This window comes from Scyliorhinus torazame, chromosome 13, assembly GCF_047496885.1.
Source record: "Scyliorhinus torazame isolate Kashiwa2021f chromosome 13, sScyTor2.1, whole genome shotgun sequence".
Classification (NCBI taxonomy): Eukaryota; Metazoa; Chordata; class Chondrichthyes; order Carcharhiniformes; family Scyliorhinidae; genus Scyliorhinus; species Scyliorhinus torazame.
This window is the reverse complement of record NC_092719.1, coordinates 131,625,767-132,680,764: the sequence shown is the minus strand read 5'-3', so window position 1 is coordinate 132,680,764 and position 1,054,998 is coordinate 131,625,767. Positions and strand designations below refer to the sequence as shown.

The 1,054,998-nt window shown below is 46.7% G+C and overlaps 3 protein-coding genes and 1 long non-coding RNA gene across 4 annotated transcripts; 3 read left to right on the top strand and 1 right to left on the bottom strand.

Annotated features, from left to right (window-relative positions):
• Positions 1-144,595: 144,595 nt before the first annotated feature.
• Positions 144,596-168,146, bottom strand: borcs6 (BLOC-1 related complex subunit 6). Its single transcript, XM_072472166.1, has 4 exons — positions 167,671-168,146; positions 160,557-160,711; positions 154,418-154,501; positions 144,596-146,903 (listed from the first exon to the last, which is right to left on the bottom strand). Exons 1-4 carry the CDS (start codon positions 168,056-168,058, stop codon positions 146,778-146,780), a joined length of 753 nt encoding a protein of 250 aa, XP_072328267.1. The 5' UTR covers positions 168,059-168,146; the 3' UTR covers positions 144,596-146,777.
• Positions 168,147-234,305: 66,159 nt separating this feature from the next.
• Positions 234,306-237,592, top strand: LOC140387723 (uncharacterized). The gene is made up of 2 exons (XR_011933977.1): positions 234,306-234,446; positions 236,789-237,592. It is a non-coding gene; the product is annotated as an uncharacterized lncRNA (long non-coding RNA).
• Positions 237,593-255,644: 18,052 nt separating this feature from the next.
• Positions 255,645-1,022,157, top strand: bsnb (bassoon (presynaptic cytomatrix protein) b). Its single transcript, XM_072472164.1, has 14 exons — positions 255,645-255,838; positions 303,852-304,251; positions 335,995-336,924; positions 674,123-674,647; positions 712,418-719,692; positions 781,174-783,319; positions 783,736-784,667; positions 802,484-802,562; positions 806,584-806,682; positions 821,460-821,515; positions 829,401-829,507; positions 863,473-863,570; positions 941,962-942,102; positions 1,016,819-1,022,157. Exons 1-10 carry the CDS (start codon positions 255,702-255,704, stop codon positions 821,498-821,500), a joined length of 12,564 nt encoding a protein of 4,187 aa, XP_072328265.1. The 5' UTR covers positions 255,645-255,701; the 3' UTR covers positions 821,501-821,515; positions 829,401-829,507; positions 863,473-863,570; positions 941,962-942,102; positions 1,016,819-1,022,157.
• Positions 595,247-595,576, top strand: LOC140388283 (large ribosomal subunit protein P1-like). Its single transcript, XM_072472165.1, has one exon. It carries the CDS (start codon positions 595,247-595,249, stop codon positions 595,574-595,576), a length of 330 nt encoding a protein of 109 aa, XP_072328266.1.
• Positions 1,022,158-1,054,998: the final 32,841 nt, after the last annotated feature.

Here is a 1,054,998-nt window from a genome sequence, read left to right as displayed (position 1 = left end):
AGATCCCAATATCAAACACACTGGACAAACAGATCCCCATATCAAACACAGTGGACAAACAGATCCCCATATCAAACACAGTGGACAAACAGATCCCTATATCAAAGACAGTGGACAAACAGATCCTCATATAAAACACAGTGGACAAACAGATCCCGATATAAACACAGTGGACAAACAGATCCCAATATCAAACACACTGGACAAACAAATCCCAATAACAAACTCACTGCACACCCATATCAAAAATAGTGGACAAACAGATCCCTATATCAAACACACTGGACAAACAGATCTCAATATCTAACACTGGACAAACAGATCCCAATATCAAACACACTGGGCAAACAGATCCCAATATCAAACACAGTGGACAAACAGATCCCTATATAAACACAGTGGACAAACATATCCCTATATCAAGCACACTGGACAAACAGATCTCAATATCTAACACTGGACAAACAGATCCCAATATCAAACACACTGGGCAAACAGATCCCAATATCAAACACACGGGGCAACTGATCCCAACATCAAGCACATTGGTCAAACATATCCCAATGTCAAATGCACTGGACAAATAGACCCCAATAGCAAACACACTGGACAGAGAGATCCCGATATCAAACACATTGGACATCAGATCCCAATATCAAACACTTCTAACAAACAGATCCCAATATCAAATACCCAAGACAACAGATCCAATGTCAAAACACACTGGACAAATAGAACCCTATATCAAAAACACTGGACAAACAGGTCCCAATATCAAACACACTGGACAAACAGATCCCTATATCAAACACACTGGACAAACAGATCCCTCTATCAAACACTATGGACAACAAAACCCCAATATTCTCCCCGTGTCAGCGTGGGTTTCTTCCTGATGCTACAGTTTCCTCCCACAATCCAAAGAAGTGCAGGTAACCTTAGGGTTACAGGGCAGTGGATTGGGCTGAAGTAGGGTGGTCCTTCGAAGGGTTGGCGCAGACCCAATGAGCCAAATGGCCTTTTTCTGCACTGCAGGGATTCGGTGAATCTATGACACTGGAAAAACAGATCCCAGTATAAAACACACTGGACAAATAGATCCCAGAATCAAATGCCTTACACAAAGAGGGTGTCTACATCATACAATAAGGACAAAGATGACATCCGCCATTTACCCACCCCTCTCCCCTCACAGTAAAATACAACCCACTATCTCCCAACATGTGCTCATCTGCATAGAAGGTAAAATCTCCAATTAAAACCACTCTGCCTTTACAATATGCTTGTCTAATCCCTGCATATATACAATCTATAACTTCACAGCTGTTACTAGGGGCCTAAATACAGTTCCCGCTACAACAATAAATCCTTTTCTATTTGTCAATTCTACATATAATATCCCACTACCTGTTTACCTCTCATTACAGACTTCAATGATATATGAGAATACAATGCTTCATCACTAAGTCTACTCATCCTCTCAACCATAGACAACAGATACCAATATCAAACACACTGGACAACAGAACCCAATATCAAACACTATGGACAACATAACCCAATATCAAACACACTGGGCAACATATCCCAATATCAAACACACTGGACAAACAGATCTCAACATCAAACACACTGGACAACAGATCCCTATATCAAACACACTGGACAAACACATCCCAATATCAAATGCCTGGGACAAGCACTTTGGACAAAGACACGGCGGCACTGTGGCACAGTGGTTAGCACTGCTGCTTCACAGCGCCAGGGACCCGGGTTCGATTCCGACCTCGGGCAACCATCTGAAGTTTGCATATTCTCCCCGTGTCAGCATGGGTTTCTTCCTGGTGCTCCAGTTTCCTCCCACAATCCAAAGATGTGCAGGTTAGGCGGATTAGCGAAGCTAAATTGCACCTTAGGATTACAGGGCAGGTGATTGGGCCGAAGTAGGGTGGTCTTTCGAAGGTTTGGTGCAGACTCAATGAGCCGAATGGCCTTTTTCTACACTGCAGGGATTCTATGAACCTATGGCACTGGTAAAACAGATCCCAGTATAAAACACACTGGACAAATAGATCCCAGGATCAAATGCCTTACACAAAGAGGGTGTCTACATCAAACAATAAGGACAAAGATGACATCCACCATCTGCCCACCCCTCTCCCCTCCCAGTAAAATATAGCCCACTATCTCCCAACATGTGCTCATCTGCATAGAAGGTAAAATCTCCAATTAAAACCACTCTGCCTTTACAATATGCTTGTCTAATCCCTGCATATGTACAATCTATGACTTCACAGCTGTTACCAGGGCGTAACTACAGTTCCCGTTACAATCATAAATCTTTTTCTATTTGCTAATTCTACATATAATATCCCACTACCTGTTTACCTCTCATTACATACTTCAATGATATAAGAGAATACAATGCTTCATCACTAAGGCTACTCATCCTCTCAACCATGGACAACAGATCCCAATATTAAACACAGTGGACAACAGAACCCAATAACAAACACTATGGACAACATATCCCAATATCAAACACACTGGACAAACAGATCTCAACATCAAACACACTGGACAAACAGATCTCAACACCAAACACACTGGACAAACAGATCCCAATATCAAACACACTGGACAAACAGATCCCAATATCAAACACTACGGGCAAACAGATCCCAATATCAAATTCACTGGACAAACGGATAACAATATCAAACACACTGCGCAACAGATCCCAATATCAAAAACACTGGACAAACAGATCGTAATATCAAATACATTGGGCAAACAGGTCCCAATATCAAATACACTGGGCAAACAGATCCCAATATCAAATACACTGGACAAACAAATCCCAATATCAAATACACTGGGCAAACAGATCCCAATATCAAATACACTAGACAAACAGATCCCAATATCAAACCCACTGGGCAACAGATTCCAATATCAAAAGCACTGGACAAACAAATCCCAATATCAAATATACTGGGCAAACACATCCCAATATCAAATACACTAGGCAAACAGACCCCAACATCAAACACGCTGGGCAAACAGATCCCAATATCAAAAACAATGGACAAACAGATCCCAATATAAAACATCTGTGACAAACAGATCCCAATATCAATCACGGTGGACAAACGGATCCCAATATCAAACACACTGGGCAAACAGACCCCATTCAAACACATTGGACAAACAGATCCAAATATCAAACACAGTGGACAAACAGATCCCAATATCAAACACATTGGTCAAACAGATCCCAATATCAAACACACTGGACAAACAGATCCCAAAATCAAAAACACTGGACAAACAGATCCCAATATCAAATACACTAGACAAACAGATCCCAATATCAAAAACAATGGACAAACAGATCCCAATATCAAACACATTGGCAAACAGATCCCAATATCAAACACACTGGGCAACAGATCCCAAAATCAAAAACACTGGACAAACTGATCCCAATATCAAAAACACTGGACAAACAGATCCCAATATCAAAAACACTGGACAAACAGATCCCAATATCAAAAACACTGGACAAACAGATCCCAATATCAAACACACTGGTCAAACAGATCCCAATATCAAACACACTGGACAAACAGATCCCAATATCAAAAACACTGGACAAACAGATCCCAAAATCAAAAACACTGGACAAACAGATCCCAATATCAAAAACACTGGTCAAACAGATCCCAATATCAAACACACTGGGCAACAGATCCCAAAATCAAATAAACTGGACAAACAGTCCCAATATCAAACACACTGGACAAACAGATCCCAATATCAAAAACACTGGACAAACAGATCCCAATATCAAAAACACTGGACAAACAGATCCCAATATCAAACACACTGGTCAAACAGATCCCAATATCAAACACACTGGGCAAACAGATCCCAAAATCAAATAAACTGGACAAACAGTCCCAATATCAAACATACTGGACAAACAGATCCCTATATCAAATGCACTGGACAAACAGATCCCAATATCAAACACACTGGGCAAACAGATCCCAAAATCAAATAAACTGGACAAACAGTCCCAATATCAAACACACTGGACAAACAGATCCCAATATCAAACACACTGGACAAACAGATCCCTATATCAAAAACACTGGACAAACAGATCCCAATATCAAACACACTGGTCAAACAGATCCCAATATCAAACACACTGGTCAAACAGATCCCAATATCAAACACACTGGGCAAACAGATCCCAAAATCAAATAAACTGGACAAACAGTCCCAATATCAAACACACTGGACAAACAGATCCCTATATCAAATGCACTGGACAAACAGATCCCAATATCAAACACACTGGGCAAACAGATCCCAAAATCAAATAAACTGGACAAACAGTCCCAATATCAAACACACTCTACAAACAGATCCCAATATCAAACACACTGGACAAACAGATCCCTATATCAAATGCACTGGACAAACAGATCCCAATATCAAACACGCTGGACAAACAGATCCCAATATCAAACACACTCTACAAACAGATCCCAATATCAAACACGCTGTACAAACAGATCCCTATATCAAACACACTCTACAAACAGATCCCAATATCAAACACACTGGACAAACAGATCCCTATATCAAATGCACTGGACAAACAAATCCCAATATCAAACACACTGGACAAACAGATCCCAATATCAATCACGGTGGACAAACGGATCCCGATATCAAACACACTGGGCAAACAGACCCCATTCTCAAACACACTGGACAAACAGATCCAAATATCAAACACATTAGACAAACAGATCCCAATTTCAAACACAGTGGACAAACAGATCCCAATATCAAACACACTGGGCAACAGATCCCAAAATCAAAAACACTGGTCAAACAGATCCCAATATCAAATATACTGGACAAACGGATCCCAATATCAAACACACTGGGCAAACAGACCCCAACATCAAACACACTGGACAAACGGATCCCAACATCAAACACACTGGGCAAACAGACCCCAACATCAAACACACTGGGCAAACAGACCCCAACATCAAACACACTGGGCAAACAGATCCCAATATCAAAAACAATGGACAAACAGATCCCAATATCAAAAACACTGGACAAACAGATCCCAAGATCAAAAACACTGGACAAACAGATCCCAATATCAAATAACACTGGGAAACAGATCCCAATATCAAAAACATTGGACAAACAGATCCCTATATCAAACACGCTCGACAAACAGATGGCAACATCAAACGCACTGGTCAAACAGATCCCAATATCAAACACACTGGGCAAACAGATCCCAAAATCAAATAAACTGGACAAACAGTTTACAGCTCGGGCAGCACGGTAGCTCGGGCAGACAAACAGCTCGGGCAGCACGGTAGCATAGTGGTTAGCACAATTGCTTCACAGCTCCAGGGTCCCAGGTTCGATTCCCGGCTTGGGTCACTGTCTGTGCGGAGTCTGCACGTTCTCCCCGTGTGTGCGTGGGTTTCCTCCGGGTGCTCCGGTTTCCTCCCACAGTCCAAAGATGTGCAGGTTAGGTGGATTGGCCATTCTAAATTTCCCTTAGTATCCAAATTGCCCTTAGTGTTGGGTGGGGTTACTGGGTTATGGGGATAGGGTAGGGGTGTGGGGTTGGGTAGGGTGCTCTTTCCAAGAGCCGGTGCAGACTCGATGGGCCAAATGGCCTCCTTCTGCACTGTAAATTCTATGATTCTATGAACAGTCCCAATATCAAACACACTCTACAAACAGATCCCAATATCAAACACACTGGACAAATAGATCCCTATATCAAATGTACTGGACAAACAGATCCCAATACCAAACACACTGGAGAAACAGATCCCTACATCAAACACAGTGGACAAACAGATCCCAATATCAAACACACTGGAGAAACAGATCCCAATATCAAACACACTGGACAAACAGATCCCAATATCAAACACAGTGGACAAACAGATCCCAATATCAAACACACTGGACAAACAGATCCCAATATCAAACACACTGGACAAACAGATCCCAATATCAAACACAGTGGACAAGCAGATCCCTACATCAAACACAGTGGACAAAGAGATCCCTATATCAAACACACTGGACAAACAGATCCCTATATCAAACACACTGGATAAACAGATCCCTATATCAAACACAGTGGACAAACAGATCCTTATATCAAACACACTGGACAAACAGATCCCTATATCAAACACACTGGACAAACAGATCCCTATATCAAACACATGACAGACAGATTCCAATATCAAATGCCTGGGCCAAACACTTTGGACAAACACACGGCAGCACTGTGGCACAGTGGTTAGCACTGCTGCTTCACAGCGCCAGGGACCCGGGTTCAATTCTGACCTTGGGCAACTGTCTGTCTGAAGTTTGTACATTCTCCCTATGTCTGCATGGGTTTCTTCCTGGTGCTCCAGTTTCCTCCCACGATCCAAAGATGTGCAGGTTAGGTGAATTAGCTAAGCTAAATTGCACCTTAGGGTTACAGGGCAGGTGATTGGGCCGAAGTAGGGTGGACTTTCGAAGGTTTGGTGCAGACTCAATGAGCCGAATGGCCTTTTTCTGCACTGCAGGGATTCTATGAATCTATGACACTGGAAAAACAGATCCCAGTATAAAACACACTGGACAAATAGATCCCAGAATCAAATGCCTTACACAAAGAGGGTGTCTCCAGCAAACAATAAGGATAAAGATGACATCCGCCTTCTGCCCACCCCTCTCCCCTCCCAGTAAAATACAGCCCACTATCTCCCAACATGTACTCATGTGCTCATCTGCATAGAAGGTAAAATCTCCAATTAAAACCACTCTGCCTTTACAATATGTTTGTCTAATCCCTGCATATATACAATCTAGGACTTCACAGCTGTTACCAGGGCCTAAATACAGTTCCCGCTACAATCATAAATCCTTTTCTCTTTGTTAATTCTACATATAATGTCCCACTACCTGTTTACCTCTCATTACGTGAGGGGCTGGTTTAGCACACTGGGCTAAATCTCTGGCTTTTAAAGCAGACCAAGCAGGCCAGCAGCACGGTTCACTCCCCGAACAGGCGCCGGAATGTGGCGACTAGGGGCTTTTCACAGTAACTTCATTGAAGCCTACTTGTGACAATAAGTGATTTTCATTTTTCATTTCATTTTCATTATGTACTTCAATGATATAAGAGAATACAATGCTTAATCACTAAGGCTACTCATCCTTTCAACCATTTTCTCTGTGATTCCTGTAGGCCTTATAACCTGGCAAACATGTCTCAATAGTAGCTACCAGGATAGATCCTTCAAATTGAGTTTGTCCCTGCAATGTATTGTTTTTTGTCCATGCACCATATGCACTTGTGAAATGAATGCTCATTTGAGCTCTATGAAGAATTCTGCTTTGGACACCATGAAGTAGGCTTCTGGTCTGGTGTACGTTATCAGCAAATCTTTGGTAACAGCTCAGAACTATGTACATATTTACAGTAGAAGTTACATGTATGAAGCTGACCATCAGTGGTTAGGCAAGAGGCACCTTAGGCTGGGCATGTTGACCTCGCTCCTGGTGTCCCTTCTTCTCAAGGATCAGACAGGGCCCTTGGGGACCTACCTGGAAGAGGGCCATCAGCTGCAACACCGCGATGCTATCCACCCCGGTGAATCCGAGAGTATCCAGGTAATTCCAATCCCCACCGCCTGTGACCCCACCACCTGAAACTCCACAGGCTGAGGAGGGTGTGCCTGCTTCACAGCAGGAGAGCCAAAGCAAGTCGGACAGTCTCGGCCTCAGCCTTACAGATGACACCCACCAAAGTCATCACAGGCAACAGGGCATCACAGTCAGCAAGATTCTGCTTCGGGTGTTGGGGATGAACGTAGGCATAGTGATGCCGTTAGAAAAATTGGGAAATGTTGATCTCACTATCGCGGCATCGGTGTTCCCTCATGGTATGTAATACATCATTGTCAATACATTTGCTGCTCATGACAATGGTCTTATCATTTGAATATACCATGCAAATGACTGTATGTGCCTTCTTATTGAGATGGTGACTCAAGCTCCCATTCCGTGAATGGCTGCCTTTGTGAGTCTCAAAATCATGTGATATTCATCAGGCTCATGTTCCTTCCTCCTGTGGAATGTCAGAGTGATGTGTCCAACTCTTATCTCAAGGCATCTGCACTTTGAGTATGGAACTTGTATTCCTCACAAGACACCATGGAGTTAGGCATGTTCATGTGCCTTGGAGGATTACCAGTGATGGTGTGTCTTTGACAATGAACTGTCGGAATTGTTTATAGGGCAGCACGGTCACACAGTGGTTAGCATTGTTGCTTCACAGAACAAGGAACGCAGGTTTGATTCCCAGCTTGGGTCACTGTCAGTGCGGAGTTTGCACATTCTCCCCGTGCCTGCGTAGCTTTCTTCCGGTTGCTCCAGTTTCCTCCCACAAGTCCCAAAAGACATGCTGTTAGGTGAATTGGACATTCTGAATTCTCCCTCAGTGTACCCGAACAGGCGCCGGAGTGTGGCGACTCGGGGATTTTCACAGTAACTTCATTGCATTGTTAATGTAAGCCTACTTGTGGTGAACGGTTACTGCCTTATCATCATGTAAGGTGATGTCCCCTTTAAGACCAGGCTTGGAACCCTGGGGACTCCGCCTCTGGCTCCGCCCATCTGGGAGCCATACATAAAGGCCTGCCTCATGGTCTGTGTAGCAGTCAGCTCTCGTCCAAATCTGTAGCATAGTTATTAGCCTAATAAAGCTTTCTTTACAGTTTAATCTCTAAGCATCATTATTGAGGGTACCTCACTACTTGTGACAGATAACTTCCCCTCAGCTATCTAGGTGGGGCAGCTCCTTATTATAAAGATTATTATTATTATACTGCCAACGTTACCCTTGCCTGAACCTTAATCTTATTGAATGGCAGAGCAGATGCTGTGCTGCTGTTTTCGTACTTTCCTGTTAATTCATTTTCATAACACATGCTTATAAGGGTTCAAAGAACAAATAATTCTTCTATTTATACTTCACTCTAATATATCAAAACCTAGATCTGTGCACGTCTTATAACTATAAACAATGCTTGTTTGCTTCAGTTATCGTAACCTGTTGGGAGATGGGGCTTGCAATTGGCAAATGTTGTATACCTTGAATTGTTATGCATGGGGGTGAGAGTGAATGCTAAACATTGATATATCAAGAAGAATGAGAGGCAACCTTATTGAGACCATAGAACCATAGAATCCCTACAGTGCAGAAGGAAAGCATTCGGCCCATCGAGTCTGCACTGACCCTCTGAAAGAGCATCCAACCCAGTCCCACTCCCCCCTCCCCCCTATCCCCGTAACTCCACCCTACCTACAAATCTTTGGACACATAAGTGGCAATTTAGCACAGCAAATTCACCTTATCTGCACACCTTTGGACTGTGGGAGGAAACCGTATCACCCAGAGGAAACCCACGCAGACACCAGGAGAAGGTGCAAACTCCACACAGACAGCCACCCAAGGCTGGAACCGAACCCGGGTCCCCGGCGCCGCGAAGGAGCAGCGCCAATCACTGTGCCACCGTGCCATCCCTGATCTTGGGTTTGATTTTGTGCTTTGCATGTTTGCCTGCCGTGCAAGTTATACTGGCCTTTTTTATGTGACCTGATGTAGCTTTGTTGTTGCAGTCAGTAGTCAGCAGACCCATATGGAGAATTGAATTGGACTGAAAGCAGACATATAGGATTCTCAGGTGCATTGACAAGGTAGATGAGTGAGCTTGACAGTGCGCTTTGCATGAGCAGTGGGGGAGTCCACATCCAGAGTGAGGCAGAGACAGAGTGAGTCTTAAACTTGGGAATTTGAAACAGAGTAGGAATTGAATTAGTCAGTCCTTCCTTCTTTCATTTTTTAAGTTTAATAGTACCGTTAAAAGGTTAATAAGGGGCCACCCCACCTAAATAGCTGAGGGGAAGTTATTAGTCCAGCACCGGAAACCTGATGAAGAGTTAAGAGGTGTTGATTACTTGCTTTTGAAGCTTAACTGGGGTGTCAGTCATCTGAGTCATCTCAGGGAGAGAGCTGGTTGGTGAGTAATTGGTAAGGTCAGTAAGTCTTTACAACTTTTATCACTTACAGTTGGAAAATACTTTTTGTGGTTTATAATCTGTAAGGACTATAATTGGCAGTAACAAGGAAAAGGAAAGAAGGGACATAGAGGATTGTATTTAATCTAATATCAATCATCTTCCAAATGTTTAATTTCAATGGGTAAGTCATAGCAGGAGAACACAAAGCCTGGGTGTGGCTCTCTTGCTCCATGTGGGAGGCTAGGAACATTCCCAGTGCCCGGAACCAGCATGCGTGCAGGAAGTGACTCCAGCTACAGCTCCTGGAAGCTCAGGTTTCAGAGCTGGACTGACTGAGGACGCCGGAGCATCCATGAGGTGTAGAATATCATGGTTAGCACATATAGAGAGGTGGTCGCACAACAGGCTCAGATTCCACAGGCAGGAAGACAATAGGTGATCACCAGGAAGAGCAAGAGAGCTAGGCAGGCAGTGCAGGAATCTCCTGTGGCCATTCCCTTGCAAAGCAGATATACTGCTTTGGATATTGTTGAGGGGAATGACCTCTCAGGGGAAAGCAGCAACAGCCAGAATTTGTTGCACCATGGTTAGTTTTGTTTTAGAGGGAGGAGTAAAAAGTGTGGGAATGCAATAGTTGTAGGGAATTCAATTGTAAGGGGAATAGATAGGCATTTCTGTGGCCGCAAACAAGTCTCCTGGATGGTATGTTGCATCCAATGTGCGAGGGTCAAGCATGTCTCGGAGTGTTTGGAGGACATTCTGGAGAGGGGGGGGGGGGGTAAACAGCCAGTTATCATGGTACATGTCGATACCAACAACATAGATTTAAAAAAGTGATGAGGTCCTAAAAGCAGAATATAGGGAGTTAGGAAGAAGGTTGAGAAGACAACCTCAAAGGTAGTGATCTCAGGATTACACAGTGAAAAATATTGGGAGTGAGATAAGTAATATAAAAAAGACACGCTTAAAGGCTTTATGCCTTAATGTGCGGATCAATCGCAATAAAGCTGGAAAAATTATGGACTGAGGAGAGCTAGAAGGGGGCATGAAAAAGCCCTGGCGGGAAGGATTAGGGAAAACCCCAAGGCGTTCCACACTTATGTGAGAAATAAGACGATGATCAGAGTGAGAGTTGGGCCGATCAGGGATAGTGGAAGGAACTTGTGCCTAGAGTCTGAGGAGATGGGGGAGGCCCTAAATGAATATTTTGCTTCAGTATTCACTAGAGAGAGGGACCTAGTTGCTCATGAGAGCAGTGTGAACCAGGTTAATAGACTCAAACAGGTTAATATTAAGAAGGGGGATGTGCTGGAAATTTTGAAAAGCATCAGGATAGATAAGTCCCCTGGGCCTGACGGGATATACCCAAGGTTGCTACGGGAAGCGAGGGAGGAGATTGCTGCGCCGTTGGAGATGATCTTTGCGTCCTCACTCTCCACTGGAGTAGTACCGGATGATTGGATGGAGGCGAATGTTGTTCCCCTGTTCAAGAAAGGGAATAGGGAAATCCCTCGGAATTACAGACCCATCAGTCTTACGCCTGTGGTGAGCAAAATATTAGAAAGGATTCTGAGGGATAGCGTTTATGATTATTTAGAAAAACATAGTTTGATTAAAGATAGTCAGCATGGCTTTGTGAGGGGCAGGTCAAGCCTCACAAGCCTCATTGAATTCTTTGAGGATGTGACTAGACACATTGATGAAGGTCAGAGAGTGGATGTGGTGTATATCGATTTCAGTAAGGCATTTGATAAGGTTCCCCATGGTAGGCTCATTCAGAAAGTTAGGGGGCATGGGATACAGGGAAATTTGGCTGTCTGGATACAGAATTGGCTGGCCAAAAGAAGACAGCGAGTGGTAGTGGATGGAAAGTATTCCACCTGGAGGTCGGTGACCAGTGGTGTCCCGCAAGGATCTGTTCCGGGACCTCTGCTGTTTGTGGTTTTTATAAATGACTTGGATGAGGAAGTGGAAGGGTGGGTTAGTAAGTTTGCCGATGACACAAAGGTTGGGGGAGTTGTAGGTAGTGTTGAGGGTTGTTGCAGGTTACAGCAGGACATTGACAGGATGCAGAGCTGGGCTGAGAAGTGGCAGATGGAGTTCAACCTTGATAAATGTGAAGTGATTCATTTTGGAAGGTCGAATTTGAATGCTGAATACAAGGTTAAAGGCAGGATTCTTGGAAGTGTGGAGGAACAGAGGGATCTTGAGGTCCACGTACATAAATCCCTCAAAGTTGCCACCCAGGTTGATAGGGTTGTTAAGAAGGCGTATGTTGTGTTGACTTTCATTAACATGGGGATTGAGTTTAAGAGCCGCGAGGTTTTGCTGCAGCTTTATAAAACCCTAGTTAGACCACACTTGGAATATTGTGTTCAGTTCTGGTCGCGTCATTATAGGAAGGATTTGGATGCTTTGGAGAGGGTACAGAGGAGATTTACCAGGATGCTGCCTGGACTGGAGGGCATGTCTTATGAAGAAAGGTTGAGGGAGCTAGGGCTTTTCTCACTGGAGCAAAGAAGGCAGAGAGGTGACTTGATAGAGGTGTACAAGGTGATGAGAGGCATGGATAGAGTGGATAGCCAGTGACTTTTCCCCAGGGTGGAAATGGCTGTCACGAGGGGACATAATTTTAAGGTGATTGGAGGAAGGTATAGGAGAGATGTCAGAGGTAAGTTCTTTACACAGAGAGCGGTGGGTGTGTGGAATGCACTGTCAGCAGAGGTGGTGGAGTCAGAGTCATTAGGGACATTTAAGCAACACTTAGACAGGCACATGGACAGCAGTAAATTGAAGGGGTGTAGATTAGTTGATCTTAGATTAGGATAAATGGTCGGCACAACATCGTGGACTGAAGGGCCTGTACTGTGCTGTACTGTTCTATGTTCTATGTTCTAAAGCAGATGAACTAATCGCTCAAATAGACGTAAATGGGTATGATATAATTGGGATTACGGAGACATAGCTGCAGGATGACCAGGGATGGGAACTGAATGCCCAGGGGTATTCAGTATTTAGGAAGGACAAACAAAAAGGAAAAGGCGGTGGAGTGGCAATGCTTGTTAAAGAGGAAATTCACACAATAGTGAGGAAGCATATTAGCTCTGATAATGTGGAATCTGTCTGGGTAGAGCTGAGAAACACCATGGGGCGAAAAACATTAGTGGCCGTTGAATATAGACCCCCAAATAGCAGTGGTGATGTTGGTAATGGAATTAAACAGGAAATTAGAGACGCTTGCGATAAAGGAAAATCTGTAATTATGGATGATTTTTATCTGCATATACATTGGGCAAATCAAATTAGCCATACTACCATAGAGGAAGAATTCTTGGAGTGTATACGGGATGGTTTTCTGGACCAATACATTGAGGAACCAACTAGAGAGCAGGCCATTTTAGACTGGGTACTGTGTAATGAAAACAGATTCATTGTCAGTCTAGTTATGCGAGACCCCTTGGGGATGACCGACTATAATATGTTAGAATTTTTCAGCAAGGTGGAGAACAAAGTAATTGATTCAGGCACAAGGGTCCTGAATCTTAATAACGGAATCTTATGAGGTGCAAGTTAGCTATGATACATTGGGAAACGTTACTAAAAGGGAAGACAGTGGATAGGCAATGCCAAACATTCAAGGAGCGCATGGGCGAACTACAATAATTGTTTACTCCTGTCTGTCGCAAAACATAAAATGGAAAAGGTGGCCAATCCCTGGCTTACAAGGGAAATTAAAGATAGCATCCAATCCAAGGAATAAGCAAACAAATTGGCCAATAAAAACAACAGGTCTGAGGATTGGGAGCAGTTTAGAATTCAGCAAATAATGACCAATGGATTGATTAAGAAAGGGAAAACAGAGTACGAGAGTAAGCTTGTAGGGTATATAAAAACTGACTGCAAAAGTTTTTATGGGTACGTGAAGAGAAAATGATTGGTGAAGACGAATGTAGGTCCCTTACAGTCAGAAATATGGGAATGTATAATAGGGGACAAAGAAATGGCTGAGCAACTGAATACTCTGAAAAATCCCCAGAGTCTGATCTACATCCCAGAGTATTTAAGGAAGTGACTCTAGAAACAGTGGATGCATTGGTGGTCATCTTCCAGGATTCTATAGATTCTGGAACAGTTCCTGCAGATTGGAGGGTAGCTAATGTAACTCCATTATTTAAAAATTGAGGTAGAGAGAAAATAGAGAATTATAGACCAGTAAGCCTGACGCCAGTAGTGGGGAAAATTCTGGAATCCATGATCAAAGATTTTCTCGCAAACCACTTAGAAAACTGTGGCACGATCGGACGGAGTCAGCATGGATTTAGGAAGAGAAAATCATGCTTGACAAACCTACTGGGATTCTTCAAGGATAGAGTTGATGAGGGGGAGCCAGTGGATGTGGTATATTTGGACTTACCGAAGGCTTTTGACAAGTCCCGCATAAGAGATTAGTGTGTAAAATTAAAGCGCATGGGGTAATGTATTAAGGTGGATAGAAAACTGGTTGGCAGACAAGAAACAAAGAGTAGGAATTAATGGTTATTTTTAACATTGGCAGGTAGTGACTAGTGGAGTACCGCAGGGATCAGTGCTAGGACCCCAGCTATTCACAATGTATATTAATGATTTAGATGAGGTGACAAAATGTAATATCTCCAAATTTGTAGATGATACCAAGTTGTGTGGGAGGGTGAGCTGTGGGCAGGATGCAGAGATCCTTCAGTGTGATTTGTAAAGTTGAGTGAGGTTATCCACTTTAATAGCAAAAACGAGTTGGCAGACTATTATTTGAATGATCATAAATTAGGAGACGGGAATGTGCAATGAGACCTGGGTGTCCTCGTACACCAGCCACTGAAGGTAAACATGCAGCTACAGCAGACTGTAAAGAAGGCAAATGGTATTTTGGCCTTCATAGCGAGAGGATTCGAGAACAGGAGCAGGGAAATATTGCTACAGGGCCTTTGTGAAGTCACACCTGGAATATTGTGTGCAGTTTTGGTCTCCTTATTTGAGGAAGGATGTCCTTGCTCTAGAGGGAGTGCAGCAAAGATTTACCGGACTGATTCCTGGATGGCTGGACTGATGTATGAGGAGAGATTGAATTGGTAGGATTGTATTTACTGGAGTTCAGGAGAATGAGGGGGGATCTCATAGAAATCTATAGAATTCTAACAGGACTCGACTGGGTAAGTTCAGGAAGGATGTTCCCGATAGTGGGTGGGTCGAGAACCAGGTGTTACAGTCTGAGGCTGCAGGGTAGACCATTTAGGACAGAGTTGAGGAGACATTTCTTCATCCAGAGAGTGATCAGCCTGTGGAATTCGTTACCACAGGAAGTAGTTGAGGCCAAAACATTGCATGTTTTGAAGAAGCTGTTAGAAATATCACTTGGGGCAAAGGGGATCAAAAGATATGGGGGGAAAACAATTAGGATATTGAGTTGGATGATCATAATGAATGGCAGAGCAGACGCAAAGGGCCAAAAGGCTCCTCCTGCACCTATTTTCTATGTTTCTATGCTGACATGTTTCTATGTTTCCCATTGTAGGAGAGTCGAGGATCAGAGGGCATAATCTCAAAGTAAGGGGTCACCCATTTAAGACAGAGATAAGGAGGAATTTCTTCTGTCAGAGGGTAGTGAATCTGTGGAATTCTTCACTGCAGAGAGCAGTAAAGGTTGGTTCCTAAGTATGTTGACGGCTGAGATAGGCGGACTTCAAGTGGCGGTCATGGAATGAGTGGACGTATATTAGGTGGCCCCTGCCCACGGTTGGAATTTTCTGGTCCTTTTTGCCCGTTTTGTAGGGTGTTATGTGAGTGGAAAACAAAGGAACATTGAGAGCTAGTGAGTCCCCTTCGGTAGGGAATGGCTAAGACCTACCAAATAAGGAGTGCAACAATATAAAGGGCAACAGTCAAACCAGGATACTCTCGAGGTGCAACAGAGGAAAAGATGGCGGAGAGCCCGCTGGTGTCATTGCTCACATAATGGTCAATGGAGCAACTCGTTTTTGATGGCTAAATTCCAGCAACAGAGGAAGGCAGCCTCAGAAGACTTGGCTAGGGTTCGCAGAGTCAATCCGGGCTGCCCTAGAGAAAGTGGAGCAGAGGCTGGAGACGCAGAGTGTATCGCTCCAGGAGTATGGACTCGGTGGCCAATCACGAGGACCGTTTACCCTCATTGGAGGCTGAAATGCTGTTGCTGGTGGAGAGCCAGAAGAATTTGGTTTCCTTATCCTACACACAATATTCCAGGACGATGTGGTGAATCGCACAAGAAGACAGAATCTCAGGATCGTGGGGCTACCGGAAGGGATCGAGGGGACACAGGCCACAAAGTATGTGTCTAGGATGTTTGAGAAGCTGGCGGGGGAGGGGGTCTTTGATTGACCTCCTGAAGTGGGTCAGGCGTACAGGTTGCTGAGGAGCAAGCTGAAAGCGGGAAAGTTGCCAAGGGTGATCATTGTGCAGCTACACCGGTACCTGGACAAGGAGAAAATGCTACGTTAGACAAAGGAGACGAGAGAATGTACCTGGGAATGGCATGCACTGCGCATCTATCAGGACTTGGGAGTGGTCCTGGCCAAGCGGCAGGCCAGGTTCAATAGGGTCAAGGTGGCCCTATTCAGAAATAAATTGCATTCGGGGTGCTGTATCCTTCCCGTTTGTGGGTCACGTGTGAAGGACAGGAACACTACTTTGATATGCCGGAGGAGATGAATAAGTTCCTGAGAGACCATGGACTGGGGAACATATGAGAACATTGGACTCAGGTGGATTCACCTGTGAAACAGAATTGAGGTGCTGTACTCTGGGAGGGAGGGGAACTGTTTATGGTTGTGTGGGGTTATGATATTTGGCTTTGTTTATAGTACCTACTGGGTTTAGTTAAATATCTGCGTAAAGGCAGAATTGTTGTTCTCAGCGTTGGAAACATGTTTGATGTATATTAGCATGTGGGGATTTTGGTGGGCAGCCTGGTTGGGGGTGGGGGGGGGGGGGGGGGGAGGAGGAGATGTGGGAATGAAGGAGTTTGGAAGGGCACAGAGGTTCGGTGGGGCAGAGCGGGTCGGAAGGATGTTTGGGAGGGAAGAAGCTATTGACTCGGGTGGGGAATCACCCTGCTAGCAGGCACTTTAGTTAACAGAAGTGAATTGGGGGGGGACAGTGATGGAGGGAGGGGGGAGAGGGGTGGGAAAAAAATGTCTCAGATAGGCAGATTTTTCATCAGTAAGGGAATCAAGTGGTATGGAGATAAGTTGGAAAATGGAGTTGAGGATGATCATATCAAATCAGTCATATCTCATTCAATGCAGAGCAGACCCGATGGGCCGAATGGCCTACTTCTGCTCCTACATCTTATGGCCTCAAATGCCCTTCAGAGAAAAGCATTAACGGGGGGAAAGGAAGAGATTTGGTCATTCTGATGCTTACATCTCTGAAGGTTTATGAGTAGTACTATGAAATGCGGTTCAAATAGGGTGTGATGATGCATTTATAAGACACTTGAGTATGAGACAAGTTAAGAACTTGGCTGGGTCCAGTTTCATGCTTCTCACATCATGGGTGTTATTGAGGCTTTGGAAAAGTTGCCGAGTTGGGGCTCTGTAAATTTAAGGGATAATCTGTTTGAGGTTTATAAGATAATGATGGAAGCAAATTGTTTTACAATTGACAGTTAATGAATTATGGAGGACAAGGAGTCACAATTTGAAGTTGTGTCGGGTTTGATTTTGGTTAGATAATAGCTTGTGTGTTATAAAGGACAGTGGACCTCCGGAACAGGTCACCATCTCGTGAGGTGGACACTGGTTCACTGAAACATGTGGTTCTGTCTCTGATTAAAGGGGACATTAACTCATTCAACAGATTAGTACTTCAAGGAATTCAAGTCGAGGGTGATCTTCTAGACTAATTTTTGATTGCCTGGATGGGTTGAAGAAGAATTTCCCAGATATTCTCCCTCCAAAATCGGCTTGGGTTTTGACCTGTCTTTAGGGATTAGAGGTCTCTCGTGTGTGGGGTGAGTATTTTCAGTCACTAAGTACCACTGTTGTGTGGGACCAGAGGATGTTTGCCTCTCTGTTATTGTTTGTACATGTAGGTACCTCACATTATATAATCATCAATTGCTCATTTGTGGTAGGTACAATTAATTTTGGTATCACTTTAAACTCTGTTGATTTATAGTGTTACATGCAACAGACTCTGAGCAACATCACATTATTGTGCATTGATCCAAATGTCCACCTGGAAAAAGAAAAACTGAGTTTAACATTTCATCTAAAAGACTGTGCAGCACACATTCCATCTAAAAGACTGTGCAGCATTTGGTATAACACTGAAGCGACAGCCTAGCTTGGGTCCCTGGATTTGGGTTTAAATTCAATATTGCCTATGCTGAACCTTTGCCTATCTCTCCAATGCATTATGGGCAGGAGCGAGACAAACAAACTGCACCGATTTCAATTTAATACCAGTCCGGAAACAGAAGGTGGTTTAAATTAGTTTTTAACAATAGGCAGTGGCGTGCTTTCCCAATCCCTTCGTTTTTGTGAACCAATTTGCTAATAATCCACAGCAAACTTGAGTTAAGATCATTTCAGTAGGTTAGTTTATTTTCCACGTTCAAAACCTGGGGAAGGAGTGTTAGCAACATCCCTCTCCACACTTACAAACAGTCGCTAAACAGGAAGACAGAGATAAGAAGTTTTACAATCCAAGAAACCGCAGAAATAAATTTTAGTTCATTTGAGTTCCAGAGTCCAAAGGGAATCCTTTCGCTTTGGCGTCCAAGTTCAGTTGGCTGAAGACTGGAGATTAAGTATTTGCTTTTCGGTTGGTTCTGGTACTGCAAGATGAAGCAGATACGGAGAGACTGAGTCAGTTCTGTAAGTAATTATGTAAAACCTTCCAGTAGAGACAGGCTTGATGAGCAGGTGGTTGTTCTGCCTGGAGGAGCCTACTTCTTGGCTCACCAGTTGCATGTTAAAACGGCAGATTGAACATTTCTCAGTTCTAAAAGGCATATCCCCGTGTCTGCATGGGTTTCCTCCGGGCACTCCGGTTTCCTCTCACAAGTGCCGAAAGACGTGCTTGTTAGGTGAATTGGCCATTCTGAATTCTCCCTCAGTGTACCCGAACAGGTGCCGGAGTGTGGCGACTAGGGGATTTTCACAATAACTTCATTGCAGTGTTAATATACGCCTACTTGTGACACTAATAAAGATTATTATAGAAATTTCAATATGGTCACTTGAGTCATGTGACCTTGCTTTGGCACAATGACTTCAAAAGTGATGTTTATCTTGCGTCTAGAATTGGCTTTGAGCCATTATGAGTATGGATGTGCGGGTCTCTGGTCTTCTGTGATTACAAAGGGTTTGCACAATGAGGTGTAAGATTACAGTAGCTGAGAAAATAGTTATTTTGTTCTTGAAATACCTAATGGCCGTTCTCAGACAAAGAGCCAACCCTATAATCAGGTGATTTGTAGCAGCCATCTTTTCTTTGTTCAGCAGAAAAGTCCATTCAAAAAAAAATCAGAAAGGATGTAGTTTTTAAACATAGTGTTTAATGCCGTATGAACTCAATAATTGCATTAATGATACCGTGACAGTATGTGCCCAAAATGCAATATTTCCTGGAAGATAAAAATGAGAAAATTTGCGTTTGTGTTTTTAATTAATGTTTACAATCTTTGAATAAGCCAAACAATCCTGTTAATGCCAAACTGTGCACTGATTTTCATTAATTCAGCTGAGTTCTGAAAGGAATTTTGAGAGTTTAAGCACAAATCAACTAAGAGGTTCAGATTTTGATATTTGCACAAATGTCCAAACAAATTTACTGGATAAAATCAGTTTAATCCTGATTGAAATTGGCAGATACATGCTGCAAGATTAAGATCACTCGCAATTAAAAATTGGCCAAGCATCTTTCATGCAGCATCTTTGCAGCCAGCAGATAGCCTGGGCAGAATTCAGGCCAAGTCCCAGGAGCATAAGGTCAGTGCCTAGCCTATTGCAACACATAGTTACATTTAGAAGCAAACACTATAAAAAGACTGATACCTCCAGAGTAATTTCAAAACATTAATCCAATCTCAGGGTTGAAATGGCAGTGCTGAATCATTTGAGCGTCACTCGACATTGTTTAAATCTCTCAATGAGATTGCAGTCTTCTGAGCATTCCTACTTTTCCATTACTCTCTATTTAATTATACATGCACCTCCTGAGGTGCATTGCAAATGAATATTGACTCACCTCTTTCTAAATGACTAAATACTATGTTTTTATAGCTGGAATGAATGATATCTAATATATATATAAACATTGAACTCAATATTACATTATAAATTATAAACATCTTAAAAAGCACTTAATATAGTTCACTGTCAGTTTTCTATTACTAAGAAAACAAGATGAGGACTTAAGGCGTATGGTTCATCAAGGCAGAAAAGGGTAAAATTAAAAACGGAGTAAATTAGGCAGTAGTTACTGCTGAGTGTGGATCTTAAATAAATAATTTAGACAATAGGCATGTAGTTGGTAAATGATTTTCAATATAAATACTGTGAGGTGGACACATTTTAGTAGGTGGAATAATGAAGTCACATATGTTTTGAAAAATAATTTCCTAAATGAGGTAGAGAAACAAAGGGAACGAGGAGCCCAGATACAGAAATTATGACTAAAGGTAAATCCCAGGTTAATTAGGCCACCAAAACATTGATATTCATTTCTAGAGAAAAATCCCTGAAAAGTAGATAAATTACGTTAAACATATGTAGAACCTTGGTTAGGTCATCCTTGAGGACTATAAAAAGTTCTGTTCTCCATTTTATAAAAAATATATATACGACGCGGTTCTACCGAATGGGAACAAAGTCCACTAGCAAGCACGTTTAGCCGCCTGTTTGCCGGCGCTCGCAGTGCAGAGAAACACATGGCTATACAACATGACTCGTGCTGCATAAAGGTCCTGAACAGGCCAGACGTAGCCCTGTTTTCCACAGTGAGTGTACCGATCTCCGAGGCCCCAAAACAATCCCTGACCTCCCCACCAGTTTTAATGCACTATAGAAGGGTCCCGCACCCACCCCACCCCCCCAACCCATGCCGGGCACCCCAAGCCCAATCGTGCAATGCATAAAATGCCAGCTTGGCACCTTAATAGTGCTAACCTGGCAGTGCCCATGCCAACTGGCAGTGCCCCCTGAGCACCAGATGGCCCAGGTGGCACCAGCAGTGCCAGGCACCACCCTGCCCAAAGGGCATGCAGCTGGGAGCCTCCAATCCCTTGGGAGACCACAGCGAGTGCCATTCCATCTGGTCCCCATTTGTGGAGACCAGTGCTGAACGGCTCTCGCCCGAGGACTCCGAGGCGAAGAGGATGAACCCTAAAGCCTCCAATACCTTGGGAATGTGCACATTAGAGTGAGCAGGATGCGGGATTTACATCGTAACATCTCCCGAGATCCAACATGTGGCGAGCCGGATAGATCCCAGGAGTGGGGTCTCCCTGCTTTCTTTGCCCACGCTGCTTTTCTGGCGCAGCATGGCTGTTGGATCGTGCCCGTAAGCTTTGGAGAAGGTGGAGAAAAAGATTTACAAGGCTCATATCAGAGGCGGGATTCACCGAAGAAATGACGATTGGTCATTTTGGGTGAGTTTGGTGGGGTATTTCCCGCCAGCTTTTTGGGTGAGAAACAGACAGACATTTGCCCAAGCTTGGACATTCTATTGAGGCTTGGGGAGCTTCTCCCTGGTCTAGCACCCACTTTGAAAGGTTTTCAGCAGTGGTGTGTTGAATTCACCAGCGAAACCGGCTCCTCAGAATTCAGGGCACCATTTTGAAAGGGTTCCCCAATCTCCAAGTGAACTTGAGAGACCCCACATCTCCCACTGATGGGCAATGACACCCCCACAAACATAGAGATTATCATCCCCCCCCCCCACCCAAGTGAGGACACCCTGCGATGGCATCACTGAGGGCCACCCCTTTCAGGCCCCTCCATCTCCCTTTTCAGGACCCTCTCCCTTTCAGGAACCCTCATTCACCCCCGCCCCCAATTTATGAGACCCCTTCATAATCCTTCTTTGCCCCCCCCCTCCCCATCCTTCATACCCCTTTCACTCCTCCCCCATTTCATGGGCATGGCCCCCCTCAAACCCTGATATTTGGCAGTGCCAACCAGGCAGCCGGACATTCTGGTACTGCCAGCTTTGCACCCAGGCAGTGCCCCTGGCATCCTGACTGTGCCCTGGCACCCTGGCCATGCAAACTGGCCACCTTGGCAGTGCCAGATTGGTACTGCCATGGAGCCCGAATGCCAGTGGGAATGCCTTGCCCCCGGCCACCTGTTGGGTTCTAATGGCCTCCGAGATCCCCAGAGTCGCCAGCACACCTGGTCTCTGCTTGTGGAGACCAGTACTAATCGGCGCCTAGTTGAGGCCTCGCCAGTGCGACCGGTAACTCCCAGGTCGGCGTAGGGTGCAACGTGGTGATTGAATCACGTGCTACAGATCAGAATGTATACCTATTAGAAAATATTAAACAGACTGGGGCTCTTTTCTCTTGAACGAAAGCAGGCTGAGGATTGACCTGGTAGAGTTCTTTAAAATGTTGAAAGGGTTTGATAAGGTGAAAATAAAGAAGAAACGTTGAACGGGATGGCTATGGTTCCATCGTGGGCGGCGGAGGCCACCACACTTTAGGTTAGCAGTGGGATCCAGAGTGGCATCTTCCTGATAATGGCCAAAACCGGGCTGCTTCTGGGACCGCTGTCCTTATTAAGAATGGTGGCCCACCTCCAAGACCTACTGGCCCATCAACAGCCTCAAGAGCACCACCACGGACAGTGGCTTTGGCTGAGCATGCACCTGCAGAATCCATAGAATCCCTACAGTGCAGAAGGAGACCATTCAACCCACCAAGTCGACACTGAACCTCTGGAAGAGCACCCTACCTGGGTCTACGCCACCACTCTGTACCTGTAACCCCACCTAATCTTCAAATGTTTGAACACTAATGGGCAAAATTAGCATGGCCAATCCATCTAAACTGCACATCTTTCAACTGTGGGAGGAAACCGGAGCTCCTAGAGGAAACCCTCGGAGACACGGGGAGAACGTGCAAATTCCACACAAATAGTCATCCAAGGCCAGAATTGACCCCATGTCCCTGGCGCTGTGAGGCAGCATTGGTGTGCCAAGTAGAGACGAGGCTTTGTACCCTTGCAGACAATTAAGTGGGGAAACCAGGATCAGACTGGCTGGCCCTGGTTATTGAGAGGGCATGAGAATCGCCATGGGGCCAGCCATTAACACCATGAGTGCCGGAATTCTCCATTTGGGAGACTAAGAGCGTGAATCTCTGTCCCGCCACACCCTTTTTCTGGTGCAGCGTACCCCTCCCGGCAGCGGGATCCTCCGTCCTGGCAGCCGGCCAATGGGGTTTCCCATTGTTGGCATCCCCACACTGTCGGGAAATCCGGGGGAGCGAGGTCGCTGCCTGCAAAGCAGAGGATCCTGCCGACCGAGAATGCAGCCCTAAGTGTTCCCGTTGGGACTGAATTGTGAGTGAGTCACACTCTAATGTGGACGCTATTTGGTAAGCAATCAGGACATACAAATGAGCCAGCTCTCTGCCGGCGCGAATTGAGAGCAATTCCCGGCCCAGCAATCATTGTAATCGCTGGAACCTGAGTTTGCGCCATACAGCCTGACAGCTGGAGCTATTGTTAAGCACTCCACTTCCCACACTCACTGCAGCCACAAAGATGGCTCAGAGAAACCTTCCCCCTGGGTTCGGGGGTCCAGAGTGGACCCACAGTTCCATGCCAGTGAGGAGAGGAGGGAAACCCTCTTCCCCAATGTGGCCGCAGACTCAAGTCTGCCCTCCTGAACACCACCTGGGGCAGGTGGTGGCAGAGGCAGTCAGCTTTGCCAGCCTCACCTGGAGGTCGTCCTGAGGGGTGGGATCACTAGTGTAGCCTCTGCCCCGAGAGGGGCACAGAACCAGGGATGGTTCTGTAGGCTGAGGTGCAGATGTCCTTTGGTTGGGCCGCGCTCTGCTAATCCCCTGCTGCTTCTGCACTGAGGCACTGCTCCTGAGGATTACTACGCTTGGTGGACCCTTGATTGAGCTTAGCCATGCCCATCCCTTTGATGATTCCTCTGGGATATGAGGGTATCCAGAAGGGTGGCATGGCGGGCTCCCACATCACCAGAGGCTCTCTGAACATTCAAAGGACATAGGCAGCACTCAACAGTGTGAAGGGCCAAGGACTTGAAAGTAGTACCAAAGTGAAGTGTTTAAAAGACACACTGCAGCAATGGCAGTCTGAGCCAAGCCACCCCGATTTCAAGGGGAACAACCCCAAGTCCACGGACTCGGCAACAAATTGTTCCCCGCTGTTGTCCCCGGCCTGGGCAGACCCCCAGCAAGCCCAACAATTTATGAGACTTTTTGAGGGTTTATTTAGCCTCCTGTTCCCCCGCCACAGTATTGACACACAGGTCACGCTTTGTTTTTTAAATTATTTTTTTCCAATTCAGGGGCAATTTAGTGTGACCAATCCACCTACTCTGCACAGCTTTGGATTGTGGGTGTGAAACCCACACAGGCACAGGGAGCATGTGCTCCACACAGACAGTGATCCAGGGCCTTAATTGGACCTGGGTTCTCAGTGCCATAGGCAACAGTGCTAACCACTGCCCCACCGTGCAGCCCGCACAGAACACACTTGTAAATACTTGCATTAGTTCGTGCCCACAAGACTTCTGCCTAAGAAATGCGGCGAATCGCAGAGAGGTGGAGCATGGAGTCTCCAAGCCGTCAATGATATTCAAATCCAAGCAAATTTTGGTTTTACGTGGATTTGCTGGCATGAGGTACAAATCTCGATATCGTCGCCAGCGAGGGACTGGAACATGCCATCAGAATTGGCGGCAGGCGGACACTTTGATTTTTGGATTATCCCTTATTCTCTGCCCGATCATGATTCACGTTTCCGAGTCACGAACCGGAGAATCCAGCCCGGGGTTTCTCCATGGGTTATGGAGTGTCCAAAAGGGAAGCACCCTCCCCCAACCTGGTGCCAGGTTTCATAAGACGGTGTGCCCACAAGGTAGCAAGCCCTCCCTCCCTCCCCCACTCTCAGAAGAGAGAAGAGGCTCTTAATTGGCCACTTAAATGTTTCAATTGGGCTCCCAGAGGGCAGTCTGACTGCCAATTTTCCAGCCGCTTGTAAAATGGCATGGCAGTGGGAAGATGTTGGACACGTCACCCAACGTCTTCTCATGCTATTTTTCTCGTCGTCCTGCCTCCCAACCATCCCCAAAATTCACCCTGATCTTTCTGCTTGAGGGGGAGATCAGAAGGTTAAACACTGTGGGTGAAGAAAAGTTCTTTGTGAGATGGACACTTTTTCTATCCTTCTTTAAAGAAAGTTTTGTCGTCTAAGGGGAGAGAGGAGGGTTTAGGAATAGGGGAGAGAAATAAGGGGTTACTTTGGGGAGGGAAAAAAAGGGGGAGGAAATATTTTCAAACTTTATGTAACCTATTGCAAATTAATTAGTTTGCGAATGTAACTTTGTGTTTGAAATAATATTTTTATTTTTTAAAAGAGGTTATGAATAAAAGGTCACTAATAAATTTAAGAGGCACTTGCAGAGGAATATCTTTATCCAGAGAATGGTTAGAATGAGGAACTTGGAGTAGTCAAGGTGAACAGTGTTGATGCAATTAAGGGAAACTAGATAAGTACATGAGTGAGAGAAGAAAATAAAGATTTGTTAATAGTGTCACACGGAGAGGAGTAGGAGGAAGCTCATGTGGCACATATGCAGCACATAGCCCAGTTGTGCTGAATGACCAATTTCCGTGCTGTACATTCTTTGAAATTCTCGGACGTTCCAAAGGCTCTGTCACATCTGTACAGCCCGAGTATGCATAAATCTGAAAACCAAACAGATCTAAAATCTCCACTCTTTTTGAACCTCATTAACATTTAGCGTGGGAAATCTGAGACAAGAGCCGGCGTGACTCGAGCCAACACAAAACTTGCCAACTGCTTCTGGCCTTTAGCATGGGATGTCCAGGTGTGTGTCTGCACAATTTACCTTGTGAACGCTCTCCTACAAGGAGAACCTCAGGTGGGTCTCGAGTGGGAACTTGCTACAGGTACCCTGTATTTATTATTCATATAACATCACATTTTCTAGCCATGTAATTTACTTTAGCTCGCCTAGGCTTCAGCCATTGTACTGCAAGTAGGCCCAGGCCTATATGCAGTATCCAAAAAATGAAATTATCTGAAGCCCAAAATGCAATTGGTCCCAAGCATTTCGGATAAAGGATACGCAACAAATATTATATTGAATATTAGGTTGTTAGTTTCATTCTAGTCCGTTGATATACTGGTCATATACTATGTATGTCATAACAGGAGGTGATGCAACATCACATGATTTGATAAAGACATCCAGGGACACAGGGATAGTGCAGGAAAATGGCATAGAGATAGAACATCAGCCATAATCTAATTGCATGGCAGAGGGGCCAAATGGTCTACTCCTGCTCCTATTTCCTATATTCCTTGTAGAGCCCAGTGGAAAATGTAAGTAAGGGCAGTAAGATGTCTTCTAATAAAACTCCTGTGTCATATACCTTTTAAGTATTTTGTATTAGTAAAAAAAAATCAAGAATTTTGTCTGGTGGTTTTGTGTGAAAAATGGTGATGGAAAAGTCTGTACCATTACCTGAAAGCTTTGAGAAGGTTGCAAGCCTTAACCAAACACAAATCATGGTTGAAATAGAATCAGCGATTTTCCAGATATCACACCCCCTCAGGACTCACTGTGTACAGGTCAGCAACCTACCATAAGCAGTGGGGTGACTGAGCAGATGACCTCACCGTACAGGGCTTTCTCCTCATTGTCGTGTTGGGTGCTCTGCTACACAGACGAACCAACACGGTTGCAGATGGTACAACTCTGTTTTATTGCTATTTATAACAACATCTGTAAACTTGTTACTGTGGTTCGTTCATTACCCTTCAACCTGTGGACCCAGCCCTAACACTATCTTGGAGAGGCACTCAGCACACGGTGACTGTCTGAGTGGCTTGCTGTGAGCTCTGTGCCCTGAGCTGTCTCCTGCTGGAATGAGCGGGAACTGTGGTGTTCCCCGTTTTATAGTGCGTGTGCCCTTGCTTGTGATTGGCTGTGATGTTGTGTGTGTGTTGATTGGTCTGTTGATCTGTCCATCAGTGTGTGTGTGTTTGCACCATGATGTTTATCTGAATACCATGACACTCATCACACAGCATATTGATGAGGAGAAAGCCCTGTACGGCAAGGTATTCAATGAACTTAATACATTCTTCAATCTGAGAAAGAATAATATTTTTGAGCGGACTAAATTTTTAAAATATTTGCAATGCCAAGGGCGAAGTGTTGATGCATTGATAAATGACCTGCATAGACGTGCAGAGAACGAGAGCATGGCAGCTTGAAGGATGAGACTGAATTGTCGTGGGAGTGTTGGATGATGCTTTGTCTGACCACTTGCGTTCAAGAGATGAATGCAAGACAATCCAACAAAGGCAATCCAACAGAGCAGACAAGTTGAAGTCAAGAAACAAAATTGATCCATGGGTTCAAAATGACAGGGAGAGCCCTATCTCAAAGGCAGCTGTCTCAGTAAAGTATGTCAGATATAAAAGTGGAAATTGTAAAAAAGCAGCGAAGGCCTATCTAACTGTAATTGGTGTGGCATGGAAAAACACAGGTCTGAATTGTCTTGCCAAAGAGGCTGAATGTCATTTGTGCAGAAAGGTGGGCCACTTCCAGGCTATGTGACATAGCAAGAGTCCTGTACAGAATACACACAAAGGGAAGCCTTTAAAAGGTGGCAAGATCCATGAAGCGGATGATAGAATCACATCATAGAATCATAGAATTTACAGTGCAGAAGGAGGCCATTCGGCCCATCGAGTCTACACTGGCTCTTGGAAAGAGCACCCTACCTAAGCACACATCCTAGCCCCGTAACCCGGCAACCCCACCTAACCTTTTTGGACATTAAGGGCAATTTAGCATGGCCAATCCACCTAACCTGCCCATCTTTGGACTGTAGGGGGAAACTGGAGCACTCGGAGAAAATCCACGCAGACACGGGGAGAATGTGCACACTCCGCACAGACAGTGACCCAAGCTGGGAATCGAACCCAGGTCTTTGTAACTGTGAAGCAACAGTGCTAACCACTGTGCTACCATGCCACCCATGATATCCAGTATATTGAGGTGGCTATCTTTGGACAGGTCCAGGAACCAAGTGGAAGCTACTGGAGTGCTGAAATCCTAATAGAGGGAAACAAGACACACTTCAAGTTAGACAGGTGCAGCAATTTTGGTTCTTTCTGACCCTGAATTATGGTTGGAGAGAAGTTCTCTTCAGTGATCATGCAAAAAACTACATAGGCTGGGATGGATAGAACTCAAGGTCATAGGAGAACCGAAGGCAACCCCATAGCAAGAGAAAGAAATCACAGAAAAACTGCATGTAATTCAGAACCAGAATCACTCACTTTTGAGTAAGAAGACCTGTACTGACTTGCATCTGATTTGCAGAGTAGAGGAACTGGAAAGCTGAAAAGATCTTCCTAAAAATTTCAATTTTCACAACTGTTCACAGAGCTCAGAAAGTTGCAAACAGTGTACCACGTAACACCTCATCCTGAAACAACGGCAGTGCATCTATTTATACCTATAAAAGTTAATCATCCACCTTTGCCAAAGGTAAGAAAGGAAATTTACTCTATGTAGGAGCATGGTGTTACTTCACCTGTGATGGAACCAACAGTCTGGTGCTCAAGGGATGGTCCCAGTGCCAAAACTCAATGGATCTGTAAGAATTTCATAGAACCATAGAATTTAGAGTGCAGAAGGAGGCCATTCGGCCCATCGAGTCTGCACCGGCTTTTGAAAAGAGCACCCTACTTAAGCCCACGCCTCCACCCTATCTCCATAACCCAGTAACCCCACCTATCCTTTTGGACGCAAAGGGGCAATTTAGCATGGCCAATTCACCTAACCTGCACTCTTTGGACTGTGGGAGGAAACCGGAACACCCAGAGGAATCCTATGCAGACACGGGGAGAAAGTGCAAACTCCACACAGACAGTTGCCCTGCCCCTGGGTCCCTGGAGCTGTGAGGCAGCAGTGCTAACCACTGTGCCATCGTGCTGCCCTAATTGTGTAGATCAAACACAGATGAACAAAAAAGTTGAACACAAAGATGTTACCTGTGGGCAAGAGGCTTAGCATAATCGTGAAAGGGATGAACAAAGGCTTACCCTGGCACACATGGCTAACCATGGCCTATACCAAAGGAATTTCTAACCTTCAGAAACCAGCAGAAACCTCATTACCTTTAACAACTGGAGTCAATGGGAACCATGGGGGGAACCCTCTGCTGGCTGGAGTCACACCCAGCACAAAGAAAGGTGGTCGTGGTGATTGGAGATCAATCATCTCAGCTGCAGGACATCACTGTGGGAGTTCCTCAGGGTAGTGTCCTAAGCCCAAACATCTTCAGATGCTTCATCAATGACCTCCATTCCATCATAAGGTCAGAAGTGGCAATGTTTGCGGATGACTGCACAATATTCAGTACCATTTGCGAAACCTCAGATACTGAAGCAATCCATGTCAAAACGCAGCAAGACCTGGACAATATCCAGACCTGGGCTGACAAGTGGCAATTAACATTTGTGCCACACAATTGCCAAGCAATGACCATCTCTCAGAAGAGTGAATCTAACCATCGCCCCTTGACATTCAAATGTATCACCATCGCTGAATCCCCCACGAGCAACATCCTGGAGTTTACCATTGACCAGAAACTGAACTGGAATTGCCATATAAATACTGTGGCTACCAGAGCAGGTCAGAGGCTAGGAATCCTAATGTGTGTAATCCACCTCCTGACCACCCCACCCCCCCCCCCCCAAAAAAAAGCCTGTCCACTATCTGCAAGGCACAAGTTAGGAGTGTAATGGAATATTCTCCACTTGCAGCTCCAACAACATACAAGAAGCCGTCCATCCCTGACCGAACAGTCCGCTTGATTGGTACCTTTTCCATAATCCTCCCTCCCTCCACCACTGATGGCAAGGGGCAGCAGTGTGTACCATATACAAGATGCACTGCAGGAAATCACCAAGGTTCCTCAGGCAGTATCTTCTAAACCCACGACCACGACCATCTAGAAGACCAAGAATTGCAGATAAATGGGAACACTACCACCTGGGAGATGTCCTCCAATCACTCACCACTCTGACTTGGATTTACATCACCGTTCCTTCACTGTCACTAGATCAAAGTCCTGTAATTCCCTCCTTAGCTGCTCTGTGGGTGTACCTACACCACAGTACCTGACTTGCATCTGATTTGCAGAGTAGAGGAACTGGAAAGCTGAAAAGATCTTCCTAAAAATTTCAATTTTCACAACTGTTCACAGAGCTCAGAAAGTTGCAAACAGTGTACCACGTAACACCTCATCCTGAAACAGTGGTTCAAGAAGGCAGCTGACCAACACCTTCTCAAGGGCAAGTAGGAATGGACAATAAATGCTGGTCTAGCCTGCAATGCCCATATCCTGTACGATTTTTTAAAAAGATGCACTAATGCCCCCTGTAACTGCAAATAATTAAATACCAAAGAAATGCACCAACATTCTTTAGATTTCGAAGGCAGAGCTCTGGCCAACGCTGACAGTTTGTCTGAAAGGACAAAGGACCCTGACTCCTCCATCAAATTCTGCAAGATTCAGTCTCGCCCCCACAACCCAAAGATCTGCACTGGCCACGCTAAATTTCTCCTTTAATTTGAAAAAAAAAAGAATTGGGTACTCTCCATTTATAAAAAAAAAACATTGCAAGATTCCAGATCTGGAAAACTACATGCTTTGTCCAAAACCCAGGAGAAGAAATGGAAAATATGTCACATGGCCTCTTCCAAGTTGCTAGAGCCTGTAATATTGCTGTGTGGAACTGAAATCAGGCATTCTATCATTTTACCACCTAATAGGCAGTAGAAAGAACTCTGTACAGATAAATTGCCCATCCCCCATCTACACTGTATGACAGGAACATTGGAACTCTATATCTATATATCTATGCCTATCAGATCCATTCATCGCTACATGCCTTCTTCCATCAGGGAGGCCCTCAAATCTGGGAAGACGGATCACCCTGCAACAGTTTCAGGTTGCTAACCTTTGAAGGAAGCATTGGACTTTTGATTCCAGAAACCCTAACTCTTATTTTTATCATGGCCTTGCCTTGCACCCATTATCCCTTTTTTATTGTGTGAGGGCAAAAGTGGCAGACATTATGACACCCTTCCCACATTTTGTGTGCATATCCAGAAGAATCGTAGAATCCCTATAATGCAGTAGGAGGCCATTTGGCCCATCGAGTCTGCACCGACCCTCTGAAAGAGCCCCACCTTATCTCCATAATCCAGTAACCCCACGTTAATGTTTTGGACACTTAGGGGCAATTTAGCGTGGCTAATGCACCGAACCTGCACATCTTTGGACTGGGAGGAAACCAGAGGAAGAGTTGGGAAAAATACACCATCACTTATAAAGAGGGAAATCAAAAACACTTTTCTATTTATGGACGGGTAATGAGAGGAAAAATCAGGGTTGTTTAAAATTAATCCCCTTTCTGTCGATGACATAAGCACAATGGGATACTTGGTCAAAGTGACAATGGGGTTACTGGTTTAGTAATAAGCTTTAACAGCCTGTACAAACAATGTATTCATTGTACAGGAGAAGAAGATACAGGGGACCTGAAGGCCATACCCAAGGCTGAGGGTTGAGATATTGGGAATATCTGCTGATGGAATAGTATGGTTTGTTCAGGAATTAATGAAAAACTTTACAATGAAAAGTAAAAAGATAAGGAAAATTAATATATGCTGTAAACCCTGTAGTTTTGAGAGTTGCTCCTTGGCTGGCTGAGGTTCTCTATCTCCTTTTCATGTGTTGAAATAAAACCTTTACTTATTTGAAGCTCGCTGACTTGAGCATGGTCATTTTTTACCATAACATCACAAAGCTAGATGCCAGTAGTGAGCTTTGGCAACTATCCCTTGAGAAAGAATCTTAGTTGCTCACTAACTTCATTTCTCCATTCAATAAACCACCCTTTGGCCTCACATCAGTGCCAGAAATCTTCCAGAGTACGATGTCAAGATTTCTAAAAGGACTGGATGGAGCCGTATGCTGTATGGATGATGCCAGAGTGTGGGCTGTGTGGAAAAGAAAATAATTGGGTACTCTAAATTTAACAAAGAAAATGCTCTTTTCAAGGGCTGGTGCCGACTCAATGGGCCGAGTGGCCTCCTTCTGCACTGTTGTATGATTCTATAAAGAAAGAAGCACTAGCTGCCATATTGGCTTGTGAGAATTTCACAGGTTATGTTATTAGTCTCCACTTTAAAATGAAGAAAAGCCACTCTTAAATTCTAAGGAGTTAGCAAAACAATTTTCTGTGAGTACAACAATTCAGTCTGAGGACGGTGAAGTTTGATACAAAGACAGATTATGTTCCAGGAAAGGAGCAGAATAAAGTGGTAGCACAGTGGTTAACACTGTTGCTTCACAGCGCCAGGGTGGCAGGGTCGATCCACAGCTTGGGTCACTGTCTGTGCGGAGTCTGCACGTTCTCCCGGTGTCTGCGTAAGTTTCCTCCGGGTGCTCGGGTTTCCTCCAACAAGTCCCGAAAGACGTGCTGTTAGGTGAATTGGGCATTCTGAATTCTCCCTCAGTGTACCCAAACAGACGCCGGAGTGTTGCGACTAGGGGCCTTTCGCAGTAACCTCATTACAGTGTTCATGTAAGCCTACTTGTGACAATAAAGGTTATTTATTTATTTATATCCCAGTGGCAAGGTCCAAACAAGGTGATGTAGCCCTTGTTTAAGAGGCAGAAAGCTTTGTATGGACAACAACCACAACTCTACCAACAACAACACAGCAATGGATTGAAATCAGAAATGCACAGAAGTTTGATGAAGAATATATTCAGGTCGGAGAGCACTGCATCAAAGGATGGCCAACGTGCATGCCACACAACCCCATTTTTAGTCAGAACTATGAACAGAGATGGCACCTCAGCGTAGTTTATAATTTATTCATATATGACAAGAGAGTTCTGAAACTTTTATTTTTATTTTTAAAAATTTAGAGTATCCAATTCATTTTTTCCAATTAAGGGGCAATTTACCATGGCCAATCCACCTACACAGCACATCTTTTGGGTTGTGGGGGCAAAACACACGCAAACATGGGAGAATGTGCAAACTCCACACGGACAGCGACCCAGAGCCGGGATCGAACCTGGGACCTCGGTGCCGTGAGGCAACCGTGCTAACCACTTGCGCCACCGTACTGCCCAGAGCTCCGAAACTTGACATACTACAATAATTCCATCAGGGACATTTGGGTATCACAAAATTTCATCCAGAGCAAGATATTCCATTTGGTGGCGTCTCTCAAACTCATTTGAAGATATAATATCAAGCTCTATCACTGGTGCTATTTATTGTCAGCAGACAAAAGAACCTTTGATGTCATCTTATTTTCCATCAAGGCCTTGGAATGTCTTATGCTAAACAACTTTGAACACAGATGCAAAATGTTCTCAATCGTAATGGACTACTACTGCAGATAGTTAAAAGTCAAGCAACTGCAGGGTCTCAATACAGAAGCAGTAATTACATCACTGAAGGAAATATTTGAAACACAAGGGATTCTCCGTCCCGCCAGACCCAATTTCAGGAGTAGCCCACACCTGACGGCAGAGGAGCCTCTGACCCGGCAGACGGCAAATGGGGGGCTGGATTCTCCGGTCTCCGATGCCAAAATCAAGTTTGCCGAACGGCCGGGCAATCACATTTCCCAACCGAATCGGGCCGGGCTGCTTTTGCGATGCTCCGCCCCCTCCAAAATGGTGTACTCTACCGCACCATATATCGATGGCCCCCAAAGCTCCACCCCCGATCGGCCAAGTTCCTGACGGCGCTGGACATGTGCGGTCTCATCCGTCGGGAACTCAGCGTGGCGGCTGCAGACTCAGTCCAGCGCCGCCACTGTCAGGGGAGGGCTGATTCGCGGGCAGAGGGGGACATTATTCAGGCCTTGGGGCACTGTGATTGGGCGGTCCGGGGCACACGAACCGGCCAAAGCGGGGGACTATTTCACAGACTGGGTCCACGAGTGGCCTCCTCCATGAAGCACGGCATGGATGCTGCAAACCACCGCCATGCGCATGCGTGGCCACAAACCCGGCAATTCTCCAAGGTGTATCGGCAGGTCGAGCCGGGTACTCTATGCTGCCTTGATGCTAGTCCCCAGCAAAATGGGGAATCGGTGGCCATTTTGTGACAGTTTTCGCCACCGTTCCCACGCTGGCGTGGGGACATAGCCCCAGAATTTTTTTTTTTTAATTTAGAGCACCCAATTCATTTTTTCCAATTAAGGGGCAGTTTAGCATGGTCAATCCACCTATCCTGCACATCTTTGGGTTGTGGGGTCGAAACCCACACAAACACGGGGGGGGGGAATGTGCAAACTCCACACAGACAGTGACCCAGAGCTGGAATCGAACCTGGAAGCTCGGCGCCGTGAGGCAGCAGTTCTACACACTGCGCCACCGTGCAGCCCTCATAGCCCCAGAATTGGAGAATCCAGTCCGGGGTTTCCCATTGTGGGAACCCCCCACTGCGTCGGGAATTCCGCGGGCGTGAGTGTGCTGCCGGCGAAGCGGAGGATCCTGCCGACGGAGAATTCTGCCCAGGCTTTATAATGTCTGACAATGATTGCTTCAAAGAGTTGATGGCACCGTATCAATTTGTCCATACTACCAGCTCACCACGGTACTCTCAAGACAATGGTGAAGCTGAAAGACGAGAGCATATAGTGAAAGAATTGCTGAAGGTGACATCCAACTTGCGTTTCTGAGCTGTTGTTCAACTCCACTCCAAAAGGTTCTAAACTCATGTGAACTCCTCATGGGGAGAGAGACTGAGAATTCAACTCTCTGTTCACATATACACACACACTCATGCCACGAGTACAAGTTGATGACTGGAAATTGAAATGGAAAGAGGACAAACATCACCTAGATGTGGATGTATGACAAACATCACAGGGCACGCAACTTGCATGACCTCCATCCAAGAGAACCTGCTTGGATCTGAGGCCAAGCTTGTTGTGGACAAGTGGTTGAACTCCACAACCACAATCCTATCTCATCCAAACAGTATGCAGTATGTTGAACCAGAAGATGTGCAATGGTTACCACAATGCACCATCCTACCCGATTGACAACTGATAGGTTTGACAGGAACTTTCTAATTTTGTTTACCATACACATGAATCTTTGGATCTTAGACCCCCACGGTGGTCAGAGGCAGAGTAGGATGGCACATTGTCACTCCCCTGGCACCTTGGCAACCTGGCCGAGCCACCTAGGCACCTTGGCAGTGCCAGTCTGACAGTACCAGGGTGCTCATGTGCCAGGGTTGGCACTGCCAGGGGTCGGCCCGCGGGGTGGGGGGGTGCCAAGTAGAGGGGGGATGAGGGGGGTCAAAGAGCGTGGGAGGCCTGAAAGGGGTGTGGGGGGAGGGGGGGAGATCGGGCAGCCTTCCAAAGTGATGTGCTTATCCTCGAGCAGCCTTTCAAGCTCCTGGCCAGAAATCCCACTCAGTACAGCCTCGGTGGAAAGAATCTCCCCGAGGCCAAAAGAAATGGAAAGTGCCGTTGGATGATGGCGTGTTTCTCGCACTCCAGTCTCCGAGAAACAACCCGCTAAACGAACACATCATTCAGCGGACTTTAACTTGAGTTCGCTGAATCATGTTCCCTGTTTCATATACCTCTGCAGACTCATTTAAGTATTAGTCGAACAAATGTCTTCTTCAGATCTGGGTGAGCACGAGGCAGATGCACGCCATTGTAATTGACTGTATGGATGCTTGTTTATACTATTGATCATTTGGCCAGCACTTCCACTAACAGTAATTATCTATTTTTATAAATATATTTATTCAAATTATTTCATAATAATCAACCCAAACCAGAAGACAAAAATGCAAAAAATCACAAGTGAATATAAAATTAAAAAGCACACACATAATTCACTTGAATACTAAAACATAATCCAAACTCCCTAACAACTGATGGTGTCCAACTCTTTCAGAAAGGAAATAAGTGGCTGTCATTTTAGACAGAGCCTCTCCACCAACCTCTGATAGTGAATTTGACTTTCTCAAAAGTGTAGGAATGACATTAAGTAACCCAAACAAGCAGCGGCACTGGGTGGAGTGGGAGATCTCCAAACAAGCAATATTCCCTTCTGGGATATCAGTGAGGCAAAGGCGACAACATCAGCCTCTACCGTATACTGAATCACCGGCAAATCTGACACGCAAGTATGGCCACCAGCTGACACAGGTCTGAATCCACATGGGGTATCACCGACATGGTATTAAAGAATGAAAGTCAGAAGCCTACAAGTTTGCGGCAGGATCAGAATATATGCGTGTGGCTAGCCAGTCCAAGAGAACAGCGATCACACCTGTCCTCTACGTTTGGGGAAAAAAACAACTCATACTTGCCCTTGTCAAGTGCATCCTGTGTAATACTTTAAACTGAATTAGGCTCAGCAGAGCACATGAGGACGTGGAGTTGATTCTGTGAAGGGCCTCGCTCCAAACCTCACCAATAAGAATGGGGCCCAAATCACTTTCCCCATTCACCCTCACAGCACTCAATGGACAAGAATCCGTTGAAAAAATATGGCCATATAAATCCGAAATAGACCCATTGCCAGGGCGAGCCAGGGATACATTGACAGTAATTATCATCTGTGGAATAGAGCTTGATTTCACCACCTGCCACAGAACTGTAAATATGATCATAAGGTGGTATTGTAGACATGTGAGATGTTATGTAAACATTACATGGCACTATTTGAAGAAAACCAAGGAAGTTCTCCTGATGACCTGGCCAATATTTCTCTCTCAATCAGGATCACTAAATTATTGATTTTCCTCGGGCCTTGTCAAGTGCAGGTTTTCTACATTAAAATAGCGATCACACGTCAAGAATATTTAATTGGTTGTAAAGCACTTTTCGATGTCCTGAGATTGCAAAAGGTGTTACATAGATCCAGGTTCCTGTTTTATTTCTTTAGAAAGGGCCTTGAGAAGTATGTCATCCACTTCAGCAGCCATCAAGCTGCAGGTTGAGTGCTTGACTGCACTTTGGTTTACGCCTACACCAGGGTCCGGGTTTCTTTTCATTTCATACATGTTTCAGCGTAGTCCCTTCCTACTTCAGCCTTGACAAACCATACCAAAACGTTGAAATATCTTCAGAGCTTTCATCATGCAATTTTCTTCCTCCTATTGAAAATCCCCATAATTTGTCAGCATCCCCTTAAATTTCATCTGTAGCACAATTTTTCACACCCACCATTCATGTCGACCCCCACCCACACCACCACGCACTTGCCCGAACATCTTAAGGTATAGATAAATGAGAGGTTGAGTGAAGGCAACAAACTTCATTTCGTTTCATGTGATGGCAACACATTTCAGCCTTTAGAATACACTTCATCAATATTTTTAAAAATGAAAATCTGCCCAGTATATATGGGATGGATACTCCGATTCTCAGGCTATGTCCCGATGCTGGCGTGGGAAAGGTGGCGTTTTACGACCGAACATCCAGCGTAACACAGCCACCGATCCTCCGTTTGGCTGGGGGCTAGCAGCAAGGCAGCGTAGAGCACCCAGGTGTAGCTGCCGACACGGCCCGGAGAATTGCCCGGTCCATGAAAGCGGACAGCGGCAGCCTGCAGCGGCCGTGCAGTGCAAAATGCACTGGCCGCTCACGGACCCAGCCTGCAAAATAGTGCCCCCCCCCCCCCCCCATGGTTGGCTCCCGTGCCCCGGACCACCCCCCCAACAGTGCACCCAGCCCCTGACAATGTCTCCCCTGCCTGTGGATCGGCCCTTCCCCGACTGTGGCAGCGCTGGACTGAGTCCGCAGCCGCCACGCCGAGTTCCCCATAGATGATAGCACACGCGACCGATGGTGTCGGGCACTCGGCCGGTCGGGGGCGGAGCATCAGGGGATGGGCCTCAGGCAACGCCCTGAGGCCGTCAGTACGGAGTGCAGCGTACTAGCAGAGTACGCCGCTTTGGAGGGGGGAGAGCGGCACCGCCCCCGATTTGGTCGGAAACAGGTATTCTCCGGCCAATTGCCGAGCGTGATTTTGGTGTCGCCGACCAGAGAATCCCGCCCAATCTGTGCATTATTCTGCATGTAATATCTGTGTACTCTGACCTACCTGTGCCTCTGTACTATCTTCAGACCCAGACTGTATGCTCACCTTTGTGTAACCCACTCCAACTAAACAATTATTCCATAAATGCTATTCATTCAGACATCAGTTACTAAATATATATTGAATCATGTTATACTGTAGGAATAATGGTTAGGCTTTTTAATGAAATAGTTCACAGGTTATACATTTGTCTTGAGTTAATGGAAATGTTCAAAACAAAAACAAAAATTATTGATTTCTTTTTCCTATTTTTTTGTTTCTCTGAAATATTTATGAAAATTGAAATAATGAGAAGAAAAAAGTGTCCTGAAGACCATTTACCACTGTCAGCAATGCCTTTACATTGCACCTTAAAATCCAGCAGCTTGGTTACCTAGCAACCCACTTCTTATTTACATGCAAAGCAAATCCTTCCTCATACAATGAGAGTTCAAATTTTCTGCAAATTAAGTGTCATTCTCACACCCACCCTTTTTTTGCAGAATCATTTATAAATAGAAGTTATTCAAAAAATATATATATTCCCATATTGATGGGGGAAATTTTGTCTTTAGCTTGCGGGAAGCTGAATATATATGTACAATTAAACGATGGGTCCCGCTGGCATTGATAACATTTAAATCAGAAGACACAATCTGTTAAATGTGAGGAAAATCGATAGTGAGTAATTTAAAGCACATCATGTATCATTGTGTATGTATATTACACAGCATGGAGGGAAAACATCGTAATTTACAGGGACAATTTTGTCATACAACTCCATTAATTGATAAGTGTCAACATTAATGTTTCAAGAACATTTCACAATCGTTTGAAAACTGGGGCACTGCAAGAAAAAAAACTGGGTGGTTCAGTGGCAAGATCCTCTCAACCCTGAGGGTACAAATCCAGCCCAGACTAATAGGACAGTGATGTGCTCTGCTGGCTGCAAAGGTCTTATGTGAAATGAGTTAAAGCAATGCATTTCCAAGTGGGCCTGACCCACAGGACAGAATCGCTTGTAATTTGGCAATAATTAGCAATTTCATTCAGGGGCCACGGGCTGTCTGCTGTGGAAAATGAGAAATTTTACACTGATGCAATAATGTAGCTTGAGCTTAATATTGGCATTGTTAAAATGAAAAGGAGTCTATGCCACACAAATGAAACATGTTACCTTCCTGAATATAAGCATGCGCACTGTTGAAAAAGGAACAGGATATTACAGGTGTGTGAAAGAAAGATGGTGCAAGGTCTTAAGAATTGCACAATCAGTGATTTTCTATGTCCAAGCAGATGAATGTTGTATATTCATCTCTCATGGGTGAAAACATTACTTTTCTGTATTAATTAGCAAAATATTGTCAGTATTCTTGTTTAGGTTTTGTTCCCCTCACTGTTATAACCGGCAGCACGGTGGAGCAGTGGGTTAGCCCTGCAGCCTCACGGCGCCGAGGTCCCAGGTTCGATTCCAGCTCTGGGTCACTGTCCGTGTGGAGTTTGCACATTCTCCCTGTGTTTGTGTGCGTTTCGCCCCCACAACCCAAAAGATGTGCAGGCTAGGTGGATTGGCCATGCTAAATTGCCCCTTAATTGGAAAAAATGAATTGGGTACTCTAAATTTATAGGGCAGCACGGTAGCACAGTGGTTAGCACAATTGTTTCACAGCTCCAGGGTCCCAAGTTCGATTCCGGGCTTGGGTCACTGTCTGTGCGGAGCCTGCACGTTCTCCCCGTGTGTGCGTGGGTTTCCTCCGGGTGCTCCGGTTTCCTCCCACAGTCCAAAGATGTGCAGGTTAGGTGGATTGGCCATGCTAAATTGCCCTTAGTGTTGGGTGGGTTACTGGGTTAGGGGGATAGGGTGGAGGTGTGGGCTTGGATAGGGTGCTCTTTCCAAGAGCCGGTGCCGACTCGATGGGCCGAATGACCTCCTTCTGCACTGTAAATTCCATAAATCTTCTTGGATCCAGGTCACGCAATTGGTTTGGTTTGGATACGGCTGACAATCCTTTATAAATTTGAATGGACTATTATTCAAAAACCTAGAAGAGTCAGCACAGTGGCAAGCACTGCTGTCTCACAGCGCCAGGGACCCGGGTTCAATCCTTGCCTTGGGTTACAGTCTGTGTGGAGTTTGCCTGTTTTCCACGTGTCTGCGTGGGTTTCCTCCAGGTGCTCCGGTTTCCTCCCACAGTCCAAATATGTGCAAATTAGTCTCCAAAAAGATGTGGAGGTTAGATTAAGGGGTTAAGGTGGGTGATGCACGATCAATTGCACAAAGACTAAAGTTGGGTACAACTGTGGCTTTATTACAGTTAGATGCGTGGCCTCCTGCTGCAACTGGCGAAATGGCAGGGCGCTGGAGGTCATGAATATTTATACAGTTCTCTGTTGGCGGAGCCAGCCGGCAGGAGCTACCGGCGAACCTGTAGTGCAGGTCCTACCTTACATCTCCTATTACAGTGGTTCATCACATTCACCCCCCGTTAAAAATGAGTACGGCGGGGGTGACGTGAAACTATATACAATTAGTGCAATTATGTACAGTGGTAGGGAAAGAAAAGTCCATGTTGACGGTCCGGAGTCCGTCAAAGGTTCAGCCGGTCCGGTGCTTTGGTGCTTCGTTGGGAGCGGCGTAACGGTGGCGGCGAAGTCGGTGCTGGCGATGGTGAAGGTGGCACCGATGGCGGTGGTGGCGGTGCTGATGCTGCCGAAGTCCTCTTCATCCTCTTGTGCAGAAAAGGGGAGGGGGGGTGGTCTGGTGGGGTCAATATTGGCGGTGCAGTGGGAGGTGGGGGGCGGGGCACATTGGTGGGGGTGTGTGTTGGGGTGGAACCTGACGGTGCCAGGTCCCTGAGTGAGACAGTATCTTGGCGGCCGTCGGGGAACTCAACGTAGGCAGATTGAGGGTTGGCGTGGAGCAGGTGAACCCTGTCCACTAAGGGATCCGCCTTGTGGAGTCGGATGTGCCTACGGACCGGTCCTAGAGCAGCGAGCCAAGTCGGGAGCGACACCCCGGATGTGGACTTCCTGGGGAAGGTAAAAACACGTTTATGGGGTATGTTATTAGTGGCGGTGCACAATAGTGACCGGATGGAGTGTAGAGCGTCAGGGAGGACCTCCTGCCAGCGAGAGGCTGGGAGGTTCCTGGACCGTAGGGCCAGCTGGACGGCCCTCCAAACCCTCCCATTCTCTCGTTCTACTTGCCCGTTTCCCCGGGGGTTGTAGCTGGTCGTCCTGCTGGAGGCTGTACCCCTGCTGAGCAGGAACTGACGCAGCTCATCGCTCATGAATGAGGATCCCCTGTCACTATGGATGTAGGCGGGGAAACCGAACAGAGCGAAGACGGTGCTGAGGGCCTTGATGACCGTGGCAGACATCATATCGGGGCATGGGATGGCGAAGGGGAATCTGGAGTACTCATCGACCACACTGTGAATGTACGTGTTACGGTCGGTGGAGGGGAGCGGCCCTTTGAAACCAACCTGAGGCGTTCAAAGTGGCGGGAAGCCTTCACCAGGCGCACATGGTCTGGCCGGTAGAAGTGCGGCTTGAACTCCGCACAGACCTGGCAGTCCCTGGTGACTGTCCTTACTTCCTCGACGGAGTAGGGCAGATTGCGAGCTTTGACCAGATGGTACAATCGAGTGACCCCCGGGTGACAAAGGCTGTCATGTAGGGCCCGGAGTTGGTCCACTTGTGCGCTGGCACATGTAACTCGGGAGAGGGCGTCTGGGGGCTCGTTGAGTTTATCGGGGCGATACAAGATCTCGTAATTATAGGTGGAGAGCTCGATTCTCCACCGCAAGATTTTATCATTTTTGATCTTGCCTCGCTGTGTGTTCTTGAACATGAAGGCTACCAACCGTTGGTCCGTAAGGAGAGTGAATCTCTTACCGGCCAGGTAATGCCTCCAATGCCGCACAGCTTCAACGATAGCTTGGGCCTTCTTTTCGACGGATGAGTATCGAATTTCAGAGGCATGAAGGGTGCGGGAAAAGAATGCCACGGGGCTGCCTGCCTGGTTTAGAGTGGCGGCAAGGGCGACGTCTGAAGCGTCGCTTTCTACTTGGAAAGGCAGTGACTCGTCCACTGCGCGCATCCCGGCCTTGGCGATGTCTGCTCTGATGCGGGCGCAAGCGTGATGTGCCTCGGCAGCGAGGGGGAATAGGGTGGACTGAATGAGTGGGCGGGCCTTGTCCGCATAGTTTGGGACCCACTGAGCGTAGTAGGAAAAGAACTCCAGGCAGCGTTTGAGGGCCTTGGGTCAGTGGGGGAGGGCCCGACAAGTCCGTTTTGGACTACATAGCCGAGAATGGCTAACCGGATCGTGCTGAACACACACTTCTCTTTGTTATAGGTCAGGTTGAGAAGAGTGGCAGTGCGGAGGAATTTATCGAGGTTGGCATCGTGGTCCTGCTGGTCATGGCCGCAGATGGTGACATTATCTAAGTATGGAAAGGTGGCCCGCAAACAGGACTGGTCGACCATTCGGTCCATCTCTCTTTGGAAGACCGAGACCCCATTTGTGACACCGAAAGGGACCCTAAGGAAGTGGTAGAGGCGACCGTCCGCCTCGAAGGCAGTGTATGGCCGGTCTGACTTCCGGATGGGGAGCCGGTGGTAGGCGGAATTCAGGTCAATTGTTGAGAAGACCCGCAATCTGGTTAACCATGTCAGAGATGCGTGGGAGGGGGTACGCGTCGAGCTGCGTGTACCGATTGATGGTCTGGCTGTAGTCCACGACCATCCTGTGTTTCTCCCCAGTTTTAACCACTACCACTTGAGCTCTCCAGGGGCTGTTGCTGGCCTCGATAATACCCTCCTTAAGCAGCCGCTGGACTTCGGACCTGATGAAAGTCTTGTCCTGGGTGCTGTACCGTCTGCTCCTAGTGGCAATGGGTTTGCAATCCGCAGTTAGATTGGCAAAAAGGGAGGGGGAATCGAACTTGAGGGTCGCGAGGCTGCAAACGGTAAGGGGGGGGTAAGGGCCCGCCGAATTTGAGGGTGAGGCTCTGGAAGTTGTACTGGAAGTCCAGGCCCAACAGGAGCGCAGCGCAGAGATTAGGAAGGACATAGAGGCGGAACTTTACAAATTCTATGCCCTGGACCGTGAGGGTGACTGTACAAAAGCCTCGGATCGGGACGGAGTGGGATCCGGAGGCTAGGGAGATCCTTTGATTGGCAGGGTGGACCGCAAGGGAGCAGCGCCTTCCCGTATCTGGGTGAACAAAGCTTTCGGTGCTCCCAGAGTCCAGCAGGCACGAGGTCGCGTGGCAGTTGATTTTAACCGTCGTCGGCGCGGTGGCCAGGTTGTGTGGGTGAGATTGGTCCAGCGTCATCGAAGCGAGCTGCGGGTAGCCATCGGATGCTTCGGGTGGCGAGTGTGTGCGGTTCCGATGTCGGGATGTCCGGAGGCCCTGTGGGGGACAAGATGGCGGCGCCCATGGTGCGCACATTGCGGGGTCGGGACAAGATGGCGGCGCCCATGGGGCTCAATTGGCCGAAGGAGGACAAGATGGCGGCGCCCATTGGTCGCACATGGACCCGGGAGGAGAAGATGGCGGCTCCCATTGTGCGTCTGGCATGGGGGAGGGGGCAATAGCGGGCGCGATCGCAGCGACTGCGCGGGCCTGGCACACAGCCGCGAAGTGGCCATTTTTACTGCTGGCTTTACAAACTGCAGTGCGGGCCGGGCAGCGTTGGCGGGGGTGCTTCTGCTGAGCGCAGAAGTAGCAGCGGGGACCCCCGGGGTGCGCGGATCGGCGTGCGGCGCAGGCGTATTGGGAAGGCAGGGCTCCAGCTGAGGAGGTCGTTGGCGGGGTCCAGGAGGGGTAGTGTTGCTAACTTTGCCTTAGTTCAATTGCTCTGTTTTATTACCTTTGCTCTTGAGTCACCAGGTATCTTTATGATACCGCCACGAGGTTCAAGTCCGAGTAATGATCAATAACCCAATACACCGATTAGTAAGATTTAAATCAAAGCACATTTATTATACACAGTAATCGCTACTAATGCACAAATTCTACGTTTAAGCTACTTCTACAACTAACAGGCCAATACTTAACTTGGAACTGGCCCACCAGGTCAGGGAAACAAATGGCCTTTCGTTCGGGTTCTGAGCCTGCAGGATTCGAAGTTGGTACAGATTGGTAGCTAGGAGCGCCTATCTTGTAGCGAGCGTTGAATTAAGACTTATGAGTTCGATCTTCACTGGAGTCACTGCACCGGTCACGGTCAATGTTCATTCGTTGTTGCTGGGTGACCCGGGCAGGAAGAAGAGCGTGAAGAGAGCGAAGAGGTGGAGAAGAAGAGAAGAGAGCGATTTGAACTTGGGGCTCAATTCTTATAGTCCCCAGGGGCTTCCCGCCTTTCGGGGCGGACCCTGTACCTGGTCCCAACTGATTGGACTTTGTCCCAATCGTTTGGTTCGATTTTCTACAATGCTGGAGCGGTTCCCTGATCGATGGGTGGTCTTGAGGTGCTCGTTCACCTCCTTTTGTGTAGGCTCCTGCTGGCGCCGAAGAGTCTGGTTTTGCTTTGTGTGTCTAAATGTTGCTTATTGTTCCTGGGGATTGCTCATTAGTATCCAGATGGCTGTTGTTTTGTTATGCTGATGGTTGCTGGTATCGATATTGTCTGGCATTTCCAGAGGTAAATACACAGCCAACCTGCAGCTGCTGGTTTTTTTCTTGTTGGCTGACTTTCCCATCAGCCTTTGCCGTTCACCATTTTGAATCGGGAGTTGGCCATTTTAAGTGGCTACCTACCCTCCTTGTGATCCTAACGCGAAGCGTGAAGGATCACATAACTATGTTGCTTTCCATTCCCTGACCTGGGGGAGGGGGGGGGGGGGAAATCTTCCTTCATGGCCTCTGCACTGACCATAACTATGCAAAAAAATTTTAACTGACAATTCTAAGGGCGCTATGTCAAACAGCGACATGCATTACAAACCAATAGACTGGGAACCTCTAACTATTCTTAAAACACTACACTCACATAAACATTTCATTATCCTAACTTCCTCAACCATACAACAAATCATAGCAGTTTATACACAGTTTTCCTGGCTTGGCAGTCAAGCTCAGGATCGTACAATTTGCTCATGAACATTCTGAACATTTCTTTATTTACAATAAAACGCAAATGGATGCTCTTTATTATAGATCGCGGGGGTCAGGGGTCTGGTCGTATCCGAAAATAGGGGATCTGATCCTGTATACCGGGGTTCAAGCACGGTAGGCTCTCCTTCTCCATTTCCTTAGACGCATAGTCTGCATGATGCAGCAGAATATCACCAATACCAGTAAGGTTTCTATCACATATGACAGAGAGTACCAGGTTATAAACCTGGCACACCAAGGTGGTGTCGCTGGTGACTGGGCTCTGGGTATTGTGGGGAAGTGAAACATTAACGGCTGGGGGGCATGAAGTCATGGGTTCGCATTCACTTGCAACCAAATGTCCATTATTATGGTGATGATCCATGTGGAGGAAGTCCTCATGGCTCTTCTCTTTTCTTTCCTTCTCTTTTCTTCTCCGGTCCTGGAGCTTCTGGTGTTTTCTGTGGAAACAAGCATAGTGTCTGTAACTATCTTTGTTTAACATCTCGTACGATAGTCTGTCTGTCCTTATAGTGCCAATTACTCCCTTGAGAATTGGTCACTAAATGTGACTCCCTCATTTTTTTTTCAAAAACCGAATTTTAGGACAAGACACACTTCCCAATAGTGAACCAGTGCGAGCCGTATCGCAGACTGCGCAATTTACCATCCAAATGTTCCAGGATGTAAATAGCATGTGGGTGGCAATCTAAGGGTTACCTGAAACAGAACAAAACCTTTTGAATTAAAAGTTCCAAAATGAGGTGCGTATGAGCCGCGACGGGTAAGTGTTGGATGGAGTCCCCGGGTAGGACGGCTACCAATGCCGTGTCTCTCCTATCCGAGCGTAGTTGACCATAAAACATAGAACATAAAACATAGAACATAGAACATTACAGCGCAGTACAGGCCCTTCGGCCCTCGATGTTGCGCCGACGTGTGAAAGCACTCTAAAGCCCATCCACACTATTCCCTTATCGTCCATATGTCTATCCAATGACCATTTGAATGCCCTTAGTGTTGGCGAGTCCACTACTGTTGCAGGCAGGGCATTCCACACCCTTACTACTCTCTGAGTAAAGAACCTACCTCTGAATATCTATCTCCCTACCTCTTATATCTATCTCCCCTCAATTTAAAGCTATGTCCCCTCATGCTAGACATCACCATCCGAGGAAAAAGGCTCTCACTGTCCACCCTATCCAATCCTCTGATCATCTTGTATGCCACAATTAAGTCACCTCTTAACCTTCTTCTCTCTAACGAAAACAGCCTCAAGTCCCTCAGCCTTTCCTCATAAGGTCTTCCCTCCATACCAGGCAACATTCTGGTAAATCTCCTCTGCACCCTTTCCAATGCTTCCACATCCTTCCTATAATGCGGCGACCAGAATTGCACGCAATACTCCAAATGCGGCCGCACCAGAGTTTTGTACAGCTGCAACATGACCTCATAGCTCCGAAACTCAATCCCTCTACCAATAAAAGCTAACACACCGTACGCCTTCTTAACAACCCTCTCAACCTGAGTGGCAACTTTCAGGGATCTATGTACATGGACACCGAGATCTCTCTGCTCATCCACACTGCCAAGAATCTTACCATTAGCCCAGTGCTCTGTCTTCCTGTTATTCCTTCCAAAATGAATCACCTCACACTTTTCTGCATTAAACTCCATTTGCCACCTCTCAACCCAGCGCTGCAGCTTAGCTATGTCCCTCTATAACTTGTAACATCCTTCCGCACTGTCCACAACTCCACCGACTTTAGTGTCATCTGCAAATTTACTCACCCATCCTTCTACGCCCTCCTCCAGGCCACTTATAAAAATGACAAACAGCAGTGGCCCCAAAACAGATCCTTGTAACTGGACTCCAGTCTGAACACTTCCCATCAACCACCACCCTTTGTCTTCTTCCAGCTAGCCAATTTCTGATCCAAACTGCTAAATCTCCCTGAATCCCATGCTTCCGTATTTTCTGCAGTAGCCTACCGTGGGGAACCTTACCAAATGCTTTACTGACATTCATATACACCACATCAACTGCTTTGCCCTCATCCACCTGTTTGGTCACCTTCTCAAAGAACTCAATAAGGTTTGTGAAGCATGACCTACCCTTCACAAAACCGTGTTGTCTATCTCTAATCAAATTATTCCTTTCCAGATGATTAAACACCCTATCTCTTATAAACCTTTCCAAGATTTTGCCCACAACAGAAGTAAGGCTCACTGGTCTATAGTTACCGGAGTTGTCTCTACTCCCCTTCTTGAACAAAGGGACAACATTTGCTATCCTCCAGTCTTCTGGCACTATTCCTGTTGACAAAGATGACTTAAAGATCAAAGCCAAAGGCTCAGCAATCTCCTCCCTAGCTTCCCAGAGAATCCTAGGATAAATTCCATCCGGCCCAGGGGACTTATCTATTTTCACCCTTTCCAGAATTGTTAACACCTCCTCCTTATGAACCTCAAGCCCTTCTAGTCTAGTAGCCTGAATCTCAGTATTCTCCTCGACAACATGGTCTTTTTCCTGTGTGAATACTGACGAAAAATATTCATTCAGCACCTCTCCTATCTCCTCGGACTCCAAGCACAACTTCCCACTGCTGTCCTTGACTGGCCCTACTCTTACCCTTGTCATTCTTTTATTCCTGACATATCTGTAGAAAGCTTTAGGGTTATCCTTGATCCTACCTGCCAAAGACTTCTCATGTCCCCTCCTGGCTCTTTTTAGCTCTCTCTTCAGGTCCTTCCTAGCTAACTTGTAACTCTCTCACCTTCATGTCTCATCTTTACATAAGCCTCCTTCTTCCTCTTGACAAGTGTTTCAACTGCCTTAGTAAACCATGGTTCCCTCACTCGACCACTTCCTCCCTGCCTGACAGGTACATACTTATCAAGGACACGCAGTAGCTGTTCCTTGAACAAGCTCCACATTTCCTTTGTGCCCGTCCCCTGCAGTTTTCCTCTCCATCCGATGCATCCTAAGTTTTGCCTCATCGCATCATAATTGCCTTTCCCCCAGATATAATTCTTGCCCTGCGGTATATACCTATCCCTTTCCATCACTAAAGTAAACGTAATCGAATTGTGGTCACTATCACCAAAGTGCTCACCTACCTCCAAATCTAACACCTGTCCTGGTTCATTATCCAGTACCAAATCCAATATGGCCTCGCCTCTCGTTGGCCTATCTACATACTGTGTCAGGAAAAACTACATACTGTGTTAGGTATACAAAATTATGAGGGGCATAGACAGAGTGGATAGTCAGAGGCTTTTCCCCAGGGTAGAGGGGTCAATTACTAGGGGGCATAGGTTTAAGGTGAGAGGGGCAAAGTTTAGAGTAGATGTACGAGGCAAGTTTTTTACGCAGAGGGTAGTGGGTGCCTGGAACTCACTACCGGAGGAGGTAGTGGAGGCAGGGACGATAGGGACATTTAAGGGGCATCTTGACAAATATATGAATAGGATGGGAATAGAAGGATACGGACCCAGGAAGTGTAGAAGATTGTAGTTTAGTCGGGCAGTATGGTCGGCACGGGCTTGGAGGGCCGAAGGGCCTGTTCCTGTGCTGTACATTTCTTTGTTCTTTGTTCTTTGTTCTTTGAAACCCTCCTGCACACATTGGACAAAAACGGACCCATCTAAAGTACTCGAACTATAGCGTTTCCAGTCAATATTTGGAAAGTTAAAGTCCCCCATAACAACTAACCTGTTGCTTTAGCTCCTAACCAGAATCATCTTTGCAATCCTTTCCTCTACATCTCCGGAACATTTCGGAGGCCTATAGAAGACCCCTAACAGGGTGGCCTCTCCTTTCCTGTTTCTAACCTCAGCCCATACTACCTCAGTAGACGAGTCCTCATCAAACGTCCTTTCTGCCACCGTAATACTGTCCTTGACTAACAATGCCATCCCTCCCCCTCTTTTACCACCTTCCCTGAGCTTACTGAAATATCTAACCCCGGCACCTGCAACAACCATTTCTGTCCCTGCTCTATCCATGTCTCCGAAATGGCCACAACATCGAAGTCCCAGGTACCAACCCATGCCGCAAGTTCACCCACCTTATTCCGGATGCTCCTGGCATTGAAGAAGACACACTTTAAACCACCTTCCTGCCTGCCGGTACACTCCTGCAACTGTGAAACCTTACTCATGACCTCACTACTATCAACCTCCTGTATACTGGAGCTACAATTCAGGTTCCCAAGCCCCTGCTCAACTAGTTTAAACCCTCCCGAAGAGCATTAGCAAATTTCTCACCCCAGGATATTGATACCCCTCTGGTCCAGGTGTACACCATCCCGTTTGTAGAGATCCCACCGACCCCAGAATGAGCCCCAATTATCCAGAAATCCGAAAGCCTCCCTCGTGCACCATCCCTGTAGCCACGTGTTCAACTCCTCTCTTTCCCTATTCCTTGTCTCGCTATCACGTGGCACGGGTAACAACCCAGAGATAATAACTCTGTTTGTCCTCGATCTAAGTTTCCACCCTAGCTCCCTAAATTCCTGCCTTACATACCTATCCCTTTTCCTACCTATGTCGTTGGTACCTATGTGGACCATGACTTGGGGCTGCTCCCCCTCCCCCTTAAGGATCCCAAAAACACGATCCGAGACATCACGCACCCTGGCACCTGGGAGGCAACACACCAACCGCGAGTCTCTCTCGTTCCCACAGAATCTCCTATCTATCCCCCTAACTATGGAGTCTCCAATGACTAATGCTCTACTCCTCTCTCCCCTTCCCTTCTGAGCAACAGGGACAGACTCTGTGCCAGAGACCTGCACCCCATGGCTTACCCCTGGTATGTCTTCGTCCCCAACAGTATCCAAAGCGGTATACTTGTTACTAAGGGGAACTACCACAGGGGATCCCTGTACTGACTGTTTCCTCCCAGCCCCTCTCACCGTCACCTATCTACCTTTATTCTTCGGAGTAACTACATCCCTGAAGCTTCTATCTATGACCACCTCTGCCTCCCGAATGATCCGAAGTTCATCCAGCTCCAGCTCCAGTTCCCTAATGCGGTTTCTGAGGAGCTGGAGATGGGTGCACTTCCCACAGATGAAATCAGCAGAGACACTGTCGGCGTCCCTCACCTCAAACATTCTGCAGGAGGAACATTGCACTACCTTCCCTGCCATCACCTCTAGATGAAAAAAAAGAAAAAGAAAGAAAGAGCTTACCTGTTATTCACTCCCCTTCTCAGCAAGCACTCACTCAGCAACCTCAGTGCCCTGCACAATAACACCTGAAGGAGAATAAAAGAAAAACTACTTACCAGTCACCAGCCAATCCCTTCCCTGCAGGCTGTGACGTCACGGTTCAACTTCTACCTGGCCTCGAGCCTTCCTCTTGATCTTTACAGCGGTTGGTTTTTTTTGGTTAGAGGAGGGGTAGGGAGGGAAACACTGAAGAAGTGTTTCGGGTTTAAGTGTCACTTGACAACAGCTCCTCCACAAACCACCTTCAAGTTAGGGTGACCACAACGGAGGTATGCAAATTTCCCTTGCAACAGCCAATCAGAAGCTCTGCTCTACTGCCCTCTGCTGGATGCTTGTCTCCACTTGAACAGCTAGGGTCTCAAGCTCAGGTACACCTTCAAGTTAGGGTGAACACAACGGAGGTATGCAAATTTCCCTTGCAACAGCCAATCAGCAGCTCTGCTCTACTGCCCTCTGCTGGATGCTTGTCGCCACTTGAACAGCTAGGGTCTCAAGCTCAGGTACACCTTCAAGTTAGGGTGACCACAACGGAGGTATGCAAATTTCCCTTGCAACAGCCAATCAGCAGCTCTGCTCTACTGCTCTCTGCTGGATGCTTGTCTCCACTTGAACAGCTAGGGTCTCAAGCTCAGGTACACCTTCAAGCTAGGGTGACCACAACGGAGGTATGCAAATTTCCCTTGCAACAGCCAATCAGCAGCTCTGCTCTACTGCCCTCTGCTGGATGCTTGTCTCCACTTGAACAGCTAGGGTCTCAAGCTCAGGTACACCTTCAAGCTAGGGTGACCACAACGGAGGTATGCAAATTTCCCTTGCAACGGCCAATCAGCAGCTCCGCTCTACTGCCCTCTGCTGGATCCCCCCCCCCCAGAGGGGGGGTTCCCAGGCATGGTGGGTCCCAAGCCGTTTCTCCACTGCCTGAGAAACTGACAAGAACAGGCAAGAAATGTAGTCATCGTGGTGGGGCTGCCGTGGTTGTTCTTTCCTTCGAACCAGAAGGGCAGTTATGAACGAGCGTCTGGTATCTTAACCAGTCTCTGCAGGCAAGCTAGTTCCACTGAACTAGTGTCTGGCAATAGTGAGTCTCTGTTGGCAAGTCCTCAGAGGTTTCGGCAGAAAAGGCGTGGGGCCGTGAAATTTTTTTTTCCTGTCTGACAAACAACATTTGACAAACTTACAAACAACATAAAACATGCGGCATGTTCCATCAGAATACGGGACATTGTAAATCATATTTGGGCTGGGGTGTAACTAGCATATGGAGGGAGAGCAGCGTGACCGAAGAAGAAAGGAAGGAGGAGTGAAACAAAAATGAAGTGGCCTTGCTGAGGTAACGCTGCCATGCGAAGTGGTGGGTAAGCGCTCACAGTTTGCATGGGGCAGCTGGGACCTTGTAGCTGCTGTCAGTGGTGTTCTCCTTCATATTTGGGGGCTAGTCTAGCTGGTGGGGGTCTCCTGCAACCTCGGGCAAAGTGTCCTGACAGCCCACAGTTGTAACATGACCCCTGGGGCACATAAGGTGGAGCAGGCTCTCTGGTGCATTGTTCCCTTGGGTATGGTTCCCTGGGTGGGGGGTCGGGGCTGTTGGTGTCTTTGCTGGTTTGGGGGGCATTTGTGGGCTGATTCCGTTGCTGTTTCATGGGAGCTTGACATTCTCGTGCGTAATGTCCTAATTGTCCACAATTGTAACATTCCGGTGGTTTCTGTGGGGGGCTGTTCCTTCCTTCGTTTACCCATGCGGGGTTCTGGTGCATTTTAACTGGATGCATATCTGCCTGCTCTTCCTGCTGTTCCTCGGGTTTCCTAACTGCGGGTTTGTTTTGTACAGACTGCTCCCAGGTGCGGGACAATCTTTTTAAAACCCATTTCTCATTGTGGGCCTCCTCTGAGGGGTCATAATTCGCACAAGCCGTTTGTCCTGTTTCTGTGGCATGGGAGATAAGGGTGCGGGTCCATTTGGCCATGTTGCCTGGGGACAAATGGGCACGGTCTAAGTCTCCAAAGACTGCTGCAAAGTGGATCCACAGGTGTCCAGCAAACGCTGTGGGGTGCTCGGATTTCTTTTGCCTACATTTGTTGAGGCCATCTACGGAGTCACCCTGGTTATACCCGATTGCATCCAGGAGCGCTTTCCTTTTTTGTGGCTTTCCCTGCGCACATGTTCCCTGAACATATCTCTGCGCTGTTTTGTTCAATTCTTCCCAATCAGGGCCGTCTTCCTGATCTAATTTGTCTCCAAAGGTTTCCTGGAAACCTTTCTGAACTTAAAGCAGCGATTGCAGCTCTGCAACCTGCTTCCGGCACTTTGCGTGGTCTAGTGAGCTTTGTCTTTGTTCTGTGGTGGCAGCATGGAGTGCTCTTAATGCTGCCTTGAGGTCACTACACTGTCTCTGTAATGCTTCTACCTGCTTTTCTGTTTCTTCACGTACCAGGACTGCACGTTGCATGTCCTGATAGGTCTTTTCATATTGAGATTGGAAGCTGCTTAAGTGCGCCAGACAAGACTGGTGTGCCCTTTTGGCATCCCCCACCTCTCCATTTTTTGCTGCCAACTTCCTTCTCAATTCTCAATTCTCCTTTTCTACCTCGCTTACATCGACCTTACTCATTCGATGTATGCCCTCAACTTCTTTCCGGAGCGTCCTGACGACCTCCTCTGTACCTCGTAATTGTGCCAAGCAGGACACGATTGCCATCGGCTTGCGAGCTTTCCCTAAGCACTTTTTGTGGATCTCGCTCCGGTTCTCCCACCAAATATGTCCTATACACCTGGGACCTGATTCCTTGTTGTCACAGAATTCATTCCAAAGGGGCCCTCCTTTATCTTTGAGATATTTCCTGATCTCATCCTCCCAAATGGGACATTGTCCCACTCTACTGCTGCTGGTCGCTGCGACCACAAATTCCTCAGGATTCATTAGGCGCTGCATTGCCTGCATTGCCATCTTTCCTGTCCGAATGCTGCTCTTCAAATTTGGGACAGGGGTATTAATCCGAATGCTGCTCTTCAAATTTGGGACAGGGGTATTAAGGCGGTGCTGTAAATACGGGTATGGCTTTCGCTACTTTCCAAAATGCAAACTTCCGACAGTTTTGTCGTAACAAAAAATCTATCAGTTTTACCTTATCGCCCTGTTAGTTACGCATGCATACACACACTTCCGAATTATGAGTATTGATCAGAACTGCTTGAACACTTGTGGTTTTCTGTTTCCAATTGGATCTCTAATTCAAATTCTGGGTTCTCCAGGAGTGGTTTTCCACTTCTAGATCGGGTCCCGTCAGGATGTCGCCAAATAATGTTGCTAACTTTGCCTTAGTTCAATTGCTATGTTTTAATCACCTTTGCTCCTGAGTCGCCAGGTATCTTTATGATCAATAATCCAATACACCGATTAGTAAGGTTTAAATCAAAGCACATTCATTATTATTTATTCGCTACTCATGCACAAATTCTACATTTAAGCTACTTCTACAACTAACAGGCCTATACTTAACTTGGAACTGGCCCACCAGGTCAGGGAAACAAATGGCCTTTCGTTCGGGTTCTGAGCCTGCAGGATTCGAAGTTGGTAGAGATTGGTAGCTAGGAGCGCCTATCTCGTAGCGAGCGTTGAATTAAGACTTACGAGTTTGATCTTCACTGGAGTCACGGTCACGGACAATGTTGGTTCGTTGTTGCTGGGTGACCCGGGCAGGAAGAAGAGCGTGAAGAGAGCGAAGAGGTGGAGAAGAAGAGAAGAGAGCGATTTGAACTTGGGGCTCAATTCTTATAGTCCCCAGGGGCTTCCTGCCTTTTGGGGCGGACCCTGTACCTGGTCCCAAGGGATTGGACTTTGTCCCAATCGCTTGGTTCGATTTTCTCCAATGCTGGAGTGGTTCCCTGATCGATGGGCAGTCTTGAGGTGCTCATTCACCTCCTTTTGTGTAGGCTTCTGCTGGCGCCGAAGAGTCTGGTTTGGCTTTGTGTGTCTAAATGTTGCTTATTGTTCCCGGGGATTGCTCATTAGTATGCAGATGGCTGTTGTTTTGTTATGCTGATGGTTGCCGGTATCGATATTGTCTGACCTTTCCAGAGGTAAATACACAGCCAACCTGCAGCTGCTGGTTTTTGTCTTGTTGGCTGACTTTTGCATCAGCCTTTGCCGTTCACCATTTTGAATCGGGAGTTGGCCATTTTAAGTGGCTACAGTAGGAAGGAGTAGATGGGTGGGCAGCGCGGCGGGAGGGGTACGATTGCACGCTACGGAATGCGACCGTCATGGAGAGCGCCAAGGTTTTCATCTCTGCCAGTTCAAGCGTGGCCCCTTCCAGTAATCGTTCTCGGATGCGGTCCGACGCAATCCCCGTTACGAAGGCATTGCGCATGAGGAGATTTGCGTGTTCGGTGGCCGTAACGGTCTGACAGTCCCAGTCCCGAACGAGTGGAATTCGGGCCCGTCAGAAGTCTTCGATGGACTCACCAGGTAGTTGCGAGCGGGTGGTGAGTACATGCCTGGCAAAGAGCGTGTTCGTCTTCTGCGCGTAGTGTTCCTTAAGGAGTTCCATTGCTTTTGTGTAATTCGTGGCGTCTTGGATCAACGGGATCACGCTGGAGCTCAGTCTGGAGTACAGGACGTTTACCTTCTGAGCCTCCGTTGGTGCGGGGTCCGCCGCGTTGATGTAGACCTCAAAACATGCTAGCCAGTGAGCAAAGTCTTTCCTGGCGTCGGGCGAGTGCGGATCCAGCTGCAGGCGATCGGGCTTAATTTGGTTATCCATTCTGTGGAAAATCTGACTGTAATAAATTGATGCACGATCAATTGCACAAAGACTAAAGTTGGGTACAACTGTGGCTTTATTACAGTCAGATGCGTGGCCTCCTGCTGCAGCTGGCGAAATGGCAGGGCGCTGGAGGTCATGCATATTTATACAGTTCTCCGTGGGCGGAGCCAGCCGGCAGGAGCTACCGGCGAACCTGTAGTGCAGGTCCTACCTTACATCTCCTATTACAGTGGTTCACCACAGTGGGGGAGTGAGCTTGGGTGAGGCACTCTTTTAATGGGTCGATGCAGACTCAATGGGCTGAATGGCCTCCTTCTGTACTGTAGGGATTCTACGATTCTAGGATTTTTCATCTGGAATACAAAAGTCTCTTCAGAAACTCAATGAATGAATTCAAAAAATCTCTGTGAGAAAGAACAATGTTGAAATCTATGCAGAGATAATGGATAAATTAGGAGAACATGGCATCAGCACAAAGCACCTGGTTAAATTAACATAAGAACAAAAAGAACATAAAAATTAGGAGCCATTCAGCCCACTCCACCATTCAATGAGATAATGGCTCATCTTCTATTTCAACACCATTTTCCTGCACTATCCATGTATCCTGAAAGAATATAAGAAAGGATTTAAGCTAGCCTAAGTGAATAAACACCACTTTCTGTACTTAACATGACACAGGAAGAAACATCGTTGAGTATTCAGCCATAGTGAGATAATAAAGAAAGAGAGATCCTCTGAAGATGCAAGTCCAGTAGTTAAAAATAATTACCAGGCAGTGCTTTCTGTTTCGTTGTCACAAGAGCATTACCAAATTCTTTCCAAGATATCAAACCAAGGATAAGTACCTGCAAAGGTTGTCAAAATATAAGCACATGAAGCAACATGAGCAGAAGCAAACCATTCAGTCCCTCACATTTATTCTGCCATTCAATATGATTGTGGTTGATCGTCTACCTTACCTACCCATCATTCAATAGATCAACACCTTGGGCTGGATTTTATAGCCCCTGTGGGCATATTTGAAGGTGGAGGGAATTCATAAAATAAAGCATGTGCCCTTCCCAACATCTTCCCACTAACCCTGATCTGCATGCTATTGCGAACCAGGAAGCCGAGCAGTAAGGTGAGCGCAGACTTATTTACAGTCACAGAAAGTCTGCCCATGGCAGCAAATTTATTGACAGAGTACAGTCCCATTGGGACAATCAACATCGCGGTCCCTGCCCAGGCCGGCCTTTATACTAAGTTCTTATGAATCCCAGTTGGGCAGGCTTCCGTCCACATGTGAGGAGCCTCATACTTCATGAGTCGCATGGGGAGATCAATCAGGGTATCACTGTGGGCCTTGTTGGGGTTATTACACCTTCCATATTACAATAAGCCACAATTAATGGCCACCTCAGGGCCTCCTTCCAGCTCTACCACTCTTTCATCCATTTCAGAGGACGGTGGGTAGCCCAACAGTTTTCACTGCATGGACTACTGTCGGGGAAGAAGGGGGACCTCCTTTGGGGTGGTTTCCCTTGCCCATCAGAAACCCCCAAGATCATAGGCCCATTAACACTCATCTTTGTCTTCTCAAATCAGCCCTCCATGCCACCCCACCCGTGCCAATCAGATTGTCTGGCAGCTCTCAAGTCTGGCCTTCCTTCCAGATGGAGGCACAAGTCTCACCCTGAAACAAAACAATAAGGTTGCTCCCGACATAAAATGGCTGCAGGACCATTCAGCTTTTGTGTGGGCAGGCTGCCAACAAACCTTTCAGTCAGAGGCACGGGGAAAGCGGAACCCCATAAAATTCAGCCCCTTGATTCATCAAATTAATGCACCATTGAACCCCTCTCATACTTAATTTTGCAAGCAAAGTGAAATGTTAATGATTATTCCTGTTGTGCAAAGCACATTTTTAGTTAAATATTATGTACTATTATAAATAAAAACAGAAAATGCCAGAAAACTCAGCAGATCCGGCAGCATCTGTGGTGAGAGAAACCGAGTTTATGTGTAATGAGGCGGACTTGAGTTGGGAACTTAAGGTGAAGGCAGTGAAGAGCCGTCAGTGGGCAGTGAGCACAATATGTTAGAATTCACACTGCAGTTTGAGAGGGAGTAGCTGGAATCAGACGCAACGGTTTTACAATTGAATAAAGGTAACTATAAAGATATGAGGGAGGAGCTGGCCAGAGTTGATTGGAAGGGGAGCCAATCAGGAAATACAGTTGAACAGCAATGGCAAGAATTTTGGGGGTTATTCAGGAGGCTCAACAGAAATTCATCCCAAAGAGGAGGAAACATGCTCAAGGGAGGTCAAGACAACCATGGCGGACAAGGGAAGCCAAGAACAGCACAAAAGCAAAGGTAAAAGCATACAATGTGGCGAGGATTAGTGGGAAGCCAGAGAATTGGGAAGCCTTTAAAAGCAAGCAGAGGACAACCAAAAAGCAATAAGGAGAGAGAAGATTAAATATGAGTGCAAGCTAGCTAATAATATAAAAGAAGATTGCAAGAGTATTTTTTGATATATAAAAGGTAAGAGAGAGGCAAGAATGGACATTGGACCGCTGGAAAATGAGGCTGGAGAAGTAATGATAGGGAAAAAAGAAATGGCAGAGGAACGGAATATGTACTTTGCATCAGTCTTCACAGTGGAAGATACCCGTGGCATACCAGAACTTTAAGAAAGTCAGGGGGCAGAGGTGAGTGACGTGGCCATCACTAAGGAGAAGGTGCTGGGGAAACTGAAGGTTTGAGGGTGGATAAATCACCCAGGGTTCTGAAGGGGATAGCTGAGGAGATTGTGGACGCATTGGTGGTGATCTTTCAGGACTCACTGGAGGAAGGAGGGTAGCAGAGGATTGGAAAATGGCTAATGTAACACCCCTGTTTAGGAAGGGAGGGAGGCAGAAGACAGGAAATTATAGGCCGGTTAGCCTGACTGCAGATGTTGGTCAGGTTTTAGATCTATTATTAAGGATGAGATTGTGGAATAATAATAATAATTTTTATTAGTGTCACAAGTAGGCTTACATTAACACTGCAACAAAGATACTGTGAAAATCCCCTAGTCGCCACACTCCGGCACCTGTTTGGTGCATCGAGGGAGAATTCAGAATGTCCAATTCACATAACAAGCACATCTTTCGGGACTTGTCGGAGGAAACCTGAGCACCCAGAGGAAACCCACGCAGACACAGGGAGAACATACAGACTCCGCACAGACAGTGACCCAAGCCGGGAATTGAACCCCAGTGCCTAGTGCTGTGAAGCAACAGTGCTACCCACTGTGCTGATGTGCCACCCTATACTGGAGAATAAGCATCCAAAAATATATAATGGGGCGGATGTGACTGACTCATTATGCCTATAACTATTTGCTCCTAAACACTATGGGATCTGCTTCACCAATAACAAAGAGCAGCAAAAGAACATATCAAAAAGAAAATGCTTGAAAAATAAATCATACATGCACACACCAAAACAAGCTTGTCTAATGTGAGGCCCGAGAGCGAAGCCCCTCTGTGCAGCCGCCGGAGCTAGTTTACAAAATGCCAGTCAAACTGGCAAGTATGAATGGAAAAATCTGCATGGAGTTGCTCCTCAATCACAGGTCATTTCTTCCCATGTTCCTCAATGGCCCACTAATGAGCCCATCAGCAGCAAATGTGGGAAAGAAACAATTGGTGATCGAAGGAACACGAAACACCAGCAGTGATGAGCGCGAGGCCTGGGGAGTGAAGGGTTACGGAGCTGAGGAACAGGCCCAACCAGCTGGGGAGCCGAAGACTGGGGCTGGGTAGTCAAGGAGCGGGGCCAGGGAGCCGGGCAGTGGAGCGAGGGAGTCGAGGAGCGCCGAGCCGAGGAAAGGGGTTTGGTTAGCTGAGTCCTAGGAAATGGACGAGTGGGGCTGGGGAGCAAAGGGCCAGGAGCTAGGCCTAAGTGGATGAGTCAGGTCATGGGCCCAGGGAGCAGAGGTGTCGAGGAGCACAGGTGTCTGGGCATCCAGAGCAGGACCCAGGTATGCCAGAGTGGGACCCACCGGCATCCGAGTAAGCGAGTGACTGGAGACTGTGTCAGAGAGTGTGTGAGGGTGTAAAGAGAGAGTGAGTGTGGGGAGGGGAAAGAGAGAGTGAGTGTGGGGAGGGAGAAGAGAGAGTGAGTGTAGGAAGGGGGAAGAGAAAGTGTGAGGAAGCAAGAGAAAGAATATGAGGGGAGGAAAAGAGTGTGAGAGGGAAGAGAATGCGGTCTAATCATGCGTCTTGTCTTGTTTCTTGCAGGACCTGCTGGTGATGGGCCGGATCATCCGGTGACCCCGACCACAGCCAGTGCCACAGCAGGAGCCCCCCAGTGAGCCAAGCAATGATGAGGAGAGCACCCCGGACGACAACCTGGACCAGAGATTCAGGACACCCCAGAGCTCGAGTACGAGGATGACAATGACTTCCCGTCACAGCTGTTTCCAATACCCTTCACCATCTCGGAGACACTCACCTCGGGTGGGCAATTTAGTGAAGAGGCTCCTGGGACACTCTCCTGTGCACCACACAGTTGATCCGGGACATCAGGTGGAAGTAGGGACTCCCGAGGGGGCGGACGGTCAGAGGGGGGGGGCGACCCCAGAAACTAGCCGCCGTCCAGAAGGTTTTGGGCTTCTGAAATGGATAGTCCCATCGATTGTAGAGATGCAGTCACAGAGCCAGGGACTACATGAGGGGTTGTCGGCGAGCACCCAGCACCTGCAGGCATTGGTGGAGGAGTCCAACTGCGTGCAGGAGCAGGGGGTGGTGCCGATCATGCATGCCACCCAGGCCAAAACTGCACGGAGGCATTGGGGGCGAAGGATTTGGCTATGGATCAGCATGTTAAAGGCCTGGGGCTTTCTGACCAGGCGCTGGCCGAGGCCCAGGTCAGGGTGGTCGCCTCACAGGCAGCCATGTGCGAGAGCCACCTGAAAATTGTAGCGGCGTTTCTGAGCGTGGCCCAGTCACATCGGGCCATAGCTGGGAACGTCGGCAGCATTGCCCAGGCACTAGCCGACGTGGCACAGACACTGAGGGAGGTGGCCCAGCCCCTGAGGGAGATGGCACAGCCACTGGCTGATGTGACATAGATCCAGAAGGTGGTGGCAGCGTCAATAGTGATGTGGTGCATTCCCAAACGGCGATGGTACACTCCCTGCGCTCCATAACTGCTATGATTTGGAGATGCCGGCGTTGGACTGGGGTGAGCACAGTAAGAAGTCTTACAACACCAGGTTAAAGTCCAACAGGTTTCTTTCAAATCACTAGCTTTCGGAGCACTGCTCCTTCCTCAGATGAATGAAGAGGTAGGTTCCAGAAACATATATATAGACAAAGCCAAAGATGCAAGATGATATTTTGAATGCGAGCATTTGCAGGTAATTAAGTCTTTACTGATCCAGAGAGAGGGGTAATCCCAGGTTAAAGAGGTGTGAATTGTCTCAAGCCAGGACAGTTGGTGGGATTTTGCAAGCCCAGGCCAGATGGTGGGAGGTGAATGTAATGCGACATGAATCCAACATCCCAGTTGAGGTCGTACTCATGTGTGTGGAACTTGGCAATAAGTTTCTGCTCGGCGATTCTTCGTTGTCGCACGTCCTGAAGGCCGTCTTGGAGAATGCTTACCCGGAGATCAGAGGCTGAATGCCGTTGACTGCTGAAGTGTTCCTCGACTGGAAGGGAATATTCCTGGCGATTGTCACACAATGTCCGTTCATCTGTTGTCACAGCGTCTGCATGGTCTCGCCAATGTACCATGCTTCGGGACATCCTTCCCTGCAGCGTATGAGGTAGACAAAGTTGGCCGAGTCGCATGAGTATGTACCGTGTACCTAGTGGGTGGTGTTCTCACGTGTAATGGTGGTACCCATGTCGATGATCTGGCACGTCTTGCAGAGATTGCCATGGCAGGATTGTGTGGTGTCGTGGTCGCTGTTCTGAAGGCTGGGTAGTTTGCTGCAAACAATGGTTTGTTTGAGGTTACGCAGTTGTTTGAAGGCAAGTAGTGAAGGTGTGGGGGTGGCCTTGACAAGATGTTCGTCTTCATCGATGACATGTTGAAGGCTGCGAAGAAGATGTCATAGCTTCTCCTCTCCGGAGAAGTACTGTACGACGAAGGGTACTCTGTCGGTTGTGTCCCGTGCTTGTCTTCTGAGGAGTGTGGTGTGGTTTTTTGCTGTGACGCGCGGCAACGAAGAATCGCCGAGCAGAAACTTACAGCCAAGTTCCGCACACCTGGTGTTGTAAGACTTCTTATTGTCCATAACTGCTAGATTGAGACCAGAGCGGACTTTCGGGGATGGCAGCGCCAGGTATCGGGGGAGCCTCAGGGGATAGCTCCGCTCGTAGCCCTGTCCCATGGAGTAGCCCAGGGGATCGGGCACCCCGAGGGAGGAGGATGTGATGGGGCCCGCCAGTGACACACGCACGGGAGGTGCTGGAACACTGCAGCACTCGGAGTGCCCCCCTCCTGACCCTGGCGCATCTGGTGGGCAGCGGGCAGAACAGGGCAGCAGAATGCCACCTGGAATACCCGAGCAGCAGTCGGGCCCATTAGGCCCGGTTGCCCCAGAAGACAGCCGCCAACAGGGACCCAGGTTGCAGGACTGGATTCACAACAAGCCGCCTCCATTCCCGATGTACTGTCTGGGGATCCACCTAGACGTAGCATTAGGCCCGTAAGGCCAGAAAGTTAGACACCAGTTAATTTGGCAAGGGTGCAGGGCACAGTTTAGTCATAGGGACGAGGGCATGACTCTGTGTATATGTCACATTAAACACCTGTTAACATTTTCAACCTGGGACTTCCGGTGGTGGCTATGAAAGAGTAAGTCGCACATTTGGTGGCTCCCTCTCTGGTCGGACTTTCGGACCTTTCCCCCGGACTTTTTTCTGGTTTTAAACAGTGAACTCGAATGCTGAGGCAATTGGGCACCGTTTCCACGTATTAGTGCATGGAGCAAGGTATCAGAAGTGCACGAAAAGGCAGAAATAAAAACTTAGCCAAGAGCTGTGCAGAAGCAGCAGCAGGAGACAGCATGGCCGAGGACCGGACCCCTGGGGTGGCGGCGCAGCGACCAACGGAGCAGTTGATGCAGGTCATCCAGGACAGCTTTGCCAAGCAGATGCGGGAATGTTTGGACCCGATTAAAGAATCGATCGAGCGGCTAGAGCACAGATTGGACGCCCAGGATCAGGCGATCTTGAAGGTTGAGAAGGCGCTGGCTGAGCAGGAGGAGCATCAAACAGCGGTGGAGCTGGAGATGGGGATGCTTGGGGACCAGCAGAAAAGGCTTCTGGAGAAGGTGGAGAATCTTAAGAATCGGTCCTGCCAGCAGAACTTAAGAATTGTCGGGCTCCCGGAGGGGGCTGAGGGAGCAGACGCTGGGGCATACATAGCGGATATGTTTGAAAAACCGCTGGAGGAGGGGGCATTCCCCCGACGGTTAGAGGTGGACAGGGCGTACAGAGCGCTTGCAAGGAAGCTGCGAGCGGGGGACCCTCCGAGGGCAATGGTGGTGAGATTTCATAGGTTCCTGGACAAGGAATGTATTCTTCGGTGGGCCAAACGAACGCGGAGTTGTAAGTGGGACAACAGCATCCTGCGGGTGTACCAGGAGGTACACAGATGAGCGTGGAGGTAGCGAGGAAGAGAGCAGGTTTTAACCAAGTCAAGTCTATCTTCTTGTGATGAACGATTACTGCCTTATCATCAAGTAAGGTGATGTCCCCTTGAAGACTGGGCTTGGAACCCTGGGGACTCCGCCTCTGGCTCCGCCCATCTGTGAGATATATATAAAGGGCTGCCTCATGGGCTGTGTAGCAGTCAGCACTTGTCTCAGCTCTAACATAGTTCTTCGTCTAATAAAGCCTTCTTTACAGTTTACTCTCTATGCTTCGTTATTGAGGGTACCTCACTTCTTCAAGAAGCAGGTGATGTTCGGTCTGCTGTATCCGGCTCATCTTTGGGTCACACATGAGGACCAGCATCACTATTTTAAGTCGCCCGAAAATGCGCTGGAATTTGCTAATAGAAAAGGACTGGTGGGGGTCTGAGAACTCTCAAACTTTGAGGCAACTTGTTGGCCTATATTGGGCCCTTTTTCCTTTTTTTTCTGTTTTAAATTGGTTTTGCCTCCTCTTACCATTTTGTTTCTGTTTTTGGATTTCTGTTTAAGAGGCGGAGGGGAGCGAAAGTTGATTTTCCGTTTTGGGGGGGGGGCGGTTTCGGTGGATGTTGGCAATGTCCCTTTTGTTTTTATTGATGTGCACTTTTGTGGCATGGAGACTGGCCTGTTTGAGTTTCGGTGGGTGGAGCTTTAGTTTTTTGTGTTTTCTTGCTGTTGGGTGTTTGGCTGGGGATTGTTAGATAAGGGAATTTGTTTGTATGAGCGGGGGAAGGGGAGCGAGGGAACAATAGGTGGGAGACTTCTTGGCGCCGCGTGCGAGGGCCATCAAGCTAGCTGGGTGAGCTAGCTCACGGAAGCACAGTGGGAGGTGTGCATATGTTTAGTTTACTAGATGGGTTAGGTTTTAGAGTAGTGTTGCTAGGGGCGGGAGGGGGGGATCGGTTCTGCAGACGAGTGAGGGACTTCGGTCGAGGGATAGTGCTGAGGTCAGTATTGGGAGCCGCCATAGGGCGGGCCGGAGGAGGTGCGGCGCAGCGGCTGTAGGCGGGCCCAAGAAAGGGGATGGCTGATCGGCGGACGGGGGGGTGGCACTTTGCCCCCCAACTAGGCTGATCATCTGGAATGTTCGCGGGTTAAATGGGACGGTAAAGAGGGCACGTGTGTTTGCGCACCCGAGGGGACTGAAGGCGGACGTGGTAATGCTGTAGGAGACGCACCTTAGAGTAGTGGACCAGGTTAGATTGAGGAAAGGTTGGGTCAGCCAGGTTTTCCACTCGAGGCTGGATACAAAGACTAGAGGGGTTGCAATCTTGGTTAATAAGCGGGTGACATTTGAGGTGCTTAGTATAGTCTTGGATGTGGGAGGTCGATATATCATGGTCAGTGGTAAGCTGCAGGGGAAGGTAGTGCTGGTTAATGTATATGCGCCAAATTGGGATGACGGGGAATTTATAAAGAGGGCGCTCGGGAAGTTTCCGGACCTGGACTCGCACAAGCTGATCATGGGAGGGGACTTTAGTACAGTTATTGATCCCGGCCTGGATCGGTCATGCTCGAGAACGGGCGGGGGGGGGGGGGGTTTCCATGGAGATTTAGGCAGCCGAGGGTGAAGGAATTTTCTTTTTACTCCCATGTACATAAGGTGTACTCTCGGATCGACTGCTTTGTCTTGGGTAGAGACCTACTGGCAAGGGTGGGAGACATGGGGGTCTCAGCGATCACGATCTTGGACCATGCTCCGCACTGGGTTGACCTGCAGGTTAGTATGGATAGCAAGCAGCGCCCGCAATGGAGGTTGGATGTAGGGCTATTGGCGGACAAAGCGGTGTGCGAGAGGCTGAGGAAGTGTATGTTGAACTACCTGCAGGTGAATGATATGGGGGAGGTCTCAGCAGCGGTGGTCTGGGAAGCGCTGAAGGCAGTGGTGAGAGGAGAGCTGATTTTGATCCGGGGTCACAGGGACAGGATGGATAGGGCAGAGATGGACCAACTGGTAAAAGAGATTCTACAAGTCGACAGGAGGTATGCGGAGGCTCCAGAGGCAGGGCTTTTAAGGGAACGCCGGAGGCTACAGGCGGAATTTGGCTTGTTAACCACATGGAGGGCAGTGGAACAGCTCAGAAAGGTGAGGGGGCGATATACAAACATGGTGAGATGGCCAGCAGGATGCTTGCACAGCAGCTCAGAAAGAGGGAGGCAGCTAGAGAAATAGGGAAAGTTATTGATGGGGATGGGAACTTAGTTGGGGACTCAGCAGGGGTGAGTAAGGCCTTCCGGGGCTTTTACAGCAGGTTGTAAAGGCCGGAACCCCCTGCGGGGCCGGAGGGGTGAGGCACTTCCTGGAGGGGCTGACGTTCCCGAAGGTGGACGGGGAGCTAAACTGGGGGCCCCGATCGGGTTGGAAGAGATAGTGGAGGATGTGGTAGTCACCACTAGTGGTATATTATATGTATTACAGCACTGCCCGTAGATTAGAGGTACAATGGTAATCCCTGCCTGCTGGCTCCGCCCTGCAGTCAGCGTATAAAAATGTGCACTCTCCGGCGCTGAAGCCATTCTGGTTCCAGCTACAGGAGGCACAACATCTTGTTCTATAAAGCCTCGATTGTTCCACCATTCTCGTCTTGTGGTAATTGACGGTCATCAATTTATTGAACAAGATTTTTAAAATGATGGATCTCCGCATCAAGCCTGATCGCCTGCAGCTGAGCCCTCAAGCAGCCAATGCCACGTCCACCTTCGACCACTGGCTAGCCTGCTTCGAAGGCTACCTCAGAGCAGCAGCTGAAGAACCCTCGGACGCGCAGAAGCTCCAAGTCCTCTATTCACGGGTGAGCCCTGACATTTTTCCTCTCATCTGGGATGCGCCCATCTACTCTGAAGCGATGGCGCTCCTGAAGGGACATTACGATCGACTGGTGAACCAAGTGTACGCCAGGCACCTCCTGGCCACGAGACAGCAACTCCCCAGGGATACTCTGGACGATTCCTTGCGTGCCCTGCAGATCCTAGGTAGGAACTGTGACTGCCAGGCAGTTTCGGCAGTCCAGCACACCGAGCTCTTAATTAGAGACGCTTACGTCACGGGCATGAAGTCTGCGTACGTCCGCCAGCGGCTACTGGAAGGGGGTACGCTCGATCTTGCGGGGACTAGGCAGCTCGCTAATTCGTTAGAAGTGGTCTCCCATAACCTTCAGTCCTACGTCCACGCCAACTCTGGGGGGCCCAAATGTTATTTTTGCGGACAAAACGAACACCCCAGGCAGCGACGCCCGGCACGGAGCGTGACCTGCAACAGGTATGGGCCGAAAGGACACTTCGTTTCTGTTTGCCAGGACCGGTCGGTCGCCGCTGTTTCCAGGCCCGGCGTTTCTACACCCCCCACATGCGACCCACGGGCGCCACCATTTTCCCCTCCACAAGCCACGTGCGGCCTGTGGGCACCGCAATCTTCCTCACCGCAAACCACGTGCGGCCCATGGGCGCCGCCATCTTTGATGCCGCCCGCCATGTGCGCCCCGTGGGCGCCACCATCTTCGGCGCCATTTTGGACTGCGCCTCAGGACCCCTGCTCATCTGGCCGTTCATCGCCGACCGCTACCTCCACCACCGCTGACCAGCCCGGGACCCCCCAACATCTTCCGCAGCTTGCCTCCATCACTCTGGATCAGTCCCGGCGCCGCAACTTCGCGACCGCGACGACGACGGTGAAGATCAATGGGCACGAGACGACCTGCCTCTTTGACTCCGGGAGCACAGAGAGCTTCATCCACCCCACTACGATAAGGCGCTGCTCCCTCCCGGTACACCCCGTCACCCAGAAAATCTCCCTGGCCTCCGGATCCCATTCCATTGAAATCCGGGGGTACTGTATCGCAACACTCACCGTCCAAGGCGTAGAGTTCAGAACGTCCGGCTCTACATCCTCCCCCACCTCTGCACTGCCCTGTTCCTCAGCCTGGACTTTCAATGCCACCTTCAAAGCCTTACTTTAAAATTCTGTGGACCCCTACACCCCTCACCGTCTGTGGCCTCACGACCCTTATGGTCAATCCACCCTCCCTGTTTGCGAACCTCACCCCGGACTGCAAACCCGTCGCCACTAGGAGCAGACGATACAGTACCCAGGTTAGGACCTTCATCAGGTCGGAGGTCCAACGGCTTCTGTGGGAGGGGGTCATTGAGGCCAGCAACAGGCCCTGGAGAGCTCAAGTAGTGGTAGTGAAGACTGAGGAGAAGCGCAGGATGGTCATTGACTACAGTCAGACCATCAATCGGTACACGCAGCTCGACGCGTACCCCCTCCCACGCATATCTGACATGGTCAATCAGATTGTGCAGTATCGAGTCTTTTCCACAGTGGACCTGATGTCCACCTACCACCAGCTCACCATCCGCCCGGAGGACCGCCCATACACTGCGTTCAAAGCAGATGGTCGCCTCTATCACTTCCTTAGGGTTCCTTTCGGCATCACTAATGTGCTCTTGGTCTTCCAGCGAGAGATGGACTGAATGGTTGACCGGTACGGACTGCGGGCCACCTTCCCGTACCTAGAAAACGTCACCATCTGCGGCCACGATCAGCAGGACCACGACGCAAACTCCAAACATTCCTCCATACCGCCAACTCCTGATTCTCACATACAATAAGGAGAAATGCGTGTTCCGCACCAACCGCTTAGCCATCCTTGGCTATGAAATGGAAAATGGAGTCCTAGGGCCCGACCCCGACCTCATGCGCCCCCTCATGGAACTCCCTCTCCCCTACTGCCCCAAGGCCCTGAAACGATGCCTGGGGTTTTTCTCGTATTACGCCCAGTGGGTCCCTAATTATGCAGACAAGGCCCGCCCACTCATTCAGTCCACAGTTTTTCCCCTGACGGCTGAGGCCCGCCAGGCCTTCAACTGCATCAAGGCGGACATCGCCAAGGCCACGATGCATGCGGTCAACGAATCCCTCCCCTTTCAGGTGGAGAGCGATGCATCGGACGTGACTCTGGCAGCCACCCTCAACCAGGCGGGCAGATCCGTGGCCTTCTTTTCCCACACCCTCCATGCCTCTGAAATTCAGCACTCCTCTGTCGAAAAGGAGTCCCAAGCCATTGTGGAAGCTGTGCGACATTGGAGGCATTACCTGGCCGGCAGGAGATTCACTCTCCTCGCTGACCAACGGTCGGTTGCCTTTATGTTTAATAATACACAGCGGGGCAAGATCAAAAATGACAAGATCTTGAGGTGGAGGATCGAGCTCTCCACCTATAATTATGAGATCTTGTATCACCCGGGGAAGCTCAACGAGCCCCCTGATGCCCTATCTCGCGGTACATGTGCCAGCGCATAAGGGGACAGAATCCGGGCTCTCCACTATGACCTCTGCCACCCGGGGGTCACCCGGTTCTTCCATTTTATCATGGCCCGCAACCTGCCCTACTCCATTGAGGAGGTCAGGACCGTCACCAAGTCTGGCAGAGTGCAAGCCGCACTTCTACCGGCCAGATAGAACACACCTGGTGAAGGTCTCCCGCCCCTTTGAACGCCTCAGCGTGCACTTCAAAGGGCTCCTCCCCTCCACCGACCGCAACACGTATTTCCTGAATGTGATTGATGAGTACTCCCGGTTCCATTTCGCCATCCCATGCCCTGATATGACTTCTGCCACAGTAATCAAAGCCCTGCACAGCATCTTCACTCTGTTCGGTTTCCCCACCTATATCCACAGTGATCGGGGATCCTCTTTCACGAGCGATGAGCTGCTTCAGTTCCTGCTCAGCAAGGGCATCGCCTCAAGCAGGATGACCAGCTACAACCCCCGGTGAAATGGGCCGGTGGAGAGGGAGAACGGAACGGTCTGGAAGGCCGTCCTGTTGGCCGCGGTCTAAAAATCTCCCAGTCTCCCGCTGGCAGGAGGTCCTCCCTGACGCGCTCCACTCCATCCGGTTGCTCCTCTGCACTGCGACAAATGATACCCCTCATGAGCATGTGTTTGCCTTCCCCAGGAAGTCCATCTCCGGGGTCTCGCTCCCAAGATGGCTGACAGTTCCTGGATCCGTCCTCCTCCGGAAGCATGTGCGGACCCATAAGTCGGACCCCTTGGTCGAAAAAGTCCACCTCCTACATGCAAACCCACAGTACGCCTACGTGGCACACCCCGACGGGCGCCAAGACACAGTCTCCCTCCGGGACCTGGCACCTGCTGGATCCCCACCCACATACCCCGACCTGACACCGCCCACCACCCCCCCCCCCGGTTGCCTCATTCACCCCTGCACCACTCACCCTCCCTCCAGCGAACCTCACCGCAGCCCCCACCCCAGCAGGATCAGTCTTCCCACTGGTTCCACTCAGGGGTGACGAAGACAAGGACAACACGCTCCCGGAGTCGCAGGTCACCAAGTCGGCGCCCACATCACCAGCAGGACTGAGGCGATCGCAGAGGATGGTCAAGGCCCCCTATAGACTTAACTTGTAAGTTTCCACACCCCCACCGGACTCTTTTTTTAACAGGGGGTGAATGTGGTAGTCACCGCTAGTGGTATATTATACGTATTACGGCACTGCCCATATATTAGAGGTACAATGGTAAATCCCTGCCTGCTGGCTCAGCCCTGCAGGTGGCGTATAAAAGTGTGTGCTCTCCGGTGCTGCAGCCATTCTGGTTCCAGCTACAGGAGGCGCCTCGATTGTTCCACCATTCTCGTCTTGTGGTAATTGATGGTGCATCAGAGGGTTTGAAGGCCATGCAGTAGGGTAAGGCCCCGGGACCGGATGGGTACCCAGTTGAATTCTTTAAAAGGTACTCCGGAATATTGGGACCGGTGCTGTTGAAGGTGTTCTACCGCAGACGATGTCACAGGCCACGATTTCGCTTATCCTGAAACGGGACAAGGACCCGGAGCTATGTGGGTCTTACAGGCCGATTTCCCTGTTGAACGTAGACGTCAAACTGCTGGCCACAATTTTGTCCTCCAGGATTGAGGACTGTGTACCAGACATTATTGTGGAGGATCAGATGGGGTTCATTAAGGGCAGGCAGCTGGTGGCCAATGTAAGAAGGCTGTTAAACGTGATCATGATGCCCCTGGAGAGCAGGGAGGTGGAGGTAGTGGTCGCGATGGATGCGGAGAAAGCTTTTGACAGGGTTGAGTGGGATTATCTATGGGAGGTGCTGGAGCGGTTCGGATTTGAGAGGGGCTTTATTGACTGGGTCAGGTTGCTGTACCAGGCTCCTGGGGCAAGTGGACGGACGAACAGGACGACTTCGGACTATTTTAGACTGCATCGGGGGACGAGACAAGGATGCTCCCTCTCCCCACTGCTGTTTGTGCTGGCAATAGAGCCGCTGGCAATTGCTCTGAAGGCCTCAAGGGGCTGGAATGGGTTGGTCATGCGGGGGGGTGGGGGGGGGGGGGGGGTGGAGCACAGAGTCTCGCTGTATCCGGATGACTGCTTTTGTACTTTTCAGATCCAATGGGGGGGGATGGAAGTAATTATGGGAATTTTAGGGGAATTCGGCCGGTTTTTAGGGTATATGCTCAATATGGGGAAGAGCGAGATGTTTGTGGTCCAGGCGAGGGGTCAGGAGAGGCGACTGGGGGAACTGCCGTTCAGAGTGGTAGTGGACAGTTTCAGGTACCTAGGTATCCAAGTGGCACGGGATGACCGGCTACATAATTTGAACTTGGCCCAGTTGGTGGATCAGACGAAGGAGGATTTCAGGAGATGGGATGCGCTCCCGTTGTCTCTGGCGGGCAGAGTTCAAAGGGTAAAAATGATGGTCCTCCCGAGATTCCTATTCGTTTTCCAATGTCTCCCCATCTTCATCCTGTGGTCCTTTTTTAAGCGGGTCAATAAAGATATTGCGGGTGTGGGGGTTGGCAAGTCCCGGCGAGTGAAGGGGGCAATGCTCGAGCGGAGTCGGGGAGATGGTGGGCTGGCGCCGCCGAATTTCAGCAATTATTACAGGGCGGCTAATATAGCCATGGTGAGGAGGTGGCTGGAGGGGGGGGGGCGGCATGGGTGCGTATGGAGGTGGCTTCTTGTAAGGGCACAAGTCTGGGGGCGTTGGTGACGGCGCCTCTGCCATTCCCGCCGGTGCGGTACTCCACCAGCCCCGTGGTGGTAGCAGCCCCGAGAGTCTGGGGGCAATGGAGGAGACATGTGGGAGCGGAGGGGGCATCGGTGTGGTCCCCAATCTGCGATAATCACCAGTTTGCCCCCGGGGAGGATGGACAGGGGGTTCCGAATTTGGCGGCGAGCGGAGATCGAGAGGATGGGGGACTTGTTTATAGAGGGGAGCTTCCCGAGTATGAGGGCGCTGGAGGAGAAGCTTACACTGGTGAGGAGAAATTAATTTCGATATCTACAGGTACGGGACTTTCTGCGGAGGCAGGTACCAACCTTCCCACTCCTGCTGCTAAGGGGGATTCAGGATAGGGTGGTTTCTAGAGGATGAATAGGAGAGGGGAGCGTTTCGGACATATATAAAGAGCTTATGGGATCGGAGGAGACGCAGACCGAGGAGCTGAAGCGAAAGTGGGGGGAGGAGCTGGGGGGAGAGATAGAAGAGGGCCTCTGGGCGGACGCGTTGAGTAGGGTCAATGTGACCACAACATGTGCCAGGCTCAGCCTGGTCAAATTTAAGGTCGTTCACCGGGCTCACATGACAGTGGCCCGAATGAGCAGATTCTTTGGGGTGAAGACCGGTGCGCAAAATGTGCGGGGGGACCAGCGAACCATGTCCACATGTTCTGGGCATGTCCAAAGCTGAGGGGAGTTTGGCAGGGGTTTGCAGATGTCATGTCCAAGGTATTAAATACGAGGGTGGCATTGAGTGCAGAGGTGGCGATTTTCGGGGTGTCGCAGGATCCGGGAATCCAGGAGGAGAAAGAGGCAGACGTTCTGGCCTTTGCTTCCCTGGTACCAGGAGGCAGATATTACTAGCATGGAGGGACTCAAAGCCCCCGAAATCGAAGGCTTGGCTATCGGACATGGCTGGGTTCCTCTGCCTGGAGAAAATTAAGTTTGCCATGAAAGGGTCACTGTTAGGGTTCGCCCGGAGGTGGCAACCATTCGTCGACTTCTTTGCAGAGAACTAATCGTCAGCAGAAGGTGGGTGGGGGGGGGTTAGGCCAGCGTAGATTAGGGGGTAAAGTAATGGTGGGATCTGTGGGAGAGGGAGCTGGTATTTGCACTATGTTAATATTTTCCTTTTTATGTACATTGTTTATCTTGTTGCTGTTACAATGCCAAAGAAATACTTCAATAAAATGTTTATTAAATAAAAACATTTTCAACCTGCCTCGGTGCTTTGTTAGATGGGTGTGAGGGGTGGACTGGTCTGGGCTGGCTAAAGAGGGGATGCGGGGGTGGGGGGATGAGCAGATGTTTTGGGTGAACCTGCAGGCGGTCAAAGCATTGGCCCAAATAGGTGTCATCAGCCACGGCTGCAGTGGATAAACCCTGTCACCCAGGAGTCAACCCCCCCAATTGGGGGGACATCTTGAACGTGTCAGTAATCGTCGAGTGTGCCAGGATGATGGCGTGGTGCACACTGCCCGGGTATTGGATGTAGACGTGCATGATGTGCAGCTGATGGTCACATATCAGCTGCACGTTCATCGAGTGGAACTCCTTTAGGTTTGCGTAGAGCGGCCTGTCATCTGCAGGTGCCTCTTAGGGCGACATGCATCCCACTGATCACCCCCTGGACCCGGGGCATGTTGGCCATGACGGTGAACCCCGCTGCCGAGCATCCTGGTGGGCTCAGTCCACATTGAAATTGGGCCGACTGGGCATGTAGGGCCTCTGTGACGGTTTGGATGGACTTGGACACTGAGGTCTGTGAGATCCCGGACAGGTACCAATCGGCGCCTGGAAAGAACCCATTGCGTAAACATTCAGGGAGACCGTCACCTTGTCAGCCACCAGGAGCGGGTGTCCTCCTCCATACCCCCACAGTGCCGGATGTACCATGATCTGGCAGATATATCACACTGTCTCACTGCTCAGGCGGAGTCTTCGACGGCATGCCCGGTCCAGCAGGTCCTTGAATGACAGGCGCTGCCGGTACACGCGAGGCCTCATGCATCGCCACCTTTGCAGCTCCTCCTCCTCGGCCTGTTGGGCAGCCAGCTCTCCATCCTGGGCGGCTGCCTCTAGTTCCACTGGGGCTGGCTCCACTGCTGCAACTTCTTCCTCCTTGAGCAGCTCCAGCTCATACAGCAGCAGGACATGGGGAAATCCCTGCCTGCTGGCTCCGCCCAGTAGGCGGCGTATAAATGTGTGTGCTCGCCGACGCTGCAGCCATTCTGGTTCCAGCTACAGAAGGCATTTCTGCATTCTTTGGCTCAAAGGCTCAAGAAGGCATTCTTTGCTCAAAAAAGCCTTGATTATTCCACTACTCTCGTCTTTGTAGTAATTGATAGTGCATCACTCCCACAGTCCAAAGATGTGCAGGTTAGGTGGAGTGACCATGCTAAATTGCCCTTAGTGTCCAAAAAAGGTGAGGTGGAGTTACGGGGATCGGGTGGAGGTATGGGCATAAGTGGGTGCTCTTTCCAAGGGCCGGTGCAGACTCGATGTGCCGAATGGTCTCCTTCTGCACTGCAGGTTCTTTGATCCTGGCCGACAAAGCCTTCTGCCAGAAAACATCGCAGGCCAGCGGCGACTACATGAGTAACAATCGGAATGGGGAAGTCTCACCTTCCACGTTCTGGGAGGCACCAAAGGCTGTGATCAGAGGGGAAATTATAGCCTACAAGGTGCGCAGAGACAGGGAAGAGAGGGTGGCCAAGCAGCAGCTGATCGACTCCATCTTGGAGGTCGACAGAAAGTAATCCAAGGCCCCGACCGTAGAGCTGCAGGCGGAGAGCAAAAGGCTACAAATGGACTTTAATCTTCTATCCACCAGCAGTGCACCAATTCCGCCAGACACGGGGGACCTTCTACGAACACGGAGAAAAGGCTGGCCGCCTACTGGCTCACCAGCTGAGAAAGCAGGCAACCATGAGGGAAATAGCGCAGGTAAGGAATGACAGAGACAGACTGGTAGCGGAACTAAAAAAGGTCACTCGAGCATTCGAGACTTCTACCGAGGGCTGTACACCTCTGAGCCCCCCGAAAGAGATGCGGGATGAAACAGTTCCTCGACGGACTGGATGTACTAGTTGTGGGGGAGGACAGGGGGGGGAAGCAACAATAGATCTGGGAGAAATCATGGAGAGCATCAGCTCGCTGGGAAGTCGCCGGGACCCAATGGGCTCCCAGCGGACTTCTATTAAAAAATTGGTGCCGGCTATGGCTCCACATCTAAGGGGTATGTTCCAGATTTGCTAGCAAGGGCACCTTGCCTCCTACACTAGCACAGGCCACGATCTCGTTGATACCCAAGAAAGACAAGGATCCGACAGAATGCACCCCTTTAGACCCATTTCGCTACTAAATGCAGACACAAAGATACTCGCAAAGGTCCTGGCCAAAAGGCTGGAGAACTGCACACCAAAGGTGGTTGCAGAAGACCAGGTGGGCTTTGTCAAGGGTAGGCAACTCATTGCGTACATCAAGCGGCTGATGAATGTAATAATGATCCCACCCCACCCCACTCCGGGGAGAGAAAACCGGAGGTGATCATCTCCCTGGACGCAGAAAAGGCCTTCGACAGAGTGAAATGGAAGTACCTCTTAGAGACACTAAGTACTGGAATGGTTTGGGCTAGGAGCAGGATTCACCACCTGGGTGAAACTCCTGTACAACGCCCCCAAGGTGAGCATTCAAACTAATACCACCAGCTCTGAGTACTTCCAGCTCCACAGAGGCACAAGGCAGGGATGCCCACTGTCCCCACTCCTGTTTGCATTAGCAATTGAACCCTTGGCATTAGCCCTGCGGGACACAAAAAGCTGGAAGGGCATCCAAAGAGGAGACAGAGTGAACAGAGTCTCACTCTATGAGGATGATCTGCTCCTATACATCTCAAAACCACAGGAAGGACTGAAAGCAATTAGGCAGATCCTGAAAGTGTTTGGAACCTTCTCAGGTTACAAGCTCAACCAAGCCAAGAGTGAGGCATTCCCAGTGAACCCAAACGGGGGAGAGACAGAGCTGGAGGGGCTCCCTTTTAAACTAGCCCAAAACAGATTCCGATACCTGTGGATGCAAATAGCCAGAGACTGGACACAGATCCACAAGTGGAATCTGACAAGTCTAGTGGAGGAAGTCTAAAAGGTCCTGCAAAGGTGGGTGATGCGACCATCAATTCACACGAGATGATTAGTAGAAGTGAACAGTGGTTTTAATAAGCTAGATCTGTGCCTGCCTGCGACAGCTCTGTACTGAGTTTCGCCTATAAAATGCAGATCTATATACCACCCCCAAGGGGGCGGAGCCACAGGCGGAGCCCACAAGGGCATCAACATAATACAATACAATACAGTGGTGAATTGTAGCAGCAATACGTTCACCACAGTGGGGCTCACTCCCACTCTCTCTGGCGGGGAGAGTGCAGACGATCAAAGTGAACTTGCCGACGAGATTCCTCTTCCTGTTTATATCCATACCGATCTTCGTCCCCAAGGGGGGAGGGAGGAAAAGAGAAGGGAACTTGAGGGGAACAAAGGGAACAAAGGGGGGGGAAGGGGGAGAGTGGAAGTACAGGGGGACGGGAGGGCACCACCCCAAGTGAACAGGAAGGATACCGGCGGGGGGCAACGGCTGGGGGGAAAGGCGATAGCGCGTCAAGACAGACGGTGATAAAATGTAAATAGATACAAAAGAATCTGATGTACTGTACAATAACGTACACAAAATGCAACTGTATATAAAATCAAAAATGTTGATAAAAATAGTTTTTAAAAAAGAATGGATACTTGGATAAGGTACTGGAGGGTGGAACTGATCCCAAACAAAAGTGAGTGCATTGCTGTGGGGGCGGGGATGAGAAAAACAAAAGGAAAAAATTGATTCAGTGACAATGAAATTTGGAAAATGGTTGAACAAATTCTCTGGCAACCTGGAGTGATTAATATAAAATCTGTTCCCAGGGTGCATCCGCCTCAGCCGCAGGATTTTTTTTCTCATCTTCAATCGACTGCCTGTCTCTCCCTGACTCCTGCAGACTTTGTTGCAGCTCCATTCCTTTCAAACAATACACAAATGCCCATCCCGCATCACAATTATTTCATAATCCTGCACAGATATGTGATGATGTGTGCTAGTCACCACTGTTGTATTATATTGTATATATGGGTATTACGGTAAGGCCCCTGTACTACAGGTACGGGGGTAGATCCCTGCCTGCTGACTCCGCCCAGTAGGTGGAGTATAAATGTGTGTGCTCTCCGAACAGCAGCCATTTTGTAAGCTGCTGTAGGAGGCCACACATCTCTGTGTAATAAAGCCTCGATTACATTCTACTCTCGTCTTGTCGTAATTGATAGTGCATCAATTTATTACACAGAGATTTTTCAGAGATTGACCTCCACATCAAGCCAGATCGCCTGCAGCTGCACCCTCAAGCAGACAACGCCAAAAAGGACTTCCAACATTGGCTAGCTTGCTTTGAAGCATACATCGGGTCTGCGCCAGACTCAATCTCAGAAGCACAGAAGCTCCAGGCTGAGCTCCAACGTTTTGCCCCTCGTCCAGGAATCGCCTACCATGCAGAGACCATGGCGCTACTAAAGGAGAATTACACTCAGCAGACCAACAAGATCTATGCCAGGCACCTCATATCCATGCGGCACCAACTTCCCGGTGAGTCTGTGGAAGATTTCTGGCATGCCCTGCTCGCCCTGGTGAGAGACTGTGACTGCCAATCCGTTTCAGCCACTGAACATTCAAACCTGTTAATGAGAGACGCGTTCGTTATGGGCATAGGGTCTGACTACATCCCTATGTAGCCACTGCCTCTTAGAAGGGGCCATGCTTAACCTCACGGCGACCAAGAAACTAGTGCTCTCGCTCACGGTCACCTCACGCAACGTACAGGCTTATGCCCCTGACTGCACCGCATGGTCCCCCCCCCTGTGCATCGTGGACCCCGCCAGCAGCCACCCCATCGTGGACCCCATCAGCGACCGCTCTCAGCCAACCCCACGCCTGCGCCGCGCGGCAGCCAACCAACCTCGGGGGACCCAAGTGCTACTTCTGCGGTCAGACAAAACATCCTTGGCAGCGCTGCCCGGCGAGGAGCGCGCTCTGCAAGGCCTGTGGCAAGAAGGGACATTTCGCTGCAGGATGCCAGGCCCGCTCAATTGCCGCTATTGTCCCGGCACCCGCCACGTGCGGCCAGTGGGCGCCGCCATCTTCCTCTCCTCAGACCACGTGCGGCCCATGGGCACCACCATCTTGCTCCACTCACAACACGTGTGGCCCGTGGGTGCCGCCATCTTGCTTGCCTCAGAATCAATGGGCACCGCCATCTTGCCTGCCCCAGGACACGTGCGGCCCGAGGGTGCCGCCATCTTGCCTGCCCCAGGTCACGTGCGGCCTCTGGGCACCGCCATCTTACCCGCCTCAGGACCCCCGCCCGTCGGGCACCTCATCAGGCCGCTCATCGCCTGCAACCGGTGACGGTCAGCCACGTCTCGCCTCGGTCACGATCGACCAGTCTCGACAAAGGGGAAGGTGGACGGGCACGAGATATCCTGCCTTCTGGACTCCGGGAGCACTGAGAGCTTCATCCACCCCGATACGGTCAGGCGCTGCTCCCTCGCGATACACCCCGCTAACCAAAGAATCTCCCTGGCCTCCGGATCCCACTCTGTGGTGATCCGGGGGTACTGCATCGCCACCCTCACCAGCCAGGGCGTAGAGTTCAGCGGCTTCCGGCTCTACGTCCTCCCCAACCTCTGTGCTGCCTTGCTACTTGGCCTGGACTTCTAGTGCAACCTCCAGAGCCTAACCCTGAAATTTGGCGGGCCTCTACCACCCCTTACTGTTTGCGGCCTCGCGACCCTTAAGGTCGACCCGCCTTCCCTGTTTGCAAATCTCACCCCGGATTGCAAACTCGTCGCCACCAGGAGCAGGCGGTACAGCGCCCAGGACAGGACCTTCATCAGGTCTGAGGTCCAGCGGCTGCTGCGGGAAGGTATCATCGAGGCCAGCAACAGCCCCTGGAGAGCCCAAGTGGTAGTGGTGAAAACCGAGGAGAAAAACAGGATGGTCGTTGACTAGTCAGATCATCAATCGGTACACGCAGCTCGACGCATACCCCCTCCTACGGATATCTGATATGGTCAATCAGATTGCACAGTACCGGGTCTTCTCGACAGTGGACCTGAAATCTGCCTACCACCAGCTCCCCATCCGTAAGGCGGACCGCCCATACACTGCGTTTGAAGCAGACGGCTGCCTTTACCATTTCCTTAGGGTTCCCAACGGGGTCTCGGTCTTCCAACGGGAGATGGACCGAATGATAGACTGGTACGGGCTCCCGTACCTGGACAACGTCACCATCTGCGGCCATGACCAGCAGGACCACGATGCTAACCTTTCCAAATTTCTCCACACCGCCACACTCCTCAACAAGGAGAAGTGTGTGTTCAGCACGAACCGATTAGCCATCCTCGGCTATGTGGTTCAGAACAGAGTTCTAGGGCCGGACCCCGATCGCATGCCGGGGAACTCCCCCTCCCCCACATGGAACTCACCCACTGCCTCAAGGCCCTCAAACGATGCCTGGGGTTCTTTTCGTATTATGCCCAGTGGGTCCCAAACTATGCGGACAAGGCCCACCCACTCATTCAATCCACCGCTTTCCCACTGACGGCCAAGGCTCACCAGGCCTTCAACTGTATCAAGGCCGACATCGCCAAGGCCGCGATGCACGCGGTTGACAAGACGCTCCCCTTCCAAGTCGAGAGTGGTGCATCAGACATCGCTCTGGCTGCCACCCTCAACCAGGCAGGTAGGCCCGTGGCATTCTTTTCCCGCACCCTCCATGCCTCCGAAATTCAGCACTCCTCTGTCGAAAAGGAGGCCCAAGAGATCGTTGAAGCTGTGCGACATTGGAGGCATTACCTGGCCGGCAGGAGATTCACTCTCCTCACTGACCAACGGTCGGTTGTGATGTGTTAGGCAGGTCGGTTCGGTGTGGACTGTACTTGATGCAGCGATGCGAGAAACAGACCTCTAAGACTGTAGAAGATCCAACACGGTTTTATTGAACGATAGAACTAACATACATATTTAACTGTGGGTCAACACTCTACTGGAGACCTTGTACTAGCCTGACCAGACTTACTAGCTACCGCATGGTGTTTGCACTGTGCTAGCTCGTGGACTCTGACTGTCTCAGTGGCTGGGTCCAGAGAGAGCGGGAAACCTAGTGCCCTCTGGCTTTATAGTGGTGTCCTGTCTGGTTATTGGCTGCACTGTGCTGTGTGCTTACTGGTCATCCTATGTGTCAATCACTGCCTGTCTGCATCTCATTATATACATGAGTGGATATTATGACATCGCCCCCTTTTTAAAAAATAAATACTAAGGTGTGGATGCTTATAAATATATATATATATTTTTTTTTTAATGTATGTGCCTGACGATGTACAGAAAGATGTCTAAACGAACGTATATACATAGGAAGGTTGCGATAGTGCAGATACATGGCAAACAAAACGATATTGACAGAGGTCCAATTGGTGAAGTCATAAAAATGTACAAAAGCTCAGTCTATAGATTTAGTCTTTGTGGTGGGCGATGAATGCTTGTTGATCGCCGCAGAAGCGGATTAGGAGCTGCCTGCGCTTGGAAAGGCGGGATCGCTGGCATCGCGGTGGGCGTGTGGACCGGCAGGATTGCTGGTGGATCGGTGGCCTTGTGGTCGGGTTCGTCCGGAGGAGGCATCATAGGCGGCGGGGCACACCGGTCAGGTAGTGGGCGTGGAACTCTTCGCTGTGCCCGTCTGTTGCACCGTAGCAGGGAGCCATCAGCCATGCGGACAAGAAATGATCTTGGGGCCACTTGTTTGAGCACAACAGCTGACCAGCCGCCCCCAGGCAACTGTACGTGAACATGATCAGTTGGGGCCAGCTTGGGCAGATCCGTGGCATGGGGATCGTACGTGGCTTTCTGTTGGGCCCATGACTGCTGCACTTTCTGTAGGACCGTGAGGTGGTCAAGGTCAGGAACATGGATGGCTGGAACTGTGGTCCTCAGAGTGCGATTCATGAGCATCTGGGCTGGGGACAACCCAGTGGACAGTGGGGTCGCCCTGTATGCCAGCATCGCCAGGTTGAAGTCGGAGTCTGAGTCTGCAGCTTTGCACAGCAGCCGCTTTACAATGTGGACCCCTTTTTCAGCCTTCCTGTTTGACTGCGGGTAGTGGGGACTGGAGGTAACGTGATGGAAGTTGTAGGACTGTGCGAAGTCAGACCATGTCTGGCTGTAAAAGCAAGGACCGTTGTCGCTTATTACCGTGAGCGGTATCCCATGCCTGGCGAACGTTTCTTTGCAGGCTTTGATTACCGCCTTCGACGTGAGGGCGGACAGTTTCACTACTTCTGGGTAACTGGAGAAGCAGTCGACCAGGAGTACGTAGTCACGCCCCTTGGCGTGGAAAAAGTCACCACAGACTTTGGACCACGGAGAGGTCACAATCTCGTGCTGCTGCAACGTTTCTTTGGGTTGAGCTGGCTGAAAGTTCTGACAGGTAGTGCAATTGAGTACTGTGTTGGCAATGTCCTGGCTGATGCCTGGCCAATAGACCGCCTCCCGAGCTCTGCGTCAGCATTTCTCGACCCCAAGGTGACCCACATGGAGTTGGCCCAGCACCATAGCATGCATACTCTGAGGAATTACGATCCTGTCGAGTTTCAAAAGGATTCCCTCCACCACCGTCAGGTCGTCTTTTATGTTATAGAACTGGGGACATTGTCCCTTCTGCCAGCCATTGCTGAGGGGCTGCAGCATGCGCTGCAGCAGAGGATCCTTGGCTGTGTCCTCACGAATTTGGACCACCCATTCGTCGGAGGCCGGAAGGTTCAAGGCACACAACTGCACTTGGGCTTCTATGTGGCAGATTAAGTCACTTTGTTCATGCGGTGTGGTAATGGACCTGGATAGGGCATCTGCAACGATCAGCTCTTTACCTGGCATGTAGACCAGTTCGAAGTCGTAGCGGCGTAGCTTTAGAAGAATACGCTGTCACCGAGGTGTCATGCCGTTTAATTCCTTCTGGATTATGTGGACTAGAGGCCTGTGGTCCATCTCTACCGTGAATTTCGGCAGGCCATAAACATAGTCATGGAACTTGACTATCCCTGTTAGGAGGCCCAGACACTCCTTCTCAATCTGAGCGTACCGTTGCTGAGTGGGCGCCATGGCCCTGAGGCATACGCCACTGAAGCCCAGGACGCAGAGTCATCCCACTGAAGGAGCACCACCCCAATGCCGTCCTGGCTTGCATCAGTTGATATCTTGGTTTCCTTGGTTGGGTTGAAGAACGCTAGAACCGGGGCTGTCATGAATTTTGCTTTCAGCTCGCGTCATTCCTCTTCATGTGTGGGCAGCCACTGGAATTCCTTCGACTTTTTGAAGAGATGGCAGAGGGCCGTGGTGTGGGATACCATATTGGGAATGAATTTCCCGAGGAAGTTGACCATTCCGAGAAAGCGGAGGACCGCCTTTTTGTCCTCAGGGGTCTTCATGGCATTGATCGCCGAGACCTTGTCGGCATCTGGCCGTACGCCCTGCTGCGAGGTGTGGTCACCTAGGAATTTGATCTCCGATTGACCAAATGAGCACTTGGCCCTGTTGAGCTGAAGACCATGTTCATGGATTCTTTGGAATACCTTCTTGAGGCGAGCGATGTGTTCCTGGGGCATTGTAGACCATCGTCAACGTACACTCGCACCCCCTCGATGCCTCCATCATCTGTTCCATGATGTGATTAAATACTTTGGAGGCAGATATGATGCCAAAAGGCATCTGGTTGTAGCAGTAATGACCAAACGGGGTGTTGAACGTGCAGAACTTGCGACTGGACGCGTCCAGTTGTATTTGCCAAAAACCCTTGGAGGCGTCGAGCTTAGTAAAGAATTTGGCATGAGCCATCTCACTGGTCAACTCTTCTCGTTATGGTATCGGGTAATGCTCCCTCATGATGTTTCGGTTTAGATCCTTAGGGTCAATGCAAATGCGAAGCTCCCCTGACGGCGTCTTGATGCAGACAATGGAGCTGACCCAGTCTGTGCGCTCTGTAACCTTTGATATGATGCCCTGGTCTTGGAGGTCCTGTAATTGCTTCTTCAGACGATCCTTGAGGGGCGCCGGCACCCGATGAGGTGCATGAATTACAGGGGTGGCGTTCGGCTTGAGCAGGATTTTGTATCGGTATGGGAGCGTGCCCATTCTGTCGAACACGCTGTGGTACTGCGTAATGATGTCATCTATGTCGGCTTGCAAGTTTCCATTGGGCGAAGCCATCGCCAGTGATGATGACATGGTGTGGACGCGTTAAACAAGGTTCAGGAGCTTGCAGGCACGAGCACCGAGCAGAGATGCTCTGTCAGGCCCGACGATTTCAAACCGCAGCGGCGCCTTGATCGCCTTATTGGATACCCCCAGTTGACACGAGCCACTAGCAGCTATGGCGTTGCCATTGTAGTCAAGGAGCTGGCAGGCCGGTGGAAGAATGCTTGGTTTGGCGCGGATGGTGTCGAGGTTGGATATCGAGATGAGGTTCGGCAATGCGCTGGTGTCCAGTCTGAACCGGATGCGGGCCTTGTTCACTGTGAGGACAGCAGACCACTCGTCATCGGGATCCACACTGAGGATCAGGAGGCGTAGCGTAGGTGTGGTGGAAGGCAGTGCACGTGTAGTTATGATGCCCACCCAGTATGGGGACTTGAGGCACTCAGCATCAGGGTCCGTTGGGCTGTCGGGATCGGAATCTGGCATGCCTTGTTGTATTGAGCGGACACTTCTGCGCCGCAGCTGGGATCGCTGGCTGCTGAGCAGTGGAACAGATCTGCAAAGGGCTGCGTAGTGGCCAAGCTTGCCATACTGTCGACACTGGCGTCCTTTTGCTGGACATTGCCGCTTTAAATGGGCGGGGCCACAATTCGGACATGTCATGACGCCGACGTCAGCGCGTTCTGTGCGCCATTGCACATGTGTAGTGCGGTTGGTCGACGTATGCACCTGCGCAGTCGGGTTGTCGGGCTCGTCGTCCACTCGGTCGTGGCGCGCATGCGCAGGGACCCGGGAAAAGTGCGCAAAACGGCCACTCTCCTCGACGCTCAGGCCCTGCATTCGTGCAATGGCCTGCACCCGTTCCGCCTCGTGGGAGGCTAGCTTTGCAGTTTCTGCCGCCCTGATGTGAGAGTAACGATTCTCAGCATGCTCATGGACAACGCATGTCTCGATAGCGACAGAGAGGGTCAACTGTTTGACTTTCAGGAACTGCTGCCGAAGGGAGTCAGAGTGGACCCCGAAAACGATCTGATCCCGGATCATGGAATCAGCCGTCGGGTCATAGTTACATGACTGCGCTAGGATGCGGAGATGGGTGACGAAGGACTGAAAAGGTTCATCCTTACCCTGAAGCCTCTGCTGGAAAACGTACCGTTCAAAGCTCTCATTCACCTCAATATCACAGTGGCTGTCAAACTTCAGCAGGACTGTTTTGAATTCAGTTTTGTCTTGACCGTCAGCGAGCATGAGGGAGTTGTAGATGTGGATGGCGTGGTCTCCCGCGGTGGAGAGAAATAGCGCGATCTTCCTGGCATCCGATGCTGCTTCGAGGTCGGAGGCCTCGATGTACCAGAGGAACTTTTGCTTGAAGAGCTTCCAATTTGCGCCGAGGTTGCCGGAGATGCGGAGCTGCAGAGGAGGCTGGATGTTTTCCATGTCACCGGATGTCTGCTTGCTGGTCAATGCTGATTCACTCGAGGTAGGTTTGTCAACTTTCAGTATCACTCCGCTTTACCATGATGTGTTAGGCAGGTCGGTTCAGTGTGTACTGCACTTGATGCAGCGATGCGAGAAACAGACCTCTAAGACTGTTTTATTGAATGATAGAACTAACATACATATTTAACTGTGAGTCGACACTATACTGAACTGATTGGAGACCTTGTACTAGCCTGACCAGACTTACTAGCTACCGCATGGTGTTTGCACTGTGCTAGCTCGTGGACTCTGACTGTCTCAGTGGCTGGGTCCAGAGAGAGCGGGAAACCTAGTGCCCTCTGGCTTTATAGTGGTGGTGTCCTGTCTGGTTATTGGCTGCACTGTGCTGTGTGCTTATTGGTCATCCTGTGTGTCAATCACTGCCTGTCTGCATCTGATTGTATACATGCGTGGATATTATGACAGGTTGCCTTCATGTTTAACAACACACAGCGGGATAAGATCAAAAACGATAAAATCTTGAGGTGGAGGATCAAGCTCACCACCTACAATTACGAGATTTTGTATCGCCCCGGTAAGCTCAACGAGCCCCCCAATGCCCTGTCCCGAGGTACATGTGCCAGCGCACAAGTGAACCGACTCCGGACCCTGCACGACGATCTCTGTCACCCGGGAATCACCCGCTTTTACCACCTTATTATGGCCCGCAATCTGCCCTACTCCATCGAGGAAGTCAGGGCTATCACCAGAGACTGCCAGGTCTGCGCGGATTGTGAACCGCACTTCTACCGGCCAGACCGTGTGCGCCTGGTGAAGGCTCCCGCCCCTTTGAACGCCTCAGCATGGACTTCAAAGGGCCCCTCCCCTCCACCGACCGCAACATGTACTTTCTTAATGTAGTCAACGAGTATTCCCTTCACTTTCAAGCGCCCAACATTGTTACCATTCCACTGAGTTACAGCCTTCAGGTGAAAAGAAATCAAAGTTTAAAAAAAGAAAATGTTCACAGATAATTAGGTGTCAATGGGCCACTGTCTATCTAGAACAGGTAGGCAAGCACAAAAAAAGTAGCTCATCCTTAAGTGCAGCTAGTCACAGAGTGTGAACTTGGAAACTTTGTAAAGGGGATATTGTGCACTGATGGAAGAGGGAAACAGATAAGCAATCGGTGAGTATTTTGCTAATTTATCTTTCAAAACCTAGGTAATTTAATAGTAATTATAAGGTTTTATTGGTATTACTTTATTAGCAATAGTTAAACTCATTGGGACGAGTTTGTTCATTTCTTTCTCTTCCTGCACCTTGTATTGCTATTTTCAAAACCCCAATGTTTATTAGGAAACTGGACAAGAAACCCCAACAATTTTGCAATTTGTAAACTGTGAGGAAAGGACACTTCACTCCCCGGAATAATTCCATGGACAAATAGGGATCTTGTATATTAAAACAAACTTTATTCCTTAACACAAGACCAACTGCATTGACATCAAAAAAATAGTTTACAATTAACAATTAAACAATTCTTTACATTAAAAGGAAATATTTTACCTTCTAACTTACACCTTCTCTATCTCCAATTAAGCAAAGCCCAAGTCAAAAGCCACTTGTAAATAAAGTTAGCAAATGCAGAAATACTTGCTGTCCTCTGTGTAGATTTGCTTTCAGCAAAGGAGAGAGACCCTTTCCAGGGACAAGCTGCAAGCCCTTTTGTCTTTGGCAGACTAAATGCTAAATTGCTTGATACATACCTGGCTTCTCCCAACAATTACATCATCTCTACCCCACTAACTGTCTTGTGACCATCTTACTAAGGCCGAACATAACACCTTAATTATGTAAACTCCTGGGAACCTTTCTATAAACAAAAGTCCATTAGCCCTATATAGGTAAACAATTAAATGGTTATAAAAAATGATCATCTCTCTTTACGATATCTAAATTGCATTGTTTGCAGACACACCATCTGCCTGTATGCTTCTTAATCGCATTGTTTGCAGACACACCACCTTCCTATATGTTAAACCAGAATTTATAAAAAATATTACTGCAACATATATATAACACAATACATATAACAATTTCCTAAATGCAACAACCTAGAGATGCAGACGACAGAGATATATATATACGTTTATATAGTTATTTTTCCTGGAACAGGTTGCTAGCCTTTCATCAGAGGCTATAGCTTGAAGAGGTGCCACTACATATCAAGCATAGCTGAACAGGAGTCTCTCCCGTTCTTATCGCCTGCCATCGGCATGTTGGAAGGATTTTTCAGGTTGGTACTCAGCATGTTTGGCCACGTTATGAATGTATCTTCCTTGGCCATCAAGCCCTGGGGTGGGACCTGAACTTGGAGCTTCTGGCTCAGAGATAGGGACACCACCCATTGTGCCACGAGACCTATATTGGGAGGAGTAGGATTTATTATTTATGAATTAAGAAAATAGTAATTAACACAAAATAAAGATGGCAGGATGTGTTGCAACTGCAGAATGTGGGAATTCTTAGACACTAGTGTGGTATAGGGAAAACATGTCTGGAGTAAGTGTAAGCAGTTTGAGGAACTTTGGCTCAGAGTCATTAAGCTGGGGGCTGAGCTGCAATATATATATATATCAGGGAGTGGGAAAGTTACCAAGTCACTTTATTCCAGGACATGGTCACACCCCTTAGGTTAGGGTCTTCTGATTTGGTTAGTGGTCCAGGACAGGAGGGTGCGACTGAGCGAGGCAGGTAAGGAGATCTAAAAGATAGACGTGGAGGAGCCTCAGCCCTTGCAATTATCAACGGGGAGGTTCAAGGTTCTTGCTGCTTGTGGGGACAAAAGCAGGGCTGAACTAACTATGGTACCATGGTATAGGAAGCCATTCAAATGGGTGAGTTAATAGGGATGTAATGGTATTGTTGTTGAACTAGTAATCCAGAGACCCAGGGTAATGGTCAGGGGACATGGGTTTGAATCCACCAGGGCAGATGGTGGAATTTGAATTCCATTAAAAAATCTGGAATTAAATGTCTAATGACGACCATGAAACCATTATCAACTGTGATAAAAACCCATCTTGTTCACTAATGTCTTTTAGGGAAGAAAATCTGTCATCCTTACCTGGCCTGGCCTACATGTGACTCCAGAAGTCACAGCAATGTGGTTGACTCTTAAATGCCCTCAGGGATGGGTAATAAATGCTGCCCAGCCAGCGACGCCCACATCCCATGAACAAATTATTTTAAAAGCAGGGGATGGTATAGACACAGTTCTCTGTAGCTGAATGCGTGAGTCCAGATAGCTGTGTTGCCTACCTCGTGCCAGGGTTCAAGACATCTGCTCAGGAACTTACAGTTTGATGAGGACAATCCAGTTGTCGTGGTCCATGTTGAAACAAACGACATAGAATTGACCCAGAAAGAGGTTCTGCTTCAGGAGTTTGAGCAGCTGAGGGCTAAATTAAAAAGCAGAACCACAAAGCTAATAGTTTAGCTCTGTTGGCTGGGCAGCTGGTTCATAATGCAGAGCAAGGCCAACAGCATGGGTTCAATTCCCGGACCGACAGAGGTTATTCATGAAATCCCCGCCTTCTCAATCTCGCCTGATGCGTGGTGATCCTCAGGTTAAATCATCACCAGTCAGCTTTCCCCCTCAAAAGGGGAGAACAGCCTATGGTCATCTGGGATTCCCAAAACGGGGCTAAGTGTTGATGCCGTCGTGAAAACCGTGGGGTTTCACGACTGCGTCATCGGGCCCCTAGGTGGAGCCATTCAACGGGCCACAAGGGGCTAGCACGGGGGGATCATACAATGCGTAACGGACCGGCCGCCGATTCACCGGTTCCGTCATTGACGTGACGCCGTGGCTCGAATTAATAATCCTCCCCCCCCACAGACAGCGTCGCAGACAAGATGGCGGCGTGCAGAGCTGCGGCGCGATTTAGGGACAGGGATCTAGAGACCCTCCTGGATGCCATGGAGGAGAGGAGACTGGTGTTATACCCCGGCCCGGGCCGCAGGACAGCAGGCGCCATTGTTCGCCGTGCGTGGGCTGAGGTGGCTGACGCCGTCAGTGCCGTCGCGGCGGTGGCCCGGACAGCTGACCAGTGCAGAAAGAAGCTGCACGACCTCCTCAGGGCAGCCAGGGTGAGTACCCAGCACTGTGCCCATGGCACCAACCCCCCTACCTCCATACACATGTGACCCGCTCCACCCCCCCCTAGGGGGACAGTCCCATCCCCACCTTGACCCACATGGCTGCACACACCCATGCCAGCCACAATGGCCGGGTGCCCTGTGCACTAATGCCATCAGAGACCCAACCCCTGGGCGCATGCGTTGGACCGTCTAACACTGTTGATGTTTGTGTTTGCTCCCCCCCCCGCACCCCCAGGAGAAGTCCGCGCATACCCGGCGGGAGCGTGAGAAGATCGGAGATGGACCGGAAGACCTGCGTCCCCTCACCGTGCCCGAGCAGATGGCACTAGACATCATTGGTGGGCCCAAGGAGAGGGAGGTCGCCGATGCGGAGGTCAGATGTGCGCCACCAAGTGAGACCCCCCCCCTACCTGGTTGTGGCTCCTCACGACACATCTGAGCCCACCAATCACTCCCTCACCCCACACACCAACAGCCCTCATCCCACCCCCCCCACACGAACAGCCCTCACCACCTCACGCCTCACCACCTCACGTCTAACCATACATGCTGTCTTGTATCTTGCAGGACCAGCTGGCGATGGGCCAGCCCATCCGGGGCCCCCGCCCCATTGCCAGGTCCGGTGCCCCCCAGAAACCAAAGCACAGATGGCGAGAGCAGACGGAACACCAGCCCTCTGCCCGAGACTACCCAGGTCACCATGACCCAGGCGACAGAAACACAGGGGACAGACACACAGTAGACCACGACCCAGGGGACAGAAACACAGGGGACAGACACACAGCAGACCACGACCCAGGCGACAGAAACACAGGGGACAGACACACAGCAGACCACGACCCAGGGGACAGAAACACAGGGGACAGACACACAGCAGACCACGACCCGGCGACAAAAACACAGGGGACAGACACACAGCAGACCACGACCCAGGGGACAGAAACACAGGGGACAGACACACAGCACACCACGACCCAGGGGACAGAAACACAGGGGACAGACACACAGCAGACCACGACCCGGCGACAGAAACACAGGGGACAGACACACAGCAGACCATGACCCAGGGGACAGAAACACAGGGGACAGACACACAGCAGACCACGACCCAGGGGACAGAAACACAGGGGACAGACACGCAGTAGACCACGACCCAGGGGACAAAAACACAGGGGACAGACACACAGCAGACCACGACCCGGCGACAGAAACACAGGGGACAGACACACAGCAGACCACGACCCAGGAGACAGAAACACAGGGGACAGACACACAGCACACCACGACCCAGGAGACCCCGGACTTCGGGTCCGATGATGACATTGGCTTTCTGCCACAGCTGTCAACTACACCATTCACCATCGCAGAGACTATCACCTCGGTTGGGCAATTTAGTGGAGAGGCTTCTGCGATACTCACAGTGCGCACCACACAGCCACTCCGGTACAGCAGGTGGAGGTAGAAGCAGCCAAGGGGCGGACGGTCGGAGGGCAGCCCGGCCCCAGCAATCAGCTGCCACCCAGAGGGGTCCACACCCTGTGCTCCATGGCCACAAAACATACAGACCCTGGTGGATGCCAGAGCGGGCATCCCGGGACGTCCGAGGAGCAGCCGGCACCATCCAGGATGGGCCACCCCAGGAAGCGAGCGCCAATGCGGACCCTAGTTGTAGGGCAGGAGTTACAGCAGGCCGCCTCCATTCCTGCTGTACTATCTGGGGAACCACCTAGGCATAGTGTTAGATCCCGTAAGGCCAAAAACTTATACACCAGCTAAGTTGGCACGGGTGCAGCTACAGTTTAGTTATATGGGCTAGGGCCTAGACTGTATATGCCTCTTCATATTAAAGACATATTCACACCGCTGAACGACGCGTCTATGCTCTGTCTGATGGGTGTGGGCCGTTCAGTGATGGCCACTGTGGGTGAGGGGTGGTGGATGAGTGAGGCCCAGCAGGTGGGCCGTGCAGCACCCCCCTCCCTCCCCCCCCTCCCCCGAACGTCCCCCATCACTAATGCGTCCCGTGCTTGCTGGCCCTGCCGATGGCATAGTGCGGCCTCATGTGCATGACCGGCCCCCATGGCCCGCCCATTGATACCCGCCCCCTCATCCTCCTCATCTGGAGAGGCCTGCCCTTGCTCTTCATCCTCCTCCAGCACATGGCCCCTCTGCTGGGCAATATTGTGGAAGATGCAGCAGACTACAATGATGCAGCCGACTCTCCTTGACTCGTACTGGAGGGTCCCTCCAGAGCGTTCCAGGCACCTGAAGCACACCTTCAGCACCCCAAAGCACCTCTCCACCACACCCCTGGTCGCACAATGGGCATCATTTTGCAGTTCTCCGCGTCACTCGGTGGCTTTCGTATAGGTGTCATCAGCCACTACCGCAACGGGTAACCCCTGTCACCCAGTAACCAGCCCCGTGGCGGGGGGGGGGGGGGGGGGGGGCACCCCTCGAGCATGCTGGGTATCACAGATTGGACCTACACAAACGAGTCATACACATGTGTAGCGCACATGAGTGCGCGCATACGTTCGGGGTCGGGGCCTATTATCCCATTGCGCACTACGTAGCCCAGAATGGCTAGCCGGTCGGTGCTAAAAACGCACTTGTCCTCGTTGTACGTGAGGTTCAAGGCTTTGGCGGTCTGGAGGAATTTTTGGAGGTTGGCGTCGTGGTCCTGCTGGTCGTGGCCGCAGATGGTTACATTGTCGAGATACGGGAACGTGGCCCGCAACCCATGTTGATCAACCATTTGGTCCATCTCCCGTTGGAAGACCGAGACCCCGTTTGTGACGCCAAAAAGGACCCGGTGCCTCGACGGCTGTGTACTTGCGGTCACTTGGGCGGATGGGGAGCTGATGGTAGGCGGACTTGAGGTCCACGGTGGAGAAGACTTTATATTGGGCAATCCGATTGACCATGTCGGATATGCGGGGGAGAGGGTACGTGTCTAGTTGTGTGTACCTGTTGATGGTCTGGCTATAGTCAATGACCATCCTTTGTGTCTCCCCTGTCTTCACTACTACCACCTGCGCTCTCCAGGGACTATTACTGGCATGGTGTCTCGTGTCCGTTTATCAGCACCGTTGTTGTCGTCGTCTGGAGCATCCGGGGCCGTGCTTGGTCCAGCGTCATTGAGGCCAGACGTGATCGTAGTGCTTGAGCGTCTTCCTCGAACCCCGTGGAGCCGTCGACACTGGGGTCCGTTGTTGCTGTCCAAGATGGCGGCGGGGGTGGACAAAATGGCCGCCCCTATGCGTCGTACAGGGCAGGGGGGTCCCAAGATGGCGGCGCCCCTCCTCCCCTCGTGGTGGCCAGGACCCAAAATGGCGGCGCCTGCGGGTCGCACATGGGGCGCTGGGGGGGTTGGGGAGCGTTTGAAACGCGCAGGACTCCTTGTTCTCCGGGGACAGCGGTGGCCGGGACCCAAAATTGCTGCGCTTGCGGGTTGTACATAGGGCACTGGGGGGGGGTTGGGGAGCGTTAGAAACACGCAGGACTGCTTCTTCTCCAGGGACAGCGGCGACCTCCCGGGACCGGCACACAGCCGCGAAATGCCCCTTTTCCCCGCAGTTTTTGCAAATCGCTGCGCGGGCCGGGCAGCGCTGCCGGGGGTGTTTCGCCTGGCCACAGAAATAGCAGCGAGTTCCCCCGGGACGACTTGGAGTCTGGACCGCGCAAGCCTGTGGGGTGGGGGGGGGGGGGGGTTTGTCGCGACGGGGGTCCACGGAGCCCAAGGGGCTGCCGCGCGGTCGGGGGCGTTTCGCGCGGCTACATCCAGGGAGGCTGCAAGGGCCCGTGCCTCTGAGAGTCCCAGCGACTCTTTTTCCAAAAGTCTTTGCCGGATTTGGGGAGAGTTCATACCTGCGACAAAAGCATCGCGCATCAACATATCCATGTGTTCAATTGCGTTTACCGGCGGGCAGCTGCAGGCCCGTCCCAAAATTAGCAGCGCGGCGTAGAATTCGTCCAGCGATTCTCCGGGACTTTGCCGTCTCATTGCGAGTTGGTAGCGTGCGTAGATCTGGTTCACTGGGCAAATATAGATGCTCTTTAGTGCTGCGAACGCCGTCTGGAAATCCTCTGCGTCTTCGATGAGAGGGAAAATTTCCGGGCTTACCCTCGAGTGCAGGACCTGTAGTTTCTGGTCTTCTGTGACCCGGCCGGGGGCCGTTCTGAGGTAGGCCTCAAAACAAGTCTGCCAGTGTTTGAAAACTGCTGCTGAGTTCACTGCGTTGGGGCTGATCCTCAGGCATTCCGGGATGATCCTGAGCTCCATAGTCCTTTAAGCACGCTTAATAAATTGTAGCGCACAAAGACTCACGAGAGACGAATAGAGATGAAGTCGATGAGGCTTTATTAAGCGTGACTTGTTCCCCGCAGTTCAGTAACAGACTGGCCTGCGGGGGAGAACTCCTGGTTCTTATACTCCGCCTTCAGGGCGGAGCTAGAGGTCAACAGCCAACCAGGACCCGGGATCTGTCAGCCAATGACATCACGGCTTCACAGTCCCACATGACCCCTAATGCATACTACCACATGGGTGAAGATGATAAATGATTTGCAATCTGTGAAGTTGGTCCCACGTGGTCAAACCACCCCTTTTTGGGTGATGAAGATCTTTAGACCATCTGTTTATCTTATCAGGGTCTGCGACCTCATGAATCCAATGTTGGCCATATACAGTTTTAGTGGTTATTACCTTATTTTCTTTTATTTCTTTACTTCCAATTTTAACCCATTTCCTTTGTAAAGGGGCTAATCGAATTACTTTTGTAGTTTGTGTTCTAGGTACGCTTGATTCATCACTGTCTTCATCTGATTCATCTGGCAGGGGGGTGGGCACGGGAGCAATAGGTCAGAAGGTGAGAGCGTTGAGGGAGAACTAGGGAATAGGGACAGTGTGGCTCTGAGGCAGAGCAGACGGGGAGAAGTTGCTGAACACAGCGGGTCTGGTGGCCTGAAGTGCATATGTTTTAATGCAAGGAGCATTACGGGTAAGGCAGATGAACTTAGAGCTTGGATTACTACTTGGAACTATGATGTTGTTGCCATTACAGAGACCTGGTTGAGGGAAGGGCAGGATTGGCAGCTAAACGTTCCAGGATTTAGATGTTTCAGGCGGGATAGAGGGGGATGTAAAAGGGGAGGCGGAGTTGCGTTACTTGTTCAGGAGAGTATCACAGCTATACAGCGAGAGGACACCTCAGAGGGCAGTGAGGCTATATGGGTAGAGATCAGGAACAAGAAGGGTGCAGTCACAATGTTGGGGGTATACTACAGGCCTCCCAACAGCCAGCGGGAGATAGAGGAGCAGATAGGTAGACAGATTTTGGAAAAGAGTAAAAACAACAGGGTTGTGGTGATGGGAGACTTCAACTTCCCCAATATTGACTGGGACTCACTTAGTGCCAGGGGCTTAGACGGGGCAGAGTTTGTAAGGAGCATCCAGGAGGGCTTCTTAAAACAATATGTAAACAGTCCAACTAGGGAAGGGGCGGTACTGGACCTGGTATTGGGGAATGAGCCCGGCCAGGTGGTAGATGTTTCAGTAGGGGAGCATTTCGGTAACAGTGACCACAATTCAGTAAGTTTTAAAGTACTGGTGGACAAGGATAAGAGTGGTCCGAGGATGAATGTGCTAAATTGGGGGAAGGCTAATTATAACAATATTAGGCGGGACCTGAAGAACATAGATTGGGGGCGGATGTTTGAGGGCAAATCAACATCTGACATATGGGAGGCTTTCAAGTGTCAGTTGAAAGGAATACAGGACAGGCATGTTCCTGTGAGGAAGAAAGATAAATACGGCAATTTTCGGGAACCTTGGATGACGAATGATATTGTAGGCCTCGTCAAAAAGAAAAAGGAGGCATTTGTCAGGGCTAAAAGGCTGGGAACAGACGAAGCCTGTGTGGCATATAAGGAAAGTAGGAAGGAACTTAAGCAAGGAGTCAGGAGGGCTAGAAGGGGTCATGAAAAGTCATTGGCAAATAGGGTTAAGGAAAATCCCAAGGCTTTTTACACTTACATAAAAAGCAAGAGGGTAGCCAGGGAAAGGGTTGGCCCACTGAAGGATAGGCAAGGGAATCTATGTGTGGAGCCAGAGGAAATGGGCGAGGTACTAAATGAATACTTTGCATCAGTATTCACCAAAGAGAAGGAATTGGTAAATGTTGAGTCTGGAGAAGGGGGTGTAGATAGCCTGGGTCACATTGTGATCCAAAAAGACGAGGTGTTGGGTGTCTTAAAAAATATTAAGGTAGATAAGTCCCCAGGGCCGGATGGGATCTACCCCAGAATACTGAAGGAGGCTGGAGAGGAAATTGCTGAGGCCTTGACAGAAATCTTTGGATCCTCGCTGTCTTCAGGGGATGTCCCGGAGGACTGGAGAATAGCCAATGTTGTTCCTCTGTTTAAGAAGGGTGGCAGGGATAATCCCGGGAACTACAGGCCGGTGAGCCTTACTTCAGTGGTAGGGAAATTACTGGAGAGAATTCTTCGAGACAGGATCTACTCCCATTTGGAAGCAAATGGACGTATTAGTGAGAGGCAGCACGGTTTTGTGAAGGGGAGGTCGTGTCTCACTAATTTGATAGAGTTTTTCGAGGAGGTCACTAAGATGATTGATGCAGGTAGGGCAGTAGATGTTGTCTATATGGACTTCAGTAAGGCCTTTGACAAGGTCCCTCATGGTAGACTAGTACAAAAGGTGAAGTCACACGGGATCAGGGGTGAACTGGCAAGGTGGATACAGAACTGGCTAGGCCATAGAAGGCAGAGGGTAGCAATGGAGGGATGCTTTTCTAATTGGAGGGCTGTGACCAGTGGTGTTCCACAGGGATCAGTGCTGGGACCTTTGCTCTTTGTAGTATATATAAATGATTTGGAGGAAAATGTAACTGGTCTGATTAGTAAGTTTGCAGACGACACAAAGGTTGGTGGAATTGCGGATAGCGATGAGGACTGTCTGAGGATACAGCAGGATTTAGATTGTCTGGAGACTTGGGCGGAGAGATGGCAGATGGAGTTTAACCTGGACAAATGTGAGGTAATGCATTTTGGAAGGGCTAATGCAGGTAGGGAATATACGGTGAATGGTAGAACCCTCAAGAGTATTGAAAGTCAAAGAGATCTAGGAGTACAGGTCCACAGATCACTGAAAGGGGCTACACAGGTGGAGAAGGTAGTCAAGAAGGCATACGGCATGCTTGCCTTCATTGGCCGGGGCATTGAGTATAAGAATTGGCAAGTCATGTTGCAGCTGTATAGAACCTTAGTTAGGCCACACTTGGAGTATAGTGTTCAATTCTGGTCGCCACACTACCAGAAGGATGTGGAGGCTTTAGAGAGGGTGCAGAAGAGATTTACCAGAATGTTGCCTGGTATGGAGGGCATAAGCTATGAGGAGCGATTGAATAAACTCGGTTTGTTCTCACTGGAACGAAGGAGGTTGAGGGGCGATCTGATAGAGGTATACAAAATTATGAGGGGCATAGACAGAGTGGATAGTCAGAGGCTTTTCCCCAGGGTAGAGGGGTCAATTACTAGGGGGCATAGGTTTAAGGTGAGAGGGGCAAAGTTTAGAGTAGATGTACGAGGCAAGTTTTTTACGCAGAGGGTAGTGGGTGCCTGGAACTCACTACCGGAGGAGGTAGTGGAGGCAGGGACGATAGGGACATTTAAGGGGCATCTTGACAAATATATGAATAGGATGGGAATAGAAGGATACGGACCCAGGAAGTGTAGAAGATTGTAGTTTAGTCGGGCAGTATGGTCGGCACGGGCTTGGAGGGCCGAAGGGCCTGTTCCTGTGCTGTACATTTCTTTGTTCTTTGTTTGTTCTTTGATTCAATTGGTATTTGAATTCTAGGTTTTGATTTATTTCTAACACTTGATCTTGGTTGTGGGATTGGAGTTGGTTGTGAAATTGGAGTTGGTTGTGGAATTGGAGTTAGTTGTGGAATTGGAGTCGAAGGTATATTGTTCAGAGTACTTTCTCTAGCTTCAGAAATGATATTAGGATTTGAACAAGGCTCATTTGTTCTCTGATTCAAATTATGAGCTGCAAGATTGTCTGTTAAGATTTTGCAGTGTCCTTTTAAATTGTTCATTTCACCTTCCAAAACACATCATTCCTTGAGTAACTGACAATTTTGACTTTTGATTTAATCAGTTTCTATTTGTAACTGTTGATATTTGGACGCTGATTCATTGTTTTTAAGTTGTAATTTACCAATTTGAAATGATTGTTGTTGAACTTTAAAAGTTTCATTTTCCAATAATGTTTTAATCTGGTCACATTTTTCAAGTTTAGATTTTGCATCTCGTAATTCTTCAACAACTACTGCTAGTTGGTCTTTAGTGGACTTAAGGTCATGATCGTTTTTAGTTTTTGCGATCTTCTCTTGCTGTCTACAGAGCTGTGCCATTAGTGCAAAAGACCATTTCATATGTTTTCCTCTTGTTAAACGTGTGGTTTTTCCCCATGCCCTCTTGATGTCGTCAAGGGCCACTGTCCTTTAGGGATGTTATATTTTGATTCAATTTTTGTAGATACTTTAGACAATCCAAAATGTCTATAAATCAATGATCTAATATCTCCCAATATATCGTTTGCCCTTTATTTTGCCCCAATATGCCCTTTAGGGCAGCACGGTAGCATGGTGGTTAGCACAATTGCTTCACAGCTCCAGGGTCCCAGGTTCAATTCCCCGCTGGGTCACTGTCTGTGCGGAGTTTGCACGTTCTCCCCGTGTCTGCGTTGGTTTCCTCCGGGTGCTCTGGTTTCCTCCCACAGTCCAAAGATGTGCAGGTTAGGTGGATTGGCCATGCTAAATTGCCCTTAGTGTCCAAAATTGCCCTTAGTGCTGGGTGGAGTTACTGGGTTATGGGGATAGGGTGGAGGTGTGGACTTGGGTAGGGTGCTCTTTCCAAGAGCCGGTGCAGACTCGATGGGCCGAATGGCCTCCTTCTGCACTGTAAATTCTATGTAATCTATGTAATCGTCAACAGAGACTTCCGGTACAGCACAACCTCCCTTAGAAGTTGTGGGAAGTAATTCTCTACCATTTGAATGTTCTGAATCTATTTTAGGATTTTTGGCCACCATAAACTCAGCCTTACACCCAATATTTTGGTCGTCAACTACGTTCTGTGCAATCTGACGATCACACCGCCGCGACTATTTACTATTCAGTCCCATTTTATTTTGTTTCTACGACCGGCACCCGATTGAATAACGCTTTCTGAAAAAGGTCCTTTCTAAGGGGTCGAAGCACTATTTGATGCGGCTTTAAGACGTTTAATGGGTGAAAAAGATATTCTCTTACCCCAGTCTAGCCGCTTTTCTTTGGGACTTCTGTCCTATTGGGCTTCCCCTAACGGTCGATCTTCGGTCTTCCGATTTCCTCCGATTCTCTCCGATCTTCTCCGACTCGTTGTGGTCTTTTCCAATTCTCTCCGATCGCCGATTTTCTCCGATCGTCGACTCAGCGCTCCTCCCTTTTTGCCATACTATGCCAATTGTAGAGATCTACCATGCGGTTCAAGTGTAGTCTCATTTACACTTTAAAACTCGGTAGAAATTTGAGTTACACTTCTCGGATGCAAGTAAGAATCTTTTATTTCCTCTACTAATTACAATTGAGAGAAACTTAAATCTATTCTCAATAAAGCCTTGCCAGCAAAAGACTTAAAGAGAAGTAATTTATAAACCAATTTCAACGTTCAAAGATAATACAGAAATGGTTTTATGCTTAAAGCAAAACAGCTTGCGCGAATTTCAAGAGTTAGAGTGGAAAAGTGAAAATACGAAAATAAAGATAGCAAGTAGTTAAATCAAAGTATAGAGTGATCCTGGATAATGGCTGTCTGAACTCTCACGTTTTAGGAAAATGTTATCAGTCTGAGGCCATCTGTCCATACCTCTATGTCGTCCTAATTAGTTTGGGTGAGTTTCAAATACATTTGATTGGATGGTTAACTGTCAATCCTCAATGTGCAACATTGCAGAAACATATAGCCAAGTTCTTCACACATGAGTGCGGCCTCAACTGGGACCTGGGATTCATGTCGCATTACATTCATCCCCCACCATCTGGCCTACGAAATCCTACCAAGTGTCCTGGCTTGACACAATTCACACCTCTTTAATCTGGGGTTACCCCATCTCTGGATCTGTAAAGATTTAATCACCTGCTAATGCTCACATTCCAAGCATTGTCTGGCATCTTTGAATCTGTCTATATATATGTCACTGGAACATACCTCTTCATTCACCTGAGGAAGGAGCAGTGCTCCGAAAGCTAGTGATATCGAAACAAACGCGTTGGACTTTAACCTGGTGTTGTAAGACTTCTTACTGAGCTCACCCCAGTCCAACTCCGGCATCTCCACATCATGGCTACCATCGACACTGCAAACTGCCGGCTCAAAGTGGAGAGGGTCTCCAGGAAGATCGCGCATATAAACACTGACATTAAGTTTCCACAAGGATGCAAGAAAGCAGACATGATCCCGAAAGGGCTACAGATCACAAACCCACTCAAGTCGACCTACAGCACAGACTACGCTGAGACACTACGCACCTCTCTCACACTCCTCAGCCACCTTGTACGCCAGCTCTACAGCAGACGACGCAACCTGGAAACCAAGATCGAGGCCATATTCTCAACTTGCGCTCAGGATGCAGCAGACCAGTGGCGGAACACCGCCAAACAGATGAGACAACAATACTATGCCACCTATATGCACACCAAGAACAGAAAGCTTGAGAAACTCGGCATCACCACCAGCAGCAACCAAGCCACCCCCGGTACCACAGTAGAAAACAATACAGGGAAATCTATTGTCAACTTGTCGGACTACACCGTTCAACCAGACAAAATAGAAGTCCTCAGGAGAGGGCTCAATTTCTGCACCGCCACCAAAATGGACCCCATGAGTCTCGCGGCATACATGGAGGAATTCATCAGGCGAATGAGGCTCCGGGAATTCTTCCACAGACCCCAAGAGGCCAACAGCAAACCCAAGCAGACTACCAATGTACCGGAACAGCAGACCGAGAGATCTGCGGTGCGGCAACCGAAGAGGAAAGAGTCAAATTGGACCACTCTGGAAGGCCGCTACCTTAGACTCAACATATATGCTCAAGCCGTCAGGAGTCGCGTCAATGCCAGATTCATCAGTCGCATTCACAAGACAGCCCCGAACGTCACCCAAGCACAACGCAATGCCATCTGCGCTCTCAAGACCAACCGCAGCATCGTCATCAAACCAGCAGACAAAGGAGGGGCCACTGTCATACTGAACAGAATGGACTATTGCAAAGAAGTATACCAACAACTCAATAACAAAGAACACTACAGACAGTTACCCGCAGATCCGACCAAGGAACACATCCGCCAACTTAACAGACTGATCAAGACCTTGGATCCAGATCTTCAGAACACCCTACGTGCTCTCATTCCTACGAGCATTGGAGATCTCTACTGCCTCCCGAAAATACACAAGGCCAAAATGCCAGGCCGTCCTATCATTTCAGGCAATGGGACCCTGTGTGAGAACCTCTCTGGCTACATCGAGGGCATGTTGAAACCCATCGTACAAGGTACGCCCACCTTCTGTCGCGACACAACGGACTTCCTACAGAAACTCAGCACCCATGGACCAGTTGAACCAGGAACATTCCTCGTCACAATGGACGTCTCGGCACTCTACACCAGCATCCCCCATGACGACGGCATTGCTGCAACAGCCTCAGTACTCAACACCGACAACTGCCAATCTCCAGACGCAATTCTGCAACTCATCCGCTTCATTCACAATATCTTCGTCTTTGACAACAAGGTCTTCATCCAGACGCACGGAACAGCCATGGGGACCAAATTCGCACCACAATACGCCAACATCTTCATGTACAAGTTTGAATAAGACCAACTCACCGCACAGGATCTTTCGTCGACATTATACACCAGATACATCGATGACATTTTTTTCCTTTGGACCCACGGCAAAGAATCACTGAAACGACTACACAATGACATCAATAAGTTCCATCCAGCCATCAGACTCACCATGGGTTACTCTCCAAAATCAGTTGCATTCTTGGACACACTTCTCTCCATCAAGAATGGTCATCTCAGCACTTCACTTTACCGCAAACCCACGGATAACCTCACGATGCTTCACTTCTCCAGCTTCCACCCTAAACACATTAAAGAAGCCATCCCCTATGGACAAGCTCTTCGAATACACAGGATCTGCTCAGACGAGGAGGAGCATAACAGACATCTACAGACGTTGAAAGATTCCCTCGTACGAACGGGATATGGCGCTCGACTCATCGATCCAACGCGCCACAGCAAAAAAACGCACCGACCTCCTCAGAAGACAAACATTGGACACAACCGACAGAATACCCTTCATCGTCCAGTACTTTCCCGGAGCGGAGAAACTACGACATCTTCTTCATAGCCTTCATCACGTCATCGATGAAGATGAACATCTTGCCAAGGTCATCCCCACACCCCCACTACTTGCCTTCAAACAACCGCGCAACCTCAAACAAACCATTGTTTGCAGCAAACTACCCAGCCTTCAGAACAGTGACCATGACACCACACAACCCTGCCATGGCAATCTCTGCAAGACGTGCCAGATCATCGACATGGATACCACCATTACACGTGAGAACACCACCCACCAGGTACGCGGTACATACTCGTGCGACTCGGCGAAAGTTGTCTACCTCATACGCTGCAGGAAAGGATGTCCCGAAGCGTGGTACATTGGCGAGACCATGCAGATGCTGCGACAACGAATGAACGGACATCGCGCGAAAATCACCAGGCAGGAATGTTCCCTTCCAGTCGGGGAACACTTCAGCAGTCAAGGGCATTCAGCCTCTGATCTCCGGGTAAGCGTTCTCCAAGGTGGCATTCAGGGCGCGCGACAACGCAGAATCGCCGAGCAGAAACCTATAGCCAAGTTCCGCACACATGAGTGCGGCCTCTACCGGGACCTGGGATTCATGTCGCATTACATTCATCCCCCACCATCTGGCCTGCGAAATCCTACCAACTGTCCTGGCTTGACACAATTCACACCTCTTTAACCTGGGGTTACCCCATCTCTGTATCTGTAAAGATTTAATCACCTGCTAATGCTCACATTCCAAGCATTGTCTGGCATCTTTGAATCTGTCTATATATATGTTTCTGGAACATACCTCTTCATTCACCTGAGGAAGGAGCAGCGCTCCGAAAGCTAGTGATATCGAAACAAATGTGTTGGACTTTAACCTGGTGTTGTAAGACTTCTTACTAAGTTTTAAATGTTTCATGTTTGAATATTTGTGTGCTATGGAATGTGATTTTGTGCTGTAATGGAGTCTGGTTCTTACTGGTTTTCTGCTGACTCTCATTTTATCCATATTCTGAACAATGTTGGCTTCATATTGCTATAGTGCTTATTTCGACCTTGATCTGATTACTGGTACAGCATATTTCTTAATATGAAATCTGTTCATTAGAACAATAGTCAGTTCATATTTTCGGTAGAAATGTTGCTTTTATCTTCAACTAGTTTGTAAATGTGTCAAGCTTTGTACCTCTGTTTAAGTTATGTGTTTTGTCATGACCTAAGGTTATGAATACTGAAATTGTTAATTTAAAATGGGTATTAAAGATTGGGCTTTAACATTTACATTAAAATGGCCTTTTACCTATCAGAAATAACTGATTTCCTTCAGTGCTGCTGAGTACAGAAGAGCTGCCACCTTTGATTGGCCAGCAGTTCTTGGCAGACAGGCCTTCTGCCTCTGGGGTCCTTGAACCTGGGGGAAGGCCCACTGCTGGTCTGTCAAGTGCCTGAGTAACAAAAGATATGATGGGACATCCTGAAAAGAGGCAGTAGGGGGTTCTCGCCAGCTTTAGAGCTGACAAACGAGACCCCCTTTGCCTCCACAAGATTCATGTATAGAGGAAAAATAATATAGAATATTTACTTCAATATAAAATCGTGACTACAGAAAGAAAAATAAAGATAGGGAAAAGATAGATGGGACGACAAGAGAGATAAGAGGCAGAAAGATAAAGAAAAAAAACTTGCATTTTAATGAAATATCTAACAATAATTATATTATGAAAAAATAAGACTTTGTATTTGTGAAACCCATTAGATTAATCAAGGAGGTTACTTGGCAGTAATTAAAACTTACTAATTCATTAAAAGTTCATTTACGTTTCAATGCGGTAACCCTAACTTTTTCTGACATGCTTAATGGGAATTTGGTGTAAATGTTGCAACTTGGGATGCACGGTGGCACAGTGGGTAACACTGCTGCCTTAGCACCAGGGATCTGGGTTCAATTCCACCCTTGGGTGACTGTGCAGTTTGCACGTTCTCCCAGTGTCTGTGTGGGTTTCCTCCGGGTGCTCCGGTTTCCTCCCACAGTACGAAGATGTGCAGGTTAGGTAGATTGGCCATGCTAAATTGCCCTTTAGTGTCCAACGGCTGGGTGGGGTTATGGGGATAAGGCAGGGAATGGTCCTATGTAGGATGCTCTTTCAGAGGGTCGGTGCAGACTCTCGGGATTCTGCACTCTAGAGATTCTATGGGCGGGATTCTCTCACCCCGGGCCGTTTCAGAGAATCGGCAATCGCGCCTTTTTTTACGCGATGCCGGTCTGATGCCGTTCCGCCATTCGCTCAACCAGCGAGAACAGCGTCATCATGATCGACGCTGCGCCGCCCGGAGAATCACTGAACTTACCCCCTCGGGCCGGATCTGCGTGCCGGAAGAGCCGAAGTCGGCGCCGTTCTAATCGGCTAATAAAAATTGTCAGCCAGATGCGGGAGAGGAGGTGGCCGGCCGGGGTGTGGTGGTACCCGAGTCTGTCGGGACAGGCACGGCCGGGGCTGGGGGCGAGGAGTGGGGTGCCTCCATGTTCGGGGAGGGTGGGGGTGGTCGTGGAGACAACATGCCAGCCGACCTGGAACGGCCTGCCATGGCAGGGCGGTACCAAATCCACGGCTTCCATTACGGCGCCCAGGCTGATGGACACCGACTCCGGGCGCTGGCTGCCCGCAAGCATCTCGGCCATGCCCATGGATGCCGAAACCCCAGGGGCCGGACCTCCCAGCCAGCCACACTCACCGGCGGGTAGGTCCAGGGCTGCACCCATGGCAGCCCCCCGTGAGGGCATAGCCATCCATCGATGGCGCTATCAGGAGGGACGGGCAATAGTGGGCGGAGCACGGAGGGTGTGGGCAGGGGTCTGGGTGCATGCGTGGCTGTGGCGCAACCAGCCAACCGAGGCAGACAGGTAGCCCATGGCACCTGGCTGTAGAAGGGGCAAAGCGCCATCCCTAAACATGTTGTATACCACCCCCCCCCCCCACCCACCCACTGCAGATCATAATGTTTGGGCACCAACCAGCAATGTTGGCCGCTATGGCGGGAGCCGCTGTCTTGCATGTAGCCCTGTGGCAGCGTCGGCGCAGGTGGCTCAGATCGGCTGTGGCACCGGGACGGCGGGATTCGCTGTCTTGGCCAAGATACCCATGTTACAGGAAGCGATCGATGGGGTGCACGTCGCCATACGGCCACCAGCGGAAAACAGGGACATGTTCATGAACAGTAAGAGGACCCACTCCATGAACATTCAGGTGGTCTGTGACCACCGCATGAAGGTCCTGCGTGTCTGCGGCCAGTACCCGGGCAGTGTGCATGACGCATGTATTCTGGAACAATCGTTCATCCCCACCATGTTCGAGGGACCCCCCCGTCCCCCCCCCCCCGGGGCTGAGGGGCTGGTTGCTGGGCAACAACGGTTACCCGTTGCAGTCGTGGCTGATGACGCCTATACGGAGGCCACAGACAGATGCGGAGAACCGATACAATGAGGCCCAATGCAGCAACCAGGGGTGTGATCGAGAGGTGCTTTGGCCTGTTGAAGATGTGCTTCAGGTGCCTGGATCGCTCTGAAGGGGCCCTCCAGTACCAGTTGGAGAGGGTGGCCGCAATGTTGTGGTCTGCACAATATAGCCCAGCAGAGGGGCAATGTGCTGAAGGAGGAGGAGGAGGCAGAGGGCGAGCTTGAGGAAGCGGACGCCTCTCCAGATGAGGAGGATGGTGACGAGGGGAGCAATAGACATGGCATGGGGGCTGGATATGGACGGGAGGCTGCACGATGCCACCGGCTTGGCCAGCGAACACGCGAGGCGTTGATCGCCGCACGTTTCACCAACTAGTGTGGTAGGGGCTCACTGAGCAGGGGCACTGGCACCACTGTACCGCCCCACCTCACCACCCAGCACCCCCACCTCCCACAACACCCATGAGACGCACCTCCCACAACACCCACCATCCTTAACTCCCACACCACCACATGCACAGCACCCTACCACCACACATCCAACTGCGGCACAACGGGCTGGTCTCACACGATTGCTTGTGGAAGTGGGTGTGATCAATGCCATGGAGGATGATGACAACCCGCTCTGCGATAAGCTGTGAGCTCCAAATCGTTAGCCAATGTCTGACTCATGGTCACAGTAACACCCTCCATCTGGGTGGTCCCTGTATGTTCTGGACACTCCATCACATGGCCATGTTGAGTAGCTGGCGGCGGTGTTCCGTGGACGCCCGGTGGGGGGGGGGGGGGGGGGGGGGGGGGGGTAGCGAGATTTACACTCACCTGGGCTCAACGTTCCAGCGCCCTTCGACCACAGTGGTACTCAGTCCCCTACCCGACCCCGCAGGCACTGGACATAGAACAGAGGCATTTTGCACTGGTGTAACAGTGAGTTTAATTGGAACGGTAACATACAAGTGCCCTAGCCCCTATAACTAAACTGTGCCCTGCACCCATGCCAACTTACTAGGTGTCAAACTTCCTGACTGACGGGCCTTACCACCCGGTGTTTCCCCAGACGGTACAGCAGGAGTGGAGGCGGACTGCTGAGACTTCTGCCCTGTGATCTGCCTCCTCGTTGGCACGCGTTTACTGTATGTACCAGGGATGGAACGGGGGGAGTCCGAGGATCCGCAGTATTCCGGGACCTCCCTTGCAGGAGTCACCGGAACGGGCTCCAGAACCTCCTCCTCCCTCGGGGTGCCCAGTGGCCCTCGGGCCTCTCTATGGGACGGGGGTATGAGTGGAGACAAGCCCCGAGGCACCACCGACACCTGATGCTGCCAGTTCTGGAGGCCCGCTGTGGTATCGACCCGGGTCCGGACGTCAGCTGCAATGGAGCCCAGGGAGTGGCCCATCTCTGACTGGGACTGTGCCATCTCCCTCTGGGCTTGTGCGACGCCATCCAGCACCCGGGCAATGGCGCCCATGCTCTCAGCGATGGCCTGCTGAGACTGTGCCATGGCCTGCTGAGACTGGGCCAGACTGCGGAGAGCGGCTGAGATGTCCAGTTGGCTCTGGCGCATGGCTGCCTGTGAGAGGGCAGCCCTATCCTGGGCCACGGATGACGCGTGCACATGAAGCCCCACGCTTTGTATAATCTGACCCATGGCATAAACCGTTGCACCCATTGCCTCCACCACGGACGCCACCCGTGCAGTGTCGGCCTGGGTGGCAGCCATGACCAGCACCACTCCCTGCTCCTGGACGCAGATGGACTCCTCGACCTGCATCTGCAGCTGCTGGAGGCCGGCCGTCATCCCGTCGTCTAGTCCCTGGGTTTCTAACTGCATCGGGTCTAGGGGTGGGTCTGGAAAGTCCAGGAACCCGGGAACCATATGGGCGGCAGCTGGTTGCTGGAGTTGGGCTGCCCTCCGACCGTCCGGCCCCTCGGTTGCTCCTACCTCCACCTGCTGTACCGGTACGGCTGTGTGGTGCGCACCAGTGAGTGTCCCAGAAGCCTCTTCACTAAAGTGCCCAACCAGGGGACAGTCTCTGCGATGATGGATGGTGTGGGAGCAGCAGTGACGCAAAGTCCATGTCCTCATCGGAGCCAAACTCAGGAGTCTCCTGTGTCAACACTTGGCCCGATGGTTCTTGTCTCGTCCCCATCTGAGGGTCACTGTCCGGTCTGTCCCTCAACTGTGTCCCCGTTCTCTGTGTGTCACTGTCCTGGCTGTCGTGTGGATCTGTGTCCAGCGTCTTTGTGTCCTGGCTGTTGGTGTCCTGGGTGTCCGTCCTCTGTACACCCGTGTCCTGGGTCCTAGTGGCGGAGGAAGGCCTTCCTTGTCGTCTGCGCTCATCGCCGTGGTGTGCATCCCTGGGGGCATCTGGACCTGGCTCTGGTCATGGGCAAGGTACGCCAGACGGCCGGGCCGACTGGTGGCAGGTCCTGGAATACACAAGACAGCATGTATCGTTAGACACGCGGACTGGGGCGAGGGGGTGGAGTGGGGGGGGGGGGGCGGGGGGGGGGGGGGGTAATGGGGTGGAGTGGAGGGGAGTGGTGATGGAGTGGAGAGGGGGTGCAGCCATCTGGGATGGCCACTTCCCGATTACAAAATGGACACTTTGCAAAGATTGCAGGGAAAATGGACAGTACTGAGAAAGCAAGCAGGTGCAGGGTTTGGCTGTTGATTGGAGCCGTAGCTCCCAGATAAGACCGATACTGCAAAACCATTACCATACTAATGAGCCATCCCGGGGACAAAAGGTAACATTTAAGTAAACAATACCAAGACAGACACCCCAGCGCCAGAGGAGAGCAGAAACAAAGCAGGCCAACGGCCACCTAGGACATGCCCAGCAATCAGGGCATCCACCCCTCTATTGAGGAAATGACAGGAACGATTGGGAAATGGCCCAATTAATCGGGGCCAAGTTCAAGGCCCACCCAAACGCGCGCGAAGCCCCTTTTGGGTATAAGAATCCCCTAAGAGAGAATTACTCTCTTGCGGCCCCGGCTCTCACCAAGGAGAGACCTGCCCAACAGCAACATCAGAACAAGTAAGTCCAAGGTCAATGCACGTTACGAGACAGACGCTCCTAGCTGTTATTCCATACCAGTTCGACCCCAGCAGCCTCAGAACCGAACAACGGTCATTGTTACTCTGACTGAGTGGGCACCACGCCCGAAATTAAGTATAGGTTTTAGCAGTAGTGATAGCTTAGTTTGTAGAGTTTTATGCATGAGTTTATTTGACTGTGTGTGTAAATAAATGAGCATTGAGTTTGAACTTACTAACTGGTATATCGAGTCTTTGATCAGTATTCGGTTTTGAACCTTGTGGCGGTATCGAAAGGTACCCGGCGGCTCGAGAGCAAACGTAATTAGAATTAAGGAAGGCGACCATATTGGCCGCAATCTTCAGAGCGAAATTAAGAGAAACACAATTAGCAATATTTACTGGCGACCTCTGACGGGACTCGACCTAGAAGTGGTCTAACCACTCCGAGAGAACCCAAATTGGAATTGGAATCCAATTAGAAACAGAAAAACCACAAGTGTAAGAACAATACTGATCAAAGCTCCGAGATTCGGAAGTGTTTTAATGCATGCATACTAACAGGGATATAAGGTAAACCTGAGAGATTTTGTTGCGTAAAACTGTCGGAGTTTTGTAGGCCGGAGAAATAGCGTAAGCCGTACCCGTGTTTACATCACCACTTTATCACCCCCTGTTCCAAATTCAGTAGAGAACCCAGATAGAGAAAATGGCAATGAAGGCTATGGAACGCCTTATGAACCCCAGGAATTCGAGGTCGCAGCGACCAGTAGAGTAGGACAGTGTCCCGTATGGGAAGAGGAAATCAGAAAGTACATCAAAGGGAAAGGATGGCCCCTTTGGAGTGAATTCTGCGTGAATGATGAAACAGGTCCCGGGAGTATAGGACATACTTGGTGGGAGAACCTGTCAGAGATCCACAAGAAGAGCTTAGGGAAAGCTCGCAAGCCGATGGCAATCGTGTCCTGCTTGGCGCAATTGCGAGGCACAGAGGAGGTCGTTAGGATGCTCCGTAGAGAGATAGAGGAGAGAGACAGAAATAGTGAGGGAGATGTGAGCGAGTTTGAGAAAGAGAATAAAGATTTGAGAGAACAATTAGCAGCGAGGGACAGAGAGAGGGATGATGCCAAGAGGCCACACCAGTCTTTTCTCACCCATTTGAGAGGTTTTCAGACCCAATATGATAAGGCCTACCAGGACACGCAACATGCGGTCTTGGTAAGACAAGAAACCGAGCAGCAGGTGGAGAAATTGCAGAAACAGTGCAATGATTTGAAAGCAGCCCTATGAGCGCTCCACACTTCCACGACAGAACAAAGGCAGAGCTCAGTAGATCACGCAAAGTGCCGGAAGTAAATTGCAGAATTGCAATCTCTGCTTTCTGTCCAGAATGGGTTTCAAAGTACGTTTGGACCCCAATTAGACCAGGAAAACGGCCCCGATTGACAGGAGTTAAATGAGACTGCCCACAGGTACGTACATGGGACATGTACGCAAGGAAAACCCCATAAGAGAAAAGCACCCCAACCCCCGACTGAACAGGCGGAACACCCCCCCATGAACACTGTAACCATACACCGCAGGGCCGCAGCAGAAGGAGACGCAGATTTCCTGTATACAACCCCGTTAACCGTGACCCAATTACGGGACGCGTGTGGAAAAATTACCCCGTTCCTTCCCACATCAGACCCCCACCAGTTTTTCGCTAGAGTTAAACAGCAGGCTACCATATACGGCCTGGGCGAAAAGGAGCAAGTGAAGCTCACAGTTTTAAGCCTCGGCCCTTCAGTCGTGGCAGCCCTTCCCGACCCACAGAATGTAGGAGGAGGCACACTCCAAGAGATGCACACAGAGATCCTAGATGCGCTCGGCTATAACAGAGGAGACCCAGTAGAAGGCCTAAACAAGTGTAGGCAAAAGAAGACAGAGCACCCCACAGCGTTTGCTGGACGTTTGTGGATACATTTCACAGCAGTTTTCGGAGAGTTAGCCCGCGCCCATTTGTCCCCAGATAACATGGCCAAATGGACTTGAATCCTGGTCTCTTACGCAACAGACGTAAATTACGACCCCTCAGACGAGGCCCACAATGAGAAATGGGTTTTGAAGAGATTGTCCCGTGCTTGGGAACAATCAGTCCAAGGCAAAACCACATTTGCAAAACCCAAGGAAGAGCAGGCAGATATGAATCCAGTTAAAGCGCACCAGAACCCTGCATGGGTAAATGAGGGCAGCAACAGCCCACCACAGCCAAAACCCCAGGAATGTTACAACTGTAGACAATTAGGACACTTTGCATGAGAGTGCAACGCGCCCCAAAAGCAGCAGAGAAGCCAACAGACAGGCACCCTAAATAAGAATAGGGCAACGCCAATCCATAGCGTTAGCGCCTGTTCAGAGAACATAGACATGAACGGCACCAACTGACGGTGTTCGGGCTCCCCAACCTGGGTCTGCGACACCCTTTGGGTCAAGTCCGGTTGTCCGGTCGTAGCAGGCAAAGTCCGGTGACACTCCGTAGAATTTCTTTGGGACATAGGAAGGTCCCGCACCACACTCAATTCCTCCACGATGTTTCAGCGAGATACGTGGTCCACACAGACATCATCACCCTCAGCGGCTTTACAGGTCATTTACAACAAGGACACATCAGCCCCTGTAGCGATACAAATAGGGAACATTACAACTAAACACTCCGTAGTTCTGGTCGATCTACCCCAGACAGCTGAACACATCCAAGGAATCGATTTTATGAGCTCCCACAACCTCTCTTTTGATCCAGTTAATAAATGTGTTTGGAGAATGGCAAATGCAGCACGAGCCCCCGCCACGCTCACAGTTGGAGACTATGAAAACAGGATTAGCTCAGTAGGAGACTTCTGGTTCGACCGTCGAGCCATTAGTCAGGACAAACAGGTTAGGGAAGTCCTGCAGCAACACAAAGCAGCATTCGCACAGCACAAGCATGACTGTGGCAAAATAGCTGGCTTGGTAAACATTACAGGTCCCGACCCCAGACCCCAAAAGCAGTATGGTTTTCCCCAAGAGGCAGTGGGAGAAATCTCAAAAGTAATAGAGAGTTTGCTGGATCAAGGCGTACTCAGATCAGTAGCCTCCACAAACAACGCACCAATTTGGCCCGTCAGGAAACCTGATGGATCATGGCGACTGACCATTGATTACCGGGAACTGAACAAAGTAACCCCAGTCGCAGCCCCCACCGTAGCCAGGAGTCCTGAGAGCATGCTCAAACAGGGACTCCAGTCAACATTTTTTTCAGTTTTGGACATTAGCAACGGCTTTTGGTCCATTCCATTGGGTAAAGCGTGCCGGTACAAATTCGCCTTTACATTCCAGGGACAACAATATACGTGGACGTGCCTTCCACAAGGCTTCCACAACTCCCCCTCCATTTTCCACCGACAGCTGGCATGGACTAGCAAAATTTTCCCACCCCGATTGTCTGGTCCAGTATGTAGATGACTTGCTACTACAGACAGACACAAAGGTAGAGCACATTTCGCTTCTCTCCGAACTCCTACCATTCCTAAAAGAATTGGTTGTAAAGTCAACCCCAAGAAGGCACAGATTTTGCAGGAAAAAGTGATTTACTTAGGTACAGTAATCACACTTGGTAAACGCAAGATCGAGCAAAAGAGAATTGACTCGATCATCAAATTACCCCTTCCCCACAATGTCTCAGCCCTCCGGTCATTTTTAGGACTGGTTGGCTACTGCAGAAACCATATCGACGGTTTTGCCACAAAAGCACACCTATCCGACCTTCTCAAGAAAAAGGCACCTTGGGAATGGCTTCCACAGCACACGGATGTCGTGGATGCTTTAAAAAGAGCCCTCAGCACAGCCCCTGCATTACAGATCCCAGATCCACGTTCCCCGTACGCAATCGAAGTTGCAAGCACCGACCGAACCCTTTCGGCCGTACTCCTCCAGGAACGCCATGACCAATTACGCCCCATAGCATACGCCTCACGCGTGTTAGATCCTGTCAAGCAAGGATTTTCTGCCTGCGAATGGTACCTGCTCGCAGTTTTTTGGGCAGTACAGTACTTCACCTACATTACAGGACTCAACCCCATCACCATTCTCAATGAACACACCCCAACACAGCTATTATTAGACGATCGACTTAAAGATGGCACAGTCAGCCAAATCCGCGCAGCCTGTTGGACCCTTCTTTTACAGGGACGGGACATTACAGTTAAAAGAACCAAGACCCACACCTTCCTAACCGATAATTTGCAATATTCAGGAACCCCACAGGAGTGTGAGATCATCACCACAAAACACAACACAGGCCCATTTATACCTAAGACAGCTCCCAGGAAAACAAGTAATACACCCCAGAGAACCCAGCCCACAGACACGTGCGCACCCTTGAAAATTTATGTGGATGGCTCCTCCACAGTTTTGCGTGGAAAGAGAATTACCGGTTGCGGCATTTATGTAGAGGACGCGCAGGGACGCACCCTAGATGCGATTTCATTAACGTTGCCAGGACACTTAGGCTCACAGGCAGCAGAACTGGCAGCAATCGCTTATATTATAGACCACCCCGATTCGTTCCCGACCCCAGCAGACATCTATTCGGACAGTTTGTATGTCTGTAATAGTTTGACAGAATTCCTACCCCTGTGGGAAATTAGAGGATTTGTTTCCGCAGACGGAAAGCCCCTACCCTCAGCCCCATTACTCCGACATACCCTCGAGACAGCCAAAAATAGGAAATATGGCATAATTAAGGTTCGCAGCCATCACCGTTCTTCCCCCCCCCCCCCCCCCCACCCCCCCCCCCCTGGTAAAGTTAAAGCAGACGCCCTAGCGAAGGCAGGTTCCAGGCATGGTTACTTTTGGAACCCCCCCCCCCCCCCCCGAGAGCACCCCAGTACATGCGGTCTCACAGACCAACATTCAGGATCTAGCAAAGGCACAGAAGGAAGCTGAAAAACTCAGGGAAATTTTAAACAGAACCTTCCCAGCCCCGGATGACAAATTTAAAAATGCAATCACCACACACAACGGTGTGATTTTAAAAGAAGGCATTTATGTAGTTCCCAGCCAGGACAGGAACCAGATTATTGGTCAGTTCCATGACAATCATGGACACCAAGGCATTGAACCCACCCGAGCCCACCTCAGACCGCTCTGCTGGTGGCCTGATTTAAAAGCTGATGTTACTCAATTGAAAATTGCTTGATCTGAGCCCAGAACAACCCGGACAGATATGCAAGAAAGGCTCAGCTTAGTCACACCCGCTCCATTAATGGCCCCTGGACGAATTTGCAGATAGACTACATAGGACCCCTACCCCCCTGCAGAAATGGTTCTAAGTATGTGTTGGTGGTCATTGACACCTTCACAAAATGGGTGGAAGCTTTTCCATTGAGAACGAATATGGCCAAGACAACAGCTAAAATACTAACACATCACATCTTTACAAGATGGGGCCGCCCACGCAGTATAGAGTCCGATCAAGGCTCCCATTTTACAGGACGAGTAATGAAAAACGTCCTCTCAATTTTCGGAATCAGGCAAAAATTTCACAGAGCATACCACCCCCAGTCAAGCGGCATTGTAGAGAGGATGAATAGGACTCTAAAGCCACCCTCAGGAAAATGGTACAACAGAACAACAGTACCTGGGATTCAGTTCTCCCATTTGCTTTAACGTTCCTAAGAAACACGGTATCCACGTCCACAGGATACACCCCCCACACTCTCATGACCGGACGCCCCATGAAAGGGACAGAGTATTTATTAGGACTGGATTTGGCCAGCCCCGCAGTCACTGCCGTCACGCATGAAAATGCTGTACAGCAGTTAATTGAGAACATAAAGGCAGTCCAACTCGCAGCAGCTGTGAGACATGGGACCAGGAGGAAACAAAGCAAGGCTTGTTTCGACAAAAAGGTACATGCCACCGAGATTGTCGTAGGGCAGCAAGTGATGCTTTCCCTATCCAACCCCAGTTCATTCCTTTCCCCCAAATTTTCCGGACCGTACTCCATTTCGGACAAAGTAAGCCCTTCGGTATACAAGATCACCTATCCGAATGGCAAGTCTGCGTGGTTCCACATAAACCAGTTTAAGGCTTATGGCTCGCAGAACAACCATTCACACCACATCTTGCTCACAGCAGACGAGCATGCCCCGCCCACAGATGACGTATTCCTACCCTCCCTCAGCCAGTCCAGCCCGTCCTCAGACACAACTTCAACTCCACCCCCAGAGACACAACTCCATCTCTCCCTTCCTTCAGCCAGCAGCGATAGCGACAGTGATAGCAACAGCAACGACGACAGCCACAGCACACCATGTTATGATTATACCCCCTGTAGCCACCTGGTTTGGCCACACCCCGAGTTAAAATGGAGGTCCGCAAAGACTACAGGGAAATTCAGCCAACACAGGCAAAAACTAGCAAGTGCAAATATCCTATGTATTAGAACTTGCAAAAGCCCAGACAGCACTGAAACTCACAACCACCTGCATACTAATGAGCGATCCCCGGGTACAATTGAAACATGTAAGGTGAATAAGGCCAAACCAGACTCCTCGGCCCCAGCAGGAGCCAAGACAAAGGAAGGCCAACGGACACTCAGGGACCACCCAGCGATCAGAGAACAACTCCAGTATTGGAGAAATCGAACCAAGTGATCGGAACGTAGTCCAATCACTTGGAACCAGATACGGGGTCCGCCCCGAACGGAGCGAAACCCCTGGGGACTATAAAGTAGAGCCCCCAAGTTCAAATCGGTCTTCTTGGCAGGGTCACTCAGCAACACGAATCAACCCTTGAGAGTGAACTGCCTAAGCTGCCGCATCAACCAAGTAAGTCTCCAGTCAACGCACACTACGAGATAGGCGCTCCTAGCTACCAGTCCAGACCAGCTTTTGAATCCTGCAGACTCAGATCGAACGAAAGGCCATTTGTTCCCCTGACCTGGTGGGCCAGTTCCGAAGCTAAGTATAGGCCTTTTAGTGATAGAGAATAGTCTAGAAAGTAGAGTTTATGCACGAATAGTGATTTACTGTATATAATAAATGTGTTCTGATTTGAATCTTACTAATTGGTGTGTTGAGTTATTGATCAGTACTTGAACTTGAACCTCGTGGCGGTATCATAAAGATACCTGGCGACTCTAGAGCAATGGTTATAGAAACAGAGCAAATTCAGTAAAAACCCAACAGGCAACGAATTAAGAGCCAACCAAAGTTAGCAACATTTACTGGCGACATCCTGACGGGACCCAATTTAGAAGTGGCCTAACCACTCCGGGAGAACCCAAAATTTGAATTAGAATCCAATTGGGAGCAGAAAACCACAAGTGTTCTAGCAGTTCTGATCAATCCTCATAATTCGGAAGTGTGTCAATACATGCGTATCTAACAGGGCTATAAGGTAAAACTGATAGATTTTTGTTGCGAAAAACTGTCGGGAGTTTGTATTCCGGAAATTAGCGAACACCATACCCGTGATTACAGCACCGCCTGAGTACCCCTCGTTCCAAATTTAAAAAGAGCATTCAGATAGAGAAAATGGCAATGAAGGCAATGGAACGCCTTATGAACCCCCAGGAATTTGAGGTTGCAGCGACCAGCAGCAGGTTAGGACAGTGTCCCGTTTGGGAAGAAGAGATCAGAAAATACCCCTTTGGAGTGAATTCTGTGATAATGAGGAAACAGGACCCGGGAGTATAGGACATACTTGGTGGGAGAACCTGTCAGAGAGCCATAAGAAAAGCTTAGGGAAAGCTCGCAAGCCGATGGCAATTGTGCCCTGTCTGGCACAATTGTGAGGCACAGAGGAGGTCGTTCAGACACTCCGCAAAGAGATAGAAGAGAGACATCGAATGAGCAAGGCCGATGTTAGTGAGATCAAGAGAGAGTATATAGATTTAAGTGGCAGCAAAGGATGGAGATGTGGATGATGCCAAGGGGGCATCAGTCTTGTCTAGCGCATCTGAGCTGCTTCCAAACCCAATATGAGAAGACCTATCAGGACACGCAATGTGCAGTCCTGGTAAGAGAAGAGACAGAGAAATAGGTAGAGGCATTGCAAAGGCAGTGCAGCGATTTAAAAGCAGCATTAAGAGCACTCCATGCTGCCACCACGGAGCACAGACAAAGCTCATTAGATCATGCGAAATGCAGGAAGCAGATTGCGGAACTGCAGTCTTTGCTTTCAGTGCAAAATGGGTTTCAGATCACCTTTGGATCCCAATTAGATGAGGAAGACGGCCCTGATTGGCAAGAATTAAACGAGACCGCGCATAGGTATGTTCAGGGAACATGTGCGCAAGGAAAGCCCCAAAAGAGAAAAGCACCCCAACCCCCCACAGAGCAGATAGACCTGGCACCCATGAGTCCAGTAACCACCAACCGCACAGTCACATCGGAAGGAGACGCAGAATTTCTTTACACCACCCCCTTAACCGTGACCCAATTACGGGACGCTTGCGAAAAGATCACACCGTTCCTCCCCACCTCAGACCCCCACCACTTCTCCTGGCAGGGACACCTCAGCAAGGCCACTTCATTTTTGTTTCACTCCTCCTTCCTCTCTTCTTCGGCCACACTACACTGCCTCCATATGCTAGTTACACCCCAGTTCAAATGTGATTTACGATGTCCTTTCTTATGAAACCTGCAGCATGTTTGTTCAATGTTTGTTCGTTAATGTTACGTTAAGTGTTGTGTGTAAACTCGAAAGCTTTCACGACCCCATGTCACCACTCCTTTAACGCCCCCCGGCTGTTAAAGGTACAAGTTTGTCCCAGGCAATAGTTCAGAGGAACTAGTCTGTCGGCAGACAACAATCATAACTACTCTCCTGATTCGAAGGTAATCACGAGAGGCAGCCCGCATGACGACCACATTCTTACCCGCCGCGGCCCATACGCACCCCATTTTTGGCTCATTATGTTCAAAATTCTTTTGTTTAGTTTTGGCAACTTATGGTTGCTTCCCTCTGCTATTTACATCCTCAAACACTAGGATGGTAAATGACACAGGCTGCAAGACGGCTCGCAGTACGGCAGTATGTTCTTAGATGTCTTGTCCGAATATTCGGTTTTTTTTTTAAATGAGGGAGTCATTCACGGTGACCAATTATAAAGGGAAATTGGCACTAAAAGACAGACATGCTAACATTCAAGATATTACACAAGATAGGAACAGATATTATGCTTGTGTCCATAGAACTCTGGAACCTCAGGAACTCAAGAGGAAGAAAAAGAAGACAGAAAGACGGAAAGATGAAGACAACCTTCATGTTCTACACCTGGATCTTAGCGGGATCCCTTCAGTTGCGCGCGGATGCTACCCCCCTGACCCCTACCACACAGGCCGTGAATGATTCCCACCCCTACCATACACTACACCCTGACATAGTTAACCCCGAGATAGTTACCGACACCCCGACCTGGTGTGACAAGTTTCTAACCTGGTATTCACTATCATACGTAATTGAATCCCTCCTAGTATTGGCAATATTCTGCAGCATCGTGCAGACTATCCGCATGAGGAAATGGTGAAGGAGAGCCTACCGCTCTCGCACCCCGGTATACAGGATGAGATCCCCTATTTTCGGTTTTCACTAGGCCCCCGAACCCCTTGATCTACAATAAAGGACATTTGTTCGGCGTCATTTTGTGAATAAAGACAACTGAGAGAATGTAAACCTCTGTGCTTGACTGCCAAGCCAGACAAACTTGTATTTGTAAATTTAAAGTGTTGTAGATCATTTTTGATTGTTTGAGTGAGGATAGTTTATTGGGATAGTTAGAGGTACCGTTTTTTTAATGTTGTAATGCATGTCCCTGTTGTGACATAGCGCCACTTAGAATTGTTAGTTTTTTAAAAATTCATACATAGTTATGGTCAGTGTAGAGGCCATGGAAGAGTGGTCGCTGGGTCAGGAAGAGAAGACAACGCAGTTATGTGATCCTTCACGCTTCGCGTTAGGGATCACAAGGAGGGCGTGTAGCCACCTGGGTTGGCCACTTCCCGACTTAAAATGGAGATCCGCAAATACGACAGGGAAATTCAGCCAACACAGGCAAAAACTAGCAAGTGCAAATATCCTGTGTATTAGAACTTGCAAAAGCCCAGACAGCACTGAAACTCACAACCATCTGCATACTAATGAGCGATCCCCGGGTACAATTGAAACATGTAAGGTGAATAAGGCCAAACCAGACTCCTCGGCCCCAGCAGGAGCCAAGACAAAGGAAGGCCAACGGACACTCAGGGACCACCCAGCGATCAGAGAACAACTCCAGTATTGGAGAAATCGAACCAAGTGATCGGAACGTAGTCCAATCACTTGGAACCAGATACGGGGTCCGCCCCGAACGGAGCGAAGCCCCTGGGGACTATAAAGTAGAGCCCCCAAGTTCAAATCGGTCTTCTTGGCAGGGTCACTCAGCAACACGAATCAACCCTTGAGAGTGAACTGCCTAAGCTGCCGCATCAACCAAGTAAGTCTCCAGTCAACGCACACTACGAGATAGGCGCTCCTAGCTACCAGTCCAGACCAGCTTTTGAATCCTGCAGACTCAGATCGAACGAAAGGCCATTTGTTCCCCTGACCTGGTGGGCCAGTTCCGAAGCTAAGTATAGGCCTTTTAGTGATAGAGAATAGTCTAGAAAGTAGAGTTTATGCACGAATAGTGATTTACTGTATATAATAAATGTGTTCTGATTTGAATCTTACTAATTGGTGTGTTGAGTTATTGATCAGTACTTGAACTTGAACCTCGTGGCGGTATCATAAAGATACCTGGCGACTCTAGAGCAATGGTTATAGAAACAGAGCAAATTCAGTAAAAACCCAACAGGCAACGAATTAAGAGCCAACCAAAGTTAGCAACATTTACTGGCGACATCCTGACGGGACCCAATTTAGAAGTGGCCTAACCACTCCGGGAGAACCCAAAAAGGCCAACGGACACTCAGGGACCGCCCAGCAATCAGGGAACAACTCAAGTATTGGAGAAATCGATCTAAGTGATCGGAACGTAGTCCAATCACTTGGAACCAGATACGGGGTCCGCCCCAAACGGCGCAAAGCCCCTGGGGACTATAAAGTAGAGCCCCCAAGTTCAAATCGGTCTTCTTGGCAGGGTCACTCAGCAGATCGAACCAACCCTTGAGAATGAACTGCCTAAGTTGCTGCACCAACCAAGTAAGTCTCCAGACAACGCTCGCTACGAGATAGGCGCTCCTAGCTACTAGTCCATACCAGCTTTGAAGCCTGCAGATTCAGAACCCGCACGAAAGGCCATTTGTTCCCCTGACCTGGTGGGCCAGTCCAAAGCTAGGTATAGGTCTTTAGTATAGAGATAGTCTAGAAAGTAGAGTTTTATGCCTGAGTAATGATTTACTGTGTATAATAAATGTGTTTTGATTTGAAACTTACTAACTGGTGTATTGAGTTATTGATCAGTACTTGAACTTGAACCTCGTGGCGGTATCATAAAGATACCGGGCGACTCTAGAGCAAAGGTTATAGAAACAGAGCAAATTAAGTAAAGATACAACGGGCAACATTTAAGAGCCAACCAAAAGTTAGCAACACCCTGCACCAGGCCCCACGCCCAGCGAATCAGAGCATGATTCCAGCAATCCCTTCGAAATCACATACATTAAAGCCCCTGACCCAGACCCACTGCCCGACAATTACGGATTACAACCTAGCAGCTCCAACCTCGACACACTATTGAATCATCGAATCACGCAAGTGATTCCTGGGAGGTAAGTTTATCCTTTAAAAACACTTACCTTCACAGGAACAGGCCAGTCGATTTCAGCGGGAGCGGTGCGCAAGTGATTTCTGGGAGGTAAGTTTATCCTTTAAAAACACTTACCTTCACAGGAACAGGCCAGTCGATTTCAGCGGGAGCAGTGCGCAAGTGATTTCTGGGAGGTAAGTTTATCCTTTAAAAACACTTACCTTCGCAGGAACAGGCCAGTCGATTTCAGCGGGAGCGGTGCGCAAGTGATTTCTGGGAGGTAAGTTTATCCTTTAAAAACACATACCTTCACAGGAACAGGCCAGTCGATTTAAGCGGGAGCGGTGCGCAAGTGATTTCTGGGAGGTAAGTTTATCCTTTAAAAACACTTACCTTCACAGGAACAGGCCAGTCGATTTCAGCGGGAGCGGTGTGCAAGTGATTTCTGAGAGGTAAGCTTATCCTTTTAAGAAAACACTTACCTTCACAGGAACAGGCCAGTCGATTTCAGCGGGAGCGGTGCGCAAGTGATTTCTGGGAGGTAAGTTTATCCTTTTAAAAAAACACTTCTTTTCTGTTTTATTTTTTTCGACCCGCGGACTTCTGGGAAGCCCCCCCCCCCCACCACCACCCCCCCAACCAATAAATTCTGGTGGAGAGGAAACCCGAGACACTACATGTGTAGTGTCTCCCACCCACCCTCCTCCTCTAACCTAATAATAAGACCCATTGGTGTGAGGTAAGTGCCATATTATATTATTATTATATTATATTATTAGCATTGTGCAGGTCAAGGTTCGGAGGTGGAGGAGCAGTCTCTGTCAGGGAGACAACCTGAGAACATCTAAGACACTCAGAAGGTAAGAAAGTAAGTAAGTGATTTTTACTCATTTTTACTTTTATACCTTTTTCAAATTGTGTGTGTCGGGGGGAAACTGAAGTGATATCACAGAAAGGCTGTGGCCTGAGTGGCTGGTTGGGAATCTACACAAATTTAAAAAATTAAGCATTGGTAACTAATTAAACATAATTACTTAATTATAATTTAGAGGGGTATCTAAGCCAGAGATCGGAGAGTACTGTATTTAGCATTCGCATTTCTATTAGAAATCTAGTGCTAGGAAACAGATAGTTAACAGTAACTTTGAAATTTAAAAAAATATATATTTTTTTTAAAAAAAATTTAATTTTAATTTTAATTAATTGACGCAATGTCAGTTAGAGGGGTGCAGTGCTCTGACTGTGAGATGTGGCAGGTCCGGGAGGCTTCCAGCATCCCGGATGGCTTCATCTGCAGAAAGTGCACCCAACTGGAGCTCCTCGCAGACCGCATGGTTCGGCTGGAGCAGCAATTGGATGCACTTAGGAGCATGCAGATGGCGGAAAGCGTCATAGATCGCAGTTATGTAAATGTGGTCACACCCAAGGTGCAGGCAGAGAAATGGGTGACCACCAGAAAGGGCAGGCAGTCAGTGCAGGAATCCCCTGTGGTTGTCCCCCTCTCGAACAGGTATACCCCTTTGGATACTGTCGGGGGGGATAGCCTATCAGGGGAAAACAGCAGCAGCCAGAGCAGTGGCACCACGGCTGGCTCTGATGTTCAGAAGGGAGGGTCAAAGCGCAGAAGAGCAATAGTAATAGGGGACTCTATAATCAGGGGCACAGATAAGCGCTTCTGTGGATGTGAAAGAGATTCCAGGATGGTATGTTGCCTCCCTGGTGCCAGGGTCCAGGATGTCTCCAAACGGGTAGAGGGCATCCTGAAGGGGGAGGGCAAACAGGCAGAGGTCGTTGTACATATTGGTACTAACGACATAGGCAGGAAGGGGCATGAGGTCCTGCAGCAGGAGTTCAGGGAGCTAGGCAGAAAGTTAAAAGACAGGACCTCTAGGGTTGTAATCTCTGGATTACTCCCTGTGCCACATGCCAGTGAGGCTAGAAATAGGAAGATAGAGTAGCTAAACACGTGGCTAAACAGCTGGTGTAGGAGGGAGGGTTTCCGTTATCTGGACCACTGGGAGCTCTTCCGGGGCAGGTGTGACCTATATAAGAAGGACGGGTTGCATCTAAACCGGAGAGGCATAAATATCCTGGCCGCGAGGTTTGCTAGTGTCACACTAAATTCTACATGAATTCTGACTGTGTTCTGTTAGATGTTAGATGGTTTAAACTAGTATGGCAGGGGGGTGGGCACGGGAGCAATAGGTCAGAAGGTGAGAGCATTGAGGGAGAACTAGGGAATAGGGACAGTGGGGCTCTGAGGCAGAGCAGACAGGGAGAGGCTGCTGAACACAGCGGAGCTGGTGGCCTGAAGTGCATATGTTTTAATGCAAGAAGTATTACGGGTAAGGCAGATGAACTTAGAGCTTGGATTAGTACTTGGAACTATGATGTTGTTGCCATTACAGAGACCAGGTTGAAGGAAGGGCAGGATTGGCAGCTAAACGTTCCAGGATTTAGATGTTTCAGGCGGGATAGAGGGGGATGTAAAAGGGGAGGCGGAGTTGCGCTACTGGTTCGGGAGAATATCACAGCTGTACTGCGGGAGGACACCTCAGAGGGCAGTGAGGCTATATGGGTAGAGATCAGGAATAAGAAGGGTGCAGTCACAATGTTGGGGGTTTACTACAGGCCTCCCAACAGACAGCGGGAGATAGAGGAGCAGATAGGTAGACATATTTTGGAAAAGAGTAAAAACAACAGGGTTGTGGTGATGGGAGACTTCAACTTCCCCAATATTGACTGGGACTCACTTAGTGCCAGGGGCTTAAACGGGGCGGAGTTTGTAAGGAGCATCCAGGAGGGCTTCTTAAAACAATATGTAGACAGTCCAACTAGGGAAGGGGCGGTACTGGACCTGGTATTGGGGAATGAGCCCGGCCAGGTGGTAGATGTTTCAGTAGGGGAGCATTTCGGTAACAGTGACCACAATTCAGTAAGTTTTAAAGTACTGGTGGACAAGGATAAGAGTGGTCCTAGGATGAATGTGCTAAATTGGGGGAAGGCTAATTATAAAGATATTAGGCAGGAACTGAAGAACATAGATTGGGGGCGGATGTTTGAGGGCAAATCAACATCTGACATGTGGGAGGCTTTCAAGTGTCAGTTGAAAGGAATTCAGGACCGGCATGTTCCTGTGAGGAAGAAGGATAAATACGGCAATTTTCGGGAACCTTGGATAACGAGAGATATTGTAGGCCTCGCCAAAAAGAAAAAGGAGGCATTTGTCAGGGCTAAAAGGCTGGGAACAGACGAAGCCTGCGTGGAATATAAGGAAAGTAGGAAGGAACTTAAGCAAGGAGTCAGGAGGGCTAGAAGGGGTCACGAAAAGTCATTGGCAAATAGGGTTAAGGAAAATCCCAAGGCTTTTTACATGTACATAAAAAGGGTAGCCAGGGAAAGGGTTGGCCCACTGAAGGATAGGCAAGGGAATCTATGTGTGGAGCCAGAGGAAATGGGCGAGGTACTAAATGAATACTTTGCATCAGTATTCACCAAAGAGAAGAAATTGGTAGATGTTGAGTCTGGAGAAGGGTGTGTAGATAGCCTGGGTCACATTGAGATCCAAAAAGACGAGGTGTTGGGTGTCTTAAAAAATATTAAGGTAGATAAGTCCCCAGGGCCTGATGGGATCTACCCCAGAATACTGAAGGAGGCTGGAGAGGAAATTGCTGAGGCCTTGACAGAAATCTTTCAATCTTCACTGTCTTCAGGGAATGTCCCGGAGGACTGGAGAATAGCCAATGTTGTTCCTCTGTTTAAGAAGGGTAGCAAGGATAATCCAGGGAACTACAGGCCGGTGAGCCTTACTTCAGTGGTAGGGAAATTACTGGAGAGAATTCTTCGAGACAGGATCTACTCCCATTTGGAAGCAAATGGACGTATTAGTGAGAGGCAGCATGGTTTTGTGAAGGGGAGGTCGTGTCTCACTAACTTGATAGAGTTTTTCGAGGAGGTCACTAAGATGATTGATGCAGGTAGGGCAGTGGATATTGTCTATATGGACTTCAGTAAGGCCTTTGACAAGGTCCCTCAAGGTAGACTAGTACAAAAGGTGAAGTCACACGGGATCAGGGGTGAGCTGGTAAGGTGGATACAGAACTGGCTAGTTCATAGAAGGCAGAGAGTAGCAATGGAAGGATGCTTTTCTAATTGGAGGGCTGTGACCAGTGGTGTTCCACAGGGATCAGTGCTGGGACCTTTGCTCTTTGTAGTATATATAAATGATTTGGAGGAAAATGTAACTGGTCTGATTAGTAAGTTTGCAGACGACACAAAGGTTGGTGGAATTGCGGATAGCGATGAGGACTGTCAGAGGATACAGCAGGATTTAGATTGTTTGGAGACTTGGGCGGAGAGATGGCAGATGGAGTTTAATCCGGACAAATGTGAGGTAATGCATTTTGGAAGGTCTAATGCAGGTAGGGAATATACAGTGAATGGTAGAACCCTCAAGAGTATTGAAAGTCAAAGAGGTCTAGGAGTACAGGTCCACAGGTCATTGAAAGGGGCAACACAGGTGGAGAAGGTAGTCAAGAAGGCATACGGCATGCTTGCCTTCATTGGCCGGGGCATTGAGTATAAGAATTGGCAAGTCATGTTGCAGCTGTATAGAACCTTAGTTCGGCCACACTTGGAATATAGTGTTCAATTCTGGTCGCCACACTACCAGAAGGATGTGGAGGCTTTAGAGAGGGTGCAAAAGAGATTTACCAGAATGTTGCCTGGTATGGAGGGCATTAGCTATGAGGAGCGGTTGAATAAACTCGGTTTGTTCTCACTGGAACGAAGGAGGTTGAGGGGAGACCTGATAGAGGTCTACAAAATTATGAGGGGCATAGACAGAGTGGATAGTCAGAGGCTTTTCCCCAGGGTAGAGGGGTCAATTACTAGGGGGCATAGGTTTAAGGTGAGAGGGGCAAGGTTTAGAGTAGATGTACGAGGCAAGTTTTTAACGCAGAGGGTAGTGGGTGCCTGGAACTCGCTACCGGAGGAGTTGGTGGAAGCAGGGACGATAGTGACATTTAAGGGGCATCTTGACAAATACATGAATAGGATGGGAATAGAGGTATAAGGACCCAGGAAGTGTAGAAGATTGTAGTTTAGTCGGGCAGCATGGTTGGCACGGGCTTGGAGGGCCGAAGGGCCTGTTCCTGTGCTGTACATTTCTTTGTTCTTTGTTCTTTGATTCTGGCACCGCGACAATTCGTTCAGGCTCATCCGGAATGATGAGATGGATCCCAATTCACCCCAACCAGCTTTAGCCAAACTACTCCAGTCAAGGGTATGGCAGCGGGGAGAAGATGATGACATAAAGTCTGACTCCCACCAAACGAATCCCTTTGCAACCTTGTTCGCTACTGAGCAATGAAGTGTCCACATGATGAAAAAAAAAAGGAACCAATGGAGAGATACGGTGTCCTTTCTGATGGAACCTGCACCATGTTTGTTCGTTTAATGTACATGTTTGTTGTTTGTAAATTTGAAAGTTTTTCATGGCCCCACGCCACCACCCTTTTGACACCCAATGGCTGTTAATGGAACAAGTTTGTCGACAGACAACCATTCAGAGGAACTAGTTTGTCGACAGACATCACTCATAGCTACTCTCCTGATTCGATCACGAGAGGCAGCCCCCCAACAATGACCACATTCTTACCCGTTCTTGCCGGTCGCTCAGGCAGTGGAGAAACGGCACTGGTCCCCGTCCTGCCTGAGGACCCCCCTCTGGTCAGCTACGCTCGGGTAGAGCACAAACGGCACTGATCACCACCCTACCCGGGGATTCCACCCATTTCTTACCCGCTGTGGCTCTTACGCACCCCATTTTGGCACTTTCAGTTCAAAATTCTTTTGTTTGTTTTTGGCGACCATCAGGTTGCTTCCGTATGCTATTTACATCCTCAAACACTAGGATAGTAGATCGCACAGGCTGCGAGGCAGCTCGCACTATGTCAGTATTTTTCTGAGGAGACCAGAACATAGCAGGCCAACGGCCACCTAGGACACACTCAGCAAACAGGGCACCCACCTCTCTATTGGAGGAAATCGATAGGAACGATTGGGAAACGGCCCAATTAATTGGGGCCAAGTTCATGGCCCGCCCAAACGCGCGCGAAGCCCCTTTTGGGTATAAGAAGAATCCCCCAAGAGAGAATCGCTCTCTTGTGGCTCCGGCTCTTACCAAGGAGAGACCTGCCTAACAGCAACATCACAACAAGTAAGTCCAAGGTCAACGCACGCTACGAGACAGACGCTCCTAGCTGTTATTCCATACCAGTTCGACCCCAGCAGCCTCAGAACCGAACAATGGCCATTGTTCCTCTGACTGAGTGGGTGCCTGAAGCTAAGTATAGGCTTTAGCAGTAGTGATAGTTTAGTTTGTAGAGTTTTATGAATGAGTATATCTGACTGTGTGTGTAAATAAATGAGCATTGAGTTTGAACTTACTAACTGGTGTCTCGAGTCTTTGATCAGTATTCGGTTTTGAACCTTGTGACGGTATCGAAAGGTACCTGGCGACTTTAGAGCAAACGTAATTAGAATTAAGGAAGGCAACCATATTGGCCGCCATCTTCAGAGCCAAATTAAGAGAAACACAATTAGCAACAGGGGGAGGTGTGATGGGGTGGAGTGGGGGTGGGGGAGGGGTGATGGGGTGGAGTGGGGGAGGGGTGAAGGGGTGGAGTGAGGGGAGGGGTGATGGGGTGGAGTGGGGGTGGGGGGGGTGATGGGGTGGAGTGGTAGGGGGGGTGATGGGGTGGAGTAGGGGGAGGGGTGATGGGGTGGAGTGGGGGGAGGGGTGATGTGGTGGAGTGGGGGAGGGGTGATGGGGAGGGATGATGGGGTGGAGTGGGGGTGGGGGGGTGATGGGGTGGAGTGGTAGGGGGGGTGATGGGGTGGAGTAGGGGGAGGGGTGATGGGGTGGAGTGGGGAGGGGTGATGTGGTGGAGTGGGGGAGGGGTGATGGGGAGGGGTGATGCGGTGCAGTGGGGAGGGGTGATGCGGTGGAGTGGGGGGGCGTTGGTGTGAGGGGGTGGAGTCAGGCAGGGGAGTCTCACTTTCTGGTGTGCTTTCGATCTGGCAAGGGGCAACCTCCGGGTCCTCGGCTCTGCCAATGAGGTCCAGTGCTCTCTGCTCGTGGTCTGTGAGGGGCTGCAGTACAGGTGGACCCCCTCCGGTTCTCTCACGCTCCCTATGGTTGTGGGCGGTCTTATCCTGGGGGGGGCAAAAGTATCAGAGTTAGGCGGTCCGCCGCATGCCGCACAGATGTTGGCTAGATGATGTCATGGGAGCACTGGGCACCCGGCCAAAGCAGCTCCCATGGGTGTGTGCAGCCCATGTGTGTCAGGTGTGGGGTTTTGCCCTCCTCCAGGGGAGGAGGGGGTGGGGGGTTACTTTCACATGTGTGGGTGGTAGGGTTTGGGTGGTGCCAGGGGCACGTCTCGGTGTACTCACCCTGGCTGCCCTCATTAGGTCGTGCATCTTTTCCCGGCACTGCTGGCCGGTCCGTGGGCTGAGCCCACCTCCCTCCATGTTTGCCAGACTATACTGCCCGGGTGGCAGTGGCCCCGTCTAGGGCACAGGAACGCCCTCCTCTCCTCGACCGCGTCCAGCAGCGTGTCGAGGTTGTGGTCTCTGAACCTCGGAGCGGCACGGCGGGCGGTGGCCACCTCACAGGTCTCGGGACTGTGCGCCGCTCACGCACCTTAAGTGACGCGGCGCCACGTCATCGAGGCGTCCCACGTATCCGACACCGGTCTGGCGCCACGCCTCCCCGTGTTTCTCGCCGCACCTGTGCTGTCCCAATTTACGGGCCAGAATCCGTCCTCGGAGCGGCCCGTTCACTCCGTCATAAAACGCGACGGCGTTTCCGCCAGAGTCAACACTCTGCCGCGGGATTAGAGAATCCAGCCCTATGATTCATGCTTTCATGTGTTTTGAGTGCAGGGTTTATTGATAATGTACTAATGTAGTAAAGCTTCTGGAAGAGCAAGGTAAATTGGACAATAATGTCTATATTTTCACATTTAATTGTGCATGTAAGGAAACTGGAAATCATAAGCCAATTTACTTCATAATGGTGAGAAATCTAGCGCCTCAATATTATTGGTTAGCACTGTTGCTTCACAATGCCGGGGTCCCAGGTTCGATTCCTGCTTGGGTAATTGCCTGCGGGGTCTGCACGTTCTCCCCGTGTCTGTGTGAGTTTCCTCCGGTTGCTCCGGTTTCCTCCCACACGTCCGGAAAGACGTGCTTGTTAGGTGAATTGAACATTATGAATTCCCCCTCAGTGTACCCGAACAGGCGCTGTGGTGTGGCGACTGTCATGATATTCAAACACACACATCATGATGGACACACTAACAGGCAAATCAGAGTACACAACACCACAACCAATCACAGACAAGAACACCAACCACATAAAAAGCACGAGCACGACACCTGGTGGTCAGTAGGTCTGGGGAGAAGGGAACAAGAAAGAGCTGTTAAAACATCACAAGCAGGGAACCCCCACGTGCAGAGTGCAAAGACCAAACTGTAAATAGTAAGTTTAAATAAAGTAGCGTTGTACCATATGCAACCGTGTTGGCTCATCTGTGTGTCAGAACACCCAACACCACATGGTACAGGAGTGGATCGATACCTGCCTACTAACCTGCCATTCTGGACATGGACCACACCGACGGACCGCAGCCGATGCAAGTCGCGGGGAACCTAGGTACCAACTGGAAGCTCTACAGGCAGCGATTTGACCTGTACATCCGTGCCACCGAAAAACAGAATGTCTCGGATGACACGAAGATTGCAATGCTCCTCTTCTACGCAGGTCCGCACGCCACCGACGTCTTCAACTCACTGGTGTTCGAAGAAGGCGAAAACCAAGCCAAATATGACACGGTCATCCTCAAACTGGACCAGCACTTTCAAGTTGAAGTAAATGAAAGTTTTGAAAGATACCTCTTTCAGCAACGCCTGCAAGGTAAGGAGGAGCTTTTTCAACCCTTTTTGACGCACCTCCGGATTCTAGCGCAGTCCTGCGGTTACGGCACCATCACAGAGTCCATGATCAGGGACCAGATTGTTTTTGGCGTTGCCTCTAGTGGCCTACGCCAGCAGCTTCTTAAAATGAAAAGCCTCACCTTAGCGTCTGCTGTGGAAGCCTGTGTCCTCCACGAAAATGCTACCTGCCGTTTTGCCCGATTTCAGGCGTCCGAGTTGGCACGGAGGGGGTCCCCAGCCGTCGAATCGGCAAGCCAGGCTGCCCACGACGTCGAACGCATCCAGGCCGTCGATTACTTCCCGACCCATGGCCCGGACGACAGCGGCCGCTTCCCGCGCTTTTCGCGGTCTCCCGCGCAGGTGCGCGCCAAAAATAACGGCCACAACAAGGGACGCACTGCGCAGGCGCGCCCACCGCAAGATCGCACTGCGCATGCGCAGTGGCGCAACGAACGCCGTGACGTCATGACGTGCGGCCGTTGTGGAGCTCTACATTTAAAAGGGCAATGTCCTGCAAAAAACCGACAGTGCCACAGATGTGGCAAGATGGGCCACTACGCAGCCCACTGTCGTTCGGCTCAACCCATGGATCCGGCGCATCCTCGACAATCTCGCAGACAAGTCAGGACCGTCCAGCCCACGCATCAAGACTTCCAGTTAAGTGATGCAGATGACCAGGATGCCTTCCGCGTTTCCGTCATTGATGTCAACAAGGTCAATGCCATCAATCCAGCCGATGAGTGGTGTGCCACCCTGACGGTCAACCGATCGCGCGTCGCCTTCCGTCTGGACACCGGCGCATCCGCCAACCTGGTTGCTTACTCTGCAGTCCAGGCCATGAAGGTCAAACCACCCATCACGCCATCCCGGCTCAAGATGGTTGACTATAACGGGAACGTCATCCCGTCCATAGGATCTTGCCAGCTACAGGTGACTCACAAGATGTACACGGCCACACTCCCCTTCGAAGTTGTCGGCTCATCAAAGGACTCGTTACTGGGCGCACAGGCGTGTAAGGTCCTTCACCTGGTACAGCGCATTATGTCTCTCTCTCCAGATGAGATATCCGACTTCCCGGATGCTGAGTTCCACGCAAATCTCCATTCCCTCCTTGCTCACAACCAGGAGGTTTTTGAAGGCATGGGGACATTGCCATACACGTACAAGATTCGACTCAGACCGGACGCCATCCCTGTCGTTCACGCACCTCGCAGGGTTCCTGCGCCACTCAAAGACCGCCTCAAGGCACAACTGCAGATTCTTCAGGACCAAGGGGTCCTATCCAGGGTCACGGAGCCCACGCCATGGGTCAGCTCCATGGTCTGTGTAAAGAAGCCCTCTGGCGAGCTCCGTATATGTATAGATCCTAAAGATCTGAATAACAACATCATGCGGGAACACTATCCCATCCCGAAACGAGAAGACCTCACCAGCGAGATGGCGCGAGCCAAAATATTCACTAAATTGGATGCGTCCAAAGGATTCTGGCAGATCCAACTGGACCCGGCCAGCCGAAGACTATGCACATTCAACACCCCTTTTGGCAGATTCTGCTACAACCGGATGCCATTCGGCATCATTTCGGCATCTGAAGTTTTCCACCGCATTATGGAGCAGATGATGGAAGGCATCGAAGGGGTACGTGTATATGTGGACGATATCATCATTTGGTCCACCACTCCGCAGGAACACATGCATCGTCTACGACGTATCTTTACCCGCATACGACAAAATGGCCTGCGTCTCAACCGTGCGAAGTGTGCCTTCGGCCAGACGGAGCTGAAATTCCTCGGGGACCACATCTCAAGGTCAGGGGTCCGTCCTGATGCAGACAAGGTTAGCGCCATCACAGCCATGCCACGACCGGCTGACAAGAAGGCTGTCTTAAGATTCCTGGGCATGGTCAACTTCCTTGGGAAGTTCATTCCCAACCTGGCTTCTCATACAACAAATATGCGCCATCTCGTAAAAAAATCGACAGAATTTAACTGGCACCAATCGCATCAGCGGGAATGGGAGGAGCTCAAGCACAAACTGGTCACGGCACCAGTGCTGGCCTTCTTTGACACGACTCGCCCTACAAAGATCTCAACAGACGCCAGCCAATCTGGTATTGGAGCGGTACTCCTGCAAAAAGACAGCACGTCGTCATGGGCCCCGGTTGCATATGCCTCACGAGCCATGACCCCTACCGAACAGCGCTACGCGCAAATCGAAAAAGAATGCCTGGGCTTGTTAACTGGACTGGACAAGTTCCACGACTATGTGTATGGCCTGCCACGATTTACGGTCGAAACTGACCACCGCCCCCTGGTCAACATCATTAACAAAGACCTGAACGACATGACTCCTCGCCTCCAGCGCATCTTACTTAAACTCAGGAGGTACGATTTTGAACTGATCTACACTCCGGGGAAGGAGCTCATCGTGGCGGACACTCTTTCCCGAGCAGTGAGCACACCACCAGATGCGGAGGGGTTCGTGCGTCAAATTGAGGCACACGTAACTCTGACAGCAGCAAATCTGCCAGCTGATGATCCTAGTCTGGCCCACATACGCGCAGAGACGGCGACTGACCCCCTTCTGCAGCGAGTGATGCGCCACATGACGGAAGGGTGGCTAAAAGGGCAGTGCCCCCAGTTTTATAATGTGCGAGATGATCTCACCAACATAGACGGGGTCCTTATGAAATCACACAGGATCGTTATTCCGCACAGTGTGCGCCAGATGATTCTTCATCAACTACACGAAGGCCACTTGGGCGTCGAAAAATGCAGATGAAGGGCCCGGGAGGCGGTATATTGGCCGGGTATTAATGAAGACATAGCCAACATGGTGCTCAACTGCACAACCTGTCAGAGGTTTCAGCCGGCGCAACCTCCGGAAACACTTCTACCACACGAGATGGTGACGTCCCCCTGGGCGAAGGTGGGTGTTGACCTATTTCACGCGCTCGGCAGAGATTACATTGTTATTATAGACTACTTCTCAAACTACCCGGAAGTCATGCCTCTCCATGATCTGACGTCGTCCGCAGTCATTGGGGCCTGCAAGGAAACATTTGCTCGCTATGGCATTCCAAGGACTGTCATGTCAGACAATGGACCTTGTTTCGCCAGCCGTGAATGGTCGTCCTTTGCCGCAGCATATGGTTTCACTCATGTGACATCCAGCCCTCTGCATCCACAATCGAACGGGAAGGCTGAAAAGGGTGTCCACATCGCCAAGCGGCTCCTGTGCAAGGCGGCTGCTGCCGGATCGGACTTTAACCTTGCCTTGCTGGCCTATCGATCGGCCCCGCTATCCACGGGTCTCTCGCCAGCGCAGCTACTAATGGGTCGCTCCCTCAGGACGACGGTACCTTCCATCCTGGCACCAACAACAGACCATGAGGCGGTTCTTCGGAACATGCAACTGCAGCGTGATCGCCAGAAAAGTCGGTACGACACACGAGCGACGGACCTGCCCCCCCTGTCCTCCGGAGACAAAGTACGCGTCCATCAACCGTATGGTGGCTGGTCAGCACCGGCCGAAGTCCTCCGACAAGTGGCTCCCCGCTCGTTCCTGGTTCGCATGCCGGATGGTTCCGTGCGTCGCCGCAATCGGCGCGCCCTTCGCCGACTTCCACGCTCACAGCCACACAGCACGCACACGCCAGATCCTCAACAGGCTTCCGAGGATGACTTTGTGGAGCTGCCGCACATCACGCCCTTTCCATCGCCACCCATGGCCATGCCTGCACAGCAGCCGGTGGTTCTTGATCCACCCTTGAGACGGTCAACCCGAACTCGTCGCAAGCCCATTAGACTGGACTTATAATACCGTTCATATGTTTAACAAGTTGCACAATTTTACATGATAACCTGTTGTTGTTTATCGTTCCAGATGTCGTCTGACTGGACAACTGTTCAAGTTTTTTTTTTCGTCTTCTCTCGTTCGCATTTATGTTATGTTATGGTACAACTTGGTTCATGTGACGCACCCAACATCGCCCCATGCACATAGTTCCGTCATATGCACATGCTGCACACGACACACACACACTCTTAGATGCACTCACGACACGATCATATTTATTACCACGTAGGCACATATCTTTGTAAAAAGGGGGGATGTCATGATATTCAAACACACACATCATTATGGACACACTAACAGGCAAATCAGAGTACACAACACCACAACCAATCACAGACAAGAACACCAACCACATAAAAAGCACGAGCACGACACCTGGTGGTCAGTAGGTCTGGGGAGAAGGGAACAAGAAAGAGCTGTTAAAACATCACAAGCAGGGAACCCCCACGTGCAGAGTGCAAAGACCAAACTGTAAATAGTAAGTTTAAATAAAGTAGCGTTGTACCATATGCAACCGTGTTGGCTCATCTGTGTGTCAGAACACCCAACACCACAGCGACAAGGGGATTTTCACAGTAACTTCATTACAGTGTTAATGTAAGCCTACTTGCGGCACTATTAAAGATTATTATATTATTTCTATCGCAAAACATATGAATTAGCTACAGGAGTAGGCCACTCAAGCCATTCAATAAAATCATGGCTGATCTAGTTTTAACCTAAACTTTATATTCTTGCCTACCCCCAACTATCTTTCGCCCCCTTGCTTATGAAGAAGCTATCTACCTCTGCTTCAAAGATATTGAGAGACTCTGCCTCAACTACCTTTTGAGGACGAGAATTCCAAAGTCCCACAACCATTCCAGGTATTAATTTAATAAACCTTCTCTGAACTGTTCCCAATGGACTTGCACCTTTTCTTAAATAAGGAGACCAATACTATACACAGTGCTCCAGATGTGGTCTAACCAATGTTCTGTATAACTGAAGCATAGCCGCCTTATTCTTGTATCAAATTCTCCTTGCAATAAACAATAACATTCTATTAGCTTTCTTAATTACTTGCTGCACGTGCACACTAACACTTTGTGAATCATGTACTTGGACACCTCTCAATATTTAGTACGGATATGTACTACAACAAAATTCCCAGCTGTCGGCAAGAAGGTTACAAGACATCTGCCAAAAAGAGGGCTACACAAAATGTCAGTGCTTAATATCAGTGCTTGGACCTGACTGATGCTGCAACCCAGTGGCTCTGTTAGGAACTGCAGATAGAAAGATCTCGGCTTAGGCAGAGTTTCAATCTCTGATTTATCCACTTTGGTAGAGACCCTCAGTATTCTTCGCGCCAAAGTTCGCGAAAGTAGAGAACTGTTCAATTGACAATTTCCGTTCAGTTAGCAACTTATGTGTATGGGCCTGGTAAACATGGGGAAGCAAACTAAACCAGCGCTCAGGTACACCAATTTATGGGTGGCGCGGTAGCACAGTGGTTCGGCACTGTTGCTTCACAGCGCCAGGGACCCGGGTTCGATTCCCGACTTGGGTCACTGTCTATGTGGAGTCTGCACGTTCCCTCTGTGTCTGCGTGGGTTTCCTCCGGGTGCTCCGCTTTCCTCCCACAAGTCCCGAAAGACGTGCTGTTCAGTGAATTTCCCTCAGTGTACCTGAATAGGTGGCGGAATGTGGCGACGAGGGGATTTTCACTGTAACTTCATTGCATGTTAGCCTACATGTGCCACTAATAAAGATTATTATAGTTGGGCAGAATTTTTCCATTCACAGAAAAGTGTCATATCTGGCAGGTAAAGTCCTCCGGCGGTGTTAGGTTTTTCCGCCATATTTTCAGTCATTTAAAAAAAATTTCACTGGTTTCACGCTGCCTTGATGGCAGGTGGACTTTGATTCCCCCAGAATGCCATCAGCTGAGTGCCTGAATAAGCGGGATACTCCATTTAATGGACGTCGCAGTGCTCCCCAGCTACTTCTTCCATTCCAACCGAAAGAATAGCCGATAGGAAGTCTGCCCCAAATCTTTTGAAGGGCTCCCTCACCAGAATGCTGCATGTGCCCACAGATGGGGAAGGGATACTCGAGCACAGTCACCAACCCTGCATGAGAGGCGGTTACAGTGTTGGTACGCACCAGCTCGCTGCAGAGGAGGACTTGCATCCAGTGCCACCAAGAGGGTAAATAATCTCCTCCGTTCAGGCAGGTTAAAACACTCTTCTCATCTGTGGGATCCACTAGAGTCCACCCCAGGCACAAACAACAATGAATTCTCAGAAGCGGAGATGGAGGTGTCATCACAGCTTTCACCCACATCCTCCACCACTGCAGGGACATACACGTCATTGGGGCTTAGTATTAGAGAGGCCTCGGGGTTACAATCTGGTGAGCACCTCACTCTCTTTCATCACAGCAGGCGGGGCAGGGATGTCGCAGGAAGCCGGCAGTCGGAGGTATGCTAGAGGTCAGGACTCTGCTGAGCCTCAGTCAGTGACATGCCTCTGAACACGGTCATGCCTCAGTTGCAGAAGTTCCAATGGCAAAGTCGTTAACATCAGGAAGGGATGTCAGCTGCACTTCTCGGATTGAAACACCGAATGGAGGAGTCCCAAAACCTTCTGCCCAAGGAGATCATGCCAGGTGAATACTGGGAGGGTGGCAGCCGCGATGAAGATTTTGGTGCAGAACTTCTGTGCACTGTGGCAGAGTGGTCAACATTGTTGCTTTACAGAGCCAGGGACCCGGATACGATTGGGTGGCGTCCCGTCTGTGTGGAGCCCCGTGTCTGCATGAGTTTCCTTCGAATGCTCCAGTTCCTCCCATGATCTAAACTCATGCAGATTAGATGGCCTGGCCATGTTCGATGCACAGGGTTATGGGGGTAGGAGGGGGAATGGGTCTAGGTAGAGTGCTCTTTTGGAAAGTCGGTGCGGACTTGATGGGCTGAATGGCCTCCTTCTGTGTTGTAGGGATTCTATGCATTCGGCCTTGAACTGATGGAGGACACAAACTCATGGTGCAGGCACTTGTAGACATCCATGCATGCCATGGGTGTGGTGCTTCTTGACCTCATCCAACTACCCATGTCCCGAGCATCCATAGGAGGAGGAGCTGATGCATTGGGGATTTCCACCCAAAACACTTTGGGGTGTTCAGCCCATCTGACTCCCCACTTCCCGAAACAGCTCCAGCCCCACAGGCTGAGGGTGGCACCACCACACAGCGCCACTCCAAACGCAGGATGGGGCCCTCCCGGTCTTGTTCCTCCAGAGGACACCCGCTAAGTCACAAAGGGTATAGCAGACAGCAGGCAGCCTCCACCTCTGCTATGGATCGTGGGATAGTCGAAGACATAGTGACAGGGTTAGAAAGGTTAAGAAAGTCCAGTACAGTCTGGGCACAGATGTTAGGCACTTGCAGATAGCGAGCATCTACATAAAAGTTATCAACAACCTGTCAATGAAATAAATCTCACTTTTTGAAACTTCTCTGTTGCTCCCTAATCTCAATTGATTTCTTCATGCGTGCGCTAAGACAACTGTGTCCAGCTTCCACTGAAAGGCTGGATGCCCACATACAGAGCCTCCTGCATTTCCTTTTTACCAGGCAGCCAGCTCATTGGTTAGTGTTCCTCACAGTCAGAGAACACATCAGTCTTGCCAGTATCTCCTTGGTAATGAGGAGCTCCCCCACAATGGTCAGGGCCACCACTCAACCCAGCCATTGGGAATGTCTGATCTCAACACATGGAACCCCCACGGCTAGACCCTTACAGAAAGTGAGCATTCAACAACGAACCTCAGAGGCACAGCTAACAATGAAGGAGCCTAGATCAAGAGAGATAAGAGTGTCCACGCAATATCATCTTAATAGTACCCTGGTCACAGAGCTGCCTTCAACCAAACAGAGGTCAGACATTCGCAGTTTAGAAGAATGAAATGTGAACTCGTTGATGTGGTGATATGCATGTACACATCAATGCATATAGTTGTCTGTCAGTGCACATAGTTATCGGTATGACCTCTGACCAGCAGTTGGCATGAGCGATCTATTGAGTGACTCAGGACACCCACCAGTTGGCAGTATGTCGTACAAGAAGAACTATAATGGTCATCAAATCATGTTAGGAACATGTGAGCGTGCAGTAACTGTCAAGGACAGATCTTGTGTGATCACATTTTCCATAGTGGAGACAGAGGCGAATCACTCATAGGAGTGGAAGCATGTGAAGGGCTTAGGCTCGTTAAGAGGGTGTACACTGCAGAAAACATGGCATCCCACCAACATGCATCCATACAATTTATCATAAAGGACTTTCCGGAGGCATTTCAAGGTTTTGGCACTCTGCCTTTTATATACCCCACCCAGTTGAAGGAGAATGCGAAGCCAGTTGTGCATGCGCTGAGACATATACCAGCTCCGCTGAAGGACAAACTGGAGGCCGAGTTACACAGAATGCCGACTCTCGGAGTCATCAGGTGCATAGAGGAACCTACCGACTGGGTTAACTCTATGGTGTGTGTTAAAAATGGTGTGTGTTAAAAGGAGAATCGTGTGACCTGAGGATATGCATGGACCCAAAGACCTGGGTCGAACAGCAAAAGGGAGCACTACCCAATTCCGAAGAGGAAAGAAATAGCGCGCGAGATGGCTGGAGCGACGTATTTCAGCAAGTTGGATACGTCACTAGACTTCTGGCAGCTGAAGCTGGACAAAGCGAACACAAGGCTGTGCACGTTTAACACACCCTTCGGGCGCCACTGCTTGCTGAGAATGCCATTCTCCATAATTTTGGTGTCTAAAATCCTCCATCGTGCCATGGAGCACATAGTTGAGGGTTACCAGGTGTCGGTGTTTATGTCAATGATGTCATAATCTGGAGATCCACACGAGAGGAGCATGAGAGAAGGCTTCTCAGAATCCTACAACAGGTTAAAAAAATGGCCGCAAGCTTAATAAAACAAAATGTCAAATCGGGGTTGATACCATCTGCTTTTTAGGGGACAGGTTCTAGGCACAGGGTGTGCAGCTGGATAACAAAAAGATAAAGGACATTCTGATGATGCCACATCCCACAGACAAAAAAGCCATTTTACGCAGACTAGAGATGGTCAACTTTGATCAAAACATTTTGACCGATGCATCTCAGGATGGCCTAGGAGCGGTATTACCGCTGCAGGGTGCAGGCAACAGCTGGCTGCCAGTGGCATACACATCTAAAGCGATGCCCAAAACAGAGCGCAGGTATACCAAATTGAAAAAGAATGCCTTGGGTTAGTCACGGGTTTGGAAAAATTCCATGATTGTGTGTATGGGCTTCCAATGTTTCTGGTGGAGGTAGACCACAGACCACTTGTATCCATTGTGCAAAAGAATTTGTGCCAAATGTCCTCGAGAATCCAGCACATGAAGATGAAACTCCAGCGCTACGATTTTTACCTGATGTATACACCAGGCAAGCACCTTACTGTCGCTGACATGCTTTCTCGAGCTACTCATCAAAGAGGTATATCTGGTTGATGAGGATGTCCAACGACATGTCAATCTCGTAACTATTTTATATCACATTCGTCAAGGGTACAAACATACAAAAACATAATGCAAAGAAGTATTTTCAATTATTATATGTCTACGTTCTCTATAATCAAAAACTTTTCTTAAAAGTTACTTTTGGACTTGCCTTTATCATTTTTAATGGGGGAGGGCGGGGGGGGGGTGAGTGTTGCTGCTTGTTGGGTTCAAGTGGGAAGAGTGCTGATGAAATGCTGGATTCTCATGTTGGACACACACGCGCTCGCATACTCCCTCATCCCATGTGCATTCTTATCCCACGTGCAAGCATATGATCTCATATTTGTGGGAAGCAAGGTAGCACAATAGTTAGCAGTGTTGCTTCACAGCACCGGAGACCCGGGTTCAATTCCCGGCTTGGGTCACCCGTGCAGAGGCTGCACGTTCTGCCCATGTCTGCGTGAGTTTCCTCCGGGTGCTCCGGTTTCCTCCCACAAGACGTGTTTGTTAGGTGAATTGGAGATTCTGAATTCTCCCTCAGTGCACCCGAACAGGCGCCGGATGTCTGGCGACTAGGGGATTTTCACAGTAACTTAATTGCGGTGTTAATGTAAGCCTACTTGTGACACTAATAAAGATTATTATCCCACATGCCGCATACACATTCATCTCGTGCGCACTCTCATCTTGTTCTCACACACACACCCACTCATCTCTCTCTTACTTGCTTACTTTCTCTCTCTCACACACGCATACACACACCCTGACCCAGGACCTGAATGCACCTCTCTGCTCCGTTGTCTGCGCACACTCTGATCTATACAATCTGCCTGGCCTCCCGTGGAACCCCTGGGAGGCTTTCAGGAAACCCGAGGGGTTCTGCAGAACCCAGCTTGGGAACCCTCGATTTAAATCCTTATCCATTTGGTCCTTAAAACTGGGTGGGAGCTTCCATCCACATTCTGAATGGTGAAAAATACAGGCTGCCTCATCTCTCTCTCTTTTTCTTACCCAGGTTCTGACACACTGACCTGTCTTAGAGGTTCAGTGATATTTTTGGAACCCTGCAACCTGATCCTACAATGGCCTCCTATGAACAGTGCCCCTCTCAAAGTCCATCGCCATGACAATCCAAATTACATGGACCTTACACCCAGGTAGAAATGCTAATTAGCTATCCTTTCAACCACCGACTCCATTCTATCGTGAAACTACATCGATAGTTTAAATTATGACCATTTAAAAACCCAACATTCCTATGTCACCTCCCGGTGACACTTGGAGACTAATAGTCTATGCACCATCAGTACAACTGCTCTGGTCATTGTTTACAAGTGTGAACATCTTGCACATTCTTCCCAGTAAATCAAGCTAGGCCTCACTGTCCCCATTCAAGCCACCCAAGTTTGTTGTCAGGCAGATGCAGGACAGGTCACATAAACCCTTTCAGTACTCCGTTTTACCCAAATTAAAGGGACACTCCCAAAACGTAATCATAGAATCTACAGTGCTGAAGGAGGCCATTCGGCCCATTGAGTCTGCACCGGCCCTCGGAAAGAGCACCCCATTTAAGCCCACACTTCCAACCTATCCCCAGCAACCCCATCTAACCTTTTTGGACACTAAGGGCAATTTAGCATGGTCAATCCACCTAACCCGCACATCTTTGGACTTGTGGGATGAAACCAGAGCACCCGGAGGAAACCCATGCAGACACGGGGAGAACGTGCAGATTCAGCACAGTGACCCAAGCCGTGATTCGAACCTGGGACTTTGGAGCTGTGAAGCAACTGTGCTAACCACTATGCGACCTTGCATTTCATATTTATAACATTCTCCAACCACCCTGACAAGTAATTGGAACACAGGCTGGTCCTGCCTGGGCCACAGCAACAATACTGTGGACATCTGAACAATGGTGATCACAATCTCAGAAAAGGGCTCGATTAAAAAGATAAAATTAATCAATGATCAACTTCCATGTTGTTGTGCTGTTTATATTAAAGATTGGGTCACTTGGTTGATTGAAAGCAAAAAGCTTGTTTTAGACAATGCAGAAGGATGGTGTCAATCCAATTGTCTGGGAGCCAATCAAAGAGCATATACCATTGACCAATGATGGCCTCATGTCTGTAGCATGTACTGGAATGGGGTGATGTTGAAGGAAATTGGCATGGAACCCTCCTCTGGTGTAGGAGACAATTAGTTGAATCCCTTAAATGGAAGAAAAGTAATCCTTCCTCAGATTGAATAATCATCCAACATCCAGATTTCCTTAAAATAAGTATTGGATATGGATTGTCCCACTTGATTGGTCAATTCCATTATGCAGGTGAAAGTTGATTAAATGACAAAAAAAAAATTTCTGGGTGATTTGACTCAGATTAAATATTTTTGTTTAGTTCTCATTAGGCATGTCTTCCTTAAAATCATAATACAAAAGATTCCTTTAAGGTATATCACGGTTCAGACTCTATTTTTTTATTCTTTCACTGAATGTGGACATTGCTGACTATGCCAGTATTTATTGTCCATCCCCAATTAGAAAGCGGTGGTGAGCAGTCTTCTTGAACCACTGAAGTTCATGTGGTGTGAGTACACATAACAGTGCTGTTAAGAAGGATTTTGACCCAGTGACAGTGAGGAACGGTGATATACTTCCAAATCAGGATGGTGTGTGGCTTGGAAGGGAACTAGCAGGTGGTAGTGTTCCCACACGTCTGCAGTTCTTTCTCCTTCCAGGTTGCGGGTTTGGAAGGTGCTGACAAAGGAGCCTTGGTGAGTTGTTGCAGTGCATCTTCTGGATGGTACACAATGCTTCCACAGTGGTGGATGGGATGTCAATCAAGTGGGATGATTTCTCCTGAATAGTGTCAACCTTCTTGAGTGTTGCTGGAGCTACACTCATCCAGGCAAGGGAAGAGTATTCCATCACACTTCTGAATTGTGTCTTTCAGATGGTGGACAGGCTTTCGGGAGTTAGGAAGTGAGTTATTCAGCATCTGACCTGCTCTTGTAGGCACAGTATTTATATGGCTGGTACAGTTCAGTTTCTGGTCAATGGTAACCCCAGAATGTTGATAGTGGGGGAATTCAGCAATTGCAATGCTATTGAATGTCATGGGTGGTTGGATTCTCACCTGTTGGAGGTGGTCATAGCCTGGCACTTAAGTGGCATGTTACATTCATATCAAACATCAGCCCAAGCCTGAATATTGTCCTGTTCTTGTTGCAAATGGATATGAGCTGCTTCAGTATCTGAGGAATCATGAATGGAGCTGAATATTGTGCAATCATCCTTGCCCTAAAGGGCAGAGTCTTATTGGGTATGTGGGAATGCTGCTTCATTACCATTGCGGGTAAGAATCCGGTCATCAAGTGTGAGGCACTCTTGGGGTTGCTGTCCGTGTCACAGGTCATGCTAATACCACACTCCTGCACCTAGCAATCAACCAAATCATCTTCTATTTTGTTTGGAGATCAAAAAAGGACTGTGTCTACAGAGATATATACAAATCTTTAGACAAATACAGAAAAAAATATAGAAAAAAAACTAACATTACCCTCATCCTCATGAACACTTTTGTGTGCAGCTGCAGCAAGCTGTGCATTGAACCTTGGTGCAGACATCAATTGTCAATCGATGCTGAGGTTTTATCTGTCCCCGGTGTTACAAAGGATTAGTCTGGCCACATTGCTATGGAATGTGCCATTCCATTGGACCATGCCACACCATCTTTTCCTCCTGGATAAGCTTCTAGAGAAAAATGCCTTTGACCACAGGTCCAACAGGCAGTGGTCCACATGTCAAATCTTTGGGGCCACATGAGAAAAGAACATGGATGGCTCCCTGAGCAGACTATTAAGGTAGCACAGTGGTTAGCGTTGCTTCCTCAGTGCTCAGAAAGTGCTAGAGCCAACCCCCCACGCTCCGCGGAGTTCAATTCTGGCCTTGGGTGACTGTGTGGAGTTTGCACTTTCTCCCCATGTCTGCATGGATTTCCTCCCAAAGTCCAAAGATGTGCAGGTTAATGTGAATTGCTATGCTAAATTGCCCCTTAGTGTCCAAAGATGGCAGCTTAGGTGGGTTTATGGGGTTACAGGGATAGGGTGGGGGAGTGGTCCAAGCTAGGGTGCTCTTTCAGAGGGTTGGTGCAGACTAGATTGGCCAAATGACCTCCTCCTGCACTCTAGGGATCCAAGTGCAAAATTAAAAATGCAACGGGAAAAGTAGTAGCCAAAAAGAGAAAAATCGGTTGAGGGAAAAGTGGTAAAAGAGTTGGGATCTGGATTTCTTTTTTACTGAACTCCACAGCAGCGACCATTGTGCTTAATTAAAATGAGGTGATAGCAGGTCCAAAATTATTAAATGCAACATTCCTCACATGACAAACTTTCTGGTAGATCCTGCCCAATGTATGTCAACTTTCAAATCTGAAGGAAGCCATGAAAACAGAGGACAGAGCCAGCCAGAAGTCACATTAATGTAGCTAAGGAAAGCATAAATATATTTGTCTTTGACATTTGAAGTTGCTAGCAGTTCTATTAATATGATTTATACATCTCCTGTAACTGGTTCGGAAATATTTGGTGCATATTAAATGTATTTAATAGAAACATAGAATAAAAATTGCAGCAGGTCATTTAACCCTTCAAGCCCACTCCACCATTCATTATGATCACCCAACCCAATAGCCGAATCCTGCTTTCCCCCTTATCCTTTGATCACCTTCACTCTAAGTGCTATACCTAATTGCTTCTGGAAACTGTACAATAGTTTGGACTCAACTTCCTGTGGTAACGAATTCCACAGGCTCACCTCACTCTCTCTGGGTGAACACATTTCTCGTCTCTGTCCTAAATGGTCTATCCCGTATCCTGATTGTGACCCCTGGTTCTGGACACACCCACCATCGGCAACATCCTTCCTGCATTAATCCTGTCCAGTCCTGTTAGAATTTTATAGGTTTCTATGAGATAAAGAACAAAGATCCCTCCTCATTCTTCTGAACTCCAGTGAATACAATCCTAGCCAATTCAATCTCTCATGTCACTACTGCCACCCCAGAAATTCTGGTAAACCTTCGCTGCACTCCCTCTACAGCTCGAACATCCTTCCTCAGATAAGACCAAAACTACACACATTATTCCAGATGTGGCCTCACCAAGGCCCTGTATAATTGCAGCAAGACAGCTCTGCTCCTGCACTCGAATCCTCTCGCAATGAAGGCCAGCATAGCATTTGTCTTTACCGCCTGCTGCACCTTCGTACTTTTCAGTGACTGGTGTATAAGGACACCCAGGTCTCGTTGCATGTTCCCCTCTCCTAATTTATGGGCATTCAGATAATAGTCTGCCTTTTTTTTGCTACCAAAGTGGATAACCTCGTATTTATCCAAATTATACTGAATCTGCCATTCATTTGCCCACTCACTCAACTTGTCCAAATCATACTGAAGGGTCTCTGCATCCTCCTCACACCTCACCCTCCCACAAAACTTGTCATATGCAAATTTGGAGATATGACATTTTGTTCCCTCATCTAAATCATTATATACTGTGAATAGCTGGGGTCCTACCACCGATCGCTGCAGTACCCCACTAGTCACTGCCTGCCAATGTCAAAAAGACCCATTAATTCCTACTTTGTTTCCTGTCTGCCAACCAGTTTTCTATCCATCTCAATCCACTACCTCCAATTCCATGCACTTTAATTTTACACACTAATCTTTTACATGGACTTTATCAAAAGCCTTCTGAAAGTCCAAATACATAGCATCCACTGGCTCCCCGTCATCAATTCTACTAGTTACATCCTCGAAGAATTCCAGAAGATTTGTCAAGCATGATTTCCCCTTCATAAAGCAATGCTGTTTATTCCTGCCACTGTTTTCTAAGTGCTCTGCTATAAAATCTTTAATAATGGATTCGAGAATTTTCCCCAGTAGACGTCAGGTTTATTGGTCTATAATGCCCTGCTTTCTCTAGACCTCCCTTTTTAAATAATGGAGTTACATTAGCCACCCTCCAATCTGCAGGAGCTATTCCACAGTCTATAGAATCTTGGAAGATGACCACCAATGCATAAACTATTCATGGGGTCAGATAATGCAAATGTTCAATTTCAATCTTGCAGCCCAATGGACCAGACACTAGCCTATGGCCCATCACTGTTTGAAATCAAGCAACTTTCTCGTCCTGTGATACCCATCACGTTCTAACCTCTTTTAATCACTCTCTTCTGACTTTACTATCCTCCTTTCCTCTCTAAATTTCTGCCTCAATGTAACTCTCCATGGCATACAAGGCCACCACACTTTCAATCGTCATTTCACATGGTCTTGCTATTCCATAACCACACTGATGAGCTAATTACAGATCACTTCCTTGCATTGTTCTCCGCCAAAATTATCCTTCCCCCTCCCGTGTCTACCTCTGGAAAGCTCTCTCAAGTCACGTATTACACATTCAAATTCCCAACTATCTAGTTTACTAATTCGCACAATCGCCACTTTTAATACGCTTTCCCTCGTTAAAACTATTACTGTTTCAAATAATCATTCCCCTTGGTAAAGTCCCTCATTTCCACTTCCTTAAGTCCAATTAATACAGATTTGAATGCCTTTAGCAATTTGTCTAAGCATGCATCTTGCTCCAAATCTTGTGCACCCATCGCCTCAGTGCTTGTTGACCTTCACTGGCCCGATTCAACAATTAATTTTAAAATCCTTGTTTTTTCAGATGCTATGTCCTCTAAAGCCTTTGAGATCTCAATGCTCTTCCAATTCCGTATCTAATATTAATTGTGTCACAATTGACAGCCCATCTTTCACCTTCTCAGCCTTAAGGACTGGAATTCTCTTCCCAAATTTCTCTGCCCCCTCCTCCAAGATGCGCCTTACCTCTTTGACCAAGTTTTTCATAATCTATCCTGCTGTTGCCAGTAGTGTGTGCGGTTGATATTGTAGAATATCTTTGGACTATTTACTGCATTGAAGATATAGAAAACTATTGCTACAAGTGTGATATATTCAAGAGATTTAAGAATATGCAACTGAAATGCTCAAAGCAAATGCATTTCCAGTTTGATGATTTGATTCCTATCTAAAATACCTTAACCCGGTCTGCAAGAAGTGTTATGGCTGGTCAAAATGCAAGGTCAGTGTACGTGAATGTCTTCTACTGCACAAAGGTTAAGATGAGAATCAGACGACACATCAAGTAGTTTTATTGTCCTTTGGGGGGGGGGGGGGGGGGAAATAATAGATAATATATTCCCTTGAAGGGAATGGGACTAAAAGGACAATGGACAAAGCTCATTCAACTGAGGTAGGTGATCTGAATTGTTACACATCAATAGGGTTGAACTCCATGATTTTGTCTCAAAGCCAAACTTTTAAAACACATTCTGCTTCTAATTTGAGCTGTTACTTTATAAACAGTAGAAGTCACTAAAATGGCCTGTTTAAAAAACAATGCTCTTGCAATACATCTCAAGTACTAATTTAGCACAACTCTAGAATCCCTTAAGAGCAGAAGGAAACATGGTTACACCAAGTATGCAGCAGTCACAGCACAGATCTGCAAGGAATGAAATGCTGCCTTTGCAAAGCAACATAGTTTTCATGTTTAAAAAGAAAGTCCAAGAGATTTGGAGAGCAAGACCAAGAGATTTGGAGTGTATGGAATGAAGGACATGCTTTGTTTAAAACTATCTTTCAAACCAACCAACTTTCAGAAATTACTTAAACCCAGAAAATTTATAAGGATTTGGCAAAACATTTTAAAATTGGCTCTGATCAGTCTGAAAGCAGAGCAAATATATAAATCACTACTGAGTCATGCATTTGCTCCATGCAGATCCTTAGCTGATATCACTCTTTCTTTCCTGTAGGAAATAAACATTCTCTGCATCTGAATGAGCTTGATGCGTAAATAATATAGCAATCATTACAGTACAAAATATTTTCAGTAGCGGATGCATTTTTGTAGTTTCCTTCTTCTCCTTATACAAATAACAATCATCAAGTTGAAAGAATATGAAAAGATAGACTGCATTTACATTGATAGCTTTCATATCTTCAGGGTGTACCAAAGCAGTGAACAGTCAATAGATTTTCAGTCATTATTATTGAAGGAAACACAACAACTAGTCAAATCAATAACCAGTTCATCTGGTGAAGCTACCAGGAAATAAACTACTCCACACAAGTTGCCACTGGATCATTTACACCCACTAAAGCATGCAGTTTAACATTTCTGATGTTTCCGACAATGCAATACTTCCTCAGTATGGCACTTAAAGTGATGTTCTACATTATGTGCTCTCAATCTGTAACAGGACTTGAACACACAATCGTCAAACACAGGTAGGAGTGCTATTATTGAACCAAGCTGACATGATGCACAGCATCATTCTGGTTCTACACTTCCCACTGTGGTTTATGAACTCATTTTAGACAAGTTGTTTTTAAGAGATGAACATCATGGCTTTTAAATTGTTACCAGATCCCAAGTGAAGCCATATGGCTATTAGGACGGATTGGCACACAAACTGTTTGACAACAAAGCTAAAAGACTTTAGATTTCACCACATTAGCTTTGTGGCCAAATCTAAATCTAGAGCAGAGTTGCTGATGTAGGACAGAATCTAGATACTAATCCCTTTTAATAAACTGCCAGCTCAAAACAAGTTTCATATAATTTCAATTTGAATCACGCATGATTTATCTTGATCCGGTACCAATTAACAACCATCTCTGCATTCAAATATTTTTTGTAATTTCAACGAATAAGACGGTTTCAAAGCAGTTACATGCCCGAGTTAAAATGCTTTCAGTGCAAATTCTCATCAAGTTATTGTTTTGTTATTTTCCCTCCAAATTCCTGTCTTAAGTGCATTTTATCATAAACATTAAATTTTCAAAATGTTGTGCTTCCTGGTCAATAGATAGACAGGTTTATGGTGCTCTCCATCTGCATTGTTATTCATGACCTGTTGCCTCAAAACGTGCTGCACCTTCCAACATTAACTGAGAAAATGTGGGAATGTTAATCCAACTTGCTAATTCAATCATTGCAAAAGCAGCAGACTTTCATCTTGAAGGAGGAATAGGGTAATGAATTATAAACTGTTTACATGTATTTTTCTTCTGGTTGGACACAATGTAAACATCAAAGGTGCTTGTAACCAAATTTGCTAAGCCAACTGCACGGAGTTTTGTTCAAGAACACAACAATTAGGCTTTGAAGGAATTGCAGATGCCATCACCAGTGTCCCAATTGCTGCTAATTGTAGTAATGTTCTTCTGTTGCAGCAGTTATTGACTTTCTACAAGTCAGTAAAAATATCTGAACAAAAAAATCAATTATTAGACCACATTAACAGAGCCAGTTATTTGCAGAGTGTTTCGAACATTTCCAGAGTTCTTTTCACCTCGTGGATCTGTTTAGACAGCACAAGAATTGGCTGCATAGATCTGTCCAGCTCTTCACACCGGGCCATTAGTGTATACATGCCCTGAAAACACAATCAAAGAATGTTAGGCCAATGGTGATGAAAAATAGCGCAATAGCACAGATCGCTTCCAAGATTATGAACGGTCTTACTTAGACAACTTACAAGATACTCGTTTGTGCACTATTTCACATCTCAAAATATATTGGAATTTATTTAAAAGGACAGCATCAATTTAACATAGAAGCTTGCTGCATCGCTTTCTAGTTGGTAGATGCTCGAGCAACAAAATACACCATTAACCTAATGCTACCATAAAGAGTGCTCACTAACCTAATGCAGGAGAATCAGCGAATGGCTACAGCACAAAAAGCGGCCATTCGGCCTGTCGTGCATGTGCTGGCTTCCTGAAGGAGCAATTCACCTCAAACACTTACCCCATTTCTCCCTGTAGCTCAGAATATTCATTAAAAAAAAAAAATCAATAAATTTAGCGTACTCAATTACCTTTTTCCAATTAAGGGACAATTTAGCGTGGCCAATCCACCTACCCTGCACATCGTTGGGTTATGGGGAGAATGTGCAAACTCCACACGGACAGTGACCCAGAGCCAGGATTGAACCTGGGACCTATGAGCCGCAAGGCAGCAGTATTATCCACTGCGCCACAATGCTGCCCAGCTCAGAACATTCATGAATGACAGTTCACACAAAAGGAATCTGACTGACAAAAAGCATTCAAATCAATAGAATGTGGGAAAAAATTATCAGGAAGATTTGGTTAGATTAAATGTGTTTTATACTTGATGGCTGCCACCAGCAGAAGGCACCCAGTCTTCCAATCACTGAATATAGTGTAGCTCCATAATGGAGACAACTCTACTTATAATTTTAAAAAGTTATTCCTTTCTCAGAGTTACAAAGCCAATGCATGAAGTGGACAGGACACACCCTGTTCCATCACCTTGCTTGCGCCAAAAAACAATTAAAATTAAAATTGAATCCAATTCATCGTCCCCACAAGAGACATACTAGATCTAAGCTAACAAGTATAGGCTTCAACACCTGATCTCACACCTGATCCAATGCTTGGTCTTAGCCAAAAACTCTGGACTTATAATTGTGCACAGTAATGAGTATTTCAAAGATCACAACAGTAACTGCTCAAGGTGCAGAAAATGTTGTGCACCTTCCTCGTCACTCTCTTTTAATGTCAGTAGGTATTGACAAAATGCTGGTAAAGTCAGAGGGCATAACATGCATGTCTTTTAGCACTTCATTCTCAACCGTCTGATACTCAATAAATGGTGACTGGGACTTCGATTTAATTTCTTTCATAAAAAATTCTAAATATGTAAATCCAGAGTTAAAGTGCATTTTTGGTATCTTCAAGCATTCACATACAAAGGTACTTTGAAATATCTATTAAAAATAAGTTAAAGGCAATATTTTGTGACATATCTGTGTGAGGAAGATGGAAATGTGATAATTTCAATTATATTGTGTTATTCCCATTTCCACTTCCCAATTACTGTGAAACCTTGCAGCATGATCTTTCATAGAGTAGAAAAATTGTTTCATTTTATCCATAAAACAGCCTTTTTAGAAATGTTAATATCACTAAACCCAGTCCATCTTTTAGAGAACTGTAAAAATTACAATTCTGGAAAGAATCATTTATTAGGACTCTCGTTGTGCTCCAGAGAACAGGCAAATATTTAACCAGTTATTTATACATCTATCCTTTAATAACAACATCCTTCCCCTTTTCACTTCCTCAATTTTACTGATGCCATTATTTCTCAACATTTCTTCCTAATGTTTCCACTTTTAGGCCAAATTTTACTTCTAAAAGAGAACACCAAGATCTTCCACAAGTAGGAAACAGGTAGTAAGAGGTGGGTTGAAGCCTGTTAGGGTGAGATATGCTTAGAGGTGCAGGGCAAGGCTAGAATATTTAATGAGTACTTTGTATTGGTGTTTATTAAGGGCATGCTGCCACTAAAAATTATCAGTCTCCAAAGCAAAAGTGGGGAACAGCTCCAAAATTAAACATAAGAACATAAGAACTAGGAGCAAGAGTAGGCCATCTGGCCCCTCAAGCCTGCTCCACCATTCAATGAGATCATGGCTGATCTTTTGTGGACTCAGCTCCACTTTCCGGCCCGAACACCATAACCCTTAATCCCGTTATTCTTCAAAAAACTATCTTTATCTTCAAAACATTTAATGAAGGAGTCTCTACTGCTTCACTGGGCAAGGAATTCCATAGATTCACAACCCTTTGGGTGAAGAGGTTCCTTCTAAACTCAGTCCTAAATCTACTTCCCCTTATTTTGAGGCTATGCCCCCTAGTTCTGCTTTCACCCGCCAGTGGAAACAGCCTGCCCGCATCTATCCTATCTATTCCCTTCATAATCTTTGTTTCGAGAAGATCCCCCCCTCATCCTTCTAAATTCCAACGAGTACAGTCCCAGTCTACTCAACCTCTCCTCGTAATCCAACCCCTTCAGCTCTGGGATTAACCTAGTGAATCTCCTCTGCACACCCTCCAGCACCAGTACGTCCTTTCTCAGGTAAGGAGACCAAAACTGAACACAATACTCCAGGTGTGGCCTCACTAACACCTTATACAATTGCAGCAGAACCTCCCTAGTCTTAAACTCCATCCCTCTAGCAATGAAGGACAAAATTCCATTTGCCTTCTTAATCACCTGTTGCACCTGAAAACCAACTTTTTGCGACTCATGCACTAGCACACCCAGGTCTCTCTGCACAGCAGCATGTTTTAATATTTTATTTTAATAATAATCCCTGTTGCTGTTATTCCTACCAAAATAGATAACCTCACATTTGTCAACATTGTATTCCATCTGCCAGACCCTAGCCCATTCACTTAGCCTATCCAAATCCCTCTGCAGACTTCCAGTATCCTCTGCACTTTTTGCTTTACCATTTATCTTAGTGTCGTCTGCAAACTTGGACACATTTGCCTTGGTCCCCAACTCCAAATCATCTATGTAAATTGTGAACAATTGTGGGCCCAACACTGATCCCTGAGGGACACCACTAGCTACTGATTGCCAACCAGAGAAACACCCATTAATCCCCACTCTTTGCTTTCTATTAATTAACCAATCCTCTATCCATGCTACTACTTTCCCCTTAATGCCATGTATCTTTATCTTATGCAACAACCTTTTGTGTGGCACCTTTCAAAGGCTTTCTGGAAATCCAGATATACCACATCCATTGGCTCCCCGTTATCTACCGCACTGTTAATGTCCTCAAAAAATTCCACTAAATTAGTTAGGCATGACCTGCCCTTTATGAACCCATGCTGCATCTGTCCAATGGGACAATTTCCATCCAGATGCCTCGCTATTTCTTCCTTGATGATAGATTCCAGCATCTTCCCAACTACCGAAGTTAAGCTCACTCGCCTATAATTACCCGCTTTCTGCCTACCTCCTTTTTTAAACAAACAGTGGTGTCATGTTTGCTAATTTCCAATCCGCCGGGACCACCCCAGAGTCTAGTGAATTTTGGTAAATTATCACTAGTGCATTTGCAATTTCCCTAGCCATCTCTTTTAGCACTCTGGGATGCATTCCATCAGGTCCAGGAGACTTGTCTACCTTTAGCCCCATTAGCTTGCCCATCACTACCTCCTTGGTAGTGGTAACAATCCACTCAAGGTCCTCACCTGTCATAGCCTCATTTCCATCAGTCACTGGCATGTTATTTGTGTCTTCCATTGTGAAGACCGACCCAAAAAACCTGTTCAGTTCCTATGCCATTTCCTCATCTCCCATTATTAAATCTCCCTTCTCATCCTCTAAAGGACCAATATTTACCGTAGCCACTCTTTTTTGTTTTATGTATTTGTAGAAACTTTTACTATCTGTTTTTATATTCTGAGCAAGTTTACTCTCATAATCTATCTTACTCTTCTTTATGGCTTTTTTAGTAGCTTTCTGTTGCCCCCTATAGATTTCCCAGTCCTCTAGCCTCCCACTAATCTTTGCTACTTTGTATGTTTTTTCCTTCAATTTGATACTCTCCCTTATTTCCACGGATATCGACGGTCGATTTTCCCTCTTTTTACCGTCCTTCCTTTTTGTTGGTATAAACCTTTGCTGAGCACTGTGAAAAATCACTTGGAAGGTTCTCCATTGTTCCTCAACTGCTTCACCATAAAGTCCTTGCTCCCAGTCTACCTTAGCTAGTTCTTCTCTCATCCCATTGTAATCTCCTTTGTTTAAGCACAAAACACTAGTGCTTGTTTTACCTTCTCACCCTCCATCTGTATTTTAAATTCCACCATATTGTGATCGCTCCTTCCGAGAGGATCCCTAACTATGAGATCCTGAATCAATCCTGTCTCATTACACAGGACCAGATCTAGGACCGCTTGTTCCCTCGTAGGTTCCATTACATACTGTTCTAGGAAACTATCGCGGATACATTCTATAAACTCCTCCTCAAGGCTGCCTTGACCGATCTAGTTAAACCAATCAACATGTAGATTAAAATCCCCCATGATAACTGCTGTACCATTTCTACATGCATCTGTTATTTCTTTGTTTATTGCCTGCCCCACCATAATGTTACTATTTGGTGGCCTATAGATTACTCCTATCAGTGACTTTTTCGCCTTACTATTCCTGATTTCCACCCAAATGGATTCAACCTTATCCTCCATAGCACCGATGTCATCCCTTACTATTGCCCGGATGTCATCCTTAAATAACAGAGCTACACCACCTCCCTTACCATCCACTCTGGTCTTCCGAAAATTTTGATACCCTCGGATATTTAACTCCCAGTCGTGACCATCCTTTAACCATGTTTCAGTAATGGCCATTAAATCATAGTCATTCACGATGATTTGCGCCATCAACTCATTTACCTTATTCCGAATACTACGAGCATTCAGGTAAAGTACACTTCTGTTGGCTTTTTTACCTCGGTTCTGAATCTTAACACCTCGATCAGTAACCTCTCCTAAGTTATATTTCCTCTTAACCTTTCTCCTAATTTTCCTTGTCGTTGAACCCATATCTTCCTGTAACAACCTGCTGCGTCGCTTACCATTAATGTTTTCACGTTCCGTTTTATTTCTTTTAGTATTCCTGGTCCTATTCACTGAGCTCCCCTCAGTCACTGTACCTTGTACTGTCGCCCTTTTTGATTTTTGACAATGGCTTCTCTGCCTTACACTTTCCCCCTTACTGCCTTTTATTTTTGTCCCTGTTTTACTACCTTCCAACTTCCTGCATCGGTTCCCATCCCCCTGCCACATTAGTTTAAACTCTCCCCAACAGCTCTAGCAAACACCCCCCCCCCTAGGACATCGGTTCCAGTCCTGCCCAGGTGCAGACCGTCCGGTTTGTACTGGTCCCACCTCCCCCAGAACCGGTTCCAATGTCCCAGGAATTTGAATCCCTCCCTCTTGCACCATCTCTTGAGCCACGTATTCACCCTCTCTATCCTGACATTCCTACTCTGACTAGCTCGTGGCACTGGTAGCAATCCTGAAGTTACTACCTTTGAGGTCCTACTTTTTAGTTTAACTCCTAGCTCCCTAAATTCAACTTGTAGGACCTCGTCCCGTTTTTTACCTATATCGTTGGTGCCTATGTGCACCATGACAGCTGGCTGTCCCCCCCCCCCCCCCCCCAGAATGTCCTGCAGCCGCTCCGAGACATCCTTGACCCTTGCACCAGGGAGGCAACATACCATCCTGGAGTCTCGATTGCGTCTGCAGAACCGCCTGTCTATTCCCCTTACAATGCCACATCATCTGAAGTTGCAGCGGACTGGCACACTGTATACTTCTGAGCAGCTACTCCAAAATAAGACACCTACACTCCCACCCCCATTTTGTCTTATAGCCAACTTTCCTTCTTTGTACTTGGCTAAACCAAAAGGACCCAAACAAATCAATGTAATCAAGATTTCAGTGGGCAAGTCCAATATCTGATGCATGATACTTGAACTCTAAATGGTCCCTATGAAACCCCCCCCTCTTCCCTTTCCCCTTATCGCAGAAATGGGGGGTCATTGGCTCCATTCTGAAGCAGAATGTGAAGCTGGGAGTAACAAGAATCCCAAGTTCATAGCAAAATACTCTCCCTATATAAATGTGATGCTAAAAGCATTTTCAAATTGTGTCTAACAATAATTGCCAGAAAAGGCATCCCCCCGGTACAGCACAAAATATCTTTAAAACATAGGGCGGCACGGTGGCGCAATGGTTAGCGATGCTGCCTCACAGCGCCGAGGACCCGGGTTCAATCCCAACCCCGGGTCACTGTCAGTGTGGAGTTTGCACAGTCTCCCAGTGTCTACGTGGGTTTCACCCCCACAACCCAAGATGTGGTCAGGTGGATTGGCCACGCTAAATTGCCACTTAATTGGGAAAAAAAAGTTTTAAAACATATATATCCCATTCTTGATAATTGCTATGTGGAGTATTGCAGTTCTGCAGTATTAAAGGCATTATAACATTTTTCTATACAATGGCAAATGAAGGAAGTTTTTATTCCTTCCATTGATTCGTTGCTGAGGTATGGTTTCAAGAGTGCCAATTGCCCTTTATTACCTCATCCAAATGAGCACCATTTTTTAGAATGGTTGCTTGAACAGGGGCAAGGTGAGGGAGGCTAAGCATATTTCTGTCACTGCACGACATTATAAACATCTAGCAAGGCTTGTTAGGCAATGAAGAACAGGAGCCTTACCAATAACACCCTTGCAGCTACCCAGGTTATCTAACTCAACCAACAACAGAGCGGCACGGTGGCACAGTGGTTATCAACGTCAGGGACGGGTTCAATTCCGACCTTGGGTATCTGTCTGTGTGGAGTTTGTACATTCACCACGTATCTGCGTGGGTTTCCTCCAGCTGCTCTAGTTTCCTCCCACAGTCCAAAGATGTGCAGGTTAGGTGGATTAGCCATGCTAAATTGCCCCTTAGTATCCAAAGAATGAATGGGGTTATGGGGATAGGGTGGGGGAGTGGGCCGAGGTGGGGTGGTCATTCAGAGGGTTGGTGCACACTTGATGGGCCGAATGGCCTCCTTTTGCACTGTAGGAATTCTATAATTCTATGTGGCAGGCCAGACCAATGGTAAAGGAGGAAAATCCTGCACTGATGAAGCAATTTTAAAATGACTTGCACATTTAAAGCTGTATTACCCAAATCAGTTTTAATCCCTGAATTTCTCATGTTACTTGTTCTCATTAAGGAGGTTGCCTACAAATATATTCATGGACTGCCTTTGGCTAGTCAGCCAGAGGGTGTCTGAATTGATACTGATGGGTACAGGTTTTCTGCCCCTGTTCAAATTGGCATTCATTTTAGAAGAAATTGTGCAAACAGCAGAGAAGACCAGGATCTGAAGTTCAAATTTAGGTGTTAATTTACTACTTAGTAATCTAGCATAGAACTACAGGAATGCCCAACAGTAGTAGAAATCCTGTGCTATAAGTATTATACTTATTTGACAGAATATAACTGAAATGAAAATTGAACTAAACTAGGTTTAATTTTTTTGTTTTCGTGTCCTCACCTTTATACTCATATCCACCGACTCTCCAAGACTGTCCACTGAATCTCGATAAGTTTGAATGTAGCCCACACTTAGTGCTGTCATCTGTGTTAAAAAAAATAATAACCTCAAGTTAATGCTAAACATAAAGCTGTGACGTCTTGAATTTAAATATTCCACTAGCAATAGAAAGGGAATGGAGGAGAATATCTGCCACAAATTTCAGAGATATGTAAAAATATTGAGAGATTTTGGAAACTTCAATTATCCTGACATGGACTGGGATAAAAATAGTGCACAGTGTAAGAAGGGTGATGGATTCTTAAAATGTCCACTGGAGAACTTTTAATCAGTATGTTTCTAGTCTTATTATGTAGGAACCTATGCTGGATCTAGTTCTGGAGAATGAGGAAGGACAAGTTCAATGTGGTTCAGTAAGAGACCATCTGTGAAATAATGGTCATAACAAAGTTATGTTTAAAGTCGTTGTAGAAATACCCAACTGAAGGAGAACCACTTTCAGTGTTTTGTGAAGGGATCTAGGTACTGGATAAAGGGAGATTGGCCAGGAAATCAATACATGAGCAATGACAGGAGTCAAGATAGAGATAGTTCCAGTTCAAAGCAAGAATATTCCCAGGAGGATAAAAAGCACAGTTGCAGCTCTCGGAAAGGAAATAAAAGATAAAATAAAACAGAAAAGGGAGGTTTATGACAAGTGTCTGACACAGAATGCAGAAAAAAATCAGGCAGAATACAGAGAGTGTAGGGGGCAATTGGAAGTGCATACAAGGCCAAAGAGGGACTGAATAAAGTTTAGTGCACAATGTAAAGGGTAACTCAGAAATCATTCTTACACATATATAAAACAAAAAGATAGTTAAAGGAATGGTGGGACTGATTAGGGACAAAGACGGAAACATTCTAATGAAGGCAGAGAGGAAATCCTGAGGTATTGAATGAATATTTTGCATTTGTTTTCACCAAAGATGATAAAATGATACCACAGTAGAGAAGGGAGTATTGACATCGGATAGGATAAAAATAGATAGAAAGTGCTGAACAGTTTAATACCACTCAAAGTTAGCAAATCACGATGATTGGAAGCCTCTGCAGGGGCCGTGACCACAATTTTTCAATCCCCCAGATATGGAAGTGGTGTAAGAGAACTGGACGATTGAAAATCTTACATCCATGTTTTAAGAAAGGCGACAGTGGACCTAGTAACTACAGGCCAGTTAATCTAATGTCAGTATTGGAATAACCATTGTGATGAATATAAGAAATGGTCACATTTTATAGTTTATATTTTTTTAGTAATGTTATTGAAGCCTAGGTTAAAATGCTTACAAGACTGTATGTCCACTAGAGCTGTGATTAAAACTGAGGTAATCAGTGATTTTTGCTGAGCTGTGATTAAAACGGAGGTAATCAGTGATTTTTGCAGATGGAGAGCTAATGTAATGTTGTAACAGTTTGAGCCAGGCTAAACAAATCAAAGCACATCCTGTAACAAGAGACAAAAGAATGCGGTGTGCTTAAGAGTGTAGCTGGTGTAGCTTATGGGAGGGGCCAGGTCTATCTAGGATTTGCTTCCAGGGCTCTAAGCTGAGCAGAAGGTTGTCCGCTTGGTCCTAAAAACAGGCTTCTCTCTGCACGGACTCTGCACCAAGATAAGCAAATAAAACCCAGTTGTCAACTTTATATACAAGTGGTATTTGAAATATATGGGTTGCTTAATTGGAATGTAGAGGCAGGTTTCAGGAAGCAAGTTACAATATTGTACCTGTTAACTGTAGTTAATTCTTTGTTGCTAATGCATTTAATTGTGTTCAAATTAAAGTCTGCTTTAATATTAAATACATCTACTGGCCAATGCTATCACTCCTGTGTTGTAGTAACATTTCCTCAGTTTTACCAAATGCAAATAGTTGGGATTCTAATCCGGGCTCTTAACCAAAATTGGGTTTCTGGTCTGGACTCATAACACTACCATTGCCCAGGGCAAAATTAATTCTCACTTGTTAAATGCAAAATATGTCTGACTAACCTGATTGAGTTCTTTGATACATTAACAAATGAGGGTTAATGAATGTAATTGTGCAGAAAATTTAGTACATGTGGACTTCAAAAAGCCAGTATGAAGTACCACATAACAGACTTATTTGGAAAGTAGAAACAGATGAGATTAAAGGAACAGTAGTAACTTCTCCTTGGAATACCGGGTGTAAAGATGAAATTTTAACAGAATTTTTTTAAATCGTAAAGAGTTAGGTAGAATAAATAAAAACAAAATGCTTGTAATGGGTGAAGGGTCAATGACCAAAGAGCACAGATTTAAGGTGACTAGCTAAAGTACCAGAATCATTAGAATTTGAAATGAACTGCCTGATCAGGTATTGAATAATAGTCTTCAAAAGGGAATCAAATAAATATTTGAAGGAGAAAAAAAGTTCAGAGATAGGAGGATGGGGAGTGGACTGATAGATTGGCTCTTCAAAAGATAGCACAGGTCTGATGGACCAAATAGCCTCCTGTGTGTTTAGCTCTGAAAATACCCTCCTTATATTCCCTCAGCCCCTCTACAACACTTCCGCCTTTATGACACGACGGAAAACCAACCTCTGGCCAAACCGTTAGTCGTCTGACCCAATATCTCCTTGTGGCTCAGTGTCATACTTTGGTTTAAAATGCTACTATAAAGTGCTTTGGGACATTTACTATGTTAAAGGTGCAATATAAATACATTGTTGCTGTATAATCCAATGATTCTAAGTAAATGATGACAATAAAAATTTACAGGCCATGTACGAAGAGATCAAGAGAGCTCTTATCCCATCATCACGAAAGGCATTTGATAGTAGCAGAGAGTTGGCAGATGGTGAAAAATGCTGATAGAAGTAAACAGATGCCCCATTGGGCTGAAAATCCTGTAAGCTGTACCCCCGAGATAGATATCTCCCTGTCCACGAGTTAGATGAAGAATCCTTCATCACAAGCTTGAAAAGGCCAGAGACTACTTAGAAAACAGAAAAACACCCAGAATAAATGAAATTCCAGACAAACTCCTCAAGCACTGAGAGTCTCATCTATTGCCACACCTTTCTCATCTTCTCTGCTGTAGAGTAGGCACCGTGCAACAGGAGATGCGTGATGCTCACATCAGAAACAAATGCAACAACTACAGGGGAATCTCACTCCTCAGCCTCATGAGGAAGGCCTTTGCTAGTCATACGTAAAAGACACCATCTACTTGCAGAACGAATGCACCCAAAAGTACAGTGCAGTATTTTTGCTGATAGATCTACTATGGACATGACCTTCTCCATAAGCCAGCTAAAAGAGAAGTGTAGGGAACGGAGCATACAGCCTTATCTTTCTTAGAACTCATTAAAGCATTCAACATCTTCAACAGGGCAAGATTCTGCAAGATTATGGGGAAAATCGGCTGTCCAAAGCTACTCAACCTTATCTACTCTTTATAAGACAATAGGTACTGTACTGTACAGTTTGAGGGCTCCACTTACAACAGTTTCAAAGTGAAGAACTGAATGAAATAGGGCTAAGCCCTAGCCCCCACGCAGTTTGGCATATTCTTCTCCATGCTTCTCTGCAGATATGGAAGAAGTCTACTCCGAGACTAGCCTTACATTCTATGAAGATTAAAACCAAACGCAAAAACACATCAAGGTCTTATCAAGGCCTCTACACTGGTAATGCTTTACTAGTCACCCACACAGAAAATCAGCCACAAAGGCTCATGGACTCGCTCTCCCATACATACAAGTTATAGTCAGGGATAATAAGTGTTAAGGAAACCATGGCCATGGGACAAGGTGTTGCACCTCCACCCCTGATTACACTGAATAACACCCTGCTGGAAACGGTTGGCAAATTCTGCTAAGGTGCCAAGACAGTCTGTTCTTTGATACAGAACTTGATAAATGCGGGGAGAAGCAACTACCACCTTTGTTAACTCACTAAATCTTCATTGAATATTGACCCATAGGACCAAGCTGATGCCTTATGCTGTCAGTCTTCTCAGCACCTTGCTGTATGGAAGCGAAACGGATGGCTTGTCACTCTCAAGAAAAGAAGCACAACAATTTCCAACTTCACTGTCTAGGGCGCATTATGGGTATATCCCAGCAGGACAAAAATCACAAATACTGCAGACTTCTCAAAGGCAGAGCTCCCAGTTTATTAGCACTCATCAGACAAAAACTGTTTGGAAGGGGGTCGGTTTGCTCAGTTGGCTGAACGGCTGATTCATGATGCGGAGTGACGGCAAAAGCGTGGGTTCAATTCCCATACCGGCTGATACTGTTCATGAAAGTCTCGCCTTCTCAACCTGAGGGTCACTACCAATCAACTCTTTCTCAAAGGAAAGGGCAGCCTATGATCCTCTGGGACTGTGGCGACATTTACATTTGTTGGCTCAGGTGCATCGATAGAATGGAAGGCGATTGCATGCCCAAGGACTTTCTGTATGATGAGGTAGCTACAGCCAGACAACCAGTGCAATGCCCAAAGCTCTGCTTCAAGGTTACCTGCAAGCAGGACATGAGGGTCCTGGACATCACTTACTGCACCTGGGAGCCACAGCTGACAAGAGGTAAATGGCAACACCTCCTACAAGATGGCACGCACCACCAGAATGATGACCCCAGTGACTTGGCAGGTGACAAATCAATCCACAACGACACTTAGCAGCTTCATGCGTGGCACTTGCAGCAGAACCGACCTCTCAAGGATTGGCCTCCTGAACCATCAGCAAAGGTGCGACATAAGAAGACATCCCACCTGAAACATGTCGATCATCTTTCATAGATGGAAGGATACCAGATTGGTGAAGTAAATTATAAGTGGACTAGAATATTTGACTCCATATGCAGAAGATGCAAAGCAGCGTTCAATCGTAAGCGACAAAATTATAGCGTTGCTATGTAATATTGCTCAATTTCAAGTAAACGCAGGCATTGTAGCAACCGAGGCAGGGACAATGTCAGCAATGCTACGGAGCTAGGTGATAGCAGAAATACACGACTGGAAGCTCAGCTCAAAGACAACATCTAGGTTGTGAGCAGTCTGGTTTCATCTCAGACAGTTGCCAGGGAACAGGATGGTGCCAGTAGCTAGGGGATGGAGTTTGATGGAGGGAAATGGCTTCAGTTTTCCCAATATTCAATTGGAGGAAATTTCTGTTCCTCAGATAAGCAGTCTAATAATTTAGCAACAGAGTATTTGAGAGAGGTGGTGGTGTGGTAATGCTATGTACATGTGAAAAAACGAATGCTGTGTTTTCAAATGATGTTGCCAAGGGAGAGCAGTAGTTGAAAATTTAGAGGGGGCCAAGAATTGATTCCTGACGGACACCAGCTGTAATGGTGTAAAGCAGGGATGTAAAAACCATTGCAAGTGATACTGGCTAGGATTTGAAAAATAAGAATTGAACGAAGCAACAGCAGTCCCACCCAGCCTGATGACACTGAAGAGGCATTGGAGAAGCCAGCAATTCGGTGCTTTAAGTATGAGATTTTTAAAAAAAGAAACAGGGTTCTTTTCACTGAGACTTGGTACAAAAGCTCAAAATTATAAGGGTTTTGCTGATGTTTTGGAAAAACCAAGATGGCACGGTGGCGCAGTGATTAGCCTCATGGCGCCAAGAACCTGGGTCCAATCCCAGCCCTGGGTCACTGTCCGTGGAGTTTGCACATTTCCCGCCATCCCCCCCCCCCCCCATGTCTGTGTGGATCTCACCCTCACAAACTCAAAAATGTGAAAGGTAGGTAGATTGGCCACACTGAAACTGCCCCTTAATTGGAAGAAGAATTGGGTATTCTAAATTATTATTTTTTAATAATGTTTTGGGAAAACTATTTATATTAGTCACTGAAGCGCATAGATATACCATCTCAAAAAAATGACGACAAGAGAAAGTACTAATTACCTTAGACAGAGCTTTGTCAAGGCATGGAATACCCAAGGAGCAGAATCCAAAACAATGTTTAAAAATTCAAGTAAATAATTGAGTCAAAACAAAAAATGTAAGGATACGGGAAAAACAACAAAGCTGACAAAGTTATAAACATTTTCCAATGGTTTCAACATGATTGGTAACCAACTGTGAGACCTTGATTAGACCCTAATTCATACATACATTCTGAATGGTGGCATTTAGGCTTTTCATCATCTGATCGACTTTCTGTGCCACCTCCTTTGCGTCTTTCTCCAGATCTAGCAGTACCCCAGGATCTATTGGAGGATTGTCTGATTTTAACCTTTCCATACTTCTGCTTTTCACGCTATTTCCAGCTGGGAAATAAAATAAATATTTATTTTAATTGCCCAGTTTGTTAAAGCAACATTAAACAAGTTCATTTGTTTAACAAAATTTGAATAAGACCTGCACTCAGATTCATAAGAGCAGATTTTGTGAGCATTCTCTTTTCTATTACAATAACTTAAAGAGAAAGTAGACCCCAAATATCAGGTATCCTCCCAGTTATATTTCTTTGATGAAATGGAGACCTGTGGACTGGCTTAAATGTATCCCATACATTGTTACATATAACATACAGCTTTCCTTGTATTAAGTAAATATATAGTGTACATCTGGTTTCTGGGGTTTTCCAATGCACATCTGTGACATAAAGATTATCTTTGCAAGAAATTTAAATGATCTTGATCCATCTACATATCTGTACAGAGGTTTTACATTAATTTAATCCATTGGCGAAGAGAGAATGAAAGAAAATTATATTAATTTCACACTCCCTGCCCACAGCTGAGAAATAATTTATCTGTCGCAAATCAGAGGTCAAGTTGTTACCCGTGTTTTGCTTCTCTTCCCCATTCCCATCTATTCTCACTCCCGACAGCTCCTACTAGGCTGATTCGGCTCATATCGATCTACTGCCTGCCACCCTGATCCAACTGTTATCTTTTTTAAAAGTTAGTCCCATCATGGACCTGCATGGGTCCTTGCCATGCCTATCTATAGGAAACCTGGGCATCCTCCCTAAATTATTTTTCCGGTACATTGATGGCTGTATAGTGCCATTTCCTGCTCTTGCCCGGAATTGAAATACTTCAATGTTACTTCCAACTTTCTCTGACTTTCACGTGGTCCTCTTCCCTTCCTTGACTTTTCGTTCCTGTCTCTGGGGATACGCTGTCAACCAAAATTCACTATAAACCCACTGACTCTCAGTTATGTTGGTTACATTTCCTCAAACCCTACAGCCTGGAAGGATTCCATTCCATTCTCCCAGTTTCTCCATCGCATCATTTCTTATAATAATAATCTTTGGTAGGCTGCAATATTCATACCAGGTCTGATTGGTCCTCCTTCGTCATCAACCGAGGATTCTCCTCAGAATGGTTGGCAGAGCCCTCAACCGTTTAATTCATTCCCAGCACCCCCCCCCCCCCCCCCCCCCCCAAGAACCATACTGGTTTTCTTGTCCTCATTTTCCACCCCCTATATTCAATGGATTATCCTCTGCAGTTTCTGCCACCTCCAATATGATGCCACCAACCACTTTTTTCTCTCCCCTTTCAGCAATCAAAAAAGTTCCCTCTACAACACACTGGTCCCCTCTTCTATCATTCACAAAGATACCCACAGCACCTTTCCATGTATGTGCAGATGCAACACTGAACTTTTACCTCTTCTCCGTACAAAGCTCCAAACATTCCTTCAAGGCGAAGTAATTTATGTAAACTTCTTGCACTCATGTTGTATTCACTGTTCATAATGTGGTCTCCTCTACATTGGGGAGACAGACAGGTTTGGGTGACTGCTTTGTGGAACACCCTTCTCAGCACATAAGAATGACCTCAAGCTTCCAGTGACTGGTCATTTAAATTTTCCAGCTTGCTCTCACACTGGCATCTGTCCTCAACCTACTGCGCTGTTCCAGTGAAGCTCAATGTAAGTTTGACTAACAGTACTTCATCTTTCAATAAGGAAGTTTTCTAATTTTTTGACTCAACACAGTTCAAAAATCAGACCGTAATTTCTGGCCTGCATTTTATCTCATTTTTCTTCTCTGACAGCAGCATACCTGCTTAAGGCTCTCCTTTTATTTTCTTCCCTATCACCATTCCCTTTGACCCTCTATGTCTGTCTCTTCCTTCATTCAATTTCTCCTGCGTTCCACCCGATCACAGATCTTTATTTTGTTCTTTTTCCACTCACGCCATACTCAAAGCTATTACAACTCCAGCTTTTCTCAGTTCTACTGAAAGATCACAGACCTAAAACACTGTCTCTACCTCCACAGGTACTTCCAGCTTGAGTGTGTATTTTTAGCAATTTCTGTTTTTTAAAATAAATTTAGAGCACCCAATTCATTTTTTTCCCCAATTATGGGGCAATTTAGCGTGGCCAATCCACCTAGCTTGCACATTTTTTGTGTTGTGGGGGCAAAACCCACGCAAACACAAGGAAGATGTGCAAACTCCACACGGACAGTGACCCAGAGCTGGGATCGAATCTGGGACCTCGGCGCCATGAGGCCGCAGTGCTAACTCACTGCGCCACCATGCTGCCAGCAAACCATATAGTAGGAAGTCTCACAACACCAGGTTAAAGTCCAACAGGTTTACTTAAAATCACAAGCTTTCGTAGCCCTGCTCCTTCATCAGGCAAACCATCTAATAATTTGTGCACCTGCGACGAAAGTCATAGTAGGTCTGTGACGAAAGGAGGATTGTAGGAATATTGGATTCTAAATATTGGGGAAATTTAAGGGTTGAAACTCTGGGGTTAGAATTTGTTTGACTGCAGTGGTCATGTTTTTAAAAAACTGCACGGTGGCACAGTGGTTAGCTCTGCTGCCTCACAACACCAGGAACCTGGGTTCAATTCAGGCCTAGTGTGACGCTTACACTCTCTCCCAGTTTCTGCATGGTTTTCCTCCGGGTGCTCCAGTTTGTCCCACAGTCCAAAGGTATGCAGGCTAGGTGAATTAGCCATGCTGATTGCTCCTTAGTGTCCAAAGATGTGCATGTTAGGTGGGGCTACGAGGATAGGGCGGGGGAAGTGGGCTTCCTTCTGCACTGTTGGAATTCAATTATAATCCTGTTTTGCAGGTCCTGGGAGCTTTTGGCAGCCATAGGTGAAATTGACAGAAGAATGTGTTTTTCAGTCTGGACCAATGAACTGTGGCTTGACTGGGGAAGTCCCTGGTGAGTTAATGCGCTTTCAGTCCCTGGAAAGTTAATTTGTTTTGCAGCTTGGGGAGATGATGCCATTGCTGGGTGAAGCTAAGAGATTCAGAGAGATTTTTTGAGAAAGCTTTTGAAGTGATCTGTTCAGGGTACCACAAAGTCCACAAAGGCAGTTTTCTTTCCCAGTAGGATAGGATAGTTTTAAAATAGAGTAATAATATTCTAAAAGCAGAACAGTGTTGTCTGAAGACAAGGAAGAGGCTGAAACAACCCCACTGAAGCAGCTATTGGAAGACATTCAGGAGGCAGCGCTCCGAAAGCTAGTGACATTGGAACAAACCTGTGGGACTTTAACCTGGTGCTGTAAGACTTCTTACTGTGCTCACCCCAGTCCAACGCCGGCATCGCCACATCAGATGAAGCATACAGGGTGTGGTATTAATGAGGTCAGTCCATAAGAGGGTCATTTAGGAGTAGGGTGACAGTGGGGAAGAAGCTGTTTTTGATTCAAACTAATCTAATTAAACAGTTCGATGCATATTGCAAATAAAGTTCACTGACAGAGTTAAGTTAAAAATTAATCATGGTAGAAGCTCAATAATCCACCACGGTGAATGATACCTCTTCTAAAATAAATAAATCGAATGTCATAATGCATACTAATTATGCTATGTATTTCCAATTCACCTCAACTTTCTTTAAATTTACCTCTATCAGGTCTGTCAGCAAAATCCAGTGGTGATCTGACATCTCATTCACTGGCTCAAAACTCACCAAGTACTTGACAACTACAAGTTACTGAAAGTGCCAAGCAAAATCATTCCCTCAATGCCAATCACCAACTCTCTAACTTAAGTGCTGAACAGTACGAAGTCTTACAACACCAGGTTAAAGTCCAACAGGTTTGTTTCGATGTCACTAGCTTTCAGAGCACTGCTCCTTCCTCAGGTGAATGAAGAGGTCTGTTCCAGAAACACATATATAGACAAATTCAAAGATGCCAAACAATGCTAGGAATGCGAGCATTAGCAGGTGATTAAATCTTTACAGATCCAGAGATGGGGTAACCCCAGGTTAAAGAGGTGCGAATTGTCTCAAGCCAGGACAGTTAGTAGGATTTCGCAGGCCAGATGGTGGGGGATGAATGTAGTGTGACATGAATCCCAGGTCCCGGTTGAGGCCGCACTCATGTGTGCGGAACTTGGCTATAAGTTTCTGCTCGGCGATTCTGCATTGTCGCGGGTCCTGAAGGCCGCCTTGGAGAACGCTTACCCGGAGATCAGAGGCTGAATGCCCTTGACTGCTGAAGTGTTCCCCAACTGGAAGGGAACATTCCTGCCTGGTGATTGTTGCGCGATGTCCATTCATTCGTTGTCGCAGCGTCTGCATGGTCTCGCCAATGTACCACGTTCGGGACATCCTTTCCTGCAGCGTATGAGGTAGACAACGTTGGCCGAGTCGCACGAGTATGTACCGCGTACCTGGTGGGTGGTGTTCTCACGTGTAATAGTGGTATCCATGTCGATGATCTGGCACGTCTTGCAGAGATTGCCCTGACAGGGTTGTGTGGTGTCGTGGTCACTGTTCTGAAGACTGGGTAATTTGCTGCACACAATGGTTCGTTTGAGGTTGCGCGGTTGTTTGAAGGCAAGTAGTGGGGGTGTGGGGATGACCTTGGCAAGATGTTCGTCGTCATCAATGACGTGTTGAAGGCTGTGAAGAAGATGACGTAGTTTCTCCGCTCCGGGGAAGTACTGGACGACGAAGGGTAGTCTGTCGGTTGTGTCCCATGTTTGTCTTCTGAGGAGGTCGGTCCGCTTTTTCGCTGTGGCGCGTTGGAACTGTCGATCGATGAGTCGAGTGCCATATCCCGTTCGTACGAGGGCATCTTTCAACGTCTGTAGATGTCTGTTATGCTCCTCCTCGTCTGAGCAGATCCTGTGTATACGGAGCGCTTGTCCATAGGGGATGGCTTCTTTAATGTGTTTAGGGTGGAAGCTGGAGAAGTGGAGCATCATGAGGTTATCCGTGGGTTTGCGGTAAAGCGAAGTGCTGAGGTGACCGTCCTTGATGGAGACGAGTGTGTCCAAGAATGCAACTGATTTTGGAGAGTAGTCCATGGCGAGTCTGATGGTTGGATGGAACTTATTAATGTCATCGTGTAGTCGTTTCAGTGATTCTTCGCCGTGGGTCCAAAGGAAAAAAATGTCATCGATGTATCTGGTGTATAACATCGGTTGAAGGTCCTGTGCGGTGAGTAGGTCCTGTTCAAACTTGTGCATGAAGATGTTGGCATATTGGGGTGCGAATTTGGTCCCCATGGCTGTTCCGTGCGTCTGGATGAAGAACTTGTTGTCGAAGGTGAAGACGTTGTGATCCAGAATGAAGCGGATGAGTTGCAGAATTGCGTCTGGAGATTGGCAGTTGTCGGTGTTGAGTACTGAGGCTGTTGCAGCAATGCCGTCGTCATGGGGGATGCTGGTGTAGAGTGCCGAGACGTCCATTGTGACGAGGAATGTTCCTGGTTCAACTGGTCCATGGGTGCTGAGTTTCTGTAGGAAGTCCGTCGTGTCGCGACAGAAGCTGGGTGTACCTTGTACGATGGGTACAAGGCGGAAGGTCTCCAAGGCGGCCTTCAGGACCCGCGACAACGCAGAATCGCCGAGCAGAAACTTATAGCCAAGTTCCGCACACATGAGTGCAGCCTCAACCGGGACCTGGGATTCATGTCACACTACATTCATCCCCCACCATCTGGCCTGCGAAATCCTACCAACTGTCCTGGCTTGAGACAATTCACACCTTTTTAACCTGGGGTTACCCCATCTCTGGATGTGTAAAGTTTTAATCACCTGCTAATGCTCGCATTCCTAGCATTGTTTGGCATCTTTGAATTTGCCTATATATGTGTTTCTGGAACAGACCTCTTCATTCACCCGAGGAAGGAGCAGCGCTCCGAAAGCTAGTGACATCGAAACAAACCTGTTGGACTTTAACCTGGTGTTGTAAGATTTCGTACTGTGCTCACCCCAGTCCAACGCCGGCATCTCCACATTAAGTGCTGAAGACATTATACTGTCCATTCAGCGATCCTGAGGAACTTTCAATGTATCATCCGAAAAAGGTACCTCTGACAGTGTGGCACTCGCTCAGCCAGGATGGCTTTCCTGCCCTATTTTTGCCAGATTGCTCCGTAATTGTGCCCACTGTTGCATGCTGATGGCATCCATGCTGTTTTTCACATATTTCAGACCTTTCACTCATGTATGCATGTACCTGCCACCGACAATGGCCCACACTTCGCAACCAATCCCCCCACCACCCCCCCCCCCCCCCCCAAACAGCGAACAGCTCTCCACCGTGCCCCCATCTGCCTGTGAGTTCCCTCTGCCCTGAGATCACCGGCCCGTCATTCCGACAGCAAAAACCCGACAGCACCCCCCCTCAACAACGACCCCCCCACCGCCCCCTCGACAGCCACCGCCCCCCCCCCACAACAGCCACCCCCCCCACCGACAGTCACCAGCCCTTCGACAGCCACTCCCCGCACCACCGCCTCTCCAACTGCGACACCCCCAAACGCACCGCCCCCTCCACCCCTCGGCAGTGATCCCTCTGCTCCGCCCAATAGCCACCACCCTGCTCCCCAATGACAACCACCCCCCGCTCCCCAATGACAGCGGCTCACCCTCTGCCTCCCCAATGACAGCAGCCACCCCCCCTCTGACAGCGACCCACCCCACCCCCTCGGACAGCGACCTCGTCTCCACCTTCCCACTCCAGCAGCGACTCACCCCTCCCTCCGTCTCCCCCCTCTGACAACACCCTCCCTCCGCTCTACTGGACTCTCATGTTTTGTTGGACCATAGAATTCTCCGCGAATTGGTCACCTTGCCCTCACTGCCCTGGCACTGTCGCCCTTGGGAAGTTCTTAATGTTGAGCTAATAACAATGGTGGACAACGAGCAAACTTCATCAGTGCGGGCTGCTTGTCCCGGCTAAGTGGATGAGGCACTAACTTGCTGCACCGGGTACATTGCGCAAAGTCACGGGTTGGATGGACTCGCCGGCCCTCTCTCCCCCCTCCCAGTACTCACACTCCTGGTCCAGGCTTTGCCTCGAACTCATCTTGATCTTATGCTGCAGGTTGTTGGCCACATAGTGGGTGAGGTCCCCGTCGTGGCTGACTGTGCCCTCCAGCTCCAGTGCGCTGGAGATAGTCGCCCTCCGCCCTTCCAGCTTGCCATCCCGGCCTCGGATGCCGCCCAACACCCCGCTGAGGCCGTCCAGGCTTTTGCTGTCCTGCAGACGGCCGCACACCCGCTCCCGGGCCGCCGGGTTGACGGTCGCTTGGTGCTGGTGGCGCACACCAGGCGGCGGCCTTTCAGCGCATTCGGGTGACTCGCTATCGGGAGTCTCCTCGCCGCCGCTCTCCGAGGTGTCAGAAGGCGGGTTGCCCAGCGTCGCTTCCAACTCGGCCTCCATCGGGAGGGGGAGAGACGGCGGCCCGTGACTCACTCAACGCCGCCCCTGGCAACCGAACGGCGGCGGCTGGCGCAGACGCAGGGTCAGCGAGTCCGGCGCAAGCGCAGTGAGCGGTCCGGCCGCCATCTCGGCGCGGATCACGTGCCCAGCACCCCTCCCCAAACAGAAGTGAAACCCCGGCCGCCATTTTGAGTGCGGGCAAAAAAGAAGCGCGGAGCCTGTGTGTGTTTTTTTTATATTCCGCGCTCCTCTCCGATTCTCGAAAGAGGAGGGAAACCTGTCCCCCAGCCCATTCGCAGCGAAGCAGACACTCGGAAAGAAATCGGAGCCCGGCGAGGACACGCGGGCCAAATAGTTTGTCGGGAAAGCGTGGCGTGGGAGGATTAAAAACAAGAGCGCTACCTACCCTCTGCCATGGCAAGAGCCGCCAACTTGGATGTGAGCAGAAACTCCTGGGGCAGCGAATCAAATCGCTGCCTTCACTGTAGTTCCACCCGCTTCTCTGTTCATAGGGTAGGAGGAAGCAAAAGGGGGTTTCCTGTAGTGGCTTAACCACACGCCAGAACTTCTTGCTGTGTGTTTTCAGTTTCTGTTTTCATCCACAGATGAGCCAGCCCTTTGTGTCTCCCCCTTTTGTGGTGTTTGCTGCCCCAGCATCGCAGGGTAAGATGTTTCTCAGTAGCAGTGGACATCCCTGCTCTCATGCAGCCAATTGAGACTATAAGGGCCACTGATTACTTGGTCATTCCATTGTACCTTTTCTATGTTGGATAGCGATGAGGATCTATGTTCTGCGGGTTGAACTTTGAACAACTGGATATTACCGAGACTGGATCCGCTTGGGTTTCAACACTTGCAGCCTCTCTCCAACCCCCCCCCCCCCCCCCTTTCTCCTTCATTACTGGTCCCGATATTTCACGTCGGTATATTTCATTTATTTTTTTGCTGCATATTCTATTTTATCATTTTTAAAGCAGAAAACACAAAGCAAAGAAGGATTGCACGGGGCTTGGGAGTCCTGGAGGGATAGGAACCACACTGGGGTGGTGCGCATCTTTAGGTTTGGTTGTAATGAAGTTTGATCTGCCGAAATGCTGTTTCGGTGGAGGGGACTGAAGGATTTGGACATGCTGAATTTCGGGGAAGTAAACATGAAATAGTGGCTCAAATCTTAACTAGAGTTGGAGCCAACAGACAATTCCAACATATTTACCCGGATAGTTACCCAGTTAATGGGATTAGAACAGGTAGTTACCCAGGTAAGGTGAGACAAAAAAAACTGGTCTAACTCCTGGGTAACTATAATCTTTATTAATAATAATAAATAATAATCACTTATTGTCACAAGTAGGCTTCAATGAAGTTACTGTGAAAAGCCTAGTCGCCACATTCCGGCACCTGTTCAGGGAGGCCGGTTGGGGAATTGTTTAGCCCACTGTGCTAAACCAGCCCCTTTATTAGTGTCACACGTAGGCTTACATTAACACTGCAATGAAGTTAATGTGAAAATCCCCTAGTCGCCACTCGGGTACACCGAGGGAGAATTCAGAATGTCCAATTCACCTAACGAGCATGACTTTCTTGACTTGTGAGAGGAAATGCATGCAGACACGGGGAGAAAGTGTAGACTCCACACAGACAGTGACCCAAGCCGGGAATCGAACCTGGGATCCTGGCGCTGTGAAGCAACAGTGCTAGCTACTGTGCTGCCCATACAACTGACAACAGGGAGCGTAGGAGATTCACCAGGATGTTGCCTGGGCTGGAGTGTTTTAGCCATGAAGAGAAACTGGGGACGTTTTCCTTAGAGCAAAGAAGGCTAAGGGGGACCTGATTGAGGTGTACAAAATTAGGGTATGGTAGATGGGAAGAAAGCTTTCCCCTTAGTTGAGGGGTCAATAGCCAGGGGGACATAGATTTGGAGGGGATTTGAGGAAAAGCTTTACCATCCAGAGAGTGGTGGGAATCTGGAACTCACTGCCTTAAAGGATGATAGATGTTGGAGTACTCAGCATTTAACCAGCATTTAGATGAGTACTTGAAACTCCATAGACTGCAAGACTACTGACCAATTGCTGGTGATCAAGATGATTGATGGCTGGTGCCGACATGATGGGCCAAAGAGCCTCTGTGCTGTAAACTCGATGGACAGAAATCTCAATCCCAGGATGCCGGAAATGCATTCCTCAGTGGAACAGAGAATCCGACGTCGGGGGTAAATTAGGATGGGCGTGCAATGCTCTGACCCCCCCCCCCCGCTGGCAGTGTGAACAAGGTCCACGCTGCAGAAGGCTGTAAATAAATGCAAATGGGTCACTATTTAGCGGGCCTGCCGCCCTGTACACCGGCCTCCTGTGATTCTCCAGTCCCTGCGACCGGGAACCACATAGGACATGCAGTGCAGAAGGAGGCCATTTGGCCCATCGAGTCTGCACCGACCCGACTTTAAGCCCTCAATTCTACCCTATCTCCATAACCCCTCCTAAACTTTTTGGACACTAGGGGCAATTTAGCATGGCCAATCCACCTAACCTGCATGTCTTTGGACTGTGGGAGGAAACCAGAGCACCCGGAGGAAACCCACGCAGACACTGGGAGAACGTGCAGACTCCGCACAGACAGTGACTCAGCGGGGCATCGAACCTGGGACCCTGGCGCTGTGAAGCCACCGTGCTATCCACTGTGCTAACGTGCTGCCCGGGCGCGGATAACTTGTGTTCTCTACCAGTGTGGTCTTGGTGTGGTGGGCCTCACAGTGGGCCAAGGTCTTGTGAGGTCTACCATGCCGGTAGAGACCAAGGCCATCAGAGAGCCCCCCCCCCCCCCCACAGGGACCCCTGTAATAGGGAGACCCCTGCAGGGACCACTAATAGGAGGACCCGCCCGCTGCAACTCCTGCAACAGGGAGAGGGACCCCTGTAATGGGGGGGGCTATTGGGACTCTTGTTATACCTTCTTATAATCGATTGTCCGGTTGATTGCAGATGTCAAAAATACAACTTTATTCCTAATTATTCATTTTAATACACTTGCATAAGAACTGAATCAAAACTTAGAAACAAAATATCAAACAATACATAAAGGGTCAAATACATGGCAAAGAAAGGCATTAAACATAAAAGCATAGAGAAATCACTTCAAACAAACAAATAGATGATTCAGGAAGACAGAAATTCAGGATTGAGACCAACCACAAGTTCTTTTAAGGGAATCCTTATCTACGGTCTAATCCCTCATTTACTCTAGTTGGTTTCCAATTCTCAGCTGAGACCTGATTTGTTCAAATGTATGTCTGTTACTTAGAGGATGATTATTGATCAGATATTGGCCATTACTTATGATTGACTGGTGTTATCAAAGTTAGTTCAGCGTCTATGTTCACAGTCTCATGAAAATAGGTTTCACACACCACTGCTGGCCATAGGCCTTGCTGTAACTAATAAGTTGATACATTCTTACTGCTAAATGCACTGAAATACAATAGTCAATTCATTATATGAAACATTCACTGAATGTCTAAATTTCCACAGTCAAGATACTGGAGTTCAATAGTTGATTAATTACCTGAAACAATGACTACTATCCTCACAGCCAAGACATTTTAAATAATTTCACTCTTTAGCTATGCATTCAATTAGCACCTAAAACCATCAATAATTATTAGTCCCCCCTTTTGATTCTTCTAAACCTAATGGAATGAATCGCAAGTAAAGTAAAGCGAAAATAAAAGCTAAAAGGAACACATTTACACTTGCCTTTGATGGTCCCTTGTTTAGGAATAGCCTTCAACACTGGAATGGGCAATCCTTGAAACAGTTACATTTTATGCTAGCATTAAGAACTGCTCATACCTTGTAGAGGTATTTGTCTAAGTGAATACATGGGCAACATTTTAGGGCTTCTTGACATTCTCTTGCAGATACATTTAGTTGTTAGATTCATAACACACAGTAAAAATGACTACAAAGAACAAGACCAAACCTTGCACCACTGAGGCCCCCAAGGACCCTAGCCACCCAGCAGCCCGACCCCAAAGGGTGCTGGATTCGAGTTGCTTGAGGTTTACAACCTCCTGGATGTGTTTTGCAAAATCAGTGATTTCTTTGCAGCTATCTGGAATGTAAGTACAACATTCAGACCCAATCAGGGCACATGTCCCACCTTACTCGGCGAGAATATAATTAAGAGCCATTCGATTTTGCAAGGCCACAGTACGGATAGCTAGCATTTCAGCGGAAATCTTGAACAGGGCTGCGGAGGTGTCATTAGCTACCTTTTCTATGATGACTGTCATCTTATCAAACTCTCTGGCTATCTTGGCATCCCAATAAAAAGGAATAAAATGAGCAGGAAACCTGTTGCACGTTTACTTCTTACCCTGTTACCTCTAATACAGAAGGGAAATGACGAATAGCAGGTATCACACACCCCAGATACCATGATCCTCACCAAAAACATGGAAGCTAAGGATAGATTCTGGTCACAAACAAAATAAGTACCGTTATAGGAAGTAAAGTGAGCAACATCTGGGTACCAGCGGTCTGAGAAATTCTCACGACCATAAAATTGTATGGACCTGTCAATGGGGAGGAACAAAGAGCAGCCTCTATTAACGTTGGAGTACATTTGTAGGCCCTACTTACATTAAAATGGTGGGTGCTATTACTATATTACATTTCCAGTCTCTTAGGGTGATGACATGTCAAACATACTGATCCCTCCTGAATGAAGGTGGTTGGGTGGTTTATATGGAAAGGATTCTGGTCCCTGTCGTAATTGGGTCGGTACCATCCTGAAAAGGTAGTCAGCGGGTAACCTACAGACCTCCACAACTGAGCCCTCTTTCTCCAGTAGATCCAAGATCTGGTTCCCTACATGTATCGGCTCCCTCACGAGCTAGGGAAGAATGTGCAATGCTTTGAAAAATGTACCATTCTGCTGTCTCAGAAGTACTAAAGGAATAGACAAAGGGAATAACCTCCCCTGAGTGGTTGGGAATCGTGATACATATCCACCATTTGGAAGCATTGAAATCTTTGGCAGACACCTTGGCCATATAAAGAAAAGTGTTATCATTTAACTCATTGTGAGCCTTTGTGGGTCCTCCATAGTCTGTTAAGCTGAAAAGACAACCAAATATCAAAATGGCGGCAAGCATTTTACAGAAATTAGCTTTAATCTTGATGAGCTCATTTAACATGTGAGACATGGATCCAGGACATTTTTCCTTGGACCTTCACAACCGCTTGAGTTGTGAGCAGCACCTGATAGAGTCCCTCCCACTTGGACCCCAGTGGTTCCTTCAGAAAATTCTTTACGTACACTTCAACTCCTGACATGAGGTTGTGCCCGCCTTTGGGAGAGTCACCCCACATTGTTGATACCTGTAAGGAAGCAGAACTGATGGCATTTGTTATATTCTGACAATATTTAAGTCATGCATCACTCATCAAATGACAATCAGCTTTTTGTCAGTTAATAGTCCCTGGCAAACTCAAGCCCGTATTTCTGTTTGGTGTTGCTCTGATACTGCACAGGACTAGTAAGGCTTGAGGCCATGGCGTTCCTTCTTGGTGATACTTTGAAAGTCGCTTCTTCAGGGTCCGGTTCAAGCGTTCCATTTGCCCTGAGGATTGTGGGTGGCAAGAGCAATGTAGCTCCCACTGGATATTCAATAGCTTACAAACTTCTTTGCAAACAGTGCCTGTAAAGTGGATTCCGTTTTTGAGTCTATACTGGTTGATACTCCCCATCTGGGAATTCTGTCTGCATAGAATCTTAGCTGTGTCGCTAGCTGTAGCTCTTCTTGCCAGGACAGCCTCTACCCATCTCGAGAACTTGTCCACTATTACCAGGACGTCAGTGTATGCCTGACATGGTGGAAGGGTAATTAATCAACCGTTATATGCGGAATGGTCCTGCAGGGGCAGGAGCTCTTAATGAGGCATTGATGTTATAGATCCTGAATTGTTCTTACGACAGGTGATGCAAAAGTCTGCCACCATCTTGGCATGTTTCTTCAATCCTCGACCCCACCAGCTCTTCTGGAATCAAGCCAACATCTGTTGAGAGGCCAGGTGCCCCCATGAGTTTATCTGTTGGGCCAAATAGGACATCAGCGACTATAGTGCAACTAATCTATCGGTCTCTGCTTGTCTCCAAATACTATCTTCACAGAATTAGATACCTGCTTCCATCCATGTTCATTTTTCTTCTCGTGAACACTCACTTTGCATTTTACTAGGTCTTGTAGCAGGCTGCGCACTTCCAGTCTGTAGATTTGTTTTGGTTGCTCTGGAGAATTGCATTGTGAGACGGCTTCTTTCGCGGCCTGGTCTGCAAAGGTGTTTTCCTTGTGCTTCTGCGGTGTCCTCTTTAGTGTGGGCCTTACATTTCAGAATGGCCACTTCGTTTGGGAATTTGAAAGCTTCTAGTAGGTCCAGTACATTGTTCCTATTTCGAATCGGTGTTCCTGTAGTGGTGAGGAATCCTCTTCCATAATTGGCCAAAGTCATGAGCTCCAAAACCATACCTTGAGTCTGTATAGATGTTAACTGTTTGTTTTCTTGCCACACAACATGCTTCAGCTAGGGCCCTTAACTCAGCTAGTTGAGCTGATGTCCCTGTAGGTAAATTTCCCTTTGCCATGATGGTGTACAGGGTTGTGACTGCCCATCCTGCTTTCCGAATGTCATTCTCAACAAAAGAGGACCGTTGGAAATGAAGGTTAGGGGCTTCCAAAGCTGTAGTCCATCTGGTCCATCTGGCTGAAGTGACTTGTGTGACTCTATTCATTGAAAGCGCATGAACTGTATGAGGGCATTTAATGGTCAGCTTCTGGTGTAGGAAAATGCTTGCAGTAACCGTTACAGCCTTACATGTGGTCTCCACAGCTCTCAGGCAACTTCCCCATACGAGAGCTACCCGTGTCCAATTTTCCTGAATAGTATCCAATTGGTCTCTGTTGATACCCATGTTCCTGGGCTAGGATTGCTGTCATGTATCCTTCTCTCCAATGGACAAACAAGGTAAATGGTTTCCCGTTATTTGGAATTCCTAGAGCTGATGCTGAGCACAAGGCCTGTTTCAGATTCACAAAGGCTTCTTTCTGTTCTGTTGTAAGGACGACCTCTTTTGATTTCCAATTTTCCTTTAAAAGGTCATTCAATGGTTGTGCTAACTGTGTGTATGAAGTTCTGTTAAAGTTACACAAACCCCCAAAAGATCTCAGTTCTTGCACACTGGTGGGCTCTTTGGCAGCCCGAATTGCCTCTGTTCTATCTTGGGTAAGTTCTCTTTTGCCCTTTGAAATCGTTTGACCTAAGTAGACAACCTCATGTTGAGCAATTTGTGCCTTGGCCATGCTGGCTTTATGTTCTCTCTGGCTGGGATGGTCCATAAGAACATGTAAATCTTTCTCTTGATCCTCTTCTTTAATGGTGGCTAACAGAATGTCATTACATACTGGATAATGGTGGAGGGCAACTCGGGCAGTTCCCTTAAATGGTTTTGTAAGGCCATGTGAAATACCGTAGGGCTATTATGAAAACCCTGTGGTAGTTTTGTCCAGGTGTACTGTAGCTGTTGAATGGTAAAGGCAAACCATGGTTGGACGTCCTGTGCCAGTGGTACTGACGAAAAGGCATTGGCTATGTCTATAACTGAAAACCACTCAAGTTCTGGTGTTAGGGCGTTAAAAATGATGGAAGGGTCAGCCACCAAAGGGGTTTTCTTATCAATACACAGTTTCATCTTCCTGTAGTCAATGGTCAGGCTCAATGTGCCATTTGTGTTTTTCACAGGTGAAACTGGGCTATTCAATGAGCTGTGTGTTTTAATCAATACACCCCTTTCTTCTTGTTGCTTTACTATAGGTAGTATTCCTTCAATGGAGGGCGGGTTGATGGGATATTGTTTGGTGCATGGTGGGGCAATTCCAGTAAATGATGCCGGTTCCATGTGTACTAGGCCACAATCGTTCTTATCTTTGGCCCAAATTGGATATTTGTAGAGCTGATCCTTCCTGAACGCTCTAATTGACCGTTACTTTTCCATTCTCAAAGTTTAAAGAATAATTTAATTGGGATAGAATATCCAGACCCAGAATGGCCTGGTCCACTGGGCATATCCAGACTGGAGAAATCAATTCATGTGGGCCAAATTCTATTAGCTAGGGCTGAGTTCTTTTGATAATCAGTGTATCGCCCCCATACCATGGGCTACCGTTTTTTTTGTGATCCGAAGGAAATGTTTTGCATACACAAGAGGAAAACATGTTAACTCTGCTCCTGTATCAAAAAGACAGTCTACGTCTTTACCGCCCACCCTTAATAATACGTACCATCTATCCCTCCTGTTGTCAATCAAAGCATGAGCAGAGCAGGGACAGGTAGATTGAGGGCGGGCTTTTCTAGTTTTTTGATAACTCCATCAGTGCAGCCTGGCGCTGCGGTGACAATTTCCTGAATGCATCCACTATACCAGGTTCCTCATCAGGCCTGTATGCGGACTCTCTGTATGGTGACGGTAGGTGGGGCAGAGGTGTATACAGCTCTCGGTAATACATTTCTCTGGGCGGTGACAGTGGGCCGGACCTGTACGGGAGCACTGGGGCGAGGCCCGTACGCTTCTCTATATGGCTCTTCGTATGTAGAGTCATATCCCTGATGCCCCTGTGGTTTCGCCCGGCATGGCCTGGCCCAATGCCCGTCCTTTACACAATTGTGGCATTTTCCTTGTACTGGTTTCGGCTTCCGTGGAGCATTTGAATTAGGTAGAGCATTAGTTGTTGACTGAAATGATAATCTTTAGGATGTAACCCGGTCTGGAGAGCACGAATCTTAGCATCCATATCTCGATCAATTTGAATACATCGATCAATTAATATCACGTATGTTGTTGATAATCGGTCTCACTCAGGAAACACCAATTTTAATGCATTAGACAAATCCATTCTCAAACCATCAATAAAGGCAAACTTCAATGGCCGAAGAGTACTTGCGTTCCAAGTCTCCTGCCCCTCTGGAAATTTCATTCCTGAGTGCTCCGTCCATACTTTCCTAAACCTTTCTTCATATTCTGATACTTCCTCTGTCTTCTTCTGAATACAAGCAGTAACCTTTGTCCAATCAGTTTTTGGCGGGCTATATTTTAACAGCCATTGCTTAACTACAGTCCACCCCTCTTCTAGCTGTTGTTCGTCATCCTCTAGTGCTTCCTTAAAATCTCTGGAAAGTTGTCTGCTGTCCCGTCTAGGAATTCTTACCGACAAAACCTGGACTCCGTCCAACGGTTGGAGATTGTAAATATGTTGTAATCACTCAAGCCAATCCTATGTTCCCATTCCCCCTTTCTTGGGGTTAGGTAATTCTTCAGACCATCTATCAATTTTTTCCGGAGCAGCTGGTTCACGGACCAACCATTGGACATTCTTGGTTCTTTCCCTGTCCGAAGAGACTTCTTACTGACTCATCAGTTTTGACTTTAAAGGGGCTAATGGTATGCCATGAGTCCTTCGGGACTTTGTTTTTTTCTGTTGGTGTGTTTCCTCCCCCTGAATAATCTCTTCGCCAGAGTCGCTGCAGGATACTGACTCAGTTACAAAATCGGATTCTGTGACCCCCTTTGGTGATTTCTTTTTCGAATGCTCTTGTTTAATTACTTTTAATTTTGAATTAAATGGAACTACTGCAGAAGGGCTTGTGGTTGCGGCTGGCTGATTTTTCATTCGGATTTTTTCATTCTTATGCCAGGAATGGCCTCTATACCCTCGCAGACTGACAGAGGCAGGGATAGGGCTTCCAGGGTTGGATCTACTGTTTCTAGGACGGGCCTCGGTTGTATGGGTGTCGAGGGCCCATTGAAAAGAATTCCTCCCAGGTCAGGGATTCATCTGGTAACTTCTCTTTAAGTTCCCTATTCTGGGTCAGAAGATCTTGTACTCCCAATTGGAGTCCTGATACATCCCCTTGAAGCTTCATATCTTCCGATGCTAACTCGCTGTTGACTATTTGGAGCTCGTCTTTTTCCAAGTTCAGCTCAGAGACTTCACGTCTGAGTCTCGCAACTTCTTCTAAACTTTCTAGCTTTTCAATTTTGGGTTTCTATCTCTTTAGCTCCTCACAGGCTGCCCGTAATTGCTCCTTCTGTTTTTTATTTCGCAATCATAGTTGGGACTCGCTATAGTCTTGTTTCTCTTTTGGAGCTGGCTCATTACTATCAGGGACCATTTGGTCCATTTTTTTTATCTCTCATATGGGTAGCTTTTCCCCAAACTCTCCTTATATCATCAAGGGATCATTGTCCTTTGGAAGTAATGGACTTTAAAAATTTCTGTTCAATCTCTGTACCGGTTTCGGTCAAATCAAATTGCTTTTCTGTATAACTTCTTATCTGAAACATTTCTTCTGCATAAATATCTGGTGGAGCTCGACCACCCCTAGAGGTCGTAGGCAGATTCTCAAACACCACTTCAACTCTGAAATAGTATTTCTAACCTTGGGCCTCAAGTCGTAGGCTATTCTTTAGTCGGAAGGATCGCAATATATATATATCTATAACGCCATATAATACATAAACACCATTGTCAGACGTCTGTCTGTTACTGAGACTTGGGCCAATTTCAACCCGGACGTGTTCGTAAGGAGTACGTAGGAAGTCACCTGACTCTAAACGGTTTCAGATGTGAGGGTCACTTACCTCGGTTCTGCCGATCCGATGCCTCAGTGTGGTGCTCGGTCTCTCCTGCCTGGTACTACTGGCACTCCTGGCTGGCTCGCCAAATTGTCGGGACTCTTGTTTTACCTTCTAATAAGAATCAATTGTCTGGTTGATTGGGGGTGTCAAAAATACAACTTTATTGCTAATTATTCACTTTAATACATTTGCATAAGAACTGAATAAAAACTTAGAAATAAAATATCAAACAATACATAAACGGGTCAAATACGTGGCAAAGAAAAGTATTAAACATAAAAGCATAGAGAAATCGCTTCAAACAAACAAATAGATGATTCAGGAAGGCAGAAAGTCAGGAATGAGACCTCAACAACGAGGTCTTACTTTTATGGGAATCCTGATTTATGGTCTAATCCCTCATTTACTCTCATTGGTTTCTAATTTTCAGCTGAGACCTTCTGATTTGTTCAAATGTATGTCTGTTACTTAGAGGATGATTTATTAATCAAACCATTACTTAAGATTGACTGGTGTCCATCAGAATTAGTTCAGATTCTATGTACACAGTCTCATGAAAATAGGTTTCTCCCGCCACCGCTGGCAATAGGCCTTGGTGTAACTAATTATGTGATACATTCTTATTGCTAAATGCACTGAAATACAATCATCAATTCATTACATGAAACATTCACTGAAACAATATCTAAATTTCCACAGTCAAGACATTAGAGTGCAATAGTTGATTCATTATCTAAAACAATGACTGTATTCTCACAGTCAAGACATTTTTAATAATCTCCTTCTTAAACTATGCATTCAATTAGCATCTAATACCATGAATAAATAATAAATCAATAATCTGTCAGGGCCCCCCCCACAATGATCCACGTAATAGGGAGATCCCCACAGGAACCCCTGTAATAAGGGGACCCCGTAATAGGGAGACCGCACAAGCCCTCTGTAATAGGGAGCCCCCCCAAAGGGAACCCTGTAATACGGAGACGCCCCACAGGGATCCCTGTAATAGGGAGACCCCCTACAGGGACCTCTGTAATAGGAAGACCCCCAAAAGGACCCCGTTAATAGGGGCACCCCTGAAATAGGCCCCCCACAGGAACCTCTGTAATAGGGAAACCCTCACAGGGGCCCCTGTAATATAGAGATGCCCACAGGGACCCCTGTAATGGGGAGACCTCCCACAAGACTCCTGTAACAGGGAGACCCCCGCAGGACCCCTTTAATAGGGGGAACCCTGTAATAGGGCCACCCCACAGGGACCTCTGTAATAGAGAGAGACCCCCACAGGGACCCCTGTAATAGGGTGGCCCTACAGCAACCCATGTAGTAGGGAGATCCCTGCAGGCACCCCTGTAATAGGGAGACCGCACAAGGACCCCTGTAATAGGGAGCACCCCAAAGGGAACCCTGTAATATGGAGACCCCCCACAGGGATCCCTCTAATAGGGAGACCCCCCCCACAGGGACCCATGTAATAGGGAGACCCCCTACAAGAATCTCTGTAATAGGGAGACCCCAGAGGGACCCTTTAATTGGGGTAACCCTGAAATAGGGCCTTCCCACAGGGACCACTGTAATAGGGAGACCGTCACAGGGGCCCCTGTAATATAGAGATTCCCACAGGAACCCCCGTAATGGGGAGACCCCCCACAGGACTCCTGTAAGGGAGATCCCTGCAAGGACCCCTCTAATAGGGGGACCACTGTTCTAGGGCCACCCCACAGGGACCTCTGTAATAAAGAGAGCCCCCCCACATGGGACCCGGTAATAGGGGCACCTCTGTAATAGGGAGACCGCACAGGGACCCCTGTAATAGGGCGAACCCACCAAAGGGTCCCCTGTAATGAGAAGACCCCGCCCACAGGGACCCCTGTTATAGAGAGGACCCCCACAAAGATCCCTGTAATCAGGAGACCCCCCACAGTGACCCCTGTAATAGGGGAACAACTTGACGGGCTCCCACCACCTGATTACCTCTGGTCTACTTGCCCACCTGCCTCCATACAGCCTCACCCACCTGCCACCCTACCTAATTTCTTTAATGTTACCCACCCAACCCATTTACCTTCCCTACCCATCTTACTCCTTTACACCCTTACTTCCCATAGCTTTCAAAGAAGCTTTGGAACATTTAAACTCATTACTTACAGAATGCGGTGGCTCGTGTTTTTAAAAATGTAGTGTGATTTCTGCACGGATTCTCTCCGCTGCTTCCTCTGAGGATTCCTACACTGAGGCAATTCTGCAGGATCCTCCTTCAGAAAACTGCCCTGAAAAATCAAATGAAGGTAAGTGTGCTCATTTTGTCTGATCAGATTAGAAATAGGGGCCGGGATTCTCCAATAATGGGGCTATGTCCCCGTGCCCGCCTGAATGAAGGAGGAAATAGCGGGGCACCTGGAGGGAAATTGTCCCATTGGGCAGACGCAGCATGGGTTCATAAAGGGTAGGTCGTGTCTGACTAATTTGGTAGAATTTTTTGAGGACGTTACCAGTGCAGTAGATAACGGGGAGCCAATGGATGTGATATATCTGGATTTCCAGAAAGCTTTTGACAAGGTGCCACATAAAAGGTTGCTGCATAAACTAAAGGTGCATGGCATTGAGGGTAAAGTGGTAGCATTGGTAGAGGATTGGTTAACTAACAGAAAGCAGAGAGTGGGGATAAATGGGTGTTTCTCTGGTTGGCAACCTGTAACTAGTGGGGTCCCTCAAGGATCAGTGTTGGGCCCGCAGTTGTTCACAATTTGCAAAGATGATTTGGAGTTGGGGACCAAGTGCAATGTGGCAAAGTTTGCAGACGACACTAAGATGAGTGGTAAAGCAAAAAGTGAAGAGGATACCGGAAGTCTGCAGAAGGATTTGGATAGGTTAGGTGAATGGGTTAGGGTCTGGCAGATGGAATTCAATGTTGCCAAGTGTGAGGCTATCCATTTTGGGAGGAATAACAGCAGAATGGATTATTATTTAAACGGTAAGATGTTAAAACATGCTGCTGTGCAGAGGGACCTGAGTGTGCTGGTGCACGAGTCGCAAAAGGTTGGTGTGCAGGTGCAACAGGTGATTAAGAAGGCTAATCGAGTTTTGTCTTTCATTGCTAGAGGGATGGAGTTCAAGACTAGGGAGGTTATGCTGCAATTGTGTAAGGTGTTGGTGAGGCCACATCTGGAGTATTGTGTTCAGTTTTGGTCTCCTTACCTGAGAAATGACATATTGGCACTGGAGAGAGTGCAGAGGAGATTCACTAGGTTGATCCCAGAGTTGAGGGGATTAGATTATGACGAGAGGTTGAGTAGACTGGGACTGTTCTCATTGGAGTTTAGAAGGATGCGGGGGGATCTTATTGAAACATAAAATTATGAAGGGAATAGATAGGATAGATGCGGGCAGGTTGTTTCCACTGGTCGGGGAAAGCAGAACTAGGGGGCATAGCCTCAAAATAAGGGGAAGTAGATTTAGGACCGAGTTTTAAGAGGAACTTCTTCACCCAAAGGGTTGTGAATCTATGGAATTCCTTGCCCAGTGAAGCAGTTGAGGCTCCTTCTTTAAAGTTTATAAGAAAAAGATAGATACCTTTCTAAAGAATAAAGGGATTCGGGGATATGGTGTACGGGCCGGAGAGTGGAGCTGAGTCCACAAAGATCAGCCATGATCTCATTGAATGGCGGAGCAGGCTTGAGGGGTCAGATGGCCTACTCCTGTTCCTAGTTCTTATGAATACGGGTGTGAATCACTCCAGAGTTTTTTCAAAAAGTCCAGAGTGATTCTCCGATTTTAAGAGGGATAGCAGGGCCCCGGCGTGCGCCACGCAGCTCCTGCTGCCGATACGGGGCCCTGCACTTCCGGCCGTGGGTCTGTGCATGCGTGCAGCGACCGGCCCGGGTCCGCGCATGCGCGCAGCGGCCGCTTCCGCACCGAGCCCGCGTAACATGGTGGAGCCACACAGTGGGCCGGCGCGGCAGAAGATAGGCCCCCTCTCCCAGATCGCGCGCGCACGCTGATCGATAGCACCTGATCATGGGCCTGGCCGTCGTGGAGGTCCCTTCCGGAGTCTGATCCCCTGCCCCCTCCACCAGCCGCGAGTCCGTGCCCCCGCCAGGTGGAAACATGTTGGAACCACGCCAGCGGAACTCGGCCGGTCGACCGAGGAGAATCGCCGCGGGTTCCTCTTTCAACGGCCCCTGACAGGCGCCGCGGCTGGCGGCGATTCTTCCATCCGCGGAGAATCGCGTCCAGGCGTTGGACCCGATTGCGGGTCTTAGGCCCCATTCTCTGCCCCCGCGCTGAGCGCGATTTCAGACCGGGGGCTCGGAGAATCCCGGCTGGTGTTTCTGACCTTGAACATGAGTATTGGGCCATAGTTACAGACTTGGTGTTTGACAGTATTGTGTTATTGGTGACTGGCAACATTAGTGGTAGTACTGTGTAATCAAGGAAAGGAACACTGGAAGAGGATGATGTAATCTAGCAGACTGAGGTACATTGTGAATTGTGGCATAATTAGAAAATCCTAGGTTTGCTTTGGATTTTGTATTGAGTTGAATACAAATGAGATTTTTAAGGTGTTTTGAAGTAAGACCATTGAACATGGCCCTGGTACCTTCAAACAAGGGACAAGGCATTTCCACAGCATGCAATCTTATTGTTAGAAAAATAAAGGTAGTTTTAAGGGATTTATATTTGTATTGGTAAACATTAGACATAAGTGGGTTTAATTTAATGTTACTGTGCCTGGAAGGGTAAAACCTATAGTTAGATTCATGCTCCTCAAAGGTGTTTGTATGTGTGGGGGTTGGTTTCAATTCCAACTGTGATTGCTTAGATAGAGCTACAGCATGAAGAGTAAATAAACCAGCAATGGTTGCTTAGCAACTGTTGCTTTTAAATTTTAGTTTAGCTAATTTGATTGCAGTTGGAGGTAGGTCATGACAGAGAAGGCAGCTCTCTCAACACTGCTCGAGGTTTTAGAATGTTAAAGAGGGAACATATCTCAGGCTTGCTAGAAGAAATGTCATATCACGGAGTGCTAATTAAGAAAATGGATGTTGGGACTTCCAGTAGCGCGATGTGAGGGGAAGATGGCAACGAGGCAGCTGCTGCTGAAAACCAGACTTTTTTACCCTTTTTCCCAGTGCCACAGGTGTTCTCAGGAAAATCCTGAAATTTGGTTCTGTTCTCTCTTATCTGAGATGCCCAAGGGAGACAGCCAAAACAAATTGGTCCGAAAGTCGTCGATTGACTCTGAAGCCTCTCAGAGATCTACCAGAGGAAAGATGGTGGAGTCAGCATCTTCTTTTTTTAAAAAAAATATTTTTTATTAAGGTTTTTTAACAACACAATTTTTCCCCTTACAAACAGTAACCCCCCCCCCCCCCCCCCCCCCCCCCGGTAACAAAATAACGCAAAATCTCCCTGAGAAAGAAATATACATGGCAAGATGGTATATTTACATAGCTTTATACACTGGCTCTTGGTCGCACGTACCGTTTCCCCCCACCCTCCATGCCATCTCCCGCTCGTCCATCCCCTCAAACAATCTCTCGTTTCTGCCCCCCCCCCCCCCCCCCAGGGTTGCTGCTGCTGCTGCTGACCGACCTTCTTCTAACGCTCCGCGAGATATTCTAGGAACGGTTGCCACCGCCTGTAAAACCCGTGTGCAGATCCTCTCAAAGCAAACTTTATTCTCTCCAATTTTATGAACCCCGCCATGTCGTTAATCCAGGCCTCCAGGCTAGGGGGCTTCGCCTCCTTCCACAATAGCAAGACCCTTCGCCGGGCTACTAGGGACGCAAAGGCCAGACTTCCGGCCTCTTTCGCCTCCTGCACTCCCGGCTCATCCACTACTCCAAATATTGCTAATCCCCAGCTTGACTTGACCCGGACTTTCACCACCTGGGATATTACTCCCGCCAAACCTCTCCAGAACCCCTCCAATGCCGGGCATGACCAAAACATATGGACATGGTTCGCCGGGCTCCCTGAACATCTTTCACATCTATCCTCTACCCCAAAGAATCTACTCAGCCTCGCCCTCATCAAATGCGCTCTGTGAACCACCTTAAATTGTATCAGGCTGAGCCTGGCACATGAGGAGGTATTAACCCTACCCAGGGCATCAGCCCATAGCCCTTCCTCAATCTCCCCCAGCTCCTCCTCCCATTTACCTTTCAATTCTTCTACTGGCGCTGCCCCCTCTTCTTTCATCTCTTGGTATATTTCCGACACCTTGCCCTCCCCGACCCATACCCCCGAGATCAGCCTATCTTGAACTTCTTGTGCCGGGAGCAACGGAAATTCCCTCACCTGTCGCCTCACAAAAGCCCTCACCTGCATATATCTAAATGCATTTCCCGGGGGTAACTCAAATTTCTCCTCCAGTGCCCCTAGGCTCGCAAATGTCCCGTCAATGAACAGGTCCCCCATTCTTCTTATCCCCACCCGATGCCAGCCTTGGAACCCCCCGTCCATCTTCCCCGGGACAAACCGGTGGTTACCCCTGATCGGGGACCACACCGATGCTCCCATTGCACCCCTGTGCCTTCTCCACTGGCCCCAGATCCTTAGTGTTGCCGCCACCACCGGGCTTGTGGTGTATTTTGTCGGCGAGAGCGGCAGCGGTGCCGTTACCAATGCCCCCAGGCTCGTTCCTTTACAGGACGCCATCTCCATCCTCTTCCATGCCGCCCCCTCTCCCTCCATGACCCATTTGCGGATCATCGCCACGTTTGCTGCCCAGTAGTAACTCCCTAGGTTTGGCAAAGCCAACCCTCCTCGGTCCCTGTTGCGTTGCAAGAACTCTCTCCTAACCCTCGGGGTCTTATTTGCCCACACATACCCCATAATACTCCTACCTACTCTCTTGAAAAAGCCCTTGGTGATCACGATGGGGATGCATTGAAACACGAACAAAAACCTCGAAGGACCACCATTTTGACCGACTGCACCCTACCCGCCAACGAGAGCGGGAGCATGTCCTATCTTTTAAAATCCTCCTCCATTTGCTCCACCACCCTCGTCAAATTCAGTTTATGTAGGGCCCCCCAACTTCTGGCTGAGTCAGCATCTTCACAAACTCCACTAAAGGCCAAAGCTCTCACCAAGATTTTGGTGAGCGAGCTGGATAAACACCAACAGAACTTGTCGGTGGATCTTGACAGATTAACTAAAGATGAATTGGCCCCCATTTGATTAGTACTTGAAACCATCAGTGATAGAGTATTGCTATATTCATAGTTTATTCATATAAGTGCCAATTGAATGCATGTAGCTGAGAGGTAAAATTATTAAAAGTGTCTTTGACTGTGGAATCCAGTCATTGTTTCGCATAATGAATAAACCATTGTATTCCAGTTTATTCAGCACTAAGAATGTATTGTTCTCGGTCTGATCAACTAATCAGTTACAAGGTCTCTGCCGAGCTGTGTAATCTGGCAAACGCGAGAAACGTATCCAGTGATTTTCCTAAGACATCGTACGCAGACGCCGAGCTAAGTTTGATAGACACCAGTCAATCTTAAGTAATGTCCAATGTTTGATTAACAAATTATCTTCAAAGTAATAGACATTAATTTGAACAAACCAGGAGGCCTCAGCTGAGAATTAGAAGCCAATGAATGTAAATGAGGGGTTAATCCAGATATAAGAATTCCCTTAAAATTAGGACCTTGTGGTCGAGGTCTTTATTCCTGAATTCTTGAATCATCTATCTGTTTGTTTGTGTTAAGTAATTTCTTTTGTGTGCTTTATGCATTTTGTCATGTGCTTGACTTTTTTATGCATTGTTTGATATTTTGTTTCTAAGTTTGTATTCAGTTCTTATTCAAGTGAGCAACAAGCAATAAAGTCGTATTTTTGACACCTCCAACCAGACTATCGGCTCTTATTCGAAGGTAAAATAAGAGCCCCAACAATTTGGCGAGCCAGCCAGGAGTGCTAGAAGGAAGAGATCGAACACCACACCAAGGCATCGGGCAACGGATCGGCATAACCGAGGTAATAGACCATCACGTCTGCGACCGTTTAGAGTTGGTTTTCCTCCTACACTCCGCTTATGAAAATGTCCGGGTTGAAATTGGCCCAAGTCCCAGTAACAGACAGGTGTCTGACGATGATATATATATGTTATATGGAGTTATTGATATATATATATATATATATCGTGATCCTCCCGACTAGGGAATAGTCTACGACTTCAGGCCCGGGGTTAAAAAATATTATTTCGGAGTTGAAATAGCAGCTGGAAATCTGCCCACAACTTCCTGGGGAGGCCAAGCCCCACTGGATATTTCTGCAGAAGAAATGTTCCAGATAACAAAGGCTCATATAGAGCAGCGATTTGACTTGGCTGAAGTCAGTACAAAGATTGAGGAAAGTAGGATACCTCCACAGGACAATTATCCTTGGAAGATATTAAAAGGGTCTGTGGAAAAACAACACATATGAAAGGCCAATTGAAAGTACTGCACAAACATATCCAGACAAAGAATGTCGAAACAGTGGCTTCTGCTACTGCGGAGGGTTGCAGAGAAATACAAGCTTGTATTGTTGAGTCAAGGTCAGGAATATAGACTTGCAGTTTGTCAGTGATCCAATTTGAATTCTTCAAAACATGTTTTAAGTGAAATGTTAAGATTTCTTTCAAATTTGGTAAGTAACTATATTGAAATCAGTTTAAAAGAAAAATATAAAGTATATATGAAAATAAATTGGAGCACAGAAGTTAACTATTTTAGTAGGCAATTGATTGATCTTAAAATTACCCAGAAACATATGTGTCTAAATTACTCGATATAAGGTTGAAGTGTTGATTTAACATTCAATAGAAACAAAAGGACATTGACGCAATTCATTTGCTGTTTTAAGGCACTTGATATGTTTTGCTGCTTGTGTGTGAATGATATACATGTGTGTCTGTTTCAACTGTTGATGTTTTCTGTCGAAATTGTAATCTTTGAGCAAACAGCTAACAAAACCTGGAGTCATGTTTTTTCTGGCCAGAGGCATGATTCCAGGATATTTGAGATCAACATGTGGGAATTTTAATCCGGATACAAATTCACACATGTAAGAGTGAGATCATTTAATAGGATTTCTTGGAATTAGGGATATCTAAAATGATTATAGCCAATGTTGAATTAATCTTGTGTTACAACTTCTCGTCAGGTTCAAAAAATAATTATTCCTAACACAAATGACACAAGAAGAAATACAGAAAGAAATTCTGAGATCGGAATGTAATGTAGCTATTATTAGGTCGAAACAAAGAGAGGTGTTGACGTAATGACACCCAGTTGAAAACTTTTACTCCACCCTTTTTCAAACGAGCAGAGAATTAACACTTGCTTGTTAACAGCTGAAGATGTACTTATATTTTTACAGGAATTGGGAATGACAAATTTTAAGTTTGAATTGTCAGGTAGGTTGCGATTAATTAACCCATTTTGCCCCAAGCAGAATGGATCTTTTGTGTTTTACTTTACAGGTAACTACAAGGGAACAAGAGTTACAGTCGCTTCAAGAATTTATTTATAGATTTTCAATAGTGCATCAATAGTCAGCCCAATTTAAAATCTAGTGGGAGGGGGGGGTGGGGGGCATTCAGTGATAAATTGTAAAAGACAGAATAGATGGAGAAGCGCGAGATCGCATTCACTACTCTTAGACAATTCCGAACAACAGAGCCGGCATTGGGTCTGCCAGATTTTACTTGCCACCTTCCACATATATGGCCATAATAATAGGAATTACTACACTGCCGTACTGACCCAACAATATGATGATGGGAAGTGACCTGTCGCCTGTTACTCCGACAGGCAATCCGCAGTTGCTGTTCGATATAGGAAATCCATATAGAACACCCTTTGGTGCAGATTCTGATCATGGTAAGATTGAAAATGATCTCAAATGCTGGAAGGCTCAAGGCGAGTGTCTATTTCTTAAATGGGTGGGCTGCAGTAGTTAAGGACGAGAGGAACAACCAAGTGGGATATATGAACATTGAGGAAAAGAATATCTATGTGATGTGCAGATTGGAATAGGAAATGAGTAGGGCAGGAGAAGAGCAATTAGAGCATTGTGACCCTGTCTGTCGATGGGATACAGTGGAGTGAATGAAGAGCCAAGAACAGGATGGGCGATAGTTGAATAAGGCGGGATGAAATTAAAAGTGGAATCTATTTCATGGGTAATGAGGGCTATGAGGTGATGGGAGCACAAAGGCAGAGGCTCCAGATGGGGAAGGCGATGTGGAGGGCCAGGGGGCAATATATGAGTATGGGGAGAAGGCAAGCAGGATGTTGGCCCACCAGCTGAGGAAGCAGGAGGCGGTGAGGGACATTGGTAGAGTGAAGGATAACAGGAAGGGTGTTTCTGGACCCGGTGGGGGTGATTGGGATGTTTGAGGCTTTTTATAGGAGGTTGTGTGAGTCGGAGCCCCCGACCAGGGGGGAGGGAATGTGCGGTTCCTGGATGGGTTGGAGTTTCCCAGGGTGGATGAGGAGCTGGTGCAGGGATAGGGAGTCCTCATTGGGTTGAGGGAGTAGATGGAGAGTATGGGGTGATGCAGGCTGGAAGGCCCGGATGAGTTCCCAGTAGAGTTTTATAAAACATTTGCGGGGGACCTGCGGTTGCTGCTGGTGAGGGCATACAAGGAGGATAGGGAGAGGGGGGAGATCCACCCTACACTGTTGCAGGCATCTATCTCCCTAATATCAAAGAAGGCCAAGGATCCAGAGCAGTGTGGATTGTGCCATCTGATATTGTTGTTGAATATAGACGCTAAGTTGTAGGCGAAGGTGTTGGCTTCGCAAATTGAGGATTGTGTCCCGGGAGTGTCAGGCAATGACGAAACGGAGTTTGCGAAAGGGAGACAGTTGTCGGCAAATGTGAGGGGGATGCTTAATGTGATTATGATGCCCCCGGAGGTGGCAGTGGCGATGGATGCGGAGAAGGCCTTCGACCGAGTGGTGTGGGAGTACCTGTGGGAGGTGCTGGGGCTGTTCGGGTTCGGGCAGGGGTTTGTGGATTGGGTCCGGTTGCTGTATAGGGCGCCGGTCGCAAATGTGCGGATGAACCGGATGAGCTCGGGATATTTCGGGCTGCATCATGAGATGAGGCAGGGGTGCCCACTCTCCCCTGGGCTATAGAGCCATTGGCAATGGCTTTTAGAGTGTCAAAATACTGGAGAGGAATTGTGTGTGGGGGGAGGGGCGCAGAGGGGCGGGGGTCAAGCAAAAGGCTTCGCTGTGCATGGACGACCTGTTCTATATTTCGGACCCATTAGGGGCATTATGTGGATTTTAGAGGACTTTGACCGGTTCTCCAGGTACAAATTGAACATGGGAAAGAGCAACGTGTTCCCGATTGAGATCAGAGAGCAAGAGAGGGGGTTGAGGGAGCTGCCGTTTAAGGTAGTGGGGACGAGTATTAGAAAACTGGACAGGTGATGCGGGGTTGGGCGCAGTTGCATTAGTTAAATTTGACTGTGCTGGAGGAGCAGATGAAGGGGGACTTTAAGAGGTGGGATTGGCTGTCATTGTCTTTGGTGAGACAGGTGCAGATCTCCCGCTGATCTCGGAGTTTGTATGGGTGGGGAAAACCCTGCGGTCAAAAGGGCTTTTTTGGAGTGGGGGTGAGGAGGGGATGTGGGGGTGGTTGACATTGCCGAATATAATGAGTTATTGCTGGGTGGCAAACAACGCTATGGTTAGGAAATAGGTAATGAGGGAGGGGTCCGTAAGGTTGCGGATGGAGGCGGCTTCTTATAGGGAAACAAGCTCAAGGGAATTACTAATGGCACCTATGCCGTTCTCGCCAGTCAGGTACTCTGTGAGCCCAGTGGTGGTGTCAGTATTGAGGGTGTGGGGGCAGTGGAGTCAGCATTTGAGACTGGAGGGTCCCTCGGTGTGGGCACCGATCTGTGATAATTATAGGTTTGCACAGGGGGGGCTGGATGCTAGGTTTTGAGGGTGGCTTCAGGCAGGGATTAAGAGATTTGGGGACCTATTCGTAGGGTTTGTGAAACGAGAGGAGGAGGTGTATAAGCTGCCGAGGGAACAGTTTCAGATACCTGCAGGTCCGGGATTTTGTGAGGTGTTATTGAAAATATGGAAAGATGTGTCATTTGAAACATGGAAGTCTGGCAATATCTGGTCTGAGAGAAGCATGAGAGGATACAGGGAAAGATCTCACAAAGGGTTAACAGCAGCTGCCAGGGAAGGATTGTAAAATGCAGATATCCTTGGTCAAGCAGGCTTAGCAAACAAGACAAACAGGATTTTGAATGAAGCCAAAAACAATGGCTCACACCTTCATTTGAAAGTAACTATCTTAGTGAGCAGCTGGAAAAGAATGGATGAAGTTCAGTTGAATTTGGTACAATTCTAAGTGTGAAAATTTGCTAATACCAGGTAAATTAAAGAAAACTGGAGACTATCAGTCTACGAGAAACATAATTCAAAGCCAAAATCAAAGTCAAAATTATGAGTTGAGGACACAATTGGAAAATAAAACTATAGAAATGACAGGAATTAAAAGTAACACCTCTTGAAGTCAAAGCATTTTGAACATCACAAAGGACACAATGTAATCAGATCTATGAGATGAGGTTATGTCAAAATGAATACTTAGTTGGATTAGACTGTTTAGATCAAATATACTTTTTACAATCAAAGTGAAATAAGAGTTACTTTACAATAAAGTCATAAAAACTAGATAACTGTTCGAAAAATATATAAACCCGAAGAAAGGGGATAGCAGGCAGAACCAGTACCAGAACCAGAACTCAGAGGGAGAGAGAGAGAAGCAGAGAAGGAACAAGCAGCTCAGAGTCAGATTACAGTCAGCTCGGCCATGGGAAAGGGACAGGGCATAGCAGCCAAGCTAAAATAGCTAATACATCTAAAGAAGACTAGAATTTAAAGAGTAGGCAGAGTCAGCTCAGAGATAGCCAGCAAAGCCAGCTCTCATAGCTCGGTACATGGGAAAGATAGGTCACAGCAGCCGGGCTCATCAACGAATTCATCTAAAGAAGACCAGACTTTAAAGAAGATTGATTGTCAAGTTGGGCCTGAAGGTCCCTTCAACCAACCAGAAGGATCCAGAAGCAAGATCTTTTTCCTTTCTGGAAAGACAGTAATTGCAGCCCTTAAAAGAAAAAATATAATAATAAAATAACTTAATTTAACCTAAAATACTGGTTATTCCAAAGTCTACTTTACTTACTTAGCAATGCGGGACCCAGGATCGATGCTACTAAGTGGTAAGTAGATGAAATCTTCGGTGAAGGTATGGGTTATACCGGGGGATAACTTGAAAACATAGGTTGACCTGAATAGCACCCACTGAAGCCTGCATCGGAGTCAGGGAGTGAGAATCCCTGCTCACCGTTTAGAATGTCGACCCTTTTTGGTATAGGGGGACTTCTAAGAATAGTGGTGAGTTTTCAAAAACAGAGGAGAGAGATGCCTTCCTTTCCCGGGTAGCCTCCCTTGGGGCTGTAAGATCAGGTGTTGTCGAGGGAGGAGATCAGGGAGGGGAAGGTGTCCAAGGTCTACAAGGAGCTGATGGATTGGGAGTGGGCCCCGGTGGGGGTCATTAAGCGGAAATGGGAGGGGGAGCTGGGAGAGGAAGTGGCATGGGGCTCTGCGGAGAGTGAACACGTCCTCAGGCTTATTCAGTTTAAAGTAGTCCACGTGGCACATATGATGGCTGCGCAGTTGAGTAGGCCCTTTGAGGGAGTAGAGGATTGTTTTGGGCGGTGTGCGGGGAGGCCCCTGAAGTCATGTATACATATTTTGGGTATGTCCGAAGCTAAAGGGGTTCTGGTGGGTGTTTACAGATGTAATGTCCAGGGTGTTGTGTTATGTACTCTGGGATAACACAATATGGTACCAGGCGTGGGGTCTGTCAACGTGCTCGCTGTGGAGGCTTGTATCGCTCTCTCTGTGGAGTCCGGCATCGTTCCCTGTGTGGAGTCATGCAGTGGTCTCGCTGTGGAGCCGATCTGTGCGCTCTCAACGGAGTTGTACAGTGGTCTCGCTGTGGAGTCTTTCTGTGTTCTCTGTGGAGACGTGCAGTGGTCTGGCTGTGGAGTATGTCATCGCTTTCTGTGCGGAGTCGGGGACTCTTCGTGGTACGTGGACCACTCTCTGTCTCTTGGCGTCAGGCCGCAGCAGAATCCTGTACTCATGGGTCGGGATGTCGTCTATGCTGGGCTGAGGATCCTCAAATCCGAAGAACTCACCCATGACTGTGTCGGATGCTTCAATGTACAACACACCTCGTTGCGGTTCGGATTTGGTACTGAGGTCGCCATGTCCAATGATGAAATCATCGTCTGAGTCGTAGTCTTCAAGGACTAAATCATCTCTTAGGGCGGTGCTAACTGCTTGTTGCAGGATTCTGCGGAGGTTACTTTCAGCTACTGGTCGAAGTTCAGGCATTGCGCGTCGTTCCAGGTGAAAGAATTCTGTTTTCTGGCTTTATTTAACATTTTTTTCACTATTTTCGGACTTTTCCTCTTTAAGTGGGCATGGTCCGGGGCCTCTGAAATCATGACGCTTGTGACGTAGAGCGTAGGAATATATTGCGCATGCGCAGATCGCTTTTCCTTTACAGTGCGCTCTTTTCACAACTGCGCATGTGCGGCTCGTTGCGCAAGATGGCTGCCAATCAAAATTGCCGTTTGCTTCTGTTGCAAGCCTACCTTTGCCTTGTGGTGAGTACAGGCGCCGGTTTTACCGATTTCTGTTGTGTTCACCTCGCAGTAGTTTTCAAACTTGTCCAGGACTGTCTGGAAGTCTCTCTTGTCCTGCCCTTTGGAGTACTTGAAGGAGTTGAGGATCTCTGTTTCACTTTCACCCGCAATGGTGAGTAAAAGATCTATCTTCTCAGCATCGGCCATGCCATCAAGATCGGATGTTACCATGTAAATCTCAAATCTCTGCTTGAATGCACGCCAGTTGGCACTGAGATTGCCGTGGTACCTGAGCGGCTGAGGAACCGGAATCTCAATCATCTTGCCTGGGTGCTGTTGCTGGTAGTCACGGATCTTGCTGAGTTGAACTGTATAGATTCAGCAGGCACTACTGGTACCATGTTGTATTATCCCAGAGTACATAACACAACACAGGTGTTGGGGGTAAAGGTGGTCACGAGTCCAGATATATGGGGTGTCGAAAGACCTGGTAGTCCAGGGGATGAGAGAGGCCAATGGTTTCGCCTTTGCCTCCCTGATCGCCCAGAGAGGTATTTTGCTTGGCTGGAGGGACTCTGAATCGCCAAATGTAGGGGTGTGGGTGAGTGACTTAGAGGAATCCTAAGGGTGGAGAAGATCAGGTTTGTCCTGAGGGGGTCGGTTGATGGGTTCGCTCGGAGGCGGAAGCCGCTTTTTGATTTATTTAAGGAGGATTGAGGTGTCAGCAGAAGGGAAAGGGGGCAGAGATAAGTGGGTTAAAATGGAGAAGGCAGGACTGGAGGAAGGGGAATGGCAGGGAGGGAGTGGGTGTTGATTATTTATTTTGTTGTATAATTTTACTTCTGCTTTCGTTTGTTTAGTTTGTTTATTTATACAATATATATTTTTTTAAATATCAGATTTTCCAGACAGTCTGCCCATCCCAGCTGTCGAAGCAGATATGAGCTGTGCGTTACGCACTGACAAGATTTCAAAATGTATTGGACTGGTGCAGGCTGGCAAGGCACCTGGTCCGGATGACTTTCCGATCGGAAGTTCTCAGAACAGCTTACACCTTTGTTATAATAATTATAATAATAATCGCTTATTGTCACGAGTAGGCTTCAGTGAAGTTACTGTGAAAAGCCCCTAGTCAGCAAGCTGCCACAAACACTAATGTGATAATGACTAGATAATCTGTATCTGTGATGTTGATCGAGGGAAAAGTATTAACCAGGACACAGGGATGACTGCTCTTCTTCAAAATAGTACCACAGGGTCTTTTACATCTTTCTGAAACGCAGAGTGGGGCCTCCGTTTAATGTCTCATCTGAAAGGCAACACTCCTAAGAGACAACACCCATTTTCTCAGCCTAGTCTTTAGAGTGGGACTTGAACTCACAACTTTCTGATTCAACGGTGCTAATGCTACAACAGCCAGAGGTGACATAGTACAGCTGAAGTAGTGTGTTCCAGGATTTTGACCCTGTGTCAATGAAGGAATAGTTTATCCCCTTTTGGGGTGCATTCTGACTTGGAGGAGACCTTGAATGTGGTGGAGCTTCCATGATATTGGTAGAGGTCATGGGATTTGGAGGAACTGCCAAAGAAACAATGTGATCTCCCTCTGGAATTCAGCTCGTGTGACTATGTTAGGAACGCAACTGTAATAAGGGCTGGAACAGAGTGGTCCTGGTGGAACCAAACTGAGTCATGATGAACAGGCATAATTTGTGTGCATCCAGTATAATTAGAATGAGGTATTTTGTATCAATTTTGGATAAATTAAAAACATTTGTGGAATTTTGCTTTTGTGTATCAGTTTGTGCTTTGGTGGCTAAAATTGCATCGGTGAGTTAAAAAGGGGTCATATCATGAAGCTGGCATGGGACAGATTTCACGAGGAATGCTTCAGCGTGGAGAATATGAGTCAACATTCTGTAGCTCATCTAGCTGGAAATTCGAATGAACCAGGAAGTGAACCACTGACTCTGGTACTTAGACTGGGTAGCATTACTGTTGTATGAAATTCATTGTTGCAGAGTGCTATTTCAAAATCTTCGAAATTCATTGTTTCAGAGGGCAATTGCAAAATCTTTGTTTCCAACGGGAATGGGGCCATGTTTAGTTTCCTTATCTGTGGATTACATTTTATTTGTGAGGAGAAGAGTTCAGATGTTTGCGTAGTGTGGACAATACAGCGAGGCAGAATAAGGGCACAGAGATTAATGAGTTTTTTAAAAAACTGAGATTGGGTTGAGAGACTTGAACTGTTGATAAATTAGTGAACGACAGATATTACAATTTAGGCCTTGCTGGTAGTGAGCATGAAAGATTGATAGGAGTTCAAATGGGAAAATGGGCAATAATGAAGGATAATGTGTGCAGGCACCAAAAAGAATGTGTCTGTCCTCAAGAGGGATGTTGCAAGTTTTTAGGCATCTAGAATGGTTTCAGGGTATTAAAAAAATGTTTTTCACATGTGGGAAAGATGTTTTTGGATTATGAGAGGAGTATGCATGGCGACGCAGCATATCTGAGTAATGGAAGGGACATCCCTTAAATGTTTATTGTGTGGGAGAGCTAAATCTGTATCAGGTATATAACTATTCTTTCCCACCTTCACTGAATCCACTGACTGGAGACCACAATTGCACTGAGTATCTCCAAATCCTACCATTCATGATTGCATCTGTGCCTAACCTCCACCCCATCAGGCTGCACCCCCTGAAACCCAATATAAGTCCAACTCTTTACTTTCTCCCTGGTACACTTTTCTCACCAATTGGGCATCAGACAGCCTTTTCCCAATAGACTATTCTTAAAATGTTTGGATTACATACACCTCAGGAAAGGAAACTGTAAAAGGAATACGGATATTGGACAATGTACAAAGGAAAGAGACTGGAAACATCAATTAAATGAGTGAATGATTGGATTGGATTGGATTTGTTTATTGTCACGTGTACCAAGGTACAGTGAAAAGTATTTTTCTGCGAGCAGCTCAACAGATCATTAAGTACATGGGAAGAAAAGGGAATGAAAGAAAATACGTGATAGGGCAACACAAGGTATACAATGTAATTATATAAGCACCGACATCGGATGAAGCATACAGGGTGTAGTGTTAATGAGGTCAGTCCCTAAGAGGGTCATTTAGGAGTCTGGTAACAGCAGGAAAGAAGCTGTTTTTGAGTCTGTTCGTGCGTGTTCTCAGGCTTCTGTATCTCCTGCCCGGTGGAAGAAGTTGGAAGAGTGAGTAAGCCGGGTGGGAGGTGTCTTTGATTATGCTGCCCTCTTTCCCCAGGCAGCAGTAGGTGTAAATGGAGTCAATGGATGGGAGGCAGGTTCATGTGATGGACTGGGTGGTGTTCACGACTCTCTGAAGTTTCTTGCGGTCCTGGGCCGAGCAGTTGCCATACCAGGCTGTATGCAGCCAGATAGGATGCTTTCTATGGTGCATCTGTAAAAGTTGGTAAGGGTTAATGTGGACATGCCAAATTTCCTTAGTTTCCTGAGGAAATATAGGCGCTGTTGTGCTTTCTTGGTGGTAGCGCCGACGCGGGAAGACCAGGACAGATTTTTGGAGATGTGCACCCCTAGGAATTTAAAACTGCTAACCATCTTCACCTCGGCCCCGTTGATGCTGACAGGGGTGTGTACAGTACTTTGCTTCCTGAAGTGAATGACCAGCTCTTTAGTTTTGCTGGCATTGAGGGAGAGATTGTTGTCGCTGCACCACTCCACTAGGTTCTCTATCTCCCTCCTGTATTCTGACTCGTCGTTATTCGAGATCCAGCCCACTATGGTCGTATCGTCAGCAAACTTGTAGATGGAGTTGGAACCAAATTTTGCCATGCACTCGTGTGTGTACAGGGAGTAGAGTAGGGGGCTAAGTACGCAGCCTTGCGGGGCCCCGGTATTGAGGACTATTGTGGAGGAGGTGTTGTTGTTCATTCTTACTGATTGTGGTCTGTTAGTCAGAAAATCGAGGATCCAGTTGCAGATTGGGGAGCTAAGTCCTAGGTTTTGGAGCTTTGATATGAGCTTGGCTGGGATTATGGTGTTGAAGGCGGAGCTGTAGTCAATAAATAGGAGTCTGATGTAGGAGTCCTTGTTGTCGAGATGCTCTAGGGATCAGTGTAGGGCCAGGGTAATGGCGTCTGATGTGGACCGGTTGGAGTGGTATGCGAATTGCAGTGGATCAAGGCGTTCTGGGAGTATGGAGGTTATGCGCTTCATGATCAACCTCTCGAAGCACTTCATTACGACTGACGTCAGGGCCACCGGACGGTAGTCATTGAGGCATGTTGCCTGGTTCTTCTTTGGCACCGGTGGTCTTCTTGAAGCAGATGGGGACCTCGCAGTGGAGTAGGGACAGGTTAAGGATGTCCACGAATACCTCTGCCAGCTGGTCCGCACAGGCTCTGAGTGCACAACCAGGGATCCCGTCCTGGCCCGTCGCCTTCCGAGGGTTCACTTTCAGGAAGGCCGACCTGACTTCGGAAGCTGTGATGGTGGGTATGGGTGAGTTATGGGCTGCTGGGGCACTCGACAGCGGATTGTTGGTTACCTGCTCGAACTGAGCATAGAATGCATTGAGGTCATCGGGGAGGGGTGCGCTGCTGCCAGAGATACTGCTTGGCTTCGCTTTGTAGCCCATTACATTGTTTAGTCCTTGCCACAATTGGCGAGAGTTTGTCTGTGATTCTAGCTTGGTTTGATATTCTCTCTTGGCATCTCGGATGGCTTTGCGGAGATGGTACCTGGATTTCTTGTATAGGTCAGGGTCGTATGACTTGAACACCTCAGATCTGTCCTGAATGAATGCAATTAGGAAAAGATTTGCTTGGACATAGCTGTGTATGACAATTGTAGGTCAGCAAAGAGTGGAATAACAGGAAAGATTGATTAAATAATAAACATTTCTTATACTTTGATCACATGCTTATGACATTTTTTTATCCTATTATGTCAGGGCGGCAGAGTGGTTAGCACTGTTGCTTCACAGCGCCAGGGACCCGGGTTTGATTCCCAGCTTGGGTCAATGTCCGTGCGGAGTCTGCACATTCTTAATTTAAGGCTACTTGTGACACTAATAAAGATTATTATTATTATTATGAACTTTCCCCAATTTAATCTTGTGATGGAAGCTTTTATTCAGGTATTCACATTGTCTTGGCTCATTGTCTCCTGATGCTACATTATGAGTCACTTTTCTCAAGTTTTTTTTGTCAGTGGTGGTTTGGCATTGCCTTCTACTCTCGTATAGGGTAGGGAGGCAGCTTCTGCTGGAACAGGAATCAAACACACGCTGTTGGCTTCATTCTGAACCACATGCTAGCCAACTGGGCTAACCATGGGCTAAGAGTATGAATCTATGCAATTGTCCACGCCTGATGGTATGGATGCTCCATCATTGAGTATATTCGAATCTAGGATAGGCAGATTTTTGTTGTCTCTGTGATCAGACGCAGCATACCACTGGAAACGGACAACAAATTCTGCTACCTTAGATCTACGTTGACAGATAAACTGTCTCTTGATGAACTCAGAACACACCTTAGAAAGGCCGCCACCAACTTCTGCCAACTAACAAAACAAGCATAGAGAAACAACAAACAGACCCACAGGACCCAAGGTGCTTGTCTACAGGGCATGTAGCCTCAGCACATTGCGAAGATGAGACAATTTTACAGCTAGGAGAAGCTTGCATGGCTGTGGGGAAAATGGTGGGGTTTTGGAGCCAATTGAATGGCTCTTTCAAAGTGCACAGCTATGATGGGGCTAATGGCCTGCTGTCCTGTACGACTAATTCTAAGTAGATATTCACCTTGAGAACAGATAGAATGATTTGCATTGGTAATTGTTTGCTTCTCCAGGATCGGTTATAAATTCTTCACAGCAGAATTATCCAGGGATCAATATGTTTTCCACTCCCATTTCAAAACAACAAAACTGTTAATTTCTAGGAAGCACATGTGTAGAATTTGTTTGCGGCAGTGGAAGGGTTTGAGGGAAAAAAAGCTTTTTTGACTCCGCTTTCAATTTTCTCCCAGGAAATCAAAATGATGACAAAACCCAAATGAATATTTAAAATTGAAAAACTGAACCATGCCGTATCCCTCTTAGGGTGTGCAATTTCCATTGCTCCCCAAGCTACCAGAATTGCTTAGCCTCGTTTTACTTGACGTACCTGCATTCCTGTGGGAAAATTTGCATGTCTCAACCTGCTTTCAAATCCCATGAATATCACAAGGATCTGAATTTGTAAAGCCTTTTGTGTGTAACATTTTTGTTGAAAATCTATATTCAGAAAACCTGATAGACAAAGACCTTAAAGGGGAGATAATTTTATCAGTTGCTTGGAATTACTGTAAACTGGTTTGAGTTATTTACAAATGGCCATGAGAAAAATGTCAGTTTTTATCCTATACGCTTTAGATGTGCTGTGAATAATGTGAAAGGCCAACCCCCTCCTCTGGATTCCAGAGGTTTGGAGCTGCCTGTGCCAAATAAATTGAGCTCCAAGTGAGGAATAATTTCAGTGGCACAATGCCAAACGAAATCTACTTACTGAGACATACATTCAAATTTTTCCATCACACACTGCTTGGCATCAACCGAATTGTCCATTTGCTACATCCTCTTGGAGTGCAGCTGTAAAAGATTCCATGCAGTTTCCCCCCTTAATGCGACCCACCTTAATTCTATGGAAGCTGCTTTGAACGATAATATGGTGGCACAGATCTCTTCACAGTTCACTTACAGTAGACAGCTTGTTTGGTAAAATAGGATGCAAATTGCATTAAGTATTAAATGCACAAAAATGCCTTCTCCATTGCTCATTCACAAATTAAGGTGCATCTGTTTATAGACCAAAACTGCCCACAACCATAGGAAAGGAACAAAAGACACATGGCTCAGTTGTAATTACTTAGCTGACCACTATGAGAAGATGGTACTTAACTGTATGACCAGGAAGCAATGGTGTGCATTGAAAGGAGCCAGTTTGAGGGGAGGTGGCACCACCCAACAAGTATCCATTTGTTGCATCCTTCCGATTGTCACTGCCTTGCCCAATCACCACAACAGCACCGACAATATTTGAGATTATGTGAAGAGGGTAAGAGATTTAATATCTAGTTGCATAATCTTTGTGTTCGTTTGGGTTGCTGATGGAAAGGTACTTCAGAAAATGTGGTCAGGACGTGGGCATGTCAGTCTGAGCAGATGGAATTTGCGCCATTGTCATGTGAGTTGAAATGTGTGTGCTTTCATTGTTGATCCACGATTGCACAAAACCGAAGTAATTGGCAATCAAGGAGTTTAACTGCACTCAGCCTGCCCAAACATCAGTACAGGCAATTAAATGGCACAATAATTGCACAAATGCAGGACATTATGAAGAGACATAGATTAAGTGAGTGGGCAAAAGGGATAATAATGGAAATTTACATGGAGTAGTAAGGATGCAAGAAAGACAAATTGGAATATCTTGATGGCAGGAGACCAAGAACTGGAGGGGGAAACGGAATTGATTACCCAAATAGGTAGTGAAAGGGGAAGAAAAATGGAAATAATAGAATGTTGACCTTTAATTAAAGAGGCTGGATTACAAAGGAGAGGAAATTATGCTTCAGTTGTATAGAAGCTGATTAAACTTCAGCTAGAATCTTGGGCGGGATTCTCCACTCCCACGCCGAAGTGGCCGCGCCGTCGTGAACGCCGTTGAGGTTCACGACGGCGCGGAACGGCCCCGGTCCCGACCGATTCAGGCCCTGACAATGGGCCAGGATCGGGGCCACGTCATCTACACGCGCCAGGCCTTGTCGCCCGCGTAAAAGCGGTGCCGCATAGATGATGCGGCCGGCGCCGCGTAACGGGCATCATCCGCGAATGCGCGGGTTGGCCGGCGCCAACTCGCGCATGCGTGGTTGCCGTCCTCTCTAAATCCGCCCCGCAAGAAGATGTGGGACGGATCTTGCGGGGCCGTGGAAGGAAGGAGGTCCTCCTTCAGAGAGGATGGCCCGACGATCGGTGGGCACCGATCGCGGGCCACTCCACATTCCAGGTGAAGCCCGGTGCAGGATCCCCCCTCGCCCCCCCCCACAGGCCGCCCCCCCAGCATTCACGCACCGCCCACGACTGCAGCGACCAGGTGTGGACGGCGCAGGGGGGAACCCGCCATTTTGGCCTGGCCGCTCGGCCCATCCGGGCCTCAGAATAGTGGGGGTGCCGGAGAATCGCCATTTTTGGTGTCTCCGGCGATTCCGCGGCCCACGAAATTCGACCGGGCCGTTCCCGCCGCTTGGGAGAATCGCGGGAGGGTGTCGGACCGGCGTCCCCGGAAATTTTGGCGGCCCAGGTGATTCTCCCAACCGGCGTGGGAGTGGAGAATCACGCCCACTGTGTTTTGTTATGGTCACTGGACTTCAAGGAGGGTATATTGGCCTCAGAGGGGGTGTAGATTTACCAGAACAATATCAAACCCTAGAAACATTAAAGTATGAGGACAGATAAACATGGCTTGACAGAATAGATAGGGAGAAACTGTTTCCACTCTTAAAAGGATCTAGAACACGAGGGCACAGGATTAAAGTGATTTGCAATAGAAGCAAATGCAATGCGGGGGGAAAAAGACTTATTCACAAAGCAAGTGGCATATAATACAACATATTCAAACTGTTGGCAGAACAGGTTGCAGGGGCTGAATAGCCTACACCTATTCCTATGTTCTCTTTAATTTGTCAGCACCTTCTTGGGGCATGAAGTCTCTGATCATCTCCTGCCAATGTGACATTAATGGTGACATGAGTCTCAATGTGGCTGTGCAGAGATTATTGATTGACGCCTTGAGCCAGGACAGCAAAGCTTCGCTATGCTCTTTTAAAGCCAACCTTTAAATTTTCAGGGCCCACCAAACAGTTAGAACACATTGACTGCCACAGAATAAATATGACGTTGCTGCTTTCTGGGAAATTATAATTGACATGCATGAATAACTTTCTCGAATAATTAAATACCTGCACGGTTAGCAAGAGAGTGAAAACTCTTTAATCATGAAAACATTTTAGCATTGAGCTGTGATGGCCAACTGGGGTTCCACCAATGACACACTCAAGTTATGGTATCTCTCCCAACTACCCCCAGAAATATTTACCTTTAAGGAGTCCTTTCTCTGAAAATTTATAAATCTGCCGCTGGCAAGAAAGGTGCCTGTGATTTGTTTATCAATTTTAGGAAGTTGCACCTATTTTTCACAGACAAACAGCTCACTGGGGGTGAAGACTTGTCCAAAGTTGAAAAATACAATGTGAGATTTCTTATATAATTCTCTTATACAGCAAGGTTTCCAAACGTTTATAGCGAGGACTACCTTTTCTTGGCAAAAACAGATAGTGGACACAGGAGCAATTCAGAAGTACATCAGTAGGCGAGGTCCAACCTTCTGGCCTTCAAATTTGTAACTATTGCATATTACCCTACTAGATATGTTGACTTAGGAAACATTGGTAAAAATTGGTGGGTTAGGGTATATGCAGCTTCTTCTCTCTGCTTACTCATCACAGGTAATAGGGACATGAATTTCATTTTCTTTCTCAACCTTCTCCCATTGCTCCTCTCCCAAAGGCATTGACTGCTGGTCAACTATTTCAGGGTCACCAGTTTCATAAGTGGTTGTTATTCTTGTACAAGCCTTAGGTGTATCAAGAGTCAATGGCAGGGGGTGAAACAGCTGAGTCTGGCATCGCCCTCACCCAGCATCAACAGAAATAATCTTTTAAACAGGACCTGTTGCTAAACAATCAGGAATGGGAACCCTGGATGATTTTCCTCCAACTAGTTCAGGCTACTGATGTTAAATTAATGTCCATTGCTGCCTTGTTTGAAATAAGCAAACTCCGTATAACCTGAGGATCAAACCTGGGACAATTCTGGTCTGTACATTTCAAATACTCTGAATCAACACAGCCATCAGGTAAGTAAAGCATAAGTTTTCATAGAAAATCTTAAAAGGTTGAATATATTGTATTATATACAAACTGCGATGGACATTTGCAGGAATAGTCCTTTAAGGGGAAGTATTTAATGTTTTCAATGGCTTTTTTCTGTTAATTGCAAAGATCATACTGCTCAATATTTTTCTTTATTGAATAAAATTTGCTAAATCCACTTTTTGAGTTCTATTTGTTGATTGATGAAATTATGCATGGATTATTTTATTATATGGCGTTCATTCATAGTTTGGTAATTGTCTGACAGCACCCTCTTTTGGCTACAGGGAGATATAATTAAAATAGCTACTGTTTGCAGCATGCAACACTGACATAGTCATTGTCTGATTTGATCACAACATCTAACACATTGAAACAAACAAAATTGAGAACTAGAAGTTCTGTGGGAGCCATATCAAGTGAGCAGAATGATATCAAAACTTAGATAACTCCAGTTCCAGTAACAATTTGCCAGGAGGATTGGGAAGCTCAGTGAGGCAAAGGGTCATAATCACAATGGGAGCACAAAATAAAATAGGAAGAACTAGGCATCATTTCTACCCGAGAATTTGTTGTGTATGGGCTCAGGTTGGAGTTGCCATTTTAATGGTAGTAGATTGTTCTGAGTTCAATGTTACAGAGGATAATGAAAATAAGTGGTATTCCAAAACATTGATCAGGAAGAAAGTAAGGAGGGGAAGTAATAATAATAATCTTTATTATTGTCACAAGTAGGCTTACATTAACACTGCAATGAAGTTACTGTGAAAATCCCCTAGTCACCACACTACGGCGTCTGTTCGGGGACACTGAGGGAGAATTCAGAATGCCCAATTCACCTAACATGCCTTTCTTTTGGGACTTGTGCACCCAGAGGAAACCCACACAGACACGGTGAGAACGTGCAGACTCTGCACCGACAGTGACCCAAGCCAGGAATCAAACCTGGGTCCCTGGTGCTGTGAAGCCACAGTGCTAACCACTGTGCTGCTGTGTCACCCATTAACTGAGCTCTGCTGGATTTAGAAACTGCTTCAGCTCCTGGTGATTGGAAAGAAAAATAAATTTGTTCAAATCGGTAACACAAGAGATTGTGAACCTGGGCACTTGGTGAAAAGGATCTGTAAAGAAAGTCTGTAGGCAACTGTTATGTAGGCAATAGCCTTCCATTTACCACTGACTGCAAAATCCTAGCCATACGACACTCGTTTTTATAATTAGAGGCGTAGAATACAAATGGAAAGTGGTATGCCAAATCTGTACAAGTTATTGGTTGCATTACCGTAAGATAGCTCCATCCATGTTCAGGTATCCAAACACAGGGCAGTGCAGATATGATTCTCCTGAGATGAGAGACATTGGTTATGAAGAAAGATCAGATAATTTGCGACTTTATTCATTACAACTAAAAAGGTTAAGAGGATGTTAAATAACAGCATTCCAAATTACAATAGGTTAATAAAGTAGTGGATAAATATTTGAAAATGAAAAATGTGACAGTGGATAGGTCCAGCACAATTATGATAAGTTGCCTGGCCTCTTTATGTGCTATAAAATTCCATGACTCTATCACAATTAAATATTTTGGCATGTTGACATGTTTATTCAGTAAACATTCCAACTGACTGTAAGAGTGTCCAGTCTTTAGAATAAGGAACAACAAGTGCATATGTTATGTATGCTTGAATCACCTTCTGCTATTTTTGCAGCTTTATGATACGAGTAAGGAGAGAAGTGGGTAAGTTACAGGCAATCAATGCCACCTGCTCTTCAAATAGCATTGTTGGATCTTTAATCCTTTTGGGAAAACAGCTGAGGCCCCAGTTTACTATTTCATCGAAAAGGTTGTATCTCTTGACAATGTAGCATTGTCAGTGAAATGTCAGCCTAGATTATATGTGTGGGAATATCAAATGTTATTAGATTGCTTTTGATAGAAACTGAACTAATGTGGAAGGGATTGATTTAAATGGTGACCTCAAAAAAGCCTGTCTCTTTCTGTTGTGTATTCAATATTGCTTAATATAAGCTTTTGAAAGTTTGGGTTTCATTGCAGCATATACAGGACATTGCTTGTGAGAGCAATAATAAGAATTAGATCAGTTTTTTTCAAACCTTTTCTCCCCAAGACCCACTTTTACCAACCGGCCAACCTTCATGACCCACGCCAGCCGACATTGGCAACTGATGCCGGCCAACCTTCGCGCCCCACGCCGACCGACATTTGCGCCCCACACCGGCGACCTTCACAGCACACCATTTTCGCTTTTTTTTTCATAGAATTTACAGTGCAGAAGGAGGCCATTCGGCCCATCAAGTCTGCACCGGCTCTTGGAAAGAGCACCCTACCCAAGGTCCACACCTCCACCCTATCCCCATAACCCAGTAACCCCACCCAACACTAAGGGCAATTTTGGGCACCAAGGGCAATGTTTGGACACTAAGGGCAATTTTTATCATGGCCAATCCATCTAACCTGCACATCTTTGGACTGTGGGAGGAAACCGGAGCACCCGGAGGAAACCCACGCACACACGGGGAGGATGTGCAGACTCCGCACAGACAGTGACCCAAGCCGGAATCGAACCTGGGACCCTGGAGCTGTGAAGCAATTGTGCTATCCACAATGCTACCGTGCTGCCCTTATCTTTAATGCGACATGTGAGCTTGCTTGGACCTCACGATCTCACTCCAATCAGGTTCACAGGAGGAGAGGGCGATGCGCAAATCAGGTTCAGAGTTCAGTCAGTTCCTTTGTGCTGTTCAACCTGCATGTGTAGGTCGTTGTGAAGCGCAATAGCAACAAAATGCTTGTTTTACTCAGCACTGGATACTCCTCAGAGACACTACTCGAGAATGCTGACAGTCTCATGGACTTGTGGCATGTTTTTAATGGGCTGCCACTGGTGATTCGCAGAAGTTCAGTCTCTTCATTTGGAGTCAGCTGTAAGTTAATAATTGATGCTGGGGTCTCAAACTCAAAAGAAGTTTTGACCCACTTCTTCTCTTTCAAAATCTGAAACTTCTCTGGAAAGTAGTGACAAAAACTGTTGATCAGCACAGCCAGATGTGACTGAATAAGGCTTGCCAGTCTATTGACAGTTCTCTCACTAACACTGTTTTATTTGATGGCGGACATATGGGGAACATGTAGTAGTTTTGGCTTTGTACTCGAACTTGCCAAACTTTCAATTACTTTTGGAAAGCATCAATTCTTCACAGTGGTGAAAGCAATCACTATCCTTCGCTTGCAATTTGAGGTTCAATTCATTGAGAATTGAAAAGGTGTCTGCACGGTAATGCATAATTAACATCCAACTCTCATTTGTCGGTCCTTTCCTGCATATAACACACATCAGCTTTGCATCGTGATTTGCATTGGCAAAATTAACAAAGCCATACCTCATTAAATCATTTTTATTCTGCTTTGTACCCGATTTCAGTTTCTTCTTAATGGACTGTTCTGCAGAGGCCCTGGAGCTTTGTCCTGCCCTGGACCCTTCTGAGCAGCTCACACTAGCACTGCTTTGTCCTGCCATGAACTCTCATGAGCAGCTCACGCTAACACAGCTTTGTCCTGCCCTGGACCCTCTTGAGCAGCTCACACTAGCACTGCTTTGTCCTGCCATGAACTCTCCTGAGCAGCTCACACTAGCACTGCTTTGTCCTGCCATGAACTCTCCTGCGCAGCTCACACTAGCACTGCTTTGTCTTGCCATGGATCCTCCTGAGCCGCTCGTGCCAGCAGGTTGAGTTGTGAGATCCTGGCCTGTTTGTGACTCTGGTCCTCTCTTCCTTATAACAAAATGATCCATCTTCAATTCCTCACAGTCTGTTTCCTTGTTTGCTGGCATCTAGAAAATGGAGGAAGCTCTCCATGATTTTGCACCAAAAGCATGCATGTAGTGGGCGCGTGACATCAGAGTACGTGCCGGCACGTGACCTACTCTCTGCCGCTGCTTCCTGTGAGAACACTGCATCGTTCACATTTACAGTACAGCCATGGCCGGAATTCTCAACTTAAAAGCCGGTCGGAGCCTGCATTCTTAAAAAACAGTCACAGCTGTAAGGCGCTGTTCCCGCCATCGTGAACTGCAACCGATCATGCCATGACCCTCCTGACACCCACCCATGGCTTGCAACCCGCAATTTGAAAAAACCCTGAATTAGAGTATGATGTGGAAAGGCATAAGACCTTTATCTCTGCTCACCAACTGACTGATAAATAGCAAAATACCACAAATGCTCTGGAAATTAAACTGTCTGTTTCTGTGCTGATGACACAACATCTGTGAAGAGAGAAACAGTTCACATTTCAGGCTGATGCCCTTTTGTTAGAACTATTAAGAATGTAACAGTTCTTTCAGCAAATACAGAGGTAGGGAAAGGAAATTTGTGGATGAAAGAGCAAAAGGGAAAGTCTGTGATTGAATTCGAAGACGGGTGCTTAAATGATGAAAGGATTGATGGAGCAAGGCAAAACAATCATTTGTATTCATATAGTACCTTTAGTATAGTAAACCATTCCAAGGTGCTTCACAGTAACATTATCAAACAATATTTGACACTGAGATACAGGAGATATCAGAGCAGAGGACCAAAAACTCAATGAATGAGGTATAAAATTGTCTTCAAGGTGGAAAGAGAAGTTGAGAACTTTAGGGCAGAAATTTCACAGCTTAAGGTCTTTGTAGCTGAAGACATTGCTACCAATGATGGAGCAATTAAAATTTGGGGTGGTCGGGAGGTCATGTGATGTGAGCGTAGGAGCAGTTGCGTTTTTGCGAGCTCCGGCTCTATTTATCTTTTAATTTGTCTTTTCATCCTTGTGTACGTTTTTTTTGTCCTTTCTTAGTTTTCATAGTTTTTACTATATCCTGAGAATTGTTGGTCGGTGTTTCTGCATGATGGAGCCGAGTTAGAATGTTTAAATCCTTGCTTGTTCATGAAGGCTGGAGGGAGTTGGGGTGGGGCCCTGCCTTTAGTGGCGCAGTTGCTTTTGAGCGGGCTTCTGCCCTGACAGTGTGGTGTGCATCGACAGATGATGGCTGCCAACGGTGATGCTGGTCAGGCTGAAGGTTCCGGGTGTGAGAAACAGGCTGTCAAGGCTCGATTCCAAGAATTGTGGGGTCTTTTTATGGAGGCGCATGAGGAGGTTCTTTGCAATAGAGAAATTTGATGAAGCACATCTAATTCTGTCTTTGAGGCCCGGCACTGATGTGGCCTTCCGACCATTGGTCCTGTGTTGTCCTGTGTTGGATGTTGGTCATGGTGGGTTGGGGGCTGCCAAACTGGTCGAATCATCCTTCCCTGGCAGGAGCTTAGTTGTTGACCGCTGCATTCTCGTGAGATGGCATGGTGGAAATAATGGCATCTTGTGCTTCGATCGTTGGAATCCTTAAGAGATCTGAAGAGTGCTTATTGATCTGATTCTGCCTCATCCTTGATTTTGGCTTTCTTCGTACAGCAGTGAAGAAGTCTTTATCCTGAAGACTACCTTGCATGCCTGCATTTCGGTTATTATCCTGGACGTTGTTCCCTGTTGATTGCGAGATTGTGCAGAAATAATAATGATATGAAAAACCTTCGATGGGGCATATTGTTGCACGCCACAAAATCAGTTCAGTCACCAGAGTCTTACCGTTAAGAGCCAAATGGCCTGCTTGATCGTGATTCCGGTCACCTGGCAGGCATAGTATCTTTGCTTGGCTGCAGAATTGAAGATTCCTCACCAACATTAGCAGTTGTGCCTTCAGTGATTCCTGAGAACCTACCTCTGAAGATGTACAGTGAGTTCACACAGCTCTGGTAATTGAGTGTTGAAGTGTGTTAATGTGTCATAACTGCTCCCGGGGAACTGAGCACCCACTTGCAGTATCCACTTTCACTGGTCACAAATCAGTTGAATATTGGACTTCAGGTGGCGGCATATAGAAGGGAAGTCACATGTTATGTGGCTCCTGCTTGAGGCGTGTTTTGGGGAGTTTTAAAGTCTGATCCTGGGGGCAATTTGCAAATGATTGGATGTGGGAAGATATAAAGAAGGCAAAGAATGTCAAAAGGTTTAAGGAAAACAGCAATGAAGAAGGGAGGGAGTGAGTGTTCACTGTCGAGTGAGAGAACCAGCCCAGGAGCTAACAAGATGGCGGAGGCTGGGCTGCTGGGTGGAGCCGCACTGCTTATGGCAGAGAAGATGACTGAAGTGATGCCCTTGGGGCTGGAGAAGCAGCTTGCGAAGCATTTGGAGGTGTTGAGGAAGGTGATGGTAGTGGCTTTGAAGGCATTGATGGAGGAGGCAATTTCCCCAATGAGAGTGGCTGTGGTGAAGACATCGGCCGAGGTGAGGGAGCAGGGTGAGAAGATGAAGGAGTGGAGTAGGCCGACGCAGCACAGCGATCAGCTCACCTCGATGGGGGATGAGTTGAGGAGGCCAATAAGGGATTTCGAGCAAACAAAGAACAATACAGCACACGAACAGGCCCTTAGGTCCTCCAAGCCTGCGCCGACCATGGTACCTGCCTAAACTAAAACCATCTACACTTACGGTGTCCATATCCTTCCATTCCCACCCTATTCGTGTATTTGTCTAGATGGCCCTTAAATGCCACTATCGTATCTGCTCCCACTACCTCCCCAGGCAGCGCGTTCCATATATTTACCACCCTCTGTATAAAAAACTTGCCTCGCACATCTGTTCTAAACTTTTCCCACACACTTTAAACCTATGTCCCCCAGTACTTGACTCTCCTACCCTAGGAAAGAGCACCTGACTATCCACTCTGCCCATGCCACTCACAATCTTGTAGACAAAGCAAGAGAACTCGGAGAACCACTTGAAGCGGCAAAATTTGAGGATTGTGGGCCTGCCCAAGGGGGTGGAGGGCTCGAGGCCGACGGAGTACTGCGCCAAGGTGTTGGCGGAACTGATAAGGGAGGAAGAGGAACCCTCTCGGTATGAACTGGACCGAGCCCATCGATTGTTGAGGCCTAAGCAAAGTTAAATGAGCCACCAAGGGCAGTGGTCATCTGCTTCCACAGGTACCACATGAAGGAGAAGGTTTTGAACTGGGCAAAATAGAAGCGGGAGGTGCAGTGGGCTGGTGCTGGTGTTCGCACCTACCAGGACTTGATGGTGGAGCTGGCAAAGAGGCAAGTGGCTTTCGGTCGAGTGAAGACAGCATTATACAACAGTGGGGTGCGGTTCTGAGTGGTGCATCCAACAAAGCTAAGGGTGAACTACAACACCAGAGATTTCTACTTCGAGACAGTGGAGGCGGCGGAGGTGTTTGTGAAGGCAGAAGGCTTGGGACAGAAGCGAAGAATAGAACTGAAGATGGGTTGTGGAGTGCAAAAGGGGAGCTGGGAGAGTGTATACATGTAGTTTTGATCTATATTGTTATGTTTTACTTCAAGCTGTTTTAGAGGTTAAGGGTTTTTTGATTGATATTCTTTGATGCGACGGTTTTATTTTGTTGAGATATTTGGGTTTAATTGTTTTCCTGGGACTGGGCGGGAGGGGAGGGAAAGCCTAGGGTGGGGGCCCCCCGCAAGCTAACGTAAGTCGGCTAGGGAATGGAGGTGTGGTGGGGGGGCTGCGAATATTGGAGCTTGGTGAGCAGGTTTTGATGGGCCTAAGAGGTGTGAAAAGGGAAGGGATTGATACTGGGTGAGGGTTTTTCGAGAGGAAGTGCAGGGATGGATTCTGGGAGGGGGAGGGGGTTAGATGTTAACAATGGATAGGAGTGGGTCAGGTTCATGGGGGGAGGGCCCTGTGTTATGATGATGGTGGATAGGAATGGAGGGTAAGAGACCTCCGGTTACGATAGTTACGTGGAACGTGAGTGGGTTGGGTAGCCCAGTCAAGAGATCAAGGGTGCTGGCGCATCTGAAAGGTTTGAAGGCCGATGTGGCAATGCTGCAGGAGATTCATTTGAGGGTGAAGGTTCAGGTGAGGCTTAAGAAGGGCTGGGTTAACCAGGTGTTTCATTTGATGGCTAGGTTCCAGTGGTAGCGGTCTTGGTTAGCAAGAGAGTACAGTTCCAGATGGAGAAAATGGTTGCAGACCAGAGAGGCAGCTATGTGATAATGACAGGGGCATTGGAGGGGACACTGGTGGCGTTGGTAAGCGTGTATAGTCCCAACTGGAATGATATAGGGTTTGTAAAGAAGGTGTGTGTGGTAGTTCCCAACTTGGACTCACACAAATTGATAGTGGGTGGAGACTGCAACTCGGTGCAGGAGCCAAGATTGGACAGTTCACGACCGCGCTCGCATGTGTTGTCAGGGGAGGCGAAGGCCTTGGCTGGACTCATGGTGGAAATGGGAGGGGTGGACGCTTGGAGGTTCCTGCACCTGGGGGAGCGGGAGTATTCTTTTTTCTTATAGTCCATAAGGTCTCTTTGTGGGGAAGGCGCTGTTGGCTGGGGTCAAGGAGTCGGAATATTTGGCAATTGCGATATCGGATCATGCGCCACATTGGGTGGATATGATGTCAGAGAGGGGGGCAGTGCATAGGCTAGGGTGGAGATTAGATGTGGTGCTGTTGGGGGACTGAGGGTTCTGTGATAAGATTGGGAAAGTAATTGAGGAGTATGTGGGGTTTAATTGTACGGGGGAGGTTTCGCAGGCAGTGGTTTGGGACGCTCTAAAGGTGGTGGTGAGGGGGGAGGTGATCTCGTTTAAGACAAAGGTGGATAAGGAGGAGAGGGTGGAGCGACAAAGGGTAAGAGATGAAATGTTGGAGATAGACAGGTCGTATGCAGAAGACGGGGATCCAACAAAGTTGGAAAAGAGGAATGAGTTGCAGGTGAGCTTTGACCGACTGTCCACAAGGAAGGCAGTGCGACAACTGAGGCAGGCAAGGGGAGCGGCTTACGAATATGGAGAGAAGGCAAGATGCATGTTGGCAGTCCAGCTTTGGAGGGAGGCAGCGGCGAGGGAAATTGTCCAGGTGTGGGATAGGGCAGGGAAGTTGGTGGTGGCTCCGGATCAGATTAATAGGGTGTTTGAGGAGTTCTACGAGAGATTGTATAGGTCGATGCCACCGGGGGAGGATCGGGAAAATTCTTGGATGGTTTGGAATTCCCAAGGTTGGGGGAGGACGATAGGGCCATATTGGAGGAGGCGATAGTGGAGCAGGAGATAAAAGATGCGATTGGGAGGATGCAATCGAGGAAGGTAGCAGGGCCAGATGGGTTCCCAGTGGAGTACTACAAGAAATTTAAGATACGTTAGTGCCACTGATGGTGGGGATGTTTGAGGAGGCGATAGGGAAGAGGGTGTTGCTACAGACTTTGGGGCAGGCATCGATCTCCTTGTTGCTCAAGAAGGCTAAGGATCCGACAGAATGTGGGTCATATAGGCCCAAATCACTTTTGAATGTGGACGAAAAGGTGTTAGCGAAGGTATTGGCAGGTAGATTGGAGGAGTGCCTCCCAAAAGTCCCAGAAGATCAGATGGGGTTTGTGAAGGGGAGGCAGCTCTTTTAGAACATTAGGAGGGTATTGAACGTGGTTATGGCACCGGTGGAGGGGAGGGAGACAGAGGTGGTTGCGGCGTTGGACACTAATAAGGTGTTTGACCGAGTAGAGTGGGGGCATTTGATGGCAGTTCTGGAGCGGGTTGGGATTCGGCCGCGATTTGTAGATTGGGTAAAATTGCTGTATAGGGAGCCGAGGGCGAGTGTCCGCACGAATAACATGGATTTGGATATTTTGCTCTGCGCTGAAAGGGTTGCTCTATGTCCTCCCTGTTCTTCACGCCTGCGATTGAGCCTTTGGCCATCGCATTGAGGAGTTCGGAGCTGTGGAGAGGGATAGTGTGGGGGGGTGGGGGGGAAGAGAGCATAGGGTCTCTTTGTATGCGGACGACTTGCTGTTGTATATATCGGAACCGAGTGCGTTGATGGGTGGTATATTGGAGCTGCTTCAGGTGTTTGGGTCTTTTTCGGGGTATAAGCTAAATTTAGATAAAAGTGAATATTTTGTGATGTCTCGGCCAGGGGTGGAGGCAGGGATGGGGGGGGGGGGCGGCTACCATTCCGTAGGGCGATGACTCACTTTAGATATCTGGGGGTGCAGGTGGCACTGGATTGGGGGTATGTGCTCCGTAGGTACAATGTTACTAGTTTGGTGGGGAGGGTGAAAGCGGATCTGGCAAGATGGGATGGTCTTCCTCTGTCGCTGGCAGATCGGGTACAGGCAATTGTTGCTGCAATTTTTGTTTATTTTTCAGTGCCTGACGATCTTCCTGCCAAAGTCATTTTTCAAGGAGGTTGAAAAGATGGCCAGGATTAGGAAGGCACTGTTGCAAAGAGGACAGCAGTCAGGGGGGTTGGGTCTTCCGAATTTACTGTATTATTACTGGGTGGCAAATGCGGAGAAGGTGAGGAACTGGGTTAGAGGGGGGACTCCCAGTGGGTTAGAATGGAGGAGAGTCTGTGCAGAGGCTCGGGGCTGAGGGCGTTGGCAACAGCACCGCTCCCGAAGTCCCCGGGGAAATACTCTGGGAGTCCGGTGGGACTGGAGTAGCTGGGGGCAAAATATGGGTTGGGGCAGGGGGAGATGATTATGTATATGCAGGTCTGGGATTTCGCTAAGAAGGAGATACAGAGCTTTTCAGTGGCGCGGCCCCCACACTGTTGGAGGAGGTGCTGACGACAGAGTGAGTGGAGAGGAGGGTGTTGTCGGCTATTTATGGGGCGAATCTGGGAGAAAAGAAGGTAAGGTATCGCTGGAGGGGATTAACACAAAGTGGGAGGAAGAGTTGGGGGAGGGCATGGGGGAGGGGTTGTGGTGTGAGGTACTCCAGAAGGTGAATGCTTCAACCTTGTTCACGAGGTTGGAGCTGATACAGCTGAAGGTGGTGTACAGGGTGCACCTCACAAAGACGAGGATGAGCCGACTCTTTGATGGGGTAGAGGATGTTTGTGAATGCTGTGGAGGGGGCGGGCGCAAATCACGTTCACATGTTTTGGGCCTGTCCAAAGCTGTTGGGGTATTGGAGGGAGGTCTTCAGGGTAATCTCGAAGGTGGTGCATATGAAACTTGACCCGGGTCCCCTGGAAGCCGTTTTCGGGGTATCAGATCGGCCGGGCTTGGAAGAGGGTGCGAAGACAGATGTTTTAGCCTTTGCTTCATTGATCAGCCGAAGGCAGGTCCTGTTGGGGTGGAGGCCAGCTTCTTCACCCTGTGCCCTGGTGTTGCTGGAGGATCTGTTGGAGTTGTTGAACACTTGAGAAAGTAAAGTTTGAGTTGAGTGGAAGGATAGAAGTGTTCTACAATTATGGGCTTTGTTTATTATGCACTTTCAAGAATTGAATGACACGGACATGGGGGGGGGGGTTAGGACTGTGTATGTTGTTGGTGACTGTGTATGGGGTGATAGTGGATTCCTGATTCTTTTTCTTTGATGTTTGCATTTAAAATGTTGAGGGTTGTTTGGGGGTTGATGGAAGGAAGAGATTGTTGGCCAGGGGATTGGCATTGTATTTGTTACCATTGATTGTTTGTTGGTGGGCGTAAATTTGGATGAAAATGTGATAAAGGATGAAATTTTTTTTTTAAATGTTAAAAATCAGTTGAATATTGTTTCAATGGAATCCCTTCTGGTTTCTGAATGCCATAAGCTGGCCCATGGGAGTCTTGAATGGCCACATGATTACAATCAATCACATCTTGTACTTAGTGGAAAACCTGCAGTAGCACCAAAGATGATGGACTTCTCTGCTGTCAGAGTCAGTCTGGTAGTGCACAAACTGTCCAACCCTCTTAAACAATGACCTCCTCGCTGAAGTGATGAGCTGCTACCCTGAACATATCGTCAATGGATCCCTGGAAGGAACCCAAAATCCGTAAAAATTCAATGCAACATTTATCTTCAGGGCCACGTGCATTGGGTCTCCACCAGGTTCCACGGGTTGTAGCTCTTTCTGCAGTACGGCCACAGGTTGGTGACAGCCTCCCTTGAGAGTCATAGACTTTGTTGACACTGCCACACGGATATATGGGGTAGTTTGGTCATCCTGAAGATTCTGGGCTGTGGATGGGCTCCTCTTGGCACAGTTTCCAGCTGTCAGTCCACTCTGTGCACTTTTGCGGCTTGTCCAGTGAGAGAATGGCCCCGTTGCCGCTCTTACTGCTCCTGCAATAGTACATCCTGTGCCTGGTCCTCCCTCCGTTCCCCTGTGCCATTCTTCTGTGTGGGGCTCAAGAGGACTGGTTGATGGTCTTGATCTTGGTTTTTCCTTTATTGTGCATTGCCCTTAGAGGTAACTTCCTCAGGTTCCCTGTTGTCACTACTCTTTGATCTAATTTCAAGGATGCTCCGCATGCCCTGCTGAGAGGCCATGACCATAGTCTGCTCTCTCGGCTCATCTGAGCCTGCCACGGGCTTCTGCATCTCTCTGAGAGGTCTCCCACCTCAATCTGACAATGGTCTTTTCTTCCCTCCACTACAAAAATGTGAAGGGTAATAGAAACCAGAACCCTAGGCCTTGCCTGGACGTAGCTAGCTTTAAACTTTTGGGGATCTGAGGGCCTGTGATCCCGTGTGTAGTTCACTTATTTAGAAAACCCTGCATTAAATCGCATTTGGCAGCATTTAAATGATAATTAATTACCTACACAATAAGCACAGTTGGTTTCCTGCTACCTTTGTAGTAGCAACAGTGCCCTGGAGATTTCCTGCTGGCGGTATAATAACCCAACATCACGCTATCGGAGGTCTGCTTCAGCAGGTTGCATTCTGATTCTACGACACACCTGCTACATATTTCATACCCGAGGACCGCATTAAATTTTGTTTAACGAACAGGTACAAAAACATTTTCCTAATTTAATTTCTGAAAGGTATGGCCTTTGACAATGCCCCTTAGTGCTCAAATCCCCAAACAATGGAAATTACAATAATCTTTATTATTGTCACAAGTAGGCTTGCATTAACACTGAAATGAAGTTACTCTGAAAAGCCCCTAGTCGCCACACTCCAGTGCCTGTTCGGGTACACTGAGGGAGAATTCAGAATGTCCAATTCACCTAACAGCATGACTTTTGGGACTTGTGGGAGGAAACCCGAGCACCCGGAGGAAATCATGCGGATACAGGGAGAACTTGCAGATTCCACACAGACAGTGACCCAAGTGGGAATTGAACCTGAGACCCTGGCGCTGTGAAGCAACAGTGTTAACCATTGTGCTATCGTGTTACCTTTTGATCTTTTCCATTTAATAACATGAACATTTTGATCAAATGATTCAACAATCTTCTAAATTCCAGGGAATACAACCTAGCTTGTTTTAATTTCGCCCCATAATTTGGTCCTTGGAGTCCAAGAGACATACTTGTAAATCTATGCTGCATTCCCTTCAAGACCAATATATCCTTCCAAACGTTTGGTTCCCAGAATTGATCACAGTACTCTAAATCTGGTCAACCTAACTTTCTACAACTGAAGCATGACTTCTACTTACCTGTATTCTAGTCCTCCAGATATAAAGGTTAGCATTCCATTAGCCTTTTTGATAATTTTTTTGTACCTGTTCATGAAATTTTTATGGTCTATTTACCCTGACCCTCCAAAGTCACTTTGTACTTCCACTTCACTGTGTCAACTTGCAGAAGCAAATGAATACTCCTAAGCTGCCCCTCACAAGCAGGTCAGCTGAGAGACATAAACCATATGGATGGTTTCTATCATTACTTTGATAAATTGTGGGCAGTTTAACACTCTTTGCATCCTGTCCTACAACAAGCACATGATTTGTGAATAGAGGTGATTTTCTTGCAGGAGACGCATCTCTGGGTGAAGAATCAGATGAGGTCGAGGAAGGGGTGGGTGGGGCAAGTGGGGTTTGGGTTTGACTCGAAGTCGGGGGGGTGCCATATTGTTGAGCAAGAAAACAGGGTTTACGGCGGCTACGGAAGTTCAGGACCCGGAGAGGTGGGGTGGGGAGTGGGGTTGAGGTTTGGGAAAGTGTGTGGGATGCCAGTGGGGACTCTGGTGGTGTTGTTGAATGTGTATGCTCATAAGTGGGACGATGCCAGATTCATGAAGATGCTATTGGGGACGATCCTGGACTTGGACTCTCACAAGCTGAATATGGGAGGGATTTGAATTGTGTATTGGAGTTGAGGGTGGATAGGTCGAGCCCTACGTCAACGGGGAGGTCGAGAATGGCGTAAGAGCTGGGAGGGTTTCTGGAGAGGTTGGGGATGGTGGATTCGTGGAGGTTTGAACACCCGGGAGAGAGGGAGTATTCCTTCTTCTCGCATGTTCCAGGATTGACTTTTGTGTTGATGGGGGTGGAAGGTGTGGAGTACGCAGGAATAGTGACTTTGGACCACGCTCCGCACTTTCCAGATGTGAGATTTCATTCGGGTCATGCGTAGAAGCCGAGGTGGAGGTTGGATTCAAGGCTTATGGCCGACAAGGAGTTCTGTAGGAAGGTAATTAAGAATTATGTTGAGCCCAATCAGAATGAGGGAGATTTCGGCAACTACATTTTGGGAGACCTTGAAGGCGGTAGTTCAGGGGGAAATTATTCCGTTCAAGGCCCATAAGGATAGGATAAGGAGGGAGGAGCATCGGCGAATGTTGGACTAGATAGTTGAGGTGGATAGGAGGTATTGTGTGGTCCCTATGAAGGAGTTATTAGTGGAAAGAAAGACATTGCAGGGACAGTTTGACCAGTTGACAATGAGTAGTGTGGTGGGTAGGCTATGGTGGGCGAGCGGGGTGCAGTATGAATATGGGGAGAAGGCGAGTCGCAGGCTGGCCCACCAGCTGCGGCGGCAGGCAGCGTCGAGGGAAATTCTTCAGGTGAGTGGGGGGGGGGGGGGGGGGGGGACGTGGTGTCAGATCCGGAGAGGATAAATTAGATGTTTAAGACCTATTATGAGGGTCTGTATAGGACCGAGCTGGGCGGGTTGGTGGGGGGGAACGGACGAGACGAGGCTGTTATAGGTTGACTTTTTGATGGACTTTCCAGAGCTGGAGGAGGGGAAGAGGCATGTGTTAGGTAGAGAAGCCATTCGGGCTAGAGGAAATGGTGGCGTGTTGATGCAGTGGGGGGAGGCGCCGGGGCCGGATGGCTTTCCAGCAGAATTTTATAAGCAGTCCGGGACCGAGTTGGTCCCACATCTTTTGGGCATGTCTAGTGAAGCAGTGAAAAAGCAGGAGTTGCCGGCTACATTGGCGCAGGCGTCAATTTCGCAAAAGGGGAAAGATTCATTGGAGTGTGGGTCCTAATAATAATAATAATCTTTATTTGTGTCACAAGTAGGCTTTCATTAACATACAATGGATTTACTGTGAAAATCCCCGAGTCGCTACTCTTCATTCCATCTTCAGATACACTGAGGGAGAATTCAGAATGTCCAATTCACCTAACAAGCACGTCTTTCAGGACTTGTGGGAGGAAACCAGAGCACCCGGAGGAAACCCACGCAGACACGGGGAGAACGTGCAGACTCTGCACAGACAGTGACCCAAGCCAGGAATCAAACCCGAGTCCCTGGTGATGTGAAGCAACTGTGCTAACCACCGTGCTACCGTGCCGCCCATCGCATTGCTAAGCACTGACATGAAAGTCTTGGCAAAGGTACTGGCGAGGAGGTTGGAGGGCTATGTACCAGAGGTGGTTTCGGAGAACCAAACAGGATTTGTGAAGGGGAGGCAGCACTCTAGTAATATTAGGGGGCTGCTGAATGTAATTATTACCCCATAGGGGGGCGAGTGCTGGAGGTGATTGTTGTGTTATTCACCCTGGGGTAACACGGACTGCAACTGGATGCAGTTGTACTGTAAAGTAGACACCAAACTTAGACGTTAGTTCAATACATTTTATTGAACTTCTGGAGCAGTGCACACAGCTTGCTGTGGGTTGACACTCTACTAATCTAAGTGTGCCAACTATAACTAACTAGACCAGACTAGCTCTGAGCCACGTGTAGAAGGTGCTAACTGATATATACACCCTGACTGTCACTACAGTTGTCACCAGTGGAAAGAGGCAGAGTGCTGATACCTTGTGTGTTTTATAGTGGGAAACCCCTCTCTAGTGTTCTGCCTGGTGATTGGTTGTGTGTTGATTGGCTGTACTGGATGTCTGTCACTACCTGTCTGTATCTCTATGGGCATGACTGCATGTCATGACAGTGATAGTGTCCATGGATGCGGAGAAGGCCTTTGATCGGGTAGAGTGGAGGTATCTGTTTGAGATTGTGGGGAGGTTTCGGCCGACTGAAGTTTGTGGCATGGGTCCAGTTGTTGTATGTGTCCCCCCATGGCAAGTGTGCGAACGAATGAGACAAACTCGGGGTATTTTGCGCTGTATAGGTGATGAGGCAGGGGAGTTGCCACTGTTGTTTGCATTGGCGATTGAGCCCATGGCGATGGCACTTTGTGCTTCAGTTTAGTGGCGGGGGTCTGTGAGGGGGACAGGGAGCACAGGTGTCATTTTATGCCAATGACTTCTTATCGTTCGTGTCGGACCTGTTGTAAAGTATGGGCAGAATTATGGGCTTGCTGTAGAGGTTTTCGGAATATAAATTGAACGTAGGGAAAAAATGAAGTGTTTCCAGTGAATGCTCGGGGGATGGGGGGACCTGGGGCTCTGCCATTTGTGGCAAGAGAGCAGTTCTGGTACCTGGGGATCCAAGAGACGCATGAGTGGGCCACAATATATAGGTGGAACCTGACGGGTTGGTGGAGGAGATCAAGGTTGACTGTAAAAAGTGGGGTATGCTGCATGCGACAATGGCAGGGAGGGTGCAGGTCATAAGATGAACATGCTGCCAAGATTTCTGTTTGTGTTTCAGTCCCTCCCAATTTTTCTCCCCAAGACCTTTTTTCTGAGGATGGATGCACTAATTTCAGAATTTGTGTGGACAGGGAAGGTGCCGAGGATGAAGAGGGCTTTGTTACAAAGGCAGAGACAGGAAGGGGGGTGTTGGCGCTCCTGAGCTTGTTGCACTGTTGGGCAGCGAATGTGGAGACGATGGTGGGTGATGAGGGAGTGGACTGGGTCAGGGTTGGAGAAGGAGTCTTGTGAGGGTGTGAGCCTGAGGGCTCTGCCGATGGTTCCATTGACGCTCGCTCTGGTGGCGGGGTTGGGGGTGGGGGGATGGATGGATGGTATATACAGGCGGTGGAGGGAGGAGAGGTTGGGGTGGGCCAGGGACATGTCTTCGGAGGAGAGGTTCGCTGGGCTAGAGGAGCAGCGGGAGAAGTTTGAGCTACCAAGGGGGAGTGGGTTCAGGTACTGGCAGATGCGCGTAACGAGCTGCTTTTGTTCCCTCAGGTACCAGAGTATACGCTTCTGGAAATATTGCTGCTCCCGGATGAGGTGGGAGATGGCAGGATTGGTGATATATATGGGTGGTTGGGAGAGCAGGGCAAGATGGTAGTGAAAAGTATCAGGCGGAAGTGGGAGGAGGAGTTGGGGAGGGAGATAGGATAGGGACTTTGGTGAGAGGAAATGCGGCGAGTGGACTCAACTCCTCTTGTGCAAGAATTACTTTGTTACAATCTAAGGTGGTGCACAGGGTCCACGTAACCCGGGCTCGGATGAGTGGGTTTTTTCCAGGGCTAGCAGACGGGTGTGAGAAACTCGGGAAGGGGCCGGCGAATCATGCTCATATGTTTTGGGGTGTGAGGAGTTGGAGAACTTTTGGGAGGTGCTGGTCTGGACCCTATCAAGGAGTGTAAGGATTGAGGTGAAGCTGCACTCTATGGTGGTGTTCTTTGGGGTGTTGGAGGTGCCGGAGCTGATGGAAGGGAAGGGTGCCGATGTCATGGCCTTCGCCTCTCTGAATGCCCAGCGACGGATACTTTTGAATTAGAGGTCGGCTATGCCACGTGGGGTTGCAGCATGGTTGGGGGATCTGTATGAATTTCTCAGGTTGGGGAAAATCAAATTTGCCTTAAGGGGGTCAGAGGAGGGCTTTGTGGCGGAGGCCATCTTCATGGCTATATTTGAGGAGCTGTTTATCACGGCGGGGGGGGGGGGGGGGGGGGGGTCAGGAGGAGAGGTTTAAAAGGGGAACATTGTACAAACTGTATACTTTAGTTGGATTATAAGCTTGTGTTATTTTGTTGAATATGTTTGGAATAAAATATCTTTTTAAAAATCCACAAAATTCGACAGGACTAGACAGGGTAGATGCAGGAAGGATGTTCCCAATGGCAGGGGAGTACAGTACCAGCTTTCACAGTCTGAGGATACAGAGTAAACCATTTGAGACTGAGATGAGGAGACATCTCTTCACCCAGAGAGTAGTGAGCCTGTGGAATTGGAATTCTCTACTACAGAAAGCAGTTGAGGCCAAAACATTGTATGTTATCAAGAAGCAGTTAGATATAGCTCTGGGGCTAAAGGGTTCAAAGAATATGTAGGGGCCGGGGGGGGGGGGGGGCGGTGTGGAGTGGGAACAGGTTACTGAGTTGCATGATCAGCCATTATCATAATGAATGGTGGAACAGCTCAAAGGACCAATTGGCCTGCTCCTAGTTTTTGTGTTTCGATATGCCTATCAAATAATGGGGACATACAAATGGGTAAGTGTTTTGTTTGAAAGTGATAAATCTCATTCCAAAAAGTTAAACTAAGCATATTTAGTACTAACTTTTGGATTTACCTACAAAATACAGATTTGATATTGTAGATTTTCGATTCCATTAGTTCCAAAACAAAAGCACAATCGTGGTGAATGAGGAATAGTATTCAACTTTAGTGGGATCAGCTATTCATTATACACCTACATAATTTGCCTTTCCATTGAATACAAACCAAATTGGGTGTGGTGTATAATGAGTCCTACCCACTGTTTTGAACCCTCGGCCAAGTTGAACATGAGATATGAATGGTGATCAATTATGCTTGATAATAATGTGCATTTCTGGTGACTGAAACACAGGTGTAAGAACCTCCTGAAGTTGAATTTTACCCTCACCATTTGCTAATTTGGCCCAAATAAGTTATGCACCCAGGGTTGTTGTGTCTTTCGAGGGGCAGGTTGCAAGTTAAGTATATGCTTTTACACTTATTCTTTTGAGCCAGCCTTGTGTTAGAGTTCCAGGAAAGTAACATCTTTTGGGCAAGGACTAATCTCATCCTCTGGGTACTGTGCTCCAGAATGGCAAACAGGGTAATCTCCTGCAGTCCACTTCATCAGTCATGAAACAGGCTCTTAAGTGTTACACCACTCCATGTCTTGGCCTTGATTTCCCAGGTCTTTGTTTACTTTACCAACCACTTGCTCATCTGAACAGCATTTTTAAAGACTAAAATGCATATTAACGACTACCAATATTTTGTCCCCACAAGTACCCACTCACTTATTTTCCCCATAAGTAACCATTTAGTTTTCTTGTTCCTTTAATTTTACTCAGCATTATTGCCATCTCAAACAAACAAACAAAAACACACACACACCCTTATTCTTCACAAGGCTCTGGACTGGAAGTCATGGGGCAGTGTATTCTATAGCAATCCGATTTCTTGATTCAGGTTAGGAATTATATAATCCATAACAGTCATAATTGATTGTAGGGACTGTATATGTTGCCACTGTTCATCCTCTGGGTAATATCCAGGTCACCTCTGTGACATTTTATCCACATGGCCTACAAATATAGAAACTTGGGAAATCCATGCTTTTACCTAATTGAAACCACTCATGTATCCTGCTGACTATTATCCAGTAGATGGCACTATAGCATAGGATACACGTTGTTAGGCAGTCAGACTTAGATATACATTCTGAATGCCGCAACCTCATGTAACTGGTAAAAATGGAATTGATCATTCTATCAGAGCTTATAATCACCATAAAAACAGAACCATAAGTAATTATGTCTTTTCTGCAGGTTGCATTTGACAAATTAGAAATATGTATATATTTTGTAATTTCAGAAGTAGTCGTAAGGGTCCTTCCTGCTTATTCCCTTATTCCCCCCATTCTTTTATTTTTCTGTTCTTATTTTTAATCCATGGATGATTAATGGACATGTATTTTTAAGTCAAGCAGCAGAGAGAATGAGGAATTCAGAAGTTACAGGAGAGAACACACTCTGCTAGTTTGAACAGGAGCTTCAGACTTTTCTGCCCCAGAGAGAGCGATAGAGTGGATTTGGTTTGATCGATTGGCTGAGGGCTAATGAATTGGCCCAAAAGGCTAGGAGCGGCGTCGCGTCATTTACGCGCGCCGGGCCGTGGCGCTGCGTAAAAGCGGCGCCGCGTAAATGACGCAGTTAGCGGCGTGTAAATGACGCGGCTAGCGCCGTGTAAATGAAGCAGCTGGCGCCGCGTAAATGCGTCACCCGCGCATGCGCGGTTGCCGTCCTCCCCAAGGCCATCCCGCAAGAAGGTGTCGGATGGATCTTGCGGGGCGGCGGAGGAAAGGAGGTCCTCCAGAGAGGCCGGCCCGCCGATCGGTGGGCACCGATCGCGGGCCAGACCCCTTTTGAGGCCCACCCCGATGCAGGAACCCCCATTCCCCCCCCCCACAGGCCCCCCCCCCCCCAGCATTCCCGCACTGTTCCCGCCGGCAGCGACCAGGTGTGGACGGCGCCGGCGGGAACTCGTCGTGTTGGACAGACCGCTCGGCCCATCTGGGCCGGAGAATCGCCACTCGCCCGTTGCAAACGGCGAGCGGCGATTCTCCCAGTGGCCAGCCGTGATTCTCGCCGCGCTGGTTGGCGGGGTGGGAGAATCGTGTGCGGGTGCCGGGGCAGCGTGGCGCGACTTGCGCAGCGCCCCAGCGATTCTCCCACCCGGCGTGGGGAGGGAGAATTCCGCCCAAGCACACACACTCCTCCGCATTTTTTCCAGAAAGGCTGGGAGTGCTGTATTTCTGGAATTGCAGAGTACCTGAATGAATGATTCTCCAGAAAAACTATGACAGGCCGCAAAAGGACCTGGATCCTCCCTCTTGTCTCCAGAAAGGCTGTGAGTGATCTATTTCTGAAACAACAGGGGCCTGAATGAATCTACAGTAAAGCCTCAGACTGAAAGTAGAGTTTGAAGAGGAGTATGGTGCTGGGAACAACCATCTGAAACAACAACACTTTTTCCCTATCTTTTTTTTTTACCCCTTTCTTCCCCTCTGTGTTTGACTGTCTTGTGTGTGTGTGTATATGTGGGGGTGGGGGGGCAAGTTAAAGCGGGGAATTAGGAGTTAGATAATAGCCAACCAGTTGTATTTGCTGCATATTACAGTTCTTGTTGTTAATAAAAAATAATTGTGTTTACATTTGTAAACCTGGTAACTAATTATTGGGCAGCCAAGGGCCAAAGACTTTGGGTATTTTTCTAAAACATATTGGTTAATTAACTTGTGTTGTGATTCCAGGTTACGTGGGGCTGGAATTAATGCTCATTAACCCAGGGTGTCATAACATAGTGCAGCAGTGATCTTAGCTTAGGTGAGAAAGTAATATCTGTACTTCCTTAAACTCTCTGCCCTCCTCCCAATCAACACACAGAAAATCACAGCACTGCAACTTTTAACAGGAACATCGTTAAAAAGAAAATCCATTCTTTTTTCAAAACAGCTTCATTTTGCCAGTAGATTTTACAGTTCTGCTTTCAAGATGACTTAATTGTGAACAATATCTTCTTTAAGCTGGGAAACAGTAAACATGGTGAGATCGACATCTGCAGTCTACTGGGTTACACATTTTTAACTGGTTTGTCCAAATTCTGAATTGTTCTAAAACACATGAAATCAGCACATTATACTTAGTAGTGTCTTTCTGTCCCTCCTGATTCCTGAATTTGATATTTTCCATCTGCTAGTCAGAGGCAGTTTAAGAGCAATATTTTATATAATCTACTCTCTTGATTGGCAGCATGCAATTCCTTTGCAATTCACATCACTCACAGAACTCTTATCTTCATTTGTGATCACATTTAGCCTTAAGTCAGGTTTCATTTTAAATTTCCAACAAAATAACACTCCCAGCCCATGAAAATTACAAATGTGGACCACTTTCTGAAATCCAGCTCAAACATGAACAATAAACAACATGGAACTGCACCATGACCTTTTACAGCTTGCATTGTACTGGGACTGGTGCCACTGACCCTGATGGCAGTAAGTATATCTCCAGCAAGGTTGAAAATAGATCCTTTCTTTGCTATTCTTGTAAATTGACATTATTTCCTCATTGTGTTCTGATAGGGGTGTGACATCACAAAGCAGGAGAACAAAGCTCAAGCAGTTTTTCAATGTCATCTGAATACCAAAATACATTACAATTTTCATGCAGACTTCTAAATATTTGATATTCCTCATGAGAGTTATCAAATAAGAACACTGACATTCCAAAGAAATCTGGAAACAATGGTACAGATGTTAAGTTAAAGGCATCGCAAATCTTTTAGGCTACACTTTCAAATGTAACTCGTGAATCACACTACCTGGTATTGTGCACACTCCTCTGATTGAAGGAATTTCATAGAAACATAGAATCATAGAATTTACAATGCAGAAGGAGGTCATTTGGCCCATCACGTCTGCACCGGCCCTTGGAAAGAACACCCTACTTAAGCCCATGCCTCCACCCTACCCCCGTAACCCAGTAACCCCACCTAACCTTTTTTGGACACGAAGGGGCAATTTAGCATGGATAATCAACCTAACCTGCACACCTTTGGACTGTGGGAGGAAACCTGATGAAACCCATACGGACACGGGGAGAAAGTGCAAACTCCACACAGATGGTCACCCGAGGTTGGAATCGAACCCGGTCCCTGGAACTGTGAGGCAGCAATGCTAACCGCTGTGCCACCGTGTTGCTCCACATTTGGCACCACATGGCATAAATTGCAGTAATATGAAGTTGTGTATGTTGTGCAGCACAGGCTAGAATACATTAAAGTTCATCAGATATGAAAGGCTTGAAATTGCACCTACAACTTCAAACAGTTCATTGTCCGCTGAAAATTTTGTTATCTTGAGTGTGCCATTCTTTTGATACATATAGATGGATAATGGTGGGCAATGCAGTAATTTGTTTTAAATATCTTGTTTGGCCAGTATCAGGTGGCCATCAACAAATAACTGACTCATGAGATTGGATCAGGTGTTTTGCACTGACCATGTGACCTAAACTGCAGGCATATCATATTTTCATTCACTGCGTTACAGGGAAATAGACTCCTTATATATTAATGAGTATAGCACATTCTATTTATTTTTGAGTGCTACTGGTTGAAAAGAGTTTTAAAAAGAAATCATTGCAGTCTACTGCTATTTTAAGAATCCTGCTTGATGTTAAATGCGAGTATCCCCCAAAATCCAGAAGGTTATCTTGGACCACTGGTTGTTAGTGGTGCATAATTTCCATTTTGTATACTGAGAGAAAAATATGTGAACCAGGGAAGAATCGTCCAATCTTTGTGTGAACAATTAATAAAGGATATTTATTGACTTAAAAGAAAACAGCACACTACAATAAGGACTATAATACACTACAGCATGTAAATACACCGATGGCTATACACACACAGTATTACAGGAAGTTACCCCTTGTTCCAACTAGCTATGTTCCTTGAACTCTGAGTTGTCACTTTGGTCCCAAGCAACATCCGATATTATATAACTCTTACAAGTTAAATCCAGCAAATAATTACCACGCACAAGTTATGTGGCCATGTTTGGGAAAACCGTCTTCAGTTTCAGCGACGTCAAAATCTACTCAGTTTGGGTTTTTAGCTTAACTGGCTATCTGTTTATCTCTAGTAACGAAGGTTAAAAACCTGTTTTTCTCACTAATATGCTAATTTGCATCTCAACATGCCTTCAGACATCTCCCTCCTTTATTTTATTTTATCCCAATTTATATTTTTAATCTTAATTTTCCTCAATTCTTACCAATACCAGACCACAGTAGGGCAGCACGGTCACACAAGTGGATAGTTCTGTGGCTTCATAGCGCCAGGGTCCCAGGTTCGATTCCCTGCTGGGTCACTGTCTGTGAGGAGCCTGCATGTTCTCCCCGTGTCTGCGTGGGTTTCCTCCGGGTGCTCCGATTTCCTCCCACAGTCCAAAGACGTGCAGGTTAGGTGGATTGGCCATGATAAATTGCCCTTATGTCCAAAACGGTTAGGAAGGATTATTGGGTTACGGGGATAGGGTGGGAGTGAGGGCTTAAGTGGGTCGGTGCAGTCTCGATGGGACGAATAGCCTCCTTCTGCACTGTATGTTCTATGTTCACAGTGTTTATTTTCTGCTGGCCTCATCACAGATACAAAGAACAAAGAAATGTACAGCACAGGAACAGGCCCTTCGGCCCTCCAAGCCCGTGCCGACCATGCTGCCCGACTAAACTACAATCTTCTACACTTCCTGGGTCCGTATCCTTCTATTCCCATCCTATTCATATATTTGTCAAGATGCCCCTTAAATGTCCCTATCGTCCCTGCTTCCACTACCTCCTCCGGTAGCGAGTTCCAGGCACCCACTACCCTCTGTGTAAAAAACTTGCCTCGTACATCTACTCTAAACCTTGCCCCTCTCACCTTAAACCTATGCCCCCTAGTAATTGACCCCTCTACCCTGGGGAAAAGCCTCTGACTATCCACTCTGTCTATGCCCCTCATAATTTTATATACCTCTATCAGGTCTCCCCTCAACCTCCTTCGTTCCAGTGAGAACAAACCGAGTTTATTCAATCGCTCCTCATAGCTAATGCCCTCCATACCAGGCAACATTCTGGTAAATCTCTTCTGCACCCTCTCTAAAGCCTCCACATCCTTCTGGTAGTGTGGCGACCAGAACTGAACACTATACTCCAAGTGTGGCCTAACTAAGGTTCTATAAGATGCAATATTGTTTCAAGAGTCAGAACAGAATACTGATTTTGGGCCCTATGAATATTATTCCCCTTATTCTTTAATCTGGGTACTTCCAGTGCCGGCATGTAAAAGGAGGTCACACATAAGGTAGCTCCTGAGGGAGGCCTTGGTTCTTGGTGGACAAATTCACCTAATTTGAAAGCTTTTTATGTGAGGATGTTAAAAGGCACAAAAAATAAAATTGGAAAGAAAAATATGAGCGTTAGCCCTTCTGAAGAATTGAGCAAGGTGCAGAATTCTGAAGATGAAGGTAAGCTCATTGGGTGAGGCTGCACATATCACAGTGGAAAAGCTGACATAGGTAATTGCTGTTGAATTTGAAAGACAATTTGGCAAGCATTTCGAGAGGCAAGGGAGAAACATGATGGAGACCCTCATAAAATCGGTCGATGACGCATTTGTCCCGCTAAAGGAGGCTTTGGGGAAGACTTCTGCAATCAGTGCAGGAGCAGGATGAAATGTTGAAGGGAGTGGAGGAGACATTGCCACGACATAGTGATCAGCTGACCTCGCTGGATGCAGAGCTGTGATGGGTGGAGGACAGGAACAAGGACCTGAGAGCTAAGGTTGAGGACCTAGAGAATAGGTCGAGGTGGCAGAACCTCAGGATTGTGGGGTTGCCTGAGGCAGTGGAGGGTCAGAGGCCAACTGAACATTTCAAGGCGATGCTCATGAATTTGATGGGGGGTGAGGATCAGATTCTCCCCTCCCCTGCCCATTGAGCTGGATTGGGCCCATCGATCGCCCCAGGAGAAACCACCGGCAAATGAGCACCGCTATCGGACAAAGGAGGGGGTCCTGAAGTGGGCCAAGGAGGTTCGGTGGGACGGCAGCAGTATTCAAATTTACCAAGATGTTGCAGTGGAATTGGCGATGACGTGGGTGGTCTTTAATAAGGCAAAGTCAGTGCTTTTTAAGAGTGGTGTGTGATTTAATGCGGTGTACCTGGCGGCTGAGGGTTACGCATAATGCCAAGGATCATTTCTTTGAGACGGCAGAGGAAACAGAGGCTTACATTAGGCTCAAGGACCTTGGACTGAACTGAGTGGGTTTGCAAGAGACTTTGCTGGTAATTGGGACGGGTTTGTATGGGAACATTTGTTGTAAAGATGTGTGATTTGTCTTATTTTTTCCTGTTCCTCTTCTTCCTTTTTCTTTTATGTACAGAGTTGTTGTTAATTGAAATTGATGTGGTTTGTTTGGACATTTGGTTGTGGTGTTTTTTCTTTTTGGTGGGCATTCGTGGTGAGAGAGAATATTTGGTTGGGGCAGGGAGAGGGTCAGGGGATATATTCAGGGTTGAGGGAGGGGGTGGGGGAATTTTGGCTCTTGGGTGTGTTGGTATGGGTCTTTAGTTTTTTTAATTTTTAGGTTTGTTTTGTGATGTGTGCTCTGGCAGGGGGGCTTACCTTGCCAGCAAGCTGAGGTTGGAAAGTGAACGGGAGCGAGATGGGGGGAGGAGCTGTGGCTTGCTGGAAATGGCTGACTTGAAGGTGGGGGGGGAGTTTAGAGACCCCTGGTTTGCTTGGTTACAAAGAATGTGCAGGGGTTGGGAGGCCCAGTGAAGCGAGTGAGAGATTTGCTCATCAGAAGAGTTTGAGGGTCGATGTGGTGCTTTTACAGGAGACCCACCTGCGGGTGAAGGACCAGATTACGCTCCATAAGGGTTGGGTAAGCCAGGTGTTCCATTTGGGCTTTGACAGCAGGGCCCGGGGGGTCGATACTAATTAATAAAGAATTTGGTTCCAGATGGGGGAGGTGGTAGCGGACCAGAGTGACAGGTGTGTCATCGTTACAGGGACGCTGGAAGGTAAGTTGGTGGTTTTAGCGAGTATGTACGCTCCAAACTGGGATGATGTAGAGTTCATGAAGAGGGTGCTGGCAGCCATAGCAGACGTGGACACAAAGCAGCTTATTTTAGGGCCAATTTGAATTATGTTCTGATCGGTCTAAGCCGAAGCTGTTGGCACCTTCGGGTTTAGCAAAGGTACCGGCGGCGTTCATGAAGGAGAGGGGTGGAGCAGACCCGTGGTGGCACTCTGAGGGAAGGGAATTCTCTTTTTTCTCTTTACACAACTTGTACTCACGCATTGATTTTTTTTGTGTTGGGGAGTTCTCTGCTGCCAGGGATGCGGAAAGCGGAATAGTGATATCAGATCACGCTCTGCACCTGGTGGATGTGGTTTTGGAGTTGGGGCCAGCTCAGCAGCCATCATGGAGTTTAGATGTGGGGCTGTTAGCAAATTTGGGATTTTTTGTGAAGGTGGCCAGAGTGAGTATGTGGAGTTTAACAAGAATAGGGAGGAGTCGCCGTTGGTGTCCTGAAAGTGGCGATGAGAGAAGAGATAATCTTGCATAAGGTGCCAGTGGATAGGGAGGTGAGGAAAGAGCGGCAATGCTGGTGGACCAAAGGTACTTGAGTGACCCCACTCCAGAGCTTCTGGCTAGTAGAGAGGAGTTGCAGAAGCAATTTGATCTATTATCCACTGAGAAGGTGGTGCGCCAGTTGCGGCGTTCGAGGAGGGTAACATACAAATATGGGGAGAAGGGCAGTGCCTGCTAGCTTGTCAGTTGCGGCAGCAGGCGACCTCCCAAGAGATTGTTCAGATTTGAGATTCAGGCAGTGGACTTTTCCGGCGCCGGATAAAGTCACCGGGGCTTTCGAGGTGTTTTACAAGAAACTAAATGTTGGAGCAATAGGGAGAACTTAACGGATTTCCACTTTAGGTATCGAGGGGTGCAAGTAGCTCGGGATTGGGCCCGGACTCGGCAATTGAACTTCATGAGTTTGGTGAGTAGAGCTAAGGTGGACTTACTGTGGTGGGATAGCATCCCTCTGTCCTTGGCGAGAAAAATACAGTTGGTGGAAATGAATGTTTTGCGACGGTTCCTATTTCTGTTCCAGAGTTTCTGATTTTTCTGCCAAAATCCTTTTTTGTGGGTGTGGAGAAATTGATTTTGCCTTTTATTTGGGAGGGTAAAGTGGCTAGGATTTGGATGGCAGTTCTTCAGTGGGACTGGCAGTCAGGGGGCTTGCCATTGCCAAGCTTGATTTATTATTCGGCGGCAAATGCGGAGAAGGTGTTGGGGTGGTGTGGGGATCCAAAGGCTGTATGGGTGCGGATGGAGTCGGGGTCGTGTAAGGGGTCAGGTTTAAGGGCATTAGTGACAGCCTTGCTGCCGTTTTCTCCCTGAGATATTCAGCAAAGCTGGTGGTGGCTTCCACTTTGAAGATATGGAATCAGTTTTGACAACACTTTAAATTGGGGGCCGTATCAAAGTTGTGCCGATCTGTGCGAAGCTGGATGCTAGGTTCAGGGGATGGGAGGTGAAGGGGGTGGAAGGGAGAAGGGATTTGTTTTTCGAGGGGCAATTTGCGAAGATGGAGTTGTTGCCGAAATTTCGGCTTTCACAGTCGGATGTTTTTAGGTACCCGCAGGTTTGCAACTTTGCGAAAAAGGCCTTTCTGACATTCCCTTTGGTGCCACCACCCTCATTGTTGAACACGGTTTTGTCACTGTCGGAGGCGGAGGAGGGGATCATGTCTGGAATTTATGCCGTGATTATGGCGGAGGAAGCAGTGTCTGTGGAGGGGGTAAAGGCTAAATGGGAGAAGGAGCTTGGATTGAAGATTGGAGGGTGCGCTACATTACAAGTCTCTGCGTATGGTGAATGCAACATCATCATGTGCGCGGTTAGGGTTGATACAGTTGAAGTTTGTGCATAGGGCCCATTTGACCACATCCAGGGTGAGCAGGTTATTTGCGGATGTGGAGGATGTGTGTGAGCGATGTGTGAAGGGTCTGGCTAATCATGTGCACAGGTTCCGGTCGTGTCCGAAGCTCACAAGGTTCGGGGTCTCCTTTAGCAGCATGTCGGCTATTTTACCAATGGAACTAAATGCCTCTGGGGCCAAATTTGGGGTGTCAGACCTGCCAGAGCTGCAGACTGGGGTGGGGGAAAATGTCTAGGCCTTTCCCTGGCTGATTGCTCGAAGGTGGGTGCTGCTGGGGTGGAAGTCAGCTCCTTCACCCAGTGCATTAGTGTGGCTGGGGGATCTTATGGAATTATATATCTTGAGAAAGTTAAGTACGCCATGAGTGGGGCAGTTGAGGGGTTCCCCTGGAGTTGACAGCCTTTTATTCTGTACTTTAAAGAGCTGATCACCATTAGTTGTTAGGTGTGGGGTGGAGGAAACAGGGAACTCGGGGATGAGGTTCTGTTGGGGGCCATGCTGCACGAGGGGGGAGTGTGTTTTTTTAATTGTCTTAGGGTTTTATCGCATTTATGTATAATATTTTGGAAAATGTTAATAAAAATATATTTTTTTAAAAGTCCTTTAATCCCTCCGCAAAGTGCTGCCATGTCTCTCTCTTGACGGCATGTGTTTTGGTCAAAGCCAGCCAAAGTGTTTACTTTGGCTTATAAAGAGGTCAGTCATTGCTCTGTACCTAATTCATTTGAGTATGGTATATGTCCATGCTGTGGTCAGGATACCGTGGAAATACATTCATACATTTTATGGAGGAGATAAGCAAGACCAGTTTGGTGTACAGTTGGCTCCAAAATTGTGGTGATACACCACTGTACCTCCCTACCATTGTACATAGTATATAATAGTTGTGCGTAACGTGGCCCTGTAATACTGTGTATTGTACTGTAACTCTGCAGAGGTTCGGTCACTGGTAGGTAACCCGACCTGGCCACGGAGAGCTCCGCCTTAGCCACTCCCCCGGGAGTCAGTATAAGAACCTCTTCTGGGACAGCCCCCATTCTGTCTGGGGTCGTCTGTGTCGGGTAAGCCTCCCTTGTAGTATATTAAAGCCTGAGTTAAAGTCTCACATGTCTTTGTGGTTCTTGACGCTTAGCGCATCAATTTAATATACTACAGTTATAATGGAGGCTGCTCTGAAACCCGTCAAGCTCTCGCTCGACCCCCACGCTCCACGCGCGGACCACCTTTTCAACTGCTGGCTCCGGTGTTTCGAGGCCTACCTGGAAGCATCCTCCGCCTTCGCCAAAACGGACGCCGACCGACTCAATCTCCTGTGCTCACGGCTCGACTACGGGCTTTTCGACCTCATCACGGGAACAACGACCTATGCCGATGCCATCGTGAAGCTCAAAAGCCGGTATGCACGAACTGTTAATTCTATTTACGCCCGCCACCGCCTCGCCTCCCGGCACCAGCAGCCGGGTGAACCCCTATCCGTGTTTGTTCGGGACCTCCGTGCCCTCGCGCTCACCTGCAACGCGGCAGCAGTCTCCGCTGAGCAGAACACTGAGGCCCTGGCGCTTGATGCCTTTGTAGCTGGCATCGCTTCCGTCCCAATTCGCCAACTCCTTCTGGCACAAACTACCCTGACTCTGGACACGGCAGTCACTATGGCAGAGGCCCAACAGGCAGCCTACGACAATAATGCATCCTACACGCCTGCACGAACTTCCTATGCTCCTGTCTACGCTCCCTACGTGGCCGCTACCTCCCAGCAACAACCCCTGCAAGTCACGGCCCACCCAGCCACTCCAGCAGTAAAAATGCCTGGGCCCCAGTGTTATTTTTGTGGCCAGGCAAAACACCCCAGGAAACGCTGCCCTGCTAGAGATGCTACCTGTTCAGCCTGTGGCAAGAAAGGCCACTTTGCAAACGTCTGCCGCTCCACTGCTGCCTCGGGGTCCAACGCCTCGGTCTGCTACTCCGGGGTGCCGCCGTCCTCCGTTCCCGGCTCGCTGTTCAACATGTGCGACGGAAGGGCGCCGCCATCTTTGATCATCCCCGGCCCGGCTCACTTCACTCCCGGTTCGCCGATCGTCACTTCCGGTTCGCCGATCGTCACTTCCGGTTCGCCGATCTTCGCTTCCGGTCCGTCGCCGATCGTCGCTTCCGGGTCCGCCCCGTCGCCGAATTGCGTCACTTCCGGTCCAACGCCGATCGTCACTTCCGGTCCTGCGCACTGGACCGAAATGCTGCAAACAAAGGAGATGCAGCCAGCGACAGCAACCTGGCCTCCAGCAGCAGCCTACGACGCCTGGGCGCTGCCACCTTCTCTCACAGGCTGCTCCTCGGATCCGGCACCCTTCTCCAACAGCTCCACCATCGCATCCATCGTCCTCGACCAGGACCGACCGCATCAGCTCGCCAGATCCACCATGGAGGTTCAGGTAAACTGTTTCACTGTCACCTGCCTCTTCGACAGCGGCAGCACGGAGAGCTTCCTCCACCCGGACACCGTGCGCCACTGCTCCCTCAAGGTACTACCCACGCGCAGGCATATTTTCATGGCCTCCAACTCCCAGTCGGCCGAGGTTTCGGGCTACTGCGTCGTCACCCTCTCAGTGAACGGCGCGGTGTTCCAGAATTTCAAATTCATGGTCCTCCCTCACCTCTGCGCCCCCGCGCTCCTCGGCCTGGACTTCCAATGCCACCTGCGCAGCCTCACCTTGCATTTTAACGGCCCCCTCCCCCCCCTCTCGGTCTCCAACCCCCAGTTCTTCCCTGATTCCTCCCCGGATCCCACCTGTAGTCTCTCCACGCTCAGGATCCCCCCCCCTTCACTGTTTGCTAATCTCACCCCCGACTGCAAGCCCGTGGCTACTAAAAGTCGGCGTTACAGTTTCGGGGACCGCCAATTCATTCGAGCGGAGATTAAGCGCCTTCTCTCGGAAAATATCATTGCTCCCAGCACCAGCCCCTGGCGAGCCCAAGTGGTGGTAGTCAAGTCTGGTGAGAAACACCGCATGGTCATTGACTACAGTCAGACCATCAACCGGTACACGCTGCTTGATGCGTATCCCCTGCCCCGCATATCTGACATGGTCAACCAGATTGCACAGTACCGGGTGTTCTCCACCATAGACTTGAAATCCGCCTACCACCAGCTCCCTATCCGCCCGGAGGACCGTAACTTCACGGCCTTCGAGGCGGACGGCCGCCTCTACCACTTCCTTCGGGTACCCTTTGGCGTCACCAATGGAGTCTCGGTCTTCCAACGGCAGATGGACCGAATGGTGGACCAGAACAGACTGCGGGCTACCTTCCCGTATCTGGACAACGTCACCATCTGCGGCCACAACCAGCAGGACCATGACGTCAACCTCACGAAATTCCTCCAAACTGCCAAACGCCTCAACCTCACGTACAACGAGGCAAAATGTGTTTTCGGCACCACCCGCCTCGCCATACTCGGCTACGTGGTGGAGAACGGTGTCCTCAGCCCCGATCCCGACCGTCTGCGCCCCCTTCTCGAACTCCCTATTCCCACCTGCCCCAAAGAACTGAGGCGATGCCTCGGACTCTTTGCCTACTATGCCCAATGGGTGCCCGAGTACGCTGACAAGGCCCGACCCCTCCTCCATTCCCCCTCATTCCCCCTCCCGCCCGAGGCCTGCCAGGCCTTCCACCTCCTGAAAACTACTATCGCCAGAGCCGCCATGCATGCGGTAGACGAGTCTGCACCATTCCAAGTCGAGAGCGATGCCTCCGACTTTGCCCTGGGTGCCACCCTCAACCAGGCGGGCAGGCCCATCGCCTTCTTTTCCCGCACACTCCAAGGCCCCGAGATCAGCCACTCCTCTGTTGAGAAGGAGGCACAAGCCATAGTGGAAGCCGTCCGGCACTGGAGGCACTACCTGGCCGGAAAACCATTTACCCTCGTTACTGACCAACGATCAGTTGCGTTCATGTTCGACAACAAACAACGAGGTAAAATCAAAAATGATAAGATATTACGGTGGAGGATCGAACTCTCCACCTACAATTATACTATCTTATACCGGCCAGGTAAGCTCAATGATCCTCCTGATGCCCTGTCCCGTAGTACTTGTGCCAACGCACAGGATGACCGGCTGCGGGCACTACATAATGACCTCTGTCACCCGGGCGTCAGGCGGCTCTACCACTACATCAAGGGCCACAACCTACCCTTCTCAGTCGAGGAGGTCAAGGCCATGACTAGGGACTGCCAAGTCTGTGCGGAGTGCAAGCCGCAATTCTACAAACCAGACAAGGCGCACCTAATCAAGGCCACCCGCCCCTTTGAACGTCTCAGCATTGACTTCAAAGGGCCCCTCCCCACCCACAACCGCAACACGTACTTCCTCAACGTCATCGACGAGTACTCGCGGTTCCCCTTCGCCATTCCCTGCCCCGACACGACCTCCGCCACCGTCATCAAAGCGTTGCACGACCTCTTCATGCTGTTCGGTTATCCCAATTACGTTCACAGTGACCGGGGCTCCTCCTTCATGAGCGAGGAGCTGCGTCGGTACCTGCTCGCCAGGGGCGTTGCCTCGAGCAGGACGACCAGCTACAACCCCCGGGGGAACGGACAGGTGGAGAGGGAGAACGCGACTGTTTGGAAGGCCGTGCTGCTAGCCCTCAAGTCCAAAGGCCTACCAGTCTCCCGTTGGCAGGAGGCCCTCCCGTCCGCACTCCACTCCATCCGGTCTCTTTTGTGTACTGCAACGAATGCTACCCCTCATGAGCGGATGTTTCTCTTCTCCAGGAGATCGGCATCCGTGACATCGCTTCCATCCTGGCTCCTGTCCCCGGGAGACGTCCTGCTCCGCAAGCACGTGCGGACCTCTAAGGCGGAGCCCCTGGTGGAGAGAGTCCGTCTCCTCCACGCCAACCCACAGTACGCGTACATAGCGTACCCCGACGGGCGTGAGGAGACCGTCTCCATCAAGGACCTGGCCCCCTCTGGGGCCCCTGCCGCCCTCGCCCCGCAACCTCCACCCCACTCCCTCTCTGCTCCCGTCAATCCCTCGGCCTGTTACTACTCCGTGCCAGCCGCTGTCATCCCGCAGTTTCGCCTCGAGCCAGCCGAAGCGGTGGGGGAAGTCATGCCGCCTCGCGAACCAGCACCACCGACCGCACGGATACCGCCGGACACTACCTCAGCGCCGCAGCTCCGACGTTCAAAGAGATCGACCAAACCCATCGTTCGTCTCGACCTTTGACGACACGGAACCTCCTGATGGACTCTGTTCACTGCTCCAAATTTTCACCCCGGACTTCCTTCTAAACAAGGGGTGAATGTGGTGATACACCACTGTACCTCCCTACCATTGTACATAGTATATAATAGTTGTGCGTAACGTGGCCCTGTAATACTGTGTATTGTACTGTAACTCTGCAGAGGTTCGGTCACTGGTAGGTAACCCGACCTGGCCACGGAGAGCTCCGCCTTAGCCACTCCCCCGGGAGTCAGTATAAGAACCTCTTCTGGGACAGCCCCCATTCTGTCTGGGGTCGTCTGTGTCGGGTAAGCCTCCCTTGTAGTATATTAAAGCCTGAGTTAAAGTCTCACATGTCTTTGTGGTTCTTGACGCTTAGCGCATCAAAAATGAAATGCCTGCTCTGATGATTATACTTGGTAATTGATGCCAAGAGGCCAACAGCACTCCAGGATATTGATGATTGGCAGCCTGAGTAATTTTGGCACTTGACCAGGTGCAGCATTTATTGACAGTTGTCATTCTTCTGACTTGGGACTACATAATCTTGCAAGACACATTTTCTTTATTCATTTAGGGAATGTGAATGAAATCAGCAGTTACAGCATTTATTGCCCATCTCTAATTAGCCATCTCTAATTACCCTTGAGAAGCCACCTTCTCAAACTGCTGTAGTCAGTGTTCTGTGGTTGCTCCGACTGTGCTGTTTGATCAGGAGATAGGATTTTGACACAACAATAAGGAAGGAATGGTGATATATTGCCAAGACAATAGTGTGTGATGTAGTGTATGGGGCCTTGTAGGGGTGGCCCAGTGGCCCAGTTGTTAACACTGCTGCCTCACAGCTCCAAGGACCCAGGTTCAATTCCGGCCTCCGGTGACTTTCTGTGCGGAGTCTGCATGTTCTCCTCGTGTCTGAGTGGGTTTTATCGAGAGTGCTCCAGTTTCCTCCCACAGTCCAAAGATGTGAACGTTAAGTGGATTGGCCATTCTAAATTGCCCCTTATTGTGCAAAGGATTAGGTGGGGTTACTGGGTAATGGGGATAGGGTGGCGGCGTGGGCTTAAGTAGGGTGCTTTTTCCAAGGGTCCAATTGGCTCAATGGCCTCTTTCTGCACTGTTTGGATTCTAAGGTAGTGGTGTTTCCATGAGTCTTCTGCCCTTCTCAGTGATATGTGTTGTGGGCTTGGGTGGTGCTGTCAAAGCTTGACAAGTTGCTGCATTGCATCTTGTAGATTGTCCATACCGCAGCCACAGTGCGCCAGTGGTGAAGTAAATGCTTAAGTTGGTGGATATGGTGACAAGCAAGTGGGCTGTTTTGTCCTGCATGATGTTGAGATCGTCAGACTTTTTGGAGCTGTACTCTTCCGAAGTTTGTTGCTATCTTTACTCACTATAAATATGGCAGTCAATGAGGTTGCCCTTCTTTTATCTAGATATTTATATGATATGCTTTCAGAGTCGCCAGGTATCAAATGATACCGCCACAAGGTTCAACCGGGTATCGATCAAAGAGTCAAACAACCAGTTAGTTATTTCAAGATCAATGATACTTTATTTACACACAAGATTAACTTACACATGCAACATAAACACTATGAGCTAAACTACACCTAACAACCTGTACTTAACTTCTGGCACCCGGTTTAGGTCAGAGGAACAGTGGCCTTTGTTCGAATCTGGATCGACTGGGTCTGGAGAAGTAACTGCTGCTCAGCTGGGCTCATCCGTCTGGTAGTGAGCGTTGAACTTGGACTTGCTTCTGGTCGTGCTGCTGCAGTTGGAGATGGACGTTGCCGGAGCGCCAGGTCCAAAAGAGATGGAACACATGGCAGTGTCTCTCTTTATCTTTGGGGGTTTTGCACTCTTGTGGGCGGTCCTTAGGTTTGGACCCAATTAATTGGGCAGTTCTCGATCACTGCCTTCGATCTGAGCCAATAAAGGGGCGGGTGCCTTGATGGCTGGGCGTGTCCTAAGCGGTCATTGACCTTGCTGGTTATGCTTCCTGAGTAAAGGGAATGCCGCCGATGTATCTGGGATTGTATCGGTTCCTGAGTTTCAGTCCTTTGTCTTATGGAGATGGGCCATTAAAATGCTAATCGGTTGGGGGTTTCGATGCTGTCTGGATTCTCTGCTCACAAATATACATTCAGGCTCTGTGCCTGCCTGAATCTTACATTGTCCATATTTCCCTTTAGGCTTTGTGAACGTCCATGTGTCTTGTTGTAAGTGGCCATCCCAGATGGCTACAGTATTCAATCCTGATTTGTGTCTTGTAGATAGTGGAAAGCTGTGGGGAGTCAAGAGGGGAGTTAGAATAGAACTGGCTTTTTTTCCCGGTGGATAGGCAGTGACAATTATTCCATGTAGTCTGATTAGATAAACCATGCACCTTAGGTATTGAAAGTTAAATTTCTTTCTCAGTACACGTGTAAAGATTCTGATTGTTGGCTTTTGCCATCCTGCATCTATGCAGGTTGCAATGACTAGGTGAGTAGGAATTAACCCAATGGGAAAGAGCGCACATTCTGTATTAGGCAAAAAGAAGTCTGCTTTGCGGATTTCTCTGAGCTGACTTACAGATTTTTAAGAATGATGATACAGCCAGATTTAATTGGTGGTTTGATCGGAAATATCATCGGTCTCTTGTTGTAAGTAGCATGTGTCTGGCATGGGATGACAGAGAATTAGATAAAAGTGTTTTTAAATGTGCAGAAACAAACTTTTTTTTAAGGACAGTATGGTGGTCACTTCTACCAATACTGTCTGGTCAGATGCATCTGTGTCAGGTATATTGGTGAGGACGAGGTCCAGTAGCTTTGTCTCCTGTTGTTGGTTGCCTCACCACCTGTTGCAGACCAGTATAGCTGCTATGTCTTTAGGACTCAAGCAGCTCGCTCAGTTGTGCTGCTACCAAGCCACTTTTTGTGATAGACATTGAGGTCCCCCACCCAGAGTACCTATGCTCTTGCCACTCTCCCTGTTTCTTCCACTTGGTATTCAACATGGAGGAGTACTGATTCATCAGCTGAGGGGGCATGGTAGGTGGTAATCAGCAGGAGGTTTCCTTTCCTATGTTTGATCTGACTCTATGTGACTCCATGGGGTCCCGAATCAATGTTGAGGATTCTATTCCAATTATTATACCCCTATGCCGCAACCTCTAGTGGATCTTTCCAGCTGATGGGACAGGACATATGCAGGGATGGTGATGATGGCGCCTGATACATTGCGTGTAAGGTATGATTCCACGAGTATGACTATGTCAGGCTGTTGTTTGACTCGTCAGGGGGAAAAACTCTTCTAATTTGGGCACAAGCCTCCACATGTTAGTAAGGAGGACTTTACAGGGTCAACCAGACTGAAATTCACAAGGGATGAAGTATACATTTTGCCTGATAACCCTTCTATAAAGCCTCTTGGGATGCTTTTTTAAATTTTAAAGGTGCTATATATAAAGCAAATTGTTGCTGCGTTACATAGGTTTGTAACATAAATGCAAATCAAAAGTATTTTCCATTATTTTAGTTTCAGTTTTCTTTGGATTTCCATCTCCCAGTCACAATAATCATTCTGTGAACTTAGCCAATAAGAGCAGAAATGGGCAGTTTGTGAATATCTTAGACTCACATGATATAAAAACATTCTCTGAATTGCTCTGATTTCAAAAACTACTACAATTGTTGGATATTGAAACATGATTTTAATGGTGGTTTGAAATCTGCCCCTAAACCCTTTTTGACTTGACCCCCATAGAGATCTTAAGCACTTCCTGACAGGCAATTAATGCCACTCTCCAAATCTATTTTTCAAAAAAGCTTTATTCATAAAATTTGCAATAGCGCAACACTTCAAATGTGAAATTACAAAAGCACAATACAAATTAATTTCCCTCGATACAGTACATTGTGCTCATGCTCCTTATTACATTTCTAATTACAAGTATTTATGATTTACATTTGCATTTAACTTAAAACAAACTCTAGTGCATAAGACTCGACATAAGTGCCAACTCCCTACTGTATTATTGCAGAAAGAGCCAGACTGTGGGCTTTCCCCGTTGAGCCTTTGTGGTGACTGCCCAAGCTTTGATGCATCCTTCAACACATAGTCCTGGACCTTGTAGCATGTTGATCTTCAATACTCAATCATGGGCAACTTCCTGCACTGGAGACCAATGAGTTTCAGGTACAGCAAAGAACAGTTTTCACTGAGTTGATGGTTCTCCAGCATCAACTGACATTTTTCTCAGTGTGTGTCATGTAGAAACTGAGTTGTGCATTACAGAGCTGCTCGGGATGAATAAACCTGGATAAAAGATTATTACAGTGCTTTCCAAGATGTTCCAGAAAAAGGTGGATGGTGTTTCCTTCCCCACCCCAAACACCTCAAGAACAGTGTGCAGTGACTCAAGCATGAAGGATCTGACATGGAGATCCATTCTCAGCACCAGTCAAGTTATCCCTTGGTGCATGTTTGACAGTTCTGGTGATGAAGCATTCTGCAAAATGACTCCAATAGTCTGCTTCAGAGAACCATCCATCAGGATCTCCTTTTCCTGTAGGACATAAAGATGTTTGTTGGTACATTGCCTGCATGGCTTGTGGTCAACGGTGTTTTATGCACAACCTTTTCCTGAAGGGCAAGTTACCTGGCACAATCCACCTGAATGGAACATTCCTTGGCATTGTGGCTAGATCTGTCCTTCACAACACTTATATGGATAGAACCTAAGATAGATGGACTTCTGGTGGAGACCATGAGCTGACCGGTCACACACAAGATGGGTCCCACTTAGATACTTGGTTTTTGGCCTTTTTACCCAGTTAAATGGTGTTATGGTGAAAAGTAGAATAAAGCAAGTGAAGTTTGTTGATTTCTCCTCCAATGGTGGATGTCGATGGGTTATAATGCAAGGCTTAAATCGAACAAAGCCCCCACTCAAGATTCAGAGGACCCCCATGGCACAGTAAAGGAAAAGATGGTGGACCTCACGTGTCGTCAACGCCCTCCCAATTGCCAAAGGAGCAGTTAATGGAGTTCATCGTTGGTGAATTCAAGAAGCACAGGCAGGAGATGTGGGAGGACCTGTCTGAGGCGATTAAGTTGGCAGTAATTCATCTTCGCAGGGCGATGGTAAGGGTGGAGCAGCGACTGGGGTCGCAGGGCGTAACGATTTGGTAGGTAGAGAGGGCAGTCTCAGATCACAGCTACCAGATTGCCTCTTTAAAGGAAGAGATATCAATGTTGGCTGAGTCCCATAAAGTTTTGAAGTTCAGAATGGACGACCAGGAGAATCAATCCAGGCGTCAAAGCCTGAGGATTGTTGGACCACCAGATACAAGTGCCACCAAATACATGGCAAAAATGTTTGGGAAACTGGTCAGGAAGGGGTTTTCATGAAACCCTCCATGGTGAATCCAGCCCATCGGTCACTATGTCAGAAACCATGAGCCAGGGATCCGCCACAGGCAGCAATTGTTCGGTTGTATAACCATTTGGAAAAGGGGCGAATCTTGAAGTGGACAAAGACCACGTGGGATTGTAGCTGGGAGGATTATCCTGTATTTATCTACAGGACATTGGGGCTGACTTGGCCAAACATCGAGCGAGCTATAACAAGGTCAAGGCGCTGTTCTTTAGAAATAAAGTTTGATTTGGGATGCTGTACCCGGAGAAACCATGGGTCACGTTCAAGAACAGAGAACACTATTTTAATACGCTGAAGGAGGCGAACGACTTTGTGAGAAAGAACAGTTTGAGGGAGAATTAATGGCGATGATGTACAGTTCTGTGTTATTGTCATTTGAATGTTTGGAGGTTTTACAAGTTCATGTTTTGGTTATTCACCATGGTTATGGTTGAGATTACATTTTTAAAAATATTTTAATTGAACTTTTACCATTTCTTTACAATTCAGAGTATCCAATTATTTATTTTCCAATTAAGGACCAATCCACCTAGCCTGCACATCTTTTGAGTTATGGGGCTAAGACCCATGCAAATTCCACACGGACATTGATTCAGGGCTGGGATCGAACCGGGGTTCTTAGTGCCATGAGGCAGCAGTGCTAACCACTGTGTCACCATGCTGTCCCTGAACTTTTATAATTTTATATCCAAAAATTTACAAAGCAAAGCAAAACTAACACATGTATTAACCCCTGAAAATATTCAAGCAAACAACTGTAACAATACCCCCCTTAATAAAAATACAACCCACAAAACCGCCCCCCCCCCCCACCCCCCTAACAGCTAACAGTGACCAATTCCTTAAAGTGGAGTATGAACCCCCTCATAGTGAACCTAACCTTCTTGAGGTACAGAAACTCCAGCAAGCCACTTCGCCATACTGAGGCCCTAGGTGGCATCGCCTGTCCTCCAACTCCATAGAATCGGCCACTGAGCAATCAACGAGGCGAATGCCAGGGCATCTGCACCTGTGCTTAACTCCGGCTGCTCTGACACCCCAAATATGAAGTTGGGATTACTTTGAGTTCTGCATTTTTCTCTTAACAGGGGTTTGGGGTATTGGGTCCCGTCAAGGAGGGGCATGAGTTCTTCCTGGTTTGCACTAGGTCAGATGGGAGAGTGGGGTTTGGGGTAGTTTGGGTTGTTTAGGTTGGGTGCTTTTGTTGTTTTCCAAGTGGGGGTCACCATGCCAGCAGGGATGCTAATAAATGGGAGCCCTGTGAGGGAGGGGGCTGCAGTGGGTAGCCTGGGAGGGGGAGAGAGGCTGGAGGCAGGTTGAGCTCAGCACCCCCCGCAGGAAGTTAGACACGGTGCTCCTGGCAGATAAGGAATTCTTTGGGAATGCCTCGGCCATAGGGAACTATGTAGAGTACAACCAGAATGGGGAAGTCTCATCCTCCATGTTTTGGGAAGCGTTGAAGGCGCTGATCAGAGGGTAGGTAATTTCATGTTAGGCTCACAGAGTCAAAGTTGGGAGGGTGGACAGACAGAGGTTGGTCACCTCAATTCTGGAGGTGGATAGATAGTACTGCACGGCACCAACAAAAGAGCTGTTAAGGGAGAGAAAGAGGCTGCTGTCGACTGGGAAGGCAGTGATCCAACTGCATCACTCACGGGGAGCATTCTATGAGAATGGGGAGAAGGCCAGCCGTCTATCAGCTCAGCAGCTGAGATGACAGGCAGCTGCACAAGAGATAGCCCAGATTAAGGATGAGGGGGACGGGCTGGTGATGGCTCTGGACAAAATTAATGGCACATATGTAGCATTTTATCAGGGCTGTGTAGGTCTGAGCCTCTGGCAGAGAACTATTTTTAGACAGACTTGACTTCCCTGTGGTCGAGGGGCTGGGGACAGGGGTTGCAGGAGCTGGAGGAGATAATAGAGTGTATCAGTTCCATGCAATCCGGGGAAGCACCGGGACCGTCCGGCTTCCCCGTGGAATTTTATAAGCAATTTGCAATGTCACTGGCCCCACATTTATTGGGGATGCACACGGGGGAATTGCAGGCTACGTTGGTGCAGGCGTCAATCTCCATGACCCTGAAGAAGGACAAGGAACCAATGGAGTGTGGGTCTTATAGGTCTATTTCTTTCCTGAACACTTATGTAAAGATGCTAGCTAAGGTCTTCGCAAAGCGTCTAGAGGGATGTTTGCCGGATGTGGTCACGGAAGGCCAAACTGGCTTTGTTAAGGGACATTGTCAAAGTCAATATTTTCGCTTCTGTGGTAGAAAAATTCAACACTCTCGTTAAGACAGAATAACAAGCTTTATTGTCGAAAACAACTGCTTGCAGTAATGGCTGAAACTTGAAGTAAGAGGGCAGTCAACAAAACTGCTCAGTCTTTCACAAGTTCCGCGCTTTTCGTGGACAATTAGCTCAATATTTATACATTAACTTTATCAAGATTATGTGACAACAGTTTGGTCAGGAGTTTGATTGGAAATACAAATGGAAGCAAAGACCAGACCATGTTTGGTCACATCACTCATACCATTACTTAGTCCTTGGAGGGAACATTGAAAGGTCGGAATAGACTTGTTTCTTCCTAAGCTTATCTTGTTTTAATTCCTACTGCCCTTGGTTATGACGAGTTAGTTTTATCAGGAGTTGCTGAGGTCTGGTGTTTTGGAATGGCTCGACCTTCGCTGATCTTTTCAGACTTCAAGTTATGCAGAGTTGGCCTATGGCCATACTAGTCTGAAAATGGTTAGGGCAGCATTCTTTACCTGGGCTTGGGGAGCTGGAATGAGTAGTTTCAGTCTTTCTGGTATTGTATCAAACCTTTTGACCAGTTTTCCCATTGACCAGTTTTCCCATCATGCCATTACTTAATTCGTACTATATCACATTCCCTCCTTTTGTCATATCATGACAACTAGTTAAATACGTATATCCATGACTCGTTTGAAAATGCATTTACACAAGCAACCAAGCAATCCTATCCCTAGTAGAATTAGGAATAGTAGAATGAAGGCCTTAAAGATCCAATCAAATAATCCGTGACCCAACCATCCTATAGTTTATAGTCATGAAATTCACTGCCAGTCTCTTGAATTTGGGCAGCCTGTTTCTTAATATGGTCGGCCAGGTTAGTGATATTTTCAGAGCCATCTGGAATATAAGTACAGCACTCTTAACCTATGATAGCGCACGTTCCTCCCTGCGAGGCTAACAGATAATCCAAAGCCAGTCAATTTTGTAATGCCACGGTCCAGACAGCTACTAGCTCAGCTGAGACCTCAACCAGTGCCTGTCCAGTTTCCCTGGCTTCTGCTACCGTTACGTTCGCCAGTTGTTCCAATGCTGTGGCCATGTGGATCAGTTCGTCGGATGCCTTGCCCATTCCGTACAAGGGAAAGGCCATCATAAAGAACTGTTCCGTTTTAGGAATAGTCCTTTTTGCTCGTGAGGGGGAGTGCTTAAGGGTGGGTAGGTGCCGCATTTGAGGTACAACATATCCCCAAAAGCAGGATCCTGTCCAATCAATGGGGAGCCATGGATATGCTTTAGTGCCGCATATGAAATAGGTTCCATTATAGGCCGTAAAATCATCAGCTGATGTCATCCAGGGGATTGGGGATGTGTGTCCCCATGAAATGTTAGAGGTCATATTCCATACCTTGGACTAATCACAGTTAAACATGCCCTTGTTGGATATGCCTGGTACCGTGTCCTTGCCAGTCAACTGTAAGGTTGCACCTACTTTGCCCCATTAACTTTCCTTTCCTTGATTTATTAAAACATATGGGGCAGGATTCTCCACTCCCGCGCCGAAGTGCCATGCCGTCGTGAACGGCGTTGAGGTTCACGACGGCGCAAAACGGCCCCTATCCCGACTGATTCAGGGCCCGATAATGGGCTAGGAGCGGGGCCGCGTCATCTACACGTGCCAGGCCTTGTCGCCGCGTAAAGGCGGCGCCGCATACATGATGCGACCGGCGCCGGATAACTGGCGTCACCCGCGTATGCGCGGGTTGGCCGGTGCCAACCCACGCATGCGTGGTTGCCGTCCTCTCTGAGTCCGCCCCGCAAGAAGATGGCGGACGGATCTTGCGGGGCCGCGGAAGGAAGGAGGTCCTCCTTCAGAGAGGATGGCCCAACGATCGGTGGGCACCAGGTGTGGACGGCGCCGGGGGGGGAACCCGCCATTTTGGGCTGGCCACTTGGCCCATCCGGGCCTGAGAATAGCAGGGGTGCCAGAGAATCGCCATTTTGGGTGTCTCGGGCGATTCTCCGGCCTGCGGCCCGCGGATCTCGACGGGACCATTCCCGCCACTTGGGAGAATCGTGGGAGGGCGTCGGACCGGCGTCGCGGGAAATTCTGGCGGCCCAGGCGATTCTCCCAACCGGCGCGGGAGTGGAGAATCTCACCCATGGAACCTTGAACATTATACGAGTGGACAGTGAGGGAGGGTGGAGTCAAGGCATGATTATAGGTAGGTTGATACGAAGCTGAATATTTAGTCATGTCATAGCCAGCAGATCTCCATATTTTCGGAACACATGAAAAATAGTGGGGAATTGCCCCCGGTTTTGTCTAAACTCTGTCCCATAATGTGCCCCTAGCAATCAAAAAAAATCCCTGGTACCAAATCAAATTGCAGGGTCCCTGACCCAAATTTAAACCTGTAAAACAAGCAAGAGGTCCCTGATCCCTAAGGCGACCACAATTGGGGTCGCTGAGTCGGAGTACTCGACTAATAATTTAATAAGTACAATTTAGATTCGAGCACCGTCACCTGTTTAGTTACTTCCGTCAGATATGAGGGGTCGAACCACTAATCCGAGAGAGAGAGAAATGAAATGAAATGAAATGAAAATCGCTTATTGTCACAAGTAGGCTTCAAATGAAGTTACTGTGAAAAGCCCCTAGTCGCCACATTCTGGCGCCTGTTCGGGGAGGCTGGTCCAAGGTTAATCTTACCTTGTGCCGGCGTCTGTCTCTTTCCTCCGGGTCTGGCTCGATCACTTCTTCAGTCCCCCACGGAATTCACTCAGGATATTGGTAACTGCTCGCTTGCGCCAAATGTCAAAGTCAATATTTTTGCTTCTGTGGTAGAAAAATTCAACACATTCGTTAAGACAGAATAACAAGCTTTATTGTCGAAAACAACTGCTTGCAGTAATGGCTGAAACTTTGAAGTAAGAGGGCAGTCATCAAAACTGCCCAGTCTTTCACAAGTTCCGTGCTTTTCGTGGACAATTAGCTCAATATTTATACATTAACTTTATCAATATTATGTGACAACAGTTTGGTCAGGAGTTTGATTGGAAATACAAATGGAAGCAAAGACCAGACCATGTTTGGTCACATCACTCATACCATTACTTAGTCCTTGGAGGGAACATTGAAAGGTCGGAATAGACTTGTTTCTTCCTAAGCTTATCTTGTTTTAATTCCTACGGCCCTTGGTTATGACGAGTTAGTTTTATCAGGAGTTGCTGAGGTCTGGTGTTTTGGAATGGCTCGACCTTCGCTGATCTTTTCAGACTTCAAGTTATGCAGAGTTGGCCTATGGCCATACTAGTCTGAAAATGGTTAGGGCAGCATTCTTTACCTGGGCCTGGGAGCTGGAATGAGTAGTTTCAGTCTTTCTGGTATTGTATCAAACCTTTTGACCAGTCTTCCCATTGACCAGTTTTCCCATCATGCCATTACTTAATTCGTACCATATCACAACATCAGTTGTTGGCCAATATCAGGTGATTCTGGAATGTGGTCATGTTCCCATCTGGGTGGAAATGCCTGAAGAAATCATCTCAATGGATTCAGAAAAGTCTTTCAATTGGGTGGAGTGAAAGTACCTATTTGAGGTTCTCTAATGATTTGGGTTTGATCCAACGTTTATCTCCTGGGTGAGACTGTTGTAAATTGCTCCCATGGAGAGTGTTAGGACTAATGCGGTGAGCTCAGGATATTTCTGGCTGTATAGGGACATGAAGCAGGGATGTCCATTGTCCCCATTGCTATTTGCACTAGCAATTAAACCCTTGGCCATCACACTTGGGGCGTTGAATGAATGGAAAGGTATTACGAGAGGGGTAAGGAGCATAAAGTGTCCCTTTATGCAGACGACCTGCCTGTTGTTGTACATCTCAGACCACTCATTAATGTATGAGAAAGATAATGGGGCTGTTAAGGAGGTTTGGATCCTTCTCAGGGTACAAACTTAACATGACCAAGAGCGAAGCATTTCCGTTAAACTCCCTGGATAGGAGAGCAGATTTGGGAATGCTGCCATTCACGCAGGCCAAGATGTGATTCAGATATCTAGGGAGTCAGATGTCTCACAATTGGGCCTTGCTGCACAAATTGAACATGGCCAGTCTGGTGGAGGGGGTGGTAGGGGACTTGAAGAGTTGGGATGCCCTCACACTTTCCTTGCAGGAAGAGTACAGATGATGAAAATGAACATACATTTTCCCGAGATTCCTATTTGTGTTCCAGTTCCTTCCGATTTTCCACCTCAATTTTTTTTTTGTTCGACTGGACAAGTTGATCTCGGTCTTTGTGTGGGCAGGTAAGGCACCCAGGATCCGGAGAACCTTCCTGCAGTGGATATGGCATTCAGGAGTGCTGGCCTAACCAAATTTAATGTTCTTCTATTGGGTGGTGAATATTGAGAAGATACAATGGTGTTGGGGGTAACAGGGGTCAGAGTGGGGGGCAACTGAAAGAGGTCTCCTGTGTTGGATCATGTTTAAGGGCATTGGTCACTGCACCTCTTCCATTTTCCCCAGCTAAATTCACAAGAAACCCGGTAGTGATGGCATCCCTTAAAATACAAAATCAGTTTAGATGGCATTTTAGATGGGGGCATGTCAGTATTGTCTCCTATTTGCGGAAACCATACGTTTGCACTACCTGGCGTAGACGCAACCTATAAGATTTGGAAGAGGGAGGGTGTTGAGAGGATTAGGGATCTATGGAGGGTAGGTTGACGGCACTGGAGGAGTTGAAGGAAAAATACCAACTCAAAAGGAGGAACAAGTTTAGGTATGTGGAGGTGTGGGACTTTGTTCGTAAAGAACTCTCTTCATTTCCCCAATTGCCGAGCCACATATTGATGGATAGGATGTTATCTTGTGATGAGCTGGGGGAAGGAAGGATCTCAGACATATATGGGTAGTTGCTGGAGATGGGGAAGGCTCCATTAGATGAGATAAAGGGGAAGTGGGAAGAAGAATTGGGCTTGGTGCTGGAGGGAGGGGCCTGGATGAGATATTATATATGATAAACTCTACTTCCTCTTGCGCCAGGCTGAGCCTGATACAATGTAAAGTTATCCATAGGGCGCACATGACTACAGCATGCATAAGTGGGTGCTTCCTGATGTGGAGGATACATGTGAGAGGTGCTTAAGGGGGTCAGCGAACCACTCACATATGTTCTATGTGACTAGTACAAAACGTGAAGTCACACGGGATCAGGAGTGAGCTGGCAAGGTGGATACAGAACTGGCTAGGTCATAGAAGGCAGAGAGTAGCAATGGAAGGTTGCTTTTCTAATTGGAGGGCTGTGACCAGTGGTGTTCCACAGGGATCAGTGCTGGGACCTTTGCTGTTTGTAGTATATATAAATGATTTGGAGGAAAATGTAACTGGTCTGATTAGTAAGTTTGCAGACGATACAAAGGTTGGTGGAATTGCAGATAGCGATGAGGACTGTCAGAGGATACAGCAGGATTTAGATTGTTTGGAGACTTGGGCGGAGAGATGGCAGATGGAGTTTAATCCAGACAAATGTGAGGTAATGCATTTTGGAAAGTCTAATGCAGGTAGGGAATATACAGTGAATGGTAGAACCCTCAAGAGTATTGAAAGTCAGAGAGATCTAGGAGTACAGGTCCACAGGTCACTGAAAGGGGCAACACAGGTGGAGAAGGTAGTCAAGAAGGCATACGGCATGCTTGCCTTCATTGGCCGGGGCATTGAGTATAAGAATTGGCAAGTCATGTTGCAGCTGTATAGAACCTTAGTTAGGCCACACTTGGAGTATAGTGTTCAATTCTGGTTGCCACACTACCAGAAGGATGTGGAGGCTTTAGAGAGGGTGCAGAAGAGATTTACCAGAATGTTGCCTGGTTTGGAGGGCATTAGCTATGAGGAGCGGTTGAATAAACTCAGTTTGTTCTCACTGGAATGAAGGAGGTTGAGGGGCGACCTGAAAGAGGTCTACAAAATTATGAGGGGCATAGACAGAGTGGAGAGTCAGAGCCTTTTCCCCAGGGTAGAGGGGTCAATTACTAGGGGGCATAGGTTTAAGGTGAGGGGGCAAGGTTTAGAGTAGATATACGAGGCAAGTTTTTTACGCAGAGGGTAGTGGGTGCCTGGAACTCGCTACCGGAGGAGGTGGTGGAAGCAGGGACGATAGTGACATTTAAGGGGCATCTTGACAAATACATGAATAGGATGGGAATAGAGGGATACGGACCCAGGAATTGTAGAAGATTGTAGTTTAGTCGGGCAGCATGGTCGGCACGGGCTTGGAGGGCCGAAGGGCCTGTTCCTGTGCTGTACATTTCTTTGTTCTTTGTTCTGGTTCTGCCCAAAACTGGTTGGGTTCTGGGCATCGGTCTTTGAGACTATGTTGGTGATCAAGGCGGTGAGGTTGGAGCCGTGCCCATTGATGGCAACTTTTAGGGTGGCGGATTTTCCAGAGCTTCTAGATGGGAAGGGAGCTGATGGCTTGGCCTTTGATTGCCCACCATCGAATCCTGCTTGGATGGAGGTCAGCGGTGCCAATTAGGGCCTCAGCATGGTTGGGGGATGTGGCAGAATTTCTGTGACTAGAAAAGATCAAATATGCCCTTAGTGGGTTGGAAGAATGGTGATACTCAAGGTGGAAGCTGTTCATTGCTGTCTTTACAGAACCATTTATTGGCAGCAATGGGGCGGGGGGAGGGGGGGGGGATAGAATAGGTTCAGAGGGCTGGGGGTTCTAGGGTTATAATAGTTAGTTTGCAAAACCAAAAAAAAACTTGGTAATATATCTGAGTGTTTTCTGAGATGTTTGTGATTTATTTTGTCTGGTTTGGAATAACATATATTCAAAAAAAGAACCTCAGATAGAACCTTGCTTTTATAACAAGGTCCCATGCACAGCCAGATGCAGCCACACACAAAGGTGGTCTCTGGATGAGGGTGATTCTTTAAACATTTTTCCCACTTTACCTAGAGGATTTAACATTGTACCTTTGCAGACATAAACCATTTTCAATCTCCAGGTAAAGAGGAAGATGGCTCAAGTGATTGTCACACTGCAGGAGCAGGGTCTGAGCCAAACATATGCCACATACAACAACACCAATCGCACCTTGCATGTGATGACCAGATTCTTATCTGTAATGGGGAGGGAACATTGCTCTCACACGTCCATTTACTATTTGATGTAAATATCCAAATTCTACTTATAAGTGCATGAGAGTAGCTTGCAGACAGGTTTCCCTGTCCCTGAGGAATGTCCTGATCTTTGCTTGCTACCACCTCTCCGCAGTGTAATCCAGTTAATGTATCCCGCTCGATCCCCAATAGAGTTAGAAACTCATTGCCACTGTTAAAGTCCATCATTTACTACTTAAAATTTCAAGGGTTCTCAAGTTTTACTGTACTCTTGGTCTTTATTAACATATTAGTTGAGAAAGGAATTTTTGAAACAATTAAGATGAACTAGTATGTTGAGCTTTAAGAGTGAGACACTTCAGATTTTTCCATTTGCTTGTATCACCTCAGATGTAATTTTAAATTCTCATTTTGAGACGAGATATTTCAGCAGAAAATGCTGGGGGAAACTTTGCAGCAGAACTTTATCTAATGCCGGGGAAACTTTACAACTTAGGAGTTGGCCAAATCTTTTCGTTTGGAGCATGGCTGATGATAGACATTGGTTGGAATTGGGGATCGATTTAAAATTTCATCACTCTCAATTATTAATGTTCCATGTGCTGTATTGCCAGACCAGCAAATGCTTCTGATATTTGGGTTATAGGGTCCCTCCAAATCACTAATGTGATACTCAACTTTAGATCCAATGCCACTTTCATTCACTGATTTGTTTTTCTTGCTTTTGTGGTTTACTGTAATCGCAATTAGCTTCTGACTTCATACAATGTAAAATTACTAAAACCAGAGAAGTGAATAAGGGTAGTTAACATTATGCTTACGTTCTCTGTAAGATTTGATTGAATTAATAATCTTCAAAATATTATGATCAATGGAATTGCAAAGTTGTAACACATACTTGCATCGTTAGTATAGTAATATAGGCTGTCGAAACTGCAGTTTGAACATTTGAACAGGCCTGCATTGAACATGCGCAGTGAAGCTTTGAACACCACTCCCACCTATGGGATTGTCTCCAACAGAACCTTGAATTCTGTCCGTTGAAAGGGGAATCCAAATGCAGAAATCACCACTGTTCGTTGAACAATTATTTTTGGATAGCATTTAGGCTGTGGAAACTTCGGGCGTGTTCATTGGCAATTCAGTGCAAAGCATCCAGCTATTTCCGCGTCTCCCCATCCACCGACGTGAATTTTCTTAGTCTTCCATCTTTGTTGTCTATGTTTGAACTATATTCAATAATGTGATTTGCAAAATAAATGATCATGTAAGTTCATGGAGGAATTGAATTATTTACGACACAAAAGACGGCCATTCACCCCCCTGAGTCCATGTCATCTCTCCGCAGAGCAATCCAGCCAATTAATCCCGCTCGATCCCCAACAGTCATAAACTTATTGGCACTGTTAAAGCCCATCATTTACAAATTAAAGTTTCAAGGGTACTCAAGTTTTACTGCACTCCTTGTCCCTATTAACGTAGAGTTGAGGAGTTTTTGAAACAATAAAGATGAACTTGTATTTGGAGCTTCAAGAGTAATTCGCTTCATATTTTTCCATTTGCTTGCACCACCTCATGATGTAATTTTAAAAATGTCCATTGTAAGACAGATATTTCAGCAGAAAATGTTCGGGAAAACTTTGCAGCAGAACTTTACCTTACGCCAGGGAAACTTTGCAATTTAGGAGTTCGCCAAAGCTTTTAGTTTGGAGTATACCTAGTATATTGCCTCTAAAAGCTCTAAACAACTGAATATGCATGATTTGGAAATCCTTGTAATCCTCTGGGACACTAAGTTATGCAATGCATTAGCTGTATCCCAATCAGACTGAGCTTGAAATCGCAAGTTTGTGGTTCAAGTTCCATTTAAATGTTGCTTGGTCAGAGGCAAGGGGCTGAATTTTGCGGTAAAAAGAAACGGTGAGGCGAACAGCTTTTCTATTTACTCATGGAACCAAAAGAGAAAATTCTGGAAAATCTCAGCAGGTCTGCAAGGAGAGAAAAGAGCTAACATTTCGAGTCCAGGTGACCCGTTGTCAGCAACTTCCAGATTTCTGCATGTAACTGCACGTGTGGCCACTAGAAGTTGCTGAATGACTTACACCTAAGTAAATAGAAATGCTGTTAGCCTCGCCGTTACTTTTTACAGCAAAATTCAGCCCCTTGTCTCTGATCAGGCACCATTTAAATTGAACTTCCAGGTTTCTGCATGTAACTGCACGTGTGGTCATTAGATGTTGCTGACACAGATTACCTGCTCCTCCAAATATTTTTTGAAACTGCATCTCGCTGTTCAAATGTAGAGTTATTTTACTTACCTCGTAGATAAGGAGTGAACTTGTTATGAAATGTTAGGGTTTGTCCAGTGTAAGTCTTCAAAGGTGTGATAAATCTCGATTAACTTATATAAATGTGGAGTCTCATTCATTTAGATTTTAATTGTTGTTGGAGATTTTTAAAGACATATTTCGAAACAACATTTTCTTTACCTCTTTTAATCCATTTTTAAATTTGATTCCTGTACCTGACACCGAATTCGATATTCCAATTTACACTTTCTGATTCGGACTCATTAAATATTTAACAATCTGTTTGTCGAAGGAGATACACAGGCGCTTGCCTTCTTCACACACATCTCAAATGCTCTGTAGAGGGCACTATGCTTTTAGGATAGAGGCTATGGGAATGTGCAAGTTGAATTAATGGTTGCTGTCAAGAGTGAAGTCTGGTCTAATGCATATTAAACTGAAGCCCTGTCTGCCACACGTTTCAAAAGCGGTGCGATATCAGAGCATCCAAACACCATCCTAAGAGCAGTGAATTCTTTGATTTCTGTCACATCCAAAACCAGATTAACTGACGATTCATTTCATTTTCTGTGCAGAATGTACAAATTGACTGCCCCAGCTTGCCTAAAAATAATTCTCACACTGCAAAAACGAATGTGATGTGAAAGAGCTTTGAGATATATTGAGAAATGTGATAAGGCACCATGTAATCCCTTCTCAACCATTTGCAAGTGTACCGATCTGTCGAGCTCTTTCCAATCCTTTCTTCCAAGACCATTACCAAGAACCGTGTTATTTGGGAAGAGAAATAGAAACAAATGGATTTGGAATGAATAGATACTGGTGTTGAAAAAAGTGAATAAATTAGGAATAGCACGTTGTAAAAAATGAAATCAGAGCTAGCTCTTGTACAGGCAATCCAGTTTGAAAAATAATAGAGGTTTATCAGTACATGCAGAAATAATCGTATGCTGCATGGCTCACAGTAGTTCCTGAGATGATAGGGCCGTGGAGATATCATGCCAATCAGGGATGGTGAATGCAAGGTGTTCAGGAATTCTTGTTTGACTTTTGGTTGGTGGGAGGCAGGTAGCTATCACAGGAGATTAAATGGATTTGTGCAGCCCATGCTAAATCCATTCATTCACAAGAACAATGTGGGCGAGACGCCGCGCGGGCGGGGGCGCGAGGAGCGGGCGAGGAGCCGCGCAGGCGCAGCACCGCCCACCGACGCACTTGTTCGGGAGGGTGTCGTGCGGCGCAGGCGCAGTGAGGCCTCCGAGAGGAGGAGGAAGGAGGAGATGGTGTTGATGGCGGAGGGGGAGCTTCGCTGAGCGACAGCCTCGGCTCGACATGGGCAACGAGAACAGCCTGGAGCCCGGCGAGCTGGAGCCCATCTCGGCGCCGGCTGCAGCAGCACCAGCGCCGCCGCTGAAAACGGCTGCGGCCCCGAACGGAGCGCCCGGGGGACGGGCAGCGGCAGCCGGCAGGTTAGTGGCGCGGAGCGGGCAGCGGCGGAGCCCGGGCGGGCGGGGAGACCCCGAGAGCGGCCAGCACGCGCAAGCCAGCCCCCGGCGTCACCATGGTGACCTGAGTTGACCGAGCAGGCCCGGGGAGGGGGACAGGAGCAAGGCGCGCGGCCCCGGGGGGTCAGCTTGGCAGCAGCAGGAAGCTGAGTCCAAGAGGGCAGGTTTGCAACTGCACTCACCAAATGCAACCTGATTTTTATATTTATTATTTTTGAAAATATGCTATGGAATAAGCGAAGGGTTGGGGCGCACTCTGATGTTTGCTGCTCCTTAAATCGTGTCACCCACTTGGGATGCAGCGCAGGATAGGTTCTGCCTGGAAAGCAGGCGAGACTTGCACCCAGGTTGATGCCAGCCCCCCCCCTGTCCATAAACCACACGCATCGCTGATCAGAAGGCGTGCAGGAGAGGGCAGCGGGGTTGAGAGGGCAGGAGAAGGGTGACTTCGCAAAGCCAGATGCAGAAATCGAACCGGTGGTTATTGTTATTATTTAGTTTTAAATAAAGACACCAGCCGATTCAGAGAGGGAGGGCATTGCAGCACCGTATGCATGTTGAATGAAATGCAACAGGAAGCTGTCAGCTAGTAGGGAAGCAAGAGGGAACGGGGAGCAGAGGTGCACAAATAACGAGGAAACGGGACGGAGAAGCCGGTCAAGTCGGTAATGAGACGGTGAGCAGCCGGACGTTGCAGCCTCGTGTGGGAAAGATCGGACTTTGTCCTAAGCTGGTCACATTTCAGTGCCCGAGACCTGTTTGTATTGGCAGTCGTCAGCTGAGTCTGGTGGACCAGACCTATCTTAGATTAGAAACTTTTTTAAAATTCAAAGTGACGGGCTGGAGTCAATATTTCAAAACGCTACGTGAGAGATGCTAGTGCTGAACCAGCCAAGCGTGGTTGGAAATCATATATCTTTTGAAGGTTGTTCCGTTTCTTTTGCATATTGATTATGGAGTAATGAAAGCCTCACAGCAAAAGAGTACAAGTCTGAAGAGGGCATAGAGCCAGAAACGTTTCTTGCTGAGCATCAAGAATGCTCGAGTATCGGCTCAGAAGTAGCTGTCCTTTCAGTACCACGGCCCTCGGAGGGAACACTGAAGAGTTAACATTTCGCTGCTCCTTATCGAACTCATTCAAAACCTCCCTGTAGGAAATCCTGCAATTTTTTCAGATTCGCATTTTGTCATTATCACACTCGTTCAACATTTTATTTTTTGATGTCCGACTGAATGACGGGTATTTGTGCTAAAACTTTTTTTTTGGGGGGGGGGGGGGCAAATGGACAGATTAATTTTTGGCAGTTCCTTTCAGACAGAGTAAGGACTGTACTCGGAGGGTAGATTGATTAACAATTGGACAAAGATTATTTTCACTGACAGCTGTTTCTGTGATACATATGTTAGGGGTGTTTAGTTGAAGCACCGGTGATCGGAAATAATTGCCAGCTTCACTGCAGACAGACAACGTTAGAGTGAAGAATGCTTGTGGGTTAAAATATGAAGAAAAGCTTGAGTTTCTTTGCCAACTGCATTCAATAATTAGAATTCCTCTTTCACTGTATCTGTTACCGATTCATATTGTGTTTATGATCACTAATTGAAGCTTTATTTCTTTAATACACCCAGCATCATTATGTTCCAAGGTCTATATGAGCACACGCTGCTTGCTTGGCACAATTTTTGTCAGCACTCTATCCCCAAGTAATGTGTGCCGGTATTAGGAGCTGTCTCTTTCAATACTATTCTATACTAGCACTTCTTTTCCCTGTATGGTGCTGAAGAGCGGCACGCTCCGCTAATGAGAACTGTCTATTCCAGAACCACGTGTGTGTATGTGTGTGTTTTAATCAACCTGGCACCTACATATATGTGGATCTGTTTCAGCAGCACCTCTCCTGCATGAGAATAGATCCACAGAAACGGTACGTTTGAGGGTTTGGTGCTGGTGTGAGGTGGGAGCTTTCAGTTTCTGCCCGAACCAGTCTCGCCTCCCGTGACACTGGGCGCTGTCCATTTCAGCACCATTTCCCTCCAAGCTTCTCCCGTTGTCAGGATTCGCCCGCGTTCTTCATTGCGATTTTAATTTTTTAACAGCTGATATCCAATTTTGACGAACACTAAGTCAAACTTCGGATTTTATTCCTCCACCGGTATCGCTTGAGGAAAAAAATACGGAAGCTAGGACGTTTCTGATGTTTGAGTAGCCAGGACCAGATTCCTTCTTTCCAAATTAATGTGGAATACAGAGCCATATCAGTAATAACAGGTTTAATTCTGTATAACAGCCCAGCACTGATATAGGGCAAGCGCACTGTCCTATTCTACAATGAAATCACCATGTTAAGTTTCTGCTTCAATTATCTTTTTAAATATCTGTACGTTCTCCCCGTGTCTGCGTGGGTTTCCTCAGGGTGTTCCGGCTTCCTCCCACAGTCCAAAGACGTGAAGGTTAGGTGGATTGACCACGCTAAATTGCCCCCAAAAAAGGTTAGGAGGGGTTATTGGGTTACGGGGATAGGGTGGAAGTGAGGGCTTAAAGTCGGTCGGTGCAGAGTCGATGGGCCGAATAACCTCGTCCTGCACTGTATGTTCTATGTTCTATATGTATTTTTAAATGGTCTTGAATGCTTGCATCTGACGGCTACAACATGAACTTGCCAACCTGCGTGTAAAGAACAATATTATTCAAGTATGCTTGAAACAGTATATGATGGCAAATACTTGCAGCTTTTATCAATATTGTTTGTGACTCTTTGGTGTTTACAGCTACTTTTGGTATGTTGGAGGTATTCTCATGATAACTTGAATCACATTGCATCTCGATCCAATACATTTACACATTGCAAATGGTGTAACACTGGATCTGTTGCAGATGTTTCAGCATAATTTATAAAAGTACCCAAGTGTAAGCAAATGATAAGTCTAGCTTTCAAATAATTGAAGAGTTGTACTGGGGACATACCATTTTATCTTAGTTAACTAGATTTTAGTTAGAGAATTTGGTACAATTATTTCAGTAATTTTTTGTTTTAGATTTGTGTCTTTAGAAAGTGGCAAATATTACTTTTTTTCAAGGCATGCTGCCTTTGGAATATTTGCTTGGGATTGTTGTGTAAATGTGCAACTTCAGTGTTTGAGAAGGAGCTGATGAGTGTATGAGCAGGTATGCGCTGAAGAAAGCGAGGAATCTGTCTTTCGTGTACTTTCATAATTGCATTTTTTAAAGGATGGAATCTGGTTCCAATTGAAAGAAAATTCTTGACATGCAGTATTTCTCTCCATTGTGCTGGATAAGGGAAGATAGATTCTGCAGATATTGAAATGTTAGGCACCACATTACCACTTGGCAGCATCTTACTTCACTGTACAATGTCAGAATATAGACTATACATTTTAATATTATATAATTGAGAAATGAAGATATACAATTTAGATACAAAAAGATTTAAAGGATAATTTTACTGAAAATAAATGTAAAACATTAACATTGCTGTATATTTTTCCCAATTTTCTGGTCTTTGCAGGAAGTGTTAACATGTAGTCTTTGGGTGTCAGCTCCAAAGGCACCGATGGCCGTCTGGTAATTCAACCAAGTGACCATTCTTTATTGATATCAGCAGGCTATTCAGTTGAGTACATATCACAGCAGAGTGTTACCCTTTGTCTTCTTGCCCAGGGACAGTTAAATAGTTGTGTTCCATCTCCACATAAGATGACAACATGCACCAAAAAGCAGGCAGTAAACTTGCACGTTTTCTAGTTTATGTCGAAGAATACCATTCCCACTGTCCTTTTACCTTATTAACCTTTTTGGTATAAAACTAAATGCACTTAAAATAACTGTAATTTTTGAATTGAAATAATCTCAATTACACACATTTGGAAAATGATAGTTTCAGATAATTATGCACTTAATATTCTAGTTAGTGCGATGCAAGCATTCGGAGCTGTCGCAATATTTTCAACAGTATTTTTCAAGAAGGTGGTTCACCACTACCGTCTCAAGGGCAATTGAGGATGGGCAAATGCTGGCCTTTCCAAGTGACTTTACCCGCACTGTGAAAGCACTTGGCTGATCAGTGCAGAAAAACATGAGATTCAGCATTGTAATTTGCTCTAATAACTTTACCACATTGCCCAATTTAGCTATATCCTGCCAATGAAAGGATTGGAAGAATAGCAGGATGAGCATGGCACAGTGGGACTTTTGCTGCACAAAGTCTTTTCCGGATTCCATCTTCAAACTTGAACATGACAGTCTATTGGTTGAGTTATTAGTAATGGCATGTTGTTAGTGATAAGCACACTTGGGTTATAGTGCTCGTAGAAATCCAGTGTCCTGGACTAATCATTTGTGTAACATAAATTAAAATCCTGATATTGCAATTTGTGAAATTTAATTCATTCAAAAAAACCTTAAATAAATCTGCAATGAAAAGCTGGCAACTGCAACCTTGAAGTGAAGCTATCTGATTGTGCTAGAAACTAAACCGGTTCACTAATGTTCATCGGGAAACAAAGTTGCCCATGCTTACCTGTGCTGACTGATATGCATCTGCAGTTCCATGCCAATGCAATTTACTTTTTTAATTATTCATTCAAGGGTAGTAGTCTTCGCTGGCTAGGTCAGCATTCATTGCCCATCTCTAATTACCCTTGAGAAGATGGTGATGAGCTGCCTTTAGAACCACTGCAGTCCATGAGGTGTAGATACACCCTCAGTGCTGTTTGGGAACACGTTGCAGGATTTTGACGCAGTGACAGTGAAGGAATGGCAATATATTTCCAGGTCAGGAAATCAAGTCAAGGAGGGAAACTTGGTGGTGGTGTTTCCATGTATTTACTTCCTTTGTAGATGGTGGTGGTCATGGTTTTGGATGGTGCAGTATAAGGAGTCTTGGTGAGTTGTCAGCACAGTTGCGTAGTGGTTAGCACTTCTGCCTCACGGCGCTGAGGTATTGGGTTTGATCACTGTCCATGTGGAGTTTGCACATTCTCCCAATATCTCCTTGGGTCTCACCCCCACAACCAAAGGATGTGCAGCATAGGTGGATTGGTCATGCTAAACTGCACCTTAATTGGAAAAAAAAAATTGGGTTCTTTTTTTAAAAAAAAATTATTAAGGCATTTTTAATTTTTTACCAACAATTTCAAAATCAAACATAACACAGTAAATAACACCCCCCACCCAAGACCCACACGCAGCCAACATGGTTTACACATACAAGTTCCTCAGTCCCCCTCCTCCACTCACTGATCCCTCCTCAACTAACTCTCCCTGCCCCCCTCCCTCCCTAACCCCCCCTTATTGTATCTGCTGACAGCTTAATTTACTCCAAAGAAATCGATAAACAGCTGCCACCTCTGGACAAACCCTAACGTCGAACCTCTCAAGGCAAACTTAATCTTCTCAAGCCTGAGAAACCCGACCATGTCACTAACCCAAACCCCCGATTTCGGGGGCTTCAAGTCCCTCCACGCCTATAAGATCCGTCTCCGGGCTACCAGGGAGGCAAAGGCCAAAACGTCAGCCTCTCTTGCCCCCTGGACTCTTGGGTCTTCCGACACACCAAAATTGCCACCTCTGGACTTGGTGCCACCCTTGTCTTTAATACCGTGGACATGACATCAGCAATTCCTTGCTAGAATCCCCTAAGCTTCGGACATGCCCAAAACATGTGGTCATGATTTGTGGGCCCTCCCGCACATCGCCCACACCTATCCTCCACCCCTTCAAAGAACCTGCTCATACGGGCCACAGTCATATGCGCCCTGTGGACCACCTTGAATTGTATCAGGCTGAGCCTGGCACACGATGAAGGCACGTTAACCCTACTCAGTGCATCCTCCCACACTCCCGCCTCTAATTCCTTGCCCAACTCATTCTCCCATTTATGTTTTACCACCCCTATCTGGTTCCCTCCCACTCCATGAGCTCTTTATAAATTTCTGAGACCTTCCCCTCCCCCACTCCCGTTTTCAAAACTACCTTATCCTGTATCCCGAGGGGCGGAAGAAGCGGGAAGGTCGGAACCTGTCTCCGTACGAAGTCCCTCAACTGCAGATAGCGGAACCCATTCCCACCTGGCAACTCAAACCCCTCCGCCAAGTCCTCCAAGCACTGAAAGCTGCCGTCAATAAACAGGTCCCCGAACTGCTCAATCCCAGCTCGCTGCCACCTCAACCTCCAATCTGGTCCCCCCATCTGCCCCCCCCCCCCCCCCCCCCCCCCCCCCCCCCGGCACAAACTGGTGGTTTCCACGGATTGTGGAGTCCATACCGACGCTCCCTCCACCCCCATATGCTTCCGCCACTGTCCCCACACCCTCAAAGCCGCCACCACCACTGGGCTTGCCGGCGAGAACGGCAGAGGTGCCGTTACTAGTGACCCTAAACTTGTGCTCCTCCATGATGCTGCCTCCATCCACTCCCATACTGACCCCTCCCCCACTACCAACCTCTCGATCATTGCTATATTTGCTGCCGAATAGTAGTTCCTGAAATTCGGTAGGGCTAGCCTCACTCCCCCCCCCCCCCCCCCAATCCCCGTGGCCCTGCTCCAGCAACACTTGCTTTACCCGTGGGGTTTTACCCACCCACACAAACCCAGAGATTACCGCATTCACCCTCTTAAAAAAGGCTTTCGGAATAAAAGTAGGGAGACACTGGAATACAAACAAAAATCTTGGGAGCACCGTCATCTTTACGCCAGTGACAACGGGAGCATATCCCACATGCGAATGTCCTCCTTCATCTGCTCCAATAACCGAGCCAAATTCAGCTTGTGTAGCTGCTCCCACCCCCGCACCACCTGGATTCCCAAATACCGGAAACTCCCTCCCACCACCTTGAACGGCATCCCCTTCAATCAACTCTCCTGCCCCCTCGCCTGGATCACAAAGACCTCACTTTTACCCACATTCAATTTATACCCATAAAACCGGCCAAATTCCCCTAGGATCCTCATCACTCCAATCCCCCCCAGCAGGTCAGAAATATACAAGAGTAGGTCGTCCGCATATAACGAGACCCTGTGCTCCACCCCCCCCCCCCGCACTATTTCCCTGCCAGTCCTTTGACGTTCTTCTAGGCACCATCGAGGGGCTCTATGCTCAAGGCAAACAACAATGGGGAGAGTGGACATCCCTGCCTCGTCCCTCGGTGCAGCCTGAAATAATCCGAGCTCACTTGGTTTGTCTGCATGCTCATCACCGGTGCCTGGTACGGCAGCCGGACCCAGTCTACAAAACCCTGCCCAAACCCACACCGCAACAGGATCTCCCACAGGTACTCCCACTCCACCTGATCAAAGGCCTTCTTTGCATCCATGGTGACCTCCACCTCCCTCCCCTCGGAGGGCACCATAATCACATTTAAAAGCATTCTGATGTTGGCCGTTAATTGCCTCCCTTTTACAAATCCTGTCTGATCTTCGCCTATCACCTTGGCACACAATCCTCTATCCTTGAGGCAAAGATCTTGGCCAGCAATTTGGCGTCCACATTCAGAAGGGAGGTTGGTCTGTATGACCCCCATTGTTCCGGATCTTTCTCCCACTTCAGAATAAAGGAGATCGAGGCCTGTGACAGTATCATTAAATGCTCTTACCAGCAAGCACCCCTGAAAACATTTTGTAAAACTCCACTGGGTACCAGTCCGGCCACAGGGCCTTGCCCGATTGTATAGCCTCCAACCCTTCCACTACTTCAAACAGCCCAATTGGGGCCCCTAGGCTCTCCACCAACTCTTCATCCACCCTTGGAAACTCCAGTCCTTCCAAAAACCACCTCATCCCCTCCACCCCAGCTGGGGGTTCCAACACATACAGCATACTATAAAATTCCCTGAACACCAGCTTAGGAATTGGGAGGCGGCTGGAGAGATATGGAGAGTGAAGGATAGAGGGGGTTTTAGCTGTGGGTTTACTCTGAACAGACTTCTCCCAAACACGGGACAATCTTTTAACCACCCACTTCTCGTTATGGGCCTCTTCTGAGGGATCATAACTAGTACAGGCATTCTGTCCTGCATCTGTGGCATGGGAGATAAGGGTGCGGGTTCATTTGGCCATATTGTCTGGGGACAAATGGGCACGGTCTACGTCTCCGAAAACGGCTGCGAAGTGAATCCACAGGTGTCCTGCAAACGCTGTGGGGTGCTCAGACTTCTTCTGCCCACACTTATTGAGGCCTTCTATGGGGTCACCCCGGTTATACCCGATTGCATCCAGGATCGCGGTATGCATTTCTGCAAGGGTGCCTCCTCCTACATTCTGTGGGTCGGGAAGGGCTGCTGTTACCGATGGATCCAAACTTAGAACCATGAGCTTTACATGCTCTCTCTCATCCAGGCCGTACATGGTCGCCTGATGTTTGACGGTGGCAAAGAAATGGTGGGGGTCTGCGGCGGGGAGGAACGTTGTGATCTTTGCACACTCGTCTCATAATTGGGTATTGTTAGGGGGGTGGAATATAGAAATTCCGCCTCGTCCGATGTGGCTGTGCAGAGGGTTGTTACAGGGTTCATTGGAGCCTGAACTACCTGCTGTGTGGGGGGTTGGGGTACTTTTCTCCTTTGGGGCTTTCCCTACGCACAAGTTCCCTGAACATATCTCTGCGCTGTTTCTTGTAACTCTTCCCAATCGGGGCCATCTTCCTGGTCTAATTTTTCCCCAAAGGTTTCTTGAAATCCTTTCTGGACGGAAAGCAGTGATTGCAGGTCTGCAATCTGCTTGCGGCACTTTGCATGGTCTCTGGTGCTCTGACTTTGTTCTGTGGTGGCAGCGTGGCGCGCTCTCAAGGCTGCCTTGAGATCCCTACATTGTTTCTGTAGCGTCTCCACCTGCTTTTCTGTTTCTTTCCTATCTGCACGCTGCGTGTCCTGATAGGCCTTTTCGTACTGTGATTGGAAACTGCTTAAATGCACCAGACAAGACTGGTGACCCCGTTTGGCGTCAGCCACCTCTTCATCCTTTGCTGCTAATTTCCTCCTTAACTCTAAATTCTCTTTCTCAACCTCGCATACATCGACTTTATTCATCCGATGTATCCCTCTACTTCTTTGCGGAGCATCTTGACGACCTCCTCTGCGCCTCACAATTGTGCCAGACAGGACACGATTGCCATCGGCTTGCGAGCTTTTGCTCAGCTCTTTTTATGTATCTCGCTCAGGTTCTCCCACCAAGTATGCCCTATACGTCCGGGACCTGATTCGTCATTATCACAGAAATCATTCCACATGGGCCATCCTTTGCCCTTGAGATATTTCCGGATTTCCTCTTCCCAAATTGGACACTGTCCCACTCTACTGCTGCTGGTCGCTGCGACCGCAAATTCCTCAGGGTTCATGAGGCGCTGCATTGCCTGAATGGCCATCTTTCCTATCCGCTTGCTTCGTTTAAATTTGGAACAGGGGGCTAAGGCGGTGTCGTAGATGCGGGTGCGGCTTGCGCTAATTTCCGAAAATACAGACTTCCGACAGTTTTGACGCAACGAAAAATCTATCAGTTTTACCTTATAGCCCTGTTAGTTACGTATGCATACACACACTTCCGAATTATGACTATTAATTAGAACTGCTTGAACACTTGTGGTTTTTTGTTCCCAATTGGATTCTAATTCAAAATTTCTTGGGGTCTCCCGGAGTGGTTTTCCACTTCTAGATCGGGTCCCGTCAGGATGTCGCCAAAATGTTGCTCGTTTTAGCCTTAGTTTTATTCGCTCTAATTCTGTCACCTTTGCTCATGATACCGCCACGTGGTTCAAGTGCAAGTAATGATTAATAATGCAACACACCGCTTAGTAAGAGTTAAATCAACGCTCATTTATTATATACAGCAATAAATACTTCTACAATAATCCTACTTCTAGGCTACCACCTACCACTAAAGGCCAATACTTAACTTTGGAAATGGCCCACCAGGTCAGGGAAACGAATGGTCTTTCGAATTGGTTCTGAGCCTGCGGGATTCAAAAGCTGGTACAAGTCGATAGTCAGGAGCGCCTATCTGGTAGCGATCGCTGGAGTCAGACTTACAGTTTTCTTGTCGAAGGGTCTCGAAGGTTGCGAGCAGGAGAGGAAGGGTCGAGTTGAACTTGGCCCCTATTCTTATAGTCCCCAGGGGCTTCCCGCCTCTCGGGGCGGACCTTGTACCTGGTTCCAAGTGATTGTACTTGGTCCCAATCACTTGGTTCGATATGCTCCAATACTGGAGCGATTCCTTGATCGGGGGGTGGTCGTTTACCTATCTTTGTGTCAGCCCCTGCTGGCGCCGAAAGGTCTAGGTCGGCTTTATGTTGCTAATTTGTAGCAATTGTTACCGGGGATGGCTGATTAAAATGCAGATGACTGGGTTGTTGTGATGTTGATGGCTGCAGGTATCGGCCTGGACTGACTTCCCCAGAGACGAATACACTGTTTTACCTGCAGCTGTCTGTTTGAGTCCTGTTGGCTGATTTTCCCATCAGCCTCTTCCGTTCGCCATTTTAAATCGGGGTTTGACCATTCTAATCAGCCATTTTACGTGGCTACAGGTGGTGTTCATGTTGCCGGTATTAGGAGAGATTCCGGACGGGGACTCGCATAGGCGCATGGACTCGGGTTGGGGTTTGGATCGGTCGAGTTTGAGGACAGTGAGGGTGCCAGCCACAGCAAAGGAGCTATAGGGGTCTATGGAGCAGATGGGAGATGTACATTCATGGAGGTATGGATAACCGAGATCAGAGGAGTTTTCTTTTTTTTCCCATGTACACAAAGTGTACTCCTGGATCGACTTTTTTGTTTTCGATAGGGCTTTCCTGGTGGGGATGGTAGACGCAGAATACCCAGCGATTGTTGTGTCGGACCATGCCCCACACTGGGTGGATTTATGGGTGTGCAAGGAACGGGGTCAGCGCCAGCACTGGAGATTGGATATAGGACTGTTAGCAGATGAGGAGGTGTGTGTGCAGGTGAGGGAGGCCATCCAGCACTATGTGGAGATAAATGACATGGGAGGTTTCGGCAACAACGGTATGGGAGGCACTGAAGGCAGTAGTTAGAGTGGAGTTGATTTTGGTACGGGCTCATAGGGAGACGGTGGAGCGGGCAGAGATGGACAGGCTGGTTAGGGAGATTCTTCGGGTAGACAGAAGGTTCCCAGAGGCCCCGGAGGCGGGGCTGTTGAAGGAACGGCAGAAGCTACAGATGGAGTTTGGTCTGCTATCCACAGGGAAGGCGGTGGGGCAGTTGAGAAAGGTGAGAGGGATGGTGTATGAATATGGGGAGAAGGCCAGTAGGATGATAGCACATCAGCTCAGGAAATGGGAGGCTGCTATGGAGATAGGAAGAGTGAAGGATAAAGACGGTACACGATCTTGGACCCAGCAAGGGTGAACGGTGTGTTCGAGGAATTTTATAGTCGGCTGTATGAATCAGAGCCCCCAGCTGGGGTGGAGGGGATGAGCAATTCTTGGAGGGTTTGGAGTTTCCAAAGGTGGAGGAAGGGTTGGTGGAGGGTCTGGGAGCCCCGATCAGACTTGTTGAAATAGTGGAGGGGTTGGAGGCCATGCAGTCAGGCAAGGCCCCGGGGCCGGCCGATACTCAGTGGAATTTTATAACAGGTTTTCTGGGGTGCTGAATCTGTTGCTGGTGAGGGCATTTAACGAGGCTAGGGAGTGGGGTGTTCGTCCCCCAACTATGTCACAGGCTTCGATCTCATTGATTCTGAAGCGGGAGAAGAACAATGTGGGTCGTACAGAGCAATCTCCTTACTCAATGTAAATGACAAATTTGCTGGCCAATATTTTGGCCTCTGGAATAGAAGATTGTGTTCCGGGGTTGATAGGGGACGAAGGTAGTTAACGGCCAATGTTAGAAGGTTACTGAATGTTGTCATGATGCCCTCCGAGGGGAGAGAGGTGGAAGTGGTGGTCATGTAAAGAAGGTCTTTGACCGGCTGGAGTGGAAGTATTTGTGGGAGGTCCTTGGGAGGTTTGGGCAAGGCTTTGTAGACTGCGTCCGGTTGCTGTACCAGGCACGGTGGCGAGTGTGCGGACGAACCGAGTGAGCTCAGACTATTTTAGACTGAGCCGGGGGATGAGGCAGTGATGTCCACTCTCCCCACTGTTATTTGCCTTGGTTATAGAGCCATTGGCGCTGAGAGCGTCAAAGGACTGGAAGGGGTCAGGTGGAGGGTGGAGCATAGGGTCTCATTATATGCGGACGACCTTCTCCCTGTATATTTCTGACCCGTTAGGGGGGATGGGAGAGATAATGCAGATCCTGGGGGAACTTGGCCAGTTCTCGGGGTATAAATTGAACATGGGTAAGAGTGAGGTCTTTGTGATCCAGGCGAGGGGGCTGGAGAGGAGGCTGGGGGAGTTGCCGTTTAAAGTGGTGGGAGGGAGTTTTTGATACTTGGGAATTCAGGTAGCACAGGGATGGAAGCAGCTACATAAATTAAATCTGGCCCGGTTAGTTGAGCAGATGAAGGAGGACTTTCAGAGGTGGGTCATGCTCCCGTTGTCACTGGCGGAAAAGGTACAGACAGTAAAGATGAAGGTGCTCCCGAGATGTTTGTTTGTTTTCCAGTGTCTCCCTATTGTTATCCCAAAAGCCTTTTTTAAGCGGATCAATACGGCGACCTCTGCGTTTGTATGGATGGGTACAACCCTGCGGGTAAGGAAGGTGCTGGGGGGTGGGGGCTGGCCTTACCGAACTTTAGGAATTATTACTGGGTGGCAAATATAGCTATGATTAGGAAGTGGATAGCAGGGGAGGGGTCGGTGTGGGAGAAGGTGGAGGCAGCGTCATGTAGGGCCACAAGCTTAGGAGCACAGGTAACGGTACCTCTGGCGTTCTCGCCGGCTCGGTACTCCACAAGCCCGGTGGTGGTGGCGGCTCTGAGGTTATGGGGGCAGTGGCGGAAGCATATTGAGTGGTGGGCGCGACGGTGTGGGCTACAATTTGTGGCAACCACCGGTTTGTGCCGGGGAGGTTGGATGGGGGATTTCGGAGGTGGCAAAGAGCAGGGTTGAGAAGCTGGGGGATCTGTTTATCGATGGGAGCTTTCTTTGTTTGGAGGATTTGGAGGAGCAGTTTGAACTGCCAGGTGGGAATGGGTTTCACTATCTGCAGGTGAGAGACTCTGTGCGAAGGCAGTCTTCGACCTTTCCGCTTCTACTGCCACAGGGGAAACATGATAAGGTTATTTTCAAAAATGGGCGTGGGGGAAGGGAAGGTCTTGGAAATTTATAAAGAGCTCATGAATAATAATAATAATCATGTATTGTCACAAGTAGGCTTCAATGACGTTAATGTGAAAAGCCCCTAGTCGCCAAATTCCGGCGCCTGTTCGGGGAGGCCAGTACGGGAATTGATTCCGTGCTGCTGGCCTTGTTCTGCATTACAAGCCAGCTGTTTTGCCCACTCTGCTAAACCAGCCCCTAGTGGGAGGGAATGCACATGGGTGAGGTAAAGTACAAGTGGGAAGATGAGCTGCGTAAGGTGCTAGAGGCGGGTTTGTGGGAGGATGCTCTGAGTAGAGTCAACACGTCCTCATCATGTGCCAGGCTCACCTTGATACAATTCAAGGTGGTTCACCAGGCACACATGACGGTGGCCCGGATGAGCAGGTTTTTTGAAGGGATGGAGGACAGGTGTGGGAGGGGTGCGGGAGGGCCTGCAAATCATGTCCACATATTCTGGGCATGTCCAAAGCTTGGAGGGTTCTGGCAAGGATTTGCTGATGTCATGTCCATGATATTAAAGACAAGGGTGGCACTGCGTCCACAGATGTTTAGAGTGTCGGAAGACCCGGGAGTCCAAGGAGTGAGAGAGGCTGATGTTTTGGCCTTTGCCTCCTTGGGAGCCCGGAGATGGATCTTATTGGCATGGAGGGACTCGGAGCCCCCAAAATTGGGGGTATGGGTTAGTGACATGGCTGGGTTTCTCAGGCTTGTGAAAATCAAGTTCACCCTAAGAAGATCAATGTTAGGGTTCGTCCGGAGGTGGCAGCCGTTTAGCGACTTCTTCGGGGAAAACTAAAGCAGATACAATAGGAGGGGGGTGGTGGTGTCCTAGGGAATGTGGGGGGTAGGGGGAGATAGTTTAGTTTAGGTGGGATCAGCGAGAGGAGGAGGTGGGACTGGGTAATTGTGTGTATAAGCCATGTTGGCTGGGTATGGTTGTTAGTTGGGCAGAGGTTTTATTTACTGAGTTATGTTTACATTTGTATTTGTTGTTATAAAATCATAAATGCCTTAATAAAATGTTTTCAAATAAAATGACCCCATCCGGGGAGAGAACACCAGAGGTGATTGTGTCCTTGGACACAGAAAAGACCTTCGACAAAGTCTTCGAGGTACTGGAGCGGTTTGGGCTAGTTTTGTAAGGGCCACGAAGAATCCAGCACGAGTTTTAAGGATGCAAAATAATAACGTTTATTTACTATAACAATATATACATAACAGTAGCAGTAACTTCCCTTGCTACCTTCTCCTTCCTGCTGGCTCCTGAACTGGCCAGCTTATTTATACTAGGAGTTTCTCCGCCCCCCTCATTGGGGAAGTTCATTCTCCCATGGGATTGTGGGATAGTCATTAGTCCCCAGCCAATCGTAAGTAGGCAGGTTATAACATCCCTCCCCCCCCCCAAAGTCCAAGGAATCCACCGAAGACCCTGGCGAAGGAAAGCGTTGAACTCGTTTTGCCGCAGGCCGGACGCCATTTGCACGCGGTGCTGGATCAGGCGGCGCATAACGAGACGGAGACCGGCACTTCCGTGATGAACGGCGCGGTTGTACATCCACGGCCTGTGGACCCGAGGATTCCCCCTCTGATTCATCCTGTGTCTCCATCTCGGAGTCAGAGTCTGCTGCCTCCGTCATGTCAGCGTCTCTATCTCCATTCGGTCCCGTAACGACCTGCGCAGGCTTCGAGTGAGGCACCAGTGGAAGATTTTGAGGACTACCTTCCCTTGTCTCTGGTCTTTGCGGCTGTTGAACTGAGCTCCGGGGGCGGGGAATCTTTTGAGGGGATGATCTTCTGGACCGGACGTGGTCTACATGTTTTCGCTGGAGACGACCCTGGGCTTGCACTTGGTAAGATATAGGGCCCGTTTGGCGAAAGATTACACCAGGAACCCATTGGGCACCACCAGCAAAATTCCGCACGAATACTGGGTCACCGGGCGCAAACTGCCGAATCGGACGATGCTGAGACAATCCCTGTCCCCGCCGTTCTTGTGTGCGGCGTACTTTTGCGCCAATGTCCGGGAAGACCATACTAAGGCGGGTGCGAAGTCTTCGGCCCATTAGGAGTTCTGCGGGAGCTACCCCAGTCACTGCATGGGGGGTGGTCCTGTACGTAAACAAAAAGCGAGCCAGTCTCGTGTCCATTGATCCGGAAGACTGCTTCTTTAGGCCTCTTTTGAATGTTTGCACTGCACGCTCTGCCAACCCATTTGAAGCCGGGTGGTATGGGGCAGTGCGGATATGGCGGATGCCGTTCATCTTTGTAAACCTAGCAAACTCCTCACTCGTGAATGGAGTGCCATTATCCGTGACCAGCACCTCGGGGAGGCCATGCGTACTAAATGATAAACGCATCTTTTCAATTGTTGCGCAGGACGTTGTCCCCTGCATCTTATGCATCTCCAGCCATTTGGACTGGGTGTCAATTAGTAGAAGGAACATGGATCCCTGAAAAGGGCCAGCGAAATCTGCATGTAAGCGTGCCCATTCCCAGTGATGCAGGGGTGTGGCCGGCGGAAGCTTCTGATGCTCCTGGCAAATGGAGCAATTTTGGGCCGCCTTCTCAATGTCGGTGTCGAGGCCTGGCCACCAGACATAACTCCGGGCCAACATTTTCATCTTGGTCACGCCCGGATGCCCATTGTGCAAGTCTGATAATATCAGCTCCTGGCCTTTTTCCGGGACAATCATACGCATCCCCCACAAGAGGATGCCGTCTTCCACGCTGAACTCTGACAGCTTGGAGGAAAATGCCCGCAACTCGCCTGGGAGCTGTCTATGCTGCCCACCATACAGGACTATGTGCCGAACCTTTGACAAGACTGGCTCCGTCTGGGTCCACTCACGGATCTGTGATGCCGTGACAGGCAAGGTGTCCATAAAATTTAGGGTTGCAACCACCTCACCGGTCGTGGGGGTCAACATGGGGCCGGTCGATAAAGGCAATCGGCTCAGTGTGTCGGCACTTGCTATCTGCGTACCTGGTTTGTGCTCCAGAGAATACTCATATGCAGCAAGCAACAAAGCCCAGCGCTGGATCCGTGCGGAAGCAATGGGCGGTATTGGCTTATCCTCTCTGAAGAGTCCCAGCAGGGGCTTATGATCAGTCACGATAGTGAAATGGCGGCCGTACATATACTGGTGGAAGCGTTTCACCGCGAAAACCACTGCCAGGCCCTCCTTCTCGATCTGCGCGTACTTTTTCTCCGCTGCAGTCAATGTGCGGGAGGCGAAAGCTATCGGTCGCTCGGCCCCGTTCTCCATCTTGTGGGACAGGACAGCCCCAATACCATATGGGGATGCATCACATGTGACGAGCAAAGGCTTTCCCGGATCATAGTGGGTTAGTAACCCCGACGACGACAATTGTTGCTTTACCCGCCGGAAAGTGGTTTCTTGCGGCTGACCCCAAACCCAGGTGTGATTTTTCTTTAGCAGCAGGTGCAAGGGGGCCAGCGTAGTTGCCAGATTGGGGAGGAACTTCCCGTAATAGTTTACGAGACCGAGAAAAGAACGAAGATGCGAAGTGTCAGTCGGGGTGGGGGCATGTTGAATTGCACGCACCTTCTCTGCGACGGGGTGCAGACCCTCGCGGTCCACCCGATAACCTAGGTAGACTACTTCTTTTGCCTGAAATACGCACTTTGTGTGACGTAAACGGACTCCAGCCTCCGAAAGGCGTCTAAGGACAGCCTCCAGATTTTCCAAATGCTCTTGCTCCGACATCCCTGTAATCAACACGTCATCTAGGTAGACAGCCACACGTGGTAAACCTCTCAAAACGCCCTCCATAACATGTTGAAAAATTGCGCAGGCAGAGGATACTCCAAAGGGCAACTGTGTATATTCATACAGGCCCCGGTGTGTGTTAATTGTTACATATGGTCGGGAGGCAGGGTCCAGCTCCAACTGCAGGTAGGCGTGACTCATATCTAATTTTGTGAATGAGAGTCCACCTGCAAGTTTCGCGTAGAGATCCTCTATGCGAGGCATTGGGTATCGGTCGAGTCGGGAAACTGTATTCACTGTAAGTTTATAGTCGCCACACAAGCGAACTGTGGCGTCTGGCTTCATTACTGGTACAATTGGTGCTGCCCAGTCAGCAAAACGGACGGGCCTGATAATCTCCAAACGAGTGAGCTCCCCTTCTACCTTCTCGAGCAAAGCGTAAGGCACTGGGAGCGCCCGGAAATAGCGCGGCGTGGCTCCTGGTTCAACTTGGATACGGGCTACGGCCCCTTTTATTTTCCCCAAACCAGGCTGGAATACCTCTGGGTATCGTCCTAGCACCTCAGTCAACCCTCCAGAAACTGTTTGGAGGATGTGCTGCCATTGCAACCGCAAATGGCGCAACCAGTCCCGACCCAACAGGCTGGGCCCATGGCCACGCACTACGATAAGTGGGAAACGCCCCTCCTGGCGTCCATAGACAACAGGGGTCATTGTAGTTCCTGCAATGTCCAGTGGTTCCCCCGTGTAGGTGGCCAACCTGGCCTGTGAGTCAGTTAATGTAAGGGTCTGTATACCCTGCTTGATGCGGTCGAATGTCCTCTGGGCGATCACGGAGACCGCTGCGCCAGTATCCAACTCCATCTCCAGCGGGTGGCCATTGACCCGTACTGTCACCTTAATGGGGGCCACATGGGGAGCTGCCACACAATGCAGCTGCAGGCAGTCGTCCTCCGTCTCCATGTCCTCAGGAGTGGTCGCCGCAGGTTCATCCACATGGAAGGTACGGCCTCTGGGCTGGTCCCAGTTACGGCCCCTGGGCTGGTCCCAGTTTCGGTTGGAACGACGGCGCCTCTGGCGTCCCCAGGACCGCCGTCCGCGACGGGGTCGGCGCCTACAAGTCTGACACGGACATGGCTCCTCATCCATTGGCTCTGGAGAAGGCTCCCTTCGGGGAGGAATGTCCGATGGCCACTGGCGTCGGTCCGGTCGTTGCCTCGCCCAAGGTACCGCAGGAGTGCGGGGGGACGTTGTTGGGCGGAAAGGGTTGCGCCCCAAGGCATGCACTTCCATTCCCTGTAGCTCCTGTACTCCTCGCTCTGCGCTCTCTCGGGACAAGACTATTTATATTGCCTGTTGAAAAGTCAATGTTGGCTCCGCTAACAACTTTCTCTGGGTTGCTGCATTGTTAATACCGCAAACCAAACGGTCGCGTAACATTTCTGACAAGGTCTCACCATAGTCACAGTATTCCGCAATCCCGCGTAGGCTGGATAAAAAATCGGCAAGGGATTCTCCAGGGGTCCTCTCACCAGTATTAAACCGGTAACGCTGGACTGTCGTGGACGGGGTTGGGTTAAAGTGTTGCCCCACTATATTCACAAGTTCGTCAAACGTTTTGGTGTCCGGCGCAGCTGGGTACATAAGGCTCCTAATCACCCCAAACGTATGCGGCCCGCAGGTGGTGAGCAAAATGACCACCTGGCGCTCGTTTTCAGTGATATTGTTTGCCCGGAAACAGTAACACATCCGTTGTGTGTACTGGTTCCAGCTTTCCAGCGCAGCATCAAAAACATCCAAACGTCCGTACAGAGGCATGGTATAATAGAAAACAACTTCCAACCTGTATCCAACAAAAATACAGGGAGGTGGCTTCAGCAGTGTAGACAGCTATTCACTTTTACCTTCGTCGCCAGTTTAGCTGATGTCATGTCCATGATATTAAAGACAAGGGTGGCACTGCGTCCACAGATGTTTAGAGTGTCGGAAGACCCGGGAGTCCAAGGAGTGAGAGAGGCTGATGTTTTGGCCTTTGCCTCCTTGGGAGCCCAGAGACGGATCTTATTGGCATGGAGGGACTCGGAGCCCCCAAAATTGGGGGTATGGGTTAGTGACATGGCTGGGTTTCTCAGGCTTGTGAAAATCAAGTTCACCCTAAGAAGATCAATGTTAGGGTTCGTCCGGAGGTGGCAGCCATTTAGCGACTTCTTCGGGGAAAACTAAAGCAGATACAATAGGAGGGGGGTGGTGGTGTCCGAGGGAATGTGGGGGGTAGGGGGAGATAGTTTAGTTTAGGTGGGATCAGCGAGAGGAGGAGGTGGGACTGGGTAATTGTGTGTATAAGCCATGTTGGCTGGGTATGGTTGTTAGTTGGGCAGGGGTTTTATTTACTGAGTTATGTTTACATTTGTATTTGTTGTTATAAAATCATAAATGCCTTAATAAAATGTTTTCAAATAAAATGACCCCATCCGGGGAGAGAACACCAGAGGTGATTGTGTCCTTGGACACAGAAAAGACCTTCGACAAAGTCTTCGAGGTACTGGAGCGGTTTGGGCTAGTTTTGTAAGGGCCACGAAGAATCCAGCACGAGTTTTAAGGATACAAAATAATAACGTTTATTTACTATAACAATATATACATAACAGTAACAGTAACTTCCCTTGCTACCTTCTCCTTCCTGCTGGTTCCTGAACTGGCCAGCTTATTTATACTAGGAGTTTCTCCGCCCCCCTCATTGGGGAAGTTTATACTCCCATGGGATTGTGGGATAGTCATTAGTCCCCAGCCAATCGTAAGTAGGCAGGTTATAACAGCTAGGGACAGGGTTCACTTCGTGGGTGAAACTCCTGTACAACGCGCAGACCAACACCACCAGTTCTGAATACTTCCAGCTACACAGAGGCACAAAGCAGGGATGCCCACTGTCCCTGCTCTTGTTTGCCCTGGCAATCAAAACCCTGGCGATCGCTCCGCGAGACATGAGGGCATCCAAATAGGGGGCAGAGAGCACAGAATGTCGCTCTATGCGGATGACCTGCTCTTCTACATCTCGGACCCACAGAACAGCCGGCAAGCAATTGTGCGACTTCTGGAAGAGTTCTGAACCTTCTCGGGTTACAAATTCAACCTGGGCAAGAGCGAGGCATTCCCATTGAACCCAAACGTGAGAGGGACAGAGCTGGAGGACTAGCATTGAAACTAGCCCAAAACAAATTACGCTACTTGGGGATCCAGATAGCCCATGACTGGACACGGATCCACAAGTGGACTATGACCAGTCTGGCGGAGGAAGTTAAAAAGGATCTACAGAGATGGGATGCACTCCCACTTTCCTTGGCGGGAAGAGTGCAGACGATCAAAATGTGTGTACTGCCGAGGTTCCTCTTCCTGCGGAGATTCTTGCAGATCATCCCCAAGGCCTATCTCCACAAAGGAGACAGAATGATAATGGTGTTGGTGTGGGGTGGATAAGACCCCAAGGATCCCGAAGGTAACAATGCAAAGGAGGAAAAACATGGGTGGTCTGGCCCTGCCGAATCTAGAGTACTACCACCACTGGGCAGCCACAGCCAAGCGGGTGAGGGGATAAGAACTAGGAGCAGGAGTAGGCCATCTGGCCGTTCGAGCCTTCTCTGCCATTCAATGAGATCATGGCTGATCTTTTGTGGACTCAGCTCCACTTTCCGGCCCGAACACCATAACCCTTTATTCCTTTATTCTTCAAAAAACTATCTTTATCTTAAAAACATTTAATGAAGGAGCCTCTACTGCTTCACTGGGCAAGGAATTCCATAGATTCACAACCCTTTGGGTGAAGAAGTTCCTCCTAAACTCAGTCCTAAATCTACTTCCCCTTATTTTGAGGTTATGCCCCCCTCTTTCTGCTTTTACCCGCCAGTGGAAACGACCTGCCTGCATCTATCCTATCTATTCCCTTCATAATTTTATATGTTTCTGTAAGATCCCCCCTCATCCTTCTGAATTCCAACGAGTACAGTCCCAATCTACTCAACCTCTCCTCGTAACCGAACCCCTTCAGCTCTGGGATTAACCTAGTGAATCTGCTCTGCACACCCTCCAGTGCCAGTACGTCCTTTCTCAAGTAAGGAGACCAAAACTGAACACAATACTCCAGGTGTGGCCTCACTAACACCTTATACAATTGCAGCATAACCTCCCTCGTCTTAAACTCCATCCCTCTAGCAATGAAGGACAAAATTCCATTTGCCTTCTTAGTCACCTGTTGCACCTGTAAACCAGCTTTTTGTGACTCATGCACTAGCACACCCAGGTCTCTCTGCACAGCAGCATGTTTTAATATTTTATCATTTAAATAATAATCCCTTTTGCTGTTATTCCTACCAAAATGGATGACCTCACATTTGTCAACATTGTATTCCATCTACCAGACCCTAGCCCATTCACTTAACCTATCCAAATCCCTCTGCAGACTTCCAGTATCCGCTGCACTTTTTGATTTACCACTCATCTTAGTGTCGTCTGCAAACTTGGACACATTGCCCTTGGTCCCCAACTCCAAATCATCTATGTAAATAGTGAACAATTGTGGGCCCAACACTGATCCCTGAGGGACACCACTAGCTACTGATTGCCAACCAGAGAAATACCCATTAATCCCCACTCTTTGTTTCTATTAATTAACCAATCCTCTATCCATGCTACTACTTTACCCTTAATGCCATGCATCTTTATCTTATGCAGCAACCTTTTGTGTGGCACCTTGTCAAAGGCTTTCTGGAAATCCAGATACACCACATCCATTGGCTCCCCGTTATCTACCGCACTGGTAATGTCATCCAAAAATTCCACTAAATTAGTTAGGCACGACCTGCCCTTTATGAACCCATGCTGCGACTGCCCAATGGGACAATTTCCATTCAGATGCCTCGCTATTTCTTCCTTGATGATAGATTTCAGCATCTTCACTAATATCGAAGTTAAGCTCACTGGCCTATAATTACCTGCTTTCTACCTACATCCTTTTTAAAAAAAGTGGTGTCACGTTTGTTAATTTCCAATCCGCCGGGACCACCCCAGAGTCTAGTGAATTTTGATAAATTATCACTAGTGCATTTGCAATTTCCCTAGCCATCTCTTTTAGCACTCTGGGATGTATTCCATCAGGGCCAGGAGGCTTGTCTACCTTTAGTCCCATTAGCTTGCCCATCAGTACCTCCTTAGTGATAACATAGAACATTACAGCACAGTACAGGCCCTTCGGCCCTCGATGTTGCGCCGACCTGTGAAACCACTCTAAAGCCCATCTACACTATTCCCTTATCGTCCATATGTCTATCCAATGACCATTTGAATGCCCTTAGTGTTGGCGAGTCCACTACTGTTGAAGGCAGGGCATTCCACGCCCTTACTACTCTCTGAGTAAAGAACCTACCTCTGACATCTGTCTTATATCTATCTCCCCTCAATTTAAAGCTATGTCCCCTTGCGAGACATCACCATCCGAGGAAAAAGGCTCTCACTGTCCACCCTATCCAATGCTCTGATCATCTTGTATGCCTCAATTAAGTCTCCTCTTAACCTTCTTCTCTCTAACGAAAACAGCCTCAAGTCCCTCAGCCTTTCCTCATAAGATCTTCCCTCCATACCAGGCAACATTCTGGTAAATCTCCTCTGCACCCTTTCCAATGCTTCCACATCCTTGCTATAATGCGGTGACCAGAAATCCCCACTGCCAAGAATCTTACCATTAGCCCAGTACTCTGTCTTCCTGTTAGTCCTTCCAAAATGAATCACCTCACACTTTTCTGTATTAAACTCCATTTGCCACCTCTCAGCCCAGTGCTGCAGCTTATCTATGTCCCTCTGTAACTTGTAACATCCTTCCGCACTGTGCACAACGCCACCGACTTTAGTGTCACCTGCAAATTTACTCACCCATCCTTCTACGCCCTCCTCCAGGTCATTTATAAAAATGACAAACAGCAGCGGCCCCAAAACAGATCCTTGTGGCAAACCACTAGTAACTGGACTCCAGTCTGAACACTTCCCATCAACCACCACCCTTTGTCTTCTTCCAGCTAGCCAATTTCTGATCCAAACTGCTAAATCTCCCTGAATCCCATGTTTCCGTATTTTCTGCAGTAGCCTACCGTGGGGAGCCTTATCAAATGCTTTACTGAAATCCATATACACCACATCAACTGTTTTACCCTCATCCACCTGTTTGGTCACCTTCTCAAAGACCTCAATAAGGTTTGTGAGGCACAACCTCTCAAGGCCCTCACCTGTCATAGCCTCATTTCTATCAGTCACTGGCATGTTATTTATGTCTTCCACTGTGAAGACCGTCCCAAAAAACCTGTTCAGTTCCTCAGCCATTTCCTCATCTCCCATTATTAAATCTCAATTCTCATCTTCTAAAGGACCAATATTTACCTTAGCCACTCTTTGTTTGTATATTTATAGAAACTTTTACTATCTTTTTATATTCTGAGCAAGTTTACTCTCATAATCTATCTTACTCTTTATCGCTTTTTTAGTAACTTTCTGTTGCTCCCTAAAGATTTCCCAGTCCTCTAGTCTTCCACTAATCTTTGCCACTTTGTATGCTTCTTCCTTCAATTTGATACTCTCCCTTATTTCCTTAGGTATCCACGGTCGATTTTCCCTCTTTCTACCGTCCTTCATTTTGTTGTTATAAATCTTTGCTGAGCACTGTGAAAAATCGCTTGGAAGGTTCTCCACTGCTCCCCAACTGTTTCACCATAAAATCGTTGCTCCCAGTCTACCTTAGCTAGTTCTTCTCTCATCCCATTGTAATCTCCTTTGTTTAAGCACAAAATACCAGTGTTTGATTTTACCTTCTCACCCTCCATCTGTATTTTAAATTCCACCATATTGTGATCACTCCTTCCGAGAGGATCCCTAACTATGAGATCATGAATCAATCCTGTCTCATTACACAGGACCAGATCTAGGACTGCTTGTTCCCTCGTAGGTTCCATTACATACTGTTCTCGGAAACTTTCACGGATACATTCTATAAACTCCTCCTCAAGGCTGCCTTGACTGACCCGGTTAAACCAATTGACATGCAGATTAACATCCCCCATGATAACTGCTGTACCATTTCTACATGCATCCATTATTTCTTTGTTTATTGCCTGCCCCACCATAATGTTACTATTTGGTGGCCTATAGACTACTCCAATCAGTGACTTTTTCGCCTTACTATTCCTGATTTCCACCCAAATGGATTCAACCTTATCCTCCATAGCACCGATGTCATCCCTCACTATTGCCCGGATGTCATCCTTAAATAACAGAGCTACACCAACTCCCTTACCATCCACTCTGTCCTTCCAAATAGTTTGATACCCTTGGATATTTGACTCCCAGCCGTGACCATCCTTTAACCATGTTTCAGTAATAGCCACTAAATCATAGTCATTCACGACGATTTGCGCCATCAATTCATTTACCTTATTCTGAATACTACGAGTATTCAGGTAAAATACACTTATGTTGGCTTTTTTACCTCTGTATTGAATTTTAACATCTTGATTAGTAACCTCTCCTAAGTTATATTTCCTCTTAACTTTTCTCCTAATTTTCCTTGTTGTTGAACCCATAGCTTCATGTAACAACCTGCCGCGTCGCTTACCATTTATGTTTTTACTTTCCATTTTATTCCTTTTAGTATTACTGGACCTGTTCACTGAGCTCCCCTCAGTCACTGTACCTTGTACTGTCGCCCTTTTTGATTTTTGACGATGGCTTCTCTGCCTTACACTTTCCCCCTTACTGCCTTTTGTTTCTGTCCCTGTTTTACTACCTTCCGACTTCCTGCATCGGTTCCCACCCCCCTGCCACATTAGTTTAAACCCTCCCCAACAGCTCTAGCAGACACCCCGCTCTAGGACATTGGTTCCAGTCCTGCCCAGGTGCAGACCGTCCGGTTTGTTTCGGTCCCACCTCCCCCAGAACCGGTTCCAATGCCCCAGGAATTTTAATCCCTCCCTCTTGCACCATCTCTCGAGCCACGCATTCATCCTATCTATCCTGACATTCCTACTCTGACTAGCTCGTGGCACTGGTAGAAATCCTGAGATTACTACCTTTGAGGTCCTACTTTTTAGTTTAACTCCTAACTCCCTGAATTCAGCTTGTAGGACCTCATCCCGTTTTTTACCTATATCATTGGTGCCTATGTGCACCACGACAGCTGGCTGTTCATCCCCCCTCTCCCCCCCCCCCAAATGTCCTGCAGCTGCTCCGAGACACCCTTGACCCTTGCACCAGGGAGGCAACATACCATCCTGGAGTCTCGATTGTGTCCGCAGAACCGCCTGTCTATTCCCCTTGCGATTGAGTCCCCTATCACTACAGCCCTGCCATTCTTCTTCCTGCCCAGCTGCGCACCAGAGCCAGCCACTGTGCCATGAACCTGGCTGCTGCTGGTTTCCCCTGGTGAGCAATCTCCCTCAACAGTATCCAAAGCGGTATATCCATTTTGCAGGGAGATGACTGGAGGGGACACCTGCACTGGATGGATAAGAAGAGAACCAAACATAGAATGGGTGAGGTTGGAGGAGCTCTACTGCAAGGGAATGACCCTCCGAGCACCCTCCCATCAACATTCACATCCAGCTCAGTGGTGGTAGCCACACTGAAAACGTGGAATCAAATGAGGCACCATTTTGGTCTAAGCGAGATGTCCTCCATGGAGATCCCTAACCACTAGCATGTCGAGCATGGCTGGTGGGAATAGACTGCGTTAACCACAAATTCCCACCAGCCATGCTCGACATCACCTTTGAAAAATGGAGACATGACGGGGAGATGCTAGTGGTTAGGGATCTTTACATAGGGAACAGACTCGCGAACTTGGATGAGCTGACGGAAGACCTGGACCTGCCAACGGGATGGAACTCCGGCACCTCCAAATTAAACACTTTCTCTGCAAGGAGACGACAAGATACCCCAGGGTCCTAAAAGACACTCTACTGGAGGAACCAATCAACATGAACAGCAAGGGGAGGGGGGGTGGAGAGACTGTGGGAACATATACGGAGGGTTGCTGGACAGGGCAAGCCTATCACTGGACAAAGCCAGATGGAAATGGGAGGATGAATTGGAGACGAAAAGTGGGTTGGGGACTCGAGCGAAGTACTGAGTCCTCCTCCTGCGCTAGGCTAAGTTTTATGCAGTTTAAAGTGGTGCACAGAGCCCACCGAACTGGAACCCGAATGAGCAGGTTCTTCCCGGAGGTGGAGGACAAATGTTAATGGTGCCACGGAGGCCCGGCCATATGTTCTGGGCATGCCCCAGACTTACCGGGTTCTGGACAGAGGAAAGGGAGCACGGAAGACAAGGGAAGGCACACACAAGAGAAAGGGGCAGAGGGGAGGACGGGAAGGAGAAAATCCGAGGGTAGCACAGTGGTAAGGGGAGTGGGGCGGGCCATGCAGGTTCCACCGCCCCCCCCCCCCCCCCCACCCCCCCCAACAATAAAAACTAAATGCCCCAAGAGGAAGAAGTGGAGTGCAGTACGTGGTGCCCAGGGCAGATGGCAACACCAAGAGGGAAAGTAAACTACCAACGAGGGAAGGGGGGGGGGGCATGTAAAAGGCATTGTAAATAAGAAACAAACTTGTTTGTAAATACTAGATGCACTTGAGCTGTTACTCTGTAAAAACTGGAAAATACCAAGAAAAATATTTTTCAAAGAAATATTTTAAAAACTGTCCACGCTCACGCTTAACAACATGGAAATCATACACTATGTGCAAATCTTTTATTAATATTTAAATTATGAGGGCAAAGCAGAAATAAAGCTAATATGCGGCTTAATTCATGAACTGTGCCTGTGCCATTGTTAAGAAAACGTGATTATTCTAATACTCTCATGCTGGTTCCCATCTTCCACCCTCAGCTCCATCTTAAAATTCTGATTCAGTATCTAACTTGCACTGTCCTTTGCCATTGTACCGTTGTTATTTGACTGACATTGGCTCCAAATTCTGCAACGCCACTCTTAAAAAAAGTTCTGTCTGGTATTCAATTCCCTCCATGACCTTGCCCCCTTCCCTATCTGTAAGCTGCTCTAGCCCTACAACACTCCCAAGATCTCATCACTTCTCTAATTCTGGCCTCTTGCGCAGTGTTGATTTTTAAAATTGATCTGTTATTGGCCATTCTTTCAATTGCCTCGGTCCTATGTTCTGGGATTCCCTCCCTATACCCCTTGCCTCTCTCTCCCCCCTTTTGAGTTACTCCTTAAAATCTACGTTTTTGCTCAAGCTTTTGGCCACAGAGGCTTATAGCTTCTGTGAAATGCCTTTCGTTTTCCTGTAAACTTGCATTATGTATAAATGCAAGTTATTGTTTGTAAAGATCAATGTTTGTGTATATTTATGAAGTGCATAGTGGTTGAGTGGTTTGACTCATAATTGTTTATATTTGAAAGATATACAACTTAAGATAGTTTAATTAGAGGAAAAGTGATCTGTTCCCTGGAGTTAGCTATCTTTATTAATTGTGCTGTCTGTTTTAGGAATACAATCTGGGAAACTGTTCATTCAAAGATACTCTTAACTGACTTTAACCATAACAAGAGGAGCCACCAGATTTGTTTGAAACTCTCAAATAAAGGTTTACTTTAGTAATTTGTGATAAATTGAAACTGCTTTCTGCAGTTCTTGAGTTGAGGAATTCTTATCCCCTCCCCATGAATTTGATCGCAATTCACATTCTCTCTTTCACCTAACTAAGTCTTAATTTTACCTTGGAATAAAATTCTGATATTCTCCATGTCTGATAGAGTAAATGCAGCATCAAATTGAGGCATGCAGGTTTCGATGTTCCCACTGTTTTTGTGCTGAGTGAGCCATTTTTGTCTTAGCAGCGTGATGGCACAATGATTCCTTAGTGTACCCAGTCTGAAGAGAGAAAAATCAGATTAATCACTTTTGCTGTCCAGTGATGCGGAGAAGCTTTTCATGTGAATGTTAGGGTGAGGATGACTTGATATGCCTCTTGGAGTTGAATTGTTTGCCTAAGCTCAGTGTGTAGGCTTGCAAATGAAGTTATGTCCTTTCCTCCCCATATGCTGTGGCATAAAGGCGGCTGGCTTCTTGAGCTACATAGATAAGGTGCTGACATCTGTGGAACTGTACTCTGCTGTGAATTGCTACTTTGAAAAAGGGAAAGTTATTTCCACTGCAGCATTTCACTGTCAAAATGTGACATTTTCTATCTTATTTATCGTACAAAGCGTGCAAACAAAGTGCATATGTCATGTCTATTTTTTTATCCCTCTGAAACCTAAACATTACCTCTTGCTGGTGAAAAGGATGTATCTATTTTGTCACTCCTGTGAAGTGACGGGGAGAATAATTTGGGGCTTTTACAGCTTGAGCTGCCAGAGTCCAATTGAGTATGATGCTGATAGATGGAAAGGTAGTGCGTTGTATTCAAATTGGCAGATATGAATTCTGAAATAATTGAGGCTATCTGAGGATTCTGCTGAATGTACTGTTTTTCCTAAACTAAGTGAATTAACTGCAAAGTTAATAACATTAGCTAGCTTGTGTTTAGATTGTGTAAGTATTTATGGTGAGAAAGTGAGTTTGGACTGAATGTGATTCAACGCTGAGACAAGACTGGGTCGGAATTTCTGAGACCAGGCAAAATAAATCAGAATTAGGGTACCTCTACATTAACTCTAGTGAACCACAGATGTTCGGTGAATATTAATGGCAGGATCTGGAGCTGGCCTCGTGATTTGAATGGAATATGTGCTTTAGAAATCTGTAAAGTATGCAAGAGGAGCCCACCTGCATGAAGTGCTCAATTGTGGGACGTCTGGTGGCGGCCATGAAGTGAGTGGACGTGCACAGTGCATCTCCGGCTCTAAGGCGATGGTTTGAGAATTTTATACCCATTAGTGGGATAGCTCCAGCCGGAACGTGTAGAGGGAGAGGTTCTCCCCAAGATTGGCATGTCTACTGGCTACCAGACCCGGCAAAAAACAGTTAAAGACCTGGCTACGCAACAGTTGCGAAAATGGTGGAGGGGAAGGGTCGTCGCCAGTGGGAAAGCACCAGATGGAGCAGTTGATGGCCGTCATCAAAGAGGAATTTCACCAGCAAAGGAGGGAGATGTATGGTGACTGGCCAAAAGCCATTGAGGGAGCAGTAGCACCTCTCTGAGGATCTATGGACCATGTAGAGAAGTGCCTTGAGGCATAAAGGTGACGATAAGCAAGGTGGAGAAGGTGGTTCTGACCAGAGTGATCAGATCAAGTCCCTGGAGGCAGAGGTGGGGATCCTGGAGGATCAATGCAAGTCACTGCGAGCGAAGGTGGAGGATCAGGAAAAAGGGTTCAGGCGGCAGAACCTGCGGATTGTGGGTCTGCCAGAGCATGTGGAAGGAATGAGCACCATAAAATGTCGAGGATGCTGGCCGGGTTGGTGGAGGAGAGGGTGCAGGACAAGGCCCCAGAGGTGTACTGGGCCCAGGAAGAGGCAGAGAGCGGGGGAGCCGCCATGGGCCGTGATTGTGCGGTTGCAGATGTTAGTGGAAAAGGAGAAGATCCTACAGTGGGATCCTACAAGGAGAAACAAGACTGTGAATGGGAGGGAATCGTGTTCGAATATACCAGGACATTGATGTGGAGAGACCCACTCCCACCCCAGGCGTTTGTGATATTTTTCTTTTCTTCTTGGAGAGAGTGATTTGTGATTTTGGACATTTTTCCTTACGGTAATGGGTGTGGATGATTGGGCCCATTGGGTGGTATTCAGGCTGGTGGGGGGGGGGCATTTGCACAGGGGGGAGGTGGGAGAGTTGGGGAGGTCGGGAGGGGGGAATTTCAGAGGGGGGAACTGGAATGTGGTCATGGGTGGATGGGGTGCCATCTTGGATGGGCCCAATTTAGGGTGGTTTTAAAGCAGGTAGATTTGGTGGGGAATGATGGCGGATGGTAGAGGGGAGTAGAGGTGTAAGTCTCCGGAAAGAGTTGTAATGTGGTGCATCTGAGGGTTAAACAGGCTGATTAAGAGGTCCTGGGTTTTTGCGCACCTGAGGAGTTTGAAGGCGGAGGTGATCTTTTTTCAGGAGATGCACATCCTGGTGAAAGATCAGGTTAGGTTGAGGAAGGGATGGGAGGGACAAGTATTTCACTTGGGGTTTGATTCAAAGTCACGTGCGCTGGCTATTCCTGTGAATAAAAAGACAGGAATTGTAGGGGCCAAGGAAGCGCGGGACCCAAGGGACTAGATATGTGATAGTGAGTGGGGTGTTGGAGGGGATGCCGGTGGTGCTAGCATATGTGCTGAATTGAGACGATGCGGGGTTTGTAAAGCGTTTACTGGGAACGATCCCGGACTTAGACATGCACCAGCTGATTTTGGGGTTGAATTGTAACTGTGGGATGGAACTGAAGGTCGACAGTTCGAGCGCCACATCAATGGGAAGGTTGAGGATGGCGAAGGAGTTATGAGGGATTATGGAGTGTATGGGAATGGTTGGTCCGTGGAAGTTTAGGAACCCCCCGGGGCCGGAGGATGGGGTGGTGTAACTTCTTCTCACACGTGTATGAGGCGTACTTGAGAATTGATTTCTTTGTGATGAGTCGAGCGGTATTAATGGGAGTGGTGGGAGCACAGTCTGTGGGAATCGTGATTTCAGTTCATGCGCCACATTGGATGGCGGTGAGGCTTGGCTTGTGGCAGGTGCAGAGGCCAGGAATGAGGCTGAGTGGCATGGTAGCACGGTGGTTAGCACTGTTGCTTCACCGCACGAAGGATCCGGCTTTGATTCCTGGCTTGGGTCATTGTCTGTGTGGAGTCTGCACATTCTCCTCGAGTCTGCGTGGGCTTCCTCCGGGTGCTCCAGTTTCCACCTATGAATCCTGAAAGATGTGCTTGTTAGGTGAATTGGATATTCTGAATTCACCCTCAGTGTTCTTCCTGTGTCTGCGTGGGTTTCCTTCGGGTGCTCCGGTTTCCTCCCACAAGTCCCGAAAGACATGCTTGTTAGGTGAATTCTCCCTCAGTGTGCCCGACCAGGCGCCGGAGTGTGGCGACTAGGGGATTTTCACAGTAACTTCATTGCAGTGTAATGGAGGCCTACTTGTGAGACTAATAAAGATTATTATTATTAGATTTGGGTCTTTTGGCAGATAAGTGGTTTTGCGAAAAGGTGACTTCGGCAATTGGGATTTACTTTGATCAGAACGGGGAGGTGTTGGCGGCCATGTTCTGGGGGGGGGGGGGGGGGGGTTGAAAGTGGTGGTCCGAGGGGAGATTATCCCGTTCAAGGTGCAAAGGGAAAGGAGGGGGAGGAAGGAGCATGGACAGTTGCTGTGTTAAGTAATGGGTTAAGAGACATTGCAATTAGTTGTCTCATTTATGTTAAGAATTTATTAATTGACACTGATAAGTAAAGGGGCTTCAGGTGGCCTCTGTCAGGTGATGTATAGTTAGAGTTTTGTGCAAAGGCTGTTGGAATGAAATAAATGTGTTTGTGAAAAAGGAACAGAACTTTAGACTCTTCATATCACAGCAACTAAAACGTCTAACAGCTGGACTACATAGTCGAGGTGGCTAGTGGGGCTCCCACTAAAGAGCTGCTGGCGGAGAGGAAGAGGTTGCAGGGGCAGTTTGATTGGTTGACGACGCGAAGGGCAGTGGGGCAGCTACAGAGGGTGAGGGGGGTGCAATATGAATATGGAGAGAAGGCAAACCATATGCTGGCTCACCAGCTGCAGAGGCAAGCTGCTTCTCGTAAATTTCTAAGGTGCGGGCAGAGAAGGGGAGGTAGTGTCAGAGCCAGGGACGATAAACAAAGTGTTCAGGGGTGCGATGAGCAGATGGACAGGGCTGTGCCGGGTCGGGAGGAGGGGGACATGTCGTGGTTTGTGGATGGATTGGAGGAAGAGAGAGGCAGGTGTTGGAGGAGCCATTGGGGCTAAGGGAGGTGATTGACAGCATTAGGGTGATGAAGTCAGGGAAGGCTCCAGAACCGAATGGCTTCCCAACAAACCTTTAAACTCTGTGACAGAGATGGCATCACAGTTGTTGGGGATGTTTAGTGAGGTGTTGAAGAAGGGGGAGTTGCCAGAGATGCTGACATAGGCGTTGATCATGTTAATCCCGAAGAAGGGGAAGGATCCATTGGAGTGTGTGTCGTATAGAACCATTTTGTTGCTGAATACAAACGTGAAAGTGCTGGCTATATAGAGGATATTGTATATATAGATGCAGGGAAGGATTTTGATCGTGTGGAGTAGAGGGATTTATTTGAAATTTTGGGAAGGTTTGGGTTTGGCCTGAAGTTTGTGGCATGGGTGTGTCTGTTGTATGTAGCCCCAGTGGCAAGTGTACGTACGAATGAGATGAGTTCAGAGTTTTGGACTGCATAGGGGAACGAGACGGGTGTCCGTTGTTACCATTATTGTTCGCATTAGCGAATAAGCCTTTGGCGATGGCCCTTAGTGGGTTTGTGGAGTGGCAGGGGATTGTGAGAGCGAGCAGGGAGCACTGGGTGTCGTTGTATGCAGATGGACTGTTGTTGTTTTTATCGGACCCGCTGGAGAGTATGGGTAGAATCATGGGAATATTGGAGAGGTTTGGGGTCTTTTTTGGGTATAAGTTAAAAGGCAGGAAAAGTGAGGTGTTTTCATTGAATGTGGTGGGGTGGGGGGCTAACTTGGTGTTGCCATTCAAGGTAGCTAGGGAAAGGTTCAGGTATGTGGGGATTTAGGTGATGAGGGAATGGACTACGATGCACAGGTGGAATTTGACAGCGATGGTGGAGTATATTGGGGGCGATTTTAGGTGGGATACATATTACACCTGATATTGACCGGGAAGGTGCAGATGGTGAAGATGAATGGGCTGCTTAAATACTTAAATTAGAGACGGGTTCTTAAAAATGTTTTCAAGACTGTTTGTTGCTGCATATGAGAACTGATCCTGAGATATGAAGCAGAATAGTTTTATTGGGGATTAAGGAAATGGCAGGGACATTAAATGAATACTTTCTATCTGTCTTCACTGGAGAAAATGATAGAATCCCTACAGGGCAGATGGAGGCCATTCGGCCCATCAACTCTGCACTGCCCCTTTGTAAGACCACTCTACCTAGTCTGAGTAACCCCACCCAAACATTGGACACTTGGGGGCAATTGATAATGGCCAATCCACCTAACCTGCACATCTTTGTACTGTGGGAGGTAACCAGAGCACCCGGAGGAAACCCACGCAGACATGGGGAGAATGTGCAAACTCCACAAAGTCACCCAAGGTCGGAGTCAAACCCGGGTCCCTGGAGCTGTGAGCCAGCAGTGCTAACCACTGTGCCACCGTGCTATCTGGTTATTAGTCTAGTAAACTTTCTTTTGAACTGCTTCTAACGCATTTACTTTCCAACACAGTGCTCCAGATGTGGTCTCACCAATGCCTTGTACAACTGAAGCATAACCTCTCTACTTTTGTAATCAATTCCTTTCACAGTAAATGATAACATTTTATTAAAAAAATCAGGAATTAATAGGGAACCAAAAGACCATTGAAAATTAGACAGTTAACCCAGTCTTTTGTATCAGGAAATTAATGGTAATGATAATCTCTTTTAGTCACAAGTAGGCTTATATTAACACTGCAATAAAGTTACTGTGAAAATCCCCTCGTCACCACACTACGGCACCTGTTCAGGTAGACTATGGGAGAATTCAGAATGTCTAATTTATGTAACAAACATGACTTTTGGGAGGACACCGGAGCACCCGGAGGAACCCATGCAGACACTGGGAGAACGTGCAGACTGCACAGATATTGATCCAATCCGGGAATCAAACCCGGGTCCCTGGCACTGTGAAGCAACAGTGCTAACTACTGTGTGCCGTATGGCACTGGAGAAATCATTGAATGAGTGGCAACCTTGGACCTGGTGACCTAAAGGTGGTGACAGAGATAGTGGATGCAATTTGATCTATGTTGTTTGGAAGGTAGAAAACATAACACTGCTATTCAAGAAAGGAGGAATGAGTGGTATGTCCCAGGGATGAGTTCTGGGGCCTCAGCTTTTTACAACTTATATAAATGACTCGGAGGATGAAGGGACTGAAGGCATGGTTGTGAAGTTTGCTGACGACACATGATAGGTAAGAAAGTAAATTGTGAAGAGGACATAAGGAGGTTACAAAGGGACTTGGGCAAGTTAATTGAATGGGCAAAGATCTGGCAAAGGACTGTAATGTGGGTAAATGTGAAATGGTCCATTTTGGCATGGAAAAGAAACATATTAACTAAATGGTTAAAGATTGCAGAGTTCTGAGGAGCAGAAGAATTTAGGTGTCCGAGTGCATGAATCACAAAATGCCAGTATACAGGTACAGCAAGTAATTCGGAAAGGTAATAGAATGTTTTCATTTATTGTGAGAGGTATTGGTTACAAAGTAGAAAGGTTATGCTTCAGTTGTACAGGGCACTGGTGAAATCACATCTTGAGTGCTGCATATTTTCTTAGTCTTATTTAAGGAAGGATGTAAATGCTTTTGAAGCAGTTTTGCTGAATAAGAAGTTTAACAGAAATCTGGGGCATCTGATGAAAGCTCATAGATCTGAAACACTATCTCTGTTTCTTTCTCCACAGCTGTTAGCTGAGCTGATGAGTACTTCCAGCGTTCTCTGTTTCATTTCAGATTTCCAGCATCTGTACGCTTTTTCTTTTATATTATGATTCCTGGGATTGGGATAATATATTGGTATGGATTGAAGGTTGGTTAATTGACAGAAAACTGAATAGTGATAAATTGGTCAATTTCAGTTTGGCAGGCTGTGACTAGTAGGATCAATGCTTTGCCCTCAGCTATTTATAATCCATATCAGTAATGTGTTTGAGGGAATCAAACATAATATATTTTTACTGATGCTTCAAAGGTAGGTGGGAATGTAAGTTGTGAGGAAGACTCGAGGAGGCTGCAGAAGGAATTAGGCAGGTTAAATGAGTGGCAAGAATGTGGTAGATGGAATATAGTTTGAAGAAATGTGAAGTTATCTACTTTGTTGGAAGAACAATATATACTTTAAATAGTGGGAAATATGGTATTCAGAAAGGCCTGGGTTTCCTTTTACAAATCACAGAAAGTTAACATGTAATTACGTTTGCGGACGACACAAAGATTGGTGGAATTGCGGATAGCGATGAGGACTGTCAGAGGATGCAGCAGGATTTAGATCGATTGGAGACTTGGGCGGAGAGATGGCAGATGGAGTTCAATCCGGACAAATGTGAGGTAATGCATTTTGGAAGGTCGAATACAGATAGGGCATATACAGTGAATGGTAGAACCCTCAAGAGTATTGACAGTCAGAGAGATCTAGGTGTACAGGTCACTGAAAGAGGGGCCACACAGGTGGAGAAGGTTGTCAAGAAGGCATACGGCATGCTTGCCTTCATTGGCCGTGGCATTGAGTATAAAAATTGGCAAGTCACGTTGCAGCTGTATAGAACCTTAGTTAGGTTACACTTGGAGTATAGTGTTCAATTCTGGTCGCCACACTACCAGAAGGATGTGGAGGCTTTAGAGAGGGTGCAGAAGAGATTTACCAGGATGTTGCCTGGTATGGATGGTATTAGCTATGATGAGAGGTTGAATAAACTTGGTTTGTTCTCACTGGAACGATGGAGATTGAGGGGCGACCTGATAGAGGTCTACAAAATTATGAGGGGCTTGGACAGAATGGATAGTCAGAGGCTTTTACCCAGGTTAGAGGGGTCAATTACTAGGGGGCATAGGTTTAAGGTGCGAGGGGCAAGGTTTAGAGGAGATGTACGAGGCAAGTGTTTTACACAGAGGATAGTGGGTGCCTGGAACTCGCTGCCAGAGGAGGTGGTGTAGGAAGCAGGGATGATAGTAATGTTTGAGGGGCATCTTGAAAAATCCATGAATAGGATGGGAATAGAGGGATATGGACCCCGGAAGTATAGAAGATTTCAGTTTAGACGGGCAACATGGTCGGCACAAGCTTGGAGCGCCGAAGGGCCTGTTCCTGTGCTGTACTTTTCTTTGTTCTTTGTATAGCAGGCAATTGGGAAAGCAAATGCTATGTTATGTGGAAATTAGGAGCAGGAGGAGTCCATTCAACTCTTCAAGCCTGCTCCGTCATTCATTATGATCATGGCTGATCATCCAACTGAATAGCCTAATCCGACTTACTCCCCATATTTTGAACCCAAGTGCTATATCTAATACTTCTTGAAAATATACAATATTTTGACCTCAACTGCTTCCTGTGATAACAAATTCCACAGGCTCAGGTGGCGCAGTGGTTAGCACTGCTGCCTCATGCGCCGAGGAACTGGGTTCGGTCCCGGCCCCGGGTCACTGTCCTTGTGGAGTTTACATATTCTCCCTGTGTCTGCATGGGTCTCACCCCCACAACCCAAAGATGTGCAGGGTAGGTGGATTGGCCATGTTAAATTGCCCCTTAATTGGAAAAATGAAATTTAATAAAATGGCACAGGCTCACCACTCTCAGGGTAAAGAAATTTCTCCTCATCTCAGTCCAAATGGTCTACCCCATATCCTCAGACTATGGTCCCTGGTTCTGGACACACCCACCATCGGGAACATCCTTCTTGCATCAACCCTGTCCAGTCCTGTTACAATGTTGTAGGTTTCTATGATGTCCTCCCCATATTCTTCTGAACTCCAGTAAATACAATCTTAACCAACTCAATCTCTCCTCATACGTCAGTCCCGCCATCTGAGGAATCACTCCTTTTTGGCTTCTGTTAGAATGTGTGGAGTATCAGTAGAGAAGTCACTTGATGCCATATCTGGAGTATTGAGCACTATTCAAGTCTCCTTACCTCACCAACAATATCCTTGCATTAGAGGGAAACAACAAAAGTTCACTGGATTGGACTGATTTCTGGAATGAGGGGATTGTCTTACAAGAAAGATTTGATGAGTGTGCCTATATTCCATCAAGTTTAAAAGAAGGAGAGATGGTTTCATTGGAACCTGTAAAATTCTTCAAGAGCTTGATAAGGTAGGTGTAGGGAGAATATTTCCCTGGGCTACGGTCCAAAATCAGTTGTCAAAGTCTAAAAATAAGGGATTGGCCATTAGGATTGAGCTGAGAATACTGTTCACTCAAAAGGTTGAGAACCGTTGGAACTCTTTGCCGCAGAGAGCTGTGACTGCTCCATCATTAAATATATTCAAGTCAGAAATGAACAGATTCTAGGATAGTAAGGGAATCAAGGTATATGGGGATAGTGCAGAAAGGTGTAGCTGAAGTACAATATCGGCTAATATCTGGGCCAGTGGAGCAGGCTCAGAAGACCGAATAACATACTCTTGCTTCTGTTTTTTATGCTCTTAACGCACAAATGACCTGAGAGTAGAATGCATGGGACTTGGTGATTATTAGCTGGGTTCCTACTGAAAATAAGCAAAAATACAGGTGTCAGGAATTAAGCTGTTTGTTTGGAAATTAGCTAATTTTAAAGACATGTAAAAACTCCTGGTTCTGATTAATTAGTCGGTAAAGATGAGAGGTCAAACACCAGCAAGAGGAGATTATCATTTTGAGATTTTGATGCTTGTTTAAAAACATGCATGCAAGTAGTAAAAGGGGATAAAGGGCAGGGGCTGGGGGTACTTACTGTAATAAAAAGTCATACAATGGATATAATTGAAGCAGGGCTAGAGTAATTTTATATTTTTGAGAATGTCTGTGTAGGTAAGGAGGATGTGATATGTTTTGCCTTTTAGACGGTGCTTGATTATTTACCTAATACTAGTTTTTCATGAATGTACATGGAATTGAATAGAATATAGCTACATAGTTAGCTGGGCAGCTACTGCCAGGAAACAAAGAGTAGCAGAGATTTTGTTTTGGGTGGACGGGATATTGTTCATGCCCTACCCAGGGCTTTCTGCCTTGAGCTCTGATTTTAATTTATGTTTGGACATAGGCATGTGGAATAACAATTATCTTGCTGATCCTAATGTGGGATTCATGACAAACTAAAGAAGACGAGTAAGAGATGTTATTAGTTCAATGTTGGAAAAAATGAAGTATATTTTGGGATAAAGAGAAAAGAAAATTAAGTACACTTTAATGGCAAGATAATTAACAGTGGCACAATAGAGTTATTTTGGGGATGCAGTAGTTTAGATCTTTAAAAGGTTGGCAAAAACTAGAAATTGAAATGCTGTGTTTTAAACATGAAAGGTTGAATATAAAAGCAAGGAAGTAATGTTTAATTTTGTAGAAGACATTGTTTAGAGCTACGAGTGAAGTATTACATGCAATTTTGGGAAAGGTGTTATGGGAAAGGTGTTGGTGTGGAATGGGCACAGCAAATATTAAATCATTGGGATGTAGGTGCTTTTATCACAGGCAGAGACTATAATGCAAAATGGAATTGAAAAGGAAAAGTAAAGAGAATATCTATGAGGAAAGCACAGAGATGAAATTAGAGTATTCAGCTCCAGCTGAAGAACTCTAACTAAAGTAGGCACAGTAACCTCCTTCTGTATTGTGATTTTTATAGTCTATGGGATTATCAAAATATTGTGTCCTTCTGTTTGAAATACATATTTGGTTCAATGTGTTGGATTCATCTATGTTTTAAATAGTCCAATGTTTTGAATGTTATGGATTAAATTATTTATTTTATGGAAAATGGAGGTGAAGGAGATGATAGCCTGCACCTGTCAGTTATGCAGTAGTGTTGACATTTCTGGAGTAGGTTTAAGTAATTGTTTTCTTAGGCGATTGAGGGTTGTACATGGTCCATGCATCTTCAAGAAGTGGTGATGGGGGGAAAGAGATGAGAAAATCTATTCAAAGTGAACACAAATTGAACATAAGCACAGGAATAGGCTATTTAGCATTTCTAGCCTGTTCCACCGTTCAACATGATGATAGTGGGTCTGCAAATTAATTCCATCTACTCGTTTTGTTCCTTGTCTCTTAATATGTATCTTTGGTTATCAGGAGTCCATCAATCTCAGCTTTACAATTCACATTTGATCTACCATCATTTGGCATTTTCAGAAGAGAGTTCCAAACTTCTCCACTTGTTGGATGTATAAGTATTTCCTAATATCACATCTGAAACGTCTGGATCTAATTTTTAGATTATGCCCTCTAGTCCAAGAACCCACCACCAACAGAAATAGTTTGTCTTTTTAAATATGTTTTTGGGATGTGGGTGTCACTGGCATGGCCAGAATTTATTGTCCACCCCTTTTGCCCTTGAGAAGGTGGTCATGAGATGTCTTCTCGAACAGCTGCAGTGTGTTGTAGGCTACACCCACAGTGCTATGGGAGGGAATTTTAGGTGTTTGCCTTGGTGATGGTGAAGGAATGACGTTTGTAGATGGTAGTAGAGGTCATGGATTTGGAGGGTGCTATGAAGGAGTCCTGGTAAATCTACTATGGTGTATTGAGTTGATAGTACACATTGTTGCCAGTGGATGGAGTGAAAGTGGTGCTTTATCCTGAATGGCCTTGAGCGTCTTGAGTATTGTTGGAGCTGCATTAATCCAGTCAGGTGAGGATTATTCCATCATACTTCTGACTTGTGCCTTCATGGATGGGATACAGACTTTGGGAGTCAGGAAGTGAGTCACTTACCACAGAATTTCCAGCCTCTGACCTGCTTGTAGCCATAGTATTTATATGGCTGGTCCAGTTCAGTTTCTGGTCAATGGCAAGCCCCCAGGAATGCTGATGGTAGGAAATTCTGCAAAGACAATGCCATTTGAGTATCAAGGGGAAATGGTTAGATTCTCTCTTGTTGGAGATGGTCATTGCCTGACACCTTTATGGTGCGAATGTTACTGTCACTTCTCAGCTCATGCCTGAAGGCTGTTCAAACATTGTTGTGTATGAACATGGACTGCTTCAGTATCTGTGAAGTCATAAAATAGAATCAAATGTTGTGCAGTAATCAGCAAATATTCCCACTTCTGATCTTACGATGGGGGGAAAGTCATTTATGAAGCAACTGAAGATGGTTGGGCTGAGGACACTACCCTGGGGAACTTCTGCTGTGATGCCCTAGGACGGAAATAATTGACCTCCAACAACTACAGACATCTTGGTTTGTGCTCGGTACGACTCCAATGCAGTCCACGGTGAAGATATGGAATCAGTTGAGCAGGCATTTTAGGGTGGAAGGGATGTCGGTGCTAACGCCGAATCAGTTGAGCAGGCATGTTACGGTGGAAGGGATGTCGGTGCTAACGCCGCTGTGCCAGAATCATGGGTTTGAGCCGGGGCGAATGGATAGTGTATACAGGAGGTGGAGGGAAGTGGGGCTGGTCAAGGTGAGGGATCTATATTTGGAGGAAGGGTTCGCTAGTCTGGAGGAGCTAAAGAAGAGGTTAGAGCTGCCGAGGGGGAGTACATGTTTTGGGGTTGTGAAAAATTGGGCAGATTCTGGGCAGGAGTGTTCACGGTCCTAGCCAGGGTAGTGGAGGAGGAGGTGGCCTTTGGTGCCAACATTTAGGGTTTCAGAGATGCTGGAGCTCATGGAGAGTAGGAAGGCCAATGTTGTGGCCTTCGTCTCTATGATTGCACGGTGGCGAATTTTGCTGGAGTGGCGGTCGGCATCGCCACCGGAGGCTGCTTGGTTGGATGACCTGTACGACTTCCTGCGATTAGAGACGATAAAGTGTGAGTTAAGGGGCTCTTCAGAGGGCTTGTGGAAAGGTGGGGGGCTGTTTGTGACTGTGTTTGAGGGGGCTGTTCGTCACGGGGGGGGGGGGGGGGGGAGGGGAGTTAAAAAGGGGGAAAATCTGTACAGACTGTATAATTGATTGTTGGGAAGTATGTTTCCCGGGTGTTTATTCGTTGTAACCTGTTTTGATACATGTTTGTAATAAAATACATTTTTTGAAAAAAGGTATGACTCCAACCAGTGCAGTGTTTGCCCCTGATTCCCATTGACTTCAGTTTTGCAAGGGCTACTTAATGACATGCTCGGTCAAATGCTGCCTTGAAGTCAGGGGCAGTCACTGTCACCTTGCCTTTTGAATTCAGCTCTTTTGTCTATGCTGGAACCAAGGTTGGGAGGAGGCCAGGAGCTGAGACGTCCTGGTGGAACCCAAATTAAGCATCAGTGAGTAGAACCATGGAAAAGTTATAGCACAGAAGGAGACCATTTCGGCCATCTTGTCCATGCCAGCCTGAGGACATCCAGGTGCCCTTTCCAATCCCATCTTCCTGTACCCAGTCCAGAGCCCTGTAGTTACAGCATTTAAGGTACAGATCCAGGTACTTTTCAAAGGAATTTAGGATCTCTGCCTCTCAGGCAGTGAATTCCAAACTCCCACTACCCTTTACGTAAAAAAGTTCTCCCTCATCTACTTGAACTGCTGTCTTTAGGGCATCTGTATGCCAAGCTTTCTCACTTCAACTACTCATCTTACTATATTCCCATTTATTCTGACCTCTCAAAATGCATGACCTCACACTTCTCGGTGTTAAATTCCATTTGCCATTTTGTTGCCCACTCCGCTAACCCATCTATATCATTTTGGAGATGATAGCTCTCCTCTACACTGTCCACCACTTGACCAATCTTTACATCATCTGAACATTTCCTAATTATGCCCCCCATGTTCATGTCCAAATTATTAACATATAACACAGCAGTAAGGATCCGAACACCAAGCCCTGTGGAACACCACTTGAAACAACTTTCCAATTGCAAGGGCAGCCATCGACCATTACCATTTGTTTTTGTTACCAACTTTTTATCCAGTTTGCCACATTTCTCTGTATCGTATGGGCTTTTACTTTTTTAATCAATCTGCCATGTGAGACTTTGAAAAACGCCTTGCTAAAATCCATGTGCACAACATGCACTGCACAACCTACAACAACCGCTCTTATCACTTCCTCAAAGAATTGAATAACATTTGTGAGACAGGACCTTCTTTTAACAAATCCATGCTGACTATATCCTTGATTACAGTAAGAAGTCTTACAATACCAGGTTAAAGTCCAGCAGGTTTATTTGGAATCACTAGCTTTCGGAGCACAGGTGATGAAGGAGCTGTGCTCCGAAAGCTAGTGATTCCAAAGAAACCTGTTGGACTTTAACCTGGTGTTGTTAGACTTCTTACTGTGCCCATCCCAGACCAATGCCGGCATCCCCACATTATCCCTAATTAGTCCATGTCTTTCTATGTGACAGTTAATTCTATCTCTCGGGATTAATTCTACTAATTTGCCCACCATCAACCTAAAACTAACTGGCCTATAATTGTTTGGCATTTCCCTCAATCTATTTTTAAACAATGGAATCTTGTTTGCATTTCTCCAGTACCTCGCTGTATCTTGTGAGGATTGGAAAATCATCCTCAGAACATCTTGTATCTCCTCCCTGACCTTCTTCAGTAGCCTTGGAAACAATCCATCTTGCCCTGGCGACTTATCAACTTTCAAGGATTCCAACTATTTGAGTACTTCCTCTCTTTTTATGATTGCCGCATTCAATATCTCAGTGTTCCTCCTTGACTACTATATCTGCATTATCCATTTCCTTTGCAAACCGGAAGACAAAATATTCATTTAAAACCCTTCCCACAGCCTCAGCATTTACACACAAGCTCCGTTCTTCATCTCCGATAGGTCCCACATTTTCCTTAACTAACCTTTTACCATGAATATATTGGTAAAACAAAACATCTTTGAGTTTTCCTTAACTTGCTCATCTTTTTTCATGGCCTCTCTTTGATTTCCTTTTTTACTTCGTCCCTGCAGTTCCAATACATGTCTAGGCTATCTTCATTGCTTTGTTCTTTGTGCCTATCGTATGCTTTCATTTTCTGTTTGATCTTCCCCTGTATTCCTCTAGGGGGGTGTAGACTTGGCAGTACCACTCTTATTTTTGGAGGGGACATATCTGCTTTGTACATTTAGAATCTCACTTTTTGGGCTTACAATTGGTTTTCCACTGATTTATCCTCTAGCAGTGCTGGCCAGTCCACCTCAGCCAAGTCCCTTCTAATTTCTGCAAAAGTAGGTTATTCGTGTGTAAGTACTGCTTGTTAACACTGTCAATTACACCTTCCATCTCTTTGATCGAGGGTAGACTGATGGAGCAGTAATTGGCCAGGTAGAATGTGCCCTGCTTTTTGTGGACCGGACATACCTGGGCAATTGTTGGGTAGATGACCGAGTTGTACCTGTACTTGAGCTGCTTGTCTAATTCTGGAGCATGAGTCTTCAGTACAACTGCTGGAATGTTGTAAAGGCCTGCAGCTGTGACAGTATCCATTGCCTTCAGCCATTTCTTGATATCATGTGGAGTGAATTGAATTGTCTGAAGACTGTCATTTGTGATGCTGGGGACCCCCTGAGGAGGGCGAGATGGATCATCCACCTGGCACTTTTGGCTGAAGATTTTTGCAAAAGTCTTGAAGTGCTGGTCTCCCCCATTATTGAGGATGGGGATATTTGTGGAGTTGCCACCTCCAGTTAGTTGTTTATTTGTCTATCATCATCCACATCTGGATGTGGCAGGACTGCAGAGCTTAGATCTAATATGTTGGTTGTGAGGTTGCTCAGCTATCTCCCTTGCATGCGCTTCCACTATTTGGCATACCTGACTAGTCTGTGTTGTCACTTCATTGAATTTTCTTTTGAACTCCTCTCAACCAGGTAAGTGGAGAATATTCCTCACTCCTCACTTGTGAGCTGTAGATGGTGGGCATAATTTGGGGAGTCAGGAGGTGAGTTCTTCTCTGCAGAATTCCAAGCCTCTGACCTGCTCTTGTAGTAGCAACATCCTTGAGATAATTATTGTCCTTATTTTTAGGTATATCTGGTGCTGCTCCTAGCACATTCTCTTGCTCTCTTCATTGAACCATGGTTGAACCCCCACTTTGATGACATTGATATCACAAGGTTACAGATTGTGGTTGAATACAATTTTGCTGCTGATGGCCCACAGTACTTCATGGATACCCAGTTTTGAGTTGCTAGATCTGTTTTAAGGATCCCATTTAGGAGCGTGGTAATGCTAAACAACATGATGGAGGGTATCCTCGATATGAAGATGGAACTTTGTCTCCAGGAGGACCATGTCGTGGTTACTCTTATTGATACTGTCATGCGACAGATAAATTGGTGAGGATGAGGAAGTTTCCTTGTTCTCTGGCGCTGACACAGCCTAGCAGCTCTTTCCCTCAGGACTTGGCCAACTCGGTCATTAGTGGTACAACCAAGCCAGTCTTGGTGATGGACATTGCCCTTGCCTCCTTCAGCGATTCTTCCAATTGGTATTCATCATGGAGGAGTACTGATTCATCAGCTGAAGTGAGAAGGAGTCATCACTGATAACTCCCCTAATTTTTGCACAAGTCCCTGGATGATAGTAAGGACCAGCTTGAGGAACTTCAGCTCAGTCATTGAGCTGGACGCTGAGCTGCGGACACTGCGTCACACCAGGGAGGGAGAGTTGCATGAAGATATTGTTGTCTTGGTCCATGTAGGTACCAACGACATAGATATATTAAAGAAAGAGGTTCTGCATAGAGAGTTTGAAGATCTAAATCAAACAACAGAACCTCCAAAGCTACAATCTTTGGATTATTACCTAAGCCGCACGCAGATTGGCATAGAGAATAAAAACATTATGGAGATGAATATGTGGCTCCAAGACTGGTGTTGGAGAAATGTGTTTCGATCGTGGGGCACTAGCATCAGGACTGGGGAAAGTGGGGGCTGTATTGTTGGGGTAGCCTACATCTGCAAAGTGCTGGGGTCAATGTTCTTGCAAATCACATAACGAGGGAACTAGAGGGGGCTTTAAATTAAATAAAGGAGGAGATGGTTCTGGAGAGAGGATATGTAGGCTTGCAGAGAAAGGATATGATAGCATTGCATGGCAACTATTTTGATAATGTTTAAATTTCCACTTGCTCGTGGTGGTTGGGCAGAGTTCAGCTGGGGCCTTGCCTTCAGTGGCACAGTAGCTTTCGAGCGGGCTCTTGCCCTGATAGTGCGGTGTGCATCAACGGGTGATGGCTGCCAACAAGGATGCTGTTTTGGCAGGAAATCTGAGCTTTGTGGCACAGGTTGCCCAGGCCCAATTCCAAGACTTGCACGATGTTGTTATGGAGGTAATGGAGGTGCATGAGGAGGTTCTTACAATAGAGAGAACATTGTCCCTCGTGGGAGCCTGTCACTGTATGGTTGGGTTCCTGCTGCATGGCCTATCCTCGATCCTGAAGGAGTCAGGAGAGAAAGAGGAGGAACAAGAGAGTAGTGCTGAGCACGGTCCTTGAGATGAGGCGGTAGCGAAGTTCCCAGTGGAGTTAGAGAATTGCGTGCCACGGAATCTTGATCTAGAGGGTGGGCAAATTAAATTTGATGGAGCACATCTAATCCTGTGTTCAAGGCCTGGGGTTGGTATAGACTTCCAACCACTGGTTCTGTGTTGCCCTGTTTTGAATATTGGTTGTGAGGGTTGGAGGTGACCGGGCTGGTCAAAGCCTAGGTTGTTGACTGCCTGGGTTCTCATGAGATGGCATGGTGGAAGTAATGGTGTCTTGTGCTTTAGTCGCTGGAGTTCTTGAGAGATCCTGAACAGTGTTCATTGATCCTGATCCTGCCCTTGACCTTGGCTTTCTTTGTGCGCAGTGAAGAAATCTTTATCCTGAGAATTGCAATGCACTTCTGCATCTCAGTTATTATCTTCGACTCTGCTGATCATGTTGTCTGCTTGCTGATGGCAGTTTTTTTCTCTTTACAGGGAAAGGAATAATGTGGGTGTGATGGCCTGTACCATTGATTGTTCTGATTTAAAATGTTCATACCATGTTTATGAAAATGACATTTGTCATAGTCTCATAGGCTGATCTCACCTTTCAGAAAGAGAGCTGACTGGTGGTGATTTAACCTGAGGGTCACCACACCTCAGGCAAGGGCCAAAATTGAGAAGGCGGGTCCTTCATGAATAACATCAGTCGCTGTTAGTGTCACTCCGTATCACAAACCAGCTAATTGACCCCACATATCACGTTAAGATTAATGTAGAATGCAGGATTTGTGCACAGTCTTTATTCTTTATCCTAAATGTATCTGCGTCTTATGTTGTCTGACAATCTTGTGGGGGGCGGGGGGAGGTGGTGGTGGGGGGTAGAAGAGAGAGAGAAAATTCCCCAATAGGGTTAGTTTGTCCTTACTGTGAGGAAGCAGATTTTTTTTCCCCTTTAAATTGGTTTCAGAGCATCCATACCATTTTCTTTTTAGGCCCAGGCAGACTGCACGTTATCCTGACTCTCCCCTTGGGCCACGTCAATCTTTTCTCCTGGTATGGGTCTCCCTCTCTGGCTGTTTTTGTTGCTGTTGAAGCTTCACTGAGGACCAGGGTGGCCTGAGTATCTATGGGAGAACCTAAGTTTGAGGTCTGAGGCTTGAGATTTCCTTGGACCTGTGGTACCTGATCCTCTCCTTGTTGTCTTGTAGACCTCACCACCTCATCCTAGTTAGATTAAGCTGAAATAAACGTTTAACTTTAAAACTACACCATGTTTTACAGTAGGCTTTGCATCAGAATATTAATTAGCAGTTTTCTGTTTGATAATTATCAAAGTAGAGGAACATGGTTAGTAGTTTAATACAAAGTTGTGGAAAACATGAAGCAATTGTTATAAATTAAGTTATTTCTTGAAATTTGAAGTAGAATTTGAGTGCATTGAAATCAAAATTGTAACTTTTTGTAACTGTGTACGCAACGTAGCCACTTGCTTTGGGCTTTTATTCCTTTCCCTCTCCTGAAAGTCACATATCATGTCGGGTATCAATCAGTAAATAGTGATACCCCTGGCACTGCATCAAAACAACTGTTCTTTACGTGTGAGCTCATTTACCTTTTTCCTTCTCTTTGACTGTGGAAGAATCATAACTTGGATCATTCCTCTCTTTACTGATGCCATTTTTGAGTTGACCATTTACAGATGCATGACGAGATCCAGGAGATTCATAAAATATATTCATTCCTAGTCTGAGCTTTGGTGGATGCTTCCGTCTGACATCACCATTAAAATTCCAGCAGTAGTTACTGGTTAATAATTGCACGAGGGAATACAAACTAATTTTGCCATCTAGTGATATTGCCTTAACTTCACAGCACCCAGACTAAACCCTGAATCTTGGCACGGTTGGTTGCATGTTTACATTCTTGACTGCCTAACATAAGCTCACCGTGTTGATGCTGATATTAGATGGTGTCTAAGAGCAAGGTTTTGCTTTCCCAATGGGAAACCATGTGACTAACCTTCTGCATTTGTTTCAGCTGACCAAGAATGGTATTTCCTGAACAGGGTGTAGCCTACATGTTCAGTTTGTAGAATGATAAAGCACAGAAAGAGGCTATTTAGCCCTTGTGCTTGTGCTATCTCTTTGGAAGATATATCCAACCAGTCCCAGTTCCACAAAAGAAGGAAAAGAAAATTGATAGTGGTTGAGAAGCACTTACTGCAGATAGATCCATGAATGTAAACCTTTGGTGAACTTGTATTTTTAGGTCATTTGAGACCAAATAATGTTTATATCACTTGAGATGGGAACGTTTGTAGAATCATTTCTATGTTGTCAATTTGCTTAATGTAATTTTGGCCTTGAAATAGTGATGCTTATTTCATTCTTTTGATTCTTGTATCATTTCTTCCTTTCTAAATTTCAGTGGTGGAATTAAGTTAATTTTTATTCCACTTGAATGGAAGTTCCTCAAACAATGCACTAGAACGTAATCATCAGACTTGAATTCTTCCACTGAAACTACTTAAGCGCAATTATTTTCTAAAGTATATACATGTAACCTCAATCATGGATAGCCATTTCAAGTTGCAAGGGAAGTGCTCCTTGTCCAAATAAAGAATGATTTCATTTTTTTTTCTTCCTCTTACTGTGGTGGTTGGTTTGCTTCCTGTTTGAATAATGGTGATAATTAGACTGAGACATGTCTTTCATTTTATAGCGCAAGACCACACCAGAGGGATCACCTCGGTCAGCCTGATGCAAAGATTGGAACCCCCCGACAGACTGTTCCCAGCAATGAAAGTGCAAGAAGAATGCAGAATCAAGGTTGCTCTACACAACAAAACTTGCAGCAAGAACAGAGGCGGACTCTCCAAGTTGATACAAGTACAAAAAGAGGAGAAAGGTCCCATTCTGCATCCCCAGATAGAGGCAGTGCTCCAACCTCTCCTTATTCAGTACCACAGATAGCTCCAATGCCGAGCAGTACTCTATGTCCTATTTGTGCAACGACAGAGCTGAACTCCTCTCCGAAACAGCCAAACTTCAACACCTGCACTCAGTGTCGATCAGTAGTGTGCAAGCAGTGTGGATTTAACCCTAATCCTCACATAACAGAGGTGAGTTTTTCTTCTTGACTTTTACAAGAAGATTTAATGTGTCTCTTATGCGATGTTGATAAGATTACTTTTCTTAACTAGAATAGATGTAAAATGAGTCATTCAAACCTGATTCATCGCAAACCATTTTCAGGCACTGATGGTGACCAATGTCCTGTTACTTTTTTCCTACATTTGGACGAAATCATAAGAAAAAACAGCCCATGTGCAAATATTTGAAGAGGAAGAATTCAAAGGAATGCAGTGAAAGCAAAAAAATGGGCTGAAAATGCAGGTTCAAGTTGAATTGCTCACCCAGATGTAAAAGATCCCCATGTTGTCATTTATATGATTCCACACTATATGCATGAAAAATGTTTTTATTGCTTTTGGTAGGAAGCAAAGATCGTTTACTTACCACTGATAACCCTTGGGTCATTGTTGCAATAATTACTTCAGGTTGAAAAGAACTGTCAAGTGAGTAATGTGGAATAAAACAGCAGGATGCTTTGTGTCAGCAAGCTGAGGAAAGACTTATCAATGTGTTCAGGTTTGATTAATTATCTAACTATCTGAAATACCTCAAGCAGAATTGCCCAATGTGATTGCGATATCATGTTTATTTAGGAAAGTCACATTTTACCATATCTCTCAAAAGTTGCTGAATGTATAAATTATGCTTGATCCACAAGTTGGATTGAATTTCAGGTGTGCTGATGGTCTTATTTCGCGATTTGTCTTATTTCCCGATTGTATCATTTCTTCTTTAACACGTAGCAAAAATAAAGTTTGTCGTTCACCAAGATTTCTACCGTCAGTAAAACAAACAAATGTCAAACAGTAATTATCCCATGACTTTTTCCCCTCTTTGAATTTCAACGCTTTGTTGTATGCGAGGCCTTGTAACCTCACAAAATCACTTGAATCTGTGTTTCACCCTCAGTGATCACTGCCAGAAAAGTATGACTGGTTATTTATTTCATTGGTGTCTACAGGAGTTTGGTGCATACAAATTAGCAATCATATTTACCTCCATAACAGTGATTGCACTTTAATGTAGTTCACATTAAGTGCTTTGGTATGTTCTGATGTATAATAAAACACTTTGCAAGTAGAAGTAGTTTTCTTTCTAGACCAGTGGAAAGAAAACCTGCTCTGTCTCCAAGTGTCAGTAGGTCAGATGCAAACAAAATCTCCGAAGTGCAATAGCTCATTTTTGCACTCATTCAATTACTTAGTCCAACTGAGACAAGAACTCTGGGCTATGAACTCATGGCTTTCTGGTTGGAATTTAGTTGTTCAGCTAGTTGACATCGTACATACTGAACCAACGGTCTCAGTCCACATGCCCATCAGCCGAATGGTGGAGAAACCTGTAAAGCCTTAGTCTGAGACAAAATTAAGTCCTGCTTGGAAAAATATGAATAAATAGATGTCAGCACTGATTTGGTAAAAGTAAATCATTGATGAAGTAATGGAGAGGATTGATGAAGGTAATGTGGCTCATGTTGCCTGTATGTAGTCCCGAAATGGTGATTGCTAACAAGTCAAATAGGGGCTGGTTTAGCACAGTTGGCTAAACAGCTGGCTTGTAATGCAGAACAATGCCAGCAGCGCGGGTTCAATTCCCGTACTGGCCTTCCGAACAGGCGCCGGAATGTGGCGACTAGGGGCTTTTCACAGTAAGTTCATTGAAGCCGACTTGCGACAATAGGCGATTATTATTATTATTATTATTATTATTATTATTATTATTAATTACATGTTACTTTTAACAGAATTGAAGCTCATCGGATTAAAGGGGCAGTAGCATGCTGGATACAAAATTGACTTACAGAAAGCGGGGAGTGAATGGTTGTTTTACATACTGGAGGGAAGTGTATAATTCGTACTCAAATCATTGGCTCTTTTGGAATTAGGTATAAAGTGCATCATTTCAGTATTTGCAGATTACACAAAACTAAAATCATGAGACTTCTGGATCACATAAACAGATTGATGAAATAGGCAGACACATTGCAATGCATTTTGGCAGGAAAAATTAGGAAAGGTGATAAGAACTAACTGATATAATTTCAAAGGGTGAAGAGGAGAGAGACGTGGGGTGTGCATACTCAAATCTTTGTAGGTGACAGACCAAGCTGAGAAGGCAGTGGCTGTTTTTAAAACAAAAATCTATATCTTTGGCTTTACAAACAAGGGCACAGTACAAAAGCAAAGGTGTTGAGATAAAGCTTTTATACATAACCTGCCGGGGCCCAGCTGAAATGTTGGGCGGTATTCCCCCCCCCATGCTGGGTGGGAGAATCGCCGGGGCGCCGCGTGAGTCGCGCCACGCTGCCCCGATACCCGCACGTGATTCTTCCACCCCCCCAAAACCAGCACCGCGAGAATCGCACCGGGCCGCTCGGAGAATCGGCGCAAACGACAAGCGCCGATTCTCCGGCCCGGATGGGCTGAACGGCCGGCGAAAGAAATGACAGTCCCTCCGGTGCCGTTCACCCCTTGTCGCTGCCGGCGGGAACTGTGCGGGAATGCTGGGGGGACGGCCGGTGGGTGGGGGAGCTCCTTCACCGGGGGGCCTCCGATGGGGTCTGGCCCGCGATCGGGGCCCACCGATCGGCCGGCCGGCCTCCCCCCCCCCCCCCCCCCCCGGGGGCCTACCTCCTTCCGCGGCCGGCCTCAGAACCCCGGCGCCATGTTGGTGACGGGCCGGCGTGCATAAGAAGTTCCCCGCGCATGCGCAGGATGGCGTGGCCCAACTGCACATGCGCAGGAATGAGCTGCCCCAACTGCACGTGCGTGGGTTGGTGCGGCGCCCATGTGGCACCGTGTAAGGAGGCTGGAGCGCGTGAACCGCTCCAGCGCCGTACTGGCGCCCTATGGGGGCCAGAATAGGTCGTGCCCGGGCCCTGTTCGCGCTGTCGTGAAACGCAACTGCGTTCACGACGGCGCGGGCACTTAGTCCCGGGAGCGGAGAATCCCAACCGTATTGTCCAATTCTGGACACCACACTTCAGAAAGGATATAAGAAAGTATGTCAAGTTCTTGAAGAAAATGCAGAGGAGATTGATTGGAATGCTAAAGGGATGCAGGATTGCAATTAAGTGGAGAGACCAGAGTTGTTTTGAGATTTTTCTTCTTAGCGTAGAGAAGGTAAAGTAACAATTTCAGAGGTATTAAAAATCATCCCTTCCCATCCACAAACATTCACTCTTTCCACCACTGAAGTACAGTAGCCCCACTATGTACCATCTACAAGATGCACTGAAGGAACTCACCAAGGCTCCTCAGACAAACCTTCCAAACCCATGACCACTACCATATAGAAGGACAAGGACAACAAATACATGGGAAAACCACCACCTGGAAGTTCCCCTCCAAGCCACTGCACCATCCTGACTTGAAAACATATTGTCTTCACTGTCGCTGGGTCAATATCCTGGAACTCCTTCCCTAATAGCAGGGTTGGTTGTCATGTACACCACATGGACTGCAGCAGTTCAAGAAGGCAGCTCACCATCACTTCTTAAAGGGCAATTAGGAATGAACATTGAATGCTGGACTAGTCAGCGAAGCCAACGTCCGTTGAATGAATAAAAAAACATTCAAATTCAAGAAGTATTCTGATTGAGCAAATAAAGAGTAACTGCTTTCAGTGACTGATGGATCAGTAGTTAGCAGCTGCAGATTTGAGGTAATTGACCAAAGAATTTGGCAAGTTTTCCTGCAGCAAGTTATGATATGGAATACACCGCCTAAAACGACACATTTTCAAATGATCACTTTCGTAGGAGAATTGGACAAAAATGTAATGAAAAGAATTGCAGAACGATGGGAAAAGAGCAGGGGAGTGAGACTAATTGTATAGCTCTTTCAAAGCACTGGCATGGGCGCAAGGGACCAAAAGGCGCTTCTCTCTGCTGTATTATTTTGTGTAATATCAAATCTTTTCCAACTTTGGTATTCTAACAGCTGAAGTAAACTGAAGATATTATACAAATGGGTTCATTGAACACACACACTGTACAACTATCTGAAAAATTCTGCCCTTTTAAATTGACGATGTTGCATCTTTCAGACTTGCTAGTGAGGGTTTTTTCAGTATCCAGCATCATACATTACACTTTCCCCAAGCTACTCTAGAGACTGAACCATGTTGTCAGTCAGAGGATTAAATTGAACAGCGTGTAGCTCAGGTTATCTGATATCTGCTAAGTGTTAAATGCCTTTGCAGCCTTGTTGTTCTAAATGCTTTTCAAAATAGAAACAAAGGTCTAGCAAACCTTACTGGTGAGAATTTTCCTCCCCAGACCAATTCGGAAGAATCATTTGGAAGGGTTTGGATTTTGCTCCTGGATGGCCATGCAAAAGTATGAAATTATCCATCAAATCTATTGGTTGGACTGTTCCAGTCCTCAAATTTTGACGACACTGATTTTCCAGAGGTAAAGGAATGGGAAAAAAAATTAAAACAGTGAACGAAAATTGTGAACGATTACAGGATATTGTTCCCAGTTTGTCGTAGAATTTTTGCTCTTTGCTTCATATGCTGGTGCAAATGTTTTTTTTTAACCTGTGTTATGACACCATAGGCTAGTGCATGGTCAATTCCAGCCCCACTTGACCCTGTCACAATAAGAAGGGAAATAGGAACCAATATGTACAATGACAAGTCTACTAACTGTGGCTGTGCCCCCCCCCCCCCCCACCCCTTTAGCTGTCCTACGCATGTTACAATCCCCAATATGGCCAGAGCACGTATTTACAAGTTTGGTTTGGGCTTTAGATTGCCCTCAGACCAGTCCCCTGTGGCTTTATCCCTTGTCCCTCACATTCTCTTTGCGTGCCTTCGCCCCCCCACCACACCCTTTTCCACTTTGTCCCGTTGCTTGTCGGTATCCCCCCCCCCCCCCCCCCCCTTTACTCGTTGCTGGCTACAAAAAGGTCTTGAGATAAGTTGGTGAATGGCTTCCATGTCCTGTCGAAACCCGCTTTCGATCCATGGATGACAAATTTTATTTTCTCCAGCCTGAGAAATTCAATCAGGTCAGACAGCCAGTCTGCAGCTTTGGGTGGTGCTGCCAATCCCCAGGCGAGCAGGATACTTCTGGCGATCAGGGAAGCAAAGGCTAGGGTGTTGGCCCCCCTCCCCATTAAGAGTTCTGGCTGATCTAATACCCCAAAGACTGCATTTTTGGGTACGGCTGCACCCTCACTCCCACAACCCTAGACATGCCCTTAAAGAAGGTCATCCAGTGCCCGACAAGTTTCCGGCAAGTCCAGAACATGTGGATGTGGTTGGCGGGGCCTCCCTGGCACCATTCACATTTGTCCTCCACCTCGGGAAAGAACCCACTCTTTCGAGTTCTGGCTAGGTGTGCTCTGTGCACAACCTTTAGCTGCATTAGGTTCGGCCCTGGGTATGTGGATGTGACATTCACCCTATGCAGTGCTTCGATACAGAGGCCTCCCCCCATCTCTGTGCCTAGTTCCTCCTCCCATTTTTTCCTTGTCTCATCCAGTGGGGAGCGTACCTCCTCCAACAGTCGCCTGTACATGTCCTCAAAGTTTCCCGTCCCGAAATCGCCCTTGTCCAGAATTTCTTCTACTAGCTAGTATCCTGGTAGCTGGGGGTACGTCATTGGTCTTTGCGGAGGAAGTGTTTGACCTTAATGTATGTCAGGTCGATTCCTCTTGGTAAATGGAACCTCTCTGTGAGTTCCCCCAGGGTCGCTACTCTATCGTCTGTGTACATGTCCCTAACCATCAGAATCCCCTCGTCCTGTCTCCACTGTTTGAAGGTGGCGTCCATTATTGCGAGAGTGAACCTGTGGTTGTTGCAGATGGGGGCCATTGTGGATATTTTGGTTATGCCTAAGTGTTGCCTCATTTGGTACCATGTCCGGGGCGTGGCTACCACTACTGGGCTCCTCAAGTGTTTGGTCGGGGGGGAGGAGATGGGAGAGTGGATGCACCCCCCCCCCCCCCCCCCCCCCCCCCTAGTTTGTCAACTGTGTTGAAAAAGACCTTGGGGATATAGATTGGCAGGCATCTAAACAGGAAGAGGAACCTGGGAAGCACGTTCATTTTGATCATCTGTATTTTCCCTACAAGGGGGAGTGGGAGTGAGCCCCACCTCTGCAGGTCCTTTATGACTTCCTCCACCAAACTTGTCAGGTTCCATTTGTGGATCCGTGTCTGGTTGTGGGCTATTTGGATCCCAAGACAGTGGAATTTGGACCGGTTTGCTTAAACGGCGTCCCTCCAGCTCTGACCCTCCCCTCTGTGGGTTCACAGGGAAGATCTAGCTCTTGCCCAGGATAAGTTTGTAATCTGAGAAAACTCCGAACTCCAACAGGGGTTTCATTATCCCTTCCATGCTGGTCTGGGGCTTCGAAATGTAGAGGAGCAGGTTATCTGCGTAGAGTGAAAGTCTGTGCTCTCTGTCTCTTCCCCCCCCCCCCCCCCCCCCCCCCCCTCCCTCCTTGGATACCTCTCTATCCCTTCACTGCTCTGAGGGTTTTCATCAGTGGCTTGATTGCCAGACCAAACCACAACGCGGTTGTGCTTCTGTGCTGCCGGAGATATCTAGAATTGTTGGTGTTTGTCTGTAAGCTCGCCATGGGAACACTGTACAGCAGATTCACACAGGAGGTGAACCCTGGCCCAAGATCTTCAGCTTCCATGCTTACTTTTCTGCTTGTTTCCTTTCACCATCAGGTACTGGGCATAGATGAATTAACCATTGGTTCTGAAGAGTTAATAAAAATGAATTTCTGTTGCATTTGGTACAACATCTGACAGTTTACAAAGCCAAGGGGATGTTCTAGCTGTACTACTTTAATATAAAATTCCTTTATTTGATTTCTTTGTTTATTTGTGTTGCATACTTTACTTTGTGCATGTTTCACAATGTACTGAGGGCATATATCTCTGAATTAACTATGGTTACTTTGAGCACAAAATAATATAATCTGTCAGAATGGCTGAGGAAGTACAAGTTCAGTGTTCATATACTGTAGTCTGATGCATTATTTCATCAGCTGTAGTTCAACATGTGAAGAGTTTCAGATGATGACATTAGAAGGAAGTTCAATTCAAAGTTTTCCGGCAAGCACGTTAAATTAACATAGACTCTTGATCAGGAACTGCTTTTTCATTTAAATTGGTTTAAACATTTGCAACTGTTGTGTAGCTCATCCAGTTTATCTTGTTGAAGACTGGCCGTCTCACCACTAACCCCCCTTGTAGATGCCAGAGTCTGCAGTCATTCCGTCTGCTATCTGTGGTAAACCACTGTTCCTATATTAAGGGTTGTACGGTAGAACCTGCACTACAGGTTCACCTGGGCCCCTGCATGCTAGCTCCGCCCAGGAGCCGGGTTATAAATATGCGTAGCCTTCAGCTGGCAGCCATTTCGTCAGCTGCTGTAGGAGGCCACACTTCTGATTCTAATAAAGCCTCAGTTTGAATTCAACTTCGTCTCCAGCCAAATTGATCGTGCCTCAATTTATTAGTATCTGATTCAGAAGATGGACCTCCGGATTAAACCAGATCGACTGCAGCTGGATCAACACGCAAGTGACGCCAGAAAGGACTTTCAGCACTGGCTAGCTTGTTTTGAAGCATATATCAACGCGGCGCCGACCCCTGTTCCAGAGGCTCAGAAGATTCAAATCTTGTACTTCAGACTCAACTCTAAAATCTTCCCGCTGATCCAGGATGTGCCCAATTACGCTGACGCTATGACTCGACTCACAGAGAGCTATGAGCAGAAGATGAACACGCTTTTCGCCAGACACGCGCTCGCAACGCGTACTCAACTACCTGGTGAGTTAATCGAGGACTTCTGGAGGGCCCTGATCCCACTAGTTCGGTACTGTGACTGCCAGGATGTTACAGCTAAGGAGCACTCAGATCTCCTGATGAGGGACGCTTTTGTAACTGGGATTGGGTCCGATGTCATCAGGCAGCGGCTCCTAGAAGGGGCCACGCGCGACCTCACAGAGACTAAAACACGAGCGCTTTCCATGACGGTCGCCCTGCACAATGTACAGTCCTACGCCTCCAACCGCGCGGCCCACTCCTCCTACGCTTCATGGGCCCCACAGGCAGCTGCCCCAGCTGGGGTGCTACCCACCCAGTACGCCTGCGCTACGCGCCAGCCGCTGATCTCCGGGGGGCCCCAATGCTATTTTTGTGGCCAACAAAGACACCCCCGCCAACGCTGCCCAGCCCGCGCTGCCCTTTGTAAGGCCTGCGGGAAGAAGAGCCACTACGCAGCATTGTGCCAGGCCCGCTCAGCGGCAGACCCCACCCCCCCCCCCACCCGGTCACGGACAATGGGCACCGCTAACCTCCCCTCCTCCCCAGGCCATGTGCGAGCAATGGGCGCCGCCATCTTCTCCCCCGCACCAGGCCCGCTCAGCGACAGCGGTCGTGCACCCCCCCCCCCGGGGTCATGGATGTGCATTCCATGGGCGCTGCCATTTTGTGACCCCCAGGACCTCCAGGCGCCGCCATCTTGTCCACCCCGCAGCACACAGAGACCAATGGCGGTTCAGGACCCCGACGCAGCGGCCGCCTCACTACCCGACGATCAACCACGGTTCGCATCCATGGTAATCGACCAGTCCAGACCACACACTCTGACCAACGCATCCACCAGCGTGAAAGTCAAAGGCCACGTGACCTCCTGCCTACTAGACTCTGGGAGCACCGAGAGCTTTGTACATCCAAATACGGTAAGGCGCTGCTCACTTGAGGTACACCCTACCAATCAAAGTATCCCCCTGGCCTCCGGATCCCATCGCGTAGCGATCCTGGGGTACTGCACGGTCACGCTCACAGTCCAAGGTGTAGAGTTCCACGGTTTTCGCCTCTACATGCTCCCTAACCTCTGCGCTGCACTTATCCTTGGCCTGGATTTTCAGTGCAACCTCCAGAGCCTGACTCTTAAATTTGGCAGACCCCTACCACCCCTCACTGTGTGCAGCCTCGCGACCCTAAAGGTTGCTCCTCTTTCCCTCTTTGCCAATCTAACTCCAGATTGCAAACCCGTTGCCACCAGGAGCAGACGGTACAGCACCCAGGATGAAGCCTTCATCAGGTCCGAGGTCCAGCGGTTGCTTCAGGAGGGAGTCATCGAGGCCAGCAACAGCCCCTGGAAAGCTCAAGTGGTAGTGGTTATGTCTGGGGAGAAAAATCGATGGTCGTGGACTACAGCCAGACCATCAACAGGTACACGCAGCCTGACGTGTACCCCCTCCCACGCATATCTGACATGGTTAACCAGATTGCACAGTACTGGGTCATCTCAACGTTGGACCTGAAATCCGCTTACCACCAGCTCCCCATCCGTAAATCAGACCGGCCATACACCGCTTTCGAGGCAGACGGCTGGCTATATCACTTCCTTAGGGTCCCCTACGGCGTCACCAATGGGGTTTCAGTCTTCCAAAGGGAGATGGACCGAATGGTCGACCGGTACGGCTTGCGGGCCACGTTTCCGTACCTAGACAATGTGACCATCTGCGGCCATGATCAGCAGGACCACGACGCCAACCTTGCTAAATTTCTCCGCACCGCCACTCTTCTCAACCTCACGTATAACAAGGAGAAGTGCGTGTTCCGTACAAACCGCTTAGCCATCCTCGGCTACGTGGTCCAGAACGGAGTTCTGGGGCCCAAAGTCGACCGCATGCGCCCCTCATGGAGCTTCCCCTCCCCCAAGGCCCTCAAACGCTGCCTGGGGTTCTTCTTGTATTATGCTCAGTGGGTCCCAAACTATGCGGACAAGGCCCGCCACTCATACAGTCCACTCATTTCCCCCTGACGGCAGAGGCCCAACAGGCCTTCGCCCGGATCAGAGCTGATATTGCCAAGGCCACAATGCACGCTGTAGATGAGACACTGCCCTTCCAAGTAGAAAGCGACGCATCGGATGTCGCCCTTGCCGCCCCCTCAAGCAGGCAGGCCCGTGGCATTCTTTTCCCGCACCCTCCAAGCCTCCGAAATTCGGCACTCATCCGTCGAAAAGGAGGCCCAAGCTATCGTTGAGGCTGTGCGACATTGGAGGCATTACCTGGCTGGCAGGAGATTCACTCTCCTCACTGACCAACGGTCGGTAGCCTTCATGTTCAACAACACGCAGCGGGGCAAGATCAAAAATGACAAAATCTTGTGGTGGAGAATCGAGCTCTCCACCTATAACTACGAGATTAAGTATCGCCCTGGCAAACTCAACGAGCCCCCATTCGGCTTCCCCGCCTACATCCACAGTGACAGGGGATCCTCATTCGTGAGTGATGAGCTACACCTCCAGCAGAACGACGAGCTACAACCCCCAGGGAAACGGACAGGTAGAAAGGGAGAATGGGACGGTATGGAGGGCCGTCCAGCTGGCCCTACGGTCCAGAAATCTCCCGGCCTCCCGCTGGCAAGAGGTCCTCCCTGATGCACTACATTCCATTCGCTCATTACTTTGCACTGCTACTAACAGTACAACGCATGAACGCCTTTTTGCCTTCCCCAGGAAGTCCACATTCGGGGTATCACTCCCAACTTGGCTCACAGCTCCGGGAACCGTGCTTCTCCGTAAACATGTGCGGCTCCACAAGGCGGACCCGTTGGTGTAAAGGGTGCACCTGCTCCACGCAAATCCACAGTACGCCTATGTGGCATTCCCCGATGGCCGCCAGGATACCGTCTCCCTCAGGGACCTGGCACCAGCAGGTTCCGCCCCCACACCACCCCCATCGCCCCCGGCGCCACCCTCCCCTCCCCCACCGCCCCCATCACCCCCCCCCCCTAGGACTGTCCGTCCTCCACCTGCCCACCCCCGTTGTTGAAGAGGATTTTGGAATGCTCCCGGAGTCATCTTCAACCACGACAGCACCAACATCGCCGGCTCCACTTCGTCGATCCCAGAGGACGATCAAGGCGCCAGACTGGCTGAACCTCTAACCGGCCCACCGGATGACCAGAGACATTTTTTTTTCACTGTTCTGTAAATATTAAAGATTGCGAATTGTGAGGCCTTCCGGTGGTGATCGCGAACGGAGCGGCCGCAGCAAAGACGCTCCCGCAAAGCCACAAAATCACGGCTTTTTTGGGGGGGTTTTCCCGGGGTTTAAATTTTTTTTAAAAAAATTCCTTAGGCCCCACCCAGGCACAAAGCTTCGTTCCACGGAGCTGGAGAGGGAGAGGAAAAAAAAAGGAGAGACTGGTCCCGGAGAGCTGCACGTGGAGGAGGAGTGGGGATCGCTCAGAAACGGCCTGAAAGTCGGAGCACGGAGAGGATCACAAGGACAAAATCAGAATTTTAAAATTCAACTTTCCTTGTTCCTCTCCTGCAAATTTTTTTTTTAAAAAGAAAAACTTTTTTCAAGGGGAAAAACAAACTTTCAAACAAAAAAAATCCCTTTTTATAAAGAAAAATCGTTTTTAAAAGGAAGGCACAGACAGAAATATGCCTCCAAATAATAAATTGAGGGGACGGCGAGATGTGAGAAGGAACAGCAGCGAAGGCGAAGTAAAAAAGCAGGAGCTGCGGCCGCGCAGGCAGACGACCCCACGGGGCGAGGCGGAGGTTCAGGCGAATCAGGAAGCGGAAAAGCTGGCGAGCCGAGCAGCAGAGCAGGAACAGGACGTGGCAACCATCCCCCCCCCCCTCCGGCCCCGCACAGGGGGAGGAATGGAGAAGCGTGCTGAAAACGGAAATAAACGCCATAAAGGAGGGGATAAAAACGGAGATAAACACCATGAGGGAGGCACTCAGAACGGAGCTCCACACCATGATGAAGGAGATGCTGGCGGAGACAACAGAAAAAATGCAGTGAACCATCAACGGCCTGGAAAGGAAGGTGGAGGTGCAGGAGAAAATTATTCAGGAGTTGGAGAGTGCCACCTCGGACCAGAGCGACAGGATGGCAGCTCAGGAAACCGAGGTGAAAAGACTGGTAACGACCCAGGGGAGCCTAAGAGGGAAAGTGGAGGACCAGGAAAATAGGTCCAGATGGCAGAATGTTAAAATAGTGGGTCTGCCAGAGGGCATGGAGGGCAGAGATCCAACAGGCTACGTCACCCAAATGCTGGGCAAGCTAGTGGGAAGGGAGAAGTTTCCAAACCCCCCAGAATTCGACAGGGCGCACAGGTCTCTCCGACCCAGGCCCAAAGCCGGGGAGCAGCCCAGAGCGATTATCGTGAAGCTGCATAGGTTCCAAGACAGGGAAAAAAATCCTAAAGTGGGCCCGGCAGACGAAAGCGAGCATGTGGAAAGGGAAGACCATAAGCATGTACCAGGACATTGGGGCGGACCTGGCCAAAAGAAGGGCTGAATTCAACAGGGCTAAATCAGCACTCTACAAATGTAATGTGAAATTTGGGATGTTATTCCCAGCCAAACTCTGGGTAACATTTGAGGGGAAGGAGCTGTTTTTTAACACCCCAGTGGCAGCGGAGGAGTTCGTTAGAGCAAACAAACTGGGGGAGGGACAGCCACAACGGTCATCATGAAAGCGACGGGGATGGAAAAGAAAGGAAGAATCGGAACAAAGAGCAGCGGGCAGACCGCAAACAGAGACAATACGGTCACAAACTGTACACACGTATTTGGTGCACTTTTTAGTTCCTCAGTTTCTCTTTCAATTATTACCAGTACATTTCCTTTGTTTACAATGGCTGTACTTGATTATCTTTCTCTCTCTCATTGTACTGAGCAGCCCTTTTGATTCCTGAACATCTACTTTTGATCTAGCCTACTCATTTAGCAATCCAGCTAATTCTGAGCATCCTCCATCATTACCCACATTTCAAAAGATGTTAACCTCAATTATATTTGAAGTCCAACTCTCACAATATAGAACATACAGTGCAGAAGGAGGCCATTCGGCCCATCGAGTTTGCACCAACCCACTTAAGCCCTCACTTCCACCCAATCCCCGTTACCCAATAACTCCTCCTAACCCTTTTGGACACTTAAGGGCAATTTAGCATGGCCATTCCACTTAACCGGCACGTCTTTGGACTGTGGGAGGAAATGGAGCACCCGGAGGAATCCCACGCAGACACGGGGAGAACGTGCAGACTCTGCACAGTGACCCAACGGGGAATCAAACCTGGGACCCTGGCGCTGTGAAACCACTGTGCTAGCCACTGTGCTACCGTGATGCCCCTTTAGTGCAACATTCCACACAAATGATCGTCTAGATTTTTTTTAAGCCTCATGCAAAAGTTCAAAGTCATTTGACTTCCAGACACTGCTTAAATCACTGGTCGGGCCTCTTGCGATAGCTAGTCTAACCTGAATTTCATTCTTGGATGTGACTGGTGTTTAGCATTGAGCCCAGGTGCACAACATCTATCTTGGTGTTTCCAACCTTCACATTGAATGTATAATTTGTAATATATATTGACTGCAACTTGCCTGTCAATTCCTGTTTAATTGATGTTGATTTTGGTTTGATTGTTCAAGTAAACGTTATGGAAAGTGAAACATTGTCTGTTGGTTTATTCATTTAGATCCACAGGAATCATAACAAATTTACCGTAGAAAGGTTATGGTGCAGAAAGAGGCTATCTAACCCACCATGTCTGCGCCAAAAAAGAGACGAGCCGCTCATGTTAATCTCATTTTCCAGCACCTAGCTTTGCAGGTTACTCCACTTCAGATGCAGATCCAGGTACCTTTTTTAATGAGTTGAGCATTTCAGCCTCAACCACGAACGTACAAAGTGAATTCCAGATGCCCACCACCCTCCAGGTGAAAAGATTTTTCCTCATATTCTGTTTAATCCTTCTACCAATCACTTGAAATCTATGCCCCCTGATAATTGACCGCCTCAGCCAGGGGAAACAAGTCTTTCCCATCTATCCTATTTGGCTCCTCATAATTTTGTACACCTCAATTAGGTCATCCCTTAGCCTCCTCTGTTCGAAGGAAAACAGCCCTAGCCTATCCAATCTCCTCATAGCTGCAGTTTTCAAGCCCTAGTAACATTCTTGTAAATCTGCCCTGAACTCTCCAGAGCAATTAAGTTCTTCCTGTAATGTGGTGACCAGAACTGTGTACACAACTCCAGCTGTGGCCGAACCAGCATTTTATACAGTTCCATCAAAATATCCCTGCTTTGTATTCAATACCTCGCCCAATAAAGGAAAGGTTTCCATATTTTTTCTTTACCACCTTGTCCTGTCACCTTCAAGGACTTGTGGACATGCACTCCAGGGTCTCTCACTTACTCAACCCCTCTTATTATCTTCCTTTTTATTGTGTATCCCCTTACATTGTTTGTGCTCCCGAGGTGCATTACCTTGGAGTGCATCTCATTTTCCAGCATCTTACTGAAATCCATGCAGACAATAACCACTGCACTTCCCTCATCAATTGTCCTCAGTAGTTCCTCAAAAATTCTATTGAATTAGTAAGACCCTATCTTCCCCTAACAAAACCATGCTGATTATCCCTGATCAATCACGCATTTCTAAGTGACAATTTATCCTGTCTGTCAGAATTGTTTTCAGTAAATTTGCCCACCACTAAAGTAAGATTGATAGACTATATTTTCCCCTCACACCGTTTTTAAATAATGGTACAAGTTCACACACCCCTAATCCTCTGGTAACGACCTGTATCTAGTGAGAATTGGAAAATGATCCTCAGATTATCAGCTATTTCCTCCCTGACTTCTTTCATGTGGATAAAACCCATGTAGCCCAGGTAATTAAAAACAAAAATAATTTTTACAAGATGTGGGCTTCACTGGTTAGGCCAGCATTTGTTGACCATCCCTAATTGCCCTTGAGAAGATGGTGCTGCCTTCTTGAACTGCTGCAGTCCATGTGGCGTAGATACACCCACTGTGCCATTAGGGAGAGAATTCCAGGATTTTGATCCAGTGGCAGTGAAGGGATGATGATATCTTTCCAAGTCAGAGTGGTGAGTGCTTCGAAGGGAACTTCCAGGTGGAGGATCAGCTGCACTTGTCCTTCGTAGTGGTCGTGGGTTTGGAAGGTGCTGCTGCAGGAACCCTGGTGAGTTCCTGAAGTGCATTTTGCAGACGGTACACATTGCTGCTACTGTGTGTCGGCGGTGGAGGGAGTGAATGTTGGTGGAAGGGGTGCTTTTTGGGTGTTGTCAGATCTGCACTCATCCAGGCAAGTGAGGAATACTTCACATTACTGACTCATGCCTTGTAGGTGGTGGACAGGCTTTGGGGAGTCAGTAGGTGAGTTACTTGCCTCTAACCTGCTCTTGTAGCCACAGTATTTAAATGGCTTGTCCAGTTCAGTTTCTGGTCAATGGTAACCCCCAGGATGTTGATAGTGGGGGATTCAGTGATGGTAATGCCATTGAATATCAAAGGGTGATGGTTTGATTCTCTCTTATTGGAGATGGTCATTGCCTGACACTTCTGTAGCACCAATGTTACTTGCCACTTGTCTGTCCAGGTCTTGCTGCTTTTGCACGTGGACTGCTTCAGTGTCTGAGGAGTGCTGTTGAACATTGTGCAATCATCAGTGAACATTCATAGAATTCCTACGCGTAGAAGGAGGCCACTCAGCCCTCTGAAAAGGCACCCCACCTAGGGTCAGGCCCCCACACAATCTCCATAACCCACCTAACCTTTTTGACATGAAAGGGCAATTAATGATGGCATATCTTTGGCTTAGGAGGAAACCGGAGCACCTAAAGGAAACCCATGCAGACATGGGGAGAAAATTCAAACTCCAGATAGATAGTCACCCGAGGCCGGAATTGAACCTGGGTCCCTGGCGCTGTGAGGTAACTGTGCTAACCACTATGCCACCGTGATGCCACATCCCCAAATCTGACCTTATTTTAGAAGGAAGGTCTTCGAGGAACCATGTTTGAACCAAGGCTGTAATGAGGTGAGGAGCTGAGTGAATAATAATAATCACTTATTGTCACAAGTAGGCTTCAATGAAGCTCCTGTGAAAAGCCCCTAGTCGCCACATTCCGGCCCCTGTTCGGGGAGGCCGGTACAGGAATTGAGCCTGCGCTGCTGGACTTGTTTTGCATTACAAGCTAGCGGTTTAGCCCACTGTGCTAAACCAGCCCCTAAACCAGTGAGTAGGTTATTGCTAAGTAAGTGCCGCTTGATAGCGCTGTTGATGACCCCTTTTATCAGTTTACTGAAGATTGAGAGAAGACTGATGGGGTGGTAATTGACCAGGTTGGATTTGTCCTGCTTTTTTGTGCACAGGACATACCTGGGCAATTTTCCTGATTGCCGGGGTAGATACCAGTGTTGTAGCTATATTGGAACAACTTGGCGAGGTGCGCAACAAGTTACGGAGCACATGCCTTCAGTACTGTTGCCGGAATATTGTTGGGCCCATAGCCTTTGCAGAACCAACTGCCTTCAGCTGTTTCTTGATATCTTGTTGGGTGAATCGAAATGGCTGAAGACGAGCATTTGTGTTGCTGGGAGCCTTTGGAGGAGACCGAGATGAGTCATGCACTCGGCACTTCTGGCTGAAGATTATTGCAAATGCATCAGCCTTGTTTTTTGCACTGATATGCTGGGCTCCTCCATCATTGAGGATGGGGATATTTGTGGAGTCTCCTCCTTCAGTGAGTTGTTTAATTGTTTATCACCATTCACGACTGCATCTGGCAGGACTGCAGATTTAGATCTGATCCGTTGGTTGAGGGATCGCTTAGTTCTGTCTATCACTTGCTGCTCATGTTGTTTGGCACACAAGTAGTCCTGTGGTGTAGCTTCACCAGAATGACTGGTCATTTTTCGATATGGCTGATGCTGCTCATGCCATACCCTCTAGCACTCTTCCTTGAGTGGGGGTTGATCCCTGGCTTGGTGGTAATGATAGAGTGGGGGATATGCCTGGCCATGGGGTTACAGATTGTGGCTAAGTACAATTCTGCTACTGAAGATGACTTGCAGCGCCTTATGGATGCCTAGTCTTGAGTTGCTGGATCTGTTTTGAATTTATCCCATTTAGCACAATGAAAATGCTAGACAACTCGATGGAGAGTATCCTCAATGTGAAGATGGGACTTTGTCTCCATGGACTGTACAGTGGTCACTCCTACCGATTTGTCATGGACAAATGTTGATGACAATGACGTTTAGTATGTGAAATGAAATGAAAAGTAGGCTTCAATGAAGTTACTGTGAAAAGCCCCTAGTCGCCACATTCTGGCCCCTGTTCGGGGAGGCTGATACGGGAAATGAACCGTGCTGCTGGCCTGCCTTGGTCTGCTTTAAAAGCCAGCTATTTAACCCAGTGTACTAAACCAGCCCCTCTTGTTTTCCATCTTGTTGGTTCCCTCACCACCTGTTGCAGACTCAATCTAGCAGTTATGTACTTTAGGGCGCAGTCAGTAGTGGTGTTACCGATCCACTCTTGATGGACATTGAAGTCCCCCACCAAGAGTACTTTCTATGCCCTTGCCACCTCAGTGCTTCCTCCAAGCCGTATTCAACATGGAGCAGTACTGATTCATCAGTTGATGGTACGTGGTAAGCAGCAGGTTTCCTTGCCCATGTTTGACCTGAGGCCATGAGACTTCACGGGTCCAGGATAATCCAGGACAGAGACAAAGTACTTCTTGAGAACCATACTCACATCTTCTGAAACAACCCACAAGTTACCATGTACATCTCTGATGGGCCCTATCTTTTCCTTTCTTATTCTCTTGCCTTAATGTAAAAAATCTTGGGATTTTCTTGGATTTTACTTGCCAATATCTTTTCAGAATCTCTCTTTGTTTTCCAGGTTTCCGTTTTTACTTTACCTGTGTACTTTCTATAGACCTCTAGGCTTTCTACGGTATTAAGTTTTTTATGACTGTCATAAGCTTTAACATTTTTGCTTTTGACCTAACACTTTTTTTATTAAACTGATATTCTTCATCACCATGTGCCGGTCTATGGACTTGAAAAGCAGTAGTTATCTTCTAATGAGGCTAACTGAGTCTCTTGAATTGTGTGCATGACTGAAGTAAGTTCCATAAGGGAGTAAGCTCTGAGGATACAGTTAATGATGCACAGTGTCCCTTTATAAAGATTAGAAACATTTTACTATTGATGAATTATAATTGTACCTTCAAAAATCATCCTGATTAAACATTACATTTTCTAAATCAGTGTGTGGCTTTTATTTTTCGATGAAAAGGAAAGACTTGGATTCATGTAATACCTCCAGGGTGTAAAATCCAGGGTGCTTTGCAAATAGGTACAAGGAAAAGGGTCTTTGGGACTGGAAGTGGAAAAGCAAACATTTGACTCCAACTCATAAGATTCCAATTGCACAGCAGAGACTTGTGCGTATCAAAATGGATGACACTTCAGGACATTACTAAGGGAATTCTGAGCTGAATTCGTTATGAGTAATTAAAGCTCACTCCACCTGTTCATGGCACTATGCAGAGTAGAGGAATATTCCTGGTTTCCCAATTAGCATGAGTCACTGAGCAAATGCTAACAGACTATCTGGCCATCTATTTATTTTCTTCATGCAGTTTGGCTACAATGTTTCGCTGCATTACACTAGACGTCAACAATAGATGATTGGTTATGAAGAGCATTGGGATATCCTGAGCATGTGCATGGCACTATACCCATTTTTTTTTTCCATTTACCTCTGTAAAAGTAGACATCTAAAGTGTATAAATCTTATTTATACCACTTTAAAATTTGAGAAACCTTGGTGAGGATTTTCTTCCCCTTAATCCCACCCCTCCTCTCCTTCCACTGTTTTCACAGACTGGAACTTGACAATTTGTATTTATTCAAAACATCTCATTGCACAAAGCTTCAAGACTTGTAATTATAGCATTTAATCAGAAAGATTTCCTGCTCTAGGAATATGTAACAAATCCCAATTGTTGGACCTGTATTCTGCCTGCATGGCGGCATCCTTCTCCGAGAACCCTCCCACCGCCCCCCAGCACCGGCTGTGGACGCCACTTCCTGCTGCCTCCAGTGAGGCCGGCCACTCACCTCCTTCCTCCACATCGTCAGCCAGCACGACGGGCTGACAAATGTATTTACCGGGGTGTACGGCGGGAGCGACCTGCCAGCTGGCCTGCCATGGCAGGGCGGTGGCGAAGACACGCATCCAAGTGCAGGTCATGGTGATGGGCTGAGGCCAGTGGCGCCTCAATGAGGAGGGACGGGGTGAAATGGGCGGTGGACGGTTACTGTGGGCAGGGCGAAGGTTGCATGCGTGTCTGCAGCGAAACCAGGCAGCCGGGGCAGCCATGTATCCCATGGGTCCTGGCTGTCAAGTTGTCAAAGCGGCATCATTAAACATGTTGTTGTCTCTCCTCGCCAAACACCCCCCGCACCCTCCTTCGTGTAGTTCGTCATGTTTGCGCACCAGCCAGCTATGTTTGCCGCCATGGCGGGAGCGGCTGCCCTGCAGGTAGCCATTCGGTGCCGCCTAAGCAGGTGGCTCAGAGCAGCTGCTGGAGCGGCAGCTGCAGCAGAGGGACTGGCTGCAGAGTGCCCCGTGCCAGCCGCTCATGCTGCAAGCCCTCCCGCCCGACAGGCGCATGAGGAGCTGGAGGGTGACAATGACCACCACATCGTCAGGCATGGAGAGGACAAGGATTCAGATCCTGATGGGGCGCAGGGGGAGGAGCAGGTGGTGCCGCCAAGGCGCCGGAGGCGCCCCATGTGGCCTCGCGTGTACCGGGATGCATGTCATTCCAGGACCTTCTGGATACGGCATGCAGGAGGAGACTCCGATTGAGTCGGGAGACCGTGGCACATATATGCCATCTCATGGCGCACCTGGCGCCATGTGGAACGGGGGGAGGATATGCTATCCCTGTGACCGTCAAGGTCACGGTTGCCCTCAATTTCTTCGCCATGGGGTCCTTCCAGGCGCCGAGCGGGGACCTGTCTGGAATCGCGCAGGCATCAGTGCACCGGTGCATCCGGGCCGTATGCCATCGCCGACAGATACATACTTTTTCCGGAGGACCGCGCACACCAGGCTGACGGGTACGGGATTTGCCTCCGTGGCTGGGATGCCGATGGTTCAGGGGGTGATTGATGGGGTGCACGTCGACATGTGTCCACCCTTGGATAACAGGGACGTTTTCCTGAACAGGAAGCCGAACTACTCGATGAACATTCAGGTGGTTTGCGACCATCGCATGAAGATAATGCACGTGTGCGCCCAATACCCTGGCAGCGTGCATGATGCTTTCATACTGGCTCATTCTTTCATCCCTGCTATTTTCGAGGGTCACAGCTGAGGGTCTGGTTGCTGGGCGAGAGGGGTTACCTGTTGCGGTCGTGGCTGATGACGCCTATACGGAGGCCACAGACCAACGTGGAGACCTGCTATAATGAGGCCCATGCAGCAACCAGGAGTGTTGTGGAGAGGTGCTTTGGCCTCCTGAAGATGAGATTCCGGTGCCTGCACCGCTCTGGAGGGGCCCTGCAGTACCACCCCGACAGGGTCGGGCGCATAGTTGTGGTCTTCTGTGTGTTGCACAACATTGCCCACCAGAGGGGCGATGTCCTGGAGGAGGATACACAGGGGGAGCCCGATGAGTGTGACGCCTCTGCACATGAGGAGGAGAGGAGGGGGGGGGGCACAGACACGACCTGGGGGCGGAATATGGCCGGGAGGCTGAACGACGACACTGGCTAGGAGAGCGAGCACGCAAGGCTTTGATCGCAGCACGTTTCACTAACTAGGGGGAGGGCATCGCTGAGCAAGGCACTTGCACCACGGATCATGCATAACCGCACCACCCAGCACCCCCCACTTCCCGCACCATCGCACAACCCTACCGCCCACACCACCACTTTCACAGCACCTTACATCTGCGGCACATTGTGACTTTTAACACAGTTGCTTGTGTCAGCGGGTGTGATAAGTGCCATGTTCAGTGATGACAACCACTCTGCGATGAGCTGTGAGCTCCGGATCGCTAGATAATGTCTGACTCATGGCCATATCTGAACCCTCCACCTCGGTGGTCCCTGTATGCATCACGGACAATCCACCACATGGCCTTGTGGGGCAGCTGGCGTTGGTGTGCTGTGGGTGACGGGGTGGGGGGTGGGGGAGAAGAAACATACACCCGGCCTCACCGTTGTACGGAACTTTGACCCCCAGCGTCACTCGGTTCCCCTCGCGACCCCTCAGGCACCGGACATAGCACAGAGGCATCTAGGTTTGGTGTAACAGTGACTTTAACCGTGACATTCACATACAAGTGCCCGAGCCCCTACAACTAAGCTGTGCCCTGCACCCGTGCCAACTTACTGCTTGTCAACTTACTACGTGTCTAACTTCTTGGCCTTACGGGCCTTACCACTATGCCTTGGTGTTTCCCCAGACAGTACAGCAGGAGTGGGGGCAGACTGCTGAGACTCCTGCCCTGCGACGTTGGTCCCCGTCGGCGCTCATTTCCTGGGGCGTCCTGGCTTGGATGGGCCAGGCTGCTCGGCGGGCATGCTGGATGGTGTGGTGCCAGCCTGCTCTGCCCGCTGCCCACCAGATGCACCCGGGACGGAGTGGGTGGAGTCCGAGTGTTCCAGGACCTCCCTTGCTAGAGTAACTGGGACGGGCACTGGAACCACCTCCTCCCTCGGGGAGCCCGGTCGCCCCCGGGCCTCACTATGGGACGGTGGTGCGCGTGGAGACAGGCACCGTTGTTATGGGCCAGGGTTTAGTGAACCCCAAAGTGTATCATGGAGTTCCCCTAACCCACAGCTTTTAATAGATTGTGGTATGGGGAGCACACGGGCCCACTCTACAGGTGTAGTACAGCAGAAATGGAAAAGTATTTTTTTAAAGCAAAACAATGTTTATTCTATGAACTCAAGTAAACCTTTTTAAAACACACAGTGAACGTCTTAGCAACCATTAATTCAAATACAACCCCAAAGAATACAACATTAGGTAATGATTAAGCTGTCCTTTTAACATCCATAAGACTTAAAAAACCTTCAAAACAGAAACACATCAGATTAAGTGGGGGGGGGGGGGGGAGGTGATGCGCTGAGGGGGTGTAGCCAGGCAAGGGAGTCTCACTTGGTCCTGTGCCTCCGATCTGGCATGGCGCTACTTCCCTGGTGGCGGCTCCCCCAGCGAGGTCCAGAGCCCTCTGCTCATGGACGGTGAGGGGATGCAGCACAGGTGATCCCCCTCGGGTTCTTGTATGCCCACGTTGGTTGTGAGCAGTCTTATCCTGCGAGGGAGGCAGGTGGGGGGAAGCATCAGAGTTAGGCGGTCAGCATCAAGACGCGCAGATGTTGGCAACATTATGACTGGGTGGGAGACACTGGGCAGCACGCCATGGCAGCTCTCAAGGGGGGGGTGTTGTCCATGTGGGTTGGGTACAATGTGGTGCCCCCGACCCCCCCCCCCCCCAACGTGGGGGCGGGGGGGCGGGGAGGGTGGCCCGGGTGAACCCTCGGGTTACTTACCCTGGCAGCCCTCGTGAGGTTGTGCAGTATCTTTCGGCACCGGTGCCCATGTCATGGGCACAAGATGGCCCTGCACTCTCCTGCGTCCAGCAGCGTCTCGATCACTGTCCCAGAACCTGGGAGCGGCACGGCGGGGCTCAGCCATCTCGATCCTTCGGGTCCTGTGCGCAAATCACGCACTTTAAATGACACGGCGCGGCGTCAGCCGGGCGTCACGCAATGACACCGCTGCTCTGGCGCCACGCCCACCGCGTTTCTCGCAGCCCCGCTGCTGGCCCCTTTTCGGGGCCTGAATCGATCGTGCCCGTGGCCATTTCACGTCATCGTGAAACGCAACGGCGTTCACGACGGCGCGGATACTCTGCCTCAATATCGGAGAATCCCGTCCAAAGTCTCCAATCTATTGCACTGTTGCTTAACTGTTAAAATAATTTTGATAGCTGCAGCTGCATGTTCCTGCTGAGTCTGTGGCTGGATGAAGGGTGTTGCTAGTTTTTCAGCTTTAACAAGGTGCCTCATCTCAAGGAATCTGGAAGGCATCCACAGGGAAGAGTAGTGCCAACCTGCTGCTCTGGGAGCTTCATCCCAAGACACTCCAAGGATGCTCTGCCTGTGACCCCATTGCCACCAGCAGATCAAGCTGAGGATGATGCACCCCAAGCAGGCCAGGCCCCTCTAGACCGTGGGCCAGCAGAGGGTGCCTGCAATGTCATCACCGACAACAGGGCATAATCGGCTGCTCCACCTGATGGGACTGAACCTAGATATAGCAGTAGGCAACCAAAGTATTGAAGGCACTCAGGTGGCATTAGTGTCCATCCATTGTATATTGTTTTGGCACTTGTAAATATGTGTTCCCTTGCAATGTTTAGAAGCTATTTGGAAGTTTCCTGGATTGAATCTTGCTGCTAATTGTCTCAGTAGTTGTGGTCATTTAATGATGTGGAATTTGGATCCCGAACAGAGTCCAATGATGAACTCCTACTGATTCACTTCTCTCACATTGTCAACAGCATCCTGACCTTCTTGATGCCCTGCTACTGCTTGCTGCTCGCTGTTCAGGCTATTGATCTCCTGGCCATGTGTCCACCTGTGACAGACCCACTTCACAACATCTAGATAAGAGCCAGTAGAAAGGCTAGTTTCCCTGAAGCTTGCATGATCGCGGAGTCAATGAATCTCTGAACGAATTGAAGAAATAAATCGAGTGAACATATTCTTTACAGGTTTGCCTCCAACTCATAAGCCACCAAGCCAGTGCTAAGCCCTGTGCCTATTCAATCTAGAAATGCACTCCACCCTATCCTTCCAGGTGAAGGACATCTTGGAGGACCAGAGATGGGTGTTCCTCCTGTTTATAAATGACTGCACATGGAGACATTGCTCTTTAACAGCATGGTGAGAGTCATGTGTGAGAAGCCTCCCTCTTTGACACTATTCAGCTCGTCTCCACTACCCTTGAGACTCTGTAGAGAGGCCATTGCCTTGACATCATAGAAAGACATGAGCCCTTTTCTCCCATGATCATTCACCCGGGAGGATGGAGGCTTGGAGTCAGGAGTTTGCAGCTGTGTCTCTTGGAGGCATCCTCTCCCTCTCTTTCTTAATCCCTCTCCCTTCATCCCTGACTCCCTTCATCCCTGCCTCTGACAGCAGTAGATAGCAAATTGCACAGAACGAATGATAGCTCAAGACCTTGCTGGGATCTTGATGCTGAGACCCATAAGTCGGGAACAATCATGCTGCTGTGTGGGCTTCACTGTAGAGAGGAGATCCTAACTGAGCATGGTTGTCATCCAGTTGCCTCATGATTATTAGGGTGTTTTAATAATTGGCCAATTGTGCTCAACTTGAACTTCATCCACCCAAACAGACCTTTCTCCCACTTTCAGGTATGGCAGTTTTACTTACATTTAGATTTTATTGTCCAGGCAGATCGTTCCATACATGAAAATCATAGGACATACGATAAGTACACAATTTAAATGCATATACATAGACATCAGGTAAAGCATACAGAGTATAGTGCTACAACAGTAGAGAAGACCCAACAAGAAAGCCTCTTCCTTCAATCCATGTCGCTGCACCTTTCCATTCCATCACTGCCACCTAACCCACCCCACTCAGTTTCACCCCCCCCCCCTTCTCTGGACAACCTCCCATGCCCAACCTCTACTCCATCCTATCTCCCCCAAATGTCCTTCCACCCTTCACCTGCCTCCCCTTTCCAGCCTTCAGGTAACTTGTCTTAATAATAATAATAATAATAATAATCGCTTATTGTCACAAGTAGGCTTCAATGAAGTTACTGTGAAAATCCCCTACAGGCAACCAATACGAGTCAAGAGGCTGAGATTTGTGAGTGGTTTTCTGTTAATCTCAACAGAAAGTAGAAGTTCAAGGAAGGGGCAAACAGTTGAGAGGAACTGTTGATTGGCACAAATGAAACTCCAACTTGTTTTTAGTGATTTGAAACTACAATTCTTAGCTCTTCCAGCTGATCCAACATAAAGCATTTCAAACGGTGTTTTAAGATGAGATTTACTACCACAATCCAGTCTGGTCAAATGACAACTAACTGGAAGAACCAAACCTACTGGGTGGGTTTCTCTGTCCCGCCGCACCAGATTCCTGGTTCAGCATGCCGTCGGGATTCTGTGTTTCGCCGGCTGGTCAATGGGATTTTCCATTGTGGGGCAGCCCCACGCCGCCAGGAAACCCCTGAGCCGCCGGCAAAATGGAGCATCCCGATGGTGGAGAATTCAGCCCACTGAACACAGGCAAATTGCAATATGCAGAGATGAATTAGGAACTGATTCAATATGAACGTAAAGTATTTGAAATGCTATTCTGCAATAAGGGCCAGTGTGAACATGAGATTTGAATTTGACTACTCAGATTTTAGCATTCTGTAATTTATGGGGAACATGTTACCAGTCTACAGATTAAGACTTCTGCTAGGGGATATTGCATGAACAGAATCCACAACACATGTTCTCACCCTCTGTAACACATTCTAACATGTATACTAGTGTCATGTAGAAATCCAGGGAACGCAACATGTGACATTCTTTTTGAGCGAGAGATCATTTCCTGCACAGGCTTTTAGTAAGGTTTTGTTGGGAGTTATTGCAGAATTTTGCCTGTTAGCATCTAATGATAGTAATTTTTGAGTGTATTTTGGTGTATATGCCTATTAAAATATAATCATCGTGGTTCCTTTGCTTTCAGTGTTCTTTGGTTGATTTCTTGTCATAGTAGTAAATAGTTCAACATGTTTCTGAGGTATTTGGATAATATTTTATTGGCTGCAATTTTTACTTTTCTATTTAACTGAAGAAAAGATATCTTGATGCGATTCATTGTAAGGTATTAATTATTTAGTATCATTCACTTAGGACTGATAAGTCAAAAATAGCAGTCCTCCTGATATTATTACTGGGGCTGCTAACCACACTATACGGATTTGGTTGTCCTGGGGATATAATAAAACAAGATATTACTTTACATCTTCTGACATTGTGTCTTCAGGTTACTAAACTTGGCTCTTGGTATGCAATTACAAACCATTGCAATATCCTGTTATAAATGTATGACTTACACTTCTGTAATTTTCTGGCACTTGGTAGCAGTAACTTCCTTCATCACTTCTGTAAGCTTCGTATTTATTGTCTTCAACCTGTTGGTTTCAGAAATTGATGTTGCATCGATATTGATATTGACATTCTCTGCTTATCATTGATTTATGCAAAGTCATCTGTAGAATTTCAACTGTTAAGCTGAAACATGAGGGATCCAGGAACCTCGTCTGAATAGATTATATTATAGATTCAGAACACATCATTCTAGCTGTTAACACGGCAAATGGTCCAATGAAGTGGTTGCTTAGTTATCACAGCATTAGTCACTATTTTAACTCTTAGGTTAGCTGTTGCAGTGTTCTCCAAGATGGGGAAGTGTGGGCTGTGGAAACAAGGCATTATATAAATCAGAGGCATAATCAAAAGTAAATGAAGACCAAGGAATAAGATATTATGAGGAGTGACCAGAAAGGTGTTCAGTGTTGGGAGTTAGGCAAGGTGTTAAAAGGAGGGGAGGGAACTTGAGTGGCTGGGTTCAGGGACCTTGAAGGGTACAAACTTGTTGCTGTATTTGCCTATTCCAAAAGTGTATTTGCTGTAAAATACTTTGTGATAATCTGAGTTTGTGAAACTTGCTATAATAAATGTAAGTTATTTTCTTCTTTTCTTTCAAAAGGGTTCATTTTAGTGATGATAGAATTTCCACTGATATTGCGAACATTTTTTGCCATCCTTGTATGTGCAGAATGTATGCAATAGAATTTAAGTAACTGATTTTGCATCTCCACAGATGAATGTTGACATTCACTGCGTTAGTGAATTATACAAATATTTGGATTTTATGAAGGATTTTAATATGAGGTAGAGCTAAACTGTTAAGCTGACACTCAGTTATTCCTAAATTCTCTGCATAAAGAAGACGATAAAAACAGAACACACAGCAAATCTATCAGCATCAGACGGTGGTGTGGGGATGGGTGTAGCAATTGTTGGTGTTATATATGAAACACTAACATTTTTTTAAAAGATTACTGTTGGTTAAATTCAGTGTTTCAGATATAAACACCTACAGCATCATTGTTTTTTTATTCTGATGGGAATTGGTGCAGAAACCAGCAAAATTGAGGCTGTGGGACCATAAATTTGTATTCCCCCTGAAAGCAAACTCCGCACAAACTCCCTATATGCGGAAAGAGCTTTGGTTTGTGACACCACCTGCACGACCTGTGATGTTGGAGTCATCATTGACAGGCCTAGGAGAAAATTATACTTTACGTCCCACAGTATTTTCATCGGGCAGGGCAGGTTTTGAAAGCCTTTGGAAAACCCACCAGGTAAGACAGTTCGGGAACCTTTGGGGAAGCCTGCTGAGGAGTTGAGAACATGTTGACAGGATATGTTTTGACAACTGCAAATGTAATTATTAGATACTGTCGTATAAATTAGATGTGTTGTACAGCAGTGATTCATCGTATTACATTGACCAGCAGTGTGTCAGTGTTGAGATGCATAGGAGTACTTTTCTCAATTAGAAAATGTACGATTATAATATGCATTCAAAACTGAAGAAGAGAGTAAATTGGAAACCCCCTGTCGTTATCTGAACAATGAGTTAAATTTCCAGAGCGCATTAACTTGAGGGTGGGCGTGGATAGGCTTACTACTTAAACTTAGATATCAGCCACCTGCTCCACTACATTGATTGATAGATCATCTGCTTTTAAATAGAAAAAAAAAAAACCTGCATTTTCAGTTTCAATAGGCTCTATTGGGTGAAGCTTTAAAGGTTTGTTTTGAAGTTGTGTCTGTTATGAATGCTTGGCTGAGTTTCAAGAGCAGTTGAAGGACTTAGCTCAGCGGGATGTTTGTTTACACACTTATTTAAGGAACTGAGTATTGTTTGATTGTCAGTTTTAACCTTTCATTGATTTGGCTTCTGATTAGATGTTTATTTGTTTTAAAATCTTAATGACAATCTAAGGGGATTTAACTTTTTTTCATTGAGACTGGAGTTTTTTTCTGAGCAGTCTGATTGCGTGTTTGGCAGTTTAAAGACTTTGAAAGATGTTTTGGAATTTATTGGATATTTGATTATTTTTTCCCAAATCAATTTCTAGGGCTTCTGATTGCTGTTCCATGGCTCCTGATGTCGAGCCATAGTGGGAATTGAGTGAGTGGCAATAAAGGATACATAGGGGCATAGACTGTTGGTGAGGGACTGTGGCGGATGATTATTAGGGGAAAAAGAAAGAATGATGTTGATAGCTGGCCCAATGTCCTTGGGCGCCAAGGCGGGCCTTTTAAACATTCCGCCTTGGCAGCTGCACTCCTCTGTAACCCTCTGGCTTGACTAGGGATACGGATTACTCAAACCTTGCCTGCCCACATCTACAGGACACAAAAATATGGCAGGTATGGGAGGAGGTGACCGATTCAGGTTGGTGAAGTTGGGAACTACCCCAACTTGCAGTTCCTGAATCCGAAGTGAAAATCCAGCATCCCTCATCTATTTGCAATATTTTGCATTTCAGATTGGCGTCATTCATAATACATTTCCTTCAACAATGTGTTAGTGTTCATTGTTAGTCAAGGGCCTTCCCGGTTACTGGTGAGACACAGCACGATGGTTTTTAATCTTGTAGCAGATCTAATAGTTGTGATTAGCAAGCAAATAAACAGTATTCCCTAAATTACTTGCTGCAGCAATTTAGACAATAATTGTGATAATTTGGGCTGATTGATGTTGGCTATTTTCTGGTTGCTAAAAGGATTCACAATACTTCCTCTGAAACATTAGCTCCTCAGCTTTTTCTATCATGTTTTTTGAACTTGCATTTTTTTCAGAATTTTAAAAAATGTTGCATTTAAAAATGATTAAAGAGACAAGTGTGATTGTGGTGTGAACAGTTGGCTTAAAAATGACTGGGTTGCTGATTTTTAAAGATGCATTATCTTCGAGTTGAATCATAGAATGGCTACAGCAGCGAAGGAGGCAATCCAGCCCTTTGTCTCCATGCTGGCTTTCAGCTGGAGTAACTTGGTCAATCCCATTCTCCTTCCCTTTCCCCATATCTATACTTTTGTTTCCTCTTCAGTTAATTATTTAATTCCCTTTTCAAAGCCATGATTGGATCTACCTCCTCAATACACTGAGGTAGTGCATTCCAGATCCTAACCAGACATTGCATAACAAAGTTTTCTTTCTTGTTTTCTTTGTTTCTTTAAATCTGTGTCCTCTGGTTCTCGGCTCCTCAGCCAATGGGAACAGATTCTCTCAATCTGCTCTGTCCAGATCCATCATGATTTTGCACACCTCTACCAAATCTTCTCTGTTTTCTCTTCTGAAAAAGAACAACACAAGCTTCTTCAGTTTATTCATGCAACTGATGTTCCTCATCCCTGGAATCATTCTCATGATTTTTTGCTGTGCCCTCTGTCATGCTTATGCATTCTTCCTCATGTGTGGTGCCCAGGATAGGACACACACTCCAGTTGAGGCCGAACCAGTGTTTTATAAAGATTCCCCATAACGTTTTTGTTTTTCTACTGTATGCCTTTATTTAGAAAGCCAGGATCCCATATATCTTATTAACTGCATTCTCAACCTGCACTGCCCCCAATACAGATTCCCCCACACTCAGAAAGCTTCACTGCAGTGAAGATTTATTTACAATAATTTTACAGTTTCATAGTCATAAACCTTTAACAAATAGCGTATCACATAGTGTAAAGGTAACCTTTTCATTTTTTTTTACAATTACCCAGGTTGTATTTAGCTAGCTATAAACGAACAACCAAAACAAAAATAGAAATAGGCGATCAGTAGCATTTAAACATCAAGTTTAAAATAAACGCTGTAGTCTTCCAGGTGTGATCTGGTGGCTAAAAATTCTGTTCACTGTTCACTTCCTGATCCCACCATCCAATAACATTTCTTTTTATCTGGAAAATTCTACAAACATTTCATTTGGTCTTTTCCTTAAAGTTTTAATTGATATGATTCGGGAACAAGCTCATAACCATTAGGTTTTAATTGCCACGTAATTTGCGGATTGTTTAACCAAAAGATTGGTTTCTCCCCAAGGTGCTTGACAGAATAAGAATCCATGTGTCCTTTTTCAGATGAGATAAAATATCTCTTAACTCTCTGTCCTCCGTGTATTTAGACATTAAAGCAAAGGTTATTTGCTAAATCAAAGCTCAGAGTGTGACTCGACTCATCCTCTGAACAATTAGCACTTCTTTCACCCTATAATGAAGCTTTTCTTTAGCCACCTCAAACTGTCTGATTTATTTCTCCCTTTGAAACTCTGTCTCTTATCTTTTTGCTTCCTTGCTAATTTCCCTCTCTAATGTTCAAGTTCAAGCCTTTGCATTCTCCTTCCTTTCTACCTCAAGCGATTTTATCTGCAACAGAATTCTGGCCAACTTAACCTGTGTTCTGCCTGGGTCAGGATTTTCTTCTTCCAATCTCACATGCTGTGCTATTACCTGAATTATACAGGAATGCGGAATATTTGGCTAATGGTAAAGTTCTTGGAAGTGTGGATGAGCAGAGGGATCTAGGTGTCCATGTACATAGATCCCTGAAAGTTGCCACCCAGGTTGATAGGGTTGTGAAGAAGGCCTATGGAGTGTTGGCCTTTATTGGTAGAGGGATTGAGTTCCGGAGTCATGAGGTCATGTTGCAGCTGTACAAAACTCTGGTACGGCCGCATTTGGAGTATTGCGTACAGTTCTGGTCACCGCATTATAGGAAGGACGTGGAAGCTTTGGAGCGGGTGCAGAGGAGATTTACCAGGATGTTGCCTGGTATGGAGGGAAAATCTTATGAGGAAAGGCTGATGGACTTGAGGTTGTTTTCGTTAGGGAGAAGAAGGTTAAGAGGAGACTTAATAGAGGCATACAAAATGATCAGGGGGTTAGATAGGGTGGACAGTGAGAGCCTTCTCCCGCGGATGGAAATGGCTAGCACGAGGGGACATAGCTTTAAACTGAGGGGTAATAGATATAGGACAGAGGTCAGAGGTAGGTTCTGTATGCAAAGAGTGGTGAGGCCGTGGAATGCCCTACCTGCAACAGTAGTGAACTCGCCAACATTGATGGCATTAAAAAGTTTATTGGATAAGCATATGGATGATAATGGCATAGTGTAGGTTAGATGGCTTTTATTTTTTGACTTCCCATGTCGGTGCAACATCGTGGGCCGAAGGGCCTGTACTGCGCTGTAGCGTTCTATGTTCTATGTTCTATATCATATTTCTTCAGCCCCGGCTTTTAACTCTAACTTCAACTTTTCTGCTCATGCTATTAACCTAACCTCGGTTAATTATTGCAAATGACTTGGGGGTAAATCTTCCCTCTACAGAAAAGTAATCACAACTGACAAAGGAATCATGCTTCTCAATAAGTGTAGTAAAAGTTGTTGAGATCCAATTATCCCTAACTTTAGTGAATCCCAGCACCTGTGTATATCCATAGATTTGAAATCCTGCAAAGATCCCCCAATTTCATGTTTTCAATTTCAAGAGCTCAAGTATAAGGTGTTTGTTACTTTGCAACTAACTTTTGGAGAGGCAGGTGGGTCCCTGATGTTGACAAGTGGGGAATCCCACATCTTTTGAGGACAAAAAATCAAGGGACACTGAGTATTTTTTATGGGAATCAGTAATCTGATGCGTTATGATCTGAGGTTACAAAAATGTTCTAATGATGTAACAAAACATTTTTTTTTGTAGGTAGAAGAATGGTTGTGTTTAAACTGTCAGATGCAGAGAGCTCTGGGAATGGACATGACTACTGCTCCACGCTCCAAAAGTCAGCAACAACTACACTCCCCATCACACCAGGCCCAAGCAAAACCGCAAGCAGAACCGCAAGCAGAACCGCAAGCAAAACCACAGAAACAGCCTCAAGCAGATCCTGTCCCCCAACAGGGGAGGACTACACCAATAAAAAGGGAACTTCCTAAAGTGCCATCTGGTGCACAAAGTAAACCTGAGACTAAGATGCAACCCAGTGAACGTGCGCAGCAGGGGCCAACAGCGAATAAGTCCCAACCGCAGCCTGTTGTACAACCACAGTTGGTTGCCCAATCTGAGGCAACCAGGCCATTTGGTCAGGGCCAGCAAACCAGGCCAATTGGTCAGGGTCAACAAACCAGGCCTTCCCCTGCAGAACAAAGACGGACAGCGGATGGTTCACCAGCAAGAACACAAGCAGGTCCCTCCAATATACCACAAGATCAAGAGGGCATTACTGGTAAACTCTTTGGGTTTGGAACTTCCCTTTTAAACCAGGCCAGCAGCCTTATTTCCACTCAGCCAGAACAGACATCACAAAGTCAGCAATCACCTGCTAAAGGGTCTTCAGCGAAACAGGCCCCCAAAATAGTTTTCAGTGATCAAAGCACAGAATTGAGCTCAAAACTGCAGAGTTCGACAGTAGGATTGCCAGTTAAAACTGAGGGTGCCTCTGCATTTAAACAAGGAAAACCAGAACCAGTTATTCAACTGAAAGAAGCCATCAAACCCAAAGTATTGTGCCCTCTATGTAAAACAGAACTCAATGTGGGATCAAGTCAGCCTCCCAACTTCAACAACTGCACAGAATGCAAAGTCCAAGTGTGCAACATGTGTGGCTTCAATCCAACGCCACATCTGGTAGAGGTAGGACTGATTCAGTTATAAGTACATTGATAATGTTCAATTTTAAAGATCTCAACTGACGAGAAATGTAATGTTTAAAACTAGAAATGGCTACCAGATAGTTTTAGCTTTTAAACCTTCTAGACGGCTGATTTAAGGAGTTGGTGATGACTTGTTGAAGGTAAACGATTTCAAAAGCTCTGGTGATGAAGACTGCTAAAATTGTGATGATAGATTATAAATGTGTTCTAAAGTTGACCAAAAATGTTTTGTAAAGGATAAGATACAATAACTGGCAACCTAAAGTTATATGACACTTATGCTTTTGATGCATGATGGGGACGTTTGATAACTTGACCTCCTCTAAGCGATCTTGTAATGCAATATATTTATTGGTCAGATGATCTACATGCTGGCAGGGCAACCACATAGCTTTGTACTGACAAATTCTATCAATACATTCCTAAAAAAATTGTACATGTATATTTGTACACAATGTGTATTTGTTAAAAATTACACCTGATTGTGAAAAGAGGAAAGGTTGCCTGGCTACCTATATGTGCATTACATATGTTTGGTTTATATCCTGAAAATATTTGTGGTTGAAGGCTGGCTATTTGTTCAAGGTGGGCGATATGCCTTGTTCAGAATTATAATAAACAGTGAGATATTATTGAAATCATTGATTTATGAACCAAAATTGATTAGAAATTGGAACAGCATGTTTGTTCAAAAGGTAAATACCGAATTGCCACAACAACACATGACGGCACACGATTCCATTGCATAGTGTTTGTATTTTTGGTACAATATGTGCCATTTCAGGCACTGGTGGCATCCAATGCCAGTTTGTCTCACGTGAGTTTGAAAATGGCATCACCAGAGTCAAATCAGGGCTACATTCTAACCACCCTACGGGCTACAAAAACTGCATACTTCCAACATATGCTCCCTATGTTGGAAGTATGCAGTTTTTGTAGCCCGTAGGGTGGTTAGAATGTAGCCCTGATTTGACTCTGGTGATGCCATTTTCAAACTCTGGGCTCTAGCTCATGCCGTCTCTTAGCCTTTCTGCTGCTGAACGCATGTTAAACTGTGTGACAATACCCCATTCATGCTATTTTCAGGTTAGTTGCTCATTGATTTTTATTGCTGAGTTAGTAGAAGCGCTTGGAACTTTATACTGCTGCAGAAAGCTGGAGATGTCTACATGGAGATGTGTGGCACATGGTGAAGAGCATACTTTTCATTTCAAATATTTGGCTCAGACCACATGCTCATCGTAATTGATTATGTGGTTTCTATCCCCTGCCACACGGCAGGAAGGATGAGCAGAGACAGCACGGAGGACAAGTGCTCAATGCAGGAGGAGGAGTGTGAGAGTGAGACCAAATTCACACAGGGTCTTAAGGGAGCAATTATCTGACCTTAACCTAAGCCAGGAGCAGTATGTACAATGCCTCAGTTTCACCAGATGAGATGATTCCTAGGCTGCTGTATGAAGCAAGGGAGGAGATTGCAGGGGCTCAGACGATAGTTTTCAAATTCTGTCTGGCCACAGGAGAGATGCCATAGGACCTGAAGATGGCTAATGCGGTATCATTATTCAAGAAGGGAAGTAGGGAAAAATTAGGTAATACAGGCCAGTGTGTCTAACAGCAGTGGCAGGGAAATTGTTCGAAAAAACTTTTGAGGGACAGAATTAATCAGCACTTGGAGAGGCAAGGATTAATCAAGGATAGTCAGCATGGCTTTGTCAGGGGGAGATCATGCCTGACAAATTTGATTTAATTTTTCGAGGCGGTGACTAGGAGTGTAGACGAGTGCGGTATAATGTAGTCTGCGTGGACTTTAGTAAGGATCCCACTTGGGATACTGATCACGAATTTAAGAGCCCGTGGGACTCCGGGAAATTTGGCAGATTGAATCCAAAATTGGCTTGTGGCAAAGGGCAGAGGGTGATTGCCGAAGGTAGTTTTTGTGACTGGAAGCCTGTGTCCAATGGTGTGCCATAGGTTTCGGTGCTGGGTCCCTTGCTGTTTGTAGACGTGAATCTGGGAGATATGATGTTTGTAAATGGCACATAAATTGGTGGTGTGATACATAGCGAAGAGGAAAGCCTTATATTACAGGGCGATATAGAGGGACTGGTCAGATGTGCAGAGCAGTGGCAAATGGAATTTAAACCTGAAAAGTGTGACGTGATGCATTTTGGAGGACTAACAAGGCAAGGTAATACACAATGAACAGTGGGACGCTGGGAGGTACAAGAACCATAGGGACCTTGAGTGCATGTCCAAAGATCCCTTATAAGGTAGATAAGGTGGTTATGATGGCATACTGAGTACGTGCCTTTGTTAACTGGGACATAAATATAAGTGCAGGGAGGTCAGGAGCAGTGAGTGCATGTGAGGCTCTCTGCAGCGGGGTGCAGGGCTCACTCGTGCCTGTCACTGTCGTCCTGCCTGGTGGACTCCCGGAATCTGTCACATTATAGTTGAATTGAGGGTTCTTTTTTTTTCTGCCTCCATATATAGTTCAGGCATGGCCTATTTCTCTCCCCCCCCCCCCCCCCCCCCCCCCCACACTTCCCTCCTCCCCTTCTGCCCCCTTATGTTCGTACAGAGGCAAGGGTATATGGTCTCTCCAGCGCAAAGTTTAGTGTTTGTATCATTTGTTTTTGTACAACTGTGTTGTTTACCATTTTAGTAATTAGAATATCCTAACCCCGCCCCCAGGTGTTGGTACAGAGGCGAGGGTATCCAGTTTCTCCAATGCACCGTTTGGCCTTGTACAACTGTAATATTTACTGTTTTCAATAAAAATATTTCATGATGGAGCTGTATAAACACTCGTTAGACCACAGCCAGAGTACTTAGCGCAGTTCTGGTCACCAAATTATAGGAGGGATGTGATTGCACTAGAAAGGTTGTAGAGGAGATTTACCAGAATGCTGTCTGGGCAGAGCATTTGAGTTATGAAGAGAAGGTGGTTAGGCTGGGGTTGTTTACCTTAGAGCAGCGAAGGTTGAGGTGAGACCCGATTGTGGTGTACAAAATTATGAGGGACGTGGATAGGGTAGATGGAAAGAAACTTTTCATTTTAATAGAGGGGTCAATAACCAGGAGGCATAGAGATTTAGAGGGGATTTGAGATAAAACTTTTTCAAACAGAGCATGGTGGGAATTTGGAACACACTGCATGAATTGCAACGCGTAGGTCCAATTCCTGTACTGGCTGAAGTTATCCATGAAGGCCTTGCCTTCTCAACCTTGTCCCTTGCCTGGGCAGCAAATGTGGTGATGATCCGCAAGTGGGTTATGGAGGGAGAGGGGGCGGCATGGAAGAGGATGGAGATGGCGTCCTGGAAAGGAACGAGCCTGGGGTATTGGTGACGGCACCGCTGCCGCTCTCGCCGACAAAGTATACCACGAGCCCGGTGGTGGCGGCAATGCTAAGGATCTGGGGCCAGTGGAGTCGGCACCGGTGTGCAATGGGAGCATCTGTGTGGTCCTCGAGGCGACAGGTGAGGGAATTCCCGTTGCTCCCGGCACAAGAAGTTCAAGATAGGGTGATCTCGGGTGTATGGGTCGGGGAGGGCAAGGTGTCGGAAATACACCAGGAGTTGAAAGAAGAGGGGGAAGCGCTGGTAGAAGAGTTGAAGGGTAAATGGGAGGAGGAGCTGGGGGAGGAGATCGAGGAAGGTCTGTGGGCTGATGCCCTAGGTAGGGTTAATTCCTCCTCCTCGTGTGCCAGGCTCAGCCTGATACAATTTAAGGTGGTCCACAGAGTGCACTTGTCGGGGGCGAGGTTGAGTAGGTTCTTTGGGGTAGTGGACAGATGTGGAAGGTGCTCAGGGAGCCCGGCGAACCATGTCCATATGTTTTGGTCATGCCCGGCACTGGAGGGGTTCTGGAGAGGAGTGGCGGGAGCAATATCTCAGGTGGTGAAAGTCCGGGTCAAGCCAAGCTGGGGGCTAGCAATATTTGGAGTAGTGGACGAACCGGGAGTGCAGGAGGCGAAATAGGCCGGCATTTTGGCCTTTGCGTCTCTAGTAGCCCGGCAAAGGATCTTGCTAATGTGGAAGGAAGCGAAGCCCCCCAGCCTGGAGGCCTGGATAAACGATATGGCTGGGTTCATAAAGTTGGAGAGGATTAAATTCGCCTTGAGAGGGTCTCCTTCTACAGGAGGTGGCAACCGTTCCTAGACTATCTCGCGGAGCGTTAAGAGGAAGGTCGGTCAGCAGCAGCAGCCACCTTGTGGGGGGGGGGGGGGATGGAGGGGACGTCCTGGGAGGGGGGGACTGCCTGGGAGGGTGGATGAGCAAGAGATACATGAAGGGTTGGGGACACTGGCACGTACGGGTGAGGGCCAGTGTACAAGGCTGTGTAAATATATCATTTTGCCACGTATATATCTTGCTCTGCGCGATTTCTTGGTTTTTTTTGTTACGGGGGGTGGGGGGGGGGGGGGGGCGGTTATTGTCTGTAAGGGAGAAAAATTGTGTTAAAAAAATTTTCATAAATATATATTTTTTAAAAAACCTTGTCCCTTGCCTGAGGTGTGGTGACCCTCAGGTTAAATCACCACCAGTCAGCTCTCTCTCAAAATGGCAAGAGCAGTCTATGGTCCTCTGGGACTGTGGCGAATTTCATAATAAAGTTCCAAAATGTTTGTTAGCTTTCTTATTCATTTTTACAGGATGTGGCCTTCGCTGGCTAGGCCAGAATTTGTTGCCTGTGGGAAGTTTGTGGTGAGCTGCCTTCTTGAACTGCTGTAGTTCATGTGGTGCAGGTAAATCCACTGTGCTATAGGGAGGGAACGGCGATATATTTCCAAGTCACGATGGTGAGTGACTTGGAGAGACATTTCTATGTAGTGTGGTTCCCATGTAACTGCTGCACTTGTCCTTCTAGATGGTAGTGGTTATGGGTTTGGAAGAAGCCTTGGTGAGTTCCTGCACTCCATCTTGTAGATGGTGCACACTGCTGCTACTGTGCGCAGGTAGTGGAGGGAGTGAGTGTTTGTGGAAGGTGTGCCAATCAGGCAGGTTGCTTTGACTTGGAAGGTGTCAAACTTCTTGAGTTTTGTTGGAGCTGCACTCATCCAGGCAAGTGGGAAGTATTCCATCACACTCCTGACCTGTGACTTGTAGATGGTGAGGAATCATTGAGCTGAGTTACTCGCTGTGGGATTCCTGGCCTCTGACCTGCTCTTGTAGCCACACTATTTATATGACTAGTCCATTTCAGTTTGTGGTCAATGGTAACCCCCAGGAGTTTGATATTTTGGGATTCAATGATGGTAGTGCCATTGAATGTCATGTGGCGATGGGTTGATTCTCTATTATTGGAGATGGTCATTGCCTGGGACCTGTGTGGCACGAATGTTACTTGCCACTTGTCAGTCCAAACTTGGATATTGTCCAGGTCTTATTGCATTTACTTGTAGACTGTTTCAGTGTCTGAGGAGTCGTGAATTGTACTGAACATTGTGCAATCAACACCAAACCCCCACATCTGACTTTGTTGGAAGGAAGGTCAATGAGGAAGTAGTATAAGATGGTTGGGCCTAGGACACTACCCTGAGGAACTCCTGCAGTGATGTCCTGGGACTGAGATGGCAACCTCCAATGACCACAACCATCTTCCTTTGTACCAGGTTTTCTCACAGATCCTTGATGCCATACTCTATCAAATTCTGCCTTGATGTCAAGGGTAGTCACTCTCACCTCACCTCTGGAGTTCAGCTTGTTTGTCTGTGTTTGAACCAAGGCTGTAAATAGGTCAGGAGGTGAGTGACCCTGGTGGAACCTAAACTGAGCAACTGTGAGCTGGTTATTGCTGAGTAAGTGCCACTTGATAGCACTGTTGATGACACCTTCCATGCGGCACGGTTGCACAGTGGTTAGCACTGTTGCTTCACAGCGCCAGGGTTCCAGGTTCAATTGTCGGCTTGGATCACTGTCTGTGCGGAATCTGCACGTTCTTCCTGTGTCTGCGTGGGTTTCCTTCGGGTGCTCAGGTTTCCTCCCACAAGTCCCGAAAGACATGCTTGTTAGGTGAATTCTCCCTCAGTGTGCCCGACCAGGCGCCGGAGTGTGGCGACTAGGGGCTTTTCACAGTAACTTCATTGCAGTGTTAATGTAAAGCCTACTTGTGACAATAAATATTATTATTATTATTACTTTTGTGAGGATGATTGAGCGAAAACTGATTGACTGGGTTGGATTATTCCTGCTTTTTGTGTACAGGATATACCTGAGCAATTTTCCACATTGCCGGGTAGATGCCAGTGCCATAGCCTGCAAGTGCCTACAGGTAATTTATTGATGTGTTCCATGAGATTACAAAATTGTTTATGGCTTAAAAGTATCCCCATCTCAGGTTTTGATGTTTCATGCTTGTATCCTTTTCTGGCTTTTAATGTTTAACTCTTTCATACAATTTTTCTTCATGATTAATCGTGATGTTAATTGTCGTACATTCCAATAGTCCATTTATTATTTCCATTTTAAACTGGGTGCTGTGCTTTGTAAAGTATTTGGCAATTTTTTCTTTGTTCATAAGTAACTATAAGAGTAACACTTTAAAAAATGAACTGATCATCTTTTTTAAAATCAGCATGGGTTTCAAATTTTTTTTGATTTGATTTATTATTGTCACATGTATTAGTATCCAGTGAAAAGTATTGTTTCTTGCATGCTGTACAAACAATAAATACCGTACATAGGGAAGGAAGGAGAGACTGCAGAATATAATGTAACAGTTATAGCAAGGTGTAGAGAAAAATTATTATTAGTTTTAAAACTTTCCAATTAAGCGTGGCCAATACACCTACCCTGCACATTTTTGGGTTGTGGATGTGAGACCCAAGTAGATATGGGGAGAACTTGCAAACTCCACACGGATAGTGACCCGGGGCTAGGATTGAGCCCAGGTCCTCGGCGCCATGAGGCAGCTGCGCTAACCACTGCGCCACCGTGCTACCCTACCATAAGAGTAACACAATTTGCATCAAGACATCTTGTGAACGTTTTGAAGCAGTGGTTGATTTTTCTGCTTTTCCTCCATCCCTGAAATTTTTCATGAAACCTGCTAGTGATCAATTAGCAACTAAATAAATATTCATAGTAGGCATGGAGATGACAAATAATGATAAAATGACCAGCTCAACAGCATCTTACAAAGAAGGGAATTTCACCAATTCCCTTGACAGTACAGTGACTGGGAATGTCTAGAAAATAGGAATATGTACTGTACTGTCAGTTTACAATTTAGCAATTTACAGCTAAAAATGACATTTGAAGTGCTTTAGCTATGACCCTGGAAAGATGATTGATTTTAACGGTTTCAACGCTTTAACTCAGAGTAGCATTTGTGAAGGTCTTGCAACTGGTTGTTTCTCGGTTGCTGTGTGAGCAGGGAGAAAATAACACATTCTCCAAGATGTTCAGTCAGTCGTGTACATCCTGATTCAAGGCCTTCATTTTGTAAAGGCCTCCATTTCCCACTTTTTCACAGTGGCATGCTTGAGATGAGCGAACTCGAGGAGGAACGTTTTTTGACTCGTCCATCAATTTGAAAAGAAAATGCCCAAGAGAAAGTAACATTTAGTTAATGCTCGGACCTTAGTGCCCCAATCGCAAAAATGCAAACTTTATGCTCTCACTTTTGGAAATGAATAATGTCTTCAAACATTCTGGGCTCCCAAAAGGAGGACTAGAGTGTCTTGTATAAAGACCTGGGGCTGGATTCTCCGTACCGACGCGCCAGCCTTCCGGTTCAGCACGCCGGCGGGATGCTCTGTTTAGCTGGCTTGTAAATTGTGGGGCAGCCCCATGCCGGCGGGAAACCCCCGGGCATTTATATTCTATCTGTCATTTTCTTGTCTGCTTGCTCAATCTGTCTTTTTCCCCTTTGCAACCTCCTCATCGCTTACTTTTTCCTCTAACTTTGCATCATTAGGATATATAGGTACATTACTCTCTGTCCCCTCATTAAATCATTGATATAAATTATAAAACATTGAGGTTTAAGCACTGATCCTTATGGTACTCCGCTAGATACAGCCTCACCAATCTAAAATGACCAGTTTGATAGTATTCTATTTTCTGTCCATTAAAATAATCCTCATTCCGTGCTAATCCATGCCTTATTAATGTTGTGAAATCTGTTGTGCAGTGCCTTATGGAATGGTTTTTGAAAATCCAAATGCAATTCTTCCAATTGTTCTCCCTGCCCCCCACCCCACAATCCATTTTGTTAGTTACAACCTCAAAATTGCATATTGTTCAGTGTAATTTTCCTTTCATAAATCTGCATTGATTCTGCCTGATCACATTATAGTTTTCTAAGTGCTCCGTTATCACATCCCGAACAATAGATTCCAGCATTTCCTGCTAGCGAAACAGGTCCTCATCTTGTTTTCTCCTCTTCACTTCTTTTAAAAAAATAAATTTAGAGTACCCAATTATTTTTTTTTCCAATTAAGGGGCAATTTAGCTTGGCCAATCCACCTACCTTGCACATCTTTGGGTTGTGGGGGTGAAACCCACGCGGACATGGGAGAATGTGCAAACTCCACACAGACAGTGACTCAAGGCTGGGATTCAAACCCAGGTCCTCAGCGTCGCAGTCCCAGTGCTAACCACAGTGCCACATGCCGCCCACTCCTCTTCACCTCTTGATTAGTCAGGTTACGTTTGCTGCTTTTGAAAATTCAATTATGGGATGTGGGTGTCGCTGGTTAGGCCAGAATTTATTGCCCATCCCTAGTTGCCCTTCAGAAGGTGGTGGTAAGTTGCCTTCTTGAACGGCTGCAGTCTTGAGATGTATGTACACCCACTGTACTATTAGGGAGGAGTTCCAGGATGTTGCCCCAGTGACGGCGAAGGAGCAGCGATATATTTCCAAGTCAGGGTGGTGAGTGACTTGGAGGGGAGCTTCCAGGTGGTGGCGTTCCCAGGTATTTGCTGTTCTTGGCCTTCTAGATGGTAGCAGTCATGGGTTTGGAAACTGCTGTCTAAGGAACTTAATGAGTTACGGTTGATGGACAGGCTTTGGGGGGTGGCAGGAGATGAGTTACTTGCTGTAGTATTCCTAACCTTTGACTTACCCTGGTAGCCTCAATAATAATATGACTAGTCCAGTTCAGTTTCTGATCAACGGTAACCCCCAGGATATTGATTGTGGGGGATTCAGTGATGGTAATGTCAAGGAATGATGGTTAGATCCTCTCTTGTAGGAGATGATCAATGCCTGGCATTTCTGTGGCAGGAATGTAACTTGCCACTTGTCAGCCCAAGCGTGGATATTGTCCACACCTTGCTGCATTTGGACATGGAACGCTTCATTATTTGAGGAATCGCAAATAGGGCTGAATAGTCACCCGCAAACATCCCCACTTCTGATCTTAGGTTGGAAAGGGCGTCATTGATGCAGCAGCTGAAGATGGTTGTGCCTAGGACACTACCCTGAGGAACTCCTACAGTGATGTCCTGGAGCTGAGATGATTCACATCCAACCACCACAGTCATCTTTCTTTGTGCCAGGTATAACTCCAACCAATGGAGAGTTTTCCTCCTGATTCCCAGTGACTCCAGTTTAGCTAGGGCTCCTTGATGCCATACTCCGTCTTGATGTCAGGGGCAATTACTCTCACCTCACCTCTGGCATTCAGCTCTTTTCTTCATGTTTGAACCAAGGCTGTAATGAAGTCAGGAGCTGAGTGACCCTGGTGGTATCCAAAACTGAACATCCGTGAGCAGGTTATTTCTGAGTAAGTGCCACTTGGGAGCACTGCTGATGACTCCTTCCATCACTTTGCTGATGATAGAGAGGAGACTGATAGGGCAATAATTGGCTGGGTTGGATTTGTCCTGTTTCTTGTGTACAGGACACAGCTGCGCAATTTTCACATTGCCGGGTAGATGCCAGTGTTGTAGTTGTACTAGAACAGCTTGGTTAGGGGTACGACCAGTTCAGAGCACAAGTCTTCAGTACTATTGCTGGGGTATTGTCAGGGCTCATAGCCTTTGCAATATCAAGTGCCTTCAGCCGTTTCTTGATATCACGTGGAGTGAATGGTATTGGCCGAGGACTGATATCTATGATTCTGGGGACCTCTGGAGGAGACCGAAATGGATCATCGATGCGGCGTTTCTGATTGAAGATTCATGCAAATACCTCAGCCTTGTCTTTTGCACATATGTGCTGGGCTTCTCCATCATTGAGGATGTGGAGCCACTGCCTCCAGTGAGATGTTTAATGTCCACCATCATTCACGACGGGAAATGGCAGGCCTACAGAGCTTCGATCTGATGCATTTGTTGTGCAATCGCTTAGCTCTGTCTATTACTTATGCTTATGCTTTTTGTCACACAAGTAGTCCTGTGTTGTAGCTTCACTAGGTTGACACCTCATTTTTTGATATGCCTGATATTGCTCCTGGCATGCTCCCCTGCACTCTTCATTGAACCAAGGTTGATCCACTGGCTTGGTGGTAATGGTGAAGTGGAGGATATGCCGGCCATGAGGTTGCAGATTGTGGTTGAATACAATTCTACTGCTGCTGATGGTCCACGGTGCATCATGAATGCCCTCTCTGTATGACTATGTCAGGCTGTTGCTTAACTAGTCTGTGAGACAGCTCTCCCAACCTTGGCACAAGTCCCCAGATGTTAGTAAGGAGGACTTTGCAGGGTCGACAGGGCTGGGTTTGCCGTTGTCGTTTCCGGTGCCTGGTGGTCTGTCCGGTTTCATCCTTTTTTTGTTTGTTTGTTTTTTTGTTCGGTTAAATGCAACTGAGTGGCTTGCTGGGCATTTAAGAGGCAACCACATTGCTGTGGGTCTGGAGTCACATGCAGGCCAGACCAGGTAAGGATGGCCTAAAGGATATTAGTGAACCAGATGGATGTTTAACGACGATCGACAATGGTTTCATGCTCACCATTTGACTTTTAATTCCAGATATTGTAGTGAGTTTAAATTCCATCACCTGCCATGGTGGGATTCGAACCCGGGTCCACAGATCATTGTCCTGGATCTCTAGATTACTAGTCCAGTGACAATACCACAACGCCACTGCCCCCCTTCTTAATATATGGGGACTCTTCTAGAATCTAGGAAATTTTGGAAGACCAAAATCAAAGCATCCATTATCTCTACTTTTTCTTTTAAAACCGTAGTGTGCAGGCGAACAGATCTAGGGGGCCTGTCAACTTCAGGGCCTATAAATTTCTCCAGCACTGTTTCTTTGCTAATAATAATTTCACAAGATCTTTGGTTCTCCATTGTTTCCAGAATGTTTTTTGTGCCTCCCATTGTGAAGGCAGATACCAAAGTTATTGATTAAATCCTCTACCATTTACTTATACCCCATTTTAAATTTACCTGTCTCTGCCTGAAAGGACCCATGTTAACTTTCAGTAATCTCTTTTTACATACCTGTAGACATTCTGGTGGGGGTGGGAGGAAGGAGGGGGGTAGCTTTGGCTTGGTTAACCCAGGTAACAATTGTAAATTGCTATGGTAATGATTTTCCGCCGACGTTTTAAAGCTATTGACCAATGCCGGTGTGATAATTTAGGTTGTCAACTCTCCAGGACTGTCCTGAGTTCTCGAGGAATGAAAGATTAAAAATTTACAGTAGTGAACTCGCCAACATTGAGGGCATTTAAAAGTTTATTGGATAAACATATGGATGATAATGGCATAGTGTAGGTTAGATGGCTTTTGTTTTTGTGCAACATCGTGGGCCGAAGGGCCTGTACTGCGCTGTATTGTTCTATGTTCTATAATAGTGTTGTTTTAGTTTTCTTTCAATGCTATTATCTATTAGTTATGAAATTGTTTGGAAATGGTGGTGGTGGGGGAGGATCTTGCATTTAAAGGAGAACAAAGGTGCATCTCAGTCTGGAATATTGTAACCATATGGTAAGATACTATTCCTGTCGATCCCTGGGCACAGTGGGCCATTTGACATTTGCTCAAACAATCTGTGTGTGTGTGGCTATTCAAGCCATGTGCACCACTGTTTTCATAGTACCAGCTGGCTATTAAAGCCACACTTCAATGAAACAATTCAATTGAAGTCTGCTGCATCTTTAGATGAGACTGATTTTATCTCAGTAATACAATTAATACTTCCGGTGACGGCGATGTGCTAAGCAGACGCACATCAGGTGGCTCTCCTCCAGAACATAGCCAAATAGGTGAAATTAGCCTGAAAAGTCGGTAGCGCCTCACCCTCAGTTAAGAAAGGGAAGGAACAGAATCAGCAAACCAGCACGGTAGCACAGTGGTTAGCACAGTGCCAGGGTCCCAGGTTTGATTCCTGCTTCGGTCACTGTCTGTGCGCCGTCTGCATGTCCTCCCCGTGTCTGTGTGGGTTTACCCGTGTGCTCCGCTTTCCTCCCACAAGACCCGAAAGACGCACTTGTTAGGTGAATTGGACATTCGGAATTCTCCCTATTGCCTTTCTTTTCTACTTGGTCTTTTCTGTGGCTCTGTTCCAATTATGGCAATCGGTGAGTTTGTTTTTCTTTCTATGTTATCAAGTAGAGTCGCCAGGTATCGAATGATACCACCACAAGTTTCAACCGGCTATCGATCAAAGAGCCAGTTAGTTCAAGGTCGAGGGTAATTTATTTACACACAATTAGTCATGCAACATAAACACGACTAGCTAACTATACCTATCAGCTAAGACAACCTGAACTTAACTTCGGGCACCCGGTTTAGGTCAGAAATCAGTGGCCACTGTCCAATTCTAGATCTCTCGGGTTCGAAGGAGTAACTGCTGCTCAGCTGGGCTCATCCGTCTGGTAGAGGGCGTTGAACTTGGATTCGCTTCTGGTGTTGCTGCACTTGGCGATGGCCGTGACCGGGGTACCAAGGCCAAGAGGGCGCCCAGAGAGAGAGCGAACATATGGCGAACTCTTCTTCTTATACTCGGGGGGGGGGGGGGGGGGGGGGGTTTCGCGCTCTTTTGGGCGGTCCTTCGATTTGGGCCTTACTAATTGGGTGATCCCTGATCACTCTGTTCGATTCCTTAGCCAATAAGTGGGCGGGGATCTGGATGACTGGGCGTGTCCCAAGCGGTCACTGACCCCGTTGTTTGCATTTCCCTTGAACAGGGAGTAGCGCCGAAATGCCTGGGACTGTCCCGGTTGCTTGAGTACCAGTCCTTTGTTTTGGGGAAGGAGGGCCATCAAATGCTAATCAGCCCCATTAAAATGCTAATTGGACAGAGTTTCGATACCGTCTGGATTTCTTGCTTACGAATATGCATTTCAGGCTCTGAGCCTGCCTGAGTCTTGGCTTGTCCATTTTACCCGCCAGGCTTTGCGTGTTTCTCTGTACCTAGTTGGAAGTGGCCATCCCAGATGGCTACACTCCGTCCTCTTGATCCTCAACGCGAAGCATGAAGGATCACAATATTGGGTCTTCTTTGTTCTCTGAAATGCCAGGTACCCTTAACCAAGGACAGGTTCTACTCTACTCTGTCCTATGGGTCAAAAACATTTACCTAATTTTCCCTAAACAACACATGTCTAAGAATTTCTAGGGGGCCATTTAACATTCAATAAAAAGGGGAACCTCTAACTGTCTCTAACTAGACTACACTCATGCTGCTATTTAACAATATAAGAACTTATCTTACAATACAAAACAAATCCGATAGCAGCATCACATTTCTTCCTATCACTGACATTCACATACAGAGAAATAACTTTATTAACAAAACAACAACCGCGGAATTTATTAAAGAGAAAGGTTCAGAAAAAGTGTGGGGTTTGCTGGAGTCCGAGAAAGGGAGTTCTAAATGTGTATACTGGAGGGCGGGAGGCTCTCCTCCTCCATTTTTGCAATCTAATTGTCTGAATGACACTGTACAATATGGCTATCACGAGTAAGGCTTCCACTGTGTAGGACAGTGAATACCACTTGACGAGGTTCTCACACCATGTGGGGGTATCGGTGGCTAGGTGTGTGTGTGGTGCAGTGTCCGGGCAGGGAGTGTTGTGTTGGGTAGTCGTGTTCGGGGCCTGTGTGGTGAGGGGGTAGAGGTGGGTAACGCGCGCAACTGGACTGTTCCAGCGACGATCATGATGCCGATCATCAGGGTCGTCTTCATCTTATTCGGGCTTTCCTTCACCGTCGAGTATCTTCGTATCGGGGCAGCACGGTAGCCTTGTGGATAGCACAATTGCTTCACAGCTCCAGGGTCCCAGGTTCGATTCTGGCTTGGGTCACTGTCTGTGCGGAGTCTGCACATCCTCCCCGTGTGTGCGTGGGTTTCCTCCGGGTGCTCCGGTTTCCTCCCACAGTCCAAAGATGTGCGGGTTAGGTGGATTGGCCATGATAAATTGCCCTTAGTGTCCAAAAAATTGCCCTTAGTGGTGGGTGGGGTTACTGGGTTATGGGTTATGGGGATAGGGTGGCGGTGTTGACCTTGGGTAGGGTGCTCTTTCCAAGAGCCGGTGCAGACACGATGGACCGAATGGCCTCCTTCTGCACTGTAAATTCTATGATAATCTTCCTAGGGGAGCAAGCATAGTATCTGTTATAATCGTGTTGTTTAAAATCTCGTATGTCTGCCTGTTTCTCCTTAACATCAATTTCCCATTATAATCGTCACCATATGTGACTCCCTCATTTTTTTTTTAAACAACCATTTGCGGAGACAAGACATCCGGGAAAATAAAATTCTGTGTCACAGTGTGAGCACTCTCGCAGCCTGTGGTCGATGGGCTGAGTGGGCGGACAATTTCTCTGTCCTCTGCAAACTTGTTTTTCCAACCAAGTGCTTTTGACATGTAAATAGCATGCAACCGAAGTGCAGAATTTGTGGCAAAATGCATTCTTTAAACCACAGGACTAGAAAAAAATGGCAAAAGAGTTTTGAAAACAAGTATCCGAATGGGGTGGTGCGTATGATCCATGGCAGGACAAGAATGGGAGGGATCCCCGGGTAGGGCGGTGACCAGTGCCGTTGCTCCACTACCCGAGCTTGGCTGACCAAATGTATAGGGGGTCCCCAGGCAGGATGGGGATACGTGCCGTTACTCCACTACCTGAGTGACCTTCCAAGAGCGGTAAGAAGTTGTAACTATATGGGCTCCAGACAAACTTGTTTCACTAACTGCCATGTTCTATAGTGTAGATGGGCTTTAGAGTGGTTTCACATCCCTCAGTGTGCCCGAACAGGCACCGGAGTGCGGCGACTATGGGATTTTCACAGTAACTTCATTACAGTGTTAATGTAACCCTACTTGTGACAATAATAAAGATTATTACATGGGAGTTTGAGAGGCCGAAGAGTCTGCGGGAGTGGAGGAAAAGCCACGAACTGCAGGCAGGCGAGTCGGTGGACCCACGAGGCGAGGGTGCCCAGATCACCCCAGATGGTGGGAGACCGACAACCTAAGCATCTGCACCAATGCTTGTTGGAGGGACTGCGTCCCCAACACCCCCCCCCCGGAGATCGACAGAGTGGACAGATCGCTCTGGCTGAAGCCCAAGGTGGGGGAACAACCAAGATGTAGTGATATGCATTAACAAGTGTATGTGTGAATATGTACAGCCTCCGACCAGTAGATGTCAGGCAAGTAGTAGCACGTGACACTATCCTAGGAGGAGTCTTGAGGAGAAACTATCGTGGTCGGTCGTGTTTGTATTAGTTCCAGTTTTATAACATTAGTTTCCTACCCACAGTTTATTATACTATAATAAAATTAACTAGTCTTGAACAAGATGGTATGCCGACTCAGTAATTGTCTCTGTGCAAGAACATAATACAAGGGCAATAGTCACGAAACTGCATCGATATCAGGATCGTGAGACGATCCTGAGGTGGGTGAGACAGACGAAAGCGAGCAGCTGGGAAGGGGGAGATGGGGAGGGATAGTCGGCAGAATGGGGGGGGGGGGTGAAGAAGGAACACAAGGGAAACACAAAGAGAGGAAAGGGAAGGGTCTCGGATTGGTTTCGGCAGGTAAAGGGCAGATTGAGGATACAAGATGGCGCCGCAATCAGCCACTTTGGAGGGTCCCTAAACAAAGGTAAACACTGGAGTGCAGGAGCTCACCCACGTGGCGGATGCACAGTTGGCGGGCATGTTGGGAGTCCCCTGGACAAAGGGAAATCCCAGGTGCAGGGGCCCTGCCTCATGGTGAGAACGGTGATCGTGGCCAGTTTCAACGCCCCCCCCTAACAAAAAGAAACCCCGGAGTGCAGGGGCGCATCCACCAGATAAGTATGGCTGATCCCGCAGGGAGTGGGGGACAGAAATCTCCCACTGGGAATACACCTGGAGTGTCAGGGGACATAATGGCCCAGTGAAAAGATCCACTAAGAAGTTTGAAAGCCGACATAGTCTTCCTGCAAGAAACACACCTGAGGGAGAAAGTCTTCTGACAAGAAACACACCTGAGGGAGAAAGTCTCCCTGCAAGAACCACACCTGTGGAAGAAGGATCGACTGCAGGTAAGGAAAGGCTGGGTGGGACAAACATGCCACTCATGTTACTGAACTAGTGCTAGGGGGGTAGAAATGCTGATTAGTAAGAGAACGGAGTTTACGGCTACAAGGATGGTTTCAGACCCGGGGGGATGGTACTGTTGTGTTGTTCACTCTGGGGTAATACGATTGCACACCATGCAATTAACTGATCAAGTATACACCAAACAAAGGCGTTGGTTCAATATAAGATTTATTGAACTGTTAACAGTTCTCCTATTTGAGTTTGACTCTCTTGCTAATCTAACTATAGTAACTCAACTAACTAACCAGCCTGCTCTAATCCATGCGGTGGGTGTGATGCTTCCCTGGTCTGCTCCTGTCTTTCCGAGTGTTGTCTATGGAAAGAGAAAGAGCATGTGTGCCCTGTCCTTTAATATGGGTAGCCCCCTTGTGGTAGAGTCACCTCTGTGTGTGTGTGTGTGTGTGTGTGTGTGTGTGTGTGTGTGTGTGTGTGTGTCTTGAATGCCCATTGGTCGTGTCCTATCTCACTGACCTATTGGTTGAATGTCTGTGTCTCATGATGTCTCTGGTGCTCCCTCTACTGTTTATCAAGCCTAAGTGTATTTACATTAACCCCTTGTGTATTTACAGTGATGTATATCACCACATCCCCTCTTTTTTCGTGTTACATATTTTCTGTACATGATTAAAGAAAATTGAATAACATAGATAAATGACGATTTGTACAAATCATGTTGACAGTGATTATCATACAATAAGTCCAAATAATATGTACGAGTCCAAAATTCATTAATTATTATGGTTAAGTGGCTTTCTTGTTTGGTTTGTGAGGTGGTGATGTTGATGGTGGCATTGCTTTGTAAACGCCGTCAGTGTCCCTGTGCTGAAGGAACCAAGAAGTGGTCAAATCATTTTGTTGTCTGATGTGTACTCTGTTTTTCTTTCAATGCTTGTGGTGGCGATGTAAGCAATCTGTGTCGTCCTGCCATGGTATGTCATTGTACTGAGCTGAGCAGTAACAGTGTCCCGCATTGGCAGAGTTGTACCATGTTGTACCAGTCGTAGTTCCAGGGCTGATGTTTTTGTCGACGTTGTTGCCTTTGGTACGCTTCCTGTGAATTTCTTTGATGTGGTTTTCATAGGTTGTGGTGGTTGGTTTTGTTGTCGTGTTTGCTGCGCTCAAGGACCACACTCTGTGGATAATACGAGTCCTTCAAACAGAATGGTGTTTTACGGCTTTAAAATATTTTTTTCTTCTTTTGGGACATTTCCCCTTTAAGTGGGCATGATCCGGGGCCTCTGATGTCACGATGCCAGTGACATAGAGCGTAACGATTGCGCATGCGCTGATCGCTGTTCCTTTACTTGGTGCCTTTTTTGCAACTGCGCATGCGCGGCTTCTCACGCATGCGCAAACGGACCTTTCTGTTCTGTGCGCTCTTTGCATAACTGCACATGTGCGGCTCCTTTTCCAAGATGGCTGCAAATCAAAACTGCTTTTTCTTGCATTTGCAGGCCTACCTTCGCCTCGTGGTCTGGATTGACTCGTCTTTCACTGTTTTTTCTTGTGGCTTCCTCGCAGAATTGTTGAAATTTGTCCAGGACTGCCTGGAAGTCGCTGTTGTTTTGCCCCTTCGAGCATGTGAAGGTCTCGAAGATTTCTGCTGTTTTTTAACCCGCGATGGTGAGTAGAAGCTTTATTTTCTCTGCAACCGCCACGCCATCCAGGTCGGACGCTATCTCTGCCTGAACGCACGCCAGTTTTCACTTGAGATTGCCTTGGTACCTGAGCTGCTGTGGAACTGGAATCTCGAACATATTGCCTGGGTGCTGTTGCTGGTTGTCACGGATTTGTTTAGTTGAACTATAGGGATTAACAAGTACTCCTGGTATCATGTTGTGTTGTTCACCCTGGGGTAACACGGATTGTACATTATGCAATTAACTGATCAAGTATACACCAAACAAAGGCGTTGGTTCAATATAAGATTTATTGAACCATTAACAGTTCTCCTACTTGAGTTCGACTCTCTTGCTAATCTAACCATAGTAACTCAACTAACTAACCAATCTGCTCTAATCCATGAGGTGGGTGTGATGCTTCCCTGATCTGCTCCTGTCTCTCTGAGTGTCACCTACGGAAAGAGAAAGAGCATGTGTGCCCTGTCCTTTTATATGGGTAGCCCCCTTGTGGTAGTGTCACCTCTGTGTGTGTCTTGAATGCCCATTGGTCGTGTCCTATCTTACTGACCTGTTGGTTGAATGTCTGTGTGTCATGATGTCTCTGGTGCTCCCTCTAGTGTTTATCTAGTCTAAGTGTATTTACATTATACCCTTGTGCATTTACAGTGATGTATATCACCACAGGTACGTCATGGTCAGTGGCATTCTAGATGAAGCACCAGTAGCCCTGGTAAACATGTACACTCCCAACTGGGAAGACATGGATTTCATAAAGAAGACCACGGCGGAAATCCCCGTGACACACACCGACTGACCATGGCGGACTTTAACTGTGTAAGGACCCGTAGATGCACCGATTGAGCCCCAAAGCGGGTTCCGGCACCTTCCCCACCTACGTGGAGCTGATGCTCTCCATGACCTCTCCCAGCCCTTTTCGTGCGTCCAGCTCCCTCCGTCTGCTGTGCCCCACGATCTGCATGTCCAGTCCATCGAGGAACCATTTCATCCCCGAGTCCCCGTTGGGGGTTCGGATGTGTACAGTCTCTGGTAGAAGTCCTCAAATGCTTGATTGACATTTATTGTTTCAGCTACTAGACCACCTCTGCTGTCCTTTACCCGCACTATCTCCCTCATGGCTGCCTGCTTTATTAGCTGGTGAGCCAACAGGCGGCTAGCCTTCTCTCCATGTTCGTAAAAGGTTCCCCGTGTCTGGCGGAGTTGGTGCACTGCTTTCCTGGTGGATAGCAGGTTAAAGTCCATTTGTAGCTTTTTCCGCCCCACCAGAAGTTCTGCGTTCAGGCCTCGGGAGTATTTTCTGTCGATCTCCCGGATGGAGTCGATCAGTTGCTGCCTGGCCACACACACTTTCCTGTCTCTATGTGCCTTGTAGGCTATAATCTCTCCTCTAATCACCGCTTTAATGCCTCCCAGAACATGGAAGATGAGATTTTAGTTCTGGTTATTAGTAATGTACATGCCTATGGCCTGTGATGTTTTCTGGCAGAAAGGGCTTCCAGTTGCAAAGAGGCACAGAGGCACAAGGCAAGGATGTCTGGTGTTATCGCTCCTGTTCACCCTGGCAATCAAACCCCTGGCGATTGCTCTGTGAGATGCAAAAGGCTGGAAGGGCATCCGAAGAGGAGGCAGAGAGCACAGAGTTTCACTCTGTGTGGATGACCTGCTCTTCTATATCTATACCCGCAGAACGGCCTGAAAGTAATCATGAAGCTCCTGGGAGAGTTTGGAACCTTCTTGGGCTACAAATGCAACCTTGGCAAGAGCAAGGCATTCCCGATGAACCAATGGGGGAGGGACAGAGCTTGGGGGGGTCTACCATTCAAACTAGCCCAAAGTAAATTCCGCTATCTGGGGATTCATGACTGGTCACGGATCCACAATTGGAATCTGACCAGTCTGGCAGAGGAAGCTAAAAAGGACCTACAGAGATGGGATACGCTCCCGCTTTCCCTGGCAGGGAGGGTGCAGACAATAAAGATGAACATACTGCTGAGGTTCCTCTTCCTGTTTAGATCCATTCCAATCTTCATATTCCAAGGGATAGACAAAATGATCATGCCGTTTGTGTGGGGAGGGAAGAACTGAAGAATCCCCAAGACTACACTGCAGAGGAGAAGAAACATGGGCGACCTGGCCCTTCGAACTTGCAATACTACCACCGGGCAGCCTCAGCTGAGAGAGTGAGGGGATGGGTAAGAGAACCAAATACAGAATGGGTGTGGCTGGAGGAGTCCAAGGCTCCAAGGCTGGAGGGAACAAGCCCTCGCTCTGAGCCCTTGCCACGGCAGCACTCCCAACCTCCTGGCAAAATACACATCCAGTACAGTGGTGGTAGCCACGTTGAGAACATGGAGCCAAATGAGACAGCATTTCAGTTTAACCGAGATGTCCTCCATGGGTCCCATCTGCGATAACCACAAATTCCATCCAGCCATGCTAGACGCCACCTTTAAGAAGTGGAGACAGGACGGGGGGACGCTAGCGGTCATGGAGCTTTATATGGGGGACAGACTTGCAACCCTAGACGAGCTAATGGAAAGAATGGAACTACCGAACGGACAGAAGCTCCATCTTCTACAAATCAAAAACATTCTCCGCAAGGAGACGAAGAGGTACCCTCGGGCCCCGAGAGACACGTTGCTGCTGGAGGAACTGCTGGACGCGGACAATACGGAGAAGGGGAACTGTGGGGATATTTACGGACGACTGCTAGAAAGGGCGAGCGAACCATTAGGTAGAGCAAGATGGAAATGGGGGGACGAACTGGGGACGGAAGTAGGGCAGCGACTCTGGAGCGAAGCACAAAGGGCCAACTCCACCTCCTCCTGCGCAAGGCTGAGCCTCCTCAAGTTTAAAGAGGTGCACAGAGCACATCTAACCAGAACCCGAATGAACCGGTTCTTTCCGGAGGTGGAGGATAAATGCGAATGGTGCCAGGGAGGCCTGGCCAACCAGATCCACATGTTCTGGGCTTGCTCCAGACGTTTTTTAAAAATTTGAATATCCAATTTTTTTTTCCAATTAAGGGGCAATTTAGCGTGACCAATTCACCTACCCTGCACATCTTTTTGTGGAGTTGAGACCCTTGCAGATACGGGGAGAAAGTGCAAACTCCACACGGACAGTAACCTGGGACTGGGATCGAACCCAGGTCCTTAGTGCCATGAGGCAGCAGCGCTAACCACTGTGCCACCCTGCCACCCGTGGGTTTGCCCCTGACTTGTCGGATTCTGGACAGCCTTCTTCAGGACGATGTCCAAGATTGTGGGGGTGAGGGTGGAGCCGTGCCCGAGAGTGACTGCCTTCGGGGTTTCGGAGCAGCCAGAACTTCATATGGGGAAGCGGGCCGACGCCCTTGCTTTCACTTCCCTAATTGCCCACTGGAGAATCCTGCTCAGCTGGCAATCAGCAGCACCACTCACATGGAGAAGATCAAATACACCATCAGAGGGTCAGACGAGGGCTTCCACAAAGCATGGGGACTATCCATCAGCCTGTTCCAAGACCTGTTCAAAACCAATAGTGATTCGGAGAGAGGGGGCAGCAACGAGGTTAGACAAGGTCACGTGAAACGGATAAGAACAAGAGGTGGCGGCAAGGAAGGAACCCAGGGAAGTATCAGGAAGGGACATGGATAAAGAGAGAGGAGATTGGAAGTACAGAGAGGCCCCCTCCCCCAGCGAAGCCACAAGCGAACGATAGAACATAACAATACAACACCCAGGGCGAAAGAAGGGGCCAAGATACAGCCTGACTACCAACGGGGGGGGGGGGGGGGGGGGGGGGGGGAGACATGGAGAAGGGAGAGCAAGGAAAGGGGGGCCGATGAAAGGGGGACATGTAAAATGGTATATAGGAAAGGTCTCATTCTCTAAATATTACATCCTCTTTGGTATATGCAATTAATCCCGTTCCATTCCCATTCAATCAAATTTGATTGAATTTGATCGAATTCTTTGAGGAGGTAACTAAGTGTGTAGATGAAGGTAGAGCAGTTGATGTCGTATACATGGATTTTAGTAAGGCGTTTGATAAGGTTCCCCATGGTCAGCTCATGAAGAAAGTAAGGAGGTGTGGGATAGCGGGAAATTTGGCCAATTGGATAAGTAACTGGCTATCACAGAGAAGATAGAGGGTGGTGGTGGTTGGAAAATTTTCAGACTGGAGACCAGTTACCAGCGGTGTACCACAAGGATCAGTGCTGGGTCCTCTGCTATTTGTGATTTTTATCAATGACTTGGGTCAGTAAATTTGCTGATGACACCAAGATTGGTGGAGTGGATGAGGTGGAGGGCTGTTGTAGGCTGCAAAGAGACATTGATAGGATGCAGAGCTGGGCCGAAAAATGGCAGATGGAGTTTAACCCTGATAAGTGCGAGATGATTCATTTTGGTAGAAAACATTTTAATGTGGATTACAGGGTCAACGGCAGGGTTCTGAGGAATGTGGAGGACCAGAGAGATCTTGGGGTTCATGTCCACAGATCTCTGAAGGTTGCCACTCAAGTGGATAAAGCTGTGAAGAAGGCCTATCGTGTGTTAGTGTTTATTAACAGGGGGCTTGAGTTTAAGAGCCGCGGGGTTATGCTGCAACTGTACATGACCCTGGTGAGACCACATTTGGAGTAATGTGTGCAGTTCTAGTCACCTCACCATAGGGAGGATGTGGAAGCATTGGAAAGGGTGCAAAGGAGATTTACCAGGATGCTGCCTGGTTTGCAGGATAGGTCTTATGAGGAAAGATTGAGGGAGCTAGGGCTTTTCTCTTTGGAGTGGAGGAGGATGAGAGGTGACTTAATAGAGGTTTATAAGATGATGAAGGGGATAGGTAGAGTGGACGTTCAGAGACTATTTCCTCGGGTGAATGAAGTTGTTACAAGGGGGCATAATTATAAGGTTCAGGGTGGGAGATATAGGAGGGATGTCCGAGGTACGTTCTTTACTCAGAGAGTGGTTAGGGTGGACTGGACTGCCTGCTGTGATAGTGGAGTCGGACACTTTATCATAGAATTTACAGTGCAGAAGGAGGCCATTCGGCCCATCAAGTCTGCACCGGCTCTTGGAAAGAGCACCCTACCCAAGGTCCACACCTCCACCCTATCCCCATAACCCAGTAACCCCACCCAACACTAAGGGCAATTTTGGACACTAAGGGCAATTTAGCATGGCCAATCCACCTAACCTGCACATCTTTGGACTGTGGGAGGAAACCGGAGCACCCGGAGGAAACCCACGCACACACGGGGAGGATGTGCAGACTCCACACAGACAGTGACCCAAGCCGGACTCGAACCTGGGACCCTGGAGCTGTGAAGCAATTGTGCACATGGAGCACACCAGAATGACAGGGAGTGGGATAGCTTGATCTTGGTTTCAGACAATGCTCGGCACAACATCGAGGGCCGAAGGGCCTGTTCTGTGCTGTACTGTTCTATGTTCTATGCTATTATCAACATGTATTATATAAGTTATGTCCCATTCTACTACCCATTACCGCTTTGCTCCTAAAAGCACCAATGTATTATTATAGTTGTATCTATATAGTGTACCATCTGTCAAAAGTATTTTGCAAATGAATTACCCATGATGTGCAGCCAGGGTAGCCATCCTGGACTAACAAAATTGTACAATCAGCAGTGAGATATATGGCCAGTAAATCTGTTTTTTGGTGTTAGTTGAAAGATGATTCTTGTCTGGGATACCGGAAAACTTCCCTGTTCCTTTTGTGAATAGTGCCATGGCATCTTTGAGGTTCCCTGGAACTGCACAGAATCTTTGCAATGCTGAAGCAGGCCATTCAGACCATCAAGTCTGCACTGGCTCTCTTCACTGAGTCCCATTCCTCTGCCTTATCCCTGTAACCTTGCACATTGTTTCTTTTCAGGTAGTAATCCAATTCCTGTTTGAATACCTCAATTGAGTCTGCCTCCGCTACCCTTTCAGGAAGTTCACTCCAGACTACGACTCCCTCGGAGTAAAAAAAGATTCCTTACATCACTTTTGTTCCTTTTGCCAATTAATTTGAATCTGTGCCCTCTAGTTGGCCTTGATTTAACATCTTATCTGAAGAATGGATTTATTTATTTAGGTTTTCAATAAATTTAGAGTACTCAATTCTTTCATTTCCAATTAAGGGGTAATTTAGCGTGGCCAATTTACCTACCTTTGAAGAATGGATTTATAATGAAGATATGGTAGCACTCCTGTGTCTTAGCATATGGTCATATTTTGTGATTGAGGCTGGATAGTAATGTCATAGTACAGCCTTGCTGTCTTCTAGTGTTCCCCTGTATGTATTTATTGTCAGGACCTCTGCGTATCAATTGGAAGTAGCAGGCCTAACTGAGTTTTTAATATTCTTTCTGAATTGGGGGACCATCAAGAAGTTGCATTATTACTTTAGCATCTAGCCAAGATCAGAAAACTACATAGATAGGGATCATCTCAGTCTATTTGAATGAATATTGAAATATATGGAACATTGTCCAACTAAGCCCCTCTGTTGCCGAAATCTGTGTATGTGTCTTTAAAACCTCCATACCTACATTGTTACTGTCCTTTCTCCACACCAATCCTTCAGTCTTATACACTCCTGTTTGTCCAAGATAGTACAGCATATCACCTGCTTTGCACTAAATCCTGTTCACCATTCATCCTGTTCTTGCTTACCCTGCCAATCCATAACGCCTTGAATTTAACATTGCCATTAAATCTTTCCATGACCGTACTTTGCTGGTTTCTGCAGTCTCCTCCTCAATGCAATGTTTCTCTCACTCTAGCTTTCTATTCTGTTTCTTTCCTTATCCCTGTTAGTGAAGCACCTTGGGGGGATTTCTTTGTTAAAGGTGCTATGTTAATGCAAGTTGTTAGCCCAGAAGGGAGTTTTCCATTCTTAAACTTTCACAAAACGTCTTCACAATTGATCTGTGCACTTCTAATACTAAACATTGCAAAATAGAACTGAATAATTAGGATCATATATAGAGCCAAAAGACGAGCTTGTTTCAAAATTGCCCTGAATCATCTAATCGTTAGGTAAAGATGGTCTCATTAAAATGGATTCTGGGTGAAAGGCTACAGTTCTCAAAGGTTATATCTAACACTAGGGATTTGTGATTGCGGCCCTCATTTTCAAAGTTGGGGAAATGTATTTATATGTATTTTTAAAATATTTTTTTATTCTTCTCCTTTTTCACATTTCCTCCCAAATTTACACCCAACAATAAACAGTAATCAGTAACGAATGTAATGTCAATCCCCATATCAATAACAATGATCCCATCCTCGCACCAAACCCCAGTCATTGGCCCGCATGTTAACATAAACAAATGACGAAACGGTATCCGGGATCACCCATAGACACCATTAACACATACAGTCCCCCTCACCCCAACCCTACCAACCCCCCTAATGTTCGATGTGATCCAATTCTTGAAAGTGCATAATGAATAACGCCCATGAATTGTAGAACCCCTCCATCCATCCCCTCAGTTCAAATTTGACCTTTTCAAGCGTTAAGAATTCCAGCAGGTCCCCCCGCTAAGCCAGGGCACAGGGTGGAGAGGTTGATCTCCACCCTAACAGGATCCGCCTTCGGGCGATCAACGAGGCGAAGGCTACAATATCTGCCTCCGCGCCCGTTTCCAACCCCGGCTGGTCCATCACCCCGAATATGGCCTCCCGAAGGCCCGGATCCAGTTTCACATCCACCACTTCAGAGATTACCCTAAACACCTAGAATCATAGAATCATAGAAGTTTACAGCATGGAAACAGGCCCTTCGGCCCAACCAGTCCATGCCGCCCAGTTTTTACCATTAAGCTAGTCCCAGTTGCCCGCACTTGGCCCATAACCCTCTATACCCATCTTACCCATGTAACTATCTAAATGCTTTTTGAAAGACACAATTGTACCCGCCTCTACTACTACCTCTGGCAGCCCATTCCAGACACTCACTACCCTCTGAGTGAAGAAATTGCCCCTCTGGGCCCTTCTGAATCTCTCCCCTCTCACCTTAAACCTATGCCCTCTAGTTTTAGACTCCCCTACCTTTGGGAAAAGATGTTGACTATCTACCTTATCTATGCCCCTCATTATTTTATAGACCTCTATAAGATCACCCCTAAGCCTCCTACGCTCCAGGGAAAAAAGTCCCAGTCTATCCAGCCTCTCCTTATAACTCAAACCATCAAGTCCCGGCAACATCCTAGTAAATCTTTTCTGCACTCTTTCTAGTTTAATAATATCCTTTCTATAATAGGGTGACCAGAACTGCACACAGTATTCCAAGTGTGGCCGTACCAATGTCTTGTACAACTTCAACAAGACGTCCCAACTCCTGTATTCAATGTTCTGACCAATGAAACCAAGCATGCCGAATGCCTTCTTCACCACCCTGTCCACCTGCGACTCCACCTTCAAGGAGCTATGAACCTGTACTCCTAGATCTCTTTGTTCTATAACTCTCCCCAACGCCATACCATTAACTGAGTAGGTCCTGGCCTGATTCGATCTGCCAAAATGCATCACCTCACATTTATCTAAATTAAACTCCATCTGCCATTCGTCGGCCCACTGGCCTAATTGATCAAGATCCCGTTGCAATCCTAGATAACCTTCTTCACTATCCACTGTGCCACCAATCTTGGTGTCATCTGCAAACTTACTAACCATGCTTCCTAAATTCTCATCCAAATCATTAATATAAATCACAAATAACGCCCATGAATTGCAGTAATCCTTCCAGTAATCCTCCAGCTTTGGACAGGACCAAAACATATGAACGTGGTTTGCGGGGCCTCCTCCGCAACGTTCACACACATCTTCTATCCCCTCAAAGAGCCAGCTCATCCTGAAAATGTATTTATATTGATGAAAATTCTGATAAAGCAAGGAGCTGGAGATGCAAACTCCATTTTAGTGATGACCACAGTGAGTAGAATTGCCAATAGTGCTGTGAATTTGTTTGTGTAAGCGAACAGCCATGGTACAGGATGAAATTCTGCTTGTGAGTTGAGTTTCTACCAGGATTTTAAGATGATGGATTCAGTTATGTTGAAGAAGGGGAGCAATGTCACACAAAATACTTTCACCCAAGTCTTTTTACCTGCAATATTAACTTTGAAAACAGTTTGAAAAAGAAAAAATAGAACTATAATTATCAAACTTCTATGTCTGTCTCTCTGGTGTACATCAATATTTAATGCTGTTATTTTTAAGTCCTGAAGGCATATAATTATGTTTATGTCAGATGTTAGGAATTCAGATACTTGGAGAGTTTGGGGCATCAAGGTTTGTGCAGAACTTTCTGCCGGGAGAGTGATTTAATAAAATCAACCATGTGCACTTATTTGCCTGCCCTCCTTAAAACAAAAGCAATCGAACTACGAGTTTGCAAATCTTGACTCCTTTATGAGATCAATCTCACTCTGAGGCCTTCATCTGGCAAGATATGTAACAGCTTTAGATACAAGACTTCACACTTAGTTGATGTCTAGCACGAGGGACATGGCTTTAAATTGAGGGGAGATAGATATAGGACAGATGTCAGAGGTAGGTTCTTTACTCCGATAGTAAGGGCGTGTAATGCCCTGCCTGCAACAGTAGTGGACTCGCCAACACGAAGGGCATTCAAATGGTCATTGGAAAGACATATGGACGATAAGGAAATAGTGTAGATGGGCTTTAGAGTAGTTTCACAGGTCGGCGCAACATCGAGGGCCGAAGGGCCTGTACTGCGCTGTGATGTTCTATGTTCTGTGACTGCATTAAGACAGGAAATGCTGACCTAAGTACTTTAGACAAATAACGTTTCTGGCTGCTTGGACATTCATTCATTCAATTTTCTTTCCATACCTAGTGGTGCACTAAGGCAGATGTTCATCAGTTTCCATAGCTAGTAATTCCTGGAACAGGTCACAAGTCTGTCACCAGGGACTTAAAGCTGGCCAGCAGTCTGTCCCGATCATATATTTAGTCACTGGAGTGTTTGGAAGGATTTGCAGGTTGACACATTCAACCTGTTTGACCATATTATGAACACCCCTTTCTTGGCCATCAAGTCCTGGGATGGGACTCAAACCCAGAGCCTCTGGCTCAGAGGCTGGGACGCTACCCACTGTGCTGCGTGGAGATACCACATTGTAGAGAGCTGGGGAAGCTGTTCCAAAAAATCTTTAAAACAACCAATAGAATTCTATAAAATGTCAAAACCGTACAAGTTCTTGTCGGACCGATAACTTTGTTCCATGAGGGCATCTATTCCCATTGATAGATAGTCTTGTGTTAAGGTGAAAAAGACAAATAAATCAACATCAGAAGTGTCAAATTAAAATCATAACTATATCAGTGGTTGTCAAGATTGGTGAGGAAAGGCTGAGGGCTCTGTGCCATTGTCGACAGTATGCTTATCACAAGGAAGCATTGTCTGAAAAAATAATTCCATTCTTCACAGATTTTATTTCCATTGAGCTGAATATATAAATAATTGAATGTGTACTTATAATTCTATGAAGTCACTTCGTTGACATATTGAACTAACTGATTTTTGGGTTACAAAATTAAAGAATTGATTATTAAAGTACAAAATCTTTTGGAGAAAAACAAATTATTATTGGCTTACAATGAAGCTAAATAACTGGTCTAATGTCTACCATATGTAAAACTTTGGATGGATTCCAATTGGAATCAACCCAATTCACCGGTAATTTATTTAAACTCGCAGGTCTAGAACAAGGCTTTAAACGCACAAGGTCGGGCAAGATTCTTTAAATAGTAAATTCAAAGAAGCTTTATTTAAAGAATATAAACAAAAATAGAGAATTATAATGCAAGACTAGTTGAATCAAATGTATGAAAATCATATATCCACACATTTAAACCTGTTCATAAGTATAATTTTTGACTTCTTTATGACACTTGTAAACCAATTTCAAGAATATAACACAAAAGAACATAAGCATACTTATCAAATTCAAAAGACCTCTACAACTTTCAATGGGTGATCAGTTCCATGTGTATCTTCTTCCTTCTTTTGAATAGATATCTTCAGTCAGAATACGGTTAGCTAACAGTGTCTGAAGCTGGACTTTTTAACCCCAGAGAAGGTTCAAGAAATCTCTCTCAATGTGTTAGTGGGGTCTTGTCACCCATTGATTGGCTGACATATTCTTTAATTTAGCTTAATTGGCTTTGGCCTCTGTGCGTAATTAATCTTGGTAATAGAACAATGAACTTGTTCAATGTGATCTTTTAATCTTATTTCAGACATTCAATTTTATATTTGGTATAACTTTGGTTTTGATACTTCTAATCTGATTTAAATACATTCTTTTGGAGCCATTTTGTGTCTACATTTTTACTTAAGGTTTATCAGAAGACTTTATATCAAAAATAAAATCTCTTCAGGACCTTATCAAGTATTAACATGTACAAGTTTAAAGACCAATCTTGTGATAAAACTACTAATTAATAGTTATTTAATTATAACTGAGGCTCAAATCTTAGGTTCTGGGCTGGGGTCCAACTATGCATGAGTTGATGGATCAAAGTCTCAGCTGTCAGTGGTCATTATCTGTTGTTTCCATAGCTACGAGCATACCAATAGTACAGATCTGTCCTCTTGTTTAAAACTACTAAAGTAATTCTAGCAAGTTAATCTTAAATGTAAAGACAAAAGTAACATAATTATATATTTATAAAAGGTGAACTAATGATGCCAGTTCTCTCAATAATCGAGAGTTAAATCTTTGATTGTCATTAAAAAGACCACTGCTTGCAATTTGATATTACTAGCACATGTTTCAATACGTGAATACAGAGTTTACATTGTATCACTGTAAGGTGCATGCAGTAATTATGTCGAACTTAACAAGAAGTTTTACAAAATTGCTGTGTCATGCATTTTGTTAAAAATACTTATTTTGAAAGAGATATTAATCTAGTAAAACCTTTTATGAGAATTGATTCATCTAACGGCTTCAATCAAAATTAATTGATGTTCACTAGATTAAAAACCTCATCTGTTGCCGACTTGTATTTTAAAATTTTAAAAATAAATTTAGAGTATCCAATTATATTTTTTCCAATTAAGGGCCAATTTACAGTGGCCAATCTACCTAATCTGCACATCTTTGGGTTGTGGGGGTGAAACCCACGCAGACACGGGGAGAATGTGCAAACTCCATATGGACAGAGGGCCAGGGCCAGGATTCAAACCCGGGTCCTCAGCGCCACAGACAGCAATGCTAACCATTGTGCCACGTGCCGACCTGTTTAATTCATTGTCAGTATTTACTGTCAAGGAATCACATGTTACTTCTAAGATGGCTTATTTTGACCCTGTATATTCAGTAAATTCAGTCGGAGGGTGATTGCCTTTTACTAAAAATCACTATTCAAGCTTACTCACCACATAGTAATAAATTTGAGGAGCAAGGGGTACTTTGGATTCCTGAGTGTCTGAATGGCAACAATAAAATGGAATATTAATTAGGTGAGTTTCTAGATATGTCTTTCAATTATGACAAGCATGTTGGTCTGAAAATATCCAAATCTTTGTCAGAACTGGGACACACCAATCAATAAATTGTGCTTATGATCTACTGCAGCTTATTTATAGAACACAGGAAGGTGCAAGTAAGAGGAGCATAGCTCAAGTAAAAGCAATGATATTGAAAGTTAGAACAACATTGAACATTCAGCAAAGATTCATTTTCTTTGCATTGATGGAAATAACCAAATTAAAGGATATAACTGCTGAATCAGTGAATGGCAAATAATCTCCTGATCAGTCTGGGGTATAAGTCTAGCATTACACTTTGAATCGTAATTTATTAATAGTCCAACCATGGATTACAGCACATCATGATGTATTGTTGGATATGATGAACCTTTTTGCAGAAAAAAAAATTACAATGCATGAAGTCTGAATTGAGACTTTAAAGTTATGTGGAGTACCACATAAGAAAATGAATAAGGTATTCTAAATTGCATTGTCTTTTAATAAGAAGCTTGTACAAGTAGGTGACAAGTGGAGACCCTAGCACTTTTAATCAAGTTTTCTCTACCTCATGAGATGCTTTTCAAATTTTACTTGCTCTTAAAAGAAGGCAATTTAGTGTAACGTTAATAGAAACAGTCAACCAGGAAACCCACCTGCAGGTCTGGCAGCATCTAGGGAGAAAGAAATCGGATTTATATTTCGAGTTGAATATGACTTCTTCAGAACAGAACTGTCTCTCTGTGACAAAACTAATTCCAATACTTCTGGCCTGTACCAAAGGACGGCAAATGATTTTTATATCTCCTGGCAGGCTATGTACTCTACTGCCAGGAATATGAGCAATGATGTACTCCGGATTCAACTGGAAGATTTGCTCAGTGATGCAAGTAATTAGGTCTCTATAATAGTGACCCAGTGTATTTTCTAAGCAGTGCCAAAATAAAAATGCTTTACTGCTTCATTCTTTACAAATTAGATCGTTAAAGTCTTCCTGCAGATGAAGAAATTTGACCAGGAATGCTGGCTGTGCTGAAGCTTTGTACAATCATAGTCTCGACGTATGTGATCCGTGTGGCACACAACTACTATTTCTAGCCATCTGTAACACACGATACAGAAAATACTTCCTCCAACAGTTACCTGGTGCTTGAAGGCAGAAAAAAAATGGAAGTGTGGAATTTAATATGAGTTTGCTCTGGGCGCAAAGAGTAGCAAGGAAAGCACAATGGTTAGCTAATCATAATCTACATGAACAGCTTTCCATAGTTAAACAGGCTAGCATTACAAATGAAGTTGCTGATTTGGACAAGTGCTTAATAATGTAACATTATATCATTGAAATCACCTTAAGCAATTCTTAGCTTTATATTTTATATCTCGAATAGGCTTCAGTCAACATTGAAGAACATGGAGATTTGGCTACAAGAAATGTTTACATTTATATAGCACCTTTCATTGAATAACTGTAAAGGAGCTTCATAGAAATGTTATTATTCTTAATTTACCATAGAGCCATATAAGATATTGGGATGTGACCAAAAGCTTGGTCAAAGCAGTAAGTTTTAAGTTGCATCTTTGAGGAATGCAAGCATAAAGTAAACTAGGAATTGCTGCAGAAATTGTAGCCTTGTGGAAATGTTACCAGGTTATAAATCCACAGGCCTGGACTAATGCTCTGGAGAAACAGGTTCAAATCCTATCATGGCAGATGTTGAAATTTGAATTAATTTAATTAATTAATCTGAAGTGAAAAGCTAATCTTGGTAATGATGATCACGAAACTACTGAATTGTCGTAATCTATTTCACTCGTATCCTTCAGAGGAGAAATTTACAGTCCTTATCAGGTCTCAGCTACATGTGACGCCAGACCCACAGCAAGTTGGTCAACTCTTAACTGCTCTCTGAAATGGTCTAGCAGGCCACTGAGTTACATTAAACCAGTCCAAAGTCTTTAGAAAGTAATGAAACCAGACGGACAGCCTGGCATTGAACAAGGCATCGGAAATAATAGTGGCACAGTCTGCCCAGTTGACCCTGCAAAGTCCTCCTTGCTGACATCTGGGAACTTTTGCCAAGATTAGGAGGGCTGTCCCACAGACTAGTTGAACAACAATGTGACATAGCCATGTTCACTGAATGATACCTGACGGCCAATGTTCCAGACTCCTCCATCACCATCCCTGGCTATGTCATGTCCCACCAGTGGGTCAAATTCATCAAAGATATACTGTCAGGAGGGTGTGGTCCTGGGCGTCCTCAACAGGGGAACATCGGAGCAGGAGTATGCCCATCAAAGCTGCTTCACCATACATTATGATCAGCTGATCAGCCACTTCGATTATTAACCCCCCCCTCCCCCCTCCCCCTCACACACTATCTCCATATCCCTTTTTGCCATTGGTATTTAGAAATCTATCAATTTCTGCTTTAAACATTTGTTATGGTACCGGACAAGACCTCAATTTATATTAGGAAATCGGCCGAGAAGCTCCCAACAATTTTTCAATTTGTGATACTGAGGAAAGAGTACTTTGCCCCAGGAGTGATTTGACTGACAAACAGGAACTGTTTATATTAAAACAAACTTTATCATTAACACAGTATTACCCACATCCAGCAGTGGGTTTGGACAAGCAGCATTCCAAATGAGGGACATTGTAAGAGTTGAGTGAGGTAATAGTGAGGTAGAGCTGGGTGGTGTCAGAGTACCTGTGGAACCATGTTGTATATTTGGGTGATGTTGTAAGGGGCACATGCAGATGAGGAATAGAGGGTAAAGAAAAGCCATTCGAGGCTCTTAAGATAATGGTGCAGGAGCAGGAAGAGAAGTGATTGTCAGGCTATGACTGGATAGGTTGGAATGGAATCAGGTGAGTGTAACTATACTTAGTTGGACAATAGTAGAGGGGCTTTGGAACTGAATGGTGTGGTCAACAGTGTCAAACACTGCATGTAACTCGAGAAGGACAGTAGTTTTTGAAGGTCACAAATGATGCTTTTTAACTTCATAAGACATACTGTAGCAGGATATCCTGCAAGTGTGCCTTGAACTCATTAATCCAGCTGTGTGCTCAGCTTGGATTATAAAATGGTTCCGAAAAGTAACCAAATTCATACGGCAGGTAACTTTTCTAAATTATTGTTGTGTGATCTTTGTACTGTATGCTACTTCATCAGTGGAATGTCTCACAACATATGCTTCCTCCTCCACTGTAATTTAGCTTTTCTCTTTTCACCAGGAGTTGACGATTTTGCATAATTATAAACCTAACACCTTCAGAGAATGATGACTAAAACACATATTGGTGCTAAATCAGCCATTGCATGGAAGCCTATTGCTTCTTGAGTTGTATTAGCCTGATAGCTTGCAATAATACTTGTGCAAACACACCATATTTAATAACATCCTGAATGTCTCGGCGAGGTGCATGTGGAAAGGATGTTTCCTCTTGTGGGTAAGTCCAGAACTAAGTGCCACTGTTTCAAAATGAATGGTCACCCTTGTAAAACAGAGATGAGGAGAAATCTTTTCTCGGAGGGTTGTACGACTTTGGAACTCTGCCTCAGAAGGTGGTGGAAATGGGGTTACTGAATATTTTTGAGGCAGATGAAGATAGATTCTTGTTGGGCAAAGGAATTAAAGGTTATTGGGGGTAGATGGGAATGTAAAACTCAAAACATAAAAAGATCAGCCTTGATCTAAGTGAATGGCGGAGCAGGCTTGAATTGCTGAATGGTCTACTTTAACTCCTGTTTCGTATGTTGATATATTCGTATATTACGAATACTGGAGGAGCGATCTACTGGACGCATCCCACGGAATCGGAGCGGGACGTGGCTGGTAGATTCCGTGGGAGGCCTCCCCTGTAATTTCCAATGGCCATTACGCTTCGCGAGATCTAACCGGATCTCATGCGATGTCGTGATCTGGGTCTACCCCATTGTGGGAGTTTAGGATCCCACTTAGCCGTGCTGTTGCCATATCGAACAGCCACCCCAGCATCTATCAACCTCACCGAGGAGACACCTTTGGAGCAGGGGGCCGTTCAGCACTGGTCCCCACAAACTGGGATTAGGTGGGATGGCACTCGGTGGGGAGGGGGGGGGGGTCTCCCAGCCGATCGGAGCCCCCCCCCCCTTCCAGGTTGTCAGCTTCCAGGCAGGCTGGCACTCTGGCGCTACTGGTGGTGATCTACCCTGTGAGTGGGGGCCCCGAGGGCGTCCGGAGGTGGTGTCGGAGGTTGAGAGATCAGGGCACCATTTAAAAGGGCCATCCAGATCTCTTCATGCACTGAGAAACTCCGCTCGTTAGGACTCTTTAGTGGAGGAAATTATGCTAAAGCGTGGTCTCGGGGGTTGCCTTCTCCACCGGGGCCCCAAATAGCAACAGAGTGCCGTTATAATAATAATAACAATCTTTATTGTCACAAGTAGACTTACATTAACACTGCAATGAAGTTATTATGAAAAGCCCCTCGTCACCACACTCCAGCGCCTATTCGCATACACAGAGGGAGAATTCAGAATGTCCAAATTACCTAACAGCACATCTTTCGGGATTTAGACATAGAATATACAGTGCAGAAGGAGGACATTTGGCCCACCGAGTCCGCACCAGAAAGACCAACCGACCTAAGCCCACACCTCCACCCTATCCCCACAATCCAGTAACACCACCTAGCCTTTTTTTGAACACTACGGGCAATTTAGTATAGCCAATCCACCTAACCTGCACACCTTTGGACTGTGGGAGGAAACCGGAGCACCTGGAGGAAACCCACGCAGATATGGGGAGAATGTGCAGACTCCGCACAGACAGTGTCCCAAGTCGGGAATCGAACCTGGGACCCTGGAGCTGTGAAGCAACTGTGCTAACCACTGTGCTACCGTGTTGCCCACTTGTGGGAAGCAACCGGAGCACCAGAGGAAACCCATGCAGACTCCGCACAGACAGTGACCCAGCCGGGAATCAAACTTGGAACTTGGCGCTGTGAAGCCACAGTGCTGCCCCATTAGATAGCAGGGTTATTTCTGGTGCTACAAGTGCTGGGAATGACCCCACTAATCCCACCCAAAATGCACTGTGATCTTTCTTGGTTAGATCACGCCCTAAATGTTGAATATGGATGAATGTGCTATTTTTTAAAAGAAGAGAATGAAGTGTTCGTGTCAACATTTCCCTTCTGGGGAAGATAAATATTTAAGCAGTGCCAGAGCCATTGGTCAGTTTGCTTGCACCTCATTTCCTTTGTATGTGGGTGGTGTATCTTCATCACAGTTATCTTTTGGTTGTCTGCTGAAATGTTTCCATTTTGATTTGCGTCCTCTTGGCAGTTGACCTATCAGTCTCACAAGGCCTATGGTAAAATCAACTTAACCATATCTGTTTATTCAAGATCAGCAAGCTGGCAGACTCATTTTATACTGGATCTTCACATCTGCTGCTTGTCTCTCTCCCCTACACATGCTCCTCCAACGGCATTACATTCTCTGCTGTGAGATCAAGGTGCTTGATATAGTAGGCATCTGGATTTCACAGTCAGTAGTGAATGAAGGTGTTCACTGTTCATTACACTTTCACCAGAGACTTTCCGTGGGCTTTTGAGCAATAATGTATGGCCGTTGGGCACTTGATCCAGTGCAGCACCCTCTCAGGGCACTCTTAAGATTTTTGAGAACAGGGCAAGGACAGTGTGTCTCTTCTAAGGGGCTGGTTTAGCACACTGGGCTAAATTGCTGGCTTATAAAAGCAGACCAAGGCAGGCCAGCAGCACGGTTCAATTCCCGAACCAGCTTCCCCGAACAGGCGACGGAATGTGGCGACTAGGGGCTTTTCATAGTAACTTCATTTGAAGCCTACTCGTGACAATAAGCGATTTTCATTTCATTTTCTACCAATCAAATTGAAGAATCCTCACTGAGCTGTGCACAGTCTAAACCAGAAGTGTAAATTAGAATATTTTAATTGAATGTGAAATCGCAGAAGGGGCATGAAATAGAGGATGAGAAAGATGGAATTAAGAGCAAGGCAGAATGAAAAAATAATACTTTTGAAAAATCTCCAATATTAAAATATGAAGAAATGATATTCCACAATTGTAAAAGTTCACTTTCAATGTCACTGAGGTGGTTTGACTAGAAATAAATTCTCCTTGATTTGAATGGACAAGCCCTAACATTGTTTGGTGTGTTCAGTTGGTATGTACCACATATTCACATCCTTGCATGTATTTAATTTTGAGTCAACGGTGAGGCATCAGTACAGCACAGCTTGTGGAGGAACAAAGGAGGTCAGACTTCCTGATGTCCATACTTCAAACACTGATAGCCTCACCATTATTATTATTGCAAAAGCGAAATGATTATATCAGTTTGCGAATACCACTGCAGCCATGTTAGCATCCTTGCAGTTCACATCTTACAAAAAAGTGTTGAACACGTGATCTAGACTGGTCCACCAGTGCAATACTAATGGATTGCTGCATTATTGGAGGTCCCATCCTTTAAATAAGACAAGGACCTATCTAGCTGCTTAGCTGTGTGAAAATGAAAGGAAAATTCTTGTGGTGTCCTAGCCAAAGTTCATTCCTTAGGCAAATTTAGTCCTTCAACCATCACCAAATCAGATAAGTTGATAATTTATTTAATTGCTACTTTGGGCCTTGGCAATGTTCAAATTGACTGTCATATTTCCTACATTACAACAGTGACTACATTTCAAAAATATTCATCAGCTGTAAAACATTTTGGGATATTCTAAGATTGTGAACGACACTAACATGCCTTGGATGTTGTATTATTAACATGCTGATGCAGTGCTTTGTGCATACACCCTGACCAAATGTCCTGTCTGGTCTGAGCATATGTTACAGATTAAGCTCTGTACCAAGTTCACAGAGACTGGATTTAAAGACTTTTGCATTTTGGAGACATTAAGTAGATAACAATTCGGTTTTAGTATGCATCAATATTTGAAATTAATTTTAAAACATTTAAAAAAAAAAAAAAGTATTTTATTACAAACATGTATCAAAGCAGGTTACAGCAAGTAAACACCCCGGGAAACATGCTTCCCAACAATCAACTATACAGTCTGGACAGATTTTTCCCTTTTTTACCTTCCACCCCCTCCCCCCACCACCAATCCCCCACCTCCCTGCGACGAACAGCTCCTCAAACACGGTCACAAACATCCCCCACCTTTTCTCAAACTCCCCTGTGTAGTAATCTCTATATGTGCATGTACACAAGGGGTTAATGCATAATCAGTAGCACTACAAGAGGGCCGGACAACAGGAGTATAAAAGGCAACCACATTGACTCTCTCTCTCTCTTGTTGGTGCACTGTGACCAAGGCAATAGCAGACTAGTTCAGCTTGTTAGTGGAGTTACGTATAGGTACCGTAGTTAGATCTTGTTAACCTTATCACTAGTATCAAAGTTAAAGTAAAGAACTCATGCAATTATTATTATAGTTACTCAATAAACCTTTTGTTTCTACTGGACAAGTTTGAGTCTTCTTCATCGAGATTCAGAAGACCTCATCACTGATGAAGGTTTGAGTCGCACATGTTACCTACCACACAGGGAACAAAACTTGGTACCAAGCGTGTTGTCTTTAACAGAACTAGTTAGATTAGGTTAGACAAAAAGAGAAGAAAATTCAGACTGTGGAACACTTTGCAGCAAATGGACCCTCAACGACTAACTATGGGACTCATTGGACCTCTATGGCAGCTGGAAATAACTGGTAATTTAAGTTATGACTGGAAAAGATTTGAACAGATATTCCAAATATTTATCGCAGGTAATGATTTAAGCACGGTCTCTGACACAACAAAAATAGCACTACTAATCTCCATAGGAGGGAATGAAGCTAGAGAAATCTATAATTGCTTTAATTACTTAGAAGGTGAAGACAACACCAAATTGGAAGTAATACTTAAAAAATGTGATGAACACTGTAAGAGTCAGTCTGGTGAGATGCTGGAAAGATTTAACTCATGTCATAAATGCCAGAGAAATGGAGGGCCCATCACGGATTTTATTACAAATCTCAAGTTAATACCACAAGGCTGTGATTATGCTGATTTCAGAGACACTAGGATAATGGATCAATTAATTTATGGACTATCTGTCAAAAATTTGAAGGAAGAACTTTCACAAGGTAAGTATCTAACTCTAGAAACTGCTATTCACAAATGCCTTGCTTGTGAACAAAAACAAAATCAATACTTTGAGTCTTTACAAACACAGAATCATTATCTAGAAAACAAAATAGTTAAAAATGGCGCGAAAACTCACCACGAGGCAGAGGCAGGGTTGAAACAGAAGAAGACCGAAGTTCTGAGCGGCAGCCATCTTGCGCATGTCCAGTCTGGCCAGGCCGCACATGCACACTACCCTAAAAGACGCAAACTGGCGAAACAGTGTTCTGCGCATGCGCGAGAAGCCGTGCATGCGCAGTTGTGAAACGAGCGCACAGTAAAGGAAACTCGGATTCCGCATGCGCAATCGAGCCCTATGCATGACGTCATGAGCGGCATGACGTCAGAGGACCCGGACCATGCCCACTTAAAAGAGAAATGCACGAAAATTTAAAAAAAGAAACTTAAAGCTGCAAAACCAAATTTTCTTACCTCAAAGACAGAACAATGACCGAAGTTACACCAGCAGTTGAAAATAACTTCCACAACACCCTGGAACAAGCAGTCTGCACCACTCAAAGTGAAGAGCACAATGACAAATCCGAAACCCGAGAAGATGATTTGTTCATTGAACATGAAGAGAACGATAACAACTCCGAAACAAAAAGAGATGACTTGTCTACTGAACTATACACACAATACTACTCAAACATGGCTGAGTGATTCGGATATGCTGATCACAACATCAGCAACACTGTTGCAAAGCTCAACTCGACTCCACTCATGGTAGATGATTCCAATACCATGATGCCATGGCAGATCGTCTATACATTGGATGACAACAACCTGTCAAATACCCACGAAGAAGACAACGTCACACAGAGAGCACAGAACGACTCCGTTGAGAGAGCAGAAACCGACTCTGCAGCGAAACACTGCACGATTCCACAGAGAGAGCGATGACAGACTCCACAGAGAGAGCGATGACAGGAGCTTCCGGTGGCGACTATGAGGGAATAGGTCGCACATTTGGTGGCTCCCATTTCGGTCGGACTTTTAGCCCTTTTCCCCCGACTTTTTTGCGCTTTTGAGCGCAGAACTGGAAAGCAATAGTACTCAGGCACTGAACCCATACAGAGTTGTATGGACTTAAGAAGCCGGAGGGACCGTAAACAGCAGAAGAACTGGTCAAACAAGGGCACGGTGGAGGCTGTGAGAGAGACCAATATGGCCGGTGTCCAGAGCAAGGCGCCGACAGCCCAGCCTACAATGGAGCAGTTGCTACAGGCCATGCAGGAGGGCTTTTTAGCTCTGAAGCGCGATAATTTGGAGTGATAATCCAGAAGTCGATGGACTGATTGGAAAAAGGCTGGATGATCAGGCTGAGAAGCTCCAGAAGCTGGAGAAGATGGTGGAGGAGCAAGCAGACTTACAAACGGTGGCGGATGTGGAGATTCGGAGGCTGAGAGATCAGCAAAAAATGCTCCTGGAAAGGCTAGAGGACCTGGACAATAGATCTCGCCGGCAAAATGTAAGAATTGTTGGCCTCCCGGAGGGGGCTGAGAGGCTGGATGCCGCCGCGTATGTGGAGGGTATGTTTCAGAAGCTGCTGGGGAACGAGGTGTTCCCTCGCCTGGCAGTGATGGACAGGGCATACAAAGTGCAGGTGAGGCAGCTGCGTCAAGGGGGTCCCGCACGAGCGATGGTGCTCCGGTTCCACAGGTACCTGGACAAGGAGCGGGTTCTGCAATGGGCCAAGAGCACACAAAGCTGTACCTGGGACAATAGCACCCTGTGTGTTTACCAAGACCTGAGCACTGAGGTGGCCAGGAGGAGGGGAGGCTACAGGCAGGTGAAGGAGATTTTGTACAAGAACAAGGTGAAATTCGGGCTGCTTTTTCTGGCACGACTGTGGGTTACGTATGAGAGCCAGCACCACTATTTCGAGGAGGTGATGGACTTTGTTAAGAAGCAACGGCCGGCTCTGAGCTGAGGACTCTTGGACTCATGGTAGAACTTTTAAGTCTATTTTGTTTCTCTCTCGCTTTGAGAGATGCCTGCATGCTTGGATCCGTTCTTTTAGCTTTTTCAACTATTTAGGTTGATGTATTTTGCTAAGTTACTGGTCAAGAACTTGGCGACTAGAATCGAAGACTGTGTACCAGACGTAATTGCGGAGGACCAAACTGGGTTCGTAAAGGGTAGGCAATTGGCGGCCAATCTCAGAAGGCTGCTTAATGTGATCATCATGCCCCAGGAGAGCAGGGAGGCAGAGATAGTGATAACTATGGATGCGGAAAAGGCTTTCGACCGGGTCGAGTGGGACTATCTGTGGGAGGTGCTGGGAAGGTTTGGGTTCGGGGAGGGGTTCATTGACTGAGTTAGGCTGTTATACCAGGCCCCAGAGGCTAGTGTAAGGACAAACAGGACGACATCAGATTACTTCAGACTACACCGCGGGATAAGACAGGGCTGCCCTCTCTCCCCACTGCTGTTCGCGTTGGCCCTAGAGCCGCTGGCAATTGCTCTGAGAGCTTCAAAGGGCTGGTCCTGGGGGGAGTGGAACATAAAGTCTCGTTATACGCGGATGACCTGTTGTTATACATAGCGGACCCAATGGCGAGGTTGGACGGCATCATGGAAATCCTGAGAGTATTTGGCCGGTTTTCAGGATATAAATTGAACATGGCTAAGAGTGCGTTGTTCGTAATTCAGGCGAGGGGGCAGGAGAGTAGGCTGAAGGGGTTGCCGTTCAGGCTGGTAGGAGAAAGCTAAAGATACTTGGGGATACAGGTGGCACGGGACTGGGGCAGGTTGCATAAACTCAATCTGTCCCAATTGGTGGAACGAGTGAGGGAGGAGGTTCAGATTTGGGATGTGCTCCCGCTGTCACTAGCGGGGAGGGTGCAGACTGTCAAGATGACGATTCTCCCGAGATTCTTGTTAATATTTCAGTGTCTTCCCCGTTTTCACCCCGTGGTCCTTTAAGAGGCTGGGATTTGTCTGGGCGGGGAAGTCCCCGCGGGTGAGGAAGGTGATGCTCGAAAGGAGCAGAGGGGATGGGGGGCTGGCGTTGCCGAACTTTAGCAACTACTACTGGGCGGCCAGCATAGCGATGATAAGGAAATGGATGGTGGGCACTGGGTCGGTTTGGGAGCGGATGGAGGCTGCTTCGTGCGGGGGCACCAGTTTGGCGGCCCTGGTTTGGCGCCTCTGCCACTACCGCCGGCGCGGTACTCCACCAGCCCTATAGTGGTGCCGGCTTTGCGGATCTGGGGCCAGTGGAGGAGGCATATAGGGGAAGTGAGAGCATCGGTGTGGAAGCCAACATGCGGCAATCACTGATTTGCACCAGGAAACATGGACGGTGGGTATCGACTGTGGCAGACGGCGGGGATTGTGAGGGTGGGTGATCTGTTGCTGGAGGGGAGCTTTCCAAGCATGAGGGCGTTGGAGGAGAAGTTCGGGCTGGCGGGTGGGAATGACTTTAGATTCTTACAGGTGCAGGATTTTGTGCGCAGACTGGTGCCGTCCTTCCCACGCCTCCCGCCAAAGGGGAGGCAGGAGAGGGTAGTTTCTAGGGGAGAGGTCGGTGAGGGTAGAGTCTCAGATATTTACAAAGAACTAATGGGAGCAGAGGATACACAGACTGATGACCTGAAGCTTAAGTGGGAATAGGAGCTCGGGGGGGAGATGGAGGACGGTATTTGGGCAGAAGCTCTGGGCAGAGTAAACACGACCGCAACGTGTGCCAGGCTCAGTCTGATCCAGTTTAAGGTCGTGCACCGGGCCCACATGACGGTGGCCTGGATGAGTAAATTCTTCGGGCTGGAGGACAAGTGTGCCAGATGCGCCTGTGGGCCGGCTAATCACATGCACATGTTCTGGTCGTGCCCTAAACTCAGGAAGTGCTGGCAGGGATTCGCGGACATGGGGTGGTAATGAGTCCTGAGGTGGCAATCTTTGGGGTGTCGGAGGGCCCAGGGGTCCAGGAGGAGAAGGAGGCCGATGTCTTGGCCTTTGCTTCCCTGGTAGCCTGGCGGCGAATACTGTTGGCATGGAGGGACTCAAAGCCCCCGAAGACCGAAGCATGGCTATCAGACATGGCGAGCTTTCTCGGTCTAGAAAAGGTTGAGTTCGCCTTGAGATGTTCACTAACTGGGTTCGCCCGGAGGGGGCAGCCATTCATTGACATCTTCACGGAGAATTAATCATCAGCGGTGGGGGTGGGGGGGGGGGGGGTGGGGGTGCTAGGGTAGTATAGAGTAGGGGGTGGTTTAGGCAGGTCCTTGCGCGACTGGAGTCGTGGTTTGCACTATGTGTTATTTGCTTTTCCTTTTGTACGGCACTAGACAATGTCATTGTTTTATATGCCAAAAATACCTCAATAAAATTGTTTATTAAAAAAAAAGAGAGCGATGACAGACTCCACAGAGAGAGCGATGAAAGACTCCACAGAGAGAGCGACGCAAACCTCCACAGACACCTCGGTGACAGACTCAATAATGGAAGCAAGCAAACATTCCATAGCGAACGCCATGCATGAAAAAGACTATGAAGGTCTATCCACCTTATCTGCGCAACCAGCAGCAGACTATGAAAGTTTGCCCAGCTTATTTAACCAACAAGAAGACACTGAATGTCTACCCGCTGTATGTGAGAATAGTGACAATGTGATCACAATCGACATACAGGATGTGCAGGATGACAGCGAGACTGACAGATCTCAGCTTGCCTGTACAGAAGCACTCAACAATCAGAGGACGGCTACTCATGAGTACAGAGTGACCACGTCAATTGAAATCTTGAAGATTTTGACTCCAGAAGAGGAGCACCAAGAAACCAAAGATGATTCAAATGAACCTGAAATGATTCCAAAAGAGGAGCACCAAGAAATCAATGATGCTTCAAGTGAACCAGAAATTACTCTAGAAAAGGTACCAAGGAAGCAAAGAAGAGGAATCAAATCCACCACAAATGACATGCAACATCAGATCATTCTCACAATTCTCAAGAAGAAACGCTCAATGTAACAGATACCACAAAGGACACTGACACCAATAACTGTGACAATGACTCAAATCAGCCACACGGAACACTCATTGAGCGCAACAAGAACGACAAAAGCAACAAGAAGCATCACAGGAACAACAAGCATGACAAGAAAAATGACAAGAACAGCGACGAAAACAACAAAAACAGAAAAAAGCACGACAAAAACAACAAGAACTACAACAACAAGAACGACATTGAAAACAACAAAGACAGAAACGACAGAAACAATAGCAATGAAACAACGACCTGTACAACATCGTACAACTCTGCATGTGAAGGACAATGCCACAGCACACTGCGAAACAATGACAAGACTACAAACATGCCATGGCATGACAAAGAATCTCACGAATTCACATCTGCTCCAGAACAAACAAGCAAACCATCTTTCACGAAAGATGACATACAGAATCAATACCACAAACACAAGGAAAAGTCCAGGTCAGACAACAAAGATGACATACAGAATCAGTACCACAAGCACAGAAAAAAAGCATAAATCAGACAACAAAGTGATTCGACCATTCAAACGCCTTCTTGATGACTTACAGGAACACTGGCGATGTTCACAAAGAAATAACATCAACATCACCACTTCAACTACAGAAGAAGAAAGCAACTCAACCGAACAAATTCATAAAGTATGGACTCACAATTTTTTATTTATTTACTAAGATTGGACTCAAATATTAATTGGCTTTGTATAATCATCAAGCTCATCACAACTTGTACATAACATCATTTGTCTACCTGTTTCACGCAAGCAAAAAAAACCTAAGAGACTAAATGTATTAACATTTGATGGATTAACTCATTGATTTCATGTTATGCATTTGCAAACTGCATCCATTATGTTTGTTCAATTTTCTTTACAACATACAGAAAATATGTAACATGAAAAAAAGGGGGATGTAGTGATCTCTATATGTGCATGTACACAAGGGGTTAATGTGTAATCAGTAGCACTACATGATCACTAGAGGGCCAGACCAACAGGGGTATAAAAGGCAACCACATTGACACTCTCTCTCTCTGTCTCTCTCGGGTGCACTGTGACCAAGGCAGCAGACTAGTTCAGATGGCTAGTGGAGTTACGTATAGTTACCATAGTTAGATCTTGTTAACCTTATCACTAGTATCAAAGTTAAAGTAAAGAACTCCTGCAATTATTGTTATAGTTACTCAATAAACCTTTTGTTACGACTGGACGAGTTTGAGTCTTCTTCATCGAGATTCAGAAGACCTCATCACTAACCAAGGTTTGAGTAGCACATGTTACCTACCACATAGGGAACAAAACACCCTGCTGAGCCCCTTAACTCATACTTATCGTCTCTAACCACAGGAAGTTGTACAGGTCACCCAACCATGCCACTACCCCCGGTGGCGATGCTGACCGCCATTCCAGCAATCGCTGCCGTGCAATCAGAGAGGCAAAGGCCACGACATCGGCCTTCCTCCTCTCTGTGAGCTCCGGCTTCTCTGAAACCCAAATATCGCCACCAAAGGGTCCGGGTCCATCTCCTCCTCCACTACTCTGGCTAAGACCGCGAACACTCCCGCCCAGAATCTTCCCAATTTTTCACAACCCCAAAACATGTGCGCGTGATTCGCTGGTCCCCACCCACACCTCTCACACTCATCTGCTACCCCCGGAAAGAACCCACTCATTCTCGCCTGAGTCATATGCATCCTTTGCACCACCTTAAACTGTGTCAGGCGCATCCTTGAACAAGAGGAGGTCCCGTTTACCCTTCGCAGTGCCTCAATCCATACTCCCCAATTGATCTCCATTCTCAACTCCGTTTCCAATTTCTCCTTGATCTTCACCACCCGCTCACCTCCCTGCTCCCCCAGCCACTTATATATATCCACAATGTTTCCCTCCCCTTCCACATCCGGAAGCAGCAGTCGCTCCTGCAGGGTGTACCGCGGCAACCGAGGGAACCCCCTCCAAACCTTTTGTGCAAAGTCCCTAACCTGCAAATACCTGAACTCACTACCCTTTGCAGCTCTACCCTCTCCCTTAGCTCCTCCAGACTGGCGAACCCCTCCTCCAAATACAAATCCCTTACCTTGACCAGCCCCACTTCCCCCCACCCCTGTACACACTATCCAACTCCCCTGGCGAAACACATGATTCTTGCACAGCAGCATTAGCACCAACATCCCTTCCATCCTAAAATGCCTCCTCCGATGATTCCATATCTTCACCGTGGACTGCACCACTGGGCTCCCTGAATACCTACTCGGAGCCATTGGCAATGCTGCCATCACCATAGCCCTCAAACTAGACCTCTTACAAGATTCCTCCTCCATCCTAACCCACTCTACCCCTTCTCCTTCCCACCACCGCCGTACCTTGTCCACATTCGCCGCCCAATAATAATGAAGCAAGTTTAGCAACGCCAAACCCCCGCCCCCCGCTGCCTCTGCCTCTACTTCTGTAGCAGGGTCCTCCCTACTCTCGGCACCTTCCCTGCCCATACAAAGTCTGAGATGATAGTATCCACTTTCCGAAAAAAGGCCTTTGGTATAAAGATCGGGAGAGTCTGAAAGATAAGCAGGAACCTCGGCAGAATAATCATTTTCACCACTTGGACTCTCCCGCCAACGTTAAGTGCAGTGTATCCCACCTCCTAAGATCCTCCCTGGCCTCCTCCACCGGCTTTGTTAAGTTCCACTTATGGAGTTCCATCCATTCCCTCTCTACCTGAATCCCCAAATACCTGAACCACTCCCTCGCTACCGTAAATGTCATCCCCCCCTAAATTAGCCAGCTGTGCCAGCTCATTCACCGGGAATACCTCACTTTTCCCTTCATTCAGCTTGTACCACGAGAACCCTCCAAACCTCCCCAACAGGCCCATTATCCTTCCCATACTCTCCAACGGATCCAAAACATACAGCAAGAGGTCATCAGCATAGAGCGACACCCGATGCTCCCTCTGTCCCTTCGTTATTCCCCGCCACTCTGCTGACCCCCTGAGAGCCATCGCCAATGGCTCTATGGCCAGCGTAAACAGCAGTGGTGACAGCGGGCACCCCGCCTCGTGCCTCTGATGTAAGCTTCATGAGCTCATATCATTCGAGCTCACCCTCGCTCTTGGTGCCACATACAGTAACTGCACCCATGCCACGAATCTCGGCCCAAACCCAAACCTTCCCAAAACTTCGAACAAGTGGCGCCACTCCATCCGAACAAATGCCTTCTCTGCATCCATGGACACCACCACCTCCGGTACCAGAGCCACCGACAGATTCATCACCACATTCAATAGCCATCTTATATTACTTGCGAGCTGCCTGTCCCTTAATTGAAATTTATTACGTATGTATGTACATGTGCAAGATTCATAGTTGAACTTATAATGGTGGGCTGGTCTTGTTTGGATAATATTGTGTGGAGCAATGTAGTAATTACCTCAGATGTTTGGCTTTGTGAATGTTTGAAAAGTGTCTTGTCTGAATCACCTTTTTATTTTTTGACTAAGAATAAAAGCAAAACCAGAATAACCTTCTGGAGATTGAGCAACCTCCTGGAGACATTGTATTAAGGTGTTGATTATAAGGGTGTTGGTTGGACAGTTCCATTTGTCCTTTTTGTGCATTTTTGCTGCCTGACAGATTTAGATGTGATGTGCTGACACGATCTGATATGTGTTCTTAGTGGTAGGTTGGCATTACGCAAAGAACTGCAAACACCACATCTCAAAAATATCTGTTGCCCAAGTCATGCAACACATGACAGCCAATTGACAGTTCATGGGCCTCATATTATCTTGTCTTTTTTTACTTCACGCATGGGATGTGGATGTCGCTGGCTAGATGAGGAAGTTATAAGTATTCGTTGCTGAAGGATTTGTTAACATGATACTGATAACATGAATATGATGTTCAAGAAGATAGTAGCTCAGATTGCTACTTTAGCTATGTGTCTCATTTTCTCTCATCTTGACTCTCACCTATGTCTCTTGCCTCTCCATCTCCCTTTTCACATACTCTAACTACCCCCATAACTCGCTCTGCCTCCCAAGCCTTCCCCGTCTTAGCCATTTGCCCCACATCCCTTCCCTCATCCCATTTCTTCCCCACATTTCTTGCCCTGCCTCTCATCCCCTTCAATGTAAGCTATAACAGACTTGTTTGAAAATAGAAGCACATGGAATTAAAAGGACAGTGGTAGCTTGGGTGTGAAATTTGCTAAGGAATAGGCAGAGAGTAGAGGTGAGTGGATATTTTCCTTTTTGCCAAGTAATGTACTGTAGTTCACCCTGGGGTTGGTACCAGTACCATTTTTTATGTTATCAGATATAAATGACCTGGATTTGGGTTTCAGGTGTACAATTTTGAACTTGGTGGGCAATTATAAACTTTACAGTGTAATGAATAGTGAACTTCAGAAGGACATAAATAGACTGGCAACATGGCCAGACACACGGAGGTGCACTTTATGACAGATAAGTGTGAAATGGTGCACTTTGGAAGAAAACACATGGCGAGTCAGTATAATCTACGTGGTACTATTTTGAAGTAGATTCAAGAACAGAGCGATCTGGGGTGCAAATGCTTGTAATAGGGTAAGTTGAGGAACTTAAGAGAGCATATGGGATACTTGGCTTTATAAATAATGCCATTGTAGTGAGAAATGATCTTGGTTTAGAAGATCAAGATTTAGAATCAGTTTGGAGGGAGATAAGAAATAGAAAAGGAAAGAAGTCACTGGTGGTAGGAGGTTTAGGCCTCCTGATAGTTCTACTGTTGGATAGAGTATACATCAAGAAATAATTGGAGTTTGCAAGAAAGATACTGCAATAATCATGGGTAACTTCAATCTTCATTTCGAATGGACAAATCAAATTTACAATGGCAGGCTGGAGGATGAGTTCAGAGAGTACATTTGGGACAGATTCTTCGTACAATACGTTTTGGAACTTACCCGGGAAAAGGCTATTTTGGACCTGGTAATGTATAATGAGACAGGATTAATTAAAGACCTCATAGTAAAGGATGCTCTAGGTAAGAACAATAATAAAATAATAGACATTCACATTCAGTTTGGGAGTGAGAAATGGGAGTCCATAACTAGTATCTTAAACTTAATCTATAGAATCCTTATGGTGCCGAAGGAGGCCTTTAGGTCCATCGAGTCTAACCGACCCTCCAAAAGAGCACCCTACCTAGGCCCACTGTCCCACCCATCCTTGTAACCCCACCTCACTTGCACATCTTTGGACAGTTAGGAGTAGCTCAGTTAGCTAGACAGCTGGTTTGTGATGCAGAGTAAGGCCATCAGCGTGGGTTCAATTCCCGTACCGGCGGAGGTTATTCATGAAGGCCCTGCCTTCTCAACCTTGCCCCTCGCCTGAGGTGTGGTGATCCTCAGGTTAAATCACCACCAGTTAGCTCTCCCCCTCAAAGGAGAAGGCAGCCTATCGTCATCTGGGACTATGCCGATTTTCTTTACCTTACCTGTACAGTGATGCAAGTCACTTGTGCAAGTGCATTGAATGTGGATTTGAATCATGCAAAGTAAATATGTAGATATAGCAAGTGATTAGAAAGGCAAATGGATTTTGTTATTTATTGCAAGGGGAATGGAATATAAAAGTGGAGATGTTTTTCTACCGTTGGTGAGATCACATCTAGAGCACTATGTGCAGTTTTGGTCTCTTTTTGAAGAAATTAAATAAATGCGTTAGAAGCAGTTCACAGATGGTTCACTTGATTGATCAGCATTCACAAAGCACTGCATTAGCACGTCAAAGGATGCAAGGCTCTTCTGACGCCAAGATTTCTGATAAAATGACTATGCGTTTACTAGTTGAAAACAACTGTTTGGATTTTTAAATATCTGGAGTCATGTGAACTTCAGAATATATGAATTAGGAGGAGTTGGCCATTTGGTCCCGCGAACCTGCTCAGCCATTCAATAAAATAATGACTGATCTAATTGTGGCCAGAAGTCCACCGTCTTCCTACCCCCTGAAAACCTTTGACTACCTTGTTACTCAAGAATCTATGTAGCTCTGTCTTAAAAATATTCAATGACCCTGCTTCCACCACTCTGGAGGGAAGAGAGTTCCAAAGGTTCATGACCATCTGAAATTTTTTTTTTCTCGTTTCCATCTTAATGGGAAACCGCTTATATTTGAACTATGACCACTGGTAACAGGAAGCAGCGAGTCAGGATAAAGGGGTCATTTTCAGATTGGCAAACTGTAACTGGGAGAGTGCCACAGGCATCAGTACTGGGGACTCAACTATTTACAAGCTATATTAGTTAATTTAATTAAGGTACTGACTATTTTTGCCAAATTTGCTGGCACACAAAGATAGATAGGAAAGCAAGTTGTGAGGAGGCTAGAAAGGGTCTGCAAAGGGATATAGATCAGTTAAGTGAGTGGGCAAAGAATTGGCAGATAGAAGATAATTTGGGGAAATGTGAGGTTGTCCACTTTGACAGAATAGTAAAGCAGACTATTATTTATAAGGAGAGAGACTGCGGAATTCTGTGGTACTGAGGAACCTGGATGCCCTTGTACATGAATCACAAAATGTTAGCATGCAGTACAGCAAGCAATTAAGAAGGCAAATTGAACATTGCCCTTTATTGTAAAAGGTGTGGTGTATAAAAGTACGGAAGTCTTGTTATAATTGTACAGGCCATTTGTGAGACAACACCAAAATTCTTGTGTGCAATTTTGGTCACACATAAAGAGGGACATACTTGCAGTGGAGGTGGTTCAGAGAATAATCATTGGTCTGATTGCTGACATGAAATGGTTACGTTGTGAGGAAAGGTTGAGCAGGCTCTGCCTATACTCATTGGCGTTTAGAGTAATGAGAGGTGAACTTATTAAAATATAAGACTTATGGGCAGCACGGTGGCGTAGTGGTTAGTGCTGCTGCCTCACGACACCGAGGTCCCAGGTTTGATCCCAGCTCTGGATCACTGTCTGTGTGGAGTTTGCACATTCTCCCCGTGTTTGCGTGGGTTTCGCCCCCACAACCCAAAAGATGTGCAGGGTAGGTGGATTGGTCATGCTAAATTGCCCCTTAATTGGAAAAAATGAATTGGGTACTCTAAAAAAAATTTAAAAATATATAAGACTTAGAGGAGCCTTGATAGGGTAGCTGCTTTGAGGATCGTTCCCTTGTGAAGGAAACTCTAACTCGGGGCACAGTTTAAAAATAAAGGGTCTCTCATTTAAGACAGAGATGGGAAGAAATGTCTTCTCTCAGGATCTCAGGTGTTTGGAATTCTCTCCCCAGAGGCCAGTGGAGGCTGGGTCATTGAAGATATTCAAGGCTGAATTAGACAGATTTGTGATTGATGAGAGAGTTGAGGGTTATGGAGGATATATAGGAAAGTGGAGTTGAAGCCACATCAGATCAGCCATGATTGGTGGAGGAGGCTCGAGAGCCAAATTGCCTACCCTTGCTTCTACTTCTTATGTTCACTGAATGCAAAAACAAGGATGTCATGCTAATCCTTTAGAAACCTATGGTTAGACCTCAGAGGGAAGAGCATGTGTTCTTCTGGGCTTCACACATTAATATGTCAAGGCCCAGGAGAGGTTACAAGGGTGGTTTAGCATGATAATTGCAGGAATGTGGGAGATAGGTGACTTAGATTGGAGAAGCTGAAATTGTTTGCCTTGGAGCAAAGGTAATTGAGGGGTGACCTAACTTGTAAGGTGTTTTGATAGTGCCAGTAGGGAGAACTATTACTGCTGGCAAGTGGATTGGTAGCCGCGGATCATATATTTAAGACAGTTGGGGAAAAGTTGAGAGGGGAAATGAGAAATTTGTTCAGAGGGTTGTTAAAGTCTGGAATGCACTACTTTAAAGGATGTGGAATTCGGTATTTTTAAAAGGCAATTGGATCTGCATTTGAAGAGGATTAAGGATAAAAAGCTCAGGGGCGGGATTCTCTCAGCCGGAGCCGTTCCGGAGAATCCCCGCGACCGGCACGAATCGCCGCCCCAACGCCGGCATGCGATTCTCTGCAGAGCGGAGAATCGGCGCCATTGGCGCCGGCGTGGTTGGTGTAGCGCCGGTCAGGTGCCGCTCTACGCGGCCGGCCCACCAATTCTAGGCCCGGGAAGGGCCAAGCGGCAGTCGTAAAAAAGCCTAGTCCCGCCGGCGCCGTCCACACCTGCTCTCAGCCGGCGGGAACTCGGCGTGGAAGGGTCGGGTGGGCGGCCTGTGAGGGGGAGGGGTGGTCCGACCCCGGGGGGCGGCCTCCGATGTGGCCTGGCCCATGATCGGGGCCCACCGATTGGCAGGCTGGCCTCTCTGGCTGGGGGCCTCCTTCCGCGCCGACCCCTGTAGTCGTGCGCCACGTTGTGTCTGGGCCGGCACATTGAAGGAAGCCACTGCGCATGCGCACATTGGCGCTGGTGCCACTGCGCATGTGCGGATCCCGCGGCGCCCAGTTGACGCCGGGATCAGCAGCTGGAGTGGCGTGAACCGCTCCAGTGCCGTGCTGGCCCCCGGTAGGGGCCAGAACTGCTGATCCTGAGGCTGTGTTGACGCCGTCGAGAAACGCGACGGCGTTTCCGACGGCGTCAACGCTTAGCCTCAGGATCACAGAATCCTGCCCCAGGTGTGGGGTTAAATTAGACAGCTCTTTCAAAGATCTGGCACATACATGATGCCACTCTGCTGCATTCTGCCATTGCAATCCAAGCATTCTGAATAGATTGTATGGGCATCTTACGTTAAACCCAGTGCCCAGGAGAGAGGTGCACAAGATGCAAAGCACAACAACTCGTGTTCTAGCAGGGACTGGGCCAAATAACCTATAAATCTGGATGGTTAGTATACAAAGCATCCAATCTCGTGAATAGACCATCCCGATTGGTAGGCTTCTCAGCCACTGACTGCTGTTGCTCTAAACAACAATTAGACTTGCTTACCTTCTTGGCTTCTGGTTAGGTGTTGTTGGGTAATGCTTGCTTCACTCTTCTTCAGACATGGCTAGAGGCAGCTGGAGCGCAACGTAAGGTAAAGTACCAAGTGCCTCTTTGCCTCTGTGCTAGGACCCCAACTGTTCACATTATACATTAATGGTTTGGACGAGGGAACTAAATATATTATCTCCAAATCTGCAGATGATACAAAGTTGGATGGGAGGGTGAGCTGTGAGGAGGATGCAGAGATACTTCAGGGGTGAGTGAGTGGACACATGCATGACAGATGCAGTATAATGTGGATAACTGTGAGGCTATCCGCTTGGTAGTAAAAATAGAAAGGCAGATTATTATTTGAATGGGTGTAAATTGATGGCGGTGGGTACCCAGTGCGTCCTTGGGGCCCTTGTGTATCAGTCGCTGAAAATAAGCACGCAGGTTCAGCAGGCAGTAAAGAAGGCAAATGGTATATTGGCTTTTATAGCTAGAGGATTTGAGTATCGGAATAGGGATGTTTTGCTGCAATTATTTAGGACATTGGTGAGGCCACACCTGGAGTATTGTGAGCAGTTTTGATGTCCTTTTCTGACGAAGGATGTTCTTGCTATGGAGGGATGCAGCAAAGGTTTACCAGGCTGATTCCTGGGATGGCAAGACTGACATCTGAGGAGAGACTAAATTGGTTATAATTATATTAATTGGAGTTGAGAAGAGTGAGGGGGGAATCTCATATAAACTTGTAAAATTCTAACAGGATTAGACTGGGTAGATTCAGAAAGAATGTTTCCCATGGTGTTCAGAACTAAGGGTCATAGTTTGAAGATAAGGGATAAACCTTTTAGGACTGAGATGAGGAGAAATTTCTTCACACAGAGTGGTGAACCTGTGGAATTCGCTACCACAAAAAGTAGTGGAGTCAAAAACATTGTGTAATTTCAGGAAGCAATTAGGTGGAGCTCTTGGGGCTAAAGGGATCAAGGAATATGGGGGAAGGCAGGATCAGGGTATTGAACTTGATGATCAGCCATCATTATCTATGTCCTTAGTAAGTAAGTTTCTATGTATGTTTGTCTTGCCTCCAAGGTCCCTGGGTTCTTAACTTCTCCTTAGTCCTTCGACGATGGCGTGGCCCCAGCTTCCCATGCATGTGAGTGTGTGTGAGAGAGAATTCGGAGACTGGGAGTGAGTCATGTGCAGGTGCGCACACACAAGAGACAGAGGCTGCTCAGTGTGGTGGGTAAAGGAGGGGGTACATACCCTTCCCTTCCTCCTCCTCTCCCCAAGAACGTATCCACGTACAGGGTCAGGAAAGGAGGAAAACCCAGGTTGAAAGGCAGCACGCTTCTGCCCCCGACTTTTGTATGAATTCCATTGAGGCCAGCCCAGAGTGTATACCACCAGAATCAACGGTGAAGGTTAGTTAAACCACCTCCTTAGCTCGGCCTCAGTCCTCTACCCTGTCCTGGTCTGTCTCTCTCAAGCTCTGCTATGCAACTGAAAAGGTAAAAGTGGTTCTAATAGTTAGCTTTGCTGCTTGCCACCTTTTAATTGTCATTTTGAATATTTTTTTTTAGATGATCACTTTATTGTTTTTAAATGAATTTTTTGTACTCCGCATAGGTTTCTTCAGACCTTAACTTTTTTTTAAATTCATGTTTAATGTTGTGCCAAAGCAGATCTCAGGCAGCTGCTTCTGGGTTTCTTGCTGAAGGGGAATGAGAGGCTCACAAAAAGTCTGATTCCTTTTTGGAGAATAGAAATGGGAAGTGTTGGAAATTCTCAGCACATCTGGTGGCATTTGTGCAGAGTAAAGAGGTTAGTTATCCTTCGTCAGAACTAGTGCGGATCATGGACCTGAAATGTTGACTTTATTTCTCTCTGCACAGATGCTGCACGGTCTACTGAATATTTCCAGCATTTTCTGTTTATATTTCAGATTCCCAGCATTTGCAGTACTTTGCTCTCCTACTATATGCTTCATGCTGGGCACTTGTAAGCATGATTAGTTTCAATTTAAAATGAACAAAATATTTATTACTTGATGCAACGTGTAATTTTCCTGTTGACATGCCATTTGTGTGGATAGAAATAGCACATTATTGCAGGTGAATTGGTTGGTGCTAATTTATTGGAAGGTTTTTCCATTTTTAAACTTGGAAGTGAAACTAGAAGTCATGCAGCAATACAATAAGACACTGTTAGTTAAATGTATGCTCACTTGTACAAAGGATTGTTGTCTGCAGTGCTTGTGAGGTTCGAGTATTTTGGATGTTGCTGTCTGGATTTTGTGTAGGGCCAGGTTCAAAGAAACCTGCATTTTATGAGCGACCAAGTTGTGTACAATTGCTTGAAAAAGCTGTAGATGTAAAGTATATTATAATGAAACCTGAGCTTCCAATGGACTTTATAAATAGAGATATAGAGTACAAAAGTTAAGAAGTTTTGCTAAACCTATATAAAACAATTCAACCCTACTGTGGCTGTGGATCCAGATTTTAGGCACCTGAAGGATGTGAGGGGGTTGGTTAAAGTGGGGAGGGATAAGGAGCCCAGAAATAAGGGAAGCACGCGGGCTCATGATTTCTCTCCCTGGCCCTGGTTACATCTGCCATTCCGTCATGCCATAAAACATCTTAATCTGCACAAATAAGGGGTGTCACAGTGGTTAGCACTGCTGCCTCACAGCACCAGGGACCCATGTTCGATTCCGATCTTGGGTGACTGTCTGTGTGGAGTTTGTACATCCTTCCCGTGTCTGTGTGGGTTTCCTCTCGGAGCTCCGGTTTCCTCCCGCAGTCCAAAGATGTGCAGGTTAGGTAGATTGGCCATGCTAAATTGCCCCTTAGTGTCCAAAGGTTAGGTGGGGTTATGGGGCTAGGATGAGTGTAGGTCTAGATAGGGTGCGCTTTCAGAGGGTTGGTGCAAACTCCATGTGCTGAATGGCCTCCTTCTACACTGTAAGGATTCTATGATTCTATCTACTACCATGTATATTTGAATACAATTATTAAATGATCACTTAACATTTAAGCACATTAAAGGGAAAGAAACATGGCTGAATTTGATGATGCCAGAACTGCAGGGGACGCACTTCCTGCGATTTTATTTGCACTGGCTGTGATGCCAACTCCAATGATTGAAACTCCTAAAACTAACTCGTTCATCTACAAATTCTTATAGACCTTAGTGGAAGTTAAAATTAACTTAGATTTTTACTTAAAAGACAGGGGGCGGGATTCTCCGACCCCCCCGCCGGGTCGGAGAATCGCCGGGGGCTGGCGTGAATCCCGCCCCCTCTGGTTGCCGAATTCTCCGGCACCGGATATTCGGCAGGGGTGGGAATCGCGCTGTGCCGGTTGGCGGGCCCCCCCCCGGCGATTCTCCGGCCTGCGATGGGCCGAAGTCCCGCTGCTGGAATGCCTGTCCCGCCGGCGAGAATCAAACCACCTCTCTCACCGGCGGGACAAGGCGGTGCGGGCGGGCTCCGGGGTCCTGAGGGGGGGGGGGGCGATCCGGGGTGTGCCCCCACAGTGGCCTGGCCCGCGATCGGGGCCCACCGATCTGCGGGCGGGCCTGTGCCGTGGGGGCACTCTTTTTCCTCCGCCTTCGCCATGGTCTCCACTATGGCGGAGGCGGAAGAGACCCCCTCCACTGCGCATGCGCGGGGATGCCATGAGCGGCCGCTGACGCTCCCGCGCATGCGCCGCACGGCAAAGTCAGTTTTGCGGCAGCTGGCGGGGCACCAAAGGCCTTTCCCGCCAGCTGGCGGGGCGGAAATCAGTCCGGCGCAGGCCTAGCCCCTCAAGGTTAGGGCTCGGCCCCTCAAGGATTTGGGGCGGCGCGATGCCGGACTGATTCGTGCCGTTTTTGGTGCCGGTGGGCGGACATCGTGCCGATTGCAGAGAATCCCGCCCAAGGACTTTTTTTAAAAACATACTTTAATTCGATTTTTAACATTTTCAATCTACAACACAACAAAGTAAAACAACAAACAAAAACCCCCAGGCTCATCAAAAGCTGTCCACATACGCTCTGACGGACAAGGCCCCTCCCCCACCTCGCTCCCTTTCACTAGCCAACTTGCGTTTGCTAGAGAGATGGCCACTGCCAAACCCCCCACCCACATGCCCAAAACCGAAAAAACAACTTAAAGGCACCCCCACACCCAGCCTTTCCAAACAACCCAAAATATAGACCCCCAAATAAAGGGAAACAAATCCGTATTATCCCAATATCCCAAAACCATCCCCTCCAAACCACAACATGAAGAAAAACAAAGTCCAAACTCAGTTTGATCCCAGTCCTTCAGACTTCATGAACGCCTCCTCTTTCTCCACCATCTCAAAGTACTACTAATGATAATAATCGCTTATTGTCACAAGTAGGCTTCAATGAAGTTACTGTGAAAAGCCCCTAGAGCCACATTCCGGCATCTGTTCGGGGAGGCCGGTACGGGAATTGAACCCGTGCTTACAAGCCAGCTGTTTAACCCACTATGCCAAACTAGTCCCTGGAGTTGTGTGTAACTCTTAACTTCGCCATATAGACCAGCCCAAACTGCGCGTTTTGCTTTTGTATAACGCTGCCTTCACCCTACCAAAGGACGGCCAGTATCTTGCCTGCTCCATCGTGCGATCTTTGTACAAACGAATACCACTGCCTTCCCACCTCACCTCTCCATTCAGTTCATCCATTTCAGCACTTTCTCCTTCACCTGGTAGCTATGAAAGCAGACTATCACAGCTCTTGGTGGTTCATTCATCTTCCGCTTCGGCCGGGGCGACCGGCGAGCCCTATCCAGCTAATAGAAGGAGGAGTCCTCCTCCCTCAACAAATTGGCAAACACCTCCGCAAACTACTTCACCAGCCTCTGGCCTTCCAGCCCCTCAGGCAATCCCACAATCCGCAGATTCTGCCACCGTGATCTGTTCTCCAGGTCCTCCGCTTTGGCACTCAGCCCTTTGTTACTTTCCTCCACCTTCGCAGCTCCTCTCACATCGAGGAGACCTGGTCACTGCCATGACAATGCCTTCTCCACCCCCTTCAACACCTCTCTTTGCTCCTGCAGCGCCATTGACGTCTTTCCCAGAGTCTCCTTTATTGGGGTCAGCACATCATCCAGCAACTCCCTGAGCGAGGCCATCATCTCCTTCCGATGCCTATCGAAATGCTTGGTGAACTGCCGCTCAAACTCCAATGCCATCACCTCAGCCAGTTTGTTCATTGTAATTGGCACAGCCCCACCCAGCAAGCTGGTTCCCGCCTTCTTTCCTCCCATATGAAACCTCAACGAACTCAAGCTCTCAGGTGGACTATCGCTCACACCTTTTTGACCATATTTTTCTCCTGGTTTTTCAACATTCTTTAGTTGCCACAACTTACCTGAAGATCAATCATATTGAGTTTCCCCCGAATCTGGGTGAAAAGGGCGAAGGACAAAAGCTCTAGCAGGAGCTGCGCAACACGCGACCTCTACCTGCATGTTGTCCAAGGACATTTATTTTGATAGTTGAAATTGTTTGAAACACAGTTGTCCAGAACTTTATTGATACTGTGGTATGGAAAGAGCTTGAATATCCCCAAAATGGAATTCCAGCAGACTGCAGCTGGAGACAGGAGCACTGTACAGTCAGGACTCTGCAAAGGGTCACTGGGCAGAGGAGCGATGGAGGGAGTCGGCCAACAGCAGTCAGGAGGCAGAAACTACTAGAGGACTCAGCTGATGGGTGCACACCAATGGTGTCAGTGCTGGCAATATCTATACATACTCTGGTGAACAAGTGCACATCTGTGACTGGCACTTGGCAGATCAGCATCAGGAGTTACAGTCAAGAAATATTTTCAGCACAGAATGCGTATTATTTCCTCAGATTAGCCCTCAGTTTAAAATAACAAATTTTTTAATAAGTGTGTGTAATTCACTTCCCTTTAAGTTCAGTTATATCAGGCCCCACTGTACAGAATATTCTAGGATCAACCTCCGGTGTGCAAATGACATTAGCTGATTTCAGCTGAGGCAGTGGTAGGAGATGTGTGGTTGGCCTCAATTTTACTTAGCTTACAGAGGTTAAACTTCAACCACTTTATTCCAACTGTTCACAGACCAGTGAGTTCGGTTGGAAAGTGCACATATTTGGTTGAGGACAAATTTTAACTTGGCTATGCATATTTCTTCTTCATGACAAACAATTATCTATTACGCCAACGCCCAAGGGTAGGTGTAAAATGTTCAGCAAAGAGAAAAGATTAGAAGTGCTTTTTGTAGAAGATTGGAGTTGGAACTGTACAATTATGTTCGGCTCAAGTGCTTTGATGTAGGCGAACATAAAACATGATATTGCGTCGTGTGAATGCAGTCCTGATAAGTACCTTTCTTCCTCTCCAGAGGAAAAATGTGCCCTTTTATTACAGTGACAAATACAAGTGATGTCAAATTGAATACTCTGAATTGATTACCAAGCTGAACGGTTACAGTTTCAGCTTCAACAACTTGCAGGTATTAACATCCCTCTGGCTCCTCCTCCTGTTTATTTCCCACTGATCCTGTCCCAGTGTCGGCAACTTTTTGCTGATGTCTGGAGCCTTTGTCTTCTGGCAGGTAGCTGACATGTCCACCAAGTGACATGAATGCTTATTCGCATTATTTAGATTTGATGGTGTTCCTCTCTAAATTGACATACATTTATGGGGCCATTGATGGTGGTTACTGGCAGGGTTGATCCTGGCATTTAGACCAGGCAATTTCATGCACTTTACGGCTTAAAATTAACAGCAAACAGTCAGCTTTTATAGTTTAACTTAAACCCAAGTGGACAATCCATATGGATATCAAATACTGACATCATAGATTTGTATTTTAGACTTGGGAATTCACACAACAAATGTAAATTTGAGTCAGTTGCCCACCTGTGGAGCTCCACCACTACAATTGTGAAACCGACCATGAGAAGATCTGTATGAGCAGCTGAGGGCAAACCTCCCTCTCATTTTTCCCTTGTTGGTACAGAAACTGACCACCAATGGGGAGGCGGTGGTATAGTGGTATTGTCAATGGACTTGTAATCCATTGGTCATACTCTGTGATCCCACGTTCGAATCTGAGCACGACAGCTAGAATTAAAAATCTAATGATGACCATGGAACCATTGTCAATTGTCAAAAAAACCTATCTGGTTCACTAACGTCATTTGGGGGAAGGAAATTTGCCACCCTTGGTTAGTGCCTTCTGAAATGAAATGGTCTCGGAAGCCACTCAGTTCAAAGGCAACTAGGGTTGGTCATAAATGCTGGCCCAGCCAGCAATGCCCACACCCATGAATGAATTAAAAAATGAAAACCAATCTTTTATTGTAATGTGTTAAATGTACTCTTCTCACCTGTAAGTATACAAAATCCTCAGTAGAGAGTTGCTGGTGCAAATGTTTGCTTCATAATGATTTTCTCTTCAGCAAAAGGTCAGGATTGCCTCACTAAACATTTGGTGATTTTTGTCCAATGTTACAGTTAAATACTATCTGCTCAAATGCAGGAGGTGTAATCAGTGAAAGGGTCAAATTGGTACAGAAAGATCTTCTCGCTCTCAATCTCCCTATGTCTCACAATAGGTGGGTGAAATGGAGGATGAAAACCTTTCCATACCTTGCCCAGGATGGTTTGCTCTGCATTCCATCCCTCCCCACAACCTTTTTAAGGCAAAATCTGATTTTTACTTCTCCTTGTTGCCATGGCTATGAGCAAGGTTTCAGATTTCACAAGATCAGAAGCGATAGGTGCAGGAGTAGACCATACAGACTAACAAAACTGCTTCACCATTCAAAATGATCATGGTTAACCTTGGACTTCAACTCCACTTTCCTACCCAATCCCTATACGCCTTGATTGCCTGAAAGACCAAAAATCTATCAATCTCAAACTTAAATAATCTTCCGTGGTGGAGAATTCCAAAGATTCATGAGGAGAATTGTAGGGTGAGATCTGGTACGGCCACATTTGGAGTACTGTGTGCGGTTCTGGTTGCCTCATTTTAGGAAGGATGTGGAAGCTTTGGAAAAGGTGCAAAGGAGATTTACCAGGATGTTGCCTGGAATGGAGAGTAGGTCTTACGAGGAAAGGTTGAGGGTGCTAGGCCTTTTCTCATTAGAACGGAGAAGGATGAGGGGCGACTTGATAGAGGTTTATAAGATGATCAGGGGAATAGATAGTGTAGACAGTCAGAGACTTTTTCCCCGGGTGGAGCAAACCATTACAAGGGGACAAAAATTTAAGATGAATGGTGGAAGATATAGGGGGATGTCAGAGGTAGGTTCTTTACCCAGAGTGTAGTGGGGGCATAGAATGCACTGCCTGTGGAAGTAGTTGAGTTGGAAACATTAGAGACCATCAAGCGGTTATTGGATAGGTACATGGATTACGGTAGAATGATGGGGTGTAGATTAATTTGTTCTTAATCTAGGACAGAAGTTCGGCACAACATCGTGGGCCGAAGGGCCTGCTCTGTATTGTATTTTTCTATGTCCGATCGGCCACATTGCGCCCGATCTACCTGGCTCGCCACATCTCGCGAGATCTAATGCGATCCCATGAGACATTGCAATGTGAATCCTGCCCAATGTGGGCAGGATCACTTCCTGGTCAGGCTGCATCTTAGAGTGAGCCAGCAATTCTTGCTCTAATATGCATTCCCGAGTTCTAACCAGGACGTGGAATTTTACCCCCTCGCCTTGGAGACCTCGACGAGCGCAGTTCAGTGCTGGTCTCCACAAACTGGGACCAGGCAGGACAGCACTTGTGGGGTTTCCCAGGGGATTGGTGGTCTTCTCTCTCCTGGCTATAAAAATTCAACCTGGAACAATATAGTAACTGGAAATTTATTGTGTTAGACTATCCATCTATAATCGGTGCTGAATTGTGTGATTTTTTTTTCTCAGTGAGAACATATGGCTTGTGTGAGAAATAGAAATGTGCATGAAAGAGTGCATTTATGAGGTTGGTGGGTGAGAGACAATGTTTGAACAGGACAGAAAGAACTTTACTGTGCATTTAAGCTGCCTTTTACCTGACCTTACTAGATGAGACATTGCATAGGGCGTTTTACTCTGTATTTAGCCATGTTGGACCTCCTGATGCTTAATATTGGATGACGCTTAATATTGATAATAAGTATAAAAAGTGAAAAAAAAGATTCTTTTCACATCCTCATGCCTAACCATTGAGATGTCACTTAGCTTACTATATCGAATCATAGAATCTCTGCTGTGAAGAAGGAGGTCATTTGGCCCATCGAGTCTGCAACAACCCTGGGAAAGAGCACCCTACTAGTCCCACGCCCGCAACCTTGTGATGAATGTTGGAATATCAAAAATATATTTTATATGTTTTTGGTGCAGTAAGGGTTAAAAGCCTTGGTTAGTGTGTGTATGACTAGTGTTTTTGAAAATCCTGGCTTTCCAGAGAGCTAAGCTTTTTGGAGACAGAGGTGCAATTAAAATATCATAAATGTTAGGGCAAATGGACTTTTATTTGTATCAAGAGGGTTCCCTGTGGAGTAGTTAATTAGAGACATTGGGCTGGATTCTCCATTGGCGGGCAGCACACTCAAGCCCGTGGATTTCCCAATGGGAAACCCCATTGGCCAGCTGCCGGGAACGAGGTCCTGCTGCCGGCGAGGGCGCACCGCACCAGAAAACGAGTGCGGTTGGACTGAGAAATTGGATTGGATTTGTTTATTGTCACGTGTACCAAGCTACAGTGGAAAGTATTATTCTGCGTACAGTCCAGACAAATCATTCCATACATAAAATAAAAACATAGGGCACGCATAAATACACAATGTAAGTACATAGACACAGGCATCAGGTGAAGCACACAGGAGTGTAGTACTGCTCAGTAGCGAAGATGTGTGAAGAGGTCAGATCAGTCCATAAGAGGGTAATTTAGGAGTCTGGTAACAGCAGGGAGGAATCTGTTTTTAAATCTGTTAGCGTGTGTTCTCAGACTTTTGTATCTCCTGCCCAATGGAAGAGGTTGGAAGAGTGAACAAGCCTGGTGGGAGGGTCTTTGATTTTGCTGTCAACTTTCCCAAGGCAGTGGGAGATGTAGACCGTATCAATGGAAGGGAGGTGGGTTTGTGTGATGGACTGGGCTGTGTTCACGACTCTGTAGTTTCTTACAATCTTGGGCTGAACAGTTGCCATACCAGGCTGTGATGCAGTCAGATAGGATACTTTCTGTGGTGCATCTGCAAAAGTTGGTAAGAGTCAACGTGGACATGCCGAATTTCCTTAGTTTCTTGAGAAAGTATAGGCGCTATTGTGCTTTCTTGGTCGTAGCGCATCCCGCCCATTGTGTTCAGTTTAATGAGATGAAGTAGTTGATGGGAGGAGCCAGGGGCTGAAGCAGTCAGGTGGAGGTTTTCAGTGTTAGTTTTTGCCTGGAAAGCTGAGAAGGTTTCTGAAGAAGTACTGCCGGAGATTCTGAATTATTCTGACAGGGTGTCATATCTTTTTCTTTAAAGCAGACTCAAAGTATTCATAACATCTCTGTACAACAAGTATTCCTGAGTGCTAACTGTATTTAAATGTGGATGGGATCGGAGATATTTTTTTGATGTGTGAGTGGAAATAAAGATAGTAGTTTAAGGGTGATTGCATCACTGTATTGATTAGCATTGATTAAGGGGTAATTGTCAGCTATTTTCTTGTGTGATGTTGAAGATATTTTAATACTGTGCTAGTAATAAAGTTTCTTTTAATATACCATAACCTTATTTTGCATGAAATCATTCCTGGAGCGAGGTGTCCTTTCCTCACAGTCTTACAAAATTAAAAGAAAATATTGGGGTTTCTGTCCCGTGTCCTAGCCATCGTTTGGGTCTGGTCCAGGTTCTTGGTAATCTTTATGGGAACTGCCACTTCCTTCCTCTTTTTCATGCTTCTAATACTAAATACATGGAGATAGTAATCAAACTCCAATTTTGTGCCAGCTGTGGCCCAGTGCATAGCACTCACCTCTAAGTTGCACAGTTCTGGGTTCATGTGCCATTCCAGGGCTTCAGCAGAAAGCTGACCCTCCAATGCAGTACTAAGGGAGTGCAATTTAACAAAGTTAAGGTATATTTAACAAAGTTAAGACAATTTCTTTTACAGCTCCAGCATATTGTGCAGTTCATTGAAATGTATGTCAGTCATGTACACCCCCTCGGGTCTCTGGTCTTGATCCAAACTCACTTGTCGAGATCGACATGTGGGTCGTCCTCTGGAGTCCTCAAAATATGATGAGCAACAAATCTTACGAACTATGGGCTGGATTCTCTGGTCGGCGACGCCGAAAGCACGTTCGGTTATTGGGTGGAGAATCACAGTTCCCGACCAAATCAGGGGCGGCGCCTCTTTCGCGATGCTCCGTCCCCTCCAAAGCTGCGTACACTCCAGGTACGCCTCGCCACGTATCGACAGCCTCAAGACATTGCCTGAGGCCCACCCCCCGATGCTCCACCCCCGACCAGCCGTGTTCCCGACGGCGTCAGTCGCGTGTGCTCTCATTCGTCGGGAACTCAGCATGGCGGCTGCGGACTCAGTCCAGCGCCACCATAGTTGGGGGAGGGCTGATCTGTGGGCGGGAGGGGGACATTATTAGGGGCTGGGGACACTGTGGGCGGGTGGTCCAGGGCATGCGAGTCGCCCAAAGGGGGGGCACTATTTCACAGGCCAGGTCCGTGAGCGGCCTCCGCCATGTAGCACGGCATGGCCGCTGCACACTACCTCCGTGCACATGCGTGGCCACGGACCCGGCAATTCTCCAGGCTGTATCGGCAGCTAGAGCCGGGTGCTCTACACTGCCGGCATGCGACCCCCCAGCAAAACGAGGAATTGGTGGCCGTTTTATGTGATTTTTTTCTGGCGCAAAACGCCAGCGTTCCCATGCCAGCATGGGGACATAGCCTCAGAATCAGAGAATCCAGCCCTATTAGTCTGAAAGCAGTCCAGCACAACACCAATGTTGCTACTACTTTTTGTCTACCATTGCTCTAGTTTTCTTGAGTTGATTTGATTTGATTTGGTTTGATTTATTGTCACATGTACCGAAGTACAGTGCAAATATTTTTCTGCGGCCAAGGGAACGTACACAGTACGCACATAGTAGACAGAAAAGAATAATCAACAGAGAACATTGACAAATGGTACATCAACAAACATTGATTGGTTACAGTGCAGAACAAGCAGCCAAACAAAGCAAATACATGACCAAGAGCAGCATAGGGCGTTGTGAATAGTGTTCTTACAGGGAACAGATCAGTCCATGGGAGAGTCGTTGAGGAGTCTCGTAGCTGTGGGGAAGAAGCTGTTCCTATGTCTGGATGTGCGGGTCTTCAGATTTCTGTTCCTTCTGCCTGATGAAAGGATCTGGAGGAAGGCAAAGCCTGGGTGTGAGGGGTCTCTGACAATGCTGTCTATCTTCCTGAGGCAGCGGGAGGTGTATACAGAATCAGTGTGGGGGTGGCAAGCTTGTGTGCTGCATTGGGCTGAGTTCACCACACTCTGCAGTTTTTTGCGATCTTGGGCCAAGCAGTTGCCATACCAAGCTGTGATGCATCTTCTCTATGGCAGATCTGCAGAAGTTTGTGAGAGTCGTACTATGCTTCTTGAAGTCGATGATCAGTTCCTTGGTCTTTCCGACATTTAGAGAGAGGTTGTTTTCGGTACACCGTGCAACCAAGTGATCTATCTCCCTTCTGTAGTCTGATTCATCGTTGTTTGAGATACAACCCACCACAGTTGTATCATCTGCAAACTTACAGATTGAGTTGGAGTTAAATCTTGCCATACAGTCGTGTGTGTATAGGGAGTACAGTAGAGGATTGAGCACACATCCTTGCAGGGCCCCAGTGTTGAGGACTATTGTGGAGGAGGTGCTGTTACCTATCCTGACAGATTGCAGTCTGTTGGTGAGGAAGTCAAGGATCCAGCTACACAGGGAGGGGTCAAGTCCAAGATTGCAGAGTTTGATTATAAGCCTCGTCGGGATAATGGTATTGAAGGTGGAGCTGTAGTCTATAACAGCAGTCTCACGTAGGTGTCCTTGTTGTTGAGGTGTTCGAGTGTTGATTGTAGAGCCAGTGAGATGGCATCTGCTGTGGACCGGTTGCGGTGATGGGCGGTGTTTGTTGGTGAGAATGATTTGTATATGATGGGAGTCTGGTTGGATAAACATTTATAGGTGTCCAGTTCAACTATATTTTACATTTGTTTAAGTTTGAAATTGTTTTGTCATTAGAAAGTATAGTTGTGGAGTGAATAATGTTACGTGTAACAGAATGCCTGTGCCTGGGAGATGGTGTTAACAGCAAGGTTTAATGTAATTCCCCCCCCCCCGCCCCCCCCCACCCTATTTTCATTTTTGCTGGTTAGATTTCTGTGGACACAAGTAACCTTGATACCATACAAAATTGGCCATTCTTAATTTGTGAATTTAAGAAGGACATGGAAAGTATTGCAGCTGAGCCTGATTCTACCTTCATTTGACATTCAGACACGTAAGTATTCCACTAAGAATCAATGGATAGGAATCAGGAGCTGGAACCCCAGCAGGCATGTTTCCCTTTCCCTATCCCAGTGATCATGCGGACAATTGCAATATCGCAATTTAAATCACCACAGTGCTTGTTCAACATAGATTGGGATTTGTACCTGAGATTTCTGATCTTTATGGCTTTGTGCAGGTGTTGAAACCTTTTATCTTTATGGTCCACAAAGGTGTGCACCATCAATGGTAACCAGATCTATCTGACTCAGGCAAAATCCATATTTCCATAATTTGTTTAGATATTCAATTGCAGATACTTACAGGTGTTGGTGTTATGATTTATGGTTTATTCACTGATGAGCCAATTCTCAAAATTTGTTATCAGTGCAGTGCTATATAGCAGCACCCTGAAAGTTTGTGATTGAGTAAAACAAACTTTCACCACTCATTTGCAGGGGTGGTGGTAGGTGAGGGAGGGGAAGCAATTGTGAATGAGATGGAAAAGAGAATCTTATAAGCTTTTGATTTAAAGATATATGTTAGTTTTATATGTTGTGAAAGGATCTGTGTTTCTCACAATGCTGAGGTAATATTGTGGGAAGCAGATTGAGCTTTGCTTCATGGCTGACTTCTTTTGGCTGTCCTGGGGAAATCCTCGCATCCTGCAGTCCTTATATATCAGATTTGCCAGTTAATCCTGGCTTTAAAACATCAACACACAGTTGGCCCAGCTGTCAGCCCAAGTGTTTGTTCTCTCCTGTCCTCTCTTGCATAAGTCTCTCATTTTGCTATAATACAAACTTGGAACCCAAATGTCTTTGAGGTGTTCAGAGGTGGCTAAATGCTCAGAACAAATGTAAATTGGATGATGTGCAATTCTAAACATTTGTTTTATTTACTGTGTATCAATGAATTTTGGGATATGGACATAATAAATAATACATCATTCAAAATGAAAGATATTGATTGATGTGTATTTGTGCACCACAATTCTTTTTTGTTTTTATAAATTTAGAGTACCCAATTCATTTTTCCAATTAAGGGGCAATTTAGTGTGGCCAATTCACCTACCCTGCACATCTTTTGGATTGTGGGGGCGAAACCCACGCAAACACAGGGAGAATGTGCAAACTCCACACGGACAGTGACCCAGAGCCGGGATCGAACCTGGGACCTCAGTGCCGTGAGGCTGCAGTACTACCACTGCGCCACCGTGCTGCCCTCCGTGCACCACAAATTTGCACATAATTATTGTAAACACTTCATTGTATCTTTACCCCCCCCTCCTCCACCTCTCAACATATGAATACATTTTGTTTGAGGGTCGAGTGTCAAAAACATTCATTTGTTTTAACTGAAAAAGTAGTATAAATGTGTTGCACAGAAACATAATGGCAGCTCATATTGTTCGGTGGGATGTGTAATATCATCCACAGCCAGGCATGAAAATTAGCTCTGAAATATCCTTTTGCCATTTAAAGCTTTGTACTTTTCTGAAGTAATCTTTAGATTTGAATGCATGGCATTCTTTAGATATATTGAACTGTAATTAGGTACAGGCAATAATGGACGTGTGGGAGCACAGTGGGTTTTAATTTAAGACAAGTAGATTGATTAAAGGATGAGATTGCAGATTTAATCCTTCAATGACAATGCAGATCTGAATTACAAATTTTCTTCAAATGCAGTTTCCCCACCTATCCCTACCCTTCCATTTTATATTTTTGGATTTGAAATGATATTGTTCAAGACATGAGGGTAAAATAGTAGCTTTGTTAATGCAGTGTTATAATTTCCTCCTTTCTTTTTAGATTCCCCTCCATACAATACACCTGTTCTTGGTGAAAGAGTAAGAAAGCAATATATTCCCCTTTGAATCAGTCTTCCCCATTTCCTATTTTCTGTTTGCATTCATAGGTGTCAAACGTGCTTTGACACCTCCTCTAACTTCTTCCCCAGCCTGTACTGGAAGACACACAAACCTCTCCCAACCAGTCCATTCACGATTAGAACTTTGAATTAGGAACAAAAAAACACTGAAGTGTTTATGTCATGATGATGGGTACACATCTAAACATCATGACACTGGCTCTGTCACATGGTCAGAAGTAAGGCTGATCTCAGTTGACAGTATTCAGCTCCATAAGCAAGCCGGCTGATGATGAAACAGTCAATGACAGGACTGGGGTAATATTCAGTCTTGGATTGACAAGCAGCAGGTAACATTTGCACCACATAAGTACCATAAAATAAGAGAAGGCACAGTCTACTTGCCTTGATTTTTGATAGTGCCATCCTTGCTTAGCTAACTGCCATGAATATGTCGATTGGGGTCGGAGGTGTGGCTGGAAAGAGGATTGCCATTCACTGGAAGTTGAACAGGACCAGTCATAAGAATACCATGGCTGCAAGAACAGGGCAGAATTCGGGCAATTTGTGATGAGTGGATCATCCCTAGATTCTTGAAAGGTTGTCCACCATTTTCTCAATTCTCATACCATTTGCCTGGATGAGTGCTGTTAAAGGCACCCAGGAAGCTTGACATCATCCAAGGCAAAATTGTTTGATTGATTTCTACCTCTATAACTAGACTCACTATCCATCCCCTTCGTCACAGGTTGATATGCTTTGACAGCACCTACCTCCCCTACGACCTCTCTAACTGAGAAGAACAAGAACAGCGGTGTCATGGGAATGTTCTGCTCCATCAAACGCTATCTTGATTTGGATGTAGATCACGATTCCTTTATTATTCTCGCCCAATGTCCTGGAATTCCCTATGCAGTTTCATTGCAGGAGCACCTTTATCAAAATGACTGTAAAGTTCAAGGACCTAGAGAAGCTATGAATGGCAATAAATGTGGGATAGGCAATGCGTCAACATCCTGAGAACAAATAAAAGCTGGAATCCTGCTACTGTTTATCAACAAGATAGCTACTGACAGACTAGCAATGACTATGTAAAAAAGTTGGAACAAATAGCAATCAATTCAGGTTGTAGGTATGCACAATCAGATTCTGTAACACAGTCTGTAACAAGAGTATAGAAATAATCTATTTTAGACAACCTATTTTGGTATATGCATAGCTTCATTAATAGGGAAACATTCCTCCCACTAAATAAGCAGTAAATGAAAACCATCTCGTCTCTTCTTATGTCTGCCAAAAGTAACCAACTGATGCATCTGTTCTTCACCATATCATGAGGGTTGTCACCTAGGCTGAACAATAATTTATTTTAACAGGCGGTCTGTCGTTTGAGTGTACGCCGCAATCCTTTCCCGGTTTTACAGCCTGTACGTAATATTAAACCATCTCCGTTGGAAATCCTGTACCTGCAGGGGAGTTGATCATGTACATGTAATTTCACCAACCAGTCAGCTTGCTGTTAAACTTACTGGAAGCTCTTTAGCTGTCCAATTATGTAGCAGTTATTTCCAACCAGCCCATTAGCTGCTGCTCTTGTTTAAGAGTGTCTGGCCTATATTTAACCTGGTGAATTCCTCCAAGAATAGAATTATCAGCTCTGAGAGGAGCAGGTTACTGGCTGCACCACCATGTTAATTATGCATTTAAATTTAACTATTTAAATTTGTGAAATGTGTTATAAAAATTGCAGTTGCCATCAAGTAGAATTATACAGCTAAGTAAGTATATATGTTATTGTTTGTACATTTATTTATTTGCAGTTCAATTATGATGCATAATTTTATTCAAGCAAAATCAGGAAAAACAAATCGTTTTTTCTCAGTGTAAGAGTCATAAGTATGTGAAATTAGCAGTTTGTGATTTAGTTTATTTTGAGACTCCCTGTGAAATCTTCGATTTTTAAAAAATAAATATTTCTATTGAAATTTACATTTTTACACTGTACAGGAGATGATTGAAACGGTTATTATTTATAATTTACATGCTGTATCTTTTTAGCACCCCTCTTCCCCCCGCCCCCCTTCCCCCCCCCCCCCCCCCCCCAACCCAATCTGCTCTCCCCCTCCCCCTTTCTACTCTTTTCAGGCCCTATCTTAGGCTGCTTCCTCCGCCGTACATGTTATTTGTTGCTTGTTTTGCTTTAACAGCTTTGTGAAGGGCCCTCTGGCCCCTGTGTCGGTGTCTCACTGTGTTCAATCCTGGTGTTTCCTTCAGTCTGTCCCCTGTTCTCCTCCCCCCCCCCACACACACACACACTTTTCCTGTCTGCTTTCTGTGGCCTGTCATGATATGCAGACATGCAGATAATGATTGATATACAGACAGGCACAGACAGGCAGATAATGAACACAGAGAACAGGACGTGACCAATGAGCAGGCAGGACACTCAGGGGTGGTATCTCACTATAAAAGGCACGAGACACTCACACTCCACCTCTTTCCACTGATGAACATCTACAGAGTGATTCAGGGTGTATGTACTGTATCACACCTCCAGCACGTGGCTAAGAGCTAGTTTGGTTCAGTCAGACAGAGTAACCACACTTAGGTCAGCAGAGAGAGAACAGTGCTAACTGAGCTACTGGTTCAATAAATCAGATTGAACTAACTTCAAGATCTGGAGTATCTTTTGGTTAAAGCTGCATCCAGTTGCTGCCTGTGTTATTCCAGAGTACATAACACAAGATGCTAGCAGGAGACTGCTTAATCTAGGTGGTTTACTTCATTCCGTTCCGTGACGACCAGCGAATGTATCCCGGCACCATGGAGAAGATTCAGGCTCCTCACCAGTTCAGGACCTCCGGCAATCTCAGTGCCAACTGGCGGACATTCAAGCAAAAGTTTCTGCTGTACATCGAAGCTTCAGACCTCGTGGGTGTGTCTGATCAAGGAAGATTGTGCTTCTCCTCTCAGCAGCGGGTGATCAAGCCATCGAACTCTTCAACTCTTTTCACTTCACCGAAGGCCAGGACAAGACAAAGTTTCAGACCATCCTGGACAAGTTTGACAGTCACTGTGAAGTGGACACCAATGAAATCTTCGAGCGCTACATATTTAGAGACCAAATCGATTTTGGAGTTCACTCTGATCCTCTGAGAGAGCAGCTACTGAAAATCAAGCATATGACCCTGCCAGTCACGATTGAAACATGCTCCGTGCAAGAGCACGCCAAAAATCGCTATGCCCAGTACAAATCGGCTGAAAATGAGAAACTTGCCTCTCACGAGGCAGAGAATGTACAGGCCATCTCCCGGATGCAGCGCCTGAGCATTGATGAAAGCGGCCATTTTGCGTGCTTTTCCCAGGGCCCCTCGCATGCGCGATGCGAACAGGATAACGAAGCGGCCGACACACGCACTGCGCATATGCGACGACGTGCGGAGCGTCAGGACGCCGACGTCATGACGTGCTCGAACTGCGGCAACGCCCACTTAAAGAAACACTGCCCTGCAAGAGGCAGGCGATGTTTAAACTGCGGGAAGCCTGGACAGTGTGCAGCCTTGTGCAGGTCTGCACCACCAGTCAGGGGCCAGTGCTCCCAATTCCGAATACGGCGCGTTCAGAGTATGCAACAATGTTTACAGGATTCTGATCCTGGCAGCACAACGGATCCAGAGGGAGAATGCCTGGACTCCGCCTACTGTGTGGGCATCATTACCAAATGTGAATATGCCACATCCAACTCATCACAAATTCAATCCATCCTCGCTGTGGATTCTGCGGACAAATGGCATGCGGTGATGCAGGTCAGCCACTGCTCCATCCAGTTTAAGCTGGACACAGGTGCTTCTGCCAAACTCCTCTCACAGGCAGATTTCAAACGCATCAAGAAGCCCCCCAAGGTCCTTCCAGCAGCCTTCAGGCTCCTGGACTACAATGGAAATGCCATCACAGCACTGGGATCCTGCCACCTACTCGTCTCCAACCGGAGCACCCATGCACGGTTACGTTTTGAAATTGTCAAGCCAGACAGGGCATCCCTACTTGGCGCGCATGCCTGCAAGCAGCTGAACCTCGTGCAGCGGGTTTACATAACAACATCCTCCAATGTGGATCTTCAGGCCAACATTGACGACATCCTCATTCAGTATCCGGATGTGTTCGATGGGATGGTTCGATAGACAAGTCTAGAAAAGAGGACCTGTTTAGAGATTATAAAGAGCTAGGATTCAAATTAAAAAACAGGTCCTCAAGGGTCATAATCTCTGAATTACTGCCCGAGCCACGTGCAAATTGGCATAGGGAGGCAAGAATAAGGGAAGTTAACACGTGGCTGAAAGAGTGGTGTGGGAAAGAGGGGTTCCTTTTCATGGGACACTGGCATCAGTTTTGGGACAGGGGGGACCTATACCGTTGGGATGGTCTCCACCTGAACCGAGCTGGGACCAGTGTTCTGGCGAAAAGAGTAAATAGGGTGGTCAATAGGACTTTAAACTAAAGATTGGGGGGGAAGGGAAAGTCAGGGAACCAAGAGGTGAAGTAATCCGTGGGAAACGTAGCTGCTTAGGGATACAAAAAAGCACGAAAAGACAAAACTCAGGAGAGGTTACGATAGTCCCAATCCCACAAAATATGACACAGTGTATGGAAAGGCTCAGTAAACCAAGGTCCACCACACTAAGAAAACAAAAAGGAACGGTCAATAGAGAATTAAAGGTGCTATATTTAAATGCGCGCAGTGTACGGAACAAGGTAGATGAGCTTGTGGCCCAGAATGTGACTGGCAGGTATGACGGGGTAGGCATCACAGAGACATGGTTGCAGGGGGTTCAGGACTGGCATTTAAACATCCAGGGATTCACAACCTATCGAAAAGACAGAGAGGTGGGCAGAGGGGGCGAGGTTGCCTTGTTAATTAGGAATGAAATTAAATCGATCGCACTAAACGACATAGGGTCAGATGATGTGGAGTCTGTGTGGGTAGAGTTGAGGAACCACAAAGGCAAAAAAACCATAATGGGAGTTATGTTCAGGCCTCCTAACAGTGGTCAGGACCGGGGGCACAAAATGCACCACGAAATAGAAAGTGCATGTCAGAAAGGCAAGGTCACAGTGATCATGGGGGACTTCAATATGCAGGTGGACTGGGTAAATAGTGCTGCCAGTGGACCCAAGGAAAGGGAATTCATTGAATGTTTACAGGAGGGCTTTTTGGAACAGCTTGTGATGGAGCCCACGAGGGAACAGGCCATTCTGGACTTAGTGTTATGTAATGAGCCAGACTTGATTAAAGATCTTAAAGTAAGGGAACACTTAGGAGGCAGTGATCATAATATGGTAGAATTCAATCTCCAATTTGAAAGAAAGAAGGTAGAATCAGATGTAAAGGTGTTACAGTTAAATAAAGGTAACTACAGGGGCATGAGGGAGGAACTGACGAAAATCGACTGGGAGCAGAGCCTAGTGGGAAAGACAGTAGAACTGCAATGGCAGGAGTTTCTGGGAGTAATTGAGGAAACAGTACAGAGGTTCATCTCAAAGAAAAGAAAGGTTATCAGAGGGGGGATTAGGCAGCCATGGCTGACAAAGGAAGTTAGGGAATGCATCAAAGCAAAAGAGAAAGCCTATAATGTGGCAAAGAGTAGTGGGAAGTCAGAAGATTGGGAAGGCTACAAAAACAAACAGAGGATAACAAAGAGAGAAATAAGGAAAGAGAGGATCAAATATGAAGGTAGGCTCGCCAGTAACATTAGGAATGATAGTAAAAGTTTCTTTAAATACATTAAAAACAAACGGGAGGCAAAAGTTGACATTGGGCCGCTCCAAAATGATGCTGGTAATCTAGTGATGGGAGACAAGGAAATAGCTGAGGAACTAAATAAGTACTTTGCATCAGTCTTCACAGTAGAAGACATGAGTAATATCCCAACAATTCCGGAGAGTCAGGGGGCAGAGTTGAATATGGTAGCCATCACAAAGGAGACAGTGCTAGAGAAACTAAGAGGTCTAAAAATTGATAAATCTCCAGGCCCAGATGGGCTACATCCTAGAGTTCTAAAGGAGATAGCTGAAGAAATAGTGGAGGCGTTAGTTATGATCTTTCAAAAGTCACTGGAGTCAGGGAAAGTCCCAGAGGATTGGAAAATCGCTGTTGTAACCCCCCTGTTCAAGAAGGGAACAAGGAAAAAGATGGAAAATTATAGGCCAATTAGCCTAACCTCGGTTGTTGGCAAGATTCTAGAATCCATTGTTAAGGATGAGATTTCTAAATTCTTTGAAGTGCAGGGTTGGATTAGGACAAGTCAGCATGGATTTAGTAAGGGGAGGTCGTGCCTGACAAACCTGTTAGAGTTCTTTGAAGAGATAACAAATATGTTAGACCAAGGAGAGCCAATGGATGTTATCTATCTTGGCTTCCAAAAGGCCTTTGATAAGGTGCCTCACGGGAGACTGCTGAGTAAAATAAGGGCCCATGGTATTGGAGGCAAGGTACTAACATGGATTGACGATTGGCTGTCAGGCAGAAGGCAGAGAGTTGGGATTAAAGGTTCTTTTTCGGAATGGCAACCGGTGACGAGTGGTGTCCCGCAGGGTTCAGTGTTGGGACCACAGCTGTTCTCTTTATATATTAACGATCTAGATGACGGGACTGGGGGCATTCTGGCTAAGTTTGTCGATGATACAAAGATAGGTGGAGGGGCAGGTAGTATGGGGGAGGTGGGGAGGCTGCAGAAAGATTTAGACAGTTTAGGAGAGTGGTCCAAGAAATGGCTGATGAAATTCAACGTGGGCAAGTGCGAGGTCTTGCACTTTGGAAAAAAGAATAGAGGCATGGACTATTTTCTAAACGGTGACAAAATTCATAATGCTGAAGTGCAAAGGGACTTGGGAGTCCTAGTCCAGGATTCTCTAAAGGTAAATTTGCAGGTTGAGTCTGTAATTAAGAAAGCAAATGCAATGTTGTCATTCATCTCAAGAGGCTTGGAATATAAAAGCAGGGCTGTACTTCTGAAGCTTTATAAAGCATTAGTTAGGCCCCATTTAGAATACTGTGAGCAATTTTGGGCCCCACACCTCAGGAAGGACATACTGGCACTGTAGCGGGTCCAGCGGAGATTCACACGGATGATCCCAGGAATGGTAGGCCTAACATACGATGAACATCTGAGGATCCTGGGATTATATTCATTGGAGTTTAGGAGGTTGAGGGGAGATCTAATAGAAACTTACAAGATAGTGAATGGCTTAGATAGGGTGGATGTAGGGAAGTTGTTTCCATTAGCAGGGAAGACTAGGACCCGGGGGCACAGCCTTAGAATAAAAGGGAGTCACTTTAGAACAGAGATGAGGAGAAATCTCAGCCAGAGAGTGGTGGGTCTGTGGAATTCATTGCCACAGAGGGTGGTGGAGGCCGGGACGTTGAGTGTCTTTAAGACAGAAGTTGATAAATTCTTGATTTCTCGAGGAATTAAGGGCTATGGAGAGAGAGCGGGTAAATGGAGTTGAAATCAGCCATGATTGAATGGTGGAGTGGACTCGGTGGGCCGAATGGCCTTACTTCCGCTCCTATGTCTTATGGGCACGCTGCCATATCGATACAAGGTTCTGCTACGACCTGATGCCAAGCCAGTGGTCCATGCACCACGCCGGGACCCGGCTCCGCTGAGAGAGCGCCTGAAGGCACAACTCGAGGATCTTCAGCAACAGGGCATCATTTCCAAGGTAACCGAACCGACTGACTGGGTCAGCTCGATGGTATGTGTTAGAAAGCCTTCGGGAGACCTGCGTATCTGCATTGATCCCAAGGATCTCAATAAGAATATAATGCGTGAACACTACCCCATCCCGAAGCGGGAGGAACTCACCATTGAGATGGCACACGCACATTTTTTCACTAAGTTAGATGCGTCACATGGATTTTGGCAAGTCCAGCAGAACGCTCTGCACCTTCAACACACCGTTTGACAGATACTGCTATAATCGCATGCCGTTTGGCATTGTCTCGGCATTGGAGATCTTCCATCGCATCATGGAGCGGATAATGGTGGGCATTGAAGTGGTTCGTGTGTACGTGGACGACATCATATGGTCCATGACCCCTGAAGAGCATGTTTCCCGTCTCCAGCAGGTATTCCGCCGTGTCCATGCCAATGGCCTGAAGCTGAACAGGTCCAAATGTTGCTTTGGCATGTCGACACTCAAGTTCCTAGGTGACCAGATCTCTCAGCAGGGCGTGCGCCCGGACACAGACAAGGTCAAGGCCATCGAAGCCATGAAGGTCCCTGAAGACAAGAAGGCGGCGTTTTGCTTCCTGGGCATGGTCAATTTTCTGGGCAAGCTCATCCCAAACCTGGCCTCACACACCACGGCCCTACGAAACTTGGTGAAAAAGTCCACTGCCTTTGAGTGGAAAGCAGCACATCAGGCAGAGTGGTTGGAGCTGAAAGCCAAGCTCACCACTGCACCTGTCTTGGCATTTTTCGACCCAGACAGGGAGACGAAGATCTCAACAGATGCGAGCCAGGATGGCATCAGTGCAGTGCTGCTTCAGCACGATGACACTTCATCCTGGGCACCGGTAGCCTACGCATCGAGGGCCACGATGCCCACCGAAACAAGGTATGCACAAATAGAGAAGGAATGCCTGGGTCTTCTCACTGGCATTCTCAAGTTTCACGACTATGACTACGGCCTGCCGACATTCACTGTTGAGATGGATCAGTGGCCTCTGGTCCACATTATCCACAAGGACCTGAGCGACATAATGCCTCTGTTGCAGCGCATCCTCCACAAACTCAGAAGGTACGACTTTGACTTAGTGTACACGCCTGGCAAGGAGCTCATCATTGCTGATGCGTTGTCCCGCTCCATCACATTGCCTAGTGAACCACTGGAAATCATTCGGCAGATTGAATCACAGGTGCAGCTGTGTGCTAGCACCCTCCTGGCGTCTGATGAGAAGGTGGTTCGTATCCATGAGGAGACAGCCAAAGACCCCTCTTGTAGCGTGTCATGCACCACCTCGCCAATGGCTGGCAGAAAGGGCAGTGCCCTCAATTTTACAATGTAAAGGACGACCTGACGGTGATTGATGGTATCCTCCTCAAGCTGGATCGGATTGTCATTCCACTCAGTCTCCAAAGCTTGATGTTCCGCCAAATCCATGAGGGACACCTGGGCGTCGAGAAGTGCAGACGCAGAGCCAGTCAGGCATGGTATTAGCCAGGACATCTCGAACATGGTCCTCAACTGTGCGACCTGTCAGCACTTCCAGCCAGCACAGAGCAAGGAGACGCTCCAGCAGCATGAAATCGAGACCTGCCCGTGGTCCAAGGTTGGCATCGACCTCTTTCGTGCGAATGGTCGTGACTACTTGTTGATTATTGACCATTTCTCCAATTTCCCTGAAGTCGTGAAGCTCTCAGACCTCACATCTCGGACAGTCATCAAGGCCTGTAAGGAGACGTTCTCCGGGCATGGTATCCCACTCACTGTCATGAGTGACACTGGCCCGTGCTTCAACAGCCACGAGTGATCTATGTTTGCCAAGTCATGTCGTTTCAAACATGTCACTTCCAGCCCACACTATCCGCAGTCTAATGGGAAGGTTGAAAAAGGGGTGCACGACTTCCGGTGGCGGCTATGAAGGAGTAAGTCGCTCATTTGGTGGCTCCCGCTCGGGTCGGACTTTTGCACCTTTTCCCCCGATTTTCTACCGGACTTGAATTGTAAAACTGCTGACAGAGGCAATTGTGTACTGAATTCCCACATCGGTGCATGGAGAGAAGGACTAGAAGTGCTTGTAAAGGCAGAAACAGAAAGCCAGAGAAGGCTTGGGCTGAAGCTGCAGCAGGAGACAGCATGGCGTAGGTAGTGGACCTCTGGTTTGTTGACCCAGCAGTCTATGGAGCAGCTGATGCAAGTTATTCAGGCAGGCTTTGCTAAGCAGAAACGGGACTACTTGGACCCGATAAAAGAGTCAATTGAGCGGCTGGAGCTTAGATTGGACGCCCAAGATCGGGCGATCCAGAAGGTAGAGGAGGTGCTGGCTGAGCAGGAGGAACATCAAACTGTGGTGGAGTTGGAGGTGGGGATCCTGAGAGACCAGCCGAAGAAGCTCCTGGAGAAGGTGGAGGACCTAGAGAATAGGTCCCGCCGGCAGAACTTGTGAATCGTTGGGCTCCCGGAGGGGTCCGAAGGAGCGGACGCTGGGGCATACATCGCAGACATGTTTGAGAAGCTGCTGGGGAATGGGGCATTCTCCCGGCCCTTAGAGGTGGACAGGGCTCACAGAGCACTCGCGAGGAAGCCGCGAATGGGAGACCCCCCTCGGGCAATGGTGGTGAAATTCCACAGGTACTTGGATAAGGAGCGTATTCTATAGTGGGCCAGACAGACATGGAGCTGTAAGTGGGACAACAGTATCCTGCGGGTTTACCAAGACCTGAGTGTGGAGGTGGCCAGGAGAAGAGCAGGCCTCAACCAGATTAGGTCGATCCATTTAAGAAAATGGTGAAGTTCGGGCTGTTGTATCCGGCCCGTCTCTGGGTCACGCACGAGGAACAGCACTTTTATTTTGAGTCGCCTGAGGACGCGCTGGACATCACGAAAAGGAAAGGACTGGTGGTGGACTGAGAGCTTTTGAACTTTGCTGCAACGTTCATGTTTTTTTGTTGTTTTCTGTTCTTTTTTAAAAAAGTTTCTTGTTTTTCGTTTTGTGGAAGCTGTTTGTAATGCCTTTTTCATTGATTTGGGACCAGCGGCAGAGCTGAGTGAGTTAAGGTTTTCATTTGCACTGTTGGGGGATGGAGGTGTGCTTGTTTAGATCTTGGTGTTTTTCTGTCGGGCAATTGTGTGGGGATTGTTTGTTGTTGGAGTATGTTTGAATGAGCGGGGGGGGTGGAGAGGGAACAATAGGTGGGAGACTATCCGGCACCAAGCTAGCTGGGCGAGCTAGCTCACGGAAGCGTAGTGGGGGGTGTGCATCTGTTCGGTTTATTAAAGGGGTTGGGTTACAGAGTGTTGTTACTGGGGGGGGGGTAAATGTTCTGCTGACGAGGGAGGGACTTGGGCTAAGGGACAGGGGGAAGGTTGGGGGCGGAGGCTGCCTGGGGGCAGGGCTGGTGGAGGTGCAGATCATGGGCTGGAGGCGGGCCCAAAAAAGGGGATGGCTGATCGGCGAAGGGGGGGAAGCAATGAGCCCCCCAACTAGACAGATCACCTGGAATGTTTGAGGGTTAAATAGGCCGATCAAGAGGGCACGTGTGTTCGCGCATCTTCGGGGACTGAAGGCGGACGTGGTAATGTTGCAGGAGACACACCTTAGTGTAACTGACCAGATTAGATTGAAGAAAGGCTGGGTCTGTCAGGTCTTTAACTCCGGACGATACTCCAAGACTAGAGGGGTCGCGATCCTGATCAATAAGCGGGTGGTGTTTGAGGCGGGTAGAATAGTCTCGGTTGTGGGAGGTCGGTACATTATGATCAGTGGGATACTGGAGGGGGTGCAGGTGGTATTAGTAAATGTGTATGCGCCAAATTGGGATGATGTGGAGTTTATAAAGAGGATGCTGGGGAAGATACTGGACCTGGACTCGCACAGGTTGGTCATGGGAGGGGACTTCAACACAGTTATTGACCCTGGCTTGGACTGGTCAAGCTCAAAAACGGGCAGGGTGCCAGTAATGGCAAAGGAACTAAAAAGGCTCATGGAGCAGATGGGGGGAGTGGATCCATGGAGATTTGGGCAGCTGAGGGTGAAGGAGTTCTCCTTCTACTCACACATGCATAAAGTGTACTCCCGGATTGATTTCTTTATTTTGAGCAAGGCCTTACTGGCATGGGTGGTGGACACTGGGTACTCGGCGATCACAATCTCAGACCAGGCTCTGCACTGAGTTGACCTGCAGGTTAGTAAAGACAGTAACCAGCGCCCGCAGTGGAGGTTAGATGTGGGACTTTTTGCTGACGAAGGGGTGTGCGAGCGGCTGAGGAAATGTATTCAGAACTACCTGCAGGTCAACAACATGGGGGAATTTTCAGCAGCGGTGGTCTGGGAAGCACTGAAGGCAGTGGTGAGAGGGGAGCTGATCTCGATACGGGCCCATAGGGAGAAGGTGGACAGGGCAGAGATGGACCAACTGGTAAAGGAGCTACTACAGATCGATAGTAGGTATGCGGAGACCCCAGAGGCAGGGCTTTTAAGGGAACGGCGGAGGCTACAGGCGGAGTTCGGCTTGTTAACCACAGGGAGGGTGGTGGAGCAGCTGAGAAAGGCGAGGAGGGCGATCTATGAGTATGGAGAGAAGGCCAGCAGAATGCTTGCACAGCAGCTTAGAAAGAGGGAGGCAGCCAGAGAAATAGGGAAAGTAAATGACTGAGATGGGAACCTGGTTGGAGATTCAGCAGGTGTGAATAAGGCGTTTAGGGATTTCTACAAAAGGCTGTATAGGTTGGAACCCCCTACGGGGCCGGAGGGGATGAGGCACTTCTTGGAGGGGCTGAATTTCCCAAAGGTGGACGGGGAACTGGTAGAAGGGCTGTGGGCCCCGATCGGGTTGGAAGAGATAGTGAAGGGTCTGAAGGCCATGCAGTCGAGTAAAGCCCCAGGGGCGGACGGGTACCCAGTGGAATTTTATAAAAGGTTCTCTGGGATATTGGGGCCAGTGTTGATGAGGATGTTCAATGAGGCAAGGGAAAGAGGGGTGCTGCCCCCGACGATGTCACAGGCCACGATTTTGCTGATACAAGTTTTTGACTTGTAAATGTTGGGTTCCTGTCCGTTCGGTAGTTCCAGTCACTCCGTCAGCTCCGCGTGCCTGTTCGCCCATGTAAAAGCCCCTGATCGTTAGCATCCCCGTCCTGTCTCCACCTCTTAAAGGTGGTGTCTAGCATGCCTGGTGGGAACCTGTGGTTGTTGCAGATGGGGGCCATGGTGGACACCTCAGTTAAACCAATGTGTTGTCTCACCTGGTTCTAGGTTCTTCGTGTTGCTGCTACCACTGGGCTGAACGTGTACTTTGCCGGGGGGGGGGATGGGAGCGCTGTTGTGGCTAGGGCACAGAGGGTCATTCCCGTGCAGGAGGACTCCTCCATCCTCAGCCATTTCATGTTTGGTTCCCTTACCCATCCCCTCACTCTCTCGGCTGTGGCTGCCTAGTGATAGCATTGCAAGTTTGATGGGGCCAGAATCCCTATGCTTTTTCTCCTCTGTCGTGTTGTCTTATGCATTCTTGGATTCTTTTCTCTCTCTCTCTCTCTCTCTCTCTTCCTCCCTGCAGCCCCCCCCCCCCCCCCATTCAAATGCCATAATCATTTGATCTATTCTTTGGAAAACGCCCTTGGGAATGAAGATTGATATGGATTTAAACAGGAAGAGGAGGGCAGCACGGTGGTGCAGTGGTTACCACGACTGACTCACAGCACAGAGGTCCCAGGTTCAATCCCGGCTCTGGGTCGCTGTCTGTGTGGAGTTTGCACATTCTCCCTGTGTTTGCGTGGGTTTCGCCCCCACAACCCAAAGATGTGCAGTTTAGGTGGATTGGCCACATTAAATTGCCCCTTAATTGAAAAAAAATGAATTGGGTACACTAAATTTAGAAAAAAACCAGGAAGAGGAACCTTGGCAGTATGTTCATCTTGATCGTCCGCACCCTCCCTGCGAGGGAAAGCGGGAAAGTATCCCATCTCTGTAGGTCCTTTTTAACTTTCTCCGCCAGACTGGTCAGATTCCACTTGTGGATCCATGTCTAATTGTGCGCTATCTGGATCCCCAGGTAGTAGAATACCTTTTACGCTATTTTGAATGGGAGATCTTCCAGCTCTCCCCCTCGTTCAGGTTCAATGGGAAAACCTCACTTTTGCCCAGGTTGAGTTTTTAGCCTGAGAAGGACCCAAACTCTTCCATGATTTCTTTCATGCCATTCTGCGGGTCTGAGATGTAGAGGAACAGATCATCCGCATAGAGTAAAACTCTATGCTCTCTGCCTCCACTTCGGATGCCCTTCCAGCCTCTCGCGTCTCACAGGGCGATCACCAGGGGTAAAATTGCCAGGGCGAACAGGAGCGGGAACAGCGGGCATTCCTGCCTGATGCCTCTGTGCAGCTGGAAGTATTCAGAGCTGGTGGTGTTGATCCAAATGCTCGCTTTGGGAGAGTTGTGCAGGAGTTTCACCCATGAGGTGAACCCTGTCCCCAGCTCAAACCACTCCAGTACCTCTGAGATACTTCAATTCAAGTGTGTCAAAGGTCTTTTCTGTGTCCATGGAAACGATCACCTCTGGTGTTCCCTCCCTGGATAGGGTCAGTATCACACGCAGCAGCCATCTCATGTCCGCAGTTAGCTATCTACCCTTGACAAAGCCCGTCTGACCCTCTGAGATCGCTTCTGGTACGCAATTCTCCAGCCTTTTTGTCAGGACTTTTGCGAGTATTTTCGTATCTATGTTGAACAGCGAAATGGGTCTATACGATCCGCATTCTGTCGGGTCTTTGTCTTCTTTGGGTATAAGCGATATTGTGGCCTGAGTTAGCGTTGGAGGCAAGGTGCCCCTCTCTAGCGACTCTGCAAATATCTCCCGTAGGTGCAGGGCGAGAGCCGGTGTGGAATTTCAGTAGATATCCGGTGAAAACCCGTTGGGTCCCGGCACCTTCCCCGCCTGCATGAAGGTGATGCTCTCCATGACCTCTCTCAGTCCTATTGGTGCTTCCAGCTCCCTCCGCCTGCCCACAACCGGCATGTCCAGTCCATCGAGGAACCGTTCCATCCCGAGTCCCCGTCAGGAGGCTCGGAAGTGTACAGTCCCCAGTAGAAGGCCTCAAATGCTTTGTTGAAATTTATGGGTTCGGCTACCAGTCCGCCTCTGCTGTTCTTTACCTGGGCTATTTCCCTTGTGGCTGTCTGCTTTCCCAGTTGGTGAGCCAGTAGGTGGCCAGCCTTCTCTCCATGTTTGTAGCAGGTCTCCCATGTCTGGCGGATTTGGTGCACTGTTTCCTCGTGGATAGCAGGTTAAAGTCGATTTGTAGCTTCTTCCTATTCACCAGAAGCTCCACGGTCAGGGCCTCGGACTATCTTCTGTTAAAACCAGGATGAAGTCGATCAGTTGCTGCCTAGCTGCCCTCTCTTCCCTGTCTCTACAGGGAGATGAATCGCAGCCCCCCTTACTTTCATATTTCCTGGTGCTAGCTTTCCCCACTAGTGTGGTGCCGCCCCACCCAGGCTGATCTTACCCCTTCCCTATGCCCGATTGATTGCTGTCCCCTTTGTCTCCTCTTCCCTGTTTCCTGCACTCCGCTGCCTTTGCCTCTTCCTCTCTGTGAGCTGGTGCTCTTGCTCAAACACTGTCCCATGAAAACATTGTTCATGTCCATTACTTTTCTTTCTGCTTTCTCTCTTTGCATCTTTCTCATCGCTGCCTTGTCTGCTTTTTGTCGAGGCCATTCATCTGCACAAACCTGTCCACCTCCGCTGGGGTGTTAAAATAATGTTCCTTGTTTTGGAATGTTTTTATTGCGTTTTTGTTCCGATTTCGCTTGGTTGAACTTGCACCTGCGCTTTGCCAGGTATGCCCCAATGTCTTGATGCACCCGTATTCTGACTCCTTCCCAACTTTGTCTGCCGAGCCTAACGCAGGATCCTCACCGATCCTGGTATCTGTAATTTGGCAATCATTGCCCATGGATCTCTCGGGCCTTGGTCTTCGGTTGGAGTGACCTGCGTGCCCTGTCGATCTCCGGGCGCTTGGGGAAGCTGTCCCTTCCGGCTAAGTTGCCCAGCAGCTGGGCCACATAGTCTGTCAGGTCCCTGCCTTCGATCCCCCCTGGCAGACCCACAATCCGGACATTTCGGCACCGAAACTGGTTCTCCTGATCCTTCAGGTTCCCAGGTCACCACCAACCTTTTTATTTCTGCCTCCTGTTGCTCTGGTCCGTTGACGCCTTTTCAAGTGCCTGGATCATCTTCCCCCAGCTTCTTCCCCATTCCATCAATCGCTGTGTGCATGACAACCAGCCCCTCCATCACCATCACCTTGACTGCCACCTGAATCTCCACTTTGATTGCCTCTCTCATCGTGGCCAATTCGTCAGTGAGGAATATTTTCCACCCATCTCCCAGGGGAGGGGGGTAGCTTGAGTTGAGGTCTCCCTCTCTCGGGGGGTGGGGGGGTGGGGGGGGGGGGGGTGTTCGGGGACCTCTCGCATCATGGGTCTGCCGGCTCGATCTTTTGCTGTTCCTGTCCTTTTCCCCCGCTTCTATCTTCTCTGCGGCCTCTTGAGCTTCCACTTGCTGGCATATTGCACCTTTCCTCTTCCTTTCCTGTTACGGGTAGAATGAGTCTGAATTTTCGGGTTAGATTTGTCCAAACGTGCCTATATTATTGTGTTCTGGAGGAGAGTCACCTGATGTGCGACTGCTCAGCACATCCCCATCATTGGAACTCCGGAATCTTTGATTTTGAAAAAATTATTCTGCCGTGGGATGTGAACATCGCTGCCAAGGCCAGGGTTCATTGCTCATTTCTAATGGCTATTGAGAAGGTGGTGGAGCGTCTCCACCTTGAATTGCCGTGGTTCATTTGGTGTAGGTGGACCTAGTGTCATAAGAAAGGCAGTTCCAGAATTTTGACCCAGCAACAGTGAAGGAACAGCAATACAGTTCCAAGTCAGGTTGTCAAGTTACTTGATGTGGAACTTGCAGGTGGTGGTGTTCCCATCCTTCTGTTGTCCTTGTCCCTCGAGGTAGAGGCCACTGGTTTGGAAGATGCTGTCAAAGAGGGCTTGGCGAGTTGCATTTGATTTTTAAAAAAAACCTCAATAAAAAGATGTTCAACTGCAAATATTTACTTTTGCTTGCCTTATGCTGGCTATTCTCTAAGTAAGTGAAATCACAACGCTGTCTGTCAAACAGCAAGAAAGTTACTCAGTAGCAAATCTAGTTGATGCATAAATGTTGTCTGGGCTGTTAAAAATGCTCCTGTGCTATTCTTCAGCTTTAATGGCTTGAATTATTTTTTTACAGCCACTTGAGTAGATAGAAAGATTTAACATATCATGTGATGGACAAAGTTTCCAACAATGCCGCACTTTAGAATGAACTAAGTCGACTCAGTCGAGATTATGAAATGTAAACCCTGGAGATTTGAGGTCGAGACTTTCCACCTCAGAGGATAAAGTATCGCCAATAACCAAGGCTGCCAAAGTTGCTGCTGTCACAATTGCTTTTGCTTTCACTCACTGTGTTGTGACTTGTTTTATAATGTACTCTTGTTTTCCTCCTTTAGAGAGTGAAAAAATGACTGGTACTTGTATGTGTGTGCTTTGCATTCAGGAGATGTTGGGAAGCATTTCTCAGCCAGCAATAGTCATTAGGCAGTCCTGATGCTGTGAAAGTGATGCTGATGAGTCCCAAGAAGCCCAGCCTGTGGATGTAACAGTGCTCCCTGATGTCTAGTGGTGAAACTACATGGTATTATTATCTGGAATGGCTAAATTTAATTGAAATTAGAGAAAAGTCAAACACCAAAAGAAATAAAATTGTCACCGTATCTGAAATACAGACGCAGTCTATGTTTGAGTTAATGCCCCAATCTAAGGTCATTAATGCACTTCTTTCATAGGAGGGTTCTTAGGGTTCAAAACAGTTCAGATACTGGGAAGTAATAATGACTTTTGTTCAATTTTTTTGTTTTGGAGGGTGATGTGGGCAGCACGGTAGCATTGTGGGCAGCACGGTAGCATTGCGGATAGCACAATTGCTTCACAGCTTGGGTCACTATCTGTGCGGAGTCTGCACATCCTCCCCGTGTGTGCGTGGGTTTCCTCCGGGTGCTCCAGTTTCCTCCCACAGTCCAAAGATGTGCAGGTTAGGTGGATTGGCCATGATAAATTGCCCTTCGTGTTGGGTGGGGTTACTAGGTTATGGGGATAGGGTGGAGGTGTTGACCTTGGGGAGGGTGCTCTTTCCAAGAGCCGGTGCAGACTCGATGGGCCGAATGGCCTCCTTCAGCACTGTAAATTCTATGATCTATGATCTATGAAAAGAAGAAAATAAGTTTTTCAGTTGGTAAAAATAAGAGTTAGAAATAACCATTTTCTTTTTAGTATTTTCTTAATCGAGATAGGATCAGCAGTATCATTCACCCAAATATTTGTATGCACCTGAGAAATTTTGAGACATTCCACAAATGAAATTATTGACACCTGGAAGTGATGTCACTGTTTAGCTTCTGCCAGCTATTCTTAGACATCAATCCTTGGCTCTGATCTCCTGATCCATTTCAGAAACACGAAGTGCAGGGATTGACTTATCAGTCTAAGTATTACATAAGATCTTTTAAAAGAGTAATAGGAATCTGTTGCCTCCAAACATGAAAATTGCAATGTGCAGCATTCTGCAGGGGTAAGGATCTTCCCTTTTAGACTTTCTATTTCCACCTCTGTAACATTGCCCAATTGTGCCCCTGCCTCAGCTGATCTGCTGCTGAAAGCCTCATTCATGCCCTTGTTACCTTTAGACCTGACTATTCCAACCCACTCCTGGATGGCCTCCTACATCCTACCTTCCATGTACTTAAGGTCATCCAAATCTCTGCTGCCTGTGTCCATACTCGCATCAAACCCCATTCACCTGTCATGGGTATGCTGATCTACATTATCTCCATTTAACCAATGTCCTGGTTTTAAAGTTCTTATCCTTGGTTTCAAATTCCTCCATGGCCTAGCACCTTCCTATTTCCATAATCTCTGCCTCAGAACCCCCAAGATATCTGCATTCCTCAAATTCTGTTCCTTTGAGCAATACTGATTTTAATCACTCTATAAAAGCAAATTACTGCAGATGCTGGAAACTGAAACCAAAAGAGAAAATGCTGGAAAACCTCAGCAGGTCTGGTAGCATCTGTAGGGAGAGAAAAGAGCTGACGTTTCGAGTCCAGATGACAAAGGGTCATCTAGACTCTAAACGTTAGTTCTTTTCTCTCCCTACAGATGCTGCCAGACTGCTGAGGTTTTCCAGCATTTTCTCTTTTGGTAATCATTCTAATGTTGGTGGTTGCGCCTTCAGTTATCTGGGCCTTTAGCTCAGGAACTGTCTCCCTACACCTCTCTGCTTTACTTTCTGTTTTAAGACATTCCTTACACTATACCTCTTTGACCAATCTTTTGGTCCTCTGACCTAATAACTCCCCATCTAGGTAGTGGCATGTTTTGTTTTATATGCGCCTGTCAAGTGCCTTGGGATATTTTATTATGTTTTTTTCAACAAAAAAAAACAGTTTTGAAGGCATTTTCAATATACACATAACCAAGAAGTACAAAAGCCAACCGCTGCAACAGGAAACAAACCCCTTGCACCTTTCACCTCCAAACTCCTGCCCTCAAACACCTGCCCCCTTTTTCAGTTTTTAACCCCCACCCCAACCAAACAACACAAACAAAAACGACCCCCTCCCCGAACTTGATATTTTCCAAATGCAGGAACTCTGCCAAATTGCTCACCCATACCCCAGCCTTCGGCAGCTCTGAGTCCTGCCAGCACAGCAAAATCCGTCTCCGGGCTATCAGAGAGGCAAAGGCCAAAACACCAGCCTCTCTCCACACCTGCACTCATGGAACCCTCCGACACTCCAAATTATCACCACCTCTGGACTCAGAGCACCTCTGCTCCAGAAGGTTTTGACATTATGTCCGAAAATCCCTTCCAAAACACCCTCAAACTCGGACATGCCCAAACCATATGCACAGGATTCGCTGGCCTTCCTGCACACCGCCCACACCTTTTCGCCACCACTGGAAAGAAGCGACTTCTCCTGGACACCGTCATGTGGGCCCTGTGCAGATCAGGCCTAGTCTTGCACACGGCGCATTCACCCTATGCACAGGTACTCCGTCTCCCAATCCAACAACTCCTCCCATTTATGCCTAACCTCCTCCGAGGGAGCATTCTCCCTGTTCATCAGCTCCTCATAAATGTTTGCGACCTTGCCCTCCCCTATCTCATCCTCGAAAAGAAGCTTATCCTGCAGCACCAAGGGCGACAGCATCAGAAACAATAGCACCTCCTTCCTCATGAAGTCCCTAACCTGAACCCATTCCCCTTTGGCAACTGATATTTCCCCTCCAGACCTGTAAACCTCCCTCCCCACAAACAAATCCCTAAAATATTCTATACCCACCTGCCGCCACCCCCAGAACCTCACATCCAACCCTGCCAGAGCAAACCTATGTTTATCGCAAATCAACACCCACAAAGACACGCCTTCCAATCCAAAGTCCTGCCGGCCTTGGTTCCAAATCCTCAGTGCTGGTATCACTACCAGGCTCATGGAGTATCTGACTGGTGAGAACGGAAGGGGCACCTACAACAGTGCCCTTCAACTGGTCCTTTTACACAAGACCGCCTCCAATCATACCCAAACCAACCGTTCCTTCACCACACATTTCCTAGACATTGCAATATTAGCTTCCCGGTAATAGTTTAACAAGCTCGGCAATGTTGGACCCTCCCTCGTCGATCACTCTCCAAAAACATCCTCCGAACCCGCGGAGCCTTCCCTTCCCACACAAACCTCAAGATCGTCCCATTAGGCTTCCTAAAAAATGACTTGGGTACAAAAATCAGGAGATTTTGGAACACAAAGAAAAACTTCGGCAACACCATCATCTTTGCCATCTGAATCCGACCAGCCAATGACAGTGGCACCACCTCTTAAAGTCCACCTTCATTCCCGCCACTGGCCGTGCCAAGTTCAACATATGCCGCTGGGCTCAACTCCATGCCACCTGTATCCCAAAGCAGCGAAAGCTCGCCCCTGCCAACCGAAACGACAGTTCCCCCAACCTCCTCTGCTGTCCCCGTGCATTAATTTGGAATACCTTGCTTTTATTGTCTAATTGTCCATATTAAGCTCGTACCCCGAAAATACACCATGATCCTATCAAACCTCCTGACTCAGTTGGAAATATACAACAGGAGATTACCCACGTATGAAGTAACTCCGTGCTAGACCCCCTTCCCCCTCTGCTCGATAACCCTCCATTCCCTCGAACCCCCAAGCGCCATTGCCAGCAGCTCAATCGCCAGGGCAAAGAGCAGCGGAGAGAGTGCACACCTCTGACTTGTCCCCTGGTGCAACCCAAAATAATCCGAGCTGATCTTGTTCGTCCGAACACTCGCCTTAGGCGCCTTGTACAGCAGCTGAATCCAATCCACAAACCCCTATCCAAACCGCCCCAACACCTCGAACAAATACACCCATTCAACCCGGTCGAATGCCTTCTACGCGCCCATTGCCAAAACCACGTCTTGGCCTTCAATATGTTCGGGACAACTGCTGCTTCTTCACACACCCCGTCTGGTCCTCGTCTACACCCCGTCTGGTCCTCACCTACCATCCCAGCACATAATCCTCTACCCACGTCGCCAGCACCTTTGCCAAAAACTTCACATCTACATTTGACAGCGAGATCGGGTGGTACGATCCACACTGCGCCGGGTCCTTGTTCTTCTTTAGAATGAACAATATCGAAGCCTAAGACAGTGTGGGGGGAAGCTCCCCCCTCCTCACCATTGACTCATATATCCATGTCTAATAGCAGGGGCCCCATTTCCAACTCAAACTTCTTATAGAACTTGACTAGGAACCCATCTGGACTCGTGGCCTTCCCCTCCTGCATCGCTCTCACGCAAACCATTACCACCCTCAGTTCGATCAGGATCCCCAGCCCCTGCACCTTCACCTCCTCAATCCTTGGAAACTCCAACCCGTCCAAAAACAGCCTCATCCCCCACCGGAGGCTCCAAATTATACAATCTCTGATAAAAAGCCTCAAAAACCCTGTTCACCCCCTCTGGCTCTCATACCATTGTGCGCCTATCGTCTCTCACCCTCCCAATCTCCCTCACCGCTGCCTGCCTCCTCAACTGGTTCAGAAACATCCTGCTAGCTTTCTCCCCATACTCATAGACTGCACTGCTGGCTCTACACAATTTCCCCACTGCCTTTCACATGGACACCAACTTAAATTCCACATCCTCCCAATATGGGGCATATTCACTTGCACCACCAGCATCCGCTCCAGCTTCCCACTCACCATCACAAATCTACCCCCAGGGCTAGTTACAATACTTCCCACCTCAAAAGCCACCCTTTTATTGATCAGCACCGACACCCCCCTCGGCTTCCTATCTAACCTTAAATGAAACACCAGCCCCACCCAACCCTTCCTCAGCCTTGTCTGGTCCCCAAGCGTTAGGTGCATCTCCTGAAGAAAGACCACGTCCACCTTCAAGCCCCTTAAATGCACGAAAACACAAGACCTTTAAACTGGACCATTCAAACCCCGAATGTTCCACGTAACCATCCAGGTAGGGGGCTCCCCAACCCGCCTAGCTGATCAGCCATAGCCCCTCTTTAACCAGTTCCACCAGGTCCACGCCTTGCTCACTCTATGGCCTTCCCTAGGATGTCCACTGCCATCTCTCCTTGACCAACTGCGAAACCAACTGTACTCACATCAGCATCCCCCCAGCCCCACCCCTTCCCCCTCCAATGAACAAAGAAACGGAAAACCCAACCACCCCATCCCCCACTCCCTCCACAAATCGACCCTCCACTTCACTCCCGTTAACTAGCCAACCAGTTAGCCTGGTGGCCCCCACTCAAGATTGCCACCCATCCGCCCTTCACCCACAATTCCCCAGAAACACTCAAACACTTACCCACTCCACACCCAGATACACTAAATACACCAAGACGCCCATATGCAGACCCAAATTTCCCACATTAACATCTCCAAAGTTCTACAGGGCAGCACGGTGGTGCAGTGGTTAGCACTGCTAGGTCACAGGGCCAAGTACCCCTTGTTCGGTTCCGGCCCTGGGTCACTGTCTGTGTGGAGTTTGCACACTCTCCGCGTGGGCCTCACCCCACAACCCAAAAAGATGTGCAGGGTCGGTGGATTGGTCACAATAAATTGCCAATTAATTGGGAAAAAAGTTGGGTTCTCTAAATTTTTTTTTTTTTAAATCTCCCAAGTTCAATATCCTCACATACCCCCTATAGGGTCCCTGGTCTCTCAAAGGTTCACTCGTCTCATCTGGCGTGTCAAAATAAAACTCTCGATTCTGGTGCGTGACCCACAGAGGAGCAGGATACAACACCCCAAACTTCACTCCTTCCTTGTAGAGGACAGCCTTGATCAAATTGAGGCCAACCCACCACTTGGGCAACTCTGCACCCAAGTCCTAATAGATCCTCAGCACTTTCCCTTCCCAGGTGCACTTTCTCGTTTCCTTTGCCCAGCTCAGTATCTTCTCCTTGTCGAGAAAATGATGCAGCCGCCCCACCATCGCCCTCAAGGGGTGAGGGAGGGATTGATTCTCCAGGTCCTCCACCGTCTCCCGCTGGGGGGGGGGGGATTGGTTCTCCAAGTCCTCCACCATTTCCCGCTACCTCTTCTGGCTCTCCAGCATGAGCTCCATCTCTGCCTCCAATGAGGCCAGCCGGTTCTCATGCTCACCCACCGCCTTCTCCATCTTCTGGAGCGCCAGACCCAGCACTTCCAGCCTTTGTTCCACTCTCTCAATAACTGTCCTAAGTGGCTCACCACCGTTGCCTTGTCTTCTGAGGTCCCCTGCCTCTGCTACTTGAACTTAGCATTCAAAATGTCCACCAGTTGCTCAGTAGACTATTGGATAGGGAACATCACCCCAGAACCCTCTGCCATCTTTTCCCCTGTTGCACCTCAAATAACCTCTCGGCCAGACTGCTGCCTGTTACTCATTACACTCCTTGTCTGGTGAGCCACAAATCAGCCCCACCGATGGAGCATGACTATTTCTCAGTGCTCATGCACCTCACACCAGCAAACACCCCTTAAATCAGATGACAAAGGATCAAGCAATTCCACCTCAAGCGGGAGCCACCAAATGTACGACCATTCACTCCATGACCGCCACCGGAAGTCGGATATTTTATTATGTTAAAGGCACTGTCCATATGGAAGTTGTTAAATTTTGTTTTATGTCCTATGTGCTAGTAACAAATTATTCTGAAAGGGTAGGTAGGCACAAGGCCTCCAAATGTGCTGCTACTTAACTAGTTTTTCAATGTGATTCCTCTTCTGTAGTGAGAATTAAGTGATTAGATTTGGTAACAAAGTGGTTATGTTACAGGACTAGTAATACATGGAACCTGGAATGATCAGCCAGAGACGCGAGTTCAAGTTCCATCATGGCAGCTTGTGAATTTGAATTGGGCAAGGAAACCTTCCCTCAGTTTAAAACTCTACCACATTGAACACTACTTGAAAGAAGCAATTGGCTCAGTAGCAGGCAGAGTCCTAAAGGGCATAGCTGCCAGACTGGAAGGGGAAGCAATTTGAGGAAAATAACCTGTTTGCCCTCATCCTCACCAATCTACATATCACAAATACATTTGTTCATGGCTGTATTGGTGGAAGTAACTACTGCACTGCCTTGTGGACACAAAGTCCTACCTTGTATTACATTGCAGTCTGTAACCTCATGGCTCAGTATATCCTGTTCTACCATTACCATCAAACACGGTCACCAATTGTGATACAGCAAAGATTGCTAGGAGCACCATATATTAAACTAGGTGCCAACCTGGTGAATCTACAATACAGGGCAATGCAGTGGAAACAGCATAGGATAGACAGAACCCAAGTGATTGCAAGTCCAGTGAAACAGATCAAAGCATTGCAGTCTTGCTGCATCCACTCAGGAATGGTGAAGGCAATTTAACTAATGACAGCAGGAGGCTTTATAGATCATAGAATTTACAATCATAGAATTTACAGTGCAGAAGGAGACCATTTGGCCCATCAAGTCTGCACCGGCCCTTATAAAGAGCACCCTACTGAAGCCCACGTATCTACCCCAGTAACCCCCACTTAACATTTTTTGCTCACTAAGGGCAATTTAGCATGGCCAATCCACCTAACGCACACATCTTTGGACTGTGGGAGGAAACTGGAGCACCCGGAGGAAACCCACACAGACACGGGGAGAACGTGCAGACTCCGCACAGACAGTGACCCAGCCGGGAATCGAACCTGGGACCCTGGAGCTGTGAAACAACTGTGCTAACCACAATGTTACCGTGCTGCCCTATCTCCACCTGTAATAACGGTGAAGCCTAACATGTGAATGCAAAAGTAAGAGATGGGGTTTTCACAGCTAGAAGTGCTGTGGGGATGATCCACTTTAGCCTTCCTCCTGAGGTGCCTGGCATCACAGAAGCCAATCTTCAGCTAATTCAATTCACTGCACATGGTAGCAAGAAGTGGCTACTATGGGTCCCAACAATGTAGTGCTGAAGACCTGTGCTCTAGCCAATCTGTTCATGTACAGATATCCAACGTTTGCCCAACAAAATGAAAAATGTCCAGGTATGTCCTGTCAACAAAGAGGGCAGTTCTAATCTCGCCAATTACCATCCCAATCAACCTCCTCTCAATCTTCAGTAAAGTAATAGACTGTATTGTTGACAGTACTATCAAGTAGCACTAGTTAAGCTACTCACCCACCCTCAATTTTGGTTCCATCCAGGCCACTCGGCTGCAGACCTCAATACAGCCATGGTCCAAAGATGGACAATCACTAAATGGCAGAGATGAGGTGCCAGTGACTACACATGGTATCAAGGCAACATTTGACTGATTATGGCATCATGGAGCCCTCGTAGCAGAAAGACATTATTAAAATTGAAATCAATGGGAGTCTGTGGACTGGGGGTAACTGTGCACGGATTGGCGTTATATTGAGCACAAAGGAAGATGATTATGTTTTTTGGAGCCAATTATTTCCATAGGTTCAGAGGTCGGTTATTCGTTGATGTTTGCAATGTGTTCTGTTTCATTCACAACTCTTCGGATAATGAAATAAGTAATACTCACCAGTAGCAGTACCTGGACAACATTCAGACTTGGACTGATAAGTGACAAGTAACATTCACAACACACAAACACCAGCCAATGACAAACTCCGACAAGAGACAGTCTAACCACCTCCTTTGACAATAAAGGGTATTGCAATCATCTAATTTTCCACCATCAATAATGTGGGTCCATGATCAGAAACCTAACTGGACCGACCAGAAACTTAACTGGACCAAGCAGAAAACACTGTAGCCGTAAGAAAAGATCAGGGGCTAGGTATTCTGCAGCAAATGAAACATCTTCTGCCTCCTCAAAGTCTTTCCACCACCTACAATGTACAAATCAGCAGTGTGGTGGTATACTTTCCACTTGCCTGGATGAGTGCAGGTCCAACAGTCAAGAAGCTCAACACAGTCCAAGACATGCATTCTGCTCAGTTGACAGCCCATCCACCACCTTAAGCAATCATCACCCCATTAGGGTGGCAGCTGTGTGTGTGTCTACAGGATGCACTGAGCAATATGCCAGTGCTTCCTTTCAAATCTGTGTCCTCGAGCACTCAGACGACAAAGGACAATACGTGTGATGACATATTAAATGCAATTACTCTTTTCAGTTCAGTCACAATAAATCCTTGGGTTATAAACCAGGTATATGGGTGCATGGAGGGTGCAGTAATCAATCACTGTGTCTGAATGATGATACAGTACTCCATGTGAATGAGTTAGTCCGTGTGCTTCATTATTATTGAGCTTTCCAACCATGAACACCTAATAGACATACCCAGAGGGCTCACTAGAGACACACAAGCATAATACTTAAGATTCTGGAAATCTGAAATACAAACAAACGATGCTGCCAATACGCAGCAAATCAGAAAGCATCTGATGCGAGAGAAACCGAGTTAATGTCTCAGGTCAATGATCTTTCACCAGACCACTGGCAACATGGAATGGAAGATAAGATGATCAGTTAAAGGGTACAAGGAAGGAGGGCAGCTGGGCCAAGATACAGCTGTGGCCTGGGATGAGGCAGCAGAGGTTGTCAGGGAAAGAGCCAACAGCTCTGAGTTCTTTGAATGCAAAGTCGGTGGTACTCCTGCTCATTGCAGCTCCACATTCAGGAGGGCATATTTTAAATCCTTGCCTTATTGGTTGCAGCCTAACATGTGTCTCCTTTAAGGCTGAGCATGTGGCTGGTTTAGCACAGTGGGCTAAGACAGCTGCCTTGTAATGCAGGACAAAACCAGCAGCGCGGGTTCAATTCCCATTCCAGCCTCCCCGAACAGGCGCTGGAATGTGGCGACTAGGGGCTTTTCACAGTAACTTCATTGAAGCCTACTTGTGACAATAAGCTATTATTATTATTATTATGTGGCTCCTTTAAGGCTACCTTAGCACGAACCAATCTTGCAAATAGCTCAAATAGCTGTTGGTCCCTTAATTGCCAATGCAATATGCTTAATGTGACCTTTCGGGTCTTTACCAATTTACAAAACAGGATTTAAAAATAGTCATGCCATATCTCATCCACATTATGGTCTAACTGTAATGACTGTTTAACTTTGAACTCTGATAACAAATGTAAAGACCCTAATCGGATGATCAGTATATTATTCCACTCTGTTCTTTGCATCTTTTTTGTACGTATTTTACATGGACTGATGGATTATAAAACTTACCTTGGTTCAGCCCTTGGCCATGACAGAAATTCATTCTTAAATAAATCAATCTTTGATGATAACTAAATGATGGACTGTGAACAGCCAACTTAAATTGTCTGTCAAATTAGAAGCATGATCAGTTTCGCATTCCAGTTTGTGGGCCGCTGTACTTAACACTTTCTTTACAAATATCTTAATGCTTCAATGCTTCCACCAGCAGTGAATGAAAAAAACATATATTTTCATAAAACATTGATTAAAATATTTTAATATCGTAATCACTGTCATATATCACTATCGTGCAGCATTTAACTGTGTTAAACACTGCCATACAATGCCAGGTACCCAGGTTCAATTCCAGCCGTGGGTGATTGCGTATGAGTTTGCATGTTCTCCCTGTGTCTGCGTTGGTTTCCTCTGGGTGCTCCGATTTCCTCTATCAGTCACAAAGATGTGCAGATTAGGTGGACTGGCCATGCTTCAATTGCACCATAGTGTTCAAAGATGTACAGGTTAGGCGGATTGGCCATGTTAAAAGTGCACCATAGTGTTCAAAGATGTACAGGTTAGGCAGATTGGCTATGTTAAAAGTGCACCATCGTGTTCATAGATGTACAGATTAGGTGGATTGGCCATGCTAAAATTGCACCACAGTGTTCAAAGATGTGCAGGTTAGGTTGGATCACAGGGATAGGGTGGGGGAGTTGGCCCAGGTAGGGTGTTGTTTCAGAATGTCTGTTGTTATGGGCGAGGCGTTTTCAGAACCCCAAAATGTATCATGGAGTTCAACCAACCTCACCCTTTAATGTATTTGTTGTTTTTCCTAGCACACGGCTTTTTTCCCTAGGTGTGGGATTACAATTATGGACACGTGGGTTTTTAAACCCAAAACACTGTTTATTCCATGAACGCAACTTAACATCTTAAATAAACATTGGATCTCTTAACACCCCTTACTTCAAAGATAACTAGAAAATATTGCAACAGTAAATAACTCCTTAAAATGTTCCTTCAAACATCCAAGAGACTTATCACCTTTAAACAGTATAACATCAGGTTAAAGGATATATATATTTTCTGTAGAATGGCAGAGATATATTAGCTTGGTTGATTTCAGCTCCAGCACCTTGTTTTTTTCCTGCAGCTCTCTGGACACACACAGACACACACAACCTGTTTTCTCCTACTGCAAAACTAAACTGCAAAACTTGCAGCTCTCTTGAGACAATGCATGTATTGTGGGAAATTTTTAGTAGTTGTCAAGATCCTCCCAACTCCTCAACATGTTTGACTGTTAAACTCCTCTTCTGTGTTACATAAAGTGAAGTTTCAGAGATTGGTTTATTCCATGTTCAAGTGATTTTCCCTGGAATGGGTGTGTGAACAGTCGCAGATGCTTCTGCACTTGAATGGAATAATCTAAACAGAGGCAGTATCATTTCATGTCATTGTATCTTACAAAGGATGATCTTGTCCTGTATCCTAGAACAGTTATTGGTAAAGATGAATCCTGGATATACATAATTCTCTCACCATGAAATTTCAAGTTTGCATCAAGGTGCCTCTAAACTGCAGATGAATAAAAGTAAATTACCAAATTGTACACCTGCCTGTGTAAGCATTCATTTAGCATGTCATTGAGAATATACAGTACATGAAAACATACTTCATAACACTTGGTGCAGAGAACCACTTAAACGTCTAGATGATGCTGCATTTGCAGACATATTTATTGGTGAATCGACAACTGTTTGGTATGCTGAACAATAAATAGGATCACTGTAATCTTTTTACATTTGAATTTGGATTCTAGTTGCAAAATTGAATGGGAATAGATTTGATCCATTGTAATTCTATGCTTGGATATGCATTTTTGTTTCCAGGTGTTACTTTATTATCGAAATGTGCAAAAACATGCATACTTTTTCAGGTCCTGGTAGGATACTGAATAGCCTCCACATTCATCAGATCATCCTCCACCATTTCTATCACCTCCAGCGCGATGCCACCACCATACACATATATTCCCTTCCTGTCCCCTTTCAGCCTTCCGAAGAGAACATTCCCTCTGCAACATCCTCAATCACTCCCAAACCTGCTCCTCTTCCCCTGCACTTTCCCATGCAAATGGAAAAGATGCAACACCTGCCCTTTTACTTCCTCCTGTCTCACCCCTTCCAGGTGAAACAGCGATTTACTTGTCCTTCTCTCAATTTAGTATACTGCATTCGCTGCAGTCTTCCCAACATTGGCAGAACAAATGCAGAATGGGTGGTCGTTTTGAGAAACATCACCATTCACTTAAGCATGATCTTGAGCTTCTAGTCACCTGTTCTAATTCTCTGCTCCACTCCTACTTTGACCTCTGCCTCCTCTGCTATTCCAGTGAAGCTCAAATTAACCTTTAGAAATATTTCCATTAGGCACTTCAGAGCCTTCCAACACTGAGTCCAACAATTTCTGATCATAGCCTCTGCCCCAATTTTCTTTTTCCTAAGTGTGTGATTTTACATTTTGTTTTGGTGATGATTTAGCTTTCAGATTTACTCCTCTAGGCACTCCTTTTGTTTCCTTCTTTGCCCCATTACCATTTCCGTCTCCACATCCCTTTTGTTATTTAATCTCTTTTGCCTTCCACTTTAGCTCAGACATTCTCCTTTGTTCTTTTCATGCTTCCCTCCCTTTCCCAAACTGTATACTTACTTATAAACTGTCATGTCTCTTAACCTTATTCCAGATCTGATGAAAGGTCATCGACCTGAAACAACAACCCTGTTCCTTCCTCCACAGTTGCTGCTCGAACTGCTGAGTATTTCCAGGATTTTGTTTTAAATTTAAGATTTCCAGCATCCATGGTATTTTGCTTTTGTAACCGTATCAGTGTGTTTATGCAGTCAACTTGTAATTTATTCTAAAGTTAATGAATTGTGATATGCGCTTCAGCACTGAATTACCAGTTTGCAATGCTAAAATGCATTATTAGCATTACAACTATTAATTACTAGCTATCAGCTGCATAATATTTTTCAATTATATGTTGCAATTAAGCAATTACAAAAAGATCATTTAGCATTTACACAAACTCATGACAGCAGTGGGAATGTGATTTAAAATACATGTTTTAATGAAGCAGTTTTTAATGTTGATGAAGTGCGTTGATAGTGAGCGTTACTATCATATTATCATTGTACAGATTTCTGATTCTGTGGTTGTGGAGTTCCAATTTTATTCCAAAACAAATTTGATTTTTTTCCCCCCCTTTCAGCTGTCCTCTCTCAAGTGCATTGCTTGAAGAAAATGGCTTTGACCATGGGCATAGGGTTAAAAAATAGTGGTGCTGAGCTAATTTTCCAATTTTCAAACAATTGACTCAGTGATGTGATATTGGTGAACTTCAAACAAGTTGTCCACCCATTTGATCACAATTGTTATATGGTTCCCAGAATGAAAAAACAACTTACTTTTCTAAAACACCTTTTGTGTCTTCAAGACATGTCAAAGCCTTTCATAACCAGTGAATTGTTTTGAAGTGATAGCTATGGATGTTTTGTAGCCAAAGGAAGTAATATATAGGAAAAATAATAGGAGAACTCAAAGCACCAAAACAATAACCACTGTCGTTCACTTTCATACATCTCTACATAAATCACTGCAGTGATAACTATTGCCAGTTGCTATGAGTGATTATCATGTACTAAAGGATGTTCTTGTAATTCTGTATCATAAAAACCTTTCTTTATAAAAGACTTTGAGTAAAGCTGTTAGAATCATATCCTATTAAGAGGTGTATGAAAGAGAAATTAGAATGCATCTTGCTATTTTTCTTTCCACTTATAGGAACATTTAGAGCAAAATTTGGCAAGCAGAGAAGTGGAGGGTTCTGTGCTAAGGAAGTAGGAGGTGCAAAGCTAAATTAGTGGCACCATTGGCAGGATTGTGTAATTTAACAAAAGGACTTGTGTTTATATATTCAGAAAAAATCAAGCCCCACTCCAGAGCAATACATAATGACAGGAGTCTCAAAATGTTTCTCAGCCGCCGAAGTAGTTCTGCAGTGTAGTCACTTGCTTTGTACAGAAAAGCAGCAGCCCATTTGGACACAACATTCTACATAAGTGTAATTTTCCGACAAACATGGATATAATCTACTTCAGTAATATTTATTTGAGAGATAGATGTTGGCTAGGATATAGAACTCTCATATTGTTTAGAAATTGCCTATGGGATCCTTTACATCCACCTGAGAGGATAGATGGGGCTTTGTTGCATCTGAAAGACAGTACCTTCAATGATGCTGCACTCCCTCAGCACTGCATTGCGTGCTCAAGTCCCCAGAGTGGGGCTTGAGCCCATGACCAGCTGACTCAGGCTCAAGATTGCTACACTGAACGAAAGCTGCCACCTGTTTGACTAGTTTACTGCAAAACAAGTTCACTTCCATTGTAAATGTAAATGTTGGATTTTATAAAGCAAACGAATGATACAGCATTCATGCAGACACTAGCTTTTTTTAAAAAACTATATTTGTCTAATAACATCATTTTAAAAAGACAGAATTTGGGGCTTTAAAATGGATTAAAAATGCGTTCCCTGATTCAGTCATTCCCCTACTGTCTAACCCTGCTTCACCTGAAGACTGCACTTGTTCTACATCTTTTCATGTTTTTCCAAAATTGCTGGGGTTGGGTTCCTCGGGCGTCATTCTCCGCCCCCCCCCCCCCCGCCGGGTCGGAAATTGGCCGTTGGCCGCTGTGAATCCCACCCCCGCCCCCGCCGAAGTCTCCGGTACCGGAGATTGGGCGGGGGCGGGAATCGGGCCGCGCCGGTTGGCGGGACCCCCCGCTCAATTCTCCGGCCCGGATGGGCCGAAGTCCCGCCCAGAAATTGCCTGTCCCGCCGGTGTAAATCAAAACTGGTATTTACCAGCGGGACCAGGCGGCGTGGGCGGGCTCCGGGGTCCTGGGGGGGGGGGGCGCGGGGCGATCTGACCCCGGGGCGTGCCTGGCCCGCGATCGGGGCCCACCGATCCGTGGGCGGGCCTGTGCCGTGGGGGCACTCTTTCCCTTCCGCCTCTGCCACGGCCTCCACCATGGCGGAGGTGGAAGAGACTCTCCCCACTGCACATGCGCGGGAAACTGTCGGCGGCCACTGACGCTCCCGCGCATGCGCCGCATTTCCGCGCCAGCTGGCGGGGCACCAAACGCCATTTCCGCCAGCTGGCGGGGCGGAAATCCCTCCGGCGCCGACCTATCCCCTCAATGTTGGGGCTCGGCCCCCAAAGATGCAGAGCATTCCGCACCTTTGGGCCGTTTTTGGCGCACATCGCGCCGTTGGGGGAGAATTTCGCCCCTCATTCTTGACACAGAATAATCTTTTGGTTGATGGGGCTGAGAGAGAAGTGGAAGGGAGGAAAGTAAAGACATGCAGAGCAAAGGGGAAAGGCAGTGTGTGACTTCGATAATTCCAGAGATGGAGGACATAACTAGGGTAAATACGTCTGTCTTTTTGTTCATATATTCTACCTTTAATTGTTTTGAAATCTACCTTATTGCAATGAATGCACTGTCCAATTTATACTTTTAAGCACTTATTTACATCTTTATTAAATCAATTTGTACCAGTGCAAGCTGAAGTATTTGAGATTGCTGTAACAAAATTATAATGGCAACAGAATTTAGATCGTTAAATGCAACAGTGAGTTGAGTCCAAATATTGGGGGTGATTTAGAGCCCGCATTAGCCGTCCCAGAACGGCAACGTGGGTGGAAAATTCAGCGAGAATCGGAAAACACGATTCTCTCCTGCAAGATGATTTCTGATTTTCCAGGCCCCTCTCTGGTGGAGTGGTGGCACAGTGGTTCGCACTGCTTCCTCACAGCGCCAGAGACTCAGATTCAATTCCGACCTCGGCTGACTGTGTGAAGTTTTCACATTCTTCCCGTGTCTGCGTGGGTTTCCTCTGGGTGTTCCAGGTCCAAAGATGTGCAGCTAGGTGGATTGGCTATGCTAAATTGCCCCTAAGTGGGATTGCGAGCATAGGTTGGGTTGGGGGGGAATTGGACCTGTGTTGGGTGGTGGTCTTTCAGAGGATCGGTGCATACTCGATGGGCCGAAGAGTCTCCTTCTGCACTGTCGGGATTCTAAAAAAAATTTGAGACCACATTTGGAGTACTGTCTACAGTATTAGTCTCCTTATTTAAAGAAGGATGAAAATGTGCTGGAAGCAGTTCAGAGAAGGTTTACCAGACCAGTGCCTGGAATGGGCAGGTATGGAGCAGCATGTTAGCACAGTGGGTAGCACTGTTGCTTCACAGCTCCAGGGTCCCAGGTTCGATTCCTGGCTTGGGTCACTGTCTGTTGGGGTCTGCACATTCTCCCAGCGTCTGCGTGGGTTTCCTCCGGGTGCTCCGGTTTCCTTCCACAAGTCCTGAAACACGTACTGTTAGGTGAATTGGACATTCTAAATTCTCCCTCTGTGTACCCGAACAGGCGCCAGGGTGTGGCGACTAGGGGCTTTTCATAGTAACTTTATTGCAGTGTTAATGTAAGCCTACTTGTGACAACAAAGATTATTATTATTATTATCTTATAAGAAAAGGATGGACAGGCTAGGCTTGAATCCATTAGAGTTTAGAAGATTAAGAGGCAAATTAATTGAAACATGGGATTAGCAAAACTTGTATCTACTACGTTTTCTTGACTGTTAGATGTAATTTCTCCTTATACTTGGGAATTAAATGTTGCACTCCCCTTGCTAATCTACATTTTCTGATCAATATTATTTTAATACCAGTGGTAACACATTGACATAACACTGATGAAAATATAGGCTTGTCTCTGCATCTATTACAATACATACTGTTTCAGATTTTTGGCATTACATTTCTATGTTTTTCCAAAACTTGTAGAAACCTTCTGATTTACCAACACGGCGTCAGTTTGAAACATTTGCAGTCAATTGTGGAGAGAACTGCAATTTATGTGCCATAAGCAATCAAAGTGACCAATTCAGCTAAGTGGATCAGTTTCAAAGGTGGCATTCAACTAAACAGACGTGTTTGAAATTATAAGTGTCAAATTTGTATGCAACTATTACCTCCCTCAGACATGCCAACACCAACATCTCATAAATCAAGCCAAACTCTGGAAAAATCGGGAGTATAAAAATCATGAGTTGCTTGTCTTCAAATGCAAACTAATAAAGATTGACCATTGGTTCATAATAATTTATCTCTATCAGGTCAGAGCTCTTTAGAAAAACTTTCCCTACTCATTATTTATGTTCAAATGTGCTCAAAAATGATCAATGATCATTTGAGGCCTTGGGCTATGCTGCCGAACTCCTTGGTCACAGGAAGTCGTACATGCTTCTGCAGTGCATACTTCTACATGTTTCCAACTTTTCCCAGTTCTGATGAAAGTTGATGGATCTGAAACGTTGACTCTGTTTCTCTCTCCAATTCGCTCACCAATTATGTTTGTTTCCAATCTGCACAAAATACCTAAGACCAATAGTGTAATACACCATTAAGGTTGAAAAACAGCGTAGAAGATAAGTCATGATAAGTTGATCCAATTTGTTTAAAAAGCTTTAGGATAATAATCTTTATTGTCACAAGTAAGCTTACATTAACACTGCAATGAATTTACTGTGAAAAGCCCCTCGTCTCCACATTCCGGCGCCTGTTCGGGTACACACAGGAAGAATTCAGAATGTCCAATTCACCTAACAGCACATCTTTTGGGACTTGTGGGAGGAAACCGGAGCACCCGGAGGAAACCCACGCAGACACAGGGAGAACGTGCAGACTCCACACAACCAGTTGACCAAGCCGGTAATTGTACTAGGGACCGTAGAGCTGTGAAGCAACAGTGCTAACCACTGTTGCACCTTGCCGCCCATTGCAGTGGAGGAAAAGACTGAGGGAGATGAGAGGCAGTGCAAAGAATCTTGGTTTCAAGGATTTTGGTAGCTCCAGCTCCAGGGATATGCACACAAAAATCTAGGCTGATGCTCCACTAAAGTCCTGAGGGAATGCTGTATAGTTAGAGGCACCCTTTTTATGATGCATGAAACTTAGGGCCCTGCTTTCGAAGGTGGATTTAAAAGATCTATGGCACTATTTTGAAGAAGAGCAGAGGAATTATCCACTGTGATCTGGTCAATATTTATCCCTCAAAACAGAAAGCATCCCAAAATAGCAGGAATCCATCCGGTCATTGTCACATCTTGGGCGGGTTTCTCCGTCCCGCCGCACCTGATTTCTGGTTCAGCACGCCGTCAGGATTCTCCGTTTCGCCGGCTGATCAATGGGGTTTCCCATTGTGGGGCAGCCCCACGCCGTCGGGAAACAGCCAGGCCGCCAGCAAAACGGAGCATTATGACCGAGGAGAATTTGGCCCGCGGTTTGTAGGAGCTTGTTGCACACATTGGCAGGCATCTTACCTACATTGCAACAATTATGACACTTCAGAAAAACTTCATTGGCTGTAAAACACTTCGGAATGTTCTGATGTCACGCAAAACACTATAAAATATGGTTTTTTTCTTTCATTTCTGAGTGTATATATTTTTACCAAGTATTTGTCTTCATTGTGACACCGGAATCCAGCCATCTGTAGTGGAGGATGGTTGTCCTTTGTCACAGGAAAGGTAATAATTTCAAAAGTATTCACGTGAAAATGCTGGTAAATATTGGGAGCTTACTTTTTCAGTACATTAAAATGTGTTTTTCGAAGTACAATTTGACCCTTGTAGAAATATACTCACTGTGATTGTATGGTGTACGAGCCTTGAATCACAGACTAAATGTGTTTCATCTTTTGCTTTTGGGATACATTGAAGCATTTTTTTTCAATCAGTAACTATATCAACATCAGTCTGTCTTGGAAGTCAACTCAGTAATTACATTATCCTGAGAAATACCAATGATAATTCCTATGAGTATTAGCATATGTTTAAAAATACAAGACCTGAAATGGCATTGCAAACAACCCCTAGTGCCTTCCCTTATTTAATTGATTAAGTTTACTTGCAGCACAATTTCTAATACCTCCATATTGGTAGAAACTCATTCCCCATTTGCAGCTTGTTCAACTACTTTCTTGACAGTTCCACCATCTGCCAATCTCAAGTTACTGAGTGGGAGCATCTGGCAGGTCAAAACATGTCTATTGCAGTGCTTTACAAACTTCATGACACCATTATAAATGCTTTTGAATTGACGACTCCAGAGTAAATGGTTGGTGGGGATTGGTGAGAATTGTGACACTGGATGAAGTGGTGTGAGAGCAGGGGTTAGTGATGTCATTTTGAAGGCTTTGAACTTTGCCCAATTTGATCCCAGCAACCGAGAGAGAATTCCTCTGCCCTCTCCGTGATATGAAAGCTCGACACATCCCTTCTGCTTGGCAACCCTTCCAGTCATCTGCTCCCTGCTACTTACCACTTGCCTGCTGCTTACTGACCATCCCTTCAGCTTGCAGGCAACTTATTCCTACTCCCAAACCCTCGCTTTGAGCAAGGGCTCAGAAGAGGAGTACTGTCGGATCAAACTCAAGGTAGCAAAATGGAGGCTGGCTCCAGCAGATCCCGTGATAACCAGCAACACTCTTGCTGCAGCGCATGCTGGAGGTTTGTACTTGTATCAAAATTGATGGTTGCAAGAGTTCCATTGGGGCCTAGATTCATCTCACAGTCATCATTGCTGCCTCCGAGGAAGGGAAGCTTGCAACCCCACTTTAGGTCATGACCTACGGTTTGGGAATCCCTGGTTTGTTTCCTTTATAAATGAACCATTTCCATGTGATCCTTGATGGCAATATTCTGTTGGGCTAAGTAGAACTAACTCGATAGACTGCAGGTTTTTCTATTTATGCAACTATTGGGCTAAAGGGTCATATTTTAGCAGAAAAGGAGGGAGAGAAAGTCCACCTTTGTCATTTGATGCCTCTTTTAGTGCTGCAGATTTTCAGTCCACTTATTTGATTTCCAATATATTCCGGATTCCAGGAATACACCAGTTGATCAGATTTAAATCATGTTTTTGGTAAAGGTACCTGAAAAAATCCATTGGACACGCTGAACAAGAAAGTGATGCAATGTGACACAGCATTTCTTATTTCTGTTTAGGGTTGGAGGGTGGTGGGGGGGCCCCGGGACCCTCATATAGTGCATTGGGGCTTGGGAGGGCGGGGCGGGGCTGCTTCAGGGGTCCTGTCTGGGACCTCCGAGATCAGGACGTCATTTAAGAAAAACATCCCGATCTCTCGCTATACTGAGGGGCTCCGGCGCACGGAGCTCCTCGGTGTAAAAAAAAGGGACTATGTACGACCTCGCCCGCTGCAAGCGCTGGGAAACATGCGGCTGAACATACTCGCTATGTGACTTTGTTTCCAAGTTCACAACCTTGATCTCATATTCGACCCCATGATAATCTTACAATCACCTATTCATTTTTTTAGGTAAATATTTTTATTCTCCTCCTTTTTCACATTTTCTCCCAAATTTACACCCACCAACAATAAACAATAATCAGCAACAAATATGTCAATCTCCATAATAATAACAATGATCCCATCCTCCCACCAACCCCCAAACATTAGCCCGCATGTTTACATAAACAAATGACAAAAAGGAATCAAGGATTACCCATAGTCACCCTTAATACACACAGGATCTGCCTTCGGGCGATCAACGAGGTGAAGGCTACGATATCTGCCTCCGCACTCGTTTCCAACCCTGGCTGGTCCGACACCCCGAATATGGCCTCCCGGGGACCCGGGTCCAGTCTCACATGCACCACCTTGGACCTTCCAGTAATCTTCTAGCTTTGGTCAGGACCAAAACATATGAACGTGATTAGCGCCCCCCCCCACCACCATCACCACCACCACAACGCTCACACACATCTTCTACTCCTTCAAAGAATCGGCTCATCCTCTCCCTCGTGAGGTGTGCTCTGTATACCACCTTCAACTGTATCAGCCCCAACCTCGCACATGAGGTGGAGGCATTTACTCTCTGGAGCACCTCACACCAGATCCCCTCCTCTATAACTTCTCCCGACTCTTTCTCCCACTTTGCTTCGATCCCTTCCAGTGGTGTCTTATCTTCTTCCAAAATTGCTCCGTACACCGCTGACACTATCCCCTTCTCCAGTCCCATTGTCATCAGCACCTCCTCCAGCATTGTGGAGGCCGGTTCCTCCGGGAAGCTCTGTATCTCCTTTCTGGCAAAATCTCAAACCTGCAAGTATCTAAACATTTCCCCCTGCTCCAGCCCATACTTCGCTTCCAGCTCCTTCAATCCTGCAAACCAATCCCTGAGAAACAAATCTTTTAGCGTCTCAATCCCCTTCTCTTCCCATTTCCGAAAATTTCCATTCCACCTCCCTGGCGCAAATCTGTGGTTTCCCCAAATCGGCATTTCCCTTGACCCTGCCCCCAATCCAAAGTGTTGGCGAAACTGCCTCCAAATTTTCAATGAAGCTATTATTACCGGACTCCCTGAGTATTTCCCCGGAGCTATCGGGAGCAGCGCTGTTGCTAGTGCTTTCAGTCCCGACCCCCTGCACAAACTCTCCTCCATTCTGACTCACTGGGAATCAACCTCTCTGACCCAGCTCCGCACTGTCTCCACATTCGCCACCCAGTAGTAGTACATCAGGTTTGGAAGACCCAAACCCCCTGCCTGCCTTCCCCTCTGTAGCAGCACCTTTCTCACTCTGGCCATCTTCCCTCCCGATATGAACGAGGTAATCCTTCCCTCAATCTCCCTGAAAAAAGCCTTTGGCAGGAAAATCAGTAGGCATTGAAAAATAAACAGAAATCGTGGCAACACATTCATTTTAACTGCCTGTACCCGACCCGCCAGTGACAGAGGGAGATCATCCCACCTTGCCAGATCGGCTTTCACTCTCCCCACCAAACTAGAGATGTTGTACCTGCGAAGCCTCCCCCACTCCCTGGCAACCTGCACCCCCAGATACCTAAAGTGAGTCCCTGCCCTAGGGAATGGCAGCCCCCCCCACCCCTGCCCCCACCCCCAGCCGAGACACCACAAAATACTCACTCTTGTCTAGGTTCAGCTTGTACCCGAGAAAGACCCAAATACTCGCAGTAGCTCCAATATTCCCCCTATCGACACACTTGCTTCCGACATTTATAACAGCAAGTCGTCGGCATATAAGGACACCCTATGCTCTATTTCCCCCCGCACTATTCATTTCCATGCTCCTGAATTTGTTAATGCGATGGCCAACGGCTCAATCGCAAGTGCAAACAGCAGGGGGGACATAGGACATCCCTGTCTCGTCCCACGGTGGAGAGAAAAGTATCTCGAGCTGATGTTGTTTGTGCGGACACTCGCCCTCTGCTCCTTATATAGTAACTTTACCCAGTTTACAAATCTTGGTCCAATCCCAAACCGCTTCAGAACTGCCATCAAGTACCCCCATTCTACCCGGTCAAATGCCTTCTCGCTGTCCAATGCCACAACCACCTCTGTTTCTTTCCCTTCCGCCGGTGCCATAACGACGTTCAAAACCCTCCTAATTATCGAAAAAAGCTGCCTTCCTCTCACGAACCCCGTCTGATCCTCACCTATCACCGTCAGGAGGCACTCCTCCAGCCTACCCGCCAATACCTTCGCCAATACTTTTGCGTCCAAATTCAGAAGTGACATGGGCCTATACGACCCACACTCCATCGGATCCTTATCTTTTTTTTAGCAACATTGAAATCGATGCCTGTCCCAAGGTTTGTGGCAACACCCGCTTCCCTACCGCCTCTTCAAACATCCCCACCATCAGGGGTGCCAGCTTATCCTTGAATTTTTTATAATATTCCACTGGCAACCCATCCGGCCCTGCCACCTTCCCCGACTGCATCCTCCCAATCGCATCCTTTATCTCCTGCTCCACTATTGCTCCTTCTAATGTAGCCCTGTCCCCCTCCTCTAGCCTCAGGTACTCCAACCCATCTAGAAATTCCTGCATCTCACGGTCTCCCCCAGGTGGCTCTGACCTGTACAACCTCTCATAAAACTCCTCAAAAACCTTGTTAATCAGATCCGGAGCCACCACCAACTTCCATGCCCTATCCCTCACCTGAAAAATTTCCCTTGCCACTGCTTCCCTCCGGAGCTGACCTGCTAACATATGCCCCGTCTTATCTCCATGTTCATAAACTGCACCCCTTGCTCGTCTCAGTTGGCGCACCACCTTCCTGATAGATAGTCAATCAAATCCTGCCTGTAGTTCCTTCCTCTTTTCCAGCATCGCTGGGTCCCCACCTTCTGCATAACTCCTATCTACCTCCAACATCTCTGCCGCTCCAACCTCTCCTCTTTGTCCACCCTGGCCTTAAACAAAATGACCTCACCCGTACAGTTGAAACCTACATATTCCTTAATTACCTTTTCAATTTTCTCACAGAACACTTGGTTCCCCAAAAGCCCCACATCCAGTTTCCATCCCGGCCTCCGCGCTACCCCCTTCTCCAGTACCATATCCACCCAATGCGGAGCATGATCTGACACTGCAATTGCCGAGTATTCCGACCCCTTAACCCCAGCCAGCAAAGCCATCCCCACCACAAGTCGATCCGCGAGGACTGCTGAGAAAAACGAGTACTCCCGTTCCCTTTGGTGCAGAAACCTCCAAGGGTCCACACCTCCCATTTCCACCATTAGCCCAGCCAGCGCCTTCACCCCCCTGATGGGACCAGCGAGCGCGGCCGTGATCTGTCCAACCTTGTATCCTGCACCAAGTTCCAGTCCCCCCACAATCAGTTTGTGTGTGTCCAAGTTGGGAATGGCCCCAAACAGCTTCTTCGCGAATCCCACATCGTCCCTATTGGGACCATTATACACTTAACAGCGCCACTAATCTCCCCTCCAGCACCCCTGTCACAATCACATATCTACCCCCCTGATCTGCCACCACCTTCTCCATCTGGAAGCGTACCCTTTTGCTGGCCAGCACCGCTACCCCTCGAGCCCTTCCATCAAATCCAGAGTGAAACACTTGACTAATCCAGCCCCTTTTAAGTCTCACCTGGTCCTTCACCCTCAAGGGAGTCTCCTGCAGCATTGCTACATCGGCTTTCAAACTTTTAAGATGCGCAAGCACCCTTGACCTCTTGACCGGACCTCCTAGCCCTCTCATGTTCCACCTGACTATCTTAACTGGGGGTCTCTCACCCCCCCCCCCCCACCCTTCTTATCCACCATCATCATACCACCGGGCCCTGCCCCATTAGCCTGACCCGCCCCAGTCCATTATTAACATCGAACCCCTTACCCCCCCTCCCAAGAACCCCCCCTACATTTCCTCTTGAAAAAACATCTCCCAGCATCAATCCCTTATCCGCTCTCGCTCACCTCGTAGGCCCATTGAAGCCTGCTATCCAGGCTTCAACGTCCGCAACCCTCCTCTCACCTCACCTCCGTTCACTAGATGACTTTAGTTAGCTAGCGTGGGTGGCTCCCCCACCAAGATATATCGTCCACTTCCCCCCCAGCCCCAGAGAAAGAAAAACCCAAACCAACAATCCAACCCATACAATTCACTAACATAAGATTTAACCGTTGCAACACAGAACGCCAATCAACCCAATCATTAACTTGAACTCTGTAACAATGTGAAGAGAAGTAAATTACAATACACATCAGTAAAAAGAAAGTTGTAGCATTTATACATTTTCCAGCTGCCCAAACACAGTCCACAGTCTCTCTTCCAGTTCCGCTCCTCATGTCTGTCCCAAGCCTTCTGCCCTCACGAACGCCTCGGCCGCCTCCGCTGGCTCAAAATAAAAGTCTTTGGCGTTAAATGTTACCCTCAACTTCGTCGGGTACACCATACCAAATCGCACCCCCTTTTTGTACAATGCCGCCTTGACTCGCCCGAACGCCGCTCGTCTTTTTGCCAACTCCACCGTCAAGTTTTTCATAGATTATCATAGAATTTACAGTGCAGAAGGAGGCCATTCGGCCCATCGAGTCTGCACCATCTCTTGGAAAGAGCACCCTACCCAAGGTCAACACCTCCACCCTATCCCCATAACCCAGTAACTCCACCCAACACTAAGGGCAATTTTGGACACTAAGGGCAATTTATCATGGCCAATCCACCTAACCTGCACATCTTTGGACTGTGGGAGTGTGGTATTATCAGGTATTGCGGTACCTAAGAGGCTGATGACCATTGGTTAAACCTAGAAGTTTACCATTGGCTGTTGATACGTGGCACCCTGCAGCGGCAGCCCCACAGATCTTCCCCCTGACCCCGCAGACCTGCGCGGCGAGACGGCCCGCTAACGCTGCCGGGTCCCGCTGTTTCTTCTGCGGGCAGGCGAATCATCCCCGCCCGCGATGCCCGGCCCGCACCGCCACCCGCAAAGGGTGTGGCAAGAAGGGCCACTTTGTGGGGGTCTACCAGGCCCGCGCCGTGGCTGCGGTCTCCAGCGACTCTGGACCGCTGCGGCAACCCCCCCTTCAGGCCCCGACCGGCCAGCGCTCACCGCCATCCCCCCTATCCTCGGGCCACGTGCGACCCAAGGGCGTGGCCATCTTGCCCCACGGGCGCGGCCATCTTGCCCCCCGGACCCCATGCTGGACGGGTGGGCGCCGCCATTTTGTCCCTCCCCGCCGCCATCTTGTCCATCCCGGCCACCATGTGCGACCCATGGGAGACGCCATCTTGGATGGGGCCCCAGGCCCCCAGCTCGGCTGACTACACGCTGCCCGATCAGAACTCGCAACTACTTCATCTGGCCTCGGTGACACTGGACCAAAGTCTACCTCGGACATTCGCAACGGCAACAACGACGGTCTTCATCAACGGCCACGAGACGTCTTGCCTGATAGACTCTGGGAGCACGGAAAGCTTTGTTCACCCCGACACGGTAAGGCGCTGTTCACTTGTCACCCACCCTGTAAATCAAAGGATCTCCCTGGCCTCCGGGTCACACTCGGTGGAGATAAAGGGGTTCTGCCTAGCGAACCTCACTGTCCAAGGCAGGAGATTCAACAATTTCCGCCTTTTATTCCTGCCGCACCTCTGCATGGCTACCGTCCTGGGGTTGGACTTCCAATGTAACTTGCAAAGCCTGACCTTTAAATTTGGCGGCCCTCTACCCCCCATTACTGTCTGCGCCGTTGTAACCCTTAAGGTCGACCCGCCTTCCCTGTTTGCGAACCTCACCCCGGATTGCAAACCCGTCGCCACCAGGAGCAGGCGGTACAGTGCCCAGGACCGGACCTTCATCAGGTCAGAGGTCCAAAGGCTGCTGAGGGAAGGGGGCATCGAAGTGAGCAACAGTCCCTGGAGAGCTCAAGTAGTGGTGGTAAAGACCGGGGAGAAACATAGGATGGTCATTGACTACAGTCAGACCATCAACAGGTTTACGCAACTGGACGCGTACCCTCTCCCCCGTATAGCCGACCTGGTAAACAGGATCGCGCAATACAAGATCTTCTCCATGGTGGATCTCAAGTCCGCCTACCACCAGCTACCCCTCCGTAATAGTGACCGCAAGTACACTGCCTTCGAAGCAGATGGGCAGCTCTATCAATTTTTAAGAGTTCCCTTTGGTGTCACTAATGGGGTCTCGGTCTTCCAGCGAGAGATGGATCGAATGGTTGACCGGTACGGCTTACGCGCAATGTTCCCGTATCTGGATAACGTCACCATCTGCAGCCATGACCAGCAGGACCACGACACCAACCTCCGACAATTTCTCCAGACCGCGAAAATCCTTAACTTAACGTACAATAAGGATAAATGCGTATTTAGCACCGACCGTCTAGCCATTCTCGGCTACGTAGTGCGAAATGGAGTTATAGGCCCCGACCCTGAGCGCATGCACCCCCTTATGGAGTTCCCCCTCCCTCACTGCCCCAAGGCCCTTGGGTTTTTTAGTTATTACGCCCAGTGGGTCCCTAACTGCACAGACAAAGCCCGACCCCTAATCCAGTCCACAACCTTCCTCCGTCGACGGAGGCCCGCCAGGCCTTCAGCCGCATCAAAGCAGGCATTGCAAAGGCCATGATGCGTGCCAACGACGAGTCCCTCCCCTTCCAGGTCGAGAGCGATGCGTCCGACGTAGCTCTAGCAGCCACCCTCAACCAAGCGGGCAGGCCCGTGGCTTTCTTCTCCCGTACCCTCCATGCTTCAGAAATTCGCCATTCCTCGGTCGAAAAAGAGGCACAAGCCGTAGTTGAAGCTGTGAGACATTGGAGGCATTACCTGGCCGGCAGGAGATTCACTCTCCTCATGGACCAACGGTCGGTTGCTTTCATGTTCGATAATGTACAGCGGGGCAAGATTAAAAATGACAAGATCTTGCGGTGGAGGATAGAACTCTCCACCTTCAACTACGAGATCTTGTACCGTCCGGGGAAGCTAAATGAGCCTCCTGATGCCCTGTCCCGCGGCATATGTGCCATCGCACAAGCGGACCGCCTCCGAGCCCTCCACAAGGACCTCTGCCAACCGGGGGTCACTCGCTTTTTCCACTTTATTAAGACCCGCAACCTGCCCTACTCCATCGAGGAGGTCAGGACAGCCACCAGGAACTGCCAAATCTGCGCGGAGTGCAATCCGCACTTCTACCAGCCAGAGAGGGCGCAACTGATAATGGCTTCCCGTCCCTTTGAACGCCTCAGCATGGATTTCAAAGGCCCCCTCCCCTCCACCGACCGGTTCCCATTCGCCATCCCCTGCCCAGATATGACCGCAACCACCGTCATCAAGGCCCTCCAGGGTATCTTTACACTGTTCGGTTTCCACGCGTACATACACAGTGATAGGGGGGCCTCCTTTATGAGCGCCGAACTGCGTCAATTCCTGCTCAGCAGGGGCATTGCCTCGAGCAGGACGACCAGTTACAACCCCCGGGGAAATGGACAGGTGGAGAGGGAGAATGGAACGGTCTGGAAGACTGTTCTACTGGCCCTACGGTCCAGGAAACTCCCAGTCTCCCGCTGGCAAGAAGTCCTCCCGGTGGCCCTCCATGCCATCCGGTCGCTGCTCTGTACAACTACCAATCAGACACCTCATGAACGTCTCCTTGTTTTCCCCAGGAATTCCTCCTCCGGGACCTCGCTCTCAACCTGGCTAGCGACACCCGGACCCACCCTGCTTCGGAAGGACGTGCGGGAGCACAAGCCGGACCCGTTGGTCGAGAAGGTCCACCTGCTGCACGCTAACCCCCAGTACGCCTACGTGGCGTTCCCTGACGGGCGGCAAGATACGGTCTCCCTACGGGACCTGGCGCCCGCTGGAACCCCGCACGCACTCGAACCATTACCATCACCCTCCCCCCCCCCCCCCCAGAGCACCTCACTGGAGGGTCAGTACACCAGCCGCTCCTGCCTACGCTGCCCCCCCCTTTTGCCCCAACAGCACCGCCTAGGAGTGACGAAGTTGCCAGGGCGACCGAAAAACCACGCTCCCGGAGTCGCAACCACCTGGACCCCCACAAGAATCACCACCGAAGCTCAGACGATCCAGAAGGATGACCAGGCCACCCGATTGACTGATTGCTTCGCTGTGACTTTAACCGTGAACGAACACTTTGTAAATATTCTCGACAGCCCTGTAAGGAGGTATCACGGTACCTGCTTGGCTGATCATACCATGTTAAAGGCGACTCTTACCATTGGCCACCACCCCCGCCGGACTCTCTTTTAACAGGGGGTGAATGTGGTATTATCAGGAATTGCGGTACCTAAGAGGCTGATGACCATTGGTTAAACCTAGGAGTTTACCATTCGCTGTTGATACGTAGCTCCGCCCTGACAGGCGGAGTATAAGAACCGGTGCCATCCCAGCAGCCTTCACTGTCTGTACCGAAGCTGCTGGGGAACAAGTTCTAGTCGATTAAAGCCTTCAGTTATGAAATCACTTTGTCTTGAGTGTAATTGATCATGCATAAGGGAGGAAACCGGAGCACCCGGAGGAAACCCACGCCCACACAGGGAGGATGTGCAGACTCCGCACAGACAGTGACCCAAGCCGGAATCGAACCTGGGACCCTGGAGCTGTGAAGCAATTGTGCTATCCACAATGCTACCGTGCTGCCCTGGTAGATCCGAACTGCAGTACCATCCCACTGCACCTCGCGCTTCTGCTTCGCCCAGCTTAATACCTTCTCCTTCATGCAGAACTTATAGAAGCAGATAATTACTGCTCTTGGTGGCTCGTTCACTTTGGGCTTCAGCCTTAATGACCAATGAGCTCGGTTTAGCTCGTACTGGGAGGGGTTCTCACCCTCCCCCATCAGCTCCGCCAACTTCTTAGCAAAGTATTGTGTTGGCCTTGGGCCCTCTGTCCCTTCGGGTAAGCCCATAATTCTCAAATTGTGCCGCCTTGAGCGGTTCTCCAAGTCTTCGAGCTTTGCTCGGAGTCCTCTGTTGACCTCCACCACCCTCCGCAGCTCGTCCCCCATCGAGGTGAACTGGTCGCTGTGCTGTTACCTGGCCTCCTCCACTTCCTTCATCTTCTCGCCCTGCTCTCTCACCTCGGCCGATGTCTTTGCCACAGCTACCCTCACCAGGGAGATTGCCTCCTGCACTAATTACTTCAATGCGACTGCCGTCTCCTTCCTCAAGGCCTCCATGTGCCTCGCAAACTGTTTTTCCAGCTCCACCGCCATCACCTCGGTCATCTTCTCCACCGTAAGTAGTGCGGCCCCACCATGCGGTTCGGCTTCCGCCATCTTGTCAGCACTTTTGCTCGTCCTCTCATTCAGCGGCGAACCCGCGTTTCCTCCTTTCTTCGACACTGTTCTTCTCATCCTTTAGCGGCTTATTGTTTTTCCTTTCCTTTCTTTTTTTTCCCCCCTTTCACCCTCCTGTCCTTCATCAATCTGATTTTTTTTTAATAAAACAATCTTTCTTCCTTCACCCAAAAAAAGGGAAAAAGGGGAGAGAAAAAAAGTTCACCAAACTTCTTTAAAACCTCTTTCTCTTCTCTTTTACATTCCCCCAGAGCTCCCCTGGGACCGGACTTCAGCCTTCTTATTTCATCCTAGATGGGAGCCATCCGATGTGGGACATCCCACCTACATCGCGCCCTGGCCTCGGGCCTGCCGCCTCGGCTTCCTTTTGGCTTTGCCCCCGCTGCTCCGACCTCCGCGCCACGCTTGGCCCAGCGCCTCAGCTCCCGCCGCCCAACACCCACGCGGGGTTCTTCGCCGGTTTTTAAACCGGTCCCGCTAGCTGCTCGTGACGGCCCCAAAGGCCGACGATAGTCGGGGGGTGATCGATGAATCGGGGAAATCCACGAAAGCGCAACAAATTGTGGCCACCAGCGGGAGCTCTTCTTGATGCGACCGCCCTGCTCGCATACACCACCAGAAGTCATAATCACCTATTCATACCGTCACCGAGACTGCTTTATTTCCACCACTATTACATCACTCGACTCATCACCTGGCTCAGCTCATGTGCCACTGAAGTCATCATCCCTGCTTTTCATAGAAATCACAGAATTCCTACAGCGCAGGAGGAGGCCATTTGGCCCATCGAGCCTGCATCGACTTGGAAAGAGCGCTGGTATCCCAGTAACCCCACCTACCTTTTGGATACTGAGGGCAATTTAGCATGGCCAATCCACTTACCCTGCATATCTTTGGACTGTGGGAGGAAACCGCAGCACCCGGAGGAAATCCACGCAGACACGGGGAGAACGTGCAGACTCCGCAAAGACAGTGACCCAGTGGGTAATCGAACCTGGGACCCTGGCGCTGTGAAGCTACAGTGCTAGTCACTTGTGCTACAGTCCCTACCTCTACACTTGACTATTCAGTGGAATCCCAGCTGGCCCCCTATTTCCCAGTCTCCCTAAACTTAAAGTTATCCAAAACTCAGCAACCAGCTTAAATCACCTCAAGATCCTTCATCACCCTATGTTCGCTGAGCTACAGTAACTCTTTATTAAGCAATGCCTTGATTTTAAAATTCTCATTCCTGTTTTCACATTCCTCCACCCTCTCAGAAACCTCTGCTTTCTGGGCTCTGCTGCATCTGCATTATTAATGGTTTTGCCATTGCCAGCTGTTCTTTCAGCTGTCAATGCCCTAAGCTCTGAAATTCCCTCAAATCTTTCCACCTCATGTGTGAGGTTGGGAATGATACAGCTGAAGGTGGTGTATAGAGCGCACCTTACAATGGCGAGGATGAGCTGGCTCTTTGAGGGGGTAGAAGATGTGTGTGAACGTTGTGGTGGGGGGGCCCCGCAAACCACGTTCATATGTTTTGGGCCTGTCCAAAGCTGGAGGATTACTGGAAGGAGGTGTTTAGGGTAATCTCTAAAGTGGTGCACGTGAAACTGGACCCGGGCCCTCGGGAGGCCATATTCGGGGTGTCAGACCAGCTGGGGTTGGAAACAGGCGTGGAGGCAGATGTTGTAGCCTTTGCCTCGTTGATCGTCCGAAGGCGGATCCCGTTAGGGTGTAGATCAACCTCTCCACCCTGTGCCCTGGCGTGGCGGGGGGACCTGCTGGAATTCTTGACGCTTGAAAAGGTCAAATTTGAACTGAGGGGAAGGATGGAGGGGTTCTACAATTCATGGACGTTATTCATTATGCACATTCGAGAATTGGATTGGGGAGAGGGACTGTATGTGTTAATGGTGACAATGGGTGATTCCTGATTCCTTTTTGTTATTTGTTTATGTTAACATGCGGGCTAATGTCTGGGGTTTGGTGGGAGGATGGGATCGTTGTTATTGATATGGGGATTGACATTACATTCGTTACTGATTATTGTTTATTGTTGGGTGTAAATTTGGGAGAAAATGTGAAAAAGGAGGATAATAAAAAATATATTTTTAAAAAATCTTTCCGCCTTGCTACCTCTCTTTCCTTCTTTAAGACACTGCTTATAATTTACTTCTTTGATCAAGCATTTGCATTTGGCCCCTAAGGTGCATTGTCAAATGTTATTTTATAACACTTTTGGAAACACCTTGAGGCAATTTGTGACCCTAAAAGTGCAATGTAAATACATGTTGTTCTTATAGTTCCAGCTTCATTAATTTGGAAAGTAGCACTGAGAGCTCTAGCATCAACATCACTACCAATAAATAAACAAATGGGCCCAATTGCAACCGTATCTTCTGCCAAACTTCTCTGACATGTCTTGTCACCTTACAACGTAATCAGTGCGATTTTGCACCCACATTCGCCGCAAATGGCAACATGGACACAAAGTCTTGCGAGGCTCGGAAAACGAGAATCTCGCTGGCAAGATCTTGTTTTATGATACTCCCTGCCTCCGGCCTGTGATGTAACGAGGTTCCCACCCAGGAAGGTCAGGAACCTTATTTCAATAAATGTAAATATAATTAGTGGGCTTCCCCACTATTTCATCCTACCACATTTGGAATGCCCCCCTCACCAGTGTGCCATCATGTTGGCAAGGTTTACAACTACTTGTCAAAAATGGGAACAAGGCAAACGTAACCTGCCGGGGGCGCACAGGTAAGTATACCCCTAGGGGAGAGGGACATGGCCAGCCAGTACCCTGGCACTGCCTCAATTCCATTGAGAGGAGAAAGGTTCCCCTCATCAGTTGGGGGGGAAGGGGCCACGGGCTCATGTCCTTGGAGGGGAGGGGGGCTTCCTTTATTTTATATTGGAGATCGGGGTGTCTTTTACAAATGGTGCACCCATCTCGGGATTCGCTGCCAGCCTTTTCCAGCCATGCCTGCCAGCGTAATGGCGTGAGCGAGGCCTGCATATATTGGATTATCTGCAGAGAGTGCCTGGCGCTGGAGCTAGCGAACCTCAGCAAGCACTCTTATGCACAGAATGGAAAATTTCACCCAATGTAGAGTAGGCCTTTCTTGGTTCATTTACAAGCAAAAGTAGCAATGGCAAAAGTTAACCTATGAATTGTTTATTGATATAAAGGAAATCAATAAAGAAGCAAATTAAACTGATGAAGTGAAATAGCAGTGTGGTTATTCAATTTATGCTGATACCTTAAACTCAAGTTTTCTGAGTCAACCACAAGAAGTCTTTGAGATTCTTGATTTTTTTCTTAGTCCTTTACATATACCATGTATAAAAACACACACTCTTTTTTTAAATATTCATTAAGTTCTGTCTCACTACAGTAACCTGTCATAAATTTTGTATCCGTGAAATGGATGACTGGCCAACAGCTTTTGATATTTACCATGGATTATAGAGAGCTCTGAGCACAAAGCTGCCAATCAGTCCAGCTTCAAAGACACAATGGAGCATATGCAACATGGCACGTCCTGATTGAATAGCATTTCATACCTTATTCAGGTCTTTCATACTAAGTTAATGCCTTGATGAACGATAATTGGTTTAGTCCTCGGAATACTATGTGACTGAGTTACAAATCAAAACACTAGTCCTTTCCTTCAGAGTTTATTTTTTTTAATGGCTTGACATTAATGACAATTGTGCCTAGTTGATTGCATTTTATAACACTTCACAGAATCATCGAATCCCTACAGTGCAGAAGGAGTCCACTCGGCCATCGAGTCTGCACTGACCCTTTGAAAGACCACACAATCCCCCGCCCTGCTTCTGCAACCTCACCTTAAGGGGCAATTTAAATTGACCAATCCACCTAACCACACCTTTGGACTGTGGGAGGAAACCGGAGCACCCGGAAGAAACCCACGCAAACATGGGGAGAATGTGCAAACTCCACACGACAGTCCCCCAAAGTCGGAATCAAACTAGGGTCCCTGGTGCTGTGAGGCAGCAGTGCGAACCACTGTGCCACCGTCTTGTCCTTGTTTGGAATATGAAAAATAAAACAGCCACTGTCATCAAATAGTTCATAGTTTGTTTAGTATCATTTACAAGCTATTGGGCAAATTAAAACATTTTGCAGCCGGGAATTTCTGCTCTTAGTACCATACAAGTAAAATAAGGAAAGTTTGTATTTTGAAATGATTGATTCCCTATTGTTGTCACAAATAGTTCACATGGATGGAAGGATATAGTGTCTTTAATGTAATAAAACATCCAAAGGTGGTTCACAGAAGTAGTATAAGACAAAATATGACATTGAACCACATAAGGAGCCATTAGGTCAGAAGACAAAGGTTGGTCAAAGAGGAGGTTTTTAAAGTGTGTCTTACATAAGGAAAGTGAGGTAATGACATGGTGAGTTGTATGGAAGGAATTGCAAAGCTCAGGACCTCGACAACTGAAGGCGCAGCCACCAATGATGAAACGATTAAAATAGGGGGATGCACAAGAGACTGCCTGGTTAGCTCCGTCGGTAGAGCATGGGAATCTTAATCCCAGGGTCGTGGATTCGAGCCTCACATTGGACGCTTCGGTTTCATTAATCTGAGAATATTGAGCTGAACTGTTTTTTATGGGTGGCATCGTAGCACAGTGGTTAGCACAGCGCCAGGGTCCCAGGTTCAATTCCCGGCTTGGGTAACTGTGCGGAGTCTGCACGTTATCCCCGTGTCTGCGTGGGTTTCCTCCGGGTGCTCCGATTTCCTCCTATAAGTCCCGAAAGATGTGCTGTTAGGTAATTTGGACATTCTGAATTCTCCCTCTGTGTACCTGACAGGCGCCGGAGTGTTGAGACTAGGGGCTTTTTACAGTAACTTAATTGCAGCGTTAATGTCAGCCTACTTGTGACAATAAATATTATTATTAAGAAGTCATAATTAAAAGGGTGTAGATATTTAGAAGGCTGCAGAGCTGGGAGGAGATTGCAGAGATGGGGCGTGACAAACCTTGGGGGATTTGAGAGATAAAAGAAATAATGGTCGAGTAACCAGGTTATATTTTTACTTTCTTTGGTCCTAAAGCTTCAATCTGCCAGAAATGTCATTAAAATTATGTTTACATCGTACTCTAATCCACCTTTAAAATCATTTTTGTTATTTTAAAATTTGAATGGTTGGTTTACCTTTATTATCCTTCCTTCCTTTCCCCCATTATCCAGTTTAGAGAGTTACGGTACTTCTTTTAAAAGCGGCCGAAAATTTTGTTTTCGAGGCACGTTTCCCAGCAATAAGACCACATGTTCTGAAGATTGATAGGGCGCTCTTTGATGCAAGCTACTTCCCAATGGCCCATAGGTGTACCATTGAACCATAGAGATTCAGAAAGTCCCAGTTCAATTCTCATTATTTGCTGACTAGATCAGAGCTGGGAAAGCATTGCACTTGGCCTCTTGCCCCAGGCTCAATAGATGAAAAATGAGTCTGACTCCCTGTTCCAGATTATTATCCAGTAACTTCTGTTGGAATGGTATGGATTTAGACAGAGTTAGATTTGGCTGTGATGTCCTAATAGTCTGCCAACTCTCAAAGAACAAAGAAAAGTACAGCACCTTACAGGCCCTTCTGCCCTCCAAGCCCGTGCCGACCATGTTGCCTGACTAATCTAAAATCTTCTACACTTCCTGGATCCGTATCCCTCTATTCCCATCCTATTCATGTCTTTGTCAAGATGCCCCTTAAATGTCACTATCATCCCTGCTTCCACCACCTCCTGCGGCAGCGAGTTCCAGGCACCCACTACCCTCTGTGTAAAAAAACTTGCCTCGTATATCTCCTCTAAACCTTGCCCCTCGCACCTTAAACCTATGCCCCCTAGTAATTGACCCCTCTACCTCTGACTATCCACTCTGTCTATCCCCCTCATAATTTTGTAGACCTCTATCAGGCCGCCCCTCAACCTCCTTCGTTCCAGTGAGAACAAACCGAGTTCATTCAACCGCTCCTCATAGCTAATGCAATCCATACCAGGCAACATCCTGGTCAATCTCTTCTGCACCTTCTCCAAAGCCTCCACATCCTTCTGGTAGTGTGGCGACCAGAATTGAGCACTATACTCCAAGTGTGGCCTAACTAAGGTTCTATACAGCTGCAACACGACTTGCCAATTCTTATACTCAATGCCCCGGCCAATGAAGGCAAGCATGCCGTATGCCTTCTTGACTATCTTCTCCACCTGTGTTGTCCCTTTCAGTGACCTGTGGACCTGTACACCTAGATCTCTCTGACGTTCAATACTCTTGAGGGTTCTACTATTCACTGTATATTCCCTACCTGCATTAGACTTTCCAAAATGCATTACCTCACATTTGTCCGGATTAAACTCCATCTGCCATCTCTCCGCCCAAGTCTCCAATTGATCTAAATCCTGCTGTATCCTCTGACAGTCCTCATCGTTATCCGCAATTCCACCAACCTTTGTGTCATCTGCAAACTTACTAATCAGACCAGTTACATTTTCCTCCAAATCATTTATATATACTACGAACAGCAAAGGTCCCAGCACCGATCCCTGTGGAACACCACTAGTCACAGCCCTCCAATTAGAAAAGCACCCTTCCATTTCTACTCTCTGCCTTCTATGACCTAGCCAGTTCTGTAACCACCTTGCCAGTTCACCCCTGATCCCGTGTGACTTCACCTTTTGTACCAGTCTACCATGAGGGACCTTGTCAAAGGCCTTACTGAAGTCCATATAGACAACATCCACTGCCCTACCTGCATCAACCATCTTTGTGACCTCTTCGAAAAACTCCAAGTTAGTGAGACACGACGTCCCCTTCACAAAACCATGCTGCCTCTCACTAATATGTCCACTTGCTTCCAAATGGGAGTAGATACTGTCTCGAAGAATTCTCTCCAGTAATTACCCTACCACTGACGTAAGGCTCACCGGCCTGTAGTTCCCTGGATTAAACAAAGGAACAACAATGGCTATTCTCCAGTCCTCCGGGACATCACCTGAAGGCAGTGAGGATCCAAAGATTTCTGTCAAGGCCTCAGCGATTTCCTCTCTAGCCTCCTTCAGTATTTTGGGGTAGATTCCATCAGGCCCTGGGGACTTATCTACCTTAATATTTTTCAAGACACCCAACACCTCGTCTTTTTGGATCTCAATGTGACCATCTCAATGTACCAGCCTCCCCGAACAGGCACCGGAATGTGGCGACTCGGGGCTTTTCACAGTAACTTCATTTGAAGCCGACTTGTGACAATAAGCGATTTTCATTTTTTCATTTCATTTCTACACATCCTTCTCCAGACTCAACATCCACCAATTCCTTCTCTTTGGTGAATACTGATGCAAAGTATTCATTTAGTGCCTCGCCCATTTCCTCTGGCTCCACACATAGATTCCCTTGCCTATCCTTCAGTGGGCCAACCCTTTCTCTGGCTACACTCTTGCTTTTTATGTATGTGTAAAAAGCCTTGACCCTATTTGCCAATGACTTTTCGTGACCCCTCTTGCCCTCCTGACTCCTTGCTTAAGTTCCTTCCTACTTTCCTTATATTCCCCACAGGCTTTGTCTGTTCCCAGCCTTCCAGCCGTGACAAATGCCTCCTTTTTCTTTTTGACGAGGCTTACAATATCTCTCGTTATCCATGGTTCCCGAAATTTGCCGTATTTATCCTTCTTCCGCACAGGAACATGCCGGTCCTGAATTCCTTTCACCTGACATTTGAAAGCCTCCCACATGTCAGATGTTGATTTACCCTCAAACATCCGCCCCCAATCTAGGTTCTTCAGTTCCGCCTAATATTTTTATAATTAGCCTTCCCCCAATTTAGCACATTCACCCTAGGACCACTCTTATCCTTGTCCACCAGCACTTTAAAACTTACTGAATTGTGGTCACTGTTCCCGAAATGCTCCCCTACTGAAACTTCTACCACCTGGCCGGGCTCATTCCCCAATACCAGGTCCAGTACAGCCCCTTCCCTCGTTGGACTGTCTACATATTGTTTTAAGAAGCCGTCCTGGATGCTCCTTACAAACTCTGCCCCGTCTAAGCCCCTAGCACTAAGTGAGTCCCAGTCAATATTGGGGAAGTTGAAGTCTCCCATCACAACAACCCTGTTGTTTTTACTCGTCTCCAAAATCTGTCTACCTATCTGCTCCTCTATCTCCCGCTGGCTGTTGGGAGGCCTGTAGTAAACCCCCAACATTGTGACTGCACCCTTCTTATTCCTGATCTCTACCCATATAGCCTCGCTGCCCTCTGAGGTGTCCTCCCGTAGTACAGCTGTGATATTCTCCCTAACCAGTAGCGCAACTCCACCACCCCTTTTACATCCCTCTCTATCCCGCTTGAAACATCTAAATCCTGGAACGTTTAGCTGCCAATCCTGTCCTTCCCTCAACCAGGCCTCTGTAATGGCAACAACATCATAGTTCCAAGTACTAATCTAAGCTCTAAGTTCATCTGCCTTACCCGTAATACTTCTTGCATTAAAACATATGCACTTCAGGCCACCAGACCCGCTGTGTTCAGCAACATCTCCCTGTCTGCTCTTCCTCAGTGCCATACTGGCCCTATCCCCTAGTTCTCCCGCAATGCTTTCACCTTCTGACTTATTGCTCCTATGCCCACCGCTCTGCCATACTAGTTTAAACCCTCCCGTGTGACACTAGCAAACCTCGCGGCCAGGATATTTATGCCTCTCCAGTTTAGATGCAACCGGTCCTTCTTATACAGGTCACACCTGCCCCGGAAGAGCTCCCAGTGGTCCAGATAACGTAAACCCTCCCTCCTACACCAGCTGTTTAGCCTCGTGTTTAGCTGCTCTATCTTCCTATTTCTAGCCTCACTGGCACGTGGCACAGGGAGTAATCCTGAGATTACAACCCCAGAGGTCCTGTCTTTTAACTTGCTGCCTAGCTCCCTGAACTCCTGCTGCAGGACCTCATGCCCCTTCCTGCCTATGTCGTTAGTACCAATATGTACAATGACCTCTGCCTGTTTGCCCTCCCCCTTCAGGATGCCCGCTACCCGTTCGGAGACATCCTGGACCCTGGCACCAGGGAGGCAACATACCACCTGGAGTCTCTTTCACTTCCACAGAAGCGCCTATATTATTTAACATTAAATAATTATGTTTAATTAGTTTAACAATGTTTAATTTTTTAAATTTAGTGTAGATTCCCAACCAGCCAATCAGGTAACAGCTTTACCGTGATGTCACTTCAGTTACCCCCCCCCCCCCACCACACACAATTTGAAAAGGTAATAAAAATCACTTACATTCCCAGGTTCTCAGATGCTCTCTGTTTCTCTCCCTGCAGATTAAAAGTTACAGGCCAGAAGAAAGAGAGAGAACAAAACAGTAGGGAAAAAGCACCTTCTCCCACTCTGCACAGAATTACCTCACTGCACCAAATTACCAAGTTCCAATTCCCACTCTGGATGTGTCTCACTCAGGCTGTGTCTCCTTGACCTGCGCAGAGCTTAATGAGTGCGCTTTCTGTCTATCTTTTGTACAGACCTCAGCTAACCAGGGTGACTGACACTACTTAAGCTTCAAAGAGAAGAATACAATGTGCATTGTGCCACTAAACAGGCCTCAGGTGATTGCCAGATAACTGCCTCTCATAGCATGAACTCAAGATATGTAGAATTGATAAAGTATTCATGCCATATCTAGTCATTATAAGACTCTCTAGGAAATTAGTTCCTGGGTACAACATTCCCTTTAATGAATCCTCATGTGAATTGTCTATTCATAGTAAATTACTTGATTTAAACTTGGGGTGTTCTGTTTAATGAAAGTTTTGGGTTGGTCCCCTTGTGTACTGCTGGTGTGTGTTAAAGAGTAGTTCTTGTATGGTAATTTGTATAAGTATCCTTACAATTTCATGTTGCTCCTTCATCCTGACAGACTATTTGCTGTTGTGGAGTTTTTCCCCCACAGCCTGCTTTTGATATTTTTCCACACTATTGAGCTCCAGGAGTTACCTGTATGTCTTTTCTGAACTTCATTATGGGTAACATTCTTTGCTAGTGTTCCTATTTATTTGCAAGGAGCTTTAAAAGCAACAATCTACTTTAACTAATTAATGGGTCATAGAGAATCAATCTCGGAAGCCATTGATTATATGAAAACTCTTGCACCTCAATGTCAAAAAGAAATGTAAGATTTAAGGTCAATTCAGCTTTAAATTTTTAGACTATGTCAATTTTTATTAAAAAAAGCAAAATGGGTTTGAGTAAGGTGGCAATGATAAATAGCGATGTTCAATTTCATGTTTCATTCCTTGTGTTGAAACATCTGGTGCTTGTATATTACTAAATGTTAAAATTGATGCATCAAATAACTATTAGGCGAAATTAATAAGAATTGTACATAAAATACAGGAAAGCACACAACACCAGCAAATAAGACAGATGCCAGTGATCAAAACTCTGGATCTTTCGAGAAAGAATTAGATACTGAGGCGAAAGGACCATAGATTTCTAGGAAGGATGCACGGAATGGCCTGTCTTACCAATACTTTGTAACATGCATCATTGTGGCACATGTGCTCAGTTTCATTTTGGCTGAAGTGACATATAGCTATTCTGTTTTCCTCCTTTTAAAATAGGAAATACTTTTTATTTGACTCCATTCTGGTGTGCTCAATTATAAACAGAGGGCTGTTAGGATTTATAAAATGATAAACAGAGGGATGTTAGGATTTTTGACAGGTATTTAAAATGCGTCTTTCCTAACTTGTTGCCCCCTTCTCTGCCCCTGATTGATCATGTAGCCTTGGAGGCTGATTTCCCCTTCAGTTTGAAAGTGACGTTTCAGTGGACATATAGGGATTAGGCCTCAAAGACTTCCAAAGTTGGATCAAAGGTTGCAGTTGATGGGTTGAATAGGCCATGTGAGTGAGCGTGAGTTGGGAGGGCTGTGATGCCCCTGGATTCAGGCTGTAGGGATAAGGATCTACTGAATTCTTAATGTTCAAAGCATCTGGTGATATGCTGCACACACAGCAATGGCACCAATTCTCTCAAAGAGAAATTGGTATTCTCATCTTTCTCAAGGAGTACATCTGGGACACACTAGAACCTAATCAGGTTTGATATGAAAACCGAAAACCAGAAGGTAAGGTCAGTGATAAATGTACTTTATTGGGGCCAATTTCAACAAGCTAGAAGGGAATTGGTCCAGATATTTTTAAAATAAAGGGTGCCAAATCAGATAGTATACAAGCTGGGAAATGTTTGAACTGGAGATTATTGGTGAATGGAGTTTCACACAACTGCAGAATTTAGAAGTGATAAAGATAAATAATGCACTGATTAATAAAATAATTCAATTAATCTATAAGCAATATAAGCACAGGTAAAATCATATACTTATCAATGAATAAACAAGTGTATAAAAATGCATTTATAAATAACACCATATAGGAACATTGATAACTAATACAAGAGTTCACAAAGACATTAAAAATTAATATTTGCAGCCCAATTTATTGACACATGAAAGCAAGATATCGATCTAACTATCAGACTGATGCATATCCATGCACTAATATGATGATGAACCCTCTCCCTGCCCGACATCCAGCAGCTGTGAGGCTAGAGTTCTGCATCTGGTACTTTTTTCTGCAGGCTTATTGGCCAGTGAGGACATAATGTGACATTGGACCTATCTGCTTCAGGTAAGAGTATGATTATACGCAGAGAAAAGGAACGATTTTTACAAAGTTTGTTCATCAATGAACATAGTTTTTGTGAAAAGCCCTGACCTGTGAGATATTAAATAAACCAAAAATGAGATTTATATGCCAACTGCCAACTTATATTGGTTTGAGTTTGGCAGAAAAAAACAAATCATAATTTAATATGCAATCTTTCGAATTTTCGGAGCTTTTACTCATGAATTATGAGATAGTGGGATTGACATTGCTGGAATCTGAAACGTCTTGATAATTTTCTATCAGTTATTCTTTGCAAACTTCCAGCCTCAAGCAATCTGGATTACTCAGAAAATTTGTATGGAAGATAATTGAAAACTGTTAGATTATTACAGGTTATAACCCACTCGAGGAGTTCAGCTGGCTGCAGGAACCATGACAATGAAGTGCATGCATTTTGTTCATCATTCCATTGATATTAAATTATGATGTGTAATTCAGTGACCTTTTGTATTTCTCGATGTCAATTAAATTTTGATTTTTATTTAATAAATTTTCAATAGCAATAGTTTGACATCTTGTTGAAATCATGAGGCGGAACATGATCGATTTTAGAACTGTGATGTTGGGTAGGTCATTGCTTGATGTTGGGTCATTTAAGATAATGAACCATGCAAGAAGAATCCCAATGACTAGTTTCCTGCTTCTGTTAAGTGCAGATTTGATAATGAGATTGCATGCATGTAAAAGTACTGCACACTAAAGTTGATATAAAGTATATATTGGAAAAATGCAGTTGTCACAAAATTGAGCTCCAGATTTCTGGTACATTCAGTGCTGTTCGTGCTGGTTTAGGAGAAAAACAACATCCACGTTGCTCCTGCCCACTTTCAAAGTCATGTTTCTGAGGGTGTTAATGCGAGAATTACATGTCAGAATTGGAAGTATGCAGAGTAGGCAGATTGTGATGTCGGTCAACCTGTGACCGTGATTTGACACCTGTTCTGCCATTTTGCACTTTTGTCATTCCAGTTGACACTTCCTCTTAAACATATACAGCTGAATATGTGTTCTGCTACTTGAGGGAAACCATTCCAACTCTCCCACCCCTTCACCCCAAACCAGTGCTATTTAAAGGTGGCATCGCCCAACTTGCAGGTCAGTAGCTAATACTTTCCACTGTCTAGTTTTGGAAGTATTGGGTTCATAGCAGTTCAGATATGTTGCTATAGCCTGCAGAGAGGCACTTTGAACAGGCCTGGGGTAATTCCATATTGTTATCACCATGCCCCGTTTCAGGGGCTTACAATTTAGCCAGCAGTGCTTTTATTTATATTTGCATTGGACTGGTAGGATTGATAGCACTACTCGGACAATATCGGCTTCTTGAATGTAGGAACTAATATAAGTAGAACGTGAAAAATAAAATAGATTGCTGATTTATCATGGCACAGAATGAAACAACCCCCCCCCCCCCCCCCCCCCATCAGCTCCCAAAGGACTGGTTTAGCACAGTGGGCTAAGCAGCTGCCATGTAATGCAGAACCAGTGCCAGCAGCGCGGGTTCAATTCCAGTACCGGCCTCCCCGAACAGGCGGCGGAATGTGGCAACTAGAGGCTTTTCACAGTAACTTCATTGAAGCCGACTTGTGACAATAAGCTATTATTATTATTATTAATATTATCACCACAGGAAAGGAAAATAGCCCTCTGGATAACAGAAAACAGAATGTGAATTGGGTTTTGTTCATACCATCTCCAGAATATTTATCACTCAAAATAATCACTAAAATATCAATCTGGTCACTGATCTCATTGCTGCATGTAAGACCTTGCTATGTACAAATTGGTTGCCACATTTCTTACATTGCAACAGTGACAATGCTTCAAAAGCACTCATTGGCCACAAACTCTTTCAGATAATCTAAGGTGATGAAAGGCAGTACGTAAATGGAAATTCATTATTTTGTTCTTCACAAGATGGTATTTTTAAGATAAAACCCACCACCCCCATCCCGAAATGACCTCTGCTGCAGACTGTGGTTGAGAAGGCCAGTGGATCAGCTGATTCTAAATGTCTACCAGACTTGCTCCAGAATCAATTTCTAGAAGATGCCCAGCAGCAACTCCAGAATGACTGTCTACTTCAAGTATTACCTATAGGCAAGCCTTCAGCTTTTACTTTATGATAATCTTGAAAGCCAAGAGTGAAATTGGAAACAAAGCAGAAGGAAAACTAAAAATGACACATGTCCCATTGGACTGTGGCGCAGTTTGACAATGCGGCTACTTTTCTTTTTGTGTACATATATATATATATAGGTGAACAAATGTTTTGACAGCCATGTCCTTGGAGGTCCTTTATTACAATAATTTTAACAGAATAGGCTCTGATAGATCTCGAGTTTTGAATGTCTTGCTGACAAATAGGGATGAAATAGGAGGCCTTGTAGGGTATTTTCCTTGCCTGTGAGTCAGATGTTCTGGGGTTCAAGACTTGATGGTCGAGGAAGATATGTTTTTCATACAACCAAATGAGTTGAGGATCAACTTATAAATCCACCACCTGCCAATGGCAGGCTATAAGACATTCTTGATCGACTACTATGTAATTGAAAGAAATTGGAGCCTCTACCATTACTATCCATAGCTCCAGACTACAATATGCATGTAAATTTGTATGTTGTCATAGCAACTCAAACTCCTTGGGGCTGGTTGGCTCGGTTGACGGTGTGGATCAAATTGGTGCCAACAGCAACAGGTTTGATCCCGGTTCCAGCTGGGGTGGATTCGGGACCTGCTTTCTTGGCCTACCCACGGAGGTGGTCATGGCAATCTGGGTTTCCCCTTGTCTTCAGACAGAGAAACAAGAAGTAGGAGGGATGGAATGCACTCAAATTAAAATATGATTTTTTTTCTCTTTGCGTCATGATTGAGGACAGGGAATCTGACTCATTAGAAATAGCTTTTCCCGCTTGAATTGTAAATAAATGCGAAAGCTCTTTTACTTCTGACCCTGTGTTTTCTATTTACAGTGTACAAAGTATTGTAGCTAAATAAACCATGAGCAATGACCTTGGATAATTGAATACCTCTGTCAGTAACTGCCTCTGCAGTTTATTTACTACACACATGGTAATTGAATGTTGTATTTCAGTACCATGGAGAGTGCAAATTAAAACAAAAATGCTGGAGACATATTAAGGAATGGGAAACAATTTATTAGAAATGAACATGGGTTCAACCCTTGAGTTTTAAGAAAAGAATTGCCTTTAAATGCTTCCCGTGATTATTAAGAATATAAGAAGCTTAATTGTTGACTTCAATTTCAAAGTAAGATACTTCATTAACACTCTTCTTTGCTATTAGCCCCATGCATTTATGTGAAGCTGGGACAGAATACCAACAAAAGGAAATTGTGTTATTTGCTTGGTTCAGTTGGTAATGTTCTTAACTCGGAGTCTGAAGTTGTGGTCCCAGTATTGATGAACTGCTGGATTGTTAGATATGCCATCCCATGGTGACAAACGGTCATGGTATTCTTGCCAACATTCCTCTCTCAACTGATACCATTAAAACAGATTAACCAATGTAAAGTTACGGTCCTGTCTATCCTTTTGCCATAGATGTTATGATCCCCATAGAGGCTAATAACTTTTTAAAAAAAGAACTCCCAGTGAATGGCTGAAAAGATCACATGACAAGCTTTAAAGTTTTAAGACTTTTACTGTAACACGCAAACTAAAAGCAACATTGACTAAGCGTTATTTCAGTTGGCAGCTTATATTCTAAATTACTGAGAAGATCTGCATTTAACATTTAAAATGGCCAGAAATCTCTCTCTATGGGTATACTATACTCTGTCCCTTAAGTAGCCACTTCATTCTCCAGGAATCTGCCCAAATTGATTCTTTGATAATTTTTCCTTATCCAGCTGGATAACTTCTAATCTCTGAACTGACTTTCATGTTGAGGGTTTCCCTGGAAATCCATCATTCCAGGCAAGGGTAAGCAAATCTTCCAGCTTTCATGACCATGGTCTCTTTAATCTGAGTACAAGATCCCTCCCGTGTTTTGTAATGTGATTTACTGTCTCTATAACTGCTCTGTCTCTGATTCTTGTTGACTGACTCTGTATATGAAGGTTCAGTTATACTTTTAGAAAAAAACCTGTAAACAAATCTTGTTGACTGACTGTATATGAAGGTTCAGTTATACTTTTAAAAAAAAAACCGTAACCCAATCCCACAGTGGCTTCATGGACCCAGCCCCTCTCTTACCAATTTATACAGATACACCATAGAAAGCATCCTATCTTGCCTGTTATGGCAAATGTTCAGCCCAAGACTGTAAGAAACTACAGAGAGTTGTGAACACAGCCCAATCCATTACGCAAACCCCCCTACCATCCATTGATTCTGTCCACACCTCCCACTGCCTTGGGAAAGTGGGCAGCATAATCACAGACCCTTCCCTCCCGGGTTATTCCCTCGTCCAAATGCTTCTACCGGACAGGAGATTCAAAGGTCTGAGAACACGCACTAATAGGTTCAAAAACAGCTTCTTCCCTGCTGTTACCAGACTCCTGAAAGACCTTCTTAGAGACTGACCTGATCTCTTCGCACACCTTCTCTACTGAGTAGTACTACAATCGGTATGCTTCACCAGATGTCTGTGTCTATGTATTTACATTGTGTATTGATGCATGTCCTATGTTTTTTCATGTATGGAACGATCTGTCTGGACTGTACACAGTGTCGTGTTATTAACCCTGGGGTAACACGGACTGCAACTGGATGTAGTTGGACTGGAAAACAGACACCAAACTTAGATGTTGGTTCAATATGATTTATTGAACTTCTGTAACAATGCACACAGCTTGCTGTGGGTTGACACTCTACTACTCTAAGTGTGCTAACTCTAACTAACTAGACCAGACTAGCTCTGAGCCACGCCACGTGTAGAAGGTGCTAACTGATATATACACCCTGACTGTCACTACAGTTGTCACCAGATGAAAGAGACGGAGTGCTGATGCCTCGTGTGTTTTATAATAGGAGGCTCCCCACTAGTGTTCTGTCTGGTGATTAGCTGTGTTCTGTCTTGTATGTTGATTGGCTAACCTGGGTGTCTGTCACTGCCTGTCTTTACCTCATGATGTGCGTGAGTGCATATTATGACACGGAGAACAATACTTTTCACTGTACATTAGTACACGTGATAATAAATCAAATCCAATTCAATTCAATTCTCCAAGTCCAATCCCATGGCAATATGAATCCCACATGACTTACAACCAGGTAGAAATGGTAACTTGATGCTCTCTAGTTTCTCCCCACTCCCCGCCAAACGCACTCAATTTTATCTTGGAATTTAATAGATGGATTGAAGTATAACCATTTATAAAACCTGACATACTTAATATCTCCTTGGGACTTGGAGGGTAACAACAAATCATTAACAGCACTGCTACTCTGGTCATTGTGTGCAGGTGTGAATATCTTTCACCTTCTTGTCAGTAAGACAGCCTGCACCCCCCCCCCCCCTTTAATCTTTCATAACCAAGCCACCCAGGCTGGTCGTCAGGCAGAATCTTAAAACTGGTCACTTGACCCCTCATCCCTCCATTTTACCCAAAATTAAAGGCGCAGTCTCAATTCATAACAATCTTATAGAACTTCACATTTGTAACAGATCCCATGACACTGTAGGAAAAAAACAGGGAGATATCTCAAGTGTGCTGGCCAATATTTATCCCTCAACCAGCATTGTGAAAGAGAAATCAATTGAGGTTGTAGTGCGCAAGGTGGCTGCTGCATTTCCTACATTTCAACAGTTACTTCACCAAAACATCATAAGCTGTAAAGCTTTTTGGGACATCCTAAAGTCTTCGAAGACTATTAAGCAAATACAATGCCTCTTCCTTTAAACATACTTGTGGGATCTTGTGCTAAAATCTATCTGCATAACACTCATTATACTTCATATAACCATATAAATTAGTACCAGGAATAGGCCATTTGGCCGTTCGAGCCTATTGAACCATTCGATAAAATCATGTCTCATCTGATTATTGGCCTCAACGTCACTATCCTGCCTACTTCCAATACCATTGGACTAGCTGTTCATTAGGAATCTGTCTAACTCTGCCTTAAAAATATTCAATGACCCACTCTCCACTGCTGTCTGGGGAAGAGAGTTCCACAGACACTTGACCATCAGAGAAACATTTCTCCTCATCTCCAACTTGTATGAGAGACCCCTTATTTGTAAACCATGTCCCCTGGTTCAATTCTCTTCCACAAGGGGAAACATCCTCTCAGCATTCACTCTGTCAGGCCTCCTCAGGATCTTATGTTTCATGCGATCACCTTGTATTCTTCTAAATTCCAATGGATATAGGCCCAACTGTACAATCTTTCTTCATAAGATATCCCCCCATCACAGAAATGAGCCAAGTGAACTTTTGCTGAGCTGCTTCTAAATAAAGGAGACAAAACCTGTGTACAGTGCTCCAGATGTGACCTCATCAATGACCTGTACAAATATAGTAAAACATCCCTAATTTTATATTCTATTCCCATTACAATAACGACAACTTCTCATTTGCCTTCCTAATCACTTGCTGTACCTGTACCCTACCTTCTTGTGATTCATGTACCCAGATCCCACTGTACCTCGGAATTAAACATAAAAAATAGGAGCAGGGTGAGGCCATTCAGTCCTTTGAGCCTGCTCTGCCATTCATCATGATCATGGCTGATCATCCAACTCACTGGCTAATCCCGCCTTCCCCCGGTCCTTTGATCCCATTCACCCCAAGTGCTATATCTAACTGCTCTTGAAAACATACAATGTCTTGGCCTCAACTACTTTTTGTGTTAACTAATTCCACAGGCTTATCACTCCCTGGGTGAAGATATTTCTACTCACCGCTGTCCTAAGTGGTCTACCCCACATCCTCAGACTGGTTCTGGATGGACAACCCACCATTAGAACATCCTTCTTGCATTTACCCTGTCTAGTCCTGTTCAAATTTTATACATTTATATGAGATCTCCCCTCATTCTTCCGACGTCCAGCGAATACAGTTTTGCAATCTCTCTCTCTATAGATAATATGCTGCTTTTACATTCTTCCTGCCAAAATGAACATGTTCACATGCTCCCACACTGTACTCCATCTGCCAGATTTGTACCCACTCTCTTAACCTGCCAAATATTTGGTATCAATATGATTTGTTCTACTTGCAGCCCTTTTTTCATAAACTAGATGAAAAGAATATTACACAAATATAATTCTTTTGAGTTTTAAAAAATTATTTTCTGATGGTTGTGACTTCAGAGATGCCTGCTGCTGGAAAATCTAACTCGTACTGGAACAGGCTAAACCTATAGCCATTTTAACCCAGTTTATTCTTCCTTTAAGGGAAATCATATAATTATTTACTATGTGCATTTCTGACACCCAGAGTATATATTTGAACCTACCTGATGAGATCATTTATCACAAATCCACTGACTTGGATTTTGCAGTCAGCAGTGATGCAATGGTGTTTGCCGCTGACCTTGAAGAAAGCTTTCACAAAAATTTAGCAGTCTCCATGGCATTGATTTCCCATTTGTCAATATTGATGTGAAGCTGGTGCCAAGTCAAAGGGGTTAACAGGCATCCAGCAACAGTGATGTCATTAAACAGGATAAGCAGCCAATCATAGTGAAGAATTCTCACTGACAACAAACCATGAAGTTAAAAGCACTGAATATCCTTCACTGTTTGATATCATAGATGATAGTATCATATAATTTAACAGTGCCGAAGGAGACCATTCGGCCCATCGAGTCTGCACCGGCCCTTGGAAAGAGCACCCTACTTAAGCCCACTCATCAACACTATGCCTGCAACCCAGTAACCCCACCTAACCTTTTTGAACACGAAGGGCAATTTAGCATGTCCAATCCACCTAACCTGCACATCTTTGGACTGTGGGAGGAAACCGGAGCACCTGGAGGAAACCCACGCAGACACAGGGAGAACATGCAGACTCCGCACAGACAGTGACCCAAGCCGGGAATCGAAGCTAGGACCCTGGTACCATCGTACAGGGAGCAAAATAAAATTTGAGGCACACTCTTAGGATTAAAGTGGAAACTGAAGTAACATAAATATTAAAAGTACATTTTTCAGGGCTGGAGAGGTTGTTCAGCAATAATTATGAACTGATTATGCGGTTAAAACTTCAGTTACACTTCATCAAAATTTCATATTTTCAAGTGAGACTAATCACATAGGAATTGAAGTTTTTGCCAGTGCAGTGATTTCTAGTTGCTTGCAGTCTGGGAGGACCTTTGCCATCATTACTACCGGGAAATCTTGGCCATCGTGTAATAAGATTGATAGCTGTGTAAATTATGCTCTGTCTCTCCTTACACCAATTTGAGTGGAGGAGTGCAAGAGAAGCAGGAGTTTACTTGAACATTTTTATTTGCTTCCTTTGAAAAAGCCCCACCTAGTGATAGACTGGTTTCCAGAAGGAGTTCACAAGGTGAATAAACATGATTATTTATCTAGCATTCACAGCACAGTGGTTAGCACTGCTGCCTCACAGCACCAGGCATACAGGTTCAGTTCCAGCCTTGGGTGACAATGTTTCTCCCTGTGTCTTTGTGGGTTTTCTCCGGGAGATCTGGTTTCTTCCCACAGTATTGAATATGTGTAGGTCAAGTAGGCCATGCTAACTTGAAATGAAATGAAATGAAAATCGCATATTGTCACAAGTAGGCTTCAAATGAAGTTACTGTGAAAAGCCCCTAGTCGCCACATTCCGGCGCCTGTTCGGGGAGGCTGTTACTTGCCCTTTAGTGTCCAAAGGTATGCAGGTTAGGTGGAGTTACGGGGATAGGGCAGGGGCCTAGGTAGGGTGCTCTTTCAGAAGATTGGTGCAGGCTCGATGGCCAAATAGCCTCTTCCTACACTGTAGGAATTCTATTTGACTATTACAATGTTGCATAACAGTTGAGCATGAAATTGTTTCCAGCTCACATAACACATGACAATTGGCTGGGTGGATGCCTGGCTATTGTGGACAAACTGAGACAGAGAGATGAATCGTATGAGTTCTAATTTTTGCTTTTCTTTATAACAACAATATGTAGAGTGTTCCATGATGTTTTGCACCAGAAAACAATTAGACAAAATACTTACAAATAACTGAGTAAAAAGAAAAAAAAGTAGTAAATACAATTTTTTTGTCCACCAATTTTTGCAGTTCAGCCATGAAATTATGCATTAAAGTCCCGAAAGACGTGCTTGTTAGGTGAAATCAACATTCTGAATTCTCCCTCAGTGTACCCGAACAGGTGCCGCAGTGGAGTGACTCAGGGATTTTCACAGTAACTTCATTGCAGTGTTAATGTAAGCCTACTGTGACACTAATACAGATTGTCATTGTTATAAATAAAAATTGAGCTCTTATTTTACTTTGTGTCACTGAGGTCTACTGAACCTTATGTAAAGGTTCAGTAGACCTCAGTAGACCTCGGGGCAGCACGGTAGCATTGTGGATAGCACAATTGCTTCACAGCTCCAGGGTACCAGGTTCGATTCCGGCTTGGGTCACTGTCTGTGCAGAGTCTGCACATCCTCCCCGTGTGTGCGTGGGTTTCCTCCGGGTGCTCCGGTTTCCTGCCACGGTCCAAAGATGTGCAGGTTAGGTGGATTGGCCATGATAAATTGCCCTTAGTGTCCAAAAATTGCTCTTAGTGTTGGGTGAGGTTACTGGATTATGGGGATAGGGTGGAGGTGTTGACCTTGGGTAGGATGCTCTTTCTAAGAGCCGGTGCAGACTCGATGGGCCAAATGGCCTCCTTCTGCACTGTAAATTCTATCTATGAAAGAATGGACATGTTTGAGGGGCTTTGACAATGGTCAGTCATTAAGGTCTAGTCAATGAGATAAACTTGAAACAGTCAGTGAATGGTTGCCTACTTGGGTGCTAGTTGCTGTAGAGCAGGCAGCAGGAACATCCCACTTGAATTACTAATTCTTTGGTAAGAATGTCAAACCCACTCCGACATAAAATGGAGAGAAAAAGCCTTCAGTGACAGTAATGTAGGCACCTGGGAAAAATGGGATTTTTAGGGGGTGGAAGGAAGCATAAGCAAATATTGCACACTACCAACAGTAGGAGGTAAAACAAAGGTATAGTGTAAAGTAAAGCTTTTGGGGGCGTCAAAGATAACAAAATTACTCATCAAAAGTAAGTTTGGATAGGAGCGAAAGCAACAGGGTAGTTGTTATGGGGGACTTTAACCTTCCAAATATTGACTGGAAACGCTATAGGTCGAGTACTTTAGATGGGTCCGTTTTTGTCCAATGTGTGCAGGAGGGTTTCCTGACACAGTATGTAGATAGGCCAACAAGAGGCGAGGCCGTATTGGATTTGGTACTGGGTAATGAACCAGGACAGGGGTTAGATTTGGAGGTAGGTGACTTTGGTGATAGTGACCACAATTCGATTACGTTTACTTTAGTGGTGGAAAGGGATAGGTATATACCGCAGGGCAAGAGTTATATCTGGGGGAAAGGCAATTATGATGCGATAAGGCAAGACTTAGGATGCATCGGATGGAGAGGAAAATTACAGGGGATGGGCACAATGGAAATGTGGACCTCGTTCAAGGAACAGCTACTGCGTGTCCTTGATAAGTATGTGCCTGTCAGGCAGGGAGGAAGTGGTCGAGCAAGGGAACCGTGGTTTACTAAGGCAGTCGAAACACTTGTCAAGAGGAAGAAGGAGGCTTATGAATAGATGAGACATGAAGGTTCAGTAAGGGCGCTCGAGAGTTACAAGTTAGCTAGGAAGGACCTAAAGAGAGAGCTAAGAAGAGCCAGGAGGGGACATGAGAAGTCTTTGGCAGGTAGGATCAAGGATAACCGTAAAGCTTTCTATAGATATGTCAGGAATAAAATAATGACTAGGGTAAGAGTAGGGCCAGTCAAGGACAGTAGTGGGAAGTTGTGCTTGGAGTCCGAGGAGATAGGAGAGGTGCTAAATGAATATTTTTCGTCAGTATTCACACAGGAAAAAGACAATGTTGTCGAGGAGAATACTGAGATTCAGGCGACTAGACTAGAAGGGCTTGAGGTTGATAAGGAGGAGGTGTTAACAATTCTGGAAAGGGTGAAAATAGATAAGTCCCCTGTGCCGGATAGGATTTATCCTAGGATTCTTTGGGAAGCTAGGGAGGAGATTGCTGAGCCTTTGGCTTTGATCTTTAAGTCATCTTTGTCAACAGGAATAGTGCCAGAAGACTGGAGGATAGCAAATGTTGTCCCCTTGTTCAAGAAGGGGAGTAGAGACAACCCCGGTAACTATAGACCAGTGAGCCTTACTTCTGTTGTGGGCAAAATCTTGGAAAGGTTTATAAGAGATAGGGTGTATAATCATCTGGAAAATAATAATTTGATTCGACATAGTCAGCACGGTTTTGTGAAGGGTAGGTCGTGCCTCACAAATCTTATTGAGTTCTTTGAGAAGGTGACCAAACAGGTGGATGAGGGTAAAGCAGTTGATGTGTTGTATATGGATTTCAGTAAAGCGTTTGATAAGGTTCCCACGGTAGGCTACTGCAGAAAATACGGAAGCATGGGATTCAGGGAGATTTAGCAGTTTGGATCAGAAATTGGCTAGCTGGAAGAAGACAAAGGGTGGTGGTTGATGGGAAGTGTTCAGACTGGAGTCCAGTTACTAGTGGTGTACCACAAGGATCTGTTTTGGGGCCACTGCTGTTTGTCATTTTTATAAATGACCTGGAGGAGGGCGTAGAAAGATGGATGAGTAAATTTACAGATGACACTAAAGTCGGTGGAGTTGTGGACAGTGCGGAAGGATGTTACAAGTTACAGAGGGACATAGATAAGCTGCAGCGCTGGGCTGAGAGGTGGCAAATAGAGTTTAATGCAGAAAAGTGTGAGGTTGACAAATCCCAAATTTCTTTACCCGTCAGTCTGGCCTCAATAAAAGTCGAGATGGATTTGCAGGTACAGCATTAGTTATTTTATTTAGCTTGCAAGCTTGATTCATTTCACAGAGGCATAAAACACATCCAGTCTCCTACACCCCGGAAAGCGAATGAACAAAGAAACAAAGGGATCTCTGCAAATCAATTCAAATGGTATCAAGTTTCACATACACGATTCCCATAGGTCATCCTATACCCCTCCTGACCTAGTCAGACATTCTGATTGGCTCACTTCCAATCCCTTCATCTGGCCCCTATTACCCAGCATCCTTTTCTCCTCCTTTGGTGGACACACCTCCTCCTTGCTTTGCCATGCGGTCTGAAATCCTTTGTCTGTGAACTCACCAGAATGAGACTGGCCTATCTCTACATTACAGTAACTAATATCTCTAAAGTAGCTATTTTATATCACATTCGTCAAGGTGATTCATTTTGGAAGGAATAACAGGAAGACCGAGTACTGGGCTAATGGTAAGATTCTTGGCAGTGTGGATGAGCAGAGAGATCTCGGTGTCCATGTACATAGAGATCCCTGAAAGTTGCCACTCAGGTTGAGAGGGTTGTTAAGAAGGCGTACGGTGTGTTGGCTTTTATTGGTAGAGGGATTGAGTTTCGGAGCCATGAGGCCATGTTGCAGCTGTACAAAACTCTGGTGCGGCCGCATTTGGAGTATTGCGTGCAATTCTGTCGCTGCATTATAGGAAGGATGTGGAAGCATTGGAAAGGGTGCAGAGGAGATTTACCAGAATGTTGCCTGGTATGGAGGGAAGATCTTATGAAGGAAGGCTGAGGGACTTGAGGCTGTTTTCGTTAGAGAGAAGAAGGTTAAGAGGTGACTTAATTGAGGCATACAAGATGATCAGAGGATTGGATAGGGTGGACAGTGAGAGCCTTTTTCCTCGGATGGTGATGTCTCGCAAGGGGACATAGCTTTAAATTGAGGGGAGATAGATATAAGACAGATGTCAGAGGTAGGTTCTCTACTCAGAGAGTAGTAAGGGTGTGGAATGCCCTGCCTGCAACAGTAGTGGACTCGCCAACACTAAGGGCATTCAAATAGTCATTGGATAGACATATGGATGATACGGGAATAGTGTAGATGGGCTTTAGAGTGGTTTCACAGGTCGGCGCAACATCGAGGGCCTGTACTGCGCTGTAATGTTCTATGTTCTAAGTTATATAGAAAGGTAAGAAATATTATTGATATTCTACCTGTCACACATGTATCAAATACATAGGAGACTCTGAAAAATAGGTGGGTACAATGATTGAACTAGTTTCAATGTTGTTTTTGTAATTTATAAACAATTAAGTAGCTATTGTTGCTAGCATAGCTTCGCACTCATGATGTTGTTTACGCTTTGGGGAATAGTGGGCAAAGTAGTGGAAGGATTTCTGAGCCTGTTGAATCGCGTTGAACGCTTCTTCCATAGCCAACAAGTCGTGGTGTTGGACTTGAACCCGCAACTTCTAGTCCAGCAGTAGAGGCGCTGCCACTGCACCACAAGGCCTTCTACAATTAAGTGGTGTTTCCTTAAATGATGAACACTTCGCAATCATTGAATTCAAACAACTTTGACCGATGTTCACAGTCAGTCAGAAAGCGAAGCTGAAAGGCAGATATCTAAACAGCAGTTTATGTTTGCAAAAGAAGCAGCTAGTGAAGTCTTAAGATCCTGGAAGAGGTAGGTGCAACAAGTCACGACCTGAAGAGTTATTCTGTTCAAGTTAAGTAAAACAACCCAATGAAGTGGGGCTTTATAGATTTTTCCTTATTTTTATACAATTGTGTGAAAGGTTTTACGCAAAGAAAATCTGCTTGCAACAGCTACTTGGTGTATTCACATTCCTGTGGAAAGAGGTAACTTCAAGAGTTGAATCAAGCGATATGCTTCATCATGTGTTAACTATATCTGTATTCAGGAAGGTTGAAGAAATGCACATTGCTTTGGCCATGGGGAACATTCATTATTAGACTCTTGCCACTGTACAAGTAGCTAATAGCAAAATACTGTGGCTGTTGGAAATTTGAAATAACTAAGTGCTGGAAAAACTCAGTACCTGGCAGCATCGGTGGAGAGAGAAACAGATTTAATGTTTTGAGTCAAATGTTTTTCTTCTTTGGAACTGTACAAATAGGATAATTAAATCAACTTCCATAAAAGAAAGCGACTCGAATTACTTTCGGGAATGAATTACACCACTAACTTGATGAGATATCAAGAACAACATGATTTCATAACAGACAGTTTGACACGATAGAGAATGGAAAAATATCCCTGGTTTAATATTGTCATTTATCTCATTTTTATAAGAAAAATAAGATAAATTGAAATTTAATAAATATATGGAGAAAGTCATTTGAAAACTTGAGCTAATAAAAGATGCATGTCCTTATTTCGTGACATAATGGCCTTTAAGGGACAAGGTAAAGAAGTATTTGTGATATACACAACCTTTGACCCCAGTACTCGACCTCACCCTAGTTTTGATTTTATTGGAGGAATTGTGTTCAACGGATTGAATTGATTCAGCTGTAACAAATGCAACATAAAAACAAAACTAGTATGTGGGGCAGCATGGTAGCACAGTGGTTAGCACATTTGCTTCACAGCTCCAAGGTCCCAGGTTCGATTCCCGGCTTGGGTCACCGTCTGTGTGGAGTCTGCACGTTCTTCCCGTGTGTGCGTGGGTTTCCCCCGGGTTCTCCGGTTTCCTCCCACAGTCCAAAGATGTGCAGGTTGGGTGGATTGGCCATTCTAAATTGCCCTTGGTGCCCAAAAAGGTTAGGTTGGGTTACGGCGATAAAGGGAATAGGGGGGAGGCATGGGGCATAGGTAGGGTGCTCTTTCCAAGGTCCGGTGCAGACTCGATGGGCTGAATGCCCTCCTTCTGCACTGTAAATTCTATGATTCTATGTGTAGGGTCTGCAAGGGAGCTGATTAGCCAAAAACTCAGCAGTGGCAACTAAAACAGTCAATTAGTTATACTGTTGTTGATCCAATCACTATGGACATGCAAGTGTTACTTGATGTGATCACTGAGATCCTGAATTCCCCAACCAGTTGAAGTACTTTGTCTCAATCTACGCACTCTGCTCCCCATAAAACTGAAACTTTGATCAAATCACCCCATAACCATTCAGGGAAATTCAGGAAATAAAACCCAAGTTTGTTCGGTTTCTTCTCATAAAATGTTGGAGTTGAGGTATCGTTCTGGCAAATCAATACTTCACTTTATCAAGTACCGTTATATCCTTCCTAAGCTGTGGTGTCCAGAACTGATCACAATCCTCCATTTGCAGTCTAATCACGACTTGATATAGCTGAAGCATGACTTCTATATCCCTTTGTATTCTAGTCCTCTAGATATGAAGACCAATGTTCCATTAGCCTTCTTGATTATTTTCTGTACCTGCACACCCGAACCCCCATGTCTCTTTGGATCTCCACTGTTTCTAGCTTTTGAAAGTATCCTGTTCTATCCTTTTTAGGGCAAAAGTGGATGACCTCACATTTTCTTCCAATGCAAAATCCAACACAGAACCTTGAGGGATACCATCAGTCACAACCTGCCAATTAGAGTACCTACCTGTAGAATTTGAACAGAGAAATCATGCAGAATGAATGGGAGGATGCAAAATAACGGTTTATTTTCGATACACACAAGATTAACTCCACTCCCCGAAGTGTCTCCCACCTCGACCTACACTCAGGTCGGGGTTTTATATTATAGTGGGCTCCCCTTGTTAATGGGGAAGTCCCACCCCGTTACTAGAGACGTTTGTATTCAGTAGAGGTCATGTGAAACCAGATGGTCCACACCCCGTGACCTCCGTGGAGTTGTAACACTACTCATTCTGCCTATCCTGTTACTTGCCACTCAACCAATTTCCTGACCAGGTCAAGAATTTGCCATCAATTTCACAGGCTTCAACTTTACTTAACTGTCTCTTAAGAACAACTTTATCAAATTGTCTTCTGGAGTTCAGTGTACACTGTCCATCCATTATTTCAGTCACCTTTTCAAAAATAAAATCAGGTTTGGCGGGTGTGGTGCACCATTTAGTAAACCATGCTGGCTCTCTCTGATCAGCTGGAAACTTTCAAGGTGTTCAGTCAGCCTATTTTTAATTGTAGGCTCTGGTAATTTCCCAACAACTGATCTATACTTCTCTTTCTCACCTTTCTTAAATGTCAGAGTGACTGTTATTCTGACTACAGCAATGTAGTCGATTCTTAACTGTCCTCTTACATGGTCTAGCAAGCAACTCACCTTGCACTTAGGCGGCTCACCACCTCCTTCTCAAGGGCAGTTGGGAAATAAATGTTGGAGATGCACCCACATTCAATGAATGAATAAAATAAAAATAATCAATCTGGAAAATAAGGATGATTGAGTCACCGTGATAACAGTCCTGGGGGCAGCAGCTACTGAACTATTACAGTAATGAATATCTAGCTGTCCTGTACATCTGTCTTTTATTTACAAGCCCAGATGCAACTTTATGGCCAATAGGGGCTGAACTCTGAGTTGAGTTTCCTTCTCCACATCTGTTCCATTTTCTGCATTCTATGATTTTACTACTTGCCCTTTCCGTTTTCCATTTGAGCATTTAATTCACTCAATCACTTCTACCTCCATCCAGTATGAATCACTAGCCATTCAGGATGCTCTAAAGTTCCATACTCTTGGCCGTTTACATCAGTTTCCAAACTCTCCCAATTCCACCATTTTCTTCAGAAACTCTCTCAAAATTCTCTGCATTTTCACTTTCTCACAGTAGCTCTTCCTTCTTGCTTACAATAGCCCTTTCTTTATTGTAGTCAATAGCAACTTGCATTTACATAGTAATTAATGCAGTTAAATGTTTTGAAGTAATGATTATCAAACAAAATCTGTCACCAAGACACAGGGATTTTAGGACGAGTGACCAAAAAATAAGCACTTTGAGAATCTTTGTGCATGTAGCCCATTTCAATCAGTGGGAAAATAAGTGTTTTCTCAAAATATTTGTTGATAAAGTTCAAAACAGTGGGGATTTTATTTCATGTTACAAACACTTATCGTATAATGCATAATTTTCAATTCAACAGCTGTTAAATGTGCAATAAGTGTGTTATGGGCCAGGGTTTAGAGAACCCCAAAGTGTATCATGGAGTTCACCTGATCCACAACTTTTAATAGATTGTGGCATGGAGAGCACACGCCCACTCTACAGGTGTGGTACAGTAGAAATGGAAAAGTATTTTTTAAAGCAAAACAATGTTTATTCTATGAATTCAAGTTAACCTTTTAAAATAAACAGTGAACAACTTAGCAACCATTAATTCAAATACAACCCCCAAAGAATACAACACTAAATAATCCTTAATAACTTCCCAAACAACATCCAGAAGACAAAAGAAACACTTTTTAACAGAAGCACATTAGGTTTACATTCACTACTGAGAACATTTATAATTCTCAATTCACCAAATGATCAACAGAAAGTATTTTCATGGCAGAGAGATCAACAGTACACCTGTTCTGTCTGGCTTCAGTTCCAACACTGAAAACGAAACTAAAACACACCCTGCAACAAAATGCCTAAAACAAAAGTAAAAAGCTGACAGACAGCTCAGCTCCACCCCCTCTCTGACATCACTGCAGTAATAAACACCCATTTCTTAAAGGTACTCTCACTACAGATATTTATATACACACCCATTTATAAACACCCATTTCTTAAAGGTACTCTCACATGACAAGTGGATAAATCTGTACTGTGCAAAAGCTGAAACAATTGCAATTTAATAATAAAATGATGCAGTCTCTTCTACAGAGTCAGCAGAATAGGGACATTCAGATATACTTCAAAGTAAAATAAAATTGCAGGGTAAGGATCTATTCTGAAAAATCACATTGTACTGTAGCAAACATGGCCAGGGCGATCACAATAACTCTAAACTATCCTATTTGTGAATTGGGGACTATTTGAGTAAGGAGAACAAGAAACATCCAGCTGCAGTGGGTTCAGGCTGAGCACAACAGAATTTGTAAAGCTTGGCTGAATCTCTAGTAGAATTGGGCTATAATGGAGAAAATTAGATGACATGTTTAATTAAATTTGATCCAGGAGCAAATGGTACCTGAGCAGTAACTGGGTTTCAGATTGTAATAATGCAACAAAGAATGTTGTCATTATCCATTATACAGATGGATGCAATGCTGTGGCAAACATTATTAGAAGCCTTGGCATTCACACGAACCTGCATTATGTTTGATGCATCAGTAGGTATTTATACAAAATGAATACTATGTTATTTAACGTCGAATGTCACAGATGATCATTATTGCAAAAATATTTGTTTTTGTTAACATTTGAATTTTCACAATTTCTTCCCTACCCCTATTATAAATCCTGTAAAAAATTAAATAGAAATCCCACCCTAAGTGTGCAAACTATGTAGTGATGTCTTCAATGGTTGCCATGGATTCAAATTTAGGAAATATTTTGTATGAATTTAGATGGCTGATTAATCTAATCAGTGAGGAAAGTAACTCTTTAATCACTTATGTACCTGCTTTTTGTGATGCCACAGAAGCAGCAACTATTACAAAATCATTTGAGGGGACTGCAACAGCACTAGCATAATGGCAAAATTTATTCTAAAATTAATTTTCTTATGGTCATCCTCTTTGAGGGAAGACTTGCTTCTAAATAATTAATATTCATTTGCAGGGCGAAATGAGCTCATTTTGATTTCCAAAGATTCTAAGTTTGGAGGTGTGATGTTCTAATACGAAGTGCCTGCTACAGAGCGAGGCTGTCAATTTTTCACAGTGCACCATTTCATGTTGAGAGTCCTGGGGTGCGATTCTCCCCTACCCAGCGGGGCGGGGGGACCCGGCGTGATGGAGTGGTGGGAACCACTCAGGCATCGGGCCGCCCCAAAGATGCGGAAGTCTCCACATCTTTAGGGGCCAAGCCCTCACCTTGAGGGGCTAGTCCCATGCCGGAGTGGTTTCCGCTCCACCGGCTGGCGTGGAAGGCCTTTGGCGCCACGCCAGACAGGGCCGAAAGGACTTCGCCGGTCTGCGTAAGTCCACGCATGCGCGGGAGCATCAGCGGCTGCTGACGTCATCCCCGCGCATGCGCAGGGGAGGGGGTCTCTTCCGCCTTCGCCATGCTGAAGACCATGGCGAAGGCGGAAGAAAAAGAGTGCCCCCACAGCACAGGCCTGCCCGCAGATCGGTGGGCCCCGATCGCGGGCCAGGCCACCGTGGGGGCACCCCCGGGGGCCAGATCGCCCCATGCCCCCCCCAGGACCCCGAAGCCCACCCATGCCACCTGCTCCCGCCGGTAAGGTAGGTGGTTTAATCCATGCTGGCCGGAGAGAGTTGACAGCGGCGGGACTTCGGCCCATCGCGGGCCGGAGAATCGCCGCGGATGGGCCCGGCGCGGCGAGATTCCTGCCCCGCCGACCGGCGCGGCGCGATTCCCGCCCCCGCTGAATCTCTGGTGGCGGAGAATTCGGGACACGGCGGGGGTGGGATTCACACCAGTCCCCGGAGATTCTCCGACCCGGCGGGGGGTCGGAGAATCCCGCCCCTGATAAGACCTATCCTAATGATTTGTTGAATAGGGTAAAAGAAAAGATAAGCCAAATCAGAAAGTAATTTTGTGTTGGTGGAGGGGTGGGGAGTGAATGTTTAAAGGAAAGAGTCTGGTAACTTCCCAGGACATTGCAATATCTGCATGTGAACAGCAGAGTCTGAGAAGTGGAGTTGGTTCTTAGCTACACTAATTGCACACTTTTCCTGTACCTCTGAACATTAAGTCTTGCACAGTAAATAGGATTGTAACATTTCTGCACTCTTCAGCTAATTTTCCCCAGAAAATCACTGGGCATGAGTTATTTTCAAATGTGTTTTGAGTTGAAACTTGTGTTGAAGAGGTTAGTTTCTCAGGAGAGCCTTAAGGATGTGAATCCAAAGTTAAATACAAGGTGACTAATATGCTAAATGACAAGTTGCTTATCCAAGGAAGGGAATAACAGATAATTTATCACATGCAAGCAGGGACACTATTAATCCTAGCTAGAATGGCAATGATTGGGTAATTCCCCAGTCATTCATACTTGAAGACTGCTTTGCTGCAAGTATTTGGCCTTGATTTTATGTACATAACAAATGTAACTCACTGTATTTTGCTGGAAAAATATCAGGAAAGGTTGCGTCTGTTTCAGCCCTGAGTTCTGTTTGTTGCAGTTGGGAGAGGCTGTTTATGATTAGATTCTGTAAATATACTTTACTACTTTGCTGTAAAGTACTGGTTGCTGTAAGTCCTCCAAAAATCCCGCCCTATCTCTGATTCATTGGCTGCGGCATAGTGGTGACAATCGGTACTCTGCAACTTGTTAGCTCATTTGGATACTGCAACTTGTTAGCTCACTTGGATATTTGGAAAAGAATCTTGCACTTACGTTGGTAAATTCATTGAGCTTTGCTGGTCTTCAGTGCAGCCCTGCAGGAAGGGTGAAGGGACAAGGGACCAGGGGGAGAGAAAATTGATCATTAGCAAAGGGATCAATCTTTATAAGATTTTTTTAAATGACCCACTGTGTAGAGGTAGCATTGTGAGTTCTTTATTTTCTATCATGAATCAAAGTTGGACTGATTGAGCTAAGCAACTTTGATCATATCCATTGTTCTCTAGAATGAATTGGTTTATGATTTGAAACAAATGTCTCATCGTGTTAAACAACATAACACATATGAATCAGCCAAGGTCGCAAATTACTTTTCTTATTATTTTTAAAGACCCTGTTAATGTACAAGCCCACTCCCACAAAAGTAAGGTACAAAGATTGCTTACAGGAATGACTGTCACCACTGTTACAATTAAACAAAGAATTAAACAAAAATGCAGTCTTTTTTAAAAATACATATTTTATTCCAAACACAATCAGTAATGTACACATACAACAACTAAATATAAACGTGAATCAAACAGTTTGACAATTTTCCCCTTTTTCTCCCCTAAACTACCCCAACACCCCCTTGCACCCCCCCCCCCCCCCCCCCCCCCCCTCCACATCACCATTGCTGGCAACAAATAGATCCTCAAATAAGGACAGAAAGGCCTTCCATCATACATAAAACCCCTCCGGCTGATCCAAAAATCGGCACCACAGGGCACGGCCCCCATTATTTCTGACATAGTTGATTTAATTGATGTTGATTTGTAAATGTTACTCAGAAGTAAGTAAAATTGTATTGAAAATCAAAATGGTGCAGGAGGGTGCAAGTTAAATGTGCGTTTTTTCTCTATCGCACCATTCTTATAGGCAAACCCTTGCTTCCTGTAACCCGGAGGTGTATAATTTTCTGTCTAATATCTATGAAAATTGTAGCGTGACCAGGTGTTTCAGCAACTGGTTGGGGTCAGTTTAGCTCACTTGGAGAGACAGCTGGTTTGTGATGCAGAGCAAAGCCCTCTGTGTGGGTTCAATTCCCGTACTGACTGAGGTTATCCACGAGGGCCCCGCCTTCTCAACCTTGCCCCTCTGGTTAAATCACCACCAGCCAGTTCTTCCTCTCAAAGGGGAAAGCAGCCTACGGTCATCTGAGACTATGGTGACTTTACCATACCTTTATATAATGTACACTGACTTGAGCTTCTTTGATCTCAGTTGCCATTTGAATAAACAGTCCACTGAACTGGCGCAGAGTATTAAGCAATAAGTGAGTAAGCGAACAGAGGCCTACTCTAGATTCATGTAACTATCCACCTTCTGAAAATGGAAAATAATGACCAATCAGCTGTGTTAGACTTGAATGTGAACTGGACTTGGCCTAATTTCCCTAACTTAACCTAAAACTGAAAATGCTGGAAATACCCAGCAGGCCTTAGCAGCATCTGTGGAGAGAAAAGCAGAATGAAGAGACATATTCGACATGAAACGTCAGCTGTTTCGCTCCACAAATGCTGCCAGATCTGCTGTGCTTTTCCAGTACTTTCTGATTTTATTTCAGATTTAAGTCATTGAAGATGACAGGGCACGTCGCGAGAACAGTTAATAAAGTTTTGTACCTTATGCTTTATAAATAGGGTATTGGATATAAGAGTAAAGAGGTCCTGTTGAACTTGTATGAGACATTAGTTAGGCCTTATCTGGAGTATTGCATCCAGTTCTGGGTGCCATATTTGAGGAAGGATGTTGAAGGCTTTGGAGAGACTACAGAGGAGATTCACAAGAATGATTCCAGGGATAAAGAACTGTATCTATGAGGACAGATTGGAAATGTTGGGTCTGCTTGCCTTGGGGAAAAGAAGGCTGACAGGACACTTGATAGAAGTATTCAAGATCCTGAGGGGATGAACAGGGTAAACAGTGAGAAACTGTTTCCACTCAAGAGAACATCAAGAACTAAAGAACACAGATTCAAAATAATTGGCAAAAGGAGTAAAAGTGGTGTGAAGAAAGATTTCTTCACCCAGAAGATGGTTGGAATCTGAAATAAACTTCTTGAAAGGGTGGTGGAGACAGGTATGATCGAGGCATTCAAAAATAAATTGGAATGCTATCTGAAAAGGAAGAATGTGCAGGGTTACGGGGATAAGACAGGAAGGTAGAATGCATACTCTTTCAGAGAGCCAGTGCAGACTCGATGGGCCTCCTTTTGCACTGTAACGGTTTTGTGATTCCACCATCCGCAGTAATTCGCTTTTATTACCTAACTTAACCTAGTTTGTTGTTTGCCTGCCATGGAGTGTATCTGACATATCTATCTTGCTCTAGCTTCAGATAGAAAATTTGGCTCTGTAATTGCACTCTTACTTGTGAGTTTGAAAGTTGTCATATCACATTCCATTGAGTATTGAGCATGTAATCTATACTGATACTCCTGTGCCACACTGAAAATATGCTGTTCTGTTAGAGATGCTCCTTTCAGACGAGTCATTTAAACTAAGGCCGCATCTGTCTACTCAGATGGATGAGAAAGGACCCTATGACACTTTTCAAAGAAGAGTAGGGACTTCCTCCCAGAGTTCCTGCCAACTTTAATCCTCACCCAACATGAATGCCTGAGCTAACATCAGCAAAGCAGATTATCATGCCATTTGTCTGACTACTATTTTCAGGACCAGACAGTACATTTGGCTGCTTCATTTCCCAACATTATGACAGCGATGGCACTTCATTGCTTGAAGCACTTTGGAACATTCTGAGGTTTAAAAAGGCAAGTTATTTATTGCTGTAACTAGGCAGGCTGTGATATGTTTTCAGAATTTGACTAGGATAAAGGAAATTTAGATATGTATGCATCTGAAACTCAAATGGAGTTGCCAGCTTAAATATATATTTGAACAAAACTCACAGGACACCTGTATAGGAATTAAATGGCTTGATGGAGAGGTGGTGCAGTCACAATGGGACATATTTTTCTGAAAAAAGTATTTTGTGGCAATAAAGCCTGCTGTTAGCAAACTGGCTAACAAGCTTCAGGGGATTAGGAGACAGAGTGAGTTTCAAATCTGCAGAACTGTTGGTCCATTTACCCCTCTCCACCATTTGCTTTGCACAAAAAACGCATATGGCTAGCTTGTTTTTAAGAACTTTCACATTCATTTCCAGTTCAACTCACCACAGAAGACTAGGGCTGGTAATTAGGAGTGTTATTATTTCTTGATGTGACAATTGGTAATGCAATGCCAATTATCCTGTCCGGTTCAGAATAGGAACAATCTAAAGCATTGGATCTCATTATTTCATTTAGTCGATTATAGTAATAGGCTTTAAAATGTTACTCTTTCAAAAAAGAATAAATATTTTCTTTGTTTTTCTTTACTTTTTATTTCTCTTTCTTAATCCAATCTTTCCTCCTCATCATTTCCCTTTGTCTACCAGATTTGACCCTTTTCTCCTTTGTTCTGCTGTTTCTCTCTCAATCCTTAAATCTAATTCGTTCAGATGTGGAGATACCGTCATTGGACTGGGGTGAGCACAGTAAGAAGTCTTACAACACCAGGTTAAAGTCCAACAGGCTTGTTTCAAATCACTAGCTTTCAGAGCACTGCTCCTTCCTCAGGTGAATGGAGAGGTATGTTCCAGAAACATATATATAGACAAAGTCAAAGATGCAAGACAATGCTTTGAATGCGAGCATGTGCAGGTAATTAAGTCTTTACAGATCAAGAGATAGGGGTAACCCCAGGTTAAAGAGATGTGAATTGTCTCAAGCCAGGACAGTTGGTAGGATTTTGCAAACCCAGGCCAGATGGTGGGGGATGAATATAATGCGACATGAATCCAAGGTCCCGGTTGAGGCTGTACTCATGTGTGCGGAACTTGGCTATAAGTTTCTGCTTGGCAATTTTGCGTTGTCGCGCATCCTGAAGGCTGCCTTGGAGAACACCTACCCGGAGATCAGAGGCTGAATGCCCTTGACTGCTGAAGTGTTCACTGACTGGAAGGGAACATTCCTGCCTGGCGATTGTCGCACGATGTCCGATCATCTGTTGTGACAGACACTGAGACAAGTTCCGCACACATGAATACGGCCTCAACCGGGACCTTGGATTCATGTCGCATTACATTCATCCCCCACCATTTGGCCTGGGCTTGCAAAATCTATCCAACTGTCCTGGCTTGAGACAATTCACACCTCTTTAACCTGGGGTTACCCCTATCTCTGGATCTGTAAAGACTTAATTACCTGCAAATGCTCACATTCAAAGCATTATCTTGCATCTTTGACTTTGTCTATATGTATGTTTCTGGAACTTATCTCTTCACTCACCTGAGGAAGCTAGTGATTTGAAACAAACCCTGTTGGACTTTAACCTGGTGTTGTAAGACTTCTTACTAATTTGTTAAGTACAGGAGGTTCTGCTGTTGCCTACATTTCCAGATGTCCCATTGCCCTCACCATGCCTCTTGTCAACTCACACTTCAAAAAGTGACTGTGCAATTTTTGTAAAATTAAAGGTACAGGGAAAACATCTACATGGCATGCAGTGAAATCCGTGTTTAAGCAAAATCTGCTCCAAATCTGTTCGGGGAAGGACGAATGAGTCCAAAGCCCTGCTAAACCTCACCAGCAAGATGCTGCTACTGAGTGTGAAGAAGAAAGTCACTCCATTTCCTAGCAATTCTGCATCTCACCTTGACCAGTGACACAAAAAAGAGAGAACCAAACAATGTGGTGGAATGATTTTATGAAAATAACCTCTTCCTCGAGCATTACTTTGATGGAAGAGATTGAAAATCAGGGTTAGTACATTTGTGGAAGTTTGCGGCTATTGATATATTGTATGTTTTAAACATTTATCTTGCCAACAATGAAATCAGGCCCCATATTTGTAATGAATGGATTTTAACTTTACTTGACTCAAATCTTTTTTGCTATCGTATTTTGGTGAAACCATTTATTTAATTTTCCTTATATTATTCTTAACCACATGAACTGCTCAGCTAGCAATCTTTAACAATGATTAGCATTTACATGGATTTTTTTTAGACATAAAAGGCACAACAGAGTTCACAGAAGTTTGATTTGACAAAAATTGACATGAGCCGATGTAGTGTTAAGAAGGATGACTTTAAAGCTTGGCCCCACATTTGTAATGAATGGATTTTAACTTTACTTGTTTCAAATCTTTTTTGCTGTCATATTGTCAATCTCTACCTATCGCTGGCCCCCCTATCCAGCCCCACCACTCTACACCCCCACTACAGTATAATTCTGACCCTAGTTCCAGTTCTCTTTAGCTTTGACAAAGAATCATCCAGACTCAAAACGTTAGTTCCCTTTTCTCTTCACAAATGTTGTTAGACCTGCTGAGATTGTCCAGTTTTTTCTCTTTTTGTGCTGGATAATAAAATACTGGTTAGGTTTGAAGGGCCCCTGGTTGTAGATAATTTGTGAGGGGCATTGTGCTTGGTCCTGGCGAAACAAGTTAAGAAACATATTGTAAGAAGAGACAGCAGAATGCCTTATGCTTTGGGTACAGATGATGTCGTTAATGAGATGACCAAGATCTGTTTTGAAGATCAGCAGATCCTGGAACTCTAATCTGAACAGAGGTATTTCAGTTTGAGATCATCATTCATTCCAATAGGGCTAACGGAATTTTGTTTATACAAAGAAGGTTCCCTGGGGTTTAAATAATTGAGGGGTTGCAGTTAGCCTTAATGAGATGGTCATAACTCAGTTAGTGGACAGAGATGATATAGTTAATGGGAGAAGCCAGGGGCTGAAGCAGTCGGGTGTTGTTTCAGTTTAGATTTTGTTGTGATCTGGGACGGGATTTTCCCCTACCCAGCGGGGCGGGGAGTCCCGGTGGGACGGAGTGGCGTGAACCACTCCGGCGTTGGGCTGCCCCAAAGGTGCGGAGGATCCAGGGCTAGGCTCGCCCTGGAGTGGCTGGCGCCCTGCTGGCCAACGGGAAATGGGCTTGGCACCATGCCAACCGGCGCCGAAGGGCCTCCGCTGGCTGGCGCCAGTCAGCGCATGCATGGGAACGCCAGCGCATGCTGGCATCATCCCCGTGCATGCGCAGAGGGATTCGCTTCCGGACCGGGAATGGCGGAAGACCACAGCCTCTGGTGCGGAACAATAGAGTGCCCCCACGGCACAGGCCCGCTCGCGGATTGGTGGGCCCCGACCGCGGTCCAGGCCACCGTGGGGGCACCTCCCGGGGCCAGATTCCCCCGCGACCCCCCAAGAACCCCGGAACCCTCCTGCGCTGCCAGATCCCGCCGGTAAGGGACCTACTCTAATTTACGCTGGCTGGACTGGCAAAGAACGGGCGGGACTTTGGCCCATCGCCGGCCGGAGAATTCGGTCAGCCCTGGGGCCCATTGAATCGCGCCGGACCAAGCCATTCTCCGAGGCGGGCAACGTGACTCACGCTGCGGCAATTTTTGGGGGGCAGGAGAATTAGGACGGCGGGGCGGGATTCACGCCGACCACCGCCGATTCTCCCACCCGGCGGGGGATCGGAGAATCCCGCCCAAGATTAGGAGCATTTTGCCAAATGCTGGTAAATTCAACTGTAATTTGAAACCAGCAGTAATCCACAGGTTGTTTCCCTAAGGATCTCTCTCTCTCAAAGCAGTTTGTTTAAGACATCTCTATACAGCAAGTATTACGGTGTTTGCTCCGTTTTAAAAGTGGATTTTGACCTGAGATCGGTTTTGCTTGATTGGAGATAACAATTTAGCAGTTGGGAGTTGAAATGTTTCATTTTATTGTTGAGCATTGTTTAACTGGTAATTGTAAGCTATTTCTTGTCTGATGTTAAAGTTATTTTAATCCTCTGTTAGTAATAGCATTTATTTTAATATACCACATCACTATATGTGCATAATATCACTCCTGGAGTGAAATATCCTTTCCTCATAGTCTTACAACGGTTTCTGTCCAGTATCCTAGCAACTGTTGGTGTGTGTTCCAGGATTGTAATAACATGTACAGAGAGACCAGGGGCTGCAGGTGCAAACCTCTTTGAAGATGGTAGGACGAATTGAGACATGTTGGTTTGCAACGAGTTTAGAACCTTGGACACATTGGGTAGAATTTTCCTTTTTTTTCTTCCAGTGCTGGCTTAGGAGAGAAAAGCAGCATGAAACTCCTGTACAGCCGGCTTTCCTCACCATATTGAGTGAAAAAAAATCAGGAGGTTTGGCCTCTGTTGATGGGGTGGGGCTGGAACAAAATGACAATGTAGGGAATCCTGAGATCAGGGTGACTTTTTAAAGTCGGCCCGATCTCCAATTAAAAAAGACAAAGTTATGCCCAGGCACATGGAGACTCGCCCGACACGCACATAGTTCCCCACCCACTCCACAGACAGTGGAACCCTCCATCCAATGGCGCTACCCAGAGGAGGGGATAGGGGGTGAGCACTGCACCCTGACAATGCCAGGGAGGAGTGCCAGGGTACTACCCAGCCATGCGCTCTCCCCCTGTTTCCTTTTGCCTGGTCCCCATTTAAAAAAACCTGTTGTAAACCTGGCAACGTGACATCACGTCAGTGAGGGTGTGATCCAATGTGGGGGGCAATACAGCGGGCAAGCCTTTTAATGATATTACAATTAATTTAAATGAGGTTCCTGACCTTTCTGGGTGGGAACCTCATTACTTACTGTGGAGGGGGAGCAGGAATCGTAAAATGAAATCTCGCCAGTGATTTCCATTTTTTTTTACTCTGGTGAGATTTTATCGTAGGTGTAAAATCATGGCCATTGAGTCCAATGCAGGAAAGTAATAGGGGAGGCGGCGGCATAGTGGTATTGTTGCTGGACTATTCCAGAAACCCAGGGCAATGAACTTAGGACCCTGGTTCGAATCCCACCATGGCAGGTGAATTTAAATCTAAACATAGAATCAAAGAATTTACAGTGCAGAAGGAGGCCATTCGGCCCATCGAGTCTGCACTGGCCCTAGGAAAGCGCACCCTACTTAAGCCCACACCTCCACCCTACCTATCTCTGTAATCCAGTAACCCCACCTAACCTTTTTGGGCATTAAAGGCAATTTAGCATGGCCAATCCACCGAACCTGCACATCTTTGGACTGTGGGAGGAAACCGACGCACCTGGAGGAAAGCCAGCAGATATGGGTAGAATGTGCAGACTCCGCACAGACAGTGGCCCAGGCCGGGAATCGAACCTGGGACCCTGGAGCTGTGGAACAACAGTGATAACCACTGTGCTCCCATGCCACCCCTAATGATGACCATGAAACCATTGCTGATTGTCGTAAAAACCCATCTGATTCACTAATGTCCTTTAGGGAAGGAAATCTGTCATCCTTACCTGGTCTGGTCTACATGTGGCTCCAGACCCACAGCAATATGGTTGACTCTTAACTGCCACTTGAAGGGCCCATGTCCCTTGGAGGAATAAAAAAAATGCTACATCTTTATATGTCTCTGATTAAGTCACAACTAGAGTATTGCTTCCAGTTCTGTTAACCACCCTTCAGGCTGGATACGAGTGTAAGATTAGGTTGGAGAAGCTGGGGCTGTTCTCCTTGGAGCGAAGACGATTGAGGGGAGATTTAGTGGAAGCCTACCGGGTTATAATATGTTTGTACAAGGTAGAGAAGGGAAACCTACTCCCATTAGCTGATGTTACAAGGCATAGGGGACAGAAACATAAGGTTTTGGGCAAGATGTGAGGAAGAGCCTTTTAATGCGGTAGGTGGTAATGACTTGAAACCTGTTAGTTACGAGGATGGTGGAATCAGAAACCATCAATAATTTTGAAACAAAATTGGATGGGCACATAAAGGAAATAAATGTGCAGAGCTAAGGGGATCAAACAGGCAAATGATTGCTGCATGTCAAACCAACATAGACTTGATGGGCCAAATGGCCTCCACTCTGCTGTAAATATCTCTTGTCTAGTGAAACATTTTTGCTAGACAGTCATGATTAGGAGCTAAATATACCACACAGGGAAAGATAGGGAAAAGGAGAAGAGTCTCCTTATTAATTAAGGATTAAATCATGACAATCATAAGGGAGGATATAAAGAGATGGAAGCAGACAATCGGGACCACATGGATAGAATTAAGAAATAGAAAGTGATAAAAGACTGCAGCGGGTCCTTGACAGCAGCTGTGAAGTGATAGTCTGAATAAATGCAAAGATTAAGCAAGCATGTAGCAAAGAGAGAGCGTTTTCAAATGGGAATTTTAATTGTCAGACAGATTGGGATTAACAGACTAGCGCATGTCAGAATATTCATGAATTTCTTGAGTATGCCTGGGATAGCTTTTTGTAACAATATATCTTGGGAACTGACAAGTGAGCATGAAAAGACAACCATAGCCTAAGTTTGTATCTCTACTGAAATAAAGCATCTCCAACTGTGCAACATTCTATCAGTACTGCACCAGAGTATCAGCGTAGATCATGCTCATTTGGAGTGCCCTTTGAACCAACAAGCTATGAAAGGCAAGAGTGCTACCACTGAGCCAAGGCTGAGAACCAAAAATAATTTGTGCAAGCAGCAAAGTTATTTTAATGGCTACTGCAGCAAGGTTGACACTTGGAATGAGTTATTGTGTTGCCATGGTGCTGGTGTATACACAATATCCTCGTGTCACAACATGATATCTGACGATGGTGTGCCAAAAGTGTGTCAATGCTCGTGTAGCCATGGGCTCAAAAGGGGAAAAAGCTATCTGAGTTTTACCAACTCAATACTGTTCAGTGACTCCTGGGTTCAGGATTTACTTCAGCTGTGATGCTCACCATGCTTACATCGCCTCCACTGACTGGGCCGTAGGATAGGTCACAGTGTCCCATTTACTGGGCTGCTTTACGTGATTCCCCAGATAAAAATCCATCTCTTTCCCCTATAAAATATCTAAAAGTTTCAAGTGATAAATTCAGAAATTCACCCTAAAAACCCATCTAGTTCTCCGCAGTATCATTCATTTTTGTTATTCCTCAGTCAAAATTTGTTCTTTCTTCCTTTTTTCTGTAGGCATAGTTTTGGTCTATGGGTAACAAATGAGGAGAAATGTAAGCTGCAAAATGTTATGTATTACTGCAGAGACATATATAATGCATAATAGCTGATATAGTACATACTTCACTATACAGATATTGAAAATCTATCAAAAACAAACAAATCAGCTTTCCCCCCTTTAAGCTATTGAATTAGCCTGAGAAATTCAAAAATACTCATCTTTTCTGTAATCTGCCTTCACGACAGTTATTTGAATTTGGAATGGTGAAAATTGAAAGTTGAAATTGAGCTTTTGGCATCGAGATATTTGTTTATTTCTGAAAAATACAAAACTGATTACTCTATTCATGTTTTCCATAACCCTTTAAGTTAACACATTTTCAAGAGAACATTTTCCACCTCATTAGCCATTATTGTAAGTGAATAGATTTCTTCAGATATTTGAAAAAAAAAGTTAAAAGGATACATTCTTCATGAAATGTGTAATCTGCTTAAAACCACATGACTTGATTAAAGACATTGACAATTGTATATGTCAGCAAAATGAAAAAGTTATGCTCCTGATCTATCGTGTAATCACCGCATACCAAACTGGTTCTTGACAAGTTGACAACAAGCTGAACTGGGCAATAATCTGAATTGGGTGGGATGCTGAGCCTGCTGGCGTCCACCTGAACAAAAATTGCTGACAATCAGAATGACAATAGCAAACTGATGATATGACCGGCGGCACAAATTATTGCATTTACCCACCTTCGTATTCACCTCTCATAGCCCTTTAACTCTATTTCCCTATCCACAGATGCTGACAGACCTATTAAGTATTTTGAGTGTCTTCATAGAATTTACAGTGCAGAAGGAGGCCATTCGGCCCATCGAGTCTACACTGGCTCTTGGAAAGAGCACCCGACCCAAGCCCACACATCCACCCTATCCCCATAACCCGGTAAACCCACCAAACACTAAGGGCAATTATGGACACTAAGGGCAATGTAAACTGTGGAAGGAAACCGGAGCACCCGGAGGAAACCCATGCAGACACGAGGAGAACATGCAGACTCCACACAGCCAGTGACCCAAGCCGGGAATCGAACCTGGGACCCTTGTGCTGTGGAGCAACTGTGCTAACCACGCTGCCCCTCAGCGATGTGGTTGAGTAGCAATCAGGAACAATGTTCTTGGGAGCATATGTGATACCCTGAGCATGAGGAGGGCATTGAAGGTCATACAATCAGCATAGAGTTTACTACTGAAGAAGAAGATACTTGGATATGTCACAAAATCTGTGGGTGCAGGGGACTGTCCCTATCTGGATGATAGTATCTGATTTGTGCCCTTGCTGAGCAAGGCATCAAACTTCACAGTACTACTTGCCGTAGCTGTAATGTCATTGTGGCCTTGAAATTTGTTCGCTCTGAGTCTTTCCAAGGATCTATCACAAACCTTGGTGGCATGTAACAAACGGCAGCACACCATTTCATCATGCCGGTCACCAATCCTCTGTTTGAGAGGGCTGGACAGTACATATAATTTATAAACAGATCAGGCCTCACAAGCACAAAAGACAGTGGGATTCAACTCCATCGTTGGATTCCCACAGGTGCAGGGCATCATGTGATATCAAGGTACCAAGTAAACTACCAGTGAGATTCATGACTTAGCTGACACAAAAGTGATTTGTGCGTTAAACAGAAAATGTTGGGAAACTCTACAAGTCTGTCAACATCTGTGAGAGAGGAACAGAGTGAACGTTTTGAGTCCATCTGACTCTTCAGAGTGATTTATGCATGTGTGCGCTTTCTATCATGACAGGTGCGATGATTCCTTCATCCAGTCCAGGGTGCAATAGCTCTTCTTGTCACCCTTTTTCCTCCCCCCACCCACCCAAATTCACCCCTATGCACGACCCCAAGACAGAGCCATAGAAGCTCTGCAACTGATGCCACCTACCCACAAGGACCACCATCGAGCAGACCACGGGGTTTCTGCAGATATGGTTCAGGTACCTGGATTGACCGGATGGTGCCGAGAGTACTCCTGCAAGGGTATCACGCATTATGCTGATCTTCTGCGCTGTTTGTAACATGGTCCTCGAGGGAGATTGGGATTGTGAAAGAATGAGGTGCTGATTAGTAAGTTTGCAGACGACACAAAGGTTAGTGGAATTGCGGATAGCGATGAGGACTGTCAGAGGATACAGCAGGATTTAGATTGTTTGGAGACTTGGGCGGAGAGATGGCAGATGGAGTTTAATCCGGACAAATGTGAGGTAATGCATTTTGGAAGGTCTAATGCAGGTAGGGAATATACAGTGAATGGTAGAACCCTCAAAAGTATTGAAAGTCCGAGAGATCTAGGTGTACAGGTCCACAGGTCACTGAAAGGGGCAACACAGGTGGAGAAGGTAGTCAAGAAGGCATATGGCATGCTTGCCTTCATTGGCCGGGGCATTGAGTATAAGAATTGGCAAGTCATGTTGCAGCTGTATAGAACCTTAGTTAGGCCACACTTGGAGTATAGTGTTCAATTCTGGTTGCCACACTACCAGAAGGATGTGGAGGCTTTAGAGAGGGTGCAGAAGAGATTTACCAGAATGTTGCCTGGTATGGAGGGCATTAGCTATGAGGAGCGGTTGAATAAACTCGGTTTGTTCTCACTGGAACGAAGGAGGTTGAGGGGCGACCTGATAGAGGTCTACAAAATTATGAGGGGCATAGACAGAGTGGATAGTCAGAGGCTTTTCCCCAGGGTAGAGGGGTCAATTATTAGGGGGCATAGGTTTAAGGTGAGAGGGGCAAGGTTTAGAGTAGATGTACGAGGCAAGTTTTTTACACAGAGGGTAGTGGGTGCCTGGAACACGCTACCGGAGGAGGTGGTGGAAGCAGGGACGATAGTGACATTTAAGGGGCATCTTGACAAATACATGAATAGGATGGGAATAGAGGGATACAGACCCCGGAAGTGTAGAAGATTGTAGTTTAGTCGGGCAGCATGGTCGGCACGGGCTTGGAGGGCATAAGGGCCTGTTCCTGTGCTGTACATTTCTTTGTTCTTTGTTTTTCTAGATCAACGCAGCTCATCAGAGAAGAGGCTGAAGTGCTCGGGCTTTTGGCACTGCTGACAGGTCATGCCCGAGGCACAAATTTCCCTTATGTTCAGGAGAAATAATATGCCCTCACTCTGGTTAACTTGTGTTCGCTGGTTTCTACAGATCGCATTGTGCTCACCATGCAAGAGCGAAGAAGACCATTAAACCTTTTGTGGCATTGCACCCGTGTCCTCCAACATTACTGTGGTTCCTGACTTTTTCAGCCACCTCCAGCCAGGAATGCTTAGTTTGGAAGAGTGAACTTTGCCCTCACACAAAATTGTGGTGCAGCCCTACCCTGGGACAGCTTCATGCTGGCCTCTGGTTTTGTTACAATACGAGTCGGATACCACCATGAGGGCTAATATCATGCCTTTAAATCGGGCACACATTTTAAAAGACCCCCTCAATCCCACACCACCCATGGCTAATTAACTGTCAAATCCATTCTCTAGCCAATTAGCAGTCACTTTTGTGTAAAATGTGAAAATTATGAGCTGTGACTCCATCCCCGCCTCCTGTCTCCCACCACCCGCAACCCCCCTCCCCCAGTTTGGAGTCAGACCTGGGAATAGTTCTGGTGTCGGGTACCCAACCCAAGCACAAAATCCTGCTCTAAGATTCATCCGAAGAGGTCGTAATGAAGACCCCTCTCCTCTCAAAAAGCAATGATACTTGATCTGGAATTACCAAACATCATTCAACAGAGAACAGGTTTTCCATCTGTTTAAAAAGAATACAAAGGGAAGTGTTGAAAGGCTGGAAAACTGATGAAATGCAGATAATAGTATCTGCTGTATACTGTAACTACTGAAGCCATCTGCAACATAATAACATGCTATCATTAAATTAATCTTCAGGTCAAATATGTTTGAAATGCAGTGTTACATATGTTCATCTATCCCTCTCGATTTGCCTTTGTTGAAATTGCCCCCCAACCATTTCTTCACAAAACAGAACAGTATAAGAAAATTCACTGCAAACCTTTAACATATTTTATATAATGTCAAATAATCTGAACTGATGTCCTTACTGTTTACCGGAAATTTGAATTTGAAACCCAGGTGACAGGCCGCTAGATCTGTATCAAACAGCTGACAAGAGTGAGGGTGCTCCTGAACATGAGAGACATTTGTGCCTGTAGTATTTTCTTAGTAATAGTAATACTTATAGTATTTTCAGTAATTCCTTACCAACAGCCTTGTAGTTGAACTTTAAGATGATGCTTGCAGGTTCTCATCAGAAATTATGTCACTGACCATTTGCACGGGTAACTGGGCAGTGTAACATCACAGCCTCTCGTGTTAGCATCTCCTGAATAAAGTTATTAGTTTTTTTGTTGAATCTCCATGGACTCATAAAGTCAATCCTTCGAACACCACACAAAGAAAGTGGTGATGATAAAGCCAAACAACGCTTGCAGTCTGTGGTTTTATGTATTAGGTGTAATACGGTACACCACGTGTCGACAGGCTATTGGTGGAGGGATGCCAGGTCCTGATAGGATCTGCCACCTACTGGACTCCACCCAGAAATGCCGGTATAAGAACCCAGTTTTTCCCTCCATTTCCCTCAGCAGCTGCATTCTGTAACCACGCTGCTGGGGATAAAGTTCTGCTTAATAAAGCCTTCAATTGACATTACCTCAACCTGCCTCGCGTCATATTGACGGTGCTACACAGTCACTCAAAGGAAACCCATAAGAAACAGAAATCAACGCACACAAAAACTGACGGAGAGGGAGTCGAGCAATGCTTGCAGCCACAAACAAAAAAAAGCACCGAAAATTCGAAGAAAATTACTTTAAAGAAAGCCTTGGAAGTTGCTGTATCAATGGAATTTGCAGCCAAAGAAGCTCAGCAGTTGAATTCAAACACAAGAACTCACAAGATGTCGGCCGAAACCCAAACGCAAACACAGACTCACACTTGCCACAGATGTGCTAAAATTGGACACTCAGCAGCAGATTGTTGGAGCAAAGATATTATGTGCAGAAAATGTGGTAAAAAGACCATATTGACCATGCACTTTGGAAAAGAAAACAAGCTTCAGGTAAAAGTTGCAAAAAGCAAGAGCTGAATAAAACAAATAGCAAACAGAATAAAGGGAAAAGTGTCCATGAAGTACAAATAGGATGTAAGGAGAGATCTGATTCATAGTCCAAAGGGGAGTTGTCATTAAATGTACTAGATATTGCTGGTGCTACAAATCTGTACTGGATCACTCGACAACTTGATTGACAGCCAGTAAAGATGGAGGTGGACACTGGGCCAGCAGTCTGGTTATTAAAAATAAAGCTCCGACATATCTCTCTGAAACCCTCGAAGATAGTGTTATGAACTTACACTGGAGATGTGGTTCCATTGGGGGGCCGTATTGATATAAAAGTACAATTGAATTGAAAGATGGCAGATTTGTCCTTGCACATAGTCAAAGGAAATTATCCGGCACTAAGGAGAAGAACGTGTTTGGAAAAGATCAGGTTATATTGTGCAGAAGTAAACCTCATGTTAGATTCTGAATCAGGCCTTACCAAAATCCTGAAGAAACATGCTATTGTTTTCAACGGTGATCTGGGAAGTATGAAGGACATCTCAGTAAAATTGAAGATCAAAGGAAAGAGTCAGGTAAAATGCTTAAAAGCTAGGTCGGTGTTTCATGCAATCAAACTTCTTAAGTAGAGAAAGCATTAGAGCGACTGGTCAAGACGGGAGTCCTAGAACCTGTTAACGTGAGTGAATGGGCGACACAGATCATGCCAATAATAAAAAAATATGGATTCATATGCTTTTGTGGTGATTTCAAAGTAACTATTAATCCTGTAGTCATGCAGAACAACACCCTGCACCCCTGATTGATGACCTGTTCGAAGGATTGGCAGGAGGACAACACTTTAGTAAGAAGGCAGGATCAGTGAATGGAACTTGATGATCAGCCATGATCATAATGAATGGCAGAACAGGCTCAAAGGGTGGAATGGCCTCCTCCTGCTTCTATTTTCTATGTTTCTAAGATCAACCTTAGTCAAGCATTCTACAAATGAACGTGGATCAGGATTCACAATTGTTCCTGATGATTGTGATTCGCAAAGGGTTATTTTGATATAAAAAATTACCAATTGGCACCAATTCAGCTCCAGTATTGTTTCAACAAATTTTAAGAAAGTTAAGCGGAGTCCAGTGATACTTGGATGACATCCTGGTGACTGGGAAGAATGACGAACCCTTCAAGTTTTTCTAATCTCCTCTTCACCCGAAGACCCTAATTCTTGCTGAGATCTAATTCAATGGACACATTTGCCCTTTAGTATCCCATCCATTCACCATATTTAAACAGAATGCATTGAATGTTGTTCAACCACCAACCATGTTGGAGAGCACGTATGGGTTAGATTACTTCTATTGTGCACTTTTCAGCAGGGCCATTGTGTAATAATTGGGTAAAAGCTAGAGCCATGGCTTATGTTCACTACCACTCCACTTCAAAAACTTGAGATCAAAAATTGAAGTTGACAATTCAGCTCAGGGAATACAACACTGCCTCCAGGTGAAATGTTAAACTAAGGCCCTGTCTTCCACCACAGCTGGATGTTAAGCATCCCATGACACTATTTCAAAGAAGAGCTGGTTAATTATCCCAATGTCCTGATCAATATTTGTCCCTCAGTCAAAATCTCAGAAAGAGATTATCTGGTAATTATCCTGTTACTGTTTGTGGGTGCTTACTATTTACAGATTGGCGACTGTGTTTTCTGCATTGTAACAGTGAGTAATCTACAGGCCTATATCATTGGCTGTAAAACACTTTGAGGCCTGGATAGAGAGGACGTGGAGAGGATGTTTCCACTAGTAGCACGGTAGCATAGTGGTTAGCACAATTGCTTCACAGCTCCAGGGTCCCAGGTTCGATTCCCGGCTTGGGTCACTGTCTGTGCGGAGTCTGCACGTTCTCCCTGTGTGTGCATGGGTTTCCTCCGGGTGCTCCGGTTTCCTCCCACAGTCCAAAGATGTGTAGGTTAGGTGGATTGGCCATGCTAAATTGCCCTTAGTGTCCAAAATTTCCCTTAGTGTTGGCTGGGGTTACTGGGTTATGGGGATAGGGTGGAGGCGTGGACTTGGGTAGGGTGCTCTTTCAAAGAGCCAGTGCAGACTCGATGGGCCGAATGGCCTCCTTCTGCACTGTAAATTCTATGAGAAACTAGTAGGAAAAAGCTAGTCAGTCTCAGACTAAAGGGACAATCCTTCAAAACCGGATGAGGAGGAGTTTCTTCAGCCAGAGGGTGGTGAATCTGTGGAACTCTTTGCCGCAGAAGGCTGTGGGTTCCAAATCACTGAGTGTCTTTAAGATCGAGATATTTAGGTTCTTAATTAATAAGGGGATCAGGGGTTATGGGGAGAAGGCAGGAGAATGGGGATGAGAAAAATATCAGCCATGATTGAATGGCGGAGCAGACTCGATGGGCGAATGGCCTAATTCTGCTCACATGCCTTATGCTCTTATGTTCTGAGGCCATGAAAGGCACTATGGAAATGTCGCTCTCCTCCCAGGAGGAGCATGTTGCTCAGGGATGATGTGGGAACAGACAAAGAATAGTGGATTAGTGGTCTGCCATCATTTAAAGCAATGTTTATCAAACTTTTTTTTCCGGCGACTCAGTTTTATAAACCTCATGACCCAGAATTGCATAACAAATTTTTTGAAAAAATGTTGGTCTTCTAAATGCTGTTTCTTACACTGAAATGAAAATATTTAATGTCTTGCATTCATACATAGATGGGAATGGTTGTGCATGTTTGGGCTGCCCAGCTGCGCAGTGGTTAGCACTGCTGCCTCACAGCGATAGGGACCCGGGTTCAATTCCGACCTTGGGTCACTGTCTGTGTGGAGTTTGCACTTTCTCCCCATATCTGTGTGAGTTTTCCCCAGGTGCTCTGGTTTCTTCCCATGGTGCAAAGATGTGCAGGTTTGGTGGATTGACCATACTGAATTGCCCCTTCGTGTCCAAGGGTATGCAGGTCAGGTGAGGTTACAGGGATAGAGCGGGAGCCTGGTTATGGTGTTCTTTCAGAAGGTCGGTGCAGATGCGATGAGCTGAATGGCCTCCTTCTGCACTGTAGAATGTTGTACCACTAACAGTGGATTCAGGCTGCATGGGAACATTGGGAATTCTATTGGAAAGAATGGAACATGATTGCAGTATGCGCAACCTCTCATGTCTTCGTTTGAAATAGTTCTTGGGTCAGAATGAATCCTTAATCTTGCTCAGTCCGGGAGGGCAGTTGAAAGTGGGTTAGACTGCAAGGGTCCAATTATCATCTGTGTAAACAAGATTTGAAATGGACCAGAGCATTCCATTCACTCCCTGGGCTGGTGGTCTCCAGCCACACTTAATGAGAAGCCGGACTCCCTTCTCCCGTGTGGCCCTGGGAGGAGTTGCATTGAAATCGAATAGCCCCGAACACAGGGGAGAGAGAGAGGAGCAACAAGCTAGCCCGAGTTAATTCACAAATCAGTGAAACATGTTTCATTCTGTTTATCTCCCAACAATTTTGGAGAGAGAGGAAATAATCAACCAAAACAGGAGTCCTCCAGGCGTGTTTAAATCCCACAGATTTAGCCATTGCGTGCTTTAATGGGGCTGCGGGTGAAGTGGCAAGCAGGAGAACGACAGAGACACTGATCCCATCGCCCTTCATCAATGAGCTTTTTGCTTTCACAACAGAGTATGAGGAAGGCAGAGAGTTGGGCAGAATGTGACTTTGTGTTCAATTGGAGGGGTTCTGCCAGTGGCGACAGTGGTCAGGAAAGATTTGCTTTGTGCAGTGTTTCATCAGCTAGGGCACAGGGACTGGGGAATCATGCATTGCAGCATTAGATATCCAACAGTGTAAGTGTGTGGAGGCAACTCTAAACAGTGGCGCATGCTGGGGATCATTTTTGATGACCCATTTTTCAACATCCTGCGACCCACTCGAGGGTCGTGACCCCCACTTTGAAAAACACATTTAAAGTGCGCACTCCACTCCTCGAAACAGCATGTGTATTTATGTATAGGTGCAGATACAGAATATTATTTTCATTTCCAGAACTGATTAAATAATTGAGTAAATGTCAGTCCATAGTCAAGCCGAACTCCGAGTTACAGATAAATTACATTTTTTAAAAAATGTTCCTTGCAGTACCATATATAAGCTGTATGAGGCTTATATGCTACTGCACCAATTCTACATCAGCATTTCTCTCTACTTATCATTTTGATATGGATGTTCACACAGTAAATAGGTCTGTTGAAAAACAGCAGCAGTAATGCACAAGACTCCAAATAGATCAAAATCTGCTGATTAGTTAATTTCACAGATAATTACACTCCCATTTCAAATGCGAATCAAAATAGCACCCTTTCAATACAGTGCTGCAGGGTTGAGAGGCTAGTGCCTCAGTGCTCAGGTAACTAATCTACAGTTGCATTTTTAATGTCAATATTTAGTGCTGCCCCTTCATGTGGATTTTTACGCTTTATTTCAATATTAGAATGCATTTTCTAGCATCTGCAAGCTATCTCTCATTAATTTAGATCTTAACTGAATCTATCACAGACAAGTAAATCAATTTATGCTTATGCTAAATTTATAATTTGAGTTAGTCTGATGGATTTTGATACTGATATAGTTAATGTGCAATATTATTCTTGTTATGACCCCCTGGGCTAGTGCATGGTCAATTCCAACCCCACTTGACCGGGAATTGCATCACAATTGAATTAACCAATAAATCTCACAAAAATACCCAGATCCTTTGGTCCTTGGCTGCCCAATAATTACAGTCACCAGGTTTCTAAATTTAAACAGAATTGCTTTTTATTTGTAACAAGAATTATAATGAAATATGCAGAAAATGCAACTGGTTAACTATTATCTAATTCCTAATCCCTCACTTTAACTTGCGCTCTGCTCTCTCTCTCTCTCTCTCTCCATACATATACACACACAAATGACAAACAAAGAGAGGAGAGGAGTGAAATTAATAAGTAAAAGGAAAAATAATCTTTGTTTGAGATGGTTGTCTTTAAACAGACGTTCCTTCAAAGTAAGTTTTCAGATGTAGGTCTCTGTTTGCAGCCTGTCATGGTTTCCTGGTAGATTCATTCATTCAGGTACTCTGTAGATTCAGAAATACATCAACTCGCAGCATTTTGGGGGAAAGCATGAGGGAGAGAGAGAAAGTCCTTTCTCTGTGTCCAGGTCAAAACTCAGCTTTTCTTAAGTCTCTAGAAATCATCCCACTCAAGCAGGATCCAATCCCACCTATTACCAGGCAGAATACGGTCTTTTGGCCAATTCATTGGCCACCAGACAATCAAGTCCCACCCCATCGCTTGGGTGCTGAAAAGCCTGAGCGTTTCTGTCCAAAGCTAGCAGAGTGTTCGCTGTTGTAACTTTTTGAAATCCCCTTTCTCTCTGCTGCTTGACTTAAAGATACATGTCCATTAAGCATTCATGGATCAAAAATGATAATGGCAAATATAGAAAAGGGAAATAAGGGAATCAACAGGCAGGTCCCTTACATTGTGATGTCTGAATTGTCAGGCTGTGCTGACAGATTATAATTTTTTTTTAAATTAATAATTTATGGATGTCGTTAGTTGAGTATTGTATTGTTGAAGGGTAATACATAGGGCTGTAGTAATCTAATGGATTCTTATTGATATGCATAGTTTATAATGAGTTGACTTGTCAATGTTGAACAATTAGTGTTGCATAATTGTATGTTCGTGTAATACACCTGTGCATTTTTGTTTCAACCATTCAGACCTGGTTGCTGCAAAGACAGCCAATGTTAGACTCAGAGGCGGAATTTCAATGAAACACACAGCACTGCAGCGCAGTGCCCCGGCCAGTGAGGAGGCCTCATATGGAGAGGTCATTGTTGTAGTGGGAACATAATTCAGAGCCTTGGCATCCGTCAATTTTCTGACAGGCTGTGGTATTATCAGGTATTGCAGTACCCGAGAGGCTGAAGACCATTGGTTAAACCTAGGAGTTTACCATTGGCTGTTTTGTATGTAGCTCCGCCCTGACAGGTGGGGTACAAGAACCATTGCCGTCCCAGCAGCCCTCATCCTGTACCGAAGCTGCTGAGGAACAGTTCTAGTCTATTAAAGCCTTCAGTTATGTTACTACCTCGTTTTAATAGTAATTGATCATGCATCAATTTAATAGACTGATACTTAAGCTGAAAGGATGGATCTCCGAATCAAGCCGGACTGTCTGCAACTCAGCCCCCACGCGGAGAACTCGGCGGCGATCTTCAAGCACTAGCTGGCTTGCTTTAAAGGCTACCTCGAGTCGGCCGGAGGCACACCCTCAGGGGAGCAGAAACTGCATCTCCTGCACCCAAGGGTAAGCCCTGGGATCTACACCCTCATCGAGGAGGCGGAGGACTTCGATGCAGCAATCAAACTGTTAAAAGGACATTATATCCGCCCTGTAAATCAGGTCTATGCACGTCACCTGCTTGCAACAAGACGGCAAAGCCCCGGGGAATCGTTGGAGGAGTTCTACCACGTGCTACTGGTGCTGGGCAGAAACTGTGGCTGCCCGCAAGCTTTGGGGAGCGAGCACACGGAACTCCTAATCCGGGATGCCTTCGTAGCAGGTATGAGCTCCTCAGAGATCTGCCAGCGGCCCTTAGAAAAATACACCCTGGGACCTAGAGAGGCATGGGCCCTGGCAGGGTCCATGGACGTTGCCTCCAGAAACGCGCAATCCTCTGTGCCCGACCGCGCGGCGGCCCCCTGGGCAGTGTGGCATCCCGCAGTGGCAGCCCCACAGACTTTCACCGTGTCCCCACAGGCCTGCGCGGTAAGACAGCCTGCTAACTCCGTCGGGCCCCGCTGTTTCTTCTGCGGGCAGGAAAAGCACCCCCGCCAGCGCTGCCCGGCCTGCACCTCCATCTGCAAAGGGTGCGGCAAGAAGGGTCATTTTGTGGGGGTCTGTCAGGCACAAGTGGTGGCCGCGGTCTCCAGCGGCGATTCCGGACCGCCGCAGCAATCTTCTCTTCGGGCCCCAGGCGGCCAGCATTCACCGCCACCCCCCTATCCTAGGGCGACGTGCGGCCCACGGACGCGGCCATCTTGTTCCTCGGACACCACGCTGGACGGATGGGCGCCGCCATTTTGTCCATCCCCGACCACCATGTGCGACCCATGGGAGACGCCATCTTGGATGGGGCCCCAGGACCCAAGCACGGCCGACTACACGCTGCCCGATCAACACCCGCAACTACTTCATCCGGCCTCGGTGACTCTGGACCAAAATCGACCTCGGACACTCTCAACAGCAACGACGACGGTCTTCATCAATGGCCACGAGACGTCCTGCCTGATCGACTCTGGGAGCACGGAGAGCTTTATACACCCCGACACGGTAAGGGCGCTGTTCACTTGTTACCCACCCTGTAAACCAAAGAATCTCCCTGGCCTCCGGTTCACACTCAGTGGAGATAAAGAGGTTCTGCCTAGCAAACCTCATGGTCCAAGGCAGGAAATTCAACAATTTCCGCCTTTATGTCTTGCCGCACCTCTGTGCGGCTAAACTCCTGGGGTTGGATTTCCAATGTAACTTGCAAAGCCTGACCTCAAATTCGGCGTCCCTATACCCCCCTTACTGTCTGCGGCCTCGCGACACTTAAGGTCGACCCGCCTTCCCTGTTTGCAAACCTCACCCCGATTGCAAACCCGTCGCCACCAGGAGCAGACGGTACAGTACCCGGGACCAGACCTTCATTAGGTCAGACGTCCAAAGGCTACTGAGGGAAGGGGTCATCGAAGCTAACAACAGTCCCTGGAGAGTTCAAGTAGTGGTGGTAAAGACCGGGGAGAAACATAGGATGGTCATTGACTTCAGCCAGACCATCAACAGGTTTACGCAGCTGGACACGTACCCTCTCCCCCGCATATCCGACCTGGTGAACAGGATCGCGCAATATAAGGTCTTCTCCACGGTGGATCTCAAGTCCGCCTACCATCAACTACCCCTCCTTACTAGTGACCGCAAATACACTGCCTTCGAAGCAGATGGCGGCTCTATCATTTTTTAAGGGTTCCCTTTGGTGTCACTAACGGGGTCTCAGTCTTCCAACGTGAGATGGACCGAATGGTTGACCGGTACCGCTTGCGCGCAATGTTTCCGTATCTTGATAACCTCACCATCTGCGGCCATGACCAGCAGGACCATGACACTAACCTCCGAAAATTTCTCCAGACCGCTAAAATCCTTAACTTAATGTATAATAAGGATAAATGCGTATTTAGCACTGACTGTCTAGCCATTCTCGGCTACGTAGTGCGAAATGGAGTTATAGGCCCCGACCCTGAACACATGCGCCCCCTCATGGAGTTCCCCCTCCCTCACTGCCCCAAGGCCCTGAAGCGCTGCCTCGGGTTTTTCAGTTATTACACCCAGTGGGTCCCTAACCAAGCAGACAAAGCCCGTCCCCTAATCTAGTCCACGACCTTCCCCCTGTCGATGGAGGCCCACCAGGCCTTCAGCCGCATCAAAGCAGACATTGCAAAGGCCACGATGCCCGCCATCGATGAGTCCCTCCCCTTCCAGGTCGAGAGCTATGCGTCCGACGTAGCTCTGGCCGCCAACCTCAACCAAGCGGGCAGACCCGTGGCCGCCTTCTCTCGTACCCTCCATGCTTCCGAAATTCGCCATCCCTCGGTCGAAAAAGAGGCACAAGCCATAGTAGAAGCTGTGCAACATTGGAGGCATTACCTGGCCGGCAGAAGATTCACTCTCCTCACTGACCAACGGTCGGTGGCGTTCATGTTTGATAATGCACAGCGGGGCAAGATAAAAAACGACAAGATCTTGCGGTGGAAGATCGAACTCTCCACCTATAACTACGAGATCTTGTATTGTCCCGGGAAGCTAAACGAGCCTCCTGATGCCCTGTCCCGCGGCATATGTGCCATCGCACAAGTGGACCGCCTCCGAGCCCTCCACAAGCACCTCTGCCAACCGGGGGTCACTCGCTTTTTCCACTTTATTAAGACCCGCAACCTGCCCTACTCCATCGAGGAGGTCAGGACAGCCACCAGGAACTGCCAAATCTGCGCGGAGTGCAATCCGCACTTCTACCAGCCAGAGAGGGCGCAACTGATAATGGCTTCCCGTCCCTTTGAACGCCTCAGCATGGACTTCAAAGGCCCCCTCCCCTCCACTGACCGCAACACGTACTTCCTGAATGTGATTGACGAGTACTCCCGGTTCCCATTCGCCATCCCCTGCCCAGACATGACCGCAACCACCATCATCAAGGCCCTCCAGGGTATCTTTACCTGTTTGGTTTCCCCGCGTACATACACAGTGATAGGGGGTCCTCCTTTATGAGCGACGAACTGCGTCAATTTCTGCTCAACAGGGGCATCGCATCAAGCAGGACGACCAGTTACAACCCCCGGGGAAATGGGCAGGTAGAGAGAGAGAACGGAACGGTCTGGAAGACCGTCCTACTGGCCCTACAGTCCAGGGCCCTCCCAGTCTCCCGCTGGCAAGAAGTCCTCCCGGAGGCCCTCCACACCATCCGGTCACTGCTCTGTACAACTACCAACCAGGCACCTCACGAACGTCTCCTTGTTTTCCCCAGGAAGTCCTCCTCCGGGACCTCGCTCCTGACTTGGCTAGCAACACCCGGACCCATCCTGCTCCGAAAACACGTGTGCGCGCGCACAAGTCGGACCCATTGGTCAAGAGGGTCCACCTGCTGCACGCTAACCCCCAGTACGCCTACGTGGCGTTCCCTGACGGCCGGCAAGATACGGCCTCCCTACGGGACCTAGCGCCCGCCGGAATCCCACGCGCACCCGAACCACCATCCCCACCCCCCACCCCCATCCCCCTCCACAGCACCTCACAGGAGGGTCAGTCCTCCCGCCGCCCTTGCCTAGGCCCTCCCACCCACCGACACCCCCTACAGGCGCCCCCCTCTCTTGTCAACCATTTGCCCCACCAGCGCCGCGGTGGGTGACGAAGCTGCCAAGGAGGTCAAAGCCACGCTCCTGGCATCGCAGACGCCTGGACCCCCACCGGAATCACCATCGAGGCTCAGACGATCCAGAAGGACGACCAGGCCACCCGACCGACTGATTGCTTCAGTATAACCGATCTGTAACTGTAAATAAACACAGAATGTATATATCTTCCACGATTGTAAATATTCTCTACAACCCTGTAAGGAGGTATCACGGTACTTCCATATCTGATCATACCATGTTAAATGCAATTGTAACCACTGGCCACCACCCCCACCGGACTCTTTTTTTAACAGAGGGTGAATGTGGTATTATCAGGTATTGCAGTACCCGAGAGGCTGAAGACCATTGGTTAAACCTAGGAGTTTACCATTGGCTGTTTTATATGTAGCTCCGCCATGACAGGCGGGGTATAAGAACCGATGCTGTCCCAGCAGCCCTCATTCTGTACGGAAGCTGCTGGGGAACAGTTCTAGTCTATTAAAGCCTTCAGTTATGTTACTACCTTGTTTTAATAGTAATTGATCGTGCATCACTGGCTCACAGCAGGCAATATAGAACAACATCGGGCTGTGATTGGTGGACTCTCCTTTAGAACAGGAAAACAGTTTGCCATACTTTGAGGGGCGCTGGAGACTTCAGAATTTGTGTGAAGTTTCTGAACTTTCATTGAGTAAAGCAGTAGCCAGATTGCTGGCATTCGGTCTGGCGGGCAGCTTGATGTAAAAGTGAGGTCGCCGACCTAACATCAGGGTGTGAGCCTGTGAAGCTTTCAGCGAGGCAAGGAGGAGGGGTTGGCCATCAACCATTGAGAGGGATTAGCGGGTCGACATGACCTCCAGGCCAGGCTAAGGAGGGAAGGCAACCAATCAAAAACAACAGAGGCTAACTGGCCAGATAGCCAGCAGCCAAGATCACATGCAGTTGGCGAGGCTCAGGGCTCGAGGGCCGGCCACCCAAGTGACAAAGAGAGGTGAGCAGAGCACCTGTTGGGAAGTGCAAAGAAGACCCGACAAGCACTGGGAATTGGGGAGCAGCAGGAGCAGGGTGACACGACCAGAGGCCAGCCAGGCAAAGCTGAGAGTGAGGGGTCTGTGCTTGGCAGCCACTGTGCTGGGCAGTGAAGGTGAGAGGGAGCAGAGGCCAGGCCAGATAGCCAGCAGCAGCAGCCGGGAGCACATGCGATCATTGCAGCTCGAGGCCCAGCCACCTGAGTGAGAGCCGAGAGGTGAACAAAGCAGCAGTCGGGAGGTGTGAAGAAGGCCAGGCAAGCACCAGCGTCATGACTTGGGGAATTGGAGAGCAGCAGGAGCGTGTCGACTCGACACGAGTCAGAGGGCAGTCGGGCAGGGCTGGGAGTGAGAGGGCTGGACGGGGCAGCAACTGGACCCGGCGGCAAGAGAGAGAGAGAGCAGAGGCCAGGCCTGATAGCCAACAGCAGCCAGGCAGCCAGCCAGGAACCAACACAATCGTTGAGACTTGAAGCCCGGATACCCGAGCGAAAGGTGAGCAGAGCATCAGTTGGGAGGTGCGACGAAGGCCAGGCAAGTGCCGGTGTCATGTCTCAGGGAATCGGGAGCAGCAGTCAGCAGCAGCAGGGTGTCTTGACCAGCAGTTAGCAGGGACAGGGCGATTTGATCAGAGGCAGAGGGTAGCCAGGGAGCAAGGCTCAGAGGGCTGGGCTTTGCAGAAAGCTGACTGGGCATCAAGGGGGCAATTTTGGTGTTTTGTGCCTTGTACTGTGTGAGCTGAGTGTAGGCAGGGTCAGGAGCGCCATTGAGAGCGGTGATCGACAACATTGGAGATGGGGCTCGATGTCATTGGGGGCAAGCCGCCACTTCACCAGGGTGCAGGGTGTAACATGGGGCCCCCGCAAAGATGGAGAGCGCGAGGCCCACCAAAGTGTAAAATTAAGCATGGGATTAAGGGTACTGTATTGACATGGATAGAAAATTGTTTGGCAGACAGGAAACAAAGTGTATGAATAAATGTGTAATGAAACCTGGGTGTCCTCTTATACCAGTCGCTGCAGATCAGCATGTAGGTGTAGCAGGCAGTAAAGAAGACAAATGGTATGCTGGCCTTCATAGTGAGAGGATTCAATTACAGAAGCAGGGATGCCTTTCTGCCATTATTCATGTCCTTGGTGAGGCCACACCTGTGTGCATTTTTAGTTTCTTTATCTGTGGAAGGATATTCTTGCTATAGAAGGGAGTGCAGAGAGGGTTTACCAGACTGATTCCTGGGATGGCAGGACTGATGTATGAAGAAACATTAAGCTGGTTAAGATTGTATTCACTGGAGTTCAGAAGAATGAGAGGGTATCTATAGAAACCTATAATATTCTAACAGGACTAGACGGGGTAGATGCAAGAAGGATGTTCCCAATGGCGAGGTTGTCCAGAACCAGGGATCACAGTTTGAGGATACAGGGTAGACTATTTAGGGCTGAGATTAGGAGAAATGTCTTCACCCAGAGAGTGGTCGGCATGTGGAATTTGCTACCACAGAAAGTAGTTGAGGCCAAAACATTGTATGTTTTCAGAAGCAGTTAGATACAGCACTTTGGGCGAAGCAATCAACGGATATGTGGGGAAGGTGGGATCAGGCTATTGAATTGGACGATCAGCAGTGATCATGATGAATGGCGGAGCAGGCTCGACGGGGCCAAATGACCTCTGCCTGCTCTTATTTTCTATGTTTCCCTCAATTCTGATTAGAATAACCAGTTTTGTGATCAAAAGCACATTAAAATAGCAAGATGAAATGTCACATAACAACATGTCCTGGGCTGAAACCCACAGCCTTCCACCCTACTGATTTCTTAATCTCTGCCCCATTGTTGCTTTGGAGATGCCAAGCAGATGCCAGTGCTGTGTACAGCCCAGTGTGTATGCAGATGTTTAGATCCATGGTGTGTGGCAGGAAATTTATGTGCAAATTGAGCTTTTTATGGCCTTAAAAATGGGAGGTGTTAATCATTCTATGAAGTCAGGACTCAGCAGCATATCCCAGACTAGTATTGTAATGGTTAATAACCAAAGCCCACAAGCTGAACAAATTACTCTGAGTCGCCTCTTCTTATCACTCTGTCAAAATAATCACAGTTCATTAGAATTGCAATGTTGCAATATAATTGCTGCACCTTCTCGTTTTATTAGGTGATACAGTGGAATTAATTAATTATGGTTTGTTTTAATATATTAATACTCTAAAAAGAAGGAGTTATTGTGCTTTTTATATCCTGGGGCTATCAAATAGTAATACATTTACAATAACTGTCGTAAAATATAATTTGATTGAGCATGAGTGCAAAGAGGATCTAGCATATTATAGAAAACAAAGTTACTCTTGAAAACAGAATGTAGTTTAAATGAAAATCAGCTCTGAATATTAATATGGAGGACCAAAAATAGGAATTTACAATTGTTTTATTTGAATGCATACAATTTGCTCATTATAGTAGCTGATGTCTGTTTGCCCTTTGAAAAAATGGTTAGGTAAAGTAGCTAATAAATCACTCACTGTACGAGCTTGCTCATCCATCACTCTTTTCACTTTTTGCAGTAATAGTATTCCCTTTGCCTTTAGCACCATTCATAAATGCCTATATAGATTAGTACTCTGTGATAAGGCATAACAATTGACAGCAGGTTGTTGACAGAGTGCAAAACATGTTATGAAGGTTACTCTTGTGTTTTAAATTTTGTATTAATCAGAATGAGGTACCAGTATCTGTGCTGTAGATTAAAGCCCTCTTCCATCTTTGTCCCTCAGATCAGGTATAGCATATACTGCATGCAAATTAAAGCTCCTTTCTTTATGCTGTACTCTTGTAAGGTTATTCCTTGCAGCACCACTGTGAATCTTTTATTTGGAACATCACCCATAGTTGTGAACATTGAAATTGCCAATATCGAATTGGGACTGAAAGAGTGTCTAAATGTATCTCTGTGAAATTGGCATGCTCTGCATATTGTGGGCCTGTGAGGAATGGATTATAAGAAAGAAAATAGAGAATGTTTTGCAGGTGGACCTGGATTTAACTCCCAGAGATGACTGGATACTATACTAACTAGCTAGTCTCTCGAGCATCCAATGCATGTTGCAACTGTGAGAAATAAAAGTGAATACCTATTTGTTTTTTAATAGCTTGTGTCATTATTGATTTTTGGGGGGTTTCCCTAAACTGAACACATCATAGAACAATGAAAATGAACTGATTCATGGATACATCATTGTATAGAAGATGTACCTTTTCCACCAAATTACACCTCCATTGTCATCAATCATATAACATAGATTTAATGACTGCACTAGTGACATGTCTTCATTTTGTGATTGAATCATGTAGCTAGTATGTAATTATTTAATGGACAGGAGCAATAGAAATGTATAAATTAGCAGTATAAATTGTATAATACCAATTTCTGTGACTGACTTAATAGGAGGAATCTAAGACCAACTGATATTTGCTGTTCCCTTCCCCTAGCCACCTATCTCCAGTACACCACACATTAATATTTTGACACTGTCTTTCACTGAATTCAATGAAGCCACTGGTATGTGGAAAAGTGGCAGCTGGTTTAGTTAGTATGCTATTGAAGCTTCCAAGAGCTGTCAGTGACCATGACTAATGTTTTCTTGAAAACAAAGCTTTAAGTGGGTGTTTTGGGATATGGTGGGAATCATACATTCCCTACAGTGCAGAAAGAGGCCATTTGGCCCATCGAGTCTGCACCGATCCTTCAAATAAGCACTCTACCCATGTCCACTCCAATATCCACCCTGCCTATCCCCGTGACCTAACCTGCACATCCCTGGACACTAAGGGGCAATTTATCATGGCCAATCCACTTAACCTGCACATCTTTGGACTGTAGGAGGAAACCGGAGCACCCAGAAGAAACCGCAGGCACGGAGAGAATGTGCAAACTCCACACAGGTGGTGATCCAAAGCCGGAATTGAATCTGGGTCCCTGGCGCTGTGAGGTAGCAGTGCTAACCACTGTGCCACAGTGCCACCCTTTAGTTATCTATTAGAGCACAGCAACTTCCATACTCTACAATGGATGATTAGGAGTTGAAAGATCCAATTGGGGCAGCACGGTAGCCTTGTGGATAGCACAATTGCTTCACAGCTCCAGGGTCCCAGGTTCGATTCCGGCTTGGGTCACTGTCTGTGCGGCGTCTGCACATCCTCCCCGTGTGTGCGTGGGTTTCCTCCGGGTGCTCCGGTTTCCTCCCACAGTCCAAAGATGTGCGGGTTAGGTGGATTGGCCATGATAAATTGCCCTTAGTGTCCAAAATTGCCCTTAGTGTTGGGTGGGGTTACTGGGTTATGGGGATAGGATGGCGGTGTTGACCTTGGGTAGGGTACTCTTTCCAAGAGCCGGTGCAGACTCGATGGGCTGAATGGCCTCCTTCTGCACTGTAAATTCTATGATAATCTATGAATTATCATGAGGTTTTTAATGGCTCAGTTCCAGTGGATTAATAATTAGGGATGTGTGAAGAAAAAGTGCTCACTGATTAAGAAAAAGTGCAATAATGGCAGAATTGATCATGTAACAGGAATCGAATTGAGAAGGAATTGTTAAGTCGGAAGTTACTGCTGACTAGTGACATCAAGTGATTTTGTTTCTTCACTTTAATGCTGTGCGGAGAAATCTCACCAGCAGTGTTCAAAAGCAATGAGTCTGTTAGGTGTTATATTGTGATCATTGTGTGACATCTTCGTGCCTAGTTAAACAAAATTGGTAGCAGTCCGCAACTTCTAACAGCACACAGGATGTGACTCCCAAACATTATGGCCGGGATTCTCCGCCAGCGTGATTCTCTGTTATGCCGGTGCTTGGGGGTTTCCCGACGGCGTGGGGCTGCCCCACAATGGGAAACCCCATTGACCAGCTGCCGTAACAAAGAACCCTGCCGAGTGAAATGTGGCGGGGCAGAGAATCCCGCCCTATATTCATGATGAGCTTATTTTTGATGATCAATATTATTTGAAGATGTGTTTTCTTTTAAATCAATTCAGAGATATTAGAGAACCCAATTCTCTCTTTTTCCAATTAAGGGGCAATTTAGCGTGGCCAATCCACCTAATCTAACCACATCTTTGGGTTGTGGGGGTGAGACCCACGCAGACATGGAGAGCATGTGCAAACTCCATACAGACAGTGACCCGGGGCTGCGATCGAACCCAGGTCCTCTGCACTTGTAGGCAGCAGTGCTAACCACTGCGCGACCGTGCCGCCCCTTTTGAAGATGTGTTGCAGTGATCTGCATACTTCAGCACTTTGTGACTTGCTATATCAATCTTACCCTCGGTGTTCTCCTGTAATAGGAATAAATGTTTGCCTAATCCAAGGCTTGAATTCTGTTCAAAAGGAATTTTAATTCTGTTCATGAAGCAGAAAAATAATCACATGCAGTATTCGTTTGCATCCGTTTATTCATGAAGCAGCCTGTCTTTTGAGCAGACTTAATAGAAAACAGCTAACAAAAGTCCAGTTTTCTCGGTTGGTCGTTGTGGTTTTAATCTCGTTCTTGAAAGAATGTTTTTAGTTATATTGTGAGATTTTCATGTTTGCACAACATCCAGAGTCTTGCAATGAAGCTCATGAATACTGTTGAGGAGATGGGGAGTTTTAACCAGACACATGTTGAGTTTGTCAAGTTAATGCAGACAACAAGAAGGACTGACATACAAAGTTACAAAAGATCCTGGGAAGCATAGTCCAAGACTATAGGGCTGGGCCTGGTCCCTCATGGTGCAGGGCATTCATCCAAATGATTGATCCACTGCTAATTGAATGAAGTGTGAGCCACAGAGACAGTGCCAAACTAAATCCAAAAAGCACCATACGTGCCTACAAGTCTTTTTACAAGACTTGTGGCAAATATGCACTATTTTTCCTTTAGAAAGGAGAGCACCGGAGGCCAGAGAGAGAACAAAACTGTTGTGGACCATCTGACTGGAGCAGGGGAGACACTTTAAAAAGAGAGCGCAGTGAGCCTTCACTGAATCCAGAAGCAGGGCTCCTGATGTGACATCAGGATTCAGAATATTACGCAGCAAGAGGAAGCAGTTGATTGGGTGAGTAAGGCCGGGTGACTTGGACTTGGCCAGTAAGGAACTACCATTAGGGACTGACCCTAAACAGTAGTAAATTAGAAAAGTGTAATATTAAGGCATTGACTGCGAAGTAGCATGGATAAGTAAAAGTCGGAGCAAGCTTAATAAAATGAGAAGTAATTACAATAAGTGAAGCAAGGATAAGTACAACGAAGTAGAAGTAGACAAGGAGACCAAGTTACGGTAAGAGGAGACCCTTTTAAGACTAAGTAATTAGAAACGTTAGCAAGAAAGACGAAGTGTGTTTAAGTTTGAGACATAGCAGGTGAAGTCAGTCGAGTGGAATGTGTGTCCTGTCATATGTGGGAAGTTGTGGACCTTGCCGGCATCCTAGATGACCACATGTACTGGAAGTGCTCCCAACTGCAGAAACATGAGCTCTGGGTTTCAGGGATCGAGTGGCAGCTGAACACACTGTGGCACATCTGCGAGACTGAGAATTGCGTGGATTAGGTTTAAAGAGTTGGTCACACCAAGGGACTGAAGGAAAAAAGGTGACCACCAGGCAATCCAAGAGAAGCATGACAAGTGGGCTGTTTATTCTCCCTGAGTTCTCCTCAGACCACAAACGGGGACCAGACGGATCCACACTCATGGGGGTTTCCCAGGGGATTGGAGGCCCCTAGCTAAATGTCCTTTGGTGCCCTGGCACTGATAATGCCACCTGGGCACCCTGGCAGTGCCAGCCTGGCACCTTGGTAGTGCCACCTAGATGCCAGCCTGACACTGGCACTGCCAAATGCCAAGCTGGCATTTTTTTGCACACGTGCGATCGGGCCGGGGGGTGCCCTGCGTGGGTGTTGGAGGGGGTGCAGGGGGGGGAACGTCAGGGATTGTTTCAGAGGCCTCGGAGATTGGGACCCCATTTAAAAATGGCTCCCTGATCTCTCGTTACACTGGAGATATCCGGTGAGTGGAGCTTCCCACTGCAAAACGGGCTTACGTGCAGCCGTGTGTCTCTCCTTCAGGCCCCTTATTCAACACGAGTCGCGTTGAATAATGGCTAAATGCACTCGCTTGGGTACTTTGTTCCCTGTTGGGAGAATTGCTCCTATGACTACAGAACATGGGAGCCATTCACCCAATTGTTCCGGGACCTGTTTGTGGCCAACGAACAAGCAGAAGAATAGCCAAGTGGCCAAGAATCAGGGGAAAGTAGCCAAGGCATGAGAGGGAGTGATAGACCGGGAGAGGGGGTGCGGGGACAGCTAAACCTAAGAGGAAAGAAAGGCGAACCACAGGAGGGGGGGGGAGGGGGCAGAAGGGGGGGGGGGGGGAAGAGTGAAGAGACCGGGAACAATAGAGGAGAGTCAGGGACGTGGGGGAGAGGCAAGAAAATGATAGCCGGAAGGAGGGCATGGGAAACGATAACAAACTTGGCATCTACAGGAACAAAGAGCAAGGAGAATCCAGGCGAAAGACGGGACGAACGGCTGAAGCGGAGGTGAGCGCGAGACAGCAACGGCAGCCTACTTATGTGTTGTAAATAATATTGCCAATTGTACAGAGTTGCTGCTGTTGAGCTGGTGCATAATACCTTACCAGTTACTTTATTTTATTTTTTATTATTACTTTTGTTTTTGGTATGTTTGTGTGTGCCCGTCTCTCTCTCTCTCTCTCTCTCTCTCTCTCTCTCATATATATATCTTATTCTGTGTACATAACGATAAATATACTTTGTTCAAAAAACCAATAAAAAACATTTCTAAAAAGAATGAGAACACATAAAGAAGATCTATTTGAAAATGATCAGTGGGGTGACAGGGTAGATGTGGCGAGAATGGCCTGAACTTTAGCCTGGAAATGGGCTTAGTGTAGAGGGGTGCTGTTGTGAGGTCAGGGTGTCTGAAATAATTGGTTTCTTGAAGGCTGTGCAATTTTTATATGCAGTGATCTTTAAAATGTTTTTACATGGTATTGTTTCTTTAGAGACTTTCCGGTGAGGAGCCGGCTTCTTTGATAGTAGGAGTGGTTGTTGGGGGGTAGGGGTGCGGGGAAAGAAGATGATATCAGGTGGTGGCAGGGATCTGTGATAAGAGATTAAAATTAAATACATTGAAAGAAGTGCTCAACTCTCGCCGCCTTCCAGTTTTAGCATAGAGGCATGCGGAAAGCAGATTGGTCATTTAAATAGTATAATATGGCTACCATATTATACTTTAACTTATTTATTTTTGAACTCGTATCTGCTGGGCCTCTCGGGTCTCAGGAAAGCCAGGAGCTGAAAGGAGGTGGGTCGGGTTATATCCATAATTGAAGTGCCTTTGAGCACTGCTCATGGGTCAAAAGGAGCAGGAGAGTTTCTGCCAAAGTAATGCCTTGGAAACGAAGGGGATGCCTCCTGAATATTATTTGAGCAAAAATAGAGTGACAGGCATTTCAACTAATTCTTCAGCACCAAACCCAAAACTCCAGCATTGATAGATGGCATCGACATCAAAATAGAAGTACCTAATATGACAACTGAACATGAGTCACATGCCTGGTCTCCACTTCTGTCTAGTTTTGGCTCAATAAAAGCTGCTAATCATACATTTTGGATTTACGTAACCGGCTCCAACAAAGCAATTCAGACAGTATTTGGGTGATATGTCACGTCTCCTATAAAAACAAGAAATGCTGGATAAACCCAGCACACATGGAGAGAAACAGGACTGGATTCTATGTTTTGTCCCCATGCCGTCGTTAAAAACTGTGGACTTTCACACCAGGAAAACTGGCGTGAAAGGGCCACCTTCGTGGCCCTGCAGGGGGCTAGCAGCAAACCAGTGTGAAACTAGCAGCTTTTGCTGCAGATAGTGGCCCCTGCATTTCTGGGCCAGAGGCCGCGCATGCGCACAGTGGCCGCGCCGTGCTGCATGGTGGACTCAGACCGCGGAGCTGGACCGTAAACATAGTGCTCCCGATCGGCCAAGCATCTGACCCGGAGTGCCCGCCCAAAAATTGCCCGGCAGCGTATAGGGCTCCCCCTGCCCTCCGATCAGCCCACCCCCGACCAGGGCGGCCGTGGACTGAGTCCCCGGCCGCCATGCTAGTATCCCGACCAGCAGGACCATGTTAGATCCATGCCGTCGGGACTTCGGCTGGTCGGGGGCTGGGAATGGCGGGGTGGGCCTCCAGCATTGGCCGCAGGTAGGGATATGCGGCGCGGCATACGCTTTTCGGGGCCCAGAGAGTCGGGGAACCGGCGCTGGTCCCGATTCCATGCGGGGAAATGGATTCTGCGCCCCGGCACTGGTCGCGATTTCAGCGTCGGGTAGCCAGAACATCCACCTCCGCTCTAGTCTCCAGCCTCGACAAGTCTAACAACCCAAATATGGCAACTTGCGGACAGGGTTCCATTTGACTTTCAGAATCACCGACATGGTGCGAAAAAAGGAGACCCAAAAACTCACCAGTTTGGGACAAGACCAGAACATGGGCGTATGGCTGACTGGATCTCCAGAACACGCTTACACCTATCATCAGGTGCGCCCTAAACTATATCTTCAGCTGGATCAAGCCCAGCCTCGCATATGAGGATGTGGAGTTCACCCTGTGAAGGGCCTCACTCTACACCTCGTCATCCACTATGGGCCCCAACTCCTCCTCCCAACTCACTTTTACCCCATCCACTGGGCTCATTTCCTCTGACAAGATCTGCCCACAGAGACCCTCCTACGACCCCGCAAGTAAAATAATCTTTTCCATAAGAGATGTCGTTGGTGCCTCAGTGAATGTGGGAAGGCCTTCCATACAAAATTCCAAACCTGGAGATATCTAAACACATTCAACTCCATGAGCCTGTATTTCACCATCAATTCCACCAGGCTGACAAATTGCCCAGAAACATGTTTCCACACCTTTCTTTTCCTATTCCCCAACAGGGCACCTAATTTTGCCAGCTCAAACAGGTGGTTGGTACAAATACGGTCCAACTTCGACAGAGACCCAAGCTTAAAATGCTGTCTGACCTGTCTACATATCCTCAGAGTCTATCCTGGACTATACCTTATGGGAAAAAGAACAAGGATTCTTTACCACCTGGATGCATGAACCACCACGGGTCCGTGCCACCCCCCCCCCCCCCCCCGCCACCTCTTCCATAAACGCTAAGCATGCCTTCGCTACCCCCAAAGGAGCCAACAACTTTCTATTTCCTTTGCTGTTACCTTTACTACTATCCCCTGCCCACATTGTTAAAGCATATGAAAACCCTGAATAGCAACAAATAGAGACAATATATAAAAAATTCCAAATAAACCCATCCCATCAACAACCATAACAGTTCCCACAGAAACTCTTTAACTGAGTCCAAGTTTTAACAAAGGCCCCGCCTCCTCCAACGTATCGAAATAGTGGTCTTTTGGCCCATATGCGACCTGGAGCCTTGCTGGTTGCACCACACCGAATCTCAGTTCACTCTGGCATCGTGCTGCCTTTGCCATATTAAAGACCGCCTGCCTCTTCAACAGCTCTGCTCCGACATCTTGATATATCCGGATGGAGCTTCATCCCCATCTTGAGTCTCGGTTCTCTTTGGCCCACTTCAGGACCTTCTCCTCTCGGAAGCTGTGGAATCTTACAACCACTTCCCATGGTGGCCCATTCTCACGAGGCTTCTGTCGGTGTGTTCAGCGGTCCTTATCAAACTCTGGAGGGAGCATCTGTCCATCTCTTCTCTCTCTTCCCCCCCCCCCCCCGCCCCCAACCACCGCCACCAGATTCCCAACATTTGAGAAAAATACTCAGTGCGATTCGGGTCCTCTATCCCCGCCGGCAACGCCACAATTCTGAGGTTTTGTCTCCTTGACGTGTTCTCCAGGTCATCCACTTTCATCTTCAGGATCTTAGTTTCCTCCCCACCAAAGATATCTCAGCCTCCAGCGAGGCGATTTGATTGTTGTGCCTCAACAAGGTTTCTTCTACTCTCTTCACCACCTTTCTTTGCTCCTTCACAGCCTCCGAAATTTTCTCCACCTTTTTCTGAATCGGACAAAGCACCACCTCAATCAACTTTTTGTGGGTATCCATCATCACCTGTCTATGTATCTCGAACTGTTTCCCAAACTGCTCCTCAAACTCTGCCGCCAGTACCCCGACCAGCAAATCTGCAGTAATAGGAGCGACTGCATCCTCTGGAGTTGACTCCACCATCTTTCCTCCTGGTGAGCCACGAGGACTCCCCGAGTCCATCGAATAGTTTCCACTTGCAGTTTTCTTTCCAACAGACGTTTTTGAAATTTTTGACATTATTTCATAAGGTTCACTAAACCTTTAGATGGACTGAGTTTGTTCACCAAAATTCCCTGGGATCCAGGCAAAAAGGACAACAAAAAACAAGTAACCCAGCGAGAAATGAAAATGAAAATCACTTATTGTCACTAGTAGGCTTCAAATGAAGTTACTGTGAAAAGCTCCTAGTCGCCACATTCCAGTGCCTGTTTGGGGAGTCTGGTACGGGAATTGAACCCGCGCTGCTGGCTTGCCTTGGCCTTCTTTAAAAGCCAGCTATTTAGCCCAGTATGCTAAACCAGCCCTGTGCTATGGAGCTATCTGGTGAGCGACCTTCTCCTACATGCTGCCACCGACATCTCCATCAGAGAGAAACAGAGTTAATGTTTCGAGTCCATATGGTGCTTCCCCAGAACTGAAGAGAAAATGAGTTATAGCAGAGGCTGAGAACTTCTCAGATACATTTCCCTAACTTCTCTGGACTGAACATCAAGTCATCGCTTCCAGGACTGTCACTGACCTTATCGCCAATGGAAAGCTTCCCTCCACAGCTTCCAACTTCTGTCCCCAACCCCACACAACCCGCTTCCACCCACTCTCCAAAATCCACAAAGAGACTGCCCAGGTATGCCCATCGTATCAGCCTTTCCCTTCCCTGCTTTTTCTGCATACAAAGGAGAGTCCACACCGAGTTGAAAAGGTGAAAAGTTAATTTCCCAAGCTTCAGTGACATGGCTCTCGGTGATACCCAACTGGGCGAGTGCGAACCGGCTGGTTTTATACAGAGGAGTAATTAAGCTGCATTTCTGCTCTGGCCTCAACTCCACCTCCCAACTCACTTTTATCCCATCCACTGGGCTCATTTCCTCTGACTCTGACTCCCAGGACTCTTGGAAAATGGATCATCCTGACCCCATAAGCTCCGCTTTGGCACAGGTTATTACATCACTGAACTAATTTCTTCCTCAATTGACTCTGTTCTCACTCCGCAAGTCCTTCTGCACCTATATTCATGATTCCTCCAATGCCCTACGTCACATCAACAATTTCCAGTTTCCTGCCTAAACCACCTCTTCTTAACTATGGATGTCCGATTCCTCCACATCTCCATCCTCGGATTTCTCCGCTTCTTTCTTGAGCAGAGGCCCGAACAATCCCCATCCATTACTACTCTCCTCCACCTAGCAGAGCCCGTTCTCTCATTCAGTAAATTCTCCTTTAACTTGACTTACTTTCAACAAGTAAAAGGTGTGACTATGGGTACCCCCGTGGGCCCCAGTTATGCCTGTCTTTTTGTGGGATTTGTGGAACATTCCTTTTTCCAGTCTTACTCGGGTCCTGTATGACAACTCTTCCTCCATTACATCAATGACTACATCGGTCCTGCTTCATGCTCTTGTCCGAATCTAGGAAAATGTATTGATTTTTCTTCCAATTTCCACCCCTCTCTCACCTTCACATGGTCCATTTCCGACACTTCCCTTCCCTTCCTTGACCTCGCTGTCTCCATTTCTGGTGACAGATTGACCACCAATATTCATTACAATCCCACCAACTCCCAGAGCTACCTTGACTACAGCTCTTCATACCCTGCTCCCTGTGAGGACTCCATCCCATTCTCCCAGTTTCTCCGCCCCCGCCGCATCTGTTCCAATGATGCCTCCTTCAAAAACAGCACTTCGGAAATGACTGCCATTTTCCTAAAATGACTTTCTCACCCACAATGGTTAACAGGGCACTCAACCCTGTCCGACCCATCTCCCGCATTTCTGCCTCTCTCCTCTCCCCCCCCCTCCCCTTCCCCCCCCCCCCCCCCCCCCCCCCCACCACCCCAGAACACCGACCCTCTGAAAGAGCACCCTACCCATGCTCAGTCACCTGCCTTATCCCTGTAACTCCATAACATCATGTAACCTGCACATCTTTGAATAGCTAAGCATGGAAAACCACCTAACTTGCACATCCTTGGACTGTAGGAGGAAACCGGACCACCGGAGGAAACCGCAGCAGACATGAGGAGAACGTATAAACTCACACAGTCACCCAAGGCCAGAATCAAACCTGGGTCTCTGCTGCGGTGAGGAAGCAGTGGTAGCCACTGTGCCACCTATTGTCCTCACCTTTCACCCTGCCCGCCTCCATATTCAAAGGATCACCCTCCGCCATTTCCACCAATGGTGAAAAGCCTTGCTGATGGCTGAATTTCTTTCTGGCAACCATTTGAATTTCCTGTAACATTAATTGGAGAGAATGATGACAATAAGCAACAGTAAATGAGGATGTCAATCTTTTTTAAAAAAATTATTTGCTTAATTTGATTTTTGAAATTTTCATTGCGTGGTATTACATTTCTCACTTTTGTCTTTGTTATCACATTAAAAAGATATTTTCAGTAAGCAGACAGAATTATGATCTGAACCATGAGTCCTTATAAAGAAACATATTTCTATTGGGTCTAAAGGGATCAAGGGATATGGGGAAAGGGAAGATCAGGGTCTTGAACTTGATGACAAACCACGATCATAATAGGTGCGGCATAATTGGTGCAGTGGTTAGCACTGATGCCTCACGGCGCTGAGGACCTGGGTTCAATCCCGACCCGGGTCGCTGTCTGTGTGGAATTTGCATATTCTCCCATGTTTGCGGGGTCTCACCTCCACAACCCAAAGATGTGGGAGCTAGGTGGATTGGCCATGCTAAATTGCCCTTAAATTGAAAAAAAAAGATAATTGGGTACTTTAAATTTATTTACAAATATAATCATAATGAATGGCAGAGCAGGCTCGAAGGGTTGCAGAGCCTCCTTTTTCTACTTTCTATGCAAGTTTCTATGTAAGTGTTATGGGGGACTTCTGGTGGTGGCCATAGAGTGAGTGGTCGCACATAAGGTGGCTTCTGCCTGGGGCTGGACAATTTGGCCCTTTCTGCCCGTTTTACGGGTCTGTTGCAGGGAAAGAAACTACTCCCAGTATAGAACAAGATATTCTCCTTCGGTGGGTAATGTCAAGGAGTTATCAAACAAGGAGTGCGTCAAACAAGGGACATTCCTGGGACCAAGAGGACTCGTGTGGCACAGCAGAGGTAAAGATGGCAGAGAGACCTATGGCATCATTGGCCACACAGTGGTCGGTGGAGCAATTAGTCAAGTTTCTCTCAGCCGAATTTGAGAAGCATAGGCTGGTGGCCTCAGAGGATCTGGCGAGAGTGGTAGAGCTGTTTCGGGCTGTCCTGGAGAGGTTGCAACAGAGGTTGGAGGCGCAGAATATAACCCTCCACAAGGTGGAGGAGAAGGTGACTGACGACAAAGTTGGATTGCCACTTTGGAGACAGACATTCTGATGCTGGCGTAGGGGCAGAAGAAGTTGAAGGAGAAGGTCGATGACCTGGAAAATCATTCAAGGAGGCAGAACTTGAGGATTGTGGGGCTGCCAGAAGTTATTGAGGGCACGAATGTGACGGAATATGTGGCGAGGATGTTCAGAAAGTTGGTGGGGGAGGGAATCATTGGCCACCCTCCAGAGGTCGATTGGGCCCATCGATCATTGCGGAGGAGGCCGAAAACTGGGAAGGTGCAGGGGTTGGGTGCCCCATTTGGGTCAGAGGAGGTGATGAGGTGAGCTGCATTGGGTCAATGCAGTCTCGGAAGGCCGGTCCAGGCCTGGATGGATTCCCAGCGAAATTCTACAAAAGGTTTGCTACAGAGTTGGGGCCGCTCCGAGTGGAAATGTTAAAGGACTCATTAGGTAAGGGGGAGCTTCTGCCCACACTGGCACAAGCATCAATTTTACTTATTTTAAAGAAAGATAACGGTCTTGAGGAGTGTGGGTCATGTCGACCGATAACACTACTGAATGTGGATGCAAAGTTGTTGGCCAAGGTGTTTGCAAAGTGCCTGGAGGATTGTGTGCCAGGGGTGATAGACCAAACGAGCTTCGTGAATGGGCGATAGTTATCGTCAAACATTAGGAGGTTGTTGAATGTGGCGATGACAGAAACAGAGGTACTTATATCCATGGATGTGAAGAAGGTGTTTGACTGGGTTGAGTGCGAGTACCTTTTTGAAGTATTGGGGCGGTTTGATTTGGGGCTGGGGTTTATTGGTTGGATTAGAATTTTGTACAGGGCCCCCATGATGAGTGTATGCACGAACACTACAAGCTCGGAGTATTTTGCCTGCATCGGAAAATGAGGCAGGGGCATCCACTGTCCCTGTTGCTTTTGCATTGAACCATTGATGATAGCACTCAGGGCTTCAACAAGTGGAGAGGAATAGAGAGAGGGTGTTGGAACATTGGGTATCGCTGTATGCAGACTCAATTGCCAGCATAGATAGGATTATGGGGATTCTGACAAACTCTGGGTCGCTTCCGGGTATGAGCTGGAGAGGTGTTCTCGGTCAATGTTCAGGTACAAGGGAGAGGGTTGGAGAAGTTACTGTTTCGGCTGGACAAGTTGAGCTTTCATTATTTGGGAATATGGGTGGCACATAGTTGGGCTCAGCTACGTAAACTGAATTTGGTTAATTTGGTGAAGGAAGTTCTCCTGTTATCATTGGCGGGCGGGTCCAGACTGTGAAGATGTGGCGGATCCAGACCGTAAGGATGATGGGTCTCCTTAAGATATTGTTTTTCGGAATCTCCCGATTTTCATGTCTAAGTCATTTTTGGGTAGGTAAGTAGGATGATCGCAGACTTTATATGGACAGGAAAGGCACCCCAGAATTGGAGGGTATTTTTGGGGAGGGATAGGTGGAGGGTGGAGCTTGCCTTGCCGAACTTATTGAAGTATTACAAGGCAGCGAACACTGAGAAGGTGCAGGAATGGGTCATGTAGGGGGACAAGTCTGAGGGCATTGGTGATGGTGCACCTTCTGTTCTCGCCAGTTGAGTACTCCACGAACCCGGTGGTGGTAGCATCATTAAGGATCTGAAATCAGTTCAAGCAGCATTTTAAGATTGAGGGCATGTCATTATGGGCGCCAATCTGTGGCAATCACAGATTTATCCCAGCAGGGTTGGATGCAATATACTGGGCTTGGGAGTGGGAGGGGATAGAGAGGTTTAGGGATTCATTCATGGGAGGGATGTTTGCAGAGTTGGGAGAGTTGGAGAACCATGTCAAAGATTTTTGGGTTGAAGGTGGCTCCGAGCCCATGGGTGGGGATATTCGGGGTTTCGGAGGATCCGGGAGTGCAGGTGGGGAGAGAGGCTGATATGTTGGCCTTTGCCTCCCTGATAGCCCAGAGGTAGATCTTGCTAGGGTGGTGGGCTCCAGAGTCACCAAAGACAGCGGGCTGGGTGAGTGACTTGGCAGAATTCCTGCATCTGGAGAAGATAAAGTTTGCCATTAGGGGGTCAGAGGAGGGGTTCCTCTCGAGGTGGAGGTTGTTCATCTCCTTCTTTAAGGATCTGTAAGCATCAGTGGGTGGGGAGAGGGGGCGGTGGGGGTTTGTTTTTGCTTTTTGTTTTGTGTTATAGTGTTTTACGTTATTGCTATAAAACTGGGCATGTGGGGTGTCTAAGGTAGTGTGGAGGCTTTGTTGTATGATAGTTGAATAAAGGTGGTTGTATTTTGTATAGAAAATGAAAACACCTTGAATACAAATATTTTTTAAAGAGTCTTGTGGAGGAATAAAATCCAAAATTATTAGTATATGCCAAATTATTTAAAGTCGTTCCCTGGAAACCATCTGCAATGCCCAGCAGGGGCAGGGGTTCAATTCCAGCTTTGAGTGACTGCCTGTGTGGAGTTTGCACGTTCTCCCCATTGTGGTGTTGGGTGTTCTGACACACAGATGAGCCAACACGGTTGCATATGGTACAACGCTATTTTATTTAAACTTACTATTTACAGTTTGGTCTTTGCACTCTGCACGTGGGGGTTCCCTGCTTGTGATGTTTTAACAGCTCTTTCTTGTTCCCTTCTCCCCAGACCTACTGACCACCAGGTGTCGTGCTCGTGCTTTTTATGTGGTTGGTGTTCTTGTCTGTGATTGGTTGTGGTGTTGTGTACTCTGATTTGCCTGTTAGTGTGTCCATCATGATGTGTGTGTTTAAATATCATGACATCCCCCCTTTTTACAAAGATATGTGCCTACGTGGTAATAAATATGATCGTGTCGTGAGTGCATCTAAGAGTGTGTGTGTGTCGTGTGCAGCATGTGCATATGACGGAACTATGTACATGGGGCGATGTCGGGTGCGTCACATGAACCAAGTTGTACCATAACATAACATAAATGCGAACGAGAGAAGAAGAGAAAAAAAAAACTTGAACAGTTGTCCAGTCAGACGACATCTGGAACGATAAACAACAACAGGTTATCATGTAAAATTGTGCAACTTGTTAAACATATGAACGGTATTATAAGTCCAGTCTAATGGGCTTGCGACGAGTTCGGGTTGACCGCCTCAAGGGTGGATCAAGAACCACCGGCTGCTGTGCAGGCATGGCCATGGGTGGCGATGGAAAGGGCGTGATGTGCGGCAGCTCCACAAAGTCATCCTCGGAAGCCTGTTGAGGATCTGGCGTGTGCGTGCTGTGTGGCTGTGAGCGTGGAAGTCGGCGAAGGGCGCGCCGATTGCGGCGACGCACGGAACCATCCGGCATGCGAACCAGGAACGAGCGGGGAGCCACTTGTCGGAGGACTTCGGCCGGTGCTGACCAGCCACCATACGGTTGATGGACGCGTACTTTGTCTCCGGAGGACAGGGGGGGCAGGTCCGTCGCTCGTGTGTCGTACCGACTTTTCTGGCGATCACGCTGCAGTTGCATGTTCCGAAGAACCGCCTCATGGTCTGTTGTTGGTGCCAGGATGGAAGGTACCGTCGTCCTGAGGGAGTGACCCATTAGTAGCTGCGCTGGCGAGAGACCCGTGGATAGCGGGGCCGATCGATAGGCCAGCAAGGCAAGGTTAAAGTCCGATCCGGCAGCAGCCGCCTTGCACAGGAGCCGCTTGGCGATGTGGACACCCTTTTCAGCCTTCCCGTTCGATTGTGGATGCAGAGAGCTGGATGTCACATGAGTGAAACCATATGCTGCGGCAAAGGACGACCATTCACGGCTGGCGAAGCAAGGTCCATTGTCTGACATGACAGTCCTTGGAATGCCATAGCGAGCAAATGTTTCCTTGCAGGCCCCAATGACTGCGGACGATGTCAGATCATGGAGAGGTATGACTTCCGGGTAGTTTGAGAAGTAGTCTATAATAACAATGTAATCTCTGCCGAGCGCGTGAAATAGGACAACACCCACCTTCGCCCAGGGGGACGTCACCATCTCGTGTGGTAGAAGTGTTTCCGGAGGTTGCGCCGGCTGAAACCTCTGACAGGTTGTGCAGTTGAGCACCATGTTGGCTATGTCTTCATTAATACCCGGCCAATATACCGCCTCCCGGGCCCTTCGTCTGCATTTTTCGACGCCCAAGTGGCCTTCGTGTAGTTGATGAAGAATCATCTGGCGCACGCTGTGCGGAATAACGATCCTGTGTGATTTCATAAGGACCCCGTCTATGTTGGTGAGATCATCTCGCACATTATAAAACTGGGGGCACTGCCCTTTTAGCCACCCTTCCGTCATGTGGCGCATCACTCGCTGCAGAAGGGGGTCAGTCGCCGTCTCTGCGCGTATGTGGGCCAGACTAGGATCATCAGCTGGCAGATTTGCTGCTGTCAGAGTTACGTGTGCCTCAATTTGACGCACGAACCCCTCCGCATCTGGTGGTGTGCTCACTGCTCGGGAAAGAGTGTCCACCACGATGAGCTCCTTCCCCGGAGTGTAGATCAGTTCAAAATCGTACCTCCTGAGTTTAAGTAAGATGCGCTGGAGGCGAGGAGTCATGTCGTTCAGGTCTTTGTTAATGATGTTGACCAGGGGGCGGTGGTCAGTTTCGACCGTAAATCGTGGCAGGCCATACACATAGTCGTGGAACTTGTCCAGTCCAGTTAACAAGCCCAGGCATTCTTTTTCGATTTGCGCGTAGCGCTGTTCGGTAGGGGTCATGGCTCGTGAGGCATATGCAACCGGGGCCCATGACGACGTGCTGTCTTTTTGCAGGAGTACCGCTCCAATACCAGATTGGCTGGCGTCTGTTGAGATCTTTGTAGGGCGAGTCGTGTCAAAGAAGGCCAGCACTGGTGCCGTGACCAGTTTGTGCTTGAGCTCCTCCCATTCCCGCTGATGCGATTGGTGCCAGTTGAATTCTGTCGATTTTTTTACGAGATGGCGCATATTTGTTGTATGAGAAGCCAGGTTGGGAATGAACTTCCCAAGGAAGTTGACCATGCCCAGGAATCTTAAGACAGCCTTCTTGTCAGCCGGTCGTGGCATGGCTGTGATGGCGCTAACCTTGTCTGCATCGGGACGGACCCCTGACCTTGAGATGTGGTCCCCGAGGAATTTCAGCTCCGTCTGGCCGAAGGCACACTTCGCACGGTTGAGACGCAGGCCATTTTGTCGTATGCGGGTAAAGACACGTCGTAGACGATGCATGTGTTCCTGCGGAGTGGTGGACCAAATGATGATATCGTCCACATATACACGTACCCCTTCGATGCCTTCCATCATCTGCTCCATAATGCGGTGGAAAACTTCAGATGCCGAAATGATGCCGAATGGCATCCGGTTGTAGCAGAATCTGCCAGAAGGGGTGTTGAATGTGCATAGTCTTCGGCTGGCCGGGTCCAGTTGGATCTGCCAGAATCCTTTGGACGCATTCAATTTAGTGAATATTTTGGCTCGCGCCATCTCGCTGGTGAGGTCTTCTCGTTTCGGGATGGGATAGTGTTCCCGCATGATGTTGTTATTCAGATCTTTAGGATCTATACATATACGGAGCTCGCCAGAGGGCTTCTTTACACAGACCATGGAGCTGACCCATGGCGTGGGCTCCGTGACCCTGGATAGGACCCCTTGGTCCTGAAGAATCTGCAGTTGTGCCTTGAGGCGGTCTTTGAGTGGCGCAGGAACCCTGCGAGGTGCGTGAACGACAGGGATGGCGTCCGGTCTGAGTCGAATCTTGTACGTGTATGGCAATGTCCCCATGCCTTCAAAAACCTCCTGGTTGTGAGCAAGGAGGGAATGGAGATTTGCGTGGAACTCAGCATCCGGGAAGTCGGATATCTCATCTGGAGAGAGAGACATAATGCGCTGTACCAGGTGAAGGACCTTACACGCCTGTGCGCCCAGTAACGAGTCCTTTGATGAGCCGACAACTTCGAAGGGGAGTGTGGCCGTGTACATCTTGTGAGTCACCTGTAGCTGGCAAGATCCTATGGACGGGATGACGTTCCCGTTATAGTCAACCATCTTGAGCCGGGATGGCGTGATGGGTGGTTTGACCTTCATGGCCTGGACTGCAGAGCAAGCAATCAGGTTGGCGGATGCGCCGGTGTCCAGACGGAAGGCGACGCGCGATCGGTTGATCGTCAGGGTGGCACACCACTCATCGGCTGGATTGATGGCATTGACCTTGTTGACATCAATGACGGAAACGCGGAAGGCATCCTGGTCATCTGCATCACTTAACTGGAAGTCTTGATGCGTGGGCTGGACGGTCCTGACTTGTCTGCGAGATTGTCGAGGATGCGCCGGATCCATGGGTTGAGCCGAACGACAGTGGGCTGCGTAGTGGCCCATCTTGCCACATCTGTGGCACTGTCGGTTTTTTGCAGGACATTGCCCTTTTAAATGTAGAGCTCCACAATTGCCGCACGTCATGACGTCACGGCGTTCGTTGCGCCACTGCGCATGCGCAGTGCGATCTTGCGGTGGGCGCGCCTGCGCAGTGCGTCCCTCGTTGTGGCCGTTATTTTTGGCGCGCACCTGCGCGGGAGACCGCGAAAAGCGCGGGAAGCGGCCGCTGTCGTCCGGGCCGTGGGTCGGGAAGTAATCGACGGCCTGGATGCGTTCGACGTCGTGGGCGGCCTGGCTTGCCGATTCGACGGCTGGGGACCCCCTCCGTGCCAACTCGGACGCCTGAAATCGGGCAAAACGGCAGGTAGCATTTTCGTGGAGGACACAGGCTTCCACAGCAGACGCTAAGGTGAGGCCTTTCATTTTAAGAAGCTGCTGGCGTAGGCCACTAGAGGCAACGCCAAAAACAATCTGGTCTCTGATCATGGACTCTGTGGTGGTGCCGTAACCGCAGGACTGCGCTAGAATCCGGAGGTGCGTCAAGAAGGGTTGAAAAAGCTCCTCCTTACCTTGCAGGCGTTGCTGAAAGAGGTATCTTTCAAAACTTTCATTTACTTCAACTTGAAAGTGCTGGTCCAGTTTGAGGATGACCGTGTCATATTTGGCTTGGTTTTCGCCTTCTTCGAACACCAGTGAGTTGAAGACGTCGGTGGCGTGCCGACCTGCGTAGAAGAGGAGCATTGCAATCTTCGTGTCATCCGAGACATTCTGTTTTTCGGTGGCACGGATGTACAGGTCAAATCGCTGCCTGTAGAGCTTCCAGTTGGTACCTAGGTTCCCCGCGACTTGCATCGGCTGCGGTTTGTCGGTGTGGTCCATGTCCAGAATGGCAGGTTAGTAGGCAGGTATCGATCCACTCCTGTACCATGTGGTGTTGGGTGTTCTGACACACAGATGAGCCAACACGGTTGCATATGGTACAACGCTATTTTATTTAAACTTACTATTTACAGTTTGGTCTTTGCACTCTGCACGTGGGGGTTCCCTGCTTGTGATGTTTTAACAGCTCTTTCTTGTTCCCTTCTCCCCAGACCTACTGACCACCAGGTGTCGTGCTCGTGCTTTTTATGTGGTTGGTGTTCTTGTCTGTGATTGGTTGTGGTGTTGTGTACTCTGATTTGCCTGTTAGTGTGTCCATCATGATGTGTGTGTTTGAATATCATGACACCCATGTCTGCATAGGTTTCCTCCATGCAATCCAAAGATCATAGAATTTACAGTGCAGAAGGAGGCCATTTGGCCCATTGAGTCTGCACCGGCCCTTGGAAAGAGCACCCCATTTTAAAAAAAATAAATTTAGTGTACCGAATTCATTTTTTTTTCCAATTAAGGGGCAATTTAACATGGCCAATCCACCTACCCTGAACATCTTTTTGGGTTGTGGGGGTGAGACCCACGCAAACACGGGGAGAATGTGCAAACTCCACACGGACAGTGACCCAGAGCCGGGATCGAGCCTGGGACCTCGGCGCCGTGAGTCAACAGGGCTAACCCACTGCGCCACCGTGCTGCCCAAGAGCACCCCATTTAAGTCCAAACTTTCACCCTATCACCGTAACCCAGTAATCCCACCTAACCTTTTTGGGCACAAAGGGCAATTTAGCATGGCCAATCCACCTGACCTGCACATCTTTGGACTGTGGGGGGAAACCAGAGCACCCGGAAGAAACCCACACAGACATGGGGAGAACGTGCAGACTCCGCACAGACAGTGACCCAAGCCGGGAATTGAGCCATTTGACCGTGGAGCTGTGAAGCAACTGTGATAACCACTGTGCTACCATGCTGCCCTCGGCAGATGTGCAGGTTAGGTGGAGTTGTGGAAGGGGTCCTACTCAGCACCCCCCCCCCCCCATTCTCTGCCTGTTTTGGACCGAATAGACACAGATCCATCACCCCCCCCCATGCCATTTCTGCCCCCCGCCTATTCTGCCACTCCTCTGATGTGATGGCATAGAATGTATTGGAAAGAGTCTCGTGTGGGAAAATGAACGATACTGGAAAACCATCCCTTTGCCGTGAACTCAACCTAACTATTGCTCACAATCCAACCGCTTAGTAAAAGATATTGAAAGGAGTGATTTTGAAAGATCTTATTTTTTTAAAATCCTAACCTTGAAGAACTGTAGAGAATGCAGAGAATCAATCATGTTAAATGATTAATTGACATGGAGAGTTACGAGGCCCATCTTTATCTTGCGGTGAACAGTCTCGCCTCCGCATTGCTGTCATGTATCTATTATGCTGAAATTGTGCGACTGCAGTGCTATTACTGTTCCACTTTCTTAAGGTGATGCTGTTTTCAAAGATTCTAAACATAGAGTTTTATATAACTAATTCCACTATACAATCCAGCAAACCTTTCAACCTGCAGTGAGATGCCTTTTGTTTCGTAGTTTATTATGCATGGTTCTCAAACAATTGAGATCCGGCAAAGATTTCCTTATTGTTGATTCGAGCTGTCATTCAATCTGACAAGTTTAACGTGGAAAACTGATGCATTAAATGGAATAAAAATCAAATAAATGCAATAAATTGAGTACTTGTATTTGCACAAATAACCTGTGTGCCATGGAGTTTGGTGCAACTTACACATGTCGTCAGTCAAAGACCGAATGTGTAGGAAACGCATACTTAAGGGACCATAAGCATTTCTTTCTACTAGTCAAATTTGTGATCCAATACATTGCAGATTTGGCTGACAGGGTGACTTGGGCAAGTATGACTTGGATATGTCATGCCTTATATTTTGACAGTTTGTCTTTTTGCTCAGCACTGTCTCCTGGGGCTGGTTTAGCACAGTGGGCTAAACAGCTGGCTTGAAATGCAGAACAAGGCCAGCAGCGCGGGTTCAATTCCCGTACCGGCCTCCCCGAACATGCACCGGAATGTGGCGACTAGGGACTTTTCACAGTAACTGCATTGAAGCTTACTTGTGACAATAAGCAATTATTATTATTCAACTCTTGTATCTTTATCTTCACTTTATCACAGTCATTACTTTTACGTGGGCTCCGCATGTTTCCCTGAATTAATATTATCGTAAGTGAGAAAATTAGGAAAACAATGGGAGAATAAGAAGTTGTATACTGACTCATTTCTAAACATTTTTTTCAAAAATGCAGATTTGAAGGCATGCAGTTTACTTCCGATCACATTCATATTTTAAAAATTAATTCACCAACCATTGCTGTAGGCCATCCAGGTAAGGACAGCAGATTTCCTTCCCTAAAGGATATTAGTGGACCAGATGGACAATCAACAATGGTTTCATGGTCATCATTAGATTTTTGGATCCAATAAAAATCTGGAATTAAATTTCACCATCTGCTATGGTGGGATTTGAACCTGGATCCATAGAGCATTAACCTGGGTCTGGAGTGTTAATCTAATGGCAACACCACTACACCACTGACTCCCTTATGATACAGATTTGCATTTGACATCTAGCTATCTAGTTGAATAGCTGTCAACAAATTATCTTTGTGTCTTGTAAGGTGCAGGATATGTTTATATTCCATCGATTCTGTTTAATCATCGCTCAATAATGACACTAATCCTTGTGACATGCAACAATTGCTCTTATTTATCATTTTAAATGCCATCCCATGTAAACTGTTTGCTTATGAAAAAATAATGTAAATTGTGCCGCAATGTCAGAATTTAATAAATGATTAAAATGCCTCGAAGCCATTGTACTTTTTTGAAGAAACACATAAATATTAGAATGACTTGTTCAGGGAAAGAGAAGTATACAGCAGCAACCAGTTATGTACTGACACCAATATCAATTCTCGCCAATGGTGTCGTTCACCTCGGCCACCCCAGTCACCTCCAAGGCCCGCTGCTTGAAGAGGTGAGGATTCCTATGTCTGGCACCCCTCTGCCAGTCTGGATCCTCTCCCAATGATTATGGGAGCGATTTTCCTGAGGAGACACAGAGAGGGCATCGTTAGTCATACACGTGGTTCACAGTGGTGGGAGACGGAGTGTGAAGGCGGGGTTGGAGGAGGGGGGTGGAGGGAGGGCTGGGGTCACATGGGAGTTGGAGGTGGATGCTCCCTTGGGGAGTGGGGGTGTGGGGGCATTAGTGTCTACTCACTGATGCTGCCTGGTGTAGATCGTTGACCTTTTTCTGGCACTGGAGGCCAGTCCTCCTGGTCATACTCCCTGAGCTGACAGCTGCCACCACCTCAATCCAGGCAGCACATAATGCCTTATGGTTGACTCCCCATAACCCTCGGGGGAACAGGACATCCCTCCTGGCCTCCACTGAATCTAGGAGCCTCACCAGGTCAGCAAATCCGAAACTCCTGGGCGCCATTGTTGCGAGCTGGCTGGGGTTGGTTGAGTAAATGCTGCTCGACCTTGTTAGCGGGGGGCTGGTGAACACGGTCCCAGTGAATCAGCTAGCGAGCCTTCATTTGCGATGAGAAGCCCGTGTGGCCTCGTTAAATGGACCAATTAACATTGAATTGTGTTGCCAGTCTCGCTGGGCCGAGCGCCGAGAAGCTCTCGGCAAATCCCGCTCACTACCACACTTGGAAATTTTACGGAGAATTGCACCCCAGGCTTCTTTCTCTGACTCCCATATTCCAGAATCTAACCTCTTCACCGGCGCAATCTACCAACTGCGTTGTGCTCTTGCGCGAGGCCTCCTGCAGGCTTCCTGTTAGCCCTGCGGGATACACCCAGGTCCCGTGAGGTGTCGGAATCGGAATTCTGCCCAAACTCCTGTGTGACCAAACGGCGCACACCTGAGTAGGGTTTAAACCTACTTAATAATAATAATAATAATCGCTTATTGTCACAAGTAGGCTTCAATGAAGTTACTGTGAAATGCCACATTCCGGCGCCTGTTCGGGGAGGCCGGTACGGGAATTGAACCCGCTCTGCTGGCATTGTTCTGCATTGCATGCCAGCTATTTAGCCCACTGTGCTAAACCAGCCCCTAGGTGCGCTTACCTGGGATCTACCGGCCTCCCGGGATCCACCAGCCTCCCCAGTGAGGCTGCAACCACATGCTGTTCAGTACTGGTCCCCACAAACGTGGAACGGCACCTGGGGGAGGGATGGGTGTGTGTCCTGGACCATTGGAGGCCCCTGCGTGGTTAGGAATAGGGCAGGGTGGCCCCTGGCTCTCCCTCTTGGACTTGGACACTTTGGCACTGCCACCCTGGAACTGCCAATGTGACCAGGTGGCACTGCCAAACTGACAGGAGCACTGCCAGGGTGGCAGTGCAAGGGTGCCCAGGTGCCAGAGTGGCACTGCCAAGAATCTGGGCCTGAAGGGGGGCCACTCCCATGAAAAAAGGGGGAGGGGGAGTTTGAAGGGTGGGGGGTGCAGGGCAGGTAATTAGGGGCCTATGGGAGGCTGGGAAGGGGGGTGACGGGTGGAGGTCCTGCAAGGGGGTGTGCTGTAAGGGGGAGTGTGGGGGGCCTGAAGAGGGGCGTCCCCCAGGGACGCCCATATTGGGTGTCCTCACTGGGAGATCTGGGAACCCTTTCAAAATGGCTGTCCCACCTCGGAGTTTAGATCCCGAGTGTTGAAAAAAATTCCAAGTGTGGGTTAAACTTGTGAGAAACTCTCCAGAGCCCCAAAAACGGACTGTGTCGTTTGATAGTGGTGGGGAACATGCTGGCAGAGCCGGCAGGAAATTCCCTGAAACACCCGCCACAAATGTACTTAGAAATTTTTCCATTAAATTCCACCCACATTTCTAAGTGCAGGCTTGCCTGGCAATCTTTCTCCACTTTGTTGTGAAACAGTGTGAAGGTACTGCTATACTGTACCATATCGCAGCATTTTATGATGGCACCAATTGTCAATACAGTGTACAAATGGAGCACCTTGGGAGGGTTATTGCATAATGAATGTGGCAAATACATTCAGACTACTTGCATATTTATATTATCTGAATCTTCCAGTCAATTGGTTTAGTTCTTTGAACAGTTCTGAGAAAGTTAGGAATCTGACTGTGGCATGTTCAAACTGCGAGCTGCAGACATCTTACTGTGAGAATATTGAAGAGTAAGAAACTCAGTAGTATGCATTAATGGAAGTGTTGTTCACTATGGTGCCAGCAAACAGATATTGAGTAGTTGCTGATATGGTACTGGTCCTATAATTAATTACAAGTCTGAAATGCGCAGCTCAGAGGATAAAGGATGATAGAAGCCTTGACTCTGTACAAACCTTGTTGGATCATTATTTGGCTATGTTCATGGCTATATTGATGATTTGTGCAAGTTCACTGATAATTTCAATCTGTTTTTTTGTACATTAACAAAAATACTTTACGGACTGATCCTGAACTTGCAATGTGCAACAGAAAAATATTCAAAGGCAGGAAGGACGTGCCTACTACTCTTAAACCTGGAAGTGGAAGAATCTGGCTGTTGTGTGGGAAGATTGCAATCCACTTAATGACTTTTTATAACTTATCTCTGAAAACCTGCTTTCTTGTATTTTCGTTAACAGATAACTTTGAAATATTGTTCTTTCATGAATAGGATGGGAATAAAGGGATACGGACCCCAGAAGTGTGGAAGATTTTAGATTAGACGGGCAGCATGGTCGGCGCAGGCTTGGAGGGCCGAAGGGCCTGTTCCTGTGCTGTACTTTTCTTTGTTCTTTCATATCTTTAATTCGGTTGACAATTGAGTCATACATGCGGACTAAGTGAATGCAGGATCAGATTACAAAAATGGTTATTTTCGGGCATTTGAGGATGTAACGTGCCATGTATGCCCATTCAAAAGTAAAATGTAGATGGTCTTCTAATTATTTTATGTCTCTCATTCACCACGTCGACTCTACCACCAAGAAAGCACAACAGTGCCTATACTTCCTCGGGAAACTAAGGAAATTCAGCATGTCCACATTAACTCTTACCAACTTTTACAGATGCACCATAGAAAGCACCATAGAAAGCATCCTATCTGGCTGCATCACAGCCTGGTATAGCAACTGCTCGGCCCAAGACCGCAAGAAACTTCAGAGTTGTGAACACAGCCCAGTCCATCACATGAACCTGCCTCCCATCCATTGACTCCATCTACACTTTCCGCTGCCTGGGGAAAATGGGCAGCATAATCAAAGATCCCTCCCACCCGGCTTACTCACTCTTCCAACTTCTTTCATCGGGCAGGAGATACAAAAAACATGCACGAACAGACTCAAAAACAGCTCCTTCCCCGCTGTTACCAGACACCTAAATGACCCTCTTTTGGACTGACCTCATTAACACTACACCCCTGTACGCTTCACCTGATGCCGGTGTTATGTAGTTACATTGAGTACCTTGTGATGCCCTATTATATATTTTCTTTTATTTCCTTTTCTTTTCATGTACTTAATGATCTGTTGAGCTGCTCACAGAAAAATACTTTTCACTGTACCTCGGTACACGTGACAATAAATAAAAGCCAGTCCAATCCACCTATCAACATAAAGCGAAACATAAAAGTGCATGCATTCGTGAGCTCTGTCCATCATTCAGCAACAGGATTCTGCATCTGTGGAGCAAAGTTTGCATGGCATAAAAAAAATGCAAGAAGAGAATTAGTCAATTCAAAGAACTTGTATTCTATTTTCCTTGTTTTGAGGACATTATAAACAAAATAGTAGGTATATAACAATTCTTCTGTTCGAGTAAGATAAATCTGATGATAACTACTTTGCCAGTTCCCATGAACTTGTGATGAAAATCTGTTGAATGTAAATTTGTAAGATTGGAGAACCAACTGACAAAAGTCTTGGCCATGGTTAAGCAAGTATGGTTCAATGAAAGTGAACCTAACCACATCTGATTGATATTCTGCTTAAGTGTGAGGCAGATGTGCTCATGTTGCAAAAACAAAAGTCATAAAACAGCTGCACAATTAGAGACTCTCAGAATCACAGGAAAATACAGAAGAGGCCCTTCAGCCCACTGAATCTGCACCGACACATGAAAAACACCTGATCTAACTAACTAATCCCATTTGCCAGCACTTGGCCCATAGCCTTGAATGTTAAGATGGGCCAAGTGCTCATCCAGGTATTTTTTAAAGGATATGAGGCAACCTGCCTCTACCCCCCCTCCCAGACAGTGCAATCCAGACCATCACCACCCTCTGGGTAAAAACATTTTTCCTTAAATCCCCCCTAAACTTCCTGCCCCTCACCTTGAATTTGTGTGCCCTCATGACTGACCCTTCAACTAAGGGGAACAGCTACCCCCTATCCACCCTGTCCATGCTCCCATAATCTGGTACACCTCGATCAGGTTGCCCCTCAGTCTTCTGTGCTCCAGCAAAACGACCCAAGCCTATCCAACCTCTCCTCATAATTTAAATGTTCCATACTAGGCAATATCCTGGTGAATCGCCTCTGCACCCTCTCCAGTGCAGTCACATCCTTCCTATAATGTGGCGACCAGAATTGCACACAGTACTCCAGCTGTGGCCTCACCGAAGTTCTATACAACTCCAACATGACCTCCTTTCTTTTGTAATTTATACCTCAATTGATAAAGGCAAGTGTCCCATATGCCTTTTTCACCATCCTATTAGCCTGTCCTCCTGCCTTCAGAAATCTATGGACAAACATGCCAAGGTCCCTTTGTTCCTCAGAACTTCTCAGTATCATGCCATTCATTGAATACTTCCTTGTCAAATTTCTCCTTCCAAAGTGTATCACAGCACACCTTTCAGGGATAAAGTCCATCTGTCACTTATCTGCCCATTTGATCATCCCATCTATTTCTTCCTATAACCCCAAACTCTTAACCTCACTGTTAACCATCCGGCCAATCTTTGTGTCATCTGCAAACTTACCCCCCCCCCCACACACACACATCTCATCTATGTTGTTCATATAAATGGCAAATATTTAGCGGACACAGGATGCCACTGGACACTGGCTTCCAGTAATTAAAGCAGCCGCCTGTCATCACACTCTGTCTCCCATAACTAAGCCAATTTTTTAATCCACCTTATCAAATTACCCTGTATCTCATGTGCATTGCCTTCCATATATGTCTCTCATATGGGAACTTGTCAAACGCTTTGCTGAAATCCATATAAACTACATCAACTGCACACCTAGTCACCTCCTCGAAAAATGCAATCAAATTTGTTAGGCATGACTTCCGTCTGACAAAGCCATGTTGACTCTTCCTGATCTAACTTTGCCTTTCCTGAAGATATATTCTCTCCTTCAGAATTCGCCCCAACAGTTTTCCAACCACTGATGTGAAACATACTGGTCTGTAGTTCCATTGCTTATCACTACAATACTTCTTAAATAGCGGAACCTATTAGCTGTTCTCCAGTCTACTGGCACCTCCCTGTGGCCAGAGAGGAATTAAACATTTGGGTCAGAGCCCCTGCAATCTCTTCTCTCGCCACCCACAGCAGCCTGGGACATAATTCCTCCGGACCTGGAGATTTGTCCTCATGTTGGGCCTGTTCCTTCCCCATTTCCTTTTTGAATGCTCTCCGCTGCTCTCCTGTAGATTTTCCCACAAGTCATTTTTCCCAGTCTACCTTGGCCACATCCTGCCTTATTTTACAAAATTCCACTCTCCCCCAATCCAAAACCTTTTTTTGCAACTTGTATTGCATTTGAATGTAGGTTTTCCATGTGGAAATTGAAAATGCATTCTTTCCCCATTTTTCCAGCACAGACAAAATGAAGATGCCAAGAAAACATGCACTCCCCCTTTCCCTCAGCCTGCACTCAAAACATTTGCTACACTGTTTTCTATTTTTTCACAAGTCATTTCATGACTTTCCTGAATGAGAATTCAAAATTAGGGGGATTTTGCACTACTTTTGAGGAACTGTTGACATGGTCATAATTCATCTCATACAAAGCTCATGAAGATATCAGCAGAAAGGCCGAACTCCTGTGATGTCCCAGAAGTGAAAGAAGAGTGGGATAAAGTTCTCTAAAATATTTCTCTTTCCCACTTGATATCACAAATCATATCACATGTTTTGTTTCTGACATTTAGTTTGTCTTTTGTTATGTAGCATTGATATTCCTATAGTCAAAGATCATGCTTATTGTTTCCTAAAATTAAACAACAGTTTACAATTTAGAAGGCTCAACATCTTGGGGGCTACTGTTAATCAGAAACTGAACTGGACTAACCACATTAATACTATGGCTACCAAAGCAGGTCAAAGGCGAGGAATCCTGCAGTGAGTAACTCATTTCCTGACCCCCCCCTCCCCCAAAGCCTGTCCACCATCTAGAAGGCACAAGGCAGGAGTGCAATGGAATACTGTTCACTTGCCTGGATGAGTGCAGCACCAACAACACTCAAGAAGCTCAACACCATCCAGCACAAAGCAGCCCACTTGATTGCTACTGCTCCCACAAAGATTCAATCCCTCCACCACCGACGAACAGTGGCAGCCGTGTGTACCATCTACAAGATGCACTGAAGGAACTTGCCAAGGTTCCTGACGAAGCACTTTACAAACCCATGACCTTTGCCTTCTAGAAGGTCGAGAGCAGCAGATACCTGGGAACCTCCACCTGCAGGTTTCCCTCCAAGGCACTCACCACCCCAATTGAAAATATATTGCCATTCTTTCACTGTTGCTGGGTCAAAATCCTGGAACTCCTTCCCTAACAGCACTGTGGGTATACCTGCACCTCAAGGACTGCATGGGTTACGGGCGGCACGGTGGCACAGTGGTTAGGACTGCTGCCTCACAGCGCCAGAGACCCACGTTCAATTCCGGTCTGTGTGGAGTTTGCATGTTCTCCCCGTGCCTGTGTGGGTTTCCTCCTGGTGCTCCAATTTCCTCCCACAGCCCAAAGAAGTGTAGGTGGATTGGCCATGCTAAATTCCCCCTTAGTTTCCAAAGATGTGTAGGTAAGGTGGGTTTCTGGGGTTACGGGGATAAGGCGGGGGAGGGGAGTAAGCCTAGGTAGGTGCTCTTTCAGAGTGTCGGTGCAGACTTGATGGGCCTAATGGCCTCATTCTGCACTGTAGGAATTCTACAGTTCTAAGGCAACTCACCACCTTCCTCTGAAGGGCAGCTAGGGATGGGCAATAAATGCTGGCCTAACCAGCGATGCCCACATCCCGTAAATTAATTTTAATGGCTACAGCATGTGACAAACTAGTAATGGGAGTCAAAAATATAAATAGCCAGGGCGGCACGGTGGTGCTGTGGTTAGCACTGCTGCCTCACTGTGCCGAGGGCCCAGTTAGATCCTGGCCTCAGTTCACTGTCCGTGTGGAGTTTGCACATTCTCCCCGTGTCTGCGTGGGTCTCACACCCACAACCCAAAGGTATGCAGTCAGTGGATTGGCCACGCTAAATTGCCCCTTTTGGAACTGATTTTCAGACGAATGCTCATTTTACACAAATTCAGCCTGATTCATTAATGTATTTTAGGGATTGGCGAAGTGATTAATCAGTGGTCTCTCAACAACTTGCAGTTTTCTAGTGCCTTTAACGTAAGCAACACGTCCTGATACATTTCACAAGAGCGTTACCAGACAAAATTGACACTGAGCCAAAGCATGAAGTATTAGGACTGGTGATTAAAAGCTTGGTCAAAGGGGTAGCTTCGGGAGGAGTGTTTTAAAAGAGGCTTAATGAAAATGGCTAGGTTCGGAAGAGTATTCCAGAGCTTATCTCTTAGATGTCTGAACATTGAGCCACTAATAGTGTGTTGAAGAGAGTAGAGTTGCACAGGAGGCCAGACTGAACCTTTTGTTTGTTTACAAAGAACAATGTTTGCATGACTTTTGTTGGGAAGAAATAATTTGCATTTGTATAATGGTTTATCATGTCCTCCAACTGTCCCAAATTCTTTCATCACTAATATTTTACTTCTGAGATGGGATTACAGTTACCAAGTCAGCGAAAAATTTAACTGTTGCAGCCTAGGTCATGTATCATGTAAATAAAGTGTTGTGTGAAGTACACTGATAACACGGGCTGCAACTGGATACAGCTATAACTGAAATATACTCCAGACCTTGAAGTTAGTTCAATTTATTTATTGAACCTGTCACACAGTTAGCACAGTTCTCTGTGAGTTCGACTCTCTGCTAACCTAAGTGTGATTGCTCTGTCTGACTGAACCAGACTAGTTCTTAGCCACATGCTGTAGGTGTTATGTGATATGTACACCGGACTCACTCTGTAGATGTCCCCAGTGGAACGAGGCAGAATGTGAGTGCATCGAGTCTTTTATAGTGGGAAACCACCCCCAAGTGTTCTGCCTGCTGATTGGTTATGTCCTGTTCTCTGTGCTCATTAGCTGCCTGTCTGTATCTCATTATGTGCATGTCTGCATATCATGACATCTCCCCTTTTGAAATGTTTTTCAGGAGCATATGTAAAAGTATTTACATGTGTAGGCCGAAAAACTAACTTATTTACATAAAATGACAGATGGGAACATATGTACATGTGAAAACAGGTGTCTAATGTGCGAAAACAGAACATAGCAAACAAAACAAATGTTAATAAGTCCAGTCTCTGGGGCTTGCATCTGATCCTGGTCGACCGCCGGAGAGGTGGTGGTGGGGACGACAGCGCCTTGATGGGCAGGATTGCAGTCGGACTGGCGGCCTCATGGTTCGAGGTGTCAGGAGGTGGCACAATAACAGATGAAACAGCGAAGAATGTGGTTGCGGGCGGGCAACTGTGCGCAGGGCCCGTCTGTTTCGCCGCACAACAGAGCCATCAGCCATACGCACAACATACGATCGAGGAGCAGCCTGTCGAAGAACATCCGCTGGAGCTGAACAGCCTCCATCAGGTAGCTTGATCCGAACAGCATCTGCCGGGAGTAGCACAGGCAAATCGGTTGCATGAGCATCATAGCCCTGCTTTTGCTGGTCCCTGAGTTTCTGCACCTTCTGCAGCACCGGGAGGTGATCCAGATCAGGCAAGTGTGTGACTGGAAGAGTCTTCCGCAGGTCCCTGTTCATCAGGAGTTGAGCCGGTGAAATGCCGGTAGACAGAGGGGTTCCCCTGTACGCAAGCAGCGCAAGGTTGACATCAGAAGCAGAATCCGCCGCCTTGCCGATGAGCTGCTTCACTATGTGCACCCCTTTCTCAACCTTCCCGTTGGACTGCGAGTAATGTGGGCTGGGAATGACGTGATGAAACTGATATAGCTGGGCAAATCTTGATCACTCTTGGCTGCTGAAGTAAGGACCGTTGTCACTCATGACAGTGAGTGGAATACCATGCCTGGAGAACGTCTCCTTACAGGCCTTGATGACTGTCTTACATATGAGGTCAGAGAACATCACGACTTCTGGGTAGTTGGAAAAATAATCTATGATTAGCACATAATCACGACCATTGGCGTGAAAGAGGTCAGTGCCCAGCTTGGACCACGGGGAGGTCACGATTTTGTGCTACTGAAGCGGCTCCTTGCTCTGTGCTGGCTGGAAGCATTGACAGGTCGGACAGTTGAGGATCATATTTGAGATGTCCTGACTAATCCCAGGCCAGTAGACAGCTTGCCTGGCTCTGCGCCTGCACTTCTCGACACCCAGATGTCCCTCGTGGATTTGCCGGAGCACCAAGCTCTGGAGACTGAGTGGAATGACAATGCGGTCCAGCTTGAGGAGGATACCATCAACCATCGTCAGGTCGTCCTTCACATTGAAGAATTGATGGCACTGCCCTTTTTGCCAGCCATTGGCGAGGTGGCGCATGACATGCTGCAGAAGAGGGTCTTTGGCTGTCTCGTCGCGAATGCGGATCACCTTTTCATCCGAAGCCGGGAGGTTGCTGGCCCACAGCTGCACCTGTGATTCGATCTGTTGGATGAATGCCGGCGGGTCAGCAGGCAAGGTTATGGAGTGGGACAATGCATCCGCAATAATGAGCTCCTTGCCAGGCATGTACACGAGCTCAAAGTCATACCTTCTGAGTCTGAGAAGGATGCGCTGCAGCCGGGGCGTCATGTCATTCATGTCCTTGTGGATAATGTGGACCAGAGGCCTGTGGTCCGTCTCGATGGTGAACATCGATAGGCCGTAGACATAATCGTGCAACTTGAGAATTCCAGTGAGAAGGCCCAGGCATTCCTTTTCAATTTGGGCGTACCGCCGCTCGGTGGGTGTCATCGCCCGTGATGCGTAGGCAACCGGTGCCCAGGATGAGGGGTCATCGCGCTGGAGCAACACCGCGCCCAATGCCGTCCTGGCTCGCATCTGTCGAGATTTTTGTTTCCCTGTCAGGGTCAAAAAAATGCCAATACAGGTGCAGTGGTGAGCTTGGCTTTCAGCTCCAACCACTCTGCTTGATGAGCTGCCTGCCACTCAAAGGCAGTAGACTTTTTCACCAGGTGTCTGAGGGCTGTGGTGTGTGAGGCCAGGTTTGGGATAAACTTGCCCAAAAGGTTTCCCATGCCTAGGAAGCGCAGCACCACCTTCTTGTCTTCAGGGGTCTTCATGGCTTCGATGGCCTTGACCTTGTCTGTGTCCGGGCGCACATCCTGCTGAGATATCTGTACACCTAAGAACTTCAGTGTCGACAGGCCAAAGCAGCACTTGGCCCTGTTCGGCTTGAGGCCATTGGCATGCACACGGCGGAATACCTGCTGGAGACGAGAGATGTGCTCTTCGGGGGTTCTGGACCATATGATAACGTCGTCCACATACACACGACCCCCTTCAATGCCCTCCATCATCTGCTCCATGATTTCATAATGTTAATGCACCGCAGCTTGCCAGTGTTGTTTGCCACAGTTAGCTATCCTAGGATTCAGAGGTACACACTGGAAGTCCTGTGATTGTACAAAGGAACAGAATAGAAAATTAACTTGTCCAGCTTTATGTAGATCTAGTGCCGACCCACTGTACAGTGTTATAAGAGCCAAAGCTAGTAATTATTCCAAATTTTGAACAGGGAAAGATGCGTGGCCCAGAGGAACGCCATAAAGGGAACAAATTAGATGACTTTCGGTGGCGACATGTAGAAGGAGGTCGCACGCAAGGTAGCTCCTGCTAGAGTCCTTGGTTTTATGTCCTTTTAACCCGGATCCCGGAGGCAATTGGTGAACAGATATTTCCTATTTGAGAGCCTTTTGTGTGAGGATGTCAAAAGGAGTAAAAAAGAATATTGGCAGGAAAGGTGTGAGCAATAACCCCTCTGAGGAACTGAGCAAGGTGCGGAGTACAGCGGGATCGAAGATGGCAGAGACAAGCTCATCAGGTGGGGCCACACCTATTGCAGTGGACAAGCTGATGGTAATGGCTGTCGAATTTGCAAGGCAGTTTGGTAAGCATTTCGAGAGACGAGGGAAGGAGATGCTGGAGACCCTCAGAAGTCGGTGAATGATGCATTGGTCCCGATAAAGGAGGCATTTGGGAAGACATCCAAGACAGTGTGGGAGCATGGTCAGGTGTTGAAGGAGGTGGAAGAGATGTCGCGACATAGCGATCAGTTAGCCTCACTAGATGCTACGCTGTGGAGGAAAGGAATAAGAGCCTGAGAGCTGAGGTCGAAGACCTAGGAAATAGGTTGAGGCGACAGTACCTCAGGATTGTGGGGTTGCCTGAGGGGATGGAGGGTCTGAAGCCAACTGAATATTTTGAGTCGATGTTTGCAAAATTGATGGGGGAGGAGGATCACGTTCTCCCCCCCCCCCCCCCCCCCCCAATCGAGCTTGATCGGATCCACCAATTGCTCCGGGTGAAACCAGAGGCGAGCGAACCACCACAAGCAGAGATAGCATGTTTTCGCAGCTATTACATTGCCTAATGTGAACTTCTGTCATCAGCAGCGGAGGGGAGGAAAATGGTAAGGAAATATTCCTGGTGGCAGAGTAGTCAGCACTGCTGCCTCACAGCTCCAAGGACCTGGGTTCAACTCTGGTCTTGGGTGTCTATGTGGAGTTTGCACATTCTCCCCCAGTCTGCATGGATTTCCTCCCGGTGCTCCGATTTCCTCCCACAGTCCAAAGATGTGCAGGTCAGGTGGATTGGCCACGCTAAATTGCCCCTTGGTGTCCAAAATGTTAGGTGGGACTACTGGGTTATGGGGATAGGGTGGAGGTGAGGGCTTAAGTAAGGTGCACTTTTTTCCTAGGGCTGGCTTTAATATCTAAATAGTGAAATATCAGATGGTGTGCCCATCAAAAATAGGTAAACATTTTCTGCATGTTTTTTCAGGTATTTGCAGCTGTAAATGATCTTAAGGGTGCACTCAAATTACCTGCTTTATCACAATATAAAGTCCAGGCACTAAAGCAAAGGCTGTTGTTTCAGTGCTGTCTTGCTCGAGGAACAGGCTGATGTCGGCAGTGGTCTTTATTCCTGGCTATTAGAATAAAAGCTGATTTTTCTGTTGCAGAATGTAATTAATCTCTGAACCTTAGTGATGACAGTCATACTTCCCCAGAGAACTACATTTTTGCATATTCTAAACCGAAAGCATTGGCAGGCTAAACTAGTGTGTGGATTATTACAGCTGAGTTCAGTCCTATTGTCATGTAACATTCACAAGCATATTTCAAAAATGATCATCAGGTAGTAAAGTAGGATGACCCTTTTTCCCTTCAACCTTCGTTGCTCTGAAGTGCTGAATTCCACAACTCTGAGCAGGCTTTGAGCTGCTGTCAGCTTCCACATAAACTGCAAGGCTTTGACGTACAATAGGTGTTGAGAAAATATATCAGGGTGGACTTTGAAAGTACTGTGATTTTTTTTCTTCTCATGCTCATCAGATGAGAGATATCTGTGCTGGTGAATGAGACCTTCCTTTCCTGTTATAAGCATCAAACATGCTTGGATATAGTGCAGCCAGCTGCAATGTCAAGTTCCTTCTGTTCTGTTTCAACCACGTGTCTTTATATCACCTCAGTTGAACACTCAATACTGTGTTTGTGTGGCATTTCATTTTTTCCATATTAACTATCCATGTGCTCAAGGATTGAGCACAGTAAGAAATCTGACAACACCAGATTAAAGTCCAACAGGTTTGTTTCGAATCACTAGCTTTCAGAGCACTGCTCCTTCCTCGGGTTCAATGTCTCCATCTAAAATTACCAGGTATGCCAAGACCTGACCTATCTCCATTACCACCTCTTCTGCAGCTGTCAATATGATTCACTTCCTTGCCTCTCCCTGCCTTTCTGTGCTTTCGTCTTCTTCAAGGAGGAAATGAAGGGGTTGATGAAATGTATGAAGTGGATTAATGGACAACATTTGTTCAGGGTCACTTCAAGGGATGGGCATAATATTGCATTAAGGTGGACAAGTATCAAGAGATGTATAGAAAGTCAGGGATGGCTGCAACTGCAAGATAAGTTGACATGAGTATCATACGGGAGTAGATTTGGCAAAGCACATTTAGGGGGAGTTGAGTTAGGCACACATCAGAATATTCTTGAATGTGCCTTCCATTGCACTCATCTCCCAGCCTGCTTAGATCATGAAATCTTTTCTGTTGGGGACCCTCTCTACCATCTCCAGTCCTGCCGCTTTGTTTGCTGAGGTAGGCTCCTTCCTCTCATTAGCAAATCTCCCTGTAGATCTTTCCAGCCCACAGCATCAACTCTAGGGAGGCATCAGTGAAGAGAGGTGTATCCTTGCCACAAAGTGAATCCATTGTTGCGGTTCCTTCCTCAGTTACAATACTTGAACTGTCATTCCACAATGCTCCTCTAAATAGTTTAACCAACGTGGACTCGTGCAGGTCATCATCAAGCCCACCCCAGCTAATTGGTCAACTATCAGGTGCTAATGCAGTGTTTGGGTTAAAAAGCCATTGCCAAAGGCACTGCTGAACTTCAGGTTTCCCATATGCCACCTAGATCCCTGTTGCTGCTATGCTGCCAAGTTAAATTCCACTGTTTATCTTTATTTCTCTGGCACATGTGACTTTAAAAACATTCACGCTTCTGAAATCTGCTGGTCATTGTATATGCAGTGAATTGGGTAAATAGTGTTTTTTTCCCCCATATTTGTTGGGTGAGCATCGATAATTGCATTACACATTACAATTAAAATAAGAGATTAAGGTTTTACAAAACTCATTCAAATACTCAAATTGTAGTAAATATTTAGTGAAATGGAGTAGATGAACTGCACAATAATTAAAAACAGAAAATGCTGGAAAAACACAATGAGTCTAGTGACATCTGAGAGCGAAACAGAGTTAATGCTTCAAATCCATATGACTTCAGAGTTGAGTCTTACAGGCTCAACATATGAACTCTGTTTCCCTCTCCAGGTGCTGCCAGACTCACTGAGCTTTTCCAAAATGTGCTGTTTTTATTTCAGATTGCCAGCATCCACAGCATTTTGCATTTGCACACGAATTACCTTGCCTTTTGATCAGTCTTTTAACTAACCAAAAATGTGTATTTGTTTTATGAAGTGTTGAGATGCAACTGTTAGGCTGGAGCTACTTAGGGATAAATAGTAAATAAACTTATAAATTAGTGACCAGTTCAGTTTTAAAGAAAGAATTTTAAAAAACATTTCAAAGAGGGTAGAAAAATAGACTTGCATTTATATGGCACTTTTCATGATGACCAGACTTCTCAAGCACTTTGCAGCCAATGATTATTATTGATGTGCAGTCGCTGCTGTAGTGTAAGAAACAGGCAACCAATTTGTACACTCAAAATTGCCACAGATAGCAGTGTGCTAATGATGAGTTTTTGTGGTGTTGATTGAAAGATAGTTTCATGGAATCCTTTCCATTTTAACATCTCACCAAAAAGATGACATTTACAGCACACACTCAACTGCACTGGAGTGTGAGTCTTGAATATTGTGCTCCAGCCCAGACGTGGGATGAAATGCAGAAACTCGTGAATCAGAGGCGCGAAAGCTATCAACTGAGCCACAGTTGAGACTTCAATATCTTAACAGTATTTTAAGTTACTGCTCAGGAAACCAGTTACCGCTGCATGTATCCAAAGTATATATCTTCAATTGTTAACCGAAAGGTTTTGTAGGCGGGATATTTTTGGTGAGATTTGGAGTAAACAGGATGAAAAGGGTGAATACAGATTTGTTTAATGCAGTGGATAAGATTTATCCTGCTGAAAATTAAACCCGTAGATAATACTTAATTCATTACCTTAGGTTCTATGTGGAAAATAAAAGGAATTTAAAAAATGCAATCTTATTTCACCTCCGATCTTAAAACCCAGTTCTTTGCACCGCAGTTTTTCAGAAAGCAACCCTCTTATTTCTGAACCTATAACATTTTTGTCCACCTGTATTTCTTTTTAATTTAATAGCAGATTACTTGAGTTGCTGTACACCAACAATGGTACTATTTCCCTTTAGATTGTTGATGTCTTTCACAAATAATATATAGGTTCAGTCACCAGTGAGCATCTCCGCCTCTGATCTTATGATGGAGGGAAGGTCATTAATGAAACAGCTGAAGGTAGGTGGACCTAGAATGCTCCTGAGAAACTCATGCAGTGATGTCCTGGGGCTGAGATGTTGCTAAGTATGTCTCCAACCAGTGGAAAGGCTTCCTCACGCTCCTTGATATCACACTCAGTTAAATACTGCCTTGATGCCAAGTGGAGTCACTCTCACCTTGCCTCTTGAATCAGCTCTTTTGTCCATGTTTGAACCAAGACTATAACGAGATCTGGAGCCAAGTGGCCCTGGTGGGACCCAAGCTGAGCATCCGTGAGCAGGTTACTGCAGTGTAAATTCTGCTTAATCAGATTGTACACAATGCCTCATCAGTTTGCTGATGATTGAAAGTAGTCTGATAGGGTGATAATTGGCTGGAGGTGATTTGTTCTGCTTGCCGTGAACATAACATAACTGAGCAATTTTCCACATCGTCCGGGTAGATGCTAGTGTTGATGCTGTACTGGAACAGCTTGGCTAGGGGTGTAGCTAGTGTCACGTGAGAGTACCTTTAAGAAATGGGTGTTTAAGAAATGTACCTTTAAGAAATGGAGCTGCTCATGTTACTGGAGTGATGCCAGAGTGTGGGTGGAGTTGAGCTCTACTTCTTTTTAGTTTCAGTTTGAGAAAAGTGTGTCTGTGTTTTTCAGTGAGCTGCATCTGAAGTTTAAACAAAGAGCTGTACGGTTGATCTCTGCCATCCAAAGATTATCTATTGATCACTTGGTGAACCGAACCCAGAATTGTAAAAGGTCTCAGTATTGAATGTAAACCTAATGTGCTCCTGTTTGAAGTTTTGTTGAGTCTTTTGGATGTTAAAAAGACAGCTTACAGGGTTACTTAGTGTTGTAGTCTTTGGGGTTGTATTTGAATTAATGGCTGCTTAGATGTTCACTGTTTGTTTTAAAAAGGTTAACTTGCAGTCATAGAATAAACATGGTTTTGCTTTAAAAAATACTTGTCCTTTTCTGTTGTACCACACCTGTAGAATGGGCCGGTGCTCCCCATACCACAATCTATTAAAAATTGTGGGTCAGGTGAACTCCATGATACACTTTGGGGTTCTCTAAACCCCGACCCATAACACTAGTTCTGGAGAACAAATAACATTAGTGCCTAACAAGTGCCTGGCAATGACCATCTCCACAAGAGAGAATCTAACCATCTCTCCTTGACATGCAATGATATTACCATTGCATGAATTTTCCACCATTAGCATTCTGAAGATTACTATTGACCAGAAACTGACCTGGTCCAGCCACAAATGCTGTGGATACAAGAGCGGGTGAGAGGCTGGGAACTAGGTGATAAGTAACTCACCTGGCTTCCCCAAACCTGCCCAACGTCCACAGTGCATCAGTCTGGAAGGTGATAGAAAACTCCAGCCTTCCCTGGCTGAGTTGTAACAACATTGAAGCTCAGCACTCCAGGAAGAAGCAGCCCGCTGGACCAGCACCCCATCCATCTGCTCGAACACTCATTCCCTCCACCACTAAGGCACAGTGAGTAATACATACCATATACATAGATACATAGAAGATAGGAGCAGGCGGAGGCCTTTTGGCCCTTCAAGCCTGCTCCGCCATTCATCACGATCATGGCTGATCATCCAATTCAATAGCCTAATCCTGCTTTCTCCCCATAGCCTTTGATCCCATTCTCCCCAAGTCCACTTCACACATTTCATCAGTCCCTTCATTTCCTCCTTGAAGGAGAAGAAAGCACAGAAAGGCAGGGAAAGGCAAGGAAGTGAACCATATATATAAGATGCTCCTTAGCAACACCATGTCTCCTTGACAGCACCTTTCAAACCTGTGAATTTTGCTTCCTCCAAGAACAGCAGACGCATGGGAACACCACCGCCTATCTGTGAGTTCTACTTCAAACCAATCGTGATCCTGAGCTGGAACTATATTGCAGATCCTTCATTGTCGTTGTGTCAAAAAGGTGGAACTGCTTTCCTAAAACAATGTTGAGTGTAGTTCCACCAGATGAATTGCAGATGGAGGCCCACCACCATCTTCTCAAGGCCAATTATCGATGGGCAGCAAAGGCTGACTTGCCATTGCTGCTCACATCATATAAAAGCATAAATAAATATAGGATGTAAAAGGGTGTGTTAATATTTGCAAAATATTCCTCTTATGGAAAATATGGAAATCATCTGGGTTGACAAAGAACATCCATAATGGAGGAAAAATGTACTTTTGAGATTTTTTTTATTTCCCTTTTTTCCCTGTGGTTAATTTGCAGTTGTAACTGAAGCATTGCACTGGAAAATTATTCTCATTTGAGTCTCCAATGATTCAACCTTGATCAGGTAGTTTATTTACCCTGGCATCAGCCTGACTGTCTGAATAACTGAATGCATTATTTAATTTGATAGAAAATCTTCACTGTACTTTCTTTTACTGATGTTACCTGAGCTGGATTTTAATTTATAATCTTCTTGTAATGTTGAATTCAGTACATTTTCCTCAACAATGATGGCAGCAGCATGAGGGAGTGTCATTGTGTAAAATCTTAAACATGCACTATTGCCAGTAGATTACTCTTTGATTACTCCCCTGAGGGTCCAGGTGTCATTCAATCTTATTCACGTAAATGGAGGTTCACCTAAGGCATCCTGCTTACACATCAGAGTCCAGATGGTCTCTTTGGAATAACAATGTTGATTGACAGTCAGGGAGGTCAGTCAGCTTTCATCTCATCAACTTAAGGAAAGGTTTTTCCTTGTTTCATACAGGTTTATCTGTGTTCATGCAAAAAATGTTTTATAGGTCTAAACAAACTAGGGAAGAGAACCATGTTCAGCGAGCTAGTATTTTACATTTTAATTATTTGTCATACTAAGGCATGCAAGAAAATTGGGTGTTCTTTCTGGAAAAATGATTAACCATTCCATAATATATTTCTTGTAAAGTAAACCAGTTGCAGGATCTGAACTCTGTAAAGTGTAAGCTTGGTCTACCTGCCATAAATAGCGAAGAACTCGGGCAATGATGTAACATGCTTCAGTAGCTGGCATATAGAACAAAGCTTCTCGATTTACAATCCCTGGATCATAATATTGTTGAGTTAAATATTGGGTAGCAAAAAGAACGCTTCTAGATTATGGAAGAAATGAGATGCCCTCATTGGAGTGGCGAGTGACATTGAACCCACAACAATGGCCGTAGTTTAAGGGAAAAGCTTCTAAGTGTGGTAGTGAGCGAGAACTGCCACGAGCTTCCCGATGTTCGACCCGGTGAAATCGTCATCGGTATCAAACGTTAATTGATCCACTTATCGAGGCCCCATGGGCTTTACGTTGCAAATGGTGGTCCTGCCATCTGATTCGCCGGGACCGCGCCCACCAGCTCCTCACTCACAAGGGGGAGCTGTACTTAAACTGATCCCACAGAGCTAACCCCACACAACACGCAGCCATGCCACTGAGGACACCTACCCACAATTCGCGGATGCTGACCTGGCCAGAATGTTGGGCGCGGCCGAGTCCCAACTGGATGCCCTGTTCTTCTGAGAGGTTTGGCGGGCCAGCCAAAGGACAGCCAGTGCCACCTGGGAGGAAGTGGCAGCAGCTGTCAGCTTGGAGGACCAGCACCCAGTGCCAGAAGAAGATTTACAACATCCATCGGACCACACGGATGAGTTGGCACCGGCCACCTAGCACCGGCTGTGCCTGACACCCCCCCCCCCCTCCCTCCCCCCCCCCCCCAAAGATCATGTGCCTGGCAATGCCCAGCACCATACCACGCCCTGGCCCACCTATGTCCAACAGTGCTGCACACACATGTTACCACCCCACCCCACTCCTTCCCGGCAATGAAAGAAGAGTGTAGCTCACGATGCCCTCTCTGTGTCCCCACAGGAGAAGTTGGCGCACAACAGATGGCGCGGTGGGGTGCCGGACATTAGATTCCTCACCCCCTACAAGGAACGGGCCCCGGAGGTCACGGGGGCGGTTCAGGACAAATCGGTCACTGACATAGATGTTGGCATATGGCGCAGAGGTGAAGATCCACTGTCTCCCACCCAGATCTGTCACGCATGAGTTGTTAACGCCAGGCAGAATGTTCCGCACCCCTCTCTGACCGCATGTCCATTCTCCCACAGGATCTCAATCTGATGGTGCCAGCCCATGCAGGGTGGTTCTCCCCCACCCCACCCTTGCATTCAAAATGAACACCTCCGGGGGAGCGCCGAGCAGACCTCTGTATTCATGGCACTACTGTCATCCCCACCCTCCACCAGTGCAAAGACACACACCTCGGTATGTGCCAGTAGTAGACAGGCTGCAGGGACACATTCTGCACATTGGCGGATCCCATGACCCAGCTGGGTCCCAGTCAGATGCTGAGCCTCTGGGCCAGGTTTACCCGGAGCTGCTGAAGTCGATAGGGTGCAGCCATGAGATTAAGAGGGAGATGTCAGCGACATTCCAGCAGGCCCATAGCCAATTAGAGGAGTCCCAGAGGCTACAGGCACAGGAGATGGCATCAGCAAAGTGTGGCACAGAGGCCAACACTGCTAGGGTGGCACCCACAGTGGAAAGCCTGGTGCACGATGTCAGCAGCATCAGTAGAGGTGTCCAGTCAGTGACAGCCATGCTGAGGGCCCCGGCAGCATGTCTAACTCACTGGGGGACTTGTCCCATTCCCAGACGGACCATGATGAGGCACTGTGGAGCATGTTCCAGCCCAGCTAGGCATTGCCAAGGCACTCTAGAGCATGTCCCGGTCATTGGGGCATATGTCCCGGTCACAAGTGGACCTTGCCGGGCCACTCCAGAGCAGGTCCAGTCACTGAGGGGCATTGCTGAGGGCATCAACACTGGGGAGCCAGGGCTCACCGAGCTAGATGGCACAGGCGCAGGTGGAGCTCATTCCAGCTGCCGGCCCTGTCCCCGTCCCCATCCCCCGCAGGCATAGCACGTGCAGGTGATGAAGTCTGAGTGGAAACAAGAATTTTCTAAATAGACATAGACATAGACATAGAATTTACAGTTCATGTGGCTGAATTCTACTAAATACAATGCATTCATTCATCCATTGAACTATCTGAGATGCAAGATTATATTCAAAAGATACAGTGTTTAGCTTGGCCTGTTTGCTACTGATTTCAGGCATTAACTAAAGCAACCATTTGTTTGATTTGCACAACCAGGGGAGCTGATGATTGTACCAGGGGGCTGGGAAAGAATATTTACTGGTGTCAAAGTTCTCGAATTTTGCACTTGACAATGGGCACGATGTAACGGCTGCATCGCGCTTGAGTGTGTCAAGCACTCAGGGAGTGACAGCAACATCCTGCAACAGTTAGACATCCCTGGCCTCTTCGAGGACCACCCCAGGATGGCCAGTGGCCCTTGGGATACAGGGAATACCTGCTAATGACAGCAGTACGGAGGCCAGTGACCAATGCGAAGACCCGATACGTCAAGCCCATGCGGCCACTCGGGCTGTCAGTGAGCGGTGCGTTGGACTGCTCAAAATGTGGTCCCGATGCCTCGACCGCTCTGGTGGTACACAGCAGTACACCACCCAGAGGGCCATCCATTTTGTGGTAGTCTGCTGTGCACCACCAGAGCGGTCGAGGCATCGGGACCACATTTTGAGATGTCTTGGAGGGGGAGGAACATGTGGCCACCTCCTAAGAGGAGGATGAGGTGGCACCGGACCAGGAGTGGCTGGAGGAAAAGCCCAGGGACCACCTGCAGGGCCAGCTGGAGGATGGAGGACAGGTATTGGCATCCAACACCGAATTAACAGGACATATGTCCATCGCAAGACCAGATGCCCCACAACAATTTACCTTAATGACCTGTATGTTATCTCTTATATTGGACTAATGTCAAGATAATTGTAGCCCATGATGACAAAGATTAGTTGCACTAAGTGTCTCAGGTGACGTTTACCACAAGGAAAGTCAAAAGTGTTTAGAAAACTACATTTATTTGAAGTTTCAGTTCTAACAATGTATCTTTTGAATATAATCTTGCATCTCAGATAGTTCAATGGATGAATGAATGCATTGTATTTAGTAGAATTCAGCCACATGAACTAGAAAAAAATCTAGTCCTTTATAACCTATTCTGTATAAGCAAATGCTTATCAGTAAACCTGCTACTGTTTACTATTCAACCCACTTCTGAACTGAGTGTTGTTGCCCAGTCCTCTGATCGGGGCAATCCCCTTGTAGTCAACTAATCTTCTGAAATTAATTTGTGGAAATGTTTTAACTTTGAGCACTGATGTAGCATGGGCAAATTACACACCAGTTCTGATTTTTTTTTCTATTGAAGTCAATGGAAGGGAGAATGGGACTGTCCATTTAATAGGTGGCCAATTCCATATAACCCATTTTACACCATCACCCAAAGTTAAAATAGCCCAATTGTCGAGGTTCACAAGGAGAATGGCAACTCGGGCAACGGCCTGGTGGTCTGTGTTAATGCACCCAGTGTAATTAAACTCTTTTAATAAAGATGGAAAGAAGTATCAAAAAGAAATGATACATTTGACTTACTAAAGAGGACATATTGGAAAAATAAATGACGAGCAGGCAGGCTGAGTGTCATTACAAATGTTTAACCGATATGAAGGAGCACAGTGCCCTGTATTGATTCAGAATTGCTTTGGCTGTAGAGATTTCAAATGATTAAATTTCAAGTTGAGCACCAATTAAATTCAGGTATGGTAACCAGTGAATTTCTACATTTTATTACATATTACAAGAATATTGTACTTGTTTTACTAAAGTATTTAACGACTTTATGCCTGAAAACTGAAAAACTGTAATACTTTAAAATGCAAAGAAACTGGAAACATTCTCATTGACTAAAATCAAATCTACAAGACATGTCTGTATGTTTTAAACAGATGGCAAGCTCCTGCAATAGCACTCCAATATGATCGTATATACAGATATAGCATTTGATTCACACTTGAAATACTGCATAATGTGACCTTTTATCATTTGACTCATATTGCGGGGTTATTGTACCTTATGACTTGCATTTGAATGATGCTTCAACATATGACTCACACTGGGCTAGTCATTTATTCTAGTGTATCCCAAAAACAAAGCTAGAAAAGTTGGCAACTTCCAGAAGGGACATACCTGTATTCAAACTTGTATGAAAGTTTTCAATAAAAGTACAAATTGCTGAAAAGAGAGACATGTTGCTGAACCTTTTCGTCTTGCACTCATCAGGTCAAGTGCAAGAATGTCTAATTTCAAACATTCATAGCAGTTTTGTACCAGGGTGTTCATTGGTTGGTCAGTCAACACTGATTGGCTGAAGCATAACCCTGGAGAAAGCAACGAGGAATTCTTGGTTCTGCAAGCTCTTGGGTGATTCAGAAAAGGTGCACGTTCTGAACATACTCATCTGTTTGCACAGTATAGTTCCGCGTGTATGAAGGTATGTCAGTTCTAGGAGGCGTAAATGAATTCGACTGATTATCTTATAAATTGGCATTTCTCCATGGCAATGCCTCAGCCAATCAGAATCAACTTCACAGCCAACCTCAGCACCTACCATCAATCCCCTTCATAATCTTGGATGTTTCGATGAGCTCACGTCTTATTCTTCTAGACACCAGAGAATATAAACCCAATTTACTCAGTTTCTCATTGTTGGGGCAGCAAGGTGGCACAGTGGTTAGCACTACTGCCTTACAGTGTCAGGGACCCGTGTTCGATTCTGACCTTAGGTGACTATCTGTGTGGAGTTTGCACATTCTTCCCATGTCTGCGTGGGTTTCCTCTGGGTGCTCCGGTTTCCTCCCACAATCTAACGATGTGCAGGTTAGGTGGATTGACTGTGCTAAATTGCCCCAAGGTGGAATTGCAGGGATAATGTGGGGAAGTGGGTCTCTGCAGGGTACTCTTTCAGAGAGTTGGTGCAGACTCAATGGGCCGAATGACCTCCTTTTGCACTGAAGGGATTCTATGATTCTAACCCTCTCATCCCATTGAACCTTACATTGCATTGTCACCAATGCAAGTTTCTTTAAATACGGAGACCATGTTGCACTAAATATTCCAGGTAGTCTCCAAAGCTGCATACAATTATTCTTGCACTACAATTCCTTTGCAATAAAGGCTAACAGGCCATTTGCTTTCCCAATTGCCTGCTACACCGGCTTTTGCGTTCCTTGTGAGAGTACCCCCTGAACATCAACATGTACAAGTTTTACACACATTTATAAAAAAATTCTGCTTTCCTATTCTAATGACCAAAGTGAATCATCTTACACTTCCTTTCACGATATTGCATCTTCCACCTTGCTGTCTTGTTAACCTGTCTACGTCTTTTTGTAGCCTTTTTATGCCCTACTCACAGTTTGCATTCCCACCTAGTTTGTACTGTCAGCAAGCATTGGTAAATTAACCTCTGTCTTTTCATCGAAGTCACTAACATAGATTGCAAGTGGCTGATGCCCCAAGACTGATTCCTTCTGACACTCCACTAGTCACAGCCTTCCAAGTTGAAAATGCCTCATTTATCCCTACTCTCTGCTGTCCATTAACTGATCCTCTATCCATGTTAATATATCACCTCCAATTCCCAAAGCCCTTTTCTTGTGTATTAACCTTTTGTGTGGGACCTAATGAATACCTTTTGGAAATCCATGCATACTACATCTGCTGGTTCCCCTTTGTCTATCTACCCTGCAAGTTACATGCTCAATGACTTGTTCTAATCATGCTATGCTTTTCAAAGTACATTGTTAAGACTTCCTTAATAATAGATTCCAGCACTTTCCTGATGATTGATATCAGGCTAACTGGCCTGTAGTTTCCTGTTTTATCTTGAGTTCCTTCATTAATTTTTCTCTGCTGGTAATAATTACCTTATTTTTCTTAATCTTATGGTCCCTAAATTACCCCTATTTCTGGTATGTAATCTTTGAAGATACATCATATATTTTCAATGTCTCTCCCATTTCCTCATTCCCCATGACAGATTTTCCTGTTTCTGCTTCTCAGGGAATAATGGTTACTTTAGCTAATCTTTTCCTTTCGTAAAAGCTCTAACAATCTGCATCTCTATTCCTGGCTAGTTCATTCTCATATTCTATTTTTTCCTTTTTAATCAACTTTTTGTAGCCTTTTGCTGGTTTATGAGACATTGCCAATCATCAGGCTTATTATTATTCTTTGCAATATTATAATATCTTTTAATCTAATATTATCCTTAAAATCATTAGTTAACCAGGGTTCAGGGTAAGCACATTCCCTTTAGAGTGAAGGGCAAGGCTGGTAGAAGTAGGGAACCCTGGATGACTCGTGATATTGAGACTCTGGTCAAAAAGAAGAAGGAGGCACATGATGTACATAAACAACTGGAATCAAGTGGATCCCTTGAAGAGTATAGAGATTGTCGAAATAGAGTTGAGAGGGAAATCAGGAGGGCAAAAAGGGGACATGAAATTGCTTTGGCAAATAATGCAAAGGAGAATCCAAAGAGCTTCTACAGATACATAAAGGGAAAACGAGTAACTAGGGACAGAGTAGGGCCTCTTAAGGATCAACAAGGACATCTATGTGCAGAGCCACAAGAGTTGGGTGAGATCCTGAATGAATATTTCTCATCGGTATTCACGGTCGAGAAAGGCATGGAGGTTAGAAAACTAAGGGAAATAAATAGTGATGTCTTGAGAAGTGTGCATATTACAGAGGAGGAGGTGCTGGAAGTCTTAAAGCGCATAAAGGTAGATAAATCCCCGGGACCTGATGAAATGTATCCCAGGATGTTGTGGGAGGCTAGGGAGGAAATTGCGGGTCCCCTAACAGAGATAATTGAATCATTGGCAGCCACAGGTGAGGTGCCTGAAGATTGGAGAGTAGCGAATGTTGTGCCCTTGTTTAAGAAGGGCAGCAGGGAAAAGCCTGGCAACTACAGACCAGTGAGCCTAACGTCTGTAGTAGGTAAGTTGCTAGAAGGTATTCTGAGAGACAGGATCTACAAGCATTTAGAGAGGCAAGGACTGATTCGGGGCAGTCAGCATGGCTTTGTGCGTGGAAAATCATGTCTCACAAATTTGATTGAGTTTTTTGAGGGGGTGACCAAGAAGGTAGATGAGGGCAGTGCAGTAGACGTTGTCTACATGGACTTTAGCAGAGCCTTTGACAAGGTACCGCATGGTAGGTTGTTGCAGAAGGTTAAAGCTCACGGGATCCAGGGTGAGGTTGCCAATTGTATTCAAAATTGGCTGGACGACAGAAGACAGAGGGTGGTTGTAGAGGGTTGTTTTTCAAACTGGAGGCCTGTGACCAGTGGTGTGCCTCAGGGATCGGTGCTGGGTCCACTGTTATTTGTGATTTATATTAATGATTTGGATGAGAATTTAGGAGGCATGGTTAGTAAGTTTGCAGATGACACCAAGATTGGTGGCACAGTGGATAGTGAAGAAGGTTATCTAGGATTGCAACGGGATCTTGATCAATTAGGCCAGTGGGCCGACGAATGGCAGATGGAGTTTAATTTAGATAAATGTGAGGTGATGCATTTTGGCAGATCGAATCAGGCCAGGACCTACTCAGTTAATGGTATGGCATTGGGGAGAGTTATAGAACAAAGAGATCTCGGAGTACAGGTTCATAGCTCCTTGAAGGTGGAGTCGCAGGTGGACAGGGTGGTGAAGAAGGCATTCGGCATGCTTGGTTTCATTGGTCAGAACATTGAATACAGGAGTTGGGACGTCTTGTTGAAGTTGTACAAGACATTGGTACGGCCACACTTGGAATACTGTGTGCAGTTCTGGTCACCCTATTATAGAAAGGATATTATTAAACTAGAAAGAGTGCAGAAAAGATTTACTAGGATGTTACCGGGACTTGATGGTTTGAGTTATAAGGAGAGGCTGGATAGACTGGGACTTTTTTCCCTGGAGCGTAGGAGGCTTAGGGGTGATCTTATAGAGGTCTATAAAATAATGAGGGGCATAGATAAGGTAGATAGTCAACATCTTTTCCCAAAGGTAGGGGAGTCTAAAACTAGAGGGCATAGGTTTAAGGTGAGAGGGGAGAGATTCAGAAGGGCCCAGAGGGGCAATTTCTTCACTCAGAGGGTAGTGAGTGTCTGGAATGTGCTGCCAGAGGTAGTAGTTGAGGCGGGTACAATTGTGTCTTTTAAAAAGCATTTAGATAGTTACATGGGTAAGATGGGTATAGAGGGTTATGGGCCAAGTGCGGGCAACTGGGACTAGCTTAATGGTAAAAACTGGGCGGCATGGACTGGTTGGGCCGAAGGGCCTGTTTCCATGCTGTAAACTTCTATGATTCTATGAAGCCACAGATTGATCTTTCTCACTTAGGTTTTGTTTCCCAGTAGAATTTTTTTTGCTGAATATTTTGAATTGTTTCTTTAAATGTTTCCCACTGATTATTTACTACCTTACATTTCAGTCTATTTACCCAATCGCCCTTAGCCAGCTCTTCCCTCATATCAAAATGTAATTGGCTTTAAGCTTATATTCTTGTTTGCGATTGGAGTAGTTCGTTTTCAAACTTAATGTGGAATTCAGTTGTATTATGTATTATTTCCCAGTGGATCATTTACTATGACATTGCTAATTAACCGTGTCTCATTGCACAATCCTAGATCTAACAAAGCTTTATCGCGAGTTGGTTCCATAACATATTGCTCTAGGAAACTCAGGAACCACAAGAACACAAGAAATAGGAGCAAGAGTAGACCATAAGGCCCATCTTGGGCTTCAAGTCCTCTTCCCTGACTGTTCCCCATATCTCCTGATTCCTTGAGAATCCAAAAATCTGTCAATCCCAACCTTAAATGTGTTCAATGATGGACCATCCACAATCTTGTAGGTAGGAGAAAGCATTCTGTAAGCTCATCTTCCACATTACCTTTGCAAATTTGCTTGGTTTTATCATGGCCAATCCACCTAACCTGCACATCTTTGGACTGTGGGAGGAAACCGCAGCACCCGGACGAAACCTACACAGACACGGGGAGGACGTGCAGACTCTGCACAGACAGTGACCCAAGCCGAGAATTGAACCTGGGACCCTGGAGCTGTGAAACAACTGTGCTAACCACTGTGCTACCGTGCTGCCCTTCGGAAGGTCATTGACATGCTGGGTTGATGTGTATTGGAAACAGCTGAATTGTTTTCAACTTTTCCAATTGTTTGTCCACCTGATTGCTCTCCCAAATGGTGGTAATTCTTTTTTGAATAGAAATTTTCATAAAATCTGCTGCAAAAAAGACAGCCAAAATGTAGAGTTCAGTTTACACTACGGAAGACACATTTCAATTAAAACAGCATATTTATTCACAATGGGTGTGGCTATCACATTCTGTTTCAAAATGTGTTAGGTCAGAACAACCCATGGCAGCTTTCTATGTGGTTTTTTTCCATTATAAGAGTCTACATTGGCCTACATGACTGCTATTCACAAAGATGGCACTCTGATAGGGGTTTCCTGTATTAAATGTGTTTGTGCCAATATAATGTGACAGCGAACTTCCGGTTGCGGCGATGACCAGCTAAGTCGCACGTTTCGGCACCTCCCGTTTTAACGGACTTTTGGGCTCTTATCGGGAGCCCCAACGGAAATTTTTCACGGCTAAACCCAGTGTGAGTCCCCCCGGGTGTGGATGGAAAGAAGCGATAGTAGTGGCCAAATTGCGGAGGATCCTCTGGAGCAGCGGCAGAGAAGAGAAGGGAGAAGCAAGATGGCGGCTGAGGGAACCCAGATGGTATGGGGCCCGGAACAGCAGGAGTTCCTCCGGCGATGTGTGGAGGAGCTCAAGAAGGAGGTGTTGGCGCCGATGTTGCTGGCGATTGAGGGATTGAAGGAGACGCAAAAGACTCAGGCGATGGAGCTCCGTGGAGTAAAGGCAAAGGCTGCCGAGAATGAAGACGAGATACAGGGCTTGGTGGTGAAGACGGAGACGCATGAGGCACTACATAAGAGGTGCACAGAAAGGCTGGAAGCCCTGGAAAATAGCTTGAGGAGGAAGAATTTAAGGATTTGGGGTCTTCCCAAAGGGACAGAGGGAGCGGATGTTGGGGCGTATGTGAGTACGATGTTCCATACTTTAATGGGAGCTGAGGCCCCGATGGGCCCCCTGGAAGTGGAGGGAGCATACCGGGTCCTTGTGAGAAGACCAAAGGCAGGGGAAATACCGCGAGCAATAGTGGTGAGATTCCACCGCTACAAGGACAGGGAGATGGTCCTGAGATGGGCTAAGAAGACACGGAGTAGCAGATGGGAGAACACGGTGATCCGCGTGTACCAGGATTGGAGTGCGGAGGTGGCGAGAAGGAGGGCGAGTTTCAATCGGGCCAAGGCGGTGCTCCACAGGAAGAAAGTGACATTTGGCATGTTGCAGCCGGCGAGACTGTGGGTTACACACCAGGGCAAACACCACTACTTCGAGACGGCAGAGGAGGCGTGGACATTTATTCAAGAAGAGAAGTTGGACTAGATTTGAGGAATGGATGTTTGGAAAGAAGTAGCAAGGTGGTGGCAAGGAATTGTAAAGGGGGGAGAGGGGGAGGACACGAAGAAATGTGGGCGCCGGTGGGGAAGGGGAGAGGGAGCTGCGCCATTAGGGGCGGGGCCGAGAGGGAAGCGCGGGCTTTGTTCCCGCGCTATGGAAACTGTGGCGGGAAAAGTGGGCGCAGGAAGGAAGGGGACCTCACACGCAGGGAGGCCAAGGGTAAACGGGGGAAGCCGAGGTCAGCCAGAGTTTGCTGACTCCCGGACGTAATATGGGGGAGCAATCAAGCTAGAAGGGAATCTAGCGGGGGGGGGGGGGGGATTAACTGGGTTGCTGCTGCTGAGGGGAAGGGGGAGCTGATACGGAATGGGATGGTCGGGACGGGAGGGGGCCGTCTGGGGGACAAACGGGAGCGTGGGACCCGGGTGAGGAGCTGGTTTAAAAAAGGGGCTGGCTAGTTGACGATGGGGGGGGTAAAGAGCCCCCCAACCCGGTTGATCACGTGGAACGCGAGAGGGTTGAATGGGCCGATTAAGAGGGCAAGGGTATTTGCGCACCTAAAGAAGCTAAAGGCAGACGTGGTTATGCTTCAGGAGACGCACCTGAAATTGGCGAATCAGGTCAGATTAAGGAAAGGATGGGTGGGACAGGTATTCCACTCAGGCTTAGTTGCGAAAAATAGAGGGGTGGCAATACTGGTGGGGAAACAGGTATCGTTTGAGGCTAAGACCATAGTGGTGGACAGTGGGGGCAGGTACGTGATGGTGAGTGGCAGATTGCAAGGTGAGGCAGTGGTGCTGGTGAACGTATATGCCCCGAACTGGAATGACGCGGGTTTTATGAAGCGTATGTTGGGGCGCATCCCGGACCTAGAGATGGGAAATTTGGTAATTGGGGGGGGGGACTTCAACACAGTGCTGGACCCAGGGCTGGATCGGTCCAGATCTAGGACCGGGAGGAGGCCGGCAGCGGCCAAGGTGCTTAAGGGGTTTATGGAGCAGATGGGAGGAGTAGATCCTGGAGATTTGCTAGACCGAGGAGTAAAGAGTTTTCCTTCTTCTCCCACGTCCATAAAGTGTACTCCTGGATAGACTTTTTTGTCCTGGGAAGTGCGCTGATCCCGAAAGTGGCAGGAACGGAATATTCGGCTATAGCCGTTTCAGATCACGCCCTACATTGGGTAGATCTAGATCTAGGAGAGGAGAAGGAGCAGCGCTGATGGATCATGCGGGGCCGCGGAAGGAAGGAGGTCTTCCTTCAGAGAGGACGGCCCGACGATCGGTGCCCACCGATCGCGGGCCATCCCACATTTGAGGTACCCCTCGGTGCAAGATCCCCCCTTTCCCCCCACCCCCTTCCGCAGGCCGCCCCCCCAGCGTTCCCGCGCTGTTCCCGACGGCAGCGACCAGGTGTGGACGGCGACATGGGGAACATGCCGTTTTGGCTTGGCCGCTCGGCCCATCCGGGCCTGAGAGTAGCAGAGGTGCCGGAGAATCGCCATTTTGGTTGTCTCCGGCGATTCTCCGGCCTGCGGCCCGCAGAACCCGATGGGGCCGTTTCCGCCGCTTGGGAGAATCGCGGGAGGGCGTCGGACCGGCGTCCCGGGAAATTTTGGCGGCCCAGGCGATTCTCCCAACCGGCGTGGGAGTGGAGAATCTCGCCCAAGAACTTAGAAAGTAGTAACAGCAATTAAAGGTGGAAATTATTGGAATTGATAAAAGTGATCAAATGTCAAGACGGTAAAATTGCTGAGAAAGCTGGACCAGTAAAAGTATTGATGAATTGCGACTTGTTAAAGAAACTGACAACTGGAATCCTTAACAATTATATATAAGTAGTATTAAAAACTGGGATAAATTACAAGCACCAAAGTAAATTCAGCATGGAAAATCAGGACTGCAGAAATTCAGAAAAATTGATACCTCAAATAGATAAAATTTGACATCCCTGGGATATTTTGTCTCAGGTGAATGTACTTTCCTGGCTTTTGTCACTCTATGCCTTCCACTGCATCCTATTGCTTCCCATACCTCCTTTACTGCTAAAATAGTTTTCACACTTTGTCCTCCACTGAGGGACTTTTTTCCTTTTCTTGCCCCTTGCTCAATCTGTTTCCTTATCTTTTCCCTTCTGCTCCCTTTGTTTTATTTTCCTACCCTCTAGCTTTGTTCTATCTGACCGCTCATCATCCTCTTTGTCCCCCACAGTTCTTCCCCCTTCTCTTGCCCCTCTTCCTCACCCTTCCCCCTCCTCACTCTTGTTTCTCATGACCCCTTCAACCTCTTTGGTCCAATTATCCTCTGGCTCTAAAACTGCTCAGCCAGAAGAAAGCACATGGTCTTGCCTACTTGTATCCAGTGCTGTTGGAAGCTAACTCCTGTTTCTTTGTGCCTTTTTTCAGGGTGAAATTAGCAGAAACACAGACCTAATTGCATTTTGCTGGGCATTTTACTAAGAAAGAGCAGCTGTTAAACCGGTGCCAGTTAAATATCAATATGGTCAATTAGCATGTAATTGAACTATGGAAGTAACATCAGTCACAAAGCGACGCCTGGGGACTCTGCTGCGTATATGCTATGGCTTGGGACCAGTGCATTTTTTCTTATTTCCAAGACGTTGACATATCCCTTTGGAGAAGTTGAATGAAAATTAAACATATAATTTTAAGTCTGAGCACGTATTGTAATTTTATACTGTGCACACTCTGGCGAAGAGTTGCAAAAACTAATGCAAAACACAGCATCAATTCTTTTCCTTTAATCTGAGATTTTGCAAACATTCTGCTATTTAATAAAGAGCATGGTGCACATTAAATTTGTTTGTAGTAAGGAAAGTCCACTGTCATGCTTCTATCATATGTAGCATCAGAGAAATTGCAGAACAATATTGTCCATTCCGTGACCTTTCCTGCTTACTCCTCCAACGTTTGAACGTCTTTGTCCACTCCAAGATGTCTCTACTTCTCTACTTGGTGAAAAATGTTATAATTTTGTGTGACTTTAGTGTAAGGTTTGGTCACTTGCATAAAGTATAAAGATTTTATTAAATTGTTTTAATATAAGTAGCAAAAATATTAAAATGCAAGGGTGCAATTATAGCATGATATATAAGACATTCAGATACAACATGACAAAGCTTGACACTTACATAGTTACCTCTCAACTTATGCATGTTTTAGTCACTCATTCTTTCTGTCTTAGGCTCTGCTCACACGTGCATATTTCACAAGAAGGCAGAAACAGAAACTCAATTCCTTACACCATGATCCTATAAAGATGAGATAAGAATGGAAACAGGGTTTCTCATTACTTTTGGACACATCGAGGATGGACTGTTATAACCAGATTTAAGCAATCTTAAATTGAAGGTGAACAACCGTTGAAAGCCCGCAAACTGCTTTCATTACATTTCATACATTTCCACCGCATTCTTTAGCTGGTGGGTCAGTAGCTCAATGCACCAGATAGCACAATGGCACAGTGGTTAGCACTGCTGTCTCACAGCACCAGGATCCAGGGTTCAATTGCGGCCTTGGGTGACTGTGTGTAGTTTGCACTTTAAAGGAAATGTATGAGGCTGTTTTTTTACACAGAGAGGGGTGGGAGCCTGGAACTCGCTGCTGGGCGAGGTAGTGGAAGCAGATACGATAGTGACTTTTAAGGGGCGTCTTGACAAATACATGAATAGGATGGTAATAGAGGGATATGGTCCCTGGAAGGGGAGGGGATTTTAGTTCAGACGGGCAGCATGGTCGGTGTAGGCTTGGTGGACCGAAGGGCCGGTTCCTGTGCTGTAATTTTCTTTGAGCTTTGTTCCCCCCGTGCCTGTGTAGGTTTCCTCTGGGTGCTCCAGTTCCCTTCCACAATCTAAATATGTGCATGTTAGGCGGTTTGGCCATGCTAAATTGCCCCTTAGTGTCCAAAGATGTGCCGGTTAGATGGGGTTATGGATTTAGGGGATAGGGCAGGGGAATGGGCCCAGGTAGGGTGCTCTTTCAGAAGGTCAGTGCAGACTCAATGGGCCGAATGGCCTCCTACTGCATTGTAGAAATTCTGTGATTCTATCCTTTGGCATATTGAGTTTTATATATTGAAAGCATTAAACAAAGCTTAGGACCAAAATTGCCATGACAGTAAACAAAATCCACTGCCAATACACAGTAATAACTCTTTCCTTGTATCCTTGTTGTTCTGATAACCATTCTGGAGTGCTAACTGGACAATTAATTGAGTTTTCATCTAAGATGAAATCACAAGCTGGGGCACTGTTCTAAATGACATCAGACCAACACTTCAGGTGCTCTTGATTACAGTACGTTAAGCTAAATATGGTGCCACACTGGATTCAATAGTCTTTGTTAATACTTTTGGCTAGTTAACCAACTCCTTAAGCATGTTGTCACCTCCACAAACGGTGCCTCTGTCTTCATGCTTTTATCTTAGATTTTAACATGATAATTTACTGATATCTAACTTCAATCCTAAGATTCTCATTTGTCTTATGTTTGTAAGCATGTGTGCATTCAGGTGCCTGATCCAGGCATGAAAAGTTTATGTTAAAACTATTTAATCTCGTCCGTTGGCAGCATGTAGGAGGAAGTTGCACGTTGGGTGGCTTCTGCTCGAGACTCTATTTTTTTGGAACTTGATGCCCAGTCCCATGCGCAATTTTTAAACGACCAGGTGCAGGAAGACATTAGGAAGAGGGGGATGTCTAAAACGCAGGAGAAGGCCACCGGTAAGAAGGGGGCAAGTGAAGGTTCATCGTTGAGCAAAAGGGTCAGCTCGGCAGCAGGAAAGATGGCGGAGGCTGGGTTGCTGGGTGGGGCCACTCCATTCACGGAAGAAAAGATGACCAAGGCGATGGCTATGGAATTTGAAAACAGTTTACTGAACACATGGAGGTGATAAGGAAGGAAATGATGGTGGCAATGTACGTATTGGTCGAGGAGGCGATTGCCCCGGTGCAGGCGGCGGTGTCAAAGTCATTGGCCGAGGTGCGGGAACAGAGTGAGAAGCTGAAGGGGGTGAAGGAGGCCTTATTGCAACACAGCGATCAGCTCACTTCGATGGGTGAGGAGCTACAGAGGGTGGTGGAGGCAAACAAAGGTCTGAGAGTGAAGGTGGAGGACATGGAAAATATATCTAGGCAGTAGAACTTGTGTGTCTGCCCGAAGGGGTGGAGGGCCCGAGGCTGGCTGAGTAAGGGGCTGGTTTAGCACAGGGCTAAATCGCTGGCTTTGAAAGCAGACCCAGGCAGGCCAGCAGCACGGTTCAATTCCCGTACCAGCCTCCCCGAACAGGCGCCGGAATGTGGCGACGAGGGGCTTTTCACAGTAACTTCATTTGAAGCCTACTTGTGACAATAAGCAATTTTCATTTCATTTCATTTCACTAAGATGTTGGTGGAGCTGCTGGGGGAGGGGGAAAATCCCTCCCGATATGAACTGAATTGGGCTCATCGGTCATTGAGGCCTAAGTCAAAGGTGAATGAGCCACCAAGGGTGGTAATAATTTGCGCTGCGCCAACTGAAGCGGATGAGGGGGGAGTTTTATGAAGATGGGGAGAATGCTGGCAGGCCAATTTCGGAGGGAGGCGGCGGCGAGGGAGAAAGTTCACGTTCGGGATTGGATGGGGAAATTGGTGGTGGCTCTGGGTGTTTGAGGCGTTCTATGAAAAGCTGTATAGGTCGGAGCTACCGGGAGAGGAACAAGGGATGAGAGATTTCCTGAATGGGTTGGAGTATCCAAGGCTGGAGGATGAAGATAGGACCAGATTGGAGGGGTTGGTGAGGGAACCAGAGGTAAAGGAAGCAATTGGGAAGATGCGATCGGGGAAGGCGGCAGGGCCAGATGGGTTCTCAGTGGAGTATTACAAGAAGTTCAAAGATAAATTGGTGGCGCTGATGGTGGGGATGTTTCAGGAGGTGATAGGCAAGGGGGTGCTACCACAAACTTTGGGACACGCTTCGATCTCCCTGCTGTTAAAGAAAGACAAGGACCTGACGGATTTGTTTGTTTATTGTCACGTGCACCGAGGTACAGTGAAATGTATTGTTCTGCGTACAGTTCAGACAGATCATTCCATGCATGGAAAGAAAATACAGAGGGCAAATATAAAGTACACAATGTAAATACATAGACACAGGCATCGGATGAAGCATACAGAAATGTAGTACTATTCAGTACAGAAGATGTGTGAAGAGATCAGATCAGTCCATAAGAGGGTCATTTAGGAGTCTGGTAACAGCGGGGAAGAAGATGTCTTTGAATCTGTGTGTGTTCTCAGACTTTTGTATCTCCTGCCTGATGGAAGAAATTGGAAGAGTGAATAAGCTGGGTGATAGGGGTCTTTGATTATGCTTCCCACTTTCCCAAAGCAGCAGGAGGTGTAGACCGAGTCAATGGACGGGAAGCGGGTTCATGTGATGGACTGGGCGGTGATCATGACCCTCTGCAGTTTCTTACCGTCTTGGGCGTGTTTTGGAGTTGCGCGATTTTTGTTTTTGTTTCAGTGCCTGCCATTCTTTTTCTCGACGGCATTCCTCAAGGAAGTGGACAAATTGGTCACCTCATTTATCGGGGGGGTGGGGCAGGGTCAGGAAGGTGGTGCTGCAGAGGGCGACAGGCAGGGGGGGCTGGGCCTCCCAAATTTACTATACTATTATTGGACAGCAAACGTGGAAAAGGTGAGGAGTTGGGTCGTGGGGGGGTGGGGAGGGGGGGGGGGGGGTGGGGGCGGGGGGTTAGTCCCGATGGATTAGGATGGAGTAAGGTCTGTGTCGGGGATCGGTGTTGAGAGCACTGGTAACGGCGCCACTTCCGATGGACCCGGTCAAGTACTCTGGGAGTCCGGTAGTGGTGGGAACAATGAAGATTTGGAGGATGTTGAGGCAGCACTTTAAGTTGCGGGCTGTGTCAGGGAAGATGCCGATCAGGGGAAATCACAGGTTTGAGCCGGTAAAGCTGGATGGGAGGTTTTGGTGTTGGGAAGCGACGGGGATCAGGGTATTAAAAGACATGTTCCTGCGGAGAGGTTTTAAGAGGTTGGAAGAGTTGGAGGGGAAGTATGGACTGGGGCAAGGGGAAGGGTTTCAGTACCTGCAACTCTGACACTTTGCAAGGAAGGAGGCGTTCCCGATAGCGTTGGCTCCCTCATTGTTGGCAGGGGTATTGGAGAAGGGGTAGTGTCAACGATTTATGGGAAGATTTTGGAGGAGGTTTGGGTGTCCATGGAAGGGATTAAGGCCAAGTGGGAAGAAGAGTTGGGGGAGGTAGTGGAAGAAGATTTGTTGTGTGAGGTGCTACGAAGCGTGAATGCCTCAACCTCATGCGTGAGGTTGGGATTGATACAACTGAAGGTCGTATATAGGGCGTACCTCACGAAGATCAGCCGACTCTTCGAGAGAGTGGAGGATGTCTGTGAGCGGTGTGGGAGGGGCCCCGCACACTATGTACATATGTTTTGGTCCTGTCTGATGCTGCAGAGGTATTGAAGGGAGTACTTTAGCATCATCTCAGGGGTACTACATGTGGACTTGGAACCGGGTACCTTGGAGGCCATTTTTGGGTGTCAGACCGGCCCAAGCTGCAGACGGGTGCGGGAGCAGAAGTTTTAGCCTTCACCTCGCTGATTGCCCGGGCCGGGTCCTGTTGGGGTGGAGGTCAGCTTCTCCACCCTTTGCCTTGGCTTGGTGGGGGGACCTACTTGAATTTTTAACCTTTGAGAAGGTGAAATTTGAGCTGAGCGGGAATAAAGGATGGGTTCTACAATTCATGGGGATTGTTTATTATGCACTTTCGGAAACATGTTGCTACTGAGCATTGGGGAAAGGGGGGGGTGGGTTGGGTTTACCGTTTTACTGTTTTGTTAACTTTTACTTGGAATGCACAAATTAATGTATTGGATTGTATATTGAGGGGGTTGTCGTTTCTACAGGTTTGTTATCGTTTTGTTTTTGTTTCTCTTTTGTTGTTTATTTGATGAAAATGTTGAAAATGTGGAGAATAAAAAGATTTTTAAAAAACTATTTATTCTAAATATAAGTTTTGAATGTAGAAGGAGCTGGGCCGGGATTCTCCGATATCGGCGCGATGTCCGCCGACTGGCGCCAAAAACGGCGCAAATCAGTCCGGCATCGTGCTGCCCCAAAGGTGCGGAATCCTCCGCATCTTGACCGGCCGAGCCCTAACCTTGACGGGCTAGGCCCGCGCCGGACTGATTTCCGCCCCGCCAGCTGGCGGGAAAGGCCTTTGGTGCCCCGCCAGCTGGCGCGGAAATGACATTGCCGGGCGGCACATGGGCGGGAGCGTCAGCGGCCGCTCACGGCATCCCCGCGCAGGCGCAGTGGAGGGAGTCTCTTCCGCCTCTGCCATGGTGGAGGCTGTGGCGAAGGCGGAAGGAAAAGAGTGCCCCCACGGCACAGGCCCGCCCGCGGATCGGTGGTCCCTGATCGCGGGCCAGGCCACCGTAGGGCCCCCCCCCCCGGTGCCAGATCACCCCAAGGACCCCAGAGCCCGCCCGCGCCGCCGTGTCCCGCCATCCCAAAGGTGGTTCAATCCACGCCGGCTGGCATGGGTTGACAGCGGCGGGACTTCGGCCCATCCGGGCCGGAGAATCGCTGGGGGGTGGGCCCGCCAACCAGCGCGATTCCCGCCCCTGCCGAATATCCGGTGCCGGAGTATTCGGCAACCGGCAGGGGCGGGATTCACGACAGCCCCTGGCGATTCTCCGACCCGGTGGGGGGTCGTAGAATCGCGCCCCTAGTTCCTAACCCTTCATTCTTTAATCAAAGGAACCAACTCCAAATTCTAGCTTTTCTGTGATTCTTTCTTAATTAGCTGTTTGAAGCAACATATTGTACCACTTAAAATTAAAAGGACAATCATCTGGGCTATGATAAAATTTATTGATATTAATTTAGCTCGAGGGTGCTAACCTGTGTTGTAAACTATTTCTCTCCATATACCATGGTTGCATCTCACCAAGGGTGAATATCATCTTTTTAATGTTAGTGTTTAATTATTTCAATTGCACGTCTGCTTTTTTTTTATCTTAGTGGTTTATAAATTATGAAAATGAAATCCAAGTAGATGATTTCTTCTACAATTTTGAGGTCCTACATTACAGTGGCAACTCGTCAAAAGAAATCTATTGACTAAAAAGTGGGTTGGGGTATCTGGTGTCCATGAAAGGTGCTTTGTGAATGAAAGGATTTTTTTCCTCTTTTTAGTTGAGGATTTGAATTTGCAAAGGGGCTGAGCGTTGAGGGATGCGTTGGGGCTTAAAACGTCAAAAAGTGCCAGTGTTGAGAGTGCCAGTGTCCACATTTAATTGAAATGCATTTCGAAATGTGCAGGAAACTCCCAAGAGGTAGACGGGTCTGCGATTTAATTATGTAAAAGACCAATTGACTAAGGGTGCAACCCTAGTTTCTGGTTTTAACTACCAGTGCACTGATTTCCCAGGCTGTCAGAAATTTGCCAAGTCCACCAAGCTGAAAGCGGGGATGTGAGGGACTGTGTAATCAACACACTGGAAAAGCTGTAAGTACCAAAAGATGACAGCTACTTCTTGGCCTAAGTGAAAGACTTTTTCTCATAGAACGTGTTGTGCGAAAATACATTCACCGCTTTAGAGATGATTTCCAAGACTTTGGAAGCCATTTCTGCTGCCTTGAAGTTTTATGTGTTGATCTGCACTTGCCAGCAGGAAAACCCCTCAGTGCCATGGGAGCAGTTTATGCAGCTCCATCTTGTACCTCCGATGAGGAACAAAAGGAGCAGCATCAAGAATAGGAGTGGCAACAGAAGCAGCCGATTTCTCAGTCACCTGCCACTCCATAGGACAGAAGGGATGGCAACTGTTCCAGTTCTCAGGAGAAGATATCCCCAATATGATAGACAAACACCTTTCTGGAAATGACTCAGCAGATCAGTGCCTTGTGGAACAATACTGCCTTCCAAATGGACCAGTTAGGCAGACATTGCCAGTGGTGGTCAAGGTGGCCACAGCCCTGAATTCTTTCACCTCTGGTTCCTTCTAGGCGTTGGCTCTACAGAAACTCACCATCTGTCACCCAGGTTTGCCAGGGCCACCAATTACATTGTTACAAATTAGGATGGTCAGAATGAGAGGATTTTGGATCTTCCACAATGGCATGGATTCTTGCAAGCAAAGGGAGTCATAAACTGTACATGTGTGGAAATCAAGGTGTCCTCTGATCAACCAGCACATTGGTAAATCAAAAGGGATTCCACTCCACCAGTATTCAACTGGTATGTGACCACATGCCTGTCTGAACAAGATATCCAAGAAGCTGCCCCATTGTGGACAGTGATCGCAGGTCTGGTAAGATTGATTGTATCCATTTGCACCATGTAACTGGGGAAATTCCCTGGAGTTATTGGTGAAACTGGTCATGGATCTGACCTGGCTTCCTTCTATTTCCATGAGGAAATATCCACTCAAATGAAAACAATTTGCATCAAAACAATGGCCACACTTCAAAAGTATTTCACTGGCTGTACTTCCAGACGTCAGCGGTGCATGAAAGCACTATATAAATGCAAGCCTTTTTTCTTTGTTTCTTTCTGTGGTGCATTAATAGCAAATATCTATGGTAGGAATTAGTGGCTTTGCAATAAAAGCTGGATAACGTCAGACTTGTGCGGCTTGCATCATGCAGCTTTCATGTAAATCTAAAAGAACTGGTCAGTTGAAAAAGGACCAATCTCCATTTCCATCTATAAAAAATAGTCTTTGTACCATTAAGACATGCATAGAGGTACTAATACAATAAATTCTGGGATACTTTTAATCACATTCTTCTCAGGGATCCAGCCTTTTTGTTCAATCATCTCATTTTAAAATGAGTAGGCTGCGGCTGGCCTTTTATCTACAAATATTTTTGATTTAACTGCAATTGTTGTTAAAGCACTTAACATTTATATAGGAAGTGTCAAAAATATTAATGACTCTTGAATAGATGCCTCTGGGTTGTTGTCTTAGAGATAGCAGTTGGTCTACTTTTAACTGACCACAGTAAATCAAAGGATTCTGTCAAGTTGCTGACGGCTATCATCTAGTCCAACAAGGATGATTAAACAACGCTCTTTCATCATTTAAGCCACCTCCACGCATGTCCATCCCACTCAACATTCAGTTTTTCTTCTATTTTTAATAAAATTTAGAGTACCTAATTCTTTTTTTTCAATTAAGGGGCAATTTAGTGTGTCCAATCCACCTACGCTGCACATCTTTGGAATGTGGGGGTGAGACCCACACAAACATAGGGAGAATGTGCAAACTCCACATGGACAGTGACTCAGGATTGAACCTGGGTCCTCGGCCCGTGAGGTAATACAATAGCATATCCTTATAAAAATCCAGTCAATGACATCACCTTTTTGATCATTCTTAATATGCCTTACCAAATGACTAAAACCTCTGGTTATAACTGAAGATAAAGTTAGCCTTCACAGCTGAAAAAATATTTGTAGATTTTTTTCGTAAAAGGAAAATAGAGGGTGGAGACAACATTTGAAACGTTCACAGCAGCTTTGAAAAGAGAGCTGAAAAGTGTACTCTTTTCAATGTAAAGAGTACGTTGAAAACGAAAGAACTTCTGTAGAACAGTAGAATTGGCTCTTCTCCTTTATTCCATCATAAACTAATTTATCTTTTAAAAAATTAAACCAATTTTCAATTTATGATACTAGTAACTTAACCCTACTCTTTACTGGCACTGAGTCTCGATCGCAGAGACTGGATCCACCAGGCCCGTTCCTCCTGCACAATTCTTAACAAACTTCTCCTTCAGTATATGGGAGTGATGTGACATAGACTTAAGGGGAAGTGGCATTTGCCATGTTTTGTTTTATAAATTTAGAGTACCCAATTATTTTTTTTCTAATTAAGGGGCAATTTAGCATGGCCAATCACCTAACCTGCACATCTTTAGGTTGTGGGGGTGAAACCCTCAAGGACATGGAGAGAATGTGCAAACTCTACACGGACAATGACCCAGGGCCGGGATTCGAGTCTGGTCCTCAGCGCCACAGTCCCAGTGCTAACCACTGCGCCACATGCCGCCCTGGCATTTGCCATGTTGCCCCGTTTTCATAATGACAGTTGATTTGGTGACCATATTCAATTCATTTATCTTAACATTTGCTTTTTCTAATTTACATTTACGTTTTTCTGACTCTGCCTTTGAGTTTTGCTTGCTACTTGTATTTGTACATATGGCACTGATAGGTACAGCATGTTTATATATTGTATATTTTCATTGCCATTATTGCTACTTTCCTGTGCTTTCTCCTTTCTGTACCAGAATCCTGGTACTTGATTAATGCCTGAAAAAGAATGCAGACACAGCGGGTGTTGATGGTATCTTGAGAGTTTCTGTTTCACTGACACTGCAGCAGTTTTGCATGCAAAGCTTCACATACAGTGAGGACCCTCTAGTGGATGACCACAACAAACTCGACATCATTTTATTCGCAACCTGAACTGCCTCCAGTTGGCCCAGAATCTTCTCGTTTCCTGAAAACATTTTTTTTACTATTGCAGCACAAGTTGCTAACTTTTCATTTATATTTGTTGTTTTATCTTTCCATTAGAGTTTTTTTGACTGGCTTTCTTCCTATTTGCCCACAACTAACAACACCATCTCACATGGCTCAGCATTTATCACTTGTAAAATCATCAGTCAGTGCATTAAACAAAACCCAGCAAAATGGTGAGTTTGTTAAAGGATATAAACTATCAACATATTAAACAAATTACCAAAATCATGAGTGCTTGAGAGCATTTAAACTCTCAGCAAGTTAAATCGCCCATTAGTCAGATTCCCGGACTATTGCACAGAACTCAAAACTCTTAATCTTAATTTTGCTTGTTAGCAGGTAAAACAGCCTGTACATTTACTTGTGCAAAACTGTTTAGTGTCAAATGTCAGAGATCTGTGTAAGTTTTGCTCCTCTGTGCAAAGAGATTGAGAGCGCATTTTGGTCCAAAGCGTAAAGATTTTATAATATCAGCAGTCGAGATGGCAAGAGGATAATTATAACATAGTAAAAAATACATTGTGGTGCAATTGGGCAAAACTATGACTAAGCAATGGCAAGGTACTGGATCCCAAAGTGCCTTGTGACATCACTTGGGTGTCGAGTCACTCTCCCAAGCAGTTACATAACGATTTACATCTGGATAGGAAATTTCATCACAGATTTTCTCTGCCTTAGGTGACACTTGCATGCCATAAAATGGAAGAAATAGACAAATAACAACCGTGCTATTAACCTATAATGATGGAATAAAAATGGAGAATGTGTCTCATTATTTGGACACATCAAGGACACTATTATAACACGATTTGAGCAATCTTTAGCTAAAAGTTGACACCACTCAGGAGAAAGGCTATAAACTGCTTATTTTTGTTATTTCCCCCAAAACCTTGCCAGATTGAACTGCATCAGCCATCTATCTGATCCACTAACCTTTCTGTGTCTTGTTTCAAAATGCTCCATTCTCCTGTTTGCTGTGCCCCTAATTTGTGACCAATAACATATTTTGATGATATTCCTTTTGAGGCTATCCATGTTATTTACATAAATGGAAAAAAAACAAGTTCCCAGAACAGTACAGTGGACTCGCATTCCATCATTCTGAAAAATATCCATTTCAACTGTGTTTCTGTTTTCCAGCCAATTCTCCATCCGTGCAGCTACATTTCCTTTTTGACACCATATGCCTCATTCATAATAACAAGTCATTTGTGTTGCACCATATCAAATGTCTTCTGGCAATCTAGCATCCAATACATTTCCTTTATCCATATGCTCCAGTTTCCTCACAAAATTCAGTTAAATTAATCAAGCATGACCTGCCCTTTAAAGACCCATTCTGGCAGTCCTTAATTATGCCTTTTTCAGAGCTAATTTGTTCCTACATTGTAGACCAATGCTTCCCAAGCAATTTTCCAATGTGGCCCCATTTTAACACTTGAAAATTAATGTGCCTCAAGGTGGCAACCAAAACAAAACAGCAATACGGGATCATAGTAATGTTCCATATATAATTATTAAAATCTGTGTATTGTAGATCAACACATAATATGATCTACTTAGTGCTTTATAAAAATGTTGTTATTTCATACACACATTTAGGTTTCAGCCAAGCCTTCCATATTTCCCTGTGACAGAGGATTCAGTGAAGCCACTCTACCCCCCCCCCTCCACCCCCACCACGCAGACACACATATAATACGCACACAAACACATGCACGGTAGCACAGTGGTTAGCACTGTTGTCTCACAGCACTGTGGTCCCAGGTTAAATTCCCGGCTTGGTTCACTGTCTGTGAGGAGTCTGCATGTTTTCCCTGTGTCTGCGTGGGTTCCTCCGGTTTACTAGCACAAGTCCCAAAAGACATGGTGTTAGGTGAATTGGACATTCTGAATTCTCCCTCTGTGTACCCGAACAGGCGCCGGAATGTGGCGACTCGGGGCTTTTCACAGTAACTTCATTGCAATGTTAATGTAAGCCTACTTGTGACAATAAAGATTATTATTGTCATTGTTAAAAGCCCCTCTCCCCATGCATGCGGATGCACAGACATGCCTCTCTCACCCACGCACACATGCCCCTCTCCCCCACACATACATACATGCCCCCCTCCCCCAGACATACACACTGAAGGTAGAAGAGGAACAAAAGAGAAAATTCTGGAAAATCTCAGCAGGTCTGGCAGCATCTGTAAGGAGAGAAAAGAGCTAATGTTTCGAGTCCGATGACACTTTTCAGAGCCTCTTTGACTCTTTTGAGTCCAATGACCCTGTACAAAGAGTCATCGGACTCGAAATGTTAGCTCTTTTCTCTCCCTACAGATGCTGCCAGACCTGTTGAGATTTTCCAGCATTTTCTCTCTCTATTCAGATTCCAGCATCTGCAGTAATTTGCTTTTATGAAGGTAGACGAGGAGTTGGTTACAAAAACCCACACTAATTAGCCCCTCTTTCTCTGCCTCCCCTCAACCCCTACTTGATGTAGCCTATAATCAACCCATCTTTCCCGATCAACCCCTCTCAACGCATGCTACCACAACTGCCTTTCCCCATCCCACCCCTCTCTCAACACACACTGTTAGCAACCCCTCTCTCTCTCTCTCACTCTCTCCCCCCCTCCCTCCCCCCCCCCCCCCCCACACACACACACACACACACACGTGCAGATCAGCCAGCTGTTGGCAGCTTTGGTATCCCGAGTCCCAGCTCGAGCTCCTAATAGCTACTCAACTATATTAGAACTGACTCCTTTTCAGGCTCCAGTTAATTGTTTTAGATTAATCCACCTTCCCACCTCTTCATGCAGACCAGATTCCAATATGGGCTAAAGAACAGGAACTGCTGAGTTAATGAGTCCCCGCCAAATGATTTTTTTAAATAGTCTTGAGAAGGAGTAGTAAAATCCTGGCAACTGGGTGGCCAGTGCCAATGTCTTATCCAGATTCAAAGGGAAAAGGATGAGGTGCGGGGGGGAGAAAATCAATGATTCACACATCAAACTTTTTTCTCATCATCATAAAAACAGGAATGCTGGAACAGCTCAGAAGATCTGGGAGCATCTGTGGAGAGAGAAACAGAGTTCACGTTTTGAGTCCAATATGAGTGGTGTCCAATTAAGAAGAGTCATATTGTTACCACTGTTTCTCTCTCCACAGATGCTGCCAGACCTCCTGAGTTTTTCTAGCTCTTTGTTTTAATTTCAGACTTCCAGCATCCAGGGTATTTTGTTTTTCTTTTTGTTACTGGGTGAAAATTTCCTCCCAACAGGGAGAATGAGACTGAGATGAGCAGGGCAAAGGCAGGGCTGGATATCGCCTGGGGTCAGTGTGGGGAAAAGTCCCTGAGGAGGGGAAATTTGCGACCCTGGTGGGAGTTTGGGCGGGGGGGGGGGTCAACCCACAGTTTGGAAATCTCTGTTGTAGACTCTAAATATTTACCCACAACTGAGGTAATACTAACAGACCTATCATTTGTTGGTTTATCAAGTCCCCCTTTCATGAACTGTGGAGTAATATTTGTCACTATTGAATGCTGTGACACAATTAGTTTCCAAAGAATTTTGAAGAGGTTTGGTGAAGGCTATCTGTATCTCAGTATTCTGAGTTGTATATTATCAGAGTACTACGAAGTTTCTGATTTTGGTCCCATTACTTTTTTTCTAATATAGTTCATTTTGGTGGGGGCATACAGAACAAGAGGACTGATTTTTAAAAATTATTCCATGGGGTGTGGGTGTCTCTGACATTTGGTGCCCATCCCTGATTGCCCTTGAATTCGGTGGCTTGTTGGACCATTTCAGAGGATAGTTAAGAGGCAACCACATGTTGTGGGTGTGAAGTCACATGCAGACCAGACCAGGTAAGGATAGCCGATTTCCTTCCCTAATCGATACTGGGACTAGCTTTCAATTCCAGATTTTATTAATTTAATTATAGTTCCCTCAGCTGCCATGGTGGTGTTTGAACCCACATCCTCAGGACATTAGGCTGGCTCTCTAGATTACTAATCCAGTGCCTTTGCCACTAAACCATCATCTCCCCTCTAAATTCTTAATCTAGACTGGGGAGTGAAATGCGTAACCGCATTTTCTACACACTGAAAATCTGGAACTCCCTTACGAGAAGGCCCTGAGCTTTGGGTCAGTTGAAATTTTCAATGCTGATGTTTTTGTTAGATAAAGGCAAGTAAATTGATGATAGATTCAAAGCCAGAGAGAGACAAAGCACACTTGCCATTGAAGCCAAAGGGAGATGAAGTAAGACCATTGGTTGTAGTTGCAGTGTGTCTACGAGAGTTCTTTGCCTAATACTATTCACAAAATCAGCATTTGTTCAAAATTAGTTTAGAAGCTTGTTCTATTCTGATTTATATTATTGTCTAGATGTGAGTTAAGGAGCAACAACGAAAGATTTTCAGTAGTAGAACAAGCTGCCACCTAGTGAAGTGAATGTGAATGTGGTTGAAACATCCAGCAGGGATACCAGTCAGATAAACAGGAACATGGATGTGGTGTATGTGTAGCTTGGCTCTTTCATCCAGATTGGTTTAATTTGAAGTACAACCATGTACACAGCACATTAGGTTATCTGTGCATGGTGACCTGCTGAGTTTCAGAGAAAATGACCCAGTTGTGTGCAGTCACTGCAGGATGACATTCATTATTCCAGATTATTTTGCCAAGTCGATACACCCCCTGCGCTGCAGACTGATCTAGAACATAGTTGTGTTGCTTCTCCCTACATTTCCATTGATCTTGAAATAATTAGAGCTGGCTCTCTGTTGGATTCAGCAGGTCTATGATTCAGCAGGGCAGCACGGTAGCATTGTGGATAGCACAATTGCTTCACAGCTCCAGGGTCCCAGGTTCGAATCCGGCTTGGGTCACTGTCTGTGCAGAGTCTGCTCATCCTCCCCTTGTGTGCGTGGGTTTCCTCCGGGTGCCCCGGTTTCCTCCCACAGTCCAAAGATGTGCAGGTTAGGTGGATTGGCCATGATAAATTGCCCTTAGTGACCAAAATAGCCCTTAGTGTTGGGTGGGGTTACTGGGTTATGGGGATAGGGTGGAGGTATTGACCTTGGGTAGGGTGCTCTTTCCAAGAGCCGGTGCAGACTCGATGGGCCGAATGGCCTCCTTCTGCACTGTAAATTCTATGATCTATGATGAGGCATTCTATGATGTCGCAACGGCATAATAGTATCACTATGTATGAGTCCAAAAATGTCTCTTCATTAACTTCCGCAGCACCATCGCGGTGCTACTCTTCGGGTGGAGTCATGAGTCAACTGAGATGTTATATGAACATGAGTGAAGAGCTAAGTTAGCGTTTTGAATTAAGCTTTACATTCAGTACTTAAACCTACATTACAAAAGACAGATGTAAAGAACTTTAAATTCTGTTCATATGTTCCAATTCTCCCGTTTTATGAATGATTGAATTCAATTAATATTGATCTTAAGTAAATGAATGCAAATGAATTAATTCTATATTAAACATTGATATTGAGTTCTGAAATTGCACCTGATTGTTCATGCGACCAGTTGAACAGTTGGCCCAGCATATTTGCATTTCACCCCTGAATCCAGTAACCCTGCGAGGTCTGCAATGGAATGGGTTTGGGCAGTCTAGCTCTTTGTGGCTATAGCGCTACAGTAAAATGGTCCTCTTCAGTGTCAACTGACCAGAAAATGCAACATGTAAATATTACACAGATTGCAAGAGTTTTTTTCTGAAGTTGGAGTTCATGCGTGCTGTTGGGAAATATAGGGGGCTTGTCACCTTGAATCAGATCAAGAGGTGTACCCTCCACTTGTATTTAAAAAGCCATATCTATTTAGTGCTATTGTGTCTTACTGTACCTGAGCAAAGAATAATTGATTCTGACATCAGGTGCAAAGAAACCCAGATATTCCATTCTTAAGCACCAAGGTCTTATTTTGAGCATGCATTCACTCTAAAATGTTTAAAGACAAAACAAATTAAATGAAAACGATATGGACTGGACAGGCTTGATTTGTCAGCTCTTGCATTGAGTTAGCTGGTCTCAGCCATGCAACAATTGGATTGAATTAGTCCCAGCATCATCAGGCCAAGAAGGAGAAAAGGGATCTGTGGTGATCTTTGTGAGGGGTTTCCAGGATAGATGTAATGATCACAAAGATACACAAAGCTCTTTTTAAAGAACTAAACTAACTTTATTTTAATACTACTAAATGTGAGTTCCAAATAACAAACATATATATAAGAATTAAACTACACTCATTAACACTATCTATATCTATTAACTACAACAATTATATTTGAACTAACTCTGCAATACACTATGAATCTAATCTCCTCGAGCTCCAACCTAATCTCCCAGAAGTCCAAGAGCCTATGGAATACATAGCACTGTCCCTTCGCACCTCTAGTGGCCAGGCTTAACATAACTCTTTACATGCTGCATATTTGCATAATGTCACAGGATCCAGTGTTGCTCCTCCTCTATTGAAAACAGATAGAAAATTCCAGATGAGGACAGCATTGAAATTGACTGGAATACAAAATCCAAATACTGCGGATGCTGGAAATCGAAACTAAAAGCACAGAATGCTGGGTTCTGATGAAAGGTCACTGACCTGAAATGCTAACACTGTTCCTCCCTCTACAGATGCTGCCAAACCTGCTGAGTATATTTTCAGTTTTTATTTGAAATGAACTGCTTTGTTGGCCCTCGCTATTGTGGATCACACGAGGCCCTAATGCTGTACATTTTCTAGAAATATTTGTACACAGGAGAACTTTTGCTACATTGCCAGCTTGCCTTTTCATCTGAGGAACTTGTAAAACATTAATGTGGCTGTTATTTGGAGAGGCAACCAGCTTATGTCTTAAAGCTGCTATAAATCATAACCTGCTATGTTTAATCCTTTACGCTGAAGTCATTTCCATTACTGTATTAGTAAATGAGGCTTCAAATTTAAACCACTGACAGCATTTTGCCTTTGATCTGACAAGAAACTAAGAAAGCAAAGTTTAAGATACTTCTACCAGCTATTAGAAACATATCTGGGATTGTCCTTGTGTGCTAATCATTTCAGAGAACCTGTCCATGCATCTGCAATCCTTTAATCACATTGCAGTTGGTGAATTCTTTTTGCTGCAATGTTTTTCAACAAGGATTCCATATAACGGAGGAATGCAATTTATTAATAAATAAGTAGAATTTTAGATTGCTGAAACATTATTTTTAGAAATAAAAAGGCAGAAGTTGGTTTTATCGAGGCTGCGGCGGAAATTCCACCCACAATTGAAGGCATTAAAATCAGCAGTCAAGGGAGCCGTATTTTCAATGGTGCAGGAGATTGATTTAGAGTCTGATTGGAACAATTCTGTTTGACTATTTATATTGGAAGGTTCTTATCAATGGTTCTTAACTGGTGAGCCTTGTATTGGGTTGTAATTCCGTAATAATTCCCCTTTCGTCGAGGCCAGGGAAGAACATTTATCCAAAGAACAGTTCTTCCCCCCCACCAGATTTAGTAAATCTAGCATATTTACTTCACTTTGTTCTGGTAACCATTTGCGTTAAAACTCAAGAACATACATAGGAACAGGAATGGGCCATACAGCCCTTCAAACCTGCTCTATCATTCATTGAGCGACATCATTTTCCTCAGCTATCTCTATATTTCTTCATGTATTTAATATGTAGAAGCCAGTCAATCTTAGTCTTGAATATACTCCATGACAGAACCACCAGTCCATGATAGAGCCACTACAGCCCGATGAGGCAGAGAATTCTAAAAATGCACCGCCATCTCAGTCCTAAATGACCTGCCCCTTATGCTGGGATTGTAACCCTGGTTCTAGATCCTCCTACAGGGGAAACATTCTTCCCCTATCTACCCTGTTGAGCCCTTTTATAATGTTGTATGTTTGAATGAGACCACCTCTCCTTCTCTGAACTCGAGAGAATAAAGCTCCAGTCTATTTCATCTTTCTCATAGGACAATCCTTCCACACCAGGAATTATTTTAGTAAACCTTTGTTTCACTCCCTCTATGGCAAGTGTGTCCTTCCTTGGGTAAAGAGACTAAAGTTGCACACAATATTCCAGGTGCAGTCTCATCAAGGCTTTATAGAATTACAGTAAGGCATCTTTACTCAGAAGCAAATCCCCTTGTAACAAAGTCAAACATAACATAAGAACATAAGAACTAGGAGCAGGAGTAGGCCATTTGGCCCTTCGCGCCTGCTCCGTCATTCAATGAGATCATGGCTGATCTTTTGTGGACTCAGTTCCACTTTCCCGCCCGAACACCATAACCCTTTATTCCTTTATTCTTCAAAAAACTATCTATCTTTATCTTGAAAACATTTAAGGAAGGAGCCTCAACTGCCTCACTGGGCAGGGAATTCCACAGATTCACAACCCTTTGGGTGAAGAAGTTCCCCTAAGCTCAGTCCTAAATCTACATCTCCTTATTTTGAGGCTCTGCCTCCGAGTTCTACTTTCACCCATCAGTGGAAACAACCTTCCCGCATCTATCCCATTTGTTCCCTTCATAATTTTATATGTTTCTATAAGATCCCCCCACAGTCCCAGTCTACTCAACCTTTCCTCGTAATCCACCCCCTCAACTCTGGGATTAACCTAATGAATCTCCCCTGCACACCCTCCAACGCCAGTACGTCCTTTCTCGGGTAAGGAGACCAAAACTGAACACCATACTCCAGGAGTGGCCTCACTAACACCTTATACAGTTGCAGCATAACCTCCCTAGTCTTAAATTCCATCCCTCTAGCAATGAAGGACAAAACTCCATTCACCTTCTTAATCACCTGTTGCACCAGTAAACCAACTTTTTACGATTCATGAACTAGGACACCCAGGTCCCTCTGCACAGCAGCATGTTTTAATATTTTATCATTTAAATAATAATCCCTTCTGCTGTTATTCCTCCCAAAATAGATAACCTCACATTTGTCAACATTCTAGCCAGACTCTAGCCCATTCACTTAAACTATCCAAATCCCTCTGCAGACTTCCAGTATCCTCCGCACTTTTTGCTTTACCACTCATCTTAGTGTCATCTGCAAACTTGGACACATTGCACTTGGTCCCCAACACCAAATCATCTATGTAAATTGTGAACGATTGTGGACCCAACACCGATCCTTGAAGGACGCCACTAGCTACTGATTGCCAACCAGAGAAACGCCCATTAATCCCCACTCTATGCTTTCTATCGATTAACCAATCCTCTATCCATGCTACTACTTTACCCTTAACGCCATGCATCTTTATCTTATGCAGCAACCTTTTGTGTGGCACCTTGTCAAAAGCTTTCCGTAAATCCAATTATAACACATCCATTGGCTCCCCGTTGTCTACCGCACTGGTAACGTCCTCAAAAGATTCCACTAAATTAGTTAAGCATGATCTGCCCTTAATGAACCCATGCCGCGTCTGTCCAATGGGACAATTTCCATCCAGATGTCTCGCTATTTCTTCCTTGATGAGAGATTCCAGCATTGCCCTACTACCAAAGCTAAGCTAACTGGCCTATAATTACCCGCTTTCTGCCGACCTCCTTTTTTAAACAGTGGTGTCACATTTGCTAATTTCCAATCCGCCGGGACCACCCCAGAGTCTAGTGAATTTTGGTAAATTATCACAAGTGCATTTGAAATGTCCCGAGCCATCTATTTTAGTACCCTGGGATGGATTTCTACATCCATCAGGGCCAGGAGACTTGTCCACCTTTAGCCCCATTAGCTTGCACATCACTACCTCCTTAGTGATAACAATCGTCTCAAGGTCCTCACCTGTCAAAGCCTCATTTCCATCCATCACTGGCATGTTATTTGTGTCTCCCACTGTGAAGACTGTCCCACAAAACCTGTTCAGTTCCTCAGCCATTTCCTCATCTCTCATTATTAAATCTCCCTTCTCATCCTCTCCAATATTTACCTTAGCCACTCTTTTTTGTTTTATATATTTGTAGAAAATTTTACTATCTGTTTTTATATTCTGAGCAAGTTTACGCTCATAATCTATCTTACTCTTCTTTATAGTTTTTTAGTAGCTTTCTGTTGCCCCCTAAAGATTTCACAGTCGTCTAGTCTCCCTCTAATCTTTGCCACTTTGTATGCTTTTTCTTTCAATTTTATACTCTCACTTATTTCCTTAGATATCCATGGTCGATTTTCCCTCTTTCTACCATCCTTCTTTTTTGTTGGTATAAACATTTGCTGAGCACTGTGAAAAATCACTTGGAAGGTTCTCCACTGTTCCTCAACTGTTTCACCATAAAGTATTTGCTCCCAGTCTACCTTAGCCATCTCTTCTCTCATCCCATTGTAATCCCCTTTGTTTAAGCAGAAAACACAAGTGTTTGATTTTACCTTCTCACCCTCCACCTGTATTTTAAATTCCACCATATTGTGATCACTCCTTCTGAGAGGATCCCTAACTTTGAGATCATTAATCAATCCTGTCTCATTACACAGGACCAGATCTAGGGTCGCTTGTTCCCTCGTAGGTTCCATTACATACTGGTTCTCGGAAATTAGCGCGGATACATTCTATAAACTCTTCCTCAAGGCTGCCTTGACCGACCTGGTTAAACCAATCAACCAATAGATTAAAATCCCCCATGATAACTGCTGTACCATTTCTACATGCGTAAGTTATTTCTTTGTTTATTGCCCTCCCCACCATAATGTTCCTATTTGGTGGCCTATAGACTACACCTATCAGTGACCTTTTCATCGTACTATTCCTGATTTCTACCCAAATGGATTCAACCTTACCCTCTATAGCACCAATGTCATCTTTCAATACTGTCCTCAAATAACAGAGCTACACCTCCTCCCTTACCATCCACTCTGTCCTTCCGAATAGTTTGATACCCGTGGATATTTAACTCCCAGTCGCGACCATCCTTTAACCATGTTTCAGTAAAGGCCACTAAATCGTAGTCATTCACAATGATTTGCGCCATCAACTCATTTACCTTATTCTGAATACTACGAACATTCAGGTAAAGTAGCCTTATGTTGGCTTTTATACCTCCATTTTGAATCTCAACACTTCTATCAATAACCTCTCCTAAGTTATTTTTCCTTTTAACTTTTCTCCTAATTTTCCTTATCGTTGAACCCATACCTTCATCTAATAACCTGCTGCTTCATTTTCCATTTATGTATTTGCTTTATATTTTATTCCTTTTAGTATTACTGTGTCTCTCACTGATCTCTCCTCAGTCACTGTACTGTCGCCCTTTTTGATTTTTGACTGTGGCTTCTCTGCCTTACACTTTCCCCCTTACTGCCTTTTGTTTCTGTCCTCGTTTTACTTCCCTCCGATTTCCTGCATCGGTTCCCATTCCCAACATAGCATTTGCCTTCTTTATTGCTTGGTATACCTACATGTTAGCTTTCAGTGACTCTTCAACAAGGAAACCCAAGTCTCTTTGAAGTTCAACACGTCCCAGCCTCTCACCAGTTCGGAAACACTCTGTGTTTCTGTTTTTCCGACCAAAGTGGATAACCTCACATTTCTCCTCATTGCATTCCATCTGCAAATTCTTGTGGACTTGCTTAGCCTCTCCAAATCCCCTTGAAGCATCCTCAATAATCTTTATTATTGTCACAAGTAGGCTTACATAAACACTGCAATGAAGTTACTGTGGAAATCTCCTCGTCGCCACACTCCGGCACCTGTTCGGATACACTGAGGGAGAATTCAGAATGTAAAATTCACCTAACAGCATGTCTTTCGGGACTTGTGATACAGGGAGAACGTGCAGACCCAGCAGCCTCCTGACAACTCTAACTTCCACCTATGTTTGTGACATCTGCAAATTTGTAAATATTACATTTAACGCCACATCCAAATCATCAATATGGATTATGAATGGTAGTTTTGAACTTCTAGAGTCAAGGCTACCATGTTTGTTCAGAAGTAATCCATCATGTTTCATTAATGTTTTTCTAAAATATTGATCACATCATTGTGGCTTTCATTTTTGTATGAACGTCCATACTTCAATATGACAACTGAGGTGCTGAAATATTTGCTTTGAAATCTTCAAAACCACAAGTAAAGGGAGAATGTGAAGTCAGATATATTTGAAATAAATTCCATTTATTATCCACTGTAAAGGTATTCAACCTATTGTAATCATTTCACTCCATGAAATGACTGTACATGTACACTTATTCTAAGATCTATGAAAATAAGGTAAAGAGGTGTACTCTGTTCTCTACACTTCTTTTGTAGCTGCCATATGAAGACGATCATGTTCATAATAGTTCTGCTGGCATGAAAATGGCAGAATGCTTCTGGGTGCACTCTAGGCCTGCAAGTAGATGGAACTTTTAATATGATCCTAACAAAGGCCTTCCACATGATTGTTGCAGTCTCCTCTACACCTTTGTTTTTGTATGGTGTGATGATTTTTGCATCTCACATCTTCTGTGGAATGGAACCTACTTTCCAACAGAGAAGATTATAAAGGTGTGGGAATAGATAGAACTTACCATACTTAGAATCATAGGGAGGCGGTGGCGTAGTGGTATTTCACTGGACGAGTAAACCAGAGACCCAGAGTAATGTTCTGGGGACCCAGGTTCAAATCTCGCCACTGCAGACGGTGAAATTTAATTCAATAAAAGAAATCTGGAATCAAGGGAGAATTAAGAATGTCCAAATTACCTAACAGCATGTCTTTCGGGACTTGTGGGAGGAAACCGGAGCACCCGGAGGAAACCCACGCAGACAAGGGGAGAAGAACGTGCAGACTCTGCACAGACAGTGACCCAAGCCAGGAATCTAACCCGAGACCCTGGCGCTGTGAAGCAACTGTGCTACCATTCTGTTCACAAGTTTAAAAAGAGCAAGAGAGGAGCTGGAAGTTTAAAATGAGCGGGAGAGCAGCCAGGAGTTTAAAACGAGCAAGCGAGGAGCTGGGAGCTCACAAAGAGCACAAGAGGAGCCAGGAGTTCACAAAGAGCACAAGGGGCGCTTGGGAGTTCACTAAAGAACATGAGAGGAGCCATCAATGGCAGTGTTCCAAGGTGGCATCTCAGTTCAAAAAGTGCTGTGGGACCAACTGGGGCAGCTGATTGGTGAGTAAGCCCTGGTGGGTATTTTTCAAACTATATTAAATTGTAAGTCATTGTTTTACAAGGGCTTAGTTGTTTTTTTTAAAATATATAAAAGTCTTCTAAAGTTTTTAATTTAAAGAGTTTAGTTAGCAGGAGAAGTGGTATGCTCCTCCTGCTCTATGTGGGTAGTGGGACACATTTCCAGTCTCCAGCACCAGCATGTGTGCAGGAAGTGTGTCCAGCTGCAGCTCCTGGAAGCTCGGGTTTCAGAGCTGGAACGGCGGTTGGGGACACTGGAGCATCCACGGATCTGAGAGCATCATGGATAGCATGCTTACAGAGGTGGTCACACCGCAGCTGAATTGACATGAAGAAGGAAGGAAATGTGTGACCACCAGGCAGTCCAAGAGAAACAGGCAGATAGTTCAGGAGTCCCCTGAGGTCCTGCTCACAAATCGGTATTCCATTTTGGACGCTGGTTCCTCCAGAGACTGTGGACAGAACCCAAACTTCTGGCAGCACAAGAAGTCTGTCTGTACAGGAGGGGAGGAAGAGCAATAGTGATGGGGGATTGTCCCGGCGAAGGATTCTGCTGGAATGGTGGTTGACAATGCCACCAGTGGTGGCGGCCTGGCTGCGGGCCTGTACGTCCTTCTCCGACTGGAGAAGATTCCGTTCGAATTGAAGGGATCAGCGGAGGGCTTTGAGACACGGTGGGGACTGTTGTTGACCATATTTGAGGAATTGTTCATCGGAGGGTGGGGGTGAAAAGGGGGAGAAACTTGCGCAAACTGTGAATTGTGAGATGTGGAGAATGTTCTTCGATTTATTTATGCTTTTGTACTTTTGAATATGTTCGGAGGAAAATACATTTTTTTAAAGTAATAGGGGATTCTGTAGTCAGGGAAACAGATAAGCATTACTGTCACTGTCAACATGACTCCAGGGTGGTGTGTTGCCTCCCTGGTGCCAGGGTCTGGGATGTCGCTGAACGGCTGCAGGGCTTCCTGAAGGGGGAGGGAAATAAGGCTGAGGTCATGGTACATGTTGGTACCAATGACATAGGTAGAAAGAGGGATGAGGTCTTGCATTAAGAAGTCAAGGAGTGAGGCAGCAGACTAAAAAGCGGACCCTCTCAGGTTGTAATCTCTGGATTACTCCCAGTGCCATGTGCTCGCGGATACTGAAATTGTCGAATAGCACAGATGTTTGGGATTGGGAAGAGCAGATGTTCGTAAAATAAGGCAGGATCTGGTAAAGTTGGACTGGGAAGAGTTACTTGTGGGGAAGTGGGGCAGGTACAGGCCTGACATGTTCCTTCTAGGGTGAGAGGAAGGAGTAATAAGCCCAAAAAACTATGGATGATCAGAGATATTCGGAATACGATGAGAAGGAAAAGAGAGGCTTTTAGCACATACAAGGGGAGCAAATCAGCAGAGACATTAGTGGAGTACAGAAAATGCAGAAAGCAATTAGGAGAGCAAAGAAGGGATATGAGAAAGCTCTGGCTGGTAAAAGTAGCAGAAACTCCAAGGTATTCTCTAAGTATATCAATGGGAAGAGGATAACCAGGGAAAGAGTAGGACCCATAAGGGACCAAGGGGGCAATATGTGGGTGGAGCCAGAAGGCATTGGTAGGATGTTGACAGAATACTTCACATCTGTCTTCACGCAAGAGAATGAGGATGTAGGTATGTAACTCAGGAAGAGACTATGAGGTTCTTGAGTGACAAGGTATTGGCAGGCTTAAAAGTGGACAAATCTCCAGGTCCGGATGAAGTGTATCCCAGGCTGCTGTGGGAGGCAAGGGAAGAAATTGCAGGGGCTCTGACCCAAATTTTTAATTCCTCTCTGGCCACGGGGGAGGTGCCAGAGGACTGGAGAACAGCTAATGTGGACCCATTATTTAAGAAGGGTTGTAGAGAAAAGCAAGGGAACTACAGACCAGAAAGTCTCACATCAGTGGTAGGGAAACTACTGGAAGAAAAGTCTGAAGGAGAGAATCTATCTCCAGGAAAGGCAATGTTTGATCAGAGATAGTCCGCATAGCTTTGTCTGAGGGAGATCGTGCCTAACAAATGTGATTGAACTTTTTGAGGAGGGGACCTGGTTTGTAAATGAGTGTAGTGCGGTTCATGTAGGTTAAATGAATTTCAGCAAAGTCTTTGACAAGGTCCCACATGAGAGACTTATTCGGAAGGCAAATGCACATGGGATGCAAGGTAATTTGATAAGGTGGATTCAAAATTGGCTTAGTTGTAGGAGTGTGATGACAGACGGCTGCTTTAGTGACTGGAAGCCAGTGACCAGTGGGGTACCAGAGGGATCCGTGCTGGGCCCCCTATTGTTTGTCATTTATATAAATGACATTGATGTCTATGTGGGGGGTAGGATCAGTATGTCTGTGGATGACACAAAGATTGGCCGGGTGGTGAGCAGTGAGGTTGATTATCTTGGGTTACAGGAAGATACAGACGGGATGGTCAAATGGGCAGATAAGTGGCAGATGGAATTTAACCCTGAAAAGTATGATGTGATACACTTTGGAAGGAGAACTTTGGCAAGGAAGTATTCAATGAATGGCATGACACTGGGAAGTTCCAAGGAACAAAGGGGCTTTGGTGTGTTTGTCCATAGATTGTTGAAGGTAGGAGGGCAGTTAGAGTTGTGAAGAAGTCATATGGGACTTTGTCAATCGAGGCTTAGATTAGAAAAGCAGTGAGACCAGAAGTTGTACAGAACTTTCATGAGGCCCCAGCTGGAGTAGGTTGTGCCATTCTGGTCGCCACATTACAAGAAGGATGTGAGTGCATTGGAGGAGGTGCAGAGGCGATTCACCAGGATGTTGCCTGATCGAGGTGTACAAGAATAGAGGGGCATGGACAGGGTGGATAGGGAGCAGCTGTTCCCCTTAGTTGAAGGGTCAGTCACAACGGGATACAAGTTCAAGGTGAGGGGCAGGAGGTTTAGGGGGGAATATGAGGTAAAACAGCTTTATTCAGAGGGTGATGACGGTCTAGAATGCACTTGCTGGGAGGGTGGTAGAGTCAGGTTGCCTCACATCCTTTAAGAAGTACCTGGATGAGCACTTGGCATGGTATAACATTCAAGGCTATGGGCAAGGCTGGCAAATGTGATTCGGTAGATAGGTCAGTTGTTTTCCTGTGTCTTCACTGTATTTTATGTGATATGATACAGTACTCCTTTACTTCCCCTTAGTTTAACAAGTACACACGGACTGATGGGGGTATGCGGCTTCCCTCCCGACAGTTAATCAGACACCGGGTTTAACTAGAAATACGGTGCAACCGACAAGCGGAAAAGTTACATCTTAACCTACAATGATCTCATTAACACAAACAGTCCCTTTTAAGCACACAGGATGGCTGTGGTCAAATATACACTCAGCTCTGAACCCAAGTTGGTGTTTGTTGATTTCTCCTCCGAATCACCCCAGATGATGATCACATGATCCAAACTCCATTCCCCAAAACATGCTTTAAAATCTTCTCTCATAATAATGCTTTCCTTTACCGGTTAGCATTCAGAAATCCGGACCATGTTTCCCAAATGACACTTCTAAACAAAGCTTCCGCTCCACTTTTAACTACAACTCCAATCGCAGGATTTTACACCACTCCCTTTTAGGTTTCCTTTGTCTTAACTACTTTCACACAAACTCTGAGATTCAGCCACCGATTTCTGTTAAACCAGTGATCTTCAAAGTCGGGGGCGCGACCCACAGGTGGGTCGTGGGTGTGTGTCGGGAGGGTTGTTGCTCTTTTTAACTGGATACTGATATGACAGTTATTAATAATGATATTGTTTTTCAGAGTCGCCAGGTATCAAATGATACAACCACAAGGTTTTACCGGATATCGATCAAAGACCAAACAACCAGTTAGTTAGTTCAAGTTCAATGATAGTTTATTTACACGCAAGAATTACTTCGACATGCAACATAAAACACTACAAACTAAATTACACCTAACACTGCAACAACCTGTACTTAACTTCAGGCACCCGGCTTTATGCAGAGGAACAAGGCCTTTGTTCGGATCTTGCATGGCTGGGTCTGGAGAAGTGACTTTGTTTCTGCTGGGCTCATCCGTCTGGTAGTGATCGTTGGTCTTGAACTTGTCTTCTGGTTGTGATGCTACACTTGGTTTTATGCGTAGGTCGGGACCAAGAGAGAACGAGCGCCGGGGCCAAGAGAGAGTGAACACATGGCAGTGTCTCTCTTTATCCTTCTGGGGTTTTGCGCTCTTTTGGGCGGTCCTTAGCTTTGGACCCAATAATTCGGCAGGCTTTGATTACTGCCTACGATTTTGGCCAATAAAGGGGCGGGTGCCTTGATGGCGGGGCGTGTCCTGAGCGGTCATTGACCTTGGCTTTTTAGGCTCCCTGAGCAAAGGGAGTGATGCTGATGAGTCTGATTCTGTATCTGTTACCTAAGTACAGGTCTTTTGTTCTGGGGAAATGGGCTATTAGAATGCAAAGTAGCTGGGGATTTCGATAGAATCTAGTTATCTGAATTGCCAATATACATAAGCTCTGAGCGTCTGAGTCCTGGGTTGACCATATTTCCCATGGTCCTTTGCAGGTGGCCATATTTCCCGGGATTCTTTGTAAGTTGCCATCCCAGATGGCTACAGGGTCGCGGAGTCGTCCGTCGCGGCGCTCCCAATTGCACAGATTCACACGCAACAGCCGCAGCAGCCGGCTTTTAACTATGCCGACTGCGATCGATGAGCGGGCACGCATGCACAGTGCGTCCGCATTTTAAAAATATGGTTGCGGCCTTTTTGAAGGCTGCTCACAGCCGGCATAGTTTAAAGCTGGCTGCTGCTCGCTCTGCCCAGTTTGGAAGTGCTCGGTTCTTTTGAACGAAGCTAAGGCCGAGTTCCCCCCCCCCCCCCCCCCCCCCCCGGCGACTAGCACCATCGGACCCACCCGCAGAGATTCAGCGCCATGGCCTCCACCACCGAACTCGCCTGTATCTACAGCGCACTCATCCTACACGACGACGAGGTCTCCGTCACCGAAGACAAACTCAATGCCCCGATTAAAATAGTTGGTGTGACCATTGAGCCTTTCTGGCCTAGTCTGTTTGCCAAGGCATTGACTAATATTGACGTTAATAGTCTGACCTGCAATGTTGATGCTGGTAGCAGTGCCCCAGCTGCTGCAGCAGTTGTTTCCACCGCTGCCCCTGTTGCTGCTGAAGAGAAAAAGGAAGAGAAGAAAAAGGAAGAATCTGAAGATTCTGACGATGACATGGGCTTTGGTCTCTTTGACTAAACGTGCAACAACATTGTCACAATTTACAAAAAATAAATAAAAATTGAATATAAAAGCCGGTTGCTGCGGCTGAAGACTGCGAATTTGCACAATCGGAGACGCAGAAGATTTTTTTAAAAATTCTATGTAATCTTCCTGCATGAAGGAGGCAGAGAGCAGGTCATGACCCCCGAACGTCGCCATCACGTGCTTTGGGCGCGATTGCGATTCTTCCATTTTGTCAGCAGCAAACAATGTAAGAGAAAATCGTGGGTCCCAAAGGTAGGCCGGCGTGGGGCTCAAAGGTAGGCCGGCGTGGGTTTCAAAGGTTGGCCAGTTGATAAAAATGGGTCCCTGGATAACCTTTCCTCTAGCAAAGCTGAGAGAGATGTTCACTCACTTCTAAACCAACTGCTTCTCGCAGAGATCTGAGAGCACCCTTCCATCTCCAACTGCAATCAGATTTATTAAACTAAAACTTAAAAGCTTCTCTGCCTTACAAAGCCCGTTTTCTAAGCAACCACTGCTTATTTATTTATTCTTAAGCTGTCGTCCTCTTTAAGCACAATAGAAACACAGTTGGAATTTAACCAACCCAACACACACAAACACCTTTGTCCAGCATGAATCTAACTATAGGCTTTACCCTTCCAGGCACAGAAACAGTAAATTAAACACACTTAAAACTATATATTTTTTCTAATATATGTCAATGATAATATAAATCCTTAAAACTACCTTTGTTTTCCTAACACAATAATACTGGTAGCTTCATGTGGCAGAATAATTCTTGAGTGGCTGATTTTTGCTTCTTTAAACTCTTTAAATTTTATAAATGGGCAATAAATGCTTACCTACATCCCATGAACAAATAAAAAAGAACCAGCTTCTCAAACAAGAGCCTGTTGAATCATCAGTAAAAGTGTGCCACATGAAGACATCCCATCTGTCATGAGGCAATGCACCTTTATTTTTTTTAATATGATTTTTCAACTAACTGGTAATTTTGCAACTTGAACTGAGACAGAGGAAACTGTTTAGAAATGCACGTTCCAACGTAAAGGTGAGAAACAAACAAATCACCCTCCAGTGAGTGTGAAGAGAGAGACATTTCCTACAATCCAGACACCCATCGAAACTCGTACCTTAGGAAGAGATTGTTGCATTTCAAATGCAAAAGTACTTGATATTGAATCAATGGCTGCCACAGACACACACATCTAAAATCTTTTGAAAATACACCAAGGGTAAGGCAGCATGGTGGCACAGTAGTTAGCACTGCTGCCTCATGGCGGCGAGGTCCCAGGTTCGATCCCGGCTCTGGGTCACTGTTCGTGTGGAGTTTGCACATTCTCCCCGTGTTTGCGTCAGTTTCGCCCCCACAACCCAAAGATGTGGACTCTGTCTACAATTCCCGCTGCCTCGGAAAGGCAGCCAGCATAATTAAGGACCCCACGCACCCTTCCACTCTTCTTCCGTCAGGGAAAAGATACCAAAGTTTGAGGTCACGTACCAACCGACTCAAGAACAGCTTCTTCCCTACTACCATCAGACTTTTGAATGGACCTACCTCGTATTAAGTTGATCTTTTCTCTACACCTTGCTATAACTGTAACATTATATTTTGCAGTCTCTCCTTCCTTCCCTATGTACGGTATGCATTGTTTGTACAGCATGCAAGAAACAATACATTTCACTGTATACTAATACATGTGACAATAATCAAATCAAATGTGCATGGTAGGTGGATTCGCCACGCTAAATTGCCCCTTAATTGGAAAAAATGAATTGGGTACTCTTAAATTTATTTAAGAAAAGAAAATACACCATGGGTGAAGTATTTCAAGGCAAGTCTACCCAGCCAGTTGAGAGAGATTGCAAGTGATGTCAATGGTGTCAAGTCTTCAGCTGAGGAAACAGGCTGAAAGCTGCTCTCTTCCCCACTCTCTTTTCAAATAAGAAAGTTGCCTGGTTCGAGAAACCAGCTCTACCAACGTACCGATAATTCGTATTAATCGTCTGCATCTGACCACATTCAGAAAACCAGCTACCGCAAATCAACCGAGGAATTTAATACCGACTCCTCAAGGACAATTAAAGGACATTTCACCCTATATTCTTTTACTATTTTTTGTTGTGTTTTTAACTTCCCTTTTTTCTGGTGTGTGCGTGCTTCTGAATGCTCGACATCAGCCTTATTATTTTTCTCAGTGTTAGTGATTCATAAGTTTGCTCTTTTTTCACTCAGTGAAACCTTGTTTGATTGGCTCCTTATTGCTTACAGCTTAAAGTGTTAAATGCATTCGGATTTGAAAAAGGCATACCCTCTTTAAAAAATAAACTTAAACCTTTGTTGCGATCAACCAAGGAGGTTGAATAGACAGGAGCCAGTTCACCTTTTCTCACCTGGTCGTAACACATCTGAAATGGATTTGTTTGACACATGCCAATCTCCTTTTGTAGGTGGAAAGATATAGTATTTATTAATGTAACAAAACAAAATGGTGCCTAGCAACAGCTGTAGGTTCAACAATAAGTGACATTTGTGATGTGGAATGAAGCCACCACTCTTATGATTCGATTTGTGTCACAGCCCCTATTCTGGGTGACTGTGTTTTTAAAAAATAAATTTAGGGTACCCAATTTTTTTCCCAATCGAGGGGCAATTTAGTGTTCATCTATCCTGCACAACCAGGGGCTGGTTTAGCACTGTGGGCTAAATATCTGGCTTGTAAAAAAGACCAATCCACCTACCTTGCACATCTTTGTGTTGTGGGGGCGAAACCCATGCAAACAGGGGGAGAATGTGCAAACTTCATACGAACAGTGACCCAGAGCCGGGATCGAACCTAGGACTTCAGCGCCGTGAGACTGTAGTGCTAACCACTGTGCTGCCCCCGTGACTATGTTATAATGGGATCTGCAGCATGGAAAATATTAAACACAATCTACACACCTGCCTGTGATAAGTCATTCATTTGGCTGGAATTGCAGTATTCACAGTCTCCAGGTCTAATCTACAAATGCTTTGATATTCATCCCTGCAACCCAGCAGTTGCTGTCACAGGCAGTAATCAAATGAAATTTGCATGCAATGCTCTTTGTTTCGCTGAGGTAAACTAGCTCAATTGTTGACCTTATTTAAAAGGATAGAATGGGACTTTGTTCACAGTATGGTGACATAATATAATATGTAGTATTCCATAGTATTCGTGGTACAGAACAGGTCATTTGATCTAACAGGTCTCTGCTGCTTTTTACCTTCCTTATTTCACCCATATTTAGAACTGAAAGAAATAACAGATCACCAACTGCAAGGTTGATGAAGCCTTGTTTTTTCTCATTGCTTTGAACATTACTGGGAAGAATGCCAGGGCTGGAGCCTCATCTGGACACCCCTACAGCCACTGGAGTATTTTATTCATCTGGTGATGATCAGCGATTTAATTAGAAAATTTATCAACTTCAGTTCCAGAGCTTGTAGATGTTTTTGTCGATTTAAGAGAACAAGTGGCAAGAAGCAAAACATTGTGTGCCTGTTTATTGTGATAGTTGGCCATTTAGGGTGCATTCTTTTTTTAAATTACAAGAAAATCAACCCCGGTTTTTCCAATGTATCCGTTTATTCTCTGGAATCATTCTAATGGATCTTTTCTGTATTCTCTCTAATGCCTTCACATCCTTTCTAAAGTCTGGCGCCCAGAACTGGACGCAATACTCCAGTTAAGGCTGACAGTGTTTTCTTCAGGTTTATCATATTTGCTCTCTTTTGTATTCTGCACCACTATTTCTAAAGCCCCGGATCTCGTGTGTTTTATTAACTACTCTCTCAATCTGTCAATGATTTATGCACATATGCACCCAGGTCCAAACTGCTCCTGCTGTCCTTCAGTAATGTATCCTTTATATTGTGTTATCGCTCTTCATTCTTAACAAAATGTAACACTTCACACCTCTCTGCATTAAATTTCATCTGCCACTTGTTCTCCCATTCCACCAACCTGTGTATATCCTTAACTTGAATGCTATCTCAGTTCACAATATTTCCACATTGGCAGCATCTGCAAATTTTAAAGTATGCCCTCTACGCTCAGGTCTAAGTCATTAATAAATGTGACAAAAAAAAGTAGTCACTCTAGTATAAACCTCTGGTAATCTTCTCCAGTCTGAAATAATACTGTGCACCACTACTCGATTTCCTGTCGCTCAGCCAGTTTTGTATCCATGCTGCCACTGTCCCTTTTATTCCATGAACTTCAGATTTGCTGACATGCCTATGCTGTGGCACTTCATCAAATACTTTTCAAAAATCCAGAAATATCTCATCAAACCCCGTACTGTCTCTTGTAGTCGCTAGATTTATCCTTGTACCTTTTTTGGACTAGGGTCTGCTAGTTCTATTGTCCCATGGCATCACCACTGTATCTAAGGAGAATTAGATGATCCTGGCGCGTGACCTTGCAATTTCTACCCTTACTTTCCTTAACATCCTCAAATGCATCCCACCCATTCCTGGCTATTTATCAACTTAAAATACAATCAGACTCTCTACTACTTTCACTTTATCAATTTTTAGCTCATCCATTTTCTCACTTTCACTAGACTTTGACAGCATCTTTTTTGGTAAAGGCAGGTATAAAATACTCATTTAGTACCGCAACCATCATCTCGGCTTGTTTGCCCCTTTTGGGCCCAATTCAGCCCTCCCCTGAATACACCTTCCTCTTACTACCCTTCTACTATTTATATGCCTATCAAAGACTAATGGATGTCCCTTTATATTAGCTGTCAGTTTCTTCTCATACTTTCACTTCGCTTCCCTTATTACCTTTTACACTTCCCTGCTGAGATTTCTGTAGTTAGCCTGATGGTCAATTTATTGTCAACCTGATGCCCTTTATTGCTTTATATTACTCTATCTCTTTTACCAGCCAAGGATCTCTGGCTTGATTACCTCTCCTTTCCCTCTTATAGGAATGTACTTCAACTCAACCCAAGCTATATTCTCTTTAGGTGCTACATTGTTCAGTTTTGCCTGCCAATCTTTCATTCCAATTTTTAAGTCTGTTTTCAACCCATAGACATTGGCCCTCCTGCAATTAAGTACATTTAGTTATTTGTGTTTTTCCGTAGTTGATCTATTATGATCACTGTTTCCTAAATGACATTTGATCCACAAGGCCCATCTCATTCTCCTGAACCCGATCCAGCAATATCTTCTTTCTTGTTGGACTGGAAAATTGTTGATCTTGAAATTTTCCTGAATGCACTTAGAACTTCTTCCCTCTTGCTGACCTGTAGCCACCTAAAATGGCTGATTCCCTATTAATTTGGCCAAAACCAGATTTAAAATGGCTAACCGAAAAGGCTGATGGGAAAAGCAGCCAACAGGACACAAACGGACAGCTGCAGACAGAATAGCATATTCGGCTCTGGGGAAGTCGGCCCAGATCGATACTCAAGACTATTAGCAGCACATCAACCCAGACATCTGCAGTTTAATCGGCTATCCCCGGGAACAATTGCAACATATTAGCAATTGAATGCCGGGCCAGACCTGTCGGCGCCTGCAGTGGCCGAAACGAAGACAGGTGAACGACCACCCCCGATCGAGGAATTGCCCCGTTATTGGACATATCGAACCCAGTGATTGGGAACAAGTCCAATCACTTGGGACTCAGGGTCAAGGGCCGCCCCGAGAGGCGGGAAGCCCCTGGGCCCTATAAAGTGAGGGGCCAAGTTCAGATCTCTCTCTCTCTCTCCCTTCTTCTCCTGCTCAAGAACATCGACCAGAAACAGTAAGTCTGACTCCAGTGATTGCTACCCGATAAAGACTCCTAGCCATCGACCCGTATCAGCCTTTTTGAATCCCGCGGGCCAGATCCGATTCAATAAGCCATTCATTTCCCTGACCTGGTGGGCCCTTCCTAAAGTTAAGTATTGGCCAGTAGTGGTAGGTTTCTATATAGATAGTAGGATTATTGTGTAAGCATTAATTGTTGTATATAATAAATGACCGTTGATTTCAATCTTACTAAGCGGTGTGCTGACTTATTAATCATAACTCGAGCTTGAACCACGTGGCGGTATCAGAAAGATACCTGGCGACTCGTGAGCAAAGGTGACATAATCAGAGGTAATAAAACTAAGGCTAAAAAGAGCAACAGACCTTTACACTATTACTGCCCCAGTGTATGTTAGAATAATTAATGTCCCGTTTTATCACTGCTCTATGGTTCTTGCCCTTGTCTGTAACTACTCGCCACACTTGCTCCTCCTATATATCTTTTTCCAAGCTAGTGGCCTTTAGAATGCACCCAGTCGTGTAAAGGCACTTCTATTGTTTCTTAGTTTTAACAGATTAAATTGTCCTTGACTCTCCTGGACATTTTCTCTTTTCAGGATTGTAACACTACCCTTCAACAATAATACCACCTCCCCTCCTTTCTTTCCTTCTCTATCTTACCTGAACACCATGAACTTGAGCGAACCTGTTTGCTCACTGCTTGTTCCAACATATCGTCTTAAAGTGAATGCAGCACCTTCCTTCTTACTGCCCATTTCTCAATAATTATCCAAGAGGGTAACAACAAGCCCTGAATTTGAGAAAGATGTCACTAATCCGCTTCTTTGGTCCTCATCTTCGCATTCGATATCATATGCGAGTACTTATGGATTTTCTTTTCCATTCTTCTGTCTATGCATAACCCCCTCTGCCCCCATTGCCCCTGCCATCGTAGCACTCTGGCTTGTCCATCACCAGATAACCAGCTTTTCTTCAGCCACATACTGACAGTTAATGTTTTATGGCCACCTTTCCTTGTATTCCGGTTTTCTACCTTTCAAATCTGCCCCGTTCCCTGTCTTCTTGAAAAGCCGAACCTCAGCCCCTCTACTCACATATTAAAGTTCTTTTTGAAAAGCTCAAATGTTAAGTTATTTCTCTGCAGGGTGAGATAACGAAGTACTGTAAGCGTACAGAATGTTCTTGTGTTCAGTGATTTCTATAGAAACAAGCAGAGTGCCGACAGCAGTTGCATTTGCCTTTGTGTCAACTCCATTAGAAGATGCATTTAGTTTTAAAGCAAAGATGAATGGCATGAAGACTTCAGGCATGATGAGCACCTGCAGTGTAGTAGAAGAACACAAGGACTAGGAAGAGGCAAATTTAGTCCTTTGAGCTTGTACTGCCATTGATTACAATCATGGATGATCTCACCTTGGCCTCATCTGCACCTTCCTGCCCATTCCTCGCAACCCTTCATCCCATTACTAATTATAAACCATTCTATCTCCTCAAATTTGCTTACTGTTCTGGCATCCACTGTACTCTGGGGTAGGGAATTCCACAGATTCATGACCCTTTTGAACGAAGTAATTCTTCCTCATTTCAGTTTTAAAAATCTGACACCCCTTAGCCTAAATCTATGGCCTTTCATTCTAGAATGTCCAACAAGGGGAAACATCCCCTCTGCATCTACCCTGTCAATCCCCTTGAGCATCTTGTATACCTCAATTAGATCTCTTCTCATTCTCCTAAACTCCAACAAGTATAGGCCTAAACTGCTCAATCTCGCTTCATAAGGCAATTCCTTCATCCCTGGAAAACAATCTAGTGAATCTTCTCTGAACTGCCTCTAATGCATTTGTATCCATCCTCAAGTAAGGGGACGGAAACTGTGCGCAGCACTCCAGATGCGGTCTCACCAATGCCCTATACAGTTGCAACAGCACTTCCCTACTTTTATACTCTATTCCATTTGCAATGAATGCCAAAATTCCATTTGTCTTCCTTCGTACCTGATGTGCCAGCATACTAACGTTCTGCGATTAGTGCACAAGGTCACCCAGATCCCTCTGCAACAAAGCAGTTTGAAGTTTCTCACTATTTAGATAACAGGTTGGCTCTGACCTAAATGCAAAACCTCACACTTATCCATGTTCAATTCAATTGCCAAATTTTGGCCCACTCACCTAATCTATCCATATCCATTTGTAAATTTCTTATTTCCTCATTGCAACTGATTTTCCACCTATTTTGGTGTCTACTGGAAATTTGGCCATAGTACAGTCTAACCCTGTATCCAGGTCATACATTCTATCCCTGTATCTCAGTCATTAATATAGATTGTAGACAGTTGAGGCCTGAAGACCGAACCCTGTGGCACACCACTAGTTATATCTTGCCAAACAGGAAAACACCCATTTATCCCTACTCATTGCTTTCTATTGGTGACATATTACCCCCAGCTCCATAGGATCTTACCTTGGGTATTAACCTTTTGTGCGGCACTTTATCACTTATGGAAGTTCAGACACACTGCATCTACTGGACTGGACCCCCATTATCCACTTTGTTACATCTTCAAAGAACTCCAGCAAATTAATCAAACACTATTTGCTCTTCATAAAACTGTGCTGGCCCTGATGGATTACGTTTTGGCTTTTAAAATGTCCCGTTACTATTTCCTTAATAATGTATTCCAACAATTACCCAATGACAGATGTTAAACTAACTGGTCTTTAGTTTTATACTTTCTGTCTTTCTCCCTTTTTGAACAGAGGCATTGTATTAGCCTTTTTTTAACCACTGGAACCTTTCCAGAATCCAAGGAATTTTGAAATATTGTAACCAATGCCTCCACTATCTCTGCTACGTGTACTTTAGGACCCTAGGATGTAGGCATCAGGACTTGGGGACCTGTCTGCCATTAATCCCAACAGCTTGCTCAGTACTATTTCCCTATGGCAATTGTTTTAAGTTCCTCCTTTTCAAAAATCTCTGCAATACCTGTTACTTTAGGATGGTTCTAGTGTCCTCCACTGTGAAAACCGAGGCAAAATATTGATTTGAGGTCTCGGCAATTTCTGTCTTCCACATTATTAACTCCCCAGTCTCATTCTCTAAGGGACAAATGTTGAATTTAGCTACTTTTTTCCTTTTTGATAAACTTATAAAAATTTTTGCTGTCCATAATTCTATTTTGCGCCACATTACTTTTGTAATTTACCTTTATTCTGTTTATTACCTTTTAGTAACCATGTTGGTCTTAAAGGTTTCCCCAATCTTCCAGCCTGTCACTGACCTTTGCAATACAGTATGTCTTCATTTTTGCCGTTACTTTATCTTTAACCTCCTTGCTTAGCCACAAATGCATTTTTCCCCTTTTAGAATCTTCTTCTCCAGAAAATATTTTTGGTAGGAGAAATTGAATAACTGCTTAAATATCTGCCACTGTTCAACTGACTTTCTGTCCAATCTATTGAGGCCAAATCTGTGCTCAAGCCTATTTATTATGGGACTCATGTTTATTACCCTAAAACTGAATTTTAAATTAAGGCAGGCAATGATCACTCTTCCCAGAGGATCCTTTACTATAAGATCATTAATTAATCCTGTCTCATTATATAATAGTTCAAAATAGCCTGGTTGGTTTGACAACATATGAGCGACCCTTACCAATTTGATTAATCCAGCATACTGAATATTAAAATCACCCATGATTGTTGCCAAACATTTCTTACAAGCCCTCTGTACTTCCAGATTTATACTGTGGAACTATTATTAGTGGACCTATATGGTACTCCCACTAAACCTTCTTTCCCTTGATATTTCTTATTTCTACTCAGACTGATTCTATGTCTTGATCTTCAGTGCTAATATAATTTCACAATATGGCACTGATCCTTTTCTTTATTAGCAAAGTTTTTTTTTTAAATTAATTTTTATTAAAAGTTTTCATAAAATATCAATAACAAAATGAAAAAGGAACACAACAGGGTTAAGTACAAAACACAGTCCAGAAAAACAACCCTCCATACCCCCCTCCCCCCATCGACATAAATAATAAATTAACATTAACACCCCGACTTAATACAACAAGTATATACACCCCCTCAGACCCTCCAGTGTAAATAACAAAAACAAAGAATAATAAAGTGACCCCCCCCACCCCCCCCCCCCCCCCTCTCCCCGAGTTGCTGCTGCCATTGACCAATGTCTACCGCTCTGCCAGGAAGTCTAAGAACGGTTGTCACCGCCTAAACAACCCTTGTACCGACCCTCTCAAGGCGAATTTCACCCACTCCAACTTAATAAACCCCGCCATATCGTTGATCCAGGATTCCACGCTTGGGGGCCTCGCATCCTTCCACTGAAGAAGAATCCTTCGCCGGGCTACCAGGGACGCAAAGGCCAGAATTCCGGCCTCTTTCGCCTCCTGCACTCCTGGCTTCTCTGCCATTCCAAATATTGCGAGCCCTCAGCCCGGCTTGACCCTGGATCCTACCACCCTCGACACCGTCCTCGCTACGCCCTTCCAAAATTCCTCCAGCGCTGGGCATGCCCAGAACATATGGGTGTGGTTTGCTAGGCCCCCTGAGCACCTAACACACCTGTCCTCACCCCCAAAAAACCGACATATCCTTGTCCCGGTCATGTGTGCCCTGTGCAGCACCTTAAACTGTATGAGGCTGAGCCTCGCGCACGATGAGGAAGAGTTCACCCTCCCCAGGGCATCTGCCCACGTCCCTTCCTCAATTTCCTCTCCCAACTCCTCCTCCCACTTACCTTTTACCTCCACCACCGAGGCCTCCTCCTCCTCCTGCATCACCTGGTAAGTTTCCGAGATCTTCCCCACTCCCACCCACCCCCCGAGAGCACCTTGTCCTGTACTGTGTGTGGCCGTAGCCGTGGGAATTCCGCCACCTGACGTCTGGCAAACGCCCTTACCTGTAAGTACCCGAAAGTGTTCCCCAGGGGGGAGCCCGTACTTCTCCTCCAGCTCACCCAGGCTCGTGAACTTCCCGTCCACAAACTGGTCCCCCAACTTTCGTATCCCTGCCCTGTGCCACCCCGCAAACCCTCCACCTGTTCTTCCTGGGGCGAACCGGTGGTTCCCCCGGAATGGGGTCCCCGCCGAGGCCCCCACTTCCCCCCTGTGGTGCCTCCACTTCCCCAAATTTTGAGTGGCAGCCACCACCACCGGGCTCATGGTATACCTCCTTGGAGGGAGCGGCAGCGGCGCCGTTGCCAGCGCCCCCAGACTCGGATCCATACAAGACGCCGTCTCCAGCCTCTTCCATGCAGCCCCCTCCCCCTCCATCACCCACTTGCGCACCATCGTCGCATTGGCGGCCCAGTAGTATCCACAGAGGTTGGGCAGCGCCAGCCCCCCCCTATCTCTACTCCGCTCCAGGAACACCCTTCTCACCCTCGGACTCCTTCGCGCCCACACAAACCTCATTATACTCCTGTTAACCCGCCAGAAAAAAGCATTCGGGATAAACACGGGGAGGCACTGGAACAGGAACAAAAACCTTGGGAGCACCGTCATTTTAATTGACTGCACCCTACCCGCCAAGGACAGCGGCAACGCGTCCCACCTCTTGAACTCCTCCTCCATTTGCTCCAGCAGCCTTGTCAAATTAAGCCTATGCAGGGCCCCCCAGCTCCTGGCCACCTGGACTCCCAGATACCTGAAGCTCCTCTCCGCCTTTTTTAGTGGGAGCTCGCCAATCCCCCTCTCCTGGTCCCCTGGATGAACTACGAACAACTCGCTCTTCCCCATGTTGAGCTTGTACCCCGAAAAGTCCCCGAATTCCCTAAGAATCCTCATTACCGCCAGCATTCCTCCCACCGGGTCCGCCACATACAGCAGCAGGTCGTCCGCATAAAGCGACACCCTATGCTCCTCCCCACCCCGCACCAACCCCCTCCAGTTCCTCGACTCTCTCAGTGCCATAGCCAGGGGTTCAATCGCCAGTGCGAAGAGCAGGGGTGATAAGGGACACCCCTGTCTCGTCCCTCGGTGCAACCGAAAGTACTCGGATCTCCTCCTGTTTGTGGCCACACTTGCCATCGGGACCTCATACAACAGCCTAACCCACCTAACAAACCCCTCCCCAAACCCGAACCTCTTCAGCACCTCCCACAGGTACCCCCACTCTACCCTATCGAAGGCTTTCTCAGCGTCCATCCCCACCACTATCTCCGTCTCCCCTCCCTCGCCAGCATCATGATAACGTTCAAAAGCCTCCGCACATTCGCATTCAACTGCCTCCCTTTCACAAACCCCGTCTGGTCTTCGTGGGTGATCTGCGGCACACAATCCTCAATCCTCGTGGCTAAGACCTTCGCCAGCACCTTGGCATCTACGTTTAGCAACGAAATCGGCCTGTAAGACCCACACTGCAGGGGATCCTTGTCCCGCTTCAGGATCAAGGAGATCAGTGCCCGGGACATCATCGGGGGCAAAGCCCCCCCCCCTTACCTCATTGAAGGTCCTAACTAACAGCGGGCCCAACAGGTCCATATATTTTTTATAGAATTCGACCGGGAAACCGTCCAGCCCCGATGCCTTCCCCGCCTCCATGCTTCCTATCCCTTTCATCAGCTCCTCCAGCCCAATCGGGGCCCCCAATCCTGCCATCAGTCCCTCTTCCACCTTTCGAAACCTCAATTGGTCCAGGAAGCGGCCCATCCCTCCCTCCTCCCGTGGGGGCTCGGATCGGTACAATTCCTCGTAGAAATCCCTGAAGATCCCATTGATGCCAGCTCCACTCCGCACCACACTCCCTCCCCCGTCCTTAACTCCCCCGATCTCCCTAGCTGTGTCCTGCTTCTGAAGCTGATGCGCCAGCATCCGGCTTGCCTTTTCCCCATACTCGTTAATCGCCCCCTGGGCCTTCCTCCACTGCACCTCCGCCTTCCTGGTGGTCACCAGGTCGAATTCGGCCTGGAGGCTACGCCTCTTCCTCAACAATCCTTCCTCGGGCTCCTCCGCATACCTCCTGTCTACCCTCACCATCTCCCCCACCAGCCTCTCCCTCTCACCCCCCGCTCCCTCCGCTCCTTGTGGGCCCAAATGGAGATCAGCTCTCCCCTCACCACCGCCTTCAGTGCCTCCCATACCATCCCCACTCAGACCTCCCCGTTGTCGTTGGTCTCCAGGTACCTCTCTATACTTCCTCGGACCCGCTCGCTCACCTCCTCGTCCGCCAACAGCCCCACCTCCAAGCGCCACAGCGGGCGCTGATCCCTCTCCTCCCCCATCTCCAAGTCCACCCAATGCGGGGCGCGGTCCAAAATGGCTATTGCCGAATACTCAGTATCATCTACTCTCGCTATCAGCGCCCTACTCAAGATGAAAAAGTCAATTCGGGAATAAGCCTTATGGACATGTGAAAAGAATGAAAATTCCCTCGCCCCCAGCCTTGCAAATCTCCAAGGGTCCACCCTTCTCATCTGGTCCATAAACCCCCTCAGCACTCTAGCCGCCGCCGGCTTCCTCCCCGTCCTAGACCTGGAGCGATCCAGTGCCAGATCCAGCACCGTGTTAAAGTCTCCCCCCATTATCAGGCCCCCCACTTCTAAGTCTGGGATCCGACCCAACATACGCCACATAAAACCCGCATCGTCCCAGTTCAGGGCATACACATTGACCAGTACCACCCTCTCTCCCTGCAACTTGCCACTTACCATTATGTACCTGCCGCCATTATCTGCCACAATGCTCGACGCCTCAAACGACACCTTCTTTCCCACCAAGATCGCCACCCCTCGATTTTTGGCATCCAGCCCCGAGTGAAACACCTGACACCTACCCACCCTTTCCTCAATCTTACCTGGTCTGCCACCTTCAGGCGTGTCTCCTGAAGCATAGCCACATCCGCCTTGAGCCCCTTCAGGTGCACGAACACGCGGGCCCGCTTAACCGGCCCATTCCAGGTTATCAGCCGGATCAGGGGGCTACTCGCCCCCCTCCCCCGCCGACTATCCATGACCCCTCCTCGGCCAGCCACGCGCCCGCACCCCACACCCGGCCCGTTCCCCACAGTGGCATACCCCCGTCTCGACCCCCCCCCCACTCGCTCCAGCTCCTCCTTGACCATAGCAGCAGCAAATCGATTTCCCCCCCCCCCCCCCCCCCCCCCGGCTAGGACCCATCCGAGCTGATTTACTCCCCCCATTGCACTTCCGCAAGTCAGCTGACTCCTGCTGACCCCGACCACTCCCGCCTCTCCTTCGACTCATCCCATTGTGTGGCACACCCTCCTCTCCCGTCCCCATCCATAGGCTCTCCCCCTCCCCCTTCTGTTCTAAGCGCGGGAAACAACCCTCGCTTCCCCGCCCGGCCCCGCCCCCTCAGTCTTCAGCGCGGGAAAAAGTCTGCGCTCTCCACCTACCAGGCCCCTCCACCTCTGACGCAGCTCCTTTTACAGGCCCAGTCCCCTCACCCCTGGCTCGGGCCTCCCCCTCCCCCGCGGCGCCCCATCTCACCTCCAAGAGCCCCCCCGGCCAACCCAACCAAAATAGTGCCCAACCCGCCCCAGCCACCCTCACCAACCCAAAAGAGAAAAAACACAAATAAAAAGAAATGCGGAGCAATACAAAGGCCCCCCCCTCGAAACAAAAATAAACATAGCATATCAACCAGTCTCCCCAATCGCTCGTCCCGACCCTCAATCTGTGTCCAACTTCTCGGCCTGAACAAAGGCCCACGCCTCCTCCGGAGACTCAAAGTAATGGTGCCGGTCCTTATAGGTGACCCACAGTCGCGCCGGCTGCAACATGCCAAACTTCACCCCCTTCCTGTGCAGCACCACCTTCGCTCGATTGTACCCGGCCCTCCTCTTCGCCATCTCCGCACTCCAGTCCTGGTATATTCGAACCTCCGCGTTCTCCCACCTGCTGCTCCCGATCAGCGAACCGATGAAACCACACCAGCACCGCCCGCGGAGGCTCGCTAGCCTTGGGCCTCCTCGTCATCACTCTATGGGCCCCTTCCAGCTCCAGGGGCCCCTGGAAGGACCCTGCTCCCGTCAGCGAGTTCAACATGGTGACCACATAGGCCCCTACGTCCGGCCCCTCCAGCCCCTCCGGGAGGCCCAGAATCCGCAGATTCTTCCGCCTCGACCGATTCTCCATCTCCTCGAACCGCTCCTGCCACTTCCTGTGGTGCGCCTCGTGCACCTCCACCTTTACCGCCAGGCCTAAGATCTCGTCCTCATTGTCAGAGATCTTTTGTCGAGCCTCGCGGATCGCCACCCCCCTGGGCCGTCTGTGTCTCCAGCAGCTTATCAATAGACGCCTTCATCGGCTCTAGCAGGTCTGTTTTAATCTCTCTGAAGCAGCGCTGGATACCCTCCTGCTGCACTTCCGCCCACTGCATCCACGCTGCCTGGTCTCCGCCCGTCGCCATTTTGTCCTTCTTCCCTCGCACCTTCACCACCACCTTTTTTGTCGCCCCACTCCTAGTTGAAGCCATATACTGACGGAGAGCTGTTGTAGACTCCTTCCCACACCGGGAAACGTTGAAAAAGTGCCGTTGGGGGCCCTGAAAAGAGCCCAAAAGTCCGTTTTTGCGGGAGCCGCCGAATGTGCGACTTAGCTCTGCATAGCCGCAACCGGAAGTCCTTTATTAGCAAAGTTACACAACTTCCTTTTCCTTTCTGTCTCTCCTTCCGAAACACTGAGTACCCTTGCATACTCCACTCCCAGACCTGGTCTCCTTGTAACCATGTCTCAATAATCGCGATCAAATCACACCCATTGTTAACTCATTACTTTTATTCTGAATAGTACACGCATTCAGTTACAAAGCCTTTAGTTTGTCCTATTATTAATTTCCCTTGCTCTTGTATGATTCCCTAATATGACGTTCACAAGCTCAGTCCCTTCCTTTCATTATCTGGTAACAATAAGCTTCATAATTAACCTGTACCCCTACCTTCACCGTACACTGTTAGTTTTAAAATTTCCATGCAACTGAACCCTCCCCCCCACTATATAGTGTCTGCGTGGTTTCCTTCCACAAGTCCCGAAAGACGTGCTTGTTAGTTGAATTGGATATTCTGAATTTCCCCTATGTGTACCCGAACAGGCGTCGGGGTGTGGCGACTAAGGGCTTTTCACCGTAACTTCTTTGTAGTGTTAATGTAAGCCTACTTGTGACAATAATAAAGATTATTATTATCAGTTTAAAGCCCGATCAACAGCCTTACTTATTTGAATTGCCAGGATACTGGTCCCAGCATGATTCAAGTGGAGCCCCTCCTATCGGAACAGCTTCCTCTTTCCCCGGTACTGGTGCCAATGTCCCATCAACTCAAACCCTATCACCTACACCAATCTTTGAGCCACGCATTTACCGCTTTAATCTTATTGATCTTATGCCATTACACTGGTGGCTCAGGTAGTAATCCAGAGATTAGAACCTTTGTGGTTCTGCTTTTTAATTTAGCGCCCAGCTGCTCTTATTCCTTCCGCACAACCACTTTCCTGGTTCAACCTCTGTCATTGGTACCAGCGTGGACCACGACAATTGGATCAAATCTGTCCCACTCCATTCCTTCACCCTGGCACCAGGTAGGCAACACAGCCTTTGAGACTTAATCCTAGCCCCTAACTACAATATCCTCGACTACATTTCTCTTTTCTCCCCCCACTTGAATGACTTCCTCCATCATGGTGCTCTGGTCAGTTTTCTTATCCTCCCTGCAGTTCCCTCGCATGTCCACACAGGAATAAGTAATCTTAAACCTGTTGGACAAAGGCAGGAATGCTACCTCTTGGATCCCTTTACCTGCCTCACTCTTAGTCACAGCTCCTGTCCCTGACCACTGACCGAATTCAAGGTAGTTATTTTAAGGAGCGCGACTGCCTCCTGAAACACAGCATCCAGGTAACCCTCTGTCTGCCTTGGGCAGCACAGTGGTGCAGTGGTTAGCACTGCTGCCTCACGGCGCTGAGGTCCCAGGATCGATCCCGGCTCCGGGTCACTATTTTGTGTGGAGTTTGCACATTCTCCCCATGTTGGCATGGGTTTTGCCCCCACAACCCAAAGATGTGCAGGGTAGGTGGATAGGCCATGCTAAATTGACCCTTATTTGGAAAAAAATAATTGGGTACTCTAAATTTAAAAAAACTCTCCCCCTACCTGATGTGTCGCCATGTCTGAGGCTCAGACTCCAGCTCATTAACTCTGGGACCAAGTTCCTCGAGCAGCCAACATTTGCTGCAGATGTGGTCACTGTGAATCACAATGAGGTCCACCAGCTCCCACATGCTGCAGCTACGGCACCCTGCATTCCTATTTTGTTCAGTTAGATTTTCAATTTGTCCTTAATTTACCACCAATCTTTTTTTTCCACTTTTTAAAATCTACCTAACCTTCTATCTCAAAACAAATCAGAAAAGTCAGGAGGGAGAGATACTTATCTACCAATCACTTAGCTTTGATATTATGACCTGTGAGCATAGTAAGGAAACCGAGACACAGCAATACCTCCCTCCCACACTTACCTCAACTACCTAGCACTCCATTGCAGTATGCTGCATTCAAGAATTTTTACATATAATTTATTTCAGTGCTCTTGTATTGTCTTGTGTAATCTTTATTGTCACAAGTAGGTTTACATTTTGAATCAGTGGTGGTGAGATAAGATGTTTGCATATGGTATTAAAACGGAAGCTGCATGGTCGCAATGGCAAACACATGCAATGTAATAATAAGTGAGCCAACCTAGGTCAAGCTATTGGCAATCTGATTTGGTCTACCATGGGATAATTCGGAGATGAGCAGGACAAAAGGATTCTAATCCCGATATATATGTAACTCCTCCAATCCTGTACAAATTCTGGGGAATGTAACATTACAAAGCAATAAAACGAAGAAGCAGACTGACAGCAGCGAGTCTCTGGGATTTCTATTAATTCATGGCATTCTGGTTGCATTAGATCAGAAACTGTTCTGGTTCACTTGCTCAATAATTGACTCCTTATAAGAATGAGCACTGTGGGGGTTTGGTAAATATAACAGCTTAATGAGAATAGACTGCTTGTGGAAGTGTTTCATCTGTTCGTATATTAACTGTGGACATATTACAAAAGACAGCAAATAAAACTGGATTTAGTGCATTTGTCCAGTAACTTATGATAAATCTATTAGGATATAATAATTCCCCCAAAAAAGAACAGGAAATAACATTGTTAATTATTTGCACCTTTTGCAGTATTTCCATCAAAATATAGATGACAGAAAAAATATATTGAAGTCGTTAAATAATGTTGACCCCCTTCTCATTATGTTTTTTCTATATTATGTCATTAGACTGGCTCACTTTTCCTTGTTTCATCTTTACAAGCCTTGGTTGTTAGATATTGCTGAGCAGCATCACGGTAAATGAGCAATAATGCAGAAATGGTCACTGCACATTATGTCCCTAAAACAGGTTAAAATAACAGGACGGGGAGGAGTACCATCAGAATTACATAAGGAACATTGGATGCTTGACTTACAGGCCTAGCTATGGTGTTGTCACAGCACCGCAGGGTTTTATTCATTTTTATTTCTCTAAGAGAATTTCACTTACTGCTGTTTTTCCAGATGTTGCCAGGAGAGTGGTCCTTCAAAAACTATTCTTGGAAATGCTGGAAAGATGAAAACAGGTGTATTTTGAAAGATGCTCTGAAGTGTCTTCAATCATTTTTGAGTAATGATTTGTTGGAGTACTACAGAATGTGCAGTTCTACATTGTTCAATGCAAGTAAAATCAAATGTAATATCAACAGATTTCGATAAGGGTTTGTGAATCGCGACTTTTCTGACTGCTCCCTGTGCCTTTTTCACAGGAGCACTAGGCCATTGTTTTGCTTTTTCTGAAAAGTTTACTGTAAGCTAAATGGGTTAAATTTTTTTTTTTTAAATACCTGGAAATGCTGAAATAGAAGATATTGGAAATACGTAGCTCGTCCGACATCATCTGTGGAGTGTGATGAATGTAAGAAATTGTTATATATTTTATAATTGTGGCAGTAAAGTTATAAACAAACCCTGATTTAAAATACATACAGGCAGTGTGTCAACTAAAGCTGTGATTAAGGAGTCATAAAAGTAAAGTAACCATTGCTTCTAACCATTAACTTTGTAAGGGTCCTTCCTGCTGATTCCCTTATTTCCCGTTTCTTTATTTTTGCCGTTATCGTTTTGAACCATGGATGCTTAATGGACATATATCTTTATGTCAAGCAGCATAGAGAATGACGAATTTGAGAAGTTTCAACATAGTATATGGTGCTAGCTTTAAGCAACAGAACCCAGATGTTGTGGCACCTGAGAGATGGGGTGGGGCACAGTTTGATTGGTTGGCTGGTGTCCAATGGATTGGCCAAAAGGGCGTATTCTGCCTGGTAACAGGTGGTGATTGGGTCCTACTCGAGTGAAATGATATTCAGAGGCCCGAGGAAAGCAAGGTTGAGACCTGGACACTAAGGGGTAAGGGGCGGGATTCTCCCCTATCTGGCGGGGCGGGGGGTGCTGGCGGGACGTAGTGGCATGAACCACTCCGGCGCCAGGCCGCCCCAAAGGTGCGGATTCCTCCGCACCTTCAGGGGCTAGGCCCGCCCTGGAGTGGTTTGCGCCACGCCACCCGGTGGGAAAGGGGCATGGCGACATGCCAACCGGCCGCGAAGGGCCTCCGCCAGATGGCACGAGTTGGCGCATGCGCAGGAGCGCCAGCGCGTGCTGGCGTCATCCCCGTGCATGCGCAGAGGGCTTCGTTTCCGCACCAAGAATGGTGGACCTGTATAGCCTCCACTGCGGAAGGATAGAGTGCCCCCACGGCACAGGCCCGCCCACGGATCGGCGAGCCCCGATCGCGGGCCAGGCACTGTGGGGGCACCTCCTGGGGCCAAATCCCCCCGCGCCCCTCCAAGAACGCGGAGCCAGCCTGCGCCGCCAGGTCCCGCCGGTAAGGGACCTACTCCAATTTACGCCGGCGAGACTGGCAAAGACGGGCGGGACTTCGGCCCATCACGGGCTGGAGAATTCGGGCAGCCCTGGCGCCCAATGAGTTGCGCCGGACCAGTTATATTTGCTGCCTATTTCCTTATAGTCCTTGTTAGAAATTAAAAAATAATTGTGTTTAAATGTACAAACCTGGTGACTATAATTATTGGGTAACCAAGGGCCAAGAACTTTGGGTATTTTTCAAAGAATTATTTGTTAATTCAATTGAGTTGCAATTCTGGGTCAAGGGGGACTGGAATTGATCGCTCCCTAGCCCATGTTGTCGTGACAACTTGTTTACAAAGAGATGGCTAATGGAACATTGTTTTGATTGAAGGAGATTCCCTAGGTTATAGGTAAATTGAGGGACTGTTTAACTGTTAATTGTAAAGCTATTTCTTCGGTGTTAATGTGGTTAATTCTGTGTTTCAATTAAAGTTTGTACTAAAGTTAGATACCTATTGGTCAGAGTCATCACTCTGAGGGTGAAGTAGCCTTTCCTCACAGTTTCACAAATTGAAAATGGTTTGCAGTTTCTCGTTTGGTACACTAACAAAAGTTTAGGTTTGGTTCGGTATCCTAACAGGAGAAAGAAACAAGGTTAATGTTTCAGGTCAATGACCTTTAATTGTGAAAATGCTGCCGTGATGCAACAGTGATCAATCTACACTTGAAAGTCTCATGCCAAACAGTAAGACTATGTTGTTACCTGATCTTAGTCACGGTAACAGTGGGAATCATTACATTCAATATCCTTCTGTAAGAGAAGAAAAAATGCAGCACTTCATGGCTGTGACATGTATTTGTGGACCAGTCAGGAGAAGAAGGCATGATCTGACTTGATTTGGTCAGGCTCATGTATGAAGAACCATAGTAAAATACTGCAAATGCTGGGAAGCTGAAATAAAAACAGGAAATGCTGAAAATACTCAGCTGGTCAGGCAGCATTTGTGCAATGCTTATACTTCAGGCTACTGACACCTGTGTTTGTTGTCCTACATTGACTTCTTGTTAAGCAGTGCCTCAATTTAAGAATGTGTCCTTGTTTCAAATCCATCTGTAGACTTGCCTTTTCCTTGTCTACCCAAGCTTTTCAATCCGCTTGAGATACACGCGTTCCTCTAATTCTAGCCTTTTGACCATCCATAATGTTAATTTCTACACCATTGGTGACCAAGTCTTCAGCTGCTTCAGTACTGAGCTCTGGATTTCTTTTCGTAAATCTCTCCACATCATTATATTTACCCTATCAAAATGCTCCTTAAAACCTACTATCTCTTTTTTTAAAAATAAATACCCACTTCATTTTTTCCAATTAAGGAGCAATTTAGCGTGGCCAATCCACCTACCCTGCACATCATTGGGTTGTGGGGGTGAAACCCACGCAAACACTGGGAGAATGTGCAAACTCCACAAGGCCAGTGACCCAGAGCCGGGATTGAACCTGGAACCTCGGTGCCGTGAGGCAGCAGTGCTAACCACTGTGCCACCGTGCTGCCCATCTCTTTGACCAAGCTTTTGGCCACCTGTCCTAATATTGCCTTATGTGGCTCAGTGGTAGATATTACATTATTTTACTGTAGGCTGCTTTACTAGGTTACAGGCGTTATACAAATAAAAGTTGTTGATGCCTGTGAAGTTGTGGTTTCAAGACTAATAACAGTTGTTCTTTAATTTGTAGAACTTGTGATTTTCATGGCTGGAAAATAAATTGGTGCATTCAATCTAAATCCCATTTTAACTGATAGCCACACCTGCACACAATTCTTTCTGGCACAGATAACTGAGGAATTTATAAAGACCAAATAATCAGGCTATTTTTCCTCCCAACCAAAGCAAACGGATAGTAAAGAAGCATTAACTGCTCCCCAAATAGATTTCTAGTCATCACCAACTTTTGAACAATTACAGGAGGTAATTCTGTATTAGCGTTGAATGCAACATCTCTTCTCTGGTGTTCTTAAATGCCAGAGTGACAGAAACTTAATATAGATCATTATTGATCTATATATATTTATCATAGTGTACATAGACCTCTCTCTCTTCATCTTCAATCAAAATCTGAATTCATCACATTCCCATGCCTCCCTCCTTCAGCTTTTCATATTGTACACTATGGTCACTGGTTGGTCTCTCATGTCAATTTGCAATTTTATTCCTCTCATCTCTATATCCCTAACCTCTGCAATGCTAGCAAATAATCATTCTAGACACTGGAGAATGTTAGCGTTCAACCCCCTTCCTCCTCAGGATCACAAAACCTGTTTCTGGTAAGCACAAGACGTTTTTTAAATTTAGAGTACCTAATTCTTTTTTCCAATTAAAGGGCAATTTAGCATGGCCAATTCACCTACCCTGCACATCTTTTTGGGTTGTGGGGGTGAGACCCACACAGTCATGGGGGAGCACAAGACATTTGATAGTGTAGTATGTTGAATGGTCTTTGTTGACATACAGCACCTGAGATGAGTCAGCAACTTCTGGACTTCCACAGGTTAACTGAAACTCTTCCAGATGTCTTCTCTTTCAGTGGTGGATATGATTTCTATCTCAGAATCTGGTCCATTTGCACATTGTCAGAAAACAGAGGTAGTTTCAAGTAATCTATATTTGTATTTTTAGGTTTTGGAAACCAGGCACATCTGTGTGTTTGGTCACTTTAAAGCTACATTGTAATTAAAGTGTTTACAAAGTGAAAGAAAACAGGGTTTAAAGGAAAACCAGGTTGTTGCTTAACAACTAGGGGCCACACTAGGTAAGAAAGACCTTTGAGTTTGTTTTAAGCTGGACGCAAGAGAAGCTGGATTGGACAAAAGAGCTGCAGGGAGCAAACTTCCCAAAGGATCAAAAGAAACATCAGCTGGTACCGTAACAACATACTCAGGCAGATAAGAAATTAAAGTAATTTGAATATCACAAATTAATTTATAGATTTCATTTATTCATGGTAATATATTTGCTGTTGGTTGATCTGGAAATATTGAAGCCTTGTATAAGTTTTCCGTTGTTTCATTTGGATCTCGTGTACATTTGGTAGACCACCAAATTAAGATTTTTCATGTTTTAAAATTAAATTTGTTGCTGTACTCTGTAAAAGTGCCACATGCAAGATTAAAAACGGGAAAATATTCCGACTGACTCATTTTTCCGTCCTGGGAGTATTATTGAATGTGTCATTGATCACAACTTGGAAACCTTGCTCAATAATGAATTGCTGGTGAGTTGCTGGGTTTCCAAATCACAGTCATTGGCAAAATGCTAATTTATCATCAAATCTGGCTGCTCTGTAGGATTGACTGTCTTGTGTTCAATACTGGATCAATTTTAATTCCTAGTAGCCCTGCGTCAAAATTCTTGCTGCAGATACTGGGTGCAAAATATGGATAAACGCTCTGTTGACCAAAATTAATATCCTTTACCTTCCTTTTTTAAAATTTAGAGTGCCCAATTCTTTTTTTTTTCCAATTAAGGGGCAATTTAGCGTGGCCAATTCACCTATCCTGCAGATTTTTGGGTTGTGGGGGTGAGACCCACACAGACACGGGAGAATGTGCAAATTCCACACACAGAGTGCAAATTTCACACAGACAGTGACCAGGGGCTGGGATTGAAACCGGGTCCTCAGTGCCATGAGGCAGCAGTGCTAACTGTACCACCGTGCCGTCAATTGAATGCACCATTTTTAATGTGAAGTTCAGAATTGTCTGGTCTAATGCACTCCAAGTCTCATTACAATTGCATTTTTAATATACATATGATGGGTGGTGGCAAGGTTTAAAATTCTACATCTATCTCTATTCCTGGCTCAGTCACAGCTCAAGTCACCAGCAGATGAGCTGAACTGCTTAATGCACTTCCTATTCCATACTGGCAGCCTGATAAAGAGCACACTCTACTGCACAGATGTGACAATTCCAAGCCCCCAATTATGGGGCGGGATTCTCCCCTCCCGCGCCGAAGTGGCCGCGCCGTCGTGAACGCCGTCGAGGTTCACGACGGCGCGAAACGGCCCCGATCCCGACCGATTCAGGCCCTGGCAATGGGCCAGGATCGGGGCCGCGTCATCTACACGCGCCATGCCTTGTCGCCCGCGTAAAGGTGGCGCCGCATAGATGACGCAGCCGGCGCCGCATAACGGGTGTCATCCGCGCATGCGCGGGTTGGCCGGCGCCAACCTGCGCATGCGTGGTTGCCGTCCTCTCTAATTCCACCCCTCAACAAGATGTCTGACGGATCTTGCAGGGCCGCGGAAGGAAGGAGGTCCTCCTTCAGAGAGGACGGCCCGACGATCAGTGGGCACCGATCGCGGGGCACCCCACATTTGAGGTACCCCCGGTGCAGGATCCCCCCTCGCCCCCCCCGCAGGCCGCCCCCCCAGCGTTCACGCACCGTTCACGACGGCAGTGACCAGGTGTGGACGGCGACAGGGGTACCCGCCGTTTTGGCATGGCTGCTCGGCCCATCCGGGCCTGAGAATAGCGGGGGTGCCGGAGAATCGCCATTTTGGGTGTCTCCGGCGATTCTCCGGTCTGTGTCCGCGAAACTCGACCGGGTCGTTCCCGCCACTTGGGAGAATCGCAGGAGGGCGTCGGACCGGCGTCCCGGGAAATTTTGGCGGCCGAAGCGATTCTCCCAACCGGCGCGGGAGTGGAGAATCTCGCCCATGATGCCCTTAAAGTGGCTAAGGGCAACACAGCACAGTCAGGGTCACATGGCTTGTGTTACTCTTAAAGGGGCAACCACAATACACCTGCATTTTGACACAAAATTGATAAATCATTTCATGACTTGTGGTAGAACTGGGTAGTGTACACTACAGAGATCTTTTCACCTCTAGGACCTGGACCTGAATCCAAAGTAGACAAATGGGGTGAAAGTCTCCTTTCTCTGATGCTAACAGTAGAGCATCTAAAGTAATTGACCCAAAACTGATGACCACACTCACAGGAGCCACATATATGAGTGATTCAGAAAATCAAAGTTATGCAAGTGCAGAAATGTGAGGACTTTGTCGAAGGAACTCAATGCTGACACTGAATGCAGAAATGGACAAGTGTTCTGTTCAGCAGCACAACATCTCACCAGCATAGCTAATCGTACAAATAAAACCTACTGATCTATATCATGGTTGTGACTTGAATAGGTTAAACTTATTAATGCTATCTTTTTAAAATGAAACTGCATGCTTTACCTCAGGCAACCTGCTTATAAAGTAACAAACAAGTTTTCCCAAGGCCTAAAGCACAAAAATCACAAAAAGGGGAGGCGGTGGTGTAGTGATATTGTCACTGGATCAGTAATCCAGAGACCCAGAGTACTGCTCTGGGGTCCAAGGTCCAAATCGCGCCACTGCAGATGGTGAAATTTGAATTCAATAAAAATCTGGAATTAAAGGCTAATGTTGACCATGAAACAATTGTTGATTGTCGTAAAAACCCATCAGGTTCACTATTGTCCTTTAGGGAAGGAAATCTGCTGTCTTTACATAGTCTGGCCTGCATGTGACTCCGGACCCACAGCAATGGCTCTTAACTACCCTTCAAGGGCAAATAGGGATGGGCAATGAATGCTGACACAGCCTGCAACACCCATATCCCATGAACGATTAAAAACATGTCATCAGTCATTATTCTTGGTTCTTGTGTACATGTTCAGGTACAGGTTTTTGACTGTGGCCTTACTTATTCTCTTTGTTCTTAAGCTTAACAACCAGCTCTGCTTTCCCAGTGCAAGATTATTGACACCGGACCGAATGCAATATTCAGCAGTTTCAGCAATATGTAGAGAATACACAGTTCAAGACCAGTATCTCGTGATTGAGAATTAATCTGGTGTTATCACTCTGGCTCACGAGTTGCTTTATTTAGCACCAGTGCAGTTTATGCACTGTCTTTTTTGCCATATATTTCAAGGACATTTTTGTAATATGTATTTTCTTGAAGCATTTTTGATAGCAAAATATTTTGTTGGTGTCTGGTGTGCATTGCAATAAGGATATACATGGTTCTATAACGTTACTGGTTGTCATGGAGTTAGGTCATTTGCTCGCCATTCCCCCACCATCACTGCCACTAAAGCATTTAAAAAGATTAACTGCAAATTCATGCTGTCTTTTGTTAAACAGTTGGAGGATTTCAGCAGTTCTTTTTGGATCCATTCCAAATAGCTAAAGTAACTACTGGGTGGCAGTGTTCAGAAATTATGATAAAATGGTTCTTGCAACCAATTTAATGAGTTTGTCAGTTATATATTTTTTCTACCCACTAGTATGTCCAAATCATTACTTCAGCACCTGCTTCAGTCAATGTGGTTCCAACCCACTCATTCCCCGTCTTCTTTTTCTCAGAGTACAGTTGTTTCTCTACAAACGTTACAAATATCAGTTTAAAGTTGACACTTAGCTATCCAACGCTATCATTGCTTACCAACATTTTTCTTGAAGTCACGTTTGACCAATTGAATGCTGCCAATGTCATTCTTCAGCTCACCGCTTTTCTTCCCAAAACTTATTTTCTTCCTTCCCTAAGGTCACCATTCTGTTGTTCATGGCCACAAGCCTAACCCTTCACAATCGAACTCTTATGTCCCCAGAAAAAAATGATGGAAGATGTTTACAATCTAGCATTGCAGCACAGGATCTGTTCTAAAAGTCCTGGATAGATCAAGTTCATAGTCTATCTCTAAGCTCTACTAGATTCCATATTAATACAATAGAAAAATTCAATAGCTGTTTCACTTCATGGACTTGTATTTAATTTCTATTGTAATGCATTGTAGGTGGTTTGAAGCAAGTGCTCACCAAAGCTATTGTGCAGTAAAATATATTTTGTGTAATGTGTCCCTGTGTGTTCAATCTGTAAGCCCTATCGTATCTGTGTTAGCAATTTGTTTCTGCCTCAACAATAACAATGACTGATGGAAATGAGGCTATGGCAGGTGAGGACCTTGAGAGGATTGTTATCACCAAGGAGGTAGTGATGGGCAAGCTAATGGGGCTAAAGGTAGACAAGTCTCCTGGACCTGATGGAATGCATCCCTGAGTGCTAAAAGAGATGGCTAGGGAAATTGCAAATGCACTAGTGATAATTTACCAAAATTCACTAGACTCTGGGATGGTCCCGGCGGATTGGAAATTAGCAAACGTGACAGCACTTTTAAAAAAGAGATAGGCAGAAAGCGAGTAATTATAGGCCAGTGAGCTTAACTTCGGTAGTAGGGAAGATGCTGGAATCTATCATCAAGGAAGAAATAGCGAGGCATCTGGATGAAAATTGTCCCATTGGGCAGACGCAGCATGGGTTCATAAAGGGCAGGTCATACCTAACTAATTTAGTGGAATTTTTTGAGGACATTAACAGTGCGGTAGATAACGGGGAGCCAATGGATGTAGTATATCTGGATTTCCAGAAAGCCTTTGACAAGGTGCCACACAAAAGGTTGCTGCATAAGATAAAGATGCATGGCATTAAGGGGAAAGTAGTAGCATGGATAGAGGATTGGTTAATTAATAGAAAGCAAAGAGTGGGGATTAATGGGTGTTTCTCTGGTTGGCAATCAGTAGCTAGTGGTGTCCCTCAGGGATCAGTGCTGGGCCCACAACTGTTCACAATTTACATAGATGATTTGGAGTTGGGGACCAAGGGAAATGTGTCCAAGTTTGCAGACGACACTAAGATAAGTGGTAAAGCAAAAAGTGCAGAGGATACTGGAAGTGTGCAGAGGGATTTGGATAGGCTAAGTGAATGGGCTAGGGTCTGGCAGATGGAATACAATGTTGACAAATGTGAGGTTATCCATTTTGGTAGGAATAACAGAAAAAGGGATTATTATTTAAATGATAAAATATTAAAACATGCTGCTGTGCAGAGAGACCTGGGTGTGCTAGTGCATGAGTCGCAAAAAGTTGGTTTACAGGTGCAACAGGTGATTAAGAAGGCAAATGGAATTTTGTCCTTCATTGCTAGAGGGATGGAGTTTAAGACTAGGGAGGTTCTGCTGCAATTGTGTAAGGTGTTAGTGAGGCCACACCTGGAGTATTGTGTTCAGTTTTGGTCTCCTTACTTGAGAAAGGACATACTGGCACTGGAGGGTGTGCAGAGGAGATTCACTAGGTTAATCCCAGAGCTGAAGGGGTTGGATTACGAGGAGAGGTTGAGTAGACTGGGACTGTACTCGTGGAATTTAGAAGGATTAGGGGGGATCTTATGGAAACATATAAGATTATGAAGGGAATAGATAGGATAGATGCGGGCAGGTTGTTTCCACTGGTGGGTGAAAGCAGAACTAGGGGGCATAGCCTCAAAATAAGGGGAAATAGATTTAGGACTGAGTTTAGGAGGAACTTCTTCACCCAAAGGGTTATGAATCTATGGAATTCCTTGCCCAGTGAAGCAGTAGAGGCTCCTTCATTAAATGTTTTTAAGATAAAGATAGTTTTTTGAAGAATAAAGGGATTAAGGGTTATGGTGTTCGGGCTGGAAAGTGGAACTGAGTCCACAAAAGATCAGTCATGATCTCATTGAATGGTGGAGCAGGCTCGAGGAGCCAGATGGCCTTCTCCTGCTCCTAGTTCTTATGTTCTTATAGCCGCCTTTCTATCCTACTCTATTGACATTAGATGCTTATTTATGTCTTAAACTTTAAACAATATGATATAAAAAGGCCTAATTGAGAATCATATTGTTTACATTACACAAAGCAATGTCACAACTAATGGTGATTGCCAAATTCTTCATTTGACTGTCTAATACACAGATTTTGGCCACTGTATTTTTGCTTAGACCTAACAATTTCAGTTGGGGTTTCTGAACAATGTTCCTTTAATTGCACACAGTTAATTGACCTGCTCAGTTTTATGCAGTGCTAAGAAATGTCATAATTTAATGATAAAAATGAATTCCATGCTGCAGGTAAGGAATCCAGTGATTGATGCCAGAAAATCACGAAGCATCAACTGCAAGATATTCCCTGAAAACCTTTAATTGAGCATCTGTGACCTGGGCTATTTACCTCCCACATACCCGCAACCGGATTAAAAAATTTCCATTTTCTAAAAAAGTCAGGAGGTCAAAAAATATATATAGTCTCGCATATAGGGAAACCAACTGAGCTTTTGGACACTGTTTCTATCATTTATTTCTGAAATTTAATATTTACTGATTTCAGTAAATAATCATTATGATAAAGTTTGATTCAATATCAGCAGGACATGTGCTGCTGTCGGTCATATCAGGAAAAACATGTTCTCTTGCTAGTATTTCATGTTTCACATTAGGTGAATAGCGTTTTCATGTAATTAATTGTAAAATGGGACATTGATCTCTCTTCTTCCTCTCTTGCAGACACAAGGTTGACATTTATTTGGACTCCTAGGATATAGCTAAATGTAATGTAAAGCCATAGGCTTCTTGTGGCTGCCTTCAGGGCAGTACGGTAGCAGTTGCTTTACAGCTCCAGGGTCCCAGGTTCGATTCCCGGCTTGGGTCAATGTCTGTGCAGAGTCTGCACGTTCTCCCTGTGTCTGTGTGGGTTTCCCCCGGGTGCTCCGGTTTCCCACCACAGTCCAAAGACGTGCAGGTTAGATGGCTTGACCATGCCAAGTTGCCTTTAGGTTAGGTGGGGTTACTGGTTTACGGGGAAAGGGCGGAGGTGTGGGCTTAGGTAGGGTGCTCTTTCCAAAGCCGGTGCAGACTCGATGGGCGGAATGGCCTCCTTCTGCACTGTAAATTCTGTGATATGGGGTATGAAAAGACGTTTAGTATCTGTTTCATGTGACTAACCCTAATGTGTATATTACATAAACTTATTAACTAAAATGAGTTTTCTAGGTTTCTATTTAAGTCAGCTGATGGCACAATTGAATGTTAAATTGCACAAAACGTATCCTGAGATCCCTATCTTTGAACCCCCTACATATTTTCTTCTCCTTATCTTCTCAATCTTGTCATGTTTCTACATAAGTACTGATTAGAGTTTTGAGGCACAGGGAGTGGAGAACACGTTTGTACAGAATAACAAAGCATTCATAATAATAATAACCACTTATTATCACAAGTAGGCTTCAATGAAGTTACTGTGAAAAGCCCCTATTTGCCACATTCTGGCGCCTATTCGGGGAGGCCGGTACAGGAATTGAACGCGCGATGCTGGCATTGTTCTGCATTACAAGCCAGCTGTTTAGCCCACTGTGCTAAACCAGCCCCTGTAAATTGGGTAGCCTGGAAAGGTCTAAACAATACATTGCTCAGTGGTAGAGAAGAATCGTGTCAGAGTGGGAGCTGAAGACAATGAGCAACACGGGAAGAGAGAAATTGGGTGTGAGTGGACATGGGAAAAATGGATAAGTGGCCGACATGTGGATAAAGTCACTAGAAAGGATGGGGAGAATAACTGAAAAGAACAGGAAGAAATGGAAACTAACAGTAATTGAGAAGAGGAAGTGAAAGAGGAAGGGAAACACAGTAGAAGAAAATAAAATCCGGAACAAATAGCAGCAACTGAGCAACCAAGCCAAAGAATGATGGACTGCAATCACTTGTCTTTCATGGAGAAACCCCAGGGAGAGAGGAAGAGAGTCACTGGGCTGATTGTTTCCACAATGACTGAAGTCCTGCCACTAGGGCTAAAAGCAAGAGTTGACCATGCTTCGGCCAGCTCTAAAACCCGGGGAGGCGTATTCACCTCCAACAACTGCTGACCCATCTGAGGGTAGTGGCCATCGCTGAGCTGCATGGAGAGGGCACCTCTATGGCTGAGATACCTACATAGTATCTATAGAGAGGATAGTAGGGTTGGGGGTGCCAGGGTCAGACGGGCAGGTCATATTGTTTGGGATAGGCACAGGTAATGCTGTTGTTGTGAGGACAGATGTTGACCCCGGGGACCCCTCCATGGGCCATAGAGTGGCCAAAGGAGGCCACTTCCCCAGAATTCGCTGAGAGGCTGCCAGATTTCGATACGAGATCTCCACACATGGTTCCACCCCCTCCTCGCCAAAATAACACAGGTGAAATGGTAGTGACCCTTAATTGAACACTTAAGTGACTCAATTTAATACCAGGAGTGCAGCACATCTGCCTAAATTTCCTGCTGCTGGCAATATAGCATGCCATTGGAAGACTTCTTGCACATGCTGCAACTCCTTCCTTAGCGATCAAGCCGTGTCATCTCCTGGTCCACTAAAGTTCGGGCCACTGCCCAGTGAAAAGAGCCAGAGTCTTCAACCATTTGAGAAGTTTGAAAGCCAAAATAGTCTACCTCCAAGTGATGCAACTGAGGGAGATGGACAGACTGCGGGTAAGGAAGGGCTGGGCAGACGTATCATTCATATTACGGGATGAGGACCAGGGAGGTAGCTATCCTGGACGGTGTTTACAGAGGGATGGTACGTCATGGTCATCGGTTTCCTCGATGGGGCACTGGCCATTCTAGTAAGCTTGTGTGTGTCCAACTGGGACTACACAGACTTTATAAAGAAGACCATGGCGGAAATTCCTGACATCGACACATGCCGACTGATCATGGGCGGGGGGGGTGGTGGGGAGAGACTGTACAGGACCCATTGACCGACCGACCAAACCCCAAAACAAGGAAAAAGGCAGGCATTGCTAGGGAACTGGGAGCATTCATGAAGCAGATGGGGGCAGTGGGCCCCTGGTGGTCCCTACACCCTGGTGAGAAGGAATTCTTGTTCTTTTCACTAGTACACAAGGTATACACCCATTTGACTTCATGCAGTGGGGAAATTGATGCTTCCAGGAATAGTCAGAGCGGAATACTCTGCGATAGTCATCTCCCACCACATTCCACATTACATGGGTATGAGGTCAGAGACAGGCCATGCCCAACGCCCCGCATGGAGGTTGGATACACACCTCTTGGCAATCAAGATCTTCAGCCAGAAAACATCACAGGCCACAGGCGAATACATCACTAACATTCAGAATGGGTTCATCTCACCTTCCACGTTCTGGGAGGCACTGAAGGCGGTGGTTAGGGTAGAGGTATAGCCTACAAGGCACGTAGAGACAGGGAATAGAGGGCAGCCATGCAGCAACTGATTGACTCCATCCTGGAGGTCGACAGAAAATACCCCGAGGCCCCGACCGTAGAGCTTCTGGCTGAGAGGAAAAAGCTACAAATGGACTTTAACCTGCTATGCACCAGGCAGGCAGTGCACCAACTCTGCCAGACACGGGGGGCCTTTTATGAGCTACAGAGAGAAGGCTAGCCGCCTGCTGGCTGAGAAAGCAGGCAACCGCGAGGGAAATAGCACAGGTGAAGGATAACCAAAGCAGACTGGTAGCCAAACCAAAATGGCATCCATTGCGGAAGATGTTCACAAGGGGCACCCTACCTGCTACACTAACGCAGGTCACAATATCACTGATACCCAAGAAAGACAAAGACCCGACAGAATACGGATCATAGAGATTGATGGTGCTGCTCAACGTAGGTGCAAAAGTACTCACGAAAGTCCTGGCCAAGAGACTGGAGAACTGTGTACTAGAGGTGGTCGCAGAGGACCAGAGGTCTTTGTCAAGCGTAGACAGCTAACAACAAACATCAGACGGTTGCTGAATATGATACTGACTCCATCTGGGGAGAAAACAGCAGATGTGATCGTCTTCCTGAATACAGAAAAAACCTTCGATAGAGTCGAATGGAAATACCTCTTTGAGGTACCGAGATGGTTTGGGCTAGGGATGAGGTTCACCTCGTGGGTGAAACAACTGTACAACATCTCCAAGGCGAACGTTCGAACTAACATCGCCAGCTCTGAATACTTCCAGCTGCATAGAGGCACAAGGCAGGGATGCCAGCTGTCCCCGCTCCTGTTCTCCCTGGCAATCAAACCCCTGGCGATCGTTCTGCGAGACGGGAGAGGCTGGAAGGGCATCCGAAGAGGAGGCAGAGAGCGAGGTATTCCCAGTGAACCCGACAGGGGAGGGACGGAGCTGGAGGGGCTCCCATTCAAACTGACCCAAAGCAAATTCCGCCAACTGGGGGTCCAGATAGCCCACGACTGAACACGGATCCTGTGATGAACGGTTACTGCCTTATCATCATGTAAGGTGATGTCCCCTTTAAGACCGGGCTTAGAACCTTGGGGACTCCGCCTCTGGCTCCGCCCATCTGTGAGCCATATATAAAGGGCTGCCTTGTGGGCGGTGCAGCAGTTAGCACTTGTCTCAGCTCTAGCATAGTTCTTCGTCTAATAAAGCCTTCTTTACCATTTACACTCTAAGCGTCGTTATTGAGGGTACCTCAATTTATTAGACTAAACTAGATTCAGGATGGACGCAGGCCTAAAACCGGAGAAGCTCAACCTGGAAGCACGGACTCCGGAGGGGAAGGACATTTTTAAATACTGGCTGCGGTGCTTCGAGGCCTACCTGGACTCCGCAGCGACTCCCATCCTGGGGTCACGCAAGCTGAGCCTACTCCATGCCCGGGTGAGTCACAGAATCTCCGCCACGCTCGAAAAGGCGACAACTTATGAAGAGGCGGTCGAGTTACTCCGCAAGCGGTTTGTCAAACCCATCAACGAGGTACACGCCAGGCATCTGCTATCTACCTGCCGGCAGCGCTCGGGGCAATCGCTAGATGAATTCGTCGAGAAACTCACCGCGCTTGCCAGGGACTGTGATTATCAGGACGTGACAGGGGAAGTCCATATGAACCTGCACATCAGAGACGCTTTCGTGTCCGACATCAGCTCGACCTACATCTGGCAGCGGCTGCTCAAAAACGGGGCAAAAGACCTCCAGGACACGCTAACACTCGCCTCCTCGTTGGAGGTGGCCCGACATAACTTGGGTACGTACCCCGCGGACTCTGCGAGCCCCCCCCCCCCCCCCCCCGGACTTCCTCAGACTCAGCCGTATTACAGGCCTGCGCCACGCGGCGACCCACTCACCATGGAGGCACACTGTGCTACTTCTGCGGGCAGGGCCAGCACCCACGTCCACGCTGCCCAGCCTGCTCCGCGATCTGCAGTGACTGCGGGAAAGAAAGGGCATTTTGCAAAGGTCTGCCGGCCTGAAAATCAGGCTCTCAGGCCCGTAGGCCTCGCAATGCGGCTGCGCACCGACCCAACACGCCCCCTTCTGACGCGTCATCAGCCTCATGCGAATCATGGGAGCGGCCATCTTCATGACACGACACGCGCAGCCGGCGGCGGCGGCCATTTTACGAGTCCGACTCGGCTGAGGACTCCGACTACCCACGAGTGGGAGCGATCACCCTCGACCAAACTCGGCCAAAACACCTGCAGAACTCTATGATGCAGGTCCAGGTCAATAGGAGCGACACTGCATGCCTCTTCGACTCCGGGAGCATGGAGAGCTTTGTCCACCCTGCAACGGGTAAGGCGCTGCTTCCTACGCACCCATCCCGCATCCCAAACCATAGCCCTCACAACCGATTGTTTGTCTTCCCCAGGAGGTCTACCTCCGGGGTCTTGCTTTCACCTTGGCTGATGGCTCCGGGACCTGTTCTTCTCCGGAGGCACACGAGGAGCCATAAAACGGACCCTCTGGTCGAAAAGGTCCGACTGCTCCATGCCAACCCCAGTTATGCCTACGTTGAGTACCCCGACGGCAGGCAAGATACGGTTTCCCTCCGGGATCTGGCACCCGCTGGATCCCCCCACCACAGACGCCCCTTCCCGCGCCGCTCCCCATCAGGACCCGGCGCCCCCTACAACACACCCCCTTCCGGCCCTACCCCCCGTGGGTGAGCACCTACCGCGCACCCCCACTTGCGCTCCCCCTTTACACACCTCGCCGGTGCCGGCACCGCTACCCCCGGCCCTGCCTAGTTCCCCTGCCCAGACCCGGACCGAAGCTCTGACCGCTGTGCTCCCGGATGTGCCCTCAACCGGGACGTCCGTGCCCGCCGCACCACCGCCCGAACTGAGGAGGTCGATGAGGACGATCTGGCCACTGAGACAGATGGACCTATGATGGCACTTCACCCCTGCTGGACTCTTTTTTTAAACAGGCGGTGAATGTGATGAACGGTTACTGCCTTATCATCATGTAAGGTGCTGTCCCCTTTAAGACCGGGCTTAGAACCCTGGGGACTCCGCCTCTGGCTCCGCCCATCTGTGAGCCATATATAAAGGGTTGCCTTGTGGGCGGTGCTGCAGTTAGCACTTGTCTCAGCTCTAGCATAGTTCTTAGTCTAATAAAGCCTTCTTTACCGTTTACACTCTAAGCGTCGTTATTGAGGGTACCTCAGATCCACAAGTGGAATCTAACCAGTCTGGTGGAGGAAGTCAAAAAGGACCTACAGAGATGGGATGCACTGTCCCCCATAGATCCAATTCTGACCTTCGCCCCCAAGGCCTTTTTCCAAGGAATAGAAAAAATGATTCTGCTGTTTGTGTGTGCGAGGTGGGAAGAATCCACAAAATCCCCAAGATTACACTGCAGAGGAGAAGAAACATGGGCAGCCCTTCCGAACTTGCAATACTACCACTGGGCGGTCACAGCCAAGAATGTGAGGGGATGCATAAAGGAACCGAGTACTGAATGGGTGAGGCAGGAGGAGTCCTCCTGTAAGGGAACGATCCTCCGAGCCTTCACTAGGGCAGCACTCCCAACCCCCTGGCAAAATACATGTTCAGCCCAGTGGTGGTAGCCATGTTAAAAACATGAAACTAAGGCAGCACGGTGGCGCAGTGATTAGCACTGCTGCCTAACGGTGGCGAGGTCCCAGGTTCAATCCTGGCCCTGGGTCACTGTTTGCGTGAGTTTCACCCCACAACCCAAAGACGTGCAGGTTAGGTGGATTGCCCAGATAAATTGCCCCTTAATTGGAAAAAATGAATTGGGTACTCAATTTTTTTTTAAAAATGGAACCAGGTAGCACAGTGGTTAGCATTGTAGCTTCACAGCTCCAGGGTCCCAGGTTGGATTCCCGGCTTGGGTCGCTGTCTGTCCGGAGTCTGCACGTTCTCCCTTTGTCTGCATGGATTTCCTTCCGAGTGCTCCGGTTTCCTCCCACAAGTCCCGGAAGACGTGCTGTTCGGCAATTTGGACATTCTGAATTCTCCCTCTGTGTACCCGAACAGGCGCTGTAATGTGGCAACTCATAGTAACTACATTGCAATGTTAATGTAAGCCTACTTGTGACAATAAAGATCATCAAAAAATTAAAAGATGAGACAACACTTCAGCTTAACTGAGATGTCCACCATGGCCACCGTCTGCGGTAACCACAAATTCCCACCAGCCATGCTAGATGCCACTTTTAAGAAGTGGAGACAGGACGGGGGACGTTAGTGATCAGAGAATTTTACATGGGGGACAGACTCGCAATCTAGATGAGCTAATGGAGGGACTGGAGCTACCGAACGGACAGGAGCTCCGACATTTACAAATCAAACATTTTCTCCGCAAGGAGATGACGAGGTAGCCTAGAGCCCTGAGAAACACAATGCTGGAGGAACTGTTGGATGCAGACAGTACGGAGAAGGGGAACTGTGGGGGACATCCACGGATGACTTTTGAAAGGGCGAGAATACCATTAGATGGAGCAAGACAGAAACGGGAGGACGAACTTGGGATGGAAGTAGGATGGGGACTTTAGAGCGAAGCACTAAGTAGGGCCAACTCCACCTCCTCCTGCACAAGGCTAAACCACATGCAGTTTAAAGTGGTGCACAGAGCACACCTAACCAGAACCCAAATGACCCAGAGGTGGAAGACAACTGTGAATGGTGCCAGGGAGTTACTCCGCAAGCGGTTTGTCAAGCCCATCAATGAGGTACACGCCAGGCATCTGCTCTCTACCTGCCAGCAGCGCTCGGGGCAATCGCTAGATGAATTCGTCGAGAAACTCACCGCGCTTGCCAGGGACTGTGATTATCAGGACGTGACAGGGGAAGTCCATATGAACCTGCACATCAGAGACGCTTTCGTGTCCGACATCAGCTCGACCTACATCTGGCAGCGGCTGCTCAAAAACGGGGCAAAAGACCTCCAGGACACGCTAACACTCGCCTCCTCGTTGGAGGTGGCCCGACATAACTTGGGTACGTACCCCGCGGACTCTGCGAGCCCCCCCCCCCCCCCCCGGACTTCCTCAGACTCAGCCGTATTACAGGCCTGCGCCACGCGGCGACCCACTCACCATGGAGGCACACTGTGCTACTTCTGCGGGCAGGGCCAGCACCCACGTCCACGCTGCCCAGCCTGCTCCGCGATCTGCAATGACTGCGGGAAAGAAAGGGCATTTTGCAAAGGTCTGCCGGCCTGAAAATCAGGCTCTCAGGCCCGTAGGCCTCGCAATGCGGCTGCGCACCGACCCAACACGCCCCCTTCTGACGCGTCATCAGCCTCATGCGAATCATGGGAGCGGCCATCTTCATGACACGACACGCGCAGCCGGCGGCGGCGGCCATTTTACGAGTCCGACTCGGCTGAGGACTCCGACTACCCACGAGTGGGAGCGATCACCCTCGACCAAACTTGGCCAAAACACCTGCAGAACTCTATGATGCAGGTCCAGGTCAATAGGAGCGACACTGCATGCCTCTTCGACTCCGGGAGCATGGAGAGCTTTGTCCACCCTGCAACGGTAAGGCGCTGCTTCCTACGCACCCATCCCGCATCCCAAACCATAGCCCTCACAACCGATTGTTTGTCTTCCCCAGGAGGTCTACCTCCGGGGTCTTGCTTTCACCTTGGCTGATGGCTCCGGGACCTGTTCTTCTCCGGAGGCACACGAGGAGCCATAAAACGGACCCTCTGGTCGAAAAGGTCCGACTGCTCCATGCCAACCCCAGTTATGCCTACGTTGAGTACCCCGACGGCAGGCAAGATACGGTTTCCCTCCGGGATCTGGCACCCGCTGGATCCCCCACCACAGACGCCCCTTCCCGCACCGCTCCCCATCAGGACCCGGCGCCCCCTACAACACACCCCCTTCCGGCCCTACCCCCCGTGGGTGAGCACCTACCGCGCACCCCCACTTGCGCTCCCCCTTTACACACCCCGCCGGTGCCGGCACCGCTACCCCCGGCCCTGCCTAGTTCCCCTGCCCAGACCCGGACCGAAGCTCTGACCGCTGTGCTCCCGGATGTGCCCTCAACCGGGACGTCCGTGCCCGCCGCACCACCGCCCGAACTGAGGAGGTCGATGAGGACGATCTGGCCACTGAGACAGATGGACCTATGATGGCACTTCACCCCTGCTGGACTCTTTTTTTAAACAGGCGGTGAATGTGATGAACGGTTACTGCCTTATCATCATGTAAGGTGCTGTCCCCTTTAAGACCGGGCTTAGAACCCTGGGGACTCCGCCTCTGGCTCCGCCCATCTGTGAGCCATATATAAAGGGTTGCCTTGTGGGCGGTGCTGCAGTTAGCACTTGTCTCAGCTCTAGCATAGTTCTTAGTCTAATAAAGCCTTCTTTACCGTTTACACTCTAAGCGTCGTTATTGAGGGTACCTCAGATCCACAAGTGGAATCTAACCAGTCTGGTGGAGGAAGTCAAAAAGGACCTACAGAGATGGGATGCACTGTCCCCCATAGATCCAATTCTGACCTTCACCCCCAAGGCCTTTTTCCAAGGAATAGAAAAAATGATTCTGCTGTTTGTGTGTGCGAGGTGGGAAGAATCCACAAAATCCCCAAGATTACACTGCAGAGGAGAAGAAACATGGGCAGCCCTTCCGAACTTGCAATACTACCACTGGGCGGTCACAGTCAAGAATGTGAGGGGATGCATAAAGGAACCGAGTACTGAATGGGTGAGGCAGGAGGAGTCCTCCTGTAAGGGAACGATCCTCCGAGCCTTCACTAGGGCAGCACTCCCAACCCCCTGGCAAAATACATGTTCAGCCCAGTGGTGGTAGCCATGTTAAAAACATGAAACTAAGGCAGCACGGTGGCGCAGTGATTAGCACTGCTGCCTAACGGTGGCGAGGTCCCAGGTTCAATCCTGGCCCTGGGTCACTGTTTGCGTGAGTTTCACCCCACAACCCAAAGACGTGCAGGTTAGGTGGATTGCCCAGATAAATTGCCCCTTAATTGGAAAAAATGAATTGGGTACTCAATTTTTTTTTTTAAATGGAACCAGGTAGCACAGTGGTTAGCATTGTAGCTTCACAGCTCCAGGGTCCCAGGTTGGATTCCCGGCTTGGGTCGCTGTCTGTCCGGAGTCTGCACGTTCTCCCTTTGTCTGCATGGATTTCCTCCGAGTGCTCCGGTTTCCTCCCACAAGTCCCGGAAGACGTGCTGTTCGGCAATTTGGACATTCTGAATTCTCCCTCTGTGTACCCGAACAGGCGCTGTAATGTGGCAACTCATAGTAACTACATTGCAATGTTAATGTAAGCCTACTTGTGACAATAAAGATCATCAAAAAATTAAAAGATGAGACAACACTTCAGCTTAACTGAGATGTTCACCATGGCCACCGTCTGCGGTAACCACAAATTCCCACCAGCCATGCTAGATGCCACTTTTAAGAAGTGGAGACAGTACGGGGGACGTTAGTGATCAGAGAATTTTACATGGGGGACAGACTCGCAATCTAGACGAGCTAATGGAGGGACTGGAGCTACCGAACGGACAGGAGCTCCGACATTTACAAATCAAACATTTTCTCCGCAAGGAGATGACGAGGTAGCCTAGAGCCCTGAGAAACACAATGCTGGAGGAACTGTTGGATGCAGACAGTACGGAGAAGGGGAACTGTGGGGGACATCCACGGATGACTTTTGAAAGGGCGAGAACACCATTAGATGGAGCAAGACAGAAACGGGAGGACGAACTTGGGATGGAAGTAGGATGGGGACTTTAGAGCGAAGCACTAAGTAGGGCCAACTCCACCTCCTCCTGCACAAGGCTAAGCCACATGCAGTTTAAAGTGGTGCACAGAGCACACCTAACCAGAACCCAAATGACCCAGAGGTGGAAGACAACTGTGAATGGTGCCAGGGAGGCCCGGCCAAACATGCCCACAGGTTCTGGGCCTGCCCTAGACTTGTCGGATCCTGGACAGCCTGCTTCGAGGCGATGTCCAAGGTTGTGAGGGGGGAGCCGTGCCCAAGAGTGGCAGTCTTCGGGGTGTCGGACCAGCCAGGACTACATATGGGGAAGAGGGCCTTGTTTTTGCTTCCTTAATTGCACGGCGGAGAGTCCTGCTCGGCTGGCGATCAGCAGCACCACCCACAGATGCAGACTGTCTGGCAGACCTGTTGCAATTTCTCCACCTGGGGAAGTTCAAATACACCATCCGAGGGCTTCCACAAAGAGTGGGGACTATTCATCAGCGTTCCAAGACCTGTTTGAAGCCAATAGCGAATAGGAGGGGAGAGGGGAACCAATAAGGGCAGAGAGGACCACACAGAACATAGGAACAAGGGCCAGGATGGGGGGGTGGCAGCAGACAGGACCATACAGAATATAGGAACAAGGGCTGGGGGGGAGGGGGAGAAGGTGGCAGCAAGGAAGGAACGCAGGGAAAAAGCAGGAGGTGACATTGGAAAAGAGCGAGGGGGGGGGGGGGGGCGAAGAGAGCTCCCTTCAACAAAGACGTAGGGGCAACAGCAACAATTACAAAATGAAAGAGAGACGACAACACCCACGACTGAAGAAGGGTTCCAAGATGGAGCCCGATTAACAATAGATTGGGGGGGGAGGGGGGGGGGGGGGGTAGCAAGGGAGGACCAATGAAAGGGAAAGATGTAAATTGTACATAAGAACCGTATCATTCTGTAAATATTATGTATTTTATATGTCTAATTGTTAAATTTGGAAAATTCTGATAAAAAGTATATATTTTTTTAAAGTTCTGTTTTTGAATTGAGGCATTCCACCAGATCTTGTTAACATTGAGACTTCTACGTGACTTCTTGAACCTCTGCTCATTGTGCTGTGCAATGCTTTTCTCCACTTCAGTGAGTATAATTAGGCCTCACCCTTATGTCCGCATTATGTCCCAAGAAGAAATCAATCAGGGCAGCACGGTAGCATTGTGGATAGCACAATTGCTTCACAGCTCCAGGGTCCCAGGTTCGATCCCCGTGTGTGCGTGGGTTTCCGGTGCTCCGGTTTCCTCCCACAGTCCAAAGATGTGCAGGTTAGGTGGATTGGCCATGATAAATTGCCCTTAGTTTCCAAAATTGCCCTTTGTGATGGGTGGGGTTACTGGGTTATGGGGATGGGGTGGAGGTGTTGACCTTGGGTAGGGTGCTCTTTCCAAGAGCCGGTGCAGACTCGATGGGCCAAATGGTCTCCTTCTGCACTGTAAATTCTATGATAATAAATAGAACCGGAACTGTGCCAGGGAATCTACATTCCTGAATATTCCAGAGTTCCATTGCCCACATCCTCTAGAATAACCGCACTTTTGAATGCTTGATGGCTGTACTCGAGTAATGATGTATTTGACAAGGAGCAGCACCTGCAAGGAGCCACTCCACCTAAACCTCTGGTCCTGGTTGCCAGAAATTCACCAGTAATTTTTTAAATTGTCAATCATATGACGGCCTCTAATTTAAAGAAGTTCAATGTCTTCGAGATCTTTGAATTAACATTAAGACAACAAAATTGATTTTATTAGCACCTGTTGAACAAATATAAATATTAATTTGTTTACACTTGTTATTTTAACAACCACATTTGAACCTTTAATAATTGAGTCTTTCTAAGAGGACTGTGTAGGTAAATGGCCACCTTGTCAACGGCATATTTCTGTGTAGGTGATTATGTTTAAAATGTGCTGTTCTTTTCAGGCACTGTCAAACCATTGTAATTTCAGAAACATTGCTACAGTTCCAATCTTAACAAATACCACCTGGAAAATGAAATTGAAAACATCCATAAATCTATGACCGCCACTAAGAATTGCACATTATGCTTTGAGTAGTGAAAGGCCCCTTTCAGCTCTCTGCATTCTCAGCCATTGTCTACCGAATATAACATCTGACAAAATGAAAGAACTCTATATATCCAGTGATGAGTGATATAAAGTAGAAAATAGAAATCCACAAAACAAAAACTGCAGCACAACTGTGGGTATCTTGGAATTAGAAAATTGTCGATATGGCTTCCTGATTTTGGCATCAAAAGTTTCTCAACATTTTTTTGTGAGGGAAAAATTAGTAATTGTGGTAGGTGATAAAGAGCTGGTAATCACATGGAAAAATGAATGGATGTACAGTCTTAATTTTTAAATAAGACTATAACACATTGCAATTTCCTCCAGGCCAAAAAAATATATCTTAAACATTGCACTTTTAGTCCAAAGTGTGTTTGTCTGCAAAACGTGACTCAAAATTCATGAATAGTTACTTGATGTTCACAACATAATAAGATATAGATTGAGAAAGGCATAAGACAAAGACCAAATTAATAAATTGGGAGAAAAAGATGATTTTTAAGAGATGAAAATGGATCTATGAAAAAATACTGAAACCATAAGAGTCCAGAAGAAATATATCCCACTGAAAAAGCAAGAACAAACTAGCCAGAAATAACACACCATGGTTGAATAAAGAAATGAGACCAAATAATTGAAACTAGAAGAAAAGGTGTCTCCACTAAGTACATAGACACAAAAGTACATAGACACAAAAGAAGAGGATAACAAAAGGAAATATTAAAAGATTGGGCAAATAGTTTCTTAAAAAAACAGAGGAAAGCAAATAGAAACTACAAAATTAAGTTATCAAGGAATATGAAAGCAGTATTTCACAGCACAAAGTGACAAAATGACAAAAAAGGCAGAAATATTAAAATTACCTTGCCTTCGTATTCCTGAGGGAAACAAAAATGGCGAACCTGGCATTAAAAGAAGAAATTAAAAAGGATATAAAGCTATTTAAAGTAGAAAGTTGGGAGGTAATTGATAAGTGAATTGAACTTCTAGAGGGTAAATCCCCTGGACCAGTTAGATTGCATCCGCACATAGTATAAGAATTTAGGAAAAGTATAGTAGAAGCATTATTGCATCTGGATAAAAAATCATCAGATAGTGCCTGAAGTCTGGTAGACAATTGATGAGACTCCTATAAGTATATAAATATTGAAATAATGCAAGCCCAGAGGCAGCACAGTGGTTAGCACTGCTGCCTCACAGCACCAGGAGTTTGTACGGTCTTCCCCGTGCCTGCGTGTGTTTCCTCCAGGTGCTCTGGTTTCCTCCCACAGTCCAAACATGTGCAGGTTAGCCGGCCATGCTAAATTTCTCCTCAGTGTCCAAGGTTTGGGTGCGGTTACAGGAATAGTGCAGGGGATTGGGCGGTTGTCTTGCGAAGAGTCGGTGTAGACCCAATGGGCTGACTAGCCTCTTTCTGCACTGTAGGGTTTCTATGTTTCTCTATATCAATTAGCGTAATGTCAGTAGTAGGAAACATAATGGCAGCACGGTAGCATTGTGGATAGCACAAATGCTTCACAGCTCCAGGGTCCCAGGTTCGATTCCGGCTTGGGTCACTGTCTGTGTGGAGTCTGCACATCCTCCCCGTGTGTGCGTGGGTTTCCTCCGGGTGCTCCGGTTTCCTCTCACAGTCCAAAGATGTGCGGGTTAGGTGGATTGGCCATGCTAAATTGCCCATAGTGTCCAAAATTGCCCTTAGTGTAGGGTGGGGTTACTGGGTTATGGGGATAGGGTGGCGATGTGGACCTTGGGTAGGGTGCTCTTTCCAAGAGCTGGTGCAGACTCGATGGGTCGAATGGCCTCCTTCTGCACTGTAAATTCTATGATAATGAAATCTATAATCAAAGATGTAATAGAACAACATCCAGAAACTGGAATAATGAAGTGCGTGCAGAATGGTTTGCAAAGGGAAGTCATGTTTAATTAACCATGGAATTTGTTGAAGATAAAACAGCAAAGGTAGATAAGGGCAGTGAGGTAGATATAACGGGGGCAATTCTCCCTTCGGGTGACTCCGACTCCGGCGTCGGAGGCCGCTCCCAGCCCCCTATTCTCCTGCCCCCAGGGGGCGAGGAGTGGCGTCGCGTCATTTACGCACGCCGGGCTGTGGCGCCGCCTAAAAGTGGCGCCGCGTAAATGACGTCACCCGCGCATGCGCGGTTGCCGTCCTCCCCGAGGCCGCCCCGCAAGAAGATGGCGGATGGATCTTGCGGGGCAGCGGAGGAAAGGAGGTCCTCCTTCAGAGAGGCCGGCCCGCCGATCGGTGGCCGCCCCCGGTGCAGGAACCCCCCCTTCCTCCACAGGCCGCCCCCCCTAGCGTTCCCGCCGGCAGCGACCAGCGCCGGAAGCCGTCTTGCTGGGCAGGCCGCTCGGCCCATCCTGGCCGGAGAATCGCCACTCGCCCGTTACAAACGGCGAGCGGCGATTCTCCCAGCGGCCAGCCGTGATTATCGCGGCACCTGTTTGGGGGGGGTGGGAGAATCGCGTGCGGGTGCCGGGGTGGCATGGCGGGACTCGCGCGGCGCCCTGGCGATTCTCCCACCCGGCATGGGGGGGGGGGAGAATTCCGTCCAACGTATTTGGAAAGTTACAATCACCAGGGAAATGGTTTGAACACATTGTTGGACCTGCAGGCTGACAGATACCCTGGTCCAGATGGACATCACCCTAAAATCTTGAAAGAAGTGGCTAGTTGATACATTAGTTTTAATTTTCCAAAACTCCCTAGATTCAGGAAAGGTTCCATTAGATTGTATATACATGTAGCTCCTTTATTCAAGCAGGGAAGGAGACAGAAAGCAGGACATTTTTATTCAAAAAGGGAAGGAGACAGAAAACTAGCAGCCAGGTACCCTAACATTTGTCATGGAGAAAATGTTAGAAGCCATGATTAAGAATGTTATAGCAGGATACTTTAGGAAGTTCATGGTGTAGGGGGTAACATATTGGCTTGGTTTGAAGATTGGCTAGCTAACAGGAAACAGTTGGCTTAAATGGGTCTTTTTCTGGTTGACAGGATGTGACAAGTGGTCTGTCACGGGGACCAGTGCTGGGCCTCACATTTTTACAATTTATATAAATGATTTGGATGAAGTGACTGAAGGTGTGCTTGATAAATTTGCTGTCGACACAAAGATAGATAGTAAAATAAATTGTGAAGATGATATAAAGAGGCTACAAAGGATCATAGATAGGTTAAGTGAGTGGGAAAAAAATCTGGCAAATGAACTATAATGTGTGAAAATGTGAAATGGTCCATTTTGGCAGGAAGAATAAAAATGAAGCTTATTAACTAGATGGTGAAAGATTGCAGAGCTCTGAGGTGGAGAGGAATCTAGGTGTCCTAGTTCACACATCACGAAAGGCTAGTGTTCAGGTACAGCAAGTAATTAGTAAAACTAATAGAATATTATCATTTATTGTGAGGGGAATTTATTACAAAAGTTGGGTGGTTATGTTTCAGTTGTACAGGGCATTGGTAAGACCACTTCTGGGGTATTGTGCACAGTATTAGTCTCCTTACATAAGGAAAGATGTAAATTAATTATAAGCAGTTCAGAGACAGTTTACAAGACTAATACCAGGGATGGGCGACTTGTCTGATGAGGAAAGGTTGAAGAGGTCAATTTGTATCCACTCGAGTTTAGAACAGTGGAGGTGGCTTGATTAAAATCTTGATGATTCTAAGGAGTACAGACAGGATGTTTTTTCTTCTCAGAGAATCTAGAACTAGGGGTCATTGTTTAAAAATAAGAGGTTGTTCTCTGAGGGTCGTGAGTCTCTGGAACACTCTTCCTCAAAAGGCAGTGGAAGCAGAGACTTTGAATATTTTTAAGGCATAGTTGGATAGATTCTTTTTTTTAAAATCATTTTTCCAATTAAGGGGCAATTTAGTGTGGCCAATCCATCTACCCTGCACATCTTTGGGTTGTGGGGGTGAGACCCACGTAGACACGGGGAGAATTTGCAAACTCCACGTGGACAGTGACCTAGGGCCGGGATCGATCCCGGGTTCTCGGCACCGTGAGGCAGCAGTGTGAACTACTGCCTCGGTTAGATAAATTCTAGATTAACAAGGGTTATCGGGGGTAGGAAGAATGTTGAGTTGAAGTTACAATTAGATCAGCTGTGATCTTATAGAAGAGTGCAGATAAGTCTTGCAGGGCCGAGTGGCCTACACATTAAAATGCAGATAACATCAAGATCTCCACAAGATAAGGTTTGGAAAACAAGCATGACCCTTCCATAACTACGACTGTTTCTGACAAATCATTATTTCAACCTGAAGACTTCAAAAGGTTCTTTAGCTTGTGTTTTTATCCTCATAAATACTCAGATTTTATTACTTGAATTGCTTTGGGCACCCTGGCATTAATAATACTTCAACATTATCAAGGTACTGAGGGAGCGGAGAGAAAGAGAGGTCTTTAAGGCATCTTATATAACATATTTATCCTTTGTATCTGGTGTGTGCTTTTCACTTAGTTTGAGCTCTACACAAAAAATATACAGCAGTAAGACCAAAGCAGGTTATTAACCCAGGCATACATATGGATGTAAAGGTTAGTAACACATATTGTAAATTACCCTGTTTCTAGTGTGCTGCATACCCGGTGTCCAAGGTTCTGTAGTTCCAGTGTGTGCTATTAAGGATACATATAGTTTGTTTTTAGGGAGCAAAAACCTCTTCTTTTTAAATTACCTGTTTCCCTCCTCTTGAGCAGGATTTAATCGGGAATAGATCAGACCCGCTCCAATTGGTATGCAGGTCAGGTATCATGTAGGCAAATTGATCCCAGTGTTACTGTTTGTATTCTTTGTTTTGGGAACAATCATGTGAAATCTCTGGGATAATGGGAGAATGGCCAGCATATACAATAATGCACAGCACTCACTGATCTGATAAAAGCCTTTTGCAAATTGTCCTTCCCCATGGTGGCAGCACATCCCTCCAGAAATTTAATGTATTTTCCCATTCCTAAAATGTGAAATTACCGCCTTAAAATTACTATTGGCAGTAATAATGGATGAATGCTAACAGTCTTTGCACAACGCAGATCTGTCTGCCATTTTAGTTAACTCAAAATAGATGGAGTTAGGAAACATTGATACAGCAGACAAAGGAATGTTATAGTAATGCAGTTAGCGATCAGTTGGTAATATAGTCAACCAAGATAACCTACTTAGTTCTTTGTTAGTTGCAGTAAAACTTTTAAGCTTTGATTTCCCGCCTCCCACTCTCCCTTTTCCTCTTGATTTTTTTAGTAGGATAGGAGAGGAATTGGGTCAGGGGTGTGTAATGATATGTATATAGGCATGCCAGTGAAGGGTTAATTACAACAACTCAGTGTAATTCAAACACTAGAGGGCAGCACCAGTTCTCAGTATAAATATCAGACTTCAGGGAATCCTGGATAGTTAGCAGAGGAGAAAGACTGAGAACAACATGAGGAGTAGAATAGATTATCGAGAGTTAACTCAAGGATATCATTGGTGACTACGAGATTATTGATTACTGCTAGGCAGATTCAATATTACTTTATTATTAATTATTGCTCAGTAGCGTGTGCGAACTTCATTTAATTAATCGTTATCCAATAAATTAGTTTTGATTCAATCTAATGATTGGGGGTTTCTTTATCATCAACTCATTGGACCATTCTGGATCAAAAGGCAAAGAACAAAAGGCAAAGGTTGCGCATCCATCTTAGGGCACTATTCTCCCCCCCCCCCCCCCCCCCCCCCACGCCGGGTGGGAGAATCGCAGGGGCGCCGCACGAATCTCGCCACACTGCCCCGACCCCTGCACACGATTCTCCCACCCCGCGGAAACCAGTGGCGCGCGATTCGCCCGGGCCGCTCGGAGAACCGGCGAGCGGCGGTTCTCTGGCCGGATGGGCCGAGTGACTGCTACGACATGAAAGGTTCCCGCCGGCAACGTCCACCCCTGGTCGCTGCCGGCAGGAATGCTGGGGGGGCGGCCTGTGGGGTGGGGGGAGGGGGGCTCCTTCACCGGGGTGGCCTCTGATGGGGTCTGGCCCGCGATCGGGGCTCACCGATCGGCGGGCCGGACTCTTCCCACCCCCCCAGGCCTACCTCCTTCCGCGCGCGGCCCCAGAACACCGGCTCCATGTTGGTGAGGAGCAGGCGTGCGTAAGACGTTCCCCACGCATGCGCAGGATGGCGCGGCCCAACTGTGCATGCGCAGGATTGGGCTGCCCCAACTGCGCATGCGCGGGTTGGTGCGGCGCCCATTTGGCGCCGCGTAAGGATGCTGGAGTGGCGTGAACTGCTCCAGCGCCGTGCTGGCCCCCTGTGGGGGCCAGAATAGGTCGTGTCCGGGCCCTGTTTGTGCCGTCGTGAAACGCGACTGCGTTCACGACAGCGCGAACACTTGGCCTCAATATCGGAGAATCGCCCCCCTAATGTTCCGTTATGATTTTCCACCAGAAATTATAAATTGCTCATATTGCCCATCAAAATATTGAAAGAAAAAAAGACTTACAATTATGGCACCTTTAACAAAATGTGCCTTACAGTCAGTAAAGTACTTTTGAAGTTTAATCACTGTTGCAATTTAGGAAATGTGGTAGCCATTATGCACTCAAAAAGCTTCCACTAACAGCAATGTCAAGTTGATTGAAGGATAAATATTGGCCGAGACAGTGGGGATGACTCTCCTGCTCTTCTTCGAAATAGTGCCATGAGTTAGTTTACCTCCACCAGAGTGGGAAGATGGGTCCTCAGTTTAACACGTCATCTGAAAGAGGCACCCCCAACAGTGCAGCACTCCCTCAGAACTGCAGTGGAGTGTCTGACTTGCTTTTTGTACTCAAGTGCTTGAACCCAGAGCCTGTGGCTCAGATGTTACCAACTGAGCCAGAGCAGCCACTTTCCCAACCCATTCCGCCAGCCCTACACCACCAAGCTATCATTATTGGTAACCCAGTCATTACTTAATCTTGCAGAGCAGATTCCCTTTCAGTCCAGAGGGGCCACAGTTTCTATCTGCTTATTCCTTTGACTTGAATCTTCATGTAACAGACAAGACTGATTCCTTTTATATTTTCTGCTGATCCAACCTTTTTTCATATTTCCTTTTCGGCTAATTCCGCTTTTCACTACCCCACAACATTGTCAATACTTCTCATCATTTTTCTTTTGTTTTATAAATTTATAGTACCTGATTTTTTTTTCCAATTAAGGGGCAATTTAGTGTGACCAATCCACCTAGCCTACACATCTTTTTGGGTTGTGAGTGTGAGACCCATGCAGACACGGGGAGAATGTGCAAACTCCACACAGACAGTGACCCACGGCCGGGGTCGAACCCGGGTCCTCAGCACCGTGAAGCAGCAGTACTAGCCATGGTGCTGCGCTTCTCATCATTTTCCAAGTGTTGGTAAACTTAATTACACTATCGAAAAGGACACTAAGTAAATTTGCATCATGGTTAAATTGGAATTATTTTTTTTAAGCAGGAGTTTTGAACAGAATTTACAGCAAACTGAATTCTTTGCTAAGTGCCCTGAATCCTTTGTTGCTGTTTTATTGTGTTGTGGAACATTCTACTTTGAAATATTGGAGCCTTTCCACTTAAATGCCAGAGGTATTGTGTCTCCTTTAAACAAAATTCCGAGCATGTCTGACTCATGCTTTCATGGTAATACTGCACTTCTATAACTGCAAAAAATGAGAGTTCATCAACATAACATTTCTTTTTTATCCAAGATTTCTACAGTATAGCTAGAATGCAGTTAAACTTCATTATTGTCCTTTAGTGGGGGTGGGGAGGGGAACAGTCATGTTCCCTTTGAGGAAAATAAATTAAATATTAGGATTTTACGGTTCTTTATATAAATTTTGAAATTTCCCATTTTAATACCTTTGTTTAAATGGAGTAGCGGTTTCATTTTTTCACACTATTAAATCCAGCTGGGATTAACTAGGTGAGGGCTACACATGTAAACACCATATAGAAACTTGTATTTATATAGTGCCTTTAATGTATTAAAATGCTCCAAAGGGCTTCACAGGTGCATTGTCCAGAGCAACGTAAGCTGACAGCTGATGGTTGGCCAAAAGCTTTGTTAAAGAGGTAGGTTTTAAGGGGTGACTTAAAGGAGGAGTGAGAGAGGTGGAGAGGTTTCAGGGGGAATTCAGAACTTTAAACTAAAATGAAAGACTTATTGATTGCTATTCCTATACGTTTGGATGATGCTGGTTACTGCTTTTATATTTTTCTTACTCCTGCTTTTCTCCTTTCCTTTGAGCTCAGGACACTGCCAGTGGTCAAGCAGTCAAATAGTCAGATTACTTAGCTTCTCTTATGCATCACCAGCTGATTATTTTAAGAATGATGGCATTAAAAATACAGGTTAACAATAAATTCAAAGATGCAAATTCCACCATGTGCTGTGAGCTGTACTGTTGGCATTCAATTATTCCTTTGAATCTCCTGCAGAGGAAAAAACATTATTCTTCTGAACAAGACAAAATAAAACTTGCATTTTTGCACTGTCGTTCGTGACTTCCGGACGTCAGAAGCATTTCACAGCTTTCCTTTTTTGCAGTGTGCTCACCCTTGTTAAATTGGGAAAAGTGACTAGTTTGTGCACAGCAAGATCTCAAACAGCAATGAGAAATATCCTGATAATCTGTACCTGATGGTGTTGCTTGTGCAATAAATGTTGGCCAGGACACACTTCTCTAAATTGCAGTTGGCTCTGTTACATCCTAATAGAACCTCATGTCTCACCTGAAAGGTGTTTCACCATTACAGTAATAAATGGAAGTGTTTAACTTGGGTTTTGTGCCCAAGTCTCTCAAGAGGAGCTTGAACCCATATCCACCTGACTCAGGTGAGAGCAGTACTAAACCAAGTGTGTACTGAAGCTGGGCTGCCTTACAAATAGGTGACCCCATTCCCTCTGTAGCTACTCGCAAATGGACTTACTGATAGAAAAACAACTATTTGTCTTGTTGAGTTGACCCATGAAAGTAAAATTCAAGCTATATGTACAATAGATTTTCAAATCATACTCGAAAGACTTGAGCAAACCATCTAGACTGACACTTTTCTGTACAATATACTGAGGGAGTCTTGTATTGTTGGAGGTGCTATCTTTTGGTTGAGACATTAAACGGGACCCCATCTGTCCTCTCACTGCAAAGTAAACGATTTAATCGAACTATAGAAGAACAGGGGAGTTATCCCTATTTAATATTAACCCATCGATCATGAAATAAAAACAAATGATCTGGTTATTACCACGTTTTAGGAGCTTGCTGTACACAAATTGGCTGCTAATTTTCCTTTGATGCAGTGAATCGCACTGATTGTGAACTGAATTACATTGATTATGATGTGCTTTGGGACATTCTGTGGGTTTGAAAGGTGCTATATAAATGCAGGCTCTCTCTTTGAAACATGACATTCCATTTTCCAGTTCTCAAAATGCAAAAACAGAATGTCCATAATGAAGAACCTCCCCATATAATTAAAGATTGATTAATTGTTGGTAATTTGCCAAATGGTAGTACTAACGTCTGCATTTTAATTCCTTGGTTCCAAAGTGGGAAATTGGACATGAAGATGTCAGTTGTCTCATCATTTCAGAGACCTGTTTCATAAGATGCTCAGTTGAAGAGAAATTTTGCAGCAAGTGAAGATTAACTCTGGAGGGTTGTGGACAAAGGTCACAGCACAAAACCATAAATTTAGTTACCCTCCGACATTTAGGGCAGCACGGTAGCACACGTGGCTAGCACTGTGGCTTCACAGCGCCAAGGTCCCAGGTTCGATTCCCCGCTGGGTCACTGTCTGTGCGGCGTCTGCATGTTCTCCCTGTGTCTGCGTGGGTTTCCTCCGGGTGCTCCGGTTTCCTCCCACAGTCCAAAGACGTGCAGGTTAGGTGGATTGGCCATGCTAAATTGCCCTTTGTGTCCAAAAAGGTTAGGAGGGGTTATTAGGTTATGGGGATAGGGTGGAAGTGAGGGCTTAAGTGGGTCGGTGCAGACTCGATGGGCCGAATGGCCTCCTTCTGCACTGTATGTTCTATGTATCTATGTATCTCTATGTATGTCTGAGGTATAAAATGCAAATCCTTTCTATCCAGATGAATTTAAACTGGTTACAATGGGAACCTATCGCAGAAAAAATTGAATTTTAGCAGTCGGGGATAACTCTTGAATATTGTTTTCTGTTATTAACAACACTAACAATCAACAATCAAAATGGGCTATCAAAAAATCTGAATGTTGTGCTATTTATCTTGAACACCAGCCACAGTTGTGTAATAGTACGGATCCCTACATATCACAGGTCATGTGCACTCACATTAAAACAAACCCGCCAGAATTGCAGGGTTGTTTTTAATTTGGTGAAAGGGCCTCAGTTACATATCACTAAACATGCCAATGTATGAAACCTAAGTGTTTTCCAAAATGGTGCTGCTGACATGACTTCATTCTTTCTTAATCATAGTTTCCCACCATTTTTGCCATCAGTCACTCCCAAGGAAATGGCAGGTGAGCAGCTTTGGGTTTTTTATCCATTAATTTGAAAGAATGCAAAAGTTACAGCTGTGCTGCTTTTGATCCCCATTAATGGCACGAGATTGCAGAGGTTGGCCCTGATCCAGCCCTGCAAGGTTCAGATGACTGGTATAATGCTTAAGATTGACTCTTACAATTTGTGACACCACGTCCAGAGACCACAATCTTCCAGTGTTCACTCCAAGAAATCCATTCTATTACACAGAAGAAGCTGAATTCATAAATTAGAGACCAGCCTGTAACTCACTCCAGAATTCGAGGTCAGAAAGTATTTTTTCCATTCTATTTTTTTCTATTCCATTCACTATTCTATTTTATATTCTGCAACTGTTACCACAGTAGGAGACAGGGAGGACTGCCTGAACTGCTGTGTGTTCACAACTTGGCTGTGACAATTAGGAGTACTCAGTTGAGGGAGGGGTATTTTCCAAGATGGATTAAATTTGCAACCACAGCATTTTTCATTCATATAGTGCCTTTAAAGTAGAAACATTTGGAAGGCACACTCACCTCAATGATTGGCAATAGGTTTTCCACTGACACTAATGGAGATGAGCTAATTTTTCCCAATTTCTGAGATTTGTTCATCATTATACATAGTTCCAGATGCAGACTTGGACACCTGCAGGCACTGTACAGTTAAAATGGAAATTTATGTATCGGTGAAATTAACAGGGAAGGAACATTTTGAGAGTATTAGAATAAAGTGGCAAAAATTCAGAAAGCCATTGGAAAAACCAAAGGACACCTGAAACGGTTAGCAGCCTTTAGCAAAGCTGAAATGGCAGGATGTAAGTGATTGGCAAAGACAAAGGAGAAGACAATGGAAGTCCACAGATAAATCTCCAAACAAGTGGTGCAGTGGGTCAGAAACAGACCTCCTATTGACAACTGCTTGAGAGAGGTATTGCTCAAAGGCATAATTGTGAGGAGGATTTCTTTCTGTTCCATTTCACAACAGCATCCCTTTAACTGAAAATTGCAGACTGGTCTATAAGGCAAGGGGACCCAGTTTCAAACAACAGCTAACTGATATCATTACTGGGCCTTCTAGCCCTTTGCTGTAAGGTCGCTACACTGCCCTTTTAGCACATTACGAAGTCTTACAACACCAGGTTAAAGTCCAACAGGTTTGTTTCGATGTCACTAGCTTTTAGCACATGGCACAGCTGCTTGTCTGGCTTTCTGATGTGATCTCAATTTCTCATGGTGTTGCCATGTGGGGGTGCTGGGGCGTGCAGACATGGCCAGCAGCACCTTCAATGGCATGTCTACTCAGAAGCTGTTGATCAACCAGCTGTAGTCCCTTTCATGTATTGTCACGGTTAATATACTGTGATTCGAGTGCTTCTAGGGAAGCATCCAACATTGCGGTCAGTCAAGCATTAACGTAGCTTGGTGGGATCATCAATGATCTGCTGTGCCAGCTACCTTTGGGAAAAGGAGTACCACCATATATTAATTGTCTGCCAAAGCAGGGTTATTTTACCATTATACCATTATTCACATGTTGACACCTAGGATGTATCCAACGGCCACGCTGTGCCTGAAAAGCAGTTCGCCATGGTGAAGCGTGGGCGATAAAATCCGGGAGATCCCACTCACATGATCTACCTGGCTCACAATGCCTCATGAGATCTAACACTATCTCGCGAGAAGTTGCAATGTAAATCCCGGCCATTGTGGGCGGGATCACTTTGTAGCAAATCTGCATATTAAACAGGGACAGCTGGTCTCACTTTAATGTGCAGGATCCTGAGGTACCCGAGGCATTGGCATCTATCCCCTTCGCCTTGGAGCCCTCTGGAAAACGCTGTCCAGCACTGTTCCACGCAAACGCAGACCAGATGGAAAGGCACTCATGGGGGTCGCCCAGGGAATTGGAGGCTCCAGGTACATGCCCTTTGGGTAGGTTGGTACCCTGACACTGTTGGTGCAACCTGGGCACCCTGGCAATGCCATCTAGGTGCCAGCCTGGCACTGCCAAGGTCCTGGTAGAACTGCCAGCTGGCAGGGACACTACCAGGTTGGCACTGCCAAGGTGCCAAGCTGGCATTTTGTAGACGCTGGCGATGCGTGATGTTCCTTTCAGTGCCCTGCGTGAGTTTTGGGGTGGTGGGTGGGACCCTTTCCGTAGTGCGTTGGGGCTTGGGGGATGTCGGGAGTAGTGTTGCGGACTTCAGAGATTGGGACGCAATTTCAAAAGGAGTTCCTCGGCCTCGCATTCCAGCTGAGGCCCCTTATGTAATGCGAGTGGCGCTGCGAGCGCCGGGGAAGATGCAACTAAATGCGCTCGCTATTGGACTTAGTTCACATTTAGTTGAATCATGTCTACTGAGGTAGTATGGGCTGAGGTTAGAAACAGGAAAGGAGAGGTAACCCTGTTTGGGGTTTTCCATAGGCCTCCGAAAAGCTCCAGAGATGTAGAGGAAAGGATTGCAAAGATGATTCTGGATAGGAGCGAAAGCAACAGGGTAGTTGTTATGGGGGACTTTAACTTCCCAAATATTGGCTGGAAACGCTAAAGTTTGAGTACTTTAGATGGGTCCGTTTTTGTCCAATGTGTGCAGGAGGGTTTCCTGACACAGTATGTAGATAGGCCAACGAGAGGCGAGGCCATATTGGATTTGGTACTGGATAATGAACCAGGACAGGTGTTAGATTTGGAGGTAGGTGAGCACTTTGGTGATAGTGACCACAATTCGATTACGTTTACTTTAGTGATGGAAAGGGATAGGTATATACCGCAGGGCAAGAGTTATATCTGGGGGAAAGGCAATTATGATGCGATGAGGCAAGACTTAGGATGCATCGGATGGAGAGGAAAACTGCAGGGGATGGGCACAATGGAAATGTGGCGCTTGTTCAAGGAACAGCTACTGCGTGTCCTTCATAAGTACGTACCTGTCAGGCAGGGAGGAAGTGGTCGAGCAAGGGAACCGTGGTTTACTAAAGCAGTCGAAACACTTGTCAAGAGGAAGAAGGAGGCTTATGTAAAGATGAGACATGAAGGTTCAGTTAGGGCGCTCGAGAGTTACAAGTTAATTAGGAAGGACCTAAAGAGAGAGCTAAGAAGAGCCAGGAGGGAACATGAGAAGTCTTTGGCAGGTAGAATCAAGGATAACCCTAAAGCTTTCTATAGATATGTCAGGAATAAACGAATGACTAGGGTAAGAGTAGGGCCAGTCAAGGACAGTAGTGGGAAGTTGTGCTTGGAGTCCGAGGAGATAGGAGAGGTGCTAAATGAATATTTTTTGTCAGTATTCACACAGGAAAAAGACAATGTTGTCGAGGAGAATACTGAGATTCAGGCTACTAGACTGGAAGGGCTTGAGGTTCATAAGGACGAGGTGTTAGCAGTTCTGGAAAGTGTGAAAATAGATAAGTCCCCTGGGCCGGATGAGATTTATCCTAGGATTCTCTGGGAAGCTAGGGAGGAGATCGCTGAGCCTTTGGCTTTGATCTTTAAGTCATCTTTGTCTACAGGAATAGTGCCAGAAAACTGGGGAATAGCAAATGTTGTCCCCTTGTTGAAGAAGGGGAGTAGAGACAACCCCGGTATCTATAGACCAGTGAGCCTTACTTCTGTTGTGGGCAAAATCTTGGAAAGGTTTATAAGAGATAGGATGTATAATCATCTGGAAAGGAATAATTTGATTAGAGATAGTCAACACGGTTTTGTGAAGGGTAGGCCGTGCCTCACAAACCTTATTGAGGTCTTTGAGAAGGTGACCAAACAGGTGGATGAGGGTAAAGCAGTTGATGTGGTGTATATGGATTTCAGTAAAGCATTTGATAAGGTTCCCCACGGTAGGCTACTGCAGAAAATACAGAGGCATGGGATTCAGGGTGATTTAGCAGTTTGGATCAGAAAGTGGCTAGCTGGAAGAAGACAAAAGGTGGTGGCTGATGGGAACTGTTCAGACTGGAGTCCAGTTACTAGTGGTGTACCACAAGGATCTGTTTTGGGGCCACTACTGTTTGTCATTTTTATAAGGAAGGGTGGGTAGAAGGATGGGTGAGTAAATTTGCAGATGACACTAAAGTCGGTGGAGTTGTGGACAGTGCGGAAGTATGTTACAAGTTACAGAGGGACATAGATAAGCTGCAGCGGTGGGCTGAGAGGTGGCAAATGGAGTTTAATGCAGAAAAGTGTGAGGTGATTCATTTTGGAAGGAATAACAGGAAGACATTGGTCTGACATATACATGTCTCTCTTAAAGTCATAATGTACGAGGTGATGAACTTTAAGGTGGCACAATGGCACAGTGGTTAGCACTGTTGCTTCACAGCACCAGGGTCCCAGGTTCAATTCCCGGCTTGGGTCACTGTCTGTGCGGAGTCTGCATGTTCTCCCCGTGTGTGCATGAGTTTCCTCTGGGTGCTCCGGTTTTCTCCCACAAGTCCCGAAAGACGTGTGTTTGGTGAATTGAACATTCTGAATTCTCCCTCTGTGTACCCGAACAGGCGCTGGAATGTGGTGACCAGGGGCTTTTCACAGTAACTTTGTTGCAGTGTTAATGTAAACCTACTTGTGACAATAAAGATTGTTATTATTAGAAGGGACATAATCTAAGGTTGGAGTGTAAGAGAAGGCTATGTTCAATCAGGAAAAGGACTAAAATGGAAAATAAATCTGGCATGGCAAATGATCGAATCCCAGTAGTTTCTCCATGTGTGAGGTTAAAACAAAACCCCAGATCTGAAAAGGTTGAAGATTATTTGGAGGAGGAAAGAATTAATAGGAGTGGAACAATTTTGGGGTTCTGGATAGGAGCACGTTGTCAACTCCAATAATTGTATATTGTGGAAGCTCGTCTTTTATCTCAAACAAGGTTCTTGTTCAGTCGGCTCAGCAGAGTGACTGAATGTTACCCACTGTGACAGTTGTCTCCATTTACACTTAAGCCAATGCTGGTTTAAATTTCAAACAATATTTGGCAGTCCACTGTCAGTCAGCTGACTGTAACAATGGAATTATCTTAATGTAATTGCTGTACAATGTAATTGCTGAGACGTGAACGCAAGTTACAATGGACCAACTGTGTGATGAGAAAGTAAAGGAACTTCACACGCATGATGTTGCAAACCACGACAAACACTGCAGATTCCCACAGTACCCCATGTCGTGTCACTTGCAACCCAATAAGTACCTGTACCGTAAATTTGCATTAAAGCCCTGTAATCAGTGAATCGTCCTCAGTGGATCTCAGCAAAAGCATATCGCCTCTTTGAGCAAAAACTTCTGGTTTTAACACGAGACATAGACAGCACTATAACCATGACAGAACTTCTAAAAGTCTATTGTTCCAGCTCTCATAATGTAACTTTTATTGCACAGCTAACATATGCAACAGGATTGGTGGAAAAGTGCATCTGTCTGATTTGAAGGCTGAAATGTTCCAAGATTCTCGGCATTTTCCTTTAGGCAACACTTCATCTTATTATATTCAAGACTATCTTCTACTCCAGGCTTTGTTTTTTTCAGAATTACATTTTATTACATCGTATATCAACTGAATGCACCCTTGGGTTGAAACCATGAACATGACTGGCAAAAACCAAAGTCAGGTGACAGGAATAAAAAAACTTGTGTTCCTCTTTACCTGCCAAATAAACTCTAGTATCGCTGAAAAATTAGACATTTTGTCCAAACCTTTCATCTTGCGCTCATCAGGACAATCCTCAAGGAATGCACGATAGCACAGTGGTTAGCACAGTTGCTTTACAGCTCCAGGGTCCCAGTTTCGATTGCCGGCTTGGGTCACTGTCTGTGCGGAGTCTTCACGTTCTCTCCGTGTCTGCGTGGGTTTCCTCTGGGTGCTCCGGTTTCCTCCCACAGTCCAAAGATGTGTAGGTTAGGTGGATTGGCCATGATAAATTGCCCTTAGTGTCCAAAAAGGTTAGGTGGGGTTACTGGGTTATGGGGATAGAGTGGAGGCGCTTTCCAAGGGCCGGTGCAGACCCGATGGCCGAATGGCCTCCTTCTACACTGTAAATTCTATGATTCTGCACTGTATATTCTATGATATGAGACCAATATGAGCAAAAATGTTATAAACTGCCCGGAACCTATTAGCTGGGAATAATTACCTTGAGGAATATGAGTTCCCCAATGAGGGGGCGTGTCAACCATTAGCAGTGCAGCTGTAAGAATAGAGCTGGCCAGTGTGATACCAGCTAGAGAAGGAACCAGTAGTGAATTGCTGGTACTTAGTACATATCGTTATAAATAAAGTTACTTTGTGTTTGACTCTATAAGCTCGTCCTTCATTCATCGTCGCCCTCACAAAAGAAAACAAAGTTTATGCTGTATGAGAAGAGAGTGCCGATTGGTTTGCAAGTGGGCTCTGATATAGAGAGGTGTTGCTATGGACAATGCACCAGTTGGGACTTGGGTTCAAGCACAGTCTAGACTGGCTGAATGGATATAATTTCCTTTCTGTAACAACCCCAAATAAAATAAGCTTTGGCAGTCTTAATTCAGTTCCTACTGTATGCAAGTCCATGCCACAAAGCTACACATAGTTTGGCGTCCATCAGCCCAAAATTAGCTGTCATTTGAAGTTGAAAAAATAATTTGTGCAGTAGGGGAGGACTTTTGAAGTTGGCAGTGAAACACAATGTTGGGAAAATGCAGAGAAAGCAGAACTCTGTATCGTTGAATCCTTGTTGTGGGCGATGTGAAAATTATTGATGGTACTATCTGATGTGTTGGGTGTTCTGGATCACAAACAGGTCACCAACACTGGAAGTGGTGCAAACCTATTTTATTATAAGGTTAACTATATTAACACACTTGAACTGTGGGTAAATGCAATACCAGCTTTAACTGTTGACCCTTGCCTAGTCCTAACCAGGTGATGCACTCAGCACATGGTGAATGTCTGTGTTGCAGGCTGTGAGCTCTGTGCTCCGAGCTGGCTGCTACTGGAATGAGCGGGAACTCTCCTGTCCCCTGTCTTTATAGTGTGTGTGCTCTCACTGGTGATTGGCTGTGGTGTGTATGCTGATTGGTCCCACTGCATGTCCATCAGTGTGTGTGTGTGTCTGCACCATAATATACTTGTGTATATTATGACACTATCTGCTACTGAGATCAGTCCTCTTGATGATGCAAAATTCAATTATTTAATTTAAATTGAAATGTGAAAATCTAGAAAATCAGACACCTGCAATATGTATCAATGGTCTTGATATGTTCAAAAGACCATGAGACCAATCTGAGGATTGAATACTAAATGGCACACTGAATTCACGCAGACTTTGGGCAGAAAATGAAAGTATATTTAAGATACAACTTCAGAAAATCAAATTCTCTTCGGATCAAGTGATGGAATCCTGAAGCGGCTTTTGTTGGGACAAGCATTTCAATATCCTTTTAGCTTGCACTAACCTACCTGCTGCGTTGTAGCTCTCATTTAATTTCTGTTTATCAACTCAAATTTAGCATTTCATGTGTCCTTTGTCTTTGCACACCGGGGACCAGATTTTTCTGTGGGCTTGGAGAAACCTGGCCTGTGCACTTTTATGTCTTCTGAAATGTACACCTGACTTGTGTGACATTGCCTTTCCACACAGCTTGGGTTTGCAATGCATTTACTGAGCCACAATGAAGGTTGTGGGGAGTATGGGTACAGGGGTGGGCTGGTTAGGAGTTCTCCAATGCAGCAACCCACCTCCCAAAATAGTTTTTAAAGGCCCCCTCATATAACCCCAAGCCCCCCCCCCCCCCCCCCGCTCCTACTCTCATGCCTCCTGAGATCACCCATGTCACCCGCAGGTTTCCCATTCCATCCCCGCCACCCATGTGCTCCATGTGTCGCTCAAAGCCACTGCACTATGTACAGTTCTCAGAAGCCGTGCAATAGCAATGTGAATTAGTTTAAAATCGTTTAAAAAAATTAAGCCTCTCACAATCTAATCAACACACAACCATTGATGCGGGATAGAAAAAAACACACTGGTGCAAATGAAAATTCTTTAAGTGCCTATTGGGTTTTTAAGAAAACAATTAACCACATGAAAACATATGAATTAGGAGCAGGCTAGGCCATTATGCCCCTCACGCCTACTCCAACATTTAATAAGATCATAGCTGATCTATCTAACTGTGGCCTCAACACCACCATACAGCCTACCCCTGATACCCTTTGACTCTGTTATTAGTCAAGAATCTAACCACCTCTGCCTTAAAAATATTCAATGACCCAGCCTCCACCACTCTCCTGAGGGAGTGAGTTCCACAGACCTCATGGTCTAGAATTAAAGTGACTAGTAAGATCTAGTAATCAAAAGCCTGTGGAGTGGAACAAAAAATAATCAAAAAGATTAATGAAATATTGGTCTTTAGAGAGTGGGAAACATGAGAAAATGATGCTTAGTTATACAGAGCTTTGGCCAGACAAAGTCAGAAAGAATAATTTTAGTCACTGAACTGAAGGAAAGATGTAAATTTGGATGTATTCCTTAATTCAGGAGTCATCCAATGAAGATCTTTCAAATGATAGAGAATTGATCGGGAAGATACAGTGGAACTTTGCATATGGAAGATGAAATGCATGAAAAGAACAAGTAGCATAATTTAAGGGCATAATCCTATATTCTTCTCAAAGGCATATTCTATTATTACAACCTCTTAAATGTTACAGTTGTTCTTAGATCAATAGACCATTTGCTGAGCTGAGGCCAATTTTAGTCTTTTAAACCCAGCCAAGCATTCATAATGGCTATGGCTATGGCTATCATAGCAAAAGCTTTCAGTTACATTGCCTAAAACTGACGGGAATGAATGGTATCCTATTTCCTTTTCAAAAGACACTGCCTTATAATCAATGGAGAGGAGCAGATGCAGATTTTTTCCAACTTTCCAAAGTAGATTTTTTAGAAACAACTTTCTAAAGCAGGAGATTTTAAAACAACTTTCTAAAGTAAGGTGGGATTTTTGAACGGCCAGAGCAGTCCATTTACTCAAATCACAGCACAAAATATGACAGTAGAGGCTGACAGGATTTCTTTCACACATGTTTTAAACAAATTATTGCACTTTCTTCAATGCAACAAGCACTGTAATGCATCGCAATGCTTAGACAGTGGTAGTCAATGTAATAGTCAACTTGCCTTTGGAGGACAAATGAATAATTGCATTAAAAACACATTACATTACAATAAACATTCAAGAGTGACATTTGAAGCTGCAAAACCATTTTGTTCTTGCTTTTCAGAATGTTTCCAACCTAGTGTTCACAAAGGAGGTTTTTTTTAATAAGACTTTCAACCCCCACACCACATAAATTCTCAAAATCGTACAATTCCAGGTTTGATCAGTAGTCAACTGATTTCACAAATGAAGAAGTTACAGGCCTCAGGGCCTCTACCTCTACAGCTCCCATTGCTGGTTGGCCAAAGCTGTAGAGAAATGTGCATTAGGTATAATTAGGATTCACCCTCAGCTGTGACATTCTCCACAATTTAATATCACACGTGTGATGTTAATCTCCGGCCACACACAAAATATGGACATTTGTGTAATGTTATAGGTGTCTGTTAGTATTTAGTGTTACACCTCCATTTCCAAGTAAGGTGGAGAGGAATTGTAAAAATAAATGAGGCAGCTGCACAGTTCTCCATTCATATACAGTGAATAGTTGGTGATCAGATCGTGAATTTTCAGGCTACAGATATATGGATATATTTTCCACATTTCCAGCTGGTTATTGCTCTTATCAAGTAACTACTTCTTGTCAACTTCTCCTGGCAGAAATGCATCACTTTTGCAGACCATATATTAAATGTTGCCAAACTTGTGCAGTATAAATTATGGCTTGCACCATATATAACTTAAGTTTAATATATGCACATGCCTTCTTGAAGTAAATATGTCCATATGTGTGCTTCTTTCTCATTTGAGCAGGCTTGCTTAACCATTTCCCAGCATTCTGTGGAGATGTATTGACTTCAAAATTTGATAATCCATTGCATATGAAAGAACAGATTGAAATTTCCATTTTCTCCACTCGGAACTGGGTTCTTGTTTTGATGAGTGACCAATATGATCCGCAGTGTTCATATAGTCACATTTTCCCTTTGGAGAGATCATTATAGCTGCCATATGTCAATGGCAATGTGTTTCATTTTCTCTTCTCTTGTCCATTCCCTTACTGACATAGCAACTTACTTTCGTCTTTTTTGATATTCTCCATGATCAGTTCTCCTGTATTTTCTCTCTGAAAAAAATCAAACATTTGCCATTGGAGCCTTAGTAGCATGTCACAGCGTATTTGAACTTTAATTTGTTGTAGCAAAATTAGATAGAACACTGATCATGAACAATCATGTTTCATATGTGACAAGATCCAGTTCTGTGTTATTCAAAGATGACTGAGCCGAAACTCGAAATATCCAAAGCACTGGGGGAATATATTATGTATCACATAACATGTGACTTTGAGAAACTTATGTATCACATAACATGTGACTTTGCAGAGAGCCTGCAATGGAGTTTTCCTGTTTTACCTGAGCTTTCAGTTGTAATGGAGTTCCCAAAAGTAAGTGGAGAAGATATAATGAACTTTGGTCAATTTTGCTTGATTGTTGGTAGACACCATCCAACAGATTATGTGTAATAATCGTAAATTTTTTCAAACACAAAATTCCATTTTAATGAATTATGGGATTCAACCATTTCATCAAAATTCTAAAATTTAACTGCTTATTTTGTATAATTTTTCATTGAGTAATTAAGATCAAAATAGTTTGAAAATATGAGCAAACCACAAGCATGCAACGAAAGGAAAGTGGACTGCCATTTGTCTGAAAGGGTCAAAAAGGTAGAAATCCTCATTACGTTTATTAAAAAAAAAACTAGGATATCCACTTGAGGTGCTTTAACGTGCAGGGCTATGGACCAAGAACTGAAAAGTGGGGTTAAATTAGCGTGGCTCTTTTTCAGCCAGGATAGACATGATGGGCTGCATGGCCTCATTCTGTGCTGTAAATCTTTCAATGCTTCTAAAGGGTTAAATAAGAATGTACCTGGACTCCATTCATTCAGAAATCAATACCATTGCAGCAGTCTGGGACCAAGATCAATTTGACTACAAAAGACATGTTGTTGAACAAGAATTCTAGAAAATGTCATGCTTGGCAATATTGTGTAAATATGTGATACTTGGGTATAATGACAGCATGAATAACAGAAAATACTTCCTAATATTTTTTCTATTGAGATAGTAATATCCCACAGGATTACATATTAAAGGTAACCAGAGACACCTTCCATGATGGTTGTATTACCGACAGGGACCTTAACAATTCCTTAAAGTCAAACTAGTTTTATATCAGCAACATTTAAAAAAATGAAATATATTGGCAATAAAATTCCCTGGTAATCAACTCCACTGTATTCTTCAACGCATTTTCAGATAGAGTTTGGAATTGTTCACTCCTCATTCTGGACATCATTGCACATTGACAGTATGGTGCACATTACCTCTCAGCATCTGCATAGGAGATTGCTGCCAACATTAAAACACATCAAAATTAGCACTGACCCCAAAACATTTGCAGCATGCATTGTAAAAATACCTCAGTAGAGAATTCAAGTCTGTCATCTGATAAGAGGGTATTAATGACCTTCAGCTGCTTTTCACTATTACCAACTACCAACTTAAACACCTCTCCCCTGCCGCCACCAGAAGATGCAATCCATGGCTCAGTGATGGTGCTCTTGCTTCAGGGTTCACATTCCACTCCAGAAATTTGAACACATAATCCAAGTTGATACTCCAGTGGGGTTATGAGAGTGCGTTGCACTGTCGGAATTTCTGTCTTTCAGAGCCATTAAACAAAGGGCCCGTCTACTCCCCTGATGGATGTCAAAGATTCCACAGCATTGTATGAAGAACAAAAGGGAAGATCTTGCAGTGCCCTGGCCAATAATTGTCCTTCAAACAACACAGTTTAATCAAATTACCTGGTTATTGACACATTGCTGTTTGCATGATTTAGCAGTGAGTAAATTTGCTGCTGTTTTTCCTATATTACAGCAGTACTTCAAAAGTATTTAATTGCCTATCAAGTGCTTCATAATGTCCTGAGGTCATGACAGGTGCTATATATAAATGCAATTCTTTCTTTCGCACCTCCAACGACAAGTGGAAGAAGTTCATGGACTTCTCTGTTATGAAGATTAAGATTATCTGTTCAGCCACCTCTTCTACATCCTTCCATTTCCACCATAACATTTACTCCTTTACGACTATATTTATCTCTAGTTTTGGCCATTTGCCCTGATATCACATTCTCTGCCTTGATGTCACTTTTTTTATATTGCCAGTTATCTTGTTGAATGCTTTGGGAATTTTTGCTGCCATAAAGATGCTTTATATATGCAAGCTATTGTTGATATTGGGCTGGATTCTCCCTCCCCGCCCGCCGCAAGAACACCACAGGCGAGCTGCGTACAATGGAGCACTCCATTGACCTCTGGAAGGATTCTCCGGACGTGGCCTGAGAACCCCACCATTATTTCTGGCCTATCTTCGTCATGCCTTCTCTGGGCTCATCTCATCCAAGATACCCACCTCTTGCTCCTGCTAAGCTCTATCTCTTCACCATCCCTCTTGACCCCTCAACGGTTTCTATTTTGTCAGACAACTTGGGCGGGATTCTCCGACCCCCCGCCAGGTCGGAGAATCGCCGGGGGCTGGCGTGAATCCCGCCCCCGCCGGTTGCCGAATTCTCCGGCACCAGAGATTCGGCGGGGGCCGGAATCGCGCCGCACCGGTTGGCGGGCCCCCCCCGGCGATTCTCCGGCCCGGATGGGCCAAAGTCCCACTGCTAGAATGCCTGTCCCGCCGGCATGGATTAAACAACCTCTCTTACCGGCGGGACAAGGTGGTGCTGGCGGGTTCCGGGTCCTGGGGGGGGCGCGGGGCGATCTGGCCCCGGGGGGTGCCCCCACGGTGGCCTGGCCCGCGATCGGGTCCCACCGATCCGCAGGCGGGCCTGTGCCATGGGGGGCACTCTTTTCCTTCCGCCTTCGCATGGTCTCCACCATGGCAGAGGCGGAAGAGACCCCCTCCACTGCGCATGCGCGGGGATGCCGTGAACGGCCGCTGACGCTCCCGCGCATGCGCCGCCCGGCAATGTCATTTCCGTGCCAGCTGGCGGGGCACCAAAGGCCTTTCCCGCCAGCTGGCGGGGCGGAAATCATTCAGGCGTGGGCCTAGCCCCTCAAGGTTAGGGCTCGGCCGCTCAAGATGCGGAGGATTCTGCACCTTTGGGGCGGCGCGATGCCGGACTGATTTGCGCCGTTTTGGGCGCCGGTCGGCGGACATCGCGCCGATTACGGAGAATTTTGCCCCTTGTGTGAAATTCAGTCTTTGACGAGGTGCAATTTTTTCAAATAAAACATTGAGAAGATCCTTCAATGGAATGGAAGCCATCTTGTGTTTGGCACCTGCCACAAAATTTGTATCCTTCCAACTGATTTCATCCTTTTCCTTAGCGACTGTCGAACTGTTGAACCAAACAGTTGGTAACTTTGAAATACTCTTTTATCCCATACTAAACCTTGTCCTATCCATCAGATCTTTCACACAATATTGTCTGCCTCTGGTCCTACCTCAGCCCATCTGCTCCTGAAATGCTTATGCATACCTTTATCGTCTCAGCCATTTCCAAAGAAAATGCCAAACAAAGGTCACCAAAAAGGTAAAGAAATCCACCTAAGGTGGCCATCGAGCCAAGTCAAACGACTCAACAAAAAAGAACCCACAAACACCGTCAGCAAACTAACATTAAAACTTCCCTCCACTTCAATAACGCCTCTTGAAACAGTAAATAAAATACCCTATCCCAAAACGTACAGTTAACAAAACACAACTAACTATATGCCCTAAGCTCATTCTAGTCTCACAGACTAATTGTGAAGAGCTGCCGAAAACCTTCGATCTCCGCTTCTGTAAGAGGAGACTCCCAACTCGAAAGTAAAGTCTTATGTGGTTTACAATGTCACATTAGTGTTCAATTATCAAACCCAACAACAACAATGAAATGAGTAAGAGAACAATAAACTGATAACAAAATTTGAGCTTTCGAACAAAGGAGTTTGCATCTTCTGGCATATCAAAAATGCGGTCTTCTCCCCGCCCCCCCCCCCCCCCCCCCAATAGCCCAATAATCACTCAAAGGCGAGGCAGGTAAATCATTCCGAATCTGACTCCATTTTTACACAAGATGGCTTTCACTCCATTGGAGGCAGCTCTTTTTTTTTCCAGGTCCGCACTCAGATCTTGGTACAGCATGATGGGGGGACCTTCCCATTTTATATCTCCATGCTCTCCAGTCCAGTGAAGGGCCTGTTCTTTTTCCTTGAAGCTATGGAATTATACAATGACTGTAAGAGACAAATCTCCAGATCAAGGCTTCGGTCGCAGAGAATGGTGGGCCCAGTCAAAATGGGAAAGTCAAAGAGATCTAGGAGTACAGGTCCACAGGTCATTGAAAGGGGCAACACAGGTGGAGAAGGTAGTCAAGAAGGCATACAGCATGCTTGCCTTCATTGGCCAGGGCATTGAGTATAAGAATTGGCAAGTCATGTTGCAGCTGTATAGAACCTTAGTTAGGCCACACTTGGAGTACAGTGTTCAATTCTGGTCGCCACACTACCAGAAGGATGTGGAGGCTTTAGAGAGGGTGCAGAAGAGATTTACCAGAATGTTGCATGGTATGGAGGGCATTAGCTATGAGGAGCGGTTGAATAAACTTGGTTTGTTCTCACTGGAACGAAGGAGGTTGAGAGGTGACCTGATAGAGGTCTACAAAATTATGAGGGGCATAGACAGAGTGGATAGTCAGAGGCTTTTCCCCAGGGTAGAGGGGTCAATTACTAGGGGGCATAGGTTTAAGGTGAGAGGGGCAAGGTTTAGAGTAGATGTACGAGGCAAGTTTTTTACGCAGAGGGTAGTGGGTGCCTGGAACTCGCTACCGGAGGAGGTGGTGGAAGCAGGGACGATAGTGACATTTAAGGGGCATCTTGACAAATACATGAATAGGATGGGAATAGAGGGATACGGACCCAGGAAGTGTAGAAGATTGTAGTTTAGTCGGGCAGCATGGTCGGCACGGGCTTGGAGGGCCGAAGGGCCTGTTCCTGTGCTGTACATTTCTTTGTTCCTGTTCTTTGTTCAGTCTAACTCTGGGGGAGGGGAATCGGATGCGAACACACCCTCACCCACCATCTTGCCAAACACGCCTGAAAAATATTCAGTCAGGGTGCGACCCTCCATCCCAATGCGCATGTTCCGCCTTCTGGATCTACTTTCCAGGTCACTCAGTTTGGCCTTCAATGATTTGTTTCATTGGAGCACTGAAGTAAGATCAGCTTCTAGAGAAGTGATCCGATCACTGTGATCTGTTAATGCCGCCTCAATGCCTGTAATTGTGGCGCCATGAGCCGTGACGGTCTTATTCATGCTTTCTAAGAATAAAAAAATAGGGACCAAGGCCTCCTCAATCAATCTTTTAAGATCTACCGCCAAACTTTGACGATGTTTCTCTAGTTCACTCGCCAAAATGTGAACGAGAGCCATGGCATTAGTAGAATGGTCAGAAAAGGAGAACCCACCCCGCCATCTTACTTCCAGAAGAATCCTGCGAGGTTTCAGAATCTGTCAACAGATTTCATCCTGAATCTTTATTCTTGTCTCTCCTGGGCATCTCCTTAGGGTAGAAGCTCTATTCTACTAAATTATTGGGTTTTTAAAACGTAATCGATTTGTCATGCCAGAATAGAGGGTAAAAAAAATCAGGTTCCTAACGGTAGCCACTTTGTGTGCTTCCTCTCCCTACATTGTGTCCCGGAAGTCCCGCAATGGTTGTAATCTTACAAAATTTCCTAGACTTTGGGAAGGTCCCAGTGGATTAGAGAAACTCAAATGTAACAACTTTACTCAAGAAAGGAAGGAGACTGAATGCAGGGAACTATAAGCAAGTTAGCCTAACATATGTCATTGGGAAAATGCATTATTATGTAAGTACCTGTAGGACATTTAGAAAATCATAGTACAATCAAGCAGAGTCCCCATGGTTTTATGAAAGGAAAATCGTGTCTAACAAATTCGCCAGAGTTCTTTGAGGATGTAACAAGCAGGGTGGATAAAGAGAACCCATGTTATTTGGATTTCCAAAAACATTCTATAACGTGTCACATAAAAGGTTATTCCACTGTAAAAGAACTCATGGCATTTTTGGGGTAATATATTAGCATTGATAGAGGATGTGCTAACTAACCAGAAACCGGAGAGTCAGCAGTAGATCAGTTTCAGCTTGGCAAACTGTAACCAGTGGAGTGCAACAGGGATCAGTGCTGTCATCTCAGATGTTTACAACCTATATTCATGACTTGCATGAAGGGACTGAGTGTATTGTAGCCAGATTTACTGATGATACTAAGATCTGTGAGACAGCCAGGAGGAGGACAGAAAGAGCTTGCAAAGGGATATAGATTGGTCAAGTGAGTGGGCAAAAACCTGGAGGAAAATGTAGAAAAATGTAAGGTTGTCCAATCCGGCAAGAGAATAAAAAAGCAGAATATTATTTAAATAGAATCTGCAGAACGATCCTTGTCCATGAATCACAAGCCGTTAGCATACAGGTACAACAGGTAATTATGTAAGCAAATGGAATATTAGTATGAAGTATGATGGTAGGGAAGTCTTGTCACAGTTGCACAGGACATTGGTGAGATTGCATTTGGGTACAGTTTTGGTCTCCTGATTTAAGGAGTTTTATACTAGCATTGGAGGCAGTTCAGAGAAGGTTCACTAGATTGATTCCTGGGATGAAGGGGTTGTCTTATGAGAAAAGAATGAGCGAGTTTGTTCATTGAAGTTTAGAAGTATGAGAGGTGACCCTTTTGAAACAAAAATGATTCTTAGGGCGCTTGACAAGGTAGATGCTGAGACTGTTTCCCTCATGTGGAAATTGAGAACCAGGAGGCACAATTTCAAAATAAGTCATCTCCAATTTAGGAAGAAGGTGACAAAGAAGTTCTTCTCTGAGGATCGGTAATCTTTGAAATTCTCCATCCCAGACAGCAGAGAAGCCTAGGTCATCGAATATATTCAAGGATTTCAGGCTGTGTTGGACAGAGTTTTGAGCTACACGGGATTTAAGGGTTACAGGGGCAGGCACAAAAGTTGAGTAATGGCTTTAATCAGATCAGCCATGATCTTATTGAATGGTGCTGCAGGCTTGAGGGGCCGGATGGCCCCCATCCCACTCCTTTTTATGTTCTTTTGTTAAATTTAACATGGAATTACAAATAATTAACAGTGCAGAAACAGGCCATTCAGCTCAGATTATCTATGCTGGTATTTATGTCTGATATAGCCTCCTTCCATCTTAATTTATCTCATTCAATCAATAAATCTTTTTATTCTTTTCTCCCTTATATACATATATAGCTTTCCTTTAAATATGTCTTTGGATCCAGGACTACATAATGCAGACAACTGAAAGCTAAGATCATAAAAGCATCTTGCCGTGGATTTGGCCCTCTTATCCTAGTAGCAGATTTGCAAACCCACATATTTTCACAAGCCCCAGGGCTGGCTCCTTCACACTGAACATTTGTTCCTCTGAAGCAGTTGTTAAATCATTTCGACACCATATAAAGATGCACATAGACAAGTGTCTAAAGTTGGGTTTGGCGGAAGATGGCAAAACTTGATGAAATGCACTACTTAAGATATTCTTGATCACTGTTCTCACTGCAGCAATGACTCAGAACTGACACACTGCCAGAGTGGTATGTGGTGGTGACTTTGATTGCTCTGTTGCTTTTGCTGTGGCTTTGCTGATTCATGCACACTGCCTTCTCCCTGAAAGTGCTTCTCAAAAATCGTGATTGGTTTTAGAGTCAAGATTATTTTAGCCTTTCCCTTTGTTTCCTCTTTCAAAATAACCATAATCGTTGTTTTTATTTTATTAAGCATGAGATGTGAAACATTGGGCTGGCTTCTTCTGTTTTCCAGCCATATGTTTCTTGGCGGTGCATCATCCACTGGCGGGGGGATTCTGCCTTCCCGTTGCTTGTCAATGCGATTTCCCATTGAAGCCACTCTATGCCGCTCTGTGTGCGGGGGTGCGCTGCTCGTGGGAAAAGTGAATTGAAACAGCTGGAAAATTCTGGTCATTGTTTATGTTGCATATAGCAACTTACTGTATGACAATCATTTTTCCTGCTTCCCTTCAAAAGTAATCATCAGAATATGTCTCATTTTTCATAAAAAAAAGAGCTCCAAACACTTTTTATCGATTTGTGCTCAAAATATACACTGTCAGGCACTGGTGCCCACTGCTGTTGTTGGCTACTGTTCTCTCTCATTTATAATGAGTCACAATGCGCTTCATAATATGCTTCATTAAATTTGCACAAAACCGTTTTTTGCAACCTGCGAAAGCACATGAAAAAAAGATGCACACATGGGTAAGCCTGCAGTTAATAGGGTGCAATTCATTCAATTCTCGTAGTTGTGCTTGCCCTAGAAAAAGAACTATCCTCTGAGTCACTGCAGCTGTCTGTATTGGGTTATTTCTTTTTATGTCGCTACAGGAATCACTTGAACAGCTGTCCACATTGTATTGAATAGAATCTGACACTATTGAATAAAGCTTGACATTCCTAACGCCACCTTTTGAGACTTGGAGACTAACAGTCTACCCCACAGTTATCACAGGTATGAACATCCTGCACCAACTTGCAGTGAAACAAACTTCCCCTGCCCCAATTAACCTTTAACAACCAAATATTGAATAGACTAGGTTGCAAGATTATATAATTTTAGAATCCTCAAATAAGTCATGAGCAATGTTATGGCACCAACTTTACATTGGTAGTTAAATTACTGTTGAGCTAGAGGTACCCTGGTCCTTAAATCAAGGACCACCATGCCACACAAACTTGCTTTTGGATGTCTTCAAAAAGTAGGTCATGTATTCTTCCATTTTACCAGAGACAGTCCCAATATATCAGAATCTTATAAACTTTGTATTTGTAACTGCATACATATGGATGTATATATTTATTATAAAGCAATTTTATTTTTGATATGTTTACTAGAACATCAAGAAAATGCATTCACATTCTTATTTCTGGTGGTTGTGGAAGAAGTGCATTGATCGGGCTGACATTCTTGGTTTGACCATGTTTGCATGTCACAGAGGGTTGAAGTAATTAGTTTAGCATAGTTTCTGTGCAATTGATGAGTGGAGGAGAAGGACATCTCCTGGACTGCTTTGCACGTTGCCTGGATATGGCGACATGACCAGAATATGGGCAATAGTTTGAACATTTTGCAGCAGTCGTCACGAATGAAGGGATGGAACTGTTTTTCTGTCTGGTGTGATATGCTATGTACAGTATTGAGCTGGTCATTCTGCTAAAGATGATGGTACCTAGGGTCTGATTCCAAGCCTCTTATCATTGCATTTTCCCTTAATATTTGAGCAAGATCTCATTCTCAGGCTGTCCAGGTCACTCAGTTGGCAACTTAATGAACAACATTGGAAGTAGTTAGAGGAGGATCATGTGAATTTTATTGACCATACCACAATTGTAATAACAAACTATCCACCAAATTAATGCTGCATAAATGCTTATTTTTTTAATTTAAAAAATAGTTAATTTACAGGATGTGGGCTTCACTGGTTAGGCCAGCGTTTATTGCCCATTCCTAGTTGCCCTTCATAAGGTGGTGTGAGCTGCTGTCTTGAACCAGTGCAGTCTATGGGTGTAGAAATCACTCACAGTGCTGTTCAGGAGGGAGTTCCAGGATGTTACCCCCGTGACAGTGAAGGAATGGCAATATATTTCCGAGTCACTGTGGTGAGTGACTTGGATGGATAACTCCATGTGGTGGGGGTTCCCAGGTATCTGCTGCTCTTATCATTCAAGAGGGTAGCGGTCGTGGGTTTGGAAGGTGCTGTCTAAGGAGCCTTGGAGCGCTCCTGCTGTGCATCTTATTGGGTTGGAAGAGGTTATGTTTGCAGTTCCTTTTCTCCGGGGTGGCAAAAGTTCTGTGACAAACTCGCAAAAGTATATAAAAGGTAGGATTGGGACGTCCCTGCCTCGTCCTGTCCTGGATTGGGGGTGCTCAATTGATGTGGAGTGACACTGCAGGACTGGAAATAAGCCAAACTTTCAGGTACATTTGCCAGTTTTACTAATGAAAAGTACCCAGTTGCAAAAATATCAATGCTGCCTTGTCACTCTGGTTATTATTTAGTGTCCAAAATGTTAGAGGATAAATACACCTTTGAATCATTAGACTTGAGTGAATTTAGTACGCATCATCTTAGATCCATCATCTTAAATTACCCTCAGTATTAGTGACAGAAATGTAACTACAAGTACCATAGCTCAAAATGCTCTAACTACCAGTCCCATGGCTCAAAATGCTTTTTCCTCCAGGCAAAGTCAACATTGATCATAGTCACTCATTTCAAATGGACAAAGCATGAAAATTACAGCTATACTTGGCTGAAATCCTGGGATTAAGTGTGCCACTCCCTGGCCGCAATTCTCCAAAATGGAGACAAAGTCCCGACACCGGAGTGAAAACCGGAGTGTTTCACTCTGGTGCGGAGCCCGCTCCCAGCCCCCTATTTTCCCGTCCCCGGGGGGGGGGGGGGGGGGGAGAGGTGCGGCGTCGCGTATTTTACACGCGCTGGGCCTCGGCGCCGCGTAAAAAGCGGCGCCCCGTCGATGATGCGGCCGGCGTCACGTAAATGACGTCACCCGCGCATGCGCGGTTGCCGTCCTCCCCGAGGCCGCCCCGCAAGAAGATGGCGGATGGATCCTGCAGGGCGGCGGAGGAAAGGAGATCCTCCTTTAGAAAAGCCGGCCCGCCGATCGGTGGGCACCGATCACGGGCCAGACCCCGTCGGAGGCCCCCCCCCCCCGGTGCAGGAAGCCCCCCCCACAGGCCGCCCGCTCCCCCAGCATTCCGGCGCAGTTCCCGCCGGCAGTGACCAGGTGTGGACGGCGCCGGCGGGAACATGTTCTGTTGGTGCGGCCGCTCGTCCCATCCGGGCAGGAGAACCGCCGCTCGCCTTTTGCAAACATCGAGCGCCGATTTTCCGAGTGGCCAGGTGTGATTCTCACGGCCCTGGTTTGGAGGGGGGGGGGGGGAGAGAATCGCGTGCGTGTGTTGGGGCGCGTGGCGGGATTCACGCGACACCCGGGCAATTCTCCCACCCGGCGTGGGGAGGGGGACAATTCCGCCCCCTATATTCTTGAGAATGTTAAAAAATGTGTCAAATAAGAAATAAAATATATATTTGAGACCCAGAGGATACACTGTTCTGTAACTTTTCATACATCCGTGGGGCGACATAATTGGCAATTTTTGAACCAATACTAGATCCAGGAAACTGAGGAAGTGACAGAGGATTAAACATCTGTCTTTTTTATCCTAATTGGATAAAACAAAGAGGCAGTGAGAGAGGCAGAATGATATCATCTATTTTTTCAAAGGTTAACACCGGTCGGTTCAGCAATACTGACTTGTACATAAGAACATAAGAACTAGGAACAGGAGTAGGCCATCTGGCCCCTCGAGCCTGCTCCGCCATTTAATGAGATCATGGCTGATCTTTGTGGACTCAGCTCCACTCTCCGGCCCGTACACCATATCCCTGAATCCCTTTATTCTTTAGAAAGGCATCTATCTTTTTCTTAAAAACGTTTAAAAAGGAGCCTCAACTGCTTCACTGGGCAAGGAATTCCAGAGAGTCACAACCCTTTGAGTGAAGAAGTTCCTCCTACACTCTGTCCTAAATCTACCTCCCCTTATTTTGAGGCTATGCCCCCTAGTTCTGCTTTCCTCGACCAGTGGAAACAGCTTGCCCGCATCTATCCTATCTATTCCCTTCATAATTTTATATGTCTCAATAAGATCCCCCCCCCGCATCCTTCTAAACTCCAATGAGTACAGTCCCAGTCTACTCAACCTCTCGTCATAATCTAATCCCCTCAACTCTGGGATCAACCTAGTGAATCTCCTCTGCACTCCCTCCAGTGCCAATATGTCCTTTCTCAGGTAAGGAGACCAAAACTGAACACAATACTCCAGATGCGGCCTCACCAACACCTTATACAATTGCAGCATAACCTCACTAGTCTTGAACTCCATCCCTCTAGCAATAAAAGACAAAACTCGATTAGCCTTCTTAATCACCTGTTGCACCTGCACACCAATTTTTTGCGACTCGTGCACCAGCACACCCAGGTCCCTCTGCACAGCAGCATGTTTTAACATCTTACTGTTTAAATAATAATCCATTCTGCTGTTATTCCTCCCAAAATGGATTGCCTCACACTTGGCAACATTGAATTCCATCTGCCAGACCCTAGCCCATTCACCGAACCTATCCAAATCGTTCTGCAGACTTCCGGTATCCTCTGCACTTTTTGCTTCACCGCTCATCTTAGTGTCATCTGCAAACTTTCACACATTGCACTTGGTCCCCAACTCCAAATCGTCTATGTAAATTGTGAACAACTGCGGGCCAAACACTGATCGTTGAGGGACCCCACTAGTTACAGGTTGCCAACCAGAGAAACACCCATTTATCCCCACTCTCTGCTTTCTGTTAGTTAACCAATCCTCTACCCATGCTACCACTTTACCCTCAATGCCATGCATCTTTAGTTTATGCAGCAACCTTTTGTGTGGCACCTTGTCAAAAGTTTTCTGGAAATCCAGATATACCACATCCATTGGCACCCCGTTATCTACTGCACTGGTAACGGCCTCCAAAAATTCTCCCAAATTAGTCAGACACGACCTACCCTTTGTGAACCCATGCTGCGTCTGCCCAATGGGACAATTTCCCTCCAGGTGCCCTGCTATTTCCTCCTTAATGATAGATTCCAGCATTTTTCCTACAACCGTATTTAAGCTTACCGGCCTATAATTACCCGCTTTCTGCCGACCTCCTTTTTTAAGCAGTGGTGTCACATTTACTACTTTCCAATCCTCTGGGACCACCCCAGAGTCTAGTGAATTTTGATAAATTATCACTAGTGCGTTTACAATTTCCCTAGCCATCTCTTTTAACACTCGGGGATGCATCCCATCAGGGCCAGGAGACTTGTCTACCTTTAGCCCCATTAGCTTGCCCAATACTGCCTCCTTAGTGATTACAATCATCTCAAGGTCCACACCTATCATAGCCTTATTTCCATCAGTCACTGGCATGTTATTTGTTTCCTCCACTGTGAAGACTGACCGTAAAAACCTGTTCAGCTCCTCAGCCATTTCCCCGTCTCCTATTATTACATCTCCCTTCTCATCTTCCAAAGGACCAATATTTACCTTAGTCACTCTTTTTTGTCTTATATATTTGTAGAAGCTTTTACTATCTGCTTTTATGTTCTGAGCCAGTTTACTTTCATCGTCTACCTTACTCTTCTTCATGGCTTTTTTAGTAGCTTTCTGTTGTCCCCTAAAGACTTCCCAGTCCTCTAGTCTCCCACTAATTTTTGCCACTTTGTATGTTTTTTCCTTCAATTTGATACTCTCCCTCACCTCCTTAGATATCCACGGTCGATTTTTCCCCTTTCTACCGTCTTTCTTTTTTGTCGGTATGAACCTTTTCTGAACACTGTGAAAGATCGCTCGGAAGGTTCTTCACTGTTCCTCAACTGCTTCACCATGAAGTCTTTGCTCCCAGTCTACCTTAGCTAGTTCTTCTCTCATCCCATTGTAATCGCCTTTGTTTAAGCACAAAACACTAGTGTTTGATTTTACCTTGTCATCCCCCAACTGTATTTTAAATTCCACCATATTGTGGTCGCTCCTTCCAAGAGGACCCAAAACTATGAGATCATTAATCAATCCTGCCTCATTACACAGGACCAGATCTCGGACCGCTTGTTCCCTTGTAGGTTCCATTACATACTGTTCCAGGAAATTATCCCGGGCACATTCTATAAACTCCTCCTCAAGGCTGCCTTTACCAACCTGGTTAAACCAATCGATATGCAGATTAAAATCTCCCATGATAACCGCTGTACCATTTCTACATGCATCCGTTATTTCTTTGCTTATTGCCTGCCCTACCATCCTGTTACTATTTGGTGGCCTATAGACTACTCCTATCAGTGACCTTTTCGCCTTACTATTCCTGATTTCCACCCAAATTGATTCAACTTTGTCCTCCATAGCACCAATATCATCCCTTACTATTGCCCGGTTGCCATCCTTAAACAACAAAGCTACACCACCGCCCTTACCGTCCATTCTATCCTTTTGTATAGTCTGGTACCCATGGATATTTAACTCCCAGTCGTGACCATCTTTTAACCATGTTTCAGTAATGGCCTCTAAATCGTAGTCATTCACGATGATTTGCGCCATCAACTCATTTACCTTATTTCGTATACTACGAGCATTCAGGTAAAGTACACTTATGCTGTTTTTTATGTCTTTGTTATGAATCCTAACACCTTGATCAGTAACTTTTCGCAATTTATTTTTCCTCTTACCCTTTCTCCTAATTTTCCTTGTCTTTGAACCCATATCTCTACATAATAAACTGTCATGTAACATGCTGCCTTGATCTCCATTAACCATTATACTGTCCATAGCTTTACACCTCCCTGCCCCCCAACTTGCTAGTTTAAAGTCCTTGTGACCAACCTATTTATCCTATTCGCTAGAACACTGGTCCCAGAATGGTTCAGGTGAAGACCGTCCCAACGGTACAGGTCCCTCCTGCCCCAGTACTGATGCCAATGCCCCATGAAATGGAATCCCTCTTTCCCGCACCACTCCTTTAGCCACGTGTTAACTTCTCTAATTTTCTCAACCCTATGCCAATTGGCACGTGGCTCGGGTAGTAATCCAGAGATTATAACCCTGGAGGACCTGCTCTTTAATTTAGTCCCTAGTGTTTGATAATCCCCAAACAGGTCCTCTTTCCTAGTCTTACCTATGTTGTTAGTCCCAACGTGGACCACAACAACTGGATCCTCCCCCTCCCTCTCCAAAATCCTTTCAAGCCGATCAGAGATGTCCCTCACCATGGCACCGGGCAGGCAACATACCATGCGGGACTCTCGATCTGGCTTACAAAGGATGCCAACAATCCCCCTAATTATAGAATCCCCTACAACTACCACTTGTCTTTTTGCTCCCCCCTCTTGAATGGCTTCCTGTACCACGGTGCAGTGGTCAGTCAACGCATCCTCCCTACAGCCCTCTTCCTCATCCACACAGGGAACAAGTACCTCATACCTGTTGGACAAGGTCAAGGGCTGAGGCTCCTCAACTCCTAAACTCAGGATCCCCCTACCTGCCTCCCTTGCAGTCACACCGCTCTGTCCCTGACCACTGTCCGAATTAACAGAACTTATTCTACCGGGTGTGACTGCCTCCTGAAACAAAGTGTCCAGGTAATGTTCCCCCTCCCTGATGTGCCGCAGTGTGTGCAGCTCGGTCTCCAGCTCATCAATTCTGAGCCGAAATTCCTCGAGCAGCCAACACTTGCTGCAGATGTGGTCACTGACGGTCTCAATGGGATCCACCAGTTCCATCATCATACAGCAACAGCACATCACCTGTCCAGCCATATTCACTAGTTAATTAATTTAAATATTTTTTGTTGTAAAGTGAATCTAGGCCCATATCAATGGAAAGGTTTGCTTACTTATTTTTGATGTTTTGCGGAGCAATAGGAAAAAGATAGAACTTTCTGTGAAAATGGCAATCTGTGCAGCCGTTGCATTCCAAGTAAATTAAGCGGATGATTTACGGAAGAGATTGTCTCTTCTGACTGGAGTTCTTATCACAAAAGTAAAATACTGTAGATGCTGTAAATCTAAAATAAAAACAGAAAATGCTGCAAATTCTCATTAGGTCTGGCAGCATCTGTGGAAAGAGAGTCCGAGTTGGCATTTCAGTTCAGTGACCTTTCATCTGAACTGCTGAATAGATCCAGCATTTTATGTCTTTACTCCTTTGAATTCTTTAAAGTCTGCCTAGTAGTGGATAGGGTAAATGTGTAGGTCATATTCACAGCATCCAAATATTGAGTCCTCTTGCTATGGATCCCAGGGCACCGTAACATTTTGGCAACTATTTGGTACTGATGCACAAGTTGTTTATGGGAATGACTGGAGATACTAAAGCTCAGATCATATCCAGTGCACACTAGAAATAGTCACAAAGCCATAGAATTTATAGGTAATTCAGAAATCCATATTGTATTGCACCAGTTAACATCATCCTTTGTTTCTCTTGTCCATATAGAAAAAGGAATGGCTTTGCCTGAACTGTCAGACCCAACGGCTGATGTCTGGAAATTTGGGAGATGCACCACTACCAGTCCCAACATCAGCATCAAAGCCAACGATGTCACCACACCATCAAGGACAAACAGGTGCCACTGTGCAACAAAGGAAAGGGGTTAGCCAACAGCAAGCGGGCCCTGTCCAGCAACAAAAGGCCCCTTTAGCACCAGGTCAGCAAGTCTCACGACAAAAAGAACCACCAACTTCTAAACCAGGACAGCCCATGCCAATAAAACAACAAGGCCCTTTGGTTGGGGATAAGCTACAATCTCAGCAAACACCTCCTGGGCAAAGGGAGAGCCAACAGCTGCCTCAGAATGCAATCCAAAACAGGTCACAGTCAGCCAAAGAGAAGTCCAAACCTGCAGTACAGAGCACCACAACATCTGCACCGTCAAAAGCAAACAGCACAGACAAAAAAGTTGACATTTCTTCAAAGGAAAGCTCCCAAGCTGTTGAACAACAGAAAGCAAAAATTCAAGAGGTAAGTCACTAAAATGCATGTCATGACAAAAAACAAAAATTATTCAAATTTATGTTGAATTATTTTTTGACTGTGAAAATACCATCTGTGAAGAACAAATCATGTCAGTATCAAGGTCAGAGAAATGTAAAGTTAAGGGGCCAATGGAGGAAAACAAATTGTAGAGCATTTTCCCTTCATGGTAACAACTTATTCTCCCTTCAAACCTGAATTTGAGGAGGTCAAAAGATTTTTTTGAGATCTGTCTTCAAGATTGAAATAATACAGCCTCCCTCAGAAGGAGGCCATGTCCTCCCAAACCCTATTCTCAAAGACCTCAACCTGTAGTTTTTCTCCATTTCCTCACCAGCCTTCACAAAACGAAGATTTTCGACAAGATTCTTCTCTTGTTCATGACTTCCTTGGCATCAACGTTGTTGCGAGTCCCTCAAAACTAGAGGCATCAATCCCATCCTCAAAAATCTACACTTGATCCCACTAGCTTCTGCAACTTCTATATGTCTTTAGCCTCCCTTTCCTTTTTACATATTTCCTGAATTACAACCTATATCTAAGCTTGCGTGTCCCACTATTCTCTCTAGGAATCTTAGCTGTTGGGTTTCCAGCTATCTGCAGTACCAAAACAGCTCTTGCCAAAATCTCCAATCTTAAAAATCACCAACATCCTTTGTAAATGCGACCATCCTTTGGTATCGCCCCTGATCTTTCTGATAAATGTAACATGGTAAACCACCCCCGAAGCAGAAATTTCTGCCACTGAAACAAGTCTGAAACCATCCTGTCGAACCCCAGCTGATTGCTTGCTCAGCCTGAAATTCAACCTCACGTGGTGTTCGATCCACAGCTGAGGTTCAAACTCCCAATCCTGCCCATCTTCAATGCTGATTATGCCCAGTTCTTCAAAATCTTACCTAATTTCTCATGGTTAATGAAATCCTTACTCGTGCTTTTATCAATATAGGACCTGACTGGTTGTCCTGTAGTAAGTTTATTTGTTCTTTAACCCTATCCTCACTGACATGCCTGTTGGGCCATATGATGAATTCAGAATTTTAATTCTTGTTTACAGATCCTTGGATAATGTCACTCACCCAACCCCTATTTCTGCAATCTTTTGTGCAGCTAGATTTTCTTTATTGCACGCACCAATATCCTGAGTTTGCACTTTCACTTGATGGAAGTTTTTTTATTTGACTTTCTGCTGCCTTTTGTACCCATCAATATGAGTGAGAAAAGCATCAGGAAGTGAGCTACTTTTTCCTTCTAGGCATCCTATGTACTATTAAACAATCCCAGGAGATTATCCCAATGGAAAAGTAACCTTAAGTGAAGCTCCTCAACTTTGACCCTAAAAGTGACTTGATTCACCCACCACCGTGACGTGTTTTGAAAATGAACTATCAGTGAGGCCTCTGTAATAAATGCAGATTGGCATAAATTTGTACCATAGTTTAGTGTTTCTGACTAATAATCATTGAAAATTGGTTAAGACTGTCTAAAATTATTTTCACTGCAGAAACATAGCAGAAAAGTAAGTTTCACAATTTCAATTTTCACTCGTTTCAAATTCAGTTGCTAGAAGTTAAAGTATAATCACAATCAAATGTAATTTATTTTTACTCTCAGTTCCCACTTGCTCATTTATTATATGTTACTTGTTGAGAAAGAACTGCTAGGTAACTGTTTTATGATTGGAAAAGTCTTTGCCAGGTCTTTTAATGAATTATCTAATTTTGAAAATAACAAAAACTCAAGACACCTCTGTTCCTTCAGTTAAACTGAGCAAAGTCTTTATCTGTTATATATGAAAAATGGCAATGTATCTAATGCCATTATACCTAGCAGTGGTGCTGCAAACATTTTTTTAAAAAAAATTCATTTATGGGATGTTGGTGTCACTGGCTAGGCCAGCATTTATTGCCCATCCCTATTTGTCCTTCAGAAGGTAGTGGTGAGCTGCCTTCTTTAACTACTGTAGCACCTGAGTTAGAGGTACACCCCAGTGCTGTTCGGGATGGTGTTCTATGATTTTGACCCAGTTGCAGTGAAGAAATGGTGATAAGTTTCCAAGTCAGGATGGTGAGTGACTTGGAGGGGAATCTCCAGCTGGTCGTGTTCCCAGATATCATAAGAACATAAGAACTAGGAACAGGAGAAGGCCATCTGGCCCCTCGAGCCTGCTCCACCATTCAATGAGATCATGGCTGATCTTTGTGGGCTCAGCTCCACTCTCCGGCCCGTATACCATATCCCCGAATCCCTTTATTCTTTAGAAAGATATCTATCTTTTTCTTAAAAACGTTCAAAGAAGGAGCCTCAACTGCTTCACTGGGCAAGGAATTCCAGAGATTCACAACCCTTTGGGTGAAGATGTTCCTCCTAAACTCAGTCCTAAATCTACTTCCCCTTATTTTGAGGCTATGCCCCCTAGTTCTGCTTTCCCCGACCAGTGGAAACAACCTGCCCGCAACTATCCTATCTATTCCCTTCATAATTTTATATGTTTCAATAAGATCCCCCCCCCCATCCTTCTAAACTCCAATGAGTACAGTCCCAGTCTACTCAACCTCTCATCATAATCTAATCCCCTCAACACTGGGATCAACCTAATGAATCTCCTCTGCACTCCCTCCAGTGCCAATATGTCCTTTCTCAGGTAAGGAGACCAAAACTGAACACAATACTCCAGATGTGGCCTCACCAACACCCTATACAATTGCAGCATAACCTCCCTAGTCTTAAACTCCATCCCTCTAGCAATAAAGGACAAAATTCCATTTGCCTTCTTAATCACCTGTTGCACCTGTAAAACAACTTTTTGCGACTCATGCACTAGCACACCCAGGTCTCTCTGCACAGCAGCATGTTTTAATATTTTATCATTTGAATAATAATCCCTTTTGCTGTTATTCCTTCCAAAATGGATAACCTCACATTTGTCAACATTGTATTCCAAATAGTTGGTTCCAAATAGCCACCCAATCTTCTCACAGACTTCCTTATTGGCCAATAATCCCACATACAAACTCCACTGTGGTCTCTGGGAGTTTGCCTCCTCTACCCTCAAATGCACTCAATGTGGCATGTGGTCAGACACCATGATCGCTGAATACTTGGTCCTAACCACCCCCACCAACAGTGCCTTGCCCAGGACAGAAAAATCAATCCAGGATTACCCCTTGTGGAGGTGTGGAACAATGAGCATTTCTTCACCCTCGGCCTCTCTTTGCTCCACTCCTTGCCCAGTGAAGCAGTAGAGGCTCCTTCATTAAATGTTTTTAAGATAAAGATAGATAGTTTTTTGAAGAATAAAGGGATTAAGGTTTATGGTGTTCAGGCCGGAAAGTGGAGCTGAGTCCACAAAAGATCAGCCATGATCTCATTGAATGGTGGAGCAGGCTCGAGGGGCCAGAGGCCTACTCCTGCTTCTAGTTCTTATGTTCTTATGTGGAGCATAAGAAGATGGGGGAGATCTCAGTGGCTACGTTAAAGGAGGGGTTGAAGGCAGTGGTTAGAGGCAAATTTATTTCAATTAGGGCGCATAGAGTGATGGCGTGACGAGCGGAGAGGCTGAAGCTGGTGGAGGCCATTCTGGTGGTGGTCTGGAGGTACTCACTGGCTCCTGAAGAGGTGCTGCTGAAGGAGAGGCAGAAGCTCCAAATGGAGTTTGTGCTAATGTTGGCGGGGGAGGTGGTGGGATAGCTGCGCAGGGCCAATAGGGCAGTGTACGAGTATGGGGAGAAAGAGAACAGAATGCTTGCACATGGGTTGAGGCAGGCCGTGGTGAGGGAGATTGGGCGAATGAGGGAGGGAGGTGGCAAGCTGGTAATAGAGCTGGGGGCGGGAGGTTAGTTATGGTGTTTGAGAAATTTTTTGGACGTTGTATTGTTTGGAGCCTACGCAGGGGATGAGGACATGAGGTAGTTTTTGGATGAGCTGGATTTCCTGAGGGTGCATGCGATGAGGGTACAGAGTCTGGGGAGGTTATGGAGTGTGTGGGTGCAATGCAGTTGGGCTAGGACCTGGGCCCGGATGGGTTCCCTGCTGAGAATTATTAGAGTTTTGGATCGGAGCTGGGGCCCCTGCTAGTGGAGATGTACATTGAATTGATTGGGTTGGGTGAGCTTCACCCCCACGCTGTGTCAGGCGTCTGTCTCACTCATTTTAAAGAAAGCTAAGGGGCTGGATTCTCCAGTCGCCGACGCCGAAACCGGGTTCGGCGAACGGCTGGACAGTCCATGTTTCTGACCAAATCGGGGATGGCACCGCTTTCACGATCCTCCGCCCCCTCCAAAGCAGCATACTCTAGGATTATGCCACGCCACGTATCGACAGCTTCAGTACATTGCCTGAGGCCCGCCCCCTGATGCCCTGCCCCCGACCGGCCGAGTTCCCAATGGCATGGGTCCCTCAAGGTCTCAGCCGTTGGGAATTCAGCGTGGCAGCTGTGGACTCAGTCCAGCACCGCCACAGTCGGGAGAGGGCCGATCAGCAGGCAGGGGGATCATTATTTGGGGCTGGGGGCACTGTGGGGGGGGGTCTAGGGTGCGCGAGCTGGCCAAAGGGATTGGCACTATTTCGCCAGCCAGGTACACGGGCTGCGTCCGCCATGTAGCACGACGACGGACCCGACAACACTCCGGGGCATATTGGCAGCTAGTCTCATACAGTTTAAGGTGGTGCATTGGGATCACATGACAGGGTCTAGGATGAGGTGGAAGATAGGTGTGGGTGGTGTGCAGGGAGTCTGGTGAACCATGGCCATATGTTCTGGAAGTTGGACGGGTTCTGGAAAAAGTTTGCTAATGGATGGAGGTGGTGCCGAGCCCGTGGGTGGCGCTATTTGGGGTGTCGGAGGATCCGGGAGTGCAGCGGGGAGGAGAGAGGCTGATGTGATAGCCTTTGCCTCCCTGATAGCCTGGAGACAGATCTTGTTGTGCTCGTAGGACTCGGGGCCACCAAAAGCACAGGTGTGGATGATCAACTTGGCAGAGTTCCTCCACCTACAAAAAATCAAGTTCACCATAAGAGGGGTGGAGGAGGGGTTCACTGTTCAGTTACTCCTTTAAGGGACAGGAGCACATCAGTTGGGGGGGCAACAGAAGGGGGTGGCTGAAGGTTTGGGTTTGGGGGGTGGTGCTGGATGTAAAAGGAGGGGTGGATGGGGAAATTGGGCCAATTGTGCGTGGTTAATTGTTGCTGTTGTTGTTTGCTTGTTTCTGTTCTGTATATATTTGAAAATACCTACAAAAAAATATTTTCCAAAAATAAGAAAGCAATGAGGAGAGCAAAGAGGAGAATTAAAAAGCACTGGCGGGTAGGAATAGGGAGAATCCCAAGATATTCTATAAATATATTAAGGGGAAGAGGATAACCAGGGAACGAGTAGGGCTCATTAGACACCAAGGGGGCAATCTGTGCATGGAGCCTGAGTACATTTGTAGGGTATTAAACAAGTACGTCACATCTGTCTTCACTTAGGAAAAGGAGGATGTAGGGACAGAATTCGGGGACAGAAACTATGAGGTTCTTGAACAGTTTGACATAGGGAATGGGGAGGTATTGGAGGCTTAAAAGTGCACAAATACCAGGTCCGAATTAATTGCATACCAGGCAGCTTTGGGAGGCAAGGGAGGAAATTACAGGGGCTCTGACCAAATGTTTAATTCTGCTCTGGCCGTAGGGGAGGTGACAGAGAATTGGAGGACAGCAAATGTGGTTCCACTTTTCAAGAAGAATGATGAAGATAAACCAGGGAATTACAGACCAGTGAGTCTCACATCAGTGGTGGGAAATTATTGGAGAAAATTCTGAAGGAGAGAATTAATTTCCACTTGGAGAGACAAGGTTTGATTATGGATAGTGAGCATGGCTTTGGCAGAGGGAGGTCATGCCTAACAACTTTGATTGAATTTTTCGAGGAGGTGACTGGGTGTGTAGATGAGGGGAGTGCAGTTGATGTAGTTATATGGATTTCAGCAAAGCCTTAGACCAGATCCCACATGGGAAACTGATAAAGAAGTTAAAAGCACATGGGATCCAGGGTAACTTAGAAAATTGGATCCAAAACTGGCTGAGGGTGGTGGTAGAAGGCTGTTTGTGTGACTGGAGGCAGGTGTCCAGTGGTGCACCACAGTGTCCCTTATTGTTCATGATATATATAAATGATATAGATCAGCATGTGGGGGAATGTTAAGTAAGTTTGTGGATGGCAAGAAGATTGGCAGTGAGGAAGAAGCTCTTAAGTTGCTGGAGATATAGGTGGGTTGGTCAGATGGGCACATCAATCAATGGCAGATGGAATTTAATCTTGAAAAATGAGAAGTGGTACACTTTGTAAGGAATATTAAGACAAGGGAGTACTCAATGAATGGCAAGACACTAGAAAGCTCAGAGGGATCTTGGGATTCCTGAAGGCAGCAGGACAGGTTAATAGGGTAGTTAAGAAGGCAGACTGGACACTTGCCGTTATCAGTTGTGGCACAGATTAGAAGAGCAGGGAGGTTATGTTGCAGCTGTACAAAACTTTAGTTGGGCCACAGCTGGAGTACTGTGTGCAGTTCTGGTCGCCTCACTACAGGATGGATGTTATTGCACTGGAGCATGTACAGAGGAGATTCACCAGGATATAGCCTGGGATGGAGCATTTGAGATAAAGAGAGGCTGGATACAGCAAGAAGGCTGAGGGGGACCTGATTGTGGTGTATAAAATTGAGGGGTATAGACAGGGTGGATAGGAAGCAGCTGTTCAATAACTAGGATGCATAATTTTAAGGTGAGGGGCAGGAGGCTTAGAAGTGATTTGAGTAAAACCTTTTTTACCCAGAGGGTGGTGGGAGTCTGGAGTGCACAGCCTGGGAGGGTAATAGAAGCGGGAAACCTCAAACCTTTAAAATGTATGTGGATGAGTACTTGAAATGTCATAACATTCAAGGATATGAGCCAAGTGCTGGAAAATGGGATTAGTGTAGATTTCGTGTAGTTTTCCTGGTGCAGACTGGATGGGCCGATAAATTAATAGTCAGTAAGTAATCCTTTCCCTTTGTTATTGAATGTCTTTATTGAGTATACACTTTAATAATGCCAAGAACATTAATTTACATTAATTTACCGTTGTTAAAATCCTTAGCCTACATATTAAATTCAGCCTGATTCATTTGAATGCTACCAACATTCTTACCCATGTCACTTCGTCCTATCAGCAATTCTGTTAAAGATTATTCTACAAGTTGCAAAGAAGGCGGCCACAGATCTATTAAAATTGAAATAAAATCCATTACAAATGTTGCAGTGAGACCTGATCTGTTTAGTTTAGCGAGGAATTGTTTGCTGTAATAATGCTTTAACTTATTTCTGTGAATGCTGGTGGAGTTCAGCGATAAGGGGAAGGGTGGGGAACCATTTGTAACATTTAAAATTGTTACTCGCTAGAATCAAATCTATGGTTCCAGAGTAAAAAAACACAAATTTGACGAAAGGTTTATGAAGAACAAGAGGTCTACACTACAAGGTTTGGCAGTAGAGTGTTATCAACAGTTTGAAAACTATTATGTATTTCTAGGTAAATATTGACACCCTTCTAATATTGATTCAATCTGGAGACCCCGCTTCAAATATTGGTAAATCCAAGGATTCTCTCCAAATATTGATACAACCCCAAGGAGTCTCTCCACTGTAGACTCCCCTATCCTACTTCTGAAAGGTGATTTTTGTCTGCCCAATAGGTGTATCACTGCAGGAACCATTTTTATTCAACTAGAGTAACAGGTATAATATGCCAGTAGGCCAATACAGAATTTTCTAGGCAGCACGGTGGCACAGTGAGTAGCACTGCTGCCTTACGGCGCCGCGGTCCCAGGTTCGATCCCGGCTCTGGGTCACTGTCCGTGTGGAGTTTGCACATTCTCCCTGTGTTTGCTTGGGTTTCGCCCCCACAACCCAAAGATGTGCAGGTTAGGTGGATTGGCCACGCTAAATTGCCTCTCAATTGGAAAAAATGAATTGGGTACTCTAAATTTATATTTTAAAAAATACAGAATTTTCTAGAAACCGCTCACAGTGCACAGTATGCTTAATACGAGCTTGGGAGAAATCTGTTGATCTAATGTATCCCACTTTGAAAATCCCTAGCTATACCCTTAAATCAACAATGATTTCAACCTCATGCCTTTTAGCAATGTATTCTGCCCCTTTGTTGACCTGCACCAGCTGCAACCTTAGGTCTGAATAGTGGGGTATTTAATCACAACAAAGCACTTGAGCACCATTAAAACAATTAGTTGAGTAATTAATTAATCACCCTCCATTACAAACAAGTACAACACCAACAATGTTCATTTATATTATGCTTTCAATTAAAAAAATCGGGAGCCTAAGCATTTTTCAGAGGTGTAATCAGACAAAAATAGTTATCAAGCCAAAGAAACAAATACTGCCAGGAACAGCAAAATATTTTAGAGGTGGATTTAAAGGGGAATCTTATGGTGAGAGACGTAGAGAGAATACTGAATGGAGAGATTCAAACATGGAATTCCCTGAAAAAAAATGATCACATAGAAGTTAACTTAGCTTTACCAGGAACTTGAAAATATTGATATAAAAATGCCTGAGCTATCCTATAAATGAAAGTGAATGAAATGAATATCACATAGTCCCCGAGAACCATAGGCTGCTCTCCCCTTTTGAGAGAGAGCTGGCTGGTGATGATTTAACCTGAGGGTCACGACACCTTGTTGAAGCAATCCTAACCAAAGTCACAAATGACATCCTTTTTGACTGTGATTATGCGTTACACTTTTGTGTGCTCCTGCACCTCTGCAACACAACTACTTTGTAGACCAGCTCAGTGGGCAAAGCCAATCATAACTTAAACATGCCTAACAATGGTTTCTCTTCCTGTTCCAACTCCATTACTTCTGGAAACTTGCAAGGATCTATCTAACGGTGGCACAGTGGTTAGCATTGCTGCCTCACAGCTCCAGGGTCCCGGGTTCAATTCCGGCCTCATATGACTGTGTGGAGTTTGCACTTTCTCCCCGTGTCTGGGTGGGTTTCCTCCGGGTGCTCCGGTTTCCACCCACAGTCCAAAGATAGTCCCTCAGGTGGACGTCTATTCCTTTTGCGTTGTACTCCATGTACTGAAACCAGGCTATTTGAGACCTTGGAAGTGTCCTCTTTCTCTTCAGGAGCTGGTACTCTTTGGGAAGCTACTCCAGTGTCTGTCTGTATGGGTATTGGAAAGTCCTCAGAAACAGGATCTGAACTTGCCTCTGTGTTTGGTCTCTGTTCAGAAGTATCATTGCTTAGATTTTCCGATGGAAATACTGACTAAGAAGTTTCAGCAATTTCACATTGTGAAGCGAGCAAGTTGGTCAGTATGATGTCGTCAAAGTATTTTATCATCCATATGTATGGTGTATGATATTGGATGTAGTTTTGCTAGGATGACAGCAGGCACCCATTTCTCATTGGTAGTGTAGCTTCTTGCTAACACTCGCTCTTCTTGAGTTATTACTCACTTTTAGAGTTTTGTTCCATCCTAGCAAGCTGTGCTAGTTGTTGTCCTTTGACAATCTCTGGAATGTCCAGTGATATCAACAAATCAAACTTGTGTTTTTAGTTTCCTTTTGAACAGCAGAGTGGCTGGTGAACTCTTTCCTGTTGCGTGTGGACATTTGGAATTCTTACAAACACGATGAGAGGTTTTTAGGAGATGTTGCTCATACAATCTAAAATAGAGAACTGGATATCAAGAATTTGTTCACTCTTCTTGCTGATGTACCTTGGTACTTCAATGTCTTGGTGGAATGTTTCAGTGACTGTATGAATCCTTCTGCCAATCCATTTGTTGCACGATGGTGCAGAGCTGACTTTATGTGCTGTATACCATTTCCTCTTAAGTAGTCCTCGAACTAAGTAAAAGGTGCTGGAGTGGTGCAGGGACTCGGAGGAGTTGTGTGTCTGGGCGGAAGCTGAGGTTGTGAGGGCGGCAAGCCTGAGGGCTTTGGTAATGGATCCACTCCCAGTGGTGCTGAAGAAATACTCAACTAACTCGGTGGTAGTAACCATGTTAAAAATTCGGAGGCAGCTCCATCAACATTTCAATTTGAAGGTAGTCTCAAGGCTAGCTCCCATCTGTGCAAACCAGTTATTCAAGCCTGATAGGCTGCTTATGAGGTTTAGGGAGTGGAAGGAGAAGGGGCTCAGGAAGGTGGGAGATTTATTATTAGAAGGTCGGTTCGCTAGTCTGAGGGAGCTGAAGGAAAAATATTGGCTTACAGACGCTGACAGGTTCAGGAATCTCCAGGTACATAGTTGGGTCAAAAGACACTTTCGGTATCAGAGGTGGCCAGCATGTTATGAATATACCAACGATTAGTGGGGGAGGTGATTGGCTCGATTAAGGGCTTGAAAGCAAAAAGGACAGAAGAACTCGGGCCAATTTCGGAGGAGGAGGTTTGAAGCGAGGCACTGAGGAGGGTGAATGCAATCTCGTCCTGTGCGAGGCTGACTCTCAGCTAAAAGGAGTGTTTTGAGCACACCTCATGAAGGTTACAATGAGCCACCTTTTCGATGGGGTGGAGGATAGATTAAATCATTGTTCGAAGGGGCCAGCACACCATGCGCACATGTTCTCGTCGTACTCAAAGCTGGTCGGCTTCTGGAGGTCCTTTTTTGATACCATGTCAGCAAACCTGAACATTAGGTTGGAACCTTTTTTTCATTTACGGGATGTGGGTGTCACTGATTAGGCCAGCATTTGTTGCCCATCCCTTTCTTTTTATTAATTTTGAGTACCCAATTATTTTTATTTTTCCAATTAAGGGGCAATTTAGTGTGGCCAATCCACATAACCAGCACGTCTTTGGGTTGTGGGGGTGAAACCCACACAGACAGGGGAAGAACGTGCAAACTCCACACGGACAGTGACCCAGGGCCGGGATTCGAATCCGGGTCCTCAGAGCCGTAGTCCCAGTGCTAACCACTGCGCCACGTGCCACCCTCTGTTGCCCATCCCTAATTGCCCTTGAGAAGGTGGTGGTGAGCTGCCTTCTTAAACCACTGCTGTCCATGTGGTGTAGGTACATGCACCGTGCTACTAGGGAGGGAGTTCCAGGATTTTGACCCAGCGACAGTGAAGGAACGGCAATATATTTCCAAATCAATGTGATGGGTGACTTGTAGGGGAACCTCCAGGTGGTGGTGTTCCCATGTATCTGCTACAGTTGTCTTTCTGGATGGTAGTGGTCATGGGTTTGGAAGATTTTGCCTAAGGAGCTTGGTGAGTTCCCCTCCAAGTTACTCGTCGCATGATTCCTCGCCACTTGCCTGCTCTTGTAGCCACAGTATTTATATGGCTAGTTCTGTTCGGCTTCTGGTCAATGGTAACCCCCCCCCCCAGTATGCTGATAGTGGGGGATTCAGTAATGGCAATGCCATTGAATGTCAAGGAGCGATGGTTTGATTCTCTTTTGTTGGAGATGGTCATCGCCTGGCACTTGTGTGGTGCGAATGTTACTTGCCACTTGTCAGTTCAAGCCTGGATATTGTCCAGGTCTTGCTGTGTTTGCATGTGGACTGCTTCAGTGTCTGAAGAGTCATGAATAGTGCTGAACATTGCGCAATCATCAGCGAACATCCCTACATTTGACTTCAATTGGAAGGAAGGTCATTATGAAGCAGCTGAAGATGGTTTGGCCGAGGACACTACCCTGAGGAATTCCTGCAATGATGTTCCAGGACTGAGATGACCGACGTCCAACAACCACAACCATCTTCCTTTGTGCTAGGTATGACTCCGACCAGTGGAGAGTTTCCCCCGATTCTCATTGACTCCAGTTTTGCTTGAGCTCTTTGATACCATACTCGATCAAATACTACCTTGAAGTCAAGGGCACTCACTCTCACCTCACCTGTTTCTAACGGTCTCCATCTTGTGGATCTTCCCACCAGCCCCTTTCTGTGAAGCTTATTTTGTTGCTAGCTCCATAGATGTGGCAACTTCCACAGCCGATTTGAGAGTTAAATCGCTTACCGTAAGCTTCACTACAGCGTCCACATACCAGTCTGTCACAAAGAGTGTCGTCTAGTGTTGCACCAAACATGCAGTATTTTGCTAACCTTCTTAAAATCACTACAAAATTGTAAAATGCTTTCACCTTCTTCCTGCGTACTGTGGTGGAACAGAAACCTTTCTGCAATTAATGGTCTGGGTGAGAAGTGCCCTTCTGGAATTTTCATTAATTCATTATAGGTCTTATCACCTGGTTTTGCTGGGTGAACTAAGTTTTGCAGCAGCATAAAAGTTTTACCCCCTACTGAACTGAGAAATGTTGCAACTTTTAGGTCCTCCAATGTTTGATTCACAATGAGATAAGTTGAAATCTCTCTTCATATGAGTTCGAAGTTTCACAAATGCATCCAAGGAGCCGTTTTGCCCACCATTCCAAATACCGGCTCCTCGGGTCTATACTTAAAACCAACTTCCTCCCATCTGTTTATTTTAGATGTATGGAATAAAAAATGCCTTTATCCACAATGCAACTTAGAAATTTTCCTTTTGCCCTACTGTGGCTTGACCTTTTCCTGTGTAGTAGTCTGTACAGAGTCGGTAGACTTCTGAATCCCCATTTTCGTATCCCATTTCACTTGGCCACAAGTGCAGTTCCTACAGCCTAGACTCTATCCACTTCAACAGCAAGCAAGCTTTTGAACTGTTGTTCTGCTTACTCACAGTTGTATTCCATTTTTTTTAACCCTTCAACATCGACAGCTTTTGCTTCACTCAACATGTCTGATCCCGAGAAATGTTACTCCGCTCTCAACGCCGTCTCCACTTTTTTTGGTGATGATTTTTTTTTCCAACAATTTTGTTTTCTTGCCTCAGTCGTCGTTGCCTGTTTCTCTTTTGTTATATTCTCTAAATCCGCAAGGAGAAAAGGTATGGAGGGGCCACACACTTGGGTTTCTTACAAACCCGATGAGAGATTTATTAAATGTTGCTCATACAATCCAAAATGGAGAACTCCAAACCCATGCAAAACACCCTGCTAATGTCCCTTTCCATCAGCAGGGATGTAGTCTCTGATACATAACATTGGCCTTGTTTGTTGTATATTGCAACAAAATGCATTTCTTGTATGTGCACCAGTAAGGTGCTTCAATTCAATTTCTTCATGCATGACTAAATCAGCGTCCACCTAGAGACCGTATAACCTGCATTATCCATCAAGTGCAAACACTTTTTAACTATTAAATAATATAGTTATTTGGTATCTTAACTGAACCACTGAAATTGCTCATTCTTCCTGTGTCTGCATGGGTCTCACCCCCACAACCCAAAGATGTGGAGGGTAGGTGAATTGGCCACACTAAATTGCCCCTTAATTGGAAAAAAGAATTGGGTACTCTAAATTTTTTTTTAAAGAAATGAACCACTGAAAAATCTAGCTCGTAAACGTTCTAAGTTGCTACTTTCAAAACACTATCTTTCACTGTCTCATACACTTCTCATTACTGATGTACATAACAGCCTTAACTCCTTTGTATTGCTTTCTAGTTAACCAATCTCATCCTGTTAACATACCAACTGTATCATAGAACATAGAACATAGAAAATACAGCACAGAACAGGCCCTTCGGCCCACGATGTTGTGCCGAACCTTTGTCCTAGATTAATCATAGATTATCATTGAATTTACAGTGCAGAAGGAGGCCATTCGGCCCTTTGAGTCTGCACCGGCTCTTGAAAAGAGCACCCTACCCAAACTCAACACCTCCACCCAACACCAAGGGCAATTTGGACATTAAGGGCAATTTATCATTGGCCAATTCACCTAACCCGCACATCTTTGGACTGTGGGAGGAAACCGGAGCACCCAGAGGAAACCCGCGCAGACACGGGGAGGACGTGCAGACTCCGCACAGACAATGACCCAATCCGGAATCGAACCTGGGACCATGGAGCTGTGAAGCAATTGTGCTATGCACAATGCTACCGTGCTGCCCTTAAGAACAAATAAATCTACACTATATCATTTTACCGTAATCCATGTACCTATCCAATAGCTGCTTGAAGGTCCCTAATGTTTCCGACTCAACTACTTCCACAGGCAGTGCATTCCATGCCCCCACTACTCTCTGGGTAAAGAACCTACCTCTGATATCCCTCCTATATCTTCCACCTTTCACCTTAAATTTATGTCCCCTTGTAATGGTGTGTTTCACCCGGGGAAAAAGTCTCTGACTGTCTACTCTATCTATTCCCCTGATCATCTTATAAACCTCTATCAAGTCGCCCCTCATCCTTCTCCGCTCTAATGAGAAAAGGCCTAGCACCCTCAACCTTTCCTCGTAAGACCTACTCTCCATTCCAGGCAACATCCTGGTAAATCTTCTTTGCACCTTTTCCAGAGCTTCCACATCCTTCCTAAAATGAGGCGACCAGAACTGTACACAGTACTCCAAATGTGGCCTTACCAAAGTTTTGTACAGCTGCATCATCACCTCACGGCTCTTAAATTCGATCCCTCTGTTAATGAACGCGAGCACACCATAGGCCTTCTTCACAGCTCTATCCACTTGAGTGGCAACTTTCAAAGATGTATGAACATAGACCCCAAGATCTCTCTGCTCCTCCACATTGCCAAGAACTCTACCGTTAACCCTGTATTCCGCATTCATATTTGTCCTTCCAAAATGGACAACCTCACACTTTTCAGGGTTAAACTCCATCTGCCACTTCTCAGCCCAGCTCTGCATCCTATCTATGTCTCTTTGCAGCCGACAACAGCCCTCCTTACTATCCACAACTCCACCAATCTTTGTATCGTCTGCAAATTTACTGACCCACCCTTCAACTCCCTCATCCAAGTCATTAATGAAAATCACAAACAGCAGAGGACCCAGAACTGATCCCTGCGGTACGCCACTGGTAACTGGGATCCAGGCTGAATATTTGCCATCCACCACCACTCTCTGACTTCTATCGGTTAGCCAGTTTGTTATCCAACTGGCCAAATTTCCCACTATCCCATGCCTCCTTAATTTCTGCATAAGCCTACCATGGGGAACTTTATCAAATGCCTTACTAAAATCCATGTACACTACATCCACTGCTTTACCTTCATCCACATGCTTGGTCACCTCCTCAAAGAATTCAATAAGATTTGTTAGGCAAGACCTACCCCTCACAAATCCGTGCTGACTATCCCTAATCAAGCAGTGTCTTTCCAGATGCTCAGAAATCCTATCCTTCAGTACCCTTTCCATTACTTTGCCTACCACCGAAGTAAGACTAACTGGCCTGTAATTCCCAGGGTTATCCCTAGTTCCTTTTTTGAACAGGGGCACGACATTCGCCACTCTCCAATCCCCTGGTACCACCCCTGTTGACAGTGAGGATGAAAAGATAATTGCCAACGGCTCTGCAATTTCATCTCTTGCTTCCCATAGAATCCTTGGATATATCCCGTCAGGCCCGGGGGACTTGTCTATCCTCAAGTTTTTCAAAATGCCCAACACATCTTCCTTCCTAACAAGTATTTCCTCGAGCTTACCAATCTGTTTCACACTGTCCTCTCCAACAATATCGCCCCTCTCATTTGTAAATACAGAAGAAAAGTACTCATTCAAGACCTCTCCTATCTCTTCAGACTCAATACACAATCTCCCGCTACTGTCCTTGATTGGACCTACCCTCGCTCTAGTCATTCTCATATTTCTCACATATGTGTAAAAGGCCTTGGGGTTTTCCTTAATCCTACCCGCCAAAGATTGTTCATGCCCTCTCTTAGCTCTCCTCATCCCTTTCTTCAGTTCCCTCCTGGCTATCTTGTATCCCTCCAATGCCCTGTCTGAACCTTGTTTCCTCAGCCTTACATAAGTCACCTTTTTCCTCTTAACAAGACATTCAACCTCTCTTGTCAACCATGGTTCCCTCACTCGACCATCTCTTCCCTGCCTGACAGGGACATACATATCAAGGACACGTAGCACCTGTTCCTTGAACAAGTTCCACATTTCACTTGTGTCCTTCCCTGCCAGCCTATGTTCCCAACTTATGCACTTCAATTCTTGTCTGACAACATCGTATTTACCCTTCCCCCAATTGTAAACCTTGCCCTGTTGCACGTACCTATCCCTCTCCATTACTAAAGTGAAAGTCACAGAATTGTGGTCACTATCTCCAAAATGCTCCCCCACTAACAAATCTATCACTTGCCCTGGTTCATTACCAAGTACTAAATCCAATATTGCCCCTCCTCTGGTCGGACAATCTACATACTGTGTTAGAAAAGCTTCCTGGACACACTGCACAAACACCACCCCATCCAAACTATTTGATCTAAAGAGTTTCCACTCAATATTTGGGAAGTTAAAGTCACCCATGACTACTACCCTGTGACTTCTGCACCTTTCCAAAATCTGTTTCCCAATCTGTTCCTCCACATCTCTGCTACTATTGGGGGGCCTATAGAAAACTCCTAACAAGGTGACTGCGCCTTTCCTATTTCTGACTTCAACCCATACTACCTCAATAGGGTGATACTCCTCGAACTTCCTTTCTGCAGCTGTTATACTATCTCTAATTAATAATGCCACCCCCCCACCTCTTTTACCACCCTCCCTAATCTTATTGAAACATCTGTAACCAGGGACCTCCAACAACCATTTCTGCCCCTCTTCTATCCAAGTTTCCGTGATGGCCACCACATCGTAGTCCCAAGTACCGATCCATGCCTTAAGTTCACCCACCTTATTCCTGATGCTTCTTGCGTTGAAGTATACACACTTCAACCCATCTCCGTGCCTGCAAATACTCTCCTTTGTCAGTGTTCCCTTCCCCACTGCCTCATTACTCGCTTTGGCGTCCTGAATATCGGCTACCTTAGTTGCTGGACTACAAATCCGGTTCCCATTCCCCTGCCAAATTAGTTTAAACCCTCCCGAAGAGTACTAGCAAACCTCCCTCCCAGGATATTGGTGCCCCTCTGGTTCAGATGCAACCCGTCCTGCTTGTACAGGTCCCACCTTCCCCAGAATGCGCTCCAATTATCCAAAGACCTGAAGCCCTCCCTCCTACACCATTCCTGCAGCCACGTGTTCAACTGCACTCTCTCCCTATTCCTAGCCTCGCTATCACGTGGCACCGGCAACAAACCAGAGATGACAACTCTGTCTGTCCTGGCTTTCAACTTCCAGCCTAACTCCCTAAACTTGTTTATTACCTCCACACCACTTTTCCTACCTATGTCGTTGGTACCAATGTGCACCACGACTTCTGGCTGCTCACCCTCCCCCTTAAGGATCCTCAATTGAACTGAACTTTTGTTCTTCATTTTTATTTTTTTCCCACTTTACTTTTTGCATCTTCTCCAATGTGGGGAATTAATGCACAAGTCATTCTCTAATGCTACACCTGGCCACTCCAAAACTGGTTGGCAGAGAGGAAACAAAAAGTAGGGATTAATGGGTCCTTTTCAAATTGGCAGGCAGTAATCAGTGGGGTACCACAGGGATCGGTGCTGGGACGCCAGCTATTCACAGTATATATTAATGATTTGGATGAGGGAACAAAATGTAACATCTCAAAGTTTGCAGATGATATCAAATTAGGTGGGAGGGTGAATTGTGACGAGGATGCAGGGATCCTACAGCAAGATCTGGACAGGTTGGGCGAATGGGCAAACCAATGGCAGATGCAGTATAATTTGGATAAGTGTGAGGTTATTCATTTTGGAAGCAAAAACAGGAAGGCAGATTACTACCTGAATGGTTGTAAATTGGGAGAGGGGAGTGTGCAGCGGAACTTGGGTGTCCTTGTGCACCATCCGCTGAAGTTAAGCATGCAGGTGCAGCAGGCGGTAAAGAAGGCTAATTAATTGTATGTTGGACTTCATTGCAAGAGGTTTCGAGTATAGAAGCAGGGATGTGTTGCTGCAATTGTACAGTGCCTTGGTGAGGCCACACTTTGAGTATTGTGTGCAGTTTTGGTCTCCTTCTCTGAGGAAGGATGTTCTTGCTCTCAAGGGAGTGCAGCGAAGGTTTACCAGACTGATTCCAGGGATGCCGGGACTGTCATATGAGGAGAGATTGATTAGGTTGCGATTGTTCTCGCTGGAGTTCAGAAGAATGAGGGGGGATCTCATAGAGACTTATAAAATTCTAACAGGACTAGACAGGGTAGAGGCAGGGAAGATGTTACCAATGATAGGTGTATCCAGAACCAGGGGTCACAGCCTGAGGATTCAGGGTAAACCATTTCGTACAGAGATAAGGAGACACTTCTTCACACAAAGAGTGGTGAGCCTGTGGAATTCATTACCACAGGAAGTAGTTGATGCTAAAACTTAGAATATATTCATGAAACGGCTGGATATAGCACTTGGGGAGAATGGGATCAAAGACTATGGGGAGAAAGCAGGATTAGGCTGAGTTGGATGATCAGCGATGATCGTGATGAATGGCGGAGCAGGCTCGAAGGGCCAAAAGGCCTCCTCCTGCTCCATCTTCTATGTATCTATGTGTGTCTGTATCACATCATCAAGCCACGTTCTTCTTTTCCTGTTTTTAAACTACCAACATCAGTTCATTCTAACCAACCACTTTCATTGAAATCCCCCCAAATAAATTGTCCACGGTATGTCATTTTGCTCATCATAATCACCACACCACTTCTCTTAGTACTCGTGCAAGCACCCTCCCACTCGTCATTCTTCTTGCCAATTCATTTCGGGATCTGTCCTCTTATCAACGTTCAAACTTCAATAGACTTTTCAGTCACTTGATAGTATAGAAATTGAGTATTGTTGGAGAGAAATGTTGCCGAAGCTTTTCATATTGTGTAGCTATCAGAGAACTCAAGATACAACCGTCAGTCCAAAGAGACATTCTGCCTACCACACAGTTAAGCAGTCATGTATGAATTTCAGTGACAGTGTGATGCCAGATATGTAGGCTGTTTATCCCAGTGATTGGCTGATCAAATAAACAGTATGTTCCTTCATAATAGGCAGATTACACACTGTACTCAACCAGACTGCACATGCAAACCCCCCAAAAATCTACAGTTAGAAGTGATTGCACAATTGGGCAGTACTTGCTGAACAATTCTGAGTGTGCTATTAGCTATATTAACAACTAATTTAAGATCATCAGTTGAGCTTGTAAAGTCAGTCATTACATTTGCGAGAAGTGACATACATTCATATGCAGGGACCCATTCTCTGCAAACAAAATGAATATGTTCAAGCCTTGTGCTATTTTTAATTACCAGGGAGCTTCGGAAGCCACTCATGCCCCCTTTACTTTCTCAAAGGCAATGGCTCGGCCAATCAGAATTCACGTCCCAACCAGTCAGCAATTTCTTCTCTTGTAGTATAAATCAGTGCCATCATTTTTGAAATTTGACCTTCTTGCATGTGTCCCAATAAGTGCAAGACAAAAAAGGTTCAATTTTTAAATAGTCTTTTCCTCACTTCACTGCTCACATCATCACACACAACATTTAAGCATTCGATTGCTTAATTTTTACAGTTGCGCAAAATGTTCTTTTCAAATACCTTCTTGGCAATTGCTAGCCTGTATTTACAATTGTTTCATTGTCACACCTTTCTAATCTATCACTGGTGTGTGCAGTTTAATAGTCTTAATGTTGAATAGTTTGTTTAATTATTTCACCGCAAATATTCTACCAAAAAACACATTTAAAAGTAGACAAGTATGAAATGAAAAATGAAAATTGCTTATTGTCACAAGTAGGCTTCAAATGAAATTACTGTGAAAAGCCACTAGTCGCCACATTCCGGCGCCTGTTCGGGGAGGCTGGTACGGAAATTGAACCTGCGCTGCTGGCCTGCCTTGGTCTGCTTTAAAAGCCAGCTATTTAGCCCTGTGCTAAAGTTATTTGTTTAAGTTCAGCATTCTGATATCCCCCAACTGGTAGAGATATGGGTTCAAAGACAAGGAAAATTAGGAGAAAGGGTAAGAGGAAAAATAAATTGCGAAAAGTTACTGATCAAGGTGTTAGGATTCATAACAAAGACATAAAAAACAGCATAAGTGTACTTTACCTGAATGCTCATAGTATACGAAATAAGGTAAATGAGTTGATGGCGCAAATCATCGTGAATGACTACGATTTAGTGGCCATTACTGAAACATGGTTAAAAGATGGTCACGACTGGAAGTTAAATATCCAAGGGTATCAGACTATACGAAAGGATAGAATGGATGGTAAGGGCGGTGGTGTAGCTTTGTTGTTTGAGGATGCCATCTGGGCAATAGTAAGGGATGATATTGGTGCTATGAAGGACAAGGTTGAATCAATTTGGGTGGAAATCAGGAATATTAAGGCGAAAAGGTCACTGATAGGAGTAGTCTACAGGCCACCAAATAGTAACAGGATGGTAGGGCAGGCAATAAGCAAAGAAATGTAGAAATGGTACAGCGGTTATCATGGGAGATTTTAATCTGCATATCGATTGGTTTAACCAGGTTGGTAAAGGCAGCCTTGAGGAGGAGTTTATAGAATGTGTCCGGGATAATTTCCTGGAACAGTATGTAATGGAACCTACAAGGGAACAAGCGGTCCTAGATCTGGTCCTGTGTAATGAGGCAGGATTGATTAATAATCTCATAGTTCGGGATCCTCTTGGAAGGAGCGACCACAATATGGTGGAATTTAAAATACAGTTGGGGGATGACAAGGTAAAATCAAACACTAGTGTTTTGTGCTTAAACAAAGGTGATTACAATGGGATGAGAGAAGAACTAGCTAAGGTAGACTGGGAGCAAAGTCTTCATGGTGAAGCAGTTGAAGAACAGTGAAAAACCTTCAGAGCGATCCTTCACAGTGTTCAGAAAAGGTTCATACCGACAAAAAAGAAAGACGGTAGAAAGGGGAAAAATCGACCGTGGATATCTAAGGAGGTGAGGGAGAGTATCAAATTGAAGGAAAAAACATACAAAGTGGCAAAAATTAGTGGGAGACTAGAGGACTGGGAAGTCTTTAGGGGACCACAGAAAGGTACTAAAAAAGCCATAAAGAAGAGTAAGGTAGACGATGAAAGTAAACTGGCTCAGAACATGAAAGCAGATAGTAAAAACTTCTACAAATATATCAGACAAAAAAGAGTGGCTAAGGTAAACATTGGTCCTTTGGAAGATGAGAAGGGAGATTTAATAATAGGAGACGGGGAAATGGCTGAGGAGCTGAACAGGTTTTTTGGGTCAGTCTTCACAGTGGAGGACACAAATAACATGCCAGTGACTGATGGAAATAAGGATATGATAGGTGAGGGCCTTGAGATGATTGTAATCACTAAGGAGGCAGTATTGGGCAAGCTAATGGGGCTAAAGGTAGACAAGTCTCCTGGCCCTGATGGGATGCATCCCAGAGTGTTAAAAGAGATGGCATGGGAAATTGTAAACGCACTAGTGATCAAAATTCACTAGACTCTGGGGTGGTCCCAGAGGATTGGAAAGTAGCAAACGTGACACCACTGTTTAAAAAAGGAGGTCGGCATAAAGCGGGTAATTATAGGCCGGTAAGCTTAACTTCGGTTGTAGGGAAAATGCTGGCATGTATCATTAAGGAGGAAATAGCGGGGCACCTGGAGGGAAATTGTCCCATTGGGCAGACGCAGCATGGGTTCACAAAGGGTAGGTCGTGTCTGACTAATTTGGTAGAATTTTTGGAGGACGTTACCAGTGCAGTAGATAATGGGGAGCCAATGGATGTGGTATATCTGGATTTCCAGAAAGCTTTTGACAAGGTGCCACACAAAAGGTTGCTGCATAAACTAAAGATGCATGGCATTGAGGGTAAAGTGGTAGCATGGGTAGAGGATTGGTTAACTAACAGAAAGCAGAGAGTGGGGATAAATGGGTGTTTCTCTGGTTGGCAACCTGTAACTAGTGGGGTCCCTCAACGATCAGTCTTTGGCCCGCAGTCGTTCACAATTTACATAGACGATTTGGAGTTGGGGACCAAGTGCAATGTGTCAAAGTTTGCAGACGACACTAAGATGAGTGGTAAAGCAAAAAGGGCAGAGGATACCGGAAGTCTGCAGAAGGATTTGGATAAGTTAGGTGAATGGGCTAGGGTCTGGCAGATGGAATTCAATGTTGCCAAGTGTGAGGCAATCCATTTTGGGAGGAATAACAGCAGAATGGATTATTATTTAAACGGTAAGATGTTAAAACATGCTGCTGTGCAGAGGGACCTGGGTGTGCTGGTGCACGAGTCGCAAAAAGTTGGTGTGCAGGTGCAACAGGTGATTAAGAAGGCTAATCGAGTTTTGTCTTTCATTGCTAGAGGGATGGAGTTCAAGACTGGTGAGGTTTTGCTGCAATTGTGTAAGGTGTTGGTGAGGCCGCATCTGGAGTATTGTGTTCAGTTTTGGTATCCTTACCTGAGAAAGGACATATTGGCACTGGAGGGAGTGCAGAGGAGATTCACTAGGTTGATCTCAGAGTTGAGGGGATTAGATTATGTCGAGAGGTTGAGTAGACTGGGACTGTACTCATTGGAGTTTAGAAGGATGCGGGGGGATCCTATTGAGACATATAAAATTATGAAGGGAATAGATAGGATAGATGCGGGCAGGTTGTTTCCACTGGTCGGGGAAAGCAGAACTAGGGGGCATAGCCTCAAAATAAGGGGAGGTAGATTTAGGACGGAGTGTAGGAGGAATTTCTTCACCCAAAGGGTTGTGAATCTCTGGAATTCCTTGCCCAGTGAAGCAGTTGAGGCTCCTTCTTTAAACGTTTTTAAGAAAAAGATAGATGCCTTTCTAAAGAATAAAGGGATTCAGGGATATGGTGTACAGGCCGGAGAGTGGAGCTGAGTCCACAAAGATCAGCCATGATCTCATTAAATGGCGGAGCAGGCTCGAGGGGCCAGATGGCCTACTCCTGTTCCTAGTTCTTATGTTCTTATAATATACGATTGCAATTTGAGCTCCCATACTGTCTTTGGTTTTGGCTTACAATTTTCATTTCAATCACATATTTATTTTTAGGCTCGGTTTTAAATTTGCTCTTCACGAATTCTATGGTGTCTAACCCTAATTTATTATCAATATGCGTATATCTTCAACCATTTTTACTTTCAGCTCTAATCTTACATTCATATCTCATCCAATTTACACTTGAAATTTCCCTGCATACTTTCCAATGCAATTTTGTCATTTTGCAAGAATAGTCGCTGAGATGTTTGGCCAGATCAGCACCGTTTAAACTTTCAGTATAGCCTCTGTTGACAGGAATTCCAGTGTTCTGAAAGTGTATCTCATCATTCTATTTACTCTTAAAGTAGCCTCACAAAATTAACTAGTCATTGAAACTGAGGAACAAACTGCTATTTTAGGTACATTTCAAAGTCTCCCTTTGCCAGTTCAATACAATTAAAATAAACTTGCAATATACTTACACAAAAAGATTGATTTTAAATATACCACCAGTACTCCTTTTGGCTGGCCCATAGGAGGAGCAATAAGTTGCTCAGCATTATCTTTTTCACCCACCTGTAGAAGGAGATATCCCAATCTGCATTTGTTTGGTCCAAATTGGAAGTTAAGTACGGGATTAAGTCTGAACCTTGGAAATACATGGAATTAATTGTGAGTTAATGTTTCAATGCATCGTACCACTGCAGTGCTCCATAGGTGTAAATATATATCTCCTGCATATATTATTAAGTAAGTCTCACATATGGCATGTACTACCTGTTGTCACAATTGTGATGACACCATATCAAAACTTATAGTGGGGAAAAGATATTAAATTTATAACTGTAAAAGCTGATCTGATTGTGATGCTATTATTGGAAGCCTCCCACTGTTGGTGTCATTGTGCTGATTGTTCAAATCCTTTTGCCATTTTCTTCTTCACCCAATTTTCACTTTTGTGTTTGCAAGCTTTATTTTTAAATTCACATTTTAGATGTTATATCCTCTTCATCAGCCCTCCTGATACTTCTCTGTCACCCCTCTCTTGTGCAGGCTCCCCATGCTGCATATTGCCTGAGGGTCAACCTCTGTGTTCCACTGACTTTCCAGAGTCTCATGTCCAGGGCCACAGCTCAGTTTGAAAGAGTAGAGATTGGGCTAATAGATTAGAAAAGAGACCGGCCACGAGGAGAGAAAGATCAAGATAAAGAGAAAGCCAGCACATAATATCAAAAAGTTAGCAGGATTTTTGTGAACATTTAGAGAAAAAGATCAGGGAATATTAAAAAAGGGAAGAGACAGAGAGCGAGAGATTTCAGAAGACTGCATAAAAGCGACAAGGCTCAGGTTGTGGTGTTATGGGCCAGGGTTTAGAGAATCCCAAAGTGTATCATGGAGTTCACCTGACCCACAACTTTTAATAGATTGTGGTATGGGGAGCACACGGCTCACTCTCCAGGTATGGTACAGCAGAAATGGAAAGTATTTTTTCAAGCAGAACAATGTTTATTCTATGAACTCAAGTTAACCTTTCTAAGACAAACAGTGAACATCTTAGCAACCAGTAAATCAAATACACCCCCCAAAGAATACAATACTAAGTAATCTGTATGCTGTCCTTTTCATGCAGAAGACTTAACAAACCTTTAAACAGAAGCACATCAGGGTTTGCATTCAATACTGAAAACATTTATAGTTCTGAATTCATCAAATGATTAAGAGATAGTCCTTCATGGCAGAGAGCTCAACAATACAGCTGCTTTGGCTGACTTCAGCTGCAACACACTGAAAAACGAAACCAAAAAGCCAGACACACCCAAGCTTTTCTCAAAGTGAAACTAAAAAGCAGAACTAGAGCTCAGCTCCACCCACACTCTGACATCACTGCAGTAACATGAGCAGCCAAACATTTCTTAAAGCGACATTCTCATGACACCTACCCCCAAGAAAAAAAACCCCATCAACTTCAAGATGGTTTCATTTTTCACCTTTTCACCATCCTTAAGAAATGCACACAGTAAATATACTTTATCATTTCAAAACAACAACACACTCAAACAGGTTTAATAATATAGTCCATTTTTTTTTTCCTTCTTCTTCCTCCAACTGAAATCCTTCTCGATTGACAGTCTCTTTGAACAAGAAGGTCTCTGCACGATCTGTCCAGTTCTCTACGCCTCGGCATTTCTCTTTAAAGTCAGATACTTTAATTAAATCTGATCACAGAGTCCCTTGCAATTGTCCAACACGTGCATTGGTTATCACAGCTTTCAGGCAGTCAAATGCCTGTCGAAAGTCTGCTGTCCATTTCCATTTTTGACGTTTTTCAAGCAATTAAATCAGTGGAGCAATCACGCAACAAAACTTTTGCACAAATGTTCGATCAAATCCACTCATGCCAAGAAGAATCGCATTATTTCCCTTCGTCTCGAAGGTATCAAAACTCCTCAAGGAAAGTGACTTGGGCTTTTTCAAATTCACTTTTGTCTAGGTTTATCACCAAACCCGCCTCCTGAAGTCGATCGAATAAATCCATCAAATGTTTTAAATGTTCTGTCCATGTCTGGCTGAAAATTACCAGATCGTCGATGTATACCACACAATTGGGTAATGAAACGACTGTGTTAGTTAACCGTTGAAATGTGGCTGGGGCATTTTTCATGCCAAATGGCATAACTTTGAATTGGTATATACCATCTGGAGTCACAAAAGCTGAAATCTCCTTCGCCCTTTCGGATAAAGGTACCTGCCAGTAACCTTTAAGTAAAGCCAATTTGGAAATAAAAGAGGACTGTCCCACTTTCCCAATGCAATCCTCCAAACGTGGGATAGGATAAGAGTCCGTTCTTGTAACTGTATTAACCTTTCTATAGTCCACACACAACCATTGGGTACCATCTGGTTTAGGTACCATCACTATGGGTGAGCTCCATTGGCTGCAACCCACTTCAATTATGCCATTTTTAAGCATACTCTCAATCTCTTTGTTAACCTGTGCCAATTTTAAAGGATTAAGTCTATATGGATGCTGTTTGATTGGAACAGCATTTCCCACATCTACATCATGTATAGTCATTTTATTACTTCCCAATTTATCTCCACAAACTTGCCCATGTGATATCAATAACTCTTACAGTTCAGTTCGTTTTTCCTCTGGAAGATAACTCAACAATTTATCCCAATTTTTAAGAACATCCTCATTTTCCAATTTAATTTGAGGTCTGTCAAATTCACAGTCATCTGGATTTGATTCATCACTTTGAGTTAGAATCATTAAAACCTCCTCCTTTTTCTCTCCTTCCCTTTCAAAGTACCTTTTAAGCATATTCACATGGCACACTCGGTGAGTCTTCCTTCTATCTGGTGTTTTTAACCACATAACTCACCTCACTTAATTTCCTTTCAATCTGATAAGGTCCACAAAACCTTGCTTTTATCATAGATTATCATAGAATTTACAGTGCAGAAGGAGGCCATTCGGCCCATCGAGTCTGCACCGGCTCTTGGAAAGAGCACCCTACCCAAGATCAACACCTCCACCCTATCCCCATAACCCAGTAACCCCATCCAACACTAAGGACAATTTTGGACACTAAGGGCAATTATCATGGCCAATTCACCTAACCTGCACATCTTTGGACTGTGGGAGGAAACCGGAGCACCCAGAGGAAACCCACGCACACATGGGGAAGATGTGCAGACTCCACACAGACAGTGACCCAAGCCGGAATCGAACCTGGGACCCTGGAGCTGTGAAGCAATTGTGCTATCCACAATGCTACCGTGCTGCCCACCTACCACTGGTAACAACACTAAAACTTTATCTCCATTGGCAAAACTACGAACTTTGGATTTCTTGTCTGCGACCCTTTTCATCACATTTTGTGCAACTTTCAAATGTTGTCTAGCCAATTTACTGCTCTATTTAATCGTTCCCTAAAATTTGACACGTAATCCAATAATGTAATTTCAGATTTCTCACCCACCAATTTTTCCTTAATCAATCTAAGTGGTCCTCTTACCTCATGACCAAAAATTAGTTAAAAGGACTAAATTTGGTTGACTCATGAGGTGCATCCCTAATTGCAAACAGTACGAATGGAATTCCTTTATCCCAATCCTCTGGATAATCTTGACAATAAGCCCACAACATTGTCTTTAATGTCTGATGCCACCTTTCTAACGCTCCCTGCGATTCTGGATGGTACACAGTTGATTTAAATTGTTTTATTCCTAAGCTATCCATAACTTCTTTGAATAACTTTGAGGTAAAATTTGATCCTTGATCCGATTGTATTTCTGTGGGTAGTCCATATCTAGTAAAGAATTTAAGTAACTCCTTCACAATCTTTTTAGCTGTAATATTACGTACTGGAATGGCCTCTGCAAACCTGGTAGACACATCCATTATAGTCAAAAGATATTGATTCCCACTTTTTGTTTTAGGAAGCGGTCCTACGCAATCAACTAGGACCCTTGTAAAAGGTTCCTCAAATGATGGAATGGGTATTAAGGGTGCTGGTTTTATCACTGCTTGAGGTTTCCCTATCACTTGACATGTGTGACATGATTGACAAAATTTAACTACATCTTTATGTAGTCCAGGCCAATAAAAATGTATCTGGATTTTAGCTTGAGTTTTCCTCATTCCCAAATGACCTTCCACTGATATCTCATGTGCAACTTGCAACACCTCCTTTCTATACCCTACCGGCAATACGACTTGATAAACTTCTGCCTACTTTTCATCCACCTGTATATGTAAAGGTCTCCATTTTCTCATCAAGACATCACTTTTACGGTAATAACACTCTGGTATACACTCCGATTCCTCTTCCGTATATGCTTTCTGATACATCCGTTTTATTTCTATATCTTTTTGTTGTCACTCCGCCAATTTTCCTGAACTAAAAATATCCGCCTCATCCTCCACCTGTACTTGTTCTTTTTCAACCATCTGATCAAAAATCGTTTCTGATAATTGCACTTCAACTTAATCGTCATTCTTTGATTTCTCCTCTTGTCTTAACCTGTGACTTTGCGACCTTGTTACTACACAACCCGGAAACATCCCAGGATATTCGTCCTTCAACACTTTAGTTGTCTGATTTTCCACTGGCTTATCAACCACAGTAGGCATCACTCCCACTTGCGATCCAGCCATCATTACACAAGATAAACTGTATTCCTGGACAAAATGGTTTCTCTATTACTCTTACTACCACTTCACCACTCTTCACTGGACTTTCCAGCCTTACCTTATATAATGGAACGCTACTCCTCTCACCCTGAATTCCACATATTACCACCTTTTCTGGCAACATTCTTCCCAACCTACATAACTCCTCATCTCTTACCATTAAAGATTGACTAGCTCCCGTATCTCTTAAAATTGTGAATTCTTTACCTGCTCCTCCAGATACACAAGAGTAAACTTTACCCACACAAGTAAATTCTTTAAAGAGATCTAGCACCTTCTTATCAATCACCTCTTGATCAGGTTGTACAATCTTTTGCACCTCCTTCGCTTCCCTTGGGCTTTCCTTTACCACTCTACAAACTCCACTGTCTTATCCTGTTTTACCACATCAGCCTTCCCAGTGCTTTTCTTCAACCACCAACACTGTGACTTTACATGGCCTAGTTTATTAAAGTGAAACCATTTGAAACTTTTCATTTCTTTTCCACCTCCGGATTTTTAAAAAAATCTGAGGTACACTCTCCTTATTATCTCCCATCAGATCACCTTTACCTTTACCACTTGAGTATTTCTCATATCCCCAGTTTCGATCCCTCACAGGTTGAAACTGATGTTTGAAAGCAAGCTTTGATTTATGAACTAATTCATAATCATCTGCCATTTCTGCTGCTAATCTCACAGTTTTAACGCTCTGTTCTTCCACATGAGTTCTCACTACATCAGGAATTGAATTTTTAAACGCCTCCAAAAGTATAATTTCTCTGAGAGCTTTATACGTTTGGTCTATTTTCAAAGCCCTTAGCCACCTATCAAAATTACTCTGTTTGAGCCTTTCAAACTCCATGTATGTTTGACCAAATTATTTTTTTTTAAAAATAATTTTTATTGAAGTTTTCACAAAACATCAACAACAAAATGAAAAAGGAACCCAATAGAATTAAATACAAAACAAAATAAATCAACCACCGTGCCCCCCCTCCCCCCTATACATAAATAATAAATTAACACCCCGAATTAACACATAGCAAACAAAGCAAATATATACACCCACTCGGATCCCCCAGTGTAGACAAACAAAAATAAAATAGAACCCCCCACTCCCCCCGGGCTGCTGCTGCTGCTGCTGACCATTGTCTACCGTTCTGCCAGGAAGTCCAAGAACGGTTGCCACCGCCTGAAAAACCCTTGCACCGATCCCCTTAAGGCAAATTTCACCCTCTCCAATTTAATAAACCCCGCCATATCGTTGATCCAGGATTCCACGCTTGGGGGCCTCACATCCTTCCACTGAAGAAGACTCCTTCGCCGGGCTACCAGGGGTGCAAAGGCCAGAATACCGGCCTCTTTTGCCTCCTGCACTCCCGGCTCCCCTGCAACCCCAACTATTGCGAGCACCCGGCCCGGTTTGACCCTGGATCCTACTACCCTCGACACCTTCCTTGCTACGCCCTTCCAAAACTCCTCCAGCGCTGGGCACGCCCAGAACATATGGGTGTGGTTTGCCGGGCTCCCTGAGCACCTAACACACCTATCCTCACTCCCAAAAAAACGGCTCATCCTTGTTCCGGTCATGTGTGCCCTGTACAGCACCTTAAACTGTATGAGGCTGAGCCTCGGCACAAAGAGGAAGAGTTCACCCTCCCAAGGGCATCTGCCCATGTCCCCACCTCGATCTCCTCCTCCAACTCCTCCTCCCACTTACCTTTCAACTCCACCACCGAGGCCTCCTCCTCCTCCTCCTGCATCACCTGGTAAGTTGCCGAGATCTTCCCCTCTCCAACCCACCCCCCCCCGAGAGCACCCTGTCCTGTACCGTGCGTGGCAGCAGCAGCGGGAATTCCACCACTTGCCGCCTGGCAAATGCCCTTACCTGTAGATACCTAAAGGTGTTCCCCGGGGGGAGCCTATACTTCTCCTCCAGCTCACCGAGGCTCGCGAACTTCCCATCCACATACAGGTCCCCCAACCTTCTTATCCCTGCCCTGTTCCACCACAAAAACCCTCCATCTATTCTCCCTGGGACAAACCAGTGGTTCCCCTGTATTGGGGTCCACACCGAGGCCCCCACTTGCCCCCTTTGCCGCCGTCACTGCCCTCAGATTTTGAGGGTAGCCGCCACCACCGGGCTTGTGGTATACCTCATTGGAGGGAGCGGCAGCGGCGCCGTTGCCAGCGCCACCTGACTCGTACCCTCACAAGACGCCGTCTCCAGCCTCTTCCATGCAGCCCCCTCCCCCTCCATCACCCACTTGCGCACCATCGCCACATTGGCAGTCCAGTAGTACCCACAGAGGTTGGGCAGTGCCAGCACCCCCCCATCCCTACTCTGCTCCAGGAACACCCTTCTCACCCTTGGAGTCCCTTGTGCCCACACAAACCCCGTTATGCTCCTGTTGACCCGCCTAAAGAAGGCCTTCGGGATAAGAATGAGGAGGCACTGGAACAGGAACAAAAACCTTGGGAGCACCGTCATCTTAACTGACTGCACCCTACCCGCCAGGGACAGCGGCTACACGTCCCACCTCTTAAACTCCTCCTCCATTTGCTCCACTAGCCTCATGCAATTAAGTCTATGCAGGGCCCCCCAGCTTCTGGCCACCTGGACCCCCAAATACCTGAAGTTCCTCTCCGCCCTTTTCAGTGGGAGATCACCAATCCCTCTCTCCTGGTCCCCTGGGTGAACCACGAATAACTCGCTCTACCCCATGTTGAGCGTCTACCCTGAGAAATCCCCGAACTCCCTGAGGATCCTCATTACCTCCGGCATTCCCCCCACCGGGTCCACCACATATAGCAGCAAGTCGTCCGCATAGAGCGACACCCTATGCTCCTCCCCACCCCGCACCAACCCCCTCCAGTTCCTCGACTCCCTCAGTGCCATATCCAGGGGTTCAATCGCCAGTGCGAAGAGCAGGGGCGATAACCCTGCCTCGTCCCTCGATGCAACCGAAAGTACGCAGACCTCCTCTTGTTCGTGGCTACACTCGCCATCGGAACCTCGTACAACAGCCTAACCCATCTGACGAACCCCTCCCCAAACCCGAACATCTTCAGCACCTCCCACAAGTGCCCCCACTCTACCCTATCGAAGGCCTTCTCAGCATCCATCGCCACCACTATCTCGCCTCCCCCTCCCTCGCCGGCATCATAATAACGTTCAGGAGCCTCCGCACATTCGCATTCAGCTGCCTCCCCTTCACGAACCCCGTCTGGTCTTCGTGGATGACCTGCGGCACACAATCCTCAATTCTCGTGGCTAAGACCTTCACCAGCACCTTGGCATCTATGTTTAACAACGAAATCGGCCCGTAAGACCCACACTGCAGGGGATCCTTGTCCCGCTTCAGGATCAAGGAGATCAGTGCCCGGGACATCGTCGGGGGCAAAGCCCCCCCCTCCCTTGACTCATTGAAGATCCTAACCTGCAACGGGCCCAACAGGTCCACATATTTTTTATAGAATTCGACCGGGAAACCGTCTGGCCCCGGTGCCTTCCCCGCCTGCATGCTCCCTATCCCTTTGGCCAGCTCCTCCAGCCAAATCGGGGCCCCCAATCCCACCACCAGTCCCTCCTCCACCTTCGGGAACCTCAATTGGTCCAGAAAGCGGCCCATCCCCCCCTCCTCCAGTGGGGGCTCGGACCGATACAATTCCTCATAAAAGTCCCTGAAGACCCCATTGATGCCAACCCCACTCCGCACCACACTCCCTCCCCTGTCTTTAACTCCCCCGATCTCCCTAGCTGCGTCCCGCTTCCGAAGCTGATACGCCAGCATCCGACTTGCCTTTTCCCCATATTCATAAATCGCCCCCTGGGCCTTCCTCCACTGCGCCTCCGCCTTCCTGGTGGTCAACAGGTCGAATTCGGCCTGGAGGCTGCGCCTCTTCCTCAACAGTCCCTCCTCTGGCACCTCCGTATACCTCCTGTCTACCAACACCATCTCCCCCATCAGCCTCTCCCTGTCCCTCTGCTCTCTCCTCTCCTTTTGGGCCCTAATGGAGATCAGCTCTCCCCTAACCACCGCCTTCAGCGCCTCCCAGACCATCCCCACTCGGACCTCCCCGTTATCGTTGGCCTCCAGGTATCTCTCTATGCTTCCTCGGACCCGCTCACTCACCTCCTCGTCCGCCAACAGCCCCACCTCCAAGCGTCACAACGGGCACTGGTCCCTCTCCTCCCCCAGCTCTAGGTCTACCAAATGCGGGGCGTGATCCGAAATGGCTATCACCGAGTACTCGGTATCCTCTACTCTCGCTATCAGCGCCCTGATCATAATAAAAAAGTCAATCCGGGAATAGGCCTTATGAACATGCGAGAAGAAATGAAAATTCCCTAGCCTCCGGCCTTGCAAATCTCCAAGAGTCCACCCCTCGCATCTGGTCCATAAACCCCCTCAACACTTTAGCTGCCGCCGGTTTCCTACCCGTCCTAGACCTGGAGCGGTCCAGTGCCGGATCCAGCACCGTGTTAAAGTCCCCCCCCCCCCCATTATCAGGCCCCCCACCACCAAGTCCGGGATCCGACCCAACATGTGCTGCATAAAACCCGCATCGTCCCAGTTCGGGGCGTACATGTTGACCAGCACCACCCTCTCCCGTTGCAGCTTACCACTTACCATTACATACCTGCCACCATTGTCTGTCACGATGCTCGACGCCTCGAACAACACCCTCTTTCCCACCAAGATCGCCACCCCCCGATTTTTGTCATCCAGCCCCGAATGAAACCCCTGACCTACCCACCCCTTCTTCAATCTTACCTGGTCTGCCACCTTCAGGTGTGTCTCCTGGAGCATGACCACATCCTCCTTCAGCCCCTTCAGGTGCGTGAACACCCGGGCCCGCTTGACCGGCCCATTCAATCCCCTTACATTCCAGGTTATCAGCGATTCAGGGGGCTACCCGCCCCCCTCCCCCGCTGACTAGCCATAACCCCTCCTTGGCCAGCCACGCGCCTGCACTCCATGCCCGGCCCATTCCCCACGGCGGCAGACCCCCGTCCCAACCCCCTCTACTCGCTCCAGCTCCACCTTGACCATACCAGCAGCAACCTCCCCCCCCCCCCCCCCCTCCCCCCCCCCTCCTCCCCAGCTAGGACCCCTCCTAGCTGCCTTGCTCCCCCCATTGCACTCCCGCAAGTCAGCTGACTCCTGCTGACCCCGGCCACTCACGCCTCTCCTTCGACTCCTCCTCCATTACCCATCCGCAGGCTCTCTGCCTCCCCTTTCCATCCCAAGCACGGGAAACAACCCTCGCTTCCCGGCCCCGCCCCCTCCAGCCTTCAGCGCGGGAAAAAGCCCGCGCTTTCCACCTTCCCGGCCCCGCCACCTTTGACGCAGCTCCTTTTTCAGGCCCAGGCCCCTCACCCCCGACTCGGGCCTCCCCCTCCCCCGTGGGGCCCCATCCTCCCTACCGGCCATCCACCCCTACTCCATTTACTTGCCCCCCTCCAAGAGCCCACCCGACAGACCCAACCAAAACAGTGCCCAACCCACCCTAACCATCCACACCGAATCAAAAAGAAACAAGAGCAAAGAACCCCCTCTCAAAATGTAACACACCAACAGCAATCCCCGACCACCCATCCCGACCCTCAGTTTGTGTCCAGCTTCTCGGCCTGAACAAAGGCCCACGCCTCCTCCGGGGACTCACAATAATGGTGACCCACAGTCGCGCCACCTGCAGCATGCCAAACTTCACCCCCTTCCTGTGCAGCACCGCCTTCGCCCGGTTGTACCCGGCCCTCTTCTTCCCAACCTCCGCGCTCCAGTCCTGATATATTCGAACCTCCGCGTTCTCCCACCTGCTGCTCCTCTCTTTCTTGGCCCATCCGAGCACGCACTCCCAATCAGCGAACCGATGAAACTGCACCAGCACCGCCCGCGGCGGCTCGTTAGCCTTGGGCCTCCTCGCCAGCACTCTATGGGCCCCTTCCAGCTCCAGGGGCCCCGGGAAGGACCCCGCTCCCAGCAGCGAGTTTAACATGGTGACCACATAGGCCCCCACGTCCGATCCCTCCAGCCCCTTCGGGAGGCCCAGGATCTGCAGATTCTTCCGCCTCGACCTATTCTCCATCTCCTCAAACCGTTCCTGCCATTTCTTGTGGAGCACCTCATACGCCTCCACCTTTACCGCGCGGCCCAAGATCTTGTCCTCGTTATCGGAGATCTTTTGTCGGACCTCGCGGATCGCAACCCCCTGGGCCGTCTGGGTCTCCAGCAGCTTATCGATAGAAGCCTTCATTGGCTCCAGCAGGTCCGCTTTCAGCTCCTTGAAGCAGCGCTGGATAACCTCCTGCTGCTCCTGCGCCCACTGCATCCACGCTGCCTGGTCCCCACCCGCCGCCATCTTGCTCTTCTTCCCTCACACTTTCTTTGGGTTCACCACCTCTCTTTTAGTCGCCCCGCTCCTGGTCCAAGCCATACACTGTCGGGGGAATGTTACAGTCTTCTTCCCACGCCGGGAAATGTCGAACAAATGCCGTTGGGGGCCCTGAAAGGAGCCCAAAAGTCCGTTCGAAGCGGGAGCTACCGAACGTGCAACTTAGCTCTGCATAGCCGCAACCAGAAGTCACCCTTGACCAAATTCTTTGCTTACATTTGTAAACCTTTGTCTGTAAGCTTCAGGCACTAGTTCATATGCACCTAAGATAGATTTTTTCACCTCCTCATACGTCCCAGATACCTCCTCCGGTAGTGATGCAAACACTTCACTAGCCCTACCTACCAGCTTTGTTTGAATCAGTAATATCCACATGTCCTGTGGCCATTTCATTTGTTTAGCTACCTTCTCAAATGAAATGAAAAAGGCTTCCACTTCCTTCTCGTCAAACCTTGGCAATACTTGGACATATTTAAATAGATCCCCACCACGCCTTCGACTATGACGCTCTTTCTCACTATCCTCATCACTATCATCCAACTGTATGTTTCCCTTTATGTCTGCCAATTTCAACTGACTGTCATGTTTCATGGCCATTTTCTGAAGTTCAAACTCTCTCTCTTTATCTTTTTCCCTGATCTGTATCTCCCTTTCATTTTCTTTTTGTTCGGCGAGGGCTATTCTTTCTTTCCTCCTTTTTTCTCTCTCCTTTTCTTTGTCCTCTCTATCTCTCTCTCTTTGTTTTTCTTTTTCCTCTCTTTTATATTCAAACTGCTTTAATCCTTTCTCATGTTCCATTTGTTTAATTTGTAACTGCATTTTTGCCATTTCCAATGAGTCAAATTGTATCTCAGGCAACTTTAAATGCTTAGCCATCGCCATAATTACCTCATCTTTTTGCATTTTGTCAGGTAATGTTAACTGCAATGTTTTTGCCAAATCCAACAGCCTGCTTTTCGTCTCTGTCCGTAAGGTACTGCGTGTGACCATCTCCACCCCCAAAAACTTCTGAGCCTCTGAAAGAGCCATTGTCACAACACACTCCCCACTTAAACTAAAATACTACACCTGAAAAGCAACCACAATATGCTCACCCCTCACTGTCTTTAAGTTCAATAAGCCAATCCAATAGATAGACTTTTATCACCCTCAAGTCCCCCAATTGTTATGGGCCAGGGTTTAGAGAATCCCAAAGTGTATCATGGAGTTCACCTGACCCCAACTTTTAACAGATTGTGGTATGGGGAGCACACGGCCCAATCTACAGGTGTGGTACAGCAGAAATGGAAAAGTATTTTTTGAAGCAAAACAATGTTTATCCTATGAACGCAAGTTAACCTTTCTAAAACAAACAGTGAATACCTTAGCAACCAGTAAATCAAATACACCCCCCAAAGAATACAACACTAAGTAACCTGTATGCTGTCTTTTTCACCCAGAAGACTTAACAAACCTTTAAACAGAAGCACATCAGGCTTTACATGCAGTGCTCCATAGGTGTAAATAAAAATCTCCTGCATATATTATTAAGTAAGTCTCACATATGGCATGTACTACCTGTTGTCACAATTGTGATGACACCATATCAAAACTTATAGTGGGGAAAAGATATTAAATTTATAACTGTAAAAGCCGATCTGATTGTGATGCTATTATTGGAAGCCTCCCACTGTTGGTGTCATTGTGCTGATTGTTCAAATCCTTTTGCCATTTTCTTCTTCACCCAATTTTCACTTTTGTGTTTGCAAGCTTTATTTTTAAATTCACATTTTAGATGTTATATCCTCTTCATCAGCCCTCCTGATACTTCTCTGTCACCCCTCTCTTGTGCAGGCTCCCCATGCTGCATATTGCCTGAGGGTCAACCTCTGTGTTCCACTGACGTTCCAGAGACTTATGTCCAGGGCCACGGCTCAGTTTGAAAGAGTAGCGATTGGGCTAATAGATTAGAAAAGAGACCGGCCACCAGGAGAGAAAGATCAAGATAAATAGAAAGCCAGCACATAATATCAGAAAGTTAGCAGGATTTTTGTGAACATTCAGAGAAAAAGATCAGGGAATATTAAAAAAGGGAAGAGACAGAGAGCGAGAGATTTCAGAAGACTGCATAAAAGCGACAAGGCTCAGGTTGTGGTGTTATGGGCCAGGGTTTAGAGAATCCCAAAGTGTATCATGGAGTTCACCTGACCCACAACTTTTAATAGATTGTGGTATGGGGAGCACACGGCTCACTCTCCAGGTATGGTACAGCAGAAATGGAAAGTATTTTTTCAAGCAGAACAATGTTTATTCTATGAACTCAAGTTAACCTTTCTAAGACAAACAGTGAACATCTTAGCAACCAGTAAATCAAATACACCCCCCAAAGAATACAATACTAAGTAATCTGTATGCTGTCCTTTTCATGCAGAAGACTTAACAAACCTTTAAACAGAAGCACATCAGGGTTTACATTCAATACTGAAAACATTTATAGTTCTGAATACACCAAATGATTAAGAGATAGTCCTTCATGGCAGAGAGCTCAACAATACAGCTGCTTTGGCTGACTTCAGCTGCAACATACTGAAAAACGAAACCAAAAAGACAGACACACCCAAGCTTTTCTCAAAGTGAAACTAAAAAGCAGAACCAGAGCTCAGTTCCACCCACACTCTGACATCACTGCTGTAACATGAGCAGCCAAACATTTCTTAAAGCATCATTCTCATGACAGTGGGAGGAAGCAAGGGAGTCACTGGGATTTTTACAGCCTTGAAACATGCACTGCCAGTTAGTGTTTCAGTAACCAAACATTATTTATGTGACCGTCACACGACTATGATAACCTGCTTGCACTATGAATAAGGCATTAGCAATGAGTTCTTTGAACTCCAAACAAGACCTTTTTCTACTTAATGTGCTAACTTTAATTAACCAGTAATTGGGAAACTGAGATGTAATTTTAATTCATATTGTTATTCATTATCGTACAGCATTCATGCGATGTTCACGTTGTTTATCAATCTGTAATTATTTTCAAGTAAATCAGTTGGTTGTTTATTTGAATACCATTTTAGTTCCAAATGCTTGCTAATTGATTTCCTTTTGAATTTCAGTTATTAAACAAAGGTACAGACCTATCTGGCACTGTAATGCTTTGCGGGCTTTTTCTGGTGACACAGTAGAATGCAGGTTGCAAAAGTATGATTACTGATTGTGACCATTTGTTGACAATAATCTTTTTGTTGTTTTCAGGAGTTGAGTAAAGGCTACCCGCAGGAGCTCTCACGCAGCCCACAAAGCTTAAGCGATACAGGCTATTCGTCTGATGGGATATCTAGCTCACAAAGTGAGATTACAACTTTATTGCACCAAGAGGGCCAAAAGTTTAATGAGTCTGGTCTGCTGCTGCAGAGTCCAAAGAGCCCGTCAGAGATTACAAAGTTGGAGAGCACTGTAGGTCCATTGCTGGAATCCCAAAATGTTCGCGATGAGGCTAAAAGAGGGAGGAATGCTCAGAATTTAAGTGACGAACAAAGGCAGCGACATAGACCACGATCGCTTTCAATTACACCAGAGTCTTACAGTTCAGATGAGGAGCTTGAAGATATACAAGAGGAGGATGAAGATACGTTTGAATTTGAGGACCAAAGTGAGCGAAGAGAAAGCCTAGAGTCACTGGATGAATTTGGCAGGAAATTGCGGCATGACTACATTGAAGACAGTAGTGAAAGTGCAGTATCACCTCCCCAAACTAAGAACGTACACGTAGGTGCAAAATTAACAGATGAAGAATTTATGCGAAGGCAACTCTTAGAAATGAGTGCAGAAGAGGATAACACCTCTATGGAAGCTGAGGATTTGAATAGTCGTTCTAAACGCATTAGTATGAAGAAGAGTCAGAAACGTAATTCAGAGTCCAACAAACAAAGCCCATCAAAACAACCACTGGATCCTAATGCAATGAGCAACTTTGAAGATGCTACACTGGAACATTATGGACAGGAAGAAAGCCAGTCATGGCAAGAACAGAAGGAACAAGATGATGCATACAGAGAATCAATAACTCATGCAGAAGAGGATTTGGTGGGAGAACCAGCTGGGCTACGCCGCTTCAAGACTATTGACTTGAACACCACAAATACATACACCAACCGAGGTGTCGAAGTTTGTGGTGAAACAGATCTCAACATTGACAGAGAACCTGAACTAGAGATGGAAAGTTTGACAGGGTCACCAGATGAAAAATCAAAGGGTGAATACTCATCTACATTGCCACCCTCAACACCCACCTTTTCATCAGGCACTTCACCGACTTCTGTCTCTTCATTGGAAGAAGACAGTGATAGTAGTCCAAGTCGAAGACACAGACTTGAAGAAGTTAAGCAGCAAAGAAAGGCTAGGCATCGTTCACATGGCCCTCTATTGCCAACTATTGAGGACTCTTCTGAGGAAGAGGAGCTACGAGAAGAAGAAGAGCTCCTTCGAGAGCAGGAGAAGATGCGCGAGCTTGAACAGCATCGTATTCGGAGCACAGCACGCAAAGCAAAAAGAGACAAAGAAGAGTTAAGGGCACAGAGAAGACGGGAAAGATCCAAAACACCACCAAGCAACCTTTCTCCCATTGAGGATGCTTCTCCCACCGAAGAGTTGCGGCAAGCTGCAGAAATGGAAGAACTCCACCGATCATCCTGCTCTGAGTATTCACCGACAATGGATTCTGAAGCTGAGGGTTTTGAAATAACAACCTGCAGATTGTATAAATCAGGCAGTGAGTACAACCTCCCATCGTTTATGTCCTTGTATTCTCCAACTGAAAAATCAACTAATTCTTCAGTGAATCAAAAACCATTGAAGAGTGCAGAAGAAGCATATGAGGAAATGATGAGGAAAGCCGAAATGCTAAAGACACAGCAACCTACACAGAAAATGTCTTATGGCAGTGCTTACCAGCAGGATGATTACATACAGAATAGTTACAAATACCAACCTTCAGATGTCTACGGTTACACAAACAATGAAATAGCATTAGCCCAGACAGGTTTACAAAGTGAGCTGCAGAAATCTGAAGCATATGAGAGAACCGTGACGGCTGCTGCGCACACTCCCAAATTGTCTCGCTCACCATCACTTGAGCTCCGCCTGCAGCAACAAAATGCCCAGTTACAAAACCTTGAGAGGTCTTTTCAGGAAAAGAAGCTTCTTGATGCACAAAGTGCTTATTCAGAACTCGCGAGACAAACTGATGCACTTCTTACACCTGGAACAAGCCCCACACAGCCATCTGCACCAATGTCTTTTATTTCTACTCACGCCAATAGAGGCATCCCTGATGTTAGGGTAACCCAGTATTTCACTAGAGATATGCAGGATCAAAGCCAGACTGCAACACCTATTGGAACAAAGGTTGACACTTCACATATTGTCACAGCCTCTTACACAACGTACAACAAAAGATCAGCTGTGACTGTGGCCACTGCAATAGCAACTCAATCCTCTATTTCTGCAGGATCTACTCCCATTGATCGAAGTATGGGATACATTCAAGCAAGACCCTCAGATCCTGGCAGCATAACACAATATAGCTTACAAAATAATATCTCTGGAAGCAAGAAATTCAGTGAATCCTATGAGACATCTAACCCTGATGGAGCAGCCACACAAACGTCTAGGAGCTTTTTCAAAAATTCCAGCCCTGAGGAGCCTCTTTCTCCAGCTTCACAGAGAACAGTATCCAGAACTAACATGTCAACAAGTCCAATGTCTAGTGGTAAATCCACTACAGAATTTTCAACACAGACATCTAACACCAGAGTTATTTCACCTTCCAATGTGACCATGGCCCCATCACCCTCCACAATGATGGCTCAAGGAACTCAAACTTCAATGAGATCACCTCGCCTAACCAGGCAAATATCTTCTCCTGACTCCACATTCATGGTTATTACTCTGGCATCAAATATTTCATCCACAACCCAACCATTGACTGTCAATTCATCTGTCTCGCCAAACACCTCACCAACTCGGTTGAATCGACAGCAAACCTTGCATGGTTGGACTCAACCAGTGACTGCTTCATCACAACAGCAGGTGCAGTTACAGTCTGTGTACACCAAGGCATTATCACAGACTGATAGAATATCTATGATTCAACCAACACAGAGAGCTTCAACAGTTGTCACAACTTCTGCCGTGCTTGGTCAGGGTTTGGTTCCTCTAGAAAACACCTCTTTAAACAAAACATCATTGATATACCAGAATGCAAATGTAAACTCAGTGGAAGTTTCAAGGACATGCAGCTCTGTAGTAGATCTCCGAACAGTTACTAAGTCACCTCCTGTAATCATAACTGATCATGGCATGGATTTGACATCGTTAGCTACAGAAAGTAGAAAATATTCGCTTGAATCAGACCAGATTCCTTGTCGTCAGTCCACTGCTGTGCAGCCATTAATCATGAATCTTAATGTGCAGGAACATCCACATGTAAACTCAACTCCTACTACAACTGTGGGCATAACGATAACATCATCTGTGCTAATTTCCCAGGCCAAAGTACCAAAGATATATGGAGATCCTTTCCAGAATCTTATGGACCTTGGTCATGGCACAGCAACAGCAATCTGTCTCACACAAACAAAACAACTTGAATCAATGGTCCAACCCTCCATTGTAACAGACGGTACAAACAATATTGATGTGGCAACAGTCACAACAAAATCGGGCTTTACTAGTCAAATCCAACCACATTTTGCTAGATTTAACTTAGCTAACCAAATGGCTCCAATCCGCAAAGTGGACATTTTAGTGAACCAGAGCAATATCAGTAACACCATTAGTGCTAGTGCCATTCCTAGGTCAGTACCTCAAGACAGTGGCTTTATCACCTCACAGGTACACAAAGAAGCATCACTGGAATTAAAGCCATCTGCTCCTTCAGCAAGCATGCTTGGAGTGAAAGCACACAATGTAATGGTGCAACTAGACAACAAAGCAACTGGCACAGTTACAAAGCTGATAAAACAAGATCCTCCTTCAAATGCTTTGGATCTGACTGGAGCAAATCCAGAAAGAGCTGTTTGTTGTGATGTTGTGTATAAATTTCCTTTTGCTGGTAGCTGTACAGGGGCATTTAATCCTGGCACCCAAACTCCAGAGCAAGCAATGACTGAACCACGGCAGAGTGACAGGAATAGTGCTCAGAAGTACTATGACAACAGAACTCAGGAACTTGTTGACAGGTACCAGAATAAAGAGCCAATGGCTACTTACGAGGATGGTTCTAATTTGTATGAAGAGCACAAAGCATTCCCTCAGGCATTTTCTGGGCGGCTACATTCATCTATGTCAGACTCCAATTTGTTAGAGGCTAGTCTTAATTACAGTCTAATAAAAGACGAGCCTCTTTATCACCCACCTGGAGGAGATGCAGCTGTAGATCTGAGTACAATGAGACAATCTTACAATTTAGCTTTCAACCAGGGGAGAGATTGGGGACTTGGAATGCAGTATGGTTCCTTCACTGATCTGAGGCAACAGTCAGACATCTTCAGCCAACCCACACCAATGCGAAGATACAGTTCAATGTCTAATATTCATTCAGATTATCCATACTCGATGCGCGAGGATCTGCCAAATTTGCAGGAGGCTAGTTTGGCCCACTATAGTGCGACCACTGCTCGAGAAATCAGCAGGATGTGTGCAGCTCTAAATTCCATGGATCATTATGGAAACCGATACACACATAGTTCAGATTCCCTGCAATATGGACCAGCTGGGCCAAATGCACACTGCAGTGAGCTTGCAAGGAACAGTATAATGTCGAACCAACAAGGAATGACACCCATAAAACGAGGTATGATGTATCATCCATCCTTATCTGACTCTCGACGTCGTATAGCAGTGCACGGCTTTGGCAATATGCCACAAGCTGTACGCATGAGAGCCATAAGGCACATGTACCCTCCAGCTGCTCCTGTAAGAGCACCTGATGGCATGATTTACTCTACAATCAACACTCCAATTGCTTCCACTCTCCCTATTACGACACAGCCAGCCTCTATCTTGCGCCCAATGTTGAGAGGTGTTTACAGACCCTACTTGCCTGGCAATGTCACAGCTGTGCCGTTGGCGAGGTTGACCAGACTTCCTCTAGTTGCACCGAGGATGCCTGCTGCACCTTCTGGGCTGTACCGTTACCTGCCGCCAAACAGATTTACAGCTGTCCCTACAACTTCTGCGGGGGAAGCACCTATATATCTAGGGAAGCCTGGAACAGCACCCATAAGTAATGTTAGAACTGCAGGTCTGAATACAAATCAACTTGTACCAAGTCAGATCATACAGAGGCCAGAGCAAAGTGGTATTCCTCAACAAAATGCTGCAGCTCCTACGGCCCAGAATTTCATCCCAGATGCTAATCAGTCTAAGCAGCAGGCAGACGTTGGGCTCATGCAGCAGCAGCAACAGCTACAGCAGCAACTGCAACAACAGCTCCAACAACAATTGCAGCTTCAGCAGCAACTACAGCAGCAGCAGCAACAACAGTTGCAACAGCAGCAGCAACAACAGTTGCAACAGCAGCAGCAACAATTGCAACAGCAGCAGCAGCAACAATTGCAACAGCAGCAGCAACAACAATTGCAACAGCAGCAGCGACAGCAGCAGCAGGAAGTGAAACAGCAGCAGCAAGTACAGCAGCAGCAACAGGAACTTCAACAGCAGCAAGTACAGCAGCTGCAAGAACAACAGCTGCAAGAACAGAAACTTCAGCAGCAAGCAGAACAACAACTCGAACAGCAGAAAGAGCAGCAGCTACAAAAGCAACTGCAGCACCTGTTGCAACAGCAACTGCAGCAGCAAAAGCAACAGGAAGCCCAGCAAAGTGATGTTGCATCAACTGGTGCCAGTAGAAGAAAGCAGGAAGAAAAAGAGGAAGAGCATCAGCGAAAGCAACAGCAAGATCATATTCTGCTGATTGAGCGAGAGCGCGTGGAGCTGGAGAAGCTGAGGCACCAACGTCTGCAGGAAGAATTGGAACGCCAGCGCCTGGAGCTGCAGCGCCATCGGGAGAGTGAGCAAATCATAGTGCAACGTGAGCTTCAGGAGTTGCAGACCATCAAGCAGCAGGTTTTACATCAACAGCAGGAGGAGAGACAGGCCCAGCTTGTGTTGCAGCGAGAGCAGTTGGCACAACAGAGACTGCAACTGGAGCAGATTCAACATCTGCAACAGCAACTGCACCAACAGCTGGAAGAGCAGAAAGTCCGAAATACTGTAAATTTCCCTGCGGTTTGTGATCCTTCTGGTAGGATGAATCCCCACACTATGTCAGAGATGGCTATTGAGATGCAAAGAACTATAGCTCAGAATGGGCAGTATTGGCCTGTGAATCAACCATACGTAGAAGGTGCCCCTGTTGTCACCACTGCTCAAGAAACATATTTATCTCCACATCACAGGGGGTTTATAGAAGCACCACAACGATCTAATTCTGAAATGTCTCTTCGAACTGATGAGCACTGGGAAAATAGGAGCATCAAGAAGCGAAACTCCATGCCGAGACTTAAGGATGCTTACGAGGGAGATGATGCATCATTGCGTGATCAGTATGTGGTTAAGAAAATAGCAGACTGCAGTGTACAGACTGATGATGAGGAAGGTGAAGAGTGCTATTACATGTCGCGTCGGAGACGAACTAAGAGAAGTGTGGACTGCAGTGTACAAACAGATGATGAAGATGGAGAATTGGAACAGCCTACTCGTAGACGCCGCTCCAGGTTCTCAAAGCATTCCGATTCTAGCACAGAACACAAACGAGAAGCATCAAAGGGAACCTCCAGTATTGCCATACAAACAGTCAGTGATTGCTCTGTACAGACAGATCCAAATGAGCTAGGGCCAGTGTCACCTGCCATCCATATCACCCCTGACCCCCGAGTGGAAATTGTAAGGTATATATCTGCTCCTGAGAAAACCTACAAAGGAGAGAGCCTTGCTTGCCAGACAGAACCAGAAGCACAGTCACAAGGCATTGTTGTCCCTCAGTTTGCAATTCCAGCCACCATTAATCCCTATTCCACTAACATACAGATTGTAACATCTGGTCCTCTGGATCAAACCAATACCAGACAGCAAGGAATTATGATTATCCCAAAAGTTGAGAAAAAGAAACCAGATCCTTTGGAAATAGGATATCAGTGTCACCTCCCACCTGAGCCTTTGCCTCAAATGAATCGCCCGCCTCCTAAGTCGCCCCAGGTTCTATACTCTCCTGTCTCACCACTGTCCCCCCATCGGCTCTTAGACTCATCTTTCACCTCATGTGAGAAGTTAAACAAGGCTCATGTTACTCCACAAAAACATTTCACCACAGAGTCACCGAAACGGCAGCAAAGTCTGCCTCGGCCAATCAAAGTGATGCAGCGCTCCATGTCTGACCCTAAGCCTGTCAGCCCGACCTCAGAAGATTCCGGAAAATCCAGATTTTTTGCTCAGCTTCATCATCAACAGGGCCTGCATGGCAGCCAGGTATGAAACAGTATGAATTGAGGTAGTACAAGAAAGCCTGGGTTTTGGAGCTACAAAAATCTAACTTTACTAAATATATATTCAGCAAACAGAATAATGTTGATATCCTATCTGACTCGGTGTGTTTCTGATCATTCAGTGTACCTGAAATACCTAAACATTGTGCTTCATAAACCACTAAAGAATATGTTGGGGGGGGGGGGGCACAGAACAACCTGGAATATACAGTAAATTATGTTTTCATGTAAACTCTTTGCACGTTTATGCCAAAATCCATTTTTATTTTCATCTGTAAACTTTTACCTGTAATCAAAAATTTAATATCTCTGGTAAAATAGCAGAGAGAAATTCAATACAAGCATACAGAGTCTGTACAATAATGGAAAATATCCTTCCAGTAACTCCCAGGCGAGAAAGCTTAACAAATGTTTTCCATTAATTTGAATGTGTCTCAGGCTGGGTCAGGTGGTCACAGCTTGCAGGCCACAGTATGCACACATCAGGAATGTACCATTGTTGGTCTGGCTTGCAACATTCAACAGTTGATGAATGTGAGAAAGACTATGTTTCATATTACAGCATCCATGCAGAATGATTTTCACTCAGCTTCCCTGGTTATTTCGCATTAACATCACTGCCGAATTGTTAATAGTTGTGAAGCCAAATGTTAATATGAACAATCACAAGTAGGAATTCTGCTGCTTTTCATGGCTATTCATTTCAAAAGAACTGGTTGAAAGATCGATGCAATGGTTGATCCCTTCTGTTAATGAGTGGCTAGAACTTAAGATTCTAGTGGGCATTGTGGGATAGTGGGCAGCACGGTAGCATTGTGGATAGCACAATTGCTTCATAGCTCCAGGGTCCCAGGTTCGGTTCCCGGCTTGGGTCACTGTCTGTGCGGAGTCTGCACATTCTCCCCGTGTGTTTCCTCCGGGTGCTCCAGTTTCCTCCCACAGTCCAAAATTGCCCAGAGTGTCCAAAATTGCCCTTAGTGTTGGGTGGGGTTACTGGGTTATGGGGATAGGGTGGAGGTGTGGACCTTGGGTGGGGTGCTCTTTCTAAGAGCCGGTGCAGACTCGATGGGCCAAATGGCCTCCTTCTGCACTGTAAATTCTATTTTTAAAAAAAATTTCAGTTGTGGTTCTGGATTTATCAAAGACCTCAATTGACTCTCAAAACCATTGCAATGATAGTTTTATGAAATTATAGATTAGTGTTTGACTGTTCTAAGCTACAGAGGAGGTGGAATTGAAATTATGCCTAACACTGTATATACAAAGTTTTTGATATTAGCTATGCTACCAGAGGAAGATACTGAGTAAAGGCCAGGTATTTCTCAGTTTGAAGCCGGCCAAATTGTTGGTAAGTCTGCCTCAACTATTATAATGAATTACTTCATGGCCAACATTGGTCTTTCTGCTTTCTAGGCCGAAGAGTGACGTAAAATCTGCAATTCGTACTGAATAGGTGCATCAAATGTATATGTTAGAAATAACAGTTATTTTCTTGACAAAGTTATCATGTTTCTAAGAGTCATTTATCTATTGTAGGTTATGAGCACACGTTTTGCAATGTTGAATAATGCCATCCATCTATTAGCAGTTTTGAGTTTTAAGCTATTCTTGCATAATCTAATTTTTCATTTAATGTCAAAAATATGGTTTAAATCCATTTTAATGTTACTGACCGCTTTTGACCCAATACGCTACAATGAACAGAAAAGTTCCATTCATTAACCCATGTTGAGTTCTGCTGGCTGCAAGAGAGCAATATTCTTCAAATGTATGACAGTGCCTGACATATAAATGCTGAGTGCCCTGCTTAAAAAAGAAGCTTCCACCTTTTGGAATTTGTGTAGCTTGCTAAATTTGTTGTTGCTTGTGATATTTCAGTGTGATACAAAACAATTCCTGAATAATTATCGTCACTTATTATGCATTGTAATTAAGATTCAAACTAAAGCTTTGTTACCCTCCTGAGTGATTAGCTCACTCTGAATCAGGAATTACACATAATTCACTTCAGGGAAAGAAATTCCAGCGAAGGACTGGAATAATGGTAAGCAATATCAAATACAAAAAGGTGAGAAAAATACAAAACCTACGAATGCAGGTTATGATCCATCTTGGCCTCTACCTGAGGACTCACCATCATAGATGCCAGTCTTCAGCCAATTTGATTTTTTCTGCATCATGTCAAGAAGCACCTGAGCATACAGAGTACAGCAAAGACTATGGGCTCTGATAACATCCCACTGTAGTTCTGAAGGCCTGTGCTCCAAAATTGGCACATTTCTAGCCAAGCTGTTCCAGTGCACTTGAAAAACTGGCATCTACCTGACAAAGTGGCACACAAGAGCAAGTGATGACCACTCCCAACAAGAGTGGGTTGAGTCACCACCTCTTGACTTTCAATGCCATTACCATCACTGACTCCCTGCCCTCAGAATCTTGGGTTACCATTTCCCAGAAACATAACTGGGCCAGCCATATAGAAATGTAAGTATAAAAGCAGGTCTGAGGCAGGGTACTCGGCATCGAGTAACTCACATCTGACTTCTCAGATCCTGTCCACCATCCACAAGACACAAGTCAGGAGTATTCTCCACTTGCTTGAATGATATCAGTTCCAACAACACTCGAGAAACTCAAAACCATTTCAGACAAAGCAGCCTGCTTGATTAATGCCCTTCCACCAGAGTAAACATTTAATCCATCCACCAACAATGCACTGTCGCAGCAGTATATAAACCAACTAAAGTTGCGCCTCAACAACTCACCAAGGCTTTTTTGGCAGCTACTAAATCCACGACCTCTATCACCAAGAAGAACAAGGCAGCAGGCATATGAAAGCACTATTGTCTGAAAGTTCCCTTCAAAGTCACACACCATCCTGACTTAGAAATATATCATCTTCGCTGGGTCAAAATCTTGGAACTCGTGACTGAACAACACTGAGCGTCTACTTGTACCACACAGACTGCAGCATTTCAGGATGACTGATCACTTCGGGCAGTATATTTTGGTCTTCCAAACGCCACACACACCGCATGAATGGATAAAAGAAATGTGGATTTTGCTTCTAACCCTCTGAGAGTTATGTCACCCATCTGGTTCACTGATATCCTTTAAGGAAGGACATCTGTCAGCCTGAGCCGGTCTGGCCTACATGTGACTCCAGACCCACAGCAATGTGGTTGACTCTTAACCGCCCTCTGAAATGACCGAGCAAGCCACTCAAATGGTGGCAATTAGGGATGGGTAACAAGTGCTAGCCCAGCCAGCGATGCCCACATCTCATGAATGAATCAAACCTTTTCTCTTATCATTATTGTCCCTAATTAGTACAACAACCCCATCCCTTCTTCCTTCCTTGTCCTTTCTGATTATATCATAACTGGCAATACTTTAGTTTCTAGTGCAGTTCTTCATGTAGCCTTGTTCAATTATTCCAATGGAGTCATTCCTCAATGTTGGTTATTGCCTCCAGTTACCCAGCTTTAATCAGGATGCTGTATACTCTGCTAGGAAGGCAGCTTGATTTATCATGTGCAGTTGTTCCTTTTATTTCCTTTTTACCTGTGTTTTACAACTTCCTTATCTTTACTTTGATTTAAGCTGGGAAGAATGTGGGCCCTAAGCTAGACAGAGATCTGATGGGACTAGGGCTGGAACCAATGCTGGTGCAGCAGCAACTGGAGTGGGATAGATTGGATTGGAGATGGTGCAGGAGCATTTGGAATGGGATGGACTGGGCTGGAACCAGCGCTGGTGCAGGAGCATTCAGAGTAATATGTACTGAGCTAGAGATGGTGCAGGAGCATTCAGAGTGGGATGGATTGGGCTGGAGATGGTGCAGGAGTATTCAGAGTGGGATGGATTGGGCTGGAGATGGTGCAGGAGCATTCAGAGTGGGATGGATTGGGCGGAGATGGTGCAGGAGTATTCAGAGTGGGATGGATTGGGCTGGAGATGGTGCAGGAGTATTCAGAGTGGGATGGCTTGGGCTGGAGACGGTGCAGGAGCATTCAGAGTGGGATGGATTGGGCGGAGATGGTGCAGGAGTATTCAGAGTGGGATGGATTGGGCTGGAGACGGTGCAGGAGCATTCAGAGTGGATGGATTGGGCTGGAGATGGTGCAGGAGTTTTCAGAGTGGGATGGACTGAGTTAGAGACGGTGCAGGAGCATTCAGAGTGGATGGATTGAGCTAGAGATGGTGCAGGAGCATTCGGAGTGGGATGGATTGAGATAGAGATGGTGCAGGAGCATTCGGAGTGGGATGGATTGGGCTGGAGATGGTGCAGGAGCATTCAGAGTGGGATGGATTGGGCTGGAGATGGTGCAGGAGCATTCAGAATAATATGTACTTAGCTAGAGATGGTGCAGGAGCATTCAGAGTGGGATGGATTGGGCTAGAGATGGTGCAGGAGTATTCAGAGTGGGATGGATTGGGCTGGAGATGGTGCAGGAGTATTCAGAGTGGGATGGATTGAGCTAGAGATGGTGCAGGAGCATTCAGAGTGGGATGGATTGTGCTGGAGATGGTGCAGGAGTATTCAGAGTGGGATGGATTGGGCTGGAGATGGTGCAGGAGTATTCGGAGTGGAATGGATTGGGCTGGAGATGGTGCAGGAGCATTCGGAGTGGGATGGATTATGCTGGAGATGGTGCAGGAGCATTCGGAGTGGGATGGATTGTGCTGGAGATGGTGCAGGAGTATTCGGAGTGGAATGGATTGAGCTAGAGACGGTGCAGGAGTATTCAGAGTGGGATGGATTGGGCTGGAGATGGTGCAGGAGTATTCGGAGTGGAATGGATTGGGCTGGAGATGGTGCAGGAGCATTCGGAGTGGATGGATTGAGCTAGAGACGGTGCAGGAGTATTCAGAGTGGGATGGATTGGGCTGGAGATGGTGCAGGAGTTTTCAGAGTGGGATGGACTGAGCTAGAGACGGTGCAGGAGTATTCAGAGTGGGATGGATTGAGCTAGAGATGGTGCAGGAGCATTCAGAGTGGATGGATTGAGCTAGAGACGGTGCAGGAGTATTCAGAGTGGGATGGATTGGGCTGGAGATGGTGCAGGAGCATTCGGAGTGGGATGGATTGGACATCCAGGTGATGCAGCAGGGCCAAAAGGATGGTTCATACAAGCAGGTATGGCTAGGCTGAAGGATGGGTGTGCTAAGATGGACTCGGATTGCATGATAACTGGATGGTAGCTTCCAGTACCAGCAAAATTCCAAATCCGTTTGATTACTTTTTTAAAGAATTCACCAGGTCGCAAATTTGTTTCTTAAAGTTACAAATTCGTGCAAAATATAAATATGTCACTGAATGTCTAAGGTAAGGTTGCTAGGATTCATCATACGGTCCTGCAGAGGGATCTGGGGGCTTGGCGTTGCCGAGTCTGATCCATTATTATTGGGTGGCAAATTCAAAGAAGGCATTGGGCTGGTGTGGGGGCAAGAAGACAGTTTGGGTGAGGATGGAATCGGGTTCATGTGGGGGGTCGAGGCGTTGGGTGCTGGCGATGGACCCGCTCCTGTTCTCTCCAGAGAAGTTTTCATGTAACCTGCTGGTAGCAGCGACATTGAAACTATGGCGGTAATTCCAACAGCATTTTAAATTAGGTAGGGTGTCGAAGTTGGCGCCAGTCTGTGATAACCACATATTTGAGCCGGCAAGATTGGATGCCAGATTTCGAGGCTGGGTGGACAAGAGGATGGAAGGTTTGGGGGACTTGTTTCTGGAGGGCGGTTCATGAGTCCAGAGGAGTTATCAAAGAAGTTTGGGCTTTCACAGTGAGAGAACTTTAGATATCTGCAGGTGAGGGACTTTGCGAGGACGGTCTTCCCGTCATTTCCATTAGTGCCCCTCATCACATTGTTCGAGAAGGTTCTGTCATTCGCGGGGATGGAGGAGGGCAGCACCTAGGGAAATTACGGGAGGATAATGGCAGAGGATACTGCATCCCTAGTGGAGACCAAGGCCAAGTAGGAGGAGGAGTTGGGCGCAGAATTAGATGAGGGGGTGTGTTGGGAGGCCTTGTGTAGGGTGAACATTTCTTCATTGTGCATGAGACTGGGGCTAATACAGTTGAAGGTGGTGCACCGGGCGCATTTAACTTGGGCTAGGTGAGTCCGTTGTTTGAAGGGTGGAAGGTAAGTGTGAGCATTGTGTGAGGAGCCCAGAAAATCATGTTCTAGGTTTCCTTCTTCAGCACCATGACGGCAATTCTACAGATGGAATTGGAGCCCAGTCCCTGGTGGCCATATTTGGGGTGTCAGACCCGCCCCAAGTGCAGAGAGGTGCAGGTGCAGATGTCTTAGGCTTCGCCTCGCTGATTGTTCGCAGGCAGGTGCTGTTGGAGTGAACGTCAGCTTCTCCACCCAATGCCTTGATATGGCTGGGGGATCTTAATGGAGTTTTTACATCTTGAGAAAGTTAACAATAAGATAAGGGCCGCAATTGAGGGGTTTTATTCTGTTTTCTCACCATCAGCTGTTGGGGGGGGGGTGCGGTTTTGTTTGAGGGTGTGTTTTGTTTTATTTTATTTTATTTTATTTTCTGTATTCATTAAGAAATATTTGTAAACATTTTTAATGTAACTGGAGTCCAAGACGCAGAGTGCGAAATGAAAGTAGATGGCTCACTGACCCATTTTGAAATGGGCTCAAGTCCAAAAACTTGGCTTCCTCTCAAATTATGTTAGGAGACCGGATCAATCCCCACTTTTTGTTAGGATACCAGATGAGAAACCCCAAACAATTTGCAATTTGTAAAGCTGTGAGGAAAGGAGTGATGACTCAGGCCATTAGGTATCTTTTATGTTAAAACAAACTTTAACTGAAACACAGAACTAACCACATTAACATGAAAGAAATAGCTTTACAATTAACAGTTAAACAGTTCTTTAATAAAAGCAAAAACTTGAACTTATGCCCAACACCGTCACTATATATATTCCAACCAAACAACCCAAAGCAGTTCAAAATCCACACATAAATAAAGTTAGCAACTCAGGGATACTTGCTGTTTTATGTGCAGACCTTTGGAGAGAGACTCTTTCAGGAACAACCTGAAAATCCTTCTGTCTTGCCAGACTCAAATATTATGGCAAAACTGCCAAAACCATGAACAGACCTGGCTCCTCCCATTAATTACATCATCTGTATCCCACTAAGATGTCTCATGACCTTTAGATATCTACTTAGTTCAGACTAAACACAATCCCTCAAATTGCTGGGTAATATAACATTAGATTACTATTTATATCAGTGACTACGCATCAAAGAGTATTTCACTGGCTGTAAAACAATTTTGAATATCGTGAGATTGTGACAGACACTGGGTGGCACAATGGTTTGAACTGCTCTCATACAGACCCAGGGGTCTGGATTCGATTCTGAACTTGGGTGACTGTGTGGAGTTTGCACATTCTCCCAGTGTCTGCATGAATTTCTTCCGGGAGCTCCGGTTTCCTCCCACAGCCCAAAGATGTGCAGGTTAGGTGGTTTGGCCATGCTAAATTTTCCCTTAGTGTCCAACGGTTAGGTGGGTTGTGGGGATAGGGCAGGGATATGGGCCTAGATAGGTTGCTCCTTCAGATGGTCGGTGCAGACCCGATGGGCCGAATGACCTTTTTCTGCACTGTAGGGATTCTATGATTCTACCACTCAAACTATCTGCACCCCAGGGAATCTCCTTTCTATAAACAATATTCCATTAGCCATCTCTCTGTAAACAAGTAAATGGTTATAATCAATGACAACCTCACCTTTGCGACTCCTTAATCACAGCTTTAGCAGACATATTGCCCAAATGAATTTGAACACAGGGTTTTTAATAACATTACTACTACAAAATATAATATATAACAATTTTCTACACTCATCACAATTGGCAGTGATGCAAAGTTAAAATCAAGGGCTTGAGTACAAAAATCAAGGCTGACCCTCGAGTGCGGTACTGAGGGAGTGCTGCACTATTGGAGGAGATGAAAGTGAGACTCCATCTGCCTGCTCGAGTGGTTGTGCAAGACCCCATATAACAGGGCTTGTCAGAAGAGTCGCAGAGTTAAGGGTCTCGTTTGTGTGTCCAGTCTCAGCGCCAGATTTCCAAATCCTCCTTGTGTAAAATCACAAGATTTTCCTGTCATAGGATTGTGCTGCTCTTCTGCTCAGACCTGCAGAAGGTAAAGTTTTAGTCAATTTCAAGATTTCAGTCAAAAACAGGAAATAAGAGCTCGATTGAGGGAGCAAAGAAATGGGTTTAAATCAACATTGCTGCCTTGAGTGGTTGTTGAGCTCTTTTGTTAAAGGATTTTGTTTTGTAAATACCTCCTTGCTTTGCTCATGGTCAAGCAGGAGGGTTGACTATCTTTATTTGCAAAGTCATTGTGGTAGGATTTTGGGTTTGAATCCAGTCACAAATCTGGTTGTGATGACTTGTGGCTCCAGCTGTCAAGTGACCTGCCAGGGGATGAGCTCATTCTTTTCCCAGTCATGTAGCTGTGGATTGGGTGATTTTTTTAAACACTTTCAATGGGGCTGACTCGGTCGTACTCCCTTTTGAAACATAAGTGTGTGCCTTCAGATCCCACTCTAGAATTTGTATGTAAGCAAGGCTGACACTCCAGCACAGTACTGAGGGAGTGCTGCACTAATGGAAGTGCCGTCCTTCAAAAGAGATATCAAGGCAAGGCCCCTTCCACCCTCTCAATCTATCGTAAGTGATCCCATGGCGCTGTGCTGAAACCACATGAACAGTGCGGTTATCATCCTGAGCACTGGCTGATTTGTATCCAGGAACTAGGGCAGCACGGTAGCATTGTGGATAGCACAATTGCTTCACAGCTCCAGGGTCCCAGGTTCGATTCCGGCTTGGGTCACTGTCTGTGCAGAGTCTGCACATCCTCCCCGTATGTGCGTGGGTTTCCTCCGGATGCTCCGGTTTCCTCCCACAGTCCAAAGATGTGCGGATTAAGTGGATTGGCCATGATAAATTGCCCTTAGTGTCCAAAATTGCCCTTAGTGTTGGGTGGGGTTACTGGGTTATGGGGGATAGGGTGGAGGTGTTGACCTTGGGTAGGGTGCTCTTTCCAAAATTCTATGAACTGCATCTTGGGTAGGATACTTTAATTCTCTGCAGAATTTATTGTGAGCTGAGATGTGTGTGGAATTCTAGTTCAGGACCAGAGATTATGAATAGTGAGAGAATAATGATCTCAACAAAAGGACGACACCTCGTTTCCATTCCCTCCAGGTTTAATTTTTATTTATGAAGAGGGGGTGGAGGAATTAACTTTTAACAGGCAATATGTACAGACTGGGTGAGAATTTGAAATCCTGTTCAGTCCAGCATCATTAAGATTGGAATATAGGAACAGAAGTAAACTATTCATTCTCATGTCTGGTCTGCCATTTAATGAGATCATGATTGGTCTATATTTTAACTCCATCTCTTCATCTACTCACCCTTGTTTTATAATCCTTAATACACTTACTGAACAAAAGCGCACAGTTTCAGCTTTGAAATTTCCTGTTAACCCCCAGCTTTATTGATTGATTGATATTTATTGTCGCTTGTAGTACAGTGAAAAGTATTTTTCTGCTGCCAAGGGAACATACACAGTGCGTACATAGGACACAAAAAGAATAATCGACTGAGTACATTGACAAATGGTACATCAACAGATAGTGATTGGTTACAGTGCGGAACAAGGGCCAAACAAAGCAAAGACATGAGCAAGAGCAGCATAGGGCGTCGTGAATAGTGTTCTTACAGGGAACAGATCAGTCCGAGGGAGAGTCGGTGAGGAGTCTAGTAGCTGTGGGGAAGTAGCTGTTCCTGTGTCTGGATGTGCGGGTCTTCAGACTTCTGTACCTTCTGACTGATGGATGGGTCTGGAAGAGGGCAAAGCCTGGCTGTGAGGGGTCTCTGACAATGTTGTCTGCCTTCCTGAGGCAATGGAAGGTGTAGACAGAATCAATGGGAGGGTGACAAGCTTGTGTGATGCATTGGGTTGAGTTCACCACATCACAGTTTCTTGCGATCTTTAACAGTTGTTTGTGGGAGAAAGGTCGATATTTCTACCATCCTTTAAACTGGAATGGCAGGAGGATGGGAACCTAAGCAGAAGGTTGATAGGGGAAAGAGAAACTAAGACAATAATAAAGAACAATAAAATGCAAAAATGATAGACCGAGTAATCAAGGGTGAGAGGCAATTAAGCCACAGACCAAAGAAAAGTTAGGATAATTAAACATGGCAAAAACGCAAGCTTTTGTATCTTAATACACAAAGCATTCGGAATAAGGCAAGCTGACGGTACAAATCAAAGTAAATGGATATGATCCCATAACCATGATGGAGACATGGTTACAAGGAGATCAAAACTGGGAACTTAATATTCAGGGATATTTGGCTTTTAGGAAGGACAGGGGGGAAAGGAAAAGGTGGTGGGGGAGCACTGTTAATAAGAGATTAAATTAGGACAGTTGTGAGAGACGATCCAGAATCCGATGATGTAGAATCCCAAGGTCGGCCAGTTGTCAAATGTGGGTCTCGGGAAAATAGAAGAAAAGGGCAGTTTTCCCCAGTATCCTGGTCCATATTTATCTCTCAATCAACATCACAAAAACAGATTTTCTGTTCATTATCACATGCTGTTTGTGGGATCTTGCTGAGTGCAAAGCCCAACAAGCCACTCGGTTCTTGGAAAATTAGGAATGGTCCAGCCAGCGTCACCCACATCCCATGAATGGAGAAAAAAAAATTGCTGTGTTTCCTACATTCCATAGTGACAATGTTTTGGAACCAACTTCATTAGCTATAAAGCGCTTTGAGACATTACGGCAGTTGTGAAATTGCTACATACCGGAAATAACGTTTTTTCTTGAGTCACCTGCCTGAGATCAGTTAAGTCAGGATTGACCACAAATCAAATCCAGGAATTCCTGGTCAATGTTGTTCAGTACCTTTCACGATACATTTACCCGCTGAAGCATCAACGATCTTGATGGAATAGCTACTAAATAAACATCCCAATAAATAAAACATTCAAAGACGTAACTGTTGAATGAATGAGCAGGTTTATTTAAACAAAGGTGATCAGTGAACTCCCAACTCTATGGTAGCACAATCACAAATAATGCTGCGACAAGAGTTTTAGTTTTGTCAGTCAATGTTAACAGTCAACCTTTTGATATTCTGGACTCAAAGGTCTTACATGGTTCATTGAAGTTTGCATTTATTTTAAGCAGTTTAATGCTGGTATTGAAATAATGCTGATCTGAAAATCTAAAATGAAGTGTCCTTAAGACCCCTTGCTTGTGAGTACAGCAGTGTGGATGTATCAAATTTGACCTTCTATTCCAGTTGTCCATAGTGGTTCTTCAATATTTTACATTATCAATGTGAAAACAAGCTCATTCTTTCTACTATTCCTCAAGGCTCATTGCAATAGGATGTGATGAATGGCTTGTGGACTGGTTTCCCTTTTGGGGGAATAACATTCACTGTTTCTCTCTGACAGCCTCTGTAATGTTCATGGGAGGCTGGATATCCAGTCCAGTGACAGAGAACACTAATCAAACATCCTGTTCTGTATTAAACGTGTTGAGATTCTTGCTGTTGTGGCCACATCCATCCAGCAGGGGGCTGGAATTTCCATAACATTGCTGATTTAATCCTTGTGAATGATGGAGGGTTTTAGGAGGTGTGACATTCTTTGCAAAGTAGCTAGTCTCTGCCCTGTTGTTGTATCATGATGTTGAAATGGTTGATCCAGATTAGCCTCCAGTCAGTGGTGACCTACAATATTATCAGTGGCTCAATAATGTTGGTGTCATTGAAGGTTGAGTGAAATGACTGGACTTTCTCTTGATCACTTAATCTGCAGCTAAAACTTATTTTGCAAAATGCCTCTTAACAATAGCACTACCTATGCGCCAATAGGAAATTATCTATATATTCCACTTGGGTATGTTCAGGTACAACCTCTGGATGATGTTTGTCAGAGTAGGAATATTCACACCAGCTCTTTTGCGGAACCCAGAAAAGTCACAATTGCAGAACTTCTGAGATGTGTTCTTCAACCTCCAAGTTCCAAATCATAGAATTTACAGTGCAGAAGGAGGCCATTCGGCCCATCGAGTCTGCACCGGCTCTTGGAAAGAGCACCCTGCCCAAGGTCAACACCTCCACCCTATTCCCATAACCAGCAACCCCACCCAACACTAAGGGCAATTTTGGACACTAAGGGCAATCCATCATGGCCAATCCACCTAACCTGCACATCTTTGGACTGTGGGAGGAAACCGGAGCACCCGGAGGAAACCCACGCACACACGGGGAGAACGTGCAGACTCCGCACAGACAGTGACCCAACCGGAATTGAACCTGGGACCCTGGAGCTGTGAAGCAATTGTGCTATCCACAATGCTACCGTGCTGCTGCAAATGATACCTTTCATTGTACATATTCATATATAATGCATTTTGACTTATTTTATGACTTGCATAACAATTGGTTATAGCGCTGAGACCACTGTTAGCCAAGCTGTTTCATTTTTACTTAGGACTGAGTAAGTGACAACTTTAGTTCTGAGGTAGAAGGCTCTGGTTTGAAGCCAAGCTCCAGGATCTCGCAATCTAGTTTGATACATCAAAACAGTATTGAGCTCATGTTTGGTTCTTCAGGTGGATATTAAAGGTCACATAATAAGAATCTTTATTGTCACAAGTAGGCTTACATTAACACTGCAATGAAGTTACTGTGAAAAGCCCGTCGCCGCCACATTCCGGTGCCTGTTCGGTACACAGAGGGAGAATTCAGAATATCTAATTCACCTATCGCTCGTCTTTCGGGACTTGTGGGAGGAAATCGGAGCACCCGGAGGAAACCCACGCAGACACGGGGAGAACGTGCAGACTCCGCACAGTGACCCAAGTCGGGAATCGAACCTGAGACCCTGGAGCTGTGTAGCAACAGTGCTACCCATTGTGCTACTGTGCTGCCCCACTGAGCTACCATGCCACCTACATGCCACACTTCAAAGAGTGAATCTTGGAGATGACCCAGCCAATATTACTTCCTGAACAAATACAGCGCCAGGGTCCCAGGTCTGATTCCCATTTGGGTCACTGTCTGTGCGGAGTCTGCACGTTCTCCCCGTGTCTGTGTGGGTTTCTTCCAGGTGCTCCGGTTTCCTCCCATAAGTCCCAAAGATGTGCTGTAATGTAATTTGGACATTTTGAATTCTCCCTCTGTGTACCCGAACAGGTGCCGGAGTGTGGCGGCAAGGGTCTATTCACAGTAACTTCATTGCAGTGTTAATGTAAGCCTACTTGTGACTGTCATGTGAGAGTACCTTTAAGAACTGGGTGTTTTTTATAAAATAGCTGTAGTGGATGTACCTTTAAGAAATGGGTGTTTATTGGAGAGCTGCAGTGATGTCAGAGTGGGTGGAGCTAGGCTGTCTGTCTGCTTTTACTTTCGCTTTGGACTTGCAGCTACAGGGTGTGTTTAGTTTTGTTTTGAGAGCTGGATAGCTGCAGGCAAAGCAAGGAGCTGTATAAGAAACTCTCTCTGCAAACTAAAGACTGTCTCCAGATCAATTTGGTGATTTCAAAGTGCTGACTGCTCTCAGTAGTGAATTTAAACCTGATCTCTGTGTTAAAAAGGGTCTTTTGTCTTCTGGATGTTAATAAGGAAAGATTAAAGTTTACTTATAGAATATTGTATCTGTAGAGAAGGTTGGTGTTGATAGTTGTTAAGATGTTTACTGTGGGTTTATAAAGTGTTAACTGGTTTCATAAATAAACATTGTTTTAATTTAAAAGTACTGTAGATTTCTGTGGCATCACATCTGCAGAGTGGGCCCGTGTGCTATCCATAACCACATCTATTAAAAGTTGTGGGTCAGGTGAACTCCATGATACACTTTGGGGTTCTCTAAACCCTGGCCCATAAGAGTGACAATAATACAGATTATTATTATTATTGCCCCACTAAACGGCAGCAAAGGGATCTCCAGCTCATTGGCTCAGCTTCAGCAGGAAAGTGTAGATGGGGCATGAAATAACTTGAACGAGAACCTTGAAGTGGAGATTTTGCTCAAAGCCCTTCCACTTCTCTTTTGCCCCCTCCCTACCTCCCATCCCCAACCCACAGTTGGTACCTTACATGCTGCTCCATGTCATAATAACTGATCCTGCTCGGCAAAGATGCAAGTGGGGCAGTCTTTCCCAGGGCCCTCACAGGATGTAAACCGACAGCGAGCAGCATGGAACCTGAGCAGCCTGCCTCTGGTCCTGCTGAATCCAAACCACATGGAAGCTGGCTAGAGCTGCAAAACTGAGATCCCACTCACTCTCCTGGAGGCAGTGGTGTCTTTGACATCCATTGGTCAAATGGAGCCAGGAGACTCACTTCACAGCTGGTCGTGTTCCAGCAGGATGCAAATGTCTACCACTACAGGTCCCGATGTTCAATCTCCTGAGGCACTGGTATTCTGACATGTTGAGGACTGTGCACTCTGTCGTGCAGGTATGGCCTCCTGTGAGCTGCACTTGCTCATCCCACCCTCACTGTGAAGTGGCATGTCAGTGAGCAACAAGCTGTTGTTGCTCCTGCTGCTGCTACTTAATGATCCACTTCTTATTGCTCCTGCTGGTGCTGGACCTCATCTGAGACCCAAAATCAATCAGCATTACTGGCACCCATACTGACCGATAGATGACAGCTCTGAAGTGGAGATCAGATGTGCAAGTAAAATCCAAGGTTGTAAAAATAACTTCTCCGCACTGGTACTGTGAGCCAAGCCTTTCACACATTCAGGCAAGGAAACAACAGGGGGGCTTCAGTACTGATTATCATATTTTCCTGTCACATTATCAACTTCCTCAGTTGCAGCAGTGTTCTCTCCTTGCTTTCATTGGCGACTTCTAGGAAGCCTGGGAAATCTGCGCACCCACAGTTGGTGGGATCGGTGCCAATTTCCTGGTTTCTTGTTAAAGTTCACACTTTAAAACCACCCACCCACTCCTTAACCCACACACTCCTGCAAGTTAAAATTCATCCCTGTGTGTGGTGGAATGTTTCTGAAAGCAATAATAATGTCCCCTTTGTATGCCAGCTTTTTCCTTCCTCCAATGCTGGAAACTTTATTTTAGAAACGTGACAGCTTTCTTTCCCCCATCCTGCTCTTCACCCTCAGATAATTGACGCTAATGATCTACTTGCAGTATTTTTCACATGGTTCCCCTTGTGGCCTGTCAATCCATATTGACTCGATAATTACATGTTCCTACAACTGCACAAGAAAGAACTGAATGCTAATAAAAGTGTCCTCAAAGAAGACAGCCACAAATTCGATAACTCTTAAAAACAGTTGTAACTTCCTGCTAATGTAAATGATTGCAGTGTGCAGGCACTGAATAGCACACTTGGGATAGGGTGCAAAATTGTAAGAGGTTAGCTCTACTTAAATCCAACCAGTAACCTTTAAAGGGGAGGTACATTCTGACTGAAGCAAGTGCTGGAAGTCATTCTTCAACAGATTCTGGCCTGGGAAAAACATAAGAATGGTGCAAGAGGAAGAAAGATCTCATCTTACCCATTCGCTTCAAGCCCTGCTAAACACACAACACCCCAATTATCGACCGACTATCCCAATCAGGATTGATCATAGATTCACCTTATCCTCACACTGCTTTAAGCCCCTCACCTCACAACCTGCATATACTGCCAACTATTCAATTTTTACAGCCACATACACAAAGACGTGGCACTGCACTGACACACTTGTCTCTTTCTTGCCGGACAAGGTGTTGCAAACTGGAGGTTGCAGGAACTAATTGCTGGGAGACAGACCTGACTCCAAGTTCTCCCCATTTTCCCCTGCATCGAGGGGATGGGGGAGTTGTCATAGAGTGGCTATGACTAAACCTGTGGCTGTTGGTGGGGCTGGAGATGATGATATCCTCATACCTAATCCTTCTCCTCACGTCCCACCTCCTACTCAACTTGTATTCTCTTCTGGTTTGAAAACTGGAAATTGTGTAGGCATGCACCTCTTGCTTCCCCCACCCCCTCACCGCATCCCTACCCTTCTGCCTCTCTCCTTCAAGATACCAAGAATTGCAGCATGACCAGGCATTGCTGGAAGAGCAAGAGCTGGAAGTGCAAGAAGACTACATAAAGTAGAAACACCATTGCTCTCCATCACGCATAAAGCCACCAGCTCAAATACTGGCACTGTGCATAAATCAAAGGATAGCTTAGAAGTGGTATCTGCATATGAGTCACAGGGCATGAATGAACTGCAGTCAGAGCAAGGGAAGAAGGCAGCACAGGTGCCAGCTCTCTGGAGGGCGTGATCACACAGAGGGTTTTCTGCAGTGGAGTTTGATGGGGTAGACTACAGAAGCAGGCTATTGGATTTGCACAATTAAATGCTTGGTGTATCGGCAGGCCTGCCAGAAGGCCTGTGGCCACTTTGAAGGAGCATGAAGGTGTCGGGCAACAACTTGCGCAGAGCTTGGAGATTGTCTTTCCCAGCATTAAAGTGGTAACAACCCTGTTAGCCCACTTGTGGACCCAACCGCCATGCAACACTTGATGGCCCATGTCTCCACTTCCATTGCAGCAGAAGCAGAAATCAGCCATTGTCTGAGTGCTGCAGTAGAAGCTCAGTTTGAAGCCATGCAAGCTCAGCTTTGTGCCTTGAAAGCTCAGACTGCTGCCATCACAACTACAGATGTCTGTGTTCAAGAGGCTTGCACGATGTCATAGCAGTCTAGTAATCTCTCCTCCAACTCATTACCAGGATTGCATCATCCAGGGCAAGTGATAGCAGCTCTATGGAGCATGAACCTACTGCCCTTTCTCAGAAACGCCAGTGTCCTTATTATTGCTTATCACCCTGTGAGCCCAGACTGCCGCCAACCAAGCCAAGGCAGTGCAGTTCAAAGCTGAGCCTTCCAGCTGATAGCTGCTCAAGGTCATCCTACAAGGCCATCTGCCTTATGGGTACTCTTTATGGCTAGAGTGCTCATTCAAAGAGTCGGTGCAGACTCGATGGGCCGAATGGCCTCCTTCTGCACTGTAGTGACTCTATGCAGTCAGAAGAAGTCACTCAAAGGAGGCAACCTTCTGCAAGCCATACTGGCCACTGAGGTAGCAGTAACGAAAGAGAAAATGCTGGAAAATCTCAGCAGGTCTGGCAGCATCTGTAGGGAGAGAAAAGAGCTAATGTTTCGAGTCCGATGTATCTTTGTCAAAGCTGGTTTCAGATTCCAACATCCGCAATAATTTGCTTTTATACTGAGGTAGCAGTACCTGGGAATAATAGGACAGACAAAGTAGGACTGGCATTAAGGGAATGTACATGGGTAATTTGTTGACATTTGTATGCAATATGGCATGGTTTAAGTTATAAATTTGTTCTGAAATATTTATTTTTGAATGGTTTTTATTTTTGCATTGTGGTCAAGTGTCAGTAACAGAGGGAAGATGAGCTGTGGAATTGCTGATGAATGGTTAATTAAGGTTATATTTATCAGTATCACAGTTGGATGAGCGGATCTCGATGGGTCCTGCCAGAAGAGAATCGTAAATTGCACCGCACCCTCTCTCCCCTTTTTCATCCTCCTCTTTATGCGTGATGCTGCACTGCCCATGGCCAGGACTGTGCTATTATTATGGCAAGGTTTTGCAGCATGTAGTAAGCCACAACAAATCTTGACATGGTTTCTCGAGTTCTGCAGAGCTGCTACAAAGTGATTCAGGCAACAGAACTGTTGTTTAAGCACCCAATAATTTACTGTAAAACACTTTGTGTGGTTATGCAGTTTTTGTTATTTATATGCCTCCCAAACATGCATGGTTGTGCACTAGAGTCATGGATATGTAACATAAAAAGATAGCTGCCGTCACTCAGAAACCACCTGTGTTATGGTGGCTGAAATATAGATAGCACAGTGAAAACTGCTGCAGTATGAAAGCCTTATGACTGCACTGGAGTACTGGGCATTGGCCCGAATGATGCATTGCATATTGTTGCACACTGCCTGGACTTGGAGGGAGTGGAATCCCTTTTGGTTGCAGTACATCTCAGAGTTAACATTTGCCTGCAAAGTGCTGTGCATGCAGTCAGTGGCATGGTGCATCAGGATCCTGTCGTCCTCGTGGAGCCATGTGTTCACTTTGCCTGCTACTCTTTGGCAAAGGATAGCCCTTGTCACCCAATAGCCACGCTTTGGTTTGTGATGGTGGCCCAAGATAGCACATCAACTGCCGCAGAATGAAGACATCATGATTGTTGTCAGGATATTGGGCATTGGTCCAGAGAGAATGAAATCTATTCAACCCTCTTTGCAAAAGAGCCTCGTTAACCTCCCTTATGCAACAATGGATGTAAACCTGGGAGATGTTGCAAATATTGCCAGCACAAGCCTGGTAGGAGCCAGAAACATAAAAAGATTATTGGTCACAGTCAACATGACAATCACTGGCAATGTCATCCTTATTCTGCTTTGAAGTTGCAGTTGTGGCTTCAGTTTGTGGCAGGTTTCAGTGAGAACATCCTTCCTGAAAAAGACAACTGACGCACTGTTCCTCACATAGGTTCAGACTGGTAAATTATGCCTGGAACATGAAGGGCGGCTATGTCTCTTGCTGAGATATTTTCTAACCCTCCATGCTTTCCCTCTTCCAGCAGCTTGTTCCGCTCTGTGTCACTGTTGCTTATTTTCGACGTCATGATGTATTACAAACAGACTTACTGCATTCATATCTAAAAGCAAATGGTTGCTGCAGAATGCTTGAAATCAGGACAGTCTTACATCCCACAACTTTAAATAAAAGTGGAACCACACACTAAGCACTTTTACGATTGCAGCAAAACCCAGCAAAAGCAAGACAAACAGCACCGCTTGGGATCTCTCCTGCTGCTGAACATGTGTGCAATAGCTGAAGCAGCGAGTTCCAAAATGGCAGTCCTGGCATCAGATCACGCTAATTGATGCATGCTTCAGGGAGATGGTCCCTTCAAACATGCTAGTGCCCTCACCAAAATGGCGTCTAACACGGTTAACACCATTATGCACGTCAGAAACCAATCTGGAGACAAAGCAACATCTAAACATTGAAACTCCAGGCACAATGGAGCTGCATTTTGCTGTTCATATTTCTACTTGAGCTTAATCTAAACCTAGTGGTTCATAAATACAAGGTATAGAATTTACAGTGCAGAAGGAGGCCATTCAGCCCATCGAGTCTGCACCGGCTCTTGGAAAGACAACCCCATTTAAGCCCACACTTCTTTATTTTTTATAAATTTAGAGTACCCAATTCATTTTTCCAATTAAGGGGCAATTTAGTGTGGCCAATCTACCTACCTTGCACATCTTTGGGTTGTGGGGGCGAAACCCATGCAAACACAGGGAGAATGTGCAATCTCCACATGGACAGTGACATGGGACCTCGGCGCCGTGAGGCAGCAGCACTAACCACTGCGCCACCGTGCTGCCCTAAGCCCACACTTCTAACCTATCCCCATAACCCAGTAACTCGGCCTAATCTTTTGGACTCTAAGGGCAATTTAGCATGGCCAATCCACCTAACCTGCACATCTTTGGACTGTGGGTGGAAATGGAGCACCCGGAGGAAAATGCAGCACGGTAGCATTGTGGATAGCACAATTGCTTCACAGCTCCAGGGTCCCAGGTTCGATTCCGGCTTGGGCCACTGTCTGTGCAGAGTCTGCACATCCTTCCCGTGTGCGCGTGGGTTTCCTCCGGGTGCTCCGGTTTCCTCCCACAGGCCAAAGATGTGCAGGTTAGGTGAATTGGCCATGATAAATTGCCCTTAGTGTCCAAAATTGTCCCTAGTGTTGGGTGGGGTTACTGGGTTATGGGGATAGGGTGGAGGTGTTGACCTTGGGTAGGGTGCTCTTTCCAGGAGCCGGTGCAGACCCGATGGGCCAAATGGCCTCCTTCTGCACTGTAAATTCTATGACTCTATGATTCTATGACACAGATTGAATGTGCAGACTCCACACAGGCAGTGACCCAAGCCGGGAATCGAACCTTGGACCCTGGAGCTGTTAAGCAACTGTGCTAACCACTGTGCTACCGTGCTGCCCTTAACTATTAAAGTAGTTACTGATAAATCCAAAAATGAATTGAAGAGAAATTTCTTTATCAGAGGGCACGTTACCACATTACCACATGAAGCAGTTAAGGAAATTTGTATTTATGGAGAAGCTTGTTAAAGTAAATAAGGAGTTGAAGGATATGCTGGTCGGGCAGGAGGAGCTTGAGTGAAGCACAAAAGCAGACATGGAACAGTCAGGCCGAATGGCCTGTTCATATGCTGTAAATGCCATTTGGTAAATTTCTATGTAACATCCCTTTATTCATTCGAATAAAAGAAATAAATCATTTAAATAGCTGCCACAGGTATTTTAGCCTGAAAATTTTAAAAAGAATCTCATTACACCATTCTAGTTCATATATTTTTAATTTAAAATTCTACCAGCGGACAGTGTTTTTTAAAAAAACTACGTAAGGTGTGAAAGAAACGTTATGCCGTATGAATGTGTGTTGCTTAAAAAATTGCTATTTGTATTCTGTTGACCAAAATGTGCACTGGCTCTTGTCAGCAGTCAATGAATTCAGACAGGAGCTGTTGGAACTTGTAAAAAAACTTGAAACAGCCTTGAGCTTGAACACATTTCCTAATACTAACTACACCCACGCCTATGGTGTGCATCCATCTATGCTGAGAATTAACAATAACCATTTTCCATCACAATAGAAGCCAGCTATTTCAGACAGCCTAAACTGTTCAATCAGCTCCTTGCACCTCGTTAAAGTGTGATTACCTTAATTATGCCTCTTAACTTCCCATTTTAAAAGCACTTCAAAACAAACTTTTCTGGTTTCTGGATTTAGTTGTGGACTTTCAGACACCTTTGAAGAGGAAGCACAAACTTAAGAAATGGATATTTAATGGTTTGGAATACAGCGCTCTTACATACTATAATTTCAGTACCATTTTCTTCAAAACAAATTTTAGCAACCTTTTTATTTGGAAGTAAATAATGTCTTCCCCTGCCATGCTAGTCTAGAGGTGGCAGACAACCTGGCCTATGGCAATATGGTGCAAAAGCAATATCCCATGGATGCTGCAAGTCTGAAATTGGTAATGAAAAATCTTGAAAGCACTGACCAGTAATGTGAACTCTTCCTTTCTCCACGGATACTGCCAGACTTTTCTGTTTCTATTTCCAGCATTTTCAGCTTTTATTGCACCATTAGCACCATTTAAACAGTGTATATGAAAGCAAATGACTGCGGATGCTGGAATCTGAAACAGAATATACTGGACAATCTCAGCAGGTCTGACAGCATCTGTGGAGAGAAAAAGGAGCTAACGTTTCGAGTCTGGATGACTCTTCATCAAAGCTTTGACAAAGAGTCATCCAGACTCGAAACATTAACTCCCTTTTCTCCCCACATTTAATATAGTTTTATAGTATATAGTATATAGTTTTGCTGCAGGATTCCAGGACCTCTGTTTGGCCACCCCTCAATCTTTGTTTCTGGAGAAAAGAAGCTTAGCCTCCTCGGTCTTTCTTGATATTAATATTTCTCAGCTCTGTTTATCATACTTATAACCTTTATTGCACTTTCTCTAGTGACTCTTCAACAGTTCAACAGTTTCTAACTTAACAAAATAGTGTTGCACTATTTTAAGTGTTGGTGGCCTGTATGTGTTCCACGGATCCAGAGCACCCAACACATCATGATACCAGGAGTTGAGGGATATTAGAACTTCTTAGGCCTACCTGCAAGTGATCTGCCTTCCCCCAGCATACCGTCATCCTGCAAAATGGTCAGCGTCCGCCCGCCGCCGCCGCTCCGCATCACGGGTAACCTAGGGGCCAACTGGAACATATTCAAACTCTACCTTGCTCTACCTTGAAGCCACAGACCGGGAAGATGCCTCAGACACCAGGAAGATCTCTCTCTTCCTATCCACGGCCGGGGAACATGCCATCCACATTTTCAATTCTCTCACCTTTGCTGATGATGAAATGAAATGAAAATCGCTTATTGTCACGAGTAGGCTTCAATGAAGTTACTGTGAAAAGCCCCTAGTCGCCACATTCCGGCGCCTGTTCGGGGAGGCTGGTACGGGAATTGAACCGTGCTGCTGGCCTGCCTTGCTCTGCTTTAAAAGCCAGCGATTTAGCCCAGGGAGCTAAACCAGCCCCTTTGATGATGAAGATAAATCAAAATCCAAGACGGTCCTCCTCAAGTTTGACACTCACTGCAACATAGAGGTGAATGAAAGTTTTGAGCGCTATGTATTCCAACAGCTTTTGCAGGGTAAGGATGAACCTTTCCAGTCCTTTCTCACCCACCTCCGCATCCTTGCGCAGTCCTGTAATTACGGGCACACCTCCGACTCCATGATATGCGACCAGATCGTTTTCGGTGTTCAGTCGGACCCCCTACGCCAGCAGCTCCTCAAGGTGAAGCAGCTCACCCTAGCGACCGCCATCGAGACCTGCGTGCTACACGAACACGCCACTAGTCGGTATTCCCACATCCAAGCAGCTGAACTGGCGCGGCAAGGTCCCGACGAGGCAGAACGGGTCTAAGCAATCGAGGAACTCCAGGGCCTCAGCCTAGATGAGGGCGGCCATTTTGCGTGCTTTTCGCGGACTCCTGCGCTTGTGCGCACTGAACGAGGGGACGGCGACGTCGACGAACGTACTGCGCAGGCGCACACCACGTACGGGCGCACCACGCATGCGCGGTGGCGCAGCGAATGTACTGACGCTACAACGTGCGGCAACTGTGGCTCCGCCCACTTAAAGCGGCAATGCCCTGCCAAATCCCGACAATGCCTGAGATGTGGCAAACTTGGCCGCTATGCTGCTTTATGCAGATCAGCTCAGCCTGCCAACTCATATCGCTCCAGCCAGTCTCGCAGGAATGTCCGGGCCATTCAACCTACGGTCACCGAGTCCGATGCGGACCTACTACCCGATATTGACACCGAGGTGCCCGAAGGCGCCTTTTCGATTCGGTATCGTTACAAAAAACAGGGTGTCTCCGAAGCAAAGAATCCAGCCGCTGTCGGTTTACAGCATCGATTTGGACGATGAGTGGTGTGCCGCCCTTACGGTCAACCGGTCTCAAATACGATTCGGTCTGGACACCGGTGCCTCTGCCAATCTCATTGCGCGGTCTGACCTCCAAAGCCTTCTTGTCAAACCAGCCATCCTCCCATCAGCCTGCCAGCTATTACATTACAATGGCAATGCCATTGCTGCCAGCGGCTCGTGTCAACTTGAAGTGACGCACAAGTCACACAAAGCCATCCTTCCCTTTGAAATCGTGGACTCCTCGAAAGCCTCCCTGCTTGGCGCACAGGCATGCAAGCTGTTGAACCTAGTTCAGAGAGTTCACTCTCTCCCTCCTGCTGACGCATCTGCCTTTCAGGACACTGACTTCAGGGCGCAGCTCGACGCCATTATCAACCAGTACCACAATGTCTTCAAGGGCATGGGCACGCTCCTGTACACCTACAAGATTTTATTAAAACCGAATGCCACGCCTGTGGTGCACGCACCTCGCAGGGTCCCAGCACCCCTTAAGGACTGCTTCAAGCAGCAGCTGCAGGACCTCCAGAACCAAGGAGTGATTTCCAAAGTCATGGAATCGACCGACTGGGTCAGTTCCATGGTATGTGTAAAAAAGCCTTCCAGCGAATTGAGAATTTGCATTGATCCCAAGGATCTAAATCGCAATATCATGAGGGAGCATTATCCAATTCCCAAGCGCGAAGAGCTCACATGTGAGATGGCTCGCGCCAAGCTCTTCACCAAACTCGACGCCTCAAAAGGATTCTGGCAAATCCAGCTCGATAAATCCAGCAGGAAACTTTGCACATTTAATACCCCCTTTGGCAGATGTTGTTACAACAGGATGCCGTCCGGGATCATAACTGCATCAGAAGTGTTCCATAGGATTATGGAACAAATGATGGAAGGCATTGAAGCTGTTCGCGTCCATGTCGATGACATAATCATTTGGTCCACCACCCCGCAGGAGCATGTTAGTCGCCTCCAGCGCGTATTCAGACATATACATGAGCATGGCCTCCGCCTCAACAGGGCCAATTGCTCTTTTGGTCAAATGGAACTCACGTTCCTCGGGGACCACATCTCCCAATTGGGTGTGCAGCCGGATGCGGACAAGGTAGCTGCCATCACAGCTATGAAAACACCAGAGGACAAGAAGGCGGTCCTCCGATTTCTGGGCATGGTCAATTTTTTAGGGAAGTTTATCCCTAACCTCGCCTCTCATACCATGGCTCTCAGGAACCTGGTCAGGAAGACGACAGACTTCCAATGGCTCCCTGCCCACGAGCGCGAATGTGAGAACTCAAAACAAAACTGACCAAGGCCCCGGTCTTAGCTTTCTTTGATCCAGCAAAGGAGACCAACATTTTGACCGATGCAAGTCAATCCGGCATTGGGGCAGTGCTCCTTCAACGTGATGAGGCCTCATCATGGGCCCCCGTTGCATATGCATCCCGTGCGATTACCCCCACGGAGCAGCAGATAGAAAAGGAGTGCCTGGGCCTTCTGACCGGTGTGGTTAAGTTTCACGATTGTGTCTACGGACTTCCTCAATTCACCGTCGAGACCGACCATCGCCCGCTGGTCAATATAATACAGAAAGACTTGAACGATATGATGTCTTGCCTCCAGCGTATTCTTCTCAAGCTCCGGCGATATGACTTCCAGCTGGTATACACCCCAGGCAAAGACCTCATCATTGCGGATACTCTCTCTAGGGCAGTCAACACTCCATGTGACCCAGCCGGATTTGTCTGCCAGGTTGACGCACATGTGGCATTCGCGGCCTCCAATCTATCTGCCACGGATGAACGCCTCATCCAAATTCGCCGCGAGACGGCTGATAACCCCTTGCTACAGCGTGTCAGGCGCCACCTAACTGACGGGTGGCTCAAGGGCCAATGCCCTCAGTTCTATAATGTCAGATGATCTGGTGATAGTAGACGGGGTTCTTCTAAATGACCGCATTGTCATCCCGCATAGCATGAGCCAACTTGTCCTGGAACAACTACACGAGCGCCACCTTGGCGTGGAAAAGTCCCACCGACGGGCCCGAGAGACAGTGTACTGGCCTGGCATCAATGATGACATCGCCAACACAGTGCTCAACTGACCCACTTATCAGCGCTTCCAGCCGGCCCAACCACCTGAGACCCTGCAGCCCCATGAGTTGGTCACGTCACCATGGACGAAGGTGGGCATCGACCTGTTCCATGCGCTGGGTAGAGACTATGTCCTGATCGTGGACTACTTTTCGAATTACCCGGAGGTAATACGGTTGCACGACATCACCTCGTCTGCAGTCATTCGTGCCTGTAAGGACACCTTTGCTCGACACGGCATCCCGCTCACGGTTATATCGGACAATGGCCCCTGCTTCGCCAGCCAGGAATGGTCCAACTTTGCCAGGTGGTACAATTTTGCCCATGTGATATCCAGTCCCCTGTATCCCCAATCCAACGGCAAAGCGGAGAAGGGAGTCCATATAGTCAAACGGCTCCAATGCAAGGCTGCCGATGCTGGGTCCGATTTCTACCTTGCCTTACTGCCCTATCGCCCCGCCCCGCTGTCCACTGGCCTGTCGCCAGCCCAGTTACTCATGAGTCATACCCTGAGGGCGACGGTGCCGTCCATCCATGTCCCAGACCCACACCCATGTCTTCCCACACCCTCCCAATGGAGCGCTCACCCCCACTCCCCTATGGGTTGCTGCTGCTGACGTTTTAATTTTCCCTGAGAAGCCATCGGACGGTATTATGCCCCCCGCTCAACAGCAGCAGCTCTGTACACTTGGCAAAATTATTTACACACATAAGTAGGCATCTGTTCGTGATGTTGTCGTCCCTTGCTCCCAGACGGAGTTCGCTGCCGTTGTCGTCTCGTTCCGTTTCTGCGCACTTCCGCTTCTGCGGCCCTCCTGCTTCTGCGGCCCTCCCGTCTTCCCCGTTTTCTCTGTTCCTGTGGACGTTAAGTTAGTTAACGTTTCCCTGCCTACCCCTCCCCCTCCCTGGCTCTCCTCTATTGTTCCCTGTCTCTTCCCTCTACGCCTCCTCTCCCCGCTCCTGCCCCCCCCCCCCCCACATCGCTCGCCTTTCCTTCCTCTTAGATTTAGCTGCCCCCTTCCCGGTCTATCTCTCTCCCTCATTGGCTACTCTCCCTTGTTTCTTGGCTACCTGGCTATTCTTCTGCTTGTTTGTTGGCCACAAACAGGTCTCGGAACAATTGGGTGAATGACTCCCACGTTCTGTGGAAGCCGTCGTCTGGCCCTCGGATGCTGAATTTGATTTTCTCCATTTGGAGAGATTCCGAGAGGTCGGACAGCCAGTCTGCAGCTTTGGGTGGTGCTGCTGACCGCCAGCCGAACAGGATTCTACGGCGGGCGATCAGGGAGGCAAAGGCAAGGGTGTCCGCCCTCCTCCCCAGGAATAGATCTGGCTGGCCTGAAACACCGAAGACTGCCACTTTCGGGCAAGGCTCCACCCTCACCCCCACCACCTTGGACATTGCCTCGAAGAAGACTGTCCAGTACTCCACAAGTCTGGGGCAGGACCAGAACATGTGGGCGTGGTTAGCTGGGCCTCCTTGGCACCACTCACATCTGTCCTCCACCTCCGGGAAGAACCTACTCCTACGGGTTCTTGTTAAGTGGGCTCTATGTACCACTTTTAGTTGCATCAGGCTAAGCCTTGTGGAGGTGGAGTTGACCCTATGCAGTGCTTCGCTCCAGAGTCCCCACCCTATTTCAATCCCCAGGTCCTCCTCCCACTTCATTCTTGTTGCGTCCAGTACGTGTCGGCCCCTTCTACCAGTCGGTCATACATGTCACTACAGTTTCCTTTATCTAGTATGCTTGCGTCCAGTAACTCTTCCAGTAGTGTCTGTCATGGTGGTTGTGGTTATGTCCCTGTCTCCTTTCGTAGGAAGTTTTTTAGTTGCAGGTACCTCAGCTCGTTCCCCCTGGCCAGCTGGAATTTCTCTGTCAGTTTGCCCAGTGTTGCGATCCTGCCGTCCGTGTATAGATCCCTGTGACTGTCAGTGTCCTTCTGTCCTGTCCCCACCTTTTGAAGGTGGCGTCTGTCAGCGCTGGCGTGAACCTATGGTTGTTGCAGGTGGGAGCTTTACCCGACATTCTGGTCAGGCCAAATTGTTGCCGTAGTTGGTTCCAGGACTGGAGGGTGGCTATTACCACCGGGCTGATGGAGTGTTTTTTGGGTGGGGATGGGAGCGCCGTGGGCGAGGGCCCGGAGGGAGTTCCCCATGCAGGAGGCCTCTTCCGTGCTCACCCATTTGGCTTCTGGCTCCTTGATCCATCCCCTTATTCACTCGGCCGTCGCCGCCCAGTGGTAAAGTTGTAGGTTTGGGAGGGCAAGCCCCCCCCGGATTTTGTTTTTTGTAAGACCTTCTTTGGGATCCTAGCATTCTTCCCCCCCATACGAATGCCATGATTAGTTTGTCCAGTGCTTTGAAAAGGCCTTGGGGATATAGATCGGGATGGATCTGAATAGGAAGAGGTACCTGGGCAGCACGTTCATTTTGATCGTCTGGACTCTCACCGCGAGGGAGAGTGGGAGTGTGTTCCATCTTTGCAGGTCCTTTTTTACTTCCTCTGTCAGACTGGTGAGGTTCCATTTGTGGATCCCTTTCCAATCATGGGCTATTTAGATCCCCAGGTAGCGGAATTTGTGTCGAGCTTATTTAAGCGGCAGTCCCATTAGGGCTGCCCCACCTACTTGTGGGTGTACCGGGAAGATCTCGCTTTTGCTCATGTTGAGTTTGTAGCCCGAGAAGGCGCCAAACTCTTTCAGGAGCGCGATGATTACGTCCATGCTGCTCTGTGGATCCGAAATGTAGAGGAGCAGGTCATCTGCATAGAGTGATACTGTGCTCTCTGCCTCCCTTTCGGATCCCCCTCCAGCTTTTTGCTGCTCTGAGCGCGATTGCTAGTGGTTCGATCGCTAGAGCGAACAGTAGCGGAGACAGTGGGCATCCTTGTCTTGTGCCCCTGTGCAGCTGGAAGTATCGGGAGTTGGTATTGTTGGTCCGTCCGCTCGCCATGGGAGCATTGTATAGGAGCTTTACCCAGGAGGTGAACCCTGTTCCAAGCCCGAACCGCTCCAGTACCTCTATGAGGTATTTCCATTAGACCCTGTCGGAGGCCTTTTCTGCATCTAGGGAGACGACCACCTCTGGTGTTCTCTCCCCGGAGGGGGTCATTATAACGTTCAACAGGAGCCTGATGTTCGAGGTAAGCTGTCTACCTTTGACAAAGCCCGTCTGGTCCTCTGCGACCACCTCAGGTACACAGTCTTCGACCCTTTTGGCTGGGATTTTGGCCAGTATTTTGGCGTCTGCATTCAGCAGTGAGATGGGTCTGTATGACCCACATTCCGTTGGGTCTTTGTCTTTCTTAGGTATCAGCGAGATTGAGGTCTGTGCTAGCGTGGGTGGCAGTGAGCCCCTAGCTAGCGAGTCTGTGAAAATCTCCCGCAAGTGCGGGGCCAGTGCTGTCGTAAATGGTTTGTAGAAGTCCGCCGGGAACCCGTTGGGTCCCGGCGCCTTCGCCACCTGCATTGAGCTAATGCTGTCCACGATCTCTACCAGTGCTAATTGTGCTTCCAAGCCCCGTTTTTTGCCCTCCCCCACAACTGAAATGTCCAGTCCATCAAGGAACCGTTTCATCCCAGACTCCCCCATTGATGGCTCTGAGGTGCACAGCCCTTGGTAGAAGGCCTTGAAGGATTTGTTAATCTTTTCTGGTTCTGTTTCTAACGTGCCTCTGGTATCCCTGATTTGTGCAATTTCTCTGCTGGCTGCCTGCTTTCTCAGCTGATGTGCCAACAGGCGGCTGGCTTTGTCTCCGTGTTCGTATAGGGTCCCACGTGCCTGGCGGAGTTGGTGCACTGCTTTCCTGGTGGAGAGCAGGTCAAAGTTCCTTTGTAGCTCTTTCCTCTCCGCCAGGAGCTCTACGGTCGGGGCCTCGGAGTATTTACGGTCGACCTCCAGTATTGGGTCGACCAGCTACTGCCTAGCCACCCTTTCCTCCCTATCGCTTCGTGCTTTGAAAGCGATGATTTCCCCTCTTAGTACGGCCTTTAGTGCTTCCCATAACGTGGAGGGTGAGACCTCCCCGTTCTGGTTGTTCTCTGTGTACTCTGCTATGGACCGTGATAACCTTTCGTTGAAGGCCTTGTCCGCTAGTAGGGCGACGTCCAACCTCCATGTGGGGCGTTGGGCCCTGCCCGTCTCTAGCCTCACGTCCCTGTAGTGTGGAACGTGGTCTGATATCACAATTGCGGAGTATTCCACCTTGTCTATCCCCGGAAGCACCGTTTTCCCTACCACAAAGAATTCAATTCTGGTGTATACGTTGTGTACTGGGGAGAAGAAGGAGAATTCCTTCTCCCCCGGGTGGGCGAACCTCCAGGGGTCCCCCGCTCCCATCTGCTCCATAAAGTGACTGAGTTCCCTTGCCATGCTTTTTTCCCTGTTTTGGGGTTTGATCTGTCTGTCTTTGGGTCCTGTACACAGTTGAAGTCGTCCCCCCCCCCCCCATGATTAGTCGATGCGTCGCTATGTCAGGGATTTCTGCCATGGTCTTCTTGATGAAGCTCGTGTCGTCCCAGTTGGGTGCGTACACGTTAACTAGTACTGCCAGTGTGCCATCCAGGGCCCCGCTGACCATGACATACCGTCCCCCTGGGTGGTAACAGTCTTTGTCGCCCTGAAAATTGTCCTCTTGCCGATCAATATCGCCACCCCCCTGGCTATTGTTCCATAGCAGGAATGGTAGGTTTGTCCCACCCAGCCCTTTCTTACCCTTAGTCAGTCCTGCTCTCTCAGGTGTGTCTCTTGGAGGAAGACTATGTCGGCCCTCATATTTCTCAGGTGGGTGAGGACTCTGGATCTCTTCACTGGGCCGTTGAGTCCCCTTACGTTCCAGGTGACTATCCTGGTGGGGGGCTTCTGCCCCCTCGCTCCTGTGGGATTATCCATACTTACCTGGTGGACGCGCCCCTGCCCTCCGGGGTTTCCCTTTGTTAGGGGGCCGTCCAGGATGGCCGCTGTCACTGCTCTCTCCATGCGGTCGGGTCCCTGCGCTCCAGGGTTTCCCTTTGTCCCGGGGGCACCCGACATGGCCGCCCACTGTGCGTCCGCCATACGGGTAGTCTGAGGCACGATCAATTTGGCTGGAGACGAAGTTGAATTCAAACGGAGGGTTTATTAGTGTCTGATGTGTGGCCTCTACAGCAGCTGACGAAATGGCTGCGAGTTGAAGGGCACGCGTATTTATAACCCGGCTCCTGGGCGGAGCTAGCATGCAGGGGCCCAGGTGAACCTGTAGTGCAGGTTCTTCCGTACAACCCTTAGTATAAGGGCACAATGGTTTACCACATTCACACCCTGTTAAAATTGAGTCTGGCGGGGGTGGTGGATAACTATGTACAATTCGCAATCTTTAATATTTACAGAACGGTAAAAAATGTCTCTGGTCATCCGGTGGGCCGATCAGAGGTTCAACCGGTCCGGCGCCTTGATCGTCCTCTGGGATCGACGAAGTGGAGCCGGCGATGTTGGTGCTGTCGTGGTCGAAGTTGACTCCGGGAGCGTGCCGAAATCCTTTTCATCAACGGGGGTGGGCAGAGGGAGGACGGACAGTCCTGGAGGGGGGTGATGGGGGCGGCGGGGGAGGGGAGGGTGGCGCCAGGGGCGGCGGGGGTGGAACCTGCTGGTGCCAAGTCTCTGAGGGAGACGGTATCCTGGCGGCCGTTGGGGAACACCACGTAGGCATACTGTGGGTTTGCGTGGAGCAGGTGCACCCTTTCCACCAACGGATCCACCTTGTGGAGCCGCACATGTTTACGGAGAAGCACGGTTCCCTGAGCTGTGAGCCAAGTTGGGAGTGATACCCCAGATATGGACTTCCTGGGGAAGGCAAAAAGACGTTCATGCGGTGTACTGTTAGTAGCAGTGCAGAGTAATGAGCGAATGGAATGTAGTGCATCAGGAAGGACCTCTTGCCAGCGGGAGGCCGGGAGATCTCTGGACCGCAGGGCCAGCTGGATTGCCTTCCATCCCGTCCCATTCTCCCTTTCTACCTGTCAGTTTCCCCGGGGGTTGTAGCTCGTCGTTCTGCTGGAGGCGATACCCCTGCTGAGCAGGAACTGACGTAGCTCATCACTCAGGAATGAGGATCCCCTGTCACTGTGGATGTAGGCGGGGAAGCCGAACAGAGTGAAGATAGAATTAAGGGCTTTAATGACAGTGGCAAACGTCATGTCGGGGCATGGGATGGCGAAGGGAAAATGGGAGTATTCATCGATCACACTGAGGAAATACGTGTGTCGGTCGGAGGAGGGGAGGGGGCCTTTGAAATCCACGCTGAGGCGTTCAAAGGGGCGGGAGGCCTTCACCAGGTGCGCGCGGTCCGGCCGGTAGAAATGCGGTTTGCACTCCGCTCAGACCCGACCGCAGGGCGATCGTCCTTACTTCCTCGACGGAGTAGGGCAAATTTTGTGCCTTAATGAAGTGGTACAACCGAGTGACCCCTGGGTGACAAAGGCTGTTGTGCAGGGCCCAGAGTCGGTCTACCTGTGTGCTGGCACATGTACCTCGGGATAGGGTGTCTGGGGGCTCATTGAGTTTGCCAGGGCGATACTTAATCTCGTAGTTATAGGTGGAGAGCTCGATTCTCCACCGCAAGATTTTGTCATTTTTGATCTTGCCCCACTGTGTTGTTGAACATGAAGGCAACCGACCGTTGGTCAGTGAGGAGAGTGAATCTTCTGCTGGCCAGGTAATGCCTCCAATGTCGCACAGCCTCAACGATAGCCTGGGCCTCCTTTTCGACGGATGAGTGCCGAATTTCGGAGGCATGGAGGGTGCGGGAAAAGAATGCCACGGGCCTGCCTGCCTGGTTGAGGGTGGTGGCAAGGGCGACATCCGATACATCGCTTTCTACTTGGAAAGGAAGTGTTTTGTCTTCAGCGTGCATTCCAGCTTTGGCAATATCGGCTCTGGTCCGGGCGAAAGCCTGTTGGTACTCGGCCGTCAGGGGGAAATGAGTGGACTGTATGAGTGGGCGGGCCTTGTCCGCGTAGTTTGGGACCCACTGAGTGTAATACGAGAAGAACCCCAAGCAGCGTTTGAGGGCCTTGGGGCAGTGGGGGATGGGAAGCTCCATGAGGTGGATCGGGCATGCGGTCGGGATCGGATCCCAGAACTCCGTTCTGGACTACGTAGCCGAGGATGGCTTAAGCAGTTTGTACGGAACACACACTTCTCCTTGTTATACATGAGGTTCAGGAGAGTGGTGGTGCGGAGAAATTTAGCGAGGTTGGCGTCGTGGTCCTGCTGATCATGGCCGCAGAGGTCCTGGGGCTCACAAAATGGCGGCGCCCGTGGACCGCACGTTGCGGGGGTGGAGCAAGATGGCGGCGCCCATGAAACGCACATGTTGTGCGGGGGAGAAGATGGCGGCGGCCATTGCTCGCACATGGCCTGGGAGGAGGGGTGAATAGCGGCGCCCATTGTCCGTGACCGGGTTGGGTGGGGGCGGCCGCTGCCGCTGAACGGGCCTGGCACACGGCTGTGTAGTGGCCCTCCTTCCTGCAGGCCTTACAAAGGGCAGCGCGGGCCGGGCAGCGTGGCGGGGGTGTCTTTGTTGGCCGCAAAAATCAAAAATAGCATCGGGGCCCCCCGGAGATCACTGGCTGGCGCGTAGCGCAGGCGTATTGGGTGGGTAGCACCCCCGCTGGGGCGGCTGCCTGTGGGGCCCATGAAGCGTAGGAGGAGTGGGCCGCGCGGCTGGGGGCGTAGGACTCTACATTGCGCAGGGCGACCGTCATGTGTTTTAATCTCTGCGAGGTCCCTTCTAGGAGCCGCTGCCTGATAACATCGGACCCAATCCCAGTGACAAAAGCGTCCCTCATCAGGAGATCTGAGTGCTCCTTAGCTGTAACCTCCTGGCAGTCACAGTCCTGCACTAGTGGGATCAGGGCCCTCCAAAAGTCCTCGATTGACTCACCAGGTAGTTGAGTACGCGTTGCGAGCGCGTGTCTGGCGAAGAGCGTGTTCGTCTTCTCATAATTTTCTTTGAGTCGAGTCATAGCATCAGCGTAATTGGGTGCATCCTGGATTAGCGGGAAGATTTTAGAGCTGAGTCTGGAGTACAAGATTTGAATCTTCTGAGCCTCTGGAACAGGGGTCGGCGCCGCGTTGATAGACGCTTCAAAACAAGCTAGCCAGTGCTGGAAGTCCTTTCTGGCGTCGCTTGCGTGTGAATCCAGCTGCAGTCGATCTGGTTTAATCCAGAGGTCCATCTTCTGAATCAGATACTAATAAATTGAGGCACGATCAATTTGGCTGGAGACGAAGTGGAATTCAAACTGAGGCTTTATTAGTATCTGATGTGTGGCCTCCTACAGCAGCTGGCAAAATGGCTGCGAGCTGGAGGCCACGCATATTTATAACCCGGCTCCTGGGCGGAGCTAGCATGCAGGGGCCCAGGTGAACCTGTAGTGCAGGTTCTACCGTACAACCCTTAATATACGAACACAGTGGTTTACCACATAGTCCCCTGCACTCTGGGGTCTCCCTTCGCCCAGGGACGGTACTGGGTGCTTGCAACGATTCCTTGTTTCGAGCCATTGGTTGTGCCACTTTGTAGCCCTATTCCTTTTCTAGCCTTGTTTGTCCCTCCTTCCCTGTGTCGCCCTCCCCGGTCTCTCCCTCTCTGTGTCCCCCCACCTCCCGGTCTCTCCCCTTTCCCCCCTCTCCTTGTACCCCTCCTTTATCCCTCTTTCCCCTGTTCCTAGCCCAGTTTGCTCTCCAGCCTCTGTTGAGTGGTTTCTCCCCCCCCCCCCACCTCCAGCCTGGCGCCTTCCCCCCTGTTGGGGCGCGCTGCGGCCCTGCTTTGTTGCATGCCCCCGGCGCTAGCTTTCCTGCTAGTATGGTGGCCCCCCTCTCAGAGTTTACTGTCTCGCTTCTCCCCTGCCGGCCTCTACGGTTTTCTGCCCGCTCTACCCCTATCCTAACCTGCACTCCTCATGCTTGCTCTCCCTTCTCCGCTACTGAATTGGCTAGGTGAATTGGCCAATGATAAATTGCCCTTAATGTCCAAATTGCCCTTGGTGTTGGGTGGAGGTGTTGAGTTTGGGTAGGGTGCTCTTTCCAAGAGCTGGTGCAGACTCAAAGGGCCGAATGGCCTCCTTCTGCACTGTAAATTCAATGATAATCTATGATTAATCTAGGACAAAGGTTCGGCACAACATCGTGGGCCGAAGGGCCTGTTCTGTGCTGTATTTTCTATGTTCTATGTTCTATGTACTCTCGTTCCCTCGTGCTGGGGCCTGGCCTCCCACCTGAAGCGGTCCCTCGGGCAGTGGTTTGTTCTTTGTTCAGGGCGTGCTCGCCGTGGTGGGGGCCTGGTTTTGCCTCGCCCCTCCCCTCCCCTCCGTCGACGTGTTGTTGCCCCCTGCCAGGGGCCCCTCATTTCTACCTTCGCTGGTGGTTTTCCAGCCCGTGTTCCTCGACAAACTTGTTTGCTTCGGCAGGGGCTGTAAAGAAGTATTCTCTTTCTTGGTATGTGACCCATACAGCATACCAAAACGCACGTCACTCTTGTGAAGAGCTGCTTTTGCTCTATTAAACTCGGCCCGCCTCCTGTTGCTGCTATTTCTAATGATTCATGAATCCGCACCTCTAGATCTCTTTGCTCCTCTTCCCCATTGAGATGCTTATTTTCATATGAATACGTAACCTCCTACTCAAATGGCCAAACTCACTTATTAACCCTGAAGGTCAGCTGTAATTTAGATGCCATTCTGCAAATTTACTAACATCTTGGGTTTTCTTTTTGGTGGCCTTCTGCAATTTCGCCATTATCTTCTCCACCCCACACCAACCACCCCCCCCCCCCTTCACCGCCCCCCCACTTTCCACCCTATGTACAAATTTTGAAATTGTACTACTGATTCTTCAATCTAACTCGTTTATATAATTGGTGAATGACAGTGATCCCTGTGGAGCACCACTTCTGACTTTTTGCCAGACTTTAATGTCTTTGGCTCAAATTATAGTCTAAAGCCACAAAATGTGATCGTGCAAAGGTTTAATTTTCAGAGTCACAGGTGCCACTGTGGGTTCAAAATGGTGTCTATTCACATTTCTGGCATTGGCTGCATCATCCCCGCTATTTTGGTGAGGTTGTTCGTGCAGGCTTTGGGGACACTGATCTGACTTAGCAGCACCGTTTTCAATCTGAGTACTCCAGCTGACGTCCTTTTTTAACAGTACAACTGAACATGTCTTCAGCAGCAGGAAGAACACCCCCACCAGCACTATTTAAAATCATCTTCGGGCACTTTTAGATTAACTGCTGATTGATTTCTATTGGCTGTTGCTGAGCTAGAAGAAGTACTTGGAGATTTCTACTGCTTCTTAAAGTTTGTGAAGTCTACAGGGAGTGGCGAAGCACATATTTGCAAGCCCTGGTTGTAACTTCAAGGTTTCTGCTCACACACTTGCTCCCAGTCACGGCAGCTGTAGTTTCTAACCCTCTTGTTCTGCAGCATGACAGAGAGATTAACTAGAGGTGGCACAGGGAGAACAAGCATTTGCTTGTGCATACTCATCAGCTTTTTTCTATGTGCTGCCACATTGATGCCATCATCTGAATTCTCTGAAGCATAATTATTTTTTTAAATTCATTTACGGGATGTGGTTAGGCCAGCATTTATTGCATATCCCTAGTTGCCCTTCAGAAGGTGAAGGTGAGTTGCCATCTTGAACCGCTGCTGTCCTTGATGTGTAGTAGGATTGGATTGGATTGGATTTGTTTATTGTCACGTGTACCGAGGTACAGTGAAAAGTATTTTTCTGCGAGCAGCTTAACAGATCACTAAGTACATGGGAAGAAAAGGGAAGAAAAGAAAATACATAATAGGGCAACACAAGGTGTACAATGTAACTGCATAATCTCCGGCATCGGATGAAGCATACAGGGTGTAGTGTTAATAAGGTCAGTCCATAAGAGGGTCCACTGTACTGTTAGGGAGGAGTTACAGGATGTTGCCCCAGCGACATTGAAGGAACGGCGATATATATCCAAGTCAGGGTGGTGAGTGACTTGGAGGGGAACCTCCAGGTGGTGGGGTTCCCACGTATCTGCTGCTCTTGGCCTTCTAGGTGGTAGTGATTGAGGGTTTGGAAGGTGCTGTCTAAGAAATCTTGATGAGTTACTGCAGTGCATCTTGTAGATGGTACACATGGCTGCCACTGTTCGGCAGTGGTGGAGGGTTTCAATGTTTGAGGAAGAGGGAGCAATCAAGCGGCTGCTTTGTCCTGGATGGTGTCGAGCTTCTTGAGTGTTGTTCGAGCTGCACTCATCCAGGCAAGTGGAGAGTATTCTATTACTCTCCTGACTTGCACCTTGTAGATGGTGGAAGGGCTTTGGAGGGTCAGGAGGTGATTTACTCACCGTAGGATTCCTAGCCTTTGACCTGCTTTGGTATCCACAGTGTTAATATGGCTAGTTCAGTTCAGTGTCTGATCAATAGTAACCCCCAGGATGTTGATTGTGGGGGATTCAGCGGTGGTAATGCCATTGAATGTCAAGTGGCGGTGGTTAGATCCTCTCTTGTAGGAGATGGTCATTGCCTGCCACTTGTATGGCTTGAATGTAACTTGCCACTTGTTAGCCCAAGCCTTGCTATTGTCCAGGTCTTGTTGCATTTGGACATGGACTGCTTTATTATCTGAAGGGTCGCAAATGGTGAGTTGGCACCTGTGCTACCCTTTTCCCTGTCCTGGTTGCAGACCACTTGTGCCCAGTGACTCAACAAGTTCAGATTCTGCCCCTAAGCTAGCTTCTAAAGTACACAGTGTCATCATCGGAGCTGGAGCCTGCAAATGTTAAAGTGAGTAATGGTGTTTCATCGCCAGTGCTGTCTTTCTTCTTATCCAACTCTTTCTCTTCCATCAGTGCCTAGACAGGTCTTGGGTTTCTTGAGAGAGAAAGGCACACGGGTGGAATTCTGATGAGGTGAAGCTAGATTGCATGCTTAAAACATCTGCAACTTGTATATCAGAAGACACAGTGGGATGTGAAAAGAAAGGTTAGAGATTAGATTACCGTAAACTTCAATGCTCTCAGCCGCAGGCTACAGTCTGAGTTATGACAGTTCCAATGATGGTCACCACCATTTGAGTGAATACATGCACCAATTCCTATTCCTCAGCAGTTATTCTTTGCTGCCTGTGGTTGTATACAACATTCTCCTGCAGGAGAAAGGAGAGTGTGTCAGTTAGTATGGTGCAATGTGTTTCCATGGTGTAGCTGCCATAAGTGATTACCTGGTAATTGTCAAGTGCAAGTGTGAGGTTTGTGGCAGTTCCACGTGTATAAGGATGAGATGATGTTTTGAATGTTTAGTTGTGCATCGTAATAGATGAAAGATTGTTGGGAGCTGAATGATGGTTGCGCTTTGACCAGAGTATGAGGCTAGTGGTGCATTTGATGGGCAGGGTACTTGAAGATGCATTCATTGGGCAGCACGGTGATGCAGTGGTTAGCACTGCTGCCTCACAGCGCCGAGATCCCAGGTTCGATCCTGGCTCTGGGCCACTGTCCGTGTGGAGTTTGCACATTCTCCCTGTGTTTGCATGGGTTTCGCCCCCACAACCCAAAGATGTGCAGGGATTGGCCATTCTAAATTGCCCCTTAATTGGAACAAATTAATTGGGTACTCTAAATTTATTTTTAAAAAGATGCATTCACTGACCTTGACGATTAGTAAGGTAATTGAACCCGTTGCAACACTGTATGCAGGTTTTTGAGCAAAATTTCTGGCATTGATCTTGATGGCTACTTACTCACACTGCCTTTGTAGTGTTAATCTGGAGGGCATCCCACCTCCCTGTTGATAGAGAACCTCTGTCCTCTTGCCCACCTCCTACACCATTATGTTGCAAACCCTTGAAGTCCACTCTCCCCCCTGTTATGCAGTGTCGCTCCTCTGCAACCTAACTCTTTCGTGTTATTTTGTGATACTTTAAGGAGCTGTAATCCTGTGAGGTTGAGTTTCTCTACTTTAAACTGGAACTCTTTCATGATACACATATATTTTTGTTACTTATTCCAATATGCAATATATTGAACATTGATTGACAGTATCATCCAGCTTCCATATCTAAGCTCACCCATACAACTGGTCCAGGTTTCACAAAATCCTCAACTCTTCCTATTTCATATCTTATTCAGCTAATTTCTGTGATCTCTGTGAAACACAATGGCTATTGTACTTGAGACAGACCAGTTCCCAATCCATATGGACAATGTGTTATCTATTCTATGAACTTTCAACATTGCTGTGCAAATCGATTTCCGGTGGCAGCTATGGAGTGGGAGGTCACACATTTGGTAGCTGCTGGCCAAGATGGATTTTATTGGACCTTTTTCCCATTCGTAGGGTAGAGGTTTGAATTTTTAAAAGTGCAGGAGCGATAGGAGAAAGTGAGACTCCACTGGTGGGGCTGGTGGATGTATTCACGGACCAGACGTGGGTCGGGAAGAAGGGAGCTGGTGGAGCAGGAGAATCTTCATGCACCACAGGTCAAGATGGCAGAGGGTAAAGGACCTGTCCTGCCTGTCCAGTGGTCAGCGGAGCAGCTGGTGGACTTCTGAAATGAGAAGTTAGGCAAGCAGAGGAGGGAATCCAGGAGGACCTAGTCAGTGTGGTAGAGCTGCTGAGAGCAGGGATTGACCGCATGGAGCAGAGGCTGGAGTCCCAGGGACAGGTGATTCAGAAAGTGGAGGAGATGGTGGGGGAGCATGAGGAGCAGCTCTCCTCGTTGGCTGAGATGGGAGTAATGTGGGAGATCCAAGAGCAGCTAAAGGAGAAGGTAGAGGATCTGGAGAACTGCTCCAGAGACAAATCCCGCAGATCGTGGGGATGCCCGAAGACATTGAAGGAGTGGATGCCGGCACATATGTGGCCAAGCTGTTGGGAAAAGTGATGGGGGAGGGGGCCTTCGACCAGCCCCTGGAGATCGACCAAGCACATAGGGCACTGATGAGGCTACAGGCGGGTGAGCAACCAAGGGCGATGGTGGTGCGGCTGCACCGTTTCCTGGACAAGGAAAAGATTTTGTGATGGGAGAAACAGACGATGAGGTGGCCCTAGGAAGGGAACAAGATGCAGGTGTACCAGGACCTGGGCGTGGAACTGGCAAGAGGAGGGCCAAATTTAACCGGGTCAAGGCTGCCCTCTTTAAGAAGGGGGTAAAGTTCGGGGTGTTGTACCAGGCCCACCTCTGGGGGGACCTTCCAGAATCAGGAATATTATTATGGAACGCCAGAGGAGGCGACAGAATTTCTGAGGGGCAATGGACTGGGAGGAGAAGAAGAACATTGAACTTTTGGCAAGATGTAAGAAGGTGTTTTTCTTTTGATGTTTTTGGAGACCGTTTCTCCTTTGAGGGTTTTTTGGGGGGGCTTGGTGGCGGGATGTTTGGGAAGCGTCAAGGGTGAGTGCACCTTTTTTCAGTTTCTTTGTTTCGTGGGCGAGTGCAAATGGGGGGGGAGGGGAATCAGTGGAGGGTAGGCGGCTTGGAGGCCTTGGGCGGGTGCTGTCAGGCTAGCTGGGCGGGCTAGTTAACGGGAGTGGGGATGTCAGGTGTTTGGTACAGGGAAGGGGGATGGAGTTGTTGTTTTTTGAGGGGGAGGGGGGCTGCTGACAAGGGTGTGGCTGTTGTGGCGCAGCGGGAAAGGGAGTGATGACGGTGGATATCCGAGGGTGAGCCTGGAGGGTTGTGTGCCAAAGGCCGGGGACTGACCCAAAAAGGGATATGATTGATCAACAGGGGAGGGGGGTGGGGGGACCCCCAACCAGGCTGATCATGTGGAACGTGAGGGGGCTGAATGGGCCAGTCAAACGGTCACGTGTGTTTGCGCACCTGAGGAGTCTGAAGGCAGATATGGCTTTTTTACGAGCGACTCATTTGAAGATAGGGGATCGGACAATGTTGAAGAAAGGATGGGTAGGGCACGTATTTCATTTGGGACTGGACATGAAGATGATCGGGTGGCGGTGCTGGTAAACGAGTGGGTGGCGTTTGAGATGGGGAACATTCTGGCAGATCCGAGGGGCTGGGGGGAGGTTCATGATGGTTAGTGGGAAGCTGGAGGGGATGCCAGTGGTCCTGGTAAATGTTTATGCCCCAAACTGGGATGATGTGGAGTTCATGAACTGGGTGCTGGGGAAGATTCCTGACCTGGACTCGCTCCGGTTGATCATGGGAGTGTGTGTGGGGGGGGGGGGATTTTAACACAGTCATGGAGCCAAGCTTGGAACAGTCGAACCCACGATCGGTGAAGGTGTTGGAGGTGGCGAAGGAGCTGAAGGTGTTTATGGAGCACATGGGAGGGTGGACCGTGGAGATTTGGGAGGCCGAGGGTGTACTCCCAGATTTATTTCTTTGTGGTGGACAAGGCGTCGCTGGCGAGGGTGATCGATTCGGGGTATTCGGCGATTGTGGTTTTGGACCACGATTGGTGGATTTGCGAGTAGACCGGGCGAGGGGCAGCACCTGCAGTGGACGCTAGATGTGAAGTTGTTGGTGGATGAGGATGTGTATGAGCGGGTGAGGGCTGCCATCTGGGGGTATGTGGAACTCAAAATACTGGGGAGGTTACCGTCGATCACTGTAGGAGGCACTCAATGCGGTGGTTCGGGGGAGTTTATTTTGATTCGGGCACACAGGGAAAAGGTGGAACGAACAGAAATGGCAAGGTTGATGGAAGGGATTTTGAGGGTGATAGAAGGTACTCGAAGGCCCCAAAGGCAGGGTTGTTGAAGGGGAGGCAGAGGCTCCAGATGGACTTTGGGCTGGTGTCCATGGGGAAGGCAGTAGGGCAGTTGCGGAGGGTCAGGGGGGCAATGTACAAGCCCACCAACATAGGAAACAGGAGGTGGCGAGGGAGATTGGCAGAGTGAAGGATGGGACAGGAAGGGTGGTGCTGGACTTGGTGGGAATGAATGGGGTGTTCGCGGAGTTTTATAGGAAGCTGTATGAGTTGGAGCCCTCGGCCGGTGCTGGCGAAGGTGCTGACCTTGCGAATCGAGGACTGTGTCCCGGGATGATAGGTGAGGATCAAACTGGGTGTGTGACTGGGAGCAGTTGTCGGCAAATATGTGGAGGTTACCTAACATGATTATGATGCCCCTGGAGGGGCAGGAAGTGGAGGTGGGAGTGGCAATGGGAAAGAGCTAGGTGTTAACGATTGAGGATAGAGGCAGGAGTTGAGGTTGGGAAGATGCTGTTCAAGGTGGTGGGGGTGAGTTTCAGGTACTTGGGCATCTAGGTGGCACGGGGTTGGGCGCAGTTGCGTAAGTTGAATTTGCCCCAATAGGTGGAACAGATGAAGGGGGATTTTAAGAGGGGGGATGCACGTCCATTGTCGTTGTCGGGACTGGTGCAGACAGTGAAGGTGACGATGCTGCCAAGGCTTTTGTTTGTATTTCAGAACCTCCCGATCTTCATTCAGAAGTCATTTTTTAAAAAGCTCAACGCATTCATTTTGGGGTTTGTGTGGGTGGGGAAGACCTCGTGGGTCAAGAGGTCATTTTTGGAAAGGGAGTGAGGGGGGGCTGCTGGCGTTGCCAAATATAATGAATTATTACTGGGCGGCTTCGGTAGGGTGCTCTTTCCAAGAGCCAGTGCAGACTCGATGGGCCGAATGGCCTCCTTCTGCACTGTAAATTCTATGTAAATTCTATGAAATTCTATTATTTGGAAATGGGTAGTGGGGGAGGGGTGAGTATGGGGACAGATGGAGGCGGCTTCTTGCAGGGGAACAGGTTTAGGGGCGTTATTGATGGCTCCTCTGCCGTTCTCGCAGCCAGGTACTCCGTGAGCCCAGTGGTGGTGTCGACCTTGAGAGTATGGAGACAGTGGAGGCAGCATCTGAGATTGGAAGATGCCTCGGTGTGGGCACCAATTTGTGACAACCATGGGTTTGCATCGGGGTGGGGGGAGGGCGGGGGCTGGACGTGAGGTTGGACGTGAGGTTTCAGGGGTGGCAGCAGGCGGGGACTGAGCGGTTTGGGAAACCTGTTCATAGGAAGCAGTTTTGCGAACTTGGAGGACCAGGAGGAGGAATATGAGCTGCCCAGATACTTACAGGTCTGGGACTTTGTGAGGAGGCAGGTGCTGTCCTTTCCCGGGTTGCCGCCCCTGGGGCTGCAGGATAAGGTGAGGAAGAGGGTAGGGGAGGGGACGGTATCTGGGGTTTATAAGGAGCTGATGGAATGGAAGGAAGTCTCGATAGGAGATGTTAAAGGCAGGATGTGCTGGGAGGGAGGCCAGAACATGGGACGAGGCTCTGCAGAGGGTGAATGCGCCCTCGTCCTGTGCAAGCCCCAGCCTTATTCAGTTTACAGTAGTTCACAGGGCGCATATGACTGTGGCCAGGATGAGTAGGTTCTTTGACAGGGTAGAGGATAAGTGTGGATGGTGCGCAGGAAGGTTTGCGAACCATATCCACATGTTCTGGGCATGTCCGAAACTGAAGGGATTCTGGCAGCAGTTTGCTGACATAACATCCGAGGTGTTGGGACTAAAGGTGGCCCTGAGTCCAGAGGTGGTGATATTCGGGGTGTCAGAAGACCTGGTAGTCCAGGAAGCGAGAGAGGCCGATGTCTTAGCCTTTGCCTCCCTGATAGCCCGGAGATGGATTTTGGTTGGGTGGAGGGACTCGGAGCCACCGAATATAGGCGGTTTGGATGAGTGACCTGGCGGCATTCCTGAGGATGGAAAACATCAAGTTTGTCTTGAGAGGGTTGGTTGGTGAGTTCGCCCGGAGATGGAAGCTGTTCATCGACTTCTTTAAGGAGGATTGAGCTGTCAGCAGAGGGAGGGAGGGGATGGGGGGGTGGGGTTGGTTATTTATTACGCTGTACAAGTTTGCTTTTGCTCTTATTTATGTGTTTGGTGTTTATATAAATGCCTTAATAAAATATTTAAAAAAACATTACTGTGCAAATCAATGACATATAGTTACTTCATATTGATTAAGCATATTTGATAAGAAATGATGGGGTTCGTTAAGGATATTACAATTCGTTAATATCCATAGAAAGTATTTTCTAATGAGTTTTAGAAAAAGATTTAGGTCACGGATAAAATTATGAAATAATGTTAAACTCAGATAAATGCAGGAAGTATTCTGCTTGAATCAGGATTTCTGTGAAGGGGAAGGATGGATAATCGGATTGTGAATCTTGCACTGTTGCCCATGGAATAAATGAAGCCTGCTGGCACTCACTGTGTCAACGCATTGAAAAAAACCAAATGATTACCTTCCCAAATTGTCTCACTGGTTAAAGGCAAATTTGGCAACAATCATTTGCATTCATGACACAGAATTGAAAACTGTGTAATAAGCTTTGTGTTATAGTTGGTGATAACTCTTAGGCACAAATCTTAGGCAGATCAGTTAAAAGTTAAATAGGCAGTGACATCAGCCAAAGGTCACACTCCCTGGGCTGGGGCGGAGAATCCACTTTTACACCCGAATTGGACCCGGCGCCTCTCCCGCGATTTACATGGCGGCTGGGCGGCCATTGTGTCCAGACAGTGTCATCAGCCAAAATATCACTGTCCCTGAGTCGAGACATTGCCAGAGGCCGTTCCAGCGCTGCTCCGGTCCCGACCGGCCGAATTCCTGACAGCGTGGTTCTATCCACATCTGGCCGGTCGGGACTCTCGTGCTGTGGCTGCGGACTCAGTCCGCGGCCGCCATCATGGGGAGTAGGGGGATCAAGTACCAGGGGGGCTTTAAGAGTGACCGGGCCGGCGATCGGGCGAGTTAAAACGAGCGGCGCAGGGCAGATCGTTGGGACCTTCTTTGTTGGTCCAGGTCCGCCGGCTGAGTCCACCATCACGTTCGGCGCGGCCGCTGCAGGCTGCCACCGTGCGCATGCACGAACTTGCAACCGAAAGTGCGAGTGCCCGTATCCGCAGCTGAAGCTGTGAGAAGCGCTCCAAGGCCCTGCCAGCCCCTTCAAGGTAAGTGAATAGCTGTGAATTTTTTTAAGCAAAGTCTGACGTGAAACGCCAGCGTTTTTACGCCAGCGTGGGGACTTAGCCCCATTTTTGAAGAATCCAGCCACCTGAATCTAGACGGTCACATCAGCCAAAGTTTCACTCCCCCTGTGTCTAGACAATGGCATCAGCCAAAAGGTCACTCTCCCTGAATCTAGACAGTGACATCTGCCAAAATAACACTGTCCCTGAGTCTAGACAGTGTCATCAGCCAAAGATTCACTCTCCCTGTATCTAGACAATGGCATCAGCCAAAAGGTCACTCTCCCTGAGTCTACAGTGTCATCAGCCAAAGTTTCACTCTCCCTGTGTCTAGACAGTGTCATCAGCCAAAATATCACTGTTCCTGAGTCTAGACGGTGTCATCAGCCAGAGTTTCACTCCCCCTGTGTCTAGACAATGCCATTAGCCAATATTTCCCTCCCCCTGGGTCTACACAGTGGAATCAGCCAAAAGGTCACTCTGCCTGAGTCAAGATAATGTCATCAGCCAAAATATCATTCTCCCTGTGTCTAGACTGTTATGGGCCAGGGTTTAGAGAACCCCAAAGTATCATGGAGTTCCCCTGACCCATAACTTTTAATAGATTGTGGTATGGGGAGCACACGGCCCACTCTACAGGAGTGGTACAGCAGAAATGGAAAAGTATTTTTTAAAGCAAAACAATGTTTATTCTATGAATTCAAGTTAACCTTTTTAAAACGTACAGTGAACATCTTAGCAACCATTAATTCAAATACAACCCCAAAAGACGACAACACTAAGTAAGCATTTAAGCTTTTCTTTTTACCTTCCATACGACTTAAAACACCTTTTAACAGAAGCACATTAGGTTTACATTCACGACTGAGAACATTTATAATTCTGAATTCATCAAATGATCAAGAGATAGTCTTTTGATGGCAGAGAGAACAGCAGTACACCTGCTTGGTCTGGCTTCAGCTCCAACACTGAAAACAAAACTAAAACACACCCTGCAGCCTGCTCAAAAATGAAAGTAAAAAGCTGACAGACAGCCCAGCTCCACCCACTCTCTGACATCACTGCAGTAGTAAACATCCATTTCTTAAAGGTACTCTCACTAGAGATATTTATATACACACCTATTTATAAACACCCATATCTTATAGGTACTCTCACATGACAAGACGGTGACTTTAGCCAAAATATCACTTTCCTTGTGTCGCGACTCTGATATCAGTTAGAATGTCACTCTCCCTGAGTCTAGACAGTTATAGTAATCAAAAGGTCACTCTCCTTCAGTCTAGACATGACATCAGTCAAAAGGTCACTCTCCCTCAGTCTAGACATGACATCAGTCAAAGTTACACTCCCCCCGTGTCTAGACAGTGTCATCAGCCAAAATTTCAATCCTCCTGTATCTAGACCGTGTCATCAGCCAAAATATCACTGTCCCGGAGCCGAGACCGTATCACCAGCCAAAGTTTTGCTCCCCCGTGTCTAGACAGTGCCATCAGCCTTCCCTCCCACTGTGTCCAGACAGTACATCAGCCAAAAGGTCACTCTCCCTCAGCCTAGACAGTGGCATCAGACAAAAGGCCACTCTCCTTGAGTCTAGACAGTGACTTCAGCCAAAATATCACTCTCCCTGTGTCTATACAGTGATATCAGTTAAAAAGTCACTCTCCTCTGAGTCTAGACAGTTACATCAGTCAAAGTTTCACTCCCCCCGTGTCTTGTCAGTGATATCAGCCAAAACGTCACTCTCCTTGCCAAAAGGTCCCTCTCCCTGTTTCTAGACAGTGTCATCAGCCAAAATATCATTCTCCTGTGTCTAGACAGTGATATCAGTTAAAAGGTCGCTCTTCCTGAGTTTAGACAGTTACATTAGTCAAAAGGTCACTCTCCCTGTGTCTAGACAGTGTCATCAGCCAAAAGGTCATTCTCCCTGAGTCTAGACAGTGGCACCAGTCAAAAGGTCACTCTCCCTGAGTCTAGACAGTGTCATCAATATTTTTCAATTCAAGGTAACATCACAGCTGAGTTGGGTCATGTCTTCCACAACAACCAGATATTCGCACTTAAATGTTTATTTCCACCTTCTGCCCCTCCCTCCACAAGATCATTGAGTTGTTATTAATACAGGCCGAGATCAACTAGCCTAGCAAAACTTAAGATCAAACTTTAAATCTTGCTGATTTGCATTACTTAGTTCCAAAGTATTCAGCCATTGGGAGTGATTGACAAGGGATTAGGCAATTAGAATTATATGGCTGGATTTGGTTACTTCCAGTACTGTTGGGAGGGTCGTGATAGGTTATCGGGGTAGGCGGGATGCAGATTTGTGGTTACTATCAGATCAGCCATGATCTTATTAAATGGATGAGCAGCTCAAGTGGTCGAATGGCCTACTTCTCCTTGTTTATATGTTCATATTATTGGCTTTCTTTAAAACTATTTTTTCTTATGAGAGCAGCTATTTCTTACCTCATAACCCATGATTAATAGGTAGAATAATGGAGAGAAAACTTGCAGGGATCCATCCTTATTTCAGTGGAAATGGGGTTACTTTACAAGATAATTCTTCTGACAGCAGAACATAATGAGGTTTATACATTCTTTCTGCCTCCATATCTCTGTTTTATTTCAGTTAGGGAGCCTGCTTTCTTTGGCAGCCCTTATTGTGGAAGATTGCCACCTGCAGTAATCCATTAGATTTTCCATTATCCGAACAATGTTTCTTAAGAATTATATTACTTTGGACTTCTGATGGCGGCCATGGAGTGAATGGCCGCACATTTGGTGGCTCATACACGAGGTGGAATTTCTTGGTCCTATTTCTTGGTGTTTTCAGGTGTGAGGTGCATGAGCACTGAGAAATAGTCACGCTCCATCGGTGGGACCGGTTTATGGCTAATCAGACGAGGAGTGTAACGAGTAAGAGGCAGCAGCCTGGACAAGAGTTTATTTGAGGTGCCACACAGGAAAAGATGGCAGAGGGTGCTAGGGTATTGTTGCCTGACCAGAGGCCTACTGAGAAACTTATGGACTTTTTGAATGAGAAGTTCCAGCAGCAGAGGCAGGAGACCTCAGAGGGCCTGGCTAAGGTGGTGGAGCCACTCAGGTCGACTATTGAGAGAATGGAGCAGAGGTTGGAGATGCAGGGTCTGGCACTCCAGAAGGTGCAAGAGTTGGTGGGAGAGCATAAGGACTGGCTGGAGGTGGAGGTGGAGATGGTGCTTGTGGCAGTGAGCCATAAGAGGCTGAGGAAGAAGGTGGGAGATCGAGAGAACAGTTTCATAGGTGGAATCTCCCAATTGTGGGACTGCCTGAAGGGATCAAGGGAACGCATTCCGCCAAAGTATGTGGTGAGCATGTTGGTGGGGGAGGGTTCTTTGCCAGTCCTCCCAAGGTGGAACGAACACACAGGGCACTGAGGAGGAGGTGAAGGTGGGGAGCCGTTGACAGCGATGGTGGTGCGGCTAAATCGTTGTCTCGACAAAGAGTGGGTGTTGAAGTGGGTGAAGCAAATGAAAAGGTGCACCTGGGAGGGAAAAGTGCTGAGGATCTGCCAGGACTTGAATGCAGAGTTGGCCAAGCAGCGAGCGGTTATAATCAGATCAAGGCTGCACTCTACAAGGAAGGGGTGTTGTATCCTGCTCGTCTGTGGGTCACGCACCAGAATCAAGAGTTTTATTTTGATACGCTGGAGAAGATGAGTGAATTTACAAGAGACCACGGACTGGGAGGTGTGCGAGGTGATGTAAAAGTGGGGAAAGTGGGTTTACACGATGGGTGGTTGGTTGTATTTAATGAATATAGGTGGGGAGTGGGTGAGTGTGTTCTTTATCTTACTGTTTTTTGAGAATGGCGGGTGAAGGGTGGCGGGGGGGAAGGGAGGGAGGGGTAGATGGGGGCCTCGAGTGGGGGCCACCATGCTAGCGGCTTGGCTAGTTAATGGGAGTGAAGTGTGGTATCAACCTGTGGAGGGAGGGGGTGGTGGAAGTTGGGTTTCCTTTGTCTTTGCTTATGGGGGGGAAGAGAGGGGGTGAGGGGAGGGATGCTGACATAGGTTGAGTTGGTGTGGCACAGTTGGTTAAGAGGAGATGGCGGCAGACATCTTGGGGAGGACCTGTGGGGGTGCGAAGCAGCTGATTAAAGAAGGTTTATGGTTGATTGGTGAAGTGTGGGGGGAGGGGTGGGGATGAGATTGATGGACCCCATTGATGACATGGAACATTCGGGGTTTAAATGGCCCGATCAAAAGGTTGCGCGTTTTCACACATTTAAGAAGTTTGAAGGCGGATGTTGTGTTTCTTCAGGAGATGCACCTGAAGCTGGGGGACAGTCGAGGTTGAAGAAGGGCTGGGTGGCGCAAGTTTTTCACTCGGAATTAGATATGAAGGCGAGTGGGATGGCGGTGCTGATCAACAAGAGGGTAGCTTTCAATGTAGGCAGTATTGTAACTGATCCAGGGGGTTTCTTTGTGATGATGAGCGGGTGCTGGTGTTGCTAGTGAATGTACATGCTCCAAATTGGGATCATGTGGATTGTTTAAGGTGGGTTTTAGCAGATTCTGGATCTGGACACGCATTGGCTGATCCTGGGCTGGACCGGTCATGACCGAGGATCCTGAGGGTTTTGGCTACGGGGAAGGAGTTATTAGGGTTTCTGGAGTGGGGGTGGGGGGGGGGGGGGTTGTAGGCAGTGGACCCATGGTGGTTTGAGAGGCAGAGGGCAAAGGAGTTTCTGTTTCTGCGGGAGGGTGAGGGTGGCAATCCAAAATTATGTGGAGCTGAACAATACGGGGTAGGTTTCTGCCTCCACACTGTGGGAGTCACTGAAAGTGGTGGTAAGGGGGCAATTTATATTGATTCAGGCACACAAGGAGAGCACAAAGCAGGCTGAGAGGCGAGGTTGGTGGAGGACATTCTGAGGGTGGACCGGAGGTATTCAGTGGTACCTGAGGAGGCATTGCTAAAGGAAAGGCAGAGGCTTGATATGGAGTTTGGGCTGCTGTCCACGGGAAAGATGGTGGGACAATTGCGTAGAGCCAGGGAGGCGGTTTATGAGTCCAGTGAGAAAGCGAGCAGGTTGCTTGTGCACCAGTTGAGGAAGCAGGCGGTGATGAGGAAGATTGGGAGGGTGAGAGACGAGAGGGGCATGGTGATAATGGAGCCGGAGGGGGTGCATGGGGTTTTTGAGGCCTTTTATCGGAGGCTGTGTAGCTTGGAATCTCCAGTGGGTGGCTGAAGGGTTAGGACAGTTTTTGGATGGGTTAGAGTTCCTGAACGTTGAGGAGGCGAAGGTGCAAGGACTGGGGGCCCCGATTGGGCTGAGGGAGGTGTTGAAATGCAGGGAAGACTCCGGGGCCCGAGGTTTCCCCAATCGATTTTTAAAAAAGAAACATTTTTATTGCAATTTTGCATTGAAAGACAGAACTTTACAGAAAAAAGAAAAAAAAATACAGGAACATCAATGGTTTTTAAAAAATAAATTTAGAGTACCCATTTCATTTTTTCCAATTATGGGGCAATTTAGCGTGGCCAATCCACCTACCCTGCACATCTTTGGGTCGTGGGGGTAAAACCCACGCAAACACTGGGAGAATGTGTAAACGCCACACAGACAGTGACCCAGGGCCGGGATCGAACCCGGGACCTCGGCGCCGTGAGGCAGCAGTGCTAACCACTGCGCCACTGTGCTGCCCCTGGGAACATCAGTAGTAATAATCAACACCATAGTAACAACAACTCATGGGCCCCAAGCTGTCACCATGTTTGTGACGGGGTCCCAGTTCAATCGTACTTTATTTACACTTATGTTAATTCTTGTGAACTTTTTCCCCTGACAACGCTTTTTTTTCTTACAAATTTAGTGTATCCAATTATTTTCTTTTCTAATTAAGGGGCAATTTGGTGATGCCAATTCACCTACCTTGCACATCTTTGGGTTGTGCAGGTGAGACCCACACAGACATGGGGAGAATGTGCAAACTCCACACAGACAGTGACCCGGGGCCGGGATCGAACCCGCGCCCTCAGCTCTGTGAGACAGCAGTGCTAAAAACTGCGCCACCAAGCCGCCCACGACACCGCTCGTACTTATCCTCCACCCAAGGATCATCGTGATTTTGGGAGAGTTTGGCTATCTGGGGGATAACGAGATGTTCCCAAATAATGCATGGGGGCAGGAGAGGAAATGAAATGAAATGAAAATCGCTTATTGTCACAAGTAGGCTTCAAGCGAAGTTACTGTGAAAAGCCACTAGTCGCCACATTCCGGCGCCTGTTCAGGGAGGCTGGTATGGGAATTCAACTATGCTGCTGGCCTGCCTTGGTCTGCTTTCAAAGCCAGCGATTTAGCCCTGTGCTAAAGGCTGGGGGTATTGCTTCTTCAGTTGGTGAGGGCGGTTTTCACTACCGTGAGATACAGGTGGCGCAGAGTTGGGCCCAGTTGCGTAAGTTCATCTTGGCACGGCTGGTGGAGGGACTTTAAGAGATGGGATGTACTGCCATTGTCCTTGGGTCGGGTACAGACGATGAAGATGACGGTACTGCCGAAGTTTTTTTTGTATTCCAGAACCCCTGGTTTTTGTTCCTAAGTTCTTTTATGGGAAGGTTAATGGGATAATTTTGAGGTTTGTGGGAGGGGGAAGGCTCCTTGGGTGAGGAGGGTATTCTTGCAGAGGGAGTGACAGAGGGTGGGGGGTGGGGGTGGATTAGTGTTGCTGAGCTTGTTGAATTACTGCTGGGCAGCAAATATTGCAATAGCTGGGAAATGTGCGGTCGGTCTGAGGGCGAATGGAGGCGGCTTCGTGTAAGGGGACCAGTTTGAGGGCGCTATTGTTGACACCCCTTCCATTCTCGCTGGTTAGATACTCCACGGGTCCAGTGGTGGTATCAGCACTGAGAGCTTGGGACCAGTGTTGGCAGCACTTTGGGAAGGCGGGTTGCTGTGGGCGCCAATTTGTGACAATCACAGGCTTGCACCGGTGGGGATGTACCAATTGATTTTAAAGATTAAAGTCCAATTAATAGGATTTCATTGGCCTCATAGGATTTCATTCCAACAAGATTTTGCAACTGTCAAGTCTGACATTTTAATCAAAAAGCAAAGTTGTCGCTAATTACAGTGACTTTGCTATTGCAGTAATATTTTATACTGCAGCTAATTCACCACAAACAAATTTGGCTTGCAAACCGTTTGAGGTGTTTACCTGACATAATCCACAAAAAAAAAGCAACCTGCTTGATCCATCCCCTGTCATGTGAGAGCACCTTTAAGAAATGGGTGTTTACGAAATGTACCTTTAAGAAATGGGTGTTTATCAGTGATGTCAGAGAGTGTGTGGAGCTGGGCTGTCTGTCAGCTTTTTATTTTCGTTTTAGTCTGTTTGCTGCAGGGTGTGTTTTAGTTTTGTTTTCAGTGTTGGAGCTGAAGCCAGACAGAGCAGGTGTACTGTTGATCTCTCTGCCATGGAAAGACTATCTCTTGATCATTTGGTGAATTCAGAATTATAAATGTTCTCAGTAGTGTTTCTTTTGTCTTCTGGATGTTGTGTGGGAAGTTATTAAGGATGATTTAGTGTTGTATTCTTTGGGGTTTGTATTTGAATTGATGGTTGCTAAGATGTTCACTGTATGTTTTAAAAAGGTTAACTTGAGTTCATAGAATAAACATTGTTTTGCTTTAAAAAATACTTTTCCAGTTCTGCTGTACCACACCTGTAGAGTGGGCCGTGTGCTCCCCATACCACAGTCTATTAAAAGTCGTGGGTCAGGTGAACTCCATGATACACATGGGGGTTCTCTAAACCCTGGCCCATAACACCCCATAAACGTTCACCTCCACCCACCATCATCAATGCATAGTGGCAGCAAGATGTGTACTGCAGCAACTCACATAGGTTCCTTTTTCAGCAACTTTCAAATCCGCAAAACTCTCCCACCTGGAAGCATAAGAGCGGCACACTTATGGGGATGCCTGCGACTGCAATTTCCCGCCCAGTCACACACCAAGCTGATTTGGAACTATTTTGCCATTCCTTCACTGTCACCCATTTCAAATAATGGAACTCCCTTCCTTAACAGCACTATAGGTGTGCCAACAGAAGATGAATTGCAGCAGTTCAAGAAGGCAATTCAACACAATCTTCTCAAGGGCACTTGGGATGAGCAATAAACCTTGCCACCAATGGTTATATCCCATGAAAGAATAAGTAAAAACTAAATCGACGGGTGATTTTATCTACAAGGCCATCAAATAAGTACAACAAATTATGAAAAAAACTCAAACACCAACAAATTAAAACCCTTAAAATATGTAAAACAAAATGGTGCCATTTGTTTTCTGGATTTTCTGGACCATCATATAACTTCTGTGGTCAATGCTATAATTTCTTTGAAGGTATTTTTCTTATTTTATCTGATTCAAAATGAGAACACCTATCTTCTTTCTCTAGTACTTTCCAACAGAATGTAATTGTTGTTCTCTGATAGTGAAACTATAAAAATACGTTTCCTCACTGAAAACGTAATAATGTGTCTTTGTAGTTCCCTCGCTAATATGGAATGAATATAAAGCATCTAACATTCCCTCACTATAAAGTGAATTGTTTATGACTCTGCCATTATTGTAGAATGTCTCTCTGCCTTCACGAAAGAATATGTCTTTTATGACTCTCTCGCTGACTGAGAAACTACGTAAAACACCTCTCTATAATGCACCTTCCTCGCTTCAACATTTTATGACATTTTTAATGATTCTTATTAAGGTAGCAGTTTACAGCTGCTGCATCAATGATGAAACCATGTAACAAGCCTCCTTCTAGAGCAAGGTGTTTATTGGTCCCTAGGCAGGATTATATAGACAGGTTCTAAAGCATTTTGGACAGACTTGCGAAATATCGAAAATAAGGTTCACTAGGTTTCTTAACATCCCTTGAATATTTTACCATTTTTGTTAATTTACCTCGTAAAAAGAAATTGATGGCCATCTATAGTCGATATGGTTATCTATTTCAATCTTCAATGGAAGCCACAATTACCAACGCTCTCCAATATGGATGAATAATGGTACACTTTCATTCCTCTGAGGTATCTGTGCTGAAGAGATTTACATACTGCAAGCCAAATGGATCCCTTGTTTGCTCTATCTTCCTAAGGGTGCGATTTAAGGGAAAAGTTTCAAAGTGTGGTAGAAGTGGGAACTGCTGCGAGCTCCCTGACCCTCGGCCCAGCGAGGCCATCACCGCTATAAAATGTTACTGGCCACAAATCATGGGCGCTATTCTCCCCCACCACGCCAGGTGGGAGAATATCCGGGGCGCCGCGCGACTCACGCCACGCCGTCCCGACCCATGCATGCGATTCTCCCACCGCCCCGTAAACCAGCGGCGCGCAATTCGGCGAACTGCCGAGCAGTGATTCTCCAGCCCGGATGGGCCGAGCGGACGCTACGACACAACAGGTTCCCGCCGGCGCCGACCACCCCTGGTCGCTGCTGGCGGGAACTCTGCGGGGGAGGGAGAGGGGCTCCTTCACCGGGGTGGTCTCCGATGGGATCTGGCCCGCGATCGGGGCTCACCGATCGGCGGGCCGGCCTCTCTCCCCCCCCCCCCCCCCCCCGGCCTACCTCCTTCCGCGCGCGGCCCCAGAACACCGGCGCCATGTTGGTGAGGGGCCGGCGTGCGTAAGACGTTCCCTGCGCAGGATGGCGCAGCCCATCTCCTTGTTGAGGCAGAGCTTCCTGTGGCACAAGCCATCAATTGTTCAAAAGAATAGCGATGCCTGACACCTTGGGCCATCACCGGCCTCCTCCTCTGGGTCCTTCCCTGGCCTGTTGGTGGCCAGGTCCTCAGGGTGTGGGGTAGGGCCCAGCACATGGGTTGCCGCCTCAAGTCTCTGTCGACGCTGCTGCTGCTGCCACCGCCTTCTCAACGCTTGCCAGCTTGCCTGCTAGCAGCACCACTAGGGCACGTACGTGCAGTCCAAAATATCGTCCATTCCGCTCAATGTCTGTAAGGAATTGGGAGAGGGTTTGAGACCGGCAGTCAACGATGTCTTCCACCCCGGGACCCTCCAGTTCCCCCATTGCTTCCCCCTCACACCCCGGCTACAGCAGGGGCCACTGCTCGTCGACCCCCACAACCTGCACCCCAGACATCTGCATGCTATGTTACCTGCACCGGGCGCAGGTCCACTCCCTAGTGCACAAACCCACCCCCTAGTGCACAAACCCACCCTCTGGTCCCTGGTGCAGGGGCCCAACCCCTGGATTTTCAGATGTTGGATGCTGCGTCCATGGTGTTGCTTCCTGCAGTGTTCAGGCACAGTGTCCAGGCATCACGGTCTATTTGGGATGCAAGTCGAAAACTCTCACATGCCACATTGCACGCCTACCAAACGGGGATCTACTTGGGAAATGTAAGGTGCTCATTTAACTCTGATTGCTAATTCCCAATTAGCAATAGCCTTCTGTTGCAGACAGGCAAGGGCTGGGGATGCCCCCGGAAAGGGTACACACGTTCCTGGGGTTGGCATGGCGGACCTGCGGGCGATTGGACCCCCCCCCCCCCTCCAGCTCAGACTATGGGTGGCCATTCCCCCTGCCCCGGGCTCCCCAGCCCCCATTGCGCATCTCCCCCCCCCCCCCCCCGACCAACCGAGGCTGTCCCACGGTTGTTCCCCCATCCCCACCCAGCACTGGGGCAGCAGCCCCAATGCCCCGGGCTCTTTGCCTGTGAACAAAGATGGCTGCTCACTTCCTCGGGTCCCTGCAGCAGCCCCTCTGCCAGTTTCTTGTTTTTAACTTGCTGGGAAGGCCGTTAGCTCACAGGAGCCTGATAAATAGGGTGTTGTTCCCGTTAATTGTATGAAGATTGGACTTAAGTGGTGATTATAGGTTTCTCGCCACGGGTAGGTAAGATCCGGATTTCGCCAAGCAGATCGGGCCGGTTAGGTCACAAAGCGATAGGCACCTGGCGCAGTTCTGGGTTTTGGCCTCTCCCGTTATTTACCATCCTCGTCGCTCTTTCGCTTAAGCACAACGCGGCCAATAGATTGCGCAGTATGATTCTGTCATAGCCAGGACAGGAGATGGGACACAACAAATAATCGCGAAACCCCTTGATTGGGAGTGGGAAAATTGAGTCGGGGCTTTCATATGCTGTGGCATTCTCGTGTTCCCCGTCACAAAAAGTAATTTTTCAGTCAAATTATGACATTATCTTATCACTTGTTTGATGGACTTAGACTTGAGGAATGGTTACATGGTTCATATCTGTAAAGCTGCCATCTCTCACTCAACCCTGTTTGCCTAATCATTCAGTGCCTTCAGAATAAAGAACGAAGAACAATACATCACAGGAACAGGCCATTCGGCCCTCTGAGCCTGCGCCGACCATGGTACCTGCCTAAACTAAAACCGTATGCACTTACGGAGTCCGTATCCTTCCATTCCCACCCTATTCATATATTTGTCTAGATACCCCTTAAATGCCACAATCGTACCTGCTCCTACCACCTCCCCCAGGCAGCGCGTTCCATATATTTACCTCCCTCTGTGTAAATAAACTTGCCTCGCACATCTGTTCCAAAATTTTCCCCATGCACTTTAAACCTATGTTCCCTAGTTCTTGACTCACCTAACCTAAGAAAGAGCATCTGACTATCCACTCTGTCCATGCCACTCATAATCTTGTAGACCTCTATCAGGTTGCTTCTCAACCTCCTTTGTTGCAGTGAGAACAGACCGAGTTTATCTAATCTCCCCTCATAGCTAATGCCCTCCATATCATGCAACATCCTAGTAAACCGCTTCTGTACCCTCTCCAAAGGACCCGCATCCTTCTGCTAGTGTGGCGACCAGAATTGTACACAATATTCCAAATGAGGCCGAACTAAGGTCCTGTACAGCGGCAACATGACTTGCCAATTTTTATATTCAGTGCCCTGACTGATGAAGACCAGCATGCCGTATGCCTTCTTGACCACCTTATCCACATGTGTTGCCACTTTCAGTGATCGTTGGACATGCATGCCCAGATCATAGATCATAGAATTTACAGTACAGAAGGAGGCCATTTGGTCCATCGGGTCTGCACCAGCTCTTGGAAAGAGCACCCCACTTAAGCCCTCACCTCCACACTATCCCGTAAACCAATAACCCCCCCTAACCTAAGGGCAATTTAACATGGCCAATCCACCTACCATGCACATCTTTGGACTGTGGGAGGAAACTGGAGCACCAGGACGAAACTCACGCAGACACAGGAACAACGTGCAGACTCCGCACAGACAGTGACCCAAGCTGGGAATCAGACCTGGGACCCTGGAGCTGTGAAGCAACTGTGCTAGCCACTCTGCTACCGTGCAGCCGACCAGAGATCTCTCTGCCTGTCAATACTCGCAAGAGTTCTACCATTTACTGTGTAATTCCTACATGCATTGGACCTTCCAAAGTGCATTACCTCACATCTGCCATTTCTCCACCCAAGACTCCAACCAGTTTATATCTTACTGTATCCTCTGACAATCCTCTTCAGCATCCGCAACTCCACCAATTTTTGTATCACTTCCCCCAGTCTAACACCTTCACCTGAGGGCCACTCTTGTCCTTATCCATAAGCAGCTTAAAACTTCCAGAATCATGATCACTGTTCCCGAAATTATCTGCTACTGGAACTTCGATCACCTGGCCGGGCTCATTCCCCAGCACCAGGTCTAATATGGTCCTTTGCCGAGTTGGGCTATTTACATATTCTTTCAAGAAACCCTCCTGGATGTTCCTTGCAAATTCTGCTCCATCCATGCTTCTAGCAATTAGCGTGTCCCAGTCAATATAGGGAAAGTTAAAATCACCCACCACAACAACCCTATTGTTTCTACATCTTTCCAAGATCTGTCTGCATATCTGCTCCTCTATCTCCTGCTGGCTGTCAGAAGGTCTGTAATAAACCCCCAACATTGTGACAGCACTCTTCCTATTCCTGAGCTCTACCCATATTGCCTCGCTGCCTGAATCCTTCAATGTGTCCTCCCTCAACACAGCTGTGATATTCTCCTTAACCAATAATGCAACTCCCCCACCCCTTTTGCATCCTCCTCTATCCTGCCTGAAGCATCTAAATCCTGGACTCTTTAGTTGCCAATCCTGTCCCTCTTTCAACAAAGTTTCTGTAATCGCAACACCATCATAATTCCACGTACTAAACCAAGCTCCAAGTTCATCTATCTTACCTGAAATACACCTCGCATTGAAACTAATGCACTTCAGCCCACCAGCCCCGTTGCGTTGAACCACTCCCTGCCTGCTCTTCCTCTCAATCTTCCTGGCCTTAAGTCTGTAGCTCGCCCTCAGTTATTTCTCCCACTGACCTACTGCTCTGGTTCCCACCCCGCTGCCATACTAGGCAATTCAATCTGTTTCTCTGCCTTCCCCTCTTTACTACCCTGTGACTTCCTGCATTGGTTTCCATCCCCCTGTCACACTAGTTTAAACCATCCCCAACAGCGTTGGCAACAAGCCCCCTCAGACATTGGTTCCAGTCCTGCCCAGGTGTAGACCGTCCGATTTGTAATGGTCCCACCTCTCCCAGAACCGGTTCCAATGTCCCAAAAATCTGAGTCCCTCCCTCCTACACCATCTCTCGAGCCACGCATTCATCCTGTCTATCCTGCCATGTCTACTCTGACTAGCACGTGGCACTGATAGCAATCCCAAGATTACTACCTTTTGAGGTCCTACTTTTTATTTTATCTCCTAACTCACTAAATTCACCATGTAGGACCTCATCCTGTTTTTTACCTATATCGTTGGTGCCTACATGCACCATGATAGCTGGCTGTTCACCCTCCCCCTTTAGAATGTCCTGAAGACATTCTGATTCATCCAGGACCCTTGCACCCGGGAGGCAACATACCTTCTTGGAGTCTCGTTTGTGTCCGCAGAAATGCCTGTCTACTCCCTTTACAATAGGAGGAAAGAAAAGCACAAATAAAGTTGCTGAGCGTTTAATCAGCTGTTCTCCATGTGGCATGAATGAACCATCCAATGAGTTCTTCATCCGGTTTTGACGAGCCATCTCAAGCTGTCCTTTATGTGTTGGGAGAGAGACGGCATTCCACACTCTGTCACCGTTTGCATGAAGAGATGTTTCCTAACTTCTTCCCTGAATGTCTTGGTTCTGATTTTAAGTTGATGTTCCCTTGTCCTTAACTACCCCACTAGTGGAAAAAGTGTTCGCCATCTAGCCTACCAATTCCTTCCATAATTCTAAAAACCTCAATCAAACCATCCCTTAACCTTCTACATTCTAGAGGCTACAAGATTAGTTTGGATAATTTCTCCTCACAGTTTAACCCTTGAACCCCTGGTAACATTCTGGTGTGTTAACCCTTCTAACAATATCTCCTTTCTAAGTGTTACGATCCCGGACCAAATCTGACCAGTGGCTAGGATACTGGACAGAAACCTCACTATTTTATTTTGATTTTGACAGAAACAATCAATGTTGTATTTTGATTTTGTAAGACTTTGAGGAAGAGAGTGATTTCACGCAAAATAGGGATAAGGTTTGTTCAAACCAACTTTATTACTCACACAGTATTAAAATATCATTCACACAAGAAAATAGCCTACAATTACCCCTTAAACAAAGCTAATCAATACAGTGACACAACTTTTAACTGCTATCTTTATTTCCACTCAAACAACAAAATCATCTCGGATCCCAATCCACTTTTAAATACAGTTAGCATTCAGGAATACTTGCTGCACAGAGATGTCTTGAATGCTCCACTTTGAGAAAGAGAGATCTTTTGAGACTGCTTTAAAGAAAGAGACCTGGCCCCTTTTCAGAACAATGCAGTATCTCTGGTTGTGCGTCTTCAGAAAACCTTCAAAGCTTTAAGCCTCCAGCCACAGGCTAAAACACCTGCCTGCTTCAACCCCTGGCTCCTCCCATTAACTACATCATCTCACTAAACTGAACACAATGCCTCTAATTAACTACTCCACAGGGAACCTTCTTAATATAAACAAAAAACAATTAGCCTAAACTTTTATGATACTTTAATTGCACATCTGGTTCCCAAAAAGCCGAGCTGTCTTGCAAACCAGGATTTTTAAAAATACTACTGCAGATGTTACGCACACACTAACCCAGGCTTTTGACCCTTACTGCACCAAATACATATAATCCAATATATCTGAAATTCCTACATTCATCACGCTAAGGTGCAGTAATTAGGACCATACACAGTACTCCAGAAGTGGTCTAACCAGGGATCTCTACAGGTGATGCAAAATTCCTCCCCTTAATAATCCAGCGCTCTGGTTATAAAGGCTAAAATTTCATTATCTTTTTGATTATTTTTGAACCTCACTACTTAATTTAGTGATGTGCATATGTGAATCCATAAATCTTTTGGATCTCTACCGTTCCTAGCTTTTCACCATTTAAAAATACTCAGAACTTTCTTTGTTCAAAATGGATTGCCTCAAGCTTAACTGTGCTGATATCCATTTGCCACACTTAAACTACCAAGGTCGCTTTGTAATTTCTGTTCTCGATTACATTGCTTAGAATGCCATCTATCTTTGTGTCACTGGCAAACTTGGATACATGGCTCACTATTAGGTTATCTGAATCATTACTAAATATTGTAAATAGTTGAGGCCCCAGCACGGATCTTAGTTGGAGCACTCTAGTTAATTATGCTCATTTGGACTATATATCCATTAGCTCTTCTCTCAGTCTTCTATTTATTGATTGGCAGAGCAACCAACAAGGTCGATAATTTGTCTTCAATTTTATCATCTTTAATTATTTCTAACAGTCTCTTATGTGGAATCTTAAGGAAAGCCTTCTGGAAATTCATATTAACTAAATCCGTTGTCACTGCCCTGTCTGCCACTGTAATTACTTACTCAGTTAGGTTCATCAGCTATGACCTATCCTTTACAATTCATGTTGGTTCTTTCCATTCAGTTCGCATTACTGTTAATCTTTGGTTACTCTGCCCTTAATTATACATCCCAATATTTTCCCCACAACAGATGTTATACTAACAGATCTATAATTTCATTTTTTAAATGATGCATTTATATTTGCAGTTTTCTCATTCAAAGGGAGAATTCTTAAATCTGGAAAACTTTGCAAAATTATGGCTAAAGTATTTGCAACTTCTTCCCCTACTTTAGAATCCTGAAGTCGAACCTATCAGGTTCTAGGAATTTGTCATCTATAGCGATATTATAGTTTCTAATGTGGTTTCCTTGCTAAAGTTAACTTTTGTAAGTTGCAATCCTGGAAACCATGTGATACAACTCAGGCATCTCAGCTGGTCATGTGTGGATAAAGCACCGTAGGTGTTCCTCACACAGTGAATAAATATCTTTGCTATAATTCATGCAGTGTGAATGAGGAATTACAAGTGTTTTCCTCGCCAGTTACAGAAAACAAGAAGATGCACAAATGTGCACTGCCTCAGTTCAAATAATAGCAGGGAAAGTTGGCAATGAGAACATTGCTAGTTGCAATATTTACACATTGACTGGCGAGAATAATTGCAAAACCAATGAAGCGATAAGAACAATTTTATCTTTTGCAATAAAATATAAATAAAAATATTTGAATAAAATATACAATATTAATTATGCTACCCTAATAAGTGAGACTTGAGTGATTTGAAAGTCAAAATTTGTCCCCATATATGAACAAACAAATATTGCAATTCAAGTACATGGATAGTGGATATGCCACCAGCTAACAGATAGATACAGTTTGGTTATTTCTAAAGAGCCCCAAGATTATGTAAAATTAGGTTACAATTTCATTTACTTTGTTGAATCTTGAACATGTCTTGTATGTATCGTTAAATGTCATTTTTCAGATTGTAATTGATTGATAGTTACCGAATGAGTACATTGCTAGATAAGCCCGAAAATGTTTTGCCTGATAATGTTAAACTTTAGTTTGCAATGAAAGAGTATGCTCCAATCCTTGTATTCAGTGGTCCCTCTGATAGCTGCAGATGGGTTTTATTATATATTTGTGGAATGATAGTCCAACTGGAATAGCTTACAGTGCGTGCTGATTTAGGTTAATTCTATCAGACAATTCCTTTGGTTTTGGGGTGATCGCTGTGTATTTTTTGTGTGGGGAAATAACTAATTCATAGCAAAAATCAAAATGGCACGATTTACTTCACAGAGGTAACAGTAAATCTGCAATTTTGTTTTTCAGATTGGAAATTGGCAGCAGAGCACGATGAAGAAAGTGAAGAGAACCCTGCCAAGTCCACCACCTGAAGAAATAATACACACTAGCGCACCAATTCATCCACAGCTATTTGCAACCTCCCTGCCTCGTAAACGAGGAACTCTGCCTGACCATATTACTCGTGATAAACTCCTGAAGGACATCAGCCATGAGCTGGAAAAAGTGGAGCAAGAATCAAACAAACTTCAGAAAAAACAGGCAGAGCTTGATGAAGAAGAAAAGGAAATTGATGCAAAGCTGCGTTACATAGAACTTGGAATCAATCGTAGAAAAGAAACCTTTGTCAAAGATCCAACAAGGCGAGATGGGGGCTATGTGCGGGGCTTGGGAGAAGACCGGGATTATATGTCAGACAGTGAGGTCCATAACATCCGAATATCTTCATACAATAGCAACAATGTCTTAGCTAGGCCACATACTGCTCCAGTTAATCAGTATTCTGAATTCTCAATGGCACAACATCCAACCACATCTTCACAGTACCCTCCATCACAGACCACTCCCCAAGGCATGACGAATTACCAACCCGCAGGTTATCAGCCACCCCACTACCCAGTTCCAAATGGTTACCAGTCACAAAACAATTTTCAGTCTCATTCCACTTTGCATTCTCAAAACACATACCAGCCACATGCATATCCCCAGAACACAAATTACCAGACTGGCAATAGTTTACAAAACATAAGTGGATTCCAACCACCTGACCAATACCATGCTCCTACTACCTATCCAAACCAGGCTTCCTTTCAGTCTGGTCATCAGGCTCAGTATCAACAACAGACAAACATTCCGGCACAACATCAAAAGCCAAGGCAGACATCGTTAGCAGATCTTGAACAGAAAATACCCACCAATTATGAAGTAATTGGTAATCCAAATGTAGTTATTTCTGCAACTTCAACTGAGAAAGTTTACACAACCACAACAATGAGTAACAACTATGACCAGTATAAGAATGCAGAGATGAGAGTTGCGGATAGTGGAAATGCAATAGAAAGTCCTTCAACTAACTATTCAGCTGACTCTCTGTATACAAACCTAGAGCACAATGTTTCTCGTAATTATGTCATGATTGATGATATCAGTGAATTGACCAAAGAGAATACCTCAGCAACAGAAAGCCAGAAAGTAGAACAACCCCCTCAGCATACTAATTCAAGACATTCAAAGGAAAAGAATGACTTCCAAGAGACGACCAGTTCTAATAAAACCCATGCTTACAATAAAGTTGATGATGAATCGGAAGAAGATATGTATGACCTCCAGGTATCAGACCATCGAGGGAAGAATGGATACCAAAGGAATTCAGATAGCCATAGCAGAATATCAAACTCTTCAAGTGGATCTTCATATTACTATGCAGACAACAATCACAGACATTCCTCCCGCACAGACAAGCACAACTCTTCTTATGGGTCTCAAAAGCATTCATCGAAACAACTGGCTCCTGCTGTTATATCTGCCAAGCGCAGCAAACACAGGAAGCAAAACATAGAACAGAAAATCTCCAAATTTTCACCTATCGAAGAAGCCAAAGATGTGGAATCTGATTTTGCTTCATATACTGTCACAACTTCGTCTTCAGGAAACAATGTAATCCTTAGGGCACAGAAACTTCAGGATGAGATTACTTATGGCCTCAAGAAAAATATTTATGACCAGCAGAGATATTCTGGTCATGGTAGTAGAGAAGCAATGGAAGATTCTGAGAGAGGGTACAGCAATGGCAGCAGATCACGATCCTCCTCAATGTATGGAATGGAAAAATTAGGGAAAGAAGCAGCTAATCCAAGAAGTAAATCTTATGAAAGAGACACCATGGAGAGGTCTCAAAAGATGGGAATGGGCCATTGTCGAGGGCGTGCTCCAATGAGAGCACAGGCCTCTCAAGAGGAAAACCCTTTGAGTCCTATGGGAAATCAGATGCATGTGTCACGGGCCTCTAGAGAACCATTGCCACCAAATGTTGTAGACAGCAGATCTCAATTTGGTTCCAGCCACTCCCTGCCTGATGTTCAGGATGTGAAAGAGACATCGCGTAGCCATACTTACAGAGAGGATGATGGTTATATCATGGATGATATGCACTGTGCTGTGTCTGACAGTGAAGGTAAAGAATATCACTGGTGATCTCATCAACTTAACACACAGATCATTTACAAAGCATGTTCAATGCAAAGTTTCAACAGAAAAAGCATCTTTTCAACAATGTAAATAAATGCATGTGTAAGACAGACTTAATTCTTACAAGGTTAAAGCCTAATTCATTGGCATGTGCCTTTACCCTTTTGTATGCACTCTTTTTTTTTTACATTTTTAGCATGCTGCGCAGCTCACTGTTTCTGTTGGTGGTATGTTTGTTCAGTACTGTGTTTTTGTGGGTTTATTCTGTTTGTCACGTAATTTATTCTGGAGCTCCCTGCATGTGGCAAGCTGCCTGCATTGAACCTTTGCATGGCTACAGTCTTGGTACCACAGATGCAGCAGGAGAACAGAGTGACTGTAATATGTTTTTGGTTTTTGAAGCCTATCACTTGGGCCAAGAGGAGACAGACTGGTTCGAAAAGCCAAGGGAGCGTTCCAGACATTACGGTGGACAGTCTTCATCGCAGAGACGCAGCCACCGAAATCACTCACGCCACAACTATGATGAGGCACCAGATGATTCATGGCAACCGGCAGAGCGTGCACAGTCTCGATACTCCTCAAAGGATCATCAGAAGCAGACTGCGTACCAGTATGGAGAGCCTGGCCGACATTCCTCACGCCATGCAGTTGAGGAAACTTCCCGCAAATCGTCGAGGCAGCATCCAAAAGAACAGCATCGCCAAGAATCTCGGCAATATTCTCAGCAGCCTTCACAAAGAAGAAGTCAACCAACAGAGCAGAGATCTCAACGAGATCCTCATTTGGGTTCTGCTGAGTGGACCCAGCCTCGATCATCATCTGGGCATCACCCAGACGCTGAGCCACCAAGGTCACAGAAACAGCAGCAACAACAACAACAGGCAGCTAGAAAACAGTCAGAACCACTGCCTCCACAGCAGCAAATTCGGTCACAGCACAATCAGCCGCAATCATCGCGGCAAACTCATTCGCAGCAGCAAGTACGGCAGTCACCGTCGCAGCAAGGACGGCAACCATCTTCGCAAGTGCAGCAACGAGCACCACCACTGCAGCAGCAGCAACCACGACAACCTCAACCACAGCAACAAGCATGCCAACCGCAGCAGCAACAGGTTCGGCCACAGCAGCAGCAACAGCCAGGCCCGACCCAGGAGCAGCAGCAGCAACCGGCACCGCAGCAACAACCACAACAACAGCAGCAACAACAACAACCACGGCAGCAGCCTGCAGGGCAGCCCAAGCCCCAGCCGCAGCCGCAGCCGCAGGCACAACAGCCGCAGGCACAACAGCCGCAGGCACAACAGCCACAAGCAAGGCCGACCACCACCATGGTAATTTTTATTAATGGTTCTAATTAATTATCAGTATTATGAATATTCAAGGTATTTCACAGATGGGTCACACAATATAACTTTATTTTTTGGCCTTTTTATCCCAGTTTCTTCAATACTATTCCACAGATGCTGACAGGTTTCCTGTAACTCACCAAAGTAACCATTCATAATTTGTCATCCCAGACATTGAGTGTTGCCAGGCTATCCCAATGCTATGTGTGACAAGGGCGACAGCTCTGGGATCAGGAATAGGAATAATGGCTGGTCTTTCATAGAACATACAGTGCAGAAGGAGGCCATTCAGCCCATAGAGTCTGCACCCACCCACTTAACCACTCACTTCCCCCCTATCCCTGTAACCCAATAACCCCTCCTAACCTGTTTGGTCACTAAGGGCAATTTAGCTTGACCAATCCACCTAACCTGTACATATTTGGACTGTGGGAGGAAACCGGAGCACCCGGAGGAAACCCACGCAGACAAGGGGAGAACGTGCAGACTCCACACAGACAGTGACCCAGCGTGGAATCGAACCTGGGACCCTGATGCAGTGAAGCCACAGTGCTATCCACTTGTGCTACCGTTCTGCCATTGACCCTTTCATCGCCCTGATTGAGGGACACCGCCTAAGTATTGTACTTAGGTATTGCTGCCTGAACCAATATCAGTCAATTCAAATCAGGCATCAAATCGGAGTCCTTCCAGTTTGAATGGCTATTGGATATAATATTTTAAACAATTTCAAATTTTTCAAAAAATAAATTGAAAGTACCCAATTCTTTTTTTTTTCCAATTAAGGGACAATTTAGCATGGCCAATCTACCTACCGTACACATCTTTGGGTATGGGGTGAGACACACACAGCCACGGGAGAATGTGCAAACTCCACACAGACAATGGCCCGGGGCGGAGTTATACCTGGGTCCTCAGTGCAATGAGGCAGCAGTGCTCACCATTGCGCCACCCAACAATTCTAAATTTTCAAAATGTTTTAGAAGTGTTAATTTTTTCAGAATCTAAAATATGAGTTTTAGTCAGCTCCCAGTATAGTATTCAATCTGAGCCCTCTGAAATGAAGCTTCTGATTCCTTTCATTTTCCTTATTGGAGCTATTTCCTGAATACAACTTTTTTCTTACATTTCTCTGCTGGTATTTATTTAATTGCTGACTAATAGTGATTGTTTTCAAGTTGCCAAAAAGTTACATTTTGTAAGTGAAATATGGCAGTCCAATTGAGGTTAGAATTTAATGATTGAAACTGATTTGGGCCTGTCCTACACATGGATCTAAAACATAGGTCTGGATTTTGGAGTGATAATGATGGTGAAACTGACACTATTCACCATCGTTACTCCTTTGAAACTGACAGAAACTTCAGGAGTCTTCACACATGCACAGAAAAATATGGGATTTCAGAAGTTAGGTGAGGAGGGAGTAAGGTGCTCCTTTCACTTTGTTTCCTACATTTCCGCAAAGAGTGAGAAGAGAGCCAGGAGTTTACAGAGAGTGCAGCTGACTGGGAGCAGAGGCGGAGGGCGGAGATCCAGTTGGTCCAGAGGGCAGCTATATTCTGTAAGGTAAGAGGGGATGGAGGCTAGGCCAATTGCATGCTCCGCCTATAGGATGTGGGTCGTGAGGGATACCACCGGTGTCCCCGCTGGCTATACCTGCGGGAAGTTCACCCAACTCCAGCTCCTCAAAGACCATGTTAGGGAACTGGAGCTGAAGCTGGATGATCTTCGGATCATCCGGGAGGCAGAGGGGGTGATAGAGAAGAGTTACAGGGAGGTAACCACACCCAAGGTACAGGACAAGAATAGCTGGGTTACAGTCAGGGAAAAAAAAAAGGCAGATAGTGCAGGGATCCCTCGTGGCCGTTCCCCTTCAAAACAAGTATACCGTTTTGGATGCTGTTGGGGGGGATGACCTACCGGGGGAAGGCCCTAGCGGCCAGGTCTCTGGCACTGAGTCTGGCTCTGGGGCTCAGAAGGGAAGGGGGGAGAATAGAAAAGCAATAGTTGTAGGAGATTCAATGGTTAGGGAAATAGATAGGAGATTCTGTGGTCGCGAGCGAGACTCCACGAAGGTATGTTGCCTCCCGGGTGCCAGGGCCAGGAATGTCTCGGGTCGTGTCTGCAGGATCCTTAAGGGGGAGGGGGGGCAGCCAGAAGTCGTGGTGCACATTGGTACCAACGACGTAGGTAGGAAAAGGGGTGTGGAGGTAATAAACGAGTTTAGGGAGTTAGGCTGGAAGTTAAAAGCCAGGACAGACAGAGTTGTCATCTCTGGTTTGTTGCCGGTGCCACGTGATAGCGAGGCGAGGAATAGGGAGAGAGTGCAGCTGAACACGTGGCTGCAGGAATGGTGTAGGAGGGAGGGCTTCAGGTATTTGGATAATTGGAGTGCATTCTGGGGAAGGTGGGACCTGCATAAGCAGAATGGGTTGCATCTGAACCAGAGGGGCACCAATATCCTGGGAGGGAGGTTTTCTAGTACTCTTCGTGAGGCTTTAAACTAATTTGGCAGGGGAATGGGAACCGGATTTGTAGTCCAGCAACTAAGGTAGCCGATATTCAGGATGCCAAAGCGTGTAATGAGGCAGTGGGGAAGGGAACACTGACAAAGGAGAGTACTTGCAGGCACGGAGATGGGTTGAAGTGTGTATACTTCAACGCAAGAAGCATCAGGAATAAAGTGGGTGAACTTAAGGCATGGATCGGTACTTGGGACTACGATGTGGTGGCCATCACGGAAACTTGGCTAGAAGAGGGGCAGAAATGGTTGTTGGAGATCCCTGGTTATAGATGTTTCAATAAGATTAGGGAGGGTGGTAAAAGAGGTGGGGGGTGGCATTGTTAATTAGAGATAGTATAACAGCTGCAGAAAGGCAGTTCGAGGAGTATCAGCCTACTGAGGTAGTATGGGTTGAAGTCAGAAATAGGAAAGGAGCAGTCACCTTGTTAGGAGTTTTCTATAGGCCCCCCAATAGTAGGAGAGATGTGGAGGAACAGATTGGGAAACAGATTTTGGAAAGGTGCAGAAGTCACAGGGTAGTAGTCATGGGTGACTTTAACTTCCGAAACATTGAGTGGAAACTCTTTAGATCAAATAGTTTGGATGGGGTGGTGTTTGTGCAGTGTGTCCAGGAAGCTTTTCTAACACAGTATGTAGATTGTCCGACCAGAGGAGGGGCAATATTGGATTTAGTACTTGGTAATGAACCAGGGCAAGTGATAGATTTGTTAGTGGGGGAGCATTTTGGAGATAGTGACCACAATTATGTGACTTTCACTTTAGTAATGGAGAGGGATAGGTGCGTGCAACAGGGCAAGGTTTGTAATTGGGAGAAGGGTAAATACGATGTTGTCAGACAAGAATTGAAGTGCATAAGTTGGGAACATAGGCTGGCAGGGAAGGACACAAGTGAAATGTGGAACTTGTTCAAGGAACAGGTACTACGTGTCCTTGATATGTATGTCCCTGTCAGGCAGGGAAGAGATGGTCGAGTAAGGGAACCATGGTTGACAAGAGAGGTTGACTGTCTTGTTAAGAGGAAAAAGGAGACTTATGTAAGGCTGAGGAAACAAGGTTCAGACAGGGCGTTGGAGGGATACAAGATAGCCAGGAGAGAACTGAAGAAAGGGATTAGGAGAGCTAAGACAGGGCATGAACAATCTTTGGCGGGTAGGATCAAGGAAAACCCCAAGGCCTTTTGCACATATGTGAGAAATATGAGAATGACTAGAGCGAGGGTAGGTCCGATCAAGGACAGTAGTGGGAGATTGTGTATTGAGTCTGAAGAGATAGGAGAGGTCTTGAACGAGTACTTTTCTTCTGTATTTACAAATGAGAGGGGCCATATTGTTGGAGAGGACAGTGTGAAACAGACTGGTAAGCTCGAGGAAATACTTGTTAGGAAGGAAGATGTGTTGGGCATTTTGAAAAACATTAGGATAGACAAGTTCCCCGGGCCTGACGGGATATATCCAAGGATTCTATGGGAAGCAAGAGGTGAAATTGCAGAGCCGTTGGCAATGATCTTTTCGTCCTCAATGTCAACAGGGGTGGTACCAGGGGATTGGAGAGTGGCGAATGTCGTGCCCCTGTTCAAAAAAGGGACGAGGGATAACCCTGGGAATTACAGGCCAGTTAGTCTTACTTCGGTGGTAGGCAAAGTCATGGAAAGGGTACTGAAGGATAGGATTTCTGAGCATCTGGAAAGACACTGCTTAATTAGGGATAGTCAGCACGGATTTGTGATAGGTAGGTCTTGCCTTACAAGTCTTATTGAATTCTTTGAGGAGGTGACCAAGCATGTGGATGAAGGTAAAGCAGTGGATGTAGTGTACATGGATTTTAGTATGGCATTTGATAAGGTTCCCCATGGTAGGCTTCTGCAGAAAGTAAGGAGGCATGGGATAGTGGGAAATTTGGCCAGTTGGATAACGAACTGGCTAACCGATAGAAGTCAGAGAGTGGTGTTGGATGGCAAATATTCAGCCTGGATCCCAGTTACCAGTGGCGTACCACAGGTTTCAGTTCTGGGTCCTCTGCTGTTTGTGATTTTCATTAATGACTTGGATGAGGGAGTTGAAGGGTGGGTCAGTAAATTTGCAGACGATACGAAGATTGGTGGAATTGTGGATAGTGAGGAGGGCTGTTGTCGGCTGCAAAGAGACATAGATAGGATGCAGAGCTGGGCTGAGAAGTGGAAGATGGAGTTTAACCCTGAAAAATGTGAGCTTGTCTATTTTGGAAGGACAAATATGAATGCGGAATACAGGGTTAACGGTAGAGTTCTTGGCAATGTGGAGGAGCAGAGAGATCTTGGGGTCTATGTTCATACATCTTTGAAAGTTGCCACTCAAGTGGATAGAGCTGTGAAGAAGGCCTATGGTGTGCTAGCGTTCATTAACAGACGGATTGAATTTAAGAGCCGTGAGGTGATGATGCAGCTGTACAAAACTTTGGTAAGGCCACATTTGGAGTACTGTGTACAGTTCTGGTCGCCTCATTTTAGGAAGGATGTGGAAGCTTTGGAAAAGGTGCAAAGAAGATTTACCAGGATGTTGCCTGGAATGGAGAGTAGGTCTTACGAGGAAAGGTTGAGGGTGCTAGACCTTTTCTCATTAGAACGGAGAAGGATGAGGGGCGACTTGATAGAGGTTTATAAGATGATCAGGGGAATAGATAGAGTAGACAGTCAGAGACTTTTTCCCCGGGTGGAACAAACCATTACAAGGGGACATAAATTTAAGGTGAATGGTGGAAGATATAGGGGGGATGTCAGAGGTAGGTTCTTTACCCAGAGAGTAGTGGGGGCATGGAATGCACTGCCTGTGGAAGTAGTTGAGTCGGAAACATTAGGGACCTTTAAGCAGCTATTGGATAGGTACATGGATTACGGTAAAATGATATAGTGTAGATTTATTTGTTCTTAAGGGCAGCACGGTAGCATTGTGGATAGCACAATTGCTTCACAGCTCCAGGGTCCCAGGTTCGATTCCGGCTTGGGTCACTGTGCGGAGTCTGCACATCCTCCCCGTGTCTGCGTGGGATTCCTCCGGGTGCTCCGGTTTCCTCCCACAGTCCAAAGATGTGCAGGTTAGGTGGATTGGCCATGATAAATTGCCCTTCGTGTCCAAAATTGCCCTTAGTGTTGGGTGGAGGTGTTGACTTTGGGTAGGATGCTCTTCCCAAGAGCCTGTGCAGACTCAATGAGCCGAATGGCCTCCTTCTGCACTGTAAATTCAATGATAATCTATGATTAATCTGGGACAAAGGTTCGGCACAACACCGTGTGCCGAAGGGCCTGTTCTGTGCTGTATTTTTTCTATGTTCTATGTTTTTCTATGTTTCTAAGTTGTTGTCAGTGATCTATTGACCCTTAGAAGAACCTCCAGAATGCCATCACGAAGCAATCAGTGAATTAATAAAAGCTTCCACTTTTACATTGGTAGTCTTTGTAAAATCCTTTTCAAAAGTTACACCTTGTTGAATGGGAGATAAGTGGGTTTTTAAGCAATGTACAAATTCCATATTTATTGCAAAACACTCGCTGTCCTTGAAAACTACTTTTGTATTTTTGGAATATCCCATTCTATCATCATGATTAAAAATCCACATTTACCTTAGCTTCTGTCTTAATCCAATTATAATCATTTAGTCCACTATTCACCATCTGAAAATCTAAACTAAAAGTGAAAGATAATCATTACTTTTAACTTCCCAATTTGCTCTCTATGAGAATACTTGCATGTGATTGGCTGCTTATCCTGTTTCTGGACATCACTGCTGCTGGATGCCTAGAGATCCCATTGGCACCATTGGGAAAGTAGAAAACACACCACGGCGATGGCCAGATCTTTGTGGGCAGTTTTCTTCAAGGTCACAGGTGACTGCTGTTGCTTTGCCACTAATGGCAAAATCCAGCCCATGAGGTTCTAAGCAATAATTATCTCACTGAGTTATAATGCAGGCACTAACTTGATCGACTGTTTTGTCTGTGCCAGGATGAGACAGTCACATAGATGTTCTTGTTCTGGATGTTTGCTCTGGTGAAAGACAGTATTCATTGCACATAGACTGTCAGGTTGCCTTTGTGCTTTTCATAACATCTAACTTTCCTGAGCTATCTGGAGCTTAAAGCAAAATATTATACATATGAATATACATCTCTTCTACACATATAAAAGTAACAATTGTTTCAATAACTCGGTTATCAGCATTTGCTTTACAGTAACGCTGTGCTGTATTAAATCCCTTCCTTGTTCTCTTCTCGCTCCTTTCTTGTCTGTTGCCCAGGACCCTGAATGGTTTTCTCATCCAGGTGCAAATACTTAATTTTTCAACCGTCCTCTTATCACAGTTCCATCATTAATGACTGCACCATCATCAGCCACTCCACCCATAGGCAGCAAGAGCAAGCAAGAGACATAGAATCATAGAATAGTTGCACCACAAGAAGGGGCCATTTGAACCATTGTGTCCAAGCTGGCTGTCTGTAAGAGCTGATCAGCTAGTCTCAGTCCACTGCCTTATCCCCATAGCCTTTTCTCTTCAGCTAATTATTCAATTCTCTTTTGAAAGCCACACTCAAATCTGTCCTCCATCCCACTCTCAGGCAGTGCATTCCAGATCCTAACCACTCACTGCATAAAATGTTGAATTAAGGCTAGAGGCATGTACAAAGCATAAGAAGCCTAATTACAAAAAGGTCACTTGTGAATATTGCATCTGAGTCCACTTGACTGGAAACATAATAGGCAGCAAATAAAGAGAAAATTCAGTAAGCATGCTTTGAAGGATGTGCTTGCCATGAGACAGCTGTGGCAACATGCTCAGAATGTAAAGCTGAATTATGCATTTTTCATGTCCTTTACACTACGCCAAGATAATATTGCTTTTTAATGGTATCAATTCCAAAGCATGATAAAGTATTGATTAGTAGTTCAGGATTTTTAAAAAATCTTTTCATGGGATGTGAGCATTGTCCAGAATTGTTACCCAACCTGCATTGCTCTTGAAAAGGTGATAGTGAGCAAAAAAAGAACATAGAAAAGTACAGCACAGGAACAGGCCCTTCAGCTCTCCAAGCCTGTGCCAACCATGCTGCCGGTCTAATCTAAAGCCTTCTCCATTTCTGGGGTCCATAATCCCTTTATTCCCACGCTAATCATGTGTTTGGCAAGACACCCGTTAAACGTCACTATCATATCTGCTTCCACCATCTCCTCCGGCAGCGAGTTCCAGACACTCACTACCGTCTGTGTAAAAAAGACTTCCCTCTCACAACTCCTCTGAACTTTGCCCCTCGCACCTTAAACCTATGTGCCCTAGTAATTGACTCTTCCACCCCGGGAAAAAGCTTCTGACTATCCACTCTCTCCATACCCCTCATAATTTTGTAGACTTCTATCAGGTCACCCCTCAACCTTCATCGTTCCAGTGAGAACAAACCGAGTTTATCCAACCTCTCATCATAGTTAATGTGCTCCAAACCAGGCAACATTCTGGTAAACCTTAGGCGGCATGTGGCGCAGTGGTTAGCACTGGAACTAAGGCGCTGAGGACACGGGTTCGAATCTTGGCCTTGGGTTACTGTCCGTGTGGAGTTTGCACATCCTCCCCATGTCTGCGTGGGTTTCACCCCCACAACCCAAAGATGTGCAGGTTAGGTGGATTGGCCATGGTAAATTGCCCCTTGGGAAAAAGAAAATTGGGTACTCTAAATTTATATTGAAAAAAACATGCTGGTAAACCTCTTCTGTACTCCCTCCAAAACCTCCACATCCTTCTGGTAATGTGGCAACCAGAATTGAACACTATATTCCAAGTGTGGCCTAAATAAGATTCCATACAGCTGCAGCATGACTTGCCAATTTTTGTACTAAATGGCCCGGCCAATGAAGGCAAGCATGCCATATGCCTTTGTGACTACCTTCTCCACCTGCATTGCCACTTTCAGTGGCCTGTGGACCTGTACACCCTCTGTCTGACAATACTCTTAAGAGTTCTGCCATATACTGTATATTTCTCACCTGTATTAGTGATCTTCTTGAATTGCTGCAGTGCATATGGTGTAAGTACACCCATTGTGCTGTTACAGAGGAAGTTACAGGTTTTTGACCCAGGTTGACAACAAAAAAGTATTACACTGTAACGCTACCACTGGAGAGATTTTCATCCCCCTTACTGGGCAGTCCCTCAGCGTTGAGGATGACTTTGTTTCCACTCCGGGAAGGTGGACTCTGCGGTGGCTGAAAAGTCCGATCCCAGATCCGCAGACTCTTGGTGAGGTGGGTGGATGGGACGTTCTGGATTCTGCGCTCTCCTTCCGCTGTTTATGCTTGACTATCCCCTTTAGTTAAAAAAAGGGTAAAGATGATAATTGAACAGAAATATCCATCCCAAAAACAAGTCGACAAAGACATCAAGATAGATTGATTGTTGAAAGTGCTCTCCAACAAGATATTTCCAGAAAGTGTGGAGTTGTTGTTTACGAGAATAAGTACATTAGAATGCCTCACAATGTCGTGCTTCAACAATGCCAGTGGGATGTGTAAACCACCATTAATAATCAGGTAATTTGTTATGTCCCAAGCTGTAATTAACCTAAGCTCACCTTCCTTCACGTTCACTCCAAGACCAATTTTAGCATCAAGGTGTTCAGAATCTTCCATTTAGGGCAGCAGAAAAGGTGGCATCATCTTAACACACCATGCAGAAGAGTCTCTTCATAGGCAATTTGGGATATCTTTCCTCACTGTGCTAACGTTACTAGACTGCACCCTTGGGTCTGAAGAATCTTGAATTAGGATAGACTAGCTGCTTTCTAGATTCATCCTGATGTTGGACCGTCAAATCAGTCTGATAAGGGAAATGGAAAACATAGAAAATAAAAGCTGGAGGAGACCATTTGGCCCTTCAAGCCTGCTCCGCCATTCATTATGATCATGGCTGATCATCAAGTTCAATACCCTGATCCTGCCTTCCTCCCATATCCCTTTCGCCCCAAGAATTATATCTAATTCCTTCTTGAAGTTGCACAATGTTTTGGCCTCAACTACTTTCAGTGGTAGCAAATTCCACAGATTCACCACTCTCTGGGTGAAGAAATTTCTCGTCACCTCAGTTCTAAAACCCCTTATCCTCAAACTATGACCCCTAGTTCTGGACTTCCCCACCATCCAGGACAATCTTTCTGAATCTACCCTGTCTAATCCTGTTAGAAATGTGTATGTTTCTATGAGATTGCTTCTCACTCTTCTAAACTCCAATGAATATAATCCTAATCGACTTAGTCTCAAAAATATGACTTAGTCTCAAAATATGACAGTCCTGCCAACCTAGGAATCATCCTGGCAAACCATCGCTGCACTCCCTCCATAGCAAGAATATCCTTCCTCAGACAAGGACACCAAAACTGCACACAATACTCCAGGTATGGCCTCACCAATGCCCTATACAATGGCACTAAAACATTGCTATTCCTATACTCAAATCATCTCACCATGAAGGCCAACATACCATTTGCCTTCTTTAGTGCCTGCTGTACCTGCGCACTTACTTTCAGCGACTGATGCACAAGGACACCAAGGTCTCTCCCAAATTACGCCCATGCAAATAATAATCTACCTTCCTATTTTTGCCACCAAAGCGGATAATCTCACGTTTATCAACATTATACTGCATCTACCATGCATGTGCCCACTCACTTAACCTGTCCAAATCCTGCTGAATCATCCCTGCATCCTCATCACAGCTTGCCCTCCCACCCACCAAATTTGGAGATAATACATTTTGTTCCCTCGTCAAAATCATTAATATATAATGTGAACAATTGGGGTCCAAGCACAGATCCCTGCCGTACCCCACTTTTTCTCAGAAAAGACCAATTTATTCCAACTTTTTCCAGCCTGTCTGCTAACCAGCTTTCTATCCATCTCAAGACACTACCCATAATCCCATGCGCTTTGACCTTGTCAAAAGCCTTCTGAAAATCTAAGTAAACCACATCCATCGGTTCTGCCTGGTCAACTCTACTAGTTACATCTTAAAAGAATTCTAGTAGATTTGTAAAGCATGATTTTCCTTTTGTAAATTCATGCTGACCTTGTCTGCTTACACCATTGCTTTCCAAATGCAGTGCTGTGAAATCCTTGATAATAGACTCCAGCAACTTCCCTACTACCAACATTTGGCTCACTGGTCTATAGTTCCCTGTTTTCTCTCTACCTCCCTTTTTGAATAGCAGCGTTACATTCACTGCCCTCCAATTTGTAGGAACCATTCCAGAGTCCAAAGAATTTTGGAAAATGGCCACCAATGGATCAACTATTTCTAAGACCATTTCCTTAAGTACTCTGGGATGAAGATTATCAGGCCCTGGAGATTTGTCCGCCTTCTGTCCCATTAATTTCCCCAAACCATTTCTTTACTAATACTAGTTTCCTTCAGCTTCTCACTAAAACTTGTGTTTCTCAGAAGTCTATCAATATATTACATGCCACCTATTGGATGTCCTTAGTATAAGACAGAGTTCCTTGCCCCACTTTCAAATAACATTTGACTCGAGTATGGGCCAATATACAAACCAACATCACTATTAGCGAGCTTAAGGCTATAAATCCATGCCTGGTGGAGACCGAGGTTGATGACGCTGTGTTGGCCTTCAAGCTTCTGTTAGGGCAAAGAGTTCGGCAAAAGTGAAAATATTGAGCAAAGTGTGCAGAAGACCATGCCGAAGTTCTCAAAGGTAGAAAAGATTTCCTTGATCCTTCGCTGTACTTGACCCCATATTGCAATACATGCAATATTAAGGTGAACCTATACCTGTTATCTCCTGCTCACCGAGATCTTGTGGGGCATAACAGTATCAAAATAAAATGACGTTTTCCAATAATTAAATAACTAAAATCGATACGTTTCTAAAATAAATATTTCTGAATAATTGGCAATATTGGAAACACTTCCTAAGTCTTATTAATTTGGGAGTACAGATGGTAAGCATGCTTCTGCCACGACTGAAATATCTGGTCCATTGGCCAGAATAGTATTTGCATTAGTAGGGCAAGGCCCTACTGTACAACCATAGAATCCCAGCCACTCCAGCATATAGGTAATAATGAACAGAAGGGAAGAAGATCTGTCAGTCCATCAAGTCTATTTCCTCCTGTGTTCCATCTGTAATGACCTTTGTCAAAACATTTAGGTTTTTGACTAAATCTGAAAGATTTTCTAATCCGAAAGACTCTGAGAAGTCTTAGTCCCTCTTCCTCCCTAGGAAAATTGAGTAAAGCCCTGGGATACCAATTTTTCATTCTACATTACACATCCTTGGGATCTCAGCAGCTCAGGAAACAAATAGAATTTGACATCTTCTGTCTAAATTTATAACCTTCATCATTAATCCCATTCCTAACCAGTTACTTATCAAGACCTTTTTGAAAGTGTTAATAGGCACAACATTTATTGCTCATTTGTCCTTAATTTAGGTTGAAGTTGCTTCTGGTATTTGGGTTAGGGCCAGTGAGTGTTGGGTCTAGATCAAAGGGTCTCTTCCATACTGGCCAGCCTGCTATTTTCCACACTCCATTAATTTAAGTATCCAACCTCCCATGGAGTTGTGCTAACTTGTAGGCCTACATTGGCATCTGGCTGAGCAATGTGTTAATTTAAAAATTCTCATCCTTGTTTCTAAATCATTTCATAATCATCCCCTCCCTCTCTGTGGTATATGTGGTTCTCCACCTCTGGCTTTCCATGTGCCATGGGTTTTCATTGCTCGACTGGTGGTTAAACTTATAACTGCTGACTTCTGAATCTCTGGAATTTGCTCCCTAAATCTCTCCACCTCCCTACCTCTTTCTTCCTTTACGATACCCCTTAATAACTACCTCCTTGTTTGATCAAGCTGATGGTTATCTGACTTAATATATCCTTATGCGTTTGGTGTCAAACTTTGTTTGCTAAATCTCTTGTAAAATGCCTTGGGAGATTTTACTGTGTCAAAAGTGATATATGAATGCAAATTGTTGCTCCCCAAAGTTGAGCTAGCTATACCCCTTCTCTTGCAAATTGTCTTGTTTGAGAAATTTCAATCAGTTGGGTTGAGACCTGGGAGTTGAATCAGGGATAGGGAACACAAAAGACGTTTTGGATCATGGTCAGGAACATCAATTTCAAATTATATGGGTCAAGAAACACCACTGGGAATTGTATTGGAATCAGGAAATGCTGAGAATTGGTTGGAGTGAAGGAATAGCAGCGGGAGTTAACTCCGAAATCGACTGCGTAACTGGAAAGTGAACTGGGACAACGAGAGTTAAGTTAGGAGGACAGGTTGCATGATTGATGGTTTTAGTCTGTTGGGTAAATGAATTAAGGATATTAATCTATTGAGGTATTTTTTTAAAAAATGAAAATGAAAATCGCTTATTGTCACAAATAGGCTTCAAATGAAGTTACTGTGAAAAGCCCCTAGTCGCCACATTCTGGCGCCTGTTCGGGGAGGCTGGTACGGGAATTGAACCATGCTGCTGGCGTGCCTTGGTCTGCTTTCAAAGCCAGCAATTTAGCCCTGTGCTAAACCAGCCCCTGGTTTAAGATGACTAAAGGAATTGAACGGTTAAATAGAAACAATGTGCTCTAGTGGGGAGCCCAGAACAAAGAGATGTAAAATTAGAGCTAGGCCATACAGAGTTGATGTCAGGATACACTGCTTCATACACAGGATGGTAGAAATCTAGAACTTTATCTCCAAAAAGCTATGAATGCTCTGTCAATTGAAACTTTCAAAACTGGGATTTTTGTTAGGTGAGGGTATGAATGGATAATCAACAAAAGTGGCTCGGTGGAGTTAAGATACAAATCAACCATAACCTAATTGAATGGAGTCTTTTAGCATCAAAAGACAGGATGCGATCTCGTACCTGCCAAAATGCACTGAGCTCAGTCTTTGTCAGCACTTAAGTGCATCGGTATCAGTCACTACCAGTACTTTAAATATTAACCTACCAGACTAATAATATATGCATGTTTCCTTTTCAATATGCATCTCAAAAGTAAATCATTCTTTGAATGTTTGTGTTACACAATCTTATAAGTTACATTTGAGCCGCAAAGGGGTGTAAATATATGTGTTACACAAGAACATAAAAAATATGAGCAGAAGTAGGCCATATGGTCCCTTGAACCTGCTCCGCCATTCAATAAGATTATGCCTGCTCTAATTTTTTCCTCAATTCTACCTTCAGTTCCCCATAACCCTTAAATCCCCTGTACTTCAAAAGTCTTCCTGTCCCAGCCTTGAATATGTTTGATGATTTATCCTCCACAGCTCTCTAGGTTAGAGAGTCCCATCGATTAATGACTCTAAGAGAAGAAATGCCTCATCTCTGTCTCAAGTGGGTGACCCCTTATTCTGAAACTGTGTCCGCTAGTTCTAGATTTCCTCATGAGGGAAAACATCCTTTTAGTATCTACCCTGTCAAGCTCCCTTAAAATCTTATATGTTTCAATAAGATCACTTCTCGTTCTTGTAAACTTCCATGATTTTTGGCTCAACCAGCTCGACCTTTCCTCATAAGACAACATCTTCATCGCTGAACTGTTGCAATGCAAGTATATCTCTTTTTAAATAAGGAGACCAAAACTGTGTACAGTACACTTGGTGTGGCCCCAGCAACACTTTGTACAATTGCAATAAAATTTTCCTACTTTTGTACTCCATCCCCCTTGCAGTTAAAGTCAGAAGTAATTAGGAAGGCAAATTGAATAATGTACCTGCAAATTAACATTTTGTGTTTCATGTACACAGACACCCAGATCCCTCTGTATTGCAGCATTCTGTCTCTCTATTTAAATAATATTCTGCTTTTCTCCTCTTATCAGCAAAGTGGTCAACCTTACATTTCCTACATTATACTCGTTCTAATGAATTTTGCCCACTTATTTAATAGTTTAGGTCTTTGCAGACTCTTTCTGTCCTGCTCATAACTTGCTTTCCCTGCCCACCATTGCATTGTTAACAAATTTGACAGTAGCCTCAATCCCTCCATCCAAGTCATTAATATAACTAGAGCTGGAGCTGGGACCTTGAGCTAAATAGTAGAGGTGGGAGGAGAGTTACGGTGAAGGGAAATTTAGAAAATTAAAGAGAATGGACAGGTTAATAGCGTAGGGTACCAACATGACATGGCTAATGGTAATTGGAGTATGACGGGAAGAGATAGAGCACATGAACATAAGAGTGTAGCAGCAAATGACGACAGAGCAAGGAAAAATATATATTTTTTAAAGACAAATTAAAGACATGCAACATTCATTAACAAGGTAAATAATTTGATGGCACAAGTAGAAATACATGGGCATGATCTGATAGCCATTATAGAGACGTAGTTGCAAGGTGACCAGGGCTGGGAATTGATTATTCAGGGATATTTGATACTTTGGAAGGATAGGCAGAAAGAAAAATGAGGTGGGGTGGCCTCGTTGATGAAGGATGAGATCAGTACAGTAGTGAGAAATTATCTTCCCTCAGTGCCAGGATGTGGAATCAATTGGGCGGAGATAAGTACCAAGGGGTCCCGAGTGTAAGTCATGTCAGCCAATAACATGGCACTCTTTTTAAAAAATATGATGCCAAGTCATGTTCGTGAAAATGGCATGAAAAAAGGAATGTTTTTGTGTGAGCCATGAGTGCCATGTACCAGCTTTACAAGTCATGCAGTACAAAGGCTGGAGCCCAAGTTTTGCACTGGAACTGTTGCCATGACATTGAACAGTCGTTTTTTTCTCATTTCTCCTTTGTGAAATAAAATTGCATTTGTGTTGCACCACAGAAACTAAATAGATGATTATGCAGTACAGGCACAGCAAAAAGCATTTATCAGGTCTTCTCCTGGCTCAGGAAATGACACATAATACTTTGAACCCCTAATGTATCAGTGCCTTTTAATAAACTCCAGCCTATGCATGATCCTACCTTTGTTCTGCAAGGCTAAACAATAATTTCACTGCCCAATAGACTGAAATGTAAAATCAATAAATACACATGGCTGAGCAACCTCTTGGCAGATTTCATCCATGTTAAAGTGTTAATGAATTATTTTAAAGAGCACCTGAAATTCCAACAGTATTAATTTTGCTGTGCAGAATGTACAGAATGAAAGAGAAACTGACCAGCAGGCTGGCCAGCATATGACAGATGAGGTCAATTACATTTTCTGGTGTGATTGCCAATGGGCCATTTTCCTCCACTCGACATGCACCAACTCAGATTGTCTTCAATGTATCCATGAAATCCTGGAAGAAAAAAATTAACAGAAGATCGAAATGCATCTGCTAATAGCTTTTAACTGGCCCCTCACTGCCCTATGCTTTCAGTACAATTTCAATCATCCACTTTCAAAACTGAATATGTTCCATTGGCAGTGGCCAATCCCATTCTGGAACTTTTAAACAACAAGGATGATAAGTTATCACATGTTGAACATATCCCTCGATAACCTTCATTTGGTTTCAATGATATTGATCCCAAAGATAGCCACAGCTATGCGGTCACATCCAACCGGTGCAGGTTGCAGAAATATACTACAGTTCGTGCCCATTGGTTTAAGCTGGCTACATGCTTTCACCAGTCAGGTTTTGTCCTCTTTTCAACTGACCATAAGAAATCTGTTAGTTGGCTGATTAAAATCAAGTTCTACAGTTTTATCAATTCATTCAGACTCCAAAGGGACTAATAGTGCAGTGATTTCCAACATTCACAGTATAACTTGCACATCTAGGTTAGAATTTTGTTAAAGTTCTTTCAGGTACAGAATTCCGAATAATTTATTGCAGTTATGTTTGAATGCTGTTGCATTGACACGTAGGAGAAAAATGCCCTGTACAGAAATTGGAAGGGTAAATAGAACAGACCCCCGGTAAAACAGTTAAATGCAATGTGGTTTAACTCATTTAGAAGAGCTGGATAAATTCAGAAATCATGTTATATTTAATGAAGCATGATAATTCCTGGGCAAATTAGACTAAGAAGTCATAATGAAGTACAATCAATCCTAGGCAAATGAGACTATGGAACGTAACATGAATAATGGAAGTGTCAGTGTCTTGCTCAACTTTGGGAACGAGGCATAAGTGGAACTGAATAAATTACAAAAGATGCAATGAGCATAGTCTGTGAAAGGAATAGGCTACTTATGTTTTTCTTTCTTATGCTTAAATAGGCTCCTTCAAGCGTGGTGCTGAGGCACACTGGGAAGTTCCTAGCTGCATGTGTCCTCTTTAGTAACGTACCTGCTTTCGTGCATTAAGATGAAAATGTTCTTCAGCAATATTATTTCTTATCTTGATAAATGTAGGGGGGGAAAGAAAACAGAATTGCAAATGCTGTACAGTTGGAGTGTTAGACATGTGGCAGCCTTGGCTCAATATTAACATTGCCTCTGAGTCACAAGATGGTGAATTCAAGTCTCATCCCAGAGACTTGAGAACAGAGCTAGCTGGCATTCCTGTATAATACTGAAGGAGTGTTGCACATTGGAGCTGGCTATCTTTTGGATGTTACATTAACAGTCTGCCCTCTCGGGTGGATGTAAATCTTCCCATGCCATTGTAGAATGAAGGGTTAATGGTTATATATATTTTTTTACATTTAGAGTACCCAATTCATTTTTTCCAATTAAGGGACAATTTAGCGTGGCCAATTGACCTACCCTGCACATCTTTGGGTTGTGGGAGGCACGGGGAGAATGTGCAAACTCCACACGGACAGTGACCCAGAGCCGGGATCGAACCTGGGACCTCGGTGCCGTGAGGCAGCAATGCTAGCCACTGTGCCACCGTGCTGCCCCCGGTTAATGCTTATATTAATGAGACGATGATGTAAGTATGACATTGAGTCTGATGACCAAGAGGCTCAAAGAGAGCAAAGCACAGAACAGTCTGTGACTTAGACACCAGGTACTTACTATGAAGCCTTATAAATAGTGTAAATGGCTTCTAGAAAAAGTATATACTGACTGTCTGAAGTCACTTATAGACTAAGTTAAACCTCTTTCAAACAACCACTTCTTGAGAACTTTCTCCCCGGTGTCCTGACCAATATTTATCCTTCAGCCAACATCACTGAACAGATTATCTGATTATTACCTCATGGCTGTTTGTATGACCTTTGTGTGTCCAAATTGGCTGCAAAGTGGTTTGGAACTCCTGATGTCATGAAAGATGCTGTGTAAATGCAAGTGATTCATTCTTTTCTATACAGTGTTTTCTGATGCTGACTTATTCCCCTTTTCATTTCCAGACAAAGCCAGAACAAGCAGCAGCCAGAAAACCTGCAGTAAAACAAGCAACTGCACCACAGCAAGCTTCTAATATAACAGGTATGTTTACCAGCACTAGGGCCTCCAGTCAAAACTCCAGTTCTGGTGAAAAGTGAGTTTTCAGATATAGTTCAATAGTAGACCTGTCTTCATAAGAGGGGAAGAGCAAAAATAGTTTGATATGGAAAACTGTGGTCCCTGACCAAGAATAAATGACAAAGGACCAGATTATACTGGAACAAGGCATCTCGTCACGCGGTCCATTAGACATACAATTACACATACCTGCTTTTTAAATTTTATTGCCCACAAAGTTGTTGGATGCGCAAGCTGTTAATAGTCCAGTGAGAGCAACCGGACTTTGGTGACCAATGCATCTCCTTAACCAATAAGATAAAAGTATTGAGAAATAAACGTCGGAATGCTGAGAGGGTGAAATAGAGGGTATGAATCCAACGTCAAATCAGGTACAGAAAAAGAGAGGTAAAGAAAGATTGGATTGGGAAATAATAAAAGACAAAGGAAAGCAAGAAAAAAATAGATATCAATTTGAAAATAGATACCAATTTGAAAATTTTTGAAATCTAAAACAATTCACTGCCTAAATGAATGAAACTCCACATTTAAAATTGTTTCCTTTCTGAGCAAGAGAGATTGATTGGCAATCAACAATTTTTGCACTGCTAAGTATAACACTTGATTTTCTGTGGTAAGGTTAACATTGCAATTGATGTGCAAATCCTGTAACTTTGTGAAAATCACAGGGAAGTTGAACATGAGTTTCCATGGAGCGACGCACATCAGCCAGTAATTTGTGGCAATTTACAATACACTGGGTATCTGTTTCCTCACTACATTTTTATGGTTATTTGCACATTAATAATGGCATGCTTTACTCGGATACCATTTTTCAGCAACAGCTTGTTTGGATCGATACCTAGAAGGTGGGGATACAGAAAGGGGAAGGGTGCAGGAACTCAAAAAATATGTTTAACAGGCTGAGAGCTGCTTGGGATATCCTCCTAAATGTGGTCTTAGAGACAGGGCACAGGCTTGCAGGAGAGAATATCAAACAGATTGTAAATTTATTGGAAAAGAGAAAACAATATGTGACGTCAGTTTTCCCCGAGTGGCTGAAAATAGGCCACTATTCTTCCACGTTATTCCATTCTGTGGCCACTTCTATTCACTTTGTGTATCAATGATTTAAATACAGGTCTAGAGCAAATGGCATTGAGAGTTACCAATGATACCAAATTGGAACGACTTCATTAGAAAACGATAGAAGCTACAAAAGGATATAGCTACAGGCTAAAGGTTACGGTACAGAATTTAATGGCAGTAAATAGATGATACATTCTGGTTTGTAAAAAGAACAGCAGTAATTACACTCTGAATCAAAGTAGCTTCAGTACTGTGAAAAGAGCAGAGGGATTAAAGGCAGTAACTGAGATTGATGAGGCTGTAAAAATAGCTAATTGAATTCTAGCTTCTATCACCAAGTATAGTAATGAAGTGAAGAGGTAATGATGAGCCTATGTAACACCTCAATGGAACCTCAGTTGGAAGAGTGTGTAAGTATTGGACTCCACCCTACAGGAAAGGCTTTGACACTTGGGTGGGGACATAACACATTCACCAGGATGCTGCTACTCTAATGTATTGTCAGACTTGGATGTGAATTACATCACCTTCAGTCTCCACCCCCCCCCCCCCCCCCGCCTCCCCCTCCCCCTATACAATCTTCAGAGTTTGAAATCATAAGCTTGATAATATCTTTGCATTATTTGAGCATGTCATATTTATTCATCGACCTTAGCCTTGTTCCTCCTTCCTATTTCCCACTGAAAAATGATTGAGAGTAAATACCCGACATGATTTAATAAAGAAGCACCCAGAACACGTGTAATATTTGGCCTGTGGTGCATCAGCTGATCCTAATTCAGGAAAGGAGGGGGTGTCGCTTCAGCCTTTGCACCAGGAATGATAAACATCTGACAGGACACTTAATCTTACTCTCCATTCATTGGTTTATGCTGGCAAAGGTGTTTGAGGACAAGAGCTGGTTCCAAAAGACAGAGAGCTGTAGTATCAAAAGAGCTAAAATCTCTGCACCAATTAAGCCACCTAGTTCAGGAAAGGAGGGCACAGGGCCCAGGTGGTTAATGGAGTTAGAATTTAAAAGAAACAGATGTGAGATTGGCTGTTTGTCTGCAGTGCCACCCGACATGGCAGCTAGGAGACCCAAAGCATATGAAGGGTCTGGTCTCATTAATATTTATTCACCACTTAAGGCACTTGCTGCAGCTCTCAGTTTGTGCAAGCGAAAAGTCCTGTTAAAATGCGAACGGGGTAAAATCTGCGTGATCTAAATGCCTCTGTTTTGCTAGTTTCAAAGGGCATTACTAGTCGAGGAGTTAACAGTTGCATTGAGGTCCATGCAAGCTACTATAGATTAAAATTAAAACTAACTCAACTGTTGTATAGATTAGTCAAGTTGTGGTTATTCCACCGACTCAAATGATTGTGGCTATTTGCTTGTTCACAGTCATTTGTGTAGTATTACAGCATTTCAAGATGACTGTATCTGCCTTCAGCACTGCTGCAAGCACTGTCTGGAATTCAAAAGGCATTAGCACTGCGTAGTATAACATAGACTTTAACTCCAAGAGAGGTTGCTGTGCTTCCTGTCCAGGAATCGCTGATTTTAAGATTTTAAACAAATCAGCCTCATTACCATCCCACTGGTTGCTGCCTGCATCTGACACCTGCCATGAGGCATGCAACTGTATTGTAGTTACTTGGGTAAGTGGCCGATGGACATTTGCTGGGATCTATGGGAAAAGAGAACCCAGGGCTGCAGAAACCTTTCCTGTAGGACCTAGAAAAACACACCATCATGCTCGCTCTGGCTAGTATGTCATTAGAATTAAGTGATGGGATCCCAGTTAATGTGTGACTCAGAGAACACCTCAACCACCCACTGTGCAGCACTTGTTATTGTGAGCTGTTCCTTAATTCGAGGTTGCGAGTTTCTGCCGTGGGTCTTCATGTGACTGAACAAGCCAATTCTCAACCCACAGATTTTTGGATACGTGGGGCAGGATGTCCCATGAGGTTGTGAGATCCAGAGTGCAGAATGTAAGCTCTTTTCTTTCCCTTCCTTGCCGCTGCTATGCCTCATCATTAACACATTTGAACTCAAAATCATGATGTAGCCTGATGGACAAGTTATTGGCATTTTGAAAGATTGGTCAGCAAGCTCTTCCCAGTCATTAATGTTAGTGCAGCACTAGTATGCGAAAATGAGATGCCTGTTTTTAGCTCCCATTCAGTAAGGTTTCTCCTGGGGTGAGGGAGATCATTGTACTTAGTCCTCTTAGCAGCAAGCCCTTCTCCATTTTCTAACACCTATTTAATATCATAGAATTGAATCATAGAATCCCTACAGTGCAGAAGGAGGCCGTTTGGCCCATCGAGTCTGCACCGACCCTCCGATAAAACACTCTACCCTAGGCCCCACTATCCCACCCTATGCCCCGTAACCCCACCTAACCTGCACATCTTTGGACTGTGGGAGGTAACCTGAGGAAACCCAGGCAGACACAGGGAGAACATACCAACACCACACAGTCAAGGCCGGCATTGAATGCAGGTCCCTGGCGCTGTGAGGCAGCAGTGCACATATATATATATTTTTTTTAAATTTAGAGTATCCAATTTTTTTTTCTTCCAATTAAGGGCAATTTAGCATGGCCAATCCACCGACCCTGCACATCTTTGGGTTGTGGGAGTGAGACCCACGCAGACATGGGGAGAATGTGCAAACTCCACATGGACAGTGACCTGGGGCCTCGATTGAACCCAGTTCCTTAGTGCCGTGAGGCAACAGTGCTAACTACTGCGCCACCTTGCCGCCAAGTAGTGAATAACATGTTTTCCAACCTATGTTTCTTGGTGAACAAATGGTTGAATTGTACTCATATGATAAATAATCCAGCAACATGTAATTTACTGATTGCAAACTGTATTTCCATGAGAATTGTGAGCATTTATATTCTTTATTTTGCTCTAACTATAGGTTCAAAGCCAAGCGATGAAAAGGAGGGGGACATCGGAGCTTTTGTTTCCAAAATGTTGCCAGGAGGAGCAGCTGAACAGGCTGGGAAACTGACTGAAGGTAAAAAAAAAATAATGTACAAATAGAACATTTAAATAATTTGAAACTTCAATGGATTGAAATGCTGAAGAAAGGTCCCAGGTTTGATGTCTGCCAGAAAATTGAATTATTTTCCACTACTCCCAAGAAATTTTCCATTTGTTATTATCTTGTTCTCTCTCCTTTCAGGTTACATTTTCAGCATACAAAAGACTTATCTCTAACAGTAATAAATCTCTCTGTAATTGTTTGGCTATTTTTGCATGTTTCTGTAACTTTTGCTTCCATTTATCAAGGTAAGGGAATGGAACACTTCCATTTTGAGGACCCCCACCTCAGTATGAAGCATTCCCACGCTAGCTAATATATACTGTAATTTGCTGCAGAGTAAAGTGATGTTGACTCTGTCTCCTAATAGCAGCCTGTACCACAGCCATTGTGGCACGTTCCATTTTCAGCACCGCAATCCTGTGGCCTCTGAACGCGATTGCCAATATTAGAGTAAATTATGGCTAAATTAGGCTTAATTTGATGACTAACACAGCCATTTAGAAATAGAAGGAACCAGAATCGATGCCTAGTCTGTTGAGTTAGCAGATTTCAGCTGAAGTAGTGGTTAGAGAATAATTTAGTATCCTGGTCAGGGAGAAGAAAATCACCCAGGATTTCCGCTCCTGATTACTATCCAGCAATCTTTGTTGGAAGTATCTGTGTTTGGATGCTGCATGACAGTAGCATTAAGTTTGACTTATTGTTAAGGTGTATATATGAATCTAGCAAGTGGAACCATATATGAAGAAGGGCTTGCACTTTTAGGAGAGGAAGGGAGATAAACTGGTGAATCAATAGTCCCTCATCAATTCTGCAATGTTTTGTTGTTTCTTTGTGAGCGAGTGTTACCAGAAATATTTGGCAAGATTCTAACCCATTCAAATCCCACCCACTTAAACAGAGTTAAAATCAGTGTCATTAAATCTAGAACTTATTATCTGTGAAACAAAATATTGTTGCAGTGTCACTAATTTAGAATACAAGTGAAGAAAAGTTACTCATTGGAGTAAAGAACTCCATCAGCATCTGCACAGAGGGGATTGCTACAGTGCATAAGTTTAGGACAGTGTGTTTAATGGAAAAGGATTGTTAGCACAATTGAACGAGCACAGCCAGCTAGTGTTTACCTGAAAGTCAGTTCTGGTCATTTGTATGGTATGGTATAAAGTGGTGTGTTAAAAGGCCTCATAAGTAAATGTACAATGAAAGCAGGACTTCTGACTCCTGACTCATAGAGTCACCCTGTTCCACAGACCCGGATGAAACTATGAAGACAACGCAATTACGTGGGTGCTGGAAATCTGAAATAAAACAGAACTTTTTGGAACTAATCATCAGGTCAGGAAGTGAGAGAAACAAAGTTAGAATTTGTTGTTAAATTAGGGGGTGGTGGTATTGTTACTGGACTAGTAACCCAGACACTCAGGGTAATGCTCTGGGGGCCCAGGTTCGAATCCCACCATGACAGATATTGAAATTCCAATTGAAAACATCTGGAATTAAAAGTCTAATGATGACCATGAAACCATTGCCAATTGTCGTAAAAAAAAACATCTGGTTCACTTATGTCCTTTAAGGAAGGAAATCTGTCATCCTTGCCATGTGACTCCAGACCCACAGAAATGTGGTTGACTCTTAACTGTCCTCTGAAATGGCCAAGCAACCACTCACTTCAAGGGCAGTTAGGGATGGGGAATAAATGCTGGCCCAGCCTGTGACAACCACATCCCCTGACCGAAAAAAATAAAATTCAGGTCTATGGCCTTTCATCATCTGCAAGATGCTGGACATGCAATAAATCAAATCCGCCAGGGATAGAGTAGCTTCATATAGTGCACTTGAGCTGAAGGCTGAAGAGACCAATCCGTGACAGACAGGTTCTGCCGCAATTGCCGCACATTATCAGGTGTCCTTGTGGGTTGTTGTGTTCAGTGTTGATACCTATTGACAGGTTGTTGTAGTCACTGATCATCATGGTGGCACATACCGGTCCACAGGTGATGTCACCAATTTCATTGGTCATCAGCTAGTGTCTCCCAGGTGCGAGAACCAATGTTTCGGACCTTCATGTCACACTTCCAAGCATCCTTGAAGCGGAGCGAAGAGTCGTCTGGCTCCGGCAACCTCTGCATACTTTGGGCATGCAACCATCCTCCACATGTGCCCAAGTTAGTGAAGCCACCCCTGCTTGATGAGTGCCAACTTATTTGGGAGATTTACCTTTGAGAAGACTGCCATATTTGCGATTTTGTCCTTCCACAAAATGCACTGAGTGTGCCCCAAACAGTAAAAATGGAAGTTGTTGAGTTTCCTTTCTTGAGAGCTGTTGCTCAACCATGTTTTACTGCCAAACAACAAGCAGCTGAGAGCACAGGCCTCATATACCAACATTTTCATCCTAAGAATCAGCTTGAAGTTGTTGCGTGTACATTTTGTGAGTTGGCCAAAAGTGGTAGCTGCTTTCCCTATGCGTGTATTGAGTTCTGCATCAAGGGACAGATTGCCCAAGGTAGATGAATTTGCCAAATCCTTCCAGCAGGTTGTTATTTAGTGTGATCAAGGTCAGAGAGATGTGACACCCTGTCTAATAGCCATGGATTTCTTGATGCATATAGTCAGGGAGAACAAGTTGCAGACATGGAACTGGTTATCTGCATACTAGGTCAGCAATCCGAAAGTGAAGACAAAGTACAGCATATCAAAATATAGCCACGATAATCATTCAGACAATCTCTGAATCTTTGCAGTCAAATTCCTGTGTTGACAACCTACATAGCGTTATCGGTGTCGAGAGATTCTCTGATCAAGTTCTGCCATAGTTCTGTTTTTGCTTTCGGCCTGCATAGACTGTCGCTCGTTATCTGACCTAGGATGTAGGTGAACTCATTCAGTATCTGCAGGGAAGGCAAAGGTCGATAGTATGGAGAAAAAAAAACCAAAGTGGGGGGTAGGACACAGCCTGATTCCCTACAATCTTCACCCTGAAACTGTCACAGGTAGTTCCATCAAACGGTACAGTACAGCACATGTTGTCATGAAAGGAACGGATGAGACTGCGTAAGTTTGGACAGCCAATTTTATCCCCAAATACTTGTGAAGTTCTGCCCCACTGATTATTTTATGTATAAGGACAGCAGTCTTCTCAGAGGCAGCTAACACTTTTTGGGCCCCGCGCTCTCTCTGTTTGCAGGGGCCCCACATCACACCCTGCCCCCTGGTGACATTGAGGCACCCCGCCCCCTGGTGAAGCTGAGCCCTGCCCCGGGTGAGCTTGAGCCCTGCCCCCGGCGATATGGAGCCCCACCTACAAGTGCACCTCATCATGTTGCTCCCCAGCCCTCATTCTCTCAGCCCTGCTGCCTGGTTGGTCTCCGGCTATGGATGTGTCACCTGCTCCTGCTGGCTGCTGCTCTCGGATTCCCCTAGACACAACGCCAGCGCTTGCCTGGCCTTCTTCGCACCTCCCAATTGCTGCTCTGCTCACCTCTTGGCTCTCGCTCAGGTGGCCGGGCCACAAGCCTCGTTAACCACTGCCTGGCTGGCTGCTGCTGCTGGCTATGTGTCCTGGTGGCCTCTGTTCTTTTTGGTTGGTTGCCCGCACGCCCAACCAGCCTCCTCAACTCCGATGTGGCGTTCGAGAGTTGCCCCGCTGGTCCCTTCGATGGCCGTTGGCAAGCTTCGCCTCCGCGCCTTGCTGATGGTTTTGTAGGCTCGTACGCCAATGTCAGGTCGGCAACCTCATTTTCACTAAGGTTGCCCCCCTGACCACATGCCAGAAACCTGGCTGCTGTTTTGCACCTTTACTAAATGAAAGTTAAGAAACTTCACACCAATTCAGGAGATCCAAGGGCGGCATGTGGCCCAGTGGTTAGCACCAGGACTGCGGCACTGAGGACCCGGGTCCAAATCCTGGCCCTGGGTCACTGTCCATGTGGACTTTGCACATTCTCCCCATGTCTGCGTGGGTTTCACCCCCACAACCCAAAGATGTGCAGGTTAAGTGGATTGGCCACACTAAATTGCCCCTTAATTGGAAAAAAAATAATTGGGTACTCTAAAATTATTTTTAAAAATTCAGGAGATCCATGTCTGAATGCTCTAAGTCTCCACCGCCTCTCAACATCTGGCAGATGTTTTCCCACTCTAAAGGGGCGTTCTGTCAATCAGCCTGATGTTGTTCTGTCTTGCCTGCTGATAGGCTTCTGAGTATTTCAACAAATTTAGAGCTACCAAGGCTCTTATTGGTGTTCCCACCACAAAAGTCACCTCTCTGTATGTCTTCCCCCCCCCCCCTCATTGGCCAGAGCCCCACGCTGCAGCACTGTGTTTCATTGAAAGTCCGCCTCTGGGTCTTTTTCAGCATTCGTCTTCAGTTTGTTCTCAGTGGGAGGCTTTATTGAACTGATTTTAAGATGTCTGCCTCCAGAGGCAGCTTCATGGCAGTCACATGACTGCAGAAAGAGAGATGTATCAGTGAGACTGGTTACATTTCCATTTCATATCGAATAAAAGATACAAATATCCCCCTTTTTCATGCGAACAAAAGACACATTGCATGATCCTGTGTGACTGTGAGTTACCCAATGTGAGTTACCACTGTACATCCACTGTTCTCATGCATTAACAACTGTTTGTTATGCTACAGCTACGGCACATGCTTTGCTCACACATGCTTTGCTCACACAGCCTTTAAATTGAGCAGGTCTTTTAATAGTCCATGCGCACGTTGACATTGGCTATACAACTGGGCAATGTCCTTGTCCGGAGAGTATTGTTACCTTAGCATTTGTTGCCTTGGTGACTGTTTTTGTTCCATTGCAGTTGTTGGGAACCGCTGAAATTTTTGCTAGCTGTGTACTCAGGACAGCTGGTGAGATCATTTCTCCCTGACCAGCCGATTGTGGTGAAGGAGCAGCTTCACTAGTTGAACAATGCCTTTGGTTGCACCTGCATATTTGCTTGTGTTTTTTCAATTCCCGCTTTGAGTTGCCAGAAGTGGAATTGAGGGTAATATTTCTCCCCTGATAAGTTTGTGTTGTCCCTGTAATTTGTTTATTTCAATCTTGCACAGTTCGGTTCATTGAAGACTTTAGTTTATCATGCATTTTCACTGGTATATACCCAGCTGGAATCTTGTCCTTCAAATCTTCCACTTCAACTCTGATCTGAACATTTCCCTGTAGAACTGAGGCATTTACCTTCAACTCATGCATTTCATTATACTGACATGGTCTGCAACCATCTTGTGGTTTACTTCAATATTGGGTTTCTCTCCCCGGGGTCTTCTGTCTGCATCTCTCTGGAGTCTTTTGTTTCCTTCTCTTACCAGCCCAAGCTTTAGACTTGCTCCAGCTGTGACGAGTAGCCATTGCATCCCATGAATGATCAGGAACTTGAGATCCTTCTTCTTGCGATTGCACTGGGCTGTCAGACTAATTTGTTCTCTCTGTATGAGTATCGTACCATCTCATAGTTTCAATCTTAATTTCAACGGCTTCATTTTTGGATCAGCATGTTGAACCAGTTCGTACAGATCTGCAAATGTCATTATGTGCATGATGCAACTGTGTTAATCTGACACTTCTTGTTCGCTTGATACTCTTCATCCACAGTCAAAACTGTTGTATTGTGTATAATTCTTGATCAGACTCACCTGCTGATATCTCACCCGTGGCCACCTGTGTAGGCTTGTTTTGCTTCTTTATGGCCAAGCACTTGTATGAGAACCAATCATGCTTCTTGCAGTTAAATCACAGCTTTCCCTATGCTGGACAAGTCTTCTTTTCCTTTGCATCCTACCTTTTGTCTGCGATTGCTCCGTTGTTTTGGCTTGGATTGTCTCTCATCATAATGTATCTCCTCTGCCACCCATATGCCATGTGCGAGATTCTCCGCAATCGGCGCGATGTCCGCCGACCGGCACCAAAAACGGTGCGAATCAGTCCAGCATCGCGCCTCCCCAAAGGTGCGGAATTCTCCGCATCTTGAGGGGCCGAGCCCTCACCTTGAGGGGCTAGGCCCGCGCCAGACTGATTTCCGCCCCGCCAGCTGGCGGGAAAGGGTTTGGTGTCCCGCCAGCTGGCGCGGAAATTACTTTGCTGTGCGGCGCATGCGTGGGAGCGTCAGCGGCCGCTCACGGCATCCCCGCGCATGCGCAGTGGAGGGGGTCTCTTCCGCCTCCGCCATGGTGGAGACCATGGCGAAGGCGGAAAGAAAAGAGTGCCCCCACGGCACAGGCCCGCCCGCGGATCGGTGGGCCCCGATCGCAGGCCAGGCCACCATGGGGGCAACCCCCGGGGCCAGATCGTCCCGCGCCCCCCCAGGACTCCGGAGCCCGCCCGTGCCGCCTTGTCCCACCGGTAAGAGAGGTGGTTTGATTCTCGCCGGTGGGACAGGCATTCCAGCAGCGGGACTTCGGCCCATCACGGGCCGGAGAATCGCCGGGGGGGGGGGGGCCCGCCAACAGGCGCAGCGCGATTCCCACCCCCGCCGAATATCCGGTGCCGGAGAATTCGGCAACCGGCGGGGGCGGGATTCACGCCAGCCCCCGGCGATTCTCCGACCCGGCGGGGGGTCGGAGAATCCCACCCCTGATGTTTTACAGCTTCTGCATTTTGATACACTTCTACCACTTTCTTTAGCATAGTTTCTCATCCTTCAGTAGACTTGCTCTCATTGAGGGATCTCTCGTTTTGCCATTCTAAGTGGAAAAACTTTCAGTTTTGCCACATATAACCATTCATTTCAATTGGAGATGGGAGTATAAAACATACTGCAGCCATTTTCACTCTCTCAGTAATTTACTTGCAGTCTTTTTTTTCCATTTCTTTTGTCTTTTCCTTAGTCCATTTGGAACAGCTGTCTGCAAATTTGAACAGTTGTGTGTGCCTTAGCTGACTCTTCTCTCTGCAGCCACTGTTTCACTTGTAAACTGTGTGTGCTTTTCTTTTTTTTAAAAAAATATTTTATTGGAGGGAATGTCAAATACATACAGATCAGAAATGTGCAAACAACAACAGCAATAGTAAACCATACACAATTAACATTATTCTCCCCTTTCGCCCCCCCCTTTTTTTTTTACACTCAGCACTCCAAAACCCAAAGAACCCCATCCCCGCTGACCTGTTAATATCCCTTAAAGAAGTCGATAAACAGCCTCCATCTTGTGGAGAACCCCTCCTCCCTCCTTCGAACTTTATTTTTTCTAGGAGGAACTTTGCCAAGTCGCTCACCTTTCGGCCACTCCAAGTCCTTCCAGCACAGCAAGATCTGCCCCTGGGCTATCAGAGAGGCAAAAACTACAACATCAGCCTCTTTCTCCGCCATACACTCCCGAATACTCCAACACGCCAAATACCACCATCCACTTGCTCAGTGCCACCTCCACTCCCACAATAATCGACATTACGTTAGCAAACTCTTTCCAGAACCCCTCCAACCTCTGACATGCCCAAAACACACGGACATGGTTCGGCAGACTCCCTGCACACTGCCCACACCATTCTAGACCCTGTCATATGAGCCCTGTGCACCACCTTAAACTGTATAAGATTCAATCTTGCACACAACGAGGATGAGTTTTCCTCTGCAGATCCTCACTCCACACTCCAGCTTGCATCTCACCCCCCCCCCCCCAACTCCTCCTGCCACTTGTGCCGGACCTCCTCCATTGTAGCCCCCTCCCTCTTCATCAATTCCCCATATATATCTGACATCTTTCCCTCATCTATCTCATCCTCGGGCAGCAGCATGTCCCGTAACGCTGGAGGTGGCAGCTGCAAGAACAAACGCACCTCCTTCTGCGAGAAGTCCCTCACCTGCAGGTAGATGAACCCATTCCCCTTCGGATGCAAGTACACATCCTCAAGCTCCTCCAATTTTGGAACTTACCCCCACAAACAGGTCCTGGAAATACTCTATCCCCAACCCTGAAACCTTGCATCCTACCCTGCTGGAACAAACCTGTGGTTGCCACAAATAGTCTTCCATCCTACAGTGCTGTCGACATTGATTCCACACCCTCAATGCTGATACTACCGCCGGGCTTGTGGAGTACCTGGCCTATGAGAATGGAAGAGGTGCCAACAATAGCTCCCTCAGACTGGTCCCTTTTTTAAAAAAATAATTTTTATTCAAAATTTTTCACAGATTATCACAACAGAAAAATAGAACCCCCCCCTTTACACAAATAATAAAACAACAAGAACAAAAGTGCATAAATAAACCTTAAACAGTAAACAATAGTGCATCCCCTACTAGACACAAACTCGCACCCTCCCCCCCCCCCCGGGTTGCTGCTGCTGCTGACCATCTCCTAACGCTCCGCCAGGAAGTCTAGGAATGGCTGCCACCGCCTGAAGAACACTTGCACAGATCCCCTTAAGGCAAATTTCACCTTCTCCAATTTAATAAACCCTGCCATGTCGTTAATCCAGGATTCCACACTTGGGGGCCTCGCATCCTTCCACTGAAGCAGAATCCTTCGCCGGGCTACCAGGGTCGCAAAGGCCAGAATACCGGCCTCTTTCGCCTCCTGCACTCCCGGCTCGTTCGACACCCCAAATATTGCGAGCCCCCAGCTAGGCCTAACCCTGGAATTCACTACCCTTGACACCGTCCTCGCTACGCCCCTCCAGAACTCCTCCAACGCTGGACATGCCCAGAACTTGTGGGTGTGGTTTGCTGGGCTCCCCGAACACCTTGCACATCTGTCCTCACTCCCAAAAAACCGGCTTAGCCTTGCCCCGGTCATGTGCGCCCTGTGCAGCATCTTAAATTGTATCAGGCTGAACCTCGCGCAAGAGGAGGAAGAGTTTACCCTTCCCAGGGCATCCACCCACATAACCTCGTCGATCTCCTCCCCCAGCTCCTCCTCCCACTTACCTTTTAACTCCTCCGCCGAGGCCTCCTCCTCCTCCTGCATCACCTGATAAGTTGCCGAGATCCTACCCTCTCCAACCCACCCCCCGAAAGCACCCTGTCCTGGACCCTGCACGCCGGCAGCAGCGGAAACCACACCACCTGTCGCCTAACAAACGCCCTTACCTGCATATATCTGAAAGCATTTCCAGGGGGGAGCCCATATTCTTCCTCCATCTCCCCAAGTCTTGCAAACTTCCCGTCTATGAACAGGTCCCCCATCCTCCTAATATCTGCCCTGTGCCAACTCAGGAACCCCCCATCCATTTTCCCCGGGACAAACCGATGGTTCCCCCGTATCGGGGACCACACCAAAGCCCCCACCTCCCCCCTGTGGCATCTCCATTGCCCACAGACCAGGAAAGGGGGATTGAAATACCTGGGGGATCAGGTGGCTAGGAGCTGGGGGGCCCTGCATTAGCTCAATTTAACAAGGCTGGTGGAGAAAATGGAGGAGGAGTTCAAAAGGTGGGATATGCTGCCGCATTCCCTGGCGGGTAGGGTGCAGTCGGTTAAAATGACAGTGCTCCCGAGATTTTTTTTTGTTTCAGTGCCTCCCCATCCTGATTCCCCAGGCCTTCTTTAAGCGGGTTAACAGGAGTATTATGGGGTTCGTATGGGCGAAGAAGACCTCGAGGGTGAGAAGGAAGTTCTTGGAGCGGAGTAGGGACAGGGGGGGGTTAGCATTGCCAAACATATGTGGGTACTATTGGGCTGCCAACGTGGCAATGATACGTAAGTGGGTAATGAAGGGGGAGGGGGTGGCGTGGAAGAGGCTGGAGATGGCGTCCTGTGTGGGCACGAGCCTGGGGGCGCTGGTAACGGCACTTCTGCCGCTTCCTCCGACGAGGTACACCACGAGCCCGGTGCGATACGAGCCCCAGCACCATCTTGTTCACCGTCATCTTTACCGTCTGGACCCTTCGAGCCAGTGAGAAAGGCAACACATCCCACCTCTTAAAGTCCTCTTTCATTCCCTCCACCAGCTTTGCCAGATTCAACTTGTGCAGCTGGGCCCAGCGTATATCCCAAGATAACGAAAGCTCGCCTCTACCAACTAAAACGGCAACCTCCTTAAACAACCCCCTGTACCTGGGCGTTGATCGGGAATACCTCACTTTTCCCCTTATTGAGATTATACCCTGCAAAGAGACTGAACTCCCCAAAGATCCGCATAATCCTGCTGGTCTCAACCATCCCTGCTGACAGTGCCTTGTCCAGGACAAACAAAATCAATCCGGGAGTACCCCCTGTTGACATGCAAAAAGAACAAACGTTCCTTCACCCTTGGCCTCTCAAACCACCACGGATCTGCTGCCCCCATTCGCTTCCAAACTCCCAACAAACCTTTCACCATTGCCGACACCCTGATAGATCTGGGATACGACCAGTCCAGCCGAGGATCTAGCACCATATTAAAATCCCCCCCCATAATCAGTCAGACATATCCAGGTTGGAATCTTTGCCAGGATCGCTTCATAAACTCTACATCGTCCCAATTTGGAAATCAATGTTCACCAGCACCACCGGCCCCCTCCAACCTCCTGCTCACCATCACAAATCTATTCTCAGGGTCTGCCACTATGTACCCCACTGCATAGGACACCCACTTATTAACCAGCACTGCAACCCCCTCATCTTCATATCCAGCCCCGAATGAAACACCTGACCCATGCATCCCTTCCTTTTTTCAGACTCTAATCCATCATCTTCAATGAATCTCTTGCAAAAACACAACGTCCATCTTCAAACTCCTCAAATGCGCACATATATGTGGCCTCTTAACTGGTCCATTTAATCCCTGAACGTTCATGAAATCAACCGTGTCGGGGGAATCCCTGCTCTCTCTTCCCCGCCCCGTCCGTCCGTCAGCTATATCTCCATTTTAACCAGCTCCCTCACATCCACACCCTGGCCTCCTTTGGGCCTCCCTAAGGTGTCCGCTGCCATCACCCCTTAAGCCACTGCCCCACATCATCTCCTCCCACATCAGCACTCCCCGCCACCCCTAACAGAGAAAAAGAGAAAGAAAACTACCCTCCCAAACAACCAATCGATCCTTACTTCACTCCCGTTAACATGTCTATCCGCTAGCATGGTGGCTCCCACTGCCTTCCTCCAACCCCACCTTAGCCACGTCTTCTGAGGCCTCCCGCCTTTGCTGCCGGAACTTGGCGGTCAAAAACTCAACCAACTGCTCCGTTGACCACTGAACAGACAACGATGCCACTGAGCTCTCCACCATTTTTACTTCTACCACACTCCTCGAAAGATCCTGGTCTGACTGTTGCCTCTTTTCAATTGCACAGCTTGTTTGACAGGGCTGAGACATGCTCACCCAAAGGAGGATCCTTAGTTCTGTCTGTTCCTGTACTTTATACCAGCCAACACTCCCATGAACGGGTAACAAGGACCAAACAATTCCCCCTCAAGCAGGAGCCACCAAATGTGCAACCACTCACTCTATGGCCACGACCCAAAGTCCCGTTTGTGCTTTTCTTTAGTCTGTTTTTATCAGCAGCTTTGCTGCAGTGACTTCTCTACGTCATTTCCACGGTTCAAAAATCTATTTTTTCTCCATTTCTGTGCATCCTGTTTCATGTATAAGGGCATCAGTCATCTTCAGTGTGTTTTCAATGAGAGGTTTTCTTGAACTGGCCTTAAGATGGCTGCCTATAGAGATAGCCTCATGGCATTGTCACATGATTGAGAGAAGCCATATGTGACAATCAGATTGGTTACATTTCAAAATCCAAATCCTCTTTTTCATATTCAACAAATGATACAAACGCTGATGGTGTTTAATTCTTTATCAAGATCTACAAAAGTAAGATAAAGAGGTCTTTCCTGTTCTTGCACTTCTCTTGTTGTTGCTATATGGAAAAGTTCATGTCCATTCTTGCTCTGCCAGCACAAAACCGCACTGTGCTTCTGGATACACATGCTTTGCAAGTAGATGGAGTCTTTCAAACATGACCACTATGAAGACCTTCCCAGTGATGCTGAGGACTTTTCATCAGAAGTGGATAAAGTTAGAGAGGAAATAGATTTTAAGCAATTACAGAGACAGAGAGAGAGTGGAATGTCAGAATGATTAAATGGTAAAACAGATGATGGCACAAGGCAAAAGGACATGGTCATTGAGCAAGTAAAGAATTAAAATAGGGGTCTGTAGAAGGTGTAAATGGAAAATGGGCTTTACATCACCTATTTAATCAGTACTGAGAATATATTGGGTAAATACTCTGATCCCTGTAAAATTAAAGTGGAAATCCAAAATATATGTCTGTTCTTCAAATCTGCTTACTCTTCTATTGTTGGATGTACAGTTCAATGTGCTCAGGTATAATAGAAGATATTTAAAACATTCAATTGAGTTATGATATTTAAAACTTTTCATCATTTTGTTTACTATGTAACAAGTAGATTTGATTTTTATCTCTATATTGAAGCACGTTATGTGTGTATCAGTATTAAATTCTAAAGGTCCCCAATTACTAAAGAATGCACAACACAGGTATGTTCCCAAAGTTAACTGTTAAGAGTGAGTGATTTCCCTCTAATATTTTAATACATCATTGGTTGGTGACCAGAGATACATTCACCCTTTATTCTACTTTTTTTTATTGTGTATTTTTTCATTAATCCTTACTTCTCCCCAAAGGGGTTTCGGAGCTGCTATTATCAAATGGGAGGAACTGCTGGAAACATCTTGCTGTCCATTGTATTGTTTAGCAGAAACTACTCATGGATAAAAATAAATTTGTTACTGAAATAGCTTCACTGGATTTCTGCTATCTTCTGGGAATATTTATTCTGAAGACCTCAAGATACAAATAGGCCCTGGAATCATCCGAGAAATGAGTCTAAAATGTAAAGTTGCCGAGCTAAGTAAGCTTGGAATTCTTATAATGCAGAAATAGGAGCACAAGTAAACCATGTGGCCTCTCATGTCTGCTACACCATTCAATCATAACTGATCTTTTGCCTGAAATCTAATTTCCCATCCACTCTCCATGTCCGTTGATTCCCTCTGAGATCTGAAATTTTTCTATCCCAACCTTGAATGTATTCAAAGATTTACAACCCTCCAAGTGAAGACATTTTTCTCATCTCCGTCCGAAATGACTGGTCTCTTATCCTGAGGCTGTGCCCTTGTATTCTAGATTCCCAAGCCAGAGGAAAAAACCTCTCGGTGCCTAAACTGTAAAGTTCCTTCAGAAGAATGTAAAATACAGAAGAATCAGAAGCTATATCTGAGGTGTTGGCTAGCATAAATTCAGATCCAGGCATCTTGTGAGATGAATGCCTTGATCGCATTGGTGGTGAGCTGCACATGAGAAATGCGTGTCTGGATGTTCAATACGGAGCAGTCTCTGTTAATAATTGTCAATCTCAGTCTGCAAGACTACAGGGAAAATTATTAGTAGAACTGAAGGTTTAGAGATGCAGCACACTAGTGTAGTAGAATGCATAGGACATTTGGCAGTGACATTGAAGCTCCAGAATGGGAATTGTTCCACAGCCCAACATTTATATCTCGGTTTTACTAAACACTGAACTGTAACAAAATGAAGGCTCCACTACTTTGCCTGGCAAACTTGAAAAATCTTTCTCAGAAACTAATGAAAAACTTGGAGTTGTGCCAACTTTTCTTCTGTACTGTGTGCTTTGACTTAGTAATTCCAGTGATATATAATTCAGTTTGGATCCAAGCGTTGCTAGCCAACAACGAAAAGTGCGCACAATTTTGCTTAACCATCAAAGAACCCCATTCATCGATCCTAACACTAGAACTTTCATGAGACGTGCATCCTTTTTTTTTTAAAAGAGCATAATTATTTGCATTCATATATCATCTTTTATGAGCATCCAATGTCCCAAAGCACCTTGTAGCCAATGATGTACTTTTTCAGATATTGTCACTATTGTAATGTAGCAAACACAACACCCAATTTGCACACAAGCTCCCACAAACAGTGATGTGTTAATGATTAAATAATATGTTTTTTGTGGTGTTGATTGACTCATAAAACATGGCTAGGACACCAGGGACCATTCTTCTGCTCTTCAAATGTTCAAAGGTTTACCTCCAAGGAAGTGACACTTGGCCCATCATGCCCCTTTCAAAATAGTGCCAATAGGATCTTTTATAACGACCAGAGAGGGAAGCTGGGCCCTGTCTCATCTGATAAGACTGTACCTTTGACAGTATGTACTCCCTCAGTACTGCACTGGACTACCAGCTTAGATTGCGTACTCAAGTCCTATAGTGTTACTTGAACCTTTAACCTTCTGGCAGAGACACGAGTGCTACCAGCTGAGTCAGTCTTTCCGATATATTAAAATGTCTTCCCTCTCCACTGGGCATTAAAGCTAACATGACACTCCTTTGAATAAGAGCAGAGGAGTTACCCCGCTGTCTTGGCCAGTATTTATCCCCCATGATATATTTACGACATGATGCTTTATGAGTGCATTTGTGCCTGATTACAAAAGTATGGATATGTCTGTGATACTCAGATTAAAAGGCATATTTTGGTTTAAAACACTGTTCATTTTTTCAACTTTTCAAAGCATTACCACATTATTTTATTTATTAATCGCTAATTAATGCTCTTTCCAGCTAAAAGCACACACCAAACCCTGCACAATTTTCTTTTTTGATTGAAGTGGCATAAGGGGTAATTACACAGTCAGTGCAGACTGAAATATCTAATTATTATGTTGGACTTCTTCCAGTTTTAATGCCCACTGTTCATCATCTACTGTAGCTTATGGTTGAATGAAGAGAAAACTGAAGCTCTTATTTTTAAATCTTTCTACAGGCATCGCTTCTTTTGGCCGTAAATTAACTTCATTTTGGTGATCACGCTGCTTTAAGGTACGTGTTATGTGTCAGTTGGATAGAAATGAATGGCTTAGAGAAAGATTCATGTTGGTTTACTCCAGAATTCCATTTACAATAGAATTCATTTTATCATTGCAGTCCGCCATTTTACAGGGTAACATTGTGAAAAGAGTAAATCTCAATTTATCTATTAGATATTAGTCTCTTCATCCTGTTCTTCTAAGTGCAATGATTCCTCCTGAGATGGACTTCCTTGAGGCATTGATAGCCCTTTGGTGCCTCTGTCAATGTGCCTGATCTGTGTTAATTACCTGGAAGCAGAAATTCACTGGGCTGGTCAGATTCACAGATGGCAATACATGATTTGAAGGAAGGTGGGGGCTGCATGCAGGTAGAAACCGTCAAAAGACTAGACAATATTTGAAAGTGCGCAGAATTGTGGCAAATGAGATTAAATACAGTCGAATGCAAGATTTTATACATTGGAATAAAAAATGGGGTGCATTTTTAATGAATAAATTGAGAGAGAGAAAAGGCTGAAAGTAGATTCTACATAGACCCTGTCCAGTCATTTCTGGACAAAAATTAATAAAAACAAGCCAAATGCTGAGTTGCGTTACCAAACTCTGCACCACCCCATAAACATTTTACTTCTGGTCAGCACAGTGAAGAGAGAAACATCAAAGTCCGAGATGTGGAGTCGGAGAGACTGAATTATGAGGGATAGGCAGAAAACCATTGGCTTTTCAAATGGAGCTGACTTGGCAGAGAGGTTTTCTGATGCTAACTGAAAATGAAAATGTTAATTATTTCAATATATTTCATTTCTCATTATTTCATGACTATATGGGAAAGTAGCTCAAGATGGATAAAGAGTTGACTGAAAGATTGATTCATACCTGGAATGGTCCTCTGAGTAATGGTGGTGCAGAATAGACTTAGATGAGCTCAGTGGACTCCCTTACTGACTGTTTTGTTTCAAACCGGCTATGCTGTCAAAGATTCTCAAGTCGAAACACACCAAAATAGAGGATTGTTCAAGGGAGAGATTTGTTTGTTAATTATTTTGGTGGCACCTGCAAATAATAATTTATTTGGAGAATCTTCCGCGCCCACAGACATGTCAGCAGAAATTCTTGTGGACATGATGTGGGGGGAGAGAAACAGATCCCATCATGTATACCTGGGGCAAAGGCTCACTCTTATATCGTACGTTTTACTTTAGATGCTTTGCTCTCAGCCAGAGTTTCATTCCCAATAAGCAAGTTCTCCTTTAACCTGAATGGCCCTTTTTCCTGATGTTATGGGCCAGGGTTTAGAGAACCCCAAAGTGTATCATGGAGTTCACCTGACCCACAACGTTCAATAGATTGTGGTATGGGGAGCACACGGCCCACTCGACAGGTGTGGTACAGCAGAAATGGAAAAGTATTTTTTAAAGCAAAACAATGTTTATTCTATGAACTCAAGTTAACCTTTTTAAAACATACAGTGAACGTCTTAGCAACCATCAATTCAAATACAACCCCCAAAGAATACAACACTAAGTAATCCTTAAGAACTTCCCAAACAACAGCCAGAAGACAAAAGAAACACCTTTTAACAGAAGCACATCAGGTTTACATTCACTACTGAAATCATTTATAATTCCGAATTCACCAAATGATCAAGTGATAGTCTTTTCAAGGCAGAGAGATCAACAGTACACCTGCTTTGTTTGGCTTCAGCTCCAACACTGAAAATGAAACCAGAAAAACACAGACACACCCAAGCTTTTCTCAAAGTGAAACTAAAAAGCAGAGCCAGAGCTCAGCTCCACCCACACTCTGATATTACTGCAGTAATATGAGCAGCCAAACATTTCTTAAAGCGACATTCCCATAACACCTCCCCTCAAGAAAAAAAAAATGAACCATCAACTTCAAGATGGTTTCATTTTTCACCTTTTCACTATCCTTTAAGAAATGCACACCGTAAATATACTTTTTCGTTTCAAAAAAACAACACACGCAAACAGGTATAATAATATAGTCCATTTTGTTTCTTCTTCCTCCAAATGGAATCCTTCTCGATTGACAGTCTCTTTGAACAAGAAGGTCTCTGCACGATACATCCATTTCTCTATGCCTCGGCATGTGTCTTTAAAGTCAGATACTTTAGTTCAATCTGATCACAGAGTCCCTTGTAATTCTCCAACACAGGAGCATTGGTTATCACAGCTTTCAGGCAGTCAAATGCCTGTTGAAACTCCGCGGTCCATTGAAATTTTCGACGTTTCTTCAAGTCATTCAGTGGAGCAATCATGCCACAAAACCTGTGCACAAATGTTCGATCAAATCCACTCATGCCAAGAAATTGCATTATTTCCCTTCATCTTGAGGGTATTGAAAACTCCTCAATAACTATTAGTTTCACATCCCGTGTGACCATTCGACCCTGTCCGATTGTATGGCCAAGGAAAGTGACTCGGGCTTTTCCAAATTCACTTTTGGCTAGGTTTATCACCAAACCCGCCTCCTGAAGTCGATCGAATAACTCAATCAGATGTTTTAAATGTTCTTTCCATGTCTGGCTGAAAATTACCAGATCGTCAATGTATACCGCACAATTGGGTAATCCTGAAACAACTTTGTTAGTTAACCGTTGAAATGGAGCTGGGGCGTTTTTCATGCCAAATGGCATAACTTTGAATTGGTATATACCATCTGGAGTCACAAAAGCTGAAATCTCCTTCACCCTTTCGGATAAAGGTACCTGCCAGTAACCTTTAAGTAAATCCATCTTGGAAATAAAAGCTGATTGTCCCACTTTCTCAATGCAATCCTCCAAACGTGGGATAGGATAAGAGTCCGTTCTTGTAACTGCATTAATCTTTCTATAGTCCGCACACAACCGTTGGGTACCGTCTGGTTTAGGTACCATCACTATGGATGAGCTCCATTGGCTGCAACCCACTTCAATTATGCCATTTTTAAGCATACTCTCAATCCCTTTGTTAACCTGTGCCAATGTTAAAGGGTTAAGTCTATATGGATGTTGTTTGATTGGAGCAGCATTTCCCACATCTACATGTTTAGCCATTTAGTACATTCCAATTTATTTCTAAAAACTTGCCCATGTGGTATCAATAACTCTTTCAGGTCAGTCCGTTTTTCCTCTGGAAGGTAACTCAACAATTTATCCCAATTTTTAAGAACATCCTCTTTTTCCAATTTAATTTGAGGTATGTAAAATTCACAGTCATCTGGATTTGGTTCATCACTTTTGAGTTAGAATCATTAAAACCTCCTTTTTCTCTCCTCTTTCAAAGTAGCTTTTAAACATATTCACATGACACACTCGGTGAGTCTTCCTTCTATCTGGTGTTTTTACCTCATAATTCACCTCACTTAATATCTTTTAAATCTGATAAGGTCCACAAAACCTAGCTTTTAAAGGTACACCTACCACTGGTAACAACACTCAAACTTTATCTCCACTGGCAAAACTACAAATTTTGGATTTCTTGTCCACTACCCGTTTCATCACATTTTGTGCAACTTTTAAATGTTGTCTACCAATACAGCTGCTCTATTTAATCGTTCCCTAAAATTTGATACGTAATCCAATAATATAAGTTCTGATTTCTCACTCACCAATTTTTCTTTAATCAATTGAAGTGGTCCTCTTACCTCATGACCAAAAATTAGTTCAAAAGGACTGAATTTGGTTGACTCATTTGGTGCATCCCTAATTACAAACAGTATGAATGGAATTCCTTTATCCCAATCCTCTGGATAATCTTGACAATAAGCCCTCAATATTGTCTTTAATGTCTGATGCCATCTTTCTAACGCTCCCTGCGATTCTGGATGGTACTCAGTTGATTTAAATTGTTTTATTCCTAAGCTATCCCTAACTTCTTTGAATAACCTTGAGGTAAAATTCGATCCTTGATCCGATTGTATTACTGTGGGTAGTCCATATCTAGAAAAGAATTTAAGTAGCTCCTCCCCAATCTTTTTAGCTGTAACATTACGTACTGGAATGGCCTCTGGGAATCTAGTAGACACATCTATTATAGTCAAAAGATATTGATTCCCACTTTTCGTTTTAGGAAGCGGTTCTACGCAATCAATTAGGACCCTTGTTAAAGGTTCTTCAAATGCTGGAATGGGTATTAAGGGTGCTGGTTTTATCACTGCTTGAGGTTTCCCGATCACTTTAAAAAAGTAAATAAATTTAGAGTTCCCAATTCATTTTTTCCAATTAAGGGTCAATTTAGCATGGCCAATCCACCTACCCTGCACATTTTTGGGTTGTGAGGGCGAAACCCACGCAAACACAGGGAGAATATGCAAACTCCACACGGACAGTGACCCAGAGCCGGGATCGAACCTGGGACCTCGGCGCCGTGAGACAGCAATGCTAACCACTGCACCACCGCGCTGCCCTAGGCTTCCCTATCACTTGACATGTGTGACATGATCAACAAAATTTAACTACATCTTTATGCAGTCCAGGCCAATAAAAATGTTTTTGGATTTCAGCTTGAGTTTTCCTTATTCCCAAATGACCTCCCACTGGTTCCTCATGTGCAACTCGCAACACATCTTTTCTATACCCTAACGGCAATACTACTTGATGAACTTCTGCCCACTTTTCATCCGCTTGTATATCTCAAGGTCTCCAGTTTCTCATCAAGACATCACTTTTATGGTAATAACACTCTGATAAACACTCAAATCCCTCTTCCATATATGCTTTCTGATACATCCGTTTTATTTCTACATCTTTCTGTTGTAACTCCACCAATTTTCCTGAACTAAAAATATCCGCCTCATCCTCCACCATCTGATCAAAAATCGTTTCTGATAATTGCACTTCACCTTTATCTTCGCTCTCTGATTTCTGCTCTTGTCTTAACCTGTGACTTTGCGACCTTGTTACTACACAATCCAGAAAGATCCCAGGATATTCGTCCTTCAACACTTCAGTTGTCTGATTTTCCACTGGCTTATCAACCACAGTAGGCATCACTCCCACCTGCAATCCAGCTCTATCATTATCCAAGATAAACTGTATTCCTGAACAAGATAGTTTCTCTATTACTCCTACTACCACTTCACCACTCTTCACTGGACTTTCCAACCTTACCTTATATAATTGAACACTACTCCTCTCACCCTGAATTCCACATATTACCATCTTTTCTGGCAACATTCTTCCCAAACTACATAACTCCTCATTTCTTACCATTAAAGATTGACTAGCTCCTGTATCTCTTAAAATTGTGACTTATTTACCTACTCTTCCTGATACACATGAGCAAACTTTACCCACACAAGTAAATTCTTGAAAGAGATCTAGCACCTTCTTATCACCTCTTGATCAGGTTGTACAATCTTTTGCACCTCCTTTGCTTCACTTGGGCTTTCCTTTACCACTTCAACAAACCCCACTGTCTTATCCAGTTTTACCATATCAGCCTTCCCAGTGCTTTTCTTCAACCACCAACACTGTGACTTTACATGGCCTAGTTTATTACAGTGAAAACATTTGAAACATTTCATTTCTTTTCCACCCGCCTGGATTTCTTTTTTAATCTGAGGTACACTCTCCTTATTATCCCCCATCAGATCACCTTTGCCTTTACCACTTGAGTATTTCTCATGTCCCCAGTTTCTATCCTTCACAGGCTGAAACTGATGTCAGAAACCAAGCTTTGATTTATGAACTAATTCATAATCATCTGCCAATGTGCTGCTAATCTCGCAGTTTTAACTCTCTGCTCTTCCACATGAGTTCTCACTACATCAGGAATTGACTTTTTAAACTCCTCCAACAGTATAATTTCTCTGAGAGCTTCATACGTTTGGTCTATTTTCAAAGCCCTTATCCACCTATCAAAATTACTCTGTTTGATCCTTTCAAACTCCATGTTTGTTTGACCAAATTCTTTCCTTAAATTTCCAAACCTTTGTCTGTAGGCTTCAGGCACAAGTTCATATGCACCTAAGATGGATTTTTTCACCTCCTCATACGTCCCAGATACCTCCTCCGGTAGTGATGCAAACACTTCACTAGCCTACCTATCAGCTTTGTTTGAATGAGTAGTACCCACATGTCCTGTGGCCATTTCACTTGTTCAGCTACCTTCTCAAATGAAATGAAAAAGGCTTCCACCTCCTTCTCGTCAAACCTTGGCAATGCTTGGACATATTTAAATAGATCCCCACCAAGCCTTCGACTATGATGCTCTTCCTCACTATCCTCATCACCATCATCCAACTGTACGTTTCCCTTTACGTCTGCCAATTCTAACTGACTGTCATGTTTCATGGCCATTTCTTGAAGTTCAAACTCTCTCTCTTTATCTTTTTCCCTGATCTGTACTTCCCTTTCCCTTTCTATTTCTTTTTGTTCTGCTAGGGCTATTCTTTCTTTTCTTCTTTCTTCTCTCTCTCTTTCTTTTTCCTCTCTCTCTCTTTCGTATTCAAGCCACTTTAATTCTCTCATGTTCCATTTGTTTAATTCGCAACTTTGAATTTTTTGCCATTTCCAATGAGTCAAACTGTATCTCAGGCAACTTTAAATGCTTAGCCACCACCATAATTACCTCATCTTTTCACATTTTGTCAGGTAATGTTAACTGCAATGTTTTTGCCAAATCTAACGGTCTGCTTTTCGTCTCTGTCCGTAAGGTACTGCGTGTGACTGTCTCCACCCCCAAAAACTTCCGAGCCTCTGAAAGAGCTATTGTCCACAACACCCCCCATTTAAACTGGAATACCACACCTAAAAAGCAACCACAATATGCTCACTCCTCACTGTCTTTAAGTTCACTAAGCCAATCCAATAGATAGACTTTTATCCCGGATGAGCCCCCAATTTGTTATGGGCCAGGGTTTAGAGAACCCCAAAGTGTATCATGGAGTTCACCTGACCCACAACTTTTAATAGGTTGTGGTATGGGGAGCACACGGCCCACTCTACAGGTGTGGCACAGCAGAAATGGAAAAGTATTTTTTAAAGCAAAACAATGTTTATTCTATGAACTCAAGTTAACCTTTTTAAAACATACAGTGAACATCTTAGCAACCATCAATTCAAATACAACCCCCAAAGAATACAACACTAAGTAATCCTTAATAACTTCCCAAACAACATCCAGAAGACAAAAGAAACACCCTTTAACAGAAGCACATCAGGTTTACATTCACTACTGAAAACATTTATAATTCTGAATTCACCAAATGATCAAGAGATAGTCTTTTCATGGCAGAGAGATCAACAGTCCACCTGCTTTGTCTGGCTTCAGCTCCAACACTGAAAACGAAACCAAAAAAACACAGACACACCCACGCTTTTCTCAAAGTGAAACTAAAAAGCAGAGCCCGAGCTCAGCTCCACCCACACTCTGACATCACGGCAGTAACATGAGCAGCCAAACATTTCTTAAAGCGACATTCTCATGACATTGACATTAAAACTTCCATAACCTTCCTCAACATTGCAGGCTGGAGAATACACACTTCAGAAGATCATGGCTTAGGTTATAAACTGCCAAATAGATTTATTAATCAGTAACCATTAAATGAACAGGAGCAATTGACACACTAGATTTACAGCCTTTACAAGTTCAGCTTCACCTTAGCCGATAGAAACATGGCAAAAAGACGTAATTAACCGCATTAACTTGTAACATAGACAGGCCGGACACAAGGCGTGGAAACATGAACCCACTTTTGCAATGTGCAAGGCTGCATCAGTTCTGTTGAAAAATTGCAGAAGGAGGGGAAAAGAAAAATTCAGCCCCTTTACGAAGTGTATTGGAACAGTGGTCATTTGATTGCCTTTAAAAGTACGTGGTCTCGGATGGTTGATAACAAATTTCTAATAGTTGTCCAAGTTTTTATTGCCTTCTGGTTGGTTATAGGAATCTTGATGTGGGAGTGGAGAGAAAAGTGACATACTGGAAAAACCTATGAAGAATCAGAATACATTCAACAAGAAATATAAGAGCATGGGACTCTGTGTAACCCGGTGAGTAGCTGAAACGATGTAGGCAGTGTTTTTCCTTTTTCTGATGCCATTGCCTGATTCATGTACAAACAATTCTTTTCACAGGATCAGCATGTTACTAATCAAGGTCGACGGGGTTGCAGCCATTTAGGGTCAGTGGTTATCATGATGTGGTTGTGGCCTGCTCTTAGCATTTCAAGGACTTAGCAGGCATTCAAATCATGGACGTATAAAGATAAGATATGTCACGAGCTGTGATTTGTTCTGAAGTGAGAGAGTTTGACTGTCGTGGCCCATCATCAGTTAATGATGCAGTTATTTAGAACTAAATTGTGAAGGATGTACTAGCATTGTTCTGCACTAACCATTTTTAATGAAATCCTATTCTGATCTGTCATCATTGCTAATCAAATGTCCATGTGAAAATATTAAGTTTGAAATCTGAACGAACAATTTCTTACTTTTATTTCGTGCGGTAGTCAGTGATACACCGAATGGATGTTGATACATATTTACGTTGACGGGTTGTAGACTGCATAGCATAATTATTCTCTTCCAAGTTTGTTGGTATTATAGCCATCTAACTGATCAATATTTTTGCAAAGAAAGGGGAAAGTAAACTGAGATTATTCATTTGTACTCAGTGGGCCGTTAAGTACATTGGGCGGGATTCTCCGTAGGCCAACGGCGAAAACAAGGACGGCGATTGGGCGGAGAATGGCCCCCGACACGGAAATCAGGGCATATGCAAGTTTGATACTGGTTTGCGATTCTCCGCCCCTCCAAATCAGCATCATCAAGACGTGCGCCGCACGCAGTCGCAACCCCGTTGAAGTGTCATCAGCTGGCCCACCCGCGATGCACCGCCTCCAATGAGCTGAATTCTCGACAGTGTGGGCCACGTGTGGTCCCAGCGGTCAGGAGAGATAGAGGGCATGCGGAAAGTGTGTAGCACCACCACATTCGGCCGAGATCCGTTCTGCTGGCCATTGGGCTTCTGCTAAGGCTGGGGGGAGTGGTGGAGGGTGGCCAGGAGGTGGGCTGTGGGGTCAGGGTGAGAGGGTATGCAGTCCAACATGGCTGGCGCATATTTTCCAGCGTGACTGCTGCATGTGTGGGGTGTCAGCGGGCGCGGCTGCAGCCTGTCAGCCCTGCACTTGTGCAGCCTGGGACCCAGCAATTGTCCATCCGTTTTCTGCGGGTTCCGCAAGATTTTCAAGTGGCACCGGTGCTAGCCCCTCACCGGTATCGGCGAGGGTTTCGCACCGATCTTCCCGTCATGAAACACCACTGATCCTCCATTGGCATCAGCACTTAAACCCAGGAATGGAGAATCCAGCCCACTGTGCCTACACATTCTGTCACTTCCATATTAACTGCAATCCCAAAGAATGTGCATTTAAACACTGAATTTGCATAGAGTTTTTAAGATCTACTCAGACTCAGAAGTACAATTTAATTACGTGTTCTCTGCAATGTCAAGATCCAATGACTCTGGTCTCTTGTTTCAAACCAGTCTAAAGTTACAACATTGCTGTTTATCATGAAGCAGTACTCCACACAGAGTACACTTACTGTCATCAATGTCATCACAGTGTCTGCTGGTAGAAAGGTCCAACCCAAGGGCTTTCCGTACTATCAAATAAATGTTTGTACAAAAAAGTCAAGTAAGTTTCCATATTCATTCTGTATAGAATGGGAATGCACCAAATAAATATTACACCCCCTGGATTTACCCAGCCTTTAAGTAGATCTGGGGAATGTAAGTCTAACGAACTAATAACTAGTACGTATAAGGAATTGATGTGGCTACACTTTTTTAATGTTAGTTCATGGGATGTGGGTGTCGCTGACTAGGCCAATATTTATTTCCCTTTACGAATTGTCCTTGAAAAGGTGGTGGTGAGCTGCCTCATTGAACCAGTGCAGTCCATCTGGTTTATGTTCCCCCACAGTGCTGTTAGGGAGGGTGTTCCAGGGATTTGAACCAGCGACAGTGAAGAAAAGGTGATATATTTCCAAGTCAGGATGGTGGGTGGCTTGGAGGGGGATTTCCAGGTGGTGATGTTCCCGTGTGTCTGCTGCCCTTGACCTTCCAGGTGACAATGTCGAGGGTTTGGAAGGTGCTGTTTAAGGAGTCTTGGTAAGTTCCTGCAGTGCATCTTGTACATGGTACATGCTGCCATTGTGCACCGGTGGTGAAGGGAGTGGATGTTTGTGGAGGGGTGCCACTCGAGTGACTTTGTCCTGGGTGGTTTCTTCTTGAGTATTGTTGGAGTTGCTTTCATCCAGACAAGTGGAGAGTATTCCATCACATTCCTGACTTGTGTCTTGTAGATGGTAGACAACCTTTAGTGGGTCAGGCGGTGCTTTACTCACCACAGAATCCTAGCTTTTGGTCTGCTCTTGTTGCCACGGTACTTGGTTAGTCCAGTTCAGTGTCTGGTGAATGGTAGCTCCCAGAATGTTAACATGGTGGATTCAGCAATGGTAATGCTATTGAATGTCTAGGGGCAATGTTTAGTTTCTGTCTTGTTGGTGATGGTCATTGCCCAGCACTTGTGTGGTGCCAATGTTATGAATATTGTCCAGGTCTTGCTGCTTTTGGACATGGACTGCTTCAGTATCAGAGGAGTTGCAAATGATGCTGAACATTGTGCAATCATCAGCGAACATCTCCACATTTGACCTTATGATGGAAGGAGGGCCACTGATGACGTAGCTGAAGATGATTAGGCCTAGGATATTACTCTGAGGAATTCTTGCAGTGATGTCCTCCAGCTAAGATTGTTGACCTCTAGCAACCACAACATCTCCCTTTGTGCTAGGTATTACTCCAAACAGTAAGTTGTTTGCTAAACACTTAATAGCATTGTTGATTATCCCTTACATCACTTTACTGATGATCGAGAGTATACAGACAGAGCAGTAATTGGCCAGGTCAGATTTTTTTAAATATACATTTAAAGTGCCCAATTCTTTTTTTCCCAATTAAGGGGCAATTTAGCATGGCCAACCCACCTATCCTGCACATCTTTGGGTTGTGAAGGTGAGACCCACGCAGACACAGAGAGAATGTGCAAACTCCACACGGACAGTGACCTGGGGCCGGAATCGAACCCGGGTCCTCGGCACTGAGGCAGCAGTGCTAACCACTGCACCACCGTGCCACCACTGGCCAGGTCAGATTTGTCCTGCTTTTTGTGTAAGTTTCCACAAGTAGATGCCAATGTTGTAGCTGTACTGGAATAGCTTGGCTGGGGGCATGTTCTGAATCACATGTCTTCAGTACTATTGCCAAGATGTTGCCCGGGTCCATAGCCATTACAGTACCCAGTCCCTTCAACTATTCCTTAATATTAAGTGAAGTCAATCAAATTATCCGAAGACTGGCATCTATGATGCTCGGGGCCTCCGGCGGAGGTAGAGATGGATCGTCCCCTTGGCACCATTGGCTGAATGCTTCAGCCTTTTCCTCTGATGCTCTGGGGACCCCCATAATTGAAGTTGGAGATATTTATGGACCTCCTCCTTCAGTGAGTTGTTTATTTGTCCACCACCATTCATTACTGAATGTGGCAGAACTGCAGAGCTCAGATCCAATCCGTTGGTTGTGTAATTGCTTAGTTCTGCCCATTACTTGCTGCTTATGCTGTGTGGCAAGTAGTTTTAGCGGGGTTGCACCTTATTTTTAGATATATCTTGTGCTGCTCCTGGCATACCCTCCTGCACTCTTCATTGAACCAGGCTTGATAGTAATGGTAGAGTGCAGGATATGCTAGGCCATGGGGTGACATATTGTGGTTGTGTACAATTCCACTGCTGCTGATAGTGCAATTTGAATCCTGGATGCCCACTTATGAGTTGCAACATTAGTGTGAAATCTATCCCATTTAGCACGATGGCAGTGCCACACAACACGATGGAAGGTATTCTCAATGTGAAGATGGGACTTAATCTCCTCAAAGTCTGTGTGGTAGTCACTCCTTTCCCTCTTGTTGGTTATCTCACCACATGCCACAGATCCAGTTTAGCAGTTGTGTCCATTGGGACTCAACCAGCACAGTCAGTAGTCGTGATACCAAGCCACTTTTGGTGATAAACTTTGAAGTTGCCCATCCAAAGTACATTCTGCGCCCTTACCATCCTCAGCGCTATCTCCATTGACCTATCCACCAGACTGAACAACGACTGTAAAATTGCCCATTGGATACTTTGGAATAAGCATGGAATTTGAGACTGTAATTTGAGACTGTTTGTTTATAACCGATAGACTGCCAATCCCATCCTGCGAGCCCTTATCTTTGGACTGTGAGCCATTTCCCTTCCCCTTTAGGTCTTCCTGTGTCTGGTGCAATTCCCCAGTTAGCAGGGGACAAAACATTATACTCCCATCTTCTGCAAATGGCTTAAGCATTAAGCATTAACAACTAAATGGTTATGTGTCCCTTTTCTATGCATGTAGAACCAACTGACCTTCCTCCAATATATTTGGGATCTCAGTGTGGTGTACTAGATCTGAACTGTTCCTTTAAATCTTTGACAAAGTAATGCTGCATTTTCACAGTTAGATGCTGTATTTAAATTTAATTTAAATGTAGCACTAACAAACAAGAGATTCCATAAATAAATAAAAGTCTTGATGAACTAACTTTCTTGTTCAGATTGAAACAGGTCCTATGAATGAAAAAATGAATGTCATTGGTTATGCTGTTTTAAAAACGGTAATCAAGGCTGACACTGCAGTGCAATATTGAAGGAATAAAACCCTCTAAGATCTTGAACATATATCCAATTCTAACCTCTTGTGCGAGCCTGATTTTCATTGTTTTGTTATTGACATTGGTGCCTTCAGCTATTGGTGCCATAATTTCTAGAATTCCCTCCCTACTCTGCACTGCCTCAATCTCTCACTCTCCTCCTTTAAAGAAAAAATGTAAAACTTAGCTCTTTGACAAAGATTGTGTCACCTGACCGAATAGGTCCCTATTTAGCTCAGTGTGAAAATTTGTTTCATATGAAACAAAAACAGAAAATCCTGTTAACAGAGTCAGGCAATATCTGTGAAAGAAGAAAGAGAGCTAGCGGTTCAGTGGATGACCGGTTAGCAATATTTGTGTACTTTACCTGTGAAGCACCTTGGGATGTTTATTACAATAAAAGTACAAGACAAATGCAAATTATTGCAGTGTAACAAGGGACACGATTCTCCCCCAAAATTTCTATGTTCCTTTGTGGCGGCTTTTTCAGGGAGTTTCCCACTGGCACTGCCGGTGAGTTCCCCACTGCTATTCAATGACACTTAGGGCGCGATCTTCCCAAAAGGGAACAAAGTCCTCAAGCAAGCGCATTTAGCCGCGTATTTCCCAGCACTTGCAGTGCCGGGAAACACGTGCTATTCAACGTGACTCGTGTTGAATAAGGGGCCTGAACGGGAAACGGGCGGCCGAGGCCACACATAATCTTGTTTTTTTACAATGGGGAACTCCGCTTGCCGGAACTCCCCGTTGTAGCGAGAGATTGGACGCCATTTTTAAATGCCATCCCACTCATCTGGGGCCCCCCAAAGAAACCCCAACCTCCTCAACCCCCCCCCCCCCAAAGCCCGAATGCAATATGAGAGAGCACCGCACACCCTCCCAACACCCATGCCGGACAACCCCGACCCAATTGCGCGTACGCACAAAATGCCAGCCTGGCACCTTGGCAGTGCCAACCTGGCATCTTGGCAGTGTCCCTGCAAGCTGGCAGTGCTACCTGGCCACCTTTGCAGTGCCAGGATGGCACCAAGGTGGCACTGCCAGGGTGGCACTGTCAGGGTACCCAGGTGGCACCAGCAGTGTCAGGGCACCACCCTGCCCAAAGGGCATGCAGCTGGGAGCCTCTGCCCCACAAGAGCCGTTCCATCTGGTCCCAGTTGGTGGGGACCAGTACCAACGGCGCTCCAAGTTCTCTCAGGGATTGAATCCCAAAACCACAGTTGGCTCAGGAATATGCGCATTAGAGTAAGGCTTACTGCCTCGTTCTAATATGCAGATTTGCTAAAACGTGATCCCACACATTATGCAGGATTTACCTCGCAATGTCGCGCGAAATCAGGTTGAATGTCACTATGCGTTGTGAGCCGGGTAGATCCTGGAAGCGTGGTCTCCCGGCTTTCAATGTCCACCCTGCGCGAGCTGCTTTTCCGGCAGAGCGCGGCCTGTGGATTGCACCCTTAGACACCCTGCTATAGGGTTCCTGAGGGCCTCCCCAATCCCCCTTACAGCACCCCTCCCTTCCAGGACCCCCAACCATCACCCCCCCAATTCCCAGAGGCCCCTTCCTATCTTCCCTGCGCACCCCCACCCTTCAAACCCCCACTCGACCCTCGTTTCATGAGCATGGTCCCCCTCGGGCCCTGACCCTTGGCAGTGCCCCCCTGGCACCCTTGCACTGGTACCCTGGTGCCCAGGCAACGCTCCAGCCAGTTTAGCAATGCCACCCGGGCACCTTGGCAGTGCCAAAGTGCCCATGTTCCAGGGGGAGGGCCCGGGAGACACCCTGCACTATCTCCGACCACCCAGGGGTCTCCGTTGGCCCGGGAGACCCCCCCCCCCCCCCCCAGGTGCTATTTCGCCTGTTCCAAGTTTGTGTGGACCAGCACTGATCAGCACCCGGCTGCAGCCTCCCCGGAGAGGCCGGAGAATCGAGGGGGGCCGGTGTATCCCGAGTGAGTAAATCTTAAGTAGGTTTGAGACTTACTTCTGGGAGCGCCATTTGGTCCCACCCCTTTTGGGCAGAGTTCCAACTCCGATGCTTCATGCACATAGGTTGAATCCCATGAGGCGAGGAGGCTGTGCTCTTCGCTTGACCGCAATGCAGCCAGAGAAACGTACCCAAGATGCATCCTTTCAGGTGAGATGTTCAGCCAAGACCTTGCCTTACTGCACAGTGGATGTGGTGGCATATCTTGAAGACCAAGGGATTCTCCTCATTTCCACCCTCAACCAAAGCCACCAAAAACATAATTGGTCATTTGTTCATTTGCTGCTTCTCAGTCCTTGGTTTATCCAAATTGTCTGCGCATTTTCCCTACTTGAAAAGTGTTTGATTTATGATAAAGCACTTTGGCCATGGTCTGATGAACAGTTCCACTGCTCTTTAAACGCAATATATTTTTTCTTCTGCAGAAGTTCGCTTGATAGATATGCTAAAGTAGTTGAGGGAATTTGCTTCCTGCAGCTTTCATTTATCCTGCAGCATGACACTTGAGCAAAAATCCAGTGGGATTAAGGGTGTTTGGTTTGAATGTTGAGCATTTGAATGCAAGTTTAACTCTAATATAAAAAAATTAACATCGGAATCTGTTCTGAATAATGCTGAAGCTTCTGACGACATGGTAAACCTGGCTGAGCTAACATGGCAAGGTGAGCATTTACGAAAAAATTAATTGACAAAAAAGCTTTTATTTTTCAAGACAAACTCTATGATAAAGGTGTGCGCTGCTACACTGGCAAAACAACCTGCAGGAAACCTTCACACATTTCTATACATGGAAGGGCATGATGACACAATGATGATGCTGCACTACAAGCCGTGGCTGGTGCTACAAATCAAAATAATTATATGTTTTTTTTAAATTACCTTCTCTGCTTCTTCTGGCAGCTCAATCCTGTTAAAGTTGGATGGCAGAAAATAAACTTCAGGACTCTGCTATCTTCTGGTTCCACTCCTACTTAAATTAATACAAACATGTTGTTTTAATGGCTTCTGCTTCTCTGCTTGTGCACTCCAGGAGTCTGTTCTTCACCTGCTCTTTGTCACTGTCTGGAAGCATCAGGATTATCTTTCCACCTTTACAATAATGACACCTTGCTTTTTTTTTTGCCATTGCTTCCATTAATTAAGTGTGATTTCCTTGAGTGACACGGTGACACACTGGTTAGCACTGCTGCCTACAGTGCTGAGGACCCAGGTTCGATCCCGGCCCCGGGTCACTGCCCGTGTGGAGTTTGCACATTCTCCTGTGTCTGCATGGGTTTCGCCCCCACAACCCAAACATGTGCAGGGTATTGTCCATGATAAATTGCTTCTTAATTGGAAATTTTTTTTAAACGATCTGAAACATTGCTTTAATAAAGCAAGACTGCTAAATGCTGTATTTAAAGTAGTTTAATTGTGGCACAAACAAACAAGAGATTCAGACAACACAAAATAAAGGCTCAGTGAACTATCTGTTTATAGTTCATAGTTGAGTGAAACAGTCAATATCAGATGGTTCTGCTGTCTTAAAAAATAGTAATAAAGGCTGACACTCCAATACAATATTGAAAGAGTACAACTCTCCAAGGACTTTGTGTTTCCAATTTTAACCTCTTGTGTCACTCTGATTTTCATGCTCCATCATTGATATTTGTTTCTTCAGCTTCCTATGCCCTAATCTCCAAAATGCCCACCTTACCTGTCTCTGCCTCTTTCTCTGTCTCTCTCCTCCTTGAAGATGCTCTTAAAACTTAGCACTTCGACAAAGTTTTTGTCATCTGTCTTAAGAGATCGTTATTTATCTGTGTCAAAATTAGTTTCATGTAAAATAAAACCTGAAAATGTTAATACTCAGCAGGTCAAGCAACATATGTGGCGAGAGAAATAAAGTTAATGGTTCAGGTGGATGACCTTTTAGTGGTATTTACATTTACCAGATGCCCCATTGTGCTTTAAAGCCCAAGGAATTTTTTAAAAATGTTGTATTGTAGAAAACGTTGTAACCAGTTTGCTCCCAGCGTGCTCCCACGAACAGCAAAGTGACCATGATTGGACAATCTGTATTTTTGATGTTGAATAAATATTGCTAGAGCACAGGGGATAACTCCCCTGCTCTTCTTTGAATTATCACAATGGGACCTTTTGTATACAGCTGAGAACACAGATCGGGCCTCAGTTTAACATCTTATTCAACAAACAGCCCCTCCAATAGTGAGGCATTTGTTCATTACTGCAGTGGAGTATCAGGCTAGATTATTGCATTTAAGTCCTGAAGCAAGTTTTGAATCCATAACTCTGAGGTAACAAAAAATGGTAACCCCCCTCAGCCTGAGTATGCTCAAACCATCAACCTTTCATTTAACTACATGCACTAACCAATTGTACTACTTATTGTTTCCCGTCCGTATCTCCAAAACTCTGGCCTTAAATTGATTAACCTCCATTGCTGCCACATAGGATCATTCAGGAAGTGTGAAATCTTGACATCCTGATGGTCCTGAGTTCACTTTCCTATCTCGCTCATCTTCTCTGTTAACGAAAATAAATTTGTCAAACCCATAGCATTTGCTGCCCCTACCCCATCTCTTACCGATCCAGAGCGATTTCTTGTCCCTCAAACCCGCCACTGCTCAGATTATCAATACAACCTAGAATTTTGTTTCCCAATTCTTGCAGGGTCTTTGATAAACAGAGGGGGTGGAACCATATGCCAAGAGCTTCAGGCCACTTAATCACCTTGAGGGTGGGTGAAGAGCCAGGTAGGGGAATTAGTGACCTAGTCAGACTGAGCAGAAGCACCCCTGAGACTCAGAGACCTCATGGAGAGAGGAGGACTGCAGTCAGGAGCTGAAGCAACAGTTCAGAAGTGGTGATTCACAGCGATGAGAAGCTGAGGCCACAAATAGGGCAGTCCTCTGGAGCATCAATCAAGATGATTAGTCAATCATGAATATTTTCTGTAAATAGTGTGTTTCTTTTGTATTACATTTTCTTTGAGTGTTGATACCGCTTTGATGCCACTGGAATAAGCAAACCTTGTTTTAGTACCTTTGGTGCAGTCCGTGTGCTTAAATTGCACGTTACACAAATTTTCTCTGCCATAGCATCTTCCACTTTGCTTTCAAGAACATACTCAAAATCTTTCTACTGGGGCTTATTGATGCACGATCAATTAAACTCAAAGACGAGGTTGCAACATAACTGAAGGCTTTAATAGATCAGATCTGTTCCCCAGCAGCTTCGGTACAGAACGAGGGCTGCTGGGATGGCACCAGTTCTTATACCCCGCCTGTCAGGGCGGAGCTACATACCAAACAGCCAATGGTAAACTCCTAGGCTTACCCAATGGTCTACAGCCTCTCGGGTACTGCAATACCCGATAATACCCCACTTATCTTCAATTCCCCCTTCTAGCTTTCCCATTCTCCACCCTTCTATCTGTGCTAGCTATTGACTGTATACTCTCCTCCTTCTTGCATTATACATGAAGATATCTTGTTCCGATGAGCAGTGCCATATAAATGCAAGTAGGTGGAATACGCTTTCATTTGTAGCCTGATCGATATTCAATCAAATAAACTGAACTAAAACACAAATCAGATGCCCAGCCACATATAAAGTTATTCTCTTTTCACACAGACTACTGGAGATATCATCATGACAGATAATCAGCGCTATTACAACATAGTAATATTATTATATTTAGTTGCAGCTACTGAAGGCCACTTTATTTTGTGCCCCAGGGCAGATATAACATCAATATTAACAGATGCCAGCATCCCAAAACCAGCGATATTGGATTATATTTCATTGCATGTTATCAGAGAAAAGCATCAAGTTAATGTATCCATCAGTGGGAATGATTGTGTTTTCTGCAGTTACTAGAAATTGTCCTTGTGTGTTTAAGGTATCCTTAATATAAAAAATCTGTAGAAATGAATGGGGAGAGCACTTCACAGAAAAAATTGAAAATGAGATGTATCCTCTGGGGATGCATTATGCCAAAATATTGCACCAAGAGTGCTAGTTTTGTGACTAATTTCCTAGGGAATTTAACTGATGTTTGAAGGAAAGTCCAGAGTGAAGGATAGGCACTGCCTCCCAGGGAGAAAGAAAGGATAAAAGTGTGGTATTATCAGGTATTGCAGTACCTAAGAGGCTGATGACCATTGGTTAAAACTAGGAGTTTACCATTGGCTGTTGATACGTAGCTCCTCCCTGACAGGCGGAGTATAAGAACCGGTGCCGCCCCAGCAGCCTTCACTTTCTGTACCGAAGCTACTGGGGAACAAGTTCTAGTCGATTAAAGCCTTCAGTTATGAAATCACTTTGTCTCGAGTGTAATTGATCGTGCATCAATCTAATCGACTCGACTTAAGCTGAAAGGATGGATCTCCGAATCAAACCGGAGTGCCTACAACTCAGCCCCCACGTGGAGAACTCGGCTGCAATATTTAAACACTGGCTGGCGTGTTTTAAAGGCTACCTCAAGACGGCCGGAGGCACCTCCTCAGAAGGACAGAAAATGCATCTCCTGCGCTCAAGGGTCAGCCCTGGGATCTACACCCTTATCGAGGAGGTGGAGGACTATGATGCCGCGATCGAACTGTTAAAAGGACATTATATCCACCCTGTAAATCAGGTCTACGCACGTCACCTGCTTGCAACTAGACGGCAAAGTCCCGGGAATTTCGTTGGAGGATTTCTACCGGGCACTACTGGTGCTGGGCCGAAACTGTGGCTGCCCGCAAGTTTCGGGGAGCGAGCACATGGAACTTTTAATCAGGGATGCCTTCGTAGCAGGTATGAGCTCCTCAGTGATCCGCCAAAGACTCCAAGAAAAGGACACCCTGGGACTTAGATAGGCACGGGCCCTGGCAGGGTCCATGGACGTAACCTCCCAAAACGTCACACTCGGTGGAGATAAAGGGGTTCTGCATAGCGAACCTCACTGTCCAAAGCAGGAGATTCAACAATTTCCGCCTTTATGTCCTGCCGCACCTCTGCGCGGCTACCCTCCTGGGGTTGGACTTACAATGTAACTTGCAAAGCCTGACCATTAAATTCGGCGGCCCTATACCCCCCTTACTGTCTGCGGTAGCGGATGCTGGAATCTGAAACAAGAACAGAAAATACTGGACAATCTCAGCAGGTCTGACAGCATCCATGGAGAAAGAAGGGAGCTAACATTTCGAGTCTGGATGACTCTTTGTCAAAGTTGGAAAGAGAAAGAAAGAGGAAATGAGATGTGAATCACTGTCGGCTGCACTTGTTAACGAAAAATGTTAAAGACCGACTCCTGCATTGTCCCCCTACATTGTTTGTGAAGGGAAGGCAGCTGTCAGCAAATGTGAAGAGGTTGCTTAAGGTGATTATGATGCCCCTGGAGGGGCAGGAAGTGGAAGTGGCAATGGCAATGGAATCGGAGAAAGTTTTCGACCGAGTGGAGTGGGAATACCTGTGGAAGGTGCTGGGGTGGTTCGGGTTCGGGCAGGGGTTTGTGGACTGGGTCCGGTTGCTGTATAGGACACCGGTCGCAAGTGTGCGGATGAACTGGGTGAGCTCGGGATATTTCTGGTTGCACCGTGGGATGAGGCAGAGGTGCCCGCTCTCCCCTTTAATTTTGCCTTGGCTATATAACTGTTGGCAATGGCATTTAGAGCGCTGAGGGATTAGAGAGGTATTGTGCAGGGGGGCGTCAAGCACAGGGTTTCGCTGTATGCGGACGAATTGTTGCTATATATTTCAGACTCATTGGGGGGCATTGGCAGCATTATGGGGATTTTGGAGGACTTTGGTCGGTTCGCTGGGTACAAGTTGAACATGGAGAAGAGTGAGGTGTTCCCGATTGACACCAGCGGCCAGGAGAGGAGGTTGGGGGGCCTGCCATTCAAGGTGGTGGGGGCAAGCTTTAGATACTTGGGCATTCAGGTGATGCGGGTTGGGTGCAGCTACATCAGTTACATTTTACTCGCCTGGTGGAGCAGATGAAGGGGGATTTTACGGGGTGGGATGTGCTGCCACTGTCGTTGGCAGGACGGGTACAGACAATGAAGATGACAGTGCTGCCAAGGCTCCTGCTCAGATTTCAGAACCTTCTGATCTTTGTCCCGAAGGCATTCTTTAAGAAAATTAATGTGCTGATCTCTGGTTAGTATGGGCTGGGAAGACCCATGGGTCAAAAGAGCTTTCTTGAAGTGGAGCGAGGTGGGGTGACATTGGCGTTGCCGAATATAATGAATTACTACTGGGCAGCAAATATCGCTATGGTCAGGAAATAGGTAGTGGGTACTGTTAGCAATACCCTCAAGCTCGTTCCCCTACAAGAAGCCGCCTCCATCCGCCCCCATGGAGAACAAGCTTGAAGGTATTGCTAAAGCACCTCTGCCGCTCTTGCTGGCCAAGTACTCTATGAGCCCAGTGGTGGTGTCGGCCTTAAGGATGAGTAGGTTCCTTGAGGGAGTAGAGGACAGGTGTGGGTGGTGTGCGGGAAGGCCTGCAAATCATGTCCTCATGTTTTGGGCATGTCCGAAGCTGAAAGGGTTCTGACAGGGGTTTGCGGACGTAATGCCCGAGGTCTTGGGGGTAAAGGTGGCCCCAAGTCCAGAGGTAGTGATATTTGGGGTGTCAGAAGACCCGGGAGTCCAGGGAACGAGAGAGGCCGATTTCTTGGCCATTGCCTCCCTGAAAGCCCGGAGATGGATTTTGCTTGTGTGGAGGGCCTTGGACCCACCTAAAGCAGGGGTGTGGGTGAGTGACCTGGCAGAATTCCTGAGGTTGGAGAAGGCCAAATTTGTCTTGAGGGGGTCGGTCGATGGGTCGCTTGGAGGTGGAAGCCGTTCATTGACTTCTTTAAGGAGTATTGTGGTATCAGCAGAGTGGGGGGGGGGGGGTGCTAAGGGGGTTAAAATGGGGAAAGCTGGTGGGAGGTGGGGGTTAGGGGGGGAGTTTAGTGTTGGTTATTTATTACATTGTATAATTTCACTTCTGCTTTCATTTTTCTGTTTGTTGTTTGTTTATGCAAATGTCTGAATAAAATAGCTATTTTTTAAAATGGCACCCCGATCTCTTCCTGCATTGAGGAGCTCCGCTCGTTGGAACTCCTCAGTGTAGGATATGCGGCTAAGTGCTACCTCGGCGGGGTATTCCCCGCCGGGGGCCAAAATAAAAACAGAGTGCCATTAGACAGCAGGTTCATTCCCGGCATTTTGACCCCTCAATTCCCGCCCAGAACAGACTCTGTGTATTTTGTTAAATCGAGAACTTAATCTTTATAAATCTACACATTTTTAGCCTTTCCCCATATGCAGCGAGTATTGCAGCTCTTGTATCATGCAAAAATGAAGCAGTATCTTTTGGGAACACATGCCAGCAACCCTCCTGTTCTTGAAAGCTAACATGTTCAGCTCAAGCTAAGCTCCTTTATGATGGTTAATAGTATACTTTAAAACAGAGCCAAATATTGCTGCTCTATGCTTAGCCCCTTGAGCAGTTAACATTAGAAACTGAAAGCTAACTGCATTGAAAATGACGCAGTGGGGATGGAGGTTGATGCATGAAGCTGCTTCAATATGATGTGGTGCTGTGTGCATACTGTTATAATTCTGTCATTTGCCTGATAATAGGAAACTTTTACTGGAGCATTTTTCGCAGTAACTTCATTGCAGTGTTAATGTAAGCCTACTTGTGATACTAGTAAAGATGATTATTATTAACCATACACATATGATTTACAATGTTTGCTTGAAAGGATAATTCACACAAACCAAATTGTTCAACATTGGTACGTTCTTATTAAAGTGGTAGGCCAGTTAATAAATACAAAAATGTGAAGAAGCACAGACTGCTTCTCCCAAAAGGTGACACATGTATTGCACTGCCCTGACCATCCAAATTTAAGAACAAAGAACAATACAGCACAGGAACAGGCCCTTTGGCCCTCCATGCCTATACCGGTCATGATACCACCTTGGCCAACACCCTCAGCACATCCTTGTGCCATATCCCTCCATCGTATCCATGTATTTGTCAACATTCCTTTTGAACATCAAAGAACAAAGAAACCTGCGAGTGGAATGTAATAACCTTATTGTTAGGACACCCGGGGCTAGTGCGCAGTCAGGTCCAGCCCCACTTGACCCGGAGTCACAACACAGTTGAAATTAACTTTTAATTTTAAAAAATACCCAAAGTCATTGTTCTTTGGCTGCCTCGTAACTACAGTCACCAGTTTTGTAAATTTAAACATAATTAACTTTTATTATTAACAGTAACTATAATTAAATAGACAACAAATGCAACTGATTACTATGTAATTTCCACCGCCCCCCCCCTTTAACTCACCCCACCCTCTATATATATTATATATATATATATATATATATATATAATATATATATCACAAGACAAACAAACAGAGGGGAAAGAAGGGTGTAAAAGAAATATTAAAAGGATAAAAGTCTCTGGACATAATTTTGCGACACAAGCTCACAAAGCGGCTGATGAATCCCGGGAGAGACCTGCAGCGAACCTCCCTACAGCCTCCGCACCTGATGAGATGATAACAGGATACCAGGATAAAGCCATGAGCAGTCTCACGGCGCCAAGGTCCCAGGTTCGATCCCGGCTCTGGGTCACTGTCCGTGTGGAGTTTGCACATTCTCCCCGTGTTTGCGTGGGTTTCGCCCCCACAACCCAAAGATGTGCAGGGTAGGTGGATTGGCCACGCTAAATTGCCCCTTAATTGGAAAAATGAATTGGGTACTCTAAATTTAAAAAAAAAGATAAAGCCATGAGCACATGACCCGAGGTGCATGCCCTCTTCCATAAGCCATAAAATGAGAAAGCTATATAGTATATAAGATCCCTTATGCGGTAAAAGTTGAAACCCAACTCAGACTCCCAAGACCTCCAAACAATAAAAGGATACCCCAGGAGAAGGGGGAAAACTGGATGCTGCCATCAGTACAAGACATGGCTTGGCAGTGTATACACTCGAATACAGGAACCAGTAAACCAAGGATACTTAGGCAATACCAAGACTCACTACACAACAGACCTCACTCCTCTTCAGCGCAATCTGAGGCACCATTTAGGCCCAGACAACACTGGAAAACTTTTTTTTTAAATTTAGAGTACCCAATTCATTTTTTCCAATTAAGGGGCAATTTAGAACATAGAACATAGAACATAGAACAATACAGCTTGGCCAATCCATCTACCCTGCACATCTTTTGGGTTGTGGGGGCGAAACACACGCAAACATGGGGACAATGTGCAAACTCCACACAGCCGGGATTGAACCTGGGGCCTCGGCGCCGTGAGGCAGCAGGGCTAACCCACTGTGCAACCGTGCTGCCCAACACTGGAAAACTTAAACCATCTTCCACAAAGGAAACCCCAGCAACAAGTAGAAGATGAAACGTCAAGCCACCCTTCAACTGGGTGTCTTGGGGGGATACAATTCCCCCCTCCCCATCAAGTTAAGGGAACCCCTCTAAAATTAAATGTAACAAATCAGAGCCTTATCTCGAGATAAGGAAAGGAAATCCCAGAAAGAGAGGAACACCAGGATTAGCCAATAAACGTCAAATAAGGTCTGGCAGTGTATACTTTGGCAAAAAGGATACCAGGGACAGAACACCATAGCCTGATAAGAGACCAGCATTGCCTCCACAGGGAGCCCAAGCCTCAAGAAGGAGGAGAGTCTGAAAGTCCCTATATAAGACTATTTGCAGTAGGGTGCCCTCGTCCTCCATCCAGCCTAACCTCCAACCATGGAAAGACTTTGACAATACTGAACCGAAGCACTCAGACATCGCACTTGGGTCCTGCAGCCAACAGGATACTACCTCCCCAGAGGAACCAAATCTCAAGAAGGAGAGCATTCCAGAAGTCCCCAAAAGGGGACATCTCGGGGGAGGGTGACCACACCTATCATGCCACCCACCTGACCCCGATAACCTGAGCTACTACTGCCCTAACCTACTCAATCAAGTGACCACTGTCCCTACCCGTGCAATCAAGTAAATATAGAGACCAACCCAAGAAAGGCTTGATATCCAAAGATTAACCAACCACGCTCAGGCGTGCACTAGTACATATTTCCGCTGACTACAACACCAGAGGCACCAACCACAGAAAAAAAGAAGAAACCCAGTCTTCTCCAGGACACATTATCTTTCTGTGTCTTAATTGGACACCCAAAATAACAAAAGCACAAAAGAAAAACACAATATTCATAGTACAAATAATGGGAGGGGGGGGGCACGGTTCCTCAGCCACAGTGAGGACTTATAAAGCCATACCAACCAATGCTATAACAAACCACATACCCACCACCCTGCTGTGGCGCTACTCATCGTATCTATAAACAAAGGGTACCAAAAAAAAATGTACTCCCTCACTGTAAAGGCAAGGATTAGAGCACGTAAGAAAAAAACTGGTAAATACTGCACTACCCCCATGTCATACAACCAACTCAGCATAATCTTCACAGTATAACAGGATAGCAGGTGACAAATGCCTCTGTGCTCATGTATCATACGCCATTGTCAGGATAAAAGGCAATAAAACAAAATCAGGGGTATAATCACAAAGAAACAAAAGTTCAGGATTAGTGATGAACTGCAGGATAAGATATCCATCCACAGAGCTTGGAAAGTCCAAACCCATGACAGGATCGTCGAGCAACAATCAAGATCCATCCAGAGTTTCACCGAAGCCCCTGCATCTCCACCATGTCGTCGTCCCAAAGCCGCAGTGATGAGGAACCTGGCCCCGGCAGGTGGTGAAGATCCGTTATGTCCGGCCACCTCCAACCCTTGACAATCATCGAGGACAAGACAATTAACACCAATCGGACCCCTTGACCAACCCCAGGCCTCGAAGACTGGATCCAGTGTGATCTGTTGAACTCGAAACGCCCAGTCATCAAATCAAGATTGTGAAAGCATGGCAGCCAGTTCTCAAATTCGGCTGGGAATTTATCCCCAGCTCTCCTCGAGAGACTGTACACAGATATACCTTCTTCCTGAATCAACCAGGATGTCTGGTATACCATGCAGCAGGATTTCCAAGGACTGAAGGTGAACCCCCACCGAAGAGACTGCCCTATCGACTGACAATTCTCTTCTCCCACTCATCCATCCTGTTTCAGATATCTCACAGTCCATCAGTGTGAGCACCAATAACCCATGGAGGGAGTTGCGATCGTCATTCACAACCTCACTCACAATGGCAGTCATCACCTCGATGGCAATGGCACCACCAAAGTATATGCCCAGCGAAACCGCCACTGCGCCGGCTGCCTCCAACATCCTCAACCAGACAAAGGTTTTCTTGACTTAACTTGATTCTCCATCGCCAAAGTTCAGCCAGGATTTTCCAGGAATATAGCACATACATTCTAGGATCAAATAATTATGGATTATGCATTAGGATATTAAAAAAAGATTAAAAGATGAATAGCGACAAAGCTCGCGAAACATACCCGCTCCTGCGCTTACATCACATGAAACCCCCGGCAGATTCTGATTTTATTTTACACTTTATCCCACCAAATCACCCGGAGAGTCTGTGGTTAAAATTTTCTCCAATGACTTTCCTCTACTCGATGGTTAATTATAGGAAATTTCTGCTCAACCCCATTAGTGAATATTGAGCAAACAGTGAGTCAAATCAGGCTTTGGAGAGGTCGAGAAAAAGTGATGAAGTGGAGCTGAATATTGTTGCATGTGGAAACTAATGTGTTTTGGGATGATGTCAGGATGAATGTGAGAAATGGAACATGCCAAAGAATAGACCCTTGGGGGTTACCAGAAGTAACAATGCAGGTCTAAGACGAAAAGTCATTGCAGGAGAATTCTATGACTATGACTCATAACAAGAGCCACATTTCCTTGCCCCAGCTGCCAAGACATATACATAATCCCCTAGAAGGGGACAAGGGTTCAGGCTGTCAGCTTCAGCGTTTACTAATTGCTGTTGGATAAGGCCCAAAACATAATGGGCTGGATTCTCCGTTGGCGGGATTCTCTGTTACGCTGGCAGCGCACCCACACCCGGGGATTTCCCAATTGCATGGGGACGCCCACAATGGAAAACCCCATTGGCCCGCTGGCGGGCCATGGGACAGAGAATCCCACCCAATGAATATCTGAATGAAAATGTTCAGAAATAGCTTTGGGGCCTCTTTACTTTCAGGTCTGGTACTGCCAGGACTTCCAATGTGAGGGTCCAGCACAGTTCCCATTGTCAGCTCGTGAGGTGACAAAAAAAACAAGATCCCTCAGATTACAGACACCGCTATTGATGCTCTTGGCTATAATTTCTTCAGTTGCAAATGTGGGGAAAAGAGTTGGTGAAATATAAAATGGGGAAAACCATTTATTCTCCTAAGAACTGTTTCACTCTCATTAATTATTATTGGTGAATACTTGTGTCTGGTGACAATTCAAGAGAATTGTGGAGACAATTAAAGGCAAAGAAGGGACAGAAGGAGCAAGTGGAGTCTGGCAAAGACGAGGACAATGAAATTGTCAACTTTTAATTGTTAATATTTATCTAGGCAGTTGCATTCTGAAAGTGATGCAAGTTTTGGAGGTTCCAAGCAAGGTAGCATTAACATTCAAGTTGTAACTTCATAAATTCATGCATTCGAATCTTGACAGAGTGAGGCATCTCAGTGGTATTCCCAAGCCTGGTTGCGAAAAAGCCAGTGAGACGAGGATGCTTTGACAGAGCCGGTTTAGTACTTGTCACAGAGCTTACTTCTCCATAATAGTCCCCAGACACACAGTGCTGATTATGAAAAAAGCATTCATTACCAATTGAAGAAAATCAGTTCCAGTAGGCTGGTATGGTTAGTGCACTGGCCTGAATTATTGGAAATTGTCTTAAACTCTACGAATAATCCAACCTTCAGGTTTTAAGAGTGAAACTGGGTGAAGCCTAAATGCTTATCTGAGCTGCATACCTTTTTGAAACATGCCTTCAATCTCCAAATTAATGAGTAGAGTAATTTAGCTTTTCTAAAAATACAACAGCGAATATTCATGGTCCTGAAGCAATTATAGTAATTTCTCCTGCAGTGAATTTGTTCTCTGGAATATCCATCAGTCTTCTTTGGGATAATTAGAATATCAACTTCCCTACAGTTACTGTGCATATTAGAAAAGGTAATACTGTCCAACTGAAATTATATTTCATTATATTCCTATCTATGTAATTAGAACACATTAATATTAACAAAAAATATTTAGGTGTAGGTCCACAGTGCTATGAAGTCATCCAAAGTTTGGTTTTAGCTTAGCTTCTCTTCCTCCCCCTCCTGTCCCAGTGGAGTAATATTATCCAAAAATGCAGGTGAATCCATGAATAGAAAGTTAAGAAATCAAGACTTGGAACTTGGGCAGCACGGTAGCACAGTGGTTAGCACAGTTGCTTCACAGCTCCAGGGTCCCAGGTTCGATTCCCGGCTTGGGTCACTGTCTATGCAGAGTCTGCACGTTCTCCCCATGTCCGTGTGGGATTCCTCCAGGTGCTCCGATTTCCTCCCACAGTCCAATCTTTGGCCATGCTAAATTGCCCTTAGTGTCCCAGGGACTGGTTTATCACTGTGGGCTAAACAGCTGGCTTGTAATGCAGAACAATGCCAGCAGCGCGGATTCAATTCCCGGACCAGCCTCTCCGAACAGGCGCTGAAATGTGGTGGCTAGGGGCTTTTCAAAGTCACTTCATTGAAGCCTACTTGTGACAATATGTGATGAAAAAGTAATAAGTGATTTAAAAAAGTTAAGTGGGGTTACTGGGTTTCAGGGATAGGGTGGAGGCGTGGGTTTGAGTAGGGTTCTCTTTCCAAGGGCTGGTGTAAATTCTATGATGCTATGAACTCAGCAGCTTCTCTGACCTGTTTGCCTGAGCTGGGTGAGTTTTATTTTCGGGTTTGCGAACAAGTTGAAGGATTGTATGATGGCAATATGGGAAATGACAGAACCGAAGTTGTATGTTAAAGCCGTATCTTCTGTGCACCAATCACAGAGTATCCATTAAACAATGGCATAGAAATGGCCAGCAAATAATGTCTAGTTAAAGGCTGTTCTCGAGGACTTCAGCAGCATTCATAGAAAAGAATAAATAAGGGCAAGAAGAGAGATGGTATTCAGGCACCACTTTCTCTTCTGTACTGTCACTGCTTCCCATTTTCAATCCTCAATCTTGATGCTGTTGCTACTTCACTTTCCTACTTATCTTTTCTATAATGGCATTACTTTCCAATCCTCACTGCCTTTCTCTACTGTCCACACACCCACTGCAGTAACATGACTTTTTCCTAGTCCTCATTCATGTTCACTTCCTAGAGTATTACTTTTTTAATCTCATCCCATTACTTACCTCTTGCGTACTTCTGATCGTGGAGATGCCAGCGTTGGACGGAGGTGGGCACAGTAAGAAGTCTTACAACATCCAGTTAAAGTCCAACAGGTTTGTTTGTAATCACCAGCTGCTCCTTCCGGGTTTCCTCCGGGTGCTCCGGTTTCCTCCCGTAATCCAAATATGTGCAAGTTAGGTGGATTGGCCATGCTAAATTGCCCTTAGTATCCAAAAAGATTAGGAGCGGTTAATGGGTTAGGGGGATCGGGTGGAAGTGAGAGCTTAAGTGGGTCGGTGCAGACTCGATGGGCCGAACGGCCTCCTTCTGCGCTGTATGTTCTATCAGGTAAGTGAAGAAGTAGGTTAAGACTTAGAGGCTGTTAATATAAAACTGGCCTCCAGATTGTTAGATGTAAACTGACCTCCAGACTGTTATATGTAAACTGACCTCTCTGCTTCTATGAAAATAGCCCATCAAACATGTTGAATCTCCTCTCCCCCCCCCCCCCCTTCCCAAACAAGACAACCACAATTACCAAGAAATGCCTGGCAATAACTCCAGGACAAGGATGGCAGAGCCAGCAAAAATCTGGAGGAAGAGGACGACGGCGAACATGAGGAGCGAGTCAGAGCCGACCACACCCGAAGCCGACTGGGTTGCTGGGATCCACACTGGACTATCCACCGGTAAGCGAGTGGATGGACCTCATGACTCAGGAGCTACAGGTAACTCCAAGCTGGAAAGGATGGCGACAGTTAAGGCGGCAGTCGCAGATGCCCTGGCCGCCTTCAAGGTGGCGTTGGCGAAAAAAGGACGATTGGAAGCACAGGAAGCAACAATCAGGGACCTAGAGAAAGCAGCGACCGACCAGAGTGACCGAATCGCCTCCCTGGAAACAAAAGTGGCAAGGTTGGTGGTGACGCAAAGGGGCATTGAAGGGGAAGGTTGAGGGTCAAGAGAATCAGTCACACCGCCAAAACCTCCATATTGAGGTCCTCCAGAGGGCGTCGAGGGCAGGATCCCCACGGAGTATGTGGGTAACCTTCCAGGGCAAGGAATTCTACCTCAGCGCAACAGCCGACGCAGACAAATTTATGCCTGGACACGGCTGGGAAGGCAGCAGCAACAACATCAATGGTGAAGGCAAACTCGTTGTAACGTAAAAGACATTTGCGCAGGAGAGAACTGCCTCGCTTTTGACCTAGCTTTGAGTCCCAGGAAGGAGGGGGTGAGAGCGGAGAGATGCAGAAACAGTTGAGGGCGCAGAGGGAGAGGGACGGGAAAGAATACAATTGGTGGGGGAAGACAGGGATCACTCCAAAGTGGGGGGGCACCACTCTTGCAGGAAAACCAGTGCAGTGAAGTACAGGTGAAGGGGGGGGGGGGGGGTTCGCGGCACAGCCCCTGACAGGAAGGGAATGCCTGGCAGAAGGGGGCACAGTGCTAGGAAATGGGGGGGAAGAGAGGAGGGGGCTCACATGTGTACAGAGTGGTGGGGGGGAACAAGAGGGAAGGACAGACCTAAGCAAGGGAACTGGGCAGGGGTGGGAGGGGTAGAATGCTGGCTACGACAGGTCGCACATTGTGACAGCAAAAACAACAGCACCAAGTGTGGACACCCTCATGGACCCCGAAGCAACGAGAACCCCTGAGTCCAGGGTCCCAGCCACATAGAGAAAATGGTAAAGACGGCCATATTGGTTGGCTCCTAAACAAAGGAAAACCCCAGAGCTCAAGGGCGCTGCCACGTGAAAGTACGGTGAGGACGACCGGATGGCACCCAAACAAAATTAAACCCTGGAATGCAGAAAGAGCGGCAAAGGGGTGGAGAGATATTCAAAGGGGAGACAGAGAGCATAGAGTCTCACTCTATCCAGATGACTGTTCCTCTACATCTCGAGGTAAATATGATTGACCCCGCGGGAGGGGGGTGAGAAGGGAGTGGGAGGGACAGATACTCCCATCGGGATAGTCACCTGGAACATCAGGGGACTTAATGGCCTAGTGAAAAGATCGAGTCTTCACCCATCTGAAAAGTCTGTGAGCCGATGTTATCTTCTTCCAGGAGACACACTTGAGGCAAAAGGACCGACTGCGGGTAAAGAAGAGCTGGGTAGGTCAGATGTACCAATCGTGTTATGGGACGAGGGCTAGGGGGGTGACCATACTACAGAACAAGAGGACAGCCTTCACAGCGACAACGACTGTTACGGACCCTGAGCCGCTGTGCCATGGCAACTGGTTTCTTGGAAGAGGCACCTGTGATGACACGGATTTTATAAAGAAAACCATGGCAGAAATCCCCGACGTGGACATGTGCCGACTCATCATGGAGCGAGGGACTTTAACTGCGTACAGTACCCACGGATGAACGGGACCAACCCCACATCGGGGAATATGGCAAAGGAGCTGAACACCTTCCAGGAGGAGCAGATGGGGACAGTGGATCCTTGGAGCTTCACGCAGCCAGGGAAGAGAGAGCTTTCCTCCCAGGTCCACAGGGTCTACTCGAGGATCGATATCTTTGTGGTGGAGAAATCGCTGCTTCCAGGGATAGTCGGGGCGGTATACTCTGTAATTGTAATCTCCAACCACGCTCCATACTAAGTGGATGTGAGGTTGAAGACAGGCCGGGCTCAATGTCCCCCATGGAGGCTGGACACGGCCATCCTCGCTGACAAGGCATTTTGCAATCGGGTAGCACAGGCCATAGACGGATATGTACCCAACAACCAGAATTGAGAAGTGTAACCCTCCACATTCTGGGAGGCAGTGATCAGGGGGGAAATTATTGCACTCAAGGCGTGCAAAGACAGGGAGGAGAGGGCGGCCAGGCAGCAGCTGGTTGACTCCACACTGAAGGTGGAACGGCAATACTCCATGGCCACAAGCGTGGAACTACTGGCGGAGAGGCCAAAATTGCAAATGGACTTCGACCTGGTCTCCACCAGGAAAGCAGTGCTTCAGGTCCGCCAGATACGGGGGAACTTTTATGAACATGAAGACAAAGCCAGCCGCCTGCTGGTTCACCAGCTGAGAAAGCAGGCAGACATGAGCAAAATAACTCAGGTTAAATATAGAAGCACCATGCTTGTCTCTGTGCCAGAAAAGATCAATGAAATCTTCGCAACATTCTACCGACGGACAGGAAATACCAGTCGTGGGGGAAGAAAAGAGATGGTCCCTGGAAGCATCACTAGAACTGGAGGAAGCCATGGAGAGCATCAATTCCATGCAGGCAGACAAGATGGTGGGGCCAGATAGATACCTGGCAGACTTCTACAAAAGAATTTGCACCAACACTGGCCCCGTACTTGCGGAGATGTTCGCAGACTCGTTAGGAAGGGGCACCCTGCCACCAACACTAGCCCAAGCCTCAATTCGCTGATATCCAAAAAGGATAAAGACCCGACGGAGTACGGATCCGACAGGCCCATCTCACTACTTAACACGGACACAAAGATCTTGGTAGCTGGGGAGCTGCATGCCAGAGGTAGTCGTGGAGGACCAGGCGGGCTTTGTCAAGGGCAGGCAGGCCTGCTGAACGTGATATTGACCCCATCCAGGGAGAGAATACCCAAAGTGATCATCTCCCTGGACGCAGAAAAGGCCTTCGACAGAGTCAAATGGAACTACCTCATAGAGGCATGGGAGTGGTTTGGGTATGGGTCAGAGTCCACCTGGGTGAAACTTTTGTACAGCGCGCCCATAGCAAGCGAGCAGACTAACACCACCAGCTCTAGATACATCTGGCTGCACAGAGGCAAAAGGTAGGGATGCCTATTATCCCCGTTGCTATTCGCCCTGGAAATTAAGCCACTGGCAATTGCCCTCAGAGCGGCAAAGGGGGGGGAGAGATATTCAAAGGGGAGACAGAGAGCATAGAGTCTCACTCTATGCAGATGACTGTGCCTCGACATCTCGAAACACCGGACCAGCATGGAAGAGACAATGAAACTCCCAAAGGAGTTTGGAGCCTTCTCCGGTCACAAGCTTAACCTGGGCAAGATAGAGATCTTCCCTGTGAACCTGCATGGGGGAGGGACAGAACTGGGGGGACTGCCGTTTAAACAAGCCCAGGCCAAATTCCGCTACCTGGGAATTCAAATAGCCCACGACTGGACACAGAACCACAAATGGAACTTGACGAGTCTAGCAGAGGAAGTCAAAAAGAACCTGCAGAGATGGGGCCTACTCTCGCTCTCCCTCACTGGGAGAATACAACCAAAATGATTGTCCAAGTTCCTCTTCCTGTTCAGATCCCTCCCGATCTACATCCCCAAGACCTTTTTCAACACAGCCGAGAAGCTAATCATGGCCTGTGTGTGTGTGCATGTGTGTGCGTGTGTGTGTGTGTGTGTGTGTGCGCGTGGGCACTCGGGGTATCAGAGCAGCCAGAATTTTTCATGTGGAGCCGTACGCTTTGCCTCCCTGATTGGCTGTTATTACTTATAAATTGTTGCATATAAAATCTGAAAACTCAATAAAAACATTTTCAAAAGAAATAATTTTAGACTGGCGGCTGGATAACAGATCGGAAGGAAGTAGAAAATTCAAAAACCTACATCTTGGATGAGAAAGGGTGGAGCAGCACCTCCATCAGAAGACCTCCTATATTGGTAGGCACCTTCCTGTGAAGAACCAGACCTCCACGCTTCCCTCACCCCACTGGCCTATCCGCTGGGACCCCAATCACCCCCCCCCCACCCCCCCCCAAACAAGGTGTCCCCCCCTTTCCCATTACCAGGACAACCCCACAGACTTGGCCTCCATGTCCCAACACTTAATCCCAGACATGTCAATGCAGTGCCTCTTCCAACCACTGCAGCGCTGTGCCTGGAGGGCCAATCTGATTGACTGATGCCCCTCCAAAGTGGGACTTCCTCTGTGATAGATGGATGTCCTGCCTGCTGCTAATCATCACTCGTCAGATGTATGAGTGAAAACATTTTCTTGCTTGCATTTTATTCATTTTTAAAAGTAATGGGTAGAAGGTCAAAGTTTATTCAATTGCAGTGATTAACAGCCTCATAAATGCAAGCAGTGATCCTTGTATTATTGAATCAGTTAAGTCTCCCAACCTGCCTGGGCATCATAAGATGCTATAATGAAGGGTAGGCTTAAAGCTAAAAACAGCATTCTTCTTACTGCCAGGGGCCAGGTGTTTTATTCTGATAATGGAAGCTTTGGCTCTCGAACAAATTGGATATGAGTTGGATGAAATAAAAGTAGTTCAAAGGGCTGCTTGTAAAATCTGAGAAATCCTATATGTGAACTAAATCTCATGGGCTGAATTCTCCGCCTTCAGATTCTCCATTTTGCCAGCAGCTCAGGGGTTTCCTGACAGCATGGGGCTGAGGCACGATCAATTGGACAAAGACGATAGTTGAATCCAACTGAGGCTTTATTGCTATCAGATGTGTGGCCTCCCACAGCAGCTGGCGAAATGGCTGCTGGCTGGAGGACGCGCATATTTATACAGGCAGGGACTACCGGCGAACCTGTAGTACAGGTCCTACCGTATATCACCTAATACAGGTGCTACAGTGGTTTACCACATTCACCCCCTGTTAAAAATTGAGTCCGGCGGGATTGGTGGATAACTATGTACAACAATGAGTTAATATTTACAAGATTTGAGCAAACAAATGTCCTTTGATGTCCGGTGGACCGGTCAGAGGTTTAGCCGCTCCGCGGCCTTGATGTTTCTCTGGGAGCGACGCAGTGGTGTCGGCGATGTTGGTGCTGATCTGGTCATGGTGACTCCAGGTGCGTGCCAAAATCCTCTTCATCGTCGGGCGTGGGCAGGGCGGGACGGATGGTCCTGGGGGGTGCTGTTGGGAGCAACGGGAGAGGGGAGGGTGGCGCCGGGGGCGGAGGGGGTATGGGGGTGGATCCTGCTGGTGCCAGATTCCTGAGGGAGACAGTATCCTGGCGGCCGTCGGGGAATGCCACGTAGGCGTACTGGGGGTTTGCGTGGAGCAAGTGCACCCTCTCCACCAACGGGTCCGCCTTGTGGAGTCGGTCGTGCTTACGGAGAAACACGGTTCCCGGAGCTGCGAGCCAAGTCGGGAGCGACACCCCGATGTGGACTTCCTGGGGAAGGCAAAAAGACGTTCATGGAGTGTATTGTTCGTGGCAGTGCAGAGTAATGAGCGAATGGAATGGAGTGCATCAGGGAGGACCTCTTGCCAGCGGGAGGCCGGGAGGTTTCTGGACCATAGGGCCAGCTGGACGGCCCTCCATACCGTCCCATTCTCCCTTTCTACCTGTCCGTTTCCCCGGGGGTTATAGCTTGTCATTCTGATGGAGGCAATACCCCTGCTGAGCAGGAACTGACGCAGCTCATCACTCATGAATGAGGATCCCCTGTCACTGTGGATGTAGGCGGGGAAACCGAACAGAGTGAAGATTGTGTTGAGGGCTTTAATGATGGTGGCAGACGTCATGTTGGGGCATGGGATGGCAAAGGGGAATCTGGAGTATTCGTCGATCACACTGAGAAAATATGTGTGATGGTCGGTGGAGGGGACGGGGCCTTTGAAGTCCACGCTGAGGCATTCAAAGGGGCGGGAGGCCTTCACCAGGCGCGCGCGGTCCGGCCGGTAGAAGTGCGGCTTGCACTCCGCACAGACCTGGCAGTCCCTGGTGATTGTCCTTACTTCCTCAACGGAGTAGGGCAGATTTTGTGCCTTAATGAAGTGATACAACCGTGTGACTCCTGGGTGACAAAGGCTGTCATGCAGGGCCCGGAGTCGGTCTACCTGTGCGCTGGCACATGTACCTCGTAATAGGGCATTTGGAGGTTCGTTGAGTTTGCCGGGGCAAGACATAATCTCGTAATTATAGGTGGAGAGCTCGATTCTCCACGCAAGATTTTATCATTTTTGATCTTGCCCCGCTGTGTGTTGTTGAACATGAAGGCGACCGACCGTTGGTCAGCGAGGAAAGTGAATCTCCTGCCGGCCAGGTAATGCCTCCAATGCCGCACAGCTTCAATGATAGCTTGGGCCTCCTTTTCAATGGATGAGTGCCGAATTTCTGAGGCATGAAGGGTGTGGGAAAAGAATGCCACAGGCCTGCCTGCCTGATTGAGGGTGGCGGCAAGGGCGACGTCTGATGCATCGCTTTCTACTTGGAAGGGCAGTGTCTCATCTACAGCGTGCATTGTGGCCTTGGCAATATCAGCTCTGATCCGGGCGAAGGCCTGTTGTGCCTCGGCCGTCAGGGGAAACTGGGTGGACTGTATGAGTGGGCGGGCCTTGTCTGCATAGTTTGGGACCCACTGAGCGTCGTACGAAAAGAACCCCAGGCAGCGTTTGAGGGCCTTGGGGCAGTGGGGGAGGGGAGCTCCATGAGAGGGCGCATGCGGTCAGGATCGGGCCCCAGAACTCCGTTCTGGACCACATAGCCGAGGATGGCTAAGCAGTTCATGCTGAACACGCACTTCTCCTTGTTGTAAGTGAGGTTTAGGAGAGTAGAAGTGTGGAGAAATTTAGCAAGGTTGGCATCGTGATCCTGCTGATCATGGCCGCAGATGGTGATGTGGTCTAGGTACGGAAAGGTGGCCCACAACCTGTACCTTTCGACCATTCGGTCCATCTCCCTTTGGAAGACCGAGACTCTGTTTGTGACGCCGAAGGGGATCCTAAGGAAGTGGTATAGGCCGCCGTCTGCCTCGAAGACGGTGTAAGGACGGTCCGATTTACGGATGGGGAGCTGGTGGTAGGCGGATTTCAAGTCTACCGTTGAGAAGCCCCGGTACTGCGCAATCTGGTTAACCATGTCAGATATGCGTGGGAGGGGGTACGCGTCGAGCTGCGTGTACCGGTTAATGGTCTGGCTGTAGTCCACGACCATTCGGTGTTTCTCCTCAGTTTTGACTACTATCACTTGAGCTTTCCAGGGGCTGTTGCTGGCCTCGATGATGCCCTCCCAGAGCAGCCGCTGGACTTCGGACCTGATGAAGGTCTTGTCCTGGGTGCTGTACTGTCTGCTCCTGGTGGCGATGCGTTTGCAATCTGGAGTTAGATTGGCAAAGAGGGAAGATGGGTCGACCTTTATGGTCGCGAGGCCGCACACAGTAAGGGGTGGTAAGGGCCCGCCGAATTTCAGAGTTAGGCTCTGGAGGTTGCACTGTCCAGGCCAAGGATTAGTGCAACGCAGAGGTTAGGGAGGATGTAGAGGCGGAAGCCGCTGAATTCTACGCCCCGGACCGTGAGCGTGACCGTACAGTACCCCCGGATCGCTACGCAATGGGATCCGGAGGCCAGGGAGATTTTCTGGTTGGCGGGGTGTATCGTGAGGGAGCAGCGCCTTACCGTATCCGGGTGTATGAAGCTTTCAGTGTTCCCGGAGTCCAGCAGGCAGGAGGTTACATGTCCAACGACTTTCACGCAGGTGGATGCGTTGGTCAGGTTATGCGGACGAGACTGGTCGATTGACATGGAGGCGAATCTTGGTTGGTCATCGAATAATGGGGCGGCTGGTGAGCCCAGGTTCTGGAACGCTCATGGTGCCCATGTGCTGAGGGGTAGACAAGATGGCAGCGCCCGAAGATCTTGAGGGTTATAAGATGGCGACGCCCATGGAACGCACGTTGCGGGGGTGGAACAAGATGGCGGTGCCCCTGGAACGCACGTGTTGCGCGGAGAGGAAGATGGCGGCGCCCACTGGCCGCACGTGGTCTGAGGGGGTGGGGGGGATGGCGGCCGTGGCCGAGAGGGGTGGGGGCGATAGTGGCTACTGAGCGGCCCTGGCACACCACGGGCCGGGCAGCGTTGGCGGGGGTGCTTCTGTAGGCCGCAAAAATAGCATCGGCGTTCGCCGGCGAACCTGGCGTTTGCTGGCTGGCGTGCAGCGCAGGCGTATTGGGTGGGCAGCGCCCCTGCTGGGGCGGCTGTCTGTCGGGTCCACTAAGCGTAGGAGGGGTGGGCCGCGCGGCTGGGGGTGTAGGACTGGACGTTGCGCAGGGCAACCGTCATGGAGAGCGCTAGCGTTTTAGTCTCTGCGAGGTCACGCGTGGCCCCTTCTAGGAGTAGCTGGCGTATGAGATCTGACCCAATTCCAATCACAAAAGCGTCCTGCATAAGGAGGTCTGAGTGTTCCGTGGCCATACAGCCTGACAGCCACAGTCCCGGACTAGTGGGATTAGGGCCCGCCAGAAGTCTTCTATGGACTCACCAGAGAGTTGAGAGCGAGTGGCGAGTGCGTGCCTGACAAAGAGCGTGTTTGTTTTCTGTGCATAGTTTTCCTTGAGTAGAGTCATGGCTTCAGCGTAGTTCGGCGCCTCCTGGATTAACGGAAAGACTTTGGATCTCAACCTGGAATATAAAATCTGAATCTTCTGAGCCTCCGGAACAGGGGTTGGTGCCGCGTTGATATACGCCTCAAAGCAAGCTAGCCAGTGTTGGAAGTCCTTTCTGCCGTCGCTTGAGTGCAGATCCAGCTGCAGGCGATAGGAGGTCCATCCTTAGAAACTGATAGCAATAAATTGAGGCACGATCAATTGGACAAAGACGATAGTTGAATCCAACTGAGGCTTTATTTCTATCAGATGTGTGGCCTCCCACAGCAGCTGGCGAAATGGCTGCTGGCTGGAGGACACGCATATTTATACAGGCAGGGACTACCAGCGAACCTGTAGTACAGGTCCTACCGTACATCACTTAATACAGGTGCAACAGTGGTTTACCACAGGGGCTGCCCCACAATGAGAAACCCCATTGGCCAGCTGGCGAAATGGAGAATCCCAACGGTGTGCGTCGGGACGGAGAAACCCGCCCGATATGTTTAGTCAATGAAATGGTAATTGGTGAACTAAAAAGGGCATTTCTTTTCCATGTTAACAAATTCAAGGAAGCGTTCCAATACAGTCAGCATCAGCTTCCTGGACATCTCTGTTGGAAGGTTTGGAAGGTATAATGATGGAAAATTAAAAGGGACATGAAACATCATATTATTCAACACCATTAATAGTTTCATGTGATCAGGATAACTATGGACATTATTCTGCGCCACTAATCCAGAAGGTGCAAGTTGTGAAATTCGATAATAAATTGAGTAATTTCTTTGCTAGCACCTGAAAAGTATCATGAAATCTGTACGGTTATTGTAAAAATCCAACTAGTTTATTGATGTACTTCAGAGAAGGATACCTGTCACCCGTACCTGGTCTGGCACACATGTGACTGCAGCTAAACCACCAGAGAGGAGACTTGGCAAGGCTTGCTGGAATAGTACCGAAGGAAATTGTATTTTCCTCTAGTGTGCCCCCTTCTGTATTACAAGTGGTGGAAAATTGTTATGCCACTACTAGCGGATTCTTCGGCCGCCCACGCCGCAAGATCGCCACGGACAAGATGGACACCATGTAAAGGTCCGTTGACCTTGGGCAGGGCACAGCCGAAGAATCTCACCCTCAGTATTTGACTCAATGCCCAAATGGAAGCTAATGATAGGCAACAAATACTGCATTGACAGTGTTGCTCACAATCATTGGCCGCTGCAAAAGTGATTCTTACTCTGATCTAATTTCCCTTCTTCTGGGCAAGTTCCTACTTCCTCTTCCAACAACCCAAATCTTAGCCCTCTATTTCTCATTTGCCCATTGAAGTGTTGCAGCTTGATGTGATTAACAGTAGGACATTGCCTGATTGTTTCACTGATTACTGTGTAATGTCACACGATGAAACTACAGGGATTGAGAACCACAGAGAGTTGGCATGCTATCCTTTTGTATGTGCAACCTGAATGCTAATCCAGCTCAATCTGATGGAGGCTCCTCTTTTGGTTCTGTATGAAAAGTATTTTGGAAGTTCACAGCTCAGCTTTCAGTTGTTATGGAAACACAGCATAAAAATGGCACTTAAATGTCAACCTCCAACAGTTAACATAGCTGTATGGTGTGTGAAATGGAAAATATCACATTCATATATCATGCCAGAGGACCTATTTGAGTTGGGCAAGAGGGAGCTTCACTGTACAGCTAAAGCACCAGAGAGGAGACTTGGCAAGGCTTGGAACAGTACCGAAGGAAATTGTATTTTTCTCTAGTGTGCCCCCTTCTGCATTACAAATGTGTTGGAATATTGTTATGCCACCACTAGTGGCCCTCTAGTACCTCAATCAATGCCCATTTTTCAGCAAAATAAACAGCAAAAATCTGCAAGCTATTTAAACAGGAGAAATACCATATCTGAACCTAGTCATATGCTCAGTGTCCATACACTCTACTTCCAATGAGGCTCAATGAATAGCAATCTTGAGAAGAATCCCGGTCTTTGCAGCCTTGGTTCAGTGTTTCCACACTTGTTCCTGAGTCACAAAAGCATGTAGAAAGCCCCATTAGAAACTTGAGCACAAAACCTAAACCAACAATTCAGGACAGCACTGAGGGAATACTGCACATTGGAGGCAACATCTTATGGTTAAACAGAGACCCCACCTGTCATCTAAGTAAAAGATCGCGAAGTGCTATTGAAAAATAGCAGGGGTTCTCTGTGTTCTGAACAACATTTATGAGAACATAATAAAATGAGAAATAGGAGTAGGAGAAGACCGTATGGCACATTAAGCTGGCTCCGCCATTCAGTATGATCGTGGCTGACTTTGTGCTTCAACTCCATTTTCCCGCCCATTCCAAATTTTTCTTGATTCCCTGTGAAACCAAAAATATGTCTATCCCAGCATTAAATATATTCAAAGATGGAGCATCCACGACCCTCTGGGGTGGAGATTTCCAAAGATTCCCAACCATTTGAGTGCAGCAATGTCTCCTCAACTCAGTCCTAAGTGAGTAATCCCTTATCCTGAGACTGTGCCCCCTTCATCTAGATTTCCTATCTGGAAGAAACAACCTCTCAATATCTTCCCTAACAGATCACCCTCATTCTTTTAACTTCCTCAACTAACACCTAAAACAGATGGTTTGATTATGTTTATGGGGTCCGGCTGTGTGTAAATGGGATGCTGCATTTACAGCATTACAAAATTGATCACAGTTCAAAAGTATCTCAATGGCTGCAAATTTATTTAGGTGTCTTGAGATCACAAAAGATGCTGTGTTATTACAAGTTATTTTTTCCTCTGTCCATACTGGAGGCAGCAAGGCCTATTACAAGATCTCACTTCTTCCCCAGATTGATCCAAGAACCTTTCTGGCCTGTCTAAGTTAGTGTGTAAATTTAACCATCTGACCCAGTAAGGGAATTTTAATTCTTCACCCAGCCTATACCAAACTTGACCTGAAAGTCCTTAATGATGGTGCTGGAATTGGGAGGTTCCTTGAGTTAATATTCCCTCATCTAGAATAATAAAATTCCTACAGTCCAGAAGGTGGCCATTCAGCCCATTGCTGCACCACCATGCTCTGAGAGAGCACCCTATCCAAGCCCACTCTTTCCCCCTATCCCTGTGACCCCACCAAACCTACCCATCTTTGGACACTTAAGAGGAAATTTGGCTTGGCCAATTCACCTAACCTGCACATCTTTGGACTATGGGAAAAAACTGGAGCACCCAGAGGAAACCCTCGCAAACCCTCCACACAGTTATCCAAGGCCGGAATTGAACCTGTGTCTCTGGCGCTGTGCAGCAGCAGTGCTTAATAATATAATCATCTTTTATTGTCACAAGTATGAAGTTACTGTGAAATGCCCCTCGTCGCCACATTCCGGCGCCTGTTCGGGTAAGCTGGTACGGGAATTGTACGCGCGTTGCTGGCCTTGTTCTATATTACAAACCAACTGTCTAGCCCACTGAGCTAAACCAGCCCTTCTCACTGTGCCACCATGTAGAAAGAATTCAAAGTGCTGGAGTATTATTGGTGCAGCTAATTCAGTGATGTGTCTGTATCTTGCCCAAGCAGAAAAGAGGAAGAGGCAAAAATGGGACCTGAATGGCAACAGGATACTAAATATGCACATCGGATGGAGAGACTGTGTTTTTATTCAACTCTGGCAGGAGGTGAGTACAAACAGATAATAGTTCTAATATATTTGATTGATCCTGCACACAGTTGATACTTACTTTAATAATCTGGTTTATTTCAGGATAGAGACAGTTACATAAAATAATATGTTATTGACTGCTACTGTTACATGTGACTTGTTTCAGAGTTTACAAACAAACTCTTCTCGGGGAGATGGAAATATGGTTCAGCAGCAAGCTGAGACCAAACCCTTATTACCTAATGTTTCCCAAATACAACCTGACTATCAGTTTATCTAAGATTGCTTTATCCCATTTTCCATTAACAGTATGTTTAAAATTGAGACCATGCTAATTACAGCACAACCCAATTGCAACAATTTTAAAGAGAGTTAAGGAGTTGCAATAAATTACCAAGATTTTTCTTTTCAATTTTACTTTTGGAATATTTTTTAATGGTGGCTGATGCTAGCTTGGAGAGGTTACTGTGCTCAACGTCGTAAGGGAGCTGGATTAACATCAGCTAAGAAACGAGCATTAACCTGATGTGGGTGGAAATAATCACAGAGCCCAAACCAATAAAAAAGTCAGAGTATCATGAGACATAAGGGCTTATTTCCCCATGTTTTATGTCAGAGATCACTTCTCTGAATGCAAAGCACAGGGATTAGGGGCAGAGAGCCATTGTGCCAGGTCGACACTCCCTTCACATTGTCTAGGAATCTGTGGATTCCCTTAGGATGAACCTACAATAGGGAATAATGAAGCAATTTCCTACAGGGAGGCAGAGTTACTTTGAGCTATATTTATGAAACTTCCAGTGGATAGTTTCAGATGTGGAAGGTTACTGAAGATGGTGTGTGACGCAAGAAAGAAAACACTTCAACAAGGAATTGAACTGAACAAAATAAAGAAAAAAAGACCTGCATATATGTAGAAACTTTCATGAATTCAGGACGTCCCACAGCACCTTACAGTCAATGAAGTACTTTTGACCTGTATTCACTGTTGCAAATACAGACTTGACAGTAAGTGCTGAGTTTGATAATCTTACCAGAGACATTGATTACAATTGGCTCAGCTCTGGTTGGTTGAGGAGAGCAAAATGAAGCCAGATTTACCACGCTGGTACTTCTGTAAAGCAACTACATATTGGAGATATGTGAACATCAGATGAGGAGAGGATCAAACTTTGGCTTAAATGTCCTCTACAGTCAAATGACACTACTCTCTCACATGAAGATATGCAAACTGGACTATGAATCATACTCCTGCATGGGTCCGCAGATTCCTTATAGGCAAGGAGGAAATTGAATGAAAAGAACAAAAGTTATTCTTTGGGGCTATTTTTTTTGAAGGTGTCTTAACTTATGCCAAGAATAATTTCTATAGTAATCAGAGTTCATGATATTCAATATATGAAGTAATCACAAATAACTCCCATATCACTAAACACACTGAAAGGAATATAGTTTGCAACAGCACAAAGCTAGGTTCTGGAAGACGGAAGTGGGGAGGGGTGTTATTGAGTCTTATAACTCCAGACTTTCAAATGTTAAAAACCCTCGGAAGTGCCCATTTTTTATTATCCTTTGAAGGTGATTATCATTCTAATGGCAACTCTATTCCTTGCAGTTAAAAATAAAATAATGCTTACATATTCAAATTTAAGGAGAGCAGAAAGAGGAGGGTCTTGTAACTTGGTCCATTAAGCATCATTTGTTTTAGTTGGCTTCAACACTTAATTTATGGCTGATCAACTGGTACCAACTCTAACAGCTGGCTTTCAACTGCAGCATCATCAAATAGCAGCACAGGGGTTTCCCATGACTGGATAGTCAGAGTAGTTTACTGTAGGGAGAAAGGAGTCTCTAAAAATAAATCTGTGACTTGCCTTCTGTTGCTCCTGTTAGTGAGGCCTTGGAGTATCACCTGCTGCTGGGTAAGAAATATGTGAAAAATATGAAATATTGAATTTTGTTTTAAAATTGTTTTTTTGACAACCACCTGTGAACTGCTCGACAACACACAAATACATCCTTCTAGTCAAGACGGTTCAAACTACATTCAGTGTTGAAGAGGCTATAACAATCTGTTTCAATCTATGTGGTGTGTTGCTGTATGCACCCTGGATGCCAATGTGGAGAATACATCTCAATAGAGAATGAGAACTTGGGTCTTAGCTTATTGTTGCCTTTACACTGATTACAGGCATAGTTCAGCCATGCAAGTGTTATTGTACTTCATGGTAGATGGCCATAATATTGCTAACTCCCCTTCTCTCTTCTCCCCCCCCCCCCCATCTGCTTATCAAATGCTGCACTTTATTAATAGCTCTCTGAAAGATTTTGTGTCTTCATTCTCATGAGCAGTTTGATGGAATATCTTCGATACAATGAAGTGCCTGTCAAATTTCATTAGAATGCATTCAGAGTACTGAATAAATAATTACTTTGTTCCTTTTGTGCTCTTTTGTCAGCCTGTAAATGTAATGCTTTTGCTAATGCCATACTAATATAGGAGGGGGTCGGTTAGCTCAGTTGGCTACATGGCTGGTTCGTAATGCAGAGCGATGCCAACAGCGCGGGTTGAATTCCCGTACCGCCTGAGGTTATTCATGAAGGCCCCGCCTTCTCCACCTCACCCCTTGCCTGAGGTGTGGTGACCCTCAGGTTAAATCACTACCAGTCAGCGCTCTCTCAAAATGGGGAGGGCAGCCTATGGTCCTCAGGGACTTTCACTTGCACTAATATAGGGTAAAGAAAAAGGTTCCTCAGCCCATTAAGCCAATTCCTTTCACAGACCAAGTATAATTTGTTTTATCATGCAACCTCCAGAGTCGGTCGACATACCAGTTAGGAGCAGGAGGAGGTCTTTTGGCCCCGAGAATCTGTTCTGCCACTCAATATGATCATGGCTGATCTGATTGTAACCTTCCACTTACCGCCAATATCTTTTCCCTTCCTTATCAAGGATCTATTTACCGCGGCGTTAAAAATATCAAAAGACTCTGCCTCACTGCCTTTTGAGGAGGAGAGTTCCAGAGACTCATGACTCTGAGAGAAAAAGCTTCTCCTCAACTTTCTCCAATGAGTGATCCCTTATTTTTAAACTGCGACCCCGAGTTCCAGATTCTCCCACAAGAGGAAGGATCCTCTCCACATCCACCCTGACAAGACCCCTCAGGATCACTCAAGTCACCTTTTACGCTTCTAAACTTTAGTGGATACAAACACCGCCTGTCCAACTTTTCGTAATAAGACAGCCTGCCCATTCGTGGTATTAGTCTAGTAAAGTTTCTCTAAATTGCTTCCAGTGCATTTACATCCTTCCTTCAATAACAATCAGTGGTGGGGCCTCCGTGTTTAACAATTTATATGAATGACTTGGATGAAGGGGCTGAAGGCAGTTTGCTCAATTTGCTGATGACACGTCAGCGCGTTGCTTTGAGGTCCTCTCCCGATGCTCTGCCCCCGATGAGCCGAGTTCCCGGCCACGCAGGTCACGTGTGGTCTGGGTTTTCATAAACCTGCCATGGCGGCTGCGGACTCTGTCCAGCGCTGACACAGTCAGGGGGGGGGGGGGCGTGCTGCTGGCAGGGGGGCTTCGGAGAGGGCTGGTGGGGGTGGTCCAGGAGGACACTATTTGGCCGTCAGGGTCCGTATGCGGCCGGTGCCATGTTGTATGGTGCGACCGCTGCAGGTCATCGCCGTGCACATGCGCGGCCACAAACCCGGCAATTCTCTGGCCGTTTATGTCGGGAACGCCGGGAGTTTTACGTGGCACAGCTGTTAGCCCCCCACCAGGTGGAGCATCGGTGCGGGGGCGGCTCCGACTTTTTCATTGTAAAACTAGACACATACTCCGGACATCGCCTCAAAATCGGAGAATCCAGCCCAATAAGTTTCTTTCTTATTCTTCTTACCAAAGTGGACAATTTCACATTTTCCCACATTATACTCCATTTGCCAGATCTTTGCTTCAGGCCATAAGCTGAATGCCCAAATTGCACCTTGGTGAGTTCCATGCAAATTATTTACTTTCCTCAGAAAATTAGTAACAACCTCGAAGAAGACAAAATTCCAAATTACTTCCTAGTTCCCAATGTAAATGAGCAAAACCATACAACCTCAGTGTAACAGCAGTGTGTGTTACTCAACCATAAATAGCTCACATCACAAATGATATTCCCCAAATCCCTGATGTTCTTATGAGCATTTGATCATTAATGTCTATATTTAGTTTTTGAAACTTCAATCCCATTCTTATCACAAGACTTGGATTGGAGTTGCTGACGTCAAACTGCGAGGAGTTGAATCAGCATGTTGTGAAATTCTGACCATAAATAAAACTTGACATTGTAGAAAAAGCAAACTGGAAAATAATGGGATGAAAATTTTAAGACAGTTGCAAAATCTTGCTGTTCAAATAACATGTATAAATGGTGCAGGCTTCAAACTCATGTGTCTCATATGGCCTCTTGTTTTCTTGTTTAGAACCAATGTCTACTTGTCTGTCCCTGGACAGACTGTGATACCTCGGGGTTTAGAGTCCGAGCATACTCTCTGACCCTATATGTTTTCCAGACTGATTTATGTACTAAGATTCTCAAGCTGCTGTACTGACTTGATGTGACAATGTACATCACCTGAATTATTTATTTTCTCAGTGCTTCAGAAGGGGAACAAGTACATTATGCTGAATTTTTTATAAAGTTTTAAGTTGTAGTTTATTGTGACCCGGACCTTTCCATTAGAAAATCCATTATTATGTATACCTCGACAAGTCTTAGATTTGAGATGGCAACGACAAGGCTGTTTGCCTGCACCACTTAGCTAGGGAAGCCTTGTGACTGGTTAAATTCTGTGGCTATTTGAATTAGCTATCCATACAGAACAAGAGTGCATTTTATTTCTTTGCAATGCCATCCTATTGTTGCCAGTAGTCTATAAATTCACAGCCATCTCTTTGCTGTATGCACTTCAAGGCAATTGCCTTAACCTGCAATATACTTTTGATAAATAAAACTGCAAATTCTGCAGTTAATAGATCCATTGGCATCTGAAAAAAAGTAAAGATAATGCTATAGAGGGAAGCCCTCCATGAGGACTAGTATTTCACTGACTGTAAATTAATTAAAGTTTAAAAAAAATCTTTATTGTCTTTATAAACTTTAATGTAAGTAGGTTTACATTAACGCTGCAATGAGATTACTGTGAAAAGCCCCTAGTCGCCACATTCCGGCGCTTGTTTGGGTACACAGTGGGAGAATTCAGAATATCCAATTCACCTAACAGCATGTCATTCGGAACTTGTGGGAGGAAACCCATGCAGACACAGGGAGAAGGTGCAGACTCCACATAGACAGTGACCCAAGCCAGGAATCGAACCTGGGACCCTAGAGCTGTGAAGCAACAGTGCTATTTATTGTGCTACTGTGCCGCCAAGACCATGCACAGAGAAAAAAATACAAATGATTCTGCTCTGAATTTTCTCCCAGCAGAATAGATGAACTCAATAACTTTCCCTTTGGGGGAATTATTTGCGCGAATCTACATCTTTTAAAAGTACCATGTGACTCATTGGAGCCCCAATGCACAGGGCCATCATGTTGTCTTATTTTACACCTTCCATAATTTACGGTGGCCAAACAGAGTTGCAGGTTACATCTGACCAATTTTAGTATAAAAATCAAATGCTTGAAAATAAAATTGTGTATGCTACGGGACACATTTTAAGTGATTTTATTCTGATCTTAAGACATAAGTAAATTAGAATTTTTTTTGTTAGCACTAGGCAAAACTGTAATTGCATTATTGAATTGTGATTACTGAATTAGATGGCCAATAGAGGTTTCAAGAAACAAAACCGAGAATGCTGGAAAACCCCAACAGGTCTGGCAGCATCCGTCGGGAGTGAAAACAGAGTCAACACCTTGAGTCCATTTGACTCTTCACGGTAAAAGAAACAGACAGAAATCCCGCCAGAGAGAAAAGCAGTACTTCTTCAAGTTGGCAATCCTGGAAGATAAACGACAGTGAATTGAACACGAAAATAAAGTGGGAGGAAGCAGCGTTGAAGCCTTTGGCACCAATGGTGGCTTTGTCTGCCATATCGTCCCAGAATTAGTAAGAAAAAAGGCGGGGGGGGGGGCCATGATGTCACACCGGCAAGGCCTGCTTTGAGCCTACTCCACCGGAAACATAGTTTTTTGAAGATCATTTGCCATTTTTAAAGGCTGTTCCAGTGCATAAAAGTTAAACAGGAAATGCTCCAACCCCCCCCCCCCCCCCCCCCCCCCCCCCCCCACTGCGTACGTAGTGCCGGGTGGTAATGTGCACATATGACGCTGTCCCCTCAAGTACTGCACTCACCTGAGATCCTCTGGGAGGTCGCCCCGCCAGGTGTACACTTTGGGAGACCAGTTGTGGTTCATGGTGGTCTGCCCTGCTCTGACGTAAATTTACTTTTTTATAGGGGCAAATGATTCAAACATAGAGGAACGATGATGAGATGTTAATATATTCAGACTTCCGGTTGCGGCTATGTGGAGCTAAGTCGCATGTTCGGCAGCTCCCGCTAAAAACGGACTTTTGGGCACTTTTTAGGGCCCGTAACGGCGCTTGTTCAACGTTTCCGGGTGTGGGAAGGGGACAGCAACATTCCCCCGATAGTGTTTGATTAGATCCGCCAGGTGGGCTCGTGGGGGGGTGGGTAGGTAAACTGCTTTGGGGGTTGATGGTCGGTAAGGGAGATGGGGCTCCGCGGTGGGCGGAGAGGCCTGAGTTGGGGGTAGTGGGACGGGCCTGGAAAGGGAGCTGCGCCAGAGGAGGCGCTTAGGGTTGAAGGGGCGGGGCCGGAGCTGGGAAGCGCGGGCTTTTCTCCCGCAGGAGACTGAATGGGCCGGTCAAGCGGGCCCGGGTGTTTACGCACCTGAAGGGGCTGAAGGCGGATGTGGCCATGCTTCAGGAGACGCAGCTGAGGATGGCGGATTAGGTAAGGTTGAGAAAGGGGTGGGTAGGGCAGGTGTTTCGTTCGGGTTTGGATGCAAAATCTTGGGGGGTGGCGATCTTGGTGGGGAAGAGAGTGTCGTTCGAGGCGTCGAGGATTGTGGCAGACAATGGCGGTCGGTATGTGATGGTAAGTGGCAAGCTGCAGGGGGAGTGGGTGGTGTTGGTCAATGTATATGCCCCGAATTGGGACGAAATCGGGGTAAATTGGAAGATATTTAAACAGCGCTTCCAGCTCATCCTCGAGGCCACGGACAGGGAGAATGCATCGGACACCAGGAAGATAGCCCTTCTTCTCTCCACAGCTGGGCAACATGCCATCCACATCGTTAGCTCCCTGACATTCGCGGATGACGAGGACAAGACCAAGTACAAGACGGTGCTCCTCAAATTCGACACACACTTCAGTGTTAAAGTCAACGAAAGCTTCGAAAGGTACCTGTTCCAGCAGCGCTTGCTGGGTAAGGACAAGCCTTTCCAATCCTATTTAACACACCTCCGCATCCTCGCGCAATCCTGCGGCTATGGGCCCACCTCCGACTCCATGATACACGACCAGATTGTTTTTGGGGTCATGTCGGACACCCTGCGTCAGCAGCTCCTTAAAGTTAAGCAACTAACCCTAGCGACTGCCATCGAGACCTGTGTTCTGCATGAGAATGCCACCAGCCGGTACTCGTACATACAGGCAGTTGAAACGGCGCGGCAAGGGCCCCAGGAGGCGGAACGGGTCCAAACGATCGAATACCTCCCGGGCCGCAGTCTGGAGGAGGGCGGCCATTTTGTGTGCTTTCAGAGGCCTCCGCCCTTGTACGCACCAAACAAGGGGACGGTGACGTGGAGGATGCGCAGGCCCGCACCACGCAAGACCGTACCGCGCATGCGCGGAGGCGCAACGAACGCACTGACGTCACGACGTGCGGCAACTGTGGCTCTGTTGCTAACTTTGCCTTAGTTTAATTGCTCTGTTTTATTACCTTTGCTCTTGAGTCGCCAGGTAACTTTATGATACCGCCACGTGGTTCAAGTCCGAGTAATGATCAATAATCCAATACACCGATTAGTAAGATTTAAATCAAAGCACTTTTATTATACACAGTAATCACTACTCATGCACAAGTCCTACGTATAAGCTACTTCTACAACTAACAGGCCTATACTTAACTTGGAACTGGCCCACCAGGTCAGGGAAACAAATGGCCTTTCGTTCGGGTTCTGAGCCTGCGGGATTCGAAGTTGGTACAGATTGATAGCTAGGAGCACCTATCTTGTAGCGAGCGTTGAAGTAAGACTTACAGTTTCGATCAGCTGCTGAAGAGTGAGGAGCTGGAGAAGTGGTGGAGAAGAGCTGGAGAAGAGAGCAATTTGAACTTGGGGCTCAATTCTTATAGTTCCCAGGGGCTTCCCGCCTTTTGGGGCGGACCCTGTACCTGGTCCCAAGTGATTGGACTTTGTCCCAATCGCTTGGTTCGATTTTCTCCAATGCTGGAGCGGTTCCCTGATCGATGGGCGGTCTTGAGGTGCTCGTTCACCTCCTTTTGTGTAGGCTCCTGCTGGTGCCGAAGAGTCTGGTTTGGCTTTGTGTGTCTAAATGTTGCTTATTGTTCCCGGGGATTGCTCATTAGTATGCAGATGGCTGGTGTTTTGTTATGCTGATGGTTGCTGGTATCGATCTTGTCTGGCCTTTCCAGAGGTAAATACACAGCCAACCAACAGCTGCTTGTTTTTGTCCTGTTGGCTGACTTTCCCATCAGCCTTTGACGTTCGCCATTTTGAATCGGGCGTTGGCCATTTTAAGTGGCTACTTAAGTGGCTCCGCCCACTTAAAGCGGCAATGCCCTGCAAAATCGCGACAGTGCCTGCGCTGTGGCAGGCTTAGCCACTATACTGCCTGCTGTCGAGCAGCCCAGCCTGCCAACTCGCAACGATTTAACCAGCCTCGCAGGAATCTTCGGGCAATCCAACCCACCTTCACCTAGTCTGATCCTGACTTCATGGAGACCAGTGACACAGAGGACAGGGAGCCTTTTGGAGTCGCTGTCATAACCAAGAACAGGCTGTCCCCGAATCGAAAGCACCAGCCGCTGTTGGTGCACAGCATTGATCCAGACGACGATGGTGTGCCACCCTGACAGTCAACCGATCCCAGATTAGATTCCGTCTGGACACTGGTGCTTCCGCCAATCTCCTTGCATGGTCAGCATTTCAAACCCTGGGGGTCAAACCAACAATTCTTCTATCCAATTGCCAACTGGTCGACTATAATAGTAACGTCATCCCCGCCACCGGGTCATGCCAACTCAAGGTGACGCACAACTCGCGAAAAGTCACCCTACCCTTCGAGATCGTGGGCTCCTCAAAGGACTCCCTGCTAGGCGCACAGGCGTGCAAGCTCCTCAACCTCGTGCAGCGCGTACATTCCCTCTCTCCAGAGGACACATCTGACTTCCAAGATGCGGACTTCAGGGCACAACTAGGTGCCATCATCACTCAACACCGAGATATCTTCGAAGGCATGGGCACACTTCCCTACACATACAAAATCCTGCTCAAACAGGACGCCACGCCTGTGGTTCATGCACCTCGCAGAGTCCCAGAACCCCTCAAGGACCGCCTCAAGCAGCAGCTGCAGGACCTCGAGGACCAAGGAGTGCTTTCCAGAGTGATGGAACCAACCGACTGGGCCAATTCCATGGTGTGCGTCAAGAAGCCTTCCGGCGAGCTCCGGATCTGTATCAACCCGAAGGATTTAAATCGTAACATCATGCGGGAGCATTACCCTATCCCCAAGTGTGAGGAGATCACGTGCGAGATGGCTCGAGCCAACATATTCACCAAGCTGGATGCATCAAAGGGCTTCTGGCAGATTCAATTGGACAAGTCCAGCAGAAAGCTGTGTACTTTCAACACCCCATTTGGCAGGTACTGCTACAATAGAATGCCATTTGGAATCATATCAGCATCTGAAGTGTTCCACCGCATCATGGAGCAGATGATGGAGGGTATTGAGGGTGTGCGCGTCTATGTGGACAACATCATCATCTGGTCCACCACCCCGCAGGAGCATATCAGTCGCCTCCAACGCGTTTTTAAGCGAATACGGGACCAAGGCCTGCACCTCAACAGAGCCAAATGTTCTTTCGGCCAGACCAAACTCAAGTTTTTAGGAGACCCCATCTCCCGGTGTGCGGCCGGATGTGGACAAGGTAGCAGCCATCACGGCCATGCAGAAGCCGGCGGATAAGAAGGCGGTGCTCTGGTTCTTAGGAATGGTCAACTTCCGAGGAAAGTTCATCCCTAAACCTCACTTCCCACACCACGGCTCGCCGCAACCTAGTTAGGAAGACGACGGACTTCCAGTGGCTTCCCGCCCACCAGCGTGAATGGGAGGAGCTCAAGGTCAAGCTGACCACCGCCCCAGTATTAGCGTTTTTCGATCCTGCAAGGGAGACGAAAATATCAACGGACGGTTGCTAATCTGGCACAGGGGCAGTGCTCCTGCAACGAGATGACGCCTCTGATGCGCAATCAATTACACTCAAGACGAAGTGATTCCATAACTGAAGGCCTTAATCTACTAGAACTCTTTCCCCAGCAGCTTCGATACAGAAAGTGAAGGCTGCTGGGACGGCACCATTTCTTATACTCCGCCTGTCAGGGCGGAGCTACGTACAACAGCCAATGGTAGACTCCTGGGTCTAACCAATGGTCATCAGCCTCTTAGGTACCGCAATACCTGGTACTACCACATTCACCCCCTGTTAAAAAAGAGCCCGGCAGGGGTGGTGGCTAGCATTAATAGTCGTCTTTAGCATGGTATGACCAGGTATGGAGGTACCGTGATGTCGAGGATATTTACAAAGTGTTCACAGTGCAGCGATCAGTCGATCGGGTGGCCTGGTCGTCCTTCTGGAGCGTCTGGGCTTCGGCAGTGATTCTGATGGGGGTCCCGGTGGTTGCGACTCCGGGAGCGTGGTTTCGGCCCCCCTGGCAGCTTCGTCATCCCTAGGCGGCGCTGTGGGGGCAAAAGGTTGACAGGGGGAGGGGCGCCTCTAGGGGGCGTCGGTGGGTGGTCGGCCTAGGCAGGAGCAGCGGGAGTACTGACCCTCCAGTGAGGTGCTGTGGGGGAGGTGGGGGTGGGGGCAATGGTTCGGGTGCGCGTGGGGTTCCGGCGGGCGCTAGGTCCCGAAGGGAGACTGTCTCTTGCCGACCGTCAGGGAACGCTACGTAGGCATACTGGGGGTAGCGTGCAGCAGGTGGACCCTTTCAACCAACGGGTCCGACTTGTGCGCCCGCACGTGCTTCCGAAGCAGGATGGGTCCGGGTGTCGCTAGCCAGGTTGGGAGCGAGGTCCCGGAGGAGGACTTCCAGGGGAAAACAAGGAGACGTTCATGAGGCGTCTGATTTGTGGTTGTACAGAGCAGCGACCGGATGGCGTGGAGGGCCATCGGGAGGACCTCTTGCCAGCGGGAGACCGGGAGATTCCTGGACTGTAGGGCCAGTAGAACGGTCTTCCAGACCGTTCCATTCTCCCTCTCTACCTGCCCGTTTCGCCGGGGGTTGTAACTGGTCGTCCTGCTCGAGGCGATGCCCTTGCTGAGCAGGAATTGACGCAGTTCGTTGCTCATAAAGGAGGACCCCCTATCATTATGTATGTACGCGGGGAAACCGAACAGTGTAAAGATACCCTGGAGGGCCTTGATGACGGTGGTTGTGGTCATGTCTGGGCAGGGGATGACGAATGGGAACCGGGAATACTCGTCAATCACGTTTAGGAAATACGTGTTGCGGCCGGTGGAGGGGAGGGGGCCTTTGAAATCCATGCTGAGGCGTTCAAAGGGACGGGAAGCTTTTATCAGGTGCGCCCTCGCTGGCCGGTAGAAGTGCAGTTTGCACTCCGCGCAGATTTGGCAGTCCCTAGTGACCTGACCTCCTCGATTGAGTAGGGCAGGTTGCAGGTCTTGACAAAATGGAAAAAACGAGTGACCCCCGGGTGGCAGAGGTCCTCGTGGAGGAATCGGAAGCGGTCCACGCGGGACAGGGCATCAGGAGGCTCGTTTAGCTTCCCCGGACAGTACAAGATCTCGTAGTTGAAGGTGAAGAGTTCTATCCTCCACCGCAAGATCTTGTCGTTTTTAATCTTGCCCCGCTGTGCATTATCGAACATGAAAGCAACCGACCGTTGGTCCGTGAGGAGAGTGAATCTCCTGCCGGCCAGGTAATGCCTCCAAGGTCTCACAGCTTCAACTATGGCTTGCGCCTCTTTTTCGACCGAGGAATGGCGAATTTCGGAAGCATGGAGAGTACGGGAGAAGAAAGCCACGGGCCTGCCCGCTTGGTTGAGTGTGGCCGCCAGAGCTACGTCGGACGCATCGCTCTCGACCTGGAAGGGGAGGGACTCGTCGATGGCACGCAGCGTGGCCTTTGCAATGCCTGCTTTGATGCGGCTGAAGGCCTGGCGGGCCTCCGTCGACAGGGGGAAGATTATGGACTGGATCAGGGGTCCCGCTTTGTCTGCGTAATTGGGGATCCACTGCGCATAATAGCTGAAGAACCCAAGGCAGCGCTTCAGGGCCTTGGGGCAGTGAGGGAGGGGGAACTCCATAAGGGGGCGCATGCGCTCCGGGTTGGGGCCTATGACTCCACTTTGCACTACATAGCCTAGAATGGCTAGACGGTCGGTGCTAAACACGCATTTATCCTTATTGTATGTCAGATTAAGGATTTTTGCAGTCTGGAGAAATTTGCAGAGGTTGGTGTCGTGGTCCTGCTGGTCATGGCCGCAGATGGTGATGTTATCCAGATACGGGAACGTCGCGCGTAAGCTGTACCGGTCAACCATTCGATCCATCTCTCGCTGGAAGACCGAGACCCCATTAGTGACACCAGAGTGGACTCTTAAAAATTGATAGAGCCGCCCATCTGCTTCGAAGGCAGTGTACTGGCGGTCACTAGCGCGGAGGGGTAGCTGGTGGTAGGCGGACTTGAGATCCACCGTGGCGAAGACCTTGTATTGTGCGATCCTGTTTACCAGTCGGCGAGACGGGGGAGAGGGTACGCGTCCAGCTGCGTAAACCTGTTGATGGTTTGGCTGTAGTCAATGACCATCCTATGCTTCTCCCCGGTCTTCACCACCACTACTTGAGTTCTCCAGGGACTGTTGCTCGCTTTGATGACCCCTTCCCCCAGCAGCCTTTGGACCTCTGACCTGAGGAAGGTCCGGTCTTGGGCACTGTACTGTCTGCTCCTGGTGGCGACGGGTTTGCAATCCAGGGTAAGGTTCGCAAACAGGGAAGGCGGGTCGACCTTAAGGGTCGCGAGGCCGCAGACAGTAAGGGGAGGTATAGGGCCGCCGAATTTAAAAGTCAGGCTTTGCAAATGGCACTGGAAATCCAGCCCAAGGAGGGTGGCTGCGCAGAGGTGCGGCAGGACGTACAGGCGGAAATTGTTGAATTTCCTGCCTTGGACAGTGAGGTTCGCTAGGCAGAACCCCTTTATCTCCACCAAGTGTGACCCAGAGGCCAGGGAGATCCTTTGATTTACAGGGTGGGTTACAAGTGAACAGCGCCTTACCGTGTTGGGGTGAACAAAGCTTTCCGTGCTCCCAGAGTCAATCAGGCAAGACGTCTCGTGGCCGTTGATGAGTGTCACCGAGGCCAGATGAAGCAATTGCGAGTTCTGGTCGCGCAGCGTGTAGTCGGCCGTGCTGGGGACCTGGGGCCCCATCCAAGATGGCGTCATCCATGGGTCGCACATGGTGTCCGGGGATGAACAAGATGGCGGCGGCGATGGACAAAATGGCGGCGGCCACCTATCCAGCGTGGAGTCCGGGGGGGCAAGATGGCCACGCCCGTGGGTCACACGTGGCCCTAGGATAGGGAGGTGGCAGTGAGCGCTGGCCGGTCGTGGCCTGAAGGGGGGGGTTGCCGCGGCGGTCCATAGTTGTTGGAGACCGCGGCCACGGCGTGGGCCTGGCAGACCCCCACAAAGTGGCCCTTCTTGCCGCACCCTTTGCAGGTGGCGGTGCGGGCCAGGCAGCGTGGGCGGGGATGATTCGCCTGCCCGCAGAAGAAGCAGCGGGACCCAACAGCGTTAGCGGGCCGTCTCATAGCGCAGGCCTGCGGGGTCAGGGGGAAGGTCTGTGGAGCTGCCGCTGCGGGGTGCCACGCAGCCCAGGGGGCCGCTGCGCGATCGTGCGCAAAAGACCGATTCGGGGGAACCACCGGTTTGTCCCGGGGAGGATGGACGGAGGGTTCCTGAGCTGGCACAGGGCAGGTATTAGAAGGATGGGGGACCTGTTTGTGGACGGGACGTTCGCGAGCCTGCATGAGCTGGAGGAGAAGTTTGGGCTCCCCCGGGGAACACCTTCAGATATATGCAGGTAAGGGTGTCTGTTCGGCGGCAGGTGGTGGAATTCCCACTGTTGCCGCCACGCAGGGTCCAGGCAACGTATCAGGGGATGCAGGTGGAGGAGCTAAATGGTAAGTGGGAGGAGGAGTTGGGTGAGGAGATTGACGAGGGGATGTGGGTGGATGCCCTGGAGAGAGTGAACTCTTCCTCCTCTTGCGCGAGGCTCAGCCTCATACAATTTAAGGTGCTGCATAAGGCTCACATGACCGGGGCAAGGATAAGCCGGTTCTTTGGGTGCGAGGACAGGTGTGTTAGGTGCTCAGGGAGCCCAGCAAACCACACCCACATGTTCTGTGCGTGCCCAGCGCTGGAGACTTTTGGAAGGGTGTGGCGAGGACGGTGTCGAGATTGGTAGGTTCCAGGGTCAAGCCGGGCTGGGGGCTCGCAACATTTGGAGTGGCAGAGGAGCCAGGCGTGCAGGAGGCGAAAGAGGCCGATATTCTGGCCTTTGCGTCCCTGGAGGTTGGTTCGTTTTTCTTGAGTGGCCATGTATATTTGCCTTTGTGTTAATGAAGGCTGTTAATTTATTATTTATGTATATGGGGGGTTCTTTTCTTTCTGTATTTTGTTGTTGATATTTTGTGAAAATTTGAATTATTATTATTTTTTTTTTAAAGTTAATATATTCAAAGGATGTTCCTGACATTGAACGTCAGTAATCCCGCTATGTCACTGGCAGCAATTGGGGGGGGGGGGGGGGGGGGGGAATGGCTGGCAGGGATAATCACGTCACGCTTTTACATTTGCGTGAAATGTGATTTGGGCTCTCGCAAGGTTTTCCACTCCTATCACCAGACCCACCTGGAACAAAACGGGAGCTGCAAATCCCAGCCAGGATCAAACAAAGTGACGCTGTTTGTTGGCTAACTTGTTTTGCCCTCCTACTGCTCTTGAACACGGAGGTCTGCAGAGTAATTACTATGCATTGGGCATAGTAATTGTCCACTGCTTGCTCTGTCATATTATCTGGCATGAAGAGAACACACTTGGTCACTAAAGATAGTCACGTGAGTATTTTGAACCTACCCACTCACAAGCTAAAATGAATCAAGGATGTAATCTTGCCACCTTAGCTATAAACTGAATAAGATGTTCTAGCAAGAGGGCATCGATTTTAATGCCGGGAGGTGATAAGTGTGCTAAATATCCTGTACACATGTACCCCACTGACACCAGGCCAAGTTCTCAATTGGCCTGGCAAGTGGGACCAGGAGGCATCAGCCAGAAACTACTGGAAACATCTGACTAGGCAGACAGGACATTGGCAATGAAACCTATCCATCTAATGTTATGGAATTCAAGTTATGTACCAATTACACAAGGAATTTGATTCCAGCAGGTCTTGTGCCACAATTTACATCCAACTTTTTTTAAAGGTCTATGGTTTGACTAATCCCAAAAATTCTAAATTTGTACTCATCCCAAAGTCTCGTGCTTCATATTTACAGAATTCTTCCAAACTGGTAACAGTAACCTTTCTCCTGTTTCTCACTTTCCTAGCCCCTAAGTCTCAGTACAGACAATTTTTAAAAATATATAATTTTCATGCTGGCAATGTTGAATGTGACGTGTCACAGTGGGTTGCATGGTGAAAATCTAGAAATAGATCATTTTAGCAGGTCTCAGATGAATGTAACTAATTTAGTACCTGCCTATTGATCTTTTGCATATCATCATGCCCTTGAGCAGACAGGTTAGTTTTCAGATCAATGGGCCATTTCCTGGGAGAGATGAGAGATAGGATTATGTGATACCAACCCAGTATTTGGAGTAAGACTACCACATCTTGATATGTGACAGGGCAGCAGAAACCATGTAAGAAATCTATATGAAACTGTAAGAGAAACTAGTTATTTCACAGGATTAAAAAAACAATTGAACTCTGCTTGTGAGGCGCATACATATACAGGCCAAGTTCTAAGAACTCTGCATCTATCATTACACGTCAGGGATAGCTGGAAGGAAAATTGTTAACTTTTTGGTTTAAAAACTAATGTCCTGATTAGCTCTAAAAATATTTAGGAGCTGAAGCGAAAAACCCTTACTGTGGCAAATCTGTGATTGATTAATGTTCTTATGAAAAATGTTCCTGTCTTTTCAACAATCATTGCCTGACCTCAAACCACTCTCAATCAAATGAGTTCACTTCCTCCAGGAGCCATTCATCAATTCCTATGGACCAATGTTGAAATGATTTACAGAATTTAATGGTGTTCAAAATCACTTGCTTTGGCATTCAGAGAAAGCACTCGCTCAACATCCAGGCACATATTAGAATTAAGACACTGTTGCAAAAAATACCCAGTGCAGGGCACTGTGCCTCTTATAGAATTATGGAATAACGCATGCTAATATCAGTACATACGCTAATTGTCAGAGGGGTCTAGTATACAGCTGTGAATGACACTGGTCTCTATCAAGTCTTATTCAATCAGAAAGCTGTTTAATGACCAGGCATGCAATGAAACAAAATATCTAAAACAATATTTCTGCATCTTTTAAGACTACCATCATGATAAAATCCTGTAAAAATCCTATCCAGTTAGTGATATAGCTCCAGCTCCTTTTTGTCAATGCTTAAATTGTGTCGTCACCAGAAAACAACTCCACCTGTCCCTCCAAATCTTTTCTGTACTCTGATAATAGCATTGTTTATGACTGTGACCAACGTAGCTTATTCTTCAACACAGCTGACCACGTCATCCTCAACCAACAACTGTCCCCTCCACAATGGTGATACTAGCTGGTTTGAGATCTTCTTCTATGGCCTGAATGAAGCTAGCACATCAGTAACTGATTTTCTTTACCAGTGGTTCCATTTTTGAACATCCTTATTTTCCTCATTTACATGCTGTTACTTGCCAACTTCATTTGTCCGATACAGTGTTATCCATCTGCTTAGCTGATATTAAGTAAAGATGTTCTTTCATATCCCTCCTGAAAGCAGTAGCTGTTTCACTGTGATCCAGTTCCATAGATTGCAGTCATTTTATGATAGCTTGCCAAGTAGATACTCTTGACAGGGAGTGCTAAGAAGCTATCAGCATCTAAAGGATCCTATCTTTTTCCAACATTCAAATACAAATGCTCTATTTTCCAGTAGAGGTTACGCTATGGTCATTACAATCATACATGGACAAAAGAACTAAATTCCTGAGGTGAGGAGAGAGTGACTACCCTTCATAATCATGCCCTTGACCAACAGCATTTGGTCAAGTGTGGCATCAAGGAGCCCACGCAAAATGAGTCAATGGGAATCGGGGAAAACCCTTCACTGTTGGAGTCATGCCCAAAACAATGGATGTTGCTTGTGGTTTTTGGAGGTCAATCATCTCAGTCCCAGAAGATCGCTACAGAAGTTACTCAGGGTAGTGCCCTTGGCCCAATCATCTTCACCTGCTTCATCAATGACCTCCCTTCCATAATGGTCAGAGGTGCCAGGCAAGAACCATCTCTAACCAGAAAGAATACAACTTATTTCTCTTGGCATTCAATGGCATTACTATTGCTGCAAACCCCCCCATCAACATTCTGGAGGTTACCATTGTCATTTTAATGCTCTGGCTACAGGAGAATATCAGAGGCCCGGAGCTCCTGACTCCCCAAAGCCTGTCCACCATTGACAAGGAGGCACAAATCAGGAGTGTGATGGAATACTCTCTACTTGCCTTGATGAGTGCAGCGCCTACAACACTCAGGAAGGTTGACACCATCCAAGACAAAGCAGCCGCTTGACTGGCACCCCATCCACCACCTTCACCATTCACTCCCTCTATGGCCAATACACTGTGGCAGCAGCATGTACCATAAACACGGTGCACTCACCAAGGCTTCTTCAACAGCACCTTCCAAACATAGGAGCAAGAGTAGTCCTTTCAGCCGGTTGAGCCTGACCCACCATTCAATTAGTTCATGGCTCATCATCTACTTCAACATCTCTATCCTGTGCTCTTTCTGGTGTAGCACGGTAGCACAGTGGTTAGCACAGTTGCTTCACAGCTCCAGGGTCCCAGGTTCGATTCCGGCTTGGGTCACTGTCTATGCGGAGTCTGCACATCCTCCCCGTGTGTGCGTGGGTTTCTTCTGGGTGCTCCGGTTTCCTCCCACAGTCCAAAGATCTGCAGGTTAGATGGATTGGCCAAGATGAATTGCACTTAGTGTTCAAAAAGGGTAGGTGGAATTACTGGGTTATGGGGATAGGGTGAAGGCATGGGCTTAAGTGGGGTGCTCTTTACAAGGGCCGGTGCAGACACGATGGGCCGAATGGCCTCCTTCTGCACTGTAAATTCTATGAAAATCCCCACATTCCTTGATGACACCTATAGATTTCTGTCTTGACCACGTGACCTCTACCACCTAGAAGGAGAAGAGCGGCCGGTCCATAGAAACATCACCACCTGCAAGTTCCCCTCCAAGTAACACAATACCCTAACTTGGAACTAATGTACCATTCCTTCAGTGTCGCTGGGTCAAAATCCTGGAACTCCCTAATAGCATTGTGGGTGTACCTACACCACATAGACTGCAGCAGTTATGGTGTCTCTACTGCTGTCTACTTAAGATCAATTAGCTTAACACAAGAGGGACCAAGAACATCCTGGTATAGATAGAGCCAAGGTGATATATATTCCTATAAATTATTTGAAGCACATGTGTTTTCCTCAAAAATATAACTATACCAGGGCAGCGTGGTGGTGTAGTAGTTAGCACTGCTGCCTTGCGGTGCAGAGGTCCCAGGTTTGATCCCGGCTCTGGGTCACTGTCCGTGCGGAGTTTGCACATTCTCCCCGTGTTTGCGTGGGTTTCACCCTCACAATCCAAAGATGTGCAGGTTAAGTGGACTGGCCGCGCTGAATTGCCCTTAATTGGAAGGAATGAATTGGGTATTCTAAATTTTTTTAAAAATGTAACTATATCCCGGATGTAAAAATAGACTCAACGCAAGAGACATCCAAATAGTAACAGTGTGATCTGGTCATTTTGACATCAAGGCAAGGGATTACACAATGAATGGTGGGACACTAGGAAATGCAGAGGACCAGAGATACCTTGGGGTACTTGTCCATAGGTCCCTGAAAGCAGCAGGACAGGTAGACAAGATGGTTAAGAACACATATACTTGCCTTTATTAGCCGAGGCATAGAATATAAGAATGGGGAGGTTACGGTGGAGCGATATAAAATGCTCGCTTGGCCACAGCTAGAGTACTGTGTGCAGTTCTGCCTTCCCGCTTCTACCCCGGCGGGGCTGCTTTAGCTCAGTTGGCTGGACAGCTGGTTCATGATGCAGAGTGAGGCCAACAACGCACTCAAGCTGAGATTATTCATGAAGGCTTGCCTTCTCAACCTTGCCCCTCACCTGAGGAGTGCTGTCCCTCATGTTAAATCACAACCAGTCAGTTCTCTCGCTCCAAGGGGAAAGCAGCCCATGGTCATCTGGGACTATGGCGACTTTACTTACTTACTTTACCCCAATTAAGTCAGCAATGGGAATGCCTATGAGTGTCATCCTGCCACCACAGATATTAACCCAACAGTGAGTGGGGATTCACCAATGCAGGGAGAACAATAAGCAGACCTTGTGGGGCTGAAATCTACTTTGAGCATTGGTACCTGCATTCATGACGACACTAATCTGAATTTGCATGCCATCGTGATGAGATACAATGTCCTCAGTCTGTATGTCTACTGTAGCACTCCCCCATGCAGCAATGGACAGCAAACTGGGAGATGTTACCTGATCCACCCTGGAAGGATCCCAACACACAGAAATTCATGGCAATGGTCCCCTTGACAGCTAATGACAATGGCTGTCGGGCACTCTGTGCCCAATCCAGGGAGCCAGTATAGAGGAGGGGAAGGGGCTGCTGAGTGCCAAACACCTATCATTTCTACCAATCCTCACTCCCCACCACCTCCTGCCCCACTACATGTATCACACAACCTCCACCTGCAATCACTCACCTCGGATCAGTGATGACACTTGGCCTTAGGTAGGTATAGTACCATCAACAGCCACCACTTCCACAGTAGTGCTGCTGTTCAGTAGATTTGATTTTCTGAGCTTTCCCTAGAGGAAGCGAAGTGGGACACTCTCCAGCTTTCCAGCTGGTAGACAAGACCCCCGTTGCCTCAATTAAATTTTTCATAACCATTATTTATTAAAGTCAAAATAAACTTTCATCATGTATTGATCATCATAGAGTTTACAGTGTAGGAGGCCATTCAGCCCATCGAGTCTGCATTGGCCCTTGGAAAGAGCACCCCACTTAAGTCCCACACCTCCACCCTATCCCCATTTACCCCTGTAACCCATTAACCCCACCTAACCTTTTTGGACATGAAGGGCAATTTAGAATAACCAATCCATCTAACGTGCACATCTTTGGACTGTGGGAGGAAACCGGAGCACCCGGAGGAAACCCACGCACACACGGGGAGAACATGCAGAATCCACACAGACAGTGACCCAAGCTGGAAATCGAACCTGGGACCCTGGAGCTGTAAAGCAACTGTGCTAACCACTGTGCTATCGTGCTGCCCAGCGAATGGGCAGGGAAAGGGAATGAAATAAAAGGGAATGAAAGGGAGAATCGAATGAAAAGTCTTCAAAATTACAATTTATTAACTTTTACTGTAATGGTGTGCAAGTGACATAAGAAAAAGTAATAATAACAAGGATAAAAAGAAGGTAAGAAATTGATCCAAAAAGTAATAAAATAATTTTGGTCATGGATAAAAAAAGGCCTCTGCCTGGATATCTGCAACAAAATAGAATGAGCTAAATCGTGCCATTCTGAACAAATAGATAAGATCCACTGTCTGTTAATCACCAGTCAAGGGCACTTGTTGGTGGTTGTTGTGCTTTAGTCACATCAGGCAGTCCTTTAGGAATCACATTTGACCAAGAGGCACTGTGAATTGAAGTAGCAATGTATGGCACAAGGCCCTCTTGTCGTAGAGTTCCTTTCCTTAGTCCTGTTTTTCCATCTAAGACTATTAAATCCATCAGTATAACTTTGCCCTTAAAATGAAAGTCTCTCTCTTAAAAGAAGGCAAAAGACACTGAATGGACTGCTTCACAAAACCCTACTGGACAGCCCTGAATAATGCTTGGGAATAGGTTACTTTATTGTATTTTTGGGATTAGTTGGCATTTGCACAGAAGAAGCAAGGGAGTTAAATATAAATATAAAGTTATATTAACTTTATAATTCAGAAGTCTACAGGTTCCTACTCCAAGGGATCACTGCCACTCCTCCAAGGTCACATCTCAACAAAGCGTGTAAGCAGCTGGTCTACAGGTTGCTATGCAATCCTCAAAGCCACTTTGAGCACTAGTATCATCATTCATGATGGCAGGGTCACTGTCTGTGCGGAGGTCTGCACTTTCTCCCTGTGTCTGCGTGGGTTTTCTTCGGGTGCTCCGGTTACCTCCCACAAGTCCCAAAAGACGTGCAGTTAGGTGAATTGGGCATTCTGAATTCTCCCTCCATGTACCTGAACAGGCGCCAGAATGTGGCAACAAGGGGCTTTTCACAGTAACTTCATTGCAGTGTTAACAGACAATAAAGATTTAAAAAGATAAAAAGGAGTCTGGATTTGCATACCAACAAGCTGAGCTACCAAGACCTCAGCCTGAGTTCCTACTGCAGCACTCTCTCATGCAGCCATGAACAGTGAATTGTGTTGCAGATGTCACCTCAAGGATCCTGACACAAATAAATTCATGGCTATGCTCTCTTCACAGCTGTTGACAGTAGTGTGCATGTCCTGTACTAAGGTTGCAGGCCTGGTTGCTAGAGGTTGGAGAATTCTGTGATCACCTCTTTCAGAAACACGGACAGCTGTCTTAGGAAAGATACTTAACCAGAAAATCAGGAAGGAGAATCAGTATGAATAGAGATGAGGAATAACGAGTCAAAAAACACTGGTGGGAGTAGGCTATAGGCACTCTAAAAGTGGTAATGACATTGGGCAGAACATTAAGCAAACAATTAATTGGAACTTGTAACAAAGGAGATGTAATATTTATGGGACCTTTAATCTTCATATAGATGGCTCCTTTCAAATTGCCAAAGGTGATTTTGAAGATGAGCTTGTGGAATGTTTTTGTGACAGTTTCCTGGGACAATACACCACAATTTTTTTTAAATTCCCAAGATTCTAGAATGATCCCACTAGATTGGAAGTTAGGAAATGTAACACTGCTATTCAAGAAAAGCTGGAAACTATCATTAAGGAAGTATTAACAATTCACACAGAAAATCATACTTTTATCAGGCAAAATCAACATGCTTCTATGAAAGGGAGTTTGTTGAGGATGTACCTGGTATGGAAGATACATGAGAACCAGTTGATGTAGTAAACTTAAATTTCCAAAGGGCATTTAATAAGATGCCACATAAAAGGTTGCTACACATAATAAGGACTCATGGAGTTGGGAGTAATATGCAGGAGGATTGATTAACAGACAGGAAGCAAAAAAGTAAGGATAAAGGGGGAATATTCAAATTGTCAGGCTGTGACTCGTGGAATGCCTCAAGGATCAGTGCTGGGACCTCAGATAGTTACAATCTAATGTGGACTAAGTTATTCGAAATAAAGGCTGACAAGTCTATAGTTACAGGTCCTGACCCTTCATCCAAGGGTCTTTAAATAAATTGCTGCTAGGACAGTAAATTCATTGGTTTTAATTTTCCAAAATTCCCTAAATTCTGGAAAGGTCCCATCAGATTGAATAATGGTGAAATTAACTGCTTTATTCAAGACAGAAAGCAAGAAACCTCAGGCCAGTGTCCATGGGAGAATCTATCATTAAAGAGGTTTTAGGGAACTTAGAATATCTTAATCAAATCAGTTAAAGTCTACATGGTTTTGTGAAAGGGAAATCAAATTTGACTAATTTATTGGACTTTGAGGAAGTAAAAAGCAAGGGTAAAGAAGAACACTAAAATGTGTGCTTTGACTTACAGAAGGCATTTGATGAGGTATCACATCAAAAGTAACTACACAAAATAAGAGCTCTATGAAGTAGGGCATTTTGGCATGGATAATTAAATGATGTTTAGCACAGAAAAAGCAGAGAGTAGAGATAGTTCTGTCATCTTTGGGTCAGCAAGCTGTAACTACTGGAATGCCACAAGGATCGGTTCTGGGGCCTCAACTATTTACAGTCTATTGGCGCGATTCTCCGGCCTCGTTGCGCTCTCGCTCGAGCGAAACGAGGCTAGTGAATAGTGGGAGAGACTGAAAAGGCGAATCGTGCCAGGCGCCAAACAGTTTGCAATGCAACCAGTCCGCTCCTGTAGGTGAGAAAGCAATTATCACCACTTAAGCCCTATTTCCGTACAATTAATGGGAGCCATCCCATATCCAATGGCCTTCCATCATTCATCAGCCACCCCAGCAAGTGGTCACTCCTTTTGAAAAATGTGAACCTGGCGAAAGTGGTTCTTCAGGTGCCGAGAAGGTGAGTAGCCATCTTTGCTCACAGGCAAAGAGCCCGGGGGATGCTGGGCTTGCCATCCCAGTGCTCGACTGGGGGTGGTGACCCTCGGCTTAGGTTGGAGGACTCTGCAGGGGTGGGGCGCCATGGGAGGAGAATGGGGAGCTGCTGGAGGGGAGGGGGGCAACTGTGCAAAGCAGCACTATGCCAACCCCTCCACATTCTATGCATCCCATCGATTTCCCCCCCCCCCCCCGACTTGAACCTATGATTCCCATATTATGGCATCAACACCGACATGTGACACAGTATAAAGTGCCTCCTCAGCTGGTTCCAGATTTTTATCGACTACTGCACCATCAGACTCCCTGTATACTTCTTCGGCGTGAGTGGCAAAGGGGCCATCATCAGAGCCCTCAGGTTCGTACCCTTACGAGACTCCTCCAACTGACCCCCTCCCACCATCATCTCACCTCCTCCACATTCACAGTAATGTAACAGGTTCAGGACCGCCAACCTCCCTCCCCGCCTCTGCAACAAAGTCCTCTTTGCCCTTGGCACCTTCTCTGCCCACACAAATTCCAAAATGAGCGCATCCACCCTCTGAAACAAAAGCCTTGTGGAGAAAAATCAGGAGGGACTGAAACTCAAACAGAAATCTTGGCAGCGGAGTGCAGCACGGTGGCACAGTGCTTAGCATCGCTGCCTGCGGCGCTGAGGACCCGGGTTCGAATACCGCCCCTGGGTCACTGTCCGTGTGGAGTTTGCACATTCTCCCCGTGTTTACGTGGGTTTCACCCCCACAACCCAAAGATGTGCAGGATAGGTGAATTGGCCACGTTAAAAATTGCCCCTTAACTGGAAAAAATAATTGGGTACTCTAAATTTTTAAAAAAAGAAATCTTGGCGGCACATTCATCTTACCACCTGCACCCTCACCGACAATGTCAGGTGCAGCATATCCCATTCTTAAGGACCCTCTTGATCTCCTCCACCAACCCCCTCAGGTTCCACCTGTGCCAAACTGCTCCCGTGCCACCTTAAATTGCAGAGCCCACCCGCCCCATAGCATTCACTGGAAACACCTCACTTTTCCCTACATTCAATTTATAACTTCAAAACGCCCTAAACCTCTCCGAGGCATCCGAGACATCCTCCGCGACTGCTTGGAGTCTGTGGACTGGTCCATATTCAAGTCCGTGGCAGCTAACCTGGATGAGTACGCAACCATCGTCACAGACTTCATCAGTAAGTGTGTCGAGGTCTGGGTACGAAAGAAGATGGGTGTTCCCCAATCGGAAACCCTGGCTCAACCAAAGGGTTCACTCCCTGCTGAGGTTCCGGATGGAGGCATTTAAGTCTGACAACCCTGACGTATGTAAGAAAACCAGGTACGACGTACAGAAAGCCATCAGGGATGCCAAAAGGCTGTATCGCATCAAACTAGAGTCCCAGGCCAACAACACTAACCCACGACACCTATGGCAAGGCGTACACGAGATCACAGGCTACAAAGCAAGGCCAGGCAGAATAACTGGGGCTGGAGCATCCCTACCCAATGATCTGAACAAGTTCTATGCCTGCTTTGAGCAGTCAGCCAATGCATCAGTGCCACCCGCCCCAACAGCCCTGGACACACCCATACCCACTATTACAGCCTCAGAGATAAGAGCTGCCTTCTTGAAAGTGAATCCGCAGAAAGCAACGGGCCCTGACAGAGTCCCTGAGTGCGCACTCAGAGCCTGCGTAGACCAGCTGGCGAGTGTATTCGCAGACATCGTCAACACCTCACTCCTCCACTCCGAGGTCCCCACCTCCTTCAAGAAGACCACCATAATACCAGTACCAAAGAAGAACAAGGTAGCCTGCCTCAATGACTACCGACCGGTGGCCCTGACATCTGTTATCATGAAATGCTTCGAGCGGCTAGTCTTGAGATGGATCAACGCCAGGCTCCCAGACGGTCTCGATCCATTGCAGTTCGCCTATCAACCCAACCGGTCCACAGCAGATACTATCTCCCTGGCTCTACAATCAACACTCAAACGACAACAAGGACACCAATATGAGACTGCTGTTCATAAACTATAGCACCGCCTTCAACACCATTGGGCAGTGGGCAGCACGGTAGCATTTTGGATAGCACAATTGCTTCACAGCTCCAGGGTCCCAGGTTCGAGTGCGGCTTGGGTCACTGTCTGTGCAGAGTCTGCACATCCTCCCAGTGTGTGCGTGGGTTTCCTCCGGGTGCTCCGGCTTCCTCCCACAGTCCAAAGATGTGCAGGTTAGGTGGATTGGCTATGATAAATTGCTCTTAGTATCCAAAATTGCCCTTAGTGCTGGGTGGGGTTACTGGGTAATGGGGATAGGGTGGAGGTGTTGACCTTGGGTAGGGTGCTCTTTCCAAGAGATGGTGCAGACTCGATGGGCTGAATAGCCTCCTTCTGCACTGTAAATTCTATGATAATTATCCCGACAAGACTAATAACCAAACTCTACAATCTTGGACTTGACCCCTCCCTGTGCAGCTGGATCCTTAACTTCCTCACCAACAGACCGCAATCTGTCAGGATAGGTAACAGCACCTCCTCCACAATAGTCCTCAACACCGGGGCCCTGCAAGGATGTGTGCTCAGTCCTCTACTGTACTACCTATACACACTCGACTGTGTGGCAAGATTTAACTCCAATTCGATCTATACGTTTGCGGATGATATGGCTGTGGTGAGTCGTATCTCAAACAACGACGAATCAGATTACAGAAGTGAGATAAATCACTTGGTTGCATGGTGTACCGAAAACAACCTCCCTCTAAATGTCGGAAACACCAAGGAACTGATCATTGACTTCAGGAAGAGTAGCACGATGCACACCCCGTGTGCAACAATGGCTCCAAAGTGGAGATGGTCGATAGCTTTAGGTTTCTGGGGGTCACCACCACCAACAGTCTGTCCTGGTCCACTCACGTTGATGCAACAGTCAAGAAAGCCCAACAATGTCTCTACTTCCTACAGAAGCTAAAGAAATTCGGCACGTCTGCACCGACTCTCACAAACTTCCAAACTTCTACAGATGTGCCATAGAGAGCATCCTGTCCGGCTGCATCACAGCCTGGTATGGCAACTGCTCAGCCCAAGACTGCAAGAAACTGCAGAGTGTGGTGAACTCAGCCCAACGCATCACACAAGCTTGCCACCCTCACTTTGATTCTGTAGACACCTCCTGCTGCCTCAGGAAGGCAGACAGCATTATCAGAGACTCCTCCCACTTAGGCTTTGCCTTCTTCCAGACCCTTCCATCAGGCAGAAGGTACCGAAGTCTGAAGACCCGCACATCCAGACATAGGAACAGCTTCCCCACAGCTACTAGACTCCTCAACGACTCTCCCTTGGACTGATCTGTTCCCTGTAAGAACACTATTCACAACGCCCTATGTTGCTCTTGCTCATGTATTTGCTTACTTTGGCCCCTTGTTCCGCTCTGTAACCAATCACTGTTTGTCGATGTACATTTGTCAATGTACTTTGTTGATTATTCTTTTCTTGTCTACTATGTACGTACTGTGTACGTTCCCTTGGCCGCAGAAAAATACTTTTCGCTGTACTTCGGTACATGTGACAATAAATCAAATCAATCAATCAATCAACCGAGGCCTTGAGCCAAGAGCTCAATCACCAAAGCAAACAACCGGACCCACGCATCAAACCTCGGGTCAAACCCAAACCTCTCCAAAATCTCAAACAGATACCTCAAACAGATTTCCCCGACAAAAGCCTTCTCCGCATCCATGGACACTATCACCTCTGGCACTCGCCCCCCTGATGGGGTCATGATTTCATCCTGCAATGTCCTACTTTTACTAGAGAGCTGCCTCCCCTTCACAAAACCCGTTTGGTCCTCTGACACCATGTCCAGCACACACCGCTGCAACGTTCTCGCCAGTACCTATACCAGGACTTGCACGTCCGTATTTAGCAGAGAGATAGGTCTATAGGACCCACACTGCAATGGATCCTTCCCCTTTTTCAGGATCAGTGAAATCGACGCATGGGCCAACATAACCAGAAATGCCCTTTTCCACCACTTCGCTAAACATGCCGAAAAGGTGTGGGGCCAACTTGGTCGTGCACCGCTTATAAAATTCAGCCGGAAAGCAATCCGGCCCCAGCGCCTTCTCTGACTGCATCATACCAATCTACTCCATCACCTCCTTTAGCCCTTTAGATCCAAGGGCGTCTCCAGCGCCTGGCACTTCCCCTCCTCTAACTCCAGGAAGTCCAGCCCATTCAATATCCATATCAACCTCCCACAAACCCCAGCCCGGCCTTATACAGCTCCTCATGAAAGACCTTAAACACCTCATTTATCGTCTCCGGATGTGGCACCACATAACCCCCCTGCTCTCGCCTGAAGAATTTCCCTCACCGCTGCCTGCCGCTGCAGCTGGTGGGCCAGCATGCGACTCGCCTTCTCCCCATCTTCATACTGCACCCCCCTCACCCGCCATAGCTGACCCACCACCTCCCCTGTTGTTGACTGTTCAAACTGGCCCTGCAACTTCTTTCTTGCCACCAACAATTCCTGCGTGGGGACCCCAGAATACCTCCTATCCACCTCCAATATCTCGTCCAACAGTTGCTGATGCTCCCTCCTCCTCATCCTAACCTTATGGGCCTTGAACAAAATAATTTCCCCTGAACCACTGCCTTCATGGCCTCCCAAAACGTGGCTGCCGATTCCTCCCCCATTCTGATTGAGCTCAACATAATTCTTAATCGCAACAGCCACCTTCCCACAGAACTCCTTGACGGCCAAAAGTCCCGAATCCAACCTCCACCTGGCCTCTGCGCCCGATCGAAGTCTCACATCTGGAAAGTGCAGAGCGTGGTCCAAATTCGCTATTCCCGTGTTCTCCGTATCTTCGACCCCCATGAACACCGCCCGGCTCACCACAAAAAGTTAATCCTGGAATAAACCGTATACACATGCGAGAAGAAGGAATACTCCCTCTCTCCCGGGTGCCCAAACCTCCACGGATCCACCATTCCCATCTTCTCCATAAACCTTCCCAGCTTTCGCATTATTCTCGATCTCCCAATCAACTAAGGGCTCAACCTATCCACCTTCAGCTCCAATACACAATATAAATCAACCACCCCCCACCGCTCCAATAATCAGCTGGTGAGAATCCAATTCCAGGATGACACCAATAACCTCTTCATGAATCCAGCAACATCCCAATTAGGCGTGTATATATTTGCCAACATCACCGGAGTCCCCACTAACACTCCACTCTATCACAACCCCCCCCCCCCCCCCCCCATTCCGGGTCCTGCACTTCCCTAGCCCATATAAGCCCCATATCTTGCCCAACAAAATGGCAACCACTCACGACTTTCCCTGAGTGAAACATTTGCCCCACCCATCCCTTCCTCGACCTCATCTGATCTTTCACCCGGAGATGCGTCTCCTGCAAGAAAATCAACTCTGTTCGCAAACTCTTCTAGTGCCCGAACACCCGGCTCGTTTAACCAGCCCATTTAGTCCACGAACATTCCATGTCATGATTCTCACCGGAGGCTTCTTTCTCCCCTCCCCCCTAGAGTCCATCATCACCCTTAAGCTCTGTCCCCCCCCCCACCCATAATCGGGCCCACCGAAGATGGCCCCCACCCCGCCCATGATCAAACTCTTCCACGTCACGCCCTTCTCCCTCTCTGCCCCCCCCCCCCTCACACTGGCTAATCACTGCAGCCCCCTCCACCACAGCCCCCCCCCATTTAACTTCTGTTCACTAGCATTCCTTGCTAGCATGGCAACCCGAAGGACCCCCAAAAACCCACCATCCACCGCCGCCCTCCCGACTCATCGGACCTGCAACCCCCTACTCCTTCTCTCCAAAACTCATCCCCGGCCCTAGCCCCCCCCCCCCCCACTTGTGGCAATAATAAAGATTATCATTATTATGTTAATAAAGTAATTCGCCTCCTCTGGCATCCCAAAGTAATATTCCCAGCCCTCAGAAATCATTCAAAGCGTGGCCAAGTACAGCATCCCAAACCGAACCTGATGCCGATTGCCTGGGCCTTGTTGAACCCCGTTGTCTCCTGGCCCGCTCCGCTCCAATGTTCTGATAGATCCAGATTTGGTTTCCTTCGCAATCGCAATCCCGCTGCACCTTTGCCCACCTCAGAATCTTTTCTTTGTCCTGGAACTTGTGCCTATGCACAATAACTGCCCATGGCGGTTCACCAGCTCTTGGCCTCTGCCTCAGGGACTGCCAGGGCCTTGTCCAGCACTTTCTCTTCCACCAACCTTGCCAACATTCTCACAACATAGCCCGTTGCACTTGTTCCCTCCACTCCCTCAGGAAGGCTCACAATCCGCAGATTTTGCTGCCTGGGCCTATTTTCCTGGTCCTCCACATTTGCTCGCAGCGTCTTACACATGTCCCCCAGGATCGCCATCTCCCCCTCAAACGATACAATCCGATCACTCTGGTCAGACACCACCTTCTCCATCTCCTGGATCATCGCCCCCTGCACCTTGAGGCTCTTCTCCACCCATTCCAAAGTCCTGTGAAGAGATGCCACTGCCCCCTCAATCGCCTTAGACCAGTCGTTCTGCATTTCTTTATGCTGCTATTGAAATTCGTCCTTAATGAAGCTCATCACCTGCTCCATTGGCAGCTTTCCAGTCGACGATGACCCTTCCCCTCCGCCATTTTTAAAATTGATGCTGCGCCATGGGTCTACTCCAATTCCTTAGCCAGGGCTCTCACTGTCTTCTGTCGAGTTTGGTAACCTGCAGACATGCCCATGCGGGGGAGAACTCATCTCCCTCCACTCTCCGCACAACGTTTCTGCCAGAATTCCCCAAGGTTCGGGTAAAAGAGGCCAAAACCAACGCCTTCAAGCAGGAGATGCCACCTGTGCAACCAATCACTCCACGGCTGCCACCATAAATGGTCTGAATAGATTTAAGGGGAAACTAGATAAATATAATAACAATGATCTTTATTATTGTCACAAGTAGGCTTGCATTAACACTGCAATGAAGTTACTGTGAAAATCCCCTCGTCACCACACTACGGCACCTGTGCAGGTACATTGATGGAGAATTCAGAATGTCCAATTCACCTAACAAGCACATCTTTCGGGACTTGTGGCAGGAAGCAAGAGCACCCGGAGGAAACCCACGCAGTCACCGGGAGAGTGTGCAGACTCCGCAAAGCCAGTGGCCCAATCCAGGAATCAAACCCGGGTATCTGAAGCAGTGAAGCAACAGTGCTAAGCACTGTGCTACCAGGCCACCCACATATGAGGGAGAAGCGTTGTGATGATAGATCTAGATGTGAGAAGACTCGAGTGAAGCATAAACACTAGCATGGACTGGTAGACCCAAACAGGCCTGTTTCTGTGTGGTATATCCTATGTAACCCACCCAAAACAACTGAGATTTTGGTATTTTGAAAAACTTATTCGGTGAATATTCTTCAAGTTTAAATGTTGTTTTCCACTTGAGACAAGTTTCTCTATATCAGGAGCCATAACTGAATGGTGACTGCATGAACAGTTTAGTTAAGTGCGTTTTGGTTTAATTAATTGCGACAACAGGGAGTTCAGGAGAAACGTTTTTTACCCAAAGAGCGTTTAGAATGTGGATGCTGCAAGGAGTTGTTGAGGTGAATGGCATGGAGAGGTTAGAGTGGCCTGCTTCTGTGCTGTAAATACCTTTGTCGCAAAATCTACTGAAAATAGAACAAGAACTGTCACAACAGCGGATTTCAGGTGTTGTTACAGACTCTCAGAGTAAATGCTTTAGATTGTGGAGCTCAGATTTCAGTGTATATAGGTTAGATGAATGATTACACATAATGGCCCAATTATGGCTGAAGTTTCTGTGAGCTAATTGATAGTACTTTAGAGACTTAAGAACAGATCTACCGTATCAGGAAATTGTGTGCCTTCAGCCCATGTTTTCCCAGCCATACAAAGGTTGGCCAGCAACACTGAGATTTTCTTTGGTCTTTGTGTCAATCAACTAGTTCACATTATTAAGTAGAATTTTAGACATTAATATACGAGTGATGTGGTGTGACTGGGACCTTTGATCCATACATATTGGCCGGTTTAGCTCTGTTGGCAGGATAGCTGGTTCGTGGCAGAGCAAGCCAACAGAGCAGTTCCCGTACTGGCTAAGATTATTCATGAAGGCCCCGCCTTCTCAACCTTGCCTTTTACTAAGGTGTGGTGGTCCTCAGGTTAAATGACCACCAATCAGCTCTCTCCTGCAAAAAGGAAAGCAGCCTATGGTCATCTGGGACTGTGGCAACTTTACTTACGTGGCACCAGTAAATAAATACAGCACTTAACATCACTTACATGAAAAGAAAATGTAGAGTAATCCATCAAGTCTATTCCATCTGGCATACAGTTGAGTTACCACAGATTGCACCTAATGTATGTAATCTCCAGAGAGAGGTTAATACCCAGAGGTAAGATTACAGAAAATGAAAATTCTCTTGTCGCTTACCAGGATAATTCCCCAGAACTCCAGGACATCAATATAACATTGCAGCTGACATCATTCAGTATGGACAATAAATCCTTTGTTTCTGACAGGTGCAAAGAATGTAATAGGATAGGGCTCTCAACAAAATTGCATTTCACACATGACCGTTCCATGATTCCAAGAACACTTGACCATCCTTTATCACTGTTTATATCACTATATCTACCAAATATTCATCCATCATCTTGTTTTCAATGAGTCAATCAACATGACATTATTACTATTTTTTAACCTGGATCCCCATCAGACTTCTACAATTCTTATTATCCAAACAATGGTGGTCTTCCATCCTCAGGGCCAGACTTCAGGCTGCTCAGAGTATTGAATGGATGAGGACCTTATGAACAAAAATAGTGGCAGACAGAGAACTATCTACTTTTGTGCCTCAAAATTCTTGGAGAGGTGTGGGAAAATTGCAATACAGACAAGATATCCCATGGTTACTGACAGTTGTTGAGAACGTAAAGGGACAGGGCTCTGTTCAACAAAGGTCATAAAACCTGACGACAGAAATATTGATTCCGAAGTCAAATGCATCTCCCATTGCACTTCCATCAGAGACCAGGGAATCACTGCCCACTTTGTACTTGTCTGAACATATCAGCAGTTTCTCATTTCACCACCATAAAGAATTAAACAGTATAAACTATCTTCAAACCTATTATCACCGAATGAGGCTTTTGTTTGATCTTGACGACTTCTTGTCTGTATACTTGAGTTACATTCTTCAAATTGCAGCAACAGACGACCAGCGAGTTTCCAAAGAAAGCTGATACATTTAACATAATTATTGCTGATTTTCCTCTATTTGATACAGAATCTTTACCGATTGGAAGAGCAGCTGCAATCACCTAAAGATAATGAGATGTCCAATGAGACAACAGAACCAGAGTCTGCATTTGGACAGAGTGATTCTCTTTTCATTTGGAGCCTAATTGCAGAGTTACTAGCAAATAAAGCATTCTTCATTTTAGAGAGCAGATTTAAGTAGTGATTTGTAAATTGGCAGTGAGATCCAAAGGTTTCACCCAGCAAGATAAAAGCACAAATGAAAATGTAATTTGCTTCATTTACTACTATTCGAGTTAATTTACTTTACAAACTAAATTCCATCATTTTACTTTGGTTTTACAGTGCTTCCCATCTCTGCTGGATGGATCTTAATGAATGAGCATGGAGCACCTTCCATTTGGTCTATGTCCCAGCATAATGTCAATAATTAATTATTAGAAATCAGCACTGAACATGTTGTCTCTTACAGAGCAATATTAAGGGATGGGCTTTTGGGAGAAATCATTGTTCTCAGGGCAGCCTTTCTGAGTTTATGCTCAATGTGTGTTGTAGGTAGCTAGAAAGGGACATAGGTTAAGTGAGTGGGCAAATATATGGCAAATGGTGTAGCATGTGAGAAAATGTGAAATTGTCCATTTTGGCAGCAAGAATAAATAAGAAACTTATTATCTAAATGGTGAGAGATTGCAGAGCTCTGTGTTTCAGGGGGATTTAGGTGTCCTAGTGCATTAATCGCAAAAGGCCTAGTATGTAGGCACAGTGTTATGGGCCAGGGTTTAAAAACTCAAGTGTATTATGGAGTTCACCTGACCTATAACATTTTGTTGAATTTGGCTAGGATGAGCACAAGAGCCTTCACTTGAGGTTTGATTCAATTGTCTTCCTAGACAATAGAATCGAGAACTAGGGGTCACTGTTTAAAAATAAGGAGATACCTATTTAAGACCAAGATGAGAATAAATCTTTTGTCTGGGTTTTGATAGCCTTTGGAACTCCCTTCCTCAAAAGACAGTGAAACAAGTCTTTGAGTGTTTTCAAGGCAGTTGTAGATAGATTCTTCAAAAACAAGGGCATGAAAGGTTATCAGGGGGTAGGCTGAAGGTTACAGTCAGATCAGCCATGATCTTATGAAATGGTGAAGCAGACTTGAAGGGCTGATTGGCCTACCGAGGCATATAGACCATTATAGCTCCCTATTTTATATGAGATTACTATGAGAAAAGGGCTGTGCAGCTTTCTGTGCTCCTGAACTACTGCAGCAGAATCTTTAACACTCCGCATCAGTTGAAAAGCCTACAGTGTGGTTAAACTTAGAGAATCCTTCTCCTCCCTGTGGAGCCTTCTCTGTTCTAGTGCCATTATTCTGAAGTTGTTATAGTTGGTTTCCGCTGAACCTTGTTACAGCACCAAAAATACAAAAAGCATCCGACAGCCTCTATGCGTTGCTATGCAACAGATTACATAGAAAGTGACACTGATGCTACATGTGCCTTTTCTTTCCAAAAGCAATTTATTCAATGCAGTTTTCAGCGACTTGAGATCTGTGTCACATTGTTGGAAATTGGTCAAAATCCAACCTAGACAGATCAGGCAAAAGCCTTTCTCTGATATTTATTGAGGATTGTAAATGAAGTAAACTGGATGTCCATCACTTAGCACCTTCTCAAGGCATTTCCCAACATTAACCAATGATATAAAATGCTTTCAAATGAGAGAATAATAAAGGCATTGTAAGTCTATGTGAGATTTTACAGAATCGGTGATGGTTGGATCATATTTAACTGACTTGTTCCGATTGGATTTTTTTCAGAAACAACTACTTTATCTCAAATGTTCTTCTCTTCGCTTTTGAATGTATTCACGGTGGGTGGGTGTGGGTGGGTATGAGTGGGTGGGTGGGCATGGGTGGGTGTGTGGGTGGGCGGGCGGGTGGGTGGACCTCCCAGTGTCCAGCTAACTCCATTTATATTCCTTTGAGTAAAACAAACAACCAATTAAACTAAATGAGATAAACTGAGGGACAATTTTCCCCTTTATGGGTCCATCTCCTGTTTAATAATAAATTGCTATTAAACCTTAACAATGTAATTAATATGACACTAGCACAATGAAGTACTTTTTGAAGTCTAGTCACTGTTGTGTGTAAGAAACGCAGAAACTAATGTGCACCCAGCAAATGTGATCATGGCAAGATAATCTTTTTTATGATGTTGATTGAGGAATAAATTCCCCCACTTCTTTCTTTTATTTTTAAATTTAGAGTACCCAATTCTTTTTTTCCAATTAAGGGGCAATTTAGCGTGGCCAATCCACCTAACTCGCACATCTTTTTATGTTGTGGGGGTGAGACCCACGCAGACAGAGGGAGAATGCGCAAACTCCACACGGACAGGGGGCCTGGATTGAACAAGGGTCCTCAGCGCTGTGAGGCAGCACTGCTAACCACTGCGCCACCATGCTGTCCAAATTCTCCCACTTCCGACAGATCTCCTTTATTGACTTGATTTGATGCAGATCTGGACAAGTCAAAGTGAGTCGAGGGTTATGGGGTGGCAGATACGAAATTGGAGCGGATCAACCAAGGTGTTTATGTTTCTATATACTGGGTAGTTGCAGGAAGGATGTTCCTGATGATTGGGGAGTCCAGAACCAGGTGTCACAGTCTAAGGGTATGGGGGTAAACCATTTGGGACTGAGTTGAGGAGAAATGTTTCTATATTTCAATAAATATTGACCAACTACGTCATGGCAGGCACACAAGAAAGAATACCTGCCATTTTCCAAATCTAGCCACTGTCACACAACCTCAAAATAATTCTGCAGCTCTCAAGCCTCTACCAATGCCACATTAAGTTTGCTTAGGAAAACTCACACTGGCATTTTCTCCCAATGGGACGTATATGAGTTTTGCTTGCATCATATGGCAGAGTGGTCAATATCAAGAGAAGTTGGGATCAACCAAAGTGGACCATATTTGTTAAAGTCAATGACCATTTATTAAAAGAAACAGTACAGTAGGAGACTTTTTGGTCCACCTTTATTGTGATGGTGCATGAAAGAACTATTCAATTAATTCCATTCCCTTTCACTTTCCTATAGTCTTGTAATATTTTTATCTGACAAGTATGTACCCCATTTCCACTGAATCTGCTTCCACCACTTTTTAGGAAGTATATTCCAGATAATTAACAATGTGCTGCATAAAAAAACATTTTCTTTTTCGCACGGCTGGTTCTCTTGCCAATTACTTTAAATCTGTATACATTTCCATTTTTTTCCCATTTGTTCATGAGTGTAGACATCACTGTCAAGGCTGTCATTAATTACCCACCTCCAATTGTCCTCGCGAGGTGATGGTAAACCGCCTTCTTGAACCAGTGCATTGTTTGTGTTGTAGGCACACCCACTGTTAGGGAGAGAGAAACAGGATTTTGGCCCAGCAACAGTGAAGCTTACAGGTGGTGATGTTTCTATATTAGGATGGTGGATGACTTGGAGGGAACTTGCAGGTGGTGGTGTTCCCATTCACCTGCTGCACTGATTCTTCTGTAGCGTTTGGAAGGTGCTGCTGGAGAAGCCTCGGCAAGTTGCTACAGTGAAATAGCTTCTGCTTATTTACTCAATTAAAATCCTTCATAATTTTGAACACATCTTTCATAATTTTAAACACATCTTTCATAATTTTAAACACATCTTTCATAATTTTCTCTTAACCTTCTCTGTTCCAAGGAGAACAGTTCCAGTTTCACAGTTCCACATAACTGAGAACCCACATCCCTGGTATTTACCCAGTATCTCCTCCACACCCACTCCAAGGTTGCTAAAAGACCTTATGCCCTAACCACTTCCAAAACCCCATGCCATTAAGCTGCACTTCCCACCAACTCCAGTTTTATTGTGGCTTCAATAAATCTATCTGGGTGAAATTTTACATCAGTGTCAGTTTACTAAGACACTCCAACACTGAAGCTTTAGACTTGTTGAAAGCACACCCACACGTGTGCATTTTGCCAATATAAACTGGGCTCTTGATAACCTTGGAATTAGTGTGCTCTAAACCAAGTTTCTTGAAGGAGGTGAGACATTTTAATTCCTGGTAGACGTTATTTGTGTGATTTTAATTACATTTTCTCTCCATTATTTGTTTTGCTGCATTGCCTGACGTTTTTGCAGTGTCGGAGGATTTTCCTCCCAATGCTCTCACTGATTATTCTTGGGTGAGGTTGTCTTTTAAATCACGCTATGCAAGTGGTAATGATGAGTATTATTTTGGGGATTCTGTAAACACTTCATGATTTTGTTAATGGACAAACACATGCAGGTACATTAGTTGAAGGTGTTTTTCCCACATCTGTCACTACATTAACCCCCATTAAACACCTCCTGCGTATGTATCATGGAAAACCCACCAGTCCTGTCTTTAGTTCACAAAATTGATTGCCATCTGGGGAGATGGTGACACAGTGGTAATGACTCTGGGCTAGTACTCTAGAGACCCTGCTAATGTACTGGGTGGGTTCACATCGCACCACAGCAACTGGTGGAATTTGTATTCAGTTGATAAATCTGGAATATAAAGCTAATCTCGATAAGGGTGACCATGAAACTATCGTAGATTGTTGTAAAAAAACATCTGGTTCACTGATGTCCTTTCGGGAAAGAAATCTACATCAGACTCCAGAACCACAGCAATGTGGTTGACGCTTAACTATTGCCCTCTGAAATGACTGAGCATGCCAGTCACTTGAAGGGCAATGAGGGATGGAGAACAAATGCTGGCCTATCCAGCGATGCCCACATCCCATGAAAGAGTGAAGAAAAAAACTAAATCTGCTGTAAACATACAAAACTCTGAACGGATTTGACAGGTTAGACACAGCGGTGTTCCAAATGACTGGGAAACCTAAAACAAGGGCGCACAACCTCAGGTTAAGAGGACGATCATTTAGGACTGAGATGAAGGGAAAGTTATTTTCTCAAAAGTTTGTGAATCTTTAGAATGCTCTGCCAGAGATGTACGATTTTGGATTCAGAAGCCACAGATATCTAAGATAGACACTCAACTATTTAATTAATTTTAAGATAGTTTATTAAGAAGCAACAGTTTAGATATGATGCATATTTAGATAGAAAATGTATACAACCCATGACAGTTGAGAGAAGTTTATCAATTCCAGAGGCTGAATGGACAGTTGGCACAAAGTATGTTGATTGCAGTAACTCCTACACTCTAGACACGGTGTTAGGGAACTCTCCCCTCAGTCTTCCTCCTCCTCCTCTGATCCATCTTCCATCTGAACAAGGTGGCTACCTGACGAGCACTTCTGGCCAATGGATACAGGGCAGATACCCACATTACCAGGGTGGTCACCACCCCTCCTCCCCATTCACGACCCCCCTCCCCATTCATCACCCTGGCTTAAGGTCACTGTGGTATGCGGAGTGCCAACTGGCTTTTTACTATTGTTCAGGAATGTTTGTGGAGTCAAGTGACCTCAATGCAGGTGCACAATCTTTGTGACATTCACCTCTACCTTGTCTTGGTCTCTGACTCTTTAGAATTGTTTATGTTATTTCTTTCAGAGAGAGAGAGAATTAAATTCTGTGCGAGCTAATTCCATGAGAGTTCTGTACAATTCTCAGCGGCCTGAAGGTGGGGAGGGTGGACCTGAAGTTAGCGGGGGGGATCATTCGGTAAACTAATAGCGGGGTGTTTCTCACCTGGGATGGGGGGGGGGGCTGCTTTACGTCGAGGAGGTGGTTAGATGGAGATCAGCATGTCCTTTAAAGACATCTCTGAGGAACCGGACCTGTTGACATCTTCAGGTCCCGTTCCCCCCATTTACGGCGTAGTTAACCCCCTCCAAAAAATAAATGTAAGCATGGATTGATTGCGATCTGGATCATGCCCAACTACCTGGCGGGGGTCGCACCTCATTTTCTGCTGGATACCAACCATTTCTTGCTCAGAGGGTTGTGAACACTCCATAACAACTATATTTAAGGTTTGGAGAGATAGAATTTTGATGTTTCAGGGAATCCAGCGATATGGAGAGCGGGTAGGAAAGTGGAGTCGACATGCAAGATAAGTCATGATCATACTGAATGGTGGTGGAGTCATTCCTGTTCCTATCTCTTGTGTTCTTGTGGGTAAGACAATTTACGGACAATATCTTGAACAGGGACAACTCTGCTCATGGAAAGGAAGGTTAGCGCAGCACGGAACTTCAGTGTCACTGTATTCATTCAACCTACCACAGATCCATCCACCATATCGAATGTCTGCAGTATTGCCATCTTTTAAGAAAATAAGAAATCCTCTGCTTGAAAGGAGCACAATCCTCCTCATTTTTCTGGTGGAAAGGAAACATCAGCCGGACAAGTTACTTTTAGTAGGTGGCAGAGTTCCCTTGTGCACATTGTCACTGTTTATGGAACCCCTGAATGCATCAATACTCTTCACCGTTCATCCCAAGAAAAAGTGTAGAACGCATCGCTGGCATGGCCAGTATTTTGCTGCCATCCCTAATTGCCCTTGAGAAGGTAGTGATAATGTTCAGTTGGTATCTGACCGCAGAAACGTCATTCATTATTCAAATCAATGGCTTTTATCCAGGAAACAACAATGATAGATTCATGCTGCAACAATCTATATTGTCTGCATTGTTCTAATTGAAAGAGACTTAGGCAATCCTCTTGACCTAGAGCTGTTGATGTAAGTGGGAAATCTCCTGAAAGTAGAGGATGCTGTAACTGTTAATTACACCTTAAAGAGAAGTGTTCTGCCCAGCTGTCACACATTGAGGAATCTGTGGAATTAAAATGTTGTGTAGAATGCTTCAAATGTTCCCAAATTAGCTTTGTGCTTCGGTTGATGGATCCAACAAGAAATGTGAACAAAGTTGAAGAGTACCTTCACTTTCCTTCGAACACAAGCAAATTTCCTTTCTTACAGCCAGGTACAACTTATCTGGATGACCAGTGACTCTATCAGCGGGAATGAGTCCAAAAGAATCACTCAACTACTTGGGTCTGCTCCAAACATCAAATGGTTTATTGGGTTAACACCGGCGAGGAGCAGGTCACTGGGCAAACCAGATACCTCTGCACTAAGCAAAGGGAATCATCATCATTTATACAGTTTCAAATGCTTAGTCAGCAAACCTTGGTTGGATACAATCCAATCTTAATGATTATAGATTGCATACATTGGTTTGTTAAATCCAATGAAATTTGTAATTTGGCAGCATGGGACTGCGTGATCAGATCATGGGCAGATAAATTTACACATGTTTTCCAGTTCCCATTATCAATTGTCCTTGAGGCTTTCTGATGCTTCATAGCTGAGACATTCTTATTTTAACCTTCTTGATGACTTGGTATCACAGTCAATGTTCCTCAGAAGCAGTTCCTAAGTGCTGCAGATAAGGAATACTTGCTGGCTGGGTTATTCCTATGCAGATCTGTACGAATCAGCTCTTATAAGGAATGTGTCCAAGCCAGTTAGCTACATCCCATGATGCCCAATGAACACGCCATTGCTAAAAAAATTCAGCATGTCTGCATCGACCTCTCACAAATGTCTACAGATGTGCAATATAGAGCATCCTATCCGGCTGCATCACAGCTTGGTATGTCAACTGCTCGGCCTAAGATCGTAAGAAACTGCAGAGTGTGGTGAACTCAGCCCAACGCATCACACAAGCTTGCCACCCGTACATTGATTCTGTCTACACCTCCCGCTGCCTCAGGAACGCAGACAGCATTATCAGAGACCCCTCCCATTTAGGCTTTGCCTTCTTCCAGACCCTTCCATCAGGCAGAAGATACAGAAGTCTGAAGACCCGCACATCCAGACATAGGAACAGCTTCTTCGCCACAGCTACTAGACTCCTCAACGACTCTTCCTCGGACTGATCTGTTCCCTTTAAGAACACTATTCACAACATCCTATGCTGCTCTTGCTCATGTATTTTCTTTGTTTGGCCCCTTGTTCCGCATTGTAACCAATCACTGTTTGCCGATGTACCATTTGTCAATGTACTTTGTTGATTATTCTTTTTTTGTCTACTATGTACGTACTGTGTACGTTCCCTTGGCCGCAGAAAAATACTTTTCACTGTACTTCGGTACTTGTGACAATAAATCAAATCATTGCCTGCTAGGATTATGCATTATTAGTGTATACCCGAACACTCGTAGGTATTCCATATATTATGTTTCCAAAATTACATGTGTATACATAAATTTATACAATGTTTACTGCAGGTGCCTCTTCCCTGGGAACTCACTTCAACAGACTCAGTCAGTGACTTATCTAGCAGCTTCTACCTGTGCTTTTGCTGACCACTGGCTTTAAGAACTAAATAGAACTACCTTCTTTGTTGCATCTCCTGCAGTAAGACCTCCTGTATTTCTGCACCAAAAGTAATACTGCTGACCACGTGTCTCCGCAGTACCATCATGAACACTTAATCGACCCTCCTGTTACCCACTGCTTTCCCCCTTCAATGGCAAACTTCCATTTGAAAGCTGATGTGTCACTGAAGCATTCCATTCAAGTATCAATAATGTATTAAAATTAGAAAGTGAATTCTCATTGGAAAATTCCATGTGCTTGCTTTTGAGCCCCTGCCACAAGCAATGCTGCACCCAAGGCCTGCTAAACAGCAAATTTACCATTAAGATAAAATTGGGCCTATAGAGTGAAAGATATATGGCAGACCAGTGAGACGATCAAAGGACGGACTTTTCAGTGTCTGTGTATAAAGCATTAACAGTGCTGTGATACCAGTCTTGGCAATTTATAACTTCAATATGCTCATTTCAGTTAGGCTATGATGCAGAAATGGGACATTAATCTCGATTTTCCACTACCTGCCATAGCAGTGTGATTTGGGAGCAATAGCAGACAATAACTGGGACATCTGCCCCATTAGAAGTCTGCCCAGTATTGCCATGGGTAAGGACTAGTAACAATGGGTATACTAGCCCTGCCTGCAAGTTCCCTGTAAATCACATGCCTTCCTGACTTGGAAATATATCACCATTCCTTCTTCAGAATCCAGGAACTCCCTACCTAACAGCATTATTGGCTTTACCTACGCCACATGAATTGCAGCAGTTCAAGGCAGCTCACTGCCACCTTCTCAAAGGCAATGAGGGATGGCCAATAAATTCTGACTTTGCATCTCATGAATTTTTTATAGTGTTTAATTCAACATTTGTCTGCTTGGCATTGAACAAGAGGTGCTATGTTCCTAGGTTACGCTCAGTAGAAATTCAGCTACACAGCTATACCAGCTCCTGGAAGGACACCTGCATTTGGAACATCCAATTCTCAGTAATGGTCAGCCGCAACCTGACAATTGACTCCATCCAAAAGTAGATTTTGATGCAGTCCTAACCTCATGTAGAGATGATGCCAGACAGTGGCAGCAACTTCATTGCAGAAACACCTCCACTTTAGCAGCCATCAGACAGGGAATTGGATGTTCTATCAGATTATGGCCGGGATTCTCCGACCCCGCGGCAGGTTGGGGAATCACCGGGGGGGGGTGCGAGAATCGCGCCATGCCGGCTTGCCAATTCTCTGGCGTTGATTCTCGAGCGCCCGCGGGATCGCCGCCGCGCCGGTCGGGGGGCTTTGAAAGCGGCCTCCACGGCAATTCTCCGGGCCTCGACGGGCCGAGTGCCCGCCGAGTTCGGCCGAGTCCCACCGGCGTGGGTTACATATGGTCCCACCCGGCGGGACCTGGAAGTTCTGTCTGCAGGGGCCGTCTGGGTGGGGGGGGGGGGCGGGTGGGGGACGAGAGGATCCGACCCCGGGAGTGGGGGCCTCCACGGTGACCTGGCTCGCAATCGGGACCTACCGATCGGCCGGCGGGCTGGTTCCGTGGGGGCCTATGTTCCTCCACGCCGGGCCCCTGAGGGGCTCCGCCATATTGCCCGGGGGCCGGCACGGAGACGGGAACCCACCGCACGCACGGACTTGCGCCGGCTGTAGCGCCTATGCGCGGACTCGCGCCGGCCGTAGCATGCATGCACGGACTCGCGCCAGCCGTGCCATATCGGTGCCGACCTAGCTCCCTAGGAAGGGGTGAAGACCTGGCAATCGAGTACCGTTGATGCCGGAGTGATTCGCACCACTTTTCATGCCTGTGTCAGAACTTGGCCGCGGGATTGGAGAATCCCGGCCGATATCTTTACTACTGGCTTTGTTTTGCTTCAGTTTTTATTGTCGCCTCTTAATGCTTCATCTTTCAGCTTTGGGTTGAGATACCCTCTGAGCCTTTGCAAAAGTTTTCAAATGTCAGTCCATTCTGACACTCCCTTTCAATTGTTCTCTTCCCTTTAATTTTTTCTTGCATGTAATTTTCCATTCTCTCCGTTGATGTTGTTGGCTGCACCAATCCAAATCTATGCAGCTCAGCTCTCGCCAAAGAAAATTTGGCACTACCAGCAAACTTACTTTCAAAACTACCTACATACCATCACCCGACATTTAGATATGAACTATGCTGCAGTCCATAAATCCAGACTATAATCCTGCTGATTTATCAAGTGCATCTGTTTAAAAATTGTGGTTTATAGGATTCTAGGTAAGGTTGTGGATCTTCACAACTGGTAGCTGGGTTTGAATGCAGTGGCAGTTGGTAGCATGCAAAATCTTTTTCCTTGCTTCGCATGACATCTCGTGTGAAACAAGATGTAAGGCAATCTCAGTGTAGTCCGTAGCAATGTTTCTTCTAAGCTTTGTGGCTGTGAGTGTCTACACACCAGCCAATGTACACCACAGTGCAACATACAGCCTGCGCACAGCAAGAAACTTTTGCGGGAATGTTGGTCCACTGTTGGTGTGAAGCTACACTACAAAACAAACTCGGCATTAAATTTGTCGGGATCTTTAGGAAGGTTACAACGAAATGGCAGATGCACACCAGAATTTTGTCTGAATTTGGGGTTATGGCACATTTCTTGGGAACTTTGTTTCTGAAATAGGAATGCCGAGGTCAGTGTCAAAAGGGGGAAATAATCAGTTCTCCAGTTTTGACATCCCTTCACTTGAATGCTGAATAAGAAATCTTGGTTTAGATTCATTGCCAGCTTAAGTGCCTTATCGCTGCTGTCTTGCAGAAATTTACAGCTGTAACATCAAAAGAGAAAAACATTTCATTCCTCAGTCATATGGAATTATAATGTGCCATTAATTTCCATTCACTTCTAATATATGGCAATTCCGATCCGAGGGCAACAGGTTTTGATGAACTATTTTTGTGTTGAGGTGTAAAATATTCAGATATAATATATTTTGCAGCTGTCACTTCTATTGTGTTGCAGTGCTTTGCTTGAAGTGAGAAAGCTTAAACATTTTCAGAGGAAAACCCATTTAGCTGCTCAGTCTAATCGCGTGGCAGTCAATTAAAAGCAAATGATGAGGGAGAGAGGCCGACGTTTTGGCCTTTGCCTCCTTTGTGGCCCGGAGACGGATTTTGCTGGGAGGGAGGGACTCGGAACCTCCAAAGTCAGGAGTGTGGGTTAGTGACATGGCGGGGCTTCTCAGACTAGAGAAGATTAAGTTCGCCCTAAGGGGTTCAATTGAAATGAAAAAATGAAATGAAAATCGCTTATTGTCACAAGTAGGCTTCAAATGAAGTTACTGTGAAAAGTCCCTAGTCGCCACATTCCGGCGCCTATTCGGGGAGGCTGGTACGGGAATTCAGGGGTTCACCCGGAAGTAGCAGCCGTTCATTGACTTCTTCACGGAAAACTGACCGTCAGCAGAAAGTGGGGGGGGGGGAGGGAGGCATGGCAGTGAAGAATACGGGTAGGGAATCTAATATATGGGTAGTCAGCAGGTAGGGCGGGGGGTAGTTGGGTATGATACTGTGAGGTTGTTGCGTGTGTCGGACCGCTCGGTTGTTTAGAGTGTTAAAATGTTAAAATTACAAATGCTTCAATAAAATGTTTTCTAAAAAACAAAAGCAAATAATGAATGAATTATTAGTCAATCGGGGGAGGGGTGGGGGTAGGATTATAAACATCATTGAGTTAACGTTATAAACTGGACAAAAGAGGAAAAGTAAGGATTTGGAGTAAGCAGGCTTCCATCAGTCAAGTTATAGAGCTAACAAGCTAATCAGAGGCTGGAGTTAATGGAGAAGCAATGCTGCTCTGCAGTGTATCATTGACTGTTTCCTCAGCCACTCTCCAGAATCTGTAGATGGCAGTCATCTTTTAAAAAATATTTTTTTGGAACTTTTTGAATATATAAACACAAAAATACAAAACAAATAAACAAACCCCCCCACCCATCAATTCCTCCACCCCCTTAGCTTTGACAGTGACCAGTTCCTTGAAATACATGACAAATGGCAGGCATCTTGTGTATTTAATTTTCTCAAGGTACAAAAGCTCCATGAGATCCCCCAGCCACACCGAGGCACTGGGTGGAGACACTGGCCTCCACTCCAACAGAATCCGCCTGCTAGCAACCAGCACCTGGCAGGTCTGACACCCTGAAAATGGCTTCTAGGAGACCAGGGTCCAATTCCCTCTGGAAGATCGGCAACATGGTGCTGAAGAAGGAACCCCAAAAGTTTGCTAGAACTGCCCAGAACATGCGTAGATGATTCGCTGGGCTCCTCACACACCGCTCACACCTATCCTCTCCCCACTCAAACACTCGCCTCATCCTAACCCTCAAATCGGGAGTGGAACACCTGACTGACCCAACCTTTGTCTCCGTTGTTTTTGCGATCCATTCATGGAATGCGAGTGTCATTTTCTAGTCTAGCATATGTTGTCCAGCCCAAATTGTCTTTAACTGATGGTAAACCACCTTCTTGAACTGCTGTAGTTCACATGGTGTGGGTACTCCTGCAGTGCTGTTCAGTAAGGAGTTTTGACCCAGTGACAGCAAAGAAATGGTTTATAGTTCCAAGTCAGGGTGGTGTGTTCTTCATAGGCCATCTAATCTGGCACTTCCACCTTCCTTCACTGCCTTGTTAGTATGGTGTCTTGACAGCACATCATCTTGCTTACGTCAGGAAACATAGGATCAGCTCTATGTACAACTATTTAAAATCAATAACCTTAAATCATTTGTACCAATGCAGTGTTCAAAAGAAAAGAAGATAGGAATACTTGGCTTTATTTTTCATAACCTTAAGGAAACCCAAAGTGCTTTTTTTTATTCGTTCATGGGATGTGGCTGTTCAAGCATTTATTGCCCATCCCTAATTGGGCCTTGATGGGGGAAGTTAAGATCACACTACTGTGGGTCTGGAATCGCATGTAGGCCAGACCAGGTAAGGTCGGCAGATTTCCTTTCCTAAAGGACATTAGTGAACCAGATGGGGTTTTACGACAATCGACAATGGTTTCATGGTCATCATTAGACTTTTAATTCCAGATTTTTATTGAATTCAAATTTCACCATCTGCAATGGCGGGATTTGAACCTAGATCCCTGGAGCACTTCTCTGGGTCTCTGGTTTACGAGTCCATTGACAATACCACGACGCCACTGCCTCCTCCGTTGGCTTTACGGCCAATGAAGCACTTTGGAAATATGGTCACTGCTGTATGTAAACAAAACCTTTGATATTTAGACCCTAGAGAACTCTTCCTCAGAGATTTCTTTCTTTATTCTCAGCTTCAACTGATACTTCGCTAAATCATTTCAGAGGGCAGTCAAGAGTCACTGCCTTTTGTTGCTACAATCTGACAGATTTATGGCCACTTTACTGATCACTTTTTATTTCCAGACTTTTTTTTAACTGAATTGAAATAATGAAACTGCCAAGGGGTTTCAACTCATGTTCTCTGCATTACTAGTTCAGTAACACAACCACAACCCTACTATATACCCCATAAGATAAATCATGAGAAGGTTTCTGTGCGTGAGAATACCTACAAATGTGAAACATTGGGGTTCTATTTAAAAAAAACAGCTTATATAGAGGCTGGAAAAACCTGGACCTCAAATGTCAAGGTAAGAGAAACTTGCATCTCTCTATGGGACAAACGTCTGGCCAAAATCAGCATTCCCGATCAAAGGCTGGAAACCAACTCATGTCGGAGTGGGGGAATTAACCTATATCTTGCTACTGTAGTGCCGGAATAAAGGCCATTTAGCTTCTCCAGTTTGCTCCATCATCCTAGCCCTGTTACTGTGCCCTCCAGATGAACTTTGTTTTTCATATTTTCCAACCTTTGTATTCCTATGCTTACAATTAAATCAGGAACTGAATTTGTTTGAGGAATTAATATTGATTCACTATATTTCAAGAGAAAGTAATTAATTTTAGCTTATGACTTTACAGTCATGTTATCTAGTCTTTCTGTCCCAGCATTGCATGGATCTTATTGATTCATTTCATTATTTTGAAATCTTGGATTATCGCCCTTCAAACTTTTATTTCTAATATGTATAGATTTAGCTTCATCAATTAATTAAAACATGACGCTATCTCTGCTGTTCCTCTCTGAATTCTGCAAGCAATGTAAGCACTAAACATAATACCCTACCTGTGAGATTACTGATGTTCAGATTTGCTTGGATGTATTAAAAATCCCTTTTGTACTACAACTGATTGCAGATGTTCAGCAGCACTAACCCCCCACCGGGCCTCCTACACTCCTGTAGTACAAATAATAGCAGCTTCCAGGAATTGACAGCACAGCAATGTGGGTAAAATTCAGCCATCGGGATAAGGCACCTTTACAAGTGCTAAGCAAAGGAAACCATTTTATCATATTTGTATTCTGGACCTTGTTATGGGCCAGGGTTTAGAGAATCCCAAAGTGTATCATGGAGTTCACCTGACCCACAACTTTTAATAGATTGTGGTATGGGGAGCACATGGCCCACTCTACAGGTGTGGTACAGCAGAAATGGAAAAGTATTTTTTTAAAACAAAGCAATGTTTATTCTATGAACTCAAGTTAACCTTTTTAAAACATACAGTGAACATCTTAGCAACCATTAATTCAAATACAACCCCCAAAGACGGCAACACTAAGTAATCCTATAAGCTTTCCTTTTAACATCCATAAGACTTTTTAAAAAATCTTTCAGCAGAATCATATCAGGTTAAAGTCACTACTAAGAGCAGTTATTAGTTTTAAATCACCAAAGGATCGATTTACATTCTTTAGATTACAGAGAGAGACTCTAATACACCTTCTGGCTGTGACTGCAGCTATCCAACTCTGAAAACAAAACTAAAACACACTCTGCAGCAAACAGCCTAAAATGAAAGTAAAGAGCTGACACAGCCCAGCTCCACACCCTCTCTGACATCACTGCAGTAATAAACACCCAATTCTTAAAGGTACTCTCACTACAGATATTTATTTACACAGCCATTTATAAATACCCATTTCTTAAACATAATCTCACATGACAACCTCCATATGTGTGTCAATCAGCTCTATACAGACTAGCTCCCGATACTGAAGGTAAAAACACCAAGCAGTTCAAGGAGGTCATTCTCCAGAACTAGAATAGAAGAAGAAAAAGAAGAAATCTTCAGTGTCATAGGTAGGCTTACATTATAATAATATAATAATTAACACTGTAATATAGTTATTGTGAAAAGCCCCTCGTTGCCACATTTCGGCGCCTGTTAGGGTACACAGAGGGAGAATTCAGAGTGTCGAATTCACCTGTCAGCACATCTTTCGGGACTTGTGGGAGGAATCTGGAGCACCCAGAGGAAACGCACGCAGACATGGAGAGAACGTACAGACTCCACGCAGACAGTGACCCAAGCCGGGAATCGAACCTGGGACCCTGACGCTGTGAAGACACCGTGCTAGCCATTGTGCTACCGTGCTGCCCACAACTTTAAACAACTTTTAAAAAACTTCATTCAGTTTATCCATGTAATTGTTGCTGAACAAAGTGACAATGTTGGTCAGCTATTACACACAAATCCTTCACATGATTCACCTTATGGGCTATTGTAGTGTTGTGATTGTGATACGGGACAGGTAACCCAGAGAACATGAGTTCAAATCCCACATCAGTTTGATTATCTAATTTTGGTTTAAAACAAGCCTGTAAATAAAAAGCTGGGCGCAATCGGATGGTAGAAGTTGAAGTGCCACAGTGAGTGAGGTCACCCTCGAGCTTCTTGATGGACGCGTTGGTGAGTTCCTGACCGCTATCAAACAGCACTTCATACTCCCCCCACCCCCCCAAATACCTCCTTTCACGGGCATGTCACCCCTCGGGCCCTGACCTTTGGTGCCACCCTGGTACTGACACCCTGGCACACAAAGTGTTCCTGCCAGCCTGGCAGTGCCACCCTGGCACTTTGGTAGTCTCAGGGTGGTGGTGCCAAGGTGCCAGCCAGGCAGTGCCCCAGGTGCCAGGGGGAGAGCCAAGGTACTGCCCTGTCCTGTCCCTGACAACCCAGGCACCTTCAACGGCCTGGGAGATCCCTCAGGTGCTGTGCCATCTGGACCTTGTTTGTGTGGACCATGACTAATCGTTGCTCGCGGGACCTCCCGCTGGTGAGACCGTTCAATCTCAGGAGGCCGTTAGATTGGCCTTAATTGGTGATTATTGTTTTCTCATTGCACCTAGGCAAGTTACGGAATCTGACAACGGGAATGAGCGGTTCGATTGCAAACCGCTTGGCGCCTGGCGAGGTTCCCGATTTAGTTGGCTCTCGCGATCGAACTGACTCGCATGGATTCTCGCCAAGCATGAATTGGCCGCTATACTACGCCCCTAGTATCAGTAAAAGTGGCCATGAACCTGTCATATTGTCAGAAAAAATTACATTTGGGCCGGAATTCTCCGTTCTGGATCGTAAGTGCTCCACCAGTTGAGAATCGCTACTGGTCTCCGCTGATGCCAGGAGTGAGGCCAGTTATGCAAGTCTCTCCACTTCACCATGCTAATTTTGAACAAGGGAAAGCTCGCTAGATTCCATTGGAATCTCGGTATCGGCCAACATTTAGAATGGGTGCCCGATATTGAGGTCTGGTGGTGTGCCCCCCACAACACAAATCCTGCCCCCCTCCCCCGCTGACAGGAAGGGGCATCACCACCCTCCCCCTGACACCCCAGGAGTAACAGGCCACACCCCCACATCACGCATGCATAAGGGTGACCCGACCCCGCATCAGAGACTGTCCATCAGAGACCCCCCCCCCCATCAGAGAACTTCCCAACAGGGACGCCCCCAACAGAGACCCCCCCAATAGAGACCCCCCCAGCAGAGACCCTCAACAGAGAGCCCCCCCATCAGAGACCCTCATCCGAGAACCTCACCATCCAACAACCCCCCCATCCGACAACCCCCCATCAGAGACCCTCTTTTTCTCAGCAGAAAGCTCTTAGCTTCTTTTGATGTGGAGATGAGCTGTCAATCATAGCAAGAGCATTTGTAAACATTGTTGTTGGCATCAATGGAGGGTAATTGAGATGCATTCAAGAGCAAAGGGAAAGATAAATAAACAGACCCCCTAAGCAGCTGTGTCTGGACGAATAAAACTGGCAGTCACGTGCCAGTGAAATGGATTGCAGTATGAAATTGAATGGAAGATTTGCATTTCAAAGGCTGTCAAGGGATTTGAAGACCTTTGAAATGTACTTGGCTTTGGATAAAGTCTGTGACGCTTGTAACAGTTGCTGCTTTAAACACATTTGTTAGGACAGCAGGTGTTGGGGAAGGGTAAGTGAAAATGCAGTGCTTTTTCACTCTACTGGATGGATGGATGGATGGATTTATTTATTGTCACGTGTACAATGAAAAGTATTTTTCTGCGAACAGTTCAAACAAACCATTTAGTACATGAAAGAAATAAAATCAAAAGAAAATACATAAAAGGGCAACACAATGTACATACATAGACACCGGCATTGCGTGAAGCATACAGGAGTGTAGTATTAATTAGGTCAGTCCGTAAGAGGGCCGTTTAGGATGGACTGCCTGGACTGCTCTTCAGCTTTCACGCGGGGGTGACTGATGGGGTTCTCTGATGAGGTGGACGTCGGTGAGCAGGGGGGGTTCAGGTCACCCTCGTGCGTGTTTGCTGTGGACGTATGACCCTTTATTTCCGTGGCTGGGGGAGGGGGGGTGAGGGTGCCCCTACCTGTCAGCGGGGGGGGGGGGGGGGGGAAGGTGGGGAAGGAGCAGCAGGATTTGCATTGTGGGGGGAGGAGGTCAGTCTTGCTTTGGCCCCCGTGACCCACTTCAGGTTCCACCACGCTTTGGCAAACTTACACCAAAGCCCACCTAGTAGTTTTCTCACTGTGGGGGGTGGAGCATAACGGCGATGGAGACTCTGGCTTCAAGCCCGTTAATGCCATTAACTTTTGTTTTAATGCTGAATTTGTATCCTCCCACTGGTGCGCGACGCGTAGCTAGCTGAGGCTGCCGGCGAGGGATCAGAGCATCGCAACGTATAGGCGCCAAACCCGTTTTTCCCTCTGTGCTCCATTCCCTGCCGGATCAGGAATCCCGGTCGGAGCAGTGCTGAATGGAGAATCCACACCTTGATCTTAACTGCCCGCTGAAATGACCTAGCAAAGCATAAGGGGATGCGTAATAAATGCTAGTCTTGGTAGTGATGTGCACTAGGGAATTTTTTTTTCAATGAGATATAAGGCACGATTTATTGGCCGCGTTGAGCTTGAGCAAGAGCGCAATTACGCCATTAAATCGCAGGAGAGGCCTAGATCGAGAACCACGCTGGCACCAAACTGCGATCCAACCGGCCCTCTCCTGTTGGCTAAATCCGGATCCCACTGTGGCATGGCGAGACCAATAATCACCAGTTGTGACCAATCTCCATGCAATTAACAAGAATGACCCCCTATCTAACTACTTCCAGTGATCTGACTGCCTCCCCAGAAAGTGGTCACACGGGCACCAATTAGTGCACCCTTTTAAAAATGTTACGCTGGCAGAATGGATGCTGCGGGAATCCGAGAAGGTAAGGAACCATATTCGCTCCCAGGCAATGAGCCCAGGGGCACTGGGGTTACTGCCCCAGTTCTTGAGGGGAGGAGGGGGAGGGTGCGGGGGGGGTGGGGGGGGGGGGTGGCAGTGGGGGGCCGTCTCAGTCGGGGTGGACTGCCATCGGTGCATGTGGATGTCGCTCCTGGGGGGGTGTCTCAACACCCACGGGTTCTCCATGCCACCACCTGGGTCATGTGCCGCATTACGGGGTGAACCCCAGCCCCTGCCTATTGCACCGATCACCAATAACCACGAGTGCAGCCTCCACAGGGTCCAAGATATCATCCATTTCATGTAATATCTGGAAGGAATTGGAGAGGGTGTGAAACTGGTGACCAGCAGTGTTTTCCACCCCAGGCCACACATTCCTGTAGCGGTGCAGCCAAAGGCTGTTGTTAATAGGGAATTGGCAATCGTAGTTAAGTGAGCACATCACAGCTCCCAAGGGTATTCCTGTGGGCAGGCGTCCCATGTCGCATGTGAGGGTTAGTGCCTAACATCCCAGTCAGACCACGATGCCTGGACACTGTGCCTGAGCACTGCAGGAAGCAACACCTTGGACGCAGCGGCCAATATCCAAACACCCAGGGGCTGGGAACCAGCACTGGACACATCTCCGTGACCAGAGGGTGGATGTGTGCTCTGGTGAGGGGACCAGCGCCCGGTCCAGGTAACGTTGCGTCTGTGGTACAGGGTGTGGGGTCCGGTGACTACGGGCACCGCTGCAGGCTGGGTGTGTAGGCTGGGCATGCCAGATGGCAAGGAATGTGGGGCGCGGGGGGGAGTGTCTCAAGGTGGCAGGCATAAGACACTACTGGTCGCCAGTCTCACACCCTCTCCAATTCCTTCCAGATACTACATGAAAGGGATGATATCTTGGTCCCTGCGGTGGCCGTCATCGTGGTGCTGCTGGCAGGCCAGGCTGCCAGACGACACAGAAGGCAGCGCCAGCAACGTCGACAGAAACTCGAGGCGACGGCCCATGTGAAGACTGCACTCTTGGGTATGTCTCCACCCTCAGTCCCACAACCTTGGACGATGCCTCGAAAAGGCTGTCCAGAATCCAACAACTCTGGAGCATGCCCAGAACATGTGGGTGTAGTTGGCCGGGCTTCCCTGGCACCGTTCACATCTGTCCTCCACCTTCAGGAAGAACCTTCTCATTCGAGTTCTTGTCAGGTGTGATCTGTGCACCATTTTCAGTTGCATGAGGCCTAGCCTTGCTCAACTGGAGGTGGATTTGGCCCTGCTTAGTGCTTCACTCCAGAGTCCCCTTCTTCTATCCCTTCTTGTTCTTCCAATTTTTCTCATGTTTCATCCAATGGGGGAGCGTGCCCTTTCTAGTAGTCGTCCATATAGGTCCCCGCAGATCCAGGTTGGGAGATGGCTACCACCACTGGGTTTGTTGAATGTTTTGCTGGTGGGGATGGGAACGCCCAGAGGGTCATCCCTGTACAGGACCTCTCTTCCATCCTCCTCCATTCCATGTCTGGTTCTTCCACCCATCCCAACAAAGAACAAAGAAAATTACAGCGCAGGAACAGGCCCTTCGGCCCTCACTCTTTCTGCCATGGATGCCCAGTGGTAGTACTGTAGGGTTGGGAGGGCCAGGCCCCCCCATATTTATTCTTTGTAAGACTTTTTGGGGATCCTTGGATTCTTCCAGCCCCCATGCACACACACAAAATCCATAATAATTTTGCCGGCCGCATTGCAGAAGGCCTTGGGAATATAGATCGGTATGGATCTAAACAGGAAGAGGACGTTCATCTTGATCGTCTAAACCCTCCCCACTAGGGAGAGTGAGTGTGTCCCACCTCTAAGCCCTTTTTTACTTCCTCCATTGGACAGGTCAAGGTCCACTTGTGGGTCCGTGCCCAGTCGTGGGCTATCTGGATCCCCAGTAGGCGAAACTTGCTTTGGGCCAGTTTAAATGGTAGTTCCCCCCAGCTCTGCCTCTCTCCCTTCCGGGAGAATACTTCACTCTTGCTCACGTTGAATTTGTAACCTGAGAAGGCTCTAAACACTCTCAGAAGCTTCATGATTCCTTCCATGCCACTTTGCGGGTTCGACATGTAGAGGAGCACGTCATCCGCATAGAGTGAGACTCTGTGCTCTCTGCCTCCTCTTCGGATTCCCTTCCAGCTTCTCGACGCTCTGAGGGCAATCGCCAACAGCAGCAGGGACAGCGGGCTTCGCTGCCTTGTGCCTCTGTTCAGATGGGAGTATTCAGAGCTGGTGGTGTTGGCCTGGACGCTCGCCTTGGGGCATTGTACAGGGGTTTCACCCATGAGGTGAACCCTGTCCCCAGCCCAAACCACTCTAGTACTTCTGGGGTACTTCCACTCGACTCTGTCAAAGGCCTTCTCTGCATCCAGGGAGACTATCACCTCTGGTGTTCTCTCCCTGGGTGGGATCAGTATCACATTCAGCAGCCGTCTGATGTTCGCTGTTAGCTGTCCAAACTTAACAAAGCCCATCTGGTCCTCTGCGACCACCTCTGGTATGCAGTTCTGCAGCCGCTTAGCCAGTATATCTGCAAGTATTTTCGCATCTGCATTGAGCAGCTCAATGGGTCTGTATGATCCGCATTCCATTGGATCTTTGTCTTTCTTGGGTATCAGCGATATGGTGGCATGTGTTAGTGTTGGAGGCAGAGTGTTCCTTGCTGGTGAGTCTGTGAACATCTCCCGCAAGTGCAGTCGCAAATGTTTTGTAGATACCCGTCGGGAACCCATTGGGACTTGGCACCTTCCCCACCTACATGGAGGTGGTGCTCTCCATGACCTCTCCCAGTTCTAGTGGGGCTTCCAGGTTCCTCTATCTATCGTCCCCAATGATTGGCGTGTCCAGTCCATCGAGGAACCGTTACATGCCCAAGTCTCCCCAGTAGAAGGCTTTGTTGACCGTTTTTAGTTCGGCTACCAATCCACCTCTGCTATCCGTCATCTGGTTCTGCCAGCCATGGCGGCTCCCCACTGTCTGCAGCATGGTATCGACACCTTTGGCAATGCCCACCTGTGACTGGGGCACATTCCCCAGTGATCGGTACATGCTCTGGAGTGCCTTGGTAATGCCCACCTGAGATTAGGACATGCTCCGCAGTGCTTCATCAAGGTCCACCTGGGACTGGGACACAGTCGCCAGTGACTGGGACATGCTGTAGATGCGCTCTGCCAAGGCCGTCACTGACTGAGCCATGCCTCGGACACCTCCACTCACGTTGTGCACCAGGTTCTCCACCGTGGTCACCACCCGAGTAGTGTTGGCCTCCGTGCCACGTATTGCCGGTGCCGTAGCCTCTGGGACTCCTCCAATCGACTATGGACCTGCTGGAGTGTCGCTGACGTCCCCCTCTGAATATCACGGCCACACCCTATTGACTGCATCAGCTCCGGGTAAAATTGGTCCAGAGGCTCAGCATCTGACTGAGGCCCAGCTGGGTCCTGGGATCCAGCAGACCAGCGACTGCTGTCTCGCCTGGGCGTTCCTGCCTCCACCTGATGTGCATCAGCAACTGTGTGGTGCTCACCAGAATGTGCCTCAGAAGCCTGACCACTACTGTCGCCCACCGAGGTGTGTGCCTGCGCTGGTGGAGGATGGGGTGACAGCTGTACCATGAATACGGTAGTCTCTTTTGAGCTCATTTCTGAGGTGTTCACATGGGAGGTATGGGGGAGATCATCCCAGATGGGTCGGCACAGTTGGATGGAAATCCTACAGGAAAAAAAAACGTGTGGTCAGTGGGAGGGATGGATCATTCTGTATGGCAATAACAACTCACGTGTGACCGGTCATCTGGGTGGATTCACACCTCTGCGCCATACGCCAACCTCTACATTGGTGACCAGTCTGTCCTCGACCAGCACTGCGACCTCCAAGGCCTCATAGAGGTTGAGGACTCTGATGTCTGACACCCCGCCACCCATCTGGGCCCTCTCCCATTTGTTGTGGGCCAACTTCTCCTGCGGGGACACAGATAATGAGCCGCACGCTTAGATAATCGCGGGGGGAGTATGGAGGGGTTGGGGGATGGGGAGTATGGGAGATTGGGAATATGGAGAGTTGCAGAGTATGGGGGAGGGGGGCGGCACTGCTTGGCATGGGTGGACTGGAGCACAGTGCGGTGCTGGGCGGGGGCATGCCAAGGGCATGGTTGTTGGGGCGGGGCTGGCGGGTGGGGGTGGTGCCAGGGGACTGATGCCAACCCACCCATGGAGCCTGGTGGAGGTCGTTGATAATCTTACGGCGCTGAGTGCAGGTCCACCTGATAACACTCCCCGAGTTGATGGTCGCTGCCAATTCCTCCCAGGTGGCACTGGCTGCCCTGTGGTTGACCCTCCGAGCCCCTCGAATTGGAAACATTTCCATTAAATTATGCCCATAGTTTTGTATGCTCTAAGTATCAGGCAGCTAAACTTTAGCTATTCAATTGCTGGGTGGAGCTCTTTTGTACAAAAGATGTGAAATGTCAAAGAATGTACCATGTGGAATCAATACTCCTTTATATAATAGAACAGGAATATTTTTATTGGTTTCACAATTATTTGCAGTAATATTTGCCATGGGTAACTGTGGTGATACACCACTGTACCTCCCTACCATTGTACATAGTATATAATAGTTGTGCGTAACGTGGCCCTGTAATACTGTGTATTGTACTGTAACTCTGCAGAGGTTCGGTCACTGGTAGGTAACCCGACCTGGCCACGGAGAGCTCCGCCTTAGCCACTCCCCCGGGAGTCCGTATAAGAACCTCTTCTGGGACAGCCCCCATTCTTTCTGGGGTCGTCTGTGTCGGGTAAGCCTCCCTTGTAGTATATTAAAGCCTGAGTTAAAGTCTCACATGTCTTTGTGGTTCTTGACGCTTAGCGCATCAGTAACACATCATAATAAAAACAAGGGAAACCGAAATCTACAAAATGGGTATACAGAAAGGAAGTAATGAAGGACAAATAAACATTTATACATTAAAGAAAAATAGCGTGTGTATTGGTGGTGGGGGGGGCTGTTTTTCAGACACTAGAACATACCAGGGCGGTTGGGCGAGCTTCAACGTAGCTGCTGTGATCGCCCCATGTGTGGCCTCGCCCGTTGACCCTTCTGACTCCCCTGCTTGTTCGTGTTTTCCTTGGCGTCTTCTCACCCCTCCCCCCCCTGTCCCCCCATCGCTGTCCTCTCTCTTCCCCCCCCCGCTTTATCCCCCTTCTCTCCCTCCGTTGTCCGATTTGGTCCCATGTGTATGCATATCGCTGGTAATGTCCACTATTTCTGTCGTTAGGGAGCAAACGATTGTTATGGAGGTAAAGATGAGAAATCCATTTTTAAAAATTTAGACCCGTTGTTCAGTGTGAACAACGCAGATTAGTGAACAAAATGTGAAGCAACAGTGCTAACCACTGTGCTACCATGCAACCCAATCTTGGGCGTCTAGGTCCCAGATTTAACTGCAACACATACTAATGAGATTAATGTTTCCACAGTCTGCTGGCTTAAGGCCCGATGGAAAATAGTTTTGTCCAGTTTCAACAAGGTCCAGAGCGAAAATAGACTTTTAATGCAAAGCTGCTGCTTTTCAGCACAAACGCACATCCTATTATTTGTCCTTCTTGCTCAGGGTGCATATGTGGGACACAAAGATTTCACAAATATAAATGGAGAGGCATTCTTCCTCAAATGAAGCTCAGTTACCTTAGCAAATAAAGGCTAAATCAATGCATGATTCATTCTCTCAATTCCCAAAGCACAGCTAAATTATAAGGTGCAATCCTAACTTTTATGTTATAGACATTATAAATTCTGGTTGTGGTGAAAACAGAAAATAGCCCACACAAGTGCTGCTAATGCTTTTCAACTTGGTCACTTACAATTATATGCAGTACAACTGTGAGAGACTAAACTAGCGTAATTCATATCACAATAATTGCATTTTTTTCTTCGTGCACAGCAGTTAATGTGGGAATAGCATATAAAATCATTATTTTTCTCCCACACTATTCTCGTCTCTCCTCCTCTTCTAACCTGAAGGCATTAACTTATTACTGGGACATGGCTACACGTGCACTTTTTTGCTCTTTAGTACGTGCCTCAAAATGCAAATCTTGACAGCAAATCAACACTGAGAGATGACAATGCTGAGCCTCATCCTGATCCCAACCTCACAACTACACTCACAACAACAACTCCCATTTACAACTGGTTAGCAATAGACTTTCCCTCTGTAACCTGAAAGCACTGAAGCCAGTTTTCCAATGCCTCACCCATAGGGACTGAGCCCAGTGGTAAAGCCCAAATTACAACCCCTGTGAGTTCAGCTAATTTAAGAGATTGAATTCAAGACTTTAGCGCAGAAACATTTCATGAGGCCCGATGGTCAATGCCAGTGTTTATGTTACATACGATCCTCCTCCCAACCTATTTCAATGAACCCTATCAGCATATCCTTCTACTCCTCGATCACTGATGTATTTATTTTGATTCCTCTTAAGTGCCTCTAGGTAATTTGCCTCAACCACTCCACATGCAAGTTCCACATTTTATTCATTCTCTGGTTAAAGAAGTTCATCTTGAATTCCTTATTAGATGAATGTCTTGTATTTATGGACCATGGATTTGAATTTCCCCACAAGTGGAAACATCATCCCTGCATCTACTCTATCATGTTTGTTCAATAGCTAACTGCTCCGAGGCATTGGAGCATGAATCATTGTTTTGACAAATGATTTTGAATTACCCAGTTAAACAATCTTAACAGCAAACAAAATGCATGTGTTGTTAAAGCAATGGTTGCAGCATGTATTTGAGACAGGCAGGTAAGCTGTACTTTCTGACTACCACTTTCTATGGCTGGCAAAAAAACACAAGGTATGAACACGTGCTTTTACCAAGGAGGAGGGTGAAACCACAAGGGTACAGGCACTGCTTGTAAAAGCAGTAGTGCATTATAAATGAGGTGTGGAACATATTGTTGGATTAGGTAAATTATCCCTGATGTCCTGGCTCATATTAATCCTTCCATTACCATTATTAAAACCGATGATCTGGTCATTATCACATTGCTGTTTATGAGGGGTTTGCTGTGCAGAATTTGGCTATTGCATTTCCTACATTACAACAATAACACTTCAAAATGCAAATTCAAGCACTTAGGACATTCTGTGGTCTTGAAAGGCACTATTTAAATTAAATTATGTTTTACTTTGCTGTTTAATTTGATTCTCTTTGCTGTTTACTTAATAAATAGATTTTCTTGGCTGTAAAATACAATATGTTCTGTCTCGCTGGTAAACTCTACACAGTAGTCTCAGTACACATTTTGCATTCCAAATAACATTTGCTTCTATTTGTTGTGTTATGTGCTCTGGGATAACACAGGCTGCAACTGTATGCAGCTTTAACCAAAAGATACTCCAGACCTTGAAGTTAGTTCAATCTGATTTATTGAACCAGTAGCACAGTTAGCACAGTTCTCTCTGAGTTTGACTCTCTAAGTGTGGTAACTCTGTCTGACTGAACCAAACTAGCTCTTAGCCACGTGCTGGAGGTGTGATACTGTAAATACACCCTGACTCACTCTGTAGATGTTAATCAGTGGAAAGAGGTGGACTGTAAGTGTCTCGATCCTTTTATAGTGAGATACCACCCCTGAGTGTCTTGCCTGCTCATTGGTCATGTCCTGTTCTCTGTGTTCATTAGCTGCCTGTCTGTGTCTGTCTGTATATCATTATCTGCATGTCTGCATATCATGACACTATTGACACCCATTTCTTTGAGACGAGGTGGACTCCCCTGTAACTCGCATCAATAGAGTGGTGCAGAGGAGAGGGAGGTTGCCCGAGGCTTGAAACACCAAGACAGAAATGAAGTTATTTGCTTAAAGTAATGTTTGATGCGCTTGCAAATAATTATCTTGAGTTGGAGGACTATTTTGTACAGAAAATGCTCTCCACAGCCTTTCCTTCTCTTTAAAGGATTTTTTTTTCATGTTTTCCATTTCCTGTCAGCAAAATGTCACAGTGGACAGCACTGAATCACATGGCAGCACAGTGTTTGTCAGACCAATGCACCCAGAAGAATAGAAAGGAATATTATGATCCTAAAATTGACTTTCTCTACCGGAATTAATTTACTGAAAATGGACTGTCCAGCCACTAAAGGACAGTTTACAAATCTGTGATCAGCGGAAAATTGGCTTACTATAATTATTTAGTCAAATGGCGTGATGAAGCTCGATTGACGTCAGTAGAGATACAGTCATCAACATAGAGTGGAGTAGCCACTGATAAATGAAGCTGGATCAACGTTCATAGTCAAGTACTTAACATGTTCATATGATACTCCTCTCTTCATTATTTTCATCTCAAATGGAGTTCATTTGCACATCTGTAATCTAGAATTACCTAAACAATCATCATTTGTAACCACAACTGCTGTTTGCCCAGTCAACTGACCCAAACTAAAGTCACCATATGAAATTAAAACTGTTTATGAAAATAATGGCATATGGGAGCTCTAGGGCGGAATTCTCAATTCCAGAGAAGCTAGAGTGATTCCAGCTGGTGCTAGCAATGACCCAACACTTGGCACTTGGAAAAAGATTTTTGGAAATCAGGGGCGGGATTCTCCGACCCCCGCCGGGTTGGCGAATCACCAGGGGCTGGCGTGAATCCCGCCCCCGCTGGTTGCCGAATTCTCCAGCACCGGATATTTGACGGGGGCGGGAATTGCGCCGCGCCAGTCGGCGGGGGCCCCCCCGGCGATTCTCCGGCCCGCGATGGGCCGAAGTCCCGCTGCTGTCAACCCACGCCAGCCGGTGTGGATTGGACCACCTTTGGGAGGGCGGGACAAGGCTGCGCGGGCGGGCTCCGGGGTCCTGGGGCGCGGGGCGATCTGGCCCCGGGGGGGTGGCCTGGCCCGCGATCGGGGCCCACCGATCCGCGGGCGGGCCTGTGCCATGGGGGCACTCTTTTCCTTCCGCCTTCACCATGGTCACCACCATGGCGGAGGCAGAAGAGACCCCCCTCCACTGCGCATGCACGGGGATGCCGTAAGTGGTCGCTGACGCTCCCGCGCTTGCGCCGCCCGGCAAAGTCAGTTTTGCGCCAGCTGGCGGGGCACCAAAGGCCTTTCCCGCCAGCTGGCGGGGCGGAAATCAGTCCGGTGCGGGCCTAGCCCCTCAAGGCGAGGGCTCGGCCCCTCAAGATGTGGAGAATTCCGCACCTTTGGTGGCGGCGCGATGCCGGACTGATTCGCGCTGTTTTTGGCGCTGGTCGGCGGACATCGCACCGATATCGGAGAATCCCGCCCCAGATTCTCCGTGCTATCATATGGCACACTGGGGTCCGCACTGTAACTGAGATAGGCTGACCCTAATTTCTCGGACAGGTCCCGCACCTCTGATTTAAAAAAAAAAGGTGCTCCAGTCTCAACATCGCCCCCCCCCCCCCCCCCCCCCCTCCCAAGATCGTAGGCAGGGCATCACCCCACCGTAATCAGAGGCCAACCCCTCTCCCTTAAGGCCCATCATTCAGCCTGACGTTATCCCTCCAGATCCTTCTTCAGCCCCCCCAGTCCCCCCTTCAGGCCCTGCACCTTGGCAGTGACAACCTGGCTGGCAAGATGAGAAGTACCTTCCTAACAATTGCTTCCAGGAGACGGGATGGGGATGGGGGGCACGGGGGTGGGGGTTCCTTCCAGGAAAGCTTGTGCTGGGCTGAAGGATCTCAGGTTCGGCGGTCTTCCCATCTGCAGCGTTTGAACCCATTAAACATTCACTCGGTATGTTAAAAAAATAAAGCTTTCCCATAATTCAGTGAAAGTGTTCTTATCTGTCGCCATAAACCATTCAAACAATCAGTGTGTAAAAGTTAAATTTTGCCTTAATAAAGTGAAAATGTTCATCGTGTACCCCTAAACCATTTAAACAGTCACGCACTATCTCACAAATACATAGCCCTAATAGTGAAGTGAATGTGTTCTTATCAGCACATCTAAACCCTTTAAACGGTAAGTCAGTACATAAGAAATAAAATACTCTCATATTAAAGTGAAAGTGATCCCATCTGTACCCCTAAACCCTTTACAACGTGTCAGCATGCCACGTCTAAAGGTCTGCGAGATGAAGGTGAAAGTAATCCCTTCAAAGTGGTGGAAACCTTTGAAGTGGTTTCTACAGAGTCAGTTTCATTGCCTTTTGAAGTATTGAAGTTAGTGTGTATAACTAGGAGGCTGAATGCTTTGAACTGGATTGTTTACATTGAATTCACACTCCATTGCCTGCTCAAAGCATTGTGATTGACAGCTTGCTGGATCTTCAAAGGGTAAAATCTGATTGTTTAATTTTATAGCTCTGCATGAAACCATTAAGTCAGGGTAGCAGCTTTTTATCTAACCTTATTTTTTTTAATGAACCTGCCTCTTTCCTTTTGAACGCTTCATAAAAAGTGAAGGGTCAGCCGTTAGAGCTTTAAAGGATGGACGCTAGAATTTCTCAGAATCCTCCAGTTAATAAAAGAGAAATGATCATGATCAAATATAGAGACCATCAATCCTTATCCTTATCCTAGCCAGTAGTACGGTATGGGACGTTTAAACAAGATTCTGCAACATATGAAATCCAGTTGAGTGTGTCTTATGTAGAGTATCATGGACAGCTGAAATAAGCATCCATTCTTTTAAGCTGTGGGGGCTGCCCCTTCACTTTCTATGAAGCATTCGAGAACAAAAAGGCAAACTCATTTTTAAAAATGCAGTTAGAGAAACAGCTGCTACCCTGACTTAATGTTCTTTCCTCGAGAACAAAGAGGGCTCTCCACCCAATTGGGATTCTTGATTTTGGCAGCGGGGAGCAGAGAATCTCAGCCCTAATCTCAGGGTGGATGTGACAGTTGTTCCGACACCCTGGGCGAATGTGCGGTCAATTCCAGCCCTACAGACCCCGGAGTCCCAACACAACTGAATTTTAAAAATATTTATAGTACCCATTTCTTTTTTTCCCAATTAAGAGGCAATTTAGCATGGCCAATTCACCTTCCCTGTGCATCTTTTCAGGTTGTGGGGTTGAGACTCACGCAAACAGTGGGAGAATGTGCAAACTCTCTACGGACAGTGGCCCAGGGCCGGGATCGAACCCAGGTCCGGGATTGAACCCGGTTCCTCGGTGCTGTAAGGCAGCAGCGCTAACCACTGCACCACTGTACTGCCCTGCAGCACAAGTGAATGAACCAATAATTTGTGTATTTTCCTGAGATCTTTAACCGTTGACTGCTCCAATGAGTTACAGGCCCCAGATTTATAAGTAAAACATTTTTTAACAACTGTTTATTTATAACAAGGAAAAAGATGAACATATAATGGTAAGAATGGAACAATGGCCTGCTAATCTAACTAGTCCCCAAACCCTCCCCACCCTCTGCCCAGACACACACAAAACAAACATATGGTGGGTATAGGGAAAGGATTGAAAATAACAAGGATTAAAAGGGCCTGAGATGGTTCTTTGCTGCTGAGGTAACGGTCTTTCTAGCCAGCGATCTTCCGCGAAGCGTTGCAATCATCGGTTGGTTCGGATCCTCTAATGTCTGGTTTCAATTGGAACCAGCAGGCTGTAAAATTCTCTCTGAAGAGTCACTTCCACTTGACTGACCTCAGTCTCACACTGACGGTCCCCCTAAGGTCTGTGCCATTCTAGCCTGCATCCACCAGATGGACTATCAGCCTCACTGAGTGGAAACTACAGTTCTCAGCTCGAGGGTTTCAAATGGGCTTATAAACAGCCTCGCTCCCTGTTCTGAACCCTCAGGAAGAATCCAGCAGGGGAGAGATAATTTGGAGCACTGGCTTCACAGTTCTTAATCAGGATAGAAATATCTACTTGCCCACAGCTCCTCTCATAGGTGACTTTCACAGGCTAGTTGGAAGCATTTAAATCGGCAGGCCTTTCAAATAGTGTTTTATACTTTCACCGACCTGGTTGGAGGCGTTTACGGCAGATGTTACTTCCCAGGCTGGCTGGAAGCATTCAAATTGCCAGGCCGAAAGCTGATAGAGAGAGAGTGTCTGGCTGTATGTTGCTTTCCAATTCTGCACGGAATGGAATGACAAAATGGAGTCGGCCTGGGTTTTTAGAATCTTCCAGCAACTCTCTGACAAGCTCGATCAAACCCAAAAGAGAACAGAAGATGCCCCAGAATCTCAGAAGCATCAATTGGCTGCTTGCCAATTCCATCAAGATGACATCACGGGCTATGCCACAGAGCATCAAGTGCATCCTGGTCCAGTACATTACACCATGGGTGTTTCCAGTTTGACCATAATCTGCAGTTTAAAACAAAACCTGCAATGTTGCAGAGACAGGGATTAAAATGAGAAAAAGGAAGCAGACAAGGACTCAGCAAGTTCCGTACACAGTTCTAAACTGATGAGGATTCGCTCTTGTAGTACCTGATACCAGTGGAATCTATTAAACACATTGCAGCCTTCTTTCAGCTGTTATTTCAGCTTATTTCTCCTTGTAGGCCAGGAGGGGCGGTAGTGCTTCGTCTGATCTCACTCATCATCAGACACCAATCCCACTTCCACCACCACCCAGAATCTACCCTTTAAGGTAGAAAATGTCCATGACACTTTACAGCATGACAATTAGATAAAATTTGATACCAATTTAAAGACAAATGTATTAGGAAGGTTGGCTAAAAGCTGAGTCAAAGGTAAGCTGTAAAGTGCATCTTGAAGGAGAACTAAGGTAGATATGCTGAGGGAGGGAATTTCAGATATCAGTGCCTAGAGAAGAATAAGGCACAGTCACCAATGGTGGAAAAAGGGAATACAAATCTGTAGAGTCCAGAATTGGATGAATGGAGAATTGTGGGAGGGTTAGGGGAGATTGCAGACACAGAGGGGGCGATTCTCCAAAATGGAGACCAAGTGTTTGTGCCGTCGTGAACGCCGTGGCGTTCCACGACGGCATGAAACGGGCCCGGGTACAACCAATTCTGTCCCCCACAGGGGGCCAGCACGGCGCTGGAGTGGTTCACTCCCTTCCCGGCGCCAAATGGGCACCGCGCCAACCCGCGCATGCGCAGTTGGGCCACGCCAACCTGCGCATGCATGGGGGACTTCTTCAGCGCGCCGGCCCCAACTCAACATGGCATCGGTGTTCAGGGACCAAAGTATGTCCGGGGGGGGGGGAAGAGGCCGGCCCGCCGATCAGTGGGCCCAGATCGCGGGCCAGACCCCATCGGAGGCCCCCCCCTGGTGAAAGATCGCTTTTCCCCGCCCCACAGGCATCCCCCCCAACCCTTCGTGCAGAGTTCCTGCCGGTAGAGACCAGGGGTGAACGGCGCCTTGCAGGACTCTGTCGTATCCGAGCGGCTGCTCGGCCCATCCGGGCCGGAGAATCGGCGGCCCCACTGATTCCAGCGGCCTGTGGTCGATGCCACGTCAAACGTGCCGGCGCAAATGGCGCCGATTCTCCGCACCTCGGAGAATCACGCGCCAGCGTCGGGGCATGGTTGCGCCGATTCTCTGGCCCGGCGCGGAACTCGGAGAATCGCCCCCAGGAAGTGAGGCCATCAAGGATTTTGAATACAACAATGAGAATCTTAAATTTAGTTCCCTGTCCCTCAGCACACAAATATAATGCAGTGAGCACAGAGAAAATGGATGTTTTATGTGACTTAGGATATGGGCATCAGAGTTTTAGATGGACTGAAGTTAATGAGGTTGGAGACTAGCCAGAAAAATGTCAAAATACAAGTTTAGAGATGGCTAACGCATGAGGTTCCAGGCAGCAGATAGACAGATGCAGCATCAGAGATTGGTGATATTACGGAGCTGGATGTCGGCAATCTTGGCGATGGAAAAGGTATGGGATCGGAAATTCACCAGTTCAAATCAGGCGCTGATGTTGTGAACAGTTGACTTCAAATTGAAACAGTGACCAAGTAGATGGATGGACTTGGAGGCATGGATATGGAGTTGGTGTGCCGAAGAGAATGACTTTAGCCTGTCCAGTCTTTAAGTGGAGCAAATCACCAATCATCAGTGGCTGGATGTCGGACAAATAGTTTGACAGCACAAAGGGGTGAAAAGGCGTAGTGGAGAGGTAAATCTGGGGGTCATCAGCATACCAATGTGGTACTTGACAGCAATTTTTGCTGACATTGTAGAGGGGCAACATGAAAGTAAAGAAATGGAGGGGGCCAAAGATAAACCCTTGGGACTCTTGAGACAATGCAATAGGAATAGGGGAAATTATTGCATGGAGGATGGAATGGCCATGAATATATACATGAGGGTGGAAACAAATGAGACAGTCCCATTTACACTGACAATAAAAAGGAGGCAATGGAGAAGGGTGGTGTGCTTGACTACCTCTCCACTACGTTAAAGGTTGCAGAGAGATTGAGAAGGTTGAGTGATAGAGGACGGGATTCTCCAGCCTCCCAGTTGCATGTTTCTCTATGGCAGGGGGCAGCATGCCATTCGCTGGTGGCATGATTCTCTGCTCCTGCCGGAATTCCCATTGAAGCCACCCAATACCGCCGGAAAACTCACGGACAGGGATGCGCTGCAGTGGGACCAAGGAATCCCGCTACCAGAGAACAGCCAGAGAAATCTGGCCAGAGTCACAGTGATAGAAGATGTAATTCATGACTTTGAGTAGAGCTGTTTCAAGGTGAAAGCCTGATTAGAGAGCTTCAAATATAATGTGAGAAAGATGGGCACATATTTGTGAAACATCAGCATGCTTGAATACTTTGAAGGAGTACGGGACATTGAAGATGGGGCAATAGCTTAGAGTTCCAGAGGAATCAAGGGTAGGTCCAATGAGGAGGGGCATCATAAGACCATGAGTCATAGGAGCAGAAGTAGGCCACTCGATCCATTGAATCTGCTCTGCCACTCAATGAACTCATGGCGGATCTGATATAATCCTCAACTCCACTTTCCCGCCTTATCCCCATGACACTTGATTCTCTTATTGATTAAAAATCTGTTCACCTCAGCCTTAATCATTCTTAACGACCCAGCCTCTGCAGTTCTCTGTGGTAAAGATTTTCACAGATTCACTACCATCTGAGAGAAGAAATTCCTCCTCACCTCTGTGTTAATTGGATGACCCCTTACTCTTTGATTATGCCCTCTGGTCCTAGATTCTCCCACAAGTGGAAACATCCTCCCAGCATCTACCCTGTCAAGCCCCCCTGAAAAATCTATATGTCTCAATAAGGTTGCCTCACATTCTTCTAAACTTAGGCCCAATCTGCTCAAACGCTCCTCAGAAATAAAATCCCTCCATACCCAGCATCAACCTTGTGAATGAACCTTTTCTGGACTACCTACAATGCAGCATATATTTTTTTAGATAACGGGACCAAAACCGATCACTCATTCCAGGTGCGATGAGCAATGGTAGACATTTTCAAGGCAAGGGAAGCAGTATGGTATGAAACTGAGCCATAAAAATTCAGAAGGTCCCATTTCAAATGCTATATTTTGTTTATTTCAGCCAAGCTTGGTTTGCTGCGATAGCTTCAGGACTTTGTGATTTGGGAGAGAAGGATCAGGCAGAGTTTCTCCATTCCTGTTCAGTACCAGCACAGTGACAGCAGCTTACACTTGTTTCTTCCCAGAGAACTCTACAGAGAGGGGAAAGAAATTAATGAAATAGATATAGTAATGGAGGCTGAGAGGTAACTCAGGAGATGTAACTGAAAGCTCGGTTAAAGGATAGCTTTAGAGAAGTGTTTTAAATATGGAGAGAGAAATCCAGAGTTCAAGAGTGAATTTTAATAGAGTAGGGCTGTGGGAGCAATTGGGGTTAGATGTTATTCTGCTATACTTATTGTGGCATAAAATGAAGGGAAATAACAATAAGCTTTATTAGTGTCACAAGTAGCCCACATTAACACTGCAATGAAGCCAATGTGAAAATCCCCCAGTTGCCATACCATGGCACCTGATTGGGTACACTGAGGGAGAATTCAGAATGCCTAACTCACCTAACAAGCACGTCTTTGGGACTTAGAGTGGGAGCAGTGAGTGCTGAATCCCTACCATTGGTCACAATGTATTGCAGTTTATTTTCTCCTACCCTTCAGGAATCTCAATCTACCCCAGACTTCCCCACTTTGTTTAAATGACAGAGAGGGCACAGGGCCTGAGGAAGCAGACAATTTCTCTGTGACCCTCCCTCTATAATTTATGACCCCTGCGACTGCCAAGGTAGGAACAGTACTGATCCTAGATTAACCCACTATTACTTTGATTGAAGGGAGTAGGTCTGTTAATGGCCACCTCTCCCTCTGTAATAGGCACAGGTAATTACTACTTCCAGAAAGTTCTGCCCCATTGTATAAGAAATTAACCACTACACTTCACTACACTGAAGAGGAGGAAGTGAGACATGAGTCACAGTGGGCCTGTTGTGATGGCAGTCAGAAATCTTATCCCTACCTTCTTCAATGGAAAATAAGCCCATAAGGAAAATCCAGGCCAAAAGCTCTTTTCAATCCTTGGATGAATGATGGGTGAGATGCGCAAAAGGATGGAAGATGTTGCAAATGGAGCAAGGCCATGGCGAAATTTGAAGACAAGGAAGAGAATTTAAAATTCAACATGATGGAGGACAAGACCAAGTGTAGGTCAGTGTGAATAGGGGTGACCCAGTGATCCAAACTTATTGTGGGAGAGAATATATGCTGATGTGTTTTGAACAAGTTTCAGATTGTACAGGGTTTAGGAAAAGAGGCCAGCAAGTGGCACATTGGAGAATTTGAGTTTAGGATTGGATAAGAGTTTTCAGTGATTGTGGGACCGAAGTTGGAATGGAGATTGCCAATGTCAGAAGGGTAAGTGAGTTTTTCGAAAGATAACTGAAACCTGCACTACAGATCCATCTACTGGCCAAGGCCGGAAATTATAATAACAGTTGATATAGTGAAATTGACCAAGGGATGTTGATTGAACAATTCATAATGGTACGGCTTCACAGAGAAACATGACTCAAAATTTATGCAACAGAAGGGAGAGATTCAGGGCCGAGGGGAGGGAGAGAGACAAGACGATAGATAAATAAACATTTTTGAAAATAGGAAATGTATTGTGTTTTTTAAGAACAAGCTTTAAGGCCATTATGTAATATCTAGCATTTTTACTACTCAGTTTGTTTCCAGATAGAGAGACACTTCATTAATCCAATCTGCATTGATATTTTTCTGAGGGGAGTGGTAGTTAGATTATCATATGCATTGGGGCAGCATGGTGGCACAGTGGTGAGCATTGATGTCTCACGGCGCCAAGGTCCCAGGTTCGATCCCGGCTCTGGGTCACTGTCCGTGGGGAATTTGCACATTCTCCCCGTATTTGCGAGGGTTTCGCCCCACAACCCAAAGATGTGCAGGGTAGGTGGATTCGCCACGCAAAATTGCTCCACAATTGGAAAAAATGAATTGGGTGTTGTGTTGTTCACCCTGGGGTAACACGGACTGCAACACGATGCAGTTAACTGATCAAGTATACACCAAACGTGGGCGTTGGTTCAATATAAGATTTATTGAACTTCAGTAACAAAGCACACAGCTGCCTGTGGGTTGACTCTCTACTATTCTAAGTAAACTAACATTACCTATCTAGACCAGGCTAGCTCTGATCCTTGTGTAGAAGGTGTTGAATGATGTGTACACCCTGACTGTCACTACAGTTGTCACCAGTGGAAAGAGTACTGATGCCTCGTGTGTTTTATAGTTGGAAGCCCCCCTCTGGTGTCCTGTCTTGTGATTGGTCATTTTCTGTTCTATATATTGATTGGCTCACCTGGGTGTCTGTCACTGCCTGCTTTTACCTCATGATGTGCATGGGTGCACATTATGACATTCCCCCTTTTTAAAAAACATTTGTCGGCTGCTTGGAGCATAAACGACATATTTACAAGAGTAACTATATACAGCAATTGGTGAGTGGATGGATATGTACATGTAAGGTGTCTAGCGTCCAGGAACATAACAGCATATATACAAAGGAACTATTTATAAGTCCAGTCGTTGAGGCTGTCGTCGGATTCTTGTGGACCGCCTGAGAGGTGGAGGCGGAGATGATGGTGTCTTGACCGGTTGGCATGCAGCCAGATTGGTGGCCTCGTGGTGGCCTCGTGGAGCGAGGTGTCCGGAGAGGGCAGAACGACATCTGGGAAACTGAGATCCGGTGGTTGGCAGGCAAGTTTGCGTAGTGCCCTTTTGTTGCGCCTTACAATAGATCCATCAGCCTGGGAGCAGGCTGTCAAACAACAACAGCTGGAGCTGACCAGCCTCCACCAGGCAACTTGATGCGAACAGCGTCCTTCGGAGAGAGCGCCGGCAGATCCATAGCATGAGCATCATATGTCATCTTTTGCCGGGTTCTGATCTGCTGCATCTTTTGCAGCACTGGAAGGTGATCCAGGTCAGGTACATGAATGGCCGGAATAGTCGTCCGCAGGTTACGATTCATAAGGAGCTGTGCCGGAGACATGCCGCTGGACAGAGGGGTTGCCCTGTATGACAGAAGAGCAAGATTAAAGTCCGAAGCTAAGTCTGCAGCCTTACAGAGCGTCTGCTTCACGATATGGACCCCTTTTTCAATCTTCCCATTAGATTGTGGGTAATGTGGGCTCGAGGTGATGTGCTGGAAGTGGTATTGCTTTGTGAAGTTGGACCATTCTTGACTATAGAAACAGGGACCGTTGTAGCTCATGACCGTGAGCAGGATTCCATGCCTGGCAAATGCCTCTTTGCAGGCCTTTATGACGGTCCTGGATGTTAGGTATGACAGTTTCACTACCTCGGGGTAACTGGAGAAGTAATCAATTATCGGGACATAGTCACGCCTGTTGACATGAAAAACGTCCACCCCGACCTTAGACCATGGAGAGGTCACGATCTCATGCTGATGGAGCGTTTCTTTGGGCTGAGCAGGCTGGAAGCGCTGGCAGGTCGCGCAATTGAGGACCATGTTTGATATATCCTCATTGATGCCAGGCCAGTAGACAGCCTGCCGGGCCCTGCGCCTGCACTTCTCAATACCGAGGTGTCCCTCTTGTATCTGCGTGAGCACCAAGCTCTGGAGGCTGCGCGGAATGATGATGCGTTCCAATTTCAGGAGGATCCCCTCGACAACAGTTAGGTCATCCTTTACATTATAGTATTGGGGCATTGCCCTTTCTGCCAGCCATTCGTGAGGTGATGTATGACCCGCTGCAGCAGAGGGTCCTTGGTGGTGTCTTCTCGAATGATGCCGAGTCGTTCGTCGGATGGCGGGAGGGTGCTGGCACACAGTTTCACCTGCGCCTCAATGTCGTGTATGAAGTCGACCTGCTCTCAGGGCGAGATGATGGCACGCGACAGGGCATCCGCGATGATTAGCTCCTTTCCAGGCGTGTAAACCAGTTCAAAATCATACCTGCGGAGTGGAAGGAGAATGCGCTGGAGCCTGGGTGTCATGTCATTTAAGTCCTTGTGTATAATGTGCACTAGGGGTCTGTGGTCTGTCTCTACTGTAAAGGTCGGAAGACCATAGACATAATCGTGGAATTTCCCGATGCTAGGGAGAAGGCCCAGGCATTCTTTCTCTATTTGAGCATATCCTTGCTCAGTTGGGGTCATGGCCCTTGACGCGTAGGCCCCTGGAGCCCAGGATGAGGTGTCGTCGTTCTGGAGGAGCACCGCCCTAATGCCGTCCTGGCTGGCGTCTGTGGAGATTTTAGTCTCCTTTGCTGGGTCAAAGAAAGCTAGAACAGGAGCGGTGGTTAGCTTCGCTTTCAATTCAAGCCACTCTGCTTGATGCGCAGGCAGCCACTGGAAAGTGGTGGACATTTTCACCAGGTGTCTGAGGGCTGTGGTGTGCGACGCGAGGTTGGGACTGAACTTCCCCAGAAAATTTACCATCCCCAGGTAGCGGAGGACCACCTTCTTGTCCTCTGGGGTCTTCATCGTGTTGATGGCCTTGACTTTGTCCGAGTCAGGCTGCACGCCCTGCTGGGAGATCTGATCACCCAGAAACTTAATTGACGACCTGCCAAAGGAGCATTTGGTTTTATTTAACTTCAGGCCTTTGGCATGTATGCGCCTGAAGACTTGTTGCAGATGAGAAATATGTTCCTCTGGGGTCGTGGACCAGATGATGACATCGTCAACATACACCCGCACACCGTCAATGCCCTCGAGCATTTGCTCCATTATTCGATGAAAGATTTCGGAGGCCGAAACAATGCCAAATGGCATGCGGTTGTAGCAATATCTTCCGAAGGATGTATTAAATGTGCAGAGCTTCCTGCTGGACTCGTCCAGTTGTATCTGCCAGAAGCCACGCACTGCATCCAGCTTTGTAAAGAATTTGGCATGCGCCATCTCACTCGTCAGTTCCTCCCGCTTCGGGATCGGATAGTGTTCCCTCATGATGTTGCGGTTCAGATCCTTGGGATCGATGCAAGTGCGTATTTCTCCAGAGGGCTTCTTGACACAAACCATCGAGCTGACCCAGTTAGTTCGTTCCGTCACCTTGGATATTATTCCTTGATCCTGGAGCTCCTGCAGCTGCGCCTTTAGACGGCCTTGAGGGGCGCCGGCACCCAGCGTGGCGCATGGATGACAGGCATGGTATCAGGCCTGAGCAGAATTTTATAGCGGTAGGGCAGCGTACCCATCCCACTGAACATATCTGGGTATTGCAATATGCTCCTCAATGTCGGCTTGAAGCCTGCTGTTGGCAGAGGACATGGCATGTACACGCTGGACGAGATGGAGTAGCTGGCATGCATGGGCACCAAGCAGAGAAGCCTTGCCGGGCTTGACAATCTCAAACCGCAAAGTGGCCTTCATGAACCTGTTGGATACCTGCAGGTGACAGGACCCTAACGCCGTGATGGCATTCCCATTGTAATCGAGCAACTGGCAGGCCGGCGGACGAGTTGTTGGCTGCCTTTGGATGCGAGCAAGATCTGCTTGGGATATTAGATTGGCCGAAGCACCGGTGTCCAGCTTGAACCGGATGCTACAATCGTTGACTTGTACTGTGGCACGCCACTCGTCCACATTGAGGATAGGTGTGTGTGTTGGTGAATGCAAGGAGGCCTTGTCATGCATGGTGATGATGCCCACTCGATAAGGGGACTCCGGGCAGTCGTCCTCTGGATTGGTGATAGGATCCGGTTCCAAGTTGAGCAGCCCTTGCTGCACACTTCGATCTCGTCTACGTTGGAACTGGTATCGCCGTGGTGTGCGACGCGAGGTTGGGAAGGTGTCGGAGGTGCAGATCTGCACAAAGCCGCATAATGGCCAAGCTTCTTGCAGTTGAGACATCGCCTGCCTCTTGCAGGGCATTGCCGCTTTAAATGGCCGGTGCAGCAGTTGGGGCATGTCATCATGTCGCGTCGTGATGCTCGGCGCGCGTCGCACATGCTCAGTGCTGTCAGCTGCCGCTCCCATCTGCGCAGTGTATTCTTCGGCCGCTTCGTTTTTCCGACCGTGGTGCGCATGCGTGGGATCCCTGGAAAAGCGCGCAAAATGGCCGCCTTCGTCAATGCTCAGGCCCCGCATTCGAGCGATGGCCTGTACACTCTCAGCCTCGTGGGAGGCAAGTTGTTCCTGCTCTGGCAACTTAAGGCGGGAATAGCAACTTTTCGCCTGTTCGTGGACTTTGCACGTCTCGATGGCCACTTCAAGGTCATATTTTTTATTTTTAGGAGCTGCTCCTGCAGGGCGTCGGAGTGGACGCCAAACACAATCTGATCCCTGATGAAGGAGTCAGCGGTGTTCCGTAGTTGCAGGATTGCGCTAGGATGCGAAGATGAGTGAGAAAAGACTGAAAAGGCTCGTCCTTACCCTGAAGGCGCTGCAAGAAGACATAACGCTTGAAGCTTTCGTTTGTCTCGACCTCACAGTGACTGTCGAATTTGGCTAATATGGTCTGGAACTTGGTCTTGTCCTCACCGTCGGCAATAGTGAGCGAATTGAAGATTTGGATGGCTTGGTCCCCCGCAGTAGACAGCAGCAACGTGATTTTCCGGGCATCAGAGGCACTTTTGAGGCCCCGCGGCCTTAATATATAGGCTGAATTTCTGCTTGAAGACCTGCCAGTTGGCGCCAAGGTTCCCGGAGATCCAGAGTTGCGGAGGTGCCTGGATCTTTTCCATGCCACTGGAAGGCAGTTGCTGGGCGTCAGTGAATTTTCGAAGGTAAATTACTTAGAAACAGTAGCCATTTCTGGTATCATGTTGTGTTGTTCACCCTGGGATAACACCGGACTGCACACGATACAGTTAACTGATCAAGAATACACCAAACGTCGGCATTGGTTCAATATAAGATTTATTGAACTTCAGTAATGAAGCACACAGCTGCCTGTGGGTTGACTCTCTACTACTCTAAGTAAACTAACATTTACTATCTAGACCAGGCTAGCTCTGATCCACGTGTAGAAGGTGTTGAATGATTTGTACACCCTGACTGTCACTACAGTTGTCACCAGTCGAAAGAGGCAGAGGGCAGATGCCTTGTGTGTTTTATAGTTGGAAGGCCCCACTGGTGTCCTGTCTTGTGATTGGTCGTGTTCTGTTCTGATTGGCTCACCTGGGTGTCTGTCACTGCCTGCTTTTACCTCATGATGTGCATCGGTGCATATTATGACATTCGGTACTCTAAATTTTCAAGAGAAAAAAAAAGATTATCATATGCACTGTAAGTCCATTTATAACTCTCACAGTGACAATTTTTTGAAAATCTCACAAAAAGGAATTTTTTCACAAATGCTAGCAACCAGGATATTGGCTAACAAAAAGCTCAAGGGTATTATTCTCCCCCCCCCCCCCCCCCCCCCCCACGCCGGATGGCAGAATCGCCAGGGCGCCACGCGAATCGCGCCACGCCGCCCCGACCCCCGCACGCGATTCTCCCACCCCCGGAAACCAGCAGCGCGCGATTCGCACCGGGCCGCTCGGAGTAACCGGCGAGCGGCGATTCTCCGACCGGATGGGCCGAGCGGCCGCTACGACACGAAAGGTTCCCGCCGGCGCCATCCACCCCTGGTCGCTGCCGGCGGGAACTCTGCGGGAACGCTGGGGGGCGGTCTGTTGGGGGGGGGGGGGGGGCTCCTTCACCGGGGTGGCCTCCGATGGGATCTGGCCCGCGATCCGGCCCACCGATCGGCGGGCCGGCCTCTCCCCCCCGGGGCCTACCTCCTTCCGTGCTTGGCCCCAGAACACCGGCTCTGTGTTGGTGAGGGGCCGGTGTGCGTAAGACGTTCCCCGCGCATGCGCAGGATGGCACGGCCCAGCGGCGCATACGCAGGATTGGGCTGCCCTGTGGGGGCCAGAATAGGTCGTGTCCGGGGCCCTGTTTGCACCGTCGTGAAACGCGACGGCGCGAACACTTGGCCTCAATATCGGAGAATCGCCCCCCTAGTTCTTGCCATCAAACCTGTGCTGTTCTCAGCCTTTTCAAAGGCTCTATTAGTAACTCAACCTTCTCAACCTTGCCCCTTGCCTGAGGTGCACTGATCCTCAGGTTTAACCACCACCAGTCAGCTCTCCCCTCCAAAGGGGAAAGCAGCCTATGGCCATCTGGGACTATGGCAACTTTACCTTTATGAGAAAGAAATATCATATTTCCCACTGCAAAGCCAGGTGATTACATATTTTTAAAAAATCTTTGGTGATCCCCAATTGCTGCCCTTAGCAATGATTAAAACATTCTTGGTACTTCCATAGTAAAAGTACGATTTTTAACAGAAACCTTTCCACATTGTTGAACTGAAAGATATCCAGGTATGTTTGGTACATGTATATTATGAACTTAACACAATCTGGCACCTTGATGAGAGTGAGCACATTGCAGCAATTATATTCACTTGCGTGTCTGTTATTTTCCTTCTTTGACAAATATTCTGGTTTGTCTAGAAATAAAAGTAGCTAGTTATTACCACAATAATTCAATGCTTACTCAGACAAAATGGCAGAGTCTCTATTTAATTGATCTCTGAACAGGTTCATTAATTATCTGGCTGTTTTTAACAGGCGTGTGTTCCATCTGCTCTGGCCTCGTGTCACTAAGCAAAGCACTGATGCTAGATTTGCCCCTCTAACCCCTTGCCCCCAAAAAGCCATTGTTGCTAACTTTGCCTTAGTTTAATTGCTCTGTTTTATCACCTTTGCTCTTGAGTCGCCAGGTATCTTTATGATACCGCCACGTGGTTCAAGTCCGAGTAATGATCAATAATCCAAGACACCGCTTAGTAAGATTTAAATCAAAGCACATTTATTATACACAGTAATCACTACTCATGTACAAATTCTACGTCTAAGCTACTTCTACAGTTAACAGGCCAATACTTAACTTGGAACTGGCCCACCAGGTCAGGGAAACAAATGGCCTTTCGTTCGGGTTCTGAGCCTGCGGGATTCGAAGTTGGTACAGATTGGTAGCTAGGAGCGCCTATCTCGTAGCGAGCGTTGAAGTAAGACTTACAGTTTTGAGCGGCTGTTGAAGAGTGAAGAGCGAGTGAAGAGAGCTGGAAGCGGCGGAAGAGAGAGCGCCTTGAACTTGGGTTCAATTCTTATAGTCCCCAGGGGCTTCCTGCCTTTCGGGGCGGACCCTGTACCTGGTTCCAAGTGATTGGACTTTGTTCCAATCATTTGGTTCGATTTTCTCCAATGCTGGAGCGGTTCCCTGATCGATGGGCGGTCTTGAGGTGGTCGTTCACCTCCTTTTGTGTAGGCTTCTGCTGGCGCCGAAGAGTCTGGTTTTGCTTTATGTGTCTAAATGTTGCTGATTGTTCCTGGGGATTGCTCATTAGTATGCAGATGACTGGTGTTTTGTTATGCTGATAGTTGCTGGTATCGATCTTGTCTGGCCTTTCCAGAGGTAAATACACAGCCAACCTGCAGCTGCTCGTTTTTGTCCTGTTGGCTGACTTTCCCATCAGCCTTTGCTGTTCGCCATTTTGAATCGGGAGTTGGCCATTTTAAGTGGCTACACCATATACCTTTTTTATTTGGTTACCTTTTGGTGAAGCATGACCATTCTTCTATCTATCTGTGTATGTGTGCATTTTTCATTTCCGTAGCTTAGAGTCATTTAATGCAAGTGTAAGTATAGTTTGGAGCAGTGAATGTTCAAATATACATCAGAGTGTTAGAAGCTAGAACTCAGACTGAAATTTGCTGAAATGGCAAAGTCAGTTTTCCAATCTCAGACTGTGAGCACCAGGAAAATAAGTTGTTCCGCAATGGCACAAGGGAGCCAGCTGGGTTTTCACAAATGGAGAGGGCAACTAGAAAAAAATAACTTTCCTGATTATGTTTCCTAACGCCCAGCCCTCCCCTTCCCAATTCCATGCCCCTCCCCTTCTCAACTCTCCACCATTCTTCCCAGCTCCCTGTCTTTCCCCTCATCCTTCCCAACTGCCTGACTCCCTTCCCTCTCCTCCCACCTTCCATTCCCATTTTTCCTAAATACCCACACAACCCCTTCTTCCCACCCTACTCCCAGAATCCCTACAGTGTAGAAGGAGGCCATTCGGCCCATCATGTATGCACCAACCCTTCGCAAGAGCATCCTACCTAGGCCCACTCCCCAATCTTGTCCCTGCAACTCCTGGAGATTTAAGTTTTCTAAATAATCAAAGTAGCAACTTACATGTTTGCTAAATGGTTTTCAATTCATCACAAACACAGCCATGTAGGGTGACCTTTGCTTTGCAGGCCTGTGACGCTATTCGCAACAGGGAAGGGTTCAAGATGACGTCTTGAACTCAGCAGCAGACTGAGGTAGCAGCAGAAGGAAGTGTTTGGTCACAGATGGTGAAGTACTGTCTGCTCTGACAACAGCTCCGATTATTGTCACAAAAACCAGGAATTTGGCATACCTTCAAAAAAAATAGAACGTGAGCATTAGTGGGCCAAGGATAATTGGGCTTACACTGTGCCAGACCTCACTCTACTAACCTCACATAGAATGCATTTAGCTTCCTTTGTTTTTACTGCAGAAAATTCTGAAAATCTTTCCCTCCCAATTCATTGTCATTTCGAACAAATCCCACCATACAACACCCGTCATTTTTGAATGACTTACTGTGCACCTTCTCCTCCAGCTCACAACTATTTCTGATCTTTGGTTTACTGGTATTACGCTATGGATTATTAACACTGCTAAATTCAGAGTTAATGTGTTGATCTCAACAGGACTGTAGAACATCTTCAGTATTGAAGGCCAGACAGCAACAGGAAGCCATCGGTCTGTGTGAGGGCAGAGAATGAATAACCTCACTGTCCTTACCCAGCACTGCAGGAAAAATTACTCGGGCATCTGATAGCTCTGCCAAGGTAAGCTCACCACAATACATTCCCTTTACAAATGTAGAATATTGTATTGAAGGTTGCAGAGGACACAAGGCATTGATATTTTGGAAATCTGATCCATTAAACAATTCTGGAGACGGGAAAGAATTCTTGTGCACCATAAAATTCAATTTAAAAACATAAAGTCACAATTTGTGCCCATTGTGAGTTTATGGTCTCAAAATGCTCTGTAATGCATTATAATTATAAGATGGTTGTGTAATTTTGTATCATTGCCCCACAAGAATGCAAAATATAATAAGACTATATATAGGTCTTCTCTTTGTTTAAATGATGATTGCCAAAAAATCATTTTTTGTGCGAAGAAAGGCATTATGATCTCTTGATTTTCCTAATTCGTGTTAACGATGATAGTGAAAAAGGTTCAAGTAAACCAAAACTAGGAATGCAGCACAGCTATAATCATGGCACAGAGCATTGGGGAGCAGTCTGAAATTGCATGTCCAACTGAGTATCCATGCACACAAAATAAACCCTTTTGAATAACCTCATTTGTTAATAAAATCACAAAACTCAGTTGTGAAAACGTGTTGTCTTGGAATCTGATTGGCTGGTTGTGGTTCTGTGGTCTTAAGAGATGCTGGAGACATTTTCCAGCAATCATATTAGCCAGCGGTGCTTGTGAATTTGAGATGATAATGTTGCTGCTAAGCAATCTCACTGGACAATAGTAATTAGGTGAGCTTGTCTGTTTTCTCCATCACCTAGCAATCTCAACGACTAATTATGAACATGTGATGAAGTCTAATTGTTCTGTATTACATCAATGTCCGTAACTTGCTTATTGATTTTGACTGATGTGAGAGTGTTACTGAAAAATTACATCTGTCGTTGGCCTTTACTAACTACTGGTCTTTCATCAAAGGTAATTATGTGACAAATAATGACAAAGTCGTATAATTTAGCTGTTTCAAATATTTTCATTTCAGGTGCAAAATAAATTCTTTCAGAGAAGTATAAAGAGTAGAAATTAGGAGTGGAGGAAGGGTTTGGGTTCTTCGCATTTATAATAAAAATAGGTGGTGCAAGTAAAAGAAGGAACAATATATACAGGACGGGATTCTCCATCACCGGGAATCCCAGAATGTGTTTCCCGATGGGACGGAGAATTGGACATTAGGGCAAAAATGTAATGCCATGCTCCGACCCCTCACTGGCAGCATGAATGGGTTCCATGCCGGATGCCAGCAGAACCATGGAAATAAATGCAACTGGGTCGTAATGATCCATTTCATCTGGCCCAGGCACCCTGTGCTTTGCCCTCCCGTGATTCTCCAGTCCACGCGGCCAGGAATCACGTGGGCGAGGTTCACTTGTGATCTCCAGAATTGTGGACCTGACATGGTGTACCTCGTAGTTGTCCAAGGGGGCAACTGTTGAGGTCCACCACACCAGGGGCATGATCGTAGCTACCATCCAAGACTATCCGCCTCCCCCTCCCCTCCCCTACGCAAAGCAAATCAGCTCCGACCACAACCCTCTGCACTGCACAGCAACCCCAAACCCCGACCCCCCCCCCCCTCAAAGGACCCCTGTAAGAGGGGGACCTGTCAGTGACCCCTGTTATAAAAGGACTCCCCCAGGGACCACTCACATGGACCTCTGTAATAAGGGGACCCCCACAGGGACCCCTGTAATAGGGGGATCCCCACAGGGACCCAGTAATAGGGGACCCCTGCCTAAAGGAATCCCCTCCACATACCCCCCACACACAGACCCCCCCCGCCACACACACAGATCCCCCCCCCCGCCACACACACACACACCCCGCCCCCCCCCCCCGCCCACAAAGACCTCCCCCCACGAAAGAGGCGCCTGTCTGGAAGCCAGAGCGCAGTCCAGATAGGGACTGTGGAAAACATTATTACTTTAATATTACATTGCAACTCTAAGTGTCCGTTCCTCGAAGGTGAGCAGCTGTGCCCGCGTCTGGCTCCCACAGATTCACTGTCTGCACTCCATTCATTGCTTTCCAGTTGTGGTTTGTGATTGATAGCCCATAAAAACCACCTGCCACGATCCATTCTTAAATCTTCACACCTCAGTGGCGTAAGTGGTGAAACCCCAATGTTTATAAACATTGCCCACATCAAAGAGATTCCAGTTGCACTAAGTGCATTCCAGTCACTCAAGTGTATGATTTCACGGCACTTACCTCTCTTTGATGGCAATATTACAGGGGCCCCTGGGGGATGCAGGTCTGGTCACCCCCACACTTAGGGGTAGGGGGCTACCCAGGCAATCCGGGGGTGAGGGGCTGCCATGCAGTGGGGGGGGGGGGGGGCGGCAGGGTGGAGTTGCCGGCTGCAGGACTTCGGTATTGGGCTGGCCGCTGAAATCTGATAGTGGAAATCCCCTCCTATTCCACGCCATGCATAAAGTTTCATGGCCAGAAATACGGAATTGCATCCTGCTTTACAACAAGGGGATCGTAAAACTAGTTCAATTCACCTCCGGCAGGAGAATATAATCTCCCAAATGGAGAACCCTGGCCATAGTATTTTATTTTGGTGTGCCAAAGAACAAAGGTACAGGGAGAGAACTAGGCAGTAGAATTAACTTTAGATTATTGTAGCAAAGAACCAGCACAGGAATGAGGGACTGAATGGTTTATTTCTGCGCTCCAAACTTCAATGATACATTCCTAGTTGATTATGTTGGTCCTTTCTCAACCTAAACAGCAATAAATAATGGTAGCTGCTGGCGCCTGAACTGTAGTAGGACCCTTGCTGCGTGTCTACAGGAAACCTTTGTTTGGAAAAAATCCATGTGGCATTTTACATTTTATAACATCATATGCAAGTGATACAGTGCTGGGTTTCAATGTGATGTATTTTTATACAGTAATTTTATGAAGAGTTGAGAAAGGATTGGGAAATTCATAATCACTTGTTGCTCAGAAGGACCTGTATACAGTACAAGTGAACTAACATGTCTCAACGTCAGTTGTTGGGCATATGCCAGAAGCTGTGCACATGTAGAACTGTCACCACATCAGATCCTGTATTTAAGAATGGCACAGCTGCCTCATAAAGCAACAGAAGTTAGTTTGGTGGTTGGACGAATGAGGATGTATTTTAAAATGTTTCCAATTAAGCGGCAATTTAGCGTGGCCAATCCACCTACCCTGCACATCTTTGGGTGTGGGGGTGAGACGTACGCGGACATGGGGAGAATGTGCAAACTCCACATGGGCAGTGACCCGGGGCCGGGATCGAACCCAGGCCTTCGGTGCCGTGAGGCAGCAGTGCTAACCACTGCACCACCGTGCCGCCCCACGAATGAGGATTTGAGAGTAGGAAAGTATAGGAATTTGTCTTGACAGGATCAGCATTCCTTTGTCTGGTATTCCTAATGACTGGAATACCAGTAGAGAATAATCCCAGCATGTTTTTTTTAAATATATTTTATTCAAAATTTTTGGCCAACCATAACAGTACATTGTGTATCTTTTACACAGTAATATAACAATATAAATAACAATGGCCAGTTTTTTAAACAAGAAATAAATAATATATAAACAACATCAAAATTAAAAAACAAAACAAAACTAAATGGCAACTGCCTTGTCCAAAATAAATACTCTCCAAAAATACAATTCAGCAGTCCAGTATACAATTACCTATAACAACAACCTATACATATTATACTTATACACTAACATCCCTGAGAGTCCTTCTGGTTCCTCCCCCCCCCCCCCCTCCCCCCCCCACCCCCCCCACTGCTGCTGCTGTCTTCTTCTTTTCCGTTCCCTCTATCTTTCTGTGAGGTATTCGACGAACGGTTGCCACCGCCTGGTGAACCCTTGAGCCGATCCCCTTAGGGCGAACTTAATTCGTTCCAGCTTTATAAACCCTGCCATGTCATTTATTCAGGTCTCCACACCCGGGGGCTTGGCTTCCTTCCACATCAACAGTATCCTGCGCCGGGCTACTAGGGACGCAAAGGCCAAAACATCAGCCTCTTTCGCCTCCTGCACTCCCGGCTCTTCTGCAACCCCGAATATAGCCAACCCCCAGCTTGGTTCGACCTGGACCCCCACCACCTTCGAAAGCACCTTTGTCACCCCCACCCAAAACCCCTGTAGTGCCGGACATGACCAGAACATGTGGGTGTGATTCGCTGGGCTTCTCGAGCATCTCGCACACCTATCCTCTACTCCAAAAAATTTACTGAGCCGTGCTCCAGTCATATGCGCCCTGTGTAACACCTTAAATTGTATCAGGCTTAGCCTGGCACACGAGGACGATGAGTTTACCCTACTTAGGGCATCAGATAATCCCAGCATGTTGAATCTACAGAACTAAAAAGTAGCCAGAATTACTTTTAATATAATGTGATATATATTGGCACAGCAGACCATGCTGGACAACTGCACCATCAAACTAACAAACCTTTTCAGCTGCTTGACCTTAGGATTTCAGTTTTAAATATGCAAACAAGATTTTCAGTTAACTTGCATGTTTGACATTTTGAAGAACCTATGGCTTCATCAGTGCAAAGATTTATTAAAATGACAGCGACTTTAAAAAGAAGGTTCAACTTGAATGCATCTTTTGTGACAGGTAGTAATTTTTCTTATTATTGCAGATGCTGCTTTCAGTCAATTTCCTGCTTCAAATACCACTTTTGCTGGGCTGTATGGCATATTGGGTTAGAACTCATTCTCTTAAAAGGAATAAAGGTTTCCCTTCCCTTTCATTATCAGGTGTTTTCAGTCTATACCTCTATTTTCAATCTTTACTTTCCCTTTCATCTTTCCTCTCTCTTTGTCCCCTCTTGTTCTTTCTCTCACATTCGTCTTTCCATTTTGTTTCCCTCTCCAAAGGTCAAACGGGTTCGGGAAAAAGATGTGCTCGGAAACAAAACTGGTGATTATCATCTGACAGAATCTGGCTGGGTATTTAGGTGCAACCATCTTGAGGAAAAGAGGAGAAAATGATGAAACTATCCCATTTGATTGAGAAAATAGGGAGCATTACTGAGTGTTTTAGGATATAGCTGCAGCATAGTTTAGAAGTATTCTGATCTGTCCAGAGGATGGCAGATTTCCTTTGCCACCAATTTCCACCTAACTGTACGGCTCCAATAACTATAACTTGAATATATGCCTGTAGCATTAAAATTGATACAGATGACACAAATCTTCCCACATGATGTGCCAAAAGGGATCTTGTGCTTAATGGTCCTAGCTGTGGTAGCTCATGCATGGTGCAAAGAGGGAATTGTAACACAATTTGTTTTTATTCCTTCACAGGACTTGGGCATCGCTGGCTAGGCCAGCATTTATTGCCCATTGCAAAATGCCCTTGAGAAGGTAATGGTGAGTTGCCTTCTTGAACTGCTGTAGCCCATGTAGTGTAGGCACAACCACAGCACTGTTAGAGAGGGAATGTCATGATTTTGACCCAGCAACAGTGAAGGAATAATTATATGGTTCCAAGTCACAATGGTGTGCGGCTTGGAGGGGAACTTGCAGGTAGTAGTGTTCTTTTGCTGTTCTTATCCATCTTGCTGCTTAAGATTGTGGATTTGGAAGGTGTTGTAGAAGGACTCTTGATGAGGTGCTGCAGTACATCTTGTTGACTGTACACACTACTGCCACTGTGTACCAGTGATGGAGAGAGTCAGTGTTGGAGGTGGTGGATGGGGTGCCAATCAAGAGGGCTGTTGTGTCCTGGATGGTGTCCAGCTCCTTGGGTGTCATTGAAGCTGCATCCAGGCAAGTGAAGAGTATTCCATCACACTCCTGACTTGTACCTTGTAGGTAGGGGACAGACTTTGGGGATTCAAGCAGCGAGTTACTCTGATCAGAATTCCAAGCCTCTAACTTGCTCTTTTAGCCACAGTGTTTATATGGTAAGTCCAGTTAAGTTTCTGGTTGTGTTAGCGGGAATTAGTTCAAAAGAATCACTCGACATTCATGTATGCTCCGAACGAGAAGCAGTTTATTATTGCAGCACCGGCGGGCAGCAAGCCTCTGAGTAAAACCACATACCTCTCCACTGAACAAAGGAAAATCATCAACATTTATACAATTACAAATACTTAATTGGCCCAAGTTGGCTGGGCACGATCCAATCACAATGATTATAGATTGCGTACATTGAATTTTAGAACCAATTAAATTGGTTACTAGCCAGCAGGGAACTGCGTGATCATCTCATGGACAACTAGGGGGCTACTCATGATCTCACAACATCTTCCAGACCCTTGGGTTTTATGAATACACAGCTCCCTTATCTAACTTTGTTACAAGCTGGCACATTGTCAGCATTTCGCAAGAGCATCTGCCCAGGGGCTGCTGATGAGACAGCCCTTACGAGGAGTGTGGTCAATTAGTTAGCTAGGTCCCATGATGCCTTGCTAACATTTCATTGCTAGATTATATATTGGTCTTTTAAAAATACACGTTATCTATATCATATTTAATGCAAGTGCCTCTGCTGTGGGAAGCTCCTTTCCAACATATCTTAATCCCCACAATGTTGATAGAGGAGGATTAAGTGATGGTATTGCCACTGAATGTCAAAGAGAAATGGTTGGATTAGTTCTGTTTGGAGTTGATCATTGCCCGGCACTTGTGTGGTGTGAATATTACTTGCCATGTATCAGCCCAAGCCTCAATGTTGTCCAGGTCTGCTGCATTTGGACATGGATTGCTTTAGTAACTGAGGAGTTGTGAGTGGTGCAGAACATGTGGCAATCATCAGAGAACATCCCTACCCCTGACCTTATGATAGAGGGAAGGTCTTTGATGAAGCAGCTGAAGATGGTTGGGCCTGAGCACTATACCAAGGAATTCCTGCAGTGATACCCTGGGACTAAGATGATTGGCCTCCAACAACCACAACCATCTTCCAATCAGTGGAGAGTTTTCCTCCTAATTCCCATTGATTCCAGTTTTGTGAGAGCTCCTTGATGCCACACTGGGTCAAATGCTGCCTTGATGTTAAGGACAGTCACTCTCTGGAGCATAATCTTCAGCACTATTGTACTGAATGTTGTCAGGACCCAAAGCCTTTGAAGTATCCAGTGTCATGAGTCGTTCTTTGATATCACGTGGAATGAATCGAATTGACTGAAGGCAGGCATCTATGATGCTGGGGACCTCAGGAGAAGGCCACGATGGATCATCCATTATGGCTGAAGGTGGTTGCAAATGCTCTAGCCTTATCTTTTGCATTGACGTGCTGGTCTCTCCCATCATTGAGGGCTTAATTGTTCAACACCATTCAAGGCTGGATATTGCAGGATTGCAAAGATTAGATCTGATCCGTTGGTTCTGGGATCACATAGCTCTGTTTATTGCATAGTAGTTATCCTGTTTGGTATGCAAGTAGTCCTGTGTTGTAGCTTCACGAGATTGAGATATTGGGCTGGATTCTCCGCCGCTGGTAACGGAGTTCCCAATGCGGCGGAAAATCCGGTGTTCATCAAAAAAGCAGGATCCCATTCCGATGCTCCGGGCCCCTGCTGGCTGCAGCATTGAGGTTCGTGCTCCACACCAGCATCCTATTAACAAGCTGGGCACCAGATTCTCCAAGCCTGCATGAATCTCCAGTACCTCTGGGTCGAATTGACATGGGCGATAATTGGTGCAGGTATTTCCCAACAAAACTCCCAAAGGGGAAGTGGGGTTCCCCCAAAGTCCATCAGAGGGCTATCCTCTCCACCTCCCACAATGCAAATCCTGTCCACCCAACCCCGACCAGACCCTCCAACCTGAGGCCCCCACCAAAAAGCCAAAAGCCCCCCATAAGAGAGATTACTGTCTGGAAGCTCCCCCGCCCACATTACAGATACCCCTGCCTGGAAGCTAGGGAGCAGTCCATACAGAGGCTGTGAATCGCTTCTTTAAAAGTCATCTGTGCAATGCACCTTGCTCAGGCGGAGGAAGCAGCATCTGTCAATTCCTAGAAAAGCAAAACCACACCAGCTGGATTTAAATCCCCTCAGATTTTTGATCTGTGAGGATTTCATTCAAATCAATATGAAACTTATATGGGATGTGATTGACAGCTTGCACAGACAGCCAGCTGTCTGGATTGCTTAATTTCATTTCCCTTCACGTTTGAGTGAATTTCAAGAAGCGTACTGTGAAACATTTAGCTATGATTCACAGCTCATGTACCACACCAAAGGCAGTTAAGTGCTCAAAATGGCAGCCCGATAGCGGGATTCGTAAGGGAATCCCTCGCAATCCTTGCCATACATAAATTTGCATAGCAAGGGATAGTGAATCGCCTCTGATTTGTACTCCGAGCAAAAGAGCAAATCCGAGGCAATTCCTTTCCGGCGGGAGAACAATGGACTGAATTCTCCGTTGTCGGAACCCTCCGTTTTGCTGGCAGCCTGGGGGTTTCCCAACTGCATGGGCTGCTCCACAATGGGAAACTCCATTGACCAGCCGGCGAATCAGTGAATCCCGATGGTGGGCTGCACCAGAAATCTGGTGCAGCAGGACTGAGAAACCCGCCCATAGTCTCCCAAATGGAGAATTCAGCCATTATTTTTAGTTCTGCCTGGTGTTGCTCCTGGCATGCCATCCTGCACTGTTCATTAAAGTAGGGTTGTTCCCCTGGCTTGATGGTAATGGGAGAGTGGGGGATATGCCTAGATATGAGGTTCACAGATTGTGGTTGTAGTTATATGTTGCTAATGGATGTCTGGTTTTGAATTGCCAGATCTGTTCAAAATTTATTCCATATAGCATGGTGATGGTACCACACAAAACGTTGGAGTATTTTCTCAGTATGAAGATGGGACTTTGTCTCCCCAAGAACTGTGCAGTGGTCACTCTTACAAATATGTCATGGACAGATGCATCTGTATGAGGTAGATTGGTGAGGATGAAGTTTTTCCCTCTTGTTGGCTCCCTCACCACTGCCATAGACCCAGTGTAACAGTTAGGATCCTTTAGATCCATCCATCTTGGTTAGTAGTGGTGTTATCGTGAGTCACACTTGGTCATGGACTTGAAGTCCACACCCAGAGTATATTTTGTGCCTTTGCCACTCAGTACTGCTTCCAAGTGGTTTTCAACATGGAGGAGAACTAGTTCATTAGCTGAGGGGGTGAGGTAGGTGGTGACTGATGTGTTGGGTGTTCTGGATCACAAACAGGTCACCAACACTGGAAGTGGTGCAACTCTATTTTATTATAAGGTTAACTATATTAACATACTTGAACTGTGGGTAAATGCAATACCAGCTTTAACTGTTGACCCTTGCCTAGTCCTAACCAGGTGATGCACTCAGCACATGGTGAATGTCTGTGTTGTAGGCTGTGAGCTCTGTGCTCTGAGCTGGCTGCTACTAGAATGAGCGGGAACTCTCCCGTCCCCTGTCTTTATAGTGCGTGTGCTCTCACTGGTGATTGGCTGCGGTGTTGTGTATGCTGATTGGTCCCACTGCATGTCCATCAGTGTGTGTGTGTGTGTGTGTCTGCACCATAATATACTGGTGTGTATTATGACATCCCCCCTTTTATATAAAGAATTTGTGCCTGCGTGACAATAAATATCGTGTAGTGAATGTACCTGACTATGTGTGTGCGTGTTATTTACATGACTATGTACATGAGGCTAATCTATTTACACGGGAAGGTGCCTGGTGCTGAGAAATAGGGTGTCACACCAACAACGAAATGAACATTATATACAAACTACTGGAACGATGAAACAGGATAACAGAACAGATCAAAGAGTCCAACATCGTAAAACTCATAAGTCAAGTCTCTGAGGTGGGCGACGAATTCTGGTTGACCGCCTCAAGGGTGAGTCAGGAGCCACCGGCTGAGGAACGGGCTGGGCCACGGCAGAGTGAGGAGGATGCAGAGTATTTGGAATCTCCACATAGTCCAGGTTGGGGACAACAGGCGGGCGTGGCACCAGTGGAGGATCACGTAGCGAGCGTGGAACAAGACGAAGGGCACGCCGATTGCGGCGGCGAATGGAACCATCTGGCAGACGAACCAGGAACAAGCGGGGAGACACCTGCCGAAGAACCACAGCAGTTGCAGACCAACCACCCTCCGGAAGATGGATGCGGACGTTGTCATCCGGCGCCAGAGCAGGGAGATCAGTCACCCGAGCGTCATGCACTGCCTTGTGTTGTGCACGAGACTGTTGCATCCGCTGAAGGACTGAAACGTGGTCGAGGTCTGGGACGTGAATGGACAGCACCGTGGTCCTGAGGGTGCGACCCATGAGCAGCTGGGCTGGCAACAGGCCTGTGGAGAGTGGGGCCGAACGATACGCCAGCAAGGCGAGGTAGAAGTCGGATCCTGCATCGGCAGCCTTGCAGAGGAGCCGTTTGACTATGTGGACGCCCTTTTCCGCTTTGCCATTGGATTGGGGGTGCAGGGGACTGGATGTCACATGCACAAAGTTGTACCCGCTTGCAAAGTTGGGCCATTCCTGGCTCGCGAAGCAGGGGCCATTGTCCGACATCACAGTGAGTGGGATGCCGTGACGAGCAAAGGTCTCCTTGCAGGCACGGATGACCGCCGATGATGTGATGTCGTGCAGGCGTACAACCTCCGGGTAGTTCGAAAAATAGTCTACAATCAGAACATAGTACGTGCCGAGCGCATGGAACAGGTCAACGCCTACCTTAGACCAAAGGGACGTGAGCAATTCATGGGGCCGTAGGGTCTCACGTGGTTGGGCCGGCTGGAACCGCTGACAGGTGGGGCAGTTGAGGACTGTGTTGGCGATGTCCTCATTGATGCCGTGCCAGTACACAGCCTCTCGGGCCCTCCGTCGGCACTTCTCCACACCAAGATGGCCCTCGTGTAGCTGTTCCAAAATGAGCTGGCGCATGCTGTGCGGGATCACGATGCGGTCCAGCTTCAGGAGGACACCATCGACTACTGCCAGATCATCTCTGATATTGTAGAACTGTGGGCATTGGCCCTTGAGCCACCCGTCCGTCATGTGGCGCATGACACGCTGTAGTAGGGGGTCAGCCGCAGTCTCGCGGCGAATGTAGATAAGGCGTTCATCCGTGGACGGCAGATTAGAGGCCGTGAAGGCCACATGGGCATCAACCTGGCAGACGAACCCCTCTGGGTCACACGGGGTGTTGACTGCCCTGGACAGAGTGTCGGCTATGATCAGGTCCTTGCCCGGGGTGTATAGGAGCTGGAAATCGCACTGCCGAAGTTTAAGCAGAATGCGTTGGAGGCGAGAGGTCATATCATTCAGGTCTTTTTGTATAATGTTGACCAGCGGGCAATGGTCGGTCTCGACAGTGAATTGGGGGAGGCCATACACGTAATCATGAAATTTGTCAACCCCAGTCAACAGCCCAGGCGCTCCTTTCCGATCTGCGCGTAGCGCTGTTCCGTGGGGGTCATGGCACGTGACGCATATGCAACGGGGGCCCATGATGAGGCCTCATCGCGTTGCAGGAGCACCGCCCCAATGCCGGATTGGCTGGCATCCGGTGAAATTTTTGTTTCCTTCGTGGGGTCAAATAATGCCAATACCGGGGCCGTGGTAAGCTTGGTCTTAAGCTCCTCCCATTCGCGCTCGTGGGCGGGAAGCCATTGGAAGTCTGTCGTCTTCCTGACCAGGTTCCGGAGAGCTGTGGTATGGGAGGCGAGGTTGGGGATGAACTTCCTCAGGAAGTTGACCATGCGTCAAAATCGGAGGACCGCCTTCTTATCCGCTGGCTTCTGCATGGCCGTGATGGCTGCCACCTTGTCCGCATCCGGCCGCAGACCCAACCGGGAGATGTGGTCCCCTAGGAACTTGAGTTCCGTCTGGCCGAAGGAACATTTGGCTCTGTTGAGGCAAAGGCCTTGGCCCCGTATTCGTTTGAAAACGCGCTGGAGGCGACTGATATGCTCCTGCGGGATGGTGGACCAAATGATGATGTCGTCAACATAGACGCGCACACCCTCAATGCCCTCCATCATTTGCTCCATGATCCGGTGGAATACTTCTGATGCCGATATAATCCCAAACGGCATCCTGGTGTAGCAGTATCTGCCAAACGTGGTATTAAAGGTACACAGCTTTCTGCTGGACCTGTCTAGTTGAATTTGCCAGAATCCTTTCGCGGCGTCAAGTTTGGTGAAGATGTTGGGACTTCCGGTTGCGGCTATGCAGAGCTAAGCCGCACATTCGGCGGCTCCTGCTAAAACGGACTTTTGGGCTCTTTTGAGGAGCCCCAACGGCAATTTTTTCAACAACCTCTAGTGTGGGAAGGTGAGCAAGGTCTCCCCTCCATAGTATATGGATTGGACCAGGAGTGGAGCGGTCAAGAAAGCGTTTTTGGAGCAGCAAAATGTGCGAGGGAGAAAAAACAAGATGGCGGCGGGCGTAGGTCAAGCGGCATGGGTGCAGGAGCAGCAGGAGTTTCTCAAGCATTGCTTCGAGGAGCTGAAGGAGGTGCTGGCGCCAATGCTGACGCCGATCGAGGGGTTAGTGGAGACCCAGAAGGCCCAAGGGGCGGCGATCCAGGCGGTGCGGGAGAAAACCGCGGAGAATGAGGATGAGATCTTGGGCGTGGCGGTGAAGGTGGAGGCGCACGAGGCGCTGCACAAGAGGTGGGCGGAAAGATTCGAGGACCTGGAGAACAGGTCGAGGAGGAAGAATCTTCGGATTCTGAGTCTCCCTGAAGGAGTGGAGGGGGCCGATACTGGAGCATATGTGAGCACGATGCTCAATTCGCTGATGGAAGCGGGGGCCTTTCTGCATCCCCTGGAGCTGGATGGGGCTCATCGGGTCCTGGCGAGGAGACCCAAGGCCAATGAGCCGCCACGGGCGGTGGTGGTGAGGTTTCACCATCTCGTGGGTAGAGAGTGTGTTTTGAGATGGGCCAAGAAGGAGCGGAGCAGCAGGTGGGAGAATACGGAGATCTGAATCTACCAGGACTGGAGCGCGGAGGTGGCAAAGAAGAGAGCTGGTTTTAATCGGGCCAAGGCGGCGCTCCATCGGAAGGGGATGAGGTTCGGAATGCTGCAGCCAGCGCGATTGTGGGTCACATTTCAGGATCGACACCACTACTTTGAAACGCCTGAGGAGGCTTGGACCTTTATACAAACTGAAAAGTTGGACTCAAACTGAGGGTCTGTGGTTGTGGGGGGATGTCGGATGTATACAGGGTTTTAACTATGCGTCGGGAATGTTCCACGGGTTGGGTGATGGGGGAAGAGATCTGATGGGGAGATTGTGTGCGAATGTGGGCATCGGTGCTGGAGGGAGGGGAGGCCCGAGGGATGGGGGAATTGGGATAAGGCCGCAAAAGGAGCTGCGCCAGAGGGGGCGGGGCCGGCTTAGGAAAGCGTGGGCTTTTTCCCGCGTTAGGGAAAGACGGAGGGAGGGGGGGGTGGAAGAGCACTCACTGATTGCCGGGGAGGAGGGGGAGAGGGGATTCCCACATGGGGGGGGGGGGGGGGCAATGGGATGGCGGGGGAGGCCGGGGTCAGCAGGAGTCAACTGACCTACGGGAGTGTTGTGGGGGGAGCAAAAGAGCTAGACATGGGTCTAGCAGGGGAGGGGAGGGGGGTGGATATTGGGTTGCTGCTGCATTGGCCGATGGGGAACTGGAAACAGAAGAGGTGGTGGGGACGGGGGTCCCCAGCCTGGGGGACTGGAGGGTGTGGGAGGCGCGGGCACGGGACTGGCCCAGAAAAGGAGATGGCTAGTCGGCAGGGGTGAGGGGGGGGGGGGGGTGGGGGGGGGGGGGGGGGGGGGGAGCCCCCCAATCCGGCTCATAACTTGGAATGTGAGGGGCCTGAATGGGCCGTTTAAGAGGGCCCGAGTGTTCGCGCACTTAAAGGGACTGAAGGCAGACGTGGTCATGCTTCAGGAGACGCATTTAAAGGTGGCAGACCAGGTCAGATTACGAAAGGGATGGGTAGGACAGGTATTCCATTCGGGGCTAGATGCAAAGAACAGAGGGGTGGCAATACTGGTGGAGAAGCGGGTGTCGTTTGAGGCAAAGAATATTGTAGTGGATAATGGGGGTCGATACGTGATGGTGAGCGGTAGGTTACAGGGGGTGTGGGTAGTATTGGTGAACGTCTACACCCCGAACTGGGATGATGCTGGATTTATAAACGCATGTTGGGGCGGATTCCGGATCTGGATGCAGGAAGCTTGATGATGGGGGGGGATTTCAACACAGTGCTGGACCCAGCATTAGATCGCTCCAGATCTAGGACGTGGAAGAGGCCGGCTGCGGCCAAGCTGCTTCGGGGGTTTAAGGACCAGATGGGGGGAGTAGATCCGTGGAGATTTGCTAGGCCCTTGGCTAGGGAATTTTCTTTTTTTTCTCACGTGCACAGAGCCTACTCCAGGATAGATTTTTTTGTTTTGAGCAGGGCGCTGATTCCGAAAGTGGAGGGAACGGAGTACTCGGCCATAGCCATCTCAGACCACGCCCCGCACTGGGTGGAGCTGGAGTTAGGAGAGAAGAGGGACCAACGCCCGCTGTGGCGTCTGGATGTGGGATTACTGGCGGATGAGGAGGTGTGCGGGAGAGTGCGGGGGTGCATTGAAAGATACTTGGAGGCCAACGACAATGGGGAGGTGCAGGTGGGGGTAGTGTGGGAGGCGCTGAAGGCGGTGGTCAGGGGCTCACAGGGAGAAGAGAGAGGGCAGGGAAAGGGAGAGGTCAGTGGGAGAGATCCTAAGGGTGGATAGGAGATATGCAGAGGCCCCCGAGGAGGACTACTTAGGGAGCGGCGAAGTCTCCAGATGGAATTCGACCTGTTGACCACGGGGAAGGCAGAGGCACAGTGGAGGAAGGCACAGGGGGCGACGGACGAGTATGGGGAGAAGGCGAGTCGGATGCTGGCACATCAGCTCCGTAATAGGATGGCAGAGAGGGAGATAGGTGGAGTCAAGGATAGCAGAGGAACTACGGTGCAGAGTGCGGTGAAAGTAAATGAGGCATTTAAGGACTTCTATGAGGAGCTGTACAGGTCTCAGCCCCCAGCGGGGGAAGAGGGGATGCAAAGGTTTCTTGATCAACTGAGGTTCCCGAGGGTGGAAGAGCAGGAGGTTGCTGGTTTGGGGGCGCCAATTGGGTTGGAGGAGCTGGTTAAAGGACTGGAGAGCATGCAGGCGGGGAAGGCCCCGGGGCCAGATGGGTTCCCGGTTGAGTTTTACAGGAGGTATGCGGACCTGTTAACCCCGTTGCTGGTGAGGACTTTCAATGAGGCAAGGGATGGGGGGACCCTGCCCCCGACAATGTCCGGAGCGCTGATTTCTCTGATCCTGAAGCGGGACAAGGACCCACTGCAATGTGGGTCATATAGACCAATCTCGCTCCTCAATGTGGACGCTAAGCTGCTGGAAAAAGTGCTGGCCACGAGAATTGAGGACTGTGTCCCGGGGGTGATTCATGAGGACCAGATGGGATTTGTAAAGGGCAGGCAGCTAAACACCAATGTGCGGAGGCTCCTAAACTTGATTATGATGCCATCGGTGGAGGGAGAGGCGGAGATAGTGGCAGCCATGGACGCGGAGAATGCCTTTGACCGAGTAGAGTGGGAGTATCTCTTGGAAGTGTTGCGGAGGTTTGGGTTTGGGGAGGGGTTTATTAGTTGGGTTAAGCTTCCATATAGAGCCCCGGTGGCGAGTGTTGCTACGAATCGGCGGAGGTCGGAGTATTTTCGGTTGTATCGAGGGACGAGGCAGGGGTGCCCCCTGTCCCCCCTGTTGTTTGCATTAGCAATTGAGCCTTTGGCCACGGCATTAAGGGAGTCCAGGAACTGGAGGGGAGTGGTCCGAGGGGGAGAGGAGCATCGAGTGTCGCTGTCTGCGGATGACCTGTTGCTGTATGTGGCGGATCCAGTGGAGGGGATGGTGGAGGTCATGCGGATCCTAAAAGAGTTTGGGGACTTCTCGGGCTACAAGCTCAATATAGGGAAGAGTGAGCTCTTTGTGGTGCATCCGGGGGACCAGGGAAGAGTGATAGAAAACCTACTATTGAGGAGGGCGGAAAGGAGCTTTCGGTACTTGGGGATCCAGGTAGCTAGGAGCTGGGGGGGCCCTGCACAAACTTAACTTGACGCGGTTGGTGGAGCAGATGGAGGAGGATTTCAAACGATGGGATGTGTTGCCACTCTCGCTAGCGGGCAGGGTATAGTCAATTAAAATGACGGTCCTCCCGAGGTTTCTTTTCGTGTTCCAGTGCCTTCCTATTAGGATTACCAAGGCCTTTTTTAAACGGGTAGGTAGGAGCATCATGGGCTTTGTGTGGGCAAGCAAGACCCCAAGGGTAAGGAGGGGGTTTCTGGAGCGTGATAGGGACAGGGCTGGCGTTGCCGAATCTGGAGGGCTATTATTGGGCAGCCAACGTAGCGATGATCCGTAAGTGGGTGACAGAGGGAGAGGGGGTGGCATGGAAGAGGTTGGAGATGGCGTCCTGCAAAGGAACGAGCCTGAGGGCGTTGGTGACGGCATCGCTGCCGCTCTCGCCGACAAGGTACACCACGAGTCCGGTAGTGGCGGAAACGCTAAAGATCTGGGGGCAGTGGAGACGACATAGTGATGATATGGGAGCCTCAGTGTGGTCCCCGATCCGGGACAACCACCGGTTCGTCCCAGGGAGGATGGATGGGGGGTTTCGGAGCTGGCATCGGGCAGGGATCAGAAGGATGGGGGACCTGTTTATAGACGGGACGTTTGCGACCCTCGGGGCGTTGGAGGAGAAGTTCAGGTTACCACCGGGAAATGCGTTCAGGTATATGCAAGTGAGGGCGTTTGTGAGGCGGCAGGTGAGGGAATTCCCGTCGCTCCCGGCACAGCGGATCCAGGACAGGGTGATTTCGGGTGTCTGGGTCGGAGAGGGCAAGGTTTCGGCGGTATATCAGGAGATGAAAGAAGAGGGGGAGGCTTTGGTAGAGGAGCTGAAGGGCAAATGGGAGGAGGAGTTGGGGGAGGAGATTGAAGAGGGTCTGTGGGCGGATGCCCTGAGTAGGGTCAATTCCTCTTCCTCATGTGCCAGGCTCAGCCTGATACAGTTTAAGGTTATTCACAGAGCGCATATGACGGGGGCGAGGATGAGTAGGTTCTTGGGGTGGAGGACAGATGTGGGAGGTGCTCGGGAAGCCTCTTTCGGGGGGGGGGGATATTTGGGTGGGTGGGGGAGGGTTTTTTCCCCAGGTAGTATTTGTACAAACATAGGGGAGGGTTAATATGTGCGGGAGAAACCCGCAAAACCCGAAAAGTTCTGTACTATGTTTGCTTGACAAGTTTATCTTTTGCTTTGCTCTTTTGTCTTTTTTCTTTTCTGTTACGGGGGGGGTGGTTTAACTGGTTGAAAATTTTTGTTGGGAAAACTTTGAATATACATATTTAAAAAAAAGTTTGTGAAGATTTTGGCCCGAGCCATCTCGCACGTGATCTCCTCGTGCTTGGGGATAGGGTAATGCTCCCTCATTATGTTGCGATTCAGATCCTTTGGGACAATGCAGATCCGGAGCTCACCGGACGGCTTCTTTACACACACCTTTACGCACATCATTGAACTGACCCAGTCGGTTGGTTCCGTCACTCTGGAGAGCACTCCTTGGTCCTGGAGGTCCTGCAGCTGCTGCTTGAGGCGGTCCTTGAGGGGTGCTGGGACTCTGCGAGGTGCATGAACCACAGGCGTGGCGTCTTGGTTGAGCAGGATTTTGTAAGTTTATGGAAGCGTGCCCATGCCTTCGAAAATGTCACGGTGCTGGTCGATGATGGCATTGAGTTGCGCCCTGAAGTCCGCATCCTGGAAGGCAGACGTGTCCTCTGGAGAGAGAGAGTGTACTCGTTGAACGAGGTTTAGGAGTTTGCACGCCTGTGCGCCTGGCACAGAGTCCTTCGAGGAGCCCACGATCTCGAAGGGAAGGATGGCTTTTCGCGAGTTGTGCGTCACTTTGAGTTGGCATGAGCCGGTAGCAGGAATGACGTTGCCATTGTAGTCCACTAGTTGGCAGGTCGACGGAAGAATGGTTTAACCCCAAGGGTCTGAAAGGCTGACCACGCTAGGAGATTAGCGGAAGCACCAGTGTCCTGGCGGAATCGTATCTGGGATCGGTTGACCGTCAGGGTGGCACACCACTCGTCGTCTGGATCAATGCTGTGCATCAACAGTGGCTGGTGGCTTTGATTCGGGGACAGCCTCTTCTTTGTTATAACAGCGCTGGAAAGGGCTCCATCGGGTCCTCAGTGTCACTGCGTGTGACGTAGCACTTAGGAGGCGTTTGTACATGCGCAGATCGCGGTTCCTTTACTGATGGCCGTTTTCGTGATTGCGCATGCGCGGTGTCGCGCAACTGCGCATGTGCAGTTCCTTTACAAAGATGGCCGCCGGCCAAAATTGTTCTGTGTTCCGGGATTTCAGCCTCGAGGTGAGTACTGGCGCTTCTCTTACCTTTCCTTGCTGGTTGGAGTGTGTTTTCCTCACCGTATTTGCCGAATTTGTCCAGGATTGCCTGGAAGTCGCTCCTGTTTTGCCCCTTGGAGCACTTGAATTTTTAAAAGATTTCTTCTGCTCTGGCACCTGCGATGGTGAGGGGAAGCTCTATTTTTTCAGGATCAGCCAGGCCTTCGGCTGCCAGCTGGAAGATTGCAAACGTTTGCCGGAATGCAAACAGTTTTCACGGAGATCGCCATGGCACTGGAGCAGCTGCGGAACCTGGATCTTGAACATCTTGCCTGGGTATCGTTGCTGGTTGTCACTGTACGCTGAGGTGCCGGCAATGCGGAACGGCGGCAGCGGCGAGTTGATGTTCTCCATACTTTAGGATGCCGGAATGCTGATTAGTTGCAGGTGGGTCTCAGAAGTGCTAGTATGCAACCACTCCTTGTACCATGATGTGTTGGGTGTTCTGGATCACAAACAGGTCACCAACACTGGAAGTGGTGTAACTCTATTTTATTATAAGGTTAACTATATTAACATACTCCAACTGTGGGTAAATGCAATACTAGCTTTAACTGTTGACCCTTGCCTAGTCCTAACCAGGTGATGTACTCAGCACATGGTGAATGTCTGTGTTGTAGGCTGTTAGCTCTGTGCTCCGAGCTGGCTGATACTAGAAAGAGCGGGAACTCTCCTGTCCCCGGTCTTTATAGTGTGTGTGCTCTCACTGGTGATTGGCTGCGGTGTTGTGTATGCTGATTGGTCCCACTGCATGTCCATCAGTGTGTGTGTGTATGTGTCTGCACCATGATATACTGGTGTATATTATGACAGTGGCCACCTTTTTTACATATGTGGAGTAAAGAAAGATGTTTCTCCCTCTGCTGATCGCACGTGAGTTATTTTCTATCCAAGCCAGTTGTCAGTAGGCATGGACCCACAATTTAAACCTGTCTTTGATTTGTTACCAAACTGGCAATCTCCCTCCCAGAGGCATGTGTAAATGTCATGCTGTTGCAGTTGTTATTTCTGTTCTGAATTTCCGGCTCAGGCTCATTGCTGGTAATGGGACCATGACCTTGTATGTTGAACTGTGCTACACCTGACCTGCAAGTGCACAATGTGGACAATGAATTATCAAAGTGGAAAGTGTCCTTACTTACCTTAATGAAAGCAAATTTATGGAAACAGACAAGCTCTAAATTGCTAATTTGTGAAACATGTAGTCTTGAGAGAATTACTGGAGAATTACTGGAGAGAATTCTTCGAGACAGGATCTACTCCCATTTGGAAGCAAATGGACGTATTAGTGAGAGGCAGCACGGTTTTGTGAAGGGGAGGTCGTGTCTCACTAACTTGATAGAGTTTTTCGAGGAGGTCACTAAGATGATTGATGCAGGTAGGGCAGTAGATGTTGTCTATATGGACTTCAGTAAGGCCTTTGACAAGGTCCCTCATGGTAGACTAGTACAAAAGGTGAAGTCACACGGGATCAGGGGTGAGCTGGCAAGGTGGAGACAGAACTGGCTAGGCCATAGAAGGCAGAGAGTAGCAATGGAGGGATGCTTTTCTAATTGGAGGGCTGTGACCAGTGGTGTTCCACAGGGATCAGTGCTGGGACCTTTGCTCTTTGTAGTATATATAAATGATTTGGAGGAAAATGTAACTGGTCTGATTAGTAAGTTTGCAGACGACACAAAGGTTGGTGGAATTGCGGATAGCGATGAGGACTGTCGGAGGATACAGCAGGATTTAGATTGTCTGGAGACTTGGGCGGAGAGATGGCAGATGGAGTTTAATCCGGACAAATGTGAGGTCATGCATTTTGGAAGGTCTAATGCAAGTAGGGAATATACAGTGAATGGTAGAACCCTCAAGAGTATTGAAAGTCAAAGAGATCTAGGAGTACAGGTCCACAGGTCATTGAAAGGGGCAACACAGGTGGAGAAGGTAGTCAAGAAGGCATACGGCATGCTTGCCTTCATTGGCCGGGGCATTGAGTATAAGAATTGGCAAGTCATGTTGCAGCTGTATAGAACCTTAGTTAGGCCACACTTGGAGTATAGTGTTCAATTCTGGTCGCCACACTACCAGAAGGATGTGGAGGCTTTAGAGAGGGTGCAGAAGAGATTTACCAGAATGTTGCCTGGTATGGAGGGCATTAGCTATGAGGAGCGGTTGAATAAACTCGGTTTGTTCTCACTGGAACGAAGGAGGTTGAGGGGAGACCTGATAGAGGTATACAAAATTATGAGGGGCATAGACAGAGTGGATAGTCAGAGGCTTTTCCCCAGGGTAGAGGGGTCAATTACTAGGGGGCATAGGTTTAAGGTGAGAGGGGCAAGGTTTAGAGTAGATGTACGAGGCAAGTTTTTTACGCAGAGGGTAGTGGGTGCCTGGAACTCGCTACCAGAGGAGGTAGTGGAAGCAGGGACGATAGGGACGTTTAAGTGGCATCTTGACAAATATATGAATAGGATGGGAATAGAAGGATACGGACCCAGGAAGTGTAGAAGATTGTAGTTTAGTCGGGCAGCATGGTCGGCAAGGGCTTGGAGGGCCGAAGGGCCTGTTCCTGTGCTGTACATTTCTTTGTTCTTTGTTCTTTGTTTGATTGTCCACATAGTAACCACTATCACCAGTTAGCAGAAAGGCTTTTTGCATAAGCCAAGAGGAGCTCTTCAAGGAAATATCGCCACAGGCTATTGTTCCTCAGTTCTTAACAACTACTTAAAGATGGCATCAGTAGTGGCCTGAGAAGTCCCACCTTCAGTGGAAGAAGGCATGTGGAACAGGAGACTGGGATGTGAGAAACCAACCAAATCAAAATAGCGTGCTAAAAGCAAAAATAAATAAAATTGAAGATAGTTGTGACAGGCATTACTGATTAGGTTACGGTAGAAATTTAATGGAGCAATATCAGCAATGTGTGGAAATATAGACGTATTTTTATGCTATGTCTGGCTGGAAATGTCTGGAGCATGATTTCCAAACACAGTTGGAGCAATTCTTCAGAAGCCACATTTATTTCATTTCCATATACTGGAATCCATTACACAATTTGTCCTGGATTTATTTCAGGAGTTTAAAACTTTATTGGCCCAATTTTAACTCTGCAAGTTTTGAGCAAGTTAAAATTTCACCTGATGGGTCTCCATAAACTATTAGTGAAGTGGCTGTGGATATATATTCCTTACGTCGTACAATATTTAAACTATATTATCAATTGGAAATAATTGAGATCTCACACAAACGAGAAATATTAATTGAATACTGGCACTGTTTCCTGGGGTCTTCCCCTTTCCACTATCAGGATAAACTGATGATATTTCAACAGCGGCAACACACACAACTGTACAAATGACAGCAAAGCAGAACGAGATATAGTTGAAGCAGAGTCCATGGGCGGGATTCTCCGATATCCGGCGGGGTGGGCCGTAACGACGCCGAGGAGTGGCGTGAACCACTCCGGCGTCGGGCCGCCTGGAAGGTGTGGAATCCTCCGCACCTTCAGGGGCTAGGCCGGCGGCGGTGGGGTTGGTGCTGCGCCAGCCGGCGCCGAAGAGCTTGGCGCCGCGCCAACCGGCGGCGAAGGGCATCCGCCGGCCGGTGCGAGTTGGCGCATGCGCGGGAGCGCCAGGGTGTGCTGGCGTCATCCCAGTGCATGCACAGGGGGGAAAGAGTGCCCCCACGGCACAGGCCCGCCCGCGGATCGGTGGGCCCCGATCGCGGGCCAGGCCATCGTGGGTGGCCCCCCAGGGCCAGGCCCCCCCCCGAGGACCCCGCAGACCGCCCGCAGAGCCAAGTCCCACTGGTACGTACCTGTGTAATATATGCCGGCGGGACTGGCCGAAAACGGGCGGACACTCGGCCGATCGCGGGGCGGAGAATCCCCAGGGGGGGGCGCTGCCAACGGCCCCCGACCGTGCGGCGCGATTCCCGCCCACACCGAAAAACCGCCACCGGAGAATCCGGCAACCAACGTCGGGGCGGCGGGGCGGGATTCACGCCGCCCCCCCCCCCCCCCCCCCCCCAGCGATTCTCCGGTCCGGCAGGGTTCGGAGAATCCCGGCCCATATGTTCTTTCAAAATACAGTTAGATGGTGGTTCAAAAAAGAGGAGTGTTAGAACTGTACAGGGAAACATTAAAAATAGAAAGATAGTTTCTCATGATCACCATAGGCCTCAAAGTGTTTTACTGTCAATTAAGTTCCATTGAAGTGTAGTCATTGTTATAATGTCAGAACCATGCCAGTGAATTGTGCACAGCAAGCTCCCACAGACAGCAAAGTGAAAACGGTCAGTTAATCTCTTTTTGTGATGTTGATTGAGGGATTTATATTGGCCAGAATATCAGGTGATAGCTGACCAGTACTCCTTTGAGAGAGCGCCATGGGATCTAGTACATCTGGATTCTTCATTTCAGTCTTATCAGAAAGACCGCACCTCCTACAGTGCAGCATTGACTCCATCTACACCTCCCACTGCCTGGAGAAAGCGGGCAGTATAATCAAAGATCCCTCCCACCGGGCTTACTCACTCCTCCAACTTCTTCCATCGGGCAGGAGATACAGAAGTCTGAGAACACGCACGAACAGACTCAAAAACAGCTTCTTCCCCACTGTCACCAGACTCCTAAATGACCCTCTTATGGACTGATTTCATTAACACTACACCCTGTATGCTTCATCCGATGCCAGTGCTTTTGTAGTTACATTATATATGTTGTGGTGCCCTATTATGTATTTTCTTTTATTCGCTTTTCTTCTCATGTACTTAATGATCTGTTGAGCTGCTCGCAGAAAAATACTTTTCACTGTACCTCGGTACACTTGACAATAATCCAATCCAATCCAATCCAATCCAATATTGCACCTTGATTTCTGTGCTCAAGTGGGACCAGAATCCAGAATCTTTCGACTCCGAGTCAAGAGTGCTAACTAACTGAGTCATTGCTAACACAAAGAGTACAAGATTCGTCAATAAAACACCAGTTCAGACCAGGGGCGGGATTCTCCGACCCCCCGCCGGGTCGGAGAATCGCCGGGGGGGCGGAGGAATCCGCACCTTTGAGGTGGGCCGACGCCGGAGTGGTTCACGCCACTCTATCCCGCTGGGACCCCCCGCCCCACCGGGTAGGGGAGAATCCCGCCCCTGATGTGCCAAATGGTTAGTTTAAGTGGTAATCCTGTGATCCTGTGTGTGTTGGAAGGTTTCTATGCTACAGTTAAATGTGCGGACACCATACATTGTGTTCCAGTTTTAACATTTTCATAACAGTGAGCGCTGTTAGCTTCATTTATTATTGATGAAAAATCTGTGCCAACAAATTTATTAATTTCAGACTTCAGCTAGACATCCCCTTTTCTTTAAAATGGGGAGACTTCTTTCCTGTTCTTCCTTTGCAAGTTGGCCTTTCATTGACACTTTAGAAGAACACAGATCTGTCGATCCTGCCTGGTATATTGGTCTCTGTTCCCTTTTCAAGTGTTGGCAAACTGCTTGATATTTCCTGTTTTATGTTGCTTTCACTCCATTTACAGTTCTCCCGTTTACATGTATGTGTATCCTTGCATGATTTTTTTCAGAACTTACTGTGCTTTGTCTGTGGTTTTTAATATTTTTCTGACTTCTCATTGCATCACTGAAAAGATCTTTGAATATCATCCACCATTTTTAAGTTATTTTAATCTCTTCTCTGAACCAATTCACATCTCTTTGTGTTGCTCAACCCGATTAGACGGGCTCACTTATCTTTTAGTTTCCATTTCTGCTGAAAGGCCCACATTTAGATAGAAAGGACTATCATTTATATAGCAACTTTCACATCCTCTGAATGTCCCAAAGCATTTCATTGCCAACTGATTACTTTTCAAGTATAATCATCGCCAGTTAGGAAATGAAAATGTACTGCTTAGCAAACCTTTATATAGGCTGCTTGATGAACCTTGAAATTTTCTTTCTATAGAGAGACATTTATTCAATTACCAAGGAAGCTGCTCAAAAGATCAATTACAATAACAGTCTAAACAAGCAGGTCAAGTCAAGCTCAACAAATTCACTGGAACATTCTGAAAAGACAACTGAATAAATATGTATATGAAATTAATCTGGGCTTTCTGAGGCTATTTGATGAGATGACTCAAAAGATACTGACGTATGGCTGTACTTTTTGCATCAAAGCGGAAGTTGTAATTTTGGTTTTGCATTGGATGGATATCATGCACCCAAGATGACTGCTACCCATGGATCATTACCCCAGTATGGGCCAGGAGAAAATGTGGAGGATGAAACACCAGCTGTAATTGAGAAAACAGACTAGCAATCTATTCCCACATGGTCTTCATTTGTGGCATTCTGAGGTGAATAATGATTTTCTCTGCCTCCCTGTAGAGGAGCAGCTGCTCTCCACTTACCATTTCCTGACAACAGCACAGCTAAGACTAGTGACTCATTGGAATGGATAATGTCCTATCCTTGTGCATGAGGATAAACAGTGACTTGTCACAGGTTAACTAAGAGACTGCGAATAAGTGCGTGTATATATGGGAGTGGGGCATTTGTCACCACTGAGCCTGATATTTTGCTCACGCAAATGTATTTTGCAACCAGTTGAGCGAGAGCATTACTTGTATATCATCCTTCCCCTATTCCAAGCCAGTTATTGCAAATCCGAGTTTAGATAAACTAACTCGGTGAAGATCAGGGCTAAAGCCAGGGCCTCCTAACCCACAGAGCTGAGGACCACATCAAAGATGAGCTTGGAATAACAGTTACAGTTGGGCTGCTGAATTTCTCAGCAATTTGTCCATTGTCGCCTCCCGTTCATTACATTTACTTATGATGAAGGGAGTTGTTGTAAATAAAGTTGACAAAAAATTGAATGTTCCAATAAGAACAATGAAAGAAGGAGGCACACAGAAATGTAGGACGGGATTTACCAACCAACCCGCTGTTGCTCTTATTAGCCTCAGTTTTATTAGCTCTAATTCTGTCACCTTTGCTCACGAGTCGCCAGGTATCTTTCTGATACCGCCACATGGTTCAAGTTCAAATTATGATTAATAATGCAGCACACCGCTTAGTAAGAATTAAATCAACGGTCATTTATTATATATAGCAATTAATACTTATATAATAATGCTATTTCTAGACTAATACCTACAACTAACAGGCCAATTCTTAACTTTTGGGGATGGCCCACCAGGTCAGGGAAACTAATGGTCTTTCGAATTGGTCTTGAGCCCGCGGGATTCAAAGGCTGATAAAGGTCGATGGTTAGGAGTGTCTATCGGGTAGCGATCGCTGGAGTCAAACTTACAGTTGCTTTGTCGAAGGTTCTTGCGAAGGTTGCGAGCAGGAAGAGAAGGGTCGATCTGAACTTGGCCCCTATTCTTATAGTTAGCTAGGGTCTTCCCGCCTCTCGGGGCGGACCTTGACCCTGGTTCCAAGTGATTGGACTTGGTCCCAATCACTCGGTTCGATATGCTCCAATAATGGGGCATTCCTTGATCGGGGGGGTGGTTGCCCACCTTTCTTTGTGTGAGCCTCTCTTGGTGCCGAGAGGTCTGGAGTAGCTTTACAAATGTTAATGCATAGCAATTGTTCCCGGGAATGGCTGTTCACTATGCAGATGGCTGGATTGTTGTGATGTTAATGGCTGCATGATTTGATCAGTCTGGCTTCCCCCAGAGGCGATTACACTGTTTTACCTGCAGCCTTCCGTTTGAGTCCTGTTGGCTGATTTTCCCATCAGCCTCTGCCGTTCGCCATTTTGGATCGGGGTTTTGGCCAAATTAATCGGGAATCAGCCATTTTAGGTGGCTACACCGCCACATGTTTTTTGACGATGGAGGAGACCCACCAGCGGAACTTAACGATCCCGCCATTGTCAACCGGATTTCCCGGTGACTGCATTCCGCATTGCTGGGAAATCCGTTCACTGCCGTGGGAACGGTATATCCCACCAGCATGAACAGCTGGTTGATCGTGCCCCTCGTTATTGAACTCATCCAGTGTCTATGGTTGTCCAGCATTGGATATTCATGCTAAAATGTATATTAATTGGCTCTTTATCTTATTGCCATTTGCGAAACTACATTATTCCCAATTGTGTCCATGTGATTGCACTTCAAGTGTGTTTGAAGTAGCAAGAATCTTGATAAGGTACTGTCCACTTGTAAATCATTTTTCTCTTTACTCTGTGCTCCCTTCACAGCTTTCATTTCCTGGAGTTCTGTAGAGAGTTTACACTAGCACTGCTTTGTCCTGCACTCGAGGATCTTGAACAAGGACTCCCAAGTCCCTTTGTGCTTCTGACTTCCTAAGCATGTCCCCATTTAGAAAATAATCCATGCCTGCATTCATCCTTCCAAAGTGCATAACCTCACACTTTTCCACCTTGTATTCATCTGCCACTTCATTGCCCATTCTTCTAGCCTATCCACGTCCTTCTGCAGCCCCCCCACCCGCTTCCTCAATGCTATCTGTCCCTTTGCATATCTTAGTATCATCTACAAATTTAGCAACAGTGCCCTCAGTTCCTTCCTCCAGATTGTTAATGTACATTGTGAAAAGTTGTGGTCCCAGCACAGACCCCTGAGGCACACCATTAGTCTCCAGCTGCCATCCTGAAAAAGACCCCTTTATCCCCACTCTCTGTCTTCTGCCAGTCAGCCAATCCTCTATCCATGCGGGTATCTTACCCTTTACATCATGGGCTCTCAAAGTATTTAACAGCCTCCTGTACGACACAAGGAACAGATAGGCAGTGTACCTATTGGCCGGGATCTCACATCTGAATCTACTAGAAAGAGCAGCACAGGAGAGTCCCGTGCAGGACAAAGCAGTGCTAGTGTTAGCTCTGTACAGAACTCCAGGGCCTCTGGTGAACAGCCTGCAAAGAAGAAACTTAACTTGGGAACAAAGCAGTATAAAGATTATTTCTTGAGGTTTGGTTTTGTCAATTTACCAATGCAAATAAGGATGCAAATCCCATGTGTGTTAAATGCTGGTAAATGAGTTTCAGATTTTGAAGGAGAAGTGGTGGGTGCAAAATCTCTTTTGAGGTTGAGACCCTAGAGTCAGTTATTAACTTATAACTGAAAAATTAACTTACAATGTAAAAGCCTAAGCTGCTGTACCTGAGCTGTGCCAGCACCTTAAACAAACATCCATGAGGCTGTCAGCATTCTAGAATAGCATCTCCCAAGAGTATCCAGTGCTGAGTAAAACAAACATTTTGAGTGTGATTATATGACCACTCTGTGCCCGAAAAGCAGCTTGCTGTGGCGCACCCATTGTGGGTGGGATCACTTTTTAGCAAATCTGCATATTAAAGCGAGACAGCTTTCCGAGTTATCCGAAGTGTGAGATCTATTTCTGTTGCCTCAGAGATCTCGGGCGAGCGCTGTTCAGTTCTGGTCTCCACAAACGGGGTCCAGACGGAAGGCACTCGCGGGGGTCTCCCAGGCGATCGGAGGCCACCCGGTGCTTGCCCTTTGGGCGGGATGGCATCCTGGCACTGCTGTTGCTACCCAGGCACCCTGGCACTGCCAGCCTGGCATGCTAACACTGTCACCTGGGCACCAGCCTGACACTGCCAAGCTGCCAAGCTGGCATTTTTTGCATGGGTGTGATGGGAGCGGGGTGCCATGCGTGGGTGTTGGCGGCAGGGGGAGGAGAACGAGGACTCTTCCATAGTGCATTGAGCCCTGTGGGTATTGGGAGTTGTTTCGAGGGCCTCGCCACACTGAGGAGTTCCGGCAAGCAGAGCTCCTCAGTGCACAAAACGGGGCTATGTGTGGTCTCAGCCTTGGGTTCCCTGTTGAGATCCATTATCAAACGCAAGTTGCATTTTGCAGCCTTATGTCTCTCGGCGCTGCGAGCACCAGAAAAGAAGCAGCTAAACAAGTTCGCTATTGGACTTTGTTCCCATTAAGTAAAATCAGCCCTCTGTTACTATTGCTCTTCATAGCAACCTACATGTACAAGGTTGGATTTTCCATTCTCACAAAGATGAAGACGGCACAAAGGATCTGGCAGAGCCCTCTCCTCCTGTAAACCTTATTGTAGTGAGATTGTGAGGATAAAGCCGGCTCCCCTTTCGCATTAATGGTAAGCAAATGTGGTGTGTGCCACGAATGTCGGTCAGCGTGGGTCCCGATCGTTGGCTGGTTGACAGTGGTTCCTGGGAAGAAAAGTCTGAAAAACACTGTCCTGATCTCACTTTATCCCCATAACCTTGCACATTCCTTCCTTCCAGATAGTAATTCAATTCCATGGGGCTGGTTTAGCACAGGGCTAAATCATTGGCTTTGAAAGCAGACCAAGGTAGGCCAGCAGCACGGTTCAATTCCCGTACCAGCCCCCCGAACAGGTGCCGGAATGTGGCGACTAGGGGCTTTTCACAGTAACTGCATTTGAACCCAACTTATGACAATAAGCGAGTTTCATTTCATTTTCATTTTCAATTCCCTTTTATAATAATAATCTTAGTGTCACAAGTAGGCTTACATTAACACTGCAATGAAGTTACTGTGAAAATCACCTGGTTGCCACACTCCGGCACCTGTTCGGGTACACAGAGGGAGAATTCATAATGTCCAATTCACCTAACAAGCACGTCTTTCGGGACCTGTGGGAGGAAACCGGGGCACCCGGAGGAAACTCACGCAGACACAGGAGAATGTACAGATTCAGCATAGACAATGACTAAGCCGGGAATCGAACTCGGGTCTCTGGCGCTGTGAAGCAACAGGGCAAACCATTGTGCTACCTTTTTGAATACCTTGATCAAGCTTATCTCCAATACCTTTTCAAGAAGTTCATTACTGACTCTAATCACCCCGGGTGAAAAACAATTTCCTCACATCACTTCTTCTCCTTTTGCCAATAATTTGAAACTGTGTCCTCTAGTTCTTGATGCTCTGTTTACTGCTAACAGTTTCTCACCACCCTGTCGATGCCCCTCAAGATCTTGACTACCTCTACAAGTCTCCTCTCAGCCTTCTTTTCTCCAAGGAAATCAGACCAAACCTCTCCAATCAATCCTCATGGCTGCAGTTCTTTATCCCTGAAATTATTCTTGTGAAACTCCTCTGTACTCTCCAAAGCCTTCACATCTTTCCTCCAGTATCCCAAAACTGGACACAGTACTCCAGATGAGGCCTAGCTAGTGTCATATATGACATATGACGTGGGCAGCACAGTAGCGCAGTGGTTAGCACAGTCGCTTCACAGCTCCAGGGTCCCAGGTTCGATTCCCTGCTTGGGTCACTGTCTGTGCGGAGTCTTCACGTTCTCCCCATGTCTGCGTGGGTTTCCTCCGGGTGCTTCGGTTTCCTCCCACAGTCCAAAGATATGCAGGTTAGGTGGATTGACCATGATAAATTGCCCTTCGTGTCCAAAAGTGTTGGGTGGGATTATTGAGTTATGGGGATAGGGTGGAGGTGTGGGCTTGGGCTTGGGTAGGGTGCTCTTTCCAAGGGCCGGTGCAGACTCGATGGGCCGAATGGCCTCTTTCTGCACTGTAAAATCTATGAATTCTATGAATCCTTACTCTTGTACTCAATGCCCTTATTAATAAAACTTAAGATACCAAATGCTTTTTACCTGTTCTATCAACATGCCCTGCCACCTTCATTGCCTTTGTTCCTACTCCTCCCTATATTTTACACATTCTCTACATAATCTGCCTGCCAAAAGGTGAAGTCACACGGGATCAGGGGTGAACTGGCAAGGTGGATACAGAACTGGCTAGGCCATAGAAGGCAGAGGGTAGCAATGGAGGGATGCTTTTCTAATTGGAGGGCTGTGACCAGTGGTGTTCCACAGGGATCAGTGCTGGGACCTTTGCTCTTTGTAGTATATATAAATGATTTGGAGGAAAATGTAACTGGTCTGATTAGTAAGTTTGCAGACGACACAAAGGTTGGTGGAATTGCGGATAGCGATGAGGACTGTCTGAGGATACAGCAGGATTTAGATTGTCTGGAGACTTGGGCGGAGAGATGGCAGATGGAGTTTAACCTGGACAAATGTGAGGTAATGCATTTTGGAAGGGCTAATGCAGGTAGGGAATATACAGTGAATGGTAGAACCCTCAAGAGTATTGAAAGTCAAAGAGATCTAGGAGTACAGGTCCACAGATCACTGAAAGGGGCTACACAGGTGGAGAAGGTAGTCAAGAAGGCATACGGCATGCTTGCCTTCATTGGCCGGGGCATTGAGTATAAGAATTGGCAAGTCATGTTGCAGCTGTATAGAACCTTAGTTAGGCCACACTTGGAGTATAGTGTTCAATTCTGGTCGCCACACTACCAGAAGGATGTGGAGGCTTTAGAGAGGGTGCAGAAGAGATTTACCAGAATGTTGCCTGGTATGGAGGGCATAAGCTATGAGGAGCGATTGAATAAACTCGGTTTGTTCTCACTGGAACGAAGGAGGTTGAGGGGCGACCTGATAGAGGTATACAAAATTATGAGGGGCATAGACAGAGTGGATAGTCAGAGGCTTTTCCCCAGGGTAGAGGGGTCAATTACTAGGGGGCATAGGTTTAAGGTGAGAGGGGCAAAGTTTAGAGTAGATGTACGAGGCAAGTTTTTTACGCAGAGGGTAGTGGGTGCCTGGAACTCACTACCGGAGGAGGTAGTGGAGGCAGGGACGATAGGGACATTTAAGGGGCATCTTGACAAATATATGAATAGGATGGGAATAGAAGGATACGGACCCAGGAAGTGTAGAAGATTGTAGTTTAGTCGGGCAGTATGGTCGGCACGGGCTTGGAGGGCCGAAGGGCCTGTTCCTGTGCTGTACATTTCTTTGTTCTTTGTTCTTTGTTGTTCAAAATGAATCACTTCACACTTTTCTGCGTTGAATGTCATCTGCCACTTATCTGTCCAATCCACCAACATGTCTCTGTCCTTTTGAAGTTCAAAACTAACCTCATCACAGTTGATAACACTTCTAATCTTTGTATCATCTGTAAATGTTGAAATCATGCCCTGCATACCGTAGTCTATGTCATTAATATAGATCATGAAGAGCAGTGGTCTCAACACTGACCCCTGAGGAACTCCATTTCAAACCTTCCTCCAATCTGAAAAACAACTATTTATCACTATACTCTCTGGGATGAATTCTCCGCCTCCCCAGAAAGTGGTTCTTGGCGGCGAGCCATCACTGGCAAAGGGATTCTTTGTTCCGCCGCTGGCTAATTATAGCCACCGACCGCCAACTAACACTGAAGTCAGATTGACTGGTCTGTAGTTGTCGGCATTTTCTTTGCACTCCTTTTTGAACAAGGGTGTAACATTTGCAACCCTCCAGTCTTCCAGCACCATCCCTGTGTCTAAGGAAGACTAAGATTATCACCAGCGCCTCTGAAATTACCACTCTCACCTCCTTCAATATCCTTGGATGCATCTCATCCAGTCCTGATGCCTTATCAATTTTACACACAAGGCAATTGATTTCTTGAGAGTTACAAATCCCTCCAGTGCAGAAGGAGGCCATTTGGCCCGTCAAGTCTGCCCCGACTCTCTGAAAGAGCACCCTACCTATGCCCATCACCTCCCCACCCTATCCCCGTAACCCCAACTAACCTGCACACCTTTAGACACTAAGGTGCAATTTTATCATGGCCAACCCAACTGACCTGCACATCTTTGGACTGTGTTTCTAAAAATATTTATGTTGAGTTAAAAATATTTCTGTTGAGCAATAAGATAACTGGCATACGGGATTAATTCAAAACAGCAAGCAAAGTCACATTTTAGGACCAACTCATTTATATTTAGAGTTTTCAATGCACTGATCACCCGTGAACAAAGACTCGACCCATTTCAAGTTCAATATGATGTGCACGGTTTGTTAAACATGGCTGAATAGACTTTTCTTATTTACGTCTTCCACCGTTTCAAGTACAAGTACCACTGAAACGTGAGACATATTTCTTGGTAGGCTGAGAATGATTTTATATGTTCAGATACAGATACATTTCTTTATGGAATTCAACCTGCTCTTAAGAAATTACATTTTCTCCTCCAGGCTAATTATGATTACCTCATCTCTTGAGTTAACGTTTCCCACCCAAATGCTTTGCACACCTCACCTGGTTATATATTTTTGAATCCTCTCAGTCACTTAGATTTGCCATGCCAAACTGTTTCTTCAAACTTGTTTTGTGCTATCTCTGCAATCCACTCCTCACTTTTCTATTTTTCAGCCTATCATCTGCTGCAATTGCTTTGCTTTCTCAGTTCTGTTTAGTTTGCCTTTATAGGGCAGTTTCATATCTTAGCCTGAATCAATTTCCTTTCCTTACTTTGTCTGCCAGACTGGGTGTGATAACATGATAATTAGCAGACTCCATTGTGCACAGAACGCTTGCGAATACTAAATTGCATTGAAGCAAATCTCTCCCTTACAGTGTTTTAAGTTAGATTATAAGAATGTAATGGTTCTCTTATCAAAGCTTGCAAATGTTGCTATGTAACATTTGGGGAGTTTAAAAAAAAATTGTGTTTAACATTTCGGAAATATTTTGTTTGCTGATTTAGTGCTCAAAGGCTGAGTGCGAGTACTGATCTGTACGCAACAGGGAGGGTGAGAATTAATCACTTGACTGTGTTGAATTAGCTACTGTCAGACAAAATAACAGAAGGGTTGTTCTACATAGGTTTTTAGAATTTGGAAAGTGCAACCACGAGTGGATAGATTCAGGGATATTTAAATGAAACAATTTATTATTCAAACATTATCCAAGTTATCAAAATACTTTCAAATCTTATTCAGTTGGACGCTTGATTAAAATTCCTTCTTTCCAGCCACTTTTCATTCCTCCTGTCCTGAAGGTGTTGACTTCTTAGTAGAATGTGGCTGCACCGACACCAGACATTCTCCGGCCCCCCGCTGGGTCGCCCGCCTCGGAGAATGGCGGGGTCCGGTGCGAGTCAATGGGCCCAGGGCCGCCAGAATTCTCCAGCCCGCGTTGGGCCGAAGTCCCGCCCGCCTGTAGCCAGTCCCGCCGGCGTAAATTGGAGTTGGTCCCTTACCGGCGAGACCTGGCGGCACGGGCGGCCTCCGGGGTTATTGGGGGGTCGCGGGGGGAGATCTGGCCCCGGGATGTGCCCCATGGTGGCCTGGCCCGCGGTCGGGGCCCACCGATCCGCGGGCGGGCCTGTGCCGTGGGGGCGCTCCATTCCTTCCACACCGGAGGCCGTGGTCATCCGCCATTCCCGGTGCGGAAGTGACTCCATGTGCGCATGCGCGGGGATGATGTCAGCAGACGCTGATGCTCCCGCGCATGCGCGGACCCGCTCCAGCCGGCGGAGTCCCTTCGGCCCCGGCTGGCATGGTGCCAAGCCCCTTTCCCACCGGCCGGCGGGGCGCAAACCACTCCAGGGCGGGCCTAGCCCCTGAAGGTTCGGAGGATTCCGCACCTTTGGGGCGGCACAACGCCAGAGTGATTCACGCCACTCCATCCCGCCGGGTCCCCCCGCCCCGCCGGGTAGGGGAGAATCCCGCCCCGCGACATGTCACCATTCATGTGCCAGTCTACAGAGACTTGGTAGGTTAAAGGGAGGCGTTGGAAGGGCGTGGTTGGTGGCGACTGGTGACGCGTGGATGCAGGGAGAAATATTGTCGGGGGAACAGGCGGGCGCCAGATCCCTTAGGGAAATGGTATCTTGCCGTCCGTCAGAATGCGCGACATAGGCGTACTGGGGGTTAGCATGTAGCAGCCGGACCCGCTCGACTAGGGGATCCGTCTTATGGCTCCTCACATGCCTCCGGAGAAGAACAGGTCCCGGAGTTGTCAGCCAGGGTGGAAGCGAGACCCCGGAGATGGACCTCCTAGGGAAAACAAACAAACGTTCATGAGGGGTCTCGTTCGTGGCTGTGCAGAGGAGTGATCTAATAGAATGGAGGGCGTCGGGGATGAACTCCTGCCAGCGGGGAATTGGGAGACTTCTAGATCGCAGGGCCAGAAGGACAACCTTCCAAACCATCGCGTTCTCCCCCCCCACCTGCCCGTTTCCCTGCGGGTTGTAGCTGGTCGTTCTGCTCGAGGCGATGCCCTTACCGAGCAGGTACTGACGCAGCTCATCGCTCATGAATGATGTACCCCGGTCGCTGTGGATGTAAGTGGGGAAACCGAACAGAGTGAAGATGCTGTGCAGTGCCTTCATAACAGTGGCCGAGGTCATGTCGGGGCAGGGAACAGCGAATGGGAAGCGGAGTACTCGTCAATGACGGTTAAGAAATAGGCATTGAGGTTGGTGGATGGAAGGGGCCCTTTGAAGTCGATACTTAGGCGTTCAAAGGGCCTGGAGGCCTTCACCAGGCGAGCCTTGCCTGGCCAACAGGTTTGCACTCCGTGCAGATTTGGCAATCCTTGGTCATGGCCCTGACCTCCTCGGTGGAGTAGGGCAGATTGCGGGCCTTAATAAAGTGGGCAAGCCGGGTGACCCCGGGGTGACAGAGGTCATTGTGGATAGTCTCTTGCAGTCAATCCTCTTGCGCACTGGCGCATGTACCGTGGGACAGGGCATCTGGGGGCCCGTTGAGCTCCCCCGGACGATAGTGTAGGTGGAGAGTTCGATTCTCCACCTCACGATCTTATCATTCTTGATCTAGCCCCGCTGTGCGTTGTCGAACATAAAGGCGACCGACCGTTGGTCAGTGACGAGGGTGAACCTCCTACCAGCTAGGTAGTACCTCCAATGCCACACAGTTTCCACAATAGCTTGTGCCTCCTCCTCGACAGCAGAGTGTCGGATCTCGGAAGCGTTGAGGGTTCTAGAAAAAAACGCGACTGGCCTGCCCGCCTGGTTGAGGGTAGCAGCCAGGTCGACGTCAGACGCATAGCTCTCGACCTGGAAGCGAATGATCTCGTCCACCGCGTGCATAGCGGCCTTAGTGATATCGGCCTTGATACGGCTGAAGGCTGAATGGGCCTCAGCCGTCAGGGGAAATGTCGTAGTCTTAATAAGTGGGCGGGCTGTGTCCGCCAGCAATTTAGCGAGATCGGTCTATACGACCCACCTTGCAATGGATCCTTGTTCCACTTCAAGATCAAAGAAATCAGCGCCCTGGACATTGTCGGGGGCAAGGTCGCCCCCCCCTCCCTCGCCTTATTAAAAGTCCTCACTAGCAACGGGCCCAGCAGGTCCACGTATTTCCTGTAGAATTTAACCGGGAACCCATCCGGCCCCGGGGCTTTCCCCGCCTGCATGCTCCCCAATCCTTTAACCAGCTCCTCCAGCCCAATCGGCGCCCCCAAACCAGCCACCTCCTCCTCCTCCACCCTCGGGAACCTCAGTTGATCTAGGAATCATCGCATCCCCTCCTCCCCCGCTGGGGGCTCAGACCTGTACAGATCCCCATAGAGGTCCCTCAATACCTCGTTTATTCTTTCTGCACTCCGCACCGTATTCCTCCCTCTATCCTTAACTCCACCAATCTCCCTCGCTGCCTCCCTCTTACGAAGCTGATGTGCCAGCATCCGACTCGCCTTCGCCCCATACTCATACGTCGCCCCCTGCGCTTTCCTCCACTGTGCCTCTGCTTTCCCCGTGGTCAACAGGTCGAATTCCGTCTGGAGGTTCCGTCGCTCCCTAAGTAGCCCCTCCTCGGGGGCCTCTGCATACCTCCTGTCCACGCTTATAATCTTCCCCACCAACCTCTCCCTCTCCCTCCCCTCTCTCTTCTCCCTGTGGGCCCTAATGGAGATGAGCTCTCCCCTGACCTCCGCCTTCAATGCCTCCCAGACTACCCCCACCTGCACCTCCCCGATGTCGTTGGCCTCCAAATATCTTTCAATACACCCCCGCATCCGCCCGCACACCTCTTCATCCGCCAACAGTCCCACATCAAGGCGCCACAGCGGACGCTGGTCCATCTCCTCCCCCAACTCCAGCTCCACCCAATGCGGGGCGTGGTCCGAGATGGCTATGGCCGAATATTCCGTTCCCTCCACTTTCGGGAGTAGCGCCCTACTCAAAATGAAAAAATCTATCCGGGAGTAGGCTCTATGGACGTGGGAAACGAAGGAAAATTCCCTGGCCAGCGGCCTGGCAAACCTCCATGGATCCACTCCCCCCATCTAGTCCATAAACCCCCTGAGCACCTTGGCCGCAGCCGGCCTCTTACCCGTCCTGGACCTAGAACAGTCCAGTGCTGGGTCCAGCACTGTGTTGAAGTCGTCCCCCCCCATTATCAAGCTTCCTACCTCCAGATCTGACCCAGCATGCGTTTTATATATCCTGCCTCATCCCAATTCAGGGCATATACGTTCACCAGTACCTCCCGCATGCCCTAAAACCTACCACTCACCATCACATTTCGACCTCCATTATCCACTACAATATTCAGTGCCTCAAACGACGCCCGCTTCCCCACCAGTATTGCAACCCCTCTGTTCTTCGCATCCAGCCCTGAATGAAAGACCTGCCCTACCCATCCCTTTCTCAGCCTAACCTGATCTGCCACCTTCAGATGTGTCTCCTGGAGCATAACCACATCTGCCTTCAGTCCCTTTAAGTGCGCGAACACCCGGGCCCTCTTGACCGGCCCGTTCAGGCCCCTCACATTCCAAGTTATCAGCCGGATCGGGGGGGCTGCTCGCCCCCCGCCCCCCCCCCCCCCCCCCCCCCTCCCTGCCGACTAGCCATCTCCTTTTCTAGGCCAGCCACTTGCCCACGCCTCCTGCACCCTCCAGTCCCCCAGGCGGTGGACCCCTGCCCCGACCACCTCTTCTACTTCCAGCTCCCCTTTGGCCAATGCAGCAGCAACCCAGTTCCCACCGCTTCCCCCCCCCCTCCCCCGCTAGATCCTCATCTAGCCATTTTGCTCCTCCCATGACGACACTCCCGTAAGTCAGCTGACCTTGGCCTCTCCCGCCATTCCATCAACCCCCCAGTGTGAGAATCCCCCCACCCCTTGGCAATCAGTGTGTGCTCCTCTCCAGTACCGCCCCCCCCGGCCCCGCCCCCATCCTTCACTAACGCGGGAAAAAGCTCGCGCTTTCCTGAGCCGGCCCTGCCCCCTCTGGCGCAGCTCCTTTTTGCGGCCTTACCCTAACTCCCCATTCCCGGGCCTCCACCCCGCCTCTTCCTCCATGAGGCCCTGCCTCTCCAACACCGACGCCCATACTCTCCCACAGCCCCCACATCAAATCCATTCACCCATCCCCACCCAGCACTCAAACAAAAAGAACATTCCCCAAACACAGTAAACATCCCCCCACGACAAACCTTCAATTTGAGTCCAACTTTTCAGTCTGTATAAAGTTCCACGCCTCGTCAGGCGTTTCAAAATAATGGTGCCGATCTTGGAATGTGACCCACAATCACGCTGGCTGCAGCATCCCGAACTTCACCCCCTTCCGATGGAGCACCGCCTTAGCCCGGTTGAAACCAGCCCTCTTCTTAGCCACCTCTGCACTCCAGTCCTGGTAAATTCAGATCTCCGCGTTCTCCCACCTGCTGCTCCGCTCTTTTTTGACCCATCTCAGGACACACTCTCTGTCCATAAAGCGGTGGAACCTCACTACTACAGCCCTTGGCGGCCCGTTGGCTTTGGGTCTCCTTGCCAGGACCCGTTGAGCCCCATCCAGCTCCAGGGGCCTCGGGAAAGCTCCCACGTCCATCAGTGAATTGAGCATCGTGCTCATATATGCCCCGGCATCGGGCCCCTCCACTCCTTCAGGGAGACCCAGAATCCGAAGATTCTTCCTCCTCGACCTATTCTCCAGGTCCTCAAATTTTTCTGCCCACCTCTTGTGCAGCGCCTCATGCTCCTCCACCTTCACCGCCAGGCCCAAGATCTCGTCCTCATTCTCTGAGGCTTTTTGCCGCACCTCCCGGATCGCCGCCCCTTGGGCCTTCTGCGCCTCCACAAGCTTCTCAATCACCGCCTTCATTTGCGGCAGCATTCCTGTCCTCAGCTCCTCAAAGCAGCGTTTAAGTAACTCCTGCTGCACCTGCGACCACTGCGCCCACGCTGCTTGGTCTCCACCCGCCGCCATCTTGCTGTTCCTCCCTCGCACTTTTCGCTGCACCAGGATCACTTTTTTAACCGCTCCACTCCTGGTCCAATCCATATAATGTCGGGGGGACCTTGCTGTCACCTTCCCACACTGGAAGCCGTCGAACAATTGCCGTTGGGGCCTCTCTGAAGAGCCCAAAAGTCCGTTCCCGGTGGGAGCTGCCGAACGTGCGACCTACCTAGGCATAGCCGCAACTGGACATCGGTTGTGTCCTGTTCCGATGACCCATTGGTTGCGTGTCTGCATATCATGACAGCCGCCACTGCCAGAAGGTGCTGCTGGGGTGGGGACCTGAGGAGTTGGAGAAGAGGGCAAAGGTAGCACCAAATTGCTCTTAGGAGTATGATTGGTCTGTAGCACCGTCAATATGACGCGAGGCAGGTTGAGGTAATGTCAATTGAAGGCTTTATTAAGCAGAACTTTATCCCCAGCAGCGTGGTTACAGAATGCAGCTGCTGAGGGAAATGGAGGGAAAAACTGGGTTCTTATACCGGCATTTCTGGGTGGAGTCCAGTAGGTGGCAGATCCTATCAGGACCTGGCATCCCTCCACCAACAGCCTGTCGACACGTGGTGTACCGTATTACCCCGAATACATACCACCACATTCACCCCTTGTTGAAGAAAACCCGGCGGGATGGTGGTTCGCATGGTGGTAGGGGTTTACAGAGTCGGTACTGTGCCGTAGCTTTGAACAAAACACAAAATTATCGCTTCAACTGGGCCAATGGGCCAAACAGGGTCGGCATGATGCCATAACTATAACAAGACACAATAACTGAAAACGTTGAGAGTTAAAGTGATTCGATGAGCCGGATGGGCGCCCTGGTCGTCCTTTCCGATCGTCTCGGGCGTGGTGGTGATGGCGCTGGCTCGAGTCCCGTCGACTCTGGGAGCGTAGCGCTGTCCCCTGTGTCCTTACTCCTGGGCGGGTCTGGGAGGAGAACCGAACCCCCCGGGAAGGGGGTGGCTGCGGGATGAACCGGCGGGAGTGAGGAGGTGGTGATTGGCATTGGGGGGGTGTGGGTAGCTCCGGCGGGCGCCAGATCTCGTAGGGAGACCGTGTTCTGTCGGCCATCGGGGTACTCCACATAGGCGTATTGCGGGTTGGCGTGAAGGAGATGCACCCGTTCCACCAACGGATCTGACCTGTGCGCCAGCACATGTTTCCGGAGCAGAATGGGTCCCGGAGCTGCTAGCCAGGTCGGAAGTGGCGTTCCAGAGGAGGACTTCCTAGGAACGAGGAGGAGGCGCTCGTGAGGCGTTTGATTCGTGGTGGTGCACAGCAGGGACCGGATAGAGTGAGGGGCATCCGGGAGGACTTCCTGCCAGCGGGAAATTGGGAGGCTCCTAGACCAGAGGGCCAGCAGGACGGCCTTCCAGACCGTTCCATTCTTTTGTTCGTCAGTCGGTGTGCCGGGGGACATTCGGAGGTAGCCCTCAAAGCATGCCATCCAGTGCTTGAAGATAGAGGCCGAGTTAGCTGCTTGGGGTGCGATGCGCAGGCACTCCGGGGTGATTCGGAGCTCCATGTTCCCACGTCGTTTTCTTCAATTTAAATTCTGTTTAATAAATTGTAGCACCGTCAATATGACGCGAGGCAGGTTGAGGTAATGTCAATTGAAGTCTTTATTAAGCAGAACTTTATCCCCAGCAGCGTGGTTACAGAATGCAGCTGCTGAGGGAAATGGAGGGAAAAACTGGGTTCTTATACCGGCATTTCTGGGTGGAGTTCAGTAGGTGGCAGGTCCTATCAGGACCTGGCATCTCTTCACCAATAGCCTGTCGACACGTGGTGTACCGTATTACCCCTAATACATACCACCACATGGTCCAAAACCCCAAATACCCATCATTAGTGTGCTGTTCTCTCAAAGCTTCATTATCTTTCCTCCTGATCTAGCACAAAGCACACCAGGCAATAGTCTTGTGGTTTTACGATGGCCACTTACCCCTCAACTCGGGTCTGAAGTGAATTATCTCAAATTGAGAATGATTTATGTAGCATCCATTGAGATTTACTGGAGTCTTTGTATAATCATACTCTGATTGAAATTTCAATAATTCAACTTCATGTTTTCTTCAATTAAGGGCAATTCTCCCAGAGGAAGCTAGCTCCAAACATCACCACCTGCCAACCCCCGTTCTCCTTGCTGGGCTTCAACCTCAAATCTATAAATCTGTTCAATTGACACGTTTATGGATCTAATGAGGCTCATTTAGAAGTCACCAGACCCATCTGACAACAGCTGTTGACCAAGTGGGCACAAAATGCCAGTAGCCTCTACATGGCACCAACCAAACCTAAAGTTGGTGCTAGCAGTTGTTGCCTTGTTGCCCAGAGCAAGGTCTACAACGTTTCGGTGTTTTGTTTCACAGATGACCATGGTTACATATTGCATAATTCCCACAGCAGGTCACTCAACAGTAATTTTAACTACCTTTTAACGAGGAAGGAACTTTGAAATGTGTGAAGAGCAAACAAAATGGCGGCATTAACATTTGCATCCACCTAAGTGAGAAAACATGAGACGGTTTTAAAAAGCAGCTGCAAGATTTGCAAATGATAGCCATGTTGCAAAGGAAAGAAAGCCTTTCATTTTAAACTGCCTTTCAAGTCCTCAAGACTTCCCAAAATGTTCACAGCCTATGGAGTACTTTTGAAGTGTAGTCACTGTTGTAATGTATAAAATGTAGCAGATAAGTTGCACATAGCGAGCCTGCACAAACGGCAATCTGATAATGATTTAATAATGTTGATTGAGAAATAAATACTGGATAGGACACTGGGGATAACTCTCCTACTCTTCTTTGGCATAGTGCCGTGAGATATTTTATATCCATCTGAGGAAATATGGGGTCTTTGTTTAGAGTCTCACCCAAAATACAGCACCTCCAACACTGCAGAAGTCTCCCTCAGCCATGCTTATTTTAAATTACGCTGTTGTGTGCGGCCAGTTTTATCAATGCTCAGTACCATGGTATTTTATGTTCAACCATGCAGGTGTAGTTTTAGTACAGAACGAGATCAGGCAGCACGGTGGAGCAGTGGTTTCGCCCCCACAACCCAAAGATGTGCAAGTTAGGTGGATTGGCCATGTTAAATTGCCCCTTAATTGGAAAAAATGAATTGGTACTCTAAATTTATTTTTTTTAAAGTATAGAACGAGACCTGCTAAGTGCCTTCCAGGCTGATATGTGGCTACAAAAACAAGCCATTTAGAAGAACTTTGTCCCACAGTGCTGCACTGCATGGACTGCCCAGTGACATTGCCGTGCTTCAGTGTCTCGATTGTGACTTGAACGCTCATCCTTCTGACTCCAAGGCAAGAGTGCTACCCACTGTTACTATAGACAGCAAAAATACCTTTAAGAACCCCATTTCCCAAAAGATAAACCACTGCAAAATATAACACCTCATCCCTAATATAGGATTTGTGAAAAATTAGTCCAATGTCCCTTCACTTCAGAGCAACTCCAAGTTTCAATTGAAAACCGTCTGAACATAGATTTAACTGCAGTAAATAATAATGATGACTTTGCAGTTTGGTTTTGACGTTCTGGCTGTTTTCAGGGGCCTCACCCGTCTTGAAATTTACTACTTCATCACGCTCCTGTTAGGTTTAGACAATACATTACTGAAGCAGTCAGATCGATTTCCTATCTTGTAAATTAATCTTAATTCCTCAAATGAAGCGTAATTGCTTCCATCCACCCTTGTATGATGGGAAGAAGGGATAGGGCAGTAAGTAGTTGGTCAATTTCAGTTTGTCCAAGAAGACAGTCGTGGAGTTATTTTTGTGGAGACAATGTTAAAAACCATCATCACAATGATATTTTTGTTTCAAGGTTGATAACATATTTTCCCATTACCAGTGAAGTAAGGCTTCAGAAAGAGAGGTGGCTTCAGGATGTCCCTAAACACCAGTGTCAGGGAATAACTTTTGAAAGGTAGTCACTGTTGTAACAGAAGGAAGCACGACAATCAACGTCATTTGCTGATTATTGGAGTTTTCTGTGGGTAAATATGTTCCCGTATTTCTTACATTTCAACAGTGGCTAAACTTTAAAAGTACTTAATTGATTGTAACGTGCTTTGATCATGAAAGGTGCTATATAAATGCAAGTCGTCCCACAATACTAATGAAACAAGTGGTCTTGCTACCTCGCCTGGTGCTTCATCAGTATTCCTACTGTGGCATAACCAGGTTTCTGCTGCTTGCACTGGTGAGAACTCTCATGTTGGCTGAAAGCCTGCTGTGCATGTATAATAAGCCTCAGCCCAGGGAAGAACATTTGGGCTAAAACAGCAGAAACTATATTTTGAAAAGGGGATTTTCTAAATATCATAGTAGATTGTTCCACCTTTCTCCTTCACTCCCTCCATCCTCATCTCTAACAACATTGAGGAACTTTAGAAATCGTTTATCACAAAAATTGACTGTCTTTGGAGCTCCCTTCTCAGCCACTCCCTTCTCATTCCCTTCCAATCCTGAGCATCAACCCACCCTTACCCAATCTCTCCCTCATCTCAGTTTCATTCCACGCCATTTTGTATTTTCTCCCCATTCCTCTAACTATTTCTCACCAGTTTATCACAGCGTTTGATGCCTTAGGTCTTTGGTGCTAATACCTATCTCTTTGAGAAAGTTTACTGATTATGCTGTATACATTGGAGAGACTAAACGAAGACTGGGTGACCACTTTGCAGAACACCTTTGGTCCATCTGGAAGCAGGACCCAAGCTTCCTGTCGCTTGCCATCTCAACTCACCGCTCTGCTCTCATGCCCACATGTCCGTCCTTGGTCTGCTGAGATGTTCCAGTGAAGCCCAATGCAAACTGGAGTAACAGCGCCTCATCTTCCGATTAAGCACATTACAGCACATGTAACTCTCTCCTCCACCTTCACCCCATTTTTATTTCAATCAATTCATTTTCATTTCTTCTATTGATCTGTTTTTCCCTTACCATTGCCCTCCCTCCTTAGAGTCATCTGTTCCCAGTTCCAGGTTGTCCTTTGACACACTGCTCGCCTTTGTTCTGCCATTAACATTCTGACCTCTTAATGTGCCACTATCAGCACCCTTCTTAGTCATTATCTCCACCATTTACACTCCCTTTGTGTTTCTGTCCATCGCACCTTTGTCAGTCTCCACCTATCGCCGGCCCTCTATCCAGTCCTGTTGTTCCACATATCCCCCCCCCCCCCCCAATCAATATAATTCACCATTCACTGGAAGTTCAGTTTCTCTCGTGGCATCAGTTTGAGGTGCATACTGGAGGCCAGGTTCGGCCCCATTAAAAGAATGGATAAAAAAAAGAGAGTTCATATTTTTTTTTAAGATGGTCAGCATTATCTCCCTTGGGGAGCTCTGAGCAGCACTCAATAAGGCCTGTTTACCTGTGGTTGTGAAACAATACATGGTCCAAAACTCAGGGGTCAGGCAGAAACTTTGAAAGCCTCATTTGAAAATTGAGACAATTAATCTTTGTGCTTTTTGCTGGACTTTCTCACATAAACCCCCCCCCACCCCATCAGCAAAGTATACTCAGACAAAAGCCAACTTCAAGCAATAGTTGAGGACTCCAGTAGGTTTTCAATGGCTCATTGAGAAGGGACTGATTTTACAACTGGAGCCTTCATTCTTACGACACCATCCCCCAACCGGCTACATTTCTGCATCTCAAATTATCATGATCAGCTATGTGGACTGCTCTTCAAAATTAAACCAATGATGTATAATTGTAGAGAAGGAAATTCAACTTTGCTAAATAAATCTGCCAAAATTTATCATTCCAGAAGCATCTAGCTTTGCCCACGAAGCAACAAACTCTGTGACAGAAAGGCAATCGAATTTAAGTACCACTTCGCAAATTGAATGCAATCATTTATCGTGCTGAAAATGAGATAAGGTCAAGTTGGAATACTGAACTTTGAGTGCTGCTGCCTGCAGTTAAAGCTGGACTGCTGCACTGAAGGAGTTGTTGTCTTTGACTGGAGCCTTGCGGTGGTGTAAGCTGACAGCTTCTCTTTTGCCCCTGATAAGCTGCACTGATTTCCACTGTGCCTTCATTTTTATTTTGGAAACAAATCTTGTGTCTGTCGGTCTGATTTTTGAAGTGCTTTACTTTTGTGGCAACGTGGCAACTTTCCAGTTTTTAGAGTAGCTAAGTTTATTCAGCTTTGATAGGTCAAAGGTGTCTCATGGTGGTTGTTTTCGAGGCCAATGCACCATTGATGCCTGCTGTCATTATCATGTTCCCAATCATTTTTATTGCACTGGTTGTTTGTTTTAAAACCTCGAATTAATTGGTAACAACAGAGCTCGAGCCTCAAAACAACCATGGCTCAGTTGGCAGCACTCTCGATACACTCACAAGGAGCTGGATTTACTCGAGCCCCAATCTGGACTTGAGCGCAAAAATCAAGGCTGATACTTCAGGGCAGGACTGAGGGTGCTGCACTGTCAAGAGTACAGCCATTGTCTAGATGAGATGTTAAACTGAGGCTCCCTCTGTCCTTTCAGGCGGCCGTAAAAGATCTCATGGCACTATTTCAAGGAAAAGCAGGGGAGCGGTCGCTGGTTACCAGGCTAATATTTATCCATAAAGGTCACAAAAAACAGATTCTCTGGTCATTATAACATTGTTTTTTGTGGGAGCTTGCTGTGCACAGATAGGCTACTATGTTTCCTACATAACAACAGTAGCTACGCTTCAAATGTTCTTAATTAGTTTCAAAGTGTATGTAGACATCCCATTGTTGTGAAGAGCACTATTCAAAGATTTCTTAAATTAATAATATTCTGGAGGTAAACTTATAAACTTGGTTGTATTTCTACGTCATGGTAAACAGTGTAACGATATCAGTGGGCTCAAGAAAATACTTAATCCATCCCCAGAGGAAGATGCAGGCTAACATCTTCCTCTAGGAAAACAGAAAGCATCATAAGAAAAATATGGATGTGGAAAGTTTGTATGGTCTATCCTTAGCTCATGTATCCAACAAGTCAGCTTCTATTTATATCATGCATTCACGGATTGAATTTTGTCACAAGGCACCTCAAAGTTCCCTCATTTAATAAACTGAGACCCAAGTCACATAAGGAGATATGAGGGTAGATGGTGGCATAGTGGTATTGTCACTGGACTAGTAATCCAGAGATCCAGAGTAATGGCCTGGGGACCCAGGTTCAAATACCGCCACTGCAGTAAAAATCTGGAACTAAAAGTCTAGCGGAAACGATTTCTAATGGAAATCATTGTAAACATCCATCTAATTTGCCATTCTTTCCTGGTCTGGTCTACATATGGAACAGCTATGCTTTGACTATTAACTGCCTCCTCAAGGGCAATTCAGGATGGCCAATAAATGCAGTCCTAATTGGCCAGTGGCTGGCCCTTGAACAAATTTTTAAAAAAGCTTAGTCGAAGGGTAGACTGTAGACTGTAAGGAGTATCTGAAAGGAGAAATGAGAGATAATGAGGTGGCGAGATTTAGGGAGAGAATGCTATTACATCTTTTATAATAGACCCATATAATTTTCCCAATGACAGAAGTTAAGCTAACTGGACTATAGTTGCTTGTTTTTTGTCACCATCCCTCTTTGAATAAGGGTGTTTACGGGTCCCATCCTGTAAAGGTACTTCCTGTCATGTTATTCACCCTGGGGTAACACGGACTGCAACACGATGCAGTTAAATGATCAAGCATACGCCAAACGTAGGCGTTGGTTCAATAAGATTTATTGAACTTCAGTAACGAACCACACAGCTGCCTGTGGGTTGACTCTCTACTACTCTAAGTAAACTAACATTAACTTTCTAGACCAGGCTAGCTCTGATCCACGTGTAGAAGGTGTTGAATGATTTGTACACCCTGACTGTCACTACAGTTGTCACCAGTGGAAAGAGGCAGAGTGCTGATGCCTTGTGTGTTTTATAGTTGGAAGCTCCCCTCTGGCGTTCTGTCTGGTGATTGGTTGTGTTCTGTTCTGTAGTTGATTGGCTCACCTGGGTGTCTGTCACTGCCTGCGTTTACCTCATGATTTGCTTGGGTGCATATTATGACATCACGCTTTTTAAAATATTTGTCGGCTCCTTAGAGTATATATGACATACGTACAAAAGTAACTATATACAGCAATTGGTGAGTGGATGGATATGTACATGTAAGGTGTCTAGCGTGCAGAAACATAACAGTATATATACAAAGGAACTATTTATAAGTCCAGCCATTGGGGCTGTCGTCGGATTCTTGTGGACCGCCTGAGAGGTGGAGGCGGGGATGATGGTGTCTTGACTGGTTGGCATGCTGCCAGATTGGTGGCCTCGTGGAGCGAGGTGTCCGGATAAGGCAGAACGACATCTGGGAATGTGAGATCCGGTGGTGGGCAGGCAAGTTTGCATAGTGCCCTTCTATTGCGCCGGACAATAGATCCATCAGCCATGCGAACCACAAACAACCTGGGAGCAGCCTGTCGAACAACAACAGCTGGAGCTGACCAGCCTCCACCAGGCAACTTGACACGAACAGCGTGCTTCGGAGAGAGCACAGGCAGATCAGTAGCATGAGCATCATATGTCAGCTTTTGCCGGGTTCTGATCTGCTGCATCTTTTGCAGCACTGGAAGGTGATCCAGGTCAGGTACATGAATGGCCGGAATAGTCGTCCGCAGGTTACGATTCATAAGGAGCTGTGCCGGAGACATGCCGTTGGACAGAGGGGTTGCCCTGTATGCCAGAAGAGCAAGATTAAAGTCCAAAGCTAAGTCCACAGCCTTACAGAGCATCTGCTACACGATATGGACCCCTTTTTCGATCTTCCCATTAGATTGTGGGTAATGCGGGCTCGAGGTGATGTGCTGGAAGTGGTATTGCTTTGCGAAGTTGGACCATTCTTGACTATAGAAACAGGGACCGTTGTCGCTCATAACCGTGAGCGGGATTCCATGCCTGGCAAATGCCTCTTTGCAGGCCTTTATGACAGTCCTGGATGTTAGGTCAGACAGTTTCACTACCTCGGGGTAACTGGAGAAGTAATCAATTATCAGGACGTAGTCACGCCCGTTGGCGTGAAAAAGATCAACTCCAACCTTAGACCACGGAGAGGTCACGATCTCGTGCTGCTGGAGCGTTTCTTTGGGCTGAGCAGGCTGGAAGCGCTGGCAGGTCGCGCACTTGAGGACCATGTTTGATATATCTTCATTGATACCGGGCCATTAGACAGCCTGCCGGGCCCTGCGCCTGCACTTCTCAATACCGAGATACCGAGGTGTCCCTCGTGTATCTGCATGAGCACCAAGCTCTGGAGGCTGCGCGGAATGATGATGCGATCCAATTTCAGGAGGATCCCCTTGACAACATTTAGGTCATCCTTTACATTATAGTATTGGGGGCATTGCCCTTTCTGCCAGCCATTCGTGAGGTGATGTATGACCCATTGCAGAAGAGGGTCCTTGGCGGTCTCTTCTCGAATGATGACGAGTCGGTCGTCGGATGTCGGGAGGGTGCTGGCACACAGTTGCACCTGTGCCTCAATGTCGTGTATGAAGTCTACCTGCTCACATGGCGAGGTGATGGCACGCGACAGGGCATTCACGACGATTAGCTCCTTTCCAGGTGTGTAAACCAGTTCAAAATCATATCTGTGGAGCAGAAGGAGAATGCGCTGGAGCCTGGGTGTCATGTCATTTAAGCCCTTGTGTATAATGTGCACTAGGGGTCTGTGGTCCGTCTCTACTGTAAAGGTCGGGAGACCATAGACATAATTGTGGAATTTCATGATGCCAGTGAGAAGGCCCAGGCATTCTTTCTCTATTTGAGCATATCATTGCTCAGTGGGGGTCATGGCCCTTGACGTGTTGGCCACTGGAGCCCAGGACGAGGTGTCGTCCTTCTGGAGGAGCACTGCCCCAATGCCGTCCTGGCTGGCGTCAGTGGAGATTTTAGTCCCCCTCGCTGGTCAAAAAAAGCTAGAACAGGAGCAGTGGTTAGCTTCACTTTCAACTCAAACCACTCTGCTTGATGTGCGGGTAGCCACTGGAAAGTGGTGAACTTCATCACCAGGTGTCTGAGGGCCGTGGTGTGTGACGCAAGGTTGGGAATGAACTTCCCCCAAAATTTACCATCCCCAGGAAGCAGAGGACTGCCTTCTTATCCTCTGGGGTCTTCATCGTGTTGATGGCCTTGACTTTGTCCGAGTCTGGTTGCACGCCCTGCTGGGAGATCTGATCACCCAGAAACTTAATTGACGACATGCCAAAGGAGCATTTGGTTTTATTTAATTTCAGGTCGTTGGCATGTAAGCGCCTGAAGACTTGTTGCAGACGAGAAATATGTTCCTCCGGGGTCATGGACCACATGATGACGCCGTCAACATAAACCCGCACACCGTCAGTGCCCTCTAGCATTTGCTCCATTATTCGCTGAAAGATTTAGGAGGCCGAAACAATACCAAACGGCATGTGGTTGTAGCAAGATCTGCCGAAGGGTGTGTTAAACGGGCAGAGCTTCCTGCTGGACTCATCCTGTTGTATCTGCCAGAAGCCACGCGATGCATCCAGCTTTGTAAAGAATTTGGCATGTGCCATCTCACTAATCAGCTCCTCCCGCTTCGGGATCGGGTAGTGTTCCCTCATGATGTTGCGGTTCAGATCCTTGGGATCGATACAAATGCGCAATTCTCCAGAGGGCTTCTTGACACAGACCATCAAGCTGACCCAGTCACCTTGGCTATTATTCCTTGATCTAGGAGCTCCTGCAGCTGCACCTTTAGACAGTCTTTTAGTGGCACTGGCACCCGGCGTGGCGCATGGATGACAGATGTGGCATCAGGCCTGAGCATAATTTTATAGCGGTGGGGCAGCATACCCATCCCACTGAACACATCCGGGTATTGTAATAGTAGCTCCTCAATGTCAGCCTGAAGCCTGCTGTTGGCAGAGGACATGGCATGTACACGCTGGACGAGATGGAGTAGCTTGCATGCATGGGCACCAAGCCTTGCCGGGCTTGACGATCTCAAACCGCAAAGTGGCCTTGATGGCCTTGTTGGATACATGCAGGTGACAGGACCCTAACGCAGTGATGGCATTTCCATTGTAGTCGAGCCACTGGCAGGCCAGCGGACGAATTGTTGGCTGCCTTTGGATACGAGCACGATCTGCTCGGGATATTAGATTGGCCGAAGCACCGGTGTCCAGCTTGAACCGGATGCTCCAATCGTTGACTTGTACTGTGGCACGCCACTCGTCCGCATAATCCACATTGAGGATGGGTGTGTGTGTTTCTGAATGCGAGGAGGCCTTGTCATGCATGGTGATGATGCCCAATCTATATGGGGACTCCGGGCAGTCGTCCTCTGGATCCGTGATGGGATCAGATTCCAAATCCAGCAGCCATCGGAGGTGCAGACCTGCACAAAGCCGCATAATAGCCAAGCTTCTTGCAGTTGAGACATTGCCTGCCTCTTGCAGGGCATTGCCGCTCTAAATGGGCAGTGCCGCAGTTGGGGCACGTCATCACATCGACGTTGTGACGCTCGATGCGATGTCGCACATGCGCAGTACGGTCAGCCGCCTCTCGCACCTGCGTAGTGTAGTTTTTGGCCGCTTCGTTCTCCCGACCGTGGTACGCATGCGTAGGACCCCTGGAAAAGCACATGAAATGGCCGCCTTCATCGATGCTCAGGCGCCACATCCCTGCGATGGCCTCGTGGGAGGCAAGTTGTTCCTGCTCTTCCGACTTAAGGTGGGAATAGCGACTTTTCGCCTGTTCGTGGACTTTGCACGTCTTGATGGCCACTGGCAGGGTCATATTTTCTATTTTTAAGAGCTGCTCCCGCAGGGCATCGGAGTGCACGCCAAACACGATCTGGATTGCGCTAGAATGCGAAGATGAATGAGAAAAGATTGGAAAGGCTCATCCTTACCCTGAAGGCACTGCTGGAAGACATAATGCTCGAAGCTTTCATTCGTCTCGACCTCACAGTGACTGTCGAATTTGGCTAAGACAGTCTGGAACTTGGTCTTGTCCTCACCGTCGGCAAAAGTGAGCGAATTGAAGATTTGGATGGCCTGGTCCCCCGCAGTCGACAGTAGCAGCGCGATTTTCCGGGCACCCGGACGCACTTTCGAGGCCCGAGGCCTCAAGGTATAGACTGAATTTCTGCTTGAAGACCCGCCAGTTGGCGCCAGGGTTCCCGGAGATCTGGAGATCTGGAGCCGTGGAGTTGCCTGGATCTTTTCCATGCCGCTGGAAGGCAGTTGCTGGTCGTCAGTGAATTTTCAAAGGTAACTTACTTAGAAGCAGTAGCCACTCCTGGTATCATGTCGTGTTATTCACCATGGGGTCACACGGACTGCAACACGATGCAGTTAAATGATCAAGCATACACCAAACATAGGTGTTGGTTCAATAAGATTTATTGAACTTCAGTAACGAAGCACACAGCTGCCTGTGGGTTGACTTTCTACTACTCTAAGTAAACTAACATTGACTATCTAGACCAGGCTAGCTCTGATCCACATGTAGAAGGTGTTGAATGATTTGTACACCCTGACTGTCACTACAGTTGTCACCAGTGAAAATAGGCAGAGTGCTGATGCCTCGTGTGTTTTATAGTTGGAAGCCCCCCGCTGGCATTCTGTCTGGTGATTGGTCGTGTTCTGTTCTGTATGTTGATTGGCTCACCTGGGTATCTGTCACTGCCTGCTTTTACCTCATGATGTGCATGGGTGCATATTATGACACTTCCTTTAATATTTTGGGATGCAACCCATCAGGCTGACGGGACTTATCGTCCTTTAGCCCCATTAGTTCCCCTAGTACTTTTTACCTGGTGATTGTAATTGTACTTATTCACCCCCCCCACCCCCCATTCTGCTCCTTGATTACTTAATGTTTTTGGAATGCTATCAGTGTCTTCCAACACTCATCTTTGTCACATTATGTTTTTTCTTTCAATTTAATGCTATCCATTACTTCCTTGGTTAACCATGGTTGGTTTATCGCCTTCCTAGAATCCTTCTTCCTCACTGGGATATATCGTTATTGTGAGCCATTAACTATTGTTAGGACTGCAGTCTTCTAGTTAGCTGCTACAACATTTGTGTGCCATTTGGGATTTCTGTTAAACTACAGATTTTAGGCAAAGCTGGAACACCCCTGTCCTGATGGACTAGGCCAAGACCTCCCCTTTAGACTCTGTGGCTGAACCTGTGATGTTGATTTGATAGATTTGGCAAGCAGCCAGTCGGTGTAGAGTTCCTGGCCTTCTCCTATTGTTGCCTGCGATTGGTGGAGCCAGTCAGAACTTTCCAGGAAGAAGGTGGGTCTTCTGTAGAGTTCTATCTTTTGTTCCAGTTCTGTGAAGGAAGCTCAACGAAATGGTGGTGGAGAATCTCCCTGTCTCTCTCTCTCTCTCTCTTTGCCAGACAATTTTAAGAGGCATTCTAGCTAAATCTGTGGTGATGTTTTGTTTAATAGGCACAGACAGCTATCAGAACTGGGAAAGAAATCTTTTGAATGTGAAAGTGCCAACCATTTTACCACTGGTCAGTAACACCCTTACGTCTAACTCTTAGTCTGAAGGGCTGGGAAGAGCTCAAAATTGAAGCTTAAGGTGAGAGCATTCGAGATAAAACCACCAGAGTTCTGCACAGAAATCAGGCAAGTGAAAGTCGGCTTAATTCTACAGTTAAAGTCCAGTAATTTCACAAGGAGACATAAGCTCCATTTGGTAGTAGGAGAGCAGAATTGATGGATCTGAATAGCCTGTGTACAGCACCATCCAGTGGCCGGCAATTGGAATTGCCTGATCTGTAAATCACTGTATCTAGCTCCATCCGATGGCAGACAGATGGAACTGCGTTGACCTGAAAATCCTAGATCAAATCTACCTCCAGAGGCCGCAACCACAGCGGTGAAGACTCACCGCAAACTTTTTTTTAAATCCTCATTTTTTGGGGATCCTCTCCAACCCTTACCTTGTTTCTGTCTTGTGTGTGCCTGGGTGGAGGGTGGGATGTCGTTTTGGGATTAGGTAGACTGGTAGACCATTGTCCTGTTATTTCTTTATATATTCGTCTTTTCCATTTGTTATTAATAAACAGTTTGTTAAATCTGGTGTCTGCAACTCATTGGAGCAGTCGAGAGTTAAAGATCTCAGGAAAACACAAATTATTGGTTAATTCACATATGTTGGGACTCCGGGGTCTGTGAGGCAGGAATTGACTGCACACTTGCCCAGGGTGTGGTAACACTATTTTCAGAAACATCTGCCATTGCTGATCAACCGTCTTTCCTGCTAAATTCCTTTCTCAGTCCACTCCAGCCAACTCTGCTCTCATTCCTTTATAACCATCCTCAAGTGGAGCACCATTGTTTCTGACCCAGGTTTTGCACTCCCAAATTGAATGTTAAATTCTACCAAGTTATGGTCACTACTTCCTAGGGGACCTTTTATTAAACCTCCCTCATTACAAATCCAAAATAGCCTGATCCCTGGTTGAATCCACAACTTATTGTTCTGGGAAATGTCCCAAATACAGTCTATGAATTCTTCCTCATGGCTACCTCTGCCAATTGATTTTCCTAATCTACACGATAATTAAAGTTACGCATGATTAAAGTACTGCCTTTTACATGCCTTTATTATCTCCTGGCTTATTCTCTGTCATACAGTATAGGTACTGTTTGGGGGCCTATAGACTAGGCCTCCTTCTCCTTGTTATTTCTTACTCCACTCATATGAATTCAACATCTTCCAATCCAAGATCATTTCTTGCTTTTGGAATTATTCCATCTCGTACTAACAAAGCCATCACCACCCTTTCATTCCTGTCTGTCCTAACGAAAATTCACATACCCCTGAATATTTAGTTCCCAGTTTTGAACTCCTTGTAACCAGACGGCGACTGGGACTTGGTGTTGATTCAGTCATTGGGCAGACGTCAACTTTACAATCAGTAGACATTGAAGGCGGGAGGTTGAGTCTATCGGTTGCAAAGGCATGGAAGAGAGTTTCAGTGACAGGAGAACAGAGTGAGGGAGTGGAGTCAGGTGATGGTCTACAGGTGGCAATGCACGGTCTAAAATGATGTCACGGATTTGTGGTTCGAATCTCATCACAGGTTCACGGTGATGAACAGTCAGCATCAGACAGATGCCAAGGAAAGCAATGGAGTTGGTGGCTAGGGAACAGATACAACCTAGAAAACTCCAGGGAGAACGTACGCTGTTTCTGAAATAATTCCAAAGTGTTTCATATCCATGAGTCCATTCTATGCGTTGATTATAATAATAATAATCTTTATTGTCACAAGTCGGCTTACATTAATACTGCAATGAAGTTACTGTGAAAACATTGTCGGTCCTATAGTTAGACTGTCACCAACTTATATTTCTGCTTCTTTGCCTTACAGCCAAATTATAGTTTGAAGTAGTATTATGAATATACCTTTTTAATATAGAATGTATCCGCGATAGTTTCCTAGAACAGTATGTAATGGAACCTACGAGGGAACAAGCAGTCCTAGATCCGGTCCTGTGTAATGAGACAGGATTGATTCAGGATCTCATAGTTAGGGATCCTCTCGGAAGGAGCGATCACAATATGGTGGAATTTAAAATACAGATGGAGGGTGAGAAGGTAAAATCAAGCACTAGTGTTTTGTGCTTAAACAAAGGAGATTACAATGGGATGAGAGAAGAACTAGCTAAGGTAGACTGGGAGCAAAGACTTGGTGAAACAGTTGAGGAACAGTGGAGAACCTTCCAAGCGATTTTCCACAGTGCTCAGCAAAGGTTTATACCAACAAAAAGGAAGGACGGTAGAAAGAGGGAAAATCGACCGTGGATATCTAAGGAAATAAGGGAGAGTATCAAATTGAAGGAAAAAGCATACAAAGTAGCAAAGATTAGTGGGAGACTAGAGGACTGGGAAATCTTTAGGGGGCAACAGAAAGCTACTAAAAAAGCTATAAAGAAGAGTAAGATAGATTATGAGAGTAAACTTGCTCAGAATATAAAAACAGATAGTAAAAGTTTCTACAAATATATAAAACAAAAAAGAGTGGCTAAGGTAAATATTGGTCCATTAGAGGATGAGAAGGGAGATTTAATAATGGGAGATGAGGAAATAGCTGAGGAACTGAACAGGTTTTTTGGGTTGGTCTTCACAGTGGAAGACACAAATAACATGCCAGTGACTGATGGAAATGAGGCTATGACAGGTGAGGACCTTGAGAGGATTGTTATCACCAAGGAGATAGTGATGGGCAAGCTAATGGGGCTAAAGGTAGACCAGTCTCCTGGCCCTGATGGAATGCATCCCAGAGTGCTAAAAGAGATGGCTAGGGAAATTGCAAATGCACCAGTGATAATTTACCAAAATTCACTAGACTCTGGGGTGGTCCCGGCGGATTGGAAATTAGCAAACGTGACACCACTGTTTAAAAAAGGAGGTAGGAAGAAAACGGGCAATTAGAGGCCAGTGAGCTTATCTTCGGTAGTAGGGAAGATGCTGGAATCTATCATCAAGGAAGAAATAGCGAGGCATCTGGATGGAAATTGTCCCATTGGGCAGACGCAGCATGGGTTCATAAAGGGCAGGTCATGCCTAACTAATTTAGTGGAATTTTTTGAGGACATTACCAGTGAGGTAGATAACGGGGAGCCAATGGATGTGGTATATCTGGATTTCCAGAAAGCCTTTGACAAGGTGCCACACAAAAGGTTGCTGCATAAGATAAAGATGCATGGCATTAAGGGGAAAGTAGTAGCATGGATAGAGGATTGGTTAATTAATAGAAAGCAAAGAGTGGGCAATCAGTAGCTAGTGGTGTCCCTCAGGGATCAGTGTTGGGCCCACAACTGTTCATAATTTACATAGATGATTTGGAGTTGGGGACCAAGGGCAATGTGTCCAAGTTTGCAGACGACACTAAGATAAGTGGTAAAGCAAAAGGTGCAGAGGATACTGGAAGTCTGCAGAGGGATTTGGATAGGCTAAGTGAATGGGCTAAGGTCTGGCAGATGGAATACAATGTTGGCAAATGTGAGGTTATCCATTTTGGTAGGAATAACAGCAAAAGGGATTATTATTTAAATGATAAAATATTAAAACATGCTGCTGTGCAGAGAGACCTGGGTGTGCTAGTGCACGAGTCGCAAAAAGTTGGTTTACAGGTGCAACAGGTGATTAAGAAGGCGAATGGAATGTTGTCCTTCATTGCTAGAGGGATGGAGTTTGAGACTAGGGAGGTTATGCTGCAATTGTATAAGGTGTTAGTGAGGCCAAACCTGGAGTATTGTGTTCAGTTTTGGTCTCCTTACTTGAGAAAGGACATACTGGCACTGGAGGGTGTGCAGAGGAGATTCACTAGGTTAATCCCAGAGCTGAAGGGGTTGGATTACGAGGAGAGGTTAAGTAGACTGGGACTGTACTCGTTGGAATTTAGAAGGATGAGGGGGGATCTTATAGAAACATATAAAATTATGAAGGGAATAGATAGGATAGATGCGGGCAGGTTGTTTCAACTGGTGGGTGAAAGCAGAACTAGGGGGCATAGCCTCAAAATAAGGGGAAGTAGATTTAGGACTGGGATTAGGAGGAACTTCTTCACCCAAAGGGTTGTGAATCTATGGAATTCCTTGCCCAGTGAAGCAGTAGAGGCTCCTTCATTAAATGTTTTTAAGATAAAGATAGATAGTTTTTTGAAGAATAAAGGGATTAAGGGTTCTGGTGTTTGGGCCGGAAAGTGGAGCTGAGTCCACAAAAGATCAGCCATGATCTCATTGAATGGTGGAGCAGGCTCGAGGGGCCAGATGGCCTACTCCTGCTTCTAGTTCTTATGTTCTTATGTAATATCATGTACTTCTATGAAATCCCCTCTCAATCTAAATAAAGTGCCCAGATTCTTCAGCCTTTCCCAATAATTTAGTTCCTTGATGTCAGAGATGAACATCCTGGATTATTTGTGCCTCGCCTCCAGATCTTAAATATTCCTCATTTCTTCGTCATCAGGTATTTAACACCATTTGCTCCTGAATTTAACTGTTGTTTGATGAGAGATGTTTGCCAACTGAAAGATGGTTGTAAATTTCTGACTCTCGATCAGGAGGGAAAAAAACACGAGAGAACTGCCCATCTTTTCCTTTAGAAATGCAGTGTGCAAAGCGTGGTAAATATATGTAGATAGGTCTTTATTTGATTAAGTTTCTTTAATTGAAGATAGTTAAGTACTACTTTAAAACCATGCCCTCTGCCTGTCGTGTCGTTTTAGAGACAAATGATACTTTTTATAAAACAAATGAAAAGGGCATTCAGTAGAGCATTGAGGAGGCTTCAAGATAATCCACATCCAACAACCTGCTCTGATAACTCGGGTTATATTTTGACAGCTGTGCCAAATTCCTCCACAGCAGCTGCGATAATCACAGCATTCTAAATAAGATACCCCACAACATTCTAAAAAGTAATGGGCTGGGTTCTCCATTTGGGAGACAAAGTGGTTCCGTTGATTCAGGATATGCGAATGGGCCAGCACTCTGCCGGAGTGAATTGGAAGCAATTCCCAGCCCAGCGGGTGGTGTAACCACTGGGGCCGGAATTCACACTAAAGAGCCTTACAAGCGGGAGCTGCTTAAAGCGTTCCACACACCACACACCCATTCCAGTCTCAGAGAAGAAATGCCCCCTGATTTCAGGAATCTGAAGTAGACCTGCTGCTCAGTGCCAGTGGGAAGAAGAGGGACACCCTGTTCTACAGGGTTGGCCGCAGACCCGAGCCCGCCCTCCTGAACTGCACCTGGGAGGAGATGGCAGCAGCAGTCAGTGTTGCCAGCCCCACCAGGTGGAGACAGCTCATAATCCTGAGGGGTGGGTGTTACTTGTGAGGCTTCTGCTCTGAGAGGGGCAGTGTGCAAGGGAGGATTCCAAAGGCCATGGTGCAAGTTAGCACTGCTGCCTCACAGCGCTGAGGACCCGGGTTCGCTCCCGGCCCCGGGTCACTGACAAGTGGAGTTTGCACATTCTCCCCATGTCGGCGTGGGTCTCATCTTTACAACCCAAAAAAGATGTGAAGGGTAGGTGAATTGGCCACGCTAAATCACCCCATTAATTGAAAAAAAAAGAATTGGGTCCTGTAAATATATATTTTTTAAGAATGGTTGGTGTGAGCTCTGCTAATCCCCTGCTCCTTCTGCAGTGGGACTGCGCTTTTGCAGAGTGCCTTGAGCAGTACTAACACCTGGTGGTCCAGTGATTTAGCATGACCTCACCCATCCCCTTGATGATACTGCTAGGGTATGAGGGTCTCCAGAGGGGCACCCTGGGTTGGTTCTCACATCACCCGAGGCATTCTGAATATTTACAGAACACAGTGAGCAGTCAGCAGCGTGAACACCAGGAGCCTGTAAATAGCACCAGATTATTTGAGGAATGATGTAGTGGCATTGGAGGTAGTTCAGAGGAGGTTCACTAGGTTGATTCCAGAAATGAAAGGCTTGTCACATGAAGAGAGATTGAACAGTTTAGGCCTATACTCTCTAGAGTTCAGAAGAATGAGGGGAGATCAAATTGAGGTGTGCAAGATGCTAAAAGGTATGGATAAAGTAGATGAAGAGCAGATGCTTCCTCTTGTGGGGAATTCTCGAAAAAGAGATCATAGTCTTAGGATAAGAGGTAGCAAATTTTAAACAGAATTGAGAAGAAACTATTTCTCCCAAAGGGTTGTGAACCTGTGGAATTCGATACCCCAAAGTGCAGTGGATGGTGGGACAGTGAGTAAATTTAAGGAGTTTGACAGATTTTGAATTGGTAATGGGTTGAAGGGTTATGAAGAGCAGGCAGGACGGTGGAGTTAAGGCCAGGATGAGGTCAGCCATAATCGAATTGAGGAGCAGACTCAATGGACCAAATGGCCTAATTCTGCTCCTGTAACTTATGAACTTATGAACTCAGCTAGGTCGGAAAGCCAGTCTAAGGCTCTGGGTGGTGCTGCCAACCTCCATCCAAGCGGAAGTCTCCACTGAGCAATCAGGGAGAAGAAGGCTAGGGCTCGTCCCCTCTCCCCATAAAGAGTTCTGGATGCTCCGGTCCTCCCATTAGTGCATGGCTCACTTTTATCCCCACCACTCTGGACATGGCTTCGAAGAAGGCGGTCCAGAACACGCTGAGTTTGAGGCAGGACCAGAACATGTGAGTGTGGTTGGCTGGGCACCCCTGACGCCGCTCGCACTTACCTCTACCTCTTGAAAGAACCCGCTCATGAGTGTTCTGGTTAGGTGCGCCCTGTGCACCACCTTTAGCTGCATTAAGCTCAGGCCTGCGTATGAGGAGGTGCAGTTGGCTCTATACATAGCTTTCATCCAGAGTCCTCTCCCTATCCCCATACCCAGCTCCTCCTCCCATTTGTTTTTGGTGTCTCGTCCAGTGGGGCCCATAACTCTTCTAACAGTTGTCCACATTTATCTCCCCCTAGCAAGACCGGTGCTAGCATTCTGTCCAGTTGAGTGTGTCTGGGTATCTGGGGGAGCATCGCGGCCTCCTTGCGGAAGAAATCTTGCAACTGCAAGCACCAAAGCTTGTTCTCTTTCGGGAGTTGCAGCTTCTCTGTTAGCTCCCCAAGGCTAGCGTCCAAGTACATGTCCTTCACCATCAGCACCCCTCCGTCTTCTCTCCACATTTTGAAAGTGCCGTCTATTTTTTCCAGAATAAATTTATGGGGCTTGTTTCTCCAATTCTGGGGCTATGTGCCCATGCTGGCATGGGAATCGGTGGCGTTTTACGCTAGAACAAATGGCACAAAACAGGCACCGATTCCCCCTTTTGCTGGGGGCTCTCAGGACAGCAGCATCGAGCACCCGGCTCCGTGGCCACGCATGCGCACGGCGACGGCCTGCAGCAGCTGCGTCGTGCTATATGGCAGATGCAGCATGTTGGCCCGGCCAGCGCCTGGAGCGACATCCCCGCACCTTCTCTATCTGCATCTGTTCCACCTCCAGCTCTCCCAGCCACCCCCACATCTCTCTGTTCACTGTCCGGTGGTAAAATAGGAGGGACAGCAGAGCTAAGCCTCCCATGTGTCGCCCCCTTTGTAGGGTAGCTTTACGCATCTGGCTTTTAAATGGAGTCCCGATCTCCAAGGACCCCAACGTGAGCTCCGACACCCCCCCCCCCCCCCAAGCCCCAATGGACTATGGGAGGGTCCCGGGACTCTTTCCTCCCCCCCCCCCCCCCCCCCGCACCCTCCCAACACCCGTGCTGGGCACCCTCGACCCAATCACTAGCACGCACACAATGCCAGCATGGCAACTTGGCAGTGCTAACCTGGCAGTGCCACCTGGGCACCTTGGCTGTGCCAGGTTGGCACCCTGGTGGCACTGCCAGTGCTATGCTGTCCAGGTAGCACTAGCAGTGCCAGGGCATACACCTGGAGGCCTCTGATCCCCTGGGAGACCCCCACAAGCACTGTCCCATCTGGTCCCGTTTGTGGGGACCAGTGCTGAACGGTGCTCGCCCGAGGTTTCCACGATGGGCGGGATTTACATTGCAATGTCCTGCAAGGTCTTGCTCGATCTCCCGAGGCATTTCAAGCTGGGTAGATCCTGGGAGCAGAGTTTCCAGCTTTTATCAGCCACATTGTGCTGCAGCGAGCTGCTTTTTGGGCGCAGCGAAGACGTTGAATCGTGCCAATAGTGTGCATGGCATTACGCAGAAAATTGCATTGAACAAACTGTGTTAACTTGTGGGAAAGGAACTTAAGAATCCTATGAAGGTACCGAAGCTCACTACCTATAAGATTGCCATGCTAACTCAAGGAATTCTCCATCTGCCACCCAGCCATTGTACTACAACAAACAGGCAATCTATAGAAGAAACGATTTGCAGATTGGTTCACTGCTGTTTCATTTCCATTGCTGTGTCCTCTCATGAGTCTTTGGCTGGGAGAAAGGTAGTTTTCTGTTATCATATTAATGAAAGTTAAAATAAATTGGTAAATAATTGGCAACGGTTCCTTGGTGCTCACGTCATCAGGTGAAAACCACAGATGCCTCTTCCCTCCACAGTGAAGCATAAATAACACTGATCTCAGGAAGGGTGAATTATGATAAGATTTAAACACTGTTGAGTATGGAGCCTGTTAGCAAGCATCACCCTTGATCTCCATCACATCATCTGCCAGTACGAAAACTGTTTATCAGGGCAGGAGCTGGTGGGTGAAGGTGTTGCGTTGATAATGACTCAGTTTGGATCCTTGCGACATTGATCCCACCCACTCTCCACATTTCCAAATTGAATGTCTCAGCTGTTGGAGGGTGAGAAAAATAAGCACAGTGATCATGTCACTGACAGGTGCTGGGCTGAAACAGAGGAAGAAAGGATCTTTCTTCCTGAAAGTTTAGATTCTGAATTAATTAAAGTGATTCATTCCTATGTACACATTTTTTTCATCAATCATCGTCACTAAAAAGGATATAAAAATGAATTTTTTTATCACAAAGGTCACATAGATTAAATCAATACTGTGAAGTAAAGAACCCCCAATGCTATAACCTGCGCATTCTCTGTGTTAAAGAAAGCCATATAATCTCCTCTCCACCCACCCCACTTTCTCTCATCAGTGGCCTCACACAGACCAAAAAACTCCCATGTTTAATTCCTAGCCAGGGCTAAGTCTATTGATCCCAACAAGGGAAGCTTGGAGAACCCTCCAGTTGGTCCCAGTGACCACTGGTGGATGGGGAACCATTGCCTGGAATTCTAGCTCCTGAAAGTGATCCAAACACTTTTGCTGGAAAGTGCATATGTGGACTGGATGAAGCTCAATTGTAATGTGCCATCACTTCCCATCCTTCATTCACAGTTGAATAGGCCACTGACAGGTTCCAATATAATCACACCCGAGGATGAGTCCATGACAAGAGCGATAACTGCGACACATTCTTGATATGGCTGTTAGAAATTGGTGATTAAGACGGTAAATTAAAGTGATTGCCAATACAGTGCATGGAACAGAACGTGAGGGCAACCAATGCTAATTAGAAAATTGCAAGAAAGGCCTTTTATGAGACAAACAATTGTTCAGAATTAAAGTAGGGTATGACAGAACTGACTACACCAGCACTAATTCTGAAATCTGCACACTGGGACCTTGCATTAAATATTCATGTTTATTTTTTTGTTAAGATTTCAAAGTTACAAAAGTGCATTAAAATGCACTTTTGCGATTTATCAATTTTGTTTTAGGGGTGCAATAAATGGTTGCCCTTGAAGATGCACTGACATCCTGAAAAAGTGCTAAGCAATTTTCCTTCTTATTTCAGTGGTACATTGTGATGACATACATTGGATCAAATGTATAATCTTGATTTTTTTCAGAGGATTCGATTGTGTGAAAAGCATGGGACAACTGTATTTGCCTCCCCAAACAAATGAGGTTTTGCAGAAGTTCTCTCAGGAAGCCAGGGGAAACAGGGAGTCCAAACCGAGTAAAATAAAGAACTTTGATTTATTTACAATAACGGTCCATACACTTCCCAGTAGATCCCTGCCGGATCTCACTCTGGTCGGTGCCTTTCTGGCTGACCTTTTATACAATACTAAATGGAGTTCCCAAATCCTTCAGCGGGGGAGCTTGTATTCCACGAGAGCCAGGGGGAAGACAATCATTCCCACCCCTTGCGGGACATTACAACCAGTTTCTCATTAAATCTGGACCTCTGCGAAGGATTATTACCTGAATATATTTTATGAGCCTGCTACCTTACTTGGATTTGCCTGTTGACTGATTTTTTAATATCATTGCACAAATGAGGTGGATGAGGGTAACTCGGGCAGAACATAAATAAAAATGCACCATTGCATGAAGTGGACATATAGTTACGTTATGTTGAAAACCGCTCTTTTGACATTAGCTCTCCTCCAGTTGCGTGTGTTCACATGTCTTTTGTTTTTTCTTTTCCATAAATTACTCTTAACCCAGGGATTGATATTGTAATAATAGTTTACACTCTCCCACTAAAACAGGCCTCCCCATCGCTTCCTCCTCTCCTTTCGCCACTAAAACTTGCTCTACTTAATTCCCCAGAACTAGATCCCTCACTGCTTCTTTCCTCATTGGGTTGTAAACATAGTGATAGAGACAAATCTCTTCAACATGTTTCAGGAATTCCTTCCCCTCTTTGCCCTGTTATTTTCTTAGTGTGCATTAGAATAGTTGAAGCCCCCATTATCACTGCTGTAAAGTTGTTGCATCTTTCTGCAATTTTCCTGTAAATTGATCTCTCAATCTCCTTCCCATGATTTAGTGGCCTACAATCACCCAGCAGCATCCTAACTCATCTATTATTCCTCAGTTGTAACTAAATAAATTATTTCTTTGAATGCTAAAGTTAATCATTGCTTTCTACTAGTGTCACAGCATCTTTGATCAGTGCAACACCCCCTCCTTTTTTCATCCTCTACCTTTCCTGAATGAATGGTGGCCTTAAATATTAAGCATCCATTTCTTCCCTTGTTTGAGTCAGGCCTCTATTATTGCCATTATATCATAACCCCATGTTACTATTTGTGTCTGCAGCTCCCCAACTTACTTATCACACTCCTGGCATTTACGTACAAGCACTACCATTTAGGTATGCCTCATATATCCACGCCCACACCCTGTCCCTCCCCAATATCTGATCACCTCCTATTTCTGAACTGCTCTTTATTCCAAAGCTATTTGCCCCTTCTGGAGATCCATGCACCTTCTATTTCCTCTTATTTGCTGCATCCTGATGCCCCCCCCCCCCCCCCACCTCCACCTATTAACATAGTTTGAACAGTTCCTTGTAGCACCAGTTAACCTCCATGCGAGGACAATGGTCCCAGCCTTATTGAGGAGCCATTACTTTCCTGGGCTGTTTAAATAATGGAAGCATGGCTAAGGGACAGATTAGAGTGACGTTAAGTCTGCATAATATAGTGTGTGCCACATGTGACCTTGAGTGTATCAATAATTTTCAAGGTACCCTAACTCTGTGTACTGACTTCATTGTAATAAGCTTTCAAAACTTAACATTTCCATTTAAGTATGTATAATGTCTCCCATCTGCTGGAGGAAAATAAACCAACACTTACGTTAACTGTGGGAAACAATTAGTAAGCATATTCTTTGCACCCTCCTCTGCATCAAACATGGTAAATTTTCCTGACAAAACATGTTACCAAAGTGTTTGGTTTTTGTGTGGACTGTAGTGACTCGCAAGGTTTGGCGGGTATTTTCATTCGCACGTTGACAATTTTCTAAATATTATTACCTAAGATTGACAGGAGCAGCTTGCTGCTAATTAAAGCTTATTTTTGTTCTTTTTAAGTATTTACTCAAAGGTTGCTACATGAGGATTATTAATACGTTGCCTCCAGCTGTTATCATATTGTAGAAGAACAATTGTGGCATACTTTATTATGGGTTATGAGGAAGCAGTAGCGGGAATAGCACCCAGCTGATTGAATGAGTGCTGATCTTGCTGGATCAGTTTCATTTTAAAAATCTCCGTACACTGTTGTTCTGAAGAACACTTCCAATTGCGAGCTCAATGTTTGGGGATGTGGATTCTGGAGGTGTCGCAAGCATAGCTAAAGGGAGTATTATTTTCTGACAGGACGACTGGAGAATGTTTTGCACTTGAATTTTTCTTAGGAGAGAAAAAGTTATATTCCATGGAGCTGAACCAAAAGGTGCTGCTTCAGTAACCTATTGAGCCAGTGTGTCGAAGGAGTCACTCTGGCACCTAGACTCAATTGGCCACACAGACCGGCTACACACAGTGCTGGCAGGAGGTGATGATGCATTTTAGCAGTGAATCAGACACTTCAGAGATCCAGTTAAGAAGACATATCCAGACCTCAGTAAGTCAGCTGAGGAACGTCCGCCCACCGTGACATATTAATTAGCTGTCCAAAATGCACAGGGCCCATAGATTTTCTTCCACTCTCATTATTGGTACTTTGAAGGTTAATCATGCATATCCATTATGCAGCAAGGTATACTTTGAAACAGCAACTTGCATATATAAATGCTCCTTCAGACATACCTTCAAATAGTTCACCAAAATAATCTCCATTTTAAAGCATACTAATGTTATGAACTACGCCATGGAAATTGGGTATGCTGTCCTGGCAATTTTAGTTTCTCGCTTCAGCTTCTCAGTTTGCAGATGGAAGCTGCACAAAACTGAAGAAAGCAGATATTTGGAGAGCCCGTCAGTGTTCCATCAGAATTAGCCATGATAAAATTGTAAAATCATCTCTGATCACTTCACTTCCTTGCATCACTCCCCCTCCCAACCCTACTTCCTTCTGTGTTCATCCTGGAAAGAGCTCTCTTCCAATTCATTTAAAACTTTAACCTTAAATCGCAACTGTACCCTTTGGTCATCTATTCACTATAATCTGCTACCAATCTGATTAACCACAGCTTTACCTGTACTTTGATACCCTACTTCTTATTAAAATCATTCCTGTCTCTCACCTGGGTTGTTCCCCTGTGTCTCAGACTTGAATGGATATGGCAATTAACCATTCACTGTCAGACCTGAATGGATCCGACAAAGGTATTGGCTCCTGCTCTCATCTGCCAAAAGTGCTCACTTTTCCAGGATCATCCTGGTATGCAGACTAAGATTGAAACCATCCATTCAGCTGCCACTGTCACTTCCCCAAACTCACCGGACCAAACCTCCTCTAAGGACCCTCCCTCCCTTAACCTTGAGCTTGCACCTTTCTCTTGTTTCTTATCCATCTCACCTCATGCTCTCCTGAGCTCATCCAGTCCATGAGATCTACTTCCTGATCTCTGGACTGCACTTGCCTGATTCTACTTTAATTTATTCAGAGAATCGCCTGCAATGGTTTCTCTTCCACCCATTTTTTTGCTAATGCTCCTGAGAAGTGCCTTAAGACATTTTATCCTCCTGACTTCTCTCTGTCTCGTGCTCTTTTATCCCCCTGGCTGTCTTGCTTTTTTATCTCCTTGCTCTAAAACACATTTGATTTATGAAATTATGCTCATCTCTATTGGTGCAATACAGTTTAATAGGAGTCTGAATTGCTGTGAAAATGTGCACTTCATACTTGCATTTTGTAATCTGCAGCTAGTGATAGTGATAGTGATGGTGAAGGTTTGAATTTTCTTTCCATCATGGCTGACCAAGTATCTGTTCTACTCTTACCACTTACCATTGGTGTATGTTGAAAATCAACCTGGTTGGCTCCATTACAAACACACCTTCTTTGTCCATCCAAGACCTGGGTGGGACTCAAGCCCAGTGCTTCTGGCTATCCATTGTGTCAGAAGACCTCTTACAAATTAGGTCTACAAGTAAAACCTGTTGTGGCCAGGGTTCAGTCACATTTGTTTGCTCTTTGGTCCCTTGTTCACCTTAGAACCATAGAATTCTTACAGTACAGAGGAGGCCATTTGGCCCATTGAGTCTGCATCGGCCCTCTGAAAGAAGACTCCACCCAGGCGCACTCCCCCGCCTCATCCCCATAACCCCACATCTTTGGACTGTGGGAGGAAACCAGAGCACCAAGAGGAAACCCACACAGACACGAGAGAACGTGCAAACTCCACCCAGACCCAAGGCCAAAATTGAACCCAGGTCCCTGCGCTGTGAGGCAGCAGTGCTAACCACTGTGCCTCCGCACTGCCCGTTCGGTCCAGTTATCCTGAAGATTGGAATTCTTGGAAAAAGTTAGAAATTATTTGACTCCGGCTCTTTTTGAGATCTGTTTATCTATTTCTCTCCCACTACTTCTTGTTGAATTAGTTTTATGTTTTCAGAGGCAGAGTTTATTGATGTTCCTTTTCAACAAAGTTTTGGAGCACTTTTACTCAATGCAGTTTGGATAAAATACTCAAAAACAAACTCTGCCTTTAACTGTGGTGATAGCATGAACCAGATTATGATAAACCAGAAAATGCAGTGAGGCTGAATACTGGCAGGTACAAAGGACCAATCAGTGAAACATAATAGGTGAATCCTTTAACAGTGATAAATCAAGTCCGCATTACACCGTTTACTGCCAATGAAACTATTTGGTGCATGACACTTGTGAGCTACATTTTGAAAATTTGCAGCTGATGAATGGAGAAAACTTCCATCCCATCAATATGGGTTGGATTCACCCTTCATACATAAATGAGAAGTGCAGCAGCTTGTCCTGTGTGCTCCTTAATTTAACAATGCATTTTCAGGCCATTGTAGATTCCTGAGTCAGGCGGCACCTTCCCATTCTTACAGGTCCAGTGTAATGAAGTAGCGTGTAAGTCATGTTGCACAAATCCTTACAGATTTTTAAAAGTTGCATTTCGATCTTGCCTCTAGTGTACTGTGAAATTGGAAGCTATTTAGGTTGTGTAGCCTGACTAGATAGAATCGAGCACAATTCACCACATTTGTCACTTGCAACTTAATATAAATGGTCTTTCATCCTGATTTATAATGCACCAATACTTTGGACCTGAGCCATCAAAGCAGGAAATTTGGAACTTCAGTTTCTAATCTGTGTCAAATTAACAAGTTTCCTGCAATAAATGTTGTCACAACACCCGTGAGCAAAGTGTAGATTGTAAATGTCAAACTGATGATGCTAAGTTTGGGATTGGAAAAAGAACACACGTCTTTACTTGGGGATGCTTACAGAAGAGGAGGGACAATGCCAACTAAGTAGTGCAATTTTAACTCTGCATCAACAAAGAGAGCTAGTGGGTGGACATATCCTAGAATGTACGCAACTTCCTTTGCTTTATAAAAAGAGGCACAGGGCTGGATTTTAACTAACTGGACCTGCCGGGTGCAGTTGGGGATGGGTGGATCAGTGGGTGCCCTGCATGGGATGGATTTTTAATTATAGCACCTGTGACATCACCCATAGGTTAGCTGCCAGGAAGCCAGTCTGATTGACAGAATTGATTTCCAACTGGATGAAAAGCAATCCAAGAATGACTTCCGGGTGCGGCGATGACCAGCTGAGTCGCACGTTTCGGCAGCTCCCTGTGAAACGGACTTTTGGGCTCTTGATAGGAGCCCCAACGGCAATTTTAACGGCTGAAAACACCGTGCGGTAAACCAGAAGGGTGTTCCCCCTGGACACGGATGGAAAAAGGAGAGGAAAGTGGCCGGATTGCAGCGGATCCTTTGGAACAACGGCAAGGAAGGCAAGCAGAAACCAAGATGGCGTCGGAAGGTGGCAGTTTCATATGGGGCCCTGAACAACAAGAGTTTTTGAAACGCTGCGTGGAGGAGATAAAAAAGGAAATGAAGAAAGAGTTGTTGGCCCCGATATTACAGGCGATTGAAGGGCTGAAAGAGGAACAAAAGACCCAGGAGCAGGAGCTTCGGGTCGTGAAGGCGAAAGCAGCAGAGAATGAAAACGATATACAGGGCCTGGTGGTGAAGTCGGAGATACAGGAGGCACACCAGAAACGATCTGTGGAGAGGTTGGAGGCACTGGAAAATAACGCAAGGAGGAACAACTTGAGGATTCTTGGCCTTCCTGAAGGTGTGGAGGGGGCGGACGTCGGGGCATATGTGAGCACGATGCTGCACTCGTTAATGGGAGTGGAGGCCCCGACGGGTCCGTTGGAGGTGGAGGGAGCATACCGAGTTATGGTGCGAGGACCGAGAGCAGGAGAAGCTCCCAGAGCCATAGTGGTGAGATTTCTCCGTTTTAAGGATAGAGAAATGGTCCTTAGATGGGCGAAGAAAACTCGGTGTAGTAAATGGGAGAACGCGGTGATCCGCGTCTATCAAGATTGGAGTGCGGAGGTGGCGAGAAGGAGGGCGAGCTTTAATCGGGCCAAAGCGGTACTTCACAAAAAAAAGATAAAGTTTGGAATGCTGCAACCGGCAAGACTGTGGGTCACATATCAAGGGAGGCACCACTACTTTGAGACGGCGGATGAAGCGTGGACTTTTATTGTAGAAGAAAAATTGGAATGATTGGACTACGAAAATGAACGTTTGGACAAAGTGGTGGGACGAGTGGGGGGGGGGGGGGGGCGAAGAGGGATTGTATTGTATGATTAATCCTGCGGTATGGTAACTTTTCTTTCTCCCACAGGTGGTGATGGGGGGAGGTGGGGAGGGAGAGGAGATGGGGCGTTGGCCATGGGAGGCGGGGCCGAGGGAGAGGCGCGGGCTTGGTTCCCGCGCTATGATAATTATGGCGGGAATAGAGAAGCAGGAAGGAGGGGGCACCGCACGGGGCGAGCCGTGATCACGGGGGGAAGCCGAGGTCAGCCAGAGTTTGCTGACTTCTGGGAGCAACATGGGGGGAGTAATTACGCTAGCGGGGGGTCTAGCGGGGGGGGGGGGGAGGGGGGAATTACTGGGTTGCTGCTGCTGGGGAAAGGGGGGAGTGGGTGCGGGAAAGGATGGGCGGGGGGGCACCGTCTGGGAGAAATACAGCCGCGTGGGAACTGGGCGAGAAGCTGGAAAAAGATGATGGCTAACCGGCAAGGGGGGGGGGGGGGGGGAAGCCCCCCAACTCGGCTGATCACGTGGAACGTGAGGGGGCTTAACGGGCCGATAAAGAGGGCACGAGTACTCGCACACCTTAAGAAACTTAAAGCAGATGTGGTCATGTTACAGGAAACGCACCTGAAACTGATAGATCAGGTTAGGTTGCGCAAAGGATGGGTAGGGCAGGTGTTCCATTCGGGGCTGGATGCGAAAAACAGGGGGGTGGCTATATTAGTGGGGAAGCGGGTAATGTTCGAGGCAAAGACTATAGTGGCGGATAACGGGGGCAGATACGTGATGGTGAGTGGCAAATTACAGGGAGAGATGGTGGTGTTGGTAAACGTGTATGCCCCGAATTGGGACGATGCCAATTTTATGAGGCGAATGCTAGGACGCATCCCAGACCTAGAGACCGGAAAACTGATAATGGGGGGAGACTTTAACACGGTGTTGGAACCAAGGCTGGATAGGTCGAAGTCCAGGACTGGTAGGAGGCCGGCAGCAGCCAAGGTGCTTAAGGATTTTATGGAGCAGATGGGAGGGGTGGACCCGTGGAGATTCAGTAGACCTAGGAGTAAGGAGTTCTCGTTTTTCTCCTATGTCCATAAAGTCTATTCACGCATAGACTTTTTTGTGTTGGGTAGGGCATTGATCCCGAGGGTGAGGGGAACGGAATATACGGCTATAGCCATTTCGGATCATGCCCCACACTGGGTAGACTTGGAGATAGGGGAGGAAACAAGAGGGCGTCCACCCTGGAGAATGGATATGGGACTAATGGCGGATGAGGGGGTGTGCTTAAGGGTGAGGGGATGCATTGAAAAGTACTTGGAACTCAATGACAATGGGGAGGTTCAGGTGGGAGTGGTCTGGGAGGCGTTGAAGGCGGTGGTTAGGGGGGAGCTGATATCAATAAGGACACATAAAGGGAAGCAGGAGAGTAAGGAACGGGAGCGGTTGTTGCAAGAACTTTTGAGGGTGGACAGACAGTATGCGGAAGCACCGGAGGAGGGACTGTATAGGGAAAGGCAAAGGCTGCATGTGGAATTTGACTTGCTGACCACAGGCACTGCAGAGGCACAATGGAGGAAGGCGCAGGGTGTACAGTATGAATATGGAGAGAAGGCGAGCAGATTGCTGGCACACCAATTGAGGAAAAGGGGAGCAGCGAGGGAAATAGGGGGGGTGAGAGACGAAGATGGAGAGACGGAGTGGGGAGCGGAGAGAGTGAATGAAGTGTTCAAGACATTTTATAAAAAATTGTATGAAGCTCAACCCCCGGATGGGAGGGAGAGAATGATGGAGTTTTTGGATCGGCTGGAAATTCCCAAGGTGGAAGAGCAGGAAAGGATGGGATTGGGAGCACAGATCACGGTAGAAGAAGTGGTGAAAGGAATTAGGAACATGCAGACGGGAAAGGCCCCGGGACCGGACGGATTCCCAGTTGAATTTTACAGAAAATATTTGGACTTGCTCGCCCCGCTACTGACGAGGACCTTCAACGAGGCAAAGGAAAGGGGACAACTGCCCCCGACTATGTCAGAAGCAACGATATCGCTTCTTTTAAAGAAGGAAAAGGATCCGCTACAATGCGGGTCCTACAGACCAATCTCCCTCCTCAATGTAGATGCCAAGGTCTTGGCCAAGGTAATGGCAATGAGAATAGAGGAATGTGTCCCGGGGGTGGTTCATGAAGACCAAACTGGGTTTGTGAAGGGGAGACAGCTGAACACGAACATACGGAGGTTGTTAGGCGTAATGATGATGGCCCCACCAGAGGGTGAAACGGAGATAGTAGTGGCGATGGATGCCGAGAAAGCATTTGATAGAGTGGAGTGGGATTATCTGTGGGAGGTGTTGAGGAGATTTGGGTTCGGAGAGGGGTATGTTAGATGGGTGCAGCTGTTGTATAGGGCCCCAGTGGCGAGTGTGGTCACGAATGGACGGGGATCGGCATATTTTCGGCTCCACAGAGGGACAAGGCAGGGATGTCCTCTGTCCCCATTACTGTTTGCACTGGCGATTGAGCCCCTGGCGATAGCGCTGAGAGGTTCCAAGGGATGGAGGGGAATACTTAGGGGAGGAGAAGAACACCGGGTATCTTTATATGCGGATGATCTGCTACTATATGTGGCGGATCCAGCGGAGGGGATGCCAGAAATAATGCGGATACTTGGGGAGTTTGGGGATTTTTCAGGGTATAAATTGAACATGGGAAAGAGTGAGCTGTTTGTGGTGCATCCAGGGGAGCAGAGTAGAGAAATAGAAGACCTACCGTTGAGGAAGGTAACAAGAGACTTTCGTTACCTGGGGATCCAGATAGCTAAGAATTGGGGCACATTGCACAGGCTAAATTTGACGCGGTTGGTGGAACAGATGGAGGAAGATTTCAAGAGATGGGACATGGTAGCATTGTCAATGGCAGGGAGGGTGCAGGCAGTTAAGATGGTGGTCCTCCCGAGATTCCTTTTTGTGTTTCAGTGTCTCCCGGTGGTGATCACGAAGGCTTTTTTCAAAAGGATAGAAAAGAGTATTATGGGTTTTGTTTGGGCCGGGAAGACTCCGAGAGTGAGGAAGGGATTCTTACAGCGTAGTAGGGATAGGGGGGGGCTGGCACTACCGAGCCTAAGTGAGTATTATTGGGCCGCTAATATTTCAATGGTGAGTAAGTGGATGGGAGAGGAGGAAGGAGCGGCGTGGAAGAGATTAGAGAGGGCGTCCTGTAGGGGGACCAGCCTGCAGGCTATGGTGACAGCCCCATTGCCGTTCTCACCAAGGAACTATACCACGAGTCCGGTGGTGGTAGCTACACTGAAGATTTGGGGACAGTGGAGACGACATAGGGGAAAGACCGGAGCACTGGGGGGGTCCCCGATAAGAAACAACCATAGGTTTGCCCCGGGGGGAATGGATGGGGGATATGGAATGTGGCAAAGAGCAGGTATAACGCAATTGAAAGATCTATTTGTGGATGGGAAGTTTGCGAGTCTGGGAGCGCTGACCGAGAAATATGGGTTGCCCCAAGGGAATGCATTCAGGTACATGCAATTGAGGGCTTTTGCGAGGCAGCAGGTGAGGGAATTCCCGCAGCTCCCGACACAAGAGGTGCAGGACAGAGTCATCTCAAAGAAATGGGTGGGGGACGGTAAGGTGTCGGATATATATAGGGAATTGAGAGACGAAGGGGAGACTATGATGGACGAACTAAAAGGGAAATGGGAAGAAGAGCTAGGGGAGGAGATTGAGGAGGGGATGTGGGCAGATGCCCTAAACAGGGTAAACTCGTCGTCCTCGTGCGCCAGGCTAAGCCTGATTCAGTTTAAGGTATTACACAGGGCACATATGACTGGAACACGGCTCAGTAAATTTTTTGGGGTGGAGGATAGGTGTGCGAGGTGCTCGAGAAGCCCAGCGAATCATACCCATATGTTTTGGTCATGCCCGGCACTACAGGGGTTTTGGATGGGGGTGACAAAGGTGCTTTCGAAAGTAGTAGGAGTCCGGGTCGAACCAAGCTGGGGGTTGGCTATATTTGGGGTTGCACAAGAGCCGGGAGTGCAGGAGGCGAAAGAGGCCGATGTTTTGGCCTTTGCGTCCCTAGTAGCCCGGCGCAGAATATTGCTAATGTGGAAAGAAGCCAAGCCCCCGGGGGTGGAGACCTGGATAAATGATATGGCGGGGTTCATAAAGTTAGAGCGGATTAAGTTCGTCCTAAGGGGGTCGGCTCAAGGGTTTACAAGGCGGTGGCAACCGTTCGTCGAATATCTTGCGGAAAGATAGATAGGGGAGAACAAAGAAGGCAGCAGCAGCAGCCCAGAACTTGGGGTGTGGGGGGTGGGGGGGGGGGGGGGGGGGTGTGGCCTGAGACAAGGCAGTTGCCAATTAGGGCTAGTTTTTATTTTTGTTATTTAATATTTATTTATTTGTTGTTGTTTTCTTTTGTTCTTGTTTAAATAAAAAAGGTCATTATTATCTGTATTGTTATAATGTTGTGTAAAGGATGCACAATGTACTGTGTTGGTTGACCAAAAATTTTCAATAAAATATTATTTAAAAAAAAAAAAAGAAAAGCAATCCAAAGGAGGCAGGAGGACAAGTTGTGTCTGCACTACCGAGATGGGGCAGTGGATGCTGATACTGGATGCAAGAAGAGGGTAGTGGATGCCCCGATGCCAGGATGGTGAAAGCCTGGGCTGGGAGCAGAAATTAAAGGCCTTGGTGGTGAGGGATCTCATGCCTTCAGGGCGGAGGTGGACAGTGGATTTTCTTCACTTGGCTATGGCGGCGGGGTCCAAAGGCTCAGGAAATCCAGTCGTCCATGATAAAGTTCAAGAACATGAATAATAATGATAGTTAAAGTGCCAACCCACCTTCTTGGAGTGAGCTGGTTGGCCCTCCCCCACCCAGCTATGCAGTTGAAGCCACAAGTGATAATAACAGAGCAATTGAAGTAACGATGCACAAGAAGGCAGAATTAGATGAGTGCGGAAATCTTAATGGAGGGATATATAAACAAGGATGAGAATTTTTAATTCAAAGCCTTGCTGGAATGGAAGCCAGTGTAGGTCAGCCAGTATAGTGGGTACTAGGTGAGCAGGACTTGGTACAATTAGGATGCAGGTAGCAGGGCTTTGGATGAGTTCAAAATTATGTAAGATGCAACATGGGAGGCCAACCAGGAGGGCAGTGTAATTATCAGTGTGGCAAAGGCAAGTAATTTGGACATTCTGAATTTTCCCTCCGTGTACCCGAACAGGTGGTAAAATGTGGCGACTAGGGACCACATCACACTTAGTTCCTTTAAGTTCATCCCTCACTTCCAACAAAGTTTATTGCCTTCAATTCACATGTTTGTGCTTTGGCGCCACTTGCGAGACAATCCTTAATTAATGGTCACTCATCTGCAGAGATTCTCTAACTTCTGTATTATTATTTGCATCAGAAGTAATTACAAGCACCATATTCATGCTTGAGTCTTTTTTTACGCAGAGGGTAGTGGGTGCCTGGAACTCACTACCGGAGGAGGTAGTGGAGGCAGGGACGATAGGGACATTTAAGGGGCATCTTGACAAATATATGAATAGGATGGGAATAGAAGGATACGGACCCAGGAAGTGTAGAAGATTGTAGTTTAGTCAGGCAGTATGGTCGGCACGGGCTTGGAGGGCCGAAGGGCCTGTTCCTGTGCTGTACATTTCTTTGTTCTTTGTTCTTTGTCTACCTTAATGTGATCCATGAGACATTGCGCGAAGAATCAATCTTGTGTCACATTTACCATTCTAAATTAAGTCATCATACTTCATTTCTTTGGGGTTGGCAGAAGCTACAGTTTATTACCACTTTAATATATTTTCATAACTCTCTTATCGAATGAGGGCAGCACGGTAACACAGTGGTTAGCACTGTTGCTTCACAGCGCCAGGGACCAGAGTCCAACTCCTGCTTGGGTTACTCTGTGCGGAGTCTGCACGTTCTCCCCGTGTCTGCTTGGTCTTCCTCCGGGTGCTCTGGCTTCCTCCCACAAGTCCCGAAAGACGTGCTTGTTAGGTGAATTGGACATTCCGAGTTCTCCCTCAGTGTACCCGAACAGGCGCCGGAGTGTGGAAACTAGGGGAGTTTCACAGCAACGTCAGTGCAGCGTTAATGTAAGCCTGCTTGTGACACTAATAAAGATGATGATTATTATTATTATTATTATTATTATTATTAATAATTATTATGATATTCTGTTTTGTTTCTCCTTAGGATTTTCTGGTCATCCCATAGTGGAAATTGTAAGGCAAAGCTTGTCGGTGTCTGTCTATGCAATGTGAAGAGGAAAATGCTTCCAAAGGGAAACGCTGTAACTTGTCAAGAGTTTACACAAAAGGCTGGCTGTGCTGTAAGAATGTTGCAGGTTGGCTGAAGAATTGAGAGTGTTACACAGCGTTTCAGGATATTTGATGGCTTGGTTCTCAGGATACTTTTACACATGGGCACACTAAGAAATTTGGAAGCCAAACTTTGACCAAGTTTGAATCTTCTGCTAGTCTGGTGGAATTTTAAAAGTGAAGCCTTTTAGGCCATTGAAAACCTCCATCTATTGGCTATCACATGACAATATCCAGTGATGGTTTGGGGATGCCTTCTGCCTAATGATGAATATTTGGATTATTTTACCTCCAAATGATGTTTGCAGAATTTGGAATTCCTTATGCCTGGGTTTGTTCAATGCCCTCTTACCTTGGACGCTGAACGGAAAGACTGGAGCATGCACAGAGTCCAGTTTCTCTCACTCAAGCTTTTGATCTTCATAGGTTTTTTCTGTACTCATAGACCAGAATTCCCTGAGGAGAATTTATTACCTTTTTAGGGCTGGGAGCAAAATCTCCATTTTTCCCAAACATTCCACTGTCTTTTGTTCAGTTTCCAGCTGATTCTTTGAGATGGGCAGGTGCAACTCTTGTGTGCAGAGTGCTGTGGGTCTGGAGGCATTCTAGAGAGTGATGGCAGTACTCAGCCCCTTACCAAGGACCTAGCACTCTTCAATGATTCTGAAACACAAACACTGGTCATAGGCACCAAAGTGTTAAAAGTAACCACATAACTGGTGACACCTGGACTGATGTCGTGGCTCGATAAGCCATGCAGCCACAAGCTACTCCATTCCTTTCATTGGTTGTGAGTGTACTCCACATAATGTTTTCTCGTTAATGTTTGCCTGGTATTTTTCTATATGCTGTTTTGAAACCGCCTTAATCATTCCAATTTTATATTGTATACCTCAAACAGATTTTTTTTTTCCTTTGGTACACGACTTGCATTTTTCTTCACCGCTATGCAGTACTGGATTTGTATGGGGTAGAAAAGGAGGGATGGTACTTTTAGCAACAATAGGTCAGTGGGAGGCTGACAAGAGCACAACTGTGGAGGAGAAAGCTTGCTTCTGCCCTGGATCTATGGTAATGTGCAATTTGTTTGGGCTTCCACTCATCAGAATACGATGAAGGAAAATAATTACCAATTCAGATTTTCTATGCAATGATGAGAAAACTGTGTTAATATTTAATACTGATTATATATATATATATATATATGGCGTAAATTAAGATTATGCTATTGATATTGAGAAGCAACATTTGTAACTCATTAACTGTTGTAACCTGTCAAGTGGGGTGTTGTTGAACCTTTGACGGGATCCGTTGCCAAAGGCATCGCCACGTTAAAGCAGTGGGTTAGTAGTGTGCGTGTCTTGGTCTCCAGGTTAGAGCATGACTTGCTGATTCAGTGCTTGCCTTCCATTTAGTTTGGTATTGTAGTTGTCAATGTTGCCCATATTAAATTTACTGTACACACTCACTGTTGGCAAGCCACAACCCAGGAAGTTCCAGCTGTACTCGGGGATCCCAATTTGTTATCTATTGGATTTCCTAGTCCAGGAGGAGGATATTTCTGTTTAAACTGGATATAGCATCATACTCCGAACATTTGACCCTCTCTGTGCTTATGCTGTGTTGTTAATGGAATTATTGTCCAGACCTTAATAATTCTCAAATGCAGAAGAGCTTAAGTATTTTCCATTATTGATACTAAAAGCAAATTAAACACACATGCATTAATCAAAAAAAAGATGAGGTAGGGTTTGATATGACGAGAATTGTAGGTCAAGCATATTGATTTATAGTTTAGCATTGAGCTTTGGATGGTCAGACATAGATTTTGAACTTAAAGCCTTGAAGGTCAAATCATCCAGAGTTTAGTGATTTTTTTTTTTGCCTCAACCCCTTGCAGTACTTTGGGATTAATGTATAGGATGATTCAGTTTCAGTAAGGTTTTCTTCAGTTTTTGTAATCCTTTACGTTCCCTCTTTGGAATATCATCTGAGTTACTGTGAAACTCCATCTGGAAATAAGTGGAATTATACAAATTTCTAATACCAATATCAGCAGCTACCCAACCTTCAGTCATCCTCTAAGGTTCAGATGCCTCTACCATCAGCTCCTTCCTAATGAATTAATCTCTTCATTCTTGACATATGCCTTAGAATATCAACCCGATGTTCTACTCCTTCACTAGAAAAAACCTTGAAAGAAATTTGAATAAAGTGGGGCCGTTTATTGAAGCTGATCAGTTGAATTTCTACCCAAGGCTCTAAATTGGAAACATAAATTCCCATATTTTTTACAGAGCCTTAGAGGTGTCACTCTTTCTAGGTGGCTGGCTGATGTCACCAGCTACTGTTCCTTCCTCCAGTGTGCAGTTTTAATCATGTAATCAGCCAGGTATCTGCACCTTCTGTTGTGATGTCAACCTGTATGTATGTATGTATGTATGTTTATATGTGCAAATGTATGTAACTGCATGGATAATCAACTCTGGAAAAATAATTGGTGGGAACTTACATTGCTCTTCTTGATGAACCATGTATTTGGTGAACACCCTTGGATAAAAAAAACCTTCAGGGTAACATTAACATTTTGGGAGATGCACTAACATTTCTATGTCAAAGTATCAGCATTAAAGGATGTTTTTACAGTCTAATTGGCAGTATATATATATATATATATAGATATATAGATATATCAAATTAAGACACATGCTATGGTTCTGTACAATACTCAAATTTTACTTCTGAGTATCCAACATTAAAAATGTACATAAAATTATTTGCAATTCTATAAGAGAGGTGGTGTATATTTTGAAAGCTATAAAAGAGATTTACTACATGAGAAGTATAATGCATTTAGGTTTTAGGTGTTTTTCAGGGTTGTGCAATCAAAGATTTACTTCCTCTGTGTGTGGTATTGGTGAATGAAGAACACATATACAGTCTGTAACAGAATAATACGACCCACTGAAAATGGTGTTATCCTGCAGCCCATCACAAAGACCCATGATTATCTCACAAAGTGGGAGAGTGAATTGCATCCAACCTTCTTCCTGAAGACACTGGAATGCCCAAGGTTTATTCATCAAAATTTGCAGCCATTGTGTTCAAAGGAAAACCTCAAATCTAATTTCACAGACTATTACATATTTGAGATGTTCTTAGCATAAATAGTGAAAATTAAGTAAGAGAACTCTATGCCTTCAACATTAGGAAACTGAAACTTTTCTCAAAAGCAAAAGCTCATTTCCCTTTTCAATACAGTGTAAATCAAGATCTCAATTAGTTCTAATTTCTTAAAGTGGACATCTTAAGGGGGAACACTGCCACATTGAATGCTTTACAAATATCCAGTAGAGATAGAATTAACAGACCGTTAGTCAAGGCTGAGCTGAACTAATATTCATTGATGTGTGACCAAATTGTAGGCATGCTGCTTCTCAGTCTTGGCTGTCAAAATGTTCCAGATAGTTTATGAAGGTGCATCTGGTGCTCTGATGCTGAACTACAGTATTGCTGCCACTAGAGAACATCAGTGAGCTCTGTGAACAGCAAAATGTCCATCAAGTGGTGCAAGCTGGTGTGACAGCATTGCAATTTTCTCTGCCGGTCCCATGGACTTCACAGAACTAATCTCCATATCCCCTGGACGTCAGCCATGTGGAATGTTCTGCTCCTGCAAATAAAACATAAAAATAAATAAAAGTACATACAGTGAACATCTAATGATTAGAACAGGATTAAAATGTGATTTATGTGCATCTAAAATGGTATTTCAGGCACACAGGTTTCAAAATGTAAATTGGAATAGGTTAAAATGATTTTACATCTGTGTATTATTTGAAGCAGATTCTTTATAGACTTGGGGAAATCTTTGAGCATTCATTTTATTGTGCTTTCAAGCATAACTCTGAGGTTCATTACTGAGTAAATGTGATGTACAGTTAAAAAGTATGCATTTAAGATAAGACAGTAGATTGGGCACAATGTGATTGAAATGCATTTAGCAACTGTTGACAAAATATCCCATGAACAGATAAAACTTAATACCGGCCACACTACACCAGTCACATTACCAAATTGCATTAAATCGCCACAGAGGCCACACAAAGTTCAGATTTATCACAAATCTCAAACAATCATTTCACAGTCACTACAATAATATGTTATGGCATGGTTACTTTCTCACCTGACAGCTCATCTGTTGTCTTCATTTGCTAATGAACCACATTTTTGAGGAGAGACAGTACGCTGCACCTGAAAGAAAGTTAATTTAAGAGAAGGTGGGTGTCGAATGACATTTGGGACCAATTTAGGTCAACAAACTCAACAATTATATTTAAATGCCTTCCCCTCGTGACTGAGCAAGTTAAGGAAGAGGATAGCTGGAACCCGGGACCACTGAATTAGCTATATCTTAGAGTGACAGTAAAGATGTTATGGTCGGTGTTGCCATCCTGGACTAAGCAGCAAATAAATGTCCTTGGTTCTAGCTGAGAGCAGGAATTCTCTCCCCACAGCTCCAGTGCCTGTATTGCTTCACCCATTGGGACTAAGTATATTCAGAAAAAATGGGAAGGGTAGACTTATTATCTTTATCGTTTTAGCTTTGTTTGCCTATCCAATCCCTATGTCAGCCCTGTTCTCCCAATATGATGAGCCTTTAGTCAGTGCAGCCTTCACTTTATTCAAGTTTGATCATTTTTAATGCAGTTGATTGGGCTGCATAAGTTGATATTTGTTTCTTTCATGTAAATATTTGTACAGTGTGTAAATCTCGTCAGACTATCCAAACAGCCACTGGGTGTGGGTGTCTCACATGCCAGCAATCCTGCCAATTTATGCTTGTTAAAAAAAATAGTTTTTAAAAAAGGCAAATAAAAAAAACCTTGTGTTTGTGGCTGGCTCATATAGACCGTTGAGAAACTGTATTCAGTTGTTATCTGTGTAGAGTTTTTACATGTTGTGTATGAAAATGAGGTGACTTCCTAAAGTGAACCTGACTTCCAAGTATTTGGAAGGAGGAGTGTAAAACTCACTGTTATAAGTGCAATGAATAATTCAAGTATGGACATTGTAAATGTATGTATGCTGCACTGTATACTGTGATGGCTGTAGTATTGAATATAACCATGATATTGTATAATGTGATTGTGTAAAAGGTGACGAAACAAATCATTTCCATTGGAAACCAATAAAGACCTTGAAGTAACAACATTATCAAAGTGGTTCTCTAATCACAATAGAGTCTGATGAAAGGAACACACCCCAAAAGTTAAAACCTGGCATATTTTCGAACATTTTCATAAAAACAAAATCATACAAAGGAACCAACCAGAGTTACAAAATAAACGCAAAGCAAGATTAACAAGAAAACACACCTATTAACTCCGCCCCCCCCCCCCAAAAAGCTAAACTAAAACTCTTAACAACTGACGGTGATACTGTCTGTTGGAGTTTGCACATTCTCCCCGTGTCTGCATGGGTATCAGCCCCACAAGCTAAAAAGATGTGCCGGGAAGGTGAATTGGCCATGCTAAATTGCCCCTTACAAAAATACTGATGGTGACGAGCTCTTTAAAAAGGGAAATGAATGCTGACATCTCAGGTAGAACCCTTCTACTGACCCCCTAATGGTATTCTTGACCTTCTCCAAATATACATAAGGTACATTCTTGACCTTCTCCAAATGTATGACAACATAAGGTCACCCAACCAAGCAGAGGCACTGGGCAGAGTTTGAGACCTCCACCCAAGCAGAACTCGCCTCCGGGCTATTAACGAAGCAAGGGTGAGGACATCTGCCTTCACTGCCGTCTGGAGCACTGGTGAGTATGACACCCCAAAAATGGCCACTAGTGGACATGGCTCCAAAACAACATTGAGTAGCTCTGACATGTTGTTGAAGAAAGAGACCCAAAAGCTTACACACTTGGGACAAGACCAGATCATATGAATGTGGTTAGCAGGCCCCCGCGAACAGCGCTCACACTTGTCCTCCACCCCCAGAAAAGAATCCACTCATCCACTATGAATTGGATCAGACTAAGCTGAGCACATGAGGATGTGGAGTTGACTCTGTGAAGGATCTCGCTCCGTACCTCATCATCCAGAATGTGACCCAACTCACACTCCCTTTTCACCTTCACCTCATTCAACAGAACTGACTCCGCTGATAGGTTCTGGCCGTATATACACAAAATAGTCCCCCCCCCCCCCACCGGACCTGGCCAAAGACAAAATCCTCTTCAACAGAGAGGAGGCTGGTGCCAAGGTGAAAGAAGGAAAAGCCTTGTGTGAAAAATCGCAAATCTTAAAGTATCTAAAAAGGTTGGAACCAGGCGGTTGAAAGTTCTCTGACGGCTTCTTAAAGCCGGCAAACCTTCCCTCAGAAACAAGTCCACAACGTCTCCATACACTTCCCTTCCCATACTTAAAGGTAGAGTCCAAAGCCGCTGGCTGAAAAAGGTGGTTTTTGCAGATGGGGGCTAGCAAAGACATGGAACAGAGCTCAAAATGCAGTCTGAACTACTTCCAGATTCTCAGAGTGAACACCATACCGGATTCAAGGAAAATCTTACTGGAGAGAAAGACAATGATGTGGTTACTATTGCACCAAGACTAGAAACCTTGCAGGAGCTCATCTCCATTTGTCCCCCTATTGAACCCAGATCACTGAACCACAACAGTAGCTTCTGAATATTGACTACCCAATAGTAATATAATAAATTGGGTAGAGTCAATCCTCCTGACTGCCTACCTCTCTGGAGCAATGCTACATGGATCCTTGGAGTTTTACCCACCCAAATAATAGGCGGCACGGTGGCACAGTGGTTAGCACTACTGCCTCACAGCTCCAGGGTCCCGGGTTCAATTGCAGCCTTGGGTGACTGGAGTTTGCACTTTTTCGCCATGATCTGCACAGGTTTCCTCCGGGTGCACTGGTGTTCTACCACAGTCCAAAAGATGTGCAGGTTAGGTAGGTTGGCCATGTTAAAATGTCCCTTAGTGTCAAAAAGACTAGGTTGTGTTACGGTGATACGGTGGAGGTGTGTGCTTAAGTAAAGTGCTCTTTCCAAGGGCCGGTGCAGACTCGATGGATTGAATGGCCTCCGTCTGTACTATAGGAATTCTATTATTACCTTTGACAAAGAAGGACTTGGGGAGAAAAGTGGAGAGACATTGAAAAAGAAATAAAAAATCTTGGGAGCACATTCATTTTAATAGTCTGAACCCTGACCACCAAGGACAAGGGGAGGTTGTCCCACTTCTGTAAGTCAGGTTTGACACCATTAACCAGACCAGCATAATTTAATTTATGAAGCGAGGCCCAATCATGGGCCACCCGGATACCCAGATAACAGAAGCTAGTTCTGGCAAGGCGAAAACGTAACATCCTGAGATGGGCTTTCTCCCCGGAGGGTTAACTGGGAAGTATTTGCTCTTTTCCAAGATCAAATTGTACCTAGAGAGGGAGCCATAGATGATGCTGGGTCTGTGATGTAAAGAAGGACATCTGCGGACAGGGAAACCCAATGCTCCACCCCTCCCCAATTTATCCCCCTCCACTTAACAGAGGATCTCAGCGCAATGGTGAGGCTTTGTATTGCCAAAGCAAGCAGGGGTGGAGACAATGGACATGCCTACCTCGTTCCCCTATTCAGCGGAAAGTAGCCAAAATTCAAAGCATTTATGTGAAGGCTAGCAGTGGGGGCCCTATATAGTAAACAAATCCAGGATATAAATTTTTATCCAAATCCAAACCTCCCAATAACTTTAGAAATATTTCCACTCCACCCTATCAATGCATTTTCAACATCTAGGGAAACAATCACCTCTGGATTGAGCACCGAGGAGAGGGAAAGAACAACATTTAGCAGATTACATATATTGGTCAACAATTGCCGACCCTTAACGAAGCGTATCTGGCCTTCCGAGGTCATCTCTGGGAGGCAGGGCTGCAACTGCAGTGCCTGCCCTTCGGCAAGTAGCTTAACATCCGCATTTAAAAGTGAATTAAAGTGATACAACTCACATTCTGTCAGGTGTTTGTCTTTCTTAAGGATTCCCAGGATAATAAATCATTAAACATGTCTAGAATTAGAGGTACCAATTGCTCCACAAACTTATAAAATTCAACAGGGATGCCATCAGAGCAGGAGTTTTACCAGTCTGCATCAACCCAATGCATTTCATAATTTCCTCTGGGCCTAATAGGAATTCCAACTCCTCACGCCTCTCCCCCTCCGCAGCTGGGAAGGAAAATCTATCCAAACAAATCAGTCATGACTGAACCTTCAGCCAGAGGTTCTGATCTATAGAGACACCGATCGAACGTTTCAAAAGCCACATTAACCTGAGGTGGGGTGGAAACCAGGGTCCCGCTCAAATCCCGTACCTGTATGATCTCCTGGGAAGCCACCTATCACTTCAGCTGGTGAGCTAAGAGGTGATTGGCTCGCTCCTTGTATTCATAAAATATACCCCTCAAGCTTCACATCTCGCCCATTGCTCTGTTAACAATAGTTCAAATTGTGTCTGCGGCCTATTCCTATTTGCCAACAACTCCGGGGTTGGGGCAAGTGAGAACTGGTGGTCCACCTCAAGAATGGAGTCCACCAGCCTCTGCTGTTCTGCCTTCGCTATCTTCACCATGTGCACTTTATAGGAAATTATCTCCCCCCTGATAACCATCTTCAGGGCTTCCCACAGCATAGAAGGTGAGATAGACTAATGTTATAAAATTTAATATACAAAGAACAAAGGACAAAGAAAAGTACAGCACAGGAACAGGCCCTTTGGCCCTCCAAGCCTTTGCCGACCATGCTGCCCATCTAAACTAAAATCTTCTACACTTCCTGGGTCCATATCCCTCTATTCCCATCCTATTCATGTATTTGTCATGATGCCCCATAAATGTCTCTATCGTCCCTGCTTCCACCACCTCCTCCGGCAGCGAGTTCAAGGCATCCACTACCCTCTGTGTAAAAAACTTGCCTCGTACATCTCCTCTAAACCTTGTCCCTCGCACCTTAAACCTATGCCCCCTAGTAATTGACCCCTCTACCCTGGGAAAAACTTCTGACTATCCACTCTGTCTATGCCCCTCATAATTTTGTAGACCTTTATCAGGTCGCCCCTCAACCGCCGTCGTTCCAGTGAGAACAAACCGAGTTTATTCAACCGCTCCTCATAGCTAATGCCCTCCATACCAGGCAACATCCTGGTAAACTCTTCTGCACCCTCTCTAAAGCCACCACACCCTTCTGGTAGTGTGGTGATCAGAATTGAACACTATACTCCAAGTGTGGCCTAACTAAGGTTCTAGACAGCTGCAACATGACTTGCCAATTCTTATACTCAATGCCCCAGCCAACGAAGGCAAGCATGCCGTATGCCTTCTTGACTACCTTCTCCACCTGTGTTGCCCCTTTCAGTGACCTGTGGACCTGTACACCTAGATCTCTCTGACTGTCAATACTCTTGAGGGTTCTACCATTCACTATATATTCCCTACTTGCATTAGACCTTCCAAAATGCATTACCTCACATTTGTCCGGATTAAACTCCATCTGCCATCTCTCCGCCCAAGTCTCCAAACGATCTAAATCCTGCTGTATCCTCTGACAGTCCTCATCGCTATCCACAATTCCACCAACCTTTGTGTCGTCTGCAAACTTACTAATCAGACCAGTTACATTTTCCTCCAAATCATTTATATATACTACGAATAGCAAAGGTCCCAGCACTGATCCCTGCGGAACACCACTAGTCACAGCCCTCCAATCAGAAAAGCACCCTTCCATTGCTACTCTCTGCCTTCTATGACCTAGCCAGTTCTGTATCCATCTTGCCAGCTCACCCCTGATCCCGTGTGACTTCACCTTTTGTACCAGTCTGCCATGAGGGACCTTGTCAAAGGCCTTACTGAAGTCCATATAGACAACATCCGCTGCCCTACCTGCATCAATCATCTTTGTGACCTCCTCGAAAAACTCTATCAAGTTAGTGAGACACAACCTCCCCTTCACAAAACCATGTTGCCTCTCGCTAATACGTCCGTTTGCTTCCAAATGGGAGTAGATCCTGTCTCGAAGAATTCTCTCCAGTAATTTCCCTACCACTGACATAAGGCTCACCAGTCTGTAGTGCCCTGGATTATCCTTGCTACCTTTCTTAAACAAAGGAACAACATTGGCTATTCTCCAGTCCTCCGGGACATCACAAAGAACAAGAACAAAGAAATGTACAGCACAGGAACAGGCCCTTCGGCCCTCCAAGCCCGTGCCGACCATACTGCCCGACTAAACTACAATCTTCTACACTTCCTGGGTCCGTATCCTTCTATTCCCATCCTATTCATATATTTGTCAAGATGCCCCTTAAATGTCCCTATCGTCCCTGCTTCCACTACCTCCTCCGGTAGTGAGTTCCAGGCACCCACTACCCTCTGCGTAAAAAACTTGCCTCGTACATCTACTCTAAACTTTGCCCCTCTCACCTTAAACCTATGCCCCCTAGTAATTGACCCCTCTACCCTAGGGAAAAGCCTCTGACTATCCACTCTGTCTATGCCCCTCATAATTTTGTATACCTCTATCAGGTCGCCCCTCAACCTCCTTCGTTCCAGTGAGAACAAACCGAGTTTATTCAATCGCTCCTCATAGCTTATGCCCTCCATACCAGGCAACATTCTGGTAAATCTCTTCTGCACCCTCTCTAAAGCCTCCACATCCTTCTGGTAGTGTGGCGACCAGAATTGAACACTATACTCCAAGTGTGGCCTAACTAAGGTTCTATACAGCTGCAACATGACTTGCCAATTCTTATACTCAATGCCCCGGCCAATGAAGGCAAGCATGCCGTATGCCTTCTTGACTACCTTCTCCACCTGTGTAGCCCCTTTCAGTGATCTGTGGACCTGTACTCCTAGATCTCTTTGACTTTCAATACTCTTGAGGGTTCTACCATTCACTGTATATTCCCTACCTGCATTAGCCCTTCCAAAATGCATTACCTCACATTTGTCCAGGTTAAACTCCATCTGCCATCTCTCCGCCCAAGTCTCCAGACAATCTAAATCCTGCTGTATCCTCAGACAGTCCTCATCGCTATCCGCAATTCCACCAACCTTTGTGTCGTCTGCAAACTTACTAATCAGACCAGTTACATTTTCCTCCAAATCATTTATATATACTACAAAGAGCAAAGGTCCCAGCACTGATCCCTGTGGAACACCACTGGTCACAGCCCTCCAATTAGAAAAGCATCCCTCCATTGCTACCCTCTGCCTTCTATGGCCTAGCCAGTTCTGTATCCACCTTGCCAGTTCACCCCTGATCCCGTGTGACTTCACCTTTTGTACTAGTCTACCATGAGGGACCTTGTCAAAGGCCTTACTGAAGTCCATATAGACAACATCTACTGCCCTACCTGCATCAATCATCTTAGTGACCTCCTCGAAAAACTCTATCAAGTTAGTGAGACACGACCTCCCCTTCACAAAACCGTGCTGCCTCTCACTAATACGTCCATTTGCTTCCAAATGGGAGTAGATCCCATCTCGAAGAATTCTCTCCAGTAATTTCCCTACCACTGAAGTAAGGCTCACCGGCCTGTAGTTCCCGGGATTATCCCTGCCACCCTTCTTAAACAGAGGAACAACATTGGCTATTCTCCAGTCCTCCGGGACATCCCCTGAAGACAGCGAGGATCCAAAGATTTCTGTCAAGGCCTCAGCAATTTCCTCTCCAGCCTCCTTCAGTATTCTGGGGTAGATCCCATCCGGCCCTGGGGACTTATCTACCTTAATATTTTTTAAGACACCCAACACCTCGTCTTTTTGGATCACAATGTGACCCAGGCTATCTACACCCCCTTCTCCAGACTCAACATCTACCAATTCCTTCTCTTTGGTGAATACTGATGCAAAGTATTCATTTAGTACCTCGCCCATTTCCTCTGGCTCCACACATAGATTCCCTTGCCTATCCTTCAGTGGGCCAACCCTTTCTCTAGCTACCCTCTTGCTTGTTATGTACGTGTAAAAAGCCTTGGGATTTTCCTTAACCCTATTTGCCAATGACTTTTCGTCACCCCTTTTAGCCCTCCTGACTCCTTGCTTAAGTTCCTTCCTACTTTCCTCAGATTACACACAGGCTTCGTCTTTTCTCAGCCTTCTAGCCCTGACAAATGCCTTCGTGTCGAGGCCTACAATATCTCTCATTATCCAAGGTTCCCGAAATTTGCCGTATTTATCCTTCTTCCGCACAGGAACATGCCGAACCTGAATTCCTTTCAACTGACATTTGAAAGCCTCCCACATGCCAGATGTTGATTTACCCTCAAACATCCACCCCCAATCTAGGTTCTTCAGTTCCCACCTAATATTGTTATAATTAGCCTTCCCCCAATTTAGCACATTCATCCTAGGACCACTCTTATCCTTGTCCACCAGCACTTTAAAACTTACTGAATTGTGGTCACTGTTCCCAAAATGCTCCCCTACTGAAACTTTGACCCCCTGGCCGGGCTCATTCCCCAATACCAGGTCCAGTACAGCCCCTTCCCTAGTTGGACTATCTACATATTGTTTTAAGAAGCCTTCCTGGATGCTCCTTACAAACTCTGCCCCATTCAAGCCCCTAGCACTAAGTGAGTCCCAGTCAATATTGGGGAAGTTGAAGTCTCCCATCACAACAATCCTGTTGTTTTTACTCCTTTCCAAAATCTGTCTACCCATCTGCTCCTCTATCTCCCGCTGGCTGTTGGGAGGCCTGTAGGAAACCCCCAACATTGTGACTGCACCCTTCTTATTCCTGATTTCTACCCATATAGCCTCGCTGCCCTCTGAGGTGTCCTCCCGTAGTACAGCTGTGATATTCTCCCGAACCAGTAGCGCAACTCCGCCACCCCTTTTACATCTCCCTCTATCCCGCCTGAAACATCTAAATCCTGGAATATATTCCCAATAGCGGCAGACATGCATTCACAGAATCTCTTGTCTGCTAATAATGCCGTAACCAATTTCCATGGTGGACGCTGGGAAGAATCTGATTCTAGTGCCAGATCAACAAAGTGTGGGCTTGGTCCTAAATCACGATCGCCGAGTAACCCACTTCCGCCACCAAAGGGAGGAAAGATCTATCCACCATTAAAAAAAGTCAAAACGCAAATATACCTGGTGCACATGGGAGAAAAATGAAAAATCTTTGTCACCTGGTTGCAAAAAGCACCAAGGATCTGCTCCCCCCCTCCCCATCTGTTCCATGAAGAACAAGAAAGCCCTGGCCACCCCTGATGGAGTCACGGATTTGGGCTTAGACTGATCCAAACTGCGATCCAGAACACAATTAAAGTTGATGCGAATCCAAATCAGGGATCGAGGCCAGCAGCTTATTAATAACACCCGTATTGTCCCAGTTTGGAGCATAGATATTAACCAGAACCACCAACATGCCTGCCAGAGAGCCATAGACAATAACATATCTACCATTGGGGTCAGCCAAGATCTTAGTGGCAGAAAACTGAACCGTTTCATTGATTAATATTGCTGCACCCCTACCATCAAAGCCTGAATGAAAAACATGTTCGTCCCACCCACCATTTCCGAAATCTTGTCTGGCCCCTGACCCGCAAGTGAATCTCTTGCAGAAACACCACTTCGAAATTTAATCTCTTAAGGTGAGCAAATACCCTCTACCTTTTCAGTGGGCCATTCGACCCCCTGACATTCCAGATGGCCAAACGAATTGGGGGCCTCCCACCCCCTCAATCTGGAGTCAGCCATTTCCACCAAGAGGGATTATCCAACAGACACATAGGGCGCGATGCTCCAAGCCCCGCGCTGGGCCGGAGAATCGCCGCAACCGCACCCCGACACCAGCACGCGATTCTCCGAGGCGCGGAGAATCAGCGCCATTTGTACGGGCGTGTTTCACACGGCGCCAGCCGGGGGCCGATTCGGCGGTGCCATTCACCCCTGGTCGCTGCCGGCGGGAACTCTGCGCGAAGGGTAGGGGGGCGGCCTGTGGGGCGGGGAAAGCGCTCCATCACCAGGGGGGGGCTCCGATGGGGTCTGGCCCGCAATCGGGGCCCACCGATCGGCGGGCCGGCCTCTCCCCCCTCGGGCCTACTTTATTGCGCAGCCAGCCCCTGAAATCCCCACGCCATGTTGCGTCGGGGCCGGCGTGCTGAAGAAGTCCCCCCCCGCTGCATATGCGGGTTGGCGTGGCCCAACTGTGCATGCGCGGGTTGGCGCGACGCCCATTTGGCGCTGGGAAGGGAGGCTGGAGCGGCATGAACCGCTCCAGCGCCGTGCTCGCCTCCTGTGGGGGCCAGAATCAGTCGTCCCCGCACCCATTTCGTGCCGTCGTGAAACGCGACGGCGCGAACACTTAGTCTCCATTTCAGAGAATCACGCCCATAGAAAGTACAGCACACAGGCCCACCCAAGATGGCCACCAAATCCACTCACAATACTAAACTGAAAAATCTACAGTCACCATCAGTATACTACTCTCAACCCCCCTCCCATTTGTCCTTGCCGTCAGACACTGCCACACCCAAATATGCATACAGATTACAGCAAGGCAAACATAAACAACTAAAATCAACTTTTAATAAACTTAAACCTAAGCAAATCAAGAACACTAAGCTCATTATTTAAAACAGAACTATTATAATGAGCTGCAGTCAGCTCCTCAACACTGCTCCCATTAGCTAGCTCTTTGGTTAGCAGAGTGGGCTCCCACCTAAAGTGAAGAAAAATGGTTCCAAAAAAAAAATATATATATATATATAAAAAACCCTTAAAACGGGGAGCTATATATTTTCATAATAATTAGAATAGAACCGCACGTAAAACTGAACCCCAAACCTAAGCACAAACTTTTTAAAAATTCAACCCCAACAAGAACAGGAAAATGCAAACATGAACATGGAACCCCACCAAGTCAACATGCCCATCCCCAATACCCAAAAAACTCAATCATACCACGACCTCCCCATGTTTCTTTACAAAAGACTCCACCTCTCCCGGTCCATCAAAATAATAGTCCTTTCCCTCAAAAGTCACTCTTAGCCGCGCCGGGTACACCACCCCAAACCAGACTCCCACTTTTGTACAGTGTGGCCTTGGCTTTGTCGAGAGTAACCCTCTTCTTCACCAGCTTTGCTCCCATATCCTAGTAGAATCCGGTGGCGTGGCCTTTCCATTTGTAGTCGCGATGCTCCCTCACCAAGCTCAGGACCTGCTTCTTTTATTTGAAGCTATACAACTTCACAATTCCGAGGTGGTTCTTCTGCCAGAGTGTAACGTGGGCTCGGTCCAACTCAGGAGGGGACGTGAATCCACCCTCCCCCATCATCTTCCCAAACATCACCGCAAACTACTCTGTGGGGGTCGGGCCTTCTATCCCCTCCGGCAGCTCCACAATTTAGATGTAATGCCTCCTGGAATGAGTCTCCATATCATTGTCCTTGGCCTTCAGCGATTGATTTGCTTCAGCCAGAGATATCTCTGCTTCCAGTGAGGCAATCTGGTCACTATTCCTCAAAAGGTCCGCCTCCATGCCTTTTATCATGGCTCCATGAGCCTTCCCCATTTTGTTGGTCCTCACCAAAGCGATTTGTGTGGGAGCCAAGGCCTCTTCCAATCGAATTGCAGAAGTCCCCTGACACAACCCGCCAGCGTTTGTCAAATTATGTCAGCAAGGTACTCGTAAGCATCTCGCCTGTTAGTGGCGTGGCTGAACTCCAAAGGCTGCCTCTGTCATCTTTTCCGCAGACCTCCCTCCCCCTACAACCTTTCTGGGCATTTTGCCTATATAGGATCCTTATCCCAATAAATATGTGGGTTTTCAAAAAAAAAAATACCCCCTGAAACTAAAAGAAAAGGGCTAAAAATGCACTAGTGGGAGACACCTCAGCCACGCCTTCTCCCTACATAACGCCACCAGAGGTCAACCTGTCATATCTTTACAGCTGATGACTGACCTGTATGTTCTGCATTTTCTATATTTATTAGTGTTTCAGTTCTTCTTACAATTTCTATAACACATTGTTCACCAGTTTCTTTATTTTATGATTTTTCCAGCCCCAATAACTATCATGTACCATCAAGAATTTGATTATCTGCACCTGATAATAACTGTAAAAGCAGAAGCATTTTCTTTACAAGTACAAGTTCTTTACAGTTCAAATATCTCTGACCACTGTTTGCTTGCTGCCCCATTCTGCATTATTTGTATCTTAGCAGCTGGGTTAAGCTGTAGGTTTACCAGAAAAAGGATTGGAACAATCTCGCTATGCAGGAGCCATCTCAACAAGAACCAGACACGGGTTTTTTTTGTGGATCATTTGCCAAAAAATTGACTCACCTTTGGAAAGATTAGACACCATTTGCATTTTATCTGCACTTTCTGTAGATGGGTAAGTACCAAGGATCTGTAATAATGATACATTGATCGATTTCTGCTGACAGTATTTATCGGTTTTAACATTTAACTCTACCCTCCCCCACCTGTCACATGATAGCTTTCAGCCACCATCCAGTAACCAGCACGGGCAGCACGGTAGCACAAGTGATTAGCACTGTGGCTTCACAGCGCCAGGGTCCCAGGTTCGATTCCCTGCTGGGTCACTGGCTGTGCGGAGTCTGCACGTTCTCCTCGTGTCTGCGTGGGTTTCCTCCGGGTGCTCCGGTTTCCTCCCACAGTTCAAAGACGTGCGGGTTAGGTGGATTGGCCATGATAAATTGCTCTTAGTGACCAAAAAAAAATGTTCGGAGGGGTTACTGGGTTACGAGGATAGGGTGGAAGTAAGGGCTTAAGTGGGTCGGTGCAGACTCGATGGGCCAAATGGCCTCCTTCTGCACTGTATGTTCTATCTATGTAAACCAAAAGGTCTAGACCGTAAACACTGGTAGTTGCTATGGATCACTGAATGCCTGCCAGGTGTTTTACAATGGTGGTCAGCAGCTAAGGCAAAGCAAAAGTAAGCTTGGGGTGAGGAATATGAATTTTCAACTGGTGAAGCAAACTGGAGCTGAAACTTTAATGGTGTAACTTCAGTTTCAAAGACCCACAAATATGAGGAAACCACAATCACAAGATCAAGACACAGACAGCGTTTGGCTCTTTCACTCTATGCAGTCCACATGAACAGCAATCCACCTGAAAATAGTTTTTCACTGAAAGATAATAACTTAGCAGCTTAGCAACTGCAATGTCAGAAATATCTGAAAAGACACACATCACTTGACACCTCGGAGTAGGTAATTAATGTCCCAATTTGTTGTGGAAGAGGCGGGAATTTTGGTTGTTTCTTTGACAAAGGATCGGGTTTCCTTTTAGGTGACTCGTGTCATTAATTAAAAGGATGACGATTAAACATTTAAAAATGAACCATGTGCTTCTGAATGTAATACTTCAGGTGAGGCCTGACCAAAACTCTTCAAGGGAAACCTTAACTTCCTCCACTTTGTATTCCAACCCCCTTGAGATAAAGGCCAACATTCTATTCACCTATTTTATTACTTTTTTTGCACCTGTGCAGAAGCTTCCAATGATTTGAGGAACCGTGTCCTCCAAATCACTTTGCTCTTTGTGGTGAATGTATTACTGCTACCATTCACCATTGTAATTGCATTACATTGTATTGTATTACGTTGATGCCCTTGTGGGCTCCGCCTGTGGCTCCGCCCCCTCGGGGGAGGAATATAGAGCTGCATCCTGCAGGCGGCACTCAGTACAGAGCAGTCGCAGGCAGGCACAGTTCTAGCTGATTAAAACCACTGTTCACTTCAACTCTCCGTCTTGTGTGAATTGATGGTCGCATCAATTTAATCAGCTACAATATCGCTATGGAAGCAGCCCTCAAACCTGATCGATTGGAACTCGACCCACAGGCAGCTGAAGCCAAAGCAATTTTTCGCACTGGCTCTGCTGTTTTGGAGACCTATCTCGCCGCCTCCACCTCGCCCATCGTCACCGAGGAACAGAAACTGAGTCTCCTCCACACCCGGGTGAGTCACAGAATCTCTTGCAGATCGAGGAAGCGACCACGTACGCAGACGCGGTTGCGATCCTGAAAAGGCAGTACGTGAGACCAGTGAACGAAGTGTTCGCGTGGCATCTCCCCACCACTCGTCGTCAACGCCCCAGGGAATCGCTGGAGGAATACCTATGCGATCTGAAGGTACTCGCTTGAAACTGCAACTACAAGGATGTCATGGCCTCGCAGCATATGGAACTCGCCATCTGGGACATCTATGTGGCTGGAGTCCGGTCCAACTACGTCAGACAGCGCTTGCTCAAAGAGGGTGCTCTCGACCTAGAAGAGACGGTAAAACTGTCCACCTCCTTAGAAGTAGCGTTTCAGAGCCTCAATGCTTTCCCCTCCGACCACGCGATCCCCTCGTGGACACCCGATCAGAGGGTGTCCCAGGCCTGTGCCGCGCGGTTGCCCGCCCAACCCGGGGGGTTGCCCTGCTGTTATTGTGGTCAGAACCAGCACCTCAGGCAACGTTGCTCGGCTCGGTACACGACCTGTAGCGACTGCGGCAAGAAAGGACACTTTGCCAAAGTCTGCCTGGCCAGATCCAAAGCTCCTAAATCACAGGCCCGACTTTCATACTCACAGGCCCACAGACCCCGCAGTGTGGCTGCGTGCCTTCCGGTACTGCCCCCTTTGGACACGTCATCAGCCTCGTGCTGTCCGTGGGGGCAGCCATCTTTAACCTTACCCGACACATGCGACTCATGGGGGCCGCCATCTTGGCCGCCATCTCCAACGCCGCCCGACACGTGCGACCGACGGGGGCCGCCATCTTGGGACCGCCCCACCACCTCCGACATTGTGGAAGCTATGCAGCATTGGAGGCACTACCTGGCTGGTAGGAGGATCACCCTCGTCACCAACCAACGGTCGGTAGCCTTTATGTTCAACATCACACAGCGGGACAAGATCAAGAATGATAAAATCTTGAGGTGGAGGATCGAACTCTCCACCTATAATTATGATATTGTGTATCGTCCCAGGAAGCTCAACGAGCCCCCAGATGCCCTGTCCCGCGGCACATGCGCCTGTGCACAAGATGACCGACTCCGGGCCATCCACAATGAACTCTGTCACCCGGGGGTCACCCGGCTTCTCCACTTCATCAAGGCCCGCAACCTGCCCTACTACACCGAGGAGGTCAGGGCCATGACCAGGGACTGCCAAGTCTGCGCGGAGTGCAAGCCACACTTCTATCGTCCAGACAAGGCCCACCTAGTGAAGGCATCCCGGCCCTTTGAGCGCCTCAGCATCGATTTCAAAGGGTCCCTCCCCTCCATCGACCGCAACGTGTATTTTCTTAATGTCGTTGCCGAGTAGTCCCGTTTTCCCTTTGCCGTCCCATGCCCTGACATGACCGCGGCCACTGTCATTAAGGCCCTACATAGTATCTTCACCCTGTTCGGTTTCCCCACTTACGTCCACAGTGACCGGGGCTCCTCGTTTATGAGCGATGAGCTGCGTCAGTACCTGCTCGTTAAGGGCATTGCCTCGAGCAGGACTACCAGCTACAACCCCCGGGAAAATGGACAGGTGGCGAGGGAGAACGCGACGGTATGGAAGGCCGTCCTTCTGGCCCTACGGTCTAGGAGTCTCCCAGTTTCCCGCTGGAAGGAGGTCCTCCCCGACGCGCTCCACTCCATTAGGTCACTCCTCTGCACAGCCACGAACGAGATCCTTCATGACCGCCTATTTGCTTTCCCCAGGAAATCCACCTCCGGAGTCTCGCTTCCGTCCTGGCTGACAACATCAGGGCCTGTCCTCCTCCGAAAGCCCGTGAGGAGCCAGAAGTCCGACCCCCTGGTCGAGAGGGTCCAGCTCCTTTACACCAATCCCCAGTATGCCTACGTGGCACACCACGACAGCCGACAAAATACATCTCCCTCCGGGATCTGGCACCCGCCGGTTCCCCTGTGACCATCACCTACCCCCCCCCCCACCCTACACCGAACACCCACCCCGACATGGCCTACACCACCCTCATCCCATCGCCAACCTAGTGATGAAGCTCCAGAAGAGACGCTCCCGGAGTCAACAAGACCAACACCCGTGCCCGCAACGACGAGTTCAACACCCGTGCCCGCAGCAAAACCAGAGCTCAGGCGATCGCAGCAAACGATCAAGGCATTGGACAGCCTCGATCTGTGAGCCCACTTCACCCCCGCTGGACTTCAATTTTTAGCAAGGGGTGAATGTGGTGAATGTATTACTGCTACCATTCACCATTGTAATTGCATTACATTGTATTGTATTATGTTGATGCCCTTGTGGGCTCCACCTGTGGCTCCGCCCCCTTGGGGAGGTATATAATCTGCAGCCTGTAGGCGGCACTCAGTGCAGAGCAGTCGCAGGCAGGCACAGTTCTAGCTGATTAAAACCACTGTTCACTTCAACTCTCCGTCTCGTGTGAATTGATGGTCGCATCACTCTTCCACAGTTCCTATTCTCTAGCCATTTAGAAAAATAGTCCAATGTGTCTTTCGTGGGTCCATTGTTGGCAGACCTGGCATGTAAACATGGGAACAGGAAAAGGCCATTCAGCCACGATTCAAGGAAATCCTTTTCTTCAATGTATTTTATTCCAAACTTATATAAATGGTTACAAAACATAAACAATCCAGGGAACAAACTCCCCAACACAATTATACAGTTTATACAAATGTTTCTCCTTTTTCACCCCTCCTCCTCCCCTCCCTCCCCCCCTCACCCCCGCGACAAACAACTCCTCAAACATGGCCACGAACATCCCCACCTTGCCTTGAAGCCCACCGCTGAATCAATCAATTTGTATTTGATCTTTTCCAGCCAAAGAAAGTCACATAAGTCCCCCAGGCAGGCCGCCACACCAGGCAGCGCTGCTGACCGCCATTCCAATAAGATTCTTCGCCAGGCAATCAGAGAAGCGAAGGCCACAACAACGGCCTTCTTCCCCCCCATCAGCTGCATCTCCGATATCCCAAATATCACCACCAAAGGGTCCGGCCAAACCTCCTCCCCCACAATCCTCGTTAGCGCCGCGAACGCTCCTGCCCAGATCCTCTCCAACTTTTCACAACTCCAGAAGATATTGGCATGGTTTGCTGGGCCCAGCCCACACTACTCGCACTCATCTGCCACCTCCTGGAAGAACCTACTCATTCTTGCCCGGGTCATATGTACCAGCTTGAACGGTATCAGGCTCATCTTTGTGCAGGAAGAAGTCGTGTTTACCCTTCGTAGCGCCTCACTCCCCAGTTTATCTCCCCTCCCAGCTTCTCTTCCCATTTCTCCTTAATCTTCACCACCTGCTCATCTCCCAGCTACCCATATATGGTTCGATCCTGCCGTCCCCTTCCACAAAAGGACATACCTTGGTAACCTAGGGAACTCTTTCCAAACTTCCGCGCAAAGTCCCTTACCTGCAAGTACCTAAACTCATTTCCTCTCGGGAGCTCTGCCTTCTCCTTCACTTCCTCTATATTGGCAAATCTATCTTCCAAATACAGATCCCTTAACCTGAACAACCCCACTTCTCTCCGCTTCCTATACATGCCGTCTGTTCCGAACCCCATGGTTTTCGCACAGCGGCGTCAACACTGACATCCCCACTATCCTGAAATGCCTCCTCAGCTGCTTCCAGACCTTCACTGTGGATGCCACCACCAGGCTCTCCATGTATTTCCTTGGTGCCAGTGGCAACACTGCCAACACCATTGCCCAGAGGCAGGACCCCCTGCCGGATTATTCCTCCATCCTAACTCAGTCTGCCCCCTCTCCTTCCCATCACCGCCTCACCTTCTCTACATTCGCCGCCCAATAATAATGCAACAGGTTCAGCAACACTAAGCCCCACTTCTGCCTCTGTCTGTGTAACAGGATCCTCTTAACCTTTGATACCTTCCCTGCCCATACAAACTCTGAGATAACCGTATCCAGTTTCCGGAAAAAGGCCTTCGGTACAAAAATCGGAAACTTCTGGAATATGAACAGGAACCTCAGCAAAACATTCATCTTCACCACTTGGATCCTCCCTGCCAGAGTCAGATGCACCGTGACTCACCTCTTCAGATCCCCCTAACCTCCTCCACCAGCTTTGTTAAATTCCACTTATGCAGCATTGCCCATTCCCTCGCTGCCTGAATCCCCAGATATTTAAACCTGTCTCTAGCCACCTTGAATGGCAACCTCCCTCTGTTGGCTCGCCGACCCAGCTCGTTCACCGAGAACACTTCACTTTTCCCTACGTTTAATTTATATCCTGAGAACGTCCCAAACTTCCCCAACAGGCCCATGATCCTCCCCATCTCTCCAGCAGGTCCAATACATACAACAGCAGGTTGTCCGCATTTAGGGACACCCGATGCTCCCTACTCCCCCTCGTGATTCTTTGCCACTCTATCGACCCCCTAAGGGCCATTGCCAGAGGCTCTTTAGCTAACGCAAACATCGTGATGTCATGGCGTTCGTTGCGCCACTGCGCATGCGCGGTTCGGTCTTGCGTTGAGCGCGCCTGCGCATCACGTCCCTCAGTGTTGCCGTAGTTTCTGGCACGCACAAACACGGGAGGCCTCGAAAAGCGCGCCTGGACCTGTTTGGCTTCGTAGGGCGCCTGCCTCGCTGATCTGGCCACGTAGGACCCTTGCTGCGCCGATTCGGCCGCCTGAAATTGGGTATAATGGCTAGTCGCGTTTTTGTGCAGGACACAGGCTTCGATTGCGGAGGCTAAGGTGAGGCCTTTTATTTTTAAGAGCTGCTGGCGTAGGGTGCCCGAGGTGACCCCAAAAACGATCTGGTCCCGAATCATGGAGTCGGAGGTGGTGTCGTAACTGCAGGACTGCACGAGGATGCGGAGATGCGTAAGGAATGACTGAAAGGGCTCATCCTTACCCTGCTGGCGCTGCTGGAAGAGATACCTCTCGAAGCTCTCGTTGAGCTCGACGTTGAAGTGTTGGTCGAGCTTGAGAAGGGCCGTCCTGTATTTGGTCTTGTCCTCGCCTTCCACGAACACCAGGGAGTTGTAGACATGGATGGCGTGTTGACCTGCTGTGGTGCGGAGGATGGCGAAATTCTGGTGTCCGAGGCGCTTTCCTTTTCGTTGGCTTCCAGAAAGAGCTGGAAGCGCTGTTTGAACAGCTTCCAATTAACGCCGAGGTTTCCAGCGACTGCGGTGTGTTGACGGTGTCCATGGCGCAGGATGGCAGATTCCGGAGGATTTGTAGGTAGGTACCAAAGTCACTCCTGGTACTATGAAGTGTTGGATACTCTGCTACACAGATGAACCAACACGGTTGTGAATGGTACAACGCAGTTTTATTTCAAACATCTATTTACACTGGTAAACTGTTTACTGAGGTCCGATCATGACCCGTGATTCTGTGGACCTATTCCTAATTCTATCATGTAGTGGCACTCAGCACATGGTGGATGTCTGAGTGGCCTGCAATGAGCTCTGTGCCCTGAGCCGTCTCCTGCTCGAGTGCCCAGGAAGTGTCGTGTTCCCTGTTTTGTACTGTGTATGCTCTTGCCTGTCGTGTTGTGTGTGTTGATCTGTCCATCAGTATGTATGTATGTGCCATGATGTTTACCTGAATATCATGACAGTAACCATCGGGCCCCAGGGCCTTCCCCTACTTCATACCCCTTATACTGTCCAATACCTCCCTCAGCCCCAAAAAGGCTCCTCTAGAGCCTTCCTTTTTCCCTCCAACAGTGGAAATTTCAGTTCGTCTAAAAACAATCCCATGTCTCCCTCTTCACACCCCGGGTCCACCCTGTACAGCTCCCAATAGTATTCCCTAAACATCTAATTTATTGTCCCCAAATGCGTCACCACCTCCATGTCTCAGTCCGTAGCCTCAATATTCCCGTGTGTCATAATATACACCAGTATATTATGGTGCAGACAGACACACACACACACACTGATGGACATGCAGTGGGACAAATCAGCATACACAACACTGCAGCCAATCACCAGTGAGAGCTCACGCACTATAAAGACAGGGGACACGAAAGTTCCCGCTCATTCTAGTAGCAGCCAGCTCGGAGCACAGAGCTCACAGCCTTCAACACAGACATTCACCATGTGCTGAGTGCATCACCTGGTTAGGACTAGGCAACAGTAAAAGCTGGTATTGCATTTACCCACAGTTCAAGTATGTTCATATAGTTAACCTTATAATAAAATAGTGTTGCACCACTTCCAGTGTTGGTGACCGGTTTGTGATCCAGAACACCCAACACATCATGGCACAATGAGTGGTTGCATACTAGCACTTCTGAGACCCACGTGGGCTAATTCGCTGGCTTTTAAAGCAGACCAAGGCAGGCCAGCAGCACGGTTCAATTCCCGTACCAGCCTCCCTGAACAGGCGCCGGAATGTGGCGACTAGGGGCTTTTCACAGTAACTTCATTTGAAGCCTACTTGTGACAATAAGCGATTTTCATTTTCATTGATTTCATCAGCATTCCGGCATCCTGAAGTATGGAGAACATCAACCCGCCGCCACCGCTCCGCATCGCCGGCAATCTCGGGGTCAATTGGAAGATTTTTAAACAGCGCTTCCAGTTCTTCCTCGAAGCCACGGACAGGGAGAACGCCTAGGACACCAGGAAGATTGCTCTGCTCCTCTCCACGGCCGGGCAACACGCCATCCACATCTTCAACTCCCTCACATTCGCAGACGACGAGGACAAGCCAAAGTACAAGACGGATCTCCTTAAATCCGATACCCACTTCAGCATAGAGGTCAATGAAAGCTTCGAAAGGTACCTGTTCCAGCAGCGCTTGCAGGGTAAGGACGAGCCTTTCCAATCCTTTTTAACACACCTCCGCATCCTTGCGCTGTCCTGCGGCTATGGGCTCACCTCCGACTCCATAATACGCGACCAGATCGTATTTGGTGTTCTGTCGGACACCCTGCATCAGCAGCTCCTCAAAATTAAGCACCTCACCCTAGAGACAGCCATTGAGACCTGTGTCCTGCATGAAAATGCCACCAGCCGGTACTCCCACAAACAGGCGGCTGAAACGGCGCGGCAAGGTCCCCACGAGGCGGAACGGGTCCAAACAATTGAACACCTCCAAGGCTGTAGCCTGGATGAGGGTGGCCATTTTGCGCGCTTTCCGCGGCCTCCCACGCTTGTACGCTCCAAACGAGGGGACGGTGCTGTGGAAGAACGCGATGCGCAGGCACGCACCACGCAGGACCACACCGCACATGCGCGGTGGCGCAACGAGCGTACTGACGTCACGACATGTGGCAACTGTGGCTCCGCCCATTTAAAGGGGCAATGTCCTGCAAAATCGCGACAATGCCTACGATGTGGCAGACTTGGCCACTATGCTGCCTGCTGTCGAGCAGCTTAGCCTGCCAATTCGCATCGCTTCAGCCAGCCTCACAGGAACGTTCGGGCAATTCAACCCACGTTCACCGAGTCCGATTCCGACTTCCCGCAGATCAGTGGCACCGAGGTCCCGAGGGAGCCTTTTCGAGTCGCTGTTAGAACAAAGGATAGGCTGTCCCCGAATCAAAACCACCAGCCGCTGTCGGTGCACAGCATTGATCCAGACGACGAGTGGTGTGCCACTCTGACGGTCAACCGATCCCAGATACGATTCCGCCTGGACACTGGTGCTTGCGCTAATCTCCTAGCGTGGTCAGACTTTCAGACCGTTGGGGTTAAACCAACCATTCTTCCGTCGGCCTGCCAACCAGTGGACTACAATGGCAACGTCATTCCTGCTACCGGCTCATGCCAACTCGAAGTGACGCACAACTTGCGAAAAGCCATCCTTCCCTTCGAGATTGTGGGCTCCTCGAAGGACTCTCTTCTAGCCGCACAGGAGTGCAAACTCCTAAACCTCGTTCAACGAGTACACTCTCTCTCTCCAGAGGACACGTCTGCCTTCCTGGATGCGGACTTCAGGGCGCAACTCAATGCCAGCATCGACCAGCACCGCGATGTTTTCGAAGGCATGGGCACGCTTCCATACACTTACAAAATCCTGCTCAAACAAGACGCCACGCCTGTGGTTCATGCACCTCGCAGAGTCCCAGCACCCCTCAAGGACCGCCTCAAGCAGCAGCTGCAGGACCTCCAGGACCAAGGAGTGCTCTCCAGAGTGACGGAACCAACCGACTGGGTCAGTTCTATGGTGTGCGTCAAGAAGCCTCCCGGCGAGCTCCGGAGCTGCATTGACTCAAAGGATCTGAATCGCAACATAATGAGGGAGCATTACCCTATCCCCAAGCGCGAGGAGATCACGTGCGAGATGGCTCGGGCCAACATCTTCACCAAACTTGACGCCTCGAAAGGATTCTGGCAAATTCAACTCGACAGGTCCAGCAGAAAGCTGTGTACCTTTAATACCCCGTTTGGCAGATACTGCTACAACAGGATGCCGTTTGGGATTATATCAGCATCAGAAGTATTCCACCGGATCATGGAGCAAATGATGGAGGGCATTGAGGGTGTGCGCGTCTATGTTGACGACATCATCATTTGGTCCACCACCCCGCAGGAGCATATCAGTCGCCTCCAGCGCGTTTTCAAACGAATACGGGACCAAGGCCTTCGCCTCAACAGAGCCAAATGTTCCTTCGGCCAGACGGAACTCAAGTTCCTTGGGGATCACATCTCCCGGATGGGTGTGCGACCGGATGCGGACAAGGTGGCAGCCATTACGGCCATGCAGAAGCCAGCGGATAAGAAGGCGGTCCTCCGATTTCTGGGCATGGTCAACTTCCTGGGGAAGTTCATCCCCAACCTCGCCTCCCATACCACAGCTCTCCGGAACCTGGTCAGGAAGACAACAGACTTCCAATGGCTTCCCGCCCACGAGCGCGAATGGGAGGAGCTTAAGACCAAGCTTACCACGGCCCCGGTATTGGCATTTTTTGATCCCACGAAGGAAACAAAAATTTCAACGGATGCCAGCCAATCCGGCATTGGGGTGGTGCCCCTGCAACACGATGAGGCCTCTTCATGGGCCCCCATTGCATATGCGTTACGTGCCATGACCCCCATGGAACAGCGCTACTCGCAGATTGAAAAGGAGTGCCTGAGCACCTTCCCATGTAATTAGATTAGCCTCATGTACATAGTCATGTAAATAACACGCACACACATAGTCAGGTACATTCACTACACAATATTTATTGTCATGCAGGCACATGTTCTTTATATAAAAGGGGGGATGTCATAATATACACCAGTATCTTATGGTGCAAACACACACACGCACACTGATGGACATGCAGTGGGACCAATCAGCATACACAACACCGCAGCCAATCACCAGTGAGAGCACACACACTATAAAGACAGGGGACAGGAGAGTTCCCGCTCATTCTAGTAGCAGCCAGCTTGGAGCACAGAGCTCACAGCCTGCAACACAGACATTCACCATGTGCTGAGTGCATCACCTGGTTAGGACTAGGCAAGGGTCAAGAGTTAAAGCTGGTATTGCATTTACCCACAGTTCAAGTATGTTCATATAGTTAACCTTATAATAAAATACAGTTGCACCACTTCCAGTGTTGGTGACCTGTTAGTGATCCAGAACACCCAACACATCAATCACCACCCTCACCCTCACCCTAACCAACCCGGCCAGTGTCTGGCCTGACAGCTCATGTTCACACCTTTCCGTGTCCTAATTCCTCTCTCTATCCCACATGAGCCACGGTGCCGGTTTCATAATTTTAAAAAATACAAGTGAACATCGCCATTGGGAATTCACCCCAGTGGAGGCAGAGAATCGCGGAGGCCCTGAAAAATACCGGGTCCGGGCCGCTAATAACATGTCAATAACGTTTACTGTGTATGCGTTCTGGAACGCATTGACGCTGCTGTCGAGGCGACGGAGAATTGCGATTTGGCGTGAAACTAGAGCCCGCCATGATTTCGCCGTTGGAAACTATTCTCCGCTCATATGTTTCCTGATTCCAACGTCAGCTGATGGAGGATCCCACCCGTTATGTTTTCAAGAAGCAGTTACATATAGCACTTAGGGCGAAGGTGATCAAAGGATATGGAGGGAAAGCAAGATTAGGCTATTGAGCTGGATGATCAGCCATGATCATAATGAATGGCGGAACATGCTCGAAGGACCAAATGGCCTCCTCCTGCCCCTATTTTCTATGTTTTTATAAGCGAGTGGATGAACCTCATGGCTCAGCTGCTCCTGGAGGGGAAGGTCGAGGACCAGGAGAACCAGTCGTGCCGCCAGAATCCCCGTATCGTGGGTCTACTGGTGGGCATTGAGGGCAGAAAACCCACAGAATAGGTTTCCCAGATGTTGGGTAACCTGGTTAAAAAGAGCTTTCCCAAACCCCCTGAGATAGGCAGAGCCCACAGGTCACTCCGGCCAAAACCTAAGGCAGGAGAGCAGCCAAGGGCCATAATAGCTAAACTGCACCGATACCAAGATCGGGAGAAGATCCTGAACTGGGAAAGACACACTTGGTCCTGCCAGTGGGAAGGCCATTCGATCCGGGCCTACCACGACATCAAGGCAGACCTGGCCAAGGCAGCCCCCTGTACAAGCTTTCGGGTGCGATTTGGAATGTTGTGCCCGACCAAACTGTGGGTATCCTTCCAGGGGAAGGACTTCCACTTCGCCGTGCCGGCTGAGGCGGACGGGTTTGTGTGAGGTCACGGGCTGTGAAGGCAGCAGCAACAGCAGTGTCAACAGTGACAATGAACCGGTTTTAAAAAGAAAGACATTTGCCCGGGACAGAACTGCCTCGCTTTCGAACTAGCTTTAAGTACCAGGGAGAAGGGGGTGAGATCGGAAAGGTGCAGAAACAAGGTGGAGGAAGAGAGTGGGGTGGGATGGGGAGGTGGGCGGGGGATTGTGGGGGGAATCAAAACAGGTAGGGGAAGATGGGGATCGCTTCCAGTTGGGGGGTGGGAGGGGGCACCACCCTGGCGAGCAAGCCAGTGCAGGGAAGTACGAGTGAGGGGGAGGCCGCAGCACAGCTTCAGACAGGGAGGAAGTACCTGGCAAAGTGGGCAGGAGGACGGCACTAGAAAATTGGGGGGCGGGGGGGCGGGGGGAACTCAGACAGCAGGGGTGCCTACAGGGGCACGGAGAGGGGGGGGAACAAGCGGGGAAGACAGATCGAAGAAGGGGAACCAGTGGGGGGAGGTGAGTAAAATGCTGACTACAACAGTTCGCAAATGGTGGCAGCGGAAACATGAAATTCATAAAGAAAACCATGGCAGAAATCCCGACATAGATACACCAACTCATCAATGGGGGGATGGGGGGACTTTAATTGCGTACGGACAGATCCAGCCCCAAATCAGAGAAACTATCAAATATGGCAAAGGAGCTGAACACCTTCAAGGAGCAGCTGGGGGCAGTGGACCCATGGAGGTTCACACACCCACGGGAGAAGGAATTTTCCTTCTTTTCCCAGGTCCACAGGATCTACTCAAGGATCAACCTCTTTACAGTGGGGAAATCGATGCTTCCTGGGATAATGGGAGCGGAATACTCCGCAATCATAATCTCTGACCACACTCCACACTACATGGATGTGAGGTTGGAGATGGGCCAGGCTCAACACCTCCCCCCTTGGAGGCTGGACACGGCCCTCCTCGCCGACACGGCATTTTGCAATCGGTTATCACAGGCCATAGAAGAGTAAGTAACCAACAACCAGAATGTCGAGGCCTCACCCTCCACATTCTGGGAGGCGCTGAAAGTGATAATAAGGAGGGGGGGGGGGGAAATCACATTTAAGGCGCACAAAGGCAGGGGGAGAGGGCAATAGCTGATTGGCTCAATACTGGAGGTGGAATGGCGATACTCCATGGCCCCAACCATGAAGCTGCTGGTCAAGAGGAAAAGGTTGCAAATGGACTTCGACCTGCTATCTATCAGGAAAGCAGTGCTGCCAGCTGCGCCAGACACGGGGGACCTTTTATGAGCATGGAAACAAAGCCATCCTGTTGGCTCACCAGCTGAGAAAGCAGGCAGCTACAAGGGAAATAGCTCAGGTTAGAGACAGAAGTGGCAGGTTTTCACTGCACCAGAAAAGATCAACAAAACCTTCGCAACATTCTACTGAGGGCTGTACACCTCCGAAGCCCTGGAGGGGGACTCAAAGATGAAGCAGTTCCTCAACGGACTGGACATACCGGTCATGGGGGAAGATAAGAGATGGGGCCTGGAAGCACCACTAAAACTTGTGGTAGTCATGGAGAGTATTAACTCCATGCAGATGGATTGCCGGGGGACTTCTACAAAACATTTGTGTCAGCACTGGTCCCACAACTGCGGGAGATGTTCGCTAGTAAGAGGCACTCTGCCATCACCAGTGGCCCAAGCCTCAATATTGCTGATACCCAAAAAAGACAAAGACCCGAAGGAGTGCAGGTCCTACAGGCCTATCTCACTCCTTAACGCGATGCAAAGATCTTGGCGAAGCCTGGTTAGGTGGCTGGGGAGCTGCATGTCAGAGGATGTCGCGGTGGACCAGACGAGTTTCGTCAAGGGCAGGCAGGTAACATTGAACATCAGGGGCGAAATTCTCCCCCAACGGCGCGATATCCGCCGACTGGCGCCAAAAACGGCGCCAATCAGACAGGCATCGCGCCGGCCCAAAGGTGCGGAATGCTCCGCATCTTTGGGGGCCGAGCCCCAACATTGAGGGGCTAGGCCGGCGCCGGAGGGATTTCCGCCCCGCCAGCTGGCGGAAATGGCGTTTGTTGCCCCGCCAGCTGGCGCGGAAATGCGGCGCATGCGCGGGAGCGTCAGCGGCGGCCGACAGTTTCCCGCGCATGCACAGTGGGGAGAGTCTCTTCCGCCTCCGCCATGGTGGAGGCCGTGGCGGAGGTGGAAGGGAAAGAGTGCCCCCACGGCACAGGCCCGCCCGCGGATAGGTGGGCCCCGATCGCGGGCCAGGCCACCGTGGGGGCACCCCCTGGGGTCAGATCGCTCCGCGCCCCCCCCAGGACCCCGGAGCCCGCCCACGCCGCCTGGTCCCGCCGGTAAATACCAGCTTTGATTTACGCCGGCGGGACAGGCAATTTCTGGGCAGGACTTCGGCCCATCTGGGCCGGAGAATTGAGCGGGGGGTCCCGCCAACCGGCGCGGCCCGATTCCCGCCCCCGCCCAATCTCCGGTACCGGAGACTACGGCGGGGGCGGGATTCACGGCGGCCAACGGCCATTCTCCGACCCGGCGGGGGGTCGGAGAATGACGCCCCAGGTGCCTGTTGAACGTGATAATTATCCCATCCGGAGAGAGAACACCAGAAGTAATAATTTCCCTGGATGAAGAAAAGGCCTTCAACAGGGTTGAATAAAATTACCTCATAGAGGCACTGGAGTGGTTTGGGCCAGGATTCACCTCCTGGGTGAAAATTGAATACTCAACTTCCCACGTCCCCACACACAGTTATCCTGCATTTACAAGCTGATGACTTGGACAAGGTGAGGGAAAAGTTTGGTGGCTATTGTTTCAGAAAAACATACAACTGTAAGAAATTGCAACCTGCCAGACCTCCAACCAGGAGAGCCACTTGGATCAGAGACCAAACTCACTGTGGACAGACACCACATCCAAACAGATGATACAATGAGACATAACAGACATGCACTAGTTGTCACACAGAAGCAACCTTCTACACTCAAATCAGTCAACTACCAAATTGAACAGGCCAGAGCTGCTGTATTCATTTACCAACCCAGATGGTTACCAGACTGGTGGACCTGACTCTTCTATTAATTCTTCTCCTGCTCAACAGAGATGAGAGATCACTCACAGGAGTCAAATCGTCCAAAGGAGCGGAGGAACTGTTTGGTAGACTAGTCAAACCAGTACAGCAGTTATCACTATAAAAAAAGAAATAGAATTCAGTCTTGGGTGAGATATAGTGTAAGGGCCTAATTCTGTGATATTCTACTGAGACAGTATTCATCAACACAGGAAGTGATGCAATGTCTCATGTTCTTGCTCTCTATTGTAGACTTTATAGCCAGGAAGCCAGAGTAAGTCACTTCTTATTAAAGTTAATGTTTTCCTTACCTCAGCAGACTCTGTAAATAGTGTTAGCACAACCAGAGCAAGAATATTATAGACAGGAGCAATTCCTTTTATGGAGTGCTCAGGCAGACAATGACTTGCCTCCCAGTAGCTTGACCAACAGCATTTCACTGTGGTCTATATTAAGTGGGTCATTAACTTGACGTCACTTCATCCACATGTAGATTGGTCTTGGAGCTGGTACTGCAAGGAGGGAGCAACTAACTACTTACACCATTTTGATGATGCCATTACCTTCTTTGTGTACGTGCAAAGGTGGCTTTCAATCAGTGTCAGGAGTTAAGTGTTTGCTGCAAGGAAGGGCAGCACGGTGGCACAGTGGTTAGCACTGCTGCCTCATGGCGCCGAGGTCCCAGGTTCGATCCCGGCTCCGGTTCACTGTCCGTGTGGAGTTTTCACATTTTCCCGGTGCTTGCCTGTTTCGCCCCCACAACCCAAAGTTGTGCAGGCTAGGTGGATTGGCCACGCTAAATTGGCCCTTATTGGAAAAAAATTAATTGGGTACTCTAAATTTATTTAAAAATAAATAATTTTTTTAAAAAGTGTTTGCTTCAAGGTGCCAAGGCACTTCTTTGTGCCATCTTGGTTATTTCCTCTGTGCCTTTCCACCCCCTGCACTGGAGTTCCTGGATTTCTCGTTGCTGCACACTCAAATTTCCTGCCTCTCTTCTATCAGGGGTTTTGGCAGAACACTTTGCCATTCGTACAGCTAAATGTGTCCAGTGGAAGGCTCTGTATTTCAGCAATGTCATTACTGGGAATTTGGGATGAAAAGTGCAACATCAAACACCCGTCTAAATCAGTTTACAACCTGCTTGTCTATCTATTCCTTACCTGGGTGTAACTGTACCTACCACAGTAGCTACTGTGCCATAAGATGTAGGTTGTTTCATTGTTTAAAAGGATTTCTCAATGTTTGGTTGCATTTCTACCAAACCATTGTTTATCTTTTCAATTTGGTGTGCAGGAAAAGCAGAGCAGAGACCCTGGGCAGGATTCTCCGATCCAGCGGCAGAGTACTGACACCGTCGTAAACGGCGGAGTGTTTTACGACGGCATCAGCGGACCGCTGGGACCAGCGATTCTGTGCCGCAAAAGGGGCCAGCACGGGCGCCGCGAGAAGCGCGGGGGGAGCTGCCGCAAACCGGCGTCAGCTAAACGGGCCGCGTCACTTATGCGGCGCCTAACCGCTTCAGTTGCGCGAGCGGCACTCACTGCTGACATCGGCAAGATGGCCGTCGCCCGCCGTGCTGCCCCGAGGTTCAGAGAACACGACTTGGACACACTCATGGACACGGTAGAGAGGCGGGCGGTCCTGTGCCCAAGAAGGGGCCATAACCACCCGCGCAGAACCGTCCGGCGTATGTGGAGGGAGGTGGGCCATGTCGTCAGCGCAGTGGGGCACACCCTACATATCGGCGACCAAAGCCCCCCCCTCCCACGAGGATGGCGCAACCCCCTCCCTGACCCACATGGGCCGCACCGACCCATGCCAGCCGCATTGGTCGGGTGCCCCGTGCTGCTATGCCATCATATACCCAACAGTTGCGCTGCATGCGTCAGACCACCTAACATTGATGTTTGTTTTCCACCCCCTCCTCCCCAGGATAAGACAACCAAAGGGAGCGGGAAAGAACCGGAGGGGGTCCACCCATACTGCACCCCCTCACTGACCATGAGCAGAGGGAACTGGACCTCGCAGGCGGACCCGAGGACCGGGAGGTTGCCGGTTGCCAGGTCGGAGGCGCACCACCAAGTAAGACCCCCTGCCTGACTCCACCCCCTCACCCCAGCCCCCCACTCCACCCCCTCACCCCAGCCCCCCACTCCTCCCCCTCACCCCACTCCCTCACTCCACATCCTCACCCCCGGCCGCCTGTCTAACGATACATGCTGTCTTGTGTTTTACAGGACCAGCCGTCGATCGTCCCAGGCCCTCTGGCGTACCACGCCCACAGCCAGTGCCTGGTCCAGTGGCCTCCAGGGATGCAGGCCACGGCGGGGAGGGCAGACGTCACAGAAGGCCTGACACCGACATCGAGACCCAGGACACTGACACCCCGGACACTGACGCCCAGAGCATGGACACCCAGAAGACGGACAGACTGGACAGTGACACACAAGGGGGGGGGGGGGGGGGGGGAGAGAGAGAGAGACAGGGACCATCGGGCCAAGGGTCGATACAGGAGACCCCGGACTTTCGCTCCGATGAAGACCTGGACTTTGCGTCACTGCTGCTCCCACACCATCCATCGCAGAGACTCTCATCTAGGTTGGGCACTTTATTGATGAGGCTTCAGGGACACTCACTGGTGCACACCACACAGCCGTGCTGGTACAGCATGTGGAGGTAGGAGCAGCCAAGGAGCAGGACAGTCGGAGGGCAGACCAGCCCCAGCAACCAGCTGCCGCCCAGACGGTTCCCGGACCTGCGAGACCGACCCAGAGACCCGATGCAGTCAGACGCCCAGGGACTAGACGGCAGGATGACAGCCGGTTTCCAGCAGCTGCAGACGCAGGTGGAGGAGTCCATCAGCGTCCAGGAGCAGGGAGTGGTGCCGGTCATGGCTGCCACCCAGGCCGACACCGCAGTTGGAGACAATGGTGTCGGCCATGAGTCAGATCATGCAAGGCATGGGGCTTCATGTGCATGTGTCATCCGCGGCGCAGGACAGGCTGCCCTCTCACAGGCAGCCATGTGCCAGAGCCAGCTGGAGATTGCAGCGGCACTCCGCAGTGTGGCCGAGTCTCAGCAGGCCATCGCTGAGAGCATTGGCGGCATTGCTACGTGCTGGATGGCGTTGCACAGGCCCAGAGGGAGGTGGCACAGGCCCAGACGGGGATGGTCCACTCCCTGAGCTCCATTGCTGCTGACGTCCGGATCCTGGTCGATACCACAGCGGACTGGCAGCACCAGGTGTCAGTGGTGCCTTGGAGCTTGTCTCCGGTCACACCTCTTCCCATGCAGAGGCCCGGTTGCCATCGGGCACCCCGATGGAGGAGGAGCTGGTGCCCGTGCTGGTGACTATTGCAGGGGAGGTCCGCACCTCGGACTCCCCCTGTTCCATCCCTGGTGCATCTGGTGGACAGAACAAAGTGGCACCACGCCATCAAGTTCACCCGAGGAGCAGCCTGGCCCATCCAGCCTGGCCGCCCCAGGAAATGAGCGCCAACGGGGAGCCAAGTCGCAGGGCAGGAGTCTCAGCAGTCCACCTCCACTCCTGCTGTACCATCTGGGGAAGCACAGAGACGTAGTGGTAGGGCCCGTAAGGCCAGGAAGTTAGACACCTAGTAAGTTGGCACAGGTGCAGGGCAGCTTAGTTATTGGGGCTAGGGCACGTGTATATATCTTTCTAATTAAACTCACTGGTAAACCAATGCAAGCTGCCTCTGTGCTATGTCCGATGCCTGCGGGGTCGGGTAGGGGAGTGAGTGCCACTGTGGTCGAGGGGTGATGGAACCCCCCCCCCGCACGTCCACGCCACCCCGCCCCAGCGATTCAGCAGGACCATGTGATGGAGTGTCCAGCCCACATACAGGGACCACCCAGGTGGAGGGTGTAATTGCGGCCATGAGTCAGACATTATCTAATGATTTGGAGCTCAGAGCTCATCGTAGAGCGGGTTGTCATCATCCTCCATGGCATCGACTACACCCACTTCCACAAGCAACCGTGTGAGCCCAGGCCGTTGTGCCGCAGGTGGATGTGTAATGGAGGGGTGGTGTGCATGCGGTCATGTGGTAGCTAAGGGTGGTGGGGGAGGTGCATCTCATGGGTGTTGTGGGAGGTGGGGATGGTGAGGTGGTGCAGTACAGTGGTGTCAGTGCCAATGCTCAGCGAACCCCTACCCCCCTAGTTGGTGAAACGTGCGGCGATCAACGCGTCCCGTGCTCGCTGGCCCTACCAGTGGCGCCTTGCAGCCTCCTGTCCATAGTCCCCCCCTCCCCATTTGGAGAGGCGTCCCCTTCCTGGTGCTCCTCCTGCCCCTCTGCCTACCCCTCCTCCAGCACATCGCCCCTCTGCTGGGCTATATTGTGCAGGATGCGGCCAACCCTCTCCGACGGGGACTGGAGGGCCCCTCCAGAGCAATCCAAGCACCTGAAGCGCTTCTTCAGCATCCCAAAGCACCTCTCGACCACACCCCTGGTCGCTGCATGGGCCTCATTATAGTGGATCTCCGTGTCGATCTGTGGCTTCCGTGTAGGCGTCATCAGCCACGACCGCAACGGGTAACCCCTGTCGCCCAGCAGCTAGTCCCGCAGCTGGGGGGGGTCCCTCAAACCTGGCGGGGATGAACGATTGTGCCAGGATAAATGCGTCATGTCCACTGCCCGGGTAACGGGCAGAGACGTGCAGGATCTTCATCTGGTGGTCACAGACTACCTGAATGTTCATGGAGTAGGCCCCCTTCCGGTTCATGAAAATGGCCCTGTCATCCGCTGGTGGCCGCATGGCAACGTGCACCCCATTGATCGGCCCCTGTACCATGGGTATCCTGGCCACGGCAGCGATGCCCGCTGCCCGGGCATCCTGGTGGGCGCGGTCCATAGGAAACTGAATGTAGCGCTCCGCGATGTCATACAGGGCGTCCGTCATTGCACAAATGCACCAGTGCACGGATGCCTGGGAGATACCGGACAGGCCCCCAATCGGCGACTGGAACGATCCTGGGAGATACCGGACAGGCCCCCAATCGGCGACTGGAACGATCCTGGGAGATACCAGACAGGTCCCCACTCGGCGACTGGAATGATCCTGTGGCATAAAAGTTCAAGGCCACCATCAGCTTGATGGCCACCGGGAGAGCATGTTCCCCCCCCCCCCCTTTCCCCACGGTGCCAGGTGTCCCATCAGGTGGCAGATATGGGCGATGGTTTCCCGGCTCATCCGGAGTCTCCTCCTGCATGCCCTGCCCGGGAAGTCCTGGAAGGACATGCAATGCCGGTAGACCCGAGGCCTCATCGGGCCATGGCACTACCACCACCTCCTCCTCATCGGTATCGTCATCCTGTGACTCGTCCTCATCGTTGTCCTCCTCCTCCTCCTCCTGTCGGGCAGGTGGCCCTCAAGCCTGAGCGGGTGCCACCTCGCCCTCTGCAGCCCGTCCCTCTGCTGCAGCCTCCGCCGCCTCTCTGAGCCGACATTGACGCAGGGCTGCATGCAGGACAGGGCTCCCGCCACGGTGGCCAACATCACTGGCTGGTGCCCAAACATTATGATCTACAGGGGGTGGGGTAGATTACAGGTTTAACCATGGCACATGACCCCCCTCCACAACCAGGTGCCATGGGCTACATGGCCACCATGGTTGCCAGCTTGCGCCCCTGACACGCATGCGTCCCACCCCAGCCCGCACCCTCGGTGCCCCGACTCCTGTTGCCCGTCCCTCCTGCAAGCGCCACCGTTGGATGGCACTGCCCTCACTGGGGGCTGAGGTGGGTGCGGCCCTGGACCTAGCCACCAGTGGGTGCCGCAAGCTGGGAGGGCTGCCCCCTGGGGCGGTCTGGCACCCATCCGCACGGCCGGGAGGCTTGCGCTCAGCTAGCGCCCAGGATCGGTGCCCATCAGCCTGGCCGCCGTAATGACGTTCATGGCTTTGGCACCGCCCTGCCATGGCGATCCGTTCCCGGCCGGCCGGCTGTCCTCCCCGCGCCCCCCCCTCCCCCCGGCTGGCTCACGATTTTTGAAAGCAGGTTAGAATGGCGCCGGTATGACCTCGAGTCATGCCGTCGGGACTTCGGCCCATCCGGGCCGCAATATCGGCGGGAACCCGGAGAATCGCTCAGGCGATTCCCAGGCCATGCGCCGCCGTTCCCGACCACGCTGTTTTTGCTTCCTCGGAGAATTCTGAAACGGTGTTGGAGTGGCATCGCGTGATTCGCGCACCCCCCCCCCCCCCCCCCAACCCGGCCGATTCTCCAACCCGGCGCGGGCTCGGAGAATCTTGCCCCCTTTCTG

What these genes read in the sequence shown, in the direction of transcription:
- bsnb (XM_072472164.1), top strand. Translation starts at nt 255,702, where the DNA reads ATGGGCAACGAGAACAGCCTGGAGCCCGGCGAGCTGGAGCCCATCTCG. An exon ending in CAACGCCACATCTGGTAGAG is followed by an intron (nt 336,925 to 674,122) that starts GTAGGACTGATT and finishes TTGTCCATATAG; the next exon opens with AAAAAGGAATGGCTTTGCCT. An exon ending in TGCTGTGTCTGACAGTGAAG is followed by an intron (nt 783,320 to 783,735) that starts GTAAAGAATATC and finishes TGGTTTTTGAAG; the next exon opens with CCTATCACTTGGGCCAAGAG.
- LOC140388283 (XM_072472165.1), top strand. Translation starts at nt 595,247, where the DNA reads ATGGCCTCCACCACCGAACTCGCCTGTATCTACAGCGCACTCATCCTA.
- borcs6 (XM_072472166.1), bottom strand. Translation starts at nt 168,058, where the DNA reads ATGGAGGCCGAGTTGGAAGCGACGCTGGGCAACCCGCCTTCTGACACC. An exon ending in TAAATGCCACCATTCAGAAT is followed by an intron (nt 154,502 to 160,556) that starts GTATGTATGAAT and finishes TTTTTAACACAG; the next exon opens with ATGACAGCACTAAGTGTGGG. An exon ending in CGGTGGATATGAGTATAAAG is followed by an intron (nt 146,904 to 154,417) that starts GTGAGGACACGA and finishes TTGTGTTTTCAG; the next exon opens with GGCATGTATACACTAATGGC.